Source organism: Clavelina lepadiformis, chromosome 9 (genome assembly GCF_947623445.1).
Source record: "Clavelina lepadiformis chromosome 9, kaClaLepa1.1, whole genome shotgun sequence".
Taxonomy (NCBI): domain Eukaryota; kingdom Metazoa; phylum Chordata; class Ascidiacea; order Aplousobranchia; family Clavelinidae; genus Clavelina; species Clavelina lepadiformis.
Genome location: NC_135248.1, coordinates 3,336,076 through 4,459,723, shown reverse-complemented (window position 1 = coordinate 4,459,723; position 1,123,648 = coordinate 3,336,076). Strand labels below are relative to the sequence as shown.

Genomic DNA, 1,123,648 nt, shown 5'->3' with positions numbered 1-1,123,648 from the left:
CTCAATGCACAATAATCACTAAAAAGATGCCACACAGACCTACGTTCAACTTCAACAGTCGAAAAACAGGTTATTTGTTTATCATAATAATCAACTATATAACTAAACGTAGCCTTCAAATGCTTTTTACAGATGCAAGTTCAAGCTGGAAATGCAGTATAACGAATAATTAAGACAACAATGCAACACGCGTCAAAAATGCAGGTTGTGATAACGCATTTGTGGGTATTTCCTTCAGATTCTACTTTACTTAGACATGTGGTCTACTGAAGTATTAGTCACGTGATCACATCCTACCCTGAGGTGGTCTGCGCAAGAAAACAATTTTTAAATGTATTGTCATGGTGATTCGCGTGCGTTTGGGTTCGGTAGCCGAGTGGTTAAATCACTGGACTCACAATAATGCGGCCAGTGTTTTGAGTTCGATACCCATTGGTCCTCCCTTTGTAACGCCCTTGGGCAAGACATTAAGGCGCCCTTTTATACCCTTGTAAAAAGGTCTAATTTCTTTATTTTATTATAAAGTTAAATTACTAGAAATGCAATTAATCAAAAAATCCCACATGGAGCTCACTGAAATTTTGCATGTCAATTTAGTGAGCCTTACGCTCAAAATCGTAATAAAATCACGTATGTCTAGCTCTTGCAATAGAATGTTAAACTCAAGACTGGAATTTTGGGACCAGAAAGTCACAATCTAGCAATTTTCAATTACATTTTAACCTAACCCAGCAATGCGACCTGAAAGTTCTTAACAGCTGTTTACCAGGGGCAATCCCCGTACTCAAAAACAACACCGGACATGTCGGCATCTGATTGGCCGATCATATTTTTCTAAACCATTACAAAAAACGTCAAACATTTTCATGGAAATCACAAAATTCTAGTATATACGGCTCCTTGACGGCTCTTGCTTAGTGGTTCTAGATCTAGAATTTCTAGACTCTTGTGAAAAATTTTAAATTCGGGCAACAAGATTTAAAAAAATATAAGTTACCATCATTTTTATTCGTTGGTTATAAATACGTTTTTCGAGACATGTTAAATTGGTGGTATAAATATTGTTGTGGTCACTAATCAGTATTTTTGCGTCTCTAAAAATTTTGCGCCAATTGCAGTGACACCACTCATCCCACATACGAGATATGACTAATGACGTCAGATTTGGATATGTGATTTTATTGCACGAATCTTTGCCTTGTTTCGTGAGCATGTTTTCTCTCTATTTTTGTTTCTATTTGTTTGTTGTCGATTTGCTTACATGCCATATAACTGTCTTTATTAGTTTCTTTATTATCTTCTCACCTGCATAAATAGAACCGGTTACCGACCTCAGCTTCGGAGACGGAGCGCGTCTACCTGCTATGCTATATATTAAGCAAGTGTCAAATATCTTGCAGCTTGTATCAGTGCAGTGAGCACGTTATTGGCAGATAGACTGAAAGTTAAGTATTTTATTTCTTATTTGCCGGCCGGAGCCCACTGCCTCCTCCGCTCCGCTGTTGCTAGTACGCTAATGAGTAGATTTATCTGTTTTGTCGCGATGTTTTTTACGTTTCCCAGCTGATAATAAATACTTGCTTGGTTTATGGCTACGTTTTCCATTCGGCGAAACGAAGTGCGTTGAAATTTACGAAGGTTTTTGTTTTAAACTGAATAAAACTTGCAAAGTTAGTTCACCGATCTGCCCTCAATACCTCTGCTGTTATCCAGCATATCGGATCGTCAACAAATAGCTAGAAGCCCCTGATTTAGGCGATTTCAGTTATTATATAGGCCTACAATAATTGAAAAAAAACCTATTTGATTTTCATACAAATCATGATTTTTTAATTTCGTGTAACTGTAAACCACAGCATAAATTCTCCAGTGAATTTTGTGTTAGAGCGTTACTCAGTCATAAGGCATTAGGCTGTCACATGCAAACAAAATTGATAGACCATAATGACGTCACACAGAACACCACACATGATAAAAGCATCCTCATAATTAAAATTGTCGCAATTTTGAAGTAACAATTACCTAATTTGCAGTTTCAATTCAGCTCTAGTTTTTAACATTCTGAACATGTCTTTGCAGCTACATAGAAAAAGTAAAACTTTGTTTGATTTTTATCCAAAAAATATCCATATAATTTAAAGGAAGTTGTAGCCTGGTTGTGGACATCGGGCAACAGTTGTAATAATGAAGTGCTGGTAGATGAAATTAGCGTTCATTCAGCTGGTCCTATTGAAAGTTCATGCAGTTGCAGCAGTGTCATGCAAAGTATTTCAGAAGTAGTTGTTAAAAGTTTTCAGATGTCAAACTTCCCAATGTCATGATTTGTTTTGATGTAGCACAGAACAAACAGTAACTCGTTTTTGGGGAGTTCCCTGCAACGAAAACGCCTGATTTTATCACGTACATTATTTGTTGTGGTTATATAGTACTATGGTTGCCAGTAGGCAATATTGTCTGCCGACGTTTCATTAACCCATTCGGGTTAACTTCATCAGGGCAATTGGGAATGAAATCTGAATTTGGCGAAGATATGTAAAATATCAATTGCTAGGTTACAATCCAGAAAATATCAATACTGTTGGTACTGTTGTTGGTTGGTATCAAAACCAACAGTATTGAGATTTAAATTGAGCAAGTGTGAAATAATGTAGGGCTAGCCATGTTAAGAGTTTAGAGAAATGAGGATGGTAGGATAATCGATAGAGAAGACTGTTTATATTAGTACCTTATAAGTTTAGTTGGATTTACTAGCCACTGGTAGTTTTACTGCCTTGTTTGAAGACTTAAGTTCCCGTTTTGTTAAGTTTAAATGAAACTATGTGTATAAGTAAGACGTGTCAAAAGTGTTCTGAATTACGTTTTGCCTTTTTTAGATTTTTGCCTTTTCAGTATTGATTTATACTTGTAATATTGTGAGCTAGTAGGCTACTTATAGTTTTACCCTTGATTGTTTTATTGAAGTCAGCCTGAAACATTGTAATTGTTTCAATGAGGTATCTTTCCATTCATTTCTATTTTTTGTTTGTTTACGTTGGTTTTTATTCAAGCATTGCGCAGTTATACGAAGAACCAGTAAATGTGGAATCTTTCTCTGGTAAATATGACTTATATTAAATTAAATTATATTGACTACTGGTGTTAAAATGCCAACCAGCTGAAATATATGGTAAACAGCAGTAAACAATATAAATTCCTCCATTTATGTTTAAGATCTATGACTTTATTTTGCACATTGTAGTGCATAGATCACAACTTAATGCATTTTAATTGTACATGCTTGTTTTTGTATAAATTCTTTTGGCAGAATCAGCTATATTTCCATTGTTGTCTTCTTTAAAAAAATATCAGATACTTACTCCAAATCAGTTTGAACATGCTGATCACAGTCGTAGGAAAAGAGAAATTAAAACCGAGATTCAAGATGTGAGTTTTTTATTCAAATTCTGTTTTTGTCCTTGCTTTTCATAACTGATTGCAACTATCATCTGTTACATTTGCTATGTAAAGGAGGTAAATCATGATACTAATTGTAAAAAATTATACAAAGTCACAGTTCTACAAAACCTGAGATATTGACTTTAAAGTTGGCTGTGCAGACCTAAATTTTTTACACTATTTAAAATGGGTTTCAGGGGCGTCAAACACCAAAAAATGCCATAAAATCTTTGTTTGTTTTATTTTACAGTAAATTTACTAAAAGACTGTTTACTCGAAAAATCCTCCATGGGGGTCTTTGAAATTTTGCATGTCAGTTTAGTAGGCTTTGAACTACCATTCCATAATATACCATCAAAAACCCATGATTCAAACTTTTTTAACAGAGGCTCAAAATAAACATTAGAATTTTTGGTCTGAAAAACCCAAATTTAGCTACTTTCATGCTAATTTTTAGCATTATTCTGCAAGCAACCTGGGACATTGAAGCACACCAACTGCTAGGGTAATTCCCAGGCTAAAAAACAACACCAACTATGCTGCCTTCTGATTGTTCTAAACATGTTTTTTAAAGCCCTACGTAGGAGTACAACAAAGTCATAGAGATCTTAGTTTTAAGTCTTCGGCTCCTTCAATTTGAAGTATTTATGAAAATTTTGATTCTTGAAGCCAAAACAATTGCAAATATTACATACTGATTCATACATACATTACTTGTTACTTGTTTTCTCAAATATAGTCCAATCCTTCAAAAGCCTTCATTTTTTCAAAAGTCTTTCAATAGTTTTTCCCTGTTAGTTGTGGTCTTTGACTTGATCCGATATTCTTTGTTTTGTCAAAATCTGACAAACAGCTTATAAGTGCAAAAACTTCTATTTTGCAAACATTTAAAATCAGCAAGGATCCACCAATTTGTAGGTTGCGCCAAAACGAGTTTGCCAAGTCAAAAAGGTTAAGAACGACTGCTTTAAATGATGACATTTTAGGAAATTTAATACACTTTTAAGGTGTTTTAAATTTCCACCAAAATTATACTGTTCAGTTTATGAGAAAAAACTTGTTCCAAATTTATGCGCGTATTTGGCGTCTCCCAGTGAAGTATATTACTTGGACATTTATTTAATTGCAAGTCACAAAAGCAGAAAGCAAATATTTATACATACATCCAAAAAAATCCTCGAGAAAACATATGTTAACAGTGTTTGCATGATTCGATATTATCTAATGGGTATATTTAGTGCATAAGTTTAATTTACATTGAATTATAAATTCTGTTGAAATTGCAGTTGGCTCAAACTTACCTAAGAAGTTTAAATTGAAGTATAACATTCTATTTAAATAGGCAGCTGGAGTTAATTTCCAAGATGTTTACTTTACTTTCAACTATGATGGAAAAGAATACATCCTTGATCTCTCCATTAATCAAGAGCTTTTGCCACGTTCTTTCACCACGTCAAGCTATTCTAAACTTGGACGATTGCAGATGCATAAACCTACAAAAAAGGTTTCGAAATGTGCAGATAATATAAGTTTATAACATACTCTGTTGCTTATATTTAATTATCTTTTACAGTATCTAATAGTAGTACAAAAAGATATTAAAGTATGTAAACATTCACATATATGTTATAATATCATAATTAAAAAGTTTGATTATATTTTTTCCAGGACAGAAATAATTGCTACTACCAAGGTCATGTACGCAATATTGACAACAGTCAAGTCTTTATGAGCACTTGTAATGGATTAAGGTAAAATTAAGATTTCATATTTAGAAATAAAAATCATATTCAATCTTTAAATTTTAACTTATAATTCATATTAACACTGTTAGATTGCAGTTCTGAACTGCAGCAAGATAGTGTTATGAGGGAGCGCTTGATACGTCCCCAAAAGGCTGTGTAACATTTAACAAAAAACAAGGGGTTATTTATGAGGTCTCATGCCAAGATGGCAGCTTTGGATACATTGGGGAAACCAAACTCTCTCTTAGCATAAAAGATAATAAAAGAGATATCTCCAAGTGGAAATCGACATGAAATAACTTCTTGAACTTCTTGAACTTCAACATGAAATTAACTGGAAAAACTTGGGGAGAATTTGGATTTTGAACAAGATAATTGGAAACGTAAATTCGTTGAATCATTTTTTATAAACAAACGTGATGGTGATGTTCTTAAAGATAAAAAGATATCATGCTTTCCCCAATTAATTCCAATTAATTTTTTCATGATCATAGTTAATTTTTATCTTATTTGTAGTTTCTTATAACTAAGTGTTTTATATTTGCATTACTGTATTACCTTACCACCATGTTGAAGTATTAGCTTAGTATGTATCATTATGACGTCATATTGATGTGTCAAAATTGTTCCTAAATAATGCAGCAAAGCATTACTATAACCTATTACTGTAACCTAGCAATCCTTATTCTATGCTTCTGGCAAATATTTGAAATTTTATTCTTGTTGCCCTGATGAAGTTAATCCGAATTGGTTAATGAAACGTTGGCAGGTAAAAAGTTCTATATTCACCAGTTGTGCGTTATATCTGATATAATGGAGTAAAGTTATTGCATGCGTATGTAAGTCACTTTATGCGTGACACCATTCTTCATCTTGTAATCCTTTTGGCCACACTGTCGCACTATATTGCCCGGTGCATGTCAGTTTGCCGAATGAATGCCAATCAGGCTTTTTTTACTCTTTATACACTAATTCTTTGTGCTAAACGCCAAGCAGAATATTTAGAATATAAACAACGAACGTACAACTTCCTTCATTCCTCAAAGAAAATCAATATTTTGCTGCAGTGTACTAGTATTTTAATCATTTCTTTGACCTGCATAGATAGGGAAATGTTTACCGACTATTGTTTTTAGCGGTTCCATTTTTTTACCTGATGACATTCTACTGATTGAACCACTAAAAAACAACAAAGGCCAAGTCATTGACAACAAGCATGTTGTCTATCGCATGGATGATACAAAAACAAAGCACAACGTATCTTGTGGAAATAACAATGATACAGATTATGCTCTTGCCTTTGCTAATGATCTCAGGAAAATGGCTGTTATGGGTAATGATATGGCTAAAGAATATATGTGTTAAATTTTAGTCTCCCAATTAAATTGTCATTTGTACTCTGCACATCTCCATTTCTGTATGCACAGAAGAAAATGCTCTAAATAGCAGTCTTTCAATTAAAAATTTAGAATTACATTCTTTTTATGTCTAAAATTGCAAAGTGTAATTTTTTTGTTCGGTGTAGCCGTTTACTGTTTCAACTTATATTTCACTTAATACATACATATTTCATGTTGCAATGTAAAAATTTTTGTATTATATATATATATTATGTAAATGATATTTGTTCTGTTGTAGAGTCCATTTATGGCAAACAAATTCGACACAAAAGGCAGACAAATGAGGAAAAGAAATTTGTAGAATTGCTTGTGGTTGTTGATAATGCAATGGTATGTTGTTGCATGTCATACTTTAAATTATTTGTTTCCAACATTTATCATTTTTTTGTTTATGCTGCTCAGTTTTATTTTAATACCCACAGATTAACCTCTTAATCTGAGATACGTTAAGATTGCTGTTTTGTGCTTTTTCAGGCTAAAAAATTTGCCAATCGCATTGAACTCGATGGCCATGTAAAGAATCTTGTAAATCATCTTGACGGCTTTTATCAGAAGTTGGGTATTCGAGTAATTCTCTCACATATTGAGGTTTGGAATGACACTGATCTAGTTGAACTCTCGATAGACCCACAAGAGGTTAGAAAATTTTTAGTACGGTGTATCTTTATGCTTCTGAACCTTTGTCATTCTGTGGTCGTTTAAAATTGCTCAAGTTAGAGTTATAATGACAAATAGAGTTAGATTACGTAACAACACAAAACTTTTTGATGCAAAATACAGTTAAATTTTGAAAAGTTTTGTCTTTTGTTCACGGCCTGCACTTTTTTCTAAAACCTGTCACAACGCCTGTGTTTCCCTCAACTACAGTTTCAACCTGTAGAGAAGCTTACAGTATGAGATTAGTCCGCTCTGACTTCAACCTTGCCCAGTGCTCCAATGAGAGAAGGCTGAAGGCTTCGTTACTGTTGTAATGTCCTACATTGTCATCATGTGATCCAATTTTCATTTATTCACCCATATTAGCTGTCGGGGCAGGTGTCGACCCATAACACGATATAACACGGCTCGCAGTTTGCTCCTTCATATCACACTCACAGGCTGCGAAGTTTACCACTCCCCAATTGTACAGAGTTGATCAAAAGCAATTGACGCCAGATCGCATGTGGTTAAGTCGTCGGTCAGTCAAATCAACCCCGGTCAACTGAACCTCGGATAACTCACCCTCTGTCAACTCAACCTCGATAATGCAAACTTGCGACATATGACTGCCATTGGTTTTTGAAAATGCCCTTGAGTGGAACATCTTTTTAATTGCTAAAAAGAACGCGAGTGGTAGAACGAGCGCACTCTTATATGGGAGATCAAAAGCACGATTGAGTCTCTTTTTTTCATTGAAGAGTTGAAGCGTGAGTGAAGCTCTTTGCAAAAGAGCAGTTGCTCAGGGCAGCGTTTAGTCACAGTAGTATCATTTTTCGAAAGTGCTTTTTCTTTTTATGTTCTTATTTTTCTTTGTTCTTTTCTTGCGCCGTTCGCAAGTTTTGGATAAATAGTTAATCGAAATCTGATAGTGATGACGCTGTAATGAACATATGATATGATTTGGTTTAATCATGACAGTTGATTGAAGTAAATCAGTGCTTCTCAACCGGCGGGCCACAAAGCCTGCCAAAATATTTCAGTATCAAAATTCGTATTCCGTGATATGAGCTATTGTGATTACCTGGAGGCTACTGCAAATGCAATTTAGAAATAGGTTATTTTTAATTTAACTCCATTGTGTGACTGAAATACATTGCACGTCCAGTGAAATTGAGTCAGATAAACTAGTGGATTTAAAAAAATGTGAGTAGAAATGACTGTGAGTCAAAAGAGGTTGAGTAGCAATGATTTAGACTTTACATCTGAAACCTCTGAATGATGGAAATTGACCAAAAACAGACCAACTTTTGAGTTGACCGAAATTGAGTTGACATGGAAATGGTTAATTTGTACCCAGGCCAGCCCGAGCAATGCTAGCTTGGTGAGATGAGAGTTGGCATCAGTTATAAATTTTCAAAGTATGGCAGGGCTTCCTGTCACTCCACATTCCATTTATGCTCCACCCAGTGAGATGCACTAAACTCTGAGTTTTTGAGTTGCTCTAGCAATTTCAGTGGAGCCAGTAAAAATGGGCGTCTTGATTTTAGTTGTCAGCCTTACTTATTTGCTGAGGCAGAAAGCTTTGCATGCAACAGATGTGATGATTCCATCGCCTGACAAGTGAGAGAAAGTGTGCTGTGTAGGTATATCTCGGCGAAGCCCAGCAGGTCGGATGCCCCCAAAAATAGAGAGGTTGTCCAGTGATGATGTTGTATTCTTCATGAGCACCAACTCAAGTAACTCCATGGCGATGGTTAAAACGTCATCAACACAGCAAATAAATGTAGCCAGATGAGCAACATCTGAAAGCTTTTGTCAATTGCAACCAAAAAGTGACTTGAATATATGCATTGATTTTGCATTCATCAAGCTACTTCAACCCTATCTGCAACATTGTTCATCAATAGACTGGTTTTGGCTAAAGCAGGGTGCTTTTCAAGGCACACACTTTCTCTACCTTTCGGCGTACATGTGTTCACAAAGTCGCCATCAGAAATGGCTTGGATGCATGCACCAACTCCTTAGAAATAAAGTAGCTTGCTATCACTGCTGCTTTACTGTACTTTACTCATTGACTGTAATTAAAAACAGATTGCTGTTTTTTAAGACCAATTCTCAATTCTTTTATGTTCTGTTTTCTTAATTATCCTTGCAAATATTGAATTGATTATAAGCAGTCTTATAATTGCGCGAAATATGATATACTTTCAACACTCAACCTTCATAATTGCATACCAAACACAGTGTTTTTGCATGTACCTATGTGAAAAAATATCACTCAGTGTATTTTCATGGAAAACACTGCACTCTGTGCAGACTTCTCTTATTTTTGACAAGAACATTTTGTGAATGGAGTGTCACAGTTGATGATTTTGGAAACAACTCCTTAAAAGTGATGAGGCACGTTTGCCATTTAGCTTAATTGTGCCGTCTACTTTCTGATCTCTTATTACGGCAGTGCACTGTTTTTTTCTTCTTTTATTTAGTGCTATATTGTGGTTGAAATGAAGATTTCAGTTATTTTTTTAAAAACTCACAACTCCTAACAGGAATGAGCAAAAGACCATTTTGTAACATTCTTTCTTAAAAATGTATTGTTTGCAAGTCTGAGTCCGGATTAATTAAATATTAAACCATCTCACAAGCCGTTTGTTTAACACCCCCTGCTTTAAATTATTTCGATTTTTTTATAAGAAATGATTAGTTATATGAATTTTACCGTGTAATAGACTTCTGTATATTAGCATTCCATATATTAGACTCCATTCCTAATTTTTAAATTGCAAAATAATTTGAAAGCCCTTAATCGTAATCTCTTCAAGCAAATTTGCCAACGTATCAGGCTTCCACATTTGCGCAGGTCCTGGATGCCTTCTTAACTTATCGTAAGGATCGCCTTGCCAATTCGTCAGCGGATTCACCATGGAGATACACAGACAATGCACAGTTGTTGTATGGTCGTGACTTTAATGGAAGCGCTATTGGTATGGGATCAGTCGGAACAATGTGTACAAGTCTGTCAGCTGGTGTTAACCAGGTAATGGAGCTTTTATTTTGCTTATTAAACTTTGCTGTGAAATCTTAAAACTAAACATTTTCATTCAGGCTTAAAAAAGATTAGCTGTTTCTAAACTTTCCACTTGTTTATTCTATAGTTCCATTTCCTCGTAGTTTAATGACAGTATTGACACAGTTAGCCTCAAATCCTTCAAGGATTCTAATTATGACAACTTTGGTTCTATATATAACATAAAACAACATGTCAAATTTAGATATTGATTTTTACTGTCAAAAATTTTTCCTTTCATAAATTTATTTCCTTGTGAATTTTTTTTCATTTTATGTATTTGTGAATTATGACATAAGAAACTTCAGAAAAACTAGGTGTATACCATCACCTTCCCTAACTTTAGACTATAACAAAGATAGATTATAACGAATTAACCAAAGAGAAAGAATTTGTCTATAAAATAACGGCTTAATGTCAATAAATAATTATTTGCATTATTGCAAAATTTTTTGCTTTTGAAAAAATTAAAAAACGTTGAATTGTGTTGATTAACTTTTATACCTAAGTAGAATTGCAAAATCAAATTTTCAAGTACCTTTTATGAAGTTAAAAAGTTGACTACTTTCCGATTAGAAAAAGTTTAAACTAGAGTCAACACAGAGTTGCGTTTCTTTTTCAATAACTATGAACTAGCAATCTGGTAATAACCTGACATTGACACAACTTATGTCTAAATCAATCATAGCAGTATTAGAAAAATAATATTCACAAAATTATTTGCATTTGTAAATTATATTTGTCGGAAGTTAGGAGAGTTGCTGTTTTTCATTCTATGTTGAACAATTTAACAACTTATGCACATTGTAGTCATTGATTTATTTCATGAAACTTGTAACATAGCAAATAGGAGTAGGCCTGCAGATAAAAGCAATATTTACATAATTTATTACTTTTAGTTTGAAAATTGCATGTTTACTTGCTATTAAATGTTAATTTTATCACATGTCAAGGATCACGGCAAAGGAAGCAGTAATGTTGTCTACGCTGCTGCAACAATGGCTCATGAAATGGGCCATAATTTCGGCATGTTGCATGACACTGATGATTGTGTGTGCCCAGAAGATGCACAATGCATAATGGCATCACGAATTGGGTTTGTAATAACTGCAATAGTGATGTGTATTTAGCTGTGAGTGTTTTGGTTCGTAGCATCCTTATTACTTTCTTGTAATTTTTCAGCTAAATAATGTTGAAACTAACTGTAGCTTTCTATTTCATCGCTATTTCATTGCGTTTGTTAATAAGAAGTTGTGTTGTTGTAAGCCTTGTTGTTCATTGACCTTGGTTTTTCTTATGAGTTAGAATCTGATTGCAAAGCTGTTTGATGTTTTCATTAGTAAATAATAATTAACAGTAAAGGAGTTTTCACTGTTTGTACGAAGACTTCAGTTGTTAATGTATTATGACTATTTTTAATACTACCACCACGTCATAGTCACTACTTCATGGGGTGCAATAAATTTTATTGTATGTATTCTCATTTAAACACAGTTGTTTTCCACAATTTTATTAACATTGGTTTTAACCTGAAGTCAAAATGTTAGGCCTGAGCCCGGAAATGATTGGTCCTCATGCAGTGAAAAATATCTTGAAGACAATCGAAAGTTTGGTGGACAGACTTGTCTTGTCAATGTACCTGAACCTGACACAATATACACTGAACCAGTTTGTGGCAACGACATAGTTGAAACTGGTGAACAATGCGACTGTGGACCACCTGAACAATGTCAAAGGTGTTTGATTTGGTTTAGGAATAACTCATGGTTTGACACAGTGGTATGTAAAGACGCAGAGAAATGATCACCATGTTCAGGTCATGCGAAGTTGAATCATAAATAATGCGAAATACCACTAGATTTGTTGTTTTATTTTAGTTGTGATTCCAACAATGCCTTTAGTAAATATTTATTTGCCAGCTTCACAAAACTCGAGCGAGCAAATAAGTGAAAATAGAATAGGCAGTCACAATAAAAGCATTGCAACATGCTAAAAAACTTTAGGAATATTTTAATGAAATAATTTATACTCCTAATATTGTGAATATATTTCTTTGCCAAGTTTTCTACAACAACTACGACAGTCTGTTACTTTGACCATTATTGTGGTTTGTGAAATCTTTACCTGCATTACTAAATCACTTTTCTGTCTTGTAAATCGCTTATGCGTGCCTGTAACACCTTCAGATTGGTGCTGACAGTTGAACTGTAAATATCAATGAGTTGGAATATCAATGTCGAATCATGAGAGTAACTTGAAAATTCTCTTAATATTTACAATCAAGACATTATGTTCTCATATTTTTTCAATGTGTTTTCTTACAATTTACGGTCTTGGATCACCTAATTTTAATATTACAATGCTCCTATCTGAGACAACAATGATGATTGCAAGTGTAGTTTTCTTGTTTTATCTTTGTAACAATAACATGTTACATTGGTTTACCATCTTCCATTTTCAGCCGATGTTGCAATGCTACTTCATGTATGCTTCTACCTGGAGCAATATGTGATACCGGTACTTGTTGTGATGATTGTCGATATACAACAGCTGGAACAGAGTGTAGAGGTACCAACAACAATACATGCGAGCTTCCAGAATACTGCTCGGGAAATTCTTCAAATGTAAGTGTGAAAATAACATGTGATGTTCTGCATGATGTGCATCCATACAAAATATGTATAAATTGTACTTTATCATGATGATTGTATTTACTTGGTAAATTCTTGGGCTCTTACAATCAACTTCCTGTGCAAGCACAAATTGGTTTAAAGTTAAACTAACCTAGTATCAATAAGTGGTGAGTTCTCAACCTAGGTGTCGCGACCCAAAGTTGCGTTGCCGTGCATTATCCGCGTGGTTATTGAATCGTTTGGTTGCAATCCATATTTGGGTCGACAGGCATTTCTTTCATTTGGTTTCGTTTTTTCGTTTTTCACTATTTGATTTCGTTTTTATGTAGCGTGCTTGAAACTTTCATAAAGCTTTCTTAGTCATCAACCAGTAAAGGATAACCATTGTTAAACAACCTGTGACATTTTTACTAAACATTTGTTATGTCATGTTACATTTTATGACAAAATACCACAGAAACAATGCACCTTTCAAGAATGGTGCATCAAAAAAGGTTTTGCTATAGCAAGCTGGTAGGATATATATGTTGTTATTAAGTATTTGCGTTCAACATATTATGGTGCTGTGTATTATGAGTTCATGTGATTTAGTGGTGAGTGCATGAGGAATTGTGGTTAATTACAATCCATTAATTTGTGATATGGCATAGCAAAACGTTGGGTTGCGAGCATCCAAAGTGAAGAAAAATTGGGTTGCGTTAAAAAAAGTTTGAGAACCCCTGAATTAAGTTATGAATTGATAAAAAGTAATGGAATACCATTTTACAGTAAAGAATGTTTGTGTGTGTAGTCATAATGCAGTAGAACTTGGCTTATTCGACACCTCTAGGTACACAATCAGAATGCATTCACTACACTCACATACACATGAAATGCGGTCATCATTGGAGTTTTCTTAAATTATAGATTACCTGTGGTCACATTTATGCAAGTTGCTTAGTCTATGATAAAATGTAATATTAAACAAACAAGTTGCTTCACAAGGATAAAAGGTACCAAAGTAATTGAACTGTTACGCAAAAAAATACATGAACATTAAGATGTGCACAAAAAGGTGACAAAATAGGCAAACTCCTGTAAAAAAACGAAGCCGGGCTAGGTAAGTTATAGTTTACAGTAGCAAGCCATCACACTTTGTAACAGCAACAACAGCTTACCGACTCTAACTTTTCTTCCTTTAGTGCCCTGGCGATATGTATGCAGAAGATGGAACGCCATGTTTTGAGGGAACAGCTGCATGCTATGAAGGTGTTTGTCTTACGCACGACATGCAATGTCAAATTACCTGGGGTGAAGGTAATGTTTTTGCCTAAACACAATCTTCTGCTCTGGGAATTCTGTGCCACCTAGGATTCTTACGCGACTTTGTTTTTTTAGGAAGTTCCAGTGGTGTTGACAAGTGCTATACTCTAGTTAATAAGCTAGGAAATGACAATGGTAACTGTGGTCTTGATGGTGCTGGAAACTTCATTAAATGCACACCTGAGTAAATTTTAACCTCACTAAGTATCAAAATTTTATTATGTTTATCTTGATGAGAAATAGATACTTATTAATTTCACAAATTATAGACAATATTAAAAAATAGATTGAGTAACACTGAAAAAATCATTGCTTTCATGCAAGCTTTTTTAATTAACGGTATATTGCAATGGTTTCTTAAATTATTCTTTGCCCAAGTGAAATAAAAAAAAAAGATGAACACTGATCACAAAAATATGTTTTGATGATTGTGTAAAAGTAAACGAAACAACTCAGAATTATTGTGCGAGTGTTAAAAAAATGTCAGTTATGGACTTTAGAATAAATGATCTTTAGTGGAGGTGCACCAAAATTTTAGCAGACCCAATTAATTCGTCCGAATCAGGTAAAAATGCCTGAACTTGGTTTTTGACCGAATTTATTTCCAGAATCGGCTGAAAACCAAATATTTAAGACACTTCAAAAACCTGCTTGAAAATTTATTCATTGCAGGAAAACTATAACAACAGAGGATATGATTGTTGCTGTATGTAACAGGAAAACTTGCAATACTAAATTGCATGATTCAGTTGAAATAATTAAGTTCATTTTTTGGAAAATTAGGTTTTTCCAAAAAACAAATCCAAAAAACATAATTCGCTATACACCTAATCTTTAAAATAAAAGAATGACCGTAAAATCTCCAGAAATGCAAAATGTGGAAAACTACAGTGCCAAGGTGGAAATACTAAACCTCTGATAAGTACTGCTCAAAAAGCATATCGTAACACAATAACAAGTGGTGATGTACAAACAAAATGCAAGACCATTGGATCGCTAAACTCTGCTGATGTTATTGATCTTGGTGTGGTTCGGCAGGGGACCATGTGTGACATAGGAAAAGTAATTATTTTAAGCATTTTGTTTAAAAAATTCTAGAATTCTTTCCCACTACCATTATATTGTATTTCAATTCAGTTAAAAGTATCTTTCACTGCTAATGCTAACATATCTGTTTTATTTTCACTTGTATTTTATTTTCAATGTTAATTAATTATTTATTGTTGTTTTTCTTAAGGTCTGTGACAGTGGAGAATGCAAAGCATTAGAACGTCTTGAGTGCACAGAGAAATGTAACAATCATGGGGTAAGTTAAGCATGACTTTGCTCTTATCAGATTATCTTAGAGCCTTATTCGTTGTTTCAATCATGACTAAAAAACATCAATATTTACCAGGTTTGCAACAATCATGGACATTGCCATTGTGATTGTGGATGGTCACTTCCATACTGTGCTGTTAAAGGTGATGGTGGTGGAGGAAGTGCTGATAGTGGGCCGGCATGTGTTAACTACAGTAAGTGGACGCATTATGTTTTGCCTTATTGGTATGCATTAGAGCTTTCTCAGAACGAAGCCACCTTCTTCTCTAATCGCTGGGGATTAGGAACAAATCCTGACTATGTGAGGGCTAATGCTGAAAATTAACTAATAAACAGATGTGTGCTTAAGAGGTTCTTGCGGTTCCAACATCGACCACTGCTTGTGAACTCAATTACAGGCAACTCGGTGAAACGTTGGAGCGTTAGAAAGGCCAATTGAGGCTGCTTTAGCCTTATTACCAACAAGTCTGCATCATGCATACCAGCACCATTTCAAACCCACTCTAAGACCCAGACTTATTTACCTTTTACCTCAGGCTCAATGCTAAAAAGTTTGCATGGTTGACGGAATCTTTCAACATCATCGACTTTTCACACTCGCAGGGTATTGGGTATCTTAAACAACGTTATTGGCCATTCAGTTTACCCTCTTGCTCTTGCCCTGCGTTCAAATGTCATCTGAACTCTATTGGTGAAAAACGGCATACACGAGCAGAGACATCACAAGTTTTCTAGGTTCATGGCAGAGGACGTGTTTGGTTTGTGGAAGGTGGAAGTACCAGACAAAGAAAACATCTCTGGTGAATTTCTTCTGAAAAGCATCGGAGCCACTTTATCTGCTCTACTTGAAGCCTTTTACCTCAGCGAATAAGCAATCTTGACGAGAAAAACCAAAGAGCAAAATCAGTGTACCCATCTGTCCTGCCTGCACTCCAATTTTTAGAACAAACAAAAAATCAAGGATCAAGCGTTGGCTCGTTTGGCAGACCCTTAATGAAATGCAGAATTGCAGGGTAAGCCTTGCCAGACTTGACAGCTTCATCACCAACACTGACTTTTACAGCGGATTTTCACTACCCAGGATGCCTTGGGTACTGCATCAAGCTATTGTTTTTGCTTAAGTCTATACAAATGGAGAGTAGCAAACCCTGTGACGTGTGGGTGTGATGTGAAGAAGCAAACTACTGAACATGTCATATCCGACTGCTTCATTTACAATATTACCCACAGAATATATGGCCAGCGAGTTTGAGAGGAGAGCACAACCCAGTGGCTGCTCAACTCATGCCCAAACATCTAGTCTGGCGGGCCTGGCCAACTCATACGAAGAGCGTCACAAGTTCCTGGTATTATTGTAGATATGCTACACAGAGCAATTTTTCGAGTGTTTTTACCAGAGTTCAAGGTTATGTGTGCTCAAACCATATGTTTACTTGCTTGCCTACTGGAATATGAACTTAAGTGTGTGCACCCAAAAGGGTACATTCAAGTGAAAATAGTTGCTTGCAAATTCCTAAACACAATTTATCCTCCATCAACCTTGATAATTTCTGAAATTTTTAAATTTGACCGTTGTATAATGAATGATGTATTGAGTACAGACAAGAAAGCTTTCTATTTGAAACCCTGTTGTCCTTTGATATTTGTCTGTAATAATACAGTCTCTAAGGTCATTGCTAATCTGGATATGGAAGATGTAAAACAGTAGAAAACCAATTTCCCACTTTTCCCCTCAACTGAAGTTTGGAAACTTTATGTAGATGACTCTTTTGTCATTTTAAAACCAGTGGACATAGATAAATTTCAACTTCATTAAAATTCCCAAGAAGATTTTATCAAATTTACTTCAGAGAAAGAAGAAAACAATTTGATTGCCTTCTTAGATTTTTTAGTCTTTAAAAGTAACAAGGATTCGATCTTTTCCTCACTGTACCAAAAACCAACTTACGACAACCGTTATTTGGGTTTTCACTCCCAACGCCCTCTTGAAGACAAACAAACTATGATAAATGTATTTAATGGCGCCTATGCTCTTTCATCTAACTAAACCTCACTGAAACAAGAAGTAAGAACTGTAAAAGATTTGTTATGGTTAAATGACTATTGGAATTGCATATTATAGAAATTTAAATTGAAGAAAAACACCTGCTCTACTGACCATTACCGAGGATTTGTGGTACTACCACAGATATCTAGTGTTTTGGATAAACTGAGACGAATCTTAAGCAGTCAAAAGATTAAGGCAGTACTGAAGCATGCTTTAAAAAGGAGACAAGGAGCAATTTCTGAGATTCCATGACTGGATTGTAGCTACACAGATTTGGTATAACTGAACGTTCATTTTTCAGCAAGAACGTTCAGCAAGTTGTAACCTGGCAATTGTAGTTCTGTACTTTTTGCAAAAAGTTAAACACAATTCTCATTGTCCTGATGAAGCTCTCAAAGACGAAAAATTGATAGAAAAAAATCTCTGTATTTCACCAATTTTGCCTTGTGTTTGATTTTAATATACCTGGTGGCAACCATAGTGTAATGGTATTTTCAATGTTATAATGTCCACCAGAAATGCATTTGTATACCTAATATCTATCTCACTTATTGAACAAATAACAACGATTTTTTCAGCAATCCCCAACGATTCTGAGAAATCCACAGTTGCTACTTCTACTGCTGAATCATACAGCACTGTAGGAAATGACGGTACTACTTCTGCCACAGTTTCATCACATCATGGTAAGGCATGTTTGTTAGCGATCATGTTTAATGCAAATATCACTGCATGGCTATAAAACAAAATGAATTGATAAAATATTTAACCGTTAGCATATTGATCTTAAAAACATCTGTATGAATCCATGGATATTTTGGCTTGAATATTTTTGTATAACAGATATGATCAAGTTGTTTTAAGATTTTTCATAATTTTATTGAGCAAGTTTCACTTATTTTTGATCATATTGCACTATTGATCATTCTTTTTTGTCATGTTGGATGGCACTGATTTGTTACAAACAGAAAAAACAGCCTGCACTGTTAGGCTGTCCAACTAATTGAAATTTGTACAACAAACCAAAGGCCAATTGCGGTATATATAAATTATTAAGTGTATATAAATGCATTAAAAGATAACTATACATGGTTCATTAAATTTTTCTTGAAGCTGATGTTCAAACGATTTTGCTAACAATTCTAATGAGCGTTTTTTTTTCACTTCTAACTGGGGGTGAACGTTTTGTCTGTTATGAAGGTGACAGATACGTTCAACGCATGAAAGCAAGCAGGTAAAATACTCCCATAAACTATACCATTAAATGCTATAGGCTACTTTGTTGCGCATTATGTATACTGATTGCTTGGGTATTCAGTAAATTAAAAATATCTCAAGTACTATTAATACTATTTGCCACTTCCTCAAGTGATTGGCCTTTATAATTTACATCTAGACTAGTATGTGCATTTTTAAGTCTATTTGTTGTTGAATTTGTTGAATATATTCAGAGAGCAAAGATTGAAAGAAGTTAGAAGGAACAAACGTAACGCACGAAAGCAAGTGACTGCTACAAACGATATGAACAACTCACAGGAAAATCTGTTTGAAGAAGAGCACCCAAATATCACGTACTTGCCAACCAATCAAAAGAAATATGACCTATGGGAAGACGACAGTGAGTGTTGTAAAGTTTTCCTGTCATTCTGGTTTTTATTACTTTCCTAATTTAAAAAACAATATCAGATAGGATAGCACATTGATATATAGTTTGATAAAATGCTGTTAATTGCAAAAATTCTTGTTTTAAACACAATTAAAATTAACAGGCATACCAACGTGGAACGGCACTGCACCATCTAACCCACCTTCAACAAAACCCGCCCCACCTAAAAGTTGTCCACCACTAAGGAGACCCCTCACAGCCCCAGCAAGACCACCCGCAGTTAAACAATCTAATACTATTCTTTTACAGCCACCCAGCTGGGGTCAGGGTCAAAATCAACCCAAAAGACCACCACCCCCACCAGCGAGCAAACCCCCAGCACAAAATGGTCCGGCCCAAGTAGCTCCTCCTCCCCCTGTAGTTGTAAACAAGGTAAAAAGTTTTCAGTTTTTGTCAGATAACTTTCATACCATAAAAGCAAAAATTTTCCTAATCATTTGTATGGTTGACTATGTTATGTTTTCTTACATTTTTTGTCATTTTGACATATGGCTTATAATTGCATTTGACTTATTTGTTTATTAATTAAACATTTTTACAATTATTCATTTCATTTTCGCCACTACTATTTACCAAGAATCCCAAGTTTCCACCCATCCCACCCAATAAACCAGCAACAGCAAGTAAACCGCAAGTTCCAGTTTGTCCTGCACCGCAGCCATATTCAGGATATTCATTTGATAACAACTCCAATCAACCAACGGAACCAGAAAACTTGTCTGTTATGGAGAGAGCTAAAAGATTTAATGCTATCTGATATGTTCCAAATGTCTTTAAATGAATGACCTTTTGGTAATTGTTGATAAATTCATTTTAATTTTAATTTTTTTTTCTCTACCGCAAATAGGCATGTTTCATTTAACCAAAGATTTTAATTTCTGTGAGTAATTGCACAACCCACTTCTACATTTAAAATAGCCATTTTCTTCAAATTCTTTAGCGTATTTATAATTAAGTATGTAGTTCAACAATGCAGTTTTTGGTTGTAATGTAAACTGCCTTGCACTTATTTTTTGTGGCTGGCTGATAAAGAAGCTTTACACAGTGTTCACAAAATTCCATCTTAACACTGGATAGAATTTTCGAATTTCTTTATTATTTAAATATTTTCCTTGCAAGCTCATAAACTAAACAGTAATATGTCATTATAGAACGTTTTCGCTTTATCTGGCTGTACGGAGAATTCAAAAGTATTGCAGGCATAAACTTATATGAACTTATTTTCTTCATGGTGATAATAGGTTCAATGTCGGTTGTTTGGTGTTCCTGTTATGTCTGTGTTGCAATCAACTGCATTTTATTAAGTCTGCTGATATTTTGGATATTTTTGAATATGATATTTTGGAATTTTGGAACATCTCTTGGTAATATCATTAACTTCATTAGTTCTGGTAACTCTTAGCCAGTAGCGTCAACTTAAGTTTCGTGATTTAACTTAGGTTAATTCTTGAGCTATAGCCGTTAACAGCATATAGTATGTTATTTGGGTGACGTATGGTTTATTGAACAACATGATTTTCAATCGGTTTTATTACATTAAAACTGGGAATTAAAAACGGCATTATAGTATTATTAAAATCTCGTTTCAAGCAGGAAAAGATTTGAGTTCGTAGGAATACAGTAGCAACAATAGTTTTTGATATTCCTGCAAATCCGAATGTGCTGACTTTCAACTTAACAAAATACCCAATAATGCGTCCCTGACTAAATAAGACTTTTCGCGTAAACTACGGCATAAATTTTTCATATGTTTATTATAAATTATCTATCTGCAACCGAACTGATACTTATGACGTCATAGAGAACATCACAGATAATAAAAGCATCATGATAATTAAAATTGTCACAATTTTGAATTCATAATTACTTAATTTGTAGTTTGAATTCAGCTGTAGTTTTTAACATTCTGAACATGTCTCCGCAGCCACGTAGAAAAAGTAAAACTTTGTTTGATTTTTATCCAAAAAATTATCCTGTTAATTTAAAGGAAGATGTAGCCTAGCTAGTTGTGACGATGGGTAACAGTTTAATAACGAAGGGAAGATAGATGAAATCAGCGTTCAGTGAGCTGGCCCTGCTGAAAGCTCATACAGTTGGAGTAATATCATGCAGTCCGTGTGAGAAACAGTATTTAACTTTGCGTGGAAAACACTTATTCAAACAAAGAAAAGCTCCGATTATATTTGATGAAAAATACCGGTATAGAAGTACTCCCCTTTCTTGAACCGTCCTAAAATTGTTCGTTTACTGTAACCAGCGAAGAAAAAGCTGGTACGCTGTATAAAATGTTACAAAGGAAGCTGGTAGAATTACATTACACTGTTTCCACAGCAGAATGTATTGTCATTGTGGGTGAAATGTTTAAGGCAAACTGCGCCAAGCAGGAGTTTTAACATTTGTATATTTCTGCAACTAAAACAACACAAATGCACATTTTTAATTAGGAAACAGCAGTTGCTCGTTCTTGTTTCAAGACCGACCGACAGATGCCACATTGCCGTAGCAACCAGTAGATGTTATTATCGAACTGGAACAATTAGGCGATCCTGTTTTTGGACAGTTTTATTCCTAATCTCGTGTCAAAATTCAGAGCCCACAAATTTATCGTTGGTGATTTGCAGTGTTTAACTTTAGTTAGTCGAATCTTCAAGCCATCCACATTTAAATCACTGGTCAAATGAGGCACATAGCGTATTTGTTAGCAAAATTAGGATTGTAAAATTTAACACATCCACTTTTCCCAATTAGTAAAAAGCTGCATGTTGGTTTTTGGGAAATTCCCTAAAACGCAAACGCCTAATGTTGTTTAGAACGAAACATATTTTGCTTATGTCAATTTCAATGGTTACTATTTTCCAAGTTTGAAAAACGCAAATTGTGTTAATGTTGACGTACTCGGGCACAAAATACGGAGAGCATATATATGCTGTTTTCCCACTTAAGTTATCCACAGCTGGTAGAATAAGTATCTTATTCACTGGTCACCGGTTGCCGAAATTGCAAATTTGGTAAACGACTGCTGGTTACTGAAATTGGAAGTATTAGCTAGCTGGTTACACGGCAAGTCGGCTACTGAAACTGCTATTTGCCAATACAATAAATGACAACTAGGCCTAAGAAAATTCATGAAATGCCTATTTTCAACTTAGAACAATAAACTTTTCCAAACACTAAATCTGAATCCCCACATCTAATATTAGTTCTACCTTCACTACTTGTGAGTAAATAATCAATAACAAATAACTCCATTAAAAGCTCATAGCAACATAAAAATTATTTCAAAGCTGATCAGGTTTATATTTTCTCAATCTAAATAAATAATTTAAAACTACACTTTTTTCATTCTATTAAAATAATAACCTACCTGAAGTCATGTACAATACAGCATTCTCCGGAATTAAAACCACAAAGTTTCAGTTTGACCCACTGCAGCTACTGAGTTGACCTTGGTGCCATCAACTGTTGACCATAAAAATTCAGCACTATATTTATGGAGGCAAAAACCCAGATAACCATGTTGTGAGATTTTGTTACCAGTAAATGGATGCTTTGAAATTGACACTTTTCATTAAATTTAGATAGATTTTCATGAAAATAGATTTTATTGAAAAGAGATTTTCATTAAAGGTTAACCTATCCTAAGATTACCGATGACAATGAAGCAACATGTAGCCTATTCAGCCAAGGTCACAGTAGAACATGCACCAAAAAGAAAATTTGTACAGTACATCAACCTGCCATTTTGTGAAACCAACCTTTTTATGCCAGTAATGCCTCTTAGTAATGCCCCTAAAATATAATTTTAGAAAACTTCTATAGTCTAGGCCAACCTCTACACCGCTGTGTGGCAAACAATTGCGTTGTAGCTTGTGTCTAATTTTTAAGGTACCACAAAGAAAAAGTTGGCCATTATCAATATTTTATCACCAAACTACTTTACCCATAGGCCTATATGGTGAATCAATGCAAAGATAAGTTTCAAGTTTGTAGTTTGATACAAGTAAGGCAGGAGATTGTTTTATCAGCTACCAAAAAAAAGTTTTTCAGTTAAAAGGGAACGTGAATGTGGGACCAAATAATGGCACAAACTAATAATGATGTTGTGACCTCTTACGACCTGATTCACTTGAAATATCTTAACATCCAATGCAGCTCTCAAATTTAAAACGATTACTTACCCTTCATTTTATACAAAACCTGACACGGAATGTATTGTTAAATACGGTAGTTGATCAACTGAGTGACACTTCATTTGAGTGACAGCTCATTTGAGTGACACATTCTTTTAACGTTCATTTGAGTGACAAATAATTCATGCTCAACTGAGTGACAGTTCATTTGAGTGACACATTGGTGAGTAATGTTTAAACTACAGTAATGGTTGAGAAATGAGTGGCACATTTGATATAAATGCAACAGATAACATGATTTCCGTTGCTCTTCACACAAATACAACGGAAACCATGTTATCTGTTGCATTTTGCACAACATCACACCAACGCAATAGAAAACATGGTTTCCATTGCTCTTATCTTGTCTTATTTGTTGCATTTCAAACAACATCGCACCGACGCAATAGAAAACACGGTTTCCGTTGCTCTTCACACAAATGCAACGGAAACCATGTTATCTGTTGTATTTTGCACAACATGAACACAGTGACAACAACAAATGTCAATCTGTCACTCAAATGAACTATAATTACGGCACTCAAATGAACTGTCACTCAGATGATATACAACCGTTAAATACATGCACTTTCTCATTTTGATTCAACCAGGACTGTGACTTTACTGACTTTTAAGAATAATAAAGTTCTTGTGCAAAACTGTACCTTTCATTGCCTTGGTTTATAACACAAACAAAGGACTACTTAAGCTATGCATATATATATATATAAGTTAGGCATGTCAACAGTGCTCTGAATTGCTTTTGACCTTTATAAATCTTTGTCTTTTCAGGACTGATTCATAATAGTCATTTTTTGACATTACTAATTACAGTTCTGCCCCAACTGTTTTATTGAAGTCAGCCTGGAACTTTGTAGTTACTTCAATGGGGTGTCTTTCTATTCATTTCTGTTTTTTGTTAGTTTGTGTTGGTTTTGATTCAAGTTTTGCGCAGTTGCACAAAGAACTAAATGTGGAAGTATTTGGTAAATATGATTCATCTTAAGCTTAAGTGTAATATAGTGTTAAAATGCCAACCAGCGAACATTTATATATAGTGAAGAGCAGACTAAATACATATATACTTGTTTAGGAACTACGTTAATTTTATTTTGCATATTGTAGTGCTTTACTTATAACAATATGCATTTTAATTGAATATAAAGGTTGTTTCTTAAAGTGCTTTTTGGCAGAATCAGCTATATTTCCATTGCTGTCTTCATTAAAAAAATATCGCATATTTACTCCGAATCAGTTTGAAGATGCTGATCACAGCCGTAGGAAAAGAGAAATTAAAACCGAGATTCAAGATGTGAGTTTTTTAATCAAATTCTGTTTCTGTGTTCACATTTCAAAACTGCAATGTTTTTTTTAAACTTATTAACCTTAAGCTTGTGGCTGAACTTACTGCATTTGCTGTTGCAATAATCTTACATTTGAGTTTATATATTTTGTAGGTATACTGTAATTCCGTTATAAGGTTATAAGTTTAGCCTATTCAGTTTGTTTAAACTTTAATATATAAAGTGTTTAATCCTTGTAATTATGAAGATTTGTACCCGTATTTGGCATTACCCAATGGAGGCTCATTAGACAATGCCAAATAATTATTATCTCATTTTGTGCTGCTTGAATACGTTTGGATTTTTCTTGTCACAAATGCAGAAATCATAAAAAGCCTCCAGAAAATCGTGTTAAGTTTGATTTAATAATGTTAAAATTGAACCTTCTTCAACATTACCAACCATATTTTAATGTTGAAAGTATGAGGATTTTTCTATTATATTATAATAGGAAACTGGAGTTCATATTCAAGATGCTTACTTTACCTTCAACTATGACGGAAAAAAATACATCATTGATCTATCCATTAATCAAGAGTTGTTGCCACGTTCTTTCACCACATCAAGCTACTCTAAACATGGACAATTGCAGATGCACAAACCAATGAAAAAGGTTTTGAATGGTGCTTATTACATGAATTTCTGACGTAGCCTACACCCTATTGCTTACAATATTATATCTTTGATACAACATTCCATTGTTATATGAAATAGATATTACAGTTTAAGAGAGTATATATATATAATTATGCATAAGTAATCTTAAATTTGCTTGTATATGTTTTCAGGACAGAAATAATTGCTACTACCAAGGTCATGTACGCAATATTGACAACAGTCAAGTCTTTATGAGCACCTGTGATGGATTAAGGTAAAATTATGTATCATTTGATATTTACAAGTCAGGATTGTTCTTCAGGTTTAAATATCAACTCAAGTCATATCAACACTGTGGTATTGCGGTAAAACCTAACTGCAATAAACATTTTTGTGATTAACTTGAAGACGTTTTTTTCTTATACTTCAGCAAAACAGTGCATGTTTCTCTTTTGAAACATATATTCAAATTACTGTGAAGATTTTGCTTGCAATTGTGTTTTCATTTTATGTAAAGTAGGTTTCTTCTGTGCTAGAGTATGCAAATATTTTACCAAGTCAAATTAAGCCTTGCCAGAATATTTGATAGTTTAGCATTGCAATATTATTAATTTTTTTGTTAACTTAAAATTAAATAAAAATACTTGCAAGGGTTTTGCTGCTGGGAAGAAGGTAAGAGAATGTGTCAGCTGGGTCTACTGATATTTCTGAATTGATCAACCTGGACATTGCTATAGTTCTTTGTTGGTGTGTGTAATCGTTTGTGATTCAGCATTTTTTTCATGTTTTAAAACTTTAATTTAAAGTTACACAGTCAGCACAATAAATATGTATTTTAAATAATTTATAATTAATTGATAGGACAAAACTTAAATTAATTAACGTATTGGTACCAAAACCGACATTAATTCCACTCATACAAAGTATAAATTTTTGTATGTTCTAGTTTTTGCTTATTGGGAAATTGACAGCAGCAAGTCTTTCTTTATCTGTTTGTATTGCAATGAAGTACTGTAATACCTACTGATTACCATGAACAATTGTACATATTTACCGAATACTTAAAAATCTACTTTCTAATGTGTTTTTTTTTGTTTTGATAATAATTAATCAATGTTTTTGAACTAGTTTTTCTGTGTCATTTTAGTCGTTTGCTGCATAACATGTTTTTTCATTTATTGAGTAGTTAATATTATCTGACTTTGCTTAGCTTAAGTTTGTGAAGAGATCTTGTTTGTGTTTACTATCATTTTTATATATGTATGGAGTCAGAAGTTGCAAATGTGTTAATGTAAGTAGCATGCCACAGCTGATGCTACAAGTTAGTCACCAGTTTTTAGTAGGACCTGACTTGAAAATCAAACTTTCATCTACTGCATGTGATGCCTGCACACCACTAAAAATAATTCAAGTCTGCCAAGCCACATAAAAGCGTTTTGCATGTAAATAGTTAGGATTTGAATATACTACTACACTCTTCAAAGAAGAATGATTTTTTCGTTGGCGTATTTGCTGCAATGTAACATGTACTAGTACTTTAGCTGTTTTCTCCACCTGTACAGATAAGGACACGTGTTATTGATTTATTATATTAATGTTGTTTTAGCGGTTCCATTTTTTTACCTGATGACATTCTACTGATTGAACCACTAAAAAACAACAAAGGACAAGTCATTGACAACAAGCATGTTGTCTATCGCATGGATGATACAAAAATAAACCACAACGTATCTTGTGGAAATAACAATGTTACAGATTATGCTCTTGCCTTTGCTAGTGATCTCAGGAAAATGGTTATTATGGGTAATGGTATGGCTAAAGAATATGATTTAAATTTTATTCTTCCAAGTATAAATTGCAGAATTTTTATTTCAAATACGTACAATCATACATAATTCATGTTTAAATCTATTGTTTTGTTATAGAGTCCAATTATGACAAAGAAACTCGACACAAAAGGCAGACAAAAGAAGAAAAGAAATTTCTAGAATTGCTCATTGTCGTTGATAATGCAATGGTATGTTGTTGCTTGTTTTACAATATTTCTTTTACTATCTTCTTTTCTTTTTCTGTAGTGTTTCTCAAAGTAGTTTCCTGGAACGGTTGTGCTCCACGGAAGACGTTGAGAAACTCTGCAAGTTATGTTTATCTATTTAAGAAATGTCATTCTTAAACTCATATAACCATTATTTAACAATCTTATTGTAATATTGCAATTAGTAGTATTGTAACCTGCAATTAGAAACCAAAACTAAATCTAAAAGGATAGTATCTTAAAGTGAGGCGAAAGTTCAAACACGAGTTGGTGTTAAATCAAAGAGTATTTTTCAGTAAATATATATTTACTGGCAACTACTCTACCATTTAAAACCAACTTGTTTGTGAAATTTGCCTTTCACTTTAAAAATCGTTAACAACTTTCCCATGTTTGAAATTGTTAAGGCACCAAAAATACATTGTGACTCTCAAAGGCTTCGTAATATCCTTAACTTTGATAAATGCTGCTCTGTTTTATTTTAATACTTACATATTAATCTCTTAATCTGGGACTTGCTTAGATTGCTCTTTTTTACGTTTCAGGCAAATAAATTTACTGACCGAATTAAACTCGATGGCCATGTAAAAAATCTTGTAAATCAAATCGACGGTTTTTACCAGAAGTTGGGTATTCGAGTAATTCTCTCACATATAGAAGTTTGGAATGATACTGATCGAGTTGAATTATCTACAAACACATATCAGGTTAGACAATTTGTAGCACAGTTAACAGAGCATCTGTGGTTTCTTTATTAAGTGATGAGAACTCTTTTACTACAAAAGGTAGTGTATAAAAACAAAGTCAAACAAATTTTGATATCAAGGTATTTTTGTTCTTGTTTCTTGCATTTAACGTACATTCTTGCCCGGTTGCCCCTATTCAGTGGCCAGGGAAAAATTCATCATTTTTTGATTGTTTGACGTATGTGAATTTGTCTTAACAATTTGCAATCACTTTAAATTAAGTTAAATGAGTATAGCCACACGCCAAGCTTTAGCAGCAGAGGCCATTCTTCAACCATTTTACATGACAAATGCATATTAATTCTATTAACTCTAAATACATCAAGTTACTCTATAGAATGGTATGCAATCTCTATGAAATGGATTGTTTATAATGTAAAATTCATCAGTAATTGTGTATCAGCCAAAACTTTCTCTAATAAGGGACTTGCACTAATAACTCTTAAATATGGTATGTGGCGACACTGTCAGAACCGTTAGCTGATTCTATCAATGCTTACGCGCAACCGATACATATTTGTAGGCGGGTGTCTCAAAGCGTCAAGTTAACGACCAATTTATGCATTTTGCATCAGATGGATCTTTCAAAACTTACGTAACCACGTAGTGCACGCAACACTGGACAGTGCTTTAGGATATGATCGGCAGTCTGTAAATTGGCTCCACACTGGCAAGAGGGTGATGGACAGTCTTCCAGCGAAACACGCTGCCACTAAAGCTCCCAATTTCAGTCCGGTAGTGCACTGATGGCTCGTACTAGATAAAACTGTGAAGAACTAAAAACAAGTTTCCATTTCTGGCGCTATGCTGAGTTGATATTGAAACTGATGTTCTGCAAGATAATTGCATGGTGAGAGAACGACCTGTGAGAGATGAGGTGTCTGGTGGTTGTGTTTTGCCTCATGACGATCGTTGCTTTTCCAGTTTTTAATTTCAGCCAAGTATGATGCCTGTAACTGCATTTCATCTCGAGGAGGTAGTGAACATGACATAATTCATTCATAGCCTGTAACTAGTTGGCAATAATATTAGCAATTGACCTAATGACTTCAAATAAATTCGGGTTGCTCTTTCTTTAAACAAGCAAATAATTCTTTTATCTTAAGTTTTCTTATTTATGCTTGCAAATGGATATATTTTTCTTTGTGCTGAATCTCATTGTGGCACCGAATATTATATTATTCACATTTGATCATATAAACTTATTGATTACATACCAAGCACACTGGTTTTGCATTCTTCTCTGTTAACACAATACCGGTACTTTGGTTATTTTCTTGAAAAACTTTGCACTGTGTGTTAGCTTTTTTATTTATTATTTTTATTTCAAGGACAGTTTGGTAATGTGTCACAATTGATAACAATCATAACAACGTCTTAAAGGTGATGAAGCAAAATTATCATTTAGCTATACTAAAGTTAAAGCTAAAATTTATTTTGTGATATCTTATTAAGTCAGTCCGCTCTATGTTTGAAAACTGCGGAATTCCTTCTCTTCTTTATTTTGATTGCCTATTAGTAGTTGAACGAAGTATTTCAGCTATTTTTTAAAAATTCATAACTCCTCATAGGAACTAGGCACTTAATATTTTTTAACGTTTTTAGAAAATTTATTCTCTATAAGTCTGAGGCCGGAGTAAACCATCTTACAGGCTGTATGTTTGATGTTCCTGATTTTAACTACTAAGATTTTTCACATAAGAAGAGATTAGTTACAAGAATTTTCATTAAGCATTCACCAACAAACTTTTAATAAATTAACACTCCGTTACCAATTCTTACGTTGTAAAGTTCTAATAAGCCTTTTGTGTTAATTAACTGTAAGTATATTTACAAGAGCAGCTTGTTTCTACAATTGTTTAAAATACAGGTCCTGAATGCCTTCTTAACTTATCGTAAGGATCGCCTTGTCAATTCGTCAGCGGATTCACCATGGAGATACACAGACAATGTACAGTTGTTGTATGGTCGTGACTTCAATGGAAGCGCTATTGGTATAGGATCACTGGGATCGATGTGCTTCGTCGAGTCCGGCGGCGTGAATCAAGTATATTGTCTTTTAATGTTCAACAGAATTGAGTGTCTTAATACAGAATTAGTATCTTAATACAGTAGACTCCACTTATTAAGACCACCTTGGTACCAGACCATTTTTGTTATTATATCAGAATGGTCACAATAACCGAAACTGCTACAGTAATGTTTATCCACACCAGGATTGATACAGTTATGAAAAAATGACAAAAACACCAAAGTCAGAATTTAGTTCGTTAAGCAGTAACGTTAAAGTGAACGTAAGTAAATGAAATGAGAATAAAAGTGGTTCAATTGCCACTGTCAAGTTGCATTATTGACACAAAATAATGATAGAAAAATCTGAAAAATTGGAAAAAGAGGTCATAATATACGAAAACTGGTCATAGTAAAGGGAGAGTTTTTTATGACTAAATTAAAGACCGTAACAAAATGGTCATATTAAGCGGATTCTACTGTATTAACTATTTTCATACCATCTAAAGAATGATTGAATGTTGTCAAATTTTCTGTCTGTTTCTACGGATGGCCAATTCAGAATGTTAATTTCCTTATATGGTTTTATTCTGGAATATTTCCAAATCCACAACACCGGGCCCTAATCTGAAATGTTTTCCTTAACAATACTTAACAGTATTTGTGTAAAGTTATTATGCTGTTTACAAAATGTTTACAAAATTGCTAAAAATTTAATTACTTTAAAATCGTTGCATGGGGATCCTTGAAATTTTGCATGTAAACTAGGCTTCCCTGAGACTATCTCTCACTAGAATATGGCAAAAATAATTTATCTCTAATTCCCGTTACACGGACCAAAAGTCAAAAGCAGATTTTTGGGCCTAAAAACACACATTTCCTTCTTTTTTTACCAATTTCTATCTATTTTTTCTGAAATCTTGAAACACGAAAACTGGTAGGGTAATTCCTATTCGAAAAAAAACACCAAGCATGTTGCCCTCGGCTTAGTCTGAACAGGTTTTTAGAGCCCTACACAGAAGTCTAACGAAATCAGAGATAAAGCTTGTTTTTCCAGGTAAACATCTTCTTAATTAAAACTCTTATGTATTTTGCCAAGCCCGTTGCAAAATTGCGATAACAAAGATTGTCGTGTTTTGGGTTTAGTGACTATTCTGACCATTATTCATTTGGTTAAAATTTTCTTGCACATTACAACCCTTTCGGATTTGCTGCTTTTTCCTGCTCATTGTTTGCTGGTGGATTTATTTTATCATGCAATAATGATTAGCATTTTATTTTTGTCTCTCTACAGAAATAGGTAATTAGTTGAAAAGTTATCCTTTTTTAATACCATAGTCTGCAGTAACTTTGAACTTCAAAACGGTTACAATACATCCATTACAACAAGTTTATACTCCGACTGGTATTCATATTTTTATTCATTCAATGGACATTAATGATTGCAATTTTTGTTCCACACAGCATGCAAATTGCAGCACAGATTGCCTTTTTTCCTTTATTTTTGAAACCATGCTCCTTTCAGGCGGGAAAATGCTTTTTTGTGTGCACAGTGGTTGCGATTAAGTGTATCACAACCTGTTGCATGTAGTGCACGATTGACCTGTTGACCATATGCTTTACAGTTTATATAACCACAAAAAAATATGTGATCTTGCGATTGAAGACAGAAAATGGAAGACAAATTTTTATTTAAGGAATGTCAACTGGATCAGCCATTTTTAATCCAGCGGCCGATGTTAGAACTTTAAAACTTTAATTAGGCTCACTCCAGAAACGGTGCTTTCCTGTCTCCAGCTTTGTCCCGTCCAGTCCAGTTATACTTAGTCTTTTTCCAGTTATAAAGTGCCAAAGCAGGAACAGAAAGCCAAACAGCAGCAGTGAAAGTTTTGCATACAAAGCTATTTAACTTCTAAATTATTTCCCTTTACTGTTATGTGTTAATGTTGTAAGATTTTGGATGCACCTTTTCACCAGCCATTTAAACACAAGCTGTTTGATAAGTCTATAAAAGTAATTCAAAAAATTTAAGGGTTATGGGTTTGTATTGTTCAAAATTTTACATCAATGGTTTTTGTTCTACTACAAATTAACACGTTTCAAATAGTTGTCGTTTTTTTTGTTTACTAAATAACCAGAATCGATATCGGCCCTGAAAACCATATCATTGGATCTCTAGGTTGAATTGGCGTTTTGGTTTGGATAGTTGAGGATTCTGAATCGCTCATCCCTATTCGTTCCATGTTTTTACTTCCATGTAGTTTGATGACAGCACTAACAAAATTAGCCTGACATCTTCCATGAATCGAAATCATGAAAATTTAGGTCCTATTTGAAATAAAACACCACTTTCCCTAATAAACTATTTTTCTTTTAATAAATCTATTTTCTTGTCATTTTTTTTAAACTTACGTCTTTGTGAATTATGAAATTGGGAACTTCAGCAAAACTTGGTATGTGTTGTCAACTGCCATAACTACTTTTTAACTCTCTTTACCATGAACACTGAAGGGCACTTTTGCCTTTACATTATTCTATTATTATTATTATTTATTTTATGTTGCACAGTTTAACAATTCATGTACATTACTGAGTTGATTTTTATGATACTTGTAACTGAGCACATAGAGATATAAGCAAAAACAATATTTATAATTTACATCGCTTTTTGATTCCACTTTGAAAATTTCATGTTTACCTGCTATTAAATATTAATTTTACAACATATCAAGGATCATGGCAAATCAAGCAGTGAAGTTGCCTATGCTGCTGCGACAATGGCTCATGAAATGGGCCATAATTTCGGCATGTTGCATGACACTACAGATTGTGTGTGCGCACAAGATACACAATGTTTAATGGCGCCACGAATTAGGTATGTAAGATATGTAATGTTGTTGTTTATTAATCTATCTTTGCTTGTGTGTGGTATACACTTGCTTGTAATTTTCAAGTTAATGAACTGGATTACTTTTACTCATTTTTTGTTGCTATCTTAAAGCCTTTTTGTTAATAGTATCTTGTTTTGTTGTTCATGATCTTGGTTTAACGCTCTCAGTGCTACATGGTTGGAAGTCTTATCATTTTAATATAATTAACAAACTGAAAGCAAAGGTTTTTCAATGCTGTCTTAAATGACGTACCAGTCGTGATGTTACTTGATCAACCGACCAGATATCGGGACATGAACAAAGTAGCCATTGAGTCATGCTGTCATCTAAAGGTCGCAGGCCAAGTATTCTGCAGTGAGCTTGATATATAGATTAGTTGGGTATAATATGATTTTTGATTTCCTTCTCGGCACCACAATCACAAGCTACAGAATTTTCCACTACCCATTTGTACAGATTTGTGTGGAAACGCTCGATGTAGTTTTGCAAGCTGTTAAGCCACTGGATCTCAAACCCAAGATAGTTTTGTAGGTCTTCATTTTAGTTGTTGGGCTTGCTTATCTGCTGAGGCAAAAAGCTCTGGGTGCAGCAGATGGAAAATGGCTTTGTTGCCCAGTGAGGAAGAATAACAATTGGTTCTGTTAGTCTGTAGCTATAAATACGCCGATACACTGGGTCATAAGATTGACCTGGTCTGCAGTTAACAACCTGCGTCGTAACTCAATCTGATCCCGGGTATAAATGATGGGTTCAACATGGGTGTAGTTTATGCATTCAAAGATCTTGAGGGGAAAACACAAAACATATATTGATCTTTGGGTTTCCTAGCGACTTCTTAGTTTTTGGGACAGAGATACAAGAGCCCTTCTCCAGATATTGGAGATTTAAGTCGCAAGCAGGAAGATAAGAAACTATGCAGCAAAGACTTCATGGCCGGGTCAGCACAGAATATAAACTCCAGGGAGACTTTGTCGGGACCCTGTGCCTTACCTGGTTCTGTTTTTGGAAGGCAGCGGCAATTGCATTTGTGGAGAACTTTACAGAGATGTTTTGCTTACACTAGTGAAGGCGGTTTATCTTTTTGTTTGAAAACTTTAATTTATTTTCATATTATGACTAGCTTTAGTGTCGTTTTGCTCCACAACTGCGTTATATTGGTTTTAACCTGAAGTCAAAATTTTAGGTATTCACTCAAAAGAGATTGGTCCTCATGCAGTGAAAAATATCTTGAAGATAATCGAAAGTTTGGTGGACAGACTTGTCTTGTCAATGTACCTGAACCTGACACAATATACACTGAACCAATTTGTGGCAACGACATAGTTGAAACTGGTGAACAATGTGACTGTGGTCCACCTGAACTATGTCAAAGGTATTTTATATCATGTGTGTGCATGTACAGTGCAAATTAAGAATGTCAAATTAAGGGGTTTGTCAAAATATACTGTTTATGAATTATTTCAGCATGGTCCAACTACAGCCATTTTTTTGGCTTTCAATCATTTACATGAGTTGCAGTAAGACTTAATGTTACAAGACAAATGCATCTATACCAAATCGGTGTACACATCGTTTTATTTAGCAATATCCTATTGTCTGACACACACTGGTAAGCACAAAAGAAAATTATATCGATTCAAAGATAAAACAGGAAATTTACACTGCCGATATGATATGATTGTTCATCATCAGTTCTTAGCTTAGACGGTGGGTTTGTAATAACAAAATTTGTGAAAACTAAGACCACGACCATATTTAGTGAAGGAGGAAAACATACGATAAAGATACGAGAAAGTATTGTTTTTGTTTTGAATTACTTGCAGAATTTTCAAATTTTTCTGGTGATTTGACATAAAATGCATTCCTGCCTCATTGATATGTATAGTTCAATCTGAAGGGGCCACAGACCTGCATAAACTCGGCTTACAAGACAGGAAAGTGCTTTAATGGTTCAGAAATAGAATTTACAAACCACAATTATGGTCAAAGTAACAGCTTGTCTTAGTTGTTTGCGAAGAAAACTCGGCTAACTTACATGATAGTTTATTTTTTGCAAACTACTTTTTACTTAACTCCTTTGCTATGCTCTTCTTGTTACTGATTATTAGACATTCACTTTTTTGCTCACTTGAGCTTTGTAAAGCTGACAAACATTTGTTTACTAGTGGTAATGTTGGAATCACAACCAAAAATAAAATACAAAATATTCTGGTCATTGTTCATCATTCAATTTAGCACAACTTAACTTACCAATGTTTTTTGTGTGCTCAAGCCCTGATTCTAAAGTTAAAGTAACTGCAGATTCCGATTAATACGTTTATTTAGTCTTTAATTTTGTTGTCTGCAAATCGGTGCTCTTGACAGTAGTTGTTTAGTTTAGTTTAGTAGTAGTTGAAATAGCTTGGCCAGTGCTTTCTTGGTTATTCTTACCTCATTTAACTGGCGTTAGATTATTTGGTGGCCCGTTGATGGGACGTTATTATACTGTACAACAATACATTAAAACAAACTATCTGTGAAGCCTCTTGCATCTATAACTATACTGTGTGTCTGATATAGCCTATTCTCATTGACATTGCTATACCTAAGCAGTTCATTATTAAAAAATAAATTGTACAATGTATCTTAATATTTTATAGATAGCATCATATTCCAAAGGAATGTAAAGCGTAAAATAATTGTTTTATCTCTTAAATATAGGAATTCAATTCTCCGTTTTTTGTTTATCCTTGGTTTTGTTTATCAAATTTATAAAAAAATTGTCCCAGCTAAACCAAATAGTCGAAGAAGTACTGTATTTGATTCGAAAAACAGGTCCACACTAATACCAACTAAAACAATTTTGAAATCAATTGTTTAATCGACAGCATCCTAATTATATTTTAAGCATCACTCAATCAACATGCTTTTGCCTACGCTTATAAACTGACTTTGATTTGCAACCCACCTGAACTATTTCATGCACTTAAAACTTTTTTGGTGTAAGAACCACATTTTAAGTCTACAAAGCATGTTTGTTTGTGAGTGAATTGCGTAGCCTTTTTCATTATCATTATCTTATTACATCACTTCATCTATATTCAGCCAATGTTGCAATGCTACTTCATGTATGCTTCTACCTGGGGCAGCCTGTGATACCGGTACTTGTTGTGATAATTGTCAATATACAAGAGCTGGAACAGAATGTAGAAGTATCAGTGGCAATACTTGCGAGCTTCCTGAATACTGCACAGGAAATTCTCCAAATGTAAGTGTGAAAATAACACGTGATGTTCTGCATGATTCAAAATATTGTGGCTAATATTATATTATTATTGTGGCAAAATATTATTGAAAATATTATGGCTAATTCAAAACCTCCTGGGGATAACCAAAAAATGCCGAATTAGATGATATTCAAAATTATGCAAACAAATATTAACACACTGACTTATGAGATTTTTGCAATCAATAATAATCAATTTATGCATTCCTGCATTTATCATTCTGCATTTATGCATTATATAAACATGCAATTGGTTGCACATTTGCGTTGATCAATTAAGTTCAGTGACATCAGAGATTAACTATGCCTACATTTATGCATAGTCTATAACAAAATACTTAGTTAAACAAGCAAAATGCTTTGTGAGGGTAAGAGAAGAGTACCAAAGTATTTTAATTGTCAATTTATGCAAAGGTAAATTAAATGAACTAGCAAACATGGGAATACACACAATTCTGCCAAGGTCAACAAAAGTGTGAAAAATTAGGCAAACTGAGAAAATAAACCAAACCAAACTTAACGAGTTCTACTGTTGCAGCGGGATGACAGTACTTTACAGTAAAGATGTTGAAGTGTTTAGTCAAAGAAAAGTACAGCATGATAATGTTTACCCTCGGACTGAGGAAAGTCTTTACATGACATAAACCTGGCAATGATACTCATCTCTCAAGTCCCAGTTACTGAGCTAGCCTTTATGCAAATTCCGATCATCACATTTTTTATTTGGTTTTTAAATTCTTTATATCACGTTACTTGAATTTGAACCTGTTTACCAGGTCCATTAAACAGGAACAATCCCTGTTAATGCTTTGTTCAAGAGCATTACATCAGCGGAGTCACTATGTAATGAACACTTAACATGAGCCGTATTATTGCGAGCCCAGTTCCCTAACCACTTTGCTACCAAGACAAAAAATATTTGGACAGCACATCGCAACTGAGTTGACTGATTTGTAGTAGTGGCAAGCCATTACGTTTTGTGTCAGCAACATTAGTGTACTAACTGTGGCTATTTTCTGTTTAGTGCCCCGGCGATATGTATGTTGAAGATGGCCTGCCGTGCCTCAACGGGACAGCAATATGCTATGAAGGTGTTTGTGTTACGCACGACATGCAATGTAAAGTTATCTGGGGTGAAGGTAAAGTTTTTTGTTCTTACACAGTCAATTACTTAAATTCGAAGTTTATTAAAATTTACAAAGCTTTTGTTATTATTTAGGAAGTTCCAGTGGTGTTGATACTTGCTATACACAAGTTAATACGTTAGCAGATGCAAATGGTAACTGCGGCCTTGATGAAGCTGGGAAGTTCATTATATGCCCATATGAGTAATTTCTAACCTAACAAAACTTTAAAACCTAGTTGAAGGTGTTAATCGTAATAAATAATTAATCAATACTAACCACACGTATAAATTTTGGTTATGATGTAAATGTTTTTGAAGAAGAATTTTAATCAAAAATTTCTGTGCAGTACATCTTTTTAAAAAAATTATCTATAAAAATCATTAGACATTCAAAATGTGGAAAACTACAGTGCCAAGGTGGAAATGATAAACCTCTGGTTGGTACAACTCGACTGGCATATCGTAACACTTTAACAGTTAGAGGCGGAAATATCGAATGCAAGACTATTGCGTCGGTGATCTCTGCTGATATTAGTGATCTTAATCTGGTTCGAACGGGGACCATGTGTGGAGTAGGAAAAGTAAGTTTGTCATATATTTTATTTCAAAACCTAAGAAATTTCACTTGCTTTTATGTTGCATTTTAATTCCGCTTCTTTTACTACAATACTAACAAAAATCTTTGCTTTATGTTCACTTTTATTTTCGATGATTATTGTTTTTTTTTCTTAAGGTCTGTGACAGTGGAAAATGCAAAGCATTAGGGCCTCTTGAGTGCACGGAGAAATGCAATAACCGTGGAGTAAGTTAAGTTTCATTTGAACTAATGAAACTATCTTAGATCTTATTCATTGCTTCAATCATGACTAAAAACATCAATGTTTGTCAGGTCTGCAACAATCGTGGACATTGCCACTGTGTTTCTGGATGGTCGCCTCCATATTGTGCTTCCGAAGGTGGTAGTGGGGGAAGTGTTGATAGTGGGCCTGCGTCTGCATGTGCAAGCAGCAGTAAGTGGGCACATTGTGTGTTAATTTTTAAGTATTGCAACTGCATTCACAGTTTTCTGGAGTTTTATGAGCTCCTTGTTATACCGTTCTTGTTGCCGTTGCTGTAACGAGTGTTTTGGCTAAAATGCAGATATATATGATCACGATGATTTGAAATATTTCATAATGTTAATAGACAAGTTCACAGGTTTCAATTATTTCTATTTTTGATCGCTTTGGAGTATTGGTTACCCTTACTTTCCTCGTATTAATGGCAATAATATTGTTACTGACAGAAAAACCAGCCTTCACTACTATTCTGTCCAACTAACTCAAATGAACCATTCTTTGTGTTGTGTTAACGTCAATAAAATATAACTATAAATTATTCGTTAACTTTTTCTTGCAGATGAAGCTCAGATGATTCTGCTGATAATTCTAATGAGTGTTCTTGTTCCACATCTAAATGTAGGGGAATATTTTTGGTTTCATTCTATTCAACAGCCCTATGTAAAAGTTGGCCACCACTATTGAGACCCCTCACAAACTCAACAAGACCACCCGCAGTAAAACAGTTTAATGCTCCGTCTTCACAGCCACCCAGCCAGGATCAGGATCAAAATAAATCCATAATACCACCACTTCCATCTGCCAGCAAACCTCAGGCACTGTTCTTGTCTGCCATTGGGACAGATAGAAGATTTAATGCTATCTGATATGCTTCAATGTGTTTAAATAAATGATGTTTCAGCGATTGTTGATAAATTTTATTTTTATTTATTAGATTTAGTGTAAAATTTCAAATGAGCCTTTTGTGCTTGTCTTGTTTTTCCTGTTTTTTAACTCCCACAAATATGCATGTACCAAAGATTTTTAACTGATCTCTGTCAGTTATTCCAGAGTCTACTTTCAAGTTAAAAATATCAATTTTTCTCAAATTCTTTAGCAGATTTAAGAAGTTCTGTGTAGTTTTACTATTCAAATTGTTGGTGAGATACCATTTTGGTTATGGTGTACTACCCAGCACTTAACGGTAGCCTCTCCTGAAATAGTTTTGTTACCTCCTTATACTGCTGGCTGAATACGCAACCTTTCACAATGTTCATGAAATTCCACCTTAAGATTAGATATAGTTTTCAAGTTCCTTTATAACTCAAATCTTTTCATTGTAAGCTTATAAGCTAAACTGTAACGTGCTATTATAAAAATTTTGACTTTTTATAGCAATAGAGAGCAATTAAAGTTAATATGCTCAGCCATAATGTGTTGTATAAAACATTTTAGCTATGTGTAGGGATACAGAGCATTTTAAAATATTGCATACTACAATTTGTATGCACTTCTTTTGTAATGTTGCTGGTTAGTTGATGTTTAGTGTTCATTTTATGTTTGTGTTTCAAATTGCAATATGCAACAAGTACCAAAGTGCCAACTGCAACAAGTACCAAAGTGCCAACTGCAACAAGTACCAATAAAGAAATTTGTAAACATCTTTTGCTAATACCATTGATTTGATTTTAATTCTAGTACCGGTAACTCTAGTTCTTCTTTCAGTCAACCAAAATTTGTTGTGTGTAAATTTGAACGATTGAACAAGGAAAAATTTTGAAACAATAAAATGAGGTAGACTTTACTTCATTATGCTTGATAAACATTTTCTGCACCGTGCTTGCTCCATCCAAGGTATTTCGTGACGGTATCTGAACCTTCAGACTTTAACTAATTGGAAAACCCTCAACAAACTTTTTGTCAATAGCTTATATGTTCTCAATAGATAAATTTTGTTATACTGATGTGTCATATTGTATTGAAAATGTAAAGTGCATGACAAAAAGGAAAAACGAATTTAATATAATGAGGGAATATTTGACAATTTGATAAATGCAAATGTATTTTGTTTACCGAATGCAACGTATTTAAGCAGTTGTTTCAACCAAGTGAGCCTAAACTTTGCACAGAAAAAGCTCAAAGTTTTTCTAAATACATATGCTATATGCAAAATACACAAAAATATTAACAAAAAGTCTTTGACAAAATTCAGTATTACAAAAGCAGTTCAAGAAACTCTAGCAGAAGCTACGACTGGTGAATTAAAAAAATATGAAAAGACTGGAACAGCCCAGATTGTAACTTATATCTAATGAAAAAATTTATACTTACATAAGTGACAACGGTATTGTACCTACGCTTAATTGCACATGGTCACAATCTGTTTTACATCATACAATTATCTCCTTTTAATAGGGTTAGTTGTAATTATTAGCATTTTAGACGGACTACTGATTAATTATCATTTGCCGCCAAAGTAAAGTTTTCATTGGAACAGGGACGTGTAAAACTTGCATAAGTGCAATTTTATGGAAATTAATTACACCTTTATGAAACAGAGTTTACATCATTGTAACAAAGTTCATCTATTGGGAAAATATATTTCGGAGCAATCTGTTAAAGTTTAGATATCGTTACAAAAATTATCTTCGATTAAGTAAACACAATGCGGTGTGTGTCACCCGTTTGCTTTTACAAACTGAACATATTTGTCACCTCCGAAAAATCGACACTAGACATGAGACTTCACTCCAAATAAACGTGGAATGACAACAACTAAAAGACCTATCAGCAGAATCATCTGAACATCAGCTATAATGAAAAGATAATGAATGATTTATAACTTAGTCATACTTTGTTGTCATTAACAAAACAGAAAAATTGAGTTTTAGAATGGTGCATAATATGAGTTAATTATACAGTACAATACTGCAGGCTGGTGACAATTTTTCTATTTATAAAACATCATTACCACCACTGAACGATACATAATTACAATGAATACCCCAATATGATCTATAATTATTAATATAACAAAAATAGGTAAAACCAATCAACATGCAAGTTATGAACAACTTGATGATATTTGTGGTCAGAGGCATAGCTACAGTTTTTAGCGCCCCACGATAAATATCAAAAATGAATACTGAAGGTGTGCGTGATATATAGTATTGTGTTCTATAGTAGAGTTTTCGTAATTCCTGCATTTTCCATAATTCCTGCAAGTCCAAAATGTGCAAAAAATTTGGGTTTTTAGTATTTTTACGCATCAAAAATTACTATAAATAAAGTGTATTTCAACGCAATGCTTGTTAATCTGGTGAATTGTACACCCCTACTTTAAATTTCCAAGGCTGTATCACTATGACGGGGTGTACCAGATGCATTCTCTTCAAGTTCAGTTTTGATGTCTCACATATGATATTCTTTGCTAAGGCTTGACTTTTGTGTAAGCCAATTTAACCATCATTTTTGATCGCATGCGAACAACATATCTCTGTTGAGTGAGGATTGTCTGCTCTTATTCAAAATAAGTTGAAAAGAGAAGCATAATGAAAGAGGCAATAGATAAAAGGTGACCTCGTCTTTCACAATTCACTGGTAAAATTCAAAAGCAATCATTGCATTCAATTTTGTATGTTTATGTGTTCTGTAACGACTTACATGTTCAAACTTCTTTTATGTGCTCATTTAATATATGATAATACTAATACTAATACCAGCTGCAACAGATGTGTAACGAAATTACAAACCATAATGGCATCATCAAATGCAATTTTAACTATTCCTTAGCAATGTTGTATTGTGGGAACCTACATCGCCAACACAGTTGCTATTTTGTAAGTATTATGAAACATTCTGACGTCATTTGGTGTCCCAAATTGCTGTGCCTGCGGACAGATGTTGTGGCTTGTCACTTTCTCTCCGTTTAGGTATGCCTCTGTTTGTTTTATAAAACTTTCCCAGGCAAAATAACCATTTTTTTATCCTTGCAATGAAATAAACTTGTGTTGAACATAGTTGCAAGCAAACATGCCTTACCATGATGTGATGAAACTGTGGCAGAAATAGTACCGTCATTTCCTACAGTGCTGTTCGATACAGCAGTAGAAGTAGCAACTATGAAAGCCTTGCTGTTGTCAGAGGTTTCTGAAAACATTTTTTTAATATGCTTTAAATAAGTGTGATAGATATTAATCGTACATGCGCATTTTACATAGATATTGTGACATTGAAAGCAAGTGGAAACCATAGCTTCTAGCTAAAAAAATTTTAGGACTTAGTTGAAGCCAAAAATAATTAAAATTACAGCTAATCAAAAGTTAAGACTGAATATGATTTTTGTTCTCAAGTAACAACACATATTACTATTCATGACCATTGACTAATATTTATGAGTAATATTTTATCACGGAAATTTGTCATCAACAATTTGCAGCATTTCTGAAATAATATATAATGGTGATAAACATGCAAAAAGAAAATGTACCAAAGGTCAGCAAACTTTGTGGTGATGATCATACATGAAGCTACATTATTACTGACAAATATCTAATCAGAATATGGTTTTACGTGAATGAAATTTCTACATAACACTTTTTTGATCAACCCATAATACTCAATTTTGAAAATACCTACGCTTCAGTAATTAGCAAGGAACTGTTTGCCTCTGAATGGACCTTATTGAAAACACTTACTACAGAATATACAAATGATATTCCCACAAGCTAGTAAGCATATAGTTTAAGTACAAATAACCATGAATTTCAGCAAAAACAGCACAGAAACAGCATCGAGTAGTAAAATTACAATAAGATCTGGAGCCTGTGAAGTTTAATATCTAGATAAAAAACACAGTAATTTTACTTACTGTTGTTAGCACATGCAGGCCCACTATCAACACTTCCCCCACCACCGCTGTTGACTGTACAGTTTGGAGGTGACCATCCACAATCACAGTGGCAATGTCCACGATTGTTGCAAACCTGGTAAGTTTAAAATTACTAAATCATGACTGGCACCACTACTTTTTAGGACAGAGGTTCTCAGTTGGGGAAGCAAGAAGTAATTTGTAGAGGTGTATACTTATTTGATTAATTGTACCTGAGGTCTTGGTATGGCTTGATAATCTTTATCCTTGGACTAAGAAAAGTCTTTGCACGACTTAAACCTTTTACATCTCAATTTACCATAATTACTCGTTTGGACCAATATTGACGGTGACGTCATTGTTGAGTGTTGCGTCACATTGTGAGCATGCCAGATATAAGTGGTTTGTAACAAGATCGACACTTGTAGTTGAGGGTTTGTACTCAGCTGTTTAGGTTGGAAGAAATTTAATGTTTTATACGCATCAGTTTAAAAATTAGTAGTATCTAGTGAGATCGTGTTCTTTGTATTTACTCAAAAGCTGACCTGGTCCATGCAGAATTCAGTACATGATTAAAGTTGTTTTGCTTAATATCTTAAACCTTGTTGTCTACATATTGTCAAAGTTGTACAAACAATGTACACTGCGCTTCAACACTATGCGTTGTTGCTGTGCTTCATTAGCGCTGTTTGTATTTTAAAGAAGATCAAAATTAAAGATCAGATATGTTTCATACCACCAACATTTAGTTCAACTTCCGTCTGTTGAGTATACGTCAGGCTGCAAATAGCTGAAGAAACAAAACCTGACGATGATTCTTCATCACTTGAGCCCTAGTTATTGAGCTAGCCTTTGTGCAAGTTCCAATTGTCACACACTTTCATTTTTTTTATTTTTATGTAGTATTGCCCGAATTTTGAACTGTCCATCAGGTCTACTAAACAACAGCAAGTGCCATTGATGCCTTGCCCAAGGGCATTACAACAGTATTGAGCCAACAGGTATCGAACTCAGAACATCAGCTACTTTTTATGCGAGGCTAGCACTTGAACCACTCAGTGCGCCATTGACAGTACGGTTTCTGCACACTATTTACAATCAATTTTTTCTATGTTTCTCATCTTTCATTCCTTCACCGCATGGAAGGCCTATTCTTGCTTAATGGTCGTGTTGTTTGACAGAGTTTTAAGAAGTTATTATTTGCGTTTTGTATAATGCTGGTTTGCCACAAGTTAGATTTGAAAATTGGGGACCACTCATTGACCATGTAGTTTTAAGTCCGGTGTTTCTCAGATTTTTGGGACTACTTTTATTTGGAAGATTAAGTAAAAAACATTTTTCTTATACAACTAAATGGTGCAAGGGATGGGAAAATAATTATTCGCTCGGCAGGGAGCTTGGGCTGCAAAGTAAATCTGAAACCGCTGGTTTAGTATTTAAGGGGTTTTGATTAGTGCAAATCATGCTTAGCTCACCCCATGATTGTTGCATGTCTGTGTGCACACAAGAGGTTCTAATGTTTTACATTCTCCACTGTCACAGACCTTTAACAAAACAAAAACTGCATTAAACGACACTGTTCATACAAAATAAAAAGTACAATTTAGTAGTTACAATAATGAATTAAAAATAAAAACTGAATTAAAATACAACACAATAAACAATGGGTTAGAATTCTTGGATTTTTTTTAGTAAAATTCATGATAAATTTACTTTTCCTGTATCACACATGGTCCCTGATCGAGCCACACCAAGGTCACTAACATCAGCAGAGCTTAGCGATGCAACGGTCTTGCATTCGTATTTTACACCACCAATTGAAAAAGTGTTACGATATGCCACTCGGGTAGTGCCAGTCAGAGGTCTAGTGTTACCACCTTGACATTGTAGTTTTCCACATTTTGCATTTCTAGAAATTTTTAACTCTGTAACATCATCACCAAAATGCACTATTTATTACTATAGTAAAAGATAAAATACTCTAAAGAAGATTTTAACATTCCGTTAAAATAATTTTTAGGTTAATAATTACTCAGTTGTGCATTTAATGAAGTTTTCAGCACCATCAAGACCACAGTTACCATTGTCATTTCCTAGCTTATTAACTAGAGTATAGCACCTGTCAACACCACTGGAACTTCCTGAAAAACAAAGTTGTATAACTTTCAATGAACTCCTGAATTAGAAGATTTTGTTTAGGCTGAAACATTACCTTCACCCCAGGTAATTTGACATTGCATGTCGTGTGTAAGACAGACACCTTCATAGCATGCAGCTGTTCCCCCAAGACAAGGCGTTCCATCTTCTGCATACATATCGCCAGGGCACTAAAGGAAGAAAAGTTAGAGTCGGTAAGCTGTTGTTGCTGTTACAAAGTGTGATGGCTTGCAATGCTATGGCTAAAACATTAACATCTTTACTCTAAAATGGAACCCCAGCCTTTTTAATTCATAGGTTGGTACTTGGTTCGCCCAAACCAGTTAGTGCTTTCACAGCGAGCTGTAAATCAGAGCCAACGATTTACCAAGCAAATACTATATTCATGTTCATACTTTGCATGGATGCACATCACATGCAAAACATCATATGTTATTTCGCACTTACATTTGGAGAATTTCCTGAGCAATATTCTGGAAGCTCGCAGGTATTGTTGTTGGTACCTCTACACTCTGTTCCAGCTCTTGTATATTGACAATCATCACAACAAGTACCGGTATCACATATTGCCCCAGGTAGAAGCATACATGAAGTAGCATTGCAACATCGGCTGAAAATGGAAAAAGGTAACATGATGTAACAAGAGATTGATTCATATCAAAAGAGCTACGCATTTTGCTCTAAAATTCAGATGCTTTGTAAATGTAGATGGTGCATTTTACATTAAAATAAAATACCTATACTTTATGATTCAACAATACGTATAAACGGTTGATGTTTCCGTGTATGACATAATTCATACAGAAACCAATGACTCATTGCAAATGTAACCAGTGCTTGCTGAAAAAATATGTTGCTTATAATGTGTTTTTTGTTCATACATCAAATAATTGTTATACAATATATATGTTAACTGTTTAACAAAAATATGCAGTGTACAACTGTACATGCACACACAGGATATAAAATACCTTTGACAATGTTCAGGTGGTCCACAGTCGCATTGTTCACCAGTTTCAACTATGTCGTTGCCACATTTTGGTCCACCATATATTTTGTCAGGTTCCGGTACATTGACAAGACAATTCTGTCCACCGAACTTTCGATTGTCTTCAAGATAGCTTTTACTGCATGAGGACCAATCCCTTATGGATCCATACCTGAGATTTTGACTTTCAGATTAAAATCAATGTAATAAAATTGTGGTAAGTCAATATGATAAAATACTGTGTCTGAATGAGAATACGAACAATAAAATTATTGCACCCAATAAAAAGTTATGCAGTGCCCGTAATGTTTATGAACTATCATGTAGTCATTGTATTATAGCAACGGAAAGTATTTATACAAGCAGGTAAAATTAGTTTACTGCTATTTATGATGGCATCGAACAATCTTTTCTATTTTGATAATTTCGAATTTATGAAAAAATAATAATGCTTTTAGGCGTGTAACCCTGAGAACATTAAACCAAGGACAATGAACAACTTCTTGTTAACAAAAAGTAATAAGACAACAGCATCAAGTTAGTTTCAATTAATTTAAGTTTAAAATTACAAGCAAGTTACCACTTATGTTTCATTTATAACAACAATAATTAGGACTACATACCTTATTAGTGATTTCATCACAGGTGTTAAAACTCTTACTTACCCAATCAGTGATGCCATTATGCATTGTGCATCTTGTGGGCACACACAATCTGTAGTGTCATGCAACATGCCAAAATTATGGCCCATTTCATGAGCTATTGTCGCAGCAGCGTAGACAACTTCACTGCTCGCTTTGCCATGATCCTTGATACGTGGTAAAATTAACATTAAATAGCAGGTAAACATAAAATTTTCGAACTAAAACTATTTTAATATCAAGAACCCAAAATATATAGAGCAAGTTTCGCTAAAGTTCCCCTAGTTATAGTTCACAAGGGCTTAAGTTACAAATAGGACCTAAATTTTCATGATTTTGACCCATGGAAGATGTCAGGCAAATGGTGTCATTACTGATTAATTAATCTGTCATTAAATGTGCTTACTGTACTGTCAGTAAACTATGTGAAAGTGAAAATAAGAAAGAAACAAGTTTTGATAAACAAGCAACATAAAAACATTAGCCATTCTTAAGATTGAATGGAAATGGTTAGCTTTAAGATGCCATACTGAAGTATGCTGAACTAGTTAAGATGTTAGTAGTGATTGCTTAACTTGACTCATTACCTGGTTAACACCAACCGACTGACTTGTACACATTGTTCCGACCGGTGCCTTACCAATAGTGGTTCCATCAAAGTCACGACCATACAACAACTGTACATTGTCTGTGTATCTCCATGGTGAATCCGCAGATGAATTGGAAAGACGATCCTGACGATAAGTTAAGAAGGCATCCAGGACCTGTATGCAAAACAATTGTGGAAACAAGTTACGGTTGAAAATTTACTTGAAGCTAATATATTAACTAATTAACTAGTTTGAAATTGTCTGTGTTTGAAGATATTATTAGTAAACGCTTAAAAGAACTTCACAATGTAAGAATTATGGAAAAAGTATTAATTTATGAGAAGTTTATTGTTGACTTATTAAGTTATTATACAAGTACAGTTAACAATTTCAAGTTGTTTTTGGTGGTGACTTGTTTTTCATTTTTAGCTATTTTGGCTTTGTTTGTTGGAAAACTATTCCTTTTCGAGCACTGCTGTCAATATGCTAATACGTGGTTGGCTATGAGGTGTGATTACAGGCTCGTTGCGTCTAGATTATGACACTGGTGTTTAAATTAGTAATTGGGTACTTTTAACACTGGAAATCATGTTTTTTACATATTCCCACCAGACCAATTGTGTCATTATTATGTTAGTTTGCTGTGAGGCTGCATTAAACCATAAATAATTGCACTAATGCACTTAGTGGTGGCCATGTGAACCACAGAGTGTTACCAGCTAAAAAATCACCCATTTTCAAGGCTGGTCTTCTCAAATATAAAACACTATGAAAGTGGCCGTGTAAACAGGCTTAGTAAAAACTAGTTTAACGAATCTATTTTCAACACTAAATTTCGAATAACTCAAAGTAAATAAATTGTCACTGACGATTACTTAAGCAATACAAACAAGATCACTTTTACCAGATAAGAATTAACAGTATAATTTCACTTTTTCTGATGTCATTATTTGTAAAATCTCATCATCTGGAACAAATTATCAAGAACCAATTTTTACGATCTATTTAAAGCATTACAACCTGTTTTGTTTTCACAACCCCCTTGTTTATCTGACACAATGCTCTGGTTACAAAATGGTTCAGAATAGATTTGTGATGATATGATAAGATTACCTGCAAATAGAATGCCGCATAGAATACTGTTTTGTTTACATAAATCGTCTTAGCAAAGCATTGCGTTACATAATCAATTTCCGTAAACAAAACAGTATTCTATGCGGCATTCTATTTGCAGGTAATCTTATCATATCATCACAGATTAACCAGATTCTGATCTATTTACATTACGCCCGGGACAATTTAAACGATTCCTTTGGAAAATGTTGAGCAATGACTAAGGTCGAATTTACTCTGCAATGAATGCTTCAAAAGCAAAAGGATATACAGATAAAACGTATACAGTTCTGACAATTGTCTCACCTCTCCGACGTCTGTTGAAAGATCAACTGGATCGGAATCATTCCAAACTTCTATATGTGAGAGTACTATGCGAATTCCCAACTTCTGATAAAAGCCGTCGATATGATTTTCAAGATTCTTTACATGGCCATCAAGTTCAATTCGGTCAGCAAATTTATTTGCCTGAATAAGCAAAAAAAAAGCAATCTAAGCAAGTCCCAGATTAAGAGGTTAATCTGTAAAGAGCATTTTAAACATGTTAAACATAAAATTTTAATTTGAAAAACATACCATTGCATTATCAACGACAACAAGCATTTCAACAAATTTCTTTTCCTCATTTGTCAGCCTTTTGTGTCGTTTTTGTTTGTCATAATTAGACTCTATATTACAAAAATAAATTTAAACATGAAATATGTTTGTGTTTCAGATAAAGTATTATAAATCATATTTGGAAAGGGTGAAATTTAAGACATGTTTTTCAGTCATATCATTACCCATAAAAGACATTTTCCTCAGATCATTAGCAAAGGCATGAGCATAATCTATCTCGTTGTTATTTCCACAAGATATGTTATGCTTTGTTTTTGTATCATCCATGCGATAGACAACATGCTTGTTGTCAATGGCTTGGCCTTTGTTGTTTTTTAGTGGTTCAATCAGTAGAATGTCATCAGGTAAAAAAATGGAACCGCTAAAACAACATTAATATAATTACACTAAAAACCACTAAAAACAATAGTCGGTGAAAATTTCTCTATCTATGCAGGTAGAAGAAATGATTAAAATACTAGAACACTGCAGCAAAATATTGATTTTTTTGAGGAATGAAGGAAGTTGTACGTCCATTGTTTATATTCTAAATGTACACATGCAACACTCTTTTATTTTATGTTGATATCTCCTTTATGATCTTGGAGATATCTCTTGGAGACATCTCCTTTAGGTTCTTTTATGCTAAGAGAGAGTTTGGTTTCCCCAATGTATGTAAAGCTGCCATCTTGGCATGAGACCTCATAAATAACCCCTTGGTTTTTGTTAAATGGTACACAGCCTTTTGGGGACGCACCAAAGCGCTCCCTCATAACACTATCTTGTTGCAGTTCAGAACTGCAATCTAACAGTGTTAATATGAATTATGAGTTAAAATTTAAAGATTGATTATAGTTTTAATTTCTAAATATGAAATCCTAATTTTACCTTAATCCATTACAAGTGCTCATAAAGACTTGACTGTTGTCAATATTGCGTACATGACCTTGGTAGTAGCAATTATTTCTGTCCTGGAAAAAATATAACCAAAATGATATTATAACATACATATTATAACATACATATCTTTTTGTACTACAATTGGATACTGTAAAAAATAATTACATGTAAGCAACAGAGTATGTTATAAACTGTACAATTTAAAACCTTTTTTGTAGATTTGTTCATCTGCAATCGTCCATGTTTAGAGTAGCTTGATGTTGTGAAAGAACGTGGCAACAACTCTTGATAAATGGATAGATCAAGGATGTATTCTTTTCCATCATAGTTGAAAGTAAAGTAAACATCTTGGAGATTAACTCCAGCTACCTTTTTAAATAGAATGTTATACTTCAATTTAAATTCCTTAGATAAGTTTGAGTCAACTGCAATTTCAATATACAGTAATTTATACTTTAATGTAAATTAAACTTACACATTAAATATCCTCATTAGATAATAATTAATTAATTAGATAATATCCAATCATGCAAACACTGTTAACATATGTTTTCTCGAGGATTTTTTTGGATGTATGTATATATGTTTGCTTTCTGCTTTTTTGACTTGCAATTAAATAAATGTCTAAGTAATACACTTCACTGGGAGACGCCAAATACGAGCATAAATTTGCAACAAGTTTTTTGTCCTAAACTGAACGGTATAATTTTGGTGGAAATTTAAAACACCTTAAAAATATTTTAATTTTCTAAAATGTCATTATCTAAAGCAGTCGTTCTTTTCCTTTTTGACTCGTCGAACCCGTTTTCGCGCAACCTACAAATTGGTGGATCCTTGCTGATTTTAAATGTTTGCAAAATAGAAGTTTTTGTACTTATAAGCTGTTTGTCAGATTTTGACAAAACAAAGAATATCGGATCAAGTCAAAGACCACAACTAACAGGAAAACACTATTGAAAGACTTTTGAAAAAATGAAGGCTTTTGAAAGATTGGACTATATTTGAGAAAACAGGTAACAGATTTTAATGTAATACAGTATTCGCAATTGTGTTGGCTTCAAGAATCAAAATTTTCATAAATACTTCAAATTAAAGGAGCCGAAGACTTAAAACTAAGATCTCTATGATTTTGTTGTACTCCTACGTAAGGCTTTAAAAAAACATGTTTAGAACAATCAGAAGTCAGCATGGTTGGTGTTGTTTTCTAGCCTGGGAATTACCTCAGCAGTTGGTGTGCTTCAATGTCCCAGGTTGCTTGCAGAATAATGCTAAAAATTAGCATGAAAGTAACTAAATTTGGGTTTTTCAGACCAAAAATTCTAGTGTTTATTTTGGGCCTCTGTTAAAAAAGTTTGAATCATGGGTTTTTGATGGCATATTATGGAATGGTAGTTCAAAGCCTGCTAAACTGACATGCAAAATTTCAAAGACCCTCATGGAGGATTTTTCGAGTAAACAGTCTTTTAGTAAATTTACTGTATAATAAAACAAACAAAGATTTTATGGCATTTTTCTGGTGTTTGACACCCCTGAAACCCATTTTAAATAGTGTGAAAAATTTAGGTCTGCACAGCCAACTTTGAAGTCAACATCTCAGATATTGTAGAACTATGACTTTGTATAATTTTTTACAATTAGTATCCTAGTTTACATCCTTTACATAGCAAATGTAACAGATGATAGCTGCAAGCAGTTATGAAAAGCAAGGACAAAAACAGAATTTGAATAAAAAACTTACATCTTGAATCTCGGTTTTAATTTCTCTTTTCCTACGACTGTGATCAGCATCTTCAAACTGATTTGGAGTAAGTATCTGATATTTTTTTAATGAAGATAACAATGGAAATATAGCTGATTCTGCCAAAAGAATTTATACAAAAACAAGCATGTACAATTAAAATGCATTAAGTTGTGATCTATGCACTACAATGTGCAAAATAAAGTCATAGATCCTAAACATAAATGGAATAATTTATGTTGTTTACTGCTGTTTACCATATATGTCAGCTGGTTGGCATTTTAACACCAGTAGTCAATATACTTTAATTTAATATAAGTCATATTTACCAGAGAAAGATTCCACATTTAATGGTTCTTCGTATAACTGAGCAATGCTTGAATAAAAACCAACGTAAACAGACAAAAAATAGAAATGAATGGAAAGATACCTCATTGAAACAATTGCAATGTTTCAGGCTGACTTCAATAAAACAATCAAGGGTAGAACTATAAGTACTAGCTCACAATATTACAAGTATAAATCAATTCTGAAAAGGCCAAACGTAATTCAGAGCACTTTTGACACGTCTTACTTATACACATAGTTTCATTTAAACCTAACAAAACGGGAAATTAAGTGTTCAAACAAGGCAGTTGAACTACCAGTGGCTAGTAAATCCAACTAAACTTATAAGGTACTAATATAAACAGCCTTCTCTATCGATTATCCTACCATCCTCATTTGTCTAAATAAACCCGAATGGGTTAATGAAACGTCGGTAGACAATAAAGTTCTGTTTTCGCTAGTTGTGCCTTATGTTGGATGATTGTTATGCCTACTGGCAACTGTAGTATATAACCATAACAAATTAAGTACATGATACCATCAGGCGTTTTCGTTGAAGGGAATTCCCCAAAAACGAGTTACTGTTTGTTCTGTGCTACTTCAAAACAAATCTTGACATCTGAAAACTTTTAACAATTATTTCTGAAATACTTTGCATGACACTGCTGCAACTGCATTAACTTTCAATAGGACCAGCTGAATAAACGCTAATTTCATCTACCAGCACTTCATTATTACAACTTTTGCCCGATGTCCACAACTAGGCTACCACTTCCTTAAAATTATATGGATATTTTTTGGATAAAAGTCAATCAAAGTTTTACTTGTTCTACATAGTTGCGAAGACATGTTCAGAATGTTAAAAACTACAACTGAATTCAAACTGCAAATTAGGTAATTGTTACTTCAAAATTGCGACAATTTTAATTATTAGGATGCCTTTATCATGTGTGGTGTTCTGTGTGACGTCATTATGGTCTATCAATTTGGTTTGCATGTGACAGCCTAATGCCTAATGAGTAGGGCAAGTTTTTGCAAGTTTTTTTACAGCTCCCTAAATACTCAGAATTTATGTAGTATGATGTTTTACGCTGTTTGTAGGAATTTTTTATTGCAACTTTTTTCTATTTTTCATGCAACTTTTATCAAGTATTGCGCAAAATGTAAAGGAGTGATTTAAAAAACATGCTATAAAACTATTTCTAGTATGGGTCTATTCTTTTTGATTTGCATAACAAAGAGCTATGTGATGGATTAGCTGCATCTCAATGTTATCTATGACGCAACACTTGGCTTCCAAGCTAGAAGTTCAACAACCCCAGCCAAGCACGACAGTGCCCGAACTAAATTAGAAGTGGAAGTATGACTTGGCTTTTGGCCAAGCCCGCACAAACGGAAACAGGTTGTGTCTAGTCTTTCGAAGTCAAGTTTTGTTGAGATAGCTTAGTTCAGCGTGGTCCAACTGCAGGCCCGCGGGCCAAAGTTGGCCCGCGAGCACCGATTTTTTGGCCCGCGAACTGATAGTCAGCTTTGATAGTCGCTATTGTCGAGGAAGAACCTCGACCGCAGATGTCACATTGATCAGCATTTAATCGCTAAATTTTGAACTATTCTAATTTCAGTTCTAATATCAATGTCACATTGTTTTTCAGTTCTAATTTCACATTTCTTCAGTTCTGATTTATAAACATTGGCCCGCAAGATAAAAAAATTTTCTGATTTTGGCCCGCGATGAAAAGAAGTTGGACCACGCTGGCTTAGTTAGTTAAACCAAAGAGATTTAAACACATGAGTAGAAACTTCTCTTTTGCGCATGACGTCATGTTTGTTTCTTTTATTCTCTTGGAGCATATTCTACTTTCTCCACGGTCACGGTTCACTACATAACAATAAACATGCAGACGACGACAATGATTTTCAGATCTGTTTGCTGCTGGAACAGATTAGTCTTATTATTACGGTGCAGTTATTGGGATCCATTGGGTGTTAAATTTAATTGAAATTAATTAATGAAATCAGGTGAGAGTTTTAGGTTCAGCAATTAACTTAGTTTCAGTTCCTTGAACTGATAATGCTGCTGTTTTGTATCAAGGCATGGCTTAGCCGACTTGAGTTGCGCGGGAAGATTTTTTCGTTCCCCACATTTCTCTTCGACCAGGCAATTAGCAACTAAACTCATTAGCATAGGCCTTATGTTGCAGGTGTTGTGTCATTAAAATAGGCTACTGGAAGTCTGATTTCAGATCTTGTTATTGTGGTGCAGTTGTTGAGATCTAATGGATGTCAATTTGAAGTTAATTATTGAAATAGATTGTGACCCAGAAGACGATGCAGCAAACTTCATGTAAGATACGATATGCCTATTAATCAATTAGTCAACTGCTGTTGAGCTTGTCCTGTATGGCGGTCACCCAGAGCGTACGTTCTCGCCAATTTATAATAAACAGCCAAGCAAAACAACAAATTAATGTAAGTCGTAACGAATATTTGAAGAAATGCTGTACTGATATATTGATGTCATTTAATCTGATAATGAAAATATTTATTTGCAGATGTGGACAATGTTTGCATAACTGCACAAGTAATGAAACTTTGCTGGCTCATCAAAAAACTGCTCACGGTTTATTTGTTTTTTGTTTGAAACTTATTTCATTTGGAGCTCTATCATTGGCAGATTCCGATTAAAAAAATCAAACAAACTTAATTTTACACTTGTCTTGCAGAATCTTCTTGCAATAATGTTACAAGAGAAAAGCTGATGGAATGGTGGGAAACAGTGGGTGGCGTTAAAACAGATCTAACTGCAGATGCGGTTAACTATTTTATGAAGCTATTTTCTTCGTACAGTTCACCGGATGAACTGTTTCATAAATTCTCCTGTGATGGAATTACGTGCATCCCATCACTATTTTTCTTGCCAAGAAAATTGTCACTATGTTTAACACGAAAACTGTTTGATGTATTTTTATCACACGTTACCACTGTTGCACACAACAAAAAGGGGAAACACTTGACATTACACAAGTTAACCCTAGACGAAGAATTCATAATTCAGTACATAGGTGGTTATATTTTGCAGAAACTCACTAAGCGCTGTATAAATCCGAGAGAAATAGATCTATTGTCTTGTTTAACTGATTATAGTAATGAAACCACTAATAGTTCCTTGATTTCCGCTTTAAATAATAACAATTATGGACATCTTACAGTTCCAGCGAAATCACTAGTGAAATTGTTGATGTATGTAGAAAGAGTCTTTAGGAAACAAGACATAAAGGAGCACATCATGGAAAGTTGCATGTCTTCTTTGAGTGTTTGTAACATAAAAGATATATTTGAAAATCTTGTTTTTGATGAATGTTTGCAAAAATTGTGCATGAAAATATGTAAATTTTACGTGAAGATTAGATGCTATCAAAAAGCTAATCATTTAAATTCAGTACTGCATGTAACCTCTGATCAAAATGTAAGTCTGAGAAAATCATTAAAATGAATGTACATTACATAGTTGTCTTCTTACATGTACTTCGTCAGTTTTAGCTCAAGAAGGATTAAGTGTTACTGTATTGCACAAGCAGACTGTCAAAACACTCGAAATCAAGTTATTTTTTTCGCTTCGGCATTGGATCATCGCAAACATCACCATGTTTCCAGTCAATAACGTGATTTACATTTGACCCCTTAAGTGACTTGATATTCTTTTTGCACATTATCACATTTTCAAATTGTGCATATTGGCGAATATCAGGCACTTCATTTCGACGGCCAGTTTGTCTCATATGACCGAAATAGGCCTCCAATGGGTCTTGGTTTAAGCGCTTAGTTAAGACGTATGAACCTTCTGGGCTGTTCTCCAACAAGAATTTCACCAATTCAGCAATGGCCATGGATGTGGAAACTAAACCGTCGTAGGTTTGATGGCTCAGAAACTGCTTTGACTGTTCGGAAACGGACCCAGTTAAACTGCTTTTCCATTGTTTTAACTCTGAAAGGAATGTATTAAGCCATTTCAGACGAGGATCATCAATCGTTGTATATGGTTTCAAGTCTGGGTTGTATGAATAATTTAATCTGGTGTTCATGAGGTCAAACCACTTATTCATCAAACCAGCAAACCACGCACTCATCTTCATTTCTTCTCCACCACGACTCTTCATTAAACTGGAGACAGTTCCAGAGAGCAATTGTGCGGCATAGCAAATCCGCATTTTTGCGTAACTCTTATGGGAAAAATGGCCATCAGTCAACTTGCAACTTCTCAACTCTGAACTTTCAAATAGGTAGGGAACATGGCAAAAATGCTCCCACAAAATGAAATGTTGATTGTACTTCATCATTCTTCTTCATCATTAAGACTGTAAAACCACATCCGGCCAAGGATTCAACCACTTCCCAGAACATGCTAACCAAGTGAAATGCCTTTGTATTCTTGGTGGCATAAAAGACAATAGGCCGGGAAAAATTGCTGAGGATACTCCTACCATAAAATTGTAGGGCATGTGTGGCAGGAGCTTCATTATTGTATTGTCTGTCGACACCCAGATCAACAAATCCTATTATTCGGTCTGTTGCTGCATTATACACAATATTTTCTTTCACTGTAAACAAAATAAGCAACAGGCTATATCTCGTGCATATACAGTTAATAACTTGTGTCATTGTTTTGTCATAAAGCATGAATAAGAATCTTACAGTGTGATTAATAGTGTTAAAAATACCAAGAAAAGTTTCACCTTTCATTTCATCGATTGATATAACGAGAAATCGTTCATGTGATGCTAGACTGAGACTTTTGGATTTCAGTTCTTCTAAAACATTATCTTGAATGCCAGGTGCAGTGCAGTAAACGTTTCTGAAAACAGTACAAAAGTGAGCAAGTGAAACAATTGCTCGTAGGTAGCTAGTAGTAGCCAAATTGCAGAGAACAGAACCCATACGCTACCGATAGTCATTTAGGGTGCGTGAGCTTGGTAGTCGTAAAATGCCACTTTGTCGTAATTCTTCATAGGCGCTTTTACTTTTAGCAGCTAGACTCAAACAGAATCTATAAAGAAAATTGCAAGGGTTGATTTTAGCACGCTTTTACGAAATAAACAAAAAATTGAGGTCAACTGAACTTAAAACATGTTGATATCTTTACACCAATTACTTCAGTAGTTTATTACTCAAGGAGACCTAAACCTACTTTATTAACTCAGGGTGATATCTTTCCCCATTTCTTTTCATACTATTTAGCTTTTGCTGCTCTTTCCAAAAGATTGAGTAGAAGTTATCAATTTTATCCTCATCTTGAGCTAAAAAAAATGTATGATATTTACGTAAACTTCACAAAAACACACGACACAAAAAAACTGAGTTATATGCATTGTGTAGGTGCATCACATTACATTTGTAGCTTCATTAGAATAGTTATAAGTAGCATATTCTGGATTACCAGCTTTGTAATCGGTATGATACCTGCTTTAACAATGGCTGTCATGTCATCTGACATAATTTTATCTACCTCCACTTGCACCGTATCATCAGCTAACAGAGTCGAAACCTTAGCTTCCAATTCTCTAATGCTAATAAAGATTTACTTCATAACAACAAGACTATCTTAAATAATACTGTTTTATTTCTATCTTCTGGCATTGCTCAACCTACATATAGTTAAGTGTAAAAAGCACAGCTACTGACACTGACAACCTTGCGAATGAGACTATTACTAATTGGATTACGAAGTGCAATATCACCAAATTTCATTAGCAGTAAAGGTGGAGGTAATTCGAGATGGTAGGTTAAATGTTGGCTGTGCTGATCGTTTTAAAGGTTGATCTTTAACCATATGGTAATAATTTAGCCTTTTCTGGTTGAGCCGTCCCTCCTTTTCATCTACATTACAACAACTCCTGCACTGACCACTTTCCTTGAGAAAAAGTTCACAACTTGCATTTCTAACAACAAGAAATTTGGTTCATTTAACAAGAAAAGTCACAAAATATGCCTAAGATACGGTGTACACTTTAAGTGCAATGCATTATCAGTGTTACCAAAAATAAGTAAGTATATGGTCAGTGGTGGGATTGAAATATGTTAAAATTTACTTCTCTCACTAGCAGCATGCCATATTGACCCGTTACCGACATACACATAGGCTTATACATATGCTTGTTAACAACCAGTTCGCAGATGTCATTAAAATTCCAAGAACCGGTTCGCACGAACCGGCTGAATCCCACCACTCTATATGATTCATTCAATGTTAAATAATGATGAATTTCATTTATGTAACAAATGCAATAGGCACAATTGAAAAACTAGTTTCACCTGTATGCAAGTTTCCTAACTGTTGGTGCATTTTCAGAACTGAATGGTGTCATAGATTTGGTGGTCATGTGTGGCAGGCCACTTCCAGAATTATACAATCCAGAACATATTGAAAACGATTCAATATCTTTTATGGTGCCGTGTAGTGTTTGAGTAGTTATGTCCAGGGAGTAAATACAACTTGAGCGAGGTGCTTTCCAGCCATAATAGCATATCCTTAATGACATGTCATATAATACTCCAATCGAGTATTTAGGTTGATCACAGCCATCATAAAAAGAAAAAACAAGATTTTTGTTTTCAAATGACCTCTGCCAACCTTCCGGCAAGCGAGCAGATTTCAAGGACGCAACAGATTTGAAATGTACTTTTGTTTCAAAGATACGCTTCTTCGGCGGCTTTCTTGAATGTACCTGCGCCAAAGTCAGCTTAGGCAAAGACAAAGTGGGTACTGCTCCTTCACGTAATTCTTTACGGGAACCCTCTGCAAAAAAACTCTTATTTGTGCATACATGAACGTTTTCAATTTTGATACCTGTAATGGTACATATATTAATCTGAAACCACAGTGAAGGTTTGCACTAATAGCTTGTTACAGATGCAGTGTTATGCTGTGCTCACTCGCTAGTAAATTTAATGAAGTTCTGCATCAAACCATCTCATGGAAAACAAACACTGCATCAAACGCTAGATATGCCTTTACATTAAATATCTTTCCTCAATACACTAGTTACACTACATGTAAGTGTATGTAAAACAAATTTTACTTAAAACAATGTCAGATCTTTCAAAATGCACTTCACACATTTTCACAGCATCTCGAGCAAATAGATTTTTTATGTGCTCGTCGCTTCTGCAAGCCAGCACGATACACTCTAACCTTTCTGCCCAGCTTTCCTTCTCCTTTTTTACAAATTTTCTCAAAGGTATCTTAAACAGAGTCACGGCAGGTGACCTGTTGTTGCACATTGGTAAACAGCACAAGTTTGCCATTATTTCAGACTATTTAGCTTATTTCAATAACTCAAAGCCTGCAACATAAGACCTGTACTATTGAGTCTTAATCTGTAAAGTTTTTATTCTGAGCTTGGAGGGTAATTTTATGCGCAGATGAAACAATACAATATGACTCGGTCTATCTAAATTTTTCATCCATTCATTTTATTTTTACCTTAAATGTGGTGAACGAAAATATCTTCCCGCGCAACTCAAGTAGGCTAAGCCATGCCTTGATACAAAACAGCAGCATTATCAGTTCAAGGAACTGAAACTAAGTTAATTGCTGAACCTAAAACTCTCACCTGATTTCATTAATTAATTTCAATTAAAATTAACACCTATTGGATCCCAACAACTGCACCGTAATAATAAGACTAATCTGTTCCAGCAGCAAACAGATCTGAAAATCATTGTCGTCGTCTGCATGTTTATTGTTATGTAGTGAACCGTGACCGTGGAGAAAGTAGAATATGCTCCAAGAGAATAAAAGAAACAAACATGACGTCATGCGCAAAAGAGAAGTTTCTACTCATGTGTTTAAATCTCTTTGGTTAAACTGTGTGTTTATAAAAGTGCATTCGTTATTTTGCAAGTACGAAGCGATGACCTTGATATCTGTTAAGATGACAGTCTAAGGCAGGGATGTCCGACCTGCGGCCCGCTTGAGATTTTTGTGCGGCCCGCTAGTCATTTTCACTCCAAGTAGTATTTTGAGCTTGGAATCTTAGCCTAATTAAAATGTACCAGTCAGCTTTTAGGGGTGCAGTAATAGTATAGTATGGGAGCTGTTACTCTCTCCGTTTGCCTTTTTATTTCTCGTGCGTGAGTGAAGACTGAAGAGAGATTGTTGCGCAATAATGATTCCGAGACTGATTGAATGAGGCTGCAAATCTTAAACTGTTGAGTTAAACAATGGAACCTTTCGAGTATCTCATACCCATATACTTTTAAAAACTTGTGCATAAATGCAAGTTTTTACTGCAACTTTTGTTAAAATTAAGTGCAACTTTTTCACGTTTTTAGTGCAACAAAAACTTGCCCTAGTAATGAGTTACGCTCTAATACAAAATTCACTGGAGAATTTATCAATTAACCAGTAACCAGAATTAACCAGTGGTTTAGAGATACACGAAAATAAAACTCATGATTTGTATGAAAATCAAATAGGCTTTTCTTCAATTATTGTATGTAATAACTAAAATCGCTTAAATCAGGGGCTTCTAGCTATTTGGTGACGATCCGATATGCTGCATAACAGCAGAGGTATTGAGAGCAGATCGGTGAACTAACTTTGTAAGTCTTTACAGTTTAAAACAAAAACTCCCTAAATTTCAACGCACTTCGTTTCGCCGAATGGAAAACGTAGCCATAAACCAAGCAAGTATTTATTATCAGCTAGGAAACGTAAAAACCATCGCGACAAAACTGATAAATTTACTCATGGCGTACTAGCAACAGCGGAGCGGAGGAGGTAGTGCGCTCTGGTCAGCAAATAAGAAATAAAATACTTAACTTTCAGTCTATCTGCCAATCACATGCTCACTGCACTGATACAAGCTGCAAGATATTTGACACTTGCTTAATATATAGCATAGTAGACAGTCGCGCTTTGTCTCCAAAGTCGAGTTTGGTAAACGGTTCTATTTATGCAGGTGAGAAGATAATAAAGAAACTAATAAAGACAATTATATGGCATGTAAGCAAATCGACAACAAACAAATAGAAACAAAAATAGAGAGAAAACAATGCATCAAAACATGCTTACGAAACAAGGCAAAGATTCGTGCAATAAAATCACATATCCAAATCTGACGTCATTAGTCATATCTCGTATGTGGGATGAGTGGTGTCCCTGCAATTGGCACTAAATTTTTAGATACCCAAAAATACTGACTAGTGACCACAACAATACCAATTTAACATGTTTCGAGAAAATTATTTATAACCAACGAATAAAATGACAGTAATGATAAAAATACAGTATCCTCTATACTTAATGTATCTTAGCCCAAGTTTCATACGTGCCTTAAATCTCGATAAGCTAATTTTTGCCAAACAACCTCGTGTGACATTTAAAAGATTTTGCGATGTTGTATGTTATGTTTTTACTTAAATTATTAATCAATCAACCATGATATTTTTGGTCCAAAGCGCGGTGGGGATAAAAATATCAAACCAGTTGTTATTAGCATGAGCTAATGAACGGGAAAAAAGTCAAAAAGATGTTTATAAAAGTAATTAAGGTAATAATTGCTGGCAAAAACAAGCCCATGAATATATGAGGGGCCTCAGACTAAGATTTGTAGTCCAATTTTCATACCGTGCAGTTTAGTGTTGACCATTTGAAGCTCTTGAGCAAACATGTTTTTAATTCAAGTGATATTTTTGGCTGAAAATATGGATTTCAATTTGTTCAAACTGTCCTTGGCAAGGGCAATACAGTGTTCTCTAAATAGAAGCTTGTTTTATCAATTTGTTCAATCGAAGCTTGTCCATAAGAAACAAAATAAAATACCCTTCTTGCAAAATAAACTCCAAAGTACTATGCAGTTATACCTAATGATCTGAATGGAGAACGTAGTCCTAATACGGTATTCAATATACTGTAATAAAGCTGATCACACTTGTATAGATAAACTGCGTGTTGCGTAATGCACATATCTCAAGTTGTGTCCTGATCGCTTCGCTTGTGTCCTTTGGCACATATAACACAGTGCGCAGTACAATCATAGGTGGCGCAGTGCAAAACCTAACGCCTGATGACGGGGCCACATGCCGATTTTAAATAACAAATTTATGCAAATCAGCATTTGTCAAATCAGACCTGCCCTAAATAAGGCTAATTTTTTCAAATTTTGTTTTGGTGTTAAGGAGCTGAAGGCCCGATGCAGTTGTGTTGCTTGCTTGGGCCTGAAGCCGGTCATGAGCACAATGATTATGTTGCTACTGTCCCCTTTGCATTCATACTTACAGAATCCATGCCATTCATCTTTTCATTATTTTTGCAATTTCTTTGACACTGTCAACACCTAAAACCACATGCATGCATTTGTATGTGTATGGTCATTTTCGTTTTCTCAACGTTTCATCTTGAGCTTGAGGATCAATCGGCTATGTCTGTGACATCAGCATTTTTTCTGACAAATTGCAACTGCTTATAAACGCAGTAACAAATTGTAAACTACAGGACACAGGTACACACCAGATTTTTAGTGAAGCATACAATATTATTATAGATGTGGTTAAAGTTTTGTGAAAAACAGAGTAACAATGTAATAATTAAGTAATCTATACAAAACACGATTCATGTGAAAATAAGAAAAACAATCACAAATGACAAAATAAGACATACCGGAATTATAATGTTCTACGTTCTACGTTAAACTGAATTCAGTCAAAGAATAAGGAAAATGAAAATGAAGGAAAATGAATTAAATGTAATGAGAGAACATTTGACAATTTGAAGAATGCAAATGAATTTTGTTGACCGAATGCAATGCATTTAAGCAATTTTTTCAACCAAGTGAGCCTAAAATTTGCACAGAAAAAGCTCAAAGTTTTTCTAAATATATATGCCATATGCAAAATACACAAAAAATGTTAATAACAAGTCTTTGAAAAAAGGTAGTATTACAAAAGCAGTTCAAGAAACTCTAGCTGGAGCTACGACTGGTGACTTAAAAATATATGAATAGACTGGAACAGCCCAGAATGTAACTTATATCTTATGAAAAAAGTTATACTTACATATGTGACAATGGTATTGTACCTACGCTTAATTGCACATGGTCACAATCTGTTTTACATCATACAATTATCTCTTTTTAATAGGGTTAGTTGTAATTATTAGCATTTTAGACTGAGTAGTGATTATCATTTGCCGTCTAAGTAAAGTTTTCATTGGAACAGGGACGTGTAAAATTTGCATAAGTGCAAAATTTTATGGAAATTAATTACACCTTTATGAAACAGAGTTTACATCATTGTAACAAAGTTCATCTATTGGGAAAACATATTTTGGAGCAACCTGTTAAAGTTTAGATATCGTTACAAAAATGATCTTCGATTAAGTAAACGCAATGCGGTGTGTGTCACCTGCTTGCTTTTACAAACTAAACATATTCGTCACCTCCAAAGAATCGATACTAGACATAAGACTTCACTCCAATTAAAAGAGGAATGACGACAAGTAAAAGACCTATCAGCAGAATCATCTGAACATCAGCTATAATGAAAAGATAATGAATGATTTATAACTTAGTCATATTTTATTGACATTAACAAAACATAAAAATTGAGTTTTAGAATGGAGCATATTATGAGTTAATTATACAGTACAATACTGCAGGCTGGTGACAATTTTTCTATTTATAAAACATCATTACCACCGCTGAACGATAAATAATTACAATGAATATCTCAATATGATTAAAATAAAACAAAATTAGGTAAAACCAATCAACATGCAAATTATGAAAAGTTTTATAACAGCTTGATTATATTTGTGGTCAGAGGCATAGCTAGAGTTTTCAGCGCCCAGGAACAGAGGCATTTTTGGTGCTTCTACTTGTCACGATAAATATCAAAACTGAATACTGACGGTACGCGTGGTATATAGTATTGTGTTCTATAGTATAGTTTTCGTAATTCCTGAATTTTCTCAAGTCCAAGATGTGCAAAAACTTTGGGTTTTTACGCATCAAAAATTACTGTAAATGAAGTGTATTTCAACACAATGTTTGTTAATCTGGTGAATTGTACACCCCTACTCTAAATTTCCAAGGCTGTATCACCATGACGGGGTGTACCACATGCATTCTCTTCAAGTTCAGTTTTATTGTCTCACATATAATAATCTTTGCTAAGGCTTGAATTTTGTGTGAGCCAATTTAACCATCATTTTTGATCGCATGCGAACAACATATCTCTGTGAGTGGGGATTTTCTGCTCTTATTCAAATTAAGTTGAATAGAGAAGCATAATGAAAGAGGCAATAGATAAAAGGTGACCTCGTTTTCCACAACTCACTGGTAAAATTCAACAGCAGTCATTGCATTCAATTTTGTATGTTTATGTGTTCTGTAACGACTTACATGTTCAAAATTCTTTTATGTGCTCATTTAATATATGATAATACTAATACTGATACCAACTGCAACAGATGTGTATCGAAATTACAAACCATAACGACATCATCAAATGCAATTTTAACTTTTACCTTGGCAATGTTGTATTGTGGGTACCTACAACTTACATCGCCAACACAGTTGCTATTTTGTAAGTATTATGAAACATTCTGACGTCATTTGGTGTCCCAAATGGCTGTGCCTGTGGACAGATGTTGTAGCTTGCCACTTTCCCTCCCTTTAGGTATGCCTCTGTTTGTTTTATGAAAATTTTCAAGGCAAACTAACCATCAATTTATTTATTTTGTTTTTTAGCCATGCAGTGAAATAAACTTGTGTTGAACATAGTTGCAAGCAAACATGCCTTACCATGATGTGACGAAACTGTGGCAGAAGTAGTACCGTTATTTCCTACAGTGCTGTACGATACAGCAGTAGAAGTAGCAACTATGAAAGCCTTGTTATTGTCAGAGATTTCTGAAAACATTTTTTTATTGTACTTTAAATATGTGTGATAGATATTAAGTGTACAGGAACATTTTACATGGATATTGTGACATTGAAAGCAAGTGGAAACCATAGCTTCTAGCTAAAAAAATTTTTAGGATTTAATTGAAGCCAAAAATAATTAAAATTACAGCTAATCAAAAGTTAAGACTGTAATATGATTTTTGTTCCCAAGTAACAACACATATAACTATTTATGACCACTGACTAATAATTATGAGTAACATTTTATCACGGAAATCTGTCATCAACAAATTACAGCATTTCTGAAATAAGATATAATGGTGATATTTCTAAATGGTGATAAACATGCAAAAAGCAAATGCACCAAAGTTCAGCAAACTTTGTGGTGATGATCATACATGAAGCTACATTATTACTGCCAAATATCTAATCAGAATATGGTTTTACGTGAATGAAATTACTACATAACACTTTTTTGATCAACCCATAATTTTAAATCGTAAAAACCACCTGCTTCAGTAATTAGCAAGGAACTGTTTGCCCCTGAACGGACCTTATTGAAAACACTTACTACAGATATACAGAGCATATTCCAGCAAGCAAGTAAGGATATGCTTTAAGTACAAATAACCATGAATTTCAGCAATAACAGCACAGAAACGACATCGAGTAGTAAAATTACGATAAGATCTGGAGCCTGTGAAACTTAATATCTACGATGGAAAATACAATATTTTCACTTACTGTTGTTAGGACATGCAGGCCCACTATCAACACTTCCCCCACTACCGCCCTTGACAGCGCAGTTTGGAGGTGACCATCCACAATCACAGTGGCAATGTCCACGATTGTTGCACACCTGGTAAGTTTAAAATTACTAAATCATGACCGACACCACTACGGTTTAGAACAGAGGTTCTCAGTTGGGGAAGCAAGAAGTAATTTGTAGAGGTGTATACTTCTTTGATTAATTGTAGCTGAGGTCTTGGTATGGCTTGATAATCTTTATCCTTGGACTAAGAAAAGTCTTTGCACGACTTAAACCTTTTACATCTCAATTTACCATAATTACTCGTTTGGACCAATATTGACAGTGATGTCATTGTTGAGTGTTGCGTCACAATGTGAGCATGCCAGATAAAAGTGGTTTGCAGCAAGATCAACACTTGTAGTCGTGGGTTTGTGCTGAACTGTTTATGTAGGAAAAAATTGAATTTTTATACGCATCAGTTTAAACATTAGTAGTATCGAGTGAGATCAGGTTCTTTGTATTTACTCAAAAGCTGATCTGGTCCATACAGAATTTGGTACATGATTAAAGTTGTTCTACTTAATATCTTAAACCTTGTAGCCTACAAAGTTGTGTGTGCTTGTGTATGTGTATCTTTGTTAATATACATATTGTATTGTCATAGAAACGATCTACACTGTGCTTCAACACTATGTGTTGTTGCTGTGCTTCATTACCATAGTTTGTATTGTAAAGAAGATCAAAATTAAAGATCAGATATGTTTCATACCACCAACATTTAGTTCAACTTCCGTCTGTTGAGTATACGTCAGGCTGCAAATAGCTAAAGAAACAAAACCTGACGATGATTCTTCATCACTTGAGCCCTAGTTATTGAGCTAGCCTTTGTGCAAGTTCCAATTGTCACACACTTTAATTTTTTTATTTTTATGTAGTATTGCCCGAATTTTGAACTGTCCATCAGGTCTACTAAACAACAGCAAGTGCCATTGATGCCTTGCCCAAGGGCATTACAACGGTATTGAGCCAACAGGTATCGAACTCAGAACATCAGCTGCTTTTTATGCGAGGCTAGCACTTGAACCACTCAGTGCGACATTGACAGTGCGGTTTCTGCACACTAATTATGATCAATTATTTCTATGTTTCTCATCTTTCATTTCTTCACCGCATGGAAGGCCTATTCCTGCTTAAAGATCGTGTTGTTTGACAGAGTTTCAAGAAGTTATTATTTGCGTTTTGTATAATGCTGGTTTGCCACAAGTTAGATTTGAAAATTGGGCACCACCCGTTGGCCAAGTCAACCGTAACATAAGTGTTTTGTTGTTAAAATCATTATTGGCAAGAGACTGGTTGAAAAGAACTTGTTTTATAAATTCCTGTGCTAACAAGGGCCATAAAAATATACTTTGCAAAATTTGCAAAAGTGTTCTTGCTTTTGGTGCAATTTTGTAGTTTTAAGTCCAGTGTTTCTCAGATTTTTGGGACTACTTTTATTCGGACATCTAAGTAAAAAGCATGTGTCTTATACAACTAAATGGTGCAAGGAGTGCGAAAATAATTTTTCGTTCGGCAGGGAGTTTGGGCTGCAAAGTAAATCTGAAACCGCTGGTTTAGTATTTAAGGGGTTTTGATTAGTGCAAATCATGCTTAGCTCACCCCATGGTTGTTGCATGTCTTTGTGCACACAAGAGGTTCTAATGCTTTGCATTCTCCACTGTCACAGACCTTTACCGAAACAAAAACGGCATTAAACGACAATGTTCATTCAAAAGAAAATGTACAAATTAGCAGTGATAATAATGAATTAAAAATAAAAACTGAATTTAAATACAACACAATAAAAAATGGGTTAGAATTCTTGGATTTGTTTTGTTAAAATTCATGATAAATTTACTTTTCCTGTATCACACATGGTCCCTGATCGAGCCACACCTAGGTCACTAACATCAGCAGAGCTTAGCGATGCAACGGTCTTGCATTCGTATTTTACACCACCAATTGAAAAAGTGTTACGATATGCCACTCGGGTAGTGCCAGTCAGAGGTCTAGTGTTACCACCTTGACATTGTAGTTTTCCACATTTTGCATTTCTAGAAATTTTTAACTCTGTAACATCATCACCAAAATGCACTATTTATTACTATAGTAAAAGATAAAATACTCTAAAGAAGATTTTAACATTCCGTTAAAACAATTTTTAGGTTAAAAATTACTCAGTTGTGCATTTAATGAAGTTTCCAGCACCATCAAGACCACAGTTACCATTGTCATTTCCTAGCTTATTAACAAGAGTATAGCACCTGTCAACACCACTGGAACTTCCTGAAAAACAAAGTTGTATAACTTTCAATGAATTCCCAAAGTAGAAGATTGTGTTTAGGCAAAAACATTACCTTCACCCCAGGTAACTTCACATTGCATGTCGTGCGTAAGACAAACACCTTCATAGCATGCAGCTGTTCCCTCAAAACAAGGCGTTCCATCTTCTGCATACATATCGCCAGGGCACTGAACAAAGGTACGTTACAATTGGTAAACCGTTATTGCTGATACAAGTGTGATGGCTTGCAATGCTATGGCTAAAACATTAACATCTTTACTCTAAAATGGAACCCCAGCCTTTTTTAATTGACAGTTTGGTACTTGGTTCGCCCAAACCAGTTTGTACTTTTACAGGGAGCTGTAAATCAGACCCAACGCTTTACCAAGCAAATACCATAATCATGTTCATATTGTGCATAGATGCACATAATGCAAAACATCACATGTTATTTCATAATTACATTTGGAGAATTTCCCGAGCAGTATTCTGGAAGCTCGCATGTATTGTTGTTGGTACCTCTACACTCTGTTCCAGCAGTTATATATTGACAATTATCACAACAAGTACCGGTATCACATATTGCCCCAGATAGAAGCATACATGAAGTAGCATTGCAACATCGGCTGAAAATGGAAGATGGTAACATGATGTAACAAGAGATTGATTCATATCAAAGAAGCTACGCATTTTGCTCTAAAATTCAGATGGTTTGTAGACGTAGAAGGTGCATTTTACATTAAAATAAAATACCTCTACTTTATGATTCAACTATACAAATAAACGGTTGATGTTTCAGTGTATGACATAATTCATACAGAAACCAATGACTCATTGCAAATGTAACCAGTGCTTGCTGAGAAACATATGTTGCTTATATTATGTTTTTTGTTCATACATCAAATAATTGTTATACAATATATATGTTAACTGTTTAACAAGAATATGCAGTGTACAACTATACATCCACACACAAGATTTAAAATACCTTTGACAATGTTCAGGTGGTCCACAGTCGCATTGTTCACCAGTTTCAACTATGTCGTTGCCACATTTTGGTCCACCATATATTTTGTCAGGTTCCGGTACATTGACAAGACAATTCTGTCCACCAAACTTTTGATTGTCTTCAAGATAGCTTTTACTGCATGAAGACCAATCTCTCGTGGATCCATACCTGAGATTTTGACTTTCAGATTAAAATCAATGTAATAAAATTGTGGCAAGTCAATATGATAAAATATCGTGTCTGAATGACATTTATGCGGTGCCCGTATTGTTTATGAACTATCATGTAATCATTGTATTATATCAACGGAAAGCATTTATACAAGCAGGTAAAATTAGTTTACTACTATTTATGATGGCATCAAACAATCTTTTCTATTCTGATAATTTCGACTTTATGAAAAATTGATGTTGCTTTTAGGCGTGTAACCCTGAGAACATTATACCAAGGCAAATGAACTACTTCTTGTTAACAAAAAGTAATAAGACAACAGCATCAAATTAGTTTCAATTAATTTAAGTTTAAAATTACAAGCAAGTTACCACCTATGTTTCATTTATAACAATAATAATTAGGACTACATACCTTATTAGTGATTTCATCACAGGTGTTAAAACTCTTACTTACCCAATCAGTGATGCCATTATGCATTGTGCATCTTGTGGGCACACACAATCTGTAGTGTCATGTAACATGCCAAAATTATGGCCCATTTCATGAGCTATTGTCGCAGCAGCGTAGGCAACTTCACTGCTCGCTTTGCCATGATCCTTGATATGTGGTAAAATTAACATTAAATAGCAGGTAAACATAAAATTTTCAAAATAAAACTATTTTAATATCAAGAACACAAAATATATAGAGCAAATTTTGCTAAAGTTCCCCAAGTAAACTAGAGTCAGTAAACTATTTGAAAGTGAAAATAAGAAAGAAACAAGTTTTGATAAACAAACAACATAAAAACATTAGCCATTCTTAAGATTAAATGGAAATGGTTAGCTTTAAGATGCCATACCGAAGTATGCTGAACTAGTTAAGATGTTAGTAGTGATTGCTTAACTTGACTCATTACCTGGTTAACACCAGCCGAACGAATTGTACACATCGTTCCGACCGATGCCTTACCAATAGTGGTTCCATCAAAGTCACGACCATACAACAACTGTACATTGTCTGTGTATCTCCATGGTGAATCCGCAGATGAATTGGAAAGACGATCCTGACGATAAGTTAAGAAGGCATCCAGGACCTGTATGCAAAACAATTGTGGAAACAAGCTACTGTTGAAAATTTACTTGAAGCTAATAAATTAACTAATTAACTAGTTTTAAATTTTGCTTTGTTTGAAGCTGTTATTAGTAAACGCTTAAAAGAACTTCACAATGTAAGAATTAGGAAAAAAGTATTATTTTATGAGAAGTTTATTGTTGACTTATTATACAAGTACAGTTAACAAGTTCATGTTGTTTTTGGTGGTGACTTTTTTTTCATTTTGGCTGGAAAAAGCATTCCTTTTCGAGCACTGTTGAAGAGGTTGTCTAGTTGGATGTGGCTTTTATAGAATTGAGGTGTTTAGGCAATATTCTAATACGTGGTTGGCTATGAGGTGTTAAAAGCTAAAAAAGGCCCATTTTCAAGGCTGGCCTTCTCTGGTTACAAAATGGTTCAGAATAGATTAACCAGATTCTGATCTATTTTTATTACACCCCAGGACAATTTAAATGATTCCTTTGGAAAATGTTGAGCAATGTCTAAGGTCGAATTTACACTGCAATGAATGCTTCAAAAGCAAAAGGATATACAGATAAAAGGTATACAGTTCTGACAATTGTTTCACCTCTCCAACGTCTGTTGAGAGATCAACTGGATCGGAATCATTCCAAACTTCTATATGTGAGAGAACTATCCGAATTCCCAACTTCTGGTAAAAGCCATCAACATGATTCACAAGATTCTTTACATGGCCATCAAGGTCAATTCGGTCAGCAAATTTATTTGCCTGAAATGTCAACAAAGAGCAAGCAAGTCTCAGATTAAGAGGTTAATCTGTAAAGAGCATTTTAAACATGTCAAAGATGAAATTCTAATTTGAAAAACATACCATTGCATTATCAACGACAACAAGCATTTCAACAAATTTCTTTTCCTCATTTGTCTGCCTTTTGCGACGACTTTGTTTGTTATAATTGTACTCTATATTACAACAATATATTTAAACATGAAATATGCATGTCTTTCAGATAAAAGATTGTAAATCATATTTAGAAGATTGAAAATTAAAACATATTTTTTAGTCATATCATTACCCATAAGAGCCATTTTACTCAGATCATTAGCGAAGGCATGAGCATAATCTGTATCATTGTTATTTCCACAAGATATGTTATGCTTTATTTTTGTATCATCCATGCGATAGACAACATGCTTGTTGTCAATGACTTGGCCTTTGTTGTTTTTTAGTGGTTCAATCAGTAGAATGTCATCAGGTAAAAAAATGGAACCGCTAAAACAACATTAATATAATTAATCAATAACACGCTTCCTTATCTGTACAGGTGGAGAAAAACAGCTAAAGTTCTAGTACATGTTACATTGCAGCAAATACGCCAACAAAAAAATTATTCTTCTTTGATGAGTGTAGTAGTATATTCAAATCTTTAACTATTTACATGCAAAAGGCTTTTATGCACTCTGTCGGATTTGGATTTTTTTATGGTGGTTTGCAAGCGTCACATGCAGTAGATCAAAGTTTGATTCTCAAGTCATGTCTTAGTAAAAGCTGGTGACTAACTTGTAGCATCAACCATGGCTAGTAGCACAAACACTTTTGCCACCTCTTACTTCATATGTATAATGTATGAAAACAATAGGAAACACAACCAAGATCTCTTCATAAACTTAAGCCAAGTAAAATCCGAGCATATTAATTACTCAATTAAATGGGAAAACATGTAATGCAACTGATAAAAAAATTGACATAAAAATACCTAGTTAAAAAAAAAGTATGAGCAAATCAAATAAAACCACATCAGAAACCAGATTTTTAAATACAGTATGTAAAATAAAGCACAGGATATAGTTCGGCACTCTGAAGGTTAACTTTATATTTTTCGACACGAGATGCAAATTTTTCACAGTACACCTGAAGAAGCAAGCTTATGCTTGCGAAAGCTCGAGTCGAAAAATATTAAGTTAACCTTCAGAGTGCCGAACTATATCCTGTGCTTTATTTTACTTTAAAATCTGGATAACATGGTTCAGACAGCATCAACTTAAGTAAAAAACTGTTCCTGTAAATGTTGACAATTTTTTTCTTTGAGGATAGAAAATGTAAAATGTTTAAAATTATGAATATTTAGATTGTATTCATTATTATGCATGCATTTGATGTTATGTGCAAACGTTAGCAAACACAACCAAGATCCGGTCACAACATTATGCCAAATAAAGGCAGATGATGGAAACCTTTAAATAAGCGATCAAACATCAAATATAATTGATGACAAAAATGACGTAACAATAACCAGTGTGCAAGGAAGCTGATGAGTAAATCATACAAACTAAAGCAGGAAGTAATTGAGTCATGGGTAAGTATGTCAATGGTAACCAGTAGATTTTATGATATATTATACCATAATCATTTTCTATAAACTGCCACAAAAATACTTGTTGCTATCAACCTCCCAATTAACAAAAACTAGACTTCTTGGAAATGTTGTACTTCATGAGTGGAATTTAAACAGTGTCATACTTATAAACTAACTTAATGGTGCAAATATTGTGCAACCTGTGTAACTTTGAATTAGAATTTCAAAATAAAAAGCATGAAAAAACTGCTACCATAATAGACGTGGATACCACAAATGATACAAAAACCGACAAAATTTTTTTAGGATCAAACATGATAAGAAATTTGTTAAACAAACAATCTCTTATCTCAGCATGCAACTCACTGCCAGTCCTGCTGCCTATTCTGCTTTAAGCTTTATTGTTGTCCACTTTAAACTTTATTATATAGGATATTATAGCATTATTTATAGCACACATTAAGCGTTATACACTTTTTTTATACGTGACGTATTACATGAGCACATAAAACCAACACTCTTCCACACAGAGATGACAGCTATTTCTTTCCTCAAACCATTGATCGTTTGTGTGTGGGAAATTTTGTACAGGACGTTTGAATTGACGTTGCAAGGTGTTTATAGTTTGACAGTGTGCACTGTGCATGTTGGTCAATTCTCAAATTAAAATAGATGCTGTTGACACATTTTCTAACGTTTTCTCTAATGGTAAAACACTTGTAAGCACTCTGACTTGATGTTGAGTTTAGATTATGAAAAAAAAGTTGTAACATGATAATGCTAAAATAGTTTTGAACTTTATTTATGTAAAAGTATTTGCATATTCTAGCACTGAATACTGTATTTCTTCAAATAAAACAACATCTCATCGTGTGAAAAATCTTGGCAGTAGTTTTAAAATATATTCAAAGCATCAACCACATATTATGTTCTTGCCGGTCACAACTACGATCTCACATTGTTGAGATTATAATTCACATGAAATGATAAATCTTAAAGATAATCTTGATTTGTAACAATCAAATGATGATTTTACCTTAATCCATTACAAGTGCTCAGAAAGACTTGACTGTTGTCAATATTGCGTACATGACCTTGGTAGTAGCAATTATTCCTGTCCTGAATGCATATACAGTATATTTCGTAATATCTTTTTTGTACTACTATTGGGTGTTGTATAAAAATATTCATGTAAGCAACTGGCTACGTAATAAACTTATATTATCTGCACACGTCTGAACCTTCTTTGTAGGTTTGTGCATCTGCAATCGTCCATGTTTAGAGTAGCTTGATGTGGTGAAAGAACGTGGCAACAACTCTTGATTAATGGATAGATCAAGGATGTATTCTTTTCCATCATAGTTGAAGGAAAAGTAAACATCTTGCAAATGAACTCCAGCTGCCTATTTAAATAGAATGTTATACTTCAAACTTTTTAATTTGTGTAAGTTAGAGTAAACTGTAATTTTAACAAATCAACAACGACATTAATTGAAGTTACTCGTTGAAGGTCCCCATTGTGTAATATACTAACTATGCAAATACTGTTCACAAATGATTTCCTGAGGCTTCTTATGTTTGTATGTTGATTTCTGGCATAGTCACTTACAATGGAAAAAATAAAAATATGTCCAAGCAATATGCAATGCAATAATTAGTGTTTGGCTTTGACTAATGAACTTCAATTGGGAAATACCAAAATACGAGTACATTTGCAGCAATTTTTTTCTCATAAATCGAATAGTATAACCTTGGTGGACATTTTATAACACCTTAAAAGCACATTAATTTTCATAAAGCTAAATCACGGCTAAATGAAATCAAATAAGTTAATAATGTCAGTTACAGCAATACTGGTGTAAATAATAGTTAATTACATTCAGCTTAAGGTAAAATAGTCGACTGTTGGTTAACATTGCTCCATAATATGCAGCTGATCGCTGCACAGTACATTAATTAAATGAATAGTAGCACTCCAGGAAGTAATGCAAAAAACAGAGCTCATAATACAAATAAATCCACCCGATTGGCATTGATACGCAAGTGTAAACTCTTGGTAGTTAGACACGTAGGGGCGCTGATAAATGTACTTTAAAAATGTTAGAAACCTTTCCTGAAGATATGACTCTGGATGTACCATACTGAAAGGTATTGGCCTTTTGGTAACAAAAGTAACATATTGTGATATTAATGTGAGCCTAAATCTGCTCACTTTTTTCATTTTGCTAAATTAAAGTACCTGACAATATTAATAGTATTGTTATTAAATTTGTCACTTTGGTGAGCAAAAGAAATCAGGCTCTTTAAGGTCGAAAAAACGAATGAAAACTTGAATGGTTGCTGTTGATTTCTCACTTCATACAAAATTAAGGATTCAGCATAAATCTGCTTGCAAGATTCAGAATTGTGAAAAATAACAAAAATAGTCAATGTTCTTGTGCAACATTAAAATTTGTGTTGATTTCAACAATGAACATGTCTCAATTTTAAACAATTAAGTAAGATATATGCTTTGTACAGCCGACCACCTAAGATCTTTTAGCGAAACAGTGACAATTATGACAATTTGTATATTTCTTTTACAATTAACACATTCCCTGAGGAGGAAATGTAACAGAAGATAGATGCATGTAGTTATGAAATGCGAACAGAAAATTTGATAAAAAACTTACATTTTGAATCTCAGTTTTAATTTCTCTTTTTTTGCGGCTGTGATTGGCATCTTCAAACTGATTAGGAATAAATATGTGATATTTATTCAGTGAAGATAACAATGGAAATCGATCAGATTCTACAAAAAAATTAATGAAAAGTAACATTATGCAGTCAAAATACATATACTTATAATTTATGCTTTGTGACATGTAACATAAAGTTGTAACCTAGTCATACCACGAATCAACTGGTTAGCATTTTTACAAAAAAATATGAGAGAAACATTAAACTTTAATTTTATTTAAGAATTTAACCAAGTCATACTTACCAGATAAAAATTCCACATTTAAAGGTTCTTTGTATAATTGGGCAAAACTCAAATCAAAACCAAGGCAAAGTAACAAAAACCAAAAATGGATAAAAAGAAATTCCATTGGAACAACTACAAAGTTTCAGGCTGACTTTAATAAAACAGTTATGAGTAGAACTGTAATTAGCTCAAAACTTGACAAGTATGAATCAGTACTGAAAAGGCAAATTTCTAGAGTCAGGGTCTGGTCTAGCACAACTCAGAGCACTCTACATGCCTAGGGGCTGAAGCATATAATGTATCAGTTAAATCTAAAGATATGGTAAACTTAAGTCATTAAACAGGGCAGTAAAACTAGCCAGTAAGCCAATCAACCCAACTAAACTTTAGTACCGGTATATATTTATAGAGTACAACTTCTTTATACTATCCTGTCATCGACTATCCTGCCATCTGCTATCTGCCATGTCCACATTATAAACATTCCCAGATTTGCATGATTTTACTCCTACTAGCCAGCTTAAACAAGTCTTTCTGAGATACTGCTGTGCATTTGTACCAATATGTTACTTTGCAGTTCAGGATTGGTAGCTAACAGAGTTAAGGAATTTTCATAACTTCAATACTGACTTCATTACTATATTCATACTTTTCACAACTGCCAGGCCTTATTTCTGAGTGCTTCTGTCAGGCTGTAGACAACAGATATGAAGAACTAGACCAAATAAGTTTAACGTTTTCAGATCTTTTTTCATATTTTGGCTTGCTGGTGCTTAGGTAGCCATGGCCTAACATAAATCCTGCAATAAGGATTATTTATATCATGCAAAGGTGGTGTTAGACCTGAATTGCTATGGTATCCACAACTTGAAAGATTCAAAAAAGCCTGAAAGCTTCCTATTTTATAAGTATATATACTGTTTACAAGATTATGGAATCACAAAAAAACTATAAAATGTAGTTCAGAAGAGCGGAGTAGGTCACAAAGTTGTGCACAGTTATTGCAGATATATTGCAGTTGTTGGAGTTTGCTCAAAAGAGAGAAAGGTAAACATTTATTATCATTATCAATTCTCATACGTGGTGATGATGGAAAGGGAATGAAATAAGGAAAATGTTGATGGATGATGTAAATTAATTATTAAAGTATCTAACGCTACTTCCGGATGGATCAGACAATGTTGAGGTGACTCAAGATGAAGATAAAAGATGTTGGCGATAATAGGAAGTGGTTACATTACCTAATCAGGTGATGGTACAAACATTAATCATGTAACAAAGTGGTAGCAACATACTGTTGCTTACAAGCTGTCAGCTGAATAGACTAGCCACTACTATTGCATTGAGTCGAGTCACGTTTTTATAATTCTTGACATGACTCGAGTCTGGGAAAGTAACTTGAAGCAAGTCTAAATCTTAGTTGTTAATTTATCATCATTTCATTATCATATCATCATCATCATATCATTTATCATCTGCTTTCGTTGCAAACGATTGGTTAAAGGTATAGCCAATGACTTGACTTGACTCGAATCTTAAACAAACGACTTGGTTACAGCATTGCTAGCCACTGGTATCATAGTTTAGTGCAGCTGCTACACCATTGCACCAATTTTATGTGGGCGTTTGTGTGAAAGACGACTTCCTTTTGAATATAATCAATACAAGTAGCTGATGCTGGTACTATTTAGAAAAAGAGAGTTGCAACCTATTAAAAGCAATGCGGTAATGCTATTTCATTAATGCTTTTTGATAATAGTTATAAATGCAGTCACAATCTGAGAATCGTCAATATTATTTGTACCGGAGCAAACAATTTTTGTTGTGTGTTCACATTCTACAGCACTTTTTCTCATAATTCCTGATAACAATGCACATGTCACATTAACTTCTTTTTATGTAGGACTAGTAATGCCCAAGTGCATGTCCTCCTGAGATTGTTAAAGTATAAAAAAGTTTACAACCCTGTAGCTTTAGGTTAACTATCAAAGGCTTAAAACATGTAAGATCTACCAATTGATTTGGCCAAAATGAATAATAATTGTAGCCTGGCCAGTCAGCCACTTAACCCAAGATATAAAATTTAAAAACCAACGCACATATATAAGAAAATGCAGTTGAAGAATATAAAACAAGTATTATTATTAATATTGATAAAATTGGGTACTGAAGCAGTGTGAAAAATTATGTAAAGCATTGTTAATAAGTAATATGTAGATAAACAGGACATGTAAAACACAATTAGTAACAGGGTAATAGCTATAAATAACAAGTTGATAAAGATATAGTGCACCTGGATATCGTATCGTTTATTTTCCGTCATCGTCAGTGGAGGAACCTGGATGGTGGAAAGAAACTCCATTCCACAAGCCCGAATGTCATTTTTGCGATCGAGGTGTGGATACAAGAGCAGAACCCTATGGCGTATTAAACTCATTGATTAGATAGCACAATATTGCATTATACATGTCTGCAACAAGATACTGTCTGAGTACTCACATTCCTTAGTTTCTCTACATAAGATGATAATGCATTATGTTTCAGAAAAAACAGACAGAATCATTGCCAAGAAAAAATCCATTCAAGTCATGCAGATAAACATGAATATGAAATGTTGAAAATAGACCAGACTAGCACCGTCAGGATGACCTTCTTGGGAATCCTGCAGTCTTTAATTACTGGATGATTCATTGGATTTCTAATGGTTATTTTCGTCAATGCCTAGATAACCTTGGAACAAGAAGTACTTGAAAGGACTCGAAACAAAAGGAGAAGCACTACCAGTTAATAAATAAAATTGAATCAAATGAGTAAATCAACCCTCTATCAGATATGTGTCTCGGGGACTGCTCACTTTTCAAGTACCAATAAATGGATTTATAAAAAGTGTAAACGTAATGCGGTTCCTTTTTGTTTTATGAAGCAATGCAATGAATTTCATAATCTTGTGTCAAAAGATTTTAAAAGTTGAGTTATATTATGTCTACAGAAATATATAGGTTAAATTCAAATAGGCAATTGCATGTATCTAAAAGTACATTTTGCGTTGAGTTGTGTATAAATAATCTGGCGAAAGTGCAATCTTCATAAAGTAAATTAACATAAAATAACTTAATACGATGAAGCAAAATGAAAAAAAAAGATTCATAAACATATCTACTGTACTAAGGCAAAAACATGAAAAAATTATTGTGTAGTCAGAAGAGGTTAATTTGTTTTGGAAACATTAATAAATCTTATTCAAATTATTCCATATTTATGCACCTGAGCAGACAGGCTCCACTGGAAAGTAGTTAGAAAAGACAAGCCGTTTTTGACAAGAATTAATGCGTGCTAAGACGTAAAATTTTGGCGTAATGGCATGCACTGAAGACTGAATTCCTTGTTTATTTATTATAAATCGGTGTGAAGATAAAAAAGTTTGACATGCATTTTGATGAAACTCATGCATGCAGGTGCCACACTTTCTGCTATGGCAGATAGGTGCTGCAGACAAAAATAATTAGGGCCAGTTTTTATTAGTGATAAAGTTTGAGGCAAACTTAAAATTATTATAAAGTGGCAATCATGATGAAAATAACTCTGCATGAATAAAACACATCAAAGCTGATAAACCTCCTGAAAAAAGGCAAATGTGCAAACTTGAGTGTATGATCGCTGACTTACTTTAAACAATATACCTACTCTGGCATAAAAAAGTTTGTTTCTTGAAATAGAAAGTTGATTTCCAAATTTTGTTCTTGGTGCATATTCTGTTTTGATCTTGGTAAAACCTATGTTTTTCTGTTGTCATTGGTGATTTTCGGACAACTTTCAATAAAAACATATTACATACTAAGTGATTGCAATGAGAGCCACAAAAAACGGTTATAAACATTTTATTAAAAAAGTAAAAAGTGTTAACATGTTTCGACAAAGCTGGAATGAATTACAGTAGTTGATTGATTATCGAATTACATACTCTACAATGTTATATTAGAGGAAGAAAAGGATATGAAATAATAAAATAAGAAATATGAGCTATGAGCGCGCAGAAGATAAAGATAATGGCAGAAAAACATATTAAAATGACTAATTCAACGGCGTCCGTTTACTGGAAATGAAGACTCACAATATGGTAACCAGCCAATTCCGCCCTTTGGTATAGAGCGTTGAGTTTTGGCGGTAAACAGCAAATGACACCAAGATCAATTACAGAGGTGAAAAAACTGTCTAGGTTGATGACAACCAGTGAAACTAAAATCGACGTAAAATATACAATAGGCTGTAAAATTTGGGATGAACTTAAACGTTTTCGTTTTAGGGAACTCCCCAGTATTGAGCTACGGTTTATAATTTGGAAAATAAAGTGGATGTTTTTAATTGTAAAGTTCTGTTTTTTCCCTTTACGTTATAGGTGGCTGGTTCTTATACACTAGTTTATGCAAACTGTGTATTTTATAAAGCAATGTCAGTGGGTCACAACCAAAGAGGATTTTTAATGTTTTAAAGAAAAAACTCAGAAATATTCCACTTATATACAATAATGTATATGTGTGTATAACTTTTTTTATTTCAAATTCGACAAAAAATACTGATTAGCATGTATACAAAATACAAATCAAACGTTTCCCAGAGCCAGGTCTATTTTTTTTACAACTCCAACGTTGTTCGATGTTTCTATTAACGTATTAATAATAATCTTTTCCGGACAAAGCTTGCGATTTTTGTATAGGTGTTTAACAACACAATCTCGTTTATTCGGTCATCACTACTCGTACTACCTAAGTATGTTTTAGCCAACCTCATGTAGAAAAAAAACATTCACTTGGACACGTTTTAACCGGAAGAGGAAAAAACTTTTGAGTAATATATAAATATTTGGAAAGGCGTTGTTGATTAACCCAAGTTTGTACAGCAAGAATGCACACCAATGACAAACTTTGGAAGATGTGATAACAGCACTGCTCGTTGCAAGATCGAAATTTCTCTGGTACATCGACAGTGGGATACGGAAAAATGCCAATGCTGTCTAATAGTTTGTAGTGCTGAAAGGTAACCCCTCTTGATCCGAAGCTGAAAATTTGAGTGGCGCTGGTGTTGACGTTTCAATCAAGTAACTGGTTCCAGTCTTTTTTCTTGAAAATATGTCAAAGCGATCTGCAGTAATTACAGTAAATATCCAAAATATTTGTGTAATGAGTGTTGAAAATTTACAAGTTACTTATTATATAAAAGGGCTGACGTATAGTTTTTTTAAACCGATTCGAAATTTCCAATACCATCATCTTATCAAAGTCCTTTATCAAAAGGCACTTGTCGTACGCTTGCTGGATGCTTACTGCCTATGTCTGGAGTTTGGCAACAACAAATTTGGTGACATGTGATATTAAAAACTCTGTGATAGGCCAACTAACTTGAATCAGAATTGTATAAAAAGTACCAACAACTTTGAATGATTTTTAAACTACCTTCGTTTTTTTCAAAAAAAAAAACGCTAACCAAATCACCACTAGCAAACAATAAATTGCATTTCAGTTGGAAACATGAAAAGGTCACGGTCGAGCAAGTTTGCCGCTGGCTCTGTGACACGTCAAGATCTAAACAGGGTACGTGTGATTGTGAATACAGACATTACAGAGTGTGCACTTCAGCATTTGCATTGAGTGTTTGCATAAGTGAAAAGGAAGATCCGCCGATACCATAAAAATAATTAATTACTCGCTGTTGTCGCATTATCTGTGGTAACCACAGACATAGTCTAATCAGTTATGTGGATCTAACAGAAGTATTAAGAAGCTTACTGTTGGATCTTTTTTAACTCGTGCAGCTTACTTGTGATTTGTGAATATATAACCTAATAAAACTGATTATGATTTATCAGAGCTGCGTTACTTGAGTGAAATACTTGACTTGAGTACCATTTTTTGTGGTACTCGAGTACTTGATTAGTTTTAAAATAGCCTACTTGAATTGTTACCATCGACTGGGGCTACTTTCATACAGCAGGGTAACTTAAATATATGGAGGTTACTTTGATAAGTATACACTTATTGCTGAAAATATGAGAATCTTAATTTCCATTGGTCTCAGAGATCCCATGTCAACATATAGCTTCAGCTTCAACATACCCATATAGCTTAGGCTGTACAGGTATGTTGTAGTCATCCTATTAAATTATATATTCTGCAAGCTTGTTTGATTTGCTAGAGTTTTTCAACCAACTTTTTCCAGGCAACGTTGTTGTGAATGTTTGAACAACAAGCAAAAAAATTAACTAAGAAAAAATATAGCTTATTGCCTTAGTCCAAAAGTCCAAAGAAAATGAATTGGGTATCGTGTACTTAAAAGTGCTTAAACCACCTGATCTTTTCGTATTGAACCAGCATGACACGGACTTTGTGATCATGGACATAGGTGGGCAGTACCGCGGTACTATAGTACCAAATTACTGTGCTACGGTACTTTAGTACCGGTAACGTCGGGTACCGAATTACTTTTTTGAAGAAATTTCAGTCTGTCCTGATACTCGGTATTTTTCACGTGATTATATCAGAATTTTAACAACTATGTTTTCAAAAATACATTTTAATTAATCCTTAATAATAATATTAGCATATGTTGATTTTTTCGTCTAGAAATGTCAAGTAAAATAGCAAACGATTAACGTCACATATGTTTTTACCTGGGCGTAATAGCGGCAAACATTGCATTTGCAGCCGCATCTTTTACACAAAAAGTACCAATACTGAGTACTGACAAAGTACCGAACTACTTTTTCTAAATAGTACCGAATACTGGAACCGTCGGTACATTTTTTCCAAAGTACCGTTACCGACGGTTAAAGTACCGACTTCCCACCACTAATCATGGACATGTCTTGACTCAAGTCACTGTGTAAATCGTTTCATGGACTTGAGTCACTTTGGTATGAATTGAGTTGACTCAGAAAAAAATACTTTCCAATGTTACAACCCTGAAGGGGAAGACATAAAGCTGTAGAGAATACGCTTGATGGATATATATTATGTATGTATATATTGCATTCATCAGAGGTTATATATACATTCATCAAAGGTTAATGTATACATTTTCACATGGATTGTACACAGAGAACCCCATCAAAAGAATTCTTGAAAGCTACAGTGTAATAGAAGCATAAAAAATAAAACCTGTGGTGTTTTCTAGGTCATTTATATCAATCATGCTTTTTGATGCCAAGTGTTGAAGTTTAGGCTGCGATAATTTTTAAGATTTAAGGGTTTGAGCTTGCGGAATGCCACAAGCTTTTGCAGAGTGTTTTTTCATGTGAACATTATATCAAATCAAGCTGTTGAATTTTGCACTTTTCCTTCCTCGTAAAAAGACTTAGTTATAGTTTTAATTACTTCCAACCACTTCAAAATGGTTTTTGATTTTAGAAGGTAAGCCCATTAGTTCAGATTCATGCACAATTTCAAAATTTTGGCTTGTATTATAAGTTTGATATTTACCATGTAATATAGTTTTATGATTATCGGATAAATTGTTTAATCTTTAATTTAATTATTTTAGACTTGATATTTATCGCAAAGTTCCTAAAGACCTGACACAGCCCACCAGCACTGGTGCAATAAGTAAGTTTTTAAGTTGTACTTGATCAGCTGAATAGTCAACTGTTTTCTGTCCCTGTTAAAAGTGGTTTTTGATTTCCCATGTTACTCTGTTCTAGTTTAATGTCGTGTTTTTCAGTTTCTGTTGTGTGCTCTTTGTTTATCATGTTCCTGCTCGTATCGGAACTTCTAAGTTTTGTTCATATGGATGTGTAAGTATATAAAGCATGGTTTTAATTGTTAGGGTGTTTGTTATTGTTTACTATTTTCCTTTATCAGTTTTCATCAAACATTTTGCTCCATTTTCAACTTACCAGACCTGCAAAATACTCCAAACATCTCAACTTTAGCAAAATGTATATAAGTCCAAAACTAAGTTTTGTTTCAAATAATGCTGTTGCCCAACTTAATTTTTCGCTGGAAGGTTGCGTATCTGTGTCAACATATTACATTCATCTTCTCCATCAAATCACAATACAATTAATTGTGAAAATTAAAATGAGCCCACTTAATAACACACTTTAAAATGAACCTCAACAGAACAGTGACATTCAACTGAAGCCCAAGTAGAAATTTCTGTCCTGATAGCATTTAATTCAGGCATGTGCAACCTTTTTCACTGGAGGGCCAAATACAAAATTTTGAATGACAACGCGGGCCACATGATTTTTTCAGAAAAAATTAGTATCGTAAAACGACTTTCCTATGCAGTTTATGTAGTTAAGAAATAGATTTAATGCAGAAATTATGCAACGCAGCATTGTTGCATCACAAAGGGCAATATTTCTATACACAGCGTGCGAAAATTTCCATTGCTTTGATGTAAACTGCATGAAATAGTGATGGCTAGTATGAAGTTCTAACATTTTGCTGAGCACCACGCGGGCCGCACTGAACAACCTGGCGGGCCGCAGTGCGGCCCGCGGGCCACTGGTTGCACATGTCTGATTTAATTCAATCAGACTTGAAAAAAATTATCGTTGTCACTACCAACATTAGTATACAGGCTAGCTTATCAACCATATTTTATAAGTTGCATATTTCACTGCCTCTTCCATATGAACACTTGAAACTGTCTGTTACCCTCTTTCGTAAACACTGGCATACCGCCAACTACTTCTGTTAATATGTGTTCATCCTGTCTAGTGTAAGTGAACTGTATGTGGATGATCCCCAATCAGGAGACAAAATTCCAGTACGAATTGTAATTTCCCTTCCGAATATGCCATGCGAATGTAAGTTAGTATCGTTTGAAGGATTTTTCTTCTGATAGACCGTTTGTAAAATTATAGTTTTTGATAAAAACTACTAGAGTGTTTATAACTTGCTCAACTACCAGTAGTTAAATGTGTCCCTTTGCGAAATACCATATATATTGAAATACCACAGTTGCTAAGGTTAAAACTCAATCTCACTGAATGAATTTTAGATCTTGGCATGGATATTCAAGATTCAATGGGAAGGCATGAAGTTGGTTTAGTTGAAAACAGCGACAAACTTCCCGTCAACCAAGGAAGGGGCTGTCTTTTCACATCAAGCTTCCAAATCAACAAGGTAAATTGCCATCAGTCATGCTTGTTTAATTGCTGCGATACACAGCAGATAATTATATTATAAATAGCATGCATATATTTTACACAGGTTCCTGGAAATTTTCATGTTTCAACACATAGCTCCAAACAACAGCCAGATAACCCGGACATGAACCATGAAATTAAAGAGCTTAGAATAGGAGAAAGAATAATAGTATGCACCGTTGCACACATTACCTATCTTTAAAGATGAAAATAAAAAAATTGTAAAACTTTTGCAGTACTTGTTAAAATGTTTTTACAGATTCCAAATGTCAAGTCACAAGCGTTTAATGCATTGGAAGGCAAAAAGACATTTGATAAGCATGGTAATGTTTTGTCAATGTGGAAACAAATTTTGCCACAACTGTTGCCTTAAACCAGGAGTCACCAAATTTTTTCACAAAGGGCCAGATAAAAATGAGAATAAACGATCACCAGCCAAATTCCTGCTCTGTTCAATAGGCTACCACACAATAAGCTCATTTGTGGCACAGTGAGGCGGGCCGGACAACCTAACCTCACGGGCCGTAGTTTGGTGACCCCCATCTTAAACTCTTAAATTTGCTCATTGTTTTGTCTAACAAATCAGATTTTTTATAATGTTGACTTTGTAAAGCAAATATTTAATTGTTCTGAAACTAATCTTGAGACATGCAACTTTAGTTTGCTGTTGTACTTACTATACTATTTATCACTTCCAGCTCTATCATCACATGACTATGTCATGAAAATTGTTCCCACTGTTTATGAAAGCATTGATGGGAAGACGAGATACTTGTATCAATACACGCATGCGTACAAGGTCTGTTTAACAGCATCTGATTTTTTTTTCACTCAACATTTGTATGTTTTGAATGTACAAGTTTTTATTATAAAGCATTATTATGAAGGATTATATTGCATATGGGCATGGACATAAGATTATGCCAGCAGTTTGGTTCAGATATGAATTGACCCCAATCACAGTAAAATACACAGAAAAAAGAAAACCACTCTATCATTTTATTACTATGGTAAGTATGATTTTTAACTGAAATAACCTTACTTGGGTATTAGTATGTAAAAAATTAGTTTAGCATTAAAAATTAGCATCTAAAAATGCTTTTGCTCAGGTATGTGCTATAATTGGTGGGACATTTACAGTCGCAGGAATTGTTGATTCAATGATCTTTTCAGCGACTGAAATGTACAAGAAATTTGCTTTAGGCAAATTATCCTGAGATTCATATGGTGAACACTAAGAAATTCTGTAGAACCGTATAAAGTTTTTATGATGGTGAAATTCAGACTTTTTGCAGTATAAATTGTGCAGTAATATATTAACACATATCGATGTTGTACAAATCATATTTCACTTAGCGTTACTTTAACATGTGTCTTTTAATGAGTATGATGATTTTATAGAACAAACACATTGCAAAGTATATTTTTCTGAATAGTGTAAATTTAGCGATTGTATACCATTTCGTATTTTAAAATTTCTCTTTTGATAAGAGCTATCATTGCAGTATGTTTTAACGGTTGACCACATGAAAAAGACTTGCCTCTGCAGTTGCCAGTATTGTTCTGACGAAAATATTATTACAGTAGCACAATTTATTATTTTCAAATAAATTGTATATAACGTTATTATATTCATTTTTGTTTTTGAGGTTTCAGAAAGATTAATGACACAGGCAAGAATTTTGATAGCAAGATTACATGAGAGGTTTGTGAGAAGGTGTAAATAACAGTTGTACTTCGGGGGAAGTCCATTTCAGAATATCAACTATCTATTTATTCAGAATAATTCTATAGTTTCAGACCCTCTCTTTAATTCAGTAGCTAAAGCTGTACGATAGTTTGACCCTTTATAAAAACTGTACACAGGTTACAAAAGACACAACTCCAGTGCATTTTGCTGTGGTAAAATTTGGTTTGTTGGCAGACACACAAGTCAAGAACATTCTTGAAATAATGATTTTATTTAATCTAAAATAATACTAAATATACAGTATACTTATAACTCCCGCTATAATAATTGCAATCAGCTTAAGCACTTGCTGCCCTTTTTTAAAATAATACAACAAAAAATAAAAGCACGTTTAAAGCTTGTAGACCTACCATCGTAATGTAGAAGATGAATTACGCTTTGGACTACATACAATAGGCCACATCCTATGCAAAGTATACCTGGCTAATGGCAATACAGTGTTACAATGCTTTTTTTCGTGCAGTATGCAGACTTAAATATTATAATCAATAAAAATTCATAAGAATAAACCTCTGCATAGTGATCTCAACTAAAATTGTCAACTTCGTTGCCCGAAACGATATCTAGCTGCAAAACTATAGGAACATCTCTATTCAGATTTAGTGTGCTCTTTTCTCCATTTCTCATTGCTCAAAGCAAGTTTTGAAGGTTTCTTGGCATGTGACAATGATGGGATAATTGAAACCAACATGATAAACCCCATAAACAAAATGAACACTATTGCTGGGGTTTTAACTCCATACACTGGCCACATGGCAACAATCCAGCTGGAAAATTAAAAATACGACATTTAAAAAACATAGTCATTCCAAAAGACAACCATAAAATTTAAAAAAAATATTAACGTGTACTACTGTATAGTTTTGTCAGGTTTAAAAAGTTCTTCATCGAAACAAAAGAATTAGTTTCAGTATATTTTCATTAATTCCTAAGGCATGCCACACAAAGAATATAAGTTACTACATAAGCAGTTCAGACTGCATGCTTTGTATGATAATGGGAAAAAAAACGAATTAGTGTAGAGGGTACCCCCAATACATGACAGGATATTAGATAACCCACCAAATGGCAGACAGTACAAAACTTCCAGTAGCAATTGGAATGCCATAGGAGTTGTGAGCTTCCCAATCATCTGCATCGATTCCTTTGATCAGATTAAGCCACATGATATAGTACAAAGCAATGGCAACAGCAAAGCCGGAAAGAAGTATTGCCGCATTGTATGTAAACCTAATAAAACAAGAAGAAGTATGAAACCAAAAAAAAATAGATGGTTGTATGCAAAACATAGATGTGCACCAGTTTTACTATCAACCAACCCAATTATTTGAGTTGCATAAATACAGACCCAAATCACTACACCATTGAGTAGATACGCTAATGCTTTGACAATGATATGCAATGTAACGGTATACAGCGTCATACAGTTTTTTCAGTAAGTCAAATCGCAGATAGCCAAACACTTAAACCTGTTTGATCAGTGTTTTTTACAAACAAAAATGACTTACCCATTTAATCCTGGCTCATGCAGTATAACGTTCAGTATATCTGAATAATAGAATGTGCATATTGATATAGCTAACCACAGGATAGTGTCAACTTTTATGCGCTGTGTAGCATTTGATGGCAAATTTTTTGGAATGTCCATAGGTGGAACGTCTTTTAGGTTTCTGTAACTTTCATCCATTCAGTTTTTGGTTTCTTAAAGGTTAGTAAGCCTATTTAGTGACTGTACCAGTAAAACCAGTTTATCCAACAGCTGTAGAGTTATTTTCGTTACTGCAAACGGACCTCTCTAAATACATCCGTATTATTACTAAAAGGACTAATGATAAAGGTTTAAACGTAAGTTCCTTTAAATTTCAAATTAACATTTTGACATTGCGGTTTTGAAAGCTTGACTAATGACTACAGCTAAAGTAATTGCTGTCTACTATGGTAATTAACAATGTTAAATTTCTATAACAAAACCCAATTTCATTATTTGGGATTCCCCAAAGTCATACTTTTTTTAAATCATGGAAATCAAGCCATAGTTATTAGTACTCTATGGTCAAGCTCAAGATATTTTATTATTTTTTACAACAAAATTTGCTTTCTTTGCCTCTTGATCCTAACTCAGAGTATCTGGCCACATTTTTTGGTGGAAGCAATCACGCAATATTAATATTAAAATCGTTAATGTCTTGCCCAACGCAATAAACATTTCCGACAGCTCAAGATTTGATTTTAATTTTATTAAGCCCTACCTAATTCACTGTAATCCTAGATAAATGATGATATGTCCGAAATCTTATTGTTTAATAATAAGAGTTTTAGTAATTAAAAATTCGTTTGCAGCTTTTGAAATTTTTAGTATTTTTTATAACTTGAAATACTTTTATATTTAAACCTGACAATATCTACTACCACGACAGTGCGAATGAATAACTTTTGTTGATGTGTCTTGACTTTAATATTAACAAAGTTGAAACATCATAGAATAAGTAAAGGAAAATTTTTTCTGTAGTTCGTATTTCCAGGGATAAAAGCACAGTAAACATTGCAAAATGCATTTTTCATAAATAAATTCAAATGAACTGAGAAAACAACATATATAAAAAGAAAATAAGAGCAACGCGAATATTGAGCTGGCTACTTATAAGTCCGGTGCAGCCTCCACCTCCACCTCCACCTCCTTCATTCGTTTCAAGAGAATTGCCGGCTTCCGTATGCCCTTTGGCTACATCAGGCATTTTAGTGCTGTGCTCGTTACTGTTTGGTGCCACTGGGTTCGTGCTGGGCTCGGAAGTTCCTGTTGGTGGCATGATACTCACTGTGGTCTCATTAGTAAACCTTCCGTTGCAACCGTCTGCAACAATTACGGTATCATATTACAACAATGACAACAACCTGACTAATATTCAATGCACATGACCATGTTTTAAGTTTTGTGAAATTTAGAAAACAGATTTTTGAGATTTTTTTAGTTCTTACCACTATCACACGACTCCACGCAATTGATCAACGCATTGTGGACAACGAAATTGTTATGATATTGCGCCGAGCAGGATCGCTGAACTATTTCAACCCATTGACCATTTCCATCTGCCAAAATACACGTTTAAGTAAAATCGACAGTCTGTTATTGTTTTTTAAAGATCACGCTACGATCACGTGATGTATTCTACAGTACGTCAAAACAGTCCCGACCAACCTTTTTCACAGAGACTTTGTACTTGTTTACGGTAACATTTTCTGCTTTTTTCTTTATTTATTTTAGGCAACAGGGCATTCCCTATTATATACTTCTTTGTTATGAAATATTTTCTTTCAATTTACCTGGCAGACTTCTTGAAGTCTTTGAACAGAATCTTTCAACATCACTGCAATTCTGTAAGAAACTAGACGGCAAGCTGTCCTGTTTACAAGCGGAATCGACTAGGCTGTCGCAAACGAAACATTTGAGTCCATCTATTTAAAGTGTACCAGGTTATTATCTTTACAACATTTACCTAGTTTTTACTGTATTTGAAATTAGCTTGATGTTTTCAGCGATAGATTTTAAATGACCAAACTACATTATTAACGTGATGAATTATTACATATAATTACTTACTTTCTGTGTGATTTGCGATTGTTAATTCTGCTGATGGCAATATATTGCACGATGATTCATCTAAACACAAACTCATGTCAAAAACTGAAGAAAACGAAAGCATTTATCTTCATTAGTAGGCTGTCTAGAACGCACGAGTAGTGTTACAGAACATTATGGCATTTTAAAGTTGCCAACCAGTAGCACATCTGCAGGAAACGCGCCTCGTATCCACGAGTAGTGTTACTGAAGCAAGCAATCTCAATATTTAAAAATGAAATATTACCTATGTTAAGACCAGAGCGGTTTCGACAATCATTGAAATCGTTGCAGCCCTCTGTAAATAAATAACACATCGTAGGTAAAGACAACATATACTATAAAAATGCGGTACCGTGTTTTCTTTCCTGGGCTACCGTACTGTATATCGGGTACTTCTATGATGTACAATAACGATCAAACATATAAAAAATCATCAAAACCTGATTCACACGATGCCGCGCACAACGTGCGGTCCGGTACGACCGCAAAACTTGCCTGTCCAAGACTGGAACAACTTCTTATGACGTCAATATCACCGTCTGAAAAGTTATTTAATAGTCGTAAAGCAGTTAAAACTAATAAAAGGTATTAAACTTACAGTAGCTATATAAGTGATGGGACGCATATGGCAGTCGTGTATGTATATACCTGAACTTGTAACAGTTGTAACCGAACAGTACTTCTGGCCAGGCGAACAGTTTTTCAGAAATGTACTGTTATTTCCGACATCCCTGCAACCTGGTTCACTTGAAGACGAGCAAACGTGACATTTGAAAGTTAGATCTAAAGGACGTGACATAAAATACATTTGTTATATGTAGGCTGCTCACTGAAGACAAAGCGGACGAGTAACCAATCTAACATGTCAATTTGTGAATAGTCTCATACACTGTTTTACTATACACGACTTTCAAGCTGTTGACTTGTCGCCCGTCCAGATTTTAGAAATCAACAAAGTTATGTTAATACATTTCCTGTTACAGTTAATTACCTGCTGATGATTTCAGGTAGGAGGAATCCCAATCGTTGCACCTTTCTGAAAATTATGAAGTGATTTTGTTAGTTATGAATCATAAGCTTTGACGTAGCCGTGAAACATTCACCAGCCCCATGACAACGAGACAAATATTTAAAGACGTATACGGAGGTGGAAAATGTAATGGTAATTGTGCTATTGGTTTATAGCTTTTGAACTAAACTAAGACTTGAGGGTAAAAGCACACCTGTGTCACACGTTGAAACGCAGCTCAGCCCGAGTGGAGTGTCGATACAGGTAGACACATTCAGAGGGACACATTTTCGTACGACGCTCGTAGTTTCGTTTGCTGTGGTATTATAATATATGTCGTTATACAGATAAATTAAAAGTTTTAGGTTATGCAGCTGTCCAGTCTTATCATTTCAAAGCATGATCTCGTAATAGCTTTATAATACTTGACATATACTCAACTATTCAAGTCGATTGTCGTAAGCACCGCACAATGCTCGTTCATAGGCGGGCACTGGATGAGCAACGACGAATCCAGCTTCGATCCCACGCAAGTTGAATTGCTAAAATTTCCAACCGACGTACAATGGTAGCATGAGAATGAAAAACCTACAATATAAACAAAGGCTGTCAGCTGTCGTTCTTAAATAGCTTTGCTCCAAGTTGCTGTAGAGCAAACATTACTGAACAACAGGCTCCATAAAATTGTAAAGTATTTCCCGTATGTTAACCTAAGCTGTATTTCCCAATCTGCTACAACATTACTTACTTTTTGTGATAAAGCCGAAAAGAAGAATTAGGACAATAGCTTGCTTCATGTCACTTAGGTTGTATCAGCGCAATCACAAACAAAAACGCAAATTGACTTAAATCTGTTTCCGCTATGATTCAGAAAACACTTCGTCTGCAAAAGTCTCTAAAGAAATACAGAAGACACATTTATATAACACTGGCCATACGAAATATAAATATACTGTATACGTTCTTGTATACAAGGAACATTTCTAGCCTTAACGTTTTGTCCGTTTCACAATACTTTGCATTCACTGCCTCTAAGTCAGGCGTACTTACGACGTTAACAAAACTAAAGGGCTCCAAATAACGCATGTTGCCATCTGACACCCTATCCATAGCCCCAGCCAAAGACATTGGATGAAAAGCTTGCAAATATATTGTTTCCTTTTCTAAATCGACACACCATATACGGTAAACGCATTGTGAGACCACTCTAAAAAGGCGGCCGGCATATAAAGTTGATCGAGAAAATTATTTCAACCCGGAAACAAATCAAAAATATTGAAATAACAACATCAAGAGTTGGAATCAGATAAAGGCCGAATTTAGTTAAGTGTGGAAAAACGTGAGGACGTATTGCTTTCATGGAATTATTTCGGTAATTTTGAACTTATTTCGGATTTCCAGTGATATACTCTGTTTTAGTATAAAACGCGTCCAATTGGGGGAAGCTCCAGTGACTTTTTTTTACAATCAACCCTGTGGTCATCCGTAACAGCTGGCACTACAGGCAGTATAACAAAATCAGTGATTGGAAGAGAAACACAGACATGGGAAAATTTGTGACGAGGTAACGCAACTCGCAACGTTTACCGCAATCTCGTGAAGTACCTACTGTACTGTCCTACGTAAATTAATCGTAAATGGATCACGTGCTTTTTGTCAACGTCTGGTAGCGCATGTTGTTTTCTGATTTCTTCTGACATCTGATTGCGTGCGCATTATCAAGAAAAACAAGATTAGTATTCGATGTTATGGGTCGTACACTATCATATACCGCGGTTTAAATCAGTGTAGTTTCGTAGTTCTGTCGTTCCGTCGTACGGCCTACCTAGTCCTATAATTTTACCATTACCTGAACTAATGCGTTTTCTTAAGTGAGGCAATTAATAAATAATTTCTGTATGTCTGCCGTTACAACAACTACTGGGAATACTTAATACATAAAGCTGTCAAACAGGCAGAATTTCCTGTTAACCTAGTCAGTGCATTACAATTTCTATATATATTCGAGTAACCTAATTTAGTAACACTTTCGTAGGTGTACAATAACAATAGCGCATACCGTGCTGGTAATCGCCAATACCCATTGAAATGAGACCGCCAATATAGACTGTTAAACTTTTCCTGCTACCCACCAGTGCTCTAACTTCCTTTATAATAACATAGCACTGAAGAAGCGTGACGTGATTACCGCTGATCAAAATATTTATCTAAAATCACTGTTTGACTACTGTGACGAAACTAGGTATGCACAAACTGTAACGAATTTACCAACATGACTCAGATATATTGTAGCCTGTGGCTAGTTTTCTAAGCACTTGGCTTGTTGAAAATATCTTTCGGTAAAACTCTAAAAATCGCTATCATGATCCAAAATTTACTGTTTTAAACAACTAAACCGGACACAACTAACCTAAAACCTTGTTTACTGTCCCGGCAATCAAATGACTGATTTCACGTGTGTCATGCGCCATTTAAACTCATAAGTGTTGACCAACAGAACTGGATGACGTCATACGGGAATAAGGAGAAAGTGTCGTCATATGGCAATGACTACATGCGTCAGGAAATATTTTTTGATAGTTTTCGAGCTCCCCTTTGCATTCATTTTACTGATTACGACACAACTTTACGCCTGAGGCAGCGAATGACATATAAATAATAAAAAAAACTATTTATAAACGTCTTTATTGCTGCGAGGGTGCTTCGTTTGTCTTCCTTATTTTAACTTTGTACAACAATAGCTGCTAATTGATAAACGCAAAGCTTTACATTTATATTTCTAGCGAGAAACTGTGTTTCGACCTTAATCTTTTGACGCGTAAAATCACATTTAAATTTTTTTTGCTTCAGGCTTGAGGTAATAAACGAGTTGCGTAGATGTAAGCTAAATCTACTATAAATACTTTCAAAAACAAGCTCATTTTCAAATGGTTGTTACTATTTTTCCGGAAAAAATCTCATTTTAGAAGCTATTTTTATAATTTCTTGTTAAACTACAACTTCTAACTCAAATTTGATAACATAGTAACATAAACCTAACTTAAACCTACCTTCTAATCTTAATCTAACTTCAATTAAAACCTAAATTGCTATAGCTACCATTTTGCATGCCCATTCTCCTAACCTATCTTTAACAACGGGCTGCGTGACATACTTACTGTAAAATAGTGATTTTGCTTTTAACATTTTTCTCATTGTAACAATTTTTCTGTGCCGTGGTGCGAAAACTCAATCACTTAATTATCAAAACAGAGTTTGGTCACCCCAATCATTACAGTGATTATAGTTGTTCTTTTTTATCTGCAATGATGCGATGGTATTCTACTTCACCTTTCTGTACCACCGCTTAATCAACTGACATTTTAATACAAACAAAAGATCCTTTTGCATTAGCAGGTTCGCATAGGAACGGTACTTTAACAGACGTCTATTACTGACCCGGACAAACGTATATCGTCGCTCGTCAAATAAACATTTCCATGTTAAGCACGTGGAGCTATACAGCATACCTTTATGCATGCGTGTGCGCTTGCTGATAAACATTCCCGCTGTATTAATCCACAATCTATGAAATATTTATCTGCTGTTTACACTTTCAGTACAGAGCTTGTTCGTCCTGGGTTGTCTATCGACTGATAAATTAGCTTTTGCTGTTGCTGTAAAGACGAGACGCTTCCTATAACGTGAATGATTGAGCGTATAAGGACCTGAAGTGCTGACATTCTGGTAAAGCGACCGAACAGACATTTTCCATGTAACATTCAGTATTTCTTCGACAATTTGGTTTTACGTTGATGGTCAATATTTAAACAATGCTGTATAAGGGATTTTAAGCATTACATTTATCACGAAAACTGTCTCGTGTGATGTCATAGGGCCTGACGACACAGCATGTCAATAATGGGAAATGTGAGTGATGACGCTTTTCCTGGAAACACTCACACGGAAGTATAAGCCTAATATACATATGCGTAGTGAAAGAACGTTTGTGCTAAATTTAACAAAGAAAATTTGTCATACTTCCTAAGTTAAAATATGTGCATTATAGCTTGTCACATGTTACACGTGAGTGACGCAAAAAATATATGGCTGGGATTAAGTTTCGCGAATTTAAGTTTTCAATGTACAATTTAGAAACGAGTTTTAAGCAAACTGTTTGGTATAGCTCCAGTTGCAGCAGTTTATGTAACAACAGCATTTCTGGGATATTGTCGAGCGCCGTATACCAACTTACCTTCTGAACGTTTAACTGTTGAAATAAAACTAGATAAGGGTTGCTATACATCAGGATTTTCCCTGACATGTCGGGAATTTAGTGTTTAATTTAGTGTATTTTTTAAAATTGTCTTTTAGTCCAAATTTTTCTAGGTTGCCACTTTTTTCCAACTTGTTCTAGGTCGCGAACCTTCTCAGCTCGTCAAAAGTGTCTGGTTTAAATCTGTCTGCAACTCGTTTATGACGTAAGTTGTTTACTACCTTTTAAGATGAAAAGCATTAGGGTTTGGCTTATTTTAGTCGTTGAAGTCGTTTATGGATTGTTGCATCAGTGACGAAGAATTTACTGCACTGCCAGCACATAAGAAATGGTGCAGGTATTTCCAAAAGTCAAAAAATGCTGAATGTCACTCAGAATTACCAAGGGTTGCCCAGTTTATCTTTGCTGTGGCGCCATACAACGCAAATGTTGAGCGGGTGTTTTCACTGATGCAGAGTCAGTGGACAAAAGAAGGAAATAAGATGACCATTGAAACAATAAAAGGAAATTTAACACTTCAGCACAACTTCAAAAACATTTTTTGTGGGAAATTTTATGTGTTTTTGAAGTCCAACAAGAGCTTGTTGAAAAAAATGAGATCTTCGGAAAAGAACGATTGGTTTGAGGGAGAGTAGAGTATTGTTTGTAAACTGCTATACGTTCATTACTTGTAATTACCTTGGAGCGTATTTTGTAAAACTTCTGTGCTATTTGTTGTTTTCATAAATGTTACTGTTTAAAAGAAAACTTGCATTCGTGTATTGCAGTGCAACAATTCTTTGCTGTTTTTGTATTGTTTCGTGTTTATCACAAAAAAGCAATGGCGGCAATGTACTTTGGTAATATTCTAAAGTTAGTCAATGCAACTGAGGTAAATTTGTCAGGGATTGCGCATTAAGAAATATGGTAACCCTAAACTAGATGAGCCGATTGCCAACAAAAACATAATAAAAGAAGGGTCGAAGTAAGTTATTATTTTGGGAAAATTAATCTTCGTTGCAGTGACTCTAAAGCACATGTGTTTTTCTTTGACGAATTGTGCTTGTTTTTAGTCGTTTTCTTGTTTTTGATTTTCAAAAGTTCCAAAACAAATTTCATATGTGAATCGGTAACGGTATAGATATGACCTACAGTGGAAAACTACTTTAACTATAAACGTGGTTAATAATTCAGCGATGCCAGTTCAGTTCGAAGCCGCGACATATATGTTACTTTTGTGGCGGTTAGATGGCACCACTTGCGCGCCTGGTCCTCTAAGGTTAGAACTATGTATTATACACAACATTTATTTCATTTACAATGTGAAACCTGTGACATTTTCTATTTTTCCTTATTCCATAGCACGTGCCCGTTATAGCATCATAATTGAGCAGGTCTGAAGTCAGAAAAGATGTTTCATAGTAAACACAAGCCAAATAGGGGTTCAAACCGATAAGCCTATATTTGGAAACAGCTGATTTGCTTTCTTAGTCATAAACACAGTGACACTCTATAAGTCTAAACTCAATTATATCAACTTAGCCCCCAATAGCTCCCTTTCACCGGCTCTGTTTTTATTTGATAGGCTTTGCTCCCCAGGAACGCAACCCCGGTCTGAATTTGTGTTTGGTTTATTTACACAGGAACGGCGACCAAAAGTACACCAAATACACATGGAAGTTTGACGTATCAGAGTGTTTGTCTAGTTGTCTAGCTAGAAAAACTTGTGGCTACGACGGCAGCTAGAGCGTACTAGACTGGGAAGAGCACTTCATTCTGAAACAAGTCAGAAAATTTGGGTTTCAAAGTGGTTATATTTTGCTTATGTTCCTAGCACATGATTACTTTCTGGCATACTCAGCATGTATCTCGCATGGATTTGAAGCGTGAGTTCTAGGTTGTAGACTAGGTCGCTTGAAGCGTTTAAGAAGTATTTCATTCGGTTGATAATATTCATCCAGCCACTGCTTGTTGTACTTGTTCGTGTCGATTGTGTGTTTTGCGGATTTAAGGCTTAATTTGGCTTTTAACTGCTGCAAGCTTGAAAAACTTAAACAAGACGAACAGCAAAAATGTTGAAAAGGACGTTAGGTTCACCGACCGGTAATGATACAAAAATGAGCTATCTATACAATATACTGCAACATGACAACCTTATCAATGATTTGCAGAATGAATCGTGATAAGCAATGAACAGTTGAAATATTTGTAACATACAGCATGTACAAATTCATTTCGCTGCAAATGCCAAGTAGGAATAGCAGGTGTAGCTTGAGGTGAAGCTTATTGCAAACAAGTTAGTGGTTGCCGAAAGCTGTAAATGTTGCAATGAACGGGTTGTTGACAACTCTTTTACCAATCGGATGAGTAGTCATTAAATTGAAATTGCTTGAATTTTTCTAAAACGTTTAGCATTCTTGCAGCATTTTTTTGTTCTTCTTTTGTAACCATTCAAACGGATATTTTCTTCAAAGTTACTATAATAATATCATTAGCATTTTGACTGAGGCATGACAAAAGACGAACAAAAAAATACTTGTCAAAAGTTAACAAACTAGTAAACTTAACTTAAGTTACGGATTAAAAGTTAAGTGGGCACAACGTGGTGGGTACCGCAGGCTATTCAAAGAATAAATACAAGAGCCAAAAACCTACAGCAACTATAAAAAAACATTAGCAATCATTTTATATTTTGCAGATATTTCGAATTACGCTTAAGTCATTTTAAAGCAATACGTCAGCCTAGAATCGTATAAAAATGTACGAAACGTACGAAAATTAGGCTTAAGTCGTGGAAATACTATCCTCAGTCTGAGGATACTTATCACCATACCATTACCCGAAACGTCTGCAAAATACTCGTAAAATGATTGTTAGTATCTTGGTTCTCATGTTTATTCTGCTAAGGGTAAAGTAGTAGATAAAGTAAAGTAGGAATGTATCTATATGAAAATACAGATCAAAATAGAAGAAAATGAAAATGGAAATAAAAGAATAAATGCAAATACAAATCAAAATCAAAGGTCAAAACACGAATCAAAATTCAAAACAGAAATTTAAAATTAAAAAAATCAAATTGAAAATGGAAATGAAAATGATGATTAAAATAAAAAAGAAAATCAAAACAAAACAAAAATAACTTTTAAAATCAAAACGACAATTTACGTAAACATTCTAAAAAAATGATGCAAATACAGTATTGAAGTGATAACCATGAGCCACCATACAATTGGTCACAAAAGCGAGATACCAATACCGATTCACCGTAAGCTGCAAGTACAATGGAGGTACACCGTTGCTGTAACAAGAGATACGTTATGTATTAATCGCTCAACACAAAGTTGTTAAGCTGTTTGATGGGATAAATGTACGGTCGACTGATCTTCTAAGGCATTTGCTAGATGAACAGCACACATGTGTACATAGACGGCGGATATCGCTGTCGATAACAGAGGGTTGTTTAGACAGATATTTGATGGTAAATGTTTGCTGTTGTAGGCAGAGTCTGCATGTACTTCTTAGGCTGTTAATTTTGTGACATCTGCTAAATAATTTTCAAGCACATACAGTATAAGCGATAAAACATGAGTAAAGTACGTCAAAGGAATCTAATGCAGGAACGCCAGTCATCGTCTAGTAAGCCTAGAACCTTAAAAACGGAACCTGCAAGCGAATCCAATGGATTATCGCTATGTACGCGAGTTCTTGGTATTGCTGTAGCGATTATTGTAGCAATAGGATTATTGGGCTTCTATCAAGCGCCGTATACCTGCCTAACTCCTAAACGTTTATCTGTTGAAGTAAAACTAGATGGGCCGTTTGCTTTCAAGAACACATTAAAGCAAGGAACAAAGTGAGTGAACTGGTTTTGAAACGTAAAACTTTTTTACAGTGCTGCCAGCAGATGTGTTTTTTTTTCGGCACATTGGGCTCACACTTTGCAGTCGTCTTTTCCTTTGTGGTTGCAAACTGATTTCGATTATTTTCATACACGATACATCAAACGGTTGTTTATTGGTGAACACTTCTGTAAGTTTTAAGTTGTTTTTGATACTGAACGTGAGGAGGCGAAATGGTTTTTGTTAAAAAAATATTCTCCATTTGTTATAGAATTGTTTGCTACCACACCATATAGTTTTACCCAAGTTTAGTTATTTATCTTCTAAACTTCATTACGTGATTTGTAGAACATTACAACTTACAAGTCCTGTTCAATTAAAACTGTTTGCTATTGTCCTCACCAACGTGCAATAAAACTTTCTGACGAACGTGGACAGACGTTCCCGCCAAATTTGAAAATAGAAGTGAAATTATTTTGTCACTTTATGATCAGAGTGCTGTCGTAATATTGTCATAGAATTCCAGGTTTACCCAGTCCGGAGTCTATCGCAGAAGATGGCAAAGGGAATTTATACACAGGTTTAGCCGACGGACGAATTATCAAAATAAAACCGTCCGATAACGGACGTATTGGCGCTGGTGATGTAATCAACGTCACTTCAGGAATAATAAAAGATATTCCAAGAGCCATGAAGAAAGAAAACGGCCGGCCGTTGGTTATTTATTTTAAAATTGATTATTTATTTCTATGCCATTTGAAAACTACTTTCTACAAGATAAAAAATACAAGCCCACGCAAAACCACGTGCAAAAAGCGTTTTCTGTTTACTTCAGGCTTGCGCGTGCAGGATGAGACTTTGTATGTTGCTGATGCTAACTACGGAATTTACACTGTCAATACACAAACTGGAAAAGTGAAAATGTTAATTAAGGTTACTGATGTGAATCCACCGTTGAGTTTTACTGACGATTTAGACATCAGTCGAGATGGAAAGTATATCTACTTTTCGGATATGTCGATATTTTCCTTAGATGAAACGTTTTACGGCATATACAAAGGTAAGTCTATGTGGGTTATTGTATACAACAAGTATGTAAATATAGAGATTCATGAACATTTACAACTTTATTGCATAGTTAAAACAATTTTTGCGTCTTGTAGGCTAATTTTTAGCCTATAGGCTGAAATTCAGTTGTTAGCTCTAGGCAGAGAATATTTATACATCGTGCTTACCATGTTGTCCTGTGCAAATAATCGGACTTGTTAATTAAACATTGTCCATATTAAAGAATATTTTCAGGTGATTGCAGTGGAAGAGTTTTTTGTTACAACACAGAAACCAAGAAAATCGAAATCGTGGCTTCCAATTTGTGTTTTGCCAATGGAGTCCAGCTATCTCAGGACGAACAGTCGTTGTTTGTTGTTGAATTTGCAAAATTTGTTGTAAGAATAATCGATTTGGCAACGTCAAAGACTGTGAAGATGCTAAATGTTCCAAGTAAGTTGAGTTTATTACAAAGTATACAGTATATATTTCTTTGTAATAGAGCCAGTTTTTGGTATAAGAATATTTTGTACTATGTTGCCAAGATCGCATGTATTTCTTACAAGCAAATTTCCATTTCCTCGTTTAATACTATAACTTGTATTAATACTACAACCGTACACAAAAAATAAAATCCGTAAAATCGTCGTTAAACAATAAGTCAGCACTCTGTACTTACGAAAATTAAAAAAAAATAAAGTAAATGTTAAAAGTTTTTTTTACCACATTATATTGATGCTAGCGAAAATGATCTCAATACAAAACACTATACGTGCATGACTGTATGCGTTAATGAATATTGAAAACACACAGGAAAGAAAGTTTTAATTGTTTGCCGTAGTTTTCAATAGCATATATTGTTGTCTAACTCTAAATTACAACTGTAATTTTGCTTTTTATTTCGGAATTTTGTTAAGTTATAGGGTATATTATATATTATTAAGTTATAGGATTTGTTTGATAAAGTGTTATATTTGGCATCCTGCATTATAAAATTTCACAAAAGATCTTTATCGGGTTTTTGGTTTTAACGACGGCTCTAAATTTCCTTGGTTCAGTTCGACTTGTTAAGCTTTATATGATGTTTTTTGTGCAACTTCGAATCTTTTCAGATAATGCTTTTATTGAAGGTTTTTGTAATTAAATAACTGAGGACATTTTGTTGCAGTAATGGCGGATAACATAAGAGCTACTGGAAAAGGCACGTATTGGGTTGCTGGTGGAATTCTAAGAACAACTTTAAGTTCACTTTTGGAGAGGAATCCAATTGTGCGGCAAATGTTGACCGGCCTCTTAAGTCAAGAAAGTCTTTATAAGTAAACGATTGCTTCATTTTATATGTCATTTTTAAATTCATCCAGATAAATGTTTGAGTTTGACAAATACCATGACTTTGCTTTTTTATGCCGAATGCATTCAATTACTACGATAATGGTTATATAAGATTTAATTTACGAAATGATCATTTTCAAAGAAAGATATACTTTTTATTGTTTGCACTCAGTTAAAGGCACCTCTGTAATGCTTAAATGATAATAAATGTTGCTTAATAGCATTTCGTGAATAAATCTTTATGAAAAACAGTAACTAGGTTAAATTCTCCCAGATGCGAAATAGCGCTTTCCACTGTTATTTTTATTTTATTTGTTGTTTTATTTTACTTCATTGTTATTTGTTATTTTTCACTGTAACTGTAGAATAGACCACTAACGTTTTGTAGCGTCTTGAGGTTTACTGAATGTTTCTAGTGGATGCTTCACTAAAAAGTTTAATTTTCAAATTATGCTTTTCTTTATAATTTTATACTTTAAAAACCTTATAATGTGTTGCTTTGTTTATTCAGGCTGCTGTTGCTATCTGCTCATTATAACTTGGTGCTTGAAATTAATGAGAAGGGAGATATTCTTCAGTCATTTCATGACCCAAATTGTGAGAATTACGCTTGCTTGGCCCAAGCTATTACTCTCAGTGATGGTCGCTTGGCATTAAGTACATATGTTGGAGATCATATTTCAATTGTAAACGCTGAGGACGCGATTGCTGTTGGTCGGGTCTAATACTCGAATCGAAAGCAAATTTCTCAGCCATGTTGACCAATAAAGTAAATTTTGATTTTAATTAGGCAATTTTAAACAAAAACAAAACAAATATTTCCTTTATCTATTATTTCGTATCGTGGCCAGTTTTTGTGCTTGGTTGATATTACTTAGTGCAAACTCAGCAAAATATGCGATTTACTCGTTGCAACATGACGTAAAGTAAGTGAAAGTTAGCCTACTGTTTTAGGGTGCTTTACTAATACGTTGTTTTTATTTTCTGGATAATTTTGTTATGAAAGAAGCAATCAAAGAAAGTAAATACCCCGTTGCACCAAGTATCACCTGAATGTATCTGAAGTATAACCTACAACACTATATCGCTCATAATCAGCTCTCGATCCAGATTATATCGGCTATCATCACTACTTCTTTTAAGCAGAGAATCACATGTCTTATATTCACACTCCGTGTTATGGATATCTCTTCGGAAATACGGTTTCGGAAACAACAACAAGGCAGTAGGCCTAGTCAAAAGAGGAGCCGCTTTACATTATGCATTTTAATAAAACTGCAGAAGGCATGTAGGCTAACTACGCTACAACCCTAATTCGCCCAAAGCCAGATGTTGAGCAAGGGAAGTGCTGTTCAGATAATTGTGAATAAGGGAATGGATGTATGGTTGTTGATTTCTTTTGCATTACATTGTTATTGATTTGGTTAAAAAATGTTCTGCTGTTGGTTTTGTGGTGAGTCTCTATTTTTGTTTTAATTAATTGTGTTTCAGTTTTTTTTTCTATCTATTTTAATTGCTTTTCTTTGCAACAGAATCTGGGGCAGATGACCGTGAGGTCTTTTCGCTGCCCCACACCAATCAATTATGTTCGAACTATGTTACGATACTTTTTAGCTTTTTAAATGGTGAAATAAACTCTCTCTCTTTCGATTCAAATAATTAAGCTTACTGTTACCATCATTTCTTTATTAATTATATATACATATAACTTGCCGACGTCTTGCTAGGCATTTACCTTCATTACCATAGAACTATTCTTGTTCTGCACGCTTGCACGAGTACTGCACGTTTTGGTCAAAAAATTTGCTCCGCCTGTGTCAATTGTGACAAAATTAAATTATTAATGCAAAAATTAATACCATTAATTTACAATTTTCTCGGCTTATATGCTTTAGCATAACCGACTGGCGTAAGTTTTCTCCATGGCCCTTTCGGCAATTTACCTGTTTATATTGGATACCTTTTTGGCGTTAGCATTAATGATTTTCAAAATTAAGCCCTAAATTTCAAAAACACGCAACCGAAACGAACAAGCAAAAGAAGTTGTGGCTGATGGGTGAACACACACTCACATCCCACGTATTGACAAGTAATGCCTCAACGAAATAGGGATGAGCTTGCGATGACAGTGACCACCAATGCAGGAGCCACCTTGAAGCTGAAGGTCATATACTTTTGCAACGTTCGAATGTGTTTTGACATATATTGTGCGTTAGTGCAGTTCTTTGTCCTCTTTTTGCATTCCATTGTCTTCTACAGTTCTGAAATGTAAAAAATGCTGAATACGTGGTATAGAAAACAGCAGAAGGTGCTTTTTACACAGCTTACTTCCCCAAAATATGTACTAGAGAAAGACACCAACACCTCCATGAAGTCTGACAGGTCTTTATTTAAAATGTTTGAACATCTCTCCATTTAAGTGTTGTTCGATATTTTTATGACAAAATTTAGACTAACTTTTTTGTAAAATAACAATTGCAAACGGTTAGTTTGTCTGAGAGAAAACAAATGGCAAAACGAAATACTCACATCATATACCATGTGTAACAGACTCACAATGTCACTTGGAAAGATTCTAAAAATAAGATAGCAATATAGGCTACCTATAATTTACTGTCCTTTTCGCCATTTTTTCAAATAACAGATTTACGTCTATAACAAGATCCACTAAAACAATTTTATAGCTAGGCTTATAGCTTAGAGCAGTGTTTCCCAAATTTTTTTCTCCGCGGAATCCTGCAGGGTTATTTAAGTTGATAAGGAACCCCCAATACGTCAGAAGCCTCAAACAAACATTTTTCAGCTAAATTGTCAGTATTTAGGTTTCGTATAGTGAAGCACAATAAAGTGCTAATTTCTTCATTTCCTATATATTCAGCCATCGTTCCATCATATTTAGACAATACAGTTTATTAAATTAAGTTTATATATTAACAGAGTACCAAGCCTAATTGATGCAAACACACTATATAAAGATTATGCAGTAGTTTCACTCGTGTATGCACTCGTCTCCATCTAAATACTTTACCAGTAGACTACTTTAGCTGTTTGTTCACTTTGCTGGGCTAACTGTAATGGCTAAGTTCTATGCTACTAACCAGTAGGCCTACTGCTCCTTTTGCTTACTCTAACAGAGCCGATAAGCCAGACTACATTCTTTGCATACTGCGTGGCGGACATAAATTTTGTACTTTTGTAATGCGCGGTTGACCAATTTCTTTACCAGTTTCGGAACAAATTTGCACGGATACGACTTAATCGACTCTTGATATATTTCTTTGTAGTGTAACTTTTTGCCGTATTTCCTCAAGTTCCATTTGAGCTGCGTCAGAAAAAAACTAAACAGAAGTACAAAACCATGGCGGCACATACGATATGCACGTGTACGGCTGGAATACTGACAAAAATTGTTGTCTGGTCAGAAGATACGACTATCATAACTTGCGTGACAACGACGTAGTCAAGGAGGGGCTAGGGGGTGGGGACAGTTGCACACAGCAAAGATACCTATTCCCCCCGCCGAAAGATATTAGTGCACTTTAATAATATGGGTAGTCTATTACACGACATTGTTATACTAAATTGCGATTTTTAACCGCCTTTTATGGAACCTCTAAAAATGTTTTAAGGAACCCACTTTTAGAAACTCTGGCTTAGAGCCTGCACATTTGATTTACAACTGTCCAATACTAATGTGTTACTATGTATTTGACATTACATCATAGACTACCATTATAGATTACTGTAAAACACAGAACCGCATATGTACCAGTACCACCGTCATCGCCACTACCCAGGTCGTGTGCATGTCACCGTAGGTCCGTGGTGCATGTCACCGTAAGCTCTAGGCATGTGGTACATGCCACCTGTAATGCTAAGTATTTGTTGGCATATGCCATATGCCAACTTTACATTAGGCATCCCAGGCATATGATAGAAGGCAGGTGTTTTGTTACGATCCCATCTCCAACTGTGCATTACGGTTAGTGTACTATACATACTTCAGTATAGTTTTATAATGTTTTCAAGATTATAGTGCGGTCTCAATTGTTTTTCTCCAAATGGTAGGCAGATGAGGTAACCAGTAACCCAACTGCTTATATAGCCTATCGTACTTGCAGCGACTCGAAGAGTCGAAGTAATCTGATACCAAACCCATTGGCAGGGTGATAGGCGACGCAATATAGACATATAGGCGAGCTATACCATTGTTTGATTGTTTACAAACATTCTTTTCTAGTAATAGGAGAAAAGAAGGAATTAACTGGATAACAACCAAACCTCAGGCGGCTAAAATTTCGGAGTTTTACTCCTTAAATTGCAACATGGCCGAAAATACTGTAAGGTCTAATCCTGACTTAGGAGATGAAGTAATTAAAGGAATACCAGGTATATAGACTGTATATTTTTATTGCATAAAATGTAAAATGTTTTATTGACATTTAGCATTTCTAAATATTGTTGATATTTAGGTGGTAATATGGAAACTAATCCAGATTCTGCTAAATCATTGGAAAATGAGAATTCCTCTCGATCCATTTCAGAATCAGTGCAAAACGTTTTAAAAACAAGGTTTTGTGATTACATTTTCTTTTCATTTGCCATTCGTTTGCATTGCTAAAACCAGTGTTTTATGTATACAGACATTTCAAAAAGAAAGCAAGAATTGTAAATATATATATAATTATTTATGTATGTGTGTGTTCAATTTATAGATGTTGTCTTTTTTCCAGATTTTCAAATACCTGTGATATGGTAAAAGTTGGCTGCACTAAGTTCGGAGTAGCAGCAGGCATTTATTTCCTTGGGTACTTCAAGTTCAGTCTGTTGTGGGTTTTCTGTGGTAAATTTTTGTTGTTATATTTTAATACTATCTACAGTTAGTCACTTCACAAATCTGTCAGCTGTTAAAGCTTATGTGTTGTATGTTTTTCTTTTGCAGTGTCTGTTATTCAATTGGTTGGTTAATATTCAAAGTAATTATATGTACGGTACTAATTTTAATTCTGTAAAATGTCTGGCTAAAACTTGACTAAACCTAAACATACTGGTCCAAAAGTTACAATGTCATAGCTAATAATTGTGTCTGTAAGTTCCACGTGAATGCAAAGTAATATAATTATTGTAAAGTTTGAGTGTAGATCGTTTAGGCATACTTGTTTTGTTAGTTATACTTATGTTTACATGTGCGTAATTTCTTTTCTGTTTTGTTCTCTATCCAGGTGTATGCACATTATTATACTTGACATTTCAACGAGAAAAGCGGAAAGCTACCTCTGAGGTAGTGTCATAAGTTTTGCTGCTGCATTGAAAATGCTGTTTTGCTAGAAGTTTAAATAAATAGTTACGCTTTACTAATTTATCATTAATGTCTAATACTTTGATCATAATCTGAACTCAGAGTCACTGCTAACCGTACTCGTACTTGATTTTTTTATGTGTTATATTTTTAATGAATTTTAATAGGTGATAAAACAAAACAGTGATGACCCGAAAAAGTTCATGGAAACCGTAAAAGAGGTTTATCGCATTAATGGCCAGCACCTACCGTCATGGGTAGGCATTTGATCTTTTTCAAGTTTTTTTTTCTGTATATATTTAAGTACAGAGCTGAAGTTCTACAGCTTTTTATTATTCAAATTGGAGTTGCACACTTTTCAAACCTTATTATGATGTACTCTAATTTTTTTGGTAATAATGTGTTAGTCAATGTCACATGTAAAAGATTGCCAATTGCAAATATATATGTCTGTCTGTGTTGTGTGTTTTATGATTAATGGTAATATTGGGTTTAAACCCTGAACCTCATTAAGTTTTCAAATTTTTGTACTATATTGCACCATTCTCTACTCTGAAGTACTTGGCCATAGAGTTTAGAGTCGAAGACTGCTATTAATTAAAATTGCTGATGTTAAAGTTTTGGTTGCACAATGAACAAACCACAAAGTATTGTAACATACAGCCTTTCAACATTATAACTTCTGTGTATATTTGTTTTGTCCCATACTGGAGACTTTAACATTTTGTTTGCCAAATATCTTATTCTTCTTCTGAAAATTATCAATATTTTGATTAGCTCTACTATCCTGACGTGGAGAAAGCTGAATGGTTGAACAAAATCATTGACCAACTTTGGCCGTACATCGGATCCTACATTAAAAATCTAGTTACAGAACAGGTTGGTTTGGTAATATTTAGACCAAATTGAAACTTTGATATATGCTTGTTTTTGTTATCTTATATCCTTTTTCTACAAGAGAGGAAGTTTAGGCTGATATTTTTTTACATTAACATTGACTTCCACAGCATAAGACAACAGTGTAAACTGCTTGAACATTAATTGTGTCTCAAACACAGATACAACCTTCCATTCAACAATCGTCAGCCCTTCTTGGTGGGTTTACATTCACTGATGTGGATCTTGGCGACAGAGCACCTCGTGTGTCTGGGATTAAAGTTTATGGTGATAACTTAACCCGAAGAAATGAGATTATCATCGATGTCCAGATTGTGTATGTAACACTTAATCGTTATTAGTAATAAGTTATTATTTTCACAGTCAACTTTCGTTGTTCTAACACGTAATAACTTTATTAGTCAAGCGTTTAGTAATAATAACGGTTGCCATTTATTTAGTTATGAAAGCGACTGCAATATCGGCATGTCTGTAAATCGCCTTCAAGCAGGAATATGCGACCTTCGTATTCGAGGTCTTCTTCGTCTTGAAATGCAACCTCTGCTTGAAAAGATGCCACTAGTAGGTGCAGTTTCAGCAGCGTTTATACACATGCCGGTAAGTTGCATTGATCTCATAGGTTTTGTTGCTAATAAAAGCATCTCCCTGAAATTCCTTGAACGAAACAATTATATTTGCGGGTCTTAATAATAAATTTTTTTAAGACAGAGACAGTATATGAGTATTATGTCATGTGTTGCATATATTCCATTTACTTCTGCTGCTGCTGGTAAAAAGATTTATAATTCTGCAGATGCGATGCACTGCTACCTTGTCGTTCAATTGCATCTGTAGATATTTGTCTACTGAAAGAAGCAATTTTCAGTGTGTGACCTTCACCTTTTCTGAAAGTCTAAATATCATCTGTTACCAGTGTCAATAGTGGTTTCACAGTGTTACGCTTGATTTGTTATCGATAGATAGACTACAATACGATTTTTATCTTCGCCTTTGTTTGTGGATTAAGTGAGTGCTCCACAGTACCTGGCATATCAGCATTAAATGCAGGCAAATGTAGTTGCTACATAAATACTGACCATCGCTTCTCAACTTCTAACCTTTGACTTTTCTTGTTTTTAATTAAAACGGCTTTAATGTATGCTTGTAAGTTGACTAAACTTGTAAATCACTTGTTTTCGGGTCATTGTTTATTGCTGTCCTTTGGAAAACCAAACTAAAGGAGTTTGTGATAGTGATGGCCTAAACTCAATACTTGTGCGTGCATCACAGGGTTACTGCCAAGCAAAATTCAGTTGTAGGAAAAAGCATTTAGGGCCTATAGTGCTTAATTTAATTTGGCACAATAATTCTATACCCCACAGTCCTGATTGTGTGGTTTCATGGACACTATATGTAAAACACTATGTGTTGCTTTTGAAAACAAGCACTACGTACTGTACAAATAACATTGGCTTGTGGTGTAAGGAACAAGCTGAACCATTTATACCAGGGGTGGGCAAACTACGGCCCGCGGGCCGCATGCGGCCCGCGGTCCCATTTTATGCGGCCCGCCGGCACTTGCAGAAACTCCTACTCATCACTTATTGTTTTAATTAAACAGGTTACATGACAAATTATTACCCTTTACGAGTGTGTTTTTCTCTTCACTTTCAGTGCGTAAACACACACACGTCAGTCGCGCATGTATTGCAACATGCTTTCAGCAACTAGCCGTACACTTCTCACGCATTGTTTGATTCAATTGTTTGATCATAAAATACAAATACGGTAGCGGCTACCGTAGGCCTTTGGGATGAAGTTGCGTAGCTTTAAACGTAACTGAGTGTGAAATGCAAAAATTGTGTTTAATATGAATATGCGTTTATTTACACACCGGGTAAATTTTCCTACTTTGTAATGAGAGTGTGCGGCCCGCCGGCTGCAACATTTTTTCTAATGCGGCCCGCAGTACAAAAAGTTTGCCCACCCCTGATTTATACAACCTCCAAGCAGATTTTCCAAAAATTCGCTTACCAAAGCTGCTGTTATTTTCAGACAATTGACTTTGATCTTACTCATCTTGCAAATGTTTTTGACTTTCCTGGCTTCGATTCCTTGTTACGAGGTGCTATAATGGACAGTGTTGGAAGTATCATGGTATTGCCTGAGAAATACATCGTTAAATTGTGTCCGGACGTTGATGTCAGCAAGTTGAGATATCCCATACCACAGGTATTTAATGTTAATGTTTATTGTTAATTTCCTTGAGTTCACGTTTCTGTCAGAAATTGAACAAATATTGCAAGTTGACGGGTTCATTGTGGCCTGTGATTTGCCGTCTGACTTTATTTTTTGTATGTTTGTTATTGTGATTGATGGATCGTTGGTATTGGGTAAGAGCGTTCCTTTCTAACGTTTCTTTGAAAAGAATCTGATGATAAGTGTTAGATTCACATTTCTTTATTACGCTTCAAAGCTCTCCTGCTAGATATGCTTTATTAGCCTGGGAGAAGTTCCCTTGGCATAACTGTATTTCATACTGAAATCCAACACCACAGCAATTTGACCAAACGTATTCAAATTGTTATTGAAATAGTCTTTGAATACTAAATTAGAAAAATGTAAATTTAATGTCTTATTTTTACTGGTTTAAAGTGCTCTTAATTTGCAAGAAACCAATTTCAAAAGAGAAGGGAGATGACATCCAATATACTGTAACTCTGTTAAGCCGTCATCCTTCCTATATCACTTCTCTTCTCCTTATTTTAAATTTTTGAAAGTGGTGTTGCAGTTTACTCTACTTCGTTTACATACCAGAATGCAGTTTCAATGCAAATATTCATTATCATCGTGCATATATTTTCTTACCCAATTGTTTTTAACAACAGCGTGGTGACATTTTTTATGTTTCCACCATGCCACAAACTAATTACTCATGTGACAAATGGTTGCACCATTGATTTATTGTATCATCCAGTTATGTCTGGTTACATTGCAATGGGCATTCACCATGCTTGTTTATGCATTTTATTGTTTCAACGTTAATTTACTGGTACAAGATATCAAGAAATATCTACAGTATTCTGCAAACCCTGATCATTGCAAATTGTTTTACAGTTGAACGCCGTTGCTTTACTTGTTAATGTCAAGAACATTTGTTTATGCTTTTATTTTGTTTTCAAAGTTTAACCTTTCGCCATTATTTATCGTTTTTTTCTTAAAAGGTCTAAAATTAGGTTATTTCTGTTAATTAACCAGTTTTCATTTTGTATTGACCTTCGTTTCAGGGTATAATCCGTGTTCACATCCTAGAAGCAAAGAATCTTGAAGAGAAAGATCGCAAGTTATTTGGCAGTTTTGGAGGCGGCAGCGATCCTTTTGTTGTAATTAAAGGTAAATCTAATTTTGTCTAATTCTACTGAATCTTAGTTTGTTCACTTTTTACATTGACATTGAGGTGTCGCTGGTGTTATTGAACACAAAGTTGTTATTTATTTCTGCCAGTTTTTTGCATGATCTCGCACTTATCTTTAATAGCGCGATGTATTTCTGTATGGAAATATTCAAAGTAATAAAGCTCCCTGCAAGAAATTTTAAAACTTTACATTTTGAGCTTTTCATCAAATGGTTTACCTGCTTTTTAGTTGAAAATATGCTAAGTTCATCGCAGCATTAAGTTAAATTGGTATCTTTTACTAAAGAAGTTTTGCATCATAGGATTGCTTTCTAAACCTCGGCTTACATCATGTGGTCACAGGCAGACCACAACTACATTAAAATTACAATCATTAATGTGTCTTTCAATTTTATGACAATCTCATCTCCAGCAGCACTAACCACAATCATTCATTTTTTTGTGTTTGAAAAGTTTCGCCATCAAGCCAGCATAAAAAAGAACAAATTTACTGCAATGGTAAAATCTTTGCATTTAACCCCTGATATTATTTATTAGCTTGTATAATCCACCATAACCTTGACTGTAACCATTCAGTAATAGTTTGTGAGTTGCTGCAGATTTGATACGAGTGAAGAACTAACAGCATTTTAACTGGTTTTGGCTAAACTGGTCTGACTCTTATTTGCATGAACGCAAGTACATTGCTGAGTTTTTGGCTACCAATTGTGAACACAATCCAACTTTTGCTACTGATAATTATAGTGTTTTACACAGTACTATAGCGTACACCGTGATAAGCATAAAGTAAAAGAACAATATGTTAGAATCTGTTGGGTAAAACAAACTTTTCACCGTTTATAGTCAAACTTTTCCTAAATGGTGTTTTTTTTTAATTGCACCATATTGTCGAAAAGTTGGTCTTAAATTTATTATAAAGTAAATCGCTAACAACAGTATTTGCCAATGCTACCAGTACCACATATGTACTAATGTAGAATACAATACATCGACCATCTTTGATCCATTGATCCGTTGATTGTAAATTTGTTGTGACCCATTTTATATTATTTTTTGCTGAAGGTGAATTGCTTTAGAAATTAAGTTGAAGTTAAAATGCCGAAATTAAAATACCAAAATTAATTTAATTAATAATAAAATTAAATTACCAGTTGAAATTAAAATGGGCAAATGATGGTCATTTTAATAGCATACTTTGCAAATTGCTGTTACTTTACATTTACTTTTAGTCTATGTAGTTTTCCAACATATTTATACTAAAAATTTGTAAATGATTGGAATGAGTTTTATTTTTTCTTATCACCATTTTATACAAACTTGTATAAAATGTCACGAGTGTGTTTGGTTCGAATGCATAAGACCTGACTTAGGTTTTGGGTGCTACTGTATGTTTTTCCATGTTTCAGCCGGGATTCAAATACGAGGTGAGCCGTGTCATTACAATCACTGCACGCATGCCACATTTTCATTTCATTTCGTTCAAAGATATCAATTTCAATTTGTAATTGTTTAAAACTACTCATAGCTTGATATTAAAGTTTAATTTGCTCATAAATTATGAAGTTAGTGTAGGTTAGCAAGAGTGCCTGCTTAATTTAAGCATGTCCATGGTTTGTTCTTGTTTTACAGGCTTAATTTTGCATTTTGGACAAAATTTAAATGGTTTTGTTGTTGGTTTCAAACAGAATTATTACCAAAAATATATGCAAAAGTGTAGTTGAATGACTAAAGTACGGGGTTGTGAATTGCTTATACCCAAATCGTAAATGTTTGGGGTGCTTAACATTCGGTGGACTGGGTAAAGCCACCAGCTGACCCCTTTGGGACTGAGGGAAAGAGGTCTCGTTTCAGAGAGTTGGTCGGGATCGAAGGTTTACATGTAGCATTACTTGCTTTTTGCTGATTGGTTGAGTGACTGCTGCCATTGCGTTAGATAACATGAGCATTTCTTAGTAACGGAGCATTATTAATGATAATGTGTTTGCAGCATATTACTACCAACAAAACGAGAAAAAAAATTGCTTAATTGGTTGCGTTAGCGTAGTGATTATGGGTATTTGGGAAGTGCTGAAAAATTGCGGTCCAGAAACAGAGGGATTTCCATTACCGAGACTCGATTGCATGTAAAAGGATGGGGAAAAATTTGGGTCTTTGAAAAAAAGCAGTCTCATTATCGAGGTGGTTGCCAATCGAGGTTCAACTATTGATGGTCATTTAACAAAAAATGCCTGTTGTATATATGTAGATGTTACATGTTCACTCAAGTATTTAGCTTTGCATAATTCCTCACTATAACCTAACATTTAAAAAAAATCGTTCTAACAAAAAAATCCAAAATTAATCTTTACAGTGCATGAAGGTTAAAAAAAGATGCCAGATCAATGCACAACTACGAGACTGTTAGTTAACCATAATACAATACTTTACTCCGAATCAATAGTGTCAGTATGTAATATGTTTGAATGATGGTGATATTGCCATGGCACATGTTTCATTCCTGTACGATCTTCTCTCAAATTTATGTTGCACTGTAGTGTAGGCAATTTCCTGTTGAAGAATAATGAAAAATTGGTATGTAACGCACAATAATTTCCTGAATATGTTTGCTGTCTCCCTATTGTCTGCAATTCTGCATATTGGTAACTTTTGCAGTCCATGGAGTGGTGGCATGCAATGATTTCAAAAACATAGGTCTATTAATTATTTAAGACAATTTTGGTTTGATTGTCATTGCGCAGTTTCGTTGCTTGCAAGTTCCGTTCTACAAAAGTTCCGTTGCTTGTGATGCATTGTAATTTGTATTACAACTTTCCTTGATGACTGACTGTGTTTTGGTGTGATTTTTGTATAATGAATTTCTCCTGGTCGTGCTAGTATCAAACTTTTTCACTTGATTGTTTTCAAAAGATGCATGGTTTTAAAGTGTGATATTGGAAATTGAAACATTACCCTAAGGAAGATATAAGAGTAAAACCAATACTAAAGCTGTAGGCCTATATAATATAACTTTGGTACTTTGGCAGATTAATTCCATACATAATAAATTTTCTTGCAATGTTAATATTGCAAGAAAATGATATTGCATAATATTGCACAGCCAACTAACTATAGCGTTACTTTTGCCTATTCTGTGTATGCTTTTTTGGCTCATAACTCATATTTAGCCTTGTAAGGTTTATCTTTTGATTTAGTAAGCTAATTTATTTTAGTGTTAAGTAAAATAGCAACGTTATAAGTTTAGGACAAACTTTTATACCAATGGATTAATGAATCTTTGCTAAAAAGGCGTTAGTGACAAATTTCTTTAGTTCCATATTTTTGATGTAAATTTTCAAAAATTGTCCTAAAATTTGTCCTACCAGAAGCATGAGTACGCCGAGCCATTTTTTTGTATTGGTGTTACAATGTTCAAAGCAAGCTTTTTAATTGTCATACTAACTTTGCATACTTATTAACATACCTGTGCACATTTTATTTGTTTTGGGTCACAAGTTTGATTTTGTGAATTACCCTAATTATTTTTGCTGATTGTTTTTGAGTGATTAAAGACGGTAATTTACAAACCAGAAAATTGCACAGAGCGGTAAAATTACAGCTGGACTAATATTACATTAAATAACTACTTAATTCTTTACGTAGAATGGATCATATTGTAGTAAAATAGCACAATGGAAAATAATAATAACCACGTTATTATGTTATATCAGTATCCGTAGTTTGTTCCCCCTGACTACCATTAAATGACTCTACTGATGTTATTAGAATAAATAAACATACATTAATGAATTGTACTGGGTGTTAACAGCTGGGCATCGGCAGAATTTCAAGACTAGTATTCAGCACTCAATAAATCCAACTTGGAATGAGTCTTTCAACGTTATTGTTGGTGATGTGGCGAACTCCAACATTCAATTGTCATTGTTTGATGACGATGGGCCGTTGAATAAAGCAGATGATCTTGGATAGTAAGTTTTGGTTTGAAGTTAGGTGTTGGTTGACGGTGTTTTATTACATAGTTATCAAGACAAACATTTTGACCAATATATATGATTATTTATATACAACTGATACTCGAATTCATGTTCATGCTTAACTTACAACTCAACTTTTTATTTTTTTGTGTTTTGTAGGTAGTTTTGCATAATGCAACCATCTCTCTATTTAATGAAATATGGCTTCGTCATTGCATTAACCATCATAATTATCCAATAATTTTGTATTATGTTTGGTGCATTTTTAGTGCAAGACTTCCTGTGAAAACGGTGTTTGAACAAGGCGTCCTTGATGAGGTAAAAGCTTGAAATAGATTTAAGTAATGGTCATTGGCCACTTGTTCAGACACTTGTATGTCATCCGCTAGCAAGAAATGATTTCTTTGACCTTTAAACGCATGCAGTTAAGACACCTCCATGCCCTTGCAATTGACTCCGTAAGAAAACAATTTCTTTTATTGATTTTTTGAGATTACTTCTTTGTTTAGTGGATACAATTGCAAGAAGTTACCAGTGGTTCCATTCACGTGAAACTCGAGTGGTTTGACCTATCACATGATTCCAAAGACCTTCAAGAGGTATGTGTGTGCTGGTGTGTGTGTGTGGTTCCATACTGAGTATTTCAAAGATTATCTTACTGGCATTTTTCTTGGTTTAGATAATCTTTACATTCTTGTGTAAACATTGTTATATGAGACTTCGGTTTATTTCCTGTATTTCTGCGACTATGTCCTGACCTTTTGTACAAGTATAACTTTGACCTTTATTGTATTAAACGTTTTGAAAGCTTTTGGCCAGCTGGTACCCGGCTTCAGTTAAATGTGACAAACCAATTGCCAGTTGCATTGCTAAACTAATACATTTTTGCCAAACAGACTATTCCAAATACAGGAATAACTTTATTTGCAGGCATTGAACCTTGCTGGTGCCAATGAAAATTTTTTCTCTGCATTCTTGAATATTTATGTTGACAGTGCAAAGAATTTGCCGGTAAGTTACGTCAATAACCTCCAGTTATATGATGTATTTATTTATTTATTAATCAATGAAATTAATGTTTGAGTCAAGTTTTATTTGGTTATAACTAAGCACAAGATTGACAATGATACCTCATCAAGCTTTGCTGTTGTATCATGAAATAAAGCAATGTCATAATTTGTGCTTTGCATGCATAAGTGCCACAGTTTTTTAAACTTCATTGTTCTCATCCATAGGACTCCCAACAGGACTCATTTGACCCCAGCCCTTGCCTAAGAATATCACTCCCAGGCAAAGAAACCATGAAAACCAAGGTCAGTTAAACATATTTTTACCTATATTGTAAAGTACAAGGCGCTGATAGATCTGCTAAAACGTTCGGTTTTCATCTGGCATTCAAACAGGTAGTAACCAAAGATATTGGAGATCGTTTATGTTACAGCAGTTCTTGCTACTGAATAAAGACAACACAATACAAAAAAGAGCATTACGTCTTGCTATGGCAGTCATTGATGCTTGACAAAATTTTCACGCGTATCTGCATAAATTTTAGACTGCTATGCACACAAACAGCCCAGTTTGGGAGGAAAACTTCCGGGTGCTTCTTAACAACCCATTGTATGACCAAGTTGTATTTGAGGTAAGCATCTTTCCAAGCCACTTTATTTATCACTTGAACTCCAAGTTCCTGCATAGAGCTACATTGTATTGGCATGTGTCTTGAGAACACTGAATTGCTATTGCATTTTCTGAGGAAAGCCGCTGTTTGATTACTTATAAACACATATATACTAAACGACCTAAATGCTGCATTGTTTTGACATACTCATAGTGTTATTCTTGTACTTTTGTACTCTTATTATTATCTTCAATTCTTTTCATTTTGTATGAACTACTGTATGCTTATACATTCTCAGCTAATCAAACCGTTTTGCTATAACTGTTTATAAACTCATGTTCAGAATTGCAGATAATAAAAGGAACCAATGAGATTTTATTTTATGTCGCATTTGCAATATATATATGTATATAATATACAAAGTGATGCAAATAAGGGATGTGCCAAATTGAAAAAGATTTGTGAGTAATATGTTTTTTTTCATATTTGTACATATCTAAATCGAATCTGAAGTTACTGACTTCAATCATTTCACTTTGTCGAAGTCACTTACATACAAATAAATCATGCCTAAACTTTTGATCCTGTTGGCTAATAAGAAATCAGCCTGTTTTCGCTTAACATACTCTTGTCAGTACGGTTGAAAACTTGAAAGCTTTGCCGTTGGTTTCTTACTTCATGCAAAATTAAGGTTTCATTCCTAATCTGCTTTTAAAATTTGGATATGTGAAAATAACAGAACTGGTTGAAAATTGTGCGTGAAGTTCAGATCCCTGTTTGATTTGGCTCTTCCCTATTGCAAACCAATGTAACTAATATCAAGCTGTAGTTGATTTTGACTGCCTAATTTTTTATCCTTAGCGTAAAAGCAAACCAGTAACTTTGATTTTTTGCGTAAAATGTACATGTGACCTTGACATTTATCAGGCAATTTTAAGCGTGTGTATGATATGTGTGTTATCCTTTTCTACTTTACACATTGAAACTGGTCAAGTGACAATGTATAGGCTATAAATTATTAAAATATGTCTTTCAGTGGATAGATAAAGGCATAAACTTGTAATCAATTTAATAACCAGCTTAAGGACAAGCGTGTTAGAGGCAAAATGATACGAAAAGCCTTCGATAAATCACGAGGCAGGACAGAACGCCAGTTCCTGAGCAAGGTTGTTACTTCGAATCCTTTGCATATTTTTGTTGCGATTTTGCATGTGATTTCCTTTATCACCTTGCAGGACACTAATCTGCATTCAGATTTCGAAGTGCTTGCTCCTTACTCTGCAATCTTTTTACTTTTTCAGGCTAGAGTGGTTTCTTTTTACTCATTAAAATTCTTTCAAACTAGAGTGCTTGAAATATCATTGGTGTTACAATCAATCGATACTTTTGATGTCACTTTCGGTTGATTTTACTTGCCCTTGTAGCATATGAATTGTGTTGATATTGTTTATAATTCGGTTGCTTGTATCGTCTAGAATCAAGCTTTTCTTCCTCTTTAGAGCTGAGTGTCGTGCACTTGCGTTGTAGAGCTATTTACGTTGTGTGTCTGTCCTGTAGTGTAAAGCGTTTTGTAAGCTTTAGTATAGATTTGAGGCAAATGCTTGTACGGTGGTTGTCACAACTTATAGTAATGTTTAATCCTCTGCAAAAGCTGTAGCCGATTTTCCAACCTCTATAAACACCAACATAATGCCAATATTTCCCTAAAACAAATGTTTGTCAGAAGCTAGTTTCATTGGATTATTTTATCCTCACTGGATAGTTGTAAAATTGCAACTTAAAATTATATGCTAACCTGAATTTTTTTTGGGCTGACTGCTTATCTTTAACAATAGGTTGCTGACCTACTATGGTGTCATTTCCTAAGATAATTTACCCAGATAACTGCTAGGACACTTACTGAGGAAACTCTTATGTTTATGTATCTGCTACAGTTTTGCACTAAACACCCCATTGCTTGCTCCATTTGTCATATTTCAGTGTTCGTTTTATTTGTTTTTACGTTGATTTACTTTTGTAAAAATTAAACAGAAAAAATGGCAGTACAGTACGATGTGTATTTTGCAGTGTTGTTTACAATCATAGTATGCTTTTGTTTCGGTTTAAGTATAAGGTATATACTGTAGTCTTGTAGATACAGTATAACCAAGTAGGCGGTGTTGCATCTGATTGTTGCTTAACTGCTTTGAGAAAACAATGGTTTATTAGATTAAAATCTCAACATGCTGCTTAAAATCCTGACCTAGATTGTTTTGATTGAAATGGTTTCTGTAGTCTTTTGTAACTTTTCTTGTACAAACGATTATGTTGTAAAATATGAGCCATTGCCCAAAATTTGAGTGAGAAAAAATGGTTACAATGAAATAAACTTAGCGTATTAAACTATCTTTTACAACAACATTACATAGCTTACATAATTTTTCAGTGCTTGAAGCTAATCCATACGTAGCCTGTGCAAAGAGTTATTAAAAAAGAAAGTTTTTGATTAAAAAAAACATAACAAGACTAGTCGCACATATTTTTCGCAACTTATTTTGTATGATATTGCTGTAATATTCAGGTTGACAATACTGTGGGAACATTGGGAAATCTTGGCGTGTTTCGATATTCACTCAAAAATCTTCTTCATGAAACGGATATGACTGTGGAACGTCCATTTTCCATGCACGGTTCTGGACCCAACTCAGTTCTGAACTTGAGAATGACCTTGAGGGTAAGAACTTTGTTAACAACTTAATCAGAACTTTTTCAGTCTCTTTGATAAGGAACTAAGTATTAATTTGATTTGTATATTAAATATTGCTTGAAAATTTTTGTAGATATTAAAACGGAAGGAAAAGACAAATGCACCGAGGAAACCAAACGATATCACCGTACATATGAGCAAATCCACTTCAAATACCCAGAGAAATGGGCCACGTGTTGAGACAAGTAAAGACTTGTAGCTTTTTATACTAAGGGTAGATGGGTGGCGTTTCAGGTTTGGTCAAATCTGATAAGCGCTTCTGTCAGTCACAGTAAACAAAAATGATTAATGAAGTAATACTAACCAGCTACTTACTCCAATACAATGTAAAAGTGTTTTTTATCAATTTTTATGCAAGCTCTAGCCCCCACGCCTTCACCTCAACGTACAACATCCCAACCTTCGGTTGACAATGTGAGTGAAAAGAGTGGCACAAGTTCTGCCAACATCGAATTTGGTAAGTTTTGCCAGCTTTCTATTGCTTCTACCTTGCCTGAAATGTGACTAGAACTTAAAAGCTTTGCTACGAGATGGTTGCTTGAAATGTTTATTTATCGGTTAATGCTAACGATTGATCATTGGTTGTAACTTCAAAACTCATCTGTATGCAGTTGACAAAACGTTGCAAGCGTTCTATGGTAAGATATTTGTTATGCTGTTGTTTTTCTTAAGGAATTCTCAGACAAAACTTGTGAAATTATCACATTTTCTAAGAGGGTTACATTTGTCGTTAGCTTTTTAGTTAAATTAAAATCCTCTATAGTGCGTAATACACTGACTGACTGGCATAATGCATTGTTGAGATATTTTCACACGTCGACCGATGACATAATAACAAGGTGGTTGGTCAAATCAAACCACAAACTATTCAACCAAGGACGGGTAATCCCAGGATAATTTAACCAACACTCTATTAAATCCATCAGAATTCAAATCAAGGTCTATACCACCCACAGACGTTGGTTGGGCCGTTTTGGGCTTAGTCGTACTCAGGTTAACCGTCCGTGGGTTGAATCGACCTGGAACCTGGAACCTAGTAACAGTAATTATGGCCCTGCCGCCCAGTTATAAAAGGGTTTTAGTTTCGTGGCGCTGGTAACTTTCTCCCCAAGTATTAAGAATTCTTTCCGGCAAGAAAAACGCAATGCCGGTGTCTACCCAAATTGCATAGGTTCGGTTTTAAGTCGAAGGCAGATAGGGTACTTGGTTACTTTGAGACTTTTATTTGCGAAATTTTTCTGAATAGCTAAAATAGTAACAATATTTGACCAGTAGTAACTACGAGCTCGGAGGGCCCGTAATATAAAGTTTTGAGCGATAAACCCAAGACTCCAGTTACCAAAGTGACCCAGTACAAACGTAATGAACACTCCAGTCTTCACAAATTTTTAACAGCCGCGTAAGCATCACCACTGCGTAGTAATTAAGGGAGAATATGGGATTGGCAAACAATATTACAAGCTTTCAATTTCATATGCCATAAGTACTTTTCCAATTTGCCGATGTGCACCATATGCTCGTGGACAAAAACGCCCCTTGCATGTCCTTGTGGTCATGCATGATGAAAGTTTGCCAGCTTTGCCTTGCGCGCATACAGATGTTATTCGTAGTTGGACGCAAATTAGTTCGGGGCTATGCTTGCAGTATCGGTTTGTCCATTCCGTATTAAAGTATTCCGTCTCTTCTAACACAAATATGCTAAAACAACGCTAGCGTCACTATCGAGGTTTCTTTCATTGGTAACATTACATTGTGAAACCGTTGCGGTGAAACGGGCAATTTACGATAGCTTAATTAATCTGAGAAATAATTAATTAATCGCCGAATTCGCTAAGGCGGACGCCATTTCATTTGATTGACGTCTACGTTTTATTTATTGCATAATCGATTCACATATGTACAGATTTATCACTACGTTGTAGAACAAATTCTTAACATTAACATAGCTCATTAGCTTGTGACGTAAACAACTAACCATGAAGCGAAATAAAAACCATACTTTTACTTCATATAACTGGGTATACCACCGCACATTTGATGCGTTGTCGCATTGATTGACACTTAAACCAGATAAGAAAAGGTCGGTTTATTTTTGGCATACTACACTCAACAACGCACGTCGCCAAAATTCTGTAGCTTTATGTGCGATTCTATTTGAGGCCTGATCAGATTCCTGTTTCCTATGTTCTGAATATATTCGTCAATTGTCTAGTACAGGGATGTCCAACCTTTTATTGTAGTGGGCCGCAGAAACTATTAAATTTCAAGAAAAATGGGTACATCTTCGAGTCTTATAGTTATATATAACCCTGTTGTTACCATACTATACTATTACTGCACCCCTAAAAGCTGACTGGTACATTTTAATTAGGGTAAGATTGAAAGTTCAAAATACTACTTGGAGTGAAAATGACTAGCGGGCCGCACAAAAATCTCAGGCGGGCCGCAGGTTGGACATCCCTGGACTCTAGTATATGATTTGTGAATTTATCTGAGAATTCCTTTCATTGAGTAGAGTAGTGGCTCGCATGGTCTGAAACATCTTGGCACGTAATGCTCACCGCAATGTTGCAAATGTTTATGATTGCAGCTGTCATGAAATGAATTGATTGCGCCGCATTTCTAATGGCTGTAGACTAACCAACAACAAACTATCGCATGCGAGTAGATTTTGCAAGTGTCGTTGCTCAGCTCAAAATAATTGCTGTATCTTTCATCAATCAATTTCAAAATCATGCATGTTATCGTCATGCTAGTTCAGGTTCTCATTTGTTTCTGTAGCCGCTTCTCAATCACATAAAGAGTTTTGAGCAATTGTTCGTTAATAAGTATCAGTTATTCTTTTCTGAAATATTGGCACACCACGTTTCGTTCAAAACAATTTAGTAAATTTCTGCAACGCTTTCCTATCCACTTATGATTAATGTAAATCTGTCATTAAACATTTGTCAGATGTCTTTTAGTGTTCTGTTTTTAACCTTGACTGTATCATTGCAAAAATGCACAGAAGGCACCCCAGAAACTAACAGGCTTCATCCAACCAGCAGTTTCTCAGTTCAAAGGTCATCAAGTATCTCATCAGAAATGTCAAACATTGGCGCCGTGGACAACCTACGCAAGCGGCTCAATGCTAAGTACTATACATTAACCTAGAATGAATTTCTGTAATCTAATAAAGTTAAACGTTAATCTTGGAAACGTTAAAAGTTTTGTTAAATTTCGCATTCGCTGCCATCATTATCTCGATCTATAAGCACCCGCAGTAATTCCTATCTTCATGTTTTCAATAATTTTTCTTATTAAACCACTAACAATTTTAACGTCGTAACATATTTTCAGACTGACGAGTGAAAACGGGAAGAAGACAATCGACGAGGGACTGGGTCGTATCATGCTCACCATCAGGCATTCTAAGAACAGTCTTGTCGTGCTTGTCGTCAAAGCAGAGTTAGTACATTTTCTCCGACAATAATTTTATCTTGAAATTTGCTTCAACTTACCATATATCTTTATAAGCATTTAAAATTTTGGGATCAGGCTGAGTTATGCTTAACCTAATGTGCTCTATGCTCACGTTATCAAATGTACAAAGGAAGTCAGGATGCGAAAACATTGTAAAAGAAGAACGCGGAGTCTTCCTTTATAGTTAAACAATTTTTTCTACTATACAGCTTGCTCTGCTTGACATACGTACAGTAAAAGAAAAAATAAAATCATCACCGAAACAGTTGTGTGAATTATAGGGAGACTGACGTGGTTATTTGCATAAATAGTAATACGTATTAGTGCGCGTGTGAATAAACATAGCTGGCCATCATGCTTTAAAATATGTTTATATTTTAAAGGAAAATCTGGCTGGGTATGCTTATAAAGAAATGTATGCACCATATTGTGCAGCAATTCGTAAAAATAATCAACTTAACGCAGTTCTTGTTTTTTCGCAGGAATTTGATTGTGTGCGACGAAGACAACAATACATCTGACCCCTACGTCAGAGTTTATATCGTTCCAGACAAGAAGAATCGTTTGAAGACCAAGGTTATCAAAAATAACCTGAACCCAGTGTTTGACCAAAGGTGGATATTTTGATAACAGTTTTTAAAAACGATGCCATGCGGTATTACCAGCAAAAAGTTTTTTTTGTTAACTTTTCACAAACAAATATCTTTTGCAAAGGTTGGAATTCGATATCTCAGCGAGGGAGGTCACCAGAAAAAAACTTCATGTCACGGTCAAAAATCAAACTGGCTTCTTATCATCAGAGAAAGTGCTCATGGGTCAAGCCACCATCGATTTGTCAGAACTTGATCTTAACCAGCCTACCACTCAATGGTATAATAAAACTACAGTCCTACGTGTATGGATGCAGAATAGGCTATATGTCACCTTCTTAGAATTGAATCATTGTACTTGGTATTAATCGGTTGCTTGATTTTTTTCAGGTACACCCTCTTACCAGAAATTTAATGGAAAGTTTTTCATTCTTCCGAGTTTTATTGCCAAGAGATTTTCTTTGGTTATTGCTTTAACGTTTGTAGCAGCCGGCCCTGTAATTTATCACTCACTTCATTTTTAATGCGCTTCGAAAGTATTGTATTTTAAAAGTTGAAGGGTTTTGTTTATTTATAGCTTTCGCGTTTTAATCATTGCAGCATACTAAACTGTAGGGCTTGGCCTGAATTTGCGATTATAATGCTTCTTGCTTGTGATTATTATAGTTACTGATTTGTGTAAAACAGATTTTCTGGTAGGCTAAACGTTAGGCCTATAGCCCTATACAAAAATAGTTCATCGGTGGCAAATAATAACGATATTACCATAATCATGCTTCGTCGTGCTGTATGATTGCCTTTTTGTATTTCACCTCCCGGTGCAAACCGTCATAACGCACGTCAGATGACACCATCTGTTTTGTTGATTTTTTATGCTTTTGTCATCTTTAGATTTCTTCGCTTCAGTGCTATATTTTTATGATTTATCCTTGTCATCAGACATCGTCTGTTTATATTTTCTTTCTGAAACTAGCATAACAATCTCCAAGCGTGGGGCTTATTTGCGCATTGCATCGGTTAAGATTGGGTTTTAAAAACTAAAAAATTATACATTAGACGATTGTTTTTTTCTGTTTGTCACTGTATACTCCTTTCATAGTTATTGACAACTTGACAAGTGACAGTGCGAATGCGATAAATGTTTTTTTGTCTTTACAAAAGATATATTCTTTTTTGATTTTTCTTCTAACGCATTAATAAATAAAACTACCACGACACACGGATAAAACTGTCAGTTGGTTGAAAACTTAGGAAAAGTAGTAACAAAAAAAAACAAGAAACAAAATATTGGTAAACGCAGGAAATCAGCCGAGTTTGAGTTGGTTATGCTTCGTGGTGGTGAAACAAAATATATCGTCCGATTCGTCGCTATCAGATGCTTGCCCGAGCTGAACCAATAAACATGATAAAAGCAAAACGGTACATGGAAGGGTAACATACAAAAGAGCTAAAACGATTAAGTTCAGGTTATTAAAAATGCAAAACATTGCTACCGCCCAAATGTCTATTTGATTTTAGCATTTACACTTTACAGCAGCGGTTCCCAACCTTTTTTGGTGTCGGGGCCGAATTTCAAACTTCAGAGTACGTATGGAGCCGCATGAATACACTCAAGTAAATATAACGAAAATTTTAAAGCATGAAAGCATGTACCAACGAATAGCAACACTAACAAGAAAAATAACACAAATCAATTTAATGTCCAACTTGACTCCAACTCCAACTGACAAGTCAAAAAATAATCGCCCTAATTATTATAAATAGATTTTTTATATTTTTTGTGGGATTTTCAGGGGTCAATGAGAGCCGCAAGAAGGCTAGCTTGGAGCCGCGGTTGGGAATCACTGCTTTACAGCCTTTTTGTTCGGCTTGAATTAATATTTAGTTCAACACTGTCTGTCGTACTTACCACCGTTGTCATCTTCCTTCCAGTTTGTTGTACGTTGCTCCTTCGCAGTCTGACGTCATGATAAGAGAGTGCTGGATATTCCTAGTGAAGTAAAACGTTTAAGGTTCACGTTACGCAAAACTACAAAGTGTTCATACCTCATCTGTATCGTCTTCCATTGGCAAATTTTCCTTCTGACTGTCTCTACTTATTTCAAGCACGTCCACAACGCTCGATTCACAGTTCATGCTCGGCTATATGCAAAACAACACGCGAACATTTCGAAAAATTGTGCTTTTACAGTTTACTTAACAATACAATCAGTTGTTACATTCTTTCGTAGGTTTTTGCGTTTCGGGGGCTTTTTAGGCCTTGCGTGAATATTTTCCTCTTCATCGCCGAATAAACTGTTGACCAGTGCGTCAACACTATCATCATTGTTGTCCTGTGAACCAGAATTGAAGAACAGCAATAAGTAGACACACCTTGAAATACCTACTGCAAGTTTAAACGGCAATTATACTAAAAAGAAGATGTTGAAGAGATGTAGCAGCCCAACAGGCCGTGGTAATGGTAGGCTATCGTATAGGAATCTTTATCTGCGAAAGTCTTTGCACGACATGTACTCTAGAAATATTTATCACCGCTGGTCTTCGAGCGTTTTCGTGTTAGATACAGTTTTTATTTGCTTTTTTAGTGACATGGTCCATATGTAGCAGTAGTTGTTGATAATTGTGTACAACACAGCGCTAAGGTACAGTCAGTAACTTCAACCCTGACAATTATTACGTCCCTACCTTGTCAATTCTGTTCATATCTTCATGAATTTGCCTGTTTGACTGGGTTCCAACAAAGACAGCATCAGACCTAGAGCAGCATTGACGTAAGTAAGATCACTGCTGGAACTGTAGTTATTACCAGCATTACATACCTATCTGAAACATTGCTTTGTCTGTTACAGTTACTAAGTGGCGATCTATTGACGGAAGAACTCGGGTATAATTTATTTGCTGGCTGCTGCCGATAAAATCCAACTAAAAATAGAAATGTAAATGTTACACAATATTTTGGAAACAACGGACCTATAGGCAGTGATGATCAGTAACGAAGTAATTCTGCTTTGGCTACTTAAGTAGTTTTGTTCATGGGTACTTCTACTTTGACTTAGGTAGTGGTTAGGCCAAAATAACGTACTTGAGTAGGTTTACCAATGCTGAAGTAGAAAGTAGTCCGTGTTTTAGTTTGAAGATAATTTTCCACAATTTTCATTTGCAATCACGTCTGCACAAAGCGTTTATATACAGTCTACAACTTGCTTTTCACATAAGTATGCTCTGATGAAGGACAAAGGTATGTCTGAGATTATTTAGCTTTACATAAGATTATGTATTTCCCTGTAGTGGTATTGCTTTTAACAACCTCATGGTAATTTGGGCTTTCACAATCTCATACTTTAGATCAATAACTACTTCTTACTTGAGTAGTTTTGAACAGCAATAATTCTACTTGTAATGGAGTAGATGCTTTCAGGAGTAACGATACTTCTACTTACTGTAAGTAACTTATGTGATTACTTTGACCACCACTGCCGCTTCGTCATGTGAAAATGAATCTCACATCAAACAATATTTTTTTACAAAATCTTGCACATGAATGGTACCATATTACATTTAAGGGTGCTGTACTGATTTCTATTTAATGGTTTTGGATCGTGAGAGGTTTACATGGATCCGCCATCATCCAAATTCAACAATATTTTGAGAAAAATTAAAAACAGAATCCTGTTACACAGATACCTGTATGACGAAATGGAGACACCGTAGCAACGGGTGATGAAAACTTGGGAAATTTTCTGCACCTGGTCATTTTAGGCAAGTTGACAGAGCTATAGTCTGTGGCTCCTAACAAAAACAGCTCTACATCATATGCCCATCAAATCTGCTTAAATTAATTGAAGCTGAATTTAATTTGAAGTCTAAATGCTACTTGATACGTTACCTACTTTGAACAGTAGATTTTATGTGAAAGTTGTTGCATTGGGGTGAGTACTGACTCCACATGTCACAACTTTTTGTAGTTGGCTTCATCACACAATCTTTTATTTCGGTTAATATTTCCTGAAAAGTGTAACAAGAAACATGTAAAAATTTTAAGGCTACTTATTGCAGCTCTTTGTTTGTATTTTAATGTCCTGACTATTAATGATATGATGATTAGATTGGTATTATAATGTGTATCTTAAAAATGATTGTGTGAAAAAAATCTTTACAGTGTGACTTTGAGTGGCTTGGTTTAACACTCCAGCTAGATTCTGTGCTTGTTGTTCTTGTTTGTTGACCATTTCCTCGAACAAAGTTTCCTTCAAAGCATTTTGCTGCTCCACTGCTTGCTGCAGTTGAGACTTAATTGAACTCAACTGCAAAAGACACCGTAACGCTAGACTTTATGAAATCAATATATTCCTGGTCACAGTTTCACGTTATATTGCACCCTTGATATTCTTTGATTAACTAATCTTTCTTAATTTTGGTACAAATCCTAACTTACTACTAGTTCCTACATAATTAAGCTCTCCATACCTCATTTTGCAACATTGTTTCTGCATCATCTTTTCCTTGAATTATTTTTTGCATCATTTCAACTTTTGGCAGCATCTCTTCCATGCATTCTTTCACTGAATACCCAAAAGGAAATATAACAAGAAGCTAAATTAAGTTTAAGGCTCCAAATAGTGACTGCTTTAAAATTTCCTTTGGCTTTGAAAAATTGTTTTTTCCATGAAAATGAGCTCACATTTGTTGATGATGTTTGAAGAGGTTTCATCTAACTTTTCCGAAACTTTTGTAGCAATACCATTTGCTTCCTCACAACATTGCCTTGCTGACGTAAGAAATTCCCCTAACATTTCCCTGTCAAATCTGGAATCAAAACAAAAATTCGAACTGAAAAAAACATTATTTTAATTATGTAAGCAAAGCACTACCCTCGCATATAACTTAACATCTCTATGTTAATGCAGCAAGCATACTTTTCATCCCTTTCTCTCGCTTGTTGCTTGGCAAATTCCATGTACTGTTTTAATTCCTGTTTGCTGTCTGCTTCCATAAAAGGCTTCAAATCGCCCGCATATTTTGCAACTGTTCCTGCGCTATTAGGTCTACTCCGATTTGAGAAAAATGGCACACAATTGCCGACTGTGTTGAAATTCCTTTGACTCCAGCTTTGGCTATCCTGAATTTGAGCCAGGCAGTATCAATCAAGTAATACCTCCTTCTTCCTTTCATAAGAAGTGCTTTAGGCTGTATGCAGTTTTATAGAAAGACATATTTACCTCTGAGGAGTAAGAGTTTGGTAAATTTACAGAATCATCCATCATCTGTGAGCTCTGAGTAAAGTTCTGAGAGCTAGCCGGAGTTGAATATTCACTACCTCCTTCACTTCCTGGAAAACCTACCCTTTCACTTTTCTGCTTGGCTTTTTGTTCTTTCTGTGTAGATAATAAATGTAGTGTATGTTACTGTATCAAAACTAAAGTCTCAAGAGATCTTAAATAGGTAGACTGTGGTCTATTTTGAAGGCTATAATTGCTCATTCAAGATGGGTTTTCTTGCTTAAGTGATAACTTCATTAGAATGGCATATATATAGCCTACTAACTTCAACCTAACTAGAAGTTCTCACTTCTCAGGTAACCTTTAACGCTCAGACAAAAATACTACCGTGGTTAGTGCTTGAAATAAGTAATTGACTTTTTCAACGAAAAAAAAACTTAGTTACTTGCAATGCATGTCTCCTAACTTAGCAGCCTACTTTAAACAACGCCATCTGTCGGGAAATACAGTAATTCTCTCATTCTAATTATGCTGTTATGGTCAAAGTCTGCAAAATCATAACATTATCTTCATAAACTTACTCTGCTTCTGTGATATCTCTGCAACACAGGATTAGGCCGGTACATCTGAGATGTCCATTGTATTGGCTTTGCAGCTGAACCCAGGTTATTTTGGTACAAAGGTCCACTACTCTTCATTGCCATGTTTCTGTAGTTTGAATTTCCCCTGAATATGAAATTCTTACTGAATTTAGGACCTAATGTAGACTAACAATTAAATACAATTTTCTTCAACCAATAAAAGCATATAAGCTAATACCAACCCCAGAGATGCATTGAAAAAAGTAGAAATTTTTCTTTGGGTCATCTTGACTGATAAACCTGTTATGACTAAAATTTGATGTACTAGGCTATAGAGCTAAAAAATATCTAATTCAGTAATGGGCTGATTCCAAAGTTAAACCAAATGAAATAAATATAGCCTTTCCAGTGCCTTTCCGAATTGTTAGCATTTAAAACTATATAACATTCTGTTTAAAAAGTAGTTGCAATGCACTGTTTTGTATTTTTTACATTAACTAATTCAAACAAAGGTATTTAACAGAAATAATGTGTATTTGGTTTCCAGTCTTTGATTGAGAAATTGATAGACTACCTGTGTAAATCTTCCAGCAAACCCTTTGTTACCAGTACCGTACTAGCAGAATTCTGATGCCAATTCTCAAGAAACGCCTAATTCTATTGATTTCAACAAAAGTCTCTCTATTAAGCTAATACCTATGATCTTTGATTTAAATTAATCGTCCCATCACTAGGCCTAATTTAAGTTGATTGCTACACATAAGCAGCTTATTTGCTGCTACTGACTATAAGGCCTATATAATCTAATCCTTCAAATAATACTGGAATTTAATCAAATCGTTGCCTGATGTCCTGGACATTTGGCCTATGCCTTGCCATTCAAGCAAACAATTTGTAAACTTTGCCGGTAATGTAGTTTAGCCTATACCTATATAAACCGTCAAAATAATAGGTAGCAATAACCTATGAAAATAATCAGACCAGCGAAAGCAGACGACTTGTGAACTACGCACAACAAAGAATGCTGACGTCATAGAAAACCATAGAAAACCAAGGCTGGGAAAAACTTGGGAAAAGTTCTAACATTTATTGTTGTGATTGTTGTTCGTAACCTAAACACAAGTTTTACAACGCTGTAAAATTAAATTATTGTTTATATTAGTTTATTTTGCTTCTAACAGCCAACTGCAAAAAATAAGAAAAGTTGGCAGTTGACCCAGGTTAAATAGTTGAATCAACGATATAAAGAACATGATAGGAAACATGATAGAACATGACAGTTGAATCAACGATATAAAGAACATGATAGTTTCCTATCATTTTCGTTATATCGTTGGTTGAATCAAAGCAACGGATGCAGTCGATCAAACCAGTCGTACGATGGCGCTAAATCTAAGCAAAACACTTGTGAGAGCATATAATCATTATGGGCGTTTGTTTGGGTTGGGTTGCATTTTTTAGGTGTTGTAGTATAACGCTCTCAAAGCGTACCACAACGACGCCTGTGTAGAGCGCAATTGGTGGATGAAAGCGCACAACCATGTGAAAGAGGAATCCTAGCCTTGTCATCGGGAAATTAGCTCAGTTGAGTGAATGTGAATGTAGCAGACTATAACTTTATTTTCCCCATTCTGTAAATTTTTATCCTAGTGTTAACTGTTGTTCTAGTTTCAACGCTCATATAGATGGTTTTGGGTTAAATATTTTTTGAGTTTAGGTTTTGTGCATTGGTATAACATCGAGTTTTAATGCTTTTTAGGAACAAGAGAATATATTAGAATATCTGTCTGTCACTTCAGCCAGTGTTTACGTTTTTTACTAACAAAGGAAGTGATTGATGTGGTATAACATTATGGAGTTACCAGAATTTTGCTCCCTAAATGAGTATGGTAACTTAATTGTATTCTTTCATAAAAAATATGCGGATGGCAGGTGACTCAAAGTGCTTAACAAAATGTTTTAGTTGTGTTCCAACCCCGTATGGAAAGAAAGCGTTGTGCACCAGTCATGTCCGGCGCACAACAAAGCTATCTGGTGCACAAAATGAGTCAGAAAAACTACTTTATAAGCTAACTAATTCTCAAACAGGACCATCTGGTGCACACTCGTGCATACCAGAGCACAATTTTTGTTGCCTATCGTTGCAAACCAGTCCTTAAAATTTACGCTGTTCGGTGCACAAAAAAACTTACTTTCCATACTGAGTTCCAACCTGTGCAAAAGTCTGCCCTTGTTTAAGGACCCAAGTCAGCAATCATAATATTGCCATAATGCCATTAATGGACCACACTGCACATATCATGCCATATGGTTTCTTAAAGTTTGCATTTGATATGCAGTTGCATTTTTTGGCATGAGTCAGTTAAATCTCATTTGTAAAAACGCATTCTGATCAGTAAGACCTACTTGCGTTGTTGTTGCATTGCATCATAATGAATTGTTTTTTCATGCATTTTTTTCAAATATTTTGTTATAATATAAAGTCAGGTTATAGTTGGCTGAAAACTCACTCATTTATAATAAAACAAAGTATCGAATACATTCGCCATGCATATTTAAAATGACTTGTGCACGATAGGCTTACTTTGTTAAGAATTGGTATCCAGTCTGGCTCATATTGAAATACCAGTTGACAAAAGTAAAAAGTTACTTTACTGAACAATAGGTGAGCCTACTAAAAATAGTTCTGGTCTGCTGCAGTCCTTGTGCATTTGAAGTCAGGAAATAACCAACAATCTGCAGTCTTTATCTGGATTTGTAAACTAATATGACGGACTGAACTAGTATGATGTCTTAAGTGAAGTTTGAAGAACTTTGTCTGACATTTGCAGTTGTCAGAAATTTCAGAATAAGTAACCATAACTGTATTTTAAGTATAGTTAAATATTATACCGCTATCGCTCTGAAGTTACATACGTACTTGACACAGTGCAGTTGGGCAATTTCCCCCTGCTTTGAACTGTAGGTTACTTATGGTGTTAAATTGTCAGCATCTAGTTGGTGTTGTTGTTGAATTATGTTATCACAATTTCAGGTATCATATATCGGATATTGTAAATTTTATATTCCATATATTGTATATACACTGAACTCGACAGTTATGATTTTTTTACAATTGTTTCAACTGGAAACGTTGAAACTTATGGCTGTTAACTTCATATGCTCTTGACTGTTGCTATTGCAACCATAGTGTTTTTGTTAGAAATTATATATATGGTTTGGGTGCACTGTGTAGTGCACATGTGTAGGTTTTTCAGCGTATTATGATGTGATTTATAGTGGAAGTCACTAAATATTACTACCTTTGGACTGTACTATTTTTTTCATAAAAGCTGAATAGTCAGTGGTCACAATACCTGAAGTCACTAAAGTCAAACTTAGATCAACACAATTAGCCACAAATGAACTGAAAATATGTTTTGGTCATTTGCAGATAAGCTTCATTTTTTGCCAAGAACCTCAATCAACACTAACTTTGCAAGAAAGAAAGCAGTAACCTATTGACTGTGTTACGAGTTGATATTAACGGTCATGTGACACACATTAGCACAATTTATTTTGCATGCAGGTTAAAAACACACATTGACATACGCAGATGTCAACATGGCAAAGTAAGGATTTAAAGATGATTATGATGCCCTTCAACGTTCAAACTGAACAGCTATGCCCAAATACAACGAACAATTGTGTGGTTGGAAGAAAAAATATGCCTTAGAAAAACTAAGCAATAATTATAGTAGTTATGTAATATTTGAAATTCAGTTATAGAAACTGGATATTTTTTGCAGGAAAAAATTTGGTATCGTTCTACTGTGGTCATAAAAAACGGCAAATTATCTGAGTTTATATTACGTGGCTTCTACCGTATAATCATGTACTGGTATCTGGTAGATTCAACATAAATTTGCTCTAAATTGCGAAATGCAAAGAGTGGGCTGACATTTGTGGCAACTTATATATGTAGAGTATATATAACCAGTGAATGTGTTTGTGTACTGTATATATTTCCTTGTAGCTCGTCCAACAATGATAAATTTTTCATTTGTATGTATTAAGCTATCTGTCTTATTGAATATGACGCGTTAATCATAATTGTGTGAAATCGATTGTTGTTGATTAATGCTTTGAATTGCATAATTCCTTTCAACTATTTTTAACTTCTCCATTTGGTAGTCCACTGGTGACTTGTCATAAGCTATTTACTCATTGGGATTAACAGCTTACAATATTTGCAGCATGTGACTAATTCTTTAAATTACTTTGATGTTTCGTATTTAAGCTACAGTTAGCGACTCTTGCTACGCTGTTAGTGGTCCTATTCTATTTCTGCCTGTTATATTCAGTCAAATTTGAATTGAAAGTTGTGTTATTTTTGGAAATTTTGTGGAAAGTAACGTATAGATTAAAGTTTAGATGATTTCAAGAAAATGGTGTACTTTATGTGTCAATTTAAATTTTTTGTAGATAACGATTGTTTAAGTAAACTCTGCTGTATTCCCAACTTAACTGGTGTTTCTTGTTAATTGATACAGAAAAATTTCTTTCTAATTTTCCTTTTGTATGCAACATATTTTAGAGACTTTAGCCAGATCTTATATATTTCTTAATTAAGCTTTAATTTTCAATCATGTAATTGTGTATAATTTGTGTAAATTTCCAATGGCGGACACCAAAGCACCAGCACCAATCGTTGACAGTGAAACCAGTGTGGACTATTATGTTACTACAGTAAAGAACAAAGCAGATGCTGAACCTATCAAAGAAGGTAAAAAAGAATTATTCCTGGTGTGAAAATTCTTGCTTCAGTAACTTCGCTTATGTCAGGTGATGATGTCGCAAAACCCCCAGTTTCTATTGTGGTGTCTGTTGATCGAGCTGGTTCTGTAAAAGTACGAAAGAGGAAGAAGTCTAAAAGAAGAAAAAAGAAGTCCAATTTAGGTAATGGTACAACTTACTCTACGATGCCATGATAGTGTTAATATTTATATAACCCTTTTTATCTTTTTTAGCCTTTGAAGATATTGATTTCCCCAAATCAGAAGATAGCCTGAAGTGAGTGATTTACGAGTGTTGATATTACTCTACTTTTTCCTGCCATTCATTGCAATCGACCTGCAACATCCCTAACGTTTGCATTATGTGCATTCGAATTGTTTTATGATTTGCTCAATATCGTTCAGGCATCAGTCATCTGATTCTGGTGACAGCTTGACAAAATTTCGAAGACGTTCCTCGTCTGTTTCTGAAAAAGATTTCCGAAAAAATGTCAAGAGAAGTCTAAGCAGTCGGTCAACAGGCAAAGAAAATCTTGAGCCAATAGTAAGTTAAATTCCCTAATTTTGATATATTATAGACAAAGTTTATGACAGGCTTAGATTGATGTTACCATATTATGATTTTATGTTGTTTTGTAACTAAGCATGTTATTGCATCAGGATTTCAGTGCTGTCCGACGTCGTGTAAAGAAAAAAAACTCATTTAAAAATAATCGAAATGGCATGCTACTTGATGTGGATACCCCTTTCACTGCACAATCATCTCTTTTAGTCAATGGGTACTATCATGGCATGGAATGTTTTTATTTTATGCACAGTTTTCTGTTTTTTCTCCATTTTTAAAATTACCTGTGCTAGGCAAGGAACATGTCTTTTCCAATCCCATTTAAACCAGTTTTAAGAGAATGATTTATATAAATTCTGTTCTGCATAAAATGAAATAAAATTTATTGTGCAGGCACAGGAGCACATCAATTGATTCATGTCAGGTCAGTTACTGTAAAAAATTATTCGTTTATCCATTGCATTGGTAGTCTGCATTTCATAAAAAGTGTTACCTGCACTTCTATAGTTAGAAAAGGTTAATTTTTGCGAAATAATTCACCACACTATCATGCATTAATATAATTGTTGATCAGTTCTGTTTTGTATGTGCATGGCACCCTTTAGTATACTATTTCCTGATTGTAGGATATATTTTTAGCTTTTTTTATAATATTTCAAACTTTAAGGTAAAATATTGTGCATTGGGGCACTTGACTTGTGAAGCTGTTTGCTTTCAAATATATAAACTAACATTCTTCTACATAAACATTCCACGTTAATGACACGGTTTTAACCAAAGTAAAGCATGACATAAATATGGTGAAATCTGTAAGGCATTTTTGTTTCAACCCTCAAACACGTCACACAGAAATGTCAACTTTGACGTATGTGTTTGAATTTACCTTATATTTTAAGACTACCCTCGATACAAGGATAAATGGGGATGATTCTTCTTCCTCAATGCGTCCTGCTAAAGTAAGTAGATTGAAAGAAAAGTTCTATTGTTTTGAGTATGCTTACTGCACTGAGTCAGCCATTTCCTTTTAGTGTATTGTAGTATTAAAGCTGTGTATTATTTTTTCCTTATTCTCAGTAACATGCTATTACCAACAGATTGTTTCTCTGTTATAATTTACGTCCATCTCTACATTAGCCTACTGAAGCAAAAATTTGCTTGTTTCTTGTTCAAATATTTTCATTTTTTCTAAACTACAGAAACAGGTAAACCGGCAAGATGCTCTTGCAACCCTTGATGCCTTCATGGTGGAAGTGGAAGAGGCAACCACAGTTGCTAAGAAACAGCAAGAAGGAGAAAGATGTAAAGGTGAATAATGTTGGATTATTTTTGCAGCAATGCCTTGCTAAAATCACCAGCGTTTATAATTATTGGTTGTCTACACTGAATAACTTGAGATGATAACCATCTATGACGCTATTGATTTTTTCTGGAATTATCAAATAGTAAGATTTCTTTAGCTTTAGTTTTTCCCCAGATATCATTTAATGTATTGCTATTCATTTCTGGAACATTTTTTCGTTTTATTATTTAACTGTCAAAAAAATCTTGTTTGTTTGTTTGTGCAGAAAAGTACCAATGTTAACAATTGAAAGAAAGTAAATATTTTTTTGTGCAGCTGTTTAAAGTTAAATAGGGTTGCAAATACTGTATGTCCACATCGCTGTAACCACTTTACTTAAGCGCTAACAGTTTTTCAGTGCCTGACTTCAGCAACAACTCTGTCTAAAAAATTTTGCATATTTTAATTGTCGTAGAATTGTTAGCTTTATTATGATTGTGGTACCTTATTGATTAATGAATGAGGGATTACTACTTCACTATGAGCTTAGTAATCCTGTAATTATCTTCTAGATCCAGTATTGAGAAGGTCACATTCACTGACTGAGATTAGCGATACCGATTACGTCATGTTTGACATCAACCCACCAAATAATTCAATCACCAGTGAGTCCACAATTCGGTCAACGTCCACCATCCCATCCTTTGCCATGGACCACCGCAAAAACGAAAGTGTCGGCCAGCACAGCGTCATGTCCAGTGTGTTTTTGTCTGATCGTGAAGTTTCGATCGAAGAAGCAAGAGTTTTTGATCACCATCGTGCTGCCAATACATCTTCGAGCGACGCTAAATCAGATAAGCGACCAAGATCTCTCTGTGATATAGTTCAAGGTCAGATAATTTCTCTTACCATCTCTTGTATGTTTCTGCCTTTTTCTTTGTTTTATACCTTATATATACGTCTTTTATACATGCAGTAGAGATTTGAGAAAGATACTGCCTATCTAATGCTCGGTTGCATTAGCGCTTGTTTTGAAAACAATATTTACCTACCTTTACTAAAATAATGAAAGTATAAATTTAATTTTGATGTTTTAAATTTCGTTTGAAATTTCAAGAAATTATTTTGGCAGCGACAGATGCTGAATTATTGGGTGAGATCGCAAACAAAAAAGTTACAGAAGTGGATGGTTTGCAACAAAACAAACCACCACCTCTGTTAACTCCAGGAAAAGGTGAGCAAAAGTATAATTATAGTTTATTTTGCAATGAAATATGACGAAACGCAAATATTACAAGCATTTATGCCTCAGGCTAAGTAACCTTATGTTAAGGCTCTTTGTGTTGTATTTTTAGACTTAAACTATGGCATCACTCATCTCGAACAAGTCTGCAACCTCATTGAACAAATAGGTTGGTCTCTAATTACCTTTAGATTGCTATAGTCTACCTTTCTATGGTAAAACGTGAATCATTGTTTATTATGTGTTTATATGGCTTTGACTGCTAATACCGTCTAAGCATATTGCGCTTACTGCTTCTTTCATGTCTTTTGAATGGTGTGACATAAATATGTTTACTTTAGATATTTTGTTTTGGATGTTTTTCTTAGTCATTAGTTTCATGATTTTTATTTACCAAAGCTCAAACAACACTTAAACCCTTTTCTTTTGCTATAATCTATTACTATATTTTTTATCTGGTTTATTGGTTTGGATATTACTAAGCTTACAATACGCATGTACATAGGTGATCTACGTAATGAGAATCAAATGTTAAGGAAACGAGTTCATGACCTCGAATTACAAGTTGAAATTCTGAAGGAATGGAAAGGTATGGTTTTTAGTTCTTTTTTTCACTTTTGTGATTTTTGCCATGTTTGAAATTTTTCCTACATTTAAAACAAATTTTTCCTAATTAGTGATTGCGTGCTGATTAGTGGTAGTTACTGTGGCATAATGTAAAAAGCACTGAAATCAGTTAAGCCCTAACGACCATTTTATCTTCTCTTTAAAAATAACTATGACTGACATAATTATGCGCATGCACTCTATAGTCTCACTCTACTTGCAGTAGTGCTCTGTGATAGGTTCAAGATTAAAAATTTACTCAATTTAGACATAAGTGTTTCTTGCTCTTGTAAGTGCTTGTTTTAAAAGAGTGTAATGGCATCTACGTGTGATCCTTCACACACTATTGTGCACTGAAACAAATCAGTGTGACTTGTTTTCTGCTTCACGCTGTGTCTGGAGGTCACAACAAAGGCATTTTTTTCAAAGCAGTTGAGCATGTCTAGACTAAATGCATCAAGCAAGCTTTAAATTACTATACCACCAACCAAGCCATCACCATAATTCAGATAAATGATAAAAAACTTTTTCAAAGTTATTGATTAAACCTTGTGTTGTTACAGTCCCACACGGTAAGTCTGATTTGAACAAGCTGGACTACCACTCATCATTCAAGAGACCGTCTCATCCCGTGGATCGTATCAGAGACGCGATATCGAGGTTAGCCGAGATTTTTACTTGATAAATCATTTTCTACAACATTAACTGATTGTCCAATTACGTGCTCCTATGTGCATGCCTTTAATATCCAGCATCAGTGTATAGTCTTCCCTTCACTAATTAGCAATTAAGAAAAATCCAAACCATTGCAATGAAACTACTGCATATATACCAGTTGCTAAATTTCATCGTATCCAGGTCAAGAAAAATAAGCGTGGACAAAATTGGCAACTCAGCTCACGATCACAAAACAATAAGCCAACCTCTGATGCTATTGAATGATGGTATGTACTTGCGTAACTTATTTACTGCTAGGTAGTTTCAGTATTCCTTTAAATGGGGTAATTAAAAGTTGAATGACGTCACATCACATGACATCAAGAGTGCCTTCACTTAAAGTTTTGCGGTGTCAACTGTTAATTAATTAATTACTGGAAGTGGTACTGGTCAGGTTCTTGTTGTGATGTTGTTTCCCAAAGTTTTGTCTAAACGTCGTTATTGTTAAATGTGCATTTTTTTTCAAGAAATATGCGTAAACTGTCCAGTAGCTGAATAAAACTTCCGTTTGCAGATCCAAACCATGCCGTTTTGCTTGGTTCGTCGAACAGTTTTAGCGTGATTCCGGATAGACCTGTAATATATAGCAACGTTCGCCTAAAGAAAAATAGCAGGTAGCATGCTACATAGTGAAAGCGTCCATCATAAAGCAACTGACCGAGGGTGGTAACTTTATTTTTCCCTGTGTTAGACGTCATAATTATTCCAAAGATGACTTGGATCTCTTTACGAAAGGTCGTTGGAAATTTTGGAAAGGTCAAGGGCGAACGTTTGAGCAACCTCTGAAAAAACAAGTGATATCTTCCATCAAGGCCGAACACACCCAGGTCAGAAATTAAGAATTGTTCATGATAATTAACCACGGTAAAACATTACAATGGATGCAGCAGAGCAAAAACAAACAAAAATTGGAGACGAAACAAAATCGCTTGCTTTAATAATAATTTGAGCTTGTATTGAACCAGATGATTTTGGTTGAGTAAGTTCAGGAAGAATTATCGCCCTTGTTTTCGGGGTTTGTAAAAATAACGCAATCTTGTTTTAAGAGACAAATGGAACGGGAAATTCCTTAATTTCTTATCATCAAATTTTTTCACCTTTAAAACACTTCAGATAGCTATAGAATAGACAGTAATACCTGACTGCATATCCATAGCACTTTATGAAGTTGTGTTGTTTGTTGGTATAATGTGTTAAACTGCAAACAATCTTACCACCCACCTATGCTTACGTAATCTTTGGAAGGTAATTACGCGCATGACTAAACTAAAATACGTGAAAGAGATGTACTGAATGAATGCATCGTTAGACTCGCCGCATTCCAACTGTTCACAAAACCAGAAAAAATGAACACAATTGCAACAGGAGAACCGTTTTTTATTGTCGCGCATTTCGAACGTTCTCCTGTTTCTACTCAGCTTTCATATCACCTTCTCAGCAGCAGTATTATCCTTAACAGGGGTCGGCTGTACATCTGAAAAGCGCTAGCGTCACACTTGACTCTCTGCTGAATAATTTGGACAACGATTTTAGCCAGAAGATGATTCAGTGGCAGTCGTCCGTGAAAACAAACCGAGGTAACTGCATTTTGGTAACCCCCAGTTTTATATCCACACCTGAGCAGCTACTGTTATTTCCTCTTAACGGGATGTATTTTAGAAACTACCTTTGTACACCCCCTTCCTTATTTCATTCATATAAACTGGCCTTTAGTTATAACGTGGGTTTTAGTGAATCAATAATACGGTGCTTTGAATGTAATTTTTACAATTGCTTAGTCAAAGTAAAGGCTTCGGTATAATGATCTCATGAATCTTTGTTGACAGCGTAGCTTATTTTCCTTGAATCTAAATAGCGAATTTTTTTCTACTAGCGTCTTCAAGGGCATCGGAACCACCGCTGGACAGAGGAAATAGACCCATAGGGAGTTCTTCCACCTTGGTTATGACTTCCAGTGATGAGACCAAAACAACCAAATCCGTTTCTCCGTAAGTTCCAACCCAGTTAAATCCTGATAAATTTGCGTCACTATATACGTGGTAACGGCAGAGAAGTACGTTGCCAGCATTGCAGTACACAATCGGGCTTCGATTAAATTTGAGTCCATCTTTTTCAAGTGATCTAAATAGACCGGACTTCAACAGCAAAGGAGGCCGCCGATTCTGGGAAAAAGTTTCCGCTCGGAATTTATCTTGGCGCAGCGACCACAGGTACGTTGTCGAAATCGCATGACGTAGCGCAGATAAATTTCGTTTACTAATTAAGACTGTCTTTCCCATTCTCCACACTGCCCAAACTACCGTCCAAACTTGGCAATTTAAGTAATATTTCATTTGGTAAAATATTTTAATTGCCGTTTGCCCTGGGTGTTGCGGGATTAAATAGGATGAGTAAGACTTTGGAATTTAGTTCATGGCCGCAGCTATCTACGACATCATACGCGCTGTTTGTGCCTGCTTCAGCTTTTATCTTTGAAAGCTTACATGCCTGTTTGCACTGTATTAAGTTAAAGATATACTTTGCAGGAGAACAATGTCTGAGGACCAGGTCGCTGCATCCAACGCTGATTCAGACAGAGGTATAGATCTGAAAAGTACATTACAACTTGCTAGTATTTATAGACGAATATATTTTAAACCATGTGTGTGCACAATCGCAACATTTTAACCATAATTAACATAAAGAATTGAAACACGCTTTACGCAAATTACAACAAAAGCATAAACAAGCCAATACACGTGTTTGCAGAAGTAATTAACCAACAATACATTATGTAGAGTCAACGCTAACTAGATCAAGAAGCGCTGCTGTGGCTAAGACATTCCACAAGTCAATGCCATGCGTGACGCAGCAAGGTATGTTTGTTTAGTTTATCAAGTCAACTGTACGCTCAAGGTTCGGTATTCTTTGATCAATACACTTTAACTTTTGCAGAATTGGGTGGTGCTGAGGATACTAAATTGCCAAGTGGGACCCACGCAGGTAAAAAACATTGCTAATACAGTCTCATCACAATAACGTTGCGAACCGGCTTTATATAGCGGCGTCGATTTATTATTGGACATTTGTTCTATACTTATATTACGTGCGATTTTAATATACTTGCGATATTTATTTTGTTCTTACTTGCTCAACATCGTTGGCATAATGTTATTTTAGTTACCCAGTCCCTCAATTCAGCCGAATGGTCGGCCATACAAGAAGCTTTCCCCACCACCAGTAGTTCGAATGGAAAACCAATCCAGAGGTCCGGGTCTTTAATTTACCTTGCAATAATACAATAACTGTCCGTGTAATGCGTGTAATTACTGCATGTTTACTCATCTTTGCTGTGCCGGCAATTTTGATGCTGTTGTATTATAGCACGTGTTATTGTAAGGTTTGTATATCCAATTATTCGCATATCAAGTCCCTTTACCTCTTTCAAGCAGTGGGCAGTAATTTGGCCATTTCTGCGGTATAACAACAATCCGGATTACATAAAATGACGGAGTTAAATGAAATTTTAAATTTAATCTCGCTGTGTCCCAGGCTTTACAGCGGCAGTCAAGCTCGTTTCACTTCTCCGTTACGGAAGAAAAACAACAACAGCAACAAACGGAAGAGTTGGTCTTTTTCGAAACCCGTCGCCTCAAAATATTATCTGCCCTCGGGTAACAATGACCTGGCAAAATACATGGGACTTTTGTGTAATAGAGTAGCTAAAAAGTACAATAGAAATTACCTAAGTACTATCAAGATTGCCTTGCACCTGCAAAGGTAACTGTAATTACGCGCTAATTGTTATCAATGGCTCTCTATGCAAAAGTTAATTAAGCGCATATTATTATGTACCTGAGCCAAATGAACATTTTCCTTTGCTTTTCTCACCTACAGACGATTTCGGAATGGGATCAAATGTTGGAATCGCAGAATCGATTGGACAGCAAATGACCCTTGACCTTGATAACGAAGACGTGAAGAGCGCCACCAAAGGTCAGAATGTTCAATTTCCATCAAAGCAGAAATCAGGCGTTTTGTGAATTTTAACTTGATTCTAACAGACGTCAACAGCGAGGAACTCGGGTACCTAAAGAGGAGTACGGTCGTGTTACGTGAAAAGGTGATATTATTGTGTTTTGTTTTCCATCAAAGTCTAATTAGAGTCGTCACCCTTGTAACAAATAGATAATAAAGAGAAATAGAGAGATGGGCTGGTTTTCAAATTCCACAAAGTAGCAATGGCCACGGGCCACGGCAATCGCAGTTAAACACATATATTATTAATATGATGCAAACTATATGAAGCTGTTATGACGCTCTGAAGAAGAATGATTTGATTATTATCGTAGTATATATTCAGCATTATGTGAAATATGTATTTCACTGCAATTCACGTAGTCATTGCTACTTTGTGGTGTTTAAAAGAGAAATAAATAAATCAAAGTTACCTTTTAGTTGAAAGCATTGGACGATGATATGGAAAGAAGTCCATCACAGCAAGGTGGTAAGTAAAATCTTGATATATGAAATGATACCTTGGTACCTTGGTACCTGAAAGCACAAAAACACGTTAAACAATGGTTCTTTCATGTAGTACGACGTCGACCGCTTTCTTCAATTTCAGCATTCCAGTCAGGTGAGTCTGCTTGCTCATTGGAACTTAAAGGTTTTTTGTTTCGATTTTTTGCCTTAGCGTTTGATTTCGATGCTGAGATTTATCTTGCTTGGTTTTAAGTTAAACAATCATTTATTTTAATTTGCCATCTGTTTTGTTATATTATTTTGACTAGTGTTTAATGAAAAGTACATAGTTTTCAATCACTTGCGATTGAATTTGTATCAGATTCGACCAGAAAGGGCACCAACGGGCGTAGAAGGTTCGAATTGCATGCCTGATATCTAACTCTGTTGTGCCCTCTATGAAGGTTATTAATTTTGACACTTTGTAAATTGCTAACCCGTAGCCGCATTATCACTGTTCATTGTGTTACCATAACTCAACTTGTTTCACTGAATCCCACCTTGTTTCACTGAAAACTTCAGCATGAAACGTATTTGGTGTCAAGGCGTTCATCCAGGGAAGTTTTCTGACTGTTTAGCAATTTAAGTCAAACATTCACATCATTGCCTTGTTTCAGAATCTTTTTTTCCGTTCTTTTGTTTTGAACTTGGCTGGTAAGGGAGATGCTAGGAACCCTTCGGTCATGCATGGTGCACGCTGCTTGCTTCTTTTTCTTCATTTTAACTTACCTCTCTACACACCTGTTACGTTATGAATCCTTCCACATGTTGAGAGTTCAAACATGTCTGATCTTTGCTGATGCGTTATAACCATTGCGAGTTTCATGTGGTTCAGAAGTCGTTTAACATTTATCCTAAACCTTCGTTTTAACAGCTATGAAGATAAAATTTTTGTCTACACTGTCATGCATAGGTTAAGACAATAGCTGTACAAATCCCGACCGATCAATGTTAATTGAAATCCTTAAATTTCAATCTTTTACCTTAACCGAGTCGTGAATAATTCTGTGATATCGCGCAATCGGATTTATTTGCCGTCTTGAACCACATTGAACCACATTGACTCTTGAACCACATTGAACGCAGAATTTTCGACCGAACTTCATTGGATAATTTCCGTTGACGTTTAAAGGTTTGAAGCTCTATAGCGATATCTGTGTATTTATATGAGTAATCTGCTTTAGGTCGTGGTGCCCGTTTTTTCCGGCCCTCAAAACACGCCGACATCCTACCACTGTCTTCGTCTGACGTCCGAACATCGGAGCGCGTTATGATGCCTCTGATGGAGGAGGCCGAAACTCTTGCGACTTATCAGAGCCTACCCGAGCTTAGCTCCAGTCGCGATGATTTCACTTTTGACAAAACAGAATGTTACGATGAAACAACGAGTAAGACTCGACGTCACACCATCACTGTGCTTGATATGGATGAGGATGCTTCGTTGTCAAAACGGGATGAAAGACTCTGCAGCAGTGTTCCCTCCTATTTGGATCAACAGATTTCTCTTACTCCAGTTCCGAGCCTCATCAGCCAGAAGATCACTACCTCGAGCGAGGTCGTCTCCTCATCAACCAACAACGGGATGACCGTGAGGAAATGGGTCACGACGAACATGCTGAGCAAGAATACAAAGTCGACTTCCTCTGAGTCCACCTTTGGAGCATCGTCATCCAGAGAGAATTCCCCGGCTCCGAGTCAAGCGAAAATCAAGAAGCGCAATACTATAAAAGAAAAGTTACTCAGCCAAATCCACAAATTGTCTCCCAAATCTCATAAATATGAGGGAAATCCTCCCAGCAACAGTGACACATCCCTAGATTCGGATGTGGGTCGTGGTCGTCGGCGAAAGAAGAAATTTCACATCCCATCGTTCCGATCAAAACCTCACCAGGAAATTCCATCCTCCTACTCAACAGATGAAGGTAAAAATCTTGCCAAAGAGTCACCGAGCAAAGACTCCTCCTCTTCCTCCAAGACAAAAAAATCAGAGAAGATCACACAGATCTCTGTGCAGTTGACATCGGATGCTGTCGGATCCTCCAATCGTCGCAACTCTGCAAGTCCTCCCCGGATTGTGAAGGGCCTGGTGAGTAGATTAAGCAAGAGGTTCATCCCACACGAAGTGAAATCAGCGGACTCGAAAATGAACAACTCGGATGTGTCGAGAGGCAAGAGCGCAACTTTTGTTTCTGCTAAAAATCTCTTCGAAAGCTCTTCCAAAGATGAAGAAGCGAGATCACGGGCGCTTAGCGAATCGAAGCTCTCTGTGAATGCAAACAACAACAATAACGTTACTTTATACTTTCATTACACAAGGTCGCAGTAAAACTTCTTGCCGTTACGATCGTGAAATTGCTGCGCAATCATCGATTACATTTCGTTCGTTTGATTTCTGCTTGAGCGTTGACTTGCATTGTACTCAGGGTTTTTGGCTATTTGTTTGTCAAATGTTTTTGACAAGATTATACGGTTGTGATATTTTCAAGAAGAAAAGTTTATTTGTGTTACTCCCTACGGTTATGTTTTCTTAAACGTACACAATCAATCATCGCTATGGACTTAGAATAGATTTCTTTTTGAAATAAGTCAAAGTTAATTGTGTAACGTAAACAAAACTTTAGAAAAGTAAAAATAAGATTGTTTGACAACTATTTTATTCTGATCAGGCCTGTAATAGTGTTAAAGGGTCAATTTTGTACAAAGTTTTACGTTCGTAAACGGATTAGATTTTTATGTGGAAACTAACTTATTGTAGCTCTTGCGTCAAGTGGATTTTAAGTCTAACACAACAGATATAAAAATTTCAATGAGCAAAATTTACTCATTGCAATGAACTTTTACATTTGTAATATGCGCAATAGATCTGTTAGGTACGCATTGACTTCATTGCATGTTATGCATACACAAATTGCAATGTTTCAAGCTTGTGCAGTGGAAAGCCTTTAGCAACTTGCCTTCATTAAACTACTGGTTATGTTTTATACCTTATCCCCTAACTTTCTATGCAATTTTCGTTACTGGTGGTTTTATTTTCGTAAACAGATCAAGCCATTTCTTTTCACTCCTACGGTATATATATATATATGTTCATAACGACCATTTTCTTGTATTATTAATCGTCCTCATTTGGAAACCTGCAATACAGTTTACCTCTGAAATTATTGTGTTAGCTGCTGACAGGCAAGTAATTTGTCGGAAATGAATCATCGAAAATTTTATTTGGTAATAATAATTTACATGATTTTGGCGACCAAGATACATAAAAATCATCTATAATCATCATCCCGTATAGCATGCAATAATAATCGAGGGCACAGCTTGCTATTTACAGTAGGGTTCTCTCAAAACCTTCAGATCATGCACAGCGACAGATTACAGCATTCATTACGCGCTATACAGCCGACGCCATCATCAATAACTCTCAACAATACTTTTAATAAACTTTCTCTGTTAAAAGACAACAAGATAATATTAAAGCTCGTCAGACTCTGGCAAATATTGTGATTGTCCTTGAGCGTCGGGACTGATAGCTTCTCTCATATCGATCCCGGCGACTTTGGCAAGATTGGCGTATCTGTGTGGCGTTCTTATGCGTCGACGGTTGGTCGGTTGCTCTCCGGCAGTTGGCGCTAAAGACAAAGAATGTTACCGGCGATATCCTGTCAAATGCGCCTTTTTAATTCAGTTTCTTTATTTTACTCGGTTCATCTAATTAATTATTTATACTTTAATTTAGCTTCCAAATTACAGTACTTATAAACTAACCAGTACTCATGTTTCTTAACCACTTTAACGGTTATTATTATTATTACTAAATCCATGGTGCTGGGTTTTAAAACATGGCAGAGTTCACAGAAGTCTCAAAATAGAAAGACTAACAATAAACGTCGAGTTTGCAGTTACAACTGGAAATTCCCGCTTTGCTACTTGCGCTACATGTGTACCAAGCCGCATCACTCAGTTTTGCTTGAGTTATTTGAAGGCAGACATATCCAGAGTCGTCCTGGTATAACCTGAAAAAGTATCGGGGATCGCTTAATACCCACGCACTTCAGATTACCCTGGTCAAGGATGTCTTGGTTTACATTTTATGCAAGGCAAGTTTGACCTTGTACCTACACGGCATTATTACGTGTACATAAACAATTGTTAATTAGATGCTGAAGAATTGATCACAATCTCGAGCTCTCTAATAATCATCTAAAATAGGTGACGACATTCGTACTGTGTTCTGTTGTCATGCATGACTTGATCTGATCCCTGTTTCCAGCATATGATTGGTCGAGGCGAGCCGATGACTCTTGCTTCGAGACGAACGGAGTCGCCCTCAGCAACACATTGGGCAGATAAACGTTGTATAAATACAGGGGCAGTAAGTTGCTCTCTTGCTGTAAGCAAAAGCAAACATGTTATCAGTAAATGATTTATTACAGCCTTCTATTAACATTAGGCTTATTTGAATCTAGTTTTCAAAGCTTCTGTGCGATGTGACTTACAAGCTGAACGTTAGATGCTAAACAAAAAGCATGTGTAGAGGTAAACCACACAAACCAGATACCACAACCAGACAAAAGATGGGTGTATTCAGCTTTCAGTTAAGGAATTTCACTGCATCGTTAGCTTGTCTCAAGCTCTCAATATAACTCTATACCCGAAAGTTACATTTACTTACGTGTGACATGTAGCTGAACGTGAGTGGTTGCAGTTCCCGCTTTGTTTTTTGCAGTGATCGTGTACTGTCCCTCGTCCATCGGGGACACCCGTTCGAGCAAGAGGCTGTGCACGTTGTTCTCGCGGACGAGAATCTTATGAAGAGCGTCTTGGCGTACAGGTCGTCCGTTAATCAACCATTCTAGGTTTGGAATTGGTAAGCCTGTCACCTGAAGGTAATTTAACCTTATACTGGTTTAATTGCTTCCTGCTTTTGCTGGATTTATTTGACACTGAGGTCGACGATGCTTATCAACAATGTTTAAACGGGATAGAGATTGTCAAGTGCTTATGCCTTATACTGTAAATACACTACCAGAAAATTTCTAGCCACAAGACAAATCTACTTTCCTTTTAATATTAATGTTCACTGACCCCTTTGTGGGTAAGTAAGCTAGTCTACGTATGACCCGTTTTTCGGAAAATTGATAAGTGAAAACAACCGAAAACTGGTCAAGTATAACAACCCTTCTTGCTTTTTAAATGTTTTTATAAAAACTCGTCAAAATGTGCCAGATGTTGTGTGTAGAAAGATCCGGTAGACGAAAAAGAATTTGAAGCAAAGGAAATCACCTTAACGTCAAATCGAACCAACTTTCCTTCCTCGCTACGGGTTTCTGCCGATGGTTTCTGAATGAACGTAGGTCGATAATATCTTTCAACCGGGCTCTCTTCATCAACTGCGAGCTCGCCTTTCACCGGAGCCCTGAGAAGCGGTAAACGAAGAACGTTTTAATCGCATTCATTCGAAACAATTCTTATCAACTAACGCATCCATACGGTATCAAGCGATGATGGTGACAACAATAGCACTCGTGTTAGCATGAATATATGGCAATGCCCAAGTTATTTCATATGACGATATAGCAGTCACTGACAGTGATGCGCAATGAATATCAATGATCTTCTTTTCTTACTTATACGTGAACTCTACAGGTGACGTTGCGGTTAGAACTTTGGTTGAGGTCAACCGTGGTGACGTCACACCGTACGACGGGGCTCCAGCAGAACGTGGTGACATCATGCTTGTGACAGGTGAACTGAATAGTGATGTAAAAAAGGAAAAATGACAACAAAATGCAAGTTTTGAAGTTCTGAAAGTCAGACATGCAAACCAGCTAATCACCGCAAGTAATTAAAAGAAAAGTTCCATGATTAAAAATTAATGGGTGTGGAAAGTTTAACACACCGGCGCTTGCACTGGCGTGAATAAAACAATCAATGGTGCGTGAAAAAAACAACAAAAAGTGAATCAATGGATGAGTTTATGTGCGAGTTTTAAGTTATAGAAACTATTTGTACAGATGTACGTGCACTTAGTACAAAAAGCATGCAAAATATAAAAGATTTTCACCAAATTACCTTGGCTTAACCAAAGAGGGCGAGTTAACGCCATTATTCACAGACGCTCCTCTTTCCGATATCATGGCCAGTCGTCCGGTACTGCTCACGCTTCCCTGAATTTTTATCGATTATAATCGATAATTATCATTATCGTTGATTAAAAATCGATTAGTAAAATAATAAACCGTAGTTGAAATTAAATTGACAGCATGCAGATTTCCAATCAGGTTCTATATGCTCTGATTCGACTCATTTCACATTCTAAGGTATACCTGTCTCCTTTGGCGTTAGCAGGTACAATAAGTACAAGCTTAGGTTTTATTCCGAGATAGCCAGTGCTACACGTTACTCCCTTATAGGCAAAACAATTATCGTTAACTAACTAACAAAGGAAAGACTTCGCACTGGATACAACAACAGAAAGACTGTCTTTTATAGTCAATCAGCCATTAGACACAGCTTTGTGTAACGCAGCTGTTATGCATACTTAAAAGCATTCAATTAAGTGTACGGTCAATTTCACCTCGAATCTATTCGTCTGTGCAAACTCACCTGCGGATTTGCAGCAAGAGCGGTGTAGTTGCCGTCATCTTCCATGCATAGATGAGGGATGTGAAGCTCGTATCCTCCTTCGTCATCCGTCCTCTGAAGATAATGCTGGGATCGTTTTGAGATCTGTTTACCGTCCTTGAACCAATAGATCTAGAAAGGTGTGAAAAAATGTAGAATATAGAGATTACAATTATATACAGATTATAGATTATATATTATAAATATAGAGATTAGAAAATTTGCCAATGCAGACATCAAAAGCTTTCGCACTTACTGAATAGTTGAGTATATATGATAACTGATAACTCTTTTAGCGTTGACAAACGAGGTCACCCGATTTTTAACCAAAGATCGGGTGACCGCCTTTGGTTGGTTTTTAGACATCCATTAAGCGAGGTGTTCATGCGGAATTTATAACATAGGTTACGATTAAAGAACAATAGTCTCACACTCGTAGCAAGCGTTATACGAATGCAACTGCGTTTACATACAAAATGTTCTCAGAATGCCTTTGATTTTAATGCGAGCCGCCTCGAAGACCGGGCCAATTGTGCACAGCGCACGAGTACATAAAGCAGTTTTCTTTGTAAAGCAGTTTGTATGGTTAGTAGCAAATTACTAACCTTGGGTTTAGGTTTTCCTGAAACACGGCAAACAAATTTGGCGGATGTGCCATCCATCGCTTTAAAGTTCTTCAGAGTACTTGTGAAACCTGGTGTAGTCTGTACAATAGATGCATATCTGTATGGTTAACCTTCGAAAGAATAGTATATGACCATATGTGATCTCATAATAATGAGTAGAATGCTTGAGTTTTAAACACAAACACCCAAAAACGGCCACGGACAAATTTGACCTAAAACGACTAACAATAGCCGGCTCCTAACTTCCTTATAAAGCTGTCTATCAAAAATAACAGCGGGTCATTTCCATAAATGGAACTACAGCGGCTACGGACAGAGCATGTGGTAAGACAACGATTGGCTGAGGCGTGTGCTGGAACAAAAACAACATGGATTGCGCATATTTTGTAAATGACTCAAACTCGAAAGGGCTGTATTCGAATGACAACAACAAGCATGTAGCGCATATGTATATTTGGTAAAAAGTAATGCAGAAGCTTACGACCACATAACGATATACGGGGCGCTCACTTTAATTTCGTTAAAGGAATAAGAACATAACACGGGAAGAAAATCCAAAATTTTGGAAAATGACCATCTTGGAATGAAATGACCATCTACACCAGCGGTTCCCAAACTGGGGTCCGCGGACCAACTGGGGTCCGTAAAGCAGTTTCAGAGGGTCCGCAATGAGAATTAGTCTTTAAAGCTTTTAAGCAGTTTCAGAGGGTGGATGTAGTACACGACATCAGAGTTGCGCTATCCAAAACCAAATCAATCATTGATGAGTTATTTGCAGCAAAACAAGTGCACCCATCCTATTAAACGCCTGTCGTATTTGTTAGTTTTTGCTTTTTCTTTCATTGGTGTGGTTTTTACATTTTTTCCTATAGTATTCTTTGATTTTATAGGGCCGCGAAATATCAAAATAATTGCAAAGGGTCCGCCAGGCAAAATTTTTAGAAAAGTTTGGGAACCGCTGATCTACACCCAGGAATGTATTTAGTCAATTAAAGAATTTGTACGAGAACTTTTTGCTTTGATGGGATTACTCAGGCTATTTTGAACATTTCTCGGTTATGTTGTTAATCTGTTTTTGATATCAAAACGCGTTCCCAATACAAGCAGTCAATATTTCAGTGAAAAATGCAGCCTACGCTCGAAGCTATATTTCCCCCGCTTCATTGTTCACCTAATCTAATTTAAATGTTCCAACGCAGGTATCCAAATCGCATATCTTTTTGCAGCAAGCTGCGTGTGACCTGCTTACAGAAAAATATTCACTTCAAACAATAATATACCAGCATAATTGTTTGAATGAATCGAAATGATCAGACCTGTTCAGCTTCAGGAACCTCTTCAAATATGGCATCTTCAGGATCTTCGTTAACTGGTGGTGTTCTTTCCAGTCTGTATTCGATCTCGTTCATGAGCCGTTGTTCGAAAGTTGATATTTTATATTCCTAAACGTACAATTGTAGTAAAAGTGGGAAAACGAACGGTGTTTGTCGGCTTTCTGGTCATAACAGTTAAAATTTACGGTTTTAACAGCAATCATAAATGCAATGTAAGTTACAAAGCAAAAGAAACTGAAATAAGAAGAAACAGTAAAAAGTAAAGTCCAAACAACTGCAATAACAGAAGCAGTGTGAGTAAGTGAAATAGAAGCACAGGCTATGTGGCCAGTCGATACATCATGTTCCCATACGACCTTTTTGTGGTTGCATTCGATAAAGAAAGAATGCAAAATGATAGGATAAATGCTTTAATTAAACGCTTTGAAAGTTTACAAAACGCTTACTTAAACGCGTAAAACATAAAGACCAGTTTTAACTCGTTCCCACAAGTGAATGGGCGTTATGTGAAAAATACGGCCCTCAGGCCAACAATCATCTAATTCTAAACAACTATGAAATGACGCGGAGATGATCAAACGGCGCATGCAGTGAGTTGTTTTGTACGATTTCTATGTGCAAAGAATTGCGTGTATGCAGGTGAAAATACCTGCGGTTCGATTTCTAATATAGCAGCCAAGGTTGGCGAATAAAGAATGTAATCTCCCTGAACCTCGCCAGCCTAGTGAAATCGAAAGAAAAGAAAGATACGTTGAGAGTTATGAGGCTATAGGGCTCTATTGCACCTGTGGAATTAGCCGCGTTGGCGACATCGGTGATGATAAACTCATAGCGTGCCTTAGCTCAATATCTCGTTCAATAATGGCCAGTTCACGATTGACCTTTCTCTAAAAATCCAGTCCCAGGTCAGTGGTTTTTTATTTAAATCAACATCAGCTCTAAAATTGTCGTCATTTACAACAAGAATCTCGATAAGGTGTCTGGTACCTGTCTTTCTTGTTGTTTTGGTACGGCCGCATTTTGCGCAACCTCAGCAATGACTTGATCTTTTTCAGTTTTGAAGTTGTGAGTCTCGTCCGAGCTGTGACTAAAATAAAAACAGCGAAAATCTCTGTTAGCCTTTATCAGGTACAACACGTTAAACGCAAGCAATAAAGTACAACGTAACGTACGACGATTGAGGCGAGTGGTACACTGCCGTTGCCATGGCTGATGCTGCAGGTGATTTTGCGTTTGATGACGTTGTTGAACTGCAGGCAAAACATCACGACTACGTATAATGACTCTTCACTGAAACATGCAAGCGTAACTAACAGAATTTATATAAGTACCCGTTTGCCGATATATGAGCCTGCTCGTTTATATGATGACGTAATGGCGGTGATGACTTTGGTGATGATGACGTAATATCGATATCGGGTTTTATGGTTTGACCGGCAGTCGTCACAACTTGCTGCGAGTTTTCAACTTTCTTAGCAGAGCTTGAAGTGCTAGCACTTGTATCAATGACGTAATAACGAGGCCGTTTTGGGGTTACAGTCAACTGTGAAATCTGTCTTTCGGTTTTACTGGTATAATTTGATGACGTCACTGACGAAAATGATGACGATTCGGCACACGATGACGATTCAATGCACTGCGTATCCCTGAACAAGCCACAACGCAAACATGACTGAAAACATTGAAAAACACACTGGTAGCATTACAAAAACAACCACATTGATGCCTTACCGTTGGGCTGGCAGAACTTGCGTAGGCCTGGGATGGTGGTACGACGATGAAGCAGCAGCCGCAGACTTGGTCGAGATTGAGTGATATCCTCTTCCTGAAAAGATGTGGGCGAGACACAGTAAAACACCTGGCTTGAATACGCAGACTTCACTAAACCAATGAACCTACACGCGTCCGGTGCAAAACAAAGGCCACATTCTCAATTTGCCTACCACGTTGTAATATGTCGCTATAAATTTGTCCAACGCCACAAGAATTGATGACTATACGCACAAATAGTTTCAAAACTCAAGAGTGCCCGTAAATGCCTTTCAAGTAATTCATCTATTGCGCCTGACACATTTGTGCGCCCTTTCATCCCACCACTTGAACAGCCCCGCTAACTAGCTAATATGTCACTTTAATTCGTTTAAGCCGTTAAAGGGCTTTCTGCAAACTATCCACATATCGTGACGTTGTACATAGAAAAGTGCTATTGCTGGCGGATGTCACAGTTTCCTGACTTGCAATCTCTGATATCAATACGTGAAAGTTTCCCATTGAAACTGATTTATAAACACTACAAGTTGCATTTCGCGTCGGTTGGAAGTAGGTTCAGCGAGCTGATGCTGTTTTCGTTGCTGCAGGCTGCTCTAAATTCCGTAAAAGGAAACGGCACACGAAATAAACTGTTTTGAAGAAGAAAACGTTTCACGGTCGAGCGGCCGTCGCGCGTCATTGACGCGCTGTAAATTTGACGTCACGATTTTAATACCTGCACTTGATAGAAGAAAGAAAACAAAAGAGCAAATGCGGAACAATTACGTCAGCAGGCCAACCGCTCATTTAAATTGTCAAAAAGACCTTTTCGTCTCAAACGCTCGTTATCCACGCCTACATTGCCTCATGGCTCTATCTATAGAACAGATATAACGGGTTGTTGTTTGAAAGAACAACAACCAAATTTGGGCTGCAGTTAAAATCTTCCCATTCTTGGTATGATATGACGTCATCTTACCTTTGACCACCAGCTTGCATGACGTGTAACTAGAACCGGCCTGATTGATGGCCTCGCAAGTAAAAATCCCAGTGTCTTCGGGAAATGCTTCTCCAATTACCAAGGTAGCAACTTCCCCTAAAATTCAAACAATTAGGAGGATATTTTTACCGTATAGATTTTTTCAGGGGTTTGTCTTGTCCACTTGCGGAAAAGTAAACCCTAAAGCAAGGGATTTAACGTTGTGTGCTTGATTGGGAAAAGATGTTTGTTTCGAAGCGTATACCGGAAGAAGCGACAGTCCTATCTCACTAAAGAAGTATGTAAAACTTATAAATAATATCAATAAATAATCACTAATACGTGTGTTGTTAATATTAAAATAAAAACGTTGTTCATATCCAATTATTATAAACTCAAAACAATTAATGTCGCAAAAGCGATAAGAAATTTCCGCGATCCCAACACATAACAGCAAGCGGAGGTTATACTAATTCGTCCAGAATTATCACTTATCAGATAAATGAGCCTGCTCGGGTAAAGCTTGTTTTACCGCTAAGACACCAGCTTTAATAGCTGAATTGCCCACAAGCAATCACGATGGCGATTGCGGAACGTCAGTGCGGCTGAGCGGGCCATTTGTGGCTGTCAATTACATTTAACTAAAGCTCGGTGTCTTACGCAGATGTGAGAAAGAGAGAAGCGCACCCAGTAAGAATTTTATAACACATATCAATCACGACGGCTATTTATGTATCGCAAATCCTAACATTAAATTTCTACATAAAATCGTACCCTTAATTCTGTCAGTCTGATACCATTCTAAAGGTCAAGGAAAGGAATAGCTAAGCACAGAATTAAAACATGTATGCTACTGCTATAATAATTGGTGAAAGGCTTTATACCTATCTCATTCAAATATTAAAACTGATTTAGTGTTATTCCTACTGTACTTAAACTAATTCTGAAATTATCATTATTGCGACCTTGATTTTACGGTTTCCCTATGCTGTATGTACTAGGTCCTTATCATATTTCTACCTCTGTGAAGCATCCGAAAATCAGGACAATCTTCAATTACATCTCCCTCGCGTTTCCACGTAATAGAAGGCGGTGGTTGACCTTTAACCCGACATTCAAGGACGACGCACTCGCCTTGGGAAGTGGAAATATCCCTCAGTGGCTTATGGAAGACAGGGGCCGCATCTTGGGGAGAGGATGAACTGTCAAAAGATTCAGGCAGTTAAATTTTTGCAAGATACTAAAATTGTCTGTGACGTGCATTGGTGAATAGGCCAGCACGCAAAGGTTGCGTAATGATGATTATACAGTATACGCAATTTACGATTTGCGTTTTTGTACGATTTTACCTTGCATAATTTACGTATACGTCTTAATGGTCGTATACCATTTTGTACGACAACGTTTTCGCATGCTGTGACGGGGATGACTATACAATGGGCTCAATATTAGATACCAATGCTCGTTCGTCGTGCTAGCTTAAATGCTAGTCCTGGAGGCTGGTGTACCACAGTAAGCTGTACAGCAAAAATATTATGGTGCTCGGGCATGCACAGTAGGCTACTGCGTACAATACTGTTGTCGGTTTGATAGCAGCGCTACGCATTCATTGCTTGAACAAAAGTGGCTCTATTTGATCAAAAATTGATTTAAAACAAGTTAAATTCACGGAGCAAAAACCGAATTAACCGTTATCAGCTCAGAAAACAACGAAATTAGAGTGTATTGAAAAGTTGTGAATGTAAACATACAATTTATATATGTCGAATTACCAGTACAGCATGTAACAAACGAGAAAATATGCTGTACTATGAGTTGGCTGAACACAAGATGTTCCTAAAGACATTAGACACATACAGACTATCTCATTAAGTGGATTTTTTTTGCGTGTTGATTGTCTACGTTCACCGGACCTTAGCTCCTTAACTTCTTTGTATGCTATCGCTAAGGAAAAGGTGTATTAGATAAAAATCAAAAAATGTAATAGCATACTTGATTGGACGTATATAGAGTGACGTATATTTATTGCATCGCGTTCACGTAAATTTTGCAAAGCGCATCAACCTTATTGTATTGCAAACGATGGAAATCATATTGAGAAAACTATACTCCAATTGAATAAAATGTTGTTGCAAATTTCTTTTCTTGAAAACTTGTATTTTTGTTTTTGTATCCAGATTTTATTAAGGACGTCCCATACGCAAAATTTCTCAGCTTTGCGGGAAGAGACCATTACAGTTTCTCACGCAAACGATTTTTATAAGAAACGAGTACATTTTCTGCAAAAAGAACAGCTCCCTCATTCGAGTTTTACTCTTGAGTTTTAATCTAGCAAAAAACGTCACCAACCACTAACATTTCGTCTTGGCAGTTCCAGTGTAAGTTACTCCACGAACGTTGGTTTGTTATTTGGCTCAACAAAGTGATGGGGGGCAAAAACTAAGGCGACCGCTTCTAATAATTTTATCAGAAATTAGTCGTTTTACTAATAAATTAAACGCAACTGCCATTGAACAAAAAAAATTATTTCGGGCAACATTTTAACACCAAGCTCACTCAAACCGGCTGAATCCATTCACTGGCGCAACAAGGTACTTTCACAAGACTTAACCAAATGTTGAAAAGTTTCCCGTGGCGACTACTAGTGGTTGATAATTAATAGCGATCGCGAATGTGTAATATTTAGTAGCGGACACACACGTCTAAAAATACAAAGGCCTATGTTGCTCGTGGAAACCATCAGTTCCATTTGCTGCAAGTTTTACCAAGTCATTAGGCATAGAAGCGTGAGACAGTAACTAATTTAAAAGTAACTCCATTATGAAGGGTGCGCTCGTTAATACTCGCAGAGAATTTTCATGGGAAGCTTGTTTGGTGGACAAATGACGTCCATCTAACAATAGTTTCAGTATTTGTTACATGTAAATTGCCAACGAAAGGAGGATTTTAACCCCGAAACCTCTTGCGAACGGCAATGGGGGTAGATTAGATCACACTGGTCGTGGTAAGAATATAGTATAGTCATAAACTCACTCTAGCGCTCGCGGGAATAACATTCTAAGCGGGTTTCAAACCGAGGTTTCACAATCGGATATTACGTTTGTCTAAATTAACTGGAGCAAGCGAGTCAGCCAGCAGATAAGTTAAATGAACGTAAAATCAGCTCGCGAGAACTCTCGGCATGGACCGAGTCATATAGACACCAGTCGACTGGACCTTAACCAATCCCAAGGGACATAACCTCCTTGAAGAAAATTGACTGCTGGTTGCAGTTGAAATAAAACTTACCCGTGCTAAGCAACGCAATAAACGTTACGAAGTGTACAGAATGTAAAATCTGCAAACAGAACCTGCAAGCAAAAAAGTTAACAATAATTATACCTGAGGTTAATGTAACCAATATTTTAAATGGTCGATGACTATAACCGAACGCGCTCCATTAATCCATTCGGTTTCATCTTATTACATGTATGATTACGTCATAATCAAGATCAAAACCCAGAGGTGATTTGGAGCTAAACGCGCTCATGATAGTTGTCTGTCGTGTCAAACACTATCGCAAACTATAACATGACTTGGATTACATTTGACCACGAGCAATTGAATCTAATACAAACCTCATTTTGATGTAGTCAACTTCAACCAGGCTAATTCCAGATTTAATTTTATGGCATTATGAAAACAGAAGTCCAAGGTTCAAAACTTTAGCTACGGAAACAGAATAATTTTATTCATCATGCGCATCTGCGTAAAGCTAAAAAGGTTTACGCTTTTTTTGCAGTTTCAGAATACTGAGGAGGTTATAACGTGTGGGAAGCTACAAAAAAGCTTATCACCCATGAGCTACTGATACCTACATTCCAAGTAAAAATTTTGTAAATAAGCTTAATTCTACTTCCCGTCTGCTGAATTTATTTATTTGACGTCTACAGAATACTATAACATCAACCACTGTTTCGATAACGCTTTGGAATTTACAAAGCTTCTGGTAGGTCTTGACTAACTAAGCCACTCTGCTATTTGGACGCCGGCAAACGCGATTGATGACGTCACACATGGAACAGCTGAATGTTCGGACTGTGTGTGCAGCACCCCACGCGTTTTTGCACGTGACAGGTTTCTACCTACCATAGCCAGTACAAATCTTATTTAAGAACATCGTCTTGTTGTGCATTAACTATAACATGCAGTATTTCCTTTATGGATTTTAAAACTGCGTCTTGATTCGTCTGCTAGCAAGAGCGTTGAAGTAAGCTAGAGGAATGTCACTTCGACAAAAACCATCCTCTCTTTAACAGTGATAGCTTTATCGTTCCTGTGATTCTAATTATAGCGAGACACATCTGTTGTAACGTCACCAGCTTTCGGCTTCTACAGATTAACGCAGATCTCGAGTAGTCTTACACTATAGTTTACCCTTCGTAGCACCATTTCATTCAACGCATCTGCAGTTTACAAATTGCTGTTATAAACACAGGTAATTACGCATTTATAGGTACGGAAACATTACAGATATAACACACAACTTCTGCGTAATGCAAGCTCTTGTCGTAGAGATAAATTAACTCTCAATGGCCTTCATCTTGACTTAATTTAACCAAATCCTTTTTAAAAAGTAGCTGAAAATTTTAGCATTTTATGTTACCGAGTGCTGCATTAAAGTGGGCCAACACATTACTTTTTGGAAAATTCAAGTTTTTCTAAAAATTTTCTATTGTTTACAAAATTTATTATTAATTGCTTAAGCATAACTATTTTAAATAAGAGGGCGCTATTTGTACTGTACGTTTTCGCAATCACTAAAATTTTAGACAACGAACAGGTAATTTCTTTCCGCTAGATGGCAATAAAACGTTTACTTTTGAAAGACATATGATTGTCAAGACGAGGTAGAACCAATAGAAGCTTGTTTTGTTTTTGAAGAAATCTTTTTTTTGGCGTTATTGTGTGATTATACTTAAAGTAAATTTCTTTAGATTAGATCAACCTTAGGCCGTGTAGCTACATTGAAACAAATGAGGCACATGCCTTCGTAAATTTTCTGGAATTCTAGCACAAAACATTTCTAGTACTATAAACTTCTTAACAACGTACTTAACTGGGAACATACTTGACATATTTGCTTCGGTAAGAATTTTACCTGGCTACGGCCATGCAATCATCCATGAATCAAAATTTGTTTTTATTTTTTCTGCTGGACACAACAGAAACACAGACTCTAAAATTGTCAAGGGCGTCGGTAAAACAATTAAAAATGAAACTGTTATTTATTACACACTTTTATCGCTCAAATTCCACCGGCTTGGATTTTATAGCTTTATTTTATCAGGTTTAAATGCTCGCTAAAACCACTGTAACAGAACTGCTCATTCAATAAAACCAATATTCTTGGTACTTGGTTATTTGCAGTTGGTGAGTCGTTCTTTTATAATTAAAGGTGTTAGGCAATACCTTGGAATTTTAAACAACAATGCATGCAAGTAAATCAAGCATTGTTTGATGGATAGATCTATTGCGAAACACGTCGTCGTTTTTGGCAAACAACGCAGTCACAATTAAATAATTGCTTTATCTTGTCGTCAAAATTGGATTTATTAAGTGTATTTATACATCGAGCGCAAACCTAAACATTTAAGCGAAGTTGACACAAAGTTTATTATTAGGCCATGTCAAAACAAATGAGAAAAAATTAGAGGGCTACAAATTGGGAGATATGACGTTTTCTCTCCAGCCGATTCCGACAAACTAGTCTTCATTGAATAAAAATGAACGCCGTTGTGCCTTTGTAATAAAACCGCCACTGTACCAGCAACAGCAACGAAGAGGCTGGAACTACTGGTGCGTGTAACGGCAACCTGTGTGGGGGATTGAGCTTATACGTCGCTAACGCGGTGAATTCCCAGGGAAGGTAAATTTATGAAGCTTTACTTGCCGGGAAACCCCATCTCTAAAACGTATGTTTTCAAATGGTTCTTCTTCATAAATTAAAAACAAATCATTAAAGAAAGTAACCTTTCTCGCATGTCATTTTCTGTTTTTATAAGAGCACTCAGAGTCAGAACACACTAGTATAAACCACCGACGAATGATAGAATTCAACGAAACATACTTGTAGATAAGATTCTGTTATGAGTAGAAGAACCGAGGTAAGTTAAGCTGTTTTTATTAAGGTTGCTCGATTTGCTTGTCTGTGTCGTTGACAAATCTGTCTCCGCATTGTGATGCAACTTGCAATAGCATAATCAGCGTTATTCGGTGTCCTAAGTTTTATAAATTCGTCACAATTTACAAATGGTAAACAACTTTGTTAGACTTGACTAGTAACTCGGTGACAAGGGTAGGTGATATACTTATTACGTCATAAGAGGAACGTGTTTTCATGGAAGACATTTTTTATACTACATGTAGCCTGTAAGTTTACTGGCATAGTTTTGGCAAATAAGGAGTAAGCAAATTGCGACATGTTTTATAGTTTCTAAATTTGTCAGAGTATAAACTTATTTTATACTAAAGTGCACTGAGTGAAGGCCAAATTAGCAGTTTTCCGCGAATAACGGAATTAGAGCACTGCAAAGTTTTGAATATAGCCACACTTGGATTCGGTACGGAACCAACAAAAAAAGTTTCATAACTATTTCTTGGCCAGATAGTAGAGCTTCTCAATTTTCCCCTGCACTTAGTTTCTTATTATATATACACAGCATTATAAAAAATGAGTGACAAAGGAGTGTGAACAAGATCTGAAGGTGCAGAGCCAGATAAGTATTTTAGAACGTGCCCCCGCCAGAGAATTCACACTACCTTGCTGTATGTTGCTGCTGTATGTTTAGGCTTTGGATCAAATTCTTTACCTCATAAGTTTGTATTAAAGAGACGTTCTAAACCATGCTTGAAAAGTTGAATAATAATAAGATAGTTTACAAAACTTAGCCCTTAGGCATGTTCTTTACCCAAATAAACGCGTCATTCTTGTGATAGACTTGTCTCTAGAATGGAATAGATATTGCCTTCAATGTAGGCAGCAATTATTTATGACTATTCTGAGGGCTATATTAATCTAGTTTTTTCTGTTTCGAAGAAACTTAGAAGAGCTAGTCGCCATGTTAATCATTACAGTGCGGTATTGGTTTTAATTACTTCGAAGTACCACGAAAAGCAATGGCGTATTGCGTGGGCAAACAGTAAATCAGTCAAAAAATGTGTAATTCACACTTATGTTAGTACATTATTGTGACAAAGCGTTTAAGACACGAATTGCATGCGAGGATTATTACAATTGTAATTCAGTTAAATTAGGATTCTTCGTTACTTCGAACTAGCCACTTTGTTTTGACAAAAGCGAGCGAAACCAAGGGAACGTTTACCTCAAATTTCGACTTCCTTGAAAGTCACGAGATACATAGGCTGCTGGTGACTGTAGCGAGAAAGTAGCCTATACTGCATTGAAACATCACTTTGGAAACCGAAAGTGTTGCTAGGGTGTGTTCATTTTTTGAGAGACATTTAAAAAAAATATTTCGATGCTAATGTGCAACACGAATTTGACTTGCAAAGTCTTTCACGTCCTAATTAAACCGGAACGTCATATCGCGGTTCGTCCAGTTTGTTTCTTCACATTGTTTGAATAAAATAAATTCTTATTGGAGCAAAGTATTGGGAGTTGCAACGCATAAGTATAACGAATACCAGAAATAGATAGGCCTACTGTTTGTGTATTTTTGTTTTTCTTACAAAGTTCGCAGAATCATCGATGGCGAAACTATGGAACTAAAATTCCATTTCACGCCCATAGCATATTTGACTGAATTTCGTTACGTTGACACGAATAAACTTAGCAAAGCTATTGACAATTGTCCATGCTTCAGTTCTCCCCAAAACGAGAACCACCAACGCTCAGAGACGACACGGTTGGCTGAGCGCTCCTTTAACTCTTTTTTATGTTTCGCGTTCTTCTGACGTCGATAAGCGTTACGCCATGAGATCATAAGAGTGGTGTTTTCCGCGTTTCTAAAAATATTCCCTTCGCACGTGATCACCTCGTCCAATAGAATCTGGTAAAAGTCGCTTGGGGAATGCCCACGGTGAGGTACCGCCATAACTAGTACCTCCTCGCAGAGGTAGTTCTGTACTTCCCCGAAAATTGTTTTGTGATTTGTTGCTCGCTTGTGTAGGAGATATTTTTCCTTTAACTACTGCTAAAAAGCACAAACTAAATTGTGTTAAACTGATCCGCTGAGATTAGGAAGTTTTATATTTGTTAAGAATTTTGAAACTGTAACCATTGACAGCCAAAGGCAGATAGGCTAAAGATAGCTTACAATATTAAAGCTTAAACCACAAACAGAAATCCCATTAGTCTCTACGAAGTTATAGTTTTCGTTTCTGCGATAGAATGGTTGGATGTAGGCTAACGTTTGGCTTAAGGTTCACTGGAACTTCATGTACTGTCTGTATTAATTTGCTTTTACTGTGTTAGGCTATCGTTGACAGGTTTATAATTTTTGTTCGTTAGTCTTTAACGACTAGCCTATTTTGAATTATCAGCTAACTGTATACCTAGTAGCCTTTCAATTATTTCAGCAGTTAGTTCAGGTTATACAGTAGTAACAATAAAACACCTCCTAATAGCGACCTAGTCAACTTTATAACTTGGGTTTCAACATGGTAACAAAATCAGACTGAAGGGTCTGGATTATTGGTTGTCATTTTGAATAAATAAATTTTTTGGTATAATTATAAGCTTGTTTTTAATGACTTACGTTTTCAACTACTTACGTTTTTCATAAATACATGACTTGATTTTTTTTTGCATTTTGATCTAAACTTAGTAGTTAAGTTGTAAAATCTGATTTGATTTTATTTTGCCTGAAAATAAATTAAAAAGTTTATATTTTATTTTTGATAGCCTAGTGTCATAAATTGTTTTGCGATATTGTAATGAATTATAACTCTTCCGTGCTACAAATCAGCAACCGAACAAACATGTATCCAGATGAGGTATTTGTTTTTCATTCTATAATTTATACATACTTTTATTTGTTGGAAGTTTCTAATTGTGTATATATAGTATTGTTTTATGTACTGCTTTATCAAACGCATCTAGGTTTTAAAACCCACTTATTTCTTTCTAGAATGATGGTGAGCCACGGCTTGAGATTATAGAACATCCGAAGTCACGTGGCTTTCGTTTTAGATATACTTGCGAGGGGCCATCACATGGTGGCATTCCAGGAGCAAGCAGTGACAAAAATAAAAAGACATTTCCTGCCGTCAAGGTGTTAACTCTTAAGTTTACATTAACCATGAAACCTTTGTAATATACTAACTTGTCTTGTAATGGTATACAAAATGGTAATGGTACTTGTGTAAACGTGTGTAAAATACTACATAGGGTGTTCACTCCATGTTCATATGAGATGTATCTAATCTAGCATAACGTACCAGGTTCAAGTCATTGTGACATGAATTATGACTATAGTAAGCTTCATACAACATCATTGCTTTCCATGATGCCCAGATTTTTTTGATACAAAAGATTGGTTATTAATCATTAACTGTAATGGTATGCTTCGTTCCTCATACAAGATATTTTAAGCAGCTTGGTGAAAACTGTGCTGATAAATGATTCTAGCTGTTATATTTGCGAAAATGGCTTTAGGCTATGAAAATATAAACAAGATCTGTTAATTCTTATACTCCAAATACTTACAAATTTATAAAATTAATCATTGTGTTTAATTTCAAATGGTGTATACAACGTTTAATAAGCATATATGGTTTAATCTATTCATATTTTAGTTTGTTAAATTTTAAGAGATTTCATGAAAATTTCTTAAGAATTTGAGTGTAGAGTCTGCAAAAATTACTGATTATTTGTTGCTCATGCCCTTGGCAAATTTCTATAATTAATTCTAGGTTAAAACCATGATTAAGACTTTGCTTTGGGATGTAATTTTTAAAATATCAAGAACAACACAATTTTATTCAAGAATCATTCTTTTTTGTGTTACAGATTTGCAACTACCAAGGATATGCTCGTATTGTTGTACAGCTCGTCACAAATGAAGAAAACCCACGTTTACATCCGCACTCTTTGGTGGGCAAACAGTGTCAGAACGGAATTTGTACAGTCCAGTGTGGACCAAAAGATATGACGGCAACGTATGTGTGTTTCTGGTTAATCATTAAACTTTCTTGAGTTTACTGCTTTTCACTATATCAAGCTAAATAGGTTGTAATGGGACTATTTAATATTCTACAAAGGCTGATTCACAGAAAGACAGCTTTTTAACAAACTCACTTTTAATGTACCTCAAATCACCACTCAATATTAAACTTAAGTTTTTACACAGATTTCCAAATCTGGGAATTCAACATGTAACCAAAAAGAATGTTGCCAATATTTTAGAAGAGCGTTATATTGCCGCTGAAATGCAACTAAGTTCAATAAACGACGGATTTCCCCAAGAAGTCCAGCGAAATATAAAAGGTACATACTAAAATTCTTGTTGTTGAAACATCTTTTTTATAAGTTACCGTAAAAGTTGTCCCTAAATTTTATTCCAGTCACCAATTTCTCAAAGTACTGGGAATTTTCTTTCTAACTTTTCCAATAGACCTTTACCACAGAGTTACTTTCATTTTTATGTTTTAGATGAAGACAGAAAGCGAATCGCTGCAAAGGCACAAAGTGAAGCAAAATCAATTGACTTGTCTGTGGTCAGACTCATGTTCATTGCTTACCTGCCAGACAGCAATGGAGCTTTCACCATAATGCTCAAGCCTGTCATTTCTGAGCCAATCTTTGACAGCAGTAAGTAAAATTTCAACATTTATGGCAAAAAATGTGTTTATAAACTATGATTAAATTGATTGTTTTCTTAAATTTATTCAGAGGCTCCTAATGCTGCTACTTTAAAAATCTGTCGCATGGATTGTAATGCTGGAAGTGCTGGTGGTGGTGATGAAGTATACTTGCTCTGTGACAAAGTCCAAAAAGGTATTGCCTAAAGAACAAGATATACTCCTGATTCTAATTAACTCAACGTCCAATCATTTATTCATACATCAAGTCCATACATCAAGTATTTTATGGGAAGGGAAACATGCAGTCATAATGCCACAGTTATAATTATAACTTCAACTCCACAGAAGTTGCTTTAAAGTTGTTGTTTGTGTGATATACTAAACTTAGACCAATTTTCAGATATCATTTCCTAAAAATCATCTTTTCGCATTTCAGATGACATCCAAGTTCGTTTTGTCGAAGAAGACATGCAGGGAAATGAATTGTGGGAAAATTACGGCAACTTCTGCCCCACCGATGTGCACAGACAATTTGCAATTGTTTTTCGCACCCCACCATACAAAGATCAGATGATTAAGCAGCCCATCCAAGTGCAGGTATATTTTAAAAAATTGTTGTTACTTATTCGTACTTGTATACTGCATTTGTTTTAGTGTTACAGTTCGAGAACAAAGGTCTTGTGACAACACTGTTACGGAATTTCCCTTTTCTATTGTCATGGTGTTGTGGTACCTTAAACAAAGTTGTAGATGAAATCCATGTTATAGATCAAACACCACCATGACTAGGTCAAGAAAGAGCCATTGACTCGAAAAGTGGAGTTAAAGTTTTCTTTTTTTACCACCAGGTGCAACTTCGAAGGAAATCCGATGGGGAAGTTTCCGAGCCTCGTCCTTTCACCTATCTGCCGAATAAAACAGGTAATTTTGTAATATCCATTGTTTGAATCACAATAGCCGGCAACAATGGCTTCAATACTCCATTTATACAATTATACAAGACGTCAGCAAGAGAGAGTGATGTTGTTACAGTCAATCTTTGTTCGTACCAGCATATTGCTTTCATCTCTCGTCATACCTTTACACGTTAAGATAAAGTTAAATGCCCAATACATAACATTGGATGTTTTTGTTCACAGATTTTGAGATGATCGACAGAAAAAGACGCAAAGTTATGCCTGATTTTCTTGATCATGTACCACATGGAAATGATGCCTCAAAAGGTTTTACATAATAAACATGACTATATTAGCCCAATCATATTTGTTAAGGTTTTTATGTAAATAAATGAAAGTTAAGTAACTTCAGATGTGTTGTATTATCGAATACACCTATTTTAGGTAGGGATGTCAAACAAATGCTTCAGACTAAGATATAATCGCAGACAATTTCATGTCGATAGAAACACAAAGCATTTTTTCTCAGGACGCAATCCTTTACATGAAGATAATGTAACTAAACCAACTTTGCGTGCACGTTTCCGACAAATATTGAAGTTTCAATGCATTGCAGGCTACACACAAAAGGCACAGGGCTGCATGCAGCAATATGTTTGACATCCCTGCCTTAATGTGTGTGCATGTCCATATCACAAACATAATTTTTATAATCTACCACTGCTCAACGCAGTTGGCTTCTCCCTGTCTTACTTTCTAGATACAGTATTACTTTCTGTTGAAGGAAATGGATACTGACCCTTATTTTAAAAGTCACTGATGCTCAAAGACTCCACTGTTTTTAACCATGGCACAATTAGATTTCATGTGACAAGAAACTGTAATCTTGAAAATGGAAAAACTTCTTCCACAAAACAATTGTTACCATTGCAAAATGCATTATGCGTGTACCAAGTCCAAAACAGTTTAACTTACAGCTGTAACAGGCCAAAAACAGCATACAACAGTTACCAACTGCAAAATTTAACTTAAAAAAAGCAAATAATAAAGCCAAATAAAGTTACAAGAGCCATAAAAAAGGTAAGCGCTCGACATAACAGCGAAATCAGTTTGCATTAAAAGCAATTTTAAATGGTAACAACTTAGGAAACAACATTATATTTCAAGACAATACACAAAAATCAGAAGTTTTTGGAGTTAAATTAAAACCCTGGTGAAAATGACTCTGCATATTTGCCTTCTCATTAGGCAGTATATTTTTTATCCAAAGTGAACAAAATGTGTCCACTTGTAAAGAATTATAAATAGAAAAGCAATAGGTCACAGAATGGTAAAATTTGCACAATTTCCTCTTCAGGATATCAATTTGGTTCCTCCAACCTGGTCTCGGGCAACATTCAGTTTCAAGGAGGAAATCCGGGTGGAAATACAGGTGCTCCTGGCATCAAACAAGCGAGGCGTCCTCAAGTGAAACAGGAGCCTCCACAAACGATCCCATTGGATCCCGCAATGTTGCTTGGAAAGATGATTAAGCAAGAACCAGTAAGCAAACTACATAAAGCCAACCCAGCTACATTGCAGTACACAATGCATCTTTTATGTTGTTGGTAATGACTGCTGAAGTGTATTGCTGGGTTTTAGCCATGTGCTTTTAATGGATTCTTTCAATTTTCAGAGAAGTCCGGCTTCACAACATTTCAGCTCCTCGCAAGGTTCTCCACAGGTTTGTTCTTTTACATACCCATAATTATTCTTTATTATCACATGCCCACGTCATTATTTTCCACTTTGCTTTTTGTTATTCATCGTGTTCAAGACTGTGACATGTGCTGCTATTGCACGCTTTCGTGTGGTTTCTACAGTGGTTAAAATTGTCTGAATTATTTCCAGAGCTTGTCTTCGATGAGCAATCAAGGATCGCCCCAGGCACCATCTCCAACTGTAAGTTTTGCTGTTTTCACATAACCTGAAATCATCACTCATATTCTGATGTATTTTCTTCCCGGTGTCTTTCTTTCTAAAATCATTTTCCACGTCAAGTTATAGGTTGTGAACAACATTTGTTTTTTCCATTAAAACGTTACTTTTGTCTTCTAGCCTGACTTCATACCCGGTACGCAAATACCTATGCCTCGTGCCGCCGCAGTGCCAGGGAAAAGACTGCCATCGGTATGTAGTAAATTTTGCAGATTACTAAAAATATTAGGATTCATTTTGTGTATTAGATAGTTGTGTTTGGAATTTTGATTAGTTCTCTTTTGACATTATACTGTCTATCAGGAGTAAAAGTTGTTTTTTGACTTCAATATTTTACAAAGTTTTAACTAGTTGTATCCTCATGAAATTGCAAATCATAAAATCGTTGAAATGCAAAAAAGTCACAGTAATTTTTTTCAGATTCATCTGAACCAACCGGCCCAGAACCACATCCTGCCAAAGCGGGAGCAGCAACGAGTGAGTGGTATCCCTTTGCACCCGCAAATGCAACCTCAGCAGATGATCAACCGAATCCAGCCTTCAACACAGCTCCCACCAAACAACACTTTCAGCCCGCAACTGTACTTATCATCACCGAACGTCACCTTACCCGGTGATGTCGTGGCCCAGTCCCATGGTCAGATGAACGTTGATGCTGGCTACGGTATGTCAAGCCCCATGAGCACACAGTCAGAGGGCAATGACCATAGTTCGTACATGGATATGATAAACCCCTCCCCGTCAGATTACATAAACCTTTCCCAGTCCAGTCAAGCAAACAACGGTGTTTCCTACGACCAAAACCAGAACTCATTTCAGGTACGAAATGAACCTTTACCGGTGTACGTAACTTGTATCTATATTCTATACTCTATACTTTAATGAGTTTGCTGGACATGCAATGAAAGTATATCAAGTACCTGTAAGTTTTTTTATTCTAAGGTACAGCTTTACAAAACAAAGTTACATGTGCTGTGTGAATGCAGAGTACATGTAGTGCAATGAAAACGTTTCTTTTCGCAGACTATCAACACTGCTGATATTATTTCTGAGGCCTACACCAGCAGCCAGCAAAACAACGGGGTTGAGCAGATGAACCCAGGGTTCGGCGGAGGTGAATAACTTTATTCTGCATCTACAATACTTAACATGAACTTTTATGACTCGACAAACTGTTAGTTTTGTGTTTTGCGTTAAAGGAAGTGGAAGTTTCACAAACCAGTCCTACAGCGATCCACTGGTCAACACAAATTACTCAGATCTTAATTTGTCACTATTTTCACACCAGTATCAGCTAACAGAGCTCCAAGTTGATGATCTTTTTTTAAACATTGAAAGCGACGCCGGGCCGACGGTATTGAAACGATTATTTTTTGATGGTACTAAATCATCGCTAAGAAACTTACAATAGCATTAAATTTCAAAACATGAAGTAAACTAAGAAGTTTTAGTGATATTTTTTATGAAAATTAACACCTTTGTCCTTGTGACATTTCAAAAGCCAGATCAATAACATGCAATGTGTGTAGCTAATTAAGAATATTTTCTTTATATGAAATCTGTAATAAAATGAACTGCTACTTGTGTACAAGTAGCCACGTTAATTGTAGACTTTGAAGATTGTGATGCGCATTTACAATGTGGTGTTATTTAAATCTTTTCTCTTACTTAAGGCCGGTTTACAACCATCCTCACCAGAGACAGGAGACTTTGCAGGGGCATTTAAATATATCAGCGATGATGATGACAGTGATACGGATGACTTGGATGTAATTGTCTTACTTTTCTTACTTAACCAGCTTCGGATGACCATGAATATTTACTAATTTGATAACTTGATGATTAAAGTTTTAATTATAATTTAAATGCATCTAAAAATGCTTTTATAACTTCAAGCAAAATTGTTTCTGCTTCCATCACATGGACTAATTACTTCTCCGCTCGAGGTTAATGGTTTATTAATATTTTGCAGACACCAGCACGACGAAATCTTAGGTCCAGCAAGCAAGTAGAGTCAGGTAACCTTTTGTAGATCAAATTTTTAGAAATGATTTTACCGAATAGAAATTGTATTACGTCCTAATTTATAAAGATATCAATTCACCTTGTTAACCCTTTGTCTGAATTCCCAACGTTTTGTTAATCATGAAATGGCATCATTATTGTAATTTTGAAATGTTCAAAAATTCTTGGGAAGACCTTAATTACAGAAAGTCAATCGGTAATTTTTGTATATTTCCAGATGACATCGAACCAGACAGCGCCATGGAAACAATGCAGAGGGATATGAACGATCTTCATCTTGACTCTTCAAATTTAAAGAAGAGCTTGGTTGCTCCTAAGAAGAGTACAGATCTATCTGCGAAGAAGAGAAGTCCCGGTGTGGAGGTAAGTCGAAGGCAATTGATTTATCTAACTTATACCGATCAACGAGGTAACTGTAAATCCTTTTTGTAGGTGGAGCACGAAAATGATGTGCAAGAAAGCAAGAAAAAGTCCAAAGCATTGGAAAAAGGTAGCTAAAACCTTCATAAAAATCTAACACAACATGTAACCCAAATAACAACTAAATCTAAACTTCTAATTAATCCATGAATTTAACTTATTTAACTGTAATCGTGATGCCTAAACGTTTAAATTCTTTCTGGTTGAACATATAAGTTTTCCAATAACTCAGTACCTAACTCCAAAGCGTTTCGAAGTATTTCCACATATATCACTGTATTGCTAGCAGATTTCAAATCACTGGAGAGGTATTTACATGCGGCGGCAAACCAAAATACTTGGGCCATGCACGACTACTCGGTAACTGGAGACGTTAGAATGCTTCTTGTCCTCCAGCGAAACTTGGCCGATGTCCGGGATGAAAATGGAGACTCGTAAGTATTGTGGACGATTTAAAGCGTCATATATTCAATTACCGTGTCACGAACTTGCCATGGGCGTCATAAATTGCAATTAAAAAAGGCGTGCAAGTATTTCCGGTCCATTCATGCCCTGATGTATGTAGCAAGCACTTTCCAGGGCTTAAACTCTTCTCTCCTTAGATTGTATTGGATCAGTCCAGTAACATTTCCTTAAGTTAATCATCTTACATTGATCAGTACTTAGAGACGTTCAATTAAACTCATGCATATTTATTGTCCATTTACGAATCAATATTATTCGAATACGTTGATTTATTATTATTAATCTCACCTCCCCATGTTGCAGGGTTCTCCATGTGGCGGTTATCCACGATCAACTAGTGGCCCTGTCGGCTTACCTGGACGTCATCAGTACTCTTTCAAATTCAGAAGAGATTCTCAACAGCATGAATAAGCAAATGCAGACCCCCCTCCACATCGCCGCACTTACAGACAACGTGACAGCAGTAATTGTGAGTCTGTCATGGTTGCCGCCTGATTTAAGCTTTATCAATTATTTTAGTGCGTTGCAGCAGTGAAAAGAACGATTATTCCCATTGCGTCTAAAGTTTCTTTTCTTTCTCCAAGGGTTTGCTGAAAGCGGGAAGTGACCCACTCATCGCTGACAAATTCGGCAACAACGCCATCCATGTTGCAAGTCGCCATGGCAACGCCGACATCCTGTCCAGGATTTTGAACAGTCGCCAGATGCGAGGAAAATTACCCGAGGCAAGAAATCACCGCGGTTAGTTTTTGACTGTTTTTTTCATTCATGACAACCAATTACAACAAAAAAAAACATTTTCATGATGAGCATCCAGTGTTTTCATTCATTGTTTGTATTAATTTTCAGGCCTCGGGTACTTCCATCTTGCTGCAAAGGCAAACAAAGAGAACCGACAGTGCTTAAACCTCCTCAAAGAGCACGGTTTCGATGTCGACATGGCTGACTCAAAGAGCGGCATGACGGCGCTTCATCTTGCCGCCGAAAATAGAAACCTTGTTGTCGCGGGTTGCCTCATATCCGAGGTATTTTTTCGTGTCATTCGTTTCAAGTTTGCTCTATAAAGAATAATCTTTTACTTGAGAGCGCATTGGTAGCAGCTAATTTGTCAGCGTCAATTGCAATTAGAACTAAATGTCACAAGGAATTTTACTAACAAGGATGCTGTTACTAAGAGACCCAAAAAGCCCACAACCGCCCAGAAACAAGTGAATTCTTTCTTCAAGCAGCATTACTCTAGACCAGGGATGTCCAACCTTTTATTATAGTGGGCCGCATTGTCACTTGAAATAACTGAATGGGCCGCAAAACCTATTAAATTTCAAGAAAAATAGGTACATGAAGTACATACTTTTGGAATGAAAATGACTAGCGGGCCGCACAAAAATCTCAGGCGGGCCGCACTGTGGCCCGCGGGCCGCAGGTTGGACATCCCTGCTCTAGACCTAATCTACAAATGTCTTTACACAGTGTGACGCTGACGTCGATGCTTGCACCTACAATGGCTACACGCCACTCCACGTCGCTGCTTCAAATGACTGCAACGACATCGCTACACTCCTTTTGGCTTGCGGAGCCGATCCCGATGCGAGCTCGCGTCCTCCAGATAATGACGATGAGGAAGAAGATGTTAGCTGCACGCCAAAGGATCTCGCCGTCTCTGAAAAGGTTTATTTTCAATTTATGAGAATAATTTATATTTATGACTTTTTTGGTATTATGTGTTCGTGTGATACGTATCTGACATCTGTGTGGCATGAGTGTAGTGTAGAAGTAACGGCGTTGTGACACAATTCATCTTTTATCATAACTGCTCTTCCATTTGGTGTAACGTTTAAATTGACTTTATGAATAACTTTCCGCGCTCCTTCATTATACAGATGAAAGATATACTGGACGGTGAAGACATTTTCAACGATCAAGACTATCTGACACTGGATGACAGTTTTACGGAAAATGAAGGTTTGCTTTGATCCAATTATCCAGTAACCTATTATAACAGTAACAGTTAACACAACAATAGTCAACAAATTATACAGTATTAGTTACAAAACAATTACAAAGCAAAATTGGCATGATGATACGTATGTAGCTGGAAGACAGCAGTCACCTATTTTTTTACATATTAACTTAATTAATGAATTAGAAACATATTAAGTAGTAAAATAAATCTTTTTCTCAACAGATTTATCAGTTCTTGATCCACTGCTTAAGATGCAACTGTGCAAAATGTTAAACCAGCTCGAAACCGGTTCAGACTGGATTGCGCTGGCCGATCGTCTCGACCTATCGTGCATGATTTCTTATTTTGAGAAGAGAGCTAACCCGACCGACAGCTTAATAGAAAACTACTTGGTACGTCAGAGGTCGAATAATTATAATAATGCAAAACCGATATGCATTATTATGAATAATATGCAAAACCGAAAGTCATTGTTCCGTGTCTAAATGTCATTCTTTGTGACGTAGATAAAGCATGGCACTGTGAGCGGCTTGCGTTCAGCACTAGTGGATATAGGACGTCTCGACGCAGTTCAGGTCCTAAACCGCGCTATTCTCTCGCATGACTTCGGTTTAACGAACGACAACAATTTCGGCCTCACTGAAAACGACCGCCTGGTAAGAATTGCCGAGTAATATCTTTTAAGATTGGTTCAAGAAGCGATGGATTCATTCGTCTGTAGAGAGACCGATGTGCTTGGTCACAAGCTATTTGGTGCAAATTGCTAACGAGTAACGTTACATTAAATGCAAATTTCTTCTACATTGATGCATATATAATTATATATATATACTTTGTAGAACGTGCACAAGCTATGCCGTTAATGTGAAACTTGGTCAAAATTTAATTTGCATTTTGCTATTTGCAGATTTCCGGCCATCTAGACAGTGCCATTGGCAGTTTGGCGTAATTTAATCATCGTCGTCGTCGGTCACAACCTTCGTGGATGTGCCACTGACTTTAGTGATTAAGATTGACGTTTGGTCCCTGCTTGGACCAGACAGTATTTAAATCACTTCTTTGTAACTAGTTGTGGTTCCGCCACAAGCGTATAAGATTTGACGCTGGAATAAGACACCATGTCTTCATGATGGTGTGTTCTTGTTTTTTTTTGTTTATGTTTTGTTCGTATTTTAATTGGTTTAAGTTTGTTTTAAAGAGAAACCGTCTCGCTGTGACGCTTTTTTTATGCTCGAATCATGAATTATAAATTTATCCGGTTTCCCAGCTTTAGCTTACGAAGTTGTACATAGCTAACTTTTAAGGTGCAGCGGTATCCAAGGTCCGCAATTTCTGTTTCACATGATGCGAAAGTTCACCTTTGAACAAAGCTCTGTTTCTTGTTATATGCTGCAACTTTAACGAAGCTAGATGTAAAAAGCACAACCAATGGGTAAAACGTCGAAATTCAAATTATCCTGTCTTTTTGGAACTTTCATTTTCTTGTGTTATGTATGATGATGGTGTCCTAATCTTATCCTAATTTTCGTTTGCAATCTGAGCTTCACACAACCGGCCCAAAAACCAGTCAATAATAATTTCCCAATAAAATTATTTTTATTTCATTTTAAACCACACTTGTCTACAATATACGTATTTCATGCTGTACAGTAATAAAAGAGTAGACTCGAACGATGTTCTGATCGTTTACGCCATCAGCCGGTCGAAAAGAAATTCGCCAAGACCAAGATCATGTTTGGTGATGTTGCTCACAGTCTTTTTGTAATCTGATAATACTTTCATGTGCGTGGTAAACGTTGGGATAAGTTCGATGCTGATAAATTCAATAGTCTGCAACAAAAACAGCTTTCCATGTAGCGCAGAAGAAGTGCCGGATTAACGTAGTAGCAGCAAGTATGACAGTTGCCGCTCACAAAATGTTTTTGTGCGATTCAGGTAACAAACTTTTTCCATTTCGTTTAAAAAAAACTTATAAATTATAAATTATGCAACTAGTGTTCATTGTTTTTTAACTAATAGCTAAAATGACTACTTAAAAGTTAACATTTCCTAAGGCTTGCTAAAAATTGTGCCACTGGTACAGCAGTTTGTTAATCCGGCCCTGCGCAGACGGTGACGCTTTACTGTAACATTTAATGATATAGATAAGATTATATCAATAATTAATTCATTAAACATTATATCGGGATTTGAAGCACCGCACGAGGTCGCCATACAACTAACCTCGGCGTCATCCAAATATTCCGCCCAATGCTTGGTTGAAGTGAGATCATGTACTATGGCCTTTTCTATTTTAAGCGCGTGGACGAAAGCTTTTTGTAGTTGAGTGGGTTTTTCACATTCGATCTACGAACGGACAAAATTTCTCCAATAATAATGCAAAATACAATGAAAAAACACATCATTAACAAATATTTGTTTTTCAATATTGAGTATGTTGACTTCAAAGTTTAGAAAACTGCTCTTATTACCACAACTTCTGATTACACCGGCACCCATGCTTACTACAAAACATGGCTGAAAATCAATGAAGAACTTACCACAATAAAACATAAATCAAATTCAGGCCCAGTTTAAGTCCTAAAAATCTTACCGCAATGTACTATTACCTTAAAGTCTGGCCCAAAACCATGTCTGAAAAGATGAACAGTGTAATCAGGGGATCCTTGACCATCCTTGACTTTTGTAGTTGCCTAGAAAGGAAGGGTTTTGGTTATCTACATTCAGTTAGAAAAAATTTTTTATTAATGGTAAATTTTCCAAATTGTCAGAACTGCAGTCCTTTCATTTTTAATCTAATGGCTACATGATATCCAAAAATGCTTTAAACGTTGCAGGTGAAAATATCACGTTTTCACTGCGGTTCCCAACAATACGTACGTGCTTGGCAAGGACGTAGGTGATCAATTTATGGATGGTGTCTGTCATTTTTCCCATACCGGTTTTGAAGAACTTTGCAACGTTGGGTAGATAATTATTTGACCCATAGTAATGGTGACTCTGTATGAACATAACAAGAATGATATTTTTTTAAATTTAATAATGTATAGTATTATGTAATTATGATTCGATATTTAAAGACGAGAATTCTATATCTTACACAATGTATATTACTTTAATTATAATATTATCACATAGTATTATGTCGAGCTATTTATTTGTCACCGTAAAAGATTTATTGGATATTCGGCCATTTTGGGAACTTACCAATGACAAAAATTGGTACTGTGCTCTGATTAAATTCTGCGTGATTGAACCCGCAAGAATAGTGACAGGCAACTTTAGAAAAATCTGAAATAGACAGGTTTAAAGAAGGCAATTCAACTTATATGCTGTCAAATAAGAAAAGGCAATAGCGGGCAGTCATACAAAGAACTACGACATGACAGTAAACGAACAAACCAATACAACTTAACCAAGACTGTTGGCTGTTGCATTATAAATTCGGCTCTAACATCGCCTTTTATAGTGTACATTATTATGAAGCTTTAGTAAACTTGACGTTTTCCAGTCTTTTGTGCTTACTGAATCCAGTATAGCTTCGAGGTATAATTTTCTATGAGTAAACTTGAAATTTCAGCAATTTTTTGAAGTTGTCTAATCTTTTAGCTTGAAATAACGCACAGTATTATAAATATACTTTACCTCCATTCGTAAATTTGTCGATAATATCAGGTTATCAGGTCCGATCGTCGTATCAGATCTGCTTAGCTTGCAGTTATAGGTTCCCGGAGATTTAAGAGTAACGTTAGTAGAAGAAGACGATGGGTTTGCGATCACTGCATTAGGATTATCGCTAAATAATACACAAAAACATACATTTGATAAATTCCGACTTTCTTAATTCGTAAGTCATTCTTTTTTCTATCTTGTGAAAACGTCGATAACAACAGCAACTTAATTTAACGTAAACCCACCAGGTCCAGTTAACTCCAATTGAAGGGTCTACACCGCCATCCAAGATCACAACATGATGGGATGATTTTGGTTTATGAAAGCCAACTAGCCGGTCGTACGCAACCGCCTGAAAAATAGGACCGCCAAACTCAGTCAAACAAACAAATTTGCATTTAAGTCTGTTCTTAAGAAGTCCAGCAATCTTATCCAACGGTCATAGGCTATATAGTAAAATACGATGTATACTAAAACATTGGCCATCGCATGTTAAAATGTTTTGTATAAGTGACAACTACCAGCATACTGTTGACAATGTTCAATAAATTGTTGTTATCGCTTAAACTAAGTCGACCAATCTCAAAGGCCTATTTTGTCAAAATGTAGTGGGCTACTGCAAACACGTTGACATACGCCCATGCACATACAGTCATACACGAAAATATAAAAATGTGGTTATAATCTAGATCCCCAGCAAAATCAAGTACTCAATATCGTTTGGTCAATGAATAAACAAAATAAAGAGTGACCCAAAATTAATAGAGTTAAAGTGTGTGGGCTTTTACTGAAAATAAAACCGTAACTAATGCACTAATGCTATTACTTGGCTATACTGTATCTTGAAACTGAAAGTCAAACTTGAGTACAACTTAATTTCCAACGGAGTGCAACCCAATTACAAATGTTAATGAGAGTGAATATTTCAGCGAAAGTAGGTCACGCAACCCATAAAATTAAAGATAGGCAGTAAGAAGAATTGGTATGCAAACGCTTGATTTTAGTTATTTAGGGTTTAGTTGAAGTTAGATTTAGTTTAGAAGGAAGAGCAACATGATTAACCTATCTAGGCTATTTATGCTATAGTTATACAAAATAAAACACTGTTCACTTACCTTTGTTGCAAAACCAAAGAATGCCAACAGTAAAAGACGCATCATACAACCTAATGAATTCACATAAAACCTGAAGCAACGGTTTAAAACAAGGTAACACTTTGTTTCCGCAGTTAGCTGCTAAACAACTCTAGAAGCAAAAACGATATAAACGTTTCTTTTGCTGTTTATTACCCTTTTGGGCCTGCCAAGCGTTGTGTAACTTATGAACTTAGAATTAGCTGACTGTGACGAAACATCTAGGGTTAGGCTGTCGAATTTAGTCGTTGCAGCTTTGCCAATGCGAAGCACTGCTCTTGTTTGGAGTCATTGTGTCGAGGTTATTGCTTATTGATGCGAATTAGGGCAGCAAGAAGAACTGCTGAGTAAGCCGTTCAATTTCGACTGCATCGTAAACAAAGACAAAAAGAACTTTGTCATATCTGCGATGTTACCAGCCAGGCCTGTCGAACTGCAATGTAAAAAAGAACAGTTCAGCAAAGTTACACACTGACGTTGATATCTACTGAGTGTATGCGTTTCTACCTGCAAACAGAATAATTAGTACAGCACGGTGGTACTTCCTTTAGAATGTTTTCGCCCCGGGGTTTAATTTGATTTGTTATTGCCGTTGCAAAAGTTTTTTTTCGAACCGTTTAAATCAGTGATTCTCAACCGGGGCTCTCAACTGTACATTTTGCAGCTCTCACTAATGTAGTGAAAAATTAATTAGTTGTACCAGAGTTGCAACAAAGGAAGTAAAAGAAATCAAGAATTTGTGAATTGTCTCAGCAAGGATCCCGTGTACGAAGTACTAATGTTACCAGGTTTTGTTGTTTGTGACGTCATCATATATTTAGTCCTGATCGTGAAGCTATGGCAATAAAGAAATAGCTATTTCAGCAGTGTTAATTAGTTAGCCTCTACTATTACGCCTCGTTTTGACTCACTTGTAAAAAGTCAAAATCAGTGTCAAATTTCACATTAAACAAATGGGCATATTTTTTCGTGTTCTTGTAAGTTGTTGTTGCTTTCTTAAGTAATGTTTTTTAATTAGACTGTTGTTTTTCATGCGGCTCCTTGCAAACCTTAGGTTTGAAATTTGGCTCTGGCACTAAAAAGATTTAGAATCACTGGTTTAAGCAATACTTTAAGCATTAGGTTGAGCCTTCGTTTCATTGAAAAGGCAGGTATCTAGTATTCTGTAGAAGCACTGAGTTATTGTGCGATAATTTTGCTATAAGTTGATTTGGTTGAGTTGTAACCTATTTCTTTTTAGAAACTTAGTACACGTATAGCCTTGAACTTCACAATGAAGGTCTTAATTAACTGCTGTTTTCTTGCCGTCTGTTTTGCTCCTCTTGTCATGGCTTCTTCCAATTGTCATAGCGTAAGTATGCATTTGCTATGTGCAGAAAGTACTGAACTTTTCCCCGTGCCTAAAGTTGTAGAATTTTTGTTGCCTGTAGTTCAGTGGTTCTCATTAAACTGGATTCGATCGAACCCCAGGGGCAAAACGGTTTGGCAGAGACAAGCCAAGCATGCCGTTGTTGCCGTGTGTAAGACACAGTATTGTTTTTGAATTCTCTCGAAGTATTCGATAAATGTTTTTATTAAACTCACAAGGTCCAGTACCTTCAAAACGTTTAAAAACCACTGGTTTAGTAACTGAGTGGATCATTTTTGTTTGGTGAGATTTTACATACTGTATTACACCAGCATTAGGCCCACACAATGCATTCAAAAAAATACAATAATTTAAAATGTGATTCCCATAAAACGTTTTTAGATATGCCAAATGTCCCTAAAACAAGCTTTTGTTCGCAGAATAAATTAAAGTGTTACGAAGCAAATGTGAATGAGCTGATCAACGATCAAATTGCCGTTGAGCTGAAAGGACAGTACACGTATTTGCATTTGGTGAGTTTTCAACTTTACAATCGGATGTATGCGAGTATACAAAGTTGTATTTTTTTCTATACAAGCTGTTGTTATGGAATAAGTGCCGGTACATAGTTTTGAACATTGGTCATTTTGTTTGAATGGGTTTGACGATGACGTGTAGCAGGCATGCTTACTGTGGGCGAATGCAATAATCGTGAATTCCCACTAACACACAGTGAAAACAATGTTTAACAATTGCAGCTTTCGCCCACTAATCTCCAATAAAATTTTTCTGCTGTACGCCATTATTAATTACAAGGTCGACCCACTTTTGTAAAGCTTATAATGTTTTGTGCTCCGCGATTTATAGCGTAATCTACTTTTACTACTTTTCGTCCACATAACTAGATTAACGTATACGTTATAACTTATAACTTATACATCATTGCATTGTAAACAATAAAGCTCTTTGAAACCTGACATGGTATGGTGTCAAATCTTGGCACGACTTAAGTGACGTCTTTGCTCGACGATGATTCAAAATCGCTCGAGCACCGGTTACCGAGCTTGTTTTAGTGTAAGTTTCGACGGATGTACAATTTTGATTTGGTGTTTTGAGTTTTTTTATGTTGCCCGAAATTGGAACGGTTCATCAGGACCTCTGATCAAACCAGGTTTGCATTTTCACGAGCGAAGCGCTCCGACAATGACTAACGCGTTGTTGTACCTGTTGACCTTGACAAAACCGTGTTCGGTCTTAAACCAGTGTGCGCTTTTCTGCTCGCAGTAGCGGATTAAAGGCACTAACTTCGTATTTATGCATAATCTTCACAAGTTTGTAATTGAGTTGATGAACACAAAAGTGCACAGATAATGCGGTACTTCGGAACATATTGGTTGTCAATTATTGTATGGAAACGTACCGTAGTGAGCTAGATTTTAATTTAATTCGTTTATAATTGAATTTTGTACTTTGTTGTTGAGAGGTTTAACTTAACCTCTTTCCACTAGCGGCTAGACTCTAATCCATTGAGCCCACACAGAAACAAAATCACTCTGGTCTGAACTGTTGACATATATCCGGTTCGTATCGGAAAAAGCATTCTTGTTTTTTTGACAAACCTTAACCTGCTTTATTGTGAATGATCGTTTTTAATTGTTTTTCTAGTCTTACCTTTTCCTTCAAGATTTCCTTTATTACCCAAAAGTTTCCAAATACTTCCGAAAAAAAGCTGACGAGGAATTGGGACATGCAGAGAAATTCATGACCTACCAAAATCAACGAGGTGGAACATTTAAGATCGAAGGCATCACAGTAAGCTTTGTGTTACGCAATAAGTATGTCGCGTGATCGTCTGTTGTTGCCAAATCAAACAATGCAAAATGTCAATGTGAGCTAAATGCATGTCATTTTTATTAGCTTTAGAGTTTGTTGTGTTGTGAAATCTTACCTTAGGCCAATACAGGTTAAATGCCACAAAAAGTTTTCTCCATTTTACCATTATGTTTATATAAGTTAGGTTTTGGCTCGTTTATTTCTGTAAAAATTGTGAATAATTTTACAAAAAAAATGAAAAAGAAACTGCATCTTTGAACCTTATATGTAGTATTTGATATAGTACAATAAAGCAAACGCTAGTTTAAGGATCAAAAAAATTAAGCCAAAGATTAAACCGGGTTTTGCTGGAATAGGTTCAAGTCTATTCTGATTTCATTGAAATATCAACGGATTTGGTGCTATTCCTGAGGCATTTAATCTTACTCCTTAGGAATGTGATCTAATTCTTACGTAGACTTCATTGTAATGTTGGTTGCTGATGTTATCTCAATAAAGTGTTGGATTAAAACTTTAAACACCATAATAATCAGAATTCCCCTTTCGTTAACTAACTATAAACATTGGACGTTTTACTTATTGCTGATGTAATAATGTTTTCCATAGCTTAGTCAGTAAGTCATGTCCGCAAAGGTCCACATTCTGGCCTAGGTAGGCTAAATTATCATAAAAGTAATAACATCACCATAAACATGCAACATCGGAAGTTATTGCGGTTATTTTCAGTCAGTTGGTCAATTTGTCGCTGCTGCTTTATTTGCTATCGCTTGCACTTTGTACCCACGCTATTACTGTATGTGGTGCCATTACTGGGATTCTTTGTCCCTTAATTAACGTGGATATTGCTGTTACACAGCGTTGCTAATGCAACTCATACTTTCGTAGACGGATTGCACAATTGTTTGCCGTCTGACAGTTTCAGCAGCGTCATCGTTTAATCGATCGTTGACCTGCAGTAAATAGCATATGTCATAAAACTAAACGTTTAAAATGGTTAACAACATCTATAGCTTTGTGATTATTTTATCATCGACCAGTGTCACTAAAATACTCAGTCATGACTCATGAGTCATGACTATACGGACTATCTTTTCTACACTGTTTTGTATTCGCAGAGAAAAACCAATGGGAAATGCTCTAAAGTTGGCAGCTTAAAACAAGGTTTTGCCTGCGCAAAGGAATTGGAGATCGAAGTGACAAAAGCTCTGACCAAACTATTGGCGTGAGTGTGTAACATGCAAATCAAGTTTATAGAAAGATAAACGCGGAATAGCTGAAGAATACTTGTACAATCCTCAGTCTAAACTTTTCTTATGTTGATGTGTTTTCTTCTTTTCTGCAGTGACGTATCTAATGTGACACCAGTATCAAATTGCTCGGGTGTAGACATGACAATAGGAAACAAGGATCTTTTGATGGGTCAAGTAAAAAATTTTTACAATTTGCCTAGTTTGAAACAAACGAGTTTCTTTCATAAAAACTATAGCAGCTATATTTGTGTATTTTCTTAGTTTTCTAGTTTTCAAATTTCATTTTTCAAGTGCTGCTACTGTTTTAATTTTTTAGTCCATCTTGTTCACTGCTAACGGAAGTACAAAACCTTTGAAGCTTCATCCTTGTAGTGCTGATCTTCAGTTCGATAAAGTCGAATATGTGGAGGTTAGTTACTTAATTCATCAGCAAATTGACGTCAAAGCAAAATGTTTCAGATTCTCATAGCACTTCTCAACAGCCGTATGCAAGGAGGAAATAAAAGATAAACTAAATGTATCGTTAATTGCAGCTGGCAGAGATGATTGCTCACGACTTCTTGGGCCATCAACTCGAAGACACCAAAGAACTTGCCAATATGGAGGCTACACTCAGCAGATTCAACATAGAAAACGAGAGCCTCGGTAGTTTCTTGGCCGATAAACATTTCGATTTATAATTCTATGCAGTCGTATATAATTCTAAACCAAATCTTGTCTATAGTTTGCGTATTCTATTGTAATTGTGACTAAAAACAGCGAGCATTGTGGTAAAGCTTTATTTTAATATGAATAGTTAAAAGCATAGGAAACATAGTTACGCAATTGTAAACACGATTGTGAAATTGCATAATGTTCAGCTGCAGTGTAACAATGTGACGATTGTTGAGATTGCAGAAGCAACAAATTATAATAAAACGACGTTGTGCAAAATGCCTTGTGATGCTGGTTATTCATGCTCAGTTGTGCTTCGTTACGCCCCAGTGCTTCGGTTTCATGCATCGACAGCCCAGGGGACCGTCATTGCGTAAAGCTGTGGTTCAGTTGCAGTCTTCAGTAAAAAAATTCCGCTACATCCTAAATTGCTTATCAGTTTTAGTTTTTGCATTGTTTAATATAACTTAGGTACCGGTAATGTGTAAAAGGTCTATTTCGGATCTTTTAAAACAAAATTGGTTTTCTGTTTCAATTTAAACGATTACGCTGCCGACCCCTTGGTGTAGCACCCTGGTTGAGAAACATTGGTGTAAGGAAAAGGCTGATGTTTTTTTTTCAGCACAATACTTTAGTTAGTCTTTTGTTATGAACCAAATAAAACTAGTTAATCTTTATTCCGTTGTGGCGTGGCGACACACTGTGACAGATTGCAGACTATGTCGAAATAACGGTTGATCTCGACTGCACCACAATAAATATAAAGAACTTTAACCCTTACCACGGTTAATGCGTTCATTGTAACGAGTCGAAGCTAACTTGGACCTTTTCATAGCGTTAAAATAAAAAATCTCTTTTCTCCCTTTTTACGTTTGGAACTGATATGTCCAATGAAATTTATGAAGTGTTGTCAGTGTTCAACCAGGTATAAAATAAACGAGAGACTAAATCGCATTTTGGATATGGCATCATTCACCATGGACGTTGGTGGCTTTTCGCTATCTGCACTTTCAAGACCGCAGCTTATTGTTTACAAGTGGGTTGTAATGCAGATGGATTGTAAATCGCACGCACTTGCAATGTTTAGCGATTTGTTTTTCAGCCACTCGCAAAAGGATGATTAAACACTCGTACGATTTCCGCACACTTTATTACCATTGACGTAGTTGTAATCGTTGCATCCAAGTTAATAAACTGGCATTTATGATCATAAAACGTGTTGACATACACCAGGACCGTAATTACGCCAATCGGACCAAGCACTTGTGGCTAAGCATACATCAATACCAAAATAATTCCATTATCCAAAAAATTGCATTGCGAAAATTAGCATTTATCAATATAATATCGATGTTTCTGAATATTGTTGTGGAGCAAATATTTCCATAAATTTGAAGAAATCACAGCAATTATGTCGTTTATTTAGATTGAATTTAAAGGAAAAACGTTGAACAGTGCGAGTAATTTGAAGCAAAAGCAGAGTAGATGCAAATATTTTAATTGCAAACGTGAGAATGTGTTCAGTTACTGCTGGAAACTTAAGGAACAAAAATGTTTGCATCGGCTCTGGCTCAAGGCTTTTGGCTTGCATGGATTATCTGGACAACTGGATTAATTCATAGGGACTCATATAATATATTGTATTGTTGTAAATGTAAGGTGTAGTATCCAGGTTGTTAACAGTTGCCAAGTTAAAGTAAACAGAAGTATTCTAATTTTCAAGATGTTGCTTATCTATACGATTAATGCCAGACACGTAGTAACTGGTGCTAAAACGTATATATAGGTCCAGGTTATGCTGCAAAATTACTTAGTCGTAGTGTACTTTGTGGTGCTGATGTATAAGGTTGATGCTGATGTTTACTATAACAAGTAGCCTATACATTTCATACAATATTCACGAGAGCTGTTATCTTAATAAGGTCTCCAAATAAAGCTTCTAATCCTATTTACAACTTACATAATATTTCATGCGATTATGGCAAATAGCAACTGACGTTATATGCGACCTTATAGATTATTATAATTGTCAAAGCGTTAAACTTTTTTCTGTCTTATAACTTATAACCCTATAGCAAAGATGTAACACAACGCCACCTACTGGGTATTTGAGTGCTCTAATATTTTCTATCAATAACTCAAAGTGAAGCAATTTTAGACCAGTCCAAACAGAGCTGAATATAACAAGCGCTCACAATCATGCAAAGTTGAAACGTCATGAACATCACGCTCACAGAGGATTAAGATATGTTGCAACAAGTTTATGTTGCATTATAGGAATCCTGCGTTTTTTTGGAAGATTTTGCTGATCCCAAACGGAGGCCTGATTTCAAAAACGTTTTGTAGAATAAGATAAAGATTATGTTTTTATAAGCTTTGGTCCACATAGGTATAATGACGTTCTCGCTATGTCATAAATATTTCTGTAGCTTATACATTTACGTTGAAGTAATGTAATAAGGGATGGAAAACAAAAATACATTGAAATTTGGAATAAATTATCTTTTGTGTTATCGAGTGTGTATGTTACGGTATCCATGAAATGTAAACTACGGTGTGAGCCTTTTAAAGTTAAAAAGTAACAAATAAACTCCAACTTACCAAGCAGGCCTACACTACTCAACATCAATAGCTATAGAAGAGAAATGTACGGTACCGGTAATTGCACTTGGCTGAGATGATTGCTCACGACTTCTTAGGTCATCAATTCGAAGTAGGGATGGGCCGATACGAACCCAAACCCGAATAGATTCGCCGAATAACGCCTTCATGGAAGATTCGGGGAAACACGAATATCAACCATGGCGAACCCGAATACAATATTACTTATAAATTTACAGACTTTTGTTAAAAATGATGATCTAGTTTCCCCACAAAACTGAACTAGAGTCAGCAGTACTTACAATGAAGGTCGTTTTCCTAACGATTTTGCTTTTTCAATCGTTTTTTAAACACTATTTTTCGAAAGAAAGCGACTTGTTTATCGATTACGTCATTTTACAAGCAAGACTTGACAACTTTTGGATGAAATTTTATTGTTTGGTTCTAATACGAATAGATTCGGGATTCGTTCGTGTCAACCTTCATAATATTCAACCTTCATATAATCTTCCTCGCAGCACATCCCTAATTCGAAGACACCAAAGAACTTGCCAAAACAGCGGCTACTCTTGGCAAATTCAACCCAACAAAACGAGAACTTTGGTAGTTTATTTGGCGGGCAAGTATTTCTTTTTATAATTTCATTTAGTTGTATAAAACGTTAGACCAAATGTTGGTTATACTTTGTCTAGGCTACTTATCGTATGAAGCAAACAACAGCGTGTATTACGATCAAATTTTGATTTATTAAAAAAAACTTAGAAGTTTTTATGGGAAACATAGTTACGTAATAAGTGCCAAAACGGTCATGCGAAATCGCGTGTATAACGTTCAGATGTATAACAACTTGATAACGGATGATATAGCCGAAGCAGCAAACTATAATAAAACGACGTTGTACAAAATGCCTTGTGATGCTGGTTATTCATGCTTAGTTGTGCTTCGTTACGCCCCAGTGCTTCGGTTTCATGCATCGACAGCCCAAGGAGCCATCACCGCGTATGGGAAAGGCTGAAAAACATTTCTGGTTAGTCACAAAAGCCGCCGACAGGGAGCTAAAGATAAGCTTTGCTACAAATAGCGCCACACTATATGGTCGTATAAGCACCTATGGGAACGTGGTAAAAATATCACTTAAATTCAAACAGGTTGACAGATTTGAGCGTGAAGGAATCAATAAACTAGGTCGATTGATGTTCAACTCGGTTGGGAGTTCAGAGAATAATAACAGCACGGCCTAGCTTCGGCCCCTCCCACCTTGGCGCCGCCACTTTTACCATAGCACACTTGTGTGGCGTGAAACAGCGGTTTGGAATCACTGCTTTAGGCTACAACAGTTTATGAGCAACGTTTCTTAATCAATCAAAATATTTTGTTGGTTAAGACTGAAAATGCTTTTTTTAATGTGCCCCAACATTGATATTGATATTTTTTAAATAAAATGGATGTAAATATACCTCAATCTTTGCGTTATTTACTGTGCTACCTTGACGCTGCTTGTTTCTTTCTGCAAGAAAATCTCATCAAAACTTTGTCCCTAACTTTCTGCTGTAGATATATAATTGTCTAGCGTCCCTGTCTCATAAATTACTGCCAAAATATTTATACTTTTGCTCAACATTTTGTTGAGAATAATAAATATACGTCTATTGTGTAGTCAAATGGCTAGGGAATGAAAGTATGGCAGATTAGAAGACGAAAACTCTGTTCTGTTAGGGTCAGATACATACCTGGACTATTTGAAAACACGTTGTTGGATTTTCTAATATCAGTCAATTGGTGCCGGCATTTCGAAGAAAGATTTTCAGGAGATACAGGCTCGGACAAGCGTTTATTTGATACAGTTGCCTTTGCACTGTCGACTGTTTCTTTCTTTCGTTTGGGTTTGTTCAATGACCCGGGATTAGCGGGAACGGCTTTAACCTGCTCTCGTCTAGTTAAGTTTAACACAGAATCCAAAGTTGCCGGTCCTGGGACGAGTGGAACACGGGTGCCATGCTAAAGAATTATATGAAATATGCATATGAAGTATACGAAATATACTTCAGTCAACCACTTAGGACAAATTTAGGTTAACGCTTTGTTAAGTGTGTTTTTACACCGGAATATACAACATCCCTGTTATTCATAGACTAATAACACTGCATCACTGCATGAACGGACCATTTACTGCCGATAAAAATAAGTTGTGACTGCAGCCGAACTTTAAAACTCTGGTATGTAACTATGTATAAACAACTGCCTTTTATGAGTAGGCTAATATCCCTTTCAATCGCACCAACATTAAGACTGTTTAATTTATAAACACTCCTGCATATCCTGCGCATAACTATATACTAGCCTGAAACTGCGCCGTAATAGCGTTGTTGCTAAATTTTCTGCGAACTGTGCCTTTTTCGTGTGGTGCGCCATGTCCAGGCCGATGGAAGAAAGCGTTGGCTGCTTCCGCGTGCTGAGGTAAGATTGAAGTTTTGCAAATTTTCATTAAGATATGCTCAAAATAAATTTTATTTTCAAGTATATGATGAAAAATTTACCTTCATCTCTTGCTGGATAACTCTCTTGCGTTCCTCCATTTTCTTTTGATATCTTTCTTCTGCCATCTTTTGCAGATCTTGGTAATACTTTTCAACATCCCTAGGCCGATCCGAATTAAATTTCTGAAAAAGCAACCGATGTCAGTAAATTTTGGTTGGGACAAAAGCATGACATTATTTCTTATTTCTATCATTTCTCGTCTTATTTACTTTTTTTTTTATTGTATATGTGATATGGCTGAGAGTTTCCAACTCTGTCTTAAAAAGGATTTAATGTGATGAAACTTGTCACCTCTCGTAATTTCCCGCAGGAACTTACGCAGAGCAGAGCGTTGTCGAAGCGCAAAGCTTTGAATCACAAGGTGATCAGTTCCTAGCAGTCACTAATGACTTACGGTAAAGCGTGAGCCAATTGGCTTTAAGGTGACCGAGACATGTTACGGGTGGCGTTAGCTTTCAAAAAGTTTAGGGTTGTAATTTTGCAGCTTGATAAAATGCAAAGTTGATTTTATCTACAAATGACAGCTTTTGTTCAAATCCACGTAAAAGAGATTGTGTCTTAGTTATATAGGAAAGTAACTGAGTTAAACTTAAAGTCCTACAACAGTCACACGTAATCGTGAGGAAGGAAGTGTACTATCTGCAAGGGTCAGTGCGTACAAACCTGAGCGGTTACATCAGACATCATTCGTTTCTGAGGGACGATTATGCCAGTGATGGGATCCCGTTGCGGCCGACCGACTTTGCCTTTACTAAACCACGATGGGACATCTCCAGGCTTAAAAAAGAATGTAAGTATAACAAAATTAGCACAAAATTATTAATCACAGTCATCACTTGATAGTTGATAGAAGTTAATAGTCTACTAGTTTAGTCATTTCGGTCAATTTTAGTCTCTAAAATCTATAACGATACAAATGTCAAATATATACCATAAATGAAAATTACTTATTCAAAATGTAATAAAGTTAACCAATACGCTATCAAACTCAATATCACAATCAAGTATTTTCACCGGTAATCTTAAATAATTCTTCTCCTCGTCTCGAATGTTGCGCTGCCGGTTGATCCCATCCATCAGCTCATCTCGATAAAGCCTCTTCGCCCTCTCCATAGTTTCCTCTTCCGTCTTCGAATAACCCTGTGTGAAAAATTGCGCAATGTTTATTTACATGAAAGCACTGCAAGGAATAGAACGCTAACGATTTCATGTGCGTACGCGAACGTGTGTTTTAAAGCTAACAAAAGTGTCCCCATATGTGGACACTGAACAGTCGGCACCAATAAGTGCAGCCTTGTGGAGTCTGAATAAAATGTTACCGTTAGCCGTTAAAAAAACTGTAGAGTAATTACAGGGGTAATTACATCTGCAGCACGATGTCATTAAATGCATGCAACGGCAACAATTTGAAAACTTTACGCCAACACTACCAAGGATTCATGTTGGATTCTTCCTTTGGTATTTTTAACGATTTCTCCTTGACTGTTCTTCAGCGGCGCCCCAGCTCCCGGTCTCCCCCACGGACTGATTCGATCCGGCCGCTTTCGAATTTCCTCCGGAGTTGCGACTTTAGTGACGTTTTCTGTTCAAAAGAGGGTTATGAAAGAATTAAGCCCTAATTATGAGTTAAAGCTAACTTCATTGCCCAAGAAAATTGTAAATGAAACCACTATTTCGTTTTAGTAAGTGATATTAATAAAAAAGAGGACAGGAAAGATGGCATAATGAGTGCCATGTGACTGATCTACCTGTCCTCCGTGCTCCGTGGATAGTGGTGAGAAGTCCGACTCTCTTTGTTCTCTTCTCGCCTTGGCTGTTCACCAGCGGCTCTCCTCCCCCACCCACGTGACGTCGGAGAAATATCTCGCTCTACACCGAGGTGGAAAACATTCGGTTGGAATATATCGAAAAAAGTTGCAGTATACAGTAGTTAAGAAGTCAGGCGTTGTTGATGTGAATACGACAGACTAAATATCCGTATAGGACTATAGGCTGTATGTAAATGCAAATACATTCACATAATCAATCAATAATACAATGATATAATTAGTTACAAAGGTAAATTTGTATAAGACCATAAGGTAGTTATGGATCGCAGTTGGTGATGATAATAACAATATACCTCGTCGCTGTTAGGTTCAATAAACTCGTGAATACCGTGATCACCCGCCCTTGGGAAGCGATATCCTTCTCTTTTAGGAGGTTGGCCTTGAAAAAAGTTTTCTTAATAGGCCTAATTATAGTCGAAGCTATTTTTCATAAACGTTGAAGCAAAATGTTACGAACGTTTGCACAATACGTTTATCTTGACTGGTGTTTAAACTTGTCTCGTCACCGATACTTAGCGGCGTTCTCTATTTGATTCTAGTTTACCTAATTTTAACCAGGGATTTTTTGCGTTGTCCGTTTCATCAGCTGTGAATTTTTGCGGTGACGTGAAATGATGCTTCCTGGACATTCGGATATTGCCTGTACAATATTGAGTATAGTTATGCCTCCAGGTAGTAACTAATTATTAAGCGTGGTCAGTATTTAGGCTAAATAACAAACCAGAAACAAAAATGAAACTGTACGTAGCCTATTTATGAGAATCATAAAGGACGATTTTTTAAATTTTTTTTTGCTTAGGAATTATTCAGCACCTTGGTCATCATTCGTGATCAGATCTCTAAAACGCTTCGTCTGTTTCAGTAACCTTTTTCTTTGTTCTACAATGTGCCTGGCATCAATTGGATCGTTGACGTACGACAGACTCATAGACCGACGTGTGGCTGGCCTACCTGGAACAGCTTAGCGATTTGTAGGCGAGACTATCATGCTTTTGCTTTTTGTATAGTTATAGATAGCCTAATGGCCTAGCTATACTTCCTACATGTGTGTCTATTTTCAAAGACAAAGTCACGAAACCTCGCTCTAGTCTTGTCTGCAAGCTCACATTAATCTTAAAAATTACTATACAAGGTTCCTCACTGGTATAATGATGCTAACTTGTATCTTAAGCTTATACCTGCAATTTAGTTGCTTTATGACAAATTTTATACTATAAGTTTGTAAAAAAATTTGAACTGATTTTAACCTTGCTCGTCACGGTTAGGTGCGCCAGCACCAGGTTTTCCAAATGGATCATATCCTGTCATGCCGTCTTCTCGTTTCTTGTCCAAGTCCCGAATGATCTTCTTATTGTGCTGCTTTACATCAACTAGAGCATCTGAAACGTAAGGCGAGAAGGAAATGGAATGTTAATACACTGTAAAATTAAGGGCTTAAAACTGTCTTCTTGCATCATTCATGAGTTTGTTACTGTGGGATTCTTTAAGAAAAAAATTTTGAACCGCAAATTACTGCATTTGCAAATCAAAATTACTTTTTTCCCTTTCACGTCGTAGGGGCAAAAAATAACGATTACTTATCAGCAGTAATTACGTAGCGTTAATCGCTAATACTGGGTGGCTTTGTATAACAAACGTGGTCTGCATGGATGCACATAATATATCAGGGAAGTAATAAGTTAGGCTATAATATAGGCTACATAATGTATAAAATGCAAATGTAAGTTAAACGTTAACTACGCCGTATTCTGTTGGATATTTCTAAAATGTTATTTTACACATTGTTCAACTTGATTTTGCTAACCCAGTTCCTTCCTGTATTTTTCTGCGGTTTTTGTATCAACTTTGTAGCGCCTCATACGATCATCTTCATACCTTTGCACTTTTAGAGGATTTGCTGGGTAATTAGATCTGTAATAACAAAAGTGTCTCAAATTAGATAAACCCTGATACAAAAAACCCCTGTACAGCAGTGTTTCCCAAACTTTTTGCCCAACGCCCCACTTAGAATTATAAAAAGTACCCAATACACCCATAGTCAGATCAAATAATCGGAAGCCTCTGAGCTATCGATTTCGTCAAACGCTTCAGCTACTAAAAAACTTTATCTCACAAGTTCAGTTCAAATTAAGTTTTGTGTCTTCACTATTTGGTGGTTTATTTAAAAGACATTTCAAAGTTACAGCTTCGTCATGATGGAGAAATTCATCGTTCGATTGCAAAGCACGTAGCCTAACATGTATCAGCAGGCCCAAACATCTTGCTCAAAACGTTATCTAGATTCTAGTGCTTGTTTGGTTTTATCAACATTGACTTATCTCTAATTACGTCACTGTTGAAGGGCGAAAACTTTGCAAACACTGGCTTTTGTTTTCCTGTTTGCAGTATTACTATTACTCAAAAAATAGATCAACACATTTTGATACTATTTTCAGAATGTTTCTTATAGGCTGTATTTCAGAAAGCCTTCGCCATACACCGGCACTAGATGCAAATACTCGACCCAATTAATATTTTTTCAACGTGGACTAAAAAAGCGTAGGCCTAATATGTTAAACGTAATGTGCTTTCAAAATAATAAAAAGGGAGGAATGTTTCCGCCGATCATATTGTTGGTGAATATATTTGCATATTTTGTTGTTATTGTATACTTTCACTTTACTGGAAAGTACAAAGCTACATAAAAGTGATAATACTTTAGTTTAATGTATGAAAACTGAAGTCGCATGCTGAAGCAAAATTACGCCACACTCCACTTTGGGAAACACCAGAGTACAGAAACTTTTATAGTTTTTGCATGTTTAGAATACTGTGGTACAGTTTTTATCTTATAAATTATAATATTTTCACCGTTTTGCAGATTACATGGAATAAGACGTGTCTGACGCTTATATTTATTTACATTATAAAACTTTGAATTATTCATGTAAAAGGTGTTAGCAAACGCAAACACTGAAATAAGAAGCCACACAAAGAGGAACAAATTCCATTTCAAAGGTCGCCTGTTTACACAGTATTAGTTCGTGGTTTATTCAACAAAAGATTTACATATCCCTTGTAGCCTACTGTTGGTCCATAATATATCAAGAAAACAGTTGTAGGTTATGCTGAAACAGTAGTTCGGCTGGCTAGCTAAAATCTGAAACTATCTGCCGGTATAATTTTTTACGCGGAAAAGCATTTAACTTACTTGTCATCCAAGGGCTTGGCAGACACACGTACTAGTCCCACACCGTCTTTAGAGCCAAGTGCGTTTGTCATGGCCATGCTTCTTTTTCCGTGACCCTTTAAATTTTAAAAGCCGTTACCAAACAGACTGTATGGGACTTTAGTCTCGATTCTAAGCATATTTTTTCGACACAAACTCCTACCCTTGGAGCTCCATATCCAGGTTTTCCGAACGGATTATAAGACTGGAGCATCTTAAGATCCTCTTCCTTTTCTTTCACCGTCTTTTTGTGATCTTGTGCTTTCCTCTCCTCAAACTCCTTCATGAATCTTTGGCGTTCATCCTGTTGTAGTTGAATTTTTCGTAAATCAGCTGACCTGGAAAAGTTATTGGAGAATTTGCATTTAACAAACCGTTTAGGATCGGAATGCTTTACAGAAGCACTCACGTTTTTTCAAGTAATTTTAAATTGTATCTTTTTTCTTTTCTGTCTTTTTCTGTGTAAGTTCCAATAGTTGGAGATCCATGTACAAAACCCTTCGGTGTGGAGGGAGGCATCACCGGTAAGCCTAAGCGAACCCATATGATGTTATAAGTAAGATAAGAAATAGGTTCTTATTAAAAATTTTCCTTTAGTCTAGAAGCGCCATTCCAGTCACAAATGGAAAGACAAAAAGCATTTACAAAATACTTTTCCATATAAAGATTAACAAATTTCTGTAGAAATTTTAGTTATTATGGATTTGGCCAAGTACGGTAAGCACTCAAAAAAGTTTAATTGAAAGCAATGAAAACAAGAAGGATTGTCAGAATCAGTTTGAACGAAAGTGATTAGTTTGTGATTGGACTTTGTTAGTCATGTTTATTCAACATTCACCAATGAAACTACAGAAAACAAATACAACGAAAGGAGAATAGAATCAATCAAATAAACGAAGGGGACATGAACATAAACCTATATTCATGTGTTGCACACTATTCATACGGGATCTTAGCTTCCTACCCTACTGATAACACATACTTTAGCTCTAAGAAGACAGGTAGTAGCCTCACAATTGGTTGGAATTTCACTCCAAAGTGACAGACAATGTTTTACATCTAACATAAAAATGTTATTAAACAGCAATTGACACCATAACCAACCACGCGGCGTATTTGACAAAAATAGCACCGCTTTGCAATAAAGTTGAAACTGTTACAACACCATTCTTTCTTTCGCAAGCTAATTATATCGGGTTACTAGGCAACATTTTCTCGCAACAAACGACCCATTGTTTCATCACAATAGTCCGCAGTGGGAGACTCACCTTTAACAAGAGAAGTTTTCATAGGAAATTTTTTTGCCTCGTGCCTGTTTCCAATTGGCCCTGTTACAGGATACCTCGGCTCCCGAAGGTTGTACAAGTAGCCCCTTATTCTATTGCCACAATACACAAAAGCTCAGTCCAAAATAGCCAGGAAACGTTAATCAAGGTAACTATACACAGTACGATACGACTAACCAATCTAAACGCTACACCCGCTTTTTTGTGAAACGAAAAAGCGCTCTACTTTTTCCTCTGTTCATTCTTGGCATGGTTTTGGCCACAGAGTAAATTTTCTTAAGCAGAAAAACAGTGCGACCAAGTACGATGCTTAACGGGATGCGAAAACTCACCTATAGTCTTCACCCATTTTGACATCAGTTGACGGCGAATCAAACTGAGGCAATATGTCTTTTGGAGTTTCTGGAAAGTTGGTACGTAAAGGTGAAACCGCCATTTTCAACTTACGGCACGAATTGTCTCCAAGTTACTCTCGAGTTATAAGTCGAAAACAAACGATACTTTTAATTAAACATACCTATAGAGAATATACGGTCCTTTGTCGATTTACATTATGGTTACTTCCACGCTGAAAGTGGCCTATATAGACTAACACTAAACCGACATTCGGTATTTTATCACAGACTAAAATACGACAAAACCCGCAAAGTCCTGCCAATTTTGTACTTATTCTGCGATCATAATTGCATGATTACGTAATGAAATGCAACAATGGCAATGGAAACGCACTTACAAACAAACCCACTATTCCTGCAACAACTATACAAATTTCGTCGGTAGCGTTTTCAGATTAAGCTGTATATTTCTTGAAGAACATATAATTATAAAACTTATCGTAAATGAATGAGAAATCATGAATTATTAACCTATGACGTTGAACCCTTCAAACATCGGTGTTATTGCTCAAACAAGCCATCAAGTAATGTAACCACATCAACGAGCCGTACTCAACATTTTAATAAATCTGTAAGTGCCACTTTTGAAAGCTGAACTACTGACAACTGGCAAACACGCAATCTATCGTCAGACTTCACGAAACCGTTTTCTAGTGAGATTATTTTACAAAGTAAGCAATCTTTCCAAGGATGCCTACAATCCGTTCGTGTCCCATTCATTGAATTTATATAAATATTGATTTTAGTAGAAAATATTAAATTTCTTAAAGAAAATAAAACATGCACAATGGTTTGCTTTCATAAAATCAATTACCTGCTGGTCTTATTTCCGACATAACGCTGATTTAGGTCCGCCCACCGCTATTGCTAAAGTACGATTGAATCAATCCTATTGTTATTTACAAAAAAGCTAATTGGACACGAAATATCATGTTACTACATACCATCGTAAACAATTCTTCTTTTGCCTTGCTTGGTTCGGAAGGCCATACTTTACCACAAGCAAAAGCTAGCTCCGCATGTCAGTACAGCAACATAAAGTATAGCCTTTTTGTGTAATGTGTAATACTATATTATTATATTTGTTGATTATGACGTTTCGTATTGCTCTTGATATTTTGCCGACTCTTTATCACCAAATACCGACTGTGCGACACAATTCTTTGCACGCAAAGAATGAAAAAGTAATGAATACAAATTATAGGACTACATTAAACCATATTTGGATTTAAAAATGAACGCATTCATGTGCCACTGCGTATAAGTAGTTTATTAAAGCACATATTCCTTCATAGCGTTTTGTTTTTGTAAAACATTTATGCTGATTAAGTAAAGTATAACGTCATTGTTTATTACGTAATACTATTGGATTGTGCTACGCGTGTAAAATAACTTTTCTTTTGTATCAGAGGCAAAATCCGATAATACGGAATTTTGCTGAAAATTTCCTCCAGAATGTATGCGCACAAGTAAAGGTGCTATTTTGCCAATGGTTATCAATTTTTTACATTGGCTAGAAATGAAATACGTTTACTGTTTCATTTTAAGTACTTAACTATTTCTGTACAGCAACTTATTAAATATTAAATTTCTTGTTATGTGTTATATCCATAGATAGCTAGGTTTCAACTGCAGCACACAAGAGACGCTTGTATACATTCCCTAATTATTAGATGTCATTGATTTTGATACGCTTGGCCAAACAAAAATCAGGACAAAACATAAAAAACTGGGTTGTTAACATGACGCGGGAAAATGAAATTGGTTAGGTTTATTCATTATTGTCATAAGATTTTCCTAGCCTACACCGGCTACGCGTAGTCCTAGCTAATTTTAATTTGAACGTTTTAGGAAAGGTTCAACAAAGCACTTTAATTGATAAATGCGCCAATATACATGCAATGCTAAAATTTGCGCCATGCCAACGTAAAACTTATAATAAAGAATATAGGCTAGGGCTAAACGACAATTCCGCACCAAAAATTAATCGCAAAAGCTTCTTCCGCGCATCATGCAAACCCTCCATTCAGCCCTAGTTTAACTTAAAATCCCGTTACCTATTTCTGCTGCCATTTCTTGTTGAAAACTGCCGTAGGCTACCGGTACTTTCCAGCCCAGGTTGTGAGCTTGGACTTGAGTCCCAGTTTTCCCGACTAATAAGTCTGGCATTTTTTGATTAGGAATCGTGCATGCAAAGGCCCATAGTGTGGTACCTGCGCACTCGACCAGCTGACTAGAAAGTAGGGCCGTTTGCGACAAGAGCTTGTGTGCAAAGAAGTTACGGTTAGCATTGTAACTGTCTAAACGCCTGTCTATAATAAATAGATAAATGAAGAATTGAACTTTCAACACATGCCAAACTGCGTATGATTTCTTGTCGAAAACTGCCTTTCTTTCCAGTCGAGGCAAAGACGCAAATTTTGCTTGATGTGCTGATGCCGAGTGCATTCCATGTGATGCATATGTGGAAGGTCAGTTTGGCACATTTTAAATACACCAAGGCGTTATGCCAGCTATGATCTCTAAAAAAGGAGACACCGTGTCCTTTTTTGTTTGTGAATTGAATTGCAGTTGACATGGTTACACCGAGACGGGAATCGGCTCTGTGTCATGTTGAGATCAAACTGAGTTTATGCCGCTTATCTTTGATGTAGCTCCCTTGGGATATGAGACACACTCAGTAAACCCCACAACAACAACAAACTATCACAAACTAACGTCACATGTGCACGGAACCGGAACTACTTCTTATTATATGTATGCGACCTTTGTCACAATTGCTAAGACTTTCAAAACTGCTTAAAATTGTATAACAGGCTCTTAAAATGTTTAGTAAATGAAAATCAGTGATTTTAGGCAGATGAAGTATTTTTTATTTTAAAAACTTGACAAAACAAAGTTTAATTAGTCATTAGACGTAGAATGATATTATTGGTATGAAAATCATTCATTAGGTTAAACTATTTGCACATTCATGTAACATTTCTGAATGTCAACTAATTCAAAACAAATTTTCAGGTGTAAATCTTTTAAAATGACATTGTTTGTTGATGATGCTGACCACCATATGGAAAGTGCAAGTACCACAGGTAAGTACCTGAGAATAGGAGCAAATGGCACCTCAAAGGTGCTGACTTTTGAAATCATTAAATTTGCGGAAAGGTATCATGTTGTCAATATTGTATATATATTTATATTTGCGGAATCATGGCATAGTTTTGTTGATAAACTAGGGCTAGGCTATATTTTTGGTTTATATAAATGTAGTTCAAGTGATTATGTCAGGTAGAAGCTGGATTTTGTGCAAAATTTTCAAGGAATTTTTAGGGCCAGTTGTATTGTATGGTACTGATAAACTAAATTTTCTGCCAAAGATTTTTACCAACCTAATCATGTATCCGTAACACGTTGACGGCCAACAACGACATATCTCGTTGCTGAAATTCTGGCCCACACTGCCAGCCACAAATTATCTTGTGTTTATCGTTTTGCCACTAAAGTTAAAAACAGAAATTTTCTTATCATTTTGCAAATAATGAAACTGTGTGTGGCATCTGGGACAAGAACGGATAAAACTTCTTGCAACAAAAACACACGTTTTTGAGGAAAAATGTATTGAAAATTTAAAACACACAAATGAGGCAAATATTGCTGGCAGTGAGGACAGTGGTCAACGTGTTAATAACAGGTTCTGTTTTCTGTAAAAGCCGCTACTCACATTGCTTATGAAATTACGCGAACAAACCACTTTCTTTATGGTTTTGTGCAGCATGGTTTGGTATTTGCACTACCGGTGTTAAGACCCTTAGCCAAAACACTTGAATTTTAGAAGAATTTATTGGTTACTGCAATACCAAGCTTTTCGAAATGGCATTTTGCTGGTTACTGTTAACTTTTGAACAAAGTCTAGGAAGAAAATCTCATAGTTACATGACTTTAAAAGTATTTGTATCTATTATGTATGTAACCACCTAACACGCTTCATACTTGTTGTCAATCAGATTTATGCAAAACATTGGTGATCATACCATTGGTCATATGTAAGCAAACTTAACTATAATTATACAAATGTTGAAATTTAGAGTCACCAACTGCAAAAAAGAAAACAAAACGCATCACAAGGTTCGAAGAGTCATCAGACGACTCCGATCATGATGTAAGTTCAACAGACTCGTACTGTATATTGGCAGATTGTCTTGCGTGTACTTGTGAATTGTAACTGTGAGCAATGATCGGCGTTTTTATCATTCGATTGGTGACACTTGTTGACAAAAAAGGAAACTGAACAATTCTGAGTCAACTAGGGTTAGTTCGGATATCAATAATTTTTACTATCCGGATAACGGATATATCCGTATATTTGGAATTTATCTAACCGGTTAACCGGATAATAACTGCTAAGTGAGACAATCGATTTCACGAGGTTTGCATGAAAAATGGATTGTAAAATCATTACGCAGTTTTATTGTAGATCTACGTACACGCGCAGTACGAGCGAATACGAGAAAAATCACGCAAATTCAATGTTCACTGCTTCTGCAACGCCCTCCTTATAATTTTATAAAGCACAATGCATCAATTGTGGAATCCTGTAGACGGGACCGGAGTTTTGTAACAAAGAGTCCACATGCACTGAATGCTCTTTCTGCTTCCACAGAAGTGGGCTGAATAGTAAGCCCCAAACTGGATTATCACTTTTGAAATGTTTAAATTCCATCTCTTAAATTTAGTCACTTCAAACTAGGTTTGTAGTCAAAGCTTTTCAACTGACACTTCACAGACTTTACCTTGCCATGAGAATGCAGTATTCTATTAAATGAATCATTCATTATGCTTTCTTTGTGACGTGATAGTAAATTTCACTCGTGCATTTTACGAGTACCGTAGTTGAAAGTACTGTATAAGACAATAGAAGTGTGAACAAAGGTTTAATTGCGCTCAGCGGGAGTCAGCCTCTACTTAACAAAGAATGTTCAAACTTACTAAAAAGTGTAAAACGCATTAGCAACGATATTCTCTTAGCCGGTTAACCGGCAGAATTATGTCCGGATATCAGATAGGAAAAAAACCTGCGGTTAATCGGTTAACCGGTTAACCGTTATCCGGATAATCCAACCCTAGTGTCAACTGAATACTTTCTTTGATTGTTTTTATATTTCTATGTAAACTCAGTGCAAAAAACATGTGAATACACTGTTCAAATATCGTTTGTACAGGAGGGTATATCACAAGATATAAACTACAGCACAAAAGGCAAAAGCCCCACGATTTGCCCACAGTTTTCTGATTTTGAGTCAGATGATGACATAGGAGGAAATAAAGTTACTAAAAGTGAGTCAACTTGAGTATATATGTGTCAGTAGTGTTTTAACAAAAGCTTACTGCTTATTTCTTTTGTTATATTTGTGATATGCAAAGTAAAATATTCTTTACATATGATGTGTTGTTTTTCTGTGATTATAATCAGCGTGGTCCAACTTCTTTTCATCGCGGGCCAAAATCAGAAAATTTTTTTATCTTGCGGGCCAATGTTTTTAAATTAGAACTGAAGAACTTACCTATTTAGCTATTAAATGCTGATCAATGTGACATCTGCGGTCGAGGTTCTTCCTCGACAATAGCGACTATCAGTTCGTGGGCCAAAAAATCGATGCTCGCGGGCCAACTTTGGCCCGCGGGTCTGCAGTTGGACCACGCTGATTATGATGATTCGTATTTGCAGGCATTGAAAAGAAGCTCAGGAAACGCCTAGCTAGAATTGCCGAGTCATCAGATGAATCCGATGATGAAAGTGATTTTGCCAAAACAAAAGTAAGGGTTGGTTTCATAATATCATACATTGCCAATGAAGTATTTTAAAATAGTAGGTGATATATGAAGGCATGTATATATTTATATACTCTATGTTTAACACAGGTGTTAGAAGAAGAAGAATCTAAAAATATTTTACATGACGATGAAGATGTGATCAACAAGCAACATCAAATCACATCTTCTGCTAATGGTTTAGGTGAAACGGAGTTTTTTTTTGAAAAACAAGTTCAAACAATATGAGTAACATAGTTAGTTGGTAGTGGTATGCAATTTGTCTTATGTTTTACTATGTCTTTAACTTTTATACAGACGTTTTAAAACCAAAAATTCCTGAGACAAAGGCACTAGTTTCATCTGTGGAATCTAATAGCAGCTCTAGTGACGATGAAGATTTAAATGTAAATATTTTGGCCAGATAATTTGACTAGTTAACTCAGAAGCATGGATTTCTGAAACTTTGATTAAATTAAAAAGTTTTTTATGTGTCTCAGTAAATGAATTATTTGTGGATCATAGGTTTTTAGTAATGAAAAATTATGCAAAAATATACTTCACTTAATTTAAAAATCAAGGTTTTATTCAAAATTCAATAATTGGTAATTCTGTATAGGTGCCATGTGATAAACAACATAGTTTCGGTATAGTTCCCACATGTTCTAACCATTCTGATGTAAACGATGACTCGACAGACAAAACGTCAAAGATCCAATCAGGTGCGGCCATAAATTGACACGTTTCAAGGTTGATCCAACCCAGAACGACCCATCGAACATCCATGGGTTGAATCATCCTTAGGTTTAATCATGTTGAGTTGAATGTACTGACTTTCATTTGACATGATAGATGTACACCAAAATGAAAAACACATGTCATGCTACATGGCCTGATAAATGCAGTTTTCTATTCCAAACTAACTAGTATTTATCTTAAATTTAGCAGAAAGCGAAGGAAATGATTCAGACATCGATTCTGCTATTTCAGAGAGTGGTATGATGTTAACATTTCTGTCACATAGATCTGTGTTACTGTGATTTGTTGTTTTTTTTAAATTTCTGTATGTCTTCTGTATAGAATCATCAGACGATGACAGTCCTCCATTGAGAATCTTTCGAAACAAAGATGCCGCTGCAATAAATTCTCGTGGCTATGATGTGAGTAAAAACAGTTAAACACCAAACCACATATTCGGCATAACTTAATAGCTCGAGTATAGCCTATTACAGTAGACTTTAATGTTACAGTTAACTTTTATTAAATTATTACTATATTATTAATTTTTTTGCTTTTTTATTAACTTTTGCTTGTTGTTTTTCACAAATCAAGTTATTATTGCAAGTTGTATTTATTGCATTAATTAAATTATTATTACCAACTCTATATGTTGGGTGTGTAAGTTGTTTTGTTTTGTGAATAGCTCTCTCCTATTTATCAACAGAGTGGAAACGATCTGTCCTCTGATGAGGAGAGAGATGGAAACGAATATTCTACTAATCTACCTCATGTTAACAAGCCTCGCAAGCGACCTGGACCGAGTAATTTGGAAATTAAAAGTGAAACACAGCGACTCATAAGAGGTGAATGTTTTTTCAAATATTCTTTATTAAATATATTATATTTTTCATATAAAAATATATCATATTTTTTCCTCATCGGTAACATGGCAACAGAGCAAATTTAATTTGTAAGCGAATCATTTATGTACATTACATTGAAGTGACATGCGCAAAACACTCATTCATTTATATAGCTTCAACATTATTGCAGTAGTATTAAATATCAATAAGAAACTATATTTTTTCAACCATTTTTACATTTGACAGAATCCAATTTAAATCTTCCCTATTATGTTCCCGAAACAAAGAAGCTTTCCCAATTTTTGAAGCGTCCGATTGGTTTTCAGGAAACTTTGCCAGTTTGTGTGAGCATTGATTTAATATCTTTCTGAAATAATCATGTTTAGAAATAACTTGCTGGTGTTGTAATCTCAAGTACAATGTTAGTAAAAAAACTATGCTTTAAATAGAATTAGTATTTATTATTTGTTTTTTTTTTGCTTTGTAAATACTAGCTACTACCTTTCTCTTTCTAGGAGCACAAAGAAACTCCAACTGAGCCATCCTCAGATGAAGTTAAGCTTCCCAACATCCAGCAGTCTGATGATCTTTCTCAAGAGGAGTTGAGAGATTCTGGTATAGGCCTCAACGAAGCCAACACACTTGAGAAGAATGAAGACACTCCAAACAAAGATGAACCGGAAGCAGAGGCTTTTGCTACTCCTGCTCAGAGGAAGAAAGCAAAGCTACTTGCTTCTCATGGGATCACTCTTCCTACTTTAAATGCTCCAAAAGCCAAAATATCACCCAGACAAAGAAAAGGTGCGGTTTCAGGTTGTTTTCAATTGTAAAAAATTTGTAAAATAAAGTGGACATTGTTAATTCACAAAACATTTAAATGATTTATTGTTCATGTCTCACATGCCCTGAGCAATACATATAGTGGCAAATGATAAACTTTGGGCAATAATAATACTTTCTATACCTAACAGTAGCTTTCACATCACTGGCATTAGTTATATTAATTAATATCCACTTCCCTGTAGACTTTGTAGACCTGGATGAGAATGTGAAAGCCGAAACACCAAACACAGGAGTTTCGAAGTTCATGGAAAGATTTTTAAAACATTCTTCCGCACAAAAATCAGCTTCGTCAAAGAAGAAGAAAGTTCAATTCAAGTGAGAAAGATGCTCTGGCTTATATAATTGTGCGCTTCGTGAACTAATAATTGTTGTCTTAACAACTTTCAGCATTGTACGTAAAGAAGAGCGTGTGGATGGCACTGGAGTTGATCTTGTGTCTGATGTCATCACGGCGACAGAGGAATCAAAAGAAGAAACAGGTAGCCAAATGAAATCACTGATAAACTAAAGACCAAAAGTTTGTCAAAACCATGACAAAGACGTTTTCAACTTAATCTTTGGTGTCTCACAGATGATTTTTCGGGAACGCCTTCTCAAAAATATCAATCTTTCCGACAGAAGTTGGCTGAGAAAATGAAACAGAGAAGATTGATTGAAAGGAAAAAGAGAGAGGTAATTTCCTCTTTTTGTTAGAAGCAGAATCAAAGCTTATCATGAAGTTACTATACTGTATTAAGTAATTTATGTATTAGTTTTGTTAAGTGTTCATATGGAGTTATGCTTATCACTAGGGCGATTAATTATTTTTTGACTTGTCAAAAAAAGTCAAAAATTTGTCAAATTTACAGCGTTAGGTTAAAAATTTTCAAAATTGTTTAAAAACTCAAAATTTTTTACCTAGTCAAATTGTTTACAAACTGCATTGTCGTGGTGTCAAAGAGGTTGCACTGTAGGTGAACTTGTCATTTTACACTGTAGTACTGTACACCTTGTAACCTACTTTATACTGTTGTAAATGGCCCATTGTCTACTTATTGTGAATCAGCTCTTGCTTCGGTTTTGCTTTAGATACTTCATGTATCTTTAGTTTAGACAAATGTATTGAACAGTTTTTGTTGTGTCTTGTTGGAGTTTTTTTGGCAGTGATTTGTAATTAGTTCATTTCCCTTTTCAGAATAGGCTAGGTCTGTGTTCAGATTTTTTCCCTTCTTTACTACAATAGATTTTAACTTTTTGTACAATAATGCGTAATTTAACTACTTGAGTTCTTCATACGTCAAAATTTGTCAAAAAAAAGTTTTTTAATGTCAAAGTTTTCAATTTTTAGGTAAAAAACTTTCGTTTTTTAGGTCAAAAAATAATCGTCCTACTTATCACATACTATATAGATTATGAAAATGATAATAATAAATTTTTATCAGACATGACAAATTCTTATACAGTACCTTTTTTATATTCAATAACTTCTGTTGTGTTGGTTTATTTCAAAAATTTCTTTTTGTGATGATCTTATTCCTTAGATGGGATTAATATACCCTCTCGTACTAGTACAGTTATCAATGTTAGTACTTAACATATTATTTACATCAAATTATTCTGGTTTAGTTGGCTATTTTATTTTTGCTGGATCTTACCGGCTAATCCAAACGTTAAGAACCGAGACAATGAAATAGTGCTTTTGATATCAGGAGTTATACCAACTGGATAACGAGGAAATTGGGAAAGTTGAGGAAGAAGAAGAAGAGCTTGATGATGATTGGTCAGACATCGATTCCGAAGAGGAAGGCTATGAAGAGTCGGAAGAGAAGAAAGTTAAAGATTTGTCCAAAAATCACATAATAGATGATGAGGAGGAGGAGGAATCAAAAGGAACAGGAAATGATCTTGAAGAAGATGATGATGCAACACAGCCAGTACCACCAGGTAGGCTGGTGTGTCTATTGAATGAGTCAATCAAGTTGAGTTTGCTGGCCAGCCCATTTAAAGAAGTTGTCATTTACACAGGATCTAATATAAATAAGTATAATATAAATATTTAGAATTGTATACTGTTGATCCAAATTTTTCGTTTTAGAAGCCACTTTGTCAAATGGTAGCACAATGTCAAAAACATCACAAGCCACTGCAAAAAGTGATATTTTATTCCCTCATCTTTCAAGTGAAGGGTCTTTACTCCTGTTTGATGATACCATAAAGTATGGATTGGCATTAAGTTACCGAATTTTTACATTAAAATTACGAAATGATTTTTATTGTGTAAACTGTAAATGAGCTAATTGTTGGTCATAGGTCGTTTTCAAAGAGATTTACATTTGTGCTAAAACATTGTCTGTTGATATTTATATCAATAGACAATTTGGAATAAAAATAATTGATAATAATTAAATAATGTAATAATAATAATTTAATAATAAATAGTAATTTAGAGCAGAAATACTCCAATTTTTTTGCAATGCTTTTCTTATGATTTACCTATAAAATATTTTCATCTTTTTTAAATGTTATGTTTTATATTTGAAGGAAACCTAATAGTAGTAACGATGATGATCACACATATGACCCATTATATGGTTCAATGATCCCGCCCAATCAACCTGAGATCTCAGATATTTCTGATTCTTCAAAACCATGTAAAGTATGTGATGTTTTCAGTTTTACTTTGTTGTTTTACAATTTACTCTCAGAGCAAATCAATTTTTTAGAGTTTACGATTTTAACAAATTTACTACTGACTGCATTGACTAACTTACTACTGATTAACAAATAAATGATGCAGTTATATACATTCAGATTTACGTGGGCTATTTTTGACCAATATTTTTACAAGATTCTTTTTGGTTTATGACGTTGATAACAAATTTCTTGTTGTTCTTAAGCTGAGCTACGACGACGATTCTTATTTCTGTTCTGAACGTTCAACCAATATTTCCACCAATGAATCTCAATCACGAACGGATTGCGACTCCCAGTTCCTTGACTCTGATGGGTTTATAAAAGAACCAAAAACTTCTAAGGTAAAATCTGAATCATAGTTGGAAATGGTCGAAATATGATTAACGATATGATTAAATAAATATGATTAATCACAGTTGTTGCTTTATGGTTATTCTAACGTTTAACGATGTTCATTATGTCGCTGTAAAAACGTCACCATTTGCTTATTATATGTTTCAACTAGTCGTTGACTTCTCTTTTGCCCGTTGATGCAGAGGATGACAACGCAAATGACTGCAACATGTCGCAACTGCTCGAACTTTGTTCGGGAAAATTTCAAGGTACTTTATATTTATAAAGTTTTTTTGCTTAATTGTTTTAAGTAACTAATTACTCTTCTTACAATGTAAATGTTTTAGAATCTGGAATTAGCCAAACCGAGAGCTTTAGTGAAATTGCCGCCATTGATGAAAGTTTTGGATTTCAAATAGAACCAGGTGCTCTATTCATTTAAATGAAAAGTGCTCTATAGAAACACTCATTTGGTTATCTGTATATAAGTGATTAATAATTATGTAATACATGTTGTGAAATGAAGGTGTTTGTCCATCACAACACATTCATGTTTGTATTTTTTTTAATTGGTTTCTAGCAAAATTTATAAGTGCAGAACCAACCAATTTCTCTGACGAAGAAAATATCAGCGACCCTGAGGTACAAAGAATAATGTGTTTCACTGAAGTTTTCAGCTTATATGTTTTGTTTGAACTAACCATTACACATTTACATTTCATCATTTTTCTGTAATTGCAGTAAAGTGCAGTAACTAGTGTCATGAAATTAACATTGGTTAAAAAGAATTGACTAGTGCAGCAACAGTGTTACTTATGATTATGCTGATAAAGATTTAAAGTGTTGGTCGTCAAAATAATGTCTACGTCTTATAATTATCCTCATGATCAATAGCTAACATCACAAAACAACAACAGAGACTGGGTATTATGATATAATCAACATAATACAGTGCCGTATGTCATTCACAACACAACACAACTTGCACTTCAAGGATCATCACCGAATTAACACATGCAAATAAAAATAAAGCGAGGTTGAAAAACGAAGAAAGGTTCTGTATCATCGTCAGCTTTTTATTTAAACTAGGATGCTGGCATTACCATCATCAGAAGAAAGAAGGATGTTACTCAAAGAATGATGAGGAATTTTCTTGAAGAGGAAGCCGAATTATCAGGAGATGATGTTGGGAGCGACGATGACTGTGAAGGAAACGAAAAAGGTTTTTAAAAATTTCATTTGATAAACATTTATTGCCGTTACTAAACATTGTTAAGCGTTATTGCAAATCAAAATAACAGACAATCATATAAATAACCTATAAATTGGTATGAGTAAATTTGCCAAACATTTGTCTTTATCTTTTGCAGATAATTATTATGAAGAAGAGGAGAATGATGAAATTCTTCCTCGGGAAGAAGTCATGCAGAGACAGGTTTGATCTCATCCAAACTGGAGCTTTCATAGATCATAAATAATAACATAGTCGGGCATGGTTTTAAAGAACTTTGTTGAATAATAATGCCATGATGCTTAGTAACGCTGCATCATCAAAGTGGCACAATGCTTGTTACTTCATAATACTTCTAGTAGAAGTTATCAGGTTTGCTACATTTTGAAGATCAACATTTCTCATAAAAGTTTGCTCTTATTGACTTATTTTATTATCTAAAACAGGTCAACAAAGTTCACCTGAAGCAACTTCTAGACGAAGACCAAAGGGATATCGAATTGTTGCAAGAAGCATTCGTTGAGGAAGCGATTGAATTGAAGAGGAATCGAAAGTTTAAATGGAAAAATATAGGTCTGTTTATGAAGCAATAATATCACCGTGTTGTATTTTTTTTATTTCATAGGCTATTTTACACTGCAATTTTGTTCCATATTCACTTAATGTTTCCTTCGCTGCATTCAGACAATAACTTCACTCAAGATAACTTTCTTTCGGATGATGACGAAAACGACAGTAACCATGACAACGAAAGCCGAGAGCAAGAGCTTAGAGAGAATGGGGAGAGCCAATGGCGCATGTTGAGGCTGGAGAGGGAGGAATTCCTGAACAGCAAAACCAGTGACCAAGTTATTGAGTATGAATAATGAAATGTTTTTCTACTCCCAATTTACTTCTATGTTTTGCAAACTCAAACTTACCTGAATGTTTTAAGCCAGCGTTTCTCTAATCATGAACCACGTCCCAAATGTAGATCGCCATAATTGTGTTGATGAGCCAAGAGTACGTTGCACTCACAAACGGCCAAGGCTATAGAATTTAAAGAGTATGCAGTTGTTACATTTGGTTTGCATACATTGTATCAAATGGTTTTGTAAATGACTTAGGGTCGCAGAAAAATTTGTTTGCGTAAGGTCGATACATTTTCTAATACAGACAGTTTTGTGCATCACTTTTTCAATTGTAGGTTTAAAAAAGTGTGAGTTTGAATTGTATCGATTTGTATTTACTTCTGCTGCAACCCTGCCATTGTTTTTCAGGGACGACAGTGAATCAAGGTTGTTACAAATGGGCAAAGCTGTCATAAAACGACCTCGTGTGTTGTCCGAAATTAACGAAGACTCAAAAGGTAAATATTTAACATAGTGCTAACATCCATGTAATACATATAATATAAATGTTACTTCTTATTATTGTATATGTTTCAATTTTGATATTAATTAGTAGTAATTGTGAAATAAAGTTAATCATTTGTGACTGCATGTCGCATACTTGTTATACGTTACCGTGATTTTCGCAAGTGAATTATGCAATTTTTATAATGATTTGCTGTGTATTTGTAGGTACCAAGACACCAACCTTATCACGATCTAACAGTCTAACTACGTCTAAGGTAGATAGTGACCAAATCATATGGAACTGATAATGAAATACATATTGAATAAGTGTTATGTGAATATTTGTACAAACAAATAAGTTTTGAATATTCTAAATTCTTGTGCAACCGATGTGATGCGATTAATATTGATACTTGATTTGATACGTATGATGACACTTTTTTCAAACTTTTTTTAGCTTCCTTCAAGGAATTCCTTTTTGTGCCGGAAACCTGAAATTTTGGAGAAATTTGCTAATTACAAAGAAGCTACTGTTCTTAAGGGAGCCATTAATTCCGATCGGATGGTCTTCAAGGTTTGTAGCCAACTGAAAAATTTTTTTGACAAGTATTTGTACTTTTCAAAAGGTGTCAATTATTAACACTTCCAGTGCACGAAGCTGATAGCGGCTGAAGCTTGTTAACCCAGTATATAGTAAAATATAAAAAACAGAATATAAGAACTTCCAGTGTAGTTAGCCTTAAAAACTGGAGCCAGATTTTAAAATTTTTTCGGCGTTATTTGGGCAAACTCGTCTAAAAGTTGATCCACTCATGAAAAACATTACATACCGTATACTATATACTATATAGTATATAGCATCAAAGATATTAAATGTTTGTGGATTTCGCATTGGGCAAAAATTAAAATTTAAACTTCTAGTTAAAATTCGTTATTTCCTTTTCAGGCTCTTTCACCAAGCAACAAGATCAAACATCAGAAAGCGAGAAAAGCTCCGAAGTGTCTTCAGAGTTCAAAGAGGCCTAGGATTGACGAAGACTCTAATAGCGTTTTCGACCTTTTCGATTCGTGATTTTAAGTGTAATTTTTCGTTTTCATATAGAAATTTTTAACCGTTTTATTTAACGTTACTACGTGAAGTGTTTGTAACAAAATCATTTGAAATTGATGTTGTAGCTGACCAGCTGTCATGATTCCAATCCACCTCTTTGCAATGTTGGCACCGAGGTTGTGATAACATTGTTTGCACCATCGACAGTTCGACACCCTTCACACTGCCTGTCGTGGTGAAAAACTTGACTGCCGTTAACTTCTCTCGAAGTTCGTGCTTTTTTCAGAAATTTGTCTTGAGTACTTCTGTATATTACTTCAGTAAAATTCTTGTCTTTATCTTGTTTTGCGGTTGATAAACAACATATGTAGCAGCACAGCTAATGAACGACAAAGTTATAGAAAACCAAGTTTGTAATAAAGTCGAAAATAGGAATTAGTTTAAATCTGACAAGAATAGAATCAAATTCAGTAAGAATGACATGAAGCCCTCAATACACGAATAAGAAAAGGTTAAAGCAATAAAGCTATTGCCTAGCCCAGGGCTTCCCAAACTGGGGGTCGCGACCCCGCAAGGGGTCGCGTAACGAACTTCAGGGGTCGCACAGTGTATACCAATTTTACACGAATTACAAAATACAATCAAAAAAAATATCGTTCCAGCCTAATCAACATTGAAACCGGCTTGAGCCCAGCATTAACAGATATTGAGCCAAGGCTGGACTTGCTTTGTAGCAGAAAGCAGTCGCACCAATCACACTGAATAAATGTGTGTGCTTTTTTGTTTCCAGTAGCCTACATATGTGTAAAGTAGTAAGTAGGCTTTGAGTTCTGGTGGCTTGAATTCAGTCTTTACATCTCAATAAATGTCACTAATGACTAATGTATATTTCGCACTGCTTATCAATTTAAACGTGAAGAGTCGCGGAAAACTTCAGAAGTTTGAAAGGGGTCGCGAGCAAAAAAGTTTGGGAAGCCCTGGCCTAGCCTACATGTTTTATTACCAGTTAAGCTGTGTTTTATGTGCTTTAGGATGCATATTACACAGCCTATACCGTAAACATTAGGCTGTTATGTATTGTATTCAATTTGGGAGATATGAAGTATTTGCTATACCGTCTAACGAGGGAAAATGGAAGAATACTGTTTTCATGACTTTAAGTCGCTCCTTATACCTGAAATTACGGTTTACAATAACTAATTTCGAATGTCTTAGTCTCATGCTATCTCAGCATTCACCACAGTTGACCACGTTGAAATCAGTCTGGTACCATAACCCAGTCGTTTCCAGCGGTGGTAAAAATTTACGTCACAAATACTAAGTTATCGGCCTATACGGCAATATAGGTAGGCCTAATAGGCATATAATAACGTATAAAGATTGTGAATAACAATTAATGTAAAAAATCGAGACACATTGTATGGAAATAACAGAATTTAATGTCATGACCCCTAAACAGGCTAGGGAATAGTTTGAAATTGAATCATTTGAGTTGATAAAGCTCATCGGGTCAGATATTGCTCAAAATAATTTAGTCTCTAGATGACGCAAGGACGCCACAATAGACTTGACCGAATTGATGAAGCCAATCGGTAGTCGCTACAATCAGTTTAGTTGTGATTTTGTTTTGCGAGTGGTACAGTGAGCAGCAACTCTGCAAAGTAAGAGCCAAGTTATTTGCTGAGATATTGTGTACTCGTCTAATCTTATCAGCTAGCCTATGTAAAGAGTTTTAATAGTTTATGCCATAATGTCGTAACACTATGGCCACGAATTAAACTGAAAAGCCGAAAGTGTATTTAGTTTTTTCTTAGACTTTTTTGTTATTTGGTAGACAAAAAGAAAATCGATGAAATCTTAAAATTTAGCACACCGACTTTTAGTTTTGGCCAGCGAAAACAATCAAAAATTCGGGTCTCCTTTACTTTTGCGCTCTTATAGAGGGATCCAGTATGGAAGAATTATTATTGTGTTACAATTTCCTGTTTATTAACTTTCTTTCAACTCTTTCCCATAACCATTCAGGTCTTCATGTCGGAGTGCAAAAGTATAAGTGTGCTAAGAGATATGAATTCTCTGTAGGCTTGCAGCCAACGCCGTTTCAATCAACATAGTTCGGTAAATTATGGCTGTAGAGTGTAGACGAATTGTTGTTTTAGCCAAACTTTGGTACAGTATAAATGGCAATTCTATGTATAGATTACATGTGTGTCAGCATGTTTACTTCAGTTAGTGCGGTATGGCAGCATAGCCTGTATTTATCCTAAAGGTTTCATTTCATTCCAATACCTTAAAAAATGTGTTAGCCAAATTTTTAATGTATTTAGGGTTACAATGGCATGTCTTAGGCTGGTTGTTTTTACTAGGTAACATTTGGTAAACAATTTCTCAATGTTTATGAAGCAGCACGCCTCAGCTTTAATCTGTAAACCGTTGCTAGCGTACAACAACGCATTTACACAGGAAGTAATTATATTTATTATATGGCGGATACTTGGGTAATTGATTTGTCAGTAATCAATTAAGATCGCAGCATGTCACTCATGTGTGATTATTGTAATGCAGTGAGAATTAACTTCCCAACTGTCAGTCTGGGAAATTGGTAAAAAAGTGGGGTAATTTTACTTGGCATATGAAATAATGAATATGATAATGACACCATAATGAATATTTAGATAACTACTATTTAAAGTTTATTATGGTTCACCAATAAATTGCAGGAAAAGTAACTTATACTGAGCTACTTGAATTGCATAGTGCTGTCCCACTTAAATTTCTGTTAGTTGTTTACCTGCCTGCCTGCAATAGCCTACAATCACTTTTGTTTTAGATCAAATTGGCAATCGTTTGTGCAAAACAAAAAATGAGCTACGGATTAGAAACATGTTGTGTATAATGCACTGAACTATGATAGAAATCCCCTTGCATTGTAGCGTGCAAAGAAAGCAGGATGCAGTAGAAAGTTAGTGTATTGCAAAGTTAACAACTTACATGATGCGTTGCTATAACGGGATGGTTAAAATATAAAACGTGCATCATTTGATATTGCTGTATGTGAAACTTGCTTTTTGGATCGAACAGTTCTTGGAATTTTGACCATGTGGTGACCGTTGCAAAAGATTGGTAAAAGAGTAGTGCGGTATGGTATGATAATGTTTATCTTTGGACTGAGGAAAGTTTTTGTACGACTTAAACTCGTATATGTGAATGATTAAATGCGTTATTTGGCTACACTCAATATTTTTAAACATTGGAACCCGCATTGTGATGGTTAAGTCAGCATTTTGTACATATATTTGCTTCACCAGCTAGCAATCAGAAATGTATTATGAAAAATTTTACATGTCCCCAACCGAAGTCATTTGTTTATTTTATAAACACAATGCACATTAGTTGACCATTGTTTTAACTTATGCTTTAAACTATGAGTAAGTTCTCCTTATCGCTGGTGATTTATCATTTACTTATATAGATATTTCATTTATGCAAGAATAGATGTTAGTTAATAATTTGTCGTAGAACTTAATGACACAGTATGTATAAATGCAGTTTTGCTAATTCAGTATATTATATAACTATATTATTGCATTCGCTTCTATTAACAGTTGTGGTTTATAACAATCACACTTTTTTCTGTTCTTAAATGTTTACTTTCGTAGGAGAATCAATACAACTTTACGACATAGTATTCTAACAAGCTCGCTACCACATAAATACGGAAACGGAGCGATATTCTTGTCTCTTGGTCGACACTTGTCCAGCGTTGACTTAGAAAGCAGTTTGCACCTTTCAGCTATTTTTGGCTTCCAGTGGCACAAGTTCTCAGTGTGCATGGTTGGCCATTGTTCCACTGGCTGTCAGTGATATGCCCTACTGCCCAACAAAGGAACTGTTGTCGTTTTTAAGCCATGTTTTTGGTGACGACAGCTCACAATAGTGTGAACTTTTCAGTGTTAGTTTTGGTGCAATACAGTCTACTTTCTATGGTGATACATTCCGTTCATTTTAAGTCTGTTAGCTTTTGAATTGAAGTAACATGTGGCTTGCCTGCTGGTGAAGGAATCTGAAGTTTTGAAGTTATGTTCGACGCTTGACTTGTTTATATAAGACAGGGAGTTAGAGAATCTATTTTAGCAAACTTGTGTTTCTTTTACAGTAAATTTTAATTATATCATCTGTCATGCTCACGGTGGCATGTTTTAACTGCTGTCGGAAACAGTTGTTCACACACAACATGGTTCAAAATTACTCCAATTCAATTACATGTGTTTTTTAGGGTTATCAAGTGTTTGGTAACATTTATAAATGCCACTTTAACTGTAATGTGTTATCTTTACTTGCTTTAAGTTTTGACTCGAAAAGAGTTGATAGCAGGCCGTGGAGAATGAAGAAGGTTTAAAATTATGAGTAACTACAAACAAGAACTGAGTAACTCCACATCGATTCGACAAGAAATACAAAGGTAAAAGTGTGTTTTGCTGTTAACATTATGACATATACCCACAAAGGCTACAATGACAAGTACCACTTAAAAACACTCCCCTCTTGGCTTGCATATTAACATTGAAAGAATAAGGCTGGGGCTTGGCAACATGAAGACTAAAAAAATTTTCGAAATTGTGAACAAGACTTAAAATTTGTGTCCAAGTATGTTGCACGAAATGTACCAATGTTGTATACTAAATGTTTACTCACGCTTTGTGTGCATTCGGTAATACTGTGCTCTTAAATCTCGGTTTTATGTGTGTGGAAATTCATCCAGAGTTCATTCAGTTCAAATGGCTAAATGCATCAGTTTAAGTGTTAAGTTTCTTAATAGGCACTTGATTATGGTGATTGCCTGTATAAACACTCACCCACCCTTGTGACTTGTCTTCAATAGCTATTGATTTAATCTCGAAGCACATAGTTCACTTTGTTCAGTCTTTTTTTGCAAAACCTTAATACTTGTACTTAACAACTAAATTTATGTTCTCAAAAACATTATACTGTATTTTTTACACAGATTTTGTCCCTTGTTTAAATTATTGATGAACCGTTAGCAGCAATTACATTAGCAATTGTTGATTTTAAACTCAAACATATAAAAAGTTAGTTAATTATATAAACACTAAATAGTAATGAGCTTATAACAGTGCAAGGGAAAAGCACATACGATTCTCACAGAAATATGTTCTTGACAAAGACTATTATTATAAATCTAAGTTTTGTATTTGAATATGATATTATCATGCAAACTGTCATGGCACAACAAAGGACTGGGAATAATGAATTACAGGTTTGAAGGCGTCCACCCTAGCATATACGCAGTGTATGAACTTCTCGACAGCATAGAAGATATTGACCTGCAAAATCAAATACGGGATCACATCATCAGTGTAGAAGGTGAGGATTCGAGTCAATAGCACTAATGGAAGATGAGGACATATCTTATGCCATATTTCAAAGACCAAAAATGATTTATCTCCTACAGATTCCTTTGTAAACAGCCAAGAGTGGACCCTCAGTAAATCGGTTCCGGAAATCAGATTGGTGAGTAAACTCGACTTTCAGTGAGCTAAACTGCTAAAGCTCTACAGCAGCTTTATGTTAACCAACGTGTAAAAAGCTTTCGCCATACCTATTCGAAGCTTAGTAGTGTAGCAAACGGCAAGCTTCTAAAACGTATTTTGCTGTGTTTATTTAATTAACCGCGTCCGCAATAGTTTGGCCTCGAATGTTTTTTTGGCTTTCAACGAATTGTGTGTATTATTACAATGGACTTCCGACATCGTGGCTGTGTTTAAGATAAAATACCAAGTTACTGCTCATACTTTACACTCTGTAAATATGTTTCCAGTATCCTGTGTAAATTAACTTGTGGCATTGGGCTGTAAATCATGTTTTACTGCGCTTGTTGAAAGACGGTTTTGTGATTGGTAATGAACCGTTTTCTCTGATTAGACTTTGCGTGACAGTAGTATATTTATGGTTGACGCTTTAGTTTGTAAATGTATATTTTACTCGAACCCAATTTTATGCCAAACGTGTCCGAATTACACAAATCACTATATGTAATGTATTTGTAGGCGCCCAAAAACTTTGTGTGATTTTTGCAACGCATCACCAAGGGCAATATGAAATTAGCCCATATTCATCAAGTTACATTTGCAACATGAATTCAGTCTTCAGTCATTTGCAATACTAAACATCCAGCTCAACTAGTTAGCTTAAAAATGTCAGCGCCAACAGGACAAAAATCGATAGCAACGCTCGTACAATTAGTTACACTTTTACCTTTATCTTATTAATTATTAAAAAGGACGTCCTGTTATCCACGCACTTGCTTATCGACTGGCGGGCGCTTTCTTATCGCTTTTTTGCGAACATTGGCTTTGGCTTTGACCAGATTAGTGAACATACGGTGGGCGGAGCACCCAAATTTTAACGAAACGTCTTAGGTTTCTTTGCCGTTTGCTGGGGTTCGGATAACCCGAATTGACGAATTTCCGTCACGGAATCGTCTCTGACTCGTCTTCCTTCGTTGCTGCATGACAAACCTACACCATCGATGTCATTTTTTTTGTTTACAGCCAGAGTTGAGTTTCTTTGCGCAAAAATACACGGTGGGTGACGGCGTTTCGGAGAAAGTCACTTTTTCGCACAACACCGTCGTGAAGTGTTTCAAGTGAAAAGAAACGATTTTTAGCTGTACCAGCTAATGCCCTTGTTGACGCACTTGAAAAATCTACGTTAAAAACCGCGCCATGCATAATCGTTCGGGATTTTTTTTACAAAAGACGCAATTGCACTACAGTTGTTTTTTTTTACAACTGTTACTGGTTTTTAAGCCTACTTCATTCAGACGGCAAAGCATTGGACGTCACGCCATTTGCGTAATTTGATAGCGCCAGGACCCACGGTTGTATATGGTTGTCTACTCTAGCTCTAGTTATTGGAAAATCCAGACTGCCTTGATGTCAATTAAAACCCATTTTAAAAATTACTGCGCCAAATCGGCTCGCGGGGAACGAAGATATCGAGTCTTGAAATGGGCAGTTGAAATTTTTTCAACATTTTAATCACAGCGCAATGTGTTCGTAGATTTGGCAGCTGATTTCAATGGTATTTAACGTGATAAGAATTAAATGTTGATGTTACTCAAGGTTGGGAAAAATGTCACGAATGCCTTTGATTTTTGAGTAGGGTGTTATCAAGAATTGGGCTGTTGCTAAATTAGTTATCGATAAATGGTCGTTAACTATTTTAGCAACAGTTATCGACAGTTTTTTTGCGGTGTGAAACTTATCGAACTTCATCACTGCGCAGATGCCATCGTTGAACAAATCTCACGTTCCGCCAGACTTAGCTTAGCGCCAGTATGAGAAGGTGGTAATCTTTGTTTTATGACGTCACAACGTTAAAGCACACCAGTGAGTCACGTGCAAATCGTAAACAAATCAAATTTTCACCAAATTACGGTCAGGCCGTCCTAGTCACGACGTTTAGTCCGGAAAGTAAATATTCGGTGATTCGGACCCGTAAATTAGCGATTGTTTGCCGTGTTTTTTTTGGTGCGCTGTTCCTATTGTGTGCTGTCTGATGTCACAGTATATTTTCATATGTGTGTTTTCAATCCTCTCCATCATTCGCTGTGCTGTCGTGTAATGAGGTTACGTCATATCAAGAGATGACGTAATTTTCTTGGTGCCGCAGAAACGGGGGAATAGTGAAATAAACGGGACAAACACTAATATCAACCATCGTTTCTCGACACGTTGTTTTGCAAAGGAATTTTAGTACAAGTTTAGTAATTGCTATAGAAGCCCCACGCAGTAATAACCAGCTTTGTTAAATCAATATAAAACAAGTACTTTGTCCGCTAATTACGGGGATACGCGTTTCATTTTAAACAGAATGATTTAGCGTGGGGTTAATTTTATATTTAGATAGCTCAAACCGAGCTTAATAAAATTCAGCAAATGCTAATTTGAAATAGTTCTTTTGTGACGTAAGGGTTTTTTTTCACCTACCGCTATGGGCAGACTGACTCCCATAATAATGAAAAATGTTTCGTTTCCTTCCTATTTCATTGTGACGTGTGTTTCACCACTTCAAACACGCGCCGGTATGTCCAGCTAGACAGCACTGCCCCTATTTGATGATTAGATCATCGATTACAAACGCTTGAAGAATATCGATTATGACTTAATTGAAATAACGTCGAACGAACCCTTGCATCCCGTGATTGTGGCTTGGTTTTGGGAAAGGTTCCTTGCGTGGCAAATCGAAGTCAACACGCGCGAGTTTTGTGAAATTCGACTAAATGCTTTTGAGTTTGCAATATCGTTGCAATTCTTGTATCGTTTTGCATTGTTTAAATGTTTAGTGAGTATGCTATGCACACGAAGTTATCGCTATCCCTGTGCTCAAACAAACAACGTAACGGTAATTGTTGCATTTGTTATGATACAACCTGGCACACCATATACCGTTATTCGTGATGAAGATGCAATCATCGACGTGTTGTGTGTGTTTCAGTTATATTGTTCGGTTTGAGTCTTCTGCGGTGAACGTTCAATCGATCATACATGGAAGTTTTTATTTTACCGATTACGTGACTGATTCATGCAAGGTTACGTCAAATAACTTTATTAGGAAGTTGCAATTGCATTAACGTCCCACTGACGTGCAAAAAATCGTTAAAATTGCTAGGTTTCGTTGTCTTACTACGTCACACAACTCGACAACATCTATCCGGCGGCATTTTACCAAACTTAAGTGATTTTCCCTAGTAAAGCTTTGTATAATTGTTAATGGGATCTCACCTTATAAAGTTTTGAGCGCCAAACTTTATTTACGGTACGCCTATCCCAATTCTAATGTTTTCACCATATAACAACACAAATACCGCATAACCAACACGTTTTACGAGATACAGAAACTATTTTTGTCATCCGTTCCCGATTTGAACGCACTTGTTTGTCTTGGCATCAGTGATAAAACGCTGTTTGTCTTCGTCCAGCATTATTTGCAGTTTTTGTTTGTCATACAACGTTCTGGTTAACACAATTATTAAGTGTGCGCCACACAGGCTGTCAACAAAGCCAGCAGGATAGTAGATGATTTTCTGCAGAATTTCTAACACCCATTTTTTTTTCATCCTGTCGCCACCTAACAAAAAAAAACATTCAGTTGTTGATATTTTTTGCTCCGAACTGTGACTGTGCACCGTTTTTTTTTTTTTCTGTCGCCAGCTGTTTTCCGAAATTTTCTGTTTAGTGAATACTTTGTGGTTTTGGGAGGGGTTAGTTTTGACATAATTGACTTACAGCGCATACCTCGTCCTGCAATGTTGCAATTCTTGAAATTGTTTAGTATTTTCTTCAGCTTGTGGGAAGTCCGGGATTGAATGCTTTAACGTTTGTAGTGTCTTGTTCAGACGATGACAATAGGAAAGTGTCTTTAATAAGTATTGCGTAGACACTCCAACCTCACTTAGTGCAGCAGACAGTTAATAAACGCAATTACATGAGGCAAACCCCAACCAGTTTCTTGAGTAAGACAACGTTTTCCACTTTACAGGGCATTCTAGGGAGCATCTCAAGCGGAAAATCAGCTTTGGTGCATCGCTATCTCACCGGGTCCTACGTTCGAGAAGAGTCGCCAGAAGGGGGAAGATTCAAAAAAGAGATTGTGGTCGACGGTCAAAGTAACTTGCTTCTTGTACGCGACGAAGGTGGACCCCCTGAAATTCAGGTGCATTTTTTTAACATTCTGAACACACGAATTGTAGCGTTTTGACTTGCGAAAATATTGTTTTGCTTTTTATGTTTTTCTATTTGTCAGTAGTTTGAATGAACGTGGTAGTTTTATGTCTGTACCAGCATCATCTTTTAAGCGCAATTGGTTTTATTTATTTCCAGGCTCTGATAAAATTGTCAATCGTTTAAGTAAAAAATGTATGAAAAGTGAAAAGTAAACATCCCAAATCATTTTGACGATTTCACCATCTGGCGCATATATGCATACCATGACAACATCCCATAAGGGCTCCTGCAAAAATGCAAATTTTAGGCTTGTTGTTTTAAAGTGGTTGTCTTTAAAATGCATAACATTGCATTGTATCGTACCGCGCGTGCTTCGATGTATTTTCATATGATATGCATATGTTGATTAGCTTGTAACTCCATTTCAACTTCATCATTTTCTGAACTTAACATTTTTCCATAAATGTCATCTCTGTTTGTTGTTCAGTCCAGTCACAGCACCGAAATGTTTTGCATTCTACAGTTTTCCTCATGGGTGGATGGAATAATCTTTGTGTTCAGTCTGAGCGATGAGGCGTCATTCCATTCCATCTACAACTACTATCGAAGGCTGGTGCAATATCGGAATGTATCTAATGTGCCACTGGTATTAGTAGGTACTCAAGGTAATTATGAACGCTAGCATGTGCGACATTTGTACAGACTGTGCCGATAAAACTTTCGGATGTTTATTGTACAGTTATGTTGTGAGTTTAATGAAACAGTCAAATACAGCACGGTTGGTAACAATACAGATAGGTTTAAACATTAGACTTCAAAAATGCTGTATTAGGTTTGGTAATTTTCACTACCAGATATCACTGCTTAAGAAACAACATCTGATTATTCTAGTAAACTGTTGTCTGTTTCAGATTCTATTACGCCCGACAACCCGCGATCAATTCCCGGGGACAGAGCAAAAAAACTTGCCAGTGATTTGAAGGGTTGTTTGTATTATGAGACATGTGCTACCTATGGGCTCAATGTTGACAGGGTCTTTCATGATGGTACGTGTAGCGCAATGACTTCCAATTTTCTATTACTATTAGCACCTATTATATTTTCATTCAGCGAATTTACGTCCGGCATTGAATGTGTGGAATATATTGGCACGTTTCACTGCAATAGCATTGCATTTTTCGTTTGTGAACTTTTTAAGCTACCCTAAAAGAATAAACGCCAGGTTGCCGAAGTCAAATTACATCGTTTCGTTGGGCAGTTCCCCCTAAGGGGACATAATATCCATAATGAGTTGGTAGAAAACTCGAACAAGTGCGAATATCGCTGATGTCAGCTGTGGCAAGACATCGAAAGTGTATAATCTTGCTTCTATATTGAGCAAGCAATTGTACTGTTAACCCCAGCATAGAATGCCAGACCAAACGTATATCGAATTACTTTGCCGCACGTGCAATATTTGCAAGTGCTTCCGGCATGCTTATTCAAGTACATATGTTCATGTTTCAGTGCCGAGTCCTCGGCTACGTTGCGTAATGCTAGTATGCCCGGGAACATTTGCAAATCTTTACTAGTGCTTAAAAGATGCCAAAATAGGTTTTGTTGTAAATCATGTCTTAATGCTGTTGGATTTGAGTCCATGTTGTAAATACTTCGATACCAGTTCACTTGAGCTATTGTCTCGCGTGTTTGTATTGGCGCCAATACCCTTATTACCTTAATCAACTGTGTTTGCTTTAGATTGCTATGTCACGCATAATGTCCAATGTGCATTCTGTAGTTTTCTACGCCAAGGCATGAATGAATACTTTAATGCATTGAATTGCTGAATTTAACACTTACAGGTTATTGGTGTCGTGTAACATTACCGCCATGCCTTTCTCAATTTGTCTTCCACGTAATTCTCGTCTTATTCGATCTTGTTTATTCTTCCAGTCGCGCAGAAGATTTCGCTCATGAGACGTAAACTGGATTTCATGTCCAATAACCACGTACTGGGTAATTCGAGTCACCTACAACGTTCAGTGAGCACATCAGCTTTCAACGAGCAGAGCTGCACTGCGTCGCCTGTTAACGGACATGCAAAGTCGCTCCACGGTAAATAAAATGCCCTACAGTATTTTCCCAAACTAGTATTATTGTATTTTCACGAATGTTCAGTATCACGTTATTCCTATTGTCAGTGATTTGACTTGAACGGTCATTTACTTTCCATAGCATTGTGGTGTAATTTGTTTATATTAAATGAGCAATGCTCGTATGTTATCTCTTGCGGAATGTAAAATACATGTTGTTTAGTTCGAACATTTAAGCCACGCGAGCTTAATTCATACAAATGCCCCCAAGACAAATGATGTCATTCACTTCTACAGATATTTTATATTAGTTGATCAGATTATTTTCGGAAATGCCCAAACCACTGGTGCATTGACGGTCTATCTCAAAGACAATCTATATATAAAAACTTAGAAAACTATATGCAGTTATTCATATTCATAAGCAGGCGAATAACTTGTTTTAAATCTGCGTTCTTGGCAGGCGGCGAGAGTACAAGTAGCTTATCCCTGGCCGGGCTTCTTACACCAACTCCCTTAAGGAAAAGTTCTCGGAGGAAATCAAACTTGTTTTCAGTGAGTTTTACTTGTCATCTCGTAAATCCCAGTCGCTAATCCGCCTTCTACTGTTTCAAGAGACTTTTAATTGTGATTTGACCAGTAGTGCTTGGTTAACTCTCTGTGGAATAATTTTAAATTAGACTTGGTATCGGCACAGTTATTCTGCTGGTAGATCTGCAGTAGTTGTTGCACATGTTATGTAAACAGCAAATATCGATTTTTGCAACATAAAATGTACATGCATAGTGGTTAGAGTACGTATATTGCACAAGCAAATACAGAGAAATTCGTGCATTGCATGGCTCCAAATTCAATGTAAAATCGTTCGCCAAAAGCAAACGACACAACAAGCTGTCTTGAAAACTTTGCCAAAACTTTGCACTTTTGCCATGACCACTTCATATAACAACTGTTGCATTGCATTCAATACGTCACAATGCAAACAAGGCACCACGGTGAAAAGCCTGAACTGTGAAAACTTCCGACTAGAATCCTAAACTAACATGTGCCAAATTTGTAGACTCGAAAGGTTACCGACTCGGAGGAAAAAAGGCGGTTCAACGAGTTCGGTTTTGGCCGGAATATTCCGGTTAAACAGGGCTGGTTACTGAAGAGGACTTCGAAAGCAAAAATATCCAACAAGGAGTGGAAAAAGAAATATGTTGCCTTAGAGGACGATGGGAAAATTACTTACTACAGTTCAATGCATGTAAGTACACAGAGAATGACATCTGCAAATTTCTCCCGTTGTAACGACTAAATCGCTAAAGCATTAATCCACCGCCGATCTCAACTGCTGCAGTGCATGCACTCGGGACCACCGTCTTTATTTGAACTGTTTTTAAAGATCAACTTTATTTCTTTAGGACTACAGGGAAAACATCCATAAGAAGAGTTTAGCCGTCGTGAGGACGACAATCAAAGTCCCCAGCAGACATCCTTCGTTTAGATCGTCCCCGGCATCGAAATCAAATAACGGTAATTAGTCAATATTCAAGCAAATGTTTATCGGTATTGACATGGGCGTGAACAAGTGCAATTTAGTTTCTTTTTGATGTGCCAATGGTAGAATTTTGTTACCAATCTGGCCTGATATTAGGTTGCAAATTAATTCAGAATCGAAATTAAAGTATTCAAAAGTATTTGGGAGTTTGCGAAATCATACAACATTACGCTAGTTTTCTATAAACTTACCTACTTATAAACAAAGTCACTGAAGCAGCGCCATCTAGGCAACTACCATAGTTCAATTGAAAATAAATTTCGTGACTTTGTATAAATATCATCATTGACGTGATGCTTTAAATATAACGATAGTGAAACCAATCCTGTTTTAAAGAGAAAGTATTTGGTAGTTAGAAAAACAAACTTGTATTATGCTGACGTTTATCACTATCATTATCATAAGCAATTCACGCGTGCATAGCTACTTTCGGAAATCTTTACGAAATCTACATCTAATTGCAGTCGAGGAAAACCTCGAATTTCACCTGATATCAATGGATGGGGCATCGTGGCATTTTCTATCATCGTGCGCAGACGAACGGGACGAATGGGTGACCGCTATTGAGAAACAGATTATGCTTGGACTGCAAAACAACTCGCCTTATAAGAGAAATACGGTGAGACGTTTTAAATATTGAAATAAGGTCAGTTGCTTCAAACCCGGTCGTCTAGGCTTGGTTCCTTATACTCGAAAATCAATTCATCATTAATAAAGGTCATTGGATAAGAATAAACTCGATCGAATTGGCGACGAAATTTAGCTTGTTGTAAACATTTCAATACATTCTACAATCATTACTTAAAAGATATAGCAAGTTGCGCATTCATACTTTTAAGTCTCCTTATATTACATGGAAACGTTCTTCTGGAAAGTGACTTTAAAAATGAAACATTCTTTTGTTAACGGTAAAAAGAAGAAAAACTTTCATGTCATTTGACTTACGCTGAACAAATGTCATTGACTTTTATACAGCCGAGCGAAAAGCGATTAAGCGAGGTGGCGGGCAACTCCGCTTGTGTGGATTGTGGCGCCGTGGACCCAACCTGGGCCTCGTTGAACCTGGGTTGCTTGATGTGTATTGAGTGTTCGGGGATTCACCGGAACCTCGGGACTCATTTATCGCGGGTTCGATCCCTAGGTGAGTTGGTGAAACCTGAAAGTTTTCCAGTAAAAATTTCCCTGAATTGTATTAAAATGTAAAACCATTTTGTTATTTAAGTGTTGTTTTCTGGTCCTGATGTCATTTTCTTGAGCAATAATATTTCTATTAAACTATTCCCACATTATGGTTTTATTTACGTCATCTTGTGTTCGTGTTAGAACTTGACGATCTGTCGCCAGAGTGCGCTGCTGTCCTTGAAAAAGTAGGTAATCTGACCTGTAATTCGATATGGGAGGGCGCCCTCCCACAATCACGTGCCAAACCCATGTCGTCTTCCAGCAGAGAGGAGAGAGAATTATTCATCCGTGACAAGTACGAGAAAAAAGTCTTCCTGACGTCACTTCCTGCCAAATTCAACGCCGATCGTAGTAAGTTACTCGCAAATGGTTTTTGATGTTCTCTTAAGGAAAAGATTACAAAGATAATCCATTATTTTAATTAGAGAAAGTATGTTATGTTAAATTTAATGACGATGAACTGGCGATAAAAGCTAATTGTCGTCATCCACTTCTGCAGGTCGCAATAACATCTTTCACTCCTGTTACAGGCTCTTCGTTATGTTATGCGATTGCGGACGCAAACTACCAACTTATCATGCATATGCTTGCCCATATAACCCGCGATGATCTGAACAAACCAGTTGGTAGGTTTAGTTTGCAGTTAATAGGACCAGGGGCCGAAACGTTCTCTCAAAATTTATTCTTCTGCAAGTGTGCAACTACAGCAGAAAATTAACAGTTAGCTTTTGAAAGTTGCGGTCACCAAAATCAAATTTAAAAAAACTCTGGATAGGACTTAGATACCGCTAGGGAAATAGTTGTTGATGTCTTTTGTTATTTGCAGGACCAGAACGTCAGACGCCCTTGCACGTTGCAAGCTCGATCGGGGACTTAGCCGCTGTACAACTGTTATTATGGGTAAGTGATGTATTTGTGAAGACAACTAACGTGTTCTAGACGAACATGTATTAAAGACGGAAACCTTCACCGCCGTTATTTTGATTTTTCTTCTCGGCAGTTTTCATTACAAAATTTTTTGTCATTTTCAGCTTCGCGCCAATCCAACCGTCAGAGATGCACACGGGGAATCCCCGATGTCTCTAGCCGAGCAAAATTGCCACAAAGAGTGTTACAGGCTTTTAACTGCCAACAAGGCTTCCTATGACAGCTCCGATGAGCTTTTACCTCAAAACTGCCGCGATGACGTCACCAACAATGACGTTTCGTCACGACCGCACATGAACTACATGTACACCAGTGCGATATGACGCGCAGTGAATGTATTTGCGTTAGACGTTAATTTGTTTCTCAGTTCTGATTTAGAAGACCATAACTTTGTAGAGATGAAATTACCTATCCACTGATTTACATTATACAGTATTCCTTATGGTGCTTTTCAGAGCAGCTGTAACGTTGTTTACTCTTTTTAACCAATTGCCACCATTTAAAATATCAGAGAAAATAGCCATAAGCGAACTGGTTAAACTGGTCATTAAAAATGCAGTAGTAATTACTCTTCCATGACTATTAGCTGAAACTTACGAAATAGACGTTAGGTCCATACCCGCTCTGGGGACATTCCCCATTTACGTACTCGTGTTAGTTTCCACAATTTTGTTGCAATGTTTCTTCAAAGTCTAATTACAGTATTTTGCATTGTGATCGCCACAGTGGTGCTGCCGTTTCGTGTAAGATGTGGTGTACGTTTTTCTTGTTTCCACATTGCTATTTATTTCATTTTTGTCACGTGATTTTAAGACCTTGTGTATATTTGATGCAGTAAATACGATATCGTCGTTGAAGAATTTTGTGTCGGTCATTTAGCGATGACACGCTTTCCGTGTTGGACTGGTATCAGTGTAGGGGTAACTTGAAAAAAGACAAAATATGTACAAAGATTTAATTACCAATACAACCCCTCACATCAGCCGAAATGGCTACAGCATCAGCAAGGCTTTTCATATCACTACATTGCTGTCAAGAATTACGTTATTACAAGGTTGATGATCCTTGTTTCGTCACTTTGACGTGCGGTGATAGTGTAGTTGCACCTCAGGCGAGAGTTTCTTATCTGGTTATTGCTAAGAGGGTTTTCTTACTATAAACACGTGATAAACATTTTGATCACGTGATCAAAGGGAGATCCCAACGGGGATTTCCCTGATTTTGAAAATGTTTGTAAATGTGGGGAATTCCCACGCTCACGTGATCAAAGGGGATTCCCAACGGTAATTTCCCTGATTTTGAAAATTTTTGTTCGTGATCAAAGGGGATTCCCAAAGGGAATTTCTCTGATTTTGAAAATTTTTGTAAATGTGGGGAATTCCCACGCTCACGTGATCAAAGGGGATTCCCAAAGGGAATTTCCCTGATTTTGAACATTTTTGTAAATCAGGGAAATTCCCTTCCACGCTCACGTGACCTAATGATTAAAAATGCACCCCACATGACTAAGCTGCGATGATGCCTGACGACGTCGGAACACTTCGTTTTTGTCTTACAACTGTCATCATTTACATTTCTTCTATATGATGTTACAAGTGACTTCGTTTTGTCTTGCTATTAGCGGATAGTTTTATTGACCCATCTCAATTATAAACTTATCTGCTGCTGCCTTTGTAGCTCCAGCTTCGTCGGGTATCGAACCCACAACCTTGTAATCCCCTGTCAACTGTTTTATGAGGTCGGCCGTGGCAACGTGGGTTAAAATGCTGTTACAAATACCCTCTTACCATTAATAGCACATTTGACTTAACTTGCCTATTTAACATAAAGGCACTCGTATATTGCGACTGTATAGCACAGTTATTGACCCGTATGAGTTTTGATTGCCTCAAAACTTTCCTTCGTATTTCTTCTAATGATAACAAAGCTCATGAAATGTGTCATTTGTCTCTTTCAAAACTATACAAAAAGATAAACGAAATGTAACCGAGTAAAAATTTTTCGTCAAAAACCTGAGTAAGCTCGGGAATCAAACGTAAGACGTCATGCGTAAGTCAGGACGATGAGTCAATCGACGGATTATTTTATTGTGGAGCAATATGAATGATTAGTGAAAGTGAAACATACATACTTAAAAATTTATTTACTTAAATCCAGACATGAAACACAAGAAAGTAAAAGTGTATAAGTTGCATGTACTGCAGTTTTGCGTATTGAGATGATGTGGTTTTGTTGGTGAAACTTGTTTCCCGAAAGTGTCGAATTTGCTTACATCGCACGTCTTGCTTGCCTAAAGGTAACGAAAAATATGGAACACTGAAGCGTTACAACATTGCCTGTAAACGGTGGCAAAAAAACAAACATTAAACAGCCCAACCTACGGTAACAATCTTCAATAGCAGACGTTTTTCACAACAAGATCAATCATATAACACAGGAAAAAAACGAAAAGAACGTTATATAGTCAAAATTTTTTGATGATTATCGGTTCAGCAAAACCCAATTCTTTTGTTGACAAATAAGAGAATTGATTTTGAGCTTTGGAAGAAAGTGGCGAAAGATTCAGTGAAAAATTAATAATTTCACTAAAAGTGTACACTAGTTGAATTTAACTAATGCCGTATGCTGTACGCTTTCGATTAAATCTAATTTATCAACACGAGCTTTTGCAAGCTTGAGTTTGTTTCTTCAGGTGTAACAACTAGATGTTAATTTAATACTTCATTTCATTATGAACGGTGCCATAGAACTGCAATGTTTCGACTATCTGTTGGGGTCATAGGTTTACTGCCAATCAACATGTGTGATAACATATTTTTTCTAACAAAGTGCGTTATAGTTACGAAACATTTCGAGGCACATTGTTGTAAAAATACACTGCAAAATGTGACTAATTCTTCATTTCATAAATGATAAAAGCGCATTCGGATTAGTACAACCGTTCACCATGAACTACCCTAATAATTAGTACTGGTCCTTCAAAAGCATGGAAACGCAAACATTGTTCAGGTATACCGCATAGACCTCGGCACAAGTCAACTCGTTGTTTACGCGGCCAATCCATTGGCAGTAATCTGTTGTTTCCCCTGTGCTTGATTATATGCAATGACTGACAACTGTGTGGTGAAATGAAAGTGAGCGCTTGACTATTCTCAGTTTACGACGCAATTGGTTGAACTGCCTTCAAAAGAGTAGGGTTGTGCAACCTATTGTGGACTGTGGTCTATAGAGCCGATCTGGATTAAATTCTTTTAATCCTGGTGAAGAAAAAATGCACATGGCCGTAACTTTAACATCTATGATTACGGCAAGCTGGGAGTTTGCAAAATCGGTATAAATCAACAAATTAGTTGATGTTGTTTCCTGGCATGGAGTATGTATTACGTGTACTTTATGGAACCTAGAAAAACAGTAAGTCAGTATGTTAGAATGAGCAATATACTTTTAGATAGGGGGCTTGAAATGCTGAGTAAAGTTGCTTTACAAAAATTAATAACATATAAAAATCCAACATTGCACAAGAAGCAGTGAACTATATATAACACAATGAACAGAATTAATCAATCAATCATTTTACTTTCGTCAAAAGCGCGATAGGGATGAAAAATCAAGCCAGTTGCTACCAGCACGCACCAATGAACGGGAAAAAGTGACAAAGCCGAAAAGGCTTAAAACGTGTTCGAAAATAATTAAGGTAATAATTGCTGGTAACAACTAGCACAGCTACTAAACCCATGCTTAGTTAAATCCACAAAGCATAAGTTGCGGGTGGTGTGAAGCAATAGATGATTGAAAATCGCTTCAATGCTGTGCATCAGTGGACGGGAACAGAAAACCCACCGTAAAAGAAACCCCATCCTGGGCAAGAGCCCGGTTTCTGGTGGTAAATAGCACTAAGGAATAGCGTTGTTGATTAACCCCAGTTTGTAAAGCAAGAATGCACACCAATGACAAACTTTGGAAGATGTGATAACAGCACTGCTCGTTGCAAGATGGAATTTCTCTGGTACATCGACAGTGATGTACGGAGAGAGATGCCAATGCTGTCGCATAGATGGTAGTGCTGAAAAAAACCAATTTTTTTCAAAGCTCAAAACTCGAGTGGCGCTGGTTGTGACGTCTCAATCAAGTAACTGGTCCAAGCCTTTAATCTTGAAAATATATAAAAGCAGTCGGCAAGTAACTGCAGTAAATATCCAAAATATGTATGAAATAAAGGTTAAAAATTTATAAGTTACTTAATAAATAAACAGTATGACGTATAATTTTCTTAGTCTGATTCAAAGTTTTCCAGCACCATTATTTCATTAAAGTGCTTATCCGGCAAACTTATCATGTGCATGCTGGATGCTTTGCCTATGTTGCCCACACTCAATAATATTGAATGTGACTTAAAGCTAGCAAAAATCCATTAGTGAAACACAATTGAAAATATATGCATAATATAGAAAAAACAAGTGTAGGGGAAGGTGGAGTAAAGCGGACCAACGGGGTAAAGTGGCACACCCCTCTTATTTTCTTAATAAAGTTTTTTGACCGCGCGGACCACTAAGTTTAGTGAAGCATGACATAACGTGGTTGCACACACCATTATTCGAGGTTACGTGGAAAAGAAGGCAAGAAAAGGCACGGATTTCTTTTTTTGTACTCTCTGATCTATTGAAAGATATGTCTTGTAACTTAGATTTTATTTTACATGCATAAGGTAGAAGTTTGGTTGAATGGTAGAAAGGAGTTTTACTGCATCATGTACGGCGTACATATTACATAGGTTCATTCCGCTTACTGACTAGCCAAAATTTGGCCAACAGTCAAAATAATAGTAACCAAGGGGTGGGGGTAAAGTGGACCAGTGGTGGTCCACTTTACCCCGTCGTTAACTTTCTCTTGTTTATAGTTTCATGACCGAATTAGGTGATGTTTATCTTGCAATCCTGTTTTGTAGAATGCCTCGTAACCGCCAAAGGACATCAACTCAACAATCTTGGACCGAAGAGGCTATGACTATCGCCATTCGGGCAGTAAATGAAAAGAGAATGGGCTACCATAAAGCAAGCAAAGAGTTCCCAAAACGACACTCATAAGAAGGGTCCAAGGAGATAATATTAATGCTACTGGGAGCAAAGAGGGACTTGGAAGGTTTCACTATTTGGAAATGCCTACATCCGTGCGTCAACTGCTAGTAATGCCATCAGTGGTTTCAAGAAATGTGGAATCGTACCTTACAATCCTGACGTTTTTGGAGAGGCTGACTTTGCTCCATCGGATGTTACTGATATTCCTATTGATCCTGTTCCAACCAACACCGAATCTTACTCCGTTAATGTTAGTTCAACTAGCATTGACTTGTGTGATGGCAGAAATATTGGCTTAGATGCGGCTGGTCTTCCCGAGATGCCTGAATCGTTACCTGCACAGCCAATAGATGTAGCCCAACCGTTCTCTCCTGAAGATGCAAATTCCAGTTTCACAATTATAAGTCCTGTTGAACTGCTTCCTATGCCGAAAGCAGCTCACACTCGCCAAAAGAGGAAGTCTAAGAGAGGTGCAACTGCTATTTTAACCAGTTCACCATACAAGAAGCAGTTGGCTGCAACGAATCGTAGCCAATCCGCGGTATCTGGCAACAGCAGTAAAACAAGTTCATCGAAAAAGCGTTCTATGAAGAAAGCTAAGGTTTCCAGGTCATCAATGCAGCAGACGGACACAGTCGATGAAAGTGATAACAACGTAGATGCAGAATGCTTTTACTGCAACGAAATGTATTCCAAATCATCCGAGAATGATGGGTGGATCCAGTGCTCCAAATGCATGCAATGGGCGCATGAAGCCTGCTCTGGGTGTAATGAAGAGGATGACAATTTTATTTGTGAATTATGTTTTTAAAAATTGATGGTGAACTGCGATTACTTTCAGAACTACTTCGCTTATGATGACAATTTGTAAATAAATTGATTGTGATGTGGAACAAATTGCCTTGTTTACTCAAAACTTACGGTTGTCCACTTTACCCCACACATGTGGGGTAAAGTGGACTATTGGAGGTGCTTTTAAATCAAAAAACTTTTATGTAAGAAAGTAAGCAATCAATAAAAGGGCACTTCAAAAATTAGCGAAATACCTTAGAGTTAACTCTCAAAACAAACAAGTCAAATGTTTTGGTGAAATCAGTCAATTGTAACGATTTAAGCCTTACCCCATCCTCCCCTATTATGCAATAAAATTTATGGAAGTGCTTGGTGATGGAGTGCAAAATTTACAGTGTATTATTTACACAACTAAGAAACAAAAATAGTACAAAACATTGTCACATAATGCCATGCAAATGTGATGATGAAACAAAATAATAATTTTTTATAAAAAAATTGTCTTATTTTCTAAAAGTTTCAAATCATTAGGCAGAGAATTCAAAATTTTTGGTCCCATGAATTTATTTGGAAATAATTTGAAAATAATTATTATTTGAAATTAATTATTTGAAAATAGAGGAAGCAATTGATGACGTATATTTCTCTTTAATATATATATATAAGCTATTTATAGATAGAATTATTATATAGAATTATATTATATTATAATAATTATAATAGATAGAATTATATATATAATATATTTATTGAATAAATTTAGTTTTATAACCACATGTTAGCTCAGCATACTTGTTGCATATTTTCTTTATATATGTTTCAAAACAGATTGGTGGCTATGCTTCCTAACTGGTGCGGGAAATTCAAACACGGCATAATAGGATCGGGTTATTTCATTTTCAGTTTATGAGGTAAAATATACTCACCATGTTTTCAATTATTTTCGCTATGGAATAGATGGTGGACTGGGTGTCTGCTACAAGGGCACCAACTTATCCTTTTTGTTATGTCAGTGTCCGCATCCACTTTAGCATCTTTGTATAATACATTTTTCCTGCTATTAATCACTGTCGGGTCTAGAATCTAGATAAAACAAGATAGAGTTTAGATTTAGCTATTTCTTCTCTTGGAGGATAGGAGAGCGAAGTGCAATGACAGAATAAGAGTCATTATAGTTCAATGACTTTATTTAACACGAGGCTAACTAAGATAATTTGACAAAGTAAAATATAGGTGGGTGATTGCAGAATGGACCCAAGACAGGTAAATTGAAAGAGCATTAGGCAGAAGACAGTGACACATCCTTCATTCTGTCAAACTACAGGCTTGAAAGCTGTCTGAAATCATATATCTGCTATCTCCATGCTGGTGAGACTTTGTAGTGTCAAGGCATCAGAATAGTTAAGAGAAGATAATTGTGCATTCGCATTTAATAAATCTTTTATAATCAAATATATTCTTAGTCTGCAGATGGTCCATTAGTTGTGCTACAGACTTTATGATGTTCATAGAATAAAAGGGAACAAAGGGAATGACGATCTACAGCTCCATAAGAATGACATTCCCTATACAAAGTGAATTGCATTTACTTCCATGTGTGGCAAATGATTGTAAGTAGCACTCATAATCAGATCATACAGCCATAAGCTGCGGCGTAGTTTACATTTATTTATTGGACCTTTACTTTATTATCGAAGAGGTGAAATAATATTTTGAAAGTAAACTACAATATTTGGTTATAGTCCAAACCTAACAAAATGATCTTAAAATCTCCAGCTAAAATGTTTTTAATCCAAAGTTACCTGCAATGCGTTCTCCCAACACTTCCTCTCAGCTAGCCTATGCAACGCTGTAGGCTGCAACAGAGTAGGCTACATGGCCTAATTTCGGTAAATAAGAATTTAGTGAACTCCTTTATGGTCAGCAATAATTCAAGGTACTGTTATGCTGTATTTTTATCGTATTTGTACTGCTTATAAGTAAGGCGATTATTTTTGGACCTAAAATCAAAACATTTTGACCTAAAAAGTAAAACATTTGACAAATTTTAACCTAAAGAAAATTTTCTTGACATTACTTGGCTAAGCCTAGCTTAACAACAGCGAAAACTCAGATAGAACATAGCAATAACATTCATCAGTACAAATACCTGTACACCCAACGCCACGGCAACCTAGCCTCGACTTATTTAACGCAAAATATTCTTGTTATTCGCTTTAGTACAATTTACTTATGTCGGTGACACGAAACATTGTATTCTGCATTAACACTTCCCAAATACACTAAGTCATACCCATTGTTATTATGGCGAAGGTAGGTTGTTGTTGCGTTGTGCGGTTGTTAACTCCTTGTCTCAGAAGGCTGCTGTTTCAGTTGTCTCTTACCTTCGCTCATATATTAAATGAAAAGAACACGACATTCTTAATTCAAGGCTTTACTCGAACTGACGTCCTGCGCGCAGGCAGTGCAAAAACGAATGGGGTGGCAAAACGAACGTGCAGTGCAGAAATCAACACGTGCTGGGAACATTCCGAGGGCGCCAACCAGCGACAAACTAAAAAACCCCCCAACGGCCGCTACATTTTATTGTGACGTAAGAAGAGCAGTAAAGTTCGTCATGAATATAATTAACAGACGAATCTGTGTATTTTTGCCACTTAGTTTTTGCTGCGACTGCTTTTGACTTTGTTTGACAGATCAAAAAATAATTGCCTTACCTATAAGTTGTTCAAAGAAATAAACACGGCAGACTCCACATCATGCACCAAGTTAGTAAACCGATTTAAGTTAATTTCAGCATTGTGGATGTACAGTATTTATAGGCCCAACAATAAGAGAGATGATATCGCAAGTAAAGCTCGATGCAGTTGATCCCACTTAATCCGTGGACCACCGGCCTAATCGGACCGCTTTCACCGGTCCTGAATCCAAATGTATTTTCTATACAATTTTCCCGCTTAATTGAACCACAATCACGCTTAAATGGACCACCATCCACTATTATGGTGAATGTTTTCTGATTTTTCATCTCTTCTGAAATGCGAGATGTAGGCAACGTAGCCTATCTATACAGTACTATAATCTCGCTAAGCCATTTTGAAATAGCCTATAGTAGGCTACGTAAAAACAAACGCTTACTCATGAAACCAATTGTTACCTAACCGAGTTAAGTAGCTCATGATGCAGCACCGAATGCATGGCAATACTGTGAAATGAATGAATGTTGTTAGTGCTAGAAGAAAAATGGCGGCATGCATGCTTAAAGACAAGTTGCCTCCACCTAATCAATTTACATTGGTCCCGATGTGGTCCAATTAAGCGTGGTCGACTGTTGTAATTAGGATGCAGAGCGCAGTGGATTGAAACAATGGATGACATAGACCTGTTTCCTTTAGATTCCCGTTACCAATCACAGAAAAAATAGGTTATTTTAAATTAAAAACGTAAGGGCAAATGAGACTGATACAGATAAAAAAGCAGCACTGCAATATTGCCAATCTAAGCATCACTAAAGACTCATGTTCATGTTCCCTACGAGAAAAAGTCAGTACCCTCTAGCAATGACTTCAATCTAATCAGCAATATGAATGACTCGGTTAAGTTTTGGTTCTTGGATGATAGGAGTTCGCACGTGCAAATGACTTTAACTGTTTAATGACTCGATATAGACAGATGACTTGTTGCATGACCAATCTGTTTACTTACCTTCGCTGACTGAAAAATAAATACGAAAGATTTTCAATAGTTTTATTAACGTGTTTAAGACCTTAATTCCTGAGAATTTTAGTAATAAACAATTACACTAATGTTCATTATTTTAACAAGAAATCAAGCCTTTTAGTAAGAAGTAATTCTATTTAAAGAAAAAAAATACCCGGACCAAGCTTAAGCATAACGCCCACAAAAACATTGTTAAAACTTAGTCTTTGCTAGTTTTATCTGGCAAAGTTAATAATTATTACCAATTACTCAAAATAATTATTACGAAGAGATAAAAAGCACCTTGGAAACAAAAGTGTTTTAGCAAAAATTGTTTGCAGCAGCTAAAAGTTGATTAAATCATGCAATAATACGGCGCCGAAAGAGTTACATGTGTTCTGGATGATTCTGCAAGCACTCGATAAAGCTTTTAACGTCGTGCTTATTGTAGAAGATGTTGTACACAGACACGAACAGCGGGTACCTGGAAACAAAAGCGATGCACATAACTAAGAAACTCTAAGCTTCTATTTCCTGTCATCACGATCTGAAGACCAGCACATTACTAAATACATTAAGGTTTGGTAGGGAACTGAGAATTAGAGGCAAACCGAGTGCACTGTGTTTCAGAGTTAAAACTAAACATAAACTTTTCAAGCAACTCCAAAAAAATAGCCGTCCAAAGAGGGCGCTAGTGCTATTCTCGCCTACATAATGGCAGTTTGATTAGCGATACCAACAAGAAATAATGTCCGCTTACTCAGAGTCTTGGATTTTCAAAGTCTGTAAAACCTTGTACACTTCTTCAGCGGTTTGAGGCCCCTGCAATTTCTGTCCGTTTAACATTTCAGCTTCGAGTTCTTCAATTGTCTGTCATTAACAACTTGAATATTTACTTGAATACATCAATAAACTATCAACAATGCAACAATCACCATCAATAAGTATGCACCTACCTTGTCGCTCTTAGCATATGCTTCTGATACTCGCTTGTTCCTTCCTCCATAACACGTAGTTACCAAGTCTGCTACACCACAGCTCTCAAGGAAGGTCGCCATTTGTGGCGGCGAATTGGGAAAAAACGCCTTCGGTAAACAGGTTTAACATGAAAGTTAAAAGTGAAGAATTTTGCAGCATGTGTCTAACTGAAATTACCATCAGTATGTGACATACAGAAAATGTATAGCAGGCATATAAGCAACTGTGTTGTTACGGTAAAGCAATTGACACATAATAAGAAATCAGGTAAACTCAGTAGGTGACAACAGATACTTAATGCTGACTGACTTTGGCAAATTTGACCATCTCCATCAAACCGAGTCTGATGACAGCTGCCCTGGTGTTGTCGCCATATCCAAGTGCGCTTACGAATCCAGCTCCACAGGCAACGATGTTCTGATCGAGAAAAGAAATTACAGTATTTCTATTATTATAACGCGTTGCAAATGAAACTTGTCACTGATCGCAAAAATAATGCAAAACAAAGACAAACAACTGGTTGATCAAAGATCTGTGTCCTTGGGATATGTGATATATTTCACTTGGGACTAATATGGTTGATAAATCACTTAGAAAATTGCTTGGGGTGTCACAATATCAGTGTTGATGGCACTGTCTTGCAGCCCCTTGGAACTTATCAGAAACCAAACAACCCACAGAATCTAGAACAAGTTCAATGCTTAGCATAATAAACTTAATTACATACGAATTACCTTTAGGGCTCCGCATATTTCAACAGTATTTGCATCTTCTACAACACAGATACGAAATGAGGGAGCTTGTAACAGCCGCTTGAATAGTTGACCATTTTGAAGGTTTCGGCTGCCTGTCAAGGAATAATTTAAAGCTTGTTAATAATTAATCAACTCTGTCATAAATCGTGATTTGGTAAAGCTCCCCGCTTTGCCCTAAGCCAGCACCCATGAGTGAAACCATGAACCACGACTCATGGTTTTTCAATTCTAGAGCAAACTTGTAAATTACTTCTGCTATGACGTAAGCTCTTTACTTTGCAAAATGCCTTTCAAATACAATGCTGATTTGAAAGAGAAAAATTTAAAACGAGTCGTATTAACTTAAAAAAATAGTCTTAATATTTGTCTTCTTCATATTTACCAATTGTTGTTTCACAAAAGTCTCCGTTTGCAACTTCACTTGCGATATTGGCACCCATTAGTACAGAGACATCCATTTGAAGAATTTCGCGAATAACATCACTGATAAGCTGAAGACCTGCTTCTGTATGGTCCATACCCTGTCAACAAAATTTTATGAATGCAAGATTGAAAAAACAACAATTTGAAGCAGACAGTGCAATTGACGATCCAAAATTATGCTGTAATCTTAACGTATCCCACCAGGGCCATCTTAGATGGATGCGATAATGAACACTATATTATGACTTAATAGTGTGTAGCAGTTCAGACGTGCAGTTTTTTGAGTTTAGTAAAACCATGCACATTGCTCAATTGTGTACACAGTTTATTTTATTAATTTGTATACTGATAAAACAGACAACAGTCCAATTGCATCAGAGTTAAAAATACTTGGTTATGTAGTGGCCTGGGTGGCATTTTTAATACCATTATATCATTCTTGGGAAAGTGTTTGCCAGTTATTGATTGAAGTCTTGTTTATTGATAACACTGCAATTGTCGTTTAATATTTGGAAACTTGCTCTAAATAATTTCATGTGAAAACGCCGTTTAGTACGTTACCAGATGATTTCATAACGCCCTAGTTTTAACTGAATGTAATCTCCATTGCCAACGCTTTATTTTTATCGTTCGCACGTTCTGAAATGTTCGTGTATTTTATGTCGGATATTTCCGCTCACATCGCTCCACGCTGTTATAAGCTCAAACTTCTACGCAAGTAACCGCCCAGACGGAGAGATACAGAGTCGTACGAACGTATTATGTTAGTCGTGTTAATTGCAATTCTTTAGACCTGTTTTAAACGGTGATTTTACTAAGTTTGTGATTGTGTGTAATATTCGGAACATGTACAGTACCTACAATAAAAGGACCTTTTCTGGTAAACTGTATCTGTAATAACGTAAGAGCTTTCGGCTGACAAGAGGTTAGAGAATTCTAACCGCACACAACCACGGAGTCAGATCATTAATTCGGCAGGTAAATTAAGTCCAAATAACATAAGTTAAGACAGATAAACTGTGCATCTGCCGCATCAGCCTCTGCAGTTACAAAAATATTATTACATCAGAAGCAAAAAACAAACTGGTTCATGCCATTTTGTGCAAATCACTCAAAACAAAACATTTGAAAACTGCACAAATACACACAAAAATACAACAAAACTCTCAGCATTTGACAATATACCTCGCCACTGTGAGACATTTCATCAACATACATTCCCTACAATAGAAGCAAGAGCTCATAGACAAAACTTTCACGGTTACATTATGTATATATTTCAAAAATCTGTGTATTACGGCCTACCGTTATGTTTAACAGTGAAAATAAAGGGATAGCAGTTCAAAGTGAAACGTTGCCTTGCTTATCTGAACTTCTGTTTACAAACAGATTGGACAGAAAAAGGGTTTTGACACAGTTAGATTTGTGATGGTAAAAAAGATAAAGCATATTACGACAAAAACCAACCTAACATGTGTAGACTAAAATGTTTGCTGGTTCAACGATTTTCGAAACAATAATTGTTTCAATATAAAATTTACTTTAACAATTTAATTTAACATTACTCACACTCCGCCAATCACAAATTTTGCAAAACCTTAAAGAAAAACCAACAGGGGCATTTCCATTACCTTAATCAAAGATATTCCAATAGCATCAGGCTTTATTTTGCCTTTGAGCGTTGAGCAAAGTCTACGAATGAACTGATGTGGGACAACAAAAATGAACATATCTGCATCAGCGGCAGCTTGCACGAGATCAGGTACAGCAACCTAAAAATTTGCCAGGAGTAAATTGAGCGCTTTAATTCAGAAGAATATGTCAAGTATCACAAGTTACAACTTTTCATCGACACAGAAACTCTTGGCATAGTAAGGTTATCCAATCTGTTTCATTTCAAAAATTTCTTCATACACTAACTGATCCTGATGCAAACTAAGATATATTGTGTTTTGAAACCTGATTAAAAAGGATACTTACCACATTTGCTGGAAGCTTATGTCCCGGCAAATACTTTACGTTTTCATGTTTTGTGTTTATTATCTCAGTCAACTTCTGCCCTTCTATCATCTCTTCATACACATACATGTGAACCTTGTCATGAAATGCATCATCACTTGCACAATTCTGCCCAATGATTTTAGAGATTGCAGATCCCCTTTAAATAAACAATAACGACCACTACAACAACAACAGTGGGCCAGTGGCCTATATACAACTAAGCCATTAATGGGATCAAACTTTTTGTATGTTTGTACAGTAAAAAAATATAAATAAGGCATCATTTATGACCAATTAGGCAAGCTATAAAAGGTATAAAGCCTACTTACCAATTCCCAGAGCCAACAATACAAACTTTTTTGCCCATTTTTTTAATGATAATTAATTTAAAACCTATTCAAATATTTTACAAAATTGTCTAAATTTAAAAATCAGAATGCAGTAGCTGTAACGTAAAAATAAATTGGTATATACATAATGTAGTTTAATGCTATTCGAAAATAAGTACATACTTTTCATTATCTTGAAAACGTTGTAATAAAAATACATTTTTAATGCAAATACAATGGGCACTAAAAATAAAATAGAATAAAAAATATTTCAGGATTGCCATCAACTTGTCATAGCAGTGCCACATCTTTTATGTTTTAATTATTGCATTTACTAGCTGCAACTTCAAAACATGTGTTGAATAACGCATAGATTTTTTGACCTCACATATAAACTATATACAAAGCTAATTATCTTTGATATTTGGAGACTGGCAAGTAACAACTAAAATGCTGACTGATTACAATTGAGTTACAGTCTTGTGTTAATCGCAATGCATATATCCTTAGACTAGATTGTTTCCTACTCATTACACTTGCAAGCAGTCATACCTAAAAAGTTTTAACGCTCCAAAACTGAAGACACTCGAAATCTTGCAGAGAAACTTTATCCCAGAAGCCAAATTTAACTTGTAACTTCAACGTAATCGATCATGGAACTTTTATATCTAATGCTTTTAACGCGTGCATACTTCTTTGAAAATCATTATGTTCAGGAGTTTTTCCTTTGATGTTTTTGTATTTGGTATAAATTGGCCATTTATATACTAAAGTTTTACTTGCCTAAAATATGAGTTGTTGATAATTAACATAAGAATTTTCTGGTAAACTTGAAATGAATTAACTCACTTTACCTTATTTCTTGTGGAAAATATTGCTTTAAAAGTAAAACTTTTCAGAATTTAAACAATCTCGTGGAACAAATTCAGTTGAATTCTGAGGTACAGCTGTACTGACATAAAGTATAAATGCGAAAGGGACCAATAAGTTGTGAAACTCTTGATACAGTTATGGACAAGATGGAACAACGTCCATGAATTATGTGTAAAGTATAATACATTTAACTAACGCCAAAAGTAAATTAGCTGAAGTATGGACGATGCCAAAGGTGGGCAAACTGCGGCCCGCCGACATGTTTTTTGTGGCTCTTCTAGCAGAATAGTAATATCTCAAATTGACTACTACTTACATAATACTATATTATATTATAATAACCAAATTGACAATCACTACTAATTTTGTGGCATGCTGGTGTTTGTAGTTTTCCGCAAGTGATTCTTTCGTTGAACAAGTTTACCCAACCCTGGACTATGTTCATGCCAGAAATAATATGCTGAGCTAAGAAAAATCTGTTACATAAATTTGACACAATTTGAGTTAAATGTATCAGACTTGACAAAAATAGGCGTGGAAAACTACTGAAATCAACATCATTAAATTCGCTGATCTTGCAGCAAGCAAAAATTTCAAATTAACATAACTAATGGCAACAACATCTTTTCAACTTAGCAATATTGTCTGTAGGCTTATACTATAAGCTATGGATGTCATTGCAACACTTTACGTAGTTGAAAGTTGTAGTACAGAGCCTTGACAGAGTTACGTAACTTGTGTTTCCCGTAACTAGTGATTGGACGTAGGTCATACAGCCCGTTGTTAAAGATAGGCGATTATCGGGTAACAAAATGGGTGAATAGGTATGCAAAAAGTTGATATTATATACCAGTACCTAAAACTGAAGTTAGATTTAGGTTAGGTTTAGATTATTACACACGTGTTATAACATATACGGTAGGTCAGCAAGAAACTAAAAATAGTTACAAACTAACAACTTTTTCTGGTTAAATAGGACTAGTGACAGCCGAAGTAATAGCAAAAACTGGTCAATAAAACATCATTGCAACTCAAAAGCTAAACTTTCAGATTTTAAAACTCACAGTAATTATGGAAGGTATAAATCATGCATTGTACTCAATACCATTGCACATTTCAGATTTTGCTTTTGCAGCTAATTTGCATATAAATTTTGGCTTTACGTTACCAAAAAGTGATTAGGCTAGTAAATCGTGCACGATCAATACCTCAGACTACCAGACAACGTTGCAATGGCGAACGGCTGCGCAAAGCTGTCAGTTAATTCAACTGATCTTTAACTTTACTTTACACATAGGCTATCAGTCACCGCGCAACCGATTGTCCAAAATGCCACACATCCGCTGTTGCAAGCATGAATTTAGCCCCTTCCTTGTGAACAGCCTATAGTAAAAGGTCTGAAGGTATAGGGCAGTATGACAGGTAGTCTCAGACCAACGTTCTTCTCTGTACACCAGCATAAGCTATAAAGCGGAAGGCTGCTTTAAGTTAAAATGACACCAACGCGGTATTTTGCAAATCATCGCATGCAACCTTCGACTGACGAACGTCGCGTATATAATTTCATTTAAAATGCAACCAAATTATCCTTATATAGGCCTAGTACAGGCTCGTATTGCACATCGCCGAAACCCAATTCCAAACGTTCTGCGTACTGGCTGTTCGCGCCTCCACATTTAAGTTACTGCCTGTCTTCTCTTTTGTTGATCGAATAGGTCAAGTGAAGAACATCGTTTTATTTGTATCTCTGCGCGTTTGTTTCTTTTATTCAGTTACTATCTAAAAGTCTTATGTTAATATGAAGCATAGTCCGAATAGAAAAAGTAGCCTACATAGCTAATACTCGACAAATTTTCACTGTATATGCTTTTAAAGTTAAAGTTAAAATTAATGTATAAATAACATGAAAAAACCGAAACTACTAAACAGTGTACGAATAGAAACAGTGCTCAAAAAGAAACAAATCGGTTGCACAGGCAAAAGCAGCAAAATTTTTTGTTTGATTCAGGGACAACTTGCGTCCTTTAGTGTCTATATGTTTACGTAACTACACGCCACGCTGTGTCGCTCTCCGTATCTTCGTAAAATCACTTGCCTGCAGAAAGAAAAATCCTGTATGTGCGTTTCTCGTGACTCAGTTCATGTGACTTGTGACGTACACAAGACGCGGTAGCTGCGGTACTATTATTGAAACTGCTGAACCAACGTTTCGCCAGTTAAAATGTAACTTGTACCAGCATGTCACGAGGATAAAGGTTATTCTGAAAGCAAACAAAAGTAGTAACCTATCAACTCAGTGAACATTAACAAAAAGGCAAAGAATTTCTGATTTTCGGATGATATATATCAGCTGATAAGTGTTATGCGCTGCTTTGTTAGGAACAGCAGAATTAAAGAATTAGTACTGTTACGAACTTGGGCTTCTAAATCAGGGATGATTCCATCAGTTATATGTGGCCTAGTGAGTAGTCCAGCATAACCATTGTTTTATGTTAGGTGACATAAAGCAGTCGAGTGCGTCACATCCTGCTATCCTCGTTTGGTCACGTGCATTTTGCTTGTCTTGGCTTACTTAATAATGAATCTATCGCTCGGTTATTGTTTCTTCACTAAACTAAATTCTATTGAGCAAACCAATGTCATATAAGCGTTATATAGTTTCGCTTTTTTAAAAGCAAAAGTGCTAGACTTGCGTTTGATGCGAATTGTGAAATGGTAGCGGTAGCTTAAAGTAAATACTGTAGGGCTAAATACAACAAACATTACTCGAATTTTGGCTTACAAAATAATTCCTAGAAACCTGCAAGTGTTTTACTTACTTAAGTGTCCAATGAGTTAATACGTAGAAAATTGAAGCCTACGAATAATTTTTATGGACAAAAGTTCTCTTTTGTTACAGATTTACTAGTGGTTTGGCTCAAGCAGTAATTTTGTAGTCATTTCGAATTTTTTAACTGCTAACTATGGAACGTCATATGAGACGCGAAGCCCAGAAAGCCCACAAACAGGAGATGAAAGCGGAACGTCGGGAAGAGAGACTTCATTTCAGAGCTGTAAACGCAGCCTTCCACGGTAATTTGGGAAAAGCAGCCAGGCTTGAAACAAGGTCTCAGGCTGCTGGAATACGAGCTGAAGACGCTCACCAACGACAGATGTCAGCAAGATCAACGGCGAACGCCATTCATCACTCCCACCATCCGCATTATCCTCCGCATCATCCACATCCGAATCATTATCCTCATTGTCCTCCACCAGTTGTGCATTACCCGCATCCACCAAGACCTGCCGTACATGTGGTTCATCATTATCCGTCTGCTCCACCCCCCGTGACTTATACAACCGGAGTAGCTCCGCCACCACCGCCGGTTCAAAATCCGTATTACCCTAGTTCCGGATACCCGACTCCAGTAGCTCCTCCACCTTATCAAAAATACTCCTAAATAGCATTGGTAATGATCGTCAGTTGTAACACTTTGTATGCTTAATGACGTTTTGTAAACTTTGTACAGTACATGTACGTTGTGCAACTATGCCTGAACCAGGTTTTGTTTAATGTATTTCATTTCACGTTTTATATGGTAGGCCTATGTAGCAAAATAAACAAATCAAGCACATCGTAAGCTCTGACAATATCAGGAACGGGCTAATACAGCAATTTTAAAACGTTTGTTAAGCAACACCTTTCTTAGCTCAGTAAACATTAGTTAATGTGTCGACGAATCTGCCGGCTATATACTGTACTTAAACAGGTTACTGTAAACAAGGGCAATGCTGGTAGCAAACAAGCGTACATCATACACAACTGTAGTGAGCGAACTGAGTATATACAAGTATTCAATGAACACGTTAATGGTGATGCTGGTAATTGTTGTCTCCAACGCCAGGGAAGTTGATTACTGCAGTACCACAAAAAAAATAACAACGGTATTGCCTCTTGGATATTCTTGTACAATACTCATCATTTACATGTCAAAAGCTACATATAAGAATAAATGTTTAATTTGGTGCTACCTTTTGCTACTGTATTTGCTTGCATTCATGTTCAAGAAAAAACATATGTAGTGTAGATTAATAAAAGCTGTTTTTAGAAGGGTTGCATGGTAAACCAACCAGGCCCGTAACTAGCTTGAACCTTTGGGGCAGCAGAAGAGACGAAGAATTTTCTGGAGGGGAGCAAACAACAACTACTACAATTATAGTACTTTTAAACTAAGCCAGACACAAATTTTTCAGAACGGAAAAAGCTAATTTTTATAGCGTCAAGGTTCGACCTAGTTACCAGCCTGAGACCTACATGCTTGAAGTTATGGCGCAATTAATCCATAATATCCTAGACTCAGGACCTAGAGGTACTTCTTCCCAAGCTATAGGTAATAGCTATTACAGCAATAGGCTTTTCCACTTTTCATAATATTCCTTATGACGTTTCTGGGAAACACCAATTCAGCAACTACGTGAAACCGGAAGTGATTCTGAGCTTAATTTGCGAATGAAAGTAGACCACACAAGTAAACGTTTAAAACGTGCCAGAGTCCTTAACATTACATTTCAATGTACGATTAGCCTACTAATGATTGTCATAACCTAAGCTGTATGTGGTACAAAGGTACAATATTAATGTGCATTTGCAAATGAACGCAAAACTAAGTTTGTTTTATTTTTGTTAATATTATGTTTAAATAATGCATGCTTGGCCTTATAACTCGGCAAGTGACTATTTCACAGCAAGTAAGTCAGACAAAGCAGTCCAGGAAAACAGAAACGCCGACCATTTTATGAATTACTAATTTTGATGTTATTTCTGCTACAATTACGACCACAGGTTAAGATTAATTCAATTATTAGTCGTCTTTTGCAAAATCATTGAATACGTTCATCAAATCAAAGTAAACGTATTTGTATATATCAGTGAAACTTATTCAACAATGACATCGCAAACGACGCAATAAACATATAACGTTTTCAGCTTGTCAACTATAAAAACGGCCCGATGCAAGAATTTTGTTCTAATACATATTATACCACGTCTGCAGAAACTAACAAGTTTTTAGTGGATTTATTTTGCTGTCCTTTATATCACAATAGATATAATTTTGAGTCCAGTCACGTATGACTTTCAAACTGCAAATGTTGTATTGATCGTGTGCTGTTGTGCTGCTTGCGAAAGCAGTACGAAGTGTTTCAAAGAACATCACCTCGTCATCATTAGTTTGATCAAATCTCCGGAAATCGTAGAACTTTTGTGCTCGTATATACGTCACGAAACACATGAGCGGAGGAGTAAGGAGAAACGCGCTTTCGGCTATGTTTTAATTTCACGATGCATTTTGCGGTAACAGAGGAAAAATAACAACACGAGAAAGCAACGATGCAAATTTAATGAGCGAGCGAGCTTGCCCTGTAAAACTAATGAGATCTAACTATTGCATTTATCACAGCTGCAACTAAAATTCACTGCCTGAAGAGGACGAAGAAACAACAGTTGTTGAGTTGTCTGTTGCTTTCTCAAATTATTATTGATATTGTAGTTACAATCTTGCAACAATGCATAGTTTCATAGTTTATAGATATATAGTTTCTTATTTCATCGAAAAGTGGTTCTTCCCTATAGTTTTCTATAAAAACTGGACATACTTTTGAAGCAAAGTTATCAAGAGTTGGTCTTAGCCTATGGCGTTGGAATTAATCTTTTAGTTGTTATCACATGACGACAGCAACCGAGTGTAATCCAAATTTTTATAATCAATGCATAATTTCATTGACCAATCGCTAACTTTTTAATCCGACGTCGCTTGAGTAAACAAAGCTGTAAAGTGACATAATGGTTCACATGACAAAGTTTATTTGTTGCCGGATTTTGTGTCATAGGATGTTTTATAGGTTAAACTGTAACTTGTGACAGCGTGTGCGAAGCGCATAGCTGGTTTAATGATAAACACGAAGCAGCACGAGCGCATTTCTGGTAAGCGCAGAAAACCAGCAGACGCATTTGGCAAGCAGACTCTGGGAAAAAATTATAAGTTTAACAGATCGGTAGAAATATCACTGGAAACAGAATATGGAACGAAAAATGCGGCAAGAGGCCAACAAAGCCCACAAGCAAGAAATGCGAGCGGAGAGGCGAGAAGAAAGACTTCACAGCAGAGCCGTGAACGCGGCAGTGCACGGTAATCTGGGTCAGGCTATCAGACTAGAGTCGAAGTCTCAGGCTGCTGGGCAAAGAGCGGAAAACGCTCATCACCGTGAGGTGTCTGCTGCAGCCACAGCAAATGCTATCCACTTCTCTCAGCATCATCCACATCATCATCCACATCATCATCACCACAATCCTCCACCTCCGGTCGTGCATCATCACCATCCTCCAAGACCTCAAGTCCACGTTGTTCATCATCATCCTCCACCTGCTGCTGGATATCCGGCTGTGCCTCCACCAAGACCGGGCTATCCCGCTTCGTATCCATACGGTCAACCTCCTTACCCGCGATGAAAAGGAGAAATGGTAGATTGTGCCAGAGTTGTTAATCTCAGTAATTGATTTGGCTGTTAAAAATATTTGTATTGATCTTATTGATAACGCATTTCTACTATCGTACATGCTCGTAAAAATCGTGCAATTTGTTAAACAGAGCAATGTTACAATGCTTTGCAATTTAAACATTGTGTCGTTCACATGACAATAAAACAGCAGCAATTTATAAACTGTGTTAAAATTTATACAAATCTAAAAACAATTCTACAAATTTCTGGCAGATTTCCATGCTGCCTACTGAGGCCTTGCACATCATTTGTTTATGCTTATTAAGTACCCCGTACTTAGCACGTACCTACACACAAAAAATGTTATCATTTATAACACAGCACCTAACAAATTTAAATTAAAATTATTTTTAAAATTTTAGGATATTGTTGAGGGTTTGCTGGATTGCAGACCTAAGCTAAGGTTAAAGTTTGGAATTGGCTAAAAAGTTTGAATTTTTTTAACATTTTGCTTTAAAATTAAAAAAAAACGTTTATAGCCCAAAAATAAAATGTAATAAACAAGGCAAAATAAGAACAAAGATTACCAGGCAAAGATTTATAGCACCCCCAAACGGCGTTTAGAAAAGTTATGTATTGGCACTAAGTGACACTGCATGACAAGCAGAGGAAAACTCAATCATTTACACTTTACAGTATTACCCATATTCCAACAAAGTACTAAGCAAACGAGCGTTTTACTGCTGGTTTTATTATTTAACAAATTGTTTGGGAGTTGGACTTTTGCTAATTTCATGTTTGAAGAAAAAAGTTTATAGGCTGTAATATTTACAAGCGTTTACAGCAACATGGTGTTTGACGGTGCATGTCATTATCAACTACTAAGTACAATGTTGCTTGCAAACTGCAAGTTGCAACTTACCACACTATTTACGACAATTTTTGAGATCAACACACATAGAAATGAAAGTAAAATACAGTAAAAAATAAATTGCATGATGTCAGTTCTTTGTTGCCAACCAAGAAAAAAAGTCTTCAACTGAAGCAAATGCTCGCAATACTCGATTAATTCAAACTTTGCTCTTTGAACTATGTTGTACATATGCAATGTGGGAACAGGTGACACCGGTTAAATAAAATAAGCAATTCAGCTAAATTTATTGTTTCCATTTACCTGACGTTGCTCTGGACTTTGTTACGCAATACAGATAAACAGCAACTTGTGAAAACCTGCGCGAGTTATGGGATAGAAAGTTGCTGTAATCGCATTATTTTATGACACGTGTTTTCACGTAAATATCGCACTTCGGCCTTTTCAACATCTAACAAGTTGGGCAATACTGGTTATTGCTGGATGCATATATTTTTTCTATTTCATAACAGAGTTTCTAAATGCATTAGCGCACTTTAAACAGATTTTAGGTTGGAGATAACAGCTTTCTGTAGTATTACTGTTGAAAAATGCAGAGTAACTATTTCACCAAATGTAGATCAAGCAGCCCGTAGTTAAAGATAGGCAATTAGGTTAGGAAAATGGATATGCAAAAAGTCAATTTAGGTTATCTAGGGTTTAATTGAAGTTAGATTTAGATAAGAAGAAAGATTTAGGTTAGGTTTAGGAAACTTTAGGTGAACCATTATGTTATTATGTTTTACTATTTGTCACGTAACATTATTGTCTGAAACGTTACTATGTTACAAGTTGGTCCAACAAGAAGTCATGAAAAATAGCTTTATACGTCCGATTTTTTCTGGTAAAATAGTGAACGCCTAAAAATTTGGTCAGTGCTATAGTTTGCAAAGTGTATAGTTTGTTTGGAGAGACAGCATCAGTTAAATTCACAGGTCGACAATTTGCAGCCCACGGAACCAATATTGCGACTTGCGGTGCCACATTGATATTAAATTGCAACGCGGTGCTTGAATTGGCCTATAATTTTTGGTTTAATGAACAAAACGTTTGGTAATCTCAATAACAATTTCAGTTCATGTTAATATCACAAAAAGTTGTATGTACTTGTGTCTTATGTCACAATTAGATTTTTCGCACCACCCATTTTGACATGGAGTCCATGAACTCAATATTTTGAAATAACATCAGTAACAAGATCGACCACACATTTAGCTAAATGTGCAAAAGCTACGAACGCTTTTCGCTTTGATGAAATTATTCAGGCCATTTTGAACTTATTTCGATGATTATATTAGTCTACTATTGATAAAAAAAACCTGTCAATGTTTTGATCAACAGTGAAATGCTTTTGTTGTAGTTTCATCTCTTGGGTATGAAGCAGTGTATACATTGCATGATACTGAATACCTGTATGATCTAGTTGCTCAATATACGTGTTAAACAGTCTTGATTTTTTACTTCCGTTGACTTTTTGCGCTTTTGCGTCTTCTACGCGGCCTCAGAACGTTTGTTTATTCGTTATTGAATCCTTACCGGAATTTCGTAAGTCATTTTCCTGTTGGGGCCTGCCACCTTCTGTCATTTTGATTTTGCGACCAGCAGCACCAAAAAGTTCGGACCCCGGTTTAGTATATACAGCACTTACAACGAAATCCTTGCGCAAAACGTGGTCATGCTGAATGTACAAACAAGAAAGAGAGTGGCTGTTTCACCGAAAGTTGATCAAGCAGCCCATAGTTAGATACGCGGTTTAGTTAGGAGAATTGGTATGCACGAACTTCATTTTAGCTGATTAAGGTTTAATTAAAGTTAGATTTAGATTAGAAGGAAGATTTAGGTTAGGTTTAAGTTACTATAAACTGAGGTGAGGTGAGATAAAATTAAAGTGAGGTTAACAAGAAAGAGTGAAAAAAGTTTGAACGCACTTTTCTTTCTGGTGAAATAGTGGCAGCTAACAAGAAAACAAACATGCTTTGGCGCACGTACCTCGTGTGACCTCAATGTTTTGACCTCATTTAACCTAAAGGCACTACAGCGTTACGTGACGGCCCGCATTAGAAGTGATATTCTTTGATAGGCAACTGTTTGGTTATCGCTGTAAGCAGGGCGCTTTTTGCTTGTGTTATAACTTGATAGGCCGTTTGGTTGGAAAAATGAGCATGCAAAAAGTTGAAATTAGTTATTCACGATATTTTAAGTTAAATGTGAATTAGAAGATATCTTTAGGTTAGGTTTAGGTTACCATACACTACGATTAGGTTTGCAAGAAACTGTGAAAAATAACTGCAAACGCACGATTTTTTGGTGAAATGGTGACAGATTAAATTATATTGTTATATGACTACATGACATGTAGAATACAATACGAATTTCGACGCACCTATTACGTTGAATGCTGTACTTTGAAACCAATCATTTATGCAAAGAAGCACGTATATTATAGTTCTTTTTGGATATAATACGTCTGAAAGTGTTAGTGATGTTAACGTAACGTAAGGCCGTATCCACGTAGAGATTTCTCGCAAACGCCTTTCGCGTTTGTTTAACTTAACGTCACCATCTCGGTTGCTCGTCCGCTCGATGAAGACAAACGTAATATCCGCTCGCGGAAAATGTCCGCGTGTATCCAACCTTAGAACGCGTGACAGAAAGACCGGTTTTTGTATTAGTTGACGTTTGTGCTGAATTTAACAACCAACTCACACTTGAGGCATTTTTACTGCATATCAGCGTTGTCTACAACAGATGGTAAGTAGGGAAAAGTAGCACGTTCAAACATACTCACTAGTGACTAGTTCCTTAGCAAAGTGGTAATTCCCATAGGACTATGTTAATCGTCATATCCGGTTTCTCATTTATCTTTATAAAGCGAACTTATCAGTATGCTGAATGAGAACATGATTTTATATCAATCATTTAGAATAATATTATCGTTTGAAATAATTCAAAGTAACCTGAATATTCCCATCAAAGCGATAAGTTCTCGTATTTTTTCCATATTTTACTAAATACTGTCTTTTGTGAAATGCTTTTAATTAAATCATGGAGTAAATCTGATGTTAACTGTTGATTTAGTGATTTGAAATGACGTTTTACGTACGTCGACTTTCTACGCAAAAGCTGTTGTATATGTGCCTCTGATATTACCTAGTTCATGTCAAGAATACGGATAAGTTAGAAAGACGAGTATTCGACATGCTAGGTTTATTATATTATTATAAAATACTTAAACGAATGAATAATTATGTTATGCATAGTTAAGAAAAAAGTTACAAAAATTTATAAATAATTATGAAATTTGTCGTATGTCGCACTTTCATTTTTCGACATATCTCTTACCACGTAGCGATTACATTTTAGCGACGGAATATTTTGCATTTTTTGTTTGTATTTTTCCACTGGCCCTTTTGCTAACTAGGTAATTATGCATTTGCGTATGTTAACTTCGCCGTGAGTGAAAAATTTAAAACTTTGTATGCTATGTAAAACTACTTTTCAAAAAATGTCGATAACAAGCACATAACTGATACCACTAAACCAAAATGTCGACATGATAACTTGACAAGTCGAAAAAGTGTAGGTGTTAGAAGAACATTTGAGATGTGTGAGCATTTATTTGGCAATAAGTTTGACACCACTTGCGAAATGTATGTCGAAAAGTGGCAACTGTTTTAGCGTGGAAAATTACTAGATAACATGACGTCATTTAATAAAAGAAACAAAAATTGACTCGACAGGAAAGTCAGCTGAGGTGATTTGACCCGAAATCCGTTTTGCTAACACCGGTATAAAACGTTTTATAGATCACCTTAGAATAACTTTGTCTTGTCGCTGCACGTAATTTGTTCTGTACGATTAATTAAGGATCGCAGTGTTTTGTTCGTATTTTGATCATAAAATGCGAAAGATTATAAAACCTAGTTCTAATGAAAATATATAGCACTTTGGCAACCATTTGCAACCGTTTGAAATATCGCATTCGATAATTAGTTTAACCTCATATCTTCCAAATGCTTAGTTTCCCTAAATCGGCATCGCACGTATAAGTAAGCCAAGATGTAAAATTTGTATAAAAACATTAGTCTTGGGTGTGGATCAAAAGGAGAACAGGGCACATCGAAATGTATATCTAAATAATGAAATTTGTCATTGTCTGGGTTCTAGTAACGCATTTAAAGACGCCACGTCGGAATCGTTTGCAAAACTTCTCCATTACAGCATTTAACTCGCCCATAACTCTTTTCAAACTACAGTATTATGTAGGTTGAAAAGAAAAGTGGCGATTGTCTTTAGCTGGAAAATTACTGAGTGAGAAAGAGGAATGACGTCATAAAAAAGAAACAACCAGGACTCGCCGGGGAAAAGAGCAAATCAGCTGGGGCTATTTACACAGAATTTTCCATTCATTGGTCGAAAACGCCGGTATAAAAACGTGTGCCTGTCACGTAGTAATGATTTCTTCATTGCTGCTGTTTAGGGTAGTGGGCTTTCTGTGTGTTTCAGTAACTATTTATTTAACCTAGAGACTTTAGTACATGTACATTATTTATAACTTTTTACTAAAGGTTTGTTAGATTTACATTTGCCGCAATTTTTTAATTTAACTCCAACAAACTAACAGAGAAGCTAAACAGTAAACAGTTTTTCCAGCATTATTTAGTCGTTTTCGAGCTATAACTGCTGTGAATCAGTTGCCATTTGTATTAACTATTCTGAAGCTTTCTTCATATAGCCTATCTTATCTTGGTTGAGTAATGTTGTTAGCAAGCTAACTAACGCCAGTGAAGTCGCAATAAAAGGCAGTTTGTATACTCTTTCAAATTTACTCGGAGATTTCCTCTATTATTTTCAAACGTTCAGTTTCTTTAGATTTGAGAGCCTTTTGAAACTGTGATGAAAATATTACTAACGCCAGTTCTTACCTCTTAGCTGATAGCCTGTAGGAAACTATGCGCATCGTGAATAAATTGTTGCAAGCCGGTCTGCGTAGATCTGTTCAAAATGATTACGCAAGAAACGAAAATGCATTGCAGAGAATGATCGAATATTACAGCCGATTTTCGCCAACCCCGTTATCTTTGCGCCAATTTCTTGATTTCGGTAAGTTTCAGCTTGTGGATGACACTTGTGTTTAGTCATGTGTATCATATTGCTGCAATAAGCAGATCATCAGACATTTTGCCATGAGAGAGTTTCCAATTAAAGTGTAATATAGTTATCTTAGTATTATAATGCGATTTGTCACGAAGAATTGGACGTTTTCAGAGCCTGCTGGTATGTGACTATGACGAATATGACTTTGATTACTTCCAGAGCGCTTGTTTCGCTCGATAATAGCCTACTATAACGCTTTGTTAAAGGCTGAATAGTGAATACGAACCTATATTTTTATGGATTGTATCATTGGAGTAAAAACAAGTTTGAGCAAAAAATCTCCCTAATTGTTTAACTTTGTGATAAGTTGCTCGTGTACCTATATGCTCTCAAATATCCTGGCATAAACCGTCAAACTACGTATCTAGCTTTCATACGCTCAAGTAATTTTGTGTAGCCTACCTTGGACAATAGTTAACAAAGCTCAAAGCATTCAAGAGCAATTTAGTGTATGAAATCTAACCATGAGATATTTTTCAGCACAAAAAAGTGGAGATGAAAAAAGATCTTTTAAATGGCTTCGTCAGGAACTGCCCACAAGACTGGCAAACATGGTCAAGGTACACCCGTTGTCAATGCTGTCATATTTACTTTTCCTAAAAAAGCATTTTACAGTGATACCGTTCTGCAGGAAATGAATCGTTTGCCGGACGGCTTGCAAGCTATGCCTTCAACGCAACTGGTGACCTCTTGGTACCAACAATCTTTCGAAGAAGTTATTGACTTTGATCAAGACAATGCGAACTGCAGAGATCTAGTGGAGTAAGAACAGATAAATTGCAAAATATCAATCGCTTGAACGTTTTTCGTTGACTTTATGAATACTTTGGTTCTGTTTTTAACTTTGATATTAACACCCAAAACCCCTTGTATCACAGGTTCAATAAAGTTCTAGAAGGAATCATACAGAGGCATAGAAACGTCGTTGAGACGATGGCTCACGGAATTATGGAGTGGAATGAATTACAAAAGCATCCCGAAGACGGTCAAGACAAAATCCAATATTTTCTGGACCGCTTCTACACCAGTAGAATAGGCATTCGAATTCTCATAAACCAACACAGTAAGTAACACCGTGAAAATAACATATGTGTTGCCTTACGCATTGGATAGGCCTACTGCAAAGCTGAGAGCATAGACTTAACTTAGGCTATGTAGTGTACTGACGTGTCGGTAAAACCTGCATTTTCAGTTCTTTTATTCGGGGATTCACCCGTGCGTCAGCCGGACTTTTACGGGACGATTGATCCTAAATGCGATGTGCCAATGGTGGTAGAAGACGCTTACAACGCAGCGAAATTCCTCTGCGAGCAATATTATCTCGGTGCCCCAGCTCTTAACATAGACGTTCATAATGGTGAGTTTTCTCATAATGTACACGTAGTCAAACTACAACAAGATACACGATGTTGTATATAACGTTTTTCCAGATAAATATTTGGGCTTTATGTAAAACTATCAGTTCTACGAAAGGTGTAAACATAAATCGATTCAGATGCAAACGCATATTGCCGGAAAATGGGTCTGCAACGGAAAATCTTCCTAATTGCACGTTTAGGGCAAGGAAAATACGTATAGATGTTTAATGCTTCGAGCGAGCGTCTGCACTTCGGACTACGCATTGCTATTTTTGTCAGCGTCCACAGAGCGAGTGTTGTCTACAAAACGTGTCGACACAATCATGACATATTGGTCTCCGTCAATATAAGTCAATTACAACGAAAGCAGTATTGTACCACTGTATATGATGCCCGTCCACGCGAGCTGATTTTCGACGTTTTTGTTTCAGAAATAGAGGAATCATCTGAAGTGAGCATAATATACGTTCCTTCCCATCTCCACCACATATGCTTCGAGCTTTTTAAGGTTCTTGCTTTAAGAATTATTATGGAACGTATTATACTATATTATATATTATAGTGCGATGCTTAATAAGATTTATTAATTGATATGAAAGGTTTAACGTTGCACCATATATGTGCCACATGGCTTGTTAACTTCTAATTACGATCCTTTCTTTTTGTGTTTATACTTATACTGTAGTAGCTATATCGATTAAACGTCATAATCTTCTCACAGAACTCGATGCGAGCGACGATGGAAAGATATCCTCACGCCTGCGATGTTCCTCCCGTCCAAGTCCGAGTTACGAAAGGAAAATCGGATCTCGGCATCAAGATCTCGGATGCTGGTGGTGGAGCATCCCGGTCCGTCACCACGAGGTGGTTCGAGTATCTCTACAGCACTGCTCCGCGCCCTCCTCGTAGCGAAGATGCAAGGGTCACGCCGCTGGTACGTTACTGTTATTTTTACAAATTGCTTCGTCACTTGCCGACTGCGTCGTTTAAATCAAGTTTACGATTTGAGAAAGCTTTTCTTGCTCATCGTTTTCTGTGATTTTTAGCATTTTGTTTGCAAAATATTTTGGTTCACTGCAAATGCTGTTTCTGTGAGCCTTGCCTGTGTTCTGGCGAGTGGAGTGTGTACATTTTCACAATCCACAATAAACCGGTGGATCATCTGAAGTTAAAATTCTACATTCCGACTTCAATCATTTTCTTCAAATGTTATTTTTTTCAGGCCGGCTATGGTTACGGTCTACCAATATCCCGTTTGTATGCGCGATACCTCGGTGGTGACTTGGAACTTCAGTCGATGGAAGGTCATGGAACCGATGCGTATGTTTATCTCAAAGTAAGTATCGGAATCTAAAGGCCCACAAGGCCACAGTATGTCTATGCTGTACGTTTTATAATTGGTATACTGTCAAATATCTGCAACAAGAACAATATCTTTCATCATTACCGTCATTACCTTACAGTCACTTTCAACTGCTGCTGTTGAAACGGTTCCTGTCTTTAACTCCACCACCAATGAGCAGTACCGTCGTCCTCACCTCACCGGTGATTGGGTAGTTCCAGCCAATCAGAAGCTAAAGCAATTTCGTAATCCGTTCAACGGCCATTGAAAAATTAAGTGACAAGAACTTTTTACCACAGTTTATGCAAAGTTGTTGCTGATCAATTTCCAATCAAATATTTTAGCGTTGGGAATTATATTCTCCGTATTGGTGATTCCAAAATTGAAGTTTCTGTCGCATTTCGCCAAGAAAAGATGCTTTATGTGACTTTTTGATGTCAAATGCTCGTGTTTTCGGTTTCACTGTGTTATGTCACCCAACGTCTACCTCCGTTTATATTTTGCGTTTTATCTTTTAGTAATCATAACTTTACGACTGTTGACCTATTGGCAGGTACAATAAAGTTACTACTGTTATATAGGCAATCTTGTCCGAGGCAAAGATTTTGATAAGTTAGTTCAAATTTGTGCTTCAGCAGCAGTTTTGCTTGGTCAAGTTGATAACCTTATTTGGACGGACATGTTTTGCGTTGTGCTTTTATGTCTATTTTTTAACTTGCTAAAATATTCCAAAAATCCATACTATTAAATTACATTCAAGCAACATGGTGAAAATGGAAAATACACCATGTTGAAAATCGTGGAATTCTCATTCGACTCCAACAATAACATCAGCAATGCAACTAAAGAATTTCGGACTGGTTATTTCCACCAAAAGCAGTCGAGCAAGCTCAAAAATTGTAAACTCAAGTTCTGAAAGACGTGCAAGTCAGTTGCAGTCATACGGTTGATTTCATTGCAATGGCATAAGACATGTCTCGTCATGTGGGGTTCATATAAGCAATATTTTGCTTCAGAAGTGAACTATATTTCACTTCTTAGTACAAAGCAAGCCGCCTGTGCTTGTCAAAACAAAAAATATGTAGCATGTAGAAAATATTCACGACGTAACGTGTCGACGTGCATGAAGTGTAATTTTCTGCAAGTTGTGATATTCTTTTTATATTTTTTGAGTATTTGTAAGATAAAAATAGATTTCGCGTAGTCGTATCTAGCCAGTGTCAAAAGCATCCACATTCAGAGAGTTTGGTTACTTGTAAGTTATGGTTGCAAGCCCTGTAAATCATGTACCAGTTTCGAAAAAACAGATAAGCTGGCAAGCGATAAAGTGAAATAAACCTAGCGAATCATTTACGACAGAATAAAATTCATATGGCAATAAATGATACAACACCACTTACGTACTGCCAACCATAGTACAAAGTTCACAAGTGAAGCGAACGTTCGGAACACAATATTTGAAGAACTAAGTTATGAGTTTTACTTCCCAAGCAACAGATGTATTGAGTAAACAGGCGACAACCGACAAGTGAAAGAAAACAACTTCACTTTATTCAATCTACTTACCAGCAAGCGCTGTCCTACGCAGGAGTTCGTTTCGAAATCGGAAATCAAAGGCTTGTGAAAATACGCGAGTGTTATCTCGTAATAAACTTAATGTAATTTTGTTGATTAAACGTCGCACCTGTTAACGTTGGTTACGCACTTTGACCTTTCCCCATGTTGTTTTGCATGTTTTCCTTATTTGTGCTAAAGGCTTCTGATGTTTAATTCAGTAAAACAAACATAAGGTTGAAGGCAATGATTTTTAGTTGTTAATCTTAAATTTATACTTTGATTTTTTGTAAAAAGCTTTGAATAAAACCTCCAGTTTTAGTGGTTAACCTATGATTTTTAACTTTGGGCAAAATATTTGTAGAAAAAGTTTATTATAGTTTTTTTTTTATGAAGGAATGTATAGTCCACTGCATGTACACTACTAACAGTATGTAAAGATTTTCTATGCTGGGATGAAATCTTACACTTACCATGAAAGTATCATTTGAAAAATACTCTTCTCATAGAAGGTAAACAACGATTGGTGCACATACACGCGGAGTGAACTCATCCTTGTCCTCAATGACTATGGACATTACTGTCACAGTGTGTTTGTTTTGTTGAATCCGGATGGAGTAGATTTAACGCAACTATAAAATCGATATGTCTGCTCATGAGTTGGCTCGAAATGGCAGCTATGAGTCTGTCCCGCTGTCGTTATTCCTTCGGATAAAATCTTACGTTTGAAGCTACGTTTTGTAGTTTCTTTTTTAACCTATAGCTAAAACGCTCTAAGTACATAGTAACATAAACCTAACTTAAATGTGCTTTTTAATGTAATTTTAACTTGAATTCACCTCTAAATAGTTTCGGTCCCTAGGATGGAGTTTCGTTTGTGTGGTTTTCTTTAACCAACTATTTGTTGTATATTTAAGATATTTATTGTCATTTTAATCAAACTTTATATAATTATTTCGGCTATTAATATACGTGTTTTTAACGTTAGGGAACATTTCCTCTACAGCTTCTAACAGTGTAGTTGTTTCGTTGTTTCGTTGTTGGTGTTCTTTTGGCCTTAAATTGGTTAAACTTAGGAATTATTTGTGGGTTTGGTGGCCATGCTAACCTACTATCTTATAGCACAATTCTATTATTGCTCTCTTGCATGTTTTAAGCCCTTGGGGTTTGCCACTTTGTCCTGCTTGTTAATTGTTCGTGAGCATGTGTTTTATTGTAGTGTAACTACAACGGTTAGCGTTGTAACTTTCGCTCCACGTAGTTAATGGCGAAAAATAAGCAATACAACACGATACAATGCAATATAAATTAGATAATTTGATGCACTTTATTTCGTTTAAAATATTTATTATCTGAATGCGTTTTTGTTTCATTGTATATGATTTGTTGTGTTAGGGGCTTAGAAACATTTAATACGGAAAGAATATTTTTCCACAAACCATAGGCAATATATAATTATTATTAGGGATGTGCCGCGAGGTTGATTGTTCGGATTCGTGCGAATCTGAATATCTTAAAGGTCAACCCGCACGCATCTCGAATCTATTCGTGTCAGCACCAAATGATAAAATTTCATTCAATCAAAATGTTGCCAAATCTTGCTTGTATCATGACGTAATTACTAAGATTTAATGATTAAATTGCGATTTGAAAAGCAAACTTTTTAATTAAAAGATTTCCGGTAAGAAATGTTGACTCTAGTTTAGCTTAGCCAGGAAAATAGATCATTATTTCAAACTTAAGTCGATAAATTTGCACGTAGTATCGTATTCCGGTTCGCCATTGTTAGTATTCGTGTTCGCCGGTATCTTCCACAGAGGCAATATTCGGCGAATCTATTCTGGTCTGGATTCGTGTTGGACTGTTGGCCCATCTCTACTAATTATTATACGCAATGCACGATGACGTAGTATTAGAACGCATGATCAATGTATAATCGAATTACGCAAATATACTGTTGCTAGCAATTAGTTCACGTTTCAAGTTGTGAGACTGCAGCGCAATATGCACTCACTTTATTTTGGGGAAAATACTCCGCAAGTAGCTGTGACACTGCATAGAGGCCTCTGCAAAAAGCTGAACACTGAGCGGACAAACAGCTGAACACAGCATCGGGTCAATTAAACTGTAAACAGCTTTTTATTTGTAAATTGTATATTTTGTTAAGAAATAGACTGCCCCATCTCATCGTAAGTAGATCCGTTGTTAAATATAGGCAGTTTGGTTTTGAGATTGGGTGCAAAAAGTTGATTTTAGTTTTTTATATGCTGTAGGTTTAATTGAACTTACGTTTAGAGTAGAAGGAAAATTAGGTTTAAGTTACTGTGTTCAAGCATTTAAAGTATAGGTTAACAAAACTATAAAAAAACTATTCGTTTAAAGCTATCCAAGTTTTTGTCGTAGATTTGCAAAATGAAATCCATAATGTCTAAAGATTTGAAAAGGAAGGCAATACGTTGTGGCAAAGGCGTTATTTGCTTTCCAGTTATACGTGGATTTGGTCACGTTTCCAGAATCGCTGGGAAAATACTTATCTTAGAGATTAGATTAGATGATGTTTCGACAGAAGTTACGCCGCCTAGTACTCTGTTTCTTTTCATAGGCAATATGGCAGAAGAAGCCAGACCATTATTGTAGTAAGCTTTCGTAGTTCGCCCTGTGGAGCTTGACCGGGTCGACCAGTGCCTTCATAGGTCTCGCATTGCATCTCAAATACTGTGATGCAGGCAAGGTTTCCGGCAAATCGGCAAATCATTTTCTTAAAGGAAGTGACTGTTTTACTGCAACTTTGTTATCGTATGCTCAGTTCCTAAAAATAGTTAAAGTGTCACTGTAAAATACATTTAGAAATTAGCTAAGATCGTTAATAGGCCATCCGTTTCCTTGTCACATTTTCACAAATTGCGATTAAAATTTGTTGTAGCTTGCTGCAATCTGGTTCTTATGGTTGCTCTGTTAATTACAATGACGACTTATGTACGTCGATTTGCTTGGTTAGAGTCGTTATAGATGTGCCTGTGTTATTGCTCAGTTCAGGTTTTGTTCCGGCAGCGCACAGATGCTCGTGAAGTCGCAGATTAGCATCCGGTGTTGTACAAAAAGCTTGTATAAATGCAGATAATATTTGGTCGCTAGCTAGCCTTGTGACATACTTATTAATAGACAAAATCCTACCCAAATAAGTAAACAAATGTTCTGCAGAGCTGTACAGGTCCTCCTTGGTGTGGTGTATCCACTTTGCTGTATGTCAGAAACTTGCCAACGTCAGCGATATAATGGGAATACTGTTTGACCTTGCCTGAAGTCGTTTGTATGAATCATTCCGATGGCCGGCCTAATTGTTGTGTTCGCAAAAAACCAAACATTTATGATAAGGAAAGGGTTACGTGTTTCTAAACACTTTAGAAGGCAAGCATTTTCTATTGACTCTTGTGAGCATTACGCACTTTCGCGAAAAGCATTTTAATTGCCAAATCTAGCTCAGAAAACGACGACTGCCCAAGTGCCCAGTGCCCACCGTCTTAGCTTGGAAAATTACCAGATACGACAAAGAAATAACGTCATTTAAAAGAAACAAAAACCTTCTCTGAGAGAAAAAAGAAAAAGAGGAAAATCAGCTGAGGATGTTTATCATCTCACAAAAGGCACTTTGCAAAAACGCCGGCTAGGAGACGGGGTGTTCGATCACGTTTGAAAGTGGAGAATGTTGGGAATCTTTTTATGGTTTTGCCTTCTGTATTTAGCTGTTTGGTTTGATTAACAATAACCTAAAACGTTAGGGCATGAGCAACGTTGCTGTTGATTGAAGCATATGGCATGTTTAAGCTTGTAGCAAAGTCTAAGCTAGGTACCGCAATACCGCACTTTAGCTGCTGCAGAAAAGAGGGTGAAAATTTTTTCAGTGCATTGTTAAGATGATTGAACAAATTTCAGATTCCAAAGACTAGTTTTGGACTGTAGACGTGCTTTTGTTAGCATTACAGGTTAACTAACTGGTTTCTTTAGTAGGCTAGTATGTTAAAAACGTTTCAAATTGTTTACAATGTGTGTCCTAAGGTCGTGCGTTTATTCCATAATTTTAATATATTTGAAATCTCCAGTATTGAGTAGGTTTGCCTTTCTGTATCTAGATCAAGTGTCGTAGAATTATTATATACCCATGCATCATAAATTTTCTGTGTTATTTGCCACATAATTCCCCATAGTGGAAAGTGTGGCCCCAACACAAACGAGATTAATCAATGTGCACGCCAACCTTTTTTTTTGCCAACTTATAATAACTATTAACAAGGCAAATTCTAGCTTGTTTTAACACGAAACTGTAATAAATAAGCAACTTGAAAGTGATTCATTTCACACACAAGCTCGTGACGAGAACTGCCTTACTTTACAGTTATGATAAAAAAAACATTCTCCTTCAGGCTTTCATGTGGTAGTATAAAAAAATCAAATCTCAATCAAGTGATACTTTTAGGTTATTTTATCTGCTGTTCATTTAATGAAATTGTAAATGTATTGGTAAGTTTTGATAACACCAACATAATTTTCTTAGCCATATAGCTACAGACTGTAGGATACAATGCGCATTGTTAATAAACTACTTCAGGCAAATCTGCGAAGACCTGTTCAAACTAATTACTCAAAAAAGGAAAATGCTGTCCAACGAATGATAGAACATTACAGTCGATTTTCGCCAAGCCCATTGTCTTTGCACCAGTTTCTCGATTTTGGTAAGTTTTTACTGTGCATGTAAACCATACATTTGATTAACCCATACCAGGTTCCATATTCGACATGGTTGTTTGTTGAACAAGCCTTTGATAGCCATCAATATTTTATTGGTGATGATCAGAATTTGAATGGTGTTTCCGAATTGTAATCATTACATTCAGAAGTGCATACCAAAAAGTATCACCATTGTTACAGAAAATGATTACATATGTGTGAAACAGAGTATAGGCTACCAGTACACACCAGTATGGAAAAATTTTTGTGCAAATGAAGCAAAGAAGAAACTTGTTTGTCGCAAGTTGTTATAATTCGTTTTGGTTAATTTCGTAGATTAATAAAGTTTCTCATTGCTTTTTTGAGAGTGTATTCTGATTTTACGGCAATTTTTCAGCCATGTTGTTGATTGTGCAGATAGGATTTCTACGAAACAAAATAAGTGCTATACATGTTTTTTCCAAGTTATAAAGTCTTTGTCCAATGCTGCTCTTGCTACATTCACTTTGCACCGGTTCTTTGACCAAGCTTGTTTATCTTGCTCTTAACACTGTTTGATTTGTTGCGATACCACATTCAGCTACGCCTTGGGGTTATTTATAACTCATGTTACTTATTAGACCAATACCAGCGTGTGTGGGTGTGCTCGCTTATCTGTCTGCTTCTTGCAACTGGTAAACACTTAATGTATGAACTTTGTTCCTATTGCTTGTTTGGTACGTTAGCGACAATATTAAATTTTAAATTATGATCTCATTAGGACAATATTTATTACTTGGACGCAGTGTAGGGTTGTTGCCTTTTTGTTACCATTTCTGCCTTTTGCTCATTCGCATTCGAACATAAAATGAAAATGATGTTAAATGTATACTGTATCAGGTTTTCAATTTTATACATTTGTCCAATACCTCGCCTAAAGGTAGGATAACATTGACTTTTGTTACCGTTTGTTGTGGCTGTGGCAAGCATAACAGTAATTGGTCAAGCTTTATTTTGATTAATATTGATTAGTCATTACAACTATTATGTGCGTTATCATAAGCTGCAATTAGCATGTTTGTTGTTATTTATGAAAGTATTTTTCACTGTATGATGTATGTATGTCATCCAATATGTTTAGCAGCGTAAAAACTTTCCATATATAAAAATGTATATCATTAGAAACTATATCGAATAACTCTCATAAAGTAACTACTTAAATTACATCCAACCTTGGTTGAGCCGAGTCATACACAGTAACGTGATTGGCTAACTCAGTGGGTGTGTACAACGTCCATCCATTTCACATACATGCTTTGTCAAGCTCATATTTTTGTTGTGAACGTTACAAACAAAACCTGTTCAAAAGTTTCTGCTAAACGTTGAGTACTTGCAGTGTTGTTAAATATATTTGCTTATACACCACTTACTTGGCCTTTAAATTTTGAAGTAATCTTGTGCATACCTGCTAACTGGACAAAAGACAACGGTATCCTATGATCAAAGCACTTACATGTCATTAACTAAGAGATATTTTTCAGCACAAAAAAGTGGAGATGAGAAAAGATCTTTTAAATGGCTTCGTCAAGAACTGCCCACAAGACTGGCAAACATGGTCAAGGTATTGCTGAGCTTTGAGCATTTATAGCCTAATTATACATTTTTTGTATGTCAATGTTAAACTCAACCATCATAATTTTAAAAGCGTTTTATGCAGCTTCTAACCAAAGCCAGCTTCTAGCTTTTTTCTTGCCACAATAAATTTATGCATGACCAGTACCCTATGCACTACAACTACTGTGCTGCTAATCTTGTTTATCAGTATAGTTTGCTACATGCGGTAGTTATGTTGACAAGCAACGTTTCCCCCTTTCCAAAGATGTCTTTAGTACAGTAATTTTGCAGCATCGCTGTTTATTTAGGTAAATACGTCATGCAAACTATGCCAGTGTGTAGTGCCAGCTTTTGCTACTGTAGCGACGGTTTTCGAAGGATATTTACTTTTACATACCTTCAGGAAATATCCAATTTTCACACATTTGTTGCATGTGAGATATCGCGCTGGACAAGATCTCCTCTCATGAAAGTCATAACCGCAAAAATAGCACTTTTTCTTCTTGAAAGAAGCTGCGATGTACGTCGTTGTCTCTTTAAGCTGCTCTCCTTGATTCTCTATTTCATTTTTGATATGAAGACTTTGCGGGTTTATGGAGGCCGATGAGAATGTTGTGCTGTGCATGTGCACGACCAAGCCTGTCTAAAGCGTTTGCTTGGTCTACTGCTGATTCGAGAGAAAGGGTCGTATTTTCTAGAAGTCTTTGACGGATCGAGGGAGATGAGAGACCGTTAACAACTGCATCTCTACAGAGTTCTTTGCGATATTGTTCCACAGTAACATTGTCATAACCTTGAAACTCAAACACTAAATTCGAGCAACTTAGGCTTTATTAAAAACAGAATTGAACAGACCTAAAACAAATAGAATCAGTTAGGCGAAACGTGACAGCTATATAACATTTATATACGTGAACTTATACTATTAAGCAGCCGACCCACCGACACTGCGCTTGCTACTGAAATGACGTTCTACAGTTCTATTTAAGGCGGCGAAGCAATTAAGGCGTGAGGCAAGGCGTAAACAATTAAGGCGTAAACAATTAAGGCGTGAGGCAAGGCGTAAACAAAGGAATGTTAATACATTGGAATGTCACCACAAACATCTTTGCACTGGCAGTTCTTGCTGAGTATTTGTAACGTTTGCATAAACTGCGTTGGAGACTCGCTTGGTTGCTGCTTTCTCGTTGCCAATAAGTGGCGAGCAAAGATTTCGTTCGGTTTCTTGACAAGTAAATTCTGCAAGATTTCAACAGCAGAGTCGTATGTATTGCAATCTTCTGTAAATTCAAATATTTCCGCGGACACAAAATTCGTCAATAGTTGAAGTTTTGTTGATAGGAGGAGCTGTAGAAATTTGTTCTCGCGCAAGTTCAGCTAGGAAGTTATCAAACGTTCTTTTCCAATGTTTCCACAATTTGCTGGCGGTTTCGCAGTTGATGTCAACTTCTAGCTTGGCAGGTTTCAGCGCACTTGTTTTAGACATGTTATTGTCACCCTACAAATTACGTTAAATAAGTTGTACTAAATGATGCCGTTATTCTTAGCTTTATTTAACGTAAATCATTCATCTGAAATAATAGAATAATGGTAAAACAATAATAATAGAAAAGCAACACAACCTCACAGCTCAAACGATGTTCGTTTGTGACAATACGAACCGTGAAGTAATCTTAGTCTACGACTAAGGAATGCCCGAAGCAGAAACAAAACACAAGAAGTAATTAAGATAAAACGAGGCGAGTTAACAAGGAATTTTCATTACACATTGTCCTGGTGTATCTAGTTTCATAAATATTATTAACGTTACAATGCAGTGTTGGTCTGTGAATTTCTCACTTTCTTAAACTATATGACATGAAAATTCATTCAATAGTTTTACTATATCCAGACACCCACGGTCCCACGCGTATCTGCTAAGGTGTTAAGCTTTTTAGGTTTGCTTAGCATTCTCGAAAACTTGAAATTTTTTATTACCCAGAGAGAAACCTAATTAATTAGCGTTCTTTTTTCAATTTTCGAATACAGTATATCTTTTTGATTTAATGGCACAAGATTAGTGGACGTTTTGATTTTTTAATTTCGCTGATACGAAATTCGTTGAATTCGTCAAAGTTAACGGTTCCAGGCGTTAGCGTTGCAGAACTTTCGCCGAAACAAATTTGTGGCGTGTCCAGTATAACTTCTCAGTCGTCACGGCGTTCCTATTCGATTTCTTCGAAGTGGATTGATTGAATTGAAATTGCATAACATCTCACTCGGCTTGTTCTTCTACGTTTGAGATCGTGCGAAGTCGTGCGTAATTGTTTATTGAATTCTGGCATCGATTTGGAACGATTTTGATTTGTTATTTATAGGTCTGGTCTATTATGCAATGATTGCAATGGCGTAGTCGTAATACAAACTTTAACTAGTAAATACTGTAAACTGTTCGCATATTTCACCAGCGGATACAATCCGCTTAACTGTTACCAAGTTTTAGAGCACTGTTTTATAATTTGCAGGAAATGAATCGTTTACCGGACGGCTTACTTGCCATGCCTTCGACGCGTTTGGTGACTTCGTGGTATCGACAATCTTTCGAAGAAGTTATTGACATCGACAAAAACAAAACTGACAACAAAGATCTCTTAAAGTAAGAACAACTGAATGTAACTGTATTTATCATTTCAACAAACCTTCACTTAAATTGCTTAAGCGCAGGTTTTAGTGCTGCTTTTGATTATGACATTAACACCTGAATTTCGTGTTTCACAGGTTTAATAAAGTTCTAGAAGGAATCATACAGAGGCATAGAAACGTCGTTGAGACGATGGCGCACGGAATTATGGAGTGGAAGGAATCACACAAGCATCCTGAAGATAGTCAAGACAAAATCCAATATTTTCTAGACCGCTTCTACACCAGCAGAATAGGCATTCGAATTCTCATAAACCAACACAGTAAGCAATACTACAAAACTGTAATTTTTTTACTATAGAAAACATGTACTCACTCAGCTTTAATATGTTCAATCGTGCTGATTTATTGACCCACGATTTTAGTTCTCCTGTTCGGGGATTCACCCGTGCGTCAGCCAGACTTTTACGGGACGATCGATCCTAAATGCGATGTGCCAATGGTGGTAGAAGACGCTTACAACGGAGCGAAATTCCTCTGCGAGCAATATTATCTCGGTGCCCCAGCTCTTAACATAGACGTTCATAATCGTGAGTAGGATTATACGTTGAAACTATACAGCAGCGTAAAACAGTGATGTTTACATATTTGCTAAATTTCAACAACGAGTTTTTTTGAAATATTGAGTTTTGATGTAAAATATGAATGGATATGCTGTAGTACTTTGGTCTATCAAGTGCAGTATACAATGATTAGGAAACTTAAGAGCCATGTACTGCTGCAGACGGCACTTATCAATTGCCCCATAATGTGTTCTCGAAACTACGACTCTTCCACGACGCTTCCACGTCACGCCGTTTTAAATTTGTGCGTTTACGTTTCGGTTGTAAATAAGCGCGCTGTTACAAAAAGCGGCAAAGCTCTGAGATGGTCACACAAGATTTCGCCAAACAAAGAAATATGTCAAACTGAAAATGGGTCACTGTGTTACCGCGTGCATCTGCTTTAACTCTTTTATTAATTTACGATGGTTTTTTTCTAGATGTCGACGAAGCGTCAGCATTGAGCATAATATACGTCCCTTCTCATCTCCATCATATTTGCTTCGAACTTTTCAAGGTTTGTCGTCATTAAGAGTTGTTTTTATTCAGCGCATTTACTCATGACTATGATGTTTTCGTTTTTATTGAAGCAGTCATAATCCATTGTTGAATTACGAATTTTGTTAATACATTCTACTTTGTAGGTTTTTAGGTGTTTTCCGTTTTTTTTCTATTATCGTATGATATCTATTTCGCGTGTTAACTAATAATTAATTGATCAAAATTACTTATAGTTACAAAATTCCGATAATATCCATAACAAAAGGTAATTAATATGAATATCAATAATCTCCATCACAAAGTGCTCCACCGCAATCTATAATGAATTGATTAAACGTGGATGTTAACAAAACGTCATAATCTTCTCACAGAACTCGATGCGAGCGACGATGGAGAGATATCCCCACGCCTGCGATGTTCCTCCCGTCCAAGTCCGAGTTACGAAAGGAAAATCGGATCTCGGCATCAAGATCTCGGATGCTGGTGGTGGAGCATCCCGGTCCGTCACCACGAGGTGGTTCGAGTATCTCTACAGCACTGCTCCGCGTCCTCCTCGTAGCGAAGATGCAAGAGTCACGCCGCTGGTACGTTAAATTGTGGTCATAAAGCACGTCTTGTGCTACTTACACCGTTTAAACCGGTTTTAACCGCCTCAAACCACTGCTACTGGCACTTGAAAAGTTTAAATGTAGATATATGACTTCGTAGCCTTTAAGGAAAAGTGTTTACTGCGAATGGCGACTCTGTGAACCTCGGCTGTATCCAGACCTCAGTATGCATGTAACGTTTCCGTTATTCATTTTTGGCAACCCCAGTGTAATGAAATTAAATGAGCGGTCCTTTCGTTAAAGCGATTTCGGTTTCGAAATTTCATTATTGCATGGCTAGTGAGGACCAACCGTCCTAAATGATGTCGAAAATCTGGAAAGCGAAAAATCTTATCAAATGTTAGTACCAAATATTCTCAGTCACTATAGCCACAGTGATTCTTGTACTTTGCATGAATCCTTGATAGGATGAGTCATAATATTAATCAATATAATCTATCCTTTTTTTCCAGGCCGGCTATGGTTACGGTCTACCAATATCCCGTTTGTATGCGCGATACCTCGGTGGTGACTTGGAACTTCAGTCGATGGAAGGTTATGGAACCGATGCTTATGTTTATCTCAAAGTGAGTACACACTATTAAAACATAAACGCCATCGTTGGTATATTTTGTTCATCTTAAGTAGCTGGGAATATGTTTCGGGGATTTTAGTTGTAAGTTTTTGCACCTGTAAGTTTAAGGTTATGTGAACTATCCCCCTACCGTCAACCTTTTTCGACATTGCTTGTGTTGTGCACAAGTAGAGTTTGCTAAAGACAAACCCTCTTGCACTCTTTCACAATTTACTGAGTGTAATTGTATATGATTGCGGTTGTAAACGAGAACTGTAACAACTTAGACTTGGACTAGCCACAAATTGATCTGACGCTGTTCTGCCTGAACGGTATATTGTTATTGTATTATAGTCGAAGTAAATTGATCTTTTTCAGTCACTTTCAACTGCTGCAGTTGAAACGGTTCCTGTCTTTAACTCCACCACCAATGAACAGTACCGTCGTCCCCACCTCACCGGCGATTGGGTAGTTCCAGCCAATCAGAAACTAAAGCAGTTTCGTAATCCCTTCAACGGCCATAAACACTAAAATACCAGCGATGAAGTTTTTTTTCGCAACATTATCGGTAAAGATTTCGAAATATTGGCACTTTACAGAAATGTTGTCGTATGGAACTTCATCTTTTGTGCTAATGGCTTGAGCTCGCAATATTTTGTCCTTTTTAATGGGGAAAAGATGTTTAATGTGACGTGGTGTTTTCAGACGCTCGTGTTTGTTCTGTTTCACTGTGTTGTGTCACCCTTCGTTTTGAATGTGTTTTACGTTTTATTTCAGTGATCATCTATTAAGAGTCATGACCTATTGACAGGTGCAATTACCGCTGCTACAAAGCAATAGCAATCTTACAGTTGTACGAATTCTTCGCTTGGAAATTTCGGTTATTTCTAGAAAAATAACGACAGATTTTTTGTTTATTTTGTATCAAACAGAACTCATGTTAGTACATTTCTACCGTAGTGTTTATAACCAGTTCGGTAATTGGTTTTCACGATTTGGCTTTCTATATTGTATGCATCTGTACATTTATTTCAGACATTTCTAGAATTCCCCGAACCGTTGTTATTCCATTAATACAACCAATTTGGCATCATTATTAGTATGTAGAATACTTTTCTTGTTCTACCATTAACAGAAAACGATGGACAGTGTTATTGCGGATAATTTCTATAAAAATTTTGCTTACTCCATAGCTTAGTGTTAAAAATTTTATCGTATATTCATCGTGCCGACCTATACACCATGTCACTAATTAAAGAGCTGAATTCGCTGTACCCAATCGAACAAAAATATCAACAACCCACTTCAAAAGATTTCCGTCTGGTGGTTTTCTGACAAAAGCAGACAACTAAGTTGAGTCAAGCCTTAGAGAAATTTACATTGACCGAGTTTGAAGTGGTGGAACTTTTCCTTGCAGCTTAGCCTGAAGTTTTCGGGACGTTTAATGCAGTTGGTAGCTAAGCATATAAGTTATAAAATTGTACTTTACCGTACATTTATTGGCAATTATGCGGTTAAAAACTTCGCAATAAACAGTTCAATTAGTCCACAGACAAACAAAGAAAGGCCCCATGCATGCTACAACAAGGATAAATAGACTAAAAAGTACAAAAGCTTCGAGGAACACGTGAGGACCTGAAGTCATTCTTGATTTATTCATGATTTAAGTCTTACGTAAATAAATTTAGACTTCTTGAGATACGTAGCAAATTAAGAAGCCTTTAATCAAATTCGATCGATCAACACCAAAAAGAGGTCGACAGTTCGACACATTCTTAATAGGTAATTTTGAATAAAACAACACATTGTTTAGACTGGCCGAGTACGGTAGCATTCACAAACAGCACAGCAAATCAAACCAAGGCAAAGTGTATAGTTATAGAATTAGTAAGGCAACATCAGTGTAGTGTAAATTATTATGTACAAGTGTCATTCATGTAAAAGTATTTTGAGATTTTGCAATGATTTAGTAATCGTCATCGTCGTATTCAGCATCTTCGTCGTATTCAAGAGGTTCATCATTGCACATATAGAATTTGCAAAATATTGGTAAGATGATGAGCGCCAGAGCCCAGAAGGCCACGCCAATGTAGAAGACGATTTCAAATCCAAGTCTGGCTGCTTCGTTATCGGGAATAGTGACCTAAATATTTTGTTAACTGTTTCAAATTTTTTAAGTCTTGTTAACGATTTACGGACGCAATTAATCGACCAGAACTTTTTTCTGCTGAAAACCGAATTCTGTATATTTACCAATCCAAGAAAAAGTTTTAAGCGAAAATTTATTTGTGTTCTATTACTTATACTACTACTACTACTGCCTACTGTACCACTTATTTTCACTTAAGCTTGTGCATTGTCTCTCATCTTTGATGTTGTGTATATAGAAAACGAGACATACGAATATAGGTTCCACTGTTTCATGGCAACATTCTAGTTAACAGCGCATAATATCTAATTGTACAAACTGCAATTATCTTGCCGTTGATAAAGGCTTTTGCTCAGAAGAAATAACAACGTTTTACTTGACTGTTTAGGCTATTGTACCGGTCTTAATACTTTTCTTATTACATTCCCTTATCTTTAGTTTTTCATTTATCATAGGGGAAAACTATCCGTCACAGCAATACGCAGATAACATCTTGTTTTTATACGTCTGAAAACTATTTTGCAACTTTCGCAGAAAGATAGAAACCATGCAATGACCGCACAGGTCATTGTGTAACCGTGCACAAGTGGTTTTGCACAATTGTTTTCTATCTATAACGTGTAAATGAAACGTACCGGCAATACTTCATATCTGATCACTCCAGCGGTCGGGGTCACCACCATAAGAGGAAAAATGATGACCCAGCTAACAGTCTTGAGTACCGATACCCACCAGGCATTGTCGGAATCCAGAACAAATTTCAAGGTCAAGAAACCAATGGCAATGCAGTCATATATTTTGAGAACGTAGCTAACCTATGAAGTAGTTCAAGTGTAAATAAGAAAAGCTTTGCTCCTGGCAAGGGGCATATTAAGCCGTGACTCTTTTTATCTAGTACGTTGCACTCCACTCACCACTACGACTAGGGTCCAGTTAATATGCAGAGGAAAGTTCCCCGCTGATGGACTCATGTTCCACGGGTCGATATCGTCACAGTAGCTTACCATACGACAGAGGAAGCATCTGTTAAATTAAAAATTAAATTGTATTGAATTGATTTAAATTGAAAAATGTTTAGCTCTCTAAACACCGGCAAAAAGACTTCTTCCATCGTACGGCAATGAGTCAGTCTATAAAAGTCACATTGCTGGAATAATGCAAACCGTGTAGGACTAATAGGCTAATTATTATCTGATAAAAATTGTGGCCAATTCTTTGCTTTTTTATAACACTCTACTAATCCCAGTACTAACTTAAACTATATCAAAATTATCTTCAAAACATCAGAATTTATGAACAAGTTTAGTTCTTGCAAATGTCAAATCTTGTGTATGTGATGGTATTATTGCGGTAAAACCTAGGTGTATAGATATATCACTTCGGTGGCCCCTTCCACTTTCTTTGAAACTATCCGCAGATATAATGCGGAAAGTGGAATAAACTGTTTAAACATATGCCGCAAATAAACGGTTGAACTACAAAACTTTATCTGGAATCGCTTGAAACCGAATTGAGTGGCCAGAAGATTTGAATCATAGCAAAGGACGAAGTTACCCGATAATAAAAACTTACCTCAGGCCGTTAGACCCTGTCTGGATAGCAAATACTTTAGCAGTTAAAGACATGGAGATCATGTATAGCATGAACATTACAAGGATCGACGACGACCAACGCTCTCGAAAGTAAGCGTCGAATCTCAACGCTATACTCGACATTAAGAATATCACTCCGATTACTGTGAAAAGGAAAAAGAGGGCCTGTTGGTATCGTTTGAGTACGGCAAGCTCTGTAGAGTACCAGTCGTTTTTCTTGTCTTGGCGAACTGCCTCGCGGTGCCGCTGAACGAAGTAGTCGTCGCTTTCACAATAATTTCCGGTCGTCTGGTAAATCTCGCATACGGTGGTCATTTCGTATCCGGCAGATGTCGTTGTAGGGTCTGGTTGTTCCGTTACGTTTTCTTCCTTCATCGTTTCGTCGATTGAGACGATTTCTGATGCTGTTGGGTTGACGTCGGAAGAAGGAATGGCTGACGCCACGCCACTCTGTGTATTCTGGACGCTTTCTTCTGATGAACTTGGCTCAGTCGGTGATGTCATTTCAGTGGTTTGTGAGTTGGAAGTACTTCTTCCATCTGTTGCTGTGACTAATTCGGGACCTGATTGGAAAAATATTATGTTTTAAATAAGTAATAAAATTTCGTTTCCAAAAAGTCCTCAAAGTTAGAAGATTGTGTGGAATCAAAGGGTTCATTTGTTGAATATGTACATAAACCACACGGGCTGATAGTGTTTTATATTTTCAGGTTTGATATATCAACTTTTTCTCAAACACTGATTACCTTCCTGTGCTTCGACTATATCTGGTGCTTGTCGTTTCGTCCTTTCACTACGGAGACGAAGAACCTAAATTTTCTCCAATTTAAACAATTTAATCTTAATTATTGTTGGCATAGTAGCCTTACTAGTATCAAAGTTGTATCGATTATATTTTGGTAAGACATCTCAAATAAGTAAAGTACAAACGTACTTATTCCAACAACCGTATACCTCTTTCAAAACAGTGTTATGGATTCTGTGCTCATACTCAAAAGTAAGTCCCCGCAAGGGGGCGATCGAACAGACGTTGTACAAGTTGTCTTGCCTCTTCACTAGTTCGACGCCGTCAAGTTGCAAAACGTTAACGCTGATTATGACGTCACAGCAATAAACGGCTATTACTGGTATTATACAAGTAAGGCAGAAGAAAGGCAGAAAGTTCATAGTACTTCGACGGTTGACTCGCTTTCCGAAAATGCGTCTTGCTAGAGATTTTTTCTGTTCAGAAAGAAATTTGTTGAACAGAAATTCGAAACATACATTAAACCCTAGAACTTGTATGAAGAAAAAATGGATGACGTAAAAAATTCTCTGTTAACAAATGCTACCATCGTTTTGCGCCTTATGCACTGTTTGAAATTTACGGTGGTATTGAGATTACATCAAAAATTGCTCGCAGTTAAAATTCTAAAGAAGAGATTGTTAAAAATAAAACATGTAGCAAAAATGTACATAACTACAATTATACTTTGGTGAAATAGATTAGTAAAAAGCAGACTAGCAAAACAGAATTATGTGTTAAGGTCGAAATGTCCACAGACACAACGAATTGTACCTCTGGCTTGGACAGGTCTGTCCCACAGCGTTCAACATCACTATTTTTTTCAGAATCTGCAACAATATTTTTGAAATCGAATTCATCCTCCAGTTATTTCAAACAACATAATTTCAACGAGAACACCACCGTATCAGGAATCATACGATTTTTGCACTTAGTGTACATTTTCAAGAAGAAACTGGCAAAATATTTTACGTTTCTCGTCTTGCTCCATTTTCTTGTTGTCTTTATTCCCTTCATCCTCCACCGGATGTTTGGGTTCCTCTTCGCTGTTCAAGTTTTCGCGAGACTCGCCTTTTTTCTTCTTGAGTTTTTTCTTTTTCTTTTTATCGTCGGGATTTTGGGAATTCTGCTTTGAAGTAGTAAATATATGAAGTGAAAAACGAAAAAGAACATTACAGAGAACTCCAAGGATGCGAAAAGTTACCTATATATTGCTTATAAGCTACAAAAACTAAAAATATTACTTGCGAATGCCAAAATAACTTACCTCTGGAGTGACTTCTATCTCCGTTTCCATCCCATCTTCGCTAAAACAACTGTTTCCTTTGGGATCGTCATTTTCTGTTAAAACGTTTCTACGCTTGGATGTTTTGTTTACACGCTTAAAGTCGTTTAAAGTAATTCTAATTTAAAATTTCGAAATTGGTGCGATTTAAGATCGTTTTTTTAGTAACTACTTTTATAAATTTTTATGTTTTGATTTTTAGAGATTTCACATTTTTCTTGAAAGAGTTGATGCATTTCTTAATATGACTTTAACCAAATTGGTGAACTTGAATAGGCGGTAACGCAGTAAGTGTAGGTCATTACCGGTAACTGTCTAAGTGAAGACAAAGCTGCTCAATAGTATTGCACACTGTGTTACCTGATTTTGCTTCCAGTTCACTGTTTTCAGCAGGTGAAGTCACACTTTCTTCTGATTTTTCACCTACAGATGCAGTCATGGCTTAGAAAGCTGATCTGCTGCACAATATTTAGAAATAATGAACGGTTAACTATGGAAGAAGTTCGGCTAATCTATGGAGTTATGTCTTTTGCGTTCGGGCTTTTTGCTGCCAATGATTTTAATCGTTTCAACTTCCCTGATGTACAAAACAATGCAAAATTGATTTTTGTTTCACAGACTTTCCGTATTTCCTAAAAATGCGATTGTATTTGTATTGCTAAGCCCTCTGATTATGATGCTAAAAAGCAAATTAGAAACGTAAGGTCTATTTCAATTAAAAGAGGCTATAGTAAGTTACTGCAAAAGGATAGTTTATGGCGCTCAATCAAATAATAGCTAAAATTAGCAAAAGTTGAAATCGGGAAAAATAACTCGACATTTCGGTAACCTAAACAATAACGCCACCACTGGATGGTACCCGAAGAAAGATGCATACTTTTTCCACTTTTTATACTAAAAACATTTAACAACCAACCAACTACCGATAAACGATGCAAGTTACAAACATTGCCATATCAGAGTATATAGAGATGTTACTTCCATACTATGTATCCTCAAACTTGAATTAGTTCCAAGGATGTGTGGAAAAGCTCTTCCTGAACAAGAAAGTATACAAATGTCGTTTTCAGCTCGCTACACCACTACAGCTAAGGCCAAGATTAGCAGAAAGGTATTACTTGATAGCTTACGCCACTACACATAGCTGATGGGCTCCCTGTGTTAATCTGTGCTAGCTTTGCAAAGACAGTAAACTTTATTGTAACTATAAACCATAGGTAGCTCATTTTGATGGTTTCTCGCTAACAAAGAAATAAAATCTTCTAATTAAAACAAATTTGACCAGAAAAATATCCTATTCTAATAACATCGTCCTTTGTTGATTACCAAAGATAATAAGGCCTTTTTTAAGTTTCCAGTACTAACGATTGCGAACACGTTTGCCTAGCGATTTTCATACGCCCTGGGCGCTTTAGCGTCTCAGTCATTGGAGCACGATACCAATTGTGATGTCATAGTCAAAAGCAGACCAACCGGTTGAAGTATGAGTGTTTAAAACTGCTTTTCTTATAGTTGGTTTATTTTTGCAAATTCGTGTTGTAAGAAAACAGATTTAATTATGTGTGTCAGGGCATGACGTTTTTAAATATGTAATTTACCATGACATGTTATACATTGCGTGGATTTACAGTTGAGATCACGATTATTAAACTGAAAATCAATTAATCTTTTCCTTAGTCCAACTTTTTTCCTAGCTAGCTAAAGTATTTAAGCTGTGATCTTAGCGCAGATACCTTTAGCAAAATAGATATCGAAATGCTTTACCTGTTAAACTAAAATGCCGAAAACCGTATTCAAGGGTTTGAAAGCAATAAGTAAGCTGCCCCAAGTTGGCCGAAAGAAGGTAGAAAATCAAGCAGCTAAAAGTGGAGAAGCGACAAAAAAGAAGAAATCTCTAAGTGTGAAAGGTAGGTCTTCGTAAAAGGGCTCGGGCTATTAACCCATTGTGCCATTTCAACCCAAACATTGTAATAAGCGGAAAAGGATATCAATCGTTGGATAAACTACTTTTTTGGGACCGCCAAAACAACACGTCACCTGGCGAAAAGCTACACAGTCTTTGTCTAGATTTCTACTCTAAGTTGCCCTTGACAAGAAAATAAAGTTATTTATGAATGGATAAATATCCTGCCAATTGACAGGTCTGAAAAACCTTTTGCCAACAACTATGGGAAATCTTACGTCATCGTTGCACGGACGTCATCATAATCAGCACCACATCATCGAAAACGTTGACGAATATGCAGCAAACCTTATGACTCATCTGGAGCAGTTTCGTCAAGATGGAGTGAAATGCGATCTCTTCCAGAAAAATCCAAAAAATTCAGCGCACAAACTTGTGCTTTCATTCAATTCGGTTTTGCTAGATGTAAGTCAGTTTAACCTTATATATTTGAAGCTATGTCTTAAAGCTATTGTTATCTTCATGCAGGATTACTGTTGAACTACGCTTCTAATAGACTGGGCTAATGATATAGTTTTGCACATTCTTGAGATTAGTAGCAGAGCGTTTGGTTATTAGCATAAATGCTATAAATTGTTGAATACTGGTTTGTTTGCTGAGATGCGAGTGTTTTAATACAATGCCCACATGCCAAACTGTCTTTGTACACCACTATCTGCAAATTACTCTTTAGATGGTCACTACTTCTCAGAACTCTGTTGCCGTTGATATCGACAGCACCAGTGAAGACGCAAAGGACTCAGCGCTAGGTAGGTTCCATTATTTTGAGTTTTTCCTTTTATTGTATGCAGTCGGAATTAGTTTGTTGAACAAACACGCCTCTTGCACTTACTCATCCCGAATAAAGTTATGCGCGTGATCAGCAGTATGGGATTCATGGGCAGTAAACGACAATTTTCACTTTAGAGAATTCTTCGGACACCGGGAGTGATGTCGATAAAGACGCTGTGGCCGAGGACGGCATTAAAGATGAAACTGAAGCTCCCAACTGCAAAGAAGAAGATGCGGAGAACCAGGAAATTAAATCCGAAGATGAAAATGGATTGATCTCCCAGCTACAGACTGACGACATAAAATCTGAAAACAGCGATCAGGAAGGAGCCGTTTTGACTCTGGAAAATGATGCAGAGGAAAACAAAGAATCAGGTGAAGGCAATTCATCAGAGGAACCAACAACATCGCAAGAAGCTGTTGAACCGCTGACGGAAGATCCAGCTGCTGAAGGCGAGGACCTTGCTCCTCCATTATCAACCGAACTCGCAGTGGAATCAAATGAAGAGCAGGAAGAAAAACCCATAGGAAATAACCCAAGTGATGACGAGAATCCTGTTCCTGCTTCTCTGATCGATCCAGTCGAGATACTGGTTAATTTTCTCTACACCTCTCACATCGATATTACGCAAAAGAACGTCAGCGCATTGCGTGTGTTAGCGACGCAGTGCGAGTTGGATGATGTAATGACAGCCTGCAACGAGTTCGAGAAGGTCCTCCACGTCGAAACGGAGGAGATGCCTTCGGACGAGAAGAAAGATGCGGTAGCTGCCCAATTCCGCTACCGATATTCGGATCCGGGCCTTCCGAACAAACTGTTGCAGCATTTTGCCCAATTACGTCACGAAGATAAGTTTACTGACGTCATCATTCGGTCTCCATCGAAGAAGGTCTGCGCGAGTGCTCATTCAGTGCTGCTGGCAGCGGGATCCAACTTCTTCCAACCTCTTTTATCCACCAATGAGGAACTTCGGGAATTGGAAGTTAACGAAATAGACGAAGTCGTCCTTGGTCCGTTGATAGACTTCATGTACACGGGCAAGGTGAATGTGACCACACAAAACGTCTCCAAACTCATGCAAGCTAGCGACCGCATGCAGCTTAATGACGTCATAGAAGGATGCGCGGAGTTTTTAGAATTTACCATCAGCGTTCAAAATTGCATCCAGCACCGCAGCATTGCGATAGATTACAAATGTGAAAAGCTAAAGGTAAATCAAAATGTTTTACCGTTCAAAATACTCAGAAATTACTTAGTAACTACAGTAGGCATGTAAGTACAAAGCATATCGATTAATTCTCTTACCAAAAATACAGGATTTCGCCCATGATTTTATCGTCAAGAACTTTCTAGAAGTTTCTCGCACGCTGGGCTTTGTAACACTGTCCGTTGGCGGGTTACTGGAGGTCACGACCTCGAATGACCTCCAGCTTAACCTTCCGGTAGCAGATGGGGAAATGGCTGTGTTCAAGGCAGTTAGACGCTGGATAGCCCACAACGAAGAAAACCGAAAGCAACATATTACTGAGGTGGAGTAGGTTACAAGTTTGTGTCGTCACTTCGCATGTTTCCGCTTTCTGTTTGATCTTAAAATGTGGCCAATGGAAAATCCACTGCGCAGTCGGAACTAATAAAGTCAATTTAATCTTTCAGTTTAAAAAATTATTTTATGTTGTAAAAGAGCGACCAGGAACTCCATCATCACCTTTTCTCTTATTTCTAGGTCATGTCTGCCGTTCGATTTCCTCTCATAGGCGAGAGACACCTTCTTGATGACGTCACCACAGATCTGCTTATCATGGAAAACCAGGAGATGTGTGACGTTATCACCAGCGTCATTTCCTCCAAACCAAACATGCGTTTTGATCAGGAAGTTAAGATGAGGGGGCTTCCGTGCGTTTTAACCCTTGGTGGGAGTTTCCCCATCGAGGACGAGACAAGCGAAGAACGGGGCTACCAAGCCGTTGCCTATAGCAACCTTTGCACCCTTTACGACGTCACAAACGGCACCTTTCAAGAGCTGACGTTGATACCGGAAACGAATTCCTTGCACAGTGTTGTTGCGGTTGATCATTTCGTCTTTGTCGTCGGTGGGTTCGACTCATATTCATGTATGGTGAGCAAGGTGCATTGCCTGGACCTATCCGACAAGCGCTGGTACAACATGCCCGACATGAGAGTGAGTGAAAATGTTTAATTACCGTTGTTTATAGGTTACTATTGCACTACGGTTGATGTTTGAATTGTCGCTGTTTGATTATTAGTATTCGACGGTATTAATAGCAGTATTCACACCACACAAAGTTGTATGCGATTTGCAAAGTAAAAGTATAGTCTCGTAACCACAGATCAAAAGGTCTTGTTTCTCCCTGCACGCCGTGAACGGTTACATATACGCCATTGGTGGCTTAACTCCGAAAGGCTACACCGCAACCGTGGAACGCCTGGACAGGAAAAAGAAAGTTTGGGCAATGGGAAAACCTCTTCCCGAAACCCGTTACAAGTATGATAAGTATAAAAAACATGCCTCAAGATTGTTTTCCAGAGTTTTTAGAAAAAAATCAAAATTATTTTAAAAGAAAAAACGAGTAAGTTAACAGATGGTTAGTACTTCTTTGAGATATTTTCTATTACGTAGACACGCCGGATGCGTTTTTAAAGGAGATATCCTCATCAGCGGAGGGAGCGAGAAAGAGGACAGAGTCTTCTCTTACGATCCCAGCAAAGACTCCTGGAAAAAATGTCATCCAATGAATATAGGAAGAGATTCACACGTCATGGAGACAGTGAACGACAAAGCTTATGCCATAGGTAAGAAGTTCACTGTATATAGATTTAGAAAGGGTGAGAGTTTCAATTGCTGTTTTATAAAGAAGATTTCGTATCATAAACCTCAGATTATTGGGTATACAATAGTACACATATTCGAAAAAACGAAACCAATCGTGATAACTCGTAACTATTCACCGTAATAGCAGTGTAAATTTTTTACCGTTGGTTTAGTATTTCAACCGTTTCATTCTAAAATATTTAAAATCATTATAAATGTGATAAATGATCCATTTTCCAGGTGGTGACGGTATAAATTTTTCTGCTGAATCATACGATGGTACCACTTGGACTGTGCTTGTGCAAGGTGGGGTGTTAGGATGGCCGAAAACCTTCTATTTTCCTGGATCAGCTGTGGTGGATGACAGGATTTTCTTCATCGGAGGATGGAAGAGAGAAAACGAAGCGTTACAAAGAGTCAGGTGAGAATGTATAAGACGGAAATATTTTATCCGATTTTGTATGTTTATCTTCAGACTCTGCATTGAGAGTAAGCAGATAAACAAAGTGAAACACTGGACAATTACAAAAGGTTCTGTTGGATTGAAATGGCCAATTTAGAAAGATAAAACTAAATATGTGAAAGTATCTTAGCAGAAAAATATTAAGATGTTGACATGCACACATCGTTGAACATATAGATATTGAACGTTCCAGAAAACATTTCCAATGGCTTTCACTACATTTCAAATAGCCAGTAGAGCTTTTTGTTTCCAATTGTTGGCAACTAAGTTATTATTCTACTAACGATTCACTGAGCGCTGAAAATGTCATGCACTTATAATAAGAAAACATAAAACTTAGTACACATTAAAAACTACTTTTCCTGCAGATATTACGACACAAAATCAGGCGAATGGCATTGCACGTCACACTTTCTTCCTATTCCCAGAGGTTCAGCCGCATCCTGCCAGATTTTCTTTCCAACAAGACCGCACGAAAATACCGGTTTCTTGCAACGGCTGACCAACAAGCGCTAAATTCACAGAGTTATTCTGCCAACAGCTGTTTTGAAACGTCTGTTTATCGTCAATAGTCGTAATTTTTTTTATCAATATGTAGATCGTTAGCGATGCGAGCTGGTTTGAACTTATTACTCTAATTAATTATAAACATTAAAAAATAAAAAATTTCAGCGCACAACTCACTCTTATCGTCAGCCGTTGCATGAGTGGCTCATCGCATTGTGTATGTGTGGGCCTGTTATAAATCATTCCATTGCTCACCTGTTCACTGTCTATGTTTCATGAAATTTTTTTGGTTTTTGGCCTATTTTATATATATCAACATAGCAATGCAAAGCTGTTCAGTGGACTTTTGTAGCATGCCGTGTGATGACTACTTTCTGTATTGTGAGAAATAAGCAAGATTATTTCTGTACATAGAATTTATTAAAAAAATCCATATCTTTCCGAGAAACCGGCAGGATATATTATATGACTGATGCAGAAGCGTTCAATTAGTATTTCAGAAGAAAACAGTTTACCGATAAAATAAAAACACGATGACAGTTACACGACCATGAAAAAATTAAAATGCTCATTTTAAAAAATTTACTGCGGTGGGCCGACAATGCACTTAGCTGATGATTTGTAAATTACAGGATGAGCATTGATTTATTCGTAAAACACCACCTGTCATGAATACATACAAAAGATGGCGGTAAAACAGCGCATATCGTACTAAAACAACACGATGTACTGCTACGTTTGTGTTTAAAACGCTAAGATTTTTTACAAAATTTTTTGTGAACAAACCAATGCATTTTCTGGCATCTTTTTGAACAATAAGACACCTGAAAAACATCAATGTCACAAAAATCTGCAAATTATTTTCAATCGGTGACAGTCAGTGACAAAATGGTTATAATATTCAAGGGCGAATCCACAACCTACTTATAAACACCTACCGCTTTGCAAGCACCGCATCGTAACGGTGAGTCGTTAGAGCCGCAAGCCTGACATACGTTTGTTCTCTGCGCCGTTGAATGCATTCCGTTGAACATGTTTAGCAAACAGGAAAACGACGTTGGATTTGACCCCTTTAATTTAATTTGACAATTATGATCGGAATTAAAAACCGTTTGTTGGACAAATATCAAGTTACATAAAGCTAAACTTTGCAGTTAATCTAATGTCAGTTCGTTTTGCCCGCGTTAAAATGCTAAGCCATACTAAGACGTGAAATCAGGTTCATTTAAAAACGAGAAACTCACAATCGTAACAGGGTGAATGGTTCTGACGTAATGCTCCATCAACGGCAGCTCAGAATGTGGAAAGGCTAATATCGATTTACGAATCATTTTTTCAACCGCCACTTGAAATCCGTCACCGTCAGCGAGCAAAAGCCTAAAAGAGGAGCAAAAACAACAGCTGAAACTAACTGCAGTGTGGTGTAGAAACTGACTACTCAAACTGTCAGGCTCGCAGTGTTGTCACAAATTTATTCTACTGTAGCAAGGTAATATTCAACTAAAACTGCCAAGCTATCAAGACAGGAATAAAGAATATATTAGAAAATACAGGATTAGTTGAACGATAAATCTCGACATGTAATATTTGTCTATAGCCCATTCCAATAACAGCACAGCACAAATAAGACTTCAACTCACTGTTTGACTAGAGGGTCCAGTTTTTTATCTTCGTGCCTTACCAAAAACTCTCTGCAAAGGTCTAAGATCATTGAATAATAGTGGACCTTGAGCGCTAGAATTTCGTCATAATCATTTCTGCAAAAAATAAAAATACTTGAACAAATAGGAACATTAAACAAACAACATTAAATAGCAACAAACTCATAAATAAATGGAGATCAGAAGCAATGTTTTGGCTTATTTCGTATCATATAAGAAATACTGAAAAAGAGGATATTGACCAGCAGTAAGAAGCAACCTTACTTCGATCGAACACATTTTCCACAAAAATCTTCCAACACAGATACAGTTTTCTTAATATTGATTCTGTTGCAGAGTTCAGGAGAGTCCATGAGAGATAAAACAATCTAGAAAAAATTAAGAAGAGATAAATAACTGATCTTTATCTTTAACACTTTGCATGATTTGAATTCCCTAGCAGTCTATTAAAATGCCTAAAACTGTTTGTTGATTCACAGAGAAAAAATGGCTTTTTGTGGGCCATCACAGCAAACATTTCATTTTCAGTAAAAACTTCTCAATGCTGATAGCAGCATAGTCAAGGTATAAACAATGGAAGCTCATTAACTAAGAATTTTGAGTAACTCAGCAACCAGAGAACATACCTGGCTATGACAATAGAATAACACTGAATTACTTATTGTCAAAATGAGTTAAACCATTGAAATAAAATAACCGGTAAGAGCATCACCTTGACAGGGTGAGGGTTAGTAGAGGCCAATATTTTTTGCAATGAAGCTGCAACTCCTTTAGTAATTCTCGGTTCATTGTCACCTTGCTTTGTGTAATAAGGTTCCAGTTTATCCAGAGAAAGAAAATTTTTCATCAAGTTAGCACAGTCGTGTTGACCTTCATGCAAAGAAAGGAACATGCGTTTATTTTAATGTAGATTCGAAGAATGGTGGTGCGTTCTTGAAATGTAGGTTATGGCGATGACTTAAAATGTCAGTATCAATAAAGCAGCCTTTTAACTTCATTGCAATAATACGCTGAGCCAACATGGTTTGTTGAAAATCAAACACTTTAAACTCTAGCAGCATCCATTGACTCAAGCTTGAAGCTTGGCTGAAGAATAACACAACGATTACAACATACCAACAAATGATGTTAGCTCGATGGCGGTTTTTCCGATGGAGTTTTGCTTTTCAACATTGGCTCCGTTTGTTAGCAACAAAGACACAACATCTTTTTTACCTAAACAACCATACTTTACTAGTTTAATCTTTACAGGACATTTTGCCTTTCCACCTTTGTTCCATTCAATAAGCTTGTCTATTTACACTGGTTTGCCTTACCAGAAAGACCAGCCATCATTAAGGCAGTATACTGATTATCGGGTATTGTTTCATTTACTTCAACACCACATTCAAGTAGATATTTGCACATTTCATAGTGGCCTTTGTAAGCAGCTTGCATAAGCAAATTCATTCCACTCTGAAAAGAAAATATTTTTAATTGAAACAAACAACAAAGAAATGCTAGAATCAAAGCTGGAAAATACGTCACACACACACATTAAATTTGAACAAAAATTACCCTGTTATTAAAATTTGCCTACAAAAAAGTATTTTTCTATCACCTCGTTATGTAAATTTTGAGAATCATGGTTGTCTTTTATTAAAGAACGAAACTCATCTACCTTACCTGAAAAAGCATAAACACCATGTTAATGTTACTGGAAGTTGTACCATTACATTATTATTATGATTTAATACAGAAAACAATTTAAGAAAACTTTTTAACATCTCAAGTGCAGAAACACAAATTGAAGCCAAAATAAACATTCCATGGTTCACATTCAAAGCCTAGCATGACTGACAGGAAAAGAGTTTAAAACAGAAATCAACAAAATAAGTCTCTTGAACAATGTTCCCTCTAAGCTGCGCGTGTGCGCAAATGCGCACTGCTGACACGGTATCCGCGCACAGAAAATCTGTGCTGCGCACAAGAAAAAAATCCAACCTGAATTAAAAATAAAATAAACGCATAATAATGGCCACAGTGCGCACGTGGCACGTCTGATGTTGCTCACAGTGGTCCAAGGGACCGCTCAGGGAGTTAGTGTGTTTGCTCAGACTCGTGAAAAATTAGAGGTTGTCGCACGTCGGGGTCACCAAAATGCAGAGGTTGTTGCACTGTTTATCAGTCTTAACTTATGATATTCGGACTTAATTTACCTGCCGAATTAATGATCTGACTCCGTGGTTGCGTGCGGTTAGAATTCTCTAACCTAACGTTGTACTAGCCGAAATCTCTTACGTTATTACAGATACAGTTTATCAGAAACAATCCTTTATTGTAGGAACTGTACAGGTTCCGAGTATGACACAATCACAAACTTAGCATTCACCATTTAAAACATGTCTAACGAATTACAATTAACATGACTAACGTAATACGTTCGTACGATTCTATATCTTTGTCTGCGCGGTTACTCGCGTATCGGTTCGAGTTTATATAGCGGAGCGGTGTGAGCGGAAATATTCAACACAATATACACAAATATGTCAGAAATCGCAAACGATAAAATAAGCGTTGGGCAATGGGGATTATTTACAGTTAAAACTCGGATGTTATGAAATCACCTGGTAGCGTACTAAACGGCGCTTTCACATAACGTTATTTAGAGAAAGTTTCCAAATATTAAGCGACAATTGCAGTTTCATCACTAAACAATACTTCAATAAATAACTGGCGAATACTTTCCCACGAATGATATATTGGTATTGAAAGTGGCTCCCAGGCCACTACAGAGGGAACATTGCTCTTGAAACATGTTGAAGATGACAATGTAGTTGGATAAGACTGCCAGAAACCGCAGAAACCTAATGCATCAGCTACATTGAGTAGACATTAGAGCATCTGACCCACAATTTAGGTTTAAACTAAGGTGCACTGTTGTTGCAATGCCTTTGGGTAGGCATCAATAGCTCTTCTTCTTACACATCGATGCTATTAAGGGCTAAAAGGACACAGCGTAAGAAGAACAATTGCACAAATCATAAATGAATCCATTGAAAGACATCTATGAGCAAGGTCGGTGACCAAAAAAATAAACTGTGCTTATCTGAATTAAATATTCTAATAACTCATAACGTATCGTTTCTCAGCTGTGGAGAACAAAAAAGAAAGCTGCTGATGTTGATGTAGGATGCTATACAAAAACAAAACGTTTCAAACAAACAACGAGCAAGGAGAAAATGGCAAAGCCCAAGAGCTTAAAACATACATGACTTTAACTACAGTACTGCTTCAACGTTTTATAATGTATATATATACCAGTATAGTTGGTCCGTTATAACTTATGCTTTCTGCAAATTATGATTTAGGTTTGCACAAATACAAAAACCGAAAGAAGTTTGAGTTTTTTTGAATATTACAAAAGATGTTTGTGAGATCATTCCCTTAATTAACAAAATATTAATTACACACAAGTGTCACTAAAGCTAAGTGAAGACATCCTCTGGCAAAAGGATAAAAAGTTCAATATGATACAAGAAAATATGGCCCCATGCCAACTAAAGTAAGCCTAAATGCACTGAGCACTAACCGACTACACAAAGTAACTGCATTTGAGGCTAGGCTTAGGCCTATATCATGATTATTTCAAGTTAAATGTAATGTTATTTATGTTATGTTACCACGGGAAGCTTTGTTAGACTTAGCAAAATTTTTGAACAGACAGTTAATAAAACAATGATATGCCTTGGGAAACTAGTATAGACTACCAGTATATATTCCATTTGTATATTGTCTTACATAAAATCCAAACCAAGTTTCAGTTGATAGTTACTTAATAATGAGCTAAGTTACTGACGAATAAAGAAATCGAGTTTCTTATATTTCTGCATTCCAACGTCAAGATTGAATATTGAGGAATCATAAAATCATATTTTCTTTGGAAGCGTCTATTCACCTGCTGCCGGTTACTGAATTTGGAAAAAACTACTTGGGTAAATGGCTAGTCGGTTACACAATTGGTATTTTCTTATTTCAGTAAACGGTGGCTGGTGAAGTAGACATTTATTTTACTTGCTGCTGTTTACCAAGTTAGGAAAATACGAATACCGTGAACGACAATTAGGCTAGTTGGTAAACTGAAAGAGAAATGAACGTTGATTTTCAACTTAAAACGACGTATTAATTTTTCTAAAGTGTACATTAACGTAAAACTAATCCCCACTTGCACAAGCTTTCATTTCTCATGATTAAATTACTAAGCTTGGCTGCGAATTGAAATAAATGCTGTTTTTCAACTTAAAATCACAAGATTTTTTGAAAGTCTCCTCTGACCCAAACTCTCACCTCTCATGACTAAGATCAAAAATAAATTTGGACAAAAAAATAAGTCAAATAATAGCAAGATTCGAACCCAAAACATCTAGCATCCAAGCCCCATCATTAACCATTATGACACCGCGTCGCTTTCTCTTCTCCATCTAAAACGAGTGACGAAATTCTGCCGGTAAATTCATTACAATTCAGAAACTTGGTTAACGGACATCAATGAAATAATCATTTCCATTTCCTTTTCTATTCCCTTACAGTTACAGCCCTTTCTCATTCAGGGCTTCATGCGATTTGCGGAAGTGCGAAAATAAGAGACCCAAAAATCAATACAACTTAATTGAAAGCACTCACCAGTCTCAACTAAATCAAACAACTTTTTTGTTAAATCTTCCATTTCCAGAACTGGAGCTGTTTAATTTCAAAACGACCAGCAAATTGTGGAATTTTAGCAACTTGACCTATATACCGCTGTGTGGTACACCGTATTAATGCTGTATGCCTGAAAGAAAAATTACATTTTCTTATATTATTGTAGATTAACGTTATATAGGCCTAGTAATGAATTGTAGGTTAAATTTCAAATAAAGTGTGCAACAAAACGTTTGTCGTTTGATACAACTAATTGAATTCGGTCTGAAGTAATCAAACTAATTGAAAGCAGACTACGGTACATGACACTACAACAGCTTGATAAAATGATACCATGGCATCCAGCAATCACTAAACTTGACCACATCAATAGCTAGGTCTTAGTAGTCTATATATAGAAGTAACTAGTAAAACAACGCAATCTTGGTAAGCATGTGGTGAAGTGAAAGGAAATCATGGTCTGCGGCAGGGAAATCCCCTAAATTAATTTATGCTTGCCACCGCTAAGTGTCGTCAATGCGAGTCAAGTTGAGTCCTTACAAATATGGATTTGAGTCTACTGAAAACTTTTATTAAGTGTCCTAGAAAGAGTTACAAGTCAAGTTAAATATTTTAGAAAGTGTAACTAGTCATTACGATTCCTTGCCACTTTTTGAAACACTTATGTCAAATACTTATCTGACTAATCATGATCTGCTAATCTGAATCAAGGCAAATAAAGCTTTTTTAAAAGTTGAATCGAGTTTTATGATTCTGCAAAAACTACAAAAAGTCTGAAAACTAATACTTCAATATTTTGTAGTAATATTTCAAAATGTTTTCTAGGCCCACTTACCTAATTTTGCCTCGCAAATCGCAAGCTTATGAAATGATGCAGGTTTGTAACCAAGTCATTTTGTCTGACTCCAGCCATTTTGAGTTGTGACTCGAGTCAATTTAAGTTGTGACTAACGTCAAGTCAAGCCAATACCGTTAACTTAAAAACTATTTTGACATCACATTATGCTCGTTGCAATAAGATCATAACTGTCTCCAAATTAGTCTGGTTGATACTTTTTACGAAGAGATGTAATGCTTTAGAAAATTATCCGTTCTTGTTACAAAAAGTATTCTTTTTAGCCTTTACAATTGTCCTAACGTAACCGAGTCATTTTAGACTTTGACTCGAGTCATTACAACACTGACATAATGTAGCCTAATTCTTTTCATGTTTGGAATTTTTTCATTCGTTATTACTAGTCTAGTTATGTTCATTTTGTGTATTTCCCGATTACTTTCATTTTAGTATTTTTATACATGGCGTCTTGATACATACATCACATGTGATCATTTTTCATAAATTAAGTTTTCGTTTTCATTTTTCTCAGCTCTTACTACCTTCTTCAGTTCGAATTTTTCGCACTTGATACTGTAGCAACAAAATTACGTGACGTGATTTTCAACATAAGCTGTAAAAGCTATAATCTGGAAAAAGCAAGTACTGCATTTTGCAAGTTGAAACATATGGCGTATTTGGACGGTAGCGGCACATTCACATCGTCGATCTCTTATTAGCCCTTGCATAATGGACGAAGATTACTACCTACGCTGGAGAATAACCCTATTATCCATGATGTAATAGATTTTATCATTGGTATTTCGACGACACACATAATATAAAACTTTTAAAATAAAATTTTTTAGTTTATTAAATCAAACTAAACACAGAAAAACTGAAACAATCCAAATAAAAAAATGAATTACAGTAGTTTATTTCAATAAAACAATTACAACTAAACATGAATTGGTTTGTTTAATTTTCCGACAACAATGCATACTGCACGGACCAATGGATGAAGGAAGAACATACTCGCGTTGAAAAGACGGCTGACAATAGCGGGCTGTAAAACGCAGCAAAACGATCATACTTGTTCCAAATCCCATACCTGTTATAAGGATCACGGATGTTATCGAAAATAAAGACAAACATACGGTGACCAAATTCATTTCAAAGAAATATGTGACAATTTTTGAAAGGTGGCATAAAATTTAATTCAGAATTTACAGTAATGGATTACTTTCTGTGCAGAAAAGAGGTCATGGTCAATGACACTGTAAAGATTGTTGCAGTCAATCGAGTGATGTAGTAATCCAACCTTAGGGATGTGGGGAGACGCTTCCTCGAAAAAATTTGAGTTTACAAGGACTAAAATGCGTAACGTTTTGTTTTTCTTTAAAAAAAGCAGATTGTCTGGGGGTTACTTTGCTGAATTTTGCATCATTTCTTGCACAAATTGACTAGATCTCTTTAACTGTCTTAGAATATACGACATTTTATGTCAATATACGTCGTAAGTGATACTTTGGATCCAAATATATAACAGCCATCAATTACATGGCGGTCTGCCACAAAAAAGATACATATAGGGATGACAAAAACACAAATTGACGTTGTTCATCACACTGAGTCACTACAAACGTTTACAGGAAAATCAACACCAGTTGACCGTTTTGTTCGAACACCACATCAAAAAGAAGCAAAATAAAATTCAAACTGTAAACTCAATCCACCGACGCCTTCAAATTCGCTCAGCAAATCGATCGCAAAGATAAAAAAATTCATCAATGCTAATGCTTTTGTGTGCCCGAACAGCTAAATCCTTATAATGTTGAAGAGTCTTGATTGGGTTTAACGGATCGAAAATCAGAAGCACAGTCACGTGCATAAACAAGAAGCTCGTGCTTGCGTAAATATTTTCAAAGAAAATTGGCTGATGTTGAAAAACACAGCCAGTGTGTTTTACGCATTACATATATCCTCAAATATTATTATGAGGCGTAAAATTTTTCATGTAACACTTGCTAATGATCCAGACAGGATTAAATGTCAAAAATATTAACAGAAAAGGGTTTTATTCAGTCAAATTCTATGAGACCAATTGTTCGGCGATACGATGTTCGGTAGCTGTCGCACCTGATCGTCATTACATCCGGGATTGATTTTCACACGCGAGTGTGGAAACTTCCGTGGAAGATGTTGCCACCGCGTGACGGGATAGATCACGTGAGTGGCCCGAGCCGTTATCAGTCCCATCGGAATCTATAGCGATGGAGAAAGGTTAGAAAGTTAGTTGTCATTGGTCATATTGCTGTAAAAACTAGGAATAGGAAAAAGCAATAAACACAGTTCTAACAAATTTTACGTAATTTGTTCATTGTGGCAAAAAAACAGGAGTAGGGCAAAAAAAGTTTAAGAATCCTGATTTATATTCGAAATTGCAGTGATCGCCAGCGCATGACGTATGTGAAGCAAGCAATTATAAACACATTTTCGCATGTTTTTGAAAAAACAACTAACTAACTTGCACTTGGGTCTAAGGAAAGTTCTCTATTGAAAAGATCGATTTGATATCAGTTGATATTAACAAAAATAAGATGCCATTTAAAGAGTTAATCGCTGTAAAAACAACGTATCTGAAGAAAACAAGGGATGCGATTTCCATCGGATAAATGGTGAAGAGCTACAAAGATGGCAAGGAAAGGTTTTCGTAAAACATTAATCCAGCAGCAGGCAACCGAAATCCACACCAATTTGAAACATATAATACCGACTTACGTCAATCATTGAAGGTACAACTAATAAAGAAAATTAGAAAAAAATCGGTTGTCGATCGATCGATTTTATGTCTAACAGAGATTAAATAAAATGTTGATGGTGGCTGAACCGTGTTAACCCAAGTCTATAGTTAAACAAAAGACAAGATATAGGTTGGCATTCTCAAGGTTAACTTTATTTTTGAATTTTCTACACAAATTATTTTTTCAGATTACACTACATAGAATTTTTTCTACCCAGATTTTAAGCTTTTTTCAAAAATCAAAATTAAAGTTAACCTTCAAAATGCCAACTTATGTCTTGTTTTTCATTTTACTAGAGATTAACTAGTAACTACTGCGACCACAACCGTTAAGAAAATCATCACATGAAAAAGAATGGACCCAGGGTAACATTAGGTAAAAGGCCGAAACCCAAATCTCCTTAACTGTCCTTTGACATAGACATAAAAAATGAAATGTTTATGCATGTTATGGGAAATGGAAGTTAGCAATTTTTATTGATTATAATGCTTAATTGAAACGAAACACCTATAGTTAAAAAAATACCCCTATTGTCCCGACCACAACATATGAAGGTTATGTATTTGTTATGCTTACCGGACCAAACTTGTTACTATCATCGCTCGCTAAATGATTGTCACCCTCCAACCAGCAGTGACCGGCGGGAACCAGAACCGACCGCTTTCTGTAGCCCAGAGTGGTAACGATATCGCCCTCTAAGCCAACAACTCGCTTCACGTAAATTGAGTTCGGGTCTCTTGTTGTTCTAAGACATTAGAACGAGATTGGTTATATCGTGGAAAATGAAAAATGAATTAACAAAGAGTGGAAATAAGTTTCCAACCTCACAAAACAAATTTTTCATCTGCAAGGTCAAAAGTTGTAATCTATCAATGATACCGATATTTTTGAGAGTTTGAGCAACAGTATTACAAAAAGTTTAAGAAATTGTCAAAAATTTTCGGTTCTGATTTTTATTTCTGTATTTGGAATATATCGGCTTTAATCAGACCAAACGTTTCCCATTCTGAAGATATAGGCCTACACGTACGCATGATGCTAGAGTAACGACAAATTGGAGAAAAGCCTTGAAATCGACAGACGCAATATGGCAACATATGGCGCAGCAATACCCGCTCTTCAAAGGCGATTTCGGTAAAATTTCCCTGAAGACGAAACAATTTGTCGGCTGGACAAACAGGCAATTTACGGACCAAAAAGTCGATAATAGCATCTTTGTCTAAAAACATGTGAACGATTAAATTAAAACCCTTAAGCGACCAACCAAAACGGACGCGAGTGCGCTGGAACAACTGAAGTCTTTGTCGAATCAGAAAACGTGTGCAGCCTCCAGAATAAATCGAATGCAATCAATGAAACAGCATCATATGACAGGTTTTGCTCAACGGGGCACATTGCTACGATATAGCGAAACGCAATTAATTCCGACGTAGACCAGTCTAACGTTATAGGCAGACGTCACGTTAAAAGCAAAATGCTGTTAAACTTTCACTATTTTCTCTGTAATAGCAATTTTCTCCGAAAAGCGAAAGGTTTTAATAGCACAAGGTCGGTCAGGCAGCGCATGTGTTTAAGGTGGATAATCGTGAAAATTCATTTAGGACGCTGGTGATATGCTTAGACCGGAAAAGGGAAAATTCATGGCAAATGCGATCGATCGGAATAATCTAGTGAGCTTTTACTTTTCCAACAATCGACCTGCTTTAAAAAACAAAAAACCTAATTACAAGGTCGACCTTGGATTCATGAAGTGTCCTATTTGACACCATTATCAAAATTACGACTGACCAGAGTGCGGGACGTGGAAAGGCATGAATTTCAGATTAGCAACGGACGGTGTTTTCTTAGAATGCGATTAGGTATTTCAAAAAAAACTTTTCATAAATTTAAAAAACAATAGCTTAGTGGAATCGGGATTTGTTTTTTCGACCTGAATCTGTTTGGTAAATGAAAACGATTACGCTTTTGTGTTGATTTAACCTCTAAAAGATAAACACCACGTGTTGATAATTATGCAAGGCTGATAAAACGTTCAGATTGAGTCAGTGAATAAAATAGCAGCAAAAGTTTATGATGCTAAGAGAGATTTCTCCTTGTACTGTAATATGGATTGACAACTGAAAGAAAAACGTCGAAAATTTATTCAGTTGAGCTGGACGAAAGCTTGTCTGCGTGGCCGTAAGAATGGAGTCAATAGAAACACAATTAAGCAAGAATATTCATCTGCATAATTCATGAGTACCATCTGGCAAATGCCACTGCCTTAAAATTAAACGAGAAAACGTCTTTTAAAGTCCATGTGATTAGAGCGCCACATCAAGCCAACAGAGAAGTCAAGATGAAATATAACGCTAACATGGTTTAAATAATAATAATGCGAAGAACGAAATTAGCGTATGGTCATTTGACAGGGCAATCGAAAAAAACCTTATTGGAAAAAAATGTGTAAGTCAAACATAACCATGAACAGCAGAAAGACGAAAAATGAATTTAATTAGTGGGTAGCACATTCAAAAGTTAAATTTATAGCTTTTTATCAATGCAGTACTTAGCACAATGGCTGACGTGATGTTCGTGTATTGTCTTACACTGGTCGCTGTTGTTGTCAGCTTGACCGAGTCCCAAGATACATGGCTGCCAGCCAACTGCTCCCCAAGCTGTGATTGTAAGATTAGCGAGAGACCAGAATCTCTTCCTCGGCACCTGACAAGGTGGATGAAGATGGAGGATTGCAGCCGGAGACAGATGAAGGAGCCACCGTCTGTAATCCCGGAGGATACCCAGGTTTTAATTCTGGATGGAAACCTCATCAACGACTCAAGAGTGCTGACAGACCGCGTGGTCAAGCTTCAGAATCTTAGTGAACTATCCATATCGAAGAATGAGTTGGAAAACTTTGACAGTGACAAGTCTGTGCTTACTTTACACAAGCTTGTGGCAGATAATAATAAATTATCGGAGGTATCGCTCGATATTTTTACAACATTTCCTTACTTAAACGAACTTTCCTTGCTAAACAATGAGATCCGTGGCTTTGCAAAAAATGTCTGCTCTCAGCAAACAGACATGAAGGTTTTAAAATTGGATTTTAACAAGATGGAGGATTTTTCCTGGATCAGAAACTGCTCTGCGCTTGAGTTACTTGAGATCCTCAGCATTGGTGGGAACAGGTGGAAAAACAACATCATATCAGCAGGAACTCTGAACAGTTTACAAAATCTTCAAATTTTGGTGATGGATGAAATGGAAATTGTGAAAATTAAGGACGATGCTTTCTTTGGGCTGACAAACCTGGAAACTATTGACCTAGCCGATAACAAAATTGAGGTTGTTCCCACAGCAGCGTTGTTACAACTCCCAAAGCTAAGATATCTCAACTTAAATGGCAACCACATAAAACAATTACATCCTGGTTCATTTCAAAACCTCCCAAATCTTCATACTATTGAACTAACAGACCTAAAACAACTGAGCATTATAGATGAAGGAGCATTCACAAATCTCCCCACTTTGGAAACTCTCCTCTTGTTTTTTAACCCAAAGCTAGCTTACATTTCCCGTCATGCTTTTGACAGATGTCCAGAGCTAGCTACAATAGATCTGCTCGATACAATGCTGGAGACTGTATATCAAGACATAGTGGAAAGTCTACCATCGCTACGACACTTGATTCTTAAAGGAAACCCTATCAATTGCAATTGCATGACGAGTTGGGTGAAGCAATTGTCAGCAGATGTGGCAAAAGGTAACTGAGACATAAATGAACAAAAAAGTAAAAGATATTAAAGAGTGATAAATTACTATTTCTGTTATTCATTCAGATGTAGATGGAAAAATCGAAACCGGCGAGGACGTAGTGTGTGCTAACCCACCAAATCTACGTGGGAACCCACTGACTGATTTTGACGAGGAAACTTGCTCACCTGCCGTGCAGCCAACGTTTCCACTTCACATAGTTATCACTGAAAATGAAGCTCTTACACTGAAGTGCAGGTGACTACTACACTTGTTGTTATTGCTTGTGAGTACATTTGTATACGAGGTTCGTTTAAAATCATTTACTTAGATACATCATGTATGTTTGCGTAATCTGTCTAACATGGCGTTTTGTACTTGCTTGTGAATATCATTGAAAAATTGCAGGAAGTTTACCAGCAAAATACTTTGGTTGATATCAGGCAACCGCAAATGTACTTCTGGTGATAACAGAATTATTTATCACCTGTCAATGTTTCAATAACCGTCATTAGTTAACTACAACAGGGCCAAGTGCCTTTGGTTGGTTTTATCTCTTAACCCTGATGAAACTAATCTGTGAGGATTTCTGAAATATTGGCCAAAATTAAATTAAACTCTGCGATAACCAAACGAGCTCTTGTACAGCTGATTAAACTCTTGTACACTGCAAATTAAACTGTTCAATCTAGCATAAAAACAAAAGAAAATGTTTTTGAAAATAAGTTAAATAAACAATTATTGAATTCTTCGCAGAGCTTTTGGAAACCCAGAGCCAACAATAATTTGGTTTTTACCAGATGGAACTTTGATCAATAATTCAACAGAAGCAAAACAGCCAGGAATGAGCCTTGATAAATATGGAACTCTGACAATAGAAGTAAACTGAAGTATTTTACTCAATAATGGTGTAAATTGAAAAATATCTTGAAAATGTCTCCATGTGATATAGATAAAGTAGTCATAAGTCTTCTCATAAGCTAATATATGCATTTCAAAGTCATACCTATAATTATAATATGAAACTGAATTCTTCAAAACAGTTAAATCGAACCACTTTAAAATTAGCTTATCTTGATAATTCAGAACCCAAAGTCTGGAGAATACATTTGTGCCGCACAAAATCAAAGAGGGATGAATAGCAGGGCAGTAGATGTAGTGTTCAGTTCATCTGCAAAATTTCCAAGTACAGCTACCGCTGGAACCACTGCAACAACTCAAATTGCTGTAGCATCTGAAGCAACAGAGCTAGCAACAAGTGCTGTGAATTCAACAACATCTGTGTCTCTAATTAATACAGATTTATCAACTTCAGCATTACCATTGACCATGAAAAGCAAATCAACAAACCCAGCAAACATGTCAACCACAATATTGTCAACAATAATAAGGTCTATTATTAAACATGCAATGTCACCACAAAAACCTTTAGAAACAGGTAAGCTGTACTTCACACAGTATTTTACTGCTGTGAAACAGAAGAGTCCAAAATTTGCTTTTTTCTTTTAGAAACAATCACTTTGCAGAAGCCAAAAGACCTCTTCGTTCCTGATATTCAAATCAAAGATGTTGCTCCCACAAATGCACTAGTTACTTGGACTGTGTCATCAGATTTCATTGAGTTATTTCATGACGTCAACAACTGCAAATTACAGATAAGCCTGGCACATAATGATAGGTATTACGGCTGGCTGTGGGTGCTATAAGACATGATATATTATGACATGACAGTAAACATAAGTGTTTTTTTCTTAAGCTTTGCTTAAGTTGAACTTGCATTCACTCACAGTGCACTCACTCTGCAGTGATGGACAAAACTTGCAACAATATCAATGCTTGAGTGAGGCTCGAAGCAAGCTTTGCAGAGATTATTTTAATGACACTTTGTTGTAATTTTTCGGCCAGATTACTTTATCTTGACGATCTACCGCAATTTAGCGTTATTCAGGCTTGGGAATTTGAGACGCAACAATTTAACATTACACATCTGGTGCCATCTACAATTTACAAGGTATCAGAAATTTACATTAAAGACAGTCTTAGGTTAATCATTGTTCTGAAATGAACTACTTCTGACTGGCTTTGTTTCAGTGCTGCTTGAAAATGGATTGTCGCTCACCATTTCAAAGAGGGCACTCTTGCAAGGAATTTGTAACAAAGAATCGTTTACCTGCTACTGTTAACAACACAGCAATAATAATCAGCATATTAGTCTGTAAGTTCACTGAAATGTGTTGAATAATTGTCTGAACCGGCAAAAAAGCGACTGGGGAGGGTGCAATGAATTTTTGTAATGCTGCATGAGCTTGCCGCTTACTTACGATATTTATTGCATTTCCAAATTCTCCAATGCCACAATTTATTGTCCTTGTGTAAATTTGTGCAGGCTTATCAGTGCTAGCCGGATGTGTCGTTTTCGCACTTTTCTTTGGACGACATTGCCAAAAACCACAAATTTGGAAAGATACAGGTTATGTGGGCCTTGACGACAACCGCGTGATAAAAGAAGAAACCCCATTCAATGATATTTTTCAACCTTTAATACAAGATGGAATAATCAATAACAAACGAAAACCTAGAGATAAACTGCTTGACACATCTTCCAGTACGGCTTTCATGTAATTTTCCTTTTTGCTCTCCCATTTCCTTACCCTGTCTAAGTCAGTGTTTTTTTTAACTTTCTTGGAGCACCCTAAAATTTTAAGAACCATAAGTCTGGGTGCTCTACCTTACTATATGATGTATCAAACAACAGTTTGTAATATTTTGTTATGTGCAAGCAATTTTCTAAGGTTTAATCCAACCAAAAATTGTATAATATGTAAAATATTACCTTGCTTGCTGTTAAACAAACTATCACTATGTAAAAAGGTTGGTTGTTTATGGCTTACACTGTTGCAATGCTGTTAATTCTATCCCTTTGTCCTAAATGAACAAAATGATATGTGTGTTTTGGACCTACCGGAACTTTTGTTGTTTCATGTAATGTAACGATAACTTTTATGTTTGGAGTGTTGTTTCATTAACCAAACGTTTCATTAACCGTTTGTTATACAATTTGCAAGAATCATTGTTACGTAGCCTTGTTTCACGGTGAATGACTCATGAACATGACATTGGCATCATCTATCATAAGATCACAAGAATACTAACAGAAATTAATTTAGATATGTTAAAGATTGTCATATGAACATTGCAATTTGAGTTGCTATATTGTTGCTTATGAACTATCATAAATGTAAACCTATAATAATTAATAATTAATCTCATCACATGTGCCAGGGATCCACCAAAATCAACAAACGACCCAAAATTGGGTTGTGACACATACACTAAGAATCACTGGTCTAGCAATGGGAAGAAGTTGTGCAGTCTATCAGAGATTGTAGCTGGCTGCAACTGATCAGTAACAACTATTTTGCATAACTTGTTCATACTTTGTACGTAAAACGTAGACTCATTGCCGTTAAAAGGTTTCAGTGAATTATCAGAAGCACAGATTCAAAAAGTCTGGAGTTTGGGTAACAGACATAACTGGGGCTAGCAACACCATTATGAATTAAAATTTGAAATTAAATCAGTAAATCAAGCTGAAAAATAAATTAAATTTTGATAATTTTAACCCAAGCCAAGATAAATAAAGGATGAGATGAGACCAATTGAAATGATAAAAATTTAAATTCATACAAATCCAAGTGTGGGAGACTGAAAAGGTGTAAATTTAAAGACTTACTCAAAGTTAAAAAGGTCATAATGAAAAACGTGACAAACTTTAAGGTTCTCACATAAATTGCTCCACACAAAAATTGACAATAGACTAACTAGAAAACTATGAAATTTCTTTATGTGTAGCAATGTACAACGAAGTAATTGTACTCACTTAAAAGTAACAATATCTCCCCTTTGAACAGATTTGTGATTCCACTGAGGCCTTCTATCCAAAAACACCCAATCCTTTTGCGGTAAATCGTCAGGATTTATAGTAGGCTTCAAATAAAACATATCGAGTGGTAAAAGAATCAACCAAACTTTGCTTACTATGAAAAACTTACTAGAATATTAAGATATTAAAAGGTAAATTGTAAGTCAATCACAATCACCTGCATGGACCGTCCACTGACCGCCGTAACAGACAAGAACTTGTTGTCTACGTAGTAAAACCCACAGAAAAAGAAAACGCTATAAAATGCAACATCACACGACGTCTTCCAGTTAAAAATTTCTTCAGTATATAAAGATCTGATTAAAGAAAAAAGTGCCCATCTTCTAGTTTTACCAAGGTCAAATGTTGACACACATGTAAAGCAAATGATGGTACAAGACCAACCCGCTAATATGACCACTTCACTATGGTCAGCGGGACCATACAGTGGTTCTACTGTATTGAAGAAAGAGATATGACTGATTTGGATAGTTAGTTTACATGACCAGTTAATAGCATAGGGGGCTAGTTAAGTGCATCACGCCATACTTGGCAAAATACAAATATGAATAAAAGAAACTTACGATCTGAAAGACCTGGATATGATCAGGTTTGGTTTGAAATTTTCTATTTTTCTTGAATGGCCAAAGATCAGTCTTCTTGTACATTGTCTGCAAAGCATCATTTTCCTATCCTTAGATGACTCCGCACTTTTTGAAAAGTGACCAAAATGTTAAAAAATTACAACTGGAACAATGACAACAGTTTCCACAATCCTAAAGGAACCAGCTTTCATACAATTTAACAACTTTTCTTTCATTCTGTTAATCCAGTTTTCCACTAAGTTTTGAAGCAATTGTTTAGTAGATTGTGGATAAGAAAACGAATATATCTCTTTAAAATTAACATCATTGCATACCTTATCATTCTTATTACCACAGCTCTGCATCATGTTAGATTTTAATGATATTTTAACAATATGTAGTTCAGTCATATTTAAACAGTTGTTGTCACTACTACGATTATGCCAATAAATGACGGGATAATTCAACAACATTCCATAAACAGTGCACAGATTACAATCAAGTGGCAGGTGGCACGAGAGTACAGGGACCATCTGCTGAGTATCAACGTCTTCATTTTTTAGTTTGCTGTTTGCCACATCGGCGGACATACTCTCAGATGGTAGCAAGTTGCTTTGCAAATTTTGAAGCATTTTTAGGGTCGAAGAAAAAGTCTGCATAATTTCCATTTGAGTCTCTCTTTCAGACTGATTAAATAAAACCGGACAGGTTAGCGTGTTACTTACATCTATCAATGCAATTTTCACTGAAAGGTAAGTGTCATTAAGCATAGCACTTCTCAACTCTCCCAAAGATGATTTCACATTCAGTACACACATCGCTAGGTTAGCAAAAAAGATTTCTCCATTTTCGAAGGCCAATATCGCCATAGAACTCCTAAGACCATCATCCGGTAATATCAATGAAATTATCTCCTGTACCTTTGATGGAGTGCAAGAGAAAGAATCCAGCAGATAAGATGGTTTAATGCCTTGTAGCACTGCAGTAACATTGGCCAAAAATGACTGAAGTTGACAGTGTTTGACTTTGGTGTGTTTTAGTAAGCAACGTTTTGATTCCGGTGTCAGATTTATTACATTCATCCTTCCATTCACCACAGACAAGCAAAGAGGTTTGAATCTTCATACACTTACAAATCAACAATGAAAAATCTTAAGTGTGTTATACTGGAAAAAATTAGCCAGATTGTTTAGAAACTATGATAAAACCACATTACCACAATGAAGGTTTCGACTTGCAAATTTAAAATTAATAAAATAATTACATTGCACAGCTGTCTACAATAAAAAAACTAAGCACCTTATTACACATATATATTCCCTACTTTCAACTTATTGGTGATTAAATGGTATTACGGTTGCAAAAGAAGTCTGAACTAGCATTTCAGCAAAGTATTAAAGCTTATAACCTGCACATATTCAATGATTAATTTACACCACAAGATACAAACGAAAGGTGAGTGCGGTTATTCTTAGTAGTTACCACAATTGTTACCACCAGTAAAAGGTACATCAAAATCAAGAAGATACTTAAGCAAAAAATTGCATAGCATAGCATAGCAAACAACTAACAATACAAAATAGAATTAATACTTAGTATTGCGCTAATACAAATTATGTTCACTGTCGGTTGTCAAAGTCTTAAAAGTACAAAAAAGATAATCAGAAAGTAAATCAAACTGTGGCTGACGTTTAGCGATATGGGAATTTACAATCACTTCCATATAAAACTGTATCATGATGATGATTTTATGACAGTACAATGATCATAGCTATGCTATCGGTACTAAGTCAGTTAATGAAAATGACATATTTAAAAGTAAAATCCTGGTTAGTATGTATCTAATCGTAATAATCAATGTGCTTTCCCGATGTAAAACTATTTTCCACCAACAACTTTAAGAACTTCTTTGCAGAATCAACACACTCAACGTACGTCTTCTCAGATTTCATTTTTCGAAAGGCTTCTCCCTTATTACTATCACAGCTGTTTGTCATTTTTTCCATCATTTCTGTTGGCATTGGCCCGGGGGCCCAGCTTACCACTCGTACATCAGGGCGCTCAGCAGCTAACACTTTAAACATCATATCCCTTGCAGCCTTTCCAGTGCAGTAAAGGGCGCATGATGGAAAGGGTTCAACAGCGCAGAGAGTAGAAATGTTCACCACAAAGCATTTTACTGGACTCATATGAAACAACCTGAGAAATTCGGCGGTGTAAAACATAACATTTGAAACATTTAGGTCCATGTGCTGAGATATAGCAGTTTGACTGGAATATTCATCCATTCTTAAAGTGACATCGCCAAGACTTCCTGCATTGTGAATGATCACAGCAGACTGGAATGACTTCACATCAACATTTTCTGTGCACTTCCCAATAAATTTCTCAACATCATCTGCTACACCAAGATCAGTTTTAACTGTATTTACTATTACATCATCACTGGAACGCAAAGAATTAACCAATTTCTGTGCACTGTCTAATTTTTCTTGATTTCTTCCAGTTAATACTAAAACAGAATCTCTACATAGCACAGGAGCAATCACCTTGGCAAGTTCGAGACCATAACCTCTTGTTGCTCCAGTAATAATGACAAAGGAGGTTTTCGAAAAAGGATTTGAGGACATTGCTGCAAATACCTAGGTTTACTCAGCACCTTATCTAAGTCTTTGGAATGAAATTATAAAAATGGAATTATACTGTAGTAAGCATTGTTAGATATTTGACAATTTCATTGACATAGAATTACACTGCACAATGTTTACAAAGTAAGCATGTCAAACAAAATTCTGGTATTCAAATATGGTATTGCTGATGTAAACTTTCCTGATTTTTTTGCAAATGTTTGGCACCAAAACTTTGCATACCTAGTTTCAATTGTAAATCACTAGTCAAGAAGTTTTAATAAATGCAATATGTGACCCACTCACAAAAAAAGTAAAATCATTGTGCCACCAACACTAAAGCATGAAGAAACTTACACTTGCCGGTAGTACACTTCACACCTTGACAACACACTCAAGTTAAAAACCTGGTTCCTCTAAAGGCGTCAACAAACTTTTTTTGCAAAGGGCCAGCTATAAGCATGACAACTGACCGCAGGCCAGATACCCACGTTGTTCACAATAACCTCATCTGCAGCAGTGGCACAGTGAGGCGAATTAAAGTTTGATGAATCCTGCTCTAAGGGTAAAAATAAAATAATTACTTTACGTCTTCAATGATTTCCGATGGAAAACATATGCATTTGCATACACCATCATGCCAGTGGTCTTCAAATATACACAGAAAGAAAGAGCCTATATTTGCACATAAGCCCAGCTGGACACTGGATAAACACCATAGAATGACTTTGAGCATGGTAACCGAAAGCTATTTAACCTTTTCCAGTTAACACCATTAGTGCAAAATTATCAACAGTATTATTGCGATAACATGCAAATTATACATTGCCATAAAGAGGCCTGAATGAAGAGTTGTGACTTAATAATACTCGAATTCCTTATGGATGATAGTTATTGGTATATCTGATTTGCAAACACTTCTGATTTTCAAATAAACATGGAAGTTTTTCCTAACATAATAATTAGTAAGCTCTCCTGAAGTAAAACCATTTGTCATAATCAAGTTGAGAAATTTCTCGGCAGAATCGCTACATTTAACACAGCTTTTTATCTGATTTCGTTTAATTATAAAGGTTTGGGCCAAGTCCTGATGCCAGGATTTCAACAACTCGTTAAACGTGTCGGTTACTATTGGACCTGGGGACCAGTTTAACACCTTAACATCATGGCACTTAGCAGCTAACGTTTTAAACATCATATTTCTTGCAGCTGTTCCAGTGCAGTACAGAGCACAAGATGGGAGTGGTTTAAGTGTAAGTGAGGTTGCATATATCGTGAAGCATTTCAGCTTTAGAAAAGAATTTGAGAAACTCTGTGATATAAAACATAACATTTGAAACATTCAGGTCCATGATCATGTACTGGGATATTGTATTTCGGTTTGCATACTCTGCCATTTTCAAACTAACGTCACCAAGAGCTGCTGTATTGTGAAACATAATGGCTGACAGAAATTTTTTGGCATCATAATTTTTCGTGCACTTTTCGACAAAATTTTCTACGTTATCTGCAAAACCAAGATCAGTCATAACTGCATTCACTTTCACACCATCACAGGTGCACAAAGAACTAACCACTGTTTGTGCATTGTCCAATTTTTCTTGATTTCTTCCAGTCAGGACCGCGATCTCATTTAAGGTATTATAGGTATGATATACAAGGAAAGTTATCTTTGGTGCCGAGTTGTTACAACGCAATAATCGCTCACATGGGCTCGCAATAATCTTGCCGTGTTCAATACCCGGTGACGTAACCGGCGTTGTAATGTCCTTTTGTGTCCAGATGACGACTATTGGCTTGTGCTAAAAATTAGTTTATGTTCTTATTTAGTCAAAGTTTTCAACAATCATAAGTATCTGTAATAATTGAGTATCTTAATTTAACACTAACCGTAATAACCCTAGTTATATGCAAGACAAAAATTTATTTTAATAGTGCCTGTAAGTCTTATAGACGACACTGTTGAGTTACAACAACGTTTAAGAAAATCATATATTGAATATTTAACAAGAAGGAGATACGACGCTTTTTTAAAAACGAGGATCAACTTCGAAAGTCTGCAATGGGAAAGAAGCATTGGTTGATTCCTGACTGCAGCGAAACAGAATTTTAATGGATTTTGGAATATCGGTTAAGGGGACCCCCCATAGTAATAATACTAAAATTAAAACTCTCTGAACTATTTAGCCTTTGAAATAAGAGCTTTGAATCGTACGTTTCTTGTATCCAAAAAACTTTAATGCGCTGGTTGGCAACTGCCAGATTTATATTGAACCTTTATCGTTTGTATATTTTTAGAACTTAAAAAGATATGAAACTAAATTTTGTGATTGTTAAAAGCTTGCAGAAGTTCTGTAGAAAACCATTGCATGTGGCCAGTTTAAGGCCCAGACTAACTATGTCAGCAAGAATGACAGCCACTTTGCATGAAGGTAAAACCCCAAATCTGCTCATTAATGAACGGTCACCGTATTTACTACAGCATGCATATAATCCTGTGAAATGGTAAGTAGGCTCAATTGACCTATAGGCTAGTGTTCTGTGTTCAATATTCTGAAGTTGTTGTATATGCTTATACTGTGCCAGTCAATGCAGTAGTATTGCTTGTATTAGCCTTGCAATGAGCCAGTCAAGAATCTTGGCTATACCCTTTCCACCGAACATCTACTGAGGAGAATTAAATTCAATTTTTACACTAGCGCACGGTATATTTTCGCATATGACAAATTTTCGATGTTCATTCGTACTTTTTTAGGACAGTGGACTTTTGAAATAAACTATTTTGATGTAATATTGATGTTATTTTAAACTAGTTTGGTGACTAGTGTAAATTTTTAGTTGATAAAACCGATTCCACTATGGGTATATCACTACACTATACACATATCTGTGTTTAACAAAATGCTAACATAAATAGGTGTAGTAAGCGTAAATTATCATGAATGAAATTTTGTTGTCCTAGGTCACTAGCTATCTGTCTTTTTTTAAGTCATAACCAACTTTTGCTAGCAATGTTTTTTTAGTTTAGATAAAAATTTTACTGACAATATTTTTCAGTCAGTTGGTTTGATGGCAGAGCAGTTAGCATGCCTAACTTGTAAATATTCAAGCTTGGTTCAATCCCAGTTGTGCTACAACTATAATACCCTTGAACAGGGTATGAACTACACTTACTTCTGTTCAGTGGTTCTGGTGAACAGTTCCAAATGCGGGCAATATAACAAAATATTTAAAACCAAATGCAAAATGTGTATTGGAACTTGCACAAAAACAAGCTCGTTAACCGGGGCTCAAGTGATGAGAAGCCATTGCTGAGTTTAAGTTGTGCAAAGACTTTCCTCAGTCTGAGAAAAAACATTATTATACTCTCGCACCATAGCCATGCAATACAAACCAGTCAAATCAAAAGCAAACTTTTTCAAGAATGTGTTTGCAATAGCTCCTTTTGTGTCCACAATGATCCCACTTCAGAGTATTTGCTTTTATATTTGCTCTTCTATATATACTGTAACATTTTGTCATTTGACCCACCTGAAAATTCTTTGCAAACCATCAGTTGAGGAGTGTATATTGCTAAATATTTTAATCTTAGGTATCCCTGGGGTGAAGAAGCTTTTCGAAAAGCAAAAAATGAATCAAAATTGATATTTCTCTCTGTTGGGTACTCAACATGCCATTGGTGCCATGTGATGGAAAAAGAGTCGTTTGAAAACGAAGAAATTGCAAACATGTTGAATCAAAACTTTGTCCCTGTCAAAGTAGATAGAGAAGAAAGGCCTGATGTTGATCGTGTGTACATGACTTTTGTGCAGGTGCGATAAGTTATTCAGAATGTGATATGGACATCTTAATGTTTAAAAATTATGAAAAGATCGTGGTTAAAAGAAGATCTAATGTATAAATCAATAGGTAACATGCATTTAAATATGCAAAACTTCAGGCAACAAGTGGACATGGTGGCTGGCCAATGAGTGTCTGGCTGACCCCTAATTTGAAACCCTTTGTCGGGGGAACTTATTTTCCCCCAGATGATTCCATGTTTAAAAGAGGGTTTAAGTCAATTCTGAATGTGATTTCTCAAAAGGTGATGTCTCATGTCACATTTAAATTGTATGGCTATATACTGGACTACTGGTACTTAGTATAAGATCTAATCTTTTATAATACTGTGTTTCTGATTTCAGCTGTCGATATATATACAGTGAGACCTCGATAATCCGGACCCCAAACAACCGGAATTCCTTTATCCGACACAAAACTGCCGGAAACATTTCTTCCTATGCATTTTACCCCTTTAATCCAGAAACCCCGCTGTCCGACCCTGACACAAAATTTTTGGAAGAAATATGCTAAATAAATAGCAATAAAATCCGATAAAATGGATTATTAAGAGTGAAGAGAAAATGATTCACGATTGTCCTAGATACAGTAATTTGTTGACGAACACATTAGCCAATTATCTATGCATAAAAATTTTGCAGTTTCACTTTTTAAACTCCTACACATACGCATATTTTGAATTGGAGTAAGGTGCATATTTTGTGCTACATTTGCAAGGTTGATTGATTTTTCGCTTTCCGATAATCTGGATACCCCACTAAGCCAACGTTTATGCCGAAACAAAAGTTGTCCGGATTAACAAGGTCTGACTGTATATATACATGTACTGTGATATATACAAATAACAAGTAATAGCAGTAACAAACTGCATCGTAGGTTTTCTGCTGCATCTAGATTAGTGCACTGTGATGCAATGCGTAACAAGGCCCTTACCTTTCAAGTGTTATTTCATTTGGCAACTATTTTTGAGTTGTGTGTTTACTATGCTATGGTTTTGCTCTATATAATGGACTTGCTTACCAACTTGAATGAGAGGTTGTTGAATGAAATTTATACGACGACTCAATTTAATATGCTAAGAGTAACGATAGAAGCCAGAGCAAAATCACTTAATTAATATAACGTAGATCTTTGATTTCAGTGGAATGAAGATAAAGATAAGTGCAATGAAAATGCAGACAAGATAATGGAATCAATACAGGTTTACTTTAATAAGTCGCATTTCTGCCCACACTATGGTAATATTATAAAGAGCAAGGCCTGTATATAATATAACCAATTATGAGCAACTATGTTTGCTCACTTTTTTTCTGTAGAAAGCGGTCCAAGTGACCACAGATGTATCTGCTACCCTGCCTACCCTAGATGCTTGTGAGAAATGTGTGGAACAAATGATTGAAATGTTTGATGACAATTTGGGTGGATTTGGCGTGGCCCCCAAATTTCCTCAACCAGGTAAGGTTGATATTTGTGTTAAGGATTTTAATGTATTTTATTTTCTATCTCAGGGTTATATCATCATACTTCTTTGAAAAAACATAATTAGGCCATATATATGTTAGCGAACTGGTGATTGCTTTTCACAATGTTTTTTTTGGTTCTTTTCAACGCATTTTTTTATTTTTCAAATTTTTAGTAAACTTTAATTTTCTTCTGCGATATCATTGCTGCTTTCCTGAAACTGAACATGGTAAAAAGGCATTGATGATGGTTGAAAAAACTTTACTTCAAATGGCTGATGGGGGAATCTATGATCACATAGGCTATGTAAATAGTAGATACAAAATATTATTCACTATACTATACCACATATGTTATCTGCAAAAATCTGTGATTGAATGCTGACGAATAAAAACATGCAACTCTTGTACGAAAGTCGCAATAGGATGATAAACGAAATGCACACTTGCATAGTAAGATAATATATATACATGTTAAATATTCTTTTCATTTAGATTACATGGACTGTATATATATTTTCTTTGCTTTATTTGGTACAAATTTTATTACATTTCTTTTTACGGCAGTAACTTTAGATTTTTCATATTTGTAGTAATTTTGTAGGGATTTCATCGATACTCAACCGATAAATTTTGGCATGTACCACATTTTGAGAAAATGCTTTATGATCAAGGGCAACTAGCTGTTGCATATGCAGACTGTTATGCTACAACTGGAAACGAAAAGCTAAAGCAAACTCTTTGTAACCTTCTTGATTATGTCAAAAGAGATTTGACACATTCTGTAAGTAATTTCCTTTATATTGCAGTCGAAACCAACTAACCCAATTATTTTTCCCTTGCTTTCACCAAAGTCTTGTTAACGAACGTGTCATATTTTGTCAATGTAACAATTGCTTTTTATGTAGATAATACCTGAGATACTGGTAGTTGATGCTACCTACTTTTTGGTAGTTGATGCTACTATTTATTATTTTGGTTCTTTAGAGTGGAGGTTTCTACAGTGCAGAAGATGCTGACTCTCTCCCCAGTCATGATGATAAAGTGAAAAAAGAAGGCGCATTCTATGTTTTTACCAGTGCTGAGGTGAGGGGTTTGTTACATCAATTGAAATTTTGATTTTTCGACTACCAAGATATATTTCACTGGAAATCGTTGGCCAATTGTAGATTCAATGTACAGTATACCATAATCGAAACATAAGTTTTTATTTTCCACTGCCATTTCCAAATGAAATTTGGTTTCCGTGTTTGCAAATACAAATTCCTGCATTGTCCATAAAGCCTCAGATGCTCATTTTTTTCAAGCTGTATGTCAGCAGACCAATTTGTGTCAGCTTTTGTTTACAAATGATTGTATGTTTGTTAGCTGAAAGAAATTTTGCCCGACAAAATTGGAAATACCAACTTGGCCGATATAGTGCAGATGTATTACGGTATGACAGAGAATGGCAATGTATCATTTGAACAGGTAATTTATTTGGTTTTCTCGTTAAGTTCGTGTTTTAAGACATGTAAATTCTTACTTTGTTGATGAATCTTTTCCCGACATCACTTACTTTTGAGTCCATTTCATAAACAGGATCCACACGGTGAACTACGTGGTAAAAATGTGTTGATTATCCGCGCAACTGTTGAGGAGATTGCGGAGAAATACGAAACAACAAGAGATGATGTCATAAGTGGTCTGGAAATTTCAAGAGAAAGAATGTTCCAGAAAAGATGTCAACTTCCACGTCCACATCTCGATGACAAAATGCTCACAGCATGGAATGGTATGCTTAATCACCTACTGTATGCTATACTGTATATATTTGCTGTATACTTCCTTTAGCACTCAGAATCTTTATTATCAATCCAAGAAAGTGATTGCGTGGTTGAACTGGAATAAATTCTTGCCAGTTGAAATACTCACCTCGGTACTGTATCAGAATTTTTTTGTTAGAATGGTTTTGTTAGAAGTTTAGTAAAATTGGTAAGGTTGTTAGACTACATTTTGAAATCCAAGTTGGGTTTATCAGTGCATAATACCCATGACTTTTATTTCTAAAAGACAGTTAAAGTCTAAAACGTTTATAAAAATAAAATTCTGCAAATAATTTTTAGCTCTGATGATATCGGGGTTTGCAAGAGCAGCGTGTGTGACCGATAATGACGACTACAGACAAGTGGCTTCTACTGCTGCACATTTTCTTAAGGTTAATCTCTATGATGAATCTACAAACCTTTTGCTGAGAAGTTGTTACCCAGGACAAGATGGCTCAGTGGAGCAAATGCACGTGAAAAATTGTAGTTTAGAACATCATTTATGAAATAAGTTAAGCATAAATTATGATTTAAGGTATTCCCTTTGTTTATTTACAATGTCAATCATTTATTTATTATAGACTTATGAAACGTTTTCGTTGCTTGTTTTGTTTGTTTTAATGCTGTTTTGCGATTCTAAGTTTTGGTGAGTTTGCTGGCACTTTTTGTAACTTTTTACCCTGTGTTTCAGATCACCACCTATCAAAGGATTTGATGCTGATTATGCGTTCACCATCAGATCACTCATAGACTTGTATGAGGCAACGCATGACGACCGGTGGTTAGAATGGGCTTCTAAGCTCCAGGTTTAGTGCTGAAGAGAATATTAACCAAGATATGTAGCAGATTTTATAATTAGATATGTCAAGAGTGCGGTACCACACTGCCACCACTCGTCCAATGCACTACTCTTAGATATTTGTTTATGCAAAAGTAAAACAATAAAATGCTGACAACGAGTAGTACTGCGATTACTATTAGTGTCTATTGTTGTTATTTTATTTTACTCAGGACAAACAGACGGAATTGTTTTGGGACGATAAAGATGGCGGATATTTCAGCGTTGATCAATCGGATTCATCGATATTACTGCGTATGAAGGAAGGTGAAGGAACTATTCTTGTTTACATCTGACACAGAGAATCCCAAAAACACAACTTTGTGTAACTTAAAATTTTGGAAAACTTGAAGTAAATTAGGAACTTTCGTGAAAATGCCCGCGTAGGCATTTGTAATTCTCATACGTAATTTGTCTCAGATTTTTTGTCACTTCCGTTTTAATGCCATTTTCTGCTGTATTATAGATCAAGACGGAGCCGAACCGAGCGCCAATTCCGTTTCCGCATTAAACCTTCTCCGCTTGTCCGCATATCTCAACCAACCGAAGCTTCAGGAACAATCCGAAAATGTATTCAAAGCGTTTAGCGATAGACTTCGCAAAGCACCATTTGCCCTGCCCGAAATGGCGTCTGGATTGCTGTGGCTATGGAAGGGCCACAAGCAGGTAACTAACGTGTTAATGCTTTCAATCGGTACAGAGTATAGCATAAGGTTTTTACTTAACTGTAATGTATTAGTAATACCTTACGCAAGTTGGACAGATCGATTGTGCTTCTTACAAATCCTTTTGCGAACTATTGTGTAAAATACATTTAAGAGTAGATTGAAATGTTCCGGACAAGATTGTTATAGTTATGAAGATGTTGAAATAAAATAAAGTGTATGATATAGCATTAAACATGCTACCAACCATGGCATTGTTCTCTCCAAGTTATACGATGTATAATATTATATATAATATTGGAACATTGGCAACCAGAAGCCAATTATTAAATTTGCTCCGGCAATGCCATGTGGATAATAATTGATTAGGTTGTAGGCGTTTTCTCGGTCTTTGAATAGCTTAGTGTTGGAATGATACAACACTAATCTACGGAATGAAGAGAGTGAGGAATTTCAAAATGCTTTATTTTGACCTTTGACCGATACTGCACGTTCCCGGTGGTATTTAATATATACTGATAACTCATGCAAAAGTGGAGTAAGAATTTTTGATGACATATTTTTCAAGAAGGCAGTTAGGATTTGCTATAACTTGAAAATAGATTTGTTTGCCAGCACAATGCTTTCTTCGTTTTATTAACTCAATATGGATTCCAATTTGCACTATACGTCTCCATTCATGCGCAGCATTACCAATACCTGTATTAGAGCAAAATGTTTTCCTGTCTTGTCACGTTTCGTGGAATAGTGTTCACAATGTTCCATGACTGCTCGGCACCTCTTTTAAAAATTCCCCATTAGAATCTGTATTGCGAGTAATATTGTTGGTCGGTACAGAAGTAAGATGGAGTAAAATAGAAGTAAAAGTGAGTAGATGTGTTTGTTTGATTTGCATAGTATTTCAGATCGTAGTTTCTGGTCCTGAGGACAGCGATGTTACTAAAAGCTTTGTAATGTACATTGACTCGAAATTTCTGCCGTTCAAGGTGAGCAAGACAAAATGGAATATATTTTTCTATTTTCTTAATTTAAATTATAACATTTTTTTTCTCTCAGATTATTGTTCCATCAAATAAACTGAGTAAAAATGGGGTCGTACATCGACACCTAGCGGGAAACTTGTCCGGTATGATTTCGACTTCCGGTGGCGCTTTAAAGCCTGAAGTTTTTGTTTGTGAGAATTTTACATGTCAACTTCCAGCCAGAAGTTTACAAGAATTAAAGAATATTTTGTGACGTGTGATCAAAAGCAGCTTCTGCCAGTTCTGGAGTGTGTTACTCCGATCACTCAAATCTCAATTTTTCAAATTTAAGTCCAGTTCTTGAATCACCTTGTCCCACCTGTTTGACTTTTATATGATGATTATATGCAAAGTAAAATTTTTGTTTGCAGAGAAACTGTATTTTTTTAGCTTAAAATCAGTAGCTTTGCGCGTTGTCAGTGGCAAGACAACAATCAACCGCTATGTGAGATGTTCCATTATTTTCTACACTATGTGTACTTAATGATTTGACTCCTCCATATGTAAGTGATACGACGTCATGTAAACGAATTCCGTAATTTATATTTGGGATCTCTTCCCCTAACTGTCTATGTTTCAAGTTATGGTCGGTTATGAGTATTTCGTTATTAAGCGTCTTAACTTGTAAGAAGATAAAAAATTCAGGAATGTGTACTAGATAGCCTAAACGTTAAAATATCGGTTAGATTGTTTAAAATTTAAACTGATGTAATGCGTTTTATGCCGAACACTCATTTTAACGCAGCCTACGGTTAACTGGTTTCGCGCCGCCTTCATGATATAACGAAATTTTACACCAGCACACTTGCACCTGATTTGCTTGGTCACGTTTAAGTTACTTCAAGCTGTTTGTAATTATATTGCCTCCGACACTTTTTCGCAAAGTATTTACTTCAGCAAACATTATTTTCTTTGTTACATTACAGAGCATTGCCGATATACATACAGATGTGTTACATTGTGTAACGTTTTGTATTTTTAGATGATATTAGTGTTCCACGTTTTAGACGATGTGTCGTGTTTGTGTGACGCGTTTCAAAGCATCACATTTTGCATCTGCCTTCCCCTAGGCATGAAACGTCTCCTCTGAATTCCCGGAAGAAAATGATACAAGTTTTAGTCTTGGTTTAGCGCACCACCGGGAAGGCCGTTGTATGCTGTTCTTTGTCGTCCATAGATTAACTTTAGCAGGGTTTTGGCTGATGCGTCTTGCCGTTAACGGTGTAAGGCCTGGGGAGAAGTTCAACGCATATATTGTGTATAATATACAAATATAAATATATATATATACATATATACTATACATGTAGGATTTGCAAAATAACGATGATGCAATAAGATATAAACTTTAACTTTTTTACCTAATAAGGAGTAAGCGATTGCCAGAAAAAGCCCTTCAAATAATCAAATTCAATAAGGTGTGAATGAAAGTCTAATCAAAGCGCACAAACAGGAAACTTGACAGTTTAACAACCGCAGAGAAAGTTGTTTGAAAGGTTTTATGAAAAGAAGTTTTACGTTAATAACCATGGCTAAATTGAGCAGGAAATGCGCAAGTCAGTGTACACACCAGGGCAATTAAGACTGCACGCTTATAGTAGCTATATGTGTCTGTTCTGTATAGGTGTTGCTATAAGGTCGATGGCAAGTGTGACAAACGTTCAGGTTTCACATTCCAAGCTTGCTATAAGTCAACGAAAAATTGCTGTAATATGAAGACGGTTTTTAAGATATTTGTCTGTTTTTATTTTTATTTTTTTGGAATAGCGTTGGTGTGCCATTAAAGAAAGAAATACTCGGAAAGAAAATGAACAGCTTGAACTTTCTTATACTGCTTGCTTACGTGCTTTATTCTGCAATAGCAGATGATGGTAATAACTAATAAGTTTTTCACATATTGGTTAGAAATGCTATAAGCAGCGGAAAAACAGAACGAATAAATGTAGAACTTTTCACAGACGAACGGAACCAATTAGCAACAACAACCAAATCAAGTTTCCCGAGATATCGGACCGCGCAACGGCCAGTACCAAAATCCGCGCAAGATATTATAGAAGATTTCGATAGCACCTCGGAGCATACTTTGGTAACCGCCACGACGCATTTGCAAGCTATGCAGAAGCTCCTGGCAGACAGCTCTGAAAATATAGATGCTGAGAATCTTTTAGCTGTCGGAACGACTTTTCTTGATAAAACTCTTCCTCAAAATCTCTCTCAATCTGCGGCAACGGAGCTTGTTGACGAAGTAAGTTACCGTTAAGCCAAGACAGATGTTAATTGGACTTTAGAAGTCTTGATATTTGCATAGTGTTAATTTAGTATAGTGCGTTACCAAGTATCAAAATAATAAGCTTACTCATATCCATATATGGATATGTAAATGTAAAGGATGGAGACACTGTATTGGTGTACCAACTTAATGTCATAACTCGTCGGCATTTTCATATCATGGTGACCTTTTTCAGGGAACCCACAAGCAAAGAATAAAAGATTACGTGGTCAGTTATATGAAACTAACGGGAGACCTCATGAACTTATCCACTACTAACGCCTGGATAGAACTGATCAAGAATTTCAACGGATCAAGTAACAAAATTACCCTTTCAATTAATTATTAAACGCAACTATTTGATCTGTCTTTGTTACTGAATTCTTGCTGTTTAGGCTACATATAAATCTGTAGCATCTACATCGTTACATAATAAACGGACTAATATGTCGTCCAGGAAATAACTTACATTTGTTTAACGTTCTTTAAAATTATTACAGATTATCTAAAGCCAACATCGCTCTTGCCGAAACTGGATGACGTAATCGATTTTTCCGTGCAATCTCTCGACTACGGGGATTTTGAGGAAACGCGTGCAGGCGACAAGACTAGCGCTACAGCCTTGTTGTTTGAGAGCAGCGAGATCAAGTTGAACGCAAGGCTGCTCTTTCAAAATCAATCGCTACGTTTGACCACCTATGGAGAAAAGAGTTCAAGAAGGAAGAGAAGTTATTATCATCAAACGGACTCTGGAGATTTAACGATAATCTCCGCTGTTTACAAGACTCTTCCCGATTTACTGAACGCCATATTGGCAAAGGTTTACCCCCATAACAATAATGATGAAAAATACCCTCAAAGCCTTTGCACCGTCGACGGAGACTTATGTGTTTCCAGAAATTTCTGCTTTAGATCCGGACTTTCTGTGTCTGATTCATTATGTGAGCTTCTTTTTGAGAAATCACCTGCATCCGCCGAAGAAGGTAGGAACATTTCCTACTTACGTTGGTCCTCCAAAATAGTCTTTCCACCAGGATCCAAAGTCATATCAGCATCTGCCTACGATAAATCTACTAATAAGAAGTCGATGCCTGTGAGTTTTGATGTACACTATTCAAGCGATAACTTCAAAGTTGACGCAGTACAGAAGTGTGTGTTTTACAACACCACAACTCACGCCTGGTCTGACTACGGTTGTGAGCTTTTAAACTTTAGAGAAAATTCGTATTCCTGCTATTGCAACCACACTACCAACTTCGCAGTAATGTTGATGTTGCCGATAAATTGCCACAACGAAAGTCGTGATTCGAAATTTGCTGGTGAAGAAAATTTAGCTTGTAGCTCAGTTTTAAAGGTAAGCACCTTACTTAACAAGCTTACTTATCATATAGGCCTATACTGAGTCCTTTTTATCAAATTGTTTGCACTATTATTGTGCGACACAGTATTTGAAACTAAAATACGAGTTTTCTGATTGTTTCTAAGTGCATGCATTCAACGTGTGCCTGGATTTTCGTATAATGCGTTTTTAGTAGAAAACCCTCGTGTGCGTTTTTAGACGCGCTTGTATTTATGAATGTATTTTAATGATTTTGCTGTTTTTTCCTTGGCCCAGGTGCTTACAGTTGTGGCCGGGATAGTGTCGGTGATATTTTTATTGATCGGGATTATTTTTCTTGGACTCGGAAGACGCAACTCGGAAATAAACGAGGAACGAAATTCAATCCATCTTTGTCTCGCTCTGTCCATGCTTCTATTGCATCTCGTGCTCTTCCTGGAAGAGCTGACTGTCAAGTTTGTTTATCCAATACCGGACCTTCTGTGCATTCTTCTCGCATTTACTGGCCATTATTCTCTATTGTGTAATTTCACCTGGATGACACTCGAAGGGTCCTTGCTTTATCTCAGCGTGGTAAAAGGTTTCTTGGAGGGAAAAACCCTCGGTAAATGGAATCACGTGGTCGGATGGGGATTACCCTGTCTTATAGCAGGCAGTACTATGGCTGTTGGCTTGGCGACAAACGGTAAACGTAAATGTAGAACCCTCAATAGGTCAAAGGTTTATAGTATTCATTCACATTGGCTTGATGTCTTTCTTCTGTCAAAACAGGCTTATACCTGACAAATTCAGTTCCCTTAAATGCAACTTTGAAGCGGAATAATGAAATCGAAGGTATATGTGATACATAGGATAATACGCTGATTCCATGCATGTACATTGGAAAAATGACAGGCTACAAAGCTCTAAGAATAGGCAACATTTAACAGAATTAATTTTGAGCTTAAAAAGCAACATTTTGGAAACGGTTACCAGCAGTTCTTTTATGCCAATGTTTTGAGTCTTCAATTGAATTTATAGTTACAAATTATACTAACTTACTATTCAATATTTTAGTACTGCAGTCCTTTGCAAATTTAAGTGGCGTCAGTGTAGTCTAACCCAACTGGTCTATAGACAGGGTTACCGTTCCGTGCTTATTTCTAAGATTTGTGCTTGTTTTCAAGTATTTTTATTTTTAGGGCAAAAGTTACTACTTTGGGCATTTCGACACCTTTAGTATACCATTTTGTACCAAAAAGATACCAAAATTAACAACATGCAAATAGTGTTTCGCTTTTTATTAGGAAAATTGGTTGCTTTCTCCTGTTGTGCACTGTTTAAGGTAGTATTCTTGTTTCATTTCCTAGTCGTGCTTACTTTTGAGTCGAGACCGATGGCAACCCTGGGTATAGGCCCTATGTGTAGTTTGTAAAATACATGATATGGCTGACACAAAGAAAAAAATCGATATTAGCTCTGTTTGCGTTTTAGGTTTCCACGTCTGCCTGTTATCATCGCATTTGCGCTGGTCTTCTGTTGCGTTGGTGCTTGTGAGTATGCTGATAAACACATGGATTGCTTGGGCCGTGATTCGAGTAATATTTCGTCTAACCAGAGAAAATCGTCATTACGTGGTATTTACATTCCTTAAGAAACTTAGCTTTTTGTGAAAAAAACAAAGCTTCATACTTTAACTTCCAGCAGACAAACATTTAAACAAGAAACTTTTTCTACATCAGCCCTCCGACCAGACAAAGACCTTGTACGAAGTAAATGTCAAAGCGATTAAGAAGTCCCTCATAGCTTTTTGCAAACTTTTTCCCATCTTGGGATTACCATGGATACTCGCCCTCGTTGCGTCATTCCTGCCGCCGACGTCGGCTTGTCGCCTGCTGATAGTGCACAGCGTTGTAAATGGTGTACAAGGTACCTTTAAAGATTCCTACATAAATTTAAAAAAAGGATATTTCAAATAAATTGTAGTGCAAATGCAAATTGCAAAGGGGTATAATGGGTTTTATAGTATTTATGATGGTTTTTGATCAACAGCATGCGTTTTACGTTTAGGTCCAAAAGATACTTCAGAGATCAACGTTTTGAATTTGTATTTTTCAGGAGCGTTCTTCTTTTTCGTGGTTGTCTACACCCGGGATTATAAAGAAATCCTTCTCCTAGCTTGTGGCAGGATGCGTCACAATGTTCATTAGGCCTACTGGTTGGATTCGCTGAAAATTCGAAGGAGTTACGATTTTCCAGAAACTACAACCGATCGAGGATCTTCATCCATAAGTTCTCAAAGATAAAAAGCTGCAAACGATTTTTTCTGATGCATAAAGTTTAAAAATTTGAAATTCTTGAAAAGGCTATCATTGGCTCGTCCGGTTGTGTTATGAAATTGCTTATGTTGTTGTAAACAAATAAAAACAATCAAGTCCTTAACCGTATTTCTCTTTCTTCTAAAAGAGATCTTTTCCCATGAGTGAGTATATAACTTACAACGTCGTTTTGAAATTTTTAACATACTTAATGAGTTTGCTTCCAAAAAGTGTTTTTACACACCCGCGGCCAATTTCATTTGCTTTTAGTCGTTATTTAAGTGACTTTTGCTTTTCAAGTATGACAATCATATTTGCGCCCTTGTATTTTTGCCTCTACGCAGAGGTGTAATAACGCTGAGTTGATAAGCAATATCTCTTTCTTACGTCAGTTACTATATACGTCTTCGTTGCTTAGCGACACCCTTCGATGAATAGGTAAGTCACCAAGACGCGAGCCGAACGAACAAGGCAGTTACGAACACCATACATCACGGCAGCTTTGATCGTGCGACTGACGTTTCTGTGACGTACATGTTGACGTCAATTTCCGTTACATCTAACTAAGTCAAGGTATATTACCAAGAAGAAACTAAGGTTTAAAGCTTTGCTTATGATTTAATTATCTTGTTGACGTTCAAGTCAACCTACTACAGTATATTGTAACCACTTCCAAATAACTGGCCGTCATGCGAACCTGTTCCCTTTAGTAAGGTGCAGGCTTCATGCAAATAAAGGAAAAAAATCAATAAGACGAGAAAAAGGTTTTATTACATAGCCTATCGAACTGGTGGTTATTTACAGCATGTAGAATTTCTTGCTCTGCAAATATTGGTACAAAGGACGAAAAATAACCCTTTTTTCGCTTAAATTCCTTTATGGGCAGCTGGTATCGATTGCCGGACGATTTTGCTGACAGATTTTTGGTGGATTCGGAAAATTTAGACCTGAAATCGATTTTAAAAATGTTTTTTTCATCTCGATTAGGTTAGCGGGGGTTTTGGTAGATTTTGGGGTTCTTTATGGTATTACTTATGAAGCGAAAAAATTATCATTGTCCTTCGTTGGGTCAACCCAAATTTAGTAAGTTTTAAAATAAAAATTTACAAACTAGGCCTACTTTAACTTTTGGTTGAAGATTTTACAGAAAGTTTTCCGCATACAAAACACTAACATCATTGATTTAACGCCAAGCGACTTGTTACTATATTTTATTTTTGCTGCCTTGTAAACACTATACAGCATTTTATAATTTGAGTTATCTTCAGTATTTTCCCAATAGGAAACACTTGAACCCCCTTATTTTGCTCATTTCTTCCATATCTAACGCCCATTAAAGCCCAAGTAGTCAGAAACGTTATTTTCGACCATTTAGAGGTGATCTTTGTGATCTTGCACGCTTCCTTTCAATAAAATTCTGCCTCTATCTATTACACAACATCAATATTCTACACATTCCCACTCCACTTTGAACTATCGCTTTTCGAGTTACGTATGTCCGGCGTTTACATGACTGTAAGCCTGTCCCTCCTGTAAGGTCTCCAATTTATACCATATATTTCCTTACACGTTGAACAACTACGACCAACCAATTCCGACCAGAGAGCAAAATAAAATCATTGTTACCGTCAGCGAATTCTTTTTTATGAATGATTAATGCTGCTAATATTCTTCTTGAACCTGTAAAGATGGCAGACTGCGTGTAGCTTTGTGACGTCATAATGTCGTTACATCCTCGCAGCATGGGGCAGATGGTGTTCACAGGGTACATTGTTTGTTTGACAAGGAAAGACTGTAATCATTGTGCAAACAAAAGCACATGGCCTTCTGTTAGTTTATAATGACGACTGAGGAATATGGTTTGAAATAGCTTGTAGACCTAATAGATAAATTTGACGTAATCTTGTTTTATTGGTAAAACTATAACAGAGTGCATCAACTCTTATTTTTATATGTCCACGTTTTATCTCAACATTTTTCCTTTCGAACACTTCTTGCTCAAAAAACTTCTGTTTGACAATTCTCACCAAATGCCAAACGTCAAGTAATATATAAAAAAACTTCCTAGCAGGCAAAAAAGTGTCAGTGTCAGTGAACGAAAAGACATCGTTATCATTATGTAGGTTGGTTGAAAACATGATCTTCCAGTTAAAATAAAATTTGAAACTGATTTTCATGTTCCATAAAGATTCTGGCCCGCTTGCGAGCTATTTGTTCGTCTAAAGAAGAATCCAAATATACATCTTCTGATTACAAAGAAATTGTAAAACGAAACGGCTGTGCCACGGGCCGGCACAGTACGTCTGGCACATGTTCTGCGTTAAAAATTCGATTATGTAATAAAATAGCAGTCATTCAAGTGGCTATAAATATAAATCCGATACGAGGTGGTAATATACGCTATTGATTCGTTTTCCTTACGTTCAGCAGACGGCTGATCAGCTGAAAGACGGTCAAAGACAGATTTCTGCGGAACAAAGAAAAAACCACAATTCACGAAATTCACTATTCACATTGCGCAGTAAGTTAAATTAACATACGAATCATATAACAAAGATTCCATTCATATACTGCAATAACATTCATGTTATATACTGAAAACTTTTTAACTCATAAAAAATCCTGCTCGTTCTCGAAAGGGCCCATTTGTTGCCCTATTGTTCTCGAAAGTTCTCGTTCTCGAAAGGGCCCTATTGTTCTCGTTTATGAACATGACAGGTAGGCCTATACCTGCCATTGTACACGCTCGCTGAGACCTTTAGCACGAGTGGTACTGTCTCACACATGAAAGTAACACCAGCATTAAATCATTGACAGGCGATAATCTATGGTACTAGGGTCGGCCTTAGTAAGGGCTGTGCCCACGTAAGTGCTGATGAAGGGCCCCTTGCCAATTTTAAAGAATTTAATTTGTTAATGTTAACATTAAAAAAATATCAACTCTTGCAAATTTGCGCAAAATAAAAGCTAAATTGTTATTTTTGTTTTGGTGCTAAGCAGTGCGGGACCAAACGCAGTCGCATCGCTCACATTGACAAGGTCGATCCTGTATGGCAGGGGTGTTCAAATGATTTCTGCCATGATCCACCACAACCAAACCTGACAACATGATGATCCACTAAATATGAATAGTAAATATATTGGACATGCTTTAATTTTTATGGTGCTTTATTCATGAAAATGTACCCTACAACATATTAATAACTTTGTAATAGTCAAAAGTGAAGTGTGCTACAGCTGCAAGATTATTTCAGTGAGAAAAATGATGAGTTGGTTTAGATCTCACAATAGCGTCGAATCGGGGCTTTCTGTCACTTACTGATATCCTCATAAGCTCATGAAGATGAGCATTTGTGAGTCTCGTTCTATGCTTGTTTTTTACAAAATTCATTGATGAAAACAACGACTCACAAAGGTACGTAGAAGCGAAGCAAGTAAGGATCCTTCTAGCCAGCCTGGTTATAACTGGGTACCTTTCCAAGGTTACAAGTGATAACCAAAACACATTTGGATCTGCGATACAAATCTCATCTCCTTTAAGATTACACAGTTCTACCTGCATTTTAGACACCAGCAATGCATATTCAGTGGAAAGTTGTGTTTTCCAAGTGCCATCAACATCAGCAGACAGTGGATGTGAAATTAGCTCTATAACTGAACTGATTTCATAAAATTCCTTGAACCTGTTACAGAACTCAGTGTCCAAATTTTCCAGAAATTCGACAAAGCATGACCAATCATTATCACAGCTAACGCAATTCTGCATTTGCACAGACCACATTGCACATGTAATAGTTTCGTCACAGACACCATTCACATTGCACACATAATAGTTTCGTCACAGACACCATTAAGTTCGCACACCAGCATCGTATTAATAACAATGACAGCAGGGAGCAAGATCGACAAAAGTAGCTTTCTGAGTGCAAAGAATTTAGTACGGAAAGAAATAAAAGTGTTGTTCGCATATTTTAGCAACTCAAAATTAAATTGTTATACTACTATATATCGCATGCAACGGAGAGCTGCTCGCGTACCACCTGAAAAGCCCCAGCTTAGTAGCAAAAACATCTGGCTTCCTGTATATATCATAATTGTAAAACTAAAGAAAGTACATGTAGTGTAAATTATGTATTTCTACAAGTGATACATTTCTAGAAGTTTTTTGTTTCGCCGCGGCCCCCCCCCCCCCCCCCCGCTGTGCAGAAAACCAGCTGACCGCGAGAAGAGAAGACAAGAGAATAGTTAGTCGAGTTAGTGGTGTGTAAATGAGTAAACGAAAACGATACGCTTCAATGCTGAGAGGGAGCAAAATTATGCTATTATAAATTCAAAAAATTAATTTCAACCCTGGCAATTAGTATCCACATGAAAAGTGAAAGTTTTTTTGGAAAAAAAAAGTTTCTCTTGAAAAAAAAAACTTTTTTTTGAAAAAAAAAGGAAGTTTCAAAAGTTTTTTTTTCAAGGCTACATTTGAAGATCCATATAAAAAGTTGAAAAGATCCGGATCCGGATCGCGATCCGCCATTTGAACAACCCTGCTGTATGGTATACAGTAAATTTATTTTGACACTTACAAATGCGGGTTCCCCCTATAAAGATTTTGAATGTAACAATGGCATTTTTAATTGTTAGTGCTGTTTAAACTAAATCCCAGCACCCTCAAGTAAGTTTTTAAAAATCATTAACTGTTGTTTAAAATCGGTTTTTAAAAATGGATGCTTAGAAGTAACGTTAGTGTGCATGGCAAAATACGCGTAGATGAGGTCTAGCTTGGTAGCTTAACGCACATGTTGTCTTGCGCTCAGGTTTATCAACATATCGTTGCGCTAAATACGCTCTCTAGCACCACTGCACGGACAGACGATTTGTCGTTAATCTCTGTCAGGAAGAAAGTTGGCGTTGTAGTGAGCGAAAAGCAAAAGTCGTGAACAAGCGACCAGAAGGAAAAAACATCACAGGTTGCTATTTTGATTTTGAATGCTCTGCGTTATCACCCCTAAAGGAGTTTTAGAATTGTTTAGCCGGGACGCGAATCGTTTGCCTCCGGGAAAGGAAAATCTCCACCCCAGTTTAATTGACAGCTTATAGTGGTCAGCTCTGAGAAGCAAGCAAAGGTAAACCCGGATTGCTTAAAATCGTCACCGCTATTGGTCTATTAGTGTGTGCGTGTTCATCTACTTCTATGACGTCACAATTGTAGGATTACAATTGAACTGACTATTCCTGCTATATTCACGTGTTGATTCCTGTGATGAATATTGTATTTGATTGGTTTAGGCTAGATTCTTTTGACATGTTTTAATTAATCTCCTGTCTATTTATTAAATTAGTGACTTTTATTACGGAAAGATTTGACACAAAAATTGTCAATTAATTTTAGTGCGGCTTATTTTTGGCGGTAATTTGTTATTGCATTGCATTACCGCAGTACTGGTGTCAGAAAATTGGCTGTGAAATGACATAAATCTGAAGCTTGGACGCAGATTTTACAGTAAAAATGCCGTACAATATATTTACATGCCTCTGCAATCTACAGCTTTTTGATTCGCTTTTCTTCAAATTCAATTTAAGGTTCTCACACTTCCATTTCACGTCTGCATCCACTCACTAACCCTGTTGCCGGACAACGGGCGCGTGATGACGTACAACGTCGATATTACGTCGCGCTGAGCTTGTCTAGTGTCTAAAGACTGTCCTCTACCGGACTATGATTAATGAAGAGTTTTTGCGACAAGGGGCGCTGATGATTCCATTTGAGCTTCCGACCAGAAAACTTTTTCTTTGCATCGGCTGCATGGCCGAGGACCGAACCCGCTACTTTCTTGCTGGAAGGTAAAGATTTTACAATCAAGTTAGATTAAATATTTTATTTTGCTTTAAATTTTAAATACATATCTTTCGAAATGGCCTGAAAAAGTCAAAAACACGTTCCACTAATGTGCCGCTTCACCCGCATCCTCGGCCGGCGCCTCAGTTCCAGACTTTGTTAGGTGGCTTAAGGCCGTTAAATTACATATGGGGTTGGGGTTAGAGGGTGTGGGTGGGGTTGGGTTGGGTTTAATGGTTTCAAAGTATAGGCCAAGAAATAGTCAAGAAATAGCCAAGAAATAGGACCTAGAGCGACTGAAGGCCTTGGGTTGTTTTAGAGTGGCTTATGGCCTTGAATTGGATTAAAGCGGCTTATGGCCGGGGGTCGAACCTGGAACCTATCGCACCGAGTGCAGTGTCGAAGGACACGAGTTAAAAAGTGGCAACTACAAAGTGCTATAAATTAACGTATTTTATCATGCATCAGATGTAGGTTCATGAAAAAAGAAAAGCTCTGCTCAGGCTATGCAACGGTATCCACCAATAAAGTTAAAAAGATATATAACCATCAAATGTCTTTTTAAAAAAGCCTACTGTTCAAATCGATGAGAAAATGTCTAATGAAGTTATTTGCGCTCCAAGTTAGGACTGAATTTGCAGGCTTCGGACTTTGAACCGGGAGCCTTTGGTTTGTTGTTTGCTGAGGTTTTTTCGGCGCCACGGTGAGCTACACAACCACCACCCAGTCAAAAATTATGTAGGTTTTATCTATGGGCCTTACATGGCTGCGAAGTAGCATGTATGGCTTATGTGTGGGCTTACTGAGGAATGGCCAAATCATTAAATGCCAAACAAGGGCCATACATGGCTTTTGTCTGTGAAAATGCAAAAACATTTTTATTTGACTATATCTACTTCATCGTGATAACAATTGTAGTTTTTGTTGCATTTCATTATCGTATAGTTCAATATTTCTGTATAAATTTTCTCAAAACCTTTGCCTAACTTTATGTGCGAAAAATGCTGCAGTTTGTAGTTTTTAAAAGCTGAAATAGAAGCAAACAGTGTATTATTATTTTATAAAGCAATGAAAGATATCTTTCATTTCAATTCAAAACGTATACGCATTTACGGTTACGAAATTGCTGTTTTGATAATAACGTTTAAGAAAAATTAGAAGTCAGTAATTTATTGAACTTTTAAAAACCCAAATAATAAGATGTTAATTGGCAATCAGTCTATTCATACGTTTAAATCAATGTCATTATAACACAATATATATACAATATATAATAATCTTTTAATAGAAAGGTATTGTTTAAATTAAGAAACTGTTTATAAGATCTTTATAGTTTTCGCGCTCACCTGTCATGCTAAATTGAGCCATCAAAAACGAACCAATCAGAAAGTAGTGTGGACACTACCCTTTGACTTGTTCAACTTGCGCCATTTTGCGATTTATTAGCCATGCCGATGTTTGGTATAAATCGTTTTGATAGTGCATGTTACAAAACAGGATTCTCTTAGCAGTAGGCGAGATTTTTGTAGTTTTTGTTCCTGCAAAGCTCCTTAAGCGCTTGATCAATGTTTTTAAGGTTTGCCAAGTAACTGGATAATGTGTGTGAGTTTTTCACTGAAAGTAGGTTAGGCCTATGCAGGCTGTTGTTAAACAGCCTATAGCGGTTAGGTTAGAGAATGGGTATGCAAAAAGTTGATTCTAGCTATTTTCGGTTTAACTGGAGTTAAATTTAGATTACAAGATGTACAGTGTATTTAGGTTTTACAGTGTACAGGTTGTACAGTGTATGTATTTAGGTTTTAAAGTTTAGGTTACTCTGTTATAACATTTAAGTTAGGTTGACAAGAAACTGTGAAAAATAGCTTTGAATGAACAATGTTTTCCGGTGTAATAGTGCTGCATGTTTTTTAAGTAGGTTTGGGTAAAATTAAGTATTATTAGGCGTAATTATGTTTCAAGATATGCAGACTATAGCGAATAGGTTAATTTTTTATTTTGGTAATCAGTCGCACGCTAAACTTTTATGTAAACAAAACTATTCGTACTGTCATGTGCTGACGATAAGGAATAGGCCCAGCCGAGATAGGCTAGACCAGGGGTGGGCAAACTTGTTCAATGAAAGAGTCACTTGCGGAAAAATATAAACACCAGCGAGCCGAAAAATCAGTAATGATTGTCAATTTGGTTATTATAGGCTATTATTAGTAGTCATTTTGGGATATTACTTTTTAGCTAGAAGACCCATAAAAAACATGTCGGCGAGGTACACTTTGACAACCTTTGCCTTAGAGTATAGAATCTATACCTGAAAACAATGTCGAATTCTATATGTAGTGTTACGTCATAAACGAAATGCTGGCCTAAATAAAGAAAGAATAGACAAAAACGTTCATAAACGGTACTCTTGGTAGCCTTTACAATTTTTTGGGAAATTTACAGTTCGACTAGAAGAGCCACAAACAACATGCATGCGGCTCGCGCCGCAGTTTGCCCACCCCTGAGCTAGACCTTGCTTGACTTGCTATAGATAGATTTATTGTAACCAGGTGTTTGTATGGTAGCCTACCAAGTATAAACCTAATGTATTATAGCCAAGTGCAATTAAATAAATATATAAAGGTCACGTTTTTGCCTTTTACAGCAGATGTTTTGGGACACACTAAAAGGCTGAAATTGAAAACAGTGTTTCCCAACTAGGCCTATTATCTTCATTTCAGCATTTTAGTGAGATCCGATTTATTTCTTCCAATAGCCTGCAAGTTTCAGATTAATAATATAGTATATCTAAGTTGTATATATATTTTTATCTGTATACACTTCTAACAAATATATTTGTGGTCAGAAATAAGTTAGTGGAGACATACCATTCTGTGATATATAGCCTACTATGAAGGAATTTGTGTTTGTCAAATTCCAAGATGGCACATCTGATGTTGTCCACAAGAAGTGGCTTCATGGCAACAATAAATGTTATTGGCCACCAAATGAATCTGATGTGCAGTTGTTAGTGAAACAGAAAGCTGATGCCAAACCAGAGTGGCAACTATTTTTCTGTGGAATATTGTGTCAATCAAGTAAGTTTATTGTTTTTTTTGTTTGCCTAAGAAAAAGTAGTTTTAACATAAATTACATAAAAGAATATATTTTTACCAGTATATATGTTCTTTTCAAGAAACATATGAAGGTTGTTTACGTAAAGCTTATTCAAGTGGTCATGTTACACCAAGACAAAGTGATTCAGATGGAAACATAACTGAGACCAGCAACCTAGATTTTGAAAATGGACAAGTCCAAACGCAAACAATTAATTTGAACCATCGGAGCGCTCCCAAAAGGTATATACAAGTGATTTTTTGTATGTGCAAACAGGTGGCTAAAGCTAAGCTAAGCTGAACTTGTCCTTTGCTTGCACCATTATTAATTACAGTACCACGATTGTGTTGTTTTGGTACAGTCTGTCAATTTTGTGCAAATCACGCATTGTTGTATACTTATTGTTTTAAACAACTGAAATAAGCAAGTCAAGGTTTTTTTGAGAATGGTTGCAAAAAGAGCATGTTGGTGACGTTGAGCATCACTGTGGTACTGATACTATATAGATATATATTACTGTACTGCGGTACTTTTTCAGTACCGTTGCCAGTACCATCAATACTTTTGTAAAAAAGTATGGAATCCCGTACCAAATAACTTTTCTGTAGAAATTTTTGTCAGTTTCGGTACCTGGTACTTTTAAGGTGATTGTTTTTAGGTTTAGAAAGGAATGTTTTTCAAAAGTTCATTTTAATTAGATTAGGTCTAAATTTTATATTGGTAACAATAAGGTACATAAATGATAAAATAAATATACGTAAATTTTCCTTGCGTATGTTGCAATGTTAATACATGTATAAGTGTTTACTTGTTTTTTAAGGTTGGCTCAAAAGCTTGGACCCTTGAGCAATGAACCACCACATAAAAAGCAAAACATGCCTCAGTTTGTGTCATATTCACATGAAATTTCACTTTTAAAAGCTGATATTTCCTTGCTCCATCTGAACGTTTCTGGGATTGAGGATAAGCTGGACTCCCTAATGTCACTTTCTTTGTTACAAAAGAATGAATAGCCACCAATATTTTTACCAGCAGAAACGGAAGAAGAACTTCAGGAAATTATTGAGCAAGTGAGGGTGATGATTTGGGTTAATTTACTGTAATTGTTGTACGTAAAACTGGCAGCAACTTCCAGGAATGCAATTTCAGTCAATTGAGACATTATGCAATGTGAATAGGATGTCAAGGAAATTGCCACACGAGTAGAACATGCTGACGTGGTGGCAACGACAAGGAATTTTATAAAGCTCTTCATGAAAAAGAAGGTGGCAATGACATACTCTCTGACAAGATTGGGCTATGGGAGGAAGAAAGTGAAAAAGTCATTTGTAGAGAGCAAGCTATATCAACTTCTTCTCAGTAAGTCATTGTTAAAAGTTGTCATACGGTTACCGAAGGGTTTTCAACTTTATTAACGTTTCCCATTTTTTTGGATTTTGGATGCTTGTGACCCAACTTTTTGTTACACAATGTCACAGGTTAATGAACTGATTATATTAATTAACTGAATTAATTTCAAAGTTGTCAGTTTTCTTATTTGTTTACTTTACTTTACTGATCTTATTTTATGCGATTGAAAGAAACTTTTTGTATTTTTTTGAATGCTACTTTCATAATTTGGATATTGTTTTGCTTTCATCCCATTTGGTTCTAAAATTTAAAATCTATGTGTATCTTTTTAGGTGTTTTTCAGCACACTGTACATAAACACACTGGCTCAGCTTCTATTGGACGAGCCGTTTCACAAGTTTTGGCCGGCAGTAGAGACTGGGAAGGGGGAAGAAATGAAAGACGCAGTAAATCCAGTGATTCTGGTGAAAGCACTGAACCTGTGTCCTCAGAGTCTTCCCCAGAAGATACCACTCGGTTGGACACAGCCTGATAAGACTGGTTTTAGGAACAATTCTGTGCATGCTATTTTCATTTCACATTCCATGACATTTTCATTTGAATAAACGCTTTATTTTGATCTTTAAACGCAGTGCTGTTTTGATTAAGCAAATTTGAAAGGTGTAATCTGGTTTGGCCTGTCGCCATACGCCGGGTATTTATCAAGGGCGTTTCATTGGCGATTATCTTAGGGCCAGCTTATAAACTTCTTGGGCATCTATATCTGGCCGGTCAACTTTGCAAACATACGCCAGGTATATATCATGGGCGATTATCTTGGGGCCAGCTTAAAAACTTCTTGGGCATCTATATCTGGCCGGTCAACTTTGCAAACATAAGCCAGATATATATCTAGGGCGTTTCATTGGCATTTATCTTAGGGCCTAACTTGGACCCATGATAAATTATCTCTGGCAAACGAAAATTTTTCTGTCTGGGCAGGTAGATATTTACCTTTTGACCTTACCAGTGGGCATGACTCTTAAAATACTTTTATAAGAATGTGGGTAAGTTTCAACTATATTGACTTCTGTCGCACGCTACGACATTGGGAGTTTTGTCGGTTTACGTCAGCGCTGGGGCAGGGATTTGAAACGGAAACTTGTACAACCTGGGGTGGGAATTAATCGTGACTGTTGTTGGGTTTGGTGTGAAAAAAATCGTTGTGCTTTATAGTTAGAAGCAAAAAGAATCAAACATGAAAGCAGGGTGGGATTTGAACTTGGGACTTCTGAACTGCAGAAAATCAATTAAATGGAGGCGTCATTACACATGTGCCATTACACCAGTGATTAAAAATATGTTGGATAAATTTTCAACGATTTAAGCCTCCTTTTGCATAGAAGCCTCTACGTCAGTTTAGACAACAGTTTGGGGCTGAAGGGTTTCAGCTTCAATCATTACTTTTACTTGAGCGCTGCGTGATCGTTAAAAATATTTTGATTCATATCGTGGATGGAGCCAAGTAGAAATATCGCATAAGTTTGGTGTTTCGGATTTGGGTAGGAAGGAGAATCTTCTTGGATGCTTTCATTGTCGGTCGAAAGGTCTCACATTGAGTGCTATCGACAACTGCCTCATTTTTCCCTAAATATGAATATTTGGTGATCAAGCTTTTGACAAAAGGTAACAAACTAGCTACTGTAACGTATTGATCTACTTCAATAAATTTAGTGGCTAAATTCCGTGACTCCAGTTGTACAATACAAAACAGTACAATATGTGCATTGCTCTATGGGAAAAGGTGTGGTGGATTGGTTTCTAGACTGGCCTAAGCCAAGTCTACTGTTTGACTCCGAGCTAATTGTCTTTGACTCCGTTGCGTTTACTGTCTCTATATTGCTTCTTAAATCAACACCAACTTCATAAAGTCTGATTGTTATATTGTCCGAATAAGTTGTATCGAATTAGCAATAATTACACCATGATCCCACTTTCATAATAATTCAGTAATAACTTCAATTCAGCAGAACAAGGGAAATAGCTCAGAGAAGAGAGAATTTCCACGAGCCCAGAGAAGTACTAGCAAGTCCTGAAGGGACAAGCCCTTGCAGAGCCTCGCCGGCCAGAGCATCCCCCCCGCATTTTGAACCAAGCTTAACGTTTTATATCATACACGTCAGCCAATCAGCTAACGCCATGTTCTATTATTACACTGCTACCATAAAACCACGTATCGCATACATTCTACGTCATTAAATGTTTCATCAAGTACACTCAACTATACACCGTGAATACAAGGTACTTGAAAATACTTCAATCTGCGTCAGCACGCTACAAGCTTTGCAAACATTATTATCTGCCTGGAGAAAAACAAAATCTTATGCAATGCCAATGTATAAATTATTATTGCAATGTTTGGGCTATCCGAATGCCACAGCTCAATCCTAAAGCCGTTTTAGTAAATATTCAAGTGCCGGTTTTCTGGACGCTTTTATTGCTCAGCTGTGGTGCTGAACTGTTTTAGCACTTTCTCTTTTCACGAAATATGGCAATCTCATCGTTGGCGATGCAACTTTATTTGGGAAAAAACGATTCTTTATCAGCTAACTTATTTTGTTTTACCTCAATGTCAGTTGTTTACCAGTCACAAATAGGCAATTTATAAAATTGTATTTACCTAATAACGTTAATGTAAGCGCCTAAATTTACAGATTGTGTCAGCTACTGTTGACAAGTTGTTCTTTCATGTAGACCTAATTTTTTGGCTTAGAAGAGCATTTGCTATATAAACCGAACCGTCGGTATATATTTGCCAAGTACCAGTAACGACGATACTTTCAAAGTACCGACTGCTCAACGAGTCCTTGTGGACTTATTTAGTTAGCTATTCACAGTGTGAGTTACCTGTTAACCACCTTCAGTCCGATGCACCATTTCTGTTGCATTTTTGGTTGTAGTTGCTGGAGGCTCAATATCTAGCTCAATTCCACGCAAACCATTTAAATTTTAGTCAATAGCAACACTTAACAAACCTAATAACTTAATAAGTATCAGGGAAATGTTAATAACAAAGTGATCATCATATTTTATCTTCTTTTTTAGTTGACTAAATTAGGCTAATGCTGTACCGGTAGTTATGATGTTGATTAGCTTTTTCAGAGAATGTATGCTTTTAATGATTAGATTAGTTGTCAGCGTATTTGATCAACGTAGTATTTCAATCCGGCCAGAAAAATCTCCTTTGTTAGAGGTAATACCGGTATTGATGGTTTTGATGATGCTGTTAGATTTCTTCTGTTGGATGACAAGGACATGAGTGACAGTGAAATGAATGATTTACTTGAAGAGCAGGATGATATAGATCCTGATTTGGATGCCTATTTTGGCATGCAAGCTCTGCTAAGGCCTGCAAATACAGGTTTTGGCACTGGAGGAGGATGGTACTGGATGTATATCGGTATGAATTTGAATGGGTTCATGCAGATTCCAATAATTTTAAACACATATAATTAATTTTATTACAATTCAAACGTTTAAGCACTCACTAAGACATTTAACTTTAGTATAGAAGAGCTTGATAATATTGCTGATTTGCGTTAATGGTGCACAGCAGTATGGCTGATTATTAGAAGTATATTGATTGTGTAAAAGTGCATGGGTTTTGCAAACGGAACTTTTTAATAGATGTCATGAACTTTATCACAGGCGTCACACAAAACATCACTAAAACCGCCGTCAATATAGGAGGCTTTTTCAGTAATAAAATACTCAAACAATGCTTTTTAAATATCATGGTGTGCAAAATGCATTTAACGTAATAGAAAGACATGGACAAAAGCACTTCATACCGTTAACGTAGGAAAGTCAAACTATATGTCAGTAATAGCAACATACGGTACTGTAGTTAAAAGCTGTTCAACTTTATGCATAGGAAAGCTGCCGTATTGTCCAGTTACTTTTGTCCCAAATCCTTTGTACTGTAGCGACCCGGCTAAGTGGCTGGAGAAAAATCTTCTCTCCGGCGGAAAAGGAAAGCTCCCTGTTGCCGCCGAGGTGACTTTCAATTGCACGGTGGATTATGGGGAATTCCTGGTGGTAATACATTCCCTGATCAACAGAACGTGACCTGAAAGTAGCATCGCCGGTAGAGTGCATGAGTTCCGTTACAAAACGACCGACCTGTGCAAAAAAAACAATACGTTTTTTCAAGTACCATAAATCCCATAAATTATGATTGTGTTAATATGTGATTAGGTGACCATTCAAATTTCTGTTATACGGACCATCGCAATAACGAATCACTACAATCTTACATTCGAACTGTATGTTCCGACGAAATAGTCGCTTTGCGATAAAATAACTAAATCACAAACTAATGAAACGAGTTCTTCCTCCGTGTATCGTCCGAAAAAGCCTTGTCTCATATCTTTTAGAGATTTCTTATCGTTTGGTTGATACAGAAAGTCGTAGTTTGGGTATCTAAAACCAGATTGACCGGGTTAAACAAATGCGTTAAATTTTAAAATAAACTGAGAAATCATGACATTGTTATCGATATTACCGTAGCCACATATTTATAGTTACTTGCGACGGACATCAGGTATCACATGCGCCAGATCGTCGCTTGCAACGTAAATGTTTCTGGTTGAACTGCTACCTGCACTTCTCAAACTGTTGTCAAACCAATCGATAATGTGTTCCTGTAATAGTTCGTTTTTGTAAAGAATTTAAAAAAATGCTGAGCCCTTTTTCAGAAAAAATGCTTAGAAATTCTGTACACTATAGAAGGTGGTATAAGATCCACTAAACTTTAAACATTTTTTTTTACTTTTGCAAAAGTATTTTATAAAATATTATGGTGATTATAAATTTAACAGCACGTAAAAAATTATGCGGTTTACTTAAAAAATTTTGCATAAACTTTATCTTTGTCCCTTAAAATAAAATGGCAGATTCCTCCATTTTTTTCAGTGAAGTGAAAGTCATGACCTAATGCGTTACTTTTACTATAGATAAAGCATAAAGCAAAAGGAGTTTCAACGCAAATTTTTCTAAAAAATAGGCGCATAATTCAAAGGCAAAATAAATACATTATGTAAGACTATGTAGGAATGAGTTCTGAGTTGTGTTAAAAAAAGAAATAACAAAATAAAAAGTCTCAACCAACCATATATTCGTCAATCCCCACTCTTTTGGCTTCCAAAAAATGTTTGTCTGTTTTCCGAACATGGATACTACAATTAAAATGTATAAAGTTTATAAAAAAATATTCTAGGGAATCATCATAAGTTATCAGCCCTACCTCCGCCAAGTTATGTTCTCATGCACACGTTTATTTGTTAATCACACCGCTTTATCAAAACAGCGAGCGCTAAAACTTGGTTGAAGTTTAAACAAAAAATTATATCATGTAGAAATTTTATTTCTTGAGAATCATGAGATAGTCATATTTGCTGGTACCGGATAACATTGCTAGGATAATGTAAGTCGGTTTAAGCATTTTGTACCTTTAGATAAAAAGTATCAGCAGTACCGGGATCGACGGCACAGTAATTGGGTATACTATACTTCTGACCGATTGTCCACTTAAAGTAAGAAACATGGGACAAAATAAATACTTTTCTGACAACGCCGCTTAAAACTTATGAGCTGCTTTGGCGGGAGTAAGCACTTTTTGAGTGCTTTTATGCCTACACACTATCTTTCATAAAAACATGCTACTTAACAAAGTTTTTCGCATGTAAGTCGAAATATAAGCGTAGGTTTGAGATGCTGATATATGTTTTGCTCCTACCTAACATAAGGATGAACGAGATTAATCTTTTGTTTAATTTGTTGAACTTTATCCGTAATCCAACGACTGGGTCTAAACAGATAGCGCATGATTTGTCCGATCCACCATAGATTTGGGTCATCGTGGAGAACTTCGATTCTTTCTGTAAAAAAAAACAACTAAATCGGAATACTATGCAGAGTTGACGGTTTTTCGATGTCTAAGTTACAAAGTTTAATTACCGATACAGATATGTGATTTCATAATAACATTGTTTTATAAACTGTTAAAAAGATAACGCGATTTACCTTGCAAAGATTCGGGAATGGTAAACGCTTTGAAAAAGGTTTCATATTCAGCTGATCCCGCGTTTAAACTAACTACGGCAATGTCTTCATATTTCAGCTGCGATTCTACCATGCACAAATTGTAGGATAAATAAGCCTACCTAAAAATATGTTTCCTTTATCCAGACAGAGGCCCAGGAATAAAGGAACAGATCAGTTTAAAATACAGGACAAGGAAGACGGATGGTTACATATTGGAAAACATAGAAAAAATATATGTTTAATGTTGGTTTTAGGCATAGGTCTACCTCCTAACCATTCCACAACCTTCATTGATATATCTTCACTGGAACAAGTTTTACTTAGAGGAAGAAAAACTTTCTCAATTCCCTTGTAGTGCACATTCTTATTATCCACCAGCATTACACGATTGGTGCCCAACGCAACTAACAAGCAATTGCCGATGTGGTGGAACTGACATCCCAAACCGCAACGAGGAAACTTGCAAATCAACTTTTTAGCCGTTTTACAATCGCTTGGATTCTATCCAAACAAAAAGCAGCTCATTTGTCTGGTTTAAACTATATCTGCGTGAAGTAAGTTGATGCACTGTATTACTAAGTATTGTACTTTTGAATAAATTTATACAAACTCAAAAACTTTTATTCAAAATTAAATAAATCGACATGAATTCATAGAAAGTCATACAATTGATATTTAAATATATTCACACAAAATAAAAAAAATTAATTAAATTTAAATAAATTTGTACAAACAAATTGAATGACACGAAAGCACACTTCTTTTATAAACCTTGTAAGAGGTTTTTGAATTTATGTGAATTTATTTTACTTCGTAATAACTTTCACATTTAATTGAATTTGTATGGACTTATTCAAAGTTACAGCTTTTTGTTAATATTTATTAGTTTGGTTAAATTTTTACAAACGTTATTTGGTTTTATTTGAATTATTTAAATTGTATTACTTTATATCATGCGTTTAAATTTAGTAAAATAATTCGTTTTTATTATTCTATTTAAATCAACATCAATTTTAATGAAGGTATTTACTAAAGTTATACAAACCTTTTGCATTCATTTGCATATATTTATTTAAATTTACCCAAATTGGCTAGGTTGTGCACATTTTAAAATGAACATATTTTATTTGAATGCTTATTATTATTTTTATGAGTTAATTTATTTTGAATAATAATTTTTACAACTAGTTATAAGCTCTTTACCAAGTAACAGACTTACACTGGGAATAGTTAACTGAACATTGCTTCAAGATCGTTACTTGAATGGAAGATAGTTTCTAGAATAATCTTCTTCGAGGGCAGATTTTGTTGTCAAGTCCAAATCTTTGCTAAAATATTTCCTCGCAAACTCTTTCACTTGCAATGCTTCCGAATAAGCTCTCAGAATTAAACTTCTTGCCCCTTGAAAGGTGAATTGATCTGACAAAAGCACAGAAAGTTTTGTAATTTGGTAATTTGTAATTAGGTAATTTGTAAAAACTATACATCCGATTGAGACAAATGTGATGCGATGTAGCAAGTGTTCTATTCAACAACAGTAATTTGATATAGCGTTATAGTTATAGGCCTATTCAACTGAAGCTATTATTGGCCTGTCTATTCAGTAGGTTAACCATCATGTGTGCTGGTTGCTACAATATGAACAATTCGATGAGAAGAGTAGGCCTACCTTTATTTTGTCGTTCACTGAATGTTGCCTTAACGGGCCTGCCATAAAAAACAAGACATACAGAATAATCTTAGAATACAGAATGTTGAAATATATTTATAGAATGTTCCAAGAAGCACATATTCTTGGTAGATACTAGGTACAGTGCAATACAAATAACAAACCTCGTTTCTGAGTTAATTGTAGAAGTTGGAAAGACTAAAATTCTTCTTACTGATGTAGGCCTATTGTATTGTTTAACGTAGTTGTATATGAACATGATATTCACACACAATGAAACAAACAACAACAACTTCGGGATTGTTTTCATCATAACTTCGGTTCGATTTTAACAAATGCCCTCTAAGCCAAAAAATTAGGTTTACACAAAAGAACAACTTGTTAACAGTAGCTGACACAATCTGTAAATTTAGGCGTTTACATTATGTTGTTAGGTAACTGCACTTTTATAAATTGCCTATTTGTCTATTTGCCTATAAACTAAATAAATTAGCTGATAAAGGATCGTTTTTCTCGAGATAAAGCTCCATCGCAAACGGTAAGAGTGTCCTATTTCCTGAAAAAGAGAAAGTGCTAAAATAGTTCATCATTATAGCTGAACTACAAAATCGACGAGAAACCCCGCACTTGAATATCTACTAAACTGTCTTAGGATTGAGCAATGCACATATCGTATACTATAACAACAGCTTCAATTAATCGGCTTCGTGACCTACTTCAGCCGAATTATTACGTCACGGAATTTTCGTGGGTACAAAGCTGGTGAGCTTGGAAAAATGCAGAAATGTACAGAGAAGCTTAACTACGAAAAGTGTAAGGCCGCGCAGATAAAAAATGAATTTAAGTTAACTGGACGCTACAAAACCTACCAAAAAATTTCACTTTCTTAAATCCTGCCGGACGATTAGACAAAAAAGGCGTCAACTTTGAAACAAAAATACAGAATTGTACCGTACATGGAAAGCCACTGTGCGATAGTAAGAGTCATCCAGCAATTTTACCAAAACAGTTGAACTAATCAATAAACATACAAGCCTACCAAAACCTGCTTACGACGGGTCTTACTTAAAATTAAAACAAGTCATTGCTTTTGTTTATCCTGGCTATCTGTCGCACTGATCATTGATTTGTAACGAGGTCATTATTCGCTTTCTTTGGTTTCATTGACATCTTACACCGCTGCGAAACATCGCAAGAATCCTAACGAAGCCCGCTGCTATTGTAACCGAATAGGGTAAGTGCGTCCATTATTCCACGTCTGGCGACTATGAAAGCACTGACGTTAAGAACAAGTCGCAGGCAGGACTGGATTAATCGACAAGCTTTGTGTACATATCAGCGAGCAAAGTTAGACGTGAATGCAGTTTATTGTTTGTTCGAACATATTTAATCCTATTCACACTAGGTGTGGCTTCTCCTGCACACAGTCATAGCATAGTTATAATCAGCATCATCAGCGTATAATACCATTGTATTTTCCTTAGGCGTAGTTCAAACTTTGCTTAAGGAAAATACAATAGTAGTACAACTGGAAATAGAATCCAGTCCACAGTTGGCCTTTGGTAGTTTAACCCTGATGTAACGTGCGCTAAGCGAAGTAAAACTCACACGCAATGTTCCAAGGTTATGATAAATGTGTTGTAATTTGTTTCCATACGGGTCGAATTGGCTGACAAATATACGTATAGGAATTCTGGTAAGGATTGTTTCATAAAATGTTTAATTTCAATGAGTAGTACCAAAAAAAGGTAACGACTAATGTTTTTTCTAGGACTAAGGTCTAAAAAATTTAGGGGGAGGCAAATATTTAATGAGTTCAAGGGAACTAAAAAATGTTAGTTTTAAGACATATTTTCAAGAAAAATCTCAACTTCGGAATCCAAACTTTGAAAATTGGGGGTGGGGGCATAGCCCCTTCCCCCCCAGCTACGCCTATTTACACAACCACGACCAAACTAATAGAGGCCATTATTTAAGTATGGTATAGAGCCACAAAGTTAGAAAAAACTGCCAAAGACTGATAGAATCTATGCCAAAAAGAGTGGTGGAAGCAATAAAAAATAAAGAGGTCATGTCAAATACTGAAACTTAAATATATGACAGTTTTTGAAGTTTAGTGTTAAACAAAAGAAGAAAAATTGACATTAAGGGATTTTATTTTTATAGTCAATTAACTTGCAAAAGACTTTATAATATATGAAAGTGAAATATTATTTCTATGGTATGCAATGTAAACTAGTTTATACACAAATGTGCACAGTAAAAAAACCAAATTATCAATCTATATAGACACTAGAAACATTTCTCGCCGACAGAATAGCTATCTTAGCTTTCTGTTTCTAAAAAAAAAGGGTCAAGTCTGATTAACCGAACTTTCAGTTTGATCTTACATTTAATTGTAGTACCACATGTAATCACTGGATTTTTTACTTGGATTAATTCTCTAGTTGTTAGTCTAAAAATGCCTTCGTACAACCTTATCTTATAACATACTAAAACTTAACGTAGCTACCTAGGTACCGGCTCACTAACTAAAATCTAAGAATATTGCTGTTCACAATCACACTAACTTCCTTGTGGTTTAAATACCCTTTGGCATATGCAACATGTGAGAAAAAATGCAAGATTATTATGACACAATACTGTTCGAATTCGTCTATTAACGTATCAATAAGAATAGTGAGACTAATAAATGTATTTTATTTTAGGATTAATCGAAAATTGCCAGACTATGCAACTAAACACAGGAAAGTAAAATATGTAAATCGAAGCATAAAACTATTAAACAAACAGCGCAAATGTTTACTTTGTCACTGTTCTTGTTACTGCCCACTTTATTAATTAAATTATCAGCGCCCCCCAATCGCCCACTTTGGGAACCACTGGTCTACAGTCTATATCAATATGATTTCCTTCAGCTGTCACTATGTTAGCTTAAGAAAAACAAAGTACCACACATAACTTCTAAAATAAACATTCAATAAACTTGATTTTATATACCATCATATCTTTAAGAATGATGCAACAAATAAGTAGCCTGCAACGCAAGTCGCAAGTTTTCAAAATGATTTGTCAAAATCTATAGATAAGACGAGTTTGTCGCCTTGTCCTACATGATCTAAAGTTTTATCTAAACCAAAAATATACTCCACTTGCAACTAATTATTTATCCTCCGTATACCCAACACCCAGAGGTCGACAGTCGGTAATAAAAAGTCACCGTCGGTAACGGTATCGGTACTTGGCAAAAAATGTACCGACGGTATCGGTATTCAGTACTGTTTCAAAAAAGTAGTTTGGTACTTTATCGGTAGTTTGTGTAACGCGAATCCTGCTGTATGTGAAATTTTTGTCTCTGTAGTGGCAACGACACAGCTTAAGCCAGGTCAAGACATAATTGATCTCATTCCTTGCGACTTTCGGGATGCGTCAAACACCAAAAAATGCAATAAAATCTTTGATCAACTTTTTTCAATTCAAATCAAACTTTTTAAAAGAGATGCAAAATTGACATTACAATTTTTGACCTAAAAACCTAATTTTACCTACTTTCATGCCAATTGTAAGCCTAAATCTGCAGGCAACGTGGAAAATTGAAGCACGCCAACTGCAAGGATAATTTCCAGATTGGAAAACCACACCGACCATGCTGTCTTCTGATTGGCCTAAACATTTTTTTAAAGCCCTACGTAGGACGTCCAACAAAATCATAGAGATCTTAGTTGAGCTCGTACCAGCCCGCAACCTATGTACGTCATCATAAGACAAAGAAAGAAACTGATTTGTGAAGGCAGAAGAACTTCATCCATTACTGCTGGCTACGATCAAAGCGTATACCCACGGTATATTTAGGCCTACTGTGTAAGTGTTGTAATAACAAACACTAATTCACAAAGAAATTTGACAAAATCACAAACTTGCAAAACTTACTTGCGTTTTCGTTTTGTAATGAAAAAAAAAAAACACAAAAAAAAATAAGCAATAAAACAGAAACATACCCCCTATATGCATACGTTAACTTATGACGAACACTCACAGTATTACTCTTTCAAAGACCTACTCGCGACTCAACACTAAAAACCGATCTGCCATTACATGGCTAAATGTATGTATCAGGAACACGGCAAGAATTCAACAATTAGTAGGGGAGCGAAGAGGGCGATGCTGGCGACGTAATTACAAGGCTCGAGCAAGAAATGTGATCAAAACAAAACTTATTTAACACAATGCTACATGTAAGGAACGCAAAACATCAGCAACATTGCAAAACAAAGGTACAGAAAAACTACAGACCACAAAACGTGAAAACAAGTTAACCTTGTTATATAACAAAGAATCACACAGCAAAACGGTAAATTACGGTTCCATGACATATGACCGCGGGAAAATGACCGCGAACAAACTCACCGGGGACAACTGAACGTGACGTAAATTGACCGCAAACAAACTGACTGTGATGTAAATTGACCGCAAACAAACTAACCGGGAACAGACTTACCGGAATGAAAATTGACCGGGAGGTAAATTGACCGTGCAAGTGCTGAATTATTGTGTTTAAGTTGATGGTAGTATATGATATGTAAAGTAAATATTTGTTTGTAACTATTTCCTTTGTTTTTAACAAACTTTTTTTTTTATTTCAATACACATTGAAACATTTATTGAAATAAACAGAAATATTTCCGGAAATACGAGAAATACGAGTAACAACATTAAAAGAAGTTCACTGCAAAACACATATGACACTACATAATAAGGGCACTAAAATTTACACAAACTGTTATTTGACAAATCAGTCAACCTTGACTGCAATACACATACTGAATTGGCTGGGATTAAAGCTGATGCGCGACTAGATAGTGAATTAGAATTTTGACCTTTTGACGGCCAATTTGTCGTCAGTAAATTTGATCGCCGGCCAATTTATCGACGGTTAATTTGATCGCCGGCCAATTTACGTTACGGTTAATTTGATCGCCGGCCAATTTGTTGCCGGTCAGTTGTCCACTACCAGTTGTCGCCGGTGAATTTGTTCACGGTCACTTCACGTGATCCCGTAAATTACAACGTGACAATTTAAAAATCCTTAAACATCTAAAAATTTTGTGGCGTGTTGTCAAATTTGTTAGACACATATTGGAATAATTATTAGTTTTTGTTTTATGGTCGCAAAAAAACGTTCGGGTAAAACGAAAAGCAAAGCTCGGGTTTGTGAGAAAATTTTAAAACGGTGACGTTCATGTCGAGCATTCGGGTTCGACACTTATCTAAACTTTATTAGACATTTGCAGATGGGACATAACAGTGAACGCTAAATTTGGCGCTAACGTTTAATTAGAATGAGCTTCTGATAAACATACTTCTGAAAACCTTGAAATGTAGTGAGTACCGGAACTGATAAAAGTTTCTTGCAAAAAAAGTAGTGCAGTTTTAGGTCTGAGTTCTTGATACAGTTTGAATTTCTGCCTTTGTTTTCGGCAGTCGCGTTTACTTTCGCTGCATCTTTTACTGAGTTTCCTCCATACAATACACAGATTATGCCGCCCGTTTTATGAGAAAACACAATAATTTCATTGGTTTGTATTAAAAACCTGTTTAATCCAATTTAATAAGCGATTAACCGTTTTAAATATTTTCCTCATTAATTAATTATTTATCATTTTTAGTTAGCTTTCGTTTGGCAACGGCGCTCCGAAATAATAAAGATAAAGATAAAGACCGGTGCTCCTTCTTTAGATAACTGTTTATAGACATCATGCAGTTGCATGGGATCACGTCAATTGACCGTGAATTCAAACAGCGACAATTCAAATTCAACGGCGACAATTGGTCGTGGTCAACTGACCGGCAACAAATTGGCCGGCGACACAAATCAACCGCTACGCATTTTATTTTCATTTTTTACGCAAATTAGCATTGTTGTGTATTCAAATTATATGATTTAAGTGATAATATGATTTAAGGTCAGTTGGTTCTAGGTAAATTTACGTCACGATCAGTTATCCCCCGGTCAGTTGTCCCCGGTGAGTTTGTTCGCGGTCAATTTCCCACGGTTAATTGTCGTGGAACCCAATTGCACGCAGTTTCTACAATTACCAAAACTCAAACTTTGTTTCTGAGTGCAACATATGGAACTGGAGGCAAGATGTTTTCAACCTTATACATGGGAAAACTACCGTAATGCCCGGCTCTGTTTGTTCCGAACCCTTTGTACGCGGGAGATTCGACAAAAGGTCGAAGAACAATTCTTTCTCCGGCCTTAAATGAAAGCTCTCCTTCCTGGCCGAAATGAGCTTCGGTTGAGCGGTAGTATAAAGGGATTCCAAGTCGGAAAGACATTTGCTGATCGACAGAGCGTGTGTTGAAAGTAGCATCATCGACAGAATGCATGAGCTGCGCCACAAGACGTCCGATCTGTAAAAGAAAAGACACCAGCAAATCTATTAAAATGAAAATCTGTTCACGTCTAAAAGCGCATTGAATGCATTTTCTTCAAAGATCTGTCATACACAGCCAGTCGATCACCACAACCAATTGACAAACTCTCACATTAGAACTGTATGTCCCGATAAAATAATCACTTCTTGATAAAATCATTAAGTCACAAACTAGTGAAACAAGTTCTTCTTCAGTTTCCCGCCCTTTAACGGTTTGTGTCATATCTTTCAGAGGCTTTTTATCTTCGGCATGGTACAGAAATGTGAAGTTTGGGTATCTACAGTAAAAGAAGTTCAATTGGCTTACACCGTTAGCCGAAGACCAGAATTACTGTACTGTGAGAAAATTTATGGCTTTGGGTCAAGTAAATGAAAACAAATTTGTGACATAATAATCCCCTATTATATAGAATTGGATCCTTATACGGTCTTGTAACTCTTTACTTCAACCCATTGTTGCGATTTACTTGCTACGGGCTTCCGGTATTACACTTGCCAGGTCGTCGCTTGCAACATAGACACTTCCACCCTCAACGCTGCCCACATGGCGATCATACCAGTCAATGACATGTTCCTGTAATAGTTGGTTTTCGAAGAATTATAGCGTGCGAGAAACATGTTCTTGAAGACTGAGAAGTGGATGTGTCGAAAAGCAATAATACATCAAAACAAAAGAGCAATATTTATATATGGTTTAATTAGCAGGAAATAAACTAATAATTAGAAATAAGCTAACCATATATTCTTCAATTTCACATTTTCTTGCCTCTTCGACAAGTTTGTCTGTTCTTCGAACGTGGACACTACAATGGATGTTAGTCATAACTCATAATATATAACATTTATCACATGTATTATGAAGCCGTGAAAAGATAAAAACAAAAATCTTTGAATATCGTGAAAATAATTTTGCCTGTACCTCACATAAGGCTGCGTGAGGTTAAGCTTTTCTGTAATTTGTTCCACTTTGTCCACAATCCATGGTCTAAGTCTAAACACATAGCGCATGATTTGTCCGACCCACCATAGATGTGGGTCGTCGTGAAGAACTTCGACGCTTTCTGTAAAAAGGAACGAAACTGAATTTATCAAGACGATAAATTTCTTAATCTGAGTTGTGACGATAAACCACGCCTTTGTGGCGTCACATGAATATCTCCTACGACCTACATTAAACAACCGATATTCTGAGATTCTAGATCTTAGAAAAAAGCAATGACTTTTACCCTGCAAAGACTTAGGAATGGTAAATGCCCTGAAAAGTGTTTCATCCTTGGCCGGTTCCTGGTTTAAGCTGATAACTGGAATGTCATCATAATTTTTCTGCAGTTCTAAATGGCAAACGTTTTCAAAAGAACAATTATTACAAAATACTTTTATTAAATTATGTCCATAGGCAAAAGGGCAAGGTCAAAGTAACATGCAACTTTGATATAGAAATTATGCACAAAAAGGAATACAAAAGTTGTTCGTTTAAAGCCAATTAACCTACCTCCGAACCATTCTACAGTTAACAATGGTAGATCTTCACTGGAACAAGTTTCACTTAGAGGAAGAAAAACTTTCTCAAATCCGGGATAACGTACATTCTTATAGTTCACCAGCATTACACGATTTGTGCCCAACGCAACTAATAAACAATTGCCAATGTGGTGAAGCTGACATCCCAATCCAGAATAAGGAAACTTGCAAACCAACTTTTTGGCCGTTTTACAATCGCTTGGATTCTGTAAAAATATAAAAGCGACGTTTTAGCTTGGTTTAAACTTTAAAGTATCGTTTTTACAATATTTTCAAGTCACCTGCAATTTGCGAATCCTTTCTTGAACTTGATCACCAAGAATCGTCAAGTCTTTGCGAGATTCACGATGGATGTTATCAACAAGAGATTCGATTTTCCATGTGAGATCTCTACCATAATCGACAAAGCTCGATAATCACATGAAGATTTTGATTAAGAAATGTGTTGAACAAAGAATATATAGCATAATACTTGAATGGAAGATAGTTTCTAGAATAATCTTCCTCGAGGGCAGCTTTAGTTGCTTGATCCAAATCTTTTCGAAAGTACTTCTTCGCAAAATCTTTCAAATGTAAAGCTTCTGAATAAGCTCCTTTAATTAAATTTCGAGTTCCACGAAAGATAAATTGGTCTAAAAACGAACAAGTATTTGCCAATAAATTAAGTATTTTTGGATGGTGTTTTAACAATGGTTGTCAGGAAACTAAAATATGTTCCGATCTTAAGTGCGGTAGATAGAAAAGCCGTACACACTCTTTTATAAACAAAAGTTCTCCTTCCCTATACATCTATTCCTATACTAATTTTAAGGAATGAATATACAGTGCATAACGCAGTGGTGACATTCTTCATCAATCATCATTCGTCGTCATCTTCATCTTTTCCTGACGCAGGTTTGTCACACCAAATATCAGCCAATATTTTTGCACCAACGTCTCACTATGTCATACCTCATAAATAACCACTCCCTAACAATAACCATTTCGAAAGGAATCTTATCACTCTAATGCAGTGTTTCCCAAACTTTTTTCCGATAATGCCCCCCTGGACAACTTACTGACCATCAAGTGCCCATTCAGCAAAAAAGTAACAACGAATTTATTATTCATTCGAGAATCGAAGAAAAAAACATATGCACGCTTGCAAAATCAGCATTAAATTTAGCCTGAAATTTTTACAATTACTTGACGTGCGATGGGTCAATTTTGACAAATGAAATATTTCTGACGGAAATACGGCAAGACATTCCTCATTCGAACCGTGTAATCGCTTTTTCTTTTAACTACATCGATAAGCAAATAAATATAATGTTTACAAGCCCAGCTCTTGCCATCAAAACTAGATAAGAGGCATTATTACATCATGCACCATTCAAGTCAAACGAAGCTTTTGTTATATCATAAACATTTTGTTACATTTGAATTCACACTGAGGGTAGACTCACCACCCTTATTCAAAGACGAAACGTGTACAAATGTGTATCATACAAATTAACATGAATTACAACTGCTAATTAATGATTGTTTAATTCTAATCTCTACTGTGAAGGATGAGCTTGGTGCAACTTAAGCTTCTTGATATCCGGTTCCATTTTAGTTAGAAACAGTCGTAAATCTCCCCGTCTAAAACTATGTCCAGGCGGTTTCTTCTGTTGTCAGCATCGTGACGGCACTGAACGCACGCTCTGCTAAGTATGAGTTGAGAAACGCAATGAAAAAATTTTTACCCGATCCCACACGTGAGGATATTTCACTTTAGTTTCGTGTTGCAGCCAAAATGATTGATACGAGATACGGAATTTTGGTTTGAGTTCAAAATCATTTTGCAAGGTTATAAGTTTCTCTGCAAGAATGCCTTGCTCGGAAATAATATCAATGAATGGGTCGATTATCCAGTCAAGAATCTCCAACTGTATTACATCCTGAAACCGAACTTCCATGTCTTCATGCAATTCCTGAATATGCTTGCTGTATGTCTCAACATCAACATTAGAAATACCTTTGTCGCTGATAGCAAGTTTTTGCAAGCTGGAAAACTGGAAGAATTTCGTGTAGTTAAATTTCGCCCATACAACGCAAGCGTATTTTTGAATCCACACAGTGCTGATTTTACCTTTATGGATTTACCTCGTTGCCCTGAAGGGATAGGTTCAATTCGATAAATTTGGAAAATTAACTGACAAGTATGCGAAATTATTTTTTATAGCAATAATTTCTTTGGTAAGGCCAGGGTCACAGCTTTCTAAGAACTGGGGCGCCGTCAGTCGCCGTCACGCTATGACATTGGTAAGGTAAATTTGTTTTTTTTTCGAAATATGTTCAAACTTCTTGAAATACTATCGCACCTCGGATATCTGAATCCAATGTTAAAGCGATTGCCCACTCTTCAGGTAAAACTCCATCATTAATAAAACGAACATACCCAAGTAATGGAGACTCACTTCCTGGCAAAGTTGACTCATCCAGTTGTAAACTGAATTCTGTATTACTGATGATGCTGGATAAGCTATCGTCTATATCGGTGGCAATTTATACGATGGTCCACAAATTCGGCAGCTCATCAAAGGAGAACGTTTCAGTGGAAAGTTGGAAAGCTGCAAAGAACTCGGCTGCAACATGAGCATAAAGATGCATTTTTTGCACAGCCATCTTGCTAATTTCCCGGAAAATCTTGGTGCGGTCCGCGATGAGCAAGGAGAAAGATTCCACCAAGATCTGAAGGTGATGGAGGACAGATATCAGGAAAGATGTGACTTATAAATGCTGGCTGACTATTGCTGGAGTGTTAAGCGAGAATGCCCACAGCTTGAACATGCCAGGAAAAGCTACAAGCGTAAATATTTGCCCCAAAACTCGCACTTTATTTGTCCTGCAGAAGCAATATCCGTTTTAAGGAACGGAATAGAGCTGTGTAAATGTTTATTTGAAAACCATTGAGTTACTTTCGGTTGCTTGTAGTTCTTAAAACGTTTTATACAATAAACGCTGATGTTTTAAATGCTGTACTTTTTTGTGGGTTATGACTATGAGACAAAGTGGGGGGTGCCTAGCTCAAAAACTTGACGTGATGGAGAAAAACTGATGTCATTTTTGGATTCAGCGCCCAAAAGTTAGTCAAAAACAATTGTTAGATCGAAGTCAACAAAAATCATGTTCCCTTGTGAATTATTTAGCACTCTAATGACTGAATAAAATAACTATACCTAGGTACGAGCTCACTAACTAAAATCTAAGAATATTGCTATTCACAATCACAGTAACATCCCCATGGCTTAAACACCCTTTGGCATATGCAACATGTGAGAAAAAATGCAAGCTTATTATGACACAATACTCTTCGAATTAGTCTATTGACCTATCAATAAGAATAGTGAGACTAATAAATGTATTTTATTTTAGGATTAACCAAAAATTCACAGACTATGCAACTGAACACAGGAAAGTAAAATAAGTAAATCGAAGCATAAAACTATTAAACATACAGCGCAAATGTTCACTTTGGCATTGTCCTTGTTACTGCCCATTTTATTATCAGCGCCCCCCAATCTCCCATTTAGTAGCCAGCGCCCAATTTGGGGACCAGTGCTCTAATGCTTCCATCATTTACTTATTTACTATATACTTATAAATGGGGATCACGTAAAGTGACCGTGAACAAATTCACCGGCGACAACTGGTAGAGGACAACTGACCGGCGATCAAATTAACCGTGACGTAAATTGGCCGGCGATCAAATTAACCGTCGATAAATTGGCCGTCAAAAGGTCAAAATTCTTATTCACTGTCTAGTCGCGCATCAGCTTTAATCTCAGCCAATTAAGTATGTGTATTGCAGTCAAGGTTGACTGATTTGTCAAATAACAGTTTGTGTAAATTTTAGTGCCCTTATTATGTAGTGTCATGTACTCATATGTGTTTTGCAGTGAACTTCTTTTAATTTTGGTACTCGTATTTCTCGTATTTCCGGAAATATTTCTGTTTATTTCAATAAATGTTTCAATGTGTATTGAAATAAAAAAAAAATTTTGTTAAAAACAAAGGAAATAGTTACAAACAAATATTTACTTTACATATCATATATCACTACCATCAACTTAAACACAATAATTCAGCACTTGCACGGTCAATTTACCTCCCGGTCAATTTTCATTAAAGGTAAGTCTTTTCCCGGTTAGTTTGTTTGCGGTCAATTTACATCACGGTCAGTTTGTTTGCGGTCAATTTACGTCACGTTCAGTTGTCCCCGGTGAGTTTGTTCGCGGTCATTTTCCCGCGGTCATATGTCATGGAACCGTAATTTACCGTTTTGCTGTGTGATTCTTTGTTATATAACAAGGTTAACTTGTTTTCACGTTTTGTGGTCTGTAGTTTTTCTGTACCTTTGTTTTGCAATGTTGCTGATGTTTTGCGTTCCTTACATGTAGCATTGTGTTAAATAAGTTTTGTTTTGATCACATTTCTTGCTCGAGCCTTGTAATTACGTCGCCAGCTTCGCCCTCTTCGCTCTCCTGCTAATTGTTGAATTCTTGCCGTGTTCCTGATACATACATATAGCTGTGTGATGGCAGTTCGGTTTTTAGTGTTGAGTCGCGAGTAGGTCTTTCAAAGAGTAATACTGTGAGTGTTCGTCATAAGTTAACGTATGTATATAGGGGGTATGTTTCTGTTTTATTGCTTATTTTTTTTGTGTTTTTTTTTTCATTACAAAACGAACATGGAACCTTATAAATGAATGAATAACTTCACAGCCATTAATATGATGTCCTCCTTACTACAAATAGCTTCATAAATGTCGTAATTGACTCGTTCTTATTCCTAAGTAGGCCTATGGTTGTATATCATCTGAGTGACAGTTCATTTGAGTGACAGCTCATTTGAGTGACATAATTATAGTTCATTTGAGTGACACATTTATAAGTACTGTTTAATTCATTTGAGTGACACATTGATAAGGACTGTGTAATTCATTTGAGTGACACATTGATAAGGACTGTGTAATTCATTTGAGTGAAAGATTGACATTTGTTGTTTAAGTTGCTGTTGCTGTTGCTGTTAATTAGTAAATGCACAGATGACAACACACACAAGACAAAGTTTAGAGTACTATCAACAAAAAAAAACAACCAAGAATCCTCAACCATCTCGTCCAATTCTTCTGTTAGTTCCGCAGTTGGTCCGATCTTCAAATTACGCGCAATTCGGCGGAGGAATACTTCCTGTGAAAGGTCTTCTTGCTGGGAAAACAAATTTCCAATGCGGGTTTCTTTTTGCCTTGTCATACGCGATCGGCGCTATGGTGTCAATGCACCAAATTCAAGGCGAAAGAGTTCTTGGGAAACTCTACGATGCTCGCTTTGAAACTCTTCAATTATTTTGAAAATTCTTTGGTTGTATCCTTTGACAATTGCATTGAAGCGGTGATGCCAGCCAGATAAGAGCAACGGATGTTGACAGCATGTTTTCTATTGTGTTGGTGTGATGTTGTGCAAAATGCAGCAGATAACATGGTTTCCGTTGCATTTGTGTGAAGAGCAACGGAAACCATGTTATCTGTTGCATTTATATCTTACGTGCCACTCATTTCTCAACCATTACTGTAGTTTGAACAGTACTCACCAATGTGTCACTCAAATGAACTGTCACTCAGTTGAGCATGATTTATTTGTCACTCAAATGAACGTTAAAAGAATGTGTCACTCAAATGAGCTGTCACTCAAATGAAGTGTCACTCAGTTGATCAACTACCAGGCCTATATGTTAATATAATAGTCTACCGTCTTACCTTTATTGTGCCGTGCGCAGATCAACTCTTCCAAGTTTCTCTGATCAATCCTTCGGCTTTCAGACAGATAAAGACATTCAGAGTGACAGTTTTGTAGCCTATTCGAAAACATGTAGATTAAAGATAAAACCATGTAATATTGTTGAATTTTGCAAGAAAACTACAAACCTTTTTTCCGAATCGACTGATTGCGTCGCAACTTTGTACAACAATATGGCATTAATTCCCAGTGAAATCGCCAAAAAGAATTTAAGCCGTTTCTTTGACATTTGTTGGGTCAAGGTGAACATAACGTTTCAAAACTAATTTGCTTACAAGTGATTGTTTCAATTTGTGATTAAGAAGTGTTTCAATGGTACATAATAATATAAAACATTTGTAGGCTTACATGCTTTCCTGCAGTTGAGAAGAAAATCTGTCCTACAACGGAAACTATTCAAGAACACTCATTTTGTCGTGACTACAACTATACTGTAGCCTAACTGTGTCTCTGTACGTCAAGGCGTCAAGCTCAAATTCGCACCAAAAGGAGAGAAAAGAAAGAACGATGAATAGGCGAACGAACATACCCAAGTACTGTAATAGAGACTCATTTCCTGGCAAAGTTGACTAATCGTGGGGGCGCTGGCGCCCACTTTGGGAAGCACTGGTTTAACCGATGTCCGGCGGCGAATCTTACACTGCTGAAAGGCGTTTTGTAAAATCGGCATTGTTAATAATTAATGAATAATTCGTTTAAGCAGTTATAATTAATTTCACATACTTAGATAACATAACTGCGGTCTGATAGAACTTCATAGCGGGCGCCAAACTCAAACCGTGAAATACTAGATTATTTGTATAACACGTTTTACTGGCAATATACAATGGAATCTTACGTTTTGAAAGGTGGAGGAACTACATTTTTGCCAAACAAAAAGTCAAGCTCACCATTGTTTATGTTGCTACGACATACAATGAATTAAAATTATAAAGAGTTTATCCATAAGTAAAACCATGAGATAAAAACAAAAAACGGTTTTCATGATCAACTGATTTTATCTGGTTTATTGCTCAAATAACAGATCTCTAAGTTTTTCTCTGCCTAATCTTATATGTTAAGTAAATGTGGCTGACACTCAGTCGCATGTAATTCACTTTTTTGGAATAACCAGAAAGTATACGAAAGCTATTGGCTTCGATATTTTTGAAATTACCCAAACAGTTGTCCTCCATATACCTGCTGGTAGGTATATTCCGTGTTTTTACCTCAGGTATTTTTTGTAACGATTATACTTTTTGAAATATGTATCTCTAGCTTAGCAGCTAGCTATTAAAGGGAGTTGAAAGGAAAAAAACTACGACGACTTTTATACACTCGAATATGCAAACTGTACATGCACTTAATTGCCTTCGTTTTGCTTGAAAGCAAAACACGCAAAACCTATCATTTTCAACGCAAACATCTCAATTGAAACTCCATATACTGATATGTAGCTATATTGTAACTTAGGTTCGTGTCGTAGGTTAATGTTCTGCATCATAATTCTCTCATTTCTGTTACCATATGAGCTTTGTTGGCTTATATTGCGTTTTGCCGTTGCCAAGAAAATATGCATATGTCCAAACTCAGATCGAGAAAAACTAAGTGAAAAGTAACCAGCAACTAACTACAGTATACCGACGTTTTTCAAAACATGCTTTTTTGTCACAAAATCTTTTGTTGTTACGTATTAATAAGAACGATATTATTCCGTTGATGATATTTCTATGCACTTCTGTCATCATATACTTTATACTTTGAGATATACTTTGTCTAATACAATAAATATTACTAGCTAAACTAATAATTAAAATGTGCCTTTTTCTTTTTCACAGCAGACATTATTTGTTGAAACTGTTAGTATATAATTTCAGTAAACCTTTAACCCAATCACGTGCTTTCCACAGGTTTTACGAAGATAACAGACAGTTAACTAATGACAAAACACTCGCATCCTTTATTTTAAGTTTTATTGCGGCCCTGAAACTAAAACGTGCTTTAGTTGTGTGAAGCGGGTGAGCGTGGGTTAGAATCGCACTAGCTGACTACAGCAGTAAGTTCTGACTAACGTAACATCAACATTAAATATCACATTTTATTTATGAGATATGAAATTTAGATTCACCTTTTACATTTTATTGGAAATTATTGTTACTGATAAAAAAGCTTGAACCTCTGTATACAACTGTTCGCTGACTGAAGTGTGACTTAGATATCCTCTGTATACTCACGGTAAATTATTAACTATTAATTATTATCCAAGTCACATATGGTAAAGACATTAAACGATAAGACTGTATTTAGCTATAAACTAAGATGGAAAAAACTCCAAAAAGTGGCTTGCTATATCGCTCCAAGTTAACCGGGCAGATAGAAACAAACACTAAAACTGTCACTCAGCCCACAATTCGTTGATTACAGAATATAATATGCGGCTCATTATATTTCGCTTGAAGGCCTACGGTTTGCCGACCACTGTTCTACGTAATGGTTAAAAAAGTGCCTAAAACAAATCAAATGCTATGCTGGCCGGTGTTGTTTTTCAGATTACCCTAGCAACCGTGGCGTTAAAAGCTTGCAGGTTGCACGTTAAGGTTAGCCTAAATTGTATGTGAAATTTGATGAAATTTGACTTTTTTGTCCCAAAATTGCAGTGTTGACTTTAACATTCTATTGCAAGAGGTAAGTGATTCTATTAAGATTTCATAAAATAATAGCCTAAGGCTTACTAAAATGACATACGAAATTTTAGGGAGATCCATGCGGGATATTTCGATTAATTGCATAACGGGATTTCCCAGCTTCCCCGTGGGCCAGTCCGCCTCTGCAAGCTGCCATATTTGGCACTCCTTCTGCTCGCTAGAACTTCAAACATTCTTCGCAAAACTTACTATGTACAGTATTACTTTTCAATCATTAGTTTTTTATGTTTTTGAATAGGATAGTTTTTACGTCGATGTCAGGCTTCTGGTCGAGGAAATGCAGTAGACCTAAGTATATTTCCTTAAAAAAAAACATATCAAAATCTTTAAACTGTTTTCCTTCCTATCTGTGTAATTATTTGATTTTCTTGGTTAAAATGTCAAAGTTTAAATTGTTCTTTCAACTCGTCAACTATTTTAATTAAGCAGTTCAGCTTTGGTTTTGTATTAGGATAAACTGGGTAACTACATCCGATATGAAGATTCACGCTTAGCAACGTTGTTGAAGGTTATTATTAAGATAATTTAAACCGAATCCTGACAGCTCTTGCATTGACAGAAAATGTTTCGTTTGCCCTAGATGTCATTATTTCTCTAAATACTTTTGAGTATCTAAATATTTTTTTATCTAAATCTGACTCAATCTCATGTCTAACACCGAATGATAACGATCGTAAAGCAGCTTTTGATTGTACGTATACTGCCTTTTATCGAAAAGTTATATGGTCCATTCATAATGTTGCCATCACCAGGTAAGACGTCAGAACAAAGAAATCCGCTTTGGCGTTATATTACAAGACGCGTTATATTACAAGATCGATTCTATACTGACTAACATTCTATAGGCTACTATTTTTAAAAGCCAGTATGAGATTATACAGTCATGTGTCAACATGCAGTCAAGATGTTACATTTAAGTTAGTCAGAACTTACTGCTGTGGTCAGCTAGTGGGATTTCAACCCACGCTCACACAAGCCGATGCACGTTTTAGTTTCAGGGCCGCAATAAAACTTAAAATAAAGGATGCGAGTGTATTGTCATTAGTTAACTGTCTGTTAATTGCTGGTTATCTTGTGGAAAGCACGTGATTTGGTTAAAGGTTAATTGAAGTTATATCCTAATAGTTTCAATAAATAATGTTTGCTGTGAAAAAAGAATCAGGTACATTGCAAATATTAGTTAGCTATAGTTATAGCTATACATCAGCCCCCTTTTATCCGCTGTTGTGTACCGGTTGCGCAATGTACAAGCATAAAATCTAAATCCCGCCTGAGGCTAAGTAGTTCGAGTGCCGGAATTGCCACTGGATTGTCGCATACAGTGTTCACTTCATAAAAAGTGCCCTTGTTTATAAGGCGGGTGAAATGATGCTAAAATGTTACCATACTAAAGATCTGCAGCGTACGACTTAGAATCGAGAAAATGTTGCCTTATCAAAAAAAAAGACTCGAAAGAGTGAGCGTATATCTACTGATCTGCAGGATTAACAGCAAAGTTGATTTAGTGCACCCGGTACACTTTCCAAATAAATTAATTATGGAAAAACAGTATAGGCGTCTGTAATTAGAAGCCGCTTTCAAAAAATGTATTTAGAAAAGAAAAGAAGCGGCGGATTGTGTTCGAGTAAATGTCTATTTCCATAAACAAAACAAACAAACAAAATTGAAAGGCTGTTTTCATTCCTACCTGTAAAATCATTTGATTTTTCCGTTAAACAGTCAAATCTTAAATCGTTCTTTTAACTTAGCGCTCATTTAATTTAGCAATTCAGCTTTGGTCTTTTATCTGAGGAAAATGGGTGGTCATATTCTATATGACGATTCAGATTCAACAACGTTGTTAAAAGCTATCATTAATATTATTTAAACCGGATCCTGAAAACCCTTGTATTGACAGAAAACTTTTCATTTGCCAGTAATGTCATTATTTCTCTAAATATCTTTCAGTATCTAAAATCTAAATATATCTCCGAATAATAACGATCGTAAAGCAAGTTTTCAGTGTACGTATACTGCCTTCTGTTGAAGAATTATATCGTACGTTTAAGATGTTGCCATCGGGAAGTTATGGTGTCAGAATAAGGAAACCCGCTTTGACGTGATATCATTGTTATACTGTACAGTATTTCACAAAGGCTCAAATAGACATGCGCAATACAGAATAATTGACTATTCTAGAATAGTTTATTCCAAATCCTTTTCTAGCTTAGTCTTAACAATTAACATACATCCGTGAAAATGTCCAATATAGCAGATATAGCCCGACGGCACATCTAATATGACATCTAAATAAGTTTTAATTACATAGCGAACATCACTAGTAGTAACTACAAGAGTTTATACATTAAAGACAACATACAGTATTGACATACTGTAACATACAACATGCTCTGAGAGCAGTAGTAGCAACAAGAATTTCCAGAACTAACAAATATTACATAATTTTTAACTAAGAAAATAAAAATTGCACGTTTAGGAAAATGTTTCAGGTAATTATGGGCTCATCAAGCCTTCCAAAAGTGCTACATCGTATGGTCTCTGATTGGTCTAACACTTTTAGTGACGCGATGTTAAAGTGGACCTTTTTCATAGAGATTACAATTTTGAAGAACGGACGGAATATTAACGAGATTAAAAAGAGGAGAGCTTAAATGAAAATTCACAGAGTAGCCTACATACATTAAAAATCTTGACTACACTGCAAAACAATTACATTGTGCTTGCGCCTAAAAGATGCTGGTTGCAGTGTAATATATTCAATGATTCCTGTTTTTTTTTTTCAATAAACGAGAACGAATGCTGGGTGCAGTCAACCCAGCACTTGAAAAACTTCGGTCAGAAGCGGCTGATGATGCTGGGATTAACATATATTTCAAACACAACAGAAAGTTTGGCAAAAATTCGTCTCGGGTAATTTGTAAAGACTATACATCCGATTGAGACGAATGTGATGCGATGTAGCAAGTGTTCTATTGAACAACGGTAATTTGATAAAGCGTTATAGTTTTAGGCCTATTCAACTGAAGCTATTATATTGGCCTGTCTATTCAGTAGGTAGGTAGGCAGTAGGTACATCATGTGTGCTGGTTGCTACAATATGAGCAACTCGATGAGAATGGTACCTTTATTTTGTCGTTCACTGAATGTTGCCTTAACGGGCCTGCCATAAAAAAACAAGACATGCAGAGTTATCTTAAAATATTGAATGTTGAAATATAGGCTATTTATAGAATGTTCCAAGAAGTGCATATTCTTGGTAGATACAGTGCCTTACAAATAACAAACCTCGTTTCTGAGTTATTTGTAGAAGTTGGAAAGACTAAAATTCTCCTTACTGAGGTAGGCCTATTGTATTGTTTAACGTACTTGTTTAACGTAGTGGGTTAAAGGTTAATTGAACTTATATCCTAGTCGTTTCAACAAATAATGTTTGCTGTGAAAAAGAAAAAGCCACAATGCAATTATTAGTTAGCTATAGGGAAATTTATTGCATTAGACAAAGTATATCTCGCAAGTGATGTTGGACCTTCATTTACTATATAATGAAGTGAAAATTTGAGCCATCGTCATAAAACTTTGCCGACCAATAACGTAGAACGTCCAACAAAACCACGGAAATCGTAAAATTTCGGAAAATACGAACAAGGGCAGGACGCGAAGTCGTTGCTGTCAAAGAACGCACTTTGGCTAGATATTAGGTTTTAGTGGACCTTTGAACATTTTACCGGTAACAATTTGTGACTCAATCCACTTCTAGAAGCATCTGCAAAATACTTTGGAAATGCTTTTGAAGCTTTGAGTGAGTTTCTTTATCATGCTATAGGAGTATAGGCAGGGTTGCCATCAGTCTCAACTCAAAAATAAGGACGACTAGAAAATCAACTAGGAATACCACCTTAAACAGTGTACAACAAGAGAAAGCAACCAATGTTCGTAAAAAAAACAAAAAAAAAACAAGACACTATCTGCATGTTCATAATTTTGGTATCTCTGTGGTACAAAATGGTATCGTAAGGTGACAAAATGCCCAAAATAAGGACAAAAGTGCCCACATCCGCACTAAAAATAAGGACGAAAGTGAAAATAAGGACATTTCTTAGAAATAAGGACAAACATATTTTCTAAGACACGGACCTTTAAAATAAGGACAAATCTTATAAATAAGGACGGTATGGCAACCCTGAGTATAGGTCTCTTGAAAACAGTTGCTATTTCATCGAGGTACAGCGAAAAAAAAAACACAAAAGAAATCGGCCAGATTTGGTAGGCGAGATGGCAGATCAAAATGGCAGAGGTGTTTGGCGACAAAAAAGTTGCTGAAAAGTTTAAAACCGTGTCTTTGTCGCACCAGACAATGGCAAGGAGAGTGACCAATTTAAGTCGACACGTTTCTTGTAAGTTGGAAATCTTAATAGGCAAATGCAGATATTTTTCAATTGCTTTGGATGAGAGTACGGATGTGAGTGATATTAGCCAATTGCTGATATTTGCTCGAATAGTAGACGAGGATTTTCTTGTTCACGAAGAATTGCTTGAAATTCATCCATTAAGTGGTGGGACTAAAGGTTCTGACATATATGCAGCTCTTGACTCTGTTGTTTCCGAGTATGGAGGTTTTAAAAAATGCTCTTGTATTGCAACGGATGGAGCAAAGGCCATGGTGGGAAACAAAACTGGTCTTGTCGGATTGCTGAAACAAAATGGAGTTGATTGCATAACGCTGCATTGCATAATTAATTCACCAAGAAGCACGTACTTTGCGGAAAACTTTTGAAAATGATGGACGTCATGCAAAGCGTTGTGAAGATGGTTAATCTAATAAGGGTAATAAAGCTCAACGGCATCGAAGATTCATGTCATTCTTGGACAGAGTCAATGCTGAATTCAGCGACCTTCCTCAATACACGAGTATCGGATGGTTGAGCGCTGGCAAAGTGTTAAAACATTTCTTTGGCCTGCGCAAAGAAATTCTTTCGTTTTTTGAGGAACAGCGCATGGAAAACACAGATGCGTTTCATATCAGCTTCATAGCAATGAATTTCTTAGCGGCTTGGCTTTTCTAACTGATATAACAAATCACTTGAATGTGCTAAATTTGAGTTTGCAGGGGAAATGGCAGAGCATTTCGAATTTAGTGGGACATGTAGAAGGTTTCCGCTCGAAATTGGGCTTGTTCAAGGACTGTTTGGAAAGAAACGATCTGACTCATTTTCCTGTTGCTCTGTCATCAAAGAAGAAAACCCAAGTGCCGATTTTACTCAATTCGAAAATACTATAGATTTGCTGATCGATGAATTTAGCAGCAGGTTTGCGGACTTTCGCAAGCTCAAGATGCCTCTTTCGCTATTCAACAATCCCATGAACGTGAGAGTTAGTACACAGCCACCAGAGCTTCAACTCGAAATATGTGAACTTCAGAACGATCCGTTTTTGCTTTCAAAGAAAATGGAAAATCCTGAAAGCTTTTGGAAGTTTGTCTCAAAGGAGAGGTTTCCCCTTTTAAAAGATGCTGCTATGAAGCTGTAATCTATGTTTGGAAGTACATACATTTGTGAATGTACGTTTTCAGCAATGAACAATATTAAAACAAAAAATCGAAATCAACTTGGAAACGAGGCTCTTCAGGCTTGCCTTCGCATGGCCACAACTACGATTCCCGTGGATACCAACGCTATTGTCGAGGAAGAAACTCGACCGCAGATGTCACATTGATCAGCATTTAATAGCTAAATTTTGAACTATTCTAATTTCAGTTTTAATAAACAAAGAGAACTTTTTTCAGTTCTAATATCAATGTCACAATGTTCTTCAGTCCTAATTTCAAATTTCTTCAGTTCTGATTTAAAAACATTGGCCCGCAGGATAAAATAATTTTCTGATTTTGGCCCGCTAAGAAAAGAAGTTGGACCACGCTGTTCTATCTAATACATCGTTTTTACATTTCTCTCTCTTTGGTGTCCGAAAAAAATTTGAACTTGACGTACAGAGACACAGTTAGGCTACAGTAGTTGTCGTCACGAAAAAATGAGTGTTCTTGAATAGTTTCCGTTGTAGAACAGATTTTCTTCTCAACTGCAGGAAAGCAGGTAAACCTATACAATGTTTTATATTATTATGTACCATTGAAACACTTCTTAATCACAATTGCAGCTTGTAAGCAAATTAGTTTTGAAACGTTATGTTCACCTTGACCCAACAAATGTCAAAGAAACGGCTTAAATTCTTTTTGGCGGTTTCACTGGGAATTAATGCTATATTGTTGTACAAAGTGGCGACGCAATCAGTGGATTCGGAAAAGAGGTTTGTAGTTTTCTCGCACAATTTAACCATATTACATGGTTTTATCTTTAATCTACATGTTTTCGAATAGGCTACAAAACTGTCACTCTGAATGCCTTTATCTGTCTGAAAGCCGAAGGATTGATCAGAGAAACTTGGAAGAGTTGATCTGCGCGCGGCACAATAAAGGTAAGACGGTAGATTATTAACATATAGGCCTACTTCGGAATAAGAGCGAGTCAATTACGACAGTTATGAAGGTATTCGATGTAAGGAGGACATCATATTAATGGTTATGAAATTATTCTTTCATTTATATGTATATAGTAAATGATGGAAGCATTAGAGTGAAAGATTCCTTTCGAAATGGTTATTGTTAGGGAGTGGTTAATTATGTGATATGACATAATTTTCAATAGCTTATAAAACTTTATTTATAGTTTTACCATGTAACGATGCAATAAAAACTATAGGATTAGGCGTTTTCGGTAAGTTTCAGACTACTGTATAGTTTATCATATACTGTACTATACCGAAAACTGCGCCATCTTTGTTATTTTGTACAGTGCTTCATTTCTGCCGCTTCAAATCAATGATTCAATTTATGGATATCAATTTTCTAAAAACAAATATGTACAAACTCAAAGGATATTTTTATACTTAGGATTTTTAGAGTTACTTTACTCGAGAAAAGTACTTGACTCGAGTACCAATTTTGTTGCACTGGAGTACTAGTTTTCGGGTACTCGGATGTACTCCATTGTTTTGTAAATACTTAAATTGTTATTCGTCTATCAAGTTTTCTGTCTAATTTGTTATGGCATGTTAATCTTTCTTAAATAGGTTTATCAATCCATAAGCTTAGCTGTTATTTCCGGAAATCTATCCAAAGTCTTTATTCACACCGTTACCCTTTTGATATTATATATGCCTAGTTTGTTTAAAGTTCCGATAAAGTCCACGTTTTTTATTATTTTTTAACTTTTTGCATTACCCGAATTTAGAACTTTTCATCACAACCACTGAACAAAAGTGAGCGTAGTTCAAACTTTGCTTAAGGAAAATACAATGGTAGTACAACTGGAAATAGAATCCAGTCCACAGTTGGCCTTTCGTAGTTTAACCCTGACGTGATGTGCGCTTAAAGCGAAGAAAAACTCACACACTATGTTCAAAGGCTATGATAAATGTGTTGTAATTTGTTTCCGTACGGGTCGAATTGGCTGACAAATATACGTATAGGAGTTCTGGTAAGGATTGTTTCATAAAATGTTTAATTTCAATGAATAGTACCAAAAAAAGGTAACGACTGAACAAATCCCAGACTGCCAAACGTTTTACAACTTGGACTGTATCACGTGCGGATGAGATTTTCCTGACGCTATAAAGTGCGAACCGTCATTACAAAAAGTCGAAATACACTGTATTAGATGTAATTAATAGTGAGACGTTGGCGCAAAAATATTGGCTGATATTTGGTGTGACAAACTTGCAAAGGCAGTTTGAAATTTTAGTAATTTTCATATAACATTAGTATGCTATAAACAAAGATACTTAATATACAAATAAATGTTAAGTTGCAATGAATTCGAATCTAATCACCACTCGCCGATAATAAAATCGAAACCTTACGTCGTATTACTTCACCCTTCCCATTCTTGCCGTGATTCATCTTAAACTTTGATACGGCGATGACGTCCTTTTTTATAAATCCACTAAATATTTCTCCTCGTGTCTTGCGTGTGCGTCATTCTTCATTTCACGCAATAGAATATCACCACTGTATTATGCACTGTATATTCATTCCTTAAAATTACTATAGGAATAGATGTACACGGAAGGAAAACTTTTGTTTATAAAAGAGTGTGTACGGCTTGTCTATCTACCGCACTTAAGATCGGAACACATTTTAGTTTCCTGACAACCATTGTTAAAATTACATCCAAAAATACTTATTTATTGGCAAATACTTGTTCGTTTTTAGACCAATTTATCTTTCGTGGAACTCGAAATTTAATTAAAGGAGCTTATTCAGAAGCATTACATTTGAAAGATTTTGCGAAGAAGTACTTTCGAAAAGATTTGGATCAAGCAACTAAAGCTGCCCTCGAGGAAGATTATTCTAGAAACTATCTTCCATTCAAGTATAATGCTATATATTCTTTGTTCAACACATTTCTTAATCAAATTCTTTATGTGATTATCGAGCTTTGTCGATTATGGTAGAGATCTCACATGGAAAATCGAATCTCTTGTTGATAACATCCATCGCGAATCTCGCAAAGACTTGACGATTCTTGGAGATCAAGTTCAAGAAAGAATTCGCAGATTGCAGGTGACTTGAAAATATTGTAAAAACGATACTTAAAAGTTTAAACCAAGCTAAAACGTCGCTTTTATATTTTTAAAGAATCCAAGCGACTGTAAAACGGCCAAAAAGTTGGTTTGCAAGTTTCCTTATTCTGGATTGGGATGTCAGCTTCACCACATTGGCAATTGTTTATTAGTTGCGTTGGGCACAAATCGTGTAATGCTGGTGAATTATAAGAATGTACGTTATCCTGGATTTGAGAAAGTTTTTCTTCCTCTAAGTGAAACTTGTTCCAGTGAAGATTTACCATTGTTAACTGTAGAATGGTTCGGAGGTAGGTTAATTGGCTTTAAACGAACAACTTTTGTATTCATTTTTGCGCATAATTTCTATATCAAAGTTGCATGTAACTTTGACCTTGCCCTTTTGCCTATGGACATAATTTAATAAAAGTGTTTTGTGATAATTGTTCTTTTGAAAACGATTGCCATTTAGAACTGCAGAAAAATTATGATGACATTCCAGTTATCAGCTTAAACCAGGAATCGGCCAAGGATGAAACGCTTTTCAGGGCATTTACCATTCCTAAGTCTTTGCAGGGTAAAAGTCATTGCTTTTGTCTAGGCCTTACAAACTTAGAATCTCAGAATATCGGTTGTTTAATGTAGGTCGTAGGAGATATTCCTATGACGCCACAAAGGCGTGGTTTATCGTCACAATTCAGATGTAGAAATTTATCGTCTTGATGCCTGCTTTCAGTTTCGTTCCGTTTTACAGAAAGCGTCGAAGTTCTTCACGATGACCCACATCTATGGTGGGTCGGACAAATCATGCGCTATGTGTTTAGACTTAGACCATGGATTGTGGACAAAGTGGAACAAATTACAGAAAAGCTTAACCTCACACATCCTTATGTGAGGTAAAGACAAAATTAATTTCACGATATTCAAAGATTTTTGTTTTGATCTTTTCACGGTTTCATAAGGCACCCATAATAACAACATCTACAACCATGAAATAATACAGTATTCGAGAGAAATAAATTCTTTATACATGTGATAAATGTTATATATTATGAATAACATCCATTGTAGTGTCCACGTTCGAAGAACAGACAAACTTGTCGAAGAGGCAAGAAAATGTGAAATTGAAGTATATATGGTTAGCTTATTTCTAATTATTAGTTTATTTCCTGCTAATTAAACCATATATAAATATTGCTCTTTTGTTTTGATGTATTATTGCTTTTCGACACATCCACTTCTTAGTCTTCAAGAACATGTTTCTCGCACGCTATAATTCTTCGAAAACCAACTATTACAGGAACATGTCATTGATTGGTATGACCGCCATGTGGGCAGCGTTGAGGGTGAAAGGGTCTATGTTGCAAGCGACGATCTGGCAAGTGCAATACCGGAAGCCCATAGCAAGTAAATCGCAACAATGGGTTGAAGTAAAGAGTTACAAGACCGTATAAGGGTCCAGTTCTATATAATAGGGGATTATTACGTCACAATTTTGTTTTCATTTATTTGACCCAAAGCCATAAATTTTCTCACAGTACAGTAGTTTTGGTCTTCGGCTAACGATGTAAGCCAATTGAACTTCTTTTACTGTAGATACCCAAGCTTCACATTTCTGTACCTTGCCGAAGATAAAAAGCCTCTGAAAGATATGACACAAACCGTTAAAGGGCGGGAAACTGAAGAAGAACTTGTTTCACTAGTTTGTGACTTAATGATTTTATCAAGAAGTGATTATTTTATCGGGACATACAGTTCTAATGTGAGAGTTTGTCAATTGGTTGTGGTGATCGACTGGCTGTGTATGAAAGATCTTTGAAGAAAATGCATTGAATGTGCTTTTAGACGCGAACAGATTTTTATTTTAATAGATTTGCTGGTGTCTTTTCTTTTACAGATCGGACGTCTTGTGGTGCAGCTCATGCATTCTGTCGATGATGCTACTTTCAAGACACGCTCTGTCGATCAGCAAATGTCTTTCCATCTTGGAATCCCTTTATATTACCGCTCAACCGAAGCTCATTTCGGCCATGAAGGGGAGCTTTCATTTAAGGCCGGAGAAAGAATTGTTCTTCAACCTTTTGTCGAATCTCCCGCGTACAAAGGGTTCGGAACAAACAGAGCCGGGCATTACGGTAGTTTTCCCATGTATAAGGTTGAAAAAATCTTGCCTCCAGTTCCATATGTTGCACTCAGTAACAAAGTTTGACTTTTGGTAATTGTGGAAACTGCATGCAACTACATGATTTCTATACACAGTTATCTAAAGAAGGAGCACCGGTCTTTATCTTTATCATCTTTATTATTTCGGAGCGCCATTGCCAAACGAAAGCTAACTAAAAATGATAAATAATTAATTAATGATGAAAATATTTAAAACGGTTAATCGCTTATTAAATTGGATTAATCAGGTTTTTAATACAAACCAATGAAATTATTGTGTTTTCTCATAAAACGGGCGGCATAATCTGTGCATTGTATGGAGGAAACTCAGTAAAAGATGCAGCGAAAGTAAACGCGACTGCCGAAAACAAAGGCAGAAATTCAAACTGTATCAAGAACTCAGACCTAAAACTGCACTACTTTTTTTTCAAGAAACTTTTATCAGTTCCGGTACTCGCTACATTTCAAGGTTTTCAGAAGTATGTTTATCAGAAGCTCATTTTAATTAAACCTTAGCGCCAAATTTAGCGTTCACTGTTCTGTTCCATCTGCAAATGTCTAATAAAGTTTAGATAAGTGCCGAACCCGAATGCTCGACATGAACGTCACCGTTTTAAAATTTTCTCACAAACCCGAGCTTTGCTTTTCGTTTTGCCCGAACGTTTTTTTGCGACCATAAAACAAAAACTAATAAATATTCCAATATGTGTCTAACAAATTTGACAACACGCCACGAAATATTTAGATGTTTAAGGACTTTTAAATTGTCACGTTGTAATTTACTGTTTTGTTATGTGATTCTTTGTTATATATTAAGTTTAACTTGTTTTCACGTTTTGTGGTTTGTATTTTTTCTGTACCTTTGTTTTGCAATGTTGCTGATGTTTTTCATTCCTTTCATGTAGCATTGTGAAGAAGTTTTGTTTGATTACATTTGTTACTCGCACCTTTTAATTACGTCGCCAGCTTCCCTCTCCTCGCTCCCCTACTAATTGCTGAATTCTTGCCGTGTTCCTGATACATACATTTAGCTATGTAATGGCAGTTCGGTTTTGAGTGTTGAGTGGCGAGGAGAATTTTAAAGAGTAATACTGTGAGTGTTCGTCATAAGTTAACGCCCTTTTTGTGAATTGTTTTTAAATACATCAAGTTCAAACAAATAGTACATAGCCTTAATACGTCACGCATATATAGGCGGAATTTTTCTGTTTTACTGTTTATTTATTGTTTTTTTCATTACAAAAAGTAAACGCAAGTAAGTTTTGTAAGTTTATGATCTTGTAAAATTCCTTTGTGAATTTTACAAGAATACGTATACCGTGGGTATACGCTTTGATCGTAGCCAACAGTAACCGATGAAGTTCTTCTGCCTTCACAAATCAGTTTCTTTCTTTGTTTAATGATGACGTCATAGGTTATGGGCTGGTACGAGCTCAACTAAGATCTCCATGATTTTTTTGGACGTCCTACGTAGGGCTTTAAAAAAATGTTTAAGCCAATCAGAAGACAGCATGGTTGGTGTTGTTTTCTAACCTGGAACTTATCCTTGCAGTTGGCGTGCTTCAATTTTCCACGTTGCCTGCAGATTTAGGCTTACAATTGGCATGAAAGTAGGTAAAATTAGGTTTTTTAGGCCAAAAATTGTAATGTCGATTTTGCATATCTTTTAAAAAGTTTGATTTGAATTGAAAAAAGTTGATCAAAGATTTTATTGCATTTTTTGGCGTTTGACGCATCCCGAAAGTCGCAAGGAATGAGGTCAACTATGTCTTGACCTGGCTTAAGCTGTGTCGTGGCCACTACAGAGACAAAATTTCACATACAGCAGGATTCGCGTTACACAAACTACCGATAAAGTACCGAACTACTTTATTGAAACAGTACTGAATACCGATACCGTTGGTACATTTTTTGCCAAGTACCGGTACCTTTTTAGTACCGACTGTCGACCCCTGGGTGTTGGGTATACGTAAGATAAATAATTTAATTAGTTTCAGGTGGAGTTTATGTTTGGTTTAGTTAGAACTTTAGATCATGTAGGACAAGGCGGCAAACTCGTCTTATCTAGATTTTGACTATTCATTTTGAAAACTTGCGATTTGCTTTGTACTTAGTTGTTGCATCTTACTTAAAGATGAGATGATATAAAATCACGCTTTTTAATGTTTATTTTAGATGTAATGTGTGTTATTTTGCTTTTCTGAAACCAGCATAGTGACAGCTGAAGGAAACTACATTGATGTAGAGGATGTATAGCAAAATAATATTTTGTGACCTAAGCTACTTTTGTTTGATTCTGTCACAAACGATTGCTGCTTGACGCTTTACGCCTCATTGCCTTTGACTGCAACTCCAATTGGTGGCCTAAAATAAATCACCCGTGTCGCGTTTGCAATACTTCCGGCCACGACATGCAGGCTCGAAGTGAGGATCCAGCTATTTGGAAGGGTTTTATGGTTTGTGTTTGTTGAAATTTTTCGCAAGTATTTTATTGTGACCAGCAATTAAGTCCAGTGCTGAATTATGGTTTTATTAATATTGTAGACCGGTTTTAACCACAAACAAAACAACGGCGTTTTTATTGAATAAAGTTGGACTACTCTGAGTGGGGCCGTCAAAGTGTTAAGAACGAGTGCAATGTCAGAGTGCTGGGCGTCTTGTAACCAGTATTTTCCTTTTGAATGGCCCTCAATGCGTGGCCGCCACATCGGTGTCTAACCATTTTTATCGCAGTTTCATATGTTTTTAGGAGGTTTAAAACCATTGTAAGGCAACAGTTAAATTTACAAGTTTGAAATTGAACGTTTTTAATTGAGCTGGCAGATTTGAACGTCGGAAAAAGGCTAATACTCTTACCATGTTTCTAAGCTTTTAACAAATTGCTTTGCTTTCTGTTAGAAATATTCAACCAAAATGTGGCAGTAGATCCACCTTGATCTAATTCTGAAATATGGAAACAAATGTACTTAAACTTTTTCTGGCGCTTTCATTCGGTTTGAATGTTACATTTTTTTACAACTTCGTGATGTTTCCATATTGTTCTGAGAAAAGGTTTGTTGTCCTAATTGCACATTGCATCAATATCAGTATTGGGTTGTTTTATTGTATGTATTCATGTATTTAAATCTGTCTATTTTGAATAGTCCACAAGCAAGTCTCTCCAAAAGCCAGGATCGGGGCATAAAATTGCAAGCACCTTCGCCAATGAAAATCAACAAAGAACAACGTAAAGGTGCTTTATGCAAATATAATATCTACTGATAAGACGAGCAAATCAGAGATGAAACCGGGCCGATGGTTTGGCCCGAACCCGAACGTTTAAGTCCAAACCGGACATTTACTTTTTCTACCTGATTTAGGCCTGACAAAGTTAAATTTACCTAAAGAGTCAAAAATGTGGTTTAAAATGAAACAAAGTTTACATGTTTTCTTGAAACGTGGCTCTTTCTTCTCAGCCGTATAGAGTTTCCTCAACTTCCACTGTAAACTCACAACATGTAACTTCTTCTTGAACTCCTTATTTGTAATTTTATCCTTCCGCGTTATTCCTGAGGAAAAATTATTCCTTTCTTCCGTCTAACGATAACCCTTCTACCTTCTACAACCACATCACCATCTTCTTGTACTCTAAGAAGCCAAATACTTAAACGTTGGTACCACCACTTCTAGCGGCTTGAAAGTGTTAAACTCTGTCGACAGCGCCCAGATATTTAAACAAAATGTGTGTTAAGTTTCAGAATATCCATTTGGACTTTTGAAAAGACCACAATTTAGCTAATCTACTAAATGCTAACATTTATAGCTAATACTTGACTAATGTAGCTGCTGATGTAGGCCTATAAGCCTAACGGTTATAATCTACGTACTCATTACCAAAATGTATTTCGTACAACTTCGTCAGCTAATATAACTAATGGACTGATACTACAATGTAGCTAGTAAGTAGGCCTACCAGAATGTTGTAAGTTAAAAAATGTTTCAAGTATACCAAAATTTCAAAGCTGTTGTAAATAATGTAGTTAATAATAATTAATGCACCTAATGTAGTTAAGCTACAAAAATGACACAATTATTGTTAGCTGCATTTGCTGCATTAGTTGCATTGCCAACATTTTAGTATACACCGGAAACGTTTTACATGTAGGTCTAATGCGTACCTACGTTTTGTTTCGTTCACTTTGCCACTCATAGCGTAGGGATATTTCTATAAAAAATCCAGCGGATACATGGGAAAAATAACGTTCAGAATTCATGTTGTAAATCCTTCGTAATCCCTTGATTTGTCACGATGTCCCCCAATTTCGCAGGTCGTGCGACTGTTTAATACCTATTGTATTGTAGGATTTTATCTTTGCATTATTTTATTCCTTGTTAGCCGATCAAAAATATTTCTTTCTTCAGATCAATGTTTACTTCGAAAAAGAAACTTAATTAGAGGAGCTTATTCGGAGGCACTACAAGTAAGAGAGTTTGTGAGGAAATATTTTCGTAAAGATTTGAATTTGACGACGAAATCTGCCTTGCAAGAAGATTATTCTAAAAATTATCTTCCATTCAGGTAATTAGAAAGTATTAAAGTATTTTGTCTCAAAACCTTTTCACAAAAATACCTTTTAATAATAGTTTAACCATATGTAGCGACATCGTACGAAAACTTAAGTTTCTCGTTGATGACATCCATCGTGAATCTCGCAATGACTTGACAATTCTTGGAGATCAAGTTCAAGAAAGGATTCGCAAATTGCAGGTGACCTTATAATGCCATACCGGACAAACAGTAGCCTAATGCTAAAGCGCGGACTTTTGTTTGGGTAGAATCCAAGCGACTGTAAAACGGCTAAAAAGTTAATTTGCAAGTTTCCCCATTGTGGTTTCGGATGTCAGCTTCACTACATCGGCAGATGCTTGCTAGTTGCGCTGGGCACAAATCGTTTAATGTTGGTGAAATATAAAAGTGTACACTACAAAGGATTTGAAAAAGTTTTTTTTCCGTTAACTGATGCTTGTTCAATGGAAGAATTGCCCAAGCACGCTGAGGAATGGAATGGAGGTATGATGCCCAAATAAACGACCATTTTGCGTAATCTGCAAACTAAGATGATTGTTTTCTTATTTATATTTAAACAGTCTGAAGCAACGAATTGGCAATATGAAGCCTAATAAAATTTAGTTTAACCTGATATACGTATGCTAAGGTGCTACATGTTAACTGCTTTAACAGTAAAACAATCAAAGGTCGAAATTCAATTAAATTAACTCGGTCCAGTTTCATTTATCTAATTATTTGCGTTTAGATATAAACATGTGACTTAGTTTTTGAAACACTTAAAACAATTTTTGACATTTAGAATTGCTGACAAATTATCACAACATTCCTGTGGTTAGCTTAAGCTACCACAAGAGGTATCTCCACACTCGTTTTAAAGCGTTTGCGATTCCACATAATTTGGAAGGTAAATTGTTTTCAATTTTTAATAGAGCTGTTTCAAAAAGCTTTTGTTGGTGGCGTCACAAGTATTTTTTTATTGTGCTATATTAATTAGACATCAAAATGGATCAGTTGACTTTGTTTTTGGGTTTGTTTGTTTGTTTTGGTATTATTAAGAAAAAATCAAAGTTCTTCACGACGACCCCAATTCGTGGTGGATTGGACAAATAATGCGCTACGTTTTTAGACCTAAGCCTTGGGTCACGGACAAAGTGCAGCAAATTAAAAGAAAACTAAATCTTACTCGTCCTTATGTAAGGTAGCGTACTTTCAAATATGTCAACTGTAAACCAAGTACTTTTTCGTTTTACTTTCTACGATATATAATGTTTCGTCACCATTAAACATAACATTTAACCAGCAGCCAATTTCAGGAAATTTTTTTATTAACTTTGATGCAGTAATGTCTTCCCTGCAGTATTCACGTTCGAAGAACAGACAAACTACATCGCGAGGCGAGATATTTTAACATTGAGGAATATATGGTTAGTGAAGTCCTTTTTTCCTTTTTTGATTACTGTGAATACAACTTGCTTTTTGGTTTTGACAAAGAGTTAATCATTTTTGTTTGCTAATGACTTGAAGCCAAATGTTTTTGTTGGCTGCTGTAACTATTTGAAAACAAATTATTGCAGCAACACATTGTCAACTGGTACGAACGAGACGAAGAACACGCTCGCAGTTAAACGAGAAAAGTGTATGTTGCGAGCGACGATCTGGCGAATGTAATACCGGATGCTCGTAGCAAGTAAATATAGGCCTACACAAATAATTGGCCTAATGTCGTCATTGTGCTTTGCTTCAGCACTTTACACGTTTGACCAACAAGTCTAATTTGTAATAGGTACCCTGATTACGAATTTTTGTATCATGCTGCCCATGAAGACAAGCCTTTAAAAAGTATGACACAAATCGTTCAAGATCGCGAAGAAGAGGCCGAACTTATTTCATTAGTTTGTGACTTAATGATTTTATCACAAAGTGACTATTTCGTCGGAACATACAGTTCTAATGTAAGTTCTTGGCAGCCTAATTTGCTGCGTTTGTCTTTCACAAAACTTTGTGGAATACCTTTTTTAACCCTTTATAAGTTGTTAGCAAAAGAGTTCGTGAGGTTTTACTGGAATGTTTGTTTGAAAGTCCATTTGGTCTATCCGTCTTTTCTTTTTCGGTTACAGATCGGCCGTCTTGTTACGCAGCTCATGCATTCGTCAGGTGATGCTACTTTTAGGTCACGCTCCATTGATTATCGAATGTTTTATTACGCGGGACTTCCCTTAACGTATCGGGCAACTGAAAATTTTTCCGGTGAAAAGGAGGATCTTTTTTTCTCGGCTGGAGAGATGATTGTCCTTAACGCCATGAAAGAATGTCCCTTGTACAAAGGGATCGGTAGAAACGAAGCTGGCAGTCACGGCAGCTTCCCCATGCACAAGGTTGAAAAAATATTCACAACTGCGCAATATCTAGCGTTAAATGACACATTCTAAAGAGCGTGTTTTGGTTTCTTTTTGTGTAAATGACATTCACTCTAACGTTGGCCACGTAATGGCATCCACACTAGATTAAACCAATACGAGATTGCACCCACACGGAATCAAAAGCGGTTTTAGTGCTAGGGAGCCGAGGTACTTGTTTCTTGCAGACCCAATGCCCGAACGTGTGCAATTACTTGCGGGTATAATTCCTCGTGGGTGCAATCACTATGGAACCCACACGAACAGTGATAGCGCCTACACGGAACGTATGTTTTATCTTGGCATTCTTGCAATTCTCTAGAGCAGTGGTTCTTTACCTTTCCAATCCCATGTACTCTTATGCTTAAACATATTGGCGTCTGAGCAACCTATGAAACAGGTGCGTATGATGAAAAAGCAAACGCTTTTGTAGAGTATTGTGATTAATTAAGAGAAATGATTATGAAAACACAACACAAATGTTTTGCGAAAATCACAACACTTTGCTCGAAGAAACAAAACACAAATGGTTATATAATGTGACTTCTATTGTGTTTTTAAGGGTTAATATTGCTGGAAACAATTCTCACGCCATTTGCAACTACAACTAATTATACCGTGTTTATGGTAAATAGTTTTAGTACAGTGGGATTCGGTTAATGCAACCGTTTTTAAGTACCGTTTTTACTTGGTTGTAAGCCGCCCTAGTTTAAAAAATTACGTAATTTAGTGCCTACAAATTAATATAAGCTGCTTTTGATTGTAAGTTGCGCAGTATGTGTAGTAATTGTGTTGAAACTAAAATACGGTAAACCATTTTAGATCATTAGCGTCTATTACAGAAAACTAGAACTGTGTTATTTAAATTCCAATAAAAATCAGGATCCGGTTTAAATAACCTTAATGATAACTTATCACAACGTTGTTGAATCTGAATCGTCATATAGAATGTGATCAGCCATTCTCTTCATATAAAAGGCTAAAGCTGAATTGCTAAATTAAAAGAGCGCTAAATTAAAAGAACTAATTAAGGTTTGACTGTTTAACGGAAAAATCAAATGATTTTACAGGTAGGAATGAAAACAGCTTTAAGAATTTGTTTGTTTGTTTTGTTTATGGAAATAGACATTTACTCGAACACAATCCGCCGCTTCTATTCTTTTCTAAATGCAGTTTTTGAAAGCGGCTTCTAATTACAGACGCCTATACTGTTTTACTATAATGAATTTATTTGGAAAGTGTACCGGGTGCACTAAACCTACTATGCTGTTAATCCTGATGATCAGTAGATATACGCTCACTTCTTCGAGTCTATATGCAGTTGGTTATTTTGTCAAATTTCAATGAGTCGAGTTTGCATGTCATAAAATGTTCAATCAACTTAGCAATGTAGGATGGTAAATCAAGAATTCTATTTCCATTGTTTGCGGATTCGTAACAACTTTACAGACGTAGTCGATGCAATGACTTGTTAAGAGTTTAAAAAAAGTCGTTTTGTGAAGGTTTTCCAGAATTACAAAGCTATGTTTTTAATGACTGGTCACACATATGTGTAATGGAGCCTCCATTTAATTGATTTTCTGCAGTTCAGAAGTCCCAATTTAAACCCCCCCTTGCTTTCATGTTTGATTCTTTTTGCTTCTAACTATAAAGCACAACGATTTTTTAACACAAAGCCCAATAATAGTTACGATAAATTCCCACCCCAGTTTGTACAAGTTTCCGTTTCGAATCCCTGCCCCAGCGCTGACGTAAACCGACAAAACTCCCAATGTCGTAGCGTGCGACAAAAGTCAATAAAGTAGAAACTTACCCACATTCTTATAAAAGTATTTTAAGAATCATGCCCACTAGTAAGGTCAAAAGGTAAATATCTACCTGGTGGTTGTGTAGCTCACCGTGGCGCCGAGAAAACCTCAGCAAACAACAAACCAAAGGCTCCCGGTTCAAAGTCCGAAGCCTGCAAATTCAGTTCTAACTTGGAGCGCAAATAACTTCATTAGACATTTTCTCATCGATTTGAACAGTAGGCTTTCTTTAAAAAACTAACTTGATGGTTATATATCTTTTTAACTTTATTGGTGGATATCGTTGCATAGCCTGAGCAGAGCTACAGAGTTTTGAGCTTCCACATATTTGTGAACGCACTTACCCTATTCGGTTACAACACCAACATGTTTTGATAGGATCTTCGCGATGTTTCGCAGCTGTGTAAGATTTCAATGAAACCATAGAAAGCGAATAATGACTCCGTTACAAATTAATGATCAGTGCGACAGATAGCCAGGATAAATAAAAGAAATGACTTGTTTTAATTTTAAGTAAGGCCTGTCGTAAGCAGGTAGGCTTGTATGTTTATTGATGAGTTTAAGTGTTTTGATAAAATTGCTGGACGTCCTTTACTAATGTACCGTGGCTTTCCATGTACGGTACGAGTCCGTATTTTAAATTTTTTGTTTCAAAGTTGACGCCTTTTATGTCTAATCATCAGGTAGAATTCAAGAAAGTGAATTTTTTGGTAGGTTTCAGAGCGTCTAATTAATTTAGATAAATATTTCATTTGTGCGGCCTTACACTTTTTCTAGTTTAGCTTCTCTGTCTATATCTGCATTTTTCCAAGCCCACTAGCTTTGTAGCCACGAGAATTCCATGATGTAATGACGCGGTTGAAGTAAGTTCAGCTTTATCTGGAAAATAACGATACTTTATCAGCTAATTTATTTAGTTTTACCTGAATGTCAGTTGTTTTCCAATCACAAATAAACAATTTATAAAAGTGCAGTTACCCAAAAACATAATGTAAACGCCTAAATTTACAAGATGTGTCAGCGACTGTCGACAAGTTCTTCTTTTATATAGCCCTAATTTTTTGGCTTAGAAGGGCATTTGTTAAAATCGAACTGAAGCTGTGATGAAAACAATCCCGAAATTGTTGTTGGTGGTTTCATTGTGTGTGAATATCATGTTCATATACAACTACGTTAAACAATACAATAGGCCTACATCAGTAAGAAGAATTTTAGTCTTTCCAACTTCTACAAATAACTCAAAAACGAGGTTTGTTATTTGTATTGCACTGTATCTACCAAGAATATGCGCTTCTTGGAACATTCTATAAATATATTTTAACATTCTATATTCTAAGATCACTCTGCATGTCTTGTTTTTTTTATGGCAGGCCCGTTAAGGCAACATTCAGTGAAAGACAAAATAAAGGTAATATTCTCATCGAGTTGCTCTTATTCCACCAACCAGCTTACATGATGGTTAACCCACTGAATAGACTGGCCAATAACAGCTTCAGTTGAATAAGTCTATAACTATAACGCTATGTCAAATTACTGTTGTTGAATAGAACACTTGCTACATCGTATCACATTCGTCTCAATCGGATTTATAGTCTTTACAAATTACATGAGATGAATTTTTGCCAAACGTTCTGTTCTTTTGTCAGATCAATTCACCTTTCAAGGGGCAAGAAGTTTAATTGTGGGAGCTTATTCAGAAGCATTGCAAGTGAAAGAGTTTGCGAGGAAATATTTCAGCAAAGATTTAGACTTGACAACAAAATCTGCCCTCGAAGAAGATTATTCTAGAAACTATCTTCCATTCAAGTAACGATCGTTGAAGCAATGTTTTTTTAGTTCAGTTTTTCATGTTCAAATCCACAATGGCATTTGTGGATTATTATATAGAGATCTCACGCGAAAAATCCAAGCTCTTGTTGATGCCATTTATAGCCAATCCCATGATAACTTGACGATTCTTGGAGATCTAGTTCAAAAAAGGATTCAAAAATTGCAGGTAAATTTATGATAATGCTATAGGCTACACTGGCTACAGCACAAAGAATTATGTAAACCGGTTTGCAGTTGATTACAGCAGTTTCCTGGTGACCAATTCAAAATGTAAAGCTAATTATCAATTAGTTGGCTACTTTAAGTTATTGATTGAAAAGGAATTACTGTACCGGGGTACATTTTTACTACCGATGTCGGTACCAAATATCTGTATCGAAATATTTTATCGAGACATTTTATTCGGTTCCGATACTAAAGTGATTATTTCAAGATTTTGAGAAGAATATGGTTTTTAAAAGTCGTATTAATCCAAACAAAAAGTCATCATAAAATCAAAAGTATTAATTAAAACTTTAATTTAATTTAATTAATTTTTGCGTTTGTTATTCTTTTTCATTTTACTAAAACAGTATCTAACAAAGACGCAAAGAGTGAATTCACATAATTTGCAAACTTCAGTAGCGTATATCGTGGCCGTAATAGCCCAGCAGAAAAACTACACTTGCAACGGGATCAGCTGTACAAAAAATGCCGTTAGAGAGTACCGACAAAGACAAAGTACCGAACCGCTTTTTCGAAATAGTACCGAATACCGGAACCGTCAGTATAATTTTTGCCAAGTACCAGCGCCGACGATACTTTAAAAGTACCGACTACTCAACGAGAGCCAAGGGACTTGTTTAGTTAGCTATTCGCAGTTTAAGTCTGTTACTTGGTAAAGAGCTTATAGTTGTAAAAATCATTATTCAAAATAAATTAATAATATTAACAATATTATTAACAAAAGCAATAACTTTGAATAAGTCCAAACAAATGCAATTAAATTTGAAAGTTCATACGAAGTAAAATAAACTCACATAAATTCAAAAAATTCTTACAAGGTTTACAAAAGAAGTGTGCTTTCGTGTCAAATAATTTGTTTGTACAAAAATATTTAAATTCAATTAATTTTTTTTATTTTGTGTGAATATATTTAAATTTAAAATGTATGACTTTCTATGAATTCATGTTGACTTTTTTTAAATTTGTATAAACGGTTTTAGGTTTGTATCAATTTATTCAAAACTACAGTACTTAGTAGTACAATCTACTTACTTCACGCAGATATAATTTAAAACAGACAAATGAGCTGCTTTTTGTTTGGATAGAATCCAAGCGATTGTAAAACGGCTAAAAAGTTGATTTGCAAGTTTCCTCGTTGCGGTTTGGGATGTCAGTTCCACCACATCGGCAATTGCTTGTTAGTTGCGTTGGGCACCAATCGTGTAAGGCTGGTGAATAATAAGAATGTGCACTACAAGGGAATTGAGAAAGTTTTTCTTCCTCTAAGTAAAACTTGTTCTAGTGAAGATATATCAATGAAGGTGGTGGAATGGTTAGGTGGTAGACCTAGGCCTAAAACCAATATTAAACGTATATTTTTTTCTATGTTTTCCAATATCTAACCATCCGTCCTCCTTGTCGTGTATTTTAAACTGATCTGTTCCTTTATTCCTGGGCCTCTGTCAGGATGAAGGAAACATATTTTTAGGTAGGCTTATTTATCCTACAATTTGTGCATCGTAGAATCGCAGCTGAAATATGAAGACATTGCCGTAGTTAGTTTAGACGCGGGATCAGCTGAATATGAAACTTTATTCAAAGCTTTTACAAAGCTTTATTCAAATTCTTTATACATGTGAGAAATGTTATATATTATGAATAACATCCATTGTAGTGTCCACGTTCGAAGAACAGACAAACTTGTCGAAGAGGCAAGAAAATGTGAAATTGAAGTATATATGGTTAGCTTATTTCTAATTATTAGTTTATTTTCTGCTAATTAAACCATATATAAATATTGCTTTTTTGTTTTGATGTATTATTGCTTTTCGACACATCCACTTCTTAGTCTTCAAGAACATGTTTCTCGCACGCTATAATTCTTCGAAAACCAACTATTCCAGGAACATGTCATTGATTGGTATGACCGCCATGTGGGCAGCGTTGAGGGTGAAAGGGTCTATGTTGCAAGCGACGATCTGGCAAGTGTAATACCGGAAGCCCATAGCAAGTAAATCGCAACAATGGGTTGAAGTAAAGAGTTACAAGACCGTATAAGGATCCAGTTCTATATAATAGGGGATTATTACGTCACAATTTTGTTTTCATTTATTTGACCCAAAGCCATAAATTTTCTCACAGTACAGTAGTTTTGGTGTTCGGCTAACGATGTAAGCCAATTGAACTTCTTTTACTGTAGATACCCAAGCTTCACATTTCTGTACCTTGCCGAAGATAAAAAGCCTCTGAAAGATATGACACAAACCGTTAAAGGGCGGGAAACTGAAGAAGAACTTGTTTCACTAGTTTGTGACTTAATGATTTTATCAAGAAGTGATTATTTTATCGGGACATACAGTTCTAATGTGAGAGTTTGTCAATTGGTTGTGGTGATCGACTGGCTGTGTATGAAAGATCTTTGAAGAAAATGCATTGAATGTGCTTTTAGACGCGAACAGATTTTTATTTTAATAGATTTGCTGGTGTCTTTTCTTTTACAGATCGGACGTCTTGTGGTGCAGCTCATGCATTCTGTCGATGATGCTACTTTCAAGACACGCTCTGTCGATCAGCAAATGTCTTTCCGACTTGGAATCCCTTTATACTACCGCTCAACCGAAGCTCATTTCGGCCAGGAAGGGGAGCTTTCATTTAACGCCGGAGAAAGAATTGTTCTTCAACCTTTTGTCGAATCTCCCGCGTACAAAGGGTTCGGAACAAACAGAGCCGGGCATTACGGTAGTTTTCCCATGTATAAGGTTGAAAAAATCTTGCCTCCAGTTCCATATCTTGCACTCAGTAACAAAGTTTGACTTTTGGTAATTGTGGAAACTGCATGCAACTGCATGATTTCTATATACAGTTATCTAAAGAATGAGCACCGATCTTTATCTTTATCATCTTTATTATTTCGGAGCGCCATTGCCAAACGAAAGCTAACTAAAAATGATAAATAATGATGAAAATATTTAAAACGGTTAATCGCTTATTAAATTGGATTAATCAGGTTTTTAATACAAACCAATGAAATTATTGTGTTTTGTCATAAAACGGGCGGCATAATCTGTGCATTGTATGGAGGAAACTCAGTAAAAGATGCAGCGAAAGTAAACGCGACTGCCGAAAACAAAGGCAGAAATTCAAACTGTATCAAGAACTCAGACCTAAAACTGCACTACTTTTTTTTCAAGAAACTTTTATCAGTTCCGGTACTCGCTACATTTCAAGGTTTTCAGAAGTATGTTTATCAGAAGCTCATTCTAATTAAACCTTAGCGCCAAATTTAGCGTTCACTGTTCTGTTCCATCTGCAAATGTCTAATAAAGTTTAGATAATTGCCGAACCCGAATGCTCGACATGAACGTCACCGTTTAAAAATGTTCTCACAAACCCGAGCTTTGCTTTTCGTTTTGCCCGAACGTTTTTTTGCGACCATAAAACAAAAACTAATAATTATTCCAATATGTGTCTGTTACGTGTTTTGTGCTCGTTTGACGTGTTTGTGCCTTGCGTTTCTGCCTTCGGCCGGAGGCGCTGATGTTTGTAATTGCGCCTTGCTAGTTGGCGAACGTGTCAGTTTACCGTTGCCTGAGCTGTGAGCAGACGTGCCTGTTTTTACCCTTTATTTTATCAAATACAATTCTACAGTTTAACTGCAGGTCTATTCGAACCAGCATAAGAAAAGGCCGGTAACATTTGGCGAGCACGGCAGGACCTGCAGTTAAAAAACGTGAATGAAGAAGGTGACCGAGTTTTATCCGCGATGAATTTTTTTTGCTCTCCTCCGAAGTTTGAACTTGGAGAAAGTTTTATCTCGTTTTTATCAACGTTTGAATGTTTCTGCGATAGTGTGGACGCAACAGCAGCTGCTCGAAAACATGCTTTTATGGTGAGTTTACCGGAAGATGTTAAGCTGGAAATGATATGCAACGGTGCACAGTTAGGCACCATGAACTATGAAGAACTAAAGTCCAAAGCTGAGGAAGTTGCTTGTTGCTCGCTTCGATGTAACAAGGCTAAACAGCAGCTTATACAAAGAACCCAAGCCCTCGGTGAAACGAATCGAAGTTACGTCAACGCCCTTGTCAATTTGGGAGCAATTGCATACCCGAAACCGGAAGATGAAGGTACGAAGAATGACGTCTTGTATAACGCTTTAATAGCTGGACTGCGTAACAAGCATGAAGCAGAAAGGCTGGTCACGTGCAACATGGAGGTACAGTGTCCAAAGTTTTTAGATGCTGTCAAAAAGCTATTAATTATGGAACCAGATCATGTGCAACAACACGTTTCCAAAATACAGCCAATGGAGCAGGTCCCATCAGCTTACGAGGAAATGAAACAAATGATCCAGGATCTGCGGCAGGAAGTTGACACCTTGCGTGAATCACTATCGGATATATCGCGGAGGTCTCGTCTTAACCACAATCATCCCTTTCGGGAATCACGCACGTGTTTTGCATGCGGGGAAAGAGGACACATCAGTCGATATTGTCTTCAGCGCAACCGCCAACGGGGCGGGCACAGGTGTCCGCCCCTGAATCCATCACCACAGCCAGAACGAGAATTGGTCACTTACAAGATACATCGCTCTGGATCAAAGCACTCCAATGCTGACGCACTTAGTAGAAGGCCACAGAGCAGCAGAACAAGTGATTCTAATGGCGTCGAAGTGAATCCTGAGAGGTATCCGTTTGAAGTTGAAGAAAACTTTGAAACCTGTAAGACCTCGACGGAAAGTGTTTTAAGTATTGATCTTCGTGAGGGTTTCGGTTGGACTCCTGATCAAATTTCACAAGCTCCTTCTAAAACACCAAGAGCGCCCTTGGTACCTTCCGATGAGTTGGAGCCGATGCAAAGAATAGAGATTGACGTCCTTGGAGGACTTCCTGTGACACATTCAGGAAATCGTTACATACTGGTAGCCACTGATATGTACACTAAATATATGCAGGCTTGGTCTATGCCATCACAGACAGCCCAAGAAACAGCATTTGTTCTCTATCATAACTGGATGACGATTCATGGTGTTCCGGAGCGGATTCACAGCGACTGAGGAGGAAACTTTGAGAGCCAGTTGTTTAAAGAGCTTATTGATCTTCTCGGCTGCAAGAAGTCAAGAACTACAGCACACCACCCTTCTGGGAACGGAGCGGTTGAAAGGGCCAACAGAACCATCCTTTCCATCATGAAGAATTATGTCCAGCGCGATCCACTATCCTGGGATAAATCTCTCTCCTCAATTTGTGCGACCTATAACGCCAGTCGACACGAAGAGACAGGTGTTTCTCCACATTTCCTTCTGACTGGACGAGAATTGAGATTACCAGCAGATTTGATGACTGGACAGCCTTCAAGTCGTCCATCATCATCGGCAATGTTCGATTTACAAGACCGTATGCGACTTGTCCACGAAGTCGTGAAAACGAGACTCGACCAACGTCGGCAATCCATGAAAGAACGTTACGACAAGTCAGTATCGAGACAAGCTGAGTTTCAAGTAGGAGATAAGGTCATGCTGCGAAACACTGTCATATCAAAAGATGAAAAGCGAAAGTTTCACCTCCCTTATTCAGGCCCCTACGAAGTTGTTGAGACTTTTCCGCCGGTAAATTATCTGATTCGCAACCACGAACGTACGTTAAGAGTACATTTTAACAGGCTAAAGCTAAGCAGAGGAGACCATCATACAGGGATGCCTTCCTATAATCAAGCTAGTTGCCCAAACGATGTCCCCCAGCAACTAGACATGCCCTTGACTGGAGCTTACTTTTTTAATAGGCCTAACCGATCAAATGTAAATCGTCACGAGAGTAACAATTTTAATAACGTTTGCAACTCCCGAAATAACGGTCGACTTCGCCGAAGCCCACGTCGCACTATTCGTTACCCAGACGTCGAAACGTATTAATTGTTTATTGTGTGATGCTTGATGCTATGTTGTTGACTACTTTCCTATGATTTGTGTTTTATATACCACAGTTTCACATATACCAAGTATGATGGTATTTTATTTCGGATCCGTTATATATCGTCTATTTTAGCTATCAATCTCACGTTTTTATACCTTTTGTTGTGTTATTGGCATGAAGCATTATTTGTAACCCACCTTTATTGTGTTTGTACTATTGTTTTGGTATAGTCAAAAAATGTTTGAATTTCTTTTATAACAAGTTATTTAAAATTTTGCTGTGGTTTTCAATGTAATGTTTGTATTTATATTATTTACATAGAAATGCTTTACCTTGATTTCCGTTTGTTTTTATTGGTGTGATAATCATAATTTTTTCGCTACTGCACCGTTTTGCTGTGTTTGAGGAATCGTTTTTGTAAAGTTTTTTTTTTGTGGCCCACTGTGGCATACGTGGTCGACAATTTTCTTCAAGATTAACACATTATCTGGGTAACAGAAGTCTAGAGGTTGCTTCGTGATTATATTGCAATTTGTCGTTTTATTTTCCATATATTAGCTTGTGGCCAGTTTTGTTAATGTCGAGGAGAAATTTATTGGAGGGGGAGGAGTGTTACGTGTTTTGTGCTCGTTTGACGTGTTTGTGCCTTGCGTTTCTGCCTTCGGCCGGAGGCGCTGATGTTTGTAATTGCGCCTTGCTAGTTGGCGAACGTGTCAGTTTACCGTTGCCTGAGCTGTGAGCAGACGTGCCTGTTTTTACCCTTTATTTTATCAAATACAATTCTACAGTTTAACTGCAGGTCTATTCGAACCAGCATAAGAAAAGGCCGGTAACATGTCTAACAAATTTGACAACACGCCACGAAATATTTAGATGTTTAAGCACTTTTAAATGGTCTCGTTGTAATTTACCGTTTTGTTATGTGATTCTTTGTTATATATTAAGTTTAACTTGTTTTCACGTTTTGTGGTTTGTATTTTTCTGTACCTTTGTTTTACAATGTTGCTGATGTTTTGCGTTCCTTACATGTAGCATTGTGAAGAAGTTTTGTTTGATTACATTTGTTACTCGCGCCTTTTAATTACGTCGCCAGCTTCCCTCTCCTCGCTCCCCTACTAATTGTTGAATTCTTGCCGTGTTCCTGATACATACATTTAGCTATGTAATGGCAGTTCGGTTTTGAGTGTTGAGTCGCGAGGAGATTTTTAAAGAGTAATACTGTGAGTGTTCGTCATAAGTTAACGCCCTTTTTGTGAATTGTTTTTAAATACATCAAGTTCAAAAAAATAGTACATAGCCTTAATACGTCACGCATATATAGGCGGAATTTTTCTGTTTTACTGTTTATTTATTGTTTTTTTCATTACAAAAAGTAAACGCAAGTAAGTTTTGTAAGTTTATGATCTTGTAAAATTCCTTTGTGAATTTTACAAGAATACGTATACCGTGGGTATACGCTTTGATCGTAGCCAACAGTAACCGATGAAGTTCTTCTGCCTTCACAAATCAGTTTCTTTCTTTGTTTTATGATGACGTACATAGGTTACGGGCTGGTACGAGCTCAACTAAGATCTCCATGATTTTTTTGGACGTCCTACGTAGGGCTTTAAAAAAATGTTTAGGCCAATCAGAAGACAGCATGGTTGGTGTTGTTTTCCAATCTGGAAATTATCCTTGCCGTTGGCGTGCTTCAATGTTCCTCGTTGCCTGCAGATTTAGGCTTACAATTGGCATGAAAGTAGGTAAAATTAGGTTTTTTAGGCCAAAAATTGTAATGTCAATTTTACATCTCTTTTAAAAAGTTTGATTTGAATTGAAAAAAGTTGATCAAAGATTTTATTGCATTTTTTGGTGTTTGACGCATCCCGAAAGTCGCAAGGAATGAGGTCAACTATGTCTTGACCTGGCTTAAGCTGTGTCGTGGCCACTACAGAGACAAAAATTTCACATACAGCAGGATTCACGTTACACAAACTACCGATAAAGTACCGAACTACTTTATTGAAACAGTACTGAATACCGATTCCGTTGGTACATTTTTTGCCAAGTACCGGTACCTTTTTAGTACCGACTGTCGACCCCTGGGTGTTGGGTATACGTAAGATAAATAATTTAATTAGTTTCAGGTGGAGTTTATGTTTGGTTTAGTTAGAACTTTAGATCATGTAGGACAAGGCGGCAAACTCGTCTTATCTAGATTTTGACTATTCATTTTGAAAACTTGCGATTTGCGTTGTACTTATAGTTGTTGCATCTTACTTAAAGATGAGATGGTATAAAATCACGCTTTTTAATGTTTATTTTAGATGTAATGTGTGTTATTTTGCTTTTCTTAAACCAGCATAGTGACAGCTGAAGGAAACTACATTGATGTAGAGGATGTATGGCAAAATAATATTTTGTGACCTAAGCTACTTTTGTTTGATTCTGTCACAAACGATTGCTGCTTGACGCTTTACGCCTCATTGCCTTTGACTGCAACTCCAATTGGTGGCCTAAAATAAATCACCCGTGTCGCGTTTGCAATACTTCCGGCCACGACATGCAGGCTCGAAGTGAGGATCCAGCTATTTGGAAGGGTTTTATGGTTTGTGTTTGTTGAAATTTTTCGCAAGTATTTTATTGTGACCAGCAATTAAGTCCAGTGGTGAATTGTGGTTTTATTAATATTGTAGACCGGTTTTAACTACAAACAAAACAACGGCGTTTTTATTGAATAAAGTTGGACTACTCTGAGTGGGGCCGTCAAAGTGGTAAGAATGAGTGCAATGTCAGAGTGCTGGGTATGTTGTAACCTGTATTTTGCTTTTGGATGGCGCTCAATGCGTGGCCGCCACTATCACAAGACCTGATTCAAATTACGTTCAATCGGTGCAAAGGTGAACTCGAGTCAAGCATCAACTTATAATTTCAGCAACAGTAACTTTATAAATAATTTCTAGAATTAAGCTGACCCGTTATGGAAGGGCATTCTGTTGGTAGACTTTTGTTATTACCATACTACGACCCATATCGGTGTCTAACCATTTTTATCGCAGTTTCATATGTTTTTAGGAGGTTTAAAACCATTGTAAGGCAGCAGTTAAATTTACAAGTTTGAAATTGAACGTTTTTAATTGAGCTGGCAGATTTGAACGTCGGAAAAAGGCTAATACTCTTACCATGTTTCTAAGCTTTTAACAAATTGCTTTGCTTTCTGTTAGAAATATTCAACCAAAATGTGGCAGTAGATCCACCTTGAACTAATTCTGAAAAATGGAAACAAATGTACTTAAACTTTTTCTGGCGCTTTCATTCGGTTTGAATGTCACATTTTTTTACAACTTCGTGATGTTTCCATATTGTTCTGAGAAAAGGTTTGTTGTCCTAATTGCACATTGCATAAATATCAGTATTGGGTTGTTTTATTGTATGTATTCATGTATTTAAATCTGTCTATTTTGAATAGTCCACAAGCAAGTCTCTCCAAAAGCCAGGATCGGGGCATAAAATTGCAAGCACCTTCGCCAATGAAAATCAACAAAGAACAACGTAAAGGTGCTTTATGCAAATATAATATCTACTGTTAAGACGCGCAAATCAGAGAGGAAACCGGGCCGATGGTTTGGCCCGAACCCGAACGTTTAAGTCCAAACGGACATTTACTTTTTCTACCTGATTTAGGCCTGACAAAGTTAAATTTACCTAAAGAGTCAAAAATGTGGTTTAAAATGAAACAAAGTTTACATGTTTTCTGGAAACGTGGCGCTTTCTTCTCAGTCGTATAGAGTTTCCTCAACTTCCACTGTAAACTCACAACATGTAACTTCTTCTTGAACTCCTTATTTGTAATTTTATCCTTCCGCGTTATTCCTGAGGAAAAATTATTCCTTTCTTCCGTCTAACGATAACCCTTCTACCTTCTACAACCACATCACCATCTTCTTGTACTCTAGAAGCCAAGTACTTAAACGTTGGTACCACCACTTCTAGCGGTTTGAATTCTTCTTAAAAGTGTTAAACTCGGTCGATAGCGCCCAGATATTTAAGAAAAAAATGTGTGTTAAGTTTCAGAATTTCCATTTGGACTTTTGAAAAGACCACAATTTAGCTAATATACTAAATGCTAACATTTATAGCTAATACTTGACTAATGTAGCTGCTGATGTAGGCCTATAAGCCTAACGGTAATCTACGTACTCATTACCAAAATGTATTTCGTACAACTTCTTCAGCTAATATAACTAATGGACTGATACTACAATGTAGCTAGTAAGTAGGCCTACCAGAATGTTGTAAGTTAAAAAATGTTTCAAGTATACCAAAATTTCAAAGCTGTTGTAAATAATGTAGTTAATAATAATTAATGCACCTAATGTAGTTAAGCTACAAAAATGACACAATTATTGTTAGCTGCATTTGCTGCATTAGTTGCATTGCCAACATTTTAGTATACACCGGAGCCGTTTTACATGTAGGTCTAATGCGTACCTACGTTTTGTTTCTTTCACTTTGCCACTCATAGCGTAGGGATATTTCTATAAAAAATCCAGCGGATACATGGGAAAAATAACGTTCAGAATTCATGTTGTAAATCCTTCGTAATCCCTTGATTTGTCACGATGTCCCCCAATTTCGCAGGTCGTGCGACTGTTTATTACCTATTGTATTGTAGGATTTTATCTTTGCATTATTTTATTCCTTGTTAGCCGATCAAAAATATTTCTTTCTTCAGATCAATGTTTACTTCGAAAAAGAAACTTAATTAGAGGAGCTTATTCGGAGGCACTACAAGTAAGAGAGTTTGTGAGGAAATATTTTCGTAAAGATTTGAATTTGACGACAAAATCTGCCTTGCAAAAAGATTATTCTAAAAATTATCTTCCATTCAGGTAATTAGAAAGTATTGAAGTACTTTGTCTCAAAACCTTTTCACAAAAATACCTTTTAATAATAGTTTAACCATATGTAGCGACATCGTACGAAAACTTAAGTTTCTCGTTGATGACATCCATCGTGAATCTCGCAATGACTTGACAATTCTTGGAGATCAAGTTCAAGAAAGGATTCGCAAATTGCAGGTGACCTTATAATGCCATACCGGACAAACAGTAGCCTAATGCTTAAGTCAAGCTAAAGCGCGGACTTTTGTTTGGGTAGAATCCAAGCGACTGTAAAACGGCTAAAAAGTTAATTTGCAAGTTTCCCCATTGTGGTTTCGGATGTCAGCTTCACTACATCGGCAAATGCTTGCTAGTTGCGCTGGGCACAAATCGTTTAATGTTGGTGAAATATAAAAGTGTACACTACAAAGGATTTGAAAAAGTTTTTTTTCCGTTAACTGATGCTTGTTCAATGGAAGAATTGCCCAAGCACGCTGTGGAATGGAATGGAGGTATGATGCCCAAATAAACGACCATTTTGCGTAATCTGCAAACTAAGATGATTGTTTTCTTATTTATATTTAAACAGTCTGAAGCAACGAATTGGCAATATGAAGCCTAATAAAATTTAGTTTAACCTGATATACGTATGCTAAGGTGCTACATGTTAACTGCTTTAACAGTAAAACAATCAAAGGTCGAAATTCGATTAAATTAACTCGGTCCAGTTTCATTTATCTAATTATTTGCGTTTAGATATAAACATGTGACTTAGTTTTTGAAACACTTAAAACAATTTTTGACATTTAGAATTGCTGACAAATTATCACAACATTCCTGTGGTTAGCTTAAGCTACCACAAGAGGTATCCTCACACTCGTTTTAAAGCGTTTGCGATTCCACATAATTTGGAAGGTAAATTGCTTTCAATTTTTAATAGAGCTGTTTCAAAAAGCTTTTGTTGGTGGCGTCACAAGTATATTTTTATTGTGCTATATTAATTAGACATCAAAATGCATCAGTTGACTTTGTTTTTGGGTTTGTTTGTTTGTTTTGGTATTATTAAGAAAAAATCAAAGTTCTTCACGACGACCCCAATTCGTGGTGGATTGGACAAATAATGCGCTACATTTTTAGACCTAAGCCTTGGGTCACGGACAAAGTGCAGCAAATTAAAAGAAAACTAAATCTTACTCGTCCTTACGTCAGGTAGCGTACTTTCAAATATGTCTCAACTGTAAACCAAGTACTTTTTCGTTTTACTTTCTACGATATATGATGTTTCGTCACCATTAAACATAACATTTAACCAGCAGCCAATTTGAGGAAAATTTTTTATTAACTTTGATGCTGTAATGTCTTCCCTGCAGTATTCACGTTCGAAGAACAGACAAACTACATTGCGAGGCGAGATATTTTAACATTGAGGAATATATGGTTAGTGAAGTCCTTTTTTCCTTTTTTGATTACTGTGAATACAACTTGCTTTTTGGTTTTGACAAAGAGTTAATCATTTTTGTTTGCTAATGACTTGAAGCCAAATGTTTTTGTTGGCTGCTGTAACTATTTGAAAACAAATTATTGCAGCAACACGTTGTCAACTGGTACGAACGAGACGAAGAACACCCTCGCAGTTACACGAGAAAAGTGTATGTTGCGAGCGACGATCTGGCGAATGTAATACCGGATGCTCGTAGCAAGTAAATAGGCCCACACAAATAATTGGCCTAATGTCGTCATTGTGCTTTGCTTCAGCACTTTACACGTTTGACCAACAAGTCTAAATTGTAATAGGTACCCTGATTACGAATTTTTGTATCATGCTGCCCATGAAGACAAGCCTTTAAAAAGTATGACACAAATCGTTCAAGATCGCGAAGAAGAGGCCGAACTTATTTCATTAGTTTGTGACTTAATGATTTTATCACAAAGTGACTATTTCGTCGGAACATACAGTTCTAATGTAAGTTCTTGGCAGCCTAATTTGCTGCGTTTGTCTTTCACAAAACTTTGTGGAATACCTTTTTTAACCCTTTATAAGTTGTTAGCAAATGAGTTCGTGAGGTTTTACGAGAATGTTTGTTTGAAAGTCCATTTGGTTTATCAGTCTTTTCTTTTTCGGTTACAGATCGGCCGTCTTGTTACGCAGCTCATGCATTCGTCAGGTGATGCTACTTTTAGGTCACGCTCCATTGATTATCGAATGTTTTATTACGCGGGACTTCCCTTAACGTATCGGGCAATTGAAAATTTTTCTGGTGAAAAGGAGGATCTTTTTTTCTCGGCTGGAGAGATGATTGTCCTTAACGCCATGAAAGAATGTCCCTTGTACAAAGGGATAGGTAGAAACGAAGCTGGCAGTCACGGCAGCTTCCCCATGCACAAGGTTGAAAAAATATTCACAACTGCGCAATATCTAGCGTTAAATGACACATTCTAAAGAGCGTGTTTTGGTTTCTTTTTGTGTAAATGACATTCACTCTAACGTTGGCCACGTAATTGCATCCACACTAGATTAAACCAATACGAGATTGCACCCACACGGAATCAAAAGCGGTTTTAGTGCTAGGGAGCCGAGGTACTTGTTTCTTGCAGACCCAATGCCCGAACGTGTGCAATTACTTGCGGGTATAATTCCTCGTGGGTGCAATCACTATGGAACCCACACGAACAGTGATAGCGCCTACACGGAACGTATGTTTTATCTTGGCATTCTTGCAATTCTCTACAGCAGTGGTTCTTTACCTTTCCAATCCCATGTACTCTTATGCTTAAACATATTGGCGTCTGCGCAACCTATGAAACAGGTGCGTATGATGAAAAAGCAAACGCTTTTGTAGAGTATTGTGATTAATTAAGAGAAATGATTATGAAAACACAACACAAATGTTTTGCGAAAATCACAACACTTTGCTCGAAGAAACAAAACACAAATGGTTATATAATGAGACTTCTGTTGTGTTTTTAAGGGTTAATATTGCTGGAAACAATTCTCACGCCATTTGCAACTACAACTAATTATAGGGTGTTTATGGTAAATAGTTTTAGTACAGTGGGATTCGGTTAATGCAACCGTTTTTAAGTACTGTTTTTACTTGGTTGTAAGCCGCCCTAGTTTAAAATGTACGTAATTTAGTGCCAAAAATTAATATAAGCTGCTTTTGATTGTAAGTTGCGCAGTATGTGTAGTAATTGAGTTGAAACTAAAATACGGTAAACCATTTTAGATCATTAGCGTCTATTACAGAAAACTAGAACTGTGTTATTTAAATTCCAATAAAAATCAGGATCCGGTTTAAATAACCTTAATGATAACTTATCACAACGTTGTTGAATCTGAATCGTCATATAGAATGTGATCAGCCATTCTCTTCATATAAAAGGCTAAAGCTGAATTGCTAAATTAAAAGAGCGCTAAATTAAAAGAACGAATGAAGATTTGACTGTTTAACGGAAAAATCAAATGATTATACAGGTAGGAATGAAAACAGCTTTAAGATTTTGTTTGTTTGTTTTGTTTTGTTTATGGAAATAGACATTTATTCGAACACAATCCGCCGCTTCTATTCTTTTCTAAATGCATTTTTTGAAAGCGGCTTCTAATTACAGACGCCTATACTGTTTTACTATAATGAATTTATTTGGAAAGTGTACCGGGTGCACTAAACATACTGTTGCTGTTAATCCTGATGATCAGTAGATATACGCTCACTTCTTCGAGTCTATATGCAGTTGGTTATTTTGTCAAATTTCAATGAGTCGAATTTGCATGTCATAAAATGTTCAATCAACTTAGCAATGTAGGATGGTAAATCAAGAATTCTATTTCCATTGTTTGCGGATTCGTAACAACTTTACAGACGTAGTCGATGCAATGACTTGTTAAGTGTTTAAAAAAAGTCGTTTTGCGAAGGTTTTCCAGAATTACAAAGCTATGTTTTTAATGACTGGTCACACATATGTGTAATGGAGCCTCCATTTAATTGATTTTCTGCAGTTCAGAAGTCCCAATTTAAACCCCCCATTGCTTTCATGTTTGATTCTTTTTGCTTCTAACTATAAAGCACAACGATTTTTTAACACAAAGCCCAATAATAGTTACGATAAATTCCCACCCCAGTTTGTACAAGTTTCCGTTTCGAATCCCTGCCCCAGCGCTGACGTAAACCGACAAAACTCCCAATGTCGTAGCGTGCGACAGAAGTCAATAAAGTAGAAACTTACCCACATTCTTATAAAAGTATTTTAAGAGTCATGCCCACTAGTAAGGTCAAAAGGTAAATATCTACCTGGTGGTTGTGTAGCTCACCGTGGCGCCGAAAAAACCTCAGCAAACAACAAACCAAAGGCCCCCGGTTCAAAGTCCGAAGCCTGCAAATTCAGTCCTAACTTGGAGCGCAAATAACTTCATTAGACATTTTCTCATCGATTTGAACAGTAGGCTTTCTTTAAAAAACTAACTTGATGGTTATATATCTTTTTAACTTTATTGGTGGATACCGTTGCATAGCCTGAGCAGAGCTACAGAGTTTTGAGCTTCCACATATTTGTGAACGCACTTACCCTATTCGGTTACAACACCAACATGTTTTGATAGGATCTTCGCGATGTTTCGCAGCGGTGTAAGATTTCAATGAAACCAAAGAAAGCGAATAATGACTCCGTTACAAATCAATGATCAGTGCGACAGATAGCCAGGATAAATAAAATAAATGACTTGTTTTAATTTTAAGTAAGGCCTGTCGTAAGCAGGTAGGCTTGTATGTTTATTGATGAGTTTAAGTGTTTTGATAAAATTGCTGGACGTCCTTTACTAATGTACCGTGGCTTTCCATGTACGGTACGAGTCCGTATTTTAAATTTTTTGTTTCAAAGTTGACGCCTTTTATGTCTAATCATCAGGTAGAATTCAAGAAAGTGAATTTTTTGGTAGGTTTCAGAGCGTCTAATTAATTTAGATAAATATTTCATTTGTGCGGCCTTACACTTTTTCTAGTTTAGCTTCTCTGTCTATATCTGCATTTTTCCAAGCCCACTAGCTTTGTAGCCACGAGAATTCCATGATGTAATGACGCGGTTGAAGTAAGTTCAGCTTTATCTGGAAAATAACGATACTTTATCAGCTAATTTATTTAGTTTTACCTGAATGTCAGTTGTTTTCCAATCACAAATAAACAATTTATAAAAGTGCAGTTACCCAAAAACATAATGTAAACGCCTAAATTTACAAGATGTGTCAGCGACTGTCGACAAGTTCTTCTTTTATATAGCCCTAATTTTTTGGCTTAGAAGGGCATTTGTTAAAATCGAACTGAAGCTGTGATGAAAACAATCCCGAAATTGTTGTTGGTGGTTTCATTGTGTGTGAATATCATGTTCATATACAACTACGTTAAACAATACAATAGGCCTACATCAGTAAGAAGAATTTTAGTCTTTCCAACTTCTACAAATAACTCAAAAACGAGGTTTGTTATTTGTATTGCACTGTATCTACCAAGAATATGCGCTTCTTGGAACATTCTATAAATATATTTTAACATTCTATATTCTAAGATCACTCTGCATGTCTTGTTTTTTTTATGGCAGGCCCGTTAAGGCAACATTCAGTGAAAGACAAAATAAAGGTAATATTCTCATCGAGTTGCTCTTATTCCACCAACCAGCTTACATGATGGTTAACCCACTGAATAGACTGGCCAATAACAGCTTCAGTTGAATAAGCCTATAACTATAACGCTATGTCAAATTACTGTTGTTGAATAGAACACTTGCTACATCGTATCACATTCGTCTCAATCGGATTTATAGTCTTTACAAATTACATGAGATGAATTTTTGCCAAACGTTCTGTTCTTTTGTCAGATCAATTCACCTTTCAAGGGGCAAGAAGTTTAATTGTGGGAGCTTATTCAGAAGCATTGCAAGTGAAAGAGTTTGCGAGGAAATATTTCAGCAAAGATTTAGACTTGACAACAAAATCTGCCCTCGAAGAAGATTATTCTAGAAACTATCTTCCATTCAAGTAACGATCGTTGAAGCAATGTTTTTTTAGTTCAGTTTTTCATGTTCAAATCCGCAATGGCATTTGTGGATTATTATATAGAGATCTCACGCGAAAAATCCAAGCTCTTGTTGATGCCATTTATAGCCAATACCATGATAACCTGACGATTCTTGGAGATCTAGTTCAAAAAAGGATTCAAAAATTGCAGGTAAATTTATGATGATGCTATAGGCTACAGCACAAAGAATTATGTAAACCGGTTTGCAGTTGATTACAGCAGTTTCCTGGTGACCAATTCAAAATGTAAAGCTAATTATCAATTAGTTGGCTACTTTAAGTTATTGATTGAAAAGGAATTACTGTACCGGGGTACATTTTTACTACCGATGTCGGTACCAAATATCTGTATCGAAATATTTTATCGAGACATTTTATTCGGTTCCGATACTAAAGTGATTATTTCAAGATTTTGAGAAGAATATGGTTTTTAAAAGTCGTATTAATCCAAACAAAAAGTCATCATAAAATCAAAAGTATTAATTAAAACTTTAATTTAATTTAATTAATTTTTGCGTTTGTTATTGTTTTTCATTTTACTAAAACAGTATCTAACAAAGACGCAAAGAGTGAGTTCACATAATTTGCGAACTTCAGTAGCGTTTATCGTGGCCGTAATAGCCCAGCAGAAAAACTACACTTGCAACGGGATCAGCTGTACAAAAAATGCCGTTAGAGAGTACCGACAAAGACAAAGTACCCAACCGCTTTTTCGAAATAGTACCGAATACCGGAACCGTCAGTATAATTTTTGCCAAGTACCAGCGCCGACGATACTTTAAAAGTACCGACTACTCAACGAGAGCCAAGGGACTTGTTTAGTTAGCTATTCGCAGTTTAAGTCTGTTACTTGGTAAAGAGCTTATAGTTGTAAAAATCATTATTCAAAATAAATTAATAATATTAACAATATTATTAACAAAAGCAATAACTTTGAATAAGTCCAAACAAATGCAATTAAATTTGAAAGTTCATACGAAGTAAAATAAACTCACATAAATTCAAAAAATTCTTACAAGGTTTACAAAAGAAGTGTGCTTTCGTGTCAAATAATTTGTTTGTACAAAAATATTTAAATTCAATTAATTTTTTTTATTTTGTGTGAATATATTTAAATTTAAAATGTATGACTTTCTATGAATTCATGTTGACTTTTTTTAAATTTGTATAAACGGTTTTAGGTTTGTATCAATTTATTCAAAACTACAGTACTTAGTAGTACAATCTACTTACTTCACGCAGATATAATTTAAAACAGACAAATGAGCTGCTTTTTGTTTGGATAGAATCCAAGCGATTGTAAAACGGCTAAAAAGTTGATTTGCAAGTTTCCTCGTTGCGGTTTGGGATGTCAGTTCCACCACATCGGCAATTGCTTGTTAGTTGCGTTGGGCACCAATCGTGTAAGGCTGGTGAATAATAAGAATGTGCACTACAAGGGAATTGAGAAAGTTTTTCTTCCTCTAAGTAAAACTTGTTCCAGTGAAGATATATCAATGAAGGTGGTGGAATTGTTAGGTGGTAGACCTAGGCCTAAAACCAATATTAAACGTATATTTTTTTCTATGTTTTCCAATATCTAACCATCCGTCCTCCTTGTCGTGTATTTTAAACTGATCTGTTCCTTTATTCCTGGGCCTCTGTCAGGATGAAGGAAACATATTTTTAGGTAGGCTTATTTATCCTACAATTTGTGCATCGTAGAATCGCAGCTGAAATATGAAGACATTGCCGTAGTTAGTTTAGACGCGGGATCAGCTGAATATGAAACTTTATTCAAAGCTTTTACAAAGCTTTATTCAAATTCTTTATACATGTGAGAAATGTTATATATTATGAATAACATCCATTGTAGTGTCCACGTTCGAAGAACAGACAAACTTGTCGAAGAGGCAAGAAAATGTGAAATTGAAGTATATATGGTTAGCTTATTTCTAATTATTAGTTTATTTCCTGCTAATTAAACCATATATAAATATTGCTTTTTTGTTTTGATGTATTATTGCTTTTCGACACATCCACTTCTTAGTCTTCAAGAACATGTTTCTCGCACGCTATAATTCTTCGAAAACCAACTATTCCAGAAACATGTCATTGATTGGTATGACCGCCATGTGGGCAGCGTTGAGGGTGAAAGGGTCTATGTTGCAAGCGACGATCTGGCAAGTGTAATACCGGAAGCCCATAGCAAGTAAATCGCAACAATGGGTTGAAGTAAAGAGTTACAAGACCGTATAAGGATCCAGTTCTATATAATAGGGGATTATTACGTCACAATTTTGTTTTCATTTATTTGACCCAAAGCCATAAATTTTCTCACAGTACAGTAGTTTTGGTCTTCGGCTAACGATGTAAGCCAATTGAACTTCTTTTACTGTAGATACCCAAACTTCACATTTCTGTACCTTGCCGAAGATAAAAAGCCTCTGAAAGATATGACACAAACCGTTAAAGGGCGGGAAACTGAAGAAGAACTTGTTTCACTAGTTTGTGACTTAATGATTTTATCAAGAAGTGATTATTTTATCGGGACATACAGTTCTAATGTGAGAGTTTGTCAATTGGTTGTGGTGATCGACTGGCTGTGTATGAAAGATCTTTGAAGAAAATGCATTGAATGTGCTTTTAGACGCGAACAGATTTTTATTTTAATAGATTTGCTGGTGTCTTTTCTTTTACAGATCGGACGTCTTGTGGTGCAGCTCATGCATTCTGTCGATGATGCTACTTTCAAGACACGCTCTGTCGATCAGCAAATGTCTTTCCGACTTGGAATCCCTTTATACTACCGCTCAACCGAAGCTCATTTCGGCCAGGAAGGGGAGCTTTCATTTAACGCCGGAGAAAGAATTGTTCTTCAACCTTTTGTCGAATCTCCCGCGTACAAAGGGTTCGGAACAAACAGAGCCGGGCATTACGGTAGTTTTCCCATGTATAAGGTTGAAAAAATCTTGCCTCCAGTTCCATATCTTGCACTCAGTAACAAAGTTTGACTTTTGGTAATTGTGGAAACTGCATGCAACTGCATGATTTCTATATACAGTTATCTAAAGAATGAGCACCGATCTTTATCTTTATCATCTTTATTATTTCGGAGCGCCATTGCCAAACGAAAGCTAACTAAAAATGATAAATAATTAATTAATGATGAAAATATTTAAAACGGTTAATCGCTCATTAAATTGGATTAATCAGGTTTTTAATACAAACCAATGAAATTATTGTGTTTTCTCATAAAACGGGCGGCATAATCTGTGCATTGTATGGAGGAAACTCAGTAAAAGATGCAGCGAAAGTAAACGCGACTGCCGAAAACAAAGGCAGAAATTCAAACTGTATCAAGAACTCAGACCTAAAACTGCACTACTTTTTTTTCAAGAAACTTTTATCAGTTCCGGTACTCGCTACATTTCAAGGTTTTCAGAAGTATGTTTATCAGAAGCTCATTCTAATTAAACCTTAGCGCCAAATTTAGCGTTCACTGTTCTGTTCCAATTGCAAATGTCTAATAAAGTTTAGATAAGTGTCGAACCCGAATGCTCGACATGAACGTCACCGTTTAAAAATGTTCTCACAAACCCGAGCTTTGCTTTTCGTTTTGCCCGAAAGTTTTTTTGCGACCATAAAACAAAAACTAATAATTATTCCAATATGTGTCTAACAAATTTGACAACACGCCACCAAATATTTAGATGTTTAAGCACTTTTAAATGGTCTCGTTGTAATTTACCGTTTTGTTATGTGATTCTTTGTTATATATTAAGTTTAACTTGTTTTCACGTTTTGTGGTTTGTATTTTTTCTGTACCTTTATTTTACAATGTTGCTGATGTTTTGCGTTCCTTACATGTAGCATTGTGAAGAAGTTTTGTTTGATTACATTTGTTACTCGCGCCTTTTAATTACGTCGCCAGCTTCCCTCTCCTCGCTCCCCTACTAATTGTTGAATTCTTGCCGTGTTCCTGATACATACATTTAGCTATGTAATGGTAGTTCGGTTTTGAGTGTTGAGTCGCGAGGAGATTTTTAAAGAGTAATACTGTGAGTGTTCGTCATAAGTTAACGCCCTTTTTGTGAATTGTTTTTAAATACATCAAGTTCAAAAAAATAGTACATAGCCTTAATACGTCACGCATATATAGGCGGAATTTTTCTGTTTTACTGTTTATTTATTGTTTTTTTCATTACAAAAAGTAAACGCAAGTAAGTTTTGTAAGTTTATGATCTTGTAAAATTCCTTTGTGAATTTTACAAGAATACGTATACCGTGGGTATACGCTTTGATCGTAGCCAACAGTAACCGATGAAGTTCTTCTGCCTTCACAAATCAGTTTCTTTCTTTGTTTTATGATGACGTACATAGGTTATGGGCTGGCACGAGCTCAACTAAGATCTCCATGATTTTTTTGGACGTCCTACGTAGGGCTTTAAAAAAATGTTTAGGCCAATCAGAAGACAGCATGGTTGGTGTTGTTTTCTAACCTGGAAATTATCCTTGCAGTTGGCGTGCTTCAATGTTCCACGTTGCCTGCAGATTTAGGCTTACAATTGGCATGAAAGTAGGTAAAATTAGGTTTTTTAGGCCAAAAATTGTAATGTCGATTTTGCATGTCTTTTAAAAAGTTTGATTTGAATTGAAAAAAGTTGATCAAACAAAGATTTTATTGCATTTTTTGGTGTTTGACGCATCCCGAAAGTTGCAAGGAATGAGGTCAACTATGTCTTGACCTGGCTTAAGCTGTGTCGTTGCCACTACAGAGACAAAAATTTCACATAGAGCAGGATTAACGTTACACAAACTACCGATAAAGTACCAAACTACTTTTTTGAAACAGTACTGAATACCGATTCCGTTGGTACATTTTTTGCCAAGTACCGGTACCTTTTTAGTACCGACTGTCGACCCCTGGGTGTTGGGTATACGTAAGATAAATAACACTGGTCAACAAAAATTTTGTTGCATTTTTACCAACACTTGTTCTTACTTAATTTGGGGGCGCTGAATCCGAATCTGACCTTAGTTTTTTTCTGCAAGATCTAGATTTTTTGGAAATTGAGATTTTTTATTTTTTCTTTACTAAATTCAAATTTTCTGAAAAATTACATGATTTGTCAAATGACGTTCTTGCTTATAGTCGAATAACCAACCTTAAAACAAAAATAGGTTCCCAGAAATTATTGTGTTACCACTAGCATTTGTATTTACAGACAATTAAGCACCAAATGTTTGAAATAATGTAACAAAGAACATTTTTGCTGGTAAAATACATGTAATAAGCGAGTTTTTTTTGCAAAATGACATTGAAAAGAATGATGGCAATCCAATAACTTCTGCATTTGTACGCTTTTTGAGTTTGCTGCTTTAATTTTATCATATGACAAAGCAGGGAAAGTGTAAAGAAGATGATAAAAGGATTCATTGTCAGGATATAGAGCTTTAACAAACTGTGTCATGAGACCCAGTTTGATGTGCAGGGGCGGAAAAACAATTTTGTCTCTGCTTACGTTTGGGTTGTGTGTTACATTAGGCATGCCAGCTTGAAATGTTTCACGTAAGGGCCACTCCTTCTGTGTCCAATGTTTTTCACGTGCTCTGCTGTCCCACATGCATAGATAACATAGAAATTTAGTGTATCCTCTTTGCTGACCTAGCAGAAAACTAACCATTTTGAGGTTAACACAAATGATCCAGTTGTGCTCATGATATCTGAGCAAGTCCATAACAATTCTAATGTCATCATGCCGTTCCTTTAAGACAGTGGAGTGACCAACTGGAACAGCTTCATAAACATTTCCATTGTGTAAAAGGACACACTTGAGGCTGCGCTTGGAACTGTCCAAAAACAATCGCCATTGTTCTGGATCATACGAGGAGATACCCAGTTGTTCGAGAAGACCAGGTATATCGTTGCAATATACCAGCATATTTTCCTCTGAAAAATAGGGAAGAAAGAGTTCTTCTCTTTTTCGAAAAAAGGAAACCTTTACAGATTGATCTAGAACCTGTTTTTCCTTGAGTCTGGAGGCTAAGAGCTGAGATTCTTGCTTGGACAAATCTAAATCAAGTACTAAGTCATTCAGTTCTGATTGATTAAACTGCTGAACAGCTACTCTGGTTTCACCAGAAGAGTGTTCAGATTCTGTATCTGTTCTTTTATACTCCAATTCCATAACCTCTTCCCTTTCCGATTCAGTCCCTTTCAGATTCTTTCTTTGACGAGAAAGCGTGTACACACCACTGATATAACAAAATGAATCAGGTTTATTTTTGCATTTACGAGTGTAAAATAGAGCTTATAACGTATCCTACAGCATCTATCCGCAATACCTCACTATAATCAAATTGCTTAGCTTCTTCAAACGCCCTTAAACAGCAGTAGGCTACAACTTAAAAGAGCTGAAAGCTTCTATCTGAAACACTGGTACTGTACCATACAGACAACGCACACTAAATATGAGCCAGAAACGAAAAAATTTAAATTTTCGATTGCATGAAAACTAGAGCATGCATAAAGAAACTGATTGTAGATTTGAAATCAGCATCCCAAAATTGTGTAGAATCAGTTAAAAAATCTCATGCAACAAAAAAAAAAAAAATTGTTGACCAGTGTAATTTACTTAGTTTCAGGTGGAGTTTATATTTGGTTTAGTTAGAACTTTGGATCATGTAGGACAAGGCGGCAAACTCGTCTTATCTAGATTTTGACTATTCATTTTGAAAACTTGCGATTTGCGTTGTACTTAGTTGTTGCATCTTACTTAAAGATGAGATGGTATAAAATCACGCTTTTTAATGTTTATTTTAGATGTAATGTGTGTTATTTTGCTTTTCTTAAACCAGCATAGTGACAGCTGAAGGAAACTACATTGATGTAGAGGATGTATGGCAAAATAATATTTTGTGACCTAAGCTACTTTTGTTTGATTCTGTCACAAACGATTGCTGCTTGACGCTTTACGCCTCATTGCCTTTGACTGCAACTCCAATTGGTGGCCTAAAATAAATCACCCGTGTCGCGTTTGCAATACTTCCGGCCACGACATGCAGGCTCGAAGTGAGGATCCAGCTATTTGGAAGGGTTTTATGGTTTGTGTTTGTTAAAATTTTTCGCAAGTATTTTATTGTGACCAGCAATTAAGTCCAGTACTGCTGAATTGTGGTTTTATTAATATTGTAGACCGGTTTTAACTACAAACAAAACAACGGCGTTTTTATTGAATAAAGTTGGACTACTCTGAGTGGGGCCGTCAAAGTGGTAAGAATGAGTGCAATGTCAGAGTGCTGGGTATGTTGTAACCTGTATTTTACTTTTGGATGGCGCTCAATGCGTGGCCGCCACTATCACAAGATCTGATTCAAATTACGTTCAATCGGTGCAAAGGTGAACTCGAGTCAAGCATCAACTTATAATTTCAGCAACAGTAACTTTATAAATAATTTCTAGAATTAAGCTGACCCGTTATGGACGGGCATTCTGTAGACTTTTATTATTACCATACTACGACCTATATCGGTGTCTAACCATTTTTATCGCAGTTTCATATGTTTTTAGGAGGTTTAAAACCATTGTAAGGCAACAGTTAAATTTACAAGTTTGAAATTGAACGTTTTTAATTGAGCTTGCAGATTTGAACGTCGGAAAAAAGCTAATACTCATATCATGTTTCTGTGCTTTTCACAAATTGCTTTGCTTTCTGTTAGAAATATTCAACTAAAATGTGGCAGTAGATCCACCTTAATCTAATTCTGAAATATGGAAACAAATGTACTTAAACTCTTTCTGGCGGTTTCATTCGGTTTGAATGTTACATTTTTCTACAACTTCGTGATGTTTCCATATTGTTCTGAGAAAAGGTTTGTTGTCTTAATTGCACATTACATCAATATCAGTATTGGGTTGTTTTATTGTATGTATTCATGTATTTAAATCTGTCTATTTTGAATAGTCCACAAGCAAGTCTCTCTAAAAGTCAGGATGGCGGCAAAAAATTGCAAGCACCTTCGCCAATGAAAATCAACAAAGATCAACGTAAAGGTGCTTTATGCAAATATAATATCTACTGTTAAGACGCGCAAATCAGAGATGAAAGCGGGCCAATGGTTTGTCCCGAACCCGAACGTTTAAGTCCAAAGCGGACATTTACTTTTTCTACCTGATTTAGGTCTGACAAAGTTAAATTTACCTAAAGAGTCAAAAATGTGGTTTAAAATGAAACAAAGTTTACATGTTTTCTTGAAACGTGGCTCTTTCTTCTCAGCCGTATAGAGTTTCCTCAACTTCCACTGTAAACTCACAACATGTAACTACTTCCTGCACTACTTATTTGTAATTTTCTCCTTCCGCGTTATTCGTGAGGAAAAACGGAACATTTTTATTTCCGTTACCTAAACTTGTTCTTGTCTCCTGATCATAGGGGTTTTTCAGATGCATACCGCGTTGCAGGCCACACCATTTACATGTGGAGTCTTCCCACCCAATTGGGTGCGTTTCTGTATACAACTATTATTTTCTTCCGTCTAACGATAACCCTTCTATCTTCTACAACTGTCACGAGAATATCTTTACGCACTTATTTTAAGAAGCACTGAATTTTAATGTTATATAATCCAATTGTTAAGGCACTAGTTTGGGTTGTAGTTTGTTGTTGTGTAGTAATATTTTACCGTTGTGGCACTTGTGACCGTTATCGTTTTTAGGAAATTGTAGTTCTATATACACGTGCACGTTTTTCTTTGTCCCCTACAGCTCTTCCCCGGAGCATGTCACGCTACCCGCGAATCCTTTTTCCTCGTTGACTGATGATGGTGAATGGTACGATAGTTTGGTGACCAATAGTTGGGGCAGTCTACGTTTTAACTTTGTAGTGAAAAGATGGATGTTTTTACCTAAGATATGCGATTAAAAGTGCATGAAACAAAAAGAGCTAAGTGACTAGCCGTAAAGCGGGAAGGTTCCTGGTAGGGAAAAAGTTTGGTTACACAACCACACCACCATCTTCTTGTACTGTAGAAGCCAAGTACTTAAACGTTGGTACCACTACTTCTAGCGGCTTGACTTCTTCTTAGAGTGTTAGATTCTGTCGACAGCGCTCAGATATTTAAACAAAATGTGTGTTAAGTTTCAGAATTTCCATTTGGACTTTTGAAAAGACCGCAATTTAGCTAATATACTAAATACTAACATTTATAGCTAATACTTGACTAATGTAGCTGCTGATATATAAGCATAACTGTAATCTACGTACTCATTACCAAAATGTATTTCGTACAAATTCTTCAGCTAATATAACTAATGGACTGATACTTATACAATGTAGCTAGTAAGTAGGCCTACCAGAATGTTGTAAGTTAAAAAACTGTTTCAAGTACACCAAAATTTCAAAGCTGTTGTAAATAATGTAGTTAATAATAATAATTAATCCACCTAATGCAGTGGTTCTTAAACTGGGGGGCGTGTAACATTCGTAAGGGGGGCGCGAGAGATGACAAGCTGTATATGAGCTATGTCTAAACATGCTTTCTTGACTTTCACTATAGGTTCATTTTTACTCAAATTTTAAAGAGTGTCACGATGGTAATTGTATTTTTGAAATTTGGAGTCTGAAATACGTCAATGGTTACGTCATAATATTTGGTGTTTCTCCGCATTGAAGCGTATTGTTTTCGTTTACTCATTCATGCACTCCTTGCTCGACTAACTGTTCTCTTGTGTTCTCTTTTTGCGGTGACCTGTTTTTTCTCACAACGCGGGGCGGCGTAACAAGAAAAACTGTTACAAATGTATCACTTGTAGAAATACTTAATTTACATTAAATGCATTTTCTTTAGTTTTACAATTATGATGTAGGCTATACAGGAAGCCAGATGTTTTTGCTACTAACCTGTAAATATCCGATCAGTTTACGACATATAATTTTCGAGTCATTAACGATTGAAAATTTGTGTGCAGTGTCGGCCACACATAATAAAAATAGTAATGTCGCGCACCCGGTTTAAATAGGGTAAAACCAACGTCAGCCAATATTAAAACCGTAAAATGAAGTAAAATTTAATTTTAGTATTGATTTAATAACCAGGTATTTTAATAATTAAACTAATTGTATTGACACAAAATGAGTGGAAAAAGAGAAAGTATGACCAAAATCATCTGAAGTATGGCTTTATAGATACCACAGTGAACGGGAAAGTCGTACCGCAATGCGTGATATGCTTAGAAAAGCTAAGCAATGACGTTTTGAGACCAAGTCGTTTGCAGCGTCATCTTCATGAATATAAAGACAAAACCTAGGAACAAACTTGACTGTGAAGCCGATCTAAGATGTGCATTATCTTCTACAAAGCCTCGAATTAAACGTTTGGTTTCCAAAAAACAACTACATCCTTCACATCAATGAAAGTTAATTGAAAAGAAATTGTTTTTTGTTTAATGCTTTTTTATTTTGCCTTGAGGTGGGGCGCGAAATTGTTAGGTACCGTCAAGGGGGGCGTGTGCCAAAAAGTTTAAGAACCCCTGACCTTATGTAATTAAGCTACAAACGTGACACAACTATTATTAGCTACATTTGCCGCATTACTTGCATTGCCAACAATTTAGTATACACCGGAGCCGTTTTACATGTAGGTCTAACGCGTACCTATACGTTTTTTTCCTTCACGTTGACACTCATAGCGTTTATCTAAGTTTTAGTTAGGAGTACAGGGATGTTTCTATGAAATATCCAGCGGATACATGGCAAAAATAACGTTCAGAATTCATGTTGTTAATCCTTCGTAATCCCTTGGTTTGTCACGATGTCCCCCAATTTCGCAGGTGACTGTTTATTAACTGTTGTATTGTAGGATTTTATCTTTGCATTATTTTATTCCTTGTTAGCCGATCAAAAATATTTCTTTCTTCAGATCAATGTTTACTTCGAAAAAGAAACTTAATTAGAGGAGCTTATTCGGAGGCACTACAAGTAAGAGAGTTTGTGAGGAAATATTTTCGTAAAGATTTGAATTTGACGACAAAATCTGCCTTGCAAGAAGATTATTCTAAAAATTATCTTCCATTCAGGTAATTAGAAAGTATTGAAATACTTTGTCTCAAAACTTTTCACAAAAATACCTTTTAATAATAGTTTAACCATATGTAGCGACATCGTACGAAAACTTAGGTTTCTTGTTGATGACATCCATCGTGAATCTCACAAAAACTTGACAATTCTCGGAGATCAAGTTCAAGAAAGGATTCGCAAATTGCAGGTGAGCTTATAATGCCATACCGGAAAAACAGTAACCTAATGCTTAAGTCAAGCTAAAGCACGGACTTTTGTTTGAGTAGAATCCAAGCGACTGTAAAACGGCTAAAAAGTTGATTTGCAAGTTTCCTCATTGTGGTTTGGGATGTCAGTTTCACCACATCGGCAAATGTTTGTTAGTTGCGCTGGGCACAAATCGTTTAATGTTGGTGAAATATAAAAATGTACACTACAAAGGATTTGAAAAAGTTTTTTTTCCGTTAACTGATGCTTGTTCAACGGAAGAATTGCCCAAGCACACTGAGGAGTGGAATGGAGGTATGATGCCCAAATAAACGATCATTTTGCGTAATCTGCAAACTAAAATGATTGTTTTCTTATTTATATTTAAACAGTCTGTAGCAACGAATTAGCAATCTGGAGCCTATTAAAATTTAGTTTAACGTAATATACGTATGCTAATGTGCTACATGTTAACTGCTTTAACATTAAAACAATCAAAGGTCAAAAGTCGATTAAATTAACTAGGTCCAGTTTCATTTATCTAATTATTTGCGTTTAGATATAAACATGCGATTTAGTTTTTGAAACGCTTAAAGTAATTTTTGCCATTTAGAATTGCTGACAAATTATCACAACATTCCTGTGGTTAGCTTGGGCTTGAACAAGAGGTATCCCCACACTCGTTTTAAAGCGTTTGCGATTCCACATAATTTGAAAGGTAAATTGTGTTCAATTTTTAATAGAGCTGTTTCTTGAAGCTTATGTGGTTGGCGTCACAAGTATTTTTTTTATTTTGCTACATTAATTAGACATCAAAATGCATCATTTGACTTGGTTTTTGGGTTTGCTTGTATTTTAAAGAAAAAATCAAAGTTCTTCACGACGACCCCAATTCGTGGTGGATTGGACAAATAATGCGCTACATTTTTAGACCTAAGCCTTGGGTCACGGACAAAGTGCAGCAAATTACAAGAAAACTAAATCTTACTCGTCCTTACGTCAGGTAGCGTACTTTCAAATATGTCTCAACTGTAAATCAAGTACTTTTTCGTTTTACTTTCTATGATATATGATGTTTCGTCACAATTAAACAAAAAATTTAACCAGCAGCCACTTTCAGGAAAATTTTTTATTAACTTTGATGCTGTAATGTCTTCCCTGCAGTATTCACGTTCGAAGAACAGACAAACTTCGTCACGAGGCGAGATATTTTAACATTGAGGAATATATGGTTAGTGAAGTCCTTTTTTCCTTTTTTGATTACTGTGAATACAACTTGCTTTTTGGTTTTGACAAAGAGTTATACATTTTTGTTTGCTAATGACTTGAAGCCAAATGTTTTTGTTGGCTGCTGTAACTATTTGAAAACAAATTATTGCAGCAACACATTGTCAACTGGTACGAACGAGACGAAGAACACGCTCGCAGTTACACGAGAAAAGTGTATGTTGCGAGCGACGATCTGGCGAATGTAATACCGGATGCTCGTAGCAAGTAAATAGGCCCACACAAATAATTGGCCTAATGTCGTCATTGTGCTTTGCTTCAGCACTTTACACGTTTGACCAACAAGTCTAATTTGTAATAGGTACCCTGATTACGAATTTTTGTATCATGCTGCCCACGAAGACAAGCCTTTAAAAAGTATGACACAAATCGGTCAAGATCGCGAAGAAGAGGCCGAACTTAATTCATTAGTTTTTGACTTAATGATTTTATCACAAAGTGACTATTTCGTCGGAACATACAGTTCTAATGTAAGTTCTTGGTAGCCTAATTTGTTGCGTTTGTCTTTGACAAAACTTCGTGGAATACCTTTTTTAACCCTTTATAAGTTGTTAGCAAATGAGTTCGCGTGGTTCTACGGGAATGTTCGTTTGAAAGTCCATTTGGTCGATCAGTCTATTCTTTTTCGGTTACAGATCGCCCGTCTTGCTACGCAGCTCATGCAATCGTCAGGTGATGCTACTTTTAGGTCACGCTCCATTGATTATCGAATGTTTTTCGACCGGGGACTTCCCTTAACGTATCGGGCAATTGAAAATTTTTCCGGTGAAAAGGAGGATCTTTTTTTCTCGGCTGGAGAGATGATTGTCCTTAACGCCAAGAGAGAATGTCCCTTGTACAAAGGAATAGGTAGAAATGAAGCTGGCAGTCACGGCAGCTTCCCAATGCACAAGGTTGAAAAAATATTCACAACTGCGCAATATCTAGCGTTGAATGACACATTCTAAAGAGCGTGTTTTGGTTTCTTTTTGTGTAAATGACATTCACTCTAACGTTGGCCACGTAATTGCATCCACACTAGATTAAACCAATACGAGATTATACCCACATGAGATTGCACCCACACGGAATTAGATTGCACCCACACGGTTTTAGAGCTAAGGAGCCGAGGTACTTGTTTCTTGCAGACCCAAAGCCCGAACGTGTGCAATTGCTTTCGGGTATAATTCCTTGTGGGTGCAATTTCCGTTTGGGTGCAATCACTATGGAACTCACACGAACAGCGATAGCGCCTACACGGAACGAATGTTTTATCTTGGCATTCTTGCAATTCTCTACAGCAGTGGTTCTTTACCTTTCCAATCCCATGTACTCTCATGCTTAAACATATTGGCGTCTGCGCAACGAATTAAACGGGTGCGTATGATGAAAAAGCAAACGATTTTGTAGAGTATTGTGATGAAGAGACATAATTATGAAAACACCACACAAATGATTATATATTCTGACTCCTGTTGTCTTTTTGAGGGTTAATATTGCTGGAAACAATTATCATGCCATTTGCAACTACAACTAATTATACGGTGTTTATGTTAAATAGTTTTAGTACAGTGGGATTCGGTTAATGCAACCGTTTTTTCAGTACCGTTTTTACTTGGCTGTAAGCCGCCCAAGTTTGTAAAGCGCATGTCATTGCGCCAAAAAATTAATATAAGCTGCTTTTGATTGTAAGCCGCGCAGCATGTGTGGTAATTGTGTTGAAACTAAAATATGTTAAACCGTTTTAGATCACTAGCGTCTATTACAGAAAACTAGAACTGTATTATTTAAATTCCAATAAAAATCTCTGAATTAATTATTTAACTGTCGCCAATATTTGTTTATTTGTAGGTTTATTTCAGCAGTTTTTTGTTAACCTAATCACTTGAACGTTATAACATAGTAATCTAAAAATCTTTTGGAATTTAAATCTAACTTCAATTTCTTGAACAGCGGAACTCAACGTTTCACTCTCCTGTTTTCCTCACATCACCGTCTATCTTTAACATTAACGGACTGCTTGGCCAACTTGGTGAAAAGTCAATTTCTGAAAAAATTACGAACATCATTCTGAAGCAACGCTTGTTATGTTAGTTAACCGTTACTTCTTTTAAAATTATGAAAAGGTTGCGATTTATGATGAAACAAGACTGGAGAAATGGTCGGATCTTATTATTGCCGTCATGGTTACAGTTACAACAATATCTGAGTAACATATTATATTCAACATATTATACCTTGTGAGCGGCTCACGGCATGACTGAACTTCAATGAATGACACACACTAAATAACACATCAGAAGAAGGAATAAGAAATCATCAAAGAATATCACCAAATCTACTAATTCATACGAAATAAGTTATCACGGTATTAAATTAGCTTTTTTCGCTAAATTGGTTGTAGAATAATCCATAAGACTTGGATGACTTAAACTAAGCTAACGATTGGCTAATAACAACGTTATAATCAGCACAGCTCTGTGAAATCAAGCAATAATAACGCAACCAAGCAGCAATGCGGAACAAACAAACTAACCGCTAAGTGTTGACAAAGCGCAATTAAGATTGTAATCTAAACACGGTGAATCAGTGCTCACCACAAGTAACGTTTACGAAAGTTTTAACCGATGATATCCCCTAGACCAGACATAACCTCAAGATCGATTAATGAACCCGCTTCACCTTTCTATTCTCAGCTTGCGCTCAACAAATCGCGCACAGAGCTCCTGAAACGGAGGTAGGAGTAGGTGCAAGCTCTTTTTGCGCAGAAGAGGCTCTGAGAAGAATAAGCTGCCGCAGCCGATATTTTTTCATGACGTAATAATGACGTCAATGTTTCATCATTTTACCCTATTTAATACACGAAAATTGGTTTATAATAAAAGAGTCGATTTTTATATGCAGTTGATTATTTTGTCAAATTTAAATGAGTCGAGTTTACCGGTCGTAAAATGTTCGATCAACTTAGTAATGTAGGAAAGTAAACCGAGAATTCTATTTCCATTGTCTGCGGAGTCGTAACAACTTTACAGACGTAGTTGATGCAATAACTTGTTAAGAGTTTGAAAAAGGTCGTTTTGCGACGGTTTTCCAGAATTACAAAGCTATATTTTTAATCACTGGTGTAATGGAACATGTGTAATGACGCCTCCATTTAATTGATTTTTTGCAGTTCAGAAGTCCCAAGTTTAAATCCCACCCTGCTTTCAAGTTTGATTGTTGTCGCTTCTAACTATAAAGCACAACGATTTTTGCACACCAAACCCAACAACAGTCACGATTAATTCCCACCCCAGGTTGAACAAGTTTCGGGATCAAATCCCTGCCCCAGCGCAGACGTAAACCAACAAAACTCCCAATGTCGTAGTGTGTTACAGAAGTCAATATAGTTGAAACTTACCCACATTCTTAAAAAAGTATTTTAGGGTAATGCCCCACTAGTAAGGTCAAAAGGTAAAAATCTCCCTGGTGGTTGTGTAGCTCACCGTGACGCCGAGAAAAACTTCAGCAAACAGCAAACCAAAGGCTCCCGGTCCAAAGTTCGAAACCTGCAAATTCAGTCCTTAATTGGAGCGCAAATAACTTCAGCAGAATTTTTCTCATCGATTTGAACGGTAGGCTTTTTTAAAAAAACAAATTTGATGGTTATAGCCTACATCTTTTTTAACTTTATTGGTGGATACCATTGCATAGCCTGAGCAGAGCTACAGAGTTTTGAGCTTCCATATAGTTGTGAGCGCACTTACCCTATTCGGTTACAATACCAGCGGGCTTCGATAGGATCTTCGCGATGTTTCACAACGGTGTAAGATTTCAATGAAATCAAAGAAAGCGAATGATGACTCCGTTACAAATCAATGATCAGTGCGACAGATAGCCAGGATAAATAAAAGAAATGACTTGCTTTAATTTTTATTCAGGCCCGTCGTAAGCAGGTTTTAGTAGGCTTGTATGTTTATTGATTAGTTAAACTTTTTTGGTAAAATTGCTGGATGACTCTTACTATCGTACAGTGGCTTTCCATGTACGGTACAAGTCTGTATTTTAATATTTGCTTCAAAGTTGACGCCTTTTTTGTCTAATCGTCAGGTAGGATTTAAGAAAGTGAATTTTTTGGTAGGTTTCAGAGCGTCTAATTAATTTAGATACATATTTCATTTGCGCGGCCTTATACTTTTCCAAGCTTAGCTTCTCTGTCCACTTCTGCATTTTTCCAAGCTCACCAGCTTTGTACCCACGAAAATTCCGTGACGTAATGATTCGGCTGAAGTAGGTCACGAATTCGATTAATTGAAGCTGTTGTTATAGTATACACTATACAATATGTTCATTATTCAATCCTAAGACGGTTTAGTACTTTAGTAGATATTCAAGTGCGGGGTTTCTCGTCGATTTTGTAGTTCAGCTATAATGATGAACTGTTTTAGCACTTCCTCTTTTTCAGGAAATAGGACACTCTTACCGTTTGCGATGCAGCTTTAACTGGAAAATAACGATCCTTTATCAGCTAATTTAGTTCGTTATACCTGAATGTCAGTTGTTTTCCAGTCACAAATAAGCAATTTATAAAAATGCAGTTACCCAAAAACATAATGTAAACGCCTGAATTTACAGATTGTGTCAGCTACTGTTAACAAGTTGTTCTTTTATGTAGACCTAATTTTTTGGCTTAGAAGGGCATTTGTTAAAATCGAACCGAAGTTATGATGAAAACAATCCCGAAGTTGTTGTTGGTGGTTTCATTGTGTGTGAATATCATGTTCATATACAACTACGTTAAACAATACAATAGGCCTACATCAGTAAGAAGAATTTTAGTCTTTCCAACTTCTACAAATAACTCAGAAACGAGGTTTGTTATTTGTATTGCACTGTATCTACCAAGAATATGTGCTTCTTGGAACATTCTATAAATGTATTTCAACATTCTATATTCTAAGATCACTCTGCATATCTTTTTTTTATGGCAGGCCCGTTAAGGCAACATTCAGTGAACGACAAAATAAAGGTACTATTCTCATCGAGTTGCTCATATTGTAGCAACCAGCACACATGATGGTTAACCTACTGAATAGACAGGCCAATAATAGCTTCAGTTGAATAGGCCTAAAACTATAACGCTATATCAAATTACTGTTGTTGAATAGAACACTTGCTACATCGCATCACATTCGTCTCAATCGGATGTACTTAGTCTTTACAAATTACCCGAGACGAATTTTTGCCAAACTTTCTGTTCCTTTGTCAGATCAATTCACCTTTCAAGGGGCAAGAAGTTTAATTGTGGGAGCTTATTCGGAAGCATTGCAAGTGAAAGAGTTTGCGAGGAAATATTTTAGCAAAGATTTGGACTTGACAACAAAATCTGCCCTCGAAGAAGATTATTCTAGAAACTACCTTCCATTCAAGTAAAAATCTTGAAGCAATGTTTTTTAATTCAGTTTTTCATGTTCATTAGACATTTGTGGACTATTATAGAGATCTCACGCGAAAAATCGAAGCTCTTGTTGATGCCATTTATAGCCAATCTCAGGATAACCTGACGATTCTTGGAAATCTAGTTCAAAAAAGGATTCAAAAATTGCAGGTAATTTTATGATGATGCTATATAGACTATACAGCACAAAGAATTATGTAAACCGGTTTGCAGTTGATTACAGTGGTTTCCTAGTTACCAATTCAAAATGTAAAGCTAATTATCAATTATTTGGCTACTTTAAGTTATTGATTGAAAAGGAATTACTGTACCGGGGTACATTTTTACTACCGATACCGGTTCCGTCGGTGCCAAATCTCTGTATCGAAAAACTTTTATCAAGACATTTTATTCGGTTCCGATACTAAAGTGATTATTTCAAGGTTTTGAGAAGAACGTGGTTTTAAAAGTCGTATTAATTCAAACAAAAAGTCAACATACAATCAAAGGCATTTAATTAAACCTTAATGTCAATTTTTGCGTTTGTTATTCTTTTTCGTTTTACTAATACAATATCTAACAAAGACGCAAAGAGTGAGTTCACATAATTTGCAAACTGGAGTAACGTTTATCGTGGCCGTAATAGCCCAGCAGCAAAAACTACAATGCAACGGGATCAGATCAATAACACTGGCCAACAAAAAAATTTTGGCATGGAAGGTGAGAACGATTTTAGAGTATATCAGGGGCGCTGAGCTCGAAAATGCCATTAGTTTTTGCAAATTGGCTCTAGTTTTTAAGATATTAGCGAATTTCGATATTTTTGGTACGTTTTATTAAATTTGAAGCTACGTTGCATTTTATCTTAAGGAACAGCCTATATTAAATGTTTTACTAAGTCTATCTGCACTAAAACCACAAGAATGAGCAAAAGCTAAGACACAATGAGATTAGCTAAATGAAGAAGTACTGCATAAGTCTATTCTTTTCCATATATTCAACACAAAAAATTCCCCATTTATTCGTATTTTCATCAGATTCTCCTAACATATTGCAATTTGTGAGACTAAGCTTCCAATACCACATTAAAACTTGCTTGAAATGAACAATAAATAGCACTAATTTGGTAATAACAAACCAAGTATGCCTAAGTCTACACAAGAAAGACGACAATTTGTAAAAACAGACAAAAGGAACATGCAATCAATTTTTTTCATTTATCACGGAGTATTCAAAGCAAAACACTTTACGAAGAAATAAATTCATCTCAGAATGTGCATTAATGAAGTTCTTAGATGCACTCTAGTTATTTACTCTATTTAGCTTCATCATGCAGTCATCAGCTGCAGGAAAGTCCTCTTGTACAAATTTCGCCTGTAGTCTTGTAGTGGACAGCTTCGAATTAGGCACCAGCAGTAATCTGCCATCATGTGAGTATCCCATCTACCTTGTTATCTCTCTTCCATTAATTTGATATCTCGGTGAAACCTTTCACTTTGTTCCTCGCTCATATTTGCGAGGTTTTCAGGGAAGCGATCCTAGTGACTGAATAGATAGTGAACTTTTATGCTCATCCTTGATTCAAGAGCCTGAACGTTCGTAAGCATCACTTCTACGAGATCGACATAGTTGCTTGCTTTTGTGTTTCCACGAAATCCTTTTACAACTGCAACGAAAGAGTACCAGGCTGCCTTCTCAACTTCAGTCGTATATGAAGGAAAAACTTGATCTTTAATTAATTTTCGTATTTGTGACCCGTCAAAAATTCCTGCTTTCAGCTTTTCAATACTAAGACCAGGAAACACTTTGCACAGCTAATCAAAACAAGCACCATCTTTATCTAAGGCCTTGACAAATTGTTTCATCAAACCCAATTTGATCTGCAATGGGAGTAAAATGATGCGATCACGACTGGCCAATGGTTTATTTACAATGTTTTTATCTCCGTACACAAGTTGTTCACGTATGGGCCATTCCTTTTCAATCCAGTGTTGATCAGTGGCCTGACTATCCCAGTAACAAATAAAGCAGGGATACTTGGTGTAGCCGCCTTGTTTTCCTAAGAGAAAGTTGACCTTTTTTCAATTCAACGCATATCTCCCAGTTATATTCAGTATAAGAAAGTTTCTTCAGGACCATCCTTACACTTTGGCAGTGTTTAGTTTAGTGTTTAAAACGACAGAGTGGCCAATTGGAACACAGGCAAACTTATTTTCGTTGTAAAGTAGCACACATTTCAAACTTTTTTTGGAGCTGTCAGTCTCCATTCTTCTGGTTTATATTCAAGTAGACCCATAGATGAAAGAAATCCTTCGATGCTTGATTGGAGATGATATAAACTAATCTAAGGCCTTATTTACCTTATATTGTGCCAGACAACTCAACATTCGGGCAAAACTAAATAGCTGCTTCACATGGCTTCAGTTTTTATTAACCTATGTTACTCACTAGCGTAGGCTACATTTCTAACTTTTCGTGGTATATGTAGGAAGAAGCAATATCTCAAAAACTAGAGCCAATTCAGCAAAAGTAATGGCATTTTCGGACTCAGCGCCCCTGATATACCCCTAAATCGATCTAACATATCATGCCTTTTGAAAAAAAAAAGTTTTTTGTTGGCCTGTGTAATTAAGTCCATACAAATGCAATAAAATTTGAAAGTTCATACGAAGTAAAATAAACTCACATAAATCCAAAAAATTCTTACAAAGTTTATAAAAAAAGTGTGCTTTCGTGTCATTCAATTTGTTTGTACAAAATTATTTAAATTTAATCAATTTTTTTTATTTTGTGTGAATATATTTAAATATCAATTGTATGACTTTCTATGAATTCATGTTGATTTATTTAATTTTGAATAAACGCTTTTGAGTTTGTATAAATTATTATTCAGAAGTACAGTACTTAGTAATACAGTGTATCAACTTACTTCACGAAGGTATAATTTAAATCCAACAAATCCGCTGCTTTTTGTTTGGATAGAATCCAAGCGATTGTAAAACGGCTAAAAAGTTGATTTGCAAGTTTCCTCGTTGCGGGTTGGGATGTCAGTTCCACCACATCGGCAAATGCTTGTTAGTTGCGTTGGGTACCAATCGTGTAATGCTGGTGGATAATAAGAATGTGCACTGCAAGGGAATTGAGAAAGTTTTTCTTCCTCTAAGTAAAACTTGTTCCAGTGAAGATATGTCAATGAAGGTTGTGGAATGGTTAGGAGGTAGACCTATGCCTAAAACCAACATTAAACATATATTTTTTTCTATGTTTTCTAATATCTAGCCATCCGTCCTCCTTGTCCTGTATTTTAAACTGATCTGTTCCTTTATTCCTGGGCCTCTGTCAGAATAAAGGAAACATCTTTTTAGGTAGGCTTATTTATCCTACAATTTGTGCATGGTAGAATCACAGCTGAAATATGAAGACATTGCAGTAGTTAGTTTAGACGCGGGATCAGCTGAATATGAAACTTATTTCAAAGCATTTACCATTCCCAGATCTTTGCAAGGTAAATCGCGTTATCTTTTTAACAGTTCATAAAATAATGTTATTATGACATCACATATCTGTATCCGTAATTAAACTTTGTAACTTATAGACATCGAAAAACCGTCATCTCTGCATAGTATTCGGATTTAGTTGTTTTTTTTTAACAGAAAGAATCGAAGTTCTCCACGACGACCCAAATCTATGGTGGATCGGACAAATCATGCGCTATCTGTTTAGACCCAGTCGTTGGATTACGGACAAAGTTCAACAAATTAGAAAAAAGATTAATCTCGTCCATCCTTATGTTAGGTAGGAGCAAAAACATGTACCAGCATCACAAACCTACTCTTATATTTCGACTTACATGCGAAAAACTTTGTTAAGTAGCGTATTTTTATGAAAGATAGTGTGTAGGCATAAAAGAACTCAAAGAGTGCATACTCCCGCCAAAGTAGCTCATAAATTTTAAGCGGCGTTGTCAGAAAAGTAATTGTTTTGTCCCATGTTTCTTACTTGGACGTGGACAATCGGTCAGAATAGTATAGCATACCCAATTACTGTGCCATCGATCCCGGTACTGCTGATACTTTTTATCTAAAGGTACAAAATGCTTAAACCGACTTATATTATCCTAGCAAGATTATCCGGTACCAGCAAGTATGACTATCTCATGATTCTCAAGAAATAAAATTTTACAGGATATAGTTTTTTTTTAAACTTCAGCCAAGTTTTAGCGCTCGCTGTTTTGATAAAGCAGTGCGACTAACAAATGAACGTGCATCAGAACATAACTTCTTGGCGGAGGTAGGGCTGATAATTTATGATGATTCCCTAGAATATTTTTTTATAAACTTTATACATTTTAATTACAGTATCCATGTTCGGAGAACAGACAAACATTTTTTGGAAGCCAAAAGAGTGGGGATTGACAAATATATGGTTGGTTGAGACTTTTTTTTTGTTATTTCTTTTTTTAACACAACTCAGAACTCATTCCTACATAGTCTTAAAGAATGTATTTATTTTGCCTTTGAATTATGCGCCTATTTTTTAGAAAAATTTGCGTTGAAACTCCTTTTGCTTTATGCTTTATCTATAGTAAAAGTAACGCATTAGGTCATGACTTTCACTTCACTGAAAAAAATGGAGGAATCTGCCATTTTATTTTAAGGGACAAAGATAAAGTTTATGCAAAATTTTTTAAGTAAACCGCATAATTTTTTACGTGCTGTTAAATTTATAATCACCATAATGTTTTATAAAATACTTTTACAAAAGCAAAAAAATTAGTTTAAAGTTTAGTGGATCTTATACCACCTTCTATAACTTAGTGTACAGAATTTCTAAGCCTTTTTTCTGGAAAAGTGCTCAGCATTTTTTTAAATTTTTTACGAAAACGAACTATTACAGGAGCACGTTATCGATTGGTTTGACAACCGTTTGAGAAGTGCAGGTAGCAGTTCAACCAGAAACATTTACGTTGCAAGCGACGATCTGGCGCATGTGATACCTGATGCCCGTCGCAAGTAACTATAAATATATGGCTACGATAATATCGATAACAATGTCATGATTTCTCAGTTTATTTTAAAATTTAACGCATTTGTTTAACCCGGTCAATCTGGTTTTAGATACCCAAACTACAAATTTCTGTATCAACCAAACGATAAGAAATCTCTAAAAGATATGAGACAAGGCTTTTTCGGACGGGACACGGAGGAAGAACTCGTTTCATTAGTTTGTGATTTAGTTATTTTATCGCAAAGCGACTATTTCGTCGGAACATACAGTTCTAATGTAAGATTGTAGTGATTCGTTATTGCAATGGTCCGTATAACAGAAATTTGAATGGTCACCTAATCACGTATTAACACAATCAACACTTTATGGTGTTTAGGATCACTTGAAAAAACGTATTGTTTTTTTGCACAGGTCGGCCGTCTTGTAACGGAACTCATGCACTCTGCCAGCGATGCTACTTTCAGGTCACGGTCTGTTGATCAGGGAATGTATTACCACCAGGGATTCCCCATAATCTACCGTGCAATTGAAAGTCACCTCGGCGGCAACGGGGAACTTTCCTTTTCCGCCGGAGAGAAGATTTTTCTCCAGCCACTATTAGCCGGGTCGCTACAGTACAAAGGATTTGGGACAAAAGTAACTGGACAATACGGCAGCTTTCCTATGCATAAAGTTGAACAGCTTTTAACTACAGTACCGTATGTTGCTATTACTGACATATAGTTTGAATTTCCTACGGCAACGTTGTGAAGTGCCTTTGTCCATGTCTTTCTATTACGTTAAATGCATTTAACATACCATGATATTTAAAAAGCATTGTTTGAGTATTTTATTACTGAAAAAGCCTCCTATATTGACGGCGGTTTTAGTGATGTTTTGTGTGACGCCTGTGATAAAGTTCATGACATCTATTAAAAAGTTCCGTTTGCAAAACCCATGCACTTTTACACAATCAATAGACTTCTAATCAGCCATACTGCTGTGCACCATTAACGCAAATCAGCAATATAATGAAGCTCTTCTATACTAAAGTTAAATGTCTCAGTGAGTGATTAAACGTTTGAATTGCAATTAAATTAATTATATGAGTTTAAAGTTATTGGAATTTGCATGAGCTCATTTAACTTCATACCGATATACATCCAGTACCATCCTCCTCCAGTGCCAAAACCTGTATTTGCAGGCCTTTGCAGAGTTTGCAAGTTAAAATTTGTCGTGCAAACAATTGCAAAACAAACATCTGCCTTGGCAAATTTAGGCGCTTACATTATGTTATTAGTAAGGCGATTATTTTTTGACTTGTCAAAAAAAGTCAAAAATTTGTCAAATTTACAACATTAGGTCAAAAAATGTCAAAATTGTTTACAAAGTCAAAATTTTTTACAAACTGCATTTTCGTGGTGTTGTGACAACCAAACCACGTGACTCTGTGTCACGTCATAGCCTACGTGCAGAAAAACATCTGCATCAGAAATGATAATGTGAAGACCTTGATTGAACTGGTTCGGAAATTGGAAAACAAATACGTCAGAGGTCAAACTTGGCCAGGATGATGCAACTTTTGAAGAAAAACAACGAACGGACAAAAAAAAAGATTTATGCTAAAAAAGGGGATGGTTTGGTTGCGAGTCGGGGAGAGTTGATGGAGATACAGTAAAACGAGTGCATTAAAACGTGATTACCTGAATTACATTTGTTGGGCGACTGAAGGCTATAATAAAAGTGTATTCTGTTGCTGCCGGGGTATTCATTATTTTTGCAGGCGATTTATCAATAGGTAAGTGTACGTTAAATAACATTTACGTATTGATGTAAACCGAAAAATCAAACTTCACGGTCAGAAGTGAGAGGGACTCGTATGCTAACCAAGACGATAGCTAAGTCAAATACAGCTATCCATTGTGACGAAACCTAAAGCGTCATAAGTGGTGCCCCGAGTGAGGAACTCAAGACCTTCACCGTGAGAGTTTGTATGCAATACTTTAACAACGTGGGACTTCAGCGGACTTTCGTCATACATTTATCAAGATTTCTACTGCTGTTAATTTTTACGGAACTTCACCCTTGCTACTTCTAACTGGTACTGTGTTTTTTATTGTACATTATAATTGATGGTTAATGGCTCTTTGTTAAACCTGTCTTATGTTTTCTAAATTGAATTTTCTGAAGCCATTGGAAAACGTTATTGATAGTCATTTTTCCCTTAACACATTACCGCAATTGAGCGTTATGTCAACAAGTGTTCCACTAAACATGAGCGATATTGCCACTGATACTAACCTAGTAACCTCAGTAACTTTAACCCCTTCCTCGAGCGCATCGTCAGTCTCGGAAAGTGTTAAAGCTGACTCTTTTATGAATGGCATTGGACCGTCTCGAACGTCTCGAGTAAAATTTGGCACTGATTTCCCTACTAGCAGTCGAAATCCTGATTTCAATTTCTTCCAATCGACTCTAGATTATCCTCCTCGCGTTGGAATTAAAGTTTCTTTACCGCCATTTTGGTCAGACGCCCCGCGCGTATGGTTTCAATCAGCAGATGGAGTCTTTAGACAGAACGGAATAATTTCTGAGTATGAAAAATATGATCTTGTGCTTTGTGCGCTAGATTCAAGACATATGACTCGTGTTGAACATATTATCTGTCATAAACCACAAGATAAGCCATATACTGCGTTGAAGGAAGCGTTACTAAAGGAATTCGAACTTGATGAATCTCAGAGGTTAAATCAGTTATTGTATAATGTCCAATTGGGTGACTTAAAACCTACCGAACTTTTATTTCAAATGAAAAAGTTACTTGGAAACTTTTCTGATGATAATCCAGTTGTTACGTCTTTGTTGAAAAAGTTATTTCTTGACAAATTGCCATTACATTGCCGTCAAATTCTTGCTGGCTCTTTAGAGTCTGATTTAGATGTCCTTGCTTGGCGCGCGGACGAAATTATGTCGCATTCTGATCAAACTCACCCAACAGAAGTCAGCGTCCAAAATGTCAATTCAAATCTTTCTTCCATGAATGCAGTTCTTACCAAACGTGTGGACATGTTAGAAACCGAACTCGCAAGGCTGCGAATGCAACGTCATGTTAGCAATAATAAGCCTGATACAAACCAACGCTCGTTCGCCCGACCCAGCTGGTCGAGTCGATCACCCCAGCGTCACCGCTTTTACAGCAATCAATTTCGGCCGAATTTTTCTCCTAATAGCCGAGGTGCTGAATATTCAGGCAGAGCTTTTAACAATGAAAGACCACGCTTCTTTCCTGGTTCCATAGATTCGGCTCAAAGAACTAGGCGCAATTTTAATCCGCCTAACCGCAAATTAAATGCTCCCAATTTATGCTTTTATCATAGCAGATATGGCCGAAATGCTTTCAAATGTCAATCACCTTGTGGTTGGAGGCGTGATTCATTGGCAAAAAACGCCTAGCGCCGCCGACAGGTCCTTTGGAAGTTATCGGCGGCGTAAAATCAAATTCTTTGATGTACATATATGATGATAAAACTAAGCTTGATTTTATGATTGATACCGGATCGCCTAAATCTTTTGTGTGTGCAAAACATTGCTCTGATTTTACAAAAGGAAGTTATTACAATTTTCAAGCAATAAATGGCTCTACTATTAGAGTTGTTGGAAAGAAATGCTTAACTATTTCTTTGGGTTTTGAGGATGATTTCACTTGGGAATTTTTGGTAGCCGAAAACATAACGTCCAATCTAATTGGCTGTGATTTCTTGGCGTCGTTTGCTTGTGGATGTATGTCTTAAGCGTTTGATGAAGGCCTCAAACACGGCTTATTCTACACCAGACTGCTCTTTTTCACAAACCCCGCATTTTTATGCAGATGCTGAACAGAGCCAACCGAGTACCGAGTTTGACTTTGTTTACCAGAAATATTCTAAAGTATTTGACGTCACTAAATTTTCTCAACGTGCAATACCGGGCGTAACTCACCATATTGTTACCGATCCTCAAGCAGCACCAATCAAGCAGAAAATGTTTCGTTTCTCGCCAGAAAAAGAAGCCATTATTCGTAAGGAATTGGACCGGATGTTAGAATTGGGTGTAATAATTCCCAGCTCAAGCCCATTTCGTTCAAATATTGTGTTAGTTAGTACAGAAGTCAACCCCAGGGGAATTCCGACTTTGCATTGATTATCGTTTTTTGAACGCTATCACATCACCGGATACTTACTCTACCCCGTTTTTGTCTGATTTTGTTAACCACATGGCTGGGAGCTGTATTTATTCCCGCCTTGATTTGAAAAGTGCTTATTGGCTAATTAAAGTAGCTCCAGAAGATATCCCTAAGACTGCTTTTACTTTTAAGGGAGCTACTTATTGCTTCCAACGAATGCCATTTGGACTTCGAAATTCTATGGCCACTTTCCAACGAGCAATAGACCATGTGTTACAAGGTTTATCTAACTGTTTTGTATATTGTGATGACATCATAATCTTTTCCAGTTCAGCTAAAGATCACAAAGCCCATCTCGCAGCAGTTTTTGATAGGCTTTTGCAGTTTGATATGATCGTGAATAAAGATAAGTGCGTATTGGGTGCTGATTCTTTAACATTTCTTGGTCATAGACTTTCTAAACATGGAGTTCAGCCTCTGGAATCGAAGGTAAAGGCTATTGTTGATTTTACAAAACCGGCTAATATGAGAGATCTTCGCAGATTCTTGGGAATGATTAATTTTTATCGCAAGTTTATTCCTAAGTGCTCAACTCTTTTAGCACCACTAAACAAGATGATCAAACCCAGTCAAAGAGAAAAAAGCCCATCAATTGGACAACGGAAGCCAATGAAGCCTTTGACCAAGCTAAAAACGTGCTTGCAAATACGGTGACCTTAGATTTTCCTGTCAGGAATGCAACAACACGCCTATACACTGACGCCTCACTTCATGCAGCAGGTGGTTTACTGACACAGATCGTTGACGACACTGAACGGCCACTTGCATTTTTCTCAAAGAATTTTAACCAATGCCAATCGAAATACAGCACTATTGAGAGAGAAGCTTTAGCAGCTTCAATGGCTGTACGTCATTTCCGATATTATTTAGAGGGAAGAGACTTTGCTCTTTTCACTGACCACAAGCCCTTAGTGTCTATGGTTAAACGTGACTTGTCCTCAATATCCCCACGTTTGTATAGATACTTGTCATTTGTTTTAGAATTCACGTCGGCCTTTCAATACATACCTGGAGATCAGAACCTAACTGCAGATCTCTTGTCACGTTCGCCCGCCAATGATCCAGCTCAAGATGCCTCCCCTGTTTCAGATGACAAACAGAACGAACAACCTGACAATCAATACCAAATTGTTGCTGGGATTGTCGAAGATTCTCCAACGCTTGATTTTGAGCGAATGGCGGCTGAACAATTTACGGACCCCACATTACAGGATTTGATTTCAGGCGACACGTCATTACAGCTTCGCCAGATACCAATAACTAATCAAAACATTTCAATCTTGTGTGACGTCAGTAAAGGTCAACCAAGACCCCTTCTGCCGCAGTCGTTTCGTCGACAGGTATTCGATAAAATACACGGACTTTCTCATGGTGGTATCAAAGCAACGCAAAAATTGATGTCCAAACGATACGTGTGGCCTCAACTTCTTTTGGATTGTAGAGATTGGGTTCGAAGATGTATACCTTGTCAACAATCTAAAATACATAGACATGCCGTAACCCCTTTGCAGAAATTCAAGAAACCAGATGGAAGGTTTTCCCATATTCATGCTGACATACTTGGCCCTTTACCGCCCAGTAACGGTTACTCATATTCTGATGATCACTGATAGATTTACCAGGTTTATGGTTGCAGCTCCATTACGAGATATCACTGCTAAAGAGGTTGCCAATGCATTGATTTTAAATTGGGTCTCGTACTTTGGTGTTCCTATGAAATTAACAACTGATCGCGGTTCCCAATTTACCTCCGTACTTTTTCGAGATCTAGCGGCTTTCATGGGTACTCATCTGATTCATACCACAGCTTATCATGCAAGTAGTGACGGCGCTGTTGAAAGAAAAATACAAACACTGAAGAGAGCCCTTAGAGCTCACACACAAGATTCTGATTGGATAAACAACCTTGGTTGGGTTGTACTCGGCTTACATGCAACGATGAAAGCTGATATACAAACTTCTCCTGCCGAATTAACTTTTGGAACCACAATTCGTCTCCCAGGAGAATTCTTTGAACCACCTGATGAAAATTACCTTCCTCTGTCTAGGTATGTCACTACCCTCAGCAAAGACATGGAAAAACTTCGATACATTCCTCCGCGTGAGCCCTACCCCATTAAAACGTACGTTCACAAAGACCTTTGGACTTGTTCTCACGTTTTTGTGAGACATGATGCACATAGGAAGCCCCTTTCACGCTTTTATGATGGTCCATTCCTTGTCTTAGATCGAACAGACAAATATTTCACCCTATTAATTAAGAATAAACATGAAAATGTTTCTTTGGATCGTTTAAAGCAAGCTTATTTACCAGGCCTAGCTTTCGCTGATATTAATACTGAACAAGAGGAGCAACTGCCTTCCTCCTTCCATGACACCAACTTACACTCCAACCTTCCGTTTCCGCTCACTGACTTCGTCGACACCTCAGACTCAGACACGGAACAGGATATTCCCGATAGTGTTATTCCTCAAGACATTGATGAACTACCAGCAGATACCTATACTACTAGACGAGGCAGAATAATCCGCAAACCACACCGATATCGTTAGTCATGCATTTTATTTCACATGTGATTCTCTTGACATTACCAGGAGCAATATTACCCCTTTCTCTGAACCTCTGTCACCGCAATGTCATTATCAATGAGTATTTTGTGCAGAAACCTTTCCCTTGTGTAGGGCAAAAAGGCACACTGATTCAAAAATGCCGTGTGGAGATTTATGACCCCACACCCCATACTGTACACATCCCGATATACAAATGTTACCTTGTCAGCAGCACGGTTAAGACTGTCTTTTTCTTTTTTGGAGCGAAAACCCATCATGCGCAAACGCGTATAGAACAAGCGCCCAGTCCCGCTGCATGTGCAGAATGGGCAAGAACAAAACACGCAGCTGGCTGTGGACCACTAGCGACGACCGATGGCATTACTTGGACGATTTCTACCAGAAACGTCATAACTTACAAATGGCCTACCGAATCTTCCAATACTGTATACAACGTCATTCTTATTAAATCCTTAGCTATTTATGATCATGCGAGAGGTAAAATGAGCAGTCCAATCGGATCGATGTCCTCTTGCAAAATCACTCAAGGCTCCTATGTTTCGGGCACAAGTTGCTACATATGGGACTACATAAGTAGCAAAATAAATTGCCGATACAAACGCATAGGGCACGACAATGAGACGCTTTTAATGCATTTCCATAAGCACAATGAACTTTTTCGTCTTGAAATTAAGTCACTAGGTGTGTCAATCCACAAACGGGTGACATGTCCTATACCGGTAAGGACTTGCTTCCACGACACCGCAACACGCGCACCTAGCGGACTTATACTTGTCCCCTTCAATTGCAATCGCATCAACACATTGCAAGTTGCTCGGGATACTTCAAAAAAATTGCAATTCCTTTACATAGTTTTTCTATGTACGCTGCAGAAGCTTATTTGTTGAATGCAGCAACAGATCTCACTAAAGAAACAATTCATCATTTGACGAGTGATATCCATTACTTAGAATGCCAAATCCAATCATTTCTGGCTGACATTTTCTACGTCATAGGCCCTTTGTTCCCTAGTGAAGTCCTCAGCCATCTACTTAGACGTCCAGCATGCGCAATTTGAATTTGTACACAAAGATGTGCGTTTTGTTGAAAATTACATTCCTGAAAAACAGTTACTTTTGTTATTGATGGAACTTTCTATGTATACGATAACTACACGCTGACCTTACGTCATAATGACCCTCACTCCATTACTTCGTCCTCGGTGAATGTAAAAGCTCCAATGTTCACCCTTAATTTCTCTTCACTCATTAACTTGTTTCCTGGCAACATTGATGGACATGATGATCTCAGTGGAATCCTGGAAGCAGTCAGTCAGACACGCCTCATACGGGTTAAGCTTTACACTTTTCTTGGCGGCACACCCCAAGCTAATACCCAAGCCGATTTATCCTATATTCAGAATACTGTTTCTAAAACCTTTAAAAACACCTTTTTCAAATGATTTTTAGTATAAACTCCCCAGTCATCAGTGGCATTTTCTCAATCTTGCTTATTTTATCAATTGTTTGGACCATTATTTGGACTGTTTGGCTTTTCAAAATTGTCAATCCATTTTTGGTGAAATTGACATGCACTAAGTTTTCTCGTTTTAAACGAACTCTGAACTTGTCTGACAATTAAATGTGATGTACATACTTTTGCTTATGCTTGTATATATCGCTATGATCTACGCTCACGTTACTCCACGAATACGTATCATGTCGTGTATTATTACTTTAAACATATTCCACTTATGTATTATACCTGTAATTATCTGCTTGTGTTTGTGATATTATTAATCGATATGCTTTTGAGTTTCAGACATTGTATCCTAAATGTTCATCTACATCGTGAAGGAATCCTAATTCCAGAGCGATGTTTCTTCTCTTGTGCCATTCATTGTTTCTTTCGACCTTTTGCTTCGGTCGCCTGCTCCCTCTGCAAAAACGTTCCTACGTCACGTTCCGGTCTCGGGTGGAGAGTTATGTGACAACCAAACCACGTGACTCTGTGTCACGTCATAGCCTACGTGCAGAAAAACATCTGCATCAGAAATGATAATGTGAAGACCTTGATTGAACTGGTTCGGAAATTGGAAAACAAATACGTCAGAGGTCAAACTTGGCCAGGATGATGCAACTTTTGAAGAAAAACAACGAACGGACAAAAAAAAAGATTTATGCTAAAAAAGGGGATGGTTTGGTTGCGAGTCGGGGAGAGTTGATGGAGATACAGTAAAACGAGTGCATTAAAACGTGATTACCTGAATTACATTTGTTGGGCGACTGAAGGCTATAATAAAAGTGTATTCTGTTGCTGCCGGGGTATTCATTATTTTTGCAGGCGATTTATCAATAGGTAAGTGTACGTTAAATAACATTTACGTATTGATGTAAACCGAAAAATCAAACTTCACGGTCAGAAGTGAGAGGGACTCGTATGCTAACCAAGACGATAGCTAAGTCAAATACAGCTATCCATTGTGACGAAACCTAAAGCGTCATAGTGTCTTAGAGGTTGCACTGTAGGCGAACTTGAAATTTTACATTGTACACCTTGTAGCCTACTTTATACTGTTGTAAATGGTCATAATGTTGCAATGGTCATTGTCTACTTATTGTGAATCAGCTCTTGCTTCGGTTTTGCTGTGGATAGTTCAATAACTTCATGTAACTTTAGTTTAGACAAATGTATTGAACAATTTTTGTTGTGTGTGTCTTAGTTGCAGTTTTTTTAGCAGTGATTTGAAATTAGCTCATTTCCTTTTTCAGAATAGTCTAGGTCTGTGTTCAATTTTTGCCTTAATTTAGGCTACTACAATAAATTTTAACTTTTTGTAACTTACAATAATGCGTAATTTGACTATAATTCATATGTTAAAATTTTCAATTTTTAGGTCAAAAATAATCGCCCTTTATGACTTATTTTATTATGAAGACAATCCAAAATAATGAAAATACCGCGAGTGTAACATCAGCGAACTTGTCGTCATTTTTAAAAATGGAAAAAAACTGAGAAAGTTATATTAGTGAATTGTTTTGTTCTAGCTGCTTTGGTATAGGCCTACGTTGTCTGCTTTTCTCACTCTCAGATTTAATTTTTCACCTTGACGACTTATTGTCTTGTGAAAATGACAACAAAGTTGTCTATCTTAACATTGAACTTCTTCAAATTGAATTCAACAATGGTTGCACAGGAATGACAACTGTATATGCTGATTATATTGAAGTTTCTTTGAAGTTTTGAACAAATACATTTTGACAAAACATTGCCACAGCAACAGCATAGAGACGTCCATGTTACAGCGATGATCTTAGCAAACTGAATGCATTGAATAGCTGTGAATAATTTACGCAGGATAGGCAGGCACGAAAGTAATGTTACGACCAAAAACGGAAAACAGGAAGTCATCGATACGCAATGCAATGCTTCGCAATGCAGATTTCTGAAAATAAGAACTCTAAACTGTATTCGATCTGTATACTATAATATCCCCTTATTATCACAAGTTCATTAAAGAATCTAAGTTTTATTTTAAAAACAAACCAGTTTTTACATAGAAATGAAAGTCAGATTAAGCTACCAGCCAAGCTTTTTAAGAGTTATAATAAAAAGAAATTTCGATTGACGTCACATATCTCTTTTTCTGCTTTTGAACAAATCACGGAAAATTTTTAATTATGATTTTTATGAGTTTAGATTTCGACAATATTCATGACATCACATTTTCTCGTTCGATGATTTTCATGAGTCATGATAACGTGGGAAAGTTAAATTAGAAGACATAAATGTTGGTAAATTGAAGAAATTTAGGGTTTTTCTTAATCTTGCCAAACTTCGACAACGGAAAACCTTGAAGTCAATTAACTTCGGCTTCATTTTGGTTTCAGTCACAAACAGACAATAGAAACTACAGAGTAAGCATTACTAAATATCAGTAACGGTAAAATGTTACAATAGCTGGTTAGGGTCAGAGAGTTATCAGGACAGTCTGACAGCAAACATTGTTATTGACCTTGCAAGTATGTACAGTGATGTCATATAGAAAAGCTTTTAAGCATAAGAAATGCATTTGTCATTGTAACTTCCAGCAAAATATAAGTTGGCTACAAGGCAGATAATAATGACAACATTTATTTTATTTCTAGTTTCTCTTCACACTTATTTATGTTGTTTCTTGCTTCTTTGATGTCTTCATCAGAGTCTTGTTTTCTTCTTGGTACATTGCGCAACCTCAGATCTAGTTCTGTTTTAAAATATGTTAAAGCTGTGTCATATTCTGCTTTGGCAAAGTGACACTTGCCTAATAACCAGTAGGAGTCGCACTTGTCCACTACAGGAAGATTGTTTTGTTCACAAATCTCAAGTGATTCCTTCACCTCACTTATTGCAGCATCATAATCACCAAGCTCATACAAGCACCATCCGATGTTATGTAATGTTCGTTCTTTGCTTAGTTTAACAGCAGGTTGGTTCTGATCATCTCGAAGATCTAGATATTTGAGCGTCTCTCTGTATTCTTTAACAGCATCTTGATATTGGCCAATCTCCTGTTTACACCAGCCATTGATAGGATGCAGCTGATTCAAACATTGATATTTATTTTGCTCCGACACTTTCAAGTCATGGATTTTACTTATGACGTCATCAACTTGCTGAAGTGCTTCTTGATGTCGATTCAACTTCTTCAAGCACCATGCTTTGTAAACCATCAAACGTCCTATACATCTGGAATTTTGTACATCTTGTTGATCCAGCTGCTCCCACACGGAAAGTGAGTCTTTGATTTGATCTTTTCGATAATATGCAAATGCCTCAAGACATTTTATAAAGTGTTCATCATCAAGTGATGCATTTCCTGGTTTGTGTTCAAAGAATCGTTTGCTTTCACTGATAGTTCTTGATCATAGAGTCCAAGTAAAAACAGCATTTTGAATTTATCCTTTAGATCAGCGTGGTCCAACTTCTTTTCATCGCGGGCCAAAATCAGAAAATTTTTTTATCTTGCGGGCCAATCTTTTTAAATTAGAACTGAAGAAATGTGAAATTAGAACTGAACAACAATGTGACAATGATATTAAAACTGAAATTAGAACTGAAAAAAGTTCTCTTTTTTTATTAAAACTGAAATTAGAATAGTTCAAAATTTAGCTATTAAATACTGATCAATGTGACATCTGCGGTCAAGGTTCTTCCTCGACAATAGCGACTATCAAAGCTGACTATCACTTCGCGGGCCAAAGTTGGCCTGCGGGCCAAAGTTGGCCTGCGGGCCTGCAGTTGGACAACGCTGCTTTAGATCAATAGTAATGTCACATCTCAGATTATACAAGTCATTTCTGAGTACTTTTTGCAAATTATATGCTATAATAAAGTAATCAACAGAACTTTTGTGGCCTACAAAATTTGTCAGTTTAGAATAAGGGTTATCTGTGACACGATAAACCTCATCTTCACCAACATAATCATCTTGGCTCTGTTTGTTCATATACCAACTTAGTCTGACTTGGCAGCTAACAGCAACAGCATAAGATAGCAGATGTGCGGTTTCATCATTGATTTTCTTGTTTTCATGGAGTTGTTGGATAATTGCAAATGAGAATGCTTTATCAATGGAGTATAGTAGTCCTAAAGCTGCTATAAATATACTGGTACTTCGATAAACTACTCGCTTGATGTTGCATTTGCTTGATGCAAAGAGGTTATTTAAGTTCTTGATTGCATCAAAATTTTTCAAGTCTTCTTTGAGTTGTTGTTTTAAAAGATCATGATTTGATTCTTTGTTGTTCTGGAGACTTGATTTTACTTGATCAGTAAACAGACCATATATGGTGTGGCTCCATAAATGACTGTTGTCGTACAAATCACCTGATGAATCTTGTAGCCATTTTTTATAAGTTCTTCTTGGTCCAAATATTTTACCATGTCACTTACTATTTGTATCAATTCAGTTGTCCATGGTTTATTTTTTGTCTTTTCTGTCCTACCAAGTGGTAGTTTACATGCAAAAGGCATCATTCCGTCGAACGATATTCCACGCGTTGTATAAGAATCGAAAAACCAGTCCCCGCCTTTTTTGGTGACATCGTTTAAACTTGGAATGGCAACACTGGGAATAATTGTTTCTTTTAAGTTGATCACGATAGTATTGAAGATTACCGAAAACCATCAAAAATATTCCAGAAGTTTCTCATTTTTTCCCTTTTTTTCACTCCTTCTTCTAACAGAATAATATGTTCAAAATCTGAGTAAGGTGTGACCTCAGATCGTGCCAGTGATCCCATCGCAGCAATACAAAACTCACACAGATTCTTGCCCATTATTTCAATGCATTTCTCTGCTATATATCTCATTACATCACCGTACTTCTGTGTTATTTGTTCTTGAATCAACTTAATGTCATGAATCTTTTTTACTTCCAATTGATTTTGTTCCCCAATCGTGATGTCATAAGGGATAGTTTCCAATCTCGATAATGCTTGTTGAGCTGTGTCTCTCATTTCTTTGATCATTTGTGCAGCCTGGTTTGATATTTGCATTAAATCAGCATCCATTTTCTCAGCACCAGCTGTTTGGAGCAATTCTGTGCAAAACAGTTGCAAATCATCTATAAGTTGTTGATTTGAAGGTTGCCTGGAAATGACAGCATTTAGAAGGGCAGCGCTGCGAATTAGACTTATCTTGTCTGGGCTTTTGATTTTATAAAGAAGTCCCATTTGATGAAAGATCTCTGCTGATGCACAGGGATCATTTTCTTTACCTTTCTCATTGCACATTTTTCTCAACTCTTCTGCTAACCTGAGATCTTTTTCACTGAAATCTTTTTGAACAAATTTGATTCCCGGTTCAGGAATATTTTGTTTATTGCTTGATGTACTTAGGCAGGACCCCATTTAAGTTTTGAAGAAAAAATTGTAAAGCCAAATTCTCCAAGAAACAAGATTTAATTTTAAAGTCTGATAAATTTTAGCATTATTTCTCATTTTGCTACAAAAATAAATAACAAATGATTATAACCTTGTTTAAGTAAATGTTTTTTACTTACGTTACCGGCCTACTTGCTTGATTTTTTAACACTGGTTGTATTTTTACATATATTTAAAGTAATTCTACTGCTTGATTTTTTTTGATTTGTTCAAATTTTCATAAAATGAGGAGCCAAAGCTTTAAATCAAGTCACATCACAGAACAAAGCATGATCACTAATTGGTTGTGATAAATTTGTTTTTTCGTATTTGCAGGTATTAATATTATATCAAGATATAAAATGACTGATTGAAAATTAATTATCGGTCAAGGTCAGCGAAGCAAGCTACGACGCCTCAAAGACAACATCCCGCAAGGATCGGCCTTGATTCCTCCACTTCTCTTCAACATCTACACCCATGACCTACCAAACACCATGTGGTCCATGCACACCTCAGCGGACAAATTTTCCATCGTGTGCTTAGTGCAGGAATGGGAAACAACACCCTTTGCCGTGATGTGACTACTTTGTCGACCTGTCTGCAGAAATGGAGATTGAAGCTGAACAGAACCATAACGGTGTCGGTATCTTTCCACCTTAACAACATGAACGCAAAATGTTAGCATGAAGTTATCATCAGCGAAACGCCTGTGTCTTTCTGTCAAATCTGTCAGATCCAAAATACTTTAATACTCTGCAAACTAGTACTTTTATAGTACTATTACTTTTATTTTCGAGTTGTAAATGAAATGTAGTTGGTGACATAGCGACATAGTTTGCTGCAAGCTGCACACGTTTCTTCCTATGGATGATGTTACTCAAGTGCATTGGATATGAAGGAAACTGTATGACTTCACAAAGCTGTCACGATTGTGACCTCAATAATGTAGAATGGAAGGTGAATAGGAGTTTAGTGTGGCTTTACCCATTTGTAATTTAATTTTTTCATGTCATGTTTTTTAAATGTGCACCTTGCAGGCCTGCACTCATTCATTCAATTGACAACCTATGGTTTTTTTATATGACGGACATCCTGACCTTCAGTTGTTTTGATGCTAAATCCAGGGATTGGTCAGTCTGTCGGGGTGCGCCAGCAAGTGGTCAACGGCATATATGAGTGGGAGAAATGTGAGGAAGTAAGTTGACAGCAGTGTTGCGATGATTCGAGTCGACTCGAGTCAAATTTCTCATGACTTGGTCTGAATCGAGTCAAACGTTTTGAATGACTTGACTTCGATCGAGTCCAGGTGCTGAATTAATGGAGCCACCAGCCACGTTATACGAAAAGGTTAAAAACGAATAGTTTTCAAAAAAATTTCAGAAAGCATTAACATTAACAAACTAACTGCTTAGATATTTTAATGCAATGTATGATATATCATGTCGACATAAATGTTTTTGAAATTAAAAGCATTGACCTGACTTAGCTCAAGTCACAGTTTAAATTGACTCAACTTGACTCTGTGAACTATGAGCAGAATTTTCTATTTTCTATTCTTTATAGTTTATAGTACTGTATATAGTTTAATTCTATAAGCAGAATACTATGAATTTTAAAACTATGAGTAATATGTTGTTGTTAACTTGAAATTAAAACGATCAATCAAAATACTTTGACATTTCCGAGGTTGGTAAAATCGACAGCAAATAGACTAACCATGCAAATGGGACTTTGTGTAGATTTTGACAGGTTTCATAAAAAGTGTTTGATATAAAAGCAGCACTAAGCAGTGTAAAGATTTTGAACGTAGCAACGGCCATGTTTAGTTGTTATGCTGTTTAGACTAAATCCCAGTACCCTCAAATAAGTTATTAAAAATCATAAACTTTTGTTAAAAATTGGTTAGTAAGTAGATGTTTAAAAGTAGATTTTAGAGTGAATAAGAAAATGTGCGTGTGCGTGGTTGCATTCTCTTGTTTATTTTTCACGATTAACTGTACGGAACGAAAGTTACAATGCTAACCGTTGTAATTACAGCACAATAAAACACATGCTCACGAACAATTAATGAGCTGAGCAGCAGATTTATTTGATTCACGAACAGTTAACGAGCAGGAAAAAGTGGCAAAGCCCAAGGGCTTAAAACATGCAAGATAGGAATAACGCAATTGTGCTATAAGATGGTAGATTAGCATGGCCACCAAACCCATAAAATAATTCCTAAGTTTAACAAATTTAAGGCCAAAATAACACAAACAACGGAACAACTACACTGTTGGAAGATGTAGAGAACATGTTCCCTAACATTGAAAACACGTTTATTAACAACGTAATATCTTAAGTGCACAACAAATGGATGATGCCAAAATGCGCGTAGAAGAGGTCTAGCCCAATACTAAGCATAACAATGAGATCGTTATCGAGAATGTTTTCTTGCGCTCAGGTTTATCAACGCATCATTGCTTCTAATACGCCCTCTAGCACCACCGCACGGACAGGTGATTGGTCGACCCGATAGTATGCGAATCGCCTGACTCCGGGAAAGGGAAACTCAACCCCAATCTGGTTGACAGCTTATTGTGGTCAGCTCCGAAAAGCAAGCAAAGGTAAACCCGGATTGCTTGAAACCATCATTGCTATTGATGTATTGGTGTGTGCGTGTTTACCTACCTCTTTGACGTCACAATTATATGATTACAATTGAACTGACTGTTCCCGTTATATTGACCTGGTGGTTCCTGTGATGAATATTGTATTTGATTGGTCGGGGCCTGATTACTTTGACGTGTTTTAATCAATCTCCTGTCTATTTAATAAATTGATGACTTTAATCACAGCGTGATTTAATACAAAAACTCTCAATTAATTTTAACGTGGCCTATTTTTCGAAGTAACTTGTTATTGCATTGCTGCAGTATTAGTGTGAAGAAATTTACCTTAAAATTTGATAGAAAACTGAATTTTGAACACAATTTTTCCAGTTAAAATGTTGTACAATATATTTGTATGAATCTGCAATTTTCAGCTTTTTAATTCGATTTGCTTCAAATTCAATTCAAGGTTCTCACACTTCCATCTCAGGTCTGCATCCACTCACTAACCCTGCCGCCGGACAATGGATGCGTCATGAAGTCCATCGTCGAAATTTCGTCGCACGGAACCTACCTGGTTTGCTACTCAACGAGCGGCAACGTCTTATGCCCTCTAGTGGGCTATGATTTATGAAGAGTTTTAGCGATAAGGGGCGCTGATGATCAGCTTTCGACCACAAAGCTTTTTCTTTGCATCTGCTGCACGGCCGGGAATCGAACCCGCAAACTTCATGCTGCAGGGCAAAGATTTTACAATCAAGCTAAAGTACCCTTTTTATTTTGCTGCAAATTTTAAATACATATCATTCGAAATCACTGACCAGATAAAAAAACATGTTCCACTGATGTTGCCACTTCACCCGCATCCCCGACCGGCGCCTCAGTTCCAGACATTGTTAGTTGGCTTAAGGCCGTTAACTTACATATGGGGTCGGGGTTAGAGAAGGGATTAGGAAGGGAGGGTGGGGTTGGGGTAGGGTTTAAAGGTTTTAGAGTGGCCCATGGCCGAGGGATAGGACAAAGAGCGGCGTAAGGCCATGGATTGTTTTAGAGTGGCTTATGGCCTTGAATTGGGTTAAAGGTGGCTTAGGGCCGTGGATTAAGTTAAAGCGGCTTATGGCCGTGATTTGGGCTAGAGTGGCTTACGGCCGGGGATCGAACCTGGAACCTCTCGCACCGAGTGCAGTGTCGAAGGACGCGAGCTACGAAGTGGCAACACCAAACAACGATGAGTTAATTAAATGATTAATAATAATAATAATAATAATTAATAATAAACGATGAGATGATTTAAAGAAACATCAGATGTAGATTCTTGAAAAAGGAAAGAGAACAGATAGGGATTCGAACCCGAGGTCTATTGCATCAATGGAACTCCTGCAGTGCTCGAGCTATGCAACGGCATTCGCCAATAAAGTTAAAAAGATATATAACCATCAAATAGCTTGCTGTTTGAATTGATGCGAAAATTTGGTTTGAAAATTTCAACCATATTTCTGCCGAAGTAAACTTCTCCCCATTCCAAATGCATATTTCTTACTCTAGGGTGAGAAAGGCATAGGCCTACTTCCTGCCATTCGCAAACTTCATCGAACATCTCACGACTAACAAACCCAACTCAATGAAACGCGCTTTAAAAAATAAAAAACTCCTGCATAAAAGCTCGTCTTCACTTCTTACTCGGACTCAGGAGCTTTGTGCGTGATTTGTTGGGAGCCGGAGCAAACAGAGGATAGAAATTAGGTAAAATGGGTTCATTTTTGGGGTTAAGAATGGGTATGCAAAAATTTCATTTAAGGTTAAATTTAAGTTAGATTTACATTGGAAGGTATTTCATATAACTTTGTTATACTGTAGCATTTGAGTTATTATAAGTTAACATGGGGGAAAATAGCTGGAGATGAACAGTATAGGCCTATACCTTTGAAAACAATGACAGTTATTTAATTCAGAGATTTAGTTGGAATTTTGATAACTCAATCTTAGTATTTTAAAAAGTAAAAAATAAGTTTCAGTAAACATCCAAGATGACGTAAATATCTCAATTGTTTTGATTGTCCAACCGGAACGTGAGAGATTGCGATCTTTTCACCACATGATCTTCGGAGTGCCTCGCCTATCTTTCCTCCAGCTGGGCCAGATTTTTAGCGTCGACGTATTCAGTGATGACGTCACTATAAGTGTCGAGGAGGAATGAGGTATAATGGTCTTGCTACTGCCATGACATATTAGTGCTTATAATTGCGTCATATCCCCATTTGCCCTATTTGAAAGCAAAGTTAGTCTTAGTTGACGGTTTTTTGGATTCGTTTCTGTATTATTTGCAACCGCACTCTGTCACTTGTTCCTCATCTACGGCAGCCGTTCAGAAACTATTGATGATTTTGATCTATATCAGAGATCGTTTTGTTGGTGGAATGACGATAACTTTAATAAGAGAAACTGCATTACCTATACACATAAAATCTTTTAGTCGTGAATATAAAAAAATAACCACCAATATTTTATTTAACATAATATTTTCTAACTTTATGCTTTCTTCGAAGGCTTTTCTAAAACCTTTGAACTTATCTATAAAAACCTGCCCAATATGTTCTACGTACGATCGATACTTCCATGAAAACCTTTTATTTCGTGACGTGGGGCAGTGATATCGATCTAATTTTTGTATAACTCACTCTTTTTCTTATCGCGCTGCATACCTGGCAACTGACGCCATCATAGCTAAAGTAACAGCACCTGGACCTCACATATAAGTTTACAGATTTACCATTTGTTGGTTTTGTTTAAATTCTGAAACAGAAAACGTTTTAAAATTTGTAGTCGGATGGGCTCACAACCCAAAGAGATTTCTTTGACGACCCGAGTTTGGGTTTGATCGACCCTGGGTTAGAGAACCACTCTTGAACAGAGGTGACGAACATGCGGCCCGCAAATCGGTTTGACAATCGCTCTTGCATGGCGAAGCATTCCGGCAAGACCAGCAGTCTTGAACTTTCTTCGACCTGCTTCTAATCTTTGCTCAATGCGATGTCACAAGCTGATAGCACAATCAAGTCGCAGCAATAGGCCTATGTCTTCAATAGATTGCCGCACTCAACCGAAGTATTTTTTTTGCCGCGTGAGCAGCTAAAAACCTGTCGAATGAAGCGGTTGCGCTTGAATGCTAATTATTATTATGCAAAATTTTACAGGTTCTCTAAGTTGTCACTTGTTAATTTTCAACCATAATTGGCAGTTTATTTCAATGTCTTCAGCAAAGAAAGATGGCAGATGAAAAAGGAGTATTTAAAAAAGAATGGACTGATATGTTTTTCTTTATCGAGGAAAAGAAAAACTGTTTTGTTTAAAGTGCAAAAGACCGTTAGCGCGAGCAAGTTTTCATGGTATGGCTAAAAAGTTGTGCGGCCCGCTTACTCAGCTGTAACTGACAAAGTGACCCGCGACAGCGAATAGGTTCGTTACCCCTGCTCTAGAACGATGGGATATTTTGTCCCGACTTGGGGTGCTAGCGTTATACTTTTGTGGTTTTGCGATTATTTTCTACATTTTGATAACTTTTGACTTAGTTTGGATCAAAACGTTTGTCTTTTTAACCGGTTCAATACAACTTTATCAAAATATATTATAACAGCATCAAAAATATATAAAACGCTTATATAACTTAGGGTTCGCCTACATTGAGCAAACACGACGTCCCATTAGTTATGGGAAATTTAGGTTTATCAAAGGGATAATATGGAATCTAAATTTTGTTATAAATGCTAAAAGCGCTTCAAAAAAGTTCAAAACGCTTTGCATTGCAGTATCTACTCCCACGCGAACTAACAGTTTTGCAAGATCTGTATTTCATGCAACCAAACACAGTATGCATGTGACCGCAACATTACTCTACACCACGGGTTTCCAACCTTTTTATGTTCTCGTACCACTTAGCCACCACGGATTGTCAACACGTACCACTATTTTCAAAACAACTAATTTGATCCAATATTCGCACAGCAGCATTGTATTAATAACAATGACAGCAGGGAGCAAGATCGACAAAAGTAGCTTACTGAGTGCAGAAAATTTAGTACGGAAAGAAATAAAAGTGTTGTTCGCATATTTTAGCAACTCAAAATTAAATTGTTATACTACTATACTGTATATCGCATGCAACGGAGAGCTGCTCGCGTACCACCTGAAAAGCTCCCGCGTACCACCGGTTGGGAACCCCTGCTCTACACGATACATAATTCCATATTTCGTAAATATATACAGGCGTGAAATACGATTTCTACAGGAAATTAATATCGGCTCGTAGAAAATCAGTTTCAAAAGCGCGCTAAGACACTACAGTTCAATCTAGATTAGACACAAGCTACATCAAGGCACATACCTAATAAAAAAAAGGGGTAAAACGCACTCGATAGTACACAGTCGATTTGATCAAGCAAAGAAACGCGATAACTTGAAAGTAATATAGATGAGCGTTTCAGTACATGGTTATATAGATAGGAGAGCCAAGGATCATGATACAGTGCAAGTAATACAAAAAAGCGAGCTCAGTGCAACGGTGAAAACAATAATAAACTATGCTGTGAAGACTGAAGAAGATCGCAGCCTTGTTGGAGTTCAAACGCATCCGTATTCATACCACAAGGTACTCTTGTCCGATTCCTCCGTGGTCGTCTCCTTTGGAGTTGGAGTTCTTCGATGAAAAGATGAGGATTCATCTGCAACGGATGAAGAAGACTTGTCGGGAGTCACCAGAGCCCTTGGACGTCGTGAAAGCGAGGAATAGGCTGACGCATCAGGAGGAACATCTCTTCGGATCGGACTCGGAGCAGACGTGATACTCTCAGATGGAGGTGGGACATCTTTCCGGATCATATTCGTAACCATCGGACCTGCACCTGCAAGATCTGAACGAGATGAAACAGGAGTTGACGTCATCTCACGAGATCGCCCAATTCCGTCGGTGGGGTTCCGACACGATGACCGTAACGAGGTAAGTGGGCAGAGTAGGTTGGAGTGGAAAACGCAAACACTGGGCGGTGCTGATTCGGAAGTCCATCAGAAGACTTCGGTCTCAGAGTCGCTGCTTCATCACCATTGATGGATCGAGGAGATGACTTAGTAACATCCTTACTCGACCCTCTCGGACTTCCAACTAAACTATCGAGCCTCTGCACGGCCGACATCGGGGAAGCGGAGTTTGGCCTCGACAAGGTGAGATGTGGGGCGGAGATAGGAGCAACACTGCTAGTTGGCTTTGATGTTGGTGCTAGGTGCATGCTGGATGGACGAGGTTGAGAAGAATGGCGACTTCTCATCACCACGTTTGCTCTTCCTCTTCTTTCTTCCGGACTTCCTAATGATCTGGAAGCCTGAAAATCACAACCTTACAGTTTAAAGTGGATCGCCCTCTCATGCTCTGTTTTCCATTAGTTTACCCCATTACCCTATTACCCAGGCATTTAGAAGCAATTGAGTACGTGTATGGATGTTTACAATGTTATGGAATTACTCTCCCATGACTCTTTAACATGAAATTATTTCCTGTGTACTTTACGTTCAAGTTACAATACTACATATAAACAACTTTGAATACATCATACGGCACAAAACACCGCTTGATTTAAGTCAGTATTTACTATCAGTGCTGTGCACACAGAACAACAAATGTTATTACAACCAAAACACTACCAAACCATTGAAGTTAGTAGTTAACCACAAACTTGAAACAATCTATAAACAAGGAATTTTCACACAAAAGTGATGTAGCTGGTTACTTGCGGATATTTCTAACAATGAAGTTTCAAACCCAAATATAGATTGTCACACGAACAAGTGGACAAAGTGATTTTTGAAAACAGTGAAGTTTCAATCAGAGTGCAGTAACTTCAAGATATCATGAGTTGCAAAGATGTTTATGTGTGAGGATAGTGCATCAAAGATATTACCAGTTTGAGGGCTGAGAAAGGGATGCCATAGGTTTCATGTAGAAACTGCGCTAAGGATATGATTTCACTGCCCGCCCAAGAGCTCGAAGCCAATAACTAAATAGGTGGTTAAGAAATATTAATCTCTCTGCTTCCAAAACTTTCAGGACAATGCAAATTTAGCACGATTAGTTATAAAATTCTTGCCAGCGTCTGTAGAAAACAAGACTACCAACCCACAGCTACAGACACTGTGCGGCTCAATTAGTATCAAAGAAAACTGAATAAGTTAATGATGGGTCTATATTTTCAGTAAACGTTATTGTTACACGCAAAACCCATGTTTTGTTGTATCTGTTAAGAAAGGAACACCAGCGCTTGCTCCGGGATTTGATCCCAAAACCTTGAGTGACCTACCTGGGAGTGGGAACTACGCGAGAGACTCTTCTTGGACTATAGGCATAGGTTTGAACCGAGAACCAGTTTGTAGTTGCTGCTGTTTGCTGCTATTTTCACTGCGCCACCGCTTACTTCCTTCACAACCGGTACATTTATACCTTTTGACCTTATTTCATTGTGGGACTGAAATTTTTTTATGGAAGTTAAAATCTATTTTGTGCAGTCCTATCACACGCTTCGACTTTGAAAGTTTTGTAGGATAATTTCGTTTTATTTCCTAAGAATAGACGACCAGCGCTTGGGCAGGGATTTGACCCCAAAATTTTTAGTACCTGGTAGTGAGAACTAACTGTGACGTTTGTACGAACCTTAGAGAAATTCCTCTGTTAACAGTTATATTCCATCCATCCATCCATCCATCTGTTATATTCCATCCACGTTCAGCTTAAAGCAAAAAGTAAACTACAAAGCTGAATTGAGATTCGAACTCGGAACTTTCGAAAGGCGAAACACCATTTTAACGGAGGGGCTATTACACATTCATATGAACAACCATTAAAAACATTGATTTATACTGCAATGGTTTTAAACCTTCAGTATAAGAGGTCTTTCACACTTCTAGCAAGTCGTTGCATCGGCTTCAAGCTATTGAGTAGTTAAGGATCCGCTGGAAATCCAATAAGAATTCCTAGGTTTTCATCCTACATAACAAAGTTCATCGAACACATCACGACCGACAAACTCGAATCACTAAAACGCGTTTTCATATTTCCTTTGAAAAATTCGTTTATTAAAAACCGATTCATACACTGTAGACACCATAAAATGATGAAACATTGACGTCATCAAAACACATCGCCCTTTCTATTTCTTTCCGGCGCTCATCCTTCTATTTGAATCGGGACGGACAGGTTCTTCTCCTCCAGAAGGCCCTGCCTGCACTCCTTACTCGGACGCAGGAGCTCTGTGCGCAATTTGTCGAGAGCAAACTGAGGATAGAAAGGTAAAACAGGTTCAATTTTGCAGTTAAGAAAGAGTATGCAAAAGTTCATTTAAGGTTAAATTTAAGTTAGATTTACATTGGAAGGTATTTCAGTCGAATACACTTCTTGGTTTCATCACAATTAGATGTGTCTTGACAACCACACACGTGGTGTAAACTGTTTTGCTACGAACTTATTGTTATTAGCCCTAAGGAGAAAATCGATCAACAATCTCCATTTAATTTTAAAACAGTGGTTATATTAATAAATGATTTATGACGCAACATGCAGTGTGACGTGCAGTGAAGTGACGTGAAATTAAAAACACATCAACGGTATAAAAACTGTGAACAACATAATTTAATACAATCCTATGGAAATGCATGTTGTTGTCGTTCCTTAGATTGAAGCGTCAGTCTATGCAAAGTTTTCTTCTCAAAGCAAAATGTATTGATTAGAACTAAATTAAATAATTATTATTAAATTGATAAAATTACGATTAGTAAGCCGTAACAATGAAGCCGATGGGAGTCTGCTATTATGCCAAAATATTTGCAGATATATATGACCTTTGCCTAAAAAGCTGCTGAAAGCTTAACTTTGTGCATTTGTTGACAGTAGCGATGGTGCCAAATAGTCGACTGCTCTTAGTTTTTGAAGCCGTTCCACCGCGTCAAGGTGGCAGTCGTCGGAACGGTTCTTTGGGAACGGAAAGAATCCCCCACTTCGCTACTGATGGTGAAGAAAAGCGGGATAAAGACCGTTGTAACAAACCAAATACTTTTCTATATATTATGTAATTTATACTTTTTTAATATTTTTTTAATATAGGATTTGGTAGGTTACGATGCGACCACCTTCTCTTAAAGCCAGGGGGAGTCCAGCCAACCGTTGATCGTTGTTTCATTTCATATATTTACCTCTAACCTGTCGCTAACCGCCGCAATCGCGCAAAATGAAACAACGGGGTTGGGCGGACAAGCATTTGGGGACCCAAGAAGAAATTTTTTACATCTTTTCTGTGGAGGAAAAGGCAAAAACAAAACAACAACTCATGACCCTACCTCACCTATGAAATGTTGGAGGGACCTAGCCGGTATCACGCGGTGTTGTGTGTTGTGAGAATTTTATACAAGGCAATAAGAGTAGGCAGGTGGTCGCGTTGGATGTTGTGGCCTATTGTTGTTGTTTCAATTTTATTTGCCTGAAAATGCAGTCAACAAGACAGAAGTGCGGCCAACCTAGGATTGTTTAACTCTGTAATACTTTACCTGATCACCTGAAAAAAAAAGTTGAAACCAACACCGATAACTCAAACCGGCCATACAGTATGTGAATTATCTTTTTAAGGTTGTGTTGCGCGCTAAGGCACCGATCCAATCGCTGCATTAGGTTGGAGTGCCAGAATAAAGGAAAGTATAGAGTGTTATGCCTAGAAATACAGTATATGTAAAAAATAGAGATATAAGTGCATTGGAGTCGATGGACATAATGGGAATAACTAAAGAGAATTGTGCAGTTCCGAAAACAAAAACCCTAAAAGTTTGTCCGCAAGGTTGAAATAAAATAGTGCTGGATAACCTAAGCGAGCTACACCCTAGGAGCATTATTTTATCTGAGGACCCACAACAAACCCCATAAGCGTCGAATTGTTTGTGTCTGTGGCTTAATGCCCCGTCGGACCTACTTGTTTCATTCAGTGCCGCCATCTAGGGGAGGCGCGAAATGTCGGAGGTCCTTACCCTATTTTACACGGCACTTTGTTCCCCTAGGATAGGGTTGTGAGGGTGGAGGCTAGTGTAGGGGCGCGAGGGCAAAATGTTCATAAATTGGGCCGGGGACACTGGATCGCTTTGGGCTTGGCGAACCCAGTGCTGCATCGGGTCCTGCACCCTCCCGACGATAAAACACAGTCAACACACAATATAAGACCGAAGAACTCACTGATTCAGACTATATTGAGAGAAATAAGACAAGCGATAAAACAATACACAACAACAATCCCATCAATTTTAAGAGATAGAGAAAGTCATTATGCCATCGACTCCAGCACCGGCGCTATCTTATTGTATACAAGGTAATCGCAGTAAATTTGTTACTGGTTTTAGATAACTGTCCTTTGGTTAAATTGCAAAACAGTTATATTGAAAAAATGTTTAAAAATTATCTTTGCATTTATGGTAAAATGTAAATGTAACAGGTATCAAAATAAGCAATAGTTAATCTGCTCAATATTATTATTGCTATTATGTTAACACCCGAAATTAATAACAAAATTATTGTAAAAATAATATCATTGTAAACTATGCAACATATAAAGGGCCTAAGCAAACAAGATATTTGAAAATTCACCTCGGATCTTCCAAACTTTACTAGGCTACTTCAGGTACATTTGGGATATACCCTACCTGAAAAAAAAATTACCATCGCATTTGCATTGACGCCCTCTACCGACGACAAAAATAATAGAAAAAGAGAAGGAAGGAAGGAAGTAGAAAAACACACAAAAATACGAAATGTCCCTGTCTTTCATAGAGGGGAATTTAACGAATTCTTATAGAAGTTAAATTAGTCTGATAACATAATGTCCCATTGGTATAAAATGTACCTTTTTGCTGCACTACATGTTTAACATTTCTACACCAGGGGCGCAATGTGCGATGGTAATGCCGCCTGAACCGTAACCTACGATGCACTGGCGCGCCGGCAACTTGTCGTCGGAAGCTTCCTCTCTCTTCCGTGTTTGTCTCATCGTTACTTCTTCTCATCGTCCCTCGTTGGTTACCAGCGCGCTCCTAGCATTATAATGCTCTGCCACTAAACATTGCTTTGGTTGGTGAGTTGAATGGTTGTTAGACTTCCATGAGGCCTTAAAAAGTAACAGAAGGGTCAATCCAATTGATTATTTTAATTCAGGAAACTAATTGCTTAAACGAGACCTACAGATGGCGAGTTATATCTGGGTTGAGGCCGCACCGCCAGTTGAGCTTTTAAAGCTATTGAAGCGAATTTGAATGTTGGCAAAGATTCTGTGAAACAAAACAATATAACAAGCGATCGAATACACTTGCTAAAAAACTTTAAAATAGCTTTTAATCGTAGCTATGTGTCTACTAATTTCATTACTGTTTTGGTATAACCACCCACCACTGAATTGTTGTAGTGGGTACGTCTTGAAGCTTGTGTTTCAAGTTGTCACAGTGTTTGGGAAACGTGAAACGTGAAAATGTTTGGTTTGTAAGAGAAACTCAGGGAAATCACCTGCAAAAAATTAAAACGAGGAATAAAAATAAACAACACCGATTCACGGTGAAAGCCATATTTAACATGGTAAGAATAAGGTATGGGTCCAAAAAAGACATTACATTACCACTTACTATGGGCGTAACCACTATTAGTTACTGGTTGTATGGAAGTGGATGAAAGTGACTAGAAGAAAAATTAGAACTTTAAAGTTGCCCATCTGATGGAAGAAAAATCTTGGGAAACGAGTATGAAAAAATCTAAGTTTTATTTCAAGCGATAAAACAATCTCACCTGGACTATATAAATCACCGTATGAAGGTGACGACCCACAAAAGGGCGATGGAGAAGACACAATCATTATCAAACTTGGCCTCCAATGACATCATAATTGTACAGTTGGCAATTATTAAGGCCCTAGAACGTTTATTAAATAGAAAAATTCCTAAGAATATTTACAACGTACCTTGCAAATATTAATGTTGTCGTAGAGTAGCTTATGCTTTACACGTCACCACTTGTGTCATCTGAAAAAGGTGAAATTTTGGCAACGTGACCGTAATGTTAAATAAAGCTTAAAATACACCCCCAACACAATCTTACTGCACTGAACAAAGCCAACGCAGATTTCTAAGTTTCTATGCTGTCTACGTATACTGTAGTTCTGGTACAAATCTTGACATGTTCAGTTCACAGCGAGAAATGTTCAGATTTGCAAATTCCAGATCAGCTTTGGGGAAACAAATTCTCCTGAAACACCAAATGCCAGATATCTCGACCTCAAATGTTGAACAGAATCCAGAGAAACTGAACATATTAAAACTGAAGGTCACTGCATGGCCAGGACAAAATAAATCAATAAACTCCAACAAAAAAAATCCATAAAAAATCCAAAAAAACCACCAATTTACAGGCTCCAAAAATACTCTTTAACACAAACTGTACAAACGCCAAAGCGCAGAAACGCAACAACGAGACCGAGACGCTAAAGCGCGCGCAGAGAGCAGTTGCAACAAAGCAGGAACAAAGGTTGACAACAAGAACATCGAAGTGTACAACAAAGGTCAAACAAATACCAAACTCAGCAACAAGCGCCAGCTGTGTTTCAGCATCAAACAAAATACAACTTGCAGCCCTGACCAAAACTTTATCGTTATTAAACAAGTCAGACAAACCGGCCAACAAATATGGGCCTTGAGCCAAGCAATGACGTTTCAATTCAGCATAGACAAGCTGTTACTTCAAACCAGTCACAAGGTCAAAAATATCTTACACTTCGCCTTTTTGCTTACGACGCCAAACTGAACTCCGCTTTATTATAAATCCATTGTATTGCATCCATTGTATTGTAAATCCTAAACTACTCATAACCACCAACCAACCACCTCAACTGCACGAGGTAAAAGAATGAAATTGTGGAACGAACACGCGCAGTGAAGATTCAAGAAATCTCGCGCAAATTCCTCAGCTGATGAAATAAACGCACGAAACTTGCTCCAAGGTTGATTCGAAGAAAAAAGGTGCCAGATTCTTGCTAGAAAATTTGCGACAAGCTCTCCTATTGCTTAACAATGCCACAGCCCTACACAATAATATAGTATATTGTTGTGAATTATAATTCAACTGAAACGTTTGAAACTGGTTTGAGCGGAACAACGAAATGGTTTCCGAGTTTCCTAAGTATTGAAATACTCTTGCTAACATTACATGAAAACCAATTTCGACAAATCATTTAAGCATCAGAATGACAATGCTTATCAGTTATTAGCTAAATACACTTTTATAAATTGCCTATTTGTGACTGGTAAACAACTGAAATTCAGGTAAAACAAAATAAATCAGCTTTGGATCGTTTTATTTTCAAATAAAGTTGCATCGCCAACGATGAGATTGCCCTATTTTGTGAAAAGAGAAAGTGCTAAAACAGTTCAGCACCACAGCTGAACAATAAAAGCGTCCCGAAAACCGACACTTGAATATTTACTAAAACGTTTTTAGGTTTGAGCAATGCACATATTTTACTATTTTGTATTGTACAACTGGAGTCACGGAATTTTGCCACTATTTTCATTGAAGTAGATCAATACGTTACAGTAGCTAGTTTGTTACCTTTTTCTCAAAAGCTTGATCACAAAATATTCAGATTTAGGGCAAAGTGAGGCAGTTGTCGATAGCACTCACCCGCCCACTCAATGTGTTCAGACCTTTCGACCGACAATGAAAGCATCCAAGAAGATTCTCCTTCCTACTCAAATCCGAAACATCAACCTTATGCGATATTTATACTTGGCTCCAACCACGATATGAATCAAAATAGTTTTAACGATCACGCAGCGCTCAAGTAAAAGTAATGATTGAAGGTGAAACCCTTCAGCCCCAAACTGTTATCTAAACTGACGTAGAGGCTTCTATGCAAAAGGAGGCTTCACTCATTGAAAATTTACTCAACATGAGTGTCGCGCAAACTCTAACCAGCAGTGATGACTTTAGTGAGGTCGAATCCATATCTTCAGAAATATCAGATTACTAAAACGAAAAGATTCCTCCTACATTGCATGTTTTGGAATGGTGGAATTTGAAGAAGGATGAGTATTCTCTGCGTTATAAGTTGTGTTTGAAATATATGTTAATCCCAGCATCATCAGCCGCTTCTGACCGAAGTTTTTCAAGTGCTGGGTTGACTGCACCCAGCATTCGTTCTCGTTTAATGAAAAAAAAACAGGAATCATTGAATATATTACACTGCAACCAGCATCTTTCAGGTGCAAGCACAATGTAATTGTCTTACAGTGTAGTCAAGATTTTTAATGTATGTACTCTGTGAATTTTCATTTAAGCTCTCCTCTTTTTAATCTCGTTTATATTCCGTCCGTTCTTCAAAATTGTGATCTCTATGAAAAAGGTCCACTTTAACATCGCGTCACTAAAAGTGTTAGACCAATCAGAGACCATACGATGTAGCACTTTGGGAAGGCTTGATGAGCCCACAATTACCTGAAACATTTTCCTAAACGTGCAATTTTTATTTTCGTGGTTAAAAGTCATGCAATATTTGTTAGTTCTGGAAATTCTTGTTGCTACTACTGCTCTCAGAGCATGTTGTATGTTACAGTATGTCAATACTGTATGTTGTCTTTAATGTATAAACTGTTGTGGTTACTAATAGTGATGATCGCTATGTAATTAAAACTTAATTAGATGTCATATTAGATGTGCCGTCGGGCTATATCTGCTATATTGGACATTTTCACGGATGTATGTTAAGACTATTCTAGAATAGTCAATTATTCTGTATTGTGCATGTCTATTTGAGCCTTTGTGAAATACTGTACAATATAACAATGATATCACGTCAAAGCGGGTTTCCTTATTCTGACACTATAACTTCCTGATGGCAACATCATAAACGTACGATATAATTCTTCAAACAGAAGGCAGTATACGTACACTGAAAACTTGCTTTACGATCGTTATCATTTGGAGATATATTTAGAAATATTTAGATACTCAAAGATATTTAGAGAAATAATGACATTACTGGCGAATGAAGAGTTTTCTGTCAATACAAGGGTTTTCAGAATCCGGTTTAAATAATGTTAATGATAACTGTTAACAACGTTATTGAATCTGAATCGTCATATAGAATGTGATTACCCATTCTCTTCAGATAAAAGACCAAAGCTGAATTGCTAAATTAAAAGAGCGCTAAGTTAAAAGAACTAATTAAGGTTTGACCGTTTAACGGAAAAATCAAATGATTTTACAGGTAGGAATGAAAACAGCTTTAAGATTTTGTTTGTTTGTTTTGTTTTGTTTATGGAAATAGACATTTACTCGAACACAATCCGCCGCTTCTATTCTTTTCTAAATGCAATTTTTGAAAGCGCCTTCTAATTACAGACGCCTATATTGTTTTTCCATAATGAATTTATTTGGAAAGTGTACCGGGTGCACTAAACCTACTATGCTGTTAATCCTGCAGATCAGTAGATATACGCTCACTTCTTCGAGTCTTTTTTTGATAAGGCAACATTTTCACGATTCCAAGTCGTACGCTGCAGATCTTTAGTATGGTAACATTTTAGCATCATTTCACCCGCCTTATAAACAAGGGCGCTTTTTTATGAAGTGAACACTGTATGCGACAATCCAGTGGCAATTCCGGCACTCGAACTACTTGGCCTCAGTCGGGATTTAGATTTTGTGCTTGCACATTGCGCAACCGGTACACAACAGCGGATTAAAGGGGGCGGATGCGGTTGCAGCCCCAGATCCACTGGTAAAAATAGGCCAACCTGAATACGAACCACTTTATAAAAAAACAACAAGCATGTTTGCCACAAAAGTCTGTAGGTACGTGGGTTTTTTGTCGAATGTTTACTTGATTGACATACTGTCAGGCTGCATGACGAAATGTAAATAAACATGAAATTTACAGTATTCCTATATATGCAGTATAACAGCATAAAAGCAATAGTAGAATAATGAAGCACCTGGAAGGTTATGATTTTAATTTATTTCTATCAACTTTTGCAAGCTTAATCTTACTTCTTCATGTGTTATTATACGAAATATGCAGCTGTGTGAAACTTTTGCATCCAATATATTTGTGTTAGACGAGATGATTGTTTCTTTTCACAATTATTGACATTATGGGACATTAAATGGTTTTTCAATTGATTTTTTATTCGCCCTTTTTCAGGAAATTGTTCCGTGACCCTGGGGACGTAACTATAGTAGCACAACAGCAACTTTTTAAAATGACCATTGAAATCAAAATTCAAAGCGGTGTCTTCTAACGCACCTTTCCAAAACCTTTTTCATAAGGAAAATGGATATTTGTTTGCCGAGTTTTTTGATTCCTCTTATATTGTAGCTTTCTTTGACTTAAATCACTTGTTTTATTACAGACCTGGGCCTACAACGGCTATGTTAGCCTAAGTGTCAATTGTTTGCTTACGAGAATACGAGTAAAGAAATCACAATTTTTAACGCTATAGACATAAATTTCGTAACGAAAATGAAGATCGTCGTACGTAAAAAAAAATTTTTTAAACTTCACAGTAAAAAATTTTGTGCTGATGTTGGAATACCTGTGATTCATTTATTCCTGCCTGCTTACCTTTGTCATCTTCGGTCTGAAAAGAGTTTTTACACGACTTCTTTGGAGATATTTCACTGATCGCTACGGAGCGAACCGGCTTAGCAAACGTTTTCGAGTCCTTGGCTACAGAACGTGTATTTCCGTTTCCATTTTGTGGTTTTCCTTGAAACTGTACGAAAATGGTACAAAAAGGATACCTATGAGACGTTATTGCTCAACCTGTTGCTGCTTGCTGCCGTGCTTGCAGAATGCAGAAGATAGACACAACTTATTATGTATGGCAGACCCATTTTTACATCACGTTTAAACTCATGGATAAGCGACTTAATAAACTCATAAAAGATAGTACGTCATGTATAGAGCCTATACTAGGCTTAGTTTGACTTGCATTTATTAAACGGTATATTTGCAAAACTAACTTTATTTAGATCTTAATTCTTTAACGTCACTTGTTTTCTGTTAAGCCAAACTTAGCTCGTGGCCGTGACCTTCACCTGTAGAGCGCGGTGAAGCCAGGCTACTTTGTCATATTGGATTAAAAAGAGCAGCCCGTGTAAAGAATTTAACAGTAGAAAGAATTTGCGAATATAAACGCTCAGTCTAAAGTAGAATGCGGAGTAGCCTAAAAAAAATTTAGCAAGCAAACACCTTCGTTTATATCAATAATGTAATTTATTGATCCCAATTAACGAAGAAAAGCAATAAAAATTATGTTGGCAGGTAATTCCCCTAATGTAAAGCCGCGGTTCAACTTCCTATACCCATTTTAGCCTACGCCCTACAGTACATATATTTCCTTTATTGAACCATCGAAATTATTAATATGATTTATGGAGTACGTGTTGGCTAAATATTTAAAAAAATAAGAAATTTTTATTACACGTTTGGGGTAAAGCTGCTTGCGAATATTCTGTCTGTATTTCGTTTTGTATTAAATGATAGACAAAATACCGTATAGGTACCTTCATACCTTTTAACCCCAGGCCCACCACGGTCTTAATCCAGCTCTGCCATTACATACACACATTTCTACATGAGAAACCCAAAAACTACGTAACTTAAGCAAAGTAATATTACCTCAACTAAAAGTTTGTTTGTTATGTTAACATGTATGTGACATGCAGAAAATTGTACGTCGATAATAATTAACCAAAACTTCGCAGTAAACTCTAAACCTGTTGTAATTCTATTGCAAACGGCTACGTCGGTTTAAGACAAGTCCTTGTTTTGATAAAAAATGTTTAAAAGATATTTTATTGTATTACAAAATTTGTTAAAAAGAAAACTTAAAGCCAATTAAGTCACTAGATTAAATGCTTAAACTAACAAAAAATCAGTGTAGAAACTCTTGCATCCTGAAAACGGATTAAAATTGAAAACACATGCACATTGCAATTAATGCATACTGACGTCATAATGGTTGTAGTTACCTCGTAGTCGCATTATTTTAGATTAAAAAATGGAATGTGGTCACCGAATAAACGTGTGCGCCAATCCTTTTAACAACAATAAGCTTATACAAAAACTAAAGTTTCGATTTTCTATTTTTGATTTTGTTACGTTGCTAACGCTACATGCAGTGTTGTGGTGCTAATTAATGGTCATGTTGCAGGTAAGTTAGGGTCTCTGCCCAACTTTTGCTGGCCTGAAAGGTGCTGGGTTTCATAGAATTGGAGTGGAAATTTTTGGCATCCTGAAAACGGATTAATTCACGTTAAACTGTTTTTTTATGGAAAATATTTCTTTGAAATCAGAACTTTGTAGAACACAAACTTTTCGGAACCAAGTCATGCAGTTTGAGATCTGAGTTCTTGATACAGTTTGAATTTCTGCCTTTGTTTTCGGCAGTCGCGTTTACTTTCGCTGCATCTTTTACTGAGTTTCCTCCATACAATGAACAGATTATGCCGCCCGTTTTATGCCACAACACAATAATTTGATTGGTTTGTATAAAAAACCTGCAACTTGTATATGCGCGTAAACAGTATAAGTTTATCAGTTAAACTGCACAACGCTAAAAGAAATTAGTTTTAAAGTTCAGAACAAGTCTTACCGACAACTTCTGTGAAAAAGACTCAGACTTCCAACGAAAAACGACTTTCAAGGAAAAACTATGTCAAGTCTTTGAATAAAATGACATGATGTCGGACATCAAGTAGGCTTAATTAATTTTCATTAATGCAACTCATTTGTATAGACTATATATCCATTTTTATCTTCTTTGTATCCTTTTGAAAGGTTTACGGCTAGTCCAAAACATCAGATTACTTTCGATAGATAGTCGTTGTCATTTGAGTTGGCGAATGTTTTAAGTTAGGTTATTTCAATAGCCAGGAAGAAGTTGAAAACTTAAACCTATATATTTCGTTGCTGTAGACAAAATGCTTTGTATTCTGTCAATGTTATGCCTAAAAGAAAATATGGTTTGCAGCACTAGGTTTACCTTGATCTAATTCTACGGTAAATGGAGAAAAAAGTGCTTCTGCTGTTGCTGGCTTTTTCGTTTGGGTTGAATACCGTAATTTTATACAACTTCATGATATTAAAAACTAGGTGTGTTGTCATTTATATTACAACAATATCAACGTTGCGTTGTTTTGTTGTATCTATTTTAATTAACTTTTTGTTTTTGTTTTAAATAGGCCAACAAGAATTGGTTGCAAATCTCCTTATTTAACTAAAATTCGAGATGCTGGGGAAGAAATGCGAGCATCTTCACTAAAAGAAATCAACGCGAATCAATATAATGGTACTGCAAAACATGAAAAATATTCTTCTTAAGGAAGTGAAAATGATAAAGAAATTATTTATAATTCAATGGTGACATCATGTCACACGAAAGAAAAAAAGCACGTTTTGTAAAAAAGTACACTGCGGACGAACGCACACCTACTAAGCGGTTATGGTCATATAGAGTTTTGTTGACATAATTTTAAAAAATTTAAAATTCTATTTGGTTGTCATCAGATAACATAGTAAATAGGGGTTTAGGTCAGTGGTTCTCAAAGTTTTTTGGAAAATTTTATTCGTGGTCTCCTCACAAATGTATTGGTGATTCACGATAAATTGCAATGCTCAATATTTTTCGTCTTTTACCCACTTACACAATAAAACCATTTATCGACTTTTTACCAAATTTGAGACATTTTATTTACAGAAACATGACTGCAAACTTGTTAATTTAGAAACCTTTTGCAAGCTTTGTATATGTTTGCAATATGTTTGTTTCACACATAAATATTTCAACAATGCTTTAAAATCGATTTACCCAAAAATGTTCAGTTTGTTTATATCACTGCATGTTAATGATTTGAGGGTATGGACCAAGTTTTTTGGAATATAACAACTGATTTCAGCTTCCAACAATATAATTATACTTTTACCGGTTTTTACGACAAATCTAAGAATTTCACCGATAGCATTTTGTTGATATATAATCTTGATTTTAGCTGTTATTGGATTAGATTGGTTTTATTGCAGTTAGATTTAGATTAAAAGGTGGATTTAGGTTTCCTTTAAGTTACTGTTCAACATTAAAGTTAGGTTAACAAGAAACTATGAAAAATAGCTTTCGATCGCAAGATTTTTTTTTCGGTGATATAGTTGCAACCAAACCTTTAAAAGCTGCCAACAACTTTACAACACAATTCTGATCAGAACCAGACGCGCTTATAGCTAGCCGTTCTTGTCCAGTGAACTAGCAGTTAGGCCTATACATTTTCTCTTTCAAAAGTTTGCATGACAATGCACGACAAAGGAATACGACGCTTGTGGTGTCATAAGTGAATTCTAGGAATTTTGTGGTAACTGAAAAAATTGATTTAATTAGTGGAATGGGAGAAGCTAACTTTCATTTCATGCTAAACAACAAATACAATGTTTCTAAAAAAGACTAGCGGTACAGTAAAGAAGTCTTCTACTGTAATGTAACCAACTTTATAATTTTCGACCACTTTTTGCTTGCTCTACTTTTTGAATTCAATTTCAAAAGCACTTGTATCAAATAAACCTTATACTAACCCAAAGCAACACGTTGCATAGAGCAGCATTAGCAAACTCATGAAATTGTATAGTTCTTCTTTCAAAAATTTTACTGTTAAATTTAAATAATAACTTTGTTCTGTCCTGAAACAGTACTTGCTCGTTATTTCAATAAAGCCCATACATGTGACAATTTTAAAGCAAAAATATGAGAAGAAACTTTCGGGCATATATCCATAGCATACCCAACGCCCAAATAGTTATAGACAAGGTTACAAAAATAAAAATAAAAGTTGTCTCTATGAATTGTCATTGACAATCCACATGAAACTAACAAAAATCATGATATCCCCGAGATAACCAGCACCCAATTTCCGACTGGGATGTCGTCATCCTTACTTCTAACATTACATAACCTATAAATTAATCCACATTGACTTCTATCCTGTTATAATTTGAATTATTATTTTTTTTATCCCTTACTCGAGATGACAACGCTTCTATGGGACGTATGCTGGATTTCATATATTTCATTTTTTAATCACGTCTCATTATTAAACGACGATATTCCTGTTTTTCATTTTCACGAAACGTCAACATCTACTCCATCCTATCACATTTTACCCTATCTTTTCATGCGTCTATACACCAATGATTTCAACGGCAGCCCTTTGGCTTGGCAAGTTTTAAGCTCGACTTAATATCACCGTAATTCCTCCTACTGCAAATTTATGTTGTAGGGAGGACTAGGAAATACTTCTTCTTCGCGTGCCATGTCAGACTCAGACTTGGGCCTTCTTGCATTGATACACATGTCTTTCCATCTGTTTCTGTATTTAAGTGCATTAAAAATTTCTACGGTTGTACAGTGAAGATATACCTTTAGGTTGTTGATAAAACTAAGAAGTTGTGTTTCGCGTTCACATTTCCTCTTAATCTTTCCCCAGGATGCTGTATGTTCCAATTTTTCTTTTTTCATGATGCGGCCGATGAAGCTTGTTTGCCGTCTCATGGTATTGTTCAGTAGAGCTCGAAGTTAACCGGTTTGAACTAGTACTTTTCATTAGAAATGCCAGAGATTAGTAAAAGAGAACAGCGTAAAAATCCTTGAGAACAAAGGTCTACACTCTACACCATGTTATACACTGTACAGTATTAGGTCTATTTACCTATCTTTTAACTGGTAGTATTCCACCTCATTTCGTAATCATACAAAAACGTTACTCCGCCGACCCTTTTTAATGTATGACAAAGGTTTTTACTTACCGGTACTGTTCTATTGTATAAGACAGCGGTAGGGCTCCATTGGCGCTATACTCCACCACTCCTTTCGTATAGTATTTTAATTTTCGTCTATATAATTAATCCTTCATCTTCTCTCCGAAATGCTTTGCAATGTCCTTAAATCTTAAGAAATGTCACAAACTCCCGTTCTTATATTTTTGTGTTTGATGCAGGCAAGCTGCTTGCCCAGCAGGTACCGCAGCCATCGGACTGTGCTTTCGTCAAGCTTCGTGTGATCCAAATCTGTGTTTCGATGTCGGATAATCTCCATTTATGTTCTTCTTTCGAAATACTCCATAATAGGTATAATTTATATTTTCATATTTTCAGGCCAATTCACCCTTCGTGTCAGAAGAAATTTGATAAAAAACGCTTATTCGGAGGCATTACAAGTGAAAGAGTTCGTGAGGAAATATTTTCGTAAAGATTTGGACCAAACAACGAAAACTTCGCTTGAAGAAGATTATCATAGAAATTTTCTTCCATTCGAGTAATTCCAACATTTTAAAATACTTCTTCTTAGCCTATAGTTATACGAAAAACCCTTATAGTTCCATTGGTTATTTCATAGTGATCTCGTGCAAAAACTTACATTTCTTTTTGATGACATCTACCGCAAATCTCGCAATGACTTAACAATTCTTGGAGATCAAGTTCAAAGAAGGATTCACAAATTGCAGGTGACTTTGAGACAGGCTATATTTTGGAAAATCTATATTTAAAAATTAAAGCGGAGTTAAAACACCTGATTCTTGTCTCTATAGAATCCAAGCGACTGTAAGACGGCTAAAAGGTTAATTTGTAAGTTTCCTTCATGTGGATTTGGATGTCAATTTCATCATCTTGGCAATTGTTTGTTTTTTGCGTTGGGTACAAATCGTGTAATGCAGATTGATTATAAGAGTGTGAAATACCAGGGATTTGAAAAAATTTTTCTTCCTCCAAGTGAAACATGTTCGAATGAAGATTTGCCCATGGATGCTGTAGAATTGGAAGAAGGTATGATGCTTAAATGAACATTTATCTGCACGCAATTTGTCGCGGGACCGCCTATAAAATTGATGCGAAGGCACGAATGTATCACATGTTCGTTTTTGTATTGTTCTGTATTGTATTGTTTTGTATTTCGACATTAGCTGTGCGGAGCAAAAGTTAGTATGCTAACCGTTGCAATTATAGCACAGTAAAATACTTGCTCACAAACAATTGATGAGCAGGACAAAGTGGCAAAGCCCAAAGGCTTAAAACATGATAGCAATAATAAACAAACAAGATAGCAATAATAAAATTGTGCTATAAGATGGTAGGTTAGCATGGCCACCAAACCCACAAATAATTCCCAAGTTGTAAAGATACCGCAAGGTGCACGCATTATAAACAATGTTTAAACCATAAAACTGTGATGAAAGTATGCTGAAAATACACATCTTGCATCAAATACAACTATCATGTTAAATTCTTCCTATCTCGTTCTCCTCGCTTGTACGGTTAGTCACATAGCCAATATTTGCTCTTAAAACTGTTAATAAACTTCAGTTTCTTCACTGGTGCGCAATAAAAACAACGTTCCTCATTATTCGTCAAAAAAAAACAGTTTTTCTTACAGAAACCAAAACGCAGAATAAACACCAAATTCCCATCACCACCGCGTAGTCAACTATAATTAGGAGCGATATAAGGAATGGCGGGCAGCGTAACCTGCCTCGGGAAGGAGTTGTGGAGGGAATAGAATAAAAACAATCATAAGTTGCACAAAACATTGATACTAAACACGAAGTCACACATCGTTTGTGAAGCACCTTTCAATATATTTCTAAAAACACATCTAAAACAAATCAATAGCGTTGTGCTAAGCTAACACGCCTATAGGTATTGGTTTTATGCAACGAATTATAAATCGTGAAACTGCGTGACACATCTACATATCTGCGAAGTCGTTTTACTTCCAAATAGCTGGACGATGCAGTACCCTACCATAGATTGGATTCAAGCGCCAGCCGTGCAGGCATGTATATGGTTTCATCTAATTGCTGCCATGTCCGTCGTAATTGGCAGAAAATTTGCCATACACTTTAGCCAATGACAGCTTAACCATCACGTATCATTGGAAAATATTTTTTCTATGTGATCAACTGATCACCGACTAGTTAAAAATTACATTGTGATTTAAGTTCAAAGTATTTTGGGCTTTGCCACTCACTTCAAAAGTCAATATTCAATATTCGTGTAGGTTAACTAGGCGTATAGCATACAATCAAATAGATATGTAGGCAAGCAGTAAGTTTGAAATAATAAAAACTGTTTTGTGCAATTTAGATTTGAATCAGAATTATGACAACATTTCTGTGGTTACCTTAAACTTGAAACTGAATCCACCCTCTGCTTTTAAGGCACATGCTATTCCCCATATTTTACAAGGTACATTTACATGTTACATGTTTTAAAGCTGTATAAATTATTTGACGATGGCGTCACAAATGTGTGCCGTGTTCTGTTATGAATTAGACTTCAAAACAACAATATCACTTTGCTTTGTTTTTAATAAATTTTACAGAAAAGCTCAAATTGCTCCACGACAATCCAAACTTGTGGTGGATTGGGCAAATCATAGGCTACCTGTTTAGACCTAGACCATGGATGGTTGACAAAGTTCAGCAAATAACAAAAAATTTAAATCTCACTCATCCTTACGTGAGGTACCAACAAAGTTCTCAACATTAAGCCAATATTTTTTCTACGATAAAATACGTTTCATTAGTACAACCTATTAAAGACAAGATTTAGTTAATATTACAATAGCTTTGAGGAAAATGTTTTATTAAGCATAATGCATGACTTTTTTCATTGCAGTATCCACGTTCGAAGAACAGACAAACTTACAAAAGAAAGAAAGTATGAGGTTGAAGAGTATATGGTTAGTTTAATTCTTGTTCTTCGTTGTTTTTGTTTGGTTCCTAAATCAAATCGTTCTTTTCTCTTGAGAAACATTTCTATTTTTATGGCTGCTGTATTGTAACTACTCACAAACAAAATACTGTAGGAACATGTTGCCGACTGGTTTGACCGTCGCGTGAAAAGCGCTAACAACTACACCAGGAAAGTCTTTGTTGCTAGCGACGATATAGCGAGTGTAATACCAGATGCTCGTACCAAGTAAGTAGATCTAGAAATTCTACACAAGTAGTAGTGTCGTCGTAGTAGTTTGCTTATCAGCGAATTGCCAACCGGGTTTATTTGTAACAGGTACCCTGACTTCGAATTCTTGTATCATGGCGTCGACAATATAAAGCTTTTAAAAGATATGACACAGACCGTTAAAAGCCGGCAAACGGAGGAAGAACTTGTTTCACTAGTTTGCAACTTAATGATTTTATCACAAAGCGATCATTTCGTCGGGACATACAGTTCTAATGTAAAAACTTGGTATTTTGTTGCAACAGCAACAAGGTCTTTATTGTGGCATAAATTCCTTTTTTTGTACAAGCATTTGTGCTTTGATTTGCAGTTCAATGAAATTGTTGAAGCAGATTTTGTCTTTATATATTTTTCAGATCGGGAGCCTTGCTACACAACTCATGCATTCATTAGGTGATGCTACTTTTAAGTCACGCTCCATTGATTATCGATTATTTTATTTCCGGGGACTTCCCTTAACCTATCGAGCAATTGAAGACTTTTTCGGTGAAAGAGGTGATCTTTCCTTTTCCACTGGGGAAAAGATTGTCCTCGACCCCAAGAAAGAATGTCCCTTGTACAAAGGGTTCGGTAGAAACGAAGCTGGCCATCGCGTCAGCTTTCCTATGCATAAGGTTGAAGAAATATTCACCTTTGTACAATATCCAGCGTTGAATGACATATTCTAAAGAGCGTGTTTTCATTTCTTTTTGTTTTAGCAGCAAACACTCAAACATTGATACATGGAATGTAAGGCATTTTAGTTATAGTAGAGCAGTGGTTTTTAACTTTTCCGGTCGCGGGAACCCCTATTCTTAAACATGTTCGAACAAACAATAAACTGTATTAACGTCTAACTTTGCTCGCTGATATTTACACACAGCTTGTTGATTAATTCCATCCTGCCTGCGAATTGTTTTCAGCGCGAGTGATTTGATTGTCGTTTTATTGCATTCACGACGACCTCACACAACTTTACAAGAAAACTAAAGCTGTTAAATTGGCCTGGCCTTTTCTTTTCGCGAAACGAAAGATGACCAGTCGCTGTAAGTGAATTCGAAAGTGTATCGAGCATCCGTGTAATTGTAAACGCGTCCACATAGTTGTGAACGAACTTACCCTATTCAGTTACAATATCAGCAGGCTTCGTTAGGATTCTTGCGATGTTTCGCAGCGGTGTAAGATGTCAAAGAAACCAAAGAAAAAATAATTACATCGTTACAAAACAATAATCAGTGCGACAGATAGCCAGGATAAACAAAAGAAATGACTTGTTTTAATTTTAAGTGAGGCCTGTCGCAGCAGGTTTTGGTAGGCTTGTATGTTTATTGATGAGTTTAACTACTTTAATAATGATGCTGGATGACTATTACCAGAGCTGTATTAAGACCGTGATGGACCTGGGGCTAAAAGGTATCAAGAGGCCTATACTGAATTTTGTGTTTACCATTTAATATAAAACAAAATGCTGACAGAATATTCACAAACAGCATTTTCCCAAACTTGTAATAAAAACTCCTTTTTTTTAAATCAACACATTTTTTTAGAAATCATAGTTCTGTAAAATATTTGGATTGTTTATTAGGGCAAACGTATAGTCTGTGATGATAAGGAGAGATTAAAATATACATAAGGAATAATGTATAGAGTTTTGTTTACGGAAATCGGCTTTACGAAAGGTGAGATGAATATCTTGCCGACAATTTTCTGGTTTTGCAAATGTGCTCAAAGAAGCTAAAGCATTGTGTGTCAATGACATCCTGTTTCCTGCTCATTGTTTTAGTTTGTGATTGAATAATGCATCGCCTATTCATTACTTCGTGTTTATCGTTTTAAAGTCGTGACGTAGATGTCGTGCTTGCCTTTTTTGCATGCGTTTAGTTTGCAGTATAAGTTTTCATTAGCGTTTATTATTATCAGTATCAGTAATATTATGTAGTTGACAATAAGCAAAAAGTCTAGGCCTACTAAGATCAATGCTGTAATATGGACGTCTTTATGCTGTTGCTGTGCCAATGTTATGTCTAAATGTAATCTTTCAAAGAAGTTCCAATATAATCAGTTTATACAGTTGTCATTCTTGTGAAAACTACTGTTGAATTCAATTTGAAGAAGTTCAGTGTCAAGTTAGACAACTTTGTTGTCACCTTCATAAGATTATAATTTGTTAAGGTGAACAATTAATACCAAGGTTGAGAAAAGCAGACAACGACCTTATGAGACTCATATACCATCGACCGCAATATACAACTCGACAACCAAACATTGTAGTAAAGTGGGTCAAACTGTCAAGTTCAACTACCATATACCATAAACCAACCATTCCATTACAAGGCTATACGGCTATTATTGATTTAGGAATTTTAAGTGCGGCTTCACATTAGGGGATGTGCTTGCCAATGCAATTTTTCATTGTTTTTTTTGATTGGAATCAATTAACTGCATTATTCGAAAATATAACTTATTTTTAATAAACCAAGGTGTTTGTTTGCAAAAGTTCTGGTATGTTGTTCAGCAGTTTGTACTAAGGAGTGAGCGCGTATGCACGAATTCTTTCTCTAGTTTAATTCTTTTATTCTTCTTATTAGCTTATTCTTGTATTAGCTGTTTTTTTAATTCAATTGTAGCGGCCATTGTGTGCTGCTTGGTTTGTCGCTAGTTGAAGCCTTTGGGCTGTTCTCGGCGTTTTGTAACGTCATAATACAGTATTTCCTCTTTTCATTTTCCTCTGCTATTTTCTTTTACTGTTTTCGGTTTCGACTGTGTTTCCAGTTAAGTATTAGGCTTACAAGGTTATGATTTATTAATATATGAGCGAAGGTAACAGACTATGTTTACAGCAGCCTTTTGGAGTCAGGTTTGGTTGGTTTGGTTGGTTTGGTTTGAGTCAGGTCAGGTCAGGTCAGGTCAGGTCAGGTCAGGTCAGGTCAGGTCAGGTCAGGTCAGGTCAGATTCATTTCATCGCATAGAGCAGTGGTCGGCAAGCTTTTGTTATGATTAAATTTTCACTTCATTAGTAAATGAAGGCCGAACATCACGTGTGAAATATACTTAGCGTAATGCAGTAAATATTACTAGCTAACTAATAATTTTGCTAATTAATTAATAATAATAACTAATGTGCTTTTCTCTTTTTCGCAGCATACATTATTATTTGTTGAAGCTACCGACCACTGACATAAAGTAACAATACCTTTCGCCATACAATATAAATACAATATACGAAAGCCACGAGCCAAGTTTGGTTTAACAAAAAACAAGTGATGTTAAAGAATTAAGATTTAAATAAAGTTAGTTTTGCAAATATACCGTTTAATAAATGCAGGTCAAACTACGCCTAGTAGGCCTATAGGCTACACATGGCAAGATAGTTTTCATGAGTTTAAATATGACGTAAGAATGCGCCTGCCCAGACTAGAGGATACAGTGGGTTCTGAAAAGAGACAAACATTTTAGGCTGCCACTATTTCACCGGAAAAAAATCGTGTGTTCAAAGCCCATTTTCATAGTTTCTTGAAAAATTATTACATCGGAACCTAAGCTTGTCATAAATCTAACATTAATTAAACCCTAAATAACTATCTTTAACTATGGGTTGAGTGACCTACTTTCGACGAAATAGTCACTCTCAAAGTTTTAAGTAAAACAAATCATTGTAAATATCTCTTTATTTTGACCACTGTCATTCTGGCAGAATCCTAGCAGAATCATACTATCCAAACGAACAACAGTGTTTCCGACACCAAAACTTTCAAAAACAGAATGAAACAGCATTTTATAACAAAGCAGACAAAGTTTAACGCTTCCAAGTTAAAAAAACAAAAATTTTAGACACATATTTTAAAATTAAAAATGATGGTAACACAAAACAACAAGAAGCAAAAAAACAACGAAGTATACACACAAAACGAGTTTCAAGAGATATGAATGTTGTACTCCTCCGTCACAATTAAAAAACAATTTGAATACATGACGTAATAATGGACATAAGGAAAAAGGCCTTGTTGCAGATTCTTAAAGAAGATTTCCTCCTCTTCACGATGGTCACCTTGAAATCGTTCGGTGTGGACCGGGAAGTTCCGAAATTTACAAAAACGCGACAGGTACTAAGAAAAGCGATAGTACTCCCAAAACGTACAAAATGCCGTATTTATTAAATGTTTCACGTCAATTCTGCTGAATGTTCCCGGAAGAGGTGTGAATTTTTTATTGCAGATTCTTAAAAAAGATTTCCTCCTCTTCACGATGGTCACCTTGAAATCGTTCGTTATGGACCGGAAAGTTCCGAAATTTACAAAAACGCGACAGGTACTAAGAAAAGTGATAGTACCCCCAAAACGTACAAAATGCCGTATTTGGCACAGTTCAAGGGCACTACTAAAAAAATGTCGTTAACCTAATGATTTACCCAGTGCCATCACAACGGTAGCGCCACTTTGTATCGTACCGAACACGGGGTGCATTATTATAAGCCTACAGCGCCTTTACCACTTGGTTACCGAATCGACAAAAAGAATAAACTTATAGGAAATCCTGTAACAATCGTTTGAAATTGTTCTCACAAATTAAACTAAATATGTGGTATTAGGCCTATTCTAAGTGCCTGCATCAATTTCTTCAAGTTATCTTCGTTCTATGGAACAGCAATGTTTCTACGATAGTCTGTTTGAAGGAATGTGGCTACAAACGGTAGATGAGCTTTTCATGAAAACACAAATAATGGGTTACGTTTTGCAATACAACATACAGAACTTTACTTGTGACTTTCTTAATTCTGGGATTTTAAACATCAGTTACCACGTCAGGCAGAAAGAATATCCTAAGCGGTTCACAGAGATTTGTAATGTATTCTTACGGAAGGACTTACATGACGTTACCGACGTGTTAAGCGCTGATGTAGCAGGAGGGACTCCACCTACAACTACAGCAATAGAAAAAAACATTGCTGTATATTTCTCGGAAAATGGCATAAAAAAGTTTACCCAGAGGATCCATCGTGATAGCTTTTTAGCCAAGCACGGATATTGGAAGAATCATAAGGAACGGGACAAACTTTTACAAGAATATTACACTAGCAACATTGAAGCAATAGAAAAGTTGCTAAAAATGGAAACCATAGTTCAACAAGAAGTTTATTGTACAGGGTCGTCGTTTCACTTCACATTCAACAAAAGTCATCATAAGTTGGCAGAGCAAATAATGATAATGCTTGATAGTTTTCCAAATGATTCCTTACCTTCTTCTTGCATAAAATCGTATCTGAAGCAGTCAAAATGTAAGATATCAGAACAACGGATAAAAAGACTTAGGCGAGAATGGACTCGAAATACTAAATTTAGAGAAAGTGTATTACAACACTACAATGACTTAATAACAGCAAACACATTGCAATATTCTGAATTAACTAATTCTTGCTTTCCAAAAGAAGACAACTCACGTGAACAGAACAGTATCGGAAATTTGGTAAAACTGCCCGTGTTTTTCAAAACACAATGTAGTGACTGGCTTTCAGGCATTATTTCTCCAAAATTGTACTGCTTTTGCAATAAACCAGATAATTATGAACTGTACGTGTTCTGTGAAGGATGCAATCAGTGGCTTCATCCAAAGTGTGTATTTCCTGATGGTAGTCTGGCGCTTAAATTAACTCGACAGGAGTGGGAAAGCAGCCGCTGCGTGTGCAAGGGTACAATAATAAATGACACTGAAACCACTCCTACTTTTTTCCATCTTGACCCTGCACCTAATAACACACCAACACAATCTCCGGGTACATTGAAAGATGTTAAAACAACCATCAATTCGACGATAAATCGCGAAACGTGTCAGAATATTCTTAACGAATCTTCATCAGAAAAACCTAATGAAGCAAACCCGCAGCAAGCTCAGCTTTCGGCTTCAAATATAAGCATTTCATCTTATGATGCGTTGCCGAGTTCTTCTTCAAACGAGAGCGAAACTGATGAGCCTCAACCCAAAACAACTGAAGACCCAGCCCGAGATACGAGAGATAAAGCGTTAAGTGATGAAACATTGCAAAGCTTAGGTCGGTATTGTGACAATCTAACTACAATGGAACAAAAGCGCAAAACAAATATTGATCTGGGTGGCACGAAATTTACAATTACAACGGATGAGTGGAATGCAATGATAAAAGACCGAGGTGATCACAGATTCGCATCAGATTATTACGTCTATATTGTTTTGCGCCGTCTTCGAAAAATATATCATGGATGCGTTCCTTGTATTAGGAACCATTACTTACGAAGTAAATGTGGAGTGATGAACATAAAGGCAGCTGATAACCGGTATTACGAAGGCTACGTCACCGTGTATTGTTCTCATTATTCATGCTGCAAATGCTCAATGCAAGGCAAAATAAAGTTTTATTCATTTGTTGATAAAATAGAAGCTGTATTGCAAATATCTGGCGAACGCAATCATTTAAGTGGATGCATACAATCAAGGCCAGTCAGGGGCGAAATTAGAAAAAAAACTAAAGTGCAATCCTCCAGCGGCAATTCCGAAAATTGCAAAACCAGATGACTGATGAGGAGCGCTATTTTGGCTGCCACACATACGCACCATCACAAGCTGTACTGAGAAACATAAAATACCAAGGTAATATTTCGGAACGGTAGAGCTCAAATTGGGTACTGAATTTAATGAAACTTCGTGAACATTTCCTTGAAAGCAAACAACCATTCATCAGAGAAATTATAGCCTATGATCCCGGGGTAATACTGTATACAACGGGGCAGGTAAAAGCATATCATGAAACCGACCAAAGGGACATTGTTTATTTTGATGCTACCGGAAGTATAATCAAAAGAAGCAACGAAATTTCAAAAGATTTTCAAATATATACACTTCTGATTAGGAACCCTATCGCCGGAGGCATTGCTTTACCTGTAGCATCATATATCACTACATGTCACAACGCAATTAGCATCGGACATTTCCTGGACAAATTTTTTTTGGATAATGTAAAAATCTGTGGAAATCACAAAAAACCAGTCTTGGTTATGATTGACGGGTCCATGGCAATGTGGAATGCCGTGTTAAGATCTACCTGCAACGAATCAAGACTAGAATACTACGACCGTTGTTGGAGAATAGTGTCAGGTGATGCTCGTTGTAACGATTTAAGCAAAACATTCGTTCACAACTGTTTAAGCCACGCAATGCGAGCTGCAAAAAATACAGTTCATAAGTACTATGGCAAAAAGCACAACTTCGTAGCAATGTATTGGATAAGTTTGCTGTTTTCATGCAATACGTTGGATCAGTTGGACAGGATCATGGATGGAATAATCTACATAACAAATTGCAAAATGTCATCAAGTGATGTTAAAGAGCATTTCGAACATCTTAAGCATCATGACAAAGATGGAATTTTAACTAGACATTGCCAGACACTAGAAGTAGATAACAATGACGAACATAAAGAATCTGACTACTTTTGCAATAGAACAGACGATCGCAAACAAGAACTGAATTCAAAATTTTACCTGCGTTATTTAGGTCAAGTTGCAGATTTCCGCTCCTCAGATGCGTACGCCAAACACAATGTACAACATCAAACAGTGGTTGAGAAAAATCCGTACTATGGTGAAGAATTTTGTGATCAGCTGATTCGTATAATTATCAGTCGCATCTGCACAACATCACAGTTAATGTTAGGTGATTTGTCCCGTCACAGTAGCATTGAATCAAAAATGTATTGTGATTATAAAAAAATATTTGAAAAGCTCAAAGACAAAAAATTGAAAACGGTATTTCACGATAATCTTACCCAGGGAATTATTGAGCAGCATTTTTCAGATCTAAAAAGAGTTTACTTGAAAAACTGCCGTGTTGGACGCCTCGACGACTTTGTTGAAAGGTACCACAAGGAGATCATCATCACAGAAAAACTGTACGCAGATAGTATACTACACACAAAGTCTGAAAACAAGCAAAAAAGAAAATTAAACTACTCCCAAAATCAGCTTTCAAAACCTTCAATATCCACATCTCAGAGAGAGACTCCAGTGGAATTGTCACAGTTTAAAAAAAGAAAGCGGAGAGGCAAAGGATTTTATACATCAGAAAAAGCTGCCCGAAATTTGAAATTTTTCACTGAAAACACAATGGTAAAGAAAGCACTTGAAGCACCCCATGACTCAAGTGAACTCAACTCCGATAGTGTATTGTGGCAGATTCAATTTCCCCGTACAAGCCAGTACATGTGGGATGCTTCGCCACAAGAGTTACTGGAAATTAAGCATTATGCTTCAACAGTATGGCGGACACCATTCGTGATTGGGCTGTTGTGCAACATGGCACTTGAAACTAAAAGCACAAAGAAAGTCACGTGGCTGGATATACTTAGCTGCAGCACTTGTCTTCAAAACACTATTGTGACCGCCATGAAAGAACATGTCCTATCTCCCTTTCAGATAGGCTGGTTAACTAAATTTCTGGTAGATTCATATGTATCTAGCACAATTCAATCCTGCTATGAAAAAACTGGAAAACTTATTTTCGGTGCTGTTGATTGTGACATGACAACTCAAGTGCTTCATGGGTTTCTTCCAAAAAGTTGGAAAACTTCCACTCTGGCTCAAGGCATTACAGAAGGCAACAAAAAGCTAAGAAAAATCCTCTTCTTTCCGCTGCTATGGAACAATCACTTTTTGTTGCTTTGCTATGATCAAATAAAAAACCACTTAACGTTGTACAATTCTGTCCCTGAACAGTGTAGAAGTCTAGTGTCCAAAATTGAATCAAAGGTGATTGATTTTCTTGGTCAATTTGACAATGTGGACAAGAAAAAAATAACTTTCGCTAAGGAGCGTGTCATGACACAGCGAGACAGCAGTAGTTGCGGAGTCTGTGTGTGCATCACAGTTGATGCAATTTGCTCTAAGAATCTTTTAAACGCAGCGATCTGATATCAATGATTTCAGGTGTTGGATCATATATTCATTGTTTTCCGAAGCGTTGAATAGTGATGTCCGATTGTTCCTTGCTGCTAAGTCAAGCATCTTAGAGCTAAGAGTTGGTTTGCCAAATGTTGGTAATTCTTGTTGGTTTAATTGCATGGTACATGCAATTAATTTCCTGATTGACAACCAATACATAAGTAAGTCGCTCCTTAGTGAATGCCCAAAAGAATGGCAAAACGCATTGATGCTCTTTCGTGACCTGCAATTTCGACAAAAAATAAATGAACACCTCCTTCAGACAGTTCTTACTGAAGTTTGTATGTCTTGCAACTTCGTCATGTTTCAGCAGCAAGATGCTTTAGAATTTTATGAAATGTGGCACTTGTCAGGAATTCTAACAAAGTCCGGTTATAGCACAGAAATGCTGTTCAGGTGGGAATTTTTATGTCAACTATGTGGAGCGCACAATTCATTTTGTGATGGAAACAAGAGAAGTCTTTTGCTGCCTTTGTACAATAAGGTAAGAAACGGCTCAATGTTAAGTCTCTATATCGCTGAACACTTCACATGCTTAACTTCCAAAAGATGTTCCTCATGTCCTGGGAATCCTATGAAGAGCATAAAGATTAAAGGAAGGTCCATTTCTATGTCAGAGCTGCTTGTGATAGGATTGGGAAGACGTGATTCAAAGTCACTGTCAGAAAAGATTGTGGTTCCTAATCGTGAATTAACTATACCCAGTACAGAAGGAAAACTACTATATAAACTTCATACAGTGATTTGTTACCTTCAGTTTGGCGAGGGAAAAGGGCACTATATTACTTACATCATGTGTGAGAAAAGAGTGGTCCAGTGTGATGGTGTGGATGTGGGAATAGTGGAATATGATACAGTTTGTTCCAAGATTGATCGCTGTGGCTATATTTTTTTCTACAAAAACACAGCCAATATTCCGAAACATGAAAAAGACGTCTACAAGAACACTCCTTTCATGAAAGAAAACAAGTCTCAGCATTGTAAAAAAATCATCCAACGGCAAAAACGACCAAAATGTATCCTTGACATGGAGATAATCACAACAATTGAGCTTGAGGAATTTCAGCCACAGTACAACTTGGAAGGTGAGGCTGGTAAACACTGGAAGGATCTGCCGACGGCCGTTCTGGACAATATTGCCCAATCACTCATTGACCTTATACAGTTTTCTGTAGAAAATGCAAAGTCAAACATGTTTGCCTATCGCCATTATCTCTCTCTACAATGTTCAATGACAAAATTAAAGCTTTATGATTCTAAAGTTACCGTAAAACCTCTATTTCACCGACATGGCGCTCTATTTTTCAACTCTTGTTTAAAAGTGGCGTTCTATTAGAGGTGACGTTCAATTAGAGGTTGGCGCTCTATTTTTCAACCCTTCTTTAAATACAATTAATACAACACCTGCTAATACAATTCCGCCGCTAAAAGTGGTGTTCTATTAGAGGTGGCGTTCAATTAGAGGGAGGCGCTCTATTTTTCAACCCTTCTTTAAAAGTGGCGTTCTATTAGAGGTGGCGTTCAAATAGAGGTGGCGCTCAAATAGAGGTTTTACGGTAAGTACACAGAGGAAGATCTCAATAGCAACCTTGTATTAAATGTCATGGAGTTTGTTCGCAGCAGACTGTGTGTACAACAAGTGAGGAAGCGATGGATCGACAACTCTGTTATTTCCCGTATCACTGTGGGCAACCTTTACATAAAAGAAATTATACTGGATAAACGCAAAGAGCTAGCTCAGTATTTTGAAAAGTATCAGTGTAGCTGTAATGATTACCTTGCATGGGTGTTAGACGTAGAAGCAGTAATTTATCTCACCATGCACCTCTATCACTTGGACTACAATAGTGCTTCCAAGAAGTTGAATTTCCCAATCATAACGTCTGTGGATGAAATTTAAAGTTGTTCACATACATTTTACAAGATATACGATAGTATAAGTGCATACCAGAACTTGGACATGATTGTATATAAAATTATGGAAAAAAAATTGTTTGTGCTTGTCAGATGTACCACTGCGATGCTGCCAGTTCAATATAATTTTCCATGCCATGTGCAGCCTCTGCCAGTCCCACGTTTGTACATTCTTAGATGTTATTCTAACGAGGATGTATCTGGTTGGCTCCACATTCTTTTATGTTCACTTTGTCCGTTTGTATATAGAGTGCACAGTAACATAATTGCTGTGCTTGTTTAGTATTTATGCTTCGCTATAAATACTACTTTTTAGTGTAACCATTGCTTTTATCAAACAAGCGTTACTCATTATCCAGGTACAATATGCCTATTGGGGAAGGTCCTGGTGAAAAAAACCTAACGACCATAAAAGGGCTGCCTCAGGGGCATGGTTGGAAAGCCCATTAACAGAAAATTATGATTTACACAAATAGATATATTGGAGTGTCAAACACGAATTCAGTTGATACACTTGGAGCGATAGTAATGAATGTGATAAAACTTAAATACAGTGAAAGCACAAGAGAAATTAGAAAAAGAGAATGTGAGAATTAAAAAATGAGACTTGAACAACCATAGAACATGCCTTCAATATAGACAGATAGGAGCTTAACCACATTAAAATCATAAACAATCTTCATGTATGTTTTAAAGGGCTGAGTTGACTTTTAAAACAGTAATTACAATACTAATTGAACAACTTTCAAACAATTTAAACCAGTGTCGGGATTAAAATATTTTAACATCTTGTTCTCTCCATAGCAGCATGCCATATGACCCGGAGACGATACACACATAGGCCTATACATACGCTCGTAACAACAGGTTCGCAGAGATCATTAAAATTCCAAGAACCGATTCGCACAAACCGGCTGAATCTCACCACTGATTTTGATTTAGAGAGAAGATCTTTCACAAAACTCTCCATTTCTCTGTCATAACTTAGTATTTTGTCAACCCCAAAAGACATTTGCGATTTGACAAATGTTTCCTATTTACACTAAATATATAACATGTTAAGCATTCAGAGCAAAAAACACTTAATAACTATTTCAACATCTTGGGCAGGTAAGTGCATTTACCGAGTACATACAATACAATTAAATGCACATTTATTTTGGAAAACAAACAAATTTCTACATTTATGCTTTTACTTAGGTTTATAGACTGCTATCCATACAGTTGCTGACTTGGTTATTGAGACAGTGCAAGTGCAATCCATTGGGATTTTCTTTTTTCAACTATATGCAACCTGTTCTTAAGCTAGCTAATGGGCTATAGTCTACAAAGAAGCTTCACTTCCAGACTTCTGCATTGCATCAACCTTATAGGCCTAAAATGATAGAAAAACCTGACATTTTAGCCTCAGCATTCAGCATTCAGCAATTTTACCTTATGCCTAGGCCATGCAACTCATAATGCTAATGCAGGGGTGTTCAAACTACGGCCCGCCGGCATTTGCAGAAACTCCTACTCATCACTTATTGTTTTAATTAAACACGTTACATGACAAGTCTCATTAACTTTTGTGATAGCTTTAAACGTAACTGAGTGTGAAATAAAAAAATTGTGTTTAATATGAATATGCGTTTATTTACACACCGGGTAAATTTTCCTACTTTGCAATGAGAGTATGTGGCCCCCCGGCTGCAACATTTTTTCCAATGTGGCCCTCAGTACAAAAAGTTTGCCCACCCCTGTGCTAATGCAAAGAACTTTCTTATTAATATCAATAATAACGTTTGACTGCTGACATCGAAATACCGTAACCAAAAATATTTACAGGCGATATTAAAAAATAGACAAGTCACGACTAGGCAATAGGCATACCACATTAAAACCATTAGCCAGTTTACCATTAGGCCAAAAGTTAACATCAACCAACAACTTATAGGCTACCTGTTCAACTAGTTGGGTTCCATCAACAAAACACTTACTAATAAGAGTAAACTTATTGAGCGCTGAAGAATAATTAATTAGTCTACTGTATATAGTTTATAAAAAAATAAACGGAAACTCTGCTGTCATTTTGGAAACTATGATTCTGCTAGGATTCTGCCAGAATGACGGTGGCTTATTTTGTACAGTAGCATATTTAAAAACCATGGCGTGGGGCTCAACTTGATGATGGTTACAGAATGTCTATGAGAATATGGCGCTGTTACTAAGCAACCGGCTGCAACATTTTTGTAGAAGGTAAATGAATATTCACAAAATATTGAAGTGAAATTGTTTTTGGCGCAGTTAGCCTAGTCTACGGCCAAAGACGTCTGGTAGGCTACCTATTATTATCCTTTTCTAATTGAGTTATGTTGGTTTCTAGATAGCTAGTTGGGCTCATGCTGAATTTAGGTATGATTCATTCGTTTAATGAACAAAAAATTCGAATAGGGTCTAACCTTGGCTGAGGCAGGGCCCTAACTGAAAAGTAGGGCTGTTTCCGATTAGAAATCTTGCGTAACACGCAAATTTTGTGCAGGTACTTCACTTTTCACTATGGGACAGGGCTTGGACAAGGCCTATAGCCTAAGTCAGACGGTGAAGTTTGTAAGTGACGGTAAGAAATTTGGTATTGCAAAGGCTGAAAGGGTAGCTAGTGAACGGAAATCAAGAATGCTGTGTTCGAAAATGTGGTTGCAGGTGCAAATAGCCTCCCGCGATTGTTTTGTAAAATGCACGGATATCTGGAATAGCTTTGAACAGACGGATGGGGTTAAAATAAGTGGTTAAAAATCATCCTCAAAACTGCAAACTTTTCAGTGTGGTACGAAGTGGGCCCAAGTCAAATCGAATCATTTTAATTATATTCCTACGTGAAGTTAAGTCAGTAACGTTTATCAAGTCCAAGTCAACACATACGCCAAGTCATAAAAAAATGTACTATGTATAATTTATTTTTCGTTTTAAGTCAGTAATAAACAGCTAGGTTCTCAATGCTCGTATATAATGTAAATATAAACATAAAATCCGATTTTTCCATTTCTAACACTTTTGAACATTGAATAGGTCAGAATGTAGGCCTATTGATATTGCATAGTAATTTTTAAATATCCTTCACAATTACATAAAATACGATTTTATATGATAACAATTTAAAATAATTTGTTTCCTGACTGGAGTCAAATCAAGCAAAATTTCCACATTTACATGAGTCGAGACTTTTAAGCACTTAAACGCAAATCAAGTCTCTCTGAAAACCTGACTTGAATCTTTCCATTTCTGCTCGGAGCTGAAAAACGATCAAAGTTGACCTTATGGTAATATGGGGTAAAATTAATCGATGGCATAATTTATTAGAAAAACCAGATGATGATGTCATCGTTTTCTGGTAATTTTTTGTGTGCATAAAGCTTTACCCTAAGTTTGAATTAAAAAGCAGTAAGGATGCGATAGCTTGTAAAATCTGTCAAAAGTAGCCCATCCTGTCGTGCTTTTGTCTGTGTCCGATGACGTATTGGTTTCATTTTGGTACGGCACTGTTAGTACCAACAATAGTAATATTATTTTGAATGATAAGTATTAGTAGGTTTTTATTGGTAACTTACATGCATAGGGTACTAAAATACTTTGGCAGCAAAAAGGGTAATCTAGTATTTGAAGAAAGATGTCAACAAGACAACCTGTTGCACAAGGTGGGATGTTTGGAGCATCCGCTCAAGCCCCTTTAAGCAACCAAACAAAAGAGCTGCTAAAAGGTGAGGTTTTATCCGATTTCTTTCAATTACACAAGTATGACTTGTTAAAACGACTATTCTAATTAAGTTAGTTTAATTTCGCAAATATCTAAAACTGCTTTTAAAATATACACATGTGATGCTTGAACATTATGCTTCTTCCAGCCCTGTTTTATAAATGGTTCCCAAGGAAATGCACCCATGCCCAATCCAGATTAGAAACTGCTTTAAATCTATGCATTACTGTGTGATATGCTTTTGATCATTGGGCTATGGGTGCAATGCTGTGAACACCACTGTAAATGCTTATACCACTTTCGAATGAATATACAACGTGTTTGTTGTATCATAAATTAATTAATTATCTTTTAGTAATGATGGAAGAATCAAAACTAAGCAACTTCCAAAGGCGAAAACTAAATGAAACTGTTCAAAGTGAGTACTTAAACATTGTATATACATTAAAGATTAGAGCTTTAATGAAGAGTCTAGCACCTAACAAGCTTGTGATATCAGTTTTTATTTCTCCGTTTACCAATTGAAAACAGAATTTCCAGGCTCCAAGTTTAAAACAAAATTTTACATAATGCCATAGTTAGTATTTAGTTGTGTAACGACTTTTTTCTACATTCAATGTTCAAGATTGTGAGTTGTGATACCATATCAATGTAACACTAATGAAACAAGCGTAAACAAGCTAGTTATGACATCGTTATTCACGTCAACGGTAGTATCAACAGGTTTGCACTGATAATGTTTACGATCTCAACAAAACTCTTCTAGATGGCAGGTCCTTGCCAGTCCAAGTTGCACCATCCAGCAGTGAGAGAGCCCACAAAATCGTACCATTCCCTCCTCCACAAAAGGCCTTCTCGATGAAAGGGAGACTTCCATCTTCTATGAGAACTAGGGAGGACATTGAAGAGAGTGGAGCATACGAACGCCCCCAGTTTGTTCCAAAGCCAATAAGTGAGCTTCTGTATTTGACTAATACTTATATTTTTCTTAAGACTTAAGCTCAATAACTGTTGTTGTTCTGTGAAGAGTCACTTGAAAAAGAAAAGGATCGGCTATCCAATATAATGGCCTATGGAGAAGATGTAAAACCAAAATCTAAGCAGCAAATACTTCAAGAAAGAAGACGCAAAACAGATCTTCCTCAAGTTGATAGATTTGATGAAAGTGAGTTTTAAGCCAAATGATGGCAGTTAATTATTGTGTAAATTCATAGCATATATTTAATGACTTGGTCAGTTGTCATTGCCCCGGATCTTAGAGTTTTGCATTCTTTTTCTTTCTAGTTGAGCGGGAAATAGAGGAAAGAAAACAATTTTTGGCAGACATGGAAAAAGTTGGCCAGGGCAAGAACTATCGCCCCATCATATCGTCACAAATCTCACAGCTTATTAAGGAAATGGAGGACATTGATAAACAAAGGACAGCACAGCTTGTGCGGGCCATGTATGATCAAGATGATGAAGACAACAGTTGAAGGATGCAGCTTAGATTGTAACAGGCTTCTCAACACTGTGCTTGTAAAAGACCTCCTAAAACAACAATTGGCAAGAAAAAGTCCTCCTACTTCTGTGAAAACATGACATAATACCCCATTGCTGGTCGATGGAGTTTCGTTCTTTGGCTGTTTTACTTGCTTTGAATTTTCTGCTGTTTTGCATTTTGTGGATGAGAATGAAGAATTGTAGCATTTTGTGGTGAATTTTACTTTACAATGTGCAAAATGCAACTTCAAAATAAATACTGCTATAGCTTGTTAAGCTCAATAACTAGTTTTACAAAAAGTGACAAAATTATTTTATGTATATAATTATTTGACTAGGGTTAAAGGATAGAATTAAGGAAATCCATTATTAACTGCCTATCTAAAGCTAATGTTTAGTCCAAATTATATTTAAAAGCTACTTTTGCCGGTGGGTAAGCAAGAAAGCCTTAAACTTGTGCTTTCTTTTCAATATTATTGAATTCCGATAAACGAAAGTGCAATAATTTGAATTCAAAACAAATTGATCTAAAAACAACTTCACAAACGTTTTTTGAAAAGGCTTAAGATACAAGCTGTTTGTTTATTGGATGACAATGAATGAGGCGAAATGTCGTGATAAATTTTTATATATGTAGTATGTACTACACGGAAAAACGATGTTCATCAATTTTTGAAGAAGTGCAGAAATTCAAAAGATAATTGGCAACACACATCAATTATAGAAAAAGGCTGGTAGTACGAATCAATCCGATATAATGTAGACAGCACTTTTATTCTTACATCTACAGATATAATTTGTGAAAACCAAGTTGTACATATCATGTCTGGAGAAAAAAAAACAAACAGACATCTCCTTTGGCAGCGCGAAGCTGTGGAGCCATTGCACATTGATACAATACTATACATTGCAGTAAAATGCAAGGAAAAATATTGCAGGCAAATGTACAAAAAGTGTAAATATGTTCTTCAAATCTAATACGTTGTCAGGAGAAGTGACATAGCCACTTAGAATTTGACAATGAAAGTTAAGACCATGTGAAAGTATCGGTATTATTTATGTTGATAATAAATAATCAATCACAATAGTAATTATAAGTACTATTGCAAAATAAAGTTAAAAATAAATTTTTTACCCTGTTTAATGTTTATAGTCAAAATATCAGCATTATCACTTAACTACCCATCAGGTAAATCACAAATTAAAAATACTAAAAAAAGTGCAAATGATATACAATACATGTTTTAATGGCTTAAATAGTGCAGCTGAAAATGTATTTAAAACGACCATTCAGAATAGATAATATTGCAACTACAAAACCCAGTTTAAAATCAACCTTGACAAGATGATAATGATTAAAACAATTGGCGAAAACACGGTAAAACAACCTTGGGTTACATGAATATTGAGAGATTGCAATTATTGCAAATGGTAAAAGCATGATGATGACATGTATGTCGTACTATATGTTGAGCCAGCAACTTGAACAAGAAAGAAATATATTGTTGACAACGAGCAAAGTATTAAAGCTGTGGACTGCACGTTACATAAAAATGGAAAAAGCGCAGAATTAGCAAAATGCTTGTGCTCGATAATTAAGCGCACAAAATTTAAAACAATTAAGTAAAATTTGTTACATTTCGTGAAATGAAGTTGTAATTATCGTGAAGATGGCTGTGACGAGGAGCACTGTTCTTCAGCTGATGATGACTTTGGAGCTTTTTTCCTCTTGCTAAATATTTTCTTCACTTTGTTCTTCTTTTTCTTTTTGGTGGAATCGGAATCGCTTGGAGATTCTCGCTGCAACATCATTATCTGATTGTAAGCAGCATCTTCCTTCTCTTCCCTAAAAAATATAAAAAAACGATAATGTAAAAAAAATACGGAAAGTCTATGTATAAATAATGTAATGACATGTAATCAACAATTATATGTATAATAAAAACAAACAGCATACAACCCCTAGCAGTGTATTAAAAAGATCAATTAAAATATCGGGGTTTTATTTCATTTGCAAATTCCTGTATGTTTTTAGTGCCTGCAGCATAAGAAAGTGGGATCAACATGTTTCATGTGCAACTGCATAGAGTTCAAAAAAGACTCTTACATTCTCTGTGCGCTTTTCCTGACTTGCGTTGTACATACAGTTTCTTCGTTTTGGTGGTGCTGTACAGTATTTCTTATCAGAAGTAGTTTTCTACAACACTCCTGCTGTGATCACGTCCTTTCATTCTCTATCTGTTAGTACTTGTGTAGTTTGCCATATCAGATTATCTTTCGTTTCAGTTTAATTCAGACCTCTCACTACTTCAGACCATTCATTATAGAAGCTTTTGCCTCATGTTGTGCTCTAGTCCTTAGTAGAGTTGGAATGAATTTTGCAACGATAATAATATCAACATTTGTATGAACAAATGTCTTCCAGTTGCAAGTGATTACAACAGACTATTAAGTGTACTTTCGCTGCTATTACTATTAGCCAGAACAACCTTGAACCAACTGAGAGTAGTGGACTGCATTATGTCATTAACTAACAATAGTTCTCATATAACTTAAAGCAACTATATAAGAATTAAATTTTCCCACTAGAAACTGACGATGATTGTTTATTTTATATAGAAACACTGAACGCAACAGCAGCCACAAAAATATGTTACTGAATCATGGAGTGCAAGAAACGTTGGAGACCAAAACATACTTTTTTTCCCAATACAGTTCACTAAATTAAACTTAGAGATAAAGAAGCCTTCTAATTTCTATCTTCAGATTAAGCACAAATTTAGTTTATCTTATTAGATTTTTATGGATGGCATATTAGGAATATTCATCCTGTTTTTCAGGTTCAAGTCACATACTTGACCCTCTCTTCTTCAATGGAGTTGATGATTGTGTTCCTCCTCTCGACTATGTCCACCAACTGATCAAGCAACTTCTTTTCTTCTTTTTTCTCCTCTTCTGTTTTTTCTGATTCTGTTCGAAAGGACAAGATATCTCAAAAACCCGCTCGTTCAAACAATATCCGAAACCAATAAATAAATAAAGTGTCTTGAACTGCAACGAGTTTAAATCAAGCACGGTTGAGATAATCAGCAAAGAAATCGTTTTCAAATTTGGCAGTGAACTTGATAACAAACAATTTCTAACCTGGTTTATTGAGAAGTTTTCTTATTTTGAACTCAACGTCTGCATGTTCCTGCTCTAAGCGTTGCTGCTGCATGCTGAAACAATAACATAACAATAAACTATAAAATACTGCACCAAGTAGCCTGTAATGTAGACATTATACAGATAAACAGAAACTTTTTAACAAATGTGAAGCTGTAGAGGAAAGAAAAGCAAAAAGGTCATTGTTGGCTTTTAATGTTGAGTTTCCGCAATGTGTAAGTTCATCTTCCAGTATTGTGTGTATGATCTACAGTAGTGGTCGGCAACTACCGGGCCCAGTACCAGTCCGTGAGGAGATCGTCACCGGGCCACATTACTTTTCCATGTCGGTAGTGCAATAAGGTTGTTCTATTTTGTCACCAAAAAGGTATTGGAAATCTGCGTTAGTTGATTTATCTCAACTATAAAACATCATAATGAAACTATTTGTTACATCATACAGTGTAATGGCTGCCACAATAGTTTGAGGTTTGAAGAGGTTGTGTATGTTCAGAGTTGTAAAAGAAAGATCTTTTTTGTAACAAAATAGTAACTTTTAGTCCAGTCAGGTTTTCTATTGTTTTATTTTGTAGAAACTGCAGTGAAAGGGCGCATAATCTAATGATTAGTGTGGACACTAGGCATGAGCAGGTAAATGAGTTTCAAAAATTTAACTTGATGAACATGTGTTTTTTTAAAGGCCGCTCTGCGAAAAAATTTCAGTTTTAAACCGGTCCACAGTGCACAAAAGGTTGCTGACCCCTGCTCTACAGTATAACAAAGTCGGTTTTATTGTAAGCATAAGCATGACGCTATAAACAGGTAAGCTTCATGGTTGCTGAAACTTGCTTCATACTACTGTAATTCTAAGATTGGTCAAAAATTACATCTACTGAGTTAATGTGACCTTTCAAAAATTTTCAGAAAGAAATTCTCTATCAGTTATTATTGCAATTAATAAACGCTCACAGGAACACAAGTTCTGTTTCTCTTCTGACAAGCTTGTTCTTGTCGTGGACAAGTTCAAACCATTCGCCCAACATTTGATCACTTTCATTCTTCCAATCCACGCCTGAAACAACAAAGAGTTTTATGTCTGCTGGCAAACATCATTCTTGTGAAATTTTATGCTGTGACAAGTGCAAAAATGATGAAATATGAGTTGATGGTTGACATCGACTTTAATTTTGTATAATATTTTGCATTTAACTTCTATGCACATTTTGTTATAGATACAACTCAATTGCGAAAGTAATTAAATTACAGTGTAAACCGTTAATCCTCACTATTTCGTTGAAATAAATTACAAAGTTAAGTCAGGTTTAACAAGTAAACTGCACGCTTATTATTCGTAGATACGCATACATTTGAGTCAAATAAAATCAAGACAGCAGACAAACTAACCCATTTCCATTTCATCTCGAAGCACTTCCTCAAGTTTCACACCCTTCTTTTCTAAATCTTTAAGTTGAATATCGAGAACCATCATTTCATTTTGTATCTCTTCTTCCGTCATCTGATTCTTTACCTTTAAATTCAATTTCAACAACATCCTGTTCTGAAGGGTCATTCAACAGCAACAGTCATAACTCAAAATTTAAACGCTAATAGAGGTTTAATATTTCTGCACATTTATCATTTTAGGCAATGCGTTTGGAAACAAATGTTGCAGCAATCGCTCCTATGTTGATGTTACAAAAATAATATGAATATGACATCATCAAACTGGCAAGAAAAAAGTCAAAATGTGCATTGACATTGACTGTTTCTGACAGCTCTAGACAGACATCAAAAGATTGCATGTGAAACGAAGGAAACGTTGTAATTCGTACAATTCTCATATATACCACATGACATGTGACTGGAAACTATAGTTCTTGTAGCATAATAACTATGACTGTAGTAACTGAAGCATACATTTGTCTTTTCTGCTAAAATATGCCAGTATATAACACTAGCAGCTACAGCACTATAACCATGTATACATGTAAACATACAAATATACACCATGTAATTGTAATACCTTCACATACAGTTAGATATACAGTATATACAGGTAGCTGAGGTAGGTAGGCCTACTAATTACTGTATTATAATTACAGTATATACACTTCATAGTGCAGTGGTACCCAACGTATGGGTGGCAACCCAAACAAGGGTTGCAAAGGGTAAAAAATGGGTCCCATAGAGGCAATGCAAACCTGGTGGTGTGTTTCATAGTTTTATAGTTTCATAATGAGTGGACCACACTACCACCACTTGTCTGTGTCTGTCTGTAGCATAGGTATTTGAGAAAACAGTAGATTGTTGACATTGAAAACGTACTTAACAGCTTACTGCCAAAAATCTCTATACAATCATTATTTTTTTCATTTTAAAATATGCTATTTGAGGGTTGGGTAGTGAGATGTTCACCAAACTCAGATTTGCGTCGCGCTCAAAAAAAGTATGGGAACCACTGCCATAGTGTAATCATGGTAGGTCTTAAGTTTAACAGCATGCTGTTTATGTTGTCATTACAAAGATAACTAACACTAATCGCCTAATTACTATATAACATGGTCATTTTTACAGACTACGTTACACTATAGTTTAGCAATGAATTAGTACAATGACTTACACGTCGTTTAACTAAGGGAAACCCAAACCCGGGTGCAGGTCTTGATGGCTTGTGTAGTTGTTTATGTGAAGATAATGCAGGTTTTCGTGTTGGGCCTTTATACAAAGTTCAAAGAAAACAGATAAACAACCTTTTAAAGGAGGGAATGAATCTCCTAGCACTTTCTATAAAGCAGTGCAGTGCCATTCACATAAAAATGCATTGTCATTGGTGTTAAATTGTTTTCTACGAAGGTGTATGATGCACAAATGGTCAAAGTAGAGGTTTACCAAACACAAAATAAAACTAAAGTTGATATTTGCTTGGCGTTTTTAATAGAATGTGCTTAAATCTTACAAAAATAAAGAAATTGTTATCGTATAGAAGTAAACTATTGTAAACATTCAGTAAAACTTATGCATAATTTAAACACACATTTATTGCTTAATAGAATTTGCATGACATAGATGCGATATATATATATATGCGACTTTAGTTCGGCTTATTTGCTGTAAACCTTAGAATACCGTATAGCCTACAAAGAAACCTTAGAATGCAGCCAAAGACAAAACACTTACCAAAAACATGATGGCGGCTGCCAATATTATATTCTTTTCTATAACAACCTAATCTCATTATGTATCTGCTTGGCTTATATATAGGCCTGTCAGTCATTAACACAATTTCGTACGCACACGGAACGGTTTTTCCACCTGCTAGTGCTATGCCCCATAGGTTTTGTTCTCTTAAATAAAGGAAATACCATTTCCATTACAGGAATCAATACATGAAATGTAACAAAGCAAACAGTGGAAGGCATTTTTCTTGCCACATCCATGCAGAAAGCAATCGTAACATGCCAATATCACATTTTAACTATCGTCATAAACAGATTTATATTTGTATAAATATATACCATATTCCACATATCCATGAACCAGGATTGAGCATAGGTATAATTTCAGTATATACATACAAAGTTTTTGGTTAAACAATGTTAAAATAATAATTTCACCACAACGCACAGAACAAATTTATTGATAAAGTTTAAAAGGTTCATCAGCTTACTCTTTGTTGTTGCAGACTGTAAGTTTTTTGGATTTGTAGCATTTTGCACAGCAGTTTTTGCAACATACCTAAAAAAACACATTTTATAAGTGAGGTGCAGAACAGACAAACAACAAACCAATCACTGACGCACACAAGTGACCATGACTCATACCCCAAATCTGCTGACATAGAATGGAACAAACCACTTGGCCAATTAAAGCAGGCCTTACCATTTTTTAAAAGATGATTAAAACATTTATGGAATGTTTGACAATGCATAAGCACCAAGGCATGTAAAAAGTATAAATATGCAGTTTCAATATTAAGTATCTACATTGTCATATATGCTACATTTCCTATTCATATTAGCTGCACTCTGTTGCCAAAGTACTTTCTATGTGTAGCAAATTTACCTGTGAAAGCAGGTTTATTGGCACAAATGTAATGTGACAATATAATGTAACAATGGGTCGATAACTTTATAAGCATTTTAGCTACTAAAAATTTCTATATTTACGTGTGAGTCAGGGTGATAAATACCCTACCTAAAAAGGTTATGCATGTCATACAATTCTCGGTTGCACAGCAGAAATTAATGATGAAAGCACTTGCGATGAACAGTTTGCCAACTTGAAAAGTATGATAATAACTATTTGCATTTTTCTCACACTGAATGTTTGCATTTTTTCACAATTTACAAAAATTTAGATTACATCACTTACCTTAAAGGGAAATTAAACATTTCTGATTACGGTATGCATAGCAACATTTCAAATGTTGTTTATCGATTACCTCAACAATGATTTCATTGTGGGAAGCAAAAGTAAAAAATTCAACTCAACAACCTATTCCATTTTGAGCGTGTGTGATGCATACACCACCAGTCACAAACTCTTGAACTGAATAGGAACACGCGAAACAATTGGTCAATGCTAAATGTGTGGAAGTGAAGAAGCTACAGTGTTTTGATGAAATCATGCGACAAGACACACAAGAATGATGTTTTTCATGCAAATTACATGCAGTGTACAGACAACTTAAACGCTTTCAGTCATTAACAATTAGCTTTTTTATTCGTCAATTATCCATCTGTCACAACTCCTAAGCAATTATCAACTCCTTTTATCGTTCCCATCAACCGCATGAATCAACATAGACCACTTTAAAAACCATGCGTGGTAAATTGTTCTTCCAACCCATAAAAGTAATGTGTATGTACTATAGTCTATATATATGTACATATATACACATCAGAATCTGTTTAATAAATCCACTTTATGAACACCCAGTTTTGGATTTAGATATAAAGCGAAGCCCTAAAAACATGGCTAAATATGCCTATAACACAGCCTAGAAATACAAATTTATATATTTCTTACTTTTTATCGGTTTTGTTTGCATTATTCATCTCTTCCATTTTCTGTTCAACATCCGATTTCCAGTCAGGAGCCTTTTTCTTCATATTGGAAGGTGATGCAGAAAGGTGATTTAGTTTTGCTTCATTTTGGTCCACTTTTGATCTGGACGGTGATGTTCGAGGAGCAGAAACCACAGTCCTGTCTGGGGTTTCCAATTTCGGTGGAGGTGGGGCAGGTGCATGTGCTTTTCTCCTGGCTGGAGGTTTAGGGGTACTTTGTTTCTTTTTTTCATATTCCACATTAAATGGATTTAACCTCTCATCGTGAGCACTTACAGTGTTAATTGTTCTTGTTCGAGTTCTTTCTTCATCTTGTCCTTGAGTTTTGTTATTTATCACCACATCGTTCGATTCAAACTCATCTCCAAACGGGTTAAGGGATTTATCACCAACATCAGATGGTTTTAGGGTATGCACATCCTCATTATCACTTTCCGATGATTCTTCACCAAAAGGGTTTAACGAGTCATCATAAGATTCCTTCTTAGAGAGATTTTCCTCCTGTTCAATTGAAGAGTCCGTTGACATTGCATCAGATGCAAATGGGTTGAGATCGTGGCCGTAAGAGTCCGTCACAACATCTGCTTCAACATCTCTTGGTTGTTTTGTGTCAAATGATGACCTATTGGAACGGGGACGAGGTTTTGGTTTTTTTTGATGCGTGTCATCGGTGAATCCAGTAGGGCTTCTACATTGAAAAAAATTTGATGCAAATGCTTAGAAAGAACTTAAATATGGTACTTGAGCATGCATGCCAGCATACAAAATAAAAATTGCAAACTGGTAAACTTAAAATCTTAATAACTGTGCAGTATGCACTGATCATTACACAGTTAGTACCGTTAAATCAATTGAATCAAGCTCTCTCGTATAACACAATCTTCCATTTTAAAAATATTCACTTAATTTTACTGCTAAATCAAGTAACTGTAATAAAGTACTAAAGCTAGATCAAAAATACGTAACAAGGCAAATGCATGCATGAGACAATGATGACATTGCAGGCAGCAAAGAAAAGTGAATTGATACCGAAAAAAAATCTCTGGCATTTTAAAATTCAGTTTATGATAAGAAAATCGTCAATGGCAATTTCTTTGTGCTCAAGATATTACTATTAAACCCCAAAGGTCAAAGTTATTAATCAAAACTGTTCAAGTATATATATATGTATATAGTTTACAAAAACCTATGCAAAGGCTTGGAAACTTACTACATCACCACAACAAATATTCTGGCATATGATGTATTAAATATATAGACACACATCTGAAATATGTACTTTTTGTTTTAAAGGAAATGTCTTGCCTTCACAGCAGGCGGCACAACACACAGGTGGCAAGAATGCAAAATATGAGCTACAGGTACTGACAGAATACAATTCACATTGCTATGAAAAAGTTAAACATTTAAGAAAGACATAATGGTTAAAAAAGTAGCATAGCTTAGTATTGTAGGCTACACATACTAAGAATAGATTTTTATATATCTATTGTATTTATATATACAGTAAGAATAAACATCGACAGTTGTACGTATAGAAATTTACGTTTAGGTTTATTGTTGCTTTATGGTAATGATTTGACAGCAGGTGGAACCTTTTACAGCTAACATTGAAGTGGAAATGCTTATTTACCAGCATACAAGGAATACCACTCCTCAGAATTACCACTGACAAACCACACAAAAGCAGCAAATCTTACATGCAATCACATGGGAGATTTCAAAATGTTAATGGTAACATACTTTAGAAGCTTAAACTCCTTGCCATAAAAGTTTAAGGTAAAATATTGTGTACTTGTGTTGAAGGCAGTACACAGTTTGAGGGTGAAATTTACGGCTCAAACATCCATAACTGTTGACAGCTATACAATAAGTATATTCAGCTTAATAAGTTTGGTTCAACTACAGTATTTGATACATATATTATACACTTTCATAATATTTTTGATGACAATTTGTACTATTGCAAACAAGATTGGTTTGACATTATATAATTTTATATATCTAGAACGTACTTCTGCGTTAAAGGAAAAATGGAAGAATATGACTGTGATTACTTTTGCAACCAAGTCTAGCCTGATGGTCAGGCAATCATGGCATGACTGTAAAAAATACAAACACCTCACATCAGACCAGACACATTTTTTTAAATGACGCTGAAATCCCAGGTATATTTTCAAAAATTTAATTTGTTTTTAATTTGTGTTATTTTGATATATATGAAACACATGCATATATCAGAAAAGTTCCAGCTTGTATGCATACATATTGGAATATTACTTAATATTCCATTCAGCTTAAATATGAGAATATGGAGTAAATAGAAAACCAACGAATAACATATAAAATACCTACAATAAGTATTACTATGATTAGCAGTGAAGGGCATTCATACCTGGGTTTAGCCAAAGGTGTTGCTTTGGGTAGTTCGCTCACTAAGGGAGCGATGTCGGAAGACGAAACATCCTTGTTGTCAGTCTTAATTGCTTCGCTTTTTTCATGTGACTGTTTTTCTTTCACTCCTGCAAGCGATTTAAGCAGCGCAGGCAACATTTCTTTTGTCTCATCGTCACAGTGTATTTTATGGGGTACTTTTGCAGCATTATTCTCGTCTGCTTTCACTTGTTCAGCTTCGGATTTAGGATTTTGAGATTTTTGGAACTGTGGGATTTTATCACTGTCCTTTGTTGGTTTTTGGGAGTTACTTCCAATGACACTCTTGCTATCAGGCACGTTCTCCTCAACTTCACTGCTTGCATCCATAGCAAAAGGATTAAGTTCTTCTTCTTTCTTCGTAAGACGTGATTCACGTCCTGGTATGTTTGTGATAATATCATCATCAGTGGTTTCAGCTGGCTTTTCAACTACATGTGCAGACTTACTTCCGAATACGCTATCTGTAGCGTCAAGTGCAATGTTGGTGACTGCGGCTGTGGTTATATTTCCTTGTGAGTGAGTAGGTGAGGATTTCTGTTTGCTCTCATTTTTTTGTGCGTACGCAAGTGCCATTTCAATCACTTTAGATGCTTGTTTTTCAGGGTTTGGGGATGATTTGCCAGAGCTGGGAGTGGAGGATGTAGCTGTAGGAGTGGAAAATCTACTATTCTTGCTAACTGCATCCAAGTTGGCAGCTGCATGTTTTACATCAAGTTTTGGTGTTGCGAACATTGGAACTGGCTTTTCAATCGATTTCTTCTCCTTAGGAGGATCAGATGCAAACGGTGAAGGTTTTTTGATGGATGCAACCTCCTGATGAGGCTTCTTCCAACTTCCATCCTCATAAAAAGGAGTAGACTTGTCTCTTCTGTACATCCCACTGAGAGATTTTGTTCTAAAATTACACATTGGAAAGAGTTAGTTGTTTTTTTGTTTTCAGTTGCGCTTCATATTCAAGGGTATCATAATACAAGAAGTGTGAATTTATACAGTCAATGCTCTAATGCTCTATGATGATTCTTTATACACGTTCATACGCAAAATTTAAAAATTTTGACATTAGGATCAAATACTGTATTTGCCACTAAGCGCATCACAGCAATACTATAAATTTTGCCTTGATAAATACAAAAATATGTTTATTTCCCGCGTTACTCCTACGAGTTATGAAGACATTGACAGTTATATATGGTACATAAATATTTCCGTATTTACCAGCGAAATATTTAGATAGCTGTTACTGACCAAATGTTTAGGATTAGGAACACTAAATTTGCCTGTTTTGCCAAAATTATTGACAAAGAATAAAAAATTCAAGCCATAAAAACTCAGTGCTGTTTAAGTTCAACAGCCAACAGATGCTTGCTAGCATGGTAAAAACTTAAGAGGAAGTATAAAAATTGTAGGTCTTAATTTATAAGTACATAAATAACTTTGTTATTAAATAAGAAAAAAAATTAACCAAGTTGATGTATAATGACAATAGTTTAGGTCTACACAGCTAGATATTTACATAAAGTATAAATATGTATAAATATATATATATATATATATAATTCGTCTTTTATGTAGTTGAAATTAAAATTCAGCCAAAACATTACATAACTATAATGTATGTTATTACAGCCAACAATTCTTTATTTTGCTGGAGCATTCTCAATGCTAAAAATAGTTTAGATTTACATCTCCTCAATAATTGTATATATATATATATTATATATCATAGTTATTATAATATATATATAATAATATATATATAGCAAAACACAGTTGTTCATTTCAAACAAGCAGTTGACAAGTGTCAGTTGCTCATTTAAAAAGTATCTAAAATTATTTCATAGAAAAAAGTAAATTCAAACACCTGTGGCACTGACGATGGTAAACTTTTCCTTCATCAATATATCGTTCAACTAAATGAACTTTCTTTTTGCAGACTTCACACGTACTGAAAACCTGCGATTTTTCTGCCAACGGTTGGTTTGTTGGGGGAATTACCTAATCGACCAAAATAAAACATCCATTTTAAATATGGACTACTTACAAACACCTGCTACGGCAATTTTATTGTCATATACAACACTTGTTTTCCTTAGTATCACAGTGCAATGTAAACAACTCTTTTCGCACATAATGAAAATACCAAACAAATTTCTTTACAGTTTAGTAGATTTATATAACACACAACAACACAATGAGCTTGCCAAGCTGCTCACCTTTTTCGGTTCAACAGGTTTTCTTTTCACTTCAACTGTTTCTGGAACTTGTTTTGGAGAACTTGGTCTCTTCAGTGGTTTAGCATCTGACAAATATACACATTAAGCAAAATTATAGCTATCACTTGAGCACAAAGTAATTTTAAATTGCAAGATCTACATGCTACAACTGGTGCAAGTTAAACTAAGTAAAATTTAACGCAAGTAGTATTTTTGCAGCAAAACAGGAAGTTATCTAGTTCAAGAGGTGCAGCTATACAGCAACAAAAATGAGAAGCGTCATCAGTAATTTTGAGTAATTAACAAGCTTAAACAGGTGTACTGTACCACCAGTGACTAGTTTATCACCGCAATTTTGGCAACATTTTCTGGTCACAATAATAAGCATGGGTTACTTCATACTGTGCCTATTTATTGCACAAGTAATTTGCGGAGAATTACTTACAACCAAACATTATGTATATACTGTACTTTTATAAATACATTCATTTTTATACAAATGACTCTTACCAGCTGGTTTTAGCTTGTGCAGACTGTTGTAATACTGTGAGACGTATGTGATAATACTTAGTTTATCAGGGACCTTCATGGCCACCATATCTTCTGCATCAAGCAATGCAGCAATACCCAACTCATTTTCGGCTGTTCGAAAAGCAAGTTGGTTGTTGTGTAAGATGTTTTCTTTAGACAAGGATTCAAAATCACTGAAAATAAATACAAGCTTTGAAAATATAAATAAGTAAATACAAACTAACAATAACAATAAATGTATATATATATATTAAATACACTCTTTTAAATCAAATTATTTTAAAAGTTCAACAGAAGTCCAAAACTAATAAAATCAGACAGGACTACAGGCACAACATAGTATTGCCCAATTAGGTACTCTATAATTCCAGCAATAACATCAAATGATAGACCATAAAACCACAAAGTCTTCCCGTTCAGGAGTTCACATTAGCGTGCATACGTGAATAGACCCCAAGACTACTGATTTCAAATTTTGCTAAGAGTGCAAACGCAAAGGCCAGACGCAAAGGCCAGATGTTACTGGTTGGTAAACTGGTAAGACTAACCAAGATTCATTCATTACAAACGTTTGTAACAATCGTTATGACCAGGTAAAGGGAAAATAGATTTGAAGCTCAATTATAATAAACTTTTGTTTAGTTTAGTTTGGCTTCAGGTTTTTTTTCGGCCGTTATAAGCAGGGCTTTGGAGCCGGAGCTGGAGCCCGGAGCCGTGCATTTTCACCGGAGCTGGAGCTGGAGCTCTTCGTGAAATTCAAATGGAGCCGGAGCCGTGCATTTTCACCGGAGCTGGAGCCGGAGCTCTTCGTGAAATTCAAATGGAGCCGGAGCAGGAGCTGGAGCCAGTTGTTTGAAACATAGCTCCGGCTCCGATGTATTTCATAAGATGCTATGCTAGTAGTCTACTACTATTGGCTAAATTCACATAATTTAAGAGCAACCCTTCACAAAATCAAGAATTACTGGGGATTTGACAGCAGAGCAGTCACATCTTCATAGCTGTAACCGATGGTACTGACTACTGACTGACCCATTGAGATAGATATTCCAAATTGAGCCTTCATCCTTAAACCTCAGTTCGTGACGTAATGGAGCCGGAGCTGGAGCCGGAGCAGTGGTATCAATGAGCTCCGGAGCTGGAGCTAATTTATGATAAAAGAGAGCTCCGGAGCTGGAGCAATTTAAAAGTTACGCCTGCTCCGAAGCCCTGGTTATAAGTCTATAGTCTATACCAGGGGTGGCCAGACCTGCTTCATGCTCGAGCCGCATATAACAAATTCCAGTTTTAAAAGAGCCGCAACACAAATACAATAAAAAACACGAATTTATTCACTCACATCGAAGTGTAGCTATTGATAAACATTAGTGCTGCATGGTGATACTATGAGTCTCCACCTGGGCTGCGGCGCATGCGGCTCGAGAGCCCGCAGTTTGGCCACCCCTGGTCTATACGATATATTTGGTCATTGTGATATTAGAATGCCAGTTAATAGCAGGTCGAAGTGATAATTCACTGGTCTACAAAAACAAAAAATTTTTTTGTTGCATGACCTTTTATGATTGATTTAGACTAAGGTTTGGTTGCTAAATCCAATTCTGAGCTCAGAATTGCTCTATCACATCAGGTTTTTTCGCTGTGCATTTTGCCCAATTTCATAAATTGATCAAATTTTGACTTTCGTTAGTGACGGTACGGTGAGCGTATAACAGCAACAGATCAAATATTGTTATTGAAATCACCTATGATAAATCCTCGGCTGAAAGTTTTGTTGTAGCACTGAATGACAGAGTTTTCGGTTAACTTTAATCCAGTTGTTCTCAATCTTTTTCCAATCACGGACCTCTCTTTCGAGTTTCGAAAATATATGTGGACGCATTCATTTTTTTTGTATCTCATTACTTAGTTACCATCTTTATACATTGCGCTTGGTTTATACATCACGTTTGGTAGATCATAACTGAGTTACCATCTTTATCTGTACACATCTGCCCTGGAGACTTAAAAGGCCAATGCTTTTTGTGAGAGCACCCTGCTCTTTAGTAAAACGTAAACATTGTCAACAATAAATATAACATTGTTCGTATAATGTAAAAGAAAATTGACAGCTCAAAACGAAGCCTGAAGTGCATGTTACTTCACAATGGAAATAAATATGCATCGATTCCAGTAGGACATTCTGTGACACTCAAAGAAACGTATGAAAACATTAAAGATGTGCTGGAAACACTGAAGTACAGTGATCATGCTTGGGGATTATGTGTAGGCATAAAAATAATGAACCTTCTGTTAAAACAGTAAAAAATACCCTTGTTTTCTCTGCTACTGGGATAGCAGAGCCATAGATGAGCATTGGATAAAAGATAAGTAGCCAGAAAGGAGCAGTTGAACACCTGGAGAGAAAAATATCATTCATAACCCGTTAGTAGATACCAAGAAGATCATCCTGCTGCTACTTCCCATCAAACTTGGGGCAATGAATTGATATGCTAAAGCTCTTGATCACAATGGAGATTGATTTAAGTTCATCTGCTAAGCCTTCCCAAGTCTCAGTGAAGAAAAGAAAGAAAAAGGCTGTAGTTTTTAGTGGCCCACAAATAAGGAAGTTGCTCAGTGATCCAAACTTTGCAGCATCAATGAACACAGTTGAAGCAAGGGTTTGTAATGCTTTTTCTTTAGTTGTTAGTAACTCCTTTGGCAACAGAAAGGCAGAGAACTATCGAGACCTCTTAAAAGAAATGTTATCCAGCATGCAAGAGATGAAATGTAATATGAGCCTAAAGTTACATTTTCTGAAAAATCATTTAGATTACTTTTCTGAAAACCTTGCAGACTTCAGTGAAGAATAAGGTGAGCGCTTTCACTAAGACATTTGAGTTATATGAAAGAGCGCTACCAAGGCCGATGGGACTGCCACATGATGGCAGATTACTGCTCTAATTTGAAGAGAGAAAATTACACCACTGCCCATAAACAAAAGCCATTAAAACGAAAATTTTCGAGCTCTTATAGATTGTGACATTTCTGTATCATTACATTGATTAATTGTTCAACAGTTAGTTTCTAGTGACGCTTTTAAAATGATTTCGAGGCTTTGTGTTCGTGTTTTGCATGTTTAAGCGTTCCAGAAGTTTTGATTAAAACAACCTCTACATTTCAAGGCGGTTTCTGATTTGCGGTATTATTTATAATGAACATATATATTATCTCAAAAATGTGATGTGATGGAAAAAAAATAATGCAAGATTCGGATTCAGCGCCCCAAAATTAGGAAAAAAAGACCCCAATACAGTCTACCGCAAAAACCGTGTTGACCAGTGATAATAAACAGTGTTTGATATCTTTCTACTTTGTTCAATTAACACAGAATAAGCATTTCTTATTAGATTCTGTTAAGTCACAAATAGCAAATCAAGCATAACAAACCGGAGTAAGTTTTAAAACTGACATTTCTATGTTATCTACGTTTTGCTTTATCAAGAACGGCGAGTTCTTGCAAGCCGATCATTGATCTGATTCTTGGTCTGACTTTCTGCATACCACCCATAGCGTACATATATTTCATCTTTGGTAACAATGGGTTTAGTTTAGGGATGTCCAACCTTTTATTATATAGTGGGCCGCATTGTCACTTGAAATAATTGAATGGGCAGCAAAACCTATTAAATTTCAAGAGAAATGGGTACATGATGTACATACTTTTGGAATGAAAATGACTAGCGGGCCGCACTGTGGCCCGCGGGTTGCAGGTTGGACATCCCTGGTTTAGTTTAACCTGAAAACTTTTATGCCATCGAAAAAAGAAACATCTCTGTATGCTCATTTTAACTTGTGATTTAACAGCTGTTTTGCATTAGTCACAACTTTTAAAAATCAGAAAATCTACATTTAAATTGGCAGACTCCAAAGAAACATCATTTTTATGAAATCAAATTAAAGATTCCTAATTCTGACCGATGAGCACGTCATTTCAGCCTTCCTTTGATATCACCATATATCGCTGACCAAGTTTGCAAGAGGTCATGCAAAAAAAACAAAGACACTGTGCTCTTTGTCATCTAAACAAGTGAAAAACAAAAGAACAAAGTGTATTCACAATTGTCACAGTTTCAAGACTGTTGCGCCATTACAAAAATCTTTGGCTTAACTCATGTCGAATGCACATTGGCTAAACATCAAAGATAATTTACAATAATGTCTACACTTTTTGAGCACTTGACTTTATACAAGTTTTTATTAGGAGTTCAAAGAATAACGGCTTAATGTAACTGTACAGTACAGTCTAGATCAGGGGTTCTTAACCTGTGGGTAATTACCCACTAGTGGGGAATTTTAGGATTTCAAGTGGGTAACGAAACACAATGTTAAATCTGGAATCAGATTTGCGTTGTGCAATCTCAAAAATAGAGCCTGACATTGACTCGATCGTCGCTGAAAAGCAAGAACAAAAATCGCATTGACGTTGTTTGAAACTATGTAAACGTTCTTTAATGTTATTCTTCTCATTGAAATTGTTCTTTTTGTTAAATACCATTGTGCTTTGGGATATGTCACACAGGTCACTAGGATTCATTTTGATTTTTCAGTCAGTTTTAAAAGTATGTGGGGAATATAGGTTTATTAAGTAGCGGAAGTGGGTAATGAAAAGAAAAAGGTTAAAAACCCCTGGTCTAGATTCACCCTTGTGGGTAACCTAACGCCTACCCTATTTAGTGTAATGTATCAATTGCTGAGCTGTCACTTTAACAGTTTTTTTTTTACAAATGCAAAGTAGCTTAGAAGTATATATATAAAACTTGATGAACTTTCTTTATGAGAAGGATGAAATTTAAACTATAAAGCAGCTATTTAGTTAGCTCTTAAATTAAACCTCAATCACACTCAAGTGTGCAGAAAATGCCCTGCCATCAAATAGAGCCCAGCCCTGACGAAGCCCAACCATGTGGGTCAAGTCTGTAGGTAGTAAAAAGTCATACACCAGAAGATCAGCTGGGTTTAGTATACAAATGCACAATCACAGGATGTCTTTTTATACTCAACCCTAACTACTGAAATTGTGACGTCATCTGATTGTGCACTTGTATACTAGACCAGAACAGCCTATGTTATATTGAGAGAGAATTTATTCGCCATTTTTTCCTGTCAAACTAGTACATTAAAGAAAAGTAGTTAGCAAAGTTATTAGGAGTTTCCGTATGATATGAAATAACAATAAAACATATAGGAGTATAATCCATAATGCAATAAAACTTACATCAAATCAGGTCTAAATCGATGAATAAGGGCGCAGAAAGCTAATCCATCTCTCCAAGACGTCGTCATGTTTACAACGTTTACATCTTTATAGCCTTCTGTGTTTCTCTTGCACCACATTTGTAAAGCTTTCATTTTGCCAGCCATATTTACAATTAATGTAAATCTCTACAGGATGGCTGAGACTTTTATATAAATGTTGATGATTAAAACCTACAGTCATATATGCCCAGCTAATTTTCTCTATATAAACATCAATATTTTACTGAGCCTATAATGTTGATAAAATCCCAGAGAGAAGATTACTAGATTACGTTCTTACGGATATAATTTTAACAAATTGTCGACAACTTCAGGCATCGGAAGATAATTTATCCACGTACCAAGGAAAAACTTTCCACGACTTAAACTTGCCAACAAATCTACGAACCTGCACACACTAGGTTTATTAATGTGCCCCAATACTAGAAAGACTACTTTCAGTGCGTCGGATAAATGCTCCAATAAATGTAATGCCTAAATTTGCAGTACATCAAAGTAATATTTATAGCCTAGTAAAGAGTATTAAAACAATAGTAGCCTAAATACAGTAGCCTAAATACAGGCAGTAGCCTAAATACATGCATGCTGAACTTTTTAAATTCACACGGATTTTGCGATATATATAGGCTAGGCTACATAATAAACAAAAAAATGGATATTTGAACACCAATAAAATAGCCTAAATAAAAAAAACTAAGGCTTCAGTGCCCGTCATTACACCAAAATTTGAATCTTTGCACCCAATATTTCTGGTCGAAAACTGCTTTACTTTCCAGTCTGGCTCATCGGTTGAGCCCATGTTAGGCTACCTGTGCCGATTGTCACAGTATACTTTTTAGTTTTTTTTTTATATAGTACAGCTAGGCTATAGGCCAATTGTCTAAATCTAGAACTAAAGTCTAAAGCCACAGTGGAAAGTATGACGGCTGTACGCATGAAATTCATCGGCGTACCGGACTGCAGGCTATATGGCCGTTTTCAGCAAGATATAGGCTTAGGCCTATGGGGTGAGCGAAACAACCAAACATGACAAGTGCGGTGCATAATGAAACACAATGCAATAAAAGTGTGAAATTAGCCTACATAGCAATGTACATACTTTGACTTATTCTATCTCCAAATCAATTGAAAATTGAGTGCTCAAGAGTACTGTCCAAGTCATTAAGTGCAAAATAATACACCTTAATTGCGGCAATGAAGCTTATGAAAACAAGTTACTTTGTGTGCATGCGTCTATGTCATTGACTCTGCAGTCTGCAGTCTCCTCGACGCCACACCGCTGCTGAACTTTTTTATCTTCACCCTAATCAAAGAGATTTAAACACATGAGTAGAAACTTCTCTTTTGCGCATGACGTCATGTTTGTTTCTTTTATTCTCTTGGAGCATATTCTACTTTCTCCACGGTCACGGTTCACTACATAACAATAAACATGCAGACGACGACAATGATTTTCAGATCTGTTTGCTGCTGGAACAGATTAGTCTTATTATTAGGGTGCAGTTGTTGGGATCCAATAGGTGTTAACTTTAATTGAAATTAATTAATGAAATCAGGTGAGAGTTTTAGGTTCAGCAATTAACTTATTTTCAGTTCCTTGAACTGATAATGCTGCTGTTTTGTATCAAGGCATGGCTTAGCCTACTTGAGTTGCGCGGGAAGATTTTTTCGTTCACCACATTTAAGGTGAAAAAGAAAATGAATGGATGAAAAATTTAGATAGACCGAGTCATATTGTATTGTTTCATCTGCGCATAAAATTTCGCTCCACGCGCATAATAAAAACTTTACAGATTAAGACTCAATAGTACAGGTCTTATGTTGCAGGCTTTAAGTTATTGAAATAAGCTAAATAGTCTGAAATAATGGCAAATTTGTGCTGTTTACCAATGTGCAACAACAGGTCACCTGCCGTGACTCTGTTTAAGATACCTTCGAGAAAATTTGTAAAAAAGGAGAAGGAAAGCTGGGCAGAAAGGTTGGAGTGTATCGTGCTGGCTTGCAGAAGCGACGAGCACATAAAAAATCTATTTGCTCGAGATGCTGTGAAAATGTGTGAAGTGCATTTTGAAAGATCTGACATTGTTTTAAGTAAAATTTGTTCTACATAGACTTACATGCAGTGTAACTAGTGTATTGAGGAAAGATATTTAATGTAATGGCATATCTAGCGTTTGATGCAGTGTTTGTTTTCCATGAGATGGTTTGATGCAGAACTTCATTAAATTTACTAGCGAGTGAGCACAGCATAACACTGCATCTGTGACAAGCTATTAGTGCAAACCTTCACTGTGGTTTCAGATTAATATATGTACCATTACAAGTATCAAAATTGAAAATGTTCATGTATGCACAAATAAGAGTTTTTTTGCAGAGGGTTCCCGTAAAGAATTACGTGAAGGAGCAGTACCCACTTTGTCTTTGCCTAAGCTGACTTTGGCGCAGGTACATTCAAGAAAGCCGCCGAAGAAGCGTATCTTTGAAACAAAATTACATTTCAAATCTGTTGCGTCCTTGAAATCTGCTCGCTTGCCGGAAGGTTGGCAGAGGTCATTTGAAAACAAAAATCTTGTTTTTTCTTTTTATGATGGCTGTGATCAACCTAAATACTCGATTGGAGTATTATATGACATGTCATTAAGGATATGCTATTATGGCTGGAAAGCACCTCGCTCAAGTTGTATTTACTCCCTGGATATAACTACTCAAACACTACACGGCACCATAAAAGATATTGAATCGTTTTCAATATGTTCTGGATTGTATAGTTCTGGAAGTGGCCTGCCACACATGACCACCAAATCTATGACACCATTCAGTTCTGAAAATGCACCAACGGTTAGGAAACTTGCATACAGGTGAAACTAGTTTTTCAATTGTGCCTATTGCATTTGTTACATAAATGAAATTTCTCATTATTTAACATTGAATGAATCATATAGAGTGGTGAGATTCAGCTGGTTCGTGCGAACCGGTTCTTGGAATTTTAATTACATCTGCGAACTGGTTGTTAACAAGCATATGTATAAGCCTATGTGTATGTCGGTAACGGGTCAATATGGCATGCTGCTAGTGACCATATACTTACTTATTTTTGGTAACACTGATAATGCATTGCACTTAAAGTGTACACAGTATCTTAGGCATATTTTGTGACTTTTCTTGTTAAATGAACCAAATTTCTTGTTGTTAGAAATGCAAGTTGTGAACTTTTTCTCAAGGAAAGTGGTCAGTGCAGGAGTTGTTGTAGTGTAGATGAAAAGGAGGGACGGCTCAACCAGAAAAGGCTAAATTATTACCATATGGTTAAAGATCAACCTTTAAAACGATCAGCGCAGCCAACATTTAACCTACCATCTCGAATTACCTCCACCTTTACTGCTAATGAAATTTGGTGATATTGCACTTCGTAATCCTATTAGTAATAGTCTCATTCGCAAGATTGTCAGTGTCAGTAGCTGTGCTTTTTACACTTAACTATATGTAAATTGAGCAATGCCAGAAGATAGAAATAAAACAGTATTATTTAAGATAGTCTTGTTGTTATGAAGTAATTCTTTATTAGCATTAGAGAATTAGAAGCTAAGGTTTCGACTCTGTTAGCTGATGATACGGTGCAAGTGGAGGTAGATAAAATTATGTCAGATGACATGACAGCCATTGTTAAAGCAGGTATCATACCGATTACAAAGCTGGTAATCCAGAATATGTTACTTATAACTATTCTAATGAAGCTACAAATGTAATGTGATGCACCTACACAATGCATATAACTCAGTCTTTTTGTGTCGTGTGTTTTTGTGAAGTTTACGTTAATATCATACATTTTTTTAGCTCAAGATGAGGATAAAATTGATAACTTCTACTCAATCTTTTGGAAAGAGCAGCAAAAGCTAAATAGTATGAAAAGAAATGGGGAAAGATATCACCCTGAGTTAATAAAGTAGGTTTAGGTCTCCTTGAGTAATAAACTACTGAATAACTACTAAGTTCAGAACTGAACTACTACTGAGTAACTAAGTTCAGTTGACCTCAATTTTTGTTTATTTCGTAAAAGCGTGCTAAAATCAACCCTTGCAATTTTCTTTATAGGTTCTGTTTGAGTCTAGCTGCTAAAAGTAAAAGCGCCTATGAAGAATTACGACAAAGTGGCATTTTACGACTACCAAGCTCACGCACCCTAAATGACTATCGGTAGCGTATGGGTTCTGTTCTCTGCAATTTGGCTACTACAAGCTAACTACGAGCAATTGTTTCACTTGCTCACTTTTGTACTGCTTTCAGAAACGTTTACTGCACTGCACCTGGCATTCAAGATAATGTTTTAGAAGAACTGAAATCCAAAAGTCTCAGTCTAGTATCACATGAACGATTTCTCGTTATATCAATCGATGAAATGAAAGGTGAAACTTTTCTTGGAATTTTTAACACTATTAATCACACTGTGTAAGATTCTTATTCATGCTTTATGACAAAACAATGACACAAGTTATTAACTGTATATGCACAAGATATAACCTGTTGCTTATTTTGTTTACAGTGAAAGAAAATATTGTGTATAATGCAGCAACAGACCGAATAATAGGATTTGTTGATCTGGGTGTCGACAGACAATACAATAATGAAGCTCCTGCCACACATGCCCTACAATTTTATGGTAGGAGTATCCTCAGCAATTTTTCCCGGCCTATTGTTTTTTATGCCACCAAGAATACAAAGGCATTTCACTTGGTTAGCATGTTCTGGGAAGTGGTTGAATCCTTGGCCGGATGTGGTTTTACAGTCTTAGCACTTGTTGCTGATGGTGCATCCTGCAATCGAAAATTGTTCCAATTGCTCAATAATTCCAATTTGACCGTCCCCTACAAGTGCATTAATATTTATCAGCCAGAAATGCCTATTTATTTGATTAGTGACCCTCCACACTTGCTGAAGACAGCCTGTAACTGTGTGAGATCCAGCCGTCCAGGTGGAGCTAGAATGATGAAGTACAATCAACATTTCATTTTGTGGAAGCATTTTTGCCATGTTCCCTACCTATTTGAAAGTTCAGAGTTGAGAAGTTGCAAGTTGACTGATGGCCATTTTTCCCATAAGAGTTACGCAAAAATGCGGGTTTGCTATGCCGCACAATTGCTCTCTGGAACTGTCTCCAGTTTAATGAAGAGTCGTGGTGGAGAAGAAATGAAGATGAGTGCGTGGTTTGCTGGTTTGATGAATAAGTGGTTTGACCTCATGAACACCAGATTAAATTATTCATACAACCCTGACTTGAAACCATATACAACGATTGATGATCCTCGTCTGAAATGGCTTAATACATTCCTTTCAGAGTTAAAACAATGGAAAAGCAGTTTAACTGGGTCCGTTTCCGAACAGTCAAAGCAGTTTCTGAGCCATCAAACCTACGACGGTTTAGTTTCCACATCCATGGCCATTGCTGAATTGGTGAAATTCTTGTTGGAGAACAGCCCAGAAGGTTCATACGTCTTAACTAAGCGCTTAAACCAAGACCCATTGGAGGCCTATTTCGGTCATATGAGACAAACTGGCCGTCGAAATGAAGTGCCTGATATTCACCAATATGCACAATTTGAAAATGTGATAATGTGCAAAAAGAATATCAAGTCACTTAAGGGGTCAAATGTAAATCACGTTATTGACTGGAAACATGGTGATGTTTGCGATGATCCAATGCCGAAGCGAAAAAAATAACTTGATTTCGAGTGTTTTGACAGTCTGCTTACAATACAGTAACACTTAATCCTTCTTGAGCTAAAACTGACGAAGTACATGTAAGAAGACAACTATGTAATGTACATTCATTTTAATGATTTTCTCAGACTTACATTTTGATCAGAGGTTACATGCAGTACTGAATTTAAATGATTGGCTTTTTGATAGCATCTAATCTTCACGTAAAATTTACATATTTTCATGCACAATTTTTGCAAACATTCATCAAAAACAAGATTTTCAAATATATCTTTTATGTTACAAACACTCAAAGAAGACATGCAACTTTCCATGATGTGCTCCTTTATGTCTTGTTTCCTAAAGACACTTTCTACATACATCAACAATTTCACTAGTGATTTCGCTGGAACTGTAAGATGTCCATAATTGTTATTATTTAAAGCGGAAATCAAGGAACTATTAGTGGTTTCATTACTATAATCAGTTAAACAAGACAATAGATCTATTTCTCTCGGATTTATACAGCGCTTAGTGAGTTTCTGCAAAATGTAACCACCTATGTACTGAATTATGAATTCTTCGTCTCGGGTTAACTTGTGTAATGTCAAGTGTTTCCCCTTTTTGTTGTGTGCAACAGTGGTAACGTGTGATAAAAATACATCAAACAATTTTCGTGTTAAACAGTGACAATTTTCTTGGCAAGAAAAATAGTGATGGGATGCACGTAATTCCATCACAGGAGAATTTATGAAACAGTTCATTCGGTGAAATGTACGAAGAAAATAGCTTCATAAAATAGTTAACCGCATCTGCAGTTAGATCTGTTTTAACGCCACCCACTGTTTCCCACCATTCCATCAGCTTTTCTCTTGTAACATTATTGCAAGAAGATTCTGCAAGACAAGTGTAAAATTAAGTTTGTTTGATTTTTTTAATCGGAATCTGCCAATGATAGAGCTCAAAATGAAATAAGTTTCAAACAAAAAAACAAATATACCGTGAACAGTTTTTTGATGAGCCAGCAAAGTTTCATTACTTGTGCAGTTATGCAAACATTGTCCACATCTGCAAATAAATATTTTCATTATCAGATTAAATGACATCAATATATCAGTACAGTATTACTTCAAATACTCGTTACGACTTACATTAATTTGTTGTTTTGCTTGGCTGTTTATTATAAATTGGCGAGAACGTACACTCTGGGTGACCGCCATACAGGATAAGCTCAACAGCAGTTGGCTAATTGATTAATAGGCATATCGTATCTTACATGAAGTTTGCTGCATCGTCTTCTGGGTCACAATCTATTTCAATAATTAACTTCAAGTTGACATCCATTAGATCCCAACAACTGCACCACAATAACAAGATCTGAAATCAGACTTTCAGTAGCCTATTTTAATGACACAACACCTGCAACATAAGGCCTATGCTAATGAGTAATGAGTTTAGTTGCTAATTGCCTGGTCGAAGAGAAATGTGGTGAACGAAAAAATCTTCCCGCGCAACTCAAGTAGGCTAAGCCATGCCTTGATACAAAACAGCAGCATTATCAGTTCAAGGAACTGAAACTAAGTTAATTGCTGAACCTAAAACTCTCACCTGATTTCAATAATTAATTTCAATTAAAATTAACACCCAATGGATCCCAATAACTGCACCCTAATAATAAGACTAATCTGTTCCAGCAGCAAACAGATCTGAAAATCATTGTCGTCGTCTGCATGTTTATTGTTATGTAGTGAACCGTGACCGTGGAGAAAGTAGAATATGCTCCAAGAGAATAAAAGAAACAAACATGACGTCATGCGCAAAAGAGAAGTTTCTACTCATGTGTTTAAATCTCTTTGCCCTAATTCATAATATATAAAAAAATGCTACTGGTTTGAATGCAAATTTCTAAAAAACATACAAAGAGATGTGATAATTATTATTACTGTATATCAATTAATGTAATATAAGATTGTATAAGACATAGAATTCTCGTCTATCGAATCAGCGAAGCATAACACTACGTGACGTAATCGATTGCTTCCCGGTTATTGTGCGTGCAGTAGGCTACGAGTTATCACTTTAGTATCAGTCTCTTCTTGCTATTACGATCAACGCCGCAACATGTCTTTATGCTGTTGCTGTGACAATGTTTTATCTTGATGTATTCGTTCATACGGTACGACATACAACCACTTCATTACGGAGTTATTGTTCATTTATTAATTATAACTTTATAAAATTAGCATTAACCTAACATAACAACAGTAGCCGAAAGATAACATGTTACATACACCATTTGTTGCTTGGACACAACACCAGGTCGTCTTCTTAATTTCACTTTTTTAACTTTATGTTTAGCAGTTTCTGTGCGTTATAAAATTTGATAAACGAGAAATGAAATATAAGTATTTTAATTAAATACCGTATTCCAGTACTTATATTCACTCATCCATTTTATTTTTCGTCTTCAATGTGGGGGACGAAAAAATTGTGTGGACACAGGTGGTCACAAACATATGATGATCAACAGCATGAATCAATGTAACATTTTATTGTCACAAACTCCCAGGTGGTTTAAATACACATTACTTTATGCCTTAGTCAAAAATGAGAAATGGAATTGCGCTTCTATGAAACTCTAAAGTTTTAAAACTTGCTTGACCTACCACAACATACAATCTACACAAATAACAGTATTTTCAAATGCTACCAATTTATAGCTTTTGTGTTGATACGTTTTCTGAATACTACTATAACCTTACATGAACTGAGTAACAGAAACGTCAAAACACGATTGAAAAATTACATTGTGGGTTTACATCAATATGTTATATTGCGTGTGACATTCTACATTTAACTGGGTTGCTTAGTTGGTAAATTTTAAAAAATGCCAAAAGTCATGTAAACTAGAAAGCTAATATTCACTCGTTCAGCAGAGTGGCGCAGCGGAAGCGTGCTGGGCCCATAACCCAGAGGTCGATGGATCGAAACCATCCTCTGCTACTTATCCAGCTGTGATCGTATAGGCCTAGTGGTTAGTACTACACGTTGTGGCCGTGGCAACCCTGGTTCGAATCCAGGTCACAGCAGATTTTGCTTTTACTGGATTGAGTGATGCAAAGCTGTTCTGTTGCGAAAGTGTAACACAATGTCCACTATCGGCCTTTCAAATCATTGCTTATCAATTAAGCTAAAGTTGCAGATGATCAACAGCATGAATCTATGTAAATTTTTAATGTCGCAATCTCAATAGTGAGTTTATAACATATATAATTGATAACTTAATCATTTTAACTGTGTTGCTTAGTTGGTAAATTTTAAAATATACTAAAATTGATGTAAACTAGAAAGCTAATATTCACTCATTCATCAGAGTGGCGCAGCGGAAGCGTGCTGGGCCCATAACCCAGAGGTCCGTGGATCGAAACCATCCTCTGCTACTTATCCAGCTGTGATCGTATAGTGGTTAGTACTCCACGTTGTGGCCGTGGCAACCCTGGTTCGAATCCAGGTCACAGCAGATTTTGCTTTTACTGGATTGAGTGATGCAAAGCTGTTCTGTTGCTAGAGTCGAACACAATGTCCGATATCGGCCTTTCAAATCAATGCTTATCAATTCAGGTAAAAGTTGCAGATGATCAACAGCATGAAACGAGGCAAATTTTTATTGTCGCAATATCAATAGTGGGTTTTTACATATATAATTGTTAATTTAATCAAAACATGAGTAGTGGAACTGCGTGTTTATAAAACATTAAAGTTATGTATTTATGTAGTTTGTTTGAACTACTAAAACAACATACAATCTCAACAAATAACAGTATTTTCAAATGCTACCAATTTATAGCTTTTGTGTTGATAAGTTTTCTGAATACTACTATAATGTTGTATGAACTGAGTAACAAAAAGGTCAAATACGATTGAAAAATTACATTGGGGTTTACATCAATATGTTATATTGCGTGTGACATTCTACATTTAACTGGGTTGCTTAGTTGGTAAATTTTAAAAAAGGGTAAAATTGATGTAAACTAGAAAGCTAATATTCACTCATTCAGCAAAGTGGCGCAGCGGAAGCGTGCTGGGCCCATAACCCAGAGGTCGATGGATCGAAAACATCCTCTGCTACTTATCCAGCTGTGATCGCATAATGGTTAGTACTCAACGTTGTGGCCGTGGCAACCCTGGTTCGAATCCAGGTCACAGCAAATTTTTCTTTTACTGGATTGAGTGATGCAAAGCTGTTCTGTTGCTAGAGTCGAACACAATGTCCGATATCGGCCTTTCAAATCAATGCTTATCAATTCAGGTAAAAGTTGCAGATGATCAACAGCATGAATCTATGTAAATTTTTAATGTCGCAATCTCAAAAGTGTGTTTATTACATATATACAGTAATTGATAACTTAATCATTTTAACTGTGTTGCTTATTTGGTAAATTTTAAAATATGCTAAAATTGATCTAAACTAGAAAGCTAATATTCACTCATTCAGCAGTGTGGCGCAGCGGAAGCGTGCTGGGCCCATAACCCAGAGGTCGATGGATCGAAACCATCCTCTGCTACTTATCCAGCTGTGATCGCATAATGGTTAGTACTCCACGTTGTGGCCGTGGCAACCCTGGTTCGAATCCAGGTCACAGCAAATTTTTCTTTTACTGGATTGAGTGATGCAAAGCTGTTCTGTTGCTAGAGTCGAACACAATGTCCGATATCGGCCTTTCAAATCAATGCTTATCAATTCAGCTAAAACTTGCAGATGATCAACAGCATGAATCTATGTAAATTTTTAATGTCGCAATCTCAAAAGTGAGTTTGCTACATATATACAGTAATTGATAACTTAATCATTTTAACTGTGTTGCTTAGTTGGTAAATTTTAAAATATGCTAAAATTGATTTAAACTAGAAAGCTAATATTCACTCATTCAGCAGTGTGGCGCAGCGGAAGCGTGCTGGGCCCATAACCCAGAGGTCGATGGATCGAAACCATCCTCTGCTACTTATCCAGCTGTGATCGTATAGTCGTTAGTACTCCACGTTGTGGCCGTGGCAACCCTGGTTCGAATCCAGGTCACAGCAGATTTTGCTTTTACTGGATTGAGTGATGCAAAGCTGTTCTGTTGCTAGAGTCGAACACAATGTCCGATATCGGCCTTTCAAATCAATGCTTATCAATTCAGCTAAAAGTTGCAGATGATCAACAGCATGAATCGATGCAAATTTTTATTGTCGCAATCTCAATAGTGGGTTTATTACATATATAATTGATAACTTAATCAACACATGAGTAGTGGAACTGCGTGTTTATGAAACATTAAAGTTATGTAGTTTGTTTGAACTACTAACACAACATACAATCTACACAAATAACAGTATTTTCAAATGCTACCAATTTATAGCTTTTGTGTTGATAAGTTTTCTGAATACTACTATAATGTTGTATGAACTGAGTAACAAAAAGGTCAAAATACGATTGAAAAATTACATTGGGGTTTACATCAATATGTTATATTGCGTGTGACATTCTACATTTAACTGGGTTGCTTAGTTGGTAAATTTAAAAAAAGGCTAAATTGATGCAAACTAGAAAGCTAATATTCACTCATTCAGCAGAGTGGCGCAGCGGAAGCGTGCTAGGCCCATAACCCAGAGGTCGATGGATCGAAACCATCCTCTGCTACTTATCCAGCTGTGATCGTATAGTGGTTAGTACTCCACGTTGTGGCCGTGGCAACCCTGGTTCGAATCCAGGTCACAGCAGATTTTGCTTTTACTGGATTGAGTGATGCAAAGCTGTTCTGTTGCTAGAGTCGAACACAATGTCCGATATCGGCCTTTCAAATCAATGCTTATCAATTCAGGTAAAAGTTGCAGATGATCAACAGCATGAATCGATGCAAATTTTTATTGTCGCAATTTCAATAATGGGTTTATTACATATATAATTGATAATTTAATCAAAACATGAGTAGTGGAACTGCGTGTTTATAAAACATTAAAGTTATGTATTTATGTAGTTTGTTTGAACTACTAACACAACATACAATCTACACAAATAACAGTATTTTCAAATGCTACCAATTTATAGCTTTTGTGTTGATAAGTTTTCTGAATACTACTATAATGTTGTATGAACTGAGTAACAAAAAGGTCAAAATACGATTGAAAAATTACATTGGAGTTTACATAAAATATGTTATATTGCGTGTGACATTTTACATTTAACTGGGTTGCTTAGTTGGTAAATTTTAAAAAAGGGTAAAATTGATGTAAACTAGAAAGCTAATATTCACTCATTCAGCAGAGTGGCGCAGCGGAAGCGTGCTGGGCCCATAACCCAGAGGTCGATGGAACGAAACCATCCTCTGCTACTTATCCAGCTGTGATCGTATAGGCCTAGTGGTTAGTACTACACGTTGTGGCCGTGGCAACCCTGGTTCGAATCCAGGTCACAGCAGATTTTGCTTTTACTGGATTGAGTGATGCAAAGCTGTTCTGTTGCTAGAGTCGAACACAATGTCCGATATCGGCCTTTCAAATCAATGCTTATCAATTCAGGTAAAAGTTGCAGATGATCAACAGCATGAATCGAGGCAAATTTTTATTGTCGCAATATCAATAATGGGTTTTTACATATATAATTGATAATTTAATCAAAACATGAGTAGTGGAACTGCGTGTTTATAAAACATTAAAGTTATGTATTTATGTAGTTTGTTTGAACTACTAACACAACATACAATCTCAACAAATAACAGTATTTTCAAATGCTACCAATTTATAGCTTTTGTGTTGATAAGTTTTCTGAATACTACTATAACGTTGTATGAACTGAGTAACAAAAAGGTCAAATACGATTGAAAAATTACATTGGGGTTTACATCAATATGTTATATTGCGTGTGACATTCTACATTTAACTGGGTTGCTTAGTTGGTAAATTTTAAAAAAGGGTAAAATTGATGTAAACTAGAAAGCTAATATTCACTCATTCAGCAAAGTGGCGCAGCGGAAGCGTGCTGGGCCCATAACCCAGAGGTCGATGGATCGAAAACATCCTCTGCTACTTATCCAGCTGTGATCGCATAATGGTTAGTACTCCACGTTGTGGCCGTGGCAACCCTGGTTCGAATCCAGGTCACAGCAAATTTTTCTTTTACTGGATTGAGTGATGCAAAGCTGTTCTGTTGCTAGAGTCGAACACAATGTCCGATATCGGCCTTTCAAATCAATGCTTATCAATTCAGCTAAAAGTTGCAGATGATCAACAGCATGAATCTATGTAAATTTTTAATGTCGCAATCTCAAAAGTGAGTTTGCTACATATATACAGTAATTGATAACTTAATCATTTTAACTGTGTTGCTTATTTGGTAAATTTTAAAATATGCTAAAATTGATCTAAACTAGAAAGCTAATATTCACTCATTCAGCAGTGTGGCGCAGCGGAAGCGTGCTGGGCCCATAACCCAGAGGTCGATGGTTCGAAACCATCCTCTGCTACTTATACAGTTGTGATCGTATAGTCGTTAGTACTCCACGTTGTGGCCGTGGCATCCCTGGTTCGAATCCAGGTCACAGCAAATTTTGCTTTTACTGGATTGAGTGATGCAAAGCTGTTCTGTTGCTAGAGTCGAACACAATGTCCGATATCGGCCTTTCAAATCAATGCTTATCAATTCAGGTAAAAGTTGCAGATGATCAACAGCATGAATCTATGTAAATTTTTAATGTCGCAATCTCAAAAGTGAGTTTGCTACATATATGCAGTAATTGATAACTTAATCATTTTAACTGTGTTGCTTATTTGGTAAATTTTAAAATATGCTAAAATTGATCTAAACTAGAAAGCTAATATTCACTCATTCAGCAGTGTGGCGCAGCGGAAGCGTGCTGGGCCCATAACCCAGAGGTCGATGGTTCGAAACCATCCTCTGCTACTTATACAGCTGTGATCGTATAGTCGTTAGTACTCCACGTTGTGGCCGTGGCAACCCTGGTTCGAATCCAGGTCACAGCAGATTTTGCTTTTACTGGATTGAGTGATGCAAAGCTGTTCTGTTGCTAGAGTCGAACACAATGTCCGATATCGGCCTTTCAAATCAATGCTTATCAATTCAGGTAAAAGTTGCAGATGATCAACAGCATGAATCGATGCAAATTTTTATTGTCGCAATCTCAATAGTGGGTTTATTACATATATAATTGATAACTTAATCAACACATGAGTAGTGGAACTGCGTGTTTATGAAACATTAAAGTTATGTAGTTTGTTTGAACTACTAACACAACATACAATCTACACAAATAACAGTATTTTCAAATGCTACCAATTTATAGCTTTTGTGTTGATAAGTTTTCTGAATACTACTATAATGTTGTATGAACTGAGTAACAAAATGGTCAAAATACGATTGAAAAATTACATTGGAGTTTACATAAAATATGTTATATTGCGTGTGACATTTTACATTTAACTGGGTTGCTTAGTTGGTAAATTTTAAAAAAGGGTAAAATTGATGTAAACTAGAAAGCTAATATTCACTCATTCAGCAGAGTGGCGCAGCGGAAGCGTGCTGGGCCCATAACCCAGAGTTCGATGGATCGAAACCATCCTCTGCTACTTATCCAGCTGTGATCGTATAGGCCTAGTGGTTAGTACTACACGTTGTGGCCGTGGCAACCCTGGTTCGAATCCAGGTCACAGCAGATTTTGCTTTTACTGGATTGAGTGATGCAAAGCTGTTCTGTTGCTAGAGTCGAACACAATGTCCGATATCGGCCTTTCAAATCAATGCTTATCAATTCAGGTAAAAGTTGCAGATGATCAACAGCATGAATCGATGCAAATTTTTATTGTCGCAATCTCAATAGTGGGTTTATTACATATATAATTGATAACTTAATCAAAACATGAGTATAGTGGAACTGCGTGTTTATGAAACATTAAAGTTATGTAGTTTGTTTGAACTACTAACACAACATACAATCTCAACAAATAACAATATTTTTAAATGCTACCAATTTATAGCTTTTGTATTGATAAGTTTTCTGAATACTACTATAATGTTGTATGAACTGAGTAACAAAAAGGTCAAAATACGATTGAAAAATTACATTGGGATTTACATCAATATGTTATATTGCGTGTGACATTCTACATTTAACTGGGTTGCTTAGTTGGTAAATTTTAAAAAAGGCTAAATTGATGTAAACTAGAAAGCTAATATTCACTCATTCAGCAGAGTGGCGCAGCGGAAGCGTGCTGGGCCCATAACCCAGAGGTCGAAGGATCGAAACCATCCTCTGCTACTTATCCAGCTGTGATCGTATAGTGGTTAGTACTCCACGTTGTGGCCGTGGCAACCCTGGTTCGAATCCAGGTCACAGCAGATTTTGCTTTTACTGGATTGAGTGATGCAAAGCTGTTCTGTTGCTAGAGTCGAACACAATGTCCGATATCGGCCTTTCAAATCAATGCTTATCAATTCAGGTAAAAGTTGCAGATGATCAACAGCATGAATCGATGCAAATTTTTATTGTCGCAATCTCAATAGTGGGTTTATTACATATATAATTGATAACTTAATCAAAACATGAGTATAGTGGAACTGCGTGTTTATGAAACATTAAAATTATGTAGTTTGTTTGAACTACTAACACAACATACAATCTCAACAAATAACAGTATTTTCAAATGCTACCAATTTATAGCTTTTGTGTTGATAAGTTTTCTGAATACTACTATAATGTTGTATGAACTGAGTAACAAAAAGGTCAAAATACGATTGAAAAATTACATTGGAGTTTACATAAAATATGTTATATTGCGTGTGACATTCTACATTTAACTGGGTTGCTTAGTTGGTAAATTTTAAAAAAGGGTAAAATTGATGTAAACTAGAAAGCTAATATTGACTCATTCAGCAGAGTGGCGCAGCGGAAGCGTGCTGGGCCCATAACCCAGAGGTCGAAGGATCGAAACCATCCTCTGCTACTTATCCAGCTGTGATCGTATAGTGGTTAGTACTCCACGTTGTGGCCGTGGCAACCCTGGTTCGAATCCAGGTCACAGCAGATTTTGCTTTTACTGGATTGAGTGATGCAAAGCTGTTCTGTTGCTAGAGTCGAACACAATGTCCGATATCGGCCTTTCAAATCAATGCTTATCAATTCAGGTAAAAGTTGCAGATGATCAACAGCATGAATCGATGCAAATTTTTATTGTTGCAATCTCAATAGTGGGTTTATTACATATATAATTGATAACTTAATCAAAACATGAGCAGTGGAACTGCGTGTTTATGAAACATTAAAGTTATGTAGTTTGTTTGAACTACTAACACAACATACAATCTACACAAATAACAGTATTTTCAAATGCTACCAATTTATAGCTTTTGTGTTGATAAGTTTTCTGAATACTACTATAATGTTGTATGAACTGAGTAAAAAAAAAGTCAAAATACGATTGAATAATTACATTGGGATTTACATAAAATATGGTATATTGCGTGTGACAATTTACATTTAACTGGGTTGCTTAGTTGGTAAATTTTAAAAAAGGCTAAATTGATGTAAACTAGAAAGCTAATATTCACTCATTCAGCAGAGTGGCGCAGCGGAAGCGTGCTGGGCCCATAACCCAGAGGTCGAAGGATCGAAACCATCCTCTGCTACTTATCCAGCTGTGATCGTATAGTGGTTAGTACTCCACGTTGTGGCCGTGGCAACCCTGGTTCGAATCCAGGTCACAGCAGATTTTGCTTTTACTGGATTGAGTGATGCAAAGCTGTTCTGTTGCTAGAGTCGAACACAATGTCAGATATCGGCCTTTCAAATCAATGCTTATCAATTCAGGTAAAAGTTGCAGATGATCAACAGCATGAATCGATGCAAATTTTTATTGTCGCAATCTCAATAGTGGGTTTATTACATATATAATTGATAATTTAATCAAAACATGAGTAGTGGAATTGCGTGTTTATAAAACATTAAAGTTATGTATTTATGTAGTTTGTTTGAACTACTAACACAACATACAATCTACACAAATAACAGCATTTTCAAATGCTACCAATTTATAGCTTTTGTGTTGATAAGTTTTCTGAATACTACTATAATGTTGTATGAACTGAGTAACTAAAAGGACAAAATACGATTGAAAAATTACATTGGGGTTTACATCAATATGTTATATTGCGTGTGACATTCTACATTTAACTGGGTTGCTTAGTTGGTAAATTTTAAAAAAGGGTAAAATTGATGTAAACTATAAAGCTAATATTCACTCATTCAGCAGAGTGGCGCAGCGGAAGCGTGCTGGGCCCATAACCCAGAGGTCGATGGATCGAAACCATCCTCTGCTACTTATCCAGCTATGATCGTATAGTGGTTAGTACTCCACGTTGTGGCCGTGGCAACCCTGGTTCGAATCCAGGTCACAGCAGATTTTGCTTTTACTGGATTGAGTGATGCAAAGCTGTTCTGTTGCTAGAGTCGAACACAATGTCCGATATCGGCCTTTCAAATCAATGCTTATCAATTCAGGTAAAAGTTGCAGATGATCAACAGCATGAATCGATGCAAATTTTTATTGTCGCAATCTCAATAGTGGGTTTATTACATATATAATTGATAACTTAATCAAAACATGAGTATAGTGGAACTGCGTGTTTATGAAACATTAAAGTTATGTAGTTTGTTTGAATTACTAACACAACATACAATCTACACAAATAACACTATTTTTAAATGCTACCAATTTATAGCTTTTGTATTGATAAGTTTTCTGAATACTACTATAATGTTGTATGAACTGAGTAACAAAAAGGTCAAAATACGATTGAAAAATTACATTGGGGTTTACATCAATATGTTATATTGCGTGTGACATTCTACATTTAACTGGGTTGCTTAGTTGGTAAATTTTAAAAAAGGGTAAAATTGATGTAAATTAGAAAGCTAATATTCACTCATTCAGCAGAGTGGCGCAGCGGAAGCGTGCTGGGCCCATAACCCAGAGGTCGAAGGATCGAAACCATCCTCTGCTACTTATCCAGCTGTGATCGTATAGTGGTTAGTACTCCACGTTGTGGCCGTGGCAACCCTGGTTCGAATCCAGGTCACAGCAGATTTTGCTTTTACTGGATTGAGTGATGCAAAGCTGTTCTGTTGCTAGAGTCGAACACAATGTCCGATATCGGCCTTTCAAATCAATGCTTATCAATTCAGGTAAAAGTTGCAGATGATCAACAGCATGAATCGATGCAAATTTTTATTGTTGCAATCTCAATAGTGGGTTTATTACATATATAATTGATAACTTAATCAAAACATGAGTAGTGGAACTGCGTGTTTATGAAACATTAAAGTTATGTAGTTTGTTTGAACTACTAACACAACATACAATCTACACAAATAACAGTATTTTCAAATGCTACCAATTTATAGCTTTTGTGTTGATAAGTTTTCTGAATACTACTATAATGTTGTATGAAATGAGTAAAAAAAAAGTCAAAATACGATTGAATAATTACATTGGGGTTTACATAAAATATGGTATATTGCGTGTGACATTTTACATTTAACTGGGTTGCTTAGTTGGTAAATTTTAAAAAAGGCTAAATTGATGTAAACTAGAAAGCTAATATTCACTCATTCAGCAGAGTGGCGCAGCGGAAGCGTGCTGGGCCCATAACCCAGAGGTCGAAGGATCGAAACCATCCTCTGCTACTTATCCAGCTGTGATCGTATAGTGGTTAGTACTCCACGTTGTGGCCGTGGCAACCCTGGTTCGAATCCAGGTCACAGCAGATTTTGCTTTTACTGGATTGAGTGATGCAAAGCTGTTCTGTTGCTAGAGTCGAACACAATGTCCGATATCGGCCTTTCAAATCAATGCTTAACAATTCAGGTAAAAGTTGCAGATGATAAACAGCATGAATCGATGCAAATTTTTATTGTCGCAATCTCAATAGTGGGTTTATTACATATATAATTGATAATTTAATCAAAACATGAGTAGTGGAACTGCGTGTTTATAAAACATTAAAGTTATGTATTTATGTAGTTTGTTTGAACTACTAACACAACATACAATCTACACAAATAACAGTATTTTCAAATGCTACCAATTTATAGCTTTTGTGTTGATAAGTTTTCTGAATACTACTATAATGTTGTATGAACTGAGTAACAAAAAGGACAAAATACGATTGAAAAATTACATTGGGGTTTACATCAATATGTTATATTGCGTGTGACATTCTACATTTAACTGGGTTGCTTAGTTGGTAAATTTTAAAAAAGGGTAAAATTGATGTAAACTAGAAAGCTAATATTCACTCATTCAGCAGAGTGGCGCAGCGGAAGCGTGCTGGGCCCATAACCCAGAGGTCGATGGATCGAAACCATCCTCTGCTACTTATCCAGCTATGATCGTATAGTGGTTAGTACTCCACGTTGTGGCCGTGGCAACCCTGGTTCGAATCCAGGTCACAGCAGATTTTGCTTTTACTGGATTGAGTGATGCAAAGCTGTTCTGTTGCTAGAGTCGAACACAATGTCAGATATCGGCCTTTCAAATCAATGCTTATCAATTCAGCTAAAAGTTGCAAATGATCAACAGCATCAATCGATGCAAATTTTTATTGTCGCAATCTCAATAGTGGGTTTATTACATATATAATTGATAACTTAATCAAAACATGAGTATAGTGGAACTGCGTGTTTATGAAACATTAAAGTTATGTAGTTTGTTTGAACTACTAACACAACATACAATCTACACAAATAACAGTATTTTCAAATGCTACCAATTTATAGCTTTTGTGTTGATAAGTTTTCTGAATACTACTATAATGTTGTATGAACTGAGTAACAAAAAGGTCAAAATACGATTGAAAAATTACATTGGAGTTTACATAGAATATGTTATATTGCGTGTGACATTCTACATTTAACTGGGTTGCTTAGTTGGTAAATTTAAAAAAAGGCTAAATTGATGTAAACTAGAAAGCTAATATTCACTCATTCAGCAGAGTGGCGCAGCGGAAGCGTGCTGGGCCCATAACCCAGAGGTCGAAGGATCGAAACCATCCTCTGCTACTTATCCAGCTGTGATCGTATAGTGGTTAGTACTCCACGTTGTGGCCGTGGCAACCCTGGTTCGAATCCAGGTCACAGCAGATTTTGCTTTTACTGGATTGAGTGATGCAAAGCTGTTCTGTTGCTAGAGTCGAACACAATGTCCGATATCGGCCTTTCAAATCAATGCTTATCAATTCAGGTAAAAGTTGCAGATGATCAACAGCATGAATCGATGCAAATTTTTATTGTCGCAATCTCAATAGTGGGTTTATTACATATATAATTGATAATTTAATCAAAACATGAGTAGTGGAACTGCGTGTTTATAAAATATTAAAGTTATGTATTTATGTAGTTTGTTTGAACTACTAACACAACATACAATCTACACAAATAACAGTATTTTCAAATGCTACCAATTTATAGCTTTTGTGTTGATAAGTTTTCTGAATACTACTATAATGTTGTATGAACTGAGTAACAAAAAGGTCAAAATACGATTGAATAATTGAAAACATTGGAAATAATTGAAACATTGGGGTTTACATCAATATGTTATATTGCGTGTGACATTCTACATTTAACTGGGTTGCTTAGTTGGTAAATCTTAGTTGATTTTGCTTTTCCTGGATTGAGTGATGCAAAGCTGTTCTGTTGCTAGAGTCGAACACAATGTCCGATATCGGCCTTTCAAATCAATGCTTATCAATTCAGGTAAAAGTTGCAGATGATCAACAGCATGAATCGATGCAAATTTTTATTGTCGCAATTTCAATAATGGGTTTATTACATATATAATTGATAATTTAATCAAAACATGAGTAGTGGAACTGCGTGTTTATGAAACATTAAAGTTATGTATTTATGTATTTATGTAGTTTGTTTGAACTACTAACACAACACACAATCTCAACAAATAACAGTATTTTCAAATGCTACCAATTTATAGCTTTTGTGTTGATAAGTTTTCTGAATACTACTATAATGTTGTATGAACTGAGTAACAAAAAGGACAAAATACGATAGAAAAATTACATTGGGGTTTACATCAATATGTTATATTGCGTGTGACATTCTACATTTAACTGGGTTGCTTAGTTGGTAAATTTTAAAAAAGGGTAAAATTGATGTAAACTAGAAAGCTAATATTCACTCATTCAGCAGAGTGGCGCAGCGGAAGCGTGCTCGGCCCATAACCCAGAGGTCGATGGATCGAAACCATCCTCTGCTACTTATCCAGCTGTGATCGTATAGTGGTTAGTACTCCACGTTGTGGCCGTGGCAACCCTGGTTCGAATCCAGGTCACAGCAGATTTTGCTTTTACTGGATTGAGTGATGCAAAGCTGTTCTGTTGCTAGAGTCGAAAACAATGTCCGATATCGGCCTTTCAAATCAATGCTTATCAATTCAGGTAAAAGTTGCAGATGATCAACAGCATGAATCGATGCAAATTTTTATTGTCGCAATCTCAATAGTGGGTTTATTACATATATAATTGATAACTTAATCAAAACATGAGTATAGTGGAACTGCGTGTTTATGAAACATTAACACTAGAACGGCCGGAAAACAAGTTTACCTCTAACGGCCGATGGTGTCGAAAACGACACCATCCTTAAAAATGTACTTTTTGATTTAATTTAGCGAAAAACTCAAAACTAAATACTTCCGTAATGAATTTAGGATGTATTTTGCTTGTTCAGTAGAAACAAAAACTAACATATCTACCGCAATTCGACCTTTGATGACGTTGCACACATTTGTAAGAAACGAAAAAAAAACAATATTTATCAGTTGAAACATAAACAATCATTATTCTGATGGTAGGTATCTTAACAAAACGCTAACTATTGCAGAAAAAGCTCATATGTTTCCCACACACAATGTGATAAGTCTTTAGAGTTTACAGCAGGACCCATGTTGATCTATTTACGTCGTGCAGTTTTTGCATTGTGTAAGTTTCCAGTCGCCGTTACCACACAATCCGCAAGTTGGCCTGTTGCAGTGACTTAAACTGTAATTATATAATTTTACGACTTTCTTCCGCACATTTCCTTCGCTTTCCAGATGTTCTTCTCTGCGCTGGGTTCACTTCTCTTTGGACCACCTGCTTCCGCTTCACCGCGTAAGCATCCGTCAACCCCTCCGTAAGCTGGAGTATGAAGCTTCGTCGGCCGATTTTGCTACCGAAACATTTTCTGTGCAGAATCCAGGAATTTAGCTCTACTATGTACAGTAGTTTTGTCCTAACAGCCAAAGGTCATCGTCTACTTGATGCATGAGTTGTGTATTTTCTCGCCGTTTGGTCGAAAACGTCCACGCCTACCTTGTTTTGTTTTGGCCTACACTACAGTTTATAGCCTAGCTCTGCTAATAGCGTATGGCATACAATCCATACGTTGCACAAAAACTGTCGTGTGAATTTTACAGTTCGCCTTCGCTGCAAAGCAAAGCGAGTTTGTATTGTGCAAATGTACATGGACAAAGTACGTTTAGGATATCATAAACTCTCCGTAAAAGCTGTATCTAAATTAGATAAACAATCACTTGAAAAGATAAAACTGGGCTAATCTCAAGTATATGTTAGTTGCAAGTGCAATCGTGCGAAGTAAAAAAATGTTGTAGTTTACTGGACCTCTAAAACCATCTTGGTGTCGATTTCGACACCTCGGCCGTTGAAGGTATAACAGGTTGTAAAAAATAAATCGAAAATCAAATTTCGGTAAATATTACTTATACATACTCTTTCAAGAAAGTTAGGAAGCTACTGAAAATTTTATATCGTTGCAACTGCTTTTACTAAAAAAAAATATACATCAAAATTCAAAAAGTGTCGATTTCGACACCTCGGCCGTTCTAGTGTTAAAGTTATGTAGTTTGTTTGAACTACTAACACAACATACAATCTCAACAAAGAACAGTATTTTTAAATGCTACCAATTTATAGCTTTTGTATTGATAAGTTTTCTGAATACTACTATAATGTTGTATGAACTGAGTAACCAAAAGGTCAAAATACGATTGAAAAATTACATTGGGGTTTACATCAATATGTTATATTGCGTGTGACATTCTACATTTAACTGGGTTGCTTAGTTGGTAAATTTTAAAAAAGGCTAAATTGATGTAAACTAGAAAGCTAATATTCACTCATTCAGCAGAGTGGCGCAGCGGAAGCGTGCTGGGCCCATAACCCAGAGGTCGAAGGATCGAAACCATCCTCTGCTACTTATCCAGCTGTGATCGTATAGTGGTTAGTACTCCACGTTGTGGCCGTGGCAACCCTGGTTCGAATCCAGGTCACAGCAGATTTTGCTTTTACTGGATTGAGTGATGCAAAGCTGTTCTGTTGCTAGAGTCGAACACAATGTCCGATATCGGCCTTTCAAATCAATGCTTATCAATTAAGGTAAAAGTTGCAGATGATCAACAGCATGAATCGATGCAAATTTTTATTGTCGCAATCTCAATAGTGGGTTTATTACATATATAATTGATAACTTAATCAAAACATGAGTAGTGGAACTGCGTGTTTATGAAACATTAAAGTTATGTATTTATGTAGTTTGTTTGAACTACTAACACAACATACAATCTACACATATAACAGTATTTTCAAATGCTACCAATTTATAGCTTTTGTGTTGATAAGTTTTCTGAATACTACTATAATGTTGTATGAACTGAGTAACAAAAAGGTCAAAATACGATTGAAAAATTACATTGGAGTTTACATAAAATATGTTATATTGCGTGTGACATTCTACATTTAACTGGGTTGCTTAGTTGGTAAATTTTAAAAAAGGGTAAAATTGATGTAAACTAGAAAGCTAATATTGACTCATTCAGCAGAGTGGCGCAGCGGAAGCGTGCTGGGCCCATAACCCAGAGGTCGAAGGATCGAAACCATCCTCTGCTACTTATCCAGCTGTGATCGTATAGTGGTTAGTACTCCACGTTGTGGCCGTGGCAACCCTGGTTCGAATCCAGGTCACAGCAGATTTTGCTTTTACTGGATTGAGTGATGCAAAGCTGTTCTGTTGCTAGAGTCGAACACAATGTCCGATATCGGCCTTTCAAATCAATGCTTATCAATTCAGGTAAAAGTTGCAGATGATCAACAGCATGAATCGATGCAAATTTTTATTGTTGCAATCTCAATAGTGGGTTTATTACATATATAATTGATAACTTAATCAAAACATGAGCAGTGGAACTGCGTGTTTATGAAACATTAAAGTTATGTAGTTTGTTTGAACTACTAACACAACATACAATCTACACAAATAACAGTATTTTCAAATGCTACCAATTTATAGCTTTTGTGTTGATAAGTTTTCTGAATACTACTATAATGTTGTATGAACTGAGTAAAAAAAAAGTCAAAATACGATTGAATAATTACATTGGGATTTACATAAAATATGGTATATTGCGTGTGACAATTTACATTTAACTGGGTTGCTTAGTTGGTAAATTTTAAAAAAGGCTAAATTGATGTAAACTAGAAAGCTAATATTCACTCATTCAGCAGAGTGGCGCAGCGGAAGCGTGCTGGGCCCATAACCCAGAGGTCGAAGGATCGAAACCATCCTCTGCTACTTATCCAGCTGTGATCGTATAGTGGTTAGTACTCCACGTTGTGGCCGTGGCAACCCTGGTTCGAATCCAGGTCACAGCAGATTTTGCTTTTACTGGATTGAGTGATGCAAAGCTGTTCTGTTGCTAGAGTCGAACACAATGTCAGATATCGGCCTTTCAAATCAATGCTTATCAATTCAGGTAAAAGTTGCAGATGATCAACAGCATGAATCGATGCAAATTTTTATTGTCGCAATCTCAATAGTGGGTTTATTACATATATAATTGATAATTTAATCAAAAAATGAGTAGTGGAATTGCGTGTTTATAAAACATTAAAGTTATGTATTTATGTAGTTTGTTTGAACTACTAACACAACATACAATCTACACAAATAACAGCATTTTCAAATGCTACCAATTTATAGCTTTTGTGTTGATAAGTTTTCTGAATACTACTATAATGTTGTATGAACTGAGTAACTAAAAGGACAAAATACGATTGAAAAATTACATTGGGGTTTACATCAATATGTTATATTGCGTGTGACATTCTACATTTAACTGGGTTGCTTAGTTGGTAAATTTTAAAAAAGGGTAAAATTGATGTAAACTAGAAAGCTAATATTCACTCATTCAGCAGAGTGGCGCAGCGGAAGCGTGCTGGGCCCATAACCCAGAGGTCGAAGGATCGAAACCATCCTCTGCTACTTATCCAGCTGTGATCGTATAGTGGTTAGTACTCCACGTTGTGGCCGTGGCAACCCTGGTTCGAATCCAGGTCACAGCAGATTTTGCTTTTACTGGATTGAGTGATGCAAAGCTGTTCTGTTGCTAGAGTCGAACACAATGTCCGATATCGGCCTTTCAAATCAATGCTTATCAATTCAGGTAAAAGTTGCAGATGATCAACAGCATGAATCGATGCAAATTTTTATTGTTGCAATCTCAATAGTGGGTTTATTACATATATAATTGATAACTTAATCAAAACATGAGCAGTGGAACTGCGTGTTTATGAAACATTAAAGTTATGTAGTTTGTTTGAACTACTAACACAACATACAATCTACACAAATAACAGTATTTTCAAATGCTACCAATTTATAGCTTTTGTGTTGATAAGTTTTCTGAATACTACTATAATGTTGTATGAACTGAGTAAAAAAAAAGTCAAAATACGATTGAATAATTACATTGGGATTTACATAAAATATGGTATATTGCGTGTGACAATTTACATTTAACTGGGTTGCTTAGTTGGTAAATTTTAAAAAAGGCTAAATTGATGTAAACTAGAAAGCTAATATTCACTCATTCAGCAGAGTGGCGCAGCGGAAGCGTGCTGGGCCCATAACCCAGAGGTCGAAGGATCGAAACCATCCTCTGCTACTTATCCAGCTGTGATCGTATAGTGGTTAGTACTCCACGTTGTGGCCGTGGCAACCCTGGTTCGAATCCAGGTCACAGCAGATTTTGCTTTTACTGGATTGAGTGATGCAAAGCTGTTCTGTTGCTAGAGTCGAACACAATGTCAGATATCGGCCTTTCAAATCAATGCTTATCAATTCAGGTAAAAGTTGCAGATGATCAACAGCATGAATCGATGCAAATTTTTATTGTCGCAATCTCAATAGTGGGTTTATTACATATATAATTGATAATTTAATCAAAACATGAGTAGTGGAATTGCGTGTTTATAAAACATTAAAGTTATGTATTTATGTAGTTTGTTTGAACTACTAACACAACATACAATCTACACAAATAACACTATTTTTAAATCCTACCAATTTATAGCTTTTGTATTGATAAGTTTTCTGAATACTACTATAATGTTGTATGAACTGAGTAACAAAAAGGTCAAAATACGATTGAAAAATTACATTGGGGTTTACATCAATATGTTATATTGCGTGTGACATTCTACATTTAACTGGGTTGCTTAGTTGGTAAATTTTAAAAAAGGGTAAAATTGATGTAAACTAGAAAGCTAATATTGACTCATTCAGCAGAGTGGCGCAGCGGAAGCGTGCTGGGCCCATAACCCAGAGGTCGAAGGATCGAAACCATCCTCTGCTACTTATCCAGCTGTGATCGTATAGTGGTTAGTACTCCACGTTGTGGCCGTGGCAACCCTGGTTCGAATCCAGGTCACAGCAGATTTTGCTTTTACTGGATTGAGTGATGCAAAGCTGTTCTGTTGCTAGAGTCGAACACAATGTCCGATATCGGCCTTTCAAATCAATGCTTATCAATTCAGGTAAAAGTTGCAGATGATCAACAGCATGAATCGATGCAAATTTTTATTGTTGCAATCTCAATAGTGGGTTTATTACATATATAATTGATAACTTAATCAAAACATGAGTAGTGGAACTGCGTGTTTATGAAACATTAAAGTTATGTAGTTTGTTTGAACTACTAACACAACATACAATCTACACAAATAACAGTATTTTCAAATGCTACCAATTTATAGCTTTTGTGTTGATAAGTTTTCTGAATACTACTATAATGTTGTATGAAATGAGTAAAAAAAAAGTCAAAATACGATTGAATAATTACATTGGGGTTTACATAAAATATGGTATATTGCGTGTGACATTTTACATTTAACTGGGTTGCTTAGTTGGTAAATTTTAAAAAAGGCTAAATTGATGTAAACTAGAAAGCTAATATTCACTCATTCAGCAGAGTGGCGCAGCGGAAGCGTGCTGGGCCCATAACCCAGAGGTCGAAGGATCGAAACCATCCTCTGCTACTTATCCAGCTGTGATCGTATAGTGGTTAGTACTCCACGTTGTGGCCGTGGCAACCCTGGTTCGAATCCAGGTCACAGCAGATTTTGCTTTTACTGGATTGAGTGATGCAAAGCTGTTCTGTTGCTAGAGTCGAACACAATGTCCGATATCGGCCTTTCAAATCAATGCTTATCAATTCAGGTAAAAGTTGCAGATGATCAACAGCATGAATCGATGCAAATTTTTATTGTCGCAATCTCAATAGTGGGTTTGTTACATATATAATTGATAACTTAATCAAAACATGAGTATAGTGGAACTGCGTGTTTATGAAACATTAAAGTTATGTAGTTTGTTTGAATTACTAACACAACATACAATCTACACAAATAACACTATTTTTAAATGCTACCAATTTATAGCTTTTGTATTGATAAGTTTTCTGAATACTACTATAATGTTGTATGAACTGAGTAACAAAAAGGTCAAAATACGATTGAAAAATTACATTGGGGTTTACATCAATATGTTATATTGCGTGTGACATTCTACATTTAACTGGGTTGCTTAGTTGGTAAATTTTAAAAAAGGGTAAAATTGATGTAAACTAGAAAGCTAATATTCACTCATTCAGCAGAGTGGCGCAGCGGAAGCGTGCTGGGCCCATAACCCAGAGGTCGAAGGATCGAAACCATCCTCTGCTACTTATCCAGCTGTGATCGTATAGTGGTTAGTACTCCACGTTGTGGCCGTGGCAACCCTGGTTCGAATCCAGGTCACAGCAGATTTTGCTTTTACTGGATTGAGTGATGCAAAGCTGTTCTGTTGCTAGAGTCGAACACAATGTCCGATATCGGCCTTTCAAATCAATGCTTATCAATTCAGGTAAAAGTTGCAGATGATCAACAGCATGAATCGATGCAAATTTTTATTGTTGCAATCTCAATAGTGGGTTTATTACATATATAATTGATAACTTAATCAAAACATGAGTAGTGGAACTGCGTGTTTATGAAACATTAAAGTTATGTAGTTTGTTTGAACTACTAACACAACATACAATCTACACAAATAACAGTATTTTCAAATGCTACCAATTTATAGCTTTTGTGTTGATAAGTTTTCTGAATACTACTATAATGTTGTATGAAATGAGTAAAAAAAAAGTCAAAATACGATTGAATAATTACATTGGGGTTTACATCAATATGTTATATTGCGTGTGACATTCTACATTTAACTGGGTTGCTTAGTTGGTAAATTTTAAAAAAGGGTAAAATTGATGTAAACTAGAAAGCTAATATTCACTCATTCAGCAGAGTGGCGCAGCGGAAGCGTGCTGGGCCCATAACCCAGAGGTCGATGGATCGAAACCATCCTCTGCTACTTATCCAGCTGTGATCGTATAGTGGTTAGTACTCCTCGTTGTGGCCGTGGCAACCCTGGTTCGAATCCAGGTCACAGCAGATTTTGCTTTTACTGGATTGAGTGATGCAAAGCTGTTCTGTTGCTAGAGTCGAACACAATGTCCGATATCGGCCTTTCAAATCAATGCTTATCAATTCAGGTAAAAGTTGCAGATGATCAACAGCATGAATCGATGCAAATTTTTATTGTCGCAATCTCAATAGTGGGTTTATTACATATATAATTGATAATTTAATCAAAACATGAGTAGTGGAACTGCGTGTTTATAAAACATTAAAGTTATGTATTTATGTAGTTTGTTTGAACTACTAACACAACATACAATCTACACAAATAACAGTATTTTCAAATGCTACCAATTTATAGCTTTTGTGTTGATAAGTTTTCTGAATACTACTATAATGTTGTATGAACTGAGTAACAAAAAGGACAAAATACGATTGAAAAATTACATTGGGGTTTACATCAATATGTTATATTGCGTGTGACATTCTACATTTAACTGGGTTGCTTAGTTGGTAAATTTTAAAAAAGGGTAAAATTGATGTAAACTAGAAAGCTAATATTCACTCATTCAGCAGAGTGGCGCAGCGGAAGCGTGCTGGGCCCATAACCCAGAGGTCGATGGATCGAAACCATCCTCTGCTACTTATCCAGCTGTGATCGTATAGTGGTTAGTACTCCACGTTGTGGCCGTGGCAACCCTGGTTCGAATCCAGGTCACAGCAGATTTTGCTTTTACTGGATTGAGTGATGCAAAGCTGTTCTGTTGCTAGAGTCGAAAACAATGTCCGATATCGGCCTTTCAAATCAATGCTTATCAATTCAGGTAAAAGTTGCAGATGATCAACAGCATGAATCGATGCAAATTTTTATTGTCGCAATCTCAATAGTGGGTTTATTACATATATAATTGATAACTTAATCAAAACATGAGTATAGTGGAACTGCGTGTTTATGAAACATTAAAGTTATGTAGTTTGTTTGAACTACTAACACAACATACAATCTCAACAAATAACAGTATTTTTAAATGCTACCAATTTATAGCTTTTGTATTGATAAGTTTTCTGAATACTACTATAATGTTGTATGAACTGAGTAACCAAAAGGTCAAAATACGATTGAAAAATTACATTGGGGTTTACATCAATATGTTATATTGCGTGTGACATTCTACATTTAACTGGGTTGCTTAGTTGCAAAATTTTAAAAAAGGCTAAATTGATGTAAACTAGAAAGCTAATATTCACTCATTCAGCAGAGTGGCGCAGCGGAAGCGTGCTGGGCCCATAACCCAGAGGTCGATGGATCGAAACCATCCTCTGCTACTTATCCAGCTGTGATCGTATAGTGGTTAGTACTCCACGTTGTGGCCGTGGCAACCCTGGTTCGAATCCAGATCACAGCAGATTTTGCTTTTACTGGATTGAGTGATGCAAAGCTGTTCTGTTGCTAGAGTCGAACACAATGTCCGATATCGGCCTTTCAAATCAATGCTTATCAATTTAGGTAAAAGTTGCAGATGATCAACAGCATGAATCGATGCAAATTTTTATTGTCGCAATCTCAATAGTGGGTTTATTACATATATAATTGATAACTTAATCAAAACATGAGTAGTGGAACTGCCTGTTTATGAAACATTAAAGTTATGTATTTATGTAGTTTGTTTGAACTACTAACACAACATACAATCTACACATATAACAGTATTTTCAAATGCTACCAATTTATAGCTTTTGTGTTGATAAGTTTTCTGAATACTACTATAATGTTGTATGAACTGAGTAACAAAAAGGTCAAAATACGATTGAAAAATTACATTGGGGTTTACATCAATATGTTATATTGCGTGTGACACTCTACATTTAACTGGGTTGCTTAGTTGGTAAATTTTAATAAAAGACTAAATTGATGTAAACTAGAAAGCTAGTATTGACTCATTCAGCAAAGCGGCGCAGCGGAAGCGTGCTGGGCCCATAACCCAGAGGTCGATGGATCGAAACCATCCTCTGCTACTTATCCAGCTGTGATCGTATAGTGGTTAGTACTCCACGTGGTGGCCGTAGCAACCCTGGTTCGAATCCAGGTCACAGCAGATTTTGCTTTTACTGGATTGAGTGATGCAAAGCTGTTCTGTTGCTAGAGTCGAACACAATGTCCGATATCGGCCTTTCAAATCAATGCTTATCAATTCAGGTAAAAGTTGCAGATGATCAACAGCATGAATCGATGCAAATTTTTATTGTCGCAATTTCAATAATGGGTTTATTACATATATAATTGATAATTTAATCAAAACATGAGTAGTGGAACTGCGTGTTTATGAAACATTAAAGTTATGTATTTATGTAGTTTGTTTGAACTACTAACACAACATACAATCTCAACAAATAACAGTATTTTCAAATGCTACCAATTTATAGCTTTTGTATTGATAAGTTTTCTGAATACTACCATAATGTTGTATGAACTGAGTAACAAAAAGATCAAAATATGATTGAAAAATTACACTGGGGTTTACATCAATATGTTATATTGCGTGTGACATTCTACATTTAACTGGGTTGCTTAGTTGGTAAATTTTAAAAAAGGGTAAAATTGATGTAAACTAGAAAGCTAATATTCACTCATTCTGCAGAGTGGCGCAGCGGAAGCGTGCTGGGCCCATAACCCAGAGGTCAATGGATCGAAACCATCCTCTGCTACTTATCCAGCTGTGATCGTATAGTGGTTAGTACTCAACGTTGTGGCCGTGACAACCCTGGTTCGAATCCAGGTCACAGCAGATTTTGCTTTTACTGGATTGAGTGATGCAAAGCTGTTCTGTTGCTAGAGTCGAACACAATGTCCGATGTCGGCCTTTCAAATCAATGCTTATCAATTCAGGTAAAAGTTGCAGATGATCAACAGCATGAATCGATGCAAATTTTTATTGTCGCAATCTCAATAGTGGGTTTATTACATATATAATTGATAACTTAATCAAAACATGACTATAGTGGAACTGCGTGTTTATGAAACATTAAAGTTATGTAGTTTGTTTGAACTACTAACACAACATACAATCTCAACAAATAACAGTATTTTCAAATGCTACCAATTTATAGCTTTTGTGTTGATAAGTTTTCTGAATACTACTATAATGTTGTATGAACTGAGTAATAAAAAGGTCAAAATACGATTGAAAAATTACATTGGGGTTTACATCAATATGTTATATTGCATGTGACATTCTACATTTAACTGGGTTGCTTAGTTGGTAAATTTTAAAAAGGCTAAATTGATGTAAACTAGAAAGCTAATATTCACTCATTCAGCAGAGTGGCGCAGCGGAAGCGTGCTGGGCCCATAACCCAGAGGTCGATGGATCGAAACCATCCTCTGCTACTTATCCAGCTGTGATCGTATAGTGGTTAGTACTCCACGTTGTGGCCGTGGCAACCCTGGTTCGAATCCAGGTCACAGCAGATTTTGCTTTTACTGGATTGAGTGATGCAAAGCTGTTCTGTTGCTAGAGTCGAACACAATGTCCGATATCGGGTTCCAAATCAATGCTTATCAATTCAGGTAAAAGTTGCAGATGATCAACAGCATGAATCGATGCAAATTTTTATTGTCGCAATCTCAATAGTGGGTTTATTACATATATAATTGATAACTTAATCAAAACATGAGTATAGTGGAACTGCGTGTTTATGAAACATTAAAGTTATGTAGTTTGTTTGAACTACTAACACAACATACAATCTCAACAAATAACAGTATTTTCAAATGCTACCAATTTATAGCTTTTGTGTTGATAAGTTTTCTGAATACTACTATAATGTTGTATGAACTGAGTAACAAAAAGGTCAAAATACGATTGAAAAATTACATTGGGGTTTACATCAATATGTTATATTGCATGTGACATTCTACATTTAACTGGGTTGCTTAGTTGGTAAATTTTAAAAAAGGCTAAATTGATGTAAACTAGAAAGCTAATATTCACTCATTCAGCAGAGTGGCGCAGCGGAAGCGTGCTGGGCCCATAACCCAGAGGTCGAAGGATCGAAACCATCCTCTGCTACTTATCCAGCTGTGATCGTATGGTGGTTAGTACTCCATGTTGTGGCCGTAGCAACCCTGGTTCGAATCCAGGTCACAGCAGATTTTGCTTTTACTGGATTGAGTGATGCAAAGCTGTTCTGTTGCTAGAGTCGAACACAATGTCCGATATCGGCCTTTCAAATCAATGCTTATCAATTCAGGTAAAAGTTGCAGATGATCAACAGCATGAATCGATGCAAATTTTTATTGTCGCAATTTGAAAAGTGGGTTTATTACATATATAATTGATAATTTAATCAAAACATGAGTAGTGGAACTGCGTGTTTATAAAACATTAAAATTATGTAGTTTGTTTGAACTACTAACACAACATACAATCTACACAAACAACAGTATTTTCAAATGCTACCAATTTATAGCTTTTGTGTTGATAAGTTTTCTGAATACTACTATAATGTTGTATGAACTGAGTAACAAAAAGATCAAAATACGATTGAATAATTACATTGGGGTTTACATCAATATGTTATATTGCGTGTGACATTCTACATTTAACTGGGTTGCTTAGTTGGTAAATCTTAGTTGATTTTGCTTTTACTGGATTGAGTGATGCAAAGCTGTTCTGTTGCTAGAGTCGAACACAATGTCCGATATCGGCCTTCCAAATCAATGCTTATCAATTCAGATAAAAGTTGCAGATGATCAACAGCATGAATCGATGCAAATTTTTATTGTCGCAATCTCAATAGTGGGTTTATTACATATATAATTGATAACTTAATCAAAACATGAGTATAGTGGAACTGCGTGTTTATGAAACATTAAAGTTATGGAGTTTGTTTGAACTACTAACACAACATACAATCTCAACAAATAACAGTATTTTCAAATGCTACCAATTTATAGCTTTTGTGTTGATAAGTTTTCTGAATACTACTATAATGTTGTATGAACTGAGTAACAAAAAGGTCAAAATATGATTGAAAAATTACATTGGGGTTTACATCAATATGTTATATTGCGTGTGACATTCTACATTTAACTGGGTTGCTTAGTTGGTAAATTTTAAACAAGGGTAAAATTGATGTAAACTAGAAAGCTAATATTGACTCATTCAGCAGAGTGGCGCAGCGGAAGCGTGCTGGGCCCATAACCCAGAGGTCGAAGGATCGAAACCATCCTCTGCTACTTATCCAGCTGTGATCGTATAGTGGTAAGTACTCCACGTTGTGGCCGTGGCAACCCTGGTTCGAATCCAGGTCACAGCAGGTTTTGCTTTTACTGGTATGAGTGATGCAAAGCTGTTCTGTTGCTAGAGTCGAACACAATGTCCGATGTCGGCCTTTCAAATCAATGCTTATCAATTCAGGTAAAAGTTGCAGATGATCAACAGCATGAATCGATGCAAATTTTTATTGTCGCAATCTCAATAGTGGGTTTATTACATATATAATTGATAACTTAATCAACACATGAGTAGTGGAATTGCGTGTTTACGAAACATTAAAGTTATGTAGTTTGTTTGAATTACTAACACAACATACAATCTACAAAAATAACAGTATTTTCAAATGCTACCAATTTATAGCTTTTGTGTTGATAAGTTTTCTGAATACTACTATAATGTTGTATGAACTGAGTAACAAAAAAGTCAAAATACGATTGAATAATTGAAAACATTGGAAATAATTGAAACATTGGGGTTTACATCAATATGTTATATTGCGTGTGACATTCTACATTTAACTGGGTTGCTTAGTTGGTAAATCTTAGTTGATTTTGCTTTTACTGGATTGAGTGATGCAAAGCTGTTCTGTTGCTAGAGTCGAACACAATGTCCGATATCGGCCTTTCAAATCAATGCTTATCAATTCAGGTAAAAGTTGCAGATGATCAACAGCATGAATCGATGCAAATTTTTATTGACGCAAATTCAATAATGGGTTTATTACATATATAATTGATAATTTAATCAAAAAATGAGCATTGGAACTGCGTGTTTATAAAACATTAAAGTTATGTATTTATGTAGTTTGTTTGAACTACTAACACAACATACAATCTCAACAAATAACAGTATTTTCAAATGCTACCAATTTATAGCTTTTGTGTTGATAAGTTTTCTGAATACTACTTTAATGTTGTATGAACTGAGTAACAAAAAGGTCAAAATACGATTGAAAAATTACACTGGGGTTTACATCAATATGTTATATTGCGAGTGACATTCTACATTTAACTGGGATGCTTAGTTGGTAAATTTTGAAAAAGGGTAAAATTGATGTAAACTAGAAAGCTAATATTCACTCATTCAGCAGAGAGGCGCAGCGGAAGCTTGCTGGGCCCATAACCCAGAGGTCGATGGATCGAAACCATCCTCTGCTACTTATCCAGCTGTGATCGTATAGTGGTTAGTACTCCACGTTTTGGCTGTGGCAACCCTGGTTCGAATCCAGGTCACAGCAGATTTTGCTTTTACTGGTATGAGTGATGCAAAGCTGTTCTGTTGCTAGAGTCGAACACAATGTCCGATATCGGCCTTTGAAATCAATGCTTATCAATTCAGGTAAAAGTTGCAGATGATCAACAGCATGAATCGATGCAAATTTTTATTGTCGCAATCTCAATAGTGGGTTTATTACATATATAATTGATAACTTAATCAACACATGAGTAGTGGAACTGCGTGTTTACGAAACATTAAAGTTATGTAGTTTGTTTGAATTACTAACACAACATACAATCTACACAAATAACAGTATTTTCAAATGCTACCAATTTATAGCTTTTGTGTTGATAAGTTTTCTAAATACTACTATAATGTTGTATGAACTGAGTAACAAAAAAGTCAAAATACGATTGAAAAATTACATTGGGGTTTACATCAATATGTTATATTGCGTGTGATATTCTACATTTAACTGGGTTGCTTAGTTGGTAAATCTTAGTTGATTTTGCTTTTACTGGATTGAGTGATGCAAAGCTGTTCTGTTGCTAGAGTCGAACACAATGTCCGATATCGGCCTTTCAAATCAATGCTTATCAATTCAGATAAAAGTTGCAGATGATCAACAGCATGAATCGATGCAAATTTTTATTGCCGCAATTTCAAGAATGGGTTTATTACATATATAATTGATAATTTAATCAAAACATGAGTATAGTGGAACTGCGTGTTTATGAAACATTAAAGTTATGTAGTTTGTTTGAACTACTAACACAACATACAATCTCAACAAATAACAGTATTTTCAAATGCTACCAATTTATAGCTTTTGTATTGATAAGTTTTCTGAATACTACTATAATGTTGTATGAACTGAGTAACAAAAAGGTCAAAATACGTTTGAAAAGTTACACTGGGGTTTACATCAATATGTTATATTGCGTGTGACACTCTTCATTTAACTGGGTTGCTTAGTTGGTAAATTTTAATAAAAGGCTAAATTGATGTAAAGTAGAAAGCTAATATTGACTCATTCAGCAGAGTGTCGCAGCGGAAGCGTGCTGGGTCGATGGATCGAAACCATCGGTCGATGGTCGATGGATCGAAACCCAGAGGTCGATGGATCGAAACCATCCTCTGCTACTTATCAAGCTGTGATCGTATAGTGGTTAGTACTCCACGTTGTGGCCGTGGTAACCCTGATTCGAATCCAGATTACAGCAGATTTTGCTTTTACTGGATTGAGTGATGCAAAGCTGTTCTGTTGCTAGAGTCGAAAACAATGTCCGATAACGGCCTTTCAAATTAATGCTTATCAATTCAGGTAAAAGTTGCAGATGATCAACAGCATGAATCGATGCAAATTTTTATTGTCGCAATCTCAATAGTGGGTTTATTACATATATAATTGATAACTTAATCAAAACATGAGTAGTGGAACTGCGTGTTTATGAAGCATTAAAGTTATGTAGTTTGTTTGAACTACTAACACAACATACAATCTACACAAATAACAGTATTTTCAAATGCTACCAATTTATAGCTTTTGTGTTGATAAGTTTTCTGAATACTACTATAATGTTGTATGAACTGAGTAACAAAAAAGTCAAAATACGATTGAATAATTACATTGGGGTTTACATCAATATGTTATATTGCGTGTGACATTCTACATTTAACTGGGTTGCTTAGTTGGTAAATCTTAGTTGATTTTGCTTTTACTAGATTGAGTGATGCAAAGCTGTTCTGTTGCTAGAGTCGAACACATTGTCCGATATCGGCCTTTCATATCAATGCTTATCAATTCAGATAAAAGTTGCAGATGATCAACAACATGAATCGATGCAAATTTATATTGTCTCAATTTCAAGAATGGGTTTATTACATATATAATTGATAATTTAATCAAAACATGAGTATAGTGGAACTGCGTGTTTATGAAACATTAAAGTTATGTAGTTTGTTTGAACTACTAACACAACATACAATCTCAACAAATAACAGTATTTTCAAATGCTACCAATTTATAGCTTTTGTATTGATAAGTTTTCTGAATACTACTATAATGTTGTATGAACTGAGTAACAAAAAGGTCAAAACACGATTGAAAAGTTACACTGGGGTTTACATCAATATGTTATATTGCGTGTGACACTCTACATTTAACTGGGTTGCTTAGTTGGTAAATTTTAATAAAAGGCTAAATTGATGTAAAGTAGAAAGCTAATATTGACTCATTCAGCAGAGTGGCGTAGCGGAAGCGTGCTGGGCCCATAACCCAGAGGTCGATGGATCGAAACCATCCTCTGCTACTTATCCAGCTATGATCGTATAGTGGTTAGTACTCCACGTTGTGGCCGTGGCAACCCTGATTCGAATCCAGGTCACAGCAGATTTTGCTTTTACTGGATTGAGTGATGCAAAGCTGTTCTGTTGCTAGAGTCGAACACAATGTCCGATAACGGCCTTTCAAATCAATGCTTATCAATTCAGGTAAAAGTTGCAGATGATCAACAGCATGAATCGATGCAAATTTTTATTGTCGCAATCTCAACAGTGGGTTTATTACATATATAATTGATAATTTAATCAACACATGAGTAGTGGAACTGCGTGTTTATGAAACATTAAAGTTATGTAATTTGTTTGAACTACTAACACAACATACAATCTACACAAATAACAGTATTTTCAAATGCTACCAATTTATAGCTTTTGTGTTGATAAGTTTTTTGAAAACTACTATAATGTTGTATGAACTGAGTAACAAAAAGATCAAAATACGATTGAAAAATTACATTGGGGTTTACATCAATATGTTATATTGCGTGTGACATTCTACATTTAACTGGGTTGCTTAGTTGGTAAATCTTAGTTGATTTTGCTTTTACTGGATTGAGTGATGCAAAGCTGTTCTGTTGCTAGAGTCGAACACAATGTCCGATATCGGCCTTTCAAATCAATGCTTATCAATTCAGGTAAAAGTTGCAGATGATCAACAGCATGAATCGATGCAAATTTTTATTGACGCAATTTCAATAATGGGTTTATTACATATATAATTGATAATTTAATCAAAACATGAGTAGTGGAACTGCGTGTTTATAAAACTTTAAAGTTATGTATTTATGTAGTTTGTTTGAACTACTAACACAACATACAATCTCAACAAATAACAGTATTTTCAAATGCTACCAATTTATAGCTTTTGTGTTGATAAGTTTTCTGAATACTACTATAATGTTGTATGAACTGAGTAATAAAAAGGTCAAAATACGATTGAAAAATTACATTGGGGTTTACATCAATATGTTATATTGCATGTGACATTCTACCTTTAACTGGGTTGCTTAGTTGGTAAATTTTAAAAAAGGCTAAATTGATGTAAACTAGAAAGCTAATATTCACTCATTCAGCAGAGTGGCGCAGCGGAAGCGTGCTGGGCCCATAACCCAGAGGTCGATGGATCGAAACCATCCTCTGCTACTTATCCAGCTGTGATTGATAGTGGTTAGTACTCCACGTTGTGGCCGTAGCAACCCTGGTTCGAATCCAGGTCACAGCAGATTTTGCTTTTACTGGATTGAGTGATGCAAAGCTGTTCTGTTGCTAGAGTCGAACACAATGTCCGATATCGGCCTTTCAAATCAATGCTTATCAATTCAGGTAAAAGTTGCAGATGATCAACAGCATGAATCGATGCAAATTTTTATTGTCGCAATCTCAATAGTGGGTTTATTACATATATAATTGATAACTTAATCAACACATGAGTAGTGGAATTGCGTGTTTACGAAACATTAAAGTTATGTAGTTTGTTTGAATTACTAACACAACATACAATCTACACAAATAACAGTATTTTCAAATGCTACCAATTTATAGCTTTTGTGTTGATAAGTTTTCTGAATACTACTATAATGTTGTATGAACTGAGTAACAAAAAGGTCAAAATACGATTGAATAATTGAAAACATTGGAAATAATTGAAACATTGGGGTTTACATCAATATGTTATATTGCGTGTGACATTCTACATTTAACTGGGTTGCTTAGTTGGTAAATCTTAGTTGATTTTGCTTTTCCTGGATTGAGTGATGCAAAGCTGTTCTGTTGCTAGAGTCGAACACAATGTCCGATATCGGCCTTTCAAATCAATGCTTATCAATTCAGGTAAAAGTTGCAGATGATCAACAGCATGAATCGATGCAAATTTTTATTGTCGCAATTTCAATAATGGGTTTATTACATATATAATTGATAATTTAATCAAAACATGAGTAGTGGAACTGCGTGTTTATGAAACATTAAAGTTATGTATTTATGTATTTATGTAGTTTGTTTGAACTACTAACACAACACACAATCTCAACAAATAACAGTATTTTCAAATGCTACCAATTTATAGCTTTTGTGTTGATAAGTTTTCTGAATACTACTATAATGTTGTATGAACTGAGTAACAAAAAGGTCAAAATACGATTGAAAAATTACATTGGGGTTTACATCAATATGTTATATTGCGTGTGACATTCTACATTTAACTGGGTTGCTTAGTTGGTAAATTTTAAAAAAGGGTAAAATTGATGTAAACTAGAAAGCTAATATTCACTCATTCAGCAGAGTGGCGCAGCGGAAGCGTGCTGGGCCCATAACCCAGAGGTCGAAGGATCGAAACCATCCTCTGCTACTTATCCAGCTGTGATCGTATAGTGGTTAGTACTCCACGTTGTGGCTGTGGCAACCCTGGTTCGAATCCAGGTCACAGCAGATTTTGCTTTTACTGGTATGAGTGATGCAAAGCTGTTCTGTTGCTAGAGTCGAACACAATGTCCGATATCGGCCTTTCAAATCAATGCTTATCAATTCAGGTAAAAGTTGCAGATGATCAACAGCATGAATCGATGCAAATTTTTATTGTCGCAATCTCAATAGTGGGTTTATTACATATATAATTGATAACTTAATCAACACATGAGTAGTGGAATTGCGTGTTTACGAAACATTAAAGTTATGTAGTTTGTTTGAATTACTAACACAACATACAATCTACACAAATAACAGTATTTTCAAATGCTACCAATTTATAGCTTTTGTGTTGATAAGTTTTCTGAATACTACTATAATGTTGTATGAACTGAGTAACAAAAAGGTCAAAATACGATTGAATAATTGAAAACATTGGAAATAATTGAAACATTGGGGTTTACATCAATATGTTATATTGCGTGTGACATTCTACATTTAACTGGGTTGCTTAGTTGGTAAATCTTAGTTGATTTTGCTTTTCCTGGATTGAGTGATGCAAAGCTGTTCTGTTGCTAGAGTCGAACACAATGTCCGATATCGGCCTTTCAAATCAATGCTTATCAATTCAGGTAAAAGTTGCAGATGATCAACAGCATGAATCGATGCAAATTTTTATTGTCGCAATTTCAATAATGGGTTTATTACATATATAATTGATAATTTAATCAAAAGATGAGTAGTGGAACTGCGTGTTTATGAAACATTAAAGTTATGTATTTATGTATTTATGTAGTTTGTTTGAACTACTAACACAACACACAATCTCAACAAATAACAGTATTTTCAAATGCTACCAATTTATAGCTTTTGTGTTGATAAGTTTTCTGAATACTACTATAATGTTGTATGAACTGAGTAAAAAAAAGGTCAAAATACGATTGAAAAATTACATTGGGGTTTACATCAATATGTTATATTGCGTGTGACATTCTACATTTAACTGGGTTGCTTAGTTGGTAAATTTTAAAAAAGGGTAAAATTGATGTAAACTAGAAAGCTAATATTCACTCATTCAGCAGAGTGGCGCAGCGGAAGCGTGCTGGGCCCATAACCCAGAGGTCGATGGATCGAAACCATCCTCTGCTACTTATCCAGCTGTGATCGTATAGTGGTTAGTACTCCACGTTGTGGCTGTGGCAACCCTGGTTCGAATCCAGGTCACAGCAGATTTTGCTTTTACTGGTATGAGTGATGCAAAGCTGTTCTGTTGCTAGAGTCGAACACAATGTCCGATATCGGCCTTTCAAATCAATGCTTATCAATTCAGGTAAAAGTTGCAGATGATCAACAGCATGAATCGATGCAAATTTTTATTGTCGCAATCTCAATAGTGGGTTTATTACATATATAATTGATAACTTAATCAACACATGAGTAGTGGAACTGCGTGTTTACGAAACATTAAAGTTATGTAGTTTGTTTGAATTACTAACACAACATACAATCTACACAAATAACATTATTTTCAAATGCTACCAATTTATAGCTTTTGTGTTGATAAGTTTTCTGAATACTACTACAATGTTGTATGAACTGAGTAACAAAAAAGTCAAAATACGATTGAATAATTGAAAACATTGGAAATAATTGAAACATTGGGGTTTACATCAATATGTTATATTGCGTGTGACATTCTACATTTAACTGGGTTGCTTAGTTGGTAAATCTTAGTTGATTTTGCTTTTATTGGATTGAGTGATGCAAAGCTGTTCTGTTGCTAGAGTCGAACACAATGTCCGATATCGGCCTTTCAAATCAATGCTTATCAATTCAGATAAAAGTTGCAGATGATCAACAGCATGAATCGATGCAAATTTTTATTGCCGCAATTTCAAGAATGGGTTTATTACATATATAATTGATAATTTAATCAAAACATGAGTATAGTGGAACTGCGTGTTTATGAAACATTAAAGTTATTTAGTTTGTTTGAACTACTAACACAACATACAATCTCAACAAATAACAGTATTTTCAAATGCTACCAATTTATAGCTTTTGTATTGATAAGTTTTCTGAATACTACTATAATGTTGTATGAACTGAGTAACAAAAAGGTCAAAATACGATTGAAAAGTTACACTGGGGTTTACATCAATATGTTATATTGCGTGTGACACTCTACATTTAACTGGGTTGCTTAGTTGGTAAATTTTAATAAAAGGCTAAATTGATGTAAAGTAGAAAGCTAATATTGACTCATTCAGCAGAGTGGCGCAGCGGAAGCGTGCTGGGCCCATAACCCAGAGGTCGATGGATCGAAACCATCCTCTGCTACTTATCCAGCTGTGATCGTATAGTGGTTAGTACTCCACGTTGTGGCCGTGGCAACCCTGATTCGAATCCAGGTCACAGCAGATTTTGCTTTTACTGGATTGAGTGATGCAAAGCTGTTCTGTTGCTAGAGTCGAACACAATGTCCGATAACGGCCTTTCAAATCAATGCTTATCAATTCAGGTAAAAGTTGCAGATGATCAACAGCATGAATCGATGCAAATTTTTATTGTCGCAATCTCAATAGTGGGTTTATTACATATATAATTGATAACTTAATCAAAACATGACTAGTGGAACTGCGTGTTTATGAAACATTAAATTTATGTAGTTTGTTTGAACTACTAACACAACATACAATCTACACAAATAACAGTATTTTCAAATGCTACCAATTTATAGCTTTTGTGTTGATAAGTTTTCTGAATACTACTATAATGTTGTATGAACTGAGTAACAAAAAAGTCAAAATACGATTGAATAATTACATTGGGGTTTACATCAATATGTTATATTGCGTGTGACATTCTACATTTAACTGGGTTGCTTAGTTGGTAAATCTTAGTTGATTTTGCTTTTACTAGATTGAGTGATGCAAAGCTGTTCTGTTGCTAGAGTCGAACACAATGTCCGATATCGGCCTTTCAAATCAATGCTTATCAATTCAGATAAAAGTTGCAGATGATCAACAGCATGAATCGATGCAAATTTTTATTGCCACAATTTCAAGAATGGGTTTATTACATATATAATTGATAATTTAATCAAAACATGAGTATAGTGGAACTGCGTGTTTATGAAACATTAAAGTTATTTAGTTTGTTTGAACTACTAACACAACATACAATCTCAACAAATAACAGTATTTTCAAATGCTACCAATTTATAGCTTTTGTATTGATAAGTTTTCTGAATACTACTATAATGTTGTATGAACTGAGTAACAAAAAGGTCAAAATACGATTGAAAAGTTACACTGGGGTTTACATCAATATGTTATATTGCGTGTGACACTCTACATTTAACTGGGTTGCTTAGTTGGTACATTTTATTAAAAGGCTAAATTGATGTAAAGTAGAAAGCTAATATTGACTCATTCAGCAGAGTGTCGCAGCGGAAGCGTGCTGGGCCCATAACCCAGAGGTCGATGGATCGAAACCATCCTCTGCTACTTATCCAGCTGTGATCGTATAGTGGTTAGTACTCCACGTTGTGGCCGTGGCAACCCTGGTTCGAATCCAGGTCACAGCAGGTTTTGCTTTTACTGGTATGAGTGATGCAAAGCTGTTCTGTTGCTAGAGTCGAACACAATGTCCGATATCGGCCTTTCAAATCAATGCTTATCAATTCAGGTAAAAGTTGCAGATGATCAACAGCATGAATCGATGCAAATTTTTATTGTCGCAATCTCAATAGTGGGTTTATTACATATATAATTGATAACTTAATCAACACATGAGTAGTGGAATTGCGTGTTTACGAAACATTAAAGTTATGTAGTTTGTTTGAATTACTAACACAACATACAATCTACACAAATAACAGTATTTTCAAATGCTACCAATTTATAGCTTTTGTGTTGATAAGTTTTCTGAATACTACTATAATGTTGTATGAACTGAGTAACAAAAAGGTCAAAATACGATTGAATAATTGAAAACATTGGAAATAATTGAAACATTGGGGTTTACATCAATATGTTATATTGCGTGTGACATTCTACATTTAACTGGGTTGCTTAGTTGGTAAATCTTAGTTGATTTTGCTTTTCCTGGATTGAGTGATGCAAAGCTGTTCTGTTGCTAGAGTCGAACACAATGTCCGATATCGGCCTTTCAAATCAATGCTTATCAATTCAGGTAAAAGTTGCAGATGATCAACAGCATGAATCGATGCAAATTTTTATTGTCGCAATTTCAATAATGGGTTTATTACATATATAATTGATAATTTAATCAAAACATGAGTAGTGGAACTGCGTGTTTATGAAACATTAAAGTTATGTATTTATGTATTTATGTAGTTTGTTTGAACTACTAACACAACACACAATCTCAACAAATAACAGTATTTTCAAATGCTACCAATTTATAGCTTTTGTGTTGATAAGTTTTCTGAATACTACTATAATGTTGTATGAACTGAGTAACAAAAAGGTCAAAATACGATTGAAAAATTACATTGGGGTTTACATCAATATGTTATATTGCGTGTGACATTCTACATTTAACTGGGTTGCTTAGTTGGTAAATTTTAAAAAAGGGTAAAATTGATGTAAACTAGAAAGCTAATATTCACTCATTCAGCAGAGTGGCGCAGCGGAAGCGTGCTGGGCCCATAACCCAGAGGTCGATGGATCGAAACCATCCTCTGCTACTTATCCAGCTGTGATCGTATAGTGGTTAGTACTCCACGTTGTGGCTGTGGCAACCCTGGTTCGAATCCAGGTCACAGCAGATTTTGCTTTTACTGGTATGAGTGATGCAAAGCTGTTCTGTTGCTAGAGTCGAACACAATGTCCGATATCGGCCTTTCAAATCAATGCTTATCAATTCAGGTAAAAGTTGCAGATGATCAACAGCATGAATCGATGCAAATTTTTATTGTCGCAATCTCAATAGTGGGTTTATTACATATATAATTGATAACTTAATCAACACATGAGTAGTGGAATTGCGTGTTTACGAAACATTAAAGTTATGTAGTTTGTTTGAATTACTAACACAACATACAATCTACACAAATAACAGTATTTTCAAATGCTACCAATTTATAGCTTTTGTGTTGATAAGTTTTCTGAATACTACTATAATGTTGTATGAACTGAGTAACAAAAAGGTCAAAATACGATTGAATAATTGAAAACATTGGAAATAATTGAAACATTGGGGTTTACATCAATATGTTATATTGCGTGTGACATTCTACATTTAACTGGGTTGCTTAGTTGGTAAATCTTAGTTGATTTTGCTTTTCCTGGATTGAGTGATGCAAAGCTGTTCTGTTGCTAGAGTCGAACACAATGTCCGATATCGGCCTTTCAAATCAATGCTTATCAATTCAGGTAAAAGTTGCAGATGATCAACAGCATGAATCGATGCAAATTTTTATTGTCGCAATTTCAATAATGGGTTTATTACATATATAATTGATAATTTAATCAAAACATGAGTAGTGGAACTGCGTGTTTATGAAACATTAAAGTTATGTATTTATGTATTTATGTAGTTTGTTTGAACTACTAACACAACACACAATCTCAACAAATAACAGTATTTTCAAATGCTACCAATTTATAGCTTTTGTGTTGATAAGTTTTCTGAATACTACTATAATGTTGTATGAACTGAGTAACAAAAAGGTCAAAATACGATTGAAAAATTACATTGGGGTTTACATCAATATGTTATATTGCGTGTGACATTCTACATTTAACTGGGTTGCTTAGTTGGTAAATTTTAAAAAAGGGTAAAATTGATGTAAACTAGAAAGCTAATATTCACTCATTCAGCAGAGTGGCGCAGCGGAAGCGTGCTGGGCCCATAACCCAGAGGTCGATGGATCGAAACCATCCTCTGCTACTTATCCAGCTGTGATCGTATAGTGGTTAGTACTCCACGTTGTGGCTGTGGCAACCCTGGTTCGAATCCAGGTCACAGCAGATTTTGCTTTTACTGGTATGAGTGATGCAAAGCTGTTCTGTTGCTAGAGTCGAACACAATGTCCGATATCGGCCTTTCAAATCAATGCTTATCAATTCAGGTAAAAGTTGCAGATGATCAACAGCATGAATCGATGCAAATTTTTATTGTCGCAATCTCAATAGTGGGTTTATTACATATATAATTGATAACTTAATCAACACATGAGTAGTGGAATTGCGTGTTTACGAAACATTAAAGTTATGTAGTTTGTTTGAATTACTAACACAACATACAATCTACACAAATAACAGTATTTTCAAATGCTACCAATTTATAGCTTTTGTGTTGATAAGTTTTCTGAATACTACTATAATGTTGTATGAACTGAGTAACAAAAAGGTCAAAATACGATTGAATAATTGAAAACATTGGAAATAATTGAAACATTGGGGTTTACATCAATATGTTATATTGCGTGTGACATTCTACATTTAACTGGGTTGCTTAGTTGGTAAATCTTAGTTGATTTTGCTTTTCCTGGATTGAGTGATGCAAAGCTGTTCTGTTGCTAGAGTCGAACACAATGTCCGATATCGGCCTTTCAAATCAATGCTTATCAATTCAGGTAAAAGTTGCAGATGATCAACAGCATGAATCGATGCAAATTTTTATTGTCGCAATTTCAATAATGGGTTTATTACATATATAATTGATAATTTAATCAAAACATGAGTAGTGGAACTGCGTGTTTATGAAACATTAAAGTTATGTATTTATGTATTTATGTAGTTTGTTTGAACTACTAACACAACACACAATCTCAACAAATAACAGTATTTTCAAATGCTACCAATTTATAGCTTTTGTGTTGATAAGTTTTCTGAATACTACTATAATGTTGTATGAACTGAGTAACAAAAAGGTCAAAATACGATTGAAAAATTACATTGGGGTTTACATCAATATGTTATATTGCGTGTGACATTCTACATTTAACTGGGTTGCTTAGTTGGTAAATTTTAAAAAAGGGTAAAATTGATGTAAACTAGAAAGCTAATATTCACTCATTCAGCAGAGTGGCGCAGCGGAAGCGTGCTGGGCCCATAACCCAGAGGTCGATGGATCGAAACCATCCTCTGCTACTTATCCAGCTGTGATCGTATAGTGGTTAGTACTCCACGTTGTGGCTGTGGCAACCCTGGTTCGAATCCAGGTCACAGCAGATTTTGCTTTTACTGGTATGAGTGATGCAAAGCTGTTCTGTTGCTAGAGTCGAACACAATGTCCGATATCGGCCTTTCAAATCAATGCTTATCAATTCAGGAAAAAGTTGCAGATGATCAACAGCATGAATCGATGCAAATTTTTATTGTCGCAATCTCAATAGTGGGTTTATTACATATATAATTGATAACTTAATCAACACATGAGTAGTGGAACTGCGTGTTTACGAAACATTAAAGTTATGTAGTTTGTTTGAATTACTAACACAACATACAATCTACACAAATAACAGTATTTTCAAATGCTACCAATTTATAGCTTTTGTGTTGATAAGTTTTCTGAATACTACTACAATGTTGTATGAACTGAGTAACAAAAAAGTCAAAATACGATTGAATAATTGAAAACATTGGAAATAATTGAAACATTGGGGTTTACATCAATATGTTATATTGCGTGTGACATTCTACATTTAACTGGGTTGCTTAGTTGGTAAATCTTAGTTGATTTTGCTTTTACTGGATTGAGTGATGCAAAGCTGTTCTGTTGCTAGAGTCGAACACAATGTCCGATATCGGCCTTTCAAATCAATGCTTATCAATTCAGATAAAAGTTGCAGATGATCAACAGCATGAATCGATGCAAATTTTTATTGCCGCAATTTCAAGAATGGGTTTATTACATATATAATTGATAATTTAATCAAAACATGAGTATAGTGGAACTGCGTGTTTATGAAACATTAAAGTTATTTAGTTTGTTTGAACTACTAACACAACATACAATCTCAACAAATAACAGTATTTTCAAATGCTACCAATTTATAGCTTTTGTATTGATAAGTTTTCTGAATACTACTATAATGTTGTATGAACTGAGTAACAAAAAGGTCAAAATACGATTGAAAAGTTACACTGGGGTTTACATCAATATGTTATATTGCGTGTGACACTCTACATTTAACTGGGTTGCTTAGTTGGTAAATTTTAATAAAAGGCTAAATTGATGTAAAGTAGAAAGCTAATATTGACTCATTCAGCAGAGTGGCGCAGCGGAAGCGTGCTGGGCCCATAATCCAGAGGTCGATGGATCGAAACCATCCTCTGCTACTTATCCAGCTGTGATCGTATAGTGGTTAGTACTCCACGTTGTGGCCGTGGCAACCCTGATTCGAATCCAGGTCACAGCAGATTTTGCTTTTACTGGATTGAGTGATGCAAAGCTGTTCTGTTGCTAGAGTCGAACACAATGTCCGATAACGGCCTTTCAAATCAATGCTTATCAATTCAGGTAAAAGTTGCAGATGATCAACAGCATGAATCGATGCAAATTTTTATTGTCGCAATCTCAATAGTGGGTTTATTACATATATAATTGATAACTTAATCAAAACATGACTAGTGGAACTGCGTGTTTATGAAACATTAAATTTATGTAGTTTGTTTGAACTACTAACACAACATACAATCTACACAAATAACAGTATTTTCAAATGCTACCAATTTATAGCTTTTGTGTTGATAAGTTTTCTGAATACTACTATAATGTTGTATGAACTGAGTAACAAAAAAGTCAAAATACGATTGAATAATTACATTGGGGTTTACATCAATATGTTATATTGCGTGTGACATTCTACATTTAACTGGGTTGCTTAGTTGGTAAATCTTAGTTGATTTTGCTTTTACTAGATTGAGTGATGCAAAGCTGTTCTGTTGCTAGAGTCGAACACAATGTCCGATATCGGCCTTTCAAATCAATGCTTATCAATTCAGATAAAAGTTGCAGATGATCAACAGCATGAATCGATGCAAATTTTTATTGCCACAATTTCAAGAATGGGTTTATTACATATATAATTGATAATTTAATCAAAACATGAGTATAGTGGAACTGCGTGTTTATGAAACATTAAAGTTATTTAGTTTGTTTGAACTACTAACACAACATACAATCTCAACAAATAACAGTATTTTCAAATGCTACCAATTTATAGCTTTTGTATTGATAAGTTTTCTGAATACTACTATAATGTTGTATGAACTGAGTAACAAAAAGGTCAAAATACGATTGAAAAGTTACACTGGGGTTTACATCAATATGTTATATTGCGTGTGACACTCTACATTTAACTGGGTTGCTTAGTTGGTACATTTTATTAAAAGGCTAAATTGATGTAAAGTAGAAAGCTAATATTGACTCATTCAGCAGAGTGGCGCAGCGGAAGCGTGCTGGGCCCATAACCCAGAGGTCGATGGATCGAAACCATCCTCTGCTACTTATCCAGCTGTGATCGTATAGTGGTTAGTACTACACGTTGTGGCCGTGGCAACCCTGATTCGAATCCAGGTCACAGCAGATTTTGCTTTTACTGGATTGAGTGATGCAAAGCTGTTCTGTTGCTAGAGTCGAACACAATGTCCGATAACGGCCTTTCAAATCAATGCTTATCATTTCAGGTAAAAGTTGCAGATGATCAACAGCATGAATCGATGCAAATTTTTATTGTCGCAATCTCAATAGTGGGTTTATTACATATATAATTGATAACTTAATCAAAACATGACTAGTGGAACTGCGTGTTTATGAAACATTAAAGTTATGTAGTTTGTTTGAACTACTAACACAACATACAATCTACACAAATAACAGTATTTTCAAATGCTACCAATTTATAGCTTTTGTGTTGATAAGTTTTCTGAATACTACTATAATGTTGTATGAACTGAGTAACAAAAAAGTCAAAATACGATTGAATAATTACATTGGGGTTTACATCAATATCTTATATTGCGTGTGACATTCTACATTTAACTGGGTTGCTTAGTTGGTAAATCTTAGTTGATTTTGCTTTTACTGGATTGAGTGATGCAAAGCTGTTCTGTTGCTAGAGTCGAACACAATGTCCGATATCGGCCTTTCAAATCAATGCTTATCAATTCAGATAAAAGTTGCAGATGATCAACAGCATGAATCGATGCAAATTTTTATTGCCGCAATTTCAAGAATGGGTTTATTACATATATAATTGATAATTTAATCAAAACATGAGTATAGTGGAACTGCGTGTTTATGAAACATTAAAGTTATTTAGTTTGTTTGAACTACTAACACAACATACAATCTCAACAAATAACAGTATTTTCAAATGCTACCAATTTATAGCTTTTGTATTGATAAGTTTTCTGAATACTACTATAATGTTGTATGAACTGAGTAACAAAAAGGTCAAAATACGATTGAAAAGTTAGACTGGGGTTTACATCAATATGTTATATTGCGTGTGACACTCTACATTTAACTGGGTTGCTTAGTTGGTAAATTTTAATAAAAGGCTAAATTGATGTAAAGTAGAAAGCTAATATTGACTCATTCAGCAGAGTGGCGCAGCGGAAGCGTGCTGGGCCCATAACCCAGAGGTCGATGGATCGAAACCATCCTCTGCTACTTATCCAGCTGTGATCGTATAGTGGTTAGTACTCCACGTTGTGGCCGTGGCAACCCTGATTCGAATCCAGGTCACAGCAGATTTTGCTTTTACTGGATTGAGTGATGCAAAGCTGTTCTGTTGCTAGAGTCGAACACAATGTCCGATAACGGCCTTTCAAATCAATGCTTATCAATTCAGGTAAAAGTTGCAGATGATCAACAGCATGAATCGATGCAAATTTTTATTGTCGCAATCTCAATAGTGGGTTTATTACATATATAATTGATAACTTAATCAAAACATGACTAGTGGAACTGCGTGTTTATGAAACATTAAATTTATGTAGTTTGTTTGAACTACTAACACAACATACAATCTACACAAATAACAGTATTTTCAAATGCTACCAATTTATAGCTTTTGTGTTGATAAGTTTTCTGAATACTACTATAATGTTGTATGAACTGAGTAACAAAAAAGTCAAAATACGATTGAATAATTACATTGGGGTTTACATCAATATGTTATATTGCGTGTGACATTCTACATTTAACTGGGTTGCTTAGTTGGTAAATCTTAGTTGATTTTGCTTTTACTAGATTGAGTGACTCAAAGCTGTTCTGTTGCTAGAGTCGAACACAATGTCCGATATCGGCCTTTCAAATCAATGCTTATCAATTCAGATAAAAGTTGCAGATGATCAACAGCATGAATCGATGCAAATTTTTATTGCCACAATTTCAAGAATGGGTTTATTACATATATAATTGATAATTTAATCAAAACATGAGTATAGTGGAACTGCGTGTTTATGAAACATTAAAGTTATTTAGTTTGTTTGAACTACTAACACAACATACAATCTCAACAAATAACAGTATTTTCAAATGCTACCAATTTATAGCTTTTGTATTGATAAGTTTTCTGAATACTACTATAATGTTGTATGAACTGAGTAACAAAAAGGTCAAAATACGATTGAAAAGTTACACTGGGGTTTACATCAATATGTTATATTGCGTGTGACACTCTACATTTAACTGGGTTGCTTAGTTGGTACATTTTAATAAAAGGCTAAATTGATGTAAAGTAGAAAGCTAATATTGACTCATTCAGCAGAGTGGCGCAGCGGAAGCGTGCTGGGCCCATAACCCAGAGGTCGATGGATCGAAACCATCCTCTGCTACTTATCCAGCTGTGATCGTATAGTGGTTAGTACTACACGTTGTGGCCGTGGCAACCCTGATTCGAATCCAGGTCACAGCAGATTTTGCTTTTACTGGATTGAGTGATGCAAAGCTGTTCTGTTGCTAGAGTCGAACACAATGTCCGATAACGGCCTTTCAAATCAATGCTTATCATTTCAGGTAAAAGTTGCAGATGATCAACAGCATGAATCGATGCAAATTTTTATTGTCGCAATCTCAATAGTGGGTTTATTACATATATAATTGATAACTTAATCAAAACATGACTAGTGGAACTGCGTGTTTATGAAACATTAAAGTTATGTAGTTTGTTTGAACTACTAACACAACATACAATCTACACAAATAACAGTATTTTCAAATGCTACCAATTTATAGCTTTTGTGTTGATAAGTTTTCTGAATACTACTATAATGTTGTATGAACTGAGTAACAAAAAAGTCAAAATACGATTGAATAATTACATTGGGGTTTACATCAATATGTTATATTGCGTGTGACATTCTACATTTAACTGGGTTGCTTAGTTGGTAAATCTTAGTTGATTTTGCTTTTACTAGATTGAGTGATGCAAAGCTGTTCTGTTGCTAGAGTCGAACACAATGTCCGATATCGGCCTTTCAAATCAATGCTTATCAATTCAGATAAAAGTTCCAGATGATCAACAGCATGAATCGATGCAAATTTTTATTGCCGCAATTTCAAGAATGGGTTTATTACATATATAATTGATAATTTAATCAAAACATGAGTATAGTGGAACTGCGTGTTTATGAAACATTAAAGTTATGTAGTTTGTTTGAACTACTAACACAACATACAATCTCAACAAATAACAGTATTTTCAAATGCTACCAATTTATAGCTTTTGTATTGATAAGTTTTCTGAATACTACTATAATGTTGTATGAACTGAGTAACAAAAAGGTCAAAACACGATTGAAAAGTTACACTGGGGTTTACATCAATATGTTATATTGCGTGTGACACTCTACATTTAACTGGGTTGCTTAGTTGGTAAATTTTAATAAAAGGCTAAATTGATGTAAAGTAGAAAGCTAATATTGACTCATTCAGCAGAGTGGCGCAGCGGAAGCGTGCTGGGCCCATAACCCAGAGGTCGATGGATCGAAACCATCCTCTGCTACTTATCCAGCTGTGATCGTATAGTGGTTAGTACTCCACGTTGTGGCCGTGGCAACCCTGGTTCGAATCCAGGTCACAGCAGGTTTTGCTTTTACTGGTATGAGTGATGCAAAGCTGTTCTGTTGCTAGAGTCGAACACAATGTCCGATAACGGCCTTTCAAATCAATGCTTATCAATTCAGGTAAAAGTTGCAGATGATCAACAGCATGAATCGATGCAAATTTTTATTGTCGCAATCTCAATAGTGGGTTTATTACATATATAATTGATAACTTAATCAAAACATGAGTAGTGGAACTGCGTGTTTATAAAACATTAAAATTATGTAGTTTGTTTGAACTACTAACACAACATACAATCTACACAAATAACAGTATTTTCAAATGCTACCAATTTATAGCTTTTGTGTTGATAAGTTTTCTGAATACTACTATAATGTTGTATGAACTGAGTAACAAAAAGATCAAAATACGATTGAATAATTACATTGGGGTTTACATCAATATGTTATATTGCGTGTGACATTCTAAATTTAACTGGGTTGCTTAGTTGGTAAATCTTAGTTGATTTTGCTTTTACTGGATTGAGTGATGCAAAGCTGTTCTGTTGCTAGAGTCGAACACAATGTCCGATATCGGCCTTTCAAATCAATGCTTATCAATTCAGATAAAAGTTGCAGATGATCAACAGCATGAATCGATGCAAATTTTTATTGCCGCAATTTCAAGAATGGGTTTATTACATATATAATTGATAATTTAATTAAAACATGAGTATAGTGGAACTGCGTGTTTATGAAACATTAAAGTTATGTAGTTTGTTTGAACTACTAACACAACATACAATCTCAACAAATAACAGTATTTTCAAATCCTACCAATTTATAGCTTTTGTGTTGATAAGTTTTCTGAATACTACGATAATGTTGTATGAACTGAGTAACAAAAAGGTCAAAATACGATTGAAAAATTACATTGGGGTTTACATCAATATGTTATATTGCGTGTGACATTCTACATTTAACTGGGTTGCTTAGTTGGTAAATTTTAAAAAAGGATAAAATTGATGTAAACTAGAAATCTAATATTCACTCATTCAGCAGAGTGGCGCAGCGGAAGCGTGCTGGGCCCATAACCCAGAGGTCGATGGATCGAAACCATCCTCTGCTACTTATCCAGCTGTGATCGTATAGTGGTTAGTACTCCACGTTGTGACCGTGGCAACCCTGATTCGAATCCAGGTCACAGCAGATTTTGCTTTTACTGGTATGAGTGATGCAAAGCTGTTCTGTTGCTAGAGTCGAACACAATGTCCGATATCGGCCTTTCAAATCAATGCTTATCAATTCAGGTAAAAGTTGCAGATGATCAACAGCATGAATCGATGCAAATTTTTATTGTCGCAATCTCAATAGTGGGTTTATTACATATATAATTGATAACTTAATCAACACATGAGTAGTGGAATTGCGTGTTTACGAAACATTAAAGTTATGTAGTTTGTTTGAATTACTAACACAACATACAATCTACACAAATAACAGTATTTTCAAATGCTACCAATTTATAGCTTTTGTGTTGATAAGTTTTCTGAATACTACTATAATGTTGTATGAACTGAGTAACAAAAAGGTCAAAATACGATTGAATAATTGAAAACATTGGAAATAATTGAAACATTGGGGTTTACATCAATATGTTATATTGCGTGTGACATTCTACATTTAACTGGGTTGCTTAGTTGGTAAATCTTAGTTGATTTTGCTTTTCCTGGATTGAGTGATGCAAAGCTGTTCTGTTGCTAGAGTCGAACACAATGTCCGATATCGGCCTTTCAAATCAATGCTTATCAATTCAGGTAAAAGTTGCAGATGATCAACAGCATGAATCGATGCAAATTTTTATTGTCGCAATTTCAATAATGGGTTTATTACATATATAATTGATAATTTAATCAAAACATGAGTAGTGGAACTGCGTGTTTATGAAACATTAAAGTTATGTATTTATGTATTTATGTAGTTTGTTTGAACTACTAACACAACACACAATCTCAACAAATAACAGTATTTTCAAATGCTACCAATTTATAGCTTTTGTGTTGATAAGTTTTCTGAATACTGCTATAATGTTGTATGAACTGAGTAACAAAAAGGTCAAAATACGATTGAAAAATTACATTGGGGTTTACATCAATATGTTATATTGCGTGTGACATTCTACATTTAACTGGGTTGCTTAGTTGGTAAATTTTAAAAAAGGGTAAAATTGATGTAAACTAGAAAGCTAATATTCACTCATTCAGCAGAGTGGCGCAGCGGAAGCGTGCTGGGCCCATAACCCAGAGGTCGATGGATCGAAACCATCCTCTGCTACTTATCCAGCTGTGATCGTATAGTGGTTAGTACTCCACGTTGTGGCTGTGGCAACCCTGGTTCGAATCCAGGTCACAGCAGATTTTGCTTTTACTGGTATGAGTGATGCAAAGCTGTTCTGTTGCTAGAGTCGAACACAATGTCCGATATCGGCCTTTCAAATCAATGCTTATCAATTCAGGAAAAAGTTGCAGATGATCAACAGCATGAATCGATGCAAATTTTTATTGTCGCAATCTCAATAGTGGGTTTATTACATATATAATTGATAACTTAATCAACACATGAGTAGTGGAACTGCGTGTTTACGAAACATTAAAGTTATGTAGTTTGTTTGAATTACTAACACAACATACAATCTACACAAATAACAGTATTTTCAAATGCTACCAATTTATAGCTTTTGTGTTGATAAGTTTTCTGAATACTACTACAATGTTGTATGAACTGAGTAACAAAAAAGTCAAAATACGATTGAATAATTGAAAACATTGGAAATAATTGAAACATTGGGGTTTACATCAATATGTTATATTGCGTGTGACATTCTACATTTAACTGGGTTGCTTAGTTGGTAAATCTTAGTTGATTTTGCTTTTACTGGATTGAGTGATGCAAAGCTGTTCTGTTGCTAGAGTCGAACACAATGTCCGATATCGGCCTTTCAAATCAATGCTTATCAATTCAGATAAAAGTTGCAGATGATCAACAGCATGAATCGATGCAAATTTTTATTGCCGCAATTTCAAGAATGGGTTTATTACATATATAATTGATAATTTAATCAAAACATGAGTATAGTGGAACTGCGTGTTTATGAAACATTAAAGTTATTTAGTTTGTTTGAACTACTAACACAACATACAATCTCAACAAATAACAGTATTTTCAAATGCTACCAATTTATAGCTTTTGTATTGATAAGTTTTCTGAATACTACTATAATGTTGTATGAACTGAGTAACAAAAAGGTCAAAATACGATTGAAAAGTTACACTGGGGTTTACATCAATATGTTATATTGCGTGTGACACTCTACATTTAACTGGGTTGCTTAGTTGGTAAATTTTAATAAAAGGCTAAATTGATGTAAAGTAGAAAGCTAATATTGACTCATTCAGCAGAGTGGCGCAGCGGAAGCGTGCTGGGCCCATAATCCAGAGGTCGATGGATCGAAACCATCCTCTGCTACTTATCCAGCTGTGATCGTATAGTGGTTAGTACTCCACGTTGTGGCCGTGGCAACCCTGATTCGAATCCAGGTCACAGCAGATTTTGCTTTTACTGGATTGAGTGATGCAAAGCTGTTCTGTTGCTAGAGTCGAACACAATGTCCGATAACGGCCTTTCAAATCAATGCTTATCAATTCAGGTAAAAGTTGCAGATGATCAACAGCATGAATCGATGCAAATTTTTATTGTCGCAATCTCAATAGTGGGTTTATTACATATATAATTGATAACTTAATCAAAACATGACTAGTGGAACTGCGTGTTTATGAAACATTAAATTTATGTAGTTTGTTTGAACTACTAACACAACATACAATCTACACAAATAACAGTATTTTCAAATGCTACCAATTTATAGCTTTTGTGTTGATAAGTTTTCTGAATACTACTATAATGTTGTATGAACTGAGTAACAAAAAAGTCAAAATACGATTGAATAATTACATTGGGGTTTACATCAATATGTTATATTGCGTGTGACATTCTACATTTAACTGGGTTGCTTAGTTGGTAAATCTTAGTTGATTTTGCTTTTACTAGATTGAGTGATGCAAAGCTGTTCTGTTGCTAGAGTCGAACACAATGTCCGATATCGGCCTTTCAAATCAATGCTTATCAATTCAGATAAAAGTTGCAGATGATCAACAGCATGAATCGATGCAAATTTTTATTGCCACAATTTCAAGAATGGGTTTATTACATATATAATTGATAATTTAATCAAAACATGAGTATAGTGGAACTGCGTGTTTATGAAACATTAAAGTTATTTAGTTTGTTTGAACTACTAACACAACATACAATCTCAACAAATAACAGTATTTTCAAATGCTACCAATTTATAGCTTTTGTATTGATAAGTTTTCTGAATACTACTATAATGTTGTATGAACTGAGTAACAAAAAGGTCAAAATACGATTGAAAAGTTACACTGGGGTTTACATCAATATGTTATATTGCGTGTGACACTCTACATTTAACTGGGTTGCTTAGTTGGTACATTTTATTAAAAGGCTAAATTGATGTAAAGTAGAAAGCTAATATTGACTCATTCAGCAGAGTGGCGCAGCGGAAGCGTGCTGGGCCCATAACCCAGAGGTCGATGGATCGAAACCATCCTCTGCTACTTATCCAGCTGTGATCGTATAGTGGTTAGTACTACACGTTGTGGCCGTGGCAACCCTGATTCGAATCCAGGTCACAGCAGATTTTGCTTTTACTGGATTGAGTGATGCAAAGCTGTTCTGTTGCTAGAGTCGAACACAATGTCCGATAACGGCCTTTCAAATCAATGCTTATCATTTCAGGTAAAAGTTGCAGATGATCAACAGCATGAATCGATGCAAATTTTTATTGTCGCAATCTCAATAGTGGGTTTATTACATATATAATTGATAACTTAATCAAAACATGACTAGTGGAACTGCGTGTTTATGAAACATTAAAGTTATGTAGTTTGTTTGAACTACTAACACAACATACAATCTACACAAATAACAGTATTTTCAAATGCTACCAATTTATAGCTTTTGTGTTGATAAGTTTTCTGAATACTACTATAATGTTGTATGAACTGAGTAACAAAAAAGTCAAAATACGATTGAATAATTACATTGGGGTTTACATCAATATGTTATATTGCGTGTGACATTCTACATTTAACTGGGTTGCTTAGTTGGTAAATCTTAGTTGATTTTGCTTTTACTGGATTGAGTGATGCAAAGCTGTTCTGTTGCTAGAGTCGAACACAATGTCCGATATCGGCCTTTCAAATCAATGCTTATCAATTCAGATAAAAGTTGCAGATGATCAACAGCATGAATCGATGCAAATTTTTATTGCCGCAATTTCAAGAATGGGTTTATTACATATATAATTGATAATTTAATCAAAACATGAGTATAGTGGAACTGCGTGTTTATGAAACATTAAAGTTATTTAGTTTGTTTGAACTACTAACACAACATACAATCTCAACAAATAACAGTATTTTCAAATGCTACCAATTTATAGCTTTTGTATTGATAAGTTTTCTGAATACTACGATAATGTTGTATGAACTGAGTAACAAAAAGGTCAAAATACGATTGAAAAGTTAGACTGGGGTTTACATCAATATGTTATATTGCGTGTGACACTCTACATTTAACTGGGTTGCTTAGTTGGTAAATTTTAATAAAAGGCTAAATTGATGTAAAGTAGAAAGCTAATATTGACTCATTCAGCAGAGTGGCGCAGCGGAAGCGTGCTGGGCCCATAACCCAGAGGTCGATGGATCGAAACCATCCTCTGCTACTTATCCAGCTGTGATCGTATAGTGGTTAGTACTCCACGTTGTGGCCGTGGCAACCCTGATTCGAATCCAGGTCACAGCAGATTTTGCTTTTACTGGATTGAGTGATGCAAAGCTGTTCTGTTGCTAGAGTCGAACACAATGTCCGATAACGGCCTTTCAAATCAATGCTTATCAATTCAGGTAAAAGTTGCAGATGATCAACAGCATGAATCGATGCAAATTTTTATTGTCGCAATCTCAATAGTGGGTTTATTACATATATAATTGATAACTTAATCAAAACATGACTAGTGGAACTGCGTGTTTATGAAACATTAAATTTATGTAGTTTGTTTGAACTACTAACACAACATACAATCTACACAAATAACAGTATTTTCAAATGCTACCAATTTATAGCTTTTGTGTTGATAAGTTTTCTGAATACTACTATAATGTTGTATGAACTGAGTAACAAAAAAGTCAAAATACGATTGAATAATTACATTGGGGTTTACATCAATATGTTATATTGCGTGTGACATTCTACATTTAACTGGGTTGCTTAGTTGGTAAATCTTAGTTGATTTTGCTTTTACTAGATTGAGTGACTCAAAGCTGTTCTGTTGCTAGAGTCGAACACAATGTCCGATATCGGCCTTTCAAATCAATGCTTATCAATTCAGATAAAAGTTGCAGATGATCAACAGCATGAATCGATGCAAATTTTTATTGCCACAATTTCAAGAATGGGTTTATTACATATATAATTGATAATTTAATCAAAACATGAGTATAGTGGAACTGCGTGTTTATGAAACATTAAAGTTATTTAGTTTGTTTGAACTACTAACACAACATACAATCTCAACAAATAACAGTATTTTCAAATGCTACCAATTTATAGCTTTTGTATTGATAAGTTTTCTGAATACTACTATAATGTTGTATGAACTGAGTAACAAAAAGGTCAAAATACGATTGAAAAGTTACACTGGGGTTTACATCAATATGTTATATTGCGTGTGACACTCTACATTTAACTGGGTTGCTTAGTTGGTACATTTTAATAAAAGGCTAAATTGATGTAAAGTAGAAAGCTAATATTGACTCATTCAGCAGAGTGGCGCAGCGGAAGCGTGCTGGGCCCATAACCCAGAGGTCGATGGATCGAAACCATCCTCTGCTACTTATCCAGCTGTGATCGTATAGTGGTTAGTACTACACGTTGTGGCCGTGGCAACCCTGATTCGAATCCAGGTCACAGCAGATTTTGCTTTTACTGGATTGAGTGATGCAAAGCTGTTCTGTTGCTAGAGTCGAACACAATGTCCGATAACGGCCTTTCAAATCAATGCTTATCATTTCAGGTAAAAGTTGCAGATGATCAACAGCATGAATCGATGCAAATTTTTATTGTCGCAATCTCAATAGTGGGTTTATTACATATATAATTGATAACTTAATCAAAACATGACTAGTGGAACTGCGTGTTTATGAAACATTAAAGTTATGTAGTTTGTTTGAACTACTAACACAACATACAATCTACACAAATAACAGTATTTTCAAATGCTACCAATTTATAGCTTTTGTGTTGATAAGTTTTCTGAATACTACTATAATGTTGTATGAACTGAGTAACAAAAAAGTCAAAATACGATTGAATAATTACATTGGGGTTTACATCAATATGTTATATTGCGTGTGACATTCTACATTTAACTGGGTTGCTTAGTTGGTAAATCTTAGTTGATTTTGCTTTTACTAGATTGAGTGATGCAAAGCTGTTCTGTTGCTAGAGTCGAACACAATGTCCGATATCGGCCTTTCAAATCAATGCTTATCAATTCAGATAAAAGTTCCAGATGATCAACAGCATGAATCGATGCAAATTTTTATTGCCGCAATTTCAAGAATGGGTTTATTACATATATAATTGATAATTTAATCAAAACATGAGTATAGTGGAACTGCGTGTTTATGAAACATTAAAGTTATGTAGTTTGTTTGAACTACTAACACAACATACAATCTCAACAAATAACAGTATTTTCAAATGCTACCAATTTATAGCTTTTGTATTGATAAGTTTTCTGAATACTACTATAATGTTGTATGAACTGAGTAACAAAAAGGTCAAAACACGATTGAAAAGTTACACTGGGGTTTACATCAATATGTTATATTGCGTGTGACACTCTACATTTAACTGGGTTGCTTAGTTGGTAAATTTTAATAAAAGGCTAAATTGATGTAAAGTAGAAAGCTAATATTGACTCATTCAGCAGAGTGGCGCAGCGGAAGCGTGCTGGGCCCATAACCCAGAGGTCGATGGATCGAAACCATCCTCTGCTACTTATCCAGCTGTGATCGTATAGTGGTTAGTACTCCACGTTGTGGCCGTGGCAACCCTGGTTCGAATCCAGGTCACAGCAGGTTTTGCTTTTACTGGTATGAGTGATGCAAAGCTGTTCTGTTGCTAGAGTCGAACACAATGTCCGATAACGGCCTTTCAAATCAATGCTTATCAATTCAGGTAAAAGTTGCAGATGATCAACAGCATGAATCGATGCAAATTTTTATTGTCGCAATCTCAATAGTGGGTTTATTACATATATAATTGATAACTTAATCAAAACATGAGTAGTGGAACTGCGTGTTTATAAAACATTAAAATTATGTAGTTTGTTTGAACTACTAACACAACATACAATCTACACAAATAACAGTATTTTCAAATGCTACCAATTTATAGCTTTTGTGTTGATAAGTTTTCTGAATACTACTATAATGTTGTATGAACTGAGTAACAAAAAGATCAAAATACGATTGAATAATTACATTGGGGTTTACATCAATATGTTATATTGCGTGTGACATTCTAAATTTAACTGGGTTGCTTAGTTGGTAAATCTTAGTTGATTTTGCTTTTACTGGATTGAGTGATGCAAAGCTGTTCTGTTGCTAGAGTCGAACACAATGTCCGATATCGGCCTTTCAAATCAATGCTTATCAATTCAGATAAAAGTTGCAGATGATCAACAGCATGAATCGATGCAAATTTTTATTGCCGCAATTTCAAGAATGGGTTTATTACATATATAATTGATAATTTAATTAAAACATGAGTATAGTGGAACTGCGTGTTTATGAAACATTAAAGTTATGTAGTTTGTTTGAACTACTAACACAACATACAATCTCAACAAATAACAGTATTTTCAAATCCTACCAATTTATAGCTTTTGTGTTGATAAGTTTTCTGAATACTACGATAATGTTGTATGAACTGAGTAACAAAAAGGTCAAAATACGATTGAAAAATTACATTGGGGTTTACATCAAAATGTTATATTGCGTGTGACATTCTACATTTAACTGGGTTGCTTAGTTGGTAAATTTTAAAAAAGGATAAAATTGATGTAAACTAGAAATCTAATATTCACTCATTCAGCAGAGTGGCGCAGCGGAAGCGTGCTGGGCCCATAACCCAGAGGTCGATGGATCGAAACCATCCTCTGCTACTTATCCAGCTGTGATCGTATAGTGGTTAGTACTCCACGTTGTGACCGTGGCAACCCTGATTCGAATCCAGGTCACAGCAGATTTTGCTTTTACTGGATTGAGTGATGCAAAGCTGTTCTGTTGCTAGAGTCGAACACAATGTCCGATAACGGCCTTTCAAATCAAAGCTTATCAATTCAGGTAAAAGTTGCAGATGATCAACAGCATGAATCGATGCAAATTTTTATTGTCGCAATCTCAATAGTGGGTTTATTACATATATAATTGATAACTTAATCAACACATGAGTAGTGGAACTGCGTGTTTATGAAACATTAAAGTTATGTAGTTTGTTTGAACTACTAACACAACATACAATCTCAACAAATAACAGTATTTTCAAATGCTACCAATTTATAGCTTTTGTGTTGATAAGTTTTCTGAATACTACTATAATGTTGTATGAACTGAGTAACAAAAAGGTCAAAATACGATTGAAAAATTACATTGGGGTTTACATCAATATGTTATATTGCGTGTGACACTCTACATTTAACTGGGTTGCTTAGTTGGTAAATTTTAATAAAAGGCTAAATTGATGTAAACTAGAAAGCTAATATTGACTCATTCAGCAGAGTGGCGCAGCGGAAGCGTGCTGGGGCCATAGCCAAGAGGTCGATGGATCGAAACCATCCTCTGCTACTTATCCAGCTGTGATCGTATAGTGGTTAGTACTCCACGTTGTGGCCGTGGCAACCCTGGTTCGAATCCAGGTCACAGCAGATTTTGCTTTTACTGGATTGAGTGATGCAAAGCTGTTCTGTTGCTAGAGTCGAACACAATGTCCGATATCGGCCTTTCAAATCAATGCTTATCAATTCAGGTAAAAGTTGCAGATGATCAACAGCATGAATCGATGCAAATTTTTATTGTCGCAATTTCAATAATGGGTTTATTACATATATAATTGATAATTTCATCAAAACATGAGTAGTGGAACTGCGTGTTTATAAAACATTAAAGTTATGTATTTATGTAGTTTGTTTGAACTACTAACACAACATACAATCTACACAAATAACAGTATTTTCAAATGCTACCAATTTATAGCTTTTGTGTTGATAAGTTTTTTGAATACTACTATAATGTTGTATGAACTGAGTAACAAAAAAGTCAAAATACGATTGAAAAATTACATTGGGGTTTACATAAAATATGTTATATTGCGTGTAACATTCTACATTTAACTGGGTTGCTTAGTTGGTAAATTTTAAAAAAGGGTAAAATTGATGTAAACTAGAAAGCTAATATTCACTCATTCAGCAGAGTGGCGCAGCGGAAGCGTGCTGGGCCCATAACCCAGAGGTCGATGGATCGAAACCATCCTCTGCTACTTATCCAGCTGTGATCGTATAGTGGTTAGTACTCCACGTTGTGGCCGTGGCAACCCTGGTTCGAATCCAGGTCACTGCAGATTTTGCTTTTACTGGATTGAGTGATGAAAAGCTGTTCTGTTGCTAGAGTCGAACACAATGTCCGATAACGGCCTTTCAAATCAATGCTTATCGATTCAGGTAAAAGTTGCAGATGATCAACAGCATGAATCGATGCAAATTTTTATTGCCGCAATTTCAAGAATGGGTTTATTACATATATAATTGATAATTTAATCAAAACATGAGTATAGTGGAACTGCGTGTTTATGAAACATTAAAGTTATGTAGTTTGTTTGAACTACTAACACAACATACAATCTACACAAATAACAGTATTTTCAAATGCTACCAATTTATAGCTTTTGTGTTGATAAGTTTTCTGAATACTACTATAATGTTGTATGAACTGAGTAACAAAAAGGTCAAAATACGATTAAAAAGTTACATTGGGGTTTACATCAATATGTTATATTGCGTGTGACACTCTACATTTAACTGGGTTGCTTAGTTGGTAAATTTTAATAAAAGGCTAAATTGATGTAAACTAGAAAGCTAATATTGACTCATTCAGCAGAGTGGCGCAGCGGAAGCGTGCTGGGCCCATAACCCAGAGGTCGATGGATCGAAACCATCCTCTGCTACTTATCCAGCTGTGATCGTATAGTGGTTAGTACTCCAAGTTGTAACCGTGGCAACCCTGATTCGAATCCAGGTCACAGCAGATTTTGCTTTTACTGGATTGAGTGATGCAAAGCTGTTCTGTTGCTAGAGTCGAACACAATGTCCGATAACGGCCTTTCAAATCAATGCTTATCAATTCCGGTAAAAGTTGCAGATGATCAACAGCATGAATCGATGCAAATTTTTATTGTCGCAATCTCAATAGTGGGTTTATTACATATATAATTGATAACTTAATCAACACATGAGTAGTGGAACTGCGTGTTTATGAAACATTAAAGTTATGTAGTTTGTTTGAACTACTAACACAACATACAATCTCAACAAATAACAGTATTTTCAAATGCTACCAATTTATAGCTTTTGTGTTGATAAGTTTTCTGAATACTACTATAATGTTGTATGAACTGAGTAACAAAAAGGTCAAAATACGATTGAAAAATTACATTGGGATTTACATCAATATGTTATATTGCGTGTGACACTCTACATTTAACTGGGTTGCTTAGTTGGTAAATTTTAATAAAAGGCTAAATTGATGTAAACTAGAAAGCTAATATTGACTCATTCAGCAGAGTGGCGCAGCGGAAGCGTGCTGGGCCCATAACCCAGAGGTCGATGGATCGAAACCATCCTCTGCTACTTATCCAGCTGTGATCGTATAGTGGTTAGTACTCCACGTTGTGGCCGTGGCAACCCTGATTCGAATCCAGGTCACAGCAGATTTTGCTTTTACTGGATTGGATGATGCAAAGCTGTTCTGTTGCTAGAGTCGAACACAATGTCCGATAACGGCCTTTCAAATCAATGCTTATCAATTCAGGTAAAAGTTGCAGATGATCAACAGCATGAATCGATGCAAATTTTTATTGTCGCAATCTCAATAGTGGGTTTATTACATATATAATTGATAATTTCATCAAAACATGAGTAGTGGAACTGCGTGTTTATAAAACATTAAAGTTATGTATTTATGTAGTTTGTTTGAACTACTAACACAACATACAATCTCAACAAATAACAGTATTTTCAAATGCTACCAATTTATAGCTTTTGTGTTGATAAGTTTTCTGAATACTACTATAATGTTGTATAAACTGAGTAAAAAAAGGTCAAAATACGATTGAAAAATTACATTGGGGTTTACATAAAATATGTTATATTGCGTGTGACATTCTACATTTAACTGGGTTGCTTAGTTGGTAAATTTTAAAAAAGGGTAAAATTGATGTAAACTAGAAAGCTAATATTCACTCATTCAGCAGAGTGGCGCAGCGGAAGCGTGCTGGGCCCATAACCCAGAGGTCGATGGATCGAAACCATCCTCTGCTACTTATCCAGCTGTGATCGTATAGTGGTTAGTACTCCACGTTGTGGCCGTGGCAACCCTGATTCGAATCCAGGTCACAGCAGATTTTGCTTTTACTGGATTGAGTGATGCAAAGCTGTTCTGTTGCTAGAGTCGAACACAATGTCCGATAACGGCCTTTCAAATCAATGCTTATCAATTCAGGTAAAAGTTGCAGATGATCAACAGCATGAATCGATGCAAATTTTTATTGCCGCAATTTCAAGAATGGGTTTATTACATATATAATTGATAATTTAATCAAAACATGAGTATAGTGGAACTGCGTGTTTATGAAACATTAAAGTTATGTAGTTTGTTTGAACTACTAACACAACATACAATCTACACAAATAACAGTATTTTCAAATGCTACCAATTTATAGCTTTTGTGTTGATAAGATTTCTGAATACTACTATAATGTTGTATGAACTGAGTAACAAAAAGGTCAAATACGATTGAAAAATTACATTGGGGTTTACATCAATATGTTATATTGCGTGTGACACTCTACATTTAACTGGGTTGCTTAGTTGGTAAATTTTAATAAAAGGCTAAATTGATGTAAACTAGAAAGCTAATATTGACTCATTCAGCAGAGTGGTGCAGCGGAAGCGTGCTGGGCCCATAACCCAGAGGTCGATGGATCGAAACCATCCTCTGCTACTTATCCAGCTGTGATCGTATAGTGGTTAGTACTCCACGTTGTGGCCGTGGCAACCCTGGTTCGAATCCAGGTCACAGCAGATTTTGCTTTTACTGGATTGAGTGATGCAAAGCTGTTCTGTTGCTAGAGTCGAACACAATGTCCGATAACGGCCTTTCAAATCAATGCTTATCAATTCAGGTAAAAGTTGCAGATGATCAACAGCATGAATCGATGCAAATTTTTATTGTCGCAATCTCAATAGTGGGTTTATTACATATATAATTGATAACTTAATCAACACATGAGTAGTGGAACTGCGTGTTTATGAAACATTAAAGTTATGTAATTTGTTTGAACTACTAACACAACATACAATCTACACAAATAACAGTATTTTCAAATGCTACCAATTTATAGCTTTTGTGTTGATAAATTTTTTGAATACTACTATAATGTTGTATGAACTGAGTAACAAAAAAGTCAAAATACGATTGAAAAATTACATTGGGGTTTACATCAATATGTTATATTGCGTGTGACACTCTACATTTAACTGGGTTGCTTAGTTGGTAAATTTTAATAAAAGGCTAAATTGATGGAAACTAGAAAGCTAATATTGACTCATTCAGCAGAGTGGCGCAGCGGAAGCGTGCTGGGCCCATAGCCAAGTGGTCGATGGATCGAAACCATCCTCTGCTACTTATCCAGCTGTGATCGTATAGTGGTTAGTACTCCACGTTGTGGCCGTGGCAACCCTGGTTCGAATCCAGGTCACAGCAGATTTTGCTTTTACTGGATTGAGTGATGCAAAGCTGTTCTGTTGCTAGAGTCGAACACAATGTCCGATATCGGCCTTTCAAATCAATGCTTATCAATTCAGGTAAAAGTTGCAGATGATCAACAGCATGAATCGATGCAAATTTTTATTGTCGCAATTTCAATAATGGGTTTATTACATATATAATTGATAATTTCATCAAAACATGAGTAGTGGAACTGCGTGTTTATAAAACATTAAAGTTATGTATTTATGTAGTTTGTTTGAACTACTAACACAACATACAATCTCAACAAATAACAGTATTTTCAAATGCTACCAATTTATAGCTTTTGTGTTGATAAGTTTTCTGAATACTACTATAATGTTGTATAAACTGAGTAACAAAAAGGTCAAAATACGATTGAAAAATTACATTGGGGTTTACATAAAATATGTTATATTGCGTGTGACATTCTACATTTAACTGGGTTGCTTAGTTGGTAAATTTTAAAAAAGGGTAAAATTGATGTAAACTAGAAAGCTAATATTCACTCATTCAGCAGAGTGGCGCAGCGGAAGCGTGCTGGGCCCATAACCCAGAGGTCGATGGATCGAAACCATCCTCTGCTACTTATCCAGCTGTGATCGTATAGTGGTTAGTACTCCACGTTGTGGCCGTGGCAACCCTGATTCGAATCCAGGTCACAGCAGATTTTGCTTTTACTGGATTGAGTGATGCAAAGCTGTTCTGTTGCTAGAGTCGAACACAATGTCCGATAACGGCCTTTCAAATCAATGCTTATCAATTCAGGTAAAAGTTGCAGATGATCAACAGCATGAATCGATGCAAATTTTTATTGCCGCAATTTCAAGAATGGGTTTATTACATATATAATTGATAATTTAATCAAAACATGAGTATAGTGGAACTGCGTGTTTATGAAACATTAAAGTTATGTAGTTTGTTTGAACTACTAACACAACATACAATCTACACAAATAACAGTATTTTCAAATGCTACCAATTTATAGCTTTTGTGTTGATAAGATTTCTGAATACTACTATAATGTTGTATGAACTGAGTAACAAAAAGGTCAAATACGATTGAAAAATTACATTGAGGTTTACATCAATATGTTATATTGCGTGTGACACTCTACATTTAACTGGGTTGCTTAGTTGGTAAATTTTAATAAAAGGCTAAATTGATGTAAACTAGAAAGCTAATATTGACTCATTCAGCAGAGTGGCGCAGCGGAAGCGTGCTGGGCCCATAACCCAGAGGTCGATGGATCGAAACCATCCTCTGCTACTTATCCAGCTGTGATCGTATAGTGGTTAGTACTCCACGTTGTGGCCGTGGCAACCCTGGTTCGAATCCAGGTCACAGCAGATTTTGCTTTTACTGGATTGAGTGATGCAAAGCTGTTCTGTTGCTAGAGTCGAACACAATGTCCGATAACGGCCTTTCAAATCAACGCTTATCAATTCAGGTAAAAGTTGCAGATGATCAACAGCATGAATCGATGCAAATTTTTATTGTCGCAATCTCAATAGTGGGTTTATTACATATATAATTGATAACTTAATCAACACATGAGTAGTGGAACTGCGTGTTTATGAAACATTAAAGTTATGTAATTTGTTTGAACTACTAACACAACATACAATCTACACAAATAACAGTATTTTCAAATGCTACCAATTTATAGCTTTTGTGTTGATAAGTTTTTTGAATACTACTATAATGTTGTATGAACTGAGTAACAAAAAAGTCAAAATACGATTGAAAAATTACATTGGGGTTTACATAAAATATGTTATATTGCGTGTAACATTCTACATTTAACTGGGTTGCTTAGTTGGTAAATTTTAAAAAAGGGTAAAATTGATGTAAACTAGAAAGCTAATATTGACTCATTCAGCAGAGTGGCGCAGCGGAAGCGTGCTGGGCCCATAACCCAGAGGTCGATGGATCGAAACCATCCTCTGCTACTTATCCAGCTGTGATCGTATAGTGGTTAGTACTCCACGTTGTGGCCGTGGCAACCCTGGTTCGAATCCAGGTCACTGCAGATTTTGCTTTTACTGGATTGAGTGATGCAAAGCTGTTCTGTTGCTAGAGTCGAACACAATGTCCGATAACGGCCTTTCAAATCAATGCTTATCGATTCAGGTAAAAGTTGCAGATGATCAACAGCATGAATCGATGCAAATTTTTATTGCCGCAATTTCAAGAATGGGTTTATTACATATATAATTGATAATTTAATCAAAACATGAGTATAGTGGAACTGCGTGTTTATGAAACATTAAAGTTATGTAGTTTGTTTGAACTACTAACACAACATACAATCTACACAAATAACAGTATTTTCAAATGCTACCAATTTATAGCTTTTGTGTTGATAAGTTTTCTGAATACTACTATAATGTTGTATGAACTGAGTAACAAAAAGGTCAAAATACGATTAAAAAGTTACATTGGGGTTTACATCAATATGTTATATTGCGTGTGACACTCTACATTTAACTGGGTTGCTTAGTTGGTAAATTTTAATAAAAGGCTAAATTGATGTAAACTAGAAAGCTAATATTGACTCATTCAGCAGAGTGGCGCAGCGGAAGCGTGCTGGGCCCATAACCCAGAGGTCGATGGATCGAAACCATCCTCTGCTACTTATCCAGCTGTGATCGTATAGTGGTTAGTACTCCAAGTTGTAGCCGTGGCAACCCTGATTCGAATCCAGGTCACAGCAGATTTTGCTTTTACTGGATTGAGTGATGCAAAGCTGTTCTGTTGCTAGAGTCGAACACAATGTCCGATAACGGCCTTTCAAATCAATGCTTATCAATTCAGGTAAAAGTTGCAGATGATCAACAGCATGAATCGATGCAAATTTTTATTGTCGCAATCTCAATAGTGGGTTTATTACATATATAATTGATAATTTAATCAAAACATGAGTATAGTGGAACTGCGTGTTTATGAAACATTAAAGTTATTTAGTTTGTTTGAACTACTAACACAACATACAATCTCAACAAATAACAGTATTTTCAAATGCTACCAATTTATAGCTTTTGTATTGATAAGTTTTCTGAATACTACTATAATGTTGTATGAACTGAGTAACAAAAAGGTCAAAATACGATTGAAAAGTTACACTGGGGTTTACATCAATATGTTATATTGCGTGTGACACTCTACATTTAACTGGGTTGCTTAGTTGGTAAATTTTAATAAAAGGCTAAATTGATGTAAAGTAGAAAGCTAATATTGACTCATTCAGCAGAGTGGCGCAGCGGAAGCGTGCTGGGCCCATAACCCAGAGGTCGATGGATCGAAACCATCCTCTGCTACTTATCCAGCTGTGATCGTATAGTGGTTAGTACTCCACGTTGTGGCCGTGGCAACCCTGATTCGAATCCAGGTCACAGCAGATTTTGCTTTTACTGGATTGAGTGATGCAAAGCTGTTCTGTTGCTAGAGTCGAACACAATGTCCGATAACGGCCTTTCAAATCAATGCTTATCAATTCAGGTAAAAGTTGCAGATGATCAACAGCATGAATCGATGCAAATTTTTATTGTCGCAATCTCAATAGTGGGTTTATTACATATATAATTGATAACTTAATCAAAACATGACTAGTGGAACTGCGTGTTTATGAAACATTAAATTTATGTAGTTTGTTTGAACTACTAACACAACATACAATCTACACAAATAACAGTATTTTCAAATGCTACCAATTTATAGCTTTTGTGTTGATAAGTTTTCTGAATACTACTATAATGTTGTATGAACTGAGTAACAAAAAAGTCAAAATACGATTGAATAATTACATTGGGGTTTACATCAATATGTCATATTGCGTGTGACATTCTACATTTAACTGGGTTGCTTAGTTGGTAAATCTTAGTTGATTTTGCTTTTACTAGATTGAGTGACTCAAAGCTGTTCTGTTGCTAGAGTCGAACACAATGTCCGATATCGGCCTTTCAAATCAATGCTTATCAATTCAGATAAAAGTTGCAGATGATCAACAGCATGAATCGATGCAAATTTTTATTGCCACAATTTCAAGAATGGGTTTATTACATATATAATTGATAATTTAATCAAAACATGAGTATAGTGGAACTGCGTGTTTATGAAACATTAAAGTTATTTAGTTTGTTTGAACTACTAACACAACATACAATCTCAACAAATAACAGTATTTTCAAATGCTACCAATTTATAGCTTTTGTATTGATAAGTTTTCTGAATACTACTATAATGTTGTATGAACTGAGTAACAAAAAGGTCAAAATACGATTGAAAAGTTACACTGGGGTTTACATCAATATGTTATATTGCGTGTGACACTCTACATTTAACTGGGTTGCTTAGTTGGTACATTTTAATAAAAGGCTAAATTGATGTAAAGTAGAAAGCTAATATTGACTCATTCAGCAGAGTGGCGCAGCGGAAGCGTGCTGGGCCCATAACCCAGAGGTCGATGGATCGAAACCATCCTCTGCTACTTATCCAGCTGTGATCGTATAGTGGTTAGTACTACACGTTGTGGCCGTGGCAACCCTGATTCGAATCCAGGTCACAGCAGATTTTGCTTTTACTGGATTGAGTGATGCAAAGCTGTTCTGTTGCTAGAGTCGAACACAATGTCCGATAACGGCCTTTCAAATCAATGCTTATCATTTCAGGTAAAAGTTGCAGATGATCAACAGCATGAATCGATGCAAATTTTTATTGTCGCAATCTCAATAGTGGGTTTATTACATATATAATTGATAACTTAATCAAAACATGACTAGTGGAACTGCGTGTTTATGAAACATTAAAGTTATGTAGTTTGTTTGAACTACTAACACAACATACAATCTACACAAATAACAGTATTTTCAAATGCTACCAATTTATAGCTTTTGTGTTGATAAGTTTTCTGAATACTACTATAATGTTGTATGAACTGAGTAACAAAAAAGTCAAAATACGATTGAATAATTACATTGGGGTTTACATCAATATGTTATATTGCGTGTGACATTCTACATTTAACTGGGTTGCTTAGTTGGTAAATCTTAGTTGATTTTGCTTTTACTAGATTGAGTGATGCAAAGCTGTTCTGTTGCTAGAGTCGAACACAATGTCCGATATCGGCCTTTCAAATCAATGCTTATCAATTCAGATAAAAGTTCCAGATGATCAACAGCATGAATCGATGCAAATTTTTATTGCCGCAATTTCAAGAATGGGTTTATTACATATATAATTGATAATTTAATCAAAACATGAGTATAGTGGAACTGCGTGTTTATGAAACATTAAAGTTATGTAGTTTGTTTGAACTACTAACACAACATACAATCTCAACAAATAACAGTATTTTCAAATGCTACCAATTTATAGCTTTTGTATTGATAAGTTTTCTGAATACTACTATAATGTTGTATGAACTGAGTAACAAAAAGGTCAAAACACGATTGAAAAGTTACACTGGGGTTTACATCAATATGTTATATTGCGTGTGACACTCTACATTTAACTGGGTTGCTTAGTTGGTAAATTTTAATAAAAGGCTAAATTGATGTAAAGTAGAAAGCTAATATTGACTCATTCAGCAGAGTGGCGCAGCGGAAGCGTGCTGGGCCCATAACCCAGAGGTCGATGGATCGAAACCATCCTCTGCTACTTATCCAGCTGTGATCGTATAGTGGTTAGTACTCCACGTTGTGGCCGTGGCAACCCTGGTTCGAATCCAGGTCACAGCAGGTTTTGCTTTTACTGGTATGAGTGATGCAAAGCTGTTCTGTTGCTAGAGTCGAACACAATGTCCGATAACGGCCTTTCAAATCAATGCTTATCAATTCAGGTAAAAGTTGCAGATGATCAACAGCATGAATCGATGCAAATTTTTATTGTCGCAATCTCAATAGTGGGTTTATTACATATATAATTGATAACTTAATCAAAACATGAGTAGTGGAACTGCGTGTTTATAAAACATTAAAATTATGTAGTTTGTTTGAACTACTAACACAACATACAATCTACACAAATAACAGTATTTTCAAATGCTACCAATTTATAGCTTTTGTGTTGATAAGTTTTCTGAATACTACTATAATGTTGTATGAACTGAGTAACAAAAAGATCAAAATACGATTGAATAATTACATTGGGGTTTACATCAATATGTTATATTGCGTGTGACATTCTAAATTTAACTGGGTTGCTTAGTTGGTAAATCTTAGTTGATTTTGCTTTTACTGGATTGAGTGATGCAAAGCTGTTCTGTTGCTAGAGTCGAACACAATGTCCGATATCGGCCTTTCAAATCAATGCTTATCAATTCAGATAAAAGTTGCAGATGATCAACAGCATGAATCGATGCAAATTTTTATTGCCGCAATTTCAAGAATGGGTTTATTGCATATATAATTGATAATTTAATTAAAACATGAGTATAGTGGAACTGCGTGTTTATGAAACATTAAAGTTATGTAGTTTGTTTGAACTACTAACACAACATACAATCTCAACAAATAACAGTATTTTCAAATCCTACCAATTTATAGCTTTTGTGTTGATAAGTTTTCTGAATACTACGATAATGTTGTATGAACTGAGTAACAAAAAGGTCAAAATACGATTGAAAAATTACATTGGGGTTTACATCAATATGTTATATTGCGTGTGACATTCTACATTTAACTGGGTTGCTTAGTTGGTAAATCTTAGTTGATTTTGCTTTTACTAGATTGAGTGATGCAAAGCTGTTCTGTTGCTAGAGTCGAACACAATGTCCGATATCGGCCTTTCAAATCAATGCTTATCAATTCAGATAAAAGTTCCAGATGATCAACAGCATGAATCGATGCAAATTTTTATTGCCGCAATTTCAAGAATGGGTTTATTACATATATAATTGATAATTTAATCAAAACATGAGTATAGTGGAACTGCGTGTTTATGAAACATTAAAGTTATGTAGTTTGTTTGAACTACTAACACAACATACAATCTCAACAAATAACAGTATTTTCAAATGCTACCAATTTATAGCTTTTGTATTGATAAGTTTTCTGAATACTACTATAATGTTGTATGAACTGAGTAACAAAAAAGTCAAAATACGATTGAATAATTACATTGGGGTTTACATCAATATGTTATATTGCGTGTGACATTCTACATTTAACTGGGTTGCTTAGTTGGTAAATCTTAGTTGATTTTGCTTTTACTAGATTGAGTGATGCAAAGCTGTTCTGTTGCTAGAGTCGAACACAATGTCCGATATCGGCCTTTCAAATCAATGCTTATCAATTCAGATAAAAGTTCCAGATGATCAACAGCATGAATCGATGCAAATTTTTATTGCCGCAATTTCAAGAATGGGTTTATTACATATATAATTGATAATTTAATCAAAACATGAGTATAGTGGAACTGCGTGTTTATGAAACATTAAAGTTATGTAGTTTGTTTGAACTACTAACACAACATACAATCTCAACAAATAACAGTATTTTCAAATGCTACCAATTTATAGCTTTTGTATTGATAAGTTTTCTGAATACTACTATAATGTTGTATGAACTGAGTAACAAAAAGGTCAAAACACGATTGAAAAGTTACACTGGGGTTTACATCAATATGTTATATTGCGTGTGACACTCTACATTTAACTGGGTTGCTTAGTTGGTAAATTTTAATAAAAGGCTAAATTGATGTAAAGTAGAAAGCTAATATTGACTCATTCAGCAGAGTGGCGCAGCGGAAGCGTGCTGGGCCCATAACCCAGAGGTCGATGGATCGAAACCATCCTCTGCTACTTATCCAGCTGTGATCGTATAGTGGTTAGTACTCCACGTTGTGGCCGTGGCAACCCTGGTTCGAATCCAGGTCACAGCAGGTTTTGCTTTTACTGGTATGAGTGATGCAAAGCTGTTCTGTTGCTAGAGTCGAACACAATGTCCGATAACGGCCTTTCAAATCAATGCTTATCAATTCAGGTAAAAGTTGCAGATGATCAACAGCATGAATCGATGCAAATTTTTATTGTCGCAATCTCAATAGTGGGTTTATTACATATATAATTGATAACTTAATCAAAACATGAGTAGTGGAACTGCGTGTTTATAAAACATTAAAATTATGTAGTTTGTTTGAACTACTAACACAACATACAATCTACACAAATAACAGTATTTTCAAATGCTACCAATTTATAGCTTTTGTGTTGATAAGTTTTCTGAATACTACTATAATGTTGTATGAACTGAGTAACAAAAAGATCAAAATACGATTGAATAATTACATTGGGGTTTACATCAATATGTTATATTGCGTGTGACATTCTAAATTTAACTGGGTTGCTTAGTTGGTAAATCTTAGTTGATTTTGCTTTTACTGGATTGAGTGATGCAAAGCTGTTCTGTTGCTAGAGTCGAACACAATGTCCGATATCGGCCTTTCAAATCAATGCTTATCAATTCAGATAAAAGTTGCAGATGATCAACAGCATGAATCGATGCAAATTTTTATTGCCGCAATTTCAAGAATGGGTTTATTGCATATATAATTGATAATTTAATTAAAACATGAGTATAGTGGAACTGCGTGTTTATGAAACATTAAAGTTATGTAGTTTGTTTGAACTACTAACACAACATACAATCTCAACAAATAACAGTATTTTCAAATCCTACCAATTTATAGCTTTTGTGTTGATAAGTTTTCTGAATACTACGATAATGTTGTATGAACTGAGTAACAAAAAGGTCAAAATACGATTGAAAAATTACATTGGGGTTTACATCAATATGTTATATTGCGTGTGACATTCTACATTTAACTGGGTTGCTTAGTTGGTAAATTTTAAAAAAGGATAAAATTGATGTAAACTAGAAATCTAATATTCACTCATTCAGCAGAGTGGCGCAGCGGAAGCGTGCTGGGCCCATAACCCAGAGGTCGATGGATCGAAACCATCCTCTGCTACTTATTCAGCTGTGATCGTATAGTGGTTAGTACTCCACGTTGTGGCCGTGGCAACCCTGGTTCGAATCCAGGTCACAGCAGATTTTGCTTTTACTGGATTGAGTGATGCAAAGCTGTTCTGTTGCTAGAGTCGAACACAATGTCCGATAACGGCCTTTCAAATCAATGCTTATCAATTCAGGTAAAAGTTGCAGATTATCAACAGCATGAATCGATGCAAATTTTTATTGTCGCAATTTCAATAGTGGGTTTATTACATATATAATTGATAACTTAATCAACACATGAGTAGTGGAACTGCGTGTTTATGAAACATTAAAGTTATGTAATTTGTTTGAACTACTAACACAACATACAATCTACACAAATAACAGTATTTTCAAATGCTACCAATTTATAGCTTTTGTGTTGATAAGTTTTCTGAATACTACTATAATGTTGTATGAACTGAGTAACAAAAAAGTCAAAATACGATTAAAAAGTTACATTGGGGTTTACATCAATATGTTATATTGCGTGTGACACTCTACATTTAACTGGGTTGCTTAGTTGGTAAATTTTAATAAAAGGCTAAATTGATGTAAACTAGAAAGCTAATATTGACTCATTCAGCAGAGTGGCGCAGCGGAAGCGTGCTGGGCCCATAACCCAGAGGTCGATGGATCGAAACCATCCTCTGCTACTTATCCAGCTGTGATCGTATAGTGGTTAGTACTCCACGTTGTGACCGTGGCAACCCTGATTCGAATCCAGGTCACAGCAGATTTTGCTTTTACTGGATTGAGTGATGCAAAGCTGTTCTGTTGCTAGAGTCGAACACAATGTCCGATAACGGCCTTTCAAATCAAAGCTTATCAATTCAGGTAAAAGTTGCAGATGATCAACAGCATGAATCGATGCAAATTTTTATTGTCGCAATCTCAATAGTGGGTTTATTACATATATAATTGATAACTTAATCAACACATGAGTAGTGGAACTGCGTGTTTATGAAACATTAAAGTTATGTAGTTTGTTTGAACTACTAACACAACATACAATCTCAACAAATAACAGTATTTTCAAATGCTACCAATTTATAGCTTTTGTGTTGATAAGTTTTCTGAATACTACTATAATGTTGTATGAACTGAGTAACAAAAAGGTCAAAATACGATTGAAAAATTACATTGGGGTTTACATCAATATGTTATATTGCGTGTGACACTCTACATTTAACTGGGTTGCTTAGTTGGTAAATTTTAATAAAAGGCTAAATTGATGTAAACTAGAAAGCTAATATTGACTCATTCAGCAGAGTGGCGCAGCGGAAGCGTGCTGGGACCATAGCCAAGAGGTCGATGGATCGAAACCATCCTCTGCTACTTATCCAGCTGTGATCGTATAGTGGTTAGTACTCCACGTTGTGGCCGTGGCAACCCTGGTTCGAATCCAGGTCACAGCAGATTTTGCTTTTACTGGATTGAGTGATGCAAAGCTGTTCTGTTGCTAGAGTCGAACACAATGTCCGATATCGGCCTTTCAAATCAATGCTTATCAATTCAGGTAAAAGTTGCAGATGATCAACAGCATGAATCGATGCAAATTTTTATTGTCGCAATTTCAATAATGGGTTTATTAAATATATAATTGATAATTTCATCAAAACATGAGTAGTGGAACTGCGTGTTTATAAAACATTAAAGTTATGTATTTATGTAGTTTGTTTGAACTACTAACACAACATACAATCTCAACAAATAACAGTATTTTCAAATGCTACCAATTTATAGCTTTTGTGTTGATAAGTTTTCTGAATACTACTATAATGTTGTATAAACTGAGTAACAAAAAGGTCAAAATACGATTGAAAAATTACATTGGGGTTTACATAAAATATGTTATATTGCGTGTGACATTCTACATTTAACTGGGTTGCTTAGTTGGTAAATTTTAAAAAAGGGTAAAATTGATGTAAACTAGAAAGCTAATATTCACTCATTCAGCAGAGTGGCGCAGCGGAAGCGTGCTGGGCCCATAACCCAGAGGTCGATGGATCGAAACCATCCTCTGCTACTTATCCAGCTGTGATCGTATAGTGGTTAGTACTCCACGTTGTGGCCGTGGCAACCCTGATTCGAATCCAGGTCACAGCAGATTTTGCTTTTACTGGATTGAGTGATGCAAAGCTGTTCTGTTGCTAGAGTCGAACACAATGTCCGATAACGGCCTTTCAAATCAATGCTTATCAATTCAGGTAAAAGTTGCAGATGATCAACAGCATGAATCGATGCAAATTTTTATTGCCGCAATTTCAAGAATGGGTTTATTACATATATAATTGATAATTTAATCAAAACATGAGTATAGTGGAACTGCGTGTTTATGAAACATTAAAGTTATGTAGTTTGTTTGAACTACTAACACAACATACAATCTACACAAATAACAGTATTTTCAAATGCTACCAATTTATAGCTTTTGTGTTGATAAGATTTCTGAATACTACTATAATGTTGTATGAACTGAGTAACAAAAAGGTCAAATACGATTGAAAAATTACATTGGGGTTTACATCAATATGTTATATTGCGTGTGACACTCTACATTTAACTGGGTTGCTTAGTTGGTAAATTTTAATAAAAGGCTAAATTGATGTAAACTAGAAAGCTAATATTGACTCATTCAGCAGAGTGGCGCAGCGGAAACGTGCTGGGCCCATAACCCAGAGGTCGATGGATCGAAACCATCCTCTGCTACTTATCCAGCTGTGATCGTATAGTGGTTAGTACTCCACGTTGTGGCCGTGGCAACCCTGGTTCGAATCCAGGTCACAGCAGATTTTGCTTTTACTGGATTGAGTGATGCAAAGCTGTTCTGTTGATAGAGTCGAACACAATGTCCGATAACGGCCTTTCAAATCAACGCTTATCAATTCAGGTAAAAGTTGCAGATGATCAACAGCATGAATCGATGCAAATTTTTATTGTCGCAATCTCAATAGTGGGTTTATTACATATATAATTGATAACTTAATCAACACATGAGTAGTGGAACTGCGTGTTTATGAAACATTAAAGTTATGTAATTTGTTTGAACTACTAACACAACATACAATCTACACAAATAACAGTATTTTCAAATGCTACCAATTTATAGCTTTTGTGTTGATAAGTTTTTTGAATACTACTATAATGTTGTATGAACTGAGTAACAAAAAAGTCAAAATACGATTGAAAAATTACATTGGGGTTTACATAAAATATGTTATATTGCGTGTAACATTCTACATTTAACTGGGTTGCTTAGTTGGTAAATTTTAAAAAAGGGTAAAATTGATGTAAACTAGAAAGCTAATATTCACTCATTCAGCAGAGTGGCGCAGCGGAAGCGTGCTGGGCCCATAACCCAGAGGTCGATGGATCGAAACCATCCTCTGCTACTTATCCAGCTGTGATCGTATAGTGGTTAGTACTCCACGTTGTGGCCGTGGCAACCCTGGTTCGAATCCAGGTCACTGCAGATTTTGCTTTTACTGGATTGAGTGATGAAAAGCTGTTCTGTTGCTAGAGTCGAACACAATGTCCGATAACGGCCTTTCAAATCAATGCTTATCGATTCAGGTAAAAGTTGCAGATGATCAACAGCATGAATCGATGCAAATTTTTATTGCCGCAATTTCAAGAATGGGTTTATTACATATATAATTGATAATTTAATCAAAACATGAGTATAGTGGAACTGCGTGTTTATGAAACATTAAAGTTATGTAGTTTGTTTGAACTACTAACACAACATACAATCTACACAAATAACAGTATTTTCAAATGCTACCAATTTATAGCTTTTGTGTTGATAAGTTTTCTGAATACTACTATAATGTTGTATGAACTGAGTAACAAAAAGGTCAAAATACGATTAAAAAGTTACATTGGGGTTTACATCAATATGTTATATTGCGTGTGACACTCTACATTTAACTGGGTTGCTTAGTTGGTAAATTTTAATAAAAGGCTAAATTGATGTAAACTAGAAAGCTAATATTGACTCATTCAGCAGAGTGGCGCAGCGGAAGCGTGCTGGGCCCATAACCCAGAGGTCGATGGATCGAAACCATCCTCTGCTACTTATCCAGCTGTGATCGTATAGTGGTTAGTACTCCAAGTTGTAGCCGTGGCAACCCTGATTCGAATCCAGGTCACAGCAGATTTTGCTTTTACTGGATTGAGTGATGCAAAGCTGTTCTGTTGCTAGAGTCGAACACAATGTCCGATAACGGCCTTTCAAATCAATGCTTATCAATTCCGGTAAAAGTTGCAGATGATCAACAGCATGAATCGATGCAAATTTTTATTGTCGCAATCTCAATAGTGGGTTTATTACATATATAATTGATAACTTAATCAACACATGAGTAGTGGAACTGCGTGTTTATGAAACATTAAAGTTATGTAGTTTGTTTGAACTACTAACACAACATACAATCTCAACAAATAACAGTATTTTCAAATGCTACCAATTTATAGCTTTTGTGTTGATAAGTTTTCTGAATACTACTATAATGTTGTATGAACTGAGTAACAAAAAGGTCAAAATACGATTGAAAAATTACATTGGGGTTTACATCAATATGTTATATTGCGTGTGACACTCTACATTTAACTGGGTTGCTTAGTTGGTAAATTTTAATAAAAGGCTAAATTGATGTAAACTAGAAAGCTAATATTGACTCATTCAGCAGAGTGGCGCAGCGGAAGCGTGCTGGGCCCATAACCCAGAGGTCGATGGATCGAAACCATCCTCTGCTACTTATCCAGCTGTGATCGTATAGTGGTTAGTACTCCACGTTGTGGCCGTGGCAACCCTGATTCGAATCCAGGTCACAGCAGATTTTGCTTTTACTGGATTGGATGATGCAAAGCTGTTCTGTTGCTAGAGTCGAACACAATGTCTGATAACGGCCTTTCAAATCAATGCTTATCAATTCAGGTAAAAGTTGCAGATGATCAACAGCATGAATCGATGCAAATTTTTATTGTCGCAATCTCAATAGTGGGTTTATTACATATATAATTGATAATTTCATCAAAACATGAGTAGTGGAACTGCGTGTTTATAAAACATTAAAGTTATGTATTTATGTAGTTTGTTTGAACTACTAACACAACATACAATCTCAACAAATAACAGTATTTTCAAATGCTACCAATTTATAGCTTTTGTGTTGATAAGTTTTCTGAATACTACTATAATGTTGTATAAACTGAGTAAAAAAAGGTCAAAATACGATTGAAAAATTACATTGGGGTTTACATAAAATATGTTATATTGCGTGTGACATTCTACATTTAACTGGGTTGCTTAGTTGGTAAATTTTAAAAAAGGGTAAAATTGATGTAAACTAGAAAGCTAATATTCACTCATTCAGCAGAGTGGCGCAGCGGAAGCGTGCTGGGCCCATAACCCAGAGGTCGATGGATCGAAACCATCCTCTGCTACTTATCCAGCTGTGATCGTATAGTGGTTAGTACTCCACGTTGTGGCCGTGGCAACCCTGATTCGAATCCAGGTCACATCAGATTTTGCTTTTACTGGATTGAGTGATGCAAAGCTGTTCTGTTGCTAGAGTCGAACACAATGTCCGATAACGGCCTTTCAAATCAATGCTTATCAATTCAGGTAAAAGTTGCAGATGATCAACAGCATGAATCGATGCAAATTTTTATTGCCGCAATTTCAAGAATGGGTTTATTACATATATAATTGATAATTTAATCAAAACATGAGTATAGTGGAACTGCGTGTTTATGAAACATTAAAGTTATGTAGTTTGTTTGAACTACTAACACAACATACAATCTACACAAATAACAGTATTTTCAAATGCTACCAATTTATAGCTTTTGTGTTGATAAGATTTCTGAATACTACTATAATGTTGTATGAACTGAGTAACAAAAAGGTCAAATACGATTGAAAAATTACATTGGGGTTTACATCAATATGTTATATTGCGTGTGACACTCTACATTTAACTGGGTTGCTTAGTTGGTAAATTTTAATAAAAGGCTAAATTGATGTAAACTAGAAAGCTAATATTGACTCATTCAGCAGAGTGGTGCAGCGGAAGCGTGCTGGGCCCATAACCCAGAGGTCGATGGATCGAAACCATCCTCTGCTACTTATCCAGCTGTGATCGTATAGTGGTTAGTACTCCACGTTGTGGCCGTGGCAACCCTGGTTCGAATCCAGGTCACAGCAGATTTTGCTTTTACTGGATTGAGTGATGCAAAGCTGTTCTGTTGCTAGAGTCGAACACAATGTCCGATAACGGCCTTTCAAATCAATGCTTATCAATTCAGGTAAAAGTTGCAGATGATCAACAGCATGAATCGATGCAAATTTTTATTGTCGCAATCTCAATAGTGGGTTTATTACATATATAATTGATAACTTAATCAACACATGAGTAGTGGAACTGCGTGTTTATGAAACATTAAAGTTATGTAATTTGTTTGAACTACTAACACAACATACAATCTACACAAATAACAGTATTTTCAAATGCTACCAATTTATAGCTTTTGTGTTGATAAATTTTTTGAATACTACTATAATGTTGTATGAACTGAGTAACAAAAAAGTCAAAATACGATTGAAAAATTACATTGGGGTTTACATCAATATGTTATATTGCGTGTGACACTCTACATTTAACTGGGTTGCTTAGTTGGTAAATTTTAATAAAAGGCTAAATTGATGGAAACTAGAAAGCTAATATTGACTCATTCAGCAGAGTGGCGCAGCGGAAGCGTGCTGGGCCCATAGCCAAGTGGTCGATGGATCGAAACCATCCTCTGCTACTTATCCAGCTGTGATCGTATAGTGGTTAGTACTCCACGTTGTGGCCGTGGCAACCCTGGTTCGAATCCAGGTCACAGCAGATTTTGCTTTTACTGGATTGAGTGATGCAAAGCTGTTCTGTTGCTAGAGTCGAACACAATGTCCGATATCGGCCTTTCAAATCAATGCTTATCAATTCAGGTAAAAGTTGCAGATGATCAACAGCATGAATCGATGCAAATTTTTATTGTCGCAATTTCAATAATGGGTTTATTACATATATAATTGATAATTTCATCAAAACATGAGTAGTGGAACTGCGTGTTTATAAAACATTAAAGTTATGTATTTATGTAGTTTGTTTGAACTACTAACACAACATACAATCTACACAAATAACAGTATTTTCAAATGCTACCAATTTATAGCTTTTGTGTTGATAAGTTTTCTGAATACTACTATAATGTTGTATAAACTGAGTAACAAAAAGGTCAAAATACGATTGAAAAATTACATTGGGGTTTACATAAAATATGTTATATTGCGTGTGACATTCTACATTTAACTGGGTTGCTTAGTTGGTAAATTTTAAAAAAGGGTAAAATTGATGTAAACTAGAAAGCTAATATTCACTCATTCAGCAGAGTGGCGCAGCGGAAGCGTGCTGGGCCCATAACCCAGAGGTCGATGGATCGAAACCATCCTCTGCTACTTATCCAGCTGTGATCGTATAGTGGTTAGTACTCCACGTTGTGGCCGTGGCAACCCTGATTCGAATCCAGGTCACAGCAGATTTTGCTTTTACTGGATTGAGTGATGCAAAGCTGTTCTGTTGCTAGAGTCGAACACAATGTCCGATAACGGCCTTTCAAATCAATGCTTATCAATTCAGGTAAAAGTTGCAGATGATCAACAGCATGAATCGATGCAAATTTTTATTGCCGCAATTTCAAGAATGGGTTTATTACATATATAATTGATAATTTAATCAAAACATGAGTATAGTGGAACTGCGTGTTTATGAAACATTAAAGTTATGTAGTTTGTTTGAACTACTAACACAACATACAATCTACACAAATAACAGTATTTTCAAATGCTACCAATTTATAGCTTTTGTGTTGATAAGATTTCTGAATACTACTATAATGTTGTATGAACTGAGTAACAAAAAGGTCAAATACGATTGAAAAATTACATTGGGGTTTACATCAATATGTTATATTGCGTGTGACACTCTACATTTAACTGGGTTGCTTAGTTGGTAAAATTTAATAAAAGGCTAAATTGATGTAAACTAGAAAGCTAATATTGACTCATTCAGCAGAGTGGCGCAGCGGAAGCGTGCTGGGCCCATAACCCAGAGGTCGATGGATCGAAACCATCCTCTGCTACTTATCCAGCTGTGATCGTATAGTGGTTAGTACTCCACGTTGTGGCCGTGGCAACCCTGGTTCGAATCCAGGTCACAGCAGATTTTGCTTTTACTGGATTGAGTGATGCAAAGCTGTTCTGTTGCTAGAGTCGAACACAATGTCCGATAACGGCCTTTCAAATCAACGCTTATCAATTCAGGTAAAAGTTGCAGATGATCAACAGCATGAATCGATGCAAATTTTTATTGTCGCAATCTCAATAGTGGGTTTATTACATATATAATTGATAACTTAATCAACACATGAGTAGTGGAACTGCGTGTTTATGAAACATTAAAGTTATGTAATTTGTTTGAACTACTAACACAACATACAATCTACACAAATAACAGTATTTTCAAATGCTACCAATTTATAGCTTTTGTGTTGATAAGTTTTTTGAATACTACTATAATGTTGTATGAACTGAGTAACAAAAAAGTCAAAATACGATTGAAAAATTACATTGGGGTTTACATAAAATATGTTATATTGCGTGTAACATTCTACATTTAACTGGGTTGCTTAGTTGGTAAATTTTAAAAAAGGGTAAAATTGATGTAAACTAGAAAGCTAATATTGACTCATTCAGCAGAGTGGCGCAGCGGAAGCGTGCTGGGCCCATAACCCAGAGGTCGATGGATCGAAACCATCCTCTGCTACTTATCCAGCTGTGATCGTATAGTGGTTAGTACTCCACGTTGTGGCCGTGGCAACCCTGGTTCGAATCCAGGTCACTGCAGATTTTGCTTTTACTGGATTGAGTGATGCAAAGCTGTTCTGTTGCTAGAGTCGAACACAATGACCGATAACGGCCTTTCAAATCAATGCTTATCGATTCAGGTAAAAGTTGCAGATGATCAACAGCATGAATCGATGCAAATTTTTATTGCCGCAATTTCAAGAATGGGTTTATTACATATATAATTGATAATTTAATCAAAACATGAGTATAGTGGAACTGCGTGTTTATGAAACATTAAAGTTATGTAGTTTGTTTGAACTACTAACACAACATACAATCTACACAAATAACAGTATTTTCAAATGCTACCAATTTATAGCTTTTGTGTTGATAAGTTTTCTGAATACTACTATAATGTTGTATGAACTGAGTAACAAAAAGGTCAAAATACGATTAAAAAGTTACATTGGGGTTTACATCAATATGTTATATTGCGTGTGACACTCTACATTTAACTGGGTTGCTTAGTTGGTAAATTTTAATAAAAGGCTAAATTGATGTAAACTAGAAAGCTAATATTGACTCATTCAGCAGAGTGGCGCAGCGGAAGCGTGCTGGGCCCATAACCCAGAGGTCGATGGATCGAAACCATCCTCTGCTACTTATCCAGCTGTGATCGTATAGTGGTTAGTACTCCAAGTTGTAGCCGTGGCAACCCTGATTCGAATCCAGGTCACAGCAGATTTTGCTTTTACTGGATTGAGTGATGCAAAGCTGTTCTGTTGCTAGAGTCGAACACAATGTCCGATAACGGCCTTTCAAATCAATGCTTATCAATTCAGGTAAAAGTTGCAGATGATCAACAGCATGAATCGATGCAAATTTTTATTGTCGCAATCTCAATAGTGGGTTTATTACATATATAATTGATAACTTAATCAACACATGAGTAGTGGAACTGCGTGTTTATGAAACATTAAAGTTATGTAGTTTGTTTGAACTACTAACACAACATACAATCTCAACAAATAACAGTATTTTCAAATGCTACCAATTTATAGCTTTTGTGTTGATAAGTTTTCTGAATACTACTATAATGTTGTATGAACTGAGTAACAAAAAGGTCAAAATACGATTGAAAAATTACATTGGGGTTTACATCAATATGTTATATTGCGTGTGACACTCTACATTTAACTGGGTTGCTTAGTTGGTAAATTTTAATAAAAGGCTAAATTGATGTAAACTAGAAAGCTAATATTGACTCATTCAGCAGAGTGGCGCAGCGGAAGCGTGCTGGGCCCATAACCCAGAGGTCGATGGATCGAAACCATCCTCTGCTACTTATCCAGCTGTGATCGTATAGTGGTTAGTACTCCACGTTGTGGCCGTGGCAACCCTGATTCGAATCCAGGTCACAGCAGATTTTGCTTTTACTGGATTGGATGATGCAAAGCTGTTCTGTTGCTAGAGTCGAACACAATGTCCGATAACGGCCTTTCAAATCAATGCTTATCAATTCAGGTAAAAGTTGCAGATGATCAACAGCATGAATCGATGCAAATTTTTATTGTCGCAATATCAATAGTGGGTTTATTACATATATAATTGATAATTTCATCAAAACATGAGTAGTGGAACTGCGTGTTTATAAAACATTAAAGTTATGTATTTATGTAGTTTGTTTGAACTACTAACACAACATACAATCTCAACAAATAACAGTATTTTCAAATGCTACCAATTTATAGCTTTTGTGTTGATAAGTTTTCTGAATACTACTATAATGTTGTATAAACAGAGTAAAAAAAGGTCAAAATACGATTGAAAAATTACATTGGGGTTTACATAAAATATGTTATATTGCGTGTAACATTCTACATTTAACTGGGTTGCTTAGTTGGTAAATTTTAAAAAAGGATAAAATTGATGTAAACTAGAAAGCTAATATTCACTCATTCAGCAGAGTGGCGCAGCGGAAGCGTGCTGGGCCCATAACCCAGAGGTCGATGGATCGAAACCATCCTCTGCTACTTATCCAGCTGTGATCGTATAGTGGTTAGTACTCCACGTTGTGGCCGTGGCAACCCTGGTTCGAATCCAGGTCACTGCAGATTTTGCTTTTACTGGATTGAGTGATGCAAAGCTGTTCTGTTGCTAGAGTCGAACACAATGTCCGATAACGGCCTTTCAAATCAATGCTTATCAATTCAGGTAAAAGTTGCAGATGATCAACAGCATGAATCGATGCAAATTTTTATTGCCGCAATTTCAATAATGGGTTTATTACATATATAATTGATAATTTAATCAAAACATGAGTATAGTGGAACTGCGTGTTTATGAAACATTAAAGTTATGTAGTTTGTTTGAACTACTAACACAACATACAATCTACACAAATAACAGTATTTTCAAATGCTACCAATTTATAGCTTTTGTGTTGATAAGTTTTCTGAATACTACTATAATGTTGTATGAACTGAGTAACAAAAAGGTCAAAATACGATTGAAAAATTACATTGGGGTTTACATCAATATGTTATATTGCGTGTGACACTCTACATTTAACTGGGTTGCTTAGTTGGTAAATTTTAATAAAAGGTTAAATTGATGTAAACTAGAAAGCTAATATTGACTCATTCAGCAGAGTGGCGCAGCGGAAGCGTGCTGGGCCCATAACCCAGAGGCCGATGGATCGAAACCATCTTCTGCTACTTATCCAGCTGTGATCGTATAGTGGTTAGTACTCCACGTTGTGGCCGTGGCAACCCTGGTTCGAATCCAGGTCACAGCAGATTTTGCTTTTACTGGATTGAGTGATGCAAAGCTGTTCTGTTGCTAGAGTCGAACACAATGTCCGATAACGGCCTTTCAAATCAATGCTTATCAATTCAGGTAAAAGTTGCAGATGATCAACAGCATGAATCGATGCAAATTTTTATTGCCGCAATTTCAAGAATAGGTTTATTACATATATAATTGATAATTTAATCAAAACATGAGTATAGTGGAACTGCGTGTTTATGAAACATTAAAGTTATGTAGTTTGTTTGAACTACTAACACAACATACAATCTCAACAAATAACAGTATTTTCAAATGCTACCAATTTATAGCTTTTGTGTTGATAAGTTTTCTGAATACTACTATAATGTTGTATGAACTGAGTAACAAAAAGGTCAAAATACGATTGAAAAGTTACATTGGGGTTTACATCAATATGTTATATTGCGTGTGACACTCTACATTACCTGGGTTGCTTAGTTGGTAAATTTTAATAAAAGGCTAAATTGATGTAAACTAGAAAGCTAATATTGACTCATTCAGCAGAGTGGCGCAGCGGAAGCGTGCTGGGACCATAACCCAGAGGTCGATGGATCGAAACCATCTTCTGCTAATTATCCAGCTGTGATCGTATAGTGGTTAGTACTCCACGTTGTGGCCGTGGCAACCCTGATTCGAATCCAGGTCACAGCAGATTTTGCTTTTACTGGATTGAGTGATGCAAAGCTGTTCTGTTGCTAGAGTCGAACACAATGTCCGATAACGGCCTTTCAAATCAATGCTTATCAATTCAGGTAAAAGTTGCAGATGATCAACAGCATGAATCGATGCAAATTTTTATTGTCGCAATCTCAATAGTGGGTTTATTACATATATAATTGATAACTTAATCAACACATGAGTAGTGGAACTGCGTGTTTATGAAACATTAAAGTTATGTAGTTTGTTTGAACTACTAACACAACATACAATCTACACAAATAACAGTATTTTCAAATGCTACCAATTTATAGCTTTTGTGTTGATAAGTTTTCTGAATACTACTATAATGTTGTATGAACTGAGTAACAAAAAGGTCAAAATACGATTGAAAAATTACATTGGGGTTTACATCAATATGTTATATTGCGTGTGACACTCTACATTTAACTGGGTTGCTTAGTTGGTAAATTTTAATAAAAGGCTAAATTGATGTAAACTAGAAAGCTAATATTGACTCATTCAGCAGAGTGGCGCAGCGGAAGCGTGCTGGGCCCATAACCCAGAGGTCGATGGATCGAAACCATCCTCTGCTACTTATCCAGCTGTGATCGTATAGTGGTTAGTACTCCAAGTTGTAGCCGTGGCAACCCTGATTCGAATCCAGGTCACAGCAGATTTTGCTTTTACTGGATTGAGTGATGCAAAGCTGTTCTGTTGCTAGAGTCGAACACAATGTCCGATATCGGCCTTTCAAATCAATGCTTATCAATTCAGGTAAAAGTTGCAGATGATCAACAGCATGAATCGATGCAAATTTTTATTGTCGCAATCTCAATAGTGGGTTTATTACATAGTTAATTGATAACTTAATCAACACATGAGTAGTGGAACTGCGTGTTTATGAAACATTAAAGTTATGTAGTTTGTTTGAACTACTAACACAACATACAATCTCAACAAATAACAGTATTTTCAAATGCTACCAATTTATAGCTTTTGTGTTGATAAGTTTTCTGAATACTACTATAATGTTGTATGAACTGAGTAACAAAAAGGTCAAAATACGATTGAAAAATTACATTGGGGTTTACATCAATATGTTATATTGCGTGTGACACTCTACATTTAACTGGGTTGCTTAGTTGGTAAATTTTAATAAAAGGTTAAATTGATGTAAACTAGAAAGCTAATATTGACTCATTCAGCAGAGTGGCGCAGCGGAAGCGTGCTGGGCCCATAACCCAGAGGTCGAAGGATCGAAACCATCCTCTGCTACTTATCCAGCTGTGATCGTATAGTGGTTAGTACTCCACGTTGTGGCCGTGGCAACCCTGATTCGAATCCAGGTCACAGCAGATTTTGCTTTTACTGGATTTAGTGATGCAAAGCTGTTCTGTTGCTAGAGTCGAACACAATGTCCGATAACGGCCTTTCAAATCAATGCTTATCAATTCAGGTAAAAGTTGCAGATGATCAACAGCATGAATCGATGCAAATTTTTATTGTCGCAATCTCAATAGTGGGTTTATTACATATATAATTGATAATTTCATCAAAACATGAGTAGTGGAACTGCGTGTTTATAAAACATTAAAGTTATGTATTTATGTAGTTTGTTTGAACTACTAACACAACATACAATCTACACAAATAACAGTATTTTCAAATGCTACCAATTTATAGCTTTTGTGTTGATAAGTTTTCTGAATACTACTATAATGTTGTATGAACTGAGTAACAAAAAGGTCAAAATACGATTGAAAAATTACATTGGGGTTTACATCAATATGTTATATTGCGTGTGACACTCTACATTTAACTGGGTTGCTTAGTTGGTAAATTTTAATAAAAGGTTAAATTGATGTAAACTAGAAAGCTAATATTGACTCATTCAGCAGAGTGGCGCAGCGGAAGCGTGCTGGGCCCATAACCCAGAGGCCGATGGATCGAAACCATCTTCTGCTACTTATCCAGCTGTGATCGTATAGTGGTTAGTACTCCACGTTGTGGCCGTGGCAACCCTGGTTCGAATCCAGGTCACAGCAGATTTTGCTTTTACTGGATTGAGTGATGCAAAGCTGTTCTGTTGCTAGAGTCGAACACAATGTCCGATAACGGCCTTTCAAATCAATGCTTATCAATTCAGGTAAAAGTTGCAGATGATCAACAGCATGAATCGATGCAAATTTTTATTGCCGCAATTTCAAGAATAGGTTTATTACATATATAATTGATAATTTAATCAAAACATGAGTATAGTGGAACTGCGTGTTTATGAAACATTAAAGTTATGTAGTTTGTTTGAACTACTAACACAACATACAATCTCAACAAATAACAGTATTTTCAAATGCTACCAATTTATAGCTTTTGTGTTGATAAGTTTTCTGAATACTACTATAATGTTGTATGAACTGAGTAACAAAAAGGTCAAAATACGATTGAAAAGTTACATTGGGGTTTACATCAATATGTTATATTGCGTGTGACACTCTACATTACCTGGGTTGCTTAGTTGGTAAATTTTAATAAAAGGCTAAATTGATGTAAACTAGAAAGCTAATATTGACTCATTCAGCAGAGTGGCGCAGCGGAAGCGTGCTGGGACCATAACCCAGAGGTCGATGGATCGAAACCATCTTCTGCTAATTATCCAGCTGTGATCGTATAGTGGTTAGTACTCCACGTTGTGGCCGTGGCAACCCTGATTCGAATCCAGGTCACAGCAGATTTTGCTTTTACTGGATTGAGTGATGCAAAGCTGTTCTGTTGCTAGAGTCGAACACAATGTCCGATAACGGCCTTTCAAATCAATGCTTATCAATTCAGGTAAAAGTTGCAGATGATCAACAGCATGAATCGATGCAAATTTTTATTGTCGCAATCTCAATAGTGGGTTTATTACATATATAATTGATAACTTAATCAACACATGAGTAGTGGAACTGCGTGTTTATGAAACATTAAAGTTATGTAGTTTGTTTGAACTACTAACACAACATACAATCTACACAAATAACAGTATTTTCAAATGCTACCAATTTATAGCTTTTGTGTTGATAAGTTTTCTGAATACTACTATAATGTTGTATGAACTGAGTAACAAAAAGGTCAAAATACGATTGAAAAATTACATTGGGGTTTACATCAATATGTTATATTGCGTGTGACACTCTACATTTAACTGGGTTGCTTAGTTGGTAAATTTTAATAAAAGGCTAAATTGATGTAAACTAGAAAGCTAATATTGACTCATTCAGCAGAGTGGCGCAGCGGAAGCGTGCTGGGCCCATAACCCAGAGGTCGATGGATCGAAACCATCCTCTGCTACTTATCCAGCTGTGATCGTATAGTGGTTAGTACTCCAAGTTGTAGCCGTGGCAACCCTGATTCGAATCCAGGTCACAGCAGATTTTGCTTTTACTGGATTGAGTGATGCAAAGCTGTTCTGTTGCTAGAGTCGAACACAATGTCCGATAACGGCCTTTCAAATCAATGCTTATCAATTCAGGTAAAAGTTGCAGATGATCAACAGCATGAATCGATGCAAATTTTTATTGTCGCAATCTCAATAGTGGGTTTATTACATATATAATTGATAACTTAATCAACACATGAGTAGTGGAACTGCGTGTTTATGAAACATTAAAGTTATGTAGTTTGTTTGAACTACTAACACAACATACAATCTCAACAAATAACAGTATTTTCAAATGCTACCAATTTATAGCTTTTGTGTTGATAAGTTTTCTGAATACTACTATAATGTTGTATGAACTGAGTAACAAAAAGGTCAAAATACGATTGAAAAATTACATTGGGGTTTACATCAATATGTTATATTGCGTGTGACACTCTACATTTAACTGGGTTGCTTAGTTGGTAAATTTTAATAAAAGGCTAAATTGATGTAAACTAGAAAGCTAATATTGACTCATTCAGCAGAGTGGCGCAGCGGAAGCGTGCTGGGCCCATAACCCAGAGGTCGAAGGATCGAAACCATCCTCTGCTACTTATCCAGCTGTGATCGTATAGTGGTTAGTACTCCACGTTGTGGCCGTGGCAACCCTGATTCGAATCCAGGTCACAGCAGATTTTGCTTTTACTGGATTTAGTGATGCAAAGCTGTTCTGTTGCTAGAGTCGAACACAATGTCCGATAACGGCCTTTCAAATCAATGCTTATCAATTCAGGTAAAAGTTGCAGATGATCAACAGCATGAATCGATGCAAATTTTTATTGACGCGATCTCAATAGTGGGTTTATTACATATATAATTGATAATTTCATCAAAACATGAGTAGTGGAACTGCGTGTTTATAAAACATTAAAGTTATGTATTTATGTAGTTTGTTTGAACTACTAACACAACATACAATCTCAACAAATAACAATATTTTCAAATGCTACCAATTTATAGCTTTTGTGTTGATAAGTTTTCTGAATACTACTATAATGTTGTATGAACTGAGTAACAAAAAGGTCAAAATACGATTGAAAAATTACATTGGGGTTTACATCAATATGTTATATTGCGTGTGACACTCTACATTTAACTGGGTTGCTTAGTTGGTAAATTTTAATAAAAGGCTAAATTGATGGAAACTAGAAAGCTAATATTGACTCATTCAGCAGAGTGGCGCAGCGGAAGCGTGCTGGGCCCATAACCCAGAGGTCGATGGATCGAAACCATCCTCTGCTACTTATCCAGCTGTGATCGTATAGTGGTTAGTACTCCACGTTGTGGCCGTGGCAACCCTGATTCGAATCCAGGTCACAGCAGATTTTGCTTTTACTGGATTGAGTGATGCAAAGCTGTTCTGTTGCTAGAGTCGAACACAATGTCCGATAACGGCCTTTCAAATCAATGCTTATCAATTCAGGTAAAAGTTGCAGATGATCAACAGCATGAATCGATGCAAATTTTTATTGTCGCAATCTCAATAGTGGGTTTGTAGTGGCTTGGGAGCCACATCCAATACCATTATATCAATTGTGGAAACATATGCGCCATTTAATTAGTAAAACATTGTTCATTGGTAAAACAGCAGCTAACATTTAATATTTGGCTGCAGATGCAATTTGGCTGCAGCTGCAACTTGATAAAACTGCAATCGTGATGTAATATTTGGAAACTTGCCCTAAATAACTTTATGTGAAAACGCCGTTTAGTGCGTTACCAGGTGATTTCATAACATCCTAGTTTTAACTGAATGTAATTCCCATTGCCAACGCTTTGCTTTTATCGTTCACACATTCTGAAATGTTCGTGTATATTGTGTTGAATATTTCCGTTCACATCGCTCCGCTTTATAAACTCGAACTGATACGCGAGTAGCGGCGCAGACAGAGAGATACTGAATCGTACGAACGTATTACGTTAGTCATGTTAAAATGTAATTCGTTAGACTTGTTTTAATTGGTGAATGCTAAGTTTGTGATTGTGTAATATTAATCGGAACCTGTACAGTTCCTACAATAAAAGGATTGTTTCTGATAAACTGTATCTGTTAATCGTAAGAGCTTTCGGCTTGTAACACGTTAAGGTTAGAGAATTCTAACCGCACGCAACCACGGAGTCAGATCATTAATTCGGCAGGTAAATTAAGTCCGAATAACATAAGTTAAAACAAGCAGCAACCTCTGCATTTTGGTGACCCCGACGTGATGGAACGTGTTTCAATGAAGCTGGTAATGCTAACTTTATTCTTGTAAACAAGTTGATTTAACAACAACGACAGCAATGGCTCCAGCTCAAAGTAGTTCAGTTTCTGACGGATATGACGAAGACGACGATGATGACGACGCTACAACCTCTTCTGCCACATTCAGGACTTCTTGGACTGGTCGCAAAATCATTCCACCGAAACGTTTCTCTGATTACAAACACAACATGTTGTTTTGTTTGCTGCTTACGTGTTTCTTTTTGTTTACATCAGCCGCTCAGGTGAATCTTCATCTGGACTCACAGCAATTTCTATTACGTCATCGTTCGTTTCTTGGATCACATAAGATGCTACTTCATTACAACTCTACGTCTTTATACAGAGTTTCCTTACCTGACCTCGGAATCTCCGTACATCACTGGAGGAAGTGTTCCGCACGTGCGAAAAGCTGCTATGGCAATCATATTCACTGCGACAACAACAACTTTATCTTTCGCTACCAGAAATGTACAGAGCTCGACAGACTCGCTCTTTTTCGTCCTAACCTGCCACGGCGTGTGTCTTCTCAAACGCCACACTCCCAATTCTCGCGACTTCTTGCAACCTTTGACGGACAACAGGACGATCTCATTTCCGAAGTTCTCACTACTTTCAATGAGGAGAACAAGTTCCTACACTGTCAACTCACGACGCTGATTGGCACACTCTACAAAGCAGTTGGGAAGATTTTCCCTACTGAGATACTGTCTTCTACTCTTGGACATCAAACCATGGGTTCCAGCCTTGGAGATTTTATGTCCAGAGCAACATGTCACTCTATCAACGGTACCGTCTTACCGTCACTTGCGTACCGCAACGCGTTTAGCCAACGCCCTCTCATCCTATATCGCGATCAAAACGGCCACAGTCAATACGGCCAACTCATTTCAGACAACATTGTCTTACCGGGAGTACATCTGCTGGAATCGTATCGGCCAGCAAGGAGTTTTGTCTTTCGAGTTCTGGGACACACCGTCCTTTATCACAACTACACCTTATCGCACGAACATGTGCAGGTGCACCAACTCAACTTACCTTTGTCGACTATACACATCAACTACAATGCTCCCGACTACGAGAAGATTCTCAACGAGCTACCTGACTCCGACTCGTTCACTGACCTTCAATCGCTGCTCAGCTCTATGTCTGAAGCCAACCTGCTTAAGGAGAAAATGCGACATGTCATAACAAGTCTTACTACTACTGATGAAACTATGATCAACGGCTCCTACGTCGCCGACACATTCGCGCACGCCGCAAAACAAACACTACTGCTTGCATTGTCGCAGATTACGAATCCATTTCTCTCAGCCCTTATATTCATCCTGCAACTACTTGCCATGATGTGGGCCCTCTTCCATACCATCGGGTTTATCCGATCATCTCCGCAGCATTTGCGGTATGCCAGATCTCTTGTATCCCGTATTCGCGCTGGACGCAACCAACGAGATGCACGCCCGCAACACACTCAACCGTCGCCTTTGCTTCGACGTTCCCGTGACCAACCGTCTTCTTCTGGATCTTCTGATGACGCGCCGCCCGCTGCGTCGTCCCGTGATGAGTTCGCGGACACACACACACTTTGAGTCTCATTTTTTCGTATCAACGTGTTTTTTGGGTGCCGCTAATGTCGTATGCATGTAACCTTTTACCATTTCCCTTTGTAGTTGTCGGCGCCGACATATTTAGTTTATCTCTCGCTTAGTGCATGTCGAAATTTTTTAGTGTATATCTTGCGTAGTGCATGCCTAATAATTAATAACCTTTTCTTTGCCACGCCGCCTTGTCTTGTGCTTGTATCGTTACCGATTTTCTGTCGTATAGCATGCTCACCTTCCCGCGCATGACCTGAGTTGTACAAATATTTACTCTCAACCCTCTAGTTTCTACACAGATTTTGCCGTCATTACCGTAGCTGACAAGCATTTCCAACATGTCGGCGTTTCCGGAACCAACACCTGACTATCAAATGGACAGTACAACGTCTGATACACCGGCGGCTTTGTCTATCGACGTCGCGATGCCCGACCCACCGATTCCTGATTCACCAGATTCACCGGATGAACAGCCGGCTCCCGCTCCACAACCGTCGATCATCAGACCGGGTGAACAAGGCTCTAGTTACCCCCTTCCCGGGCGGCGGGAGCTGGCATTTTTGAAACAAACGGTACTTCATCCGATATACAAATATTATGAGATATGGGGACCAGACATTTCACCAAAGGTCCTGACATTTCCATCACCACCAACCACTTCGACAGAGGACCTGGAGCTTTGGTTCCAGCGTCTGGAAGCAATGTTCGAACTGGTTCCACAAATTGATTGCGAGACAAAAATTTTTACAATGATAGAAGCCACAGCTGCTGTCCAGTCAACCGACTTGCTAAGGTTTCTCGGCCGCCTGAGAGACACAATGCCACTTGGAACCCAGGCTTACGAACAGTTCAAAAGTTATATGAAACACCGGTTGATGTGTGAGACACCCACCAACTGGTAGCAGAGGGTGGTTGCAAAACTGCAAACTGCAAACCTGTAATTACTCTGTTATCTGTAAATAATCATTCTGTTGTTTTCTCGTGCTACCCGTTATAATCAGGATGTTACTTTTTAATTGTCAATTTTTCCCTTCCGTAGCGGGGGAGGAATGTAGTGGCTTGGGAGCCACATCCAATACCATTATATCAATTGTGGAAACATATGCGCCATTTAATTAGTGAAACATTGTTCATTGGTAAAACAGCAGCTAACATTTAATATTTGGCTGCAGATGCAATTTGGCTGCAGCTGCAACTTGATAAAACTGCAATCGTGATGTAATATTTGGAAATTTGCCCTAAATAACTTTATGTGAAAACGCCGTTTAGTGCGTTACCAGGTGATTTCATAACATCCTAGTTTTAACTGAATGTAATTCCCATTGCCAACGCTTTGCCTTTATCGTTCACACATTCTGAAATGTTCGTGTATATTGTGTTGAATATTTCCGTTCACATCGCTCCGCTTTATAAACTCGAACTGATACGCGAGTAGCGGCGCAGACAGAGAGATACTGAATCGTACGAACGTATTACGTTAGTCGTGTTAAAATGTAATTCGTTAGACTTGTTTTAATTGGTGAATGCTAAGTTTGTGATTGTGTAATATTAATCGGAACCTGTACAGTTCCTACAATAAAGGATTGTTTCTGATAAACTGTATCTGTTAATCGTAAGAGCTTTCGGCTTGTAACACGTTAAGGTTAGAGAATTCTAACCGCACGCAACCACGGAGTCAGATCATTAATTCGGCAGGTAAATTAAGTCCGAATAACATAAGTTAAAACAAGCAGCAACCTCTGCAGGTTTATTACATATATAATTGATAACTTAATCAACACATGAGTAGTGGAACTGCGTGTTTATGAAACATTAAAGTTATGTAATTTGTTTGAACTACTAACACAACATACAATCTCAACAAATAACAGTATTTTCAAATGCTACCAATTTATAGCTTTTGTGTTGATAAGTTTTCTGAATACTACTATAATGTTGTATAAACTGAGTAAAAAAAAGGTCAAAATACGATTGAAAAATTACATTGGGGTTTACATAAAATATGTTATATTGCGTGTGACATTCTACATTTAACTGGGTTGCTTAGTTGGTAAATTTTGAAAAAGGGTAAAATTGATGTAAACTAGAAAGCTAATATTCACTCATTCAGCAGAGTGGCGCAGCGGAAGCGTGCTGGGCCCATAACCCAGAGGTCGATGGATCGAAACCATCCTCTGCTACTTATCCAGCTGTGATCGTATAGTGGTTAGTACTCCACGTTGTGGCCGTGGCAACCCCGGTTCGAATCCAGGTCACAGCAGATTTTGCTTTTACTGGATTGAGTGATGCAAAGCTGTTCTGTTGCTAGAGTCGAACACAATGTCCGATAACGGCCTTTCAAATCAATGCTTATCAATTCAGGTAAAAGTTGCAGATGATCAACAGCATGAATCGATGCAAATTTTTATTGCCGCAATTTCAAGATTGGGTTTATTACATATATAATTGATAATTTAATCAAAACATGAGTATAGTGGAACTGCGTGTTTATGAAACATTAAAGTTATGTATTTATGTAGTTTGTTTGAACTACTAACACAACATACAATCTCAACAAATAACAATATTTTCAAATGCTACCAATTTATAGCTTTTGTGTTGATAAGTTTTCTGAATACTACTATAATGTTGTATGAACTGAGTAACAAAAAGGTCAAAATACGATTGAAAAATTACATTGGGGTTTACATCAATATGTTATATTGCGTGTGACACTCTACATTTAACTGGGTTGCTTAGTTGGTAAATTTTAATAAAAGGCTAAATTAATGTAAACTAGAAAGCTAATATTGACTCATTCAGCAGAGTGGCGCAGCGGAAGCGTGCTGGGCCCATAACCCAGAGGTCGATGGATCGAAACCATCCTCTGCTACTTATCCAGCTGTGATCGTATAGTGGTTAGTACTCCACGTTGTAGCCGTGGCAACCCTGATTCGAATCCAGGTCACAGCAGATTTTGCTTTTACTGGATTAAGTGATGCAAAGCTGTTCTGTTGCTAGAGTCGAACACAATGTCCGATAACGGCCTTTCAAATCAATGCTTATCAATTCAGGTAAAAGTTGCAGATGATCAACAGCATGAATCGATGCAAATTTTTATTGTCGGAATTTCAATAATGGGTTTATTACATATATAATTGATAATTTAATTAAAACATGAGTAGTGGAACTGCGTGTTTATAAAACATTAAAGTTATGTATTTATGTAGTTTGTTTGAACTACTAACACAACATACAATCTCAACAAATAACAGTATTTTCAAATGCTACCAATTTATAGCTTTTGTGTTGATAAGTTTTCTGAATACTACTATAATGTTGTATAAACTGAGTAAAAAAAAGGTCAAAATACGATTGAAAAATTACATTGGGGTTTACATAAAATATGTTATATTGCGTGTGACATTCTACATTTAACTGGGTTGCTTAGTTGGTAAATTTTGAAAAAGGGTAAAATTGATGTAAACTAGAAAGCTAATATTCACTCATTCAGCAGAGTGGCGCAGCGGAAGCGTGCTGGGCCCATAACCCAGAGGTCGATGGATCGAAACCATCCTCTGCTACTTATCCAGCTGAGATCGTATAGTGGTTAGTACTCCACGTTGTGGCCGTGGCAACCCTGGTTCGAATCCAGGTCACAGCAGATTTTGCTTTTACTGGTATGAGTGATGCAAAGCTGTTCTGTTGCTAGAGTCGAACACAATGTCCGATATCGGCCTTTCAAATGAATGCTTATCAATTCAGGTAAAAGTTGCAGATGATCAACAGCATGAATCGATGCAAATTTTTATTGTCGCAATCTCAATAGTGGGTTTATTACATATATAATTGATAACTTAATCAACACATGAGTAGTGTAACTGCGTGTTTACGAAACATTAAAGTTATGTAGTTTGTTTGAATTACTAACACAACATACAATCTACACAAATAACAGTATTTTCAAATGCTACCAATTTATAGCTTTTGTGTTGATAAGTTTTCTGAATACTACTATAATGTTGTATGAATTGAGTAACAAAAAAGTCAAAATACGATTGAATAATTGAAAACATTGGAAATAATTGAAACATTGGGGTTTACATCAATATGTTATATTGCGTGTGACATTCTACATTTAACTGGGTTGCTTAGTTGGTAAATCTTAGTTGATTTTGCTTTTACTGGATTGAGTGATGCAAAGCTGTTCTGTTGCTAGAGTCGAACACAATGTCCGATATCGGCCTTTCAAATCAATGCTTATCAATTCAGCTAAAAGTTGCAGATGATCAACAGCATGAATCGATGCAAATTTTTATTGACGCAATTTCAATAATGGGTTTATTACATATATAATTGATAATTTAATCAAAACATGAGTAGTGGAACTGCGTGTTTATAAAACATTAAAGTTATGTATTTATGTAGTTTGTTTGAACTACTAACACAACATACAATCTCAACAAATAACAGTATTTTCAAATGCTACCAATTTATAGCTTTTGTGTTGAAAAGTTTTCTGAATACTACTATAATGTTGTATGAACTGAGTAATAAAAAGGTCAAAATTCGATTGAAAAATTACATTGGGGTTTACATCAATATGTTATATTGCATGTGACATTCTACATTTAACTGGGTTGCTTAGTTGGTAAATTTTAAAAAAGGCTAAATTGATGTAAACTAGAAAGCTAATATTCACTCATTCAGCAGAGTGGCGCAGCGGAAGCGTGCTGGGCCCATAACCCAAAGGTCGATGGATCGAAACCATCCTCTGCTACTTATCCAGCTGTGATCGTATAGTGGTTAGTACTCCACGTTGTGGCCGTAGCAACCCAGGTTCGAATCCAGGTCACAGCAGATTTTGCTTTTACTGGATTGAGTGATGCAAAGCTGTTCTGTTGCTAGAGTCGAACACAATGTCCGATATCGGCCTTTCAAATCAATGCTTATCAATTCAGGTAAAAGTTGCAGATGATCAACAGCATGAATCGATGCAAATTTTTATTGTCGAAATCTCAATAGTGGGTTTATTACATATATAATTGATAACTTAATCAACACATGAGTAGTGGAACTGCGTGTTTACGAAACATTAAAGTTATGTAGTTTGTTTGAATTACTAACACAACATACAATCTACACAAATAACAGTATTTTCAAATGCTACCAATTTATAGCTTTTGTGTTGATAAGTTTTCTGAATACTACTATAATGTTGTATGAACTGAGTAACAAAAAAGTCAAAATACGATTGAATAATTGAAAACATTGGAAATAATTGAAACATTGGGGTTTACATCAATATGTTATATTGCGTGTGACATTCTACATTTAACTGGGTTGCTTAGTTGGTAAATCTTAGTTGATTTTGCTTTTACTGGATTGAGTGATGCAAAGCTGTTCTGTTGCTAGAGTCGAACACAATGTCCGATATCGGCCTTTCAAATCAATGCTTATCAATTCAGGTAAAAGTTGCAGATGATCAACAGCATGAATCGATTCAAATTTTTATTGACGCAATTTCAATAATGGGTTTATTACATATATAATTGATAATTTAATCAAAACATGAGTAGTGGAACTGCGTGTTTATAAAACATTAAAGTTATGTATTTATGTAGTTTGTTTGAACTACTAACACAACATACAATCTCAACAAAGAACAGTATTTTCAAATGCTACCAATTTATAGCTTTTGTGTTGATAAGTTTTCTGAATACTACTATAATGTTGTATGAACTGAGTAATAAAAAGGTCAAAATACGATTGAAAAATTACATTGGGGTTTACATCAATAAGTTATATTGCATGTGACACTCTACATTTAACTGGGTTGCTTAGTTGGTAAATTTTAAAAAAGGCTAAATTGATGTAAACTAGAAAGCTAATATTCACTCATTCAGCAGAGTGGCGCAGCGGAAGCGTGCTGGGCCCATAACCCAGAGGTCGATGGATCGAAACCATCCTCTGCTACTTATCCAGCTGTGATCGTATAGTGGTTAGTACTCCACGTTGTGGCCGTGGCAACCCTGGTTCGAATCCAGGTCACAGCAGATTTTGCTTTTACTGGATTGAGTGATGCAAAGCTATTCTGTAGCTAGAGTCGAACACAATGTCCGATATCGGCCTTTCAAATCAATGCTTATCAATTCAGGTAAAAGTTGCAAATGATCAACAGCATGAATCGATGCAAATTTTTATTGTCGCAATTTCAATAATGGGTTTATTACATATATAATTGATAATTTAATCAAAACATGAGTAGTGGAACTGCGTGTTTATGAAACATTAAAGTTATGTATTTATGTATTTATGTAGTTTGTTTGAACTACTAACACAACATACAATCTCAACAAATAACAGTATTTTCAAATGCTACCAATTTATAGCTTTTGTGTTGATAAGTTTTCTGAATACTACTATAATGTTGTATGAACTGAGTAACAAAAAGGTCAAAATACGATTGAAAAATTACACTGGGGTTTACATCAATATGTTATATTGCGTGTGACATTCTACATTTAACTGGGTTGCTTAGTTGGTAAATTTTAAAAAAGGGTAAAATTGATGTAAACTAGAAAGCTAATATTCACTCATTCAGCATAGTGGCGCAGCGGAAGCGTGCTGGGCCCATAACCCAGAGGTCGATGGATCGAAACCATCCTCTGCTACTTTTCCAGCTGTGATCGTATAGTGGTTAGTACTCCACGTTGTGGCCGTGGCAACCCCGGTTCGAATCCAGGTCACAGCAGATTTTGCTTTTACTGGATTGAGTGATGCAAAGCTGTTCTGTTGCTAGAGTCGAACACAATGTCCGATAACGGCCTTTCAAATCAATGCTTATCAATTCAGGTAAAAGTTGCAGATGATCAACAGCATGAATCGATGCAAATTTTTATTGCCGCAATTTCAAGATTGGGTTTATTACATATATAATTGATAATTTAATCAAAACATGAGTATAGTGGAACTGCGTGTTTATGAAACATTAAAGTTATGTATTTATGTAGTTTGTTTGAACTACTAACACAACATACAATCTCAACAAATAACAATATTTTCAAATGCTACCAATTTATAGCTTTTGTGTTGATAAGTTTTCTGAATACTACTATAATGTTGTATGAACTGAGTAACAAAAAGGTCAAAATACGATTGAAAAATTACATTGGGGTTTACATCAATATGTTATATTGCGTGTGACACACTACATTTAACTGGGTTGCTTAGTTGGTAAATTTTAATAAAAGGCTAAATTAATGTAAACTAGAAAGCTAATATTGACTCATTCAGCAGAGTGGCGCAGCGGAAGCGTGCTGGGCCCATAACCCAGAGGTCGATGGATCGAAACCATCCTCTGCTACTTATCCAGCTGTGATCGTATAGTGGTTAGTACTCCACGTTGTAGCCGTGGCAACCCTGATTCGAATCCAGGTCACAGCAGATTTTGCTTTTACTGGATTAAGTGATGCAAAGCTGTTCTGTTGCTAGAGTCGAACACAATGTCCGATAACGGCCTTTCAAATCAATGCTTATCAATTCAGGTAAAAGTTGCAGATGATCAACAGCATGAATCGATGCAAATTTTTTTTGTCGGAATTTCAATAATGGGTTTATTACATATATAATTGATAATTTAATTAAAACATGAGTAGTGGAACTGCGTGTTTATAAAACATTAAAGTTATGTGTTTATGTAGTTTGTTTGAACTACTAACACAACATACAATCTCAACAAATAACAGTATTTTCAAATGCTACCAATTTATAGCTTTTGTGTTGATAAGTTTTCTGAATACTACTATAATGTTGTATGAACTGAGTAACAAAAAGGTCAAAATACGATTGAAAAATTACATTGGGGTTTACATCAATATGTTATATTGCGTGTGACATTCTACATTTAACTGGGTTGCTTAGTTGGTAAATTTTAAAAAAGGGTAAAATTGATGTAAACTAGAAAGCTAATATTGACTCATTCAGCAGATTGGCGCAGCGGAAGCGTGCTGGGCCCATAACCCAGAGGTCGATGGATCGAAACCATCCTCTGCTACTTATCCAGCTGTGATCGTATAGTGGTTAGTACTCCACGTTGTGGCCGTGGCAACCCTGGTTCGAATCCAGGTCACATCAAGTTTTGCTTTTACTGGTATGAGTGATGCAAAGCTGTTCTGTTGCTAGAGTCGAACACAATGTCCGATATCGGCCTTTCAAATCAATGCTTATCAATTCAGGTAAAAGTTGCAGATGATCAACAGCATGAATCGATGCAAATTTTTATTGTCGCAATCTCAATAGTGGGTTTATTACATATATAATTGATAACTTAATCAACACATGAGTAGTGTAACTGCGTGTTTACGAAACATTAAAGTTATGTAGTTTGTTTGAATTACTAACACAACATACAATCTACACAAATAACAATATTTTCAAATGCTACCAATTTATAGCTTTTGTGTTGATAAGTTTTCTGAATACTACTATAATGTTGTATGAATTGAGTAACAAAAAAGTCAAAATACGATTGAATAATTGAAAACATTGGAAATAATTGAAACATTGGGGTTTACATCAATATGTTATATTGCGTGTGACATTCTACATTTAACTGGGTTGCTTAGTTGGTAAATCTTAGTTGATTTTGCTTTTACTGGATTGAGTGATGCAAAGCTGTTCTGTTGCTAGAGTCGAACACAATGTCCGATATCGGCCTTTCAAATCAATGCTTATCAATTCAGCTAAAAGTTGCAGATGATCAACAGCATGAATCGATGCAAATTTTTATTGACGCAATTTCAATAATGGGTTTATTACATATATAATTGATAATTTAATCAAAACATGAGTAGTGGAACTGCGTGTTTATAAAACATTAAAGTTATGTATTTATGTAGTTTGTTTGAACTACTAACACAACATACAATCTCAACAAATAACAGTATTTTCAAATGCTACCAATTTATAGCTTTTGTGTTGAAAAGTTTTCTGAATACTACTATAATGTTGTATGAACTGAGTAATAAAAAGGTCAAAATACGATTGAAAAATTACATTGGGGTTTACATCAATATGTTATATTGCATGTGACATTCTACATTTAACTGGGTTGCTTAGTTGGTAAATTTTAAAAAAGGCTAAATTGATGTAAACTAGAAAGCTAATATTCACTCATTCAGCAGAGTGGCGCAGCGGAAGCGTGCTGGGCCCATAACCCAGAGGTCGATGGATCGAAACCATCCTCTGCTACTTATCCAGCTGTGATCGTATAGTGGTTAGTACTCCACGTTGTGGCCGTGGCAACCCTGGTTCGAATCCAGGTCACAGCAGATTTTGCTTTTACTGGATTGAGTGATGCAAAGCTGTTCTGTTGCTAGAGTCGAACACAATGTCCGATATCGGCCTTTCAAATCAATGCTTATCAATTCAGGTAAAAGTTGCAGATGATCAACAGCATGAATCGATGCAAATTTTTATTGTCGCAATCTCAATAGTGGGTTTATTACATATATAATTGATAACTTAATCAACACATGAGTAGTGGAACTGCGTGTTTACGAAACATTAAAGTTATGTAGTTTGTTTGAATTACTAACACAACATACAATCTACACAAATAACAGTATTTTCAAATGCTACCAATTTATAGCTTTTGTGTTGATAAGTTTTCTGAATACTACTATAATGTTGTATGAACTGAGTAACAAAAAAGTCAAAATACGATTGAATAATTGAAAACATTGGAAATAATTGAAACATTGGGGTTTACATCAATATGTTATATTGCGTGTGACATTCTACATTTAACTGGGTTGCTTAGTTGGTAAATCTTAGTTGATTTTGCTTTTACTGGATTGAGTGATGCAAAGCTGTTCTGTTGCTAGAGTCGAACACAATGTCCGATATCGGCCTTTCAAATCAATGCTTATCAATTCAGGTAAAAGTTGCAGATGATCAACAGCATGAATCGATGCAAATTTTTATTGACGCAATTTCAATAATGGGTTTATTACATATATAATTGATAATTTAATCAAAACATGAGTAGTGGAACTGCGTGTTTATAAAACATTAAAGTTATGTATTTATGTAGTTTGTTTGAACTACTAACACAACATACAATCTCAACAAATAACAGTATTTTCAAATGCTACCAATTTATAGCTTTTGTGTTGATAAGTTTTCTGAATACTACTATAATGTTGTATGAACTGAGTAATAAAAAGGTCAAAATACGATTGAAAAATTACATTGGGGTTTACATCAATAAGTTATATTGCATGTGACATTCTACATTTAACTGGGTTGCTTAGTTGGTAAATTTTAAAAAAGGCTAAATTGATGTAAACTAGAAAGCTAATATTCACTCATTCAGCAGAGTGGCGCAGCGGAAGCGTGCTGGGCCCATAACCCAGAGGTCGAAGGATCGAAACCATCCTCTGCTACTTATCCAGCTGTGATCGTATAGTGGTTAGTACTCCACGTTGTGGCCGTGGCAACCCTGGTTCGAATCCAGGTCACAGCAGATTTTGCTTTTACTGGATTGAGTGATGCAAAGCTGTTCTGTTGCTAGAGTCGAACACAATGTCCGATATCGGCCTTTCAAATCAATGCTTATCAATTCAGGTAAAAGTTGCAGATGATCAACAGCATGAATCGATGCAAATTTTTATTGTCGCAATCTCAATAATGGGTTTATTACATATATAATCGATAATATAATCAAAACATGAGTAGTGGAACTGCGTGTTTATGAAACATTAAAGTTATGTATTTATGTAGTTTGTTTGAACTACTAACACAACATACAATCTACACAAATAGCAGTATTTTCAAATGCTACCAATTTATAGCTTTTGTGTTGATAAGTTTTCTAAATACTAATATAATGTTGTATGAACTGAGTAACAAAAAAGTCAAAATACGATTGAATAATTACATTGAGGTTTACATCAATATGTTATATTGCGTGTGACATTCTACATTCAACTGGGTTGCTTAGTTGGTAAATCTTAGTTGATTTTGCTTTTACTGGATTGAGTGATGCAAAGCTGTTCTGTTGCTAGAGTCGAACACAATGTCCGATATCGGCCTTTCAAATCAATGCTTATCAATTCAGATAAAAGTTGCAGATGATTAACAGCATGAATCGATGCAAATTTTTATTGCCGCAATTTCAAGAATGGGTTTATTACATATATAATTGATAATTTAATCAAAACATGAGTATAGTGGAACTGCGTGTTTATGAAACATTAAAGTTATGTAGTTTGTTTGTACTACTAACACAACATACAATCTCAACAAATAACAGTATTTTCAAATGCTACCAATTTATAGCTTTTGTGTTGATAAGTTTTCTGAATACTACTATAATGTTGTATGAACTGAGTAACAAAAAGGTCAAAATACGATTGAAAAGTTACATTGGGGTTTACATCAATATGTTATATTGCGTGTGACACTCTACATTTAACTGGGTTGCTTAGTTGGTAAATTTTAATAAAAGGCTAAATTGATGTAAACTAGAAAGCTAATATTCACTCATTCAGCAGAGTGGCGCAGCGGAAGCGTGCTGGGCCCATAACCCAGAGGTCGATGGATCGAAACCATCCTCTGCTACTTATCCAGCTGTGGTCGTATAGTGGTTAGTACTCCACGTTGTGGCCGTGGCAACCCTGGTTCGAATCCAGGTCACAGCAGACTTTGCTTTTACTGGATTGAGTGAAGCAAAGCTGTTCTGTTGCTAGAGTCGAACACAATGTCCGATAACGGCCTTTCAAATCAATGCTTATCAATTCAGGTAAAAGTTGCAGATGATCAACAGCATGAATCGATGCAAATTTTTATTGTCGCAATCTCAATAGTGGGTTTATTACATATATAATTGATAACTTAATCAAAACATGAGTAGTGGAACTGCGTGTTTATAAAACATTAAAGTTATGTAGTTTGTTTGAACTACTAACACAACATACAATCTCAACAAAGAACAGTATTTTCAAATGCTACCAATTTATAGCTTTTGTGTTGATAAGTTTTCTGAATACTACTATAATGTTGTATGAACTGAGTAACAAAAAGGTCAAAATACGATTGAAAAATTACATTGGGGTTTACATCAATATGTTATATTGCGTGTGACACTCTACATTTAACTGGGTTGCTTAGTTGGTAAATTTTAATAAAAGGCTAAATTGATGTAAACTAGAAAGCTAGTATTGACTCATTCAGCAGAGTGGCGCAGCGGAAGCGTGCTGGGCCCATAACCCAGAGGTCGATGGATCGAAACCATCCTCTGCTACTTATCCAGCTGTGATCGTATAGTGGTACGTACTCCACGTTGTGGCCGTGGCAACACTGATTCGAATCCAGGTCACAGCAGATTTTGCTTTTACTGGATTGAGTGATGCAAAGCTGTTCTGTTGCTAGAGTCGAACACAATGTCCGATAACGGCCTTTCAAATCAATGCTTATCAATTCAGGTAAAAGTTGCAGATGATCAACAGCATGAATCGATGCAAATTTTTATTGTCGCAATCTCAATAGTGGGTTTATTACATATATAATTGATAACTTAATCAACACATGAGTAGTGGAACTGCGTGTTTATGAAACATTAAAGTTATGTAATTTGTTTGAACTACTAACACAACATACAATCTACACATATAACAGTATTTTCAAATGCTACCAATTTATAGCTTTTGTGTTGATAAGTTTTTTGAATACTACTATAATGTTGTATGAACTCAGTAACAAAAAAGTCAAAATACGATTGAAAAATTACATTGGGGTTTACATCAATATGTTATATTGCGTGTGACATTCTACATTTAACTGGGTTGCTTAGTTGGTAAATTTAAAAAAAGGGTAAAATTGATGTAAACTGGAAGGCTAATATTCACTCATTCAGCAGAGTGGCGCAGCGGAAGCGTGCTGGGCCCATAACCCAGAGGTCGAAGGATCGAAACCATCCTCTGCTACTTATCCAGCTGTGATCGTATAGTGGTTAGTACTCCACGTTGTGGCCGTGGCAACCCTAATTCGAATCCAGGTCACAGCAGATTTTGCTTTTACTGGATTGAGTGATGCAAAGCTGTTCTGTTGCTAGAGTCGAACACAATGTCCGATAACGGCCTTTCAAATCAATGCTTATCAATTCAGGTAAAAGTTGCAGATGATCAACAGCATGAATCGATGCAAATTTTTATTGTCGCAATCTCAATAGTGGGTTTATTACATATATAATTGATAACTTAATCAACACATGAGTAGTGGAACTGCGTGTTTATGAAACATTAAAGTTATGTAATTTGTTTGAACTACTAACACAACATACAATCTACACAAATAACAGTATTTTCAAATGCTACCAATTTATAGCTTTTGTGTTGATAAGTTTTTTGAATACTACTATAATGTTGTATGAACTGAGTAACAAAAAAGTCAAAATACGATTGAAAAATTACATTGGGGTTTACATCAATATGTTATATTGCGTGTGACACTCTACATTTAACTGGGTTGCTTAGTTGGTAAATTTTAATAAAAGGGTAAAATTGATGTAAACTAGAAAGCTAAAATTCACTCATTCAGCAGAGTGGCGCAGCGGAAGCGTGTTGGGCCCATAACCCAGAGGTCGATGGATCGAAACCATCCTCTGCTACTTATCCAGCTGTGATCGTATAGTGGTTAGTACTCCACGTTGTGGCCGTGGCAACCCTGATTCGAATCCAGGTCACAGCAGATTTTGCTTTTACTGGATTGAGTGATGCAAAGCTGTTCTGTTGCTAGAGTCGAACACAATGTCCGATAACGGCCTTTCAAATCAATGCTTATCAATTCAGGTAAAAGTTGCAGATGATCAACAGCATGAATCGATGCAAATTTTTATTGTCGCAATCTCAATAGTGGGTTTATTACATATATAATTGATAACTTAATCAACACATGAGTAGTGGAACTGCGTGTTTATGAAACATTAAAGTTATGTAGTTTGTTTGAACTACTAACACAACATACAATCTCAACAAAGAACAGTATTTTCAAATGCTACCAATTTATAGCTTTTGTGTTGATAAGTTTTCTGAATACTACTATAATGTTGTATGAACTGAGTAACAAAAAGGTCAAAATACGATTGAAAAATTACATTGGGGTTTACATCAATATGTTATATTGCGTGTGACACTATACATTTAACTGGGTTGCTTAGTTGGTAAATTTTAATAAAAGGCTAAATTGATGTAAACTAGAAAGCTAATATTGACTCATTCAGCAGAGTGGCGCAGCGGAAGCGTGCTGGGCCCATAACCCAGAGGTCGATGGATCGAAACCATCCTCTGCTACTTATCCAGCTATGGTCGTATAGTGGTTAGTACTCCACGTTGTGGCCGTGGCAACCCTGGTTCGAATCCAGGTCACAGCAGATTTTGCTTTTACTGGATTGAGTGATGCAAAGCTGTTCTGTTGCTAGAGTCGAACACAATGTCCGATAACGGCCTTTCAAATCAATGCTTATCAATTCAGGTAAAAGTTGCAGATGATCAACAGCATGAATCGATGCAAATTTTTATTGTCGCAATCTCAATAGTGGGTTTATTACATATATAATTGATAACTTAATCAACACATGAGTAGTGGAACTGCGTGTTTATGAAACATTAAAGTTATGTAGTTTGTTTGAACTACTAACACAACATACAATCTCAACAAAGAACAGTATTTTCAAATGCTACCAATTTATAGCTTTTGTGTTGATAAGTTTTCTGAATACTACTATAATGTTGTATGAACTGAGTAACAAAAAGGTCAAAATACGATTGAAAAATTACATTGGGGTTTACATCAATATGTTATATTGCGTGTGACACTCTACATTTAACTGGGTTGCTTAGTTGGTAAATTTTAATAAAAGGCTAAATTGATGTAAACTAGAAAGCTAATATTCACTCATTCAGCAGAGTGGCGCAGCGGAAGCGTGCTGGGCCCATAACCCAGAGGCCGATGGATCGAAACCATCCTCTGCTACTTATCCAGCTGTGGTCGTATAGTGGTTAGTACTCCACGTTGTGGCCGTGGCAACCCTGGTTCGAATCCAGGTCACAGCAGATTTTGCTTTTACTGGATTGAGTGATGCAAAGCTGTTCTGTTGCTAGAATCGAACACAATGTCCGATAACGGCCTTTCAAATCAATGCTTATCAATTCAGGTAAAAGTTGCAGATGATCAACAGCATGAATCGATGCAAATTTTTATTGCCGCAATTTCAAGAATGGGTTTATTACATATATAATTGATAATTTAATCAAAACATGAGTATAGTGGAACTGCGTGTTTATGAAACATTAAAGTTATGTAGTTTGTTTGAACTACTAACACAACATACAATCTACACAAATAACAGTATTTTCAAATGCTACCAATTTATAGCTTTTGTGTTGATAAGTTTTCTGAATACTACTATAATGTTGTATGAACTGAGTAACAAAAAGGTCAAATACGATTGAAAAATTACATTGGGGTTTACATCAATATGTTATATTGCGTGTGACACTCTACATTTAACTGGGTTGCTTAGTTGGTAAATTTTAATAAAAGGCTAAATTGATGTAAACTAGAAAGCTAATATTGACTCATTCAGCAGAGTGGCGCAGCGGAAGCGTGCTGGGCCCATAATCCAGAGGCCGATGGATCGAAACCATCCTCTGCTACTTATCCAGCTGTGATCGTATAGTGGTTAGTACTCCACGTTGTGGCCGTGGCAACCCTGGTTCGAATCCAGGTCACAGCAGATTTTGCTTTTACTGGATTGAGTGATGCAAAGCTGTTCTGTTGCTAGAGTCGAACACAATGTCCGATAACGGCCTTTCAAATCAATGCTTATCAATTCAGGTAAAAGTTGCAGATGATCAACAGCATGAATCGATGCAAATTTTTATTGTCGCAATCTCAATAGTGGGTTTATTACATATATAATTGATAACTTAATCAACACATGAGTAGTGGAACTGCGTGTTTATGAAACATTAAAGTTATGTAGTTTGTTTGAACTACTAACACAACATACAATCTCAACAAAGAACAGTATTTTCAAATGCTACCAATTTATAGCTTTTGTGTTGATAAGTTTTCTGAATACTACTATAATGTTGTATGAACTGAGTAACAAAAAGGTCAAAATACGATTGAAAAATTACATTGGGGTTTACATCAATATGTTATATTGCGTGTGACACTCTACATTTAACTGGGTTGCTTAGTTGGTAAATTTTAATAAAAGGCTAAATTGATGTAAACTAGAAAGCTAATATTGACTCATTCAGCAGAGTGGCGCAGCGGAAGCGTGCTGGGCCCATAACCCAGAGGCCGATGGATCGAAACCATCCTCTGCTACTTATCCAGCTGTGGTCGTATAGTGGTTAGTACTCCACGTTGTGGCCGTGGCAACCCTGGTTCGAATCCAGGTCACAGCAGATTTTGCTTTTACTGGATTGAGTGATGCAAAGCTGTTCTGTTGCTAGAATCGAACACAATGTCCGATAACGGCCTTTCAAATCAATGCTTATCAATTCAGGTAAAAGTTGCAGATGATCAACAGCATGAATCGATGCAAATTTTTATTGCCGCAATTTCAAGAATGGGTTTATTACATATATAATTGATAATTTAATCAAAACATGAGTATAGTGGAACTGCGTGTTTATGAAACATTAAAGTTATGTAGTTTGTTTGAACTACTAACACAACATACAATCTACACAAATAACAGTATTTTCAAATGCTACCAATTTATAGCTTTTGTGTTGATAAGTTTTCTGAATACTACTATAATGTTGTATGAACTGAGTAACAAAAAGGTCAAATACGATTGAAAAATTACATTGGGGTTTACATCAATATGTTATATTGCGTGTGACACTCTACATTTAACTGGGTTGCTTAGTTGGTAAATTTTAATAAAAGGCTAAATTGATGTAAACTAGAAAGCTAATATTGACTCATTCAGCAGAGTGGCGCAGCGGAAGCGTGCTGGGCCCATAATCCAGAGGCCGATGGATCGAAACCATCCTCTGCTACTTATCCAGCTGTGATCGTATAGTGGTTAGTACTCCACGTTGTGGCCGTGGCAACCCTGGTTCGAATCCAGGTCACAGCAGATTTTGCTTTTACTGGATTGAGTGATGCAAAGCTGTTCTGTTGCTAGAGTCGAACACAATGTCCGATAACGGCCTTTCAAATCAATGCTTATCAATTCAGGTAAAAGTTGCAGATGATCAACAGCATGAATCGATGCAAATTTTTATTGTCGCAATCTCAATAGTGGGTTTATTACATATATAATTGATAACTTAATCAACACATGAGTAGTGGAACTGCGTGTTTATGAAACATTAAAGTTATGTAATTTGTTTGAACTACTAACACAACATACAATCTACACAAATAACAGTATTTTCAAATGCTACCAATTTATAGCTTTTGTGTTGATAAGTTTTTTGAATACTACTATAATGTTGTATGAACTGAGTAACAAAAAAGTCAAAATACAATTGAAAAATTACATTGGGGTTTACATCAATATGTTATATTGCGTGTGACACTCTACATTTAACTGGGTTGCTTAGTTGGTAAATTTTAATAAAAGGCTAAATTGATGGAAACTAGAAAGCTAATATTGACTCATTCAGCAGAGTGGCGCAGCGGAAGCGTGCTGGGCCCATAACCCAGAGGTCGATGGATCGAAACCATCCTCTGCTACTTATCCAGCTGTGATCGTATAGTGGTTAGTACTCCACGTTGTGGCCGTGGCAACCCTGGTTCGAATCAGGTCACAGCAGATTTTGCTTTTACTGGATTGAGTGATGCAAAGCTGTTCTGTTGCTAGAGTCGAACACAATGTCCGATATCGGCCTTTCAAATCAATGCTTATCAATTCAGTTAAAAGTTGCAGATGATCAACAGCATGAATCGATGCAAATTTTTATTGTCGCAATTTCAATAATGGGTTTATTACATATATAATTGATAATTTCATCAAAACATGAGTAGTGGAACTGCGTGTTTATAAAACATTAAAGTTATGTATTTATGTAGTTTGTTTGAACTACTAACACAACATACAATCTACACAAATAACAGTATTTTCAAATGCTACCAATTTATAGCTTTTGTGTTGATAAGTTTTCTGAATACTACTATAATGTTGTATAAACTGAGTAAAAAAAGGTCAAAATACGATTGAAAAATTACATTGGGGTTTACATAAAATATGTTATATTACGTGTGGCATTCTACATTTAACTGGGTTGCTTAGTTGGTAAATTTTAATAAAAGGCTAAATTGATGTAAACTAGAAAGCTAATATTCACTCATTCAGCAGAGTGGCGCAGCGGAAGCGTGCTGGGCCCATAACCCAGAGGCCGATGGATCGAAACCATCCTCTGCTACTTATCCAGCTGTGGTCGTATAGTGGTTAGTACTCCACGTTGTGGCCGTGGCAACCCTGGTTCGAATCCAGGTCACAGCAGATTTTGCTTTTACTGGATTGAGTGATGCAAAGCTGTTCTGTTGCTAGAATCGAACACAATGTCCGATAACGGCCTTTCAAATCAATGCTTATCAATTCAGGTAAAAGTTGCAGATGATCAACAGCATGAATCGATGCAAATTTTTATTGCCGCAATTTCAAGAATGGGTTTATTACATATATAATTGATAATTTAATCAAAACATGAGTATAGTGGAACTGCGTGTTTATGAAACATTAAAGTTATGTAGTTTGTTTGAACTACTAACACAACATACAATCTACACAAATAACAGTATTTTCAAATGCTACCAATTTATAGCTTTTGTGTTGATAAGTTTTCTGAATACTACTATAATGTTGTATGAACTGAGTAACAAAAAGGTCAAATACGATTGAAAAATTACATTGGGGTTTACATCAATATGTTATATTGCGTGTGACACTCTACATTTAACTGGGTTGCTTAGTTGGTAAATTTTAATAAAAGGCTAAATTGATGTAAACTAGAAAGCTAATATTGACTCATTCAGCAGAGTGGCGCAGCGGAAGCGTGCTGGGCCCATAATCCAGAGGCCGATGGATCGAAACCATCCTCTGCTACTTATCCAGCTGTGATCGTATAGTGGTTAGTACTCCACGTTGTGGCCGTGGCAACCCTGGTTCGAATCCAGGTCACAGCAGATTTTGCTTTTACTGGATTGAGTGATGCAAAGCTGTTCTGTTGCTAGAGTCGAACACAATGTCCGATAACGGCCTTTCAAATCAATGCTTATCAATTCAGGTAAAAGTTGCAGATGATCAACAGCATGAATCGATGCAAATTTTTATTGTCGCAATCTCAATAGTGGGTTTATTACATATATAATTGATAACTTAATCAACACATGAGTAGTGGAACTGCGTGTTTATGAAACATTAAAGTTATGTAGTTTGTTTGAACTACTAACACAACATACAATCTCAACAAAGAACAGTATTTTCAAATGCTACCAATTTATAGCTTTTGTGTTGATAAGTTTTCTGAATACTACTATAATGTTGTATGAACTGAGTAACAAAAAGGTCAAAATACGATTGAAAAATTACATTGGGGTTTACATCAATATGTTATATTGCGTGTGACACTCTACATTTAACTGGGTTGCTTAGTTGGTAAATTTTAATAAAAGGCTAAATTGATGTAAACTAGAAAGCTAATATTGACTCATTCAGCAGAGTGGCGCAGCGGAAGCGTGCTGGGCCCATAATCCAGAGGCCGATGGATCGAAACCATCCTCTGCTACTTATCCAGCTGTGATCGTATAGTGGTTAGTACTCCACGTTGTGGCCGTGGCAACCCTGGTTCGAATCCAGGTCACAGCAGATTTTGCTTTTACTGGATTGAGTGATGCAAAGCTGTTCTGTTGCTAGAGTCGAACACAATGTCCGATAACGGCCTTTCAAATCAATGCTTATCAATTCAGGTAAAAGTTGCAGATGATCAACAGCATGAATCGATGCAAATTTTTATTGTCGCAATCTCAATAGTGGGTTTATTACATATATAATTGATAACTTAATCAACACATGAGTAGTGGAACTGCGTGTTTATGAAACATTAAAGTTAAGTAGTTTGTTTGAACTACTAACACAACGTACAATCTCAACAAATAACAGTATTTTCAAATGCTACCAATTTATAGCTTTTGTGTTGATAAGTTTTCTGAATACTACTATAATGTTGTATGAACTGAGTAACAAAAAGGTCAAAATACGATTGAAAAATTACATTGGGGTTTACATCAATATGTTATATTGCGTGTGACACTCTACATTTAACTGGGTTGCTTAGTTGGTAAATTTTAATAAAAGGCTAAATTGATGTAAACTAGAAAGCTAATATTGACTCATTCAGCAGAGTGGCGCAGCGGAAGCGTGCTGGGCCCATAACCCAGAGGTCGATGGATCGAAACCATCCTCTGCTACTTATCCAGCTGTGATCGTATAGTGGTTAGTAATCCACGTTGTGGCCGTGGCAACCCTGATTCGAATCCAGGTCACAGCAGATTTTGCTTTTACTGGATTGAGTGATGCAAAGCTGTTCTGTTGCTAGAGTCGAACACAATGTCCGATAACGGCCTTTCAAATCAATGCTTATCAATTCAGGTAAAAGTTGCAGATGATCAACAGCATGAATCGATGCAAATTTTTATTGTCGCAATCTCAATAGTGGGTTTATTACATATATAATTGATAACTTAATCAACACATGAGTAGTGGAACTGCGTGTTTATGAAACATTAAAGTTATGTAATTTGTTTGAACTACTAACACAACATACAATCTACACAAATAACAGTATTTTCAAATGCTACCAATTTATAGCTTTTGTGTTGATAAGTTTTCTGAATACTACTATAATGTTGTATGAACTGAGTAACAAAAAGGTCAAATACGATTGAAAAATTACATTGGGGTTTACATCAATATGTTATATTGCGTGTGACACTCTACATTTAACTGGGTTGCTTAGTTGGTAAATTTTAATAAAAGGCTAAATTGATGTAAACTAGAAAGCTAATATTGACTCATTCAGCAGAGTGGCGCAGCGGAAGCGTGCTGGGCCCATAATCCAGAGGCCGATGGATCGAAACCATCCTCTGCTACTTATCCAGCTGTGATCGTACAGTGGTTAGTACTCCACGTTGTGGCCGTGGCAACCCTGATTCGAATCCAGGTCACAGCAGATTTTGCTTTTACTGGATTGAGTGATGCAAAGCTGTTCTGTTGCTAGAGTCGAACACAATGTCCGATAACGGCCTTTCAAATCAATGCTTATCAATTCAGGTAAAAGTTGCAGATGATCAACAGCATGAATCGATGCAAATTTTTATTGTCGCAATCTCAATAGTGGGTTTATTACATATATAATTGATAACTTAATCAAAAACATGAGTAGTGGAACTGCGTGTTTATGAAACATTAAAGTTATGTAATTTGTTTGAACTACTAACACAACATACAATCTACACAAATAACAGTATTTTCAAATGCTACCAATTTATAGCTTTTGTGTTGATAAGTTTTTTGAATACTACTATAATGTTGTATGAACTGAGTAACAAAAAAGTCAAAATACGATTGAAAAATTACATTGGGGTTTACATCAATATGTTATATTGCGTGTGACACTCTACATTTAACTGGGTTGCTTGGTTGGTAAATTTTAATAAATAGCTAAATTGATGGAAACTAGAAAGCTAATATTGACTCATTCAGCAGAGTGGCGCAGCGGAAGCGTGCTGGGCCCATAACCCAGAGGTCGATGGATCGAAACCATCCTCTGCTACTTATCCAGCTGTGATCGTATAGTGGTTAGTACTCCACGTTGTGGCCGTGGCAACCCTGGTTCGAATCCAGGTCACAGCAGATTTTGCTTTTACTGGATTGAGTGATGCAAAGCTGTTCTGTTGCTAGAGTCGAACACAATGTCCGATATCGGCCTTTCAAATCAATGCTTATCAATTCAGGTAAAAGTTGCAGATGATCAACAGCATGAATCGATGCAAATTTTTATTGTCGCAATTTCAATAATGGGTTTATTACATATATAATTGATAATTTCATCAAAACATGAGTAGTGGAACTGCGTGTTTATGAAACATTAAAGTTATGTATTTATGTAGTTTGTTTGAACTACTAACACAACATACAATCTCAACAAATAACAGTATTTTCAAATGCTACCAATTTATAGCTTTTGTGTTGATAAGTTTTCTGAATACTACTATAATGCTATATAAACTGAGTAACAAAAAGGTCAAAATACGATTGAAAAATTACATTGGGGTTTACATCAATATGTTATATTGCGTGTAACATTCTACATTTAACTGGGTTGCTTAGTTGGTAAATTTTAAAAAAGGGTAAAATTGATGTAAACTAGAAAGCTAATGTTCACTCATTCAGCAGAGTGGCGCAGAGGAAGCGTGCTGGGCCCATAACCCAGAGGTCGATGGATCGAAACCATCCTCTGCTACTTATCCAGCTGTGATCGTATAGTGGTTAGTACTCCACGTTGTGGCCGTGGCAACCCTGATTCGAATCCAGGTCACTGCAGATTTTGCTTTTACTGGATTGAGTGATGCAAAGCTGTTCTGTTGCTAGAGTCGAACACAATGTCCGATAATGGCCTTTCAAATCAATGCTTATCAATTCAGGTAAAAGTTGCAGATGATCAACAGCATGAATCGATGCAAATTTTTATTGTCGCAATTTCAATAATGGGTTTATTACATATATAATTGATAATTTCATCAAAACATGAGTAGTGGAACTGCGTGTTTATGAAACATTAAAGTTATGTAATTTGTTTGAACTACTAACACAACATACAATCTACACAAATAACAGTATTTTCAAATGCTACCAATTTATAGCTTTTGTGTTGATAAGTTTTTTGAATACTACTATAATGTTGTATGAACTGAGTAACAAAAAAGTCAAAATACGATTGAAAAATTACATTGGGGTTTACATCAATATGTTATATTGCGTGTGACACTCTACATTTAACTGGGTTGCTTGGTTGGTAAATTTTAATAAAAGGCTAAATTGATGGAAACTAGAAAGCTAATATTGACTCATTCAGCAGAGTGGCGCAGCGGAAGCGTGCTGGGCCCATAACCCAGAGGTCGATGGATCGAAACCATCCTCTGCTACTTATCCAGCTGTGATCGTATAGTGGTTAGTACTCCACGTTGTGGCCGTGGCAACCCTGGTTCGAATCCAGGTCACAGCAGATTTTGCTTTTACTGGATTGAGTGATGCAAAGCTGTTCTGTTGCTAGAGTCGAACACAATGTCCGATATCGGCCTTTCAAATCAATGCTTATCAATTCAGGTAAAAGTTGCAGATGATCAACAGCATGAATCGATGCAAATTTTTATTGTCGCAATTTCAATAATGGGTTTATTACATATATAATTGATAATTTCATCAAAACATGAGTAGTGGAACTGCGTGTTTATAAAACATTAAAGTTATGTATTTATGTAGTTTGTTTGAACTACTAACACAACATACAATCTCAACAAATAACAGTATTTTCAAATGCTACCAATTTATAGCTTTTGTGTTGATAAGTTTTCTGAATACTACTATAATGCTATATAAACTGAGTAACAAAAAGGTCAAAATACGATTGAAAAATTACATTGGGGTTTACATAAAATATGTTATATTGCGTGTAACATTCTACATTTAACTGGGTTGCTTAGTTGGTAAATTTTAAAAAAGGGTAAAATTGATGTAAACTAGAAAGCTAATGTTCACTCATTCAGCAGAGTGGCGCAGCGGAAGCGTGCTGGGCCCATAACCCAGAGGTCGATGGATCGAAACCATCCTCTGCTACTTATCCAGCTGTGATCGTATAGTGGTTAGTACTCCACGTTGTGGCCGTGGCAACCCTGATTCGAATCCAGGTCACTGCAGATTTTGCTTTTACTGGATTGAGTGATGCAAAGCTGTTCTGTTGCTAGAGTCGAACACAATGTCCGATAATGGCCTTTCAAATCAATGCTTATCAATTCAGGTAAAAGTTGCAGATGATCAACAGCATGAATCGATGCAAATTTTTATTGTCGCAATCTCAATAGTGGGTTTATTACATATATAATTGATAACTTAATCAAAACATGAGTAGTGGAACTGCGTGTTTATGAAACATTAAAGTTATGTAATTTGTTTGAACTACTAACACAACATACAATCTACACAAATAACAGTATTTTCAAATGCTACCAATTTATAGCTTTTGTGTTGATAAGTTTTTTGAATACTACTATAATGTTGTATGAACTGAGTAACAAAAAAGTCAAAATACGATTGAAAAATTACATTGGGGTTTACATCAATATGTTATATTGCGTGTGACACTCTACATTTAACTGGGTTGCTTGGTTGGTAAATTTTAATAAAAGGCTAAATTGATGGAAACTAGAAAGCTAATATTGACTCATTCAGCAGAGTGGCGCAGCGGAAGCGTGCTGGGCCCATAACCCAGAGGTCGATGGATCGAAACCATCCTCTGCTACTTATCCAGCTGTGATCGTATAGTGGTTAGTACTCCACGTTGTGGCCGTGGCAACCCTGGTTCGAATCCAGGTCACAGCAGATTTTGCTTTTACTGGATTGAGTGATGCAAAGCTGTTCTGTTGCTAGAGTCGAACACAATGTCCGATATCGGCCTTTCAAATCAATGCTTATCAATTCAGGTAAAAGTTGCAGATGATCAACAGCATGAATCGATGCAAATTTTTATTGTCGCAATTTCAATAATGGGTTTATTACATATATAATTGATAATTTCATCAAAACATGAGTAGTGGAACTGCGTGTTTATAAAACATTAAAGTTATGTATTTATGTAGTTTGTTTGAACTACTAACACAACATACAATCTCAACAAATAACAGTATTTTCAAATGCTACCAATTTATAGCTTTTGTGTTGATAAGTTTTCTGAATACTACTATAATGCTGTATAAACTGAGTAACAAAAAGGTCAAAATACGATTGAAAAATTACATTGGGGTTTACATAAAATATGTTATATTGCGTGTAACATTCTACATTTAACTGGGTTGCTTAGTTGGTAAATTTTAAAAAAGGGTAAAATTGATGTAAACTAGAAAGCTAATGTTCACTCATTCAGCAGAGTGGCGCAGCGGAAGCGTGCTGGGCCCATAACCCAGAGGTCGATGGATCGAAACCATCCTCTGCTACTTATCCAGCTGTGATCGTATAGTGGTTAGTACTCCACGTTGTGGCCGTGGCAACCCTGATTCGAATCCAGGTCACTGCAGATTTTGCTTTTACTGGATTGAGTGATGCAAAGCTGTTCTGTTGCTAGAGTCGAACACAATGTCCGATAACGGCCTTTCAAATCAATGCTTATCAATTCAGGTAAAAGTTGCAGATGATCAACAGCATGAATCGATGCAAATTTTTATTGCCGCAATTTCAAGAATGGGTTTATTACATATATAATTGATAATTTAATCAAAACATGAGTATAGTGGAACTGCGTGTTTATGAAACATTAAAGTTATGTAGTTTGTTTGAACTACTAACACAACATACAATCTACACAAATAACAGTATTTTCAAATGCTACCAATTTATAGCTTTTGTGTTGATAAGTTTTCTGAATACTACTATAATGTTGTATGAACTGAGTAACAAAAAGGTCAAAATACGATTGAAAAATTACATTGGGGTTTACATCAATATGTTATATTGCGTGTGACACTCTACATTTAACTGGGTTGCTTAGTTGGTAAATTTTAATAAAAGGCTAAATTGATGGAAACTAGAAAGCTAATATTGACTCATTCAGCAGAGTGGCGCAGCGGAAGCGTGCTGGGCCCATAACCCAGAGGTCGATGGATCGAAACCATCCTCTGCTACTTATCCAGCTGTGATCGTATAGTGGTTAGTACTCCACGTTGTGGCCGTGGCAACCCTGCTTCGAATCCAGGTCACAGCAGATTTTGCTTTTACTGGATTGAGTGATGCAAAGCTGTTCTGTTGCTAGAGTCGAACACAATGTCCGATATCGGCCTTTCAAATCAATGCTTATCAATTCAGGTAAAAGTTGCAGATGATCAACAGCATGAATCGATGCAAATTTTTATTGTCGCAATTTCAATAATGGGTTTATTACATATATAATTGATAATTTCATCAAAACATGAGTAGTGGAACTGCGTGTTTATAAAACATTAAAGTTATGTATTTATGTAGTTTGTTTGAACTACTAACACAACATACAATCTCAACAAATAACAGTATTTTCAAATGCTACCAATTTATAGCTTTTGTGTTGATAAGTTTTCTGAATACTACTATAATGCTGTATAAACTGAGTAACAAAAAGGTCAAAATACGATTGAAAAATTACATTGGGGTTTACATAAAATATGTTATATTGCGTGTAACATTCTACATTTAACTGGGTTGCTTAGTTGGTAAATTTTAAAAAAGGGTAAAATTGATGTAAACTAGAAAGCTAATGTTCACTCATTCAGCAGAGTGGCGCAGCGGAAGCGTGCTGGGCCCATAACCCAGAGGTCGATGGATCGAAACCATCCTCTGCTACTTATCCAGCTGTGATCGTATAGTGGTTAGTACTCCACGTTGTGGCCGTGGCAACCCTGATTCGAATCCAGGTCACTGCAGATTTTGCTTTTACTGGATTGAGTGATGCAAAGCTGTTCTGTTGCTAGAGTCGAACACAATGTCCGATAACGGCCTTTCAAATCAATGCTTATCAATTCAGGTAAAAGTTGCAGATGATCAACAGCATGAATCGATGCAAATTTTTATTGCCGCAATTTCAAGAATGGGTTTATTACATATATAATTGATAATTTAATCAAAACATGAGTATAGTGGAACTGCGTGTTTATGAAACATTAAAGTTATGTAGTTTGTTTGAACTACTAACACAACATACAATCTACACAAATAACAGTATTTTCAAATGCTACCAATTTATAGCTTTTGTGTTGATAAGTTTTCTGAATACTACTATAATGTTGTATGAACTGAGTAACAAAAAGGTCAAAATACGATTGAAAAATTACATTGGGGTTTACATCAATATGTTATATTGCGTGTGACACTCTACATTTAACTGGGTTGCTTGGTTGGTAAATTTTAATAAAAGGCTAAATTGATGGAAACTAGAAAGCTAATATTGACTCATTCAGCAGAGTGGCGCAGCGGAAGCGTGCTGGGCCCATAACCCAGAGGTCGATGGATCGAAACCATCCTCTGCTACTTATCCAGCTGTGATCGTATAGTGGTTAGTACTCCACGTTGTGGCCGTGGCAACCCTGGTTCGAATCCAGGTCACAGCAGATTTTGCTTTTACTGGATTGAGTGATGCAAAGCTGTTCTGTTGCTAGAGTCGAACACAATGTCCGATATCGGCCTTTCAAATCAATGCTTATCAATTCAGGTAAAAGTTGCAGATGATCAACAGCATGAATCGATGCAAATTTTTATTGTCGCAATTTCAATAATGGGTTTATTACATATATAATTGATAATTTCATCAAAACATGAGTAGTGGAACTGCGTGTTTATAAAACATTAAAGTTATGTATTTATGTAGTTTGTTTGAACTACTAACACAACATACAATCTCAACAAATAACAGTATTTTCAAATGCTACCAATTTATAGCTTTTGTGTTGATAAGTTTTCTGAACACTACTATAATGTTGTATAAACTGAGTAACAAAAAGGTCAAAATACGATTGAAAAATTACATTGGGGTTTACATAAAATATGTTATATTGCGTGTAACATTCTACATTTAACTGGGTTGCTTAGTTGGTAAATTTTAAAAAAGGGTAAAATTGATGTAAACTAGAAAGCTAATGTTCACTCATTCAGCAGAGTGGCGCAGCGGAAGCGTGCTGGGCCCATAACCCAGAGGTCGATGGATCGTAACCAACTTCTGCTAATTATCCAGCTGTGATCGTATAGTGGTTAGTACTCCACGTTGTGGCCGTGGCAACCCTGGTTCGAATCCAGGTCACAGCAGATTTTGCTTTTACTGGATTGAGTGATGCAAAGCTGTTCTGTTGCTAGAGTCGAACACAATGTCCGATAACGGCCTTTCAAATCAATGCTTATCAATTCAGGTAAAAGTTGCAGATGATCAACAGCATGAATCGATGCAAATTTTTATTGCCGCAATTTCAAGAATGGGTTTATTACATATATAATTGATAATTTAATCAAAACATGAGTATAGTGGAACTGCGTGTTTATGAAACATTAAAGTTATGTAGTTTGTTTGAACTACTAACACAACATACAATCTACACAAATAACAGTATTTTCAAATGCTACCAATTTATAGCTTTTGTGTTGATAAGTTTTCTGAATACTACTATAATGTTGTATGAACTGAGTAACAAAAAGGTCAAAATACGATTGAAAAGTTACATTGGGGTTTACATCAATATGTTATATTGCGTGTGACACTCTACATTTAACTGGGTTGCTTAGTTGGTAAATTTTAATAAAAGGCTAAATTGATGTAAACTAGAAAGCTAATATTGACTCATTCAGCAGAGTGGCGCAGCGGAAGCGTGCTGGGCCCATAACCCAGAGGTCGATGGATCGTAACCAACTTCTGCTAATTATCCAGCTGTTATCGTATAGTGGTTAGTACTCCACGTTGTGGCCGTGGCAACCCTGGTTCGAATCCAGGTCACAGCAGATTTTGCTTTTACTGGATTGAGTGATGCAAAGCTGTTCTGTTGCTAGAGTCGAACACAATGTCCGATATCGGCCTTTCAAATCAATGCTTATCAATTCAGGTAAAAGTTGCAGATGATCAACAGCATGAATCGATGCAAATTTTTATTGTCGCAATCTCAATAGTGGGTTTATTACATATATAATTGATAACTTAATCAACACATGAGTAGTGGAACTGCGTGTTTATGAAACATTAATGTTATGTAGTTTGTTTGAACTACTAACACAACATACAATCTACACAAATAACAGTATTTTCAAATGCTACCAATTTATAGCTTTTGTGTTGATAAGTTTTCTGAATACTACTATAATGTTGTATGAACTGAGTAACAAAAAGGTCAAAATACGATTGAAAAATTACATTGGGGTTTACATCAATATGTTATATTGCGTGTGACACTCTACATTTAACTGGGTTGCTTAGTTGGTAAATTTTAATAAAAGGCTAAATTGATGTAAACTAGAAAGCTAATATTGACTCATTCAGCAGAGTGGCGCAGCCGAAGCGTGCTGGGCCCATAACCCAGAGGTCGATGGATCGAAACCATCCTCTGCTACTTATCCAGCTGTGATCGTATAGTGGTTAGTACTCCACGTTGTGGCCGTGGCAACCCTGATTCGAATCCAGGTCACAGCAGATTTTGCTTTTACTGGATTGAGTGATGCAAAGCTGTTCTGTTGCTAGAGTCGAACACAATGTCCGATAACGGCCTTTCAAATCAATGCTTATCAATTCAGGTAAAAGTTGCAGATGATCAACAGCATGAATCGATGCAAATTTTTATTGTCGCAATCTCAATAGTGGGTTTATTACATATATAATTGATAACTTAATCAACACATGAGTAGTGGAACTGCGTGTTTATGAAACATTAAAGTTATGTAGTTTGTTTGAACTACTAACACAACATACAATCTCAACAAATAACAGTATTTTCAAATGCTACCAATTTATAGCTTTTGTGTTGATAAGTTTTCTGAATACTACTATAATGTTGTATGAACTGAGTAACAAAAAGGTCAAAATACGATTGAAAAATTACACTGGGGTTTACATCAATATGTTATATTGCGTGTGACACTCTACATTTAACTGGGTTGCTTAGTTGGTAAATTTTAATAAAAGGCTAAATTGATGTAAACTAGAAAGCTAATATTGACTCATTCAGCAGAGTGGCGCAGCGGAAGCGTGCTGGGCCCATAACCCAGAGGTCGATGGATCGAAACCATCCTCTGCTACTTATCCAGCTGTGATCGTATAGTGGTTAGTACTCCACGTTGTGGCCGTGGCAACCCTGGTTCGAATCCAGGTCACAGCAGATTTTGCTTTTACTGGATTGAGTGATGCAAAGCTGTTCTGTTGCTAGAGTCGAACACAATGTCCGATAACGGCCTTTCAAATCAATGCTTATCAATTCAGGTAAAAGTTGCAGATGATCAACAGCATGAATCGATGCAAATTTTTATTGTCGCAATCTCAATAGTGGGTTTATTACATATATAATTGATAACTTAATCAACACATGAGTAGTGGAACTGCGTGTTTATGAAACATTAAAGTTATGTAGTTTGTTTGAACTACTAACACAACATACAATCTCAACAAATAACAGTATTTTCAAATGCTACCAATTTATAGCTTTTGTGTTGATAAGTTTTCTGAATACTACTATAATGTTGTATGAACTGAGTAACAAAAAGGTCAAAATACGATTGAAAAATTACATTGGGGTTTACATCAATATGTTATATTGCGTGTGACACTCTACATTTAACTGGGTTGCTTAGTTGGTAAATTTTAATAAAAGGCTAAATTGATGTAAACTAGAAAGCTAGTATTGACTCATTCAGCAGAGTGGCGCAGCGGAAGCGTGCTCGGCCCATAACCCAGAGGTCGATGGATCGAAACCATCCTCTGCTACTTATCCAGCTGTGATCGTATAGTGGTTAGTACTCCACGTTGTGGCCGTGGCAACCCTGATTCGAATCCAGGTCACAGCAGATTTTGCTTTTACTGGATTGAGTGATGCAAAGCTGTTCTGTTGCTAGAGTCGAACACAATGTCCGATAACGGCCTTTCAAATCAATGCTTATCAATTCAGGTAAAAGTTGCAGATGATCAACAGCATGAATCGATGCAAATTTTTATTGTCGCAATCTCAATAGTGGGTTTATTACATATATAATTGATAACTTAATCAACACATGAGTAGTGGAACTGCGTGTTTATGAAACATTAAAGTTATGTAATTTGTTTGAACTACTAACACAACATACAATCTACACATATAACAGTATTTTCAAATGCTACCAATTTATAGCTTTTGTGTTGATAAGTTTTTTGAATACTACTATAATGTTGTATGAACTGAGTAACAAAAAAGTCAAAATACGATTGAAAAATTACATTGGGGTTTACATCAATATGTTATATTGCGTGTGACATTCTACATTTAACTGGGTTGCTTAGTTGGTAAATTTTAAAAAAGGCTAAAATTGATGTAAACTGGAAGGCTAATATTCACTCATTCAGCATAGTGGCGCAGCGGAAGCATGCTGGGCCCATAACCCAGAGGTCGAAGGATCGAAACCATCCTCTGCTACTTATCCAGCTGTGATCGTATAGTGGTTAGTACTCCACGTTGTGGCCGTGGCAACCCTGATTCGAATCCAGGTCACAGCAGATTTTGCTTTTACTGGATTGAGTGATGCAAAGCTGTTCTGTTGCTAGAGTCGAACACAATGTCCGATAACGGCCTTTCAAATCAATGCTTATCAATTCAGGTAAAAGTTGCAGATGATCAACAGCATGAATCGATGCAAATTTTTATTGCCGCAATTTCAAGAATGGGTTTATTACATATATAATTGATAATTTAATCAAAACATGAGTATAGTGGAACTGCGTGTTTATGAAACATTAAAGTTATGTAGTTTGTTTGAACTACTAACACAACATACAATCTACACAAATAACAGTATTTTCAAATGCTACCAATTTATAGCTTTTGTGTTGATAAGTTTCCTGAATACTACTATAATGTTGTATGAACTGAGTAACAAAAAGGTCAAATACGATTGAAAAATTACATTGGGGTTTACATCAATATGTTATATTGCGTGTGACACTCTACATTTAACTGGGTTGCTTAGTTGGTAAATTTTAATAAAAGGCTAAATTGATGTAAACTAGAAAGCTAATATTGACTCATTCAGCAGAGTGGCGCAGCGGAAGCGTGCTGGGCCCATAACCCAGAGGTCGATGGATCGAAACCATCCTCTGCTACTTATCCAGCTGTGATCGTATAGTGGTTAGTACTCCACGTTGTGGCCGTGGCAACCCTGATTCGAATCCAGGTCACAGCAGATTTTGCTTTTACTGGATTGAGTGATGCAAAGCTGTTCTGTTGCTAGAGTCGAACACAATGTCCGATATCGGCCTTTCAAATCAATGCTTATCAATTCAGGTAAAAGTTGCAGATGATCAACAGCATGAATCGATGCAAATTTTTATTGTCGCAATTTCAATAATGGGTTTATTACATATATAATTGATAATTTAATCAAAACATGAGTAGTGGAACTGCGTGTTTATAAAACATTAAAGTTATGTATTTATGTAGTTTGTTTGAACTACTAACACAACATACAATCTCAACAAATAACAGTGTTTTCAAATGCTACCAATTTATAGCTTTTGTGTTGATAAGTTTTCTGAATACTACTATAATGTTGTATAAACTGAGTAAAAAAAGGTCAAAATACGATTGAAAAATTACATTGGGGTTTACATAAAATATGTTATATTGCGTGTGACATTCTACATTTAACTGGGTTGCTTAGTTGGTAAATTTTAAAAAAGGGTAAAATTGATGTAAACTAGAAAGCTAATATTCACTCATTCAGCAGAGTGGCGCAGCGGAAGCGTGCTGGGCCCATAACCCAGAGGTCGATGGATCGAAACCATCCTCTGCTACTTATCCAGCTGTGATCGTATAGTGGTTAGTACTCCACGTTGTGGCCGTGGCAACACTGATTCGAATCCAGGTCACAGCAGATTTTGCTTTTACTGGATTGAGTGATGCAAAGCTGTTCTGTTGCTAGAGTCGAACACAATGTCCGATAACGGCCTTTCAAATCAATGCTTATCAATTCAGGTAAAAGTTGCAGATGATCAACAGCATGAATCGATGCAAATTTTTATTGTCGCAATTTCAATAATGGGTTTATTACATATATAATTGATAATTTCATCAAAACATGAGTAGTGGAACTGCGTGTTTATAAAACATTAAAGTTATGTATTTATGTAGTTTGTTTGAACTACTAACACAACATACAATCTCAACAAATAACAGTATTTTCAAATGCTACCAATTTATAGCTTTTGTGTTGATAAGTTTTCTGAATACTACTATAATGTTGTATAAACTGAGTAAAAAAAGGTCAAAGTACGATTGAAAAATTACATTGGGGTTTACATAAAATATGTTATATTGCGTGTAACATTCTACATTTAACTGGGTTGCTTAGTTGGTAAATTTTAAAAAAGGGTAAAATTGATGTAAACTAGAAAGCTAATATTCACTCATTCAGCAGAGTGGCGCAGCGGAAGCGTGCTGGGCCCATAACCCAGAGGTCGATGGATCGAAACCATCCTCTGCTACTTATCCAGCTGTGATCGTATAGTGGTTAGTACTCCACTTTGTGGCCGTGGCAACCCTGATTCGAATCCAGGTCACAGCAGATTTTGCTTTTACTGGATTGAGTGATGCAAAGCTGTTCTGTTGCTAGAGTCGAACACAATGTCCGATAACGGCCTTTCAAATCAATGCTTATCAATTCAGGTAAAAGTTGCAGATGATCAACAGCATGAATCGATGCAAATTTTTATTGCCGCAATTTCAACAATGGGTTTATTACATATATAATTGATAATTTAATCAAAACATGAGTATAGTGGAACTGCGTGTTTATGAAACATTAAAGTTATGTAGTTTGTTTGAACTACTAACACAACATACAATCTACACAAATAACAGTATTTTAAAATGCTACCAATTTATAGCTTTTGTGTTGATAAGTTTTCTGAATACTACTATAATGTTGTATGAACTGAGTAACAAAAAGGTCAAAATACGATTGAAAAATTACATTGGGGTTTACATCAATATGTTATATTGCGTGTGACACTCTACATTTAACTGGGTTGCTTAGTTGGTAAATTTTAATAAAAGGCAAAATTGATGTAAACTAGAAAGCTAATATTGACTCATTCAGCAGAGTGGCGCAGCGGAAGCGTGCTGGGCCCATAACCCAGAGGTCGATGGATCGAAACCATCTTCTGCTAATTATCCAGCTGTGATCGTATAGTGGTTAGTACTCCACGTTGTGGCCGTGGCAACCCTGATTCGAATCCAGGTCACAGCAGATTTTGCTTTTACTGGATTGAGTGATGCAAAGCTGTTCTGTTGCTAGAGTCGAACACAATGTCCGATAACGGCCTTTCAAATCAATGCTTATCAATTCAGGTAAAAATTGCAGATGATCAACAGCATGAATCGATGCAAATTTTTATTGTCGCAATCTCAATAGTGGGTTTATTACATATATAATTGATAACTTAATCAACACATGAGTAGTGGAACTGCATGTTTATGAAACATTAAAGTTATGTAGTTTGTTTGAACTACTAACACAACATACAATCTACACAAATAACAGTATTTTCAAATGCTACCAATTTATAGCTTTTGTGTTGATAAGTTTTCTGAATACTACTATAATGTTGTATGAACTGAGTAACAAAAAGGTCAAAATACGATTGAAAAATTACATTGGGGTTTACATCAATATGTTATATTGCGTGTGACACTCTACATTTAACTGGGTTGCTTAGTTGGTAAATTTTAATAAAAGGCTAAATTGATGTAAACTAGAAAGCTAATATTGACTCATTCAGCAGAGTGGCGCAGCGGAAGCGTGCTGGGCCCATAACCCAGAGGTCGATTGATCGAAACCATCCTCTGCTACTTATCCAGCTGTGATCGTATAGTGGTTAGTACTCCACGTTGTGGCCGTGGCAACACTGATTCGAATCCAGGTCACAGCAGATTTTGCTTTTACTGGATTGAGTGATGCAAAGCTGTTCTGTTGCTAGAGTCGAACACAATGTCCGATAACGGCCTTTCAAATCAATGCTTATCAATTCAGGTAAAAGTTGCAGATGATCAACAGCATGAATCGATGCAAATTTTTATTGCCGCAATTTCAAGAATTGGTTTATTACATATATAATTGATAATTTAATCAAAACATGAGTATAGTGGAACTGCGTGTTTATGAAACATTAAAGTTATGTAGTTTGTTTGAACTACTAACACAACATACAATCTACACAAATAACAGTATTTTAAAATGCTACCAATTTATAGCTTTTGTGTTGATAAGTTTTCTGAATACTACTATAATGTTGTATGAACTGAGTAACAAAAAGGTCAAAATACGATTGAAAAATTACATTGCGGTTTACATCAATATGTTATATTGCGTGTGACACTCTACATTTAACTGGGTTGCTTATTTGGTAAATTTTAATAAAAGGCTAAATTGATGTAAACTAGAAAGCTAATATTGACTCATTCAGCAGAGTGGCGCAGCGGAAGCGTGCTGGGCCCATAACCCAGAGGTCGATGGATCGAAACCATCCTCTGCTACTTATCCAGCTGTGATCGTATAGTGGTTAGTACTCCACGTTGTGGCCGTGGCAACCCTGATTCGAATCCAGGTCACAGCAGATTTTGCTTTTACTGGATTGAGTGATGCAAAGCTGTTCTGTTGCTAGAGTCGAACACAATGTCCGATAACGGCCTTTCAAATCAATGCTTATCAATTCAGGTAAAAGTTGCAGATGATCAACAGCATGAATCGATGCAAATTTTTATTGTCGCAATCTCAATAGTGGGTTTATTACATATATAATTGATAATTTAATCAAAACATGAGTATAGTGGAACTGCGTGTTTATGAAACATTAAAGTTATGTAGTTTGTTTGAACTACTAACACAACATACAATCTACACAAATAACAATATTTTCAAATGCTACCAATTTATAGCTTTTGTGTTGATAAGTTTTCTGAATACTACTATAATGTTGTATGAACTGAGTAACAAAAAGGTCAAAATACGATTGAAAAATTACATTGGGGTTTACATCAATATGTTATATTGCGTGTGACACTCTACATTTAACTGGGTTGCTTAGTTGGTAAATTTTAATAAAAGGCTAAATTGATGGAAACTAGAAAGCTAATATTGACTCATTCAGCAGAGTGGCGCAGCGGAAGCGTGCTGGGCCCATAACCCAGAGGTCGATGGATCGAAACCATCCTCTGCTACTTATCCAGCTGTGATCGTATAGTGGTTAGTACTCCACGTTGTGGCCGTGGCAACCCTGATTCGAATCCAGGTCACAGCAGATTTTGCTTTTACTGGATTGAGTGATGCAAAGCTGTTCTGTTGCTAGAGTCGAACACAATGTCCGATAACGGCCTTTCAAATCAATGCTTATCAATTCAGGTAAAAGTTGCAGATGATCAACAGCATGAATCGATGCAAATTTTTATTGCCGCAATTACAAGAATGGGTTTATTACATATATAATTGATAATTTAATCAAAACATGAGTATAGTGGAACTGCGTGTTTATGAAACATTAAAGTTATGTAGTTTGTTTGAACTACTAACACAACATACAATCTACACAAATAACAGTATTTTCAAATGCTACCGATTTATAGCTTTTGTGTTGATAAGTTTTCTGAATACTACTATAATGTTGTATAAACTGAGTAACAAAAAGGTCAAAATACGATTGAAAAATTACATTGGGGTTTACATCAATATGTTATATTGCGTGTGACACTCTACATTTAACTGGGTTGCTTAGTTGGTAAATTTTAATAAAAGGCTAAATTGATGTAAACTAGAAAGCTAATATTGACTCATTCAGCAGAGTGGCGCAGCGGAAGCGTGCTGGGCCCATAACCCAGAGGTCGATGGATCGAAACCATCCTCTGCTACTTATCCAGCTGTGATCGTATAGTGGTTAGTACTCCACGTTGTGGCCGTGGCAACCCTGATTCGAATCCAGGTCACAGCAGATTTTGCTTTTACTGGATTGAGTGATGCAAAGCTGTTCTGTTGCTAGAGTCGAACACAATGTCCGATAACGGCCTTTCAAATCAATGCTTATCAATTCAGGTAAAAGTTGCAGATGATCAACGGCATGAATCGATGCAAATTTTTATTGTCGCAATCTCAATAGTGGGTTTATTACATATATAATTGATAATTTCATCAAAACATGAGTAGTGGAACTGCGTGTTTATAAAACATTAAAGTTATGTATTTATGTAGTTTGTTTGAACTACTAACACAATATACAATCTCAACAAATAACAGTATTTTCAAATGCTACCAATTTATAGCTTTTGTGTTGATAAGTTTTCTGAATACTACTATAATGTTGTATAAACTGAGTAAAAAAAGGTCAAAATACGATTGAAAAATTACATTGGGGTTTACATAAAATATGTTATATTGCGTGTAACATTCTACATTTAACTGGGTTGCTTAGTTGGTAAATTTTAAAAAAGGGTAAAATTGATGTAAACTAGAAAGCTAATATTCACTCATTCAGCAGAGTGGCGCAGCGGAAGCGTGCTGGGCCCATAACCCAGAGGTCGATGGATCAAAACCATCCTCTGCTACTTATCCAGCTGTGATCGTATAGTGGTTAGTACTCCACGTTGTGGCCGTGGCAATCCTGCTTCGAATCCAGGTCACAGCAGATTTTGCTTTTACTGGATTGAGTGATGCAAAGCTGTTCTGTTGCTAGAGTCGAACACAATGTCCGATAACGGCCTTTCAAATCAATGCTTATCAATTCAGGTAAAAGTTGCAGATGATCAACAGCATGAATCGATGCAAATTTTTATTGCCGCAATTTCAAGAATGGGTTTATTACATATATAATTGATAACTTAATCAACACAAGAGTAGTGGAACTGCGTGTTTATGAAACATTAAAGTTATGTAGTTTGTTTGAACTACTAACACAACATACAATCTACACAAATAACAGTATTTTCAAATGCTACCAATTTATAGCTTTTGTGTTGATAAGTTTTCTGAATACTATTATAATGTTGTATGAACTGAGTAACAAAAAGGTCAAAATACGATTGAAAAATTACATTGGGGTTTACATCAATATGTTATATTGCGTGTGACACTCTACATTTAACTGGGTTGCTTAGTTGGTAAATTTTAATAAAAGGCTAAATTGATGTAAACTAGAAAGCTAATATTGACTCATTCAGCAGAGTGGCGCAGCGGAAGCGTGCTGGGCCCATAACCCAGAGGTCGATGGATTGAAACCATCCTCTGCTACTTATCCAGCTGTGATCGTATAGTGGTTGGTACTCCACGTTGTGGCCGTGGCAACCCTGATTCGAATCCAGGTCACAGCAGATTTTGCTTTTACTGGATTGAGTGATGCAAAGCTGTTCTGTTGCTAGAGTCGAACACAATGTCCGATAACGGCCTTTCAAATCAATGCTTATCAATTCAGGTAAAAGTTGCAGAATATCAACAGCATGAATCGATGCAAATTTTTATTGCCGCAATTTCAACAATGGGTTTATTACATATATAATTGATAATTTAATCAAAACATGAGTATAGTGGAACTGCGTGTTTATGAAACATTAAAGTTATGTAGTTTGTTTGAACTACTAACACAACATACAATCTACACAAATAACAGTATTTTAAAATGCTACCAATTTATAGCTTTTGTGTTGATAAGTTTTCTGAATACTACTATAATGTTGTATGAACTGAGTAACAAAAAGGTCAAAATACGATTGAAAAGTTACATTGGGGTTTACATCAATATGTTATATTGCGTGTGACACTCTACATTTAACTGGGTTGCTTAGTTGGTAAATTTTAATAAAAGGCAAAATTGATGTAAACTAGAAAGCTAATATTGACTCATTCAGCAGAGTGGCGCAGCGGAAGCGTGCTGGGCCCATAACCCAGAGGTCGATGGATCGAAACCATCTTCTGCTAATTATCCAGCTGTGATCGTATAGTGGTTAGTACTCCACGTTGTGGCCGTGGCAACCCTGATTCGAATCCAGGTCACAGCAGATTTTGCTTTTACTGGATTGAGTGATGCAAAGCTGTTCTGTTGCTAGAGTCGAACACAATGTCCGATAACGGCCTTTCAAATCAATGCTTATCAATTCAGGTAAAAATTGCAGATGATCAACAGCATGAATCGATGCAAATTTTTATTGTCGCAATCTCAATAGTGGGTTTATTACATATATAATTGATAACTTAATCAACACATGAGTAGTGGAACTGCATGTTTATGAAACATTAAAGTTATGTAGTTTGTTTGAACTACTAACACAACATACAATCTACACAAATAACAGTATTTTCAAATGCTACCAATTTATAGCTTTTGTGTTGATAAGTTTTCTGAATACTACTATAATGTTGTATGAACTGAGTAACAAAAAGGTCAAAATACGATTGAAAAATTACATTGGGGTTTACATCAATATGTTATATTGCGTGTGACACTCTACATTTAACTGGGTTGCTTAGTTGGTAAATTTTAATAAAAGGCTAAATTGATGTAAACTAGAAAGCTAATATTGACTCATTCAGCAGAGTGGCGCAGCGGAAGCGTGCTGGGCCCATAACCCAGAGGTCGATTGATCGAAACCATCCTCTGCTACTTATCCAGCTGTGATCGTATAGTGGTTAGTACTCCACGTTGTGGCCGTGGCAACACTGATTCGAATCCAGGTCACAGCAGATTTTGCTTTTACTGGATTGAGTGATGCAAAGCTGTTCTGTTGCTAGAGTCGAACACAATGTCCGATAACGGCCTTTCAAATCAATGCTTATCAATTCAGGTAAAAGTTGCAGATGATCAACAGCATGAATCGATGCAAATTTTTATTGCCGCAATTTCAAGAATGGGTTTATTACATATATAATTGATAATTTAATCAAAACATGAGTATAGTGGAACTGCGTGTTTATGAAACATTAAAGTTATGTAGTTTGTTTGAACTACTAACACAACATACAATCTACACAAATAACAGTATTTTAAAATGCTACCAATTTATAGCTTTTGTGTTGATAAGTTTTCTGAATACTACTATAATGTTGTATGAACTGAGTAACAAAAAAGTCAAAATACGATTGAAAAATTACATTGCGGTTTACATCAATATGTTATATTGCGTGTGACACTCTACATTTAACTGGGTTGCTTATTTGGTAAATTTTAATAAAAGGCTAAATTGATGTAAACTAGAAAGCTAATATTGACTCATTCAGCAGAGTGGCGCAGCGGAAGCGTGCTGGGCCCATAACCCAGAGGTCGATGGATCGAAACCATCCTCTGCTACTTATCCAGCTGTGATCGTATAGTGGTTAGTACTCCACGTTGTGGCCGTGGCAACCCAGATTCGAATCCAGGTCACAGCAGATTTTGCTTTTACTGGATTGAGTGATGCAAAGCTGTTCTGTTGCTAGAGTCGAACACAATGTCCGATAACGGCCTTTCAAATCAATGCTTATCAATTCAGGTAAAAGTTGCAGATGATCAACAGCATGAATCGATGCAAATTTTTATTGTCGCAATCTCAATTGTGGGTTTATTACATATATAATTGATAATTTAATCAAAACATGAGTATAGTGGAACTGCGTGTTTATGAAACATTAAAGTTATGTAGTTTGTTTGAACTACTAACACAACATACAATCTACACAAATAACAATATTTTCAAATGCTACCAATTTATAGCTTTTGTGTTGATAAGTTTTCTGAATACTACTATAATGTTGTATGAACTGAGTAACAAAAAGGTCAAAATACGATTGAAAAATTACATTGGGGTTTACATCAATATGTTATATTGCGTGTGACACTCTACATTTAACTGGGTTGCTTAGTTGGTAAATTTTAATAAAAGGCTAAATTGATGGAAACTAGAAAGCTAATATTGACTCATTCAGCAGAGTGGCGCAGCGGAAGCGTGCTGGGCCCATAACCCAGAGGTCGATGGATCGAAACAATCCTCTGCTACTTATCCAGCTGTGATCGTATAGTGGTTAGTACTCCACGTTGTGGCCGTGGCAACCCTGATTCGAATCCAGGTCACAGCAGATTTTGCTTTTACTGGATTGAGTGATGCAAAGCTGTTCTGTTGCTAGAGTCGAACACAATGTCCGATAACGGCCTTTCAAATCAATGCTTATCAATTCAGGTAAAAGTTGCAGATGATCAACAGCATGAATCGATGCAAATTTTTATTGCCGCAATTACAAGAATGGGTTTATTACATATATAATTGATAATTTAATCAAAACATGAGTATAGTGGAACTGCGTGTTTATGAAACATTAAAGTTATGTAGTTTGTTTGAACTACTAACACAACATACAATCTACACAAATAACAGTATTTTCAAATGCTACCGATTTATAGCTTTTGTGTTGATAAGTTTTCTGAATACTACTATAATGTTGTATAAACTGAGTAACAAAAAGGTCAAAATACGATTGAAAAATTACATTGGGGTTTACATCAATATGTTATATTGCGTGTGACACTCTACATTTAACTGGGTTGCTTAGTTGGTAAATTTTAATAAAAGGCTAAATTGATGTAAACTAGAAAGCTAATATTGACTCATTCAGCAGAGTGGCGCAGCGGAAGCGTGCTGGGCCCATAACCCAGAGGTCGATGGATCGAAACCATCCTCTGCTACTTATCCAGCTGTGATCGTATAGTGGTTAGTACTCCACGTTGTGGCCGTGGTAACCCTGATTCGAATCCAGGTCACAGCAGATTTTGCTTTTACTGGATTGAGTGATGCAAAGCTGTTCTGTTGCTAGAGTCGAACACAATGTCCGATAACGGCCTTTCAAATCAATGCTTATCAATTCAGGTAAAAGTTGCAGATGATCAACAGCATGAATCGATGCAAATTTTTATTGTCGCAATCTCAATAGTGGGTTTATTACATATATAATTGATAATTTCATCAAAACATGAGTAGTGGAACTGCGTGTTTATAAAACATTAAAGTTATGTATTTATGTAGTTTGTTTGAACTACTAACACAACATACAATCTCAACAAATAACAGTATTTTCAAATGCTACCAATTTATAGCTTTTGTGTTGATAAGTTTTCTGAATACTACTATAATGTTGTATAAACTGAGTAAAAAAAGGTCAAAATACGATTGAAAAATTACATTGGGGTTTACATAAAATATGTTATATTGCGTGTAACATTCTACATTTAACTGGGTTGCTTAGTTGGTAAATTTTAAAAAAGGGTAAAATTGATGTAAACTAGAAAGCTAATATTCACTCATTCAGCAGAGTGGCGCAGCGGAAGCGTGCTGGGCCCATAACCCAGAGGTCGATGGATCAAAACCATCCTCTGCTACTTATCCAGCTGTGATCGTATAGTGGTTAGTACTCCACGTTGTGGCCGTGGCAACCCTGCTTCGAATCCAGGTCACAGCAGATTTTGCTTTTACTGGATTGAGTGATGCAAAGCTGTTCTGTTGCTAGAGTCGAACACAATGTCCGATAACGGCCTTTCAAATCAATGCTTATCAATTCAGGTAAAAGTTGCAGATGATCAACAGCATGAATCGATGCAAATTTTTATTGCCGCAATTTCAACAATGGGTTTATTACATATATAATTGATAATTTAATCAAAACATGAGTATAGTGGAACTGCGTGTTTATGAAACATTAAAGTTATGTAGTTTGTTTGAACTACTAACACAACATACAATCTACACAAATAACAGTATTTTAAAATGCTACCAATTTATAGCTTTTGTGTTGATAAGTTTTCTGAATACTACTATAATGTTGTATGAACTGAGTAACAAAAAGGTCAAAATACGATTGAAAAGTTACATTGGGGTTTACATCAATATGTTATATTGCGTGTGACACTCTACATTTAACTGGGTTGCTTAGTTGGTAAATTTTAATAAAAGGCAAAATTGATGTAAACTAGAAAGCTAATATTGACTCATTCAGCAGAGTGGCGCAGCGGAAGCGTGCTGGGCCCATAACCCAGAGGTCGATGGATCGAAACCATCTTCTGCTAATTATCCAGCTGTGATCGTATAGTGGTTAGTACTCCACGTTGTGGCCGTGGCAACCCTGATTCGAATCCAGGTCACAGCAGATTTTGCTTTTACTGGATTGAGTGATGCAAAGCTGTTCTGTTGCTAGAGTCGAACACAATGTCCGATAACGGCCTTTCAAATCAATGCTTATCAATTCAGGTAAAAATTGCAGATGATCAACAGCATGAATCGATGCAAATTTTTATTGTCGCAATCTCAATAGTGGGTTTATTACATATATAATTGATAACTTAATCAACACATGAGTAGTGGAACTGCATGTTTATGAAACATTAAAGTTATGTAGTTTGTTTGAACTACTAACACAACATACAATCTACACAAATAACAGTATTTTCAAATGCTACCAATTTATAGCTTTTGTGTTGATAAGTTTTCTGAATACTACTATAATGTTGTATGAACTGAGTAACAAAAAGGTCAAAATACGATTGAAAAATTACATTGGGGTTTACATCAATATGTTATATTGCGTGTGACACTCTACATTTAACTGGGTTGCTTAGTTGGTAAATTTTAATAAAAGGCTAAATTGATGTAAACTAGAAAGCTAATATTGACTCATTCAGCAGAGTGGCGCAGCGGAAGCGTGCTGGGCCCATAACCCAGAGGTCGATTGATCGAAACCATCCTCTGCTACTTATCCAGCTGTGATCGTATAGTGGTTAGTACTCCACGTTGTGGCCGTGGCAACACTGATTCGAATCCAGGTCACAGCAGATTTTGCTTTTACTGGATTGAGTGATGCAAAGCTGTTCTGTTGCTAGAGTCGAACACAATGTCCGATAACGGCCTTTCAAATCAATGCTTATCAATTCAGGTAAAAGTTGCAGATGATCAACAGCATGAATCGATGCAAATTTTTATTGCCGCAATTTCAAGAATGGGTTTATTACATATATAATTGATAATTTAATCAAAACATGAGTATAGTGGAACTGCGTGTTTATGAAACATTAAAGTTATGTAGTTTGTTTGAACTACTAACACAACATACAATCTACACAAATAACAGTATTTTAAAATGCTACCAATTTATAGCTTTTGTGTTGATAAGTTTTCTGAATACTACTATAATGTTGTATGAACTGAGTAACAAAAAAGTCAAAATACGATTGAAAAATTACATTGCGGTTTACATCAATATGTTATATTGCGTGTGACACTCTACATTTAACTGGGTTGCTTATTTGGTAAATTTTAATAAAAGGCTAAATTGATGTAAACTAGAAAGCTAATATTGACTCATTCAGCAGAGTGGCGCAGCGGAAGCGTGCTGGGCCCATAACCCAGAGGTCGATGGATCGAAACCATCCTCTGCTACTTATCCAGCTGTGATCGTATAGTGGTTAGTACTCCACGTTGTGGCCGTGGCAACCCTGATTCGAATCCAGGTCACAGCAGATTTTGCTTTTACTGGATTGAGTGATGCAAAGCTGTTCTGTTGCTAGAGTCGAACACAATGTCCGATAACGGCCTTTCAAATCAATGCTTATCAATTCAGGTAAAAGTTGCAGATGATCAACAGCATGAATCGATGCAAATTTTTATTGTCGCAATCTCAATTGTGGGTTTATTACATATATAATTGATAATTTAATCAAAACATGAGTATAGTGGAACTGCGTGTTTATGAAACATTAAAGTTATGTAGTTTGTTTGAACTACTAACACAACATACAATCTACACAAATAACAATATTTTCAAATGCTACCAATTTATAGCTTTTGTGTTGATAAGTTTTCTGAATACTACTATAATGTTGTATGAACTGAGTAACAAAAAGGTCAAAATACGATTGAAAAATTACATTGGGGTTTACATCAATATGTTATATTGCGTGTGACACTCTACATTTAACTGGGTTGCTTAGTTGGTAAATTTTAATAAAAGGCTAAATTGATGGAAACTAGAAAGCTAATATTGACTCATTCAGCAGAGTGGCGCAGCGGAAGCGTGCTGGGCCCATAACCCAGAGGTCGATGGATCGAAACAATCCTCTGCTACTTATCCAGCTGTGATCGTATAGTGGTTAGTACTCCACGTTGTGGCCGTGGCAACCCTGATTCGAATCCAGGTCACAGCAGATTTTGCTTTTACTGGATTGAGTGATGCAAAGCTGTTCTGTTGCTAGAGTCGAACACAATGTCCGATAACGGCCTTTCAAATCAATGCTTATCAATTCAGGTAAAAGTTGCAGATGATCAACAGCATGAATCGATGCAAATTTTTATTGCCGCAATTACAAGAATGGGTTTATTACATATATAATTGATAATTTAATCAAAACATGAGTATAGTGGAACTGCGTGTTTATGAAACATTAAAGTTATGTAGTTTGTTTGAACTACTAACACAACATACAATCTACACAAATAACAGTATTTTCAAATGCTACCGATTTATAGCTTTTGTGTTGATAAGTTTTCTGAATACTACTATAATGTTGTATAAACTGAGTAACAAAAAGGTCAAAATACGATTGAAAAATTACATTGGGGTTTACATCAATATGTTATATTGCGTGTGACACTCTACATTTAACTGGGTTGCTTAGTTGGTAAATTTTAATAAAAGGCTAAATTGATGTAAACTAGAAAGCTAATATTGACTCATTCAGCAGAGTGGCGCAGCGGAAGCGTGCTGGGCCCATAACCCAGAGGTCGATGGATCGAAACCATCCTCTGCTACTTATCCAGCTGTGATCGTATAGTGGTTAGTACTCCACGTTGTGGCCGTGGTAACCCTGATTCGAATCCAGGTCACAGCAGATTTTGCTTTTACTGGATTGAGTGATGCAAAGCTGTTCTGTTGCTAGAGTCGAACACAATGTCCGATAACGGCCTTTCAAATCAATGCTTATCAATTCAGGTAAAAGTTGCAGATGATCAACAGCATGAATCGATGCAAATTTTTATTGTCGCAATCTCAATAGTGGGTTTATTACATATATAATTGATAATTTCATCAAAACATGAGTAGTGGAACTGCGTGTTTATAAAACATTAAAGTTATGTATTTATGTAGTTTGTTTGAACTACTAACACAACATACAATCTCAACAAATAACAGTATTTTCAAATGCTACCAATTTATAGCTTTTGTGTTGATAAGTTTTCTGAATACTACTATAATGTTGTATAAACTGAGTAAAAAAAGGTCAAAATACGATTGAAAAATTACATTGGGGTTTACATAAAATATGTTATATTGCGTGTAACATTCTACATTTAACTGGGTTGCTTAGTTGGTAAATTTTAAAAAAGGGTAAAATTGATGTAAACTAGAAAGCTAATATTCACTCATTCAGCAGAGTGGCGCAGCGGAAGCGTGCTGGGCCCATAACCCAGAGGTCGATGGATCAAAACCATCCTCTGCTACTTATCCAGCTGTGATCGTATAGTGGTTAGTACTCCACGTTGTGGCCGTGGCAACCCTGCTTCGAATCCAGGTCACAGCAGATTTTGCTTTTACTGGATTGAGTGATGCAAAGCTGTTCTGTTGCTAGAGTCGAACACAATGTCCGATAACGGCCTTTCAAATCAATGCTTATCAATTCAGGTAAAAGTTGCAGATGATCAACAGCATGAATCGATGCAAATTTTTATTGCCGCAATTTCAAGAATGGGTTTATTACATATATAATTGATAACTTAATCAACACAAGAGTAGTGGAACTGCGTGTTTATGAAACATTAAAGTTATGTAGTTTGTTTGAACTACTAACACAACATACAATCTACACAAATAACAGTATTTTAAAATGCTACCAATTTATAGCTTTTGTGTTGATAAGTTTTCTGAATACTACTATAATGTTGTATGAACTGAGTAACAAAAAAGTCAAAATACGATTGAAAAATTACATTGCGGTTTACATCAATATGTTATATTGCGTGTGACACTCTACATTTAACTGGGTTGCTTATTTGGTAAATTTTAATAAAAGGCTAAATTGAAGTAAACTAGAAAGCTAATATTGACTCATTCAGCAGAGTGGCGCAGCGGAAGCGTGCTGGGCCCATAACCCAGAGGTCGATGGATCGAAACCATCTTCTACTAATTATCCAGCTGTGATCGTATAGTGGTTAGTACTCCACGTTGTGGCCGTGGCAACCCTGCTTCGAATCCAGGTCACAGCAGATTTTGCTTTTACTGGATTGAGTGATGCAAAGCTGTTCTGTTGCTAGAGTCGAACACAATGTCCGATAACGGCCTTTCAAATCAATGCTTATCAATTCAGGTAAAAGTTGCAGATGATCAACAGCATGAATCGATGCAAATTTTTATTGTCGCAATCTCAATAGTGGGTTTATTACATATATAATTGATAACTTAATCAACACATGAGTAGTGGAACTGCGTGTTTATGAAACATTAAAGTTATGTAGTTTGTTTGAACTACTAACACAACATACAATCTACACAAATAACAGTATTTTCAAATGCTACCAATTTATAGCTTTTGTGTTGATAAGTTTTCTGAATACTACTATAATGTTGTATGAACTGAGTAACAAAAAGGTCAAAATACGATTGAAAAATTACATTGGGGTTTACATCAATATGTTATATTGCGTGTGACACTCTACATTTAACTGGGTTGCTTAGTTGGTAAATTTTAATAAAAGGCTAAATTGATGTAAACTAGAAAGCTAATATTGACTCATTCAGCAGAGTGGCGCAGCGGAAGCGTGCTGGGCCCATAACCCAGAGGTCGATGGATCGAAACCATCCTCTGCTACTTATCCAGCTATGATCGTATAGTGGTTGGTACTCCACGTTGTGGCCGTGGCAACACTGATTCGAATCCAGGTCACAGCAGATTTTGCTTTTACTGGATTGAGTGATGCAAAGCTGTTCTGTTGCTAGAGTCGAACACAATGTCCGATAACGGCCTTTCAAATCAATGCTTATCAATTCAGGTAAAAGTTGCAGATGATCAACAGCATGAATCGATGCAAATTTTTATTGCCGCAATTTCAAGAATGGGTTTATTACATATATAATTGATAATTTAATCAAAACATGAGTATAGTGGAACTGCGTGTTTATGAAACATTAAAGTTATGTAGTTTGTTTGAACTACTAACACAACATACAATCTACACAAATAACAGTATTTTCAAATGCTACCAATTTATAGCTTTTGTGTTGATAAGTTTTCTGAATACTACTATAATGTTGTATGAACTGAGTAACAAAAAAGTCAAAATACGATTGAAAAATTACATTGCAGTTTACATCAATATGTTATATTGCGTGTGACACTCTACATTTAACTGGGTTGCTTAGTTGGTAAATTTTAATAAAAGGCTAAATTGATGTAAACTAGAAAGCTAATATTGACTCATTCAGCAGAGTGGCGCAGCGGAAGCGTGCTGGGCCCATAACCCAGAGGTCGATGGATCGAAACCATCCTCTGCTACTTATCCAGCTGTGATCGTATAGTGGTTAGTACTCCACGTTGTGGCCGTGGCAACCCTGATTCGAATCCAGGTCACAGCAGATTTTGCTTTTACTGGATTGAGTGATGCAAAGCTGTTCTGTTGCTAGAGTCGAACACAATGTCCGATAACGGCCTTTCAAATCAATGCTTATCAATTCAGGTAAAAGTTGCAGATGATCAACAGCATGAATCGATGCAAATTTTTATTGTCGCAATCTCAATAGTGGGTTTATTACATATATAATTGATAATTTAATCAAAACATGAGTATAGTGGAACTGCGTGTTTATGAAACATTAAAGTTATGTAGTTTGTTTGAACTACTAACACAACATACAATCTACACAAATAACAATATTTTCAAATGCTACCAATTTATAGCTTTTGTGTTGATAAGTTTTCTGAATACTACTATAATGTTGTATGAACTGAGTAACAAAAAGGTCAAAATACGATTGAAAAATTACATTGGGGTTTACATCAATATGTTATATTGCGTGTGACACTCTACATTTAACTGGGTTGCTTAGTTGGTAAATTTTAATAAAAGGCTAAATTGATGGAAACTAGAAAGCTAATATTGACTCATTCAGCAGAGTGGCGCAGCGGAAGCGTGCTGGGCCCATAACCCAGAGGTCGATGGATCGAAACAATCCTCTGCTACTTATCCAGCTGTGATCGTATAGTGGTTAGTACTCCACGTTGTGGCCGTGGCAACCCTGATTCGAATCCAGGTCACAGCAGATTTTGCTTTTACTGGATTGAGTGATGCAAAGCTGTTCTGTTGCTAGAGTCGAACACAATGTCCGATAACGGCCTTTCAAATCAATGCTTATCAATTCAGGTAAAAGTTGCAGATGATCAACAGCATGAATCGATGCAAATTTTTATTGCCGCAATTACAAGAATGGGTTTATTACATATATAATTGATAATTTAATCAAAACATGAGTATAGTGGAACTGCGTGTTTATGAAACATTAAAGTTATGTAGTTTGTTTGAACTACTAACACAACATACAATCTACACAAATAACAGTATTTTCAAATGCTACCAATTTATAGCTTTTGTGTTGATAAGTTTTCTGAATACTACTATAATGTTGTATAAACTGAGTAACAAAAAGGTCAAAATACGATTGAAAAATTACATTGGGGTTTACATCAATATGTTATATTGCGTGTGACACTCTACATTTAACTGGGTTGCTTAGTTGGTAAATTTTAATAAAAGGCTAAATTGATGTAAACTAGAAAGCTAATATTGACTCATTCAGCAGAGTGGCGCAGCGGAAGCGTGCTGGGCCCATAACCCAGAGGTCGATGGATCGAAACCATCCTCTGCTACTTATCCAGCTGTGATCGTATAGTGGTTAGTACTCCACGTTGTGGCCGTGGCAACCCTGATTCGAATCCAGGTCACAGCAGATTTTGCTTTTACTGGATTGAGTGATGCAAAGCTGTTCTGTTGCTAGAGTCGAACACAATGTCCGATAACGGCCTTTCAAATCAATGCTTATCAATTCAGGTAAAAGTTGCAGATGATCAACAGCATGAATCGATGCAAATTTTTATTGTCGCAATCTCAATAGTGGGTTTATTACATATATAATTGATAATTTCATCAAAACATGAGTAGTGGAACTGCGTGTTTATAAAACATTAAAGTTATGTATTTATGTAGTTTGTTTGAACTACTAACACAACATACAATCTCAACAAATAACAGTATTTTCAAATGCTACCAATTTATAGCTTTTGTGTTGATAAGTTTTCTGAATACTACTATAATGTTGTATAAACTGAGTAAAAAAAGGTCAAAATACGATTGAAAAATTACATTGGGGTTTACATAAAATATGTTATATTGCGTGTAACATTCTACATTTAACTGGGTTGCTTAGTTGGTAAATTTTAAAAAAGGGTAAAATTGATGTAAACTAGAAAGCTAATATTCACTCATTCAGCAGAGTGGCGCAGCGGAAGCGTGCTGGGCCCATAACCCAGAGGTCGATGGATCAAAACCATCCTCTGCTACTTATCCAGCTGTGATCGTATAGTGGTTAGTACTCCACGTTGTGGCCGTGGCAACCCTGATTCGAATCCAGGTCACAGCAGATTTTGCTTTTACTGGATTGAGTGATGCAAAGCTGTTCTGTTGCTAGAGTCGAACACAATGTCCGATAACGGCCTTTCAAATCAATGCTTATCAATTCAGGTAAAAGTTGCAGATGATCAACAGCATGAATCGATGCAAATTTTTATTGCCGCAATTTCAAGAATGGGTTTATTACATATATAATTGATAACTTAATCAACACAAGAGTAGTGGAACTGCGTGTTTATGAAACATTAAAGTTATGTAGTTTGTTTGAACTACTAACACAACATACAATCTACACAAATAACAGTATTTTAAAATGCTACCAATTTATAGCTTTTGTGTTGATAAGTTTTCTGAATACTACTATAATGTTGTATGAACTGAGTAACAAAAAAGTCAAAATACGATTGAAAAATTACATTGGGGTTTACATCAATATGTTATATTGCGTGTGACACTCTACATTTAACTGGGTTGCTTATTTGGTAAATTTTAATAAAAGGCTAAATTGAAGTAAACTAGAAAGCTAATATTGACTCATTCAGCAGAGTGGCGCAGCGGAAGCGTGCTGGGCCCATAACCCAGAGGTCGATGGATCGAAACCATCTTCTACTAATTATCCAGCTGTGATCGTATAGTGGTTAGTACTCCACGTTGTGGCCGTGGCAACCCTGCTTCGAATCCAGGTCACAGCAGATTTTGCTTTTACTGGATTGAGTGATGCAAAGCTGTTCTGTTGCTAGAGTCGAACACAATGTCCGATAACGGCCTTTCAAATCAATGCTTATCAATTCAGGTAAAAGTTGCAGATGATCAACAGCATGAATCGATGCAAATTTTTATTGTCGCAATCTCAATAGTGGGTTTATTACATATATAATTGATAACTTAATCAACACATGAGTAGTGGAACTGCGTGTTTATGAAACATTAAAGTTATGTAGTTTGTTTGAACTACTAACACAACATACAATCTACACAAATAACAGTATTTTCAAATGCTACCAATTTATAGCTTTTGTGTTGATAAGTTTTCTGAATACTACTATAATGTTGTATGAACTGAGTAACAAAAAGGTCAAAATACGATTGAAAAATTACATTGGGGTTTACATCAATATGTTATATTGCGTGTGACACTCTACATTTAACTGGGTTGCTTAGTTGGTAAATTTTAATAAAAGGCTAAATTGATGTAAACTAGAAAGCTAATATTGACTCATTCAGCAGAGTGGCGCAGCGGAAGCGTGCTGGGCCCATAACCCAGAGGTCGATGGATCGAAACCATCCTCTGCTACTTATCCAGCTATGATCGTATAGTGGTTGGTACTCCACGTTGTGGCCGTGGCAACACTGATTCGAATCCAGGTCACAGCAGATTTTGCTTTTACTGGATTGAGTGATGCAAAGCTGTTCTGTTGCTAGAGTCGAACACAATGTCCGATAACGGCCTTTCAAATCAATGCTTATCAATTCAGGTAAAAGTTGCAGATGATCAACAGCATGAATCGATGCAAATTTTTATTGCCGCAATTTCAAGAATGGGTTTATTACATATATAATTGATAATTTAATCAAAACATGAGTATAGTGGAACTGCGTGTTTATGAAACATTAAAGTTATGTAGTTTGTTTGAACTACTAACACAACATACAATCTACACAAATAACAGTATTTTAAAATGCTACCAATTTATAGCTTTTGTGTTGATAAGTTTTCTGAATACTACTATAATGTTGTATGGACTGAGTAACAAAAAAGTCAAAATACGATTGAAAAATTACATTGCGGTTTACATCAATATGTTATATTGCGTGTGACACTCTACATTTAACTGGGTTGCTTAGTTGGTAAATTTTAATAAAAGGCTAAATTGATGTAAACTAGAAAGCTAATATTGACTCATTCAGCAGAGTGGCGCAGCGGAAGCGTGCTGGGCCCATAACCCAGAGGTCGATGGATCGAAACCATCCTCTGCTACTTATCCAGCTGTGATCGTATAGTGGTTAGTACTCCACGTTGTGGCCGTGGCAACACTGATTCGAATCCAGGTCACAGCAGATTTTGCTTTTACTGGATTGAGTGATGCAAAGCTGTTCTGTTGCTAGAGTCGAACACAATGTCCGATAACGGCCTTTCAAATCAATGCTTATCAATTCAGGTAAAAGTTGCAGATGATCAACAGCATGAATCGATGCAAATTTTTATTGTCGCAATCTCAATAGTGGGTTTATTACATATATAATTGATAATTTAATCAAAACATGAGTATAGTGGAACTGCGTGTTTATGAAACATTAAAGTTATGTAGTTTGTTTGAACTACTAACACAACATACAATCTACACAAATAACAATATTTTCAAATGCTACCAATTTATAGCTTTTGTGTTGATAAGTTTTCTGAATACTACTATAATGTTGTATGAACTGAGTAACAAAAAGGTCAAAATACGATTGAAAAATTACATTGGGGTTTACATCAATATGTTATATTGCGTGTGACACTCTACATTTAACTGGGTTGCTTAGTTGGTAAATTTTAATAAAAGGCTAAATTGATGGAAACTAGAAAGCTACTATTGACTCATTCAGCAGAGTGGCGCAGCGGAAGCGTGCTGGGCCCATAACCCAGAGGTCGATGGATCGAAACCATCCTCTGCTACTTATCCAGCTGTGATCGTATAGTGGTTAGTACTCCACGTTGTGGCCGTTTCAACCCTGATTCGAATCCAGGTCACAGCAGATTTTGCTTTTACTGGATTGAGTGATGCAAAGCTGTTCTGTTGCTAGAGTCGAACACAATGTCCGATAACGGCCTTTCAAATCAATGCTTATCAATTCAGGTAAAAGTTGCAGATGATCAACAGCATGAATCGATGCAAATTTTTATTGCCGCAATTACAAGAATGGGTTTATTACATATATAATTGATAATTTAATCAAAACATGAGTATAGTGGAACTGCGTGTTTATGAAACATTAAAGTTATGTAGTTTGTTTGAACTACTAACACAACATACAATCTACACAAATAACAGTATTTTCAAATGCTACCGATTTATAGCTTTTGTGTTGATAAGTTTTCTGAATACTACTATAATGTTGTATAAACTGAGTAACAAAAAGGTCAAAATACGATTGAAAAATTACATTGGGGTTTACATCAATATGTTATATTGCGTGTGACACTCTACATTTAACTGGGTTGCTTAGTTGGTAAATTTTAATAAAAGGCTAAATTGATGTAAACTAGAAAGCTAATATTGACTCATTCAGCAGAGTGGCGCAGCGGAAGCGTGCTGGGCCCATAACCCAGAGGTCGATGGATCGAAACCATCCTCTGCTACTTATCCAGCTGTGATCGTATAGTGGTTAGTACTCCACGTTGTGGCCGTGGCAACCCTGATTCGAATCCAGGTCACAGCAGATTTTGCTTTTACTGGATTGAGTGATGCAAAGCTGTTCTGTTGCTAGAGTCGAACACAATGTCCGATAACGGCCTTTCAAATCAATGCTTATCAATTCAGGTAAAAGTTGCAGATGATCAACAGCATGAATCGATGCAAATTTTTATTGTCGCAATCTCAATAGTGGGTTTATTACATATATAATTGATAATTTCATCAAAACATGAGTAGTGGAACTGCGTGTTTATAAAACATTAAAGTTATGTATTTATGTAGTTTGTTTGAACTACTAACACAACATACAATCTCAACAAATAACAGTATTTTCAAATGCTACCAATTTATAGCTTTTGTGTTGATAAGTTTTCTGAATACTACTATAATGTTGTATAAACTGAGTAAAAAAAGGTCAAAATACGATTGAAAAATTACATTGGGGTTTACATAAAATATGTTATATTGCGTGTAACATTCTACATTTAACTGGGTTGCTTAGTTGGTAAATTTTAAAAAAGGGTAAAATTGATGTAAACTAGAAAGCTAATATTCACTCATTCAGCAGAGTGGCGCAGCGGAAGCGTGCTGGGCCCATAACCCAGAGGTCGATGGATCAAAACCATCCTCTGCTACTTATCCAGCTGTGATCGTATAGTGGTTAGTACTCCACGTTGTGGCCGTGGCAACCCTGATTCGAATCCAGGTCACAGCAGATTTTGCTTTTACTGGATTGAGTGATGCAAAGCTGTTCTGTTGCTAGAGTCGAACACAATGTCCGATAACGGCCTTTCAAATCAATGCTTATCAATTCAGGTAAAAGTTGCAGATGATCAACAGCATGAATCGATGCAAATTTTTATTGCCGCAATTTCAAGAATGGGTTTATTACATATATAATTGATAACTTAATCAACACAAGAGTAGTGGAACTGCGTGTTTATGAAACATTAAAGTTATGTAGTTTGTTTGAACTACTAACACAACATACAATCTACACAAATAACAGTATTTTAAAATGCTACCAATTTATAGCTTTTGTGTTGATAAGTTTTCTGAATACTACTATAATGTTGTATGAACTGAGTAACAAAAAAGTCAAAATACGATTGAAAAATTACATTGGGGTTTACATCAATATGTTATATTGCGTGTGACACTCTACATTTAACTGGGTTGCTTATTTGGTAAATTTTAATAAAAGGCTAAATTGAAGTAAACTAGAAAGCTAATATTGACTCATTCAGCAGAGTGGCGCAGCGGAAGCGTGCTGGGCCCATAACCCAGAGGTCGATGGATCGAAACCATCTTCTACTAATTATCCAGCTGTGATCGTATAGTGGTTAGTACTCCACGTTGTGGCCGTGGCAACCCTGCTTCGAATCCAGGTCACAGCAGATTTTGCTTTTACTGGATTGAGTGATGCAAAGCTGTTCTGTTGCTAGAGTCGAACACAATGTCCGATAACGGCCTTTCAAATCAATGCTTATCAATTCAGGTAAAAGTTGCAGATGATCAACAGCATGAATCGATGCAAATTTTTATTGTCGCAATCTCAATAGTGGGTTTATTACATATATAATTGATAACTTAATCAACACATGAGTAGTGGAACTGCGTGTTTATGAAACATTAAAGTTATGTAGTTTGTTTGAACTACTAACACAACATACAATCTACACAAATAACAGTATTTTCAAATGCTACCAATTTATAGCTTTTGTGTTGATAAGTTTTCTGAATACTACTATAATGTTGTATGAACTGAGTAACAAAAAGGTCAAAATACGATTGAAAAATTACATTGGGGTTTACATCAATATGTTATATTGCGTGTGACACTCTACATTTAACTGGGTTGCTTAGTTGGTAAATTTTAATAAAAGGCTAAATTGATGTAAACTAGAAAGCTAATATTGACTCATTCAGCAGAGTGGCGCAGCGGAAGCGTGCTGGGCCCATAACCCAGAGGTCGATGGATCGAAACCATCCTCTGCTACTTATCCAGCTATGATCGTATAGTGGTTGGTACTCCACGTTGTGGCCGTGGCAACACTGATTCGAATCCAGGTCACAGCAGATTTTGCTTTTACTGGATTGAGTGATGCAAAGCTGTTCTGTTGCTAGAGTCGAACACAATGTCCGATAACGGCCTTTCAAATCAATGCTTATCAATTCAGGTAAAAGTTGCAGATGATCAACAGCATGAATCGATGCAAATTTTTATTGCCGCAATTTCAAGAATGGGTTTATTACATATATAATTGATAATTTAATCAAAACATGAGTATAGTGGAACTGCGTGTTTATGAAACATTAAAGTTATGTAGTTTGTTTGAACTACTAACACAACATACAATCTACACAAATAACAGTATTTTAAAATGCTACCAATTTATAGCTTTTGTGTTGATAAGTTTTCTGAATACTACTATAATGTTGTATGGACTGAGTAACAAAAAAGTCAAAATACGATTGAAAAATTACATTGCGGTTTACATCAATATGTTATATTGCGTGTGACACTCTACATTTAACTGGGTTGCTTAGTTGGTAAATTTTAATAAAAGGCTAAATTGATGTAAACTAGAAAGCTAATATTGACTCATTCAGCAGAGTGGCGCAGCGGAAGCGTGCTGGGCCCATAACCCAGAGGTCGATGGATCGAAACCATCCTCTGCTACTTATCCAGCTGTGATCGTATAGTGGTTAGTACTCCACGTTGTGGCCGTGGCAACACTGATTCGAATCCAGGTCACAGCAGATTTTGCTTTTACTGGATTGAGTGATGCAAAGCTGTTCTGTTGCTAGAGTCGAACACAATGTCCGATAACGGCCTTTCAAATCAATGCTTATCAATTCAGGTAAAAGTTGCAGATGATCAACAGCATGAATCGATGCAAATTTTTATTGTCGCAATCTCAATAGTGGGTTTATTACATATATAATTGATAATTTAATCAAAACATGAGTATAGTGGAACTGCGTGTTTATGAAACATTAAAGTTATGTAGTTTGTTTGAACTACTAACACAACATACAATCTACACAAATAACAATATTTTCAAATGCTACCAATTTATAGCTTTTGTGTTGATAAGTTTTCTGAATACTACTATAATGTTGTATGAACTGAGTAACAAAAAGGTCAAAATACGATTGAAAAATTACATTGGGGTTTACATCAATATGTTATATTGCGTGTGACACTCTACATTTAACTGGGTTGCTTAGTTGGTAAATTTTAATAAAAGGCTAAATTGATGGAAACTAGAAAGCTACTATTGACTCATTCAGCAGAGTGGCGCAGCGGAAGCGTGCTGGGCCCATAACCCAGAGGTCGATGGATCGAAACCATCCTCTGCTACTTATCCAGCTGTGATCGTATAGTGGTTAGTACTCCACGTTGTGGCCGTTTCAACCCTGATTCGAATCCAGGTCACAGCAGATTTTGCTTTTACTGGATTGAGTGATGCAAAGCTGTTCTGTTGCTAGAGTCGAACACAATGTCCGATAACGGCCTTTCAAATCAATGCTTATCAATTCAGGTAAAAGTTGCAGATGATCAACAGCATGAATCGATGCAAATTTTTATTGTCGCAATTTCAATAGTGGGTTTGTAGTGGCTTGGGAGCCACATCCAATACCATTATATCAATTGTGGAAACATATGCGCCATTTAATTAGTAAAACATTGTTCATTGGTAAAACAGCAGCTAACATTTAATATTTGGCTGCAGATGCAATTTGGCTGCAGCTGCAACTTGATAAAACTGCAATCGTGATGTAATATTTGGAAACTTGCCCCTAAATAACTTTATGTGAAAACGCCGTTTAGTGCGTTACCAGGTGATTTCATAACATCCTAGTTTTAACTGAATGTAATTCCCATTGCCAACGCTTTGCCTTTATCGTTCACACATTCTGAAATGTTCGTGTATATTGTGTTGAATATTTCCGTTCACATCGCTCCGCTTTATAAACTCGAACTGATACGCGAGTAGCGGCGCAGACAGAGAGATACTGAATCGTACGAACGTATTACGTTAGTCGTGTTAAAATGTAATTCGTTAGACTTGTTTTAATTGGTGAATGCTAAGTTTGTGATTGTGTAATATTAATCGGAACCTGTACAGTTCCTACAATAAAGGATTGTTTCTGATAAACTGTATCTGTTAATCGTAAGAGCTTTCGGCTTGTAACACGTTAAGGTTAGAGAATTCTAACCGCACGCAACCACGGAGTCAGATCATTAATTCGGCAGGTAAATTAAGTCCGAATAACATAAGTTAAAACAAGCAGCAACCTCTGCATTTTGGTGACCCCGACGTGATGGAACGTGTTTCAATGAAGCTGGTAATGCTAACTTTATTCTTGTAAACAAGTTGATTTAACAACAACGACAGCAATGGCTCCAGCTCAAAGTAGTTCAGTTTCTGACGGATATGACGAAGACGACGATGATGACGACGCTACAACCTCTTCTGCCACATTCAGGACTTCTTGGACTGGTCGCAAAATCATTCCACCGAAACGTTTCTCTGATTACAAACACAACATGTTGTTTTGTTTGCTGCTTACGTGTTTCTTTTTGTTTACATCAGCCGCTCAGGTGAATCTTCATCTGGACTCACAGCAATTTCTATTACGTCATCGTTCGTTTCTTGGATCACATAAGATGCTACTTCATTACAACTCTACGTCTTTATACAGAGTTTCCTTACCTGACCTCGGAATCTCCGTACATCACTGGAGGAAGTGTTCCGCACGTGCGAAAAGCTGCTATGGCAATCATATTCACTGCGACAACAACAACTTTATCTTTCGCTACCAGAAATGTACAGAGCTCGACAGACTCGCTCTTTTTCGTCCTAACCTGCCACGGCGTGTGTCTTCTCAAACGCCACACTCCCAATTCTCGCGACTTCTTGCAACCTTTGACGGACAACAGGACGATCTCATTTCCGAAGTTCTCACTACTTTCAATGAGGAGAACAAGTTCCTACACTGTCAACTCACGAAGCTGATTGGCACACTCTACAAAGCAGTTGGGAAGATTTTCCCTACTGAGATACTGTCTTCTACTCTTGGACATCAAACCATGGGTTCCAGCCTTGGAGATTTTATGTCCAGAGCAACATGTCACTCTATCAACGGTACCGTCTTACCGTCACTTGCGTACCGCAACGCGTTTAGCCAACGCCCTCTCATCCTATATCGCGATCAAAACGGCCACAGTCAATACGGCCAACTCATTTCAGACAACATTGTCTTACCGGGAGTACATCTGCTGGAATCGTATCGACCAGCAAGGAGTTTTGTCTTTCGAGTTCTGGGACACACCGTCCTTTATCACAACTACACCTTATCGCACGAACATGTGCAGGTGCACCAACTCAACTTACCTTTGTCGACTATACACATCAACTACAATGCTCCCGACTACGAGAAGATTCTCAACGAGCTACCTGACTCCGACTCGTTCACTGACCTTCAATCGCTGCTCAGCTCTATGTCTGAAGCCAACCTGCTTAAGGAGAAAATGCGACATGTCATAACAAGTCTTACTACTACTGATGAAACTATGATCAACGGCTCCTACGTCGCCGACACATTCGCGCACGCCGCAAAACAAACACTACTGCTTGCATTGTCGCAGATTACGAATCCATTTCTCTCAGCCCTTATATTCATCCTACAACTACTTGCCATGATGTGGGCCCTCTTCCATACCATCGGGTTTATCCGATCATCTCCGCAGCATTTGCGGTATGCCAGATCTCTTGTATCCCGTATTCGCGCTGGACGCAACCAACGAGATGCACGCCCGCAACACACTCAACCGTCGCCTTTGCTTCGACGTTCCCGTGACCAACCGTCTTCTTCTGGATCTTCTGATGACGCGCCGCCCGCTGCGTCGTCCCGTGATGAGTTCGCGGACACACACACACTTTGAGTCTCATTTTTTCGTATCAACGTGTTTTTTGGGTGCCGCTAATGTCGTATGCATGTAACCTTTTACCATTTCCCTTTGTAGTTGTCGGCGCCGACATATTTAGTATATCTCTCGCTTAGTGCATGTCGAAATTTTTTAGTGTATATCTTGCGTAGTGCATGCCTAATAATTAATAATCTTTTCTTTGCCACGCCGCCTTGTCTTGTGCTTGTATCGTTACCGATTTTCTGTCGTATAGCATGCTCACCTTCCCGCGCATGACCTGAGTTGTACAAATATTTACTCTCAACCCTCTAGTTTCTACACAGATTTTGCCGTCATTACCGTAGCTGACAAACATTTCCAACATGTCGGAGTTTCCGGAACCAACACCTGACTATCAAATGGACAGTACAACGTCTGATACACCGGCGGCTTTGTCTATCGACGTCGCGATGCCCGACCCACCGATTCCTGATTCACCAGATTCACCGGATGAACAGCCGGCTCCCGCTCCACAACCGTCGATCATCAGACCGGGTGAACAAGGCTCTAGTTACCCCCTTCCCGGGCGGCGGGAGCTGGCATTTTTGAAACAAACGGTACTTCATCCGATATACAAATATTATGAGATATGGGGACCAGACATTTCACCAAAGGTCCTGACATTTCCATCACCACCAACCACTTCGACAGAGGACCTGGAGCTTTGGTTCCAGCGTCTGGAAGCAATGTTCGAACTGGTTCCACAAATTGATTGCGAGACAAAAATTTTTACAATGATAGAAGCCACAGCTGCTGTCCAGTCAACCGACTTGCTAAGGTTTCTCGGCCGCCTGAGAGACACAATGCCACTTGGAACCCAGGCTTACGAACAGTTCAAAAGTTATATGAAACACCGGTTGATGTGTGAGACACCCACCAACTGGTAGCAGAGGGTGGTTGCAAAACTGCAAACTGCAAACCTGTAATTACTCTGTTATCTGTAAATAATCATTCTGTTGTTTTCTCGTGCTACCCGTTATAATCAGGATGTTACTTTTTAATTGTCAATTTTTCCCTTCCGTAGCGGGGGAGGAATGTAGTGGCTTGGGAGCCACATCCAATACCATTATATCAATTGTGGAAACATATGCGCCATTTAATTAGTGAAACATTGTTCATTGGTAAAACAGCAGCTAACATTTAATATTTGGCTGCAGATGCAATTTGGCTGCAGCTGCAACTTGATAAAACTGCAATCGTGATGTAATATTTGGAAATTTGCCCTAAATAACTTTATGTGAAAACGCCGTTTAGTGCGTTACCAGGTGATTTCATAACATCCTAGTTTTAACTGAATGTAATTCCCATTGCCAACGCTTTGCCTTTATCGTTCACACATTCTGAAATGTTCGTGTATATTGTGTTGAATATTTCCGTTCACATCGCTCCGCTTTATAAACTCGAACTGATACGCGAGTAGCGGCGCAGACAGAGAGATACTGAATCGTACGAACGTATTACGTTAGTCGTGTTAAAATGTAATTCGTTAGACTTGTTTTAATTGGTGAATGCTAAGTTTGTGATTGTGTAATATTAATCGGAACCTGTACAGTTCCTACAATAAAGGATTGTTTCTGATAAACTGTATCTGTTAATCGTAAGAGCTTTCGGCTTGTAACACGTTAAGGTTAGAGAATTCTAACCGCACGCAACCACGGAGTCAGATCATTAATTCGGCAGGTAAATTAAGTCCGAATAACATAAGTTAAAACAAGCAGCAACCTCTGCAGGTTTATTACATATATAATTGATAACTTAATCAACACATGAGTAGTGGAACTGCGTGTTTATGAAACATTAAAGTTATGTAATTTGTTTGAACTACTAACACAACATAAAATCTACACAAATAACAGTATTTTCAAATGCTACCAATTTATAGCTTTTGTGTTGATAAGTTTTTTGAATACTACTATAAATCTATAATGTTGTATGAACTGAGTAACAAAAAAGTCAAAATACGATTGAAAAATTACATTGGGGTTTACATCAATATGTTATATTGCGTGTGACAATTTGAATTGACAATTTTTTGAATACTACATTTAACTGGGTTGCTTAGTTGGTAAATTTTAATAAAAGGCTAAATTGATGGAAACTAGAAAGCTAATATTGACTCATTCAGCAGAGTGGCGCAGCGGAAGCGTGCTGGGCCCATAACCCAGAGGTCGATGGATCGAAACCATCCTCTGCTACTTATCCAGCTGTGATCGTATAGTGGTTAGTACTCCACGTTGTGGCCGTGGCAACCCTGGTTCGAATCCAGGTCACAGCAGATTTTGCTTTTACTGGATTGAGTGATGCAAAGCTGTTCTGTTGCTAGAGTCGAACACAATGTCCGATATCGGCCTTTCAAATCAATGCTTATCAATTCAGGTAAAAGTTGCAGATGATCAACAGCATGAATCGATGCAAATTTTTATTGTCGCAATTTCAATATTGGATTTATTACATATATAATTGATAATTTAATCAAAACATGAGTAGTGGAACTGCGTGTTTATAAAACATTAAAGTTATGTATTTATGTAGTTTGTTTGAACTACTAACACAACATACAATCTCAACAAATAACAGTATTTTCAAATGCTACCAATTTATAGCTTTTGTGTTGATAAGTTTTCTGAATACTACTATAATGTTGTATAAACTGAGTAACAAAAAGGTCAAAATACGATTGAAAAATTACATTGGGGTTTACATAAAATATGTTATATTGCGTGTGACATTCTACATTTAACTGGGTTGCTTAGTTGGTAAATTTTGAAAAAGGGTAAAATTGATGTAAACTAGAAAGCTAATATTCACTCATTCAGCAGAGTGGCGCAGCGGAAGCGTGCTGGGCCCATAACCCAGAGGTCGATGGATCGAAACCATCCTCTGCTACTTATCCAGCTGTGATCGTATAGTGGTTAGTACTCCACGTTGTGGCCGTGGCAACCCTGGTTCGAATCCAGGTCACAGCAGATTTTGCTTTTACTGGATTGAGTGATGCAAAGCTGTTCTGTTGCTAGAGTCGAACACAATGTCCGATAACGGCCTTTCAAATCAATGCTTATCAATTCAGGTAAAAGTTGCAGATGATCAACAGCATGAATCGATGCAAATTTTTATTGCCGCAATTTCAAGAATGGGTTTATTACATATATAATTGATAATTTAATCAACACATGAGTATAGTGGAACTGCGTGTTTATGAAACATTAAAGTTATGTAGTTTGTTTGAACTACTAACACAACATACAATCTACACAAATAACAGTATTTTCAAATGCTACCAATTTATAGCTTTTGTGTTGATAAGTTTTCTGAATACTACTGTAATGTTGTATGAACTGAGTAACAAAAAGGTCAAAATACGATTGAAAAGTTACATTGGGGTTTACATCAATATGTTATATTGCGTGTGACACTCTACATTTAACTGGGTTGCTTAGTTGGTAAATTTTAATAAAAGGCTAAATTGATGTAAACTAGAAAGCTAATATTGACTCATTCAGCAGAGTGGCGCAGCGGAAGCGTGCTGGGCCCATAACCCAGAGGTCGATGGATCGAAACCATCCTCTGCTACTTATCCAGCTGTGATCGTATAGTGGTTAGTACTCCACGTTGTGGCCGTGGCAACCCTGATTCGAATCCAGGTCACAGCAGATTTTGCTTTTACTGGATTGAGTGATGCAAAGCTGTTCTGTTGCTAGAGTCGAACACAATGTCCGATAACGGCCTTTCAAATCAATGCTTATCAATTCAGGTAAAAGTTGCAGATGATCAACAGCATGAATCGATGCAAATTTTTATTGTCGCAATCTCAATAGTGGGTTTATTACATATATAATTGATAACTTAATCAACACATGAGTAGTGGAACTGCGTGTTTATGAAACATTAAAGTTATGTAGTTTGTTTGAACTACTAACACAACATACAATCTACACAAATAACAATATTTTCAAATGCTACCAATTTATAGCTTTTGTGTTGATAAGTTTTCTGAATACTACTATAATGTTGTATGAACTGAGTAACAAAAAGGTCAAAATACGATTGAAAAATTACATTGGGGTTTACATCAATATGTTATATTGCGTGTGACACTCTACATTTAACTGGGTTGCTTAGTTGGTAAATTTTAATAAAAGGCTAAATTGATGGAAACTAGAAAGCTAATATTGACTCATTCAGCAGAGTGGCGCAGCGGAAGCGTGCTGGGCCCATAACCCAGAGGTCGATGGATCGAAACCATCCTCTGCTACTTATCCAGCTGTGATCGTATAGTGGTTAGTACTCCACGTTGTGGCCGTGGCAACCCTGATTCGAATCCAGGTCACAGCAGATTTTGCTTTTACTGGATTGAGTGATGCAAAGCTGTTCTGTTGCTAGAGTCGAACACAATGTCCGATAACGGCCTTTCAAATCAATGCTTATCAATTCAGGTAAAAGTTGCAGATGATCAACAGCATGAATCGATGCAAATTTTTATTGCCGCAATTACAAGAATGGGTTTATTACATATATAATTGATAATTTAATCAAAACATGAGTATAGTGGAACTGCGTGTTTATGAAACATTAAAGTTATGTATTTATGTAGTTTGTTTGAACTACTAACACAACATACAATCTACACAAATAACAGTATTTTCAAATGCTACCAATTTATAGCTTTTGTGTTGATAAGTTTTCTGAATACTACTATAATGTTGTATGAACTGAGTAACAAAAAGGTCAAAATACGATTGAAAAATTACATTGCGGTTTACATCAATATGTTATATTGCGTGTGACACTCTACATTTAACTGGGTTGCTTAGTTGATAAATTTTAATAAAAGGCTAAATTGATGTAAACTAGAAAGCTAATATTGACTCATTCAGCAGAGTGGCGCAGCGGAAGCGTGCTGGGCCTATAACCCAGAGGTCGATGGATCGAAACCATCCTCTGCTACTTATCCAGCTGTGATCGTATAGTGGTTAGTACTCCACGTTGTGGCCGTGGCAACCCTGATTCGAATCCAGGTCACAGCAGATTTTTCTTTTACTGGATTGAGTGATGCAAAGCTGTTCTGTTGCTAGAGTCGAACACAATGTCCGATAACGGCCTTTCAAATCAATGCTTATCAATTCAGGTAAAAGTTGCAGATGATCAACAGCATGAATCGATGCAAATTTTTATTGTCGCAATCTCAATAGTGGGTTTATTACATATATAATTGATAACTTAATCAACACATGAGTAGTGGAACTGCGTGTTTATGAAACATTAAAGTTATGTAGTTTGTTTGAACTACTAACACAACATACAATCTCAACAAATAACAATATTTTCAAATGCTACCAATTTATAGCTTTTGTGTTGATAAGTTTTCTGAATACTACTATAATGTTGTATGAACTGAGTAACAAAAAGGTCAAAATACGATTGAAAAATTACATTGGGGTTTACATCAATATGTTATATTGCGTGTGACACTCTACATTTAACTGGGTTGCTTAGTTGGTAAATTTTAATAAAAGGCTAAATTGATGGAAACTAGAAAGCTAATATTGACTCATTCAGCAGAGTGGCGCAGCGGAAGCGTGCTGGGCCCATAACCCAGAGGTCGATGGATCGAAACCATCTTCTGCTACTTATCCAGCTGTGATCGTATAGTGGTTAGTACTCCACGTTGTGGCCGTGGCAACCCTGATTCGAATCCAGGTCACAGCAGATTTTGCTTTTACTGGATTGAGTGATGCAAAGCTGTTCTGTTGCTAGAGTCGAACACAATGTCCGATAACGGCCTTTCAAATCAATGCTTATCAATTCAGGTAAAAGTTGCAGATGATCAACAGCATGAATCGATGCAAATTTTTATTGTCGCAATCTCAATAGTGGGTTTGTAGTGGCTTGGGAGCCACATCCAATACCATTATATCAATTGTGGAAACATATGCGCCATTTAATTAGTAAAACATTGTTCATTGGTAAAACAGCAGCTAACATTTAATATTTGGCTGCAGATGCAATTTGGCTGCAGCTGCAACTTGATAAAACTGCAATCGTGATGTAATATTTGGAAACTTGCCCTAAATAACTTTATGTGAAAACGCCGTTTAGTGCGTTACCAGGTGATTTCATAACATCCTAGTTTTAACTGAATGTAATTCCCATTGCCAACGCTTTGCCTTTATCGTTCACACATTCTGAAATGTTCGTGTATATTGTGTTGAATATTTCCGTTCACATCGCTCCGCTTTATAAACTCGAACTGATACGCGAGTAGCGGCGCAGACAGAGAGATACTGAATCGTACGAACGTATTACGTTAGTCGTGTTAAAATGTAATTCGTTAGACTTGTTTTAATTGGTGAATGCTAAGTTTGTGATTGTGTAATATTAATCGGAACCTGTACAGTTCCTACAATAAAGGATTGTTTCTGATAAACTGTATCTGTTAATCGTAAGAGCTTTCGGCTTGTAACACGTTAAGGTTAGAGAATTCTAACCGCACGCAACCACGGAGTCAGATCATTAATTCGGCAGGTAAATTAAGTCCGAATAACATAAGTTAAAACAAGCAGCAACCTCTGCATTTTGGTGACCCCGACGTGATGGAACGTGTTTCAATGAAGCTGGTAATGCTAACTTTATTCTTGTAAACAAGTTGATTTAACAACAACGACAGCAATGGCTCCAGCTCAAAGTAGTTCAGTTTCTGACGGATATGACGAAGACGACGATGATGACGACGCTACAACCTCTTCTGCCACATTCAGGACTTCTTGGACTGGTCGCAAAATCATTCCACCGAAACGTTTCTCTGATTACAAACACAACATGTTGTTTTGTTTGCTGCTTACGTGTTTCTTTTTGTTTACATCAGCCGCTCAGGTGAATCTTCATCTGGACTCACAGCAATTTCTATTACGTCATCGTTCGTTTCTTGGATCACATAAGATGCTACTTCATTACAACTCTACGTCTTTATACAGAGTTTCCTTACCTGACCTCGGAATCTCCGTACATCACTGGAGGAAGTGTTCCGCACGTGCGAAAAGCTGCTATGGCAATCATATTCACTGCGACAACAACAACTTTATCTTTCGCTACCAGAAATGTACAGAGCTCGACAGACTCGCTCTTTTTCTTCCTAACCTGCCACGGCGTGTGTCTTCTCAAACGCCACACTCCCAATTCTCGCGACTTCTTGCAACCTTTGACGGACAACAGGACGATCTCATTTCCGAAGTTCTCACTACTTTCAATGAGGAGAACAAGTTCCTACACTGTCAACTCACGAAGCTGATTGGCACACTCTACAAAGCAGTTGGGAAGATTTTCCCTACTGAGATACTGTCTTCTACTCTTGGACATCAAACCATGGGTTCCAGCCTTGGAGATTTTATGTCCAGAGCAACATGTCACTCTATCAACGGTACCGTCTTACCGTCACTTGCGTACCGCAACGCGTTTAGCCAACGCCCTCTCATCCTATATCGCGATCAAAACGGCCACAGTCAATACGGCCAACTCATTTCAGACAACATTGTCTTACCGGGAGTACATCTGCTGGAATCGTATCGACCAGCAAGGAGTTTTGTCTTTCGAGTTCTGGGACACACCGTCCTTTATCACAACTACACCTTATCGCACGAACATGTGCAGGTGCACCAACTCAACTTACCTTTGTCGACTATACACATCAACTACAATGCTCCCGACTACGAGAAGATTCTCAACGAGCTACCTGACTCCGACTCGTTCACTGACCTTCAATCGCTGCTCAGCTCTATGTCTGAAGCCAACCTGCTTAAGGAGAAAATGCGACATGTCATAACAAGTCTTACTACTACTGATGAAACTATGATCAACGGCTCCTACGTCGCCGACACATTCGCGCACGCCGCAAAACAAACACTACTGCTTGCATTGTCGCAGATTACGAATCCATTTCTCTCAGCCCTTATATTCATCCTACAACTACTTGCCATGATGTGGGCCCTCTTCCATACCATCGGGTTTATCCGATCATATCCGCAGCATTTGCGGTATGCCAGATCTCTTGTATCCCGTATTCGCGCTGGACGCAACCAACGAGATGCACGCCCGCAACACACTCAACCGTCGCCTTTGCTTCGATGTTCCCGTGACCAACCGTCTTCTTCTGGATCTTCTGATGACGCGCCGCCCGCTGCGTCGTCCCGTGATGAGTTCGCGGACACACACACACTTTGAGTCTCATTTTTTCGTATCAACGTGTTTTTTGGGTGCCGCTAATGTCGTATGCATGTAACCTTTTACCATTTCCCTTTGTAGTTGTCGGCGCCGACATATTTAGTATATCTCTCGCTTAGTGCATATCGAAATTTTTTAGTGTATATCTTGCGTAGTGCATGCCTAATAATTAATAACCTTTTCTTTGCCACGCCGCCTTGTCTTGTGCTTGTATCGTTACCGATTTTCTGTCGTATAGCATGCTCACCTTCCCGCGCATGACTTGAGTTGTACAAATATTTACTCTCAACCCTCTAGTTTCTACACAGATTTTGCCGTCATTACCGTAGCTGACAAACATTTCCAACATGTCGGAGTTTCCGGAACCAACACCTGACTATCAAATGGACAGTACAACGTCTGATACACCGGCGGCTTTGTCTATCGACGTCGCGATGCCCGACCCACCGATTCCTGATTCACCAGATTCACCGGATGAACAGCCGGCTCCCGCTCCACAACCGTCGATCATCAGACCGGGTGAACAAGGCTCTACTTACCCCCTTCCCGGGCGGCGGGAGCTGGCATTTTTGAAACAAACGGTACTTCATCCGATATACAAATATTATGAGATATGGAGACCAGACATTTCACCAAAGGTCCTGACATTTCCATCACCACCAACCACTTCGACAGAGGACCTGGTGCTTTGGTTCCAGCGTCTGGAAGCAATGTTCGAACTGGTTCCACAAATTGATTGCGAGACAAAAATTTTTACAATGATAGAAGCCACAGCTGCTGTCCAGTCAACCGACTTGCTAAGGTTTCTCGGCCGCCTGAGATACACAATGCCACTTGGAACCCAGGCTTACGAACAGTTCAAAAGTTATATGAAACACCGGTTGATGTGTGAGACACCCACCAACTGGTAGCAGAGGGTGGTTGCAAAACTGCAAACTGCAAACCTGTAATTACTCTGTTATCTGTAAATAATCATTCTGTTGTTTTCTCGTGCTACCCGTTATAATCAGGATGTTACTTTTTAATTGTCAATTTTTCCCTTCCGTAGCGGGGGAGGAATGTAGTGGCTTGGGAGCCACATCCAATACCATTATATCAATTGTGGAAACATATGCGCCATTTAATTAGTGAAACATTGTTCATTGGTAAAACAGCAGCTAACATTTAATATTTGGCTGCAGATGCAATTTGGCTGCAGCTGCAACTTGATAAAACTGCAATCGTGATGTAATATTTGGAAATTTGCCCTAAATAACTTTATGTGAAAACGCCGTTTAGTGCGTTACCAGGTGATTTCATAACATCCTAGTTTTAACTGAATGTAATTCCCATTGCCAACGCTTTGCCTTTATCGTTCACACATTCTGAAATGTTCGTGTATATTGTGTTGAATATTTCCGTTCACATCGCTCCGCTTTATAAACTCGAACTGATACGCGAGTAGCGGCGCAGACAGAGAGATACTGAATCGTACGAACGTATTACGTTAGTCGTGTTAAAATGTAATTCGTTAGACTTGTTTTAATTGGTGAATGCTAAGTTTGTGATTGTGTAATATTAATCGGAACCTGTACAGTTCCTACAATAAAGGATTGTTTCTGATAAACTGTATCTGTTAATCGTAAGAGCTTTCGGCTTGTAACACGTTAAGGTTAGAGAATTCTAACCGCACGCAACCACGGAGTCAGATCATTAATTCGGCAGGTAAATTAAGTCCGAATAACATAAGTTAAAACAAGCAGCAAACTCTGCAGGTTTATTACATATATAATTGATAACTTAATCAACACATGAGTAGTGGAACTGCGTGTTTATGAAACATTAAATTTATGTAGTTTGTTTGAACTACTAACACAACATACAATCTACACAAATAACAGTATTTTCAAATGCTACCAATTTATAGCTTTTGTGTTGATAAGTTTTTTGAATACTACTATAATGTTGTATGAACTGAGTAACAAAAAAGTCAAAATACGATTGAAAAATTACATTGGGGTTTACATCAATATGTTATATTGCGTGTGACATTCTACATTTAACTGGGTTGCTTAGGTGGTAAATTTTAAAAAAGGGTAAAATTGATGTAAACTGGAAAGCTAATATTGACTCATTCAGCAGAGTGGCGCAGCGGAAGCGTGCTGGGCCCATAACCCAGAGGTCGATGGATCGAAACCATCCTCTGCTACTTATCCAGCTGTGATCGTATAGTGGTTAGTACTCCACGTTGTGGCCGTGGCAACCCTGATTCGAATCCAGGTCACAGCAGATTTTGCTTTTCCTGGATTGAGTGATGCAAAGCTGTTCTGTTGCTAGAGTCGAACACAATGTCCGATATCGGCCTTTCAAATCAATGCTTATCAATTCAGGTAAATGTTGCAGATGATCAACAGCATGAATCGATGCAAATTTTTATTGTCGCAATTTCAATATTGGATTTATTACATATATAATTGATAATTTAATCAAAACATGAGTAGTGGAACTGCGTGTTTATAAAACATTAAAGTTATGTATTTATGTAGTTTGTTTGAACTACTAACACAACATACAATCTCAACAAATAACAGTATTTTCAAATGCTACCAATTTATAGCTTTTGTGTTGATAAGTTTTCTGAATACTACTATAATTTTGTATAAACTGAGTAAAAAAAAGGTCAAAATACGATTGAAAAATTACATTGGGGTTTACATAAAATATGTTATATTGCGTGTGACATTCTACATTTAACTGGGTTGCTTAGTTGGTAAATTTTGAAAAAGGGTAAAATTGATGTAAACTAGAAAGCTAATATTCACTCATTCAGCAGAGTGGCGCAGCGGAAGCGTGCTGGGCCCATAACCCAGAGGTCGATGGATCGAAACCATCCTCTGCTACTTATCCAGCTGTGATCGTATAGTGGTTAGTACTCCACGTTGTGGCCGTGGCAACCCTGGTTCGAATCCAGGTCACAGCAGGTTTTGCTTTTACTGGATTGAGTGATGCAAAGCTGTTCTGTTGCTAGAGTCGAACACAATGTCCGATAACGGCCTTTCAAATCAATGCTTATCAATTCAGGTAAAAGTTGCAGATGATCAACAGCATGAATCGATGCAAATTTTTATTGTCGCAATTTCAAGATTGGGTTTATTACATATATAATTGATAACTTAATCAAAACATGAGTATAGTGGAACTGCGTGTTTATGAAACATTAAAGTTATGTATTTATGTAGTTTGTTTGAACTACTAACACAACATACAATCTCAACAAATAACAATATTTTCAAATGCTACCAATTTATAGCTTTTGTGTTGATAAGTTTTCTGAATACTACTATAATGTTGTATGAACTGAGTAACAAAAAGGTCAAAATACGATTGAAAAATTACATTGGGGTTTACATCAATATGTTATATTGCGTGTGACACTCTACATTTAACTGGGTTGCTTAGTTGGTAAATTTTAATAAAAGGCTAAATTAATGTAAACTAGAAAGCTAATATTGACTCATTCAGCAGAGTGGCGCAGCGGAAGCGTGCTGGGCCCATAACCCAGAGGTCGATGGATCGAAACCATCCTCTGCTACTTATCCAGCTGTGATCGTATAGTGGTTAGTACTCCACGTTGTAGCCGTGGCAACCCTGATTCGAATCCAGGTCACAGCAGATTTTGCTTTTACTGGATTAAGTGATGCAAAGCTGTTCTGTTGCTAGAGTCGAACACAATGTCCGATAACGGCCTTTCAAATCAATGCTTATCAATTCAGGTAAAAGTTGCAGATGATCAACAGCATGAATCGATGCAAATTTTTATTGTCGCAATTTCAATAATGGGTTTATTACATATATAATTGATAATTTAATTAAAACATGAGTAGTGGAACTGCGTGTTTATAAAACATTAAAGTTATGTATTTATGTAGTTTGTTTGAACTACTAACACAACATACAATCTCAACAAATAACAGTATCTTCAAATGCTACCAATTTATAGCTTTTGTGTTGATAAGTTTTCTGAATACTACTATAATGTTGTATGAACTGAGTAACAAAAAGGTCAAAATACGATTGAAAAATTACATTGGGGTTTACATCAATATGTTATATTGCGTGTGACACTCTACATTTAACTGGGTTGCTTAGTTGGTAAATTTTAATAAAAGGCTAAATTGATGGAAACTAGAAAGCTAATATTGACTCATTCAGCAGAGTGGCGCAGCGGAAGCGTGCTGGGCCCATAACCCAGAGGTCGATGGATCGAAACCATCCTCTGCTACTTATCCAGCTGTGATCGTATAGTGGTTAGTACTCCACGTTGTGGCCGTGGCAACCCTGATTCGAATCCAGGTCACAGCAGATTTTGCTTTTACTGGATTGAGTGATGCAAAGCTGTTCTGTTGCTAGAGTCGAACACAATGTCCGATAACGGCCTTTCAAATCAATGCTTATCAATTCAGGTAAAAGTTGCAGATGATCAACAGCATGAATCGATGCAAATTTTTATTGCCGCAATTACAAGAATGGGTTTATTACATATATAATTGATAATTTAATCAAAACATGAGTATAGTGGAACTGCATGTTTATGAAACATTAAAGTTATGTATTTATGTAGTTTGTTTGAACTACTAACACAACATACAATCTACACAAATAACAGTATTTTAAAATGCTACCAATTTATAGCTTTTGTGTTGATAAGTTTTCTGAATACTACTATAATGTTGTATGAACTGAGTAACAAAAAGGTCAAAATACGATTGAAAAATTACATTGCGGTTTACATCAATATGTTATATTGCGTGTGACACTCTACATTTAACTGGGTTGCTTAGTTGGTAAATTTTAATAAAAGGCTAAATTGATGTAAACTAGAAAGCTAATATTGACTCATTCAGCAGAGTGGCGCAGCGGAAGCGTGCTGGGCCTATAACCCAGAGGTCGATGGATCGAAACCATCCTCTGCTACTTATCCAGCTGTGATCGTATAGTGGTTAGTACTCCACGTTGTGGCCGTGGCAACCCTGATTCGAATCCAGGTCACAGCAGATTTTGCTTTTACTGGATTGAGTGATGCAAAGCTGTTCTGTTGCTAGAGTCGAACACAATGTCCGATAACGGCCTTTCAAATCAATGCTTATCAATTCAGGTAAAAGTTGCAGATGATCAACAGCATGAATCGATGCAAATTTTTATTGTCGCAATCTCAATAGTGGGTTTATTACATATATAATTGATAACTTAATCAACACATGAGTAGTGGAACTGCGTGTTTATGAAACATTAAAGTTATGTAGTTTGTTTGAACTACTAACACAACATACAATCTCAACAAATAACAATATTTTCAAATGCTACCAATTTATAGCTTTTGTGTTGATAAGTTTTCTGAATACTACTATAATGTTGTATGAACTGAGTAACAAAAAGGTCAAAATACGATTGAAAAATTACATTGGGATTTACATCAATATGTTATATTGCGTGTGACACTCTACATTTAACTGGGTTGCTTAGTTGGTAAATTTTAATAAAAGGCCAAATTGATGGAAACTAGAAAGCTAATATTGACTCATTCAGCAGAGTGGCGCAGCGGAAGCGTGCTGGGCCCATAACCCAGAGGTCGATGGATCGAAACCATCTTCTGCTACTTATCCAGCTGTGATCGTATAGTGGTTAGTACTCCACGTTGTGGCCGTGGCAACCCTGATTCGAATCCAGGTCACAGCAGATTTTGCTTTTACTGGATTGAGTGATGCAAAGCTGTTCTGTTGCTAGAGTCGAACACAATGTCCGATAACGGCCTTTCAAATCAATGCTTATCAATTCAGGTAAAAGTTGCAGATGATCAACAGCATGAATCGATGCAAATTTTTATTGTCGCAATCTCAATAGTGGGTTTGTAGTGGCTTGGGAGCCACATCCAATACCATTATATCAATTGTGGAAACATATGCGCCATTTAATTAGTAAAACATTGTTCATTGGTAAAACAGCAGCTAACATTTAATATTTGGCTGCAGATGCAATTTGGCTGCAGCTGCAACTTGATAAAACTGCAATCGTGATGTAATATTTGGAAACTTGCCCTAAATAACTTTATGTGAAAACGCCGTTTAGTGCGTTACCAGGTGATTTCATAACATCCTAGTTTTAACTGAATGTAATTCCCATTGCCAACGCTTTGCCTTTATCGTTCACACATTCTGAAATGTTCGTGTATATTGTGTTGAATATTTCCGTTCACATCGCTCCGCTTTATAAACTCGAACTGATACGCGAGTAGCGGCGCAGACAGAGAGATACTGAATCGTACGAACGTATTACGTTAGTCGTGTTAAAATGTAATTCGTTAGACTTGTTTTAATTGGTGAATGCTAAGTTTGTGATTGTGTAATATTAATCGGAACCTGTACAGTTCCTACAATAAAGGATTGTTTCTGATAAACTGTATCTGTTAATCGTAAGAGCTTTCGGCTTGTAACACGTTAAGGTTAGAGAATTCTAACCGCACGCAACCACGGAGTCAGATCATTAATTCGGCAGGTAAATTAAGTCCGAATAACATAAGTTAAAACAAGCAGCAAACTCTGCAGGTTTATTACATATATAATTGATAACTTAATCAACACATGAGTAGTGGAACTGCGTGTTTATGAAACATTGAATTTATGTAGTTTGTTTGAACTACTAACACAACATACAATCTACACAAATAACAGTATTTTCAAATGCTACCAATTTATAGCTTTTGTGTTGATAAGTTTTTTGAATACTACTATAATGTTGTATGAACTGAGTAACAAAAAAGTCAAAATACGATTGAAAAATTACATTGGGGTTTACATCAATATGTTATATTGCGTGTGACATTCTACATTTAACTGGGTTGCTTAGTTGGTAAATTTTAAAAAAGGGTAAAATTGATGTAAACTGGAAAGCTAATATTGACTCATTCAGCAGAGTGGCGCAGCGGAAGCGTGCTGGGCCCATAACCCAGAGGTCGATGGATCGAAACCATCCTCTGCTACTTATCCAGCTGTGATCGTATAGTGGTTAGTACTCCACGTTGTGGCCGTGGCAACCCTGATTCGAATCCAGGTCACAGCAGATTTTGCTTTTCCTGGATTGAGTGATGCAAAGCTGTTCTGTTGCTAGAGTCGAACACAATGTCCGATATCGGCCTTTCAAATCAATGCTTATCAATTCAGGTAAATGTTGCAGATGATCAACAGCATGAATCGATGCAAATTTTTATTGTCGCAATTTCAATATTGGATTTATTACATATATAATTGATAATTTAATCAAAACATGAGTAGTGGAACTGCGTGTTTATAAAACATTAAAGTTATGTATTTATGTAGTTTGCTTGAACTACTAACACAACATACAATCTCAACAAATAACAGTATTTTCAAATGCTACCAATTTATAGCTTTTGTGTTGATAAGTTTTCTGAATACTACTATAATGTTGTATAAACTGAGTAAAAAAAAGGTCAAAATACGATTGAAAAATTACATTGGGGTTTACATAAAATATGTTATATTGCGTGTGACATTCTACATTTAACTGGGTTGCTTAGTTGGTAAATTTTGAAAAAGGGTAAAATTGATGTAAACTAGAAAGCTAATATTCACTCATTCAGCAGAGTGGCGCAGCGGAAGCGTGATGGGCCCATAACCCAGAGGTCGATGGATCGAAACCATCCTCTGCTACTTATCCAGCTGTGATCGTATAGTGGTTAGTACTCCACGTTGTGGCCGTGGCAACCCTGGTTCGAATCCAGGTCACAGCAGATTTTGCTTTTACTGGATTGAGTGATGCAAAGCTGTTCTGTTGCTAGAGTCGAACACAATGTCCGATAACGGCCTTTCAAATCAATGCTTATCAATTCAGGTAAAAGTTGCAGATGATCAACAGCATGAATCGATGCAAATTTTTATTGCCGCAATTTCAAGATTGGGTTTATTACATATATAATTGATAACTTAATCAAAACATGAGTATAGTGGAACTGCGTGTTTATGAAACATTAAAGTTATGTATTTATGTAGTTTGTTTGAACTACTAACACAACATACAATCTCAACAAATAACAATATTTTCAAATGCTACCAATTTATAGCTTTTGTGTTGATAAGTTTTCTGAATACTACTATAATGTTGTATGAACTGAGTAACAAAAAGGTCAAAATACGATTGAAAAATTACATTGGGGTTTACATCAATATGTTATATTGCGTGTGACACTCTACATTTAACTGGGTTGCTTAGTTGGTAAATTTTAATAAAAGGCTAAATTAATGTAAACTAGAAAGCTAATATTGACTCATTCAGCAGAGTGGCGCAGCGGAAGCGTGCTGGGCCCATAACCCAGAGGTCGATGGATCGAAACCATCCTCTGCTACTTATCCAGCTGTGATCGTATAGTGGTTAGTACTCCACGTTGTAGCCGTGGCAACCCCGATTCGAATCCAGGTCACAGCAGATTTTGCTTTTACTGGATTAAGTGATGCAAAGCTGTTCTGTTGCTAGAGTCGAACACAATGTCCGATTTCGGCCTTTCAAATCAATGCTTATCAATTCAGGTAAAAGTTGCAGATGATCAACAGCATGAATCGATGCAAATTTTTATTGTCGCAATCTCAATAGTGGGTTTATTACATATATAATTGATAACTTAATCAAAACATGAGTATAGTGGAACTGCGTGTTTATGAAACATTAAAGTTATGTAGTTTGTTTGAACTACTAACACAACATACAATCTACACAAATAACAGTATTTTCAAATGCTACCAATTTATAGCTTTTGTGTTGATAAGTTTTCTGAATACTACTATAATGTTGTATGAACTGAGTAACAAAAAGGTCAAAATACGATTGAAAAATTACATTGGGGTTTACATCAATATGTTATATTGCGTGTGACACTCTACATTTAACTGGGTTGCTTAGTTGGTAAATTTTAAAAAAGGGTAAAATTGATGTAAACTAGAAAGCTAATATTCACTCATTCAGCAGAGTGGCGCAGCGGAAGCGTGCTGGGCCCATAACCCAGAGGTCGATGGATCGAAACCATCTTCTGCTACCTATTTTAGCTGTGATCGTATAGTGGTTAGTACTCCACGTTGTGGCCGTGGCAACCCCGGTTCGAATCCAGGTCACAGCAAATTTTGCTTTTGCTGGATTGAGTGATGCAAAGCTGTTCTGTTGCTAGTGTCGAACACAATGTCTGATATCGACCTTTCAAATCAATGCTTATCAATTCAGCTAAAAGTTGCAGATGATCAACAGCATGAATCTATGTAAATTTTTAATGTCGCAATCTCAATAGTGATTTTATTACATATATAATTGATATCTTAATCATTTTAACTGTGTTGCTTAGTTGGTAAATTTTAAAAAAGGCTAAAATTGATGTAAACTAGAAAGCTGCTATTCACTCATTCAGCAGAGTGGCGCAGCGGAAGCGTGCTGGGCCCATAACCCAGAGGTCGATGGAACGAAACCATCCTCTGCTACTTATCCAGCTGTGATCGTATAGTGGTTAGTACTCCACGTTGTGGCCGTGGCAACCCTGATTCGAATCCAGGTCACAGCAGATTTTGCTTTTACTGGATTGAGTGATGCAAAGCTGTTCTGTTGCTAGAGTCGAACACAATGTCCGATATCGGCCTTTCAAATCAATGCTTATCAATTCAGGTAAAAGTTGCAGATGATCAACAGCATGAATCGATGCAAATTTTTATTGTCGCAATCTCAATAGTGGGTTTATTACATATATAATTGATAACTTAATCAAAACATGAGTAGTGGAACTGCGTGGTTATGAAACATTAAAGTTATGTATTTTTGTAGTTTGTTTGAACTACTAACACAACATACAATCTCAACAAATAACAGTGTTTTCAAATGCTACCAATTTATAGCTTTTGTGTTGATAAGTTTTCTGAATACTACTATAATGTTGTATGAACTGAGTAACAAAAAGGTCAAAATACGATTGAAAAATTACATTGGGGTTTATATCAATATGTTATATTGCGTGTGACATTCTACATTTAACTGGGTTGCTTAGTTGGTAAATTTTAAAAAAGGGTAAAATTGATGCAAACTAGAAAGCTAATATTCACTCATTCAGCAGAGTAGCGCAGCGGAAGCGTGCTGGGCCCATAACCCAGAGGTCGATGGATCGAAACCATCCTCTGCTACTTATCCAGCTGTGATCGTATAGTGGTTAGTACTCCACGTTGTGGCCGTGGCAACCCCGGTTCGAATCCAGGTCCCAGCAAATTTTGCTTTTACTGGATTGAGTGATGCAAAGCTGTTCTGTTGCTAGAGTCGAACACAATGTCCGATATCGGCCTTTCAAATCAATGCTTATCAATTCAGGTAAAAGTTGCAGATGATCAACAGCATGAATCGATGCAAATTTTTAATGTCTCAATCTCAATAGTGAGTTTATTACATATATAATTGATAACTTAATCATTTTAACTGTGTTGCTTAGTTGGTAAATTTTAAAAAAGGGTAAAATTGATTTAAACTAGAAAGCTAATATTCACTCATTCAGCAGAGTGGCGCAGCGGAAGCGTGCTGGGCCCATAACCCAGAGGTCGATGGATCGAAACCATCCTCTGCTACTTATCCAGCTGTGATCGTATAGTGGTTAGTACTCCACGTTGTGGCCGTGGCAACCCTGGTTCGAATTCAGGTCACAGCAGCTTGTGCTTTTACTGGATTGTGTGCTTATCAATTCAGATCACAACCTAAGGGTCCTTTTACAAATTATGCAAATATTCACTGTTAACCGCGCACTCGTTAAAATATCTGTCAAAACGTTTTGCAGAAACTTTATTAAGTGTAAAGAAAGGTATTGGCTGTGTAATTGTTTCTCATATTGGCGTAATCACGGCACGGAAAATCAAGTATTAACAAACATCGACATCACATATATAAACATAGAAATCAAAGGAAAGAAAATATTTAACTTTCAAATTCGATTCGAAATCCAGCGTTGGTCCTCGTACCTGGTGCAAAATCTGAAGTTGTCAGTCTGCAAAACATTAATTATGGTATATCACAAGATTTTCAACTTATGTGGCTGTAGGACAATGTAGGCTACAGCGTTTTTTGCAATGAAACGCTCATAAACTTTACACATATAAACCCATGGGAAGGATATGTAATTGCCGTCGGTAAAAAAGTAGCAACGTTATTATACACGACAAATAAGCGCAAAGATTCCCAAGTTTAAGCAGTCAGCAGACGAAGTCTATTTCAAAAGATTACAATCCAAATCTTACTCAGCAAATAAACCAGTCGAATACTTTTTACACAAGAACTTCGGCAGCGAACAATACAATGTTAACTACAGTTATAGCCTTATAGGACCTTTACCTCACAGCGGCTCCATTCGTTTGACTGCGTATATCACTGAGCGACCCGTAACCACAGTATGCCCCGAGTTTAGGACTGGACAGCGTGGGGCCTCCGTATATGTGCAGTAGATCATCAGCACACCTAGTTGGTTCCCTCTGAAATGAATGATTAATCGATTTAAATAATGTGTACGGCATCATTGATATGTCCATTGTCTATCCACAACCAATAGAAATGCATTTGACGAATTTTAAACATAACAGTGCAGCGCCCCTAAAATGTTCACTGTCTGTTCCTTGAAGGCGTATTTGTTGAATTGCACGATTATTTTACATTCACTGGGAAAATCAAGGAAATGTTTAGCGATTTCTATATATGCGATCAAGTCTTTGCAGTTAGCAAGGGTTCTTACCTCATAATAAATGTCAATAAACCTTATGTGAAGAATAACTAGACGACCGACGGGCGTCATTATGCTAAACCAGCAATCCGTGTTCGGTTTGTAAGGCTGAAATATGCAAAAAAAAACTCGTTTAAACTTTGGTAATGAACTTTATTTACTTGACTGGCTTAACTTCCAACTGATGAAAAGGCGGTACTGTGGACTGAAAAGGCTAAGCATAACATAGTGTTAGTTTCCAAAGTAAAACGTTAGCAAACTTTTCGAATTTCACTGCACTTGGCTATTCCTGTCATACAGTGAATACAGTACAGATTTAGACAAAAGCTGATTATAAAAGAAAGCACTCGGTTTGAAGAAAAAGCCAAGTTAGAATTGCTTCACCTGAGGATAGAAAGAACTGAATACATTTCCGTGGTCGCCGGTGATGTTGCCGCCACAACTGTCAGGTGATGATGTATACGTGATGTCATATCTAAAAATAGTCATTCTCGTACTGTACGCTTGCCACCAGACAAAAAAACAAAAACAAAAACAAACCCTACTTTTCTGTTGTATAACTTTTTTAATTGTTCTTTCTTAATGGTATTACGATTTTAATAAGTCATTCACCAAAATAGCAGCTTTTGTTACGATTCGTTTTAGTTAACAATCTCGTCAACTTTACCATATAACCTACGCACATACCCCTTGCCGACTATGAACGGGTCAGTGAGAAGTTTGAGGAAAATTTCGTTATTTTTTGGGAACATGGGGGCGGGTAAGGAGCTTCCGCATAAACGCTTTATCAAGGCTGCTGTTTCGTCACTTCCGTTTCTGAAACAAACAAAGGATTGATTAAAATTGATTATTGATTAAAAAATATAAAGACGACAATATCGCTGTTTAGCGCAATGTCGCGAATATAAAGCGTCACGAATATAAAGCGACAATATCGCTTTATACCACAGCAATGCAGAAAAATTAATATTTTCGGTCAAATCAATTAACCACATTCCACAGAAATTTCGATTTTAAAATTGCAGTTTTTTTTATAAAAGAGAATTTTTAGCACTTTTGTTAGATGTTTTGTCACTAGAATATAACATTCGATCATCCTTTGTACATGTTAGTATCATGTTATGAAGACAAATTGATTTTCCTAATAACTTACTTCAGTATCAAAGTTTTACCAACCTGACATCCAAGTGGTCAAAGTCGCAATTATTTTCGAATTCCACGTCAAAGAAATTGAAAAAGAGTTGGATTTGGTTTCCGGCTGGTACTTGAATAAATGTATCGCATTCCAGATTGTGAACATACGGATCCGGCCAACCAGGGCTGTTAAAAGGAAAATATTACATTACTTACAATTTCATCATTTATGTCCAAAATATGTTAAGCTTGCCAGATCGAAGTAAAATCCAAGGATAAATTGCTACGTTCAATACGTTTGCATAACATAGCAATTGAAGAATGCAGCAATTACGCTGGGATTTTAAAATTATACTTAGCCAAAGTTTAGTGTCGTTTAAGTGTCAGTGTAAACAACAGAGCATTGTGGAAGAACATACCTAAACAATTGGCCGTGAGGTTGGGTCAATGTCCTGGAACACGACGTCCTTCTATAGTTAAGCGTAAACCCGGATCCAGTGGTGCCCAGTACTGTGCGAAGGTTCACCTGCATCAAAACATACGTGGTAGGATGATAAATTCAGCACCCAAGTATATTAGTTTAAGTAGTTTGCATTATTATTTTCATTCATCATGTGAATATGGGGATATACTCGCCGTCTGTTACTATTTACTAGGACGTCTGTAACAATTACTAGGAATATCAGATATCAAAATGAAATATTAGAAATATCAGTACTTAATGTAGGCTACCTGAACAACCTGTCCAAGGCTGTGGAAGTCCGGAGGTACGTCACTGCCGCAGTAGCGAACAACCTGACCGTAGTCGCCTGTTGTTTAGAAATAATTAAAACTGATCGCTAAGCAAAAGACAACTTGTCATACAGTGGCATATTTTTGCAGCAAATGATCCAAAGCAAATCAGCAGCACAGTGGCAAAGATGACGTCAGAGCCTATCACTTACCCAATGGATAATCACGCAATTCAAGGTAAGTAAAAGAGCAGGAATCGTCCGGGTTTGATGTTGATTGAATATCAAATGAATCAAATGAGATCTGGATGTATATGCTCGTATCAAAGCCTGCGTCTATAGTCCACCTAGTAAAGCAGTGGTTAAACAAGATTGTGTTAGTTTCTCAGTAAAACAGTTAACAAAAAGTATTTACTAAGAAAAGATCAAGACAAAAATGAATCAAAATCCTAGAACTTGCGTTGCAGTATAGGCTGAAGTATGTTGTTTATTTCCAGAATATAGGCCTAACAAGTTTACCGACCTGCAATTGTAAGGCTGCGTTGCGTCGCCTAACGGAGGCGCTGGTAACGTCTGATAATTATCACTTGTCTTGAAGCGGCCGCCGCATAAACTCGGCTGTGTTTGATACTGCACGGTAAACCCTCAAAATAAAGTATTAAACAAATCTTACTATAACTTTCTGTGTAATTTTTTGCTTTTATAACAAAACGTTGGCCAGATAAATCTGTGCGGCAATGTCTTCTATAATCTATACCACTTGTAAAAACGTTTCATTTCATATTGGTGTAAGTGTTAGGTAACGAGTGTACTTACCCGTATCTTCAACAAAGGGGTCCGATATAAAACGCACGTATAACCCGTTGCTGGTAGACACATAGGGTGCTGGCACATTGATACCACACGCTATCATGACAAGCGGATCGGCTTCCGAAAGCCCGTCGTATATCTGAATATAAACATTACAAAAATGCATTACAGCGACTTTACATACAAGTAGTGGCGTGGGATTGGGTTTTATTGCGGTAACTAGGTTCGCACCTCGACCCTATCGTAACCGCAAACACCAGGGGAAGACTCATTTTCCAGGCGAAAGTTGTTGAACTGCAAATTAATCAGACTGTTCTCGTCGACCTTAATGAGCCATAAGCAATTGAGCATGGCGTCATAATTTCCTGCAAAAATCGAAGAAATTGGATGATTTTTGTTGCTAGTCGATGCTCCACCTAAGCTGCCATGGCCTTTAAACGTGCATCCATGTTTCTTGTAATTACTTTTTGTCAATTTCTAACAGTTACTCGATTACGTTGATGTAGCCTTTGATAAAAAATGATGTTAAGAAACCGCTTGAATGATGCATATTGAATGTAAAGCAAAGAGGTTTATGCCATACGTTGTTACATATCTAATGCACTTGACGCTTTTTTACGACAAAATTCTAGACACAAATTTAAACAGGTATATAAACGAACGACCACCATAAACAGTCTTGCGTATCCATACGAGCTCATACCTGAGTTATCCAAATCTGGGGTGCTAAGTGTTCCGCTTGATTCCGTTAATGTTCCCCCGCAGCCGTCTTGTGGACCCGGTGTTGCCCGGTAACTCGCGGTAAAACCATCCCCTGTTACAAGCTCAATTTTTACAAAACTCTTTATTCTCGTTATAAAGTAAACATTTTAAGTTACAATAAAATTTAATTTATAATATAAGTTATTTAAAGTAAAATACAAAACATGTGTCCTTTAAAACGGAAAAATGTTAGAGGTAAAGTAGTAAGGGTTACGTCAGTGTTCGGGCAACATTAGAAAACGGCGATATAGTTTTAACCGAAACCAATTCACGGGTTCATTAGATTGAAGTAATGGGTAAAACAAAGGAATTGCGATGCAGAAAATTTTCTCCTGAAACAGAGTTACAGCCACGAAAGTCACTTCTTATTACAAGCATCGCCCGATTCTTCAAGACTGATCTCCTTATACGCATTGCACAATATTATACGCTCGAGTCACTTACTAATTTATTTTTGTTAGGTATTCAGAATGTTGAGCGTGGGTGATAGTTATGGTATAGTATTAGCAATATACCAGTCTCACACTCCAAACGTATGTTTCGAACACCGGCGCATATTTTCTGTGCTCCCAGAGCAAAATGTTTTGAAGACAAGTGTGAAAACATATACCAGTGGTCAGGTCGTCGGTGTTGTATTCGATGGTCATCTTATTCCCGGTGCTCGTAATGTAAGTTGGGACTCGGTTACCACAGTAAGTACCAATCAATGGTGCGCTGGTGTCAGCCCCGTCGTAAACCTGATATTTGCGATAAAAATATAGTTTAAATTAATTAATTACATTTAAATTGATTACTCAGTTTGCTAAAGTTTAGATACAATTCTACTGACTTACCAGCTTATTTGTTACTATCATATGAGTACAGTAATTATTTATTCAAGATTAATGAATTTTTATCAACCATAAAATTTGACATTGTTGTAATTTCAATTCATCTCAACTATGATTCAATCCGTATCTTACCACTCTTGGTATTGGATCATAGAAAAACCATAAGAAAATGTTCTGAACATAGAATGGTTGGCAAAAAAAGTTCAACAACAACAGAAAATACATTTATAGCCATACCCTGACGTTATCATAAAGACAATTGGTGTGGGCTTCCAGATCGAAAGTGGAAAATTTCAGTTCAATGATTTTTCCAGGCTGGTCGACGTTTATCTGCCAGGTGCAGTTGCGGTTGTTGTGCAAGTCGGAATGAGTAAAAGCATTGATGTCACCTGGAAAAATATCAAGACGTTGTTTTAAGTATAAATGCGCATGGTAAGATGGCCATTGTTCGGAAATATCAAACGTTGGTGTTACTTTGTTTTTGCCAGCTTCGATTATTTAGTTAACGGTTAAAAATTGTAATCTTGCCTGAAGCTGCAGTGCGTATCCCACCACAATCGGAACTTTCATAAGTAGCTTGGAATCCATAGGATATGGTAGTTTGATCAGCACTGAACACGACCAGCATGCTTCCCTGCAAAATGACATTAACTCCTACTGTACATGGTACTCTACAGTTTAAGTTCGTTGCGATGTCTATTACAAGTACAAGAAATTTTTGCCTGCAACGGTCATAGGTGATAAGTATTTTGATAACACACGATCACACTAACTTACCTTTGTTAAAAAAACTGATTTAAACCAGTTTATGATCTTCACTGATAACTAACTATTCAATGGATAAAACGAGGCTGAATTACTGCATGTCGCATATATTTTATAGTTGAAATACTTCAATACAAAATTTACTCTCACGATTTTACACATTTTTCACGTGTAGAATCACGTTTACACGTCTTCGATACTTTATTTTCACAATACATCAGGCACAGTTTGTACGCGCTTACCTCCGACGATAGGGGTGTAGTGGGGCGCAGGTTACCGCAATAGGTACCCAGCAGGGGTGAACCATCAATCGCGGTACCAGCGTATACTTTGACGTAGTCATAATCGCACACGCTGGGGTTCGATCCCGCTTCTACACTGAAGTAAGTGAATCTGTAAAAAACAAATTGATCGTGACGACCTGGTTAAAAACAATTCGAAAAATTAAAAACCATCTTATAATACTTGAAGGTCTGCAAAAGCATTGTCCGAGCAAACACTATTAGTACACTCTGTTATTGTAAGTAAGCGGGGAATGTTAAAGCAATCATTAGGACTTACGTGAGTTTAACAAATTTCACTGAGCTCGGGTAAGTGATGAGGAATTCGCAATATTCGAGGTTGTTATAGGCGGCAGGATAATTCGGAGACTGGATCGTTCCAGTTTCGGTTGTACGCTTCTGGCCACATTGCGCGTCCCAGTTTGCCTTGAACCCTTGAAATTTTGCATTCCCGGTTAAGCAATAATATTCTTTTCTGCACAAGCAAAAATCTTCAGGAAAAGTAATAACTCGAAGAGTAATCCTGCATACAATGACTGATGAGGAGGAATAATGGTGTTTTACGGAAGGATGAACAAAGTAGGTAAAAGTTAACTCATTCTTTCAAAATGTCTAGCTCCGATCAAAAAAATTCCGGAAAAACTGTCAGATGAGAAGCGATTAAGATCGGAAGAATGACGATGCAGTCTTTTCCGTGAAACTTTACCGATGTGCTCCTGGGAGAAGTCGCTCCTGAACCTTATTGTCATCTGCTCTATGGAGCTCTTGAGCGGATCTTCAGGAGGAATGGAAGAGTCTCCTGCTGTGCCGCAATATTTCCCGAGAACTGGGGAGTATTCGGACATACCATCGTACACCTGCATAGGAGAAAAAATAATTTAAATCCAGAAGCATTAAGACAGCCACTTTGTTACCATTACAATCAAATTCACCATTTGCGAGATATTCTGGATGAAAATAGCGCAACCATGATTTAAAATATACGCAAAATGAACCAGATAGATAAATTGTTACAAAACACGATGTCAGAAATATAGCTTATAAGTGCAATGTCAAAAAAAGATTAAGTTGAAGTGTAAAGTTAATTTACGAGAACTAAGTAATAACAAATGAATTATATAAAAAAAACAAAAATAAAAAACGCACACTAACATTGCGTTAGTTTTCTTTCGAAACTCGTTGGTTTTGGCAAGGTAAATCAAATAAAGAATAAATAGTCAAAAATTAACGCCAAACGTTTCAGCACAAGCAGTTTCTTACCGCGACGTAGTCATACAAGCAACCTTCCTTCCATTCGATGTGAAAGTTTTCATCAAAAGTGACGTCAAAATGGTAGGCAGGATCGACAATAAACTGCCACACGCAGTCGCTGTTGCGTGGGTAATTTCCCGGATAACCGGGTGACGTTAACATGCCGACAGGGTCGTGGTATATGACGTTACCACAGCCTGGAAGAATAAATTTAGTTTGAACTGAAATTTGGCTTATTGTTAAATGCTTTACATCTGATCTTTGAGGTACCAATAAAACTGTTATAAAATAAAACAAGAATGATTGTAAATGTATAATCCACAAAGTAATACTAAAAAAATTAAATAATTAGCAACAGATTTGAGTCAAAATACACTAAGAAAGTGGCTTATAGTAGGTTCATCAACCTGAATTGTCCTCGGACCATTCCACTCTCCAACCAACCCCTGCCACAGAATAATCGCTTTGGAAAAGAATGGTCACTGAATTTCCACCCGACTGAAACTCGGTGGGAGCAGTGTTGCCACAGTAGGTGCCAATAAGGGGCGAGTCTATGGAGGGACCGTTGTAAATTTTCAAGTAATCGTAAGCGCAGTTGTTGTGTGGTTCGACGATGAAGTTGGTCCAGTGAAGCTGAAGATAACAATAAAAGTGCGCCGGTATGAAATTGTTGCTTGGCTAGTATACCAAGTATTGCGTGGCAGGATTAATTTAAAGTTAAATGCAATTGCGAACATATGTGTGCCAGTAACAGTTTGATTTTCTATACAATCAAAACGTTCGCTCTAAATTAAGATGGGATTAAATGTTATTCGCTAGATCTTATAAAAATTGGCGCTCACTTACGTTTATTTTGTGCCCTTCTAAAACTGCAATTGTCCACAAACAATAATCATCGTGGTCGTATGTTGCTGGGAAATTGGGGCTTGCAAGCACACCGTCAGTTGTTCCCGTTATGTAACCACCACAGGCTAAAAAACACGGTATTTCGATAAAAAAAAACTCTAATCTTGCACCACTTGGGCAGTCAGACAAGTCAGTTTCCCTAATATCGACCTAATATCGTCTTTTAACGTCAAAATGCCCACTCAAAAGTCGTCTTACTGATGACCGAAATTACATAACTTACTGCTGAAGGAGTAGCTTGCAGCGAACCCCGTGTCAGTTACATAAGGGTCCGAAATGAACTGAACAAACGCAGCTGGAGTGGCAAGACCAAACGGTTTGGGCTTGCTGGTACCACAGAAAGTTGAATAGGGATACGCATCGTAGGTGTCGCCTTAAAAATAACACAAATCTACTAAAGTGCTGTATAACCTACATAGCGCAAACCATTACAATGCACTCTAGCTTTAAAGTGAATAGCGCTAGTGGTGAGAACGAATACTCACTCAAGTTAGCTACTCAAATTGAGTATAATCTCAAAATAAGCCTCTAAGCAAGCAAAGAGCAAAACATAAAAACCAAGGGCAGGTCTCAAAAAAAACTTTAAAACTATTTAAAACTAACCGGCTTTAAAAGTCAGGTAATCATAGTTGCATGTAATATGATGTTCCAACGAAAAGGCTTTAAAGTCGATGAGAATGGTGCTGTTGACGAGATTAGGGTTTTCAATTTTCCATATACACTCAGTGGAAAGACCGTACTGGCTTGGGTAGTTAGGCGATGTAAAATTGCCACCACTAGGCGATGATAGTCTACCGCCGCACACTAGAATAGCGCATGTAGTTAATGAAAATTGCAAAAGAAGCTTACTCACATGTTATGTATCATTACATAAAACACGTTAACTAGTACATAATTGTTCAAGCAGCATACGATTACCACGTCATAATCTATAAGCTAAAGCATATCTATACCACATTAACTAAATATAGTAGAAGGTCTACTTCTTATATAATGCAGTTAAAATTGATTGTAATGATAAAAAGACAGAAAACCTCTCGGTTCAGTAGCAGAGTAGGTGGCTAAGAATCCTCCATTCGACACGGAGGCATCTGTTGTGAAGACGACTCGCATCGTGTTTCCACTTGAATCGAAGGGTTTCGGGATGACAGAGCCACAAATTCGACCACGAATTGACGGAGAATTTGGATTGATTCCATTAAATACCTAAAAGTATTAATAAATACCTTGAAGTATAAACATCATAGTAAAAAATAACCCAGGGATGCAGTCCTGCAATTCGAACCAACTAGTTTGTCTAAAATAATTCTAAATATGAGTAACCAATCAAACAACTAAAATGACAAAGTAACTCGACTAACAAATAAATAATAGCGTTGACATGTTGTATATTTGCCGTATACAACCTGCAACAACCAGCTACAAATTATTACCTCAACGTGGTCCCAGTAGCAAACACCATCCTCCTCATAAGGATCTTCAACGTCAAATGTGTTGAACGTCAGAGTTACCCTTCGGTTTTCGGGGACTTGGATATTCCAGGTGCATACACGGGCGTGGTCGTACGCGTTCGGGTAGTTGGGGGTCTGAATGATGCCCCCGTTGTCGTTCAGATCGGCCCCGCATGCTGCATGGGAAGAAAAATATTGTCGTTCAACATTACCATAGCGATTGTTACACCGAAATCACATTGCAGAAAAAGCAGATTTTGGTTTAGCAAAAACAAATTGAACCTTAAACTGGGGTGAAAGATTTCGGTTAGTTCAGGTTCAGGTATGGGTACGTAAAGTCTTTAGAGTTTTAGGTAAACATCGGGTAAGACAAATGCTCGAGGCATAGAACATTTTATGGGTGCTTGCTCCACAGTGCTATGAAGTCCGTAAAAGCGCTTACCGTCTTCGCTGGCTGCAAAATTCATGCTAAATCCGGTTGCTGTGTCGGCCGAATCGCTGATGAAAGTGACGTAAGCCTCGTTGGTGACGGTGTCAATAGCGTTCGACGGAATCGTATTACCGCATACAGTGGATATTAGTGGTCCTGTGTGGCAGTACAGAAGCGAACAGTAAATATGGAATTAAAAGTGTTTGTTGTTACAGAAAACCTTAAAATACCAAACCTAGAAAACTCAAACAACAACTGTATCAAACCTGTGAAATTGTAAGTTCTAATTTCGATGTAGTCACCACTGCCATCGCCACAAACTGCTGAGTCATCTAAAGCGGGGAGTTGAAGTGCATCAAATGTGAAAGAAACAAAGTGGTAGGCTGGGCCTCTGATCACCCACTGGCACTTGGTGTTTGTGGGGTAATTTGAAGGATAATTTGGTGACATCATATTTCCGGCTACACCCACTAATGTTCCACCGCACGCAGCTGAGAAAACAGCGATTATTATTTTTAGGTTAATAATGTGAAAAAGTTCTTGTATTGAAACACAACTTTTGACTGCTTTGACTATTTTTTAAATCTAACAAACCTAAAAAGTGCAGCTTAAAGCTAAACTTTTATTAAAAGAAACTCGCACTAATTGCTGGAGAATATATCAGCATCGGTCCAAGCCTCATACTACTGAAATGGTGACAAGAGACTGTAGGCAAAAGGCAATATCACTAAATTCGCTACCTCAGCAGTCCAACAATCGATCTAAACGTCAAAAGTCACATTCACTTATACACCTACCGATGCTGTACGTTGCTCTAAACCCAGTGCCAGTGGTAAATGGGTCTGACCTCAGTCTGACTAACATCTCATTTCCTAGTGATTTGGTGGTTGGGGGCTGGCTGCTGCCGCAAAATTTGCCCAACAACTCTCCGTCGCCTGTACGGCCGTCCATGACCAGAACATAGTCGTAATCACAACTGAGAGTAAGAAAGTATCATGCTTAGTAACGACAACGTCGTTATACCGATGTTATACTTGATTAAGCATAGTTAACACCTTCATACTCTTTATAAAACGTAGATACTGTATATATGTATAATAATGTGTAACAAAGCCATCCGTTGGCTGTAAAAATCAGCAAGTTCAATCAAAGTATGGAGGACATTGTGCACGACAAGACCTACTTCGTGTGATATTCGACGTTGAAATCCAGGAAATCGAGCTGAACGCTTTCAGTAGCTGGAACCACGATTATCCAGTAACAGTCTATTCCTTCTGGATAGTTCTAGACGGTAAAAATTTTTCAATAAAACTCCAGGATAAATTTGACGAGATACTAAATTAGTTGGAAGAGGGACGATTATTTTCACAATTGGGTAATGGCGTAAAAGTAAATGACAAGGAATTTGTAATGACGTACGCTTGGGTAGTTTGGTGACGTAAGAGTGGCTGACGTAACCTGATCCGTGAGACGTAATTCAGCTCCGCATGATCCTGCCAGTGACGTATAAGTAAATCTATCACAAAAAAAGTTTCAAAAAATCTAAAAATACTAAACTAAACCTCTTGCAGGAGTGCGTGACTTTACACTTATGCATTAAACTAACAGAAGCATGGTAGGATAACGAGTGCCCGTGACGTCATCGCCGCGAGCAACTACACTAACGTAGCTCGGAAGGCCGTAGTCGAAATACGCAACTAATAAGTTCGTATTACATATTCCAAGCTTATATACAGTATGATATTACGGTACAGAATGTCATGTAATTCTGGAAAAAGCAAACGAGAGTTAGTATGCGCCACACTTATTACATGCTTGAATTAATTACACTGGTCTACAAATTTCAACTTTTTTTTCAGGTTTGGGTTTTGACAACTGATTGTAGCTAATTTTGGGGCGCTGAATCCGAAAATGAACTCAGATTTTCTCTATCACATCAAGTTTTCTTTCTATCGGTGTCATTATTTTATGAAATTGACCAATTTTACCCTTTTTACAGTAAAATGTCAAATATAATTATTTTCTGACAGCTATAAACTTTCAAACATAGAGATATTTTTGCACTAAATTCATAAATTGGTTCAGATTTCCTCTAAAATAAAAAAAATCCTGTTATGATATCATAATAGGACATAGTTGAAATTGCTCGCGTAGAGTTTTTCCATGCTGGCTTGAACTCCCTGTCTTGGCTTCTCAGGCGTTATCTGTGGGTCAGCTGCTATCTCTGTGCAGCTGGAATATCGTAGGAAGACAGCTGGTGGGAGTAGATTTGACTTAGTAATAAATTCTTGCTTAGTAAGGAAGATTTATTTAGAAGTTTCATAAAGCACATGTACATTGTACAGACCAACATCAGAGTTCAAGCTGAAAAGTGGTTTGTAGAAGGAAAAGGTATTTTCATACTATATAAGTTTGAGTTCAAGTCGGTTAGAGTTTTTGGTATAGTGGTGTTTCTGTGGAAAAACTTGCTCTTAGAAAACTACTAACAAAGAAAGGTAATATTTGATCTCAAGCTATGTCTGCTTCCAGCAAAAGAAGAAAATGTTGTAATGATCCGGATATATTTTGTTACATTTGTGGATGCTTCATGTTGAAGTCTCAACAATGCAATATTACCACGTTTGTAAAAAGGGCATATCTTGCTTACTTTAAAGTCAAGTTAGGGGACCAGGACAAAAGCTGGGCTCCTCATAAAGCGTGCAAGACCAGCGTTGAATGTCTGAGAAGTTGGTCGCAAGGAAAAGGTTCACAAATGAAATTTGGAATACCCATGATTTGGCGAGAGCAACGAAATCATGTTGACGATTGTTATTTTTGTCTTGTTAGTGTGAAAGGGTATAACAAAAAGAGTAAACATCGTTTGAAATATCCAAATCTGGATTCGGCATTGCGGCCAGTTCCTCACAGTGATGAAAAGCCACTGCCAGTATTTATATCACTTCCAGAACTACACGAAGAGGTTATTTCTTCTTCAGAAGCATCGTTTAGTGAAGGAGAAAGTGAAATTTTTCAACCAGCATCCGAGGATCTGTCAGACAAGCCTTCCCAGTTTAATCAGATGGAATTAAATGATTTAGTGAGAGATTTGTATTTGCCTAAGCAATCGGCGGATTTATTGGCATCAAGGCTACAGGAAAGGAAACTTCTCAAAGCTGGTACAAGCGTGACATTTTTTCGCAAACGAGAAGAAGAACTGCTTCCATATTTTGCTTCCCACAATGATTTCGTTTATTGCAACAATATAGAAAGGCTTCTTCTAGAAATGGGATTACCACAGTATGATGCAGACGAATGGAGACTTTTCATTGATAGCTCCAAACGAAGTTTGAAGTGTGTTCTACTTCACAATGGTAACGTGTACGGTTCTATTCCTATAGGACATTCGGTGACAATGAAAGAAGAGTATCAGAACATCAAAACCGTTCTTGAAAAGTTCAAGTACCATGAGCATAGTTGGCTCATCTGTGTAGATTTAAAAATGGTGAACTTTTTGCTGGGGCAACAAAGTGGCTACACCAAATACCCATGTTTCCTATGCTACTGGGACAGCAGGGCCAAGGATCAGCACTGGAAGAAAGAAGAGTGGCCTCCAAGGCTTACCTTGACACCTGGAGACAAAAATATCATACGTGATCAGTTAGTTGATATCAAAAAGATCCTCTTGCCTCCTCTTCACATCAAACTTGGTCTCATGAAACAATATGTAAAAGCTTTGGATCATGAAGGAGAGTGTTTTAAGTATATATGTTATGCTTTTCCTGGTCTCAGTGAAGAGAAAAAAAGAGCTGGGATTTTCAATGGACCACAAATCAGGCAATTGTTAAAGGATGAAAATTTTGTAAAATCAATGTTGCCATTCGAGGCTAGAGCTTGGAATGCTTTCGGTGCTGTTGTGAGAAATGTTTTGGGAAACAGAAAAGCAGAAAATTATAAAGATCTCTTAAGGGAGCTACTGCTTAGTTTTGAAGATTTGGGATGCAGGATGAGCATCAAAGTTCACTACTTGAAGAGCCATGCGGATGAGTTTCCAGAAAACCTTGGGAAAGTTAGTGAAGAACAGGGTGAACGTTTCCACCAGGATATTAAAATTATGGAGGAACGTTATCAAGGTCGGTGGGATTGTCATATGATGGCCGACTATTGCTGGAGTTTGAAAAGAGAAATTCCAGATGCTGCTCATAAAAGAAAGTCCCTCAAAAGAGCATTTTTAAGCTTATAAGTGAAGAGTTCATATTTTATGAAAGCTCTTTTGTTGACTGTTTCTGAACTCGCCCTGCCCAAGTCCCTTTGAGTCAATCTTTATTTTGGCACTTTGCTATTTCTGTGTGTGTCTTCAGAATTTCTGCACTCCGTTGTCTATGTGCATATTGTGTGAACTGTAGGCTATAATTCAGATAATACCTTGTCACTGTCCTATCGACAGGTTCGTCAGCATAATGTAGCGTTTGATGTTATTATGGTTGCTCTTTTGTATGCCTATTTTTTATTCCAAAACATGAAATTTTAATAAAGACAACGCAAATTTGTGTGAATATAATATAGAATGCTTGTTTGCTAATTAAAGCTAGATTATTGCAGGTAAAACAGTGTTTATTGCATCAGAATTCCTTGTTTTGACAACAGAGGGGGGGCAAAAATTGATTTTTTTCAAAAATTAGGGATATTTCATATCTCAAAAACGTGATGTGATAGAAAAAATCTGAGTTCATTTTCGGATTCAGCGCCCCAAAATTAGCTAAAATGAGTTGTCAAAACCCAAACCTGAAATTTTGTGTAGACCAGTGTTATCAACGCAATAACACAAACAACCTATAATTCAGAGCATATCTACCTAAACCCAACCGCATTGGTGTTGGCATCTGTCCTGAAACGAACAAAGAGTCCGTTTGATGAAGTCTGTAAGTTCAGTGGTGGGCTGCTGCCACAATAACGACCACTACCATCACCGTGGTTTAGATTCAGAGGGGGGGAATCGGCATCGCGTCCGTTGAGCAGCTAAAGACCAAGCAGTAATATTTTGAATTGGGGTTTGGTTATCGATCAGTTAATGCATATTAACTTTGTAATAAGTTAATCAAACTTTTAAAATTAAATTGTTAATGCGTATAACTTTAAACGCAAAGCCTTTTTTCGTGTATTAAATAAAGCAACGTGAATAATGGTTGTTAAGTTACGACACTGACAAGTGCAAATTATTTTGGAATACATACTACTATTTCTTTTGAAACGTTTGAAGCTAAAAACCGTTTGCCCTTGCCCGTCATGCCTAAGGTAGGCATTAAACATAACCACGTTTGATTAGGAAGCAGAAGCAGTTTTGTCTGTCTGACTTGATGAAAATTTCCCACACATACCTGCAAGTAATCACCGCCACCTCCGCATTTATTGTCGCTATTCCTAATATCAAACTGTGATTCAAACACAAGGGATATGTTGGTGCCAATTGTGCTTACTATTACCCAGTCGCAAACCGTGTTTGGTGGGTATTGGAGGGGGTAGTTGGGGGAGTAAACGGCCCCTAAATCGCCAACGATCAGGCCTCCGCATGCTGAAATGACAGAAAAGAGAATTTTTACTTTGAATAGCAAAGAACAGTTGTTAGCAAGGGATACTACAGTTACAATCAAAAACTTGATTTTAAAAACAATGCAATCGGCTTCCAAAGCAATACCAGAAAACACTGGTACTCGAAAAGTACATTTGTAACAGAAATTGTTACCAAAAAAAAACACCAAAAATATTTTTGTCCACAAAAGGAAAAAATAGAAACAACAAACAAAAATCAATTATCTTACCCTGTTGGTAACTTGCATTGAAACCTGGATATGAGAGGCTCGGATCAGACCTAAATCGAAGAGTGAGGAATGGTTGGGTTGAGTAGACCGGGTCAGTCAGCAATCGTCTTCCACATGTTTTCACCAACATCGGCGAATTGACCGAAGGACCTGCCAAGAAAAACAGTGACTTTAATGCATTCCAATGTTGTGTAAGCAAGGACTATATTATAGCAAAACCATGCCCCACTAAATCTGTTAAAAGTGATTTGTAGAAAGGTTTACAAAAGACAAGGACGTCAAGATTACCGTCATATACTGCAAGGTAGTCAATGGCACAGTTGGTGTTATACTCGATATCAATGTAAAGCAGATTCAGCACCACCCTGCAATGTATTTTGGGTTTCAAAATTCACCAGAAATTTGCTTTAAGGCAGACGTTTGAGACACCATAAATTTTTGGTTATTTTAGATAAATTTGTAACAATTACGCTGCGACAGAAATTTCAACGTTAACTTGTGAAATACTTTTGGGATACATGTTCGAGTTACAGTAATTTCTCCTTAAAATAATAAAATTCAAAAACTAATTATTTCTAACCTGTATTCCGCTGCTGCTTCTATCACCCACTGGCAGTCCAAATTATTCGGGTAAGGGTCAGGCCAGTTGGGAGAAATAAGATATATAGGATAGACAGCCGCCACCAGGTGACTCGCACCACATGTGCCTAATGAATATAGCACATGCCTAAGAGCTAGCACAACTAACCTAACAGACATTATATGTTAGGCTAACTCGATAAAACCGTACGCCAACACGTTTAAAAGGTTAACCTAGGGTGTATTTAGATATTACGGTAAAGGGTTTTAGGGATAAAACGACGTTTCACGTACCTGGGGCGATGGTGGGAACATTCGTGGGGTTAGGGGGAATACCGCCCCCTTCAATTGCTTCCCAAGTCATGTAAAAACCCCTTCCGTAAGCGCCCCAGTCGGAATGAAACCAGACGAGCATAGCCCCCTATAAGCAACAAGTTAATTTAGTTCAATTTAAACTGAAAATTGATGGAATGTGAGCAAGTCGCAAAACTTGCTGATCTACACTTCAGCAACTACACAGCTAGTTACACTCTGTTCAAATGTCTGATGACGAAAAGAATTATGTAGTTAATAGATGTTACATAACTAACGATCTTGCTAAACTATGCCTAGCTTACACTGCTAGGTGTTGTCGTTATAGAATATCGTTTTGTCAGCATTAATAAAACGTGAGAAAGCTCCTTTTACCTGCGTCGTGGTGCCAGGGCTAGGCAATACGTCATTACCGCACATAAGCAGTAGGTAGGTTGAACCAGTTGTGTCGCCATCGTATATTGCCAGATAGTCGTATTCGCAACTGAAATAAAAAGTGTTACTTTACGTTGTAAAAGAGAATAATTTTGGAAGCTAGTTAAGGTAAACTGGAAATAACAAGATAAAATGAAGTTTGTTTAATAACAATTGGATTTAGTTGATATAGACTTGAGTTTATAGACAAAAGACATTAAAAATAGACTTCCATTAACATTCTTCGAACGAGCAAGGTTAGTAGCAATAAAAGTGGACATAATGATACGAAAATAAAATTTAACTTAAGAAAATTACAAATACGTTTATTGCATTGGACAAAGCACAATTTTGCCAATATATTAACGCGCTACTTGTGTGTATTTAACTCTTTTCCGTTGAAACAACGAAAAACACAAAGATTAGAAATTCAGAAAAGCATGAAAAGCTTGTAAGAACAAATGGCCTGTCATAAGCGTAGAAAGTGTACGTATGAAATGTAACCACACTTACCCCAATTGCGTTGCCTGCTCAAAATCGAAGAGGTCAAAGGAGTACATGATAACGCGGCCCGCTGGGGCGTAGACGTAATAATAGGCATCGACAAGGTTCGGGTAAAACCCTGGGTACAGAGGGGACGCAATGACCCCGTTGAATTCCCTAAAAAAAAATACAGTATATTATCTAAAACCACAACTCAAACTGGGCAAAGAACCAGCAATAAAGATACAACGTACGATATGGAAGTGCTTCCGTATGTGTGTTGGTATCTAGCCTGGAATCCGGTACCAACTGTGCTTATGTCACTTCGAAAGATGACGTAGAGCACGTGACCGCTGATTGTCGTCAGATTGGCTGGAAGTTCGTTCCCACACAACCGGGCGAGGAGAGGACCAGTTTCCGAACCTAATTATATGTCAAACCACTTAATTCCAGCACAAAACAAGATTAACAACGGACATTACCATTATAACCATTTACAACAGTTAAACCTATAACCGTGTAAATGCATACCAAAGGTGTATTACTGTAAATGTTTTATAAATGGAGCTTGAACAACTAAAAAAGTAAAAGTAGGCTACAGCTTAAATTCACGTTGGCAACGTTTCGTTAAAATTTACCTTCGCGGACTTGAACGTAATCAAACAAACAATCTGAATGCACTTCTAGGTTAAACGACAAAAAACTCAACGCAATCCCGTTGCCAGGCGACGATCTAAATATAAAATCTTAAACTCAATCTTTAATTGGAAGGAATTTAAACACTCAATTAAAATTAATTTCAGTTTTAAATCATCTAAATAAAAACAGCAGCAAGTAAGCACAAAACACTAAATTAAACAAATCCTGCAATGCAGTATACAAACTATATTTTCAATGAAAACAGAGCAAGTTTATTTTACATGCTTATGGCTTCACTTACTCAATGGACCACGTGCAAACAGTGGAGACTGGGTAAGGATCTGGGTAATTTGGGGAGTTGAAATACCCACTCTGCGCGGTCAGTCTACCACCACACTGAGAGGTAGAGGAACTATAAAGGGCCCGAAATCCGGTACGCTGATAAGCACTCTAGACAGCAAAAAGAATCGGGTTTTTCTTGCAAAATTTAGAAACCAAGTTTGAGTCTGTGGCAAACCTATTATTTGATTTAAATCTAAACCATAATTTACATTTTTATAAATAATTTCAAGCTTATTGTAAGTGTTTAACTTTAAACCATAAGCAAAAGCGGCATATACCTGCGAGATCATAGTCATGGTAAACGAATTGGTGTATGACGTAATGACAGGTGGAAGAGCGGTCCCACAATAGAGGGAAAAAGGTGGTGACGTCAACGTTGGTCCGTCCAAGACTTCAAGATAATCATACCTGGAAAAAAAAATTGAATTTGGAATAGAGAAGAAATCTCATAAAAATTTACCGTGTTTTAATTATGAAAGGGCGCCAGCGATGATGAATTAGAAAAAACGCGAGAAATTCCAACCGGAAAGAAAATAATGCTTCATAGTTCCAGCCAAACTTGTAAAACCAAAACAAAAATGGTCAATTATCCAGATACTGACTTGCCACAGACGCCATCCGAGTATGGGTCAAAGTAGAAGTCCATGTGAGTGAAGGTGAGAGAAATGTGTCCGTTTGGTTCGGGGGCCGAGATGGTCCAGGTACAGTTGGTGTCGGCTGGATAAGCGGTCGGGTAGTTTGGTGAAGACACTTCACCGTCCTATGGAAAAAATTGATAAAAATTGTGCGGGATTTTTGCTAAAAAGACTGAGATCTCTTAAGCAAAGTTTACACACCGGTGTCGCTGTGAGTTTTCCGCCGCATCCTTTGGCGTAATTTACCTTGAAACCCTGCAAGAAAGTTTGAATTGTATATGTTTGAATGTAATATGTAGACTTTTAGAGTATACCATAAGTGCTGGTTTCTGCCAAAACAGGGAACCAGGCTTAAACGCTAAAAATGTCAGGGATCTAGTAACAGCAAGAACGCAATCAATCTTAAAGTGAGGACATACGGTGTGAGTGGAGTACGGGTCCGAATGAAACTGGAAAAGCACGCGGTGTCCACTGGTTTGCACTGGTCCAGGGATGGTCGAACCACAAGCTTTAAGCAAAAGGGTGTCGCTGGTCGAATTTCCATCGTATATGGCCACAAAGTCGAATCCACATGCCGGTTCCGGTTCAATATCAAAAGTTTCAAATGTAAAGACGACGGTGCTGCCTAGAAAAGTTGCAAAAATAGCTTCAGTAAAAATACGGTGATGTCGATTGTATGTAGCAGTTACATTTCATTGTAAGTATTGAGAAACCCTGCGCATTCTGTGTACAAACTGTGTAAAGAGAGCGCAAGATAAAATACGACGATGCTATTAGCAAAGCTGCCCTAACCCTAACTCTAACTCACTACAGAAACTATTGATACCAACAATTATCACCACCAATTACATTAAACGATACTCAGTCTGTTTTAAAACTACACTGCTGGTACTAATCACACAACCCACCGGCTGACTCTATGTTCCTACGGTGCTGTTGGTGTTGAGCTTTTGAACAAGAATAAAATGAAAATATGAAGTGCTAACTATGGGAACTTGCCTTCACCAACGTCGATGTACCATTCGCAATCCTGCATGGAGGCGTAGTTATTGGGGTAATTGGGTGACGTGATACTGCCGCTAGCGACCGTTAGTTTTCCGCCACACGTGCCAGGTTGCTCCTGGTAGGTGGCGCTAAAGCCATTTCCGTTTACATATTCATCTGCAACGAAAAAACGAGGATAAAAAATCAATTTTACAAAAAACTGACCCTTACGTATGAAATCACATGCTTAATAAAACGGTTAAGTAAAATTACTGTTAAAACAATGCCTTCACCATCGATGACGATTGTTTTCACCATATTCAACGTTATCAGATCAATACAATTGAATCCTTAACATTTGAATAGCAACACCAGCGAAAAAAATTCAAATTAAAACCTGTTAAAAATCGCACGGTCATGAAAGTCGAAGTAGACGAGACGACCATAGGTAAGCTTGGTGGAGACGACTGCGTGTTGCAAAGCTGAGCCAACATGTAGCTTGAATCGACTGCCAGCCCGTTATACACCTCCAGGACGTCGTAGTCGCCTGAAACCGGTAGATCGAATTTAGTAGTTTTGCGACGATTATTTAAAAGCTACGGAAATTAAAAATTTATCTACACAAAAATAATAATTAAACGGAAGGCGACATTTAAATAGTAGCCCAAAACGCAAACTTTAGAAAGCGACTAAATCATGCAAAAATGGCATGAGATTGAAGTTAAATTTTCCCACAACTTTATGAAGCAAGTATAAACAAGTACATTGGCTGTGATGTTCCACGTCGAAAACTGTGACTGTCAGCTGTACGCTTGTCCCAGGACTGGTAATAATTTTCCAGATACACTCTCTGTTGTCATCATAATTGTTTGGGTAGTTCGGACTAGTTATGGTACCGCTAGGTGCAGTCAGGGTATCTCCACATCTGTGTAAGGTATGAAATTTTATAACGTCAGGTTTTACATGGCCAATCATTTTAACATAAGATTAATGTTCAAACCGATGCAAGATTTGACAACTTTCAACAAAATTATCACTGCTATATCAATTATTAACCCTATCCATACCGGGCTCGCGACTTTACTATTTTAACTAGGTGTGGCCGACACTGCACACACATTTTCAATCGTTAATTACTCGAAAACTATACGTTGTAAACTGATCGGATTTTTACAGGTTAGAAGCAAAAACATCTGGCTTCTTGTATACATCATAATTGTAAAACTAAAGAAAGTGAATTTAGTGTAAGTTAAGTATTTCTAAAAGTGATACATTTCTAGAAATTTTTCTTGTTGCTGTGCGGAAAACCAGCTGACCGCGAGAAGAGAACGCAAGAGAATAGTTAGTCGAGTTAGTGGTGCGTAAATGAGTAAACGAAAACAACACGCTTCAATGCGGAGAGAGAGCAAAATTATGAAAATATGACAATATCGCAAAAATTACAAAATCCAACTTTATCTAACAAACATGGACAGATAGCTGAACATTTTTTAGGAAAAGTCACCAAATTTCAAGTTTCTAGAGCAAACAATGCAACTGTACGCAACGTTTTGCTGTGACTGTGTGCAGGAGAAGCCACACCTAGTGAAAATAGGGTTAAAGAAATATGAAAATATAGTCATAATACAGGCCTAAATATAAAAGGCATAAACAACCCGGGTTAATAAGTGGTAATAAAATTCATCACATGTTATAAGGAGATAGAATTTATGGCGTTAACAAATACTTTGTACACATAAAAGCATCAGCATCTCACCCGTCAATGGCCCATAATATTTCGAAGCCGGGCGCTTGAAAGTATGGATCGGTGTGAAACACCACGGTTAACTTATCAGCAGTGGTGCGCATAAACGCGGGTGCTGCGGTGCAGTATCTCCCTAGATCAGGGCTCGTATGAACGTCGTCTCCATCATACAACTGTAAATACAGCCATTCAAAGACCTAATCAACCTAACTTATAAAGTATTAATCATTGATACACGCAATTAAGTCGGTTGCGTGAAGGGGTTGTAAGCATAGTTCTGAGCATAACCACGCTATATCTATACATCATATATCGCGTAGATTGCTTGAAAGCGGAACACGAAGCAATCTCAGTTCTATTATATAAATGAAAAATGTAAAAAACCAACCCAAAATTAAATGTATTATACCAAAGACATCCACTATACAATTGCTTATGTGGACATTTGTGCACCTAGGCTATAGGATCTCTATTTCGATCAGACGACGCTAGTCGCTTGTGTACCTGTACATAGTCGCAGGAACAGTCGTTGCATGTCTCCATCGAAAAGAAGGTAAAAGTCACGTTGATTACGTTTCCTTTTGTTCCCTGTACTGTCCAAGCGCAGTCGCGGTTAGGAGGATAATTTTTGGGAAAGTCCAGGGATTGGATGTAGCCTGATGTCTTTGTGCTGATTGTCCGCGTGCATTCTAAATAACACAGTTAATTGTTCCTATGATGTTTCTTTGCATGAAGTCAGTAATATTTGATAAAAAAACATTATATTTATCATTGCTTATAAAGTGTTGGTAAAGTTAAAATAACATCATTTGCTAAGAGTAATGCTATTAGTAGCCGCTGCTTCTGAACTTTTTTTATTGCATAGTTAATTATAATTAATAGGTTTAACAAAACAAAACTCTAAGACAACTTTTTAACACTAAAAAACCCACCCATTATATAACAACAACAGGCGACAAGTAAAATAGCTAATTCAGCTGTGTATCATTTGATTCACACAAGTTGTGTATAACCCATTATCTATGACGCTTGTCATTACATAAACTCACCAACGTGGTATTGAGCCACAAATCCTGACCCGGCTGTGTATTGGTCGGTTCGAAACTGAACCAACATGGTGTTGTCGCTACTTTCGTACGGTGGGGGCAGTCTGGACCCGCATTGTCGTCCTAAAGACGGATACCCAAGGGTCGGACCATCATAGACCTAATTTTTATGATGTAAGAAGGTTACTTTTTACATAACTAGCAAAAGATATGGCGGAATGTTACTAAATTTTGAAAACCTAGACCTATCTAATTAACTGATCTTGGTCAATTAGATTGACTGTTCACAGTTTTCCGGGATTCGTTGTACCGTTAATCAACATTTCACCGTAGAAGATGACAAATAGTTATCTGAACACTACAGCTATACATATCAAACAGCGGAGAGTGCTTTCGGACATAATCTTAAACTCACCTCAACGTAATCGAACTCGCAGTAGCCGTGAGTTTCGATGTCAAAGGTGGTGAACGTCAGACGAATTGCCGAGCCTTCGGACACCTTAATAAGCCAAAAGCATTCGGCATTGTGGTTGTAAGGGTATGGATAGTTAGGTGATTGGAAATAACCATCTGCTGATGTAAGAGTTCCTCCACAGCCTAAATCACAAAGCAACAACTTATTTATAACAACAGCAACGACAACAATTTTTTAACTTAATAAACAAAACTTTTGGCATATAACCTAGTCGTTATTCGTAAGTTAGTTATAACAAAGTCCCTTAACATTTTATTGCAACAGATGTTGTGTATACAATACTTACCGGTGAGACTTCCGTCGTATTCCATGAAAAAGCCCCGATCGTTTGCTAATTGATCTGTCGAGAATTTCATGTAAAGTTGGTTGCTATGAGTCGTGAACGAGCCTGGACTATTCGAACCACAGAAAGTGCCGATTAACACCGAATCATCGTAACCTCCGTTTCTAAAACGTATAATTCAAATAAACAACAAAAAATAAACAATTCAACGTACTATTGCTGAGAACTTTTGTGGGGCGGCAGCAACGATTTAATCAAGGTACTAGTAGTACTAGTGGAACAACATGCCTCGCTTACTTTATAGTTACACAGAGTACAGTTATCAAGGCGCTATAGGATCTAGACTTCTAGAGCTTCCCTTAGAAAATAAGTTTTTATTGTATGCATTTCAAGAGTCTATCATCACCTAATATCCAGATAGTCGTAAACACAGGCACCTTCGGCATTAGGTCCTTCCAACATGAAGTCTGAAAAATTGACCTGAAAAATACGTGATTTTGTTGAGCAACGAGCATTTTCTTACTTTAATAATTATTTAAAAATATAAACAAAAAAGCCAAAGGCCTAGCACAAAAAATATTTTCTTGATAATCTTACTTGTATTTGCATCGTAGAGTCCACGGTTAGCGTCCATATGCAGGTTCTCATATCGTAATAGTTGTTGGGGTAATTTGGTGACGTTACAAGGCCTTGATTTCCAGTCAGTCGCTCACCGCAAGCTAAAACAAAAATGCTTTGACGATAAAGGATGTAGTTCCGTTTATGTGCGAGTTGTTGATGTACTTAAACAGTACTATCGTTCTTAGGGCTATGGATATTACAAAAACTAAAACAACGCCAATAAAGCTCAAAGACGAGGCACGGTAAAGTATGCTTACATGTGCTGGCATTAATTGTAGAATAAGCGGCGGCAAATCCATCTGAATTGATGCTATCGTCTGCCGAGAAAAATAACGTGATTTGGTAGGAATTGCTCACAGTGGCAGGCGGTAGGACTGAGCCACAAAACCTAGAAACACGAAATTGAATAAAAAAGTTGGCACAAAATTTTCGTTTACTTGGAGTTAAGTCGGGTATAGACGTTTCTTAGTGCAATGACAAAGCAAATTACTTGGAAAACGATAATCGCAGACAAGTTAGTTACAAAGTCAAAGCAAAACAACTCCACACTGCTTAACACAGCATTGTAAGAGTAAGAGTTCGGCACCTTCCAAGCGAATCGGCGTTTACATCCGGGCCATCGAATATTTCAACGTAATCCTTGCACTGACCGTTCTCAGTCTCTTGTAGGGAAAATGCAATAAACTGGAGGTTGATTATAAAAGCTGGGTCCACGGCGATGTAGTAAGTGCAATTTGCCCCATGTGGGTAAGGACTTGGGTGACCAGGGCTCTGCAACGACCCAATTGGGTCTGTATAGACGCCACCGCACCCTTCACAAATATATTTAAAACATAAGTAAAATATTCAAATTAAATTAGGTTTAAACGATTACCTTGTATTGATGAATTTCAGCTACATGTCACAATATAGATTTTCAGAAATTTTTGCTCAAAGTTTTATTTTGTGTAAACGAAATTGTAAAGTGCAAAAACTATGAAAAGTCAATATTTTGATGAAAACTTTGGTAGATGGAAGTCACCTGTGAATTCTGTAACGTATGTTGCTTTGAAACCGGTACCACCAACAAATGGATCAGTCGCAAAATGAACCCACATATAGTTCTGTGTGCTCATGACGGGTACGGGAACACTATCCCCACACAGTCTGGCTAATAATGGAGAATCACCACCAGCCCCATCTCTTACCTGGGGAGTACAACTTTTAAAAAGCAAGACAATGATGACAGTAATGACACACAAACATACATTTAAAAATAAAATATCGTTTGTACCTTTGTTATGAAAATGATGTTATATAAATTTTAGTTATGTCTTATCATTTTCATAACTTGTATCACTCAGATGTATATGCGGGCAGTTGTAAAGGTTATGCGGCATTAGTACCGGTCATATTCTTACTAAATAAATCACCTCTATATAATCAAAGTTGCAATCCGCTTCATGTTCGATCGAAAAATCGACAAAGGTCAAAGTGATGACGTTCCCAGGAACTTGTCTGATTGTATAGTAGCAGTGCTTATTGTCAGGGTAGCGCATTGGATAGTATGGTGAAACTAGAACGCCAGTTTCAGCTAGAAAAGGAAAATAAAAGAGGAGAGCGTAACATCGTTTTAAACAAATATTCTACAAGTTGTACAATGATGTCAACATCATGTTAGTGATGACTTGAGGGAAAAAAATCCAGGACAATCTACCAATATTTCATATACCATTAGTTATATGTATAATATACATAGTTAACAAAATATAACCTTCATTTTGAAAATGTAAAGCAGCAATATTAGAAAAGGGCAAATTAACGTGCAATATCTATTTCCATATTGTAATTAGGATAAGGCAAGTTATATTGACATTGTAATTGACAAATCATTGCACTGTAACTACGGCAGGGCAAAAAGTTGTGCAATGTACAATTGTACATACATGTGTATGTTCCTCCACACGACACTGTGTACGTTGCTCTAAATCCACTTCCTGCCTGTGCTTCATCGGATCGCAATTTCATCCACAGATCATTGGAAGTTGATGTAAAGGAAGGAGGTAGCTGTTGACCACAGTATCTTCCGACTAGAAGAGCAGTTTCATCCGAACCGTCTCGTACCTAAAACGAAAAATTATTTCTTCTAGTAAAACTACAGGAATTACCGACAGAAAAAATAATCTTGACAATTGTAGCAAATGAAGAAACATGAAATTCCAAAAACACCGCTGCTATCGTTTACTTTTAAGAGTTGTATATTGTGGTCCTAATACCTCAACATAATCCCATGCGCAATTCTCATGATCTTCAATATCCATGTTTGTAAAATTCAAAAGGATCTGTCCAGTATCACCAACATGGATTTGCCAAAAACATTCCTGTATTATTAAAATATGTTTTACTTCAGTGGCAGTAGATTTGTTTGAAAAAGTATAATGCCTAAAAAATAGGTTTGAATTATTACGAAACATTCTAACGTATAAACCTGGTTGTTTTCATAAGGATTAGGCCAGTTGGGAGAAATGATAATGCCTTCATCATCAGGGAAGTATCCACCACAACCTGTGATATCCACTGTAAAAAGATTTCCTAATTGCTTACAGCATTCGGTATAATGATGCTTACACAAAGCTTTATCAAAATAATAACAGTTGATTTTTGAACAGAATTATAAAATATGTCCTGTACAAAATAACTGAAGATTGTTCTGCTGTTAACAACCTTGAAAACGTTCTAACAGTTTTTCAAATTTAAACCAAATGGACAAAATGCACTTTGTTTTATTACCACCCACCAGGCTGACTACTCCAGACAATATGAAAGCCTGTATCACTGACATAAGGATCAGAGTGGAAATGGATCCAAACAGCTGGTGCCGTGGACAGAAGAGGTGGAGGAGTCTGTGTGCTGCAAAATTTCCCCAGGACGGCGTCACTTTCAAACAAGCCATTTCGAACCTAACAAAAATATATAAACGGTAAATAACATACTGACGACAACGAATGTCATCGAGCAGAATCAATGTATATTTTTGCAAAATGACTTGGTCTTGGCTTAAATACCGGTAGATAAAATTCAGGTACAGTGTAGTTTGATTATTTTTAAACGTTATATGATTTTACTTGATTGTGGATTATAATATGGTAAGATATAATGTCATTACTTTAATAATGTTATTAAAATAATAAGATAGTCTTTAAGACGGTGGAACAAAAATCAACCATTTATATAAAAATCAGCAGAGCAAATGTTCTGAAAGTACCTCTAAATAATCGTATGTGCAGTTTTCGTGGGTTTCTAATGCCAGAGTACCAAATAAGAGCTGAATAACATTCCCTGGTGCAACCTGAATCGTCCAGAAACAATCCCTATTTGCTGGGTAATCACCTGGATAACCAGGTGATGAAATGTCGCCGTACGTCTGCCCACTGATGTCACCACCGCACTCTACATCGACCGTGGTGTTAGTGGTGTTAACCAAAATTTCAACCATATTTGCAAGTAAATGAATAAGGAAATGGTATATGGATGAAATGGTTCAGGTATATTTATGATAGGTATAGTTTCACTGTGGCTATACATATAAATGATGATGTAAATAATGGAAAACAATTAGTTATAAATTCACTATAAGAATAGAAAAAACAATTGATACATCTATAATTATATACTAGCAATGTACTCTACAGTGTTACGTGCAAAATTGGATATTAGTAACATAGGAAGCAACATGGTGATCAGCAAATCTTAATTTAAATGTAGTACCTGGTTCTCGAGTCTGCCAAACAACCTGGAAACCTTTGGCGTTGTTTTGCGAATTTGATACGAACCAAAAATAGAGTAAATTGTGAGTCGATACCAAAGGATCACCAGGTTTTGTTGTCCCACAGTATTTGCCTGTTAATATACACAACTATTAAATAAACTTCAACAGGTGGCAAAATGCTGGTTGCTAACCACATATCGGTGACAACAACTTCAGATAACTGGACATTAATAAATGGGCTCGTTCAGCTTTTAATTTTGCTATATTTTAATGAGACAATAAGGCTGGTAAAGGATGTGCCAGTGTAGAAGAAAAGTGTCATTAAACAAATGTGTTGCACTGAAGTTCTAATTGAATTTCTTTAAAGTTTGTTGTTGTTGTTTGTTGTTCAATCGCTTTAGGATGTTCTAAAGTTTTCATTTTTTGTTTTATAAAAATTGTTATTTTACCAATTTGATGGGCTGATGCAGAATTTCCATCATGAATTTGAAGAAAATCTGCCACGCAGTCGGTGGCAGATTCAATTTCAAAAAGAGGAAATGTAACTTGGATGACCTAAAAACGCACTAGCATTAAATGGTTAAGCTGCAGATTAACAAAAAACTTCTATCTTGAATTAAATACATGATATATGCATAATTTAATTATTGTAGAACATTTGCATAGAACCTTTTATACCTTTCCTAGTGAAACTTCAATAACCCAAGCACAGTTGGCCCCGTTGGGATAGTTTTGGCCGGGTACCGTCGGAAAACTGAAAGATCCAGAATCTTGGCGATAATATGCTCCACATCCTAATATAGCCATCAAATTATATTATTATACATGTCGATTTATTAAATTAGTAATTATTAATCATCTTCAGTACAAGTCTTGTTTAAAACAGACAAAATAACAACCATTGGTCATGCAGAAATGTGATCATAATTACGTTAAAAAATATTAAACAAGACCATTATAATGTAAAGTAATAAGATTTCAAATTGTTGTAAGAAATATCATACAATCAAACCCTTTGATCTGCTGACAAAACCAGTAAACTGTATGCTTTATGTCAGTTTTAATGCAACTTTATTGCAAAAACATAAAGAAAAGCTGCAAGCCATAAAACTTTGGATTTGTTTGCAGATAAACAACTTTCAAAAAAATGCGCTCTAAATTGTTTACCAAATGTCCCAGAACAACTGCACAAAATAATGTGTTCAAAGAAATACATGAATAAATGCCATTCTCGAATACTTTATTAGTTTTGAACAATGGCATTTATTCTGTATAAAAGTTTGTCAAAAGTATGTAAGTAATAATAATACTAGCTGAACAATAACCTTTCATATGGTTAAAAATTCGTCAACAAACAATAAATGAATCAAATATTGAAATAAGAACTTTTACAGTACATGTTAGAAAATGTGTAATTATGTTTATCATGTATATGGGACAAGCAAATTTTAAAATCATGTCCGCCACATTATATTTATTCAACTAACCTGACTGATCTGTCTGACAGTTCACGCCTCCGAAATTGTTGGGGCATGTGCAGGAGTAGCCGTTTATTCCATCATTGCAGGTGCCACCATTCTGGCAAGGAGAACTCGCACATTCATCGATGTTGATATCACAATATGGTCCTGACCATCCCGGATCACAGGAGCAGTATTGCGTTCCTGTGCCGTCATCCTGAATGCACATGAAAAAGCTTCAAATCATATCTACTAGAGTCATTTTTAGAGCAATTTACGCAAAAGTTAGTAATTTCTTTATAGCAAGTGCAAGATCAAAAACCCTAATGAAATTGAGAGAAAAATTTGCTTTGTTTAGCTTTAAATACCAATAAGTTTTTGACAATATTTAATAGTCGTGAGAAAATAAATTTAGATCATTGTTATAGGAGTTAAAGGTTATATCAATATAGTGTAATAGATTTGTAATGGGTGAAATTTTGTGTTTGGTCAAAGTCTAGCACCATCAAATAAAAAATGCATTTTTTAAATGATCATATACTCCAATTCCTGGTACTATATTACACTAGTTATTCCACTATGCAAACAATTTACAAAGAACACAAATTTCACTACAATTTTTATTGTTTTGTTATGTAACCAAACATCTTTGTGATTGTATAACGCTTGTTGTATAACATTCAATAACATGTATGTGCTCTATTTAATCTGAAACAGAGTCAATGCTTTTGTAAAATTCTGATTGAATATATCCAAAATTTAAAAATAACTATTTTAAATTTGAGTAATAATAATGCGGACATATTTCATTTTTTACTTACCAAACATTGCCCGTTCTGACAGAAACCAGTGCAATCAGTTGGTATTAAAGTACAACCATTTGGTCCCACACCATTACCAGTGTAGCCATTGGGACAACTGCAGGTAACGTAAGATGGTCCAATAGCTAAATGTACCCCATATAATTTGAAACGATAAGTTATCATAAACAACACATTTAATAAAAGTCAACAACACATCCTTGTAAAATGTTACTAACAAAGTAAATGTAAAGTTAATTATTATCCCTAATAAAACTAAAAACCTGGTCAGATAACTTTAATACAGATAACTTTCATACCTGGGTTTGGAGTACAAGTGGCAATTGGGTGGCACCCCCCATTGTTTACAGAACATGCTTCCTGGGCTGTGCAAATTTTCCCATCTCCAATGTAACCTGTGATGTGTGACATAACAATCAAAATTAATATTCCTAATATTGACATAATATAATTTTGCATTTATTGTTAATCAACAAATGTTTCTACTGTAAAACATATAAACATTCCTTTTGTTTAATCAAACAAGTATGTACAATGGCTGGTGAATAGAAAATGGCCACAGCTACTTCAAATATGCTTTAGGTTGCGGTACAACACTTAACATGACATAATATAAAACATTATAATATTACTTAAACAATGGCAGAGCTGGTGATTACCTGAAGGACAAGAACCACAGGACGATGAACCCGGGGTATTTATGCAGGTCACAGGTGGGGAGATTGAACAACCACCATTGTTTGTTGCACATTCGTCAATATCCGTACATGCCCAGCCATTACCAATGTAGCCTGGATGTATTTGATTTATAAATTGATTCGAAGTATATATAACTGTTTCCAGTAAAGTAGGACAGGTTGAAGTACTTTTTATAAAGCTGCTTTTAGTGGAAATAAATTCGCACTGCAATTAGTCTAGTAAAATGAATGGAATGCAACTTGTTTCAAAAGTTCATAAGTTCATTACCATTAGGGCATGGTCCACATGTGTAGGATCCTGGTGTATTATAACAAGCCACTTCAGGATTTTTTGAACATGGTTTCTCCAAGCATTCGTCCACATCTTGACTGCACGAAGGATCACTTTCGGAAGCAGATGGCTGCCAACCATCCTACATATTTAAAAGCAACAAACTTGAGTTAGTTGCGCCCAAAACTATTCTCTCTCATAACCACTCATTTAAAAGATAAGCATCAGGTATCGTCGTTTCATAAATCAATCATATTTTAGGCAGGATCACAGACCTCACAGACACAGGTGTAGTTTGGCACATTTGGTTGATCTCTGGCACTGTCAACACAAATGCCATGCTGACATTTACTGTTACCATCTGAGCAATCATCCCATTTTGAAGTGCAGAAGCGACCAAAGAATTCTGCAGGACAATCACATCTGCAACATAAAAAAATTATTCCACTAAATATATACCGGTTACTTTACATACACGACTTCATCACGTATACAAAAAACTTACAAAGAAAAATGAAAATTTAAACTTTTTCACAATAGTTTATGGTATTTGATAGCTTCAAGGGTGAGGATGTAACAACAATCATTCATTTTTGATCAACAAACCAATCTCAGAAAACAAGACATAACAACTCAAGACAATCATGCTAAGAGTAAGTTATACCTGAAATCACCTTGCAAATTTACACAGGTAGCACCATTTTGGCACCCCCATCCAACAGAAGCAAAAGAGGAGCACTCATTAACATCAGATGCACAGGTTGGACCCTGCACAAATTTTACAGGTTACGCAAAATTACAGTCAAACAATAAATTCAATAACCATAATTTATAGGGTACCTCCCACTGAGAGACACACTGGCAGAGATAGGAATTAAACAAGTCAATGCAGGTGCCGCCATGTTGGCAAGGATTTGTAACACAGTCATCTTTGGAAAGGTCCTATAATGATGAATGCACGTTACTACTAAGATTAAAATCTTAATCTCATAAATGTAATGCATAAATTTCACAAAAATCTTTCACAATTGTAAAGTTAATAGAGAAAATTTACTTACATCCAATATGTTCTTGACGTCAATTTGCAAATTGCCCACCTAAGAATTTATAAAATAAATAAACAACAGATAGCCAACAAGACTTGTTTTGTACAATAAAATCTCAATGAAAAGGTCGTTTTGCCACATATTCTATGTTGGAAGTGTTAAATGGTTGTCTTACATGGGTGTGTTAAATGGGTGTGGCACGAATTTTGCATCTAGTTTATTGGTGCATTTATCCGGCGCACTGAAAGCAAGCTTTCCAGTAGGGCAAAAAAGGTGTACTACATGTTCTTACTACACGTATGAATAAACAATAACATTCACACTATCTTTTAAGATACCTTAAATTTACTGTGTTTGTACAATTACAAACAAAAAATTATACAATTAAAATTTTACTATTAAGTTTTGCAAAAACTAAATTACGACACAATACAGGTAGCTGGCCATGATAGGCCAACTGTAGCCTATAACTTATTAATTTCTGGGCTGAAAACCAGCTAGGGTGCTAGACTAACTACTACGCTAGCTTACATTGCCATCCAGGTCGTCTAATCGCTGATTATGCTGGTTTATCTGATCTTGTAGGCCAGCGATGTTATCTTTGTTATCAGTAACTTGTTGTTCAAGGCCTGATGGTAAAGTTCCACCACCAGTTTGGATTAGACCTTCTATGTCATCCTGGTTTTTGTTGACCTACATATGAAGAATTCGTCGTAGGGGAATACCCGTTACAAGGCCTCGTTTTTTTAAACACCAAAACTGTATATTCAGAGTACAAAAATAATGAAAGTATTGCATCGCTTATTTTCGCCACGGATTGTGGGGAGCGAAAAGAATGGTGCTAACCTTGTTAAAGCAAAACATAAGAAGTATGCTTGCTAATGTTGCTATAGATATATGAGCAATAATATAGAAATTTCTTATCCATTTTAATACTTATGGCATAGAAATTGCCGTTGTATTGCTGTTTTCAAATAAGTTATTTTGCTCCGTAGAATCGATAATTTGGTTTATTCATATCTCGTAACATATCTCCTTGCGCTATTTGCTATAAACACTGGCACGTGAAGGTGGAGGTAATTTTAAGCTATCAACTCAGTTGAAGCTTCAAAGATCGGGTTGCTCGACGCGAGTGAAAACCAAACTTAAATAAATCAAAAAATTAATTAAATATTAGAATTCGATGATCATTAATCAGAAGTAATTTAATCTTATACCTGCGACATGAGGTTGATTAAGTCCACCTGGTTCAAATTAATTCTTCCTTGACCGGTTGTCACAAACGAGATGTTGTAACTACTTCCGGTCTGGAAAAACAAATGTCCTCCATCGGTGTACATCCTTGGCCTGCAAAACGTTCCTTTTAAATATACGATATGAATGTTATAGCCTACCATTTCTTATTAATTTTCAACCAAAAGATCCAATAAATATACGATACGTAATTAAAAGACAAGTCACAAATTGCTTCCAGAAACGTTTTTTAGTTATGCAGTAGGTTACGCATACCTATTTTATTTTAAGTAGGCTATATACCTATGCTTTAGTCCTACAATGTAGGCTATACTGCGCTTACTGTGCATCAATTGTATACAATGTCGCAGAAACGTCACGTTTATCTTTTCGTTTAGAATAACCAGACATTGAAACTACTTCATCATCTTCATCGGTGGATGAAAATTTTTCTTTTGCGGAATTGACTGAAACTACCGCTTGAGAATAAAGTAAAACTAACACTAAACAGGAGTTCAACAGCAAGCTTCTTTTGCAGCAAGTCATTCTTTGCTGCTGTCACAGTCACCTTGTTCAGACGAAAACACGCAGAATTATACAAGCTAAATCTGTGTAGCTTTTTATCGTTAAATAAGTAAAATGTCAAAAACAAAAATAATGAATTCCGACTGCAATTTCTTATCAACTTGCAGGTTTTAGCACCTAAAACAAACATTTGATTGTAACGTCCACAGAAATTGAATAGCTTGATGGAATTCGATGCTCCGTTACACAGGTCTGAAACCTTTTAGACAGTGATGGGCTGATGGCTTTTTATATTGCACAAGTACCAAATGTAATGCAAATAAGTTATAAACAAAAAGGTTGTTATGAGCTAGCTGGATGGGTTTGCATTAGTTGCATGAGGTACATAAGCGAGATATAAAGGTCGTAAAACGTAGCGAGGGCCATGCAGGAATGGCCGGGCTTTATTTGAGGAATGTGCCAGCTCATTATAACTCATTTATAACTCAGTTCATTGCATGGGATTATTTATTGTTTTTGTGATTTCGTTGAAACAAAGAACTTGATAGTTTTCTATACTTTTAGACTCTCTCTGCAACTCCCTTACATCAACAGAAATCAACTGCGCGCCACGGCATGGTTCCGCTAATGTTTATCAATAATATTTGATTGTGTCAATCAGTGCGATGAATTGTAACTCTGGAAAAAACATATATCCAATTTCGTATGTGTCAGGCAGTTAGTTCATTTAATAAACGAAGTCGTAAATTTTACGACATGCGGTAAAAAAGTTCTTGAGTTTACGAGATGAGCATAACCTCAGGTATATCCTGGTACGGATGTAATAAACCGTCTGATATCCACGCAACAATCCGATGGAAAGCTACGTCACCCACACATTGGTTGGACACAAAGAATTACGCATTAGCACCACCTGGAGTTAGTTTTTATAGAACTTATATCACTTCGTATTGAAATGAATTATATCGGAAATGTGTAAATTTATGTCATGAAGAAAAAAATATAGTCCTCACCAATGTTCCCTCTAATTTTTCACAAGTCTGAGCAAACACACTAACTCCCTGAGCGGTCTCTTGGACCACTGTGAGCAACATCAGACGTGCGCACTGTGGCCATTATTATGCGTTTATTTTATTTTCAATTCAGGTTGGATTATTTTCTTGTGCGCAGCACAGATTTTCTGTACGCGGAGACTTGTCAGCAGTGCACATTTGCGCACGCGCGCAGCTTAGAGGGAACATTGGTCCTCACTAACCGTATGGTAAACACATCCCCTGTCTTATTTACTTACACTAAGTTATACTTTAGCTACTTATTTAGATTAATATATTATCTACGCTATTTTTGGTCATTTGGCAATTAGGACGTAATTGGTCATATCCTGGGCTTCAAATGCTTGTCGTTATTTACTTTGAGCACGCATTGGTTGTGAAGTATTCAATTTGACACTGTTCTGTTTGTGTTAACTCGGCTTGGACAACTATGAATTTAAGATTTTTATACCTTGCTGGTTGGGGCAAAAACTCAATACACTTAGGAAGCGTTTTCAATTCACAGCAAAAGAATCCGTTAGAGACGTCCCGGCGCCAAGAAATAGCGTTTTTAAACATAGGCGGTTTGCTTATGAGAATGGGTATATGCAAAAAATTGATTTTAGCTTTTTAAGGTTTTAATTCAGATTAGAATGTAGATTTAGGTTACTATGTTATAAAGTCTAAGTTAGGTTGACAAGAAACTTTGAAAAATAACTTTGAACACACGATTTTTTTCCAGTGAAATAGTGGCAGTCTGTTATTTTGTAGTTTATTTGTCTTGTCATTCTACAGTGGACAATTAGCTGAGTTCTCGTAGGTTTAAAGTGGGCCCAAAAACGAATCGAAATTAAATTAAAAAGTAGTTGACAGTAAATATACTGGTGAAAGGATTTGAACTAATATGCGGCGGTTAAACAGTTATTGCCATAAATAGGTGGCAATAAGACACAGATTCATCGCTTAATTATGACGAAGTTGGCGGCTTTCATTACGTCACTATCAAAAAGACAATAGGGATGACCTCGGTATTTGGATCAAGCATGAATAGAATGTTTCCTGTTACAGAAAAGTAATAGGAGTAATTATACCGTTTAACAAAAACATTTTTCTTTAAACTATTTTGCCAAAACTATTGTTTAAATTCATGACTTTTACAACAGGTAGAAGGTGAAGTAACAGACAACGAGCTTGAACACCAATTAATTGACTGAATAAGTAACCAGTAACCAGGCCACCGAGTTCACGTCGTCACTACGCGGTATGCAACAAAGAAAAAACAGCGCTGTAATATTGGCCTTAGGCAAACATTTTTTTTAATTTGGCCAGCCGATGAAGTAGGAAATCTCCACTGCTTTTTAACCGACGTTTCACGTGACAGCCAGTTGACGAGGAATGCAGTTTATGACAGTTTTACAATGAGGTTGTCAGCAAATTTTTCAAAAAACATAATTGTTGCACAAACTTGTTACGTTGAGTCTTTGGTTTTCTGTACAGCACTTGACAATATGTGACATACAAAAGATATTCTTACGCCTTGAAATTTCAACAATAAGATTATTTTACGGTATCTTTATTGTTAAATAGCCCACTTTGCTGCTATGATGTAACTTTGTGCTGGCGGCTGAGTTTAGCTTGTAATGATATAATCGAACTTTATAAAAATCCTTGTCCAAAGAGCAGATATCTTTTGCAGAAAATATTTGAACTGATACAGCATTCTTGTGAAAAGCGATAGGTATGATAACTTAAACGTTATACTATTATAAGTTAAAGACAACCTTTAGCTTTGACTGCTAAAACCTTCTATTTCAAAAAGAGCTATCTATGGTAAAATGAGTCAACTGACACAGAGAAATTATGCTGCAATGGAAAACAATGCAGCAGGAATTAAAACTTGTTACTGAACTGAAAGAAAAGTGCGACAATGGTTATGAAAAAAAGGACAAACTTCATGAGACAGCAAAAATTTTTCAGAAACTGGCCAAAATTTACATGGCAAGAGATCCTGATAAAATTAATTTGATTCAAAGTGCTGCTTTACTCAACGCCGCACTTGCAAGAGAACGTGAAAACAAGCCCGCTGTAGAAAAGGATCTTAAAAGGCTTTGTGATAAAGTTGTGAAAAATGCAAAACGAGCATACGCTAACATGCCAGATGACCAGAAGGTCGATGTAAAGCCAGATGTACCTCTATCGGTTCTTGATGTTTCCAAAAAAGTTCTTGAACGCTTAGAAATCTTTAGATCTTATTTCAAGCTTAAATTCAAAGATATGAAAATTATTCCATCACAAGTAGAAAGCAAAGAACTTTCAAAGCTGAAGCAACAGAAAGTTTCTACTATTAAACATATCCAGGAAAGAATCAGTGCCGACTATACCGAATATATGGAAGACATATTAATACGATGCATTGAAATAATAGGTGGCCGGCCTAAGTGCGGTTACGCGTTAATGGGCATGGGTTCACTTGCTCGACATGAGATCACTCCTTACTCGGATTTCGAAAGCGCGATCCTGCTAGAAGATGGTGTACAAAGAACATCAGGTTATGAGTCTATAAAAGAATACTTCAGGTGGATGGTAGTCCTTTTTCAAGTAATCATTATAAATCTCGGAGAAACAATGCTTTATAAAGTCGCCATTCCTAGTTTAAACGACTATTACCAAAAATACGAGGGAGAAAATTGGTTTCGTGACGATTATACCAGAAACGGTGTCTCTTTTGATGGTTTGCAGCCATTTGCATGTACTTCACCTTTAGGCAGGCAACAAGGAACTAGACGCAAGCAATTTAAAACTGAGCTAATTCAGCCTGTGTCAAAAATGCTTGACAATCTCAAAATGCCTCGAAGTTCGAAAATTGGCTATAATTTGTCGAATACCTTGGCCGAAACTTGCTTTGTTACCGGAGATAAGCTAGTATATGATGAATATGTTGAAAGAGTCCAAGAGATACTTGACGTTCTACGATACGATAAGACTTATCTTTCAAATCTGACTCGTATCGTGATGAAAGATAGAAAAACATTTAGATTTAAAAATCTTTTGAAAGCAATAGAAAATGGAAAGTTCAATCATAAAAAAATGATATATCGGAGCATTACAATATTTGTGTCAGCTTTAGGTCGATTTCATGCAATACAAGAGCGTCCTTGTTTTGATATCATTAAAAAACTCGCTGATTTGGGGGTTTTAAGCTGTAAGGATGTCGGGGAACTATGTTATGCTGTTGCAATAGCATGTGAAGTTCGTTCTAAAATTTATTTACATGAAAAAGGTCAAGAAGACAACATAATATATAGCTTTAGCAGAACGAAGAAAAATACAAGTTTGATTGTAAAGACAGTTGGAGAAAAGTGTATATTTGATTACTTTACAATCGCTGATTCCCTGCAAAATGCACTGTTTGACTTTGACGTTCAGTTTTTGCAAAAACGGCTTGTTCTTCCCCGATACCCTTCTTTATTTAACGTACTAGTCATAATATGGTGCTTTGGCTTACATGAACACTTCAAACATATCTCCCAGGAAGAGTTAGAAAGGATTCGCGTTTATCAAGAAATTCAAGAAGAAGACGACGATGAAAGTTCTGACGAAGACAGAATTGGTGAAGGATATACCAGCAGCGAAGATAGTTCAGATAATTATGAATTGAATCAACAAGAAAATAACAACATTACATATTATAATGACGGTCCTGACGTCAATGAAGAATGCCTTCTCTTAAGTATGTTAGGACTTAGTCTTTGCTATACGGAGAAATCTGACACAGCATTTGACACCTTTCTGAAAGCTGTACGTAAACAAATTACTGAGCCTGAAAACAGTGAAAACTACCAAAAAGATTACATTAATAAACTGAACGCCTGTATGAGTGAGACGTTATCTGACTCAATCGAAAAAATGAACTATTTTATGCAAAATGATTCAGGGTTTAATGCTAGTCAAATGGTTTCACACGAAGACGGAACGGAAAACAATGTTTATGCATGGCAAGCAAATTTCCATTCGTTTCAAGATCTTCTTTACAAGGAAATGTCAAAAGCACGAAAAGAACTTCTTCCACAAGTGAATGAGAGTAACAAAGATGCTAATATCGAAAGCAATGGCAACAACCAAAGTACGTCACAAGCATATCAAGAATTGAAACGAAGTCATGATGAAGCTTTCACATCAAATAGCGACAACGGAAACAAAAGAAAATGATCAATTACTAAAAGTAAGTTAACATGTGATTTCAAAATAATGCAGTATAGACCTATGTTTATTTAGCGATAAAAATCGGATTATGATTTTCTTTAAAGAACGAGCAACCAACGACGAAACAGTTGAGAGTTCAAAAACAACTCTTGACCAAAAGGAAACAATGTTCCTGAAAACTTCATTTGGAAAAAGAATATGGTATCGGTAACATATAGTTGTGGTTCTAACTTTATAACCCATTTTGTATTGTGAAAGACTAATGCAAAGACCTACTATGTCTTCAGCTACTTAGCAGTGGCGATATATAAATCAAATCAAATCAAATCAAACATTAATAAACTCCTTATGTAAATATTCCGATTGTATAGCTTTGGTTTTTTTGCTTTCTTCTGTTTGTCATCGTATGTCGATTACTAATTAACTGGCTCATGAAATGTAATGTAAGTTATTGTTTGCTTGAGTTTCATTGTCGTGTCTTCCTTTCTGCAAAAATACCAATAATAAATCTACCCGTAATAAGCAAAAGGTAAAATCTTTACCGATCATTTTATGTTGTACAAAATCTTTATGTCGTGTGACATTCGCTATTCCGCTTGAGTTTGAAAATCGCTTTGTTTCGAAAAAAAAATATTCCGCCACTTGATCCTTAATTTTGATTTTATAGCCACTTTCTTTACTTGCTCGTAAAAGTAAATAGGTGAAGGATTTTGCTCTAATCTCCCAAACCTTGTCAATAACACAGTGCAGTGCAAAGCTTAAAGCTGTTTATGCTTTTTTAACTATATCTGTTTAGCTATATAGGCCTACAGCCCTACACAATTTCACCAACTACGTTTGGATTTTGCTATAGATATCATTATAAGAAATGTGATAAACATATCAATTAATGTAATATAAAATTGTGTACTACATAGAATTCTCATGTATGGAATCAATGAAGCATAACACTGCGTGACGTAATCGATTGTTCCCCTGTGCGTGCATTTTGATTTATTCAGTCTTTTTTGGTTTCTACGTTCGGCGCCGCGGCATGTCTTTGTGCTGTTGCTGTCGCGGTGCTCTAGCTTGATTTGTTCGTTCGAAGAAGCTTCAAATATAATCAGATTATACAGTAGTCATTATACATGTGTCATTATTGCTGAAGTCTATCAAAGTTCACTGTTAAGTGATACACAATGAAACAGACTTTGTAGTGTAAGTGGGTAAACCTTACAGGCTAAGGGACCATATACCACTTTTCATTACAGAAACAATTGAAGTAACAATGAAGAGGGCAGTGAATTGATAATAGAATTCACTGCTATTGCGTGAAAAAAAGTTCAGTATATTAGCCTAAAAAAATGTGGAATAAATTATATTGGTTTACAGCTAAAAATCATCAACAAACCTATAGATTGTTTGGAGGACGGTAACTGGCAGAGGTCGGCTATCTCAAATCCCACCATTTGTTTAGTTCATGTATAGGCTAAAAAATCACTAAATGTTTGGAAGCATATTTTAAGTAATATTACGGTAAGATGCGTAAGTTGACCGATAAGGTTCATTTTAGCAGATATTTTGAAAACGATTATAGCCTACTACCAAATGTTTTGAAAACTTTTTTTTTCGTAAAAAGAAAATCGCAAGATATCTGAAAGTTTATCAGAAAGTACTTCTATCATAACAACCTGATGTCATTCATGATGTCATAAATTTTCTGAATCACGTGAAAGTTTGCTCAACTTATTGCTGAGTGAAGAGCCCAAGTGCTTTTCAAGGAACCTTCAAAGTATATAAAACACGAAGACAGTTCTTAGCAATACAAGGTTGACAACATAAGGTATTTTATGCAGATATCAACACTATTTACTGGTTTATTATGACGTAATGGCATCACAGTAGCAACAAATCCAACAAAATGTCGTTTTGGCCAGACGCAGTCATAGTTGTTCAATTGTGGGGTTTCCTTTAAAACAAAATAACGACTAATACTAAAAAGGATTTAACAGAATTGTCTGCGTATAACGAAGAAAGTGACGCAGTAAGAGTGGCGTCATAAGATAAAAGTGACGTCATAAAAAATACGGCAATGCTGATGCTTTGAGCTGTATTTCTTTCTAACTTGGCGTTAATGAACAACTGCACAAATGTCATCGATTAGCTTCCGCATTAATTTCCTTGGGTCTCACCACAAGCGTTAATCTAGTAAAAGCACAAGCTGCTGCGACCTGTATTCGAACCAGAGTTGCCACCGCCAAAACGTGATGTACTAAACTACTAACCACTATAGTATATGAACACAGCTGGATGAATGAAGCGCATAGGGCAGTGATTCTTAAACGGGGGGGCGCGAGAAAGGGGGGCGATAGAAATGAAAAATGTGCATTATCTTCTACATTCTTCATTAAAGATGTGTATTATCTTCTGCAAAGCCTCAAATTAAACGTTTGGTTTCCCAAGAACAACTACATCCGTCACATTAATGAAAGTTAATTGAAAATAAATTGTTGTTTTGTTTAATGCTTTTTTATTTTGCAATGAGGTGGGGCGCGGATTTTTTAGGTACCGTCAAGGGGGGGAGTGTGCCAAAAAGTGAACCCCTGGCATAGGGTGTGCTTGAGCTCAACTGGTGAATATCTCCCGGATGTAATTAGTGTCTAGACCCTAAACCTAGAGACTGGGTTCAAAATATTTAAACTTTATTATGGTCTAGTTTAAAACAGGATGCCATTATCTACTACCAAGCGTGAACTAAAAAAACGGCAAAATGCGCAACCCTTCTCGTGAATTCTTTCTAGTGCCAAACTTTTATATAACCAACAATCTAATGGAAATTTTCGATTTTCACTTGAAGAAAAATAATTACTTTAGCGGTTTCAATATTTTTTAAGTCTTCAAACGCAACTCATTAAAATGTTGATTCGTATAAAGCCAAAAATTTGTTTGTTAAATTTGTTGTTAAAATGAATAGCATTAGGACGTCACGATCAAAAAACAAAACATCTAACAGGGGTTTGTAACTGGTATGGCAACGCGTTTTGACAATGCAACAGAACAGATTACCATAGGTAGGTGATTAAAGTAAAGCAGCTAGTACTTTATTTTCAATTGAGAAATGTCACAGATGGGAGTACAGTATGCGAACTGTTAAAGCATTCTTGACACCAAAGTTTCCGGTTCCGGACTAGGCTAGAGCAAACAGCCAAAACGGACCTGTACTGCAAGTTAGCATTTACATTAACCGGTACAAGTACAGCAACGGCATGCTAGTTTAGCCTTATGTGACGAAAACTGTTCCTGCTGTACACTTTAGTACGCTATAATTAGAGCCTTTATTCTTTACTTGTCTGTCAAACAAAAAAATCTTTTAAAACTTGAACGAAAAACTTTTGTCATCCCTATTGTTTGTGTTTTCGTGTCGTAATAAAAACTGATCTACTCGTCATAATTAAGTAATACGTTTGTGACTTTGTATTTACTAAAAAATTGTACATACTCAGAGCAAATGCAACAACACGCCAAATACTTATGTTGCCACTGGCGTGTGAATGTGGCAGGTGTGATCACACCATTGTGGTGGTTAGTGGAATTTGCGCAATACTGGTACTATTCATTTGATAACTTATCCGTTGTTATTATCATAAATCATTGTTCAATGGTAGAATCGGAAACGTTCAGACGCAGTTACAATAATACACCAATTGTATGTCTGCAACGTTGGCGTGGGACTTCGTATAACATTGACGTGTGTAGAAGCGTACGGCTTGAGATCTTACGTAACATTGATCTTCTAAATTATAAGGCGCATGTCCTTATGGTGTAAGCTTGTGGGGATTCCCGTATTTATTCGAATATAAACCTCACAAAAACAACGAACAAATTAATATTAAGACCGAATCGGTACAAAAGCGAAGCCAAAAATTATCGCTGTTGAAGCTCTGATATAACTAGTCGTTCGCTGAGATTAAGCCATGAAAATCGTTGTAAGGAGTTGTGGAAAATTTAAAATAAGATATTTCTGCATGAGCTTTCAAGGTTATTCTATTACATTTGAGTTATAATGTGAACGACAAAAATAATATATACCACCCTAGCCCTATAAATCCCCCGTTGAATATGAGCCATCATTTTGTTTGTGATTTTTACGTTGATAAAATTTGGTTTATCGAACAGGATTTGTTGATGATAATACTTAAATATTAAATAAATACAACTCCAATAGTTCTCTAGGTAGCAAGCAAATGTTCGTAGCGCATCTGAAGTAGGCCTATTATGTACAATAGTTTTTTATAAAAGGGGACAACTCAAGTATCCAACTGTTTCAAGTGGGCAATTCTGTCCACCACTTCAGTGTGTGTTTATTGTGCGATCATTCACCAAACCCCATTTCTTAAACTATTACATTTAGCTTTGGTATAGCTACTGTAATGACCGAAGCGTTTTTCAGATTATAGGATTCACGACTTCAATTGTAAATGTAAAGGTAGTCAGGAAATGCGTAGACTAAGTGTGTTAAAAAAATATAAGAACGGTATTAGAGCAGTTTCATATAGTTTATATCTTTTCAGCCAGAGCTCTTGTGGCGACATGTTTTGCAAATAACTTTAGCCTTGCGATAAAATGTGATGAAAGAACGCTACTCCAACGTCCAACGTGACGTAGAAATGAAATAGAAAGTTTTTATGGTAACTCTTGGTATATGTTTTTATCATTTTTATTTTCTGCATCGTATGTGATATCTCTGATATTAATAATTAGTTATAAATATAAACTTATAAACAATTCTACATTACATTAGTATTTATAAAGTGGTTAAAATAGGAAGTGAAATGTAAAATTTCCTTCGTGTTTAAGTAACCAATTGTTATTAGTAATGTAAGGAAGTATATTAGTAATGTAAGAAAAGCAAGTTCTATTGTTTGCTATAAACACTAGCTGAGCTGTTTAGGTTGCCACTATTTCACCCGAAAAGTTTGTGAATTGAAAGCACTTTTACAAAGTTTCTTATTAATTTAGTATTAATGTTATGACATAGTAACCTAACTCGTACCCAAATCTTACTTCTGAATTAATTCTAACTGTAAGTAAACAACAAATAACAAAAATGAAATTTTTCATACCATTTCTCCAACTTAACCGCACATAGTTATCTATGGACTGCATTGACCTACTTTTGGTGAATCAGTCACTCTCTTATGGTTTTGCTTTGTCTTTGTTTCTAACCATTACAGCAAATTAGTCTTAGGATACTCATTGCTCTGAATATTTGACAGAGTATTGTTAAATTAAACAATGGAAATGGATTCTTCAGATCAGGAACAAAAAACGAAAACTTTGTCTTCCCTTGATGAAATCCATGAAGCAAGTGACGTCATATTCAATGAAGATCAAGTATCACAAGTAACATCAAATAGTATTGAAAGTCAAAATGAACCCCATTTAAAGAAGAAACCATTTCAGTGTCTGATTTGCAACAAAACAAGTGACTCAAAACATGCATTGAATAAACATTTTCAATCACATTTCAAGGACGGCCTTTGCAAGTGTAAATTTTGTGAAAAAGACATCACATTCCGTAACTATAAGCTCCATGTTCGAACGCATACCGGGGAAAAGCCATTCAAATGTGATCAATGTGGGAAATCATTCACTCAATCAAGTGGTTTGCAAATTCATTTGAAATGTCATTCTGAAGAAAAGCCATTTACTTGTCAAGTTTGTGAAAAATCATTTAAGTTCAAACACACTTTGAAGTATCACATTAGCACTCACTCAAATGCTAAAAAGCATCCCTGTGAGATTTGTGGGAAACTGTTTGCTTCATCAGCTTCGGTGAAAATTCATATGAGAAGTCATATGCTCGTCCGTTCATATAAATGTAAGCTTTGTGATAAAACTTTTAAACAACCTGTCCCATTCAAAATTCATATGTTCGTTCATTTTGGTACAAAACCATATACATGTGAAATTTGTGACAAAGGATTTGCTGCAAGACGTTCTATGAAATGTCATATGAAAACTCACACAGGTGAACGACCTCATTGTTGTAAAGTTTGTGGTAAAAGTTTTGCTTGGCCGAGTTCTCTACGAAGTCATGAAAAAAACCAACACACCGATTGGAAACCTCACACTTGTGAAATTTGCTCAAAATCATTTCGCCTACTCGTTTGCCTACAAAGGCATCTTGTCATACACACCAAGGAAAAACTTTATTCTTGTCAATTTTGCAAGAAGCGGTTCAGCACTCGCCCCCAAGTAACAATACATAATCGAACGCATACTGGCGAGCGTCCTTACAGTTGTCCGCATTGCGATTACAAATCGGCTCATAGTAGTAATTTGAAGATTCACATCAGAACACATTCGGGCGAGCGTCCTTATAGTTGTCCGTATTGCGATTTCAAGTCGGCTTATAGTAGTAATATGAAGGCTCACATCAGAACACACACGGGTGAGCGACCTTATGTTTGTAAAACATGTGGTAAGTCATTTTCGCGATCGAGTGGTTTAAAGCGGCATATAGCAAACAAACATTTCGAACATCAAATGCATTCCTAACAAAACTTTTTTTGCCACTTAAAGGAATTATTCAAGTTTTATAAGAACACTTGATGTATGCCTGTATTGATGCACCAGGCTAAAATGTTTGTTGTATATACAGTATAAGTTTATATGTAGTTTTAGCGGTACTGTATTGATTTTTGTGTTAACGCTGTATATATTTACCTTAAAATTTGGTGCCGGAGTAAAATGTTTTCACCCAGCTACTTACGGAATTAAATCACTTTTCTAAACCTCGACTTAGGACTCGAATGTGACGACATGATTTTGAGCCTGCCGTAAGAATGTTTAATTTTTCTGTTTTATTAAATAATTTATAAATATAGATTTTTTTGTGGTATTTGATGTGAAAGTGTGTAAAGTTCGGAAAGCAAATATTCAATTAATGACGTAAAATACAGCTGTCTACAAATGTGCTTCAGCAAAGAATGTATTGAATGCATTGAAGGAATCTGTAGAGCGAAACTTAGATGTCTTAAAGATAACTTTTCGAAGCTTGTTATGTTATTTGTTGAAAATGAAATCATTTCAAACAACTGAAAAAACAATGTGACGCCCAATATGCCCACATCGCCAGGCATTTTATCCATATAAAACTTTTTAAGCTTTAATCATGCAAGATCAGTTGTTTTGCTTACTTCTTGTATAGATTTTCTGGTAATAGAGATGTTGAATCGTTGCAGGTTTCGTGGACAACAAGAGATTCATTTAAAACTTATTCAGTAACTTATATATCGTCTATATCGGCATCTGTCTGCAGTCGCATAAACTTATTGTACACAGCAAGTACACTGAGAATATAAACAGAAACTAACAAGCTCAAAACGGAGAGGAGTTTTTCATTTCTCATTAAAATATATTCAGGTTGAATTGCAAAACGTCGTTAGTTTTGAGTGGGCCATAAAAGCGGTAGAAAACGTACCTGCCATTAATAGTATTACATTAATACCGTAATAATAGACAGTAAAGCACTAATTTTACGCCTTGGCATGACCCGGCCGGGAATCGCATGCGATACGAAAGGTCTGTATAATTATCCACTGCATAGCCCAATCCAAATATACTATATTATTGTTAATGAAATATATTGGTAATAGCGGACCCATCACTTCCCATTCATACAGTAACACATTTATGCTTTGGTCGACTAGTTTGATATTTGAGAATGAGCTGAGAAAAAAATTAAGAACTATCACCATATCTGAACATTAAACAACAGAAAGCGATTACACATAGTAAAAATCCAAAACCGAAAGTAAGGAAATGAATATAAGGAAATATAATAAATGAGGGAACCCAAAAAATAAATGAAAAATGGTTTAAACAATTTTTGCTTAAATGTACGGATTATTTCACTTGACACCGTTTTTAATCTGTTTATTAGTTTGACTTATTTTGTTGTTATTTTGTGGCCAACGTGCTTGTCCCTAGAGGGCAGCAGAGTACCTTACAAGCTGTGCGAAAAAAGTGTATTTCAATGGATAACCTCAATCTCGATAAATCATTATAACGTGTTGATGTGTTATAACTTATAAGTATTCTTAATGCCCTTTTCGTTGATAGTGATTTCGTGTTTCGCGGAACGGCGTGATAATTGCCGAGCGTATGGTGAGATTCAGACTGGTCATTCTAAACTTGACGGATGAGAGACAGTAGTTGTTTTATATTTTGTCTGAGAAATACGTATTTTAATGAAATCTTTGCTAATGTTATTTGGTTTATGTTGTGCTGCCTTCCAATATATAAAATATCCGGACAGTTTGTGCATCCGGACACCATAATTGCAGCCATAATAGAGCGAGTCAGGTTGTTGCAGCAACCGTTATCTCTACATTCTAGAACCTGGCAATAGCTGACAAACTTTTCTGTCACACAACCGTACATGTTTTGATCTTTGCTCGCTCTTCAGCAAATAAAAGATAGCAAGTAATAAACAAAAATCTTACGCAAGTTTATGGCAGGTTCAACAGATCCATGAATGTGACTTTATTATGAAGAACAGGTTTAATACAAACATGAATAACATGATATAATGTTATATTAAAATAACGTTACTATTGACAGAGGTATAGCAACGATAGTCATCAAGCAAACTCCAAAAATAGTTTGAAACTCTGTTATAAAAAGCATGCGTTCGTAAAGTTTATTTATTGTAGACAAAAATGGTTGCAATTATTTGAGGGGTTGGCTGAAGTTAGACAAGAATGGAATTTGACAGAAAATAACCTATTTTTGAAAATAGTACGTTTCTTGTTCCTAATCATCTGTTCACTATTTATCGCTATTCATTTTTGCAGGTGTTTGTCTATCTATATCATATCATACGGCTATAGTATACAATTATTCGTTTGCTTTTTTAAGCGAGTGTTTACTTTTAATATGTTGTTTCAAAGGACTTGATTGAACAAATGACTTACCACATGTTTTACAAACATATGGTCGCTCACCCGTGTGTGTTCTGATGTGAGCCTTCATACTATGCCGTAGAGCAGCCTTGTAATCGCAATACGGACAACTGTAAGGACGCTCGCCAGTATGGATTCGAACATGAGCCGTTAAATTACTGGGAGTCCTAAAACTCTTCTCGCAAAATTGACAAGAATAATTTTTTTCACCGGTGTGTATGGCAAGATGCCTTTGTAGGTGAGGCAATAAGCGAAATGATTGTGAACAAATTTCACAAGTGTGAGGCTTCAAGTCCGTGTGAGTTTTTTCATGAGTTCGTAGAGTGCTTGATCGAGCAAAACGCTTCTCACAAACTTTACAAGAATGAGGTCGTTCACCTGTGTGAGTTTTCATATGACATTTCACAGTATGTCTTGCAGCAAATTTTTTGTCACAAATTTCACATGAATATAGTTTTTCACCTGTATGAACCAACATATGACATTTCAGTTGTGTGCTTCCAAAAAATGCTTTATCACAAAGCTTGCATTTAATTGAACGATCGTGTTCGAGCGAATGACTTTTCATGTGCTCTTTCACCCTGTAGGACGAAGTAAACAGTTTTTCACAAATTTTACAGGAATGCGATTTTTCGTTTGAGTGAGTTCTAATGTGGCATTTCAAATGTCTTTTCAGCGTAAATGATTTTTCACAAACTTGACAAGTAAATGGCCTCTCTTCAGAATGACATTTCAAATGATCTTGCAAGCCACCTGATTGAGTGAATGATTTCCCACACTGATCACATTTGAATGGTTTTTCCCCGGTATGGATTCGAACATGGAACTTATAGTTACCCAACGTGATATCCTTATCACAAAATTTACACTTGCAAAGGCCGTCCTTGAAATGTGATCGAAAATGTTGATTCAATGCATGTTTTGATTCACTTGTTTTGTTGCAAATCAGACACTGAAATGGTTTTTTCCGTGAATTATTTTGATCTTCATTTACGAACCTTTTTGATATTTTTTTATCATTTTCAATTATGACGTCGCTTTCTTGAAGGTCTTCATAAACTGAGGAAAAATTTTTACTTGTTTTTGGGAGATGTGCTTTCTCCATTTCTTTGGTTTAAGTCGTATTTCACAATTTTACAACACGAAAATTACAGCTAGTTTGCTGTGGTTGTGAAAAGTAAAGTTTAAGCACAAACGTGTTAGCTGTAATTACAGTAATAATAAGCAGTAAAACACGTACTTCTGCTGCAATACCTAAACCTCCCATGTAAACCTTTATCTGTTTCTTTACTTTATGGACTATTTCTAAGATTACCTGTCACAGAACTTTGTCATGATTGTGTAGTAAAAAAGTTTACAACATGCCTGAACATGTTATGCGTCGGTGATATTAAAGAAAAATAGTTTAGGTTATGATCTAAATATCTAGAGATTTATCTATAAGTCTATAGATTTCATATCAAACATTAAACAGTGGTTGTTCCAAAACTAACCACAAACATTCGAGCTTTATCTTCAGTCCAGTTGCATGCGTATTGGAGCATGTTGCTAAAATAGATAGAGGGGGATAGAGTAGGAGATAGGGTTTGCAAAAAGTTGATTATAGCTCTTAAAGGTTTTAATGGGTTTAAAGTTAGATGAAAAGGTAGATTTAGGTTAGGTGTAGGACGTAGGTTACTATGTTATAACACTTAAGTTAGGTTAACAAGAAACTATGAAAAATAGCTTTGAACGCACGATAATTTTTTTCGGTAAAACAATGACAAGCTTATATATATTCTGTTGGGTTCTAACCTAATCCAGTTTGACTCGAATATAAGCTAGCACCTTTCAGAAAGGATTGCCAGTGTAAAAAGAAAAGTGTGAAAAGTAGACAGTATACTGAATATCTGCATTGAGTCTCAAATACTTTTCCCACAATTCCCGATCAATAACGCAACTTATAACTGGTGGCCAGATAAACTACTGCAGACTAGTAAAGGTTACATAAAAGCGATGACCTTCCACTGAGCATTTGAACGTAGCAACATGACTAGCCTTAATAAAACTTGATTAACGTTGAAGATACCCTTTTTGACTTGTGATGGTATCTCTGCAGAGGAACCTTGTCTTAACTTAAGGTACCTGTTGATTTATAAAGTTGCGTGCGGTTAGAACACTCTAATCTTTTGTTAGCTCAAAGTTTCAATATTACAACAGTAATAGTTTACAAGAAAGGATTTTTGTTGTATTTGCTGAACAGTTTCTCTATATTACAAATAACCAACAAGAAAAGTAATACTACTGCTAATAAGATGTCTGATACACGAACTGCAATCAACATGACTAGCTTAGACTGCTCGTCTTTTGATTTCGCTGATTCAAGCAGTGAACGAATTCTATCTCGATGTTCCACTCGACTAAATCTGCGCGCTGGTAGAAATGCGAGCTAATATAACGTGAATGCATGGGAGTTAAAAATGTTCGACAAAAAAGGCGCTGCAAATCGTGGCAGCTGTAGCAATATTTTGCCAATGAACGATACATGTAGTTAAAGCTGACACATAGATAAATAATAATTACTATTTATCTATGTGTCAGTATAATCAGTGTATCAGTAAAAAGTCATATAATCAGTATAAAGTTAAGAAGCGGGCAATTCCAATAAAGATTTCTTTTCATCACAGATGCTGGAAAACAGAGCAAGTTTCCAAATATCAAACTACAGTTGAAGTGTTTATCAACAAACAAGTTCATAAACTTCAATTAATAACTGGAAAACACTTTTCAAAGAAATGATGTAATGGTATTAAAAATACCACCAAGGCCGCTACATCTGCACTTAATTTACTTGTTAAATATCTGACTTTATTTTGCATGCGTTTAGACTACTCTAACCATTTTTCGGCCGAAAGTTTTTAATATTACAACAGGAATAGTTTACAAAAAAAATTGTTTATTAAAGGAACTGTACACTTTCTCTCAGTAACACGATTAACCTAAAACATAAGCAATACTGCCGCTTATAAGATGCCTTTGAAGTTGCAGTCGTCATGTCTAGCTTAGATAACTCATCTGTGGATTTTTATGATTCACTCAGATAATTCTGCTTGCTGGTAGAAGTGTGAGCTTATACAGTATATAACGTTAAGGTGAATGGGAGTAAAAATGTTCGACATAAAAAACGCTGCAAGCTGTGGCCGTGCAACGAGAAAAAAAAACAATGTTTGGACAATGGGAGGTAACGTAGTACGATCGTACAACTCTCTGTATCTCTCCGTCTGTCGTTTTCTCGTGTAGAAGTTCGAGCTTGTAAAATGTGGAGCGATGTAAGCGGAAATATCTGACAAAAAAACACGAACATTTCAGAACGTGTGAACGAGAAAAACAAAGCGTTGGCAATGGGGATTACATTCAGTTAAAACTGGCGCGTTTTGAAACAACCTGGTAACGTAAAAAAAGGAGTTTTCACACGAAGTTATTCAGAGCAAGTTTCCAAATATCAAACGACAATTGAAGTGTTATCAAAAAACAAACTTCAATCAATAGCTGGAAAACACTTTTCCGAGACTGATGTGATGGTATTAAAAATGCCACCCAGGCCGCTACAACTGAATAGCTAAATCTTACACATTGAGACATGGATAAATAATAATTGATCGGTGTTAGGTTAAAAAGCGGGCATTTCCAATAAAGAATTCTTATCAGCACAGATGCTGGAAAACAACCTGGTAACGTACTAAAAGGAGCGTTCACACAAAGTTATTTATAGCATGTTTCCATATAGCCTATATCAATCGAAAGTTCAAGTCTTTATTAAAAAACGTTTTCATAAACTTCAATCAATAACTAGGAAACACTTTTGCAAGAAATGATGTACTGCTATTAGAAAATACCACCCTGGCCGCTGCAACTTGAACCCAACATTCTAGATTTGCAATACATAAGCTGATTCAATCTTCATTTCTGTGACATTAATAACGCAAAGTGTATTATCGAAATGTTTCTAGATCTGACGACCATAGAGTATAATCTTCTAAGTTTACACTAATTATTAAATGCATTTAACACACTATAATTACTGTAGTTGAAGGGAATGTAGACGCATAAGTTTCGTTATGACATTATTATGCTTTTATTTCATTCGTACTTTGTATCTTTTAGTAGGCTTTTTGTCTAACTATTCTGCCCTGTTTTGGCCACAGAATCGGGATTCCGGTCCCTACGATGGTGTTTCTTTTTTGTGGTTTTCCTTTAATATTCATTTGTTATACATTTAACAAATTCATTACCATTTTAATTTTACAGTGTCACTTCATATATCTATTTCGGCTATTAATATGCGTGTTTTTAATGTTGGGGAACATATGTCCTCTACATTTACAAAAGTGTAGTTGTTTTGTTTTTTTTGTGTTATTTTGACCTTAAATTGGTTAAACTTAAGAATTATTTTTGGGTTTGGTGGCAATGCTAACTTAACATCCTATAGCAAAATTTTATTATTGCTATTTTGCATGTTTTAAGCCCTTGGGCTTTGTCACTTTGTTTGGCTTGTTAATTGTTCGTCAGCATGCTAAATTGTTGTGTTGTAACTACACCGGTTAGTATCGTAACGTTCGCTCCGCACTGTTAATGACGAAAAATAAACAACACAGTACAACACAATACAATACAATAATTTGCGATTCCTATTTATCATTACGTCACGCGCTGTGCCTTGTGTTATTGCATAAGCTGAAAATTTCTCCCCTTCCTGTTTTCTTTATAGCTTGTTTCAGTAATTCGCATGAGTAAAATGCGCTCGCAATTTAATCATCTGTTCAGTATTGAATCTGAAGTTAACTCTAGCAATGTAGTCATGTGCAATGAATTTATTACCAGATTCTCTTTCCTCTGCACTTTTACGTCATGTTATTAAGTCATATGATGTATTATTGGTATGAATGACGTACTTGAACAAACTGACTAAGTTCCAGTACCAGGTTTCACAGACTTCAGTATATTTTCTCCGATCATTCCCAGCAAATTTGTACCAAATGTATCGATGTATTGTCATTATCAGCATCGTGTAACATGTGAGAAATGCTTACCGAATGTATTGCAGTAGCACTTGTGTATACTTGTACATATTGATTAATGTTTTCATTCGACTTACATTCTAGTAAGTTCCAATCAAGTTTATTGTAATCAACGTTGCAATTATCAAGTCTTCTAGAAGCAAAACTTATTGATAAAGGCAATGCTTCAAGAGTGCTAGAATGCTGTCTGAAATAGGTTACGTAACGCAACTATCGGTAAATTAAAACCACAACTTGTGAAAAGACATTTACGACCAAAGCATTTAGACTCCAGAGAAAGCTCAGTCAAACGAGCGAATTCCAACGGCTCATGTGCGCTTTCAGCGGATTAAACTCAGCATATTTCGGCATTGTGTTACAGCTTAATACAAAAGTGAGAGTAATTAATACTGTTACATATGTTGTATACTGTGTGAAGTTCACTAAGTAATGTGTTAAATAGCTTAATTGACAACATTGATGTCAAGCAAGTAATGTAAGCTATTTACGTATTTCAATCTTTCTTAAGTTCATCATACTCGAAAGAAGTAAAAAATTAAATACAAAACTTTGTAAAACAAATCGCACTCGTTTTACCTTTATATCGTAAGTAACTTATTACGGTATTGTAAATGTTTGGTGATGTTGTAACTGGACTTGCACCGCATGTTTCGGAATACCTGACCTCGCCGCCAGATTGAAATGTGCAGCACGTGATTGATCGTCAATTCTGGGCCATGGTGTCTTGTCCAGTGGTTCACAACATGAATTGGAAGAGCAAGATATCGCAAGGGGCGTTTTAAGTCATTTTCAAAACAAAGCGACTATTTTACTATTATTTTGCTATTATTATTAAGGTTAGGTTAACAAGAAACTGTGAAAATTAGTTTTGAAAGCACGGCTTTTTCAAGTGAAATAGTGACCTTTTCAAGAACGGAGGACGGGAACGGGTTTGCCCTTGTCTATAAAAATTATTTCTCACAATTATCAAACTTAGTAGGCAGTAATTTAATGTGTGATGAAGAAATGTGTCCAACCTTGTACTTTCTATACAGCATGATTTTAGATGTCAGGGTCCAACACTCTCAAATCTTTTTACAAACTTTCAGTTGCTTTTTTCGTACATCGAGTTGTTTTCTGCGAAAACTTTTAAAACAGTTTATTTTTTGATTGGTGACGTTAATAAATATATTTTGTCCGACTAGAAACAGCGAGCCAGCACGTACTATACACCGTTCATTCCGTCGATTTCATTTTCTAGAAGAATGAATTTGAGAAGGAAATTTATGAACAGCCGTGTGGAAACTGATCGCCTTTACTAACAACAACAGGAAATAAGTCATGATGGTATGAAGCTGGGCGCGATGCAGAGAGCATGGCATGAACACTACTAAGGGATTCGCCAAGCTAGCCTGCTGTAAGAATTGTTGACGTGGTTAGCGATGCTTATGCCTTGTGGTTGTGGTTGTGGATAATACAAGCACAACTATTGGAGTTAGGTAATTTCAGTTAGGAATTGGTTGATGTCAATGTGCATTATGCCATACCTCTGTATGTCATAATGTTATGAGAGTTGTTATTTCACCGAACGTACATCACGCAGCACGTTGTCAAAGCAGGTTAAAGCAGAGGTGACGAACTTACTTACTGTCGCGGGCTACTTTGTCAGTTACGGCTGAATAAGCGAGTCCCAACTTTTTTCAATTTTGCATAATAATTAGCATTCAAAAGCAACCGCTTTATTTCGCAGGTTTTTAGCTGCTCCGGCGCCTGCAAAAATAAACATCGGTGAGTTTGCAATATCTTAAAATCGTATTAAAAATATTCCTGTGCAACATCGAACATCAGTGTAAGGACTGACCACGTTTAGGAGGCTAGATTCATCTCTCCAATAGTTCTATTGGTAGCAAACAAATGTTTGCAGTGCATCTTTATTAGGCCTGTGTATCTATTATGTTCAACAGTTTCCTATACAAGGGGACAACTCAAGTATCCAACTGTTTCAAGTCGTTAGTGTTAATTGTGCGATCATTCACCGTAAGCAGTTTCGTAAACTTTTAGAGTTAGCTTTGGTATAGCTACTGTAATGACTGAAGCGTTTGTCAGGTTATTGGATTCACGACTTATACTGTAAATGTGTAGGTAGGCAGTAATCTGCGTAGATTATTATGCTTGTTTAAATAATGTAAGAAAGGTATTAGAGCTGATTTATATAGTTTAAATTTCTAAATATTCTTAAAATTCCAAAGCTATTGCGACAGCCTGTTTCACAAACCATTTTTGACTTGCAACACAATGTGACGAGGGAACACTACTGTACTTCGATGTTCAACGTGACGTAAATATGAAACAGAAAATCGTTATTGTAGATCTTTGTATTTGCCTTCTCAATTTTCTTTTTTGCTTCATATGTGAATTCTCTAAGACAGATATTGAGTTGTAAGCATTAATTTATGAAAAATTCTACATTGCATGCTTACTTATAAGCTGGTAAACATAACCAGTGAAGTGGATAAAATCTCCTTCGTGTTTAGGAAACGAATTGTTTCTCTTGAGCGAGTTAAACAAGTTCTATGTTACACATCCCAAACAAGCATTCATAAACTGCTGATGGAGTGGTTTAAAATGTTTGGAAATCTTTAAAATTTTCGGAGCTTTCTGTTATTGAACATAAGGCCTTTATATAAAATACGTATATTTGATGGCAAAAACAGCTGTTTGTACAAGTATATTAGTGATGTAAGCAAAGCAAGTTCTATTGTTTGCTATAAACACTAGCTAAGCTGTTTAGACTGCCACTATTTCACCCGTAAAAATCGTGCATTTAAAGCTCTTTTACAAAGTTACTTGTTAACTTAATATTAATGTTATAACATAGTAACCTAAGCCGTACCTAAATCTAACTTCTGAATGAATCTTGTGCTGATGTAAAGAAACAATTGGAGAAAGCATACACAACGGAATCAAAGACAAATAGTCTAGGAGTTCTAAAAAAAAGAGACGAAAAGCATTTGGCTATAGGCCAACCTTACAACAATTTACATCGCCATTCCCACAAATCAGTCACTCTTTTATGTTTTTGCTTTGTCTTTGTGTCTAACATTACAGCAAATTAGTCATAAGATACTCATTGTTCTGAATATTTGGCAGAATATAGTTAAGTTAAAACAATGGAAATGGATTCTTCAGATCAGAAACAAAAAGCCAAAACCTTTTCTTCCCTTGATGAAGTCCTTCAAGAAAGTGAAGTCATATTTAATGAAGATCAAGTATCACAAGTAACATCAAATCAAATTGAAAGTCAAAATGGAAGAAATTTAAAGGAAAAACCATTTCAGTGTCTAATTTGCAACAAAACAAGTGAATCAAAACATGCATTGAATAAACATTTTCAATCACATTTCAAGGACGGCCTTTGCAATTGTAAATTTTGTGACAAAGATATCAAGCTGACTTACTATAAGCTCCATGTTCGAATACATACCGGGGAAAAACCATTCAAATGTGAGCAATGTGGGAAATCATTCACTCGATCATGTGGTTTGCAAATTCATTTGAAATGTCATTCTGAAGAGAAGCCATATACTTGTCGAGTTTGTGACAAACCATTTAAGTTCAAAGAAAGTTTGAAGTATCACATTAGCACTCACTCAAATAATAAAAAGCATCCCTGTGAGATTTGTGGAAAGCTGTTTGGTTCATCAGCTTCGGTGAAAAATCATATGAGAAGTCATATGCTTGTCCGTTTATATAAGTGTAAGCTTTGTGATAAAACTTTTAAACAACCTGTCCAATTCAAAACTCATATGCTCGTTCATTTTGGTGAAAAACCATATTCATGTGAAATTTGTGGCAAAAAGTTTGCTGCAAGAAGTTATATGACAAGTCATATGAAAACTCACACAGGTGAACGACCTCATTCTTGTAAAGTTTGTGGGAAAAGTTTTGCTTGGCTGAGCTCTCTACGAAGTCATGAAAAAAATCACACGGATTTGAAACCTCAGACTTCTGAAACTTGCTCAAAATCATTTCGCCTATATAATGAGTCACCAACAAATGCATCTTAACATACACACCGGGGATAAAAATTATTCTTGTCAATTTTGCGAGAAGCGGTTCAGCACTCGCCGCCAAGTAACAATACATATTCGAACGCATACTGGCGAGCGTCCTTATAGTTGTCCGTATTGCGATTACAAGGCTGCTGCTGATAATCATATGAAAGTTCACATCAGAAAGCATACTAGCGAGCGTCCTTACAGTTGTCCGTATTGCGATTACAAGGCTTCTATTAGTCATAATATCAAAACTCACATCAGAACACACACGGGTGAGCGTCCTTACAGTTGTCCGTATTGCGATTACAAGTCGGCTTATAGTTGTCATATGAAATCTCACATCAGATCACACACGGGTGAGCGACCTTATGTTTGTAAAGAATGTGGCAAGTCATTCGTGCAGTGGAATGCTTTAAAACAGCATATGGCAAAGAAACATCAACTGCAATTGTAACAGAACTTTCATTAATTTTGAAAGGAATTAATCAAGTTTTATAAGAATACTTGCTTTTTGTTTGTATTGATGCACCAGGCCAAAGTCTTTGTTGTATACATGTAGCTATAGCGGTGATTCTTATTGTATATGTTTTAATTAAGTTTGTGCTATCATTTTCTGTTTGGCGAAAAGTAAAATTTTCAAATTTAAACTTTCTAAATAAACTTTTTTTGTGTTTGAAACGTCGCTGGTTTTTGGTCATAACACCGTTAGTTTCTGAGCAAATTATACGCAATTTAAATCAATACAAGTTGTGGTTTAGGCGTCGAATGAAAATCGTTTTGTTTGTGTCGGATTTGCTTTAACAACTTCGTATTAAAATATATTCCTGTGCAACATCGAACATCAGTGCAAGGACTTAACACATTTAGGAGGCTAGATTCATCTCTCTACCCAAAACCCTGAAGAGACAGCCTGGAAAATACGCTATGGATTGAAAAGAGACGCGTGTGACTACAGTAGCGGAGTAGCCGGTATAACTTCAACTTTTTAGTCGGTAGTTTGTTGCTTTTTCGTTGCGTTGTTAATAGCGGATCCATCACTTCCCACGCATACAGTAACACATTTAGACTTTGGTCGACTAGTGTGATATTTGACAACGAGCTAAGAAACAAATTAAGAACTATCACCATCAACAGGCAACAAAAAGCGATTACACATAGTAAAAATCCAAAACCGTAAGTAAGGAAATGAATATAAGGAAATATAATAACTAAGGGAACCCAAAAAATAAATGAAAAATGGTTAAACAACTTTTGTTTATATGTACGGATTATTTCACTTGACACCGTTGCCACTATTTCACCCGATTATTCATACCATTTCTCCAACTTAACCTATAGTTAACTATGGACTGCATGAACTACTTTTGGTGAATCAGTCACTCTCTTATGATTTTGCTTTGTCTTTGTTTCTAACCATTAGAGCAAATTAGTCATAATATACGCAGTATTCTGAATATTTGACAGAATATAGTTAAGTTAAAATAATGGAAATGGATTCTTCATATCAAAAACAAAAAACGAAAACTTTGTCTTCCCTTGATAAAGTCCTTCAAGCAAGTGAAGTCATATTCAATGAAGATCAAGTATCTCAAGTAACATCAAATAGTATTGAAAGTCAAAATGAAAGCCATTTAAAGAAGAAACCATTTCAGTGTCTGATTTGCAACAAAACAAGTGAATCAAAACATGCACTGAATAAACATTTTCGATCACATTTCAAGGACGGCCTTTGCAAGTGTAAATTTTGTGATAAAGAAATCACGTTGAGTAACTATAAGCTCCATGTTCGAATACATACCGGGGAAAAACCATTCAAATGTGGGCAATGTCGAAAATCATTCACTCAATCAAGTGGTTTGCAAAATCATTTGAAATGTCATTCTGAAGAGAAGCCATTTACTTGTCAAGTGTGTGAAAAGTGAAAAATCATTTAAGTTCAAACAAAGTTTGAATATACGCATCTAGTTCTATTGCGGCATGTGATGCAAGACTTCGCAAATTTGGAAACCAAATATTCAATTAATGATGTCAAATAATGTTGTCTACAAACGAGCTACAGCAAATAAGTTCCAGCAAAAGCATGCAAACAACCATTTATGAAATTTTCATAGAAATTTTGGGATTTCTATTGCAGAGCCTTGTAGAGCAAAACTTAACTCGTCTTAAAGATAACTCGCCGAAGCTCGTTGTATCAATTGTTGAAAATGAAAATATTTTAAAGCACTGAAAAAAATGTGACCCTTAACATACCCATATCACCAGGCTTTTTAACTATAAAAAATATTTAAGTGTACCTCATGCAACATCAGTAGTTTTGCTTACTTCTTGGTTTGATTTTTTGGTAGTAGAGATGCCGAATCGACGCTGGTTTCGTGGACAATAAGTTGGACAACCAGTACAAATATAACAAAGGCATGCTACTTTAGGCTTATATAACGAAACATTTTCCTGCTTTACACTTTAGTACGCTTTAATTAGACATCTTAATCTTTATTTATCTGTCAAAGTAAATCTTGTTATTATATTTTATCGAAAAACTTTAGTCATCCTTATCGTCTCTGTTATTGAATCGTAATAAGATTCGGTATAATCGTCATAATTAATTAATAAGTTTGTAACTATAATTTACTTGTAATTATGTATTTCATAAGCAATTTGACATATTCAAATACAGTTGCCACAACACGCCAAATACTTATGCGGCCACTGGCGTGTGAATGTGGCCGGTGTGATAAACTGATAACACTATTGTGACGGGTAATGGAATTTGCGTAATACTGGTTCTATTCATTTGATAACTTATCCGTTGTTATTATCATAAATGATTGTTTAATGGTAGAATCGGAGACGTTCAGACGCAGTTATAATAATACACTAAACTAAATGTATGTCTGCAACGGTGCCGTGTGACTTCGTATAACATTGACGTGTATAGAAGCTTATGGCTTGAGATCTTACATAACATTGATTTTCTAAAATAAATGGCGTATGTCGTTATGGTGTAAGATTGTGGTTATCACCGTATTTATTCGAATATAAACCTCACAAAAACACCGAACAGATTAATAAATAATAAGACAGTATCGGGACAAAAGCGAAGCCAAAAATTATTATCGCTTTTGAAGATAAAGTGTTACGTTGTTTCCTGCTCGGTTTGACGTGCCTTTGCATTTTCTGCCTTCGGCCAGAAGCACTGATAAATAATAATTGTGTGTTGTCTGTTGTCGAACGTGTCATTCTACCGACGCCTGTACTGCTGTGTAGACGTGCCCATATTTTGACCTTTTCAAATACAATCCTCTAGTTAACTGCAGGTCCCTTCGAACCCGCACTAGAAAAAGGCCGATAACAAAAGCTCAGATATAACCAGTTGTTCGCCGAAATTAAGGCATGAACATCGTTCTGAGGAATTGTGGAAAAATTAAAATAAGATATGTCTGCATAAGCTTTCAAGGTTATTCTATTACATTTGGGTTATAATGTGAACGACAAAAAAAACAATAAATACCGCCCTAGTTTATAACCCCGCATTAAATATGAGCCATCATTTTGTTTGTAATTTTTACGTTGATAAAGTTGGGATTTATCGAACAGGATTTGTTAATGATAATACTTAAATATTAAATAAATGCAACTCCAATAGTTCTATTGGTAGCAAGCAAATGTTCGTAGCGCATCTGAAGTAGGCCTATATATCTATTATGTTCAACAGTCTCCTATACAAGGGGACAACTCAAGTATCCAAACTGTTTTAAGTGGGCACTACTGCCAACCACTTTAGTGTGTGTTTATTGTGCGATCATTCACCGAACACAGTTTCTTAAACTATTAGATTTAGCTTTGATATAGCTACTGTAATGAACAAAGCATTTTTCAGATTATAGGATTCACGACTTCAATTGTAAATGTAAAGGTAGTCAGTATAATGCGTAGATTAAGTTTGTTCAAAAAATATAAGAAAGGTATTAGAGCAGTTTCGTATAGTTTATATCTTTTCGGCCAGAGCTCTTGCGGCGACATGTTTTTCAAACAACTTTTGCCTTACGATAAAATGTGATGAAAGAAAGCTTCTCCAACGTTCAACTTGACGTAGAAATGAAATAGAAAGTTTTTATGGTAACTCTTTGTAAATGTTTTTCTTATATTTCTTTTCTGCATCGTATATGTGATATCTCTGATATTAATAATTAGTTATAAATATAAACTTATAAATAATTCTACATTACATTAGTGTTCATAAAGTGGTTAAAATAGGAAGTGAAATGTAAAATTTCCTTTGTGTTTAAGTAACCAATTGTTATTAGTAATGTAAGGAAGTATATTAGTAATGTAAGAAAAGCAAGTTCTATTGTTTGCTATAAACACTAGCTAATAAGCTGTTTTTTTGGTTTAACCCGAAAACTTTGTGAACTTAAAGCTCTTTTACAACGTAGTTTTTTAACTTAACGGTAATGCCATTATTGCCACAACATAGTAACCTATACCGTACCTAAATCAAATTTCTAAATTAAATCTAACTGTAATTAAACACCAAATAACAAAAATGAAATTATTCATACCATTTCTCCAACTTAACCTATAGTTAACTATGGACTGCATGAACTACTTTTGATGAATCAGTCACTCTCTTATGTTTTTGCTTTGTCTTTGTTGCTAACCATTACAGCAAATTAGTCATACTATACGCAGTATTCTGAATATTTGACAGAATATAGTTAAGTTAAAATACTGGAAATGGATTCTTCATATCAAAAACAAAAAACGAAAACTTTGTCTTCCCTTGATGAAATCCATGAAGCAAGTGATGTCATATTCAATGAAGATCAAGTATCTCAAGTAACATCAAATAGTATTGAAAGTCAAAATGAAAGCCATTTAAAGAAGAAACCGTTTCAGTGTCTGATTTGCAACAAAAAAAGTGAATCAAAACAGGCATTGAATAAACATTTTCGATCACATTTCAAGGACGGCCTTTGCAAGTGTAAATTTTGTGATAAAGATATCACGATGACTAACTATAAGCTCCATGTTCGAATCCACACCGGGGAAAAACCATTCAAATGTGAGCAATGTGGAAAATCATTCACTCAATCATGTGGTTTAAAAATTCATTTGAAATGTCATTCTGAAGAGAAGCCATTTACTTGTCAAGTTTGTGAAAAATCATTTAAATTCAAACAAAGTTTAAAGATTCACATTGGCACTCACTCAAATGATAAAAAGCATCCCTGTGAGATTTGTGGAAAGCTGTTTAGTTCATCAGCTTCGGTGAAAAATCATATGAGAAGTCATATGCTTGTCCGTTTATACAAGTGTAAGCTTTGTGATAAAACGTTTAATGAACCAGCCCAAATCAAAACTCATATGTTCGTTCATTTTGGTGAAAAACCATATTCATGTGAAGTTTGTGACAAAAGATTTGCTGCAAGAAGTTCTAAGAAACGTCATATGAAAACTCACACAGGTGAACGACTCTATTCTTGTCAATTTTGCGAGAAGCGGTTCACCACTCGCCGCCATGTAACAATACATATTCGAACGCATACTGGCGAGCGTCCTTATAGTTGTCCGTATTGCGATTACAAGGCTGCTGTTGGCCATCAAATGAAAGCTCACATCAGAAAGCATACCGGCGAGCGTCCTTACAGTTGTCCGTATTGCGATTACAGGTCGGCTTATAGTAATAATATCAAATCTCACATCAGAACACACACGGGTGAGTATCTTTACAGCAGTTGTCCGTATTGCGATTACAAGTCGGCTTATAGTTGTCAAATGAAATCTCACATCAGAACACACACGGGTGAGCGACCTTATGTTTGTAAAACATGTGGTAAGTCTTTTGCGAAGTCGAATAATTTAAAACAGCATATGGGAAAGGAACATTTCGAACATCAAATGCACTCCTAAGAAAACTCCTTTTTGTCCTTTAAAGGAATTATTCAAGTCTTATAAGAATACTTGCTGTATGTTTGAATTGATGCGCGAGGTCAAAATGTTTGTTGTATATACCGTATTTACGTAGCTATATGTGGTACTAACTTGATTTTTGTATTGACGCTATATATATTTACCTTAAAATTTGGTGTCGGGGTAGTAGGGTGATTTCACCTAGCTAATTATGGAAACAAATCACTTTTCCATAAGCCTCGGCGTAGGTTTCGAATTTGACGACATGATTTTGACCCTGCCGTAAGAATCTTTAATTCTTCTGTTTTAGTAAGTAATTTATAAATATACACCGCTCGTTGTTTTATTGTGGTAATTGATGTGAAACTTTGTAAAGTTTGGAAAGCAAATATTCAATTAATGACGTAAAATACAGCTGTCTACAAATGTGTTTCAGCAAAGAATGTATCGAATGCATTGAAGGAATCTGTAGAACAAAATTTAAGTACTCGTAAAGATAAGTCCCTGACGCTAGTTGTATTAATTATGGTTGAAAATGGAAAAAATTTGACGCGCTGAAAAATGTGACGCCCATTATGCATATTGCCTAACATTTTATATATACAAAACTGTTTAAGTTTTAATCATGCAAGATCAGTTGTTGTGCTTACTTTTTGGTTAGATTTTGAAGTGAAGTGAAAAATACTTGAAGTAGAGATGCTGAATCGTTGCAGGTTTTGTGGACAACAAGAGATTCATTTAAAACTTATTCAGTATATATCGTCTATAACGTCATATCTCTCTGGTGTCGCAAAAATGTACGGTACACAGCAAGTACACTAAGAATAGAAACAGAAACTAACAAGCCTAAAACGGAGATGAGTTTTTAATCTCTCATGAAAATATAATCAACTGCATTGCACAATGTTCGTTGGTTTTGAGTGGGCCGTGAAAGCGGTAGAAAACGTACCTGGCAAAAGAAAATCTATAACACAAATATTATACAAATTGACAGCACTCCAAGAGAATATTTTGCAGTAATATGTACTATACGTTATTAGTTATTACTTGTTAGTAATGCAACGTCATTAATAGTATTACTTCCAAGTATAGATTAAACGTTGTGTATACACTATACTGCAGTAAAGAATTTCCAGTACTGTTTCCAACATTTTGTATAAATCTTAACGAAATCAAAAGCGGTACTCTGACCTCGAGCCAAACAATTTTTGATGGAAAGAAACGGAATTCTCACTTGCTAGCTTATGCATGCGTCTTAAGTTTTACTTACAATACTTTAACTTTACACCGAGACGATCTAGCGTAAAATGTAATCTAAATAGTACACGATGTACCTTTCCCTTCTATCTGTGGTTTAGTGACGTATTACTGGAAATGGGACTTAATAAACAAGTTGTTTTTTTAATCATTGTGAACGTGAGTTGCAGGTATAATCTCAAACAGGTCATACAAGACGACTTGCACAAATTGTCAAGATAACAGGTTGCAAATTCATCATAGAAGTGCATGAATGATATTTTCAACATGGTCCAAACATCGGATTAGTTTGTAAAATATTAAACAAAAGGGGCATATTTGAAATGTCCAAATAAACCGTTTCGCAGAAAAAGTTTCCTTGTCGTAATTTTTCCGTGCTTATTACTATATAGGGTCTAGACAGCATATTCAATCCTTGTCGGAAACAGCAAGGGACGTCAAATAAATTTTACCGGATCTTTTTGAGAGGAAATCTCACCTAAGAAAAAAACACCGGGTCATGCCGGCGAAATGGGGAATGGTAGGACGCAATTTTTAATGATCGAGTTTCAGTTGCCAGCTGTCATCATTAATTGCTTTGAAAATTCATGGAATATTACAATGGCTTATATTAAAATAAGTTGTGCTTCCTCATTGCTGTATTTATCGGCTAAAAAAGAAATCATGTTGACATCCAGTCATCGTGACGTAATGCAACTGAGACCTTCCATGTTTGGTTACAAATAAATCAGCTTTCTAGTCACGTGATCTTTCCTTTTGTTTCATCACTCTCGGTCACTTCCAGACGTCTCCGTTTTCGATACTTTATTTTGGGAGAAGTGAGTGATACTACACCACCTTGGCTTAATTACGTATTGATGGAAAGCTGATGGTCTTTCTGCGAATAACGTATGTTAGGCCAGAGGGACAGTAAAGCATTAATTTTACGCCTTGGCATGACCGGGCCGGGAATCGCATGCGAGACGAAAGGTCTGTCCAGTTGGCCACTGCACAGGCCACTCCAAGTATAGGCTACTATAAAAAATGGTGAAAACCTCTTACCACGATATACGGAACATGTGATGCACAAAGGTTGAAAATCGATTGAAGTCAGTAAGTTATACTGACTAATACCTGACGGTAGGTATCACTGACGAAGTAAGTACAAAAACTGCTTTTCACAGCAGTCAAATAATTGTGTGAAAAGCGGTTATTTTAGATGCAAAGTACCGTAAAATAACCCCACTGACTTTAAACCGCGACACCAGCCGTTCCAATGTCACCCTGCATTGCTGATGTTATAAATAAAATACAAACAGACCTTAATATATCGAAAGTAAAAGTGCACGGAGAACATTAAACCAACATGTTTGTCTCCGTCTGATTTATCGCAACTACATAGCCTGTGCGCAAAACTACGGTCAACGTTGCCGTAAACTGAAACAGTGCTCTTAATCACAAGCAGCTGTGAAACGACTAAACGCCTAACAGTGACCAAACGTTTAGTTAAGAAATGAGGTTGTATTTATCATAGAGTATAAACATACGAAGTTAAGTCACTCACTGTATCTTTATCATTCCAAGGGTCGTTATGTTTGCACAATACCAGGCATAGTGTGCCCATTCCAAATAATGGTGAAATCTCCGACGCCGATTTGTTAACTAAACACAAAAGTTCGTTTACTTAAAACATGTAACAATGAAATCTCTGAAATAAAAGAAGCTCTTGAAGATGGAAGAATAAAGTCTGAAGACGACATTTCAAAGTGATGATAGGGAATAAGTCAAAAATCAAAGGCTATTTGCTGTTGACATACATTGCCATCGAAAAAACAAGCAAAGTTGAAGCAATAAATACGTGATGAAAGTGGGGTGTAACGACCAAAAATTCTAAATATAAAAGTGAACATGCTGGGTCATGACAAGTAGCACGTCGCTCTACAGGTTTAAAAGCGCGATATCGTTCCAAAATAGTCACATGGGCTTTGTGTGAAACGTGAAAGAAGTGGCAAATGGTGTAAACATTTCATTTAAGTGACAAGAGCTTCTTATATTGTATCAATTTACAGCGTAGTGGTGAAATTTTGTAGACTACGTAGTGCTCAGATGAAATTTTTACAAATCATCATTTTATTCTTTGAGGTTGTATAGTGATAAACGTATCAAATAAAAAAAATCACCAATTCAATTTAGCTGGACTTTCTATGACACAGCATTTTATTGTTTGTTAATAACTCAAACTGATATTGTGTGGTTTACAGTACCAGTTAAAAATATTAGTCATAAAGCATCCCATAGTGACTTTAGTTTCGGGGGAAAAAACATGGTGAATAATAAAGTAAGCAAAAATTTAAGTGATTCAGCTGACCAGAACAACAATGACGTCAGCAGCAAATGGTGTGTAACGAATAACAATGCATAGAAACAGTCGAGGGGGGAATTGATCTTCTAAAAAACGAAAAATTATGTAAAGATTTTGAAAATTATTTCCCCACTAAGAATTTTCGGTGGAAATACTTTTCTTTTTATATATAAACTCGTAATAAAGTGTCATGCCGCATGACCAGTTTATGCGAAGAACAAACGTTGTGAGTGACTCCTTCATCAATAACAACGGTAGATAAACTTTTAACAGTAACATACGCAGAATTTTAACAGTAACAAATTGTTAAACTAATCTAATTTACCTAATAAAACCTTTTTACTAACTTTTTCTCTGCCTTTTATCATAGATAATTATAGATTTAAGTTCATTTGTAAGTTTGATTGGCTGTTTAAATCAGAGAGTAGACTGTTTTTAATTAGTTCTTTAAATACTTTTTAAAGATTAGAAGCCCGGTAGAGTTTCTAGTACCGTATAAATTAGAGGAAACATAATATTATAACGCCTGAAATCAATATTTATATGCAGTACAATATACAGTGCGTAGTGTGAAAGCAGCAATACATAGTGAATAGCGTGTTTATTGAGCAGTCAGCCAACAGTAATCGTAAAGTACTGTTGGAGTATGAACTTATGTGCTATGGAATGCCAAACTTTATGCCAAGCTAGCTGTTATTTACATTTTACATTTTACACCAATAGGGACTATCTTTATCGGGGAAATAAAAAGGGAATTTCCCTTGATCCGGTGGTATGTCAGCAGCATTTGTACACACTTCGTTAGTTAATCCGGTTTGAGTCTGATGCCGTTAAAGAATATTCCTGTTATTTCTAGAACATTGGCCATTTTTCGATTGCAACAAACTTATTTACAATGCAGCTTTATTTTGATTTTTCTTGTTCAACCGATAGTCTCAAGATAGTCTTTAGACTTTTATACACAACAACATGACGATCATCCGTTCCAAATACAGTGTTAAAGACAGTGATGCAAGTGAGTGAAGTCAGTATAAGTTAGCAAGCTCGATTATGTAAAGTTATGAAGAAACTGGAGGATAGAACGGAGATTTAATCTAGATTTAATCTAGATTTAATAATTATTGCACACAAAAGTGAAAAGCATTTGCTACTATGTGTGTTACGTTGTTTTATCCTGCAAGGTCGCACCTTTACCATGGTAGTACACGTACGATCACTCGACTGCACTAGGAAACTATAGTTTCGACTTACAGTATGTTTCAGCCAATATCCGGTTGTCGTTATTTCAGCAGATTATAAACGTACTTTACGCCGCCATGCAAATATTGCTTACACATAGTTTAAAAGCAACGCAAAAATCTCAGCGTTTTTTGTCCTATTTCGTTTACCACTAAACGTTTGGGGCGTTAAAACAAACTTTCGGTCTGTGAACTTACGCGTAAGTTCTTTATATGCGCAAATGATTGACTTGTACATGTAATGAACTTATGCATTTGAACTTACAATCATTCAATTGTGAATGAATGATTGAATAATAAGCAAGCGTTTAAATTTTCCGTAAATTAATAGATGCTTATTTAATCCTTTCGTCGCCTGCTATGTCTGCATTTGGATGAAGACTTTTTTGCTTTCACATTTGTATTGGTGAAACAAAACGATCTGTTCAAACAATTATACTAACCTGTTAAAAAGGATGGGTAAAATCAAGCGGAATAATCTGCAAATATTGACACTAAAATGTATTCCAGTCCCAAAAGTGCTTTCATGAATAAAAATTTTGAGCTAAAACAATAAGCGAGTATAGAAACCAGTACTAGCGCAAGATTGTCTACTGCGTATAGAACACGTCCGAATTTGAAACGGTTTCTTATTTTAATTTTAGAGATATTATTTACGTGCTATATGCTATTGTTCGATAGTATTCGATGCTCTGTTTGCTATAAAAATGCATATTCAATTAAGATATTCAGTTATTCACCGACATATTTTATATTTAGTTGCTTGTAGGCTTACTTTTGGTGTTTGTTAGACAAGCCAGCCTGTGAGGTACAGATAGGTTTGTGTGAAAAAAACTAGGTCTTATTATTAGTTGGTAATTTAGTTAGTTAGTAATTATTATTGGTTATTAGTTCGAATTTCAATTTCATTTTCGTAATTTAGGATGTAAGGTTTTTAGAAAATGTTATGTAATTCTCTCCAACCCGCCTTTTATTTCAAAGGTTGGGATCATATCGTTGATGCTGTTTTGTCGAAAAGCTCAAATGTCAACACCCGGAGGACATCAACCTGGTATTGAAATCTTTATAAGCGTTCTACGTTTTTGTGATACAAAACGTTTTTTTTTAATTTGTTCAGTCATTTTAAGGATTAATATTTTCATTTGCCATTCTTTTAAACTTTTCGATAATAAATCTTGTGTACTGTTAATAATATTTAACTTGATATTCATATTGTTGTATTAGTTTATTGATATATCTTGTCTAATAACTTTAACTTAGTTATTTTCACCTTAAAAAAAACGAAAAAACATTTAAATCTTTCATTTTGCAAAGATCTTACGTGATAAAGCAGCAGCAGTAAAATTAAGTAAAACTCTTAAAAACCGATTCATCAACAATTATATAATTAATCATTTATTGACATCACGCACCAAGAAATAAAGTTGTTTATTAACAAAATTTTAAAAATATTTCTTAGAATGGGACGTACAGTTTCGTTTAGATACTTTCACAAACGCATTGGAAGGAATTAACGGTGAAGAACTAGCCAGAAACGGATATTTTTACAAGAGCCCTTCTCGACAAATACAGTGTGTCAGGTAGTTCAATACACATGTTATGATCAGTGAACTGCATACAGTATATGTGGTAGATTATAATTGTCAAGTATGGCCGGTAAAATAAATAGTTATTTATAGGCAAAGCGAATCGGCTTAATCTATATACAACTATCTTTATCGAAAATTATTTCTTTGTAAATCGACCAAATATTTAACCACCGGTTTAATGCAGGATTTTTTGTTTGTTGCTTAATAAACCTACCTGAGGTGAATAAATTTTGGAGTTGTTTTATGTATGAAATAATACAAATTATAAATAAAGTACCCTGAAAAATACAAAAGGTTATACATGCTGTCATAGGCGCCGAAGTTTACAAAATGTAGGGCGGAAAATTTAATGGGTTCATATGTTTAGGAATTCCCCGTGTCAAGGATTGTTGTAAAAACACAAAATAAGATAAAATACAGTAAACTTCTAATCAACGTTATTTGCGACAACAGCCATGCTACAACTTTTTGCTTTTTATAAAAATTCTAGACTTGTTGGTTATGCTAACCTAACACTTACAGCTCAATTGTATTTATCGTCCGTGATTTTCTGCACCTCTTCTAGTTTTGCTCTCTCTATTCTCTTTAAACTCTTCGCATGCGTCTTCCCAAGGTTATTTTTGGTCATTATGTTTGTCTGTACAAACGTAACACCAGAGATGGGAAAACACTTCCAACAAAAGCATATCAGTCGAATCCGGTTAATTGCATAGTGAATTTGCCAAGCCTTTTTATGCGATTAAACGAATTATGCCTTTATGCAATAGTGCAAATTCCACTTATTTTCTTACTTGACGTGTGACGCTGGTCACGTGTAAAGAGTTAAAGACGTCAACACGCAAAACACTAACGCTTATTGTGTATAGCGATCATTCATTCATTCAAGCACGCAAAAGATGAAAACATGCTTTCTTGCATTTGTGTTTTTAAGCGCACAAATGTGGCCATGTCCGCCCCTTCAAACTGTAGTCGTTGGCGAATTGTATGAAGTACATGCAGAACTTCTTTATTTTTTGGTGTTGTCATAACGATTGCGTCAGCAGAGCTTTCTTTATTGTTGTCATCTTTTTCAACTTGTTTGTTTCGTAAAACTTCTTCACATATTACGGCATCATCTTAACGCAACGCTTAAATGAAACTAAAACAGTGTGAATGTTAATGTGAGCGTATTGACAGCCACCTGTTAATGCTTAAATTGAGTATCGTTGGTTTCATTGTTTTGTAACAAAGCGCAGTACAAGTCACAAAGCTTACGCATTGCGTGTGCGCTCCCAGTGCGCGTTGTTTTCAATTTTATCTTTTAAAAACTTTTGAATAATCGAATAAATTATCTTCATTTTTATTCAATTAAGCGGATTATGCAATAAACCGTTATGCGATCAACCGAAGTATTGTCTTTACAAATGATAGACTACGCCTACGGTTTGGGACTTGCGCCCTTTATGCGATAAAACGAATTACAGTATGTGATTATCCAGAATGCAATTAACCGGATTTGACTGTATAACCTTTTGAACATAAAATCGCTATTATTTGTTAGAAAAATCCAGGGCGGAAAAATCCACCCTGTCCACCCAAGTTCGGCGCCCGTGCATGCTGTTAATGATTAGCTTTTATGACCTTCACCGATCGCTACATCAGTGTTGCACAACATATTAACAATTCTTTTGATGCTATATCATAAATCTTCTATATGTACTTTATACAGCGTATCAAAGTTAACGAACTTTTAAAAGTATAAACTAAAATTTGTTTCCCACGATAGTGCCAAAGCATGTAGAAATGTTTCTTGGACATAAGTTTCTTGAAATATAACCTAACCATTGACATTCATTATTTCGTATCGTTAAATGTTTATTTAAAATGCGTCTAAAAACAAGTTTTCGAAAAAATACAGCCAAAGTTTGATTTGCTTTGATCGACGTGGCTGCTCGAAGAATGGTGTTGCCACTTAAACATTGTTTAATTAAATTTAATTGCAAAGTTTATCTACATACAGTTGCCGAACTGAGCATGCTTATCTCGGGCGTGAATACGACTATCACAACTATCCACACAATCCGTCTTGTCCATTTGGTGATGATTTGGAGACCCATTCAACCACAAACGAAAGACAGGAAGCAACAAATTCCCGGAGCACGAGGCCCCACTCAACCCCAGTCACCAGAGATAGACAACGGACCAGGACACCGAGAGGAAACTCTCAGGTACAAATGTATTTCATGTTTTTACAAGCTGTTGTGAGATGGCGTAAGATTTAGGACTCATAAGATGACGTCATCGATGACTATCACTCATCGACTTCAATAAAACAATGAATCACATCCAGTTCGTTTTACCGTTGAACAATCAGACATGTTCCACGTTAACAATTTTCCAAAGCTTTGCTTGTCAGTGTAATATGTTTTATTGCGTATATAATTGCTTGGTTGCCGTTTTCATCGCAAAGTTATACAATACCTGCTCGTTAATTTATAGGTTATTTGCTTGGTGTCATGTGGGTCGCCAAATCGTATTTTTAACTCAGTTGCATTACCAATTTGTTACGTAACTGTTACTTTTCTTTACAAACGCCATGTTGGTAATTAAAAGATCATGATTCGTCAGCTAACAAAAATAACAATGGTGCCCTTAGTAAAGACTGTAATGGACATCATATTTTATTGTTGCATCACAATTGTACTCCAGTGGTGTATAAGCTTTTCTGCTTACGTTTTAATACCAGACCCCATTACGTAAGGATTAATGCATGGAGAATATCTATGCACTGTTTTACGGTACGTATCAGACCTTTTATGGAGCTGTTCGGTAAATTGTGTTAAATCAGTGTAGTTCATTGAATGGCCATGTTTGGTAGAGAACGAAGCTAGCCAAATCTTGCGCCCAGGTCTCCCAAGCTATATTTGAATGTTGCCGTTAATTTAGATTTACTTACCTGTCTTTGTCTGCCCACGCTCGCAATACTCCTTTAATAGAGTGAGAAACAACACATTCTATGCTGTTTTAGGCTTCAGTAAACGAAGTACTTTTCCCTTGTGACTGTCCTGCATATCCGGATAAAAGAAGAATTACCAGCCGTTTGCTAACCTTTGTCACTTGGGAGCGAGGTACAACAAGATGTACCCCGAGAGAAATTGCTGATGCTGGGTTTTTCTACAAAGGTACGAAGCAAATTGCTGAATTTATTAAGTATTAGAACATTTAGAAATGAGTCTTTTCGCAAAACGTAAATTAACCAACATTTCGTGGTAAAAATGCAAGATAGCTTATAACGTTCTGTCATCAACTGCAAAGTAGCCAATTCGGCAATTGCTTTTGATTCAGTGTTACCATATTTCTACTGTTGGACCACAATTCTGTACTTTATGTGCATGCCATTCGTCGTCATGTTATATGTTATATCTCTCCAATTTTTGTGAAACATTGTATTATGCATCACTTGGTAGGTCATGGTGACGCCACCACTTGTTGGAACTGTGGAATAAATTTGGAAAACTGGAATTACGAAGAAGACCCTTATTATGAGCATGCAAAGTGGCAACCAAAGTAATAAAGTTATACTTTTTATTAATTGAAATATATGGTAATCTAGTAGCTTATACCAGGGTTACCATCAGTCTCAACTCAAAAATAAGGACGACTAGAAAATGAACGAGGAATACCACCTTAAACAGTGTATAACAAGAGAAAGCAACCAACGTTCCTAAAAAAAAAAAAAAAAAAAAACAAGACACTATCTGCATGCCCAAAATGCCCAAAAAAAGGACAAAAGTGCCCACCTCCGCCCTAAAAATAAGGACAAGGACTTAGAAAAAAGGACAAACATATTTTCTAAGACACGGACCTTTAAAATAAGGACAAATCTTAGAAATAAGGACGGTATGGCAACCCTGCTTATACGTATAGACAATGATTTAAAGTGTTTAAACAAGCATTCATACAGCTAAAGATCAGTTCGACGATCCGTTACAAGATTAGTAATTTTCCAATAATTAATAAGTAATCGTCACTTTTGTTTTGTAGCTGTGAATACATTCTCCAAAAGAGAGGAATACAATTTGTACAGCAAGTACTCCGAGAGAATCCAAACCTTCCACATCCAGTAGTTAGGCGGGAGGGAGAAATAACGAATTTCTCTTCTACTAACAACAATACTCCTAGCGTATCCCTTTCTACCTCGGCTTCTGAGAGAGAAAACGAGGACTTCGTTCCTTGTAATCCGCCCTCTGGTGTTTGTATCATTCCAGAACCGAATTGGGAACGACGCGATATTAATATTCCAGGAGTTGGAATAGAGACAATTTATAGAGCACCGGGTATAGAAATAGTAAATGGACCGACTAATCAAAGAACAATACAACGAACTGTTCATAGAAGGGATTCTAGGAGTAGTCTTGTTCTAAATAACAGAGTTAGGCAAGCGATGCAGTCGTCCCTAACTTCGCAAGCGCAAGCAATGGGATTTAGCAGAGAAACCATTGAAAGAGTATTGCTAAGGTAACCGCAGCTGTATGTTAATATGTCGATATTAATGTTGTTTGGTAAAGCTTCTGTTTGAGCCCTATGAAGTAACATTCCGTTTAACGATTGCTGTATGTAACAAAACGTTGGTCACCCTTCACAGAAGGTTACGAAATGCCGGTGAAGTTTACGCTTCTAGTCAGGCATTGATCGAAGATTTGCTTTTGGAGTCAGAACCTTCTAGAAACGAAAGAGGAGAAACTTCTACTCCACGGCATCCAGCTCCTCCGCTAAGACAAGTCGAGTCCGGTCCAGAAAATCTATTATCTGGTGAGTTTCTACTAATCTGTCTTTCTATTTTGGTACACTGTAGTGACCATATACTCCATGGTGGATCCTTTGAGATCATCTTTTAGTTTTTGCTAACACTTGTACAATGAGCGTTAGCACTTGTGGTGAACTGTAAACCTTGTTTTACATTGCTTTGAATTAACGCTAGTGTTTATGTGTCATTTAAAGGATTGAACGAACCAGGGGAAAATACCACTTCGATGTGCTGCGTGTGCGGGGGTGCTCGAAGTGAAATGGTTTTTATCCCATGTGGGCACCTGATTGTGTGCCCTTCCTGCGCATCGTGGTTAGATAGATGTCCATCATGTGACCAGCCAGTGGAAAGGTCCATCAGAGTCAGAACTGATTGAGTTTGCCGCATACGTCAACAGTACTATTTTGAATAAAAAAGATGAACATCTTGGGTGAACAATATGGCTATGGGCTTTGTAGAGAAGACAGAGGGTATCCAAACTTGTAGACTCACCTGGTACGTCTAAAGCGATGCACTTGAAGATAAGTTTGAAAACTAACTTGAAGATCTCGAGAAACTATAAAGGAAGGGAAATTCCCAATAAGTTCTGCGTTTTTCTTTCAAAATGTTTTCAACCGTAAACAATTATTATTGACTTAAACGGACCAAAGCATCTTATTGCTTTATACATTTGACAAAACTTCATAAAAGTTTCAACACCTACCTGCATTTTATTTTTTCAGACACGCTTTATATAAAGCAAAAATATCCTCAATTAAAACAAAACTTCAGAAGTACAAATCTGCAGCAGAAAACAATTCGTGTCAGAAACATTTACCGTACGATGTATCATTTTTGCAAAACTTTATTTTAACTGTGACAGACTTTTGATCAGTTTGCCACAGCTATGAAGTCATGTGACATTGTTAATTAATTTAGAATAGCTTTGTGATTGCTTCTCGGCAAACTTTGCATAAACTAGCCTGCATTATGTATAGCAGATTAACTTCACTAAATTACAAAAGATTTACAAAAAAGAGTTTCCTGCTTTAACTTTGTATAAGCAAATTTTCAAAACCTGTGAATGCTACATAAAATATTTGATGTCACATTTTCTTTGAAATGAGAGTATACCTCATGAACGCTTTAAATTATGTTCTTATTTTTTGTATTGTAACTGCTTGATGGCTTGCCATATATATTGTGAACCATTTAATGTAATATGAAAAGTATTTTAGCAAAAAGTTTGTAAAAGTGGCATTGGAAATTCGATTTGTTTGTGTTTTAAAATGACCATTTCGGTTTTGTGTGGTTAAAGTTTTCCTTTGGTTTATATCATAAACCTCAAGTGCTATTGCTGGTGATGTATTAATTTTTATTAGCCTTAAACTCCAAAATTTTGAAAAGTTCCTTTGTCAAGCAGATTTAAAATTTTCAAAGCAAATCTTTTCTGAATAATTTTTTTTTAATAAAATTTATTAACTGACCTTTTCTGCAATACTATGCATAGTTGTTATTATAGTTGTTTACGTTTTCTGTATTGGTTGTATCTTTTTATGCATATATGAATACTTTTTTGAAAACTTACAGTAAATTGGTATATTCAAGCATTTCTTTAACGTTTATCTGCATGCATGTTTGCTTTGAAACAGTGACAGAGTTGCATAAAGTTTGTAAATATTTCCTTGACTAACGAAAACGTGGTTATTACAAGAAGTATAAATGTATTTAAAGAACGAGTAATAGATTTTTATGAAACCATTTCGTAACATTATACTCATACCTTTTGAGTTGAAAGTTTAAACATTTCTTGTTTTAAATGTCTATTGTTACCGTTTTTCGTATTTAAGTGATAACTGATGATTAAGATATTTTTATATGTATTGTTTTTAATTATTGTTTAACATTTTCGGATTAAATTTTGACCTGTTACGAAACGTGCAAAGTTAAGTTGTCATCGTATAGCTCAAGTTTATATACATAAGTTTTGTTAAACGAACTTCTTATTTTTTTATGCAGTGTATATGGTTAATAAATGTATTAGTGTATTATAAAAGTGTGTCTGTCCGTTAAACTTTTTGAGATTTTATTTTGAATGTATCATTTTTCAAAACTTCTAGGGATGTTGAAACAAATGAACGAAAACCAACCAATAGTAAACCTGCTACAACAAAATACGCTTTGGTTTATTAATTATTAGCAAGATGTAGTTTGATTTCTGCCTACTATCTTATTGTAGCAAACAAATTAAATGGTGTCTTCGGTTTGTCACTGCCTGCAAATGCTTATCTAACCTATTGCGAATTGATAAAGGGTCAAGGTACGCCAAGGCCGTGTTCCGAATTAACTGACAACCGTATGGGTACAATAAAATGAAACTACGGAAAGACGTTTTTCCTACTGAAACCTACGTAGCAAAATAGTTGCTTCTCTGGGGTTTTTCTCAAAAGACAAGAGCTTCATAGCTCATAATACATCACCAACAGCACAAAAGTTCTCAAAATGCTGAAAAACTTGAAAAATAATAGTAGTAAATGTACAATTAATCGTTGCTATTGCATATTGGTTCTCTTCACGTTACACGGCATTTCCTCACAGATATAGTTGGCAAACAGAATGCTGTTTTTTTGTTCGCCAGATGTGGAAAGACAAGGAAACCAAACGCGATACCTATAAAACATCTTGTTATCTTTCTATATGGTCATATCATGATATAATTAGAGCATCAGATACTTTAATGTTTCTAAACAAAGAAACAGAAAGGTTTTAATCAGGGAGCCAATACACATTTGACAAGTTAAGTAAGTATATGGAGAAACCCCTTTTAAAATTCATAATCAACTGAAATCCAAAACAACAGAGTGTAAGATGCCTCAAGGTCGTGAAGTCTATTGACTTGTAACGACTCACTTGGGCCAATTTACCTTTGACAATTGGTTTAATCAATGTCTAGTGGAACACAACAGTATAGGCTAGTCTACTTTTGTCTCTAATATTATTAACGGAATACTTGCAGACGTGATCGAAGTTTCCAAGTTTAAGACAAAATTATAATTTAATTTTAATACTAGCCTAGTTAGTTAATCTTTTAGTTTTTATTTTTTTAGTTGATAATAACGGGTAGTTATTTTTCGATTTTGAACATTTTTAACGTTATATTATAGTTTTATCGTGCTTGGAATAACGTTATATTTTATACTTCATACTGAACGCAAAAGATTTATAATAAAGGTTTTAATATATTGAATTTTTCCTAACCAAGTTTTATTAACAAAAAAAACATGTACAGATAGCTAAAAAATTACAGAAAAAAAGCAAAAATTTACGTTTGTACAATGAAACAATGCAACTGTGCCTTTATAACGATTTTACACAGGACCAACAAACACACGGACTATTGTACATAGAAGAACACTATCCAGCAGCAGTTTTAAATCTTCGCTTCGCATATCTTCTTGTTAGATGTGGTACTGACGGGGGGGACCACGTGAAAGTGCTTGTCTCCCCCCCGCTGTCTTCTTGTCTCCTTATTAATACTCAAAATTTTTAAGTAAAATCATAAAAAGTGAAATTTCATCAAAAGTAAGGACACTTCCAGAAAAATATTTGTATTTTTTTGATTAGTTCTGAGTTGCAAAACACAATAAATAAAAATTTTATGCAACTAAAACTTTCGCAAAATTTTGATACATGGTGATAAATTAATACAGTATTTGCAAATCTATACCTTATAGCTAATATATGAGGAATAGGCAAACTACTGCCCGTGGGCCACATCCGGTTCGTCAAAGGATATTATAGGGGACGGGCCCGCGTAGAGGTTCTGTAGGAAGCATGATAAAACGCGTGATATGTATTTTGGTAACTATCAAAAATTGAACTAGTCTACTCAAAACAACACTGCTAAAAATGAATCTAGTTGAAGGATGTTGTGTTATAATTAACAACTATGACGTCGTATTTCTTTCTACTTGATATCGGCAAATACCTGTATATGTTTGACTCATAGTTTATTTCGTTGTTCAATAGTCAGATATTCTGATAACTTTAAACAAAACAAAATGAATCTCAGATGTAAACATTTATTTTGATAGGGTGATAAATTACTGCTTTTGTAAGTCCTGTTATACTTTTTAATTTCTGTGAACTTGAGCATTTTTACCGCGGAATACAACGTAGAAAAAGGACTGCGTAAAACGTCAACATTCTGCAAAAATTTAACCATTAACAAACACCAAGAAATGAAATTCTTCAATGCTGATCGAAAATAGCATGAGTATAAGAACAAAAATAGTCAGTCTGTTGTCAGGGTGTTAGTCACATCTAAATTTCATTGCGGTGGTTTTTGGAGGCGGAGAGCCGTACCAGGAAATGAGTCCATCTTCACCATAACGTCCGTTGAGAATGGAACTCCAACATGCTTTATACCACCAACCCCCAGCCTCCCCCCCATTTTCGGACGCACAGTTACTGCTGAAAATGCATTTTGGACCATCATAGTTCAACACTCTTAGGCAAACCTCTCCTTCTAAACTTATTGACTTGGGACAAACTTGCCAAATAAATTTAACTGAATTGGTTAAGTTTACCCCCAGCTATCGTTATCCCTGTCCAACGTAGTGAATGGTTGATTGTTATGTGAGTTGAGACGATCGGTTGCGTTTCCAATGTAACCGCTGGCATGGAGTCGAAAAAGATCAGCTTCGCTTTCCACGTAAAAAGAGCTAAAAAACAAGTAATTATAGGCTATACATAATTTCATGTAAATTTATATCCTATCAAAAAGCATTACAAAAAATTTGGGTTCATTTGAACTGTGATGATACGGAAAAGCAAAGTAGCAATACACAAAATATCGCCAAGACAACGTTCACGCATGTTTTTAGGAAATTGGATAAAAAGAAGACTATGCAGGGTTAACTATGCTGTATACGTATACTTCGCAACAGAAAATTATTAATAAAACATCGCACATAAATTGTATTCTTCATCGCTGCTGGTTTAGATTCATCTGATGAAGAGATTTTTAATTCATGTATGATATGTTTAAGCGTTCCAGAAGGCTAACACCTGATGTTTTACCGAAGTAAACCCCTATCTTTTCTTCGTGTGGCCGATCCTGCTCACAGTTACCGCAAAGCGTGGTGTAAAATTGCATTGTTTGCTGTAAAATCGTGAAACTTGGTGACTCTTCCTAAAAGATGTTCAGCTACCTGTCCATGTTTGTTTTATAAAATTTCACATTGTAATTCTTGAGATATTGACATATTTTCATAACGTTTTGCTCTCTGCTGCCTCCATGAGCGCATTAAAGTGTATCGTATTCGTTTAATTATTCATGCACAACTAACTCGATGACAGAACAACCACAATTTTGTGCCATTACTAGTACCACTTGGAAACTGCCAGTGGTAAATTTTTCTCTTTATCCATTGCGAAGTTCAGATGAATTACAATGCCCGAAGCAAATATTATAAGTAGGGCAACCAAAAGTCAATATGGTCAATTTTTTTTACCTGCTCAGAATGCTACGAAACAAGCACAAAACAAGTTTCAGCTTTGTACGACGTGTGGTATAGAAGTTATTAGGTCAGATAAAGTCAAAATGTTACGTTAGGTCAAAATACGGTCAAATTGTTTCGTTAGGTCTTTTTTTTAGGTCAAAATCTATTAAACTTGTAATTTTGTAACCAGTTTGTAATATTATTCTTCCGTTTTTCTCTTTTCTTGTACCGCAAACAATTCCAGTCCCGCAAATTTTACTTGGAACCAAAGCCACAAAGAGAGGGAAGGCTTTTCAGCGCGTTTGGTGACGTCACGATGTGACGGCATTGCGTTTGAAACTGCAAGTTGTCAATCTTAATGCGCAAAAACGAAAAAAAAAGTCAACACTAGAAAAGCATTTTGTCATTTTTAAACGCAGCTTTAGACTAGAAGTTGCTGTAGACAGTGTAGAGACTATCAGTATAGCGTTTTTCAAAATGAGGTCAAAATTTAAACGTTTTAGGGCAAAATAAGGTCAAAATGTAAACTTTTTAGGTCAAAATAAGGTCAAAATGCAACCTTTTTAGGTCAAAATGAGGTCAAAATTTGCAAATTTTAAGGTCAAAATTTAAAATTTTTAGGTCAAAAAACTGGTTGCCCTAATTATAAGTGTATAAGAAAGTCGAGTTACTAACTTATACCATTAAAATTACACGGTAGAGCTCGAAAACATTACATGAAATTACTTGAACTAAAACATTGGTTGCTTGCACAATAATTTTTCTTATTAACTTGAAAAGTAGGCTAAATAAAATTTGCTGTTTGCTTGGAGTAACTTACCGTTGGTTCGGTCACAAATTAATGCAAGTGTCAATAACAATTGTGCAAATTTTAGTACATATTTTGTGCATCATGATGTTAACTTAATATGCCTACTGTTAGGCTTTCAGGTGCGGATTTTGATGCGTTAACATGTTTTTGTACAAGTGCTTTCCTAATGTCTTCGACATAACATTTTTCTTTTGGTATGGATGTGTTTTCTTCTCGCGGTCAGCTGGTTTTCCAGGCAATTAAACACAGCGGGAGCCCGGCGTAACAAAGAAAAACTTCTAGAAATGTATCATTTGTAGATATTCCTAATTTAAACTAAATGCATTTTCTTTAGATTTACAATTATACAGGAAGCCAGATACTTTTGCTACTAACTTGTACAAATCCGGTCAGTTTACGACCTATATAGTTTTCGAGTAAATAACGATTGAAAATTCGTGTGCAGTGTCGGCCACATAAAACAATATCCATATATCGCTCACCCGGATTATATAGGCTAACGTAAATCGCTAAGACAATGTTGGTTTAGAAGCCGTGCAATTTGTAACCGGGAAACCAATAAACACTCCCTTACTTTTACTTACGTTTTAAGCAATCTATAAATTTTGACATTTTCCATTAGCTTAATTAGCACATTATGATGACTATAGAGTTCGACTATTTTAAACAACAGTAACAAGCTATTAAATAAAGTTAAACATCAACTTGCCAAACTTTTTTGATATCAATTGTGATGGTTTTTTAATTTTTTGTTTACTTAGGCCGCAAAGTTAAGGTAGGGATCAAAATCGAGCAACAACATTTTTCCTATAACAATTGTTTGCACTCGAATATGTATAAGCGTTTTATCTTATGTTTTTTGTTACCAAAATTGATTTCTTTCTTAGAAGCACCGGATGGTGCCGCTTCTGCTCATTAACACTAAGCCCTCTAATTACTTCTCTCTCTTAAGGTAACAAGATATCACCTGTACTGTGCCCAGGAATAAGTGTCATCAAAGGCTTGGATTTCGATCCTCAAATCGCATTTTCCGCTTCGAGTCAGTCTGTGAACAGTTTCGAGACCTGAAATTTAAACTATACTGAAGCACTCATCGCCCAAAATCTTAAATGAAATGCTGGACAATAGCTCTCAATTTTCCGGTTTATAACTTATACGTTTTTATTCTTGTTTTAATTTTGTTGTTTGTTGACTTACATTACATCTTCTGACTGCATAGTTTTTACTTTCTTCTTTTATTAAATTTGTTTCATAAAAAAAAGTTACAATAAAGCAGTCTTTCTGTGAACGAAGCATTTCAGCTTCACTTCACGACGCCTGTGCTTAAATAATAGCTAATGTATAACAACCGAGGATGCCCACAAAGCCTCTATGGTTTATGAAAGCTTAAAATAGAATAATAATAACAAATGGCTACCAAGCCAGAATTCCCCATCGGTTTCTCCAAACCCTAGTTTGTATTCATTCCAAGTTCTCTGGAAATTGACGCTCCCGTCAAGTCTTTTTTGAAATACCTGGTAAATTAGTTTAATATTTTTACTACTTCAATGCAAAATAGCATTGAAAATTGTATAGGGAGTAACTAAAAATTTGGCTTAAACATGGCAAAAAAGGAAATTAAAAATAAAAGTTTTTCAAGGTACTTTTTGTTTTACTTTACAGTTAATCTCCAGATTAATTTAGATTTTAAACGTAAAATTTTCTTCGGAATTACCACATCAATTTTTACTCACAGTCCATCGATCTTCACAAAAAACTTTTAACCCATTGCGAAGAAATTGATTTCCATCCAAAAGCGAGTTGGTGCACGAGTCCGGCCGAACAAAATCCTCCAAACCTAGAAGAAGAAATTGAGAAAGTATGAGCTGTTGATCTGAAATCATGTTGCGAAAATGTTTTATATTAAGTATATATATATCGTTTATAGAACTTAAAAATAACAACAGCTCTCAGTAAGTTGAATTTGCAGTGTTTTTGATATTAAACTGTGTTCCACTGACAGATCTTTGATTACAAAGTGTTAGATCACAGGATCACCTGTCAGTCTCCTGATGATGTCATTGCCGAGTGATCCGAGAGCGCAAGATTCTCCTTGATTACCTTTATCACCGACTCCTCCACGATCTCCCTTTGATCCTTTTCTTCCTTCTCTTCCGGATTTTCCAGGGAATCCTACCTCACCTTTGTCACCTCTTTGTCTTGAAAAACTATTGATGTCATCATCGCAAACAGTGCTGGTCACTTGTCGGCATTGTTGACAATACGTCATGGTAACGTAGTAGACTGTCAGCAACACAAAATAAACCACTGTCTTCATTTGTGCTTAGTTACAGTACTAATATCAGATATGAAGTCAGTTTATCTCTGATAACGTTTCATGTTGATTTAGAGGGTAAGCGCTCCGCTTTATATAGCAGTTGTTCAAAAAACTTGAAACCAATTACCTAACCACTGACAGACACCAGTAAAAAGAACTTGTTTTGTGTAAATTAAACTGACGTGCTTATCTGGGCCAGGAGTATAATTATCGTTGAGACTACGCACTTATTTCTATGACAACGTAGATTTTCATGCTTAAGCTGTTGGTATTGCGTCATCGTAAGATAAATACCACAGTGCAGGAAGAAAGGCAGAAATTTACGTCAAACTTGAGCCATATGCGGTACACTTTGTGTCAAGTTGCAACGAGGCACAACTTTAAAAACATGTTTTTTAATATAATCTATTCGTCATTGTTGTCTGGTCATAATTGATCATCAGATTCCAAACTTCTTATCTTCTCATTATGTTCAGATTTATTTCCCGTTTTGGCAACAGAAATATTCTCAAAGATGATTGCCACTAAACACGTCAGAGATTGTAACTACGATGTTCATGAGGATTAGGAGTAATTCTACACAAGATGTTTTAGCATGACGTCATCGCAATATATAATGTTAAAGGAATATCAAACCCATTTCATTTGTGTCATACCATTGATTGTCATACCAGTTATGTTGGCATCTGATCAATGTTTCTGAGGTAAGCTGAACAGTTTTTTATCACTTAATTTTCGTTTATTGATATATCGCCTTCTGTATGGCGGTTTGAAACAACACCAGACAATTAGATATTCGCTTTTAAAACAGGTCATAGCCTGCCCGAATTCTGTCTTTATTCTAGAAATGAATTCTATGCAAAAACATACACATTTTTACGCAACCCGTTGATTGAAAGTGTGGGTGGTTGGAATTTTAAACGAACGCGCCTACACAGCCCGCAGTATCGTTGTACAAGTGCTTTGAGCCTAATCAAAGTACACAAAAAGGTTGCGCTTTCGGCTGAGAAATATATTTGCTGTCCAAATCACGTTTAAAAGTTTCTAATCACGGTACAGTCTTTTGCTAGTCGGTTCAGGAGAAAGAACGAGTTTTCTATAATCTGTTGAGTTCAAAAAAGCAACAATGCGTGAAATAGTTCATTTCCAAGCAGGCCAATGTGGCAACCAAATCGGCGCTAAGGTTAGCTGCTTGTCTTTATATGTTGTTATATGGTTTGATGTTAACTGTGAGCACATTTTCAATATGACCAGGCCATTTTTTATTTCATGCAAAGCTAAAATGTGAAGAAATATTGTCCGTCTTTCTTAGTAGTTTTGATGTTATCAGATAACCAGTAGACATTCGCTTGTTCTTCGTTACGCTAAAAAATCTTTTGAGAACACTTGATTGACGAAATGGCATTAGAAATTTCCTTGAACATCTGTTGTGTATCGGTATTTTTAGTTTTGGGAAGTCATCTCAGACGAACACGGTATCGACCCGACTGGCACCTACCGCGGTGACAGCGATCTTCAGCTTGAACGAATTAACGTTTATTACAACGAAGCTACTGGTAAGTTTTGTACATTTACTTGTAACAGTTCCTTTCATCGTTACGCACAACGTTGACCAGTTTTGATTAGGAGGTAAATATGTGCCCCGCTCCATCCTCGTCGATCTTGAGCCTGGTACCATGGACTCGGTGCGATCTGGGCCTTTCGGCCAGCTCTTCCGACCGGACAACTTTGTTTTCGGCCAAAGTGGTGCTGGAAATAACTGGGCAAAGGGTCACTACACTGAGGGTGCAGAACTCGTAGACTCGGTGCTGGATGTCATGCGAAAGGAGGCTGAGAGCTGCGACTGTCTTCAGGGCTTCCAGCTTACACATTCCCTTGGTGGAGGTACCGGATCTGGAATGGGAACTTTGCTTATTAGTAAAATTCGCGAGGAGTACCCAGACAGGTAAGCCTGCAGTAATTTGCGCCATAATAACTTTTCCATATGTATAATAACTTTGCCATGTGTATGTATCACCTGTCGTTTAACGTGAATATTAAAAAAATATTCCGTGAATTTCAGAATCATGAACACTTTTAGTGTGGTCCCTTCGCCCAAGGTATCAGACACGGTCGTTGAACCATACAACGCTACACTTTCCGTGCATCAACTTGTAGAGAACACCGACGAGACCTATTGCATCGACAACGAGGCGCTGTATGACATTTGCTTCAGGACTTTAAAGCTTACAACTCCCACTTATGGCGACTTGAATCATCTAGTATCCGCCACCATGAGCGGTGTCACCACCTGCCTCCGATTTCCAGGTCACTTGTTCATCACTTAAGTACTCTTTTACTCATTTCTCTACTAACTTTTACAAACATGTAAGTTCTCTTGCAGGTCAATTGAACGCTGACTTGCGTAAACTGGCTGTTAACATGGTCCCATTTCCACGTCTCCACTTCTTCATGCCTGGCTTTGCCCCACTTACCAGCCGAGGCAGTCAGCAGTATCGTGCCCTCAGCGTTCCGGAACTTACCCAGCAAATGTTTGACGCCAAGAACATGATGGCTGCTTGTGATCCTCGCCACGGCCGATATCTCACTGTTGCCGCCATATTCCGTGGCCGCATGTCCATGAAGGAGGTCGACGAACAGATGCTCAACGTCCAGAACAAGAACAGCTCGTATTTCGTTGAGTGGATCCCCAATAATGTCAAGACCGCCGTTTGCGACATTCCACCTCGTGGCCTTAAGATGTCTGCGACCTTTATTGGAAACAGCACAGCCATTCAGGTTTACCTTAATAGTTCTTCGTGCATATTGAAAACGTTTCAGTATGGTATAAGTTGTATTTGCTACTTACAACTTGACCTTGTTGCTTGCAGGAACTCTTTAAGCGGATCTCAGAACAATTCACCGCCATGTTCAGACGCAAGGCTTTTCTCCATTGGTACACAGGAGAGGGCATGGACGAGATGGAATTCACGGAAGCAGAGAGTAACATGAATGATCTGGTGAGCGAGTATCAGCAATACCAGGATGCCACCGTCGAGGAAGAAGTTGAATTCGAAGGGGATGAGGAAGAACAGGAGGAGGCTTAAGTTAAAATTCATCCTCTTTGCAAATATCTCCACTCCTATGAAATGTCGATTGTTACTCCATAGTTATGTGAATAGAATTATTGAATGTTGTTTTCCATTCCTATTGTACCAATGATTTTGTCTACTTTGTGTACAACCACTTATTTAATTCTGTTTTGTTGAGAGATTCGTAGACGTAATAAACTTGTAAGCAGTTCTGGAGTATCTTTCACTTAATTTAATTCTGGCAAGCGTATTAGAACTGTTAGTAGCGTTCGAAACAAATATATAGATGAGGGTATTTACCAGAGCTTTGGTGCATGGAGCCTCGCTTTTTCAACGGAGTTGGAGCCGGAGCTCTACGTGAAATTCAAATGGAGCTGGAGCCAGTTTAAAAAATAGCTCCGGCTTCGATGTATTTCATAAGATGCTATGCTACTAGCCTACTACTTTTGGCTGAATTCACATAATTTAACAACAACCCTTCACAAAATTAAGAATTGTTGCCTCCTTGGCGCCACCTTTTCTTACTAACCACGTTGCTGGGGATTTGACAGCAGAGCAGTCACATGTTCAGTATAGAAAAAGTCCGTAATCACTTGCGTTTGTATAATAAGTACTTTAAGTGAACAATATGAAAAATCTGTAGCTAAACTACATCAAGCTTATTTGTCAGAGTATAGAAGAAGTCAATTTTGTTGATATTTTGCTGACTGACGTTATGCTGGCTTGAGGTGTTCCACAAATATTTTATCAGTTATCAAACGCGCTATCTGACTCCATATTGTCAGCCAACAATTTGTGGACTTAAACGCAGGCAAGATTTCTTGATGTTGCTTTCAGTATTTATTATGTTCAAGGCTTATCGTAGAAGGAGGAACCGAGTATCAATAAATTCCAACTGAAGACCCATTAATGGATTTTATCTTATATCTCCTAATCGATACCGACCCCTGTCGTTTTACTCTATCTCCACGGATCGGTCGTTACATATCAGTGGATTTAATAATGCGTCATACAAGAACACATCAAAGCACCACATTAATGTCCTGAAAGAATTATCAAATTTGCGCTGAATTAGTAGGGAATAATAAAATGTTGATCAAAAGTATGAAAATCCGTATAGTATAATAAGCGATGGACTTCATATTGAACGTTAGAGAATGAAAAAGTCCGTAGCTATACTAAGCCAAGTTTGTCACATTATAGACAAAGTCCTTAAACAGTTCGTTGATAAAATAAGCGATGAACTTGTAGCCATATTCAAGAGTCTCTTATCTATGTCAGTCGTGAAATCTACCACAGCCAGTATTCTGATATCATTGAACTTGCATTCAACTCAACACACTCTGTCCGTGTTAATGTTCATTTTATTGACATCGTAATATATTCCAATTCCAATAAAGACCAAATAACACCACGAGACATAGCTTCGAGTACAAGAAGTCCAAAGATGAAATTCCAAATTAGACTGAAAGGGATGATTCAGGTGAACGCTTATGTTTGTATCATGAAAACCGTGCAAATCTTTGCATAAGACCGAAAATTGTGTATAGGCCTGCATTCGACACGTTTAAGAAAGTTATCAGTTTCGACGTTATCATTTTCGACACGTTTAAGAAAGCTTGGGCCTTGTGATTATAACATAAACATAATTTCTCAAGTTACATAATTTCAACTAAAATGCTAATTTATTAGAAAATAATCATTTGAATATTTAGCCGACCAAATTGGTAAGACCGTAAAAGTCCGTACGGAGTCCGTCTTTTACCTACCCCTGGATTTAGAGCGTGGAGGAAACGAGCAAGGAAATACCGGTTACATAGTTTATGATTAACAAACTCTCTACAGGTTGAGGAACCCGTTGTCATTTTGGTCGTATTGCGTCACAGCTATTTGTCATTCAACATTTCCCCATGACTGTAAACAGAAGTGATTGTAATAATTGGCCCGACACCACCTTGTCTAACCGCATTTCAACAGCTGGCAACTGCATGCAAAATCGCTACATCCCAAAAGCACGACATAACCCGGTGTTTTTTCTCGCGTGACATTGCCATACTAAAAACAGATATGTCTGACAGCAGTTTATATTAGTACCGATATTAGTATCGCTTCTTACGCTTCCTTCTTGAATTGGAATTGTTGTCGTGAAAATTGGTCCACAATTTTTTTCGAGGTAATGCTATGGGGAGTGTCATTACTGTAGGGAAGTTTTAAATTTGCGTAAGAAAATAACATAATTAAATGACAGTATATTTTTGAAACCTCATTGTTACCTGACCAATACGAACCTAGCGCTAAACTGTCTCAAAGAAGCAATGAGGTAATAATTATGAATATTACTCAATAGAACTACATTATTTACCATATAAAGTCTTTTGGAAATGTGCTTTACACAGGAAAATAATGTAGTCGCTGGAAAGCAAAGTATAATTTAATTATCAGCCTACATGGTTATAACAACGACTCATTTCACGCTGTTAATTAGATAACCATAGAAGCAAACAAGTTATACGAATATTTGTAAGCTTCTTAATTTCCCATTCAACAAAAAGTTTATGTTACACCACATGCATATTTCACTACATACACCGAAACATTACGCCAAGTTTGTAAAATAGATAAACGGAAAATGAACAATACTATATGACGTTAACAATATACACAAAGTAATAATTTCCACTGTAGATGAAATGACACAACTTAGTTATGCAAATATGTTGATATCATTGGTCTACGTGCAATACAACGTGATAAGCAACATGTTGTCACCTGTTCGCGAAACAAATTGGGTCATTTCAGTCACGTGGAATTTCCGCTGCTACATGTAATGTTACATTTCTTGCCTTTATCTTGGATGGCTTCGTCACTATTTTTTTGTATTAAGTTACGTCACACAGAAAGGAAATGATTGATTGAGCGATTCTTTTGTAATCTAAAGCTTGAAAGAAAAAATACAAAGCAAATAATTTTAAGCAACGTTGATATTACATAAACAACCTTTCATTTACCATGCAGGATGACTAGGCCTAACAGATGTTTTATTGCTCATATGTGCCCTGAAATTGATGTCCAATAGCAAACAAGAGGCTTAAAAAATCAATAAACAGAAAACCATTTTGGGAAAGCATTTTGGGGACTGAAATTGATGAATAATTAGAAAAGATAGCATAGTTAAAGGAAAAGTGAGAAATCTCTTTTATTACGTTTCAAAATACAAAAATAGAAAATTGCAGATTGCGTCATAATGGTGTGGTTAAAGAGGTTACGCTCAGCTGCAGAAATATCAAATGAAAGCAAAACTGCGTTGATTCCAGGCTTTTGTATTTTTGTAAAATGTCGAATTAAAGATCATTTGTATAAAAGGGCTATGTTTGAACAGTACATGTATATACCCAAAGATTTTCAAAGCCTTTAGTGAACAATAGAAAAAGGTGAAAAAAATTGAATCAGCTTCATACAATGGCTTAATTAAATCATTAATTGCTCCATGAACGGACATACATGTTAAGGAAAAATCGGTATAAAACTTACCAAAATTTTAAAACCTATACTTCCGATTAAAGTGCACTTAAAAAAACGGTTAAGTCCACCCGATTATTGATAACTCAGTATTTACAGGGATCGGCAACCCCTGGCACGCGTGCCACAAGTGGAGATGATTTGAAGCGCACGTTATATCACGAAGAAAATGTAAAACATGCCTTACAAAATTGTTTGGCATGCGAGTTGTTGATATTTTGACATTATTCATAAACTGACCAACTGCATACGAAAGGTTGCCGACCCCTGACTTAAGAGATTCCCCCAAAATAGGTGATCGAATAATACAGTTTGTAGAATCAAGCCAAGCACAGATAACTCTTATGCGTTAAAAGCGATTATGATTAGACTTGAAATTCCATCCTTATAATAAAAAAACGACTATTTCACTGTAAGTAGGTCATACTGCGCGTTTATAAAGATAAGCGGTTGGGTATAATAGCAGTCAAAACTTCGATTTTAACTATTTAGGGCTAAACTAAAGTTAGATTTAGATTAAACGAAATACGGTTTAGGTTTCTACTTTAAAACATTCAAGCTTTCGAATAGCAAGAAACATAAAAGTAGCTTGAAACGTAGGATTTCCCCCATAGTTGCAAGCAAAAATCAAGGGAAAATACAGCGGGGGAATTCCCGGCGGGTGACAGCCCAATCAATCTTTATAACAGACGATTTCCAAGCAACCGACGTTGAAGAGTGTTGCCAAGAATTTCTGTTAAGCACGTTCTTGTAATGTGCATTGATGATTACATGATATGTTTAATGATGCATTTTCTCGTTAGTGGCTATTAGGTAATATTTATAATTTTATGTTTATCAAAAGTATAAAAGACCACACAAACCAGATTAAGGGATGCGTCGGTTATATAAGCGACGTAGTGTTAGATCCGCCACCAATGTATTAGAAAAGGAAGCAGCGTCTTCAATAACTTGCTATGGGCGTGAGGCCAGGTTTAAGTTCTAAAAATGAGGCTTCCGTATAGAAAAGTTAGATTAAATGTTGATAAAGAAGATTAATTACCATCTTTTCTACCATCAATTTACTTTCTTTCCTACGGCATCCTGTTACGTTAGTACGTCTGTAGGTTAATACAAGTTTTCTTGGATGTGTGATTGTATTTGAATTTTTATATTGTTCGCCTACTTTAAAAGCAGCGTGCGATACATTGGATATTACCCACGTGGCGCAAAGTAGCAAACAACACTTTAAGTTCAAATCGTGAACAAATTTTCACGTGTTAAAACCTTACGTCCAAGATAACGTTGTCTGATGAAAAAATATATAAGTTTCTTGCGATCTGAAACATCGCAAGAAATACTCGTCTTATATCTTTTGCGGAATTGTAGAAAAAGACGGAACGGGATGTTCCGACACTTGCTATGCGTCAAAGAAACAGGAAGAGAAACTGTAGTGGTGCCGTTTATATAAACAGCACGCGTGTTTCTCTTCCTGTGTCTTTTTTATAGATTTGAGAACCGAAACATGATATCTCATGGTACAATCTTAGCAAAACCTGGTTAACAATGATCCGGTATTATCGAAGCGTGTTGTTAGCAAACACTGGTAGAAATATTCCAAATCCCAAGGGGCTTTCACGAATATTTAGTTTTCATGATTAGGCCAATATAAAACACAGAGTTGAATCAAGTTATTTTTAAACACTGTGTTCTACGTGTTAGCAGCAGTCGGAATAACTTATACGCGTTGGGCTTCTTTCGAATCTATGTTCGATATGTCCTGAATACTTTTAATAATATCATGAATATCATTTGTGTTTGTTTAATTGTTTATGAATATTACAGTATTATTCTTTCGTAAAGGTTGTTTTTATATAAAAGTCACATTACGCTAAGTTAAAGCAATTGATGCACGACATCGGTTGGATTGAACATGATTGTACTATAGCATTTTATTATATTATATCATTATATTATATTATTTTATTCTGAGTTGTAATTTTATTTGGGTAACTTAGGTTTTTAGGAATTTATTAAAAGGTCAGGTCTTTCTTCAACTTTTGTGTTGATTCAGATTTGACGTTGATTCTGATGTGTTGTGGAGGAAATAAAATGTCAAGACCAAGACATCAAACTCGGGGCCAGCCAGGTATGAAAGTAAATTAATTATCTTTCCGAAGCAATTTTTTTCTGACTTGTTCGTTTATTATTATAGGGGTCACCATTATTTCATTTTTCACATTTTACTTTTAATTTTGAGTTTTTGTTGAATTTGGCAGAAGTAAAATGTAAAGTATATGTGAATTTTCATGTTCAAAATTTGTTTATTTTGATAAATTATGCCGGTTCACTAATTTATCGATTTATTCAATTTTAAAGATTATAATGGCACAGTGTCAAAAACAAACATATGTTTCTGGATGGATGTATCATAATACATGCTAAAAATTTGCAATTGTATTATGTGCAATTACTTTTGTACTAATGTAGCCAACCTTGATATTTGTAAACAATAATGAAAAATCCTGATTCTAAATACTGAATATAAAATTACTTCACCCAAAAGTTACCCTTCATATCAACTAACGTACCAAAATATTTCTTAGAGTGGGAAGTACAGTATCGTTTAGATACTTTCACAAACGCTTTGGAAGGAATTAACGGTGAAGAACTGGCAAGAAACGGATATTTTTACAACAGCTGCTCTCGACAATTACAGTGTATCAGGTTAGTCTATACACATGTCGCGGTCAGTAAATATCAAATTTTGTAAGTTATTGTCCTTAGTGGGAAAGATAAAGACGACATATAGCAACCGACTGAAGTTATGCGCTTGAAGTTTCTACTGCTATAATGCCAGCCACTGCGTTTAAAACGTGATAAAACCCATACAACAAACAGTATTGGAAGATTTTTCTGTTGCATTTTAGGTGATTATGATATAATACGATAGCATACTTCTGCAATAGTCGAAATAAACAATCAAAGAATAGTTTGTTAAGGATTAAGTGATATGGTTGTGGTTATCTTAGGTGTTGCGTCACAAATTAATCACTTACTTCCTGACGTTTTGTGATGTCATAAATTTCATTATCGAAAGAATTCGTAAACCTTGAAACGTGATATGAAGAAGGTTACTTCAATTGCAGTAAAATATAAAATCTTTGGCCACCAAATTGGACATTAATTGCAAAAGACAAAAGTAGGATGAAAGGAAAAACATAAAAATCTCGTAAAATGAACAATAATTTCATAAAGTTTGTTTTTGAACTTTATCACAAAAAAGAAGTCACAAAATTCACAAAAAGATGAAGCGATCATCAATCGTCAGCGCTTATCGTGCATGTAACAACAGTTATTAAACCTATTAAAGTTTGTAAACGTTTAGTTTGTTTTGATTAAGATTTATAACCTTAATAGCGAGCTTTGGACACTTAAATAAAACCCAAGTTTAACCAAAAACAATGTCTGCAGTTGCCAAACTGAGCACATCTATCTCGGAGGTGAGAACGATTGTCGCAACTATCCACACAATCCGTCTTGTCCGTTTAGTGGTGATTTTCAGACCCAGTCGACCATAAACCCCATCACAAACAAAAGACAGGAAGCAACAAATCCCCGGTCGCCGGCGTCCCATTCAACCCCCGCCACCCGGGGTAGACCAAAAATCAGGACACTTAGAGGAAACTCCCAGGTAAGAACCTGCTAAATATTTGTCGAAGTTACTGTAAATTTCTACATCAATAAAGATGACGTCACTGATAACATTTACAGTTTGACTTTAATAAAACAATAAATCAGATTTTGGTTGCATTTCCATGTTATTATAACTGCTGGTGTATATGGAAAGCCTACCGATGTCATTCCTGTCACTGTAAAGTTAGAGCTTCTCCTCGTGTACGCAATTATACCGCGTATGCATTAACAGTTGTCTAAACGCATTATTATAAAAGCTATACGTTTGGTATAGGCCTACTTTGTGTATTGACCACGTGTCTTCAATAGAATAAAACTGCTGTTAATGACAAGTGTGACGTTATGTAAATTTCATTTCTGTACCTTACCAAGCGCCACGTTGGTAGTCACAAGATCAGGATTCATCAGCTATAAACAAAGGAAGAATGTTGACATTTTTAGGTCATATTTCATTGTTGCTTCACAATATCTCTGTCGTGGCGTTTCAGGTTTGCAACTCACATTGTAATCGCTACACCTTTTGTTTCAGGTTTCGTTAAACGAAGTACCTTTCCCTTGCGACAGTCCTGCATATCCGGATAAAAGAACGATCACCAGCCGCTTGTTAACCTTTGTTACTTGGAAGCAAGGTACAACGAGGTGTAACCCGAGAGAAATTGTTGACGCTGGGTTTTTCTGCAAAGGTAATAAGCGTTACTTCAACCACTAAAATTACTGCATTTCCAATAAGGGGCAAATCTTGTACAGCAAAGCGTAAGCTAATTTTCGAATTTTTAGAAGAAACGTTTTGTTTACCGGCTTTAAAATATGCTGTAATAACTCCAGTATTTTGATTTCGGTTCAACTTGAACCACAGATCACAATCCACCTGTATATGCTGCTATATCTGTCATTATTCTTATGTGTGTCTTTATTTGTGTTATAGCAAGCTATTATGCTTTTCCTTATAGGCATTCGAGACGTCACTACTTGTTGGAATTGCGGAATAAACTTGGAAAACTGGTCTTATGACGACGATCCTTACTATGAGCATGCAAAATGGCAACCAAAGTAATAAATTTGTCTCATTTTAAGCTTAATAAGACACTTTGATTGCAAATTTAAGCAAACAATATCTTAAGATTTTTGTTAAAGCGACAACTAATTTTAAGCTAACATTTTAGAGAGATATTTCTACTAAAACAAAAGATAATAGCAACACATGTTTCAACTTCTTTACATTGTCATATGCTAACTTTTTGCAATTGTTTTAGTTAGAAGAAATAGCAATGTTTTTTATTTGTAGCTGTGAGTACATTCTCCAGCAAAAGGGTGTCGAATTTGTACAGCAAGTACTTCAAGAGAATCCAAATCTTCCACAACCAATGTTTATACGGGAGGTAGAAACATTAAATTTTACATCTGTCTACGACAATACTCCTAGCGTATCCCTTTCTACCTCGGCTTCTGAGAGAGAAAACGAGGACTTCGTTCCTTGTAATCCGCCCTCTGGTGTTTGTATCATTCCAGAACCGAATTGGGAACGACGCGATATTAATATTCCAAGAGTTGGAATAAAAACAATTTACAGAGCACCGGGTATAAAAATAGTAAATGGACCGACTAAACAAAGACCGATACAACGAACTGTTCATAGAAGGGATTCTAGGAGTAGTCTTTTTCTAAATAACAGAGTTAGGCAAGCGATGCAGTCGTCCGTAACGTCGCAAGCGCAAGAAATGGGATTTAGCAGAGAAACCATTGAAAGTGTTTTGTTAAGGTAAAAGCAGCAGTTTTACGACTTTGGAAAAACTCAATTTACTATGAGAATTTTAAAGTTGTTTTTTCTGTAATTAACAATGGTTTGAGCAACATAAGATAACTTTCTATTTAACCATTGCTTTACGTCAGACAAACATTATTTAAAATTCACAGGAGGTCACGAAATGCCGGTGAAGCTTACTCTTCTAGTCAGGCATTGATTGAAGATTTACTTTTGGAATTAGAACCTTCCAGAAACGAAAGAAGAGAAACTTCAATTCCACGGCAACCAGCTCCTCTACCAAGACAAGTAGAGTCCGGTCCAGATAATTTGCTATCCGGTGAGTTTCCTGCTTAAAATGGCTTTGTCTTAATAATATATAGTGCCCATTAATTATGCCCGAGGTGCAAGTGCACTCTTAGAAATTAATCCTTCCATCTTGCTTAATACATAACTCTTATTTATTGTTTTGTACCTTCGCTAAACTGAAGATTTTCTTTTGTATAAATCAACTTTTTGTTTAATCCTTTCTTAAAGGATTGAACGGGCCGGTGGAAAACACCACTTCGATGTGCCGCGTGTGCGGGGATGCCCCTTGTGAGATAATATTTATTCCATGCCGGCACCTCAATGTATGCGCTTCCTGCGCAACGTTGGTGAATAGATGTCCATCATGTAACCAGTCAGTGGAAAGGTCCATCAGAATCAGAACTGACTGACTTTAACGCACAAACCAACAATATTATTTTTTCTCGAGTAGATCAACGATTTGCTTGGACAAAAGCTCTGGAGTTTGTGAAGTAATTAGTTTATTCAACAGATCTGTCTGTGGAAAAGTAGTTCGGAAAAAACGTGAAGATTGGAGGAAAGTATGAAAGCAAAAAAAAAAACACAGAGATTGTTTATTTCTTTGCCACAAATGTTTCGTAACCGAATACAATTGATTTCAACAGTTTTAAGCTTCTATATATTTTTAACATTAAAACTCTTTCGACACCTTCGTGCACTTTCCTTTTTTTAACGCAGCGCTATATAAAAATGACAGAAAAAATCCCCTTCGGAAAATTTGAAAAGTTTAATTTAGACAAATTTAGACACATTCCTTCTGTTAAAATTAATTTTCTGGGAAGGTGTTATCATTATAAGTTGTTAAATTGTCTATAAGTGTCACGGACTTTGTTCCCACATGTTGTTACTTATCATCGTATTTTCGTTTGAAGCGAGCGTTTTTACCAATCAGCACCGTGTACGCGTTTGTTGAACTATTTTAATCACGTGTTTTGGCACCTTGGTTGTATATAAAGATTGTGCGATTTTAGTAGAGGAGAGTCTGAGTCGGCGTCTGGCTGAGACAAATAAAATGTGGCTTTTCGAGGATCGTCGGTTTGGTTTATTAGCGTTATAACGCTACTCAGTTTCACAGTGGAAAGTGACTCACAGTTATTGGTGTCGCGGTTCACCGTAAGCGTGAAATTAAAACCTGGCTAACTGAGCGAGAAAATAATCGTTACAATTGGCGAGCGCGCCAGGATTTCACAACCGCCAAAAGGGTTAGCAGTCGTGTGAATGTTATGGATCCGATCTTCGTCCTTCCACGGCCGTTCTATAAAGCGGGAGACGACTTACGACGATTTCTGTATTTGTTCCACTCCTATTGTCGTCTAACCAAGCTTTCCGACGAAGCGAAGAAACCGTTCTTCTTGGCTTCGATTCAAGAAATGTTTCTCCAAAGGTTAAGCTACTTACCTGTTGCCGAGATGTCTTTAGAAGACGTTGTTTATCAGTTCGAGCTGATTGTCGACTATCCAGAAGCTCTGTATAGAATGCGGAAATCGTTTTTCAACAGACGACAACTACGAGACGAGTCCGCATGTGATTATGTAAAGAAAATAAACACTCTGGGTAGAAGGGCCTACCCAACAGACGAACGTCTTCGAAAGGACTTAATGTTTCTGTGTGTGATGAAGGGCTTAAGGGATCCACAAATGGTCACGTCTCTTCCAGAAACCGTCTTCGAAGAGAAAGATTTTGACTATCTTTATTGCTACATCACTAACCCCCAGAAAGCTGTAGAAGCTGAAGAAGTTTTATCACTGGGGGTGGGCCAGGAAGATGACAGCGGTACCGATGGAGAGTGCAGTCGCACAGATGTTTCCGATGATGGACAGAATGAAGCCGATGAGAGCTTGCCTACTTCAGTTCTCAACAATCAAGCGACCGACCTGCCGGAAGGGGCCCTCAAAAAGTCGATGCCGACGCCTGTTACCGATGAAGCGCATACATATTCCGCTTTACTAGTGTTTTGGGGAGCACGAACACGTGTTAGAGTTCTCGGATTTTTAGGTAATAGAGCACTTTTTGTCGTTTTTATGTTTTTAGCTTGCATCGTATACACAAGTCACCGTGATTTAATTCACATACCTTGGGACAGGGGAAAAGTTTCGCCCGGGTGGTCTCAAGTGTAGGATGGGGGGTGTGTCACGGACTTTGTTCCCACATGTTGTTACTTATCATCGTATTTTCGTTTGAAGCGAGCGTTTTTACCAATCAGCACCGTGTACGCGTTTGTTGAACTATTTTAATCACGTGTTTTGGCACCTTGGTTGTATATAAAGATTGTGCGATTTTAGTAGAGGAGAGTCTGAGTCGGCGTCTGGCTGAGACAAATAAAATGTGGCTTTTCGAGGATCGTCGGTTTGGTTTATTAGCGTTATAACGCTACTCAGTTTCACAGTGGAAAGTGACTCACAGTTATTGGTGTCGCGGTTCACCGTAAGCGTGAAATTAAAACCTGGCTAACTGAGCGAGAAAATAATCGTTACATAAGAACAATATTCTTTATATTGTTTTAAACCATTGATTCGTATTACTTTATGTGTAGTGCTTGATATGCGTTGTAGACGTCGTGTTATGTGCTTGATCAATACTTCAATTAAAATTAACTTTACTTCAATTTATATATGTTGTATTGTTTTTGAGATCAGACTGTTGCATGCATAGCAAATATATTTTGTCAATGATTTGTTTATCACGTTACTTCGGTCAACGTTTTTCACTTGATTAACGTTTTTATTTCGGTCAACGTTTTCAGTTTTTCACTGTGTACCATGGTGATGGCGTTGTATCACTAACCATTTTTATCACCGACAACATTGTGTTGTAAATTGTACAGTGTCCAATGATTGCACAATCTATGAAATCAATACTGCATACGATTACTCATTATTTTGTGATTACCGTTGTTTGGAAACAAGCAACAAATAAAATTTTCCCCATTAGATTGGTTTATTTTTAGTTAAAGCTGTTTCGTTTTTGTTACATGTATAGTTGAAAGCTATGCAGGACGCGTGGTTGACATTGCCTTATGGCGTCTGCATCACCGATCGTGTTTTTTCGATTCCACCATACAGAATTTATAAACCTATAATTCAAGGGCACGATACAATTTAGCTTACATTTTTGGTTCAAACATAGCCCTGTAATAGCTTCTTCATACTGATTGCGGAACTTCAATTTATGTTTTTCATTTTCCATTCAATTTCCTATAGCGATTTGTAAATTCGAGTTCTTATATTCCAAAAATGTGAAGTCGCTAAACACACCAGAAGAAATTATGCACGTCCCATTTTCAAAACACGTCATATGTCGATGTGTTACAAAATATTACCTTTGTACCTACTAACAATCTGACAACAGTTTTACGTCACAGAGATATTGCCAACAAGAACACGTCTAAATTCGTAACACTCAATGTGTACTACAAGCACTTGAAAAACACTTCCCAAAAACCACATACATCTATTGTTTGTAATCCAGCAAACTATTTACATTTCAAGAATTGTCTGTTTGATTGACATGACTAGCCAAAAACAATACAACTTTCTTAATAATATGCACAATTTGGTATATCACTACAAATGCCACACTCCTGGTGGTATGTGATTCTGTAAGCTGACCGGATAACTGGAGAACTACAACAAAACTGGACTTTAGAAAGACAAAACCAACATTAAAACGCTGTGCAGCTGAACGATTTCTGACATTTCATGTCCACGTCACACGTGCTTAATATCAGTCTAGCGCAGTGGTTCCCAAACTATGGTACGCGTACCACTAGTGGTACACAAAAGTCTTCCAGGTGGTACGCGAGCAACTTATCAAGTTTACACCAAACGATCGCAAATGATCTTTTATTGTCGTCGGCATTATTTTAATTCACATAAATTAGGTAGAGCGTAAAATTTCATGCTATATTCCCTACTGAATACTAATTCCTTAGGGTATTGACGCATTGGATTGTAAAACAGCGTTTCTTTGTGACGAAATAGAACGTCATTTATTACTAGGTAATAAATCCTTGAAGTCAGTTTTTATAGTCCTACAATGTAGGTGGTACGAGAACGCTGCATAAACCAAAAAAATGGTACGCGAGTAGATAAAGTTTGGGAACCACTGGTCTAGCCACTCTGGTGTGGCGGTTATAGCCGTTGAAAAACGCTCAGACCGGGCAAAAGCCATACGCCTATTACGCAACATCTATATTGCATGTGATTTCCGTTTGCAAAGCTTGACTGCATGTCTGTGAGTTGTTTTGGGTTTAAATTTTATAATGTGCTTATTGTGCGCTTTACAGTTTTCTGATTTCAGATTTTTCACAATTTAATGTTGATTTTTTCAAGAAAAATAAATGGTGTAAACTTGATTAGAAGAAAACTCAAAAAATAAAGATATTAAATTAAACCTATGCAGACAGCAAATTGCAATGCAAATACGAAATCAAACCAAGTGAAAGATAATATGCGCCATTTTTAGTAAGTTAGTTACTTTTGAATTATTATGTTACTTCTGTGGAGTTAAGTTTGTACTCGAATGACTTTTGAAGAAGTATGTTTATACAACTTTGATCTTTAACGGAATATTCCGTTAATATTCCGACGTTAATATGATTTTAGAGGAAGTTAAAAGTGTATCCGGTTCTCGTAAAAGGGAAACCAATGCCACTCTTGCTTGCTTGTGATATTATATAGCGGTAACCAGATGAAACAGTTATTGAAGGGAATTGGATAAACGGTCCATTAGTTTTGCAGAAGGTGGATGACTTGTATGAATTCTGTACTATCAACCCCACCGCGTCCGCACATGCGTAATACTATTTGCTAGCGACAATCGTGCGTAACAATAGGAAACGCCAACGTCTATTAAGTTGTGTATACCGTAGGGCTTTGACTACGTATTTTCGCGGTCCCCACCATACACGCCGCCCAAAACCTGTTTACTAACAGATTGCAATATCTCAAATCGATTCTAAAGTTTTAATATCTCTTAGAAATTATAAAAGACTTCGTTCTGCAAACAAGGTTTACAAAAGCACTTCGCCTATTCTTCGCATGACTGTGAAAACCCATTAATCACCACTGCGAATGCGCAACAATTTCCTCGCGTTAGGGTACCGCAATCGTCATTGTGCTGGTTTTGGAACAGATATTCTAATCCATTTAGTCAGCTAATACATCGCTTTGCTCTGTGCCAAGCTGCTGCCTGGAAATCTATTTAGACTGCCTCACAGCACGACTATCACAGCAGAAGGATGTAAATGTTTTCTGTTCTGCAGCTCCGCGTGATATAGTATAACAGTATAACTGTGTCACAGCGATTATTGAGATGCCTCGATATTTATACACTGTTTTCATGGTGCTAGCTATTCCAGTAAACAGTTTTATTGTCGGATCTTTATACCTAGATTTGGCATGGACTAAGAAATAGGACTCAAAAAGGCACGCCAGTAAGCTTTTATTTGCTGTACGTTGCTTGTAGCAGTTTTACAACCCTCGGGCGATCTAGATTGGTATTAGACTTAAAAGTGAAAGCATTGGCTGCAGGTCTCTCACTAACTGGTTTGTAGTTGTTAAAGTTTGCTAATGTAGACTGTAAATTGTAATATTGCGTTAAATGGAGACAGTAATGTTATTGCACCCGAGACCAAGCTCCGAAGTGACGAGGAATACCAGAAACGTTAATGGGCTATACGCTATTTAACAGAGAATTTTGAAGAATATCCACAATAAGATAAACTTGTTGATGAATGTCGATTCTCCGCAAAATACTGCCTTGAACAGGCAACCAGTGATTATTGTCCATGGTGGCATTTCCGACGCGCTTGAAACCTGGTACATGCAATGGTCGGCCCTTGGAACCAAGCAAGCTGCAGCAGCCGGTTACCGGTAAGCGCAATAACACTTTAAGATATATATGTGTGAAATAATTATTAGATCTTTGTCATTATAAATTATAAGCTGAACCAACAAAACAAGTCACCAAGAATAGCACAGGAAATGAAAGCCATGAATTGTCACGCATCAATGAGCATTAATATTGTCGTTTTTAAAGTGGTTTGTGTTGGCAGAGTGCTACAGAATGGTGGCACTTGCGTCGATGCTGTGGTCAATGCTGTAAAAACAATGGAGGACAACCCAGCATTTAATGCTGGTAAGTTAGTTTGTTCCAGGCTAACCGCCTTCATTACTAGCCCCGAGTTGCACAAACTAGGCTAACATAGCATAGCACATCAGTACCAAAATTCGTTACGCGTAAGAAACTTACACTTTACTGTGCGCAATTTGCTGTAGGCCTACTTTGAGGAAGCTCATTGAATGGCTCACTGCAGCGTAACGGAAACAATTATGGTGCCATTATGAGAGCTCGCAGTATTCGGGAAAACTAGTTTATTTTTAGCCGACTTTTAGTTTCCATATTGTCATTGTTGCTAGGTCGGGGATCTCTATCGAATGAAGAAGGCCAAGTCGAAATGCACGCACTCGTAATGAGAGGAGACACTTGCAACTGTGGCGGTGTGTCTGGAATTAAAGGCGTAAAGAACCCCGTAGATGTGGCACATCTTGTCTTGGAACATGTAAGAATTTTACAACTTCGTCTGGGTTGGCTTGTTGCTGTATCTACAGTGCAATCGCTTTTTTTCTTAATTTAATGTAACTGTATATAATGCACAGTGGTGTCTTTTTGAATTTTGCGTCCAAACGTTAGTATGCATGCATGCATAAAAGGAAGGTAATGTGCAAGTGAACACAATATTTTGATTATATATATCGCAATTTATCATGTTTTTTCAACTGTTTTGATTGAAAATGGAAACCGCCTTTGCGCCATTAAGCGTTTCCACAACACATTTCAGAGCCATCACAGTTTGCTGAATGGGAACGCGTCTTTGGAACTCGCACGGCGGTTTGGACTGGAAGAGAAACCTCCCGAATATTTTAAGACTGATATGACCAGAAAGAGATTACAGCAACGTAGAACGTTTGAAGAACCATTTTACAGGTAATCTCAATGCTAACCTTTTTGTTGCAAACACATGATTTCCGAATAAACGTGGTGTACCTAAGTCTTTGATCTAACTGAAGTGGCAAGCCCCCGGTAAAAGTGACAAAAATAATGTCTCCACAGTGTTTGTTTATATTCCCGGTTGCTGTCTCATAAAATAGATTAGCATTTTCCCTACTTGAGCAACCCGTACAAAAGATTAAACTATCACATATGTTAATTGAAAGTTCTGCAATGTGCAGTGACTGTTCGACTTGCTCATAAGTCATTACTACCTATGCAGTGATCACAACGCTGTTGGAGCTGTTGCCCGTGATTGCCATGGCAACGTTGCGTGCGCCACATCTTCTGGGGGAATCAGCATCCAATCCGCAGGAAGAATATCGGACTGCGCTATAGCGGGAAGTGGAGGATTTGCCGACAATAGCTCAGGTGTTGAAAATAAAATCGTTCATATACACAGTGGGCTATATAATGGCCTTAATGGTTCTAATGTTATTCTAATCATTACGGACTCTCAGCATTCTTCAGTATGTTCAAGATTTCCAATTATTCACTCATTTATGATTTAGTAATAGTCAATAGAAAATTATACGAATTATCATTCTAGTTTTCGGGACATTTTGTGTTGTATGTAACTGCCTGGAGTAAAAAAGCAGAGGTTACAATAAATGCAGGCATATACGTGACGCCATACTTTACCATAATCGTCACGTATGTTCAAGTGTTGAATACCTGGTATATTAAAACTTGAAAAAAATTCTAAGACCAAGCATTCAAATTGCAATATGAAAGTTAACTTGACCTGCCAAGAAGGGGAAGGTGGGATTACCATATTCATGCCGTTGTCAATTTTAAAACGTGAATTGTCTTTTCAGTGGCTGTGGTAGCAACCGGTCATGGAGATTCAATTTTGAACGTCAATCTGTCGCGTTTAATAAGCATACACGTTGAAAACGGTAGGGTTTGCACTAATTTATCATCCTGTACAACTTACTGTAGCATCTTAAACATGATGGCATTAATTGTTACCGTTTATCGTGTAGTTACACATATTTTAGAACGGGTGATAATTAGCGTCTGGTCATGGTTGGTAAAATATTGGACGACTATAAGCTGTTTGATTTAGGTATGTCGCCACAAGAAGCATCGCAAAAGTCACTGGAGTACATGTGGAGGAAGACCAGCGGAAGAGGAGGTGTGATATCTTTAGATCCCGGAGGACGCGTCGGGATTCATTTTACTACTCCAAAGATGTCTTGGGCTAGAATAGGCGGGGAATCACCGTACGACTCACGAAACATATCAACAAACAATTTTATCCAATTCGGTTTTGACATGGTTAACATTTCTGCTGAAAAGCTTTGAATTTTTCTCGTCTTTTTGTGCCAATTTTTCTATGAAAGTGCAATAAGGAATTTTGTACCAGGAAAACTTGCTTGATGTGAGAAAGGAAATGATGGAGCAGCTTAATTGTTGTTTTTATTTACTCAAATCAAACTAATTCGTTGATTGTTTTTGTAAAACTCAGCAGGTAAAAAGTTTCTACCTGGCGTAAGTACAAACCAAGCAAACAATAATAAGCAGTTTAACATTTCTAGCGTTCCTCCTTGCTCCAAATAGTTTATTCTCTGGTGGTGTCACAATCAAAAAATTTTCATAGCTTGGCTGAAAACTATGATTAAACGCCACAGTTACGATAATTTAACAAATTAATTGGTAAAAAATATCCACTGTGTTTTCGAAAGGAAACACGTTCATACCCAACTTATCTGCGCCCTTCTACCAAGATTAAAGGTTACAAAGCCCGGTTGGTTACAATCACTCGCTTAAGCAAAGTTCTAACTTATATGAAAAGTCCTCAGCTCCACTTCAAACGTTAAGCAATATATTTTATCGAATGTGTTTTGCAAAGTGGCTCGAGGAATTATGGTTTTCCTTTGCCACTTCTTTTTGTGCAATCTAAGCAGTACATATTGGACGGGTTGGTAAATAAACATATTTTAACGGTGTTTATTGTACTTGGACGATGACTGGCGCTTTCAATGGCAAGGCTTAATTCAAAATCAACAGCGGGAGAATCTGGAAAATCTTTTTAAACAGAATATCAGCAATCAATTTGAAGAAATTTAACTAATCGGCGGAATAGTTTTTGTCTATGCAACTGCTGTTGCATAAATCATATGAATTGCAACATTCATACCAGGTATATATTAATACCAAGAAATAGTTTTTATCAAATATCATGGTTACATCGATGATAATATCGCTGTTACTGATTTGTAGCAAGCCCATGTACTCTTTCTCATTGCTATCTAAGACTCTGAATAACCACTACGCTGCAGGAGCTGTTGCCATGGCAACATAACGTAATATACACTGAGAAGATCAGCATTCAAGTCATTGGTAGATAATAATCGGTCTGAACTTTTCATTTATTTTGTATATTTTATACACGTTTACAAAACAAACTATGATATTTAATAAGCCTAAAATAAGTCCATTTAGTCTTTGAAGCTGTGCTTGCGCACTCAGTGAAAACCTGCGAAAATAAAAGCTCTAAAGTTCATGAGAAATGTTTCATTTGACTGTTAAAGCAGATTATAAATTTAAGACCTGTACATTCTGTACCGGCGAAAAATTAGTTATGTGTTCCCTGGTTATTTATTTAGTATCTTAGATAGGCACCGTTAGCGATGCCCATCAAACAGTGACATCAAACTTGTGAATGTGCTGTTTACGACATGACTACCAAAACCGCAATCTGAAAAAGTTCGCTCTTGTTGCACTGTTTAATTGATCAAAAGCGGAAGAGAGAATTTTTTTCATAAACGTGTTGTCCCCAAGATTGTCTCAAATATAGAGCTAGCTTCCTCTTACTCTATATTTAAAGTATGGGTTACTTTTAAAGAATATAAGTGATAAATAGCTTTACCCTAAACCAAGTTTTAAACAGAATGCTACGTCAGCTCTTCAACACAATTAACTCTATGCACAAGAACAGGAAATTTCTTTGTTGTGTCATCTGCTCCTATATAAATATTCTTTGTATCTTTTTTTTGCAGTTCAACGTTTATATAGTCAAAGTGACACGTGCCTTAAAAGTTCGTTTCGTGTTAAACAGCGTTTACTATAATGAAGCAATATCTTAGAAAGATTTTTTGAAATCTTCAAAACTGCTGAAAATAATATTGTATGCTTTTAATTCCGCAAAACTTTTAACGATGGACATGATTGTTAAGAAACCTACATTTACCGCTCCACAAGTAACCAGAGAACTGGTATACAGTTTCAGTAAGCCGGTTTATTTAGTTCTATATGTATTGTATTACAGCGTATAGTGGAACATACAGCTTAGTTAGGTGAAGAATATTTTGTTGATGCAAAATGCAAAACGCGATTTTCTTTGTTTATCTGCTTCACTTTGCTGTCACTGCCAAAGCAAATCAGCAAGTTTGTCTGACTCTCACACAGCAAGGTGACAATCATGAGCCCTCATCGGCCCAGGGTCCACCTGGACGTCGGGGACCGCCTGGTCTACCTGGTACGAAAGGTAATATTGGTCCGCCAGGTGTGCCAGGACAGTGCGGGTGTAATCCCAGCGAAATCGAAGAGCTGCGTGGAAAACTTCAAGCTTTTGAAGGTGAGGAAAATAACACGAAAAAGCCCAAATGAAAGCAAGATTAGGCCTAAACGTTTTGAAAATAAACTATCATACAGAACTATAGCAAAATGCAGTAAAACGTTTTTAATCTCAGATGCATTAAACGTTATTATTGTGGAAAGACAGGAGCAAAAAAGACACGATGAAGGCAAGTGAAGACTTTGACTCCATTGCTTCAAAATGTGGATAACTAACGATTTATTTCACCTTAATTGATTTCCTGACTTTTCCCGTTTTAAATCAACTGTAGCTGCTTCGTGCACGGTTGGACTTAAAGATGGAAGAGTGAGAGATGAGGATATTACTGCTTCTTCGGTTCATGGAGTTGGTCGCGAAGCTTTCCGAGCAAGACTTGATAACACCTTTGGATCAGCTGCTACTGACATTGGGGCTTGGAATGCAAAATCGCGTAAATTGAAATTGAAATAAAAATATAGTATACTGTCGAAATTTAAGTCAATCGGCCTTTGGTCTCACATATGTGGTTACATTTTTCCGTTTATACGTAAACTGCAGTCGTTATGCAATGTAATTTTGGCATAACTTATTCATTGTAAATAGCACAAACCAGTGCATGGATTCAAGTTGACTTGAAAGTACCGACTACTTTGACTGGAGTTATTACTCAAGGAAGACCCAGTGGAAATGATTACTGGGTGACTAGTTACAAAATATCGTACGGGAATTCCACCAGCAACATGCAAACTATACAAAGAATTGGAAGAAATTTGGTGAGTAATGATTTGTAAGCTGTAAGTGTTATTTAGTATTTGCATGCATGACCATTAACTATGCATGGTTAAATCCGGCATTTGGTGTTTAATTTACTAATAAAAACAACAAATTATTAAATATTTGAAATCTCAAACTATGTTAATTGTGTTTATAGATATTTCAAGGCAATAGAAATCATGACAACAAAGTGACAAATATATTTCCAAGTCCAGTGGTAGCAAGATACATCCGACTGATTGTTGTCACTTACAACACTCACGCCAATCTTCGTATGGAGTATCTGACTTGTTAAAGCAATCTGCTGTGATATAGCAGGGGTTGCATTCTGAAATCATTATGCTTAGTGAAATATTGCCAAAATGATAATCCAAACCTTGTTGTAGACTTATGCATTTCTATTCGACGTTAAGTTTGTTGAGTGTATTTTAAACTGAATTCAGATAAGCTAGTTATCGGAATTTCGGTTCTTTAACATAAACAACATTTGTCAAACATGATTACGCAATAACGTCTGGCCTATTTAGCTGCAAACATGCTCGTATATTTCAGAGTTTCCAACTTTCATTAAAAGCTGTTATAAAATGGACAACAAACTTTTTACGATTCTCTTCTTTATCAGCTTCCATGAAAATATTTTGTTGAGACTTTATTCATGATTAGCTTAAATATTTTTTTCCTTGTTCGCTTATTTGCGACAAAATATTTCGAAAAAATAGCGAAGTCTGTAATATCATGAAGTATTATAACTATTAAAACAATTACCAAATTTAAGAAAACGGTTTTCTATTTTGTTTTCCTAACACTTGAAAGCCATTAATCAATATGAGATAACTTAAAGAGTGTTCAGTTGGTTTCAGGGCATACAAGAAAATACAGCACCTTATATTTTTAATTATCCAATCATGAATTAAACAGCGTAATGCCAGACTAGTTTTAGTGATGTGTGCCCTCGTAAACTAACACTATGCAATCCATGGCTTATAGATAATTCATGCAAAAAGCATTTAATACAAATAGGTGGTTTGCTGCTGTATTGCGTTTTCTCGTGCTATCGAAGTTAAATGCCATCGTAATATTGTTATCAGTAATAAACATCACATATACTTACAAAAACATTTTGCTGTACAATATATAACGTGAAATAGAAAGTTGTTATAAAAGTTATTTTACTTCTACGTAGAAAGTATGGGTTCTACAACGAGTTGATGACTGGACAGCACCATAATGTTATTTTTGTAACCATGATACCGCTCACGGAAGTTTCAATCTCGAGTAATTCTATCACGTCTGAAAAGTACATTTCACACTTAAAAATAGCACAATTCGAACGATTTCATGCGTATGCTGAGTATACCGTGTTCTACATCTACCTGGTAAAATAATATCTTAAGACTGCGATAGCTTAAAAGATATATTCGGCGTTGATCGACTGTTAGTAAACTTTGCTTAATGATAAACAGTAAGTTGTAAACCTCATGCCGTTCAAGATAAATGACATTACACAGGTGAAAACTGTATGTTCGTGGCATTTTCATTTGTTTAATGCAAAATTCTGCATTATTTGCAACATGTAGCAAACTGAGCTATTTAAATTCAGTCACGAGACTAGGCTCTATACGTACTTCTTGTACGTATTTGCTTTTCGACAGCTACATTCATCAAAGTTGTTTATCAGCTTATTTATTTAGGGTTACCATATTTTCATCGTCGGATTCGATACGTTTGTAGATTTTACTTTCAAGTGAAATAATAACGCTGTTATAACTTTACCAAATGTACGAAATTCCTTAGCAATATTTTTGGCGTTTTTGTGTGATAAATACAGCTGCAGTTTCCATAAAAAAACACTAAAGACAAAAACTGAGCTTATTTGTGCAAAGTCACTTCAGTTTCGAGCATAAATATTTACCAGTTCCTTGACTTTGTTCAATAACGCAAAATCAGCTTTAACTATTAAGTTCGTAATATTTCAAAATTGTAAAGTTGGTTGCATGTCACCATTGAAATTGTACACAATTGAACACTAACTCGACAGGAAGACGATCTCTTCTTTAAGCTATTTGGTTGCATAAAAGAAAAAAATACGTTCCATGCGTCAGTGTTGTAAAAAGCCGGCGTATTACATTTCGTATCAAGCGCCCTATACTTTTCAATTTCTGATGAAAATTTTTCTTGACTGTAAAAAACAAAACTCAAAATGATAGCGTTTGGATTTTTTAGAACGCCCCCGGAGGACAATATTTTTTCTTGACAACGGAGAACAAATTCACCACAAAGAGGACATAATATGGTAGCCCCTTTTTTATTCATATTCTCATCTCTATCTTGAACCTGATGTTTCAAGACCTATCAAGATTTACGGCAGGGTTTTGAATCGATTGTAGAAGGAAGCAGATGGTTTATTTATGTGACACCATCGCACCTACTAACCATATGTATTGTGCTTGGCTAAATATGATGCAAGTTGCAAATAAGGTTTTGTGTTGCAGAAATAGCGCACGACGTGTAAAAGCCTCAATCAATCAATTTCAACATTTTATCGGCATCGTGAGGAAGCTACTGGTAATACACTGATAACAACGTGCGCTAATACGCAGAGGAAAGTGATGAAGTCTGGAAGGCTTAAAAAGTGCATGAAAATTGTCATGGTGTTAACCTGCTGATGGCAACTAGCATCCGGGACGCTAAATACAATGAAAAAAAGCAAAAATTTAAATTTTCATATTTACAACCACGTTGTCCAGACGCAGATAAGAGGGTGGTAAGACAGCTCAGTATGATTTGGCAGAAGATTTTCGTAGCATAGCAATGATTCTGAAAAAGTTATAAATTTAATAACTTTTTAGAATGCGTTATGTTGAAGTCGGAAGAATTCAAACAATTTTAAAAGGCCCCGGCTCCAGATAAAAAGGGTATTGGACGATTTGTAAGAATCGTACAAATTGTACAAATTGCTGCTAAATTCTTTGTTTTACTAAATCTCAAGTTCATTGTCTTAGAATCAGTCAAACGATTTTCAGAAAAATCGTCCCAGGCGTCTAAAGTTGTTCAGCAGACCTGTGGTAACCGATTAACCGCATGGATTCGAAGAAAATTTGCTACAGAGAAATACCACAAAGCTTTTTTGTTATCGTAGCTGGCTTTTACCCTAACAGTATGTAAAAGAAATAAGTAGCTGCCATAAGCTATGTGCATGTTAATGCGATCATCATGAAATGAGCAATTAACATCTAGCAAGGTCATATTGAGTCAGTCGTGAACTGCTTAAGAAGTTAAAGTAACAAGATGCATGTATAATACTAGAATGAATTTAAAAATAAATTTCAAACAAAACATATTTGAAAAAGAACTAAAGATAACAAAAAACACTTTTGAAAACAAAAGAGTTTAATTTGTTACGTTAATATTATCAAAGTTACCAGAAAACTTTTAAAATACAGTTTTTAGATTTAAAATTAATAACCATAGTTCTCTTCTGTGTTATATTGCAGGACCTGATAGAAATTATAAGTCGAACTATAACGTGTAAAAGTCTCTGTTTAACAAAATGCAAAACCTAATTCTAGTCTTTTGTGTTATTAATTTTGTCATTTCTGGCAACGCAAATCAGCAAGTTTGTCTGACTCTCACACAGCAAGGTGACAATCATGAGCCCTCACCGGCCCAGGGTCCACCTGGACGTCGGGGACCGCCTGGTATACCTGGTACGAAAGGTAGTATTGGTCCGCCAGGTGTGCAAGGTGTGCCAGGACAGGGTGTGTGTAATCCCACCGAAATCGAAGAGCTGCGTGGAAAACTTCAAGCTGTCGAAGGTATGGAAAAAACAATAAAAGAGAGCCCTAAATATAAAAGCAAGACTAAACTTTAAAAACAAGCTGTCATATATCGAACTATTATATAATTTTAAAAAGAAACGCTTTAAATCACAGATGCCTTAAACGTTATCATCGTGGAACGACGAGAGCAAAAAAGACACGATGAAGGTAAGTGAAGATTTTGACTCCTTTGCTTCAAAGTGTGGATAACTAACGATTTATTTCACCTTAATTGATTTCCTGACTTTTCCCGTTTTAAATCAACTGTAGCTGCTTCGTGCACGGTTGGACTTAAAGATGGAAGAGTGAGAGATGAGGATATTACTGCTTCTTCGGTTAATGGAGTTGGTCGCGAAGCTTTCCGAGCAAGACTTGATAACACTTTTGGATCAGAAAGTAATATAGGGGCTTGGAGCCCAAGGGATGGTAAGTTTGAAATCCAGTTCTCACTTTCAACTTTTTTTTTATTGCATTTTCTTTCTTTTTACCATAAAAGTCATTGATGTGTTTATCACTTACGCCACATTAGTCAGAATTGTTACGCATCAATCAATCGCGTTACGCCTCGAGTCGTTTCGTTACAGAAAATTAGTTCGAGTTTACTCAAATAAGTCATTTCTTGCATCTATAGTAATATACTACACTGAATTAATTTATTGCCCATCAATATAACCTTACCCACGTGTTAAGTTACAAGTCTCCAAGCAAACACCGACAAAGACATTGTGACGAAATTAATCAATGTTTAAAATCCTGTGCATTCATACAGCATCAGAAACATTTGAAAACGTATTGAAATACATATAAGCAATTGAATTTAATGTCGTTTATAACCAATGAGATGTTATACCTATATTAAGTTTAGTTGATTTCTGACAAAGATCGAGTCGAGCCTTTTGAAAACTTTTCAAACAAAAATCCGATCAAGCCGCCTTAGAAATGTGATTTGAGTTTTATGCACAAGTTGTAGTAATTGATGCATATCTTTACATCACACACACACACACGCACGCACGCTTTGTAGACACGTTTGTAGATTATATTAAATTTTTTCGTTTATTTGTTTGGTAAATAATCTTTTTTTTTCTTTGTTAATTCCAGAAAGTGTTAGTCATTGGATTCAAATCGACTTAAAAGTGTCAACGAGTTTGACTGGAGTTATCACTCAAGGCAGACCTTCCGGAAGTCCGTATCCGAATTTTGTGAGGAGTTATAAAATATCTTATGGGAATTCCACCAGTGACATGCAAACGATACAAAGCGGTGGAAAAGATTTGGTATAAGCTTACATATATGTTGTGCAGGTTATAGTTGAAAAAAACATTGTAAAATTACCTTTAGGCGTGGTTATCAAACGCTTTAACACGTCTTGGAAATAGTTACACCAACGGATAACTTTGAACATCTAAGCCGAAATTATTTTGTTAACTTCTTTTTTCAGATATTTCAAGGAAATCGGGACGTTAAAGATACCAAAGTAACAAATATTTTTCCACACGCAGTGGTAGCTAGGTACATCCGACTGATCATTGTAATGCACAATAGACATCCGAACCTTCGGCTGGAATACTTGACATGTTAAATGATATTCCACATGACGATACATCACCAACTTAAACGTTTCGACACAATGCTGAATAAATATTAAAAAACTTGGAAAATATTTTTATTTTTTTCTTAATTTTTGTTTAAAACCCTACTTTTTGTGACTTTGATACGTATTTTTCTTTGATTGATCATAAAGTCAACAAATTATCCAAAACTGCAAAGTTTTTCTGCAAATTTTGCAATTTCACGTTTACTTTTATGAATGAAAAATTGCATTCACAGAAAATTTATGACTTATTCACTATTAGCAGCCCTAAAAAGGCGTACCAAATGTTTTTGTTTAGAAAAATGTAGACTATTAAACAATTGTTTAAAAGCAACACATCACTATAATGACAACACACATTGTTTGTGCAAGACTTTTTAAACAATGATAACAATTTAACATGATTAGTTGGTTCTCAATTGTGATTCGAAATTATAGGATCCATTCACCAACAGAAAACTTTTAGTAAAAGAAACAAATCATGCCTGATGTTAGTTTTATTGCTTATCGCAGTCATGAACTTTCTCAGAAGGTAAATGGTAAAATGCATCGCAGATATTAATAGTCACTGAAACCGAATGCTTTGTATGAAATAATTTCGAATATAACAATTACAAACAAAATGAGTGTAGGTTTAGGATTCGTACGCTTATACGATATTAGAAAAACATGAATACAACAGTTGGACTAAAATTGACCTCGGCCACATTGAACTTAACTATAGTCCTTAAACAAATGTAAGTTTAACTTAGGTTTTACCGTTTCGATGCTGAAAATGTCTGAGCAAGATTTTGATTATTTCTTTGGGCAGATTTCGATGTTGTTCTAATCACGTGACGAAATGAGAGTAATAACTAGGGCAACCAAAAGTCAATATGATCAATTTTTTTTAACCTGCCCAGAATGTTATCAAACAAGCACAAAACAAATTTCAGCTTTGTACGACGTGTGGTATAGAAGTTATTAGGTCAAATAAAGTCAAAATGTTACGTTAGGTCAAAATACGGTCAAATTGTTTCTTTAGGTCTTTTTTTAGGTCAAAATCTATTAAACTTGTAATTTTGTAACCATTTTGTAATATTATTCTTCCGTTTTTCTCTTTTCTTGTACCGCAAACAATTCCAGTGCCGCAAATTTTACTTAGAACCAAAGCCACGAAGAGAGGGAAGGCTTTTCAGCGCGTTTGGTGACGTCACGATGTGACGGCATTGCATTTGAAAGTGCAAGTTGTCAATGTTAATACGCAGAAGCGAAAAAAAGTCAACACTAGAAAAGCATTTTGTCATTTTTAAATGCAGCTTTAGATTAGAAAGTTGCTGTAGACAGTGTAGAGACTATCAGTATAGCGTTTTTCAAAATGAGGTCAAAATTTAAACGTTTTAGGTCAAAATAAGGTCAAAATTTAAACTTTTTAGGTCAAAATGAGGTCAAAATTTGCAAATTTTAAGGTCAAAATTTAAACTTTTTAGGTCAAAAAACTGGTTGCCCTAGTAATAACTTTGAATCGAGCATTAGCTTCACTACGTGCGTGTGCTTGCGACGGCTTGCGCAACATCGCATGCTTTTCCTTGCGACTGCTTCGCTTTGCGTAGGCTACCGGTATTTGCATTTAGTAATACTTTAAAGCTTAATCCTTTACTTTGAATAAAAGACCCCGCTAGACTACCACGCCTTCGTGTTAATCATTATTTAAACCCGCTTAAGGCTGGTAATTATTATTAACCTTTGACACAAATTTTCCTTATAAACTTTTGGGTTAACTTTTGCGTCTACGAAGTCAAGAGAATAGTGAAAATTAGGCCTACTACAGTGGTTCTCAACCAAAGAGATTTAAACAGGAAAATGTTTAAGTCTCTTTGTTCTCAGCGGAGAGCCACTTGGTTCACTATTGGGGAGAAAAACTTAGAATCCTTAGTTACAAAAGCGAATGAGTTAATAAGATGTTCATGCCGTATTTGTTTTGACATTTTGTTGCTTACAAGCAGGCGAGGCCGTGATTCGAGCAGTACCCGATCAATTGTTCTCTATCAGACACGCTGAGAGTTTTACGGCACAACCTGCAAAGTCAAATTATGTCTAGGCCAAGTGATTTGAAGAGTTTAATGAGTATGTGTAGCCTAAATACATATAATTTCAATTAGGCTATAACCTACAGCTACAGTATCAGCTGCGATTTAGCGCTTTCTCTTATTTTTATGACGTCAATCCAATTAGAATAATAGTTACAAACTTGCACTTATCATCCAATATTTTAACTCTAGGGAGAGCACAAAGATTGCAACCATGGGAACTGACCTTACATGATTTCATAAAGGTGGGCATGTATGGCGGTGTAGGGCTACTTACTTATCTTTGCATGATATCTTGTGATTTAACAAGTGATACTTGGCGTTGGTGTGTGCTTTCCTTGTCGGTAACACGACCTTCGAATACAGACTATATGCTAAATACAAGTATTTGCATAAAAAAGTCCACTCCAAATGTTGCAACGTTCCTATTTCCTCAAGATAATTAAACTTTTAAGGTTCAAAAATATTTTGCCACCTTGCTGTTACAGTATGGAAAAATTATTTCCTATTATACTTGAAAAATGTTTTTGAAAGAAATTTGTAACCGCCATCTTTCGTATTATTTTTGCGATGACATCTGCAAATATGTTTTGTTATATTTGTTTCATAAACAATTTTTTTGTTTTCTGAAAGAAAAGTCAGTGACCCGAAGCGTTTGTATGTTTTGTCCGTGTTACATTTAGCTTTGTGCTTGGACAAACACCTTTCGACGTTGGCCGAAATTTAATCTTCATCAAATACGACCGACTCTAATAAAAGTTGTTCTACATCCAGACGTGTCACCTTACACAAAGACTGCAGATATTTCATATATTACTTTTAACTTATAGTTCAATAAACATTGCCATTAATAATACATTACAATAAGGAGATGATATTTTTGCGAAACCTCTCATTCTACTTGTTTGTTTGACCAATTTTAACATTCAACCGTTTTGACAGTATTTATGCATTCGACAGTTAATTAGCATTGTTTTAATCATATTTATGCACGTTCTTGTCATTGCAGAGAAATGAGCAACAACACTTGGATCAGAACGCACTACAGTTAATGATTGGCAAGTACAAAACTTTGAAAATTAAAACTTATATCATAATATCATTATTTTTCCATACTATTTTTTAAACCACAACCTAGTTGGTTTTAATCTATAGCGATATAATCCATAGCGGTTGTTTTAATGCTCGAGCTCGACAACATAGACATCAACTATTATGAATAGTTACTGTAGCTTAAATTCTTGATTGCTTTGCAGATATGTGGCTTAACCAGCACCCGCCGTTACCCTTATTAACTTTGTCAACATTTCCAATGACTCCGCAAGCTTGCTCGCCAACTTTCACATAAATAAGTCAATACTACAGCATGTCCTGCAACCGCCGATGAAAAGGTAAATAGGAGAGCAGTGCTCGTTTATTTCTTGATGAAACATTCATTTGAAAGAGCTTGTATATTGGATTAGTACATGTTGTATTTTGGAGACAATATCATGATAATATCGTAAAACAAGTAGACTGTAGGCCTATTAATAGGAGTAATTGGATGCCTTTGAAGATTCTCAACGGAGCAACTTGGCTCACGATTTATTGATTTTGTGTCCACATCATTGGCCTGTTGATTACAATCTCAACAATAGACTAAATAAAAGTAAATAACTCGTAAGCCATTATTTGCAAGAAATTCAAACTTTGTTAGGTTTGGCGCGTTTTCATTTGTTTAAGTTGTTGTCGTAGTATAAATTCAGACTTTCATTATGATATCACCAGGTAAAACTTAAAGGAAATAGTACTTAAATTAAATGATAGTAATTAATGGAAATTAAAGTTAAGCATGGAAATCACATAAAATAACAAGAACTAATTCATAGTTTCATTGGTGAACAATTTCATGACTATAATAACTATTTGGTTCAAACATTATCACACCAAGTATGTTAGCATTCACACATTGTGATCTAAAATCAGTCGGAATCAGATTTGAAATTTTCTGACACCACGGACCCAAAATTTTTGTGGTCTGTGTGGAAAAAATTATGCTAACTTGTCAAACATACCAGTATGTATTGGCTGAGAGGTTTTACTAATTAAATAGTATTTTTAGCTCTAAGTATAACATCCTGAGAAGCAAACAAAAACTACAAGTTACCGAAGAATTAAGTTAATTAATAAGCTCCCAAGCCTCAACCATTTTAGTAGCTAATTTTCATAATAATAATAGTACTTCCATTTTTTGAACAACATAGTCGTCGTTCAATCCAATGTGTCACGTTGCATACTGTACATGTTGTGTATAATATGAGAATTTTCAATATACATGTTTTTCCATTGCTGTTAACAGTTTTCTTGTTTTTAGTTTGTTGTCTGCCTTGTTACAAGAACTGCACAAACACGGAGAAACGAAGCCATTTTCACTGCTGCATGTGTCCAGCAGTCATAACAAGAAGTTTCAATTTTAAACGTCATCTAGGTAGGTTTTACAGTGCCATTTCCATCTTTCCGTTTCACTGTTATTTGTAAATACCGGTACATGCTGCCAACGTTGAGCAATTGGACTGTTATAAACATCTGATACACAACATACATAGTTACACTTTTTACTAGCACTAGTAATTTGTTGACTTAACTATAATTAGTATATTTGATAGCCTTATAACTATTTATACATGTATTATATATTTGTTGAACATTTTTCAGAATTATGCTCAACGGCTGGCAAACGATTGTTTTCAGGGGATGATAAGGTATCAGATGATGCAACATGCACAAAACTTTTGAAAAGTATGTCTGTTGTTGATAACCATTGTATTTGTTATTGCTATACAACTATAAATTTTCCTTACAGAATATGCAGTATGTTCACTGTACAAGGTTCCATTAGATTTATACTTACAAACTATTGCAGAGTCCACTTCTATATGGAAATGGCTCATTCTGTGCGTAATGTGATTACGTGAACATACTGCATACCAATGTACATGAACATGACGTAATGCAACTTTAGTTATGAACGCATTTTAGTTGTGTGTATTGTGCATGTCTGACATACTTGTGTTATTACTCGTGTGCAATTCGCCTAGTACCAGGGCTTTGGAGCAGGCGTAAATGTTAAATTGCTCCAGCTCCGGAGCTCATTGATACCACTGCTCCGGCTCCATTACGTCAAAAACTGAGGTTTAAGGATAAGTGCTCAATTTGGAATATCTATTAATAATAATTTTTCAAACAACTGGCTCCAGCTCCATTTGAATTTCACGTAGAGCTCCAGCTCCGTTAAAAATGCACGGCTCCAGCTCCAAAGCCCTGCCTAGTACTGCACTTTTTGTGATCCCCAGACATGTCTCAATAACCAAATTATACTGTATTAAAGTTATTAATCACTACCATGTATCTTTAATATAGCTGTTGAATACACAGTGTAAAGGCTATTGTAGAAATAATAGAAAAATCAGTTTTATCATCACTAAGGAGACATGCAGAAAAGGCCCATTCAGTGATTCAGTCCAAACACAGCAGTATTATTGTTGACAAGAAAAGTGGGATTTTCGTGGTTGCTTGTTCTAGCTCAGGATTACTTGCACCCATACATGTTCAAAAATACATTTCTCGAAAGCTCATTATGTCTTCTAAGTTCTAACTCATTGTGTTGTGACATAATAAAAGCAAGTGCGGTTTTCAATCCAGCCATTGAATTTGAGCATTTGAAATCTGTTGAAATGCCCAAATTCAAGATGATGTTTTTCTAGACAAGGAGGTCTTAAACAAACTGGTACAGCTGAAAATTATTTCAGAAAACTCAAAGGAAAGATGTAGCAATTTGCATGATGAAAGCTTAAACACGACTTGCCATTAATTTTGTATGCATTTTTTCAAAGTTTGAGGTTAAAGTGGACAAATGAAATATTACTCAGTATACATACATGAAACAAAATACTTTTCCAAACTCCGACGTGTTAGAGTTACATATGACTCAAATGAAGGAGTTTGGTCCTGTGTGGCACATTGGTATTGTAAAGGTACCAGATATAATGTGGCTGTAAGAATATGGTTTAGAATTGATTAAAACAGTAAAATATTTCTATAGAGGGCATTATTGAAGTATACGAGCCCGTAGTAGTCAGGGATGTATGAATATTGTGTAATGAACACATTTCTGAGAGAAATTACAGAGGATGATATTTTATCAGTATGCTTTAGTGTTTTCTTACATAGGAATTTATACTTTCTATTTTGCTTTTAGCTCTACAGATACCAGTCTCAAAAATGATGATAAATTCATCATGGAGTATTATATTACAAAGAAATCAATACCATCGATCCTTTCAGACCAACTTCTTGATAAAAAAAAGCCAAGCAAACCTTTAATTTCTGCTGAAGTTGATTGTCCTTCATGCATGGGAAGTTTACAACCACTACCGGCAAAAAAGGCACAGTGTATTGAATGGGAGTTACATGGCATGGTAACTTTGGTGTGATATTTAATGGGTAGTATAGTTGTCATTGCAAGGTTTTTTGTTGCTCAGTAATCGGATTGTATTATGTGTACTATATAGTTTTGATGAAGGCTAGAAAGATTTTTAAACTTATTTCTTTTAAGACATTTGGTTGGTTGGAAAACAGTGTCAGGCATGTGGGCTGAAATTACGTTTTAAATTAATAAATTAATTTTAAAGCAAATTTTTAAACTGTTGAATTGTTGTAGGAAGCAGAACGTTTTTTGTGCCAAAATTTGTTTGAAGACGCAGATTTCAAAGCTGATTCAGCTTCGTGTACTTTGTACAGACAGAATTTTGGCAACTTATTGTTCAATATGACAGGTAAACATTATTTAAAGTTCAAACAGCTACGGTTTAATGGTGCTATTGCAGTGCTTTTTTTCTATTTTACATAAAATTAGAAATCATTGTACATAGTGTCAACCATTCTGACAAAATGCTAATGTACTTAAAGTGAAGAATATGAATGATTGCAATAATGGAACATTCGTGTAATGTTTCTATACTTGAATTGTACTGAATTGTGCTGAATTACAACAATAGTATGGAAAGCATGGTTGTTGCTTAATGTGACATGTTTCAATTACATTATTAGATGAAAGTTTTTCGGAAAATTACTGTTTTATGTGTCATGATGCAAAACCACCAAAATCATTTCATGGAGACACAATAAATTGGGTATGATTCCTATGAAGTATGACAGAATTTACATATTCCCACACTTTTCTTTATTGCTGTATTAGAATGAAAAGGTTGGACAGGCAAATTCGCTTACATACTTTGTTACAAATTTTGTGGGAAATAGTATTGATTTATTAACGCAAGTACTTAACAGTATTTAAAAACAGTTAATAAATAAATTTAATAAAATCTTTGTTTTCGTCAAAAAAAATGGTAATTAGATATTTAATATCAAGTAATTTCATTTGTTTCAAAGCACAAATACAATCAGTTTTTAAATTATAAAGGGTAAAGACATTGTATGTGATACTTCGTAGAATTTGGTGATTCCTGAAAAAAATTGGTACTTTGCCAGTTTTACATAAAAATGACTTTTTTAAGTTGTGATACCTGTACATTTTTAACAAATTAGTTTTGTCATACAAATGAAACATGGAGGAAAACTTTCTGGTTGTATAGTAATTCTACATCTGTATGTCTCGTGAAAATTGTTTTCTTGAAATAGATTTTATAATTATCTTATTAATTATTTGTCATGTAATTATAGAAGTGCAGAAAAAAAATTTTGATTTGAATTTTAAAACCAGCCTGCTTGTAGTTTTGTGGTAAGGTCAATTAATATATTTTTATTTACACGGCCATTTGGTATTCTAATCTGCTTTCAAAACAAACTAGTCGGTTTTTCTTGCATTTCCAAAGTGCAGTATCTACACTACACTATTTGGATTGAAATTCTAAAAGAAACTTTTTTTAGAACATTCTAGTTAATATTGATCATTTAATGTGTACATTTTTACGAGCGCTGGACTCAGGATGATGCAACTCGTGTTCGATACTCAGCTCAAAATAAACAAGACAACTATCTGATAACGTTCACGCACAGCCTCTAACTCCCAGTTTAACTTTTGCAAAGACCTTTCCCAATCCAAGTATAAATATTCTGAAAAAAGACGTTTTATGCTGAGTCAAACATTATTATTTTGTTGATCGATGCTACAAGATGTCATGAGGAGAGGATATTAAATCTGAGGACATGTCTAGTATGTAAAAGCAGTAGAAGATATCATCTATATGCCCTCTTTTTATACTGCTGCCCGCAATAGCCCTTTTTCCTGTATTCGCTGCTCGTAATTTTGCTGAAATAAATGAACATGGACCAGCACAGCCCGGAATGAGTCTAGTTGAACCAGACAAATGCACTTACGCCTGTCCGTGTCGTTCGTACTTGTGAATTATGAGTTATTGTGATTATGAATTATTATGAGTTAATAAAATGTATGAACTAGAGGAAATTTCATTGTTTGTATCACTGTTTTCATTAGTTTCAGTTTAACTAAGTTCAGTTGTAGATAATGCACAGCGCCGTTACAGTTGGTGACAAAATTAAACAACTGAAGTATGTTTTTTGAAGAATACATACGTACTGCAATTGTGTAAATTTTTTTGTAAATAATTATTTTAATGCGCCCTAAGCTATCGCTACATAGGGATGTACCTCGGCCGATTTCGGCTTCTGCTCAGCGGATAGTCATAGTTTCGAGCAAGCGGATAACAAAAAAAGCTTATGTCACAAACAGCATAAAGGTTAGCTTATATACCTTTACACTCGAACAAATGTCATGGTAGGTTATTTCCCATCGATATTTCTTACTGCTGTCACGTGATCAATTAGAAATATTTCCAATTGATTATTTCCTGGGGTCCTAGGACTTGTTTAAAAATTAGATGCTTTCTCTATTTCTAGGACATTTCTTGAAATTAAGTGCTTTCTCTACTGTATTTCCAATACTTGTGAAATTAGATAGTTTTTCTACTTATAGGACTTGTCTAGAAGTGAAGTGGTTTCTCTACATTTAGGAAATGTTTACGAATTAGTTGGTTTCCCTACTTTTAAGACTTGTCTACAAACTAGGTGGTTTCCCTAGATTTAGGAATTGTCTACGAATTAGGTGGTTTCCCTACTTTTAAGACTTTTCTACAATTTAGGTGGTTTCCCTAGATTTAAGAATTGTCTTCAAACTAGGTGGTTTCCCTAGATTTAGAAATTGTCTACGAATTAGGTGGTTTCCCTACTTTTAAGACTTTTCTACAATTTAGGTGGTTTCCCTAGATTTAAGAATTGTCTACAAATTAGGTGGTTTCTCTAGATTTAGAAATTGTCTACGAATTAGGTGGTTTCCCTACTTTTAAGACTTTTCTACAATTTAGGTGGTTTCCCTAGATTTAAGAATTGTCTACAAACTAGGTGGTTTCCCTAGATTTAGGAATTGTCTACGAATTAGGTGGTTTCCCTACTTTTAAGACTTTTCTACAATTTAGGTGGTTTCCCTAGATTTAAGAATTGTCTTCAAACTAGGTGGTTTCCCTAGATTTAGAAATTGTCTACGAATTAGGTGGTTTCCCTACTTTTAAGACTTTTCTACAATTTAGGTGGTTTCCCTAGATTTAAGAATTGTCTACAAACTAGGTGGTTTCCCTAGATTTAGAAATTGTCTACGAATTAGGTGGTTTCCCTACTTTTAAGACTTTTCTACAATTTAAGTGGTTTCCCTAGATTTAAGAATTGTCTACAAATTAGGTGGTTTCCCTAGATTTAAGAATTGTCTACAAATTAGGTGATTTCTCTATTTTGGATTTGCTTAGAAATTAGGAGTTATTCCTTTTTACAGTCCAAGCATTACATTTAATTGAAAACATGTCGCAATTGTCTACCACATTTTATTGTGACTGCAATTATAAATCATCACCTGCTATTATAAATATATGATAGAAATGAGTCGAAAACCTTTAGGATTAGTAAATGAGAGATATACATAAAAATTCTAAGAACCACTGGAACTACCTATTACTGTAATCTGCTGTTTTTGTTTATTTTTTTTAAACAGAGATTGATGCAATTAAGTCGATAATGAAGCAGCATTTTTTTGAAAGCCATTTTTTTTCGAAATACTATGATGCTAACGTTGCAGTCGTGAACAATCAAGTCATTTTTGCAGTCATGTAAACACTTCTTTTTGCGTGAACGTCCAAAAAAAACTTTTTAAGCATCTAGTTTGACAGAGGAGAGTTCGTCGTCTTTTCCACCCCACGATTGCGGGTTAGGGTATTTCCCCGGCGTCAGCCTGTAGCTCGGTCCAGAAAATTTTTCATCGTCAAAGATGATCCAACTAAGAAAAAAAGCGTGTTTCGAAATAAATCCATGACACTAACATTTGCATTGACAAGAGTTTTGATATGCTCGAACTTGTTTGAAGGTTGACATACAATCAAATTGTTTGTTTGGTCAATTAAAACCGTGTGTTTTATCTGACTTACTTCCCACTCTCAACTTTTATAGAAGATATGACATCATTGAAGTTAAACTCTGATAAATCTGACACGTTCTTAGTGAGCTCAAGCTTCTTTCCTCCAAAATCAAGGTCTTCATAAAGAATAATCTGAAATAAGAAATTTTTTGTATCTGAAATAACAGAAAATCTTCGATCTGTGTTTGAGTTATATAATAAACATTTAGAAGCGTTTTGAAAGCAAAATATTTAGATCCATGCATAGCAAAATTGGTTAAAATTTTTATTTGTCAACAAAAATGCTCTGGGTACTAAAATGATAATTTGAATAATCAATAATATACACACACACGCATGCTATATCTATCAACAAACGGCCGTAATAAGTTGTCTTACCTTCGCCATCTTTCCCAAACTTTGCAACAACAATGGAGAGATAGGGCAAAAAAATAATCAACTAAACTAATATAAATCCTCCCTGCAAAAGCTTGATTGTTGATTAGATAGTTTTTGGTCAAAACAATTTTGAAAATTCAACAGGGTTGTCTTTGGGGTTTAAATCAAACGCTCTCTGTCTCTTAATAACATAAAATGTTTGGAATAAGCAGTCTGGATAAAAACATTTACATATAAAAGCAAAAACTCAGAAAATTAATGCTGTGAGTCACGCAAGTCTCAACTTCTCAGTATAGTTTCTATGCACCGATAAATAACCCTCCCCAAAAAATACGCCTTTTTCCGAATTTCTTGGGTGTGGCGACAAGCTATGAATTTTAATAATTCATAAACCGAGAAATGAGCACACTCGCCTTACTCCCTTCGTTTAAATTTAAACATTGTCTACTCGGCATTCTTATTTCAGCATTTTTTACCAGTGCAACATAAGTGCTTCACATAATTTCAAAATGAAGTTCTGAAGTTTTACGCCTCATCCTTCATCAAATCATCAAACGCTTACCGACTAAATCTTTGTCAAAACTCATCTTATATAACGTTACAGATGTTGGAATATTGATTATGCCAACTAAGAAAAAGGTTTGTCGTGTAAACACATTAAGATTCCTAATGAACGTCTTGACCATTACCCCGTTGGACAAAAACAACACGTGGGAAGAATGTTGATTTAAGCGGCTTAAGAAACACAGAACTTGCATCAATGTAAATAGCATTTGCGGACTTTACAATCAAATTACAGGTTATTTAACGCCGAATTAAATGCATCAATTAATTATTAAAAGCGGATTAGCGTCCCGTGATGCCAAAACTTAACTTCAGAAATATTACGAAATAAAACTATAGCGCAAACGTTTTACGGACTAGCCGGCTCCAGCTGAACTTTACGCTTTTAGCGGGTACATTCAGAACATTAATTGAGCAATTTGGCGTCCAGTTTAGCGTATGCGCCAAAATGCTGCAGGAAAGCAAAACACAAGATCAAATCAAAGCCAACTATGTAGACATACAGTAGCCTATAATAATTAATCGATTGAAACCCTGCATATTAGCAAGCAAAAATATTTGATATGCCTACGAATATTATAGGCTACGTAATTTACGCATGTCTGATATACATGCGGGTAGATTATAAATTATTATTAATGGGATTCCCACGACTCGAAACATTGCATTAGACAAGTTGTAACTAGTTACCTCCCACTTAGGAGCGTAAATATTGCACTCAATGTTATCACGAAAGTTTGGTTTGTGGAAAAATCGCGTCATTCATGAGAGTAAAGGTATAAGTATGATATTGCCAACTACTGAACATATACGCCAGAATTTATGCGGCCATGTGTTATTGTGGAATGTTGGAATTTTATGCACTACCGGTAAACTAAATTTCTTAGCAGATGCCTTATGATTCTTAGCCAATTGTGGTATCCGATTCAAGCGTGGAGTAGTATAAGATTTGCAGATGGGCCATTTTATCTGTCCGTACAGAGTAAATTACTGTACAGTCATCAATGCCTACTGCATTACCTCATGGCTCGCCCCTAGTAGGCTACAATCTCACACTGGTAACACTATCTGCAGCATTCGTCCATCTGATATGTAAAGTAGACCACATTACTGGGCCAACTACAGTTATTATAAGACTTTATATGGTCAACTAAAACCGGTCTACTCGGGTTATTACGAATTACGACAGACGTGTGGGGCACCTCAACTATGGTCATATAAACGTAGACGCAGGATGCGTCGAAACAACGAAAGTTTAATGTAAAAAAGTATAGGGCAGTGGTACGCAGAAGTATACGGTTGGCAGAAAAACTGTGTAGTACGTGAATTAAATGAAATTCAGTAACAAAAATTGCATAAATAGTGAAAACGAACAAGTTTTCAAGTGATGGCCGTTTTTAATTCGTCAGCTTCTTCCTGCAATGTTTCGATCTTTTCTGTCAACAATATCTGCAACAACGCCTTTTAAGTCTTTTGCAAACTTTCAAACTTCAATAGGCAACAATACAACATCAAAAAGTGATAGAAAATTTAATATAAAAACATGATTTTGCAGGTTTTAATGCAAAACCTTCACAGCTTCACTACATTTCTATAAACTATGGACAGTAGGTTGGAACGTTGTTACAACGTCATGACCCTTTCTCACGGGTCACGTCATTAAATTTCAACTTAATTTTTAACGTCGTATTGTTATAAAAAAAACCTCTGAAACATAAACGGTTTGCATTGAGACGTATGACTTTTAATCGATTTTAAATTCACTCAATCTAAAACATTTCTTCATAATCTCAATGTAAGCTCCGCCGAAACTTTTAAATCAAATTTAATTGCACACTCCGGCTTTATAAATACTATAGCTTGTAAGTATGATAATTGAAAATGCAATAGCATAGAATTATTATCGGTACTTTTCCAAGTTTTCCCCAGTTCGTGAGCAAACCATAATCAAATTTCCATGTAAAATGCACTTAAGCTTTAGATAAAGAACGGAAATGGACCATCATTGATAAAAATTGCAATGTCAGTACATCGACACATACCTTCGCAGAAGCTACGAGTTGATTGGCTTGCTTCCTGGACAAGTGCTCTATGTTCCTCACAAGGGCGGTGACATCGGCAACAGCTAACTCACTCAGTGTCTTGTAACCAGCATTGTACAGCTACCACATAATATAGCGATATTACATCAAAACCGAAGTGTAATGTGTTGGCTTATTGGAATGATTAATTAAATAAGATGGTCTACAAGTTTACTCCATTCTCGTTTCTGAGTAGTTTATGATAGGGACTCTAAACTTCTTGGACCATGGGTCGAAAAACAAAAATTTTAAATTTCATGTTTTCAAATTTTCACGTTTGAAACCATGATAAAATAAAAGTGACGCAAACATAAATAAAACCGGTAAATTTCGGAATCCTTTCATATTTCTCATCATCAGATAGCAGAACAGAGTGAAGCACAAAAGCATTAATAACCACTAGTTAACATGCGTTAATCAATAAAGCCAGAGTTGGTGCAAACAATTTGGCAACTCTGGCTTTGGTAGTTTTGCTTCCAATTACTCAATCTTCCCAACATTTTTGCACCTACCATTGATAATATTTATCATCAACATAGAGCAACTTTAAACAGCGTGATACCTGTTTTGCTCGGGCCAGCTTAACACCAGGGACCTCCATAAGAGGTACGAGCTCTGACGCAGTGCAATATTGCAGGACTTGGATTAACTTCTCCAACAATGCGTGGTAAGGCCAGAATTCTTCGAACTCCTATTATTATATGAAATGAAAATTTTAATACAATGACCTCTCCTGTTAGGTTATTGATTGTGTATGGAGCGAGGGTAAAATGGTAACAGCGGATTATTGCAATTCTATACAATTAGTATTTCTAGCATCATATTTAGTATCCTTGACTATAAACCGCTTTGCTTTAAACGTGATGGTCTTAGGTGGGATTTAAAGTATAAGCCACCATTTTGACGTGGATGCATTAATATCACATGAACGCACTCATCTCTGCTAGGCTATGCAACCCTTCCAGTATAGAAAGAACACAAATAACAGAATGTTATTTACCTTGGTAAAATGCAATAAGCACGAAGCAAACGCAGCTGAACTATTCATGAGATTTTGCAGAAAGCCTCTAGGTTGCTCGAACCTGGCCGACACGTCCCATACAGACTTGCCCTTGAATAATTGGTGGAGCATCAGCGTCACGTAAAAACGTTGCACCACAAAATCGTTGACTTTCTGTGTTCCGAAATGAAAAAATATTTAACCACTTTTCAGGCATAATACCGGTAACTTTCATGTGATGTGGTCATTTTCGTGTCAAACCAATTTTTATGCAATTTTAAACAATAACTGGTTACACAAAGTATACACACATGTGTACAGTTAAAGGCTATGTAGTTACACAGTAAAATACGATGCACTCAATTATAAGACTGCAGTATACAAATGTTACGTGCGATACACAGATGGAAATGCAGTAAATTAACCTTTTTCCTCGGCTTACTCCCAGCAGCCCGACAAGCGATGTAAGGTTCAGGAACCCCAATAACTTCAGCAGCAGTGATTTGCGAAGGTGTAAGCCCGTTAAATTCTCCCATATAAATCAGCCAGTTTGGGTTAACTTGCTTCGCGGTTTCATAAGGGGTAACCTACAGGATAATAACCAAGCAACATATAAATAGCAAATAACTTGTTACAGTTTAAGTTCAATTTTCCCACAAAGATTGGTTGAAATTTGACCTAAACTTTAAACTGAACTCAAACTCTTTACACTTACCAGATACAACAAATGGATGTAGCTGTCTAAGACCAGGTTTTTCAATCCAAGGTTGAGGTCAGTGTATATCATGTTGCTGAATTCCAGATCTACTGAGCCTTTAAAAGTGGCAATACCCAGTTTGGTTGGCTTCAGTAGTTTTCCATTTTCTTTGTCACCTTTAATGAGAATGTGGTTACATTGTTAACTTTTGTGTTGGATTTTCGTTTAAAAAGTGTAGCGTGTTGTTAACGACAATACAAACACTGAAATGGCACTTTCACTTTTCATGTAATGCCACAAGGAAAAATTTTTGTATGTCACATGTATTACTACTTCACCGAAGAAGTGAATTTGATATATGTTGTTGTCACATTTCCACAAAAACAACGTTTTATGCCAATTTTATCGCAAAAAAAGCCCGCTCTCTTGCTTACCTGACACATATTGCACAAGTTTTAAGTCTAGAAGATAACTGAGGGAAGCTTGTAAAATATCATCAGCGGTTTTTATTTCGACTTCGTGTGAAAGACCTAATTATGCAGTGCAAATGGCAGAGTGAATAAAGAGTGTTACGATCTAAACATTTTCAAACGTAAGGGTTTCAGATTTACCTTTAAACTGATTGGGGCATAATTTCTGAATTGTTTTAATTTGTTTGGCAAACAAGGTGGCTGCAAAAAAACGTTTTGCATCAGGAGCATCACGGATTACCTGAAAAAAATTCACCAAAAGCTTCCTTAAGCCTATTCCTTTAGAAGAGATCTAAAGGCAGAGAATACGAACACATAATTTTAAGCGAAAATAATTATAGTCACCTTTAAGCAAATCAATGTTAAAAGTAGCGACTTGAAGCCTTTCCCGCCGTCGTACATTAGACTGCTTAAACAAGTTTCAAATGGACCCGCTACCAAGTCTGATACCAGCGGCTTGTCCTGCATACAAGGTTATTGCAAACTTTAACCTTCAAAACAGGTGTTAAGATTTCTGTATATGATGGGTCAACAAACCATTTTGATTTATCATTTTTTGTTCATTTTATTAATTGTTTCACCATGGTTACATAATTAGGCATCTAAATTTAGAATTTGATGTCAGGCCAATGATTGTCAAAAGTAGAATAGTAATGTTCTTACCGTTGCTTTTGAAATGATCAAGTAACTTTCCCCCTTTTTATCGATGCCCGCTCTGCCGGCTCGACCAATCATCTGCTTGTATTGCGAGTGTGAGAGAAAAGTTCGACCGATGTGAGGTGACCTGATTATCACCCTGGTAAAATGAAATTTTGAATTAATTATATCTAATCTTGACTTAAACTGTGAAATCTTACAAAAAAAATGAAGATGAGGTTTTGACTTAAACCGCAGATGCAAAGCATTAAAACAACCTGTTAAAATGCTGATTTAAAGTGTGGGTCCAGTCCATGTATTTATGTGCTGTGCATATTATCTTCCATACTGTAACTCTACTTTAAACAAATGTGGAAAAACCACCTGACCTTACCAAGTTATATATATTATGAAATGTTATATATCCACAAACCTTCTAGCAGGTAAGTTTACACCAGCGGCAAGTGTTGAAGTGCAAGTTATAACTGAGAGAACACCGATTCTGTATGCATCCTCGACCAAACGACGTTCATCTGTTGTCAAACCGCTAAAAAAACTTTAATCTTTCACAACTGCGACAAGGTCACTCTGCCACTAACAAAATAAACAACACTACCCATGGTAGAAATTAAAAGTTTGCGAAAATTATATGCAATAAGCCTATTAATTAGTTGCTTGCCAAACAATATTTTTTAATATTTCAACCTGTGATGGTAAGCCACTCCATATGGCACAGTTTTTCGCAAAACTGGACAAATTGCACCACCATCATTGTAAAATGCGTGCAAGATAGTAATCTTTTCCTTGGTTTTGTGCTCCAACAAATCCCTGACGAATTTTTGCAAAAAAAAATCTGACAGATTAATTACAAACAACTCGAGTAATGTTTAAGTTTCAACATTCAATTTCAGTTCATAAATGATACACATTAATGACATTATGCTATTTTGTGATTATATCAGAATTTCTTATTTATGGTAAACACAGTAAGGATTTCTTAATGTAATACATTGCATGGGAATAATATACTTTGGTAGAAGCTTGCAAATCATCGTAGCAACGTTTTCACAATTTTTCTTTGTTGGACAAAATATGAGGCAGGAATGCTTTGGAATCACCTCAAGTACCATGGTCACTAGGTGGTCAGTATCTCTAGTGGCTAGCTCCTTGGTCTGCGAACAATTACGAAAAGTTAATGGAGAAAGAAGTTTTTTAATGTGAAGAACATTTCACCAAAACTAAAATCATTTCAGCTCCATTTAACACATTTTACGTCTAATGTATTGAAGTATAAATATTTGCTAGAAAACAAAAACAATAACTATACAATTGGAAAACTGATTATAACTGCAAGTCTTAGGCTTGAAACAAATAATGACAAAGTATTACACGATGGGCAAGAGTCCGTTCCAAAACCATCACGTCTTCTTCATGTCGTTTAGCTGGGTCAATTCTATACACATAGTCCATGTATTTGACATATTCGTCCAAGTCCACAGGTCTGAAGTCATTGAAATAGATTTCGGCTTGCAAAAATTTAGCTAAATCTTCGATGTTGTTCAGTGTCGCTGACATTGCTATTACTTGGGTGGAACCTGGTAAAATTAGAAAAAATTTGGGTCATGACTCATCGCTTTGTTATGCAAGGCAAGATGTTAATCGTGAACCATAAATGCAAGTTCCTGTTAGCTTGCTTGCGATCTCAGGATCAATCTGTGTGAGACCAGATTTCATACAGCAAACACCACATAAATTTGGTTGATTGAAATTACTGAAATATGTAATCAACTAATCATTAATTGAATTATTCCAATATTTACATTATTTCAATATATTTTAAAGGACTTAATTACTTGACATATGCATCAGCTTTGTCAACATCATCTCCACCGTAGCTCCCCTTCTGCCACCTTCACCGATCATATGGAACTCATCTACAACCACCAAGCCAAGATCTTCCAACCTTCCACATTCTATCAGTGAGTTCACCTTGCCAAAAATAATGCATAGAGATTATGTCAAAATCAAAGGATTCTTCACTGTTTTTCATTACACCTGATTGTGATAAATAATTTGGAAATTTAAATCTCTTGGAACGAAATGGAAAAAAAATTTCAGTAAAATAGTGGTTGGGTGAGAAGTGAACTAACCAAAGAGTCTGCTTTTTCAATTGTGCAAATATACAAGGATTTTTTCTTTCTGCGTTTTCGAGGTGGAAACCTTCCTTTGCTGCCTGCATATTCTTCAAGAAGAAATCCCAGATTTATTGCAAACTGAGAAAGATTTTGAATCTGAAAAAGATCAAGGTTGTTTTTTGTAACTTGTAAATAACATGGAAGTCTGTTTATTAATCATCATTTCAACATTCCTTTATACAAAAGCAAGAAATAGTTTGGATCAATGAAATAAAACTAAAAGTTTTATGACACAATAAGCATATATTGTATCTGTTAAGATTGTTTTTGTAGCTTTTGTTTAATAAAATATATTTCTGTAGAAAAGAGACAATACCATGAATAACATCTTAATACTGAGACTGAAAATGAAAATATTATCCAAGCAGAAATATAGATTACCTTTTCCTGAACAATTGCAACAAAAGGAAGCACCAGCACAGCATCTTTCTTTTGGCAAAGTAATGTTTTGAAAATTAAGATCTCCGCAACTAGTGTTTTTCCACCGCTAGTAGGTAGCGAATAAATTAGATTTCTTCCCTGCTTTATGCTGTCTAACGTCAGGCAGTTATGTTGCCAATCTACAAAGGTGAAACGGGAATCAAACAAAACTTATGAGACTTATGTCGTAATTATGAGTAGAAGCACAGGTTGTAATACAATGCACCACTTACCATATAACTTGCTTATGCCTCTAACACTATCTAATAAAGACTGAACTTTGGATGGAAGGCCATAAAATGGACCTAAGTCTTGGGTAGAAAAATCATCATCAAATAGGTCTTCATTTAAGAAGGAAAATCTGTCCAGCAAAGCTGATTGATCTTGTTTTTTAAACCTCACATTGAGAGGCGTACTTGGGGATTTGTGGGCATTTTGCATCAATCTAAAAACATCAATCCCAGTCAAGTATTATTGCAGTTACCACTAACATATGACAATCATATTAGCAGAGCAAACAATATATATATATTCATAACTCTTCACAGCATTGCCACCTTTGCCTAATTTTTCCAGAAACACCAGGAGTAACAGTGTTCAACTTCCTTTGGTCTGGTGTTGACATGGCTTTTGGTTTCGATTTTGTTACAGATCCAATACAAGAATTTGAATCATGAACATCTGGTTCATGAGCAGTAACAGATTTTTTATCACATTGTACTTGAGAAAAGTTTGTATTTTCGTTTAGCTCTTTGCATAAGGTCAGGGTTGCCTTATTAGGTGTGGCTGCAAAACATTTTTGTTCTAAAAGTGACAAATCAACATTGTCAAAAGCAGAATCATCAAGGGTTCTTGCACCGTCAATTGTATTGCCAGCAATACAGCTGGAGACAATGCTATTTCCATGAAATGCTTTGCAGTTATCACCAGCTGAAGCAAGCTTGCCTGATCTTAAGAGATCAGAAGCATCACTTGTAACCAAACAACTGCTATCAATGCAAGCAGATTTGCTTGCATCCACAAATCTCGAAGGTTGGTTGGAGTTTATGTCAGAGTCCATCGTATTAACTTCAGAAAATGAACTTTGAAAATTGCACTTCTTGGGCTTCTCAATAACATCTGCAATCACAAAAAAACTATGAATATTGTAGTTATCGATACAGCCAAAGTCACAAAATATACTCAACCTCAATTTCCAGCAACGTTAACCCAAAGTACCTGAGCTTTCAGCAATATTAAATGGTTTCTTTCCAAAATTAGTATTTGATGCAATATCGGAATGAGCCACACTTCCATCTTTATCAAAATCGACTTCAAGAAAGCTGAGACTTTCAAGGCTTGCTTTCCTTTTTCTTCTTCTTGCCATTTACGTCGACAGTACATTTAACTCATAGCAAGATACATAAGGTATTAGAATATGTGGGGAAGGGTGCAACTGCATATAATAATTAATGAGCTATATAATTAATGCTACAGATCAGCTCAAATAGCGTTATATTTATCATATATATCATAGGAAACAGCAATTTTCTGCACGATTGGGCAGAGTTAGGTTCCACAAATGAAAGGTACATACACAATTTCAAATATTTAGACATAGGCTTTCACTAAAGGTCATTAACCAAATTTAGAAAATGCAACTTGCGACCAAACAATGCAACTGATACCGAAAACATAAACAGATAAATGAACAAAAATGATGATTTATTGCACGGCGTTACCCGTCATACCAAAATATGTATTCATCCGCAAGATTTCTCGTTGAAAAACGATGTAGCCTACTTTCCAGTCTGAATAAAAATGAACTCCCTTAAACTCTTAGCCTACCACCTAATACGAAATCTCTCTTTATAATAAATGCAGTCGTCGCTGGTCAGCATTATAAAGAGCCACACTAGCCTACTGGGAAGTTTGCTTTCAGTGCACCAGACAAAACTACCAATCTATGGCTCCTTAAAGCTTTGGGTAGTGGGTTTGAGGGTGCGAGACTGCAACTTTGCAAGTACCCCAGGCTCCCAGGGTACAGGTTGGGAACTCCTCGTCTAATGGTGCAGCGTATAGTAACCGCCAACATTAACCACTAAGCCACAAACAAACAGAGCCAGTGAGACACCTACTTCAACTGCAGAAGCAGTACCACTGATAGCCTAGTTTAAACTAGAGACTTCTTCTTGCACTGTACCAGGCCCAACAACCTATCAGCCTAAGCCTAGGCTATCTGTTGGACTGCTTCTGCTGTTGTGTGCTACTGCCAGGCTATGTTAAGTAAGCTAATCTTTGGTCAAAGCAAAGCATTGCATTTGGGTGTTTCCCGCTGTTGAGTTTAAATTTTTTTGACACTAGTAGCGCTAGTAGCATAAATTTAAAGCTCTAGAACAGGGATGTCCAACCTGCGGCCCGCCTGAGATTTTTGTGCGGCCCGCTAGTCATTTTCACTCGAAAAGTATGTACTTTATGCACCCATTTTTCTTGAAATTTAATAGGTTCTACGGCCCATTGAATTATTTCAAGTGACAATGCGGCCCACTGTAATAAAAGGTTGGACATCCCTGCTCTAGAAGAACACAATTTACATAAAAGATGTGCTGGTGGCTGATATCGTCGTAATAAGTGGTTCAGACTTCAGATAAAGTAAACTCTAATAAATGCGGTAAGTAATAATCAAAATATAAACCGTCGATACCCTACTTTAATTATAATATTAAAAGCTATCAAACTGCGTATGCTAACAACCTAGCATTCTTCACATTTTTATATATACCGCGCTAAATGCCTAATTTAGTGTACGAACTTCTTATGTAACGCGTGTGTCTTGTGTAGAGTTTCATTTAGTATATTTCATTCATTTCACTTTACTTCGCTTCAATCCAAGTTTGACAAACGCTTCTTTTTTTGTTGGCAACGTCGGTGTGCATACAGCACTAACCCAGAAAAAAGGAATTTTTACTGAATCAGATTATCTCGGAGTCTTGACGGAGCTATCTCTATCTCTCCCTTTTCTCTCTTTCCTGCGGCCATAAGCGATGCCCGTTAAGCGTCTTCCAAGTATGCTTCTAAGTGTTCATATCTGTCGTTCGATCGCCACAGATCAAAATCCTGCATAACTTTAAGTAGCCTAATATTACAAATAATTAATCAAACCAATTAGTAGGCCAAAACTACCAACGCCGGTGACTGATTGAGCTCAAAAAAGAATTTGCGGGAAATGTTTTGCCATGTACCTACGCTATGTTCTTGTTTTATACGGTTAAGGTGTTGTAAAAACTGAAAAGTGTAATCTATTCCTATTGCGTACCGTATATGGATGATAGCTACGTTTACCGGAAGCAATTAACCGAGACCGCAATACAACCGCATAAATGTATTTCACCGGTAGATTCCTTCGTTCGAAGTAGAAGCTGCAAATGGAAGGAAGACACACAACCAATTATGCCTACATATCGTTGATAACGGTTATATCGAGGTTTGAGTTAGCTGAATTGAAATGATTGGTTAGATTTAGATTGAAATTGTTGCACAGTAACGTTCAGGTTAGGCCAATGTCTAAGTTATAGAAATACGCTTTGCAAGCTTCAAATTTTTCCAGTAACATAGACGCTTCGGATCATTTAGGATTAAAGCCGATTTGTTTTGCAAGTTTTCTAAAATAATTTCAGGTATAAAATATAGGCTGTAAAATATAGGCTCCGCTGTAAAATATAGGCCTGGGTTGGAAGGAGACACGTTTTTGTCAAGAAAAAAATAACGTGGAGTAATCACAGAAATAAGAATCTGAATAATTTCAAGTTTTCGTTTCTTCTCCATATCTGTAATTGGATATGGTCTGGATCTTATTTCATCTGGTGATTTTCTTATTCCAATCTTTTTGTTTTTTTTTGCACGTTGATCCGATTACTTTGATTAAATTGATATAGGTAGGCATACCATATTTTTGTGATTGAAAACTGGGACGCTTCAGAACAGCGAGCCTTATCAGATAAATGTGGTTCATATTTTACTAGGAGTATGAAACTATTTTGGATTCCTATCGTCAGGGACAACTAAAGTAGTAAGACACAAAAAAAAACTAAAATAGTGTATTTTACTAGGAAACAAAACAATATTCAAGCTTTGTAATTTTATATAATCGTCTAATCATACTTTTCTGTAGACAAAAATTTCTTCAAGAAGTCTATATTCGACTTTATTTTCTCATAAAAATCACAGCAGGAAAAGTCAGTGTTAATTTTGCAGGTGATAAGGGCTTTCAAATGGTTTTTGCAGAAGGAAATGCAAACAAGTTCCGGTACCGTATGAAATAAGTTCTTTCAATAACCTAATTGCAAAAAGATCACCTCCTCCTTCTAGCCTACTCTTACTGAACTGGCGAATGTGCTAACAATCAACTCACTACAGGACCAATTAGGCTACCCGCAAGAAGGACGAAACAATTACTTTTAAATTTAACACAACGAAACAAGAACACGCATCGAGCATTGCTCATCAGCAAGTTGGCTAAACAGACCAATCACAGCGTGCTAATATTCGTGTAGTGTGGGGCAATGCTGGCTGACGAAATGCCAAAGCGGGACTTTGTACTTTATTTCCGGTTGACTGACCGGGACGCCGGGACAAAGCCTTAAAATGAGGGACTGTCCCGGCTAAAACGGGACGTATGGTAAGCCTAGATATAGGGTCAATGTATTGCAAATATATACTACGGCAAGGTTAATGTTGTAACTATACACTGTATAAGCCATATATAGTCTAATGCTTAATTGACATTCCAATATCCTATGCTAGTCTATAGATTTCATTTACAGTACCAGCATTTTCCATTACACTCAAAATTGTCACTTATTGGAAGAAATCAGCAGCAATACTCATTAAAACCATTACTCGCGCTTGTTGGCTGTTTTCTTTTTGGTTTCGCGACTGGATGTCAAACACCTGACCTAGTCATTTTGCTGCCATTGGTGCGACCTCCCTAAGCGATCGTTTTACAGTGATAAAGCGCTATCTATTCATTGATCAATTAATCGCTTTAAATTCTTCAATCCCACGAGAACGGGATTTAGCATTCTGATATGAAACGCATCTCTGTTGGAAGATAGCTTAAGGTTAGAACGTAACCATCATAGGTAAAGGTTAGTACGCAAGATATGTACGCAATGACTTGAAAACGTTAAAGTAGACTATTGTAAAGCGCAGTAGTCGTACTGTTGGAGGTAAAATAGGCTTCATTTTTGCTGTTACCGACTAGTCTTCCTCTTACAAACAAAATTACTAACGAGAAAACTTTCACTGTACTCGGAGACATCGATTGGTTTGGACTTTAGTCAGCAATAGATCATTCTATCGCTACATTTACCCAATACTAGGATTTGTAAAGTGCATTAGAGAAAGACGACGTTTTGGAAATGGGTTTTAATTTAAACTTGCGGCCACGTTGTCTCAACAGACTCATACGTTTTCTTAATGACTCGTGAAAAGTAAAGCTTTTAATGAACATCAAGCCGAATTTATCAAGTTAGAAAGACAACGTGTTATAGTGATAGAGATGTTAGGGTTTGTTTAGGTGTTATATGTGTAGTAAATATAAAACGATGCTTACAGTAAGAAGAACTGCAAGTCTGAAGACTGTAAAGACTGTAACTTGTAAAACTGTAAGTCGATGATGACAGCTTACAGAAATGTGCCCTCTAGTCATAACTTCTAACTTGATCTTGACACTTGTAGACGGACGGACGACTTAAACTTATAAAAAAAGCAGTAAAACATAGAATTTATACTGATAAGGTCGCAATTTTAACTGAAGAAATTGTGGAATCGTTTATTAAAAGGTTTGTGAATTCCTAAAAGAATTTTATAAACCTCATATGACCCCATTAAAATGCTTACTCATTATGGCTATAGCAAGAGATGTTTATGTTTATATTAAATCTAAATTTAGTAAGCCAAACGAAACCTGTCAATAAAGTATTTTTGCTTTAGTAACATTGTAGAAATTTTCATTAAACCTATAAATTACATTTTGGAAATGTAATATCGGCAGAGACCTGCTGTTGTGGTACTTTAGTAGCAATTTTCTATAGGCCTACCTATTGTTGTAAAAATTAGAACATTCAATTGGGATTTTTAGACGTAACTTATAGGCTGCACTCGAGAAAGGCTCGGGGCCTTGGCCCCAGCAATTTGGGGACCCTGGAAATACGGAGCCAGGTAGAGTTTAAAATTACGTAATTGTAATAGTTTTATCATGACCCTATTCAAAGCACTATCGGCCGACACTGGTGCCGCAAGCTATTTGCATTAGATTTTTAGTCCATACATTTCGGTCAAGGACTTACTGTAGCCATGACAACTATTGCTTAGTTTAGCGTAAACAGTGAATAACTATTTTAGTACAAAGACATTTGCCACGAAACAAAGATCATGCATAGCGCGAATGAAATGGAAAGTTAGTCATTCGTCTTATCGATTTTTTATACCGACTGTTACAAGGAAATCCTTTCTCGGTTGCGATTGAAAACGAACCAAGACCTTTAAGGACTTAATGACACATCTTAAAAAATGAATAGATTTTAAAATGGCCCAAACATTTCTAAATAGCCAATGCATGTCTACCTTTAAATAGATTGGATAAGCAGAATTAAATTTCAGCATGCCATCTATAACTGCAAGGCAAGATTTAATAACTTATTTCATTTTAAAACCCGATTTACGTCTTTTAAGCAAGAAGGCGGCTCAAACAAGCCTTTTTGGGTTAGCATAATATTTTCGTGCTGGCTTTGTGCAGAAAAAACGATAAAATTTTAACGAATTTCACAAATTACACGAGAAAGTGGGTAAAAGAAAGCCTGGAGCAAATTCAACAACCGACAAAAAATAGGCAAGACTAGGGTTTAAAACAGAGGATTGTTTTTCTCGACTTGTGCATGACTATACAATTACACAAACTATACAGTTACGTTTTCAAGGAGTACAAACGTGTAACCATAAATACTGCTAAACAAATGGCACCAAAATGTTTTTGTCTCGCTTGCACTGTAATGAATCGTGATCAGACATTTTTCGGGTTTGGTTTCAAACTGCGAGTTGTCTGAAAACCGTTCGGAATTCACAATTCAAAAATTCAATCTTTGCGTTTGAAAGAGGGCATGATTTGAAAAAAGAAGATTATGCTTTTTGTATGGCTCAAACCCAATGGCGAGAAAAATTTTCCGTTTCATTTGCACGTTAGTTCAATAACGGCTGTCTCTCTTAATACATGAAGGAAAAAAGCTTAAGAAAAAATTAAGCATTTCTCCGCATAGGAAAATGATCGTTGACTACTAATTGGGATAGGCTTAGGCCTTTCCGATGAATTCTACTGCACCCTGTTACTCGGATTTGGGTTTCACAGTGCTGACACGATGCTGTTCCGCGCCTAACGTTGTCGCCTCCATCCGCTGTAATAGGTTACTGGGTTATACGCCAGGGGAATACGCTCGATGCGGATTCATATTGCCGAATCTATACTCAGAAGTCGTTTGTTGATATACTGTAAGCATAAGCTGTACTGTATATAATCTTTCCTAATTTCCGGACTTGCGTAGCTTAATCAGCGACGGAAAAAATCAAGTTTTAAAAATTAAACAAGGACAGCTAAAAGTACGGAGAATTACAACAGCGGGTTTCAGAATTTCCCAACTGCAATAACGGAAATTATTTTCAGCTTATTATAGGCAGTTGTGTAAGCTTATACTTGCAAGATAATTAAGTTAGTAATGATCTTTGTGATTCGAAGTGACACAACTGTGAGTTCTAATTAGCTTGGTAAATTTCACCAATATCTTCCAACAACGGCAATCACATAATTATCCGTTGGTAAGCATAACGCTATACCAACTCAAAAGAGGAGAACGAGGACATAGACCAGGGGCGTGCAACAGTTTATAGCAATACGTACAAGTTACGTACCGTACAAGTATAATGATGCTGAGAGCCAGGTAACAGTTAAGAGTATTTAAAAATAATGGCATACTGGATGAAGTCTGTGCCGCAAGCGGGTCACGTGATTAGATACCGTGGGCCGTATTTTCTACGCCTCCGGCATAGACTTTCGCTCTTGGAGAGATTTTGGTAATTTCACTAAAAAGAGCATAAAATACTGCACCGAGCAGTTACGTAAAACAGCAAATGAAAACCTTATCGTATTGTGCTGAAAACTTCCATTTTCGGATTTCACGATATAGTCTCTCTTCGGAGGATACCAATTACTAAATGTACAAGCTGCAATACATTATGAACATTGAATGAACACTTTGAAAAATAAATATGACAGGAATCCTGGTTGGTCTAAGTTTCCCGTCTAGGCCCCTCTCTCTCTTTGTTATAAAATGACGTATATGTAATTTACAGGACATACTTTATGGTGAAGTTATACTATTAAAAGTGTTATTACATACTTGTGGAAAAGGACAAGAGCAATATTGTAACGAAAAACTAATGGATGGATACTGGTGCGTCTCCTATCATGACATCCCGCGGTGGGTCTACGGAGTTAAAGGGATTGTTGCCTTATTTATAATTGCAGGTGAGTTATCACAAATGATGCTATAACAGCATTGGAAACGGAAAAGTCTATTTATTAACTGAAATACCTTTCCCGGATGTTTGAAAGATTAATGCATTTCGTTTAAAAGGAAGGAACGTCGTCTAACTATACGACAACGTGCAATTGATCAAGCATATGTGATTCTGCAATGCGTGTTCAGCGTTGGTTTTTCATCGTTTGCCTGCTTAGGCTCAACACGATTCGATTTAGGCTTCTAAGCTTGTTTCAAAACTAGTCGTCTTACCATCAATGACAATAACGCAGAATGGCATTTTGGAATCAATTTATTGCTGTGTTGACGAATAAATTAAATTCCGATGTTCTAATTTTAGTGTTTTGTCAGTAGAAAATTAAAAAATATCTTTAACCTGCCAACAAAATTTGCATAATTAAATAGTCCTTTGAATATTAATTGAATTATCAATATATGTTAAAAAAAAATTTACGATGATGCTGGGCGTTTGCGTTTGTCACGGCAGGTGCTATAGACAGAACCACATGTCCACCTCGCTCTTACACTTTTTGTTTTAAGAAGACGGGTTAAGATATAGGAAGTGTCGCGTAATTTCCCGAGAGGTTTTGCAGCTGAACAGGAAATAATCTGTCCTCGTTAACCTGTTGATGTTGTTAAAAATTTCTTACGGTTACTTTGCAATTTTTTGCGAATAAGTTTATATGTTTGTTGAGCAACGCCAAGTTTAAAGTTGCCTTATATAAATTACAGCGAAGAAGACCATAAATAATATATGGAAAGCAAACATATGTAGTTTGCCCCAAAACCACCGACTACTTTCTCTATTTATCTGCAAATTATTGTATTTCCGTCGTTTGGCGAATAAAATGTTGATGTTCATGAAAGGATCGTAAACGTTTTCGCTTTATTTTTTATAGGCCTGTGCCTAAAATCGTGAAAATTTTTCATACTAATTTTTCTCAAAAGTCAGTAATTCTACTCACAGTTAAAGCGCAAATTGTATAGGATGCCCATGAAACCCCATGAATATGCGTTGTCTTCGTTAGTATCCCAGTGCAAAGAAATTAGTAGGCCTATACACGAATTTCTCCAATAATGCAGCCTACCTTAACAGTGTCCTTAAAAATTTCCCGTGGTCTACCTTAAAAACGCCGCTTTAAAAGCTAAGTTAGAGTTTAAACGTTTGGCATCGTTCTCTTGCTTTGCCGTAACACAAAAATCATAAAAGATAAAAAATAATTGTGTTGCTTTATTGTAATACAGTAGGCCTATATATAGATGAATGATTGTGGAAACCATTTCCCAAATATACCGTATGTGTAGAAATTTTAATAGAATATATATATAGAAAAAATGTTTGTTATCAAAAATAGAAAAAAATCTTCCAACAGCAGTCAGCAGGTCAATTTGTTTCACGAGGAGAACTTTATTTATGTTTTTATTAAAATTTCCTGCCAATCTCGCTTTCTGCAGGAAACGTTGTCGTGCTGATGGCCATTGCACGTAACTGGAAAAGGTTGATGCGACAACACAATCTCTACAGGTACCTGTTGTCGTTGGTGGTAGCAGACCTACTAAACGGGCTCATACTCCTGCTACATGCCATATTTTGGTTGGTCCACATGCTCATGTTTGGAGGGTGAGGGTCTTAAATATTCCTAAATCTTGTTGCCATAAATTGCAAGTGTCTCCAGTAGGCAGAACCATAGAAACCATGTTTGAAAACTATTGCAAACGAAAAAATGGCAGAAAAATTTTATTTCTGCATTTTCTTACTTTCAATTCTAGTTTGTAATGTATTAAGTTCCTATTTACCTAATAGTAGCTTATGATGTTAGTTTAATGACAATGACAAGATTTATTTATCCATGATAGCTTCAGTCATTGTGCTGATTGTTATGTTGTTGTTTTTTGTAGGGTGCAAGGCTTCAACAGCGAAAACTTTCAAGAAGTGTTGAGGAATTTAATAAGTGGTTCCCTTCATGGTTTGGCGTTTGCCTCGTTGGCCAGCGCGACTTTATTGAACCTGGTTGGTAGCATGAATTATGTAATAGGAACTTCATTTTAGCAATATTGTGTAAACAAGCTGAATGAAAGCTAAAACTGATTATTTTGTGTTCGTTTTTACGCCAGACCTGCATTAAGTATCGGATAACTTATTATTTAAAGTTATTTGACATTAATAATTTAAAACTCTGCGTTAAAAAACTGTAATCACTAATTTTAAAGTGATTCTAAACGACTTGCAATTTGCTTGATTTTCTGTTTATAATTAATTGATGAACTTAAGTTATGAATTTTCACCTAAGTTCACTCTACACGCCCCGTGACAACTTAATGTATCGTCATTTCTTTTTAATGACGTAGGTAATGCGAGTGACGTCAATTAGAGCGGTGGCGCGTGCGGCAGCGATAACAGACCGATCAAAAATCTCTTTGTCCTGGGCAAGAAACCCCCGAATTTCCATCGTCTTGACCAGTTTGATATGGGTCATTGCTCTGACCTTTACGATCATTCCCTTGAAGTATCACTGTCATATGGACCTGCAGCAGTGCTTAAGCAAAAACACAAGCTACAACTCCACGCTCATGGTGTTCTCTGAAAACAAATTATTGGACCCAGTTGGTGAGTCGTACGAGATTATTCATCCTGGAGGTCGTGAGTCGTGACGTAGGCCTATCTTATCGCAAGCATATGCGAATCTTTTTAACGCACTAGGAGACATATACGCAGGTTCACCTTGTTCCAATTATTTGTCATCATATATTTGTGCAAACCGCTTTCCAAAGAGAAAGTTTGAAGGCACGTTGCTATATTTAAAATTGTCGTTAGTGAAAAACAGATTCCAATGGAAATCTTATATTCATAGTAGTTGCTACAGGAATAAAAATTAGTTTTTGATATTATTATTTATTAGCGAATCTTTGGTTAAATTGACATCACAAAAGCCAACAAACCTATTTCAAATAAAATTTTACACCTAATTTTTCCACAGAGAATCCGGAGTCATACGACTGTTCAGTGTTGAGGCCACCCAGTCGTCGTACTTACCTTCTGGCTCTGTCTGGCCTTATTGCCATCGCATGGTTGTTGTTGTTCGTGTGCAACTTCATCACAGCTTGTATTAGAACAACAGTGGACAGGGTGAGCAAGCATTTGTAGATTCAGTTGTTGCTTAAATACCGATTTTGCTGGGAAGATATGCTGATGGAAAATGAATTGGAAAAATTTGAATTGAATTGAATTAAAATTTTAAAATTTAAATTTTAACAAACAAACAACCTCTGTTAACTCGCCAAATGCATGCCCCGTAATCTACCGTGACGCGACACCTGATCGAAAGACACTTTATCGAACGACACTTAATCGAACGACACTTTATCGAAAGACACTTAATCGAACGACACCTGATCGAAACGACACCTGATCGAAACGACAGTTGATCGAACGACACTTTATCGAACCGAAAGTTGATCAAACGACACTTTATCGAACCGACAGTTAATCAAAACGACAGTTGATCGAACGTCACTTTATCGAACCGACAGTTCCAGCAAGATTTTTGCGTGTTTCTCAAACATTGAAACAATGAGTCATTGTGATGTTCAGCTATCTGTCCATGTTTGTTTGATAAAGTTGGATTTTGTAATTTTTGAGATATTGTGATATTTATATAATTTTGCTCTCTCTCCGCATTGAAGCGTATTACTCATTTACGCACCAATAACTTGACTAACTATTCTTTTTCGTTCTCTTTTCACAGCGGGGGCGCGGCGTAACAAGAAGAATTTATAGAAATGTGTCACTTTTAGAAATACCTAATTTACACTAAATTCACTTTCTTTAGTTTTACAATTATGATGTATACAGGAAGCCAGATGATGTTTCTACTAACTTGTAATAATCTCATCAGTCTACGACGCATAGGTTTCTAGTAATTAACGATTGCAAATGTGTGTGCGGGGTTGGCCACACCTAGTTTTTTTAGTAAACTCGCGAGCCTGGTTAGGATAGGGTTAAAAGATCCACAATTTATCGAAACAACTGACGATATGCACTGTTAAAAGCACGACAACTGACGAAGTGCACATTTCAATCGCATTCATTTAATTACAAGTTGTGTGCAATTGCTCGAAGATAACTTTTTATGTCCATATTCGTTGAGTCATAATTTTCGACTGTGCTCTTCAGCCGTTGGTTGACAGCGTCGTAGCGCTTCTTCCGAGGTGGGCCATCGATTCCAGCACTCAATTGCTCAATTAACATTTCGTTGGAACCTTGTTCCTGCTTAATTTTTTTGACGAGTCTGCGAAGTGTCGGATGGGATATTGAGACACGCTTGCTGAACGCATTGTGCCATCCTTCAATGCTATTATTCGTTCGTGGAAGGTCATCTTGAACCCGGTGGAAGACATTCCAATATCATTATTAATATCATATTCCATTCCAATTCCAAATAGGCGCCGGAAATGCGTGATCTTAGCTTGCTTTTCGTGAATTTCATTGTTGAAAATATTTGTTCACATGTGTACGTGCTACCAAGCATCGAAGCCATTTATTTTGCGCTGTCGGTCAAGCTGGGATAAAGACCACTTTCAAGAAGCTACTTTGTGTAAAAGTCAGGCAGCGACATGCCCCTTGCTATAAAATTTTGCCTTCAATTCCTTACTCTTTGTATCTATAATGACTAGTCTAGTCTACTGTACAGACAATCTCGTACTTAGTAATTCTCGTGCGTATTCTTGTGATATCTTATTAATATGTGGGCGGGCCGGCCGCCATGCGAAATCGAACACTTTATGATACAAATATAAAATATAGATATAAAATATAAATCGTCAACTTTATGATATATACATCACAATTCATTAATGCACACCATTACAAAGACCGCACATCACAATGGCTCATTGTTTCAATGTTTGAGAAACACGCAAAAATCTTGCTTGAACTGTCGGTTCGATAAAGTGTCGTTCGATCAACTGTCGTTTTGATTAACTGTCGGTTCGATAAAGTGTCGTTCGATCAGCTGTCGGTTCGATAAAGTGTCGTTCGATCAACTGTCGGCTCGATTAACTGTCGTTCGATAAAGTGTCTTTCGATCAGCTGTCGTTTCGATCAGGTGTCGTTCGATAAAGTGTCTTTCGATAAAGTGTCTTTCGATAAGGTGTCATAGTACCTAATCTACTAGGCTTAGCACGTCAAGTGTGTTTTCAAAGTAAATTGCCGTTAAAAGCCCCCACCAAAAGGATTTTCGTACTAACAGTGGGTTTGTTTGGAAGCCTCAATTTTAAACGGTATGATGAAAGCTAAAACTTAATAGCCTACGTTAAAATTTAATTGTGGTCTTTACAAATGCCTTGAAAACTTGTAGAGAAACCACAATATTGCCTAATATATACATATATACATATATTAGGCTTCTAATTGCTTAGGTTGCTGAACTTCGTCGGTTCGTCCCACGAGAAATAAAACTCTTTTCAATATTGCTTTTTTCAAATAACCCACAAGACATATATCATGAACTTTTACTCTTGGTATGACATTACAAGCGATGAAACGCGTTTTGTTTATACCAAAACTTTGATGTTAAAGTTTTCATTTAAAATTGCAAATGAGATAGAGTAAATTTAAAACATTTTTGCTGTTGCTTCGGAGAGATGGGTATAATCTAAACACGGCTTGCTTAAAAATTCAACTTCTCTAATTAACTTTGAAAATATTGCAAATATGTTTAAACATCACTTTAAATATTTAACAAAATATTTTTTAGGTAAACGATTCTACTGCTAGCAGCGGCAACTTGAGATTACGACATTCGTTTGGGTTCCAACGGGACACCTCGTCAATATTTGCTTTCGTTATCACGTTGAACATGACAATTTCGACTGTTCCATACGTCGTGTTCGGTTTCGTCACCGAAGCAGGTGAATTTTTAAATAACTTATTACTTCCATCAACTTTACTCTTGTAAACAGAAGAAGAATAGAACGAAGTGTCAAGTGATTCTAAGGTTCCATTGGGTAAGGGTATTCTAAGCGTCAAGCGATTCGCCTCAGTAAATAGGCTATACAGGGTGGTCCACGGTACTACGACACTTTATCGAACGACACTTTATCGAACGACAATTAATCGAACCGACAGATAATCGAACGACAGTTTATCGAACGACAGTTAATCGAACCGACAGTTGATCGAACGACAATTAATCGAACCGACAGTTGATCAAACGACAAACTTTGACAATAGCTTCAAGCAAGATTTATGATATCACACTGATGAATTATATTATAGGTGTAACATCTTAAGCCTCGGTGTCATTTTAAGCCTCGGATCTTAATTGCGTGTTTCTCAAACATTGAGACAATAAGCCATTGTGATGTGCGGTCTTTGTAATGGTGTGCATTAATGAATTGTGATGTATATATCATAAAGTTGACGATTTATATTTTATATCTATATTTTATATTTGTATCATAAAGTTGACGATTTCGCATGGCGGCCGGCCCGCCATACGAAATCGTCCGGCCCGAAACATATTAACTTTTAACAGTGCATATCGTCAGTTGTTTCATTAAATTGTGGTTCTTTTAACCCTATCCTAACCAGGCTCGCGAGTTTACTAAAAAACTAGGTGTTGCCGACCCCGCACACACATTTGCAATCGTTAATTACTAGAAAACTATACGTCGTAGACTGATCAGAATTTTGCAGGTTTGTAGAAAAATCATCTGGCTTCCTGTATACATCATAATTGTAACACTAAAGAAAGTGAATTTAGTGTAAATTAGGTATTTCTAAAAGTGACACATTTCTAGAAATTCTTCTTGTTACGCCGCGCCCCCGCTCTGCGGAAAACCAGCTGACCGCGAGAAGAGAACGAAAGAGAATAGTTAGTCAAGTTATTGGTGCGTAAATGAGTAATACGCTTCAATGCGGAGAGAGAACAAAATTATATAAATATCACAATATCTCAAAAATTACAAAATCCAATTTTATCAAACAAACATGGACAGATAGCTGAACATTTTTTATGAAAAGTCACCAAATTTCAATTTTCTACAGCAAACAATGCAACTGTACGCCACGTTTTGCTATGACTGTGTGCGGGAGAAGCAAAGCCTAGTTAGAACCTACCCTGAATTTTGGCTTGCAACGAGATCTAGATTATGACTGCCTACAGTCTTAATTTGGACAAAATCCATGTACTCAGTTTTCTATAACAACTGCCTAAACTTTACAACAAGTTTTTAGCTTAAAAGTTTTGGACAAATACTCCAACATACCAAAAGTTCAAACCCACACAAAATTGTTGTATTCTTGTAGTTCTTTTAACAGTCGATTCGATCAACTGTCGTTTCGATCAGCTGTCGTTCGATAAAAAGTCGTTCGATAAAGTGTCGTTCGTCTTTCGATTAACTGTCCCGTCATGGTGGTCCACGGCTATATTGCGGGCCGCAAAGGAGGGAAACTCCAGTGTTAGCAAAGGACTGAGTTTACTCTTACAATCGACTTGATGCTTTGCTACACGACTAATAACGCACTCCTTGATACTTTCTACTTGTTAGCGACTGTGCTTGTAACAAATGGTTGAACTCGTCGTATGTATGGATCGCCACACAATATTGGGTTAGCCGTAAAAAGGCTTATCCCATAATGATCACGTATTGACTCGCAGCTCAATGACGTGCGACTTATATCAGGCTGTGGCTAATGCAACCTATTTAAATAAAACGCAGGAGTGTTTTAACAACTGCGGGTTTTGCACCGAAAAATACGGTACTATGACACCTTATCGAAAGACACTTTATCGAAAGACACTTTATCGAACGACACCTGATCGAAACGACAGCTGATCGAAAGACACTTTATCGAACGACAGTTAATCGAGCCGACAGTTGATCGAACGACACTTTATCGAACCGACAGCTGATCGAACGACACTTTATCGAACCGACAGTTAATCAAAACGACAGTTGATCGAACGACACTTTATCGAACCGACAGTTCAAGCAAGATTTTTGCGTGTTTCTCAAACATTGAAACAATGAGCCATTGTGATGTGCGGTCTTTGTAATGGTGTGCATTAATGAATTGTGATGTATATATCATAAAGTTGACGATTTATATTTTATATCTATATTTTATATTTGTATCATAAAGTGTTCGATTTCGCATGGCGGCCGGCCCGCCCACATATTAATAAGATATCACAAGAATACGCACGAGAATTACTAAGTACGAGATTGTCTGTACAGTAGACTAGACTAGTCATTATAGATACAAAGAGTAAGGAATTGAAGGCAAAATTTTATAGCAAGGGGCATGTCGCTGCCTGACTTTTACACAAAGTAGCTTCTTGAAAGTGGTCTTTATCCCAGCTTGACCGACAGCGCAAAATAAATGGCTTCGATGCTTGGTAGCACGTACACATGTGAACAAATATTTTCAACAATGAAATTCACGAAAAGCAAGCTAAGATCACGCATTTCCGGCGCCTATTTGGAATTGGAATGGAATATGATATTAATAATGATATTGGAATGTCTTCCACCGGGTTCAAGATGACCTTCCACGAACGAATAATAGCATTGAAGGATGGCACAATGCGTTCAGCAAGCGTGTCTCAATATCCCATCCGACACTTCGCAGACTCGTCAAAAAAATTAAGCAGGAACAAGGTTCCAACGAAATGTTAATTGAGCAATTGAGTGCTGGAATCGATGGCCCACCTCGGAAGAAGCGCTACGACGCTGTCAACCAACGGCTGAAGAGCACAGTCGAAAATTATGACTCAACGAATATGGACATAAAAAGTTATCTTCGAGCAATTGCACACAACTTGTAATTAAATGAATGCGATTGAAATGTGCACTTCGTCAGTTGTCGTGCTTTTAACAGTGCATATCGTCAGTTGTTTCGATAAATTGTGGATCTTTTAACCCTATCCTAACCAGGCTCGCGAGTTTACTAAAAAAACTAGGTGTGGCCAACCCCGCACACACATTTGCAATCGTTAATTACTAGAAACCTATGCGTCGTAGACTGATGAGATTATTACAAGTTAGTAGAAACATCATCTGGCTTCCTGTATACATCATAATTGTAAAACTAAAGAAAGTGAATTTAGTGTAAATTAGGTATTTCTAAAAGTGACACATTTCTATAAATTCTTCTTGTTACGCCGCGCCCCCGCTGTGAAAAGAGAACGAAAAAGAATAGTTAGTCAAGTTATTGGTGCGTAAATGAGTAATACGCTTCAATGCGGAGAGAGAGCAAAATTATATAAATATCACAATATCTCAAAAATTACAAAATCCAACTTTATCAAACAAACATGGACAGATAGCTGAACATCACAATGACTCATTGTTTCAATGTTTGAGAAACACGCAAAAATCTTGCTGGAACTGTCGGTTCGATAAAGTGTCGTTCGATCAACTGTCGTTTTGATTAACTGTCGGTTCGATAAAGTGTCGTTTGATCAACTTTCGGTTCGATAAAGTGTCGTTCGATCAACTGTCGTTTCGATCAGGTGTCGTTTCGATCAGGTGTCGTTCGATTAAGTGTCTTTCGATAAAGTGTCGTTCGATTAAGTGTCTTTCGATAAAGTGTCTTTCGATCAGGTGTCGCGTCACGAAAAATACAACCTACCAAAACTCCGGAAGTACTTGCGGCTGTACCAAATCTGTCCACGAGCCATATGCGCCGCGCGTGCCAGCGCTGGACCACCCTGGGCTATCATATAACCCATGAACGTTTGTTATACCTAGTACGATTACTCGTAGGTATAATCGAGAAAGTTACAAATGCAAGAAAAAGTTTCCAGCACAACTTTGTAGCAGCTTTAAAACAATTCTGTCATCTGTAGGTTCCGACTACTTGCGAATTTACTACGGGGATTTCTTTTCGGGCAACGCTGTCGAGTTTTTCGAGATTGTCACCTATCTCTCCAGTTTAGTCAACCCATTGATATACACGGCCATGTTGAACCAATTGCGAAGCAATGTTGATCGGACGATCGAGGTCATGTTAAAAAGCTTACATAGAAGTCAAAGAAAGAAATCGAGGCGAAGTTTTCGCGAAGAAAAATAACTGGTGTGAGGTAGCAGGCAGACGACCAAATCAACGTGACGTTTACTCCATTGTGAGTCCAGCGCTTTGCTTTTTCTACCTCGCGGGAAAAGATTTCAGAAGACTTCGTTTACGTTTACTTTGATATTAATAGGATTACGCATTACTTTGCTTGATTAATCTTCTTCGGAATATAGGTTTTTTCCTTATTCCAGGAAAAACTAATATTTAGGCTAAAGCAAATGTTTGAAATTTGAAAAAAATGTTTTAAGCCATGCAATTTTCTTTGTGATACGTTTCCGTTTTTTGAGTAATAAAAATTGAATTTTAATATTCTTCTATAACGTGTCACCGCCAGGAAAACAATAGTCAAAAACCCAAGAAGATCCACAGGTGAGACTTGGATGTTTAAGATTTATTACAAACTGGGCAGTGTCGGCAGTGGAAACATTGCACTGGGTTTGGAAGATTTGCACAAAAGTTCAACTACCGGTTGGTGCAAAGGTCCGATCCAGATCGAAAAGTTTCGGAACGGACCCGAATAGTTTATAATTGAAAAAGAGAGAAGGTGTTGATGATCAATTGTAACCGTCGGCGGGTTCGTCATCGTTCGAGTTGACCAATCCGCACCGGTCATCGCCGTCGCCGTTTGAGAATTGCCGAGAAGATCCGCTTGTAAAGAAGTCCCGGAAAGAGACGGCTGGGATATTAAAGGTGTAGGAGCTCTTATCAAAGCGACTCCGCTGGATGAAGACTACGATGATGAAGATCAGCAGGATGAGTATCACAATCGTGAGTCCGACCGCGATTCCGACGTCGCTTCCTCCTGACCGATCTAAAATTAAATTAAACTAATTAAACTTGATCCCACGACTTTTGTAATTAACTAATCAAACAATTAGTTTTTCCAAAAAAATTAATTTGCCACCTGGCGATGTCAATTCATCACAAGAATAAACTGAAATTTTGCCGATAACCCAATCTTACTCAAAAATTTATTTTCTTTTAAAAAAATGAAATCTCGCTTTCTGTCCGTGGCCCGTCCTTACTTACCAATAGGACTTGAAGTCGACGCTGGAAATCTGTGGACGACGGAGGTTATCTTTGGAGTCTTACAGACAGCTATTCCCACCTTAGTACAGGTATTGTCATTCCACTTTCCGTCTGGTACTTTTAACTCGGTACATAATTCCTGAGAACAAACAGCCTGAGTTTAACACCAATGAAATATCATTACAATGAGTTACACGGTTAATTCAAGCATATGTCACATGCTTGTACACTATGTCATATCCGTGTCATATGCTGTACACTAATGAAATAGAAACTATAAACGATGAACATAATTCCTGCCAAAAATACTAATCTGTAACGAACCTTTCTGAATCCACCTCCCTTCGACGGTTGGTTTTCGGCCCAGTTTACAAAATCAATTTCGGTCCTATCTGACCAAACGAAAGTGTCGTCCGTTACCTCGCGGTAGAGACCGATCCATCTAAATAAACATCACATATTACCAAAAAAATGTTTTTATATTGTTGTGAAGTGATAAATGAAAATCAAGAAAAGAAATTACAATGATCAGGGCATCGATGAAGCGTGCTATTCAACGGGACGGTAACTAAAGTAAAATCTCTCTACATCAAATCGCTCAACAAAAGAAACGATAAGAAACGTCAGTTTAAGTAAAACCATGGCAACACACACTACGAGGGGACGTTTAAAACAGGAACATGATTTCCCAATACAGTACTTTTGTTACGAAAAACGTAATCAGACTAATCACAATGTCTGTTAACTATTAGATAAAAGAGAAACGTAATGTATGTGATTGGTGCTGTAAGAACAAAAGAGAGTCAATAACCTTTGTTAACAACCCATTGATGACTTGGTATTTAACTATTAGTTAGTTAGTTAGTTAGTTAATAACTATTAGTTTACCAATAACTGTGCATTAACACAAGAGACAGGATTTTACACCGTAACATTCAATGTACGTACATATTAAGACGCAGGTATCCTCTTCTGTTTGCTCCAGCCTTCCTCATCACGAATTCCGCTTCATCTTGGGAGTGGATGCTGACAGGGAAAGCTCCTCTCTTCCTGCAATCAAAATCCGCTTGATACCAGGTGGACATCTGTGTCGCTGGAGGAAAGTAGTAACAGTTTCCTTTGTAAGCGGTCCAAGATCCCTACAGATGTTAAAATGACATGATCGAGATTACAAGTAGTTGGAGCTGCGGGTTAGATTCCTATTTGTTAGTAAACAAATAATTTGCCTTTTATCTTCGTTCTCCGAAATGGTTTCCGTACAACCACAACATTTTCGAAAGCCAACGTATTATTAACAAGGATTGTTACGATACCTTGTAGAAACAAATGCTGGCGGGCGTTTCGATCATTTGTTTTGTTAGTCTATTATACAGTACTAACTTACATGCATTGTAAGAGTATCTAAAACCCAGTCGTCGACGTAACTGATACAACTAAACACAACAATCAACAGAAAATTTATTTAATTTACTTCGGGGCAAATGCCGGGATATGTTGTGATGTTGGCTGGTGGTTTCTTGGAGGTTTGTTGACAAAGTGCTTGAAAGGTGTAGTTGCATTGAAGGTCGTACCAGTAACCACCGCGTCTCCTCCTAGAGGTCAGCGCTTTTCCGTCCATGGCTGTACAGCCCGAACCAGTACCGTTCGACGAACTTGGCTGACCCGAACCCCATTGAGTAAACAACACTGGCCTATTTAAGATATTTCAATTCAATATTGAATGTGTCACGATATGCAGCGTTATCATAGAGTCGCAAACAAGCATGCAGAAAGTAGCAAATATATAATAGCAAAAATGGCAAAACAATGCGCTTATATTACACTCCATATGAGGAATGGTTCCACGACATATGACCGCGGGAAAATGACCGCGAACAAACTCACCGGGGACAACTGAACGTGACGTAAATTGACCGCGAACAAACTAAATGTGATATAAATTGACCGCGAACAAACTAACCGGGAACAGACTTACCGGAATGAAAATTGACCGGGAGGTAAATTGACCGTGCAAGTGCTGAATTATTGTGTTTAAGTTGATGGTAGTGATATATGATATGTAAAGTAAATATTTGTTTGTAACTATTTCCTTTGCTTTTAACAAAAATTTTTTTTATTTCAATACACATTGAAACATTTATTGAAATTAACAGAAATATTTCCGGAAATACGAGAAATACGAGTAACAACATTAAAAGACATTCACTGCAAAACACATATGACGCTACATAATAAGGGCACTAAAATTTACACAAACTGTTATTTGACAAATAAGGAAGTTTATTACCTTGACTGCAATACACATACTAAATTGGATAGTGACTAGATAGCGACTAGATAGTGAATTAGAATTTTGACCTTTTGACGGCCAATTTGTCGCCGGTTAATTTGATCGCTGGCCAATTTATCGACGGTTAATTTCATCGCCGGCCAATTTACGTCACGGTTAATTTGATCGCCAGCCAATTTGTTGCCGGTCAGTTGTCCACTACCAGTTGTCGCCGGTGAGTTTGTTCACGGTCAATCTCGTGATCCCATGAGGAATGACTTACAATGTTACCTCAAATAAAGAAGAAAAACAAACGTTTTCCGTTTTTTCTTACCAGTTGCTGACCCAATTATACTTCGAATGTTGATCCTGATCTTGTCTGCGCATTCCAATCCAAGCGATAAGTCCTTCTGGCATCGCAGTGTCCGGATTTTCTGTCGGATCTGAGAGCATGCTGAATGCCCACGCTTGTGTAAATTCATCTGGGATCGTAGCTAGTTGAGCGCCCGACGCTTTGCAACGACTGACGGCACTTTTGAAATATTCGAATAATGAACTACGTTTCATACTAGACAATTTTGATTTAATAAAGACGATAAGTTTTTGGAGTGGTAATTTTCTGGAGTCTACAATAGAAGTACGTCTGGGCCTTTTCATTTCGAATAATTTAAGAATCAAATTATTTTTACCCAATGGGGTTTACAAATAGGTTTTGTGAGCAGGCAAAAGCAGTTGTAGTTTTAGAAAAAAATCAGAAAAACTTATTGCAGATAGTGAGTGACTATAGCTACCGTAGGTCAGAAATCAAAGGTAAACAGAGTAAAATGGAAAAATAGCCCTCTCAAAAAACATAATGTAATTCGAATTTAAGTAATGATACATACAGACTGTCAGTCAGTCTAGTCACTAGACAAAGAAGATTCAAGAAAAAACATTTGATCAAAGTTGGTTGTCTAACCTGTCCCAAGTCAGAGAGTCTTTTGTCAGTTTCCAGCATTCATCATTCCAATATTTCCAGCCCTTTTGACATTTCTCGTCGCCAGGTCGTTTCACAGGTGGTACTTTGACAAATCTCTTGCAAAAGTTGCAGCTCTTCATGCACATTTTTTTCTGTCCCCGCTTCAACTTCTTGCAATTGTTTTCTTTGGCAAATTGCTAAAACGTCGTAATTTTTTATGCAACAATAACAGAAGCAACAGTTCGTTTTCTACTTTGTATTTGGCCTAACAAAATATTGCAACAATTATAACGGACCTTGGAAAACGCGATAAAAAATTTGCACTGAAACTATAATCATAAACCATCAGCACAACTACGAACTTCACAAGCTTGTGGTGGCCAATTGGGTCTTGGATGATCCTGACAAAGTTTATCAAGCGAAACTGATTTGTGCATTTCACAAATATAAGCCAGCTTCTTCGAACATGTGTCATCTGCCCATTTACCAACACTCCATTTCTCAGTGACAACGTTGACGCAGTCATCCTATCAAATGCATTTTTATTACTGTGACACAAAAATCAAATGGATATTGACACTTATATGAAATGTATAAGTTTTTTCAAGTTTTTTTTAAAAAACTTTTCTTTCAATGTTTGCCTTGTATAAATATTATGTTATAGCAGTTATGACAAAACAAACACATAAAACAAAACCTTCTTCATCTTTAGGACAGACGTAAGAAGTATGTTTATAATGTAAAAGTTTATATCAATACTTTTGCATCCGATCGATATCCAGGACTGTTAGGTTCGCCATGTTTCCAATTAGAAAATATAAATTCGCTTCCGTCTCGCCACAAAAACCTCCCCTCGCCGTATATGTCATTTAAACCGATCCACATCGGACCAATATTTACACCAACCAGATGACTCTGCAGAAAAGAATAACAGTTTTAGCTTCAAATGCAATTAACGTGGTTATGTTACAGACTACCACGTAACAGTAGCTAAGAATCTATCGCTACCAAGAAGCGCCGGATTTTTCTTTTTATAGGTTTCTGCAGCGTAACTATCAAAGAAAATCAGAGAAACGTCGTGAATTTAATTAATTTAATTTAATTTAATTAATAACAATGTAATTGGAAACAAAAGACAAAGATAACAAACTGAAAATAAGCAAATACCGTGAGATAAGCTTGCTGTTGTGCGTTCGATATTGAGAGAAGATTTCCACCTTGTGCCATGCAATCATCTCTTGCGTCGGTCCAATTTAACCTATGATTAAAACCAAATAAGTTGTTGTGGTTACTTTGCTATCAGAGTTAAACTCAAAACAGAAGAAAACTAACGTCAAAGTGCAAATGCAGCTCAAAAGTAAGTTTGTTTTAATATTGAGTAGAGTGGAAGCTATAGTTAATTCGACTCAACAATGCCAAGTCAACTCAAAGTTATTAAACTATTTTTGTCAAGCAATCTTACAATTAAATTACCCAAAGTTGCAACCGTTCACTAGAGCTTCTGTGAGTAAGACCAGTAAAAATCGTGTATATTTCCTAACTACTCATGCTTTATACTACATTAAACTCAGACCGTGGCGCTTGCACGATAAAAGAAAAAATTTAATAAAAAGATAAAGGCATTAGCAATATATAGCAGATCGCACTACCTTTTACATTGAAAAACATATTTTCTGCTTGCAAATACATTTAAAAAAAACATTGTGTCCAAATGTCAATTTTTCGTTTAAAATGGATTTCGTCTTCTTGGTTAGTTATATTACATAGTGCAGTTGATACAACTTTACTGGCCTGTTGGTTTCATTTTGTCCCATAACTTTGATGCAATAACTTCGGTATTGAAGCCAATCCGCCGGACAGAATCCTTTTGGGTTGTAATTTGGCGGTGGAGTGATCGGTATCGTTACGGTTCCATTCGGTTTCTTGCAAATAAAACTAAAAACAAGTCACAAAAACGAAGTTGAAGGATTAATTTTAACTTCTAGTGGGACGATCAGACCAATTATAATAGAATTGAATGATACATTCATGTGTAGCTTATAATTACTTTAAAATAGATCTTGTCTTGGATGCCATACCTGATAACCTTTCCACAGTTCTGATCGTTCCAAGTACCCTGGTCCATGTACATATTGACGCATGATTCTTGCTTGTTTACAAAGTTCGGTTCGTCTAAATTAATCAAGCATCATAGACAAATATCATAAAAAATTCGAATGACATAAATCGCCAAAAATTTTACCTCATTTCAAAGTTCAAAATCAACCAGAAAAGGGTCTTATCAACTTACCATTTCAAGAGTTTTTCCAAAGATCGCATACAAAGAGACCATTTTTTATCATTTTAAATTAAAGTTTTATAAAAATGCATGATCACTTTAACAAATAGAAAGCACATACTTATGTTCCAGAAATGATAGCCAACCGGCGTCCCATCAAGCCAGCGAAATTCGTCTTCCTTATTATTCATGTCCATACCGATCCACCTGATGCGGGAAAAAGAAATATGTAAGAAAATACAATCGAATTCAAGACGTTTTTTTATGTCCAAATCAATACTTACAATAAGAGCGCAGAAGACAGTGAAAGAAAAGTTGAAGAAATAAAATCACAAGTCACTTACCACTCTGACATGGAGAGGACTTGGATAGACAAATGTATGAAATTTTGTTCATCAACATCCCGTATCGAGGTGAGATCTCCTCCTTTGCTTTGACAGTAGTCACGTGCCGCATAATAGGACTTTCTTGTTCTGGCGCTGTTATAAAGTGGTAACGTTTTATACAGTTTGGTAAAAGTTTCCTTCCAGTACCAGCTGACGAAGTTAATAACTTATTCAAAAATAACACGTGGTTAATAATAACTCTACACTCTTGTGGGACGAGTAGCTCACTACAAAGTTATGGAAGAATTTTTCTTGGCTGCTTATCAAGGAAATATTTATCACAGATACGGGGAAACTTTCCTTTAAACTAATATAGCCTATCAAATTATAACTTAAGTAAAAAAATGTTTAGACAACTCACATTATTATATTTAATGTAGGCTCCTTCGCAGCAGTACGCTATTATTTATTCTCGTTTATTGGTATTTTGCAAAATACCTGAAATAGTAACATGATCCATTGAAATACTTCCAATCGGTATCATTGCAAGTAGGACCTGGGTTAGGAGCGGGTGTTGTTACGTTGGTGTTATCAGTTGGTATCTCGCCTGGACTAAAAGTAACAACAATGGAATGTAATAAAACATGGTTGTGACAAAGAGGTTAAGATGGTGTGGTATTTAATTAAAAAAGCGGAAAATTCTAATCGCTTAAAACCATTACAGCCTCAAAATTATCCCAATAATAGCTTGCTCAGAAGTTTTTCAAACTGAAGTAAATACTGTAAAGTGTAAACTATTTACATGTGTGCATTGTTTATGATAACAGCAAAACGTATTACGGTATTTACTTAATCTGACACATCCAATTCTTGAGTTGATTGCAGTTAGCATCGTTCCATGTCTTAGTTCTAGTGTTGTAGTCAACGCAGTTCTCATTTCCAGCTCCGTTGTTGGGTTCGCCATCTTTCCAAGCCACGTAATCAACAGGTGAGCCGTCTGACCATTGCCACCTGTGATATAAGCATGACGTCATCGGTATGTTCACTGTCTCTTCACGTTTTCAAACTTTGCTGCCAACTTGTCAATGGATCTCAAATGTTGTTTGGTTAAGTCGAAGAAAATTTAAGCATTTAGACACGGCTGTCTGTTAATGTTGTAGAAAAGCAATTTGCCTGACAAAGTTTATATTATACCATTACTTACACATCTTCGCTATTTCTGTCACTCAGGCCCAACCAGACCGGTCCAGGTACCCAATATGGCAACACAGTTGTCTTAATCATGCTAAGTTGGCTCTCGTCATGGACAGAAATTAAATCCGCCTTTCCAGGGTTTCCCGGACCACCGAGTGACCGGCAATGCTCGCGAGCTGCAGACCAAGTTTTCCTTTCTCTTCTGTATATTTTCGTGAATGCCTTGTAACATTTAGTGTTCACTTTCTGGAATGAAAGACAGCGATTTGGTAACAGTTAGCATGTTGTATTGTGTGCTTTACATTTACTGTAACGGCAACGTATATATATTAATTGTTCCGGTTATGATGTTGACCATATTAGTTTAATGAAGGTGATTTGGGTCAATGCCGACTGGCAAAATTACATGTTCCCAATTTATTTATCAAACTTTTCACGCAATTGCATTAGTTGAGTAATAGTGCCCAGTATAAGATAATAAGAATATCGAGAAGAAATATAAAGCGTTGGTAATTGAGAATCCATTGTAATTATTGATATTTATAACTTGGCCATTACCTTCCATCCAGAAGGGCAAGCAGGGGGTGGAGGGGTAGTAGGAGGTGGAGGAGGGGGCGTTACCCCTTCTCGGGGCAGTTGGCACACGACACGGCGCTGATCTCTGCAGTTGGCGACATGCCATAAACCCGCATGGCCGCCAGCAGCCATGTAGACACACATTCCAACTATACAGAGAACAGACTTATCGTAAAAAGCAGCTTGTCGAAATATATGTAAAAAAATGTGAAACAGAAGTTTTGCATTTTTGGTTGAAAGGAAAATTTGAAAACTCACTGCTGTCATTCGCCACTAAATTCGTGTTCGGTTGAAGCCTGTCCCAGTTTGTATAAGTGATCTTTTTCGAAAGTTCGACTGTATTAAGGTTTGTATCAAAGAAATGCCACCCCGCGGAGGGATGACTTATGGCAAGAATGTTCATATGAAATGTCACAGTAGAATCATATTTCGCTGCGTAACTTGACAGATACGCTTGTTCGAACCTATGGAAAGAATAACATAATAACAAGGAAGAAAACCTAAAATATAATATTTGGAAATAATTTTTGTCATGTCTTAGTACACATGAAGAAGCAAGCATTTTGCTTGCGAAAGCTTGTGTAGAAGAAACAAAAATGAAGTTAAACTCAGAGTGCCAACTTGTAACTTGTTTTTTATATAACAGCAACATGTTTTTTATTGACCTAAAATACATAACAGCGGGTGATTCTTAATGTATTTCACCTGTCATGAGGCACTACTAAGAAACTGGTGTTGCCGTAATTGGTTTCACAAAACTTATACGCTCGTGTCCAGTTCAAAACGTCATGGTGGAAACGATAGCACATTATTCCAAATCCAATCCAGCCGGTCGGGCAGCCTTAAAATAAAGTCTAGAATCAGAACTAATGCAACGGAAAACAACTTGGAAAGTTCTTACAGGTACATAAAAACATTTACACATATTTTCACTAAATTGTTAGAAAAATTTAGGCGATGGATTTTGCATATAGTGGATGAAAAGTTGGACTTGGATAGCTTTCCATTTTTAATGCAACTCGACCTTGTCCAAAGCGTAAACAAAAGAGATATTCTCCAGTTCATTTAGAATATAACAATGCAAAATGCGTTGTTTATAATAGATCCATAGACTATGGCGAAGAAAAAACAATTGTAAATAGCAGCATCTTAATATTTGAGAGAAAAGACTATTTCTTATAACGTAGTTCACTATGAGCGTGTGATAGTGTTCTACAGAAATATGCACCGTGTTAATCTCTCTTAAACCACCTGGAAACGCTCAAAGTGGCCTGATTAAACTTATCAAAGCAACAAGTTCCGATGTCTCATCCGGTGATAGTCTTGTTTCCGTATTTTCAATTTTCTTTCCATGTTGATGTTATTATTTTAATGAAATTAATATGGACGTCAATCGTCAATGAACCAGAAAATTTTTCCTATTTTTTTTATTTTTCACGTGCGACGACCACCTTGATCCAGATCGTATTCAACAGACAAATATCGACAATCCTCACTTGTCTATCACATAACGGGCGTGCTATTTAGTATCTTACAAAAAGTGACTATACACAAGTTTAAAGACAAACAAGTTTGCAATAATACAGTTACTTGTTACTTTATAAGCGTTATGGGCTATTATACGGATGTGGTGCGAAATAATTATTTACCTGCAGTTGGTGTTGGCAACGTCATAGTTACATTGCCATCTGCACAAATAAAAAAAAAACAAGTAAAGAAAACAAATTCATACCCAGAATTTTGTTGAAAAACGCATTATTTTTTCGTGTGACTATTTTACCGTAAGAAAGTAACTCAGTTGATAAAGATAGGCGGTTAAATTGGGAGAATGGGCATGCAAAATGTTGTTTTAACTATAATACTTTAATTGAAGTTAGATTTAGAATAGAAGGTAAATTTAGGTTAGCCCTAGATAACTTGTATATTGTAACATCTTAAGTTAAATTAACAAGAAGTTGTCAAAAATAGCTTTAAACGAAAGACTTTTTCTGGTACAATAACGACAGCCGTTGTTCTCACCCTTCGGAAGCATATTAGGAAACCCAGTACCGGTGTTATCTCCGTGGCTACCATCATGTTTATCCCTTTGTGTACAAGTTGAACCAAGCAGGACTTTAGAAAAGCCTTCCGTATCCGTATATTTCGTTGGCGGTTTGGAACAGATATGAAATAGTCTGGTACTGCAATCTATGTCGTTCCACCTTCCCGTTGATAAATCCATTTTAACACAGTCCGAATTACCTGAAAAAACAAAAAAAGCCAGTTTGTTGGGTTTTCAGACCGCTAGTACTACAAATGGCTAAAGGTTCTTTGTTTGTATTCTACAGGCGTAATAAGTGCAGTACCCAAAACATCATTAGGCTGTTCCCTGTCCCAATTTGTAAAAGTTGGTTTCGCTCCGTCGTCCCATTCAAATTGCATTTCATGTTTTATGTCATTAAATCCGATCCAAATGTTGGTGATATCTATGCATAGTATGCATTAAAATACTTCAAACATGTAAATAAATTCCTACAGCTGTTATACGGCTTATACTCTTATTAAGTTAAACATATTAAAAGTAGTCAGTCGTCAAGGGCAAGAGGTTGAAACAAAAAGTAAATTAAACTTGTATATCTAGGAAAAAAGCTAAATGTCCAAAAAATATTTAGACGTTCATTTGAAACCTTTTGTAAGCCTATTAAAGACTATGTCAACAACATGGATTTTATGGTAAAGTTTTTTTTCACCGAAAGTCCAAATCCTAAACTTTAGATCCAAATCTGACAAAGTCATAGGAAAAAGATTGGTATTGTAGCCTAATTGTAAGAAATTGTTTGAGCATGCAAAGTTTTTATTGATGGTGAAAAGCTTGACACTGTGTTGACAAATATTTCCAGAATTTGCGAAACGCCATTGATTTGTTGATTTTGAAAGCTTGCCAGATATATCAAAAATGTTTCGATCCAAAAGTCGTACAATTGTCTTTTTATAGGTCAAAACAATTCAATTTTTTCGGCAAAAGCCCGAAATGTTTAAATCTTAAGATGACCTTTAGTCATGGTCATGACTAAATAACCTAAAACAGATTAAAATTGTACATTGGTATCCATTAAATTAAAAATATAGGCAAAAACACTTCAGCCAAATCAAAAGCAACGTCTACTCACTGTAGAATATAGACAGCACCTGCAAGTGACTCATGATAAGATTGTTTTCACTTGCATCTTGGATTCGAGCCAAGTTGCCTCCAACGTCTTTGCACATCTGCTGCGCTTTTTGCCATGTCGAAGGTACCGTACATCCAATTTTCAAACAATGGCCTTTATACTCGTACCACCCAGCTTCACAATACTTTGGCCCTGTCATTTGCAAAAGAAATTAGCACACGACGGCCGGGAAATAATTCACTTTACTTTTCAGTAGTTGGACTTGAATAAAAGACTTTACCAGACTTTATACATTCTTTTTAGACTAATACTATTCCGCAAGTGTTTAAGATCAAGGAAATACCGTAATATGTTACTTTCAAGGTATACTTGCATTGAAAAGCCGCTACAAATATTATAGGCTACACTGCCCGCCGTGCGTCGTCTACATAGGTTGCTAAAGCCCGAGAGTAGTTGAACCACTAGCAAAGTTACAAATGGGCTACAGTGCAGAACATTATATGTTAGCTAGTGAGATCAACTTACCTGTACAGAGTGGAATATCGCAGTAACCCCATGGCACTGTCCCATTTGTATAACACCAAGGCATTTGAGAATGATCAGGGTTGCGACAGTAGTTGCCAGTTAGATCTTTGAGAAAACGACACGATGAAATAATAAAATGCGTATATCACCTTGCATTACTGGTAGAGTAATAAAATTACAGAAAATTCAAATAACCTATTTATATCAAAAACGACCAAAATTTCAGCAAATATGAGACTGAATTGTTGCTGTGAAAAGAACCCAACTGCTTTTTTTCGAAAAGGTCTTCATATATGATCATCACGAATTTAATCACGTTTACAAACATACACGACGACCGCTTCTACACTACTGTATATACCGTGCTAATACATATACAAGATTCGACAAGCGACTTCAACATATACCGTAACCAAAATCGATTTAGAACGAGGTAGGCTACAGCACGTAGCGCAAAACGACTTTAAACGGTTCTATTTACAGCACGGAAGTTCATAGCATTGTGATGAGAAAACCGCAATAAATTTAATTATTTTAGTGAGCTAGTAATAACATACGTTATCGACGTAACCAATGTTCCCTCTAATTTTTCACGAGTCTGAGCAAACACACTAACTCTCTGAGCGGTCCCTTGGACCACTGTGAGCAACATCAGACGTGCCACGTGCGCACTGTGGCTATTATTATGCGTTTATTCTATTTTTAATTCAGGTTGGGCTTATTTTCTTGTGCGCAACACAGATTTTCTGTGCGCGGAGACCGTGTCAGCAGTGCGCATTTGCGCACGCGCGCAGCTTAGAGGGAACATTGGACGTAACTTGTCAAGTAACGTTGATAATGTTGAGATAAGGTAAGGGAACAGATAGCGGTTGGGACTTGTCTTCAACAATACCAGCACAGGTTATCGATCGGTATGTGGTAGTTCTTCGTAGGGTTAAGAAAGCTATGTCAAAGCTTGTTATGTCACTATGAAACTTAGTAAAAGTAATTATCTTCTAAAAAAATAACTGTTAACAAAAAGAACAAACACGTACGAAAAGTTTTGCAATGTGCCCACGCCACATATCTGCTACGTTTTTTTTTTTTTGCTAGGCGGTCCGTCCCGGCTACTACGCAATCATACTGACGTTACAACAGGGTTCCTAAATATCTCGCCCCTTTGCCCCGCTTTTCGGAAAGGTAAAAGAAATTGGCATAGTTGCAGGTGACGTCGAGAGGGCAAGGTATGTTTTTGTTGAACATGTTTTCCTTTCTGGATTCATCTTCGAAATAACTCTACCGAGTGATCGCTGCACTCTAACATTAGCGATTTTACGATTTTGCGTCGTACTGCAGGGGTCGTTGTCATAAGGTAGGGCTGTTGCCGGGATATCTGGTTTTGTCAAACCCTGACTAAGAAAATAGCTAGAAGGGACCAAGCAAATAATAATAAAAGCAACAACAAGCCTTAATGTCACAATTGGTAGCCTACTTACCAAAATTATTAGCTTTTGTGGACCAATCAAGGCATGACTGTCCTTGAGCAGTGACAGAAACGCCACCATGATAACCCATACCATGCTCCACATAGCAATCAACATTGGGCACAGCAGTGCTGTTTGATGGCTGCGCAGTTGTGGGAAAGTTCCCAGCTTTTGTTTCATCTGCGGATAACACAGTATGCAACATTTTAGGTTTTTAGACAAAAAGTTTAAAAAGTAGAACACAGATACTTGATACTATAACCATAAGTTGGCTGGTTTTGACGTTTAGCAAAATCATTACATGTAGGAAATATCGTTTAGATTAATTAATGTATACAGGAAATAAATAAAAAAGAAACAGAAATCATTACAAAAGATTTTGTCAGACATTTTACAGCCAACTCAACAATTAGTCGACATGTGAAAAGAAGAAGTTCCTAATCATTACACTCGAATAAAATACGATGTTAAATGTTCAATCACAGAAATGGGTCAACCCCAGATTTAAGAACACTAAGAAATAAATGTGCAATCTAGTTTAAGTGGAAAATGCAACCAGACTGGAAACCATAGGCGTAGCCAGGGGGGCGAAAGGGGCCATGCCCGCCCCCATATTTTTTTTCTATAGGCTTCTACATCAGGTGGCGGTGTCTTAAAACAAACACTTTGTAGTTCTCTTGAACTCATAAAATATTTGCCCCCCCCCCCCCAATTTTTTTTCTGGCTACGCCACTACTGGAAACTTAGTATGGCTATGGCAGTTTAAAGGAAATATATTATGAATGCATAGAAAGAGATTTAAATCTTGATAGCGGGCACTGCCGATTTAATTTTTCTTTTATTGATAGCAGAAGGAGCAAAACTAATCGGCCTTTTTCGTTTACTATTGACCAGAAAGCGAATAAAACATTTAGGGTGCAAGTCACCAAACTGATTGATAAGAATTGTACCTGCGCATTCTTCATTTGCCAACCCCAACTATCCTCACAGGTAAAAACCTAACTTTAAGCGAGATGCAGCAACAAAAATAAATTACATAAAACATAGTTTTGGGTAACAAATACTATAACCTCGGGTATTCCAAAACAATGGAATATGTCAACATCATTTTAAATAGATTTCCATGATTGCAAAAGTGTTTGAAATCAGTACCTCAAATGTTTTGCTTTTGCGTGCTACAGCCTATGTGACTACATGGTGATGATAAAACAACTAAATAATTGCTGACAAAGTTCAAAAAATATGATACAATAAGGAAAAATAACAAATCTAATCTAAATGCAGTACATACCCAACTTTTTGCATATGAAACTAAGATGTCTTGAGCATGGTGTATCACCCCAAAGTCCATTTCTAGTGATAATGGCCCCGCAGTCTTCGTTGCCACCGTAGCTGTTGGGTTGGCCTGTCAAACAGTAAACAATATAATGAATATGTAGCCTACTACCTGCGAATGCGAATTGGCATTTTCTTCTTAAACTTTGATCAAGAATTTAGTGCAATTAATATGGAAACGAAAGCAGAAAAGCCATGATATGAGTATGATATGAGGATTCTTTAGCTTACTCTACACTTTACAGGAAGGCATTTTCCAAAAGTTTAAACGGCAATCATTTTTCGGAATTGCAATCGCTGTTGTGGCCTTTACCACCGAGCATTACAAAAAATAAAGCACCGGCAAGTTTGAACCAACTCAATGAATCAGAGAGTAATTTTTAATCCAAAGCTCTAACGGTTCAAAAACTCATACCAAATTTTTTCGCATCCGCCAATCTCAAATAAAAAACTTACAAAATGTTTGGGATTTTAGGGAATTACGTATATCGCAAGTTGTTTCAGTTTTATAAGCTCGCCTAAAGTAAACATGTGTAGCCTAAATTTTAGCGGCGATCGAGAAACCTCTGCGTGAATCAATTTTTACAGAAAGACATTAAAAATCGGTTGTTTATATGGATGTTGTTTATAAAAGTTTTTAAAGAATGTTGGTCAATATATAAGGTTAAAAAATATGTTAAAAACAATGTTAAATATCCAATATTAAAATTTAACATTCCAGGTGTAACCATGCATGCTGGGTATGGTAGCTTAAATGCAAGAAGTCATTAAAGAATTCAATAACGGTTTATAATTTATTAAACATTTTAGCTTTTGAATCCGTATTCAGTACCTTCCCTCCAGTTTAGATAAGTTAAAGGCGCACCATCACTCCATTCCCAGTTTCCTTCTATTGAAATGTCGCTCATTCCTAGCCACATAACGGTTGTGACAACATGAATACGTCCTAAAACAAACAAAATTGTGAAAGACTGATAAATCGTCAGCTCTTCTTAGTATAATAAGTCATATCATGTAAACAAACATTTCAAACAAGCAGCCTATATTACAAAGAACAGATTGTTGTAAACTACTTCACGCCAACTAACAATGGTGATATTTCAGTGAAATCGCAATGCAGCAGCACAAAATCACTCGTGATAAAACAGATTTTAGCTAATTACCAGCGATCCAAGCCTGTTCTGCCGCAGTCTCGATACTTAACAAATCAGCATTTTGTTGACGACACGCGTCACGTGCTTGCAGCCAGGTTAGAGAGGACTGAAAGTTAAACTGATAGCAATACTTTCCGAATTGTCCCGAATTCCAAAACTCACCACAACCTTTAACTTTAAGTAAAAAAAGCAAAAGTGTGTTAACGCATACTCAAGAAAGTAGCCCTAAAGAAACGGTAGATCCGAGTTACTAAGTATAGCATTATTGCATGAAAAACAGTAACCAAGGCTTTAAAAAGAAAGTTTATGATCTACCAGGCTTTGGACAAATTCCCCAGATGAAGTCTTTTGCATAATTTGACGTGGTTGCGCACCACTGTAAATTGTCTGATCTTCCAGCAGTGGTGCAGGAACTGTAACTTACACCCATAAAGGTGAATGGGAATAAGCAAGGATCGCCGCCAGCATTTCCACCGATAGTGTATATAACTAGAAAAGAAAAACATAAATATGCGTTCGTCTAGGCTATGTTATATCCAAAATCTACTTCTGTAGTTTAATTCTTTGTAGATAGGCTATTAGTACTGGGCCAATTTCTTTTAGGCTGATTTTTCATATATAGTAAATAAAACAGCAAGTAGTTTATAGTATATTTTCACAAGAATATCATGACTAAATGTTTGGCTACCTGTTTCGTTATCGGACATAGTAGTAGTGTCTACCACTGGCGCTGTTTGAGTCGCTGCTAAACTCATAGAAGGAGGGCTTGTGAATGACGCAAGAGTGACCCCTACAAAGGAAACTGGGGTGAAGAATTCAATAAAACAAGAAACAAGAGTTTTGAAAAATTTTAAAAGATTTTTTCTTCTGATCTTTTCTACATGTACGTATTTGTTACGTTATTTACGTTGTATGTTGACTAATTTTTAATAATAAGTTGATAATAATATTAACCCATTACATTTAGAAAGTTAAAGTTAAAATGATCGTGTAACACTTGTTTCATATAAATCTAAATGACAACCTCTTTACCCTATTTAAAAAGAAAGCACCAAACCTGTTTGAGGCTGCGCGCCGTTTACAAAATGCAGCATCAGAAGAGTGAGAGTAGATACCGCCGCCGAGAATACCATGCCGGGCATAGGTTTTATGCCACTATATTACAAGTATATAGACTTATTAGCACTACGTATTCGTCACTTTCCTCTTCCTATAGTAGGCTATACTAAGGTAGGAAATCCAATGCGACCTTAACCACCTGTGCAGGCATTATTAGGCTACATTAAATGTTTCAAGTAAGTATTATTGTTTTAATTTATTTTTATTTAACTACTACTTTGCGGATCTATATACACTATACTGCATATGTTCACATGGCTGTAAGCTGTTAGTTGTTCTTACAAATCGTCAAAAAATTCACGAAAAACAAATAATTGTAATTAAACTTTGGTTAACAAACTTTATTTTGCATGGTCAATCGATTAGAGAAAAAATGGAAGTTGTTGTCGTGGAACAATTTCCTTCATTGAAAAAAAGCAGCCAGGAGCAAGCTGATATGATCAATGGCATCAGTGCTATTTGTCTACTATAGCATAGCTTTTTGGCCTGAAACGAATTTCGCCACATCGAAGTTCATTTCTCAGTCTGAAACACTGCGGTACCAGGCACTGTGTCATTTCATCCGAGATGCGAACAAAGATAGTACGTGAGAAAACATACTAAAAGAAGAAACTTGTTGAGACCCATATTTGTCTGCGACTGGGCATTCTCAGCGCAACTACCTATCTGACCTATAAAGAAATTTTGCTTTCGAAATGAAGTTTTGTCCGTTTTTATACGTGTTTGTATCAACATAAACTTACACTGGATAAGACCCTTTAAAGTGAACGGTTTTTGATCCTTCTTTAATCCTTTTGGTAGCTTTTATTCTTTTTAAAAGCAAAACATAAAATGAATACTTGCTTGAAATACCAAAGGTATATAAGACAGACCTTTCATATATAAACTTCTGCGGCCATTTGTGCAGCAGTCGAAATTTTGGATAAACGGTGGAGATCTTGCTCATTAAACTAATGCAGGCTATTCTATGCGATGCGCTTCTTTCTGTTTAACTTAGAAATAGTTCTTGTTATTTATTTACTTTCTTGTAGTAAATTATTAAAATAAATTTACGGTAAGATTAGAAATTCGTCAAACTGCTGACTTTTACTGAAACTACAGCCTTCAATCTGCAGGCTACATCTTGCTCACTCATGTATATAAATTTTTAATTCCCAAACCATAAAACGCAAACCTTTTACGAAAAATTCCCCAACAAATTGGACATTTGTATACACTGCGACCGGCACGGCCATCGAATTTACCTAAAAATATATACGCTGTGGTTTTGTTGAGACCATTGCCGGACGTATCAGGCGGAATTGCATCCGTATTTTTGCATTGGTGCCCTCACCGCTTGACTCCGAATGTGCTCGAAAAGTGATCGACTGGCATTCATTGATACGTGCGTAGGCTAGCACAAATGAAAACGTCACAAACAAGTACGACATCTATTCTCTGTACCACGTCCAACGTGGGTTTAATTACCGGACGTGATATTTTGATAATGACCGCTCCAAACACATTCTGTTGCATTCTAATTCTCTTTGGAGTTCTGAACAATTGCAATTGCCTTGCAGAAAAAACAGCAAGCTTTTACTGTTTTTGTCGGAATTTCTGAAAACCCCAAAACAACGTCAGGTTTTTGCAAAGTTTTAGCGCTGCACGGTTAAAAATACGTCTTGAATAATTAATTTGCTTAGCTTTGCTTTAAAGTTTTGTATCTTCCAAGCTCTCTGAAAAACATTTACTAACGTGTGGTCGCCGTTCTACTTTTTACTACATGGGAATTCATTTCCGCCAGATTTAATTGTTTCTGCACTTTTACCAAACAGAAGTACGTTGTAATCTGTCTAATCCACAACCCAGCTGGAAGTATATCAGAGTTTTCAGGAAAGTCTCCAACCATTTCGCTGTACCAGCATTGTAAACCGTCAGGTTGCCAGCTTGATTTTAAAACTATACCGTTATGTGTTGAAGCGTGCTTTTGTAGAAGTTAGTCTGTATTTGCTTGAGAGATTAATTTGTCTTCGCTTTAAAGTACAATTTTTTAAAAACAAACATAACAAAGAATAAACTCCCAGATGTTAAGAACAGCAAATTGTGCTTAGCTGACGAAGAATTAAAATGTCCATTGCTTAACCTTTAATTAACTTTTATCATTCCAGACAACATCAGCAGCATATAGGCTAAGCGTATGGGGCTAAACAATCATTATGAAACAAAGACAATATTTTAGCCTTTAACGCTAGCTTCGTTGCGTTGCTTCGTCATAACCCGGTGGAGACGACTCGCCACTGTTTGAGATGCTACCGGTACTTGTTGATGAATTTGAATCGATGTTGACAATTGGGGTAAAGTTAAGCTTGTCATAGTCTGGCGGTTTGTCGTCATCACGCGGGTTAACTTCATTTTCAGCGCTTCCAACTCTGTTAATAAATACAAATCAAAGCCATCACCATTGGTAGCAATATTAATACAAAATTTGAACCAAAATAGCAACATCATTTAACACAAATGTCTTTATGGTGGACGTTTTATGTAATCTTAATATTACCGGAATCGTTCCCAAACAAAGTGACTATTTCATCTTAAGTAGGTCACGCAGCCCGTTGTAAAAGATATACAGTACTGTATCTTTAAGCCTATATCTACCTACCTTAACCTATGTAACCTTACAGGCGGTTAGGTTATTTGGTATGCAAAAAGTTGATTCCAGCGAGTTAGGGTTTAATTTAAGTTAGATTTAGATTAGACGGAATACTTAGGTTAGCTTTTGATTACTATGCAACAGCATTTAAATTAAGTTAACAAGAAACTGCAATGAAACAATGCTTTAAACGCTCGATTTTTTCCGATGAAGCAGTGACAGCATATTCTAAAGGCTGCCGCTACTTTACTGGAAAAAGTCGTGCGTTCTAAACTATTTTTCCCAGTTTTTTTGTTAACCTAACTTAAATGTTATAACATAGTAACTTGAACCCAACCGAAATCTACTTTTTAATCTAAATCAATTCAACTCCACTAAAACCTTACACCGCCAAAATCATCTCCTTGTATACCAATGCTCCTAAATTATCCGCCTATCTTTAACAACAGGCTGCGTGACCTACTTACTGTGAAATATTCATTTAGTATTCTAATACAAACCATAGGAGTGATGAGTATACATTTTTGGGGGCATTTGTCAAGAATAAACTCGAAAAATCTTGCATGCCAAGTGTTTTCCAACGTTCTACAAAATCTGACATTTTTTACCCAAAACTGCTTTTTTATGAGCATAACGTTGATAAACATACACAGCCTGATTTTTTGTGAAAGCATTTGCCAAGCACACAGTATTAGCCAGTCATGTTTATTCGTACGCTCTCTAACAACCATATCTTTATTTATGCATGTACACGGACCTGTTTGCCAAATATTTGTACATTCTTTTTTCGGCATATGTTTTAATATTGTGGCATTACTTTCTTCAAACATTTGATAACTTGAGCCTAAAATTGCGGACAAGCCAAGCATGCACAAGCTTTTATCTCCAAATTTCCCATATTAAAAAAACATGTATTTAATTAAACCTGGATGTTGGAACTTGCCATAGCTATATGCACCTACAGAACCCGTTTCCGATGGGCATCGTTTCATCACAAACAAAGTGTTACTGCACATGCTTCAAACGGGTTTTTATATCAATTACATAATAATATTATCACCGAAATAAACTCAAAATGGACTGAATAATTCCATCAAAGCAATAAGTTTTGAATTTTTTTCAGAGTTAACGAACTTTTGGTGCGGTTCCATTTATGGATGGTCTCATTTCAATATTTTTGATTTTGTTCCCATGTTAAGCCTACTTCTTTGATGAAATTTATATGGGCGCTTGTTCAAATCCTTGTTACTATCAACAGATGCTTGCTTACTGCAATGCGTTTGACAACTAAAAGAAAAGATCATAACGCTTTTTTGTCGTTTCTGACTGAAGACCACGGAAAATTTTTTTGATAGCTGGAAATAAATTGTCATGGTAAAATGTTTATCATTGTAATTCGCTACAGCTACTTTGAATAATAACAGAACGTTTATTATAGAATATACGACATTTTATTTTGTTTCACACATCTGCACATGCCCTCTCACAGAAAGTGGTAATGAAAACTGTCCTGGACATTTTTGGCCTTTGATATGTCGCCGCTAGATGGTGCACTACATACTCTGTTCGTATTTAAATAACTTTAAAATTAATTAAAGAACTGTAATTCAGTTACTTATCCATCACACACGAGCGAAAATAAATGAAAATAGATACTTTGTCTTAACGTTATCTTAAAGTTAAGCCAGGGGTCTCCAGACTTTTTGAAGTGCCGGCTTTAACACCAACATGATAAGTGCCGGAAATATACTCGTAGACGAGTCGTAGTCCCAAATAAAGAATAGCGACTAATCGTGAAAAAAGGCGTTCTATACCTGCCGCAATATACATGCGACAACGCTAAAAAACCTACAGAAGTTATTAAAACCTGTTTTCAAATTTTCTGTTTCATATATTTTGCCAATTATGATCACTGCCCCGCCAAATACGTCACATTGGGAAAAGCAGTTCACTTGCGGTCAACTCGCCCAGTGCAGCATGCCTAATTGTGACATAACAAACGAATATACACAAAATTTTGATAATAACTTGAGTCAACTCGTAATAAACTACCGAGCGCTTTGAACCATCCATCCAACCAATCATCAAGTTGCTTAAGAGGGGCCCTCAAGTTTAAACAATATTAGCGTAACTTTCTTGGCATACCTCCTTTCTCTCTCTCTCCCTCTCCAGAAGCCACTCTATCCTCTCAAGAGGTTCGTGGCGGCAGTAGCTCTAGGAGCTCCCTAAATCGTTTGCGATAATTCGCCAAGTCTGCCAGTTAGGTTAAAAGGATATCTTGTCATGACAGGGCTAAGCCGGTAATATAATTGTACCACCTTGTTCTTGGTGAACCCGATGATATTTAACCGGTTGATATGGAAAGCATAATTTGACTTGCAAGCTGAGGCATTCTATGGTGACATGATCAAACCATCACAGTTAGGGCCTCTCAGTTTGCAGAAGTAGGGGATCAACATTTAGAAATTTGCAGATTTCGGTGCTACGTATTTGATCTAGTAGCATTACACCATAAACCCTTCTTAAAAATCCCAGATCTGGGGCCTGTACCAGTGACGGCATTCTTTCGGTCACTATCCAAGATTCATGACCACATAGGTAAGAATTTAAAGGAAAACTGACTTAAAATTGGAGAGCTTAGTTGACTTAAAAAGCTTTCACTTCATGAAAATCTAACATCTAATGGCAGTGATGGTAGACCCAGCACCGCTAATTCCACTACTGGAAGTGTATCGTCCTAGTGTTGATGTCAAGTAAACTTTTGGCTATGGCCTACGCCAGTTTAAATACACGATTAGGAAGCTTGTTTAGTAAAAAGCAAAGCAAAAAGCAGCAGTTTGCAATTGCATTGAAATCAAATAAACTTGACAATGGCATCGTTATTTGCTTTTTAAAACGCAAAAATAAAGTTATAGCAATATAGGATATCCTTAACCATGTTAAAGAACAATATAATCTAACAACAGAATATAATATACCTACGTGATCCTCGGCAACTTTCTGTGTTGGGCCCAACTGTAAGATTGGTGTCAATTTGTTTTACTGTATCTCTTAACATAGTATTTTGTTATAGCCTAAAGGCTATACTCCTAGATCTTTCAGACTTTCCAACTAACAAGTAACACAATTATCCAAATCAAGTTCTAAAAGATTTGTAGGCCAATATCCTTCCTAATTTCACGCACACAATGCAATAAAAAACAAGTTTTATTGTTTGCAAATACGTCGTGTCGTGGGCCGCTGCTTAAGAGATGTTTAGGCTATAGCTATACGTCAGTGTTAAAAACCATAAGTATATCCAACCTTCTTGTGTTTGCCAGTCCGTATATCAAGCGTATTAAGTTTTCGTCGCTTGTGTTTATAATATTTCCAATATCTTGACCGGATTCAGTTTCGCTGGTATTACGGTTTAGCCTCCGCCAGACATCCTGAGGACTGAAATGATTGTTAGATCGCTCAAAAACAAACTAGACTGGACTAATAGACACCACTAGAAGGTTGCATAGCTACACCTCTAAAAGCGGGTCCCCTATTCTCTGCAGTCAAAAATAAAAATCTTTACTCCTAAATAATCCAGATCATTTAATAAGAAACCTAAAATAACGTTAAAATTTCTTAAAATTTAACCAATACAATTGCAAAATCCCTAAAGTCATCAAAAAGTCAGAGGTATCAACGTTTTTTAATTTTTGTTATTGTTTCATTTGCGCATTGTGGTCATTCTGTTTAGATAGAATCAATTTAACGGAAGAAGCCGGTTAGGCTAATCGCAGTAATCGGTAATGCCCAGTGCTTTATCTTTTTCCTTGTACACTGTACGTACATATAGTGACATAATGCGCACACACAGCAACTGTTGAAACTTCATGGGCTTAAATTAGATTATTATAACAGTGTAAATTGTAACCAAATTCTGCGAGTGGAATACTACGGTATTTTTTTCTTTTGAAACAAACTCTTACCTGATTCGAGTACACAAGCAGTATCCTAGCAACGAAGTAATTACCCAGCAAGTTACAACCAATCCAATAACAGCGCCTGGAAAAACAGTCTACATTGTAACAGCTTGGAGATAAATTGTTAACCTACTAACGCCAGTAATAAAATCTTACTTTACCGGTGATTTCTGTTGGAACAATTTCCCCTTTTACTAAGGCAACAAAACCAAGCACTCCGAGTAATGCCCCAAGAACAACAGGGCAGGCATCATATGAAAATCGCGGAGATTGTCTTCCGGCAGAACTTCCTTCCATCAGGTCAACATCACTGATCAATTGAAAGTGTTGTTTGACAAACAAAGAGAAATTAAACTTTGCTTTGATAAAATAAAGGGGTTTTGTTAGGACATAAAACGTATTCACAAGACAAAGTTGTCGATAGAGATATCATAAACGCTTAATAAAGAGTTTTATTAATTAAAATGATACAATATCTTTATGTTCAAAGCCTTGTATTGTCTCTATGTACGCTGAACAATGTTGAGTGCACACACCACATACCCTTATTCTTTATAGGAAATTGATCAAGTTACGCTCTGTGTCGTTTTGATATATATCAGAATGGTTTTGTTTTAGTTAGGCCTACTTGTTTTCAGAGATTGTTCTGTTTTCAATTTTGATAGCAATAGGTTGGCAACACTGCCCTACGTCCCAGGATAAAACGATCGAAAATTGGCGGCCTCTGAAATACGTTTCGTGTCGTTATAATCTTTTTAATTTGACGAACGCATAACATTTGGTTATCGTCAAATCAATATGTCAGAGTATTTATTCTTGGCTATTTTATTTTATTTTACACAACTATTAAAAAAACCTCAAGTTTGGACGACATAGATGATTGATCAACTAATTTCATTACACATCTTGTATATGGCGGATGTTCAGAACTGTCATGATTTTTTGTGTTTGTTCAAACAACCATCACATCCACACGTGGTTGTGTCTCTTTCATTATCGCTTGGTGTCAAACAAGTTAATAAAATCCATCGTGGACTTCTGGCACCTGCGTTTCACTCAATACTTTTGAGGTTGCTTTAGCCTTGACAATAGCCTTGTATAAAGTTAAAAACTTTAACCAGATCTTGGTAAGTAGTCTCGTTACAGAGTTTGTATTCCGGCGTTAGAATTGAAGTAGACACCCAACGCTCTCACAACTGCTTTGTAGGTGACAATTCTTTTTTTCTTTATTGCAATATTAAGAGTAGTGTAGTGATGCACTGAAGCTGCTAAAAGTCTCTTTTGGTCAGAAATGGCCGCCCTGTACATACCACACACCCCCCGCAGTCCACGATACGTCACTAACAACAAGCGAAATTCCTCAACTAAATGCAAAAGGTTTTGACGTTTATATGGAACTTTCGGACAGCTTCGAAAATTTTAACAGTATGATAATTTATGGCAGTCTATGCTGAATGCATGTTTGCAATCTCGACAAAATAGTCATATAAGCAGTTTGTCATTATTATTATCACGTTCTACTCTACAGGTGCAAGAGCAAGTAGGCTAGTCAAATTTATATGATTAAACTAAAACATAAAGCACCTCTGGTCCTCTGCATTCAATAAACCTGTATTCGACCAATGATAGCTTCAAACGTACGACATTTTACGGTGAAATAATAACAGTTTTTTCAGTTTTATTATCTTGGTTTGAGGTTTGCTGCGATTGGGAACAATGACCAAATTACTTCCTCGTTAAAGTAGTTATCAATAGGGCATATGTTGACTTAATTATTATGACCAAGCACAACCAGCTAATCACAATCGGCCAAACTTGTTGTAAAAACATAAATCAGAAATATGCTGTCAATAGTAATAAGTCAATAACAATTCAAAAACAAAATTAAGGAATAAAAGATGTTTCCGCCCGGGCTCGAACCGGGGACCTTTCGCGTGTTAGGCGAACGTGATAACCACTACACTACGGAAACTTCGACAAATCGATTGGCATGATTCTGATCTAACATTGGGAAAATACAATACACGTAAAATACATATGTGTAAAATACGTGTGACATATAAAATACTTGTCAAATACCTTGACGGAAATATACATGTATTTTTTTGTGTTAAATCAAAGCTTATAAAAAACTTTATAAAGCTTAAAAATTATAAAAATCTATAAAAAGTTTATTCTTTTCTATCAGCGTATAGTGATTGTGTAATACCTTACTTTCAAAAGTCTTATTCTTATAGTCTTCTACAGATACTGTATATTGTGCTTTTACACGCGATCTAGGTCACAATTAGGTCATTGTTCTATTGCAGACATGTGCAACTGGCAATTTCGCAATGCGAGGTTAGCTGTTAGGAGCTGTATGGATTTGTACAGTACCGTAGTTGATTCTTGTGTAGCTTGATAGAGATTTGTGGGTGTTAAATAGGTGCTCTTGGATTTCATTTCAGCTCAAGTCTCGCAGGCAACTCATAGAAAAGCATCATCGCTGTAGGTAGACATAATTTTCGGTTCAGTAAATTTATCAACAAAGAATCAGTCAGAGGTGGATACAGTGTCATTGTAGCCAGCAAAAAGTTGTTTTTCTTTGCTTGCCTAGTGTTCAATGAAATGAATTACATGAAGTTGTTTCCGCCTTGAGGGTCGCAAGGCCAAACAAATTCTGTATTAAGAGTCGCGGCCAAAAAAGTTTGGGAAACCCTGTTGTAGGCGAAAGCTGTGTTAGGTTTATTGCTTCTTTCACAAAATTTGACTGCTTGAGCTATCTGAAACAGAATTTGGGACATTTCGATGTTAAATAAGTCAATACCAAAAATACATGTATTTACGCTCAACAAAAAATACAGAATTTTTGCAACCCTATTCTTACCTTATCCAATGAAAGTTTCCATCAGCTCGATGGGCAATAAATACGAGAAAAAATCATTATTCCTTTACGTCGTTTTTTGTATTTAAGACTTTTATGTTTTACTGCGTATTGAGTATTATTATTTTCAACAAAGTTCCTGTAGAAGTGTAGATACTCCTTAGTAGCATATTGATATTGTTATTGATTGGAAGGAAACTTCATGTTTAATAATTATTTACGTGCATGGATCGAAACATTCAAGATAGGCCGGTAGGTTTTGGTTATAGTAATATTGGTAGTTAAAAAAAACTGATGGGTAATAATGGTAATATACACCTGAGTAAATAAGTCATGCGTGCTCACAAAACAGGCAGTAGTCGGCTGGGTTGCTGAGTGGTTCGAGCGCTGGCTTTTCAACAAAAGTGGCTTGTGTTCCGTGTTCAATACCGTTGTAATGACCTTGGGCAATGCGTTAACAATACTTGCTCCTGCTCAGTGGACAGTTCTAAATTCGGGCAAGACGATATAAAAAAATGTAAAAACCTATATAAAAAATGTGTAGCAATCGGATCTTGCACAAAGACTAGCTCGGTAACCGGAGTTCGAGCGATAACGAACTATCGCAGGGTTTAAGTTGTGCAAAGACTCAGTTAGAGGATAAGGGTTATCATACCAACGAAATAAGCGGCATTCCAGACGTTTAAATCGTGCAAGGTGTTAACTAGACAGTAGTGCTATGCCGATGGAAGATTAGCATGGGCACCAAACCTATAAATTATGTAATCTTATAATGTAGATTTAGATTACCATGTGAGAAATTTAAACTTAGATTCGAGGGTACCATTTTTCCGGTGAATTAGTGACAGCATTTCGTAAGAGCTTCCAGATTGGACCATTCGATTTGGATTTTGCAGCTGTTATCAAAGTCAGGCGAATAAACCCTATTCTAACTAGGCTTGGCTTCTCCCGCACACTGTCATAGCAAAACATGGCGTACAGTTGCATTGTTTGCTGTAGAAACTTGAAATTTGGTGACTTTTCCTAAAAAATGTTCAGCTATATGTCCATGTTTGTTTGATAAAGTTGGATTTTGTAATTTTTAAGATATTGCGATATTTTCATAATTTTCCTCTGCTTTGCTCTGCTCTCCGCATTGAAGCGTATTACTCATTTACGCACCAATAACTCGACTAACTATTCTCTTTCGTTCTCTTCTCGCGGTCAGCTGGTTTTCCGCACAGCGGGGGCGCGGCGTAACAAGAAGAATTTCTAGAAATGTGTCACTTTTAGAAATACTTAATTTACACTAAATTCACTTTCTTTAGTTTTACAGTTATGATGTATACAGGAAGCCAGATGATTTTTCTACTAATCTGTCAAATCCGATCAGTTTACGACGTATAGTTTTCTAGTAATTAACGATTGAAAATGTGTGTGCGGGGTCGGCCACACCTAGTTTTTTAGTAAACTCGCGAGCCTGGTTAGGATAGGGTAAACTCGCATTTCAGCGGCAAACCATCCAGGAAGTGAAACTCGATAAAGCAATGAAGCAAGTTCCGCAAATATTACCAACAACAGAAAGTAGTAGCTTAAGCTTGGTAACTTGAACTTTTGCAAGACTGCATTTTAGCTGCAACCCTATGGACTACAATACTCGTACTTACCAAAATCTAGTTCTGATTATAACGCGTAGTATACTGTAGAAGAAACCAAACTATGATATAAATTTTCACAGCAGCTACTTGCTTTATATACAAGCAACATTCTAACTTATAACGAAATTGGTTAAATCAGTCCTCAGAAGAAAGCAATATTTTACAAGCAGGCTTACTTGCTTGACTTCAACTTGTAACTACCACACAACAGAAAACCAATAACATTCGACTTAAAACCAGCCTTGCAACACAATATCAAAGGAAACGCATGTCATGTTCAGTTTGTGGTTGCACACACACGCAATACAGTACCGTATGGGACTGCACTGAATGTGTCGAAGATGCGTATCCGCCCAGAAACCCATTTTGTAATATAAGGGTACAGTCTGTATAGGAGCTTTCAAAGCCGGGCCTCACACGATGAGATTTAGTTTAGGAGGCTATGCAAAACTTCAATCTCTGTCAACACTACGATAGGGCCGGGTTTACGTTCACGTACTCTGAGGGTTAATTTTATTTTTGATTTTACTACAAAAGCTAGCTTTCACAAACATAAGCTTGCTCCTTCAGGTGTATTAAGAAAAATTTGATAGAATGGTTACATTAAACGCGTACCAGTTATCTTGTAGGCATATTTAAGGATTGCGTGCAAAAGCAAACACCTAGAAATAAACGCTATTTCGTGTAAATTACGTTGGGGGTGTTTCTTTTTGTTTCGTCACTAAAGAGATTTTGTTGCACTATACAACCGCTCTAGATTCTAGAATTAAGCTGATCAGATTAGATCGAGTCTGTCAGTCAAGTCATTTAGTAGATTACTGGACCCCAGAAAACACCGTTTAGCGTGTGGGGCAAGTAAGTCCAAGACCTTTAAGTAGTTGGCAGTTAGTACACTCCATTTGCCATCATTGCGATATTGTTTTTAATCTCTGACCCTATCAACGCACGTTTTAAAGAACGGTCGTTCGTGCAGCGCTTGATCTCGTGAAGAAACGTGTCAGGATCGTGATGTGGTTAATGGTTCACATATATATCAGATCTGTTGACGTTTGGTCAACCCTCGTGGTAGACAAATTTTTACTGACTAAATTTTGCTGGTATTTTAGACCGAATGTAATGCTAGGAAACAGCATATCTCAAATTGGCTTGTTTCATCCTGTATAGTTGTTTGTTATTTCAGAAATATTATTCAAACATGACCAACCACATTGTTTGAATGTTCGTCAGATGCATAACCAGTCACATGACCACTTTGAATAGCATGCAGTAATTTGAAAAACAAAGAAGTTTATTCCGTTGCGATTGTTTAGGAATGCATTGACGTGCTGCAATCGCATTTAGCGTGCAGACAAAATCGTTTGGAATTAAAACGCAAGACTTTGCAAATACGTTTTTTATGCAAATCGTGTTATGTACAGCTGTAGGCCTACGCTGTACACCGCTCAGGCACCTAGAAAGTTCTGACGTAGGCTACTGGTCTCGTGTAGCGTTAGCTTAGACGGGAAAGTTTTTTTTGAGTAACATGTACCGGCTGTGGAGCTGTGATTGAAATCGTTTTGTTTCTGTTAACTTTCCTCTAACAATTTTAGCATGTTAAAACAATTTTTGGAGTTGTACGAAGACCCATAAAATTTAGCATTTAATATGTTCATTCCACAACCAAAAGCCCTAAAAAAATAACAGCCCGGCACGTACAGCCAGGGTGAAAAAGAGCGATTTTAGAAAGGCTGAAATGAAAATTTTTGTATCAACAGCAAACATTTTACGTTAATACATTGAAACGTGTTTGCTCTCAACGAACTTGCAAAGCTAAGCATTATGAAATGGCGCGTCAATGATAATTACAAGCAACGCTAAATTATGTCAATGAAGTCAAAAGGTTGTGCTTTGTGGGTACAGGAAATTAATGTTTTCACAGCAAAGAACAGTTACTTGAGGAATGTTATAAATATAAATCGGTTTGATTCTGAGACGACGTCACAATACATAATTGCATTGATGATGTCATTACATCAAGACGAAAAGCTATTCAATGTTCGATTTTGTTTAATGCGGTTTAACTTTGAACAAGTTTTAAGCCAATCCTGTTTTAGATAAGTGTACTGATGAAGATTGTGGTGAGGGATAAACCATTTCGTATTTCTCGGACAAATATCTGTTTCGGTGTAAACTGGGAACACTTTTATATCCAAAAAAGGATTCGGGATACGAAAATATATATTGCAGGTGCACATAATATGACTAAATGTGAAAACATTTTACTGATGTCAACATGAAGAATAGGCTTCAAAATGATTGCATCTACAAGTAAGGTTCTTTCGAGAAAATATACTCACGAAAAACTACCTCAGGCTCACAGCGAGCGCTGGAAAGAAAACGGACGCGATTCAACCAGAGATGATTTGTGGGAAGAAGAGTTGAAATTGAGCGAGCAATTAAAGCAGTTTTATTGCGATGAAAATGGAAAAGAAACCGATTCCTATAAAACTGCGGAGATCTTCCATCAAATCGGTTTAATTTATGGAAAGAGAAGTCCGGACAAGCTGAGTATTATCAGAAGCGCTGCGCTTTTAAACGCTGCCGTGAGTAGACAACCTTGCAACGAAAAATTTATACAATCTCTTAAAGATTTCTGTTTGGATTTACTGAAAACAGCCGACGCTGTTATGGTTGATTCCGACTTGTTGGAAATCGCAGGAAAAGTTAAAGAAATGGCCAAGGAACTGAGAACAGTAACTAAAAGAAGTTTACAAACTATAAGCAATATCACTTATGACGTTTTAAAAAACACAAAAAAAGATTTAGAGAAAGAAAAAACTGCAAACATGAAAGCAATCCAAACTCAAGTAACTCAGAAATACAAAAACATGATGATATTTGTATCTAGGAAATGCGAGAAAATAATGGGTGTCTCCCCCTGCAAATATTCAGTTACTGGATTGGGCTCAATAGCCAGGTCAGAGATCACACCTTACTCCGATTTTGAACACATCATACTACTAGAGGAAGGAGTGCAGATAAAGGAAAAGTATGGGAAAGTGTTGGAATATTTTCGTTGGTTCTCTGTCATATTCCATGTCATCATACTTAACCTACAGGAAACGATAGTTCCATGCGTTGGCATTCCAAGCATGATTGATAAGAATAAAATAGATGGTACCAGCTGGTTTTTTGACACTTCAAGATCTGGTATTTCGTTTGATGGAATGAAAGTTTATGCCTGCAAGATGCCACTTGGCAGAATGGAAGAGACACCGAAGAAACCATGGACAACGGAGCTCATAAAACCAGTAAGTGAAATGTTAAAATATCTTGATAAAAATGTGGATTTAAAAAACGGGTATCACTTGGCCGACGTAATAATGAAACACTGTTTGATATTCGGGGACGAGCAAACATACAAGAACTTTGCTGATGGAGTTAAAGCTGTTTTGCAGAGCAATAAAGATACCCAACAAGAAGCATTAATACGACAACTGGAAGAAGATTTGAAAAATTTTGACATCTTAAATAGTCTCGATGCACTTTATGCATCCACCAAATGCGATATTAAAAGGTTAGCCTATTGTACGAGTACTTTATTTGTTTCCGCATTAGGACGAATGTACTCCATTGATGCAGGATCCTCGTTTTCAATCATCGACGAACTAAATGTCAACAATGTAATCGACAATGAAACAGCCCATCTCTTGTCATATGCTGTTGCTATCAGCTGCCAAGTGAGATTGGCAGTTTATATGGAAAAAGATAGCCAAAACGATTACGTAGATGTAAAACACCTTTACTATGGGCGGGATGACAAAGTTTATGAGAAACTGACGGACATAGTTGGAGAGCGAAGTATGATCGACTACTTTCGAATCGCGTATAATTTGCAGAAAGGGCTTAGACAAGTAAACGGTTTAAACCATGGAAAAATCAATATTTGCTTGAACGTTGTAGACGAATTTATTACCTTAGGTTCGCTTCATCTTTACGATCGCGTCATCAGTGAATGGGAAAGTCATTTGCAAGAAAAATCGTTGAATGTTTTGTTTGAAGATGAGCTGTTGATACGGTATTATGTGGCGAGTGCGTATACTTTCACGCATCAATACAGAAAAGCGCTCGTTATGTTAGAGTGGCTCGGCCAACAAGAAATAAACGATCAATTGCTGAAAGCAAAAGCGATTTGGGGAAAGGCAAGTTGTTTGTGTTTCTTGCATTATCATCAAGAAGCCGTCCAGTTCATGGAAAAAGCCAAACCTGAACTTAAAGCTTTGAGTTTATCTGAAAGCAGGAAATTTAAATTTTTAAGTCATCTTTTCTATTCGAATGCTTTGTGCAAATACAAACTCAAGCAATACGACGCGGCTATCAACGAATTTAAACAATCTATTGAATATCAAAATCAAGTCGATCAACGTGATTGGCCTGGGAAGAAAGTACACGGAGCAGATCCTCTTTGTCACATCGGTTGGTGTTTATTTCAGCTGGGCGATTATGACGCTGCAATTGGCAAAGCAAACGAATCTCTGCTACTTTGCGAACAACATAATGCGGCTGCGTGTCTCAAAAGTGACTGTTATAAATTGCTGGGAAAATGTCATAAGGAAAAAGCCGAATATGCCAATGATTGGAAAGAATACAAAAAAATCCGGGCTGAAGCCTCAAACCACTTTAAAACTTCACTTGGTTTGAATCTTCACCATCAACCGTTTGTGAAAGAATACGAAACCGGTAAATTATGCATGCCACAGTGTAGCATATACCCAACATTATTATCATGGAACGTTTTTACTACGCAATCACACTTCATTTTTATTCGCAATGCTATAATATCTTTGATATGTTTTATTCTAATATACATATTCATTTACGCTGCAGTTAAAATTCTTGCATAAATGCGACCTTATATCAGGAGGTTAAATTGTGTTGAAATTTTTTCCTGCTTTGTTTTATCAATTTTGTCTCGCTTTAAAACAAGAGCACGTTACATTGATTTGGATAATTTGTTAAAACAGAAAAGAACCCACATTTCTACTGCTGGCTTTTTGCGTCTTTGTTTGTGGATGGCAGTCGGCACTAACTGTAAGTGCACCAGTAGCGTAAGCACAAGGTGTGACATAGCAAGCACAACGCTGGTAACGCACGCAAAGGTACAGTAAATTTCTCTCGAGCGATTGGACAAAAGTGTTTGAGGCTAAATGCTTGCTCAGGCAGATGTTCTCCTCTTCCACTTTTCGATGATTTCTTTCAACGGGATAATTCTTTGTCACGTTTGGAGTCGAAGAAGGCTACACTGCTGCCGGTTAATTGGCTTGCCCAACAGCACACCCCGAGGGCCTAACACGCTTGTGTGGACAGCAGTCACGTTACCAGTTGCGCCACAGAACCGTTCTGCCATCACTGAGGGAAGTTACAAGTGGCTTAGGCCATAATTCGGCAACTTATTAAACGTTGATGCCCCACTCCAAGGTTAATTAAGTGTTGGTTTTTAATAAAAGTGCACAAAAGACACGTTGAACGGTGCGGAACTGCTGACTAATAAGTAAACTATTTCAACGAAAAAATCGTACCTTACGTTTGAAGCTATTAAAACTATTCAAAGCTTCTTGTTAACCCAACATAAACGTTATAACGCAGTAATGTAAACCTAACCTAAATTTAGCTAGCTTAAGTTTAACCCTAAATAACTAAAACCCACCTTTGTATAACTATTTTCCCTGTTGTAATTATCTTATAACGATCACTCGGTATAAGATTCCTTTCCTTCTGCAAACATAACCCGATGACGCCAATTAAAAATTAGAATTTGAAGGCGTTCTATGAAACGTTGACACAGCAAACCTTACCATACCAAGCGAATGTTAAGTGGGCTTTCTAATTACTTTATATCAGATACCACAATCTGACGTGCTTAGTAACAACAAGAAGTTTGACACGACAAGATATGCTCTTAGTTTTTGGCCTATCATGCTAACAAAGCTACGAATATATCTGGTTGCACAGAGAAGATCTGTATGCCTTAGTGTACGTACAACACCACACACATCAGATTCTGCAGCTCCCATCGCGAGCAGCAAGCGATCTGAAAATTATTGCGTGAGGGGTGGTGCAGTTTCATTCACCAATTTTTCATTATGAGTTCCAATGACTCGTAAACAATGGCTGCGTGACACGCAAACGATCCAATGAACGACACAAAAAATTCTTCGAAGAATTGATTTCTTTCCAGACTGTTTCAGGAGAAAAACTCCAGACTCCAGCCAAACAGCATATGTATGCAGATAACCGTCACTGAAGGAAAATTTCTATTTTTGGAACAATTCTGGAGAGTATCGATATACACATGGCACGAACTACGAAAGAAATCGTCATAAAATAAATCAAAATGATCTTAAAGAAGTTGTCGTTTAAACCCGATCGCCTTGGAAAGCCCCAACAGAAAGTTTAATTAAATGAAAGGCTGAGACAAGGAATACTGATCATAAGAAACCGCGAAATTTATAGCGAGAAAATGCAAGAGAACATATAAAAAAAGTTATCAGCCGTTTCAAGCGAGTCAAGCATATCACAGCGATTCAAAAATGAAAATCACCGGCATATAAACGCAGGAAATGATATAGCACCGATTAAAGCAGTGAAGTTTGATTGCAGTTGTAATAGACCACATCCGACGTTCTTGAAATTTCTTTGAAGTATACAGATTAACAGATAGAACACTTTTGTACACAGGTGCAAGTTTTGTCCAAAAACAAAATATAACACGAACACTCTTGTGCAATCTTATATAACCTTCAAACAAATAGGTTGCTGCACTGAAAGAAAAACCTATAAGGAGATTTTTGTTAAGCTAGCCCGAATCGTTCAATTATCATCATCAAAGTGACTGTTTATGTGCCTCGACATTGAAGACTCCGACATATTAGGTCCAAAGTTTAGACTGCACATGGGACACTGTCTGACGCCGGAGCTGGCTTCGGTCATAAACGTTCGTTCCTCTTCTCCGCCAGTTAGATCGACAATTTCTGGCGAACTGGAATTTGTTCTGTCAGCCGCTCGGCGTCTTGGCATTGGCTCTGGTGCGGCGACAACCAACTAACGTAACATTTGGTCGAGAATTATTACTAGTTGGATAAACCAACTATGCTTGCATTTTGTATATGAGTTTTAGACAACACATAAGCTCAATGAATGTCAAACTAAGTAATAATATCCACAAAAATATTTTACAGCAGTCGTCACTTAATTTAAATCAGCATTTATACTGAAAAATAACACCATAGCTTATAACTCGAACACATTACAGTTTTTAAGGGTTAGACAATATTGAGCATTTACCAGGTCTCCTTCGATGTTCCGCGCTCGGCTGACTGGCCTCATAGAAGGATGACTGGTTGGAAGAGAATTGGTGGCAGGGTAGTCGTGAGGAACATGACGAACCTACATTTAAAAATTTGATGGTTAAACACTCCTGACAGGAAAACAATTTACTCAGAGCAAGAAAGTACAAAGCAGCATAGTACACATGTTACTGCCAAAATATACCCTAAGGACAAATATATAAATTTATAAGCGCTGCGCTAAGTAATTTTTAGCATAAAATGTATCATGTGTAATGTAAACATGACAGGCATGGTAAACTAAATACATTTCACTACTGACAAACTCACATAACGAGTGAGCAAATATGTAGTGCAGAAAGCACTTTAGTGAAAATGATTATGCTGCATTCATATAGTAATATTAAACAAGTCACTGGTGCAAACACATACACAATTTACATCCAGGATTAGGCAATAATTTCAAAAGAAAAACTCACCACTTGGTTCTGCGGCCTTGCCTGCTGCTGTTGCTGCCCAATGAGGCCGCTAGAGGGCGCATACGTTGGACTGCTCGGGTGACCTGTTATCACTTCAAAGGATGCAGTTGACCCCGAAGAACTTGGCGGCCACAGTGGAGACAAATTTGCATTGTTTTTTTTGTTTGTTGGCCATATTGCCTTCATACCCTGTTGGTTAGGTGGGTAGCGCAAGGCTACCCTTTCCTCGTTGGGCGAGCCTAAGGGTGACATCCGCCTCGCTTGGTTGTTACCCAGCGGTATCGCTATAGTGGGTTCCGTCATCGTGTCTATGTTGCTTGACCCGGTACCAGAATCTGAACTTAAACTGTCAGGACTCGAACGGATTGGGACCCGGATTATCCTTTCATTGTGATGGTTTCTCTCATCGGCAATACCTTCAAAAAATGGTAAAATTTTCGATAATAAGCAGAAGTTCATTAACTTGATGCTGGAGGGAGTTTGAGTCATTTGAAGTTGGTAAAACCATTACCATTAATCTATTTTCCAGGCATTTAGTTAAGTTATTTTGAGATACCTGAAATCTTGAGTTAAGCAAAGCTAGGTTAACAATCGTTCAATTAATGCCAACAAAGCATCACGTTTCACTACATTCACGTTGTTTGTACCCCGGTTTGGCCTTACTTGTCAAAAACTACTATTACTAATATTTGCAGTATATTATATGCCACTCATATATGAAAGATCTCAACCATACTGATTAATCAATTATGAAATATGAACAAGATTATTCCACAAACCAGTAACTGTGCTGTAATAAGATGACAAGTTATCACCAGTGTCATCGACAATTGGCGGAGGTTGAGCCAATTCGTGAGATTTTGCCAGTCGTATATTAGTGAACGCGCTTGTTAAGTTATTGGGTACCGGTGGAATTTGGATTGTATGAGATGAAGAACTTTCATCATTAGTTGCATTGCTCTCAGACGCATGGATCTCTCTGTAAGTAGAAACTGAGATTACATTCGTAAGACGGTGCTGAGGTGTCTGACATTGGATTTACCATCAAAGAATGTGAAACATTTGTTCGAGTATGAGTTGGTATTGAGTATTGCAAACGTGAAAAAATCATCGATATAAAATAACAGAGCCGTCAACTTTAACTTCAAGTAAAAGCATGTCGTAAAAACATACCTTGAAATGGCAAGGGAAGATACCTTTGGAAGGCAATCTCTGGTTGATTGTGACATATCAAATGACGTGCCCGGGGATGCTGCAACCACCTGTCTGTTGTTAACAATTGTCAGTTTGAGCTTTGACACAAGTTTTCGTATTTTGTATCATTGGACTAACTTGTTCATCAAGAAGCAGACATGGTAAGTAATAAAGAAAATTTCATGTATAATGTTTACCGGTTGTCAAAACTTGGGATTATTCCGAAAGTAGAATCTACCAAAGGCGGAGGGTTTGTCTCAGTGAGAACTATAAAACACATTAAATAACAAAAACTGTAGAGTAAATCAGAGTGATTGAGAAATATGCAAGATTTAACTTTTACTCAGTCAAGTTCTCTTGTCAACAATCCTTGGAAAATTCAAAAAACTTATGAACATCACTAAATAATTTATGAAAGTATGGAAGAAATATTTCAATCCCTTTTTTCAAAAAATTCCCCACTATTGCAGTCCGGTGGACAGATATATCTCCCATACAATTCCTCGCTTGTGTGAATTAGCATTGGTCAACTTTATTTGTACCTAAATCACTCAATCCATTACAATCAACAGACATGAGTGAGTCTCTTATCCGCGGATCATCACAGACACGTGACAGCAAAAGTGAGTGTTGGGAAGTTTCTCTTTTAAGCTTGGTCAGTTCGTCAGTTAAAGATTGTAATTCATTTACCAATTCCGTTGCGTCGATTTCACTGCAACAATGATTATTTATAGCATCGAAAAAAAAGTAAGTGTTAAATTCGTGGTTAAAATAAAATGCTTGCAAATACACAAAAATATGATGCATAAAAAATGATTTGTCTGCAAGTACCGGGATATATTGAAACGGTCATTTTTTAAATTGGAGTATCAACTTTAACCGCATTTGTCAGCTCAAAAGATCAAATTCATACAAAACCTCAAGAACTAACCTTCCACTTTCATTCTCAATCTCCGTTGGATCAAGTTTGTTCTGATGGACTTGGGACATACTCAACGGCAGACCAGAAGTGCTTTGAAGATGCTCAACATCGTCTCTCCATTTGCTGAGTTCTTCCTCAGCTTTAAGGCGGAGTTCTCGTTCATGGAGGAATTTATCTTCCACTTCATGAAGTTTTGTGTTCAGTTCGGTTTGTTGCGTTTCCACGATTTCTTGTATTTGCTTTCTCTGATACTCTTGTTTCTGAAGAAGGTCTTGGTGTTGTTTAACCTGCAGATAAATATTTTCAGATTGACAAATCCGGTAAACTCAAGTAAATCAATCTGAGTATATTGAACAATGATCACCGATAGCTATTGGTTACAAAGATTATCATTTTCACTTGCATGATGTTTGAGTAGTAACTAGTAAAGTTTAGTAGTTTGGTTAGCCAAAATGTTCATACATTAACGAAAAGATAAGTTGCATTTTTTTCTTTATTGTTATTAAACAGCCAACATTTTCCGCAATTTGGCACATCATTGAGTACAGGTAACAGTACTTTTATGCTTCTAACCAAATACTCTTTCTGACATACAATTCAAGTAATAAAATATCCTCAGCAACAACAGGACACCTAGAGCCTACCTACCTAGAGCTGGACCTAATTGCAAAAATCAGATAATTACCTTACTTCAAATTACATTATCACAATTGTAACACGCTAGCACCTAGCCCAGCTCTGATTGTACCACTAACTAAACCCTCGGCAATCGATTTAGTAACTGAAATGTGATGATAAAACTGCATCATTCATTTTTGATTTTTTGATATCTGAAGCTGTATTGTACCAGTGGGCAGTGGCATACCACAAGCACAGACTATTCGATTCGTGTTGCAGCTATCAGGTACATATGTACATAATTTTCAGTTTTTCAGATCTATCTGCTTTTTTACTTAAAATTTTAAGTTTGAAATATGGGAAACAACAATCACACAGAAAATGACATACAGCAATCAAATATATTAGTGTTGAGTTTTCAGGATCAAATTGGAAATCCAGATTGGAGGTTTATGTATATTTATCCTGTACAATCCAAAAATTTACAACAACAAAAAAGCATATGAGATTGTATTATCTTATTTATTAGCCATAAATATTAAACCATACATGCAAAGGATATATGCTAGCTTGAAAATTTCTTGTCAAGATTTTTGTATGGCTTCACACATAGACCGAAAAACTTTTGTGAATAGTGCACTTGTCGCTAACCATTTCATGCAATGAAGATGGTTTCGAAAAAATGCTAACAATGTTATTTACAGACATATGACACAGTATATATGGACTTGTAAAATTTGTAGGTTTAACATGTTGTTTCCAATTAGCTTAATTGCAATGATTGTATCCGATTTGCATTGTGTGTGTATTAATATTACAAATCGACATTTAGGAGAAATGAGGTGATTTTACAGCAGTAAAAAGTTTTCCAGAATTGGATTTGAAAAAATTCCACAAAATCGACATCAGCAATTTTGAAAGCCCAACGCTAACTATGAAAACAAATTAAGTGTATAAACAATAAATGACCTAATCTGTTTGATATAATTTCTGTGTAACAACATTTTATGCAATTTCAGCATAACACAACATGTCTTGTACTATGCTATGTCGTTTGCAACATTAAAGCATTATCAAACTTACCTTGTCTTCCAATGCTTGCTGGAGTTCTGCAATGGTACTCTCCATCTGTTCATGGCGTTGCTTCGTAGCTTGGACAACCATTTCATGATATTCCTGAATGGAGCATATAATACAGTGAAAACTAATACCATCAAACAATTCCAACTTGCAGGGCTATTTTACAATTAAAGAAAGCTATGATCTTTGTACACTTTGTTATATATTCCTGCCACCCTTGTGTTTTGCAGAAATAACAGTTCCTTTTTTAAAAAAAGGCACAATGGATGGTCATCTACCATATTTACTCATTAAAGGGCGCACAAAGCAATACAAAAATGCTTTTGAAAAAACATCGGCTTCTATTCGAGTAAATAAGATAATTCAATGACACCAGGCCTACAAGGATCATACCTTTTCTTTCTGTAGTTCTTCCCTTGCCATTTCTTGTTTGCTTTGTTCATCACGAAGGTCAAGTTCAGCTTGCTGAAGTTTCTTCTTGTACTCTTGTTGTTGCGACTGGGTACGAAGCATGTCTTCACGAAGATATTGTTCCCTTGCCTCATTCTGAAAATGCAACGCATGCTCTCTTATGTGGCTACTGTATAATATATTGCCAAATACAGTGACATTTTGGTATTCTACCAATCAAAAAATGCTTTAGAAGTTTCAGAAAACACTTAAATACCCAAAATTCTTTATAGGCCTTCACAAAAGGTATTATTTAAATAAATGTACAATTTTATATAAAATATTGAACTTAAAAACATGTAAATTTAAAATAAACACTCTTGACACAACTAACAAAGAGCTTTAAAGCAGCAAACACATGATCTACTTATCTTAATACATACAGTACATCAGATATACGTAATAACTACTACATATAGTAATTTTAAAATTTCTTTTTCTTTAAACATTATAAAATATCTAGCTGCAAAACTGTTGCAAAATTTTCTTCGACAAAACTTATCTAATAAGTTATACATATAACATTTGTTTTCAAAAGTTCAGCAGCTAACACCCTTATACAAATATGAGCTATATATAATTTTCCACAACGCAAATTATAAGTTACCTGACTCCTTACAAGCTTTTGCTCGGCATTTCTTAAGTCATCTCTCAATTTTTCACATTCACGACATTTTTCACTGTAAGCTTCCCATGCTTTCGTCACTTCATTATCATGTGAGCTAGATGAAGTATTACTTCTCTCCTATGTCAAAATGATAAACTTGTTATTTTCTTAATATGTTGTTTATGGGATTTCATGAGTAAAGTTACATCATTTATTGTGTCACGCTCTACAAGCATTCATAGATGCTTTCCACAATAGAAACATGGTTTTTGTAGATAGATATTTGCTGGTTAACTGCATTAAATGGCAATTGCCTTTTATAACTTGTATATAAGTGGTAAGCATGGTGTCGACTGTATAGTGTTTAATTTTAGCTTTTAATGCTGATAAGAAAGATTCTAGCATACCATTACAGGGGTGCTTCTTAATCTTCGATTCAAACTTTTGTTAGTCAGTTCCAATTCTGAGAATTTCTGCTTCATGTGATCATACGCCACACCCAGGGCATGATGGGACATATAAAGCTGCTCTGCCTCCACTGGACTGTTGCTTCTCAATGGAGAACTACATTGAAACACAACATAATTCTACTAGGACCTATATCACCACATAACTACAAATACCCTACATCACATCCGCATTGGGGCAATATATATAATATTAAACATGATTAGTCAAAATGCTGGTGAGAAAAATTTATTTTGCTTTTCTTTGTTGAAAATGCTACCTCTAATCACTATTAAACAACAGTTTAATAGTTAAACAATAGTTACAACAAGGAGGCAAAGCAATTTACATTGCTTAGAGGCAAGCTTTGTTAAAATGTGAAAAAAGTATAGCGTAGTGTCATTTCAATTTTTGTTAGATCAATAAAGTCAATTGTTTTGAAGTTTTTAGGTCAACAACAACTTGCCCTAATCATCAAGTTAATAAGAAATGACAATAACTGCAGAGCCCATGTCATGTTTCAAGCTATATATGTATATTTTACTTTATGCTCATCCTCTATTAACGCCATTTGAAGTTAAGCTTCAAGTTTAATGTGTTATATATGCCTCAAAATAAATTACTTCTAGAATGTAATGATTGAGCTTTTTAAAGTAGTATAAATCATACTCAAGCTAAATTAACAATAATTCTAGCACTAGAGACGACCTAAGATACCTTAGAATACTTAATCTGAAAACAAATTTTGCTTATCCCATTGACCACCTTTTGCTAGAGAATTCAATTCTAATCAGCCAGACTAGGCTCAACTCAAACATGAAATGAAACCACAGTTCACGGAAACTATGCCCTGAAGGCAGTAGTTATGCATAACACACAGTCACACACGCCGCTCATATGAAACGGATACTATTTCTAAACACGAAAGAGGCAGCTTAGATTTGGCAGGAAGTTGGTTGCATTAATATCACATAAAAGAGAGTAGCTTAGTCATAATGCAATTATTCATGTGTCACCAAAAATTAGGTACAAAACCATTTAATATATACAATACATACAAATGTATACATCGGAAACTGTTAAAATTCGCAATAAATATAAAGAAGTAGACACTTGAAGGTTGCTAAATACATCAAAATTTAAATCTAAATATATATTTGAAATGTTTAGGGACGAGTTTGGATTAATGCAAGCAATTTGGTAGCATTGATGGCAAAATCCATTGTTTATCAACTACCATAGTATAAAAAAATAGTAATAAAAGCAAAAGCAGATAAGACCTCAAGGGTTGGTTTAAATTAATTAAATACAAGCTTTAGTAAGTTTCAATTTGCTTAGATTCGAGTGTAACAAAAACATCATCGTACTAAATTTTTGTCATCTTCTAGTTACACATGAAAAAGTAAAGTTTAGTTTGTGAAAGCTCAAATCAATAAATTAAACTTAACCTTTGATCTGTTATATATTCTGCTTTTGACGTTAATAATAATCATACTATTGAGGTTAGCATGGTTATGCCACCACCAACTTAGCATAGTAATATCCATAATAAATCTCCAATTTATGAACATTAACAATTCAGTTTAGAGCAATTTTCAATCACACGTATGTTACTTTATGTTTTAGATTAAAATGTGCATGATCATAGTGTTAAAAACCTCTCAATAAACTGAAGTTTCTTGTCAGTTAACAATATTGACTTTGGATAGAAAAATTAGTTAGTGTAAGTACAGTATGTATCAACAGTGGGCAAACTGCAGCTCGTAGACATTTTGTTTGCGGCTATTCAATATTAATAGTCAACAGTTGTTACCTCACAATTAAACCTCCTTTTGTTTTGTAGCGTTTTTAGAACCATAGTGAATAATCCTAAATTTGTATACTTAAACACACTACAAAATGAATAAGATAACATCGAGAAATAACAGAAAACAAAAACATAAAGATGAAAGCAGAGGTTTTAATCCGTACAATAACTTAGAACCATAAGCAGGTATACAGTGTTTCAAAATTGTACAACATAAATAGCTAACTTGTGACATAAATGTGAGACTTACATTTCATTTCGATGCGTTCTAAACACGTTTTTGTTTTTGCGGTATAAAAACCCAAAAGTTTTGCACTTCGTGCATTTTCAGTGAGGTACCAAGCACGCAAACGCTGGAATAATAAACTCTGCTTTTAAAAACGTTTGACCAACCCTTGGCTTAAGAACGTGTAAAGAACAACAAAAAAGGCACTGAAGTGTGAAGTCAACTTGAGGTAGGATTTAATTACACATTCAAGTGCTCATATCTGCTTTAAAATAATTTAAAAATAATCTCAAAATCACGTTTATAAGCCTTTTGTTCAGCATAGTGGCAGGACTAAGTACCAGGCTTCGTAAGCAGAGTTTAAAACAAAATCCTAAATATGACACTAATAGTGGGAGGCATTAAAATGTTTTGAAAGCAGAATTGGGGCCTGGGACAAAATAGGTAGAGAAACACCCGTTGTATTAACACCACAAACAGATTTAATGACTCACAGCTATCTGTAGTTGTCCGAATCTGGTTCTTGCATGGTACAAGTTTGCCCACCCCTGGTACAATACTAATCTGACTTACTTCAAATGTTTACTTAAGACAGTTGAGCAGATCAAAAAAATATTTTACCTGAAATTTCCACTTGTCCCAAAAGTCGGAGATCTCTCATCCATGTTGAATGCATTGAAGCATTGCATTGAAGCTGACAACAAATTTTTATTCTCACATGATAGTATTTGTTTTATAATTGCACATTATCTGGATATTAACACGTTAAATATAAACGTGTTGAAGTTGGTTACCATTTTAAACATCTGTAATTTAAATACTTATTTTAAAACATGCAAATACCTTGATGTGGTCGACTGATGATGCTGTAATCATCTTCAGTTCTCAGGCTAGGGGTGGACGCCAGGTTACTTTCCATGGCAAATTATGCTCCAGAAATAGTCAATGGAAATTGTTACAGCATTACTATCAGCACCAAAGTTCGACTTACAAACCCAAAAACTGAAACAGATGACGAAATAAATCGATACAAGATCAGATAATTAATCCATTATGCTACCAATCAAAAACATATAACTAAAGAGCAGTTGACGCTTTTGTAAAGACTTAGTACCTATAAATTATATATATATAAACATGTTTTTTATATGTATATATTTATTTTTTTTTTTGAAACCACATATTTTTATGTGTTTTAACGAATATATTTGCGACAACAAATAATAAAACTACTTCAGAATGTTGATTATCAAATTTAAACATTACACTAGTATGGACCTTAAAACTTATAATCAATTACTGCATTTCCATATAACTATTACTATCAAACATTTCACATCAGCAGTCCAGAAATATCTTGTATTGTTTTCTACGAATAAAAATTGTCTACAAACAAAAAACTGGTCTGCATATGTTTCTATGATTCTATAATGTATATAGTCCTTCAGTGCAGCTAAAATATATAATATTACCACATTTTAACCTGGATCAGATTAGACATAGACACACTTTAAATTTCATATACGGCATAGGTAAGCAGTTTTGTAAAGTCTATAGAAAAGATAAAAGCTGTACATAACTTAATGCTTGGTGTGAACTGTGAACACAGTCTAACTTGCATGGTTGCAACTGGGCATTTTAATAGTAAGAAAGTGAAATGACGATACAGCAAGAAAATGTGGTAACATACACATGAGCCTCACTAAAGAACAATGTCAACATGCCACATGCATGCTCATTTTGATTTAGTTGCACGTCTTTTTATAAAATAAACAAGATCACTCCGCTTCTTTAAATGGCATTAACTAATCAATGAAATTAATTTGTGTTCGCATGAACATAAGTTTGCCCTGGTGTGCAACATCGTTTTAGAAAAAAAGTTTGCTCGGGTGTGCTCTTACTCCTGTTGTCTGGCCTGCAATGGTTACCGTAGCATCGTAACTTTCGCACCGCACAGTTAATGGCGAAAAATAAACAAGACAGTACAAAAAAATACAATACTATGGTATAAAATTTTGGTATTTTTAAAGAAGTGCACAACCAGATGATGTCACAATTAAAGTATCTGGGGTCTAGTATGCCATATAAAGGCATCATGTGGTTGTGCAATTAATCAATCATTTCATTTTTCGCCAAAAGCGTGGTGGGGCCGAAAAGTCAAGCCAGTTGTTACTAGGCCTATAACACGCGCCAACGAACAGAAAAAAAGTGACAAAGCCGAAAACGCTTAAAGCGTGCTCAAGAGAAATAACGTTGATATTTGCTGGTAACAACTGGCACGGCCACTTAACCTATAATTAGTTTAACCCATAAAACATAAGTTGAAAAAGCGAGAATTAAGCAGACGAGCAGGTGGTGTGTTCAAGCAACTGATGAATGAAAATTGCTTCAATGCTGTACACCAGAGGATGAGAAAAGAAACCCTATCCTGCACTTGTATACTACATCAATTTGAGCTAAGTTAAAAAAAAACATGGTAAATAACTTTGAACAAACGATTTTTTTTCCAGTGAAATATGCCAAGTGATAGCACTTTTTATTATAAAGAAGCATAAGGCCGAAGCCTAACCTAATAAGTTTCGGATTTGTTAAAAAGAGGAAGTTTGTTGGACATAAAGGTACTTTAATAGGGGATTTCCGTTCATCCAATTAGTAAAAAAAATCTTTAAAATGTAATACTGTAATAAAATAATACTGTAGATCAAAAGCAAAAATCAATCATCAATCATTTATTTTATTTTTTGTCAAAACCGAAAAATCAAGCCAGTTGTTACTAACACGCGCCAATGAACAGGAAAAGGTGACAAAGCCGAAAAGGCTTAAAACGTGCTCAAGACAAATAACGTTAATATTTGCTGGTAACAACTAGCACGGCCACTAAACCTATAATTAATTAAATCCATAAAATATAAGCTGAAAAAGCGAAAAGTAGACAGACGAGCAGGTGGTATGTTTTAGCAACTAATGAATGAAAATTGCTTTAATGCTGTACACCATTGAATGGGAAAATTTTTATGCAATAAGCTAAAGTCGACCTGATAGGTATTAAAATAGATTATGAAATTTTAAAACTACTTCAGTACAGTGTGAGTAAAGCATTAGCAGAATATAAAGTCACTACAATAAACAGAAATTCATAAAACTATGAAACATGGTATTCCTATATTTCATAGAAACAACACGCACCCAAAGCAACTTTTCCAACAAAAAATCAGTCCCACAATTATTTTTCTCGTTGTTGTAGCTTATGTTGCGCTTCGTAGTTTGTAGCCAATAATTCAGTGAACACTCATTTTGGTGTTTAATGGGATGCATTGGTAGGTAAGTAAGTTACTTCATAGTAGAGATATGGGTGTAGACCATAGATATCTATGGTGTAGACTAGCATGCAATCAACAGCGACCACTGTAGGCTAAAAATCCTATTGTTACTGAAAAGTTGGAGACATCATCGCAAATTGGGAAAATATTAATGGTCACAATAGTTTCAGTTTCAGAATGAATGTACAGTGCTTCCTCGATTATCCGGTCTAGTTGGGACAGTGTTTTCAGAAACGTGACTGGATAAGCAAAAAACGGCTATTTGAATTGTTACATTTAAGTCGAAACGAAACCACAAAGAATTTATGGTAGGCCTACAGTAGCCTATAAAAACTGATAGAAGTTGAAATTTTAGCATGCATCCATCTCAACCTTTAACAATTAAGCCTACCGGTCGTGTACAGTGTAGTTATAATTCAACAGCTGACTCCACCGCAGGAAAGCAGCCCCTGATTGATTTAATAGTGATGTAGGCTAATAAACTATTTTATTGAGTTGTACAACATTTTAATGATTAGATTTACAATAAAAGAAATTTCTCGGAAACGATTCGTCCAACGGCTAGTTAAAAAGCCATCTAATCTTGAAATGCTGTAGTGTAGAGCAACCGGATAATCGAATGCCAGTTAATCGAGGGAGCACTGTATTTTGAAATCGTGGCGCTGCAGTATTGTGTTTAATACTGAAATGTTTGTTCTTGTTTGATGATGAAAGGCTTTCGTGTATTGTAATATGTAATCACTAGTGTGTATACGCCATTGTTGGTGTATCCACTATTTATCACAAATACTGCAGTTGAAGGGAATGTAGAGGCATGTTTTCTTAATGACATTACTGTACTTTTATTTTGATTCGTACTGTCTATCTTTCAGTGCACTTGTGGGCCTGAATATTGTGCCCTCTCTTGGCCACAGAAATATGATTCCCGCCCGCGGATGGAGTTTATTTTGTGCGGTTTTCTTTAAACATCCATTTGTTGTGCAATTAAGATATTCATTGTCATTTTAATCTAATCATGTAACTTTGTATGTTTGTTTTGGCTATTAATATACATGTTTTTAATGTTAGGGAACATGTGCTTTACATCTTCCAATCAATGTAGTTGTTTCATTGTTTGTGTTTTTTTTGGCCTTAAATTTGTTTAAAAACTTTAGAATGATTTTGTGGGTTTGGTGGCCATGCTAACCTACCATCTTATAGCACAATTGCATTATTACTATCTTGCATGTATTGAGCCATTAGGCTTTGCCATTTTTTTATGCTTCGTTAACTGTTCGTGAGCATATGTTTCATTGTGCTATAATTACAACGGTTAGCATCGTAACTTTCGCTCCGCACAGTTAATGGCAAAAAGTAAACAATACAATACAAAAAATATAGTACAATAACAGCTTACATACAATTCAATGCGTTAACAGGTGTTTTACATGGGATGGGATGTAGTTTCTCAAGCCATAAAGTAAAATATGCCGATAAAAAATCATCACATAATATTCATGTCAGCTCTTGTGGAAATATGAAAGTAAACGAAGGGCAGCACGGTGAAAGAGTGAATGATGCTGAAGGTTAGTTGAATTAGTACATTGAGTTAATACACCATTCTATCTATTGCCTTTAGAACTTAATTTGGCTTGGATATTTTTGTAAGAAGTTTTTCTTACAAAATCTAAAACTTAACCTATTAGAAATGAATTATCTGCCATAGTTTGGTCAGTTAGTGGAAAATATGGCACATATGTACCAGTTTAAAATAAAGAAACCTTCATAGTGATAAGGACGTCTATTTGAAATATTCGCTCCTGAATGGTTTATTTAAACCAGATAATCTTAATTGCAGAAACATTTCTTTATGATGTGAACATTTCGTGTCATGAGAATCAAATTGACTGGGTTCAAACACATCTACTGCCAGTTCTAGAGGAAAAATTAAAACTGCGTTGTTTTTTGTTTGAGCGTGACAGCCCAACAGGCATCAGCCAATCACAAATCATTGAAGGTTTTTTAACTAATCTTTTTATTCATATTTTTTATTATTTTGTATGATTTGTTAATGGCACTGTTAGGATAATTATCACTTGAATTGTGCATAGTGTGGCATGTGTAGAGGCAGCTATTTTTGTTCTCAAACCTTTTCATTTCTTTATTTTGCGATATTTCATTTCTAGAATCCATCAAGCACTCAAAGCAAATGATCATATGCTTTAGTCAAGACTACTTGCTATCATCTTGGAAACAATATGAAGTGCTGATGGCTCATCATACAGACCCTACTGGTTTTAAAAGAACATTTATACCAATCCTTTTAGATGGTAACCTAATAATGTAGCATAAATGAGTTGAGGTAGATAACATGGTTTCAGCATTTATTGAAATGGTGCAGCCTAATACAATTCTAAACTTGTGTCCGTCTACTACACATTGTTAAATAGATTTATTAATTTAAATTGACTGATAACATGAGCTTTATTGTCTAATAGAGTACTTTAGTTGTGGTGTTGCTCTATTTTTATTTTGCTGTTATTTTTTGCATTTCAGGCTGTGAACTCCCAACACGTTATAGTGGATTTAGTGTTCTTCGTTGGCCATCACAAGATGGCAGTGAATACAAGTCAAGAATGAGAATAAGATTCTTCTGGACAAATCTTCTCAGAACTCTTGGTATCAGAGCAGAACAAAGTATTGAGGATCTCTTTCCTTCAGGCTCATAACAGCATCAGTTACTACATTGGAAATTCAGTACCAGCCACGACTGCACCTGCAAAGAGTCAAGTGGTGCAAAGAGTAATGGGCAAAATGCTGCAGACGAATTCAACGACAGGTCATGTGCTGAGCTACATGTGGCACTGTTTGGACAACATCGTTGTTTGTTATGCACTGCAGTCAGGTCAATCAAAAAACTGTGTTACAGTATTATAGTGTAGCCTTTGTCAGTGGTGCTTTTTCCTGCCGGTTGTATAGGCGAGGTGCTTCATTTCAAACAATGCTTACAGTATTTGGTGCTACTATTTGTATTAATGTACTTCTATTTATTATCCAATTGCTGTAGAGTTAGGAGGACTCTGTTGGGAAAACCTGTTTATTTTTACAAAAGTCATGACAACAAGAACTGTACCAAACAATCACTGCTGAGAACATAACAACGAAGAACGTGGCAGTCTTGGCTTGAAAGTTGAAACGATTAAAAACGCATAAAAATCCTTTGACATTTGACTCCCATGATTTAACTGTGCACTTGATCGTCCTCAACAAACTCCCTGGCCTCATCTATTGTAATAGTGCGTACCATAGAAACCTACATGAAATACAATATTAAAGTTTCTTTTCATAGAAATATCTATATTGGCAATAAGAGGACGATTTGTTTTCAATAAAATACCAAACATGTCACAAAAGCTTTATTAGTGATAGTAACTAAAGCTAAATAACTCGTCAATTGGAATTATCCATGACGTCGATTTACGTTACTGAAGGAAAGGTCTCACATATGGCACGCGTCAGACTTCGGTCGTACACCGTTTCCTCTCCTAATATTTCAGACGAGCAATGAGAGTTCGATTAAAAATGAATAACTTTATGCGTAAGCCAAACTGGCTTTTCATGATGACGATGGCCTTGGGTTCACTGGCGCAGTGTTTTGATAGACTTAACTAAGCAAGTCGCACATACTTTAGATTTGATCTTTTAACCAAGCGAGTTACTCTTCCGACAAAAAACGCTTCACAGCGTATAAGCAGACCAACGCAAAATACATGCTAACCGTTCTAATCTCAGTTCATGATTGTTTTCTGATGACGTAGTTTTAAAGTATCCGTTTCAACAGCACGTGATGCTGAACGACGTCGCAGCTACCAATATTTAAAAGAGCAATTACGTGACGGCTACATGTAGGACCAGGCAATGTAAAAAGTAACAATTTTTAGCATTTTAATCTTAACAAAGGCCGTGGCTGCTGACCACCCTTTCTGTTAACGTTTTGCATGTCGCGGTACATGCTTTTGGACTTCTTGGTAGTTAGATAAAAAAATCCGGATATTTTTTTAGTATTTTGTGATGACGTCATATGCTGCCAAGAATTTGCAATCAGCGTCAAAGATCAACCAACTTACAAAACTTTCAGGTCATTTCCGCCGCATCGAATGTCGCAGGTATCAGCTCAAGCATTACGTAATAAAGCGGACGTTCGCTGTGAGAGTAAGTTTATACCTGGTCATCGGAAACTCCTGCGGCTGGTTAAAAGACAAGTGCGAGCATGCGGCAACGATGATTAAATTGACTGTATTAATACAGGTGTAAGTTGTAATGTGTTCGGAATTAGTAACGGAAAGCATTGCCTGCGCTATTACACTGCCTAGACTTTGAGTCGAGTCTACGTCAACCGCAGCACAGAGAAAATACGAAGTGAAACAGGAATTTCATTCACAACAGTAAAATATATGTGAATGAAGAAATGTTTTGAAGCGGGAATCGATCAGGCAGCTAAAAGCAAAGTGGTGAGAGTTGACAAACACTGCATTACTACTAGAACAAAGACAGTTGAAAACAAATAAATTCGTTAGACGTTTCAGTCGAAACCATAACCATTCGACTAAAACAGGGGTGTCAAACTCAATCGCACCAGGGGCCAAAACTCAAAACTTATTTAACGCCGCGGGCCGTAAGGATAAAACTTGATTGAACGTTTCGTGACACGAGTATATGAATTGGAACAGTCAGCGAAAGAGCACCAAATTTTTGTTTTTTTTGACGGTTTTGGCTGGGAATAAATCGATTTATTCTATCGTATGATGAGGCAACTGTTGTGCTGCTGTATTGTGCGATTTGTTATAATCTTGTTTTTGCTTGAAAAAAGTAAGTTATACTGCACAATGATCTCGCGGGCCGGAAATAGTTCAATGTATAAAATAGCATTGCGGGCCAAGTTTTATTGTAAAGCGGGCCGGGAGTTTGACACCTATGGACTAAAACGTCTGATAAATGAATATAATTTTAACTGTCTTGGCTCCGGCGTTTGTTCTGTGACTTAGGTACCTTATTTCTGTATACAACCCCATAAAACTTGTCTGCGGCTTCCAGCAATTCTGGTCTGAACGTTGTGGTAATGAACTGGGCTGTTGACGCAAGTTCTTTCAGCATCGCAGCCACTGAGGTCCTGTTTAGATAAATGGATGGTTATCTTCAGCACGCACTATAACCGCTGGAATTCATTTTAACACCAATAATTACTTTGCGGCATGCTGGTGATAAAACACAGAGCTAATAAAAGACTAAGGTTAACAGACGAGTACGGCAAAACGTTAGTGAACAACACCTAAGAAGTTAATATGGTACAAGGTAGCAGTTCAAAATTGGGTCAACTTAATTTCTGGCTACATGAAACGTTCTTGTTTGAGGAGATTTAATTCTAAAGAAAGTTTTTTTTTGAAAAATAGCAAAGGCAACTACAACTAACTTTAACTGCAACTAATCCATTCATTTTTTTAACATAAATCTTACCTATGAGCAGGGTCCAAAGCCTGATCGATCTCATCAAAGAGATAAAACGGGGCTGGGTCACACTTCTGGATAGCAAAGATCAGCGCAAGGGCGACCAGGGACTTCTGACCACCGGAAAGTTGTTGCATCTCACGAGTTTCTGCAGCTTTCCCAGAGAAGGACACCTGAAAAAATGAGAAATATTTCCTTAAATCAAAGCCTTTGATATTATTTTTTTGCATCATAACCACTGAGAGGGCGATTACTTCCTTGTAATTCACCACTGAACTGACCTTTATACCAACTCCAACAAACTGGTCAACGATTGATGCGGATTGGTCACTTGACTGTGTCTCACTGTCAGGAGGCACGTCCCCTTTCTTCATGATCAGCGTCGCTTTTCCTCCAGGAACAAGCTTTACAAAAACATCGCTAAAATTTTTGGAAACCTGCAAAACAATAAAAAAACGTGAAGAAATTAGTCTTTGTGATAATAGGATTTTGTTCTGTTTTACTGATTGCAGTTACCTGTCTGAATGTGAACTGGATCGCTTCATACTTCTGATGTTCCAAGTGTTCCATCAGGTGTAAAATTGCCTGCTTTCCTGTAGAAATATAGTGTTTTTAGTACAATGCAGAAAAATGGTGCACACAACACATTTAAAAAAATGGGATAGAACAAATGATGAAACAGACATTTGCCTGCTGAGGATATTAAATAATAATTACTTATAACATATCTCACATTAAGCACGTCACATATTATACAATATTTATGGAAATAGTCACATCAAAAAGTTTGATCACATCCAACGGGGTTGAAATAATTACTGGAAAGATGCCAGCATCTATACACAGTGGAGTAGCCAGAAAAAAATTTGGGGAGGGCCAAATATTTCATGAATTCAAGGGAACTACAAAGTGTTTGTTTTAAGACACCGCTACCTCATGTAGAAGCCTATAGACACAAAAAATTAGGGGGGGGCATGGCCCCTTTCGCCCCCCTGGCTACGCCTTTGTCTACACACCTCTGTCAATCTCCTCCTTCCTTGCGAGCAGCTTTTCTTTTTGTTCTGAGAAGGACACAAATTGATCCAAAGCTTTCTTGTTAACGTGAGAATACTTCTTCAGTTCTTGGTTGCATTCATCGAGACGCTTCATCAGCTGTTGAGAAGTCAATATGTTTCATGAATCACTGATTTCATATACTTGGGCTCAAAAATATAAAGTTTATGTTTACTTGTCGATGGCTGAGTCCTTGATATTTGTCGAAGGCATCTTGAGGCAGCGAGCCCAAGTCACGAATTTTTTTCATACACTCCTCTTTCTTTTTGATCAACATGCTCTAACAAAATGATAGTATATGGTTGAGTATACATTTGAAATAGATGACTGCAGAATATATGTTGCGATCATCAACAATATACAGTAATCTGACAAGTCAATTAATGATAAATTTTTCACATATTCACAGTAGACAACATTTTTTTTGTTGTTTAAATTATGACAAAACAATACACGCACAAGTTTCCTCCTTTTAGTCTTTTGGTTTTTGTATTTTTAAATTTTTATACTTGTTTGTTGGTGGCCTTCTCTAATTCCCTTGAGTCGTCGGAAATTTTTTCTCTCCATTCTCTCTCCTTGGCCCTGCACTCTTCCACCCTAGTGGTTAGATGTGACTGCTCCCGTTCCATTCCGATCAACTCCTGATCCACATCTGGACAGGCGACATTAGAAATTTAGATACGTAAAAAACGTCTTACCGACATGACTGATTTAAACACAAAATCCAACTGGCTCCTTCAGTTATGAAAGAGTGTGATTGTTCACGAACACACCTCACCTTTAAGTCTTTCATCAATCGTAGCCAGGCTTTCCTCTGTGGTTCTATGATCACTTTCAGCCTGGACTAACCTCTGTTTTCTGAAATCAACTGAGAGTTCAAGCATTTCCTGAAAACAGAAACAAGAAAATCTATTAGAAGGTTATTTTAACTTTTGGGAACTGGGATTGCAGAGGTTTTGACTGATTTAATGCACATCATAAATTCTGTTGTCAAATGCCTTACAATGCAACTGAACTATTGTCATCAGAAACCAAAGAAATACCTGCTGCAGTTGGTCTTTCCTACGAACAAGATTATCGGCAAGCAGGGTATCGAGGCTTGTCTTCTTGCTTTCCAAGCGCACTCTTTGCTGCATCGCTTCTTTGTGCACGGATGTCAGCTAATTAAGGATGCCAGTGATTGTGAGTTGAACAGAACGGTTTAAATAAACATCAATACCACTATGCATGTATCCATTCAATGTTTTCTAACAAAGTTTCTAACAGGTCACAGTTGTTAAATAGGACACGTAAGTACTCCGATCATGAGTTACTGGCACTACACTAAGGGATATATAACAGGTCAAAAATTTTGAATTTGTTGATTTTACGATGTCATCGGATAATTTTGAAAGTTCAGGCAACAAAATCAGATAAAATTGCGAAAGTTGCTGAAAAAGTCTACAGTTAGAATTCTTCAACTGTGATTCGATTGCTGTAGCTTTGGGCTTAAAGTGGATACCCTTTTAAATGTATACAACATATATTTCAAAAATGTTCTATCCGCACTGTAAACACTGACATATTTGTACACATACTTCCTTAATTTCGTCGTTCAAACGATCCACCTCCTGTTGATCATCAGTAGAGAGCTGAGAGAGCAAGTCTGTTCCCATCTCTTCCTCCAAGGATAGCTTTGTAGATTGAAGAGCCTCGCAGTTCGTTTGGAGACTTTGCAAGGATCGCTCCTAAAGAATGAGTGTTGATATGATACGTAAGGTGAAAAAACTGTAGCCTATAAAACATCTAGCAATGTCAGTAGGAGAAATTAGACAACAGAAAATTCTGATTACGACATATCGGGCAATTACTTTAGGTTCCAGTGCTCTCTGCATTGCTTGCTCTTGTTCTTTTAAAACACGCAAGTCCCCTTTCAGCCTCTCATAGACATCTTTGTTTTGTTTATTGCGAGTTTCCTGCTTTTGAAGCTCGTCCATAACTGACGTGCTTTCAGCCTAAGATAACAAAATCAGTATAAGATCTCTTTTATGGCAAAGCAAACAAGTTATTTCATCAAACTTGTTTTTGAATCAAACGCAACTGTTTTTAAATCAGTTTGGAAAAGTTGCATTAACAGGAACAAACCTATATAATAAACGACTATACTTTAACCCATTTAGTATTTACTTATCTAAATGAGGAGCGCATAAACAAAAAATTCCAACACCATGATCTGTGAGCAAAAGATTGAAACCTCATGTTTTTGTTGCTGTTCCTTGTTTAAGGCCAGCTCTTGCTCTTTTTCTCGAAGCTCAGTTTCCAGATCCTTTTTGGAAGTGTAAAGATCAAGGCGCGATTTGCGATTGTCGACATATCCACCGGTTAGAGCTCCCCTTCGTGACACCTGGTCACCTTCAAGCGTGATGCAATCAAGTTGGTGAGCTCGAGCGAGTTGAGTTGATACCTCCATAGAACGACAGATCAACGTTTTGCCAAACACATATCTATGTAATATTAAAGCATCAATAATTATTTATGGAAGCAAATTGTAATATGCGTAGGTGTTGTTAAATAGAACAGAAAATTGCAATTGAACTGGCCTCATAATACAGCCTTTGCATTCAAGTGGTATCAGTAGTTATTATTGCAGTATTGCTGAGAAGGGTGTTAAAGTTGTATCCTTATTGTTACACTGTTACACATTTTAACCATTCCAAAACCCCTTGCTCTAACATGCAGTAAAATGTACAAGATATGGATATCACCTCATGGCTACTTCATATTCCTCATCAAACTGCATCTTACTGATCATCGGAATAGCATCGGCTGTTTGAGGATATTCAATGTGGCGGCTCTAAAATATTGACAGAAAAGATAAAAAATGATTTTTATCACTTTTAATCTTAATGACATGCAAGCACCGAAGTCAAACCAATTTCAGCATTCTATCCGAAAGAGTGTTTGACAAATGAATGGGTTCACACGTGCGACTGATTTGACAACATACCTCCAGTTTATTCAAAGGAAGAAAGGTAACTTCCCCAGGCAACTTCAACTGGTTCATTTCATTCAAGAATTTTGTGCCGACCCTGTCATTAGTTACTACGTGGTTGTATAGTTTTCCACCTGCAGTGACCTGAAACAAAGAAGGCTAAATCTGCACAAAGACAACAACAATATCAATTTTCAGTCCGAGTTTACTTTGAATAAAAAACAGTGTTTTATTAATATTCTCGGCAATCTGTTTACCTCGACACAAGTGAAAAAATTTTTTGAACATCTGAAATTTTCAATCAGCATTCCTTTGTATCCGTTGACCAAATCCATCTGACCTTGTCTCCTGAAAGACTCAATCACCTTCCGAATGCTCTCCAGTCCATGAAAAGCAGCCTGGTTGTCAGAAGTAGAACACATATATACAACCACTTATGCTACTTGTCATGATTTGCACAGCTTGATATTCAAGTCAAATCAGCGTAATGTAAATACCTTTCCTATCAAAGAATTCAGCAAGTGTTCTTTGGCTTTGCTTTCAGAGGTAATGTTGTCAATTTCTTGCTGGATCTAGAAAAGTGTATTGGGTTAAAACAACAACACCATTGTATGCATTGTCCTAATCCTATATCGTACAGTCGTTTCAGCCCTCCATAATCGTTGTCTCTGACTTTGCAGTTCATCTTTTCTTCGCTTCAGGTTGAGCGAATCTTTGGTGAGGGCATCCGTACTCTTTTTATGCTCCTGAATGTTGTGCTCTCTTTCCTGTTTTCAAAATAATCATTGGTAACTAGTTTGAGTTACTATTAAATATCGGTAAATAACTAGGCTATTTCACTTTAAGTAGGATCGACTACCAGTAGTGCGTTGCTAAGCATGGGCGAAAAGGCTAGGATATGTAATAACTCAATTTTAGCTATTTAGGTGAATCTGAAGTTGGACTTAGTTATACGATGATAATAGGATGTAGCTTTATTACGTTTGGGCTTCTATGTTACAAAGTATAACATTTAATAAAAATAATGAAGAGTTTTAAGCATTATATTTTCAGTGACGCACCCAACTAGTTTTTAGTCGTGGACTCGTGGTATAACCCGTGTTAAATGCAATAGCATAATAAAAGCAGTAGCAGGATAAGGCAGCACCCGAAAGGTCAATTTTAATTTATAAACACAAGCTTTCTCAAGCGTGAGCAATGAGCTTCCTTCTTCAGTTCACAGCTCAAGCTCACGTAAACAAATCAAAGTTAACAAATTTTTCAGCAGCTTACTCGAATTGAGTGACCCAGCTCTTCAAGTTTCACTTTGGTGGCTCTAATGTCGTCTGTGAGATTTTCAATCTGCGTCTTCTTGTCATTGATTCCTCGTTGCAGAGTCCGCAACTCATTCTGTATCCACGAGTCTCTTTCTTCGCGATTACGGAACTGATTACCACGACCTTGTTTAGCATAAAGTTCTTTTCTTCTTTGTTCAGATATCTTCAGTCTGCATATAAACAATGAAATGTGCAACTATTGTGTATTAACATTAACTTGAACTGAAAGAAAAGAGGTCACACCATGTCTTTTGTCTTTGAGTGCTTATCTGGTTCCAAACTAGCTCTCTCACCTTTTTTCTGTATCTTTCTCTTTCCTCATCATCTCTTCAAACTGAGGCACAATTTGTTCTTTTTCTCTCGTCTTTGTCGTTATTTTAAGTTGAAGTTCTTCCAGTTCATTTCTGGCCTGCTGCCACGACTGTTCGTCTGCTTTTACTTCATCGTTGAGATCAGTGCAGCTCAATTCAAGTTGAGCCTACAATAAAAATCATGTAAACAACTTGGAATATACTTTTCACTGCTTTAGTGGTTTTCATTTGATTTTTTAATATATTTAGAAATCATTTATGATCTGTCAGTATAATTATTTGTATTATATTATCAACAAAAAACAATGAAAATCAGATTTGTTTTCTTCAAATCAATATATATACCTTCTTTTTGATGAGTTCTTGTCTATCAGTCGTAGATTGCTCCTTTTCCTCCACAAATTGTTTAATCCTTGAACTCACATGACTCAGTTGCTTCTGGTAATCTTTTGTACGTTTTTGTGCTTCTTCCAACTGACCTCTGAGATGCTTCGTTTGAACAGAGTTGTTCTCTCTCCTATTGGATAACTAGAAAAACGTGTTTCAACTTAAACATGAAGAAAAAAATCTAGGGCTTATTGTTGCATAAATATCCGCATTTCTAGTTTCCATTTGTTACGAAAGTGTCTTGGACTTTGCATTTTCACCAAACCTGGTCAAGCTTGTTCCTGGTTTCGTTTAGTTCTTGGTTGTGAATCGTGTATTCCAACGCCCTCCTCGTTTTATCCCATTGTTGGTATTGAGCCAGTTCCTCTTTTTCCTCGTTCAAAGTGGAAAGACGATCTTCGATCATGCCGAGCAACTCTTCAATCTTGCCATTTTTTGTCTCAGATTCCTGTTGTCACAAATTTCATAGACAGTAGTTGGAAGTCACTAATATGGTGTACATTAATGATTTGGAGTTTGATGGAGAATTAAGAAAAGCATCTCACCCGCATCAGTTGCTCACTCTCCTCCTTCCTCTCATCATAGACACGAGTTCCAGCAACTTCCCTCAATAGCTGGAGTCTTTGAGAGTCGGGAGCAGTTGCCATTTGGTTAATCTGATAGACGAAGGAAATTGTTTTGAATATAACTAAAAAGCTTAAAATTAGAAAAAGGAGTTTTGGAATATAAATAAAGATATACTGCTAGGTTTTAATAATTAAATAAAAAAGTCTTTTTGGGAGTAATAGCAATTAGCATCTACGGATAGGGTTTTGTGGGGGACTACCTTTCCTTGTTTTACAATATAGTAAGGGTTGCTTCTGGAAAAACCTGCAGATTCCAGTAGATTTAAGACGTCGCTTTTTCTGCAAAAGTTTCATGATAATATTAATAACCCTTAATTCATCAAAACTTTGAAGCTTCAATAATAAATAATAATTAAGCAGACCGTATCAAATAGAAATTAAGACAACCTTGCGTCAAGAATAAGGATACATTTGGATACAGTGGAATAGGCCAAAGGTATGATATGAATGATGCTTACGTGACCATTTTCTTGTCAAGAAAATATTGGTCTTTCTTTGATCCAATAACCCGACGTAATGTTACTTCATCCTTATCAATCTAAATATTAAACAGCTAGGAGTTTAAAAGTTTTTTTTTTCTGGGAGGAAAATACAAAAAAACTTTTTCTTTTTTCTGAGAAAAAATATGTAAATTATAAACATACTAACATCAATAATAAAATATGACTAAGTGTACAACTTAAATTTTTGTGAATGTTAAATACTCACAGGCAAGCGATTATCTGAGTTGTCAAAGACGATTTCAACACATGCTGAAATTACTCTAGCACCAGTGCCCTCCTGAAAACAGAATTTATGCATTTGTGTGAAAACAGCGTGGTTTAACTACAAACCCACTTGCTCTGTCCATTTCTGACCATGTTTAAAAAGTTCAAATTTTGTAGTCTAATTACATTCTGCGCCAAGCAAACCAAGGTTTGCAAAAAAAAAATCTCCAATTTTAACATATTGAACCCGCTTGTGAGCTTTTCAACTAAACTTGTTAAATTAGGGGATTCCCCAAACCAAAATTGAAAATTCCAATTCATAGCCTGGTGAAAAAAAGGTTTTCGGTTAATATTTTTGTAAAAATGACTTAAATAGACATTTTTAACAGCATTTTTTGTCGTATTTGTTTGAAAAAGCAAGATTTTACTTCTACAAAGAAGAACTGCAACATTATACACCAGAGAGTATATATATACCAAGCACAATGGTGTTAGTTGAGAGTTATACCATGTTGGCATAATTAGTAATTATCAGTAATCAGTGTTCAGTTAATAGCTGGTTAACAACTCAACTCAAATGAAACAACTTTAGCCATTCCTATTTTAGTAGTTGTTCAATTATAAATGTTTGAATAATTATGACAACCTGCTTTTAAAAAGGATTTGCAATGTGGCCAGCAAGGCATAAATAGTTGGATTACCCTGTTTTAGAAAATAAATAATAAACGTTGTGTAAATTACAAAAAGGTGGTGACTTACATGTAATAGTTGCTGACGTTGCTCTGCACGCAAGTTATTGTACTCGTCACTTAAAACAAATTGGATTGCTATAAACATAAAACAATAGTGATCATCAGTATTTGCATGAAGTAAGATAGTTGGGAAAACATTGACGACCAACGACAATTAATTTTAAAATGAATTTAACATTCCAAATTACCGGTACAAAATTTTTAACCATTTTTAAACATTTCTTGAATTTTTCTAAAACCATTCATCAAAAACATAGAAAAAAACATAGAAAAAATCTTTTTAATTTAGTCAAATATAACGAAATGGTGATACATGAAACTTTTCTGTCTTACCACAGAAAAAGTTGCTCTTGCCAGATCCATTTCGGCCAACAATGATGTTATGCCTTGAACTGAATGGTTCTATTTCTGTTGATTCTCGATAACTTCTGAAACCCTGGATGCTAACCTGATTTGAGTAAAATGTAAATTAAGAATATATATATTATAAATACATATCAAAGTTGATTTAAACGCCTTTATTTACAATGAAAATAAATCATGGTGTGATATATTGATGAATGTCTAGCTTCAGGAACAATAATGTAACAAGCCAAATTACATAAAAACTGTAACAGGGCATAGTTCAACGAAAAAAAGGACATGCAAACATATAAAGTATTTAAATTTATGACATATATATTGTTCTAGACCAAATAGTATATGTTACACCTTTTTGATATGCATTGCAACAAACTTCAGGCTAGTCAAGATTATGCATTGAATAATATAATTAGACGTAAGTACATAAGACAACTTATATTAACTATTGTACATATGCAGCCTATATAACCTAAAAGACAATGCATTATATATTACGATCGATGGCAACTATTATTTTTGCTCACAGCCTCAAAGTAAACAAAGCAAACTTGGGTCTGGTGCAGAAGTGCAAAACCAAATAACGTCAAAGTTTGGGTAGCGGGGGTGTAATGCATCACATGGTTGTGCGTTTCTCCACAACACTCCCAAAATTAACATTTAATTTTAAACAGTTGCGGCACCTGCAGCTTATTTTTGGTGAAAATTTGCACTTCGCAATTTCAAAATGCTCCATCATCCAAGTAAAAACATACAAGTTAATTACGTCATGTAATGAAAACATGATTTCAGAAAAGGATCTAACCAAATAGTGCAAGTTTTGCCCAAGTGGGTTGTGTCTAAACTAAAGTAGATTTCGATAATTATGAACACCTTGGGACCATTTAGGTCAAAATAACCGAAGCTCCTACAGTGTTGTTTAACTACACCAAAATCAATATAGATAGGCTAGGCACAAAATGATAAAACACTTTAAATTCATCATTTAATTCATTAATATTAAACAGCAACATTAAACTCAATAGTTCAATGGTCAATAGTTAAATTGAAAATGCGGCACATTTCACACTGTCATGTTTCATTATTGATACAAAAAATTAAAATAAAATGGAAAAATTGGTCTTAATAGCCTATACCGAGAAACTGGTCATAGTAAACAGAGAATTGTATATGGCAAAATTCAGGACCACACCAAAAAGGTCATGTAAAGCGAGTGGTCATATTAAGCAGATTCTATACTCTATTTATAACTGCAAATGGACATGGTTGCAGTTGCCTGTGGCTGAATAGACCCTTTCCGAGTTATTGCCTGGGTGAAAAGATTTTTTGGATTGCTTATACTTAGTTATTGAAATGGTCAATTTATTTAGATTCTTTTTTAAATTGCAAACGTTTTAGGCTTCGGATTGTAAGGATTTCGCAAAGGCAAACAGCATATGAATTTCTTTACACGATAAGGAAAAAATGTTGAAAATATGTTCCCTAGCCTAGTTCGTATTAAACAGCGGTTTGAATCCTACGCACCGGCCTTGGTCGATAAGACGTTTAGATACATGGTCAGCAAAGCACGAGACGTCAGATGCGTGAGAATTTGCGTGGTATCTCCTACGCTTTGCTCACCCTAAGCTACAGCCCCTGAACCTCCTTCACAAAAAAAATTGGCGGGAACAAACCTGGAGCCATAAGTCCGCCAGCAGAGAATGACAAAATCAACTGAGCAGACATTTTAAAGAGTGGTACTTTAAGCACGATCGACTAGTACTAGACAATATTTATCGCAAAAAATGTTAAAAAAAAAACCAAAAAAAAAGACATAAGGAATTAAGCGTTTTTTTCGGTTTCATACTGAGTCGCTTTCGCTCTCGGTTCAGCAGTCAAGAAAGCTTTGTCATCCGTCGTCCTATTCGGCTTTGGAAAAGACTTTTCGTCAGCAGACAGTTTCTTCGTTGATTGACAGGGACCGCCACACATTCTGACGGGGAATGGCTGCTTCTTTCAAAAGTAGAGCTGGAGATTTCCCAATTCACGCAAGGCGAAGGAATGTTTATAAATAAGTTCAATTTCTACTTATTAAAAGTGTTCTTTAAATATACTAGTATGTTAGAATGACCGCGCAACACCTTCCTGTTATGCTTTCTCCTCAAGGGTTCTATTGCCAGAAATCTCTTTCTTTTTTTATTTACGGATTCGGTTGCGGCAGTTTTTTCGTTTGCTTCAACCTTGAATGTTCGACACCTTATTGGTTCTCATTTCCACACTGTTACCAAGTTTTGTAATGACTTTTTTGCTTTCGCAAAAATTGCTCTTTCAAATGTTTCTGCTGCAAAGGAATGGGCAACCAGTTCATTGGATAGAATTGGCATTTCGGCCGGTTTAGTTTTTCACTTGGTATAACCAACGGGAGCGATATCGTTGGTGTCTTCATGGTTTGTTTGTTTCAAAAATGAATCAAAGGTGTTTGCAGACAACGGGAGGTCAGCATGGTCACACTCAAACCACTCCCAAGCATCTGCAGCTTCATCATTTGCAAGAATATTTTATTTTATCGGGCGCTACAACATAAAAAATGCGTTAATGAACATTTTAACTCGTGAAAAATTTAATTATGATATTTATATATAACTGTACGCCTACTTACGTGTGAAACAACCTGAGTAGAATAACCCTTGAAATATCAAAAAAAATATCAAAAAAATCTTTACGATCTTTAACAGGTTACGTTTGTAACTTACTTTCTTTGAATGCACATCTGATCTTATTTTCAGACAAATTGAAAACCTCGTCAATAGTAAAACAAAAGGCTAAACAACAAAAAATAGCTAAGAATCAACGCTACAATTAAACCTATAACAGTGATAACAATTCGGTTGTACATAGAGCCTGCCGTCGACTTCCGATAAATGTTCCTTACACGAAGCTTCGGTTTGAAGTTTGTAGTCATTAGTGTTACGTTTCTGCGTGGGTATATAGAAGAACGCTGACCTTCACGTAACAGGCCTTTGTTTAGGTATGCTTTTATGAAGATGAAGGAACGTTCACTGCTATTCGTCAACTATAGGCCTATAGTTTAATTGACAATCTTACAGTACGAGTTTTTCAACTTACTTCCTTAGGATCTTTCAGGAGTAGATGATCCCACGACTACCTTTTCAGTTATGTTTTCTCCACTCGTGAATATTTTTCCTTCATTTTCTTCCTCTTTTTATTTACGGTTTTTTTTGTAACAATTTTTTTTTGTTTGCTACAGCCTTGAATTTTCAACGCCTTATTGATTCTCATTTCCACATTAATAGCGTCTGTCCATTTTGGTGGCAATGTTCATTTTCTTGAGTAAAACTGCATAATTTCTGCATAAATTTCTCCTTTCTTCCCTTTTAGATTTTCGATAGTTCACCCTTGAAGCAAACAGCATTTTTTCTTTGGCAGCAGTTGGATGAAGTTGACGTTTCGGCTGGTTTGGTTTTGCACTAAGCAAAGAATTCTGACCAACACGAGCGATATTACTTGACAGAGGTTCGTTTGCATCAGAATTGAATCGAAGGTATTTGCAAACAACGTGAAGTCAGCATAGTCACACTCGACACAAGTCCAACCCCAGCAACTTTATCTTTTGCAAGAATGCTTTTATCTGACGGGCGCTGCAACATAGAAAATACGTTAATAACTTTCTCAGTCATCAACTGAATTGATTTAAGAGAACTTGCTGTTCAAACATGTTATTGTACACACATATTTCACATACAACATGTTATTGCTATGTGTTTGAAATAGAACTTTCCTAAAAATGACTTATCTTACAATATTTCTTGTGTGACCAGTCTTCAACGAGGTTACCACCATACTTTTCCCTCCTCATAATAGTCAATGACGAAAAATAAACGTTTTACAGTATAGTTTAAAAACTTCAAAATATTTTATCACATTTATGATGTTATCATTTGCATTCATTAATTGATATGCTTTGAAGATGAAGAACTTGGCCCAAAAGGTTTATTCAGTAACTAAAAACCCAATGGTAAATTTTTTTAACTTACTGAAAATTGTTTAGCCTACTTTTGTAAAATGTATATAATTATAATTATTCAATCATGTGGGTATGAACTGGACTGTGGATGTTTTGCATAAAGTGTGCAAGGTAATTTCAATAATAAATTCAAAATCAACAATAAATTTTATTGTAATTTACGATTTCAACACTGAAAGTTGTTCATTAGTAGTTTAAATTTGTACAAGGGTATTGTACAATCTACAATATTTACAAGTTTGAATATGTTGTACATACTGTACAGTTTTTTGAACGGTAACTGTCACAAAAACAGAAGTTCTAAAAAGCCAAAATGCACTGACGCATGTCGTGAATAGCAGCCTTTTAACCTACAAGAACTCAAGGCCAATTAAATTGAATAGTTAAGCATACAGCACTTCCGTAATTAGAGAAGTAGTAGTATCAGCCATGTTCAGTAGAATAATCTCTACTATTCCCACACATTGTGGTTGGAGAAATGTATGGAATATCAGATGATAATAGTTTCAGTTTTGTTAGAATTTGTGACATGAAGACAGCTTTCCCAGATACTTTGTCCAGAGAACCCCAGAGGACGGGGCAATCACATTCTTTTGATAGAATGGACACTTCCTCTGGTGATATGCTCCACTGACTTTCATCAGAAAAATTCAAACCTGCAAATACACACAATAAATAATTTCACAAAAAATAGACTCAAATTGGGCAAAAAAAACATGCAAATAGTGGAAAACATTTCAAAACTAAGTTGTAAACTCTGCGCTATTAATATACTTTAATTGACATCAATTAATAAATAAGGCTTATTACAATTAAACACATTACTTTAACTGTAAAAAAATGCAATAATTACATGAATCTTAATTCTTAACAATAGTTTAGCAAAAGCAGCTGTTAAGAAACAGAAACATGTTCAAGAAGAAAGTGGAATATTGAAACAACAGGCCATACCCACAAAAAGAAGTCTTCCCAAATAAAATTCTACCGGTAAAAATGTCAAGGACAACTTTGCTCTAGCAAGTGATTCTTTGTCGCACACGTCAATGAAAAAAACAACAAGTGAAATTTGAACAATATCATTCACTCCAGATCCTGTAAAAATATATTGAATGAGAAATTGTTAAAACATTTGTGTTGCAGACAAGTTAACAATATAACTTTATTTTCTCCAGGTGGGAAAGTTTCTTGTTTTGGGAAAGAAATCTCTACAGTAAAAAGAATCAAAAAGCATATAACAATGCAGTATAAGGACTTAAAATAACTTTCCGTTTAGTTTCCAAACTTTCCAGCTATGATTTTTCTTACCATCTACAGGCAGTTTGTCACTAGTATATACAATGATATGTTGCTGCCTCTCTTCAGCCTCTTTTAAAACTCCCATAGCAATTTCCTGAAGGTGTTCGCCAAAAGATCCAACAAGTAGCAATGATGGTGTCTCTCCAGCATTTGTTAAAGTAATTTTGCGTGGAAATGGCATTGTACCTACTTACAATTAGGTACTTTACAATAAAAAAACTTCTAAAAAAAGTTTAAAAGATCGATAGATTGAAAAAGTGCGCAAAAATAAAGCACATCTCCTTAATAAATTTACTTATATCTTCATTTAGTAACCTGAAAGTTAGATTCCATTTTTTTATTGAGCGATTTCTTTTATGACACCATACTTTATAACCAGCTTGTTCTAGGTCAATTTAGCACCAATGTGGCCTGCTATTCATTTCAATATAGTTAAGGCATATATTAAAATAATCCCTTTTAACTTTGTGCATATGTGTGCAAATACCAGGAAGTTCTTTTTTGTGTTAGCATTAAAGAACTGACTATTTTAAGTTTAAACTAGAGCTAAAGTGGATACAAACATTATAAATGCAGAAGCAGACAATTTCAGACATTTGTTACAGCATAATCATTGCGCTTTGCTGTATAGTATTTATTTTTAATCATTTTACAATGTGCTCCGGTTTTAACGCATCGTTTATTTCAATTCAAAGTCTAGCTTAATTGTCTTTTAATACGTACAACTATGTGCAACAACTACGTGAAGCATTGGGAAGCTATGTGCATTAACTATGTTCAGCTTTGTGCGACTTAAGTCAGAGGAGGTTGTAGTCCAGTTTAAACAGTTGGCAAAGTATACATATAAATTACCCAGAACTACTGAGAATAATTTTTACTCAAGGTTGGAAAATACGGTACAGTACTTTATGAGAAAAAGGTACATGCAAAGCCAGGAAGTTTGGCTTAAAAGCATGTTTTCATGGCCTAGGCTAGTGAGGCCACTATATTGAGGCCCACAAAAGTACTAAAAGATGAAGAGTAAAAATCAGATAACAAGTATTACCAGATAACAAGCCCTTTCTGAGTTACTGCCGCCATTTTTTTGGGGTGACAAGATTTTTTCGATCGTCTTTATTTTACAACAGAAATTGTCGACCCACTTTCATTCTTTTTTAAATCACAAGCGTTCTAGGCATGGGATTTTGAAGATTTCGCTCAAGTTAGCAGCATATGAATTCCTTTACGCGATATCTATCTTTCCTGTCTGGCTCGCAAATAGGACACGGTCTGCACAAACCTGCACAAGTTTACAATAGAGTGAACGCTTAGGCTTAGACCTAGTCAATAGATCAAATTACGATCCAACAAAGATTTAAACATACTGTGCTAAATAGGGAAACTCCCAAAAACAATAACAAATTTTTAAAAAAGTATACCAAAAATTTTATCGGTATTGTGTGTGAAGCTAAACCAAAGTTATCTGGTACGAAATCGTTGCAACCATTTTGAAAATTCTTATTTTTTTTCAGAATTGTTCAAATCATTTCGGAATTTATCTGATGAACAGATAGATTTCTATGTAACTTTACACATGATTCTCCGTATTTTCGGAAAAATTGCTTAGTAATGGATCTAGGTCTAGGCCGTAGACCAGTGGTTCCCAAACGTTTTCAGCTTGTTCCACACTAGAAAAAGTATAAAACGCTCGCAGCACACTTACAGGAGAGGAAAATTAATTCAAAAAAGTTTATTTTTACGTGTTTATTTATTTACAACTCTAGATCCTGCAGATTCTAGGGTCTGCAGAGGTGACGAACCCTGACGCAGACCACTTTGTCAGCTACAGCTGAGTAAGCGGCCCGCACAACTTTTTGTAACCTGTACAGTTTTGCGTAATAATTAGCACTCAAGTGTAACCGCTTTATTCGGCAGATTTTAGCTGCTCCTGCGGCCGCAAAAAATAAATCGGTTGAGTTCGGAAATTTATTGAAGACATACTGCTGCGACTCAATCGTGCTATCAGCTTTTGATATCTCATTGCGCAATGATTAGAAATAGGTCAAAGAAAGTGCAAGACTGCTGGTCTCCCCGAAATGCTTCGCCATGCAAGAGCGATTGTCAAACCGATTTGCGGGCGGCACAAAATTATTTTGCTGGTCGCGTGTTCGGACTCGGAGGCGGGGTCCTAACCGAAAGTTCGTCACCTCTGGTCTAATGGATCTAAGCATTAACTGGATAGATTGTTACCGTAGGATCAGAAGATACTAGGCGTGTAGATATTATCATCTAGGCCTATCTGCATTTGCTGCCTTATTTTGCAAAAAATTCTTTTAAAAAATTCAAAGTTATTTTTTTTTATTTACACTGACTTTTGTTTGGGCAAGTTGTCCTTTTAATTTGCGGAATGAGGAATCTGCAGAATGCTCAACAAATCTGTGAAAAGCGCCAAGGCACTGAATTGGCCTATTACGGTTGTGCAGAATAAACCCATTGCCCACTTACTGACTTACTGAAAGTGAAGAATTGTGAAATATCTCATTTTAATCTTTGTAGGTCTACAAATGATAATACATACTGAATCTTAAGTGCAAGCGTAGGTCTATAATTTAAACATAAATTAGTAGCATACCCTTGTCCTATACAAAGTCAGACTGTTACAAAGAGACTTGTGAATGTAGCCCTGATGTGGTTACGCATTGATGAGCTCTTATGGTGCTTAACTTTAAAATCACCAATTTTCCATGAATGGAACCTAAAAGATAACGGTATCATATAAGCTATTAGGCCTAGTGGAAAGTGTGGCACCTTCACGCATGAGATTCATTATCATGCACGCCGATTTATAATCAATAAACGAAGAAAAGCTTGTTGTTTGCCCAACTGGAAAGCATGGCAACCAGACTATAGGCCTAGAGTGTGGCAGCCAGCAGAAGCACATCTGGTATTGCACACTGGGGAAAGGAGAAATCTCTCTAAAAAATTTAAGTAACAACCACTTTTTTCTCTGTTTTTTACTGTAAAAACTTGTCCCTTGACTATGACATGGTGGAAAGTATTGCAGCTGCACACAGAAGGTTCATCAACATGCACGCCGAATTGCTTCTGCACCCCTGAGATCTCGGCAAAAACTGCCATGCTCTGCGGTTTGGCATGGCTGGTTTCAACCACAACTGTAACAAATAACATACTTTTTGTATGTTTATTTTAAATGGACAATGAAGCAATCAATTTTTGCTTGTTTGTTTATTATAAATTGCTGTGTGAACTAAAAAAGTTCAGAGTGCAGGTTTATATTCGTACGTGCAGGTGCTACACTTTCCACTATGAGTTATTCGATCACCAACTTACAATAAAAAAACAAAAAATTATGGCTTTAGTGCACGCCATCATACCAAGATTTGCATTTTTGCGCACTTGATTTAATACACGATTTTTTACACATGCGTTTTTGCACACTCACATATAATGAAAGTTTAATGTCAGTCAAAAGCGTTTTAATTTTTTCGATGGTTGTGAAATTTCAACAACACTTCATAATAGAGCGTTTACTGCTTTTAACGCTCTGCATTTCCGTCGATGATTTTCCTGCAAAACATTTTTGTCCTGAAATTCCTCTTCTAATTGGCTCATACACTGTCACCAAATAACTATCATATCAGCCTTTGCATTAATAGAAAATGTGCCTATATGCATCGAAGTGTTAAATATTGGCCGGAATAAATTGGTTGATCCCTACATTGTGCATTATTATATGGAGACATATTTTTCTTTGGTTTATTTATTTGTTTTTTTGTGGCTATGCCTGGATTTAGTTTGATTTGATTCACCAGTATCACTGATTCACTGAATAGAAAAAGCACCATTAATGCTTTGACCAAAGGTATTCCAATGACAACAAAACACCCGCTTCACATTATTTCATGTTTGGCATTCTGACAACTACGCTGCCAAGTTACCTATGATTATTTTGTAATTCCCCACTTATTGTACCGTGGTATATTAGTGTTCACTTTTCTTGAGCTGTTAATATTGCAGCCATCTGTTCTGTCTTTTCTCACTTTATCTTTAAACAAAATGCTTTTTTAACTTAAAACTTTTATCTGATTGATTGTATGCATGTGATTAGCCTATCCAATAAGTGCAATTCTGTAAAGTTACTTAACTGTTTTATTTCCTGTGCAGTGTTAGTGAACATCATACATTTAAAAATCTGATATAGTTAATTATGTTTGGAATGAACATGTTCGATGAGTTTGGAATGATGGGCGGCCCAAGGGCAAATCGATTCAGCAACAAATATAGGTGCTACTCGAGCAGTTTTGGGGCTCTTTCTGATACCAAAAGTGAAGATATTAAAAAGGGAGGAAAAATTATCATGCCTCCTTCTGCCCTGGATCAGCTTAGCCGCCTAAATATATCTTATCCAATGTTGTTTAAATTGACTAACATAAACACAGCCAATGAACGTTCAACACATTGTGGTGTCCTTGAATTTGTAGCTGAAGAAGGTGTGATATTTTTGCCGTACTGGATGATGCAGAATCTATTGCTTTCAGAAGGAGATCTTGTTCATGTTGAAAATTGCACATTGCCTATAGCAACATATGCTCGGTTTCAACCTCAGTCAAAAGACTTTCATGATATTTCAAATCCGAAAGCAGTTCTAGAGAATGCTCTTCGTAACTTTGCGTGTCTCACAAAGGGGGATGTTATTGCAATCCAGTACAACAACCGTCAGTATGAACTATGCGTGCTAGAAGTGAAACCCCAAACAGCTGTTTGTATTATCGAATGTGACATCAGCCTGGAATTTGATGCTCCTGTTGGCTATGAGCCACCAGCACCGAAAAAAGCAGAGGAAGCGTTTTCAGTTGGAACTCCAGATATGAAGAAAGCAATCGAAGAGTACATGAAAGAAAACACCACATTTTCACCATTCGAAGGTGCTGGCAACCGACTGGATGGCAAAAAGAAAAAAGTTAAAGCCAAAAAAACAGAGTTGGACATGTCATCGATTAAAAGGGGAATACCAAACTATAAATGGAAGTTTGGCAGCTTAACATACATTAGGAACAATTTTCCAAAAAAGGAACCTGAAGCTGGCCCATCAACCGATTTTGAGGCCTTTTCTGGACAAGGCCAAAGTCTGAGAAATAAAAGGAAAAAATGAAGTGAATAATTGTAAAACAAAATGGTTAAACACTGTTTTAAAATAATCAATTTAGCAAAAACGAAGTTTGCTGCAGTCTGAATGATACTTTGTATTTGGGAAATTTTGTCATGTATGTTGATTGCTAGTAATGCATCAACAAGTCTTTACAATTCCCCAACTTTGCATAAATAAAATAGCTTTAGATTTAAGAATGTTTTATTGTTATTCATTTTATATTTCATTGAGTGTTTTGCATATGCTGAAATATGTGGTTTCGGTTTTAACATTGTATGGTGTCATGTTTAATGTTTTCTTATGTGATGTCTGCTTATTTTCTGTGGGCTTGTAATGAATTGTCGAATAGATTTGTAAGTGTTAAATAGCAAAATCCAAGGCTTTAGCTCTTCACAAGTAAATTATGCTATGTAGCACAGATTGCTCAAAGGCACAATTAATGAACAGACATTGTTACAAATCTCAGCGTGATGTCCAAATTCATGTTTACGCAAACACTTGGAAATTCTGCTTGAGTAATGATATGACATTTATTTATACGTTTATATTTCAGCTTTATGTACAGGTTCATATTACTTCATATATCATTTTGACAGTATAGCTTTGTTGCTTGCCAGTTTGCTCAAGACAAAGCGATGATACTGCAAAATGATTGCAGTAATGCCGACTAACTGGTAAGTAAATATTTTTGCTGATACTGTAGATTGCTAGCATTGCACTGATTTAGTGTCTCATATTTAGCAGTACTGATTGCTCTTAAAGAATAGGTTGTAGGTAATCTAGTTAATGATTAATATTGTTAGATGCTTTAACGCAAATTATTTGCTTTGCTCACTATATTGAGTAGACATAATTTAGCAGATATCTTTTTAGTTATAGGTCTGATTATGTTGTCTCTATCAGATAGTTACTCTTGAATAGACATGCTTTGTTAGTCTATTCAGTTCTTGCGATTTGGATTTACGCTGTAGACAGAAAAAGATAGCGCTACCCTAGTTTTTTGTACTTGCTGAAAATGCGCCACCTACTATCAGTTATCTTTGATTCCTATCAGGGTTGTTTTTAGTTTGTTAGGTTTTTGAAACTACACTTTTTGCTTCATGATGCGCAAAGTTTCCTTTAAGCAGACATTGCATGCACTCATGTGCATGGTATGGCTAAAGTGGTACTGGTATGTAATTTGTAGTAATTCTATCTTGACTTGACGTATTAATGTTACTTAAAACGCTTTCTTAAGCCTAGTGCTGTGTAGATTGAAACTTTAAATTTATGTACCACTATGTTTTGATGTTCTGTTCTTACATTTCACAAAATGCTGATTAACCATAAATTTATATGACATGTGCCGGTATTACATTAATGATGAGTGGCCTTTGTTTGGAGAAATGTGTTGTAAAGTTTTTCAAACTTTTAACTTCAGTAATTTGGTTGTTTCTGTGCTTTCATGTTTTTGTTTACTTTATCTGAACACTGTGTTTTGGTAAAATATCATGTGGTGCATGAAGAATATTATACAGTATGATATTTGTATACTGGTATTATATGCACCGAACTTCTAGATTACCAATAAAATTAAGTTAAAGTCAAAAGTTCTGTTATGTGTCCGTGGCTTTTTATATAAATATAAGACAGTGGTTCTTAAACTGGGGGGCAGGTAACATTCATAAAGGGGGCGCGAGAGATGACAAACTGTCTATTATATGAGTTATGTCTAAACATGCTTTCTTGACTTTCGCTATAGGTTCATTTTTACTAAAATTTTAAAGTGTGTCACAATGGCAAGTGTATTTTTGAAATTTGGATTCTGAAATACGTCAATTGTTACCTCATGATACTTGCTATCTCCCCACATTGAAGTGTATTGTTTTCGTTTACTCATTCCGCACTACTAGCTCGACTAACTAACTGTTCTCTTGTGTTCTCTTTGTGCGGTGACCTGGTTTTTCTCACAATGGAGGGCGGCGTAACAAGAAAAACTTTTACAAATGTATCACTTGTAGAAATACTTAATTTACACTAAATGCATTTTCTTTAGTTTTACAATTATGATGTATACAGGAAGCCAGATGTTTTTGCTACTAACATGTAAAAATCCGGTCAGTTTACGACGTATAATTTTCGAGTTATTAACGATTGAAAATTTGTGTGCAGTGTCGGCCACACATAGTTAAAATAGTGATGTCGCGCACCTGGTTTAAATAGGGTGAAACCAACGTCAGCCAATATTAAAACCGTAAAATGAAGTAAAACTTAGATTTAGTATTGATTTACTAACCAGGTATTTTAGTAATTAAACTAATTGTATTGACACAAAATGAGTAGAAAAAAGAGAAAGTATGACCAAAATTATCTGAAGTATGGCTTTATAGATACCACAGTGAACGGAAAAGTCGTACCGCAATGCGTGATATGCTTAGAAAAGCTAAGCAACGACGATTTTAGACCAAGTCGTTTGCAGCGTCATCTTCATGAATATAAAGACAAAACCTAGGAACAAATTTGACTGTGAAGCCGACCTAAGATGTGCATTATCTTCTACAAAGCCTTGAATTAAACGTTTGGTTTCCCAAAAACAACTGCATCCTTCACATTAATAAAAGTTAATTGAAAATAAATTATTGTTTTGTTTAATGCTTTTTTATTTTGCAATAGGGTGGGACGCGGATTTTTTAGGTACCGTCAAAGGGGGCGTGTGCCAAAAAGTTTAAGAACCCCTGGTCTAAGGGGATTAGGTGTCCCGTTGATTTTGTTGATATTATGTATTTGATTAACCAAAATAGCTAAAGATACTATACAAAAATGGTTGAAAAACTATGCCGATATTCACATGACAAATCATGAACATGAAATAAACTCACTGACGGCAAATACTTTCTACTGAATAGTTACGCTTTTTATGTAAAGAAGATACTGTAAAAAAATCGATAATGCAGGTCAACTAATACGGAATCTAACACTTCATTCGCAAAGTACAAGGCAACAATGCAATTACTTTGGCCATTGCTAATAAATCTGCAATTAATTTTGTCAGCTATTTTTTTGCACCTCATTGTCAGAAAGTAATCAATTCAAAAATGAAAAAAATTAAGCATAAGTAAATATGATTGTGTTCATTATGTACATTTTCCACAATTTTTAATTAAAGCTTCGATACTGCTTCTGTTTTTTTGCTGTGTAACTAGTTATTGTGAGGTAGAAATAAATAAAATGTGTGAAAATTTTATTCTGTATGACTGTGATACTGGCTCTGATGATGCCATTGCATTAATGATGCTACTCGGGCAATCACACAAAGCAAAAGCAGTTGGTATAACTTGTGTTGGAGGAAACACCAAGTTGGATAATGTTGTCATGAACAATCTGAGAATTTTAAAGCTTTATAATCAACTAGGAAATGTAAGATATTTTTTATAAATTTCTTTCACTTATCTCCTAGCAATTGCTAAATGTAAACCCTACAAGCTAAACCAAATAGGCTATAACAGGCACAGTTGTTACATTTGTTATAATATCTGTTGGTATTTAAGTCATTATACTTCATAGATTCCAGTGTATAAAGGATGCCCAGATCCACTTATTTCAATCCATCCATCACAGAAAAAATCAGCTTCCAATGTACATGGTGATGATGGCATGGGAGGCCAACCGGATTTTTATCCAGAAGCTTCTCATAATTTGTTAGACTTTTTAGAGGTGGCATTCTAATTTTTATGTACATTTAGTTGAATTTAAAATGCAGCTAAACCGTGTCCAGCATTATCATTTTTTTAAATCAAATATCTATAATTTTAATTAACTGGAACTTTCATGTGAAGCTTAATAAGTTTTAATTGTAAAATGTAAGATAAAACTGTTGTTGCGGTTGTTACTGAAGCAAGGTTAACTGGTTTAACAAGCACTGTGGTTATCCTGTCAACAAGATTTATTGATAAAGTCATTTTGCACAGGAAGATCACGCTGTTAATGGAATTATCGAGCTTTCAAAGCAGTATGCAGGCAAACTAAAAGTACGAAAACGTGTTTCTTGATAAAATTTCAGACCGGGATTTTATTGGATAGGCTTAAGAAGAAAAGTTGGTTGAAAGTCGTACAATTCACCATTCGTTGGTTGCAACTGTTAATATTTTATTTTTTGACAGATAGTTGCTACAGGCCCTTTAACAAACCTTGCCTTGGCAGTAAAGCTAGATCCTGATCTACCTAATAGACTTGATGCATTATATGTGATGGGTGGAACTCGCTATGCAAGAGGCAAGAGCAAAAACCAAATTATTTTAGTTTGTGCATTCACATGCTCTTTTTTTCATGTGTATGAAGCGATTATTGTCTTTATATCCAGGAAATTGGACCCCCGCTGCCGAATTCAACTTTTGTATTGACCCCGAGGCAGCATTTATTACTCTGGATTCTTTTTCACCCAAGTGTCCTACACATTTAATAAACTATGAATACACTCTTGATAACCCCCTTCCATGGCATTTGTTTGATGATCTTTTTGCTGGAAAACAAAACGATAGAAAGAAATTTGCATGTGTAAGGACATAACTCAAGATTGACATGTTTACTATTTGATAACATAGCTTGGTTTTGTTGGGTAATGCTGTTTGGTTTTGCTTATTTGTTGTTTTTCTTTCACATAATCTATTTTAATCTGGTCATACCACATTTGATTTGATTGGCTTTGTGTTATTTTTTTCTATAGGGTTCTTATTTTGTCCTTTTTGTAATGCATGTTGACAGTCTTTTTTATTTCAGATGGTCACAAATCAACTGAATAAGTTTTCAAGGAATAAGGGTAGGGATGGATCTGATGGAATGGTATTCTGTGATGTTTACGCCATGTCCATTGCTCTTGACTCCAGCATTGGTTTAAAACCGAAACAAATTAAAGTTACCATTGAACTTGGAGGACACCACGCTCGTGGACATGTGGTTGTTGACTATTGTAATAAGTCGGACAATTTCAGCACGATTACTGTTTATGATTCATTTGATTTTGAAAAATATCACAATCTTTTGAAGGAAACGTTTCAGTAGAACAGAGTTTAATTGTAGATAACATATAAGGTATATAATCTGTCGATATCATTTATTGTATTTTTGCTTAAGTGGTCCTGTGTGTCAACTCATAAGTATTTTTATGTCAACATCGAAAATTAGTGTTAGGAATTATAAACTACAGCATTAAATTTTTGCTGTGTTCGAATTGTTTACTTACTGGTTAAATATTTTTAAATACTGAAAGAATATTCGCCTTCCATTTTCCAGGTAATTATATGCAAAAGCAATATCTAAAATGTGTGAAAATTATATTCTGTTTGACTGTGATACTGGCTCTGATGATGCCATTGCATTAATGATGCTACTCGGGCAATCACACAAAGCAAAAGCAGTTGGTATAACTTGTGTTGGAGGAAACACCAAGTTGGATAACGTTGTCATGAACAATCTGAGAGTTTTAAAGCTTTATAATCAGTTGGGAAAGGTAGCGTTGTTATTAATTACAGTATTAAATGAATGATTCTTAATAAATACTTAAAAGCAAGCACAGCACAATGACTATCGCCAGTGGTGTCATATTGCTAGTTAAAAAGATGAATGCTTTCTGGCAAATGATTCTTTGTTGTTCAAGCACCAGTTGTCGATTTTTTTCTAAAGAACACAAATTTGTTGGGTTTTTGTATATCCCCTGCCTTGAAACACACAACCACTCTTCTATATTCTATAGGTTCCGGTATATAAAGGATGCTCACAGCCACTTGTTTCTATCCACCCATCACAGGCAACAGAGAATTCGAGTGTACATGGGGAGGATGGCATGGGTGGACGTCCGGATTTTTTTCCTGAGGCTTCTTTGGATTTATTGGATTTTGTAGAGGTAGCGATGCTTTGTTGGATTTTATGGCAGAGTCTAAAGATACTGTCCAAACCTTACTTTTACTGTATTTTCGCTGTGTATTATGACCAATGTCTTTTTTGTTTAGTGTTGAAAAGTACACAACCATTACTTTTTTAGTGCATTTGTGAGGAATTTTATTTTTAAAATGTCAATTGATTAAAATTTCTCATATTTATCTGAAACCTTACATGCATGAATAAGGTAAGGTGTCTTTAAGTTTTTATAACATTCTCCTAAAGATAACTTTTTATGGCAGGAGGATCATGCTGTTAATGGAATTATCAAGCTCTCTAAAAAGTATACAGGAAAATTAAAAGTCAGTGAAATGTAGTGAATGTGCCCACAAAGTTGTCATTGAGGAATGATAAATCCAAACCGCACATGGTTCGTTGCTGAACTGTTTATAGTTTTTTCTCCAGTTGTTGGAAGAGTTTGTTGTTTTATTTATAGATAGTTGCTACAGGCCCTTTGACAAACATAGCAATGGCAGTAAAATTAGATCCTGAATTACCAAGCAGACTTGTTGGGATTTATATAATGGGTGGAACACGCTTTGCTCAAGGCAAGAATTAAACAATAATAATTAATTATAGTAATGAACAACAATGACATCTAAACCTTTTCCAACTGCGTTTTATTGGATGCACAGCTTTGACATACAGCTGTGCAATGTAAACATTCTTTTATAGGAAACTGTACTCCTGCAGCAGAATTTAATTTTTGTATGGACCCAGAAGCAGTGTTTATTACTCTGGATTCTTTTTCACACAAATGTCCTATACATTTGGTTAACTGGGAATACACGTTGGAAAATTCACTCCCTTGGAATTATTTTGATGATCTATTTTCGGGAGACCAAAATGACAGAAAGAAATTTGCTCACGTAAGTATGCTTTCTATGGACAGTACCACACGTATATTTGTTTTATTAGCTATAGTATGTAATTGATTGAACGTAATTTCCCAGTTCATTTGCAATTAACGCATTCTTGACGAGTTGCTTTGTATGATAGATGGTGACAAGGCCACTGGATGTGTTTTCACGAGACACTGATAGAGACTGTAGTGGGGGAATGGTACTCTGTGATGCCTACGCCATGTCCATTGCTCTTGACTCCAGCATTGGTTTGAAACCGAAACAAATTAAAGTTACCATTGAACTTGGAGGACACCACGCTCGTGGACATGTGGTTGTTGACTATTGTAATAAGTCGGACAATTTCAGCACGATTACTGTTTATGATTCATTTGATTTTGAAAAATATCACAATCTTTTGAAGGAAACGTTTCAGTAGAACAGATTTTTAACATGGAGGAATTTTAAAATATACGCAATGCCGATATTATTAAACGTCAACTTCTCTTTATTTGGCCACTTTGGTTACACCTGATTTTCTTCAAATTAAGAAGAAAAATGAGCTTTTCTGAATATTGGAGAGATATGCGTCAAGTGGCTGAAATGCCTATCTTTACTATTATACAGTAAAAGGGTAGCGGGTAGGCAATGAAAACGTCCAAAAAAGTAACCCTTAGGCCCAGAAAAGGATCATTTAAGTGTAAAAAATATTCAAAATAAAAGATAAGCACATAGAGCAACCAACTCTATAACCCTTCATTACTGCAGTCAACTTAAAACTCTGCATCATGTCAATAGGCTCAATAGGTAGTGAATTTGTCTTACCTTATTTCCAATAATACAGTAGCATTATTATATCATTATTACGCCATGGTCACTCAAAATGTATGCTTGTCATTTTTTGAATTGAACAGCTATGTTTGTCCAGTTAAACAATGGAATGATGTGTGTTATGCTAATTGTTGCTTTCTTGAGACATTTGTCCTGATGATCCTGTGGCCAAATAAAGTGGATTCGAATGTATATAAGCAGTATAATTTGAAATGATACATCAGTCAAATTTTCACTTGACACTTCAACTGTGGCAATAAATTGTTATTCGTCAATTATATACAGTGTTATTTTCGATTGTACTAAGTAGTCAGTGTGTTATCTCTATTTTTAAGTCAAATTGAAAAGGTTTTCTTTACAATTCTGAAATGATGAGCTGCTGCTGCATTCTATTCATCCGATTACGCATTCTTCAATATTAAAAATGTGTGCTACATGTTATTTCTTCTGTTTTCTGGTAGTTTACATGTGAAAGCATTATCTGTAATGTGTGAAAATTATAGTTTGTTTGATTGTGGTATTGGCTCTGACGAAGCCATTGCACTCAAGTCAGTCAGTGATCTACAATAACCCCACGAATACATTTGCAGTGGGCTAAATATAATAATAATAGTATAATTCTATAATTTCAAATGAAGTTCTTTCTGATTACCCAATGGTTCACCATGTCAGACAAAGAATAATGCTAATTAGATTAAATACAAAGCCCCTAAATTTTCTAATTTAGAGGCCATAACTAAGATTGCACGAGAATGTCTCAGAAAAGACTTGAAAAAACAAGTCATGCTGGTCATCTCCTGGCCTGGCGTCATGAAGAGAATTCTTTCCGATAATTTGCTATCACCTATTCCAATTATCGTATTCACCAATTGAGAAAAAGCAGTTGCCTAATCGGGACACAGCTTTTTTATACATGAGACAGTATCTTTAAAATTATGAATATACTAGCTAGTTATTTATGCAAAAACGAGCTGAGCATTAACCACTATAACCCAAATTTTTTCATCGGTTTTATTGCTTTCAGGTATCTTGTTTAAGGCGTAATTTTAACCAAATTTTGCGCATACAAGACAAAAACAACAAAAACTCCAATGAAAATCCTGCAGGAAATGTTACAGGAGAAAATTAGCAGCAGCATATTTTACGCCTAACCCAGAAAAAAGCTGCAAGTTTGCCAAAACTTTTTAGAAAAAGATTGCTAATGAAGTCAATGCTGTAAACTAGTCATGTGTAGGGTATCATGAAATCAAAGCAGTGGAATATAAAGGCCTACCATTTCGTAGGAGTGTATGTACAACGAAAATAAAGGCGACAGTACAAATGAACCGGGGCAGTTAGAATTGTCAAGTTAAGTGAGTACTAATCAATTGGACGACCGTCAGGCCCAAACTTGTGTACCTTGGCATTTGCCTTGATCCAGGGGTGAGCCATCACATCATCCAGTGGAAGTCTTTGCTTGGGGCTGATTTTCAGCAGGCGTTTGATCAGGTCACGTGCTCCATCTGAGACATGGGGTGGGAACTGGTACTGCAACGTTGTAATCCTCCGATACGTATCTTGGTTAGTTTGTGATTCAAACGGCGGCTTGCCAACCAAAAATTCATAGCACAGAATTCCGAGAGTCCAAAGATCGACATTCTCATCATGGTGTTTACCTACCACCATCTCAGGAGGTAGATAATCTAATGTTCCACAGAGAGTTTGCCTTTTTGATGAAGGTGCATGAACGGACCAGCCAAAATCAGCGATTTTTAGTTCGCCACGAAGACCCATCAGCAAGTTCTCTGGCTTGATATCCCGATGTATGACATTCTTGCTATGACAATACTTCAGTGCGTCGGCCAATTCTGCAATGTAAGTGGCAGTAGTTTCCTCTGAAAATCTTTGCTTTTTTTGGAGCTCCTTGTACATCTCACCACGTGGAGCATACTCAAGTATGAGATACACGCGGGTATCATCGTGGAAGTAGCCATAGAGCCTGAGGATGTGTGGGTGACGAAGATGTGACTGGATTTCTATCTCTCGGCGAAGCTGGTGCTCAACGTTGCTCTTCATCAGTTGAGATTTAAACAAAACTTTTAGAGCAACAATAAATTTGCTCTTCTTCTCACGTGCCAAATAAACGCTGCCAAACTTCCCACGGCCCAAAGGTTTGCCAATGTCAAAATTCTTTAGAGACCAATTGTCCATTTCTGATTTTCCGCCCGTTTTTTTAGCACTGCTTTCAGGCTGCTTGCTACTGCCTTCTGCAGTGGACTTTCCAGTCATTGGTGCTGGAGTTTTATTTTCATTATCAGCGGAATTCATTTCCACAAAAGTTATTGGGTAAAACAAAGTTAATAACATAAACTGAAAAAAAAATGACAAAATTACTTGACTTAGCGACAAAAGAGCATGCATTCTGGGACAGACAAAAAAGGTGCTAATAACCAAGGCAGCTTATGTGTACAATTTACACTTAAGGAAGAGGACGATATCAACAGCATTGCATCTACTTATGCATCAGCAGAGTTTGATAACTTATTTAACTACAGACTTATTGCAGTACTGCAGGTAATCTAAACAGGAAAATTTGTTTTTTGTACAATATAAATGTCAAACCCTACTTTTGTTTAAGATTTTAACAAAATTGGCGTGGTTTGCATTGAAAGTATCCCTAATTAAGTCAGCCAGTAATATGCTTTACCAGGTTTTAAAGTGTGTACCAGCATTCACACATCAAAGCAATTTGACAAAACTATTTCATTTGATATTTGTTGCAGATATAGAACAGACTATATATAATGCATCATTTACAAGACCATTGACATGAACTTTCGAACAATACCTGTTCCGGTATCGTCAAAAAGCACCATACTTTGCAATCCATTGCACCAAGACGTGATTTTCTCCATACAACGCAGGGGTTGACAGGCTTATTACTCTCGTTTGGGATGAAAACAAAGAACTCCGGTGGCTCAAGTGTGGAAAGCGCGGCAGTTACACACAAAATTTATCAATGTGCACACCAAATTATATCTTCTTTCCGATTTATAATAAATAAAGCCAGTCATTTCAACTTGTTTGAATGCCGACTTATAATAAATAAAAGAAAAATTGAGGTTTCAGTGCACAATTTCTCTTCGAAAACTGTCATACCTTCTAGTCAGTATAGTCAGGTAGCTTTGCCTAGAGGTTAAGCTTAAAGGTAAGCATTTGGGCCTCATGCAGTATGATGCCGGTATGTAGCCAATTTTATGGCAGAATTTGCCGAGAAATTGGCGAAGGTCTGCAGGTGTGTAACAGCTGGCCAAGTGTACACTTATGCAATCTTTCTCATACAGTCATAGCCTAGCCCGTATACTGGTATGGAAAAAAAGCGTTGTGACCAGTGCAAAATTAGATACCTGGTGCACACCAGTCTTTAGAAATGATGCTTTCCAGTGCACAAAAAAATTACGGTACATTCCATCCTGGCCTAGCCTAAAAGGCTATAGCCAAGGGTCTAGGCCAGTGATTCCCAAACTGTGTGTACCGCCACAGATACTTAGGTATGCCGCGAATCTTTTTGGAATTTTGGAAAAAAACTGTATAAATATTTAAAATAAGGCATGCAGACAAGCATAGCCTATGCGACTTAAAAGCGCTCTAACTGCTTCAATAGTTGATAAATAAGCACATGTCCATCCAATAAGCACTTCCATCGCATTAACACGTAAAAATAAATTTTTTAAAGCAAAATTTCTTCTCCTGTAAGTGTGCCGCGAGCGTTTTATAATTTTTCTAGTGCGCCACAAGCTGAAAAAAGTTGGGAACCACTGGTCTAGGCGAATGAAAGTTACGGTGTAGGCCTGGGCTACAGGGCACCTGGGGTATAATTAGCCTACCTCATATTATCGTGCAGTAGATAACACAGCTCGCGTACTTTAAGAAAACTTGGCAAACTTTCTTGAACCGTGTAAATATAGCCTGAGTCTTGGCTACCTAAATATTTCTTTAACATTTCCACTACGATAAAAAACAACGTCACATACTCACATCGCCTCTTTTAAATAATGCGCCGATACGAGTTTTTCCAGGTTGAAACTTTTTGATGCGTGACGAAGTTAGGTGACGTCATAATTCATTGACGCAAGTTTTGCCATTACAAAAGGTAAATCATGAACTGACGGAAGGAATTTTTAAAAAAAAAGTTTGTTATCAATAGACGGATAAATTTTTGGCGTAAACTGCCAGAAAAAGCCCAAAGAATTCGTAATATTTTCAATAGGACAATAACACATAGAACTAGGGAAAAGGGAAATTAACTAATTGGATAACATATACCAAAACAAAAAAGGAGAATTGTAAACAAGATTTTGCTAAATTGGATGATTTCAGACAAAGTTTTTTAAAAATTGTAATGTACCAGACATTATTTTTACCGTAGCACACCTGACAATTTCCAGTTGTCATCATTATGATGCGCCATACCTCAGTGAAGCAATAAACTTGCTTTCGTGTTGATTTTAACCGAGATGTAACAATACTGAAGTTTTGATAAATTCTGTAAGCTACTGGTTATTTTCGATTTTTGCAAATTCTACTTCTTTTTTTCTGATTTTGTTCATGTGTTCTGAATTATTATTTTCAATTTCGCTAATTCCATGATGCAAAGAGATTTGAACGTGTGTTTGAATCTCTTTGCATTACGGTTGTTTCTATTTTGATTGATTTCACTTTGGTGTATTCTGTGTTGAAATGTTTTAGCAATCTGTATTTTCCTATTTGGAAAAGTCCCTTTCTATCGAAAATAACATGATTTTGTAACTTCTTTGTTTAAAAAACTTAAAAAGTTAACTTATAAGTATAAACTTATATTCCTGTTGTGCTTATAAAGTTTTTCGGTTTGGCCCTTCTTTATTAAATTTTCATAGTGCTGTTAGAGTTAATATAAAGCAACGTTTTTCCAAAGAATTGTGTTATAAACTTTTTGAGTTTTTAACTCGTAAGAGAAACATGTCCTTCATAAGTCGGGCTGTTAATTGGTCAAGGGGTAGGCCTATTTTAACTTAAATTTTCGTTGTTTACTTTTTTGCATTCCTTATTACGTGATAATTCAACCGATTCTTTTATGCCATTTGCTACGGTACAGATTCGTTGGACTTGACCAGGCTATAGCCTACTGCATTTGACTCGCTAAATACAAGTCGTAATCTAAACTTACCTTGCTACGTGCACTAGTGTATTTGGGAGGGAACACTGGGCCATGATCTCTTTCACGAACCCATCGTTTTACGTCTTCATAACTTTTCGTTTATCGATTTCCTTGTTGGCGACTACTTTATCAGCTATGACTTAGGAAAAACTTAAAATAATCCGCATATAATACGGCGTTTGAAAATACAGTAGTTGTGATGAATGCGGCCTTACATTTCAAGTTATACAATGTACACGGTGTTTCAAAAGTGTGCAACTTAATTTGGCAGCTGTTGTACGTATAAATGTGAAAAAATATTTCATTGCAAAGAGTTTTTGGAGCGTAAATACCACAATTTTTGCGCTTTGCGGATTTTGGTTGGAGTGGACAAACACAAGAATTTAGGACCCAGCTTTTAAAGATCCGTTGCTCCTGAGTGAGTGTCGTTGTTGCCGTAGAAAAGTACTTAATCATTCCTATGAAATTTTATCAAGTACTGTATAAAAGAAAATCAATATATAAAACTTGTTTATGTTATTCATTTTAATGCAGCTGTAGAGATGCAAACACACAATGCCGAAAATAAACTAGCTGTAATTAAAACATAAAAAATTGGATGAGATGTAGGATACGTAAGTGAAAGATTGAGCTGGTCATGTGCGAAGTCTGAAAAATACAAATAGCTCTTCAAAAAATACTTACTTTGCTATTATAATCATACTTTCTAGCGCGCATAATATTCTTGGTGAAACCAATGATTCCCAGTGGATAAGGTTACTTATGCGGCTTTATAGGTTATTTACAGCAGCATGTCTAGCTTAGACTTAAAACTTACAATTAGGAGCATTCACATTTTCGACTTAGGGCAGCGTTTACACTTGGATATTTTTGGATTGCACGCACAGTTGGTGCAATCGCTGCATTGATCACATCTGCAGTCTCCTCCAGTTTCTAGCAAATTAGTAATTACTGTTAATAAATTTGAAACATAAGCTATAATCCAGATAATACGTTATCTCTGCCAATAGACTTAAGCTGAAATAAGAACTATAACATTGCTCATATATATAGGTAGGCCTAGGGCCCTAGGTCTACCAAGTAGACAGAGTAGGCTAAAATTAACATTCTTTCCTTTGAAGCATGTGCCAAAATGAAATTCCTTCAGTTTTTCCTGAATTAGAGTAAATCACTCACTTGCACAATTGCATGGCTCCATTGTAATTTTTCTTAAACAGCTTAGATTAGGTTATGAACACTTTTCTAGAAGTTCAATCTGCAGAAATATAAGTTTGAACATGAATTAAAAATTGTATTGCTCCACTTTATTTTAGCATTGCCAGATATGGAAAGCATAAAATCGCCCCTTCTCACATGACAACCATCATATAACTTATAAAGTTTGCTGCAATCTGGCTAAAGTCACGTAGTCAGTTTAGTGATTACTTAAACAAGTTAATCCAAATATCGTGGATAAGAAGAAACTTTTTAAACGTATTCTTTCTAAATCTTTAAAGCACAGCAAATATGACTGGACTAAAATTCCTTAAGTCCTTTATTATTTGTTTTTGATAATAAATGAACTCATAATAAAGCAACAAAATTTGTATGCGTATTTTTTATCGAAGTCTCCCTTTATTTATACAAAAGAAATGCTATTCAACGGGCTATCCTTAAAACCTTTGCGATTTCTCAAGTAGGCGATGTATGGAGACGTTTGAATTTTTTGTCTATAAATGATTAACGCAGGTGTGGCCGCACAAGCAGATATGTTAGCAGGACCACGTTGTTCGCTGAACAGAAATCTTGTATTCCTTGCCATAAAAGGACCTATCTATAGGCTATAATTGTATATGAACCCTCAGCTGTATATGTTGGTTAAAACATAATCGACTTGACATTTGGCATTAGTTAACTGTAATTACATTATGCTGCAGTAAAACAAAGTGTGATATGCATTTGTTGCTTATTATCTCTTTACCCAAACAAATTTTTAATTTTGAAATTTTATTGGTAAGCCTATGTACTGTATAAGCCACAAGTAGAACTGTTTATCACAAATAAAACTTTGCCATTATAACGGGCTATGTAAATTACCATTGCTATTTTATAATTTTTGAACTCACTTTTGAGTAATTTCGACATCAATATTTACATACGATAGGCTCATTGCTATCGATACATTATTGGTATAAACGTTAATCTCGCTGTTGAGCAAAGAGGCGAAGTGTTCATTATAAGACCACCCCACTGGGTCATCCATTACCCAGGCAAGAAAAGACTTATACGCCAAGCCGTTAATTGGTACACCGGATGAAAAACAATTTCACAACCACTGTCACAAACATGGCCAAGTTACTAAATGTGTAAGCACTAATAATCGTAATCAAAATTAAGCGTAATCATTTTAAACCCTTACAGCGGCTTAGACATAACAACAAAGAAATTTTAGCCCCATATTGGTTACAATCAACTCATCCTGGAAGTAAAGCCCATGAACGTCTGTAAACGGCAAACTTGGGCTGATGTGATGCCAACGTTCACCATATCGAAGGTCGCAATTCATGCTGGTTTCCAGGCCCGTAGCTAGCATTCCATTCAGGAGAGGACGCACGAAATTTACAGAGGCACGAGCTTAGCGTTAACGCATACTCTAACGGGTATAGAGTCTAACCGTAAGCTATTAATCTTCAGCTTCTACATCAACTTAGTCTAGGTGAGAAAAAGCCTTCGTGAAAATACAAAATAACCTTAAAAACAGAATATTTTACTGTAATTGTAGTATTAGCATCACACAAACAAACAAAATTTCAATTACTGCAACTTAATAACAAAGCATGAATCATACCGGTGTGTTAAAAGTATGAAAGCCGTTTCGTAATACACACCACAAAATTCGGTAGTATATAAGTTAGTTTACAATTGCAAAAGTTGTCCAAAAGCTATTACTGTAAAGTATTAACGCAATGACACCGTATTGTTTTCGTAAAGATTGGTAAAATATAATATAAGAAAAAAAGTAAGTAAATAAATATAAGTTTTCAAAAAGATATAATATACGATCCGCTAAATCGCTGAGATCAAAAGAATGTTTTTGTTTTTTGCTAAACTTATTTCAAAACCTCAAAAATAAGGTGATTTGTTAAATCCTTCTCAATAACGCCGCATTTGGCCAACAAATGTAGATGCATGTTACTTTTTTCACATATGTTACAGCTTATATCAAACTAGAAAAGCAAGTGCACAAGCGTATTTAGGGAGGGCCATGGCCCTCTCACAAGTCAAGTTTTTCTCACTATAGGCGTTGTTAAGTCTTCATTGCTTTTCATTTATTGCATTTTCTTGTTTGCTATTCCTTATCAGCTATCATCTAGGAAACCAAATAGTAAGCGAGTAAATAGCGTTTTAAAATCTTCGTGTACGGCGTTTTCAAATTGTACACCATAAATTGCCGCTATTGTATGGGTAAATATGAAGGTACAATTCATTTTTGATGGTAAAACCTTCAAATTTTTTAACTCTGGCGAGTTAGTAATGTATACTATGTAGTAACTATTTTGGCGAGTTTAGTAATGCGGAAATGTTAGGTATTGCTTTTAAAAACATTTGTCTTTCTCTCCACAACGCAATCCCAAATACCGCACTGTGCGAGCGTGTGGTGGCGTTACGTAACTTCCTTTTGAGTGATAAAAATATGGTACTCCTAGTAACTGCATATTTTTACATTTAGATTTCTGTTTTGGTAAAATTAGAAGTTTTCCAAAATTTTGAAAAACTTCTGTTAAGGCTGCGCTTAATCGACTTCCAGAGAAATACAAGAACTAAGGTTTTATCTTTATATCAGTCAGTGGTTGCAGACAATGTTGTATTTGAAACTGCGTTGAGAAGAGGCCAAAAGTTTTTAAAAATTTTTAGTCTAAGTTTCCGGTATATTTATATTAATTCTCATATTTATACCTGCAATAGCTTCCAATTTATGTTGTACACTTTGAAACGCCGTATGCAATGATTTTTTGACGTATACAACGTAGTAGCACATAAGGAAATGCAATAAACGAAATGGAATGAAGACGTAAAAATCTTATGGCCCAAGGGAGGTAAGCTATTTGCTGCAGTATTTACTATGCACCGAGTGGTATGTGTAAATAAGATATCTATAGGTGAGGATGTAAAATGTAACAAAAAAGATTGTGGGATAGTGGCGCTAAAGAGTTATTTGTTTGTGCACGTGACCATCGGTCTTTAAAAATGGGAGAACCGCCTTCTATTCTAATTTTTTGGCTTTGTTTGGTTGGTCAAGTGGTCGCGAGTTGGTAAGTTTGAACGTGGTTTAAAGTTCTGCCGTTAATTGTAGCGTAGTGAAGAATTGCTGCTAATGGAATGCAATACCATTATTGGCCCGTATTGGCCACCAAAAAAAAAAAAAAAAAAAAAATACCATTTAGTTGCAATCGCTAAGTTAAGGCATGCAACTTTTAATTTGATCCTGCGAGTATTGGCCTATTGTTTTTATTGGTATATATACTTGGATGCGATACGTCCGTTCCAGGCGGAATACAGAGTTTTGCCGTTTTCAGCAAGATTTTGGGTGCGCCAAACAACCGAAAACGACAATTGCGGAGCGCAAAAAAATGCTCAGACGTACTAGGCCTAGAAGTGCGCAATTACACAGTAATGTACACTAGGCCTAGTTTACTTATTCAATTTTTAAGTAAATTGAAAATTGAGTGCACAGACAGAAGTTCTGTCCAAGTCATTAAGTGAAAAATAATGCACCTTAAGTGCGGCACTGAATCTCATGAAAAGCGATATTGAGTGCACCTATTTCAAATTCCGCAGTCTGGCCTTCTGGATTGGAGGTATCCGACTACAGGACTACCGGTAACAAACAATGCGCACAGGAAGATACTTAATCAACAACCGGAAAAAAACGTAGCAAAGTCGTAAGGCTTAAAACATGCAAGAAGACTGGTTGTTTGTTGAAAATACCCGTTGCATCATCGGCTAGCAGCCGCTAGCCGTTACCAAATTCAGTAGCCGGTATATATCAAAAATAAATTTGAACAAAAAAATAGCCCATCGTTAAGAAGATTTAAAAGCAAAAGGTCCCAATCACTAACCATTATGCCACTGCATTTCTTTTTTCCCTCGTCAAAAATGAGAGTTAATATACTTATCAGCGTAAATATGACGGTCACAGTTATTATGATTGTACAACTTTGGAAAATGGATGTCGGTAAAATAGTCACTTCATAAAACGTACTGACATATTGAAAGTTTTCTAATTAAACTGAAGCTTTTCTTTTAGAATTGAGACAGCAATTTTATTTTATATTCTTATTACTGTCACAGTTTGTAATATCGCCAAAGCGGACCATGAAACTTACCATTTTTCAGCCAAGCTTATTGTAACATTAAAGCAACAGGTTTTCATGCCACTTTCCTCAAGTTGTATAAGCTAAAATATATCTCATTTGAAATGTTTAGTAAATCATTCAAAGCTAGTGTTGCCAAAGTAATATGTTGCAAATAGCAGTTGAATATAGGACTCACAAAAGCAAAATTTATCAATAAGGTTTGCGTTTAACCTATGCTTTATGATAACTGTGTTAGTTTCATGGTTACCGTCGTAGTACATAATGCAGTAATATATTAACATAAACAAACCCAAGCGTCGAATTTTACATTAACTTGCTAACCTTAGTCACCATCTCACAAGTTAGCGCGTGGAGCTTAAAAAGTATGTTAACAATATGTTTCGCATGTTGGTAAAATAGCTTATAAGCTATGTTAGTTTGTTAATCTGTTTCTTCTATCGGCCCATAACTGTCTTTTTCACATTGCTGCATCTTGTTTGTATTCATATACAAACTGTTGCACCTCCCCCTTTCGTTTAAAAAAGTGAAAAAGGTCCAGTTTGACGTCAGGGTATGTTTGTTGCATTGCCAATGTAGGGTATCCTGTAGTGGTTAAGTATAACTCATTTATTTCAGGAACTTGGGTGGTTGTTTTATTGTTGTATGAACATGTGTTTGTAATGGTTTATAGCATAGTTTTGTGGTAAAACTGTTTACATGCTGTTAAAAATTTCATGGATAACTGCAGCGAACTATCATTGAACTGTCATGTTCATATTGAAAATTTAAACGAACGGCAAGAAATCGTAAAAAGGCAAAAATATTTAAAAGCAAGTCTTTCTCTATGGCGCAATGAATTTCGTGAAATTGTCATTCTTCTTACAAAGTCAGCAAAACTAGAACCTTTGAAATACGTCCTGCAGGATGTCAAGATTCACTCAAAATTTATGAAAGAAGGTAAAAGCACACTGATTCTGGCCAATCATAACGTGAGGTTGCTTCTGTCAAATTGCCCTCCTGCAGATTTGAAACGCTTCTTCCAAGTTCTTTCCGTTAAGTTGGCAAATTTTAAGGTCAATGGAAAAGTCTCACAAAGGAAAAAACTTCTTGCTGGTTTGCCAAAAGCATTTGAGGAAATCAGTCCAATAAATGAAAAAGATATCAATACTGTTAACAATATGCGGAAAGAAAATGAAATAAAGATAAACGAGAAAGCAGCTGGTGGGAAAAGAAAACAACCTTTTTCAGATCAAACGAACATGACTTCTGGTAGCAAGCAGACAGCCAATGTGCCACCCAGCAAGAAGCGCATGTTAGTACTGCCCACAGACAACCTTAGCATTGAACAGAAGCATGTCCTCAAAATGATTAAAAGAGGCAAGAATGTTTTTCTCACTGGTAGTGCTGGCACCGGGAAGTCCTTTTTGCTGCGTCATATTATCGGAATGTTACCGCCATCTCATACAGCTGTTATCGCCAGTACAGGAGTTGCAGCTTGTCACATTGGTGGCATGACATTACACTCATTTGTTGGCATCAAGGAATCTATGCCATTTAATCAAGCCATCACCTGCGTTCGTAATCACAAGGTAGTTGCAAGGCAATGGAAGACATGCAAACATTTGATCATTGATGAAATATCCATGATTGATGCCGATTTTTTTGATTGCATCGAAGCCATAGCAAGAGCAGTTCGTGGTAGCACTGATCCATTTGGTGGAATTCAACTGATAATATGTGGGGACTTTTTTCAGCTTCCTCCAGTGTCAAAAAGCACTGTTAAGAAGAAATTTTGCTTTCAGGCGAAATCCTGGCAGAAATGCATTGAGTATAACTGGGAGCTGCACAAGATTTATCGCCAGACAGATGACAGACTTATTCAAGTCTTGCAAGACATTCGTATTGGAAAATGTGACCCTAAATCAATTGCACTGCTAAAGGCTACAGCTTCCAATAAAACCGAACATAATGGCATCACAGCAACAAAACTTTGCACCCACATTAAAACTGTTAAGCAGACCAATGAATATTATTTACATCAGCTTTCTGGTGACTCAAAGACTTTTCAAGCAATTGACAGTTCAACTGCTTTCTCTTCAATATTAGACAAACTTTTGCCAGATACGCAATCCATTGAGCTTAAAGTTGGTGCTCAAGTAATGTTAACAAAAAATATAGACGTCACTAATGGTTTGGTTAATGGTGCTCGAGGAATTGTTGTTTCTTTTACAAACACGGAGGTACGAATTCCAGTTATTCGCTTCCTGTCTGGTCCAGAAAAAGCGATAAAATATGAGAGTTATTCTTTAAAAATTTCCAGTGACATCACTGCTTTTCGGAAACAACTTCCACTGAAGCTTGCATGGGCAATCTCAATTCATAAAAGTCAAGGAATGTCCCTTGATTGTGTTGAAATGTCTCTTTCAAGGGTGTTTGAAAACGGTCAGGCATACGTAGCCCTGTCCCGTGCAAAATCTTTGAAAGGTTTACGTGTGCTTGACTTTAATGCATCTTGCGTACGATCAAGTGTTGATGTTTTACGTTTTTATCGTCATCTTCGCATGCAACAGAAATGTGAAATTCGAGCGATTCAGTCATTTTGAAGTGAAATTGTGGAACATCTATAGTTTGTGTACCTTTTTTATCCTACGGCCTGTAGTAGTATTCTTGTTGTGTACCTTGCCAATTTTTAAACTCATTTGAAAGTTTGTGTGTCAGTTGTGTTTTTTATTCACTGCCATTACGTAACCAAGTGGAACGATTGATTTATTTAGGCACTATTTTTACAGCTTAAAAGTCAAAGTGAAGAAGGTCTTAGATTTTTTATAGATTTTAATGCTTTTAAAAGTGACATGGATAAAGATGAGAAAGAACCGCTCCTCACAAATGGGGGAAATGCGACCGTGATAGTTGTACGTGAAACGAAACGTTTCACTTGTAGCATTAAAGATCCTACTAGTTTCAGCCACCGAATGATTGTGCTCACACTGATGTGCTTTCTCAGCTTTGGCAAGTTACCGTGTATATAGTTGTTGTAGTAATAGTTTGATTTCAATAAAGTTTGCTAACATGCAAAGAAATCTTGGTAGCAAGCTAATTAAGCAAGTAAGGAGTATAAAAGTGTTTTTTGTTAAAATGTACAACGTTTTCATTTAAGTTCAAAACTTTCCTCATTTTACCATTTCTTTTCTAAAACTTCAGGAAGTTACTTCTGTTATGACACGCCAGCAGCATTACATAACCAGATACGTCAAGATTTGGATATCAATGAAGTAGCATTTATGCAACTTTATGCATGGTAGGCACAATTGAACAAAATATCTGAACAATTGAATAATATATATATATATATATATATATATACATGTAATTTAAAATGCGATGTGAATTTGTTATGTGTTTCAGGTATTCATGGCCAAATGTGGTGTTGTGCTTTTTTGGTGGCTTTTTGTTAGACAGAGTCTTTGGAGTAAGACTGGGTAGCATAATTTTCAGCGTTTTTGTTCTTATTGGCCAACTTATTTATGCTCTTGGTAAGTATGTTGCAATATTTTGCAACGCTGCATTGCTGTATAATTTCTATTTACATGCAAATCGACATATATACCCTTAGATTTATGCGTTGCATAGATGTATATATAATTGTATGTCTTTTTCTTTAGCAGCACTTTTTAAAATTCTGCCATTTACTCCTGCTACAAATTTAGTCTAAAATCTATCACAAGCATTTAGTTATTGTCGAATCATTGTGATCCAATTGTGCAAGTAGTTGTTAGGTAGCATGCGCAAAGGATTTACACTAACAAAGTTAAAAAAATCATTCATTGAATCTCATTTTATTGCTATTTATCTAAAGGATACAAAACTATCGGTATCACTCTTATGTTGTCACTGTTATGTATAGGAGCTACAGTGGAAAAGCTATGGCTAATGGATGTGGGGCGATTTATATTTGGAATTGGAGGCGAATCACTGGCTGTGGCTCAAAATACTTACGCTGTTTTATGGTTTAAAGAGAAAGATTTGAACCTGGTGTTTGGTCTACAATTGAGCATGGCCAGAATTGTAAGCATATAAATTTTCTTAATGTCCTAACACTGTTATTATTTTTAACTGTGTATATATTTCAATAGTTGCTAAATTTCCAAACGTTGCTTGATGTTAGATAACCAAAATATCGTCAGCAAAACGTGCTAAATTAAATAAACAATGATATACTTGCTCATATATGATATGTTTAGTACACGATTTGTTAAATTCTTGGAAATTGTTGCAAACATACTACATTCTAAAACATATGCACTATGTCATTTTGTTAATAATGTCACAATTCAAACGGTTTTATTGTGTTTAAATACAAGGTTACACTCTCATGGTAGTGGGTTGCACAAATAAAGACAAGTACAGTAGGTTAAAGAATTAGGTTATACTAACAAAGGACAATTAGGTCCTAGTAATATTGCAAAAAAATAGGTTGCACCAAGAGCACAACACAATGAACACTAGATTGAGAACTTAATATCCTTTTCATTTCTCCCATTCAGGGAAGTACGGTGAATATGAATCTGATGGTACCTGTGTATGACTGGGTGGAAAATACGTTCTCATCTGATCGCACTCTTGGCATATCTCTCTTTCTAGGTATTTTATCTGCAGAATGTTTGTTTTCATGTGTAATCTGAGGTGATTAGGTAACACAAGCTTTCCATAGATAAAACGTAAACCGCTTTGAACCAATAGAATACACAAAACAAGTTTTAAGTAAATAGTGCTTCAAATTGAATTAATGTTTTTCTCCCAGATTCAATTTGTTTACAGCATGAAATATTTATCACTATAGTCCTGTTACAAAATATGCAGATTCAATTCAGCACTCGATATTGTGATTTTGTCTTGTCCAATGCACTTTGTTCAGAACATACTTGATTATAGAAATTGCCATAATAGAATATTGTTCAATGCAAAATATTTTGTTCTGGTTCATTTTGTTCTTCAATTTTCCATTAAACCACGAGGTCAAGAAAACCTCAAACATTGTGTTATTCATCAGCAACAACCTATTCTAATCATGTGGTATAGTGTGAAAAATCCTTCCACAGCAATATATTGACCCTCACGGCTGCTGTCATTTACCTTCACAGCTGCAATAACTTGCATATTCTCACTGGGTTGTGCATTGTTACTGGCCTATCTTGACAGGCGTGCTGAACGAATGCTCGGTCGGGAAAAGACCGGACAAGAAGAAGTGGTCAAGTTCACAGATGTCAAAGATTTCCCACTGCAGCTCTGGCTAATATTTTTAATATGTGTTGGCTACTACGTTGCAGTGTTTCCTTTTATTGGGCTGGGAAAGTGAGATCAACAAATGTGTTGCATTGCACTAATTTTTCTAATGTTCTGTCATGACTATTCTTGCTTTTTCATTCATGTATGGTTCTTATACTGTGTGATTGTTCATAACTCTGTTTTGTACTTTTAAAAGAGTGCTGTTTGAAGAAAAGTTTGGTTTTTCTCCAACTCAATCAAGTGCAGTGAACAGGTAAATTGCAAACAACAGGCTTAAGTTTTTAAATATTTTTCCTCATAACCACTTGTATACAAATGCGCAGTAAAATTTACTGCAGTGTGAACCAAAATAATCAACTTTGAGTATTTTTGCCTATGGTACCAGCAGGAATAAACATTGCATTAATTTTTCCAGCATTGTTTACATCCTATCTGCCCCATGTTCACCAGTGCTTGGGTTTTTGGTCGATCGGCTTGGTTACAACATTTCCTGGGTTCTCATTGCTGTTTTAACAACATTGTTTAGTCATGGTCTTCTTGGTTTTACCTTTTTAAATCCATGGTTTGCAATGGTAAGTGGTTATTAGAAAGTTTTGGAGAAAGTAACTATTAACACCTTTGAACCTGTTTCTTTATATTGTAACTGCTGTTTTAGCTCTCATAGCTGGATAATTAGCAAGTATCATTTACAAAATTTCACTTCACATTTTTTTTGCAGTGTGTAATGGGTGTATCTTATTCATTGCTTGCTTGTGCGCTGTGGCCCATGGTTTCGTACGTGGTCCCATTACATCAACTTGCCACTGCTTATGGATTGTAAATATTAATTCTTGTAAACTTAAACCTACATTTGTAGTATCAATTTTTTGTTGCGGTAGCTGCTAAAATGTAATATTTGGACTTTTTAACATCTAAATTACAAAACCAGTGTCTTGAAAATGATGCTGATTGATTGCTGTGATGTTTAAAATTTCCATGTCTTTTCAGCATGCAGTCGATTCAGAATCTTGGGCTTGCAGTTATATCCCAGGTTTCTGGATTAATATTGGATTCAAGTGGATATTTTATGCTTGAAATATTCTTTTGTATCTGTGTCAGTGGTATGTTATTTTTTGTAAATATTTGGCCTTTTTTATTGTTGTAATACTTTTTGAGTTCATGCTGTAGATAGTATTCAGTTTACAAATGCATAACAATTACATAAGAATGTTTATATGCGTTCTATTTGTGTGTGTTAACCTGTTAAAGCTGTTCCAATGTTTATGTACAAATACGTTATTTACTTGAGATAGTTTTACTAAGTTTGCTGTATGCTGGCATTTGAACTAAATGAGTCATTCGATTTAGTGGAGAATTTCTGCTGAATGAGACAATACTGCTGAACCAAATAAGGTCTTCCACTTATGCTACATACAGCTGAGCAATGTTTTCTTCACTAATTAATCACATGATTGGTGTTTAGCTGCCCTCATAGCCACGCTCTTGCTCTATTTTGTTGATGTTGTGAAAAGCTGTGACCTGAATTTATCTGCCAGGAAGCGGAAAGAGAAATCTGATTGTGAATCTGTGGTGTAAGTCCGTTTTTATAAAACATGCAGTTTCCAGTTGAAATATTGCTCCTAAAACATGCGTTTTTCATGTTAAAGCTCGTCATTATTGAAAATTACATCTTTTCAATCACAGGGAAGCATCCCAAGAGGAAGAGGTGGCAAAGGAGGAGCTTTGCCTTCCTGATCCGGAGCTCAGGAGACCAAGAACTGCTTTTGGCATTCGTAATCGATACTATTCACGGTAAGCAATCAATACAGTTAAATAGTTTCTACTGGGATGAGCCGTTGGTGTAATCCAGACATGTGCAACCAGTGGCCCGCGGGCCGCACTGCGGCCCGCCAGGTTGTTCCAAGCGGCCTGCGTGGTGCTCAGAAAAATGTTAGAAGTTCATACTAGCCATCACTATTTGATGCAGTTTACATCAAAGCAATGGAAATTTTCGCATTTTCGTGTCGTGGACTACATTAAATCTATTTCTTAACTATATAAACTGCATAGGAAAGTCGTTTTATGATACTAATTTTTTCTGAAAAAATCATGTGGCCCGCGTTGTCATTCAAAATTTTGTATTTGGCCCTCCAGTGAAAAAGGTTGCACATGCCTGGTGTAATCTAATGCTGCAAACTATCACTGTAAATAGGATTGGAGCCCAGATTCCCGAACATCTTCTTGCCCACACCAGTCTTACGAGAACGCGATGTCACACTGTGTAGATCTTTATACAGTTAATTTTATCGATTCATATATATCAGTAACTATACAATGCATTCACACTCGTACGTAATCTGGACGTGTTTTACCACATTGACTCATTCATTTTTATTGTTGAGTTGGTACTGTCCAGTCCTTCCAGGATATCCTCACAGCAATCAATGTTAGATTTATCACCCAAACGGTTTATGTTACAAATAGTTTTGCAGTACAAAAGTACACAATATTCACAACTTCAATATGTTTATGCTGTGAACCTTTGTCTCAGATTTTAACTTTTATAGCTTTTATCCATGATTTTTCATTGTTCTTTATCACAATGCTTCATTTCTTGCCTTACAACGGTTGTAAATATTTTGCATGGGTGTTTATACGACTGGCCTGTGTGACTTACAAGTAGATTTCGAAGTATGTTGCGTGTTTATCTACATCTGAACATTTGTCTGTAATGAACGACAGGTCTGAATTGCGCTTTCATATTTCTTACTCTCCATCTTTCTCAGGTGTGCATTTTCCAAGCTGCTTTATCAAGTATTATTAAGCACATAATTGCAGTTATTGGGATTATGGCATACATGAGTCTGTTTAAAAGATTAAGTATTAATTACGCTGTGAATATTTTTTATCAATGGTTTGTTTAATTGCTTGCATATGCAGAACAAATTCTATATATTCACAAACACACTTCTTTACGTGTCTTTCTTTATGTCATAGCATTACAGTATAGCAAAGCCTGTGTGTTCACATACTTGTACTACTACTATAAGGAATGACATTAAACCCTTCTGCTTCTCAATTAAGTGCCTGTGCAATTTCTTTTGGCGGCGTAGAACCACGAAGCTGTTTAATGATATGTCGCTGTTTTGAGCGGTTTTATTGCTCATTTTATTTCGTTGATTTTTAACGCGAATAGACGAAATTATGTGATTGAAAGAAGCGTTCAGTTCATGTAGCAGCAATAATAGAATAGATAATGATCTGTATTTATCGCGTAGAAAACTATCTTGACTAAATAGTGTGCTAGGTTGTCAGCTATTTTCCGCACCAGGGATTACGGTCTCTGAACCTCCGTAGTTGTTCTTCCGCCACAAATCACCGTTGACCGCCATGGCGCATTTCATCCCTCCATGTGATAGCCGTTGACCGCTTGGTTCAAAATATTTGCGAAGTACGCCAGCAGGATCCGTGACTGGCTAATCTTGCACTAAGCTGGCAGATAGGTCGAGACGAGAGTGGTAGCCACAGCATCAGAATGAGACATCTGATATCGCTACTGAGGTCATATAATTTTATTTAATGTTTGTTTCACTTTCGATTTGCAGTTTGTTGTACTTCTATACGTCACACATATGAGATATTTATCATTGTCATTTCGGTGGTGCCCTCACGCTTATGGAATCGGTCATTGGTCATGTTCATTGGTTATCGGTCAAGTGATAAAATAGAAACTTTGTCCTTTAACAATGCAGGTAAATAATAATTTTGACATAAAAAAGTACAGTGGCTATACAAACTTGTACTTAAATATTTTTTATGATATACGGTAGTTATTGCGACATTATTTTCTGGGATCGTATGAAAACCCGCTTGTTTGGCGTCCAAATGGCCAAAAATAATCACGCTAGTTTTCACATTAAATTATTTCAAAATCTTTTAGATTCGTATGGCAATTAGGCTCTACGTGTATGACTACCATCTTGTTACCAACGTTGGTGTTAGCTTTATCACTGGAATGTATTGTAAAATTTTGCATTTACTGAGTGATGATGCGTTGCATTATTCTATAAAACGATGGTAACAGCTTTGGTATAATCTGTACTCAATATATCAATTTAAAACGAACTTGTTGCAACAACCAAAAGCCAATGGAAAGCTTGACTTGAGCATGGAAATTGTTTGCCGCTAAATGTAGCTACATATTCTTAGTATGATGGCACAACAGCCGGTTTGTTTGTTTGTTTCTCTTTTACTGAATTTGTTAGAATTCAGATCGAAAGTTTTTCAAGTGAGATTTGGATTGATAGTTATAAAACGGAGGTTCACAAACACTTAAAGTGTAGGCAATGACATTATCTTCCTAAAAAAAACTTAATCAAAATGTTTATAAAAGTGCCTAATCTTAATGTTGTAAGAACATTGCCAACCTCTCACTAAGCCACTTTCATCAAACTACCATTTTACCCTTGCGACGCTTGCATGCTCGACTACATAGCCCATCTTTATTTCCACGCTTCCCATGTAATCTTAAGCATATGGTGTTTGAGTACAAAGATAGTTAGTCGCTTTCTAAATCAGCGAGCCCAATCTGCTTAATCGATGAGTCGTTGCAAAGAATTTATAGGGCGAATTATGATCGGTTCTAAACAAAGGCGTGGTAGACCACCAGTACGATATATCAACAGCTACAATTATAAAGTTACTTGTGTCTCTGTAATTAGAATCAATATCAAAACAAAAACAAGTGATCGCGTCAACGCAGATCAAACTGAAGGAAACTCAATTCTGGAACAAAAAATATTGAATTGGTTCCAAAAGATAAAATTTGCCATGTAAATTATATTATCAGAGTGATTTGAAATAATTGTCATGATGACGTCATACTCTAATCCGCAATACCAACCAGTAAATGCATGAAATGCGTGAAAGTGCCAAACATATTTACAGCAGAACAATATAATACAGTTTGAAGGAAAAGCTAATTATGACATGTACAAGAGATGCATTGACGCTGATGAGCGATTTTTAGTTTAACTGCAAAATGTCTAAACAGAGGATGTTAGTCATTGACCAGTTCCATTGCCTTTAAAGAAATTGTGATAATATTTGATTAATAAAATAATGCGTTCACAAGTTCAAATCTATAACAACAAATTTCCCCTGCATCTGCATATCAGCTACTAATCCTGTAAAAGCTGCAAATTTTATTGCACATTTTCTTGGCAAATCTGAATATTTTTTTTCGCAAAATTGATGTATTTGTCAGAATGTTTTTTTTCGTTTGGAACGAACTGTAGCCTTAAATCAAGTTCAGATCGAAAAAAAATTGAAGCTTTTGTGTATTCTTCTTTCTTAAGATGACACCGACCTAACAGCGAATAGCATTTACATTTGTCACGAACAGTACCATTGTGTTGTTCGTAATGTTTTTGACTTTTCTCTGCTTCATTCATTGCTGCGTCATAATGACCGAGCTCAAACAAACAATCTCCGATGTTATAAAACCAGAGTGCTCTGTGGATTTCCTTCAGCGGCAAACCACGTTGATCGATACGAGCTGCATATTCAGCCACATCCATGTATTGATCGATTGCGAGTTGATACTCCTTCGATTTATATTGACACCAACCACTGATGTAAGCAAGATGGACGTAAAGTAAATGTTTACGAGTGTCGGATAAATTCAAGTTGAAAACTTCAGCCTTGACTTGGCCAATGAACTGAAGCACTTCCTGGAAGCGGTTTAAGTAAAACAAGCACCATGCTTTGCCACGCATCACTTCTTGTTTCAAATCCGGGTCTTTTATACCGCGTTCTTCTAACCACTCCAACATAAGTAGTGATTCGTTGTATTGATGCGTATTGCTATACGCGCTCGCCACCCACCATCGAATAAACAGTTCATCTCCGGACGATGAGTTTAGTGGTTGCTCTCTTGAATAACTTTCCCATTCACTGATGATGCGAGCGTGGAGATTAAGCATATGAAGCATTTTGAACTTATCAAATGGTTTCAATGTAATGTTGAATTTCATGTTGCTCAAACCATCATTCCGTCTTAGCACATTCTGCAATTTGTACGCAATTGCAAAATAATCTACCATAGTTTTTTCGCCAACTGTACTCATTAAGTTGTCATACACCTTGTTATCCGACCAACCATAGATTTGGTTTTCGCCAACATAATCATCTTGGCTTTCTTTTTCCATGTAGACCTTGAGACGAACTTGACAGCTCACTGCAACAGCGTATGATAAGAGATGAGCAGTTCCATCATCGATTTCGTTGTTGTTATTTAGTTGGTCGATGATCGCAAAGGACGAGCCATCATCAATAGAGTTCAGCTGACCTAATGCTGAAATAAATAAGGTTGTGGTACGGTAAACAAGTCGTTTTATGTTGCACTTGCTGTCTGCACTGACTGCATTCAAACTGTCGAAAGCGTCGAAATTTTGCAAATCTTCGTTGAGTTGCTGCATCAATCTGTCGTATTTTGGAAGTTTATCACTTCGCAAAACATCTTTTATTCCCTCAAAAATTTGTTGGTATATCTGATTATCTCCATAGACCTGGCAAGTAGTTATTAACACATTCGGTATATTGTAGCCATTCTTCAAGTCCTCATCTTTATCCAAATACTTGAGCATTTCACTCACTGGTTTGATAAACTCGTTTGTGAATTGTTTCTTCTCAGTCTTTTCCATCCTACCAAGTGGAAAATGGCAAGCATACGGTCTTATGAAGTCGAAACTGATTCCACGTTTTGTAAAGGCGTCGAAGAACCCTTTCTCACCCCGCTTTGTAACCTGTTCGAGGTTGGGAATGGCCACGCTAGGTAAAATTGTTTCCTGCAAGTTGATAATGATCGTTTGGAAAATGACAGAGAACCAACGAAAATACTCTAATACTTCAGGATAATTTTCTTTTTTCTGTACTCCTTCCTCCAACAGTATGATATGCTCAAAATCCGAGTAAGGTGTGATTTCACATCTGGCAAGGGAACCCATACCGGTAATGGAGTACTTGCATGGGGTATTCCCCATTATTTTCTCACATTCTTTTGATACGAACTTCATCATATTTTTGTATTTCAGAGTAATCTGAGTTTGGATTGTTTTGATATTTGCAATTATTTCATTTTCCAAATTATTTTGTTCTTGTTTAGATAAATCATAAGAAATGTTTCTCAAAGTAACCAAACTTTCTTCAGTTTCTCTTCTCATTTCTTCCGCCATTTTTTTTATTATTTTGGCGATTTCTAAAAGGTCAGCTTTAAGTATTTTAGCGCCAGCTGTTTGCAGCAAGTTCGAGCAGAAATCTTTCAGAGATTTCTGGAATTGCTCGTTGCCAGGTTGTCTGGTCACTGCAGCATTCAAAAGCGCAGCGCTTCTGATTAGAGTCAACTTTTTTGTTATGAAGTCATCTTGCTCACTTTTTTCCATATAAAGCAATCCCATCTGATGGAAGATGGACGCAGATTTTTCTGCATCTTTTTCTTTACCATTTTTATCTAAAAATTCTTTCAACCTATCGGTCATTTTGTTCATCTTTCGCCCCCACGATAAGTCAGCCTTTTGCAGTGGTCCTGCCATCATTTTACCAAAGTCTTAACTTCAACACAACCAACTAAACTCACACACTTGCTCGTTTGTTATGAAGCGCAATGGTCCTGGACTCGATTTAGCAGAATAAAGGTTTTTTTATCAACATGGCTTCTTCGGTAATAAGTGTCTTTGTAGTTGACCAGTTAGCAATAGACAAAAATCAACACCTGTATTATGACAGCTTTATTGGTGATAACAAAAATAAGCAGTTTAGATACAAGAAACAGAACTTGAACAAAATTATGAATCTTCCACAAATTACAAGCACCTACTTTCTATGTTTCTTATCAGATATGGCGCATACAAACGAATGCTGAACCGACACACTAAACAAGATAATCGCAACCTAAGTTTTGATTTTGGGACAAATCCAATATCATTGCAGTTGAGGAAGCTGAGACTAAAATCAATAACGAGAAAAATTGTGAGAGTTTACCTTCCGTATACACAAAACGAACGTTGGATTGAACCCAATAAAAAGCGCTAATATCAAATAACGGTATGTGGAAAACTGTACATTGTAATGTATGTTGTCATTACTTAATTGAATAAGATAATATGCTTATTTTGTAATAAATCTGTATAGTAGTGCAGTATTTTAAGCTAACACATATAAAGGCTTACAGCTTCAGTTGTTCCTTAAGTGATTTTACACCGTTATAGTTGCTTGACTAACTTGGTTGGTAATCATATCCTGATTTTTTTCATCCATTATGCTGAACCGGTTTATTTTATGCGCCTTGTTTTTTGGCACTCCTTTAAAAGTTATGAATGTTAACCCAGTACATCGCAGTTGTAGCTGTGATATTGTAGAAATAAGCAGCCATTTTATTTGAACCATTGTGTCAGATTAACTTGTATTTTAAACTATTATACCTTTTATTGTCTTATTAGTTTGTTCCACTTACAAAAATAGTATTGCTTTATGTATTTATGAAGACGTATTACGCAGTACCTAAGAGAAAATGCACCACAATGTTATTATTACTATGACATCTTCTTTTCCTCTGATTAATGTTTAAATCTTCAGCTTTCTTGATGTCATGGAGCCCGTGGTGTACTTTTGGAAATGTCATGGAACGCCCTCATTAATAAAAGTTAAAAACGAGTACCGGTATAACTAGTATGAAAAGCAAATACTGCAAATACCCAACGCTCCGTTTTTAAACTGCTATTTTTTTGTCACAATGAGATTGTTACATTTCTACGGTAACAAGGCATCAAGATGCTTGTTTGCTTGTAAACGCTTGATGAAAAGGGTTTAGGCTTAAAAATGTTCGATTTTTTAAATTATTATTGTTTAAATTGTTATTATTGTTTTTATTGTTTTAATTGTTATACGTATTTTCTACAACTTACAAATCACATAAAGTCTTTGTAAAAGGTGACTTGAGTCGGACTTAAGTCAAATCATTGACTTGAGTCATGACGACTCTATTATGACTGGTATGACTCTGGCTTGGTATCATCATATGACTGAAGTACGCAATGGTGAGACACTATCTTCTCAAATGAAGGACCGCAAATTCTAATCACAGTTCTAATTGCTTTTTTGGTCATTTTTGCCCCCTTCCTTGCTGTGCCTTCTTGGCACTCTCCTACATATAGTAACGACAACACCAGCCTTGATTATACCATTACATGAGCTCGAGGCTGTCCTAACATTCCGGCCGGTTTGTGGTTTCACCCAATTGCAGATTCTTAATCACAGCAATTGCACAGTCGTATATATATGGTACCTGGAGATTTTTAAATAAACACTAGCAATAAAAGAAGGTTGCTTTCAAACATACAGGACAATCTTTCACCTGCAAACACAAATCGTTACCAAGTGAGCAATTAATTCAAGCTTTTTTCCTTTTTTCGTCAACCAATTTGCCAACAGAAGAAGCTTTTATTGTTACGGCTTAGATTCCTAGAACTACAATGTTACAATATGAGCCGTTTCGTCAGCAACTTGATGCGCTCTTAATGTTGTTTCTTCTGTTACATGATTGTAAGCGATACCAGACGCAGTGTATGTTCGATAAGTTTGCCTTATTTCACCAAAGCACACTTGTATGGTGCAACATTTGCTTCCAATACCACCTATAATGTGAAATATTTCCATTATAGATTCGTTTCTGTGAAGAAATGTCACTGGAAACCTTGTCTTTCTTGAAAGGTTACACGCATTGGTGCGCCCATGTAAGTAAATGTCGCGAACAACAGGTCTCACGTGACACTGTCACGCCTACTTTGATGGTCATTGGAAGTCAGTCTTGATACCGGTGTGATGTTGATAAAAATATGTTTTATGTCGTTGTTTTACCGTTTGATGTTTTTTTTAATATTATAACACCTTGTTGTGATGTCGTTGTCAGTGGGCAACATGGGTTTATAGCAGCCCGTTAAATGTGGATATAAGTGTAGATCTAATTACAGGATGAAAAGAATATTTACGAAAGGAATAATAGTAAGGAATAAATTTATTTATTTTTTTGTTGGGTTTTTATGATTTTCTAATCTTTCATAAGGTTTTATATAAAAAGGTTGAGATTAAAACAGAAATTAAACACACAAAATCATTACTGTTATGAGTACGAGAACAATAAAATAACTACGTTTACGTTACATTACAATTACGGTTACGATACAATAAAATTACAAATACGAAACAAAACTATAAAAAGTTGTGTTATTTTAGATTTACATTATGTAGAATATGAGCATAGCACCATGCTAACCTTCTGTGAAATATGCTAAAACCTTTAAACAAGACTTTAGAATATTTTCCCTTTCGACACAAGATAAATGGTAGGAGGAAGTAGCATATTACGGGACGCTTTTTTACAATTTATTGTTGATTAGTATTTGAATGGTGCCATTTCATTTTGCGTTGCATACTGTGCTTTCCTATGTGCAAAACACCGAAAAAATGATATCCACGCCTTTCAGTTTTTGTACAGATTGAGTTCAAAAACCTATCCTGTTGTCCTCTGTACGACCGCGCTAGTTGGCAAAGATTTGACATCAAGTTTCCTAAACTTGGACACCTTTAAGTATAAAGCAATTTCATAGCTTATGGCATCTTTGTAACTTGGTAAGGTTGAAGAAGCTACTTATAGATAGTAGCTTGTTGAATTTATATTTAGCTAACCACCTGCTGCATTACTTGGTGGGCTACCTGTTAAGTTTGAAGATATTAAATGCAACCAAGCAGAGTTAACATTTTGCTATTCAGCTCCTTAAGATTGGCTGGCGCTTTTGGTCAAGTTACAAAAGGCAAAAAACTTGCCGTAAGCTGGTCTGAGATAATGGGCTGCCAAACAAATTGGGACTGCATAAGCTATGGGTACTTTACATATTCAGCCACTTTTTTTCTAATACACAACTCCCTATAGCTTTTCCACTTGCCTATAAAAATCTGATAAGCTGTGGTATCACTTCGAGACGATAACCATTGTTACCATCACCAGATATTCATTGTCATTTTAATCTTACCATGTCACTTTATATATTTATTTCGGCTATTAATATGCATGGTTTTAATGCTGGGCAACATGTCCTGTACATCTTCCAACAGTGTAGTTGTTTTGTTGTTTGTGTTATTTTGTCCTTAAATTCGTTAAACTTAGGAATTATTTTGTGAGTTTGGTGGCCATGCTAACCTACCATCTTATAGCACAATTCTATTATTGCTATTTTGCATGTTTTAAGCCCTTGGGCTTTGTCACTTTGTCCTGCTCGTTAATTATTTTTGAACATGTGTTTTATTGTGCTGTAACTACAGCGGTCAGCATCGTAACTTTCGCTCCACGCAGTTAATGGCGAAAAATGAACAATACAATACAATACAATACAATATGTGACATCCAGCAGATGTTACTCGCCATCGAGGACCTGATTCTCACGTACACGCCTGCGGGGGGTCAACCAGATACAATGAGCACTGGCAGACTGGACAACCACGCAACCACGAAGATTTAGGAATGAGCACACCCTGTGCGATACTGCTGTGTTCTAAGCACAAGTCACATTTGGAACATTGTTTTTAACCAATCTAATATGCGACCATTTGGATTTTTCATTTGTTTATTTAATAGACTTGAGTCACATTAGCATTGAACCAGTACTGCAGTTGGACTCAGTTTTGCACGGTTTAACGTTTGCTATTTTGACCACTGCTCGTCTATACCAACTTTTTTGTTAATTTTACTCCTAGACTAGAGTGCATCCGTATTCTGCTGTTTTATGTGTTTTGTTATATAAACCTAACACGCTCAAATTGTCAGATGTATTAAGAAAGTGAGGATGTATAACAAGATAACAACGAATCGTCCCTTCGAGCTACATTATTCGTTTCTGTTTTACAGGTAAACTTTGCTCATGTTCGGCAACAAAAATAACAAAATAATATCACTTCCGAGAAAGATGCAAAAGTAGGCTAATTGGTAGAAAAATATGTAGGCCTATTATAAATAAAAATTGCCGTCATTAGTTCATCGGGAAATAGTCGTACGTTCGAAGCTGTTTTTCATAGTTTCTTGTTATAAATTATGTGCGTATTCATAAACCCAGGGTACAAAGAAATAAGTTATTGGTACAGCAATATCGTAGTATTTAATTCGGATTAGTCAAACGGATCTAAAAATTATCATGGCTTTTCTGCTGTTAACGACTTTCCAGCTGTTACCTCAAACACATCTGGTGCTGACCAATGAAAAGCGTACCGGTACTTCAAATGTGAGTTAAGGAGAACGATCATGACAAAGCAGATCATGCCTGCAGAGAACAACAGCTGGAAGACGAAAAGCCTGTTAAGGAGTTTTTGTGGATGTAAGACGGTACGGTGTAGTGCTGTTGGCTGGGTTGCTGGCTAATATGTTTTGTTAACCCTAGGTATGAATACGATTTAAATTGACAAGCTGAACAGTGTATGCACATGGTGGCGGTTTTTGCAAGTTGTTTTGGCTTTTGGCTCATTCCTTAATGGGTCTTACAATTTGTGAACTTAACTTGTGCTGATGTCATTTATTTCAGTCTGTGTGGGAGTTTATTTAAATATCATAAACAGAACAACATGTGTATATAATGTCGTTTATTTTCTGTCATAGCTTGTGGGGGAGCGAAAAAGAAAAAAAGCTCCGCAAACGAACGATCAGGCGGGAAAAATCTGCAAAACCCCAAAGGCTTTGACACGTGCACAGTTTTTAAATTGACATGTTAAAAAACACTAATGGTCGGCACGGCCGCATACATCCGACCACGGAAACAAAGAACATTGAATCACTTGTCTTTCTAATTTTCGTTGCGTGTTCGTTAATTTGCGTAGTTTGCCCATGGCAACAATACTGTACTAAACAATGTGCGGTATAATAACAGTCAAATCTGATTGTACTCCTGAGTCTTGAGGTCTAAAATTTTTAGTAGCTAGGTTTACTTTCACAAAATTTTTGGTTGGAGAAAATTTAATTTTAGCATGCGAGTTGCGATGCGTAATAATTTTTTTGCAGGAATGTTTACTGATTTAGTATATTTGTACAGTATGTAGATGCCAAGTAACCATTTGGAGAAAGTTGTTCACAAAGTCAACAAATCATTTTCGTAAACTGTTTGATCAAATAAGTTGTTCGGTCAATTTAGATTTTTTGTGCATCAAGCTTTGCAAATTTTGTTTCGAGATACAAAAAAACCTTAATTTGCAGTAAATAAGCAAAAAAGTAACGAAGTTAATAGATCTGCCAACTGATGTATTTTAATATTTCGCCTACTATATCTTTAGTATCTTTGAATATGTGCAAAAAGAAGAAAAATATCTGATTAAAAGCATAAAGCTGCTGTAAAACTAAAAACTTTAAACATTTTTTTTGGGTTAGTAGCCGTATTTCTAATCATCTAATGGGATTCTTCGTTCTATGCTTAATAAATCTAAACCGTGTCTACAATAGGGTACTTTACCTTAAACGAGATCAGCATCACGCTTAGCTTATACCTCTTAACCGTGAACTGCGCTTGGAATATTTCAGTCATTTAATACAATTAATTCTTCGCCATTAACTCGGTGGACGAAATTTCCACTGCCAGTTGTTAATTGCTTTTCTCTGCCACTGACATATTTAACTGACCTACTTCCCACTTACTTGGCCTACTTAGTATCTCGAAACGACGTGGTTAAATTATTTTATTGTAAGTAGGTCACGCTGCCCGTTCTGCTGTTGTTAAAGATAGGCGGTAAGAATATGAGAAAAAATGGATTTTAGCTATTTAAGGTTTTATTGGAGTTGGATTTAGATTAAGCTTAGGTCACTATGTTACTACAGTTAACTTGGGTTAACAAGAAACTATGAAAATTAGCTTCGAACGCATGATTTTTTCCAGTGAAGTAGTGACAGCCATCTTGAAAGCGCATTGTGTGGACATTTTTAGTTTGATGATGCGGAGATTGTGCATAAGCGGACAACCAAATGGCATTACCATTTGGGCAGCAGAGCTCTAGTATACAAATGCATCATGTGGTTATGCACTTCTGCACTAGATTCTATGAGGTTTTATTATGAACAATTTTTTAGCTTTTTATCCGTATAAAACCAGAATTAGAACAGGAACAAAAAATTATGACATGATTTCAAGTATTTATTAAAAAGCATAGTTGGTTGCAGGTAATGTTGAGGTTCAGCTCCTGTATAAATTACTGTGATGTCAGAACATTTTTTAACATTTGTCATCACTGTTCTTTAAAGTATCATCAGCCCAACATTGCAAACATGACTTGGCATATTTTGTTATTGTATCGTGTATTTTTTGCCATTGATCATGTGGAACGAAAAGAATGGTGCTAGCCTTGTTATAGCAAAATCTAACCAGAAAAATGATCATAAATAACCAACAACCGGGAAAAAACAGCAAAGCCTGGTGAAGCTTAAAATGTTCAAGATACTAATTATGCTATAATGGTGGAAGGTTAACAAGGCCACTAAACCTAAAAAGCTGTTTTACATTACTTTTGCTACTGTAGGGATATCAAACCCTATGTAAGTTTGTTATAGTTGTAATCAATTTTTGCATCGAATTATCTTGAAATCTAAACCATCATGAGTGAAGAAGAAAAGAGGCCGCTTATTCCCAAGGAAGACGTCGAATTAAATGCAACGCCAGCAACTGCAAGATATGGAATTTGTGATCCCACAAGATTTCTCCATCGCATACTTATCCTTGCGTTGATGTGTTTTGTGGGCTTTGGTAATTTTAGATTTAATTTTGGCGTTGGTATATTTAATTTTTATTTGGTATATTTTACCATGACATAAGATGTGGGTCATTTGAACCATTTTTGTTGAAACAAAACTTGTTATAAGCTATAAATCAGCTTTGTATAAGTTTACTTTGTAGGTGTTGTTTATAATAAGCAAACAGCTTAAACAATGGCTTACATGATCCTCTGAATGATGACGATGTGTTTTATTTGAATTCTTGTTATAGGCAAAGGCTTCTGTTGGGAATCACCTGTGATCTTGCGTAACCCAATTATAGAAGAAATGGGTATAGATGAAGATACCTTTATGGGGCTTTATTTCTGGTTAATTGATATTTTAAAAATCCTTTAGTAAAATCGATCAACTACTATCGTCTAGCTTCTAATACAACATATCATCTATTTTGTATTGCAAGCTTATAACATTGTATTGAGCTATTCTAAAACCATTCTAAGCTAGGTTTATTTAGTCGACCAATGGCATTTATAGTACAGCAAATTTTGCATCTTGTACAGGTATTCCTGGCCAAATATAGCTTTATGTGTACTTGGTGGATTTTTAATCGACCGTTATATTGGAATAAGAATTGGTGCAGTTTCTTTGTCGACCGTCATGCTTCTGGGACAGTGGATGGTGGCACTTGGTAAGATGTAAAATTTTAAATGCAAATTATAACACTGCAGAAACGCTAACGTATTGCCTTTACTGCATGGTGTGTGGAAAGAATGCATTTACTTTTAAATGGCTACTTTTGGTGTGTAAGAGCAACTTAAATCTTTGTTGACAAAATACCTCCTTTTCAAAAAAATTGTTTTTAAAATGTGATTACTTCTTGCTTATTACAAATTTTGATCATCCAGGTGGATATCTAAGAGTTATGTGGCTGATGAATGCCGGTCGATTTGTTTTTGGTGCTGGGTGTGAGACACTCTCAGCAGTATTAAACACATATGCAGTTGTGTGGTTTAAAGATAGTTATCTTAATTCAGTACTTGGCTTCCAATTTAGTGTCTCGATGATAGTGAGTACTTGTAAATGCACAAACGTTATAACACTATTTTAAACTTATTTAACAATTTCTTTATTTTCACGAACGAATTTCTTTATTCAATCTAGTGGTGATAAATGTGTTTGTTACTTTTAAAATATTTTATACATTATACCATATATATATACATCATATATTTCATAAAATAAATCAGCTGTCTGTCCACTTTTTAACCATTACTATGTACCCAGGCAGAAATTATAAGTTTTAACGTCCTACTGCCAACATACAATGCTTTGGGGAGCTTGTATGCTGGTGAAGCTCTTGGATACACTCTTTGGATTGGTTAGTTTCTAAAAGTAGTTTTGTTTTAAACTTAAATATTTGAGCTGTATAAAAACATTTTTAGCCAATGTTAGTTCTGACTCAATTTTGCTTGATTGTTGCTGCTAATTTTCTAAACATACAGAGTATATATGATAACAAAATTTACAACTTGTTTTTTTTTTTAAATATTACGTTTGAATTGATTAGGTGTGATATTACATTTTTAAAACTTTGGTTTTTCAACGCAATTTATTAAAAAAATATTTCGTATGAATTAATTTTTAAATTTCTTTATGTTTTTTATTTGTATGTATTAATAACTCAACAAATTAGTTTATCTTTGTAGCATCTTTCCCTTGTGTCCTTTCGCTTATTTGTGCAATGGTGCTGGCTTCTCTTGACTTAAGAGCTGAAAACCTGACAAATCGTGAAACACATGACAAAAGTGCAATTCATTTATCTGACATATTCTACTACCCACTTGAAATTTGGCTAATTAACCTCATAAGTCTTGTGGTTGTTGTGTCAATTGCAGCTCCTGCTTTAGTCGGAGTGTAAGTAGCTGGGTCTAACTGTTGAAGTCAAATTTTGTTATATATGGCGTTTTGATGGAAAAAATTCTGAAACAATGACTTCTAGCGAAATTATAATAACATTATGGTTTTTTGTATGTTTTAGGCTTGGAGCATACTGTGAATATGATACATTGGGAGTGCTGCCCCCGTTTTCAAATTTTTCAAACAGGTATGGTCATACCATGTATTTAAAAAAGCATCCGATGCGTAACATGATAGCAATTTGTATTATATTTGTCTACGTTTGCTCAATGTTGTGTTCACCGTAAAAACAAAAATGTGGTTTGGCTGCTCTTTTGTTTTTATTTAAGATAATACGTGTTTGTAGTATTCATTGGTGTAGCCTGGGCTTTTACCGCCCAGTGCAGAAGCAAAGAGTGCCGCCCAATTTCTAATTAAGCAAATCCAACCGTAGGTGTTAAAAATCTATGGTTACAATGTAATTCTAGCTGTTGTACGAAACAGTGTTTAATTCGTGTTTACGTGTAGGATATATATAAACTAAAATTGCTGCCCCTTTCAAGTGTAAAGTATTTACTTTTAAGATCAACTTTTTCAACTTAATCACATGTTTGTGTTTGCAGTCACCCATTTTACATAGCTGCTGCAATGGCTCCTTTTCTTGGATATCTTGTAGATGTCACGGGATATCATCTACTTTGGCTTGATTTCGCAATGGTTTTTGCCTTATTTGGTTCTCTAGTGTTGAACTTCACACTAATTAGCCCTTGGATGGGAACGGTATAAAACTGTCACGTTTCTACAGTATATTAGTAGGCTTTAAACTCCCTGGAAACAGTAATAAGAATATATGCATTGATTCTAAAGCAAAAAATTAATTTTATTTAAAGAAAGAACAGTTCATTACTTATATTTGCATGTCTTAAAATTCAGTGGAAAGAGTTCACAAGGTGCTACATTATACCATTTTTGTAACATTAAATACGTACTTTAAGTATAAAGTATGATAATTAATTAATGATTAGGTAATGTTTTTTCAGGCAATGATCTCATTTTCCTACTCACTGTTAATTTCCCCTTTGTCTTCAATAGTAGCTTTCATGATTCCTACCCATAAGTTATCGACAGCATATGGCCTGTAAGTAACTCAATGTTTCTTTATATTGCTTCAAAATATTCAATGTACCTTCATGACTTTCAGTTTTATATTGGACTGTGTTTATATCATATTTACAATTTATTTTTCTTGCTTATAACTCAGCATGCAGGCAATGAAAGCTCTGGGCATTGCCGTCGTGACTGAAATTTCCGGTATCATTTTGGCTTTCAATGCCTTTTTTGTGGTGCAAATACTTTTCTATGTTGGGATTGCTGGTAATTATACGTTTATCACAGTAAACAAGTGGAAAAGTAGTAGCCTATGTAATGTTTGATTTGCATCATAAACAAAATGTTCTGCATAAAAATGAAGCCTCTGGAAATACATACATTTTTTTAAGTCTTTTTGCTACATTTACATCAACTAAAACAACCTCTGCAAATCTAAAATGATATACTCGTATAGCATCTAAAAGTATCATTTTATGAGTTAAATTTACTTTAAACTTTTTCACGATCTTACAGAGTCTAATGACACGTTATAAAAAAATAACACCTGCTTTTCCTTCTAGTTGCTGTGATGCTCATTGTCCTACTCGACATTGTCAACATGGTAACATGTAGCAGGTTAAATATCTCCAAAAAAGAAAGATTTTCAAATAGATTGAATAATGTTGGGTGAGTTATGTTGGTATGTCATTGTTGCATTGTGTGACATCATTATACTTATGTTAAATAAAACTTTTTGCCTACAATATGGTTAATTTGCAGAAAAATGTTGATGCATTCTAACCAAGCAAAATTGATGTTGTTTGCAAGCAACTAGCTTGGGTAGACCGGGGTACAGTTAATTACAAATGTTTATTTTTGTATATTTTATTTTGCTTTATTGATTGTATGAAACTTTAGCAACAAATAGTTAAAGTTCTGTAGAGCTTAAAATGCATTGTTTGCTAAATTTCTTGGTGGTTTACTAGGGAGTCTTTTATTTTAGACGCCAGATTGTATCATAAAAATGATATAGCCAAGTACATTAGCGCCAGCTTGGCAAAATAACAGGGCCTGCGGCATGACGTCATCACGAAACGAAACTTTGTGTTTAAAGCAGAGCGAGTGAAAATATGTTTGCAGAGTTTAAAGAGTTGCTGTACTTGTATAATTACTCTCAATGGTACATTTTAATGACATAGCCTAATAAACATAACTGTAAAAATGTTACACATTCTATAGGTTGATATAGAAAACTAGAGAGGATTCTTCACCGAATACTTTGACAATCTGAAATTTAGGTCGCAGGCTCACAGCCATAAATAAATCGGTTGTCTTTGACATGAAAATTTTGTGCACATTTTTTTATTTCAAACACAACTGTGACCCACTGAAAGTCTAAAACTGAAAAATTTATGCACCAACTTGAACTAAAAATATCTATCGTTCGTGAACAATCTCAAAAGTAGGGCTTATTGTAGGGTTGCCATACCGTCCGGAAAATTCCGGACATGTCCGGAATGTAGGGTTAAATTTTGCGTCCGGGAGGAATTTAAAAAAATGCTCAAATGTCCGGAATTTTATGATGGGCGTTTTGGGGGAATTAGAATTGCGGGAATAATCCTGTAAATCAGAGGTGTCCAACACGTGGCACGCGACGAGTCTGACCTAGACCCTAGCGGCCTAGCCTAGAGATCAAATCAGAAATAGCCCAATAGCCTAGTGAATTCACGACACTATGTTCAAAAATCCACTCCGGTATACAATGGATAGGCAAAGCATTGCTAGTGTGACGTCATATTGACAGACAATGTGTTCATACCTCATTTTTAAAAACCGCTAGTGGGCACTAAAGGGTGTCCGGATTTTAGGCCACGAAAATATGGTAACCCTAGCTTATTGGTAGTTATACAGTATAGCCATTCCAGCTGACTGTGTTCCCAGCTTGTATAGCCGGTCCAAGTAGCATTACTTCAGAAAAAATAACACCCTAATTTTAAATAAATCAAATTTTAGATTACAGAGAAAATTTGACACATTGTGGATAACATAGTTGATTTCTAAAAATCTAAGACTTCACGTTTGAAAGAATGTCTTTAGCAGTTTTGTGCATATTATAATACCAACACTATGCCAAAGCAGTGCATGGCCATAGCCTGGGTGTGCCAGGCAAGATGGCGCCTGTGGTTAAACTACATATTAGTATATTACTAATGCTTATAACATAAAACAAATTACTTTTCTGTTGTTTGTTGCACTTCATAACTCAATGAATTCATGCTAAAACTAAGACATTAACTTATAGGCGTGCATGATGAAGCAGAGGAGGAAATTGGTTACAGCGATGGACAGGCGTATGATGACTCAATCTTTGCTTGTAACTGAATTCATAGGTTTTTTCGGCTGGCAGTCAATTATGTAAATAAGCTTCAAAATGCTACTTTTTTGGACAGTTTTGTAATGTTTGATTGCCAACCGATTGTCTTTGAAAATGGTTTTTTTAGCAATATAATTATTATGCAAAATGGTGTTACAAATCGGCAGTTTTATTGGTGAAATTTCTTTTATTTGCAATTTTTTACAATGTTTTATTGAAAACTATGAATACTAATTGCAATGAAGATGTTTGATTAGATATGTAAAACTTTTCTTATTATACTTTTGCATTGAACAACAAACCATGTGAAATTTTTTTGTCTAGCCTACTTGTTTTCTTTGATTGTGTATTATAACAAATGCATTTACCAATAATTAGGCTACTTGTTTATAGCAGAGGAAAAGAACATAATTTTGGTGTAGTTGTCGACATACACATTTTGTAATAGCTACGAAATAGACAGATGTGTTATTTTTACTTTCTTACAATCTTCTCAAAGTAATAGCTTAGCAAACAATTCTTTTTACCTGAAAACCATGTACTTTTTGAGAAGGAATATGTACCTAGATAAGAAATGTTGTGTTGCTTTTTTTGTAAACAAGTTTGTTTAAAGGTCCACGGTGTATTGACCATTCAATTAGCCTTAAATTTGTGCAAAAATTGCCCACGTCTGTAAATAGTGCATGCATTTTCTAATGCCCATAAATTTGAATTTTAAATAAAAGACACAATTCACATTCAGTTGTTCTTTGCTTTCTGTTCAAAGATATCTAGTAGCACAACAGGCAATCCTACTTTGTAACCTTGTTTAGATATCTAAACGTAAGTAATTTGGAAGTAAAGTTGTTTCAGCTAGACTTCAAAAAGTTTTAGTCCTGAGTGGCAGACATACAGGCACCATATTATGAGTGGCAATAGTGAAAGAAGATGGTAAAACTTACTGAACTGATCGACCGGTAAGATACTGTACTTCATACTCATACATGTCTTGTGGCTTTTGTTCCTAGCTTGTATGTCAACTACTACTAGCTGTTGTTCCTAGCTTGTATGCCAACTACTACCAGCTGTTGTTCCTAACTTGTATGACAACTACTATCAGCTGCTGTTCCTAGTGTGTATGCCAACTACTACCAGCTTTTGTTCCTAACTTGTATGCCAACTACTACTAGCTGTTGTTCTTAGCTTGTAAAATTTGATTCATTTAATTCAACTCGGTCCAAAATCCACCGCATGACGGCACTACGAACTCACTAACTCGTATGGAGTTGCACTCATTTGGAAGACACTGTTTCCATTGTCTTCCAAGTTGTGTCGTTATAATTATATTTCTGATATTTACCGCGCTACTACATAACGTCGTACTTGCCATAAATTCAATCTCAGTTCACGGTATAATTGCAAACTTATCGAAGAATAGTTGATTGACAATCAGTTCCGTTAACATGCTATCTACATTGCACTTTTGAACTTATTGCGCCATGATAACTTCATACTTGTCATCTTAATTTTGTAAACATGTTATTTACATTGCATTATGAGCTTGCCGAATTTGAAACCCCTATGGGATTGAAAACTTAATTGATAAAAATGTTTAACTGCACGATTGACCTCGTATTAACAACAATCTTAACATAAAAATAGACCATGTTGATTGACATTTGTTTCCTTTTATTGAAAATTTCTAAATTGAAATTATCACCTGACCGTAAAACTTCGAGTCTAAAAGTCCAAGTCATTTCCTGTCATTGATAAACGAAACGCGCCTCAAGTTGGAATTCTATTTCTTTATTATCTCCTTCAGCGTATAGATGCATCGTTGCATGCTATGTTTTTATTAATTAAACTAGATTGGTTTCAGTATTTGTTTAGTATTATTTTCTTCAGTATACAGTAAGAGTTTTTAGGTTCAATGAATGAGAAGATATAGATCGTAACAACTCTGTGAACAATTCTTTTAAATCAAAACAAAATGTAGAGTGATGCGCTTTGATCGCTAATTAGTTCTTTAAACCCTTTTTATATAATAATAAAATTATTGTAATTTTTAGTGTTTATGTGAAGTAATAATGAAGAATATTAAAACCGATATTAATCAGACTCTCAGTGTTTAAAATTCATATAAACCATTCAACTGAAGTTTAGGAATTTCTAGACAGAATTCGCAACCTTCTAATCGTTCTTAAGTGTCAGATTGCAATATATTAATTTTCCATAAGTATGCTGGTAGTTACTGAGTGTGTATAAAAAACCAGTAACCACCACATTCTTTCATTCATTTTATTTTTCGTCTTCAATGTGGAGAACGAAAAATTTGTGCTGACGCAGGAGGTTGCAAACATATTAGTAGTTATTGACAATAATTTCCACAAATTGGACCGTCCAATGTGACAAGGCCTCGAAGGCTAAAACGTGCATTACGGACCAATAAGAGAATGTGAAAAAGTTGTTAGCATCAGCACGGCCACCAAACCCAAAAGTAATCATTCATTATTATAATAACTTAATTTTCACATTTCTAAGGTTGGGCTTAAAAACAAAACGATCTGGGTTTGAAAAGTAAATGGACTGGGCTAAGAATTTCTGTGGGGTTGGGGCCAAACCCACCTCACAACAGTTATTGCATCTCATTCATCATTCAAAACCAAATTCGGTTTTTAGTCTGGTACTTTCCCGAAAAAAAGAACCAATGAGCTAAGTTAGTAAACAACAGGTTAGTTATAAAGGTTTTTCAGGCGCCAATATTGACTGATAAGTGCGAAACATCTTTTGTAAAGCTGCATAAAGAGTGACTAATTCACCGTATTTAGGTCACTCAGCCCGTTGTTAAAGAAAGGTTAGGTTAGTTTTGGTAGATTTAGATTAGGTTTAGGTTACTACGTTATAACATACTTACATTTAAGTTAGATTAACAAGAAACTGTGAAAAAGAGCTTTCAACGCACAATTTTTTTCGCGTTAAACAGTGGCAACCTTTCACATAATGCTGTGCGGTAGGCATACTTGCGCAAGAATAGGAACAAATTTTGCCTCATGCTGATGGTATATGCCGGTGTAATAGCGCCTGATGGGCCTAACACCAGCAAGTTTGTTTACAGTTTCCAAGACCTTGTTATAGATATGAAACGCTTCAATACATGGCTATTATAGATATCAAACGCTTCAATAGCCTATGGTTTTATAGTCATTCAGTCACATCAGTTAATGCTTTTTGCCCTTAAGATATGGGGTATCTTTTGATTTTGCACTTTTCTCTGCTAGAAACAATTAAGCATGGCCCAGTCTAATCAAGTCTAATATTTGAATATGCCCTTTTAAAGGTATAGTGTTTGGTTTACACATTGTTTGGTTGTCGTATGTTTAATAAATATATAACAATGAAAACCGACGACTCATTTAAATTCATTTTAACGTAATGTAAATAAAAACATGTCATATTATTTTAATGTTTTTCTTTGCAATGTAAAATTTTCATACACTACTCAATACTACTTTCCTGAGTGAAATATTCACAATCTGATGCCCAGACATTTGCAAAAGAACGACAATGATTTCTATTATTAAGTGTAGACCAGAGGTCAGAAAACTTTTACTACACTAACTCAAAGATTTTGTCACTCATCAAATATGATGGCTGTACTTTGGAGAGGATCTACTTTTGGTGAACACTGCCAATTATAAGCATTGTTTTAATAACTAGGTATATATTTAACTACAAAGATTAAAGTGAGATGGCTGCCAATTCTTCAGTTTCTGTCATTCTTTCAATCTTCTCAGAATTAGTGTAATGTTATTATGATGACATTGTCATTAGGTGTGGTGGTGGTATCATATTAACATAAGAATTTTTTTCAAAGTTGGAACTTTTTGTATAAGAGTGCAAAAGTGAAAGAGACTCGAAATAAACAACACTTCATGTTTGAATAAACTTCGAATTTGAGTGTTATTGGATTGTAGGTCTCCTGTTTAGCTACTTAAAATGAAAGAAGAAGAAACAAAATACCTGCTTTCAAAAGACAGTGAGGAGATTCTGGTGACAGTAGAAAACAGAAAATGTGGAATTTGTGATCCAACAAGATTTGCTCATCGCATGGTTATACTTACTTTGATGTCTTTTTTAAGCTTTGGTAAGATTTTGTTAAATTGTGAATTTCCAGACAACCTTCAATTATTTTTAAACAGTTGATTGTTTGCAGGTCCAGGTTTCTGCACTGACACACCAGCAGCATTACACGACCAAATAGTGGAAAAACTCAATATCGATGAAGCAACTTTTATGGGGTTTTATTCTTGGTACAAAAATTTAGAAATAATGTAATGCAATTATAATGGTTGTATTTGCTCAATGTTTATTAGAGAAAACTGTGTGTGCTATATAGCAATGAACATAAGTAAAGCCTTGAAAACTCTGTGAAACACTGATTACGCTGCAAATGATAGTTCTCTTTCCAGGTATTCTTGGCCAAATATGATCATGTGCTTGGTTGGAGGATATCTAATAGATCGTTACATTGGTGTAAGGTTGGGTGGTATTATTTTTGCAGGACTTGTCTTGGCTGGACATTGTATTTTTGCCTTAGGTACAAAATGAAGTGTATTAGATTTGGCACATTTTTTAATATGTTTTAATTACTGGTCGTCAAATAGTTCCTTAGATTTTATGAAAAGTGGTTTGTGCTCAGGAGCTCTGTGCAATTGTGCATATTTATCTCTAAATGATATAGGTTGACTTTAGAACTTCTGCACTTGAATCATTTGTTGACTAAGTGTACTTTTTTTTAACATTTAACAGGTGCAGCTGTAAGGTTGGTGTGGGTGATGGATGCAGGTCGATTTGTATTTGGAGTTGGTTGTGAGACACTTTCTATCGTACAGAACACATATTCAGTTCTGTGGTTTAAAACCAGTGACCTCAGTTTAGTTTTTGGTTTACAAATGAGTATGAGGATGATAGTGAGTTCCAAGCAGATACGCATCAATGGGTTCCCAACCTTATGTATTCTTCACACCTCTAGAAAACTGTTGATGTGTTGTCACACCCCTTGAATCCATGAAATATAGCTTTCAGCTAACAAAAATTATTCACTTTGAGGTGCAAATAATTGCCTTTTCCTATCTTTGGCACTCCCTGAAATTTTATCTCACTTAAGCAAGCACCCCTGGTTGAGAACCCCTGCATTAATAATTGCAATTTAAAACCAGACCTTGTTAATTCAGACCACTTTGTGTCATCATAAAATGTCGATTCAGTGAGGTATCAGAATAATCGGAATGAAAACAAAAAAAGGGTAAAATTTGTCGTAGTGAATTTTAAGCCGTACTGCTTAACTGTGGCTGTAGGCCTACTGTACTTAACACTCAAGCCTACTAGAGCAAGCTTAGGAACGAAGCTGCTGCTTTCATTTTGCGTAGACAATTGCTTTTGTCATCTAAGACAAACGCACAAAACTTTACCTTCACAACCAATATTTTTCACTCCACACTTCGCAATCCGGTTTATTGGATTTTTTTTCTGTTGATTTAGCACATCTTTACTGAAACTTCTGTGTTAGAGTCAGACAGTAGGGTTTTCGGACTAAAAGGGTAAAATGCATGGGAACAAATTGGTTCCCTGCAGTTTTGTGTCGGATTCCGATTGATATAGAGGTTTGAATTAATGAGGCCTGACTGTATTGATGAATGTTTCTTTATGAGACATTTTTCATTTCTGACATAAGCACATACCATTATGGTACCTTTTTAGATACATTTTGTATCATATAATATATTATTGTGTGAAATTGTCACCATCATTTTTAGACATGATTTTATATATGATATGATGTTTGCAGGCTGAAACAATTAACTTGAATGTTCAGCTTCCAATTTATAATGCAATTACAGAAACAAATTTTCCTGGCGATACATTAGGAATTACTCTTTTCATTGGTAAGTAACTATCATTTATCATCAGTACCATCAATCACTTATTGTCAGCACCATTTCCAATGTACGTTCATAGATAGGTTTAGGCCTTTATTTGAGTTTAGTTAATACTTCACATCACTCAGTAAAATCCAAACACTCAAAACATTCCAATATCATGGACTCAAAGCAAAAATGGATGTGTACATTTTTGCTAATACATTTTGCTAACGGAACTACTTAACATTTACCAAAATGTGCTTTGCTGCTTTTTTAATTAACACATTTACGATTTTTCACATCAATTGTGCAACGTGTTTGCTTTGGTATTTTTGCACTTCTTGGCCTACGGTCTTTAAATAATGTTTTTATAATTTTGTGGAATAGAAGCTATTAATCAAATACATATATACAGAGATTGTTTGCTCTCATAGAAAGTAAACTTTTTTTAATAGCATCCTTTTCTTGCATCATTTCATTTACTTGTGCTATTGTGTTGGCTTATCTTGACAAGAGAGCTGAAAAATTGACAAATCGTGAAAAGCATGATGGAACTCAAATTCATTTGACTGATATTAAGAAATTTCCTATACAAATTTGGATTATCTACGTCATAGGCCTTGCAGTTAATGTTTCACTTGTAACATTCACTGGTTTGGGAGTGTAAGTCATCACAATTAATGCATGTTATTGATTTGTGTTTTGGTAGAAATTCTACAGAAAAGGTGTATTGTATAAGTTATATACTCACAATGTATAGCTGACAAACTGTATATTTTTTTCACTAAATTATCAATAAATTTATTTTTCCTTGTTTAAAGTGCCTACTTTGAACAGAAGTTTGGTGTGTCTCCTGCAACTTCCCATGCTTTAAACAGGTAAAATCATTCAGTAGGTTATGCATAAATTTGGACCAGTAATGTTTGTCTACTATAAGTCATTTCTTGCCAACATTTTAGAGTGATTGTGTTTTTTTTGACACTTTTCCATCATTATTAGTTTTATGATGTTTTGCGAGTGTCAATATGAAATCTCATGCTGTTTTGCCCTCTGTTCTGTTCCAATACTTACAATCTTTTCTAGTTTGCTGTACTTCTTAGCAATACCAATGCCTCCCTTGCTTGGATTTATTGTGGATGTCACTGGATATCATGTGTATTGGATACTCTTAGCTATGGTTTTTTGTATGCTTGGCCTGGGTTTTATGACTTTTACACATCTCACACCTTGGATAGGCGCAGTATGTTTAAATAATTAATAATAAAAATATGTTTCTGTTCCAATCTGCGGTAATAAAATGGTTGGTGTTGATGTAAAAATAAAAAAACCGGAGAGATATCATTATAAAAACTTCATAAAAGTTATAAGTTATTTAGAAATTTAAATTTAATATAGTTAACACGATAGAAGTAATAGAGTCATCTTAAGTAAGTAGTTCTAGTTAAATAATCATTATGCAAAATAGAATTTACTTTGCTTTGTACCAAACTGGCTGATGAATTATTCTGATGTTATTTGTGAAATTTAGGTGCTGCTTTCACTTTCATTTTCCTTATGGTATTCTCCCTTATATGCGCTAATCGCTTTTATTGTTCCTTTTCACAAGTTGGCAACAGCTTATGGGTTGTAAGTATTGATTCATGATTATATGTTTGTGTTAAGTATTGATAGATAACTGATCGATTTAACTTTTTGAGATTTTAATAAGTTGATTTTTTTTCCTTCACCAAAATTTATCAATGTTTGTGTTGGGTATTAGATTGGTTGGTTACTTTTAAATTCAATATTTTATTTTTATGACTTTTAGCATGGGATCTGTTCTAAACCTGTGCGCAGCTGTCATGGCACAAATTTCTGGTTTAATTGTGGACTCTGGTGGTTACTTTATGTTTGGGATTTTTGTCTGTGCTTGGTCTAGTAGTAAGTTGGATAAAAAGGTGTACTTTGACAAGTCTCATAACATGGGGCATTTTATTTTATAGTACATCGGATAATGGAATTAGTATGTACAGGTAGTACATTTATTGTTCTCTAACTGTACAGGGCTACACTGCACTGCACCGTCTCATGTGACATGTAAAAAATGGCGGATAACGTTGCGAATAGATAATAATTGTCTTTTTTTGCTGGTAAAACCTAGCATTTGCAAGCATGTACTGTACCGTGTAGTTAAAGCCATTCCTTGTATTTACAGTGGCTATGATCTTCACTATCATATTATACTTTGTTGATGTTGTCAAAGACAGCCAATTAAACATTTCAGCCAAAGAAAGAATGCATAAAATATCTGATATAGGGTAAATAATGTTTTCGGGAATAGTTTAAAATTTGCTATTGTACTTACAAAATTCACGTCTCTTTAAACTTTTGTTTTCAATTTTATCACAATTTCATTAAAATGTTACATTTGTACTCTGACCTTGTATTTTATGATTGGTAAGCACAATTTCCTGTTCAAGTATGTGGCATTGAGTTTTATTTGCTTTGCTTGCAGTAAACAAATAACAGTTGTTGACAAAAGTCACAATTCTGTTTGTTCAGGGTTTTTAATTAAATTTGTTTAGTATCTTTTTATATTATTCAACTTCACAGGTAAGTACTTTTACAAAATTGCAGGGATAACGAGTCTGTGATCTCAGACTCTGCCACTAAAGAAGATTGATCAAGACTTCATGTCAAGCTTTGCTAACTATTTGCATGATTGCAAAGTCATATTCATCTAGGTTCTGATACTTTGTGGTCAACTGTATTTTTATGATCACTATAAAACAAGTAATATCTATGCAATTTTGTACAATCTCTGACAGTGCAATAATTGCTTTATTAGAGGAGAGTAATTTATGATTTATAAAAAACATATTTTCTTTCTTCACTCGTTTCAGTGTTTAGGAAAAGCACTTCTAAAGTGTGAGTTGTTTGAGATGAATTTCTTTTGTAATTTCAGTTCGCTTAGGGAAAACGTTAAAATGGTATCACTTTTTTTTATCAATTATTGTTCCTTTGGCTGCTTTTAGTCTTTTTGTTAATTTTTGAAGTGGATGGTGTTGACAGATTTCGTCCACCAAGCTGGCTTCTTTATCACGCCAGGTTCAAATATTTGTATTGAATCGTGTTTTCTTTTTGCCATGTAAGCAGAATAAGCCAAGTGAGGTTGATAATAATAAAATACGCTCAACAATTGTGATGAATCATTTACCAGCGTTTTAAGTTGCATAGACATTTTCTGGTTCCGTGGAGTCCTGCGAGCCATAAGCTACATCATGACTTTGATATTTCCGAGAAGCCAACAGGCTCAAGACAAAAATTATGTTGCACCATGAAAAATATTACCGCCAGACCTTTCGTGGAGATTATTGGAACACTTGGCAAAGATGGTGTAGCGCCCATTAAGACATTATTCTCTTGACGTTGGTTGGCGCTATTGATCTAGTTTGCGCTTCGTATAAAAATTTCGTATCTTACTCGCTGCACTTTGTATTTCTATTTATTTCACGTTTGCGCAGTGCAACGTTTATGAGTTTGGTCGAATCACGAGCTGTGAATAAAATTCAGTTGTGTTTATTTTTATGTAACAAATGATCGTGGATATGATGAGTGGGGCAAACGAGAGGTGCTTAAATACAGAAAAATAGTAATAAGTCTGCAAAGGCCATCGATAATAGCGTAAAAAGTCCCTGGATTTCAGAAAGCCAGGTTTCCTATTTGTTTTTCTAGTCCGACGTCTACGGTAAGCTATCAGCACAATCTCGCTGAAAGGAAGTTGTTGTTGGAAGAAGTTGAAGAATGAGTTTGAGCTCAGCCAATTTTAATTCATATGTCATCATTTCACCAAATAGAAATCGTATTTTCAAAGCTATTTCGCATTTTTTTGTTAGTCTAAATTAACTTATATCTTACATGTTATAACACAGAAATCTATCAACCTAATCTTAACTTAAATGTGTCTTTTAAGTTTAACTTAAGTTAAATTGATAAACTTTAAATCGCTAAAATCTTCTTTTTGTAAATTCATCCTAACCTGACCGCCTGTCAATAACAACGGCCTGCGTGACCTACTTTCGGTGAAATCCCTTAAACACTTTGTTTCCATTTTAGCCCATTTTAAATCATAGTCTAGCCTTAGGCTCAAATTTAAAATGGGCTTGACTCAAAATGCAAATAGGCTTGGTTCAAGGCCATCTTTACGACGCAACTGCTGTTCCATCTCATCTATCCTTCTAACAATCTAACCAAATCAAATTCGGTTTGTAGTATGGTACTTTCCCGAGAAAGAGAACGAGCCAAATTGGTAAACAACAAGCTCATCACAAAAGGATTTTCAGGCGTCAATGTTGACTGATGCGTGAAATTTTATGAGAAAAAAGCATTTGTAAAGTTGTACATTTTTTAAATAAAGCTGTGCAATGCCCAAGTACAGCCTAGATTCCTAGAAGATAATGTTGACTGAGGCCTGATGGTGCCAGCTAAATTGTTTACCTCCAGTTTACAGAGTTTAGTGAATATACATGTTAATAGCGGTAGACCATGGTTTTATAGTCATCTTAGCGGTATAACTTGATGCTTTGTGTTCTTGAAATGTGGAGTATATTTCAGTTTTGCAATTTTTTGTTAAAAAAAATTTGCCTAGTATACTTTGGAGTTAAGAGGGGTAGACTTGGCTGGTATAGTCGTTAGTCACATGATATAAACATGTTATTGGTAGGCCTAACACTTTAATACAGATTGTTAGAAAGTAAAAAATTCTGAAACAGTGTATGTTGTGGGTTTATTGTAATTGGTTGAAGCGATATTTGGTATGAATTAGTTCAAGCTAAGCTGAGACAAAATAGTTTAAATTCTTTTGAAGAAAATTTTATGATTTTTACAAACTGACCAGAATATGATGCAACATAAAAACTTTTTGCCATGCCATTTTGTTTGAATTACAAGATTTTTTGTGTTGCCTATGCTTAACAATATAAATCCGCAACCCATTTCAATTCATTTGAAAGCAATGTAAAATAAAAGCTAGCTCACAATCTTTTAATGTTTTTTTTCTGTAAAAAAGTTGACATACTACTCACCAGACTGAATTCTGTACAATCCGATGCCCAGACACTGGCAATTAAAGAATGTCAAAGTAGATCGATGATTTTCATTGTAAGCATAGACCAGTGATTGGCAAAATTTTACTATGGTGACCCAAAAATTTTTACCACTCAAACAAAAAGGTTGCTTTGACTTGGAAAGGCTCTAACTATGACAAACATTCTCACTGGAAAGTTTGTACGATATTTTGGTGAAGGACTAACTTTGGATGCAAACTTATTGGTGCATTTATCCAGCTAACTTTCCAAATGGGTGGACATTACTGTTCACTTTGATTATTCATTACAAACTATTTCAATAACTACAATGATTAAAGTAAGATATTTTGTAATTTTTCACTTTCTAACATTCTCCAAACTGATGTTGTGCTATGTCATGATCATAACATCATCGTTGGGTGCAGCGAAGTTAGCTGTTTTGTGTTAATGTACAAAAGTATAAGAGGCTATTGAGGTTGAGACAGTTTCGTGGTCGTGCTGACGCTAAAATTGCATTCTTTTACATTATACTATTGTAATGCACGCTTTTGCCTTTGAGGCCTTGCCAGATTTGTGTGTGTTAATTGTGACTATTATCATCCTGATTGCTAATATGTTTGCGACCACCTGCGTCAGCACAAATTGTCGGCCCCATATTTAAGGCGAAAAGTATAAAATGAATGAAATGATTAAATGAGACTTGAAATATAAGTTACAACACTTCATTTTTAAATAAACTTTTATTCAAAGTATTATGTGATTGTAAGTCTCCGGCCTAGCTACTTAAAATGAGTGAAAAAGAAAGAAAACCACTGCTTTCAAAGGACAGTGAGGAAAGTCTGGTGACAGTAGAACAAAAAAGTTGTGGAATTTGTGATCCAACAAGATTTGCTCATCGCATGGTTATTCTTACTCTGATGTCTTTTTTAAGCTTTGGTAAGATTATGCTAAATCGTGAATTTGCCAGACAACCTTCAATTATTTTTAAACAATTGATTGTTTTCAGGTCAAGGTTTCTGCACTGACACACCAGCAGCATTACACGACCAAATAGTGGAAAAACTTAATATCGATGAAGCAACTTTTATGGGCCTTTATTCTTGGTACAAAAATTCAGAAATAATATAACATATTTGGTTTAACCCTTAAACACATATGTGGGTCCCCAGTAACCCGAGACTGTTTTTGTTTGCTTGTAATTTTTTGGACATTTTTTGAAAGATTTAGAAGGTTTTATTATAATTTCTACTTCATTATGAAGCTTTTACAATGTCAAACAATGGTTTCTTTTAATTTCTGTGAAATATGTAAAGGTTTACAAAAACTATGCGGTCTCCAGCAACCCAGTTAGGAATATAATAGTATCTTTCCTATATTAAATTCAGTTTTACTTCATATGGGGCGTCATAGGCTGGATAAAGAGTTCAGATATCAGAACACACTTTTAGCAGCTACCTGCTGGTATATTTTCATTAGATCAACTGTCCCAGATAGAAAGAAAAAGGAAAAAGAATATGGTGGTCTGCACTACCACTAGGTTTGACACTAGGTACCGATGACAAACACGTGACTGTACTCATACTATGCAGAGTAATTTCTGTTTATAACTGATGAAAACATTCTGTTGCATCTCATGATTGTAAACACTTCTTTGTCCGCTCTGTTTTGTAATTATCCGATTGTTATGTAGCTTTTTTGTTTTTGTAAAATGTTAATTCAGTATTTCGCTGTATTTCGAAAAAGGTTATAGTTGCCATTAAAAACTTGAAGCATAGTAATACTGATAATATTTTTGAATAAGTTGTTAAATAGTATTGCGTTAACAACCAGATGAACATTTCCAAACGTATATAAACCAATATGACCCAACAATGAAGCAAATTTATGAGCCGAGTCGCCAGTGACCCAGCTAGGTGATTATGTTTGGTAACCGTAGCGTGCTTAAGGGTTAAGAGTTGATTTTTGCTCTGTTATATTTTTAGGTATTCTTGGCCAAATGGGATCATGTGTCTGATTGGTGGATATTTGATCGATCGTTACATTGGTGTAAGATTGGGTGGTATTATTCTAGCAGGACTTGTTCTGGCTGGACATTGTATTTTTGCCTTAGGTACAAAAATCATGTTTAGACTAGTTTGATAGCTGCTTACATTTTGTAAATAGTGATTTGTGTTTCGGGAAGTTTTGTAAACATTTATCTTTAAATGTACAACAATTGACATAACTTGACTTTTGACTTTTTTGCACTTTTTTGACTAAGTAAAATTTCCACTAAACATTTAACAGGTGCAGCTGTAAGGTTGGTGTGGGTAATGGATGCAGGTCGATTTGTATTTGGAGTTGGGTGTGAGACACTTTCTATCGTACAGACCACATATTCAGTTCTGTGGTTTAAAACCAGTGACCTCAGTTTAGTTTTTGGTTTACAAATGAGTATGGGAATGATAGTGAGTTTCCACCAGATACGCAATTACACATTAATGAATATAAATGTATTAATTAGGGATGTGTTAAATTGCGAATAAAAAAATCAAAAAAATCTGTTTTTGTGCTGACACGATTTAAATAAAAATTCTGGCAAACATTTATCTGTTTTCATGGTTGATAATACAGATGAAAACTTGAACGTTTTTCTGCGTCATTCTTAGTTTTCGTGTAATAAGGAATTCAGCCCAAACTTGCTTGCCAAATTTGGATTTGTGAGAATAACAAAAATTGTCAATGTTTGTGCGGAATATTCGGATTTGTTTTGGATTTCTCACATCCCTAGCATTGATAAATGTTTCAAGTGTCATTGTTTGAGTTTTAGTGTATTATTTCTGGTTTAAGCACACCCCCTTATAGTATCTGTAATATTTTCTATATATCAACATATAGGCCTATATATATTCCTTAACTGAATTTGTTGCCATTACTTTGGACATGATTTTCATATATGATATAATGTTTTCAGGCTGAAACAATTAACTTGAATGTAATGCTTCCACTTTACAATGCAGTTGACGGAACAAATTTTCCTGGCGATACATTGGGACTTACCCTTTTCATTGGTAAGTAACTATCGTTTATCATAAGTAATAACCTTTTTGTTAAATTTCCAGTTTTAGGTTAAAAATAAATTAGGCTGAATACAGTTGATTCATGACATTACTCTGTGAAATCCAAGTGCTCAGTTATTACATTTTGAATATCATGGACTCATTGTAAGAATGCTGTAGAATTGTACACATCTGTATTAATACATTTTGTTAACGGAACTAGTTAACACTAGCTAGGTTATGCTTAGTTTTGCTGCATTTAAGACTTAAAAAAATACATTCCTGCTTATTTCAGGTGTGCAATGTGTTTGCTTTGTGCTTTGGCCTCTACGTCTTAAGGGAATGTTTTTATATTTATGTAGAAGCTATTAGTGAAATGAGTGTTAACAGAGATTTTTTGCCTTTATGGAAAGTTGAAAGTAAAATTTTTTAACAGCCTCCTTTTCTTGCATCATTTCATTTACTTGTGCTATTGTGTTGGCTTATCTTGACAAGAGAGCTGAAAAATTGACAAATCGTGAAAAGCATGATGGAGCTCAAATTCATTTGGCTGATATTAAGAAATATCCTATCCAACTTTGGATTATCTACGTCATAGGTCTTTCTGTTAATGTTTCACTTGTAACATTCACTGGTTTGGGAGTGTAAGTCATCACAATTAACGCATGTTACTGATTTGTGTTTTGGTAGATATTCTACAGAAAAGGTGTATTGTATAACTCATATACTCACAATGCATAGATGACCCACAGGATAATTGTTTAAATCCTAAGTGAATTTTTCCTTGTTTAAAGTGTCTACTTTGAACAGAAGTTTGGTGTGTCTCCTGCAACTTCCCATGCTTTAAACAGGTAAAATCATTCAGTAGGTTATGCACAATCTTGGGCCTGTAATGTTTGTCTACTATTAGTCATTTCTTGCCAACTTTTTAGAGTGTTTTTGTTTGTTTTGACACTTTTCCATCAGTATCATTATTTTTTACCAGATGTAACCAAATTATTTTTTTTTGTCTCAAGTCAAGTCGAGTCAATTTAAGCTGTGACTTGAATGAAGTCGAGTCCGTTTAAACAGGTCCTTGGTTCAAGTCAGGTCAATGCCTTTAATTTAATTTAATTTTGTAGAAAAATAAGAAGTTTTCTTCCTCAAAGCTCTTTTTTGCCGTCACAGTTTTCATCGCGTGTCTCGAATCATTTTGGGTAGACTCATTTTGGAACGATTTAAGACTTATGATTCAAGTTAAGCACAGTCATGGAAAAAAGTGACTCAGTCAACTTGAACCATTACAAATTTGATTAATGTTTATTATCACAATATTTTAGGGTTATCCAAAGAAAATCTTACACTATTTTGCTATACGCTGTGTTGCTTTACTAATATGAACAATTTTGTTTTAGTCTCATATCCTTCTTAGCAATACCAATGTCTCCCTTGCTCGGATTTATTGTGGATGTCACTGGATATCATGTGTTTTGGATTCTCTTAGCTATGGTTTCTTCTATGCTTGGCCTGTGTCTACTGACTTTCACACATCTTACACCTTGGATAGGAGTGGTGTGTTTGTTTATCTAGTTAAAATATGTGTTTGTGGTACTGTTAATTTGGGCAAGTGTTTGCAATGAAATGACTATATAAAGCACATTGGTAAAGTTTTGTAAAAAAGTTTCTTGTTATTCTGAAATTGACATTTGATGTAGTTAACAAGATATGTATACAATGGAATAAAAAGTCAAATATCAGGAGTAAAATAAATAAAAAATTAAATAAAGAGTTCTAGTTAAACGTACGTTATGCCAAATGGCATAGACTTTGTATTGTGCCAAACTGACCAGATTTTTTATGACATTTTTCTCATGCTATTTTTGAAATTTAGGTGCTTCTTTCATTTTCAATTTCTCTGTGGTCTTCTCCGTTATATGCACTAATCGCATTTATTGTTCCTTTGCACAAGTTGACAACAGCTTATGGCTTGTAAGTAGTGATACATGATTATATGTTTGTGTTGTTTATTGGTTGGTTACTTTTAAATTCAATATTTTCTTTTTATGACATTTAGCATGGCATCTGTTCTAAACCTGTGCGCAGCTGTCATGGCACAAATTTCTGGTTTGATTGTGGACTCTGGTGGTTATTTTATGTTTGGGATTTTTTTCTGTGCTTGGTCCAGTAGTAAGTTTTGACAAAAGAAAACACTAAATGCCATACCGTATATATACTCTTGACTATACGAAGATCCTGGATAAAACTATATAATTGTCTAAAACGTTTGTCTTTTGTGATGTGTCGAATAATGGGATTAGTATGCATTGTTAGCACAATGCGTTATTCTCTAACAGTACAATGTTGATGATAATGCTGTAACGTTTCATGTGGCATGTAAAAATGGCTGATGACAATGCCAATAGATAAATTTTGACTTATAAATTGGTATAATTTGATGTATTTTATACTGCTTAACGTCTTTTTGGTGATAAAAACTAGCATTTAAAAGTATGCAAACCATTGCTTGTATTTTCAGTTGCTGTGGTTTTCAACATCATATTATACTTTGTTGATGTAGTCAAAGACAGCCAATTAAACATTTCAACAAAAGAAAGAATTCAAAAAATGACTGGTTCAGAGTAAGTCATAGTCATCGTAATAGTTTAAAATTTGCTATCATACTTACAAAATTCATGTCAAAATTCATGCTATCATACTTACAAATATTGTTCTCATATTTATCACAATTTCATTAAAATGCTACAATTGTACTTTGACCTTATATTTTATTGCTGGTAAGCACAATTTCCCTTGATAGTATGCGGCATTGAGTTTTATTTGCTTTGCTTGCAGTAAACAAATAACAGTTGTTAACAAAAGTAACAATTCTGTTTGTTCAGTGTTTTTAATTAAGTTTGTTCAGTACCTTTTTATATTATTCAACTTCACAGGTAACTACTTTTACAAAATTGCAGGGATAATGGGTCCGTGATGTCAGATTCTGCCAATAGAAAAACTTGATCAAGACTTCATGTCAAGCATTTTGATACCTTGTACTTTGAACCTTATGATGCATATCAAAGTCTTGATTTTTTGATTAGGCCAGCAATGATAGCATTATTACTTTTTTACAAATTAGTCACAAAATATAACAGTTTGCATACACAATATCATACTTTTCTTATAAAAAACAGACATTTTTCAGCTTCACAAACTATTTGCATGGTGGCAAAGTCATATTCATCTAAGTTCTGTCCTGTTTCGGGCTACTGTATTTCAATGATCATTCTAATACAATTAATGTACGAGGTATATGCAAGTTTTTGTAATCTCAGGCAATGCAATAATGGATTTATTAGAATAGAGTATTTCATTTTATTTTTTTATCCTTTGAAAAAGTCGTGTTTTCTTTTCTCACCCTCTCAGTGTTTGGAAAAAGCACTTTTAAACATTTTACCGACCTCAGTATAGTTAGATTTGAATTTTTTGTAATAATTTTAAAACGAAACATTTTGTGTGACACGTTGAGAATTAATATCATTACAGATATGCCAATCTCTCTTACTTGCTATGTGTTTACACAGTTTACATGTTGATTTGGTCTCTAATGTACACCATCATACTTCATTCTATTGCAATGTTCATAGCTTTGTATGTAGTTTTTAACATGTGTGCTGTTTTAGATAAATCTTTTTATGAATGTATCACATCAGTTTCTGAAAAACGCTAAAATAGTGTCACATTTTTGTACCGGCTATTGTTCTATTTGCTACATTTAGGCTCAGTTAGTCTTTTTGTATGACATGTTCAGTGTCTCAGGATGAGACACAAACATTTGTGTGTTTGGTAAATTATTTGATCTTTTCTCATGTCAAGCTATAAACATTTCGTTAAATCAGTTTGTCAAGCCATTCTATGTTTGTCATTACATTAGTGAATAAAATCTAGTCAAGATAAGATTTTTTAATGAAAAATGAAACAGATTGCCAAGTAAACGATTTTCTGGAATTTATATGGTCATCGTGTCTAGTTTTGTTAATCGATTATTACCAGTTATTATTACTATTATTATTATTATACTACTATTATTATTACCAACCTTCACTTTTTTTGCCAATCAGGTTAATATTGTAAGAGAACAGGTGCTTGAAATTCAACATTTTTTATTTGGAGGTTTACATTTAGTTTGTACAATATTCTCTTTAGCAACAAACCTACTTTTTCTAACACATATGTGAATTTAGTTTGCTGTTTCGTACAAAGTCAACAATTTGCTCTGTAATGCATGATATAATTACAGTTATATGATTGCATTTTTATAAATTGATGAAATACATGCTGTTGCTAATAGTCACAGTCTTCATTGAGCTGTTTTAGTAGTTGAGATTGACCAAGTTTTATACATTACGTTGTAAATTGTCTTAAATGTTGTGACTAACGGTGAAGTTCTCGTACATAGCAATGGTACGAATCAAGTAAAATTATTTTGCAATTAAAAGTATAGCATTTATATTTTATTATATTTTAGCCCAGGGAAGTTTATTTGCTTGGTTTTGGAAAATTGATTGATAAAGCTTTTACACTGCCATGGTAAATTAACCTGATTGTATGTAAACCAAAATATAGGGTTTGTACTGCAGTGCTTTAAATGCTCTAATCGCAATCAGTGGAAACAGGAAATTGTGTCAAATTTCTCAAAAAATGATTAACGCCATGAGTCATTATTGTTGTTGACATTTTTGTTAAAAAGCGATGCTTGGCCGGCAGTTTCACATGAGGCACAGCACTGATGTTGACATTTTACCGAGATTTTTAATTGAATTGTTTATCGAAGTAGTTGGCTTAAATAGAATGTAAACCGTCTAACCAGTGAGATTTAGCAATGAACCACGGAAGACAAGGTATTTTTGCTTTTGAAATTCTTCATAATTTTCTAAAAATTCTGAAGCAGTTGATAGTTAATCTACACTTCTAGTAAAAATGTTTTGAACCAATTTCAAATAAAAATTTTATTTTGTTATATTCAGTTATTGGTTTACAGTATTTATTCAGTTATTGGTTTACAGCTCTTGTTATAGATTCATTTGTTTAGAAATTTCGTGCAATGTTAGGTTTCTTCACAAGATGCAGCATCTTTGATTGATCTGCCCTAGTCATATTTATGGCATTGTATCTAAACTGAATGTCAACTTACAACAGATATTAAACCTTTAAAACTTATTAAAGATGAGTGATGGCAGTGAAAAAGCACTTCTTTCAAATCATGTTGATGAGAATGTAATTTTAGTGTTAAATACAAAATGTGGGATTTGTGATCCAAGAAGAATTGCCCATCGCATGATCGTGCTTGTTTTGATTTGCTTTCTTGGTTTTGGTAAATTTGTTGAGAATTCACAATTTTACTTTACTTCTTGATATTTCAAAATTTGAAACAGGGTTTGGTTAATTATAGACTAAAGTTTAGTTATACCATGAGCCAGAACTAGAAAAGTGGAATGTATTTATTTTTTATTTACTTATAGGTGTTAGCTTCTGTGGGGACACACCTGCAGCATTACACGACCAAATTGTTGAAAAACTAGATATTGATGAAGAAACCTTTATGGGGCTATATTCTTGGTATAGAAAAATGTTTTATGTTCACAGTTCACAAATTTCAAGTTTTAGTATGGTCCCAAATTTGCCATATAAAATTCTCGCTTACTTACTATGACTAGTCTGTGGATACTATGACCACTTTCCCTCTTTTAGTTTTCATCTCTCCGTTTTTCGTGTCAATTTTGCAACGTGACAGTGACAGTTGTGACACGTGTATTCTCAATTCGCTACAGACGTTGACTATAATTTTACTGTTTAATGTTATTGAAATAAATGATGACTTTGATTTTTTTGGTAATTTTGTGCTTAACTGTATCGCATTTGGTGCTGTTGTACGCTACTGTAGCAGCTCCAGTTGTTGTGAACATTTGGATATTTTGAACAAAATGGTTTGATCGGAAGATGGTTGTAATAAGCAGAGTGTACTGTACTTGCTTGATATTTGTACCAAGTATACTAACTTTTGTTCAAAAAGTTGTGACTAGTAAATTATTACATTCATCGTAATGTAATATGTATAAGGTCCTATATGCTAACCTTCTTTGAATGAGTTTTTGTTATCGGTGCATTAAACTGTAGGTATGCTTGCCCAAATGTGATTCTATCTCTGCTCAGTGGATATCTGATTGATCGATACATTGGTGTGAGGTTGGGTAGCGTCACTCTGGCAGGATTTGTATTAATTGGACACTGTATATTTTCACTTGGTAAAAATATTTTTAAATCAGATGATGCAAAGTTACCTAGGTAAATTTTCTAATCACTTTGACCATACAGACATGATGTTTGTTATTTCATAGGAATTTTAAAATTGATTTTTTTTGAAATGCTTGTCTTATTCATATTATAATCATAGTCGTATTTTAAATGGATTTGAGGTGTAACAAAACATTTCCCGCATATTTTGTCTAGGTGGAAGTTTACGGTTGATGTGGCTTATGGATGTGGGTCGATTTGTGTTTGGTATAGGGGCTAAGACGCTAACCATAGTACAAGGCACATATTCTGTTTTATGGTTTAAACATAGAGACCTCAGTTTAGTGTTTGGTTTGCTAATAAGCTCCATGATGATAGTAAGTGCTAAGTTATAGCGCATGTTTAAAGTATTTATTACATTTACTTATTAATGCAGATGTACCAATAATTTCAGTATGAATATAGGCATATGTGTGGACATCTCTGTAGGCTCCTAATAACAATCTTTTTTATTTTCAAACGTTGCTATGTTTGAAGGCTGAAGCAATAAATTTTAATGTGCTCCTTCAAATATACAATGCAGTTGACAGAACAAAGTCTTCTGGCAATTCACTAGGAATTACCCTTTTTATTGGTGAGTATTCAAGGAATACTATGTGTATCTACAGATGCTTAAAACTTTCTTCCTGTCCGTTGATTAATATAGACAAGTTTTTACTACCGTATTTTTTATGTAGTTTGTTTATATGTTATTATATGTCATATGTGCTGGTGTTGAAAAATGCTAAGAATTTCTATACCTCATTTGTTTCCTCAACCAAACAAAAAAATTGTCGTTTCTACCAGCGTCCATTCCCTGTGTTATTTCATTTGCCTGTGCAGTAATGTTGGCTTATCTTGACAAGAGAGCAGAAAAATTGATAAATCGTGAAAGAAATGATGGATCTCCTATTCATTTGGCTGATATCAAAAATTATCCTCTCCCATTTTGGATTCTCACTATTATTTCTCTTTCAGTTATTGTGTCTGTTGTTACATTTGCTGGATTAGGAGTGTAAGTTGGTATAATGTTGTTATTTTAGACATTCTGGTGGAAGTCTTATGATTATGGGAACTACTGTGATCAGTACATTATTAAATGTATATTTTTTCTTTTTTAAAGGTCATATTTTGAAAATAAGCTTGGTGTATCTCCTAGTACCTCACATGAATTAAACAGGTAAAAACCAAAACCTTTAAGTTTTCACACCTTGTTTGATTTGGGACACTTCACTGTTTATCAGATTACAGCATTTACATATTTTGCTAATATTGTTGAATAAAACCCAGACAAAATACAGACAAATTTTGAGATAGATATTTGTGAGAGAGATCTTGTTAATTTAAACGTGGATGTCATTTATTCACAATTATAAAAATGTAAAATTGCTGACAAAATGGAATTTGCTGGCTGTTCACCTAATGCAATTGTTTTGTAGGAGTAGAATTGTAAGTAATATGAGTGCAAATGGATTTGTAATGCAAAATCTGGTTTATTGACTGACATATTTTTTATGTAAAAGCTTATCCTATGCTAAATTAGATGTATTAGCTGGCTTGATTTATTGACCACAGTTTAAAAAAGCAGATTTTTCTGTACAATCGGTGCTTGTTACCTTAAACTTTAATGGACCTATAAATTACTGTGAGTTATTCAAAGATTGGGTTGTCTAAATTTGGTAATGCGTCTATAGGGAAGTAAAAGCAGTCAAGTTAACTGAAAATTTGAGTCATGGAGATTTGTGAAATGTTTAAAATTTAGATGCTGTGTTCTTTGCTTCTTGCTGTGCTTATAAACATAAACTTCTCTTTTTAGTTTTCTCTACTGTTTGGTTGTACCACTGGCTCCTTTGCTTGGGTTTCTTGTGGATGTCACCGGGTATCATGTGTATTGGATCCTTCTGGCCATGGTTTCCTCACTGCTTGGTTTGTGCCTACTAACTTTCACGCTGCTTACTCCTTGGATAGGAACGGTATGTTTAGGATTTTTACATTCCTATAATAATTAATCATTGGCATTGAAGGGAGTCAATATTGTTTGGTTTTGTATGGTTACACATTATGTAATGAGTTGGCCAAACTTTGCTTTGAGTTAACACTAATTATTATTGGTCTGTTTAACATTTTCGAATGATTTTAAGTGGAATATGGATTTTAGGCCCTTGTTTCATTCTCGATTGCATTGTGGACATGCCCTTTGTTTGCAATTGTAGCATTCATTGTTCCATTGCACAAGCTGTCTACAGCATATGGCTTGTAAGTACTACGTATTTCTGAGTAATTTACTTTCACCTTGTTTGTGATTAATGATCATGTTGGCTAATCAAATTCATTTCTTTATGATTCAGCATGGCATCATTTCAAAGCCTGGGCAGTGCTTTTATGACTAAAGTGTCTGGTATTGTTGTGGATTCTAGTGGGTATTTTATGCTCGGAATATTTTTTTGTATTTGGTCAAGTGGTAAATATTATTACCTGTTACTTACATTACAATCAGGAAGCTTTGGTATTATTGGTTTATTTAAATTTTTCAATAAATTGTAACGGTGTCATGTACTTGCATTTTTAACTTGTAGTCATGTAATGGTAAATAAAGTTTGTGTTTGAAAAACACTGGTTAAAACAGTAGGACACTTTTAAAGCCGTTCTTATACTTGCAATTGCTGTGATTTTTGCCATCATATTATACTTTGTGGACATAGCAAAAGTGAGCAAGTTGAACATTTCCACTAAAGAAAGATTTTCCCAAGAAACGTCTCCTACTGAGTAAGTTTCATTTGTCATTTGTGACATGTCTTTCCACAGATAGCATCATTTGCTGCACTTCTTTGCTTAAATTATGATTTCTAACTGCTGTGTCATCATTAACATTAATTTAAAGTTTCTAAAAATATTCATAAATGTTGTCATCATAATTTTAAAATTTTAGTTTCTTTAAATTGTGTAATTTGGACGTGAAAGTAAATATGAGTAACACACGCAGCACTGAGTGTTTGTGGATACATTTTCCTGTACTACCCTGTTTATTTTTAAAAGCATTGTTTGCAATCCGTTTATAGGCTTAGCTTACTTTGGAATGTGGTCTCTATTCAGTGACATAAAGCCATAAAGTATTTGTGTTTGTTTTAGTTTCTCACCTTTTTACTTAACTTTTCCAAACATTTATTTCGGCAAAGTTGCATGTCAGTATTTTGCACAAAGTGCTGTTCGTACTGTTGTGTTTTGCAATGACAGACACAACCGATTCCAAAACACAGAGATTCATTGACAAGGTCAATGAGCATTTAATGTCATTATTCTTGTGGCAAACTATTTGCTTTGCAAAGCTTTTGTCTTACCTATTTACAAATGGTGTGTCTTTAGTTTGCTTTTGCCTATAGCAATTTTGTGAATTATTCTACACGTGTTTTGCTCTGCCATAGTATATGCAGCTGTTGATATTTAGGCTAATTGTAAGTTTGGTTGGTGTCCTTGATATTTGCTGCCAATCTACAGTTTCTTTTTTATTTCACCTATTTCAACATGATCATTTATCGCTTCATTGTACGATTGATGTATTAAATAAGTTCAGTTAAATTCCGTCTTGCGCTGCGTTGGTACGTTATTTCACATAGTTTTGCTAAAAGTTATACCTGCGTTGTTAAGCAATTGCAAAGATTTCCCGGATAGGTTGAAAGTGTTTACGCACTGCACAATCTCTCTTGGGTTGGTCGTCGAGGACAAACGGGTTCGTTTAGTCTCATTGTTTGTATTTTTCTTGTCCTCTGTTGACCCTTATTTTCATTTCATTACGTGCATTCGCCCCAAAATTGTTTACGTAGCTGGACACGTAAGTGCAGGAGATAACTGAGCTGTAGGCAGTTACAGCGTCCACTAAAAAACGCGCGTAGCATTGATAAACAATACGTTGTATCATCATGCTTCAGAAGACGACCTAAAATTCGTCGGCTAGATGGCAGATTGAGGCCGTATTGAGATAGCATAAACAAAGAAAGCTAAATTACAAGCCAGCGACCTACTTAACCTCTTTCGTGTATCCTGTATCGCAATTCTCGTGCCATACGTGTACTATAATACCCTACAAAACCGGGACAACGTCTTTGCCGCTTTGGCCCGCTGTAGTTCTGTATAGGACAGTGTGAATAACTGTATTTTTATTACTTATAGTCTCCACACTGGCCATATTGTTTCAATATTGCATGTTCATTAGGCAATTGACACAGTAAATTTATGCCCCGAAAGTGAAAGTATTAGGAATTGTAATACCGATCATGGTTGATATCTTGAAAGCTTAAACACATTTGCTGCTGCCTCTTGCCAACACACTTTTTAATTCATCGGCAAAGTGCATTACAATATCGCAACATATCAAAATTTGCGCGTATGTTATTCGAATTTGCGCTATTATGTTACAAATTCATATATTTGCTGTCAAGCAATACGTCGCACCCATAAAGTTAATGACATCACACGCAATACCAAATATCCATGACAACTATTTCATAGAACAAGTGCTTGCGAGGTCAAACAACTAGTTAATATTGGCTGAAATTGATAAGATAAGTCAAGTCCCTTTTAATTCGAAAAGATTTTTAATCAGCTGAATCATCGAGCCTTTGCCAAGGTATAGTCAGCAATAACAACGCTTTATTGCCCAACAGCAAAGCAGTTTAACAGCTGCCGCGAAGTAACCTAATTTATATTTTGTGAGAAACAGATTTCTAAATTGTCTACAAGCAATCGGCGAAAATATGTTTATAACTATGAACAAATTCAATTAAATATATATCTGAATTAAAGTATTTATATCTAAATAATATTAATTTTTATGCTATAGCTATAGCGCCACCGAATAAACGCTTAACTGAAATTTGGCGATGCATTTGAATCTGAACTATTAGAAGCTTCAACTGAACGAGTTCAACCAAGTTTACTAACCGTTTTCGAAAACATTTGCAGGTGTTTTCGACAAGTTTGGTCGGTGGTATAGTTTTTATGCGGCAATATTTTCACTTGACGAAATATTTTACTGTTTATACTAAATAACCTGTTTCGCTCTCTCAAAATATATTTGCGAGCAGCGTGGGTCATGTTTCCTTGTCATTATGGTGAGGTTTGAGTTGTTGAAGTGCACGTTGTGATAGGATATTGGAAAATGAAAAAGGTAATATAGTATAGCCTAGGCCCTAGGCCTCCCGATATGAACAAGCATAACCCGCGCTTTTTGATGATAATAATTTTTGGAATCTAGTAAACAAGTGCGCAACCAGATGACGTCACAATTTGAGTAGCTGGGATCTAGCTTACAAAGGTGTCCTGTAGTTGTGCATTGCATTCTTGCATGCGTTGCACCCAGACTGCATTAGTTTATGATTCTGTAATTGAGTGCACAGAAGCTTTTTCCAAGTCATTAAGTGCAAAATAGTGCACCTAAAGTGCAGCACTGAAGCTCATAAAAAACAGTATTGAGTGCACCTATGCCAAACTCTGCAGTCTGGTCAGACTGCATTCTTTGCATACTGTGCGGCAGATATAAATTTCGTACTTTTGTAATTTCCAGTTGCCCAATTTCAGTTTCGGAACAAAATTGCGCAGATACGACTTAGTACACATCCGATACATTTTTTTAGGCTACTCTTTAACTGTATTTCCTGAAGTTCCAGTTGAGTAGCATCAGAAACGGAATTAAAAAACCAAAGCGGCACATTTGGTACCGGTAAATGCGGGCAAGATGCACAGTAGTCTGCACTAGTGCGGCTGGAATCCAATCGCTTTGCGCGGGGAATTTATTCCCCAATATCAACAAAAATGCAGTTTGGGAACTCAGCTACTCGAATTGTGATGTCACCTGATGGTCGTGCACTTCTGTAATAGATCCGAAAACCAGACTGCAGAGTATGGCAAGAACCAACCTGAGAATTTTTACGAAACGGCATTGCATACCAGGACAAAATAGTGTTTCCAAAAAAGGAGACACTAAGTTTTGCTTTGATTTGTACTGAAAAATTGGTGTTTAAAAAACGGGAAACACTGATTATTCTCCCCAATTTTTAATGTAAAGGGCCACATCTTTGCCTGCACAAACACCGGGCAGCCTTCGGTGACGGGTCGCCGTGCACACCAGCTACTTCTTTGCAAAATATCGGTGTGCAAGGAAGTAGCTGGTGTACACTACGACCCATTGCTGAAGGCTGCCCGGTGTTTGTGCGGTCCTATTCGATAGAAATCGGGGAAAAATCAATGTTTCCCATATTTTTGGAGACACCAGTTTGCCCTGGTGTGCTATTCCTTTTAAAAAAATTCTCGGGTGTGCTCTTGCCATACTCTGCAGTCCGGTCTTAAAAGGTAGCCACACAAATCGATGAGCAGCATAGTGAACATTAACCTAATTTCGAAATGACTATTTCACCGTATGTAGTAGGGCTGCTAAATAATTGGAATTTTGAAAACCGGTTTTCACTGAACTTTATTTATAAAAAACAGTTTTTTAAAACTGTTTTTCCCCAATGTTATAAAAACATGTTGAGGTAAATGATACATGATATTAATGAAGCAAGTCTTAAATGATCAATAGATACGATGGTGTAGACACTATTAAAAACGACACATATTCTTTTAAAAACAACAAAAAATTGAAACCATTGTTTTATTGAAATTGGGATTATCTTCAAACTTTAAACTTTTTTTTGTGTAATCTGCTTTACCTTTTCGCCATATCGACAAACACTACACTGCAATGGACAATATAACAGAAGTGAAAAAATGCAAGCTTTGATTTTATCGGCATCACATAGGTACTGCGTATGAATTCACGCTGTTGAATAGGTATCACAACAACTGCAGGCTCTGTGCCAGGATACCATCACTTGCTTTTAGAAACACCATCTTATATTTAGCAGTAAGTTAGCAATCATACTGTCAAGTGTCAACAATCAATTTCTCTGCAAAGTTAATGGATCTATTATATCAAAGGTATTTTATATTATGTCTCAAAGGGACTGTAGAATGTACTGTAGGAGTTATGCGTTATATACAATAACGGATCTGTTAGCAGCAAAGTTGAATGCATTAAAAAAAATAGAAAACCATCTGAATCAGATTTTTTATCTGATATAAGCTGTTATATGTCATATGCGAGGCCTACTGTATACTGTACTGAGATTGAAAACACACCATACTTCTAAGCATACCAAATCACAAATAAACAACAAATGTGACTTATAGTGATGTTTGAAAGATGTTTGTAGACTTGAAACATGAAAGTTTAGTTTTTATTTAAGCAAGCATTTGTTGGTGTCGTACATGATGTAAATGTTCTATGGTCTGGTATTTATACATGTGCCATGTTTTTTTAGGAGTGGATATGAAGAAAAAGCATTGGTCACAGATAAGCAGCGAAAAAATTCCAAAATTTTAATTAATTTCTCGATATGAAGAAATTATTGTCAGAGTCTTGTTTCCGAACAGAGTTATCCTACAAGTAAAACAGATGTGCTTCCCCAACTCTATCGTTTTTTTAATGTAAAACTGTCAATAGGTTGAGTGCTGTATAAAACTAAGCCAGCGAAATATTCAGTAAAAGACTTTCTTCACGCAGCTTTCAATTATATAGCTTAATTTCACTTTGAACTGTTTTTAAAATGTGCATACTTTGGGAAGTATTATTTCGTCCATTGGAGAGACTGGAAGATTTATGCAATTTTATAAAGAGTGAACTTTCTATGTCGTTGTTTTGTTCATAATAATTGATAAATTTGTAGTTTTAGTTGGCTGGAATTCTTTTCAATTAAACCTACATTTCTTTACATCTCAACACTTTCAGTCACGTCACCCCAAAACGTTTGTTGAAGAATGACACAGTGTCCTTTTTTCGATGTAAGAACATGTACTTTTCTGTTGTGAGCCAACAACTTCTAAAGTTCTAATGACTTTCATTTTATTGTTTGCAGATTAATCTTACAACCGCCGCAAGATTTCACTTTGTTTCCAGTTTAAGTTCATCAGTGAATGGGGAAGATATTCTCAAAAAGACAGCATTCGATAATCTCTGCCCTCTTGTGGAGGCCAACAGAGCATTAAAAAGGTACACGCCTTCAAAGCACACTTGTTTGCTCTTCCAAATTTTTTGCATATCTTGTACTGTTTAGTATGCAGCATTTAAAATGTCCATTTTGTTGAGTCCTGGGCTGACGATGATGCAACTCGTGTTTGATACCCAGCTGTTCCACCGTAGTATTGCACTAAAGCAAGGTGTGAATAAAGCTTTAATCATGATGAACAGACTCAGATTCAGGGAAAACCACAATTAAAAAAATGAAAATAAAGAAAATAACAGAAAAATCTGATAACGCTCAAACACAACATTAATAATTGGGCTCGTGTGGCGGGATGATAGTCTTTGAGTTAACTCTTGCAAAAAGTTTCCCCACTAGAAAGATAAATTTTCTGAAAAGACGTTATATGCTGAATCAGTAGATTTTTTTTGTTGATAGGTGCTTCAAGATGTCATGAAGAAAGAATCTTAAAGCTGAAGACATGTCTAGTTTGTAAAATCAGTAAAACATTTACACCCACTTTCTATACTGCTGCTCACAATTAATTTTTTTCTTGTGCTTGTTGCTCGAAATATATTATGTAATAAATAAAACACAGATCACCATAGCCCGGAATGTTCTTAGACTAGTGGAACCAGACGAATACGCTTAAGCCTGTATTTGTCATTCATGCTTTCACCAAAAGGTATTAAAATACATGGCCTGGTACAAATTTAATTTGATAAAACATGGTAAATCATCAATTTTAATTGTTGCTGACACATTGCAGCGTGTGACAAAATTAGACACATTTGAATTATGTTTTATGAAGAATAATTATGTACTTCGTTCGTGAGAGACGTCTTTTCAATATACCATCACTTATATTGGTATTTCAATTTTTTTTTTCTGCAACTAGTTATTTTGTTGCGGCCTAAGTTTTTGGAAAAACTGCCTCCAACGGACGTAACTTGGCCGATATCGGCCAATATCTGTTCAGTGGACAGCTCTAATTTTCGAGCAATTTGATATAAAAAAAAACAAAATAGATATTGTCTGACAATTGAACACCACACAAAGGCTAGCTTACACAGTATACCACTGCACCTGAACATGACCTAAATACCTCAACACTTGAAGAAACATCATGGTAGGTAATTTGCCAAGGATATTTCTTACTTCTGTCACGTGATCGACTGGGGTTCCCCATGGGAGTTTCTCTATTAATAGGACTTGTGTTGAAATTAGGTGCTTTCCCTATTCTTAATACTTGTCTAGAAATTAGGTGTATTCCCTACTTTTAGGATGTTCCTTGCAATTAGGTGCATTTCCTATCCTTAGGTCATGACTTGAAATTAGGTGCTTTCCCTACGTTTAGGACTTGTCTAGAAATTAGGTGCTTTCCCTACGTTTAGGACTTGTCTTGAATTTAGGAGAATTCCCTACTTTCAGCAGTTGCCTTGCAATTAGGTGCATTCCCTATCCTTCGGATTTGTCTAGAAATTAGGTGCTTTCCCTACGTTTCGGACTTGTCGTAAAATTAGGGGAATTCCCTGTTTTTAGGACTTGTCTAGAAATTAGGGGCTTTCCCTATCTTTAAGACTTGTCTAGAAAGTAGGTGCTTTCCCTGTTTTTAGGACTTGCCTAGCAATTAGGTGCATTCCCTATCCTTAGGACTTGTCCAGAAATTAGGTGCATTCCCTACTTGCCTTGCAATTACTTGCTTCCTCTATTCTTATTAGTTGCCTAGAAGTTAGGTGCTTTCTCAATTTTTTGGACTGAGTAGATATTAGTTTCTTTTCCTTCATCACGTGATCAATGCACAAAACAATGCAGTTGATATAATTCGTTTCAATCAACAACTTGACAGACCCACAAGCAACACGCATCTTGTAACACGCCTGGCATGTCAGCTGCTCTTGACTTTTGAAATTAGCGATGTTACATCGCATTGCAGTTAAGACACGCACACCCACCCTACAATCAACTGTACAATCACGTCGGGGTCACCAAAATGCAGAGGTCACTGCTTGTCTTAACTTATGTTATTCGGACTTAATTTACCTGCCGAATTAATGATCTGACTCCGTGGTTGCGTGCGGTTAGAATGCTCTAACCTTACGTCTACTAACCGCAAGTTCTTACGATTAACAGATACCGTTTATCAGAAGCAATCCTTTATTGTAGGAACTGTACAGATTCCGAGTATAATACAAACACAAACTTAACATTCACCATTTTAAACAAGTCTAACGAATTACAATTTACGCGAATAACGTAGTACGTTTGTACGATTCTGTTTCTCTCTGTCTGAGCTCACTCGCACAGAAGTTTGAGCTTATAACAGCGTAGAGCGGTGTGAACGGAAATACTCGACACAAAATACACGAACATTTCAAAACGTGCGAACGAAGAACACAAAACGTTGGCAATGGGAATTACATTCAGTTACAACTAGGGTTGTTATGAAATCGCTTGGTAACGTACTAAACGGCGTTTCCCCATAATTATTTAGAGCAAGTTTCCAAATTTTACATCACAGTTGCGTTCCCACAATTGATATAATGGTATTGGATGTGGCTCCCAGGCCACTACAGCATCATGATTTGGCTTGGTCAAAAAAGGAGTCGCCACTTCTACCAGCAAGTTTTACTATGAGGGCTTTCAATATTGGCTAAGCGATATATTAATTAGATTTGTATTGACTAGTACTCACTCTTGCGTTTGCTGTTTATCGGTAATCAATAAAATCATTTTGGTAAGAAAGTTCGCAATTCATTCCCAACACCAAACACGCAATGATATTACAATAAAACGAAAAAACACATTAAAGAAGAATATGTGGAGTAAGCTTTAAAATCAATGAAAATAAAAGACACTTGCCCACAGCCAGGCCATAGTGTAGCGAAAGCAAAAGAGTTAAGAAAACAAGGCAGGTTAAGTATCAACACCAGCTCATTTGCAAAAGTCTGATAAAGTTGGAGTTTTCTTCGCAAGTAACTTCACTCTCAAGTTTCCATGGTCAGTTAAAAGACCAATAAAATGAGTCTGTAGCGGAGGTACTTGACTGCCACTGGCTAGTTACAACCAAAGTGATGTAGCCAGGTCACACATCAAAGATGGTATGCAGTTGTGTGTATATAACGTAATCTGTAGAAGTAACTTCTCATTTAAGGTATCATTCCAATTATAGCTGTAGTCACAAGTGGGGTGCTACAAGTCTGGATTCTTGCTGTTAGTTGCTCATTGTACTTTTCTCAACACTGTATCATCAAATCGTTGTTTGGCCCCTTAATATGCAAACCAACGTTTTCGTGTAAATCCCTTATCCAAATTGGGGTTGAGAAATCACGAAACTTGTCACCCATATTGAACTGGGTCTGGTACAGAAGCATGTTCAGCACTGATCCTTGATTGGTGAAGGTTTTTGTTGAAAATTTCTGCTGTAGTAAGTCCATCGCCATTGCGGCATTTTCTTTCGCCTTTATTACGTGTTCTGTGTTTCTCCAGGCTGTCGTGGGCCGATGTAACTCGGCCAACACTAAACAATAAGCAGCTGGTGTTAAAGATTCAAGCTAAGATAGAACGGGCAAATGTCGCTACAACTTACCAACAAACGATCTGAAGCAGGGCTTTAATTGAAGCGAAATGGTCGATAAAATAGTTGGTATCAGGAATTAGGTTTTGTGGGTTAACAGTAGCCAGTATGTTCAATCTGTATTTTGGTATCTTCTTTTTTCATTATTAAGTTTTATCTTTCACAATTAATCGCACAAGGTTCTCAACTTGAATAAATCACCATCCTGCCTGGTTTTCTCTTCTGAATCAATCTCTCAGAGCTCCGCATCATCTTTGAGGATCAGGTCAAAATAAAATCCAAGCTAATTAAATACTGAAGAAAAAACTTCCCCAAGGTAACCATAAAAGTATTTACTGTTTCAGGTTGATCACAGGAAAGTGCATTCTGTGATGAGAATAAATCATGGTTCACGATCAGTTTGTGACAACTGTGCAAATCCAAAGTCCTCTGGTAAACTGACCTACAGGAAAATTTTTAGTATATAACAGCTAATATGCTATTGGTAGTGTTATAGTAATAGTTTAGTAAAGGTATATTTGTGTTTGGCTACTACTTGATTGCTAGTAAGAAACAATAAAATTAAAATCTGTGAAATGAATTTATTTTGACAGACTTCGACGCCCAACTGTGTACGAACGATATTTTTGTTTTAGTACATGCCAACATGTAAGCTAATTCTGGTCTTACTCTATGTCAGGGGTGGCCAAACTGCGGCTCTCGAACCGCATGCGGCTCTTTGAGCCTTTGATTGCGGCTCTTTAATGAATTTGCATTGTTGAATTAGATATGCATTTTCCCGGTCTAGACGAGTTGTTTGATCAGATTATGAAACAATGCGTTCTATCACACGTAGTAACAATGGACTCATTGTTAGTAATAATCAAATTACACTCCAAAAAGTACATTATTGTACAGAAGTATGCTAACTTGTACACTGTAGTTAAGTAAACTGTCAGATTGAAGCTGTACGTCAGGGCTGACCTAGTTTTAAGTCTTGGTTATGGTAATACTAATACTGTAATTGCAAAAAGAGTTGGTGAAGCCCAGGTGGAGACTCATAGTATCACCACGCAGCACTAATGTTTATCAATAGCTACACTTCGTTGTGAGTGAATAAATTCGTGTTTTTTATTGTGTTTGTGTTGTGGCTCTTTTAAAACTGGAATTTGTTATATGCGGCTCGAGCATGAAGCAGGTCTGGCCACCCCTGCTCTATGTTCTAGTTTAGCAAGTGCCAGTTGAGTGAGTGATCACATGTTTTTTACCGGCCACTGTTCAGCTGATTCAATGTTCGTTTAAGAGTTCAATCTAATCAAAGTTGAAATTATATTTGCATTAAAATTACCTCTTCTATATCCTGATAACTTTTTGTGAAAACTTGAATTGGAAAATAGCGATTATAGCTGCACAACCAGTTATGTAACTCAGTAAAACATCACATGATCTGCAAAACAGAAATATATTGGTTTGAGTAAATCTTGCTACTGTCCATTACAAAATTAAGATAAACACTGGCACTAAATACCTGTGTTTAATGGCATTTCAGACGCTCTAGAATATATTGCACACAACCATTTACACAAATTTATCATTGTAAAAACCAATACATCTGAAGCTCAGCAGAAAACATAATTAAATTATTTTTTTGGGGGGACCTAATGCAGGTTGTGTTGATGGGCATTGGTGATAACAACAGCTCGCACAAAACCTCCAAATGTTATAGTTAAATTTACTATAAATTATTTTGAACATCTTTCTGGGATGTGAAAATGTGCAGGTAACTTGCCGTAAATTTAGCACTGAAGATGACTAGGAATCTATTGATACAACAGCTGACAACACTACTCATAGCACATTCAAAAACACCTATAATGTCATGTACAGTAATAGCTGTATATACACCTCCAGTATAGCTGAAGGTGTATGGTACCACAAGTCTTTGTTGCAATTAGCAATACATCCAATCATAAGCTACCTTCAGTGCAGACAGAATAGAAGCAAGTTGGCTGTTATATGAGGGGTCATATACCAGACCTGAGTGGAACGGAAGATCTTGCAATAACGAGGAGGCATGATGAGTGGGTATTGCTATCATTGAAAGTGTAAGCTGAACTACTTGTGTAGGCACAACACTATGAGAGTTTTCTGAAATTGAAAAAATGGGATGCTAAATACCAATTTCAATTAATAACTGTAAAATGTACAGAAAGCCAAGCCCAGACAGGTTTTATTTTTTTACATGTCATGTTAAAAAATCTTTACTAATCTACACCATTACCAAGAAAAAAATAAATGCCAAATCAAAAAATTAATATATAAACAGATAGTCACAACATATTACCTGGCTTATTCTTTTGTTGTTGGTTAAGAACACTAGAAAAGCTTATGGTAAAACGATGAAAAATTGTTTGTTTGATGACGAGTGTTGGCTCCAATTCCAGAGTCTGGAAAGAGTTCACCTGTGAAAGTAATTTATCCAAAGTAACGTACAAAGACGAAATCTTATATAAGCATACAGTGGAAGCTTGTTAACTCAATTTCACTTATCACGAAAATTTGAATAACACGAAGCAACTTCACCAACCTCTGCAACCATTAAACTAATTTAACCAACTTTGGTAAAGTTTAAGTAATCTAATCAGCCTTCATATTCAAGTTAACAACAAGCTTCCGCTATATTTTGTTATAATTCAGTATGACAAACTTTCTGCAAAAAACTCATTTTTCAGGTTCTCAAAACTATTAAGACCAACTTTTGTGTAGTCTGAAATGAAGGCGAATGAAGAAATTGTAAAGTGTTTCGTCATATGTGGAAAAAACTTCAACTTCATTTCTTTATTAATTTAAAATTTTTGTCATTATATCTATAAATCACTTTCTAATGCAAGCATGTGACAAAACAACCAGTTAACCTCTGAATTCTACCTTTAAGATCTGTATTGGTGTAGGCGATGTGGACTTTTAATTTTTGTGGGTCTCACGGTCTCTTGTTGTTGCTGATAATTTTTCACTGTAAGCTAATCTGGGATCTTTATTGTTGACGAAGCCAGGAAGAACTCAGATAATCTTCGGCAGATTTCAGATGTTTTATCAAGTAAATTCAGACAAACAGTGTAAGAATTATGATAAAGATTTTAAATTACTTGCATTGAAATGGTTACTACAAGCAACTGTTAAATGGCGCAGAAATACTTCATACTTTTTTAAAACTGTCGTTGTCGGTGGTTTCAGTATGTTTGTTTCTTCGCATCATTTTATATGTTCAAGTTAATAAAGTGCGCACAAGTCAGCATAGCCAAAGTCAGTACAGGAAGATATTACGCTTGTAGAAACAAACAATATCTTACAAAAGTAACCGAGAAAACTACATCAACTACTAAACTACTGTATTGACTATAGTAGACCGAATGTTATTTTTGGAACCTTTCTGCGTGCATCATGAAACACAGCACTGAAGCTTTCCTGGGTTGTTAATATTGTATTATCAGTAGTAGTGAGACTTGGAGCATAGTAATACAGTACACGATTTTGAGCTTTTGTCTAATTTGAACTGCAAGCAAGGCAAGTTATGGCCAACGCAAGGCCATGTATTATGTCTGTATGATGAGACAATAACATTTTTTTCCTTTTTCACTGAAATTATGGAAGCTCGTGAGCGTTACCTTGCGACAAACATAACTTCTTCCAAGGGCCGCTACTGGAAGCTGAAGGCTTTCTTGTTTGTAACGTCGTTTTTGAGATACAATCGAAACCTTTGTCCAAACGTTACAGTTAATCATCCATAGTTCCAGGTAGAAATTGAAAACTCACCATTTAAAGCAACTCATCCAAAAATAGCAAAATCATGACGCACATGCTTACAGTCCTGGAGCTTGATAGTAAATTGCGTAACTTTGGTCATGAGCGCTAATTCGGCTTGTAATCACATGGTAATAATTCTTCCAAGCCCAGCAAATTTCGGTCAATGAATCAATGGGCAAACGGGAACAGGCATAATACCAGACGTTGTGGATTCAATTCCCGGCTGGTCTCCTTCAGATGTCGCAGAATTCTCGACTTAAAAGTTTGCAGAACATGACAGGTGAGAAATCATTTAGCTAGGTTTCGCACTTCTACGCCCACCGCGGGTACCAGTAAAACATTACATACATATAACCTTTATAACCGTCGACACGTCCATTGTAGAGCTTTTGTTACGGGTAAGTTGAGCGCCTTACTGGCTTTCAGCTTCACCATTTGTCTAATAAGATCGTCCCATGAAATAAAGCTTCAGAAGAAGGACAGAAAGGGCTTATATATACACGACAACCAAAAAAAGAATTGGTGAGATAAATTGTTCAAGAAGTTTGCTTTTAAACCAAAGTATTCTATAGCTGACTCGGTGCGGTCACCTCACAACACTATCTTCTTCGACCCTCACAACGTTTCGTTGTTTACCTCTGCTGTTATCGTTCCTTGCAGAATTGTCTTTGTGAGCCCAAGTGTTAGTTTTGCTTCATGCCCTTACCATTGTAGTTTCCATCTTCTTTCGTAGCTATTGAAGTTTTTCAAAACATCCTCACATTTTCGGGTGATTCGTCTTTCAACTAATGTATTCTTTGCATGAGATGCCCAGCAGTCTTCGAAAACATCTTATGTTCATAGCCTGTATTCTTTTGTGAATGTAAGTTACAACTGCTCTTAAATATAATATTAATACCTATATGAAATTGTAATCTATAGAAATTAGAGGATATACAAATTGTCGTTACACAAAGTGGTGAAATATATTGCAGTCATATTCTATGAGCCGTTGTTAACACCAGAAGATGGAACAGAAAACTTTCTGCAAAAATGTCGGTGCTGCATTTTACAAAGTGGGTAATTTCTTTATCGTAAAAGCTACAACCTTGTAAAAATTTAATGGCCAGTTTTATAACTGCTGTAGCTTGGATCGGATGAGGCTGAACGAACAGTGAACGACGAAAACACCTTGGGCGTTTCTAGCTTACAATGTGCTATTTTATTAAGCTACAAGACGCGATTAAAATGAAAAAAGTACAATGACACAGCGAAAAAAGACCACAATCTGTAATGATCCACAAGAAAAAACAGTTTATTATACTGGTGTGCGACATGCTTCAGCAAAATTTAGCGGCTCCACAGACAAGGCTTACAACTGGTCACAGTGATAGTGATCACTGTGACATTTAAATGTACAAAGGGCCAAATGTAGATTCTTTTGAAATAAAGTCTTAACAGTAATGCTACTGGCCTTGGATAGCACAGTGGCCAACACAATGTGACGAGTGGATTGTATGATAGATGACTGCGTCAATACTGGCAGTAACGGGGGATAAAAGAACACTTTTAAGACTGAAGAAATACGGCAGTGTTTTTCCTATAAAAATATAAAAGCGTTAAAAATGGCAGATTAACAGAATCAATCGATGCGTTATAAAGTGCGCCATTTCATTGTAAAGACACTTTGCAAAACACCAACGTGACAGAGTTACAGCTGTTTTACTAGAAAGCCACGCCACTTAACCAAACAATATATAAAAGTATTGTCGAACACATACAACGGGCATTAAATTTTCTGTTCAAGTTATGAATCAAAACGTTCACAGTGGGCATATATGGAACAAATAACTGCACTGGTAACGTGGCAACACACTAGGTGATTAGTACGTTATGTTTTTAAATTGTTTACTAAACTGCTTATTGCTATCGCCAGGCCGTAATATAAAACACTCTGTCGAATTATCTAACAATCTATTTCGTAATAAAACAATGAAATCCAGTCTCAGTTACATATACTGCATGCAGTTCTTTCTATAACCTTACTGTTTCTACTACAGTTCAATGAAATTTCAAAAGAACACCTTCGGAGCAAGACAAAAGTCAATGTAAATACAACAAAACATCATAGAACTTTTAGGAAACATTTCGGTGGTGCTGAGACAAAACAAAAGGTATGATTTATCAACTAGCAACAAAGTTGGCAGTGCAGTTGAATTGCATTCAAGTTTAAGGCAAAAGTGTAGTCGACAGTTAAGTTTTGGCAGTTCAGTTATATATGATTTATATACGGTATGTGACGTAAGACACGATTTATGATTGAAAAGGTCACGCAAATTTCAGCACCAACGTTTTGTAGGAAGCGACTTGAAAATAAAATGAGATATACAAGCAAGGCCTGGAAAAAGAAGGCACAACGTTTATTAAACAAACTATAATTCATCTCTTGACCGACCAGGAGCCCACAGAACCAAACCGAAAAATGAAACGTCTCGAAACATATCAACTCGTGTAGATGGGTACGTAGTGGATATGTATACGTTGTCGTATGCATTTAGCTTGCGAACGCCTGCAATGAAATGTAGGTTACTGTTAAACAAGTAAAACTACTCGTAAATTTTCCTTGAAATAGTCAAACAAATATTTCATCGCGTGTCTTAAGACACGTCAAGGGGCGGAAATGGTGATAAATCGAAGACCAGGCCAGGTATAGTACAATAAACCCCTCGTGACAAGACGCTTTCATATTCATAAATGATATTTGACATTTAGGAGATCCCAATAAAACCTGATGCGTAAGCTTTAACCTCAACCGTAAAGTTTCGAGAAAGATTTATTTGCTTTGACAAAGCTAAAAACTAAAAAACAGAAAATTTCCAGTTTTCTCGGCTAATAATTCATAAAGCTGAAGTCGTAAAGTGCTGATTTGCAAACAACACTTAGGTGCAAACCGCGAACGTCTTAAGGAATTTCTGTAGTTCAGCACATTTTTTTGTTTGTTCTTTTCAGTTAATTAAAATCTCTTTCATAAATAATCGCCATCGATTTTATAGGTGCGCACACAACCGCCAGTTAACGCACGTAACTGTTTAAACAAGTTTTCCGAAAGAACGTCTTTTTGAATTTTGCAATGCTCGAACTACGTCTTACCAATGACTTAACAGTTACTTGGAAAAAGAAATTGACTTTACACACGTAATACAACAGCGTGCCCTTGCTATAAAAAATCAGGCAACTCAAACAAAGCATTTCGCTGTACGGCAGATGTGGTCGAATAGGACTAATACAAAGAGATAATAAAAATCGTTCCTTACCTGATGTAAAACAAGTGCTTTTGCTATTTACGCGCTTACATCTCAGAAAAGTTTCTTCGTTCACCTTCACCTCGTGGCTCAGGTATGCCGGGCTCTTGTCCACCGTCAGCAGCTTTAAAAGACAAAATATTTTATCTGGTGAAATGGTTTTACCAACTTCTGCCAAAATCACAAGCGAGTGTTTATGGTTTGGTGCAAGTAAGAGGTATTACACTTGACAGATTATTGATACCAGCCGAGTACGCTTTGCTATGGTGTTATCTGACACTTTTGCAGGTGCTCATAGGAAACCTACTTTATACTAAATCATCAAGCGGTCAGCCATACTACACGTAATAAAATTAATTCACACAAAACAACACATCTTAGCCGTAGAGGGTGTGGGGCAAGTAAACTACAAAAACACTTCTGTTTAGTATTCTTTCCATTGCAATGCTGCAAAAGAGAAGCGACCAAGGTTTCCACGTAACTACAGTACTATAATACCCTACAAAACCGGGACAACGTCTTTGCCGCTTTGGCCCGCTGTAGTTCTGTATAGGACAGTGTGAATAACTGTATTTTTATTACTTATAGTCTCCACACTGGCCATATTGTTTCAATATTGCATGTTCATTAGGCAATTGACACAGTAAATTTATGCCCCGAAAGTGAAAGTATTAGGAATTGTAATACCGATCATGGTTGATATCTTGAAAGCTTAAACACATTTGCTGCTGCCTCTTGCCAACACACTTTTTAATTCATCGGCAAAGTGCATTACAATATCGCAACATATCAAAATTTGCGCGTATGTTATTCGAATTTGCGCTATTATGTTACAAATTCATATATTTGCTGTCAAGCAATACGTCGCACCCATAAAGTTAATGACATCACACGCAATACCAAATATCCATGACAACTATTTCATAGAACAAGTGCTTGCGAGGTCAAACAACTAGTTAATATTGGCTGAAATTGATAAGATAAGTCAAGTCCCTTTTAATTCGAAAAGATTTTTAATCAGCTGAATCATCGAGCCTTTGCCAAGGTATAGTCAGCAATAACAACGCTTTATTGCCCAACAGCAAAGCAGTTTAACAGCTGCCGCGAAGTAACCTAATTTATATTTTGTGAGAAACAGATTTCTAAATTGTCTACAAGCAATCGGCGAAAATATGTTTATAACTATGAACAAATTCAATTAAATATATATCTGAATTAAAGTATTTATATCTAAATAATATTAATTTTTATGCTATAGCTATAGCGCCACCGAATAAACGCTTAACTGAAATTTGGCGATGCATTTGAATCTGAACTATTAGAAGCTTCAACTGAACGAGTTCAACCAAGTTTACTAACCGTTTTCGAAAACATTTGCAGGTGTTTTCGACAAGTTTGGTCGGTGGTATAGTTTTTATGCGGCAATATTTTCACTTGACGAAATATTTTACTGTTTATACTAAATAACCTGTTTCGCTCTCTCAAAATATATTTGCGAGCAGCGTGGGTCATGTTTCCTTGTCATTATGGTGAGGTTTGAGTTGTTGAAGTGCACGTTGTGATAGGATATTGGAAAATGAAAAAGGTAATATAGTATAGCCTAGGCCCTAGGCCTCCCGATATGAACAAGCATAACCCGCGCTTTTTGATGATAATAATTTTTGGAATCTAGTAAACAAGTGCGCAACCAGATGACGTCACAATTTGAGTAGCTGGGATCTAGCTTACAAAGGTGTCCTGTAGTTGTGCATTGCATTCTTGCATGCGTTGCACCCAGACTGCATTAGTTTATGATTCTGTAATTGAGTGCACAGAAGCTTTTTCCAAGTCATTAAGTGCAAAATAGTGCACCTAAAGTGCAGCACTGAAGCTCATAAAAAACAGTATTGAGTGCACCTATGCCAAACTCTGCAGTCTGGTCAGACTGCATTCTTTGCATACTGTGCGGCAGATATAAATTTCGTACTTTTGTAATTTCCAGTTGCCCAATTTCAGTTTCGGAACAAAATTGCGCAGATACGACTTAGTACACATCCGATACATTTTTTTAGGCTACTCTTTAACTGTATTTCCTGAAGTTCCAGTTGAGTAGCATCAGAAACGGAATTAAAAAACCAAAGCGGCACATTTGGTACCGGTAAATGCGGGCAAGATGCACAGTAGTCTGCACTAGTGCGGCTGGAATCCAATCGCTTTGCGCGGGGAATTTATTCCCCAATATCAACAAAAATGCAGTTTGGGAACTCAGCTACTCGAATTGTGATGTCACCTGATGGTCGTGCACTTCTGTAATAGATCCGAAAACCAGACTGCAGAGTATGGCAAGAACCAACCTGAGAATTTTTACGAAACGGCATTGCATACCAGGACAAAATAGTGTTTCCAAAAAAGGAGACACTAAGTTTTGCTTTGATTTGTACTGAAAAATTGGTGTTTAAAAAACGGGAAACACTGATTATTCTCCCCAATTTTTAATGTAAAGGGCCACATCTTTGCCTGCACAAACACCGGGCAGCCTTCGGTGACGGGTCGCCGTGCACACCAGCTACTTCTTTGCAAAATATCGGTGTGCAAGGAAGTAGCTGGTGTACACTACGACCCATTGCTGAAGGCTGCCCGGTGTTTGTGCGGTCCTATTCGATAGAAATCGGGGAAAAATCAATGTTTCCCATATTTTTGGAGACACCAGTTTGCCCTGGTGTGCTATTCCTTTTAAAAAAATTCTCGGGTGTGCTCTTGCCATACTCTGCAGTCCGGTCTTAAAAGGTAGCCACACAAATCGATGAGCAGCATAGTGAACATTAACCTAATTTCGAAATGACTATTTCACCGTATGTAGTAGGGCTGCTAAATAATTGGAATTTTGAAAACCGGTTTTCACTGAACTTTATTTATAAAAAACAGTTTTTTAAAACTGTTTTTCCCCAATGTTATAAAAACATGTTGAGGTAAATGATACATGATATTAATGAAGCAAGTCTTAAATGATCAATAGATACGATGGTGTAGACACTATTAAAAACGACACATATTCTTTTAAAAACAACAAAAAATTGAAACCATTGTTTTATTGAAATTGGGATTATCTTCAAACTTTAAACTTTTTTTTGTGTAATCTGCTTTACCTTTTCGCCATATCGACAAACACTACACTGCAATGGACAATATAACAGAAGTGAAAAAATGCAAGCTTTGATTTTATCGGCATCACATAGGTACTGCGTATGAATTCACGCTGTTGAATAGGTATCACAACAACTGCAGGCTCTGTGCCAGGATACCATCACTTGCTTTTAGAAACACCATCTTATATTTAGCAGTAAGTTAGCAATCATACTGTCAAGTGTCAACAATCAATTTCTCTGCAAAGTTAATGGATCTATTATATCAAAGGTATTTTATATTATGTCTCAAAGGGACTGTAGAATGTACTGTAGGAGTTATGCGTTATATACAATAACGGATCTGTTAGCAGCAAAGTTGAATGCATTAAAAAAAATAGAAAACCATCTGAATCAGATTTTTTATCTGATATAAGCTGTTATATGTCATATGCGAGGCCTACTGTATACTGTACTGAGATTGAAAACACACCATACTTCTAAGCATACCAAATCACAAATAAACAACAAATGTGACTTATAGTGATGTTTGAAAGATGTTTGTAGACTTGAAACATGAAAGTTTAGTTTTTATTTAAGCAAGCATTTGTTGGTGTCGTACATGATGTAAATGTTCTATGGTCTGGTATTTATACATGTGCCATGTTTTTTTAGGAGTGGATATGAAGAAAAAGCATTGGTCACAGATAAGCAGCGAAAAAATTCCAAAATTTTAATTAATTTCTCGATATGAAGAAATTATTGTCAGAGTCTTGTTTCCGAACAGAGTTATCCTACAAGTAAAACAGATGTGCTTCCCCAACTCTATCGTTTTTTTAATGTAAAACTGTCAATAGGTTGAGTGCTGTATAAAACTAAGCCAGCGAAATATTCAGTAAAAGACTTTCTTCACGCAGCTTTCAATTATATAGCTTAATTTCACTTTGAACTGTTTTTAAAATGTGCATACTTTGGGAAGTATTATTTCGTCCATTGGAGAGACTGGAAGATTTATGCAATTTTATAAAGAGTGAACTTTCTATGTCGTTGTTTTGTTCATAATAATTGATAAATTTGTAGTTTTAGTTGGCTGGAATTCTTTTCAATTAAACCTACATTTCTTTACATCTCAACACTTTCAGTCACGTCACCCCAAAACGTTTGTTGAAGAATGACACAGTGTCCTTTTTTCGATGTAAGAACATGTACTTTTCTGTTGTGAGCCAACAACTTCTAAAGTTCTAATGACTTTCATTTTATTGTTTGCAGATTAATCTTACAACCGCCGCAAGATTTCACTTTGTTTCCAGTTTAAGTTCATCAGTGAATGGGGAAGATATTCTCAAAAAGACAGCATTCGATAATCTCTGCCCTCTTGTGGAGGCCAACAGAGCATTAAAAAGGTACACGCCTTCAAAGCACACTTGTTTGCTCTTCCAAATTTTTTGCATATCTTGTACTGTTTAGTATGCAGCATTTAAAATGTCCATTTTGTTGAGTCCTGGGCTGACGATGATGCAACTCGTGTTTGATACCCAGCTGTTCCACCGTAGTATTGCACTAAAGCAAGGTGTGAATAAAGCTTTAATCATGATGAACAGACTCAGATTCAGGGAAAACCACAATTAAAAAAATGAAAATAAAGAAAATAACAGAAAAATCTGATAACGCTCAAACACAACATTAATAATTGGGCTCGTGTGGCGGGATGATAGTCTTTGAGTTAACTCTTGCAAAAAGTTTCCCCACTAGAAAGATAAATTTTCTGAAAAGACGTTATATGCTGAATCAGTAGATTTTTTTTGTTGATAGGTGCTTCAAGATGTCATGAAGAAAGAATCTTAAAGCTGAAGACATGTCTAGTTTGTAAAATCAGTAAAACATTTACACCCACTTTCTATACTGCTGCTCACAATTAATTTTTTTCTTGTGCTTGTTGCTCGAAATATATTATGTAATAAATAAAACACAGATCACCATAGCCCGGAATGTTCTTAGACTAGTGGAACCAGACGAATACGCTTAAGCCTGTATTTGTCATTCATGCTTTCACCAAAAGGTATTAAAATACATGGCCTGGTACAAATTTAATTTGATAAAACATGGTAAATCATCAATTTTAATTGTTGCTGACACATTGCAGCGTGTGACAAAATTAGACACATTTGAATTATGTTTTATGAAGAATAATTATGTACTTCGTTCGTGAGAGACGTCTTTTCAATATACCATCACTTATATTGGTATTTCAATTTTTTTTTTCTGCAACTAGTTATTTTGTTGCGGCCTAAGTTTTTGGAAAAACTGCCTCCAACGGACGTAACTTGGCCGATATCGGCCAATATCTGTTCAGTGGACAGCTCTAATTTTCGAGCAATTTGATATAAAAAAAAACAAAATAGATATTGTCTGACAATTGAACACCACACAAAGGCTAGCTTACACAGTATACCACTGCACCTGAACATGACCTAAATACCTCAACACTTGAAGAAACATCATGGTAGGTAATTTGCCAAGGATATTTCTTACTTCTGTCACGTGATCGACTGGGGTTCCCCATGGGAGTTTCTCTATTAATAGGACTTGTGTTGAAATTAGGTGCTTTCCCTATTCTTAATACTTGTCTAGAAATTAGGTGTATTCCCTACTTTTAGGATGTTCCTTGCAATTAGGTGCATTTCCTATCCTTAGGTCATGACTTGAAATTAGGTGCTTTCCCTACGTTTAGGACTTGTCTAGAAATTAGGTGCTTTCCCTACGTTTAGGACTTGTCTTGAATTTAGGAGAATTCCCTACTTTCAGCAGTTGCCTTGCAATTAGGTGCATTCCCTATCCTTCGGATTTGTCTAGAAATTAGGTGCTTTCCCTACGTTTCGGACTTGTCGTAAAATTAGGGGAATTCCCTGTTTTTAGGACTTGTCTAGAAATTAGGGGCTTTCCCTATCTTTAAGACTTGTCTAGAAAGTAGGTGCTTTCCCTGTTTTTAGGACTTGCCTAGCAATTAGGTGCATTCCCTATCCTTAGGACTTGTCCAGAAATTAGGTGCATTCCCTACTTGCCTTGCAATTACTTGCTTCCTCTATTCTTATTAGTTGCCTAGAAGTTAGGTGCTTTCTCAATTTTTTGGACTGAGTAGATATTAGTTTCTTTTCCTTCATCACGTGATCAATGCACAAAACAATGCAGTTGATATAATTCGTTTCAATCAACAACTTGACAGACCCACAAGCAACACGCATCTTGTAACACGCCTGGCATGTCAGCTGCTCTTGACTTTTGAAATTAGCGATGTTACATCGCATTGCAGTTAAGACACGCACACCCACCCTACAATCAACTGTACAATCACGTCGGGGTCACCAAAATGCAGAGGTCACTGCTTGTCTTAACTTATGTTATTCGGACTTAATTTACCTGCCGAATTAATGATCTGACTCCGTGGTTGCGTGCGGTTAGAATGCTCTAACCTTACGTCTACTAACCGCAAGTTCTTACGATTAACAGATACCGTTTATCAGAAGCAATCCTTTATTGTAGGAACTGTACAGATTCCGAGTATAATACAAACACAAACTTAACATTCACCATTTTAAACAAGTCTAACGAATTACAATTTACGCGAATAACGTAGTACGTTTGTACGATTCTGTTTCTCTCTGTCTGAGCTCACTCGCACAGAAGTTTGAGCTTATAACAGCGTAGAGCGGTGTGAACGGAAATACTCGACACAAAATACACGAACATTTCAAAACGTGCGAACGAAGAACACAAAACGTTGGCAATGGGAATTACATTCAGTTACAACTAGGGTTGTTATGAAATCGCTTGGTAACGTACTAAACGGCGTTTCCCCATAATTATTTAGAGCAAGTTTCCAAATTTTACATCACAGTTGCGTTCCCACAATTGATATAATGGTATTGGATGTGGCTCCCAGGCCACTACAGCATCATGATTTGGCTTGGTCAAAAAAGGAGTCGCCACTTCTACCAGCAAGTTTTACTATGAGGGCTTTCAATATTGGCTAAGCGATATATTAATTAGATTTGTATTGACTAGTACTCACTCTTGCGTTTGCTGTTTATCGGTAATCAATAAAATCATTTTGGTAAGAAAGTTCGCAATTCATTCCCAACACCAAACACGCAATGATATTACAATAAAACGAAAAAACACATTAAAGAAGAATATGTGGAGTAAGCTTTAAAATCAATGAAAATAAAAGACACTTGCCCACAGCCAGGCCATAGTGTAGCGAAAGCAAAAGAGTTAAGAAAACAAGGCAGGTTAAGTATCAACACCAGCTCATTTGCAAAAGTCTGATAAAGTTGGAGTTTTCTTCGCAAGTAACTTCACTCTCAAGTTTCCATGGTCAGTTAAAAGACCAATAAAATGAGTCTGTAGCGGAGGTACTTGACTGCCACTGGCTAGTTACAACCAAAGTGATGTAGCCAGGTCACACATCAAAGATGGTATGCAGTTGTGTGTATATAACGTAATCTGTAGAAGTAACTTCTCATTTAAGGTATCATTCCAATTATAGCTGTAGTCACAAGTGGGGTGCTACAAGTCTGGATTCTTGCTGTTAGTTGCTCATTGTACTTTTCTCAACACTGTATCATCAAATCGTTGTTTGGCCCCTTAATATGCAAACCAACGTTTTCGTGTAAATCCCTTATCCAAATTGGGGTTGAGAAATCACGAAACTTGTCACCCATATTGAACTGGGTCTGGTACAGAAGCATGTTCAGCACTGATCCTTGATTGGTGAAGGTTTTTGTTGAAAATTTCTGCTGTAGTAAGTCCATCGCCATTGCGGCATTTTCTTTCGCCTTTATTACGTGTTCTGTGTTTCTCCAGGCTGTCGTGGGCCGATGTAACTCGGCCAACACTAAACAATAAGCAGCTGGTGTTAAAGATTCAAGCTAAGATAGAACGGGCAAATGTCGCTACAACTTACCAACAAACGATCTGAAGCAGGGCTTTAATTGAAGCGAAATGGTCGATAAAATAGTTGGTATCAGGAATTAGGTTTTGTGGGTTAACAGTAGCCAGTATGTTCAATCTGTATTTTGGTATCTTCTTTTTTCATTATTAAGTTTTATCTTTCACAATTAATCGCACAAGGTTCTCAACTTGAATAAATCACCATCCTGCCTGGTTTTCTCTTCTGAATCAATCTCTCAGAGCTCCGCATCATCTTTGAGGATCAGGTCAAAATAAAATCCAAGCTAATTAAATACTGAAGAAAAAACTTCCCCAAGGTAACCATAAAAGTATTTACTGTTTCAGGTTGATCACAGGAAAGTGCATTCTGTGATGAGAATAAATCATGGTTCACGATCAGTTTGTGACAACTGTGCAAATCCAAAGTCCTCTGGTAAACTGACCTACAGGAAAATTTTTAGTATATAACAGCTAATATGCTATTGGTAGTGTTATAGTAATAGTTTAGTAAAGGTATATTTGTGTTTGGCTACTACTTGATTGCTAGTAAGAAACAATAAAATTAAAATCTGTGAAATGAATTTATTTTGACAGACTTCGACGCCCAACTGTGTACGAACGATATTTTTGTTTTAGTACATGCCAACATGTAAGCTAATTCTGGTCTTACTCTATGTCAGGGGTGGCCAAACTGCGGCTCTCGAACCGCATGCGGCTCTTTGAGCCTTTGATTGCGGCTCTTTAATGAATTTGCATTGTTGAATTAGATATGCATTTTCCCGGTCTAGACGAGTTGTTTGATCAGATTATGAAACAATGCGTTCTATCACACGTAGTAACAATGGACTCATTGTTAGTAATAATCAAATTACACTCCAAAAAGTACATTATTGTACAGAAGTATGCTAACTTGTACACTGTAGTTAAGTAAACTGTCAGATTGAAGCTGTACGTCAGGGCTGACCTAGTTTTAAGTCTTGGTTATGGTAATACTAATACTGTAATTGCAAAAAGAGTTGGTGAAGCCCAGGTGGAGACTCATAGTATCACCACGCAGCACTAATGTTTATCAATAGCTACACTTCGTTGTGAGTGAATAAATTCGTGTTTTTTATTGTGTTTGTGTTGTGGCTCTTTTAAAACTGGAATTTGTTATATGCGGCTCGAGCATGAAGCAGGTCTGGCCACCCCTGCTCTATGTTCTAGTTTAGCAAGTGCCAGTTGAGTGAGTGATCACATGTTTTTTACCGGCCACTGTTCAGCTGATTCAATGTTCGTTTAAGAGTTCAATCTAATCAAAGTTGAAATTATATTTGCATTAAAATTACCTCTTCTATATCCTGATAACTTTTTGTGAAAACTTGAATTGGAAAATAGCGATTATAGCTGCACAACCAGTTATGTAACTCAGTAAAACATCACATGATCTGCAAAACAGAAATATATTGGTTTGAGTAAATCTTGCTACTGTCCATTACAAAATTAAGATAAACACTGGCACTAAATACCTGTGTTTAATGGCATTTCAGACGCTCTAGAATATATTGCACACAACCATTTACACAAATTTATCATTGTAAAAACCAATACATCTGAAGCTCAGCAGAAAACATAATTAAATTATTTTTTTGGGGGGACCTAATGCAGGTTGTGTTGATGGGCATTGGTGATAACAACAGCTCGCACAAAACCTCCAAATGTTATAGTTAAATTTACTATAAATTATTTTGAACATCTTTCTGGGATGTGAAAATGTGCAGGTAACTTGCCGTAAATTTAGCACTGAAGATGACTAGGAATCTATTGATACAACAGCTGACAACACTACTCATAGCACATTCAAAAACACCTATAATGTCATGTACAGTAATAGCTGTATATACACCTCCAGTATAGCTGAAGGTGTATGGTACCACAAGTCTTTGTTGCAATTAGCAATACATCCAATCATAAGCTACCTTCAGTGCAGACAGAATAGAAGCAAGTTGGCTGTTATATGAGGGGTCATATACCAGACCTGAGTGGAACGGAAGATCTTGCAATAACGAGGAGGCATGATGAGTGGGTATTGCTATCATTGAAAGTGTAAGCTGAACTACTTGTGTAGGCACAACACTATGAGAGTTTTCTGAAATTGAAAAAATGGGATGCTAAATACCAATTTCAATTAATAACTGTAAAATGTACAGAAAGCCAAGCCCAGACAGGTTTTATTTTTTTACATGTCATGTTAAAAAATCTTTACTAATCTACACCATTACCAAGAAAAAAATAAATGCCAAATCAAAAAATTAATATATAAACAGATAGTCACAACATATTACCTGGCTTATTCTTTTGTTGTTGGTTAAGAACACTAGAAAAGCTTATGGTAAAACGATGAAAAATTGTTTGTTTGATGACGAGTGTTGGCTCCAATTCCAGAGTCTGGAAAGAGTTCACCTGTGAAAGTAATTTATCCAAAGTAACGTACAAAGACGAAATCTTATATAAGCATACAGTGGAAGCTTGTTAACTCAATTTCACTTATCACGAAAATTTGAATAACACGAAGCAACTTCACCAACCTCTGCAACCATTAAACTAATTTAACCAACTTTGGTAAAGTTTAAGTAATCTAATCAGCCTTCATATTCAAGTTAACAACAAGCTTCCGCTATATTTTGTTATAATTCAGTATGACAAACTTTCTGCAAAAAACTCATTTTTCAGGTTCTCAAAACTATTAAGACCAACTTTTGTGTAGTCTGAAATGAAGGCGAATGAAGAAATTGTAAAGTGTTTCGTCATATGTGGAAAAAACTTCAACTTCATTTCTTTATTAATTTAAAATTTTTGTCATTATATCTATAAATCACTTTCTAATGCAAGCATGTGACAAAACAACCAGTTAACCTCTGAATTCTACCTTTAAGATCTGTATTGGTGTAGGCGATGTGGACTTTTAATTTTTGTGGGTCTCACGGTCTCTTGTTGTTGCTGATAATTTTTCACTGTAAGCTAATCTGGGATCTTTATTGTTGACGAAGCCAGGAAGAACTCAGATAATCTTCGGCAGATTTCAGATGTTTTATCAAGTAAATTCAGACAAACAGTGTAAGAATTATGATAAAGATTTTAAATTACTTGCATTGAAATGGTTACTACAAGCAACTGTTAAATGGCGCAGAAATACTTCATACTTTTTTAAAACTGTCGTTGTCGGTGGTTTCAGTATGTTTGTTTCTTCGCATCATTTTATATGTTCAAGTTAATAAAGTGCGCACAAGTCAGCATAGCCAAAGTCAGTACAGGAAGATATTACGCTTGTAGAAACAAACAATATCTTACAAAAGTAACCGAGAAAACTACATCAACTACTAAACTACTGTATTGACTATAGTAGACCGAATGTTATTTTTGGAACCTTTCTGCGTGCATCATGAAACACAGCACTGAAGCTTTCCTGGGTTGTTAATATTGTATTATCAGTAGTAGTGAGACTTGGAGCATAGTAATACAGTACACGATTTTGAGCTTTTGTCTAATTTGAACTGCAAGCAAGGCAAGTTATGGCCAACGCAAGGCCATGTATTATGTCTGTATGATGAGACAATAACATTTTTTTCCTTTTTCACTGAAATTATGGAAGCTCGTGAGCGTTACCTTGCGACAAACATAACTTCTTCCAAGGGCCGCTACTGGAAGCTGAAGGCTTTCTTGTTTGTAACGTCGTTTTTGAGATACAATCGAAACCTTTGTCCAAACGTTACAGTTAATCATCCATAGTTCCAGGTAGAAATTGAAAACTCACCATTTAAAGCAACTCATCCAAAAATAGCAAAATCATGACGCACATGCTTACAGTCCTGGAGCTTGATAGTAAATTGCGTAACTTTGGTCATGAGCGCTAATTCGGCTTGTAATCACATGGTAATAATTCTTCCAAGCCCAGCAAATTTCGGTCAATGAATCAATGGGCAAACGGGAACAGGCATAATACCAGACGTTGTGGATTCAATTCCCGGCTGGTCTCCTTCAGATGTCGCAGAATTCTCGACTTAAAAGTTTGCAGAACATGACAGGTGAGAAATCATTTAGCTAGGTTTCGCACTTCTACGCCCACCGCGGGTACCAGTAAAACATTACATACATATAACCTTTATAACCGTCGACACGTCCATTGTAGAGCTTTTGTTACGGGTAAGTTGAGCGCCTTACTGGCTTTCAGCTTCACCATTTGTCTAATAAGATCGTCCCATGAAATAAAGCTTCAGAAGAAGGACAGAAAGGGCTTATATATACACGACAACCAAAAAAAGAATTGGTGAGATAAATTGTTCAAGAAGTTTGCTTTTAAACCAAAGTATTCTATAGCTGACTCGGTGCGGTCACCTCACAACACTATCTTCTTCGACCCTCACAACGTTTCGTTGTTTACCTCTGCTGTTATCGTTCCTTGCAGAATTGTCTTTGTGAGCCCAAGTGTTAGTTTTGCTTCATGCCCTTACCATTGTAGTTTCCATCTTCTTTCGTAGCTATTGAAGTTTTTCAAAACATCCTCACATTTTCGGGTGATTCGTCTTTCAACTAATGTATTCTTTGCATGAGATGCCCAGCAGTCTTCGAAAACATCTTATGTTCATAGCCTGTATTCTTTTGTGAATGTAAGTTACAACTGCTCTTAAATATAATATTAATACCTATATGAAATTGTAATCTATAGAAATTAGAGGATATACAAATTGTCGTTACACAAAGTGGTGAAATATATTGCAGTCATATTCTATGAGCCGTTGTTAACACCAGAAGATGGAACAGAAAACTTTCTGCAAAAATGTCGGTGCTGCATTTTACAAAGTGGGTAATTTCTTTATCGTAAAAGCTACAACCTTGTAAAAATTTAATGGCCAGTTTTATAACTGCTGTAGCTTGGATCGGATGAGGCTGAACGAACAGTGAACGACGAAAACACCTTGGGCGTTTCTAGCTTACAATGTGCTATTTTATTAAGCTACAAGACGCGATTAAAATGAAAAAAGTACAATGACACAGCGAAAAAAGACCACAATCTGTAATGATCCACAAGAAAAAACAGTTTATTATACTGGTGTGCGACATGCTTCAGCAAAATTTAGCGGCTCCACAGACAAGGCTTACAACTGGTCACAGTGATAGTGATCACTGTGACATTTAAATGTACAAAGGGCCAAATGTAGATTCTTTTGAAATAAAGTCTTAACAGTAATGCTACTGGCCTTGGATAGCACAGTGGCCAACACAATGTGACGAGTGGATTGTATGATAGATGACTGCGTCAATACTGGCAGTAACGGGGGATAAAAGAACACTTTTAAGACTGAAGAAATACGGCAGTGTTTTTCCTATAAAAATATAAAAGCGTTAAAAATGGCAGATTAACAGAATCAATCGATGCGTTATAAAGTGCGCCATTTCATTGTAAAGACACTTTGCAAAACACCAACGTGACAGAGTTACAGCTGTTTTACTAGAAAGCCACGCCACTTAACCAAACAATATATAAAAGTATTGTCGAACACATACAACGGGCATTAAATTTTCTGTTCAAGTTATGAATCAAAACGTTCACAGTGGGCATATATGGAACAAATAACTGCACTGGTAACGTGGCAACACACTAGGTGATTAGTACGTTATGTTTTTAAATTGTTTACTAAACTGCTTATTGCTATCGCCAGGCCGTAATATAAAACACTCTGTCGAATTATCTAACAATCTATTTCGTAATAAAACAATGAAATCCAGTCTCAGTTACATATACTGCATGCAGTTCTTTCTATAACCTTACTGTTTCTACTACAGTTCAATGAAATTTCAAAAGAACACCTTCGGAGCAAGACAAAAGTCAATGTAAATACAACAAAACATCATAGAACTTTTAGGAAACATTTCGGTGGTGCTGAGACAAAACAAAAGGTATGATTTATCAACTAGCAACAAAGTTGGCAGTGCAGTTGAATTGCATTCAAGTTTAAGGCAAAAGTGTAGTCGACAGTTAAGTTTTGGCAGTTCAGTTATATATGATTTATATACGGTATGTGACGTAAGACACGATTTATGATTGAAAAGGTCACGCAAATTTCAGCACCAACGTTTTGTAGGAAGCGACTTGAAAATAAAATGAGATATACAAGCAAGGCCTGGAAAAAGAAGGCACAACGTTTATTAAACAAACTATAATTCATCTCTTGACCGACCAGGAGCCCACAGAACCAAACCGAAAAATGAAACGTCTCGAAACATATCAACTCGTGTAGATGGGTACGTAGTGGATATGTATACGTTGTCGTATGCATTTAGCTTGCGAACGCCTGCAATGAAATGTAGGTTACTGTTAAACAAGTAAAACTACTCGTAAATTTTCCTTGAAATAGTCAAACAAATATTTCATCGCGTGTCTTAAGACACGTCAAGGGGCGGAAATGGTGATAAATCGAAGACCAGGCCAGGTATAGTACAATAAACCCCTCGTGACAAGACGCTTTCATATTCATAAATGATATTTGACATTTAGGAGATCCCAATAAAACCTGATGCGTAAGCTTTAACCTCAACCGTAAAGTTTCGAGAAAGATTTATTTGCTTTGACAAAGCTAAAAACTAAAAAACAGAAAATTTCCAGTTTTCTCGGCTAATAATTCATAAAGCTGAAGTCGTAAAGTGCTGATTTGCAAACAACACTTAGGTGCAAACCGCGAACGTCTTAAGGAATTTCTGTAGTTCAGCACATTTTTTTGTTTGTTCTTTTCAGTTAATTAAAATCTCTTTCATAAATAATCGCCATCGATTTTATAGGTGCGCACACAACCGCCAGTTAACGCACGTAACTGTTTAAACAAGTTTTCCGAAAGAACGTCTTTTTGAATTTTGCAATGCTCGAACTACGTCTTACCAATGACTTAACAGTTACTTGGAAAAAGAAATTGACTTTACACACGTAATACAACAGCGTGCCCTTGCTATAAAAAATCAGGCAACTCAAACAAAGCATTTCGCTGTACGGCAGATGTGGTCGAATAGGACTAATACAAAGAGATAATAAAAATCGTTCCTTACCTGATGTAAAACAAGTGCTTTTGCTATTTACGCGCTTACATCTCAGAAAAGTTTCTTCGTTCACCTTCACCTCGTGGCTCAGGTATGCCGGGCTCTTGTCCACCGTCAGCAGCTTTAAAAGACAAAATATTTTATCTGGTGAAATGGTTTTACCAACTTCTGCCAAAATCACAAGCGAGTGTTTATGGTTTGGTGCAAGTAAGAGGTATTACACTTGACAGATTATTGATACCAGCCGAGTACGCTTTGCTATGGTGTTATCTGACACTTTTGCAGGTGCTCATAGGAAACCTACTTTATACTAAATCATCAAGCGGTCAGCCATACTACACGTAATAAAATTAATTCACACAAAACAACACATCTTAGCCGTAGAGGGTGTGGGGCAAGTAAACTACAAAAACACTTCTGTTTAGTATTCTTTCCATTGCAATGCTGCAAAAGAGAAGCGACCAAGGTTTCCACGTAACTACAGGAAACCAGAAGCCTGTTTTTTCGAAGCTAGGCGGACAGAAATAGTCTCAATGGCCGTCAATTAATTACCTGACTGTATATGTAGTAGAGGCCACTGGCTTGCACTTGCACGGTGCCGTTGTGTCGTAAATAGTGAAATTTATCATTTGAACTCCATGCAGCTTTCATCCAATGGTTGAGCACACCGTCTGCAAAACATGAGAAACGTGATTTAAACACAGCACAGCGTCGGCGATATGGGTATTTCAAGATTACAGCAAAGCTTCAAATAAAACTTACCGCATTTTTAATTAAAAAAGGTTAATTAAAAGTCTTCTTAAACATATTTGTGAAAATACCGTAAATTTTTAACGTTTGAAAGGTGATTTTAACTTTAAAAACCATTAAATACTCCAATTCCATTATGTTAAAGAATGTAACCTTGACGCACTTATGTCATAAATATTAGAGACATTATCATCAGTCAGTCAATGGATTAAACCTGAATAGCTGTTTGTGTTTGCTCTTTGGGGACAGGGAGTCTTCGTGTAACTCTTAGAGACCAAACATTTTAACTACATACCGAGCGGCCACAGCAAAATACTTGCACTGTAAGGCAGATGTTTTATCTTTCATATCAAAACATCAGCGGTCCAGACAAAAGGCCTTCTCCCACAAAAAAACAACTGTTTTATCAACACGCGGTTAGCCAGAGAAAGGGATAAAAGTGGCTTATGATGTCTTAGTGTCCACTTAAGTAGCCACAATTCATAATCATTGTTGGTGCACTTTTTGATATTAAGTCCTGTCATGTAAGAGCCCACTGTCACATGCACTTAAGAGTTATGAAATGGACCTTAGGGATTTTTCACCACAACGATAATAGAGAGGTTTAACTACCTAGCTACAGCAGCAACTGGTATAAAAAACTCTATTTTATTTGCTTTCCAAACCATCTTTGTTTACTTAACGTTCACATGTTTTCTACTTTCTTATGACTAAATTAATTATGAAAAAATTCACCACCAGTATTGCTATCTCAAGCACTTCAAGTAATAAAAGAAAAAATAATTGGTAACATATCATACGCCAAACTAATTCTTTTGTATGTCACTCAAGAAAGAATTGAAAAATTATACTACATGTACAGTACTACAGTGGTGACGCACACCGTTTTGTTAATTTTACGATGGAACTTAGGAAGGTTTTACTACTTATTTACGCGCCGAAAAATTCAATTCAAACAACGATGTCAAGCTTAAGACATCATGTTCAAACAAACGTATTGGCTTTTGGTGGAGCAATTTCGTTTCTAGAGAACTTGTTATAGCTATAACCACGCCAATAGCATTTGAAATAAATAGTGAAGTATGTTCTATTATTAATCGATTGGTGACTGGCATTGTAATATCCCGCTCAAGTACCACGATGTATTTACCTATGAACAGGTTTTCTAACTGCTTCATTATGATATAAGCCTTTTCGTATGTATTCTAGCTATTCGATTCCGCATACAGAAATTTGACAACTAATTTATGCAACATTTCAAGTCATTTGGCAGAACAGTACTCACTTCGATTAGATAAAACGTTGGATGAATCGTCTCCATACAAATGTACTGCGGATGACGTAAACTGCAGGAAAGAAATCAATGTTTGTTAATCCAACAAGATGCCAATCAAAAACAAAAGATTTACGACCTGACAACAATGGGTGAGTTTCCATGGTAGTAGGATTTTTCAAACAATAGTCAGGAAAGGTCGTGAAATGCCAAAAGGGAAATTCTACAAGCAATACTGTTCCCTCCTTGGGAAACTATTTATGCCACAGAGAGTGATTGGCCGGCCAATAGCGGTAAGCGTTGCAGCATTGTTGCTGGTTTAGGCAAATACAAAAATGAAATCCCATGGCTAAGCACAGAATTCCCTATTGTATTTTGCAAGGGGGAACTATTTTTGGAAACATCTGGTCAATTTATACACTTCACAAGATTCTCAATTTACTTCGCACCCTGGTGAAAAGGAATTCACGCCAAAGCTTTAGTGGACTGCTTAAGTTACGTCACATTAATTCAATATACGGTGCATACATGTCAGTTTAAATCTCCTAAATCTTTAAAATTCTATATACTCTATACTGTACAGCATAACTGGATTGATTGAAATTCCCATAGCCCCATACATAAATAATACCATCAATTTTACCTACTTCGGATAATCTAAAGTAATGTAGTGGCTCTCATTTACACTTTTTACTGTAACTAGACTAACGAGCAAAATTTAACAGCTCAGATAGCTTAAGATAGCTCAATCAGTATATATATAGGCTTACTTACACTTTCACCTGGGGGTCCAGGAATACCTTGCTGGCCAGGAGTACCATCAGGTCCAGCAGGCCCTTCAGGTCCAGGTGGACCAGTAATTGATTCGCCAGGCGGACCCCTTTCTCCAGGCGGTCCACGTGGACCAGCAGGGCCGCGGGTTCCATCTCTACCATCACGGCCATCTCTTCCCGGCAAGGAATAACTGGCACTTATGCTCGGTATATCTAAGCACACATATTGCAAAATCAAATAATTAAACTGGTTGTCACCATTCATTACAAATTGAAACAAAGCGTGTTATATCAAGATATGATCCAGAAACGGTCTGCATTAATACCACTCCAATGCCAGGTTAAAATAAAGGTACAATAAAAATACAGAATCGTTATCCGGATCTACATCACCTATATGAAGTAGTAGCACTATTACAAATCACAAAAAATGAGCAAAACAATTCAGAATGCTAAAAAGTTTTCGCAGATGAAAAAGATAGGCAAAGCTAAATTCCAAATACTAAACCATCGAAAATGTTTAAACAGTAGGTAACCAAATGTGAATAAAACACAGTGTGAATAAAAAAACATAAATGTGAATACAATTTGATTGGCAACCAAGAACAACTAACTCACTTTCAACTCTTCTTCCACTAGAATGTAATTCTGGAGGAGGAGTTGCATTTCTTCGCCCTCTTGGAGTAACTGAGACATGTGGTGGCCTCTAAAATCGAACAAGAACAATTGAGGAATTTCAGTAAACAACAAAAAAGGCTGTTACGTTTACAACAACTGCATAATTATCTTGCAATTAGCTCAGGAAAGAGTGGTGTATAACTTTAATATTTTATGTGCACATAATTACATACAGTTTATTACTCTATCATACAAATTATATTTAGTGTTCATAATGTTCTACCTTTGTCAGTTACAATTATGTTAATCGTACCATTTCTTGTTTGCTACTTTCAGATACTTCAGAAGAAAAGTCATTAGATATTTTTTCCATATCTGGTGTGCCATTCAATTGCTCTTGAAGATTCTAAATAGAAAATCTTGAAATAATGTCTGGATAATAGCTGGAAAGCATGACAAATATTAATTTTAACTCAACAACCCATTGCTTAAGTACTGTTTGCAGTTATATTTGAAAGAGATAAACATTGTGTAAAGCAAATAGGAAGGAAAAATTTCTGCACATATGCATGTACTTGGTAAATAAACCATCAAAAAGAGTTGAATCAAAATCGTTTTAGGAATGCCAGAACCAACATTTAAAAAAATTATAGGCATACAAGACATAGAAAATTGTCACAAAGAAGAACAAATGTAGATTATTTAATTTCAAAACTCAAAATGCCTTTTAATTAAATCTCAAAAAATAAATGGATCACATCTGGATTGATAAAAAATAATATCTTTTTTTGCTAAAAACTTTGACTTGAAAAACAAACGAAATCATAGAAACCATATGTCCATTTGGTAAAATCCTCAAACTCATCAACTTCAAGAAACAAGATATTTTATGCAATGCTAAACAATGCTTTCTGGGACCAATAGTACCAGTATACAAGTGCTTCCACAATGCACATAGGCAAGTCATGTTATCATGTACTTAAGTCTCCTAATTAAGTCTTCATGATACTAGGACAACACAGTAATACAAACGCACAACGCATTTCAGCATGGGAAATGGAATGTTCTGAACATTTCAAACGTGAAATCTTCACAAGAAAAAACGCTATTAACGCAAATCCACGTTAAATAAACGGGGAAACATACCTGGACTTCCCCCTTTAACTGGTTCATTTCTGTTGAAAGTTCCAAAAACTTGACAACGCCAAAGACTGATACAATTAGTAGAAGAAGCGTTGTAACCGCTGCCCAAACGTATGGAAAAGCGTTGCCATGGCAAAGCCGGGCCTGTTTCGTCGAATGTCCGCAGAATTTCTTGGGCAACTCTACTTGGTTATTGTCGAAGCGCTCCACTTCAGTGATATCGCGGCTGTTATGGTTTACGTGCACGGATTCACAGTCGTGGTTAGTTGCTGCCATGTTCAAGGTTGCAATTTAACTGAACAAACTTGTTTTTCCACTTTTTGTCACCTCCTTCTTGCCATTACGAACGACCATGAAACTTTACCTACTGCATTCGTTGTCCAAACGGCAGTACTTGCAAAGAAAGCCCTTGTGCAAACTTCAATGCTCACAAAATTCGGCAAAGAACAGATGCAACCTATCCAACCTTACTGATCAGCTGCGAACAAAAATCAAAACAAACAAGATAACCTTGAGGCTTTATGTATTTTTGTCCAAACCACAACGGCGCCAAGCGTGTCATGACTCATAGCGTGCATCTGCTTCGCCTTATACTGTAAATTAAACCTGCCTGGTCTTTATGGATGAGTGAAATCAGCGAAAAAGTAGCAAATTCAGGCTCGCACAGACGGCGCCAATAAAGCTAATTGCACACGCGTACAGCACGCCTCGAAGACCGATTATGTTATTAAGTCCTATTTTTCGCGCGACTTGTTTACCTGAAGAAGTCACGTGTTTAGCGTCTGGCGCGAGTCTTACGCCTTTGTTTCTTTTTTCTCCTTCACCGTGAAGCTTAGGGAAAAAATGAAACAATGCTTTCCCTGACAGTGAATTACGATAAACAGTGCACTGCAGATGTTGATAAAACAGCCGATGGCCTTCACATCGATCAATGCTCATTTTCAATACAGCATTTATTTATTCAAGCCGCAATAGAATTGGCTACGTCTGTTATTATCACAGTTAAGCGCCACTTCGTGTAAACTAACCAAGTCGGGGGTAAGATTAACAAACTTATCTCTTAGCGAAAGCTATAAATATTACTTGACATTTCTCCTGTCGCGCTACTTCGGGTTAAATGCTCTTAAGATTGGCGGGAAACCCTACCCTGCGACGCAACATTTTATATTTAAGTAGTAACCTTTTTTCATCACTTTTGAGGGATTTTCAACATATCCAAAAGGTTTTGCTGCAAATGCTTTTGTACTGTGTGTAAAAGTACGCCTTCTAAAAATGCAATGTGGGCTAAAATTGACTTTTGTAAATTGCCGCTTACATAAATTTGATGACTTACTCGAGGTGTTTTTGAAACGCCCAGCACCAGGCTAATCGACAACGCGTTGGTAAAAACTGTACCGTTTGGTAGAATTCCTAGAATCATGAGAAATACAAACGAACGTCTTATCAAGCTTCGCGTGTGACTAATAGATAAACAACCAGACAAATAGAATCAACTACATGAGCACTACACGGGTTGCTAACACATCAAAAAATAAACTATTTTATAAAAAATATGTCTTCTATCAGCTGGGAATCTTCTGGGTCAAATGTAGTCGATGTAATTGTGCCATCTCCACGCGCTCCCATCGGACTCCAAAGAGACAAATCCTTTCTGGGGGTGCACGTAGGGTCATGGCTATCGACCTCGTCCACTAGTTCGCTCAGAGTGCTGATGTTGTTCATAGTGGTTTGCAACGGGCGGCTTGGACTGCGAGTTGCGGTGAGTGTTATCATTTCATCTGAATCGGCTGTTCGTTGGTAAGGAAAACTGCTGTTAGAATTAGACGATTGGCCGAGATCTTCGGTGCTGACGGGGTCGTTTACCGCGCTCCTTGGAAAACTAGTCATCGTTGCCATTTCGTTTTCGGTCGGCGTATTCTCGTCGTAAAGGGATTTGAAGGAATACTGGTTTGTTGTGACATCACTGTACACACTTGTGCTTTTTACGGTCGATTTGCTTAAGCCGTGCCTTTTGGTACTTTCCAGACCTTTTGTGCTGAAAGAGATTCCTTTGCCAATTGATTCAGCGTGTGAGTCCATCTTTGAATCCAGCGGGTATTCTTCTAGGGTCGACTTTTCGCCACTATTTCTATTTATGGTATCTGCGGACGAATCTTGGTATCTCGTTCTTATTCTTAACGGCGGCTCCGAAAAAGATAAAGCTTGATGTGATTGAGATCTACAAAACGCAGAAAAAATCAATGACCGATGCAACAGTGTAGCAAATGACGCTATATCGTTGCACACAGAAACTTAATGCAAAACAAGTTTCAAAGTTTTGCCTTTGGTGAGCGTGCGTGTTTTTGAAAGTACCGCCCGTATAATGTGTTTACTGTTTAAGGCCGAGATTAATGGCGCGTGCCAAGGTTTCGGTGGAAATGCCACCGCTGCATTCAAGCGTAATTAGTAGGGATCCTATTGCCGCTAACCAGCAGAGCGTGTTATTAAAGGTAACATTTACCCGTGCTACATAAACCTAAATTTGCGGTTTATTTTAAACAACGTGTTTATACAAAAGCGAACGCGTACCGACCCTTTATTGAATTTGTGCAATTAATGCGTAGGTTGGTGGTGTAATACAAACGTAGGCGTCTGTACTCCATTTGCAAACAATGGAGGTCCAACCACGCCTTTCCACGTCTTCCAGAAGCGGCAAACAATAACCGCACATCGCATTATGTATTTCCCTTTTTAGATCATGGCGTAACATCCATACAGTTTCTATACCGAGGTTTGTCACATTTGTAGAATTCGGAATTTGCAGTTGTAATGTCGTTGCCATTGCTTTGTCAGGTGACCAGTAAAATACACCGAGAGAAAGAACAAATAATTGTAATGAAAAATTTTTACCGGTATGAAGAACTGATTCCTCCTCTTCCAATAGAGGTGAAGTCTGCAGTTGGATGCAGAGAGTACGATTCGGTATCTGAATATTCCCCTCTGCGCGGAAGATCATCCAATGTCCTTTCACCTGTGAATTGAGACTATGAAAAGAAGCTCGAATAGTAGTGGATACATTTACTGTATAAAAATATCTATATCATGAATACACATTGGTCCTTTAAAGATATGCTCGTGCACTACATAAGCTATGGTTACTACGTATTATTGATATAATTACATAATGTGTAAGCGCTTTTGAAAAAAATCAGTGTTCACTACAGAGACATGTAAACTTTGAGTGATGTCACAAATGTGGAATTTTCAAAAATAAAGACCATTCAAACAAAGCAAAATGTTATGTTCCACAACAATATGATTTTCTAAAAATTGTATGACCGTAGTTGGCGATGTCTATTTATTTTCAATCGATTCAGAATAGGAAATAATAATGATAAACAACCAGAATTTACAACTAGCTAAATACTTACAGATTCTCTAAGGCAAGAGATATTTATACTTTCTACTTACTTCTGGAATGAAATTCAGGCAAAACCCTTTCAGTAGAAATGTCTTTATAGGAACTATAATCTCTTCTGGCACTGGTATCTGCCGAAGATGAGGAAGGGAAGCAACCGTAACGTTGGAAATAGATCATTCTATCCGTATATTCTTCATGTCTTCTCTGAAAAGCAAAACAATTGTTCAGGTGACAAAAGTGCATCTTGTATAAAATACATTACATATAACAAAATACACATGAATTGTTGTATAAACAATTACTAAATTTTAAACTTGTTCTGTCTATAGTTGGAGTTTGCATTTTTTGTGAAATGTGACACAAAACCTTAATTTTGCAAAACATCTGCGACAGAGTATTGCTAAACACAAGCTACAGTCAGTAGTCATTAGTAACAAAGCGGACAAGATAAGATAAGATAAATGTAAGAATTCTTTTTCCATCCCCAGGATCTTGCGTGTGAATGTACAAAACTGAGATGAATAAAGCGGAAAATATACAAATTACAGCACACAAAGGCTTGATAAATTGAACACAAACTGCAATGAAAAGCATTTGATAACCCAGCATGGTGACCAATTAATTGAGAAAAAAACGTTGTACCAGACACCTTCAGTTCATCTTGTCTTAATTTCAGAATTGCTTCCTGTTCAGCCAGAAGTTGTCGTAGATGACTCTGCTCGGCTTCAAGAACTTGCTTTTGAATAACAAGAGCTCTCTTTCGGGTTTCAGGACTTAAAGTGCTGATATTCTTTTGAAATTGATATGAAATATCTACAGCATATAAAAACATGTAGAAAAGATGATAATAAAACCAATATAATAACAGTAAATATAATCAGTCACATTAGATAGTGACAATAATAGTAAGAGCAAACAAAAACAACAGAATGCAATGATAAACGCAGCAACACAGTTGTAAATGTAGCAGACTCCAGCTATTATGAAGTTCACAATATTGTGTGGTATCTGCAGAGCTATGAATGCAATACCTTTGACATAATCATCTTCCTTCACATTCCATGTGACAGGATTATCATTTCTTTTCTCATGTCGCTTTATCCTGGGATGCAAATGGCTCGTATTTGCTAGAGGTGCTCTTTCATAATGGCTTGCAAGCATGGGAAAACTTTGTGAAGAGTTTTGTACGCCCATTAAGTCTGGAGACAGATCAGGTGATGGAAAAGAAGAGCTTTTGTATATATCGGTCATGACCTGTGTATTTGTACTACCAGAAACCTATATAGATAAAAAAATTGTTAAGGATACAGTTAAGGACATTGGATAATTTTTCTGTTCAATTACCCCAGCTTACCTCCGTCGGTATGTAACTCTCACCCAAACTCCCGACTTTATCAAATGATACATTAGCAGCTTTTTCTGGTGAACGTTTCTTGCCTTTTCGAAATTCACTGCCCATCTCTAGTTCACCAATAGTCACATCACCAGTTCTGGAACGCGTCGAACTGCTGGCCTTGTTACTGGATAACCTTCCAGAACTCTTTGTTGGTGTTCTAAAGTGAAGCATTTTATAAATGTACGAACAATTCACGGAAGTATCTGAAAGGATATGGCTTATTGTATCAAAAACAACTGTTACTTTGTTCGTCCTGAATGCGGCGTTGCAGAAAGCAATCTATTGATATCATTGGCAACTTCTTTCTGTTGCTCTGCAATTTTCTTCTGATACATGACAAGCAGTACTTGGCATTCTTTGTATTGAGAAAGAAGGTCTTGTTGGTCATTCTCAATCTTTTCTTTGTCAGCTTTTAACATCTCCAGCTAATGAAAAAAGAAAGTAACATAGTATAAGAACATTCCATGTGCCCTGGCAAAACGTGTCTCAGAAGTGTGTGTGTGTCCAATTGCGATAAAGGTTTTTTGCAAAAGCAAATCAGTCAATGCAACAATTTGAATTGGAAGTGTCTATAAGCGAATTTAAGACTATCTTGCTAGGTGGACGGATGGCTTGTGGGGCAGGAAGGTGCAAAACGCAGCACATTGTACATTTGGGTTAAAGGGATTAAAATGATGCTCTCATTTCTTATGTTGGACTGACTAAAGCTAGACCACTGTTGGAAAGTGGCTGTAATGAAATTAATCATGTCAGCTAAGACTGTGTGCTGTGATTTTCCCCGGCTGGATGTGAAACAATGTTGCACATCTGAATTTAAGTTAAATCCAGCAAAAAAACATTCATCGTTGATGGATAGAACATGAAATCATTTTTGTGAAATCGTTTAATACAGGTACACCTGCTTCTACTTAGCAAAGTAGAAACTATGTTTGCCAGTTTGTATAATAGAATGCTGGTGATAAAAGAAAGTAAGTACTTATAGTTTTAAAGAAGCACCACGGAAGTTTTGAAACATAGTGAACTGTAAGATATACTTTAATGCACATTCACACATATTAATAAAATATATTTCAGTATATGGCTGTGAATCTGTGATATAAAACCAATCAAATTACTTGGGATGCAAACTTCTTTCTCTCATTACTCAACTGACTTTCAGTGGCTTCTTTTTCCTCACCAGCCTTACCAAGCTCCCGGACGAGGTTTGCAACTCTTTCCTTGTCTTCCGAACACAAATCCTTAAGCCTAGCTCCTCCGGAATTGCTGGTTGGTGTAACATCTGCAAGTGCATGGAATCAATTGCACTAAAACTTACTGTAAGATTTGTATATTAGAACGCAACAAAATTTGCGTACTTACTTTCTTTCTTTGTGCACTTTGCCTCATTCGCTGTTTTTAATGGCTTGGAAGAAATTTTCTTTTCTTTTATTCCAGTCTGGTTAAGTAAGAAAATGCTTTTACTGTTTTATTTCACAGCCACACCAGTATGTTCTTATCGCATTAATCAAACTTTTGCTAAGGATCAACTAATTCATAAAAATTATTTAAGGAAAACTTATATATAAAGCCTCTGCACCGAGTGGTGACTTACTGATACTGACGTAGAATGAACTTAGAATTAACTGCTACCAATAGCCAACTGGCAGCTAGCAAATATTAGAAGATATTTTGAAAGAGTAACAAAGATAAGCATATGAAATACACAATAAGAGTAAACAACAGAATAACAGTGAAGTAATAGCATGTAAGAAAGAATGACAAACACCACAATTAACCCATATACCTGATGCCTCTTTGGTTTTGTTGGTTGCTTGGATTTCACTTGTGACTTCATATTTTTATGGAAATCAACTCCTGGAACATAAGAAACTACCTCTTTGTCATCGCCTTGTGACCAGTATATATCAGGCATTACAGACATTGCTGTGAAGCATAACACATTTTATCAAGTTCAAAAAGTTACCCACAAGATACTAAAAATTGCAAACTTCATATTTTTATGTAGCTTATTCACAATAAAAGAGTCACCAATTATATAATATGCATGCATATAAATGAGTTACTGTAGAAATTTTACCCAAAATATATATACACCGCCTGCTATATTGAAATACTTGTATGTGCACTAATCTGATTATCACTATTTTTAACAATTGAGAGCTAAATACTGAAATATTTTCATATTTTTGGCAACTGAAGGCTGTTCAAAGGCAAAAAAGAAATGTATTTACTAAACAGTGTGTAGTAGAATGGGGCAGCTTTTGAAAGACACTCCGAAAAAATTAGACGACAATTTCATCCCCTAGATATCACGCTGTCCTTTTATCGCATTTTAAGTGCATTCTACCGAAACTTGCATGAAAAGTACGATTGGTGAATTAAACCACATAACTGATTGATTTTTTGGGTCTAGTGCATAATCATGTGATGCATTTGTATAATAGTTTTCTCCCACCCATATTGTGAATTCATTTGGTTGCGCACTTCTGTACTATACGCGGTTTTTGTTAATAAGCTCCAGTCCTTTTCTGCTAATAATAATCAGATCGATTTCCCTGGTTACAAATGCTTCTTTGTGCAAATGTTAATTCTTTTATAACGGAAAGCACCAGCCTAGTGGCAGGTATAACTCATGTCAACAACTGTAAATATTTAGTGGGGTTTTTCTTCTTCCATCCAGACACACAAGTCGGCTCCATCTTGACGGTGACACAACGCTTATAATTGTTCTGCCAAACTACCAGGTTAACTTCGGTTTTAAATTAATGTGTTCAAATTTTGTGTGTTTGGTGGCCGTGCTCATAGGTGGGCAGTACCGCGGTACTATAGTAACGAATTACTGTACTGCGGTACTTTTTTAGTACCGATACCATCGGCACTTTTGGAAAAAAGTACTGAATTACTTTTTTCAAGAAATTTCAGTCAATCCCGGTACTCGGTACTTTTCACATGAAAATTTCAAAATCTTAACAAGTATCATATGTTTTCAAAAGTACATGTTAATTAATCATTAGTACTAATTTTAGCATCTGTTGATCTTTTTTAATCTAGAAATGTCAAGTAAAATTGCAAGCGATTAACGTCACATATGTTTTGACCTAGAGTAACCTTTACCGGGGGCATAACAGATGCAAACATTACATTTGCAGCAGCATCTTTTACACAAAAAGTACCGGTACCGAGTACCAACAAAGTAGGCTACCGAACTACTTTTTAAAAATATGGTACCGAATATCGGAACCCTCGGTACATTTTTTGCCAAGTAACGGTACCGACGGAACTTTTAAACCCACGTCTGGCCGTGCTGACGCTAAAAATTTTACTCCTTCACATTATACTATTGTATTACACGTTTTTGCTTTCGAGGCCTTGCCGCATTTGCCTGACTTATTTGTGGTAAATATCATCGTAATTGCTTATGTGTTTGGGAACACCTGCGTCAGCAAGACGAAAAATAGAATGAATGAAATGGATGTAGCCTGCTTTTAGCTTTGCTTAACGCAGTTACTGTACATTTAGTTTCACTTCAAGTAATGCTCTCCTATAAACTTGCGAAGATCATGATCTGAGTGAACCGTGCATCGTCCAGGGAAATGCGTGAACAATTACTAACACATACAACCAACAAACGCGGTAACTAGTTTTGTGCTATATTTATGATGCTGATATCATCGCCCTGAGTCCCTGATTGCAACCAGTGCAACGGTGGCACAAAACAGAACTTTCCCTGATTTCACAGCAAGTTCAGACTCTAGCGAAACATGGGGACAATCCGAAATTAAATCTACCCGCGACTTTAAAGATGATATGTCCACATAACCCTCAGCTGGTAGTTTATCAAGTTATTGTTGTTTAGAAGCAAAAGTGCTTTTTTTTAATAATATTATTAATTAAAATACTAATCTTACACTAAGAGTTTGCTTTTATTTCTGTATTCCTGTAATTTAATTCTTTTTCTATTAAAATAAATAAATTTTTCGTCACGCCTCTTTAACGATACTTCTCTTCTGTGGTGGTTTTATGGCCAGATTTTATTAAACTGTTTAGCTTTCCGGGCCCTAATGCTGCATTGCTGGGACTTCCAGATTCACAAAGAGATACTGTAAAAAATATAAACAGCCAAATGTGCAAAACCGGTATTCTAAAGACCCTTTCCGAGTTACAATCTTTGCCGTCAATTTTCATTGTTACGTATAGGCTAGGCCGCTAGGCGATCGAAAAAATCTTGCCACCCAAAATTGGTGGCCGTAACTCGGAAAGGGTCTATTCATTCTATTGTAAATTTGTATTGTTTATTTTCCGCCATTGTTTATGGGGGAACGAAAAATAAATGCTAACCATTATAGGACTATAAAATAACAACTCCACCAACAAACAATGAGCAGGAAAAAAGTAGCAAAGCTCTACAGGGCTTACAACGTGTAAAAATAAATTAACAATCTAGCCAAATGATGAAAATGAATAATGGTTAGCACGGCCACTAAACCCAACACACAATGAACAAGTTAGATAGATTTAGATGTATATAAATTTTGTTTCAAAAAGATTTAAATGATTGCAGATACGCATAATTTTTTTTCCCGTTTATTGGTTGTTTGTGAGCATGTTGTTTTATTTTATAACAAGATTAGCACCATATTTTTTGCTCCCTAAGGTCGGTGGCAAAAATAAATGGGTCTTGTACAAAATTAGATGCATGCAAAATGGTTATGACTTGTGTCATGAGTGTAGTCCTGTAGTCATATTTTGTTTGAAAAATATGCCATCTTCAAAGTTCTTATAATTTTACTTTGTTTTGTTGAATTTTTCAGTACCTCATCTGCAAAGTATGTATAGATTGCAGTGGTACATCTTCTACATAAAACTTTTTCTACTTTATTTTGTTAATAGGGTTTATTTAGAATGAACTTGAACTGTAATTAAAAACATTTATCACATGTTCAACTTGCATATCATGACACTGACTTATCTACATTTTTTAATTTATGTACTTGTAATAAGCCCAGCATATGCAACAGACAGTAAGTTGATTTTATAACGGTAATAGTGGTGTATTAATTCTGTGGTAGTATACTATTGTAGAATTAATAATATTTTATCAGATTAATTGTCTTAGAAAGAATATTTATGTATATACACTTCCATTTCTGTTTGCTTTTGTTTTGTGATAAATCCTGGTTTGTTTTATTTTATTTTCTCTTTATTGTTTTATATGATTCTTTGAAGATAGATGACAATATGCATGCATGAATTTTTAGATTTGTCTCAGATTCAACTCGACAGAAATGGATTAAAGCTGGAGCATATCAAACCTTCAAAAACTGTCTACCATGTTCCAGCTTTGACAAATCCTTTTTTCGTGAGTAACTTTTAATAGCTGGTATTTTATGACCAAGTACTAATTTCTTTATTATCAACATGATGGGGGTTTACATTAGCAAACATACTTAACGCCTGTTATAATCTTTTCCAATAGGTTCTGGGATGTGTTCATATCAGTGTGACACATGCTGGTAGCTTTGACATAAATTTTCTGACAAGTCTTGATGACACATACAATCAAAGCATACGGCGGCAGTGGTATGACAGTTTTCAGGTAAAGACTGACAAAAAGTTTCAAGGCACTACTCAAAATTTTGGAATTTTATTTAAATAGCTTTGATACACTGTTTTACAAAACCAGATGTTAAACTGTGAGCACCAAAATATACACGTGCTGAATATTGTTTAGTATAATTGAAATTGAAATACAATTTGGTTGTGGATTAGTTATTAATTACCATTTACGGATGACTGACTAATTAAATGTTAACTTTTTGAAGGTATTGTCTCGTTGGTTCACGGCAAACAATATCAAATCAATTAACACGTACAAAGTTTGCCTTTCACCATACAAAGAAATCTATTTCACAGTGAAGCCACATATTCCCACTGAGTCTGCCTATGTTCAAGTTAAAACAAATCTAAAAGGTACGAATATATTACAGTTGAAGAGCTTATCGTTACTCTTTCAGTTATTTTTTGATAAACCCTCTTTTCAGTTGTGGATTTGACATGTTGTCTTTGCCTCTGTGTCGGACTCATCTTGTTCTATAATGCGGCTAAATTATCACAGTCAGCATACTTTCATTACGCAAGTGGCACAGGTGTAGGAGTTTTGGCTTCAGCTTTGGTGATAGTTTTTCTTGTGAGCAAGTTCATGCCAAAGGTAGTTTTATTTTTCGGCTTGATAGTAGTTATGAATTGATTTGGTTTGCAAATTAGTGTGAGCAAAATAAAGTTAGGCATTAGACAAGTAAAATTTGTTTCTTTTTTAAGAAACCTGCAGCCTACTCCATTTTGCTTGGAGGCTGGTCGCTATGCGCATGGATAATTTCAAAGATATATGCCAACTTGGTGGAGATAATGATTGACTATTATCACTATGTTTTTGCCTATGTTTTAATTTCAGGCAAGTGTTGCATACATACTGACAAAAATGCCATATGCATAGCATGCTCGTGTTTGAAATGTTGGGTTATTTTTTATAGGTTTAGTGAGTTTTGCAATATGTTATCGATTCGGTACCATCACAGACCATCGAACACAAAGCATCATTCAATGGTCCATTCAACTTCTCTCATTGTTACTAATATACAATGGTACTCAAATACCTCAGGTAATAGAATAGAACGAAAATGTATGATTGTTTATGCCTTAGTGCTCTAATTCATCATATTACCCCTGTAGGTATCCCTGTCAATCATGTGTGCACTCTTAATGAGTAGGTCGTTGCTTTCATTACAAAGTATGAGGACAAAAAGGCCCTCCTCTTTTCTGAAAAATTTGAAAAAAATTCGTCCTTTGTAAGTTGCCGGTTGCTTTTTGCCCAAACATTTTGAAATAAATCTATTTCAATACTTCTAGTGCTACATTTTTTATATTGTTCGATTTAAGACATTGCCACGATGGCATCTAACAATAAGCTGCCTTTTGTAGTAGTTGGATATTGAGAGGACATAATAATCAACTAAGTAAGAGGTTACTCACGGCTGAAGAGTATCGTCTTCAAGGTCAAGTAGAAACTCAAAAGGCCTTGGAAGAACTTCGAAAGTATTGTCAGAGTCCTCAGTGCTCTCCATGGAAGACACTATCAAGGATGGAATCTCCAAAGAGGTTGAGCAATCAGCTTAAAAGCTTTGACTGTGACTGTTTAATACTATAATGGTTATTATTAAAATAGTTTTAAAATTTTAGTAGAAATACTTACGCCACGAATAGAATTTGTAGTCAATATTTACATAAATATGACATTAAACCCAAACAAAGTTAGAGTAATTACACCAATATTGCAAAACTTTAAACAATAAATGATGTAAAAGATATGTTGCCACAATATTTCTATTGAGCAAAGTTCATATCTCCATGCAGGTTTGCTCAGTTTATAGATAGCGACATCCACCTTCTGGACAGCGAAATAACCCAGTACGATAACGACATGCATCAGTTCACTGACGATAGCGACAACTCGGTAGAGTACGCGAAAAATGCTGCCGGAGATTCTTTGATTAGCGAAGACGAAGACAGCATTGAATCTCTAAAGCTTGAAATAGACGAGATGAAAGAAGATGGAGAACCATTTGAGGAAGAGATGAGCTTTGACGAGCTCTGAAACGTGTTACCTTGGCAACCTGATAAACCTCATCTACCACAGTAAATTTTACAGTGCTTTAAAATATTGTTAGCAAACGTTTTTTAACTTCCGTAATGGAAACTAATTGGTGCACGAGCTTGCCGAGCAAAATTAAGTACTTTCAAGAAAATCCTGTCATTCTAAAATATTTTCTATTAATGGTAAATTTTACTGTTTACTGCTATTTTCTTATTGCGCAGCATATGTGTTCCCGAAAATTTATTTTTTACTTGTCATCAACTTGTGTGCTGCGTTGTATCTTTGTGACACCACTGTGCTATTCAATGTGAAATCTTAATTCCAATTTCATATCTTAAGGTTTTTCAATAATTCAACCTTAGCAACAACAACAAGTAATTCATTTGCAATATATTTCTTATTGCGAGATGTTGCATCACATTAGTAGTTTTGCCTTCACATTTTGATTTCATGTGTTTGTCATACCTTAACTATTGTTAAGCTCTTGTGTCATTGCCAGTTCAAGTTTACATTTAATTTTAACTTCATTTAGTATAAATATATAGTAATTTTGTAGTAGTATAAACATTTTTAATAAAACTACTTGGAATGGGTTACTTTGTATTTTCATTACAGACTTAGTTTTATCCCAGATTTATCTGCATTTTAGGTAAACCAATTACCTTTAAATAATGAGCAACGGAACCTTCATAATGCAGTTCTTTGTCTTGTTTATGTACTGTTGGCTTTGGTTCTTCTTTATTAAGAAAGTTTTGAAGCTTATTATTACTGAAAGCTTGTATGTATTGTCTGGTCTATGGAAAATCATATTCTTTTGTGGACGAAAAATTCCCCTGGTGAGTAATATCGGTTGGCTTTAAGATACTCATACCAGCTAAAAAGATTGCCACCGTGTGTTTGTAGTGGGGTATCTTGTTATTTTCCCAATGCAATTGACATAGTCTAAGAATTTTTTCTTGTAAGACAGTTGTTATGTGCACTCGTTTTAGTTTCAGACTTTGAAGTATTTTAGGTCATAACTGGTTTGTTCAAGAAAGAACTACTACTAAGCCAGTTTTACTTTTACAGATTTCATCAATAGTTACCATTATTGATGATGTCATCAATAATGGTAAGAGCATTATTCAACCAATTCGACTCCTCACAAATGACGAATACAAAATGCAAGGTGAAGGAGAGACACAAAATTCTCTGGAAGAACTACAAAAGTTTTGTCTAAGCGCAAATTTTCAGCATTGGGAAGTTTTGTCAAAATTAAGTTCACCTGACCGGTAAGAAGGCCGTGTGCAATATCAGTTTCATTACATGACACGGACTTTGAATACTGAGAACTTCAAATACTAAATACTTCGAATAATGTACTTAGTATTACATGTTTAATATTTTTCCTTATAGGCTCATTCAATTCATACAAAGCAAACAACACATTTCTGAGAACGAAGGTGTTGAATATGAGCAATACGTAGCACAGAATGACCATATGCTGGAGAATCCTCCTCTGGTAAATAATGCAGCTGGGGACTGACAGAATAGTGGCAGCACTTCTAGTTGGGCTTCTGAACACATTTTAGAAGAAAAGTAATTTGCATATGAGTAGGGCATAACTCACACAAAATGTTAATTAGTCAATAACTTCAATTTTCGGCTAATGAGGTGCAGCTACTTTAACTTCCGTGACATTTGGTGTTAAAGTTTTGAGAAACCATATATCGGTAACCAACCAACCAAACCAGAAACCAACCATTCAAACCATATATCGGTTAAGTTACAAAAATAGCCGAAATGGGAAGCAAATTACGACAGCAGGATGACAACTCGACTATTGTTGTCAGCTCAAAAAATAAAGCGTTTATATTAATCCGTCAAAACAAGGTTATGACGTGTTGCTGTGCTTTGTGTTGTTTATCATCTTGTTTATTTTATACCATGAGGAGCAAAAATTTTGCGTGAAATTAGTCTCAAAGCAGCCATTTACTAGATAAAATGATAGTCTTACGGTGGTCTTAAAACCTAAAAGCTTTTTCGATCCAAGCATTTGTAACCGTTTTGTGCGTTCATAGCATTATTTATACAAGAATAGAGCGACAAGCGGAATTACTCTTAAAAAAGAGCACGCTTGTAGTTCCGACGTTGAAAAAAGAGCGACGCTTCCGAGATCACTCCTAAAAAATAGGAGCGAGCTCATGCCCACCTCGGCTAAATTTTCAATGTTTTGGATACATATAATTTGTGTACTAACCAATTTTCTCATGTAAAATTTATTGTACTTTTCCTACAGTGCAACAATGTGTAAATAATGCAATAATTGTGCAATAGTGTATATTACAACCGTAGTTTCTCTTCCTGAATCTTTTGCTTTCTTTCATTATTGAGAAATAAGCTTTTATGATTTGCCAAATTGACTTCATTGGACTTTTCAACGCCAATAAACTTCTGAAAATTTAATGTTATCTTTAAACTTTGAAATTGCAATTTCTATAACTCAGTTATTTAGGCCATATGTAAAAGCATGCAGTATGCAACTATGTTTAAGAACCTGTACACACTGTAAGTCTATTAGTTGAAAAATATCTGGGATTACCACGATTGCATATACAGCAACAAGATACTTTTTTTTATTAAGCTTGGCTTTTTAGTACCAAAAGTTTGTAAAAGAATCACCAAAAATACATTGTAAAAATCAAATCATTTAATCTTAAATTGAAAACACTCCTGCAACATAGTACTATCTTTCAAGTAAACCTTTACGCCGGGAAGTACAGAAATTCAGCTTATGTGTGATTTGCAATAACTACTTAATCATGAAAATATAATCACACACATCGCATTACAGGATCATTGTAACAAATTGTTAGGAGCAGTTTTAAACAAACTATACATAGGTCGGCTTAATTTCCACAATTAAGCTTTATCACATGTATAATTGTATACCCTACAAATATCACAATGGTGCTTCGAAAGAAACTTCTCACCAAAAAAAATAAATAGCAATAAAGCATGTTAAAACATAAAATTGCACTGCCCTAGTGCTCGTAAAACTATGTATATAATAGTTGCGCTTATGTACATTATGCACATATGTACTCAGAGCATGAATATATGTAAGAAGCGGCTAGTAAGAAGAAAATTGCTTATCAAAGACAGGCAGGTAACAAACGCATGGCAATTTATATCGTTTCAAGACCCAAATGTTAAGAACATGTACTGTATATCTAAATTACACCTCTGAGTGTTTAATTAAACGGTTACCTTAATGGAAAAATGGATACCTTAATTAGGTGACAAAATCATTGAGTTTTGTTTCATACGGATTGTGCAGCCAAAGCGTGATGTTTGACAAACACTATAGCAGCGAGCTCCTTACAAAACTCTTCCACTACAATTGTCCCTTCTAAAAATGTCTTATGGTCATCCAAATCATTGCTGGCTATTACTCCTGCACTTGCGCCAAAGTTGGCTGCCATAGGTAAACCTGAAATGAACCACAAATTGGACATGGTTACAGGTAGTGATTATTATTCATCTTTTGAAATGCTTCATGTGTGTGAAAAACACACATCGAAATGCCCTTTAAAGATCCATAACCATTACAGGTCTAACCATAGCAAAGATTAGTCACAAACCATCAGAGGAAACAATTATTCTCGTTTACCTTTATGAGTAGGTGATACATTATGATCGTCGTCATGGAAACCCCCTCCTGAAGCAAGTTTCCTCCTCGCGAGAAGAAGTCGATTCTTGAAGTTTGGAACGTGAGCCATCCGATGTGATATCTGCTCCACGATCACCTGCATGAAAGTTTCATAAGAACTATGACCTTTACTAGACTCACTATTTGAAACTTCACCAAACTTTTAGCAAACATCGTTGTATTCAACATAAATAAAACCCCATACTTTGATCACTGAGTACACCCCTCTTGCTTTTGGCCTCATTGGGGTGAGAGGGTCGGTAAAGAGTTCGTGCAACAAAGGGTGTGGGATTAAGCACAGGCGTGAAATAATTGATGTTACGACAAGATTGACACCATAAGGTTGGGAAAGAACACGAGACAATTTATTCAAAAGCATGGTGAGAAACGGTCCTGCAAACAAGCCACGGCAAGGTCATGATTATTCGCTTGATAGCAGCAAATAGCAAAAGTGTGGTAATGATATAAACTACTGTCAGCTTATAAAACTAGTGCAAGTTTGCTGAGGCTTTGAAGCTTTCACCTTCTTCATAAACTGCAACAGGCTGGCATCTTTCCGCTGCTTCAAGCTCTTTTCCATTCATTTTCGGCCAACTGAACTTGCAGCAAATCGCACACACGTCTTTGTACATCCTATGAGCTTCCCTTAAATACCCATCATACCTAAGAATAGAAAATGGACCTAATTTAACCAGAAATATAAATTGAAAAAGTAAAAATACAGTCAATAGCATCGTATACATTGCGATCCAGATGTAATGCGCTACTAACCCAGATTCATCATCATTGGCTTGCGTTGACTTGGCTGAATCAGGTATAGCTGCAAGAAAACAACTCACTGCTCTCTGTATGTGAGCTCTTGAACTGGAAGCATCTCCTGCCCCATCTAAAATGGATACAGCTTGTGATCTACCAGTATACTGAAATGAAACTACTGTTCTAGTGTTCCCTAATAGCTAAGATCTGAACTGGAAGTTTAATTCAAATCGTTGTAGCGGTAAATATGCCAACTCTACACTACACACCCAAACTTTCAGTTGAAAATTGCTTATTAGGTTTAGGTGGGGTTTGAGGCGCAGCTGAATCAAGTCCGGGCTCCAAATCCCATTCCAGCTCCTCCGAGTCTGATTGCACTACTATGTTACCTACAAATCACCACAACATGCAGCCATGTTAGATGATAACTAAGTTCATTATTCTAAAAAATTTTACCGGTTTAAATTTGAGTTATTAGTGGAATCTTTGTCACAAATTAGTTTCCAACTGAATAGCAAATAAATTTGCACATGCCACCAACACACAAATATTAACTTTTAAATGTGCACATGATCCTTCTGTATATCATCAAACAAGCAAAAGGTGGTAATGCTTGTTGAATGTCGACTAAATTTCTATTTTTTTACTACAAAGAACAGCTCAGTTGATAAATCAAAATTAATTTTTAAGTTTTCCAAAATGGTGGCCATCAGCTTACCTGGATTTTTGACATGATAAGCTCGATGCTGGAGATGTTTCAAAATAAGACGATCAAGAGCAATGGAGTTTGAAAGACCAAGAACCGTCTCAAAAAGACGTAACGTCACAATCGATATCTCATCTGAAAAGTGATCGCACCTCTCCAGAAGACGAGACAACAACTCTGACTTTTTGGTGTCCTAAATTAATGCAGTCATCTTAAACATATCTGCAAACAAGCATTATTGATAAATGAGTGTGAACGTGTTACTTACCCATAGGGTTTCCTTGCCCTCTTCAGGCAAATTGGTGTTGTTTGGTACAATAAAGTTAACAAGTTCGCATGTCAATGCATGAGATCGTACCATGCTGAACAGCTTAGTTAACACTGCAGTTGTGGTGAGGGCTGCTCTTTCATCAGCTTGTAACAGAGGGCCCAACAATGTCTTGTTAAGAAAGTCTTTAGCAATTGATCTTGCAATGTATGCACTACAATCCTGGAAAATAGTTCGATTCAGTTATTATTATTTATTTATTCACAAACGCATTCAGTAGTTTAATAAATTAATCACTAAACGGCAGGGATGTGCCGCGACGACGATTATTCGGGTTCGTGCGAATCCGAATATCTTGAAGGTAAACCAGAACGCATCTCGAATCTATTCGTGTCAGCACCAAATGATCAAATTTCAATCAAACAGAAAGTTGCCAAATCTTGCTTGTATCGTGAATTAATTACTAAAAATTAACGATTAAATGGCGATTTGAAAAGCAAAATCTTTAAGTAAATGATTTTCGGTAAGAAATGTTGACTCCAGTTTATCTCAGCCAGGAAAATAGATTATTATTTCATACTAAAGTCGATAAATTTCCAAGTAGCATAGTATTCGGGTTCACCACTGTTAGTATTCGGGTTCACTCGCCTCTCCCACAGAGGCAATATTCGGCAAATCTACTCGGGTTTGGGTTCGTGTTGTCCCATCCCTACTAAACAGTGATAAACTTAACAGACCTGGTATGCTTCCATAATCAATTGATCGCAATAATCAAACCACGACAAGAACGAAACAAGAGATCTCTTTCCAGCGAAGTTGCGTGCATCGTTGTATGCATAGCTGTGAGAATCCAAACCCCATTTCGCACTTACGCTATCCACATCAGAAGGATCAAGTGCAGCTGGCAAGGATGTGAAAAGAGTCCGGAGCCTGTATTAGGATAAAATATAACAAAATGTATTCCAACAAACAGGAACTATGACCAGGAACTGAACCTTTTTAACAGTTCACTGTGCTGTATCAGTCTTACAATGAACCAGATAAAGTAAAACTTCAACTTTTCGATTTAATAGATGACAAACAGTGAAGTCATTATTAATGCAAACACCATTACGACACCAGTGCTTAACTTAACCTATCAAAAACCATAATCTCTTAATTCAAAGTCTTTTAGTGAATTATCGAGCTAATCTATTAAACTAGTGTAAGAGTGAACAGTATAAGTTGAAACAACCTTCACATTGCCAGCGTGATTTAAACAAATATATAGATTATGTGTTGTTATTGTTATATCTTATAACAGGGGCGGGCAACTTCTTCGGTCGGCGGGCCTGATATGAGAAAATGAAGTACTTGGCGGGCCGGATTAATTATGTATCATCAGTTCCTATTTTATCTTTATGTGACATCACCATTCAGACTGTTACACTTCTTCTTAAAGAATAGCTAACAATCACTATATTTGACGTAGTAAGCAAGTAGTGAGGGATTGCGGCAGACTGTGGCCGCAGACCACGTTATCATGTAAGACCGGAAACTGCCTGGGGGCCGCTCAAAATCCCGTCGCGGGCCGGGTCCGGCCCGCGGGCCGTATGTTGCCCGCCCCTGTCTTATAAGGTTATGCATTAAACACTAGTTTCATGAAGCATTGCGCAAAAATGTCATTACAGTTCACAACATCTTATATCAAAACACATTCACTTGCCACATGTTCTTTATACCTGGTATTTAGAAGAGGACACAGCATAGTATCTTGCACTGTAGCACGGGCAGCGGTCTCATGGGGCATTGAAACGAGAAGAAGTAAACCTTCACATGCTTTCACAGCAACTCTACCATCTTCTGAGCGACAGAGATTAAGTAATGAGTCAACCAGGTCGTAACTTTCACGTTTACTTGTTTTAGCTGATGAAGATGGTAAATTTGTTTCACTGGAATCAATATGATTGGTGGAAGCAGCCTGTAAGAAATCATTGGCATCAATGCAAATTGAAGTTGATGCATGAGAAATACAAAAAGTAAAACAAAACACGTACGGGTTTGTTCGGGATTTCTGTGCTATTATTTTGCAGAAAGAAGTGTAATAGATGAGGTTCTCTCTTAAGGCGAGCACAAAGTGTACACAGAAATGAAATTTCTTCAGTCTCTGTTGGAGCAGCTTGGACTTCGCCACATACACGAACTAGTCGCGATACTGGTCTAAATCATATATTACACTTGTGAGATGTGATTTTCAACTGCCTTTACCTACCACTACTAAACACAAAATTGTTTAAACAGTGAAGTATATTCAACATCACTTAAAAACTAAACCAAAGAATCATACGAGTTGCAACATCTCACATATCCCCAAATTTTTGATAATTTACCTGTGAACATTGATATGGGGTAGTAGGGGTTGCTTTATTTTGCCAAGAAGGTTTTTAAAAAAGATAAGAACTTGTTGCTTCATACCAGGAGGGCAATCTGCTTTTCCCAAAGTATGCAACGTCTCCAAAAGTTTATGCTGGAAATCAGAAAACACATATACAAGTTTAGCATGCTGTAAAGTAATGTCACTATTCCATATTTATTCATGATATTATCAACCAATTTTGAAAGTACAATTTAGGAAAATGTTAGAATTGGTCTTGACAAAATAAAATAAACAAACCATTAACAACAAAAAACTGTTCAATAAATAATGTCAACAAACAACAATGGCACAAAGAATAAGCTCAAAACTAAAAAGAAAGGAACAAACATACTTGTAACATATACTCCATGCAAGGACCTGTATCCCCTGGCTCCCTTTCAGCTTCTTCTTGAATTAATATCTGCAGCATTTGCTTCAAGTGCGATGGAATGTTGCTGTCAGTGACCTGCCAAAATGTTTACAATTTCAAAATTTGAGAAAAAGAATCACAACTTTTGCAAAAAACATCCATGGCAATACGACACCTGAAAACAATGGTGGTGCAATGGTGCAAATCCAGTTTAATTCGAACTTGGTACTATATTATAGACCCAGTCATTATGTGATGGTCTAATTTCTAATATGAGGAACAAGATATGCTTCATGCTTCCTACACATGTATGTCAACTAGCTGAGGACATTGCCACAATTCAGCAACTTGTTGTTCCTCACTCCATTGAAAAAAAATAGAAACAAAATGATTTTTTACTTAAAGAAAATTAGTCCAATTTGTCAGAAAACAATTTCACTGTCTCTAAGGCTAATCTTACTAAAAGTCATTTTTTGTATCGTTCATTTTGTCGTTTGTTCATTTTTCATTGTCTGTGCCATTTTCAACGTTTAAAAACATATAGGAGTTATGTGTTTCAAATGGTGGCGAACCAACTAAATAAACCTTGTTTACAAATTGTGTTTATTATAAATAAGCTATCTTGGCACACCAAAGTTAAGTGTAACAGTGGTGCATTACTATACTATAACCATTATCTATTAGGCTACTGAACTACAACAACTTTTTAACAAAACTTTCGAAACATACAGGTACTGTAGGCTATGAATAAAATAGCCTACTAACATTGCAGGCTAGGCCTACAGTGAACAAATGTATCTATTTAATTTATTTACTAAATGTATATAAAAGAGTAATTTATTGCTTTGCAAAAAAACGACTTACAGGAGTTTTGTCATCAGTATTTTCAATGTAGAAGTTTGTGATTGACTTCCAATGATAGACAAAATCTTCATGCAACGGAGCATCAGGTGCCAAAGCTTCAACTGCTTGTTGTAGGATTGTTGTAAATTTGTTAAACATTTTGCTTTGGCCTGTTAATGTTTTCACAGGGTGACTGACTCTGACTGAAGTCTGCGGCTAACTGCAACGTTGTAGCGTACGTTTACATGAGTAAAGCCTCGCCCATTTACTAACTTTGGTAAAAAATGGTGAAGTATTTTCGCCAATGTGATCTTACAGCAAAAGATTCTAGATTTGCCGGTGAATAGCACAAAATTGAACAAAATTTCAACGACCACAATTTCTTCTAGCTTTCTGTCCTCTGACTTCGGACTTTGACAGATTGACTCATTACTTCATTAGACTCCCTTTATGTTACGGATAGACAAAATTCTGCGGATAAATGGAAATAGCGGAAACAAAACCGGCATAAGAGCAAGCCTTACAACCAATTTATTCTGGTCAACAAAAATATTAATTAAAGTTCAGTAAAGAATTTTTTAATCCAATAAGTTTATTTACATTTAGAAAGTGCATTACTGGAATTAATAAAATGCACAATGACAGATTTTCCTATGACACGCGATGGCATTTTAGATGTCAACGAATATTACCACAATATTGGAAAACCAAATTTTGTGATCTTTTAAGAAATTTGACGAATTCATAGACACGAATTGACACATTTGTGGTTTCTAACGGTTGGGTATATATTGAATGCTTACTTCTAATATTATGTTTGAAATGATGAAATAGGCCAGGACGACCAGGGTTTATTGATAATGATACCTGATCGAATAAAGATTTTCTGAAGGTAGTTGATCAGCAATATCAGGTATAAGCAGGTAATGACGTAACTTCCAGGCGTCACTAATTCAGGAATGTAAAAAGGGTATAACAAAACAAAAACGCATTAATATTTTTTGTTTAATTTAAATGCTATACAGTTATTAGATTGCACTACATTTTCAGTATCGGCTTTAAGTAACAACACAGATTTTAAATAACTCAGTTGAGAGTGTGTAGTAAAAGAAAACATTATCTTGGTGTGAACTTGGAGTCGAGTTGAAGGTGGAACTTAGTGGAAGAAAAAAAAAATTTTTAAATCCAAGATTTTTAGAAACAATAAAAATTCAAAAATTATTTTTAAGACACAAAATCATTTAGGTAAATTAAGCTATTAACTTATTAAGCGTCAAACTTTGACAAGTTCCTAAGACAAGTAGCGTTAACAAAACTAGTCCAACTGGCTGATCAATTACCAGAGGTAACATTCATCCAAGAACAAATGCCTCGAAGCGACATTTTTTCTTTCTTTTGTGATTAGGTTTATAGCCTATTTAGTATTTAGCTTAAAAAAGCAATTTAAGAAAAGCACGCGATACAAACTTCAGTTAAATATAAACTAGGTTTAGGCTTAGTTCCTAAAACATTGGCGTATCCAAGGGAAGTCTTTTGAAAACTTTCTGCGTTCGTCAATAAATTTTTAAGTTATGTGCAATACTAAAATAGCTGCGCGCCCGTTTGCATCGGCCGTCCATTTTTCTTGATGTTTGCATGTTATTTACTACGGTTTCAGCAGTTGGCGACTCAGAAATTTCAATGTGTTGAGCCGCCACGTTTTCAAAGCTTGAATTCTTCAAGTCTACACTATATAACTGAAAGAATGCGTTATACTACCGTATAACTTTACTTTGTAGGCTACCTTGCACGAAGCAGTGCAGGCTATAGTTAAATAATTATTCGGTAAAAAGAAATTTGGCCGATAATTCCCAATAAGAGTTTTGCTTCAGCAAAATTTATCAATAAGTTACTATCTTTATTGTGCTTGTATAAAGAATGGAAATTTGTATTTTCTACACTGCCATCAATGTATTTAATTATTATAATAGAAGAATTTAAGTAGATTTAACCCAGATTTCATTTCAAAACGTCGTTCTGTAAACGTATATGACCCACTTCGTAAATGGTTGATCCTTCAATGAAGCAGCGGCATTTGTAGCAATAATGTGTGTAAACCACATTGCTTGCAGTAATCTCCTAATTGAATTATTTCTAAGGGAAGTATCACTTGACCGCGTAAACGGCTAATTTATATTAACAAGTGCTAATATGTTTACGCTACAATCTTGTTTGCTAATCATCAACAACAGGAAACCTCTATGGAACCAGCATTTCAACTGACTTACCTTCCTTGATTGTTCCGATCAATTGCACAAAAGAGCTCGATTTGGATTATCTTTTGATTGTGTGAATGACGTCATTTTGTTTTTTGTGTATCGCTGGGAATGGTCACAACACTTTGTTGTGATGTAAACTTATTACTTTATTGTTTATTTTTCCCAAATCAACGTTCAAATAAAGCGGTACATAATGGCATCCACTTTGTTGAAACAGCAAACAAGATGTTCTATCGGGAAAACGCGCTTATTTGGTTAAAAATTACTCTGGGAACAACGAAGGTTTTTATATCGCCATATGTTGCAAAATAAAGACAAGCTTCTAGAGTCTAGACAGTTATGCTGCAAGTTCAATATTGTCAATATATTCTTTCTAAAATTCGGCCGTTTTACAACATTATTGTGTTCTTGTATTTTAGAAAACCTAGATCTTTCAGCTTCGTTGTTTGCTTCCAGAGATACTGCTGCAATCAGCGCCATTGATGGAGACATATTATCATTGTTCTTTTAAGTCAGTGGTTCCCAATTGAGAGTCCGCAAGTTATACATAAGTTCCTCATAAATAGCCTATTAAGCAACAATTTTGGAGTTGGAGGTCCTCGAGCAGCCAAACGTTGGGAACCAGGTTAGATGGAATGCGTTACATTAAACAAGTTATTAAACGATCAGCTTGATCCCAATCTCTAAAGACCTTGAGCCTATACAGCTTTTAGAATTTCAGCTTAGCCCATTCAAATTCTAAACCCAATCCAAAGCAATTATACCTGACCATTGCCATGCTTCAGTTCAATCTATAAAGTTATGCAACAACAACTGAGGAGCACCCGCTGGTAGCCAGTAAGAACCTAGGAGGATGACCCGAAGACGGCGCTACAGGGCAGCTACGAGTAGCACCACTTGGTCATAAGAAATGTTTTTTTTGGCGTTTGAAAACACTAACATAAAGCGTGTTTTACAAGAATAACGTTGAAACCACCCTGAATATATTTATAAAAAGCCATTAACCATTACATTATAAAAGTATTACCCTCATTTATTCTGAGAACATGTTTTGAGGTGGTTGGCCGGGCGCCATTTGACAACCTTCGTTCTGAGAAAGTTTAATAAGCGATATTTCTTAGTAAATTTATATTAATTGATTTTCTTATAGATTGCAGAACTTTTCGTTTGATTCCATAATTTTCTTTTAATTTTGGTACTTTAAGCATCATGCATGCAGCATTTATAAGTTATAAGTTTCATGTTCAAACTTCGTCATGGTGGTTTCGAAAGCGATAGAATAACCTTGGCAACTGTTAGAACAAGATTTAAAAAACAAGTTCTTTATTATATTAACCATCTACCCAACGTATAAATAAGTTGTAAAGACATATGCAGACTGGTCACAAACAATAAAATAAATTAACTGCTGTCATGACGCAAACCCTTCCATTTCAGGAGAAAGGCTGAGAAATATAAAAAAGCTGTATTTATTCCAGTATTTCGATTAAAAGATGCAATTATGTAAAACAAATATTTGTCAAATTTCCGTCCCTTATTTGAAGAACGAGCCATGCAGCCATATGTTCACGTGGTTTCTATGTAGGCTACGTTTATTTTTCTCAATTTGCCCTTATACAAATATCATGACATTTCAATTTTAAAGTAATTTCCACAGGTATCGTGCGAAGCTTGGAAGAGCATATGTCGGCACTGACTATTTAATATCTGTCTATTGACTATTTAACACTGCAACTATTTGCTGGTTATCTTAATACAAAAACAGTATTTGTAGCCTATGCATGAACTGCATATAAGCTGCTCAGTGCTCATGCATGTACTATATAGGAAGCATGAAAAAAGTCCGGTTCGTGTCCTTGTGAGAACCCAAGCTTTTAACTTTTACGTTCGTTAGTACTCAAGCCGAACCCGAACGTATGACGTCATGTAAAAAACAAACAAAAAAGTTTAATTTTGAGAAAAATGCCTTTGGCGTTATACTGCATATCCAAAGTATAAGTCCTCGGTTAGATACATTTATTAAGTGGATGTTTGAAATGAAATGACAGACACAATTTGTAAGGTTGATCTTTACCGAACGTAAATCAGCTGGTTATATTGAATTCACTTGCGCAAATGTATCTCATATCTTCTTATAATAGAAACAAACTGAAAAATGTGGCATGGATGGCACTTTGCGTACCACATGCATGAATTTCGTAACGGCTATATACACCGTGTACAAACAAGTGCTAGTAGCAACTAATGGAGACATAAGAAGTCCGCACATTAACATTTGATTTACTTTTACAAGTATAGCACTCTTTTAGCCATTGTAGGCTGCACAACGTAGGCCTATATCATTGCAATTTTCTTGAACTTACATATTTTATTTGAATTGAATTTCTCAGTTTGTAAATTACCTCTTGCATGCTTATACGGTTTTTTACATTTTTCGCATTTATTTGCTTTTTCTCCTTTTTGCTGCAGAAGAAGAACAACTAATCATTGCCGACATTGAGTGGCAAAGAGAGCCAGCACGCAGCACAATTACTATGGCAATAACTAACCGTGTAGCCTACTATAGTCGACAGAAAACTTAACAAAGCAATATAAGTCTTTAAGTTACTTTGAAAAGAAGTTTTTAACAAATGTTCTTCAACAAACAAACCATTCTTTTTTATTTTCCAAAAACTTAACGCTCGGGTAAACCTGCATAAAAGCGAAGCTTGAAAACATTTCAAATTGATGTGGTTTGGGATCGTGTTTGGCACATTCCTAATCTACATGCATTATACTGCATTATACATAATATTCTACATATGAGGTATGTCAGAAACGTTCCAGGAGCGCGGTCACAAAAGATCCATTTCAAACCCAAACTGCAAGTTATCCCCTTGAAAATACTCCCCTGGAGTCTAATGTATTTTCCTATTCTTCTCTGCCACGCTTGCACGCACTCCTGGAAGAATTTTTTCGGGATTCTCCGTAGCTCTGTCGTCACAGTATTTTTGCTGTTGTGCACATCTTCAAAACGGGTTCCCTTGGTGACGCCCTTGAACTTGGGGAAGAGGAAAAAATCACATGGAGCCAGGTCGAGCGAGTAGGGAGGTTGCTCTAGCACAGTGATGTTTTTCTAGACCAGGAATTGTCGGATACTCAGTGGGGTGTGGATGGGGGCGTTGTCATGGTGAAGCACCCACGAGTTGTCCTGCCACAACTTTCGCTTCTTCTCGTACACTGAGCGAATCAAACGCCGCAGTATCTCTTTCTAGACATGCTGGTTGATCATCTGGCCTTGTGGTAAGAACTCGCAGTGGACAGTGACCCACACATCGAAAAATGCGATCAACAAGAGCATGTTAAATACATATATAGGCTATATGTTGAAGTTATGATGTTATATATACAGTTTATCGCAAAGGGTATCTTAACAGTGTAATGGGACCCGAATTTTTACATCGTGATGGAACCAGCGAAAATGTTAGTAACAATAACCTTTTAAATAGTTTAATTACCAACGTGAAATTCTGATTGCGGGAAACGAGTAGGCTAATTATTTGAAGCTACCTACAGTACACTTTTTTTCGAAACTTTAATCAAAATAAAATCAACAAAAAAATCGTGATCAACAAATGACAACTTTGATTTGTTAATAATTTGGTAAATTGACTTTGCAGTAAAAAACACAAAGTACAAAAAATTAATAGACATCTGAAGACCTCTGCGGATATTAAAGTTTGCTCACTTTGTTTGTCTAATTTACAAAAGACGTTTCCTTTTTTTCTTTTTGTTCTTTAAGAAACCGTTATTTGCAAACCGGTATATTGGATTCTCGTGCAAAATTTAACAAATATAAAGAAAGCGCCAATCGATATCGACGAATTGAAAAAATATTACCTTATAGGCTATTGTTTCTACCATAGACGCTCTTTCCATCGCGACCAATCCAGCAAGAGCGTATATGGTTACAAATAAGAGGTGATGAGTTGAAATCTACTGGCTGCATCAGCGCGGGAAGAAATTCAGAAACAAAATGCTCAAAGAAGTCTTTATCGTAACTTGCATTTTTATGCAGATTAGTTTATCATACCAACGAAGATTAGGTATAATAAATACCGTGGTAGGATTTACGATAACATTTGGTTCTTTCTGTCATTTATATCATTTCATGATTTTCAGACACTGACTTTGAAATTAAAAGTGCTAACACAAACTCGTCGATTGCCGTTTGTTCTGGGTCACTGAGTACGTCATGTAAGTAGGTCAACAATTATGCTTGTTCTTAATATGAAAGTTTTCTACTAATTCTATTCTTTTATGTTGTAGTTTGTGCAGTTGCTAGGTGTCCCAAATTCATAAATATAACTGTCAACCCAAGATGTGGTAAGATGTTTAAAGATATTTCACTTTTTTATTTTGCCTTATTCATTCAGTAATGCAAACAAAACACATGGGTTATCTATGAGCTATTCAAAGCACCGCAATAAAACTATTATTTGTAGTTATTGAAATCAAAATGCCTCCACAAATTAAGCGATGCCAAAACTGGACATTTTCTTGGACTATGAAAAAAGCCGTGGGAAGGTGTATTTTAGGTTAGTAGCATATACTTTTTGCATCGAAACTTTGTCAAGGATTTATATGATGTTGGATTTATAATGGTAATGGCATTCAAGAGACCAAAAAATTCCGTAAAAAGGGCTTATTTACTGTATGAATAATGAAATTTAATTACTTTGCTGATAATTGCATTAAGCTGCCTGGCAATTAAAAATGATTTGACCAGATCTACTTGCAAAGTATATTTAAGTGTAAGCTTGGAGGAGTTTATTAAAATACTTTTTGAAATGTGTCATATATGTTAAAAAGTGAAGTACTGTAACGTACGGATACTCCTGTCAATTAAGGCATTCGATAATGAATACAACGCTTATATGGCAGAGATAATATGCGACTCGATCCATGGAAAAGTGAAAACCGCGTTATGCTCGTGTTCATGCTTTGCAGGTGAGTTTACGACATTGATCTGCTTAACTCGCTTGTTAATATTTTTTCTTGCATGATCTGCTGAGCTTTCCAAAACCAGAATTAACTTATATACAGAACCTGCGGTAGACGATTTAAGCACTATCGCACTGTCTACGGAGATGGCAGCAACTATTTCGGCATCCGCAGTAACTCCAATACATAGCGACATCAATAAAACAGCGCCAGTCGTGTATTCAACCATTAAAACATTAAAATCTACCAGTGACATGGCTGCGTTTTTACCGCAAATGACGACAGCTGCAAGTACTGCCGCTGTAACGAATTATGCAAGTAGAAAAACCACAACCGAGGTCACATTTGCAAAAGCTACAGAAATAACGTCAACATTGCCAGTGTTTGCAACCATGGCAAAAAACAGTACAGCAACAACCACAAGCTACTGTAAGTACAAAACAGCCTGCTTTCCTGACTTGTGGAAGATGTTTTTAAACATTCTTTGCTTGTAAGACGTTGCTTATGCTTTGTTAATCGTAATTAAATACTGTACTCAATTGTTGTTGTTCTCATTTTAGTGCAGGACTTGGAGAAAATTCTGGTAAAAATGAAAAAAATGATGTCATGCTCTTGTAGTGAAACTAGCAATGGTATCGATTGTCAGAAATGCCGTAAAGGAAAACGAAAGCTGATTGCGAACCAACTTAGAGAGTTTGAAAATGTTTTGAAAAACACATCATTACAACTGATCGATACCGGAAACAGGATCGCTAGCACAGAACATGTCCAGCTCATAGCTTTGAGAGAGCACTGTTTGAACAGTTCTTTTTCTTATGGCGTAGCTGAAATTCCCTTGAACGAGTACGAGGTGACTTGCAACTACTCCACACAAAGCAATAAACTAATAAACGGTTGTCTTGATTACGTAGTCATTACAGCCGAGGTTTACATCGACAGCTCAATAATGAGCTATCTTAAGGATGATCCGGAACAGGAGAACTCTTGGAGCTCCCATGAAACTCATTATATTGTCCCTCAAAGTATCCCTTATCTTAGCGTCTCCACTGTTGAAATCAGAGCTCTAAACAAACTGAACGGAACTGTCCGCTATCAGTTAAACAGCTCGATAGCAAAAGTTATACAAGATCAAGTCGTTCCCTATGTTTATCATAATCAGCAGGGTAAGCGCATATATGTAAAAGATATTACGGTAAGCTGCGATTTCATCGATGAAAGAGAAAGTGAATTTTCTACGTTTGGGTGCAAACGGGTAGACCACAACAAGTTTGGGCCAGTAGTCTGCGAATGCAATCACACAACGGTGTTCGCCATTCTTCTTTCTGTGGAGTCTGTTGCAGTACCTGCTGGTGTCAAGGTAAGCTACTGGTTATTTTTGAGTGTGTCATAATGCACGCCGTTTATAAATCGAAGTGAGGTTGCTGTTTTCTTAGCTTTTGCATATATCTACAGTTGTGTTCTTATATTACGGAATCCATATCCCTGATCTTTCTGTCCTTGACAATAACAATCCTCTATTGCAATAAAAGTCGCATAGACAGCGACAGGACTCTGATTCAGCTTAACCTTTCTGTCTCGCTCTTCTGTTTCCACATCATCAATTTATTTCATGACTTGGCGGTAGAGAACGACGCAGCTTGCATCACCATAGCTATCGGCGTGCATTTTTTCCTCCTTTCAACAGGTAAAAAGTAGCCTAATGGCTTGTACACGTGTAAACCTGGTTCTATCTACTAAATCAGCATGGTCCAACTTCTTTTCATCGCGGGCCAAAATCAGAAAACTTTTTTATCTTGCGGGCCAATGTTTTTAAATTAGAACTGAAGAGCTTAGCTATTTAGCTACTTAGCTATTAAATGCTGATCAATGTGACATCTGCGGTCGAGGTTCTTCCTCGACAATAGCGACTATCAAAGCTGACTATCAGTTCGTGGGCCAAAAAATCGGTGCTCGCGGGCCAACTTTGGCCCGCGGGCCTGCAGTTGGACCACGCTGTACTAAATAACCATAAGTCGCAAATTGATTTGTTACTCTTTTCTTAATAGCTATGTGGATGCTAGCGGAAGGTCTACGACTGTTTATGAAGACTTCGGACCACGTGTTGTCGTACAATACGATCCAATCGCGTCAAATCGCCATTGTCAACCATCTGATTGGTTGGGGAATCCCCGCTCTGTTTACATCGATATCTTCTATCGTCGGCCTGGCCTTGGACGTCTACATGAAGCCGTGTTATTTATTCGTAGAAGAGGAGGAATACAGAAATTCCGCAATGTATGAGCCGAAGTACGAAACCTGGGTCCCAAAATATGATATATGCTGGCTCGATCCAGGAACGGAAATTTTTTGGGTTGGTGTCGTCATACCAGTCCTGACCGCATTGTTTCTCAACGTCATCATTGCAATCAAGGTGAGAAAAACGATGTTGTTAAACCTCTAAGGTTAATTGCAGTGAAGATTCATTAACGTGTATTCAAAATGTCTTTCATGCTCGTTACAGGCAAACCGTAACTACATCGAGACCGGCATAATCCCACTACACACGTGATATAGATCGCAGCCAAATAACTCATAAGTTGTCAAAAAAATTTGCCGTTTTCGAAAATTTTTCAATTAAATTTACGAAAAGATGAGGATAATATTTAATTACAAAGGTAACAACCTAAAATGCGAACCACATGTCCACATTTACACCAAGCTCTACAACTATCGGATAAAATCACCACAGAAGCTAGCTCGGTAACCGGGGTTCGAGCGATGAGGAATCATCGCCGGGTTTAAGTCGTGCAAACACTTTCCTCAGTCCGAGCTAGGATAAAGATCATTATCAGATCATACCATAATTAACTTACTTAATTTTTGAAAATGACGATTATACTAATAATTTTACAGGTAACGGTTTCGATAACCAAGATCAAAAAGAGGACGATGAAACTAACCCTTCCCTGTGAAAAGAAAAAGCAATCAAATTCGAATGTGAATTCTCTGCTCACTACACTAAGGACGATGGTAATGCTACTCACCGTTCTCGGGACCTCGTGGGTACTGGGCTTTTTAACAGGTAGCAGGTGCTGAGGTTCTACTTATCGGTCGCTTTTATTAAGTAAAGAATCTAATTCTTTTCTCCAATTTGCTTTACTTTTTAAATTAAACGCTTTTGATTAACCGACCACGGTTGCAATGTTTTCTATACAGGTATCCAGAACCACGAAGCTTCGGTGATAATGATGTACACGAATGTCGTTGTCAATGGGCTTCAGGGAGTCTTCGTTTACATTCTGTACTGTCGTTTTAACCCGGGTTTAAGAAGAAAAATTTACCACCACGAAAACCAATCAACCTACCGTCTGCGAAAAAGAACAACTTCCTCAATCTCAAGTGCCAGTACGATTTCTTTTGACGTTACTCGGAGTCATTAGAACCATGACGAAAAGTGAAAGGAAAACATTAGTTCACATTGTGCGTAAATAGCTATTTTCAGCATAATCATTTCGTTGACGTGGAACTGTAATTTTGTAATTTATAATTACGTTGTATTTTACATTTGCCAGCCGCAGCAATTAGTAGCTTACTTCATATTGTTTTGTTTTATTTAAAAAGTTTTGTAAATTTAATTATGGCTACTTAGTGAAGATCTCACACTTCCTTTTAATAATAAAATCCAAGTGTTAAGGGCATAATTTTAATCAGCTCCTTGAGTCAAATTTTAAAGCTTTTTGGGAGTTTGTTGTTCGGTCTATCACCTATGAGCACGACAAAGCATGGGCTAGTTAATTGTACCATAACCTAAATAGATTATTCAAAAGAACTTCGGCGATCAGAAGGTTATGATTCCAGATGAAGAGTAAGTGGAAAAAGTTACGCGTTCTTCCCAGCTAGCAGTTAGCACGGGCTATCCCAAGCGTTCTTGTAAACAATTCAGTGAAAACATTTCAGTATCACAGCGCAAAGTGATATACCCAAGTGATGACAGTAGTCACCGTGAGGTAGAACAGCGACGGCGAAAGCCACAGAGCCAACACAACGGCAGAATCAGATAGGTGACAATGCGTATCCTATTACGGAGTGCAGCTTAACATCGAGGAAGAGAAGCGTATACTTTTTATTTACCGCAAAATCAATTTCGAGATTGATCGATACAAAACACATGATTGCTTTTGAAGTGCATATATTTGAGCAACAACCTCTAATTAAAACGTCAAGCGCAAATTAAGTAGGTTTAAGTCGAGAGATATTTCAATTACTGATATAATGAATCAAAACAAAATGCATGCTTTCATAAACAAACTTGCAACAAACTTTTTAAGGTGGTGCCAATTTACGGCGAAGAAGTGTTGAGGCCCCGTCATTTTGTTTTATTTTAGACGTTTGGGCTCTGTAGGCAATTTTGTTGAGGAGTGCAAAAGAAGATTTTGCAGTATAGGTTCAGATTAAGAAGGATGCTTTCGGATAAATCTGTTCTACTATTCTTCGTGGGCGTGATCTCACTGGTTGAAGTATCATTCCAGCAAAATGGTAGGCCACAGCATAATATTGTTCTGATCTGCGCTAAAACTACCACTTTTGTGCGATTTTTTCACATGGCATGCTTGTAAATGTTTTGCGAATATTGGTACTAGCAACCCCAGTTAATCAACCAAACCCGGTCAACGCAGTCTTTGTCAGTTAGGAAATTTGGGTCAAATTCGCATATTATAAGCTTCAGTTTAGCTTACTAAAAACCTTAAAGTTAAAGTATGGCAAGTGCATATCGAAAAATGTTGTTGTTGTTGACAGATTATGACAACATTGCTAACTGCTATTTCGATCCAGCCGCTAGCAGTTGCTTCGTGTTGTCTGTGGTTTATCCCATTCCGGGGTTACCAACTGGAGTGAACGAAGATTCGGTGTACATGTATGGAGTTTCTGTTCACAAGGACCAAAAATCAAGTAAGTTTACATAGGTTAATTGTGCAGCAGGGTTGCGTAAAAATAAAAATAGCTTGGACTCGTGAGAGTCCGAACCTATGACGTCATAATGAAACAGAAAAAAAAGAAACTGATTTGTGATGGAAGAAAGGTCTTTATCGATATAGTCAGGGTTGCCATACCGTCCTTATTTCTAAGATTTGCCCTTATTTTGAAGGTCCGTGTCTTAGAAAATATCTTTGTCCTTTTTTCTAAGAAATGTCCTTATTTTCACTTGCGTCCTTAGTTTCGTCTTATTTTTAGGGTAGAGGTTCGTATTTTGGGCATTTTGACACCTTTAGCATACCATTTTGTACCAAAGAGATACAAAAGTTGAGAACATGCAAATAGTATCTCGTTTTTTCATTTTTGGGACATTGATTGCCTTCTCCTGTTGTGCACTGCTTAAGGTAGTATTCTTCTTTTGTTTCCTGTTCGTCCTTAATTTTTGAGTCCAGACCGATGGCAACCCTGGATATAGTGTTGGCTACATTCAAAGTCTGTATGTTCACAATAGGCTATATGTGGTTCTTAACTGATGTAATAAGAGAAACTATTTCACAGAGAGATTTTTTAAAACCAAATTTAAAACCTGTTTCAAATAAATAACTTATTTGCGCTCATGTTTTTAATGAAAAAAAAAACAAATGTTCCAACAACAACGCCTGCATATATGCGTGACGTATTAAGGTTATGCGCTATTTTTTGAATATATACCACGTGCACAACAAGATTAGAAGTTATTATTTCCGGTATGGCATATATTTGAATAATCACTAAACTAGTTCTTGTTTTTTGATTGAAAAAGCAAACTTTTGGGTAAAAGCAAAAGTAAAGCCCGGTTTCGTGAGAAAACTCACAAATAATTCGGTGACGTTCGTATCGAGCATAGGTCCCGGGTTCGGCGCATCCCTGCATCCCGCATCCCCTAATTCGTCCTTTTTTATCAGAAAACTTGATTGATTGTTGCAAATCACACGATGAGCGAGTAATACGCGTTTCAAGACTGTTTGCCATAAATTGAAGCTTTCTTGCCTGGCTTATTTAAATAAAGCGAACAGGTTTTAGTTTTACTAAGTTATACGTTAATCCAATTGAAACGTGGTAAAGTAATATAAGAATGTCTCACTTAGTTTATTATAAAAACAGGATATAGTTTGACACACTGAAGGTTCACTTTAGGCCTATTTATATTTTTCTCCACGAGCTTTCGCAAACATAAGCTTGCTTCTTCAGGTGTACTGCGAAATTGCAAAAAAAGCTCGTGTAGAAAAATATAAATAAAGTTAACCTTCAGAATGCCAAACTAATTCCTGTTTTTTCTTTTATTTTAATATTTGGTTAACACGGTTCAGACAACATCAGCTTAGTTTATTATGTCACTTTAGCACTGTTACAGAAACAATTTATTAAACCACCTTTTAAAACACAGACAGTTCATCATAATAGTTACTTCACAAAGCGATGTTATTCCAGTTTTTTCAGTTATGCAACGGCACGAAGAGCGAATGCTATGGCAAATCAACATACCAAGTGCTAACACAGATAACTCACTACACTGTACTTCATCGTGTAAATTGCGATCTCGCAGAAAAAAGTGGTTCTATGAACGTTTAAATATGGAAATTTATTTCGAGGTGTTTGTAAGCGGTTTTTGGGGCGTAAAACAACAAAATTTTTGGACTCTTTTTCTCAACGCAATTCTAAATAAGGTTTAAGGTTAAGTTTTAGCGTATCAAACTACAGTAAGAATACAATCAAACGCCAATCTTCGTCTATTATTATGAAGCATAGCTACGAGGCCCCACTAACTGTTACGCAACAGAGCCCCGCAATATAAGTAGGCTCTGAATGGTGGGAGACGTAGATCCATTTCATGAGAAAATGAAACCTTTACAAATTCGGAAAGAACTTCGGCAAAAACACGTCTTCACTATTTTTTATGAAAGAATAGTGAGCTTATATACTTTTATCCATCTTGTTAAGGTTGTTCAATCAAGTTCAAGAAAATAAAGGTTGGTAAAAACAATCGCGAGCCTAGCATACCAAAATCAACCCTGAACGGTTTCACTCTTGAAGAACTTCGAAGTCATTTATCAGGCTTATGCACTGCGACAACATGCTGTTTGACAAGAAGAGCACAAAAAGTCAATTGCTTAATGACAGGTGAGAATCGGCAAGCCAGCTTTTTAAATCATCGAAATAGACGTGCAGGTGTAGGCTATATATATCACGGTTCCCAACGACATAAAAAAAACATTGAAGTCAGCTGCGTTTGAAATGCTTAAAAAGACAAATAAAAAATGTGAACATGCATTTTCTAACAAAAACGTTTCTTTTCTAAGGCCCATGCATTCAATATGCACCCATACTTTTGAGCGTGTCATTTATTTAATAATTTGATGACATATTTTGAAAAAATGCCGGATATCCTGCAATGCAAACTGTATTTTTAGCAACAGGTTGCCAATGGATAACTGAGAAGTATTCATCCGTTGGCAGTAGTTCTACTCGAACTATCGTATCTACATCATCGCCTTTAACAGAAACTTCACCAGGTAATGCGTGTTGCCTTAAAAACAACAGCGAAACATTCATTCAATCTATTTTTTGTCTTCTATTATGTGGGGGACGAAAAAATTGTGCTGACGCAAGTGGTCGAAAACCTTTTAATGGTTATTGACAACAATTTCCACAAATTGGACGGGCAAATGTGACAAGGCCTCGAGGGCAATAATATATTTATACCACCTAAATCATCAGCCTTCAAGTCTCAACAGTATAACTATAATAATTGTACAATTATAAAACTGTTTTTACAGACAACCGAACGTCTCTTCATCCTTTTGCAATGTCGTCACCTCGAATGAGAACAGGAACTGCGACATTTAGGACTCAAACAACAGCAGCGGGTAAGGCGTGAAACGAAGCCTAACAAGCACATTGTATATGTTTAATGTATATGCGTAAGATCTAGTTAAACTATTCATTATTTTTTCGAAACCGAGATGTGAAAAGGTTCATTCTTAACGGCATATTAAACGACAAACTTCCAAAGCAAACAGGAATTTTTTTAACCAATCACGTGACTTTTTACGAGAGGGTTCTCCATAAGATTTGCGAGTGATATATACATATACAGCTACTATATACGTACGCAACCAAAAAAATATGCTTCTTATAAACTGTAAGCCTCTTTTTCGTAACCAATTATATTAGAGCTTATTATTGAACGTGGCTATAGTATAGACTATAGACCTACGAGTCATAATAGCATAGAAAACATGAGGTGAATTTCTAAAATATTTTTAACTAACTTAGGCCTTTAAAGCTTTATTAATGTTTTTTTTTTGTTTCAAGATCCCGTTTTAGGAACGCAGTTGTTTTTTCCTATTACATCGGACAGGAAATCTCAGACGTCGTCTTCTTCGTTTGTAAGCAACTCCCCGCAAAGTAAAAAAAAACTTTTACAAGTTGTTTCAGATGAACAAAAATATTTTCTACGCCTGTTAATGAATCGGTTGCGTCTGTTTCACCAGCAAAAATTGTATAATACGCGACATATAGAAAACAGTTTGTCTCTGATAAACACTAACTCAAATTTTAACTAAGTCTTTATGTAATCTTAACCCAGCTCAAATTTTAATCGAAGTGAAGCAAAATCAGAGTAAAAAGTAGCCTTTTGCCTAATCTTTCGCTTAGCACATCATCTGCCACCTCTAATTCCTTACCGCTGAAATGTAGTTCCTTTAGGCTTATCATTTGCTTAAAGCAAAGTCAATGCGTATAGAGTATAGACTATAACGCTGAACAAACAACTTCTCGATATTAATGTTTTCTTCCTTTAGCTACGGCTGAAGAAACGGTGTTGCAGAAAATCAACAAGTTTGAGCCTGGCTGTCCATGTTGCAACGTTCCTCATTCCGGCAAGGAAAGCTGCATCGATAGAAAGCGTATCAGTTTGATATCGAATTTAGATTTGTTGGAAAACAACTTGTTTGACAAAGCTTCGCAACTCGACGTCTCTGCCAACGTAACAACACATACCAAAAATATCGAAACAGCGATGATACGTGAAAGAGTTTCTGATGTTCCGCCAGTAATTTCGTTTGAGTTCAGCAAATTTACAGTTAATTACAATCTATCCGATTACCGCGCGGAAAACGATACTGATGCTAACTCCAGCATCATGATTGTCTCCACCCAGTTTCTCCTGCATCGAGAAGTAACCACAGTATTGAAATCAGAAAGATCTGCCAAAAAATGGAACGGCCTAGAGCAACATTTTTTACCATCAGAGAGCATACCGTACATGAGCATTTCAGGGTATGATGGGCGGGAAAAAATAAAGCTGAACGGAAGCGTCGTGTTTCAGCTGAATCAACCTTACGAGGAGGCGGTTGAGAACGAAATTCTTTCCTTTGTTTACAAGAACAAGATGAAAAAGACCGTTTACGTAAAAACTATCGCTGCTGTCTGCAACTTTGTAGATACACAAAAGCAGACGTTTTCCTCGAATGGTTGTGAAAGCATAAATGAAAAGAAATTCGGGCCGGTCACTTGCAAATGTAACCATACAACCGTGTTTGCCATTCTGCTATCGGTGCAAGCGATAGTCGTACCGTATGGAGTTAAGGTAAAGTTTTGAAACAGCTTGCAAAGATGTAACAAAAAATAATTTATAGTTTTGTACCTTATTTACAAATGTAACAACCTAATTGTTGTTGCTTATAGTTACAAATGTATATGCGTTTCTATCAACTAAACATCCAGCAGACTAACATAACCCAATAACTTAAATGATAAAAATTCTGCCTACTTACCACGACGCATTTTTTTGTAGATTTGTTCCTACGCAACCGAAACTTTGTCGGTAGTAAGCCTGGCTTCAATATTAGCAGTTCTGTCTCACAACCGTGTAAAGATAAATAGCGACAGAACATCGTTACAGATCAACTTTTCCGTTTCACTGCTAGTTTTACATGTTCTTAACCTATGTCACGACGTGGCTGTTGAAGTCGACAATTTATGCGTGATGCTTGCTATCTCAGTGCACTACTTTTTGCTGTCAACAGGTAGGCTACGCACGATCTTTTCATCTGCATTAATTTTTCACACACTAGAACTCTAGAAGTAGAACACAAACGTTTTGTTAAAAAAATCTAAGTTATTCATAGTTCCAACTAAGGTCGTTTAGTTCAAAAGCAATGCTTCTACTTCTCTGACTAGCCTACCTCACCATTATTAATTAGGCCTATCTTGCTAACTCCTTAAATGTTTGAAGTCTGTTTTCCCGATTTAATGTTAACCGAACTTGGCATTTTACACTTAATAACTAAACTTAACCCGAATTATAAAAATAGTTATTTTCAGTTTTACATTCCCAGTAATGTGGATGCTTGCCGAAGGCCTACGTCTGCTGCTGAAAACGTCGCACAAGGTTTTGTCTTACAGCACCCTAGACCCGCGCAAAGTGCTGATGACTTATTGCTTTCTCGGTTGGGGAATCCCGGCCATCATAGTTCTGGCTTCGTCGACTTTTGGCATTGTTTCTAACACTTACCTGAAACCGTGCTATCTCCATCTGAGAGCACAAGAATATAAGAAACAGCCGGATTTTAACCACGATGTTGTTTCATGGGTGCGTAAATATGATGTTTGCTGGCTGGATCCAACAACGGTTTTGTTTCTCAGCTCCGTCATTATTCCCATTGGAATAACTTTATCTCTCAACATCGCAATAGCAATCAAGGTAACGTTTAAAATCAAAATAGCCTACAATATCTATGGTAAAAGACTTTTCTCTTATTTGTGTTTTCAATAGGTAACCGTTTCCTTGAATGCCGTTAAAAAGCGTTCAAAGGAGCTACAAAACAAGACAAACCGACATAACAACGCCGAAACTAAAAATAAGACTTCGGAAAACTTCATATCTACAGTAAAGGCACTGATGACTCTTCTTACAATATTAGGTGCTCCTTGGGCCATAGGTTTTGTAACAGGTGAGCATATATTGTTTTACGATTAAACATAAAAATCACAAATCTTATGGTGTATGGAAATAAAGGCACTAATCAAGCACACTTTGATATACAGGACTAACGAATTATGAAGCATCAGTAGTAATGATGTACCTTAATGCGATCGTTAATGGACTACAAGGAGTTTTCGTCTTTGTACTTTGTTATCCTCACAACCTTAAAAAGATAAAATCAAAAGACAGAAAAACGATGACAACGTCTCCACACAAAACGTTCGCCAACCAGTCTTCCAACAAGACCCAATCGTCTCAGTTGTCAACCAAAACAGACCGACGTTGAGTGCATAACTTCCAATCCCAGTGACGTTCCGCTGAGTCACTTGTCTGTGCTAGTTCAGTATTACTTACCAATATCGCTGTTGTTTAGCAACCGTGCAATAGAATACAAAAATTACTGAAATAAACATAAAAAGCGACGGTTACTTGGTGAAAATTTTATTTTAAAACCTTTCAAGAATATGATAAACTGATACAATCGCACGTGTTAACACCGCAGACTACGGGGACAAATGTATGGAAAATACATGTGTTACTGTATTTGTATATACAATAGCATATTTCATGTCGCATCGTGTGCTATTACAATAATCTGCCCGGCAGTGAGCACAACGACCAAAAAATAAAAACAAAATATTAATAAGAATAATGTAATGTCTACACAAAACGTACAATAGTAGCCTCTATAGCGCTGTTAATCGACAAAACCGAAGAATAATTCCAAAAACGTGAGTAAAACGCAACAGAAATACAAACGGTGGCCACGATTTAAATTGTTTAAGTACTTAGATGAAGTTAGTGCTGTCAACACTGTTTTATGAAAAAAGCACCGCGACATTTGACGTAAAAAGAATGATGAAGAGCACCAAATGAAATATAAAAAGTAAGAAAACAGATTGTGCAGTATTTCATTCAACCAATATGCAAGAACTGCAATAAAAACAGACACGAAAAAACATTAAAAATAACAACAGGTAGTGCGGACTTGAGGAAAAGTGCTTACTTCTGTTTCTTTTTCGGCGAGAGCCAGAGTCCTACTTTGGTCGACTTTGATTTTCCAGATTTTAGTTTCTTCTTCTTTCCTTTCTTATCTTCGGCATTTACAGCAGATTTGCCCCCATCCGCTTCATCGTACCCAGCTATGGAATTCTTCTTCGATGGGTCTTCGTTTTCCAGGGATTCGGTCAACGATGTTGTGCTATCTGTGGAAGGAACCAACCCATTCTCCTTAGAGTGAACGGGAGAAATGGTGCTGGTGGTTGAAGTGGGACTTGTTGCAAATGAGTTGGCTTTTGGCTGCAAGTCTTTATTACGATTTGAAGAAAGAGGGGCAGGCTGGTTCCTCGAAGAACGATCACCGAAGTCAGTAGAATTTTCATGCCTTATCCATTCCTTGTTTAGTTTTATGGACTCGTTTATCCTAGCTCCTACATCGCTACCTGATGGGGATATGACTGGCTCCTTTGGAGCTTGAGCAGGATTTGGAGTTATAGCGCGACGCATCCTCAAAGCAGGAGGAGAATTTGGGTCTTCAGGGAGGACCTGACCGGAAGAATTGGCTCGGCGCCGAATCTGTCTTACAGAGATCTGTGGGTGTCTTCCTCCACGACCACTGGCAGGTTGTGAAGTAGTTGGAGGAATTGATTTTTGTGGATGTCCAGAAGATACTGAATGTTGTTTGTCTGAAAGAAGATGCCCATAACGACCTACACGATCAGTTGCGGAGAGGGCACTCGAAGAAAGAGACTGCATGCTTCCGCTGGGCTTGGAATCTATGTGAGAATTAGTGTACAAATAAAAAACTTGTCGGCAATAGCCAAAAACTGATATACAACTTTTAACCTGATAATGTAAGTGAAATACACTAAGCATTAAACATACTGATTTGTACAATCACCACCGTTGTTACCATAAATTTTAGTTAATTGTTAACACCATCATAAATTTTAATCTAATGCAGTAACACCTTTGGTGACAGCAGGCTATATATTATGCATGACTTGCCAAATGGTAGCTACCATACAATTTATGATGACTAATATTATCTAATTTACAACTACTCTAAATGAAACAGTATTTAAGACAGAACAGTTCACATTACTTGTGAATGTAAATACAGATTTTTAAATGTATGCCTAATCGTCTACATTAGCACACATTATGAGTATGAAGAAGGTTATTTTGCACAGCAAATGCAGTCAAGAACTTTTTTATGACAGTTTGAAGTACAAAAGTGCTGAGACGCTTTAAGAACTTTTGTCATTGTCGTACACAATCTTGGTAACACCTCGCACGAAAATTGAGCAATACCATCAAAATGGTTTCCTTGGAATTGCACCCATGCAAAGTTTACGCACATACTCATTTGACAAAGTTCTAATTTTGATAACGATTCATAGTCAGCTGTAGAAAATACAATTTAGAACTAAACCAGTTAAAAAGAGTTGCCATAAAAAAAATTACACTCATGGGTGCAATAACGTGGTTACCAATCAAAATATGTTATTAGTAAATGACAAACTTCAAGCAGAATTTCGGCATCAAAACCGTAACATGAAAAGCGTTAAACACATGAAACACCAGCGATAATGCATAGTATAAAGTTTATGCTATAAACGATTACACATTCTACCATTTAAACGTATAACAACTACATACAAGTAGGTTTAGCATCAGTAGCTAAGAGCCCAAGATCAGTGAGTGAAAGTTATCCAGAAAGTTCATTTTTATGTGAAAGACTACCACAAGCTTGATTAGTAAAAAAAAATCAGTTATAAACCAGTTGAGGTGATAAGCGTGCACATGAGCAGATGAAGCAATCTTGTGTGATGTCTATGCATGCAAATTACCATGGTAATGAGGAATTTGATGACACAAGCAGATTACTCATGCTCCGACTCCGATTGCCGCCCATGTGAGGTTCTAGAATTTTTGGGAACATCACGATAATCAACTTAAATTGTACACGTCTTTGACAACGTTCCGTTTGCGTTGCCGAAACGTCACACATAGTATGTGTTTAAGTACATAACATTATTTTCAGTTATTACAATATCATACATAAATATGTGAGAAATAAATCAAATCATTCATTCAATCACCGTACTAGCAGGTTGTTAGGAAAGGGTAAGTACTTCAGACTACTCGTAATCATAAATCAAGCAGTTTTTATTCAAGTGCATGCATATTGCATATACTGTACCAATAAAGAATACCCCTTTGCATGTTATTAACAAGACAAATTAACACAACATTAACAAGAGAAATTGATGCTTTAATAATCATATCAACCTGAATATTATTCATCTGCTAAGCAATTGAATAGCCCATCATGCCAATTGCTGAGAACATTTGTAGTTAATAAAGCTACCAATAAAAAATTTTCACAAACAGTACCTTAAGATCAGCCCATTCAAGCATAAAATAACATTAAATGAGTAATAAGGTAAAAAATATCTCATTTAAGCAAAACCAGTCTTAATAAAAAATCCCATGTTGCTGAGCCATCCAGACATTGGTTTATCAGTTGCACAATTACTAGAGGATGTTTTAAGACGAACTCAAACCAGATGTTACCAACCTTGCACTTCCACACGAATTTAGTCAATAAGCATTTACGAAAGCAATGACTGTTTACCACACCAAAAGCAGTAAAGTTGACAGCAACTTAAAATAGCGGTGAAAACAGGTCTAATTCTAAATGAAAGCATTAACGCAAGATATAAATCTGCCAAAATCTTAGCATGTCCCATTAAAACCATGAACAATTAATAGAAAATGCTATACAGGGTCATAAAACACCCACTGTTTCGGTTTTGCTTAATCAACAAGTTTTCAACATCAGATGCAACTCAGCATGCAAAATCGCAAAGCATTTTCATTTCTATGCCTATTTGACCAAGTAGATTAGGTTATAGAATCTTACCTATTTCAGGCACGGTGCCATCTCCTTTTTTGAGTACAAGTCGAACTGATGTACCACCTTGCTTTATTAGGTTTATTGCTTGAGAATGTGGAATATCAATGGTGCTATGCCCATTTATTTCTATTAGTATGTCCCCAACCTACATTAGATACAAATGTGTGTGTTTTTGTTTGATTTTTTCAAGAAATATTCAACATAATACACCACCGAGTTTTAAAGAGCCAATACACAATGAAGGAAAAAAAAATTTATTTCTGAAAATTTGCCAACATTATCGCAGTTGTAGGTATTATTAACTTCTCATAAAAACTTAACACCCAACAAGTAAATTTCTTACCCTGATGTCACTGCAATCAGCAGCCGGGCCATCTCTGGCCACACGGAGAACATAGAGAGGCATGTTGTATTCACGTCCACCCCTAATACTTATTCCAAAACCTTTTTGAGATCTTTGGAGTTGTATGACCGTGTAATCTCTGTAATAAATGGAGTCATTTGAAGTTAGTGGACGTTTTTTAGTGCTCTCCTTCATAATACCTCAATACCAGTAAAGAGCAATTGACAACAAACTCTTTAATGCCAATCTTTTCTAAATTCTTAAATAGAGAATCTTTTACTAATAATGAATTATTAACTAGCCCTAGTTTACTATCACTTAGTTAATCAGGACTGACACCAACCGCTTTTCCTGCTGCATGCCAGTTTCCGATTCTTCCTCTGCATCGAGCGGGAGAACCCGGAGAGCAATTGCAAATCCGGAATCTTTTATGAGATTGACAATTTGTCCATGATGCAAGTGCGTGATGTCGACATTATTGACAGCAAGAATCCTGTCTCCGACTCTTAAATGTTCACATCGTGCTGCGGGTGAGCCGTCAATTATTCGACCGATCTTGTGTGGGGCTTGGAAGCTTCCGTCTGTTAAGTTTTAAGCTCTTGTAAGATGACGCATATCTACCGACTAACATCTTATTCGTAGTTAGTATACCATTTATTGGTTATTGCTAAACTACTGCACTATACGCTACATTACGGCAGTAACTTGTACTATATTCGTTTTCTTAGTTAGAATTTTATAATTTTGTTCCATTTGTTCAGAAACATTCCCTACATTGTTTGTCAAGAGTGATTAATTATTATTACCTGATGTTTTCACCGAGGAAATTATAACAAAACCGAACCCTTCATGCTCACGACGATGAATGACAATATCAAAAATTCGGCTGCTGTTGACTGGGACAGGTCCACCCGGGCCCCTACTACTTGGTCTTGAGTTAATCTGTCGAGACATTGGGCCCCTGGATGGCCGATTCATCATTTCTAGTGAAAGAAAAAGCCAGAAGAAAGAATTTGTAAGAAAATCATTTTTGTATTTTAAAAACGCTGCAAACGTTGTGTAAAATGAACTTCCCAGCTATAAATAAGCCAGGGCGAGCTTACTATCAACAATGCAACATACTACAATGGACGAAAAAGAAATAACTTACGAGTAGCGCCTACTCTTCTCCGAATACCAAGCTTTACCACTGCATTACGTGCAGCGTTGCCCATCAATGCTATAACCTAAGAGCGCAAAAAAAAATAGTTACAAGGTGGCGATCTTAATGTGAAAAAGAGATGAGCGATATTCGACCTGGTTGTGGCCCATTCTTGTCACTTTCTGCCCATCCACAGTGAGCAGTTCGTCTCCTGTCCGTAGCGTCCCCTCCTTGTCTGCCGCGCCTTTGGCAACAATGGCCCCGATGGTAACCTGATTATTTTTCATAAAGTTTAATTTACTGTTTTTATATTTTGTTTCTATTTTCTGTAATGAGGTGTGAGCTTTGAAAGTTACTGGATTCAAAGATTTGCAAGCATCTATTGTATTATGTTCTGTTACAACCGCTTCGCACACTTTTTTAAAATAACAGATGGTATTTAAACTGTCTAACCGTTTCGTCTTGTGCGTTTCCTCCTAAAATTCGAAAACCAAACCCTGACTCTTCCCTTCTGAGCACAACCATCAAGTCAACGTAATTGTCCTGAGGTGGGAAATTCGAATAGGGATCATGGTATAAACTCCTGGAAGGTTAAAAACTTAAAATATTAAATTTTATTCAACAATCAAGAAACTATTGCTCAAAAAGAACAGAGAATATAAAACAAATAAAATAGCATTATGCTTAAGTTGTCTTAGATGAGAATATATATGTGTAGAAGGGACTCACTGTCCCCCATATGGTTGGTAGTTTGAAGAAGTTGGTGGCATAACGTGGTCTGGTCTGTCCATATTTGCTGCAACTAACATGCCATTTGGCAATTAATGAAATTGCAACATGTGTGACAACATTTGACCTATTACACCATTGCAAACAGCTACTATCAATAACTTGAACTTACATTAAATATTTACAGAGCAAAAGTTATGTAGTTGTATTGTTACCTGCATGTTTGATTCTGTATTCGTTCAGAAGTGCGTTTACAGGGTGGGTTGACACAGGTGGCCCCAAAGTGCTGCCAGGTGGAGCCGATACAACAGAGCCATTCTCACTACCTAGGCCTGGTTCTGTTTGTGAACGCTGCAACAAACATGATTAAAATTTCAATCAAAGTTATAAACTTATTAATACCACGAGGTAGGAAGGTTCTGTGACATATCAATAGTAATGAAACTCAATAACTACAAAGCAAACATGCAAAGGACATTGAAGTATCACAGATTTTCAAAAGCGGCTTTAAACCAATCACAACAGGCATTTACAACAAGAAACAAAACTCGTTTGTCTATTAATAAAACGAGATTGTCGTGCTTGTTCAGCGATACGTAATACACAGAATAGTGGCTGTGCACAGGCCAGTTTTGCATATCCAATTTGAATGCAAGCAATTCACCATGCAGATATGCAAAATTGAGAAAGTGTTGATAAAATTATGAAAATTTCATTAACATTAATATGCTTTTGACGAGTTTTGATAAAATGATCATCATATACTTAACCAATCAAGCTTTGAGTTCGGATTATCAACTAATATAAGTATTCACTACAGTCATTGAACAAAAAGCCTGAAGTAGCTTAAAAGTATTTCTTGGGATCACTTCTGAATAAGCAAAAGTGTTCACAGTTTGCACTTTCAGTTATCATCATCACACAATTGTAACAAATACAAGCGCAAGGCGTATTGATACCAGTGCTTGGCACACATAGAAGCAAGCGTAGCAGTTTGTTCATGTCAAGCTGTCTTACCATAGCATCCTTTGCAAAAACCAGTAAAAAGTAAACTTTATGACAACAATGGGATTATGATTACAGGCTTTGATATATTTGATTATAACGTAAAAAATTCAACAGATTTTATACAATACTGGAAAGAATCAGCAAACTAAGTTAAATAGTAAATAAACTGACAATATGCACATGAACATTTTCTACGGAAGCACAAATCAATAAAGGAAATTTAAACAAAGAATTCATTCAATTACATTCAAGTTTAAAAAAGAAAAAACTCACTAACCTTCATCCTCCCTCTATACCCAGGTGCATGGGACGTGTATGGGTAGGCTTGTTGGGGTAGTGATACGTGGTGGGACCCATTCACGTAATTCTGTCTGGCCCCAATGCTTGTAGGTTGGTCGTATATCATCACAGGACCACGTTGTATGACAAAAATGGCTGCAGAGTTCCCAGGACAGTCTTTAAGGATCTGCACCACATTGTTGTGAGGCATGTTCTGGACAGCGGTGCCATTTATCTCAAGAAGAATATCACCTTCCTAATGGGTGGATAATATGGGGTTAATCACTAGACTGAGAACATATCAAATAAAACTGATGTTATTAACCTATGTATATATTTTGCTTCATAACATTATCGACTTTTTAAACGCTTGAATATGTGAATGTGTTAGAGCAGGGTTGGCCAAACTTTTTTCACTGAGGTTTATGTGCTAAAAAGTAAACCAGTGTTTGGGCCACTCATTATCTGTGACGATAGCTGCTTTACCAACAACGCAATAAATATCGTAAAGACCATGAACAAAGGCATTGGCGGCAAAGTTAATTCCTAATTGAAGATGTTAAATAATAGGCTGAGAAAAATATCGTCCTGAGCAATAAAAACTCAAACAACTGTAGCGACTCGCTTGCTCTGCAACTTTAACAGGTACCACAAACGCAAAGTTTACGCCGCCCAGCGCTATATAAAACAAAAAAGCCATAGACGAACTAATCTAATAATTTCATTGCAAAATGGGCGGATAAAGATTGGCAATATTTCAACATTCTTCGTAGGAGCAGTGATGCGAAGGACGTCACATAAATGCTTGTCAGTCATTCTGGTTCTCAATATACTTTGACTAAGAATTATATAACAGTGAAGATTTTTGCTTTATGGACGTGCATTGTAAAAGTTCCTTTGGTTCTGCCGTATTTGATGTAACACATAACAGCAGTTAACTGCAGCGTACGGGCACTACAGGGTCTCGTTATAAGTGGGACCATAAGAAACTACAGCAGTGCAAAGTTTTTGTGATACATAATATTTTTTAAATTTCTACGCAATATCTGTTCAATAACGTACCGTAACTTAGGTCATTTTACAATGAACATATGCAAGTTAATAATTACCACTAAATGCTTCGAAAAATAATTTGCTCCTGAATAGTTTAAAGTTAAACAGTTTCATGTTATTGTTTATGTTTTACCATATTGAATGAAAGTTTTTTAGACAAGTTCCTATGTTTGTTTTGTATTTCATTATCTTTAGTACGAAGTTACGCGTGAGCTAGATGATGGCCGCGGGCCAATAATAAACAGGTGTCGGGCCGTAGTTTGGACACCCCTGTGTTAGAGCATTTGCTTAATATAGTAATACCAATTTCAGCAACATAACAGCATGCAATATATGCAAAATATATTAGACTTGTACGCTGGAAGCAATTTTTCACAGCAAACATGAAAAAACTTGCCATCAGTTCGTGGCAGCGCGGCGCATCGAGGATCTGTTTGACTCTCTGTCCTTGCGGACTATCGGCGATTGTAAATCCAAAACCTTGGTCTCCTTTTTCGATTATAACTTGCATGACAAGTGGGGCTGGTAGATTCCCGAGGCTACCAGACCTACTCAAAAGTTAAAGCAGTTATGCTACAGGTTTTCTGACAAGTCTATAGAAGAAAATTTTTTAGAACAATCAAGCATTTGTATAAGAGTTTTATATACGTGTAGATTATGCTAAATCCTTTTCGCGTGTGTTTCTTATGAGAAGCAAACAACTTTCACCTTGCGTATATGTTGTTGTGCGGTATGTAGTTGCTTGTTGGCGCAGTATCATCGTAGTAGCCAGCTTCATAATTCTGATTGGATATGTCTGGCATTGATTTTGATGGACAGCTGAAATTAGAATTTGCTTTGTCCACACCGGGATAGTAACCATCTAAAAGCAAGCGAAAATGTTTTTAAAACTAAGTTTTTATAGTTTAATGTTGGAGTTCATTAATTTAATTAGCCTGCTGTTACTAAACATGTGTGCAATCGTGTTGGAAACACTCTCCAGTCCAAAGCGTTGAACTCAATAAGCCACAAGAGACTAAAATCCTTAAAAGCTTAATGCTATTTATTTTACAAACGTGTCTGGCCAATCAATACATTGCAAAGCAAACATGACACCAACTTGGCATAGATAAAGTTTACAAAGCCACAGCATGCGCATGTATTCTGTTTGAAAGTAGCAATGCAAAACTGTCTCTGCACGAATAAGACCAACAGAGCAATTAACATGGCAGAGCCAATTCACACCTTCGTTCTGTTCCAACTGGCTGTTCAGCATCTGCAGTTGCCTTTCAAACTCTTCCACAGGTTTGTCATCTGGTCCGATAGCGTAAGTTGTGACAATGTTGGTGCTGGGATCGTCGGAATCAACCAACAAAGGGTATCCCCTAAAATGTTTTGTAAGGTTTATTGCACTTTACAATGCAGCGGATTTTGCTAAATCATTTATGAAAACGGTTAAAACACTAACAACAAAGATAATATCCTGCAATAATGACAGACTTTGACCAGAAGCACAAGATCATTAAATGCATGAACAAATACAAAGGCGGTTGTTATCTGTTGAAATGGCTGCATGAGCAATCATTAAAGTTACTATTGTGTACACGATGTATCCACCTGCATAGCTGCAAAGTGACAATTTGGCCGACTGGGATTGCCTGAAAGAGTTTGACAACGTCTGGATGCGTCCATCCAAGCACACAGGTGTCGTTCACTTTCACGATTACATCACCTGTGAAAATATTTAACTATGCTTAAGAAAAAACAAAGGTATTGATGTTTAAGGAGCTAGAAATAATAAAAAACAACGTCAATTTAAGGCCAGAAAAAAACCATTAGAAATTTTAAACCTTGTTCGATATTTCCCGTTCTGGCTGCAGGTCCGTCAGGGACAACGCTTTTGATTTGCAGGAATTCCTCAGGGTCATCTCCACCCACTATGGTGAAGCCAAAACCCCTTGAGCTTTTCTCTATGGGCACGTGATGGGAGACTCCATTGAGTTCATTTGGGTCGTTTGTAAAGTCAAATTTGTTTGGAATTTCATCTTTTCCATCTGTAAAATAAAACATAAAATTGAAAAACATTTTACTACAAAATTTCATTCAAACATTTGACTAATCAGGAATTCAAAAAATCTGAATCAACTCAAAAGTAACAGTATTTCAATTTGATACAATGCAAAAAAGCAACTGCTGCTTTCTTGTTTAGCCTACACTATTTATTGCTGAAATGGATTACCTGATGTTTCATTTTGGCTGATTTGAGTATTGTTGTCAGAATGGACAGCATTATGTTCGTCACTAGATTGTTTCTCTGGAGGAAGATTGCCTTTTGCTTCAAGCACAGGATTAGGAAACTGGGTTTTCTTTTCAATGTGGCTGAAAAAATCAACAATTGGACGTTTACCGCATACATTTGAAGTAATGTTTTTGAAAAAAATGCACTTGAGACATTGTGCTTAGTTTTGGATTTAGCAAACGATATGTCTATGAAAATAGATGGAGGCATGCTTAACACAAGGCAGTGATGCAAGCGTCGCTGTGACAAGTTAACGAACGTACTAAGCACAATTCCTCTGTGGCTGATTAAATCTTTAGCATCATTTTAGATGCCAATCATCTGAAATCAGCTTTGGCTGTAAATGAGATAAACAGCTACTTGCAGAACAAACTGCATCGTTACAAGTCTATAAATTTGACCCAGCGGTTTATGAAAAATACACATTTAATTTAACATACATTTTTGAAGGATAGAGTACCGTGGTACTAGTTTTATTAAAAAATCAAGATGTAAGGTGAAATTGCTTTAATCCTAACAACTCCGCATAACATTATTCCGCAAAGTAACAGATATAAATTTGAGGTAGACATTCTAGCTAAACAAAAAAACAAATTTGAATACATACTCGACATAGTAAGTTCCAAATTGTGAGTCATCGATCTTCTCCCAACCGTAAGGTAATTCTATAAACACAGATCAAGGTAATAGACAATGTCATAATTAAGCTCAATGAGACAATACATAGATATAGCCTATTGCAAAGCCAGATATAGTTTTCAAGTTTCAAGTGACATTAAAACCAACTTGTCTATCAAATATAAGAAAAGTGATGACGGAAATGATAAAATTATCATACCATCGTCATCACATTCTTCTAGTTTCTTACGTGATGAGCCATCAAGGCGAGGATCTAACCATGAAGTCTTCTTTCCAATATGGCTAAACATGGCAAAAATATGTTCAATATGTTATAGTACGCTTCAAACACCAACCTACATTGCAAAAGAAAATATTTTCGAGTCATACAGCTAACATAACAAAATTGTTAAAGATAGTTTAATGATACTGTTGCACTGTAGATTGATAACAAGGTATGCAATGTTGATGATTTCTATTTGCTTTACTAATTCACTTTGTAAATATTCTAATCATTTCCTATATTTTGTTATGCAATAAAAATATTATTGTTATGCAAAAAATATATATTTAACATAAGTTAACATATAAAAATATAAGTTTAACATAAAAAGGAACAACTTACGTTCTCTGATAAATTGAAAGCATTTTACATTACAAGTTACAGACAATTACAATGCAACTGATGATTGCTTGTTTATATTATCGAAACTTGGGTCATTCGTTTTGTTTATAGAAAAGCTATTCTTAGAGTCACTTAATGCAAAGATATGGATAATTGAAGGCAATTTTTTAGATAGGTTTACAAAGTACAGCGTAATTTGTCTGGTATCCTAACATCAGGCAGAGCACCAAAGATAACAGTAACAAGCTAGATATACAAGCTACCAAGTCGACCAAATATTCACACAACCAAATGTAAATGGCAGGAAATACTTGAGATGCCACGAAACCAAAGCGAATATTACTGGTCCAACAACGTATCCTATATCACACGCACTCTGTTCATCCATGTCTTAACAAAACTGAGACAAGTTTAGTCGAAAAAAAGTAAATTTTAAAGCTGCATTTGTCTTGTTGTACTAGTTTGTCTGGGTCTACTGTTACCTTTGGTTACCACTGCTAAGTAGACACTGTCTAGACCAACCTTGGGAGGTGAAAGAGTGCTACAGTAACTCTGCTAACCTGTTTTGAAAAGTAACAAAAGCCTAAGGAATGCCATAATAATAACACAGCAAGAATCCGCTGGAACCACAGAACATAACAACTTGCCTTTTACTATTACTGTACTAGAATGCTGTCTAAGCTAAAGATATCAAACCATGGCACTACAAACTGTAATAATAACAGGATACAACAAAAGAATTTTCTACTTAATGACCCCTAATCTCTGAGGGTGAACTGAGGTGTAAATAAGATCAGGTTTTAAAAGCAGTGCAAACAATTCAATTAGGGACTCCACCAAACAATGAATCACAAATGGGATAATTAAATGAGACTATTGTCCAAACAAACAAAGCCATTGTTTGCAAGGACAAGGGGCGTCTCATCTGGAGTAAATGCCACAAATAGTTTTTCTGTTCATTCAATGGATTATGTTTCTAATTGGCTGTCTGTGTAGTAATTTATTGTGTCTTTCTGCAAGTGGCCTCCTGCAACTGTGATAATAGTTACATGCCATTGTTTTAAAGGTAATTAATTATTATCAATACACAGTTAATTATCATCCCTATGGGAACCACTATTACGGAATTGTTTTTCCAACTAAACTTCCTTATATTTTATAACATATTTAAATTTTTCACTAATTCTAAAATATAATTTATTACGAATTGTAGTATATTTTACATGGTTTATAATGATTCAGTTAAAAGTATATATACCTGGCAAACAATATCGAAAAACATAAATATGTGGCATTTATAAACCTGCGTTATCCAGTTATTGTGAGGTGTTATCCAGTCTACAAAGGTCATAAATCCTCAAATATCTGCAACTTAATATTAAAGATGACTTACTCTATGAAATAAAAGTCTCCAGACTCTGTTTGTGCCATCTCCCATCCTTCTGGGAGAGGACCAAGGACTTTTTCAGAGTGCATCAGCGATTCCTGCATCCCCGCTTCTTTTTTCGAGGAGTCTTTGTCTAAAATATTTATCATCTTTTATTCACTGGTCAGTGTAAAATATACTATTTTGCACAACGTTAACTCGACAACAGGAAAACTTATAAATAATGCATAATTTGCATCATAACCATCAATAAGTCATAAATAATAATTTTGTAAGTGCAATAATAGAATAAAAAAAATAAGCAAATCCCTCAAACTGCTACAGGTTGCCTAAATGCCAACTATTTAGAGAGAAAAATGTGACTTTTAATTAAAATTAAGCTTTCTGTTCTGCCACAGAACTTTCTACGACACATCGCATAACATGTACCTTAAACAGAGTACAACAAAATATTAAACCCAACTTGAGTGCTATAACAGCAAATAAATTAATTTAGTAAAGAAACAGTACAATCTAGCAGTACAGCATCAGACAATCTAAAAACCAGCAACCTAGAACCCTTCTTTCACCGCTTACACAGACTTCGACCAGCAGCTCTTTAATTAAATTAAGAACCAAGTTAAGCACATATTTGAGCAAGTTCTAAATAAATAAATACCTGTGGTGGCATCCCCATTGGGAGTTGATGGCGTTGAACTATCTTTTGTTGTGACAGAGAGAGATTTATTTTCTTCTGCTTCTTGAGGAAAGAAATTATTCCTTCTTGGAGACGAAACTGTATGAAATGTCATTATCAAAACAAAATCTAGTACTTTCCTACAACTGAAATATTAGCGGTGACAAGAAAACTGCTTAATAGCTGTAAGTCTAACAAAATTGTTTCTGTCTGTCTTCAAATCTGATAAGAATGGTATAGAAAGGAAAGAGTCAACATAGCCTATCAGCTCATAACAAAAAATCCTAGACAAATGAGAGCTTCTTCATTTACATGGCGCTGAGTAATATTTGAATAAAAGCAGAGGAGAATGGACCATATCAATGAGAGAGATGAGCTCATTATGACATCATGCGTTTCACTAAAGCTCCCAGACTCATGGCTGACTGAGGTAATGAGTAAACAATTTAGACAAGAATTAAAACAGATAGAAATTGTTCAGTGATGACTAATGTAACATCATGGCAATTATTGTTACCCCGGCAACTTTATATACTTTCTATGATAATAAAAGCAGTATTTTGGCATCTGATTTTAAATTTGTGGCATGAACAGCAAATAATATAATAATAAACCACTTTGGAAATCGTTCGACACCACATCTGCGCACATTGAATCTAGATAAGCAAAATATCACAGCAACGCTTTAAAACTCTACCAGAACTCAAACATGACGTAAAGAAGGTTCCTACTCACCAGAAGGAGAGGTCTGTTGTTCAATATTTGAACGATTTCGTTTCCTTTTCCCATCAGAAGAAGGATGAAGTCCTGGCAAGTCATTGGCAGAGTTAGACCTTCGAACCATCGGTGGTGACAACGGGACTGGTGGTGGCTTAGGAGTGCCGTAATAATTTCCTTTAAATAATTGGTACGTTTTCTATGAAATGTCTAACGTAACTTTACAGTCGATGCCAAAACAAAGGTTGTATAATCTATTCCACCATTTTATGAATCTTTTCTTGGATAAGCGTCGTGAAAAATGACATTCAAAGATTTACACAGTAACAGGTACCTTCATAAATACCACTTTCTAACAAAGCTCCAGATTTTTCCAGTTCTTGAAACTGTTCCACTGTTAGAAACGTGTAATCAACGCCGTCTATTTCTCCGACTCGTAACTTTCTTGTAGTGCCTAACAACCATAAACATATTTAAGGTATATTATCTCCATATATACAGTGGCAATTGAACCAGCAAAAGAATTATTATCTAAAAATTATTGTGAAGCAAAATTAATCCTTGGTTATGTTAAATGGTAGGCTACTATACAGAAACAATGCTCCATGAGTGGACAGATTTCACAAATAATAATAGGTCTAAAAACAGCAACTAAAATAGGTTTGCATTTACTAAATACTGGTACCATTATAAAATCATAACCATAGTGTTAGGCAAGACCACCAGTGAACGCAAGCGAAACGAGTTGTAAAAACAAGATAAAACCAATTAAAATTCCCAGCGTACATGGCAATGTTCTTAAATAGAGGTTGTCGCGAATTGCTGCTTGCAACTGATGATCAACGGTTCCCTTATTAAATCTTTGGCTTAGGTAAAGCTTCAAGTCTTTGACCAAAGTTTGACCTAAACAAATAGAAGTTAGAGTAAACAAAGCCTCAAATATTAGTCTCAACCACAGAGATAAAACATTTCAGCTGCTATGTACACAATATCTAGCAGCCAGTGCTGGTGAGCAAATAGATCAAATAAAGGTGGTTTTGTTCAATAGGAAGAGAGCGTTTAAGTACCTCGTTTGTGAATTATTTAATTATATATATATACCTGATCTTTATGGTTTTAGAACATTTTTGTCTGAAAATTTTTTGCAGATCTATTTACTGGTAAACTGTTAATTTCCTTATGAAAAAGTGGTACCAGTAACTACTGGTTTATCTGTTTTCGTCTTAATGTTGCTTAATTTCTGCTTTCCTTTCCAACTAGAACATCTGAAATAACCCACTCTGACTTAAGGCAGTAATATATACTGTTAAAAACATGCACACAATAAATTATTTAAATATATATCAATTTTGAAATCATCAATTATAAATAACAAGTCAGCAGTGAAGTGACTGCAAGTGTAAGTGAATAATAGAAATATTTTAAACTCAATTAGACAATATTAAATGTTGCAACCACTAGCCTACCACATTTGTTAACAAAATAGATAACCGCCGACATTCACCACCAATAATTAATAATTACAAACGGCGCACTGACTGTTTAAAACAATTCATTTACTTTAATTGGCTACAGAAACTGGGTTAGTGTCGATTTCATGACGGTTAAGGTGTGCTACTCCACACCACTTCACCAAGTGTGGTGAGTGATCATTAGACAGCCTGACATTTGTCTGGCACTTCATGTGAAATGAAGCAGAAAATGTAAAGCGTTTTAAAGGTATTTCTTCAATCAAAAGTCGTCGATGCTTGTATAAGCTTACCTTCTTTAACGGTTTTAAATCGGACTGGATCCCTGGCTTGCTTGATTAAATTGTTAAGGTCATACAGAGTGAGTCCAACAACAGATTGGTCGTTTACTTCAAGAAGTATTTCTCCATCTTGAATTTTTCCACTTAAATATAGTAAAATAGCGTTAGAAAACTTATCCGAATCGCAATGAGAACCAGTGAAACATGACTCTTGGGTTTTATCAACAACGCTGGTAATGCGCTATGCAAGCATATTAACACAACAATAAAACCACAAATTATGACGCTTTCAAGAGCAATTAGCACGAAAGGTTTTGTAGCATTAAATCTCTCACAACACTGAAAATCTACAAACATATATATACTACGCAACAGTAAACAATCTGGACATAAAATAATTAAGATGGTGGCAAAGTGATTGATAAAATATTTGTATACGGGCTGTCATGGGAACTATTTCTACACTAAAATAAATCTACGCATACCTTTAACTAGACCTACCAAATTGTATATATGCATGTAAAACAGGAAACAATGAGCTTAGAAAACCAAACTTCAAAATAATATATTTAGTTTTCACATATGTGACATGGCCTGGTTACTGCAACAAGGATATCCTAATATCGCCTTACAGGAAATTAATGAAGTTAGAAAATAATCGAGGCGCAAAAACTAAACCACAAGTCCACAATAGGTACAAGTCTCAAACAAATGAACAAACATACTACTCATTTACTAGACTAAGCAAACTGTGATTTGGATGAAAAAATAAAGCACTAACCGTTAATTTTTAGCAAGCTTATTGCACACACCTGTGATATATGACTTTCTCTTGTTTGACTGAGCCGAAGTAAGGAAATTTAATCTCCTCCGCGCCACCTTTGATAACGAGATTAAGTTGTCCTGACTTGTTTCGACTGACTACACTTTCATGGACTCGATCAGACCAATGCTTGTGTTTCTTATTAGAGGACATTATACATTACAAACTTTACGTTTGAAACACATATTCAAAACACTATCCTATAAAATAAAAAAAATTTAAATCACATTTTAGTTATCAAACACAATCTGCAATTTTTTGCCTATAAAAATATATCAATCTAATAACCTGTGTGTTTAATTCAATGTTTAACAAAAGAAAAGTATGTATGTATGCACTGGGCATAGGTAAGTTTAGAAGCACAATGCTGAATTGAAGGTATCGTATTTCATTACGTAAAGTAATGACAGTATTTATCCCTCTGACAGACTGTATTCTATGCAGTGTCATCTGTGGGCCATAAAAAATTAAATGTATTTTCACCATTCCACCGTAGACATAATTTGTGGAAATTGCTAACCTGGTATATCTTACGGCTACATTAATTAATGTTGAGAAATGCTTTCTTGGGGTATACATATATGCTATCATGTTGAGAGTTAAAGAGATCCTAAATTTAGCACCAATTTATTTTAGGCTGTCACTATTTCACCAGTAAAATTGTACGTTCAAAGCTATTTTTTATAGTTTCATGTTTTAAAACTTAAATGGTATAACATAGTAACCTAGACCTTACCTAAATCTTCCTTCTGATCTAAATCTAAAGTAGTACTTCAAGTGAAACTTAGTGACCATAGCAGTAGTCCAGATGAACTTATTTAGTTTGGAGGCATCAATCATGCTGCTATGTTATTACAGATAGGCAGTTAGGTCAGAAGAATTGATCATAAAAAGTTGATTTTGGTTTTTTAGTGTTAAACTGAACTTATATAGATTAAGTATTAAGATGAGAAGATGAATTTCAAAGGCTAGGTTTACGACTTCATTTAACTATGCTAAAACTTTCAAGAACATAAAACTCTGAAAAATAGCTTCAAAATAGCTAACGCTTATGCTTTCCTATGAAATAGTGACAATATTATAAGATTTGGAGCAGAATTCATGACGTTCAGTGCGAAGTTTCCAGAATAATTAGTTGATAGTTTTATATCTCCTGATATAATCCAGCAAAATAAAATCCAAATTTGCCTCACATTACTGTATACAATAGTATGATACTTGTTTAAATAAAGTACGCCTAAGTTTGCACTTGCACTGCTCCATATTGAATAAACAAAGTTTTTAAATATTTGTAATGACAATAGCAGATTACAAAAACACAGACACAGTATATATAGTAAGTTACAAAAATACAATGGTGTATATATATATTTATTTATAAAGTTCTTATTGCATTTGTTTAGATATATAATGGGCTAACTTATACTAGACCTGGACCTGCTAACTCACATAAAATGACCATGCGACCAAAGTATGTGGGCCATGAAGTTTTTTATGCATTTGCTAGTGATAAGCAATTGTGATCAAATAGAAGACATCTGAAGTAAAAATTTGATTTCACTCAGTCAAGTTTGAGGTGTCAATCAATGGTTCAATGAGCTAAGTAACTAAAAAGTACTAAAGTAAATCTTTTTACTAAAGTAAAAGATATCCCATAATTCCTTATGAATTCTATAAATTAGTAAAATTTCTATTATCGAGCGATGAGGAATCATCACTGGGTTGAAGTCGTGCAAAGACTTTCCTCAGTTCAAAGATAAGCATTATTATACCATTCATACCATACCATAACATCCTGTTAATGTTGCCTGTGGCCAAAATATTAGCGTGGTACTGAAATATCTTAATGTTTATCTTTGCACTAAAGAAAATCTTCAAAGAAATTAAATCCAATTTTGATTGATTTCTACGGTCCATGCACCGACCACGCCTAACTACAGAACTATTGCCTTGACCAAAGTCATTACAACATAGACTGCATTTCTTTATGCACTGCATGAATAAGATGCTTCAAAACTTGAGTGAAACAAACTAAAACCAACAATTTTGCGTGAAGAAGGCATTCCCAAACTGGACAAAAATGCAATGTTAAGTACTTAAGTGGACTAACATTAAGAATTAAGCTATAAGTTTCTAATTTCGGGTAATCAAGCAATAAATGATGCCTAAAATAAGTTTATGGTCCGACTCCAGTTTTCCTTTTTTGTTAAAACATGCATGCACTCTGAAAGTATGGAACTGGTAAAAAGCTACCGGTACTAATAAAAATAACATTTGAAAATCATCTAACTATCTAAGGCGAGAAATAAAAAAAACTGTTAATTTAAACCTGATTAGCGATTACCAAACCATAAGTTAGGCTTGTACCCAAACACAATGCTTTAAACTCTTGTAGTTTTAACGTTGGGCGTAGTATTAGTTTCGTAGGGCTTGCGCTACCATTCCGGATCAGCCTAGTTATCGCAATAGGTTAAGATCAGTAGATCACTACTAAAAATCACAGCAGGATGAACAAGCCAATGAAGAAGAACCTCCTACAGTTCAAAATACGGCCGCGCCACATAGTTGGTGCCGCATAGTCGAACGACGCCAATCACGCCATAATTTTACAACGTGCCTTCCAACTCAGCTAAGAAAAAAACGATATTTTGTGTAAGCAATTAGGATACGTACGAAAGTCGTTTGGGCAAGAAAAGAAAATGCTGTTTCTACAGTGCAATTCAAATTTGTAAACACGCCTCTGCCGTGGAATCTCAGTTGCATGACATAGCCTACTGCATTTCTTCGATTGTTGTTGTAAGTCATCTTTGAATGTAGGCTACCCACGAATGATATAAAGGTATTAAAAATGCCTCCCAGGCCACTACAGCTGTAAGATGCACCAAGTAACATTATTATTGAACATCTTCACGAAAGAACCTTTATTTCACCATTGTCAAGGATGTGTCGGTAAGTTGGTGGTAACTGGTAAGTATTGCTGGTAAATACGGAATAAAACATAGATTTTACAAACATGTTGAAGTAATAATGAAGTTTGGGCTGTTAAAAATAATTTTAAGCGGAACAAAAGGGACAGAATAAATAAACATTAGCCGCGACATAATTATATCTAAAGGAATACGGTACGTGCAACTCATAATTTGATATCATTGCCAAAGCTGTTGATGCTATATATAGGCTTGATAATAGGTGAGCAATCATCTTATCAGAGAGCCACACACAAAACGTTTACTGGTGGGCCTGACCGATGATATACTTTTTTTATAAGTTTATTACCTTCGTGAAAGCGATCAAACCGATGGTTTGAAGTTTCAGCTGTAAAAACCTTGTAAAATCCCATTTGCGTTGCAGTTTTATGGAAGTGTAACGTTGCTTAACTTCAGCAAACTGCGTCATGAACGGATTTTTTTTCTGTACTGTAGTTAGAGGTCACGTTCACATGGAAGACAGCTCTAGTCAAATCCAATTTTTAATTGATTGAACCAAAAGAAATCTGCTATATGCTAACAATACTCTGTTAGCAAAAACGGATAATTCTTGCCGATAACGACTCGAATACGCGCGATAACAGCAAAGGATAGGATACTGCTGAAGAACCATAGTTTTGGCAGGACTAGCTTTAATTCTCATAGCCTATTTGGATAAAACCATTCTAGCACAGGTTACCTGATTTCCTGGTTTCTGTGCCATTGACTGAATTTTCCCAGTAGCCAGCTCAATGTCATTCGGAGGATCAAGATTACGTTTGTTGGCGTTGCGCATCTTTCACGTAAAAATTCATTTTGATATGAATGCATTATAATGCCTGTAGGGGTATTGGGTATATATGTGTTCTCTTTTCTAACAGCAAATCATTACGCATCAACCGCTAGTTAAGGTAAATCAATGTATTTTACGAGTGCAAATGCTATAACGGGCCACGCGAAGCCGATGATATCACGCGGTCAACATTTCTTAGAAAAATCATCTTCTATGAAACAGATCGTCACATTAACGGTAAATCGCTGAATATACAGTTCGAAGACAAAATATCCTGCAACCAAGAAGGCTGGGTTGCTTTAACAGCAGCATATAGACCAGATAAAGCACATTTTCGTTTTTCATAACCTTGTAAGACGGTGTAAGTCAAGCAACAAACTGGCCACCTGCAAAAAAACAACAAATTGTTTGAGAGATATCACAAAGAAATCAGAACTTTGCGCAACATTAAAAGCGCCATAAGCCAAACACGACCGTTTTAAACTGTCAAGCACCAGGAGTACACTCAAAAATTAAAATTATGGAGCAGACCGTTTATGTCTACTACAATACCTTGAACCATCACTTGCAACAGCAGAAATCCCTTCAGTTGACAGGCTGATAGGTAAAGTGGAGATGGCACAAGTCATTACATAAGGTAACTCTTTGTAGATAGGCAAAGACTGTATTTGGGATATGACTTCCATTTCTTCTTCAGTTAATAATTCTTTCTTGGATTTTAGCTTATTCACCAATTGAACTATAGGTACATTAGCAGAGGCAATCTCCTCATTTAGATGGTTCCGGAACCACGCCTGAAAAAAACAAAAACAAGCAAATAAAATGAAAGAAAAAAAAATAATGAGCAATAAAATCTCCATTAATATTTCCCCAACGAACCCATTTCCATACCATCAAAACCTTTGCCATCTGTTTCAAAACTAACACTTCTTCCACCAGTTGTAAATCTTTGCATTGATTTTCACCCAAAGCCATTCCTTCTAAGTTTGAGCTCTTTCGGGGAAATTGCTTTACCTTGTGCTTTATGATAAGCAAGTGCCATCTACGAGATGAAGTACAAAATGCCATTAGCATGTGCATTGCACATATTCACAGCTTGCACTTAAACCTCAATTTTTATACATCGTTTTCATAAATACAATTTCTGTCATTTCAGAATTTGGAGAACGTTAAACATATCAGTTGCTACCTCATTTGCAGTTTTGCTAGATTAGTTTCTTTGGGGTTGATGGATTGTTCCAAGAACACGGAAAGTGAGCATTCAAATGTTTTCGACAGGGCGTAATATTGTCGAACAATCTCCAAAATATCAATGCATGAACTAAAAGAACGTCCTTCCAAGAAAATTCTTTGCCGAAACTTTTCAGACGCCTTAAAACCGACATTAAAAAGTGAGTGCAAAGCATTATTAACTGATCAACATATACAGTATTACTAATGTAATGCTATATGACTAACCTGTGATGGATTTAACAATCGCTTTAGTGACAATTGTGCTGTATTGTCGACTTGTATACTTAGGCGAATTTTTGGCTGTGAAGTTAAAAGGGCCACAAATGCACCATTCGGTGAAAGAGTAAACCCATGAAAAGTTGTTGGGTGATTGGCATTAAATGTCCCAACATCTGCATGAAAACGGAAAACATTAAACAACTTAGACAATCTTTTTCAATTGATCTTCTTAACTTAGACAATCTTATGCAGTTTATTGTAGCTACTAGCATGACTAAGCAAATAGTTGTAGTAGTTTTAAATAAACTACTACCATCTGGTTTAGAAAGAACAGCAGTTTGCTGTAACTTCGGAGTCGGATCAGTGCAAAGGTCAAACTTTATCAAACTCCCATCGCTACTGCTTGAAAATATTTCAAGGACATCATTTCCTTCAAAAACACTCAATGCCACGATAGGCAAATCATGTGCATTCTAGAAACAAAAAAGTACTATTCTTTCAAAATGATCATTGACAGTTTACATTTTTACCACAATTTTGTGATGCATTAGTACCCTATGCCATAATAGTACCCCTAGTAATTGTATGTACGTTGTACCAACACCACTACAACTAAATAGCGCAAACAAAAATTTAAAATCTACTTACATGGATGTAAGTATCATTGACAACTTCGAAGTTCTTATTTAATTTTTGCACGACAATTACATTTGACTTTGCAATAATCATAACACTTTCATCATGATGTATGTGAAACCAATGCATCTGTCTTATAAAATAAAGCATTGTTAATGCGTTTTGCATTAGTACAAAAATTTCATTTTTTGAAAACGATTATTCGCACAGGATAGATTGAACCAAAATTACACAATGTTATATAGTATATATCGTTTAGTTTTGTGATGCTTATGCTTCTGATGAAAAAAAGATTGATTGATTAATATGTTTACTTGTACCTATGTAAGGTTAGCAGAGCAAGCAAAAAAATATCCAGGCAACAACGCAGACATGTGTCAACATACCTCACACAAATTTTGTCAGGTTCACTCCAAACAGAAGTCTCATTAGAGCACTGCCAATCTTTGGTACAGTCAAGTGAATAGCACAGCAATTCACCATCAACATTTGAGACTGCTACATGTAATTTAGAAGGTGGATGGGATGGACGTTGGTATCCCATGTGTTGGCTGTGCTTACAAAAAGACAAAGAAACAACATTTTTCCATCTGCCTTGAAAGGCCAGTTCTATATGCGCCAAAATGTTTCCTGTGCTGTCTGCTTGGATTTTCCACAAAATAATAAGTCCATTCAGTGTACTTGTGACCAAAAAGCAAACTGACTGGGAGTCTATGTGATACAAATTAGACCATGCCACATATGTTAGTGCAGTGGCAGCTGTCTTTTCTTTCGCAAGGTTAAGAGCATTGGTTTTGCAACCAGCCTCATGTTTTCCAAGCAAAGTTGGATTTGATCGTAAATGATGTTTCAAAATTGTTGATAGTTCACATTTTTCTTTCCAAGTACGGGAGACTTCATCATTTTCTTTGATGCATACATGCACACTAATCAAATTAAAACAGTGTCATTTATACAACTGTTGGTAATTCAGATGCAAAACACACTATTCAGGACCCTGGAGGTTTAACACAACTAGCCCCTTCGTAAAAGACAAAAATTTTTTTAAACACTACACGACTGTGAAAAATCTGGGGCCAGAAATAAAAGGAAAAACACCTGTAATTTTGAGATACTGCGGCGAGCAATTGTCCGCCACTTTTGCACAGTCCACTGGGTGACATCTTAATGCTTTTATAACCTGTGCCAACATCATTTTTCATTGGAAATAAAACGGGGTCGAGAAGAATCTGCAATAAAAAATGACAGCAGCATGTTTTTAAATATTATTAACTGCACGAATGTGTAGAACATACCTCGTATACATTATAGTCAGGAAATGCCGCAGTGTTAGAGGACTGGAAGCAGGCTGACTCAAATTCCTGTATATATTCGGTCACCACTTTACTAACAGTTCGCTTTGTTTCCTCGATGTTGACGTTTTCAATGGTGAATTCTGGTTCATGCACTTTTTTCCCACCATTCATCAATGCCATGTCACAAGAAACTATTTTTTTCGTTGTAGCCACAATAATGTCATTGTTGTCGCACCATTCCACACATGATGAGCCAACCACCTTGTTGTGAAGATTTAACAGACAAAATGTTTTGTCCCAGTCATTGAGCTTTGACTGCTTCATAATCAGTTAATCAAGCCTTACATGGGTATTCATGAAACTATAAATATGGCTGCCTAATTGATTATTTCATTATGATTTTCACAGTAAACCTGAAGAAGCAAGCTTATGCTTGCGAAAGCTCTTGTCAAAAAATATAAAGTTAACCTTAAGAGTGCCAAACTACATCCTGTTTCTTATTTTAATTAATTATTGATAGTAATCATTGAATCATAGCAATCTGCTCACCAACTATATACGCATGTCATGCATATTAATTGATATGCCATTATAAAATTAGGTTACGAGCCACAAGCATACAATGTGATAATGCCATTGCACTTATTGTTTCAACAAAAGCACAATTTCATAAATTATTTAGTGAGTCAAACAACACATGGGGTGGGCGAGGGTAGCAAAAAAAACACCGTAAATTAATCATTCTTCACAAAGGCACTTGATTCAATTTTAGAAACCATCTTGCGAGCGTAAAAGTCTTTGTAGGTGTCCGGCAATTCACTTAAGACTTTTAATGCCCTGTTCAATATATCCATACTACGAGCTGCTGGAAGCAAATCTTTATTTCCGTAAGGGTCTTTTTGATCATAATACTTCTTGTCCAAGTTTTTCCAGAAAACATTTACAGCAACACCGAATTCAACAGCGACCACATTATGAAACCACAGAGCTGGTATATAGAGAATGTCACCAGGTTCAAGCATACATTGATATTTTGTGACATTGGCAAAGTTGGGATATTTGTCTAAATTAATGCTATCGACATCAGTTACTTCAGACTTATCACCCTTTAAATACAAGTTCAAGGCATCTGAAGGCGGAAAAAGAACGGCTTTTTTACGACCATTTACTTGAATCAAGAAATTATCCATGACATCATAATGAGTCCAAAGCTGCATTCCGGCAGAAGCAATTCTAAATACACTCGAAAAGAACTTGTCCTCTGGAAAATAGTGAGGCCATTTTATATCTTCTTTAAATTCTGGAAATTGCTCCATTATATTTGATGGGTCTTTTCGCACGTCTTCACCAAGTGATCGGAAGTAGTAATATTCATCAGGGGCGGAAAAATACTCGCTATGAGTCAATTCTGATGCTCTTTGCACAACGTCACTAAATGGGAGTTGACGGTATAAAAAGTTCTTTGTAATAAAATTCATTTGAGGAGTATCACTAACATGGACTGTCGCCATTTTCGAACCACCTTTTTCGCACAAGTAATTGACAGACCATTTTCGCATGCAAGGTCCAATGTCCATGCCTTTGAAAACACATGGTTTTCGTTTTAGTTCAAATTCTTCTTGGAACTCTTTCTCACTGATATTGTAACGTACATCAACAGGAACCGAATCTATCATATTAAAACTGCTTCCTATTAATTCTGCAATGCATGTAGACTGTTACTGAAAGCTTTGCCATCACAACATAATATAACCAACTGGTAACACTGACGATTAATGATGTAAAATATTTTGGCTGAAATTGTGTTCGGACTTTCCATACCGGTTTACACTACAAAATCACAAAGGGTCTTTAGAGTTATAATCTTATACTGCACATTAAAAATCATTTAAAGCGACGGTTTTCAGTTCATTTGCACTTGAAATGAAACAAAGAAACGTTGTAAAAATATTACTGTATGCACAACTATTTTGATGATAATAATTAATTGATTTAAGCAGGCAGAATTTTTTGTAATGTACACAAAGGCAAAGGAAGAGAAAACTGAGACGAACATACTAAGGCATTTTAGAGTTAAGGAGAAAATTTGCCACGGCAACCACAAAAAATGATAAAAATCCAACAGATAAGCCACTGGTGGTGGAAATCCAAAATATGGAAACAGCCAAGCAATAATAATGATGTGCAGCAGAAAGCATTTGGGAAGAATAATAAATATCTAAACAAATATTAATCGGATCTTTTTTTAATTAATTCATGTCCTTTTTCTAAAAATTGATCATATTTCTGGAATGCACTGTCTGCAGCACTCCTGTATACTGTAATGGCGTCGTCAGGATAACAGTAAACTGCAGCTAAAGTTCCCACAGTCAACGGTGTTAAAATTCTTCGAATCATTCCAGCTGTAACAAAAGAGCCTTAGTATTAACAAGGTTTAATGCTACCCTTATAACTTTTATATACAGTGGGCTGGTGACAGACAAAAATTCAAAGATTAAATTTAATTTAAAAATCTAATCAGTTTCCTTTAACTGATCAAATTATGCATATACAATGTTTTTGGGGACCGATAAGGTTTTCTTGAAATTCTCCAACGATCTGTCAAAATTTATACTTTTGCAACTACAGTAAAAAGTTAGCAGTTAGTCTTTGGAAGTCTCTAAAAATGTCTTAGCGGCCGCCAAAGTTAAACGTTAAAAAACTCTGTGCATACAAGATACAATCAAATTCATGCCAAGTAACTCAAGTAGATTTTAGTTTTTAACACATCGACTGCCGCAAGGTCAATAGGTAAGTCTGGCTAAGAGTGCAAAGGTCAGTTGCCAAAATACTCTGCAATCTTGTTCTAGTCTAGACACTGTTAAAATAATTCCAGTTCAGAACTGTCCAGGACACCAAAGGAAATGCTTGTGTTCTTCTTACATGCTAGAGAATGGCAATTTTAAATGTGAAACTTTGTGTAAAATCGAAGAGAAATGTTATGCGGTAAAAATGGCAATAACGTTTATACTGTTGAAAGGCGATCCTCTGCGTGAGAAGAGAATAGCGGCAGTCAATGTGTTATACAAAATTCCAATTACCTTTTGGGAATAGAAGTCTATTTATTAAAATAGATGCACCAGCTGCACCACCAATGACAGCAGTGTTGGTTAACAAGGCATGAGGGTCAGTAACCTTTGGAAGTTTCGATACGATTTTGTATTTCGTGTCAGCAGCTGTACTTGAAACTTTACTCCAGGCATTTTGCAGTGGTGTGCTATGCTCTTGCAAATAGACACGACACCTAAAATTGTAAAGCTAATATAGCAATGCAGACACTAAGCATCAATTTAATTTGTCCACTATTTTGAAGATGTGTTATCATTATCAGCATGAAATGCTCACTACGGCAAAGAGAACGATATGATTTCACTGTGTCTGCTTTAATTACCTTGAAATATTTAACTCAATTAGGCTGGTATCTTCATCTTTATAGATTGGAGATTTTTTCACACATTCATCATACAACGGCAAATCAACTGGCTTCATGAGAATGCTTTGCAAAGACAACACAATCTACACTTATTTTCTCTCTAATTACACAATAAATATGTCTGCAACTGCAATAATATGACATTTTGAGTTTTACGTGCAGAGCATTAAGATTATAATTCCATCTTAAAAACAGTTACGGAAGATTAAATTAGCACAGGTAATTTAGAGACAGATCATGCATAGTTAATGTAAGTTTCAGTTTAATTTGCCCATTGCCACGTATTATAGTGTATGGCTGCTAAGGGTACAAAATGATGAAATAAACAATAACAAAATCAAACGTATTTGTGATGAAATGTGGTAGACAAAAGGCCAGAAAGGAACATTTGAAGCATAGCAACATATGAACAGCATTCCAGGAAATTTTACCGAGCAAGAATACGCAAGCAAAAAATTTAACCGAGGTAGAAAAAAACTATTTCAACGTTTAACTTAAAACTTGCCGTAAGTTAAATTCCTCATTTTTTTTAATATAAAAAGAAATATACTTCACAAAAACATAGAAGTCTCATTAAAAATCTATACAAATTTTTATCACAAAAGCACATATCAATACACAAATTTATGATTGTAATACATGCAACATAATTCTTGTAAAAGCTGCATTTATTTATAAAGTCACCAAGTATTACTTCTTAAAATGACCAATTTACACACCTTTGCTACAAATACTAAAAAATCTACGATTGATATCTTCAACAAGACACTTCTTTATTGACGTGATAGTGATCAACTGATCATGTAGTAATTCTCAGTTGTCTGTTATTCTCATGGATGGATCTGAACTAACTCTTACTACTGAGAAGTACAACAAACATAATGCATACTATAGTAACTTTGAATTTTATAACATCCTACGTAGAAATACCTTTTAATTCTGAAAGAAATCAACTCAAAACCAATTTCTTCATAAATTTATTTCCACAAGCTGATCTACGAGTGCTCATCATAAAAAATGATTGGAGACAGTACACAAGGTAAACATGATGATCGGGACTGTATGTTTCATTTACATTAACTATGAAAGAATTAAAGTCGTGGCCGTCAGCAAATGCATGGACTTACTTTACTTCAATGATAGTACAATTCTAAAATTTACATCACCAAAGATAATAATCTGAAGACAAAGACACCAATACAAATTTTCAAATAAATACTGTGTATGACAAGTAAGGTGCCCACCACATTGTAAAAATGATTTTCTTGTCTTTAAGTATAAAATCAAACTCAAAATAGCTGGCAAAAATGAAGAGAAAAACACTTTCAAAAAATAAAATTTACCGAGAGAATAATATTTACCGAGAGCTCATATATAATCAAAAATAAATCAAAGTGCAATACACATAAATTTAAAATGGTTTAGTTGTTATGTAAAAATCAACAGAACAGAATATCTGACGAAAAATGTCGTGAGAGCCTTATAATTAAAAAAATCATCACTTGCAGAAACCATAAAATTACACAGACAGAAAAATTATATACATTAAGAAAAAGCACAAAAAAGACCAATTACAAACAAAAATTGTTGAGCTAGAGACAACTTAGATTAATAGCTACGAGATGTTAACTGTAAGTGTTAATTTGAACATTAAAATAGCACTAACAAAAAACTAAAGCATACATGTTCTATGAATGTTAAAATTAATGAAAAACTGATGTAATAGTAATAACCGATAATAATCACATTTATATCTGCATGAGAGTGGCAAAGCCGAGCATAGTTAGGACTCAATATACCAATTGTTAATATATGTACAAACACAGCACTTCTCACAATCTTACATTCAAAAACATCTGGCTAGGCATGAATATCCATATCCTAATGTCTATAGTAGCATACATGTTACATTAATTAAAAACAACAACTACAGCGCTTGTAACCGGATTTAACATTATATTATTACTAGATTTCAAACTGAAAATTCAAACAGGGTCTACTACACTTATGCAAGCCAATTTTAGAATTGAATTTTGACAAGCTCTGAGGACATAATTCTTTTCCATTTAGGCCTTAAAATTGGTTTGCATGAGTAAACTACATGCAAAAAATTATCTGAAAATACCAAATGAATTGAAATGATTATTTGCAAACGCTTGCTGCAAAAATTATTTGTGGATTGAAAATTCTCAAAAAACGTAGATTTTAGCTGAAATATTTACATTTCAGTAAATTTGAATTTTATATTAAAAAATTACCGATATTTAAAAATTGTACATGAAAAAAATAACGACGAAATGTCATTCAAATTAAAAAAGTCCACGACCAGGTCTATTTCACGATTACAGAAGTTCAATCGGAAAAAGTTAATAATAATCTAATCAGCAAATATCCCATATACAGTCTGTTAGTTTAAAATTTTGTAAGTACAATGCCGCAGTGATGACCTCAACCACTAGTGTGATTTTAGTATCTGCAAATGGATACATTAAAAAATAGCAGTTAAGACACATATAAGCATAATCCACCTACAAAACGAAAAATTGCCATAATACAAATTATGAGATTAAAACGTTTTCACTTCAACCTGATTCCCTCTTTATACACATTAATATGGCAATTATAGGGTTGGCAACTGCAAGCATCTTTGCCTTGAAGTATATGCACAAACATGAAGCCATGCTAAGTAATTAAGACATGAAACAGCTACATTCTCATCACCAGATGCCTACCGGTATTATTTAAAAACTCATTCCAAACCAAGTTCCTAAAATTGAAATGAACATGCACGATTGTTGTGGTCATTTACCTCTCCTATGTAGATAATACATAAAAATCTCAAACACACATGCAGCAAGCAATGGTCACCTTTGTTTATTGACTTTGTATGATGAAGTAAGCATGCGGAATCTAACATTTTCAGCATAATTATCAAGCAGTATTCATATTTCATAGCTTTGCAAAACAACACCCACACTCAGACAAGTTAAGTTAAATACTTCACAGGAATAAAGTCCATTTGAGGTGGACAACATGCTTAAGATACTGCTCTGATTGAATCTTAAATCTGAACTTAAACCCTCTTGCGCAATCCAGACAACACAATTAAAGCAAAACAAGATTTTCACAATATCTTGGTCATGTGAAAGTCAGTCATGCTTTGCGAAATAGCTTTCTGCTGCACTTGCAAGTACATCATGGGTTAATAATGGTTTGCACAACACCAGGAGGCTGGAAAACAAAAAATACATGACAAAAATTAAACATATCACCACATTAACTGCTGTATGGGTAAGAGTTTGGCTCAAGACACAAAGGTGATAAAACATAAAAATGCTAAGTTTTTTTGATATTATGTTCTGGACACATTACAACTACTTCAAGTTTGAAATTTTTCTCTCCCAAAGAGAGCATTTGTGTCATTGCAAGAAGAATTTGGCAGCCAACATGTCAATAATTTCAATTTTTGTGAGAAATAAATATTAGACACCATTAAATTTATTCATTTATTTTGATTAAATTTAAACCACTTAGTATTGAAATGTGAAACTATACGTTTTGTCGCAGTTGTCGTTCTAATCTTTGTATTTCTTCATGAAGTCTTGTATTTTCAGCTGAAGTATTTCTTAAATCGACTTCGTACTGACGAGCCTTTGACAATACAAAACAATATGTGCAAGTAATTAAACAGCAAAAAATCACAAAATGCAATTATTATTTGTATGAATAAAAAACACAAAAACATAACTAAAAGAATTACAAAACAAATTGGTAGCATGTTAATTAGTAAAATAAGTAGCGTATCTAATGTATCCCTGGATGGCAAGCTTTGCAAACAAGTATCCAGCAAAGCTTTGATGAAATTCAGCCAATAACAACAAGGTTAAAGACACTAAGGCATTACTTACGGCTTCCCTTAAACTGGTGATGGTTTCACTTTCAACAGGGCTGGATTGTGAAAACTGTGAGCGTGTGGCAACTATCAGCGCCGCCTGCAGTTCCTCTGTTTGTGCAGACTGCATTAATTTTTCAGATTCCAGTTGGGCAATTTTTGTACATTGTTCAGCAACGTTCTTTTTAGCATCATCCAGCTTTTTGCTCATCTCTGCCAGAGCCCTTCGAGCGATATCGCGTTCACTCTTATGCGAGTCTGCCTCCCTTCGAAGTCTCTGATAGAAGCTATCCACATGTTCCTATAAAAATATTGTAAAATAACCCTACAATTTACTACAGTGTTACCTGAAATTGCAGTATTATGTGGTTGCAGTATAGCAGTATTATCAGTTTAGTATAATCTGTTTAGTGTTTATGGTGTTGTATGTGTGAGATTCTACTGGGGTTTGAATGAAAGTGGAAGAGCATTTATGAAATAAACCAAGTCATGCGCAGTCTTGTCGCACGACACGACAAACATTACAGAAATAAGGTGGTAAATAAAATTTTAAACATTTTTTAGCATAGCATAGCACAGCAACTGATAAAATGTTACCTGTTGGTCGGGAGTAAACCCTAAAGAACTTGAAGGGTCATTTCTTCTTTGAAGCTGACTCAATTCTCTTGTTTTGGAGTCCAGTTTCTCTTTAAGATTTTGTATTATTTTTTCTCTTTGCTTGTCGTATAATTGCCATTGGATATTCATGTCTTTTAACTACAAGCAGACACCAATGCGTTAGTGATGTGTTTATGAGGAAAAATATAAGCATTTATGGTAAATTTAGAGAGCAGCAGAAGACAGGCGACAAAAACTCATGCACAAAGTGAGTTAATGTTTTCAGTAATAATTTCTGAACAATGAACAATTTTTGAAAATAAAAAGTAAATAAACAAATAACAAACAAAATAACACTCAACAACAGCATCTAAAATGCGTAAAGCTGGGCAGAATGGATTACACTGTAATCACAATGATACAAGTTTTATTTTCTTATGGGAAAAAAAAATGTAAAAAGACTGTTGCTACTGAAGTCGTGGTTTAAACTGGATTACTTGTTCATTATCCTTGACCGGCCAGTATGTAAATTATAACCAATATTTCAATTCTTCAATCCATTGAAGGTTTTCGTCTTCATTAATAGACAACTGCAGAAGAAACTTAATAACTCTTAGCAACAGATAAGCAAAATATAAATCAAATTAAAAAGCAAACAACAATTAAATTAGAAAACATTATTTTTTTTAATATTAAGGCACAATTTTACAGAGATTACAAATTGGACTTAAAAACTTTGTGCATAATTCTCAACCAAAAAAAAAACATGCGAACATGAAACAAGGTTGAACGAGTGCAGAAACTTCCTGAAAAGTTAAGTCTTCAAAAATTCAAATAAATAATAGCCTACTAAATAAACTTAAAAAATATGATATCTTCGTAAAACGTATGACACAACAAGCTACATATTCTATAAACACAAATCAAATGGTAACAGCATGTCATTTCAAAATAAAAGTGAAACCACATAGCGTATATGTATGTACCGTACACAAGATATCAATTCAACATTGGTTTAGATTTGTTTACTAAATGTATTATCACAGCAGTTAAGGTCAGTATACTGGTACCAATCACAGACAAATTCTTGTTTAGAATTCCATTGCCTTACTAAGTAGCCTACGCTCTACGTTACATAAAAACCAGCCATAAATAAAAATTTGAAAAATATGTCGAAAGTAATAACCTTGCTGTTAGTGGTTTCATGGGCTTTCACTTGGTTTTCTAATTGCTTGATTTTTTCAATGTAACGATTGCTTTCTGACGACGTCAAATTGCTGGGCAGGCTAACTGGTTCCTGCAAAAAAGTGAAATAAATAACCTACACAGTATACACAAAATAAAATTAGTGTTCATGAATTTTAATTCATTAGGCTTTATAGTACAATGCTAACTGTGATAGTTAAGCTGTAAACAATAAGTACCAAAGAAATAATGATACACGATGTCGTCAGTAAGTCGTGCGTAATGCACATATCATGGAAAAAAGTAAAATGTAAGGTTTTGTTTTCATTTTGAATGCTCAAGAGTCAAGACCTGTCAAGCCGAAATCGTTAAAGAAAAGTGTGAATGCTGATACAAGACTTTAGGAACTCCTAAAATTATTGCTCATACTTGTCCAGCTTCAGATAAAAACGAAGTTTGTAAGGTGGATACCGAAGATAGAGAGGCGGTTGTAGAATTAACAGAACTTCCAATGCTTCGCAGTCTATCTGCTTCTTCTTTTTCACTACAATAAACATTAAGCAATTGGGAGTTTGTACATTGTTAATTAAGGACAGCTTAATGTCACATGGTAATTAATCAAATATGACTACTTTATACAGAATGATATTTCCCTATAACATACAACACAAACCTAATGTATTTTGCAAGAATGTTTTCATATTTTTCAGCAAGGTCCATAAGTTGTTTGTCTTTTTCTTTTGTTTCTCTGCTATAAGTTTGAATCTGCTCTTTCAATGGTGCAATTTCTTCCTCAAGCTCCACTATTTTGGCTTCATGGTTTAGAGAAGTGTCCTCATTATTAGACGACAAAGAATTTTTAGTATGCTCAATATTTGCTGTTAGTTCGTTAATTAGGTTGGATTGTTCTTCCAAGACCTGGCGTAAAGTTTCAAGAGCATTTTCTGCTCTTTCATCCAGAATCTGCTTGGCATTGGTTTGCTTCGAATACTTAAACTTTTTAGGAGGGTGGGTCTTGCTAGCTGATGCATCTTGTGGTATATTAGAGCTAGAAGTCGGCCCTTCAATAAGAGGTTCTCTAGAAATAAATGCCGAAGTACCTTCCAAAGAACTTCCAGAAGCTTTGTTCAAATTACTTTCTGTAGATAAATCTCCGCTGGACATTATACTGTACCAATATGGAATACATGGATTGCACACCGAGAAAACCTAAACTACTGGCATGACCGCTCAGAGATCATGAATTACACTGGACAACAGCAAAATTATTCCTCAAATGAAAATAAACTGCCTAGACTAACTTTGGGACGCTGATTCCAAATCTGAAATCAGAATTGGTCTATCACGTCAGGTTTTCAAGATATGAAAATTTACGAAATTCGGATTTTGCATTGATTGGCACTATATTATAAGGTTCTACAGTACAAGGTATTGTGCAATTTTCTTTCCCAGCGAATTGTTGGTCATATTATGTCACAATGCATGTTATGTAAGATTAATATTGACATTATTTTGTAAATGCAATGTTCTATCTTTTCACAATTAATGCATTCTTGAATGTTCTTGGCCATGACTATAGAGGGGAGGGGGTAGGGGTAGGGGGGGGGGAACATATGTGGAGACCTTAAAGTTGTGTCACTTTTGCTCGGATTGCAGTTGGGTTACACCAAGCATATGTGCTTTCTCTGTTTGTGGGACAGTCGAGACGATGCAAACCACTATGACACAACTGAATGGCCAATGAGAACGGACTACTTTGTTGGAAGATATAATGTTAAGTGCCAACCCCTAATTGATCTGAGCAAAGTGTACTTGCCACCACTTCACATTAAACTGGGCCTGATCAAACAATTTGTGAAGGCAATGGATTTCAATGGAGATGGATTCCTGCATATAAAAGAAAAATTTGGTGCAATACCAAGTGATGCTAAACTGAGAGCTGGAATATTTGTTGGCCCCCAAATACGTGATTTGATCCGTGACCCAGTATTTCCATCCAAGCTTAATTCAAATGAATTAAAAGCCTGGAATGCATTTGTACAGATTGTACAAAATTTTCTTGGGAAGTACAGGGCAGAAAATTACTCGGAACTAGTGGACAATTTGCTGGAATCATACCGCGAAATGGGCTGCAGAATGTCGGTTAAACTGCATTTTCTTCATTCACACTTGGAATTTTTCCCGCCAAACCTGGGTGATGTGAGCGACGAGCATGGGGAAAGATTTCACCAAGACATCTCTGTGATGGAATCGCGGTATAGAGGTCGATTTAACCCAAACATGATGGGGGACTACTGCTGGTTTCTTCAGCGTGAAACTGACACTGAACATACTCGAAAGAGCAAGTGTATAAAGCACTTTTGAGGGAATATAATGTTATTTTCGTCTGATTTAATTATCCTGGGTTGTGTTAAATTGTGCAGTATGATAATGCTGTTATTTTCAATAGAAATTACTGGGTTGATTACATGTAATGTTTTGTTCCGCTCAGCCAAAATTAGCCAAAATCACAGTTATGGGTTGTCGTGAGCATATATCATATCTCAAAAACGTGACGTGTTAGAAAAAATCTAAGACCAGATTTGGATTCAGCATTGCAAAATTAGTCTAGGTAAACTTGAAATGAGCGAGGAATAAAAAATAAGTTGTAAATTGTTGTCCAGTGTTATTGTTTTGCGTGTTAACATGCAACTTATGGGCAAAATTATTTAAACAAGGTTCTAATATCTAGCTGGTAAAGTTAGAGAAAGCACATACTAATTAATGTTATTAATGAGATACATAGAAAACAACAGTGTTTGACAGAAACCATCAAACGAAAAGGCACAACAATACCAATATCCCAAAAATGAAATAATATTTTCACATATCATATGGTATGGCAGTATATATGTTATATGTTAATGTTTATCCTCAGACTGAGGAAAGTCTTTGTATGACTTCCACTCAGCACTGATTCCTCATCGATTGAGCTACGGTCAACGACCTTGTGTGTGTGTGCAAGTGTTCCGATTGTTATACATATTTTTTTTTTATAGTATTGCCTGAATTTACAACTGTCAACAGGGTCCAATAAACAGGAGCAAGTGTCGTTAATACGTTGCCCAAGGGCATTACATTGGTATGGCGTCACTGGGAACCAAACATAGAACACAAGCAATATTTGTTGCAAGGCTATTCCTCAAACCGTCTGATTACCGAGACGCCGCCATATCATATGCAATCAAAACATTTTCAAGATATTGTATTCTTCCGTTATATGTATTTGAAAAAGTTTGTATTTTGTACAAGTCTACTATACAAGGGAAATCTCTAAATGCCGCTAGAGGACTAAGAGAGCTGAAAGAATTAAGAGCACTACGAGGACTAAGAAAACCTAATAAGTCTATGGTATACTGCTCGCTTAGTTCTCTTAGTCCTCTGGCATTAGAGACTCCATTATCTAGAGAGGCCCGTATACAAGTACACAACCACAGAATGCCTGTGAATACTAGATTCAGCTACTCAGAATTTCGATGCCATCTGGTGGCTCTTTTTTATACTAAACCCTTTTGCCCTTGGGACTTTATTAGAATACGAAATATTACAGTTAGAATGCACTGAATTTAAAGCAGTAAAAAAAATTTGGGTGCTGCATACCGGGCATAGGTGGGCAGTCGGTACTTGAAAGTATCATCGGTAACGATATTGATACTTGCCAAAAAATGTACCAACATTTCCGGTATTCGGTACTATTTTAAAAAAGTAGTTTGGTACTTTGTCGGTACTCCGTATTTTTTATGTAAAGATGATTGAAAATTGCTTCAATGATGTGCATTTTTTTATCAATACAAAAAGGAAAACTGGTTGCTTGAACGCCAATTTATAATAAATAAACAAAGAATTAAGATTTCAGAACACGTCATCACACAAAAATTTACGTCCTTGCAAATATCACAAGTTTTCATCATCTTTTAATTTCATCGATGCTAGGTGCACAACTTTAGGAGTGCAGTAAGCAAAACTTCAAAATATCTCAAGGATGCAGCTGCTACATGGTTTCCACTAGCCTATATGGGGAAACGTAATGATTACTACTAATGATAACAGACTGTAATTACTCTGAAATATAGAACTAAAAATAGATAGCTTACGATTTGTTTGACAGCACATTAGCCGCTCACTTTGTTAGTTTGTTGAAAAGCTATGTAAACTGCTATTGAATTAAATCACAAACAACAGCCTGTCAGTCACTGAGCAGCAAGTAATAGCATGGTGCTATAGCTTACACAAATTGGAAAACAGCAGGTTGCTATTTTGCATTTAACAGAACGCTAGCATCCGCTTTTTTCGCGAGACTTCGCCTCCTACAGTCGTATTGGGGCAAACTTACAGTACGAATCCCTGTCTGTCCTAGTGCAGTAATGTCAGTATGCCTAGGGTCCTACAGGCTAAAAAGCATAGCATGCACAAAAGGAGCCGGAAAAAAATAAACTTTAAGGATATACTTTTTCCAGGTGATTGATGTTGCTACTTAAGCACCACGTGTTCTACGGAAACAATAAACAATAACCTTTCATCCAAAATCTCTTAGATTTCTACAATTTTTGCTTTTATCAGCATCCTCATAGACATCGGAAATACAAACCTCGTAAAACAAACCCTGTTTATTTCTCATGTTTATGCTCGCCCACTTCACCGCAAATTGCCTTCAGGTTTCAGTTTCTCTTTTATCATGTGCAATGAATTCATCTGCGGATCTGAGTCTTTATATTTCCTCTATAGGATTTATATTTTTCTTGCTTGTTATGGCCAAAACCGTAGAAATCTATTCTGTCTATATCTGTTTTTTTGCTTTCAATGTTTCGGTGGGGCTTTAATTTGTTTTTAGATATTTTTTGAAGACATGTTTAAAGTAGCTTAATTTGAATTTTGTTTAGGTCCACAGTAGTTGCAACTAATATTTAAGACGACGTCGCCGTGACGTAGAACCAGTGATTCGTTTTTAGGCTAGTAAGCTAGTTGTCATACTCTATTGCAAATATCTACAACAACAGGAGCACATGCCAAAGCTTTGTTTAATTGATTTAAGGTTTACATATGATACAAAACAGGCTTTTAGATGAAAATAAAACTACATAATTGCACTTACTTTCACCCAACCGTCCCAGTCGCGAAAGCTTTATGCTATACATACATTTTATGCTTTAAAATGTCACTGCGATTAAGTTTTAGCTGTTGTAATGAATGCAGCTTATTGCAATCAACTTCATTTATAAAATAAACACGATAAATTTAAAACACTTATTTAAAATCGATATCGATAAATCCATTTTAACCCCAAGCAAAAGTTTTTACGCAATTAATTAACGAAACTTCCGACCGTCCGTATCTGACAACGCTCTTTTGGGCTATAGTGTTAGAGTTAGCATCCCCTATGGCCCACCGGTGACGCAACTAAACAGGACGAACAAAAACCTCGTATTAACATGGTATTTTTATGCAAGTAGCTATTACTGTACTTCTCTTCACCAACTGCCACCAATCGACTGGTTTATCGATGCATTTTTCTTTATAGTAATTAACACCGCGGCGTGCGAAGCGGGTTATTATCGCATTCGAGACACATACCAACAGCAAGCAACCATCAAAAGATATTTCTTCAGCCTATGGAAGTAACATCGAAACTTATCTATTAGGCGTGTTGCGTAACAACGTGTATTACGTATTGAATGCGTACACCACATTTCATACAAGCAACAGGATACCGAAAGCGGGTGTTATATCCCACAATTGAGACGTCATCCCCAATGTCAAATCTACCATGCGCTTATTTGCCAAAGCGCCAATCATTGCTTAGGCTCATAAGTTACTGTACAAAAAACTTCCATATAAGCAAATTAGACAAAAGCTTTAGTTTTCGAATTGTTTGACTTAGGTCTACTGTATGGACTGGAGCATTGCAGCATATTGCCTGCTTATCGCTTTGAAGCATTTCTGATTCCAATGATGGCGTTTAACAAGAAGTTTTGAGCGATACAAAACGGTTAGTTGCAGCAATATCTTGCTGAGTTTTTTAGTTTTCCAATATTGGCCAGTGGTGGCTCATGGTAACCGTGCCGATTTTGGTTGTTTTTATTTTTTTGAATTCTGGTTTAAACTTTAACTTTAATTTCAATTTTATAGTTAATAAAGAATGAAATATTTCAGGATCTTCATCGTCTAAGACTCTAAGGTATAATCCAGTAACCGAAACTGATTTTCTCTCAAATGGCAATAAACATAGGTGTTTTTCAATCAGTCAGTTTCATGTGACTGAAAGAAAAGTTTCGCAAAAAGTTGGTTTGATAACAGACCATCACTTTTCATATGATATGACACAGTTGTCTCATGGTTGTTGATTTTGTTAAAAACTGTTTGCTGCTACCATCTTGTGGCGTTATCAATATTTGTAGCATGACCTGATTATGTAATGCAACCGCTATTACCAGGGCTGGCGTAACAGAATGCAGGGCTCAATTAGTTAACATTAGCCATTATACTCTGGCCCTGGTGTTTTTTCTTCAAATTGTTTGATTTTCTCAACATTTTGCTTGTAAGTTTTCACAAAAACTTTCCAAAAGAAACTTTCCTGGGTTTTTGTTTGACTAGTCTTTCAAAATTATTTCGAAATCGACCTCTTTTGCAATGTTGTTTCCTTATGATAGCACCGCCAAGTTATGTAATTTCTCTTGCGATAATGCTGAGTGTTGATATACTGTAGACTTGTAGAGTGTAGGTTTTGATTAGTTTTAGTATTGAAAAACTTTGTTCCTATGACCCCACTATTAAGCATTGTTACATAAATTCTTAAAGCAATAAATAGGTTAGGAAGTGCCTTGAATCGATTAATTGCTGCCTAACAGAGGATAAGCTTTGCTGTCATTGAAAGACAGGATAGTTTTCAGCGCTTCAGTTTCTTCAGCTAGTGAATAACCATGAATATTCTCAGTAATTTCCGTAACTAATCCTCCATAAAAGGCATTATTTAACCTTGGTCGTAAGTCTTTTTGGCTGTTACTATTTCACCAAAAAACGTGCGTTAGACGCTCGTTTTCGCAGTTTCTTGGTAACCTAAAAAAATGTGGTAACGTGTAACAAGCTAAATCTACCTTCTAATCTGAATCTAACTTCAATAAAAACCGAAATAGCTAAAATCAATTTTGCATAACCAGTTTTCTAACTAGTAACTGCCTGTCTTTAACAACGGGCTGCGTGATCTTGCTTACCATTGTGACGATTACGTCACGAATCACGAGTTGTTTTCCAAGATGTTTGAAATTTAATTTAGAATCCTGTAATTCAATTGTTTACCAAACTTGAGTTTTCCTTAATGACGTCAGATAATTTCCTCGCTTGAACTGGTGTGTCACATATAAATACTGATGTAATGTTTTCAATCTTTCCCTTTTTACGTGATCGATTTCACTGGTTACTACAGCGCTATGTAACATTCAGTAAGCTTTGCCCGAAGGTGAAAACCTTTGTGTTATAATAAATAAAAATGAGACTTTATAATTTAGCAATATATATAGACAAAATTTAAGAAGCAAACAGCATTATCAAACCGTTCAAGAAATGACAACCATATCATCGAGTCAGAAGAAAAACTATCTATCAATTCAACCATCAACGAATTAAAATTTGTCATAAATTGGTGCCCTGATAAGTTCGACATTGCTGAGTTAGTTGCATATTGAGCGAGAAAGAATGTTACCAGCTATTTATGAAGTTTTGATGATCAAGTTTCAACAGCAAGATCAGCCAACTACGAACGCTAGTCAACGAGGAAGTTTTCAGGACATTCCATCTACAATGTCAGCAACCAAACTAATTCGGAAACAACAGAACTAATGGCATTGATACCTGGTTGATGTGATGAAGTTTTGATCGCCTAACTAACGTGTTATACATCTCCAAGAGCATGAGCAAACTATTGTATATATTTTTTACGCATCAAGAAACAAAGTCCACTGGACATCGCAACAAACTGCATCTCTCTACCGCAAACAAGGCTTGCTACAGCCGCGGAACGACACACGCAGACGTGATCGCTCATTTTTTTTACCTTCGACACGCAAGGGAAATGCGACACTTCTGTAAGCTTATGTCTCATGTTTTGTATTTCAAGTGAAATGGTGTATCGATATTTGTTATATTTACCGAGCTCTGTCATTGTACTGTACCAAATTCTTGTTTTAACAACTGTGATGAATATTATACCACAGACATAATTTTGTCGAGTAAAGGTTGCCTTCAATTTCATTTCAGGCAAGCTTTACTCTGGGTAAGAAGGCTATGTGACGATTACGTCACGAATCACGAGTTGTTTTCCAAGATGTTTGAAATTTAATTTAGAATCCTGTAATTCAATTGTTTACCAAACTTGAGTTTTCCTTAATGACGTCAGATAATTTCCTCGCTTGAACTGGTGTGTCACATATAAATACTGATGTAATGTTTTCAATCTTTCCCTTTTTACGTGATCGATTTCACTGGTTACTACAGCGCTATGTAACATTCAGTAAGCTTTGCCCGAAGGTGAAAACCTTTGTGTTATAATAAACAAAATGGAGACTTTATAAGTTAGTAATTTGTATAAGTTAGACAGAATCAAGCAACTAACAGCATAGTCACGCAAATTTGAGAAATGAGAACTCATCCATCGAAGCAGAAGCAAAACAAGTTACCAACCAACTATCGTCCTCGCTCATATTCAAACAATTACCGCCAGCATATGCGGACTTTATGACAGATATGTTCCTTGTGTAATACCTCACACGAGTAGTACACAAGTGAATATAAAAATGTCATACCATGAAGTAGGCCTAGTCACTTTGTTCTGTTTTCTGCACTGTTATTTCAACGATGTAATTACACAACGTAGAGTAAATTAGGGTCGTTTTATTCTTTGCTTGAGTGGGTATGCGAGGCCTGATTTTTAAAAATTGGTGAAATCCCCTTGTCCATTACAGCCAAACCTTGCAGAGTCTCATAACTTTTCTGATGAGCTTATATCAAGTTACATATTCTTATTGCAAATGTATAGCGCAAATTTACTACTACTCATTCCCAGACCAAACATGGACTCATCACAACCTGTACATTTTCTGTCTTAATTATAAAACAGCACAACATGCTTTGCTAAATCTGGAAGTAATGTTTATTCTAAGTAGGCATCGCTAATAATATAGTCCATGAACAGCTTACAAGTTACTGCACTTGTAGAAATTGATAATGTAGGCTACTTTTTGACGACATAACATACACTTTTCTATCACTTACAACTGTTGAATTCGGCAATACTTATTTATTTCAATATCTATTGTTAGTGGTGTTTCGATCTTTTTATTGATTTTGATTCGAAAATTAAAATGTTACTTTGCGCTTTTAGCCCATTGTTACCTAATGCATATAAAGTTTTGTTTTGGCAGTAGAAAAGGTTAAAGCACTCTTAGGTCTGGATGATCTTTATTAGCTCGGAAAAGTAATAGAAGTAAAACAGAAAGAAAGACCGGAATAAAAATTAAACTGATGATAAATAGAAAAATTGAATTTAGAATCGAAAGTTATGTTAAAATCAGAAACAAAAACAACCCAAACGACGTGGTAAATAAGGGCCACCATGTTGGTCGTTATGCACGTCAGCTAGCTGGCGTGTAGCCTATCTTCATAGGCCACCAATTTAAGCTGTAATATATTTGTACAAAATTGCTTCATATTGTCTCTTGGACAATTACTTTTGCAAAACAAAACTGTATAAAATATAAATCATTTAGTTTCATTTCGTATAAAATTGTTTTTGTAGCCTTGGCTTTACAGTTTACGCAATGCAGTTAAGTTGTTGCACAATATTTCAAGTTTTGTTTGTAAACTTTGTATGAAGCTATTACATTACAAACAACTTCGTCAAATAATAACTTCAACCTTCGTTACGCAACTGGCTCAAACCCCCTTGAGGCTTAGCACAAGGCTGATGCAATAGCTAAAGCTAATAACTTGATTCTGTAAGTTCATTTTGCATATTTTCGAAGACCTTGCTGCATTCATTTAGACTTATTGATCAGCTAAAAAAGGCGTTGTTAAGAAGATATCAGCTAGTCCAAAGAAGGCAATGTGTTATTTTATTAGCTTATAAACCGGGACAAGTATTGGGGATTCCCCCAGGGGAAGGCTCTTCGGGATTTTGCAGGTGTTTTATAAAAGCTTCAGATTTTGTATTAGAAGGTGCTTATTCTTTGTTCTCCTTTGCAGTGAAATTGTTGAATTCTCACAAAACCGCTTCTCTTAATATTCTGCAGTAGCTTGCTAAAATAAATAAACTCACTTACAACGATTCTCAATAAGTGGGCCATTATGTGGTGGACCAAAGAGCTTTCATCAAATCTCCATCAGTTCCTTTAGTTCAGATGTTATATTTTAAAATCTCAGTCTTCTTTTAGCATTTAAGCCGAAACGGACCGTAGGCAAAAAAGTAAGAGTTGGTAAACTTACTAGTAAGGCATCACATTATATCTAACAGTTCCATAACTCATTTAAGGAAAAACTTGAGAAGTGGGCCACAAAATTTTTTACTGAACAAAAGTGAGCCAAGACTGTAAAAAGGTTGAGCACTAGAATTTTGGGTCAAAAATTACATTTCACATACTTTCAAACACATTTTTAACTCACTTTTGTATGTCACATAAAAATTTCTAACTCGCTATCAGCCAGGGTAATTCACAAGCTAAACACAACACTTGTCATGCTGCCCTCTGATTGGGCTAACCAGAGCGATGAAAATAGTTCTAATTATTATCTTCAGTAGAAATTAAAAGTCGCGTTAAAGAACGCTATACAACCAAGCAAAGCAAATCATAAGAAGCAGCATGAAAGTACGACCAACAGATTACTGTACAGGAAAGATGTTAGAAAACTCTTAATTTACCACAACTAATTAATGAAATGGTTGAAAATAAAACGTGTGGCAACAAAAAATGTTAGTTTGCTTTCACTTTTATTTGTCGCATACTACATCAAACTTTTTGTCTCCATGGAAAATAAAAACAATTAGCCATACACTTGTCATAATTGGATCACACACTCCAAACATTGTATCTAAAAGGTCAAAAGGAGCACTTCCAAATGTAGTAAGAGAGCTCCTTTGACGCAAATTGCATAAACACAAGCAAGGAAAACAAAATAACACTTTAAAGCACACAAAACGCAATGGAACATAAATTAGCAACAAGTAAAATCTTTGGCCGGGTTCGTCCTTGCTTGTGGTTGTTATTAAGTCAATGTTAAGTGACTACGAAGAGGCGTATTTACTGCAAGTGGCGGACGACGTGTCATCTTGTTTGTTGGATTTGGTCAGCGTGTCGTAATACTCACGCTGTGATTGCGCCATCACCTGGGCAAGGATGTTATTCTCTTCTGTTTCGTCCACCCAGTCACCCAGGCCTAAAATTAGAATATGTTGAAACATTAAAAGGCAATTTGGGGCTCTGTTTATGTCTTTATGGTTCAGTGAGTGTCGTTGCAGTAATTCAATATGAACAAAAACTATAAGATGTCTGTTGGAGGAGTGCAACTCCTTTGGAATGTTCCATTAAAACTTGAGGATTGTAATAAATTGATATTTTCCCAAAAAAGATGAGTTTCGATTGATCTTTAAAATGGGATAGAGGTTCAGTAAACATTATATGGAGATGTGCTGAACCGAACGCGAACATTACTTACAAATATCCATACTTTTTGTTACTATCATAAATCTGAATATTGTAAGCATATTCAGTTCTAATTCCTTATTTTGCAAAATGGAAGAAAACAGGAACAAAACACTGAAGCTTTCAGTTGTCTGGTTTACTGTAACAGTATGAAATATTTGAAATTTTTTTCCAATTTCAAATAAACAAAAAAATAGGTCGATTTCTATCATTCATCAATGAAGAGACAACTATAATTACGATTCCCTTAATCATTAGGTGCACATCAGGTAAAGTTAGCAAATTTAGATCGGCACAAATACCAAAAAGCTATTATTTATACTTTCAAGAATCCAATTTTTTCAAATTAGCACATCCCTAAAACATTGCAACAAAAACCAACATTGGCAAAAAAAATCCTCAGAAAACAAGAATAAACAATAATTTTATGAGTCAATACAAAGCCCACTCAAGTGAGCGATTAGTGAAGCAAGACCATTGAATAAATGATATTGCATTAAATAAAAAAATTTCAGCTTTGAATGCAAGTTCATGCTCACCAGGTGTTCCAAATTGTTGTGCAAATGCATTGGCTTGAGATGTACTAGCCAAGTCCGGTCGATTTTCAACCTAAATATTGAAAACAAAGGAATCAAAATGTTTGGTCAACCAATCAACAAAAGCATGTATGACAAGTGATAAATCAGCAAAGCTAACAGCGCTATAGTCTACAACTCTGACTTTTTATGTGAACAATTGTCACCGCAAGTACCTTATCCTACTAATAATAAAATTTTGCAATAAACAAAGCAATAAAAAAGCAGAAAATCAAACAGGATATTTTGAATTCAAATAATATATATTTATACTATGTTTTCCACCAGGCATAATTTCAATAGTAAAAGGTGCTCAGAAGAATTAATTCACCAGCTGAGCACCTTTTGTTATTGATAATATATATTTGTCGGATTTACTGTACCATTCCAAGTTTATTGTCCCGCAAGAATGGTTTAACAATAAATGGTTTTCAAATACCCACGCTTTGGAAGCATAGAATGAGCCTACTGTAATGTATATATCTGTTATCAATAGACTAGTTGTATGGCGCAACATTTGAGTGGACTGTTAAACTCAGAATATAACAAAGATAAAAGTAGGAGCTGTAAATTTGCCAGAGTAAAGCTGTATATACTGGTAACTGGCTGTTTAGCTACACAACAGCCAATTTCAAACAACATGGACCATTCAAACTTGTCTTTATAATTAATTAATTAAATTCAGTGCAAAGCGAGTTATTGTACAATATGTGGTAGTGTCATTCACATTTACGCTCAGTGACAGGCTATGTTGCTGATGTCACAATACGCAGTTTCCTGTGGCGTATATACAGTAGTACTAATTAGGTTTGAATTTGACAGCTTACAGACTGCTTGTTGACCTGCGATGCACGAAGAAAATAAAACCAAGCAATCTTTAAGTCTACTGAAGGCACTTACGAACATGTATGCAGTTATCAATAACAGAATTCTCATAGCAAAGATCAAAATGGCCTGGCTAATTGCACAATAAGAATAAGTTCCTGCACTTTTATTACAATTCATCTTAAGTTTTCATATTCTAATAGTTATAATTTTGTTGTCATATTGAATTAATATAGCCACACAAGCATTTCTTGTTAAAGGAAGTTCACTCATTCAGTTAAAATCTTGCAGAAAGTTTGAAAATTTTCAAAAAAACTTACTTTATTTTCTGTTGGCTTTGGAGAATGTGATGCTGCTGCATTGTGGGAACAAGTTGGTTGCTTTGACGATGACTGATCATCTCCAGGCTTACTCTGTTAAATAAACATATAAGTTGCTTATTAAACGTCAATGGCTTAAAGAGGGATTAATTTTATGTTCCTTAAAGGTCCACGTAAATTGTAACTATTTTAACCTTAAAGGGAATTTTTGTTATACTAGTTTAAGATTAAGAAACTAAGATGCAAATTTAAAAAAGTTGCTGATAAAGTAACTAAATTTACCAGACAAATACGTCTTAATGAAAAACAAAATATTTTAAGACATAAAAATCTACTGCTGTATATTAGGGGATAACTATAATCCAACTTCCCTTTTTCGATCGACAATTGCATGTCGGTTTTTATGGCTTACATTCTTAGAAGATTCCCTACAGCCAATGATGGTCAGTCGAGCAAACTAGTTTTTAATAAGATGTCGCGGTCAGCGCTCAGGCAGAAAATGGGCCATATAGAATGGCCATGCCTGACTTAAAACAACATGAAGTCTTGGATTAGGTGGATCAATACAACAAAACTTACAACTGAACTGCCTCGTGCCATTTCTCCTTGATCATGAAGATACTGGACAAAGGACTCCTGCGCAACGGTCCTCAACAGCTCATCCTCCGTATTTTCCCAATCAGCAGCACGCAATTTATCCTCCAACATCTGCTCTTCAAGAATTTCTTGTTCCGAGGATCTTAAGGCCTCTTGGAGTAGCATGCGGTCCGCCAACTGATTAAAAAAAGGTATGCTGCTCTTGAAGTGTCAAGTCCGTTGATATGTTAAGGGTTAATGTGACGATGATATTATTTATCCTCACCCCAGGCCGAAATGATGGCAGTCCCAAGCCGACTCCTACACTTGCTTTGTATGGGTCTATTACGGCGTTGTAATGAGAATTTTTGTGATAACTTACTCTGATCGGGACGTTGTCCGTCAAATGGGAACTTTGAAATGTGTTGATAGGTTCTGTTACGAAACAAAAACATGTAGAAGAAAATTAAAAAATAACATGAAAATGCAGGGTTTCTACTGCAGGCATATGACACAACAAAGTCAGCTAAAATTCAAAACAAAATTTCTTACCAGTGCTATATTGATAAACTTCAAAAATCCTGTTGTACATTTCTGCCATTGCTTGCATCTCCAAGTGGTTTCCGTAAGTGTGTGGCAACCGTTTGCGGCATATATATGTAACAAAATCTTCAGTCACATAATTTGAAAAGAAGTCGGAATTTTTCATCTATAAAAACATGACAACGTAAATTTACAATATATACATCATAACGTGGCATCAGTTACAAGATGTGAGTAAAAAAGAAGTTGCCACAGACAACTTAATTTAACTGAAGTTTTTTGTGAAAAATGCATATATACATTTGATTTATTCTTTCTGTAAAATTGTTAACCAATCTTTGCAGTTAATCCTGTAACTAACTCCAGTAACCCAATTGTTTGCATACCCTAGCTGCTAACCTAACGATCACATTTCTAACAGATGTTTTGTGATCTACTTTTAGTGAATTCTCACTTTCTCAATTCTAATAAGGTAAATTTAAACCATAAAACACCTAAAGTTGTACTGCAATGCAATTAAGGTTGAAACTTGTCAGAAGAAAATCATGCAATGCAGTTATCCTGTCGCTAAATCTACGTGTATATAATAGTGTTTGTTTCAAAGTACCCTACCCATATAAAGATACATGAAACAAATAAAAATTTGGCCCAAATCCTGCAAACAAGAAATGTTCAGTTAGCTAATAATGACGTATCAAAGGTTAGTAGGGGTGTCGTGAGGAAGATTATTGGGTTTCACACAAATCGACAAAAATAAATCCCAAATCTATTCCTATCAGCACCAGACGATAAAATTTCAACTAAAAATTGTCAAATCTTGCTTCTAACATGTCATCATCGCTAAACCAATTGCTTTGTTTCACTGAAACGAAAGTAGTGATTAAGTTGGAAATCTGCAATGAATTAGACTTAGCAGCACTGATCTGCAGAATATAATTAATACGCAACATGACAAGGTATACCACAAGCGTGTTTAACAACATATGACATATGTTAATAAGTCATTTCCCAGTGAGAGAAGTAAACGTAGTACACTGCAGTGCACATTGCTGAAGGGCAAATGTTTACAGCAATAAAACATATTTGAAAATTTTCTTGCTAAAAGTGACCTATATAGGTGTATTAATAGAAGTATGTTGTTCCAGAATAAGACAGGGGCAACACCACACCAACAAAATGTGAACTTTAATGTTATCATAGTTGAAATAAATTACTTCATTTCTCCTTATCAACAAGCATCATCTTTCACAAGAGATCGATAACAAGCTTTCAATTTATACCCAGCTGTACACGAATGTGGCACAAAAAGCTACACTCTGCCATGACAAAAGTGTAAAAATAAATGTGACAACATTTTCAAGATAATTTAGCTGCAAAAATATGCAGGTAACCTGCTTGGCAAGTACACAACAGGGTAAGTTTTGAATTTTGTGCTAAAACCTTTTGACTTGACTGGTCATAGCAAGTATTTCAAGTTCTGTGCAAAAAAGAATTACAAGAAAGCAATTTGGGAAATGTGGTTAGAAGGAAATGAACAAAAATAGTCTTATAAAAAGTTCTATTTGTTAATAAGTTGAAATTATACTTGGTGTTCAAGGCGATAGTGTCATGATAAACTTGACACAGTTTATGTTGTTACTTTTAAAGGTTAATCTAAATGATGGTTAAGACTGCATAGACTAATTTCCTGTAAATTAAAAAATGTCAATGAACAAATAATTCTTTCTGACTTTTTTTCTATGAAGTACCAACACCAATTATCAAAAACAACACAAAACTCAACAACAAGTATGGAGACAAGTGCAGGAGTAAAAACAGACTTGCTCGTTTATATATTTAATACTCAAACAATTATAGTACTTTTTCATATTTTCTACTTTAAATCATGAAATTTCCCTGTAAAAAGGGTATTTTGGAGTAAATACGAAATAAGTATGTGATTATAACTAACCGTACTCATTTTCTGTTAGCTCCAATTCAACAAAACCGCATGGTATGAGAATAAAAAAATAATGAAATCAAATAGCTGCAGCCTGCAGGACTAAGGATGAACTGACTTTAAAGATTTAACTGCATTAAATACTTTGTTACAGAAGTGTGGTCCTTGCTGTTTGGAATGTGTTCATAACTTGACATTATATATGAACAACAAACATGTCAAAAGCAAGAGATAGAAACTGATTATCTTCGATTAGTGCAACAGATATAAACTATCTGAACAAAAGTGTGTGCATAAATTTTAAAATAAACTGGACAAATTGGACATGACATATCAGTGAGTGCTGGCATATTATTAATGCATAAAACGTTTTTTTTTACTTTGCAATGATTTATGCTATACTTTGCTTGTTATCATTCTGTTGTACAGTATTTGATTTCAACACATCATGGCATGACTCTAACATTATCACTTGCAGATGTTTACGAAAACGGTGAAAACCTTTTAACTCCACTCTTTTCAACTCAACATTTTAATAAAGTAACCTGGCTAACAGGCCTTGGCTAGATGTCAGCTTCAGTTCAATTACCGTGCACTATATAATATTAGTTGCAGATTTATACAATACGCTACAATATACTCACCATGTAGTCCATACAATTTCTCCTTACTTCATCATGCATGTTCTGATCACCATAAACCTGTTCAGCTGTAATAAGAGTAATATACATCATGCAATTCACAAATCTTTAATCACGATTATCGAGAATTTTTAGTGAAACTGTTGTGCAACGTACCAACAGCGCGGAAAAGGCATGCTCCATCTTCTACCATTTCTTTGATGTGGAAACCTCTAATTTCCTTTAAAGCTCTTGCAAATTTAATTTCAAGCTGTAAATTCATATAAATAGTGAATATCTATGTTACATTTTAACAATAAAACATAACCTAACACATCTACCACTGAAGGAACTATAAAAGGGTACAATCGCCATCAAACTCTCGATTCCCTTGAAAGTTATTGATTGGGATTTTATTGGATTTGTAAATTTTAGTAATTGTTTAATTTTTCAATTCTTAATTCTTACTAAAAATACCATAGAGGCTACAGTGTGTTGCCTATGTTAGCTATGATAGATCACTCAAAACATTATTATATAAATATTATATGACTAACACTATCGTGGTGCATGATTTATACCCACAGCTGCTTAATACAAAATCCACTCTACCTCTTCAAAATCAACTCCTTGGTTTAAATGCCTTAACCGCGTAGCGTCATGTTCGTCATCAGAATTATTTCCACCCTTATCATCTTTACCATCAGTTCTCGATCTCTGACGACGGCGTGCATTTCTAGCGGAGTTGTTAGCATTAAGAGGAATTGACGGTGAATTAGGTCTGCGTTCTTCGATTGGAAGATGTCTTCGTGAAGCGGTATGGTGGTATGATGAAGTAGATGCAGCGGAACTACAGCAAGCGCTGTTATCGGTTACAGTGTTGGAACATCTCGTTGGTTTAGTTCTAGTGTACGGCTGAGTGTGTGGTGAGAGTCTACCATGTCTGCGCTTTGTAACCATTGAGCTAGAGTCAGTGCTTGCACAAGCAGCATCTGTCGAAGGTTGCTTGATGCCGTCACTTATGTCAGCATTAACGGCTTGCGTCCTGTTTAAAGGCTTCGCATCAACGACACAAGCTTGTACATTCTCTTCATTATCAAAAGCAGCTCCGTGTGAAGAAGCAGATGGTGCTCCATCTGCTGAGCTGGGCAGTGTTACAAATTCCGTTGAATGTCTTATCCTATTTGTCCTGTGCCTTTCATCGCCTGCATTACTTGAATGAGAAGATGTACGAACTGAAACAGGTTCTAACCGAGCTCTGTTATCAGAAATCTAAAATTAAAAAAAAAATAATAGAAATCAATTAAATACAAATGCCGTTATAGCAAATACAGGCCTATCATTTATTATTATATCGATCAACTATTATATCGATAGTTAATAAAAAACATTAGGGTATATAAAGGCAGCAAGAATATATCAAGGTATATAGAAAACTTGGTATAGATTTAAATATATCTGATGTAATTATTCTAATTCATGTATTTCTATATTCACAGTGTGGTGGCTTTGATGATTACTGCTATGATGATCATGGCTTCCTTGCTCTGTGGCTGTTTTGTCCTTTCCAGTTTTCTTTTTTGGTAAAATAGTCATTTTACAGGCACATATTGAAGTCTTAATATATATATAAATATAATTTGAAATGGTAGCTTAAATACAACGCAAGCATTCAGTCAACAAGGCAATTATAAATATATGAGGATAAGTTAAAAAGTAATGCAATTTTGCAGATGCAGTTTTTGTAACAGGAGACACATTTTTTGATATCTGTAGTTGACACTTGGCATGAATATTAAGGCACAGTATATATCTTTAATATTCTATCCATAAATTGTGTCTTTTGGGTATAATAGTTAGCTTAGTTTCATCCAAAACAGCAGCTCTGCAATAAGTAAATTCCTTTTTGCCAAGAGACTTGTGTTAATATTCACAAGTGACTGCTATGTGTGTACAAGAATTAAGTTAATACCAAATGAAAGGTATTCTCACAACAAAGTAACATGAAACTAAATTAATTTTGTAAGTTGCACTAATAATTTTAGTTGATAGTCTATATATATGATATAAAACATACATCATGTAACTTAATGCATGATCGACAGACAAAGCAATTTTTCAAAAATTTGACAGAAGTTTAAGAGAGTGAGTCAGCCCGTAAAGAGTTCCACACTGGAAAGTTTGCAACCTCATGCACAATCTGGAATACAACTGACCTTTAGTTACAAATAAAAACTTTGAAAAGAATGCAGCATCTGCTAATTTTCGTGAAATCCTGTGTGAAATTGGAATATTTTGTCAGATTGTTGACTTTCTAGTCTGCAGAATGCAATGGCGGTAAGAAAGTGTTTACTTCTAATTAATTTGCCATTATAATTAGTACGGTATGATAATCTTTATCCTATGACTAAAGAAATTATTTGCACGACTTGAACTTGACGATGGTTCCTCACCGCTCGATACCCAGTTGCTGGCCTAGCTGTTGCGCAAGTTCCAAGTGATACACACATTTTATTTGTGGTTTTGATTTTTGTAATGTACTGTATTGCCCAATTTGGAATAGTTCATCACCACCACTAAGAACAGCAAATGTCGTTAAAACCTTGCCCAAAGGCATTACAACGGTAGTGCCACTGAGTATCGAATACTGAGGCCACATTATTATCTAACCACTCGGCTACCGAGGCAACATTTAACTCTTGTTTCCAGATGACTTTTTTTTAAATTAACTTAAGTTGTTTATTGTATTTGATATATAATTACAAAATAATTAGATGTTTAGGTTTTACACAACCGTACACATAAAGTGAGAACACCTGCATACACTTTACCAATACTGTAATTCCAATATTCCTATAACTGCAAAGAGGGCCTGCGCTAGGAATTGCTGAGTCAATTAGACAACAGTTAGCAAGGCCCCTTATCCATAGTGGAAAGTGTGGAAGTTGTATGCACAAGATTCATCAACGTGCACACATTTTTTCTCTCCACGTAGATTTATAATAAACAAACAGACAAAAGTTAGTTCTTTGAACACCAATTTATAATAAATAAAGAATTCAGGCTTCAGAGCATGTCATCACTTTCAAAATTTACATGTTTGTACGCACGATTTCTTGTCAATAAAGTGTCCTACTTTTTAGTCAGGCCACTTAGCTATGCCTCTAAAAGAAGATTGATAGTTTAGGCTGCCACTATTACAAGGTTTGAAGCTTTTTTTTCACAGTTTGTTGTTAGCCTAACTTAAATGTTAGAAAGTAGTAACTGAAACCTAACCTAAATCTAACTCCAATAAACCTTAAATAGTTAAAATCAACTTTTTGCATACCCAGTCTCCTAACCTAACCACCTATCTTTAACAACAGGGTGCGTGGCCTACATACAGTGAAACACTTTGTTTATTTTATTCTTACTGTATCCATGTATAGTAATCCAATACTCTAAACTTAATGAAATGTGTTGAAAGCTGTAGGTTCTACTATCAGCAACAATGGCAAATTTATAAATTGTAATCATAAAAAACATTGATAGGACTATAATCCTAGCTGGAAAGCATGGCACTTTTCCACGAGATCTCATGGGTGTTGGACGACTAAAATCGGGCTGCACCGGGTTAAAAATGGTGTACCAGGTGCATTTTTCAGCCTGCACTGAACTAGCCTTAACAAATGTGCAATTTCTCTCTTAAAAATAGGGGACATTGACGTTGGGGTGCATCAAGCACAGTCTTGAAAAATCTCGAGGGTGCAATTGTCATGCTTTCCACTCTGGATTATAGTTTACATAAAAACACAAAAAGTTTTTTAAAAATAGTTTTGAAATACACCTCCTTTGCAACGCGTTCGGTTTTGTGTATTTTATTTGATCGATGCAATTTTGCAAGTAGGCTAGGACAAGTTAAAGTGCGTTTGTGCGTGGGGTCCAATTTAAAAGAGCGGTAAAAAAACGTCCCCAACTGCCGGACTGCATAGTATGGCCGTTTTCAGCAAGACCTTAAGTGCACCAAAGAACCAAAAATGATAAGTGCAGTGCGCAAAAATGCTCAGACGCAATTGAAGTGTGCACTTAGGTGTACAAGTACACTGTAAACCGTTTAACATATTCAATATTTAAATCATTGAAAATTGATTGCATGGAAGCTGTGAGCAAGCCGTTAAGCGCAAAACAATGTATCTTAAGTGCAGCGTAGCTCATAAAAAGCAATATTGAGTGCGCTTTTGCCAAACTCTGCAGTCTGGCTTCACTGCGAATATGGAATAAAACGTTCAGTGTACTTTAGAAAAAGGTTTTGTTTAAAGATTTGTACGTCTTTAAACAGGCTAACTAAAATTACAACAATCATGACAGTTTTCAATTCTATAAAAGACTTCTTTTAATTTCTCTGCAAGCGGCTAGGCAGTTGGAAGTAACACTCTGATACAGCTTTGAACAAAACTTGAGCGTTGCAACCTACCCTTTTCGCTATTAAACATCACACTTTTTATAGCCATTCTACGAGTTCACAAGTCAGCAAGTTGACAAAAGGTATAAACATAATCCACCAATGTTCTCAGCACGAAGCCTTTCTCCTTCAATAGAATAATTCATCTAATTCTAATGAATGATGAAATTTTCCAATTTCAACCAATTGTGATTTCTATGTCTGCAAAACCTTAGGTATGAAACAAACAAGCACAAATTTATTTTCTTTGTTTCGTGAATATATTTGAATAATCTTTTTAACGCTTTTGATGTTGTTTTTTTTGCTTTATTTAATCTAACTGCAACTCAAAATAAGATGTAGTGCGTTAATAATCGCAACCGCTAAATATATTTCACTGATTTTGTCAAACAGGTATTCTAGCAGAACTCCATTCAAAAGTATTTTAAACTAATTATGGGAAGCTTAACGAAGTTTTATGTTAATGTTAGTAGCCATGTATTGTATTGTTAGCCATGTATTGTATTGTTAATTTTTTGCCATTAACTGTGCGGAGCGAAAGTTACGATGCTAATCGTTGTGGTTATAGCACAATAAAACACATGCTCACGAACAATTAACGAGCAGGAAAAAAGTAAAAAAGCCCAAGGGCTTAAAAAAACATGCAAGAAGGCAATAAAAGAATTGTGCTATAAGATGGTAGGTTAGCATGGCCACCAAACCCACAAACTAATTCCTAAGTTACAAGCATACCGCAAGGTGCACGCGTAATTTTTTGAAGTCTTTAGTTGTTGTTAGTTAAATGCTGCGATGGTTAAGCGTGCTGGTTAGATTAGAACGTTTGTGCCCGTCAGCCTGGTCTGGCGGGATTTGTATGATGGGCGCTTGCATCATGCATGTAGAATGTAGATGCCTCCGCGTTAGCACTTATTGTTTTTGGCTGGAATAGTTCTTTATGGACTCTCATTGCTTGTTACCTGGAAAATGTAGAAATACCTTCAAAATTGTTAATTGATACCGGTAGGCTGATGCTTCAAGGTGCTTTGATGGCGGAAACAATTTGTGCAATATAGGCTAGGGCTAGGCTATCGACATGTATTCTAACCAAATTAATGAAGTTAGTCAATAGACAGATATGAGTGGTCTAGGCTAGCATACAAGTACACTATCATAAGATACATTTGTATACTACACCCCAGCTACTCAAATTGTGATGTCATCTGATTGTGTATTTGTATACTAGACCAGTGATGTTCAATCTTTTTTTTTCACCTGCACCTCTCAAAAGTGATGCATTAATTTTATGCCCCAGGGTGATTGAAATAGCTTAATAACTACATAAAAGCGTTTGTTTTATACCTGTGTTTTTCAAACGTATATTGAAAATGTCAACTGTACATATTAAAAACGAATTTTTGTATAAGCACAATTGTGAAGCAGCAGCTAAAATGATTTCACAACTGATATTTATCACAAGTTGTTGCAAATTGCGACTTAGTACTTAAAATCTCTACCTGCACTACAATTTACATTACTTAAGCCTTCTAATAAGCTACCAGTGAAATTTCGGATATATGAAGTGAGATTCGTGTTTATGACATCACTATGGCTTCATTTCATTTGAATGCTTAATGGTGTAACAATGCTGGCTACCTCTTTTGATTTTTGGATGAGTAAGGCTTGTAAATGTTCGATTTCTTTGTTTATCACTGTAATAGTGTAGTAAAAAGAAAAGCAATTATACAAGTAGAGAGATGAATGTCTTGCCATGTTGTAAGTATTTTAATCGGGATTGGGAAAAATTAAAAACAATTCTGGGAAATTTGGGAAAAATTTCTGGAGTTACTAAAATCACGTGGTAGCTTAATTCTCATAATATTTTACAAAATCTTATATTAAAAAGTTATATTTTTAGAAGCTAGACTAACAGTAAATCTGATAAGCCTTGCTAGCAGAATGCGAGTAATATAGTAGTATGGTGCCAGATTAATACATTTTGTGTTGTCTTTTAAAACTTTTCCAGTTAATTGGTGAGGTAGGAATTCTTGTTGGGATCTTCTAACTACTAAATTAGCAATGGATTCTCCTTTGCTGCAAGAAATACCGATCCTTAAACTTGCTGAAGTCCATTCCAAGCCAGATAAACAGGCAATGGCATACGGTACGGCTGGATTCAGGGGTAAAGCTTCAAAGATGGACCATATCTTTTTCAGAATGGGTATGCTGGCTGTCCTCAGGTCAAAGATGCTCAAATCGGCAATAGGAGTTATGGTTACCGCATCTCATAATCCAGTGGTAAACTTATTGTGCTCTGAATGCAATAGTTGAAATGCAATGTTTAGTTACGCTTTGGAAAAGCTGCCATGTAAAAAGTGAATATATAGCTGTCAAAAAATTAACTTTTTAATATTTATGTACAGCTGTTAATGGTGTAAGGTATTTCCTGAAGGATAACCATACTGTTCATAATTTCCTGTATAAGACTGATATTCATATGTGCCCCAAAAATTTCATTTCAGCTAGATAATGGAGTGAAATTAATTGACCCATGCGGTGAGATGCTGGTGGAGTCATGGGAAGTCATTGCAACAGGCCTCGCCAATGCCAGCAATGATGATCTGGTGAAAGAACTGAAAAAAATTGTTGCCAAGGAGAACATTGATTTGTCTCAGACAGCTACAATTCTTCTTGCAAGAGATACTAGGTACAGCATATATGTATATAGAAACATCTTTGTCAATCGTGTATATTATTTGTAGTATTAATAGCTCATATATGATATATAGATTTTCAGTTTCACAAATCTCTTTGGGTGTTTGCGTTTTATTACATTTAAACTGTTTACTTCGGAAACAGTTAGATTCAAGTTTTGCGTATTTTACATAACTTTTTATAATATACCGTATAGTAAAATGTTATTCTTGGATACCAATTTATATCTTACCACAATCTTATACTTTAGTGTTAAAGATTGATATAACTTGCAATTTTATCATTACCAGGCCCAGCAGTTTGAGTCTAAGCAATGCAGTTCAAGATGGCATTTCCGCATTAGGTGGAACATGCAGAAATTATGGCCTGCTAACCACACCACAACTTCATTATATTGTTTCTTGTTATAATGATGGAGTAAAAGATGCAGACGAAGACACATATTATAAATGGTTTTCCAGTGCCTTTAAAACTCTAGTAAACGAGGTATACCACGGACCTGCATATTTTATTAAATCTTCCTTTTGTGGGAATGCATGAGATGTTGGATGTAGATCAGAATGTATTGTGTAATTTTTTGTGATAATGAATGTTCCTTTCGAATGCTGAAAGTAAAATTGACATATCAATTACGGTTAGGTACTTTGTGGTTGTGTACTGGTTCTGCCTTTATAAGCTGCATTAAAGTGCTTTATTGTCCCAGACTTTTATCCAGCTACCTTTTTAGTGCAATTGTTATCAACAGGTTTATGTGAAAGACCTTTACGGATTTTGATGTTAATTTTTATTGCAGCCACCTGTGAATTCAAACGTGACAGTCGATTGTGCAAATGGTGTAGGAGCACCCAAACTAAACAAGCTTTACGAGCACATAGGTGCAAACGTCATTGACATTATCATTCATAATGACGGTGAAGGATGTGGGAAGCTTAATGAAAAATGTGGAGCTGATTATGTGAAAATACAGCAGAGGGCTCCTATAGGTTTGTTGCATTTTAAGAAAAAAAAACGATTTATTTGGCAATTATATTATCATTTCCTTCACTTGTAATACTTTCGTTTGAGTTTTTACTTCTGGGAAACAGAGGTCAACAAAATTTAAAGTGCATGTCAAGTGAATTCAAGTGGCTCTTTTGGTTTTATTTTTCCATACCATGAATTCACCGAAAGCAAGATAGCTTTTTGAGGTTTTTCCCTTCCAAATACGGAACTAACTTTGGGTTTACAAAACTTAACTGGCCATGTTTAACAGGCTTAAACATGGAGCCTTTTCACCGATATGCCTCATTTGATGGGGACGCCGATAGAATTGTTTATTATTCACTTGACTGTGATTGTAACTTCGTGTTGCTTGATGGAGATAAGATCGCATCTCTTATTACATTGTACATCAAGGAACTTCTCGACGAGGTAGTCTTGATATTTCAAACGTGTTCTTATATTTAAATTATTGTTGATCAATTAGTTGGATGATGTGAAGTGATTGTTGTTGGATTCTTTTCCAGCCTGATATTTAGTTGGCAGATGCATTAAAATTCTACTTCGCAGTCCAAAGTGGACGTCAAACTGGGTATGGTGCAAACAGCATATGCGAATGGCAACTCCACCAGATATGTAACCGACACATTGAATGTAATGGTGGCATGCGCTCGCACTGGAGTCAAACACCTTCATCACAAAGCAGTGGAATTTGATATCGGCGTTTATTTTGAAGCGAATGGCCACGGAACGGTAAGCAATGGACACAATGTTGAAATCACCAGAAAGCATGGTACAGTAATACAGTACTGTATATCTTTCTTAACCTACTTAGCTAACTAACAGAGATGGTTTAATTAACTGTCGACCTATAAAGTCCATAAAACCACAACCACATATTGCTTTGAATTGTTCTTTGTGTTTTCAAATGTAGGTCACTGTGAAAGAAGAATGCAGTAATGTTATTGAAAGGGCGGCCAAAGATGATAAACTTCCTGCAAAACAAAAAGACGCAGCAATTAAGTTAAAGACCTTCTTGGACGTTATCAACAAGGTCATTTACTGAGCACACAACGACGCCAAGTAGAGCGATTAATTTGCCGGCCGATTTAACAACGTTAATAAGTAACCAGCAAATTAAAGCAAATGTTTGAAATGCCAGAAACAGGCCCATTTTAACGAACATTCGTTAAAACAAACACGGTCTGATGTGCGTTGTAGCTACTTAAAGATCCCTCATTCAAATATTTGTAACCGAGTTGCAGTTTTGGTATTGCAACATACAGTGAAAAGCGATTGTGTGTTAAACTGTAAAATGTTTGGTTTCAAATCGACGGCTATGAAGAGCAACCAATAAGCATTCGGCGTTCTGTTCCGCCCCCGATACACATGTCTATTTGCTAAAAATAGTATCTTTGCTGTTTATGTGCCAAGATTTGTTAGAGTCGAGACACGGCGGCGTCATGGTAAAAAGCCGCAGATAAGTTAACGGTTTTCTTAAGTTTTCGAATCCCTGCTGCCTTAACTTCATATACTATTCCCCGCATCGTATCTACACCTCTCCCCCAAAAGTTATGAGACACCCAAAAGACCCGAATCAAAACGTGCATTTCATTGATTTTAGACGGTGGGCGATGCGATGAGCGACATGTTAGCAGTCGAGGCAATCCTTCATGCCAAAGGTTGGTCTGTACGTGAGTGGGCGCAACTATATACCGACTTGCCAAACAGACAGCTTAAAGTTACGGTAAGACATGTACAGTAATTTTTTACCGTTTACAATAAAATTCAATTAAATCTGGATGATTTGAAATAAAATTTAAAAAAATATTACCAACGTGTGGTTAGCTACTGAGTGCTATTGTGATGTATAGGCATTGTTGGGTATTGTATTATTTCTTCTGTTCGTTAAACTATAGACAAATAGAAGTAGCGATTGAAGATTTTCGCTGGTTTATTGAGCGTGAAATATGACATCGTTTGTTACAAATTTCTCTACATTTTCTTATCTGCTTTTATCTACTGTTTGGTCTCTCTATAATACGCACCAAGTGTTTGCAGAATTTGTGCGAATGTGCGGGTCCTGTCCCCGCACGATAAACAACGCGCTGGAGGAGTAGGATTTACACCGGAAAAAAAGATATCAACAGTTAGCTTGTAAGCACGACTCGCACGATAAATGAAAAATCGATTTTTTATTAAATTTGTCAATAGGAATACGGTAAAAGAGCGGCTTATAAATTCAAGTCTGCGTTTAAGCAAGATTGGACGATATTTGCAACGCAATGTCAAATCGTGTAAGCTGGCTAACGCATACAACAATTACCGGAAATGTTGATTTATGGCTATTACCATTCTTGTTTGGCTTTAGCTGTATAGAAAATTAGAAAATGTTGGATACCGATCTTCCATAGAACTAAAGCAAGTCAGTCAATAGCTGATACATCAAAGCTTGCCAAATGAAAGATACGCTATCACCATCACATACACGTATTTACAGCTTATAATTCTGCGAAACGTCATACCCGCTGGCATTAATAACTGTTTTCTACATGTCCTTTCGATTGCGTGGAAACCGTAATAGCTTTCAGAACGCTTAAGAACAAGCGTTGCTGAAGTTTTTAAAGACCTATAAAACACCAAAAGCAGTCGGAAACTTTTGTGTTGTTTTAAGAAACGAGCTTGTGTATTTTTTCGATTTTACAAGCCAATAAAGTGTTGAAAAATACACAAGAAAATGACAACTTCGCACTGGTCTACCAAGCACACGCATACCTTTTTAATGTCATAAAAACGTCGCACCTTTGATGTTTGGTGAATACGAAAAGTTGGCACCGAACAATTGAGTGTTTCGTGTTTTGTTGTATAGGAATATATGTTTTTGAAAAAGAACGCTATCCTGACACCTTATAACATAATTATACGTACCACTCGAGCAATTGCCATATTTAACGGTCTGTTGTGTGTGCCAAATACCAATATAGCTGTGCAAATAACGTCTTACATGATACGATAATATTACAATACTGGAATATGGGTCGCTCTATCACAGTAAATTTTAAAACCCAGATTAATTTGCAAACAATAATAGTGAAGTGATTACTTTTCCAGGTCGCAGACAGAACTGTTATCAGAACCACAGACTCGGAACGTCGAACAACAAGCCCAGAAGGTCTCCAAGAAGAGATAGATAAACTGGTTGCCCTGTTTCCCAATGGTCGTTCGTTCGTGCGTCCCTCCGGTACAGAAGACGTTGTCCGTGTTTACGCTGAAAGTGACACACAGGTGAAAAGTTACAGTATAAGCTACATTGTAAAAAGCTGATTTCAGCTAATTTTCTTGTCACGGTAAATGGTTTTGTGGTTTTACCACGTTTTTGACTGACTGAGATGTAAAAAGTAACATGTATCTATGTCTAGATTGTTGCGCAAACGATAGCGCCGTAAGAAGTAGAATTTGTCCATAATTTCTATGTTCTATTAATTATTTTGACAGTTTGGCCAATAGTATTAAACACACTCTAAGAAATTACAGAAATAGAGTAAATAGGATTCATAGTGGGCGGTTTGCATGTCAAAGCCGAAGGATTGCTAATGAATAGATACTGATATAGACATATCTTTTATGAACATACTTTCAATCTGTCACATCTTCTCGTGCAGGAACACGCCGATTCCTTAGCTAAAAAAGTGAGCATTCTGATCTACGAGAAAGCCGGCGGAGTTGGCGAAAAACCGAAAGAAGAATCGGCGTAGTTGCGGATTTCGTTAATTCTGAAAAGACCTGCTAAAACGCTTCATTGCTGTACTTGCGTTATTATACTCGCATTCAGAAATGTAGTTTTAATGCATAGGATCCCAATAATCGTGTGAAGCAAAACGTCTTTTTTACTTAACTTTGGTTATGCAGTGTTAGAATGATATCGTTTATTACTTGAAAAATAGTGGTTTAAAGCGACTACGTCAATTACCTCCCTACAAATGCATGTGAAACGTCATCAGATGCACGTCAACGTTTTCAATGCCAGTACTTCGCGCCACCTGGGCAGAGTAATTACTTGGTGCAATAAAGTTACTTGTTAAGAAATAACCAAATCGGCTATTCAGTGTTACTTGGCCCAGAATGTATTCAGACGCTACCAAAGATTTCATTGCCCGTTGCTACCGAATGTGTTGTCTCCGCCTATCAGCCCAAGTACACAGCCCGTCTATAAAAACTGTGTTTGTACTGTACATAACTTGGTGCAATTTATAATTTTTGAATAAATATCTTTCATTTTTGCGCCCGTTTTTCCCAAAGGCTGACCAGGTGCTCGCTGTACTCGTTTCGTTTGACGAGATACTCAAATACCTTTGTGTTTGAAGAAAATAGAAATAGATTTGAAGAAAATAGCTAGCTAGCTCAACATGCGTTGTTATGGGGTCATGGCCCTTTAAATGGATGATTTTAAATGTGCAACACTGCGTTGTTGCCGTTGTCGTACCGAAAGCGTCATATTAAACAAAGCAATTGTTTCTGTTCAATGAGCGTCAAACATCAGTCTGTCTGGATCGCTTTGTGTTTGGGCGATAGCTGGTTGCAGGTCCAGGGTAAGGTTTGAAAGTTTCGTGTTTTTCGAGTATTTGTCAAAAACTTACAAGCTTAAAACTTGCTGTGAAATTAAAGTGGTTGGTTTAGTGCAAGGAGTTTTTCCCAAATAAAAATGCAGGGTGTTCTAGCCTTGATCTTGTTGCAAGACAAAATTCAGGGAGTTTCATGTCGTGGCTTACTGATAACAGCTCGTGGGTTTAACGTACTTTGCATGGAAAAGCCTATCTCTTTAGATAGGTTAATGACCACTTAAGTTAGCGGATTGAATTCTATATTTCTATTGTTGTTAGTTCTATCATTTCATTATCAAGTTTTCCTTCTACCTTTTTATTGCAGTGAGTTGTCTCGTTGTAATCTTAAACACCACAAGCATCTGAAAAACCAACACAGAAAACGCGTTCGCGTCATAAATTGAAAGAATAGAAGTTTATTAGCAAGTAACTTAAGATGTTAAACGCGTTTCACATAATACCTTATAGATATTGACACTTCTGCAAAGCCTGTTACCTGTTAAAAGCAGTTGCGGTATTGTAAGTGCCAGTCTGTCACCACCACGCACAACACAATGTTTAACAGGGCGAATGCAGAGATAAATTTTCGCTGGCGGATGCAAAAGTCAATAATTATAATAAAAAGAATGTGAACACATTAGGGGAAATTATACGACAACAAACAAGAAAAGTAAGTAACAAAAAACGCGGAGGATCTTTTCGCAGAGATCAAGCAGTGTTTTTTCACAACATTAAACCACTGAAAACTAAACGTATTATGTACGAAATGCGCGACACGAACCACAATGGACAGACAACACTTTAACATGCATTTGGTGAGTCTTAGTGAAGAATATAAAAAGCGCAATCAACGGGGAATGTCTAATTGCAAAAAAATGACCACAATGTAACTGGGCTACGATCACGAAAAGCGGAAAGTTCATTATTATGAAAAAATATCCCTGACTGAGGGTTGGAAGGCGTGTTGGCTTTCCCTTTAAAAGAAAAAGTCCTGAAAATTGGAATAAATTGTCAATCGCAAACATATAAAATTGCACAAACAGCAAAACTGTTACGACAATTCTACTAACATAACAAAAACCATATTCACTGCAAATCTAAGTAGTTGTAACAAACAGTGTAATCGCCAGCAAGGAACTTCACTAAACCTAAGACCTTGTATATTTACTGGGGGTCAAAAAACTGAAACATACGAAATAACGCTAAACTTATTGACTAAAGTTAAACATACTGTAGGAACTACACAACAAACGGCGAAATGGCATGGATGGAAACTGTGTATCTCTGATTGGAACATAAAGTTATGTTGGGCAACCTACCTCAAGTTAACAATAAATTAAGCTTTGTTATATGATAGGGCCATTAAAGCAAGCCACTGAAATGCTTCATGTTTTTAGCCAGAAGCATTTAAAATGCAGGTTTAGTTAAATTGTGGCAGCAACATCACTATTACTGATGAATGACCCATAGCAAAGAGTTGAGCATATCACCTAGCAACACACAATGCATTCGCTTTTTATCGTTAATACATCGCAAGCTTTCACCATTGAATCGTGCTGCAGGCAACATTGCTTCCAAATTCGAACCAAGTTGATTATCTTTTTGAATAATAACAATTCTCAAAAACCAAGTGCGTATAAATTGGGCTAGCTACTAGTCAAAATATGAAAAATCTGGTTCGTTCTTGTTTTTGGAAATTTCCTTTAAAATCTTGATCAAGTTTGTCAAGCCAAATATGTATCCGTGGTCAGGACCGTCGTGAATGAATGAACTGTCTATTTGATTGTTCGTTGCTTTGGCGAAATCAATCATACGAATGTCCACCGTGACCGGATTCGTATCTGTTTGCCCTTGGGACATCGGTTGCCGGGCGCTTGGGTCAGATGAAGTGGACGTGGAGCACTTTTCATTTTGTTGTTCGCTTTCAGCAGCAGCGGAGATTGCAGGTGATTTATGGGAGCTCGTTTCCAAAGCAACTGGCTCACAGTTATCGCAAGAAGAAGAAGGCTGAATGCAGGATTCCCAGTTAGACGAAGGTCGCACTTCGGCATCAACCACATTCTTGCATTTGGACTCTGATTCGCGACACGACTCAACACAAACCGGTACACAGTGATCCTCAAGTCTGGAACAATTACTGGCAAGCACTTCGTCCAAACTGTTGTCCGTTGGCATATTTTTTACACTCACGTCGACGGTATTGTGGGAATCACCGTCGTACATTACTAGAAGGGAACTGGAGTAGAACCTATAAGAGGGCAAACGCCGCAAACTGTCCCGGATCGATCGTAGACGTTTTAAAACCGGGGTTAAGAGTTCGCGGCGGGTGCGGCGCCCGTCGAAGAAGAACTGATGCAACACGTTTCTGAGACCTGTTTTGTCCAGCGTGCGGCCGAAGTATTTGTCCCGACAAAGAAACTTTCCAGAGTCCCGATGGTAAACCTACACACAATCAACGTTTGTTACATCACAATACCTGACGGAAATTGTTGATTACAAATATAGAATTTTGTCATGGTATTGCCCCACGTCCTGAAAAAGGCTGTATAGAAAAAATAAACAGCTATCGTCTTCCAAAACAAAAAGAGACCCTATTGATCAGGTTCAAAAATGCTTTGTCATACTAAGCTGTATCGTAGCATCATGTTACATTTGCTGTTATCATCAACTCACTCAATACTAATTGGTGCACTGGTATACAAAAAAGCTTATCATACCAAATAAGGCAAGACACAGTCCACAATAGTGAGATCCAGTGTTCAACATAACATAATGTCCTTAAAATTGATTACAACAGCAACAGGTTTATCGGACCAAACAGTGACAAAACTTAACTTAACGTTTATAAACTACACGAGACAATCAGCTGTGATATCTGGTATGGTAATTGCTAAATTGTAGTTTTTAAGTATACCTGCATTCCCGAAAGTCGGAGACCAAGTTTTTGTGTGGTTGTGGCAGCACATTTCCGTTCGTGGCGCATTTTCTTGTCATCATCGTCATAATCACCATGGAAACGTGTGCCCATTTTGAGATCAAGCACACAAGGCCTCCGAAACTGGTAAGTAACGTTTTCAAGCAAAATGCATTCTACAAAAATTCAGTAAAAAAACATAAGATCACAAAATACAAAATGATTTAAACGAATTTACACTTTTACAAACTTATTAGTGCATTGCTTATATTATATTATGCACTGCTTATATATTATGCTTATATTATTATATTATGTAAAAAAAACAACCTTCAGATTAAAAAGCTCACTTTGAACTGTTCGATGTTTGCTTTGCAGTTGCCTCCGAAGCCCTTCCTTGTAGACTTTAAATATCCAAGGATTTATGGGGAGATGATGCTGATTCGTGGCTTGATCAGGGTGTCTTCCATCATGGAGTTTGTGATCAAAGTCGACATGCACACTTCCAGTTCTTTTCAGTCGAATCCTGTAATGTCAATTTTAATAATGATGATGCATGCGTTTTGGGAGGAGACACAATAGCTGTTTGAGGTCACAATGATATTTTAAAAAGGTTACTGGCACCTTTTCTGGGGAGATTGAGGAATTATATCTGCCGAATTTCTTTCAATAGATGTATGGTTTTTTGTTGAACTTTCAGACTCCTGAAACAGTGTAAACATGTCACGATTTTAGTCATTTTAAAGAAGAAAACCAAAAGACCGTTAATTTTGCTCCAACAGCACTCTTTGAAGTCGTGATATCAATGACCACAAGAAGCACCACATCATTATGGGAATATATATAAAAATGAATATACTGCCTAGCAACACATACAATGAGTGCACCAACACACTGAGCCAGACAAGCTTCATAACAACAGTTTGCTAAGAAAACTTCATTCATAGCAATTAATACCATCAGCCGAAAGCAACAAAAGCTTATTCGAAACAACTCACGCTGGCCAGTTAAATGGTATACTTATATAGGAAACTGCAACAATAAAACCACATATATCACTTATACGCAGGGACAGGAAGTGTGGAAATGATTGAAAAATGAGGAACACAAAGCTCCATACAAATCATGACACTTCAAAAAGAATCTTCATAACACTAGTAAATGCAGATGTCAATATGAGTAAATGTAATCTTATCAACGTAACCAAGGTTAACAATGTTAGATATACACTTTACATAATTCAAAAATATTACAATAAATAGTATCATAAACACTATTTTTGCTCTTCAACATCATAGAAAAAAACAACAATTATATTTACACCATAAAAAATAAGCCTGGAAGTCATTAGGCAATATAATCACGTTGTCTTCACAACGTCACAGATACATATCATACATATGTGTTTTGTGTTAGATAGCATTATTACACAAACAGCACGTACTTATGCAGTAATGTGACCATCACTGCTGTAACGCTTCACTTTTTCTATCACAGGAAGTGATGCCGACATTACTAATCATTAATAATGACAAATGCTTTTGTTGGTAAAACGTTGTCATAACTGGTATCAATTCTCAGTAAGACTAAACTAGTACCATAATTTATGATACAAAGATTGATAAAAAAATATTTTCATCTGTGTACTATGCCAAGGTCTTGGTGATTAATGGTTTATCACGGGCAAGTTGCTATGAAGAACTTGTCTTTCCAGCGTTAGTCAAACTAGTTACAAAAGCGTAAAACTTTTCAACCTAAGATCGGCAATAGACATATGTCAACTAGATTAAAACAAAAACATCCATGTTTCAGTAGTATTGTCTCAGTGTTCTTCATGTTTAATCTCAACTGCAATCTATGCAAATTGGATTCTTTGGTGTGTTCATGTTTTCACAGCAAAATAAAGTGAAGAAAGTAAATAATGAATAAATTGGTGTGAAACACAATAAATCATTGCTTTAAATGCATTGTGTTTCCATGATGCAAATAATACATGTAGCGTGAGACTGAGTATAGCAGAAAAGCACAAGCTCAAGTTACAAAATAAATCAACAGGGCACGGAATAAGTAACAGACCGCAAAAACCTGTCGTGATGCTTATAATTTAAATTAAATGGAAATAAACGTACCTGTTCCTCTTCACTGCTGTAAAAAGCATCTGGCAATTTCATCAGATTTTCCGAATCTTCGTCAGCCTGATATGGGTAAGCCGTCAAGATAACGGACCCGTCTGCTGCCTCCTCTATGTTGACATTCACTACTCCTGAATACGATAGAAAAATGTTTTTATACACCGAGTACTAATTTTGATTCGAATGTTGAACTACATATATCTATTTTTTATAGTTAAATTTCAGTCTATATAGTAATATCTAGATATAGATAGTATGATAATATGTAAATATTTCATCTTCTCTGAACTTTTATTATAAGAAATTGTGAACTAAAATGATTTAATGCAATCAAAAAAGGAGAAAATTAAATTTTCTCACTACTCAGAAATACATTTAGCAGTCAGGAAAATGTCTGCTACCAAAAATAACCATAATTATGTGTGTTATCCGAATTAAAAACCCATATATATATACAGTTACGGTACCGATAAAGCAACAGCCATTGTATGAAATTTGCATTTAGTTAAACAGGATAATGAAACTCAGTAACACAAGACAAAACGTATAGTAGAAACGATCATGCAGCACTACACTTGTTTATTGCCCTTGGCAAAGCACAAGAGCTAGCACAAACAAACAAATCTGCGAAGTGCAACCCACAAATGAGATGCAAACAAGAAGCATGGCATAAACAAGATTTTTATATCTCTAAATGATAATAACCTGAAAGCATGCACAAGTAGTTTGCTGCCACCAGTAAGATGAAAAGGAAAAACATTGCAGATAGTCATGCCAAACCTGCCCACACAATAAATCATTGCAACGTGACGAAACTCTGCGGACATTTGCTTATCAAACAGTCAATCGCCTTCTACACATTGCGAGGCAATGATACATAACTGTGAACTCTATTGGAAATTCATAGGTATGTTATACACGTCATGTCAATGAAGACTACCATGCATGTTGTCGGCAATTAACCTTGCAAACAAGTGTTATAAATTACACAGCGTGACAACAGAGATTTTGTTGTCAAAGAGTAAGATACAGTGTCTGCTGTGAAGCAAAGCAGATTAAACCAAACGCTGCAGGAAGGAAAATAAATACAATGACTAAAGGAAAGTTGACTCCTACTTGCACAGTTACCAGTAAAAAGAATTATCGTGAAAAAATACTAACCTTTGAATCTTGGAGTAAATTGCAAAATGTCTGGTGGTAGAGATTTGTAAAAAAAATGCTCACGGTAATTCAATGGTTTGCATACAGTTGTTTCATTCAAACACATCATCGTAGCTCGACCAGATACCTGAGAGTGACAAAATGCTGTCATGCAAATGTCAGTAAACTTTTAATTCTTTAGTTATAAATTACATTTATCACAATTGTTTACATTTTAAACTGTGAGACTGTGCAATGGTTAAAAAATTACTGTCTGATAATGCTTGAGTTAAATATGTAGGCCCACCAATATTGTAGATCTTAATACTCTGTTAAATTCTTGCTTTTTATGTATATTTACACAACTTACTTGATGTAAAAATGGTTCTAAGGTAATTCCCTGTCCATAACTTCCATAAGGTATGTCTGGACCAGTATGCAAATCATGTGCATTGTTCATAATCACCATTTCGCTAGCAGAACAACCACAAAATAAATTACACAATTTGACGTATATGTAACACTTAACAAAATGTCTACATCAAAAAAAAAAAGAAATAGTTATACAGGTATATATATATATATCGTATTGAGAAGGTAAATATTATGATAAAAAAATTCAGATTTTTAATATGTCATAGACAATGAAAATCTGCTATGATGTTATAGTCTAATGATGAATAACATTCTGCTAATTTGATGGCTCAGCTTATAATGCTTAATATTTGCAGCTGTGCATTCAGTAAAACTTGTTTTATTAAGGTTTTACAAATCAGCAAATTCTTTTCCTGTATATAACCTATCATCATCATCATAAACAATAAACCATCATGATTTCAAGGTAACAGTGTAAAAAGGTTGATGTAGCAATTTATAAGTTACGATTTAGTACACAAAGAAGAAGTACGGTAGTTTACCACTTGGTATTTACAAGTACGTTAGTTCCCCATTGGAAACACCAATAGAAGTTTACACTAATCCTAACAACAAAAAAGAGGACTTTCCAGGAAAGGACAAAGTAGTCAATGATTAACAACAAAAATTAAGAGCCTTTGATATCAAATTGCATCAGTACATATGTTATACAATGAAAGTTTTGCTGTGTATCTCTGAGAGCAAAAATACTTGATTGAAAAGTTCAATTTGTCTTTCTTAAAAAATTCCAGATGAGTCAGAAACAATTATATCAATGTTTATTTAAAAGTCTCATTATATCAAGTCTTAAAAAATATTTGCAAACCTTATGACGTATATGATAAACACTCTGACATCATATTCACACAATAATAGCTTAATGATGTTTTCATGCAGATGTCATGACTCATAATAATGTTGTGAGCATTCGTTTGTTTATTATACAGCAGAACCTGAGTTAACAATCATCCCCAGCCATATAACAAGACAGCAATTCAACCTTTTTATCCTTGATTAAATTTTTTTCTGCTTTTTAATATATGGAATTAAATCCAGATAAAGCAATCACATTATTTTTGGGCAGAACTGTCGGATTATATACCATGTTTAATCAACTACCTAATGTGACCAGTCACTTTAATTTTACAATAATTACGGTTATACTGGACTAATGAGTAGGTAAAATCATTCAAAAAGTCAGTGAAGTCAATCTGCAAAAAACACATTTGATAGACCCACATCTGTTTGTGTTGTTGGTATTTAATCTAAATAAATTGCTCATGTATGGAACAAGTTAAATAGTAGTCATTGCCATCAAATCTGGAGACAAGTTTAATAAATCTGCTTTAGACCAAATGCCAAGAAGGCATTACTGATTTAATTAAGCAAGTTTTCAACGGTCCCAAAGATGGTCCATTATTATCAAAGTTTCGCTCTTGCACTAAAAACACAATAAACAAACACGGCAACTTTGGCTTTTACTTACAAAAGATCGATGAGGAACTGAGGTGGCAGTATCTACCGATATCATCACATGCCTAACTTACCTCACCTATGTGACAACTTTGACGTCACTATGTATTCATTGAAGGCCTGTTGGTGAAGTTTTCTCATTTATTTTCTAAACAAAAAATGACTCGTTTCCTTTTTCATATCGTCTCTACCTATCTGTTTTACACAACAGGACATTAATTACTAATGAAATAACAATTATCGTATTGAAATGATTAAATTCAATTCCAATGTCAATGTCAACATTGATAATGGTTGCAGCATCTATCAAAACATCAGGGTCTGGATTGTAAATGTATCATTTCCATTATTTTGGCTCCAGCAAATTAAGTTTTAACTTAGAACATTTTGCTCTTAAAATGATTAAATTCTATTTATTAATGGGTTTCAAACCTACCTATATCGAATGAAACGTCTGATATAAGCTAATCCTCATTTCATCAGATATTAATGTCCCGTCGAGTAAAACAGACAATGCGGATGAAAATATGACAAGCTTTTCAATTTATAGGAAACGAAGAATATGTGGTGAGTTGGTGTTGCAAAAGTGGGTGGCAACCAGAGAGCGCCATGGCAACCAGAGAGCGTCGTGGCAACAGTCTAAGAGTCTCTTTTGCTTCTGTACCAGTCTGAACAAAACATGAATGGTTTTTTGTCGAGAACTAGTTATTGTATCAGAGAATTATCGGAAGAAACTTCCCGGTTGATCCTCCGAGTAATTACGTGTCGTATCATTTATTTTTCACCTTTGACTGAGGGGCGATAAAATGGTGGTAACTTATTTATTACACAGTTGCTCAAGAATCCAAGAAATATGCTTACAAACAATTGATATATAGGAAAAAAGTAGCAAAACTTTGGGTCTAGTGCAGAAGTGGACAACCAAATGACGTCACAATTTGGGTCTGCAGAGGTCTAGTATACTAATGCATCACGCGATTGTGCACTTCTGCACTAGACCCAAAACTTTGATGGTTTAAAACGTGCAAGCCCTACTTGAAAGTTTGCTTTCGGTGTGTCGGATAAATGCGCCAATAAATTTAACGCAAAAATTTGCACCATACCAACTTAATAGGCTACTCATTATATACAATATAAGACAATACGGCAATTCTGTTCCAGAAAATTGGCTCAGAAGACAATTTTCTGCGCCGGAGAAATCTTGCACATAATACAAACTTTCTGGTAGGGCTTGCAAGTTATTAATAACAGTTTTACAGTCAGACAGTGGTGCTTTTAGCAGGGCCACCAACCAAACCTAGGTTTTTCAGCAAACGACTGTTTTATAGCACACACTGCATGGACTAACAGTCTGTTGCCTTTATCGTATGACAAAAAATTCGCTTATAACCAAACCATAAGAAAAATACCATGTTGCATGATAAGGAGATATGGTAGGAATCGGATTATCATATAGGCAAGTACCAAACCAATGCGTCATAAAACATTAGCTTGATTAAGGTTTGTTATAGCCAATAGTCAGACAGTACCGGTAAAGAGGTGTAATATGAGGTATATATAACATAATACCGTACTGTAACCTAATGACAAAATCACTCAAATATACTGATGTTGACCTTATAGTGAACAACAGCCTATACAATGAATAAAAACATTAGCCAAATCTATTTAGCCTAGGCCTAGCTAGTTTAATTAAATAATAGGTTACCGGTACATAAGCCTAGATGTAAACTTACGTACTGGTAATTTCATCAACACCAATCCCAATCGTCACAGCAAGCACAACTCCAAGCGCTAAGCGCATACAGAACCTTTCATCTAGCGGCTCTAGCCTATCCTAGCTGACCTGCCTGTAAGTGTGACTGACCCACAAAAGCAGTCTCTCTATAAACCTATTGATTTCTATGATATTTGTACAAGAGTAAAATCTTTTGTGGCGGTAGATAGCGTCACAATACCTGAAGCAGCTGTACAGTTTTTAGGTTTATTGGCCGTATGTACAACCAATGATGACGTCAACCAACCTATCATATCCAACACCTTCTGGCAAACCGACGGAGGCTGCGTCGAATCTAATCTTGGAAGACATAACAAATCCGAGCAACGAAGAAAATAAAGACGTGAAAAGACCATTGTTTAGCCCAGAAAATGTACACCAACACCCCAAAAAGAAAACCATGAGTTGCTGCCAAAAGAACTTCAACGTTACACAGCCCAAGTGTCATGCTGAAAGCAGGACTTCAAAGATTGTCTTTCTTTTCATTGTAGGGCGTGCAAGATCAGTATGAGGTCATAACTTCTTGTTGTGACGATCAGCAGCAATTTCTTTTACTGTTCGGAGAAACTACCGTGTCATGCCCTCTTTGTCAAGATTCGACAAGAAAACTTCCGTGTTTCAGAATATTTCAACCAGAATTCAGAACCGCCGAACGTCTCTTCGATTGTGTGGGCTGTAAAAAGATTTGATTCAAGTGTAAATGTAGCACTGTTAGGGTGGGATGCACCACTGCAGATCATCTTGATCAAGGATTAAAGCTTAAACTGTGATCACATGATCTAGGTTTTAAGCGGATCCTTAATTGCCATGCACCAAGTACGATCTCATGAAGATCGCGTGATCGAAGCATGATCTTGATCAACGCTATATAAAAGCCTAATGATTTGGAACCGAGATGATATGCAGACTGCATGACATCCCATTGTTCAAGACAGCATAAGTTAATGAGAACTACTCTAGGTCCTCCTTCACGGTCAATTGACGTGATCCCGCAGTAACCCTAACTGTAGCTGTAAAATTATTAGCCACCATTGTGAAGCTATATGTGTCCAGTCTTTTGCTAGAAATGAAAAATAGCCTACTCCTTTCAATGTAGACTGAAATATGAGTTTGATATAGCTATTAGAGTCAAAAAGTCATAGTTGTAGTTCAATTTTTATTTTGATCACAAATGGCTTTCTTGAAAATTGCTTCATTTAATGTTTGCGGACTGCAATGTCCAATTAAAAAAAATCTATTTTTCATTTTTTGAAATCCAAGAAGTATAACATCATAATATTGCAAAAAACACATAACTCAGTTGACAAGTTGAGTTGACAGTTTTGGCTCATGGGCGCCCTAACTCCAAAGGAGAGTGTGCAATGTTTTCTAAGGATCTTTCTTACATGCACGTTAAATTTCTATCGGATAACCTTGCAAGAAACCAAATTCTAAAAGTAGGTATTGACGATATCTCAATTATAGGCTATTGGTTAATGTGTACCGGCCAAATAACGATGTACCTGAGTTTTATGAGAAATTGTTTGTACAAACATTATATGAAATACGTTTAAACAGCTGCGTAATGGGCGGTGATTTTAATTTAGCTATAAACGATCCATTAGATAAAGTTGGACGCCACTCTAATAAACGAGCGCAGACATGCGTGGTCAACCACATAGAAGTAGCGTCTTTGATGGTTTGTGATGCTTTCGGGGCTAAAAATCCGTATTGAAAAAATTTACTCCTATTCAAACACGACCGTATAGGCCTACAGCGACAAGGATAGACTTTTTTTTATATCGCAGCACCTGCTGCCAAAAGTTACAATAAATGACGTTGTACCCGGCGTTAAATCCGATCATCGCATCGTGACGTTATTCATCGCTACAGAGCAAGTATCTCGAGGTAACGGTTACTTAAATCTACGTTCATTTCAAATTAAACTTAACCTTAAAGTTATAGTAGCCTATCTAATCTGGCGCTGTTCGAGTAAATGGAGGTCTTACCTGCTATGCTTGTGATTTGCATTTTTGTAATTGTGCTTTGCCATTTCTTTTACAGTATATATTATTATTAGTATATTAATATTTTTATATTCCTTACTGTTTATTTATTTCTTGTTGTTGTTGTGTTGTTAATAAAAAAAAAAAATTAAAAAAGGTTTAGGCCTAGTGGCCATGGGCCGTGCTATGGTGCTAGTGCTATGGTGCTATCCAAAGATACCTTTGATGTAAATTTACCCACATCTGTTCAAAGAGATATTGTAAAAAACTAAATATTATTATAAAAATGTTTTTGTTTAATACATTTGTGTAGATTTTTTTTATTTAAGATTAACTTACGAAGAACTTAAGGTTAACTTGTATTAGCACGGTCGCTTTCTCTAAGGCAATCGTGTAACCATTAAACTCTTGTTATAATCCACCTCAAGCTACTTAAACAAATTTACTGATTAGCCAATATGTTTATACTTTGGACAATATAATTAAACATATCTGCACACTTACTTGAACCAAGTTACCAAGTTAATCCTGCGTATTGTTTCTGTAAGGTTTAAAAAGGGTTTTATAATCGTCATGCGTTAATCCCGTAACAGCGGTAATAAACCTCATGTCGGCCGATGTTTATGTTGTGTGCGACGGTTACCACAAATTCTTATCAGAAATGTACAGAAATTAAAACGTTGATCGCAGTAGGGAAATAACTGGTTGTTAGGGCACGCTAGCACAACTTTTGGACTTGGCCTAGTAGGCTTAGGACTGTAGGTAGGTAAAATATGTAAAGCAATAGGTTATTTGTTTTGGCTCATAACAGTAAGCGGTACCCAGTGTATTATATTGAAATAAGTGCAGAAATCTGCTGTCGCTTTTTTAAGAATAAAATGTTATGAATATAGGCTAGTTCTTTGTTTATTTATTGTAAATTGGCGCTTGAAGCAACAGATTTATATTTGTTTATTATTTGAAGTGACTAAGGTAGATCAAGAAGCCTTTTGTTAAAAATGGGCAGCTAGGTGAGGTGAATGGATATACAAAAAGTTGGGTTATTTGTAGCAGAAGGGTCATTTGTATACTAGAACCCAGCTACTCAAATTTTGACGTCATTTTGTTGTGCGCTCCTGTACTAGACCCAGAAAGTTTGTATGATGTGGCAGATGATTTTTGTGGTGAAGAAAGTTGGCTTATGTGCCAATTTTCTGGTGCAGAATGTCGTTTCGCTCGATATTCTATATTATAGCATATGTATTACGTCAGCACGGAACAAATTCTGGCATTACATTTTAATGTTGTACCGGTGCACAAAAGCAAACTTTCCAGTAGGGGTCTGGCATGCGTATTGATATTAACTCTGCAGGTTCCACACTTTCGACCATGGAACAGAATAAGCATTGCGTAAAAATATTACTGCATATCATAATTGCCCAGGATCTGTATAATCTGGCTCAACAGTTGATGTAAAATTACTAAAAGTAAAATAAAAAGTTTTTGCACCAGAGCAGATCCTCTTCATGCAAGATGTTACCGTGTTAGTGTAAGTAAATTGGAAACAAGATATAGAATGGATCATTCGAATAAGATACATAAAAGCAGAGGGGTTATTTGTAGCAGATAGTTCATTTTTATACTAGGCCTCAGCTACTCAAATGGTGACATCATCTGGTTGTGCGCTTGTATACTAGGCTCGATAGTTTTGCATTTTCGAAATCAGCATATTTTTATTGTTTTTAAAAATAAGTAAAAATCACTTCATTTTCTTTGTAATGGTGCTGTTGTTTCTTACCCTAATATGCACAGAACTTTTATGTTTTTGGACGGTCTTTGTTGCACTGAGGATTTCTCCTCCAAAACATCAAAGTTTCAAGTCTGGACACTGACTTCTCAGCTGTAGATCTGGTAATTCAGTTCAATAGCAGTTGTAATATAAATCCTGTGTCAAAAAGATTTGCAAATGTGACATACATTAGGCTAGTTTAATTTGAATAATCGTAACGGTTAGAGAGAGAGATTTCAGTTGTCAACATTAGATGATGAAGACTATAGACGTGTTTTAAGTTTGTGCTTGATGATAACATTTTCATGATTTCTGTATTACCAAAGCTGTGTAGGTTATTTTTATGATTGTATATTACTAAATAGCCCTAGCATTTTCGTTCCTTCAGTCCCGAAGACAGATATCTAAAGATGAATCCAGAAGTTGTCAAGAAAACTCAAGACACTTTAGGAAAGATAATTAAAAAACCACCATTGACAGAGAAACTCTTAAGTAAGCCACCATTTCGATTTTTGCATGATATTTGTACGGAAGTCATTCGAACAAGCGGTTTCATGAAGGGTTTGTTTACTGATGAAGAAATGGATTCAAAGAATGTGACAGCAAAAGAAGACAAAATTAACTTCTTGCAAAAAGTTATTGACTGCGTAACTTTGGTTGGTGGTAATACTTTATCAGCTCGTCCATCAAAGATAATAGCTGGGCATGAGCCAGAGAATTCCAATGAACTTTTACAGTCTATGGCAAGATGTATTCGCAAAAAGCTATCTTCAGTCGACGCTGTGGAAATGATTTTAGGCGGTAAAACAATGAAACAAGGACGTGGTGGTGGCGGCCGTGAAAAGCCACCGTCTGGTTCAAAAAAGTCAGATGGCAGCAGTGATCAGAGAGAAGCTCCGACCGAGAAGAGGAGCAAACATGATCGCTCTTCCGATGGTAAGCGGGAAAGAAGCGCAGACAAAAGACACCGTTCCTCTTCAGGCAGGAGGAAGGATCGAGAGCAAAGCTCCGAGAAGAATAAAGAACCTCCAGAAGGAGAAGAGGCGAGCCATGGACGCAAAGATCGTGATCGGCGAAGCAAACATCGTGACAAGAGACAACAGGAGGAGGAAGAAGAAGGATCCACTCCATCAAAGCCAGGAGATGAAGGAGATGTAGACTCACAAAATCTTAACCAAGATCCCAGTTCCAGGGAGACAGTAGAGGGTGCAGAGAGCAATGCTCCTACCAGAGCACCAAGACCTGCTTCTGCAAAAGGCCAAAGACGAAGACCAGCAACATCTAGGACTGCTGATCCTGATGGTCAAGCTGATAGTCCGGATCCAAATACAACTGCTCCTCGAAAACTTGCCCGTCCACCAAGTGCCAGACCTGCAGCTCCTAGAGTGCGGAAACAAAAGGAATCTTCAGTTGAAGGGAGAATTGATAGTGGTGGACAGCAGCGTACTGCACCAATTATTGTTGACCGGGATCAGGACACCACACCATCAGATGACGATGAGCAGTTTGTTATTGAAGAGAATAATGTTCCAGACTTCGAAGCTTCAACAGTACCAGATGTCAATGGTAATGATGCCGCTCATGATGAGGACGAGGACAAGACTCCAGGTCATCTGGTTACAGAAATTTTGAAGACAAAAAAAGAGTGGGAGTATGCGGCAGCAGGACAACAGGGTGGTAAACAAAAACACACTGAAATACAGAGATCGAAAGTGGCCACTGCCCAGCAACAAAAAGAGAGGCAGATGATTATGAAAGAGATAGATCAGCTGAGGAATTCTGTCCAGAAACTCTGCCAGAGCGCTGCTCCTTTGGCAAAGATCATCGACTACATCCAGGAGGACATGGATGCGATGCAGAATGAATTAAAGTTTTGGAATAATGAAAATAAACAGCATGCAATAAAGCTTAAAGAGGAGGAAACTGTCACACAGAATAATATTGAACCTCTTAACCTTGAACTGCAGGAATTGGATCAAAGTATTGCTTCATATCGCAACAGAATGGCCGCTACCAAAGCAAATATTATAAAAAATGATGAAAAAATAAAAAAAATGGTTGTTGCTGTGGCAACGCAATCTTAAGTGTGCTATCAGGCATAACTTGTGCATGATATGAATTTGATTGTAATTTTTTTGATAAATTTTTCTGAGTTTAATGAAGTTACCCTGTCTTTTAGCTGAAAGTTTTTCATTATTTTGACAAAGTTGTTAATTGTTCAAAAATATTTCTATTTGTTTTAAATTATTTACATATAAATTAAGCAAAACCAAACACTGTTAGAACGTTTTCTATTTGCTTATGTTGATATTCATTTTTAAACTTCTGTATAACCTTTCACACTAATTTGTACAACATGCCATTGATTTGAGTTTCCCTTTTCGATGCCATTTGTGTTGTATATATGTTTAGATCAATAGTACGTAGTGGTTCTACATTTTGGGGTTGCACAAAATTTAGTTTTTTACGACTAGTTTCAGTAATCTGTCAGAGATATACACTGTATTTAGTTTTTTTGCTATTTTTGTACTAAAATAAAAAGTATAACATTGTTTTTGTATTTGTTGTAAATAGGTGAAACAGGTTGTTGCCCAGGCTGTCTGTGGTTGATGTTCTAGGTTGTGGGTGCAGAGAAAGATTCTGCAGAAGGAATGGTTCCCGATATTTTATCAAGCGGCATAGCTCTCCTATCTGGAATTACTAAGCTGGGTTACCCAATTGTTTATTTTCCTTCCAGTTACACCCCAACAAAAGATGCTCAGCCGACCCAAGCCAAAGTCTGTAATCTGCTCATTTATTACTCAAAAGTAACAGAAGAGCTACATGGCACCACCAAGCTAGCTGTCATTGCTGACTTTCGCAATGCATGCAAAGGCGTGCCAGAGGTTGTCATTCAGGGCCTCAATATGTTTCAAGTCAACACAGACAACCTGTTTCACTTTTATTTGTTCAAGACGTTGTCCAATAACAACAGCAGCATGAGGTTGAAATGGCTTGCTTTTACAGGCAAGAAACACAAAGGCAGGTTGGACAAAACCATAAAGGTGCAGTACACTGTGCTCAATGACGTTGATCATTTGTGTGAGGTAGCCGACAAGAGCATGTTTACTATTGACTGCGAAGGTCATCTGTCATTTAACCTTTACGCCTGGATACACATAAGAACAGTTATAGAAAAACTGCAGACACTTGCAAAGAATGTGGAGCAGAAAACTGTCGCATTGTTAACCGCATTGGAGAAAAAGCGAAACGAAGAGCTGCTGAATACTGTTCTTGCATCCGCATATCAAGCATCTACTAAGAAATGGTACTACGAAGAGCGAAAGACGATTAACTTGGATTCATTTTTAAATCAGTGCTGTCAGCTTATGAGTGTGTTTTGTTATCCAGATTCCGCCCCGCTCTTTTCAGCCATGGAAGGAAAGCCAGTGTTTAAACACGCCAAAGCATCCACTCTTAACATGTTGCAAAGGCTGACCAACCTTGAGCAAAAGCTAACGTTTAAATGGAATGAATTTGATGAACACATAAAATCTGCTATAGAGGTACAAAACTTCGAAAAAAAGGTCAAGATGTCAACTGAAAGGATGAATAGTTTGGAAGTGAAGTTAGTTGGTGGACAGCAAGCAAACCGCATGGGTTCTGTTACAGCAAAATATAAGTTTCCAAAGGAGTTATACAAAGAATTACTTTTTGCAAAAGTTGAAGGATGCAATATTGTGAACGAGGTAAATACTCTAAACAGATCAGACTTAGCAAAAAGACTGTCTCTTAGTTCCAACAACACTGAATTTGAACTCAAGGAAAACAGAAGTTTTGTTCCTTCGACAAAGTGCAAGAATGACTTCTTTCAGTTAATAGAAAAATGTTTTAAAAATGCAATTTTCCCGTCTTCTTTGGAAGAAGGAGACATAATATTTTCCAAAATGTGGAAATTTTACCAAGAATCACTAAAAAAAATTAATGCTGAAATCCTTTGTGATGATACTCGCTACAAAGAAACTCTGAATGGAACTTTGACTGAAATTAAACTAAATATGAGTAACCTGATGAGTGTTCATGAAAGCCTAAACAGCATTGGCGACTGTGAGGTACGTTGTCAAGCCCGGCTGCTGGTCTACCGATGTTCGGTTTTGCTACAAGGCTGCACTGCTGGCTGCCTGTTGACTGATGAGAACAGAAAATCAATCACTGAATGGAAGTCACACATGGATGGTCACAAAAGTTTTGGTAAACAGTATGAAAGGCTAAACATGCACGCATTGTAATTTTGCTGAAAGACCTATGGATACCAGTGTTTTTTTTGGGTTATAGATTGTTGTTTCTTGCCAAAATCATCATCTTTTTTGTAATGATTTAAAACTTTTTAACTACTCAAACTAATATCATTCATCTCTTGATTAATATCTTCATCGATGTTCGATTGTACGCAGTTGCTTGCCACCATTTTCTTAATATTGCAATTTTGGTTACACCCATTAACAGTAGCATAACCTCATTAATGGACACTGTGGTACTTAACCTATTTAGTTAGAACGTTGTGACAATATTTTAGAAACCATTTCGCACTAAATCCGTCCAAATGATTATTACCTTTTTGTATTTACTGTGAACATATTGCAAATTATTTGTACAGCATTTGATTGTGTGGTTGGAATAGCATGTCTTGTTTGTGTCATGCAAATTTATGTGCGATCATTGATTTCTGTTCTCAAAGTTTGTATAATGAAATTATTTATATCACCTTAAATGTGGTAACAACTGTTACAGCAGTACATAATTAAACAATAGGGTAAAGTAGCACCAATTAGCTATACTGGTGGGTTTTTTTCTTATAGTATTTAAATAATATGATAATTGCAAAGATAATGCAGTATCTTACATTTGCATAAACGCTTTAAATATATTTTGATTGATTTTGAATAATCATGGAAAAAATATATTGTTTGTCTTTGATCATTGTGACACAGCAATGCACCACTTGGTTTGTGATCTTAACTTCCCTCAAGCTTTTGTCAAAATGAGATAACATATTTGGTTTGTCATTATGAAACTGTTATTTGTGCAACTCCCTTTTCACATTGGATACATAGTGCTGTTATAGATAAATCTATGCAATGAAACTGTTATGATGCTACAAATAAATCTTTGCTGCTGTAAATTTGAACGTTGCTGTGTACTACTTCTGTATTTCCTGCTGATTACCTATTATTTTTGTTGTCATTCGTATTTAGAGTAAAATACATATCTGCTTGTTGTATGAAAATGACTTTACAGTGGTCCAATGTATTTTGACACCCCAGCAATGGATGAGGTGTGATGTGTTTTGGAACCCATAGCAATCCTCCTAAGATATTTGTATGCAAAATAGCAGTACTGGTAATAGTCAAACTGTTTGAGACCAGCAAGAATACACAAAAGTCATATTAATTATTATTAGACACAGAAATTGCCTACATTGTTGTAGGTTTTACTTGCGTTGCAGATCTAATTAGATAGTTATAGAATTTACTTGAAACAGAACCATTTGTCACATAATTGTTTTTTAGTAGTTTAAACATTTTTCAATTTCCATGTGGCATTTCTATCTGTCACATTACCGTAAGATATGATGTAATGTATATTTGAACACATCAAAACAAATGAATGGAGCGTTTTTATAAGAAAATCACTACTAAAGTGACACTTTTTTTTATTGGCAACAAATTTTGTTAAAAATCAGAAAAATTTTATTTCATAGCATTGACACCCAATGACTTGACCATAGTTGCTGTTATAGTAGAAGCAATTTCACCAGCAGATTTAGTTTGACCGAAATACTCACAAAACTCGCCCTTATCATCAACAAGATACATGATTACAGTATGATCTACCAAGTAATCATCGTCATTGTCCTTTGGACCGGCAGAGTAGTAGACTCGAAAGGCTCTTGATGCTTGGTCCACCTGTTCTCTTGTTCCTGTCAGTCCAACCATGTCAGGATGAAATTCCTGTTATATAAATGAAATGGTTGAAGTCCATGGCATTGGACTGATTTGCTTTATTATGTAAAATCATAAATGCTATATTAATAGTATTTAAACCTTAAAACTAAATCTTTATAAAAACAAATTTAGGCTCTTAAAAACTAAAACTAAAAAGAGTTAAAGTTCATTGTTTTACTAGTTTCCAATCACATAACTGATTACATAACATTTTAGTGCTAAAAACTAACAGAAATGTATGTTTTCACGGCTTCCGTAGTGTCTCTTTCAGGGTCAATGCTGATAAACACGGGAAGCAAATCAGGAATAAAATCTTCCCTATTAACAATGTCAACTACATTCCCCATTTTCTCCAATTCCTCTGGACAAATATCGGGACAATGTGTGAAACCAAAGTATATCAAAATCCATTTCCCAAGGAAATCTTTGTTGCCTGTAGGTTCCCCATCTTGGTTTACGAGTTCAAAGTCACCACCAAGCAGTGGCTTACCATATGAGCGAATCGTATCCATGTCAAGCTTCTGTTCTTTATTGCTCTTGTAATGTTTCATTAATAGGATCAATACAGTGCCAACCGCGACCAGAACCATCACAATTTCCCACCTAATCGGACTTCCCTTTGGCATGTTGCGTGATCTTTTGGGTGGTAAAGTTACCAAATACCGACATATGCTGTCACGGTGGCGATTTTGTGCAACATCATTTGATCTTATGAAAGTTGTTTGTGAAAAATAGGTTTTATTGAGTTGTATGGGCTCAGGAAGAAATGTTTTCAGAGGTTGTCGAATCAAACAAGGCAAGTGTTTTGACAATGTCTGTTTTTCTGAGGACAGCCGGATTGTCAATCTTAGTAAACGTTGACTTAAGAGCTGCATCATATTTTATACTTTTAAAAAAATGACACTTAGTTATTCAGATACAGAATTTTCCATTTTAAGAAAATATCAAGCCTATGTTTGATTTTTGATGCAAAAACAAAGAACAGTTGGTTTGGATGATATACAGTCGAATCCGCTTAATTCGGACACTTTGGTTCCGCTCACTTTTGGCCGAATTAAGCGAAGAAACGGCTTTGTCCGAATTAAGCGGAAAATCAATTGTTCGTTTCATGGTCATGCGTAAAGGCAGACAACGCATTTAAAATACTGTACTGTTGCGTAATAAATGAATTGCAGCTGCGCTATACTGCAGTAATTGGCACTGATTGCATAAAACGTCTTCGTTTACTTTAGTGAGCAATTTCACTTTTTCTGCTAAACTTTTCTGTACCATTCTGTTCTACAAGATGGACGCAATTGTACCGAAGTAAAAGCGACTATGAAGCTGGAACGGCCTTATATGAGTTCATTGTCGATTATTACTGCATAGATCGTCATTGTTTCACCATAATCACTCATAACGCAATTGCATCTTGTGTTAAAACGAACGAAGTACTGATTATTGTGTCATAACCTGACGATAGGAATTGCGAACCTGTGTCCGAATTAAGCGGAGAATTGTCCAAATTAACGGGAGTTTTTTACGTTCAATTTTTACTTTTGTTCCGTTCCCGAGCATTTTGGCCGAATAAAGCGGTTGTCCGGGTTATCCGGTGTCCGAATTAAGCGGATTCGACTGTAGTTGCCTGATTAGCATACGGCAGACATATAATAATTCATGAGAAGTGAGTAGTTATAAAATATCATATTTTAGTCTTCACAGCAATTGATACTGCACTTCCACACCAATGTATAGCATAAAGTAGTATCATTTTGCATACGATTTCGTTTATTTATCTTGTGTTTTATATAAATTACCGATTTACATCAAAGTCAGATATTACCGAAAGCATGCAATATCGATTTCAACAAAAGTTGGGATAAATAAATCTATATATTTCCTCACGTTCTCCAAATTAGCATCAATAATGATATTCTGTAAATTAGCATTGATCTTTTACGAGCCTTGTTCTATTTTGTTTTTACTGACGGCCAACGCGAATGTTAGTTTAACAAAACTTTTCCGCACAAACATTATGTCGAACTGCAGAGTATGGTACACTGATTTTTTACCCCAGTTTCTAACATAAAGGGTGGCATCTTTGCCTGCACGAAATTTGGGAAACCTTGGGTTACGAGTCGCAGTGCACACCAGCTTCTTTTTTGCGAACCGGAATTTTGCTTCTGCATACCTGAGATCTCGGCGAAAACTGCCGTACTCTGCAATCTGGACATTATGCACTACTTTTGAACATCAGTACAGTAAAACAATGGACTTGTGTGAAGATTATGAATCGAAAGTGAAAATATCTAGAACAGTTCTAAACCAGTGCTGAAAAAACATACCGACATCATTTTGGACCAATATCACTGGTCAACCGTTTAATGTAGCCTACGGCTTACATTACAGAGCTTACTTGCCTACATTAAAAATTTGCACTCTCATTACACTGAGCTGTCCGATATTCTGTACATCACCGCTGGTGAAATAGGACTTCGGCTCTGAGCTGGTGGACTATGCTATCCAAATTTTTATCTTCAAACTGAGGGAAGTCCTTCTACGACATTGACTCGACGATGATACCTCATCACTTGAGCCCCGGTTACCGAGCTAGTCTTTATGCAAATTCGGATAGGATAGATACACATATGTTATTTTTTTTTCAACCTATATCATATTGCTTGAACTTGGAACTGTTCATCTGGATCACGGAACAAGAACAAGCGTCGTTAATTGGCTGGGTTGCTCATGGGCAAGGCACTATAAGGGTAGCGTTGCTGAGTATTGACCACGGGTTGCAATACTTTAACAAATTACTTAATCTGTATCAATTTTTTGGTATTAAGAACTACTGATGGTGCATGAAACCCAAAGGGCTGATTTACAGCCCAATGCATAAATTTAGCGAGCTTCTCCTGCATGTCTATTTATACTTAACTGTACAATTGTACATGTATCTTTACAGGGACCTCCCCAAATTTGAAGGGACTAATTAAATTCAAGTTTTGTTATTGTAAGGGGGAAAAATTACGATTTCTTCCATAATAATTAATAAGCTTACTTTTTACGTAAGTAAAAGTAGAAAATAATAAAATGTACCACCGTTGTGTAACTTATCAAGTGACCGGATTATTTTTACCAAAATTGTAAAATAAGTTATTCTTTTAACCCGCTTATAGGTATTTTTCTAACTTTGGCCTAATTGAAGTGAAGATTTGAGGTAGAATGTTTCTCTGGTCAACTTGACTTCCATCTCCGCAGTGAGGCGGAGAGTGGTTGGATTGTATTGATATACAAAAGATACTAAGTCTTGTTGAAGTGCTAATTCTTCCGGGACTATAAATAGTTTGACCGATTTAATTGAATGTCTTATTATGATACAGTAACATTGTCGTGTTTATTCGATGGCCGTCATGCAACATTTACAAATTTGCATGGAAATTAGAAGAAAATGTGAAACATTTAGTGAGAAACAACGTCGTGCGTGAGAGCTTCTGTGAGAGAAAGGGAGGACAAAGATAAAAAATAGAAACGCAGGAAGTTTAGATATGGACAATTCATCAATAAGTGATAACTGATAAGCCTAAGATAGTAACAGATTGACATATATGGATTGTAGGTCTACAACTGATGTAACGATTTATAAATTAGGCGACATGCCTCTGGCAATGTTGTGTCGTCTAAAAGTATATCAGACGTGTTACGTGTTCGATACCCAGTGACGCTATAGCTTACCGTTGTAATGCTCTTGGGCAAGGCATTGACGGCGCTTGTTCCTATACAATGGACCTGATGTACAGTTCGAAATTCGGGCAATGCCATATCAAAAATCGAAAAACCAAAAACAAAAAATATGTGACAATCAGAACTTGCACAAAGGCTATAGTTCAAATAGGCTACTTGGGCTTGAGCGATGACGAATCATGAGGATAAAGATTATCATACCATACCATATGTTAATGTTACAGTAGCCTATTACGATATTATGCATGAAGGATACGAATAAGACACCCAAGTTTCCAGCTTATAAAACAAGCATTCACGAAAAATACAAAAATTGCGTTAATTAAACCGAAACGATATTGTACAACTAAATAGTGTTGTAATGCAAGCACTTGTACCAAAAACAATGTTTTTAAATTTAATTATAGAAATATAGTAGGCTATGCATGCATATGATAACCATGGGTACCAGATACTTTATGCTTACACTGACGGGGCTGTAGAAAGTCTTGAAAATCGGCCACGATACTAAACAGCTCGCATTTCCCGGCAAACACATTTTATAGATCTTGCCTAATTTTGGTTTGCTTCTTACCTAAGGACCGCTGATGGTTTCTTCTTTTCTGGTTATTAATTGGGCAATATGTTGCTTATCATTTCCTGCTTGCAGAATCCTAAGTCAATGTTTGTAGCTGGGGTGTTACGTTTGTCGTATGTTTGTAAGGATTTTAATTGGTTCAGCAGTGGTATATAGAATAGACTATGCAAAACCAAGCATTATTGCTTTCTGCAAGGCTTGCAGACCCTGGTTGCTTACCTTTGTTAAAACATGCGTAGGCTTTATAGTAGCTAGATAGAATACCTGCAAGATTATTTTTAAACGTCTGGGCCTAATTCAACTTCACTTTATGTCGTTGTTGTTATCAGACGAAAAAGAGGTTGTATAAGTTTGCCGAATGCAACAAGATGCAAGCGTACTTACTAAGTTTTACGATAGTTTTACTACATCTATTTTCCGTGCTATTTGAAGAAACTTTCGCAGCGAGTAAGTTTTGTTGGTATTGCAATAGCCTACCTTGTTAACAAAGTTTTTAACCATATAGGCAAGTGTATTTAATTCTTTCAGCTTACAGTTATGCAGTATTTGGCAGTGACTTATATCATTTCGCCATAATAGATAACTGCGTTGAAATAGAAAGAAGCATCTGTGCGGACTTGGGATACAATGCCGCAATTTTTCCAAACGTTTTGGGTCATGCAAACGCTGTTGAAGCGAATATGAACATCAATCAATTCTATCCGCTTTTAAGGGTTAGTTAAATAGTTAGGTTATCTATTAATTTTAAATATGGTTGAAAAAATAAATGTAAAATATTGCTTTGCCGTTGATGCAGTGCAGCATCAGAGTAGGCATATGAAATAAATAGAATAAGTTATGAGCTTGTCATATGAAATGAAAACGCCTATATGAGGTTTAACTATCATTATTCTTATTTGTTCAGATAAATTGCAGTCTGTCCCTCAAAAAAGTTCTCTGTCAATTGCATTTTCCTGAGTGCACCGCCGAGCAAAATCCCGATTTACGCCCTTGCCGGTATTATCAAATGACAAATTAGTGATTTTAACTTTTTTAAGACTTTTTAGCAAAAGAATTTCCCAAAAAAGCTTTGGTAGTTGGCAATTCTAAACTTTAGCTACAGCGCTTAAATACGCTGTCAACTACATAATAATAATAAGCAATGGTGTTTAATTTTTTTTGTAGACAACTTTGCCTGGATTCAAAAAATGGATGCAACAACGTTCTCACCAGTTTCGGTTTCACATGGCCTTCTTCACTTGAGTGTTCTCAGTTTCCGGTAATCCCCACTTTTCTACGGGCAGGGGATGGGGGTATTATGATACTATGAATTATATGACATTCGGTGGTGAAATCCAAATTCATTAAACTCGTTTCACTTAAAATCCATCGTTAAACAGCAACTACCATCAAAAATAACAGCAGTTATAAAACGGCTTGTTATGATTCACAAATCGTTTGCATCAGTGGTGCAGAGAGGTGTGTATGGTGCGAACCGCCTAGGGCGGACAGTTGTTACGAATAATGAAATATAAAAACCTTTTAACAAATTTTGTAAGGTCTTTCTTTACTTCAACAGAATTGGTCCCGTGCGTAGTCCCTGTCAGTATAAAAACAGTCGCATCATTTGTTTAAATATAGCCTATTTCCGTATTCTCCTTTTGCGCTTTTACATCAAAATTATTCCTTTTTATTTACTATCATTTTTAGCTACCATATCTGTTTTTAAAACTAGCATCGATTGAACATGACATAGGCTTCTACTTTGGCTTCGGCTTATGGATGCCAAAATCCACGCTGCGCCACTAATTTACATGACACCATTGCTGTAATGTTCTTATGAGGACGTCTTCTCTATTTGTCATAGGCTTCAAAACTAACTTTAATAATTAATTAGGTTACGCTTAAGTAAATCTATCACCAAATCTGCAACCTATATTCGGTACAAGCTATATTAGTCATACGCAAAATTGCTTTATCAAGTTACTATTATTAAGATTTGACTATGATAAAAGATTTCTTCCCATGCAGCATTTATTCCATGTAAAAATATCACTTTTAAAATTTAAATTGCAGGATTGCAAAAGTCACGAGGCAGCGGAAAAAACAACCCCAGCAAGTAAGTAACCTTAGGCTACTACAATTAACAAACCTTGTCACAGATTTTGCACTTATTCATGCAGCATTAGTTCGTCAGGCTTTAAACAAATATTTTTCACACCATTTCTGTGATGATCTTTATCAATTGCAGACTAAGTCAAGTTTTACATATTGTTGTAATTTTCGAAGCCTTAGACAAAACTTCCACTTTCATTTTGTTCATAGAAACATGTGTTGGCTTTTGGATCCCAATGTGCGCTAGAATAGGCTATAACCAAACGTACTTTCCAAACATTTTGGGTCATCAAAACAAAGAAGAAGCAAATTTGGCAATTAATCAATTCCGCCCACTGTTAAAGGTCTGTTGATCAAGTCATAGATTATGGTTTGTTGAAGCATTTCGTTCGTAGCTCATCTGAAATGGTTGTCTTTTAAGCAAGGTTAGTTGTAGCATAAAGTACTTTTATAAAAACACATTTTTTTTCAAACAATTCACAATAAGTTACATAATAGTTAAGCCGCATGTCGCCGCTGCTAGGATTCCTCTGTAGAACTTTCTTTCCTGAGTGTGATTCCGGACAAGGAATAACTCCTTGCAGGTACAGCCTATATCTATGTTATGTTGCGCTAACTTTCAGTTTTATGAGTAAGAAGGAACTGGTCGAGCTAATTCAAATTAATTTGAAAGTGTTAAATTGCCTTAAGTTATCCCAAAGCTGTGTTCCATATGGCAATGCGTTTACAACCCTATTTGTCAGGTTTTTACTTGTAGGTGATATATAAATTACGTCAACGATCGAGTTTACGGTTTACACTTAAAGAGAAATACATGTCGCAGTATTTTCGGACTTCGACATGTTGACATACAAACTCAGTTATGTGCGCCGCATATAAATTGTACGATATTGAACGGAATATCCAGTTATAAGTAATGTTGTCAAGTTCGGAACATTTTACTTCGCATTGCGATTTTCCATTGCGACAAAGTTTCTCTTTCAGCCATGTAGGATCGATCAGTGATATGATGATTAATGAGTGACCATGATAATGATGAGTGACCATATGATCGATCAATTGCTTTCAGCAGACATGGGTGGCGGCAGAGAGTAAATCGTATAAATGTAGATATAACACCAAAATCAAAATAATTAAAAAAATGCATGGCTAAATTTTGTAACACAAACATAGGATGAAAGCTGCGGTAACTTCTCAGACTACTCTTGAAATCTCAGGTTACTACGTTGAAACCGCTCAGTGTCTGATCAAGCTTATATTACATACGCAATAAACATATATACAGTTATAAATACGCAAAATACATATGTAACGAGTAACTTTCACCAACACACGTCTAACTCATAAATAAGGTTAAATATTTACAAGAAAAACAAAATTCAAAACAAATAAAGACAGAAGTAAAATGTTCGTTTTCTTTCTGTTTTTCACTTGTAACTTAGTGAGGTAGAGATATTGATATTGATGAAATTTAGCCTTTGTTTTGTATAAACTTATTTCACACATGCTTATAGGAGCCTTTGCCAACATGCCAGAAATGAATGCAGTCAGCTGATGAATTTATTTGGGTTTCAATGGCCGCCTGCACTGAAGTGCTCGCTTTTTCCAGTAACGGTATTGATCAATGCTTGTTTTTACAAATAATATCACTTTTAGGTGTATTAAGATCACAAATTGTTGGTTATATGTAAGCTGAGTTCATGTATAGCTTATGCTCTGAAGACTGAAGTTCTCGCCGACTTATTTCTTGTTGAATTTTTTTCGTTAATTTTTAGAAAACTTGTATATTATTTTATAGGATTGTTCCGGCCATGTAGAAATAACTCAACGAGTGGAACCAAGCCAACTATCAATGACAACACCACAATCAAGTAAATATATTTTTAAAACAAAATTCTGTAAAGATTCCCATTCCGCATAGGGTTTAAAATGACCGCGTGCTTACATCTTTTGACGATTATAAATGAAAACTTATTGAAATATCTTTTTTTTTCAATCTTTAATGGGATTTCTTAGTTGAACAGAAACGAAATAAAAATTGCATTTTTTCGCACCTTTCTCTTTTGCATTTGTTCGATAGACGGCTGCCATGTGGCATACGTTAATATTACAAACTTCGACTCCGCTGAATACACTAAAACTACCTGTAAAGTTTTTGAGAAATTATATAGGCCTACATCACCCATCGGTGTAGCCTACTATAAAACTTGATTATATGTAAGATGGTGTTAATACCAATATTAACCTTCTCGATTTTCTCATAGGAACATGTGTTACCTTCCGAAGCCCAATGTGCGCTAGAATGGACTACAACCAAACGTACTTTCCAAATATATTCGGTCATGAAAATGAAGAAGATGCAGGCTTGGAAATTAATCAATTCTATCCACTTATAAAGGTATGTTGCTTGGCAGCTCAACTGTTTTGTTCATTTTTTCGAATCCTGTCTTAAGTGGATTTCTTCTTAAAAATCCTAATTATTAACCTATAAAGTACTTCATTGAAATCAGAAACTTTCTATATAGATAAAATGTAGTCCATCTCTTGAGGAATTTTTATGCCGGACTTACTTTCCACAGTGCGATTCTGAAGCGCAAACAGCGACTCCTTGCAGGTACAGGCCAATAAAGCTAGCGTGATTGTCACGTTGAAAACGTTTATCTTTTGATAATTCAACTTAAAAAGACATGTATGTTTACTTTAGAAAGTGTTCCACTTAACAATAAGTTAAACAAAACGTTTTTGAAATATTAACGAAGTGTATAAAACCGAATAGAAAAGCAAAGTATTTCTTATAATTTTTAGTAAAATGAAAAACAAGTAATACGTTGGCACTCTGAAGGTTATTTTTGATCATACGATTTTTAGTTTTCCTTGCCTGTGTTATTACAAATATAAGTGTAGCAGCAGAGATACCTCCGTTATTGTTACAATGAAAATACTTATTTTAATTAAAACATATCTGTTTTAGTATCAACACTTTTTGCATATAGGCGTAATAGCTTTACAATCACATCAAAACACAGATACGCTAAAAACGAAAACTATGTGTAGCTTATATTTACTTGCAGGAGTCTTTGCCAAAATGCACAAAATGGTTGTGAACGAATCATGAATAATTTTGGGTTTCAATGGCCACGTTCGCTCAGATGTTCACGTTTTCCTGTATCGGTATGTGTCTGCGTTTTATTTTTATTCTGTTTAGACTTTAGAGCAGAGCTTCTCAAACTTTTTTGTTCTGCGACCTCATTTTAGAAAAGAAATTTTCTACGCGACCCCTTGATGGGTAGACTACACGTTAAAGATATTAAAACAATAAACGTTCAATTAAGAGCCTCAGGTGGTGTTTTTGTCTCTGGCAAAATCATATAAATGCATAAAATCCACCAAAATACAGTAGCTGTAGCCTGCAGTAATAGAAGAACCGCGTAATGGAAACAGCAAAGCCAATAAAAAAATAACAAAAACAATTCAACTTATTAAAATTGAATTGTTTTACGAACCCAAAATTACATTTTGCAACTCCAAACTGGGGTCGCGACCCATAGTTTGAAAGGGATCACGAGAAGTGACCGTGAACAAAATCACCGGCGACAACTGGTAGTGGACAACTGACCGGCAACAAATTGGCCGGCGATCAAATTAACCGTCGATAAATTGGCCGGCGATCAAATTAACCGGCGACAAATTGGCCGTCAGAAGGTCAAAATTCTAATTCACTATCTAGTCGCGCATCAGCTTTAATCTCAGCCAATTAAGTATGTGTATTGCAGTCAAGGTTGACTGATTTGTCAAATAACAGTTTGTGTAAATTTTAGTGCCCTTATTATGTAGTGTCATATGTGTTTTGCAGTGAACTTCTTTTAATGTTGTTACTCGTATTTCTCGTATTTCCGGAAATATTTCTGTTTATTTCAATAAATGTTTCAATGTGTATTGAAATAAAAAAAAAAATTTTGTTAAAAACAAAGGAAATAGTTACAAACAAATATTTACTTTACATATCATATACTACCATCAACTTAAACACAATAATTCAGCACTTGCACGGTCAATTTACCTCCCGGTCAATTTTCATTCCGGTAAGTCTGTTCCCGGTTAGTTTGTTCGCGGTCAATTTACATCACAGTCAGTTTGATCGCGGTCAATTTACGTCACGTTCAGTTGTTCCCGGTGAGTTTGTTCGCGGTCATTTTCCCGCGGTCATATGTCGTGGAACCAGTTTGAAAAGCCCTGGTTTAGAGCATAAGCTACAATTAAAATTGTCCGATTTTGCAAGTTTATGACTGGGTGAAGCTCTGTGGTAGGACTGAGATTCTCGTCGGTTAGTTTCTGGATGAATTTCGTTCTCAGTTTTTTAGAAAATATTTGAACTTTTTTTAATGTTATTTTGTAGAATTGTTCTGGCTATGTTGAACCAGTCCAACGAGTGCAATCAAGCCAACTGCTAACGACAACACCACAACCCCGTAAGATATTTGGAAGTAAAATTGTGTTAGTAAAAGTTTGCTTGCAAATAACTTGTTCACTAAAATTTACGTTTTCTTCCATTTAGATTGAGGTTTGCTAGTTTAACAAAAACGAAATAAAGTTGCTTTTTATCTGCATGTATGGAAAATCGAAAACAATGACATAGCAATTTATAAAATACAAATTAGTTACCGATGCGCAAAGAAATCACAAGTTTTACGCATAAAAAGGCTAATGAACGCATTAAATACAGTATGTATAGAATTGCCTAAATTTCCTTTTTTATTTTTTGATTGATTTTTTGATTCTGTAAAGATTCCCATTTCGCATATGGGTTTAAAATGACTGTGTGTCTACTGTCTACATCTTTTGACGATTATAACTGAAAACTTATTGAGATTTTTTTTGTTTTCAATCTTTAATGGGATTTCTTAGTTGAACAGAAACGAAATAAAAATTGCATTTTTTCGCACCTTTCTCTTTTGCATTTGTTCGATAGACGGCTGCCATGTGGCATACGTTAATATTACAAACTTCGACTCTGCTGTATACACTAAAACTACCTGTAAAGTTTTTGAGAAATTATATAGGCTTACATCACCCATCGCGGTGTAGCCTACTATAAAACTTGAATATATGTGAGACGGTGTTAATATCAACATTAACTTTCTCGATTTTCTCATAGGAACATGTGTTACCTTCCGAAGCCCAGTGTGCGCTAGAATGGACTACAACCAAACGTACTTTCCAAATATTCTCAGTCATGAAAATGAAGAAGACGCAGGCTTGGAAGTTAATCAATTCTATCCACTTGTAATAGTATGTTGATTGGTAGCTCAACTGTTCTGTTCATTTTTTCGAATCCTGTCTTAAGTGGATTTTTTCTTAAAAATCCTAATTATTAACCTATAAAGTACTTCATTGAAATCAGAAACTTTCTATATAGATAAAATGTAGTCCATCTCTTGAGGAATTTTTATGCCGGACTTACTTTCCACAGTGCGATTCTGAAGCGCAAACAGCGACTCCTTGCAGGTACAGGCCAATAAAGCTAGCGTGATTGTCACGTTGAAAACGTTTATCTTTTGATAATTCAACTTAAAAAGACATGTATGTTTACTTTAGAAAGTGTTCCACTTAACAATAAGTTAAACAAAACGTTTTTGAAATATTAACGAAGTGTATAAAACCGAATAGAAAAGCAAAGTATTTCTTATAATTTTTAGTAAAATGAAAAACAAGTAATACGTTGGCACTCTGAAGGTTATTTTTGATCATACGATTTTTAGTTTTCCTTCCCTGTGTTTTTATAAATATAAGTGCAGTAGCAGAGATACTTCCGTTATTGTTACAATGAAAATACTTATTTTAATTAAAACATATCTGTTTTAATATCAACACTTTTTGCATATAGGCGTAATAGCTTTATAACCACATCAAAACTCAGAAACGGAAACACTAAAAACGAAAACTATGTGTAGCTTATATTTACTTGCAGGAGTCTTTGCCAAAATGCACAAAATGGTTGTGAACGATTAATGAATAGACTTGGGTTTCAATGGCCACGTTCGCTCAGATGTTCACGTTTTCCTGTATCGGTATGTATCTGAATTGTACTTTTATGGTTCCGTTTAGAGCAGAGCTTCTCAAACTTTTTAGTTCTGTGACCTCATTTTAGAAAAGAAATTTTCTAAGTTATACGACCCCTTGATGGGTAGACTACACGTTAAAGATATTAAAACAATAAACGTTCAATTAAGAACCTCAAGTGGCGTTTTTGTCTCTGGCAAAATCCTATAAATGCATATAATCCACCAAAATACAGTAGCTGTAGCCTACAGTAATAGAAGAACCACGTAATGGAAACAGCAAAGCCAATAAAAAATTAACAAAAACAATTCATTTTATTAAAATTGAATTGTTTTACGAACCCAAAATTACATTTTACGACTCCAAACTGGGGTCGCGACCCATAGTTTGAGAAGCCCTAGTTTAGAGCATAAGCTACAATTAAAATTGCCCGATTTTGCAAGTTTATGACTGGGTGAAGCTCTGTGGTAGGACTGAGATTTTTGTCGGCTAGTTTCTGGATGAATTTCGTTCTCCGTTTTTTAGAAAATATTTGAACTTTTTTTAATGTTATTTTGTAGAATTGTTCTGGCTATGTTGAACCAGTCCAACGAGTGCAATCAAGCCAACTGCTAATGACAACACCACAACCCCGTAAGATATTTGGAAGTAAAATTGTGTTAGTAAAAGTTTGCTTGCAAATAACTTGGTCACTAAAAATTGAGTTTTCTTCAATTTTGTTTGAGGTTTGTTAGTTTAACAAAAACGAAATAAAGTTGCTTTTTATCTGCATGTATGGAAAATCGAAAACAATGACATAGCAATTTATAAAATACAAATTAGTTACCGATGCGCAAAGAAATCACAAGTGTTACGCATAAAAAGGATAATGAACGCTTCAAATATGTAGATTTGCCTAAATTTCCTTTTTTATTTTTTGATTCTCGTTTCAAGCTACTTTCCAACGAATGGGAAATGCGGCCAGAACAGAACTTACGATAGCTGCCAGAAAAATAGAGAAGGCTGCAGCAATGGTCTCTCAGGTGAAAAAAAAGCTACATCAGGCTTCAAGCATTTTAAAAAGAAACGGTGGAAGGCTAAAAAAACATGCTGTGGCACGAGCAACCATCAATAGTAAGATGCTAGCCTAAAGGAATGGTTAAATTTTGTAGAAAATTTCCTTTTACCCACAGATATTGTTTAGCCGCTGTATAACTTTCTAAAACTTCTCAATGGAAGCATTAGAAAACTTTCTAGGTCAAGGAGTTTTTTTCTGAAATACAGCCGTATTTCTTGCTTAAGCTATTTTTTGTTTCAGACATCCTAACTTCCCTTTCAAGCTTGGGAGAAATTATCGATTTCATGTCAGCCTAAGCATATAAGAAGTTGAAAAACTTATAAAATGTATTAATCGTTAATCGTCATTTTGTTCATGGAAAAGTTATGCATCATCTACATTCAATACAAATATGACTTCATTGTAATACAAACTAAACAACTACTTGATTCAGATGCTATACCAATTACGCTGTAGCCTAGCTTATAAACGGCTACAATGACTAATCTTTATAAGTAACTTATTTTATAACGTGCATCATGCATTTATCACGGACGACTATGGACTTATGAAAAAGCACTTGAAAGACATTATAAAAGTGTTAAACCGAGATTTTCAGAGGAACGCCCGATGCCTGGTTTGCCTCTCTCCACCACCTACCGTGAGAATTACACGTTACCTAGAGCTTTAACTGCAGTTTTCCCCTTGCGTACAGTACATTAGACGAGGTTATGTTTGTTTAATCTACTAAGCTGGCTATTAAATTTATCCTTTACCTTCACATACTATCGTTGATTACAGCAGTTTATTCATAGTCTAATCTTATATAATAATAATAATAATTTAATCGGCAAAAATGTATTGTAGGAGGGTAGGTATACATCAGGCATGTGCAACCTTTTTCACTGGAGGGCCAAATACAAAATTTTGAATGACAACGCGGGCCACATGATTTTTTCAGAAAAAATGAGTATCATAAAACGACTTTCCTATGCAGTTTATATAGTTAAGAAATA

The 1,123,648-nt window shown here is 36.0% G+C and overlaps 101 protein-coding genes, 4 long non-coding RNA genes and 143 other non-coding genes across 358 annotated transcripts; 201 read left to right on the top strand and 47 right to left on the bottom strand.

Moving 5' to 3' along the window:
- Positions 1–2,072: 2,072 nt before the first annotated feature.
- Positions 2,073–20,838, top strand: LOC143471230 (zinc metalloproteinase-disintegrin-like MTP8). 2 transcript variants are annotated; one of them, XM_076969636.1, is made up of 21 exons: positions 2,073–3,094; positions 3,305–3,423; positions 4,778–4,939; positions 5,104–5,186; positions 6,317–6,513; positions 6,819–6,910; positions 7,055–7,216; positions 10,080–10,256; positions 11,240–11,382; positions 11,834–12,022; positions 12,748–12,910; positions 14,101–14,215; positions 14,297–14,405; positions 15,088–15,283; positions 15,459–15,527; positions 15,618–15,735; positions 18,167–18,274; positions 18,702–18,822; positions 19,040–19,206; positions 19,358–19,626; positions 19,832–20,838. In XM_076969636.1, exons 1-21 carry the CDS (start codon positions 2,989–2,991, stop codon positions 20,009–20,011), a joined length of 3,045 nt encoding a protein of 1,014 aa, XP_076825751.1. In that variant the 5' UTR covers positions 2,073–2,988; the 3' UTR covers positions 20,012–20,838. The 2 variants fall into 2 exon arrangements, with proteins under 2 accessions (XP_076825751.1, XP_076825752.1); XM_076969637.1 differs by lacking the exon at positions 3,305–3,423.
- Positions 20,839–24,219: 3,381 nt separating this feature from the next.
- LOC143469988 (disintegrin and metalloproteinase domain-containing protein 12-like) lies at positions 24,220–40,437 on the top strand. Of its 2 annotated transcripts, XM_076967810.1 has the most exons (17): positions 24,220–24,409; positions 24,617–24,735; positions 25,218–25,379; positions 25,555–25,637; positions 26,970–27,166; positions 27,289–27,380; positions 27,944–28,105; positions 30,015–30,191; positions 32,887–33,029; positions 34,229–34,417; positions 36,130–36,292; positions 37,335–37,449; positions 37,530–37,638; positions 37,822–38,017; positions 38,170–38,238; positions 38,326–38,446; positions 38,835–40,437. In XM_076967810.1, exons 1-17 carry the CDS (start codon positions 24,310–24,312, stop codon positions 38,957–38,959), a joined length of 2,322 nt encoding a protein of 773 aa, XP_076823925.1. In that variant the 5' UTR covers positions 24,220–24,309; the 3' UTR covers positions 38,960–40,437. The 2 variants fall into 2 exon arrangements, with proteins under 2 accessions (XP_076823925.1, XP_076823926.1); XM_076967811.1 differs by lacking the exons at positions 24,220–24,409; positions 24,617–24,735 and having other exon boundaries at positions 25,266–25,389.
- Positions 27,371–52,394, bottom strand: LOC143469986 (disintegrin and metalloproteinase domain-containing protein 12-like). 2 transcript variants are annotated; one of them, XM_076967807.1, is made up of 18 exons: positions 52,178–52,394; positions 51,849–51,967; positions 50,318–50,479; positions 50,099–50,181; positions 49,396–49,592; positions 49,190–49,281; positions 48,920–49,081; positions 47,498–47,674; positions 46,935–47,077; positions 46,253–46,441; positions 45,729–45,891; positions 45,337–45,451; positions 45,157–45,265; positions 44,838–45,033; positions 44,600–44,668; positions 43,125–43,239; positions 42,296–42,403; positions 27,371–27,495 (listed from the first exon to the last, which is right to left on the bottom strand). In XM_076967807.1, exons 1-18 carry the CDS (start codon positions 52,281–52,283, stop codon positions 27,398–27,400), a joined length of 2,403 nt encoding a protein of 800 aa, XP_076823922.1. In that variant the 5' UTR covers positions 52,284–52,394; the 3' UTR covers positions 27,371–27,397. The 2 variants fall into 2 exon arrangements, with proteins under 2 accessions (XP_076823922.1, XP_076823923.1); XM_076967808.1 differs by having other exon boundaries at positions 27,372–27,495; positions 51,849–51,923; positions 52,178–52,350.
- Positions 52,395–54,276: 1,882 nt separating this feature from the next.
- LOC143471134 (uncharacterized) lies at positions 54,277–55,877 on the top strand. Of its 2 annotated transcripts, none has more exons than XM_076969511.1 (3): positions 54,277–54,519; positions 54,728–54,795; positions 54,899–55,877. In XM_076969511.1, the coding sequence occupies exons 1-3, from the start codon at positions 54,452–54,454 to the stop codon at positions 55,666–55,668; spliced, it is 906 nt and encodes a 301-aa protein (XP_076825626.1). In that variant the 5' UTR covers positions 54,277–54,451; the 3' UTR covers positions 55,669–55,877. The 2 variants fall into 2 exon arrangements, with proteins under 2 accessions (XP_076825626.1, XP_076825627.1); XM_076969512.1 differs by lacking the exon at positions 54,277–54,519 and adding an exon at positions 54,555–54,644.
- Positions 55,878–56,359: 482 nt separating this feature from the next.
- LOC143471133 (uncharacterized) lies at positions 56,360–59,509 on the bottom strand. Its single transcript, XM_076969510.1, has 5 exons — positions 59,252–59,509; positions 58,485–58,968; positions 57,118–57,219; positions 56,909–57,027; positions 56,360–56,773 (listed from the first exon to the last, which is right to left on the bottom strand). The coding sequence occupies exons 1-5, from the start codon at positions 59,475–59,477 to the stop codon at positions 56,448–56,450; spliced, it is 1,257 nt and encodes a 418-aa protein (XP_076825625.1). The 5' UTR covers positions 59,478–59,509; the 3' UTR covers positions 56,360–56,447.
- Positions 59,510–62,689: 3,180 nt separating this feature from the next.
- Positions 62,690–76,029, bottom strand: LOC143469987 (disintegrin and metalloproteinase domain-containing protein 12-like). The gene is made up of 18 exons (XM_076967809.1): positions 75,734–76,029; positions 75,423–75,541; positions 73,992–74,153; positions 73,787–73,869; positions 71,470–71,666; positions 71,265–71,356; positions 71,001–71,162; positions 70,236–70,412; positions 69,791–69,933; positions 69,143–69,331; positions 68,618–68,780; positions 68,228–68,342; positions 68,048–68,156; positions 67,729–67,924; positions 67,491–67,559; positions 65,825–65,939; positions 64,979–65,086; positions 62,690–63,708 (listed from the first exon to the last, which is right to left on the bottom strand). The coding sequence occupies exons 1-18, from the start codon at positions 75,837–75,839 to the stop codon at positions 63,629–63,631; spliced, it is 2,385 nt and encodes a 794-aa protein (XP_076823924.1). The 5' UTR covers positions 75,840–76,029; the 3' UTR covers positions 62,690–63,628.
- A 6,834-nt stretch (positions 76,030–82,863) lies between these two features.
- LOC143470954 (endoplasmic reticulum-Golgi intermediate compartment protein 1-like) lies at positions 82,864–86,489 on the top strand. Its single transcript, XM_076969251.1, has 10 exons — positions 82,864–83,118; positions 83,249–83,310; positions 83,426–83,498; positions 84,433–84,521; positions 84,716–84,840; positions 84,928–85,032; positions 85,123–85,186; positions 85,562–85,662; positions 85,751–85,873; positions 85,973–86,489. Exons 1-10 carry the CDS (start codon positions 83,099–83,101, stop codon positions 86,078–86,080), a joined length of 870 nt encoding a protein of 289 aa, XP_076825366.1. The 5' UTR covers positions 82,864–83,098; the 3' UTR covers positions 86,081–86,489.
- Positions 86,490–86,801: 312 nt separating this feature from the next.
- LOC143470955 (transmembrane protein 128-like) lies at positions 86,802–88,547 on the bottom strand. The gene is made up of 3 exons (XM_076969252.1): positions 88,122–88,547; positions 87,676–87,843; positions 86,802–87,380 (listed from the first exon to the last, which is right to left on the bottom strand). Exons 1-3 carry the CDS (start codon positions 88,298–88,300, stop codon positions 87,203–87,205), a joined length of 525 nt encoding a protein of 174 aa, XP_076825367.1. The 5' UTR covers positions 88,301–88,547; the 3' UTR covers positions 86,802–87,202.
- A 282-nt stretch (positions 88,548–88,829) lies between these two features.
- Positions 88,830–92,157, bottom strand: LOC143471112 (uncharacterized). The gene is made up of 11 exons (XM_076969470.1): positions 91,990–92,157; positions 91,683–91,829; positions 91,456–91,557; positions 91,224–91,268; positions 90,881–91,015; positions 90,673–90,771; positions 90,477–90,527; positions 90,212–90,271; positions 89,935–90,066; positions 89,590–89,700; positions 88,830–89,464 (listed from the first exon to the last, which is right to left on the bottom strand). Exons 1-11 carry the CDS (start codon positions 92,036–92,038, stop codon positions 89,184–89,186), a joined length of 1,212 nt encoding a protein of 403 aa, XP_076825585.1. The 5' UTR covers positions 92,039–92,157; the 3' UTR covers positions 88,830–89,183.
- A 5,052-nt stretch (positions 92,158–97,209) lies between these two features.
- Positions 97,210–103,932, top strand: LOC143470713 (adipocyte plasma membrane-associated protein-like). The gene is made up of 5 exons (XM_076968981.1): positions 97,210–99,328; positions 99,833–100,374; positions 100,617–100,814; positions 101,530–101,677; positions 102,205–103,932. The coding sequence occupies exons 1-5, from the start codon at positions 99,060–99,062 to the stop codon at positions 102,416–102,418; spliced, it is 1,371 nt and encodes a 456-aa protein (XP_076825096.1). The 5' UTR covers positions 97,210–99,059; the 3' UTR covers positions 102,419–103,932.
- A 1,771-nt stretch (positions 103,933–105,703) lies between these two features.
- Positions 105,704–124,311, top strand: LOC143470051 (extended synaptotagmin-2-like). Of its 7 annotated transcripts, none has more exons than XM_076967902.1 (28): positions 105,704–105,770; positions 105,934–106,082; positions 106,166–106,265; positions 106,427–106,536; positions 106,916–106,974; positions 107,160–107,249; positions 107,770–107,871; positions 108,051–108,205; positions 108,330–108,486; positions 109,924–110,100; positions 111,156–111,261; positions 112,690–112,707; positions 115,089–115,248; positions 115,524–115,572; positions 115,764–115,853; positions 116,185–116,265; positions 116,490–116,567; positions 116,807–116,893; positions 117,952–118,038; positions 119,433–119,585; positions 119,692–119,803; positions 119,977–120,075; positions 120,230–120,256; positions 122,626–122,752; positions 122,958–123,065; positions 123,563–123,694; positions 123,795–123,950; positions 124,061–124,311. In XM_076967902.1, the coding sequence occupies exons 1-28, from the start codon at positions 105,766–105,768 to the stop codon at positions 124,083–124,085; spliced, it is 2,799 nt and encodes a 932-aa protein (XP_076824017.1). In that variant the 5' UTR covers positions 105,704–105,765; the 3' UTR covers positions 124,086–124,311. The 7 variants fall into 7 exon arrangements, with proteins under 7 accessions (XP_076824017.1, XP_076824016.1, XP_076824015.1 ...); XM_076967901.1 differs by lacking the exon at positions 112,690–112,707 and adding an exon at positions 111,737–111,781 and having other exon boundaries at positions 119,983–120,075; XM_076967900.1 differs by lacking the exon at positions 112,690–112,707 and adding an exon at positions 111,737–111,781.
- A 496-nt stretch (positions 124,312–124,807) lies between these two features.
- LOC143470052 (uncharacterized) lies at positions 124,808–130,186 on the bottom strand. 2 transcript variants are annotated; one of them, XM_076967908.1, is made up of 15 exons: positions 130,045–130,186; positions 129,471–129,615; positions 128,890–129,045; positions 128,587–128,789; positions 128,352–128,476; positions 128,138–128,232; positions 127,828–127,974; positions 127,561–127,675; positions 127,355–127,459; positions 126,490–126,592; positions 126,356–126,425; positions 125,890–126,003; positions 125,717–125,812; positions 125,580–125,660; positions 124,808–125,058 (listed from the first exon to the last, which is right to left on the bottom strand). In XM_076967908.1, exons 2-15 carry the CDS (start codon positions 129,591–129,593, stop codon positions 124,975–124,977), a joined length of 1,617 nt encoding a protein of 538 aa, XP_076824023.1. In that variant the 5' UTR covers positions 129,594–129,615; positions 130,045–130,186; the 3' UTR covers positions 124,808–124,974. The 2 variants fall into 2 exon arrangements, with proteins under 2 accessions (XP_076824023.1, XP_076824022.1); XM_076967907.1 differs by lacking the exon at positions 130,045–130,186 and adding an exon at positions 129,713–129,896.
- Positions 130,187–130,911: 725 nt separating this feature from the next.
- Positions 130,912–146,787, top strand: LOC143470135 (uncharacterized). Of its 6 annotated transcripts, none has more exons than XM_076968049.1 (30): positions 130,912–131,054; positions 132,904–134,235; positions 134,277–134,408; positions 134,480–134,522; positions 134,651–134,789; positions 134,906–135,024; positions 135,204–135,234; positions 135,707–135,766; positions 136,007–136,115; positions 136,662–136,979; positions 137,222–137,323; positions 137,445–137,501; positions 137,838–137,921; positions 138,502–138,598; positions 138,797–138,882; positions 139,170–139,269; positions 139,347–139,482; positions 140,115–140,232; positions 140,529–140,643; positions 140,773–140,865; positions 141,181–141,233; positions 141,433–141,510; positions 141,590–141,637; positions 141,815–141,902; positions 142,187–142,308; positions 142,532–142,630; positions 142,699–142,757; positions 143,093–143,141; positions 143,232–143,273; positions 144,343–146,787. In XM_076968049.1, exons 2-30 carry the CDS (start codon positions 134,130–134,132, stop codon positions 145,482–145,484), a joined length of 3,825 nt encoding a protein of 1,274 aa, XP_076824164.1. In that variant the 5' UTR covers positions 130,912–131,054; positions 132,904–134,129; the 3' UTR covers positions 145,485–146,787. The 6 variants fall into 6 exon arrangements, with proteins under 6 accessions (XP_076824164.1, XP_076824165.1, XP_076824166.1 ...); XM_076968050.1 differs by having other exon boundaries at positions 130,928–131,054; positions 133,039–134,235; XM_076968051.1 differs by having other exon boundaries at positions 130,954–134,235; positions 137,228–137,323.
- Positions 146,358–158,226, bottom strand: LOC143470137 (palladin-like). Of its 7 annotated transcripts, none has more exons than XM_076968057.1 (18): positions 158,088–158,226; positions 155,491–155,672; positions 154,471–154,587; positions 153,474–153,567; positions 153,074–153,388; positions 152,915–152,992; positions 152,730–152,829; positions 152,528–152,629; positions 151,725–151,850; positions 150,388–150,486; positions 149,765–149,914; positions 149,231–149,325; positions 148,786–148,908; positions 148,442–148,574; positions 147,831–148,038; positions 147,384–147,546; positions 147,038–147,171; positions 146,358–146,787 (listed from the first exon to the last, which is right to left on the bottom strand). In XM_076968057.1, the coding sequence occupies exons 1-18, from the start codon at positions 158,090–158,092 to the stop codon at positions 146,630–146,632; spliced, it is 2,382 nt and encodes a 793-aa protein (XP_076824172.1). In that variant the 5' UTR covers positions 158,093–158,226; the 3' UTR covers positions 146,358–146,629. The 7 variants fall into 7 exon arrangements, with proteins under 7 accessions (XP_076824172.1, XP_076824173.1, XP_076824175.1 ...); XM_076968058.1 differs by lacking the exon at positions 152,528–152,629 and adding an exon at positions 152,392–152,463; XM_076968060.1 differs by lacking the exon at positions 148,786–148,908.
- Positions 158,227–163,321: 5,095 nt separating this feature from the next.
- Positions 163,322–174,693, top strand: LOC143470136 (nuclear factor NF-kappa-B p105 subunit-like). Of its 2 annotated transcripts, none has more exons than XM_076968056.1 (29): positions 163,322–163,467; positions 163,602–163,745; positions 164,483–164,631; positions 164,823–164,959; positions 165,125–165,283; positions 165,365–165,469; positions 165,713–165,873; positions 166,125–166,197; positions 166,416–166,499; positions 167,530–167,714; positions 167,848–167,895; positions 168,063–168,113; positions 168,270–168,341; positions 168,570–168,968; positions 169,173–169,263; positions 169,349–169,503; positions 169,823–169,918; positions 170,122–170,167; positions 170,392–170,537; positions 170,607–170,664; positions 170,884–171,028; positions 171,363–171,528; positions 171,644–171,800; positions 171,909–172,084; positions 172,530–172,727; positions 172,940–173,021; positions 173,245–173,414; positions 173,529–173,678; positions 173,930–174,693. In XM_076968056.1, the coding sequence occupies exons 1-29, from the start codon at positions 163,408–163,410 to the stop codon at positions 173,969–173,971; spliced, it is 3,705 nt and encodes a 1,234-aa protein (XP_076824171.1). In that variant the 5' UTR covers positions 163,322–163,407; the 3' UTR covers positions 173,972–174,693. The 2 variants fall into 2 exon arrangements, with proteins under 2 accessions (XP_076824171.1, XP_076824170.1); XM_076968055.1 differs by having other exon boundaries at positions 170,881–171,028.
- Positions 174,597–178,270, bottom strand: LOC143470139 (ferritin heavy chain B-like). Its single transcript, XM_076968065.1, has 8 exons — positions 177,810–178,270; positions 176,940–177,046; positions 176,668–176,818; positions 176,230–176,313; positions 175,903–176,022; positions 175,632–175,715; positions 175,246–175,368; positions 174,597–174,852 (listed from the first exon to the last, which is right to left on the bottom strand). The coding sequence occupies exons 1-8, from the start codon at positions 177,852–177,854 to the stop codon at positions 174,709–174,711; spliced, it is 858 nt and encodes a 285-aa protein (XP_076824180.1). The 5' UTR covers positions 177,855–178,270; the 3' UTR covers positions 174,597–174,708.
- A 752-nt stretch (positions 178,271–179,022) lies between these two features.
- Positions 179,023–183,193, top strand: LOC143470140 (ferritin heavy chain B-like). Its single transcript, XM_076968066.1, has 7 exons — positions 179,023–179,178; positions 179,616–179,708; positions 180,841–180,987; positions 182,124–182,230; positions 182,351–182,432; positions 182,575–182,667; positions 182,792–183,193. The coding sequence occupies exons 1-7, from the start codon at positions 179,101–179,103 to the stop codon at positions 182,936–182,938; spliced, it is 747 nt and encodes a 248-aa protein (XP_076824181.1). The 5' UTR covers positions 179,023–179,100; the 3' UTR covers positions 182,939–183,193.
- A 3,046-nt stretch (positions 183,194–186,239) lies between these two features.
- Positions 186,240–195,648, bottom strand: LOC143471065 (uncharacterized). Of its 10 annotated transcripts, none has more exons than XM_076969402.1 (20): positions 195,584–195,635; positions 194,707–194,776; positions 194,357–194,466; positions 193,498–193,618; positions 193,252–193,426; positions 193,071–193,165; positions 191,685–191,791; positions 191,128–191,259; positions 190,694–190,831; positions 190,425–190,520; positions 190,174–190,259; positions 189,800–189,920; positions 189,482–189,633; positions 189,066–189,191; positions 188,715–188,828; positions 188,051–188,173; positions 187,855–187,965; positions 187,244–187,511; positions 186,971–187,020; positions 186,240–186,524 (listed from the first exon to the last, which is right to left on the bottom strand). In XM_076969402.1, exons 1-20 carry the CDS (start codon positions 195,603–195,605, stop codon positions 186,480–186,482), a joined length of 2,262 nt encoding a protein of 753 aa, XP_076825517.1. In that variant the 5' UTR covers positions 195,606–195,635; the 3' UTR covers positions 186,240–186,479. The 10 variants fall into 10 exon arrangements, with proteins under 10 accessions (XP_076825517.1, XP_076825518.1, XP_076825516.1 ...); XM_076969403.1 differs by lacking the exon at positions 195,584–195,635 and adding an exon at positions 194,892–195,077; XM_076969401.1 differs by lacking the exon at positions 195,584–195,635 and having other exon boundaries at positions 194,707–195,077.
- An 870-nt stretch (positions 195,649–196,518) lies between these two features.
- LOC143471018 (claspin-like) lies at positions 196,519–209,963 on the top strand. Of its 6 annotated transcripts, XM_076969337.1 has the most exons (32): positions 197,387–197,526; positions 197,788–197,858; positions 198,852–198,925; positions 199,986–200,100; positions 200,492–200,580; positions 200,686–200,779; positions 200,893–200,981; positions 201,194–201,296; positions 201,520–201,570; positions 201,655–201,734; positions 202,019–202,157; positions 202,404–202,501; positions 202,673–202,958; positions 203,183–203,315; positions 203,388–203,479; positions 203,572–203,672; positions 204,689–204,923; positions 205,075–205,195; positions 205,521–205,635; positions 205,877–206,014; positions 206,179–206,275; positions 206,354–206,431; positions 206,587–206,648; positions 207,096–207,228; positions 207,377–207,441; positions 207,684–207,810; positions 207,922–208,093; positions 208,497–208,585; positions 208,800–208,849; positions 209,032–209,148; positions 209,521–209,654; positions 209,751–209,963. In XM_076969337.1, exons 1-31 carry the CDS (start codon positions 197,402–197,404, stop codon positions 209,644–209,646), a joined length of 3,465 nt encoding a protein of 1,154 aa, XP_076825452.1. In that variant the 5' UTR covers positions 197,387–197,401; the 3' UTR covers positions 209,647–209,654; positions 209,751–209,963. The 6 variants fall into 6 exon arrangements, with proteins under 6 accessions (XP_076825456.1, XP_076825455.1, XP_076825452.1 ...); XM_076969341.1 differs by lacking the exon at positions 197,387–197,526 and adding an exon at positions 196,519–196,533 and having other exon boundaries at positions 209,521–209,963; XM_076969340.1 differs by lacking the exon at positions 197,387–197,526 and adding an exon at positions 197,223–197,240 and having other exon boundaries at positions 209,521–209,963.
- A 2,202-nt stretch (positions 209,964–212,165) lies between these two features.
- Positions 212,166–225,958, top strand: LOC143470542 (arf-GAP with GTPase, ANK repeat and PH domain-containing protein 1-like). The gene is made up of 16 exons (XM_076968745.1): positions 212,166–214,087; positions 214,904–215,010; positions 215,099–215,157; positions 219,190–219,363; positions 219,898–220,039; positions 220,286–220,420; positions 221,307–221,468; positions 221,910–222,001; positions 222,507–222,695; positions 222,853–222,964; positions 223,454–223,608; positions 223,965–224,130; positions 224,313–224,522; positions 224,702–224,797; positions 224,998–225,071; positions 225,203–225,958. The coding sequence occupies exons 1-16, from the start codon at positions 214,029–214,031 to the stop codon at positions 225,419–225,421; spliced, it is 2,151 nt and encodes a 716-aa protein (XP_076824860.1). The 5' UTR covers positions 212,166–214,028; the 3' UTR covers positions 225,422–225,958.
- Positions 225,959–227,154: 1,196 nt separating this feature from the next.
- Positions 227,155–233,031, bottom strand: LOC143470860 (uncharacterized). 2 transcript variants are annotated; one of them, XR_013119414.1, is made up of 3 exons: positions 232,768–233,031; positions 231,892–232,048; positions 227,155–229,161 (listed from the first exon to the last, which is right to left on the bottom strand). It is a non-coding gene; the product is annotated as an uncharacterized LOC143470860 (long non-coding RNA). The 2 variants fall into 2 exon arrangements; XR_013119413.1 differs by having other exon boundaries at positions 227,155–229,249; positions 232,768–233,030.
- Positions 233,032–234,698: 1,667 nt separating this feature from the next.
- LOC143470989 (glycerol-3-phosphate dehydrogenase [NAD(+)], cytoplasmic-like) lies at positions 234,699–239,270 on the bottom strand. 2 transcript variants are annotated; one of them, XM_076969297.1, is made up of 10 exons: positions 239,151–239,270; positions 238,801–238,978; positions 238,452–238,592; positions 238,006–238,041; positions 236,780–236,918; positions 236,377–236,489; positions 235,952–236,059; positions 235,621–235,749; positions 235,425–235,534; positions 234,699–235,148 (listed from the first exon to the last, which is right to left on the bottom strand). In XM_076969297.1, exons 1-10 carry the CDS (start codon positions 239,186–239,188, stop codon positions 235,052–235,054), a joined length of 1,089 nt encoding a protein of 362 aa, XP_076825412.1. In that variant the 5' UTR covers positions 239,189–239,270; the 3' UTR covers positions 234,699–235,051. The 2 variants fall into 2 exon arrangements, with proteins under 2 accessions (XP_076825412.1, XP_076825413.1); XM_076969298.1 differs by lacking the exon at positions 238,006–238,041.
- Positions 239,271–242,889: 3,619 nt separating this feature from the next.
- Positions 242,890–243,637, top strand: LOC143470986 (uncharacterized). Its single transcript, XM_076969293.1, has one exon. It carries the CDS (start codon positions 242,987–242,989, stop codon positions 243,461–243,463), a length of 477 nt encoding a protein of 158 aa, XP_076825408.1. The 5' UTR covers positions 242,890–242,986; the 3' UTR covers positions 243,464–243,637.
- Positions 243,638–245,890: 2,253 nt separating this feature from the next.
- On the top strand, positions 245,891–246,739 carry LOC143470987 (uncharacterized). Its single transcript, XM_076969294.1, has one exon. It carries the CDS (start codon positions 246,082–246,084, stop codon positions 246,508–246,510), a length of 429 nt encoding a protein of 142 aa, XP_076825409.1. The 5' UTR covers positions 245,891–246,081; the 3' UTR covers positions 246,511–246,739.
- A 2,611-nt stretch (positions 246,740–249,350) lies between these two features.
- Positions 249,351–255,843, top strand: LOC143470447 (pyruvate dehydrogenase (acetyl-transferring) kinase, mitochondrial-like). Its single transcript, XM_076968587.1, has 10 exons — positions 249,351–251,835; positions 252,343–252,513; positions 253,048–253,127; positions 253,199–253,329; positions 253,446–253,630; positions 253,760–253,924; positions 254,357–254,433; positions 254,647–254,859; positions 255,148–255,261; positions 255,389–255,843. Exons 2-10 carry the CDS (start codon positions 252,363–252,365, stop codon positions 255,533–255,535), a joined length of 1,263 nt encoding a protein of 420 aa, XP_076824702.1. The 5' UTR covers positions 249,351–251,835; positions 252,343–252,362; the 3' UTR covers positions 255,536–255,843.
- A 4,670-nt stretch (positions 255,844–260,513) lies between these two features.
- On the top strand, positions 260,514–269,335 carry LOC143470446 (pyruvate dehydrogenase (acetyl-transferring) kinase, mitochondrial-like). Of its 2 annotated transcripts, none has more exons than XM_076968585.1 (9): positions 260,514–261,551; positions 263,067–263,146; positions 265,644–265,774; positions 265,897–266,081; positions 266,184–266,348; positions 266,801–266,877; positions 267,233–267,445; positions 267,922–268,035; positions 268,401–269,335. In XM_076968585.1, the coding sequence occupies exons 1-9, from the start codon at positions 261,401–261,403 to the stop codon at positions 268,551–268,553; spliced, it is 1,269 nt and encodes a 422-aa protein (XP_076824700.1). In that variant the 5' UTR covers positions 260,514–261,400; the 3' UTR covers positions 268,554–269,335. The 2 variants fall into 2 exon arrangements, with proteins under 2 accessions (XP_076824700.1, XP_076824701.1); XM_076968586.1 differs by lacking the exon at positions 260,514–261,551 and adding an exon at positions 261,874–262,906.
- A 165-nt stretch (positions 269,336–269,500) lies between these two features.
- LOC143470444 (uncharacterized) lies at positions 269,501–275,172 on the bottom strand. 3 transcript variants are annotated; one of them, XM_076968584.1, is made up of 10 exons: positions 274,193–275,172; positions 273,815–273,888; positions 273,531–273,676; positions 273,322–273,379; positions 272,718–272,984; positions 272,510–272,573; positions 271,744–272,326; positions 271,086–271,194; positions 270,807–270,986; positions 269,501–270,165 (listed from the first exon to the last, which is right to left on the bottom strand). In XM_076968584.1, exons 1-10 carry the CDS (start codon positions 274,269–274,271, stop codon positions 269,989–269,991), a joined length of 1,737 nt encoding a protein of 578 aa, XP_076824699.1. In that variant the 5' UTR covers positions 274,272–275,172; the 3' UTR covers positions 269,501–269,988. The 3 variants fall into 3 exon arrangements, with proteins under 3 accessions (XP_076824699.1, XP_076824697.1, XP_076824698.1); XM_076968582.1 differs by having other exon boundaries at positions 273,322–273,377; positions 273,520–273,676; positions 274,193–275,171; XM_076968583.1 differs by having other exon boundaries at positions 273,322–273,377; positions 273,520–273,673; positions 274,193–275,169.
- Positions 275,173–275,409: 237 nt separating this feature from the next.
- Positions 275,410–280,808, top strand: LOC143470443 (kelch-like protein 26). The gene is made up of 10 exons (XM_076968581.1): positions 275,410–275,739; positions 275,974–276,200; positions 276,469–276,544; positions 276,702–277,777; positions 277,884–278,096; positions 278,291–278,746; positions 278,916–279,070; positions 279,206–279,378; positions 279,638–279,818; positions 280,229–280,808. Exons 1-10 carry the CDS (start codon positions 275,610–275,612, stop codon positions 280,374–280,376), a joined length of 2,835 nt encoding a protein of 944 aa, XP_076824696.1. The 5' UTR covers positions 275,410–275,609; the 3' UTR covers positions 280,377–280,808.
- Positions 280,809–280,889: 81 nt separating this feature from the next.
- Positions 280,890–286,834, bottom strand: LOC143470448 (ankyrin repeat and MYND domain-containing protein 2-like). Its single transcript, XM_076968589.1, has 10 exons — positions 286,691–286,834; positions 283,629–283,693; positions 283,345–283,483; positions 283,145–283,243; positions 282,741–282,898; positions 282,293–282,396; positions 282,008–282,124; positions 281,612–281,744; positions 281,306–281,437; positions 280,890–281,191 (listed from the first exon to the last, which is right to left on the bottom strand). Exons 1-10 carry the CDS (start codon positions 286,731–286,733, stop codon positions 281,120–281,122), a joined length of 1,062 nt encoding a protein of 353 aa, XP_076824704.1. The 5' UTR covers positions 286,734–286,834; the 3' UTR covers positions 280,890–281,119.
- A 1,609-nt stretch (positions 286,835–288,443) lies between these two features.
- LOC143470300 (mitochondrial inner membrane protease subunit 2-like) lies at positions 288,444–298,811 on the bottom strand. Of its 2 annotated transcripts, XM_076968345.1 has the most exons (6): positions 298,568–298,811; positions 298,162–298,300; positions 297,942–298,048; positions 290,903–291,071; positions 289,662–289,787; positions 288,444–288,633 (listed from the first exon to the last, which is right to left on the bottom strand). In XM_076968345.1, the coding sequence occupies exons 1-6, from the start codon at positions 298,666–298,668 to the stop codon at positions 288,610–288,612; spliced, it is 666 nt and encodes a 221-aa protein (XP_076824460.1). In that variant the 5' UTR covers positions 298,669–298,811; the 3' UTR covers positions 288,444–288,609. The 2 variants fall into 2 exon arrangements, with proteins under 2 accessions (XP_076824460.1, XP_076824459.1); XM_076968344.1 differs by having other exon boundaries at positions 288,444–289,787.
- LOC143470298 (uncharacterized) lies at positions 292,577–297,133 on the top strand. Its single transcript, XM_076968342.1, has 8 exons — positions 292,577–294,071; positions 294,148–294,319; positions 294,818–294,941; positions 295,148–295,499; positions 295,571–295,739; positions 295,967–296,072; positions 296,153–296,276; positions 296,448–297,133. Exons 1-8 carry the CDS (start codon positions 292,883–292,885, stop codon positions 296,681–296,683), a joined length of 2,472 nt encoding a protein of 823 aa, XP_076824457.1. The 5' UTR covers positions 292,577–292,882; the 3' UTR covers positions 296,684–297,133.
- A 199-nt stretch (positions 298,812–299,010) lies between the features above and the next one.
- On the bottom strand, positions 299,011–302,029 carry LOC143470299 (sepiapterin reductase-like). Its single transcript, XM_076968343.1, has one exon. The coding sequence runs from the start codon at positions 301,195–301,197 to the stop codon at positions 300,409–300,411; it is 789 nt and encodes a 262-aa protein (XP_076824458.1). The 5' UTR covers positions 301,198–302,029; the 3' UTR covers positions 299,011–300,408.
- Positions 302,030–303,496: 1,467 nt separating this feature from the next.
- LOC143470377 (spermatogenesis-associated protein 20-like) lies at positions 303,497–316,887 on the top strand. Of its 7 annotated transcripts, none has more exons than XM_076968481.1 (16): positions 303,497–303,699; positions 304,787–305,006; positions 305,135–305,278; positions 306,176–306,235; positions 306,351–306,489; positions 306,671–306,801; positions 307,099–307,278; positions 307,482–307,580; positions 307,863–307,964; positions 308,076–308,268; positions 308,600–308,768; positions 308,991–309,105; positions 309,311–309,404; positions 309,604–309,803; positions 312,592–312,695; positions 312,783–312,922. In XM_076968481.1, the coding sequence occupies exons 1-15, from the start codon at positions 303,506–303,508 to the stop codon at positions 312,691–312,693; spliced, it is 2,142 nt and encodes a 713-aa protein (XP_076824596.1). In that variant the 5' UTR covers positions 303,497–303,505; the 3' UTR covers positions 312,694–312,695; positions 312,783–312,922. The 7 variants fall into 7 exon arrangements, with proteins under 7 accessions (XP_076824596.1, XP_076824594.1, XP_076824599.1 ...); XM_076968479.1 differs by lacking the exons at positions 312,592–312,695; positions 312,783–312,922 and adding exons at positions 310,708–310,788; positions 310,859–312,120; XM_076968484.1 differs by lacking the exons at positions 312,592–312,695; positions 312,783–312,922 and adding exons at positions 310,708–310,788; positions 310,859–312,120 and having other exon boundaries at positions 305,104–305,278.
- Positions 315,698–316,602, bottom strand: LOC143470378 (uncharacterized). Its single transcript, XR_013119357.1, has 2 exons — positions 316,476–316,602; positions 315,698–316,356 (listed from the first exon to the last, which is right to left on the bottom strand). It is a non-coding gene; the product is annotated as an uncharacterized LOC143470378 (long non-coding RNA).
- Positions 316,888–324,357: 7,470 nt separating the features above from the next.
- LOC143470712 (uncharacterized) lies at positions 324,358–327,782 on the top strand. The gene is made up of 6 exons (XM_076968980.1): positions 324,358–325,633; positions 325,732–325,894; positions 326,473–326,646; positions 326,728–326,740; positions 326,831–327,011; positions 327,335–327,782. Exons 1-6 carry the CDS (start codon positions 325,447–325,449, stop codon positions 327,532–327,534), a joined length of 918 nt encoding a protein of 305 aa, XP_076825095.1. The 5' UTR covers positions 324,358–325,446; the 3' UTR covers positions 327,535–327,782.
- Positions 327,783–330,508: 2,726 nt separating this feature from the next.
- LOC143471335 (alpha-(1,6)-fucosyltransferase-like) lies at positions 330,509–335,992 on the bottom strand. The gene is made up of 10 exons (XM_076969787.1): positions 334,920–335,992; positions 334,756–334,793; positions 334,306–334,505; positions 333,353–333,587; positions 333,066–333,170; positions 332,779–332,920; positions 332,152–332,218; positions 331,569–331,684; positions 331,298–331,463; positions 330,509–331,163 (listed from the first exon to the last, which is right to left on the bottom strand). Exons 4-10 carry the CDS (start codon positions 333,465–333,467, stop codon positions 330,906–330,908), a joined length of 969 nt encoding a protein of 322 aa, XP_076825902.1. The 5' UTR covers positions 333,468–333,587; positions 334,306–334,505; positions 334,756–334,793; positions 334,920–335,992; the 3' UTR covers positions 330,509–330,905.
- A 2,625-nt stretch (positions 335,993–338,617) lies between these two features.
- Positions 338,618–352,237, bottom strand: LOC143470878 (alpha-(1,6)-fucosyltransferase-like). Its single transcript, XM_076969164.1, has 11 exons — positions 348,664–352,237; positions 348,496–348,593; positions 343,186–343,345; positions 342,995–343,103; positions 342,685–342,919; positions 342,419–342,523; positions 342,112–342,253; positions 341,929–341,995; positions 341,660–341,766; positions 341,305–341,470; positions 338,618–341,169 (listed from the first exon to the last, which is right to left on the bottom strand). The coding sequence occupies exons 1-11, from the start codon at positions 348,783–348,785 to the stop codon at positions 340,858–340,860; spliced, it is 1,623 nt and encodes a 540-aa protein (XP_076825279.1). The 5' UTR covers positions 348,786–352,237; the 3' UTR covers positions 338,618–340,857.
- Positions 352,238–355,504: 3,267 nt separating this feature from the next.
- Positions 355,505–355,993, top strand: LOC143470711 (protein FAM200A-like). Its single transcript, XM_076968978.1, has one exon. The coding sequence runs from the start codon at positions 355,505–355,507 to the stop codon at positions 355,991–355,993; it is 489 nt and encodes a 162-aa protein (XP_076825093.1).
- Positions 355,994–357,373: 1,380 nt separating this feature from the next.
- On the top strand, positions 357,374–363,244 carry LOC143470480 (alpha-(1,6)-fucosyltransferase-like). Its single transcript, XM_076968645.1, has 11 exons — positions 357,374–357,519; positions 357,590–357,687; positions 359,483–359,642; positions 359,725–359,833; positions 359,909–360,143; positions 360,305–360,409; positions 360,587–360,728; positions 360,904–360,970; positions 361,133–361,239; positions 361,429–361,594; positions 361,730–363,244. Exons 1-11 carry the CDS (start codon positions 357,398–357,400, stop codon positions 362,039–362,041), a joined length of 1,623 nt encoding a protein of 540 aa, XP_076824760.1. The 5' UTR covers positions 357,374–357,397; the 3' UTR covers positions 362,042–363,244.
- A 965-nt stretch (positions 363,245–364,209) lies between these two features.
- Positions 364,210–370,465, top strand: LOC143470478 (alpha-(1,6)-fucosyltransferase-like). Of its 6 annotated transcripts, none has more exons than XM_076968640.1 (12): positions 364,210–364,451; positions 364,894–365,046; positions 365,139–365,227; positions 366,397–366,553; positions 366,634–366,742; positions 366,811–367,045; positions 367,344–367,448; positions 367,601–367,742; positions 367,885–367,968; positions 368,119–368,231; positions 368,328–368,496; positions 368,662–370,464. In XM_076968640.1, exons 2-10 carry the CDS (start codon positions 364,946–364,948, stop codon positions 368,210–368,212), a joined length of 1,116 nt encoding a protein of 371 aa, XP_076824755.1. In that variant the 5' UTR covers positions 364,210–364,451; positions 364,894–364,945; the 3' UTR covers positions 368,213–368,231; positions 368,328–368,496; positions 368,662–370,464. The 6 variants fall into 6 exon arrangements, with proteins under 6 accessions (XP_076824755.1, XP_076824759.1, XP_076824758.1 ...); XM_076968641.1 differs by lacking the exon at positions 364,210–364,451 and having other exon boundaries at positions 364,527–365,046; positions 368,662–369,340; positions 369,503–370,465; XM_076968639.1 differs by lacking the exon at positions 364,210–364,451 and having other exon boundaries at positions 364,527–365,046.
- On the top strand, positions 368,386–375,595 carry LOC143470710 (alpha-(1,6)-fucosyltransferase-like). Its single transcript, XM_076968977.1, has 8 exons — positions 368,386–368,496; positions 368,870–368,919; positions 372,119–372,156; positions 372,395–372,554; positions 372,636–372,744; positions 374,687–374,793; positions 374,983–375,148; positions 375,284–375,595. Exons 1-8 carry the CDS (start codon positions 368,386–368,388, stop codon positions 375,593–375,595), a joined length of 1,053 nt encoding a protein of 350 aa, XP_076825092.1.
- Positions 375,596–376,545: 950 nt separating this feature from the next.
- LOC143470477 (uncharacterized) lies at positions 376,546–380,069 on the top strand. The gene is made up of 2 exons (XM_076968638.1): positions 376,546–376,909; positions 377,021–380,069. The coding sequence occupies exons 1-2, from the start codon at positions 376,546–376,548 to the stop codon at positions 377,836–377,838; spliced, it is 1,182 nt and encodes a 393-aa protein (XP_076824753.1). The 3' UTR covers positions 377,839–380,069.
- Positions 380,070–381,057: 988 nt separating this feature from the next.
- On the top strand, positions 381,058–387,413 carry LOC143471249 (alpha-(1,6)-fucosyltransferase-like). The gene is made up of 13 exons (XM_076969656.1): positions 381,058–381,281; positions 381,370–381,447; positions 381,898–382,050; positions 382,143–382,231; positions 383,409–383,565; positions 383,646–383,754; positions 383,834–384,068; positions 384,367–384,471; positions 384,624–384,765; positions 384,927–384,993; positions 385,144–385,256; positions 385,351–385,519; positions 385,685–387,413. Exons 3-13 carry the CDS (start codon positions 381,950–381,952, stop codon positions 385,994–385,996), a joined length of 1,599 nt encoding a protein of 532 aa, XP_076825771.1. The 5' UTR covers positions 381,058–381,281; positions 381,370–381,447; positions 381,898–381,949; the 3' UTR covers positions 385,997–387,413.
- Positions 387,414–387,788: 375 nt separating this feature from the next.
- LOC143471124 (alpha-(1,6)-fucosyltransferase-like) lies at positions 387,789–393,814 on the top strand. Of its 9 annotated transcripts, none has more exons than XR_013119485.1 (7): positions 387,789–389,024; positions 389,146–389,183; positions 389,422–389,581; positions 389,663–389,771; positions 390,907–391,289; positions 391,476–391,542; positions 391,705–392,444. XR_013119485.1 is itself a non-coding variant. In XM_076969499.1 (6 exons), exons 1-5 carry the CDS (start codon positions 388,879–388,881, stop codon positions 391,524–391,526), a joined length of 504 nt encoding a protein of 167 aa, XP_076825614.1. In that variant the 5' UTR covers positions 387,794–388,878; the 3' UTR covers positions 391,527–391,542; positions 391,705–392,444. The 9 variants fall into 9 exon arrangements, 5 of the variants coding, with proteins under 5 accessions (XP_076825611.1, XP_076825614.1, XP_076825613.1 ...); XR_013119486.1 differs by lacking the exon at positions 390,907–391,289 and having other exon boundaries at positions 387,794–389,024; positions 391,705–391,811; positions 392,001–392,021; XR_013119484.1 differs by having other exon boundaries at positions 391,476–392,444.
- Positions 393,815–396,856: 3,042 nt separating this feature from the next.
- Positions 396,857–403,948, top strand: LOC143470374 (alpha-(1,6)-fucosyltransferase-like). 2 transcript variants are annotated; one of them, XM_076968472.1, is made up of 12 exons: positions 396,857–396,875; positions 397,322–397,474; positions 397,567–397,655; positions 400,520–400,676; positions 400,756–400,864; positions 400,944–401,178; positions 401,477–401,581; positions 401,725–401,866; positions 402,028–402,094; positions 402,245–402,357; positions 402,452–402,620; positions 402,786–403,948. In XM_076968472.1, the coding sequence occupies exons 2-12, from the start codon at positions 397,374–397,376 to the stop codon at positions 403,095–403,097; spliced, it is 1,599 nt and encodes a 532-aa protein (XP_076824587.1). In that variant the 5' UTR covers positions 396,857–396,875; positions 397,322–397,373; the 3' UTR covers positions 403,098–403,948. The 2 variants fall into 2 exon arrangements, with proteins under 2 accessions (XP_076824587.1, XP_076824588.1); XM_076968473.1 differs by lacking the exon at positions 396,857–396,875 and having other exon boundaries at positions 400,777–400,864.
- A 2,063-nt stretch (positions 403,949–406,011) lies between these two features.
- LOC143470375 (alpha-(1,6)-fucosyltransferase-like) lies at positions 406,012–413,510 on the top strand. Its single transcript, XM_076968474.1, has 11 exons — positions 406,012–406,981; positions 407,100–407,137; positions 407,378–407,537; positions 407,608–407,716; positions 410,528–410,762; positions 410,946–411,050; positions 411,199–411,340; positions 411,904–411,970; positions 412,442–412,557; positions 412,663–412,828; positions 412,964–413,510. The coding sequence occupies exons 1-11, from the start codon at positions 406,833–406,835 to the stop codon at positions 413,273–413,275; spliced, it is 1,599 nt and encodes a 532-aa protein (XP_076824589.1). The 5' UTR covers positions 406,012–406,832; the 3' UTR covers positions 413,276–413,510.
- A 1,044-nt stretch (positions 413,511–414,554) lies between these two features.
- On the top strand, positions 414,555–429,778 carry LOC143470376 (uncharacterized). Of its 3 annotated transcripts, none has more exons than XM_076968477.1 (5): positions 414,555–421,661; positions 426,602–427,168; positions 427,249–427,406; positions 428,655–428,817; positions 429,293–429,775. In XM_076968477.1, the coding sequence occupies exon 1, from the start codon at positions 414,695–414,697 to the stop codon at positions 415,982–415,984; it is 1,290 nt and encodes a 429-aa protein (XP_076824592.1). In that variant the 5' UTR covers positions 414,555–414,694; the 3' UTR covers positions 415,985–421,661; positions 426,602–427,168; positions 427,249–427,406; positions 428,655–428,817; positions 429,293–429,775. The 3 variants fall into 3 exon arrangements, 2 of the variants coding, with proteins under 2 accessions (XP_076824592.1, XP_076824590.1); XM_076968475.1 differs by having other exon boundaries at positions 429,272–429,775; XR_013119356.1 differs by lacking the exon at positions 414,555–421,661 and adding an exon at positions 423,364–424,077 and having other exon boundaries at positions 429,272–429,778.
- A 13,218-nt stretch (positions 429,779–442,996) lies between these two features.
- Positions 442,997–454,970, top strand: LOC143470057 (alpha-(1,6)-fucosyltransferase-like). Of its 3 annotated transcripts, XM_076967917.1 has the most exons (12): positions 446,526–446,613; positions 446,890–447,011; positions 447,101–447,207; positions 450,054–450,213; positions 450,295–450,403; positions 450,488–450,722; positions 452,040–452,141; positions 452,278–452,419; positions 452,574–452,637; positions 452,764–452,876; positions 452,967–453,135; positions 453,275–454,970. In XM_076967917.1, exons 2-12 carry the CDS (start codon positions 446,923–446,925, stop codon positions 453,584–453,586), a joined length of 1,602 nt encoding a protein of 533 aa, XP_076824032.1. In that variant the 5' UTR covers positions 446,526–446,613; positions 446,890–446,922; the 3' UTR covers positions 453,587–454,970. The 3 variants fall into 3 exon arrangements, with proteins under 3 accessions (XP_076824035.1, XP_076824033.1, XP_076824032.1); XM_076967920.1 differs by lacking the exons at positions 446,526–446,613; positions 446,890–447,011 and adding an exon at positions 442,997–443,120; XM_076967918.1 differs by lacking the exon at positions 446,890–447,011 and having other exon boundaries at positions 446,469–446,613.
- A 10,916-nt stretch (positions 454,971–465,886) lies between these two features.
- Positions 465,887–469,280, top strand: LOC143470055 (UPF0193 protein EVG1-like). Of its 4 annotated transcripts, XM_076967914.1 has the most exons (7): positions 465,888–466,015; positions 466,299–466,376; positions 467,373–467,514; positions 467,866–467,928; positions 468,277–468,462; positions 468,538–468,675; positions 468,795–469,280. In XM_076967914.1, the coding sequence occupies exons 3-7, from the start codon at positions 467,424–467,426 to the stop codon at positions 468,983–468,985; spliced, it is 669 nt and encodes a 222-aa protein (XP_076824029.1). In that variant the 5' UTR covers positions 465,888–466,015; positions 466,299–466,376; positions 467,373–467,423; the 3' UTR covers positions 468,986–469,280. The 4 variants fall into 4 exon arrangements, with proteins under 4 accessions (XP_076824030.1, XP_076824029.1, XP_076824028.1 ...); XM_076967915.1 differs by lacking the exon at positions 466,299–466,376 and having other exon boundaries at positions 465,887–466,015; XM_076967913.1 differs by lacking the exon at positions 465,888–466,015 and having other exon boundaries at positions 466,044–467,076.
- Positions 469,281–469,560: 280 nt separating this feature from the next.
- LOC143470054 (MICAL-like protein 1) lies at positions 469,561–487,998 on the bottom strand. Of its 2 annotated transcripts, XM_076967909.1 has the most exons (13): positions 487,637–487,998; positions 482,362–482,555; positions 481,852–481,937; positions 481,500–481,633; positions 479,598–480,533; positions 477,165–477,890; positions 475,804–475,871; positions 474,757–474,851; positions 473,541–473,664; positions 473,106–473,208; positions 472,137–472,210; positions 471,848–471,962; positions 469,561–470,838 (listed from the first exon to the last, which is right to left on the bottom strand). In XM_076967909.1, exons 1-13 carry the CDS (start codon positions 487,780–487,782, stop codon positions 470,652–470,654), a joined length of 2,988 nt encoding a protein of 995 aa, XP_076824024.1. In that variant the 5' UTR covers positions 487,783–487,998; the 3' UTR covers positions 469,561–470,651. The 2 variants fall into 2 exon arrangements, with proteins under 2 accessions (XP_076824024.1, XP_076824025.1); XM_076967910.1 differs by lacking the exon at positions 477,165–477,890 and having other exon boundaries at positions 487,637–487,918.
- Positions 487,999–493,489: 5,491 nt separating this feature from the next.
- LOC143470056 (uncharacterized) lies at positions 493,490–495,223 on the bottom strand. 2 transcript variants are annotated; one of them, XM_076967916.1, is made up of 4 exons: positions 494,980–495,223; positions 494,648–494,790; positions 494,372–494,439; positions 493,490–494,267 (listed from the first exon to the last, which is right to left on the bottom strand). In XM_076967916.1, the coding sequence occupies exons 2-4, from the start codon at positions 494,713–494,715 to the stop codon at positions 494,035–494,037; spliced, it is 369 nt and encodes a 122-aa protein (XP_076824031.1). In that variant the 5' UTR covers positions 494,716–494,790; positions 494,980–495,223; the 3' UTR covers positions 493,490–494,034. The 2 variants fall into 2 exon arrangements, 1 of the variants encoding a protein (XP_076824031.1); XR_013119292.1 differs by having other exon boundaries at positions 494,523–495,223.
- A 1,596-nt stretch (positions 495,224–496,819) lies between these two features.
- Positions 496,820–496,891, top strand: Trnah-gug (transfer RNA histidin (anticodon GUG)). The gene has a single exon. It is a non-coding gene; the product is annotated as a tRNA-His (tRNA).
- A 2,171-nt stretch (positions 496,892–499,062) lies between these two features.
- Positions 499,063–499,134, top strand: Trnah-gug (transfer RNA histidin (anticodon GUG)). The gene has a single exon. It is a non-coding gene; the product is annotated as a tRNA-His (tRNA).
- Positions 499,135–500,804: 1,670 nt separating this feature from the next.
- Positions 500,805–500,876, top strand: Trnam-cau (transfer RNA methionine (anticodon CAU)). The gene has a single exon. It is a non-coding gene; the product is annotated as a tRNA-Met (tRNA).
- A 365-nt stretch (positions 500,877–501,241) lies between these two features.
- On the top strand, positions 501,242–501,313 carry Trnam-cau (transfer RNA methionine (anticodon CAU)). The gene has a single exon. It is a non-coding gene; the product is annotated as a tRNA-Met (tRNA).
- Positions 501,314–502,693: 1,380 nt separating this feature from the next.
- On the top strand, positions 502,694–502,765 carry Trnah-gug (transfer RNA histidin (anticodon GUG)). The gene has a single exon. It is a non-coding gene; the product is annotated as a tRNA-His (tRNA).
- Positions 502,766–503,378: 613 nt separating this feature from the next.
- Trnah-gug (transfer RNA histidin (anticodon GUG)) lies at positions 503,379–503,450 on the top strand. The gene has a single exon. It is a non-coding gene; the product is annotated as a tRNA-His (tRNA).
- A 610-nt stretch (positions 503,451–504,060) lies between these two features.
- Trnah-gug (transfer RNA histidin (anticodon GUG)) lies at positions 504,061–504,132 on the top strand. The gene has a single exon. It is a non-coding gene; the product is annotated as a tRNA-His (tRNA).
- A 1,302-nt stretch (positions 504,133–505,434) lies between these two features.
- On the top strand, positions 505,435–505,506 carry Trnah-gug (transfer RNA histidin (anticodon GUG)). The gene has a single exon. It is a non-coding gene; the product is annotated as a tRNA-His (tRNA).
- Positions 505,507–506,116: 610 nt separating this feature from the next.
- On the top strand, positions 506,117–506,188 carry Trnah-gug (transfer RNA histidin (anticodon GUG)). Its single transcript has one exon. It is a non-coding gene; the product is annotated as a tRNA-His (tRNA).
- Positions 506,189–507,490: 1,302 nt separating this feature from the next.
- On the top strand, positions 507,491–507,562 carry Trnah-gug (transfer RNA histidin (anticodon GUG)). Its single transcript has one exon. It is a non-coding gene; the product is annotated as a tRNA-His (tRNA).
- Positions 507,563–508,703: 1,141 nt separating this feature from the next.
- Positions 508,704–508,775, top strand: Trnah-gug (transfer RNA histidin (anticodon GUG)). Its single transcript has one exon. It is a non-coding gene; the product is annotated as a tRNA-His (tRNA).
- Positions 508,776–510,701: 1,926 nt separating this feature from the next.
- Trnah-gug (transfer RNA histidin (anticodon GUG)) lies at positions 510,702–510,773 on the top strand. Its single transcript has one exon. It is a non-coding gene; the product is annotated as a tRNA-His (tRNA).
- A 619-nt stretch (positions 510,774–511,392) lies between these two features.
- Positions 511,393–511,464, top strand: Trnah-gug (transfer RNA histidin (anticodon GUG)). The gene has a single exon. It is a non-coding gene; the product is annotated as a tRNA-His (tRNA).
- Positions 511,465–512,074: 610 nt separating this feature from the next.
- On the top strand, positions 512,075–512,146 carry Trnah-gug (transfer RNA histidin (anticodon GUG)). Its single transcript has one exon. It is a non-coding gene; the product is annotated as a tRNA-His (tRNA).
- Positions 512,147–512,764: 618 nt separating this feature from the next.
- Trnah-gug (transfer RNA histidin (anticodon GUG)) lies at positions 512,765–512,836 on the top strand. The gene has a single exon. It is a non-coding gene; the product is annotated as a tRNA-His (tRNA).
- A 610-nt stretch (positions 512,837–513,446) lies between these two features.
- Trnah-gug (transfer RNA histidin (anticodon GUG)) lies at positions 513,447–513,518 on the top strand. Its single transcript has one exon. It is a non-coding gene; the product is annotated as a tRNA-His (tRNA).
- A 618-nt stretch (positions 513,519–514,136) lies between these two features.
- On the top strand, positions 514,137–514,208 carry Trnah-gug (transfer RNA histidin (anticodon GUG)). Its single transcript has one exon. It is a non-coding gene; the product is annotated as a tRNA-His (tRNA).
- A 610-nt stretch (positions 514,209–514,818) lies between these two features.
- Trnah-gug (transfer RNA histidin (anticodon GUG)) lies at positions 514,819–514,890 on the top strand. The gene has a single exon. It is a non-coding gene; the product is annotated as a tRNA-His (tRNA).
- Positions 514,891–515,502: 612 nt separating this feature from the next.
- On the top strand, positions 515,503–515,574 carry Trnah-gug (transfer RNA histidin (anticodon GUG)). The gene has a single exon. It is a non-coding gene; the product is annotated as a tRNA-His (tRNA).
- Positions 515,575–516,874: 1,300 nt separating this feature from the next.
- Positions 516,875–516,946, top strand: Trnah-gug (transfer RNA histidin (anticodon GUG)). The gene has a single exon. It is a non-coding gene; the product is annotated as a tRNA-His (tRNA).
- A 2,673-nt stretch (positions 516,947–519,619) lies between these two features.
- On the top strand, positions 519,620–519,691 carry Trnah-gug (transfer RNA histidin (anticodon GUG)). The gene has a single exon. It is a non-coding gene; the product is annotated as a tRNA-His (tRNA).
- Positions 519,692–521,470: 1,779 nt separating this feature from the next.
- Trnah-gug (transfer RNA histidin (anticodon GUG)) lies at positions 521,471–521,542 on the top strand. The gene has a single exon. It is a non-coding gene; the product is annotated as a tRNA-His (tRNA).
- A 9,441-nt stretch (positions 521,543–530,983) lies between these two features.
- On the top strand, positions 530,984–531,055 carry Trnah-gug (transfer RNA histidin (anticodon GUG)). Its single transcript has one exon. It is a non-coding gene; the product is annotated as a tRNA-His (tRNA).
- A 9,410-nt stretch (positions 531,056–540,465) lies between these two features.
- On the top strand, positions 540,466–540,537 carry Trnah-gug (transfer RNA histidin (anticodon GUG)). The gene has a single exon. It is a non-coding gene; the product is annotated as a tRNA-His (tRNA).
- An 8,169-nt stretch (positions 540,538–548,706) lies between these two features.
- Positions 548,707–548,778, top strand: Trnah-gug (transfer RNA histidin (anticodon GUG)). The gene has a single exon. It is a non-coding gene; the product is annotated as a tRNA-His (tRNA).
- Positions 548,779–550,557: 1,779 nt separating this feature from the next.
- Trnah-gug (transfer RNA histidin (anticodon GUG)) lies at positions 550,558–550,629 on the top strand. The gene has a single exon. It is a non-coding gene; the product is annotated as a tRNA-His (tRNA).
- A 1,905-nt stretch (positions 550,630–552,534) lies between these two features.
- Positions 552,535–552,606, top strand: Trnam-cau (transfer RNA methionine (anticodon CAU)). The gene has a single exon. It is a non-coding gene; the product is annotated as a tRNA-Met (tRNA).
- Positions 552,607–553,224: 618 nt separating this feature from the next.
- On the top strand, positions 553,225–553,296 carry Trnam-cau (transfer RNA methionine (anticodon CAU)). Its single transcript has one exon. It is a non-coding gene; the product is annotated as a tRNA-Met (tRNA).
- Positions 553,297–553,987: 691 nt separating this feature from the next.
- Positions 553,988–554,059, top strand: Trnah-gug (transfer RNA histidin (anticodon GUG)). The gene has a single exon. It is a non-coding gene; the product is annotated as a tRNA-His (tRNA).
- A 610-nt stretch (positions 554,060–554,669) lies between these two features.
- Trnah-gug (transfer RNA histidin (anticodon GUG)) lies at positions 554,670–554,741 on the top strand. Its single transcript has one exon. It is a non-coding gene; the product is annotated as a tRNA-His (tRNA).
- A 539-nt stretch (positions 554,742–555,280) lies between these two features.
- On the top strand, positions 555,281–555,352 carry Trnam-cau (transfer RNA methionine (anticodon CAU)). Its single transcript has one exon. It is a non-coding gene; the product is annotated as a tRNA-Met (tRNA).
- A 611-nt stretch (positions 555,353–555,963) lies between these two features.
- Positions 555,964–556,035, top strand: Trnam-cau (transfer RNA methionine (anticodon CAU)). The gene has a single exon. It is a non-coding gene; the product is annotated as a tRNA-Met (tRNA).
- An 8-nt stretch (positions 556,036–556,043) lies between these two features.
- Positions 556,044–556,115, top strand: Trnah-gug (transfer RNA histidin (anticodon GUG)). The gene has a single exon. It is a non-coding gene; the product is annotated as a tRNA-His (tRNA).
- A 531-nt stretch (positions 556,116–556,646) lies between these two features.
- Trnam-cau (transfer RNA methionine (anticodon CAU)) lies at positions 556,647–556,718 on the top strand. The gene has a single exon. It is a non-coding gene; the product is annotated as a tRNA-Met (tRNA).
- Positions 556,719–557,330: 612 nt separating this feature from the next.
- On the top strand, positions 557,331–557,402 carry Trnam-cau (transfer RNA methionine (anticodon CAU)). The gene has a single exon. It is a non-coding gene; the product is annotated as a tRNA-Met (tRNA).
- A 612-nt stretch (positions 557,403–558,014) lies between these two features.
- On the top strand, positions 558,015–558,086 carry Trnam-cau (transfer RNA methionine (anticodon CAU)). The gene has a single exon. It is a non-coding gene; the product is annotated as a tRNA-Met (tRNA).
- A 1,097-nt stretch (positions 558,087–559,183) lies between these two features.
- On the top strand, positions 559,184–559,255 carry Trnam-cau (transfer RNA methionine (anticodon CAU)). Its single transcript has one exon. It is a non-coding gene; the product is annotated as a tRNA-Met (tRNA).
- A 1,097-nt stretch (positions 559,256–560,352) lies between these two features.
- Trnam-cau (transfer RNA methionine (anticodon CAU)) lies at positions 560,353–560,424 on the top strand. Its single transcript has one exon. It is a non-coding gene; the product is annotated as a tRNA-Met (tRNA).
- Positions 560,425–560,432: 8 nt separating this feature from the next.
- Trnah-gug (transfer RNA histidin (anticodon GUG)) lies at positions 560,433–560,504 on the top strand. Its single transcript has one exon. It is a non-coding gene; the product is annotated as a tRNA-His (tRNA).
- Positions 560,505–562,495: 1,991 nt separating this feature from the next.
- Positions 562,496–562,567, top strand: Trnam-cau (transfer RNA methionine (anticodon CAU)). The gene has a single exon. It is a non-coding gene; the product is annotated as a tRNA-Met (tRNA).
- Positions 562,568–562,575: 8 nt separating this feature from the next.
- Positions 562,576–562,647, top strand: Trnah-gug (transfer RNA histidin (anticodon GUG)). The gene has a single exon. It is a non-coding gene; the product is annotated as a tRNA-His (tRNA).
- Positions 562,648–563,664: 1,017 nt separating this feature from the next.
- Trnam-cau (transfer RNA methionine (anticodon CAU)) lies at positions 563,665–563,736 on the top strand. The gene has a single exon. It is a non-coding gene; the product is annotated as a tRNA-Met (tRNA).
- Positions 563,737–563,744: 8 nt separating this feature from the next.
- Trnah-gug (transfer RNA histidin (anticodon GUG)) lies at positions 563,745–563,816 on the top strand. Its single transcript has one exon. It is a non-coding gene; the product is annotated as a tRNA-His (tRNA).
- Positions 563,817–564,346: 530 nt separating this feature from the next.
- On the top strand, positions 564,347–564,418 carry Trnam-cau (transfer RNA methionine (anticodon CAU)). Its single transcript has one exon. It is a non-coding gene; the product is annotated as a tRNA-Met (tRNA).
- Positions 564,419–565,108: 690 nt separating this feature from the next.
- Positions 565,109–565,180, top strand: Trnah-gug (transfer RNA histidin (anticodon GUG)). Its single transcript has one exon. It is a non-coding gene; the product is annotated as a tRNA-His (tRNA).
- Positions 565,181–565,719: 539 nt separating this feature from the next.
- Positions 565,720–565,791, top strand: Trnam-cau (transfer RNA methionine (anticodon CAU)). The gene has a single exon. It is a non-coding gene; the product is annotated as a tRNA-Met (tRNA).
- Positions 565,792–566,482: 691 nt separating this feature from the next.
- On the top strand, positions 566,483–566,554 carry Trnah-gug (transfer RNA histidin (anticodon GUG)). The gene has a single exon. It is a non-coding gene; the product is annotated as a tRNA-His (tRNA).
- A 531-nt stretch (positions 566,555–567,085) lies between these two features.
- Positions 567,086–567,157, top strand: Trnam-cau (transfer RNA methionine (anticodon CAU)). Its single transcript has one exon. It is a non-coding gene; the product is annotated as a tRNA-Met (tRNA).
- Positions 567,158–567,769: 612 nt separating this feature from the next.
- On the top strand, positions 567,770–567,841 carry Trnam-cau (transfer RNA methionine (anticodon CAU)). Its single transcript has one exon. It is a non-coding gene; the product is annotated as a tRNA-Met (tRNA).
- A 610-nt stretch (positions 567,842–568,451) lies between these two features.
- Trnam-cau (transfer RNA methionine (anticodon CAU)) lies at positions 568,452–568,523 on the top strand. Its single transcript has one exon. It is a non-coding gene; the product is annotated as a tRNA-Met (tRNA).
- Positions 568,524–569,141: 618 nt separating this feature from the next.
- Trnam-cau (transfer RNA methionine (anticodon CAU)) lies at positions 569,142–569,213 on the top strand. The gene has a single exon. It is a non-coding gene; the product is annotated as a tRNA-Met (tRNA).
- Positions 569,214–569,904: 691 nt separating this feature from the next.
- On the top strand, positions 569,905–569,976 carry Trnah-gug (transfer RNA histidin (anticodon GUG)). Its single transcript has one exon. It is a non-coding gene; the product is annotated as a tRNA-His (tRNA).
- Positions 569,977–570,586: 610 nt separating this feature from the next.
- Positions 570,587–570,658, top strand: Trnah-gug (transfer RNA histidin (anticodon GUG)). Its single transcript has one exon. It is a non-coding gene; the product is annotated as a tRNA-His (tRNA).
- A 539-nt stretch (positions 570,659–571,197) lies between these two features.
- Positions 571,198–571,269, top strand: Trnam-cau (transfer RNA methionine (anticodon CAU)). Its single transcript has one exon. It is a non-coding gene; the product is annotated as a tRNA-Met (tRNA).
- Positions 571,270–571,880: 611 nt separating this feature from the next.
- Positions 571,881–571,952, top strand: Trnam-cau (transfer RNA methionine (anticodon CAU)). The gene has a single exon. It is a non-coding gene; the product is annotated as a tRNA-Met (tRNA).
- Positions 571,953–571,960: 8 nt separating this feature from the next.
- Positions 571,961–572,032, top strand: Trnah-gug (transfer RNA histidin (anticodon GUG)). Its single transcript has one exon. It is a non-coding gene; the product is annotated as a tRNA-His (tRNA).
- A 531-nt stretch (positions 572,033–572,563) lies between these two features.
- Trnam-cau (transfer RNA methionine (anticodon CAU)) lies at positions 572,564–572,635 on the top strand. Its single transcript has one exon. It is a non-coding gene; the product is annotated as a tRNA-Met (tRNA).
- A 612-nt stretch (positions 572,636–573,247) lies between these two features.
- On the top strand, positions 573,248–573,319 carry Trnam-cau (transfer RNA methionine (anticodon CAU)). The gene has a single exon. It is a non-coding gene; the product is annotated as a tRNA-Met (tRNA).
- Positions 573,320–573,929: 610 nt separating this feature from the next.
- Trnam-cau (transfer RNA methionine (anticodon CAU)) lies at positions 573,930–574,001 on the top strand. Its single transcript has one exon. It is a non-coding gene; the product is annotated as a tRNA-Met (tRNA).
- A 618-nt stretch (positions 574,002–574,619) lies between these two features.
- On the top strand, positions 574,620–574,691 carry Trnam-cau (transfer RNA methionine (anticodon CAU)). Its single transcript has one exon. It is a non-coding gene; the product is annotated as a tRNA-Met (tRNA).
- Positions 574,692–575,383: 692 nt separating this feature from the next.
- Positions 575,384–575,455, top strand: Trnah-gug (transfer RNA histidin (anticodon GUG)). Its single transcript has one exon. It is a non-coding gene; the product is annotated as a tRNA-His (tRNA).
- Positions 575,456–576,668: 1,213 nt separating this feature from the next.
- Positions 576,669–576,740, top strand: Trnam-cau (transfer RNA methionine (anticodon CAU)). Its single transcript has one exon. It is a non-coding gene; the product is annotated as a tRNA-Met (tRNA).
- Positions 576,741–578,120: 1,380 nt separating this feature from the next.
- On the top strand, positions 578,121–578,192 carry Trnah-gug (transfer RNA histidin (anticodon GUG)). The gene has a single exon. It is a non-coding gene; the product is annotated as a tRNA-His (tRNA).
- A 1,213-nt stretch (positions 578,193–579,405) lies between these two features.
- On the top strand, positions 579,406–579,477 carry Trnam-cau (transfer RNA methionine (anticodon CAU)). The gene has a single exon. It is a non-coding gene; the product is annotated as a tRNA-Met (tRNA).
- A 1,300-nt stretch (positions 579,478–580,777) lies between these two features.
- Positions 580,778–580,849, top strand: Trnam-cau (transfer RNA methionine (anticodon CAU)). Its single transcript has one exon. It is a non-coding gene; the product is annotated as a tRNA-Met (tRNA).
- A 4,706-nt stretch (positions 580,850–585,555) lies between these two features.
- On the top strand, positions 585,556–585,627 carry Trnam-cau (transfer RNA methionine (anticodon CAU)). The gene has a single exon. It is a non-coding gene; the product is annotated as a tRNA-Met (tRNA).
- A 620-nt stretch (positions 585,628–586,247) lies between these two features.
- Positions 586,248–586,319, top strand: Trnam-cau (transfer RNA methionine (anticodon CAU)). The gene has a single exon. It is a non-coding gene; the product is annotated as a tRNA-Met (tRNA).
- Positions 586,320–586,938: 619 nt separating this feature from the next.
- On the top strand, positions 586,939–587,010 carry Trnam-cau (transfer RNA methionine (anticodon CAU)). Its single transcript has one exon. It is a non-coding gene; the product is annotated as a tRNA-Met (tRNA).
- Positions 587,011–589,330: 2,320 nt separating this feature from the next.
- On the top strand, positions 589,331–589,402 carry Trnam-cau (transfer RNA methionine (anticodon CAU)). The gene has a single exon. It is a non-coding gene; the product is annotated as a tRNA-Met (tRNA).
- An 8-nt stretch (positions 589,403–589,410) lies between these two features.
- Trnah-gug (transfer RNA histidin (anticodon GUG)) lies at positions 589,411–589,482 on the top strand. The gene has a single exon. It is a non-coding gene; the product is annotated as a tRNA-His (tRNA).
- Positions 589,483–590,720: 1,238 nt separating this feature from the next.
- On the top strand, positions 590,721–590,792 carry Trnam-cau (transfer RNA methionine (anticodon CAU)). The gene has a single exon. It is a non-coding gene; the product is annotated as a tRNA-Met (tRNA).
- A 1,814-nt stretch (positions 590,793–592,606) lies between these two features.
- Trnam-cau (transfer RNA methionine (anticodon CAU)) lies at positions 592,607–592,678 on the top strand. Its single transcript has one exon. It is a non-coding gene; the product is annotated as a tRNA-Met (tRNA).
- Positions 592,679–592,686: 8 nt separating this feature from the next.
- On the top strand, positions 592,687–592,758 carry Trnah-gug (transfer RNA histidin (anticodon GUG)). Its single transcript has one exon. It is a non-coding gene; the product is annotated as a tRNA-His (tRNA).
- Positions 592,759–593,882: 1,124 nt separating this feature from the next.
- On the top strand, positions 593,883–593,954 carry Trnah-gug (transfer RNA histidin (anticodon GUG)). Its single transcript has one exon. It is a non-coding gene; the product is annotated as a tRNA-His (tRNA).
- A 1,025-nt stretch (positions 593,955–594,979) lies between these two features.
- Trnam-cau (transfer RNA methionine (anticodon CAU)) lies at positions 594,980–595,051 on the top strand. The gene has a single exon. It is a non-coding gene; the product is annotated as a tRNA-Met (tRNA).
- Positions 595,052–595,059: 8 nt separating this feature from the next.
- Trnah-gug (transfer RNA histidin (anticodon GUG)) lies at positions 595,060–595,131 on the top strand. The gene has a single exon. It is a non-coding gene; the product is annotated as a tRNA-His (tRNA).
- Positions 595,132–595,661: 530 nt separating this feature from the next.
- Trnam-cau (transfer RNA methionine (anticodon CAU)) lies at positions 595,662–595,733 on the top strand. Its single transcript has one exon. It is a non-coding gene; the product is annotated as a tRNA-Met (tRNA).
- A 1,975-nt stretch (positions 595,734–597,708) lies between these two features.
- On the top strand, positions 597,709–597,780 carry Trnam-cau (transfer RNA methionine (anticodon CAU)). Its single transcript has one exon. It is a non-coding gene; the product is annotated as a tRNA-Met (tRNA).
- Positions 597,781–598,390: 610 nt separating this feature from the next.
- Positions 598,391–598,462, top strand: Trnam-cau (transfer RNA methionine (anticodon CAU)). The gene has a single exon. It is a non-coding gene; the product is annotated as a tRNA-Met (tRNA).
- An 8-nt stretch (positions 598,463–598,470) lies between these two features.
- On the top strand, positions 598,471–598,542 carry Trnah-gug (transfer RNA histidin (anticodon GUG)). Its single transcript has one exon. It is a non-coding gene; the product is annotated as a tRNA-His (tRNA).
- Positions 598,543–599,153: 611 nt separating this feature from the next.
- On the top strand, positions 599,154–599,225 carry Trnah-gug (transfer RNA histidin (anticodon GUG)). The gene has a single exon. It is a non-coding gene; the product is annotated as a tRNA-His (tRNA).
- A 530-nt stretch (positions 599,226–599,755) lies between these two features.
- Trnam-cau (transfer RNA methionine (anticodon CAU)) lies at positions 599,756–599,827 on the top strand. Its single transcript has one exon. It is a non-coding gene; the product is annotated as a tRNA-Met (tRNA).
- Positions 599,828–599,835: 8 nt separating this feature from the next.
- On the top strand, positions 599,836–599,907 carry Trnah-gug (transfer RNA histidin (anticodon GUG)). Its single transcript has one exon. It is a non-coding gene; the product is annotated as a tRNA-His (tRNA).
- A 611-nt stretch (positions 599,908–600,518) lies between these two features.
- On the top strand, positions 600,519–600,590 carry Trnah-gug (transfer RNA histidin (anticodon GUG)). Its single transcript has one exon. It is a non-coding gene; the product is annotated as a tRNA-His (tRNA).
- Positions 600,591–601,120: 530 nt separating this feature from the next.
- On the top strand, positions 601,121–601,192 carry Trnam-cau (transfer RNA methionine (anticodon CAU)). The gene has a single exon. It is a non-coding gene; the product is annotated as a tRNA-Met (tRNA).
- A 617-nt stretch (positions 601,193–601,809) lies between these two features.
- Trnam-cau (transfer RNA methionine (anticodon CAU)) lies at positions 601,810–601,881 on the top strand. The gene has a single exon. It is a non-coding gene; the product is annotated as a tRNA-Met (tRNA).
- An 8-nt stretch (positions 601,882–601,889) lies between these two features.
- On the top strand, positions 601,890–601,961 carry Trnah-gug (transfer RNA histidin (anticodon GUG)). The gene has a single exon. It is a non-coding gene; the product is annotated as a tRNA-His (tRNA).
- A 611-nt stretch (positions 601,962–602,572) lies between these two features.
- On the top strand, positions 602,573–602,644 carry Trnah-gug (transfer RNA histidin (anticodon GUG)). The gene has a single exon. It is a non-coding gene; the product is annotated as a tRNA-His (tRNA).
- A 610-nt stretch (positions 602,645–603,254) lies between these two features.
- Trnah-gug (transfer RNA histidin (anticodon GUG)) lies at positions 603,255–603,326 on the top strand. Its single transcript has one exon. It is a non-coding gene; the product is annotated as a tRNA-His (tRNA).
- A 530-nt stretch (positions 603,327–603,856) lies between these two features.
- Trnam-cau (transfer RNA methionine (anticodon CAU)) lies at positions 603,857–603,928 on the top strand. The gene has a single exon. It is a non-coding gene; the product is annotated as a tRNA-Met (tRNA).
- Positions 603,929–605,220: 1,292 nt separating this feature from the next.
- Positions 605,221–605,292, top strand: Trnam-cau (transfer RNA methionine (anticodon CAU)). The gene has a single exon. It is a non-coding gene; the product is annotated as a tRNA-Met (tRNA).
- An 8-nt stretch (positions 605,293–605,300) lies between these two features.
- Trnah-gug (transfer RNA histidin (anticodon GUG)) lies at positions 605,301–605,372 on the top strand. Its single transcript has one exon. It is a non-coding gene; the product is annotated as a tRNA-His (tRNA).
- Positions 605,373–606,592: 1,220 nt separating this feature from the next.
- On the top strand, positions 606,593–606,664 carry Trnam-cau (transfer RNA methionine (anticodon CAU)). The gene has a single exon. It is a non-coding gene; the product is annotated as a tRNA-Met (tRNA).
- An 8-nt stretch (positions 606,665–606,672) lies between these two features.
- Trnah-gug (transfer RNA histidin (anticodon GUG)) lies at positions 606,673–606,744 on the top strand. Its single transcript has one exon. It is a non-coding gene; the product is annotated as a tRNA-His (tRNA).
- A 539-nt stretch (positions 606,745–607,283) lies between these two features.
- Positions 607,284–607,355, top strand: Trnam-cau (transfer RNA methionine (anticodon CAU)). The gene has a single exon. It is a non-coding gene; the product is annotated as a tRNA-Met (tRNA).
- Positions 607,356–607,965: 610 nt separating this feature from the next.
- On the top strand, positions 607,966–608,037 carry Trnam-cau (transfer RNA methionine (anticodon CAU)). Its single transcript has one exon. It is a non-coding gene; the product is annotated as a tRNA-Met (tRNA).
- Positions 608,038–608,045: 8 nt separating this feature from the next.
- On the top strand, positions 608,046–608,117 carry Trnah-gug (transfer RNA histidin (anticodon GUG)). Its single transcript has one exon. It is a non-coding gene; the product is annotated as a tRNA-His (tRNA).
- Positions 608,118–608,656: 539 nt separating this feature from the next.
- Positions 608,657–608,728, top strand: Trnam-cau (transfer RNA methionine (anticodon CAU)). Its single transcript has one exon. It is a non-coding gene; the product is annotated as a tRNA-Met (tRNA).
- Positions 608,729–609,340: 612 nt separating this feature from the next.
- On the top strand, positions 609,341–609,412 carry Trnam-cau (transfer RNA methionine (anticodon CAU)). Its single transcript has one exon. It is a non-coding gene; the product is annotated as a tRNA-Met (tRNA).
- A 619-nt stretch (positions 609,413–610,031) lies between these two features.
- Trnam-cau (transfer RNA methionine (anticodon CAU)) lies at positions 610,032–610,103 on the top strand. Its single transcript has one exon. It is a non-coding gene; the product is annotated as a tRNA-Met (tRNA).
- Positions 610,104–610,715: 612 nt separating this feature from the next.
- On the top strand, positions 610,716–610,787 carry Trnam-cau (transfer RNA methionine (anticodon CAU)). The gene has a single exon. It is a non-coding gene; the product is annotated as a tRNA-Met (tRNA).
- Positions 610,788–610,795: 8 nt separating this feature from the next.
- Positions 610,796–610,867, top strand: Trnah-gug (transfer RNA histidin (anticodon GUG)). The gene has a single exon. It is a non-coding gene; the product is annotated as a tRNA-His (tRNA).
- Positions 610,868–611,486: 619 nt separating this feature from the next.
- On the top strand, positions 611,487–611,558 carry Trnah-gug (transfer RNA histidin (anticodon GUG)). The gene has a single exon. It is a non-coding gene; the product is annotated as a tRNA-His (tRNA).
- A 1,896-nt stretch (positions 611,559–613,454) lies between these two features.
- On the top strand, positions 613,455–613,526 carry Trnam-cau (transfer RNA methionine (anticodon CAU)). The gene has a single exon. It is a non-coding gene; the product is annotated as a tRNA-Met (tRNA).
- Positions 613,527–613,534: 8 nt separating this feature from the next.
- Trnah-gug (transfer RNA histidin (anticodon GUG)) lies at positions 613,535–613,606 on the top strand. The gene has a single exon. It is a non-coding gene; the product is annotated as a tRNA-His (tRNA).
- Positions 613,607–615,501: 1,895 nt separating this feature from the next.
- Trnam-cau (transfer RNA methionine (anticodon CAU)) lies at positions 615,502–615,573 on the top strand. The gene has a single exon. It is a non-coding gene; the product is annotated as a tRNA-Met (tRNA).
- Positions 615,574–616,191: 618 nt separating this feature from the next.
- On the top strand, positions 616,192–616,263 carry Trnam-cau (transfer RNA methionine (anticodon CAU)). The gene has a single exon. It is a non-coding gene; the product is annotated as a tRNA-Met (tRNA).
- Positions 616,264–616,881: 618 nt separating this feature from the next.
- Positions 616,882–616,953, top strand: Trnam-cau (transfer RNA methionine (anticodon CAU)). Its single transcript has one exon. It is a non-coding gene; the product is annotated as a tRNA-Met (tRNA).
- Positions 616,954–618,931: 1,978 nt separating this feature from the next.
- On the top strand, positions 618,932–619,003 carry Trnam-cau (transfer RNA methionine (anticodon CAU)). The gene has a single exon. It is a non-coding gene; the product is annotated as a tRNA-Met (tRNA).
- Positions 619,004–619,615: 612 nt separating this feature from the next.
- Trnam-cau (transfer RNA methionine (anticodon CAU)) lies at positions 619,616–619,687 on the top strand. Its single transcript has one exon. It is a non-coding gene; the product is annotated as a tRNA-Met (tRNA).
- Positions 619,688–620,299: 612 nt separating this feature from the next.
- On the top strand, positions 620,300–620,371 carry Trnam-cau (transfer RNA methionine (anticodon CAU)). The gene has a single exon. It is a non-coding gene; the product is annotated as a tRNA-Met (tRNA).
- A 3,350-nt stretch (positions 620,372–623,721) lies between these two features.
- Positions 623,722–623,793, top strand: Trnam-cau (transfer RNA methionine (anticodon CAU)). The gene has a single exon. It is a non-coding gene; the product is annotated as a tRNA-Met (tRNA).
- Positions 623,794–625,089: 1,296 nt separating this feature from the next.
- Positions 625,090–625,161, top strand: Trnam-cau (transfer RNA methionine (anticodon CAU)). The gene has a single exon. It is a non-coding gene; the product is annotated as a tRNA-Met (tRNA).
- A 2,668-nt stretch (positions 625,162–627,829) lies between these two features.
- Positions 627,830–627,901, top strand: Trnam-cau (transfer RNA methionine (anticodon CAU)). The gene has a single exon. It is a non-coding gene; the product is annotated as a tRNA-Met (tRNA).
- A 1,296-nt stretch (positions 627,902–629,197) lies between these two features.
- On the top strand, positions 629,198–629,269 carry Trnam-cau (transfer RNA methionine (anticodon CAU)). Its single transcript has one exon. It is a non-coding gene; the product is annotated as a tRNA-Met (tRNA).
- A 1,982-nt stretch (positions 629,270–631,251) lies between these two features.
- Positions 631,252–631,323, top strand: Trnam-cau (transfer RNA methionine (anticodon CAU)). Its single transcript has one exon. It is a non-coding gene; the product is annotated as a tRNA-Met (tRNA).
- Positions 631,324–631,935: 612 nt separating this feature from the next.
- Positions 631,936–632,007, top strand: Trnam-cau (transfer RNA methionine (anticodon CAU)). Its single transcript has one exon. It is a non-coding gene; the product is annotated as a tRNA-Met (tRNA).
- Positions 632,008–633,303: 1,296 nt separating this feature from the next.
- Positions 633,304–633,375, top strand: Trnam-cau (transfer RNA methionine (anticodon CAU)). The gene has a single exon. It is a non-coding gene; the product is annotated as a tRNA-Met (tRNA).
- A 1,982-nt stretch (positions 633,376–635,357) lies between these two features.
- Positions 635,358–635,429, top strand: Trnam-cau (transfer RNA methionine (anticodon CAU)). The gene has a single exon. It is a non-coding gene; the product is annotated as a tRNA-Met (tRNA).
- Positions 635,430–636,041: 612 nt separating this feature from the next.
- Trnam-cau (transfer RNA methionine (anticodon CAU)) lies at positions 636,042–636,113 on the top strand. The gene has a single exon. It is a non-coding gene; the product is annotated as a tRNA-Met (tRNA).
- A 612-nt stretch (positions 636,114–636,725) lies between these two features.
- Trnam-cau (transfer RNA methionine (anticodon CAU)) lies at positions 636,726–636,797 on the top strand. Its single transcript has one exon. It is a non-coding gene; the product is annotated as a tRNA-Met (tRNA).
- A 612-nt stretch (positions 636,798–637,409) lies between these two features.
- Positions 637,410–637,481, top strand: Trnam-cau (transfer RNA methionine (anticodon CAU)). The gene has a single exon. It is a non-coding gene; the product is annotated as a tRNA-Met (tRNA).
- Positions 637,482–639,463: 1,982 nt separating this feature from the next.
- On the top strand, positions 639,464–639,535 carry Trnam-cau (transfer RNA methionine (anticodon CAU)). The gene has a single exon. It is a non-coding gene; the product is annotated as a tRNA-Met (tRNA).
- Positions 639,536–640,147: 612 nt separating this feature from the next.
- Positions 640,148–640,219, top strand: Trnam-cau (transfer RNA methionine (anticodon CAU)). Its single transcript has one exon. It is a non-coding gene; the product is annotated as a tRNA-Met (tRNA).
- Positions 640,220–640,831: 612 nt separating this feature from the next.
- On the top strand, positions 640,832–640,903 carry Trnam-cau (transfer RNA methionine (anticodon CAU)). The gene has a single exon. It is a non-coding gene; the product is annotated as a tRNA-Met (tRNA).
- Positions 640,904–645,639: 4,736 nt separating this feature from the next.
- Trnam-cau (transfer RNA methionine (anticodon CAU)) lies at positions 645,640–645,711 on the top strand. Its single transcript has one exon. It is a non-coding gene; the product is annotated as a tRNA-Met (tRNA).
- Positions 645,712–645,719: 8 nt separating this feature from the next.
- On the top strand, positions 645,720–645,791 carry Trnah-gug (transfer RNA histidin (anticodon GUG)). The gene has a single exon. It is a non-coding gene; the product is annotated as a tRNA-His (tRNA).
- A 539-nt stretch (positions 645,792–646,330) lies between these two features.
- Trnam-cau (transfer RNA methionine (anticodon CAU)) lies at positions 646,331–646,402 on the top strand. Its single transcript has one exon. It is a non-coding gene; the product is annotated as a tRNA-Met (tRNA).
- An 8-nt stretch (positions 646,403–646,410) lies between these two features.
- On the top strand, positions 646,411–646,482 carry Trnah-gug (transfer RNA histidin (anticodon GUG)). The gene has a single exon. It is a non-coding gene; the product is annotated as a tRNA-His (tRNA).
- A 532-nt stretch (positions 646,483–647,014) lies between these two features.
- Positions 647,015–647,086, top strand: Trnam-cau (transfer RNA methionine (anticodon CAU)). Its single transcript has one exon. It is a non-coding gene; the product is annotated as a tRNA-Met (tRNA).
- Positions 647,087–647,696: 610 nt separating this feature from the next.
- Trnam-cau (transfer RNA methionine (anticodon CAU)) lies at positions 647,697–647,768 on the top strand. Its single transcript has one exon. It is a non-coding gene; the product is annotated as a tRNA-Met (tRNA).
- A 620-nt stretch (positions 647,769–648,388) lies between these two features.
- Positions 648,389–648,460, top strand: Trnai-uau (transfer RNA isoleucine (anticodon UAU)). Its single transcript has one exon. It is a non-coding gene; the product is annotated as a tRNA-Ile (tRNA).
- A 5,386-nt stretch (positions 648,461–653,846) lies between these two features.
- On the top strand, positions 653,847–653,918 carry Trnam-cau (transfer RNA methionine (anticodon CAU)). Its single transcript has one exon. It is a non-coding gene; the product is annotated as a tRNA-Met (tRNA).
- Positions 653,919–654,537: 619 nt separating this feature from the next.
- On the top strand, positions 654,538–654,609 carry Trnam-cau (transfer RNA methionine (anticodon CAU)). Its single transcript has one exon. It is a non-coding gene; the product is annotated as a tRNA-Met (tRNA).
- An 8-nt stretch (positions 654,610–654,617) lies between these two features.
- On the top strand, positions 654,618–654,689 carry Trnah-gug (transfer RNA histidin (anticodon GUG)). Its single transcript has one exon. It is a non-coding gene; the product is annotated as a tRNA-His (tRNA).
- Positions 654,690–655,229: 540 nt separating this feature from the next.
- On the top strand, positions 655,230–655,301 carry Trnam-cau (transfer RNA methionine (anticodon CAU)). Its single transcript has one exon. It is a non-coding gene; the product is annotated as a tRNA-Met (tRNA).
- Positions 655,302–655,919: 618 nt separating this feature from the next.
- On the top strand, positions 655,920–655,991 carry Trnam-cau (transfer RNA methionine (anticodon CAU)). The gene has a single exon. It is a non-coding gene; the product is annotated as a tRNA-Met (tRNA).
- Positions 655,992–656,611: 620 nt separating this feature from the next.
- Positions 656,612–656,683, top strand: Trnai-uau (transfer RNA isoleucine (anticodon UAU)). Its single transcript has one exon. It is a non-coding gene; the product is annotated as a tRNA-Ile (tRNA).
- Positions 656,684–658,673: 1,990 nt separating this feature from the next.
- Positions 658,674–658,745, top strand: Trnam-cau (transfer RNA methionine (anticodon CAU)). The gene has a single exon. It is a non-coding gene; the product is annotated as a tRNA-Met (tRNA).
- Positions 658,746–659,444: 699 nt separating this feature from the next.
- On the top strand, positions 659,445–659,516 carry Trnah-gug (transfer RNA histidin (anticodon GUG)). Its single transcript has one exon. It is a non-coding gene; the product is annotated as a tRNA-His (tRNA).
- Positions 659,517–660,056: 540 nt separating this feature from the next.
- Trnam-cau (transfer RNA methionine (anticodon CAU)) lies at positions 660,057–660,128 on the top strand. Its single transcript has one exon. It is a non-coding gene; the product is annotated as a tRNA-Met (tRNA).
- Positions 660,129–662,295: 2,167 nt separating this feature from the next.
- On the top strand, positions 662,296–662,367 carry Trnam-cau (transfer RNA methionine (anticodon CAU)). Its single transcript has one exon. It is a non-coding gene; the product is annotated as a tRNA-Met (tRNA).
- Positions 662,368–662,561: 194 nt separating this feature from the next.
- Positions 662,562–697,104, bottom strand: LOC143470173 (cubilin-like). Its single transcript, XM_076968120.1, has 80 exons — positions 696,830–697,104; positions 696,471–696,600; positions 695,785–695,946; positions 695,266–695,304; positions 695,048–695,149; positions 694,872–694,975; positions 694,483–694,630; positions 694,205–694,349; positions 693,898–694,029; positions 693,538–693,633; positions 693,239–693,363; positions 692,445–692,634; positions 691,636–691,751; positions 691,407–691,512; positions 690,957–691,088; positions 690,454–690,638; positions 689,986–690,148; positions 689,677–689,765; positions 689,465–689,569; positions 689,135–689,312; positions 688,622–688,782; positions 688,231–688,396; positions 687,796–688,021; positions 687,467–687,597; positions 687,186–687,307; positions 686,995–687,068; positions 686,592–686,752; positions 686,246–686,427; positions 685,834–685,990; positions 685,289–685,473; positions 684,797–684,957; positions 683,805–683,965; positions 683,438–683,587; positions 683,052–683,217; positions 682,476–682,677; positions 682,258–682,311; positions 682,024–682,181; positions 681,700–681,829; positions 681,381–681,529; positions 681,079–681,173; positions 680,695–680,863; positions 680,471–680,617; positions 679,919–680,027; positions 679,526–679,652; positions 679,233–679,359; positions 678,941–679,017; positions 678,653–678,802; positions 678,212–678,405; positions 677,689–677,852; positions 674,277–674,373; positions 674,041–674,141; positions 673,655–673,833; positions 673,124–673,348; positions 672,870–673,013; positions 672,410–672,603; positions 672,011–672,182; positions 671,580–671,780; positions 671,200–671,349; positions 670,917–671,041; positions 670,478–670,703; positions 670,080–670,267; positions 669,526–669,676; positions 669,100–669,253; positions 668,781–668,931; positions 668,302–668,407; positions 668,011–668,162; positions 667,554–667,680; positions 666,885–666,995; positions 666,413–666,546; positions 666,188–666,320; positions 665,895–666,015; positions 665,585–665,718; positions 665,373–665,449; positions 665,060–665,166; positions 664,683–664,826; positions 664,194–664,322; positions 663,891–663,981; positions 663,519–663,614; positions 663,125–663,261; positions 662,562–662,780 (listed from the first exon to the last, which is right to left on the bottom strand). Exons 1-80 carry the CDS (start codon positions 697,030–697,032, stop codon positions 662,711–662,713), a joined length of 11,232 nt encoding a protein of 3,743 aa, XP_076824235.1. The 5' UTR covers positions 697,033–697,104; the 3' UTR covers positions 662,562–662,710.
- LOC143470175 (tubulin beta chain-like) lies at positions 674,710–749,301 on the top strand. 2 transcript variants are annotated; one of them, XM_076968121.1, is made up of 7 exons: positions 674,710–675,326; positions 747,138–747,202; positions 747,467–747,575; positions 747,646–747,964; positions 748,082–748,326; positions 748,403–748,797; positions 748,890–749,301. In XM_076968121.1, exons 1-7 carry the CDS (start codon positions 675,188–675,190, stop codon positions 749,103–749,105), a joined length of 1,488 nt encoding a protein of 495 aa, XP_076824236.1. In that variant the 5' UTR covers positions 674,710–675,187; the 3' UTR covers positions 749,106–749,301. The 2 variants fall into 2 exon arrangements, with proteins under 2 accessions (XP_076824236.1, XP_076824237.1); XM_076968122.1 differs by lacking the exon at positions 674,710–675,326 and having other exon boundaries at positions 747,015–747,202.
- On the top strand, positions 699,423–703,362 carry LOC143471046 (uncharacterized). The gene is made up of 2 exons (XM_076969378.1): positions 699,423–702,264; positions 702,350–703,362. Exon 1 carries the CDS (start codon positions 699,903–699,905, stop codon positions 702,249–702,251), a length of 2,349 nt encoding a protein of 782 aa, XP_076825493.1. The 5' UTR covers positions 699,423–699,902; the 3' UTR covers positions 702,252–702,264; positions 702,350–703,362.
- Positions 707,401–709,173, top strand: LOC143470167 (uncharacterized). The gene has a single exon (XM_076968113.1). The coding sequence runs from the start codon at positions 707,520–707,522 to the stop codon at positions 708,783–708,785; it is 1,266 nt and encodes a 421-aa protein (XP_076824228.1). The 5' UTR covers positions 707,401–707,519; the 3' UTR covers positions 708,786–709,173.
- LOC143470169 (uncharacterized) lies at positions 710,858–712,350 on the bottom strand. The gene has a single exon (XM_076968115.1). The coding sequence runs from the start codon at positions 712,296–712,298 to the stop codon at positions 711,129–711,131; it is 1,170 nt and encodes a 389-aa protein (XP_076824230.1). The 5' UTR covers positions 712,299–712,350; the 3' UTR covers positions 710,858–711,128.
- LOC143470170 (uncharacterized) lies at positions 717,637–721,126 on the top strand. The gene has a single exon (XM_076968116.1). It carries the CDS (start codon positions 719,400–719,402, stop codon positions 720,294–720,296), a length of 897 nt encoding a protein of 298 aa, XP_076824231.1. The 5' UTR covers positions 717,637–719,399; the 3' UTR covers positions 720,297–721,126.
- LOC143470168 (uncharacterized) lies at positions 724,397–726,830 on the top strand. Its single transcript, XM_076968114.1, has one exon. The coding sequence runs from the start codon at positions 725,022–725,024 to the stop codon at positions 726,195–726,197; it is 1,176 nt and encodes a 391-aa protein (XP_076824229.1). The 5' UTR covers positions 724,397–725,021; the 3' UTR covers positions 726,198–726,830.
- On the top strand, positions 731,923–738,853 carry LOC143470166 (baculoviral IAP repeat-containing protein 7-like). Of its 2 annotated transcripts, XR_013119313.1 has the most exons (9): positions 731,923–732,084; positions 732,493–732,613; positions 734,622–734,829; positions 735,630–735,783; positions 736,069–736,168; positions 736,646–737,119; positions 737,247–737,413; positions 737,603–737,903; positions 738,131–738,853. XR_013119313.1 is itself a non-coding variant. In XM_076968111.1 (8 exons), exons 1-8 carry the CDS (start codon positions 732,033–732,035, stop codon positions 737,782–737,784), a joined length of 1,458 nt encoding a protein of 485 aa, XP_076824226.1. In that variant the 5' UTR covers positions 731,923–732,032; the 3' UTR covers positions 737,785–738,853. The 2 variants fall into 2 exon arrangements, 1 of the variants encoding a protein (XP_076824226.1); XM_076968111.1 differs by having other exon boundaries at positions 737,603–738,853.
- On the bottom strand, positions 741,456–746,116 carry LOC143471042 (ficolin-2-like). Of its 2 annotated transcripts, none has more exons than XM_076969370.1 (6): positions 745,740–746,116; positions 745,436–745,539; positions 745,120–745,216; positions 744,670–744,766; positions 741,977–742,111; positions 741,456–741,857 (listed from the first exon to the last, which is right to left on the bottom strand). In XM_076969370.1, the coding sequence occupies exons 1-6, from the start codon at positions 746,017–746,019 to the stop codon at positions 741,701–741,703; spliced, it is 870 nt and encodes a 289-aa protein (XP_076825485.1). In that variant the 5' UTR covers positions 746,020–746,116; the 3' UTR covers positions 741,456–741,700. The 2 variants fall into 2 exon arrangements, with proteins under 2 accessions (XP_076825485.1, XP_076825484.1); XM_076969369.1 differs by having other exon boundaries at positions 741,456–741,860; positions 745,740–746,110.
- Positions 749,302–753,357: 4,056 nt separating the features above from the next.
- On the top strand, positions 753,358–760,713 carry LOC143471001 (baculoviral IAP repeat-containing protein 7-like). 2 transcript variants are annotated; one of them, XM_076969315.1, is made up of 9 exons: positions 753,358–753,422; positions 754,663–754,737; positions 755,195–755,315; positions 756,063–756,282; positions 756,814–756,967; positions 757,235–757,334; positions 757,570–758,043; positions 758,199–758,365; positions 758,563–760,713. In XM_076969315.1, the coding sequence occupies exons 2-9, from the start codon at positions 754,680–754,682 to the stop codon at positions 758,742–758,744; spliced, it is 1,476 nt and encodes a 491-aa protein (XP_076825430.1). In that variant the 5' UTR covers positions 753,358–753,422; positions 754,663–754,679; the 3' UTR covers positions 758,745–760,713. The 2 variants fall into 2 exon arrangements, with proteins under 2 accessions (XP_076825430.1, XP_076825429.1); XM_076969314.1 differs by lacking the exon at positions 753,358–753,422 and having other exon boundaries at positions 753,732–754,737.
- LOC143471003 (uncharacterized) lies at positions 756,296–757,226 on the bottom strand. Its single transcript, XR_013119457.1, has 3 exons — positions 757,080–757,226; positions 756,786–756,959; positions 756,296–756,692 (listed from the first exon to the last, which is right to left on the bottom strand). It is a non-coding gene; the product is annotated as an uncharacterized LOC143471003 (long non-coding RNA).
- A 2,933-nt stretch (positions 760,714–763,646) lies between the features above and the next one.
- Positions 763,647–766,797, top strand: LOC143471120 (isoaspartyl peptidase/L-asparaginase-like). Of its 4 annotated transcripts, none has more exons than XM_076969481.1 (8): positions 763,647–763,807; positions 764,065–764,246; positions 764,429–764,511; positions 764,793–764,935; positions 765,215–765,360; positions 765,647–765,795; positions 766,242–766,322; positions 766,493–766,797. In XM_076969481.1, exons 2-8 carry the CDS (start codon positions 764,104–764,106, stop codon positions 766,729–766,731), a joined length of 984 nt encoding a protein of 327 aa, XP_076825596.1. In that variant the 5' UTR covers positions 763,647–763,807; positions 764,065–764,103; the 3' UTR covers positions 766,732–766,797. The 4 variants fall into 4 exon arrangements, with proteins under 4 accessions (XP_076825596.1, XP_076825594.1, XP_076825593.1 ...); XM_076969479.1 differs by having other exon boundaries at positions 763,650–763,904; XM_076969478.1 differs by having other exon boundaries at positions 763,651–763,919.
- A 1,904-nt stretch (positions 766,798–768,701) lies between these two features.
- On the top strand, positions 768,702–770,845 carry LOC143470517 (lactadherin-like). The gene is made up of 5 exons (XM_076968695.1): positions 768,702–769,006; positions 769,122–769,175; positions 769,278–769,436; positions 769,589–769,758; positions 769,917–770,845. Exons 1-5 carry the CDS (start codon positions 768,751–768,753, stop codon positions 770,052–770,054), a joined length of 777 nt encoding a protein of 258 aa, XP_076824810.1. The 5' UTR covers positions 768,702–768,750; the 3' UTR covers positions 770,055–770,845.
- Positions 770,846–773,257: 2,412 nt separating this feature from the next.
- On the top strand, positions 773,258–783,706 carry LOC143470614 (adipocyte enhancer-binding protein 1-like). Of its 4 annotated transcripts, none has more exons than XM_076968866.1 (13): positions 773,258–773,574; positions 773,692–773,745; positions 773,848–774,003; positions 774,679–774,854; positions 775,019–777,277; positions 777,433–777,485; positions 778,250–778,298; positions 778,497–778,631; positions 779,594–779,707; positions 779,935–780,018; positions 781,478–781,697; positions 781,940–782,054; positions 782,329–783,706. In XM_076968866.1, the coding sequence occupies exons 1-5, from the start codon at positions 773,310–773,312 to the stop codon at positions 775,157–775,159; spliced, it is 792 nt and encodes a 263-aa protein (XP_076824981.1). In that variant the 5' UTR covers positions 773,258–773,309; the 3' UTR covers positions 775,160–777,277; positions 777,433–777,485; positions 778,250–778,298; positions 778,497–778,631; positions 779,594–779,707; positions 779,935–780,018; positions 781,478–781,697; positions 781,940–782,054; positions 782,329–783,706. The 4 variants fall into 4 exon arrangements, with proteins under 4 accessions (XP_076824981.1, XP_076824980.1, XP_076824979.1 ...); XM_076968865.1 differs by having other exon boundaries at positions 777,924–778,298; XM_076968864.1 differs by adding an exon at positions 780,143–780,226 and having other exon boundaries at positions 777,433–778,298.
- Positions 783,707–785,263: 1,557 nt separating this feature from the next.
- On the bottom strand, positions 785,264–786,237 carry LOC143470368 (beta/gamma-crystallin-like). The gene is made up of 3 exons (XM_076968447.1): positions 786,098–786,237; positions 785,730–785,851; positions 785,264–785,581 (listed from the first exon to the last, which is right to left on the bottom strand). The coding sequence occupies exons 1-3, from the start codon at positions 786,104–786,106 to the stop codon at positions 785,455–785,457; spliced, it is 258 nt and encodes an 85-aa protein (XP_076824562.1). The 5' UTR covers positions 786,107–786,237; the 3' UTR covers positions 785,264–785,454.
- Positions 786,238–787,972: 1,735 nt separating this feature from the next.
- Positions 787,973–795,619, bottom strand: LOC143470366 (helicase POLQ-like). Of its 2 annotated transcripts, XM_076968446.1 has the most exons (20): positions 795,379–795,619; positions 794,718–795,279; positions 794,394–794,605; positions 794,122–794,300; positions 793,696–793,836; positions 793,399–793,534; positions 792,935–793,140; positions 792,575–792,717; positions 792,251–792,373; positions 791,979–792,092; positions 791,573–791,705; positions 791,255–791,371; positions 791,051–791,150; positions 790,874–790,969; positions 790,458–790,615; positions 790,168–790,329; positions 789,743–789,916; positions 789,305–789,433; positions 788,704–788,823; positions 787,973–788,110 (listed from the first exon to the last, which is right to left on the bottom strand). In XM_076968446.1, the coding sequence occupies exons 1-20, from the start codon at positions 795,524–795,526 to the stop codon at positions 788,042–788,044; spliced, it is 3,222 nt and encodes a 1,073-aa protein (XP_076824561.1). In that variant the 5' UTR covers positions 795,527–795,619; the 3' UTR covers positions 787,973–788,041. The 2 variants fall into 2 exon arrangements, with proteins under 2 accessions (XP_076824561.1, XP_076824560.1); XM_076968445.1 differs by lacking the exon at positions 787,973–788,110 and having other exon boundaries at positions 788,626–788,823.
- A 6,741-nt stretch (positions 795,620–802,360) lies between these two features.
- Positions 802,361–813,122, top strand: LOC143470353 (uncharacterized). Its single transcript, XM_076968419.1, has 7 exons — positions 802,361–802,717; positions 804,186–804,351; positions 804,630–804,741; positions 805,080–805,338; positions 805,709–805,857; positions 808,487–808,640; positions 812,585–813,122. Exons 1-7 carry the CDS (start codon positions 802,630–802,632, stop codon positions 812,806–812,808), a joined length of 1,152 nt encoding a protein of 383 aa, XP_076824534.1. The 5' UTR covers positions 802,361–802,629; the 3' UTR covers positions 812,809–813,122.
- Positions 813,123–813,187: 65 nt separating this feature from the next.
- LOC143470340 (macrophage mannose receptor 1-like) lies at positions 813,188–830,346 on the bottom strand. Its single transcript, XM_076968400.1, has 32 exons — positions 830,125–830,346; positions 829,756–829,857; positions 829,383–829,556; positions 829,077–829,241; positions 828,746–828,859; positions 827,870–827,983; positions 826,591–826,758; positions 825,116–825,220; positions 824,591–824,782; positions 823,787–823,906; positions 823,461–823,682; positions 823,091–823,129; positions 822,147–822,282; positions 821,700–821,905; positions 821,424–821,590; positions 820,876–821,111; positions 820,521–820,682; positions 820,170–820,283; positions 819,690–819,824; positions 819,467–819,552; positions 819,146–819,239; positions 818,859–819,002; positions 818,235–818,325; positions 817,827–817,982; positions 817,430–817,594; positions 817,068–817,264; positions 816,444–816,641; positions 815,312–815,531; positions 814,789–814,979; positions 814,165–814,282; positions 813,841–813,979; positions 813,188–813,622 (listed from the first exon to the last, which is right to left on the bottom strand). The coding sequence occupies exons 1-32, from the start codon at positions 830,207–830,209 to the stop codon at positions 813,366–813,368; spliced, it is 4,812 nt and encodes a 1,603-aa protein (XP_076824515.1). The 5' UTR covers positions 830,210–830,346; the 3' UTR covers positions 813,188–813,365.
- A 1,941-nt stretch (positions 830,347–832,287) lies between these two features.
- On the bottom strand, positions 832,288–837,085 carry LOC143470362 (uncharacterized). Of its 2 annotated transcripts, XM_076968431.1 has the most exons (4): positions 836,933–837,085; positions 836,778–836,853; positions 836,119–836,250; positions 832,288–832,594 (listed from the first exon to the last, which is right to left on the bottom strand). In XM_076968431.1, exons 1-4 carry the CDS (start codon positions 837,066–837,068, stop codon positions 832,414–832,416), a joined length of 525 nt encoding a protein of 174 aa, XP_076824546.1. In that variant the 5' UTR covers positions 837,069–837,085; the 3' UTR covers positions 832,288–832,413. The 2 variants fall into 2 exon arrangements, with proteins under 2 accessions (XP_076824546.1, XP_076824547.1); XM_076968432.1 differs by lacking the exon at positions 836,119–836,250.
- A 1,585-nt stretch (positions 837,086–838,670) lies between these two features.
- Trnav-aac (transfer RNA valine (anticodon AAC)) lies at positions 838,671–838,743 on the bottom strand. The gene has a single exon. It is a non-coding gene; the product is annotated as a tRNA-Val (tRNA).
- A 4,523-nt stretch (positions 838,744–843,266) lies between these two features.
- Positions 843,267–846,221, top strand: LOC143470342 (uncharacterized). 4 transcript variants are annotated; one of them, XM_076968405.1, is made up of 3 exons: positions 843,267–844,561; positions 844,709–844,827; positions 844,893–845,071. In XM_076968405.1, the coding sequence occupies exons 1-3, from the start codon at positions 843,563–843,565 to the stop codon at positions 844,945–844,947; spliced, it is 1,173 nt and encodes a 390-aa protein (XP_076824520.1). In that variant the 5' UTR covers positions 843,267–843,562; the 3' UTR covers positions 844,948–845,071. The 4 variants fall into 4 exon arrangements, with proteins under 4 accessions (XP_076824520.1, XP_076824517.1, XP_076824519.1 ...); XM_076968402.1 differs by having other exon boundaries at positions 844,709–846,221; XM_076968404.1 differs by lacking the exon at positions 844,893–845,071 and adding an exon at positions 845,232–845,412 and having other exon boundaries at positions 843,267–844,827.
- A 1,326-nt stretch (positions 846,222–847,547) lies between these two features.
- On the bottom strand, positions 847,548–857,447 carry LOC143470343 (uncharacterized). Of its 3 annotated transcripts, XM_076968406.1 has the most exons (14): positions 857,270–857,447; positions 857,048–857,120; positions 854,354–854,510; positions 853,947–854,084; positions 853,283–853,435; positions 852,893–852,985; positions 851,201–851,478; positions 850,812–850,981; positions 850,467–850,536; positions 850,249–850,341; positions 849,855–850,054; positions 849,076–849,491; positions 848,595–848,696; positions 847,548–848,351 (listed from the first exon to the last, which is right to left on the bottom strand). In XM_076968406.1, the coding sequence occupies exons 1-14, from the start codon at positions 857,343–857,345 to the stop codon at positions 848,121–848,123; spliced, it is 2,250 nt and encodes a 749-aa protein (XP_076824521.1). In that variant the 5' UTR covers positions 857,346–857,447; the 3' UTR covers positions 847,548–848,120. The 3 variants fall into 3 exon arrangements, with proteins under 3 accessions (XP_076824521.1, XP_076824522.1, XP_076824523.1); XM_076968407.1 differs by lacking the exons at positions 857,048–857,120; positions 857,270–857,447 and adding an exon at positions 855,159–855,268; XM_076968408.1 differs by lacking the exons at positions 857,048–857,120; positions 857,270–857,447 and adding an exon at positions 855,111–855,263.
- A 2,077-nt stretch (positions 857,448–859,524) lies between these two features.
- Positions 859,525–862,671, top strand: LOC143470360 (uncharacterized). 2 transcript variants are annotated; one of them, XM_076968427.1, is made up of 5 exons: positions 859,525–859,747; positions 861,165–861,311; positions 861,584–861,742; positions 861,912–862,055; positions 862,282–862,671. In XM_076968427.1, exons 2-5 carry the CDS (start codon positions 861,179–861,181, stop codon positions 862,452–862,454), a joined length of 609 nt encoding a protein of 202 aa, XP_076824542.1. In that variant the 5' UTR covers positions 859,525–859,747; positions 861,165–861,178; the 3' UTR covers positions 862,455–862,671. The 2 variants fall into 2 exon arrangements, with proteins under 2 accessions (XP_076824542.1, XP_076824541.1); XM_076968426.1 differs by having other exon boundaries at positions 859,526–859,747; positions 860,619–861,311.
- A 137-nt stretch (positions 862,672–862,808) lies between these two features.
- Positions 862,809–874,828, bottom strand: LOC143470341 (structural maintenance of chromosomes protein 3-like). The gene is made up of 29 exons (XM_076968401.1): positions 874,065–874,828; positions 873,687–873,801; positions 873,361–873,428; positions 872,603–872,674; positions 872,353–872,432; positions 872,095–872,173; positions 871,814–871,924; positions 871,534–871,716; positions 871,227–871,409; positions 870,864–871,048; positions 870,527–870,740; positions 869,893–870,021; positions 869,752–869,826; positions 869,512–869,652; positions 869,270–869,398; positions 869,028–869,116; positions 868,517–868,766; positions 868,134–868,277; positions 867,861–868,010; positions 867,327–867,443; positions 867,062–867,170; positions 866,793–866,935; positions 866,459–866,563; positions 866,247–866,382; positions 865,747–865,823; positions 865,512–865,667; positions 865,240–865,403; positions 864,775–864,895; positions 862,809–863,038 (listed from the first exon to the last, which is right to left on the bottom strand). The coding sequence occupies exons 1-29, from the start codon at positions 874,077–874,079 to the stop codon at positions 862,967–862,969; spliced, it is 3,612 nt and encodes a 1,203-aa protein (XP_076824516.1). The 5' UTR covers positions 874,080–874,828; the 3' UTR covers positions 862,809–862,966.
- Positions 874,829–877,865: 3,037 nt separating this feature from the next.
- On the bottom strand, positions 877,866–880,433 carry LOC143470361 (centromere protein M-like). 2 transcript variants are annotated; one of them, XM_076968430.1, is made up of 4 exons: positions 879,349–880,433; positions 879,043–879,219; positions 878,689–878,829; positions 877,866–878,393 (listed from the first exon to the last, which is right to left on the bottom strand). In XM_076968430.1, exons 2-4 carry the CDS (start codon positions 879,212–879,214, stop codon positions 878,161–878,163), a joined length of 546 nt encoding a protein of 181 aa, XP_076824545.1. In that variant the 5' UTR covers positions 879,215–879,219; positions 879,349–880,433; the 3' UTR covers positions 877,866–878,160. The 2 variants fall into 2 exon arrangements, with proteins under 2 accessions (XP_076824545.1, XP_076824543.1); XM_076968428.1 differs by lacking the exon at positions 879,349–880,433 and having other exon boundaries at positions 879,043–879,327.
- A 244-nt stretch (positions 880,434–880,677) lies between these two features.
- On the top strand, positions 880,678–884,735 carry LOC143470358 (ubiquitin recognition factor in ER-associated degradation protein 1-like). Its single transcript, XM_076968425.1, has one exon. It carries the CDS (start codon positions 883,241–883,243, stop codon positions 884,183–884,185), a length of 945 nt encoding a protein of 314 aa, XP_076824540.1. The 5' UTR covers positions 880,678–883,240; the 3' UTR covers positions 884,186–884,735.
- Positions 884,736–884,746: 11 nt separating this feature from the next.
- LOC143470356 (pyrimidine-specific ribonucleoside hydrolase RihB-like) lies at positions 884,747–889,450 on the top strand. Its single transcript, XM_076968422.1, has 7 exons — positions 884,747–884,856; positions 887,365–887,578; positions 887,726–887,875; positions 888,130–888,189; positions 888,322–888,433; positions 888,522–888,715; positions 888,938–889,450. Exons 1-7 carry the CDS (start codon positions 884,831–884,833, stop codon positions 889,217–889,219), a joined length of 1,038 nt encoding a protein of 345 aa, XP_076824537.1. The 5' UTR covers positions 884,747–884,830; the 3' UTR covers positions 889,220–889,450.
- Positions 888,971–892,209, top strand: LOC143470357 (inosine-uridine preferring nucleoside hydrolase-like). 2 transcript variants are annotated; one of them, XM_076968423.1, is made up of 7 exons: positions 888,971–889,111; positions 889,451–889,667; positions 889,911–890,060; positions 890,338–890,397; positions 890,532–890,643; positions 890,771–890,964; positions 891,095–892,209. In XM_076968423.1, the coding sequence occupies exons 2-7, from the start codon at positions 889,479–889,481 to the stop codon at positions 891,374–891,376; spliced, it is 987 nt and encodes a 328-aa protein (XP_076824538.1). In that variant the 5' UTR covers positions 888,971–889,111; positions 889,451–889,478; the 3' UTR covers positions 891,377–892,209. The 2 variants fall into 2 exon arrangements, with proteins under 2 accessions (XP_076824538.1, XP_076824539.1); XM_076968424.1 differs by lacking the exon at positions 888,971–889,111 and adding an exon at positions 889,119–889,249.
- A 552-nt stretch (positions 892,210–892,761) lies between these two features.
- LOC143470355 (aurora kinase C-like) lies at positions 892,762–894,146 on the bottom strand. Its single transcript, XM_076968421.1, has one exon. It carries the CDS (start codon positions 894,112–894,114, stop codon positions 893,128–893,130), a length of 987 nt encoding a protein of 328 aa, XP_076824536.1. The 5' UTR covers positions 894,115–894,146; the 3' UTR covers positions 892,762–893,127.
- Positions 894,147–897,453: 3,307 nt separating this feature from the next.
- LOC143470365 (uncharacterized) lies at positions 897,454–898,247 on the bottom strand. The gene is made up of 3 exons (XR_013119355.1): positions 898,121–898,247; positions 897,762–897,877; positions 897,454–897,592 (listed from the first exon to the last, which is right to left on the bottom strand). It is a non-coding gene; the product is annotated as an uncharacterized LOC143470365 (long non-coding RNA).
- Positions 898,248–901,209: 2,962 nt separating this feature from the next.
- Positions 901,210–905,068, top strand: LOC143470346 (ATP-dependent DNA helicase PIF1-like). Its single transcript, XM_076968410.1, has one exon. It carries the CDS (start codon positions 903,015–903,017, stop codon positions 904,881–904,883), a length of 1,869 nt encoding a protein of 622 aa, XP_076824525.1. The 5' UTR covers positions 901,210–903,014; the 3' UTR covers positions 904,884–905,068.
- Positions 905,069–905,354: 286 nt separating this feature from the next.
- Positions 905,355–910,624, top strand: LOC143470351 (lysosomal dipeptide transporter MFSD1-like). Its single transcript, XM_076968418.1, has 12 exons — positions 905,355–905,578; positions 905,686–905,813; positions 906,185–906,345; positions 906,825–906,921; positions 907,422–907,632; positions 907,763–907,819; positions 907,982–908,138; positions 908,285–908,382; positions 908,554–908,666; positions 909,029–909,137; positions 909,250–909,357; positions 909,758–910,624. Exons 1-12 carry the CDS (start codon positions 905,562–905,564, stop codon positions 909,828–909,830), a joined length of 1,329 nt encoding a protein of 442 aa, XP_076824533.1. The 5' UTR covers positions 905,355–905,561; the 3' UTR covers positions 909,831–910,624.
- An 11,498-nt stretch (positions 910,625–922,122) lies between these two features.
- LOC143470349 (lysosomal dipeptide transporter MFSD1-like) lies at positions 922,123–928,439 on the top strand. Its single transcript, XM_076968413.1, has 12 exons — positions 922,123–922,370; positions 922,611–922,707; positions 922,900–923,027; positions 923,245–923,405; positions 923,624–923,717; positions 924,046–924,253; positions 924,378–924,443; positions 924,859–925,015; positions 925,276–925,373; positions 925,497–925,609; positions 925,906–926,011; positions 927,627–928,439. The coding sequence occupies exons 1-12, from the start codon at positions 922,223–922,225 to the stop codon at positions 927,634–927,636; spliced, it is 1,386 nt and encodes a 461-aa protein (XP_076824528.1). The 5' UTR covers positions 922,123–922,222; the 3' UTR covers positions 927,637–928,439.
- Positions 928,440–931,081: 2,642 nt separating this feature from the next.
- LOC143470348 (lysosomal dipeptide transporter MFSD1-like) lies at positions 931,082–937,159 on the top strand. The gene is made up of 12 exons (XM_076968412.1): positions 931,082–931,821; positions 931,891–931,987; positions 932,147–932,274; positions 932,487–932,647; positions 933,526–933,622; positions 934,054–934,261; positions 934,420–934,476; positions 934,682–934,838; positions 935,127–935,224; positions 935,406–935,518; positions 935,793–935,895; positions 936,215–937,159. The coding sequence occupies exons 1-12, from the start codon at positions 931,674–931,676 to the stop codon at positions 936,258–936,260; spliced, it is 1,413 nt and encodes a 470-aa protein (XP_076824527.1). The 5' UTR covers positions 931,082–931,673; the 3' UTR covers positions 936,261–937,159.
- A 742-nt stretch (positions 937,160–937,901) lies between these two features.
- On the top strand, positions 937,902–946,035 carry LOC143470347 (lysosomal dipeptide transporter MFSD1-like). The gene is made up of 12 exons (XM_076968411.1): positions 937,902–939,600; positions 939,671–939,767; positions 940,647–940,774; positions 940,951–941,111; positions 941,618–941,714; positions 942,139–942,346; positions 942,497–942,553; positions 943,097–943,253; positions 943,573–943,670; positions 943,756–943,868; positions 944,218–944,320; positions 944,657–946,035. Exons 1-12 carry the CDS (start codon positions 939,453–939,455, stop codon positions 944,700–944,702), a joined length of 1,413 nt encoding a protein of 470 aa, XP_076824526.1. The 5' UTR covers positions 937,902–939,452; the 3' UTR covers positions 944,703–946,035.
- A 52-nt stretch (positions 946,036–946,087) lies between these two features.
- On the top strand, positions 946,088–956,675 carry LOC143470350 (lysosomal dipeptide transporter MFSD1-like). 5 transcript variants are annotated; one of them, XM_076968415.1, is made up of 13 exons: positions 946,182–946,582; positions 946,908–947,055; positions 947,204–947,300; positions 947,859–947,986; positions 948,192–948,352; positions 948,513–948,609; positions 948,822–949,029; positions 949,138–949,194; positions 949,831–949,987; positions 950,173–950,270; positions 950,363–950,780; positions 955,964–956,097; positions 956,507–956,675. In XM_076968415.1, exons 2-11 carry the CDS (start codon positions 946,908–946,910, stop codon positions 950,556–950,558), a joined length of 1,347 nt encoding a protein of 448 aa, XP_076824530.1. In that variant the 5' UTR covers positions 946,182–946,582; the 3' UTR covers positions 950,559–950,780; positions 955,964–956,097; positions 956,507–956,675. The 5 variants fall into 5 exon arrangements, 4 of the variants coding, with proteins under 4 accessions (XP_076824529.1, XP_076824531.1, XP_076824530.1 ...); XM_076968414.1 differs by having other exon boundaries at positions 946,088–947,055; XM_076968416.1 differs by lacking the exon at positions 946,908–947,055 and having other exon boundaries at positions 946,090–946,582.
- A 1,532-nt stretch (positions 956,676–958,207) lies between these two features.
- On the bottom strand, positions 958,208–967,164 carry LOC143470363 (uncharacterized). 6 transcript variants are annotated; one of them, XM_076968434.1, is made up of 9 exons: positions 966,722–967,163; positions 963,481–965,976; positions 963,290–963,379; positions 961,969–962,086; positions 961,603–961,772; positions 960,973–961,071; positions 959,982–960,087; positions 959,658–959,897; positions 958,208–959,588 (listed from the first exon to the last, which is right to left on the bottom strand). In XM_076968434.1, the coding sequence occupies exons 2-6, from the start codon at positions 963,526–963,528 to the stop codon at positions 961,063–961,065; spliced, it is 435 nt and encodes a 144-aa protein (XP_076824549.1). In that variant the 5' UTR covers positions 963,529–965,976; positions 966,722–967,163; the 3' UTR covers positions 958,208–959,588; positions 959,658–959,897; positions 959,982–960,087; positions 960,973–961,062. The 6 variants fall into 6 exon arrangements, with proteins under 6 accessions (XP_076824549.1, XP_076824550.1, XP_076824548.1 ...); XM_076968435.1 differs by having other exon boundaries at positions 959,658–960,087; positions 963,438–965,976; positions 966,722–967,164; XM_076968433.1 differs by having other exon boundaries at positions 959,658–960,087.
- Positions 967,165–973,323: 6,159 nt separating this feature from the next.
- LOC143470364 (uncharacterized) lies at positions 973,324–979,388 on the bottom strand. 5 transcript variants are annotated; one of them, XM_076968443.1, is made up of 8 exons: positions 977,943–978,397; positions 977,669–977,809; positions 977,497–977,576; positions 977,085–977,202; positions 976,719–976,888; positions 976,089–976,187; positions 974,774–975,203; positions 973,324–974,704 (listed from the first exon to the last, which is right to left on the bottom strand). In XM_076968443.1, the coding sequence occupies exons 3-6, from the start codon at positions 977,572–977,574 to the stop codon at positions 976,179–976,181; spliced, it is 375 nt and encodes a 124-aa protein (XP_076824558.1). In that variant the 5' UTR covers positions 977,575–977,576; positions 977,669–977,809; positions 977,943–978,397; the 3' UTR covers positions 973,324–974,704; positions 974,774–975,203; positions 976,089–976,178. The 5 variants fall into 5 exon arrangements, with proteins under 5 accessions (XP_076824558.1, XP_076824556.1, XP_076824555.1 ...); XM_076968441.1 differs by lacking the exons at positions 977,497–977,576; positions 977,669–977,809; positions 977,943–978,397 and adding exons at positions 978,406–978,495; positions 978,554–979,286; XM_076968440.1 differs by lacking the exons at positions 977,497–977,576; positions 977,669–977,809; positions 977,943–978,397 and adding exons at positions 978,406–978,495; positions 978,597–979,286.
- A 54-nt stretch (positions 979,389–979,442) lies between these two features.
- LOC143470354 (uncharacterized) lies at positions 979,443–986,883 on the bottom strand. Its single transcript, XM_076968420.1, has 8 exons — positions 986,389–986,883; positions 985,556–985,648; positions 985,243–985,330; positions 984,626–984,837; positions 983,864–983,924; positions 982,381–982,499; positions 981,838–981,949; positions 979,443–981,092 (listed from the first exon to the last, which is right to left on the bottom strand). Exons 1-8 carry the CDS (start codon positions 986,659–986,661, stop codon positions 980,956–980,958), a joined length of 1,095 nt encoding a protein of 364 aa, XP_076824535.1. The 5' UTR covers positions 986,662–986,883; the 3' UTR covers positions 979,443–980,955.
- Positions 986,884–987,811: 928 nt separating this feature from the next.
- Positions 987,812–993,265, bottom strand: LOC143470345 (uncharacterized). Its single transcript, XM_076968409.1, has 10 exons — positions 992,965–993,265; positions 992,541–992,616; positions 992,297–992,460; positions 991,425–991,606; positions 991,140–991,338; positions 990,817–991,063; positions 990,435–990,598; positions 989,836–989,989; positions 989,275–989,395; positions 987,812–988,603 (listed from the first exon to the last, which is right to left on the bottom strand). The coding sequence occupies exons 1-10, from the start codon at positions 993,100–993,102 to the stop codon at positions 987,922–987,924; spliced, it is 2,127 nt and encodes a 708-aa protein (XP_076824524.1). The 5' UTR covers positions 993,103–993,265; the 3' UTR covers positions 987,812–987,921.
- Positions 993,266–995,249: 1,984 nt separating this feature from the next.
- Positions 995,250–1,000,367, top strand: LOC143470698 (nuclear envelope integral membrane protein 2-like). Its single transcript, XM_076968966.1, has 13 exons — positions 995,250–996,202; positions 996,440–996,540; positions 996,658–996,777; positions 997,004–997,151; positions 997,223–997,389; positions 997,500–997,632; positions 997,712–997,839; positions 997,911–998,026; positions 998,160–998,336; positions 998,592–998,831; positions 999,509–999,668; positions 999,901–1,000,103; positions 1,000,228–1,000,367. The coding sequence occupies exons 1-13, from the start codon at positions 996,118–996,120 to the stop codon at positions 1,000,355–1,000,357; spliced, it is 1,908 nt and encodes a 635-aa protein (XP_076825081.1). The 5' UTR covers positions 995,250–996,117; the 3' UTR covers positions 1,000,358–1,000,367.
- Positions 1,000,368–1,001,425: 1,058 nt separating this feature from the next.
- LOC143470440 (FHF complex subunit HOOK interacting protein 2A-like) lies at positions 1,001,426–1,008,300 on the bottom strand. The gene is made up of 14 exons (XM_076968577.1): positions 1,007,883–1,008,300; positions 1,007,001–1,007,114; positions 1,006,623–1,006,759; positions 1,006,290–1,006,452; positions 1,005,975–1,006,213; positions 1,004,991–1,005,183; positions 1,004,254–1,004,475; positions 1,003,998–1,004,178; positions 1,003,549–1,003,668; positions 1,003,295–1,003,409; positions 1,003,047–1,003,186; positions 1,002,729–1,002,916; positions 1,002,485–1,002,620; positions 1,001,426–1,002,304 (listed from the first exon to the last, which is right to left on the bottom strand). The coding sequence occupies exons 1-14, from the start codon at positions 1,008,018–1,008,020 to the stop codon at positions 1,002,135–1,002,137; spliced, it is 2,256 nt and encodes a 751-aa protein (XP_076824692.1). The 5' UTR covers positions 1,008,021–1,008,300; the 3' UTR covers positions 1,001,426–1,002,134.
- Positions 1,008,301–1,013,950: 5,650 nt separating this feature from the next.
- LOC143470238 (uncharacterized) lies at positions 1,013,951–1,018,887 on the top strand. Its single transcript, XM_076968239.1, has 11 exons — positions 1,013,951–1,014,204; positions 1,014,281–1,014,355; positions 1,014,428–1,014,484; positions 1,014,604–1,014,696; positions 1,015,043–1,015,108; positions 1,015,205–1,015,531; positions 1,015,663–1,016,459; positions 1,016,555–1,016,786; positions 1,017,148–1,017,512; positions 1,017,995–1,018,163; positions 1,018,298–1,018,887. The coding sequence occupies exons 1-11, from the start codon at positions 1,014,135–1,014,137 to the stop codon at positions 1,018,519–1,018,521; spliced, it is 2,475 nt and encodes an 824-aa protein (XP_076824354.1). The 5' UTR covers positions 1,013,951–1,014,134; the 3' UTR covers positions 1,018,522–1,018,887.
- A 516-nt stretch (positions 1,018,888–1,019,403) lies between these two features.
- On the top strand, positions 1,019,404–1,026,516 carry LOC143470237 (adhesion G-protein coupled receptor G7-like). Its single transcript, XM_076968238.1, has 11 exons — positions 1,019,404–1,019,617; positions 1,019,879–1,020,031; positions 1,022,036–1,022,215; positions 1,022,506–1,022,607; positions 1,022,872–1,022,961; positions 1,023,410–1,023,502; positions 1,023,898–1,024,685; positions 1,024,893–1,025,124; positions 1,025,437–1,025,801; positions 1,025,874–1,026,051; positions 1,026,146–1,026,516. Exons 1-11 carry the CDS (start codon positions 1,019,542–1,019,544, stop codon positions 1,026,367–1,026,369), a joined length of 2,481 nt encoding a protein of 826 aa, XP_076824353.1. The 5' UTR covers positions 1,019,404–1,019,541; the 3' UTR covers positions 1,026,370–1,026,516.
- On the bottom strand, positions 1,026,504–1,043,628 carry LOC143470236 (membrane-associated guanylate kinase, WW and PDZ domain-containing protein 2-like). Of its 3 annotated transcripts, XM_076968237.1 has the most exons (27): positions 1,043,422–1,043,628; positions 1,042,622–1,042,752; positions 1,041,646–1,041,762; positions 1,041,194–1,041,313; positions 1,040,878–1,041,036; positions 1,040,125–1,040,241; positions 1,039,473–1,039,599; positions 1,037,675–1,037,757; positions 1,037,444–1,037,501; positions 1,036,777–1,036,916; positions 1,036,388–1,036,591; positions 1,036,155–1,036,269; positions 1,035,783–1,035,922; positions 1,035,267–1,035,420; positions 1,034,952–1,035,106; positions 1,033,504–1,033,757; positions 1,032,434–1,032,569; positions 1,032,219–1,032,291; positions 1,031,943–1,032,072; positions 1,031,645–1,031,761; positions 1,031,499–1,031,574; positions 1,031,155–1,031,331; positions 1,030,692–1,030,929; positions 1,030,349–1,030,487; positions 1,030,012–1,030,150; positions 1,028,936–1,029,008; positions 1,027,718–1,027,858 (listed from the first exon to the last, which is right to left on the bottom strand). In XM_076968237.1, coding segments are annotated over exons 1-27 (3,537 nt in total). In that variant the 5' UTR covers positions 1,043,586–1,043,628; the 3' UTR covers positions 1,027,718–1,027,857. The 3 variants fall into 3 exon arrangements, with proteins under 3 accessions (XP_076824350.1, XP_076824351.1, XP_076824352.1); XM_076968235.1 differs by lacking the exon at positions 1,028,936–1,029,008 and having other exon boundaries at positions 1,026,504–1,027,858; XM_076968236.1 differs by lacking the exon at positions 1,028,936–1,029,008 and having other exon boundaries at positions 1,026,504–1,027,858; positions 1,037,705–1,037,757.
- A 3,676-nt stretch (positions 1,043,629–1,047,304) lies between these two features.
- Positions 1,047,305–1,050,904, bottom strand: LOC143470190 (general transcription factor 3C polypeptide 4-like). The gene is made up of 10 exons (XM_076968148.1): positions 1,050,575–1,050,904; positions 1,050,378–1,050,508; positions 1,049,666–1,050,205; positions 1,049,292–1,049,412; positions 1,048,957–1,049,116; positions 1,048,650–1,048,816; positions 1,048,381–1,048,562; positions 1,048,083–1,048,233; positions 1,047,744–1,047,985; positions 1,047,305–1,047,577 (listed from the first exon to the last, which is right to left on the bottom strand). Exons 1-10 carry the CDS (start codon positions 1,050,896–1,050,898, stop codon positions 1,047,418–1,047,420), a joined length of 2,178 nt encoding a protein of 725 aa, XP_076824263.1. The 5' UTR covers positions 1,050,899–1,050,904; the 3' UTR covers positions 1,047,305–1,047,417.
- A 112-nt stretch (positions 1,050,905–1,051,016) lies between these two features.
- Positions 1,051,017–1,052,258, bottom strand: LOC143470193 (tRNA wybutosine-synthesizing protein 5-like). Its single transcript, XM_076968151.1, has one exon. The coding sequence runs from the start codon at positions 1,052,248–1,052,250 to the stop codon at positions 1,051,309–1,051,311; it is 942 nt and encodes a 313-aa protein (XP_076824266.1). The 5' UTR covers positions 1,052,251–1,052,258; the 3' UTR covers positions 1,051,017–1,051,308.
- Positions 1,052,259–1,052,271: 13 nt separating this feature from the next.
- On the bottom strand, positions 1,052,272–1,054,850 carry LOC143470194 (uncharacterized). Its single transcript, XM_076968152.1, has 3 exons — positions 1,054,005–1,054,850; positions 1,053,655–1,053,857; positions 1,052,272–1,052,976 (listed from the first exon to the last, which is right to left on the bottom strand). Exons 1-3 carry the CDS (start codon positions 1,054,100–1,054,102, stop codon positions 1,052,804–1,052,806), a joined length of 474 nt encoding a protein of 157 aa, XP_076824267.1. The 5' UTR covers positions 1,054,103–1,054,850; the 3' UTR covers positions 1,052,272–1,052,803.
- Positions 1,054,851–1,055,006: 156 nt separating this feature from the next.
- LOC143470192 (uncharacterized) lies at positions 1,055,007–1,062,462 on the bottom strand. The gene is made up of 8 exons (XM_076968150.1): positions 1,062,389–1,062,462; positions 1,060,394–1,060,967; positions 1,060,150–1,060,264; positions 1,059,722–1,059,832; positions 1,058,536–1,058,694; positions 1,057,955–1,058,239; positions 1,057,602–1,057,697; positions 1,055,007–1,057,277 (listed from the first exon to the last, which is right to left on the bottom strand). The coding sequence occupies exons 2-8, from the start codon at positions 1,060,882–1,060,884 to the stop codon at positions 1,057,242–1,057,244; spliced, it is 1,293 nt and encodes a 430-aa protein (XP_076824265.1). The 5' UTR covers positions 1,060,885–1,060,967; positions 1,062,389–1,062,462; the 3' UTR covers positions 1,055,007–1,057,241.
- Positions 1,062,463–1,067,381: 4,919 nt separating this feature from the next.
- Positions 1,067,382–1,081,411, bottom strand: LOC143470191 (OTU domain-containing protein 5-A-like). The gene is made up of 10 exons (XM_076968149.1): positions 1,078,342–1,081,411; positions 1,077,457–1,078,116; positions 1,077,022–1,077,115; positions 1,076,869–1,076,933; positions 1,074,295–1,074,451; positions 1,074,029–1,074,177; positions 1,073,746–1,073,940; positions 1,073,167–1,073,259; positions 1,071,986–1,072,055; positions 1,067,382–1,071,180 (listed from the first exon to the last, which is right to left on the bottom strand). Exons 1-10 carry the CDS (start codon positions 1,078,438–1,078,440, stop codon positions 1,071,029–1,071,031), a joined length of 1,734 nt encoding a protein of 577 aa, XP_076824264.1. The 5' UTR covers positions 1,078,441–1,081,411; the 3' UTR covers positions 1,067,382–1,071,028.
- A 1,856-nt stretch (positions 1,081,412–1,083,267) lies between these two features.
- Positions 1,083,268–1,089,235, top strand: LOC143470110 (phosphoacetylglucosamine mutase-like). The gene is made up of 10 exons (XM_076968011.1): positions 1,083,268–1,083,559; positions 1,083,784–1,083,968; positions 1,084,267–1,084,462; positions 1,084,770–1,084,959; positions 1,085,229–1,085,386; positions 1,085,525–1,085,707; positions 1,085,889–1,086,008; positions 1,086,579–1,086,701; positions 1,088,066–1,088,239; positions 1,088,617–1,089,235. Exons 1-10 carry the CDS (start codon positions 1,083,341–1,083,343, stop codon positions 1,088,707–1,088,709), a joined length of 1,641 nt encoding a protein of 546 aa, XP_076824126.1. The 5' UTR covers positions 1,083,268–1,083,340; the 3' UTR covers positions 1,088,710–1,089,235.
- A 720-nt stretch (positions 1,089,236–1,089,955) lies between these two features.
- On the bottom strand, positions 1,089,956–1,099,485 carry LOC143470109 (inositol hexakisphosphate kinase 1-like). 3 transcript variants are annotated; one of them, XM_076968009.1, is made up of 10 exons: positions 1,099,369–1,099,485; positions 1,098,065–1,098,296; positions 1,097,708–1,097,776; positions 1,096,112–1,096,214; positions 1,095,763–1,095,889; positions 1,094,599–1,094,732; positions 1,093,094–1,093,173; positions 1,092,820–1,092,995; positions 1,092,470–1,092,645; positions 1,089,956–1,091,997 (listed from the first exon to the last, which is right to left on the bottom strand). In XM_076968009.1, exons 3-10 carry the CDS (start codon positions 1,097,767–1,097,769, stop codon positions 1,091,209–1,091,211), a joined length of 1,647 nt encoding a protein of 548 aa, XP_076824124.1. In that variant the 5' UTR covers positions 1,097,770–1,097,776; positions 1,098,065–1,098,296; positions 1,099,369–1,099,485; the 3' UTR covers positions 1,089,956–1,091,208. The 3 variants fall into 3 exon arrangements, with proteins under 3 accessions (XP_076824124.1, XP_076824123.1, XP_076824125.1); XM_076968008.1 differs by lacking the exons at positions 1,097,708–1,097,776; positions 1,098,065–1,098,296 and having other exon boundaries at positions 1,099,365–1,099,447; XM_076968010.1 differs by lacking the exons at positions 1,098,065–1,098,296; positions 1,099,369–1,099,485 and having other exon boundaries at positions 1,097,703–1,097,725.
- Positions 1,099,486–1,102,091: 2,606 nt separating this feature from the next.
- On the top strand, positions 1,102,092–1,105,732 carry LOC143470730 (TRAF3-interacting protein 1-like). Its single transcript, XM_076969001.1, has one exon. The coding sequence runs from the start codon at positions 1,103,569–1,103,571 to the stop codon at positions 1,105,240–1,105,242; it is 1,674 nt and encodes a 557-aa protein (XP_076825116.1). The 5' UTR covers positions 1,102,092–1,103,568; the 3' UTR covers positions 1,105,243–1,105,732.
- Positions 1,105,733–1,108,833: 3,101 nt separating this feature from the next.
- LOC143471111 (protein SCO1 homolog, mitochondrial-like) lies at positions 1,108,834–1,112,030 on the bottom strand. The gene is made up of 2 exons (XM_076969467.1): positions 1,109,373–1,112,030; positions 1,108,834–1,109,148 (listed from the first exon to the last, which is right to left on the bottom strand). The coding sequence occupies exons 1-2, from the start codon at positions 1,110,018–1,110,020 to the stop codon at positions 1,108,888–1,108,890; spliced, it is 909 nt and encodes a 302-aa protein (XP_076825582.1). The 5' UTR covers positions 1,110,021–1,112,030; the 3' UTR covers positions 1,108,834–1,108,887.
- A 1,739-nt stretch (positions 1,112,031–1,113,769) lies between these two features.
- Positions 1,113,770–1,123,081, top strand: LOC143470150 (uncharacterized). Of its 2 annotated transcripts, none has more exons than XM_076968085.1 (19): positions 1,113,770–1,113,889; positions 1,114,022–1,114,155; positions 1,114,347–1,114,438; positions 1,114,607–1,114,700; positions 1,115,498–1,115,540; positions 1,115,747–1,115,880; positions 1,116,035–1,116,120; positions 1,117,051–1,117,150; positions 1,117,335–1,117,407; positions 1,117,801–1,117,934; positions 1,118,062–1,118,150; positions 1,118,608–1,118,707; positions 1,119,933–1,120,005; positions 1,120,692–1,120,825; positions 1,120,953–1,121,041; positions 1,121,505–1,121,604; positions 1,122,157–1,122,229; positions 1,122,530–1,122,709; positions 1,122,894–1,123,081. In XM_076968085.1, the coding sequence occupies exons 1-19, from the start codon at positions 1,113,811–1,113,813 to the stop codon at positions 1,122,947–1,122,949; spliced, it is 1,863 nt and encodes a 620-aa protein (XP_076824200.1). In that variant the 5' UTR covers positions 1,113,770–1,113,810; the 3' UTR covers positions 1,122,950–1,123,081. The 2 variants fall into 2 exon arrangements, with proteins under 2 accessions (XP_076824200.1, XP_076824201.1); XM_076968086.1 differs by having other exon boundaries at positions 1,113,779–1,113,889; positions 1,114,040–1,114,155.
- The last annotated feature ends 567 nt before the right edge of the window (positions 1,123,082–1,123,648 follow it).

Coding starts and splice junctions, on each gene's coding strand:
- LOC143470443 (XM_076968581.1), top strand. CDS start 275,610: ATGCCGAAAACCGTATTCAAGGGTTTGAAAGCAATAAGTAAGCTGCCC. Junction 277,778..277,883: donor ACAAATGTGAAAAGCTAAAG/GTAAATCAAAAT, acceptor CCAAAAATACAG/GATTTCGCCCATGATTTTAT. Junction 279,819..280,228: donor GAAGCGTTACAAAGAGTCAG/GTGAGAATGTAT, acceptor CTTTTCCTGCAG/ATATTACGACACAAAATCAG.
- LOC143470150 (XM_076968085.1), top strand. CDS start 1,113,811: ATGCAAGCGTACTTACTAAGTTTTACGATAGTTTTACTACATCTATTT. Junction 1,113,890..1,114,021: donor TGAAGAAACTTTCGCAGCGA/GTAAGTTTTGTT, acceptor TCGCCATAATAG/ATAACTGCGTTGAAATAGAA. Junction 1,118,708..1,119,932: donor GTTCACGTTTTCCTGTATCG/GTATGTGTCTGC, acceptor GTTATTTTGTAG/AATTGTTCTGGCTATGTTGA.
- LOC143470057 (XM_076967917.1), top strand. CDS start 446,923: ATGGAGAAAAAAGTGCTTCTGCTGTTGCTGGCTTTTTCGTTTGGGTTG. Junction 450,723..452,039: donor TGCTGTAGAATTGGAAGAAG/GTATGATGCTTA, acceptor TGTGCAATTTAG/ATTTGAATCAGAATTATGAC. Junction 452,638..452,763: donor ATGAGGTTGAAGAGTATATG/GTTAGTTTAATT, acceptor AAAATACTGTAG/GAACATGTTGCCGACTGGTT.
- LOC143470711 (XM_076968978.1), top strand. CDS start 355,505: ATGGCAGAGGTGTTTGGCGACAAAAAAGTTGCTGAAAAGTTTAAAACC.
- LOC143470362 (XM_076968431.1), bottom strand. CDS start 837,068: ATGGAAGGAAGTTCTGCCGGAAGACAATCTCCGCGATTTTCATATGAT. Junction 836,854..836,932: donor TGTTCCAACAGAAATCACCG/GTAAAGTAAGAT, acceptor CTGTTTTTCCAG/GCGCTGTTATTGGATTGGTT. Junction 836,251..836,777: donor TGCTTGTGTACTCGAATCAG/GTAAGAGTTTGT, acceptor CAATCATTTCAG/TCCTCAGGATGTCTGGCGGA.
- LOC143470236 (XM_076968235.1), bottom strand. CDS start 1,043,585: ATGTCCTCTAATAAGAAACACAAGCATTGGTCTGATCGAGTCCATGAA. Junction 1,031,762..1,031,942: donor GAAACGCACAAGACGAAACG/GTTAGACAGTTT, acceptor AAAAATAATCAG/GTTACCATCGGGGCCATTGT. Junction 1,031,575..1,031,644: donor CAAGAATGGGCCACAACCAG/GTCGAATATCGC, acceptor TTGCGCTCTTAG/GTTATAGCATTGATGGGCAA.
- LOC143470354 (XM_076968420.1), bottom strand. CDS start 986,661: ATGGCAGCAACTAACCACGACTGTGAATCCGTGCACGTAAACCATAAC. Junction 985,649..986,388: donor AGTTAAAGGGGGAAGTCCAG/GTATGTTTCCCC, acceptor TTTTCTATTTAG/AATCTTCAAGAGCAATTGAA. Junction 981,093..981,837: donor AAGCACTTGTTTTACATCAG/GTAAGGAACGAT, acceptor ATTTCATTGCAG/GCGTTCGCAAGCTAAATGCA.
- LOC143470340 (XM_076968400.1), bottom strand. CDS start 830,209: ATGCCCGGCATGGTATTCTCGGCGGCGGTATCTACTCTCACTCTTCTG. Junction 826,759..827,869: donor TTTCATATGCAAAAAGTTGG/GTATGTACTGCA, acceptor TGTTATCCGCAG/ATGAAACAAAAGCTGGGAAC. Junction 815,532..816,443: donor TATAATTGGGTCAGCAACTG/GTAAGAAAAAAC, acceptor TATCTTAAATAG/GCCAGTGTTGTTTACTCAAT.
- LOC143470986 (XM_076969293.1), top strand. CDS start 242,987: ATGGAACGTCATATGAGACGCGAAGCCCAGAAAGCCCACAAACAGGAG.
- LOC143470056 (XM_076967916.1), bottom strand. CDS start 494,715: ATGGATGTCAACTTGAAGTTAATTATTGAAATAGATTGTGACCCAGAA. Junction 494,440..494,647: donor GACGATGCAGCAAACTTCAT/GTAAGATACGAT, acceptor ATTTATTTGCAG/ATGTGGACAATGTTTGCATA. Junction 494,268..494,371: donor TCATCAAAAAACTGTTCACG/GTATATTTGTTT, acceptor CTTGTCTTGCAG/AATCTTCTTGCAATAATGTT.
- LOC143470052 (XM_076967907.1), bottom strand. CDS start 129,756: ATGACCCAAAGAAAAATTTCTACTTTTTTCAATGCATCTCTGGG. Junction 128,233..128,351: donor TTCAAACATCATCAACAAAT/GTGAGCTCATTT, acceptor TTGGGTATTCAG/TGAAAGAATGCATGGAAGAG. Junction 125,813..125,889: donor GCAAAAACCTACGAAAGAAT/GTAACAACTGAT, acceptor TTTTGCATATAG/CCGAGCATGAACTGTGAATC.
- LOC143470175 (XM_076968121.1), top strand. CDS start 675,188: ATGTACATTGTACAGACCAACATCAGAGTTCAAGCTGAAAAGTGGTTT. Junction 675,327..747,137: donor GTTTCTGTGGAAAAACTTGC/TCTTAGAAAACT, acceptor TTGAGTTCAAAA/AAGCAACAATGCGTGAAATA. Junction 748,327..748,402: donor CACCTGCCTCCGATTTCCAG/GTCACTTGTTCA, acceptor GTTCTCTTGCAG/GTCAATTGAACGCTGACTTG.
- LOC143471018 (XM_076969337.1), top strand. CDS start 197,402: ATGCCGCTTATCTTTGATGTAGCTCCCTTGGGATATGAGACACACTCA. Junction 200,101..200,491: donor AGGAAATAAAGTTACTAAAA/GTGAGTCAACTT, acceptor TCGTATTTGCAG/GCATTGAAAAGAAGCTCAGG. Junction 203,316..203,387: donor AAGAAGAAAGTTCAATTCAA/GTGAGAAAGATG, acceptor AACAACTTTCAG/CATTGTACGTAAAGAAGAGC.
- LOC143470517 (XM_076968695.1), top strand. CDS start 768,751: ATGCAAAACGCGATTTTCTTTGTTTATCTGCTTCACTTTGCTGTCACT. Junction 769,007..769,121: donor AAAACTTCAAGCTTTTGAAG/GTGAGGAAAATA, acceptor TTTTAATCTCAG/ATGCATTAAACGTTATTATT. Junction 769,759..769,916: donor AAAGAATTGGAAGAAATTTG/GTGAGTAATGAT, acceptor TTGTGTTTATAG/ATATTTCAAGGCAATAGAAA.
- LOC143471112 (XM_076969470.1), bottom strand. CDS start 92,038: ATGAAGCAAGCTATTGTCCTAATTCTTCTTTTCGGCTTTATCACAAAA. Junction 91,016..91,223: donor CTACCTGAAATCATCAGCAG/GTAATTAACTGT, acceptor CACGTCCTTTAG/ATCTAACTTTCAAATGTCAC. Junction 89,701..89,934: donor GACTTCAAGAAGTCTGCCAG/GTAAATTGAAAG, acceptor GTATTTTGGCAG/ATGGAAATGGTCAATGGGTT.
- LOC143471134 (XM_076969511.1), top strand. CDS start 54,452: ATGGATGTCAATTTGAAGTTAATTATTGAAATAGATTGTGACCCAGAA. Junction 54,520..54,727: donor GACGATGCAGCAAACTTCAT/GTAAGATACGAT, acceptor ATTTATTTGCAG/ATGTGGACAATGTTTGCATA. Junction 54,796..54,898: donor TCATCAAAAAACTGCTCACG/GTTTATTTGTTT, acceptor CTTGTCTTGCAG/AATCTTCTTGCAATAATGTT.
- LOC143470355 (XM_076968421.1), bottom strand. CDS start 894,114: ATGTTATTAACTTTGTTTTACCCAATAACTTTTGTGGAAATGAATTCC.
- LOC143470358 (XM_076968425.1), top strand. CDS start 883,241: ATGTTTGGAATGAACATGTTCGATGAGTTTGGAATGATGGGCGGCCCA.
- LOC143471124 (XM_076969495.1), top strand. CDS start 388,879: ATGAAAACAATCCCGAAATTGTTGTTGGTGGTTTCATTGTGTGTGAAT. Junction 389,184..389,421: donor CAGTGAAAGACAAAATAAAG/GTAATATTCTCA, acceptor TTCTTTTGTCAG/ATCAATTCACCTTTCAAGGG. Junction 389,582..389,662: donor AGAAACTATCTTCCATTCAA/GTAACGATCGTT, acceptor ATTATTATATAG/AGATCTCACGCGAAAAATCC.
- LOC143471042 (XM_076969369.1), bottom strand. CDS start 746,019: ATGAAGACAGTGGTTTATTTTGTGTTGCTGACAGTCTACTACGTTACC. Junction 745,217..745,435: donor TTTGTGAAGATCGATGGACT/GTGAGTAAAAAT, acceptor CTAATTTACCAG/GTATTTCAAAAAAGACTTGA. Junction 742,112..744,669: donor TATTCCTGGGCACAGTACAG/GTGATATCTTGT, acceptor CTTGTTTTTTAG/CTCTTTTTACGTGGAAAGCG.
- LOC143470542 (XM_076968745.1), top strand. CDS start 214,029: ATGAGTAACTACAAACAAGAACTGAGTAACTCCACATCGATTCGACAA. Junction 215,011..215,098: donor TCACATCATCAGTGTAGAAG/GTGAGGATTCGA, acceptor TATCTCCTACAG/ATTCCTTTGTAAACAGCCAA. Junction 222,696..222,852: donor CTTACTACAGTTCAATGCAT/GTAAGTACACAG, acceptor TTATTTCTTTAG/GACTACAGGGAAAACATCCA.
- LOC143470357 (XM_076968423.1), top strand. CDS start 889,479: ATGTGTGAAAATTATATTCTGTTTGACTGTGATACTGGCTCTGATGAT. Junction 890,398..890,531: donor AGTATACAGGAAAATTAAAA/GTCAGTGAAATG, acceptor TTTTATTTATAG/ATAGTTGCTACAGGCCCTTT. Junction 890,965..891,094: donor ACAGAAAGAAATTTGCTCAC/GTAAGTATGCTT, acceptor TTTGTATGATAG/ATGGTGACAAGGCCACTGGA.
- LOC143470710 (XM_076968977.1), top strand. CDS start 368,386: ATGACACAAATCGTTCAAGATCGCGAAGAAGAGGCCGAACTTATTTCA. Junction 372,157..372,394: donor CAGTGAAAGACAAAATAAAG/GTAATATTCTCA, acceptor TTCTTTTGTCAG/ATCAATTCACCTTTCAAGGG. Junction 372,745..374,686: donor AAAGGATTCAAAAATTGCAG/GTAAATTTATGA, acceptor CAACTATTCCAG/GAACATGTCATTGATTGGTA.
- LOC143471335 (XM_076969787.1), bottom strand. CDS start 333,467: ATGCTGGTGGATAATAAGAATGTGCACTACAAGGGAATTGAGAAAGTT. Junction 332,921..333,065: donor CATTCCCGAATCTTTGCAAG/GTAAATCGCGTT, acceptor TTTTTTTTACAG/AAAGAATCGAAGTTCTCCAC. Junction 331,164..331,297: donor TCGGAACATACAGTTCGAAT/GTAAGATTGTAG, acceptor TTTTTTGCACAG/GTCGGTCGTTTTGTAACGGA.
- LOC143470237 (XM_076968238.1), top strand. CDS start 1,019,542: ATGCTTTCGGATAAATCTGTTCTACTATTCTTCGTGGGCGTGATCTCA. Junction 1,020,032..1,022,035: donor TCACAAGGACCAAAAATCAA/GTAAGTTTACAT, acceptor CATCTTGTTAAG/GTTGTTCAATCAAGTTCAAG. Junction 1,022,608..1,022,871: donor TTTAACAGAAACTTCACCAG/GTAATGCGTGTT, acceptor CTGTTTTTACAG/ACAACCGAACGTCTCTTCAT.
- LOC143470173 (XM_076968120.1), bottom strand. CDS start 697,032: ATGACTTGCTGCAAAAGAAGCTTGCTGTTGAACTCCTGTTTAGTGTTA. Junction 687,598..687,795: donor AACGCCGATTCGCTTGGAAG/GTGCCGAACTCT, acceptor TCGTGTTTCTAG/GTTTTGTGGCTCAGTCCTAC. Junction 668,408..668,780: donor CTACACCCCTATCGTCGGAG/GTAAGCGCGTAC, acceptor GTCATTTTGCAG/GGAAGCATGCTGGTCGTGTT.
- LOC143470878 (XM_076969164.1), bottom strand. CDS start 348,785: ATGTTCACCTTGACCCAACAAATGTCAAAGAAACGGCTTAAATTCTTT. Junction 342,920..342,994: donor AAAGGATTCGCAAATTGCAG/GTGACTTGAAAA, acceptor ATATTTTTACAG/AATCCAAGCGATTGTAAAAC. Junction 341,170..341,304: donor TCGGGACATACAGTTCTAAT/GTGAGAGTTTGT, acceptor TTTCTTTTACAG/ATCGGACGTCTTGTGGCGCA.
- LOC143470444 (XM_076968582.1), bottom strand. CDS start 274,271: ATGACTGCATCTGTAGGTGAAAAATCAGAAGAAAGTGTGACTTCACCT. Junction 272,327..272,509: donor TATAGTCGAAGCACAGGAAG/GTAATCAGTGTT, acceptor TTTTCCAATCAG/GTCCCGAATTAGTCACAGCA. Junction 271,195..271,743: donor ACAGGGTCTAACGGCCTGAG/GTAAGTTTTTAT, acceptor TTAATTTAACAG/ATGCTTCCTCTGTCGTATGG.
- LOC143470135 (XM_076968049.1), top strand. CDS start 134,130: ATGGCGGACACCAAAGCACCAGCACCAATCGTTGACAGTGAAACCAGT. Junction 141,234..141,432: donor CAACGCTGATTCAGACAGAG/GTATAGATCTGA, acceptor TACATTATGTAG/AGTCAACGCTAACTAGATCA. Junction 142,631..142,698: donor CGTGAAGAGCGCCACCAAAG/GTCAGAATGTTC, acceptor TGATTCTAACAG/ACGTCAACAGCGAGGAACTC.
- LOC143470191 (XM_076968149.1), bottom strand. CDS start 1,078,440: ATGACTATTTTACCAAAAAAGAAAACTGGAAAGGACAAAACAGCCACA. Junction 1,074,452..1,076,868: donor GAAATTGTATGGACTACATG/GTGAGTATATTG, acceptor ATGTTTTTATAG/ATGAAAAATTCCGACTTCTT. Junction 1,072,056..1,073,166: donor CAAAGCCAACAGAAAATAAA/GTAAGTTTTTTT, acceptor TTCAATATTTAG/GTTGAAAATCGACCGGACTT.
- LOC143470194 (XM_076968152.1), bottom strand. CDS start 1,054,102: ATGAAGCCAGTTGATTTGCCGTTGTATGATGAATGTGTGAAAAAATCT. Junction 1,053,858..1,054,004: donor ATTGAGTTAAATATTTCAAG/GTAATTAAAGCA, acceptor TTACAATTTTAG/GTGTCGTGTCTATTTGCAAG. Junction 1,052,977..1,053,654: donor TAGACTTCTATTCCCAAAAG/GTAATTGGAATT, acceptor CTTTTGTTACAG/CTGGAATGATTCGAAGAATT.
- LOC143470139 (XM_076968065.1), bottom strand. CDS start 177,854: ATGATGCGTCTTTTACTGTTGGCATTCTTTGGTTTTGCAACAAAG. Junction 175,716..175,902: donor CCTACGTCCTTGCCAAGCAC/GTACGTATTGTT, acceptor CTTCCTTTCTAG/GCAACTACAAAAGTCAAGGA. Junction 174,853..175,245: donor AATATTTGGATGACGCCGAG/GTTAGTTGTATG, acceptor TTTTTGTTGCAG/ACTATTGAATTTATCAGCAT.
- LOC143470377 (XM_076968478.1), top strand. CDS start 309,706: ATGTATTCAAAGCGTTTAGCGATAGACTTCGCAAAGCACCATTTGCCC. Junction 309,804..312,591: donor TATGGAAGGGCCACAAGCAG/GTAACTAACGTG, acceptor TTTTTGGAATAG/CGTTGGTGTGCCATTAAAGA. Junction 316,049..316,153: donor GAGAAAATCGTCATTACGTG/GTATTTACATTC, acceptor TTTCTACATCAG/CCCTCCGACCAGACAAAGAC.
- LOC143469986 (XM_076967807.1), bottom strand. CDS start 52,283: ATGAGGTATCTTTCCATTCATTTCTATTTTTTGTCTGTTTACGTTGGT. Junction 50,182..50,317: donor TGAACAAATCTACAAAAAAG/GTTTTAAATTGT, acceptor TATTTTTTCCAG/GACAGAAATAATTGCTACTA. Junction 27,496..42,295: donor CACAGTTTCATCACATCATG/GTAAGGCATGTT, acceptor CATAACTTGCAG/AGTTTCTCAACGTCTTCCGT.
- LOC143470448 (XM_076968589.1), bottom strand. CDS start 286,733: ATGGAAGATTTAACAAAAAAGTTGTTTGATTTAGTTGAGACTG. Junction 282,899..283,144: donor CGAGCTAACATCATTTGTTG/GTATGTTGTAAT, acceptor CTTTGCATGAAG/GTCAACACGACTGTGCTAAC. Junction 281,192..281,305: donor GATGCGGTGCTTGCAAAGCG/GTAGGTGTTTAT, acceptor GATGTTTTTCAG/GTGTCTTATTGTTCAAAAAG.
- LOC143470167 (XM_076968113.1), top strand. CDS start 707,520: ATGGAAATGGATTCTTCAGATCAGGAACAAAAAACGAAAACTTTGTCT.
- LOC143470698 (XM_076968966.1), top strand. CDS start 996,118: ATGTTCAACTTGCATATCATGACACTGACTTATCTACATTTTTTAATT. Junction 996,203..996,439: donor CCCAGCATATGCAACAGACA/GTAAGTTGATTT, acceptor ATGAATTTTTAG/ATTTGTCTCAGATTCAACTC. Junction 996,778..997,003: donor AGTGGTATGACAGTTTTCAG/GTAAAGACTGAC, acceptor AACTTTTTGAAG/GTATTGTCTCGTTGGTTCAC.
- LOC143470375 (XM_076968474.1), top strand. CDS start 406,833: ATGATGAAAACAATCCCGAAGTTGTTGTTGGTGGTTTCATTGTGTGTG. Junction 411,971..412,441: donor TGGGGATTGACAAATATATG/GTTGGTTGAGAC, acceptor GAACTATTACAG/GAGCACGTTATCGATTGGTT. Junction 412,558..412,662: donor ATACCTGATGCCCGTCGCAA/GTAACTATAAAT, acceptor ATCTGGTTTTAG/ATACCCAAACTACAAATTTC.
- LOC143471111 (XM_076969467.1), bottom strand. CDS start 1,110,020: ATGATGCAGCTCTTAAGTCAACGTTTACTAAGATTGACAATCCGGCTG. Junction 1,109,149..1,109,372: donor CCGTGAAAACATACATTTCT/GTTAGTTTTTAG, acceptor TTTATATAACAG/GAATTTCATCCTGACATGGT.
- LOC143470361 (XM_076968430.1), bottom strand. CDS start 879,214: ATGCCATTTCCACGCAAAATTACTTTAACAAATGCTGGAGAGACACCA. Junction 878,830..879,042: donor TGACAAACTGCCTGTAGATG/GTAAGAAAAATC, acceptor ATATTTTTACAG/GATCTGGAGTGAATGATATT. Junction 878,394..878,688: donor GGGAAGACTTCTTTTTGTGG/GTATGGCCTGTT, acceptor GTGTATTTGCAG/GTTTGAATTTTTCTGATGAA.
- LOC143470140 (XM_076968066.1), top strand. CDS start 179,101: ATGAAGGTCTTAATTAACTGCTGTTTTCTTGCCGTCTGTTTTGCTCCT. Junction 179,709..180,840: donor AGTACACGTATTTGCATTTG/GTGAGTTTTCAA, acceptor TTGTTTTTCTAG/TCTTACCTTTTCCTTCAAGA. Junction 182,231..182,350: donor GCTCTGACCAAACTATTGGC/GTGAGTGTGTAA, acceptor TCTTTTCTGCAG/TGACGTATCTAATGTGACAC.
- LOC143470298 (XM_076968342.1), top strand. CDS start 292,883: ATGGCTGACGTGATGTTCGTGTATTGTCTTACACTGGTCGCTGTTGTT. Junction 294,072..294,147: donor GTCAGCAGATGTGGCAAAAG/GTAACTGAGACA, acceptor TTATTCATTCAG/ATGTAGATGGAAAAATCGAA. Junction 295,740..295,966: donor AGCCTGGCACATAATGATAG/GTATTACGGCTG, acceptor TTTTTCGGCCAG/ATTACTTTATCTTGACGATC.
- LOC143470351 (XM_076968418.1), top strand. Junction 905,814..906,184: donor CCAACTTATTTATGCTCTTG/GTAAGTATGTTG, acceptor TGTTATGTATAG/GAGCTACAGTGGAAAAGCTA. Junction 906,922..907,421: donor TGGCATATCTCTCTTTCTAG/GTATTTTATCTG, acceptor TTACCTTCACAG/CTGCAATAACTTGCATATTC.
- LOC143470054 (XM_076967909.1), bottom strand. CDS start 487,782: ATGGCTGGCAAAATGAAAGCTTTACAAATGTGGTGCAAGAGAAACACA. Junction 473,665..474,756: donor TTCCCTTAGTTAAACGACGT/GTAAGTCATTGT, acceptor TTGAATTTAAAG/GTAAAGAATCAGATGACGGA. Junction 471,963..472,136: donor AAAACTTCTCAATAAACCAG/GTTAGAAATTGT, acceptor CCTTTCGAACAG/AATCAGAAAAAACAGAAGAG.
- LOC143470299 (XM_076968343.1), bottom strand. CDS start 301,197: ATGTCCTCAAATCCTTTTTCGAAAACCTCCTTTGTCATTATTACTGGA.
- LOC143471046 (XM_076969378.1), top strand. CDS start 699,903: ATGCTGCAATGGAAAACAATGCAGCAGGAATTAAAACTTGTTACTGAA.
- LOC143470343 (XM_076968406.1), bottom strand. CDS start 857,345: ATGGAAAGTAACCTGGCGTCCACCCCTAGCCTGAGAACTGAAGATGAT. Junction 850,982..851,200: donor ATTGAGAATGAAAGTGGAAG/GTTAGTTCTTGA, acceptor TCATTGTTGCAG/TGAAATCGACGCAACGGAAT. Junction 850,055..850,248: donor TCTTCCCTTGCCATTTCAAG/GTATGTTTTTAC, acceptor TTCTACTTACAG/AGAGATCCATGCGTCTGAGA.
- LOC143470190 (XM_076968148.1), bottom strand. CDS start 1,050,898: ATGAAGCAGTCAAAGCTCAATGACTGGGACAAAACATTTTGTCTGTTA. Junction 1,048,563..1,048,649: donor GATTGTTAAATCCATCACAG/GTTAGTCATATA, acceptor GTCGGTTTTAAG/GCGTCTGAAAAGTTTCGGCA. Junction 1,047,986..1,048,082: donor AGATGGCAAAGGTTTTGATG/GTATGGAAATGG, acceptor TGTTTTTTTCAG/GCGTGGTTCCGGAACCATCT.
- LOC143470347 (XM_076968411.1), top strand. CDS start 939,453: ATGAGTGAAAAAGAAAGAAAACCACTGCTTTCAAAGGACAGTGAGGAA. Junction 939,601..939,670: donor GATGTCTTTTTTAAGCTTTG/GTAAGATTATGC, acceptor GATTGTTTTCAG/GTCAAGGTTTCTGCACTGAC. Junction 942,347..942,496: donor ACATTCACTGGTTTGGGAGT/GTAAGTCATCAC, acceptor CCTTGTTTAAAG/TGTCTACTTTGAACAGAAGT.
- LOC143470363 (XM_076968433.1), bottom strand. CDS start 963,528: ATGACCAAAGTTACGCAATTTACTATCAAGCTCCAGGACTGTAAGCAT. Junction 963,380..963,480: donor AGCTCCAGGACTGTAAGCAT/GTGCGTCATGAT, acceptor GTTTGGACAAAG/GTTTCGATTGTATCTCAAAA. Junction 962,087..963,289: donor GAAGTTATGTTTGTCGCAAG/GTAACGCTCACG, acceptor TTACTTTCACAG/GTGAACTCTTTCCAGACTCT.
- LOC143470169 (XM_076968115.1), bottom strand. CDS start 712,298: ATGGAGAAAGCACATCTCCCAAAAACAAGTAAAAATTTTTCCTCAGTT.
- LOC143470345 (XM_076968409.1), bottom strand. CDS start 993,102: ATGTCTGTAATGCCTGATATATACTGGTCACAAGGCGATGACAAAGAG. Junction 991,339..991,424: donor CCGCATTCAGGACGAACAAA/GTAACAGTTGTT, acceptor GCTTCACTTTAG/AACACCAACAAAGAGTTCTG. Junction 990,599..990,816: donor GGAAGATGATTATGTCAAAG/GTATTGCATTCA, acceptor TATATGCTGTAG/ATATTTCATATCAATTTCAA.
- LOC143470440 (XM_076968577.1), bottom strand. CDS start 1,008,020: ATGTTTAACAAATTTACAACAATCCTACAACAAGCAGTTGAAGCTTTG. Junction 1,006,453..1,006,622: donor CCCCATATCAATGTTCACAG/GTAAATTATCAA, acceptor TATATGATTTAG/ACCAGTATCGCGACTAGTTC. Junction 1,004,476..1,004,990: donor TGATTATGGAAGCATACCAG/GTCTGTTAAGTT, acceptor ACTATTTTCCAG/GATTGTAGTGCATACATTGC.
- LOC143470346 (XM_076968410.1), top strand. CDS start 903,015: ATGGATAACTGCAGCGAACTATCATTGAACTGTCATGTTCATATTGAA.
- LOC143470446 (XM_076968585.1), top strand. CDS start 261,401: ATGCGCATTGTTAATAAACTACTTCAGGCAAATCTGCGAAGACCTGTT. Junction 266,082..266,183: donor AATTCTCATAAACCAACACA/GTAAGCAATACT, acceptor CCACGATTTTAG/TTCTCCTGTTCGGGGATTCA. Junction 266,878..267,232: donor TTTGCTTCGAACTTTTCAAG/GTTTGTCGTCAT, acceptor ATCTTCTCACAG/AACTCGATGCGAGCGACGAT.
- LOC143470477 (XM_076968638.1), top strand. CDS start 376,546: ATGAATTTTTTTTGCTCTCCTCCGAAGTTTGAACTTGGAGAAAGTTTT. Junction 376,910..377,020: donor CCCGAAACCGGAAGATGAAG/GTACGAAGAATG, acceptor CAAAGTTTTTAG/ATGCTGTCAAAAAGCTATTA.
- LOC143470364 (XM_076968440.1), bottom strand. CDS start 978,644: ATGACCAAAGTTACGCAATTTACTATCAAGCTCCAGGACTGTAAGCAT. Junction 978,496..978,596: donor AGCTCCAGGACTGTAAGCAT/GTGCGTCATGAT, acceptor GTTTGGACAAAG/GTTTCGATTGTATCTCAAAA. Junction 977,203..978,405: donor GAAGTTATGTTTGTCGCAAG/GTAACGCTCACG, acceptor TTACTTTCACAG/GTGAACTCTTTCCAGACTCT.
- LOC143470480 (XM_076968645.1), top strand. CDS start 357,398: ATGTTCACCTTGACCCAACAAATGTCAAAGAAACGGCTTAAATTCTTT. Junction 360,144..360,304: donor AACTGTAGAATGGTTCGGAG/GTAGGTTAATTG, acceptor ATTGCCATTTAG/AACTGCAGAAAAATTATGAT. Junction 361,240..361,428: donor ATACCGGAAGCCCATAGCAA/GTAAATCGCAAC, acceptor CTTTTACTGTAG/ATACCCAAGCTTCACATTTC.
- LOC143470374 (XM_076968472.1), top strand. CDS start 397,374: ATGGAAACAAATGTACTTAAACTCTTTCTGGCGGTTTCATTCGGTTTG. Junction 397,656..400,519: donor CAACAAAGATCAACGTAAAG/GTGCTTTATGCA, acceptor TTCTTTCTTCAG/ATCAATGTTTACTTCGAAAA. Junction 400,677..400,755: donor AAAAATTATCTTCCATTCAG/GTAATTAGAAAG, acceptor AACCATATGTAG/CGACATCGTACGAAAACTTA.
- LOC143470366 (XM_076968445.1), bottom strand. CDS start 795,526: ATGGCAAGAAGAAGAAAAAGGAAAGCAAGCCTTGAAAGTCTCAGCTTT. Junction 790,970..791,050: donor ATGCCCCAATCAGTTTAAAG/GTAAATCTGAAA, acceptor CTGCATAATTAG/GTCTTTCACACGAAGTCGAA. Junction 788,824..789,304: donor AGCTGGCCCGAGCAAAACAG/GTATCACGCTGT, acceptor ATTATGTGGTAG/CTGTACAATGCTGGTTACAA.
- LOC143470348 (XM_076968412.1), top strand. CDS start 931,674: ATGAAAGAAGAAGAAACAAAATACCTGCTTTCAAAAGACAGTGAGGAG. Junction 931,822..931,890: donor GATGTCTTTTTTAAGCTTTG/GTAAGATTTTGT, acceptor GATTGTTTGCAG/GTCCAGGTTTCTGCACTGAC. Junction 933,623..934,053: donor AGGAATTACTCTTTTCATTG/GTAAGTAACTAT, acceptor TTTTTTTAATAG/CATCCTTTTCTTGCATCATT.
- LOC143470055 (XM_076967915.1), top strand. CDS start 467,424: ATGTCAACAAGACAACCTGTTGCACAAGGTGGGATGTTTGGAGCATCC. Junction 467,929..468,276: donor ACTAAATGAAACTGTTCAAA/GTGAGTACTTAA, acceptor AAACTCTTCTAG/ATGGCAGGTCCTTGCCAGTC. Junction 468,676..468,794: donor AGTTGATAGATTTGATGAAA/GTGAGTTTTAAG, acceptor TTTTCTTTCTAG/TTGAGCGGGAAATAGAGGAA.
- LOC143470478 (XM_076968641.1), top strand. CDS start 364,946: ATGGAAACAAATGTACTTAAACTTTTTCTGGCGCTTTCATTCGGTTTG. Junction 365,047..365,138: donor CCATATTGTTCTGAGAAAAG/GTTTGTTGTCCT, acceptor TATTTTGAATAG/TCCACAAGCAAGTCTCTCCA. Junction 366,554..366,633: donor AAAAATTATCTTCCATTCAG/GTAATTAGAAAG, acceptor AACCATATGTAG/CGACATCGTACGAAAACTTA.
- LOC143471230 (XM_076969636.1), top strand. CDS start 2,989: ATGAGGTATCTTTCCATTCATTTCTATTTTTTGTTTGTTTACGTTGGT. Junction 12,911..14,100: donor GCTCGGGAAATTCTTCAAAT/GTAAGTGTGAAA, acceptor TTCTTCCTTTAG/TGCCCTGGCGATATGTATGC. Junction 14,406..15,087: donor TTCATTAAATGCACACCTGA/GTAAATTTTAAC, acceptor TAAAATCTCCAG/AAATGCAAAATGTGGAAAAC.
- LOC143471001 (XM_076969315.1), top strand. CDS start 754,680: ATGTGTTGTGGAGGAAATAAAATGTCAAGACCAAGACATCAAACTCGG. Junction 754,738..755,194: donor TCAAACTCGGGGCCAGCCAG/GTATGAAAGTAA, acceptor AATATTTCTTAG/AGTGGGAAGTACAGTATCGT. Junction 755,316..756,062: donor CGACAATTACAGTGTATCAG/GTTAGTCTATAC, acceptor CAATGTCTGCAG/TTGCCAAACTGAGCACATCT.
- LOC143470712 (XM_076968980.1), top strand. CDS start 325,447: ATGAAGGAATTTGTGTTTGTCAAATTCCAAGATGGCACATCTGATGTT. Junction 325,634..325,731: donor TGGAATATTGTGTCAATCAA/GTAAGTTTATTG, acceptor GTTCTTTTCAAG/AAACATATGAAGGTTGTTTA. Junction 327,012..327,334: donor GCTATATCAACTTCTTCTCA/GTAAGTCATTGT, acceptor GTATCTTTTTAG/GTGTTTTTCAGCACACTGTA.
- LOC143470342 (XM_076968402.1), top strand. CDS start 843,563: ATGATTGCATCTACAAGTAAGGTTCTTTCGAGAAAATATACTCACGAA. Junction 844,562..844,708: donor CAACGGAGCTCATAAAACCA/GTAAGTGAAATG, acceptor GCTGTTTTGCAG/AGCAATAAAGATACCCAACA.
- LOC143470713 (XM_076968981.1), top strand. CDS start 99,060: ATGAGTAAAGTACGTCAAAGGAATCTAATGCAGGAACGCCAGTCATCG. Junction 99,329..99,832: donor ACATTAAAGCAAGGAACAAA/GTGAGTGAACTG, acceptor ATATTGTCATAG/AATTCCAGGTTTACCCAGTC. Junction 101,678..102,204: donor AGTCAAGAAAGTCTTTATAA/GTAAACGATTGC, acceptor TTGTTTATTCAG/GCTGCTGTTGCTATCTGCTC.
- LOC143470360 (XM_076968427.1), top strand. CDS start 861,179: ATGGGATGTAGTTTCTCAAGCCATAAAGTAAAATATGCCGATAAAAAA. Junction 861,312..861,583: donor AAGAGTGAATGATGCTGAAG/GTTAGTTGAATT, acceptor TCTTAATTGCAG/AAACATTTCTTTATGATGTG. Junction 861,743..861,911: donor CCAATCACAAATCATTGAAG/GTTTTTTAACTA, acceptor TTTCATTTCTAG/AATCCATCAAGCACTCAAAG.
- LOC143471065 (XM_076969401.1), bottom strand. CDS start 194,810: ATGGCGGTTTCACCTTTACGTACCAACTTTCCAGAAACTCCAAAAGAC. Junction 194,467..194,706: donor AAAATGGGTGAAGACTATAG/GTGAGTTTTCGC, acceptor TTGTGGCAATAG/AATAAGGGGCTACTTGTACA. Junction 191,792..193,070: donor GCCAAGCCCTTGGATGACAA/GTAAGTTAAATG, acceptor TTGTTATTACAG/ATCTAATTACCCAGCAAATC.
- LOC143470955 (XM_076969252.1), bottom strand. CDS start 88,300: ATGGATGAAAGTTACAGAAACCTAAAAGACGTTCCACCTATGGACATT. Junction 87,844..88,121: donor CATGAGCCAGGATTAAATGG/GTAAGTCATTTT, acceptor TTGTTTTATTAG/GTTTACATACAATGCGGCAA. Junction 87,381..87,675: donor TTTGTACTGTCTGCCATTTG/GTGGGTTATCTA, acceptor TTAATTTTCCAG/CTGGATTGTTGCCATGTGGC.
- LOC143470376 (XM_076968477.1), top strand. CDS start 414,695: ATGTTTTCTAAATTGAATTTTCTGAAGCCATTGGAAAACGTTATTGAT.
- LOC143470051 (XM_076967900.1), top strand. Junction 106,975..107,159: donor AGCGGAAAGCTACCTCTGAG/GTAGTGTCATAA, acceptor GAATTTTAATAG/GTGATAAAACAAAACAGTGA. Junction 107,872..108,050: donor AAAATCTAGTTACAGAACAG/GTTGGTTTGGTA, acceptor TCTCAAACACAG/ATACAACCTTCCATTCAACA.
- LOC143470341 (XM_076968401.1), bottom strand. Junction 872,174..872,352: donor CTTGACAAGAAAATGGTCAC/GTAAGCATCATT, acceptor AAACTTTTGCAG/AAAAAGCGACGTCTTAAATC. Junction 866,936..867,061: donor GATTGATGAAAGACTTAAAG/GTGAGGTGTGTT, acceptor TCGCCTGTCCAG/ATGTGGATCAGGAGTTGATC.
- LOC143470166 (XM_076968111.1), top strand. CDS start 732,033: ATGCTGTTTTGTCGAAAAGCTCAAATGTCAACACCCGGAGGACATCAA. Junction 734,830..735,629: donor CACCGAGAGGAAACTCTCAG/GTACAAATGTAT, acceptor ATGCTGTTTTAG/GCTTCAGTAAACGAAGTACT. Junction 737,120..737,246: donor ATTGAAAGAGTATTGCTAAG/GTAACCGCAGCT, acceptor CACCCTTCACAG/AAGGTTACGAAATGCCGGTG.
- LOC143470349 (XM_076968413.1), top strand. CDS start 922,223: ATGAGTGAAGAAGAAAAGAGGCCGCTTATTCCCAAGGAAGACGTCGAA. Junction 923,028..923,244: donor ACAGTGGATGGTGGCACTTG/GTAAGATGTAAA, acceptor TTGATCATCCAG/GTGGATATCTAAGAGTTATG. Junction 924,444..924,858: donor TTTTCAAATTTTTCAAACAG/GTATGGTCATAC, acceptor TTGTGTTTGCAG/TCACCCATTTTACATAGCTG.
- LOC143470300 (XM_076968344.1), bottom strand. CDS start 298,668: ATGATGCTTTGCAGACAATGTACAAGAAGACTGATCTTTGGCCATTCA. Junction 298,301..298,567: donor ATATCCAGGTCTTTCAGATC/GTAAGTTTCTTT, acceptor TTCTTTAATCAG/ATCTTTATATACTGAAGAAA. Junction 289,788..290,902: donor ATAGTAACAAGTTTGGTCCG/GTAAGCATAACA, acceptor CCATCGCTATAG/ATTCCGATGGGACTGATAAC.
- LOC143470109 (XM_076968008.1), bottom strand. CDS start 1,099,432: ATGCGCTTAGCGCTTGGAGTTGTGCTTGCTGTGACGATTGGGATTGGT. Junction 1,096,215..1,099,364: donor GTTGATGAAATTACCAGTAC/GTAAGTTTACAT, acceptor TTGTTCTGCTAG/CGAAATGGTGATTATGAACA. Junction 1,092,646..1,092,819: donor CAAACATCGAACAGTTCAAA/GTGAGCTTTTTA, acceptor GAATTTTTGTAG/AATGCATTTTGCTTGAAAAC.
- LOC143470353 (XM_076968419.1), top strand. CDS start 802,630: ATGGATGGATACTGGTGCGTCTCCTATCATGACATCCCGCGGTGGGTC. Junction 804,742..805,079: donor GCGCGACTTTATTGAACCTG/GTTGGTAGCATG, acceptor TTAATGACGTAG/GTAATGCGAGTGACGTCAAT. Junction 805,858..808,486: donor TTAGAACAACAGTGGACAGG/GTGAGCAAGCAT, acceptor AATATTTTTTAG/GTAAACGATTCTACTGCTAG.
- LOC143470987 (XM_076969294.1), top strand. CDS start 246,082: ATGGAACGAAAAATGCGGCAAGAGGCCAACAAAGCCCACAAGCAAGAA.
- LOC143470137 (XM_076968057.1), bottom strand. Junction 153,389..153,473: donor CAAGTTCTGCCAGCCCAACG/GTAAGGCATCAA, acceptor TGGCTTGTTCAG/GGATACGCAGTGCATTGAAT. Junction 152,993..153,073: donor GCTCATATATCGGCAAACGG/GTACTTATATAA, acceptor TTTTGCCTGCAG/TTCAACAACGTCATCAAACG.
- LOC143470614 (XM_076968866.1), top strand. CDS start 773,310: ATGCAAAACCTAATTCTAGTCTTTTGTGTTATTAATTTTGTCATTTCT. Junction 773,575..773,691: donor AAAACTTCAAGCTGTCGAAG/GTATGGAAAAAA, acceptor TTTAAATCACAG/ATGCCTTAAACGTTATCATC. Junction 774,004..774,678: donor GGCTTGGAGCCCAAGGGATG/GTAAGTTTGAAA, acceptor TGTTAATTCCAG/AAAGTGTTAGTCATTGGATT.
- LOC143470954 (XM_076969251.1), top strand. CDS start 83,099: ATGGTTTTTGATTTTAGAAG. Junction 83,311..83,425: donor CACCAGCACTGGTGCAATAA/GTAAGTTTTTAA, acceptor CGTGTTTTTCAG/TTTCTGTTGTGTGCTCTTTG. Junction 85,663..85,750: donor AATACACGCATGCGTACAAG/GTCTGTTTAACA, acceptor ATTATTATGAAG/GATTATATTGCATATGGGCA.
- LOC143469987 (XM_076967809.1), bottom strand. CDS start 75,839: ATGGAATTTCTTTTTATCCATTTTTGGTTTTTGTTACTTTGCCTTGGT. Junction 71,163..71,264: donor TTGTCGTTGATAATGCAATG/GTATGTTTTTCA, acceptor TTGACATTTCAG/GCAAATAAATTTGCTGACCG. Junction 65,940..67,490: donor AGACATGCAACAACCATGGG/GTGAGCTAAGCA, acceptor TAAACTTACCAG/GTGTGCAACAATCGTGGACA.
- LOC143470350 (XM_076968414.1), top strand. CDS start 946,908: ATGAGTGATGGCAGTGAAAAAGCACTTCTTTCAAATCATGTTGATGAG. Junction 947,987..948,191: donor ACACTGTATATTTTCACTTG/GTAAAAATATTT, acceptor TATTTTGTCTAG/GTGGAAGTTTACGGTTGATG. Junction 948,353..948,512: donor TAATAAGCTCCATGATGATA/GTAAGTGCTAAG, acceptor CTATGTTTGAAG/GCTGAAGCAATAAATTTTAA.
- LOC143470168 (XM_076968114.1), top strand. CDS start 725,022: ATGGATTCTTCATATCAAAAACAAAAAACGAAAACTTTGTCTTCCCTT.
- LOC143470136 (XM_076968055.1), top strand. CDS start 163,408: ATGAATTATAACTCTTCCGTGCTACAAATCAGCAACCGAACAAACATG. Junction 168,114..168,269: donor CCCAGGCACCATCTCCAACT/GTAAGTTTTGCT, acceptor TTTGTCTTCTAG/CCTGACTTCATACCCGGTAC. Junction 172,085..172,529: donor CGGGTTGCCTCATATCCGAG/GTATTTTTTCGT, acceptor GTCTTTACACAG/TGTGACGCTGACGTCGATGC.
- LOC143470192 (XM_076968150.1), bottom strand. CDS start 1,060,884: ATGTCCAGCGGAGATTTATCTACAGAAAGTAATTTGAACAAAGCTTCT. Junction 1,058,240..1,058,535: donor GGTTTACTCCCGACCAACAG/GTAACATTTTAT, acceptor ATATTTTTATAG/GAACATGTGGATAGCTTCTA. Junction 1,057,278..1,057,601: donor AACGACAACTGCGACAAAAC/GTATAGTTTCAC, acceptor TTTGTTTTCCAG/CCTCCTGGTGTTGTGCAAAC.
- LOC143470238 (XM_076968239.1), top strand. CDS start 1,014,135: ATGCTCAAAGAAGTCTTTATCGTAACTTGCATTTTTATGCAGATTAGT. Junction 1,014,205..1,014,280: donor ATCATACCAACGAAGATTAG/GTATAATAAATA, acceptor CATGATTTTCAG/ACACTGACTTTGAAATTAAA. Junction 1,016,460..1,016,554: donor CAGTACCTGCTGGTGTCAAG/GTAAGCTACTGG, acceptor ATATATCTACAG/TTGTGTTCTTATATTACGGA.
- LOC143471120 (XM_076969481.1), top strand. CDS start 764,104: ATGAATGTCGATTCTCCGCAAAATACTGCCTTGAACAGGCAACCAGTG. Junction 764,512..764,792: donor CAACCCAGCATTTAATGCTG/GTAAGTTAGTTT, acceptor CATTGTTGCTAG/GTCGGGGATCTCTATCGAAT. Junction 765,361..765,646: donor TTTGAAGAACCATTTTACAG/GTAATCTCAATG, acceptor CTACCTATGCAG/TGATCACAACGCTGTTGGAG.
- LOC143470170 (XM_076968116.1), top strand. CDS start 719,400: ATGGAAATGGATTCTTCAGATCAGAAACAAAAAGCCAAAACCTTTTCT.
- LOC143470730 (XM_076969001.1), top strand. CDS start 1,103,569: ATGAATCCAGAAGTTGTCAAGAAAACTCAAGACACTTTAGGAAAGATA.
- LOC143470110 (XM_076968011.1), top strand. CDS start 1,083,341: ATGGATTCTCCTTTGCTGCAAGAAATACCGATCCTTAAACTTGCTGAA. Junction 1,083,560..1,083,783: donor CCGCATCTCATAATCCAGTG/GTAAACTTATTG, acceptor ATTTCATTTCAG/CTAGATAATGGAGTGAAATT. Junction 1,084,960..1,085,228: donor ACAGCAGAGGGCTCCTATAG/GTTTGTTGCATT, acceptor CATGTTTAACAG/GCTTAAACATGGAGCCTTTT.
- LOC143470447 (XM_076968587.1), top strand. CDS start 252,363: ATGCGCATCGTGAATAAATTGTTGCAAGCCGGTCTGCGTAGATCTGTT. Junction 252,514..253,047: donor GCGCCAATTTCTTGATTTCG/GTAAGTTTCAGC, acceptor GATATTTTTCAG/CACAAAAAAGTGGAGATGAA. Junction 253,128..253,198: donor GACTGGCAAACATGGTCAAG/GTACACCCGTTG, acceptor ACCGTTCTGCAG/GAAATGAATCGTTTGCCGGA.
- LOC143470989 (XM_076969297.1), bottom strand. CDS start 239,188: ATGGGCAAAAAAGTTTGTATTGTTGGCTCTGGGAATTG. Junction 236,490..236,779: donor CTTTTGTGAAACAACAATTG/GTAAATATGAAG, acceptor ATTCCTTGACAG/GCAGCCGAAACCTTCAAAAT. Junction 235,149..235,424: donor TTGAAAATCCAAGACTCTGA/GTAAGCGGACAT, acceptor TTTTGTTTCCAG/GTACCCGCTGTTCGTGTCTG.
- LOC143469988 (XM_076967810.1), top strand. CDS start 24,310: ATGGGGTGTCTTTCTATTCATTTCTGTTTTTTGTTAGTTTGTGTTGGT. Junction 25,380..25,554: donor TGCACAAACCAATGAAAAAG/GTTTTGAATGGT, acceptor ATATGTTTTCAG/GACAGAAATAATTGCTACTA. Junction 25,638..26,969: donor AGCACCTGTGATGGATTAAG/GTAAAATTATGT, acceptor ATGTTGTTTTAG/CGGTTCCATTTTTTTACCTG.
- LOC143470193 (XM_076968151.1), bottom strand. CDS start 1,052,250: ATGATAGATTCGGTTCCTGTTGATGTACGTTACAATATCAGTGAGAAA.
- LOC143470368 (XM_076968447.1), bottom strand. Junction 785,582..785,729: donor ATAAAAGTTGAGAGTGGGAA/GTAAGTCAGATA, acceptor TTTTTTTCTTAG/TTGGATCATCTTTGACGATG.
- LOC143471249 (XM_076969656.1), top strand. CDS start 381,950: ATGGAAACAAATGTACTTAAACTTTTTCTGGCGCTTTCATTCGGTTTG. Junction 384,472..384,623: donor GATTCCACATAATTTGGAAG/GTAAATTGCTTT, acceptor GGTATTATTAAG/AAAAAATCAAAGTTCTTCAC. Junction 384,766..384,926: donor CTTACTCGTCCTTACGTCAG/GTAGCGTACTTT, acceptor TCTTCCCTGCAG/TATTCACGTTCGAAGAACAG.
- LOC143470356 (XM_076968422.1), top strand. CDS start 884,831: ATGATTGCAGTAATGCCGACTAACTG. Junction 888,434..888,521: donor TGGAACTCGCTATGCAAGAG/GCAAGAGCAAAA, acceptor CTTTATATCCAG/GAAATTGGACCCCCGCTGCC. Junction 888,716..888,937: donor ATAGAAAGAAATTTGCATGT/GTAAGGACATAA, acceptor TTTTTATTTCAG/ATGGTCACAAATCAACTGAA.
- LOC143471133 (XM_076969510.1), bottom strand. CDS start 59,477: ATGGCAAACTTGTGCTGTTTACCAATGTGCAACAACAGGTCACCTGCC. Junction 57,220..58,484: donor GTTAGGAAACTTGCATACAG/GTGAAACTAGTT, acceptor TTTTCTTTATAG/ATTCTGTTTGAGTCTAGCTG. Junction 56,774..56,908: donor ATCAATCGATGAAATGAAAG/GTGAAACTTTTC, acceptor TTTTGTTTACAG/TGAAAGAAAATATTGTGTAT.